Genomic DNA, 1153433 nt, shown 5'->3' on the forward strand with positions numbered 1-1153433 from the left:
CCCAACCATACCCATAATTACATTGACTGTAAAGAGTCTAAATAGCCCAATAAAAGGCAGCGATTGTTTGCATAAAAAAGGCAAGACTCAACTGTATGGTGCCTACAAGAAATATACTTTAAAATAAAGATACAGATAGGTTAAAACTGACAAGATGGAAAATGATATATCACGCTAACACTAATTGAAAGAAAGCTGGAGTGGCTGTATTAATGTCAGACAAAGCATATTCTACAGAAAATAACATTACCAGGGATAATGAATGTAACTTCATAATGATAAAGATGGCAATCAAGTGGACATAATAATCCTTGATGTTTATACATCTAATTACAGGGCTTCGGAATTCATGAAGCAAAACCTCATAGAACTGCAAGAAAATGGCCAAATCCACAGTTATAGTCAGTGATCTCAATAACTGATAGAACAAGAAGGCAAAAATCAGTAAGATTTGGAAGATTTGAGCAACACTATCCAACTTGACCTAACTGATATTTATGGAGCATTCTTCCCAACAACATTCTTTTCAAGTGCACATGGGACAATTACCAAGATAGATAATTTAATCTTTATTACATAGGTATTATCATTATTTCCATGTACTGCTGAATCAATGAAGACATGAAGAAGTAGGTACCTTGAGGATACAGTGATTAAGTGTCACAGCTGGGCTTTGAACCCAGGTCTTCTGTTCCAGAACTCTTAATCACCAGGCTCTATCACCTTCCTTGAACACCTGGAACAGCTCAGGTCTCAGTAAAATCTCTAGGATTTAGAATGCAATCCCTTTTAAATAAACAAAGGAGGAGGCTACTCAAATAGCACTTTCTAAATACTACTTGGAAAGGAAATACATTCCCCCTTTCCTCTCAGATTCCCACTCAGCCCAAATGGCCAGTCTGCTTCCTTTAACTGACATGACTTATAGGTATCATAAACTCAGGTTCCAGAGTCCCTGGGTCTGAAAGAGAAGACAGTTGCAGATTATAAAAGGCTCAAGGGAGCTGGCTCTTCCTCAGGCTGCCTCCGTGTTCGATGGGTGGTCTAACACACATTCCAACTCAGATCAAGATGCCTGCTGGACCCTCTTTGAATGCCAGGATCCAGACAACAGCTCCTTTTGCAGGATGTAAATACGTTCGTATTAAAAAGAGGCAAAGAATCTTCAGCTATGGTTGACTTTCTTTGTCCGCCTTCCTATCTCTGTTATTAGTACCATAATGTATATAATAATTGCAACACGGAATTACTTTGTAATGTTTTCCAGGGCGAGGTTTCCTTACTTATCAGCAAGAAAATGCCATTGAGGGGAACACCTTTTTAATGAATCTTTGAGACTTGACAACATGGGTGTTCTAAGGGAGGAAATGTGAAATGATATTATTCTGCCTTATGCTGAGGGGAGGATTCAAACTGCTCAGCAAAAATGAATCTTGATAGTGAAAATTTAAAAACCTTAACTTTTCTCTTTAATTGGATTTCTCTTCCCCCCACTTCCCTCTCTCCTTCCTCGTCCGTTTTTTTTTTTTTCACCCGAGCTTCCATCCTGCATTCTCATCCAGCTGCTTTCCCTTCTACCATCTTTCTTAACTACAATCAGCAACTCCCCAGGTCCAGCTGTCTCTCTCTCTCATTCCCTCAACAGCTCTTTCCCTTTCCTCCCTCCCTTCCCCACAGCTCCAAGGGTCCCCAGGAGATCAAAGAGTGACAATGTGGCTGCAGCCCAGCGGGGAGAACTTTCCAGCTCCCCCTCCCGGCTGGGCTGAGCTGCAAGGCTGAGGACTGGAGGCTTGGCCGGTCTTGGCTTCTTGGGGGGGAATTATGAAGCTGTGTTGTACATCACAGAAAAGTACAACTCCCTTTGTGTTGGTTAGCATGGTGTCTCTTGGTTCGGGTCTTTGCCACACTTTCTTGAAAGGCATTGTTTACCCTGGGGTTTTGGAGGTGAGGAGCAGTGCGGGTGGGAGCGGAGAGGACTGCGGGAGTGCTTTCCTAGTGCAGAATAGACCCGAGAAAAGTCGCCCCTGCTGGGGGCTGGGGGCGGGGTGCGTGCCCTCATAGGAGGGGGGGCCTCTACTGGCCAATCAGGAGGCGAGGCCAGGCCCGGCTTCCCCTCCCCTCCCCGCTCGCGGGCGGGCGGCGCGCAGTGGAAAGTTGGGAGCAGCAGCCCCTGGCCCCGCGGAGAGCAGCGCGGCGGCGGAGCGAGGGCAGCCGACTAGGCGCGGCGCCGCTGGCTCGGAGCAGCCCCCAGGGCATGGGCCGGCGCGCCGTCTGCACTCAGCCACACGCCGCCCGGGCTGCGGGCACTCGGCCGTCCCGGAGGAAGTTGCGTCCGGACAAAAGCCGTCTCATCTCAGCCCGCCCGGCCCCTGCAGGCATTCGGGTTGAGTGTTCGTCCCCATCTGATTCTCAGCCCCTAACTTTTTTTGCGAGTTCAAAGAGATTTCGGGAGTGGAATGAATTACCCCGAGAGGAAACCCGCTGCCTGTTGTTGAGAAAGGATCAGCACAGTGCTTAGGCGCTCAAGGGGGGGAAAAAAAAGAAAAAGACAAAATGATTTCCTGGGACATTGTCCACACAGTATTCCTGTTCGCTCTTTTTTATCCTTCTTCCCTAGCTGAAGATGCAAGCCTCCAGTCAGAGATTAGGGCTGAGGAGATTCCCGAGGGGGCCTCTACCTTAGCTTTTGTGTTTGATGTGACTGGTTCCATGTATGACGATTTAGTTCAGGTTATCGAGGGGGCTTCTAAAATTTTGGAGACGTCTTTGAAAAGACCTAAGAGACCTCTTTTCAACTTTGCTTTGGTGCCTTTCCATGATCCAGGTAAGGGAAATATTTATTCCTTGTTATTCTTTATGATGACATTATTTCTTATGCTATGAAATTGTGTCGGGACGTTTCAAAACCATTAAAAAAAATGTGTAGCCGAATACAGTTGTAACAAAGAATTGCTCGCCTGCATCTGGGTTTGCTCTGATAACGTTTTCAAGTCTGAGCCATGGAGATGGTTTGTTTAGAAGGCTGGCACAGTGGTACCCAAACCTAGAAAGGTGGAATTCTGAAAACCAGAACCAGAAGAAAGATATCAAAATCAGAGTTGATTGACTTAAGTTGTTTTTGTTAGAACTAAAGAATGTTTAATTAAGAAGGTGAATTGGCACATGGGTATTTAGCTACAGTACTTTGGTAAGAGCTTAACATCCAGGTTAAGAGCATGCTCAAGATAACTCAAGGATGGGGGAGGAAAACCTGTTATTTGAGACACAAGGAAGCTTGTAAGTGATTACTAGTGCACTGAAGAGATGAAAATAAGAGAGAAGCCATTCATTTCTTAATTGAATCTATTCATCTTTGCACCTGATCATCATTAGTTAGGTCCCCAGATGGTGGTAAATGTTTTGTCTAGGTCTCATCCAGTAGAAATGCATGTAATTTGGTATGTTGGTGTTTTTAAAGGTAGTTGAAGCAGAATTGCTTTATTTTTTGCCCTAAAGCCATGGGTTTCAGTTGCGCCACTGTAATTTGATCCTCTTTACTTTTTTCAGTTTCTCTTTAAAGTGGCACCTTTCTGTGAGGCTCATAGGAGCCCTCATTGTCATTGCTGAGGGTTGCTTTGCAGAGCCAGCCCTGGGGCTGGCTGTCTAGCATCCACCTGAGTTTCATTAGCACAAGCCGCTGCTGAGTTGAAGAAATAAAGCAGTGGTTTCTTAAAAGCCCTCCCCCACTGGTCTACATTTTTATTGAAATTCCCTCTCTTCAGTGGAAGACGACACCACCTCTTCACAACGAAAGCTTGATGTTTAGAACCTCACATTCTTTCCTTGCGCATTTGACAAACATGTATGAGTTCAGATTATTGCTAGGCGTTAAGAATGGCAGGTTTCCTCTATTAAAACATTTGGCAGGGGGAGGAATTTAGAGGGAAACAGAACTCGGGGGGTTTGGTTGCCGTTATTCTTCAGATGATGAAAACAATAACCTATCCTATTCTTCTGGGATATACATATATTTTAGTAATTTCTACATTGATTAAACGTGAAAGGTTCATATTCAAATGAAGAATTGAATGAACGTTTATTGTGTTAGCTGCCTTAGTGAGATACATCATGTGTTAACAATGTTTTAATTTATTAAATGTCAAAATGCCAGTTGTGATGCAATTCAATTCTTTTGTTACTTTGGAATAGACTAAATATGTTTCTCCTATAGGGATGAATCTCAAATTGGCTGAAAAATAAAATAAAACTTGTGTTCTCTAACATTTCAATGTGCTTTCCTCCAAAAAACTCTTGTGAGATGATGTTGCTGTAAACAGAACACAAAATTTGCCGCAGGTCATAAATGGAAACCAGATCATCATGATCGTTTGATATGATATGAAAAATTATTGGAATAAATTGTATTGTGGTGTGCTGCCTTCCAATTATTACCGAATGGGAAAATTTTGTCGTAGTTGACTTTCTCCTACTTTAGCAATCATGATTCAAAGTAGGGGAAAGTTGATATGCTAATAACATATGACTAATAAATTATAGCTATTTTGAATGAAATAATATGAGAAAATAGTTAATTTAAATTGGCTCCATAAAGTTAATTGTAGGTATAATTCAGCAAAATTATTAATCCTAATTCCATGAGATTCAAAGCAGAGGGAAGTGGCCAAGTGTTTGTCTAAGGCTAAAGTATTTTTGACGATAGAGGGAAATCGAAATGAAAACATACTAATAACCTTTAGTTTACTAACTCACTGTAATCAATTGTAATATTATGTTTGCCATTTTCTGTTTGTGTATGTGTGCCATCATTAAGAGTTTTTGTTTCTCTTCTACTTCTCTGGTTGGTTATCAGCTTGCAATCACCAGTGGAAAGAAAGGGCCTTGCATGAGGGTTGGCTGTCTTACTCGGTGACATCAGAAAAGTCTCTCTGGCTTTTTGTGTCTGTTTCCTCAACTCGAAAAGGACAGAATTGGATTTGAACATCTCTAAGGTCATTTCTAACTGTAATGTTTTACAACGGACTGTTTTACATGTGGTATTTTTTCACAGTCCCTGACACCTCTTTGTAAATTTGGGTGATACAACTGACAGGCCAAGAAATGGTGTGTGTAATTTAATATAATGATTCTATGAATAACCTTGAGGACTTAGAGATTTTCGAAGTCCTTTGACATCTGTCTGCTGTTGCATTTAGCTAGATGAAATAATGGGTAAGTTCTGGGACATAGTCTCAAGGCATTTAACAAAGACCTTCAGGCCTTTGCAGATCATTGCTTTGGATCTCTGCATTATAGTTTGGGGCAAGATGTGTGTTTTTTAGGGGGAGGTAAAATTGATATACATGGAAAATATAGAAATTCAAGAGAAATGAATCTCTTGAGAAGTTGAGAAGGAGATGATAAAATCATTCGGAAAATGTGCATGTAGGAAGCTGGCGTTGGAGGACCCACAACACACCCGTGGCAGGAGTAAGTACCAGAGAGGACCACGGTCATGGCAAGTCAAGGCAACCTTGTGATGCGAACTCTACTTATGATGGATTTTTCCACTTCCATAATCACATTTAATGTATTGACATTTAAGTTTTCCTGAGATCTAATTCCTTTATCCATACAATCATTCTCTTAAAATCTACAATTCTGTGGTTTATTATATATTCAGAGAGGTGTGCAACCTGCATCTTAGTCAAATTGGGAACATTTTTCTCACTTTATTTATTTATTTATTGTCTTTTTGCCTTTTCTAGGGCCGCTCCTGTGGCATGTGGAGGTTCCCAGGCTAGGGGTCTAATCAGAGCTGTCGCCGCCAGCCTACACCAGAGTCACAGCAATGTGGGATCTGAGTCGCGTCTGCAACCTACACCACAGCTCATGGCAACGCCGGATCCTTAACCCACTGAGCCAGGCTGGGGATCGAACCTGCAACCTCATGGTTCCTAGTCGGATTCCTTAACCACTGCGCCACGTGGGAACTCCACCATTTCTCTCACTTTAAAGAGAAATGTTTTAGTTATGTCTCTTACCCTTCTTTTTTTAATTTTAATTTTTAAAAAATTTTATTTATTTTTTTGGTCCTTTAACATTCATATCAACTTCCTCTCAGCCCTAAGCAGCTCCTGATTAATGCTTTGTGGATTTTCCTATTTTGGATTTTCATACGAATGGACTCATATGATATATGGTCTTTTTTGTGACTGGCTTCTTTTTACCTTAGCGTAATGTTTTTAAGGTTCATCCATGTTGTACATGTATTAGTACTTTACTCATTTTTACAGTCAAATAATATTCCGCTTGTTACATGATAGACATTTTATCTTTTAATCTGCAGTGGATATTTGGGTTGTTTCCACTTTTTGGCTATTATGAATAATGCTTCTATAAACATTTATGTACAAGTTTCAATGTGCACATATGTGATATCGTGGTTTATAAGAAGAAGTAAATATTTGGTCTTTGTCACCTTTTCTTAAAACCCTTGAAATTTTCAAAGTGATGAGAACCATAAAGGTATCTTCTGTTATGTTAATGAGGTGACTTTGGACCCCACTGAAGAAGGAGCTCGTTGCCAGGAGACTCAACCCGGTGATTAGAGGGTTGGAACTTTCAGTGCCACCCCCTGACCTCTGGAGAATGTTCCCTGTGTACTTGAAAAGAATTTGTATCCTGTTGTTTGGACATGGGATGTTCTCTGTAGTCTGTTAAGTCCATCTGGTCTAACGTGTCATTTAAGGCCAACTTTTTCTTACTGACTTGTCTGTCTGGATGATCTCTTCATTGATACAAGTGGTATGTTTCAGTCCCCTGCTATTATTGTATTACTGTCCATTTTTCCCTTTGTGTCTGTTAATACTTTATGTATTTAGATGTTTCTATGTTGGGTGACTACTACAAGTATTATGTCCTTTTATTGGATTGATCCCTTTGTCATTATGTAACACTTTTTTTTGTCTCCTGTATAGTCTTTGTTTTAAAGCTTATTTTGTCATGTGTATTTCTACTCCAGCCATTCTTTTGTTTCTTTACGCATGGAATATCTTTTTTCATCCCTTCACTTCCAGTCTGTGTATGTGTTTTTTGAGCTAAAGTATCTTGTGGGCAGTGTGTATATACAGGTTTTGTTTTTGTTTTAATCCATTCAGCCACCCTATGTGTTTTGATTAGAGCATTTAGCCTGTTTCCTTTTAGAATCTTATTTGTAGGTTGTACTTATTGCCACTTAAAAGTTAATTGTTTTCTGGTTGTTTTTGTAGTCTCCTCTGTTTCTTTCTTCTTCTATTGTTTTCTTCCCTTGTGATTTGATGCCTTTTTTTGGGGGGGGGGGCATGCCCGAGGTATGTGGATGTTCCTGGGTCAGGGATCAAACAGGGATCACCACAGCAGCGACCCAAGCAACACCAGATCCTTAACCTGCTTTGCTGTAAGGGAACGCCTGATGACTTTTTTAGTGTTGTGTTTGTATTCCTTTCTCTCTAATTTTTGTGTATCTGTTAAAGGTTCTGTATTTGTGGTTCCCATGAGGTTCATATATGACAACCTTTGTGTAGAGAAGGCTGTTGGTTATTTAAGTTCAAGTATGGTCTAAAACCACTAGGTTTTTATTCCCCTGGCCCCAGCACGTTCTACTTTTGATGGCATATCTACATTTTTTGTTTTGTTTGTTGCTTAACTGATTATTTTAGATGCCAGTGATTTTACTACTTTTGTCTTTTAATTTTCTTGCTGCCTTTACAGGTATTTGAACCACTACCTCTCTACCTTTACTATATGTTTGCCTTTACTAGTGAGATTTTTTTTTTCTTTCATGACTTGTTTTTTCTTGTTTTGTTTGGTCATGGCCTTTTCCATTTAAAGAAGTCCTTTTAATATTTTTTGTAAGGCCGGTTCAGTGGTAGTGAACTCCTTAGCTTTAGCTTTTCTGGGAAACTCTTTATCTCTCCTTCAGTTATGAAAATTAACCTTGCTCAGTCGAGTATTCTTGGTTGTAGGCTTTAGCTTTTAGCCCTTGAATATTTTATGCCAGTCTCTTCTGGCCTGTATAGATTCTGCTGAAAATCAGCTGATCATCTTATGAGGGTTCCCTTATATATAACTAGGTGTTTTTCTCTTGCTGTTTTTAAGATTCTCTTTGTAATTTTTGATATTTTAATTGTAATATGTCTTTGTGTGGGTCTCTTTGGGTTCATCCTATTTGGGACTTTCTCTGCTTCCTGGACTTAGATGTCAGTTTCTTTTGCCAGATTAAAGAAATTTTTAGCCATTATTTCTTCAAATAGGTTTTATGTTCTTTCTCTCTCCTTCTCCTTCTGGAACTCTTATATACAAATGTTAGTATGCTGATATTGTCTCAGAGGTATCCTTAAACTGTCTTTTTTATTGTTGTTATTCCTTTTCTTATTGCTATTATGATTGGGTGACTTCCGCTAGCCTGTCTTCCAGGTCATTGATTTGTCCTCTGCATTTTCCATTCTACTGTTGATTCTCTTTAGTGCATTTTTCATTTCATTTGTTCTTCATTTCTGATCAGTTCTTTTTTTTCCTGTCTCTTTGTTGATGCTTGCTGAATTCATCCATTCTTCTTCTGAGTTCATTAAGCTTATTTATGACAATTACTTTTAACTATTTATCTGGTAAATTGCTTATCTCTTTTTGTTTCTTTCTTTTCCTGAGACTTTAATCTTGTTCTTTTGTTTGGAAGGTATTTCTTTGTCTCCTCCTTTTGCCTAACTCTTTGTGTTTTTTTCTATATATGAGGTATATCAGCTGTGTCTCCTGGTCTTGAAAGAGTGGTCTTATATTAAAGGTATCTTGTGGGGCTCAGTGGTACAATCCCCCCTTATCTAAGAGCCAGGTGCTCCAAGGGTATCCCTTGTGTGGGCTGCATGCACTCTCCTGTTGTGGGTGGGCTGAGATTGCTGTGGGCACGCTGTTGGGTTGGGCTGACTTGTAGCCCAGCCAGCTCTATGGCTCTGCTGTGATTACCATGGATGCCCTGGTAAACAGGGCTGTTCCCTAGCTGGCTGTCTCTGAGGTCTGGTCATGAGCGGGTTGGTGGGTAGGGCTGGCCCCTTGAGTAGGATCTGCTTTGTAAGAGTCAGTAAGGGAGTTGGTTGGGCAGGGAAGATCCACAGAGAAATGCCAGAGTAGGGCTTGTAGGTTGATGGAGAGTGACCAAAATGGTGCCCACCTGTGCCAGGCCAGCTAGATGGATGGAAAGTAAAAAAATGGCACCTCCAATGCTTCCACCCCCAGAGAAAGTTCCACCAGATTCCTGCCTTTGGCACCTGCCCTAAAATTAGTCAATGAATCTCCTCTCCTGTGACCCAGCCCGTTTTCAAGCTACTGCCTCTCTATTGGGATTCAGAGGGGGTGAGTTTGTGCACAAGCCCTTCAAGAGCAGAATCACAGTTTCCTATAGTCTTCTAACTCTCTGGAAGATAAGCCCCACTGGACTTCAAAGCCAGACGTTATGGGAGCTCATCTTCCTGGTACAGGTCCCCTGGGGTGGGGAGCCCAATGGGGACTTGGAGCCCTAACTCCTCAGGGGAACATTCATGATTGTGCTCTCTCTCCTGCTTGTTGGGAGCATGGGTTCTTATTAGACTGTGTCTCTGCACCACCCCTGTCTCAATGTGGCCTTTTCTTTTTATCCTTAGTTGTAGAAAATCTCTTCTACTAGTCTTCAGCTTGTTCTCAGAGATCGCTTTCATATATGTTTGTAGTTTTGATATATCTCTGGGATAAGGTGAAGTCAGGATCTTCCTACTCTGCCATCTAGATCAGCACATAATCATTCGGTTGTTTGAGAACAGACTAAAGTGGAGCAAGGGTAGACATGGGCATGGGGGGGGATCAGACATTATTGCCTCATTCAGGCAGAAGAGGATGGTATCTCGGGTGAAGTTGGTAGCTATAGCAGTTTTGGAAAATAGTTGGGTTCTGTGTATATTTTGGAGATGAAACCAAAAGGATTTAATGATGGACTGGATGTGATATGTGAGAAATATGACAGAAGACTAGACAGAGTCAGAGGATTTGGCTCGAGTGAGTGGAAGCATAGCATGGCCATTGCTGAGATGGAAAAGAATGAACACAGAGCAGGTGTGAGAAAGAGTTGGAATCTGAGGCTTTTGTTTTTGTGTATGTTTGAGTTGCCTTTGTTATGCAAGTGAAGGTATTACAAAGGCACTTGGATATATGAAAATTGAGCTTAAGAGTAGAGGTCTGGGTCAGAGGTAGAAACTTGGGATCTAGAGTCACACATAATATGGTAATCAGGGCAGTGAGGTTAGCTGGCACTACTAAGGGACTGATTAAATGAAGAATAATAAAAGTCTGAGGACCGAGCCTTGGAATATTCCAGCGTTTAGCAGTCAGGGATGAGGATAAAAGAACAAAGCAGCCCGAGAAATTTAAGACAGAGAGAGAGAAGAGTAAATTGTACTAGAAGTCAAGAGAAGAAAGCTTTTCAAGGAAGAAATACTAATCTGTTAGTTAAGAAGAAGACTGAGAATTGTCTAAACTATTTAACAATGTGGAAGTCATTGATGTCTCAACAAGAAATGATGGGAGTAAAAGCCTGTTTGGAGAGAACTTAAAAGAAAATGGGAGAAGAGGAATTGGAAATCCTTGGAATTACATTGCTGTTTCCAACTACTGGGAAGGTTGTTTTGTTTATGAAGCTAAAATTAAATTCAATAAATGATTCAACTAGTATTTTGCAAAATGTGAATGCAACGTAGGAGAAAGAACGTCCAATTTGGAACAGATTTGTGATTCCTTCCTTGTTTTTGTCATATTGGTAGATTATTACCAAAGTCCATGGTTTTAATCATAATATAGTGAAAGATAAAAGACTGAAAAGAGACTCAGAATGGCAAGGACTTGACTCATTGGGAGAAATGTCAGCATTACATGTCTCTCTGCTTATGAGTTTCATGATAATAAAACCTATGAGCCCTAAATGACTTTGGTTCTTCAGGACTACATCGTGGTTTTGTTTTTTTTTTTTTTTTTTAAAAGCAACAACAACACTCCAGGCCTTCTTTTATGAAAATATTCTTTTAGAGAATTTTTCTGAGCAATAGAACAGAAAATTTTTACAAGGAAAGTATTGCACATTCAGTCCTTGAAAACCTATACAAATTTACATGAGCTCAACTTCAAATTGAATGTTTTCAGTTTCAGTATATATAGAAAAGGAGCCAAGACGCTATCAGTCTCCCTTGGCCTCCTGGACATCCTACAGGAAGAAGGATTTTCATGAGGAAGAGGATTCTCTTTTAGGTCCAAGAGAAGTCTAACCAAAGGAAATGAACAGAACTTGAAGAGTGGGAGATTTTGGTTAGACAGTGATAACTGTGTTTCCTAGGAAGATAGACTATTTTATCCCAAGAGAGTAGATGCCACGTCACTGGTTGTTTTTGAGGATATGTAGAGACGTTTTGCTGTGCACAATGAAAACTTTCAAAGTTCAGGGACTCAATTTTGATATATCATATGTTAAACATGTTAGGGATGTTTCTTTTTTTTCTTTTTTTTCTTTTTTTTGTCTTTTTTCAGGGCTGCACCGTGGCATATGGAGGTTCCCAGGCTAGGGTCTTATTGTAGGTGTTGCTGCCAGCCTATGCCCCAGCCACAGCAACTCGGGATCTGAGCTACATCTGCGACCTACACCACAGCTCAGGGCAACACCGGATCCTTAACCCACTGAGTGAGGCCAGGGATTGAACCCGCAACCTCATGGTTCCTAGTCAGATTCATTTCTGCTGCATCACAACGGGAACTCCAGGGATGTTTCTGTTTTTAAAAATCATCTGTGATTCCTACACAATGAAGGGTTTTTGTTTTTTTTTTTTTCCTGTTTTTCCTTGTTAAGCTGAGGAACAGCCTTCTAATTGATTGATAGTAAATCAGAAATTGGTTTTGCTAGTCAAACAAACAACAACCATTCTCAGTGATCTTTATAACTGTACTTACTTATCTTTAAGCTCCTTAGGCTTGGACTGCTCTATTTATTTTACAGGCCCAGGACACAGTAGATACTCAAGAAATGTTTCATGAATGAATGAATGCTGGAAACAAGAACCCATGATTTCTCTGGGTATTTTAATCTTGTCTTTAATGCCTATGATTTTGCATTAAAAATTTTTACTTATTGTAACATTTGGAAGAATAAAACTAAACAACATGATCACTCACGAATTAGGCGTTTTGGGTGATATTTATCTCCCATTCAAGCTTGAATATGAAATGGAAGGATCACTGTGACCTAGATAACGCCTGAGTCTTGGGTAGTCACTGAAGTTTGTAGAGCAGGTGAATTTGCTGGTGGGGGTAGATGGAAATTTCTGTGCAATCTGGAATGGCTCAGCTGCATGCTATCTGCATACTGTATCCAGGTTGCCTATCTTCCAGTTTAAATTGGACTGGCTATAAGAATGTCACAAGAAGTAAATTAATTTCTAAGGAGCGCTGTGTAAACAGTCACATCCCCTGTGGTTCTCACAAGTCTATAGGGATTCTCAACCTTGTTTTTTTTCTTTTCCAATAAATCTCTGTGAGGATTCCCCATCTCTACAGAGAATAGGAAAAATAGAGAAACGGGCTCATGTTATGTCAAGTGTAAGGTGTAATGATATTAGTGTTCCCCACTTTAATGGTGTTGTCATGGTTAAATTAAAAAAGTATGTGTGAAAGTCCTTTAAAAGTACTATAGAATCTATGGCGTTGCTCTTACTTATTGAATCACATTTGTCTATAAAGATTGAATAGGTACTGTTGAAGAGTCAGTTATTAAGAAAAATAGTAAAACATTTATATAGTCAATAAAAAAATTAAGTTGGAAAAAAATACCTCCTTAATGACTTGGCTGTTAACCAACCTATAGAGAAAGGACAATTCAAACCAGTTCAAATGTAGTACCACTCTGACGTACTCAGTATTTGAGACACATGTCGTTTTTGCCACACTATCCCCTGGAGCCCTAGGCCACTGCTTCGTAATTAGGAAACCAGCCAGAGAATTAAAAAAATCCAGGAGTTCTTGTACTTGAGTGGGTTAAGAACCTGAGGATGCAGTTAAGCAGGTGAAGGATCCTGTTTGCTGCCTTGCTTATCGGGTTAAGGATTCTGTGTTGCTGCAAACGGTGTTGCAGATCTGCATGCTCAGATCTGGCACTACTGTGCCTGTGACGTAGGCCTGCAGCTGCATCTCTCATTTGACCCCGAGGCCAGGAAATTCCATATGCCACAAGTGCAGCCGTAAAAAAAAAAAAAAATCCGAAGATCAACCTCTTTATTTCTTCCTCTTTTTTTCTTGATCTCTTTTCTTTCTTTCTCACTTTCTTTCTCTTTTCCCCCTCTTTCTTTCTCCCTCTTTTTCTTCCTTTCTTTCTCTCTCCCTCTTCCTTCCTTTCTCTCTCTCTCTTTCTTTCTTTCTCTTTCTTTTTCAGCTACACCCTTGGCATATGTAAGTTCCTGGGCCTGGGATCTAATCTGAGGCACAGCTCTGACCTACGTCACAATGGGTAACACCAGGCCAGGGATTGAATCCGCAGCACTGCAGAGACAATGCAGGATCCTTAACCCAGTATGCCACAGTGGGAACTCCTTAAGCCATTGGATTTATTGATTTATTTACTCACCAGTCCATAGTCGACTTCTTCCTATTTGTCAAGGACTATGTTAGATACATTTGATTCAAAGATAATTAGGCATAGCTTAATAGTCGGAGTTCCCATTGTGGCTCAGTGGTAATGAACCTGCCTAGTATTCATGAGAACACAGGTTTGATCCCTGGCCTTGCTCACCAGTGTTCTGGTGATGCCATGAGCTATGGTGTGGGTCACAGATGTGGCTCGGATCCCACGTTGCTGTGGCTACGGTGTAGGCCAGTGGCTACAGCTCTGATTTGACCCTTAGCCTGGGAAGTTCCCTATGCCATGGGTGCAGCCCTAAAAAAGAGTAAAAAAAAAAAAAAGTCTTTGGGAAGAAGGACAAGGGAAATAACAATATTATATACCGCGAAACATTTTACGGTGGAAAAAAATCTATGGGGGATTGTGTGAGGGAGAGCAGTTTGCCTGATCCCAGCTTCAAGAGGGTGAGGGTCAGCAAAGGTTTTCTGAAAGAATGTGATTGGAAGAAAATACAGGAGGAAAAGCAGTTTGATCCAAATAGGAAGAAGTTTGAATTTCATCCTGAAAGCTGTCGGGAACCTGGAAGGTTTCTAAGCGAAAAGTGACATGATTGGGTTTTCATTTTGGATCCTTTTGTCTGGGGTGGATTGATGCAAGGCAGTCCCAAGAGCTGAGAGGTGAAATCTGAGGCCATCCTAGCAGTTCAGAGGTGGTGGTGGGGGAATTGAGGGGACTTGAGCAGAGGATGTAGCGCATGGGTTTCTGAGCTCTTAAAGACCAAAAGCCTGGACTTGGCCCTTAGAACATGGAGAAGAGGGAAATAGGATTGCCTTCTGTAGACTAAAAGATGAAATTAGCATAACAGATGAAAAAGGTAGGTAAAGTTAGCTTTAAGAGATATCATTACTGCTGGGGAGTAGTCTTGATTATAAGCTCCTTATACATTAACCTGCCCCAAATAAAATAGAAACCTATTTTGACCTCCTGTGGGAGGTCAGCCGTGAAATAAAGAATCATGGAACAGACTTGGACATTGTACAACCAAGTTCTTTTAAAAGAAAATGCTGTAGTTGACATATAACATTGTATTAATTTCAGGTGTACAGCAGAATGATTTAACCTTGGTCTGTATTATGATACGATCATCACACTAGTCTAGTTAAGATCTGTGGCCATAGATGCAACAAAATGTTTTTTTCTCATGATGAGAACTTTAAGATTTACTGTCTTAGCAACTTTCAAACATGCAGTATTGACTATAGTCACCAACATCCCTATGACGTATTTATTTTGTAACTGGAAGTTTTTTTTGTTTTGTTTTTATTTTGTTTGTTTGTTTCTTGTCTTTTTGCTATTTCTTGGGCCGCTCCCTCGGCATATGGAGGTTCCCAGGCTAGGGGTCGAATTGGAGCTGTAGCCACCGGCCTACACCAGAGCCACAGCAACGCTGGATCCGAGCCACATCTGCAACCTACACCACAGCTCACAGCAATGCCAGATCGTTAACCCACTGAGCAAGGCCAGGGACCGAACCCACAACCTCATGGTTCCTAGTCGGATTCGTTAACCACTGCACCACGATGGGAACTCCCTGTAACTGGAAGTTTTTGACACCCTTTACCAATTTTGGTCACCCCATCCCCTGCCTCTGGCAACCACTAACCTGTTTTCTGTTTCTGAGTTTTGTTTTGTTTTTGTTGTTGTTGTTGTTGAGCCTCCACATGTGAGAACATTTGTTCTTTCTCCATCTGATTTATTTAACTTTGCAGAAACTCAAGGTCCATCCATGTTGTCGCACATGGCAAGATTTCCTTCTTTTTGTGGCTGAATGCTATCCTTCTGTGTGTGTACGCATGTATGTGCACGTGTGTGCCACATTTTCTCTATCCATGCCTCCATCAGTAAATACTTAGGTTGCTTCCATATTTTGGCTATTGTAAACAATTCTGCGATGAACAGGGAGGTTCATTTATTTTTCTGAGTTAGTGTTTTGGTTTTCTTTAGATAAGTACCCTGAAGTGAATTTGCTGGATGATGCTGTATTCTATTTTTAATTTTTGAGGAACCCCTATATTGTTTTCCATAGTAACTGAATCAATTTATATTCCCACCAACAGTGCACACAAGATCCTTTTTCTTCACATCCTCTCCAGCACTATTTAGATCTTGTCTTTTGGGTAATAGCCATTCTGACAGATGTGAAGTGATATCTCATAGTGGTTTTGATTTGCATTTCCTAATGGTTAACAATGTTGATTACTTTGCATTTACCTGTTGACCATCTGTATGTCTTCTTTGGAAAGATGTCTCTTCAGAGCCTCTGCTTGTTTTTAAATTAGATTCTTTTTGCCAAGTTCTGTCTGGGGTTCAGCATGTTATTTCCTTCTACACTTAACTACCCGGTCCACCATAAGCAACATTCCAACTGTGGTGATAGACTGTTTATTCTTATAAATATGTGATGATGTCATTACATATTTGGATCATACTATTAACCCTCCTTGTTTTGGTTCCATGCTCACCAAACAGCCTCCTAATAATTTAACCTCATGGACTTTCCTTATAGGGAGAGAATGCTCCGGTCAGACTGGCGTATACATCAGATTCACCAGACAGTTATATTCCTCGTTGGTAACTCATGTTTTGGCACACCAGTTGTATACATCTGTCTCTACTGTTTAAAATATTCTGACAGTGTCCAGTCAAAGTTTTTGAATTTGCAAGTCTGAGAGCCAGACCTTAATTAATGGTGAATTTATCAAAGTAAGTGTCTCCTGGTGTGGATCTGTTTGGGTGGCCAGTCCGTCTCCAGGTATCACTCCTCGGTATTTCCAGCTGTTAGTGTTAGAGTGAACAGTGCCAAGTGACTTTTCTGTCCACTTGAAGCTTGTGTAGATGACAGCTGAAGCCATCGGAATAAAGGAGATTATCTAAAGAGAATGTAGACTGAGGAGAGAGGAAGACAGGCTAAACTGTGGTGAATATAAACATTTAAAATAGGGTGAAAAGGGGCAGTTCATAAAGGATTCTGGAAAGGAGAGTCTCAGGTAAAATAGGAAGGAAAGGAAAGAGCCGTGTTTGGAAATCTTAAGTTTTTAGTTTTAAGCAGAAGAAGTTGGCAACTTTGTCCATTTATAAGATGATTGAAAATAAAGTGTAAACCAAAAAGCTGAAATAAAATAGACAATTTCATTGGAGTTGTGGAATGAAACCATCTGTTCTGTGGGCAGAAATGATGGGTAGCAAAATGGAGCTGTTGAATGCGGTATGTTCATCATGAAACATAACTCTCTGGTTTAAACCATAGGCTCTAGATTGGAAGACTGGCTCCACCATTACTTATTGTATGATCTTTAGTTCTTTATGATTCCATTTCAGTAAATGGGCATAACAATGTGAGGATTATAATACTAGATGTCCAAAACTTAACACATGCCTTTCACACAGTAAATTCTCCATAAACTTTAGTTTTGGGGATTAAAGCACATTTTTTAAGGTGGGAGAGAGGATATTTAAATATTGATGGAAGAGAGTCAATAGACTAGAAGAGACAAAATATGCCAAAGAGAACAGATAATTTATAAAACCAGGACTCTGAGGAAGCACCTGGAGACAAGATGCAAAGTGGAAGGATTGGTAGTTGGCAGAAGACCTTTGGTTGAGTGTGATAGGAGCGAACAGACCATTGACAGGTACGGTCATGGACAAGACAGTCAGTGAGGATGAAGGATGTTGAGTGACTTCCTGTCCGATGGACTCTTTTTGTCTCATAGAAACAGGAGAGTCATTTGATGCAGAGGACGCAGTGGCAGAAGACTTAAGTAAGGGATTTTAGAAAAATGGTGACGTGTTGGAGGTAGAAGTTGCCTATGGACACATAGGCAGTTTCCTAGGTGAATTGTGGTTCAGATGAATTTGTAATGCTTGAGTATTGCTTGCCTGTGTGATTTTCTCCAGTAGTTCACATGGGCTTATTTGCTGAAATTGACCACTTGTTTGATCTAAGACTGGGATTTCATTGAGAGGTGTGGCTAAAGAAATAGGATATGGTTCTGAAGAATGTGTGTGTGTGTGTGTGTGTGTGTGTGTGTATTTGTTTGTTTAGTGCCACACATACAACATATGGAAGTTCACAGGCTAGGGGTTGAATCAGAGCTGCAGCTGCTAGCCTACATCACAGCCACAGCAACTCAGGATCCAAGCTGTGTCTGTGACCTACACCACACCTCATGGTAATGCCAGATCCTTAACCCACTGAGTGAGGCCAGGGATCAAACCCACATCCTCATGGACACTAGTTGGATTTGTTACCACCGAGGCACAATGGAAACTCCCAGAAGAATATTGATGAGAGAGGTTCAAGTGGCCATAGTGTCAAACCTGGATGTATTAGACTGAAAAGAGTTAAGATTTTGTGTGTGAATGACACTATAACAAGGAATTCAGGATTAACTGGTAAGAATGGCCAGAGTGATTGACTGTAGGATTCAGCTTGGGTAGAAAAGGAAGTTAAACTAGAATGAAAATTGTGGGATTGAGATCAAGCAGCAACGTGAGTCTGCTCTTTTGGATCTGGATGTTAAAGTAACCCAGATAATAACAGAACTTATGGTGGGGAAGACAGTGAGTCAGGCATCAGTTGTTTTCAAGTTAAAATAGAGTCGATTTACAATGCTGTGCCATTTTCTGCTGTATAGCAAAGTGACCCAGTCATACATATATATACATTTTTTTTTGTCACATTATCTTGGTCTGTCCCAAGAGATTGGATATGGCTCCCTGTGCTATATAGTAGGACCTAATTGCTTATCCATTCTAAATATAATAGTTTGCATCTACATGAACCCCAAACTCCCAATCCATCCTGCTCCTAACCCCCTACCACTTAGCAACCACAGGTCTGTTCTCTATGTCTTTGAGTCTGTTTCTCATTGTATATCCATTCTCAATATAATAGTTTGCATCTGTGAACCCCAAACTCCCAGTTCATCCTACTCCTAACCCCCTATCACTTAGCAACCCCAAGCCTGTTCTCTATGTCTGTGTGTCTGTTTCCATTTTGTAGATAGATCCATTTGTATCATTCCACATATAAGTGATATCATATGGTATTTGTCTTTCTCTTTCAAAGTTATTTCATTTAATATGATAATCCCTAGTTGTGTGCACGTTGTTGGCAATGGTGTTATTATTTTTTTAATGGCTGAGTAGTATTCCATTGTATATATGCACCACATGTTCTTAACCCATTCCTCAGTTGATGGACATTTAGGTTGTTTCCATGTTGTGGCTATTGTGAATAGTGCTGCAATGAACATAGGTGTGCATGTATCCTTTTTGAATTCAGTTTTATTTAATAGGAATTGTTGAGAAGTCTTTAGGTGGCAGCTGAAAATATTGAAGGAGGGTTAGAGAGTGTCATAGGTGGCATACACCTCAAAATGGCAGGTGTTTTCTCTGAATGTGGAGAGATGGTAGACTGGGCGTGGCTAAAATGATGACCTTCCTTCTGGCCCTGGTGTATCTGGGTGTTGGAGAATGAGCACACTCCACTTGGGAGGGCTGCAGGGGAGGTGGTGCTGTCAGTGGAGTACGCAGTTTCAGCTAAAGTGGGACCCGAAGCGTTCCTGTGGGAAGATGGTTTTGGACGCCCATAGGACTTGTGAGGGTATAGGGTAGTGATGAATGGGTTGGGAGAGAGGAAACAGGATGAGGGGAAGAGGAATTGGTTGCGTTTGGGACAGTGGCCACAGATGATGGTGAGGTACTGCAGGGCAGGATAGGCTAGTTGCAATGTCTGAGGCTTGGATATGAATTTAAGAAGCCAATGATCCAGGCCCTGGGAGAGTTGGAGCCTCATGAAGTCAGCTGTTGCAGACGGCATGGATGGCAGGGACTCCTGAGGAGACCCTTCAGCTCAGATGTCATAGTGACACAGGCTTGGAAGCATCATTTTTTTTTTCTAGTAATAACAGCTACCATTTTACTTTTCTCATTACTCTGGACCAGACACTGAACTAGATACAACATATGGCTCATAAAAACTCTTAAGTGGTGGATGTTTACATCGGAGGCAATGAGCCTTACATGAACTCTCATGTTATGTAGAAACTTTCTAGAAGGAGAATTGCTTTCTATACGTTATTTTTTGCCGCCTTATTTTCATTTTGAGAAATGTGTGAAATTGAGATGTGCCCAGGAGGGCATGGTGAAGGGAACATCATGCTAGTTTGTGAGAGCTGCGGAACAAAGGACCACAAGCGGGGTGGCTTTAAACAACAGAAATTTATTGTCTCACAGTTCTGGAGGCCAGAAGTCTGAAATCAAGATGTTGGCAGGGCCGTTTCCTTCTGTGAGGGCTGGGAGAGTCTGTTTCATGCCTCTCTTCTAGCTTCTCATGCTTGGCTGGCAATCCTTGGTGTATTCTTGGCTCATAGATGCATCACTGTCTGTCTTCATGTTCACAGGTGGTCTCCCTGTGTGCTGTGTCAGTTTTCCCTGTTAGGACACCAGTCATTGGATGACTGGCCCACCCTACTTCAGTATAACCTCATCTTAACGAACTGTATCTGAGACAACCTTATTTCTAAAAAAGGTCACATTTGGAGGTGCTGGGGGAGAGCACTTTAACCTATGAATTTCTGAGGGACACCATTCCACCCATGATGAGACCATTTGGTAATTAACATTAAAAAAACTGTTTTGATGTTCCCATCGTGGCTCAGTGGTTAACGAATCTGACTAGGAACCATGAAGTTGCGGGTTTGGTCCCTGGCCTTGCTCAGTTCGGTTAAGGATCCAGCGTTGCCTTTTTAGAAAAGTAAAAAAGAAAAAACCCCAAAAAACAGAAAATGATTTTACTAGAGAATATCAGTTTATTCTATAATTTTTTTTTTTTTTTTTTGTCTTTTGAGGGCCAAACCCACGGCATATGGAGGTTCCCAGGCTTGGGGTCTAATTGCAGCTACAGCTGCTGGCCTACGCCACAGCCACAGCAATGCCAGATTTGAGCTGCGTCCTCAACCTACACCACAGCTCACAGCAACACCGGATCCTTAACCTACTGAGCAAGGCCAGGGATTGAACCCGCAACCTCATGTTTCCCAGTCAGATTCGTTTTCTCTGCACCACGACAGGAACTCCTATTCTATAAATTTTTAATGAAAATGTTGGCATCCGGGAGTGTTATGGACTCTAAGCTCTGACCTCTCTTTGGATAGGAACAGGATTCTCACTGGGCGAAGTAATGTATTTATGATGCTAGTTAAGTCCTTGAAATAATTTAAATGAAAAGAAAAACAACCCTGAATTTTACTCTTAAAGTATTTAATACTTAACAGCATTTACTCTTAAAACTTTTAATGAGGTTTTACTTGATTTTTTTTCTTTTGGTGATATTGAAACATTTAATTTTGAAATGGGGGAAATTATATAGGAGCTAGGAATTCTGGGAATTATGTGTGTGTTCCAATCTTTTGAATTTGTATACCTCTAGATTTCTTTCCTTGGAAACTTCAAACACACTAATTGGAGCAATTTTTCCACTAGCACCAAATCTCTGAGAGCTTACCTTTAAGCATTATTTTATTCTCAGGTAGGAGGAATTCCTTGAAGTTCTTAGGCTGGAAGTCACTCTGCCATCGAAAATGCTTCAGGGCAACTTATTACCTACCTTACCTGTTCTTGCCAACACTGAGAGAGGCTGGCTCCGTGAGGCTGATGGGTGATGGGGAAGAGATAAATAAGTGAGATGGATCTTGTTCCTTAATATTTCTTTTTTTAAAGAACCAGTGGAGGTTAAGAGAAAATACATTATCTCATTAAGCAGTAGAGAACAAAATTCTAAAAAAGATGATTGTACTCTCTGACATACCCGTTTTTGAGATTCAAAGTGAAGTCTGTTTTGCTTTTTAGCTCATTATTCCTACTTCAAAGCCCTTTGCCGGAGTACACAGAAAACCTCATTTCTATTGTTTCCTATTCCCCGAGGGTCTTCCCGGTTCTTCTTAGGTGAACTTGTTCACCAGCCCCTGGATCAGGTGATCACGCTTTTGCCTTGAAGTTTTCTTCTCAGCCACACCCTATGATGGAATGTCTCTCTGTGTGCCAGACATTTTCTTTTCTGTACTTAAAGTATTTTTCAAAATTTCATCTCTTTCAAGGAATTTTCCTGGAGTGTTGGAAAAGGGTCATTCAGTATGCTATCTATCAAGTATACCTTATATGTACTTAATTTTTACCTTTGATAACTTCATTCCTTTTTTCCCTCTTTTACCTTATAACAGATATCAAGAGTTGATTTGATTTATCTTGACAAGAATTTGGTGGAGTTAGACAGAATGGCACAGGTTTTTGTTTGTTTTTTTTTAATTTCCCCAATACATTATTTTTTTTTTCCTATGGTACAGCATGATGACCTAGTTACACATACATGTATGCATTCTTTTTTCTCACATTATCAGGCTCCATCATAAGTGACTAGACATAGTGCCCAGTGCTACACAGCAGGATCTCATTGATAATCCATTCCCAAGGCATTCGTCTGCATCTATTAACTCCAAGCTCCCAATCCAAACCACTCCCTCCGCCTTCCCCTTGACAACCTATTCTCTAAGTCCATGATTTTCTTTTCTGTGGAAAGGTTTGTTTGTGCCATATATTAGACTCCAGATATAAGTGATATTATATGGTATTTGTCTTTCTCTTTCTCACTTACTTCACTCAGTATGAGAGTCTCTAGTTCCATCCATATTGATGCAAATGGCATTATTTTGTTCTTTTTATGGCTGAGTAGTATTCCATTGTGTATATATACCATATCTTCCGAATCCAATCATTTGTCGATGGACATTTGGGTTGTTTCCATGTCTTGGCTCTTGTGAATAGTGCTACAATGAACATGCAGGTGCATGTGTCTTTTCCAAGGAAAGTTTTGTCCGGATATATGCCCAAGTGGGATTGCTGGGTCATATGGTAGTTCTATATATAGTTTTCTAAGGTACCTCCATACTGTTCTCCATAGTGGCTGTACCAGCTTGCATTCCCACCAACAGTGCAGGAGGGTTCCCTTTTCTCCACACCCCCTCCAGCATTTGTTATTTGTGGACTTATTAATGATGGCCATTCTGACTGGTGTGAGTTGGTATCTCATGGTAGTTTTGATTTGCATTTCTCTAATAATCAGGGATGTTGAGCATTTTTTCATGTGCTTGTTGGCCATCTGTATATCTTCCTTGGAGAAATGTTTATTCAGGTCTTTTGTCCATTTTTCCATTGGGTTGGCTTTTTTGCTGTTGAGTTGTATAAGTTGCTTGTATATTTTAGAGATTAAGCCCTTGTCAGTTGCATCATTTGAAACTCTTTTCTCCCATTCTGTAAGTTGTCTTTTTGGTTTCCTTTGCTGTGTAAAAGCTTTTCAGTTTGATAGGTCCCATTGGTTTATTTTTGTTTTTATTTCTGTTGCTTTGGGAGACTTTTTTTACCTGAGAAAACATTTGTAAGGTTGATGTCAGAGAATGTTCTGCCTATGTTTTCTTCCAGGAGTTTGATGGTGTCTTGTCTTATATTTCAGTCTTTTAGCCATTTTGAGTTTATTTTTGTGCATGGTGTGAGGGTGTGTTCTAGTCTCATTGTTTGCATGCAGCTGTCCAGGCTTCCCAGCAATACCTGCTGAAAAGAATGTCTTTTTCCCATTTTATGTTCTTGCCTTCTTTGTCAAAGATTAATTGACCATAGGTGTCTGGGTTTATTTTTGGGTTCTCTATTCTGTTCCATTGGTCTGTGTGTCTATTTTGGTACCAGTACCACACTGTCTTGATGATTGTGGCCTTGCAACATTGCCTGAAGTCTGGGAGAGTTATGCCTCCTGCTTGGTTTTTGTTTCTAGAATTGCTTTGCTTTGGCAATTCTCGGTCTTTTGTGGTTCCATATAAATGTTTGGATTGTTTGTTCTAGTTCTGTGAAAAATGTCATGGGTAATTTGATAGAGATTGCTTTGAATCTGTAGATTCCTTTGGGTAGTGTGGAGAATGGCATAGGTTTTGAGTGAACGGATTCTAATATCAAATAGACCAGTGTTTGCATATTAGTAAGTACTAAGTTCTCAAAGCTTTTGCCTCCTTATCATCGAATCGAGAATAAGAATCATACTTCCTGTGTAGCTTTGTGAGGATTAGAGGAGAAAACATTGGGTATGAAGCCTGACATAAAGTAAGCATCTTATTTCTGTAAGAGAAATAATGCTTGACCTAGCTGGTCACTTGATCTCTTAGAGTCTCAGTTTCTTTCTGTCTAAAATAAGGATATAATCATTGATATGCCAGAAAATGTTAAATTGCTGATTCTGCAGCTAGAGTTGGGCAGAAGTCCTTATTTGCAGCATTTGACAATTTCCATGGTAATTACTACCCCCATGGCCAGTTTTAAACTACCAACATGATGTTACTTGGTGTGGAGCTGAGAATAGATGTGCACAGTTGTCTTAGCCTTCCACAAAGGATATTTATATTCACATGCGATGATATTTGTGAAAGGACTTAGCGTAATAGGCATTGATTAAGTGTTACTTTAATTTTGCTTAGAAAAGTCCTTTAGGAGTTCCTGTCGTGGCTCTCTCAGAGGTTAACAAATCCGATTCGGAACCATGAGGTTGCGGGTTCAATCCCCGGCCTTGCTCAGTGGGTTGAGGATCTGGCGTTGCCGTAAGCTGTGGTGTAGGTTGCAGACATGGCTTGGATCCCACATTGCTGTGGCTTTGGCGTAGGCCGGTGGCTACAGCTCTGATTCGACCCCTAGCCTGGGTACCTCCATATGCCACCGGAGCGGCTCTAGAAAAGGAAAAAAAAAAAAGTCCTTTAGATGGGTGGAATTTGTTCTGTGACAGAGAAAGCAGATAAAATGTTTTCTTCTCCATGACATTTAGAGAATTACAACAGTAAATACCCAGAGCGGCTAGGCAGGCAGCACCAACGCACAAATGGAACAGGAGGAACCCAGTGGGGCATCTAAGAGAGATCTCGCGGGTACTTTCCCAGTGTTCCGTATCTCAGAAAAGATGCTGCCGCTTTCTCACAGTCACTGGGGGTAACACCCTTGGAGTCTTCTTGGACTCACCTCTTTCTTGCACACCCTGCTTCCAATCTTTCTGCAAGATCTACCTTTGAGATTTACTTTGACCACTATTCACCGTCTCTACCCTATTGCTCCAGCCCGAGCCACTTTTACTGCCTCCCTGCTGCTCTCCCCACAGCGGCCAGAACATCTTTTTAAAGTGAAAGGTAGCTCTCATGATTCCCAGCCCCCTTTTCTGATCTCCTTATTCACATCATTTTTTTGTGTATTGATTTTTTTATTGATTCTTTTTATGGCCACACTTGTGGCATGTGGAAGTTCCTGGGCTAGGGGTCCATTTGGATCTGCATCTGTGACCTTGCCTCAGCTTGTGGCAATGCTTAATTGGATCCTTAACCTACTGAGCAAGGCCAGGGATTGAACCCATGTCCTCGCAGAGGCAATACTATCCTTAACCCATTGGGCCACGGTAGGAACTCCTCTCTATTGATTCTTTAGAAGCCAGGCACAGACACTTTCTAGAGCCATCACTCTTGCTCTTCCTTCTTTCCCCAGATCCTTGCATATTATGGCTTCATAAGGCTCTTGATTAAAAGTCGCCTCTTCAGAGGCCTTTCCTGACCACTCAATTTAACAAGCTCCCCACATGTCTCTGCCCTGTGGACCTGCTTTCTTTTCTTTTTATAGACTTAGTACTGCTTAACATTAGAGTTGATGTGAACCCACTTATTTAAGGTCTAGCTTCTCTAATCAGTATAAACTTTCCGAGGGCAGAGACTTCATTTTCATCACTGGTTTCCTCACATAGGAGTTTTCCTGGCATGTAGAAGGCACTCAATAAATAGTTATTTAATGAAGGGATGAAATCATAAATGTGCCATGTGTTGAAGAAAAATTCCTTAATTGTTGAGTGCTGACATCTGTATCTGTTCATAAGATCAAGTTTGTTAATTGTTAGGTAAATATTCTCTTTATTAATTATTGCCCAGTTGATCTATCAGATTTTGAATGTATTAAAATATCCCATTGTGGTTGTGGTTTTGTTAATTTCTCCTTATAATGACAGGCATTGTTTGCTTTAAGGAATAGTATTAGGCACCTGCTGGCTCAGGATTGTTTTATATCCCTAGTGAATTATTCATTTTATCTTTAAATATATGGCTATCTCAATCCCCAATAATACTTTTTGTCTTTAATATTTTTCTTACTATTTAATAAAGCTATTCCATATTTGGTCGGTATTTCTCTTTTCTCTTATTTTAAACTATAGTCAAGTTTAATCATAGTGCTTTTGTGATTATATATTTGGACTTATTTTTATTATCCTGTGTTTTCTACTTTCTGTGATTTTTTTTTAAGCTCTCACCTTCATTTTCTGCTATTAAATTGAGTTTTCCTTAAATTCTTTTTTTCTGCATATTTTGGGTTGGGAAGTTACACATTTTATTCCTCTTTTCATCATTAGTCTTAATGTATTGACTTAATGAAGATAATCAGTATCTATGACCCCAGGTAGTACATGGGACTTGGAACTCTAATTATCTTCCTCCTACTTTTTATCGTATTAACTGGTATGTTAGATCCATCTTGTTGTTTTTTTTTTAATTTTTTTTAAGATCCATCTTGTTTTTTATTTTACTTTGTTCTTTTCTCTTTTTTGTCTTTTGAGGGCTGCACCTGTGTCACATGGAGGTTCCCAGGCTAGGGGTCGAATCGAAGCTATAGCTGCCGGCCTACACCACAGCTCACGGCAACGCCGGATCCTTAACCCACTGAGCAAGGCCAGGATCGAACCGGCAACCTCATGGTTCCTAGTCAGATTCGTTTCTGCTGAGTCACGACGGGAACTCCCCATCTTGTTTTTAAAACCCACTTCGTCATTGTGTTTATACAGTCAATGCTCATTTAGATTTGACTTGTTTACTGGTTTCTTTACTCATTATTACTTTTAGCTTCCCACTCCATTTGGCTATTTTCCATTCTTCCGTAAGTTCTCTACGCTCTTGAGCAGCTTTTTTCTTTTCAGGAATTGTGTATAAGTAGCTGTGGGCTCACATCCTCAGGAGTTTCCCAGGTGAAATTTGAACCTCCTCCTGCCCCCTCATACTCAGAGGGGAGGGATCAAAGAAAGAAGCAGACTAGATTGATACGTGGCAGTTAGTAAGAAAAGGAATTTACATCTGAGGCTTGTGTTGGGTGGCTGCAAGATGAATGGATCTCTGCACCCACCAGCCAGAATCTCAGAGGGTCAAGTCACATTTACAGTCCAGATGGTCTCAGAAACACATTGCTTCTCAAGGCTGTGTCCCTGAAGTAGCTCCTAGTGTGGGAACAGGGGTCCAAACAAAGGTATGTTTTAAGGACAGGGAAGGGGGTGAGGAGCCTCCAACTCAAGGTCACGTCCTCTCAGTGACCTCTTGCATCAATAGGAAATCTTTCTGGTCTTTTTTTGGAGAGTCTTTGTACGACACGGTGATTTTTGAGTAGTAGTTAAGTTAGGTATAGAAGATTGTACCTAACGTTGCCCATTGAAGACACTATTTTATTCTGATTTATTGATAAGAAGTCTTCTTTCCGTCTAGTTGTTGTTCTTTTTTTTTTTTTTTTTTTTTTTTTGTCTTTTGTCTTTTTTGTTGTTGTTGTTGTTGTTGTTGTTGCTATTTCTTGGGCCGCTCCCGCGGCATATGGAGTTTCCCAGGCTAGGGGTTGAATCGGAGCTGTAGCCACCGGCCTACGCCAGAGCCACAGCAACGCGGGATCCGAGCCGCGTCTGCAACCTACACCACAGCTCACGGCAACGCCGGATCGTTAACCCACTGAGCAAGGGCGGGGACCGAACCCGCAACCTCATGGTTCCTAGTCGGATTCGTTAACCACTGCTCCACGACGGGAACTCCTGTTGTTCTTTTTTAGGTAAGCTATCTTTCCTTTCTGGTTATTTTAAAACAGATCTCCCTTGCCTTCCTGTTTTTACAGTTCTTTGCTGTCTAAGCTTGGATATACAGAACTTGGTTTGCCTCCCCAGCCTGAGGACTTTAGTTTGTATTTAATTCTGGATAATTCTTATCTTTCAGATATTTCTTTCTTTATTCTGTAATGCTGTCTTCATAAAATCTTATTAAGTGTATTTTGGATCATCTCATTCTAGTCTCCAAGCTTCTCTTTTTTTCATAATTTCCTTTTTTCTTCCCTCTCCATTACATTTTGGATAGTTTTCTCAGATCTTTCATATAGTTCTCTTCAACTCTGTCCAGTCTACACTTTAAGTCATCCATTGAGGGGTTTTTTGACTGTGCCCATGGCATGTGGAAATTCCTGGGCCAGGGTTCAAACCCATCCCCTAACAGCAGCATGAGCCACTCCAGTGACAGCACTGGATCCTTAACCCACTGGCCACAAGGGAGCTCCAGTCATCCATTGAATTTTATTTTATTTTATTATTATTATTTTTTTTGCTTTTTAGGGCCTCACCTGTGGCATATGGAGGTTCCCAGGCTAGGGAGGAGCTATAGTTGCCGGCCTACACCATAGCCACAGCAACACCAGATCTGAGCCACATCTGTGACCTACACCACAGCTCACGGCATGCCAGATCCTTAACCCGCTGAGCAAGGCCAGGGATCCAACCCGAAACCTCATGGTTGCTAGTCGGATTCGTTTCCGCTGCGCCGTGATGGGAACTCCATCCATTGAGTTTTAAATGTCAGTAACCAAAATTTTTTTTTTAATTTCCAGAAGTTTCACTTGGTTCTTTTTCAAATCTATTTTATTGTTGTATGCTCTTCAATATTATAATCTCTTTAATATTGTTGGATTGTTTCTGCTGGAGTGGTGCAAATTCTTCAAACTATTTGGTCTGCTAACTCTCTCTCATTGTGTTTTGTTTCCTTGCGTTATTTCTAATTGTTAACTATGAATGCATTCTTAGGCAATCTAGTGTACCCTGGATTGCGCATTAGTGTTTCTGCAGAGAGGCTTTGCATTTGCTTTTGTTGAGGTCCTAAAATTAGCTTAGGAGCTATTTTTTTTTTTCCGCTTTGAGTTCCTGCACCTTGAAGTTAGTACAACTCCTACTAACCCTTATATATTAAAGTTTCAACCTACCCTCAGGAGATTTATTCCCCCAATTAGAAACACAGACAGATGGCATACCTTCGTGCCAATTTTCTAGCTTGGTGTCAGGAATTTTTCCTGGTCCTTGTTTTACTGATAGGATTTGGCTTTAAACAGGATACCCTCCTTTAGTTCTTTGATGCAGAAAGACTGACACTATGAAAAATATTCCCACAGGAGCATTAAAATCTTAGCACCCAAACCCTAGATCAGGATCTGATACCTTCTTTTGTTGCCGTGGTGACAACTGAAGTTTACTTTTGGTTTGAGTTCCTTTTTTTTTATTTTAGGCACTTGGGAGATTTCCCTTTATTTTTATTATTTGAGCTTGACTCTTTATGAAAAAGGGAATTTTTGTCTTGTGGGGGAGTGTCTTCCTTGTCAGATTAGTCTGCTGTGTTGCTGAAAGCTCACTTCTCATATCGTCATACTTTTGCTTGCTTCTGTATTCTTTTCCCATGTCCAAATTTCTCCCATTAAAATTTTTTATTTATAGTAAAATATCTGCCTACAAGTAAAACTCAAGGCCCAGATAATTGCTCAGGAGAGCTTTACCAAGTATTTATGCAAAAATAATCACAATTCTACAAAACTACTTCCTGGCAATAGAAAAAAAAGGAGGGGACACTTTCCATGAGGCTAGCATAACCCTGGTGGTAATATCTGATAAGGATAATGCAGGAAAGAAAAATATAGGTTAACTTCCCTTATAAATCTAGATGCAGAAATTCCAAATGAATATTAACAAATCCATTCAGCAATATATAAAAAGGAACACGTAATGACCAGATTACTTTTATTCAAGGTTAAGATTAATTTAACACTAGAAAATAAAACGCAATCTTATCAGTAAATAAAAGAAAAATCACATGGTTGTCTTAATAGGTGTGTTTGACATAGTTGTATATCCATTCATCGTCAAATAAGGAAACTAGCAAACCCTAGGAATATACAATAATCTAAAAGAAAAAATCTTCAAAAACTACTCATCATCTTTGATCTAAAATTGAAAAAATCTTCAAAAACAGTAATCTTCATCTTTAAAAGAAAAAATCATCAAAAACTGTAATCATCATCTTTGATGGTTAAGCTAACTTTTTTTTTCCATTGAAATTGCAATCAGGATGAAGATGCATAAGGAAATTTAGGCATAAAAGCATAAGGGAAATTTAACTCTAGTGCATATCGATACCAATGACTCAGTTTTCACTTGCAATATTATTTCCTTGTGCCTTCTCTTTTTTCCTGATCAGTTTACATCAATTTGTCTATTTCAGGGAAACAGTCTCTAGGTGTTTTTTGTTTATTTGTTTTTTTAATGGCCGCACATGTGGCATATGGAAGTTTCCAGGCTGGCGTCGAATCAGAGCTGCAGCTGGTGGCCTATGCGAGAGCCACAGCCATGCAGGATCTGAGCCATATCCGCAACCTACACCACAGCTTGCGGCAACACCAGATCCTTAGCCCACTGAGCAAGGTCAGGGATCAAACCTCCATCCTCACGAACACTCTGCCTAGTTCTTAACCTGCTGAGCCACAATGGGAATTCCTATTCTTTTAATTTTATAGCTGTTCTGCTAATGAAGCCAGTGAGCTACAATTTCCATATTTGATGACATGATGAAGTAACTTTTCCATTGTATGCCTCCTCCTCCATCTGTTTCTTTTTCTCCTCCTCTTCCTCTTCCTTTCCCCTACTTAACCCTTTTTCTCCCTCCTGCCTTCATCCTCTTATTCCTGACCCTTTTATAAAAAATAATTTCTGACTCATAGAGAACAAAGATTTGTTAGACATCTCCAAAAGTTTGTTTGGAAGTAGCTGTTACTTCTGCATTGTGTAAATGAAGATCAAGAAGCCAAAGAGCTTCTTTCTTCAAGACCTTCGCAGGTAGCGGAGGAGGGATTCCAGTCCAGGTATTTCTACGTCAAACGTCATGACTGTAGACTAACCCAGCAGTGTTTCCTGGACCTGTATGAATATACGAAATAGAACAGAAACATGACTGAAGGCCTTGGTTGGAGGTTTAAGAGTACAACTTACATGGATTTCTGGGAGGCTGCAGCTCTGTTGGAAGAAAAATGCAGAAATTTAAACATAACTTGACTGCAACGTGTTTTTCGTACTATGACTGTTTACACTTGAGAGTGTTGTCCTCACCCCTCTTCCTTCTTGAACACATTAACACAGCAGCGATGTGAGCGCACTCTGCAGATGCGGGTGGTTGTGGAGAGAGCAGGTCTATGGCTATTGAACTTTGATTTCCTTCTTGCCTTTCCTGGGCTGTTTTCCTTAAATATGAAGACCAGGGCACTACAATGAATTGGTTATTCTGTTAGGCTCTCTCCTGACCTAAAAATTAAGGGTCGTAAGGCAAGACAGTTCTTTTGGATCTATTCTATATATATTTAGCAAGAGTTAATAGAAATAATATTCTTCCCAAGAGATGATTTTAGGAGTCCCTGCCGTGGTACAGTGGTTAAGATCATAAGTCCTATATAATTAACCTAAACTTGCGAATTAGAAGTGTTTTTCCTGAAAGAGAGAGTAGTGATGTGAAGGCATGTCCTGAAACAGTAACCACCTTTAAATTTGTGTACAAAGGATAATTTCTTGGCCTGTTATTCTGTTTAAATAGGCTCACATATTCATGTTGGTTTTACCAGTTGTAGGGGATCAGAAGAGCTTCCCTGCAGAATACTTTGTGTGACTTGTACTCTTGGGAAAAACGAAGGGAAGGGTATTTTGGAACAATGATTTTCTTTTTCTAGAGGAAGACTTAACACTCTACCCTGTGTTTCAGTTCTGTCTGGAAAGGAATAACTGGCATTATTATTTTTTAAAAGGGGTTTTCCTTGAGAAGTGTCACATGTCTCTGCACTTAAACTGCAACAGTTTGTTTTGATGAAGTTCTAGTGTCAGCAGGAAAAGACTTGCAGATGTTATATAGGACTCTCATTTACAGATGCCTGAGCATACATGGCATTTTTGAGGGTGCTTCTTTTGGGTACTTGTAACTTGTGTTAAGATGCTCATATTTTGCTTGAACAGTGAGGTTATTAAAGTGAAGTGAATGAAGTTTGTGCTTGTGTTTTCTTAGGTTAATCCTGAAACTTTAGTTCCCACAGTCATGGTTCCTGATAAATAAGAAAACTGGGGAAACTAGAAGTTGCTGTGTTATCCAATTTATCAATAACTCATCAGGGGAGAAGCAAATTTGACCCCTTCTAGCGATGAAGTCAGGCTGAGAGACAGGACAGATGAATTTCAGCAGAATTGACCATAAGCAAAAGATAAATAATGAAGGGAGTCCCTTTTAATACTAATTCTGATAATAAAAGTTGACAATAACCTAAAGGAAAAACATCCTAGACACCTGAAATGAAAGCTTTCAGTGTAGAAGAGATTTGGATGTTGGCTCAGACACAGGATCCCAGTTGTTTTAATACTGAGGATGTTTATGCAAAACTTTTAAAGATTTTTACAGCAATTTTCGTTCTTTTCTCCAATGTTGTTGTCTACCTCCTGCTGGTCTGCCTCAATTGATAGAAGTGTCTTCCTTGGTTAACTTGTTTGTCCCTTTATTTACACTCACAACTTTTGGATCAACCTAATAGTAGCTCTATGTCTTCCTTAAATGCTTAGTAAAAAAAAAAAAAAAAGAGTGACATCATCTTTTAATGCAGCCTCTATCTTCTAGCATATATTGTAGAAGAAAAGGAAAGAAACTTATATTTCATAAGAATAAATACTCTGCCACGTGCTCACGTGCATTTTCTCACTTAACTCTCACAATGTTGGTTCTTTGTATCCCCACCTTACAGGTGAGAAAAGTAACGCTGGGTGTCTAGGAAATTTACCTGTCACTAGCATCATGTTATCTCTGTTGGCCAATTTAGTAATGCTCTGTTTCTATGATATAATATTTGCAACATTTCTCATTTTATAATTCAACGTTCAAATGATATGACCATCTCACAGAACTGAGGAATACCTGGACAGAAATGTTCATGCAAGTTGTTTATTCAGGCCGTGAAGAGAAAACGTATTCTAGGACCGAAGAACTGGATGTAAACTCTGTGATGGCGTCCATGACATTAAGGGTCCGGCCAGTTTCCTGCATGAAGAATAAATGTATACCATTAAGCGTAGCTTAGGAAATTCCCGCTGTGGTATAGTGGGTTAAGGATCTGGCATTGCTGCAGTTGTGGTGTAGGTTGCAGGTGTGGGTTGGCCTGGGAACTTCCATATAACACAGGTGTGGCCAAAAAAAAAAAAAGAAAGAATGAAAAAAAGAACAGCTCACAACTCTTGCTTGACTTCTTGAATCAGCTGGTGGAATCCTATGGATTGAATTCAAGCATGGTAAGTATATACCAACGTGCAGGGTTAATGGACATTTTGAAATGAGCAAGTTATGTTGTTTTCTCATTTGCATGGTGAAGTGGAGAGTGAGAAAGGGAAAAACAAGGTGCACCTATAATGTTTCAACATTACAAGTAGGTTCAGTAAAGATTTGGATAAACTCGAAGATGATGGATCTATAACCAATACGTCTGTAAGAAGTTAGGGCTGTTGTGGTTGATGTTTTAAGACAGCGTTTTTTGAAGGAACTAAACATTTTGTGTAGAGTTATCTGATGCCGTTTCTAGAAAGAGTTGGAGTGTTGTTCTCATCCTTACTGATATCTGCTGTGCTCTTCGTGTTTGAACTATGGATTTCCTTTTGGGCTTAGCTCTCTCAGGCAGTCTCTAAACTTTCCTTTTATCATGCTTCCTGACTGATGGATCTAATAGTAATATCAAAGCAGATAATGTAAATATACCCTTAGTAAAACTTCACCCCTGGGATGGGATCAGTTTTTTCCTGTTACCATTGACTTATGAAGATCCTGGTATACTTACTACTGACAACCTCCAGTGGTCTTAACATGTGTAAAGCACATGACATGAGAGCTCAGATATGGCTGAATAAAGGCTGTTTAAAAAGAGTGTCATTGGATATAAGGGAACTTAGTCACAGTATTTAGTTTTAATGAGAACCAATTGAGCAACAGCATTAAATATTTTTTAAAGCTATAACAGTACTTAGGTCAGTCGTGGTATCTGCCTCATTTCCAGGCCTTTTTAAATGAATCTTGTTCATTTATAGTCACTGCTTGAAGAGCAGCCCTTTGCAGCCTCATTTTCTTCTACTCACCCTCTCATCCTGCAACAGCGCAAGGAGAGGGACCTGGTTTAAGGGCAGAGAATTCGTAGATGGTGATGTGTCATGACTAGCTGATTCTCTCTCAGGAATTTAAGCTGGAAAAAGTGGACAGAATTACGTATATAATTACAAGTTAAAGGAATATGTATACCTTGAACACTTGTGGATCTTGAGACTAAGTATTTAAGTTCAGTGGTATCAGTCCTCCATTTTATTTATCAGCTTTAATTAGAGTGTTTAAAGAGTATATACTGCATAAATGAACCTTTCCACAGAAAGGAAACTCTTGGACTTGGAGAACAGACTTGTGGTTGCCAAGGGGGAGGGGGAGGGCGTGGAATGGACTTGGAGTTTGGGGTTCATAGATGTAAACTATCGCTTTTGGAGGATAAGCAATGAGATCCTGCTGGATGGCACTGGGAACTCTATCTGGTCACTTGTGATGGAGCATGACAGAGGGTAATGTGAGAAAAAGAATGTGTGTGTGTATATATATATATATATATATATATATATATATATATATGTTCGTGTGTGTGTGTATGACTGGGTCATTTTGCTGTACAGTAGAAAATTGACAGAACACTGTAAACCAACGATAATGGAAAGAAATAAAAATCATTAAAAAATGGAGTATAAAAAACTTTGTAAGAAATGCAAACATAGGACAATAGGGTCAGTATTATAAGCAAGCAAGTGGACGATTTCTAGGTTCTGCTAGAAACTGCAACTGGTTCAACAGTAATGCAGTCTGTGTTCCCCAGGGAAGCATTTCAATTTTCAGAACTGGTCAAACTTATAACTGAGGCTTAGGGTGTGGAAAGGATAGAACCACCATTTTCTAACTGTGAATACATGTGTCTGTGTGTAATATCCAGTTCATCCCTAGAGATGCTAATTATTCTTTAAGAATGTGGTAATGAGGTGAAACATTCTGTGTGCCGTCAGGAGTCATAGATCATATTTCGTATCACTCATTTAAATCAGAGCATTCATTTTCATTACAAGATAGAGTCAGCGATAGAAACAGAGGCAAACTATGGGGAAAATAAAGTTTAGCAAGTACGGACAGTAAGCCACACAATAGTTGGCTCTTAGAATGCTGACCTCATTTACTTGTAGCCAGACTTGTTGAAAGATGACTAGCAGAAGAAAAACAAAAATCCCCTCTGTAGTGCAATATTCATGTTAATAGCCCTTAGCAAGGAAAAAACATAAATTTCAAGTTAAATGCCATAAAAGATAATTCTTTTGAATGCAGTGTCAGGCCAGTGGGGAGAGAGGGGTCATAGTGTCCACTTTTGTATTATTCCTCAACATTCATTTACCGAACACCTGTCATGTCAAGATATAAATGAAGAAGTACACTTTGTTCAGAAAGCTTATGGTGTGTGTAACCAAGAGCTAGGGACAAATCTCACAGGTGAGAGTAAGCTGCATCCTACGTTTAATGAATGTGTTCATGCTCTGATTTGTGTTTCATCTTTCTCCTCCTCCGTCTGCCTCAGTCATAGATTAGAAGACAGGCTGGAAAAAATAAGACCTTTCAGAGGAGAGGGCTGATTGGTTTGACAGGCAAGCACCTGTGGAAATGAGTAGGTGAAGGTGGCTTAGGCTGCTGGCACCACCTCTGACAAGAGAAAAGCAGGAAAGTAGGCAGGTAAAGCCTGATAGTTTGTATTCAGGACAGTGATGGAATTGAGTGCATGTTCTTATGCTGCACCTGCCGCTTGAATGAGTGAGTAAACAAGCAAAATTAAGGGTTTCGGTTTTATAAGTTAATGCAAAATGTAGCATATCTAAGTCTTTAAGAAATTAGGGTGTTAGTTACATACTCTCAAAGTGAAAATGGCTGGTATGAGTTAATGGAAAAACATAGGCTTTGGAGTCAGAAAGACATGAAGACATGGATTAATCTATTATATGATAGAAAAGATGAAAGGAGATACAATTTGTAAAATATCTAGCACATGGCAGGTTATAATCCTAAAAGATTTATTATTTTTGTCTTCAATAACAATTATAACTAGTATAATCTTAAATTTGATTCTTGAGAGAAATTTTATGTAGTATTTCCTATGATATCATTGTTGCTAAGAACACCCTGTCCATATACTTTGGGAGTGAAGAGACTTTCTCAGTTAACTGTAAGAATTTATAACATGTGCTAGGTGAAAGTATAGTCTAATTGCCGAGAAATCATTAGCTTGTCAAATGAGAAGTAACGGGGTAAGGCAGACGAGGCTTGGTCGTTAAGGGATGTGTGTGGGCACCTGTATTAGTTAGCTTTTGCTGTGTGACAAATTATCCCGAAACTTATTAGTGTTTTTAAACAGTAATCATTTAATAAAGTTCATAGTTCTGTGGGCCAGCAGTTTTGGTGGAGCTCAGCTGGGGGGGGTTCTTGTGGTCTTGGCTGGTTTCATTGGTGTGTCTTTGATAAGCTGCTTAGTCAGCTAGGATCTGGCTACTCAAGTATGATTTCAGCGGGGATGGCTTGTTCTGCTCCTTGTGGCCTTCCATCCTCCAGGATGCTAACCTAGGGTTCTTCCAAGAGATGTGAGGGGTTATAAGAGACTGAAGGGGAGTGTGCAGATGCCCTTAAAGTCTACTCTTGGAACTGGCATACGGTTACTTCTGTCACATTTTGTTGGCCAAAGCAAGTAACAAGGCCCATCTAGATTGGGGGTGGGGAAGTAGGCTTTGACTCCCGGTGGGAAGCAGAGTCACATTGCAGCGGGCGTGCGTGTGGCCATTTTTGCAAAGTGCTACAGCAGGGAAGGGAGTTCTGGTAGATTTTATGAGGAGAGCAAAAGATCTTGAGAAGAAACTCCAAGAGACTGGTTCCATCTAACGCAACAGTTTTCGCAACAGAAATGTTTAGAAAGGCCCTAAAGGGTGATGTAGAACTTGATGGGAACTCTGAATTCCAAAGAAAGGTGCGGATGAGGACTTGAATTTTTTCAGAGAGAATATATGTTTAAGGTAAGGTAAGCTTTTCTGTAGATAAAAGAAATTAATTTTAGAGAGAAAAGAAATTATAAAATGTTGAAGACAACAGCTGAGTAATTGCAATATGGAGAAAGTCAAGTGGACTGTATAAATGTTAAAAAAAAAAAAGATAAACGGAACACACAAAGAAAAAAAATTCAGATCCTGTCCAAAAATATAAATATGACATATAGCTATGTGTGACTTTTTTTTCCCTATAGAAATGCAGTGCTTTTGTTTTATAAGGCAGTAAGTTCCATTTTAGGATACCCAAATGCAAACAGGAATTTCTGAGAAATCTGATCTTTTTACCCTGTCAACAGGATGAGGGTGGAGGGGGAGAAGTTACGTGTCTTCAGCTCTGCAAACGGCCCCTCGTTCTGACAGTGTGGGGCTATGCTTTACCCTTTACTCTTTACGTATACTCTTTGTGTGCCCATCACTAATGTTCTGTCACTTCTACCATGGAGCACTCATTTGGCAGTAACTCCGACTCCATTCCAGCTGATTAAGCAGGAAACGAAAATACAAGGGACATTTAAGGGCAGGACCTTATGAAGGCAGCATTTATGGTCCCCAGACCATTAGTTAAAGGCAAGAGGATCATGCCAGACCCAGCTCAGCCCAGGCCTTCTTATTAGCTCTCACTCCTGTCTTGGTGCAGGTAGCAGTTTTATGTCACTCCAGAGAAGAGCTGGATGCTGGGCTATGCCTGGCAAACAAAGACTAAATAGAAATTTCAGGGACTGAGAGCCCAGGACTCCATTATAACCTAACTATACAAATTCACTTTGGATATAAGATTTAGCAGTGTGTTCTTGGGGTACGAATTGTCTCTTTAAATAGATTTAAGTGGCTGGTGTTACATGAGTGCCAAAAGAAGCCCTTAGCACTGCAGTGTTTGAGAATGCTGACTCTCTTGCACCATGGCCAACAGGCTAACGCAGTTAAGGTTCTCTGCGAAAGAGTGGAGGAGTCAGCAAGATTTGGCAGGTAATCTCAGGTGCTTCTTTACGCTGACCAGGCAAGCTGAGTGTCTAGGCTGGGGCTCCCATCCAGGTGCCCGGAGCAGCTAATTTTAGATTTTTTTCCGCAAAACCTCATAAACTTCTGTCAGCTAATTCATATTCTTTGGGACACTGCTGATGAAGCTTATGACTGCGGTTTAGAGTTTAATTCCAAGTTCTTGGGACTTTCCAAGAAGTGACATCAGACTGGGCCAGTGCCTCCAGCAGGCTTTGTAGAGCTTTCTTGGTGGCATCCTGTCCCAACACTGGCCTTTCCGAAGATGGGCACTTTGTGCTGCCTGTGCTTAAAGGTGTGTATCAATGGCTGAAATTTATTTGGGGCACTGCCTCCATGGTTCTCTTGCCTGCTCGAAATTAAACTTTTGAGAAGTAATATAACCACAGTATGGAAAGTTTAGAAAATAATGAAAATATAAAGTTTAGAAATTGCTAGCACTCTGGCATAGCCATTATCATTTTTTGATAGATTTAGCTAGACCCTTTCCACATATGATTTCTTTATGAATATAACTGTGACTTGAACGTCAGTATCAGGTGTCATAAGCACCTCCTTGTGTTTTGACATACATGTGACATATTCTGCAGAGCTGATTTCATTGAATGCATGTAAAAAGATGTAGTTAGTCTTTTACAGTGGATTTGTAGGTCCCTTCTATTTTTTTTTTTCTTGTTTCTAAAGAGGGGCTGTAGAAACACAAAGGTGCTGACAGACTTCCTTCTGAGTTTTTGAGTATTTGCCTGGCAGAGATTCCCAAAGCAGAACCTCTGACAAAGAGAACACACATCTTTATAACTCAGCGCATATAGCCACATTGCTTTTCCCCTTTATAGGCCTTTATAAATTCTATTCTTGAGATTTGTCTTCTATGCAGGCATCTTGTGTACTAAGAAATGTAACAACAGACCAAAAGCAATTATGCCTCTGCTCCTTTGCTTTACTTCTTTGCTTTTGCTTCTTTGCTTTCTACTTAATTTCTACTTTTGTTTGGCTTAAAACAGCAATAGCAACAACAACAAAACTCAAAACCAAACACCCCCCCCCCTTGTCTTTTGGAAATGTGGCTTTTGCTTAATTTCTCTAGATTCAGTATCTCTTGGAGTCCAGGGACCCTTGTACTCTAGCCCCTGTCTCAGAGACCCCACCAAGATCCTGATCATCATTGAGGGTGAAGGAGAAGGAATTCGAATAGTCTATGGGAATGCATGTGTGAGAAGCCGCTCAAAGTCATGTAAAGAATTGGAAATTATCATCCCTCTCAATGCTTTAATGATTTTATAGATGATATTGTTCTATTTTTGTCACACTTTCACTTTTTAACTTGTTATTTAATTGTCAAACAGGTATTTATTAACATTTTATGTGGTATATATGTTTTTCAGGTAGTTTGGCTTACTAAAAATACATACTTTTAACTGACTGTTTAGATTTAGTCCCTGAGACTTGTAATAATTTTGGGCAAATGCATTAAGTTCAGGTTAATGCAGTTCCTTCATTTCAACAGCTCTGCATTTGGAGCTGTTTTGTTGTGTTCTTAAGCACCATGCCAGAAACTGTTGATATAGAGAGAATGCTCATATTTAGTAGCCTCTGATCTAGATGGGTAGATGAATAAAGCTAGAGTATGATGCATTAAGTGCTCAGTCAGAATTATATTTTTAGTACGTACTATGGCGATACAGCTGCTAGAACAATTAATTTTCTCCAGGGGAGTAGAGAAGTCACAGAAAAAGAAGTCGTGCATGAGAAGGGTGAAGGACTTGAAGAATGATTAGGAAGAGAGAGTGGAGGGGTCATTCCAAGCAGAAGCACTGACACAAATCACTGATACTTCAACTGTCTGGTCTGAGAAATAATAAATAATCTGGAGTGGTGAAGAGGAAGCTAAGTGGAGGGGCTGGATTGAGGCTGCAGCAATGGGCAAGGGCTAAAGCATGGTGGGCCTTGAATGACAAGCCGACAATTTTCAGTTTGGTTCTCTGGTAAGGAGGAGACATCAGATGGTTTGAAGTTGGAGGGTGATTTGATGAGAAGTATCCTTTAGAAGATAACTATCAAAACTGTAGGAAAGCCTAGGAAGCAGGAAACATAGTAAAGAGGTGACACCTGAGATTTTTAGGTGACAATGGAAATGGAAAGAAGAGAACAGATCACCATGAAGCTTCATCACTGAGACTGATAGGAACTTCTGACCATTGGACATGGGAAGTAAGGGAGGTATAAAGATGACACCAGGGTTCTTCGCTCGGGCCACTGTTCTTAGTTTGGGTCACTGAGTATCTAGACAGTGATATGTTAATCACTGTTGGGAATTCAGGAGCAGAAATATATTTTTGGCATGAGAAGTAGAAAAGAAGTTTGTTTTTGGACATTGCAGTGGCCACTATTGGTTGCCTAGTCAATATTCATTTCCTATGTCCTTTCTCAAGAAAAGATGACCTTTATTTATGTTATTAGGATATATCATGGTTAGTCCAAGCAAGCAATTCTCAGCTAGTGGTGATTTTGCCCCCTGGGAAACACTTGGCAATGTCTGGAGGGAGACATTTTTGGTTGTCACAAGAGGTGAATGCTACTGGCAAATAGTAGATAGAGGCCAAGGATGCTGCTAAACATTCTACAATGTGTAGAATAGTCCCCTGCAAGAAAGAATTATATAACCTCAAATGTCAGTAGTTCCAAGATTGAGAAATTCTGTTCTAAACTAGGTATGACAGTCTCATTTCATTTGGCAGTGATTACTTTAGGAATAAGCATGGATCTAAATCAATGGGACTTCTATAATGTTTTTTTTTTTTTTTTTCTCTTTGGGAAGTGAAACACTTCATTTATGGATGATGTTATGTTTGGATATCACACCTAGAATTGTTGCATCTGTCTTGCCATCAGCTTTAGGATAAATCAAGTATGCAGAGGAGGACAGAGCCAAGAAAACTGTGGAGAAAAGGATGCAAAGTCTTGATGGTGACTCCAACAGTGCATCCTACAGTGCCTGTAGCCTGCTCTATTTCTTGTTAGATGGGGCTGTAGTATATATATTTTTAATATTAACTGAAATATAGTTGACTTACAATGTTAGTTCCAGGTGTACAGCAAAGTGATTCAGTTATGTGTGTGTACATACACACACAGACACACATATATATGTTCTTATAATATTCTTAGATATATAAAACATTTCTTCCATTATAGGTTATTACAAGATAGTGAATATAATTCTCTGTGCTATAAGTAGGTCCTTGTTGGTTATCTGTTTTATGTATTTGTGTGTGTGTTTTAATCCCAAACTCCTAATTTATCCTTCCCCCGCCCCTTTGGTAACCATAAGGTTGCTTTCTATGTCTGTGAGTCTGTTTCAGTTTTGTAAATAAATTAATTTGTATCTTTTTTTTTAGATTCCACATATAATTTATATCATATTTTTCTTTCTCTGACTGGTTTACTTCACTTAGTATGATAATTTCTAGGTCCATTCATGTTGCTGCAAATGACATTATTTCATTCTTTTGTATGGCTAATATTCCATTGAATATTTGTACCACATCTTTATCCATTCATCTGTCAGTGGATACTTAGGTTGCTTCCATGCCTTGGCTATTGTAGATAGTGCTGTGAACACTGGGTTACGTGTATCTTCTCAAAATACATGTGCCCAGGAGCGGGATTGTTAGATCAGATGGCAGTTCTGTTTTTAGTTTTCTGAGGAAACTCCATACTGTTCTCCATAGTCACGGCACCAGTTTATGTTCCTAACAGCAGTAGGAGGGTTTCTTTTTCTCCACACCCTCTTCAGCATTTCTTATGTGCGGATTTCTGGATAATGGCCATTCTGACCAATATGAGGTGATACATCATTGCAGTTTTGATTTGCATTTCTTATAATTAGCAGTGTTGCACATCTTTTCATAATGTCTTCTTAGATCTTCTGCCCATGTTTTGATTGGGTTGTTGTTGTTGTTTTTGATATTGATGAGCTGTTTGTATATTTTGGAGATTAATTCCTTGTCAGCCTTATCATGTGCAAATATTTCCTCCCATTCTTGGGTTGTCTTTTCATTTTGTTTATGATTTCCAGTGCAGAAGCTTTTAAGTTTAATTAGGTCCCATTTGTTTATTTTTGTTTTTATTTCCATTACTCTAGGAGATGGATCCCAAAAGATATTGCTATGATTTATGTCAAAGAGTGTTCTGCCTATGATTTCCTCTAAGAGTTTTATTGTTTCCAGGCTAACATGTAGGTCTTTAATCCATTTTGGGTTTATTTTTGTGCGTGGTATTAGAGAATGTTCCAATTTCATTCTTTTATATGTAGACGTCCTGTTTTTCCAGCATCACTTTTTGAAGAGGCTATCTCTTCTCCCTTGTATATCCTTGCCCCCTTTTGTTGTAGACTAATTGACCATAGGTGCATGGGTTTATCTTTGGACTTTCTTCCATTCATCTCTATTTCTGTTTTTGTGCCAGTGCCATACTGTTTTGCTGACGTAAACTTTTTAGTATAGTCTGAAGTCAGGGAGCCTGATTCCTCCAGCTCTGTTTTGCTTTCTCAAGATGCTTTGGCTATTCAGGGTCTTTTGTGTTTTTATACAAATTTAATTTTTTTTCTAGTTCTGTGACAAATGCCATTGGTAATTTGATAGGAATTGCATTGAAACTGTAGATTGCCTTGGGTAGTATAATCATTTTTGACAGTATTGACTCTTCTGGTACAAGAACATGATGTATCTTTCCATTTGTTTGTGTCATCTTTGATTTCTTTCATCAGCATCTGACAGTTTTTGGGTTTAGGTCATGTGCTTCCTTAGGAAGGTTTATTCCTAGGTATTTTATTCTTTTTGATGCAATAGGAAATGTGATTGTTTCTTTAATTTCTCTTTCTGACCTTTTGTTGTTAGTGTATAGAAATGTAATCCATCTCTGTGTATTAATTTTGTACCCTGAAACTTAACTGAATTCATTGATGAGCTCTAGTAGTTTTTCAGTAGTGTCTTTAGGATTTTCTATGTATAGTATCATATCATCTGTAAATAGAAACAGTTTTCTTTTCCAATTTGGATTCCTTTTATCTCTTTTTCTTCTCTGATTGCCATAGCCAGGACTTCCAAAACCATGTTGAATTAAAGTGATAAGAGTGGACATCCTTATCTTATTCTTGATCTTAGAGGAAATGCTTTCAGCATTTCACCATTGCGTATAATGTTAGCTGTGGGTTTGTCATACATGACCTTTATTATGTTGAGGTAGCTTCCTTGTATAGTACGACTGTAAACTTGCTTATGGTCTGAGATAGAATGAGTAGAAGTTTCCTATTACTTATAAGCAAAAGCATCCTAATACTGCATGTTGCGTTCCTTGTGAATGATTCAGAATGGTAGTGTTGAATGAAGTGTTGAAAATGTGATATTGGAGCCTATGGAAAAGGTTCAGAGTGGAATTAGTGCTCTGAAAGATTTCTTAGAGAGGTGATAGGCACAGTCATGGAGCTGATGATGTAATCCAAGCAGGGCTTGTAGAACAAGAAAAGGCAATGAAAGTGAACTCTTTGAAATCTTAAATTGAGTCCGAGAAGGGGAATATTTAATAAAAGACTTGCTGAAAGGAGTCAGGAAAGCTAAGTGCCAAACCTAGTGAGAAATACAGTGTGATAGAGATGACTTGCCCTCTTCTGAAAAGTTGTGCTTTTTCTTGCACACTATGGAGGAATCACTGGGTTGCAGGTGTTCAGCCAGAAACTACATTTCCCAGACCCCACTAACCTCAAGAAATACTAAAGGGATAGAGTTTGTTATTTCACGTTTGGGGGAGTTTTGTGTGCATAGCCCAAGCAGGTGGGGAAAAAGGTTCTGAAGTAGAAGAGAAACACTGATAAAATAAATAGAAGATGTGATTGATAGACTGCTTCAGAAGAGATGCAAAGAGCTGCATTGAATTCGTGTAAAGGAGGAGGGTATACTTTTGGAAAAGAAACACCACTAACAGCAGTTTGTCTGTAGCAGCAGGAAAGTGGGAAGAATGAATACAGTATACATCAGAAGGAGGAGGGCTGAAGTTTCTGACTAAAGTCTTCTGTATTTTTTTCCTGACAGTTGTCCACTGGGAAATGAGGCAGGCAGAAGCAGAAAGTCTAGTGCTTGAAGTGAGTGATAAAGGTTTGGAATAACTGTCTGTAGGCATAGAAAAAGGGGCATAGGAGAAATAAATTAATAGATTGCTGAGCAGCTGGAGTTGACTCATAAATTTGTGATGATCCTATTAGCGTATTTATGTGATTCCCCTTGATAGTGCTCAGTGGCTCTCGAAAGAAAATAGGTGTTTATATTAATCCAAGCTTGGAGATTGGAAGGAGGAGTAGAATAGAAGTTAAACTGGCAAAGTGATAATTGTAAATGCTGGTAGGGAAGTTGCTCGCATTATTGAGCATCAATCACGTTGTTAATAGAAACACATTCAGATAAATTCTGAAGCTTAGTGTATTAAAGAACAATTAGGAATTATGAATGATTAGAATGAATCATTAGTTATCAATTAATCTTTTTTTTTAACCTTTTTTTTCCTACTGTACAGCATGGTGACCCAGTTACACATACATGTATATGTTCTTTTTTCTCCCATTATCCTGCTCCATCATAAGTGACTAGACGTAGTTCCCAGTGCTACACAGCAGGATCTCATTGCTAATCCATTCCAAAGGCAATAGTCTACATCAGTTATCCCCAAGCTCCCAATCCATCCCCTTCCCCCTTGGCAACCACAAGTCTATTCTCCAAGTCCATGATTTTCTTTTCTGTGGAAAGGTTCATTTGTGCTATATATTAGATTCCAGATGTAAGTGATATCATATGGTATTTGTCTTTCTCTTTCTGACTTACTTCACTCAGTATGAGAGTCTCTAGTTCCATCCATGTTGCTGCAAATGGCATTATTTTGTTCTTTTTTATGGCTGAGTAGTATTCCATTGTGTATATATACTACATCTTCTTAATCCAATCATCTGTCAGTGGACATTTGGGTGTTTTCCTTGTCTAGCTATCAATTAATCTTTAAGAGAAGAGGCTTATGTGGTGGTGGTAGGGCTTGAACACTCATTTAAAATGAAAGCAGGGTAAAATGTAATTGAGGGCAATAGCTCAGATCTTGGATGTACTATTTCATAAATTAATACTATTTTGAAATAGAATGGCTAAATTTTGGTAACCCCATCTTTGTAGATAAAAAATTTGAGCTTCAGAGATGCCAAGAGCAGGCACCCAAGGTCAGGTGATTTTTAATGAATAAACTGAGATTATACCCCTCCTGGAGTTCTCATATGAATATGCTCTTCCTGGAGCAGTTCCGGAGTGGATGAAAGAAAGATATTTGACAAAGACATCAAGTAAAGAACAAGTGAGCTCCTTCAACTGAACACATATTGCAAATGCCTCAGTTGCCCTGCAGATTTGTTTTGAAAACATTTCTCTTCCATACTGTGGAAGTTCTAGAAGGCTAGTCACATTTTTAGAGGTTGGCTCCCATGGTCTGGGAAGGGCATGCTTTGCAGGGAATCTGGATGAAAGCCAGGTAAGGCATTTGCTTAGGAGTCAAGTAACAGGGTGGCAAAAAGTCACTGGAGAGGAACAAAAGGGGATTTGATGTAACTAATTGATTATGAATGTAGCCTGAAGCATGCGAATTGAGGGGGACCTTCACAGTCCACTGGCTAAGTATGTGCTTTCTAATCAAGAGGTTAGTGTTCATGTGAGTCCTGTTTCTCTTTTGAAAGGAGCTTATTCATTGGGGCAGTTATTGGGAACATGTGTTTATTAAGCTGGGCTGGTGAAAGCTTTAACATTGTTGAAAGAGGTCAGCTGTGTTCCTCAACCTCTGCTTTGCACTACTGTAGTTGACAATGGGGCTGGTAGGAGCCGATGGAGAGAGAAGGTGTGTTTTTCCCTGCAGGTTTTATTGACTCTTTTATATGTTGAAATGCAATACAGCAAAGTTTGGGTTTGTTTTTGAAAGTGACCCAAAATATGGCTCAGAGCATATGGCTTACTAAGTGATAAGCCATTGGTATTTCCTATTTCTATTTATTATTAGGTCTAGTTTATTGTTTTGCTAATTAAATTTTTTGTAAATCCATTCTGGTTTTCTTTTTAGAGTTGTTTATGAACCTTTAAACGGTCTCTTTTGTGTTTTTAATAATTGGAGAGCTGAGCTGTCTTTCTGCATTTTCATCTGTTTCCTTCACTCTTTAGGTGGAGTGTCAGTGTTGTCCTTGAACTTTCCCACACTTGGGCACAATCAGGAGGTGGTTAATTTTCAATATCGATAATGATTGTATAGGTCTTGCTCCCTCCCTCCCTCCTTCCCTCCCTTCCTTCCTCCCTCACTTCTTCCTCTTCCTCTCCTTCCTTCCCTCCTCACCTCCCTCCTCCCTCAATGAAAATAGTGATACTGGAGTTCCCGTTGTGCAACAGTGGTTAACGAATCCGACTAGAAACCATGAGGTTGCAGGTTCGATCCCTGGCCTTGCTCAGTGGGTTAAGGATCCGGCAAAAGAAATATCTTTTTAGGCAATTGCATTCTCATGACTTCCTTTTTCTGTAATTAAAAAAAAAAAACCCAAAAAAAGAAAAAACAAACCCAAAAAACCTCACTGAAGATGAAGCTTACGTCATTAGGTCTCTGCTGGGGGTAAATTGTTTTGAAAGCTTGGTAAAATAAATAGGATTATTATGAGGGTGGGAAAAATACATAAGTTTTTAGCATCCACAGATGCTTCGCTTATTTTAGGATAACAGCATAATTACGTAAAAATGTTTAATATAGGCATGTCTTCTGGTTGCCTACTTAGGATGCTTGCTTTTCTCCCGTTTCTGGTAGAATACTCACTTTTTGTAAGACTACAGATTTTATTTCAGTCCTTGCTGCTTTCATTTTGAACTCAACTTGGTTTTATCACAGATGATTATTAAGAAAAGGGTCTCCATTGCCTTTAAAAGTACAGTCTGCTCCTAGCCAGTTAAAAAAAAAAAAAAGTATAAGAGAGTGCAGTCATGCTGCTTATCTTTTGACTTACTGTCCAGTTGTGAAAGTGAAGTCCGTAGGTCAATACAGGAAAATACTTATTATTATAGTTTTATTTTCATAATTTTCTGTACTCAGGAATTGCTCTAAATTCTGGGGCCTTTTCTTGTCCTTCATTTCTGCTTCTCCCCCTTTGGCTAGTTGTCTGACAGATAAGGACTGGAAAGGTGGGGATGAAGAGAAGAGTGTAGATGTACTTGCAATTTTTCGCTGTCTCCTTTGGCCTCTGTTCAAGGACATCAGGGCAGAGCCCTTCATCTCTTGATGTCTCTACTAGGCACTCACTGGTGGTGTTCCGTAACGCACTCTCCATGGTACACAAGATCCTGCAGATCCAGATGTGTGACCCAGTGTGGAAGTGGGATTCCAGTATTCACAATTCTGGTGCACCTACCATACCATTTCTTTGCATCTTACTTGTGTTAGATGCAGGCTGTTGTATGAGCATCTAATTGATTTTTCTATGGCCTTTGTCTTCACCCTATTTGGGGCCTCTTTGTCACGCCCCTAACTGCTCTTCTGGGACTGGGTATATTGGGCCTTTTCTTTTAAAAACTTTTTTTTTTTAATTAAAAGCTTGTAATTTAAATACAATTTTTAATTTGAATTTGGCATAGGGAATTTCTCAGGTCAGGGACAGAATCTGAGCCACAGCTGGGGTAACGTCGGATCCTTTAACTCACTGCCCTGGGGCAGGGATCGAATCCTCAGCTCTGCAGTGACTTGAGCTTCTGCATTTGGATTCTTAACCCCCTGTGATACAGCGGGAACTCCTTTTGGGTCTTTTCATTGACCTGACAGCATGAGGATAGAAGATACTAGTACTTGGAAGAGACTGTAGCTGGCTAGGGTGATTCACAGACCAACCTCTGCCTAGAGGCCAATGAAAATATATTGGCTGGAGTTGCCTCCACCTCTTTGGGGGAACTTTCTTATTTTGGGGGGTTTCAGACCATTCCCCAGTCTCTGAGAGAACAATTCTGGGTTTTGGCTACAGCCTGTTAGTTCAAAGAATTGTCGGGACTTCTATAGGTACCTCTGTGTGTTCTTTCTGAAGGATCTCCCATTCCCTCAGGAAGTCGTCTGTTTTCCCTTTTGTTTTTCCTCCTACCAGATCCCTCTTTATTGCTAGAAATTTAGTGGGTTGGTTTTGACAGTTGTATTTTCTCATCCCAGCTTTCTTTCTAGGCAGGAAAGATGAGTGAGACAACCTAGTGGAAATTTCTGAAGTGTGGACACCGTGACGGTAGGGAGGCCTTATTCCTGTGAGGGATTTCCATAGCTTTTTCCTGGGTTGTCCACCTATCCCCTCAGCAGCTACTTTTTTTCATTATTTTAGATTTTAAAAAGTTAATCGTAGTATAATTTATCTACGGTAAAAAGTACAGATCTTAAGATTGTGGTTTGATGAGTTTGGCAAATGTTTATACCATGTAACCTATAGGGCAATCAAGTTAGAGAACCCTTGCATTTCCCCAGGATGTTCCCTTTCGCCTCTTCTCTGCCAGTCCTACTGCAGAGGTAAGCATTTCTAATAACTACCATCATCATCATGGATTAGTTTTGCATATAAGTAGAACCAAAAGAATATGTATTCATTTGTGACTGACTTCTTTCACTCAGTGTTTTTCACATATCAATTTCTTTTTGCATGTGTAAATTCCTTTTTCATGACTTAATAATAATCATTTATATGTTTATACCATACTCTTGTGTCATTCTTATGTTGATGGACCTTTGGGTTGCTTCTAGTTTTTGACTATTATGAATATTTTTGTATAAATCCTTTTGTGGACATATGTTTTCATTTCTCTTAAATAAGTATGTGGGAACACATTGCTTGGTCATGGGATTGATACATGTCGCTTAGGTCATTTCTTAAAAAAAAAATAATTGGAGGTGGTAGAAAACCTGGGAATTTGTCACTACCACTCTGGTGTAGGATGTGGTTTAGGACGACTGAAGTACTTTCTAGAATCTTTACTTTCTCCTCTGGCAATATTTCTTTTTTCTTTTTCTTGTTGCCTTTTTATGGCCACACCTGAGGCATATGGAAGTCCCCAGGCTAGGGGTCGAATTGGAGCTACAGCTGCTGGCCTACACCACAGCCACAGCACAGCCGTGGGATCAGAGCTGTGTCTTGGACTTACCCCACAGCTCGAATGATTTTTCTCACACTCTTAAGACAACCTTGTTTCTCTACATTAATTTTAATCAGTGAAAATAACCCTCTTGTGGCAACACCAGGTCCTTAATCCACTGAGCAAGGCCAGGAATTGGACCTGCATCGTCGTGGATACTAGTTGGGTTCATTACTGCTAAGCCACAATGGGAACTCCTGGCAATGTTTCTTGCCATTAAGATTGTCACCCCTACTTTATTCGATTGCTATGATGTATTTCTTGGTTAGCATTAACTTTTTCTTTTTTTTTTTTTTTTTTTTTTCATTTGCTGAGTTTATGGCAAGGAGGATTCTGTGATCTGTCTTTAAACTGCTAATTTCCTTAGAAGTCTCATTCAAAGTATTGACAATTACTCAGCTAATTCGGGGTCTTCCTTTCCATATATCATATATATTTCTCAAAGGAGATATATATTTCAAAAATAAATTTGACTTTATTCTGCTGTGTTCCCTCAGTAGTGCAATAAATCTGTTTTGATGGCCAAATAGGGAAAATATTTTTGCAGCACGACAAATGTAATGTGACCTTGTTGGTGGCTGAGGAGACGCTGTCCTTAAAAAACAAACGCTTCATTAACATGAACAAATCCTAGGACAATTCTAAGAAAGATTTGTCTTCTTTAGTGGACTGTTTTGAAACATATTTATCTTCAAACAAAAAATAGCAGTCTCTTCATTTATCAGAATTCAAGTCATTCCCTGGTGAATATACCTGACCTTAAAACATCATTGCCTACTGGAGAGAGGTCTGTCCTAGTCATTGAATGACTTTGTGCTTAATCCTGTCTCTGCTTTTCAGCTCTTGTTGGCACGTGCTAATTTTGTCTGAGATCGAAATCCTCATTCAGTGCAATGCTGGATGCGTGTCTCGGAGTTCTATGCCGATCAACACAGAGATGTCTGGGAGGCGTTTTGAGATATTTTAGAGGAAAAAAATGCATTGTGATTTTATAACATCATGGTGATGTTGTTATTTATCTGGCTCCAAGGAGGCCTCTTTTAGTTTCCAAATTGAAGGCCCAGAAATCATTTCCCTAACATGAGGTTTTCCATGGAAATGCAGAAAACACTGTTTGGAACTTGCCTTTGTGCAACACGAATTCTTCCATGTTTTCTTTGCGTGCCTGTTACTTCGTATTTAGCCTTATTTTTTTCCTATTAATGTTGATTACCCTTTTTTCAATCAGTTATTTCTTTGTAGGAAGGTCACTCTTTGGCCAGTAAGAAATAATTCTATCTTTGTTTTAAGATGAAAATGCACATAGGCAAAGGGAGGCTGAGCTTTGTATTAAAAATGGTGTCTTGGCTCTCGGCTTCATCTGGGGTTCTCTTGTTTCTTGGCTTTCATTGACATCCTTGGAAATCTCTTCTATGGCTCAGTCTGTTTCCAGCAGTTGTGATGTAGCATTGTGCACATTTTTGCTAGCTGCAAATACCCTCTTAAAGATGTATTTAACCGCAGATTTCAATCTGCAAATTATTAATGCTAAAACTATTTGAAGAGGGACACATTTCCAGATACCAAGCCAACATCAAGCTTTTACATAAATCAAATATGGCAGAACTAAATTAAAACTATTGAATTTTTCCCATTCTCTAGGTTTGGGCATTGCGAAGGTCTAATTTCCCATTTGCGGTTATCATCATTGTATGCTGAACTATGTGTTACCCCAGTCCTGTATTTGCCAGCATTGCATATGGAGCCCCCTTTCCCTCCACGCTTGTTATAAGTTAGATGTTGGATGAAGGGGTCTGCCTTTTGACTTGTCGTTAGCAACGTAAGGTGACCCTGCTTTTCATTGTTTTTTTCTTTCTCTTCCTCTATTCTAATGTCATTTCACAAGTTAAAATATATTTCTTTACATTTGAATCTGTGAGGCGAATGTTGCATATGTATGTGGTTGCATAGAAGAGAGAAAATGTCATGGAGTATTGTGTTACATGTTAGTTTTCTTGATGAAACGTGTGCCTAAAAGGCAGATAGAAAAGATGTACCTTCTGAGAGTATCCCCTTTATCAGATACGAGAGGAATTACGGTAAGACTGGGCAAGAGAATGCTCTTCTCAGAAGCTGCTTTAAACTCCAACTTGGCTTAGCGTCTTACCCTGGGCTGGGAGGGTGGGAATTGGCGGGCAGGTGCATGCCAGATTGCATAAGAGTCTGCAGAGATTGGCAGAAGCATACCAAGGGTCTGCGGATGCTGCTTGACAGAGGAACACGGTATGCTAACCTTGCCAGATCAACTGCCATGTTTTCTGAGAGCTCATAGAAAGTGTGTTGGAGCGGGAATCAACAGCATGGAAACATGGAAGTCAGAAAGCCTTAGAAATCCTGAACACTTGCATTATCTTTTTTCAGCTTCCCCTTGGCAAGTCCTTTTTCTCTTTGTGTCTGAAATGCTCGGTTAGCAAAATGGTGGAATGTATTTTATCTGTGTATCTCAGGGTAAAAGGAACAAATTGTGAAGAAGAGATAAGGAAGGAAACTACATCACTGGGCTTAGGTGCATTTTCTCTTTTAATCCTATGAGATAGTTTTTTGTTGTTTGTTTTTTTGTTTGTGTGTCTGTTTATACCAAATTACAGGTAATAAGGCAAGGCTCTGAGAAGTCAGGTGATTTATTGAAGACCAGCAGCAGGTAAAATGGCAACTAGAATTCAGATCCAAGTCTTTGAATTCAAAGTGTATGTCTGGATTAGTATACATTAAACCTTTCTCCCACTTGCTTACCCCCAAGTATTGCTATCCAGAGTAGTAGTTCTGTCCATAGTAAAAGTCACCAGTGAATTAAATGAATATTAGGCTAACAATTTGTTGAGTTTGAAATGTATCATATTGCCTTTTATTTTGTCTTTTGTTCTTCATGGACTTTAAGGATTATTGCAAAGTTTTGGCATTTCTGTAATGCCAACAGACAGAAAGAGGACATAGCTTCATCTATGCATTTATTCAAGTGCCATTTTAAATACTCAGTTCAACACATCTGTACACATATGTAAGCCACTGTGCCCAGGCACATCTCCAGACCCCGAGACCCCCTTACTGCCTCTAAAAAAAAAAAAAAAAAGGGAAAGAGACAACAAAAATTAGTATTACATGAGAATACATGGTAGTTTCTTTTGATTTTTGTGGAACATGCAAAACATGTGGAACCTGAAACAGAAACGATTTAGTATTGACAGATAAATGCACAGATCAACTTTAAAATAATAGACGTTTTAACCGAGGCTAGTGGTTTTGTTGGAGTTTTGCCATATTGTTTAAATTAGTTCCATAGCCTCGAGGGAGCTTTTGCAGGAAGCCATTGCAATTTTCATCCTTTAGACACTGGTATTTTCATGAGCTGAAGTTAAGAGTCTCAGGGGATAATGGAATATCACTAAAACATTTCCTGAGCTCTCCTGAGTTATTCGTTGGTATGCCCAACTCTCCTCTCAGAAGAAAGGAGCTTTTGTTTCATTTTGTGAAAAAATGATGTTACCCCTAAATGCAATTTTTTAATGGATATTAAAAAATATATTCAGTGAAAATATTTCATTCTTAGTTTGGAGAAATCATAGTGGTTTGATCATTTTTATTTGCCTTTTCATGTAATGTCCGTAATTTTTTACGTAATACAGCAACAAATTCAAACTATTTTAACCTAAGGTTTTCTGAAAAATGATGAAACAAAGTAAAGCTTCATAGGCGTTTTGAGAGAGAAATAAAAACGTTTTAACTACGCTTGTTTTTATTAGAAATTTCCAAAGACTTGTAAGTTATTTTTACAAAATTAAAATTCATATATAGTATTTATCAAAAGTTATCACCACGGATGTGTATAAAGAAATAAAAAAACCCATCCTAAACAATGGCGTCTTACTGGATATTAATGCTTCGTGACAGATGTTTATTTTGTGTTCTTAGCTTCAGCAGCTGGGGGAATGGGTTTTCTGGTTAGTTAAGAGAAGGAGAAAAGCATTAGCTGTTTGGGTCTTCAGTTTGAGGTGGTTTATGGAGTACTTGCTGCTAATTACAGAAACACTGGCAAATAGCTCCAGGGAGGTTTAGCATGGGGTATTCAGACCTCAGTATAACTTAGGTAACATTTTGAAATCACCCTATTTTCTCCATGACGTAATAAAGAATGCTTGATTATGTTGAAAGCATTTCATATTCGCTGATTACTTTGTGATTTTGTGCAATAGAGATACCGCTGTATATGCTACACAGTAGAAATATTGTAAATTTTAACTACATTTTGCCACTGATTGTGGTAGCAATCTCAAGAATGACTATGCCATGGCTATTTTCTCCACCATGTCTCTGAGTGGAGACCATTTTTGTGACTGTGGGCTTGTGATTCCACTTGATGTACCATGTGATGATCTGTCAGTAATTTCAGTGACTCAACCCTGGCTGTTGAGAGAAGCAATTTTATTTGCTTCTTCTTAGCTCTCGTGGGCTTGGGCAGAGTCTCTGTTCCAGGGTCAGAGGTAATCTCTGATGGCTTACTGGTGTAGTCATTAATTCTATGCCTGTCCCCCACCCCTTTTTTTGGTCCCATCTCTGGGCTCTGCCTGTTAAGAACTATAGAATCTGCCCGAACCTTTCTGTTTAAAAGACCTTCAGTACTTGAGTATTTGTTAGAGCCTTACTTCCTAGAAAAATATCTGTTGGAGTTCCATTCCTCTGAGACACTGTTCTTCAGTCAGGCTTGATGAGCCCTTGCAAACAGTTTCTCCCATTGTTTGTGAAACACACAAACACACACACACCCATGTACTAAATAGTTTCCTGATCAAAACAAAAACAGTAAGACCAAATATTTGCTGCTACAACCCAACAACTCTTTCAACTGCTACTTGAATATCACGCATTCTTTCATTGTCACGTTTATTGAAAGCACATTTTGAACCTACTTGAAGTTTCCACTTCCTAATCACCCCTTCCTGTATTCCTTGCAAAAATGCTACTATTCTCCAGCGGTTGCCAACAACATGCTTGTTGCCAAAGCAAACAGTGATTTGCTCAGTCTCCTTCTCCTTCCCTTTTCTGCGGACTGATGCTACTGACCCCTCTGTCCTTTCGGAGAGGTGGTTTGTGGAGTACTTGCTACTGACCCCTCTGTCCTTTCCTTTGTGCTTGGCTTTCATACTACAGCTTTATTGTGACTCGAGGAAGGAACAGCACTTAGAGCTTGGGTGGACATGGTGGGAACCTCAGACTCGGTGTGTTCCCCATTGTGCCAACCAAAGAAATGCCTCCCAGGTTCCCAAGTGGCCCCTGTGGAGATGGTAGTACCCTGGGTAGAGTGGAAATGGGAGGTTATGGTTAACTTTTTCCTCAGAGAGTCCTTAATATTGCACACAAGCCCTTTACTCATTTATTTTTCTGAGAGACTAGTACTGTGCAAGGAAGGCCCAGCATCATTTATTTCTGTTGCCTCTGTCACAAAATGCACCCCTATTGCCCTACTTTTCCAAATCTATTTTTTTCCTCCACCCTCAAGTCTTTGTTTTAATTGATGCAGGGCTGTCATGCTTGAGCAGCTCCTCCTCATACCTTGGAATCCAGCAAGACCAAACATCCTTGACCTCTGGGTGTAGGAGCTGCCTCCTGTGCACTCCCTTACCACCTGCAGAGCATTTGTCATACTGAAATCCACAGCCTGCATCCGTGTTCATCTCTCTCATCTCAGCTCACTCAAGGACAGACACTTCAGCTTCTTAATCCCTGGGGCAGTGTCTGGCGTATAGTAGACCCTCAATAAATACTTGCTGCTATGTGAATAAAACAAAAAAAGAGAAGTACGGTAAGATGCAAGAAATTTTTTTCAGTGAAAGAGCTTAAATTAACTGGTTACGAACATTGTAGAGTGAGATGGGTTATGTTAAAAGCTTGGAATGTGGAGAGACACTTTACTGCTCTTATCCTGACAATGAGAGCGAGTTAACAAAGAATAAATGGACTTTGAAGTAGCACCTGCTCCCAGCTGAGTTTAGAAAGAATGCCTTTGTAGTATACTTAATTTTTAGTCAAGCAATTTTCAAAAACCCCAGCACAAGACTGCAAAAAACTATAAAGTTGAAATTAGAGACAAGAAAGATTGTGATTTTTCAGAAAGCTTTCGAAAGATCAGAATTGAAAATGGAGGGATCTGGCGTCCCTCATAAAAAAAAGTAAAGAAAAGCAATGATCTAGTATCTCTTTAATGCAGAGATTTTAGTGGATTTTGAGAGTTTCATTTTTCATAGTTTCTGAATCCTCTATCTTTATCATGGAGAAGATTTAAAAAATAAACCCTCAGTTTAAAACATAGCTTTTTCTCAGCACTAGTTACAATAGCCAAAACATGGAAATAAACTAAGTGAAAAAGAATGTATATATAAAACTGAATCACTTTGCTGTACACCAGAAACTAGCACATTGTAAATCAACTATACTGAAATTAAAAAAATCTTAACTTTTTCTGGTTACCAGATTATGTTCTCAGTTGTATTCCCTTTACTCTTATGAGCCTGTCTTCAATTCTCTGTCTAGTTACTTTATTCCAGCTGTTAATAGTTGGCATAGTCATTTTATATTGAGGTCTTTTTTTTCCCCCTTAGCCCATAGATAAACATTAGATGCTGTTCAGTGGGTATAAGCACATCTGCTGATATTTATCTGGCCTCGATCTTCATTTGTTTTTTGGTGCCGTTTAAGATTTTATGTGGTTCAAGAGACAGGATATTGATTTGCTTTCTTAGTAGTGTTCTAGTTTTGTCAATAAAAACTTCTGTAGCCAATAAACCAATCACCGGTCAAGGATCCTATGTAGTTTTCTTATTCTAGTAATCAAGAAAGCTAGGAAAGAGATCTTTGCCTTAGAGTATTATAGTTAACCGCTTGTTTGGAAATAAAAACTTAGCTAATACCTAAAAGCAGATGAATTCATTTTTTTCTTAATACTCTTCTGCTGATTTTACTCAGTAATTTTTGAATTATCTACCTAGGAGTATATTTCTGTCTTTAAGAAAAAGAAAAAGAAAAAAAAAAAAAAAAAAAAAAAAAGGCCTACTCAGAAGAACTAAATTAGCCAGTTGGTTCATATTCCAGTTGAATGATGGAGTTTTAACATGTCATGAATGTGCAGAATAATCCTAAATAACTTAAGTACTGTCAAGTAAATAGCTCAAGTACAGCCTGAGCTACATCAGGTGATTTTGCTGTCCTTTGCTGTGGGAGATGCATCACCCAGGTTTAGACCAAGGTGAGACTGAAGGGTACTGAGGGGTAGATGGAGTAATTGGATAAACGTTTATAGAATGCCTACTATGTTTTAGGCCATGAGAGGCTAGAGCTGAGGAAATAAACATGAAAAATATCTCTAAGAAAATCTCAAAAGCCGTGCGGTAGACATAGAGAAGTCATTTTAGAAGGACAGCTCTGAAGGTGGTATGCTGATAGGCTCTCTTGGTAAGGGGCCATCACTATGCTGTTAAGAGCAATTGTTTTCACTTATGTGGACCACTTGTCATTTGTTCATTCTGTAACCACAAACTGTATTCCCAATTACAGTCTTGTGCTAAGTGAGATGTAGAGATAAAATTTTAATGGACTGACGTCAATCCTTCATGACCACGAGGAATACCATTCGAAGCATGTTAAGAATCGCTTAGGTTTTAGAGGGGCATTTTTCAAATAATATGTCCCTTTGAGAAGATGCTTATATAGTCCACATGGGCGTTAAGGGTTTCATTCCTTACCCTCCCCTCCCTTGAGAATCACTGCATGTGATGAGAGATACTGCTAATTGGAGTGTCTTGTGCAGATGCACTGTATGCCGACATGGTTCAGAACCAGTGGATTCAATTTTGAAGAACCATCAGAAGATTAAGCCATTAACTATATTTAGATAAGTAATATCCATGCGTTCCAAATGCTAATACTTTCTGACGTTAATGGTATTAATTTACCACCACCAGTGTTGTTATTAGATTTCTGTCACACTTCTTGGTAAGTAGACAGCTCTGGGAAATGTTATGCTTGCCTTAATTATTCGGGGATTTGTCTTTATTTTATGGATCCTCTGGCCATTTTTATTTCCTCTTTCTAAAAAGAGAAAACTTTGAAAAAGTGGTGGAAATGATAGGGGTATTCTAATAAGTCTGTTATGCAGCCACAGTCTCAGGCCCAGAGTACTTATTTAGTTATGTCTTATTGAATGTTTGCAGAGCATTACTCTTTAAAAAGTGTTGTAATAACACTTGCCAAGATATGACTTTTGTAAGTAAAATGAAAGTTATGTCGCTATATTTAGAGAAGGAATTCTTAGATTAGAACTGTAACTTTTGGAGTATTAGTATCAGTTCTGAAATTGTTTCCATTCTCCATTAAAATCTACTGTCTATTTCTGGAAGCAGCTATAAATCTTTGCTTACTATTGAAGGAACAATGTGTGCCTATGTTGCATTAGAAGGACGTGAGTGTACCTTAACAAGTGTACTCCACACTGCATTTTATAAAAAAGCTACGCAACTGAATGTCCAACAGTAGGGTTTTAAGGGGTAGGAGAGGTCATAGTGGAGCTTGCGAAGTTTCTTTCCCATAGTAATTGACCACTGGCTGACAGAAGCTATAGTGCCTTTGACTTATTTACAACATTCTGTTGCCAACTCAAATATTTCAGTTTTTTAGCTGTCCAAGAAATGTACATTTCTATCTTGTTACTTCATGTTATCTTTGAATTCTAACATAATACGTTAAAGAATCATTTCAAAATATTTTCCCAAGAGAACACCCCCCCTCCAGGAACTGCATATTGAGATGGTCGTATTACAAATCATCAATTTCTGACTGTTGAAATGACCTTGTAGTAACATCCTAGACTTTGTGCCCTCATGCCAAAGACGCAACTCAAGAAAATCATGATGAGCGGTTGGGTGCCAAATTCTTCTTTACAGTTCCTCATTGGAATGTATTGAGTGTGAGGCTCTTGCCTCATTGCTTAAACTTCTCAGTAAAAGATGTGATCTCTGTTTACATTGATAGGTCATGAAGAGGAGCATGTCCAGCCTATGAAAAATAAGAATTTTCTCACCTCTTTAATCCTAGCAAACAGCTCCTTAAAGAACCAAGGTCTTGGAGCTTCCCTTTTAAATTGCAACACTGATTTCTTCCTTTTAGCAAGATTTAAAAGATACACTTACTAGCCTCAGCAAGGTTGAAGGACTGTGCTTGCCTTTTTTTCCTGTCTATCCCCAGGTCTTGCACATAAGTACTCACTAAATATCGGTTGATAGACTTAAAAGAATAATGTTAATGGTACTTCCATAGTTATGTCATCTCATTTTTAACTACATACATATTGGAGGTCATCCCATCATCTGTTTGGTCTTTAACATTTTCAAGCTTCAATTTCCTGCTCTATGAGTATGACATATTATGTTATATTAGGTTATGTTGTGTTATATTAATTTTAGAGATTGCTTCGAAGTTAGCGATAAGCACCTCATACATAGTAGATACTTATTAAGTGGCAGGAAATATTATCATAAATAATTATAAATGGAATAAGTACAACTTTATGTCATGATTATATTGTATTACAAATGAATTAGGTCTTTCAGTAAAAATTTCCTTGCATCAAAGTAATGAATCAACCATACTCAATTTATGAATTGTTTTCATACTTTTGAATTATTTGTTAGAAAATAAATACCTACTATTGAAAATATGTTGAGCCATGTATGAGACATGAATATCTGATAACATCTATTATATTTTTGTGGAAACTAGAGCATTTTTTAAAAATATAAGTGTATGTGGCAGCTAGAAAAGTAAACTGCATTATACGCAGCAAAAGATGTGCTGGTTTTGGCATGTTCAAAAATAAAACTAAACAACAACAAGCACAGAAGCATAGCACATGGTGCAATAGCAGTTACACAGGAAGCACTTATTGTTTTCAGTTGAATTGAGTTGAACAACAGTGCCTTCCTGAACAAAAATTGTATGCTGCTACTCTGCAAGTCTTGCCTGGTTAGAGTTGAGTTAATAATTCAGAATGATTCATGTTAGTGATGAGTGCCGAAATAGAAAAAAGTCAGTTGGCTAAGATATAATCACTTGTGTGCGAAGAAAAAGAAATATTCTGGAAAAATAACAGCCAAAATGACTGGGTCCATTCCTCCTCCATTGCTTGCCTCAGATCTCCAACACCTGTAGGTTGTTCTGAGGATTCAGTGCTCTGAGGTTCTAGTTGGCTCACTGATTCTTTTATTCAACAAGTAGTGTTGCCACAGTGTGCTAGGCACTCACTTGGCACTGGGATGGTTGAGAAGCGAAAAACCAGATGCAGTCCTTTCTTCCTTCGGCGAACAGTCTTGTGGAGTGATAGGAATTGATTCCATTGTCAAATTAAACAGCAGAAAATGTAAAATGTAACTTAAAGAGTATGATGTCATTGGGGAACTCAGGCAAGCCTTCCCCAAAGTAGTGAAGACAAGTAAATGCCAAGGAGGAATAAAAGTTAACTAGAGAAAAGGACAGAGGGAAGAACAGTGGAAAAAGAGTGGGTAGGGGGGCATGAGAAACTAAGAGATGTGGAGAGGATCAGGGAGGAATAAGAAGAGGTTTAGGGAGAGGGTTACTGGAGGAATAAGTAGAAGCCAGACCTTGCAGGGACCCCAAGGTCCATGTTTAGCAGTTTCAGCTTTTATCCTCAGAGCCATGGGAAGTCACTGGAAAGTTTAAGTGGTAGATGATGTAATTAGATTTATGTCTCAGAAAAATCACTGCTCCTTCCTTTGGGGAATGGATTAGAGAGAAATTCATAGTGAATGATGGGAGAACTGTTAAGGGTACTTTATATAGTCTGGGTCCTCTAAGAGATAAAAGATGATAGAGCTAGGACTTAAGGTTGTGGTTGAGGGGAGTGGGAAAAATGGAGAGATTGAAGAGCATTTTAGTAGGTAAAATGGTTAGGTTTTGTTGATGGTTTAAGTGATGGAGGAGTGAGGCTGGGAGGATGCATAATGATAAATCCTAAGTTTTTGTCTCATGCAACTGGGAGAATGTAGGTGGGTACTTTTCATAGAAATGGGAGACAGTGAAAGAGGACTAGATTGGAGGGGGAAGTGTAAGTTTTTCTTTTATATGTTGAACTATGTATTACTTAAAGATATTTTAGTAGCATGTGCATTTGTGAGTCATTATTGCCTAGGTTTTAACTGCAGTCACTGGCATGGATGAGATCAACCTGGGCACGTGTTGATAAGATGGTCTGTGAATGAACCATTAGAAACTGAGTAATTGTAATTGGCCAGATGAGGAAGAATGAACATGCTTCTGAGAGACCCAGAATTAGTGAGAAAGGAGGAGGAATAAAATTGGGACAATGTAATGTCAAGGTCACCAAGGAAAGGGTTTTTCAAGAAAGAGAGAGTGTTGCTAAATGCTGTTGAGCGATTTTTGCAATATGTGGACTGAAGTGCTTATTTGATTGAGTGTGATGAAAACCACTGGTAACCTCACTTAGCTGTTTTGGTGACAGGTTGGAAGAAGAAGCTGGATTTGACTAAAGTTGGGGGTTCAGAGGGAAATGAGGAAATGGTGAGCATAGACAAGTATTTTGATAAGTTTGCCTACAGAGAGGAAGAGGAATACAGATGGCAGTGGAGGAGAATGAGGGCAACAGGGAGGTGCTTTTTTTTTGGGGGGGGGCTTAAATTGGAGAAGTTTGAAAGGTTCAAAAGCTAATGGGAAGAGAGAGGGCTTAGATATATACAGTAAAGAAATTGAATAATCTGAAAAATAAGACGCCTACTGCATGTTTAGAATTAGATTTTTCTCTTTGCTTATTCATCAGAATCTGATTGCTTATTCGCACCTGTAAGAAGAGGATGTCAGAATTCGCTATGAACTTCCTGACTCCTCCCAAAGTAACCTTTACATAAGAAAACTTATTCCCTTTATTAAATGTCTCCACTAAAATTAGAAAAACCATGAAAACAAGGAAGAAATGACTCTGAGGAGTAAAAATGGTGAGATAAGAAAAAAAGGAAAGATAAGTTCCTCTAAACTTTAACTATCATAAAAATCTTCAAATGTATATATACATTTACTTTTTATAGTCATAAATTAGTTTCATTCTTATCCTCTCCTTTATGCGCTCTAACTAGTCGTGTAAATTGTAGGTAAATCCAGCTTTTAGTTTTGTCATTTTTAAAACAAAAGGATTGGAAGAAATGACATCCAAGTTTCCTTCCTGACCCAAGAATCTAGGATTCAGTAAACCTTAGTCATTGCTTTTTGGCTGTTTCTTAATTGTTTTCCTCAGAATGCCTTCTTGGATCCTTTCATTGTCTGTCAACAGAAATAAATTCTTTGTCTTTATTTCTGAAATAGACATGTATGAATTAGTACCAAAAAGGAGGGGATTTTTATCGATTTCTTAGCACACCTCCTAGGCCAGCTGGCTCATAAAGCATTTATAAGTCAGTGTATGTTTATGTTTATTTGAAAATTGAGAGAAATGGCTGAAGAGTACACTCCATGTACTCTATGTTTTTCAAAATTTTCAGTAATCAGAGAATGATTGGGAGTTCCTGTTGTGGCTCAGTGGAAATGAATCTGACTAATAACCTGTAGGTTGTGGGTTTGATCCCAGGCCTTGCTCAGTGGGTTAAGGATCCTGCATTGCCATGAGCTGTGGTGTAGGTCACAGACTTGGCTCAGATCCTGAGTTGCTGCGGCTGTGACGTAGGCCGGCAGCTGTGGCTCTGATTAGACCCCTAGCTTGGGAACCTCCATATGCTGTGGGTGAGGCCCTAAAAAGCAAAAAAAGATTGTAATAATTGCAAAAGTGATTAATGGTAGTCAAACATAGATCACACAAAAGTAGCACTAATGAGCCCTCTTTGGTATAATGTCTGCTTCCTGAGATACTGACTGCTTAGCATATTTTAACTGCAGTCATCATGATTTTGGTGTTTATTACATAATTGTTTGTTTGACAGTCTTTTGGAGTACTTAATACCTAAAATCACATGTTTAGATCCTTTTCTTCCAAATATCTGGAGAGTGCTTCACTGACTAATTGAAGAAAAAGAAAGCCAGATTTATTTACCTCAGACTCAAGGTGCAACTTCACCTACTGCAAAATCTCAGGAGTGACCATGGAATTCCAGCAACCCAGAGTCCTTAAAAAATTTGTTGTTCTTGGGGAGTTCCCGTTGTGGCACAGTGGTTAATGAATCTGACTAGGAACCATGAGGTTGTGGGTTTGATCCCTGACTTTGCTCACTGGGTTAAGGATACGGCATTGCCGTGAGCTGTGGTGTAGGTTGCAGATGTGGCTCGGATCCCGCATTGCTGTGGCTCTGGTGTAGGCTGGTGGCTACAGCTCTGAGTCGACCCCTAGCCTGGGAACCTCCATATGCCTCAGGAGTGGCCGTAGAAAAGGCAAAAAGACCAAAAAAAAAAAAAAAAAAAATGTTGTTCTTGTGCATTAAAAAAAAAAGAAAACACTTTTGTGACTTTCAACTCAACGCTTTCACGTGCTTGAAGATGGGTTCTTTTACCACCGAACAGATCTCCTACCCTCCACCCCACTTCTACCCATTACCTCATTATTTATCAGTTATTCTCACCTTTAGGACATGTCTGAAATGTGTCCTTACTTTGACCTGATTCTGCAGAAGGTCTTATTTATGTCTTAAATGTTTCCTGTCCTGACTCTAGCGGTTTCCCCCTTAATAGTCTTCCCAAATCCTTGATCTCTAAAGTCCAGAGGGGGGTCTTAGGATGTTTTGACAAGACTACAGATTCCTGCTCTTGGAAAGAATGTGCATTGTACTGAAGTAATATCTGTTGACCTAATGTTTTTTTTTTTGTTGTTGTTGTTGTTGTTGTTTTTAAATATACTAGTTCCCCATTGACTTGTTATGATTGTTTGATTAGAAAATGGATGAGACTAGCGTTTGGAAGGAAGAGTACATGTGACAGATTCTATTGGAAACTATCCTGAGCCATTTCAATGGAGAAAATTATTATAATGGTAGATTTTTCCTTACGTTTATGGTGGAATTTTATTTAAATTTCACTTCCCTACCCCCTTAGATTGGGAGAATGAGGAAAGTATGTGAAATATATTCAAATGATTTTTACTCTGAAGACATTAAATTTATAGACACAAAAGTTATTAGAGTAGAACTTGTGGCATTTTGTATTCTATTTCCAAAGTATGTTTTTAAGTTAGTAATCCAACCCCCCTAATAATATGCTTAAAAAGTAGACAAGAGTTTTGTCCCCCCCCTGTTCTGTTCCACAGTTATTCTGTAGAAGAGGCCAAAGTTCAAATATTTTACTTGTGGAAATAGTAAAATAATCATTGTTGTCTAATAACTTTTAGGTAGAAATGTCAGGTTTTTTGGTGTGAAATGACAGTAACTATCAAAACAATTTGACACTTGTTAACTTTCATGGGACTTGTTGAGTTTTTGTCACAGCTCACAAAGGCACAAAAGAATAAAGAACAAAACAGCACAGGTATGTGCATTTTATCTCTCTCGAAAAACCTTCAGCAAAATTTTTTATTTTTGTCTTTTTGCCTTTTCTAGGGCCACTCCCTCAGCATATGGAGGTTCCCAGCTAGGGGTCGAATTGGAGCTGTAGCCACCAGCCTACACCAGGGCCACAGCAACTCAGGATCCGAGAGGCGTCTGTGACCTACACCACAGCTCATGGCAAGGCCAGATCCTTAACCCACTGAACAAGGCCAGGGATGGAACCCCCAACCTCACGGTTCCTGGTCGGCTTTGTTAACCACTGAGCCACAACGGGAACTCCAAAACTTTTTATTTTTGTGAAAAAATATTTAAGCCATTTGATCTTCTTGTGAGTTTATTCTGGGAAAGCAGAATTTTGCTGTGGTCTATATGCTATTTCTTCTTCCCCCTCTCTCTCCTGCGCTCTCTCTCAGTTTCAGTCTCTGTCTCTTTACCACATATGTCTAACTCTCATCCATGGAGAACAAAGGTACTTCTGAAGGTTGTGTGGACAGCACAGCTTGTGAGCTCTGCCTTCCTGTAATGCTCCAGTATTAGCCCAGCCAGTACTTGAGTATTCCTTTAGTATTAGTATTTTTAGTGAAGCAGGCAAAATATATGCTTTACTCATGACCACTTGGTGCCTCATTTATGATTGCATCATGGCATATTTTCTATTAAGAAGTATGGCCGCAGAAAGGCAGCGCCAGCTGTGGCGTGAATCTAAGCATACACCAACTTGACATAACCGTAATAACGATAGGTAACTTTGGACTTGAGACTTTGTCATGTACCCATGATCAGTGTCCTAAGTGCTTCCATTATGAACTCATTGAAATGTACTGTGATTCTACAAGGTAGTGTTATTATTTGGTAGATGAGGAAATTGGCGTTAAAGGGTTAAATGCTGAGATAGAAATTGAGATAGAAATGGGATTTGAGTGCAGGCTGATTTCAGAGTCCACATTCTTAACCACTTGGCTTTACCACGTCTAGCAACCTGGGAATGCATTTCTTCGATGGACATTCTGTGTTTCTGAGGTCTAGCAGAAGTTTCATTCAGCAATTTTTACCAAGCATCTCTCATGTACGCTGGCATTGCTTCTTGCTTCATTTACCTATACAAACTATCTTGCTTCTTAGAGGGTTTTTATTTTTCAGAGTTTGAAAATTAAATGTAACCCTCTAAGAAGATTTGTATGGATGTAATTTTTTGCATAGATACGTAAAATTCCCACTGTGTTTTGGTTATGTTTACTTCATTTGACATGGCTTAATGCAGGCAATATGTTGAGAGGGTTGAATTAATTAGTCTTGTTATGAGAGGCCTTCCCTTCTCATTTCCTGTCTTGTAAATGTTTTTCTTAACATTTCATTAATGAAACAGTTGGAGTTTTCCCTCACAGATTGAACATACTTAAAATTGTGCACGTGATTGCAATAACTTTAATTTCTATTGCATTTATGATTATGACAGTAGGAAGAGGATGAATGTTTAAGGTTTGAGCCACTTGTGTGTTGAAGATTGTAAGGAAGTAAAACGACTTTTCTGTTAAAGTCCTTGTGCCGCTACCTAAGAAGGTTCAGAAATCCTGAATTCCCATGAAAGGGCACATAGTTCTTGCAAAGAGAGGGACATGTTGGTACCAAAGAGTCAATATTCAGACCTTTTTTCCATCTTGCCAGTCCGGTACCCAAGAGTTAGATGTAATAAATTTTGGCTCTGTTAGGCTCTGAGACTTTCTGCCTAGTTCACAAACTGGTAAGTAGGTGGCTTCTCAAAGCATGAAGAGTATATACGGGGGAGGAAAGTGAATGAACACGTAAACACGTACTCACACGCAAATACACACAAACATGTTCGTGCATTTGCACACATGCTCGTGTACAAACATGCTCATACACATACTCGTGCACAATCATATACATATGTACACAAACCTACAAATACACATACATGTGCATGCACACACATGCCTGCTCACACTCACAAATATACACATCTGCACACATGATCATATACACACATATTTGAAAGTAAAACTAGTTTAGGCCAAAAGGCTGTTCTTGGATGGCTGTTTTGGTGTTACGATTCAAAAACTCCTTTAAAATAAGCTTTCTAACATTATTTATAATTTGTGAGAATGAGCCTTGCCTTCCTGTCTTAGTATCACTTCTTTCATGTTTATGAATTTTATATCTTTATGTTGGATTCTTTCTGCAAAAATTTTTTAGACAGGAACACTTCCTTTATTCTCTTGCAGCTGAAAGATAAGAGATAATAAATGAGGTGGTGTAACTTTACCAGTTTTCTAAAAAGTAAACATCTTGAAACATTATTATGTTCAGAAAAACACGTGACAGAAAATTTCTCCTTTAGAAATTTTTAAGGAATGGATTTTTCTGTTCTAGTTTTTGGATGTAGAGAGACAGTTCTAGTTTGTATTGCAATTTCCAAATAACTATAAAATAATTCAGTAATTACTTAAAACCCAGCACATGATCTCTGACTTGTCTTTGTGGTTATTGCTTGCATTATGGCCTACTTACTACTCTTCTGAATGGGTTGTGATGCTTCCTATAAGATATTCTTTTTGTGGGAATAAGCCTACAGCTGCATTTTATATTTCAGTCTTTGCAACTTGATAAACTGTGGGAAGTAAGGGGACCCTTCAAAGTGCATACTCCTTTCTCTACTCCTCAGGCGTCCGAATGACGTAAGAGGCTCGCTGTTCCATTTTTCTTGGCAGATCAATATTTCTTCCTGTGACTGTTAATGATGTGATGGCACATCCAACATGGATCTTTGGGCAACTCTTACAAGAGTCACAAGTATTCAGAAGGGAAATAGTAATAGGCAGTACGTAATGGATTAGCTCTTTGGAATGGAGAGCTATTAATTTATACCAGACCGCCTGTTCAAGGTTACTTTATCCGCCCTCCTCTTCTGTGATCCAGAGCCAGAGGATTCAAACGGGTAATTACCTTTTGTCAGATTGCATTTTGACTTACCTTAGGATAGCACTTGGTATAGAATTCTTCTCCCAAAGGACATATAAGTGCTGTATTAACATCTCTTTCATTCCTAACATATGTTGAAAAATAAGACAGAGGCCAAGTTTTTCCTTCACCGTAGTAAAAGCCCCATTTTACAGACAGGGCTGGACACTAAGGCCATGCTCTGGAACAGACTTTGGCAGTTTTCTCCAAGAATTTTAATTTTGAAATACTTTCTCTTAATAAGCTGTATTAATAAGAATCTTTGAGACACTCTTGATTAATAAAGTATGTTTTCTTTACTCCATTAACAGTTTTATACACACGTGTATATAATTGAGACACACAATCATGTATACATATTTACATACACAAATGAGAGTACATATATCATTATAAATTCCTAGGAATTACATACGTATTTATGTAGATGTTCATAATTTAAATATATATGCATAGTGTTAGCATTTCCCAAAATGCCTACTGTGCATCCTGTATTCATTTGGGTGACGAAGAGAGGAAGATAACGATGAAAATGAAAAGATAATCCTTGCCCTTGTACAGTTAGTATTTCTGGAAAAAACATTAAGTAGGATCTTGACATACTTTCTGATGTATGGATGTTGGGATCAGGCAGGTATGAAGTACTCCAAAAGCATTTAGATCTTGTCTGTAGTTAACAGATTTAGTAAATTACTTTCAGTCATTAATCACCGCATCGAAAGGCTTAAGATACTTTCTGGAAGCAAGTCAAACTCCCACCGCTGCCTAGAAATCTCAAAATGTTTGTCGCAGAATTCAGACCATCCTTAGAGTATTATTTTTTTGCCTTGGTATCAGTTTTTATTCTGTATTCTGAAATCCCTTTGTCTCTGCTTTTGTGAGTCTTATCTAGTGAGAAGATTAAAGGTGAGGAAATAAACCCAGCAAGCTCTTCACCGCAGCTCTTTTCAGGGATTGTTGGTAAATTGCAAAGTAATCTTTTGATGCTTTGATTGCAGCAGTGCAAAGCACAAGAGAGTCAGACTCATTTCAGTTGTCATCACACTGTTAGGCAGAATGAGGGGGAAGATATATTTTGCAGTTAAAATATTCAATCTGGTCCACTTTCATCTCTCACTTTTCCCACTTTTGTTAGGGCAACCACATTATAGCTGATCTAGAAATTTTTTCCTTAATGGTTGGGGCAGTTCTGCTTTTTGTACACACAGTTTGGGAAGAGATGGAAGTAAAACTTGTTAGATACAACCAGAGACTATTTCAGGTCTAGAAGGAAAAAAAATTATTTGACCCAATAAAAAGATTTGGGGCAGCAGAGTAAGGACTGAAAGTAAAACTCAAGAAAACTTGCTCCAGTGTTTTAGTTGTTAAAAAATTTTTTCTGATTTGACAGCAAGTACCTAAATATGGGATATTTTGTCTATTACATAAGGGTGAATCCAGACTGCCATGTGTAGTAAAATGAAATAATTCATTTCATCATCTGTTTACGGACAACTTTAAATATGTTCCTAGAGAGTGACAAATGAATAAATACTGACTCAGTGTATGTGGATTTGCATGCATGTGTATGTATGTCTGTGCATACACACACACAACATGGTAAGACCATAGATGCTTCTCATAATTGAAATTTATAAAGTACATGGAAAACAAGGTAAAAGTTGAACAAAGAAATATAGCTCAGAACTATCTATATAATCTCAATAACAGTAAATTGATAAATTCCATTTTTCAAAGTTTAGCTGGGTGGTAGTTTAAGAAAAAAAATATTCAGACTTTTCAACATTGTTTGATTATGGAAAGCATTTGCAATTCTTTTAGCAAAGAACATTGTCAAAAATCTAAACGTTTTTCCCTCAACATCTGCATTTGCTTATTAAAAAACACCCCCCACCTCCCCAGTTTTTCAAACAAGTTTGTCACGAAATGTTTTCAAGTGTCATGAAATTCAGTCTCAAAATTTTTGTGCATCTGTGAGTTTTAGTTTGTTTCATTTGAGTTTTTTACTTGTTTATTTTATTTCCACATATTTTTACGTTTAGGCCTTAAGATACGAGTGGTCTTATAGCATTTTGGGAAAAACAAAAAACAAACAAACAAAAAACAACCCTTAAAAATCATTTGGGATCTCAGTGTGGGAGACAGAGTAGGTTCTGTTCTGCGGGTCCACAAAAAAATATGCATGCCCAGCCCAAGGTGCTTCTTTAGCTGAATTCCACATATTTATTTAAGGCCTTGATGCATGCCATTCTCCACATATCAGGCTCCTTGAAACAGAGAAATAAGATTTTTAATAGAACCGTGTGAGTGTCTGTTGGCATAACCCATTTTTTTCGTGGATCTGATTTTTAAGTTAGGAGACTAAAAAGAAAGAAAGGCGTTGTGATCTCTCACTCTCACTTGTTCTGAAAAAAAAATGAAATGTATATATAAACACATATGCAGATGCCTTCATTGGGCTGTTTTAACTAAAAGATGGAAAGAAAATCCTTAACACACTGAACTAACCTAACCAGGAAGCTTTCCTTCTTGACATTACTTTTCCATTTTTTTCTTTCTTTTTAACGCTTCTAGATATTTTAAGATTGCCTCAGTTAATAAGATGAACCGATTTCTAGGGCATCTCCATAAGAAATGTGATACTATAGAAAACTAAAGACATATTTAATAATGTTTATGAAGGTCATTTATTTTCAATGTCGGGAGGTTCCTGTCAGAGCCCTAGAATACTCAGCTTTTGTAATGCATCAGTCAATCTCTAGGTTTGTATATAGTTGTTTCAGATGGTCAACTTTAAAAAATTTGCATCTGCTTAATAGTATGTTGGTATTTTTAGGGCAGGATACAGTAGTTGATAATAAGGAAACAAAGGATGTGAGTGATTGGTGGATAAACTGATTGCTGCTGTGTCTTCTCTAAATTATTTGGCTGATTTCTTCTCAGTACCTTTTCACTGAAATACTAATTACAGTATTATATTTGACATATATGACTGAAAAACATAATACACACTCAAACCAGTGGAAAACATCTGTAGAAGAACCCCTGATCATCTTAAGAGCTAATTGACATGGAAAAATGAGTATCCCTGTGACTTACTGCAATTATTTCATTAAAAAAAACTTTGCTGTATTCAGCTCCAAGAAAAATAGAAATGATTTCTTATTTGAAATGCCTTTTGGCTTCTTCATATTCTCTGGTTATCTGTTGGTTTTAACAACATATAATATCTAAGAAGTGAAAATTTACTTCTGGTCTGCTTGCCACTACAGAGCATGCTTTATAAAATCTTAAAGGTAAGTATTTAGTACCGACATTAGGCTTTTGGAAGAGTTTATATATTTGTACATAAAGTAAGAATAATGGAGTAATTGAGGGAAAGAATTGAAAATGTTTTGTCAATTTCATTATCGACTAAATGGCTTCCTAGCTCTTTAATTATCCCTATATTCATACTTTCTCTCTCTCTCTGTCACACACACACATTCCTGGATGGGTCCTAACTTTTTTTTAATCTAAGAGAGAAAATATATAGCATTAAATTTTAAAATATCTGCATTTTTATGACAATGGTTTCAGAGAGACAACTAGTACGAGTTTTGTCTACACAGTGTGCCTGCATACACTTTTCGCATGCTTTCCTCATGAGAGCAGCTCCTAATGGTTTCCTCACTGCATCTGATTGAAGCGATGGTGAGAACCTGAATAAGGACTTGTTTAATTTCTGTCCCTCAGCTGCCCTGTAAAATCTGTCTGCCTTGCTCAGTTCTGCTTTCCAGAACCTGACATGGAACTTGGCCCATATTATGTACATGCTCAATTAATATTTGTGAATGAATGAATGAAAGAGTGAATCTGTGGATAGGTACTTAATTGCATACCTTTGGTTTATTTATTAAAATTGAAATGTGGATGCATGGAAATAGTGTAAACTGAGTTTAATTACTGAGGTTTTATTTGACTACCTAGTTAAAATGTGAAAATATCAACCAGAACAGAAACTTAGTATAGTAGGAGAGTAATTGCTGCCTGATTTTGCTTTTGGGTCCATTTTAAGCAAATCAAATCCTAATTGTTCTTGTAAGATATATTGCAATAGGAGGTATTAGGTCAGTTTGGTTTTTTGTTTTGTTTTGTTTTGTTTTGTTTTTTGTCTTTTTGCCTTTTCTAGGGCCACCCCTGTGGCATATGAAGGTTCCCAGGCTAGGGGTCAAATCGAAGCTGTAGCCTCTGGCCTACTCCAGAGCCACAGCAATGCCAGATCTGAGCCACATGTGTGGCCCACACCACAGCTCATGGCAACGCCGGATCCTTAACCCACTGAGCAAGGCCAGGGAACGAACCCGCAACTTCATGGTTCCTAGTCAGATTCATTAACCACTGAGGCACGACGGAAACTCCTAGGTCAGTTTTGAACAAACACAAATTTAGGTAGATGAGTCTACAAAGGGATTTTAACATGGGTCTAGAAGTACCAGTAGGTGGCTCTCTATTCCAGTGTTGAATAACAAAGGGACCCTTCCAGAGGGGTGACTCATGTGGTAGGAACAAAATCCTGGTCAATAATGTTAGAAAGGATTTTGTTTATCATGGTATGCAGCACACACCTTAAATTCTGTACATAATCGAACCATTACTTGGAGTTTAGTCAATTTTTTTTAACTCCTTTGCATTATTTTTGGATGCAGACCATGAGTTTTGCCCTCATGAAAATCATCCTAATTTTGCTCTATTACATTTGATCTACCTTGCATTTATACTAACAAAATACACATTCTAGGACCCGAAGCAGAAGTACCTGCAAAACAAAGTGTAGGCTCATCATAAAGAAAGAGTGAAGAAATGATGAGTGACAGGGATGCTTTAGTGGAGTGTTGGATGTTGTTAGTTCGTGGAAGCATGTTTGGCCTACATATCACTTCTGCACTGATGGCATTTCTTATTCACTGGTGAGGACACTGAATATTTTGTTCAGAAGAATAAACTGCAATTCTGGAGTTCCCTTGTGGCACAGTGGGTTAAGGAACCAGTGTTGTCACTGCAGCAGCTGTGGTTGCTGCTCTGGCGTGGGTTTGATCCTTGACCTGGGAACTTCCACGTGCTGTGGGTGCAGACAAAAAATGAAATAAATAAGCAGGAATTCTAAAAAGTAAAACAGAACAGTCAAGTTTAACCTCTCATTGGGAGAGAAATAAAGAGAGGTAGAACCTGGCAGCTTGAAAATGGAAAAGGCTTTCCTTCAAATTTGAGTCGAATCTTCTTCCCTTAAACTGGTAATTGAATAAGCTGTTCTTTGAAGCAGCTGTCGGTAAGCCTCTGACTTCAATGTTTATTCTCTTTTTTAATAGATGACATTTTTCTGGAACATCTGTATACTCTAAAATTGAAAGTTAGTGCTACCCGCAGGGTGAGAGAATACTTCCCAATGTGTGCTGGTTTTTACGGTGCAATATATTTTAATAGACAATTAAAGTTGGGTTCTGAGAAATTACTCCCAGTCCTACCTGGATATAGTTGAAGATGAACCTCTGTTTTCATGCCTCTGTTCTTCTTTAAACAACAATTTAACCTACCCTAGAGAAGGCACAATTGGTGTCTGGTGATGTTTAATCAGTTAGCCACTGGGGACTCAGCAACAAAGACATCTGTTTTGCCTTTCTTACTCTTTCCTCAGGAAGTTATCTTTTAATTTTATTGTTATTCTTAGTATTAATTGAATATTATTGTATAATTAGCATAATTTGTGGAGGGTAAAAAGAAACAAGATCTTTTGGAAAAGGTCTTGGTGAAAAAAGAACATGAATAGTCTCATTGGTTTGACAAAAGAAATAATTGAAACCAGTGGCAAATAAAAGAGCTTTATAACTGAGTAATTTTACACTTGTAATGATAGATGGATCATTAAGAAATGCTAACTAGATGATTTTGAGACACAATACCTTAAGAATGATTGAATTAGCCTTCAAAACATGGAAGTGAGGGGTAGGTGATTAAGAGGGATGATAAATTTGTCAGGTCCGAAGCTTGAGGTTTTCTACCTAAAAAGTGAATGTGTCAGTGGTTTATGAATTGAATAAGTTATTCTTACTTTCTTTTCCTTAATAGAATTGTAAGTGTTTATAGTCATTTAGGATTCTTAAAAATGGATACCACGTTTTATCATCATACTGCTCAGAACTCTGCTTATACATGAAGATACTCCTGGAAGCTAAGTGAATGAAAGAATGTGTTTATTCTGAATAGGAATTTTCAGACCTCTCCTTTCAATATGTGGATTACTTGTTGTGGAGGTAATTTTGGTATAGTGTTAAAAGTATCAAGCCAAGCAGTTGAGATCTGCAACCTATGGAAAAAATGGACTTATCTTAGTGTGATCATAATAAGTTAGTGGCAGTGTTATGTGAGTATTTATTTTCCTCTGACTTTGAAAATGCACATAAACGCTAACCCATGAAGGTTAGTGTAACTGGCAGTAGGGCCATTAGGCTTTACCAGTCTGGTTGTCTGGGAAAACAACAATTCGATTTTGAGGCCACTGCTATTTCACCCCTGTCACTTCTCACAAGTTGGCCACCCAAGATTTGCAGATATCTGGAATTCCTTGCTAAAATATTTACTATTTTATATCGTTGGATGCCATTTTTACTTGGTATAATTCCGAATGCTACAATGTACTCTATAAATTGGTGATAGCGCTATTTTTAAGCAATAATTGTGCCCATGAGACCGTGTAAGAGACGTACACTGGGGTCAGAATCCAAGCAAGAATTCGGACTAAGTTTGACATAAGGAAAAATTGAGACCAGTAGAATGCAGAGTCTTTTTCCTTAACCAGAAAATTTCCATTTTGTTTCCCTTTTGGGGAAGGCCATCTGGCATGGTCATAGGTGTGTCACTATCTGGTCAAACTGGAAGGTTAAGAGAGACCCAAAAGAAAAACATAATATAGACAGTTATTAAAGCAAATCCATCAATCCATGTGCTAAGCTGACTTTGCAAAATGGTCAGTGATATCTCCTTCTATCACTTTAGAGTCTGAAAGCAGTTATTGTCTATTGATGGGTGCTTGTAATATTTTAAATGGACAGGAGGTTCCCAGAATTTTATTACCATAGCTTGATCACAGCTTTCAAATCTCTTAAACAGTGCTTATCCCATTGTGACCTGCCAATGTACATTTCATTTATTGGTTATAGGAAAAGAGATGAAAACTATTTATCTCCACGATGTCTATAGCAGAATAAGGTTTAGCTAATGAACGATGACGTTTGTATGATAATGTCAGCTGTATCTGATTAAGAATAAAGGCAAATTGGAACATAACATGGAAAACCTCATGGTCAGTATTGGGTAACATTCTAGGAGCAGGAGTGACTCAGTTCCTAATGGCCCAGTGTGGGGGCCGAGGCATTTAAGCACATCTTGTTTTAAGGTTTTAGGAATGTCAGATGTTGTTAGGGTAAGTGCCTGCAGTTGGATACATCCATGGGTCTAGCTGAGGGGAAGCCAGGAGACAGAAAACAGGGGAACGTGGCCGGGGCTTCACCTTTGACTGCTGTAGGGTTTGATGGCTGATTGCAGACTGTTCCTAATGCAGCCACCTGGACCTCTTCCTAGTCTACTGCTCAGATCTCCCTCTACCCACCAGTGGAAGCTCCATAAGGGCAGGGGTGGTAGGTTGTTTCTTCTTTTCTCCCCACCTATGTAGTTTTGATATCTAGAACAGTGCCTGGTGCATAGGAGGAGCTCAGTAAATATTCATGAGTCGATTGGAAAAAATTGGCTGGCTCTCTCTGCAAGGTGACTTTGGAGGCGTGACAGGAGAAACAAAGATGAATGAAAACGTCTTCTTTCCTCGGCGAATGAGGTTGCTTTGGCTCACAGTCAGGAGTGGAGCTGTAGGGCTCCGCTGGAGTAAGGGACACTCAGCTCAGCCCTCAAGGATGGGTTGGCAGCAGTGGAACAGGTCCGCTGGAGTAAGGGACACTCAGCTCAGCCCTCAAGGATGGGTTGGCAGCAGTGGAATGGGTGCACCCAGGCTGATGGGACAGTTGGAGCAAAGACAGGGGTGGAAACATCAGAGCCAGGATTGCAGAGCAGTAAGCAGAGAGGTTGGGCCCAGGGAAGGCTGTGTAAGAGGACAAGGTACGAGAAAAAGCTGAAGTGGGGGAGGAATGCTTTGGGGCAAAGTCATGATAAATCTTCATGTCTTAGGCTGAAAATTTTACTTAGGATTAGAGGTCTGTGCATACCTCAGGTCAATTCTCAAATCCTGAAGGTCACTAGCCACAGCTTATACCTCATAGGGGCAAATTACACAGCTTCAAAAAATATTGGTTAGATCACTTCAGATTTAAACTCACTAAAGCCTTATATATCTAATGTATTTATTGTAACCTTTCATTGGTCTGTCTATATCCAGATTTTGAAATGTAGGAAAGGAAGATGGAGAAAAGCCTAAAAATCTACATCATCTGTGTGGATCACAAAAAGCTGCTTTGGCTCATAGAAGCTCGGGAGTTGGAAGGTGGTGGAACCAAGCTTAAATGCTTTTAGTCCCTTGCAGCTACTTTTTTCTCTCTCGAAGATCAGTAGTTTTACTCATGTGGTTTTCCTTGGTCTTCCCTCTCCCAACGGTCCATCTCCTCCACTGGGCTAAACCCAACTCTTTCGTCCAAACTCAGATCATTTGTTACTTCTGTGTTTCTCCCAAAACGTTCCTTCAACTTCCCCACCTCTGTGAGGCAGAATGGACCCCCATCTGTACCTCGACAGAGCCTCTCTTCCTATTTCTTTCACTGCACAGTAGTTACCTTTGATTTCCATAATGGATCAATGAATCATTCTCTCATTCCAAGCCTTGAAGTCGATTATTTAAACTGCCCTTAAAAATTTCAAGTGACAGAGTATGTCTCATCTTATACCAGTTTTACTTATATGCACACCTTGGTGTGTTGCAGGTTTAGTTCCAGCCCACCACAGTAAAGCAAATAATTGCAATAAAGCAAGTCACATGAATTTTTTGGCTTCCCAGCGCATATGAAAGTTGTTACACTTTACGGCAGTCCGTTAAGTGTGCTGTAGCATTATGTCTAAAAAATGTACATATGTTAATTAAAATAATACGTTATTGCTAAAAAATGCTAACCATCATTTGAACCTTCAGTAAGCCAACCTTTTGGCTGGTGGAGGGTCTTGCCTCAGTGTTGATGGCTGCTATTGATCAGGGTGGGGGTTGCTGAAGGTTGGGGTGGCTGTGGCAGTTTCTTAAAATAAGGCAATGAAATTTGCTGCATCAGTTGACTCTTCCTTTCATGTGAACTCTTAGAGGCCATTGTAGAGTTATTAACAGGCCTAACTTCAGTATTATTGTGTGTCTCAGCCAATAGGGAAGCCCAAGGAGAGGGCGAGAGATAGGGTAAGTGCCAGTTAGTGGAGCAGTCAGAACACCCACAACCTTCAGGGAGTAAGATCACTGTCTTCTATGGGCATGGTTTGTTGCATTCCAAACAGTTACAATACTAACACCAAAGATCACTGATCACAGATCACCGTAACAAATAAAATAATAATGACAAATTTTGAAATATTGTGAGAATTGCCAAAATGTGACACAGAGACACAAAGTGAGCAAACACTGTTGGATAAATGGCATCAATGGACTTGCCTCGTGCAGGGTTGCCACACACTTTCAATTTGTAAAAAACACAGTATCTGCAAAATGCAATAAAATGAAGCACAATAAAATGAGGTCTGCCTATACTGGAAAATTCTTAAGTGTATTGAGCTAAGTATTTTATCTGTTTCTTTTACTACTGATTTAATATATTTCCCTTCTCAGTAACATTGTGTTTGAAGATGATTATCCTGTTACTAAGTATTCATATGAAATGGTTTTCAAATTAAGATGCCTTGCAACCTCAGCTGTTCTCTGAATATACTTTAATTGGTCACTTTACTCTCTTAAAATGCATAGTTGCATGTGGTTCTCCAGATGTGAATTGGGTAGAACTGAATGTAATGAGTTTTTACCTTCCTTGGTTTATACAACATCTTTATTAACCCTAAGATTTTTAGCTTTTTCATTAGTGATTTCACAATATTGAGTGATAGAAATCTTATAATTGGCTGAAATCTGAATATGTTTTTCATAAGAATTGAAATAATATGTACCCAATAACTACGGTTTTAAATGAGTAAATGTTAGCAATGAAAACCATTCCATACTTTTGCAAACTTTTCTGACCTTTTGAAATACGTAGAAAGTAAAACTTAGGCTAAGTTCCATCTTTAAAAACCTTTCATACACTTGAAACTAATATAATGTTATGTGGCAATTATAGCTCAATTTTTTAAAAAAGGTAAAAACCAAAAGCAAAAGCTTTTACTTGAGTTAAAATTGCCGTCTTCTTGAACATGAGTAATTTAGGAAATTGTGCTAATTTTTTTTTTCTGAAGTCAAGATATGTTATGCAGTTCTGTGACCTGTTACCACAGAAACCATATTTTAAAAAGGAACTGCTGCTAGTTTGATGTATTTTGTTTTTTATTCACATGCAATTACATATTTTTTTCTAAATACTCATGATCATTGGAGACATTTTCTTGAATTTTAAAATTAAGTTTATCAGTCCATATTTGCTTTCCAGTATTTGTCACTCTTTTCCTCCTTTTTGAAAATAAGTTTATTTGGCCTTTTCTGTTGTATTTTCTTTTTCTCCATGAATTCTGAGATATTACATAAATCTATACCTTTGTGTATGGTCTTTTAGAAACTAAAGGTTTAGTTGGAAGTTGGAGAAAAATATCTTATTTAAATTGACTGTTCTCTTGTTTTCTCAGTGATTTTGTACACACTTCACTGATTACAATGGCTTTTAAAAGTTAACTAACTCCATATAATCATTCTTCTTAAATATTGTATTTTAAAATATTCTGATTTTATTGTTTGGAAAGTAGTGGAGGAGTTCCTGCTGTGGTACAGCATGCTAAGTGTCTAAGCAGCAGCTCAGGTCATTGTGGAGGTGAGGGTTCAATCCCTGTCCCTGCACAGTGGGTTAAAGGATCTGGTGCTGTTGCAGCTGTGGTGCAGGTCACAGCTGCTTCTCAGATTTAATCCCTGGCCGTGGAACTTCAATATGCTGTGGATGTGGTCAGAAAAAGAAAAAGAAAAAAAAAAAAAAAGAATTGGAGAAATAAGCAGTCTTATAAGAAATTGCCCCAAATATTTAAAACAAGAGAATTCAAAATAAATCAAGGAAGTATATTGAACCACTGATGTTTTCTCAATGGAAATACTCAATAAAAACAGTTCAATATAATGAACTCCAAACAAGATTCTGAAATACAGCTTTAGTTTCCTTTTACTAACTATGTATCATGTCACACAGCCTGTTTGACATGACTTCGTAAAGGTGCAGTTTTGACAGTAAGGCACTGGAGAAGAAAACTCAGAGAAAGAGCAGGAAGTAGAAAAAGGAAGTAGCAGAAAGGAAGAACACACAATGAAGTGTGATTAAAGGGTAAGAAAGGATATGAGAACCTTTGCCAGTGGGCTGACAAATATGTGCCTGCCATTTGCTTTTGCTTGGAAACTGTCAGCAGAGGAACGTGTTGATGTAATCTCTGAGATTACTTTGTTCTTATCCTCCCAGAAACAAAATTGCTTTGGGACATGGATCCCAAAAGGGATTACCTTCCTATTTCATTTCCCCTTGACCACCTCACCATAGGACAGTAGCTCCGTTTTTGTCACACAGGGGTGATTAAAATTATTGGGCCATGCAATTGAGTTTTTGGGATTGAATTTTGCTGTATTCCTTTGGTAAACCAAGGCATTCTTTATTCATGTCCTTCAAACTGGGATTTAAAATTATGGAGCTGAGACGATCCCGAATAATAGATATTCTTAGTAGAATATCTCATCAGAAGAGCTCATCAACACATTTATTCAGAAGAGAAAGATCTACTTCCAAGTGACTTTAATTTGGAGGTAATCTCTCTGTGAAATTAAAATTGTTTTCTTTGATTCAAAAAAGACTACACGTAGTAAATTTTAAAATACAGCCTGAAGTATATTTAAGTTTGTGGTACATGTTCTTTGGACCTTTGAGATTCAGGGAATTAATATGATTCAGATCAAGCTGCGAGTCATTAGCTGAATGCATGTAAATCATCAGAGAATACTTTGTGGGAAATATTGCTAGAATATATGATATTTCAGTTCTTTTTAGCAATACTTTCTGGCTTTGAAGTCTTGGCAATAAACTGTAAGTGAAGTGGATAGTCTACTGCCTTGAGCTGGGTAAAAATACTTGCTCACGTAGAGATTTGCACACTGATTTTTATACAGAGATTTTTTTCTATGGACATTTTCCTTTGTTCTGATGATCAAATTTCAAAGTTTGAAACCAACCCTTTTAAAACAAACCCTTACTGATAAAAAGTATTGGGTATAAACTGTATGTTAATTTATAAATCTTTTAAATTATGTCAAATGCAAAACACACCAGAAAATAGAAACAGTTGAGATAATTAAATAGAAGTAGAAAGTTCTTGCATATAAATATTCTTAGGCACCCTTTTGGGATATGTGTACCTCACTGTAGAGACCACCAGTATAAAGAATTGCATTCTGTGGCATAATTTAAAGGTATATCCATTGAGAGGAAGTCTGAGGTTAGCTCCACATTTTGTTTTTGCTCTTTTAAGATTTATTATAACTGCATGTTATGTTTGACATATGTTTCACCTAAGAGAAATTAATTTTCTTCTGGGTAGAAAGGTTTAGGAAACTCATTTTGTCATGTATTAGTAAAAAAAAAAAAACCTTATAGATGTAGTAACTAAGCTTAAGGGTAGCATATTGTAGTCCCTACTGAATTTCAGCTGTGGTATGGCTCAGCCTTATCAGCTTTTCTGAGTACTATGGAGCCAGTCTGATTGTACTTTATTTTTTGGGCTGAGGAAGATGCTTAGCAGCAGAGCTGGCCCAGGGTCCCCTTCTGCTCTGCTGAATTGAGGCGGTCTCCTCCAAGGAGGTAAGTAGTTGAGGAGGCAGAGTTGATTCTGTGGGGACGAGAGATAGTATGTCTTGGCCTGGGATGTGAAACTATTACCTGTTGATTGCTTTGCTATATATTAAGCTTTATGTTCTTTCTCTATATGCCGGAAAAGTAGGAGCCTCAAACATCAAAGCTAATGTAGCTCCCGCTTGCCTGCTTAACATTTTCTTCGTAACCTAAAGGACTCGATAGTGTTCAGTGCCAATGAAATCAAACCCTTTCTTACACAACTGCATTAACATACCTAAGTCCATTAGAAAGAATATCTAGGATTGCTTTCTTTCAGCCAATAAATGTCTTTAACTAAAAGTTTTTTTTTTTTTTTTAAATCTATCTTAGGTTAGCATTAAAAATTAGTCTGTTATTGAATCTGTTTCAGGGGGAAAGATTCAATGGCATATAAGTTGCCTTGCAAGAGTTAATGTATCTAAAATAATATTTTAGCTGAAGATATGCACTTCCTCATTTATGATTTTATAATTTAAAAAATTATTAGTGTTTTCCTTGATGGAAAAATCCATGCAGTGGGCAGCAATCATCCCATTGGACAGATAATACGTTGGATTTGGCATTTTTTGTTTGTTTGCTTATGAAAGCCATGATGTTGCTTGCAGAAAACTTGGAGACTACAAAAATATAGAGACAACAAAATCAGCCAAATTCTAATCATCTCACTGTTGAAATACGGTATATTTCGTTTGTCTCCTCTCTCCCCACTTTTCACTGTTACCTTTCTTTTTTGTTTCAAGTGGAGAGTATATGGGATAGTTTATATTGTACCTCCCTCTCCACACACACACACATCATGAGTATTTCCAGAAGAATTAATATTGCTCTGAAACATTATTTAAAATATTACATATGGATTATTATCTTCTTAGGAAGATTTTTTTCCCCTTAAAAAGAGAGTATTTGATTAGATGTGGTAATTTTTTGGAAACAATGCATGCTTAGGTTGAGATATATTATTTTATGGGAAAAATAGTTCATTTTTTAAATTCCACAGTTAACAACAAAATGAAAGATCTTTATACTGACATTTTCACAAGCTTCCTGACATATGTAAGGTAAATGTGGGAAGCGAAGTATGCAAGAGTGGACAACATAAAGCAATGCTTGCAGAAATTTTAGGTAAACTGTAAATGATGTTAAATGCTAATTTCATAGCTCTAAATATTTTTTAAATTAAAAATAAATTAATAGGTATTTTTTGTTCTTATTGCCTCAGTTGACTACAAGTTTGATGTTGCCTCATTTTACTACAGATTTCTGGCAGAGATGCTTATTTTAAGGTTGAAGTCAGCCATGAGCTTCCCAGGCGCCACCTCTTGGCTTTGTGGTTTTGGCAAAATCCAACTCAGGTTGAACGAGCAGTTCCCAAGACTGAAAGCCAGAAGATAGAACCCAAATAAAATATCCTATTCTAGAAAAATAAACCACCCAAAGGACCTGGGTGTGTTTCCTTAAGTCTTTTTATTTCTAAATTAAGAACTAAAATTTAAACAAGCAGCAGCATTTTCAATGTAGAATTAAGACAATCCAGACTCCTAGAAACAAATAATTAAGTTACTTAGGTCATAGTGTAGTCATGTGTGTTACTATATTTTTATGGCTTTACTAATATGTTACTACTTCTGTTTTTGTTTTTTTTTTTCGCCCAAACATAACTGAGCTAGACCTGAAAACACATAGTTTTTTGTTTGTTTGTTTAAATCACCGTAACCAACACTGTGGGGGAATTGACAGCATTTCTTTGATAGAAAGGGAAGTAGATGTTGAAATAGTCTGTCCTGAACTATTTTGACTTGGATGATGACAGTGATATTATCATTACCTCATGGGTCCTGAGTGCTGGGCCTTATGCTTCAGTTTGTTTAATCTTCTCAATAACCCGGAGAAGGTCTGTTCTAAAGATGAGCCTGAATTAAAGGAGTTTAAGTAAATTGCTTAAGGCCACGCAGCTTGTAAGTGGTAGAACAGAACTGGAGTGCAAGCTCTTTGTCCTTCAAATTCCATGTATGTAACTGCTAGGCTTACTAGTGCGCCCAGATCAAAGAGATAACTCTTCTTCTAGATTCCTGTGGCTTTGTTTGCACTAAAGGTTACACAGTTTTATTTGCACTTACTTGATTCATTCTTATTTTCCTTGGATCAGGGGTTGAAAAAACCAAGAATAATCAAATTGTGTAACCCAATAAAATGCACCCACTCTGCAGGGTACACAGTGCCTTCTAGTAGGAAACTAATAAACACCTATTATTAACACCTACTATGTGCTGAGCTCTGGCTAGATTTCAGGCCACATATGCACGTACATTGGATGTAAGCACAATTGGAACTGTGAAGACTTTTGAAGTTGTCTTGGAGAGGCAGCTCACCTTTGCTGAATGCCTACTGCATACAGTGTATTCATACTTTGTTCCCTTCAGTTCAGACTTATCTGTAAGAATCTTAAGAGTTAAGAACACTGAGGCTCAGAGATATTAAAGAACTTGCTGTAATGAGAGCAGCAAAGCCAGAATTGTGATTAATGTTTTATTCCATAGCCTACATTTTTTCCAATTTTTTTTTTATTCCTTCAAAGGAATAGATACTAAAATAGTATAGAAAACATTGAGTCTATTCTAAAGTTAACTCTTGTATATTGTGAGCAAAGTGGAAAGAATAAGCTAACTATAATGGCTAATGTACCCTTCAGAAAACAGAGTGGAGTTTTGTTACTATCATTATTTATATCTTTTCCCCCTGCTGTGATATATTAGCAATTGCATATGCCAATCTTAAACGATTTTTAAAATTAAAAACATTAGTTTATTTAACTGGTAAACCCTCAAGACAGTTCATCCATATCTCCCACTCCTACCCCTTGCCTCTTAGCCCTACCAATCTGTTCTTTGTATTTGTGAGCTTCTTGTTGTTTTCGTTTTATGTTTTAAGATTGCCCATACAATGTCTACCTTTCTTTGTCTGACTTAGTTCACTTAGTATAATACTCCTGAAGTCCATCCATGTTGTCACAAGTAGCAAGAGTTCATTCTTATTTATGGCTGGATAATATTTCATTGTACATATACAGTATCTTCTTTATCCATTGATGCATGCTCAGGTTGTTTCCATATCTTGTCTACTGTAAATAATGCTGCAGTGAATATAGAGGTGAATATAACTTTTTGAAGGAGTATTTTGTTTTCTTCAGATAAATACCCAGGAGTAGAATTATTGGATCTAATTACTGGATCTATTAATTAAAAATAGTAGCTCTATTTTAAATTTTTTTTGAGGAACCTTTATACTTTTTCCACAGTGGCTGCATCAATTTATATTCCCACCAACAGGATACAAGGGTTCCCTTTTTTCTACATCCTTGCCAGCACTTGTTGTTTCTTGGCTTTTTGTTAAGTCATTCTAACAGGTGGTAGCTCATTGTATTTTGATTTTCATTTCCCTGATAAATAGTGATGTTGAGCATATTTTCATGTGTCTGTTGACCATCTGTATGTCTTCTTCGGAAAATGTCTATTCAAATATTTGTCGCATTTTGGAATATATATTTTTCTGGCTATTGAGATGTATGCTTTCTTTCTATATTTGAAATATTAGCTCTTTATCAGATATGATTTGCATTTATTTCCTCCTATTCAGTGCATTTTTTTTTTTCCATTTTGTTGATGGGTGTCTTCATTGTGCATTGGGCTTTCTAGTTTGATATAGTTCTACTTGTTTAATTTTGTTTTTGTGTCCTTTGCTTTTGGTGTTAGATGCAAAAAAGTCATTGCCTAGACTTATGTCAAGATGCTTATCATCTTTGTCTTCTTCTGGGAGTTTTACGGTTTAAGGTCTCATGTTTAAATCTTTAATCCAATTCGAGTTATTTTTTGTGTATAGTATGAGATGTCCACTTTTATTTTTTTGCATGTGGTTGTCCAGTTTTCTCAACATCATTTATTGAAGAGAATGTCCTTCCCCATTGTATATTCTTGGCCTCGTAGTTGTAAATTATTTGACCATATAAGCATAGGTTTATTTCTGGGCTATTTTGTTCCATTGATCTATGTCTCTGCTCTTATGCAAATATCACACTGTTTTAATTACTATAGATTTGTAATATAGCTTGAAATCAAGGAATATGATGCCTCCAGCTTTGTTCCTCCCAGGATTACTTTGGCTATTTGTGGTCTTTTGTGTTTTTGTACAAATTGTAGGATTGTTTATTCTATTTCAACAAATGCCATTTTGTTAGGGATTGCATTGAATCTGTATATTGCTTTGGGTAGTATGGGAATTTTAACAGTATCAGTACTTCTAATCCACAAGCACAAAATATCTGTCTATTTCTTTGTGTCATCTTCAACTTCTTTATTAATATTTTTTCTTAATATCTTTCAATATACAAGTCTTTCACTTCCTTGGTTAAATTTATTCCTAAGTATTTCATCTTTTTGATGCAATTGTAAATGAGATTTTTAAAAAAGATTCTGATAGTTGGTTATTAGTATAAATAAGAAACGCAACAGATTATTGCATATTGATTTTTGTACCCTGTAACATCACTGGATTTGTTTAAGAGTTTTAACAATTTTTTGGTAGAGTCTTTAGGGTTCTCTGTACATAGTATCATGTCATCTTCAAGTAGTGACAGCTTTACTTCTTCCATTCCAAATTGGTTGCCTTTTATTTCTTTTTCTTGCTCTGGCTAGGACTTTCATTATAGTGTTGAATCAAAGTGGTGGGAGTGAGTATCCTTGTCTTGTTCCTGATTTTAGAGGAAAAGCTTTCAGCTTTGTGCTATGGATTATGATGTTGGTTGTGGGCTTGTCAAAAATGGCCTTTTTTATGTTGAAGTGTGTTCCTCTATACCCACTTGTTAGGTGTTTTTCATCCTAAATGGGGGTTGAATTTTGACAAATGCTTTTTCTGTTACCCATTGTGATGATGATGTTCTCTTTGTTAAGGTGGTATATCATGCTGACTGGCTTGCAGATGTCGAATCATCCTTACCTCTCTGGAATAAATAGCACTTGATCAGGATGTGTAATCCTTTTAACATATTATTCAATTTGGTTTGCTAATTCTTTGTTGAGATTTTTTCATCTGTGTTCAACAGAGATATTGGCCAGCAATTGCCCTTTTTGTGTCATTCTTGTCTGTTTTGGGTATCAGGGTAATGCTGGCCTTGTAAAATGTGTTTGGAAGAGTTCCCCTTTATTCCATTTTTGGGAAGAATTTGAAAAGGGTTGGTATTATTTCTTCTTTGAATGTTTGGTGGAATGCACATGGGAAGCTGTCTGGTCCTAGGGTTCAGTTTGTTGAGGGGTTTTGGTTTACTGATTCAGTTTCCTTGCTGGTAATGAGTCTGTTAAGATTTTCTGTTTCATCATGATTCAGTCTTGATAGGTTGTATGATTCTCAGAATTTAGCCATTTCTAGATTGTCCAACTTATTGGCACAAAATATTTTGTACTTGTGTTTATAATCCATTGTATTTCTGTAATACAAGTTGTAATATCTCCTCTTTCATTTCTGATTCTATTTGAGTCCTCTCATTATTTTTTTCTTAGTGAGCCTACACTAATGTTTTTCAATTTTGTTTCTCTTTTCAAAGAACCAACTCTTAGTTTAATTGATGCTTTCTATATTCTTTTTAGTCTCTATTTCCTTTATTTCTGCTCTAACCTTTTTATTTCCTCCAGTAACTTTGGGGTTTGTTTGTTCTTTTTCTTTTTCTTTTCTTTTTTTTTTTTTTGTCTTTTTGTCTTGTTGTTGTTGTTGTTGCTATTTCTTGGGCCGCTCCTGCGGCATATGGAGGTTCCCAGGCTAGGGGTCTAATCGGAGCTGCAGCCACCGGCCTACGCCAGAGCCACAGCAACGCGGGATCCGAGCCGCCTCTGCAACCTACACCACAGCTCAGGGCAACGCCGGATCGTTAACCCACTGAGCAAGGGCAGGGACCGAACCCGCAACCTCATGGTTCCTAGTCGGATTCGTTAACCACTGCACCACGACGGGAACTCCTGTTCTTTTTCTGGTTCCTTGAAGTGTAAAGTTAGGTTGTTTGAGAATTTTCTTGCTTCTTGAGGTAGGCATTTATCACTATGAAGTTCCCTCTTAGAACTGCTTTTGCTGTAACTGATAAATTTCGGTATGTTACATTTCTGTTTTCATTCTTTTCAGGGTATTTTTTTAATTTTTCTTTTGATTTCTTCTTTGACCCATTGGTTTTTTTATTGGCATGCTGTTTTGTCTCCACATATTTGTAAATTTTTCAGTTTTCTTCATGTAATTCATTTCTAGTTTCATACCATTGTGGTTGGAAAAGATGCTTAATATGATTTGAGTCCTCTTAAATTTATTAAGACTTCTTTGTGAGCTAGCATGTGATTTATTTTGGAAAATGTTGCATGTGCACTGGAGAAGAATGTGTATTCTGTTGCTTTTGGATGGAATGTTTTATATATATATCTGTTAAGTTCATCTGGTCTAACATGTTATTTAAGGCTGATGTTCCTTTTTGATTTTTCTCTCTCAGGAATCTACCCATTGATGTGAGCAGGGTGTTAAAGTCCTATACTATTATTATTTCCCCCTTTAGGTCTGTTAATATTTGCTTTATACATTTAGGTGCTCCTTTGTTGAGTGCATAAAATATTTATGAATGTTAGAACCATTTATTGAATTGGCCTGTTATTCATTATGTAGCACTTTTTTTTGTCTCTTAGTTAGTGTGATCTTTGTTTTAAGGTCCCTTTTGCCTGAAAAAAAGTGTAGATATTCCAGCTTTCTTTTGATTTCCATTTGCATGGAATATCTTTTTTAGTCCCTTCACTTTTCATCTGTGTATAACCTGACATCTGAAGTATGTTGCTTGTAGGCAGCATGTAGATGACTCATATTTTATTACTTCATTCATCAGTTAACTCTCTTTTTATTGAAACATTTAGTCCATTTACATTTAAGGTAATTTTTGATAGGTCTGTTCTTTTGTCATTTTGTTATTTTCTAGTTGTTTTTTTTTAGTTCCTTTCTGTTCCTTTTTTCTTCTTTTGCTCTCTTCCTTTATTGGTTGATGACCTGATTTAGTGGTATGCTCATCTTTCTTTTTTTTTTTTTTTTTTAAACTCATATGTATTTACTATAGATTTTGACTTTGTGGTTACTATGAAGCTTATATATAACAACTTATATCTATCTCCAACAGTCTATTTTAAGTTAATGACAACTTAAATTTGCTGTCATTCCTCATGATATCATAATATGCTGTAACATACATTATTATCATTATATTAAGTCCACGTAGCAGAAAGCAGAAACAAGAAATTATTCATAATGTTATTCAGATTCAATAAATACTTAGAAACTACTGTGTGTTAGAAAGTATGCTAGCCTGTTTACACAGGTCTTAGCTACACAGGAACAGTGAGGAGAGGTATTTCCCAGTCTATTTTATATAAAAAGATACCGAAGTTTAAGTAGTTAAGTAACTTGCCCAGATTTACATCATTAATAATGTAGGACTGGTATAAAATCTCAAGTCTTAATTTGAAATACAGTGCTTTTCTGTACAGTGTTTTTCTTTTGTGCTGTCTTTAAAGGATATCTATTAAAACATAAAGTGCAACTTTATTTTGAAAGAAAGGAAGATTTGTGCAGGCAAACAAATGGCAAGGAAAATATGGTAGCACTCACTAATTTCTATCTGTAACTGTTTGAAGCAGTGAATTATGTCTGGAGTTTTCATTAATGTAGCAAGTTTAGTATGTTCATGAAGTAATTGTATCAATTTCACCCCAAAAGAAGCATTTGTATTTTACTCTCATATTGCCAGTTGAATGCTTGCTCTATGTTTATTGGAAGTTTATTTTGTTAGGTAGGGGTGTATCAACATTCTTAAGCTTTGTAAAATCCGCTGGCAGGCACTTTTATAATAGTGTTTGGTCAGTCACTTAGGGGATAAAACCAAACAGCATATTGGTTGTGTTATGTTGGGCTTTGTGGTTTTACAGTTTAGGAAGTCCAGTTCTCGTTCAATAGCATGCAACCATTTGTTTTCTAAAATTTTTCCTCCTATATGTAACCAGTGGTTTAAAAAAAGTATTTGTAGGAGACTAAAGAAATTTAGATTCCAGAACAAGGAAATAATGCCACAATCTAATCAATCAGGAATTCTTTTGTTTCCACAACAATTAAGCATTTAAAAATTATCTTTGGATAAGAGGAGCTTATTGTGTGTGCTTTGGAGTAAAGAATGTGGGCTTTAGAGTCAGATAGACCCACATAGATAGAAATCTTGGCTCTGCTATTCATTTTTAAAGTGAAGATAATAATAATACCTAACTTGCAGGGCTATTTTATGGAGTACAGAATAAAGTAAATATATGTGTATGCACAGTGCCAGATACAAAGCAGATGGCTATTATTATTTCTTAGTAATTCCAACTCAATTCCTAAACATATAAAACATGTGGATTTTGAGAATGTTCACTGTTAAGACTAAAAATTAAAGAATTTAGGATTGGACCTCTGATTTGAATGTAGTAGTTTAAAGTCACATTATTCCATTCTCTTCCCAGAAATTATCCAAAGCAACAAAGTGAAAGAGAAACAAAAATGTAAACAACCATTTTTGGTGAAACTAGGAGACTCCTAAAATCCCAGAAACCCCCCAAGATGAATTTCTCCTCAAAGCTATGGGCACTGTACAGTAGGATATGGAAATGGAAAAGAATAGAGACAGAGTGCAGCTGATGCATTAAGAGAGAACTATTTTTGAAGAAGGGAGACACATACTGAGATGCAATGTCTGACCTCTGTTTCTATAAGAAGGCAAATGGGGTGAACCTGGGTTTGGTTTGGTCAGTTGCTAAGGGGATAAAACCAAAGTCTGTCTGACTCTAGAGCCCACATTCTTTACTCCAAAGCACACACAATAAGTTCCTCTTCTCCAAAGATAATTTTTAAATGCTTAATTGTTGTGGAAACAAAAGAATTCCTGGTTGATTAGATTGTGGCATTATTTCCTTGTTCTGGAATCTAAGCTGGGGCTTTCTCTGACCCACTTTGGTTCTTAGCAGTGAAGATGGACTGACCATAAGAAAACACGAGCCATAGGTTCAGCAGACAGCCTGTTTCTGTTACAGGGCAGAAGAGTTTGACTTAAGGAAACCACCACAGCTGCTGTGTCCATTGGCTAAAGAAATGCAAAGGGTGAATAAATATACCAATAAAATCCTTTGTCATGAGAAAAAGTTCTGTTGTTCTGGAACATGTCCCTGGGTCCTTTCCCACATGAATTTCCAACAAACATCTGGAAAAAGAAGTAGCAGTGCCACTACAATGATACAAAAAAGAAGCCCAAAGTCTTTAAAAAAAAAAAAAATCACCAGGGAAAAATAGGGAAATGGAAGAGAAAACCAAAAGCTAGGTAAGAAAAGCTCATGAGAAGAAAAACAAAACAATGTAGCCGTGAAAGAGACAAAAATTGTTATTGAACATTGTGCCATAAATTTAAAAATAAGGCAAAACAAAACCTTAAAGAAATGAAAGTCTCTTTGGAGGATTAGTGCAAATGAAAAATATAGAAACTCAGAAAGGAGATAGTAGGTGAATAGTAGGGAGATTCCAGAAAGAAAGAGAAGGGAGAAATAAAATCATCACAGAAATAAAGGTCAAGTTGACAAGAGAATAAGAAGTAACACTGCCGAAACAGCAAAGATCTGGAGGATGAATGTGAGAACAGTGAGTAAAATGAAACAAATTTAAAAAGAATTCAAAAGGATTATAGATAAAATGATAGCTATAGAAGACAGGTAAACAAAGTCAAGCATGCATATTACTGCAGTTGCTAACAAATAAAATGGAAATTACATGACAAAAGATAGAAATTAAGAGAACTTCCATAAACTTAAAAAAAAAATGGCATTCACATGTTAAAAAACATACCAAGCCCAATGAAGTTATCCCAGAGCCATGAAGATAAAAAAAAAAAAAAAAAAAAATCCTTGTTAAATTGCCTAACCTTGGAGATAGTGAAAGAATACTTTGGGTGGCCCAGAAAGAAGTCACTTGTAGAGGAAAAAGATTAATGTGACCTTAACCTACTCTATTACACATTCATTGCTGAAAGATAGTGGAACAATATCTACAAAATCGTCAGAGAAAGAGTGTGACTCAAGAACTGTATAACAACAAAAATGTAAAAATACGAAAGCAATAGCAAACGATTTTGAACATGGCCAACTCATGAGTTGTCTTCAGGAATCTTTGAGAAGATGAACTCTAGCTATCTAAGAAATGTCTGAAAAAACGACACCAAAAGTACTAGCCAGGAGCATGAAAGCCCTATCCGTAAGAGTAAGATGAATATGGGGATTAGGGCAGCAAAATGAACTCAAATGTTAGTTGTGCTGACAGTAGAGATAATACACTTTACAAAAGTGGGATGGAGGGAAAGAGAATGACAGGTAAAAATAAGTACCCTTATTTCAAATGCAAATTAAAAGTAAGCTAGGGTCATGGTCTAGATGGTAAAAGGTTTTTATTTTAAGTCAAAGTAACCTTAAATGAAAAGAGTATAATGTTAAACAAGACAAAATAACACTTTGTGTAGGATTGAAATATTCATAGTGAAGATATAACTGTGAAATATATCTATGAACCATTCATAGAACAAAGCCTTATTAACAGAAGAAATGTAAGCAATTTAGAATGAGGAACCTTAATTTTCTTCCATAGTTCATGACAGATCAAGTGGACAAAAATATGTAAGGCTATAAAACCTAGTTCATACAATGATGAATAGGATGAATCTAATTGAGGTATAAAACTGTTTCCTGAAAACAGAGACTACATCTTCTTCTCAAGTGAGTATGGAATGTTAACAGAAACGAAACCTTTACAGTACCAGAAGGAAAATTGCACTCATCACTGTATACTAAAACTAGAAATTAATAAGAGCATAAAATTTAACACAATAATTCATCTCATTAAAAGATCTCTCAAAGTCAAAAAGGAAATCCAAATTAAAATTGTTGAGTAGGAAGTTAGAAAACAAAAAAATTTATGCAAAGCAAAATGATATAAGTAAAAAGCATGAATAGGTAAGTGAGATAAGAGATTTAATAGAAGTACTTTTCCTTTTTTTGTTTTCTTTTTCAGCTGTGGCATGTGGCATGTGGAAGTTCCCAGGCCAGGGACTGAATTCAAGCCACAGCTGCAGCTTATGCCACAGCTGTGGCAACTCCTGATCCTTAACACACTGCCCTGGGCTGGGAATCAAACCCAGGCCTTCATGGAGACAACATTGGATGCTTAACTCAATGTAACACAGCAGGAACTCCAGAAGCACTTTTCCTCTAGGAAAACTAAAATATGAGCTAGTGAAAGTGAAAACAAAAATGTAGAGGGCAAAAATATATAATGTAAAAAAAATATAATAGGGAAAATACTTCAAAATGCTAGAAATTTTTGCCATAAGGAATTTTGATTTCTAAACTCAAGCAGAATAATATGAAAAACTGAATAGAGTGGTTCAGATTATAGAGAGAGATCATTTACTAAAGGACTTCAAAATGTATAGAAAGTAACAACGGCCATATTAAGTTGAGGGGAGGGGGTGGGGAGAGCAGAGGAATTTATGCCCTCCCCCCATCATCAAAAGCACTAGGTTTTGATGATTCTACAAGGGAATTCTACCAAACTCTTTAAATGGAGTGGTATTTAAACTATTCCCAAGAACAGGAAAAGGCAATTTGTCAGTTGTTAAAATGATGCGAGCATGATATTAATGTCAAGTTTTAATAAAAGTTGCAATGAAAAGAAAACTAAATCATTCATATTCATGTTCATGCAAACAACTGCACAAAAATCCTAACTGAATAACAGAATCTAGCACACATTAAAAGAATGAAACGTCCTGATTAAGGGGGTTTATTTCAGGGATATAATAGTGGTTCAATAACTATTAATATTGTATTTAAAGAGAAAAGCATACGATTTTTTTTTTTTCATCTTTTTGTCATTTCTTGGGCCACTTCCACGGCATATGGAGGTTCCCAAGCTAGGGGTCGAATCAGAGCTGTAGCTGCTGGCCTACACCAGAGCCACAGCAACGAGGGATCCGAGCCGCATCTGCAACCTACACCACAGCTCACGGCAACGCCGGATCCTTAACCCACTGAGCAAGGGCAGGGATGGAACCCGCAACCTCATGGTTCCTAGTCGGATTCGTTAACCACTGAGCCACAATGGGAACTCCAGAAAAGCATATGATTATCTTCGTACATGTGAAAAAGCTGCGAGATTTAATGTTCATACTTAAGAGCAAAAAATGTAATTGGGAATAGGTAGATATTTTCTTAATATGATAAAATATGTGTATTTTAATCCCAATTCAAGAATCATACTTAATGTGGAAATACTAGATGCATACTTGCTAATTTTAGAAATAGACAATGATGTATATTATCACAGCTATTGTTTAATGTTGTTCTTGAGTATTAACCAATTCAGTTAGGTAAGAGAAAGAAATTAGAGGTACAATAATTTTAAAAAATACTTGCAGCTTATATGATTGTACATATGGAAAACCATAAGAGTCAGCTGAAAATTCTTAAAGAGTAAAAAATTCCAAATAGTGGTAAAAGATTAAATTAATACGCAAAAATCAGTAGCTTCTATATACACAGAATTACAACCATTTAGAAGATACAGTGGGAGAAAGACCCCTGATGTTCAGCATCAAAAAGTATACATTAAAAGTACATAAAATAGCAGTAAGCTTATATGGAAACTGCTATGTGGAAAGAAAAACCCTTTAAAAAGCTTCTTATGTTCCTGAAAGAATATTTCACCATGGAAAGTCTCAGCATCTTGTCAGTTTCTCCTAATTCTTTCTGTCAATTATATGACAATCCCAAAAATACCTACAGGGTACTTTTGGTCCTAGATAGGCTGATCTAAAGTTGTTATGGAAAAATATACAAGCACAAATAGCCAGGAAAATTCAGCAAAAGGGGAATGATGATGTGGAATTAGCCCCACTAGAGATTAAAATATATTATGCCTCAGTTATTGAGACAGTTAGGTTCTGGGCATGAAAGGAAAGCGTAATGGAAAAGGATATAGAATACATATGTGAGTTGTAGTGGCATGTAATATCTATGGGGAAACATTGATTTCTTCAATAAATAATGATGAGCCAACAGGGTAGCCATCTGGGAAAAAGTGGATGCATTCCTCATAGCTTCCCCAAGCAGAAACTTCAAATAGATCATAGATGTAAATCTAAAGCATAAACCATAACAGTACTAGAAGTCTTCATGGCAGAAATCTGTATAACTTCAGCATGAAAAAGTTTTCCCAACCTTGATAAAAACCAGGAACCATAGGGGAAAGAAGGAATAAATTTTACTTACTGCGTAAAAGAAACTACTTCTCTATGACCAAAATTGCTGTAAGAAACATCAAGCTAGAGAAAACTTTTTGCAACTCATATCACAGACAAAACCTGATTTCCTTAATATATAAAGAACTTTTATAGATGGACACAAAAAGAACAACAGCCCAGTATAAAAATGGACAAAGATTATGGACATGGGTTTTACACAAAGAAAAATGAAAGAGGGCTTCCTTTGAAGCTACTATTAAGCAGTCCCTCTGCCCCTTATTTCTGACTCCATAGCCTGCTTACTCATCACATCATTTATTCCTGTTGCTTTTTTTCCTCTTTGTTCTTTTACTGTTTTATTGTGTATTTTCTAAGACTGTGAATTGCACACTGAAGGAGATCCTACCTCCTCCACAATTTGTTCTCTTGCTCAAAGCACAGTGTTGTCGGAGATGAGGCACTTAATTCTGCTCTATTCTCGTCTGTTCTATTCCATCTCAGAAATATGCCTTCTAAACCTGCTTCCTTGTGACTGGTGTCAAACATATTCTGCTTTTTCATAGTAAACTCAAAAGATGAGTGGAAATTTACAGAATTAAGATGTCACAAATTCACATAGTAACTGAGCCGCAATGTGAACTTTCTTCTTAGGCTTCCAATGGTCGGTTTCAAGTGCAGAGTACGATTATCTAGCAGAGACTTAAGGATTATGCATTGAAGTAAAAAGTGGTAGAAGAAGAGCATTTGCCAGAAGAGAGCTTCAGTTTTTGTCACTTTATCCTTTGGTAGATGTGTGCTTCATTAATGTCTTTAGAGTCTTGAATTCACCTTCAGTCAGTTCATCCACCTGATTAACTTTATTGATTTAATTATCATGATGAGATTCATAGGCACCATTTGGTGAATTAAGAGACTTCAGAAGTTCCACTGATGTTCATTCTTTCTCTAGTGTTTTTAGGATTATATGCCATAGTTGTTTTAAGAGATACTCTACTAATACTTAGTATTTTCTTAAATATTTTTTGGACAGCCATACTAATTTCTTTCCGATTTCTCCAGGCATCACACTTTTCAAAAGTAATAAGTTAATTACTACTTCTTTGCCTCTTCTAAAGGTGGTCATTTATGATCTGTGTGTTTCTGTTGTGGCTCTCTAGTTATTATAAACACATGCATATATACATAGATACGGTTATATTTTCTCTGTTTTGAAAATTAAACTGCAGATTTTTGAAGATACTGTATTTTATAGTGACGATTAAAGTAATAGCTTACAGGTATTGTTCAAAATTGTTGTCTTTAATTTTATCATCATTACACAGTGAGGGTCACTGTCCCACTGACAGAGACTGAAAATGTCACAGTTGCTGTCATCAGAGCAGTTACCATCTAGGTATGGAGACTGAAGATGCAGTTAAATGAATCTGCTGCTGCGTGGTAAATTATTGAAACCTTAGTATTGTCAATACATATTTATTACATCACACCTTTCGTGGGTCAGGAATCCCAGCCTGACTGGACTGGGTCCCCTGATCGGGGTGTCTCACAGGTCTACAGTCAAGATTCTGACTGGGTCTGTGGTCGCTGCATGGCTTGACTGGAGAAGGGTCCGCTTTGTTGTTCACATGGTTGTTGTCAGAATTGAGTTCCCTGTGAGTGTTGGACTGAGGGCCTCAGGTCCTTGGTGTCTCTTAGCCAGAGGCTGCCCTCAGTTCCTTGCCATGTGGGCCTCTCCGTGGAATAACAGGGTAGCTCACATGGGTAATTTCCATCAGAGAGCAAGGGTGCGTGCAAGATAGAAGCCATAGTCTCTGCAGCCTAATCTCGGTGGTGACCTCTTGTTGCTTTTGCCCTGTTCCCTTCCTTAGAAGCAAGCCATTACGCTCAGCCCGTACTCCAGGAGAGGGGATTACACAAGGATGTGAATATCAGGGGGTGGTGGTCATTGGGGGTCATTTTAAAGCACATCTACCATGTCTTGTAAATACCATTGACCAGTCATTAAAATCATTCAGAGGGGTGACCTCAAAGTGTTAAACACATAGAAGTTTGTTCCCAAAAAAGGTAAGACCTGGGTTAAATCTTAAGGAAAAATTCGATAAGGAGGAACACAGGCTCTTATTTAGAAAAAATATAAGCAAAGTTTTAGAGGTGGGCATTTTTCTAGATTACATTGGAAGAGTGAATAGATAATATAATCTGACAGTAGTATTTTCTTAAAGAATATTAATTAGTAGCCCTAAATCAGATATGTATTTTCTGTTTTTTTATAAATGCTCTTTTTATCTCAATCTTGTTTGGGGATTAATATTTTTAAGTATCAGAGAGTGGAAATTGAAGATCAAGTGTGTTTCTGAAATACTTTCTCAGGGAACTTCAAATTCTGAGACCCGATTTAATGACAGATAAGAGAAATGATGTTCCGTCTTCTCCAAAGGCAGGAAGGAGCTTTAGTTACATAAAAGTTTGACTTTTATTTATCTTAAGCAAGGCAAAACATATAAAAATGTTTAGGAGGTATGGCTTGATAAGAAATTCAAAGCCATTAAATCATCTTAAGTCGTGACAGGCCCAAGAAAAGTATTATTTTTCTCACTCCCAGACTGAGTTTATTCCGTATAGATTTTTTTTTTTTTTTTTTTTTGTCTTTTGTCTTTGTTGTTGTTGTTGTTATTGTTGCTGTTTCTTGGGCCGCTCCCGCAGCATATGGAGGTTCCCAGGCTAGGGGTTGAATCGGAGCTGTAGCCACCGGCCTACGCCAGAGCCACAGCAACGCGGGATCCAAGCCACGTCTGCAACCTACACCACAGCTCACGGCAACGCCAGATCGTTAACCCACTGAGCAAGGGCAGGGACCGAACCCGCAACCTCATGGTTCCTAGTCAGATTCGTTAACCACTGCGCCACGACGGGAACTCCTATTCCGTATAGATTTTTATGTAACCAATCGTAGTACCTACCATAATGTCTCACATTGTCAATGAAAGTTTCTGGCAGTAGCAATAGCAGAGTTAGTGCGTTTCATCCACTTCAACCCTTGCACCATGCGTACTGTCCTATTAAACTCTCACAACAACTCTGTGGTGTAGGTGGGATTATTTTCTCCATTTTATAGATGAGGAAACTGAAAATCATTGAGATTGAGGTACCTGATTAAAACTTATAACAAAAAACTCATACGTGGCAGAACTTTTATTCTAATGTAAGTAGTTGGCTTTTTTTTTTTTTTTTTTTTGGTCAGGGCCATACCTGTGGCATATGGAAGTTTGTAGGTGAGGGATTGAATCAGAGCTGCAGCTGCAGGCCTATGCCACAGCCACATCAATATGGGATCTGAGCCTCATCTGTGACCTACACCACAGTTTGTGGCAAATCCAGATCCTTAATCCACTGAACGAGGCCAGGGATCAAACCCACATCCTCGTGGATACTAGTTCCATTCTTTTTTTTTTTTTTTTTTGTCTTTTGTCTTTTGTTGTTGTTGTTGCTATTTCTTGGGCCGCTCCCTCGGCATATGGAGGTTCCCAGGCTAGGGGTCGAGTCGGAGCTGTAGCCACCGGCCTACGCCAGAGCCACAGCAACGCGGGATCCGAGCCGCATCTGCAACCTACACCACAGCTCACGGCAACGCCGGATCCTTAACCCACTGAGCAAGGGCAGGGACCGAACCCGCAACCTCATGGTTCCTAGTCGGATTCGTTAACCACTGCGCCACGATGGGAACTCCCTAGTTCCATTCTTAACCTGCTGAGCCACAACAGGAATTCCAACCCGAGTAGTTTTGATGCCAGTGCTTGAGCTTTTAACCAGAACAACAGCCTCTTAGGTCAAACATTTAGTAAATGAGGGCCATGTGCGTGAACAATTCCAAATCATCTCGACTGTGTAGATTTTCTGCTGGCTTCTGGCTCCGCACCTAGGGTATTAATCAGTTTGGTTGGGAACTTCATTTGGCCACATCTCCCTCTCAGTGTCTCTGCTAATTGTTATTAATGGCTTCCTGTAAAACATATGTTAATTACTGCATTTTGGTTTGGGTAATGTTGTACAAAAAAAGAAACAATCCCTGCCTTTCTGAGTTCAGGTTTTAAGAGAAGGCTTGATGTAATTGGCTGATAGAAATGTCCTTCAGAGTGAAGTAGAGAAGTTTGGGAACTTGGAGCTGGGGTATTGAAACGCTGGGGGGAGAAGAAAGAACTGATTATTATGATACTACAGAAATGCTGCAGATTGTCTCTTGCTCTTTGGTTTTGGATGTGTGCCACAGCCTTTGGTTGGTATCTGTGGGAACACACGTGTCTCTCCTTGCTGACGCTAGTGCATTGATGATTTGGGAGAAGAGGAAGTAGGATGGCTCCTATGAGGATGCTCTCCTGTTACCATATGAGAAGGATGCATGGGGTTTGTCTTGGGTCAAAAATACCTTTGGAACGGATTCACTCTGGCACAAAGTAATTAACTTCATTGACATTAGTCTATGCTAACTTCCAAATCTGGAATGCTTTCAGTTACCAACGAAATGTGAATGCTCTGAATTTTTTTTTTTTTTTTTTTTTTTTTTTTGCTTTTTAAAGGGCTGCACCCACAGCATATGGAGGTTCCCAAGCTAGGGGTTAAATCGGAGCTGCAGCCGTCAGCCACAGCCACAGCAATACCGGATCCGAGCTGCATCTGCAACCTACACCATGGCAGAACTTCTTCATATTAGGAGAGGTATTTAAACTTAAAATGGATACTCAACGTTGATGATTCGGTTTCATGTTCAGTATTTACAGTTGCACTGGATATTTCCTGTTTTCCATATTCTATGAAGAGAAAAAAAAAGAAGATACACATGTATATGAGTAAACACACATTGTTGTAAGAGTGTGTAGTGAAAAAATCAGTAATAAGGAGAAGGGAACCAAAATGTGACTGTGGTTAAGTTTCAGTATTACAAGTGTGGAGAGTGTTTTATTTCATCCAATCAAAAGGAACTCTGTTGAGTGGAGACTAACAGGAAGAAGATGACATTGCCAAGAGTTGTGCACTTGAAAGAAAGATGGAAGCTTGAAGTGAGAAGATTGAAAAAGAATACCATATCCTTGCAATAACCATTTGATTAGATTATAAATACTTAAACCGTTTCACCTCACAGCAGTAACTGATAACATCTCAAATCACTGCTTTTCTTGTTACATTGCCTCATGCTGAAAAGTATTTTTGAGTCTTTTTTCAGTGACTATTTTAAACCAATTAAGAACCACATTCAGCCAAAATTCATGAGCACAACCGCAAGCTTATGCGATGAAATGAAATCCTTCTCTTTCTCCTTAAATTACAAGTACAAATAATTTGAAAATTTTGGAAAAAGAAAGAAGTAGTCATTACTCCACCTATTCCAAACATCAGTTTTTACTCTGGCGTGGTCTTTCAATATTTGTCCTTATGGGTATCTATCTTTGTAGGTAGATGCAAAGTACTTACAATTCTGTGTTTTGATTTTTAAGCTAATGTTATCCCATAAGCATTTACTTGTGTTTCTAAATGGAGCAATCATTTATATTGATTGATGGATTGATTGATTGTCTTTTTAGGACTGCACTTCGGCACATGGAAGTTCCCAGGCTAGGGGTTCAATCGGAGCTGTAGCTGCTGGCCTACACCACATTCACAGTAACTCCGGATCCGAGCCACATCTGTGACCTACACCACAGCTGGATCCTTAACCCACTGAGCGAGGCCAGGGATCCATTCCCTGTCCACACGGATACTAATTGGGTTTGTTACTGCTGAACCAGGACTGGAACTCCCAGAGCAATAGTTTAATTGCTGCCTAATATCATACAATCATGTTTTTAATCATGTCTTTATTTTGACATTATTGATATCCTGGTGATGTCAATATCTATTTTCAGTAGAAAACGTGGAAAATAGCTTTATCACAAGAAACTTTTAAGACATTATACCTATGATCATATCATACACAGTGCATTTCATAGAAGTTGTAACCATTTATAATCTTAACAATAGTGCAAATATTCTGGGTATATTATGGCACTGGCTTGAGTGAAAATATTAAAATAATTTTCTTTCTTAAAAGATATTTCAAATTTGCTGCAGTTTACATCTCTTTCACTATACTTAAATATGAGCATTTGCTTCTGGCCTTTTTTTGTTATCCTTTTTTTTTAATGAATTTTCCTTTCATTGTAGTGTAGTAACTATACTTTTTTTTTTTTTTGTAAAAATTTGATCCCTTTGGATAGCATAGAATTTATTTTAATTGTTGACAAAAACGTTGCCAAACCTTGCCTTTTTATTTTATTTATTTATTTTTTTACTTTTTCCTTTTTGATCTCCCAGCAGCTTATGGAGTTCCTGGGCCAGGGGATCAGATCGGAGCCACAGTTGTGACCTACAGTGTAGCCCTGGCAATGCCTGGGCCAGCCAAGGATCGAACCTGTGTCCTGGCACTGTAGAGGTGCCACCAGTCCTGTTGCATCACAGCAGGAACTCCCGGTCCTTTTTTAGATTTTAATTTTTAGTTGATTTTTATATATTCATATTTGTCAGTATTTCCCTTTGTGATTTCTTTTATTACTTTGAAAATGAGAATGTTATTCTTCTGTATAGCTGGTATATATTCTAACTCAGATTCATTTAAAATAATTATAATGTTTATATTGAATCATTTAACCCTTTGGAACTTATTCTACTATAAACTGTAAAATATGAATTAGAGTTAAATATTTTTTAAAATGGGTAATCTTAGTTTATGCACCTTGTGTTCAGATGATAGTTCATATATAGTTATTCTTTTCCAGTTCTTATATATTTATTTGTATATCAGCACTTCTGTCTTCTTAATTGTTCATGCTCGTGATATCCTATTTATGTTTTTTCCGCAGTTTTCATTGATATGATTGCCCATGTGCTGTTCAGAATTAAGAATATTTTTGTTAAGTATTCTAAACCACATACAAGCAAAAAAATTTCTTTTTGAGATTTTTTTAACATAGTAAATCCATAATTTAGCTTGCCAGAATGTACATATTTTACAGTTAGCTTTCTTTTTTTATAAAAATGATGTTTTTTCATTTAAAACATCTTTTACATTTTTCAAAAAGAAGTACTACTTAATTCAATGTCATGATAAATCTGAAACATTCATACTGTTGCTAGGATTATAAATGAATGGTTCCTCCTTCAACCTTCCTAAATCGGGCTTGTGTGTCTCTTCTGGACAGCTGGAGGCACCATCTGGCATCAGCCATGAAATACAGATTGTATAATTTTGTCAGGTCCTCATACCATTCAAATGCTTTGATTACACAAAATAAAGTTGGGTGGTAAAATTCATGCTAATAGCTTAAGCTAGACCTCAGAGGACTGCAAGGAGGAGAGAAGATCCTCCTGGCATGGCGCTTGTGAAGGAGTGCCCCCGAGTCCCGGGATACCTGTAGGTCAAGTGCAGGTCCACGCTGACCTCTCAGTTCCCACCTGCCAGGTTTCCCTTCCTGCCAGTGGGACCCAAGCACTGTGCTCAGGCCAGGAACAGGGTCTAGTGAAGTTGAACCAGACATCTCCTCTGTCCTTGGCCCTACTGCCTCAACCCTTGGCAGACAGATGACCTCCAGGGATCTTTAAATCTTGCTGGTCCCTGGGAAGTGCTTGGTACATGGATTGGGAGTGTATTGGGACTGCATTAAAAGGCTTGTCCCAGCTGAGAGGCTTAAACTTGGCCTCTAGCTTGGCCAGCACTCACATGCCCTCATCCCAACTCTCCCCATCTTGGGCAGATGGCAGATAGGGACAGGCAGCAGAAGCAAGGACTGGGGATATGAGAGCAGGTGGCTGAGAACCAGTCCCTTGTAGATGCTGGCAGACAGGACCACGTGTGAGAAAAGGCTTCAAGCTTGGAGTGCATATTGCATCTTCCCATTGAACTTTGCTCTACAAAACGCAGACTCAGGTAAAATTATTTCAAGACTGACTGCAAAGCATTAAACCTCAAGACAGGGACCTTTTGGAGAGTATGGCCTTGTACAACTGAACTGGTCATAAGTCCATTCAGCCACCTCTTAATTTATCTTAATAAGCCAAGATATTTCTGATTCTCTGATACAAAGGCCTCGCTCTTTAAATATATTTGCTGTCTCCTGCCAATTAGAGCCAACCTTAAGGATATAGGGCCTGTTTTTTTTAGAGAATGAATGAATGAGTGAATGCAAGTATTTAGGGAAATAATACACATATTATAACATATAGACACATAAAAGCATCTATCATATTTTTGCCTTGTCTGTGATTCCCATTGTTTGCAAATAAAGTTTTCACTTCATCAATATGATTTTGGAGCACTGAATTATATTTTTCCTGAAAACATGATCAAAGGACTGCATGAATTTGTTTAGTTGTGGAAACAATCAGGGCTGAAGTTAAGTCTATTCTCCTAATGTAGAAATTTCAACAATATTAATGATTCTTTTCTCAGGGCCTGCAAACTTTTTTTTCTTCTCCAAAAACATTTTATTGCTTTGTTTATAGTTTTATTTTTCCCTCCTTGATATCTAGATTTATTTGGAAGGCCATGAATGCTAAAGAATTGTCTATGAGAACAATTAAAATTTTGAAATAAATTATATTTTTCCTCTTAAAATTTAAAGCACATTTCTTGTAAGAATATCATTATTTAAATTTTCAAATGCTCTTGTACATAGTATTAATTTTCTTCTTATTTGTTTTTAATTGACAAGCTTGTTAATTAAATTTTATTAAATAGCATGAGGTCCTACTGTGTAGCACAGGGAACTATATCCAGTCTCTTGGGATAGACCATGATGGAAGATAATATGAGAAAAAGAATGTGTATATGTGTATGACTGGATCACTATGCTGTACAGCAGAAATTGACACAACACTGTAAATCAGCTATACTCTAGTAAAAAAATCGCATGACAAACTATATTTTTAATTATCTCTCTGAGTATACCTTATCAATTTTTGGATACATTTTGATGTTAAAATGTCTTTTATAGTTAGGATTACAGGTGAAACTGGGAGTCTGTATGTTGTTGGCCATTTAAAATCCCACGGATGTTTTTGCAAGAGTGCTTGCTAGAGCCCTGGCCAAAGTCCAGTCTAAGCAATAACATCCTACTCAGTATACCTCAAAGTCCTGTGTCATTTATTAAGGCATTCTTCTGTGCTTCCTGTTCTAAACAGCTGTGAAACATTGCTGAATTCATGTTCATGATTTTTTTCTATATCCTGTTCGCAGTGCGAGTGAAATGACCCTTGTGCTATACACATATTATCTACAATTTTGCCAAGTGCATGGGTTTAAGGTTATCAGACAACTCATTGTTAAATGAATAATCTCTTTGGAGCAAAATGCTATGCAATCAGCATTAGATAACATGCTGTGCATGAATTCATCATTGACTCTGATCTTATTAAACACACCAAGGACATCACTTCTTGTCAAAACAATCATTAAGGACCTTTAAGTGCTCTTGAAAATTACCTGTTGTAATGTGAGTAGGCATATACTCAATTAAATGAGTCCTGAAATGTACTTAGCCATTAGCTCAGTTCAAAATCAGGAAACAGTTCTGTTTTTGTGGCTTAGATGCAAATCACTGAAAAAGGGTACTGGACAGCAGCATTATAGTTTAATAAGGAGAGAAATCTGGAAAGAGTGTATGGTAGATTAAATTGAAAACAGTAAAAAGTAAACATAGTTATTAATCTGGGTTTTCTGTAGCATCCCAAAGCAAGAAACATAATTTATTATTTTTCCATTTAAACAATCTCAATATTTTGAATAAGTATATAATCATTTTAGCATCTTTGCACATAGAATACATTTTTGTGTTAAATTGACTGAGAGTAGAATTTTTAGAAAGTGGGACATGTTGAGATTCTGCTCATGGAAGGCCTTTTTTTTTCTGTTGACTTTTATTCCAACTAAAATGGCAGGAAATGTGAATATTCATTATTAATTAATTATTATTATTGAAGTATGGTTGATTTTCAATGTTTCATAAAGTTCTGTTATACAACGAAGTGACCCAATCACACACATTTCACTGTGCTGTACACTGGGATCCCATTGCCCATCCATTCCAAATACAACAGTTTGTCTCCAAAAATCCCCCAAAATGCCCATCCTCCCTCCCCTTTCCCCCTTGGGAACTCCAAATCTGCTCTTCTTGGCCATGATCTGCTTCTGCTTTGTTTTTTTCTTTGTTGTTTTTTTGTTTTGTTTTGTTTTTAAGATAGGATCATCTGTAACATATTTTAGATTCCACAAATAAGTATATCCTATGGTATTTGTCTTTTTTTTTCTGGCTTAACTTTCACTTAGTATGAGAGTCTGTAAATCAATCCATGTTGCTGCAAATGGCATTAGTTTATCTTTTTTATGGTTGAGTAATATTCCATTGTATATATGCACCATATCTTAATCCGTTCATTTGTTGACAGACATTTAGGTTGTTTCCATGTTTTGGATATTGTGAATAGTGCTGCAGTGAACATAGGGATGCATGTATCTTTTTCAATGAAACTTTGGTCCAGATATATGCCCAGCAGTGGAATTGCTGGATCATATGGTAGTTCTATATTTAGTTTTCTCAGGTACCTCCATACTGTTTTCCATAATGCTTGTACCAATTTGCATTTCCACCAACAGTGCAGGAGGGTACCATTTTCTTTACATCCTCTGTAGCATTTGTTATTTGTTGACTTGTTAATGATGGCCATTCTGACTGGTGTGAGGTGGTAGCTCATTGTAGTTTTGATTTGCATTTCTCTAATAATTAGTGATGTTGAGCATTTTTTCATGTGCTTGTTTGGCCATCCATATGTCTTCTTTGGAGGAATGTCTATTTAGGTCTTCTTCCCATTTTTCAATTGGGTTGTTATTTTTTGGTTGTTGTTGAGTTGCATGAATTGTTTTATATTTTTGGAGATTAGGCCCTTGTTGGTTGCATTGTTTGCGAAGATTTTCTCCCATTCTGTGGGTTGCCTTTTCATTTTTTTAAATGGTTTTCTTTGCTGTGCAAACACTTTTGAGTTTGAATAGATCCCATTGGTTTATTTGTGTCTTTATTGTCATTATTCTAGGAGGTGAATCAAACAAGATGTTGCTGTCTTTTATGTCCAACAACGTTCTGCGTATGTTTTTCTTTTGAAGAGGCCATGTCCTGATGCCTGGAATTTCTTTGCTCTGATGGCACCCTCTGTTACTCCACTGTTCTCTTCAAGTCCCATCTCATACCACATCTTCTCACTAATGCCTTCACTGGGTTTTTCCCTAGAACTCAGGTGTCTCTATCCTTTCTGTACACTGAAAAAAATTCGCTGTCCCTCTGCATCTCTATCACTTTGCCCTTCTCTGATGCTAGATTAGACTTTTTAACTTTTCATAGCTTGCTATTATTAAATTTAATTTCATTTTAAAGCAGGCTCTGTGATTTATATATTTCTTTGGTTAGAATGCTTCGCAAATAATGATTAATTTATAACGCAGCTTAGAGGTTCTCATTTTAACTTTTCATGTATTTATGTATAACTATAAACATAATGCCAACAACTAAAATTTTTTTTGAAAGCAAAGAAATTGTAAACATTGTTATCAAGTCATTCATAGGCAGTGCTGGGACCCCAGCAAGCAGTGCTAAATATTCGTCTTATTACCAAGGAAAGACACGTTAAAAGGAGCAGAAATTGGTTGGTGGAAAGGGAAAAGGAAGCGAGGAGCTGGATATCGATCTTGCCAAGTGAAGCAGTGAAAGAAAATACTGCCTTGTGAACTTCTTTCCATTATTTTCTCAAATTCAATCCGGCAACTCAGATTACGAGAACAATGGCTGAAATGTTGGAAATTAATCCAACCCATCTGATAAATCTCTAGGAAACGGGAAATAACAAAATTAATGAGAAGAGGAAAGAGTTTTTGAGAGTTTCAGCAGTTACTGTTTTAAATCTCAAATGGTGTTCAGAAGCATGACATTTCTTATATCTTTTAATAGTGCATGTTATTTACTAACATGTATTATTATTAACACATGTTAATGTTTCTTTTGCTTAAGGTAAGTCTATATGTGGAAAATTGTACCTGTGGATTATTTGCATCAAGGACTTGATTAAAGAACAGAACCTTTTGGTTAAAAGAGGAAACTGAAGACTTTCTCAGTTGACTAGTCAGTGTCATCATACAGATCTTGTAGCCTGGTCTTTAGCTATGGCATGGAGGTTTTGTATGGTGTAATGAAAAGAGCACAGAATAAAGGATCTGAAGCCCGGGGCTTAACCTTTATTCTTTTTTTTCCACTTCTCTCTCTTCTTCCTGTCTTCAAACATTTATTGAGAGTCTACCACTGGCATATTGAGACAGTCCATCGCATTGGACCAGCAGTCAAATGAGGGTGACAAAAAAAACACTAGCAATCACAGCACCATGTGGCAGATGCCATCATGTCACAGGCATACAGTATTGTGGTAACCTTCAAAGGGAATGGGTGGTTCTGGCTTGTCACCTTATAACCTTTGGTTATTTGTATAATTATATGTGTTCTAACTTTTCCAGGAGGTTGTGAGGCTCAAAGGGAGCCATTGTATGTTACAAAGTATTGTGAATTGTAAAACATGCTTGAAAATATTGTTCTAGGTAATAACAGCAATTTGATAAAATACAAAATTGCCTTTAAAACTTAATATATAGCATTTAAAAACAAATTAGCATTAAAGAAGTCCTTGTTTTCTCTAATTTGAAATCCTAAATTTTCATTTCCTTTTTGAAATCCCCTTGGTTCATTCTGGAAAAAGTTCTTTTCTATGTTAATGAGTGTTTCCACACTATCTTTTCTGTACTTCTATTTCTGCATTTACTGTATTGTATTGTAATTACATACATAGTTTGATTTTTTTCCCACTATACCCATCAAGACTTTGAAGGCAGGATTCATGTGTGTTCATCTTTATGGTACCAGAGGCAACCATATATAGTAGGTGCTCAATATATATTTGTTAAATAGATTTGAGAAGGAATTTTCTTTTGTGATTTCTTTTATGTTTAATTACAGTATCTGTTCGGCAAGAGAGATCATCGTCTTTGTTCTGTTAAAGATAATATCCAGGCATGTGACAATAAAGAATTCTGTGTGCATCGCATTAGGCACTCTGAACATGGGCTGTCCTGCTCATGGTCCACAGGCAGTGATATAATCATTGACAGAATGGAAATCTTAGAAAAGACGAAATGTTAATGAGCTGTGGTGGTTGCTCAGTATAGACAGTATTTTCAGACATCTTAACCTCTTCATCACCAAAGTTTTTCAGTTTCATCTTCTCTGAGCCTCAGGTTTTCTTGGTTATAGATGAGGGTATTGGACCAAATGATCTGTAATGTCCCATCTAGTTTGAGGATTCTGATTTGGAGATTGATCATTATTTTTTGGCAGGGGGTATTTTGGTAAACAACTAGATAAAAATTAATTTAATGAAATGGGATGTGATCTCTGCATTCTGTTAAATGTTATGCACCTTCATTTTGCTCATGTATTTTACAAACACCATCAAATAACATTAAAGTCAGTTGGACAAGAGACAAAACATTCAAGGAGAGAGGGTTAAATTGGACTTTATAGAATGAGAGGTGTAAGGAGAGACAGAAGATTTGGCAATGGCCGTGGAAGTGATGAGGAAGAAGAGTAGCTTCATCATCACAGGGTGATGAAGTTTGAAGATTAGATTAATAGAAGAGAGGGCCCGGATTGCCTTGAAAGTTCCTGTTGAATTCTGTAAGCAGTACAGGACCATGTTCAGGCAGGAAGAGGAGACAAAGTTGTACCTGTTGAATGTCATCAAAGGCTTGGCAGGGGATGAAACTAACATGAGCAAAAAGAAAGAGAAGAGGAAATTGCTCATGACACAGCTGGTGTAGGGCTGTATTAAATGAAGGAAAAAAAAAAAACTGGAATGGACTCAAGTCCTGAAGCCTGATTTTGCCATATAGTCATATATCATTCAATTCTAAAGAGTTGGAAATGCTGCTTACATACAGCTGGAAGGATATGGCAGCTAGGCAAGCCTTTACCTCTCCTGAGTATTTCTCATAACTGATAAAATATTTATCTCAGCCGTCCAGTGTGATTTGCAAGAGTGTGTATTAATGAACTTCAGAAGATATTTCTTATCTGTGTTGAAAACAGGTGGATACTTGAGTCTCTTGATACCTAGATGAAGGCTAATCAGTTCTCCTATTTTATTTATTTATTTATTTTTTTGTCTTTTTGTCTGTTGTTGTTGTTGTTGCTATTTCTTGGGCCGCTCCCGCGGCATATGGAGATTCCCAGGCTAGGGGTTGAATCGGGGCTGTAGACACCAGCCTAGGCCAGAGCCACAGCAACGCGGGATCCGAGCCGCGTCTGCAACCTACACCACAGCTCACGGCAACGCCAGATCGTTAACCCACTGAGCAAGGGCAGGGACCAAACCCACACCTCATGGTTCCTAGTCAGATTCGTTAACCACTGCGCCACGACGGGAACTCCCCAGTTCTCCTATTTTAATTGCATGCCTTGATTTCTGTTCTTGAAGAGCAGACATATATCCAGGGCTATATTAATAATTATAGGGAATGTTCTTGCATGTCTCTACTTTTTATTTTTATCTAATTGTTTTTTTCTAGTATTCTTTGTTTTCACTTCTACTTCTTGAGTTTTGAATTCTAGAACTATTTCAACGTAATACCATGCAGAAACATAGAAGCTTGACTTGACAAAATGCTGTTGACACTTTATGTCAAAGAGTAACAGCCTGGCATATTCTTTGCTGTTTTGCATTCCTTTGCAAAGTATGCCTTTGTTTAGTCTTGAGGGGGAGTAGGCTTCTCTGATTTTCCATATACTTAGGACATGACTTTTACACAGCTAATGACTGTTCTGCTCTGTATGGAATGCAGATGTTTGCATTTTCACTCAGTTTCTCCAATTGCCTCTCCATTCCTTTTGCATACTGCAAGGTGTCTAATCTGCGGTGAAAGATGGAGACATTTTTTTCATTCAATTTCTAAGAAAAATTACACGGGTTATGGCAGGCATATGGTGCTTCTTTTCCAGTTTACCTCATTTATTTCTAAAATTCTACAGCCTGTTTTTATATTACATTTAGCACATTATAGAAGACCTGGCTAATTATTGTCCTCTGAAGTCATAAAGTCCTTTTGTAGCAGTATGCCTTTAAAGCTAGATAATGTCTCATAAAACCTAAATGTTAAGTATTTTTATAATTTTGTGTTGTTATCTTCATTAGATAAAATGGAAAAATTTTCGCCCACTCTGGGAGTTTAAGATATGTCTTTACATATGATACCCACATGAATTTTTATACCATTACTTAAATATATGGATGTTTCCTGGGGAAAGGAATTGATGCATGTAAAGGCCAGTTTCTGCTTGTCTATTTTAAAGGTCTTGTTATTTTTTAAGAAAATGATCTTTGCAGATTAAAATGTTTGCTATAAATATGCCATATATATCTACCTCTTTCTTTCCTTCTCTCCCTTTTCTTCCTTCCTCCTTTTCTTCCTTCTTTCCTTCCTACCTTCCTTCCTCCCTCCCTCCTTCCCGTCCTTCCTTCCTTCCATTTAACCCACACTGGTATCTGGGCTCCTTCTCTTCACCTGACTTAGGTCTTGGTTTTCCAAGGAATGCCCCCCCCCCCAAAATCTGTTTCCACTTGAAACAGTGGTTTGTATAGTTCACTAGAGCAATCATGAGCGTGTTAGTGACCCCAAAGGTAATTATGGTGCAAAGCCAGCTTAAGGGACTGGTGGTAGCGATGGACAGCAGCCCCAGCCATGGGGGAGGAAGTGATAGAGACTGTTTCCTGAGCTATTAGTGGCCTCGTATCTGTGCTTGTGCATGTTCTCAGAATGCTCATGGGATAGACAGTGAAGGGCTTTTCTTTTCTTTCTGTTTAGTATCAATTTGTAAATTTTGAACTAATTCGGACTTACACAAAAGTTGCGGACAAATTTAGAACTTGGAATTGAGAAAGCAGAATTAAAAGGTGAATATGTGATTCATTTAGAGGTCAACAGCAAAGTAGGTGCTCAGTGAATATTCATTGACTAGGGAGAGTAAAAAGGGACTGAAACTGGGGTCTCTGACATTTTTGACTAACGCTTTGCATTTCCCAATGCTAAAAATGCACTCTTGTTGATATGCATAATTGACAGCAAATTTTAAGTTATTCTTTGGTAGCTATATATTGAAAAACAGTCTTGGTTGTTTTCTTGACTATTTCTAATTATAAATAACCATGCAGTGCACACTGAAAAGACATTTGCAGATAGAACTTTAAAGTCTTGAATGCTATTGATCACACTTTACTGACCTATGTCATTTTTATCTCTGCAGAAATTGGCCCAGTAACAGTTACCACAGACCCCAAGAAATTTCAGTATGAACTCAGAGAACTGTATGTTCAGGTGAGTGCTTGTGCTCAATTTTATTTCTTTTAGGAGAAAGGAAAAATATGAACTTTTGGCTGATGTTCTTTATTTTTAAATCTGAAAGTAGTAATGATTGGTTTTTAAATTCTTTTTTTTTTTTTTTTTGATTTGCATTTCTCTAATAATTAGTGCTGTTGAGGATTTTTTTCATGTGCCTGTTGGCCATCTGTAGATCTTCTTCTTCTTCTTTTTTTTTGTCTTTTTGCCATTTCTTTGGGCCGCTCCCGCGGCATATGGAGGTTCCCAGGCTAGGGGTTGAATCGGAGCTACAGCCACCGGCCTACACCAGAGCCACAGCAACGAGGGATCCGAGCCGCGTCTGCGACCTACACCACAGCTCATGGCAACGCCGGATCGTTAACCCACTGAGCAAGGGCAGGGATCGAACCCGCAACCTCATGGTTCCTAGTCGGATTCGTTAACCACTGCGCCACGACGGGAACTCCCTGGTTTTTAAATTCTAATACCACTGCTTTTTCTGACTTGGATGAAGATATGGGAGTGGAAAAGCTTGGGTTCAAAATATCACAAAACATCACCTCCACTTATGCATTGTCTGTGGCAACTTCAGTGCAACAATGGCAAAATTCTGTAGTTGTGACAGACTGGTCTTCAAAGCCTAAAGTATTTACTATATGATCCCTTAGAGAAAAGTTGACTGACCCCTGTTCTAGATTCCTCATTTCATTGAGAATCAAAGGAGCAGTTAACTCTTTCCCCATAATAGTAATGGTATTATTATTATTATTTTACTAAAAATGAAACTTTAGTGCAATAAAGAAGACATACAGCACAATAAATACTTTACACATAACTATCTGTCTCTCTAAGTTAGATGCTCAATTTAACAACTTTATTTTTTTATACTTTATTTTATTAAAATATAGTCGATTTACAGTGTTTCTTCAATTTCCGTTGTATAGCAAAGTGACCCAATCACACACAGTTCCCTGTGTTATACAATAGGGCCCATTGCCCATCCATTCCAAATAGGAGAGTTTGCATCCAAAACCCCAAACGGCCCGTCCATCCCACTCCCTATTTCCTCCCCACTGGGAACCACAGGTCTGCTCTCCTTGTCTGTGATGTGTTTCTCTTTTGTAGATAGAATCATCTCTGCCATATTTTAGATTCCACAAATAAGTATATCCTATGGTATTTGTCTTTTTCTTTCTGGCTTACTTCACTTAGTATGAGAGTCTGTAAATCGATCCATGTTGCTGCAAATGGCATTATTTTGTTCTTTTTAATGACTAATATTCCATTGTATGTATGTACCACATCTTAATCCATTCATTTGTTGATGGACACTTGGGTGTTTCCAGGGCTTGGCTATTGTGAATAGTGCTACAGTGAACATAGGGATGCATGTATCTTTTTCAATGAAACTTTGGTCCAGATATATGCCCAGCAGTGGAATTGCTGGATCATATGGTAGTTCTATATTTAGTTTTCTCAGGTACCTCCATACTGTTTTCCATAGTGGTTATACCAATTTATATTCCCTTCAGTAGTGCAGGAGGGTACCGTTTTCTTTACATCCTCTGTAGCATTTGTTATTTGTTGATTTGTTAATAATGGCCATTCTCATTAGTATGAGGTTGGTAGCTCATTGTAGTTTTGATTTGCATTTCTCTAATAATTAGTGATATTGAGCATTTTTTCATGTGCTTGTTTGATCATCCATATGTCTTCTTTGGAGGAATGTCTATTTAGGTCTTCTTCCCATTTTTCAATTGGGTTGTTATTTTCTGGTTGTTGTTGAGTTGCATGAGTTGTTTTATATTTTTGGAGATTAGGCCCTTGTTGGTTGCATTGTTTGCGAAGATTTTCTCCCATTCTGTGGGTTGTCTTTTCATTTTTTTAAATGGTTTCCTTTCCTGTGCAAACACTTTTGAGTTTGAATAGATCCCATTGGTTTATTTGTGTCTTTATTGTCATTATTCTAGGAGGTGAATCAAACAAGATGTTGCTGTGATTTATGTCAAAGAGCATTCTGCCTATGTTTTCCTCTGGAGTTTTACAGTATCTGGCCTTATATTTAGGTCTTTAATCCATTTTTAGTTTACTTTTGTGTGTGGTATTAGTGTTCTTTTTCTTTTTTTTTTAATTGTTATTTCCCCAATAATTTTTTTTCCTACTGTACAGCGTGGTGACCCAGTTACACATACATGTACACATTCTATTTTCACACATTATCATACTCCATCATAAGTGACTAGACATAGTTCCCAGTGCTACAGGGAGGGATCTCACTGCTAATCCATTCCAAAGGCAATAGTTTGCATCCTATTAACCCCAAGCTCCCAATCCACCCCACTCCCTCCCCCTCAGCAACCACAAGTTGATTCTCCAAGTCCATGATTTTTCTTTTCTGTGGAAATGTTCATTTGTGCCATATATTAGATTCCAGGTATAAGTGATATCATATGGTATTTGTCTTTCTCTTTCTGACTTATTTCACTCAGTATGAGAGTGTCTAGTTCCATCCATGTTGCTGCAAATGGCATTATTTTGTTCTTTTTTATGGCTGAGTAGTATTCCATTGTGCGTGTGTGTACACACACACACACACACACACACACACACACACACACGACATCTTCCTAATCCAATCATCTGTCAATGGACATTTGGGTTGTTTCCAAATCTTGGCTATTGTGAATAGTGCTGCAATGAACATGCAGGTGCATGTTTCATTTTTTAAGGAAAGTTTCATCTGGATATATGCCCAAGACTGGGATTGTTGGGTCATATGGTAGTTCTATAAATAGATTTCTAAGGTACCTCCATACTGTTCTCCATAGTGGTTGTACCAGCTTACATTCCCACCAACAGTGCAGGAGGGTTCCCTTTTCTCCACAGCCCCTCCAGCATTTGTTACCTATTTTCATTCTTCTACTTGACTCCTTTGTTTTTAGTTGACCATAGGTGCTTGGGTTTATTTTTGGGCTTTCTATCCTGTTCCATTGATCTATATTTCAGTTTTTGTGCGACCACCATGTTGTTTTGATAACTGTAACTTTGTAGTATTGTCTGAAGTCAGGAAGCTTGATTTCTCCCCTTTTGTTTTTCTTTTTCAGTATTGCTTTATCTATTCAGGGTCTCTTGTGTTGTTTATTTGAGCTTTTTCTTCTTTCCTGAGATAAGATTGTATTGCTATAAACTTCGCTCTCAAAACTGCTTTTGATGTGTCCCATATGTTTTGGTTTGTTGTATCTTCATTGCCATTTGGGTCTAAGTATCTTTTTATTTCCTTTTTGATTCCTTCAGTGATCCATTGGTAGCATATTGTTTAGATTCCAGGAGTTTATGGTTTTTGCTTTTTTCTCTTACACTTGATTTCTTATCTCATAGTATCCTGGTTGGAGAAAATGCATGGGATAATTTCAACTTTTTAAAATTTACCAAGGATTGATCTGTGGCCCAAGACGTGATCTGCCTTGGAGAGTGTTCATTGTACACTTGAGAAGAATGTATATTCTGCTTCTTTGAGATGGAAAGTTCTGTAAATAGCAGTTAAATCTATCTGGTCTAGGGTGTCATTTCAAGCCTGTGTCTCCTTGTTGATTCTCTGTCTGGTTCATCTTTCCCTTGATATAAGTGGGGTGTTAGAGTCCCCCACTATTATTGTGTTGTTGTCCATTTCTTTTTTTATAGCTGTCAGCAGTTGCCTTATATGAGGTACTCCTATGTTAGGTGCATATATATTTACAATTGTTATGTCTTCTTCTTGGATTGATCCTTTGATCATTATGTAGTGTCCTTCTTTGTCTCTTGTGATTTTCTTTATTTTAAAGTCTATTTTGTCGAATATGAGCATTGCTACTCCTGCTTTCCTTTGACTTCCATTAGCATGTAATATCTTCTTCCATCCCTTCACTTTGGGTCTGAAGTGGTTCTCTTGTAAATAGCATATATATGGGTCTTATTTTCATATGCACTCATCCAGTCTGTGTCTTTTGGTTGGAACATTTAATCCATTTACATTCAGTATAATTATGGATAAGTGTGTATTTATTGCCATTTTGTTAATTGCTTTGGATTGTTACTTTGGGTCTTTTTTTTTTTTCTTCCCTTTTGTTGTCTTCTCTTCATCTGTTGACTATCTTCAGTGTTGTGTTGGATTGCTTTTTCATTCTTATGTGTGTGTTTATTATAGTTTTTGGTTCCCATTAGATTTGGATATGACCATCTATGTGTGTGGAGAATTGTATTGGGTTGCAGTTCTCTTATTTTCAAATGCATTTTCAGTGTTCTGCGTTGTCTTTCTCCTCATGCTTGCTAGTTTTGATATCATATTTGTCAATGGCTGATTTTCTACATTTATATTATCTTTTTTTTCTTTTTTTGTCTTTTTGCCTTTTCTAGGGCCACTCCCATGGCATATGGAGGTTCCTAGGCTAGGGGTCTAATTGGAGCTGTAGCTGCCGGCCTATGCCAGAGCCACAGCAACACAGGATCCCAGCCAGGTCTGCAACCTACACGACAGCTCATGGCAGTGCTGGATCTTTAACCCACTGAGCAAGGCCAGGGATTGAACCCACAACCTCATGGTTCCTAGTCGGATTTGTTAACCCCTGAGCCATGACGGAAACTCCCAACCTTTATATTATCTTTCTCTTTACCAATGCATTTTCTCATTTGAAATTTTCTTGTTTCTAATTGTGGCTTTTTCTTTTCTGCTTAGAGAACTTCCTTTAGTAGTTGTAGAGCTAACTTGGAGGTGCTGAATTCTTTTAGCTTTTGCTTGTCTGAAAAGCTTTTGATCTTTCCATCAAATCTGAATGAGAGTCTTGCTGGATATAGTATTCTTGGTTCTAGGTTCCTCCCCTTCATTACCCTAAATATATCTTGCCACTTCCCTTCTAGCTTGTAGAGTCTCACTGAAAGATCAGCTGTTATCTTTATGGATGTTCCTTTGTATATTATTTGCTGCTTTTCCCTTGTGGCTTTTAATATTTTTTATTTGTATTTAATTTTTGTCAGTTTGATTAGTATGTGTCTTACTGTGTTTCTCTTTGGGTTTATCCCCTGTAGAATTCTCTGTGCTTCCTTTCCCATATTGGGGAAGTTTTCTATGGCCCTTTCTCTTCTCCTTCTGGAACCCCTATGATGTGAATGTTGGTACTTTTAATGTTGTCCCGGAGTTCTCTTAGTCTCTCCTCAGTTCTTTTCATTCTTTTTTCTTAATCGTATTCTGTGGCAGTGATTGCCACCACTCCATCTTCCACATCACTTATTCATTCTTCTGCCTCTTTTATCCTGCTGTTGATTCCTTCTAGTCTATTCTTCATTTCAGATATTGTGCTATCCATCTTAGTTTGCTTGTTTTTTAGGCTTTCTAGCTCTTTGTTAAACATCTCTTGTAACTCTTCTATCTGTGTCTCTCTTTTTCCCCAAGGTCTTGTATCACCTTTCTGTCATCACTCTGAATTCCTTTTCAGGTAGGTTACTATCTCCTCTTCATTTAGTTGTTTTTGTCTGAAAGTTATTTCTTTGTTGTTTCATAGTGTCTAACTTTGTATATTTATTCTCCACTTGATGACTGGAATGTAGATGCAGCAACTGGTGCCTCGTCTTGGAGTTCTCAGAGTAATAGTAGGTCATGTGTACCTAGAGCACATGATGAGAGCAGTGGTATTACGCTACCTCCCTTGAAGCTGGGTGGCTGTTAGGACTGGGGTCCTTGTGGGTGTTGGCAGTGGTTTACAGTTCACAGGATTGCTTTTCTGGCGGGGAGTGTGGGTCAGGGGTGGCTCCTGTGACTCCTCCTGATTCCAGGTAGCTCTCAGGATGTTTTCCTGTAATTGGCAACATCAGCAGTTGATCCGGCAGTCCCTTCCTTCGTCAGGGAGGCTCTAGGGACTGCTCTCTGTAGCTGGGGGTAAGGGGGCAGTCACCCTAGGGGACATTGTCTGTAGCCCTGAGAGGCAGGGGCTGATCCCTAGCTGTTGCTAAGAGGCTTTCTCTGTAGCTACAAGGCCTGCACCTTTCTGGCAATCACTACTGCTACCTGGCTGATGGCAGAGTGCTTCCTGTAACCATTGTGAAGTAAAAACATGTGCCAGCAGGTCCTTTTCAGCTCTTTTGGCTAGCCATGCAATGTATACTGCTTCTGGGGTCCCCTTCTTGATTGTTGCCAGGGGTCACAGAGCTTCTGCTATTCCCATGATCACTTTACCAATCCGCTGGGCTGTTGGTGTCTCCCAGGCTGTGTGTGTTGTTTCCAGGTTCATTTTGCCCCTTCAGTGGGCCTTTTAGGGCTTTGCACCTGCCTACCTGGCCTCTTGCACCTCTCAGGATCCTTTGTGCTGTTTCCAAGTTCACTTTCTCTGTCCCCTCTGCAGGCTGAAGCTCTTTACCCACCCACTAGGCCATTTGCGACTCCCAGAACCTTTTGCACTGTTTCTGAAATAGCTTTACTAGTTCAATGGGCTTTTCACAGCTCTCCACCTGCCTAGAAGGCCCATTGCAGATTTGCAGGATCCTTCGCACTGCTTCGGAGATATCTTTCTCCCCCCACCCAGGCAGATTAGGCTCTGCACCTGCCCAAGAGGCCCCTTGAGGATCCCAGGATCTTTTCCTGTTTCTGAGGTAACTTTCTCCACCTTGTAGGGAGATCGCAGCTTTGTGCCCACCCAGGAGGCCCCTTGTGGAATCCTGCCCCTCCATGAGGCTTCAGAAATAACTTTCTCCACCCCCTTGGTAATTTGTGGCTCTCTGTCAGCTTGGGAGGGCCCTTGCAGAATCCAGGACAATCTGCACTGTTTCCAAAAATCACCTTCTGCCCGCTAGGCAATGGCGGCTCTGTGCCCACCCAGAAGCTTCCTTGCAGCCTCCCAGAATCTTTCCCTGTTTCCAAGGTAACTGTCTCCATTTCTAGGGAGATTGCAACTGTGGGCCTGCCCAGGAGGTCCCTTGTGGAATCCTGCCCTTCCCTGCATACGCTTCTTCAGAGAGAACATTCTCCACCCCCTAGATAAATTTCAGCTCTGAGCCCGCCCCTAAAGCCCTTTGCGGACTCCTAGGACCCAGGATCTTTCTTGCGCTGCTACCAAAATAACTTCCTCTGCCCCCTATACAAATTGTGGCTTCCTTTCTGCTCAGGGGGCCCACTGCAGAATCCTGCCCATCTGCACTGTTTCCAAAATCACCTTATGTCCCCTAGGAAAAATGGGACTCTCCACCCCCCACCGTGGGCTTCCTGCAATCCCCTAAGCCTTTTGCAGTGTTACAGCAGTCTCTTCAGTGTTCCCCCATCTGGCTGCAGGCTGGGGTTGCACGGACTGTGCCATTTCCTGGTGCTTTCTGTCTGCTCCAAGGGTTTCTTCTGCTTTTCCCACTTTCTCTGTAGCCTTAGGGACTCTGGTCTGCTCCACAACTGTTGCTAAGCAGCTACCGATAGGGTTGATCCTAGAGCTGGAGCAGTTTGGGTCTTGCAGTCTGAGAGTGCTCACAGGGGTACAGCTATGGGGTGGATCCCACTCCTTTTCTCCCCCCTCCCCCCAGCAGTGGCACCTATAGCCTCCAAGCCCGACTGGGATTCCTCAGCTTACAGCTTCAGAGGTAGTCCCTCTAGACTGCCGTCCCTCTAGGCTGTCTCTGTTCTCCCAATCCTGTTTTCTCCCCATGTAGCCAGCCCCAGCATTTTATCTGTTTTATCTCCAAAGCTGGAGTTTCAGTTCCTGGCCCCTGTCTGTGCCCTGGGGAGTGCAGGGCAGTGACACTGACTCTAGAGGACCATTCCCGTTGTAACTGCTCTGCGCTAATCGCTGTGCTCTCCTCCAGTGTACTGCAATTCTTCCTTGGCTGGTCTCTTCACTGGTGTGGAGGGCTTCCTGGGGTATGGAGTTTTTTTCCTTTTCCAGCTCCCTCCCAGGGGGGCAGGTCCTGACCGGCTTGGTTTTTCCTTTCCTCTCCTTTTTTTTTTTTTTTTTCCTTCTTTCTTTTGCCCTACCCAGTTTCGTGAAGTTTTTCTTTCTCTCCTGAAATCCTGGGTTCTTCTGTCAGCATTCAGCATTCAGTATATTTTCTGGGCATATAGTTCTACAGATAGATGAATTTAGATGAGCCTCCCATCCTGCTCCTCTGCCACCATCTTTTTCCCCTCAGTAGTGGTATTGTCATTAGGGTGATTTTGGTATTCTGTGCTTTAAGTCAACTATATACCAATTTTGACTGTTAGGTATAATTTTGTTTTTAGAGAGGATGAGTAATTGGTTTAAATGTTATTCTCAAAACAGGACTTGGAGATAGGTTATCCTCATTGCTGCTTTGAGGTCATTATTCCCAAATCTGTTAATTAAAAAAAAAAAATGCTTTTTTAAGGTTGTCTTACTATCCTGTCCTCCATCTCTGCTGTGGTCATCTACAGATCTTTTGGCCACTCCCCATTATTAATTTTCAGCTATTGGTACCCGGATCATTGCCTACCTTCCCCTTTTAGAGTTGTCATCATTCGGGGGTACGTCAGCATTTACAGGAATGACCTGTCAGAAACTTCTGCTCTCAGTTCTTTGATCTGCTAGTTATATTCAGTGACCTTTTCTTTACTCTGTCTCAGTTTTCTATCCACACACATCCCCTCTGGACCTTATTATCACCCTAGTCCACTCCATCTCTCAGATCGCTAATTCGGGCATTCAGTCTTCAGCAGTAACCATCTGTCCACAAAGCTTGTGGCTGCAACTTCTTACAGCTGCTCCTTCATCCTCCTCCAGCACAAACCAGTTCACTGACCCCTTATTCTCTCTCCCAGGCCATCAGATCTCTCCCTTTTCACTTTCTTCCAATCTAGCTCCTGTCATTTCAAAAACACTCCTTCTTCTTTAATGGCCATTGCTTTTCTGTTCCAAAGGCAAAACCTCATTCCCTAATGACCTCCGTTATATCTACAGGTGGCCAAGCGCTGTGGAAGTCTCACAACGTAGCAGGTTGATTCCGCTGTAAGTGGATAACGAGTTATGTCCCTTAGACTCCTAATACTCCCACTATCCTACCGTGTTTCTTCGGTCAACTAAATCTCCCATTTCTCCAGTGACAGTTATAAATCTTAACTAGTCTTCCTAAAGTTCTATCCTGTTACCCAGTAAAAGGCTGCTGGCTACTTCAGCCAACAATCTGCTCTGAGCATGCCGTCTCACTGAACTGTTTCCCACACAGGCGTATATAAATGAAGCCCTCTGCTTCCTCATACCAAGCTTGTAATCCACCTACATCTGGTACCCAGCCTGTCCTCATTCTCTACTTAATCAAAACTCCTTGGCCTTCTCAAGATCTCAGTGCCAATTTGTTTTTTTCAACTGCTTAAGGGTTTCCATTTATTTATTTTTTAATTTTATTTTTTGTCTTTTTAGCTCCGTACCCATGGCATATGGAAGTTCCCAGGCTAGGAGTCAAATTGAAGCTGTTGCTGCTGGCCACAGCAAAGCCAGATCTGAGCCTTGTTGGTAACCTCTGCCACAGCTCACTGCAACGCTGGATCCTTAACCCACTGAGCAAGTCCAGGGATCAAAGCTGCGTCCTCATGGATGTTAACCAGGTTTGTTACCGCTGAGCCTCAATGGGAACTCCCTCCACTTATTTTTAAGTATTTTCAAGTCTCCCTCAAAGCCAAACAAATCCCAGCACACCAAACCCTTAAAAGCCAAACAAAATGAACAATGGATCTCTGTTTGTATCAAATCCTTCCACAAATAACAACTTTTATCTCTCCCAGTTCCTTCAGTGCCAAGAAAGTAGTCCGTATTCACTGCCGTCATTTCCCCACGTCCCTTCTCTAGTGACTCGTCGGTCTGAGCTGATCTGGTCCCCCCGCTCCAGCTCTGTCAAAGTAGCTCTAACTGGTAACACATGATCTCTGCTTTGCTAAACGCAGTGGGAACATTTCATGTGTCAGCGTATTAGATAAACATTTTTGTAGTCCTCGGCAATACTGGCCTCTCCCTTCTAGAGACATTCTCTTTCCTTACCTGTTCTCTTATTTTTTTTCCCCACTTTTCCCAGAGAGCTCGTGTCTCTCCAGCTGGCCATTGAGTGTTTAGGATCAGGAAGGTTTTGGAACCGGCTCCATTTTCCCCTCACTTTACATTTTCTTCTTAGGAAAAATCATCCATACCCACATAAATGTGTTTCTAGTGTTTTTCCTCTCTCTGAGAAATAGACCCCACACCAGTTTCTTGGATGTCCCAGTGGCTCTCGAGAGTTAAACAACTGTTCTTTTTCCACTGCCTCAGATCTGGTCCCAAATCCTTGCTCTTTGTCCTCTTGTTGTTATCTTTGTGAATGATGTGTACAAAATTCTGTTTATACCAGCAAAAATCTGAGTCTTTTCCCTCCTGTGCAAACCATCAAGCAAAGTCTTGGTTTTTAATTTTCTAAATAATTAATCTATCAATTGATTCTTCTCCATCTCTTTTGGTACCATCCTACTCTCTATTACTATTTATATTGTTAGGTTAAATTCATGCAAAAAAAAGCTTCTCAGTGATTTTCCTGCATTTACTCTTGCTTTTATTTCCAGGCCTCTGTCTATCCTGACAGGCAGACAGAATGATCTCAGAATACATCTCTGAACATTTCCCCTTGATATCCCAACTCACCTCCTACCCCCACCTCATCAGAGTCTTCCGAAGGTTCTAGTGACCTGAGCCCTGTCTACCTGTCAGCTCTGTCTGGATCCCCTCTCGGTCTTTGGTCCTGAGCTCTGCAGTAGCACCTCCCATAGAACCTCCCCATGTCTCACTCATAGAACCTCACCCATCCCCTCGTGGAGCTTTCACACATGCTGTTCTCCTTGCACAGGAAGTCCTTGCTCCTCATCTTGCCCTCACTGCCATGCTCCTGTGCTCCTTTAACCTAGTTTAAAATCTTTTTTTTTTTTTTGGTCTTTCTTTTTAGGGCTGCACCTGCGGCATATGGAGGTTCCCAGGCTAGGGGTCCAGTCGGAGCTGTAGCTGTCGGCCTACACCACAGCCACAGCAATGCCAGGTCCGGACCGTGTTGTTGATCTACACCACCGCTCATGGCAATGCCAGATCCTTAACCCACTGAGCAAGGCCAGGGATGGAACCCGCAACCTCATGGTTCCTAGTTGGATTCGTTTCCACAGTGCCAAAATGGGAATTTGCCCTCATTTAAAATCTTACATTCAAAATTTCACCTGGAATATAAGTTCCTCAGGGAATCCTGCCCCACTTCCAGACTTGGTCATATCTCCCTGCCTCTCTCCATCACAAAGTAGTTGAGATTTCAAACTCAAGGACTAAGAATGCCTTATTTAGCTCATCACTGAATCCCCTAGTAAAATGCCTCTCGCATAGAATATGCTCATTTTTTGATGAATGAGTGAACCACTGCATACAGATTAACAGAGTCCAAATTAGAGTTTGAAATGTAATGCTTTCATTAGCTTCATTGTAGGGTGCCTGACTTGATTCGTAATTACATATGGTATAAGTATAATTGAGACACAGGTTGAAAAAACTCAAAGTTTGGTGTTCCAAATATATATTCTATTGTGATTCCTTTACAATTGCATACTAAATTGGATAATGTTTCATAAATCTCTAAATAGGTTTATGTAGTTGATCCTTGACTATTTTTTATTACATTTCTTCTTCTTCTTCTTCTTCTTCTTTTTCTTCTTCTTCTTCTTCTTCTTCTTCTTCTTCTTCTCCTTCTTCTCCTTCTTCTCCTTCTCCTTCTCCTCCTTCTCCTTCTTCTCCTTCTCCTTCTCCTCCTTCTCCTTCTTCTCCTTCTTCTCCTTCTTCTTTTTTTTCTTTTTGCCTTTTCTGGGGCCGCTCTCATGGCACATGGAGGTTCTCAGGCTAGGGGTCCAATCGGAGCTGTAGCCGCCGGCCTACGCCAGAGCCACAGCAATGTTGGATCCGAGCTGTGTCTGCAACCTACACCACAGATCACGGCAACGCCGGATCCTTAACCCACTGAGCAAGGCCAGGGATGGAACCCACAATCTCATGGTTCCTAGTCGGATTTGTTAACCACTGTGCCATGACAGGAACTCCTACATTTCTTCCAATAATCTTTTTCATTAACCCTCCATTTCCTTTCTCTTCTACTGTGTCATTCCTTGTCAGTCAGTATCTTAGTACTTATTTACAATTTACCTTTCTGTCCCTCAATATAGCAAATTCTTGGCCACTTTGGATATCCCCGTTCTTTGAAAATAGTGTTACATAGAATTTCTAGCCTGTACATGGATCACAGGAATTGGAAGTTGTATTGCCATAGTTTAAATTTTTGTTGTCTGGTATTTTACCATGAGCTTCTCAGGTCAAGAGTCTTGTAGTTCTCATGGAGCCTCTGGTCCTCTGGTGGGGTGAGCCAGTGTCTGCAGTTGAGTGGACTTAGACAGCTGTTGAATAATTGAATGTGATATGAGGGTGGCTTCTTTTAAAAATGTAGATTTAACAATAAAGTATATCAAATATGATAACATTTTATTTGATGTGACAAAAGATACTTTAAAACCCTAATCATCAGCTTCACGTACAAAGATTCAGAACCTCCAAGTAATGGAGATTGATTTCTAGCTGAGAGAATGTTAGGGAGGGATTTACTGTATTCATTTTTTTTTTCTCTGCAAGAATACAGCCAGGGTGTATTCTTGGAAATCTGAACAGAATGAAAATGCCTCTGTTCTCAATGAGACCTGGCACTGGCACTTGCTGATTTCCTGCCTCTCCTGCTCCTTTGTTCTGAAGGATCCTCCTCCTCGCTCCATTTGTCTTCAAGATAAAGGATGGTGATTCTAATTCCCACTCCATTGATTTCCTCCCCAGAGCTCTCCCCATCCAACCTCTGGAATTGAACTTGCTAGAGACACTCTATAGAATCATATACTATCTCAGTTCAAGAAAATAATCTTTCTTTTTTCCCTGGAATGAAAGATGCTGACTCTTTGGAGATTTCCTCTGGACTGACCGCATCTTATGGGATTTATTTTTACGTTGTCTTGGGATCCAAGAGGATGCTTAATTAGAACAACCAGCCAGGGAAGAAATCAGATATTTACTTTTTCCCTTCATTCAAAATCGGACACTGTTAGAGGCTTTGGAGATACCACGAAAGTGTTTTTATTTAAAAAGTTTCTGATGAATTATTCCTTTTTAAATCAATGGCAAAAAATTTCTTCAAGTTAAGGGTCAGGTATGAAAAAATGCTAGTCTACATCATCTCGTAACACTTAACGTAAAGAATATATTTTATCTTCAGTTTGCTTAGAGAATATTTTATTGTTTCATAAATCATTCTAAGAAACTAAAATTCACAGACTTCACAAAATTTTAGTATAATACTGAATTTTGTTTTGTGTGTAATTTTCAGACCCCTCTTAAGTTCCCCTTCTACCATTTTTAAACTCCCCCAAATCACCAATCTGAAGAGTGATAGCGATTGCTATCTTGTAAAATTAACCTGGGTTTTTTAAAAAAGAAACCTTTAAGCATATTCCTTATGCTTTCACAGTTTAATCATTTTGAAAAGGATGAAAATAAGAAAGTAAATGCAGTTGGAAGTAAATAATTTCCCATTAACTTTTCGCTAGACTCAGCTATTTTTCTTGTAGAGATAGGGAATTAACTTGAGGAAAAGCAGTTTAAAATTTTCCAAGAAAAATGTAGGGGGGAGAAAACCCCCCACTAAACTTAAGTCATTAAATTTGTAACATTAATTTCATTTTCCTTCATCCTCTTGCATCTGGAATACAGAGAAGTAACCTGAAAAGCATCTGAGCATTCTCTCTGGGGGAAAAAAAGGGAAGACAAATGACAACAGTGGTATTCAAATCACACAGAACTGTGGGAATTAATATCTTTGTAAAAATGCAGAGTGCAAAGTCCTGCTTCAGGTCACATTCTTTATAAGTAACTATAAAGCTTGTTGATTTTTAGAAAACTGTATTGGTAATGATATGCTTTCAAGCGTTTTATCCAAATATTAAAGACCAAAAATCATATTAGTTAAACATTTGAAATGTAAAAAAGGGAGATATTTCTACAGTCATGGAACTACAGTGTTTTCATATATGATTGATCACCTGAACTAAAAAGCTTCACGCATAATTTAATTTTTCTTTGAGTAGTCTCTTAATAAAATAGGCCTTAAAAGAATAAGAAAAGGATAAGTAAAAATATGCAAAACAGCATCTTCACATAGCAACAAGATAGAGTTGTGAAGATCAGGGGAAGGTCCAGCTGTAATCATTCTTTAACTGAAACAGAGGAATAATTACACGCCCTGTGGTTAAGGGAAAAAAATGTCTTGCTGTGGATTATGAACAGTTGATGTTAGAAATTAACTGCCCACACAGAATGTGAAACACTGTGGCCAGTTAGTCAGAGCCTGTTCGAATAGAGGATGAGATGATGCTGATACTTGATGCCAATTCAGTATTCGTTTTATTTAAGTATTCCTAATGATGCTACTATGTAAAAACATCCTTTTTATTTCTAGGTTATAGAAGTCTTCTATATGAAATTAAAAAAAAACTGGTGTATATCCAAAAATTAAGAAAGTAAAAAGAAATTAACTGGAATAAGGGAAAGGATGATATGTTAGCATAGATGTAAGGTAGAGCTATAAAAGATGCGATTTTCATGTTTGGTATTGGACATGATTCAGCTGAAGGAAACCGTTTTTATTTCCATTTAAGTTTTCCTAATATGCATTTGACCTACAAATGCATGTCTGTCATATATTTCACTTCTGCAGGAGGAATGGCATGTATTTGATTTAGGGGAGAAAGTGAGGTAGAGTCCAATACACACAACTCATAATACGTGTAAAAGCTACAAGAAAAGCAGAGTCAGTGTCTGGCCCAGAGTAAGGGCCTGATAAATGTTAGCTATTGTTATTACTGCTACTACCTCTTGTACTCCAGAGTTCCTTTAACAGAGACAATCACCAAATAATTATGCCATAAGTGAACAATTATAGAACATGTGCCCTGCAAAAGATTTCATGATCAAAGTCATCCTTCCATTTCAAACCCAGATAAATACTAGTGTTCCTTTTTACAAACAAGGAGACTTCAGCTTTGAGATATGAGGTAACACGTCTCACTCAGGTCACCAGACTGGCAAGTAGGAAAGTGAGTCTCAAAAGAGGAGGTATTTAATGTCAAAGCCAGCATCCGTTTTCACTTCGCTACTTTCCTTCTAAATATTGGTTTAAGTAACCTTATTATGCTAATCAAATTAACATTTATTTGTATAATTTCTCTTTGTATTTCACTTCAAAGTAGGAAAGTAGAGAATTGAAGACAGATGTAGGTCAAGGCTGGTCTCATCCTCAGTGAAACGGATTTATTCCTTAAAGATTTTGACTTCCTCTTCTACCTCTGATCCCTTTGAGTAATTGGCTCACCTAAAGTTACTGAGCAGCAAATGACAAAAGTTAATTGTAAATCAAAAATTACTCCCTTTGCTCAGCATGTGTTCTGGCTCCTTCATGTGGTGAGCTTATTTAAGCATGACCCGGCAGTCACCTTGGAGATGCCCAAGAACAAGATACGTTTTAGGAGATTGAAAGGTCCTGTTTATTCTGTAGTTGTATGTGTAAGTGGTTTTGATTATTTTTATTGTTAGAGTTGAAACTTCTTAGGGCCTGAACGAAACATCCAGTAAAACTTTAGATTGCTGTGAGAGTTTTCTACTAGAGTAGTAAATTCTCTGAGGGATAAACAATCCTTTATGCCCAGGAAGTGAAGGATGTGGAAATGATGGGCTCCTTTCAGGCTGTCTGTCCTGGTACCTTATCCAGCAGCAAATGGCTGGTTGATTTCTTAATGATCTTTTGTGTGTGCTTCAAAGTACAAAGAGTATATAGAAGGGTATTCTGACTCTTGGATTGCTTTTTCAAAGCAGAATTCACAGGCAGTTAGAATGGAGTGGTTGTGGACTATGATGGGACATTTCTTGATTTTCTTTTCAAAGTGTCCATGTGTGGGAAAGTTCTTAAAGGTAAAAACAGGAGTCATTGTGGAGTAAATACTCAGTTATATGTGACAAAATAATAATTAAGAAGAGGGATCCATTAACCTCTGAGGCCTGGATTTATTCCATTCATGCTATTTAGCCAACCAAGGGATTGCTGTATTCCCCACAATAAATGCTCCAGCTGATTTTGTCGGTTTTTAGGTGATGGTAAAGATGGAGATCAGAATGATTTCATCAGGAGAATGTTTCTTGATCTAAAGCCACGACTCCTAGGAAAACCATAAACCTCACTTTCAGCCAAGTGGATATAAAGGAAATTAAAAGTTTCTTTTCAGTCCAAATTGATCAGAAGCAATTCTCAAGAAGCTGTCTTTTCATCTTTTTTTTCCTTCTTAGGCCTTAAAAAAGTCTTAAGAAGAATTATGAAGTTTTGGTTTTGGTATTGACTTTGAGGGGTTTTTCTTTGTTTGTTTGTTTTTGTTTTTTGCCTAGCGTTCACCCTGCATACTTCTATATGGCCCCTGATCATGAGAAGCTATTCAGTGGTATTTTTCTGATGATTGGTTGCTTCCATGTCAGTTCCCTCTTGAAAGGTCCATGGTCCATTATAATCCATGTCAGTTATGAAGCTTTTGAAGTGTTTTAAAGTATGAAGGCACATCATTTTCTGATATGTTAATCAAGAAGTCAAATGCCTTGTATGTAGAGTATTCTTTATGATTATTTAAATGGCAGTGAATGGAATCTTCTCTTAAAGCCCAACATGAAATAAGTTCCAACAAATGGAAAGATCAGTTGCTAAAAGTTAGACGCTTACTACTGATGGGTAAGAACCTGAAAGCCTGGAAATGTTTGTAATTGTTTACCTTTCATGTTCCTGGAATCAAGGTCAGTAGGTCTTTGATGCCTTGATTTGGAGTCCACCTTCTTGAAACTAGTCAAGGGCAGCATGGGTGGACCACCTGGGATGTAGCCTCTTCTTTTCTTGATTATGTGTGTTTGGAGTTTGGTCTCTGAAATTCTCTGTCTCTCAGTACCTCCCTGCCATATTTTCTGCAAGTGATGAAGACCAAATGTCACTGGTGCATTAGGATTCTACAGTCATTCTGATTTATTTTATAGTTGCTTGAAGCAACTTTGAATTAAATTCAGTGTCATTTAATGGTTTCCACATGTACGTTCTGTTTTTTTGGTTATGGAAACGCACAAATGTATTTTAAGAAGAACTGAGGGTTGTAGACTTTTGTTCAGCTTGCAACTGAGTTTTACTCCTAAATTTTATAAATAGAGGGCAAATCACACAAATAAGACATTCAAAACAATGGGTGTTGCATGCAAAAGGAATGTAGTTTGACTCTGAAACTAGGCTTCATGGGTTGTAGTCGTGTTAGAACAAGAGTGAGTATTGTAATGCCAGTAGGCGTTTTTTGAACTCAGGATGAGCCTACCAAAAATATTTCATTTTTTGATTGTTTAGAGTTAGGCATAACTGGGAAATTGCTGGTATAAATATTAATCATCCATCATTGAAAATGGATGATGAGAATAGGAGAATTGAAACAGGTTGACTAGGTTGCTTTGAGATTAGCCTTCTTTCTCTGATCCTTTGTTTGATGAGCATTTTCCCACTAGGTGTTGGACAGGGATCTCACTTTTTTCCAACTCCTCTCCAAGTTTAAAGGTTCTGTTTATTCCGGTACCATTCCTGCACGCTCTTGTATTTAGAAAAGACTGCATGATAACCTCTTCTCTTACTCTCTTGACTTACAGGATTTCTGTTCATTCTTATTTGATCTTACTTTATAGGAATTTATTTTCTGATCATAATTTTCACTATAACTCTGAGATTAGTTTTTGTCCCCTTTATTCCAAGAACAATGTTTCCTATGCTTCTCCTTTTTTTCAATCCACATTTTTTTTTCTGTCTGAAGTGTCTTCGGCAACTTAGTAAAGTGGTAGCCATCAGTAAAATGAGAAAGATAAAATGATGCATGTACCTACTGATACAGATGAGCTGTATTTTGGAGTTCAAATAAAAATGCAAAGTTAACAAGGGCCCTTTATACATACATACATACATACATATATATATATATATATATATATATATATATATATAATGTAATTCAATACATTATACAATTTATTTCCCTCACAGCTTTCACCTTCATGTATGTGTGTAGGTTGATGTGGTCTGGGGGTTACATGTACATTTCTGTGTTTGTTTTCTTTTATTAAGTATAAAATTTGACCTCATGTGGCCAGGAGGGAGTGAGGAGGGAGAGGAGAGGAGAGGGAGAGGGGAAGCTTGGGGGTGTTTTATATAGCACAAGAATACACATACACACACATAATATGCTCATATGTGTATTGCTTGGTTAAAGAGCAACTTTTGGCACTTATATTTTTAGAAGACTTAGCTCTGGAATTACATTACTTGAAATGAGATGGTCCAGGCTTTTGTGGTGCTCAGACTGAATACAGTGTGTCTAGATTGTGTCAAGACTGCTCAGTCTCATTCATTCCTTTACCCACTGTTGATTCATTTATCCAACCATTCATCAAACAACAATGGAACACTTACTTAGTTCCTCAACAATCAAAGATCTAGTGGGAGGAAGCTGATAAATTACAAAGACAACTCAGTGAACTCTCTAATAGAAGAATGAACCACATTCTGTGGGCATCCAGAAGAATAGGGATCTTTCTTCTGCTGCTTTTAAAGTGTCTCTGACAAGCTACTTGCAGTCATGGGAGTTGATGAAGGAAATAAAATACCTCACTAGAGTTTGCATGAACCCTCAGGCCAGGCAGAATTGAATTCAAATCCTCATCATTTCACTTAGTGGTTATATGATCCTGGGAATAGGGTCAAGATTTAGTGCTCTGTCAGTAACATGTGCTAAAAATGATACCTATCTCATCAACTGACGTAAAGTGTAAGCAGCTTAGTGTATGTGACAACAGTGCCTCAAGGCTTGGCACAAGTTAATACAAATAGAGTGTCTGGGAGTTCCCTTGTGGTGCAGCAGAAAGGAATCTGACTGGTATCCATGAGGATGTGGGTTTGATCCCTGGCCTCGCTCAGTGGGTCAAGGATCCAGCACTGCCATGAGCTGTAGCGTAGATTGCAGATGCGGCTCGGATCCTGAGTCACTGTGGCTGTGGTGGAGGCTGGCAACTGTAACTGATTTGACCCCTAGCCTGGTAATTTTCATGTACCACAAGTGCGGCCCTAAAAAAAAAAAAAAGGCAAAAAAACCAAGCAGAGTGTCTTAATACCAACAAATTAATTAGACTTTTCCTGGGTTCAATTTCATCCATTCTAAATTTCTCCATCATAGATGTTTTATAGAATATTTTACATTTTTTGTCCTATTTGATTTTCAGGTCAAAACAAAATGTCTTAAGATCTTTAAAGGACTACTTTTTTTTTTTAAGATTGAAACTTAAAACAGTTTACTTTTATCATTTCAGTCACAATCTCTTTGCTCTAATTTTATAATCTGTATATGAGTTTGCCACAGATTTGCGAGGCTTATTTTGACAGTGGTTCTTTCTAGTTCTATTCTGACAAATTTATCTTTTAGTTAAAGTTAATGATCAGAAGGTCCGTTAATGATTTGGGAAGTCCTATTAGAAAAACTCGAAAACCTGTGAGTTAAGTTGACAAGATACTGTATATGTTTATGTAGATATATAAAAAGCTTATTTGTAAGCTTTGTGTGTATAAATGATTTATAGATTTTTAGAGTAGATTGTAGCTTAATTCCTAAACCTCAGTTAATTAAAGCAACTTGAATGTAGTTCCTAATAGCTTTTTCTAGGAAGCAAAGTTCATGGAAGACTTTTAAATCAAAGCAACAACCATACAAATAACAGTCTAGAATGAAGCCTGCATAGCTAAACCAAACGTATCATTCTAAAGCAGAGCTGTTCAACAACATACACTGTGAGCCACATATGTAACTTTTAAAATGTCGAAATTAATTTAAATTATCTAGGTAACACATTTTATCTAAAACATTATGTTTAACATGTCATCAGGATAAAAAATTAGTAGTCCTTCAGTTTTGAAATTAAATGAATTAAAATGAACCATTCAGTTCCTCACTTTCACTAGTCATATTTCAAGTACTCAATGGGCGTATGAGACTAGTATGTGGCTCCTATATTAGAGAGCGTAAGTCTATAGTCTTCCTTTTATAGATCATTTTAATGGTTATTTATAAATTAAAATGCTTAGAAAATGGAACTTAAGTATCAGATAAGCAGCTTTATAAGGCTATAGTATTATATGTTAACTTCTTTTGGAAAAAAAGAAATTTAATTTTCTTTTCGGGAACCTCCATGCACGATGAGATAGGCAAACTTCCAAGGATTCTAGTGGTCTCTGGAGCCTACTCCTGGATGATGTTTAGGGATAAGCATCCTGAGATCCAATTAGAGTAAATTTGAATGCAAGCCAGGTGGCTCAAAGACTGGTCTTCACTCAGTAACTGGACAATGTTTATCATTCCTGCACTTATCTCTGGAGATTACTTAGCTGTTCTAATTTTTGGCCCATAGTCAGAAGTCTTCTCCTAGCCCCTTGACACTAGGTGACAAATAGTAAAAAACAATTAATCTCTCTGTTGACTTATTTACCACAGAGCTGTATTGTGTTCTTGGCCATTTAACAAATGCCTGTGGAGTGGATAACATACTGTGCTTCATACTCAGATGCACAATGTCACCAAGTTGAGGAATTCGATGTGTTTAAGGTTCTGAAAATACAATAGGAATGTAATAAATTTTTGAGCAGTCCAGAATATTCACTACAGATATATAAAGTTGGCTGCAAGTAAAAATCATTCCTGTGTAACATACTAAGGTTTTGAAGATGCCCAGTTGCTGTTTTTCATCTTCCTAGCACATAAATGCTCATTCAAGGGCATTTGTTGTTTAGGCTAATCCCTCCAAATAACTACTACGCCAATGAAAATATGTTATTAAATAATAAAGAAAATTAGAGTACATCTGAAGAGTGAGGAATCACATCTGAATGGGAGAAAATAACTTTTTAAAGGGGGGAAGCCATATTATCTCAACCTTGGAATGAGAATAGTTCAATTTAACATATGTACTCAGTGATTATATCAGCCGATGTTATGAACTGGAAATTTAAGGACTCAGCTCAAAGTACCTGCCACCAAAGAGCTTACAGAAAAATGGGAGATTTTTTAAGACATACATACACCACTGAGGAATGTTTGATGGTGGAGATGGAGCAGCAGTAGAAAAAGTACTTGAATGAAATAATGTCATTAAGGTGTGAAGTGTGAGACGTATTTAAAAGCAGGAAATTTTCTCAGCTTAAAGGAAGTGATTTAAAGGGAGCAACAGGAGATCGAAAGCTGGAGAGATAACTTGATTCAACACAGTAGTTAATGGAAGATTTTAAGTAGGAATGTGATATAGGTAGCTCTTTACTTCAGGAAATATAGTTTGGAGGTAGGAAGAGCTGATAATTCTTGTATTAAATTTAATGATAAGAAGAGTGAATTGTAGGAAGTAAAGAGGAAGGGAGGGGACAGATTCATGATGGTTGTAGAAGGAAAATGGCTCAACCACTGATGAGGCAGATAGTACCATCAGCAAAAGTACGGAAGTTAAGGTTGGTGAAATATAATGAGTTCCATAGTAGATGCATTGTGGATACCTATAAAACATCTAGGAGTAGATGTCTTAACAAGCAGTTGTAAATGGAAAATTGGAATTTGGGAGATAAGTACAATCTCAGGATACATGTATACAAGTTTGTGAGAAGGATGTTTTCTGTTAAAGTAAATGCCATGAAAATGCACATAGATAATAGAGGATAGGTGATAATTACTGCAAAAATAGAAGGGACTGCTAACTCAGTAAAATTTCTGGGAGTCCATAGTTATTATCTTCATGAAAGTGAAGATCAGGTTGCTATAGCATCCAGTCCCCTACCATTAAGAACGTGCCGTAATGTTTCATGGATGTTTCAATAGAAGTAATTTATAACATGTGCTCTGGTCCAAATCATTTGGAGGCTGTAAGTGCTGAGTGGGATCTGGTGCAAGGAAAGATTCTTCAGGTGGTCAGAGGTAAAGTGTAAACAGTATTAGTGCTTGGTTCTTGTGACCCTGATTATGTCTGTGATGCTCCAGACACCTGTCAGATTCAGAGACTGGTTGGCGTCTACAGAAAGCCCCAGCAGGAGACTCAAAGAGAATCTCCAGAGTTTCGAGATGAAAGCTTACCCCTTTCATCTTTTTGAAAAACTCTTACTCATCGGGTTCAGGTATACTGTGGAACCGCAAGATTCCCCATGATCCACAGCTGCCCTGTTTTTTATTTGATTGTTTTTTCTAGACCATGAGCTCCTTAAGGACAAAACGCTTTGTTTTATTTGTCTCTCTGCCTAATTCTCTATGCCTAATTTCACAAGCAGATACTTGGGGTATGGGAGATAGACCAGTATGTTTACTTGCTGGTGGGACTGATCTAGCAAATAAGGAATATTTAATGGTGGGATAGGAGCCCTGTCCGTGATTAGGCACAGGTGAGAAGTTCACCTTAGCCCCGAGTGTCAATGATTCCTTCATCTGTAGGTTATCAGGGCTGGAGTTTATGGGAGTTCTCTTCCAATGATTTCTCTCTTCTCAGTGCAGTAGAAGCAGAGTCATCAAATAAGAGTGAGAAGGGGTAAGAAAAGAGGGGACGCATGAAATAGTCATGTAAGAAAATGGGAGTCACTCAACATATATGTGACTAAAAAGTATATACAAATTTCTACCATTTTTGCATGCTTGGGATGAATTTTTAAAATTCAGTACAGTTTTTTTCTGTTTCCACATCTCTTTCTACCTTGTCCAGCTCCCTGTAACCGAAGTGGTGAATCCAGTGACAAACTGGCAGAAGATAAAAGCAAAGAGAGGTTGCTCAGTTCTGGCACTAAGTTATCTCTTTTCTGCTAATGAAGTAATTGAATTTTTCTCCCTGCTCCTCACCAGGGTGGTGGCGATTGTCCAGAAATGAGTATCGGAGCTATAAAAATTGCCTTGGAAATTTCGCTTCCTGGTTCTTTCATCTATGTTTTCACTGATGCACGGTCTAAGGATTATCGGCTCACTCATGAGGTGCTGCAGCTCATCCAGCAGAAACAGTCACAAGTGAGTAGGCGTCAAACCCTGACCCCCAGAGTCTCCATCTGAATACAGCTGTAAGGGATACAGCATGCAGGGGATTGCCTCCCCTTTTGGACTATAAAATGTGTGGCAAATATCCATAATTACCATTGATGAGCCATATAAGTGTACTTCATATGTGTGTGTCATTTAATGTAAGCGTACTTCATGGGTATGTGATATTTGTATACAGCGTATGGATGCCTTGTTAAATATGGACAAGAAATTATTAGGGATTAATTAAGATGCTTGTTACCTTCTTATCCTCATAACTGATAAAAACATAGCCCTAGGAAAAAGGGCCTGTATTTCAAATATCATCTCTTATGTGGAATCTTGTCTGAGTTAGTTACTCATTTGTATCGGTGAGCTTTTGCTGCATAACAAGCTGTCCTAACTCTCAGTGATTTAAAACAGTAGTCATTTATTTCTCACATGTTTGCAGGGCTCAGTTGCCCTAGGCTCTGCTTGCTTACTTGTGTTTCTGGGCATAGTTCAGGTTTGGCTTATCAAGGCTGACCTCTGGGGTGACTGGACTCTGACTCATAGGTTTCTCAGCCTCCCTCTGAGACCAGGAGGCTCATTGAGGCATATTTTTCTCAAGACCAAGGCAGAAACGCTAGAGACCAAGTGGAAGCACCACAAGGCCTTTTAAGTGTAGGCTTAGAACTCTCTTGTGCCACTGACCAAAACGCGTCATTTGTCCAAGGCTTGATTCAAAGATGACAAAATAAGGAAGTCCCCATTGTGGCTCAGCAGTAATGAACCCAAGTAGGATCCCTCAGGTCACGGGTTTGATCCCTGGCCTTGCTTAGTGGTTTAAAGTATCCAGCATTACTGTGAGCTGTGGTATAGGTCACAGACATGGCTTGGATCCCACACTGCTGTGGCTGTGGGCAGCAGCTGCAGCTCCAATTTGACCCCTAGCCTGGGAACTTCCATGTGCCATGGGCAAGGCCATAAAAAAAGCAAAAACAAATAAACAAAAGGAAACAAGCAAAAGAACAAAATTATGACAAAATAAGCTTTACTTCTTCGGGAAGAAGTATTTCAAGATCATCAGTAAATTGCATGAACGTAGGGAGAAATATGTATATGATTTTATGTATATATCCCAATTGCCTGGTAGAATGCTAATACATAGTAAGTGCTCAATAAATATATATTGATTTCTGAAAATCCTTTAAAATGTCTTCTTTTTTAAAAAATCGTAGGTGGTATTTGTGCTCACTGGAGATTGTGATGACAGGAGCCATATTGGATATAGAGTCTATGAAGAAATTGCCTCTACAAGTTCTGGTCAAGTGTTCCATCTGGACAAAAAACAAGTTAATGAGGTCAGTTTAAAGTGGGTCTACTTTACTACCAGCATCCTTACCAACATCCGTTAGGTAAACCTAATTGTGTCAGTTTTGATTGCAAAAACAGTTCAAACAGAAAGGTTTTTTTTTTTTCCCCCCGGGCCATGATAAATAAAGGCATTAAACAAATGCAGAGAAGCATAGATTTATCTGGTATTAATTTTGAGACTGAATTATGCTATATCGATAAATTCTTTAGATGTAAGCATACATTTATTTAAAATTCATTTAGTAGAACTTGAAAATTTTTGTAGTTCTTGTTGTTTAATTAACCCAGTCTGTATTTTTACTGTACAGCTTTAGGATAAATGTAACTTGATTTGACCTTTCCTGACTCATTTTACATTTGTTTACTAAAGCAGAATGTAAAAAAGTTATCGAGCCAACATCTAATGAAGTTTGATCACTCAGATTAAAAGTAAAAAACTATAAGTAACTCTATGCTTATCTGACAAGTTTTATGATAGTAAAATCTATAACTTATACTAAGAAAATATTGGTATTTTCTAAAAAAAAGCGTTGGAGATGTAGCTTATTGTCATGATTCTTTCTCTTTCGTTGCCTTGCCTCGATCTTACTTGGTGATAACATTTTATTTATTTATTTATTTATTTGGATTTCACTTAAGTTTCTAGGAACATGCCAGAAAAAAGGTTAAGTATTACGTAGGCATCATTCGCATTTGGTTGGTGTGGTCAGTGTATCTGCAGAAGTTGTATTTTTTATTTGTCATTAATTAATGATATTTAAAATTTTTCTGAACATTTTTTCAAATATTAACTGAAGGATAACAAACATGGTTATAGTCTGTATATGTATATATATGTTCACATATGTATACTTACATATATATCAATGATACATACATACATATGTATATATACACATACACACACATTGTAGATGTATGTGTGTGTTTTTTCCTCTTTGTGATTTATTATGTGGTAAATATTTAAGTTTCTGATGTGAGCTAAAAATATGGGATTCTTTTTGTAGCACAGGGTTTTAATTTTAATATATATAAAATACACACATGTATATGTATAACCTAGAGGGTATTATGCTTAGTAAAATACGATATAGAAAGACAAATATTGTATATTTTCATTTATACGTGAAATCTAAGAAAATAAAACAAACGAACAGATGTAACAGAACAGAAACAGACTCACAGATACAGAGAACAAATAAGTGGTTACTGGGGGGCGGGGACTTCCCTGCCTGTCGGCTCAGGGGAATAAGGATTCAGTTTGTGAATGCTGTGAGGGGGAACTGGCAAAACAGGTAAAAGAGTTTAAAAGGTACAAACTCCTAAGTATAAAATAAATGTTTTAAGGATGAAATGTATGACGTAGGGAATATAGTCAGTATAAAAGCTATATATCATTAACAGACCCCCTTGTCTTAAATGAAATGATTCAGTAGTCATTTTATAACTGAAGTGTTGCTGTTACTTCATAGTGGAATAGGACATTGCAAATTTCTAGAATAAACAGTTTAGTAGAAATATTTTTGTTAATATATGATATACGAACCTGGAAGTTTAGCATAATATGTATTTTTCTTATAAGAAACAAGAGGAAGCTATGGCTTGAGTCCATATTGGGCCCACTGTACCGATCCAGAAATGCCTGGACGGGTCTACCACCCACAGGGGGAACCCTTGGCAGTTGTCTGAATGGAAATCTGCTGGAGACCTTGGGAGCCTGGGAAGGAATAGTTGGAGAAGTGTGCAGGGCTTTCAGGAACTGGGTTTCTTGTCTCATCACATACTCTGTGCTTGACCCTAACATTGGAAAGTCTACTGGTTGGAGTTGGTTTTAACTGGGAGTTTGTGTAAGACTCTGGAGTACAGTTGATATTATCAGCACAAAGTAGGGCATAAATGAGGAAAAGCGCCCTTCTCGTATCAGTGAGGGAATGACCCACTTAGGGAGCTGTGTGGCTTTAGAGAAGTGGCAGGGGTATCCAGGGCAGACAGATGGGACCTGGTGCCAGCAGAGGATACATGCCCAGTGGACAGGGTAGTTCCCAGCAGAAGATGCTAAAGAAGAGAAGAGGTAAGAAAAAACCAGGCCAAGGCGGAAACATAGGGCATTTGAAAGAACAAAGGCTTGCACCTGCTGTGAGTGGTCGGGCACAACCTCAGCATTCTCAAAATAAATGGGGTGACCTTGTAGGGAGAATTATAGGGCTTTAATAGGGGTTGGGCCCCAGAGCTAGAATATGGCATGGTCTGTCTCATATATGTAACTGTATTTATATTCATTTACTCAGAGGACATTGACTTAAAAATTTAGAATATTATTATCTTAAATTGAGAATATAAGCCCTCCAGGGATATGGGCTTAATTATTAAATAAATGAGGTGTTGCATAATCTTTGTAGTCCTCATACTTAGAACAGTTACAAAATAATTTATAGGAGTACCAGTTTATAAAAATTTGGCATAAATTGCAGGCAATTTTATAGATACAGAGAAATAACAGAAATTTAACCCACTGGTATGTTAATAGTGTTTTTCTTCCATATCATCAACTTATACTCTGATCTTTGTATTTGGCTAGACTGAGTAGGATGAAAGAAAAGCATTGCTTAAATTGTCCACTTCTTATAAGCTGGAGTTTGATACAAACAGAATTGGACCTTACTTCATATGTCAACCATTGCAATTGCAACCTCTTTCCAGTTGGTTCAGGAAAGTTCATCTCATCTCCTTTGTGCCACTGAGACTGTAGGGGAGTTTAGTTAAGGGTGTCTTAGGAAAATTCTCTTCTTCTAGGTATTTTCTTGCATGGATATGAAAACCAGATCTGGTGCAGGCATCTTCATGCAAGTCTGAGGATGAAAAAAATACAAGAGTTGGGGGCTAAAGACCTAAGAAAATTTAGTCTTTAGATTAAGTCAACACCTTGACCCATCCTACTCAAAGCTTCTGAGTTAGGGAAGTGATCTTTTGGCTTAAGCCTGTTAGAATTGAGTATTGAGTTACCTAAAGATCAATGCGTCCTAACTGATGAGAATTCTGTATATCTCTGTGACGTGGTCTCTGAAAGTTCCAGTTTCCTAGTTGGTAAAATGGGGACAATAGAATTATACATTTCAGGACGTTTTATAAGATTAAATGAGATAATGCATGTAAAATGTTCCACTCAAGGTCAAGGACAGGGTAAGTACTCAATAAATGTTCATTTGTATTAGTATAATCCTTACAATGTTATTATTTTGTTTGCAAAGTGGGGAAATTATGCCACTGTTTTGTTAAAAACCAGATGGCTAGTTGTTGCTGGGAAATAAATTTGAGTGGAGAGTCCCAGGAAGAGGCTGGGGAGCTGGTTCTTTTTTGATGTGTATGAAAAAAGACACTCTGAGGGGGTTACTGGCCTTATATAAGCCAACATGTTCCTTAAAGAAAGCCACCAAGGTAAAAGATTTTAACAAAAGCAGAGTGACAGTTTAAAAATGGGTTTGCCAAACTTTGAACATATAATTTAGTCACTTCTCTTTTCTCATCGTACCAAATTCTCCTACTGCATAAACATTATAAACTCTCAGGAAAATTGATGCTGTAATGATATATGCACATATAAAAACTGCAGTGAGGCCATGTGTACACTGAGTCCTTTCACTTTACTCGAGCACTTTTTCACTTACTGTGTCTAAAAGAAACTATTAAGTCTTATGCTTTATCCTCTTAATCCAGTTCATTATTTTTCTTACCTACTGGGATATATTGTATCATTTCTCTCTTGAGATAACTTGAAGATTTTTTTTCTTTCTCCCTGTTTTTCTTTTTTTTCCTCTTCTTCTTTTTTAAGAAGGTCTAGGTATCTTTTATCTTTATTTAACATAAAAGAGAAACCAAAGCAAAGAAATTATTTGGCTGAACATCAAGGGCCTATAAATCATTGTGTGGTATTACATTTTGGAAATACAAGTTAAGACACATCTCAAGGATGTACTTAACAATTCACCTTTGAAGATGGAAAATGAGCTAAACAGTCTGACTCATTTCTTTGTAAACCGGGTGATTGTCAGTGGATCTAAAATGCTTCCTTTGGTTTAAGAAAAGTCCAAATTTGAAATCTCAGAGTTATCCGCAGGTGTTCTATCCTTGTGTCAAAGAAAACAACACAAAGGATCCATTATTAAATAGATAATTCCCTTGTTCTGAGTTGCTCATTGTTTCTCGCCACCTCTCTCCAACTCATGCCTTTAAATCTCTCTCCTTGCAATCTCCCCCAAAAAACCTCTCCGTGGACATCCCAGACCTATAGATTGGTTTTGGTCCCCAACTCTAAGTGATGCTGACTAGCTGGCTATGTTATATCAGACGGAAGGGTTATTCAATAAAAGGATAATTGTCAAGTAATTTATATTTTTTGAAGGTGCTAAATGATAACATTTTGAATTCCCGTAAGAATGTATCCCAATGACTACCCTATGATAGAGCTTGCAGGGCTTTGGTATAGGATGTTTTCACCCCAGTGTTCCTTTTTAACACTCAGTGCTTTCTTCTGTAGTGGTTCCCGTGCTGCTTTGGCACAGGCACACTCCTCACAACTGTCATTCTCTATTAGACGCGAAAGGCTCCAACAACTCTTTTTTTCCTTTGGTGATTTCCCTGTGATTAAGTTTCACAAGATCAGAATTATTGAGTGCTTCTTATGGCCATTCAATAGGAAGTGAATTTTATTTCACTTCATTTCATTTTGTTTCACTTAATCTTTACCATAGTCTATGAGGAAGAGACCAGCCTCATCCCCTGCATTTCACAGAAGAGAAAAAAGCATAGGGAGGCAAAGCATCTTGCTCAAGGTTAAACTGCTGCTAACTCTTTGAACATAGGGGACATGGGCATTCTTTCTCCTGAGACCGCACCCTTAATTCTGATGAGTCCTACCTCTGATTTCCCCTTTTGTTTTCATCAGAGCATGTAGTTTTAACACTAGAGTGACACATCAGACATTCCACCCTCATCCATTTGTCTGAGAGATATTTGGGCTACTTGACACTAGTCCCCACACTCAAGACCAACAAGATGCTGTCCTGGTTTTTAAGGAGCCTAGAGGAGGAGAGAAGGTGTAATTACACTGTGGGGTAATACTGGCTGATGGAGGCCACCTCATCTCTCAGTCTGCCAGAGACTTCCCTCAAGAAGGACCATGGCACCCATTTTTTTCCTTAGGGCCCTAACTGCTGCCTTTGTTGATGAGAGTGGACAGTCTTTGGGTTTGAATCTTAGCTCCAATGTTTATAAGATTCATGACCTTGAGTAAATTATTTACCTCCTCTGGGCTTCAATTTCTTCATAGATTGAAAGGATACCTGATAGTATCAACTACATGAGATTAAGTGAATAGGGAAATTTCAGTAGGACGAAGCACATAATAAGCCTTTGACAAAATTTTATATTTGTTTTTTAATATTTTTTTTCAAGTAACATAGCCAAAAACTCCATCCCCCCCGTCTTTTCTCTCTCTTAACAATAGACTTGGGCATCTGATTTAAACTTACTACCCTCTACTTTACAAGGGGCTAGAAAGGCAATGAAATGCTTTCTACTTTTCTTTGAATATGTGGTAGGGTGGTAAGAGACTTTTGGAATCTCAGTTCTAAACCCTTCTCCCTCCTAGGGAAGGCTGTCCTATAGTCAGCATGCTCTGGGAGCTTGCCATCAATTTTCTTACAACAGCAAGGGGAGAGCAGAGGTCATCCCAGAATTTTTACTCTAAGAATGATTATAGAAGCAAGGTATCCATAATCACCTGGACAAAAACCAGATGGCTCACTCAACAGAGGCAAAAGAGTTTAATGAATAACAGATTACCAAGGTGTGGACAGGGCTAAGGGCAGCCAGCAGGGAATGGTGAAGCACTAAGAGTTCAGCAACAAAGAGGAGAGAGTTTGGACCAGCACCCAGAGAGATCAAGGCTGAGGATTCATCAGAAGCCATGACCTCTGATATACAAACCACAGTCTTGGAGGATGGAGCCAGGGAATTCTTTCTCCATCCCTTTCGTTTCCTGGTGCCTTTCATTTTGCCTAATCTAACTGGAATCTAGGAGACCTAGCGAGGCAATCCATAAAAGCCAGCATCCCTGGACACAGAATGGATCTACAGGGGCAGAATGAAAGTACCCAGTGCAAGTAGCATGGGGCAATAGTTAAGACTCTAGGATCTGGGATTGGTTCATGTCCCAGCCACGTGACCTTAGATAAGTAGCATGATTTTTCTGTCTTAGTTTCCTCATTTGAAAACAGGAATAATGATAGTACCTACCTCATTAGGTTGTTGTATTTAGAACATATCAATAAATATTAACTGCTATTATTTTTACTTGGTGGTACCTGTTCCTAAAAATCTCACAACAACATTTTTATAATTTTTCCTAAAACAAAGAAATATATATATATAGTGTCCATTTGTGATGAAATGGCCAAAAGCAGCATATTCTGATGGGGTTTTAGAATCAGGGACATCTGGGTTTGAATGACTTCTCTGTCTTTAGCTAGTTAGACAGTTTTATGTAACTTGATATAACTTCCCTGTGGTTGTTTCTTCGTGTGAAAAGAGGTGTACTGGACTCACAGGACTGTTGTGAAGCTTAAAATCACGGATACATAGAGTAAGCTGGATGGAGCCCTAGGAGCATGGAAATCACCAAGTTTGGAGGTCCTTAGGACAGGGATGTCTCCTTTGCCAAAGAGAGTGCTATGGGTTTTCCCTTGATTTATCCTGGGGAAGGCTCGGGAAAGTTTGTTTTGGTGAGCCCCAGCTTTACAAATATCTAGGGGAGAATGGACTCAGAACTACTAAAGACTTTGTAAGATTCTGAAACTTTAATAGTCACCCTGTGTTTGTCATTTTTTCCCACATTACAATAAAACCATGTCAAGGTAAAGAGTTTAACTGCTTATTTGGGGAATAATAATATCACTTATTGTCATAATAATATAGGTAACCCTTGTAGAGTGCTTATTATATTCCAGGCACTATGCTGAGTACATTCCTTTAATCAGACCTATGGGCCATAGATAAATTTTTAAGCAATAAATTATGTTTTTCCCTCCTAAACAAATGGAAACATAAAGTATACATGGTGTCATTTAACCATATTACTGACCTATAAAATGCCGGTAATAATAACAACAACATGATAAGCACTCTACAGGAATCTCCTGGGAGAATAAATCCCACTCTTTTGAGAGTCTTGCTGGAATCAGCATGTGTAGTATGTGTGCTGCAGCTACTGAGAGGAGAGGAAAGTAAGTAGAGCCCCTGGGTGCCCTGCATGGGAGAGAAGAGGGGTGATTGGGTAGGAGAATGAGCAATAGACAGGTCCGTGGAGTTCTTCTGGAGGAAGACAGAACAGATGATCATCTTACTGTCTGTATCCTGAAGCTTCATGATAAAACATCTTCAGTTCCATCCATGTTGCTGCAAATGGCATTATTTTGTTCTTCTTATGGCTGAGTAGTATTCCATTGTGTATATATACCACATCTTCCTAATCCAATCATTTGTCGATGGACATTTGGGTTGTTTCTATGTCTTGGCTATTGTGAATAGTGCTGCAATGAACATGTGAGTGCATGTGTCTTTTCTTAAGGAAAGTTTTGTCTGGATATATGCCCAGGTTGGATTGCTGGGTCATATGGTAGTTCTATGTATAGTTTTCCAAGGTACCTCCATGCTGTTCTCCGTAGTGGTTGTACCAGCTTGCATTCCCATCAACAGTGAAGTAAGTCAAAAAGAAAAAGACAAATACCATATGATATCACTTGTATCTGAAATCTAATATATGGCACAAATGAACCTTTCTACAGAAAAGAAACTCATGGACTTGGAGAATAGACTTGTGGTTGCCAAGGGGGAGGGAGTGGGATGGATTGGGAGCTTGGGGTTAATAGATGCAGACTATTGCCTTTGGAACGGATTAGCAGTGAGATTCCTCCCTGTAGCACTGGGAATTATGTCTAGTCACTTATGATGGAGTATGATAATGTACGAAAAAGGAATGTACGCATTTATGTGTAGCTGGGTCACCATGCTGTACAGTGGAAAATTGACAGAAACCAGCTATAATGGGAAAAAATAAAAATCATTATACAAACTAAAAAAAAAAAAAAGAAAGAAAAGAAAACCTCTTCATTTTTTTTTTCCCACTAAAGAATTTCTAATGGAAAGGGGAGAGTTGAATTTACTAGATATTTCAGAGGAAGTAACTAAAACCCAGGAAAATGAAATGACAGTCTTGTAACTGATCAGTGAAAAATACTGACAGCCTGGCAACAAAAAGCCTCACCGATTAGGTTCCTGGATACATTTCTCCTGCTAGTTATATACTCCTTTTCATTTGGGTCAGTATTGATATTAGAGAAACTATAAGCTTTGCTGGAGTATGAATTCAGCACAGCTCCTTCCGGCAGTTTTGGCTAAACGCTACTTATGACTAGAGTTTGGACTGAGAATTTCTGCATTATGGTCTTAATGATGAGCCTCTGAAACCCAGGGCTTTGAACAGCTAGTATTTTGCAGCGAGGTGTCTGGCATTTTGTTTTTTTCTCTTCTGAATTTCACTCGAGACATTATTTCAAAAACATAACCTTATTGCTGACCTTGAAAATAAGTAGAATGGGTGTTTCCTCTGAATTTTGAAAACATATCAGAGACCATTGTAACATCTAGAAAATGACAGGAAATGGGTGAAAACAGTGCCGAAATGTTAGCATTTTCCCTTCTTTGAATTCTCCTAATTAAATGTTGAAAACGAAGTGAAGAGTTTAGAGCTCATACTTTTTTGTTTTGTTTTTTGTTTTTTGGTTTTTTTTTGGCTTTGTAGGGCCAAACCCTTGGCATATGGAGGTTCCCAGGCTAGGGGTTGAATTGGAGCTGTAGCCACCAGCCTATGCCACAGCCACAGCAATGCCATTTCCAAGCCATGTCTGCAACCTACACCACAGCTCACAGCAACACTGGATCCTTAACCCACTGAGAGAGGCCAGGGATCAAACCTGCATCCTCATGGATACTAGTCAGATTCGTTTCCACTGAGCTGCTACAGAAACTCATAGAGCTCTCACTTTAAAATCATATGGCTGCCTCTACATCCACAGATACACCAAAAAAGGAATGCTGTCCTTAGTTCCAATAGAATGCTTTCTTTATTATTATAGTCTTGAGTGTGTGCTGGGAGCTCAAATGCTCCTGTAGTTTTAGCTTATCACTCCAAGGTATCTGTATGGTTGAATGAAGGCCACCAATATGGTTGAATGAAGACATACGTATTTTATAGTTCCAGTTGTTTAGGAAAAACCAAACATAACATACTTAATTTATTCTTTAAGCAATGGGATCCTGCTGTATAGCCCTGGGACCTATGTCTGGTCACTTGTGATGGAGCATGATAATGTGAGAAAAAAGAATGTATACATGTATGTGTGACTGGGTCACCTTGCTGTGCAGCAGAAAAAGGACAGAACACTGTAAATCAGCTATAATGGAAAAAATACAAATCATTATAAAATATAAAAATAAAAAAGCTATTTATTGCTGGTAGGCCTCTGAGAATGTGAACAGTTTTTCAAAATGACAAAGTATACATGGTACCTAATATTCCTTGCAAGAGGGGGAAAAGAAAAAGATGGCTATTCTCAATAGACTCTTTTTTAGGCAAAATATACCAAGAGTCAAACAGAACCCTTCTGCAAGGTGAACTAGTGGGTAATAGGGAGTGCTTAAAAGGATAAACTCTGTTAATTAAAAAAGGCAAATTCCATCTTTCATTTCATAGTCTCAGGTACATACTAGCTCTGGGAACTGTTGGAAACATGAGTTACACACTGTGGCAGTATGTTCTGTGAGGGCAGTGGGAGTTCTGTCCACAAAACAAACCTCTCTGCCTATGAAATGGGAGTTTCAGTATGAAAGTGTTCCAGTCATGATATTTGACCCCTGGTATTACTTGTCTACAAAACTTAGGAAACAGAATGGATACCATTGACTAGAGCTTCCCTCTGAAATACCAAAAAAGCAAATAGAAAGGAGAAAGGAAGCTTGTATACATGCCTGAAAGAGTATTTCTTAAAGGAAACCTATGTTACTTAAGAACAGATGTTAGACAATAGGTTAGATGTATGCCACAGGACCAAAATAAGTAGAAAAATAAACCTGTTTACTTAGCTGACTCAATTTTGATTGGAAGTGGAAATAAAATATTTATTTATGACTATATGATGTCAGCTTTAACTCAATTACGTGCTTGTATAGCTAACTCTTTGCAAGAATCTTAACTATCAAAAAGTTATAGTGTCAATCTCAAAGTCTGAAAAATTCGCTCAAATATGCACTGATTTGAAAGAAATGATCTGTCCTCTCCATTTAGAAGGTTTGATCTTTATTTTTACTGGAGTTGTGAAGGAAACGAAAGGTTTGAGTTGGGAGAAGATGCCCCGAATGCTCGATAGTTAAAGCTGAAACAACTAATTAGCCTCTGAAGTCCCTCACCGTAATCTCTTGAAGCGTTCCAGTTGCAAACCACAAAGGAACCTAAGAAAAGCTGAAGAAAATCTTCAGTGTCGAAGCAAAGAAAATTCTCTTGCACCGTTTTTCACAGAGCCTTGGCAATTTAGATATTTCCTTGCATAGTTTATCTATTTAAGTTTTAAAGGTTCCCTTTTAAAGCGTTCTTCTAGAGAAAACATATGTCTTTGGTCAAATAATAGCCTTGCTTTGTCTATTCCTTTCTAGACACATATCTGATCTTATATTAATTCAGAAAGCAAAAGAAAACTAACACATCTCAGAGGTTATATATCTGATGTTTCAAAAATATGTATTTTTTTAATGATTTTATATCATTGTTAGGAAAGTGATTACAAAACAACAAGGATTTACTGTGTGGCACTGGGAGCTATGTTCAGCATTTTTCAGTAGCGTATAATGGGAAAGAATCTGAAAAAGAATATATATATTCAGAATCACTTTGCTGTACACCACAAACACAATATTGTAAATCACCTATAGTTCAGTAAAAAATAATGGGACAAATGAAAATAATTACATTTGGTCATCCACTCTAGGAATTATTATTAAAGACATATAAGCAAGATTTTGTGTGTGTGTGTGAAAATCGTGTGAGATCATGTGTCCAGATTATTTCGAAAAGAACCTAATTTTGAATCTTGGGAAGAATAATTTTGGAGGCTTAGTCTCTTCTTTCCCAAAAGGCTTCTGAATGACAAGACAAGTTTACTCCATCTCAAGAAATCTGTGTATCCAGGATACCAAAAAGTCCATCTTTTGTTTATCATAGAGGGAGGGGAGATGAAAACATCTGCTTACTAAATATTTTCTTCAGATCAAGAGTTGTCTACCCATTATGTGTTTGGCTTTAGAGATTCAGTATTAAGCAAAAAAAAAAAAACAGATGTAGTGCATGTTCTCCTGGTGCAAAATGGTTTTAGAGAAACTAAGTATAAAGACTAGAGGATTTGGAGATTGTGGTGAGAAAGATGTTTGCAACAGCCCTAGTTAATACACTCATATTTTCCTTTAATATGATACCTGGATAATTTGGCCCAAGGTAATTAGCTATTGTTAACCTTGAGACATAGAAGAGTTTGTATAATTTTCTTTTCTTAATTACCTATTCAAAAATCCTATTATATAATTATCTGTTTGAAAGAAAAATCACAACTTTTATACTAAACACTGTACGTAAATGATTATTCTTTTAAAGTTTCAAGAAAAGACTTTATTAGAACCTTTGGCAAAAATAATTGTATCAGTTGAAAGTAGCTTAAGAGACTAAAGGCAGTTTAAGGGATTTCATATGCAAAAATGAAGGAAACTCAGAATTTTATTTCTAATATTTCTGTATAATATTGAATCAAAAGACAGCTTTGAAAAAGTAGGCTTATTTGGTAAAGCGGTTAAGTAGTTCCATGAGACATGAGGTTGCAAATGCTGTGTTAATGCCAAATATATATCATGATTTATCCTTATGTGCACTTATTTCAGCATAAATTGAAAACACTTGCCCATGACAATCTAATTTTTGCCTCTACTTTCCAGTAGCAAAGGGGAAATGAAAGAGTTAAGAGTCAAAGTAAGGGAGGTTTTACATAAGAAATTCCCTTATGTACTAAGGTAAATAAATGGAAACAGAGTCTATGCTTCATATATTTTCCCGGTTTCCTTATGCATTCCTGGAATGAACCAAGTGTAATAAGGTTATAAAAGCAAAATCTTTTGAAAGGTGGTATGAGCTGCTTTTGAGAGCTGCTTTGTAATATTTTGGTCATGATTTGGCTTTGTGATAAAAATTACAAATAGCTCTTCTCTTTCTTGCTAAAGGCCCAGAAGAAAACTTTACTTTAAGGTCATTTACCAACAGCTTTGGTATGTATGAATGAATACAGAGAAAGGAAAGGGATTAAAAAAAATCTTAATTATAATTTTAAATAGGCACACATAATTTGTTTATGTTAGAAATATTGTTGGTATATTTTATCATCTTTTACAGTTATGAATGTAGGGAGAACAAATGTCTGTTTACACCATTTAAAATTTGAATATTAATATTAAAGTGTTCGGAATTAGTGAACCCATTTGTTAAAATTTGCCTGTTGTTTATTCAAATAATATTCATTAAATTACTACAGTAACTCAGTAATCTGTTAATGAATTTTACAATTTAAATAATAAATTAATAAAAACAAGTAATTAAATTATTGTTACTGTAAGTGATTACTGAAATTACATATTTGGTAAAGTTGCAGTTTTAAAAATACGTTTATCTATATATGTATATATTTGCATATTCCTAGAAAATTTGAAAAGATCATACCCAAATATGTTGATGGCAATTACTGGATAGGTGATTTTAATTTTTTACGTGCTTTCGTGAGTTTTAAATTAAAAAGTATGTGTTATTTTAAAAATAGAAACAGTGAAGTCTAAAAAAAGTACATGTAACTGTACTCTGCGTCTATATGGATCAGGTTTATAAGCATGGTTCTGTACTGTGAGCTTTGGGGATGGATGCAAGCATGAATCACCTAAGATCCTTTGTCTCAAGATGCCAGATTCTGGAATGGAGGAAGAAAGAGACCAAGCCTCACTTTCCCAAAAGCAAAATCAAGAGCCTGACTCCACCTTCAAAATCGTGCTTCTTCCTCAAGCACAGAACTTTCCTTCTTTACCATACTTCTTGAGTAGTAATTCCTTCCTTTGTGCCCCATCTCTCTTTACCCTGGCATCTTAGTGCTCACTCTGTCCACTCAGTCAGAACTGTTCTCTCCATATAATCCAGTGACTGTTGCCTCCGTCCTCATTCTTCTTTATAAAGTGTGATACTGTTGACCTTTTTTGCTTTTTGAAACCCTCTTGCCCTGAGCATCCATGAGATCTCCATCCCTTCTGTCTCCTTTGTTGGTACTTCTTCCTCCTCTTATTCTTAATATCTGTGTTTCTTACCCTTGGCTAGCCTCTATGCATACTCTTTCTCTTGATACTATAATTCAGTCTTTTCTCCCTTCTCTCTGTATGACACTTTCCTTGATTTACTTAGATTGCTACTTAAAGATCTTTTTCTCCTGACAGCATTATTTAAAATAAAGCTCCTCATTTTCTGCTCTAGTTCCCAATAGCCTATTTCATTTCCTACAGCATTTCTCTCTGCCTAGAATTAATTTCATGTCCCTTGTTTATACCTAAAATGGTTTTGATTCATAGTGCGTGCTCAATAGTTATTAAATGAATGCTTTGCATGAATGAATCTCACTGATTTTTTTTTCTTTTACTCTATGCATGTGATGTCCACATCTCCAGCTTGCAGCCTCTCTGGTTCTCATCCTGTATTCCAGCTGCCCAATGGTCATCTCAACCTGACTGCTGCCACAGCTCTGAATTAGAATCTCACCACCATACATGTTCACTTTGAGAGCTTCTTGCAGTCATCCCAGCCCAAATGGTCTGAGTCATCCTTGAAACCTTCTCTTCCTTTCTCTTCACTTTCAGTCAGTTATTAAAATGCTTTCCATTCTATTTTCATACTAACCTGCCCAGTCAACACATCCTTTTCTCACCTAATATCTCATTTATTAGTCTGTGGTCATAGGGCAATTTTAGTTATCTGTTATTTATTTATATCTTCACTTTTTGCTTTATTTACTTCACTTCTTTATTCATTCAACAAACATTGTTGAGGCCTACCATTATGTGTTTGGCTTTAGAGATTCAATATTAAGCAAAAATGGATGTAGCGCATGTTCTCTTGGTGCAAAATGGTTTTAGAGAAACTAAGTATAAAGACTAGAAGATTTGGAGATTGGGGTGAGAAAGTGAGATGTCTGCAACAGCCCTAGTTGATAGCAAGTCCCATGATTGTGGCTGTGGGAGTTTGTGGCTGAAATGAAGTGGTGATAGGGATTGCAGGAGGTGAGGCGGTCAAGGTATTTGAGAAGTCAGCAGGTGATAGGTTGTGTGAATGTGGAAATCACTGTGGTGACAAGACTTGGGACAGAGAGAAAGACCTGGGGGGCAGGTACTATGCCAATGTCTTCAATAAATGAGAAGCAGCAACAAAATAACCATAAAGATGGATTGATATAGGTCTGAAAAGAGCAGGGCCTGATTGAGGATGCAGCAAGCAGCAGTGAGGAAAAATAAAACTGCTCCAGGTCCAATCTCCAAGAGGCAGGGAATACAGGAGATTGAGCACCTTCACTAAAGAAAGTTATTAGAGAAGAAACTAGCCTAGGTGAGAGGAATATTCCCCTTGAGGTAAGAAGTACCTTGACGTTTTGGTGAAGACTGGGAATAAGGGAGTCCATCAATGCAGCAGAGTTTTTAGAAATGAGTGTGAAGACCTTGGGCTGGAAGGACAAGGGGAAATTTAAGGTGATGGAGAGAAAGCGTAGAACAGAGTGAGGATGAAATTACAAAAAAAAAAAAAAAAAAAAAAAAAGAAGAGATGGATAATTGACTTAGTCCTACATGGACTAAGTCATAAACATCCATCTTACATGACTAGGTTCAATGTAGAGTGAGCCATGTGGATTCAGTTTTAATGTAATTTTTAAAAAATTGAATTATAGTTGATGTACAATATCATACAAAGGGTACAATATAGTGATTCATACTTTTTAAACATTATGCTCCCTTTATAGTTATAAAGTGCTGGCTGTATTCTCTGTGCTGTGCAGTATATCCCGTAGCTTAATTTGTATGAAGGAGCTTGTATCTCTTCCCTCCTCCTATATTGCCCCTTCCGTTTCCCTCTCTCTGCTGGTACTCACTAGTTTGTTCTGTATCTGTGAGTCTCCTTTTTTTGGTTATATTCGCTAGTTTAGATTCTACATATAAGTGATATCATACAGTTTTTGTCTTCCTCTGACTTATTTCGCTTAGCATAATACCCCTTCAAGTCCATCCGTGTTGCCGCAGATGGCAATATTTCATTCCTTTTATGGCCAAGTAGTATTCTGGTGTGTGTGTGTGTAACACATCTTTATCCATTTATCTGCTGATAGACTATTAGATTGCTTCTGTATCTTGGCACTTGTAAATAATGCTGCTGTGATCATTGGGGTGCATGCATCTTTTTGAATTCGTGGTGGTTTTCTTCTTTTTGGGGTATATATCTAGTAGAATTGTTGGGTCATATGCTCGTTTAAGTTTTATATATATATTTTTTCCCCACTGTACAGCAAGGGGGTCAGGTTATCCTTACATGTATACATTACAATTACAGTTTTTCCCCCACCCTTTGTTCTGTTGCAATATGAGTATCTAGACAGTTCTCAATGCTATTCAGCAGGATCTCCTTGTAAATCTATTCTAAGTTGTGTCTGATCAGACACAACTTAGAATAGTTTTATATTTTTTTTTAATTTTTGTTTTTCTTTTCCATAGTGGCTGCACCAATTTACATTCCTACCAACAGTGTATGAGGGTTTTCTTTATGCCACATCCTTGCCAATATTTGTTGTTTATGGTTGTTGATGCTAGCCGTTCTGAATGAGGTGATACCTCATTGTGGTTTTGATTTGCATTTTCTGATGATTAGCAGTGTTGAGCATCTTTCCATGTCATTCTTGGTCACCTACACTTCCTCTTTGGAAAAATGTTTATTCACATCTTCTGCCCATTTTTGAATCAGGTGGTTTGTTTTTTCGATGTTGAGTTGTGTGAGCTGTTTAAGTATGTTTGACATTAGACCCTGTTTGGTCATATAATTGAAAATATTTTCTGCCATTCAGTAGGTTGTCTTTTTGGTTTGTTGATGGTTTCCTTTGCTGTGCAAAAAAGCTTTTAAGTTTAATTTGGTCCCGTTTGTTTATTTTTGCTTTTATTTCCTTTGCTTTAGGAGACAGATCCAAAAAATATTGCCACAATTTATATCAATCTCCTGCCTATGTTTTCCTCTAAAAGCTTTATTGTTTCCAGTCTTATATTTAATAAGTCTTTAATCCACTTTGAGTTTATTTCATGCATGGTGTTAGAGAATGTTCAGATTTCATTCTTTTACGTGTAGCTGTCCGGTTTTCACAGCACCAGTTATTAAAGAGAATCTCTCTTCTCCATTGTATATTTTTGCCTCTTTTGTTGAGATTAATTGCCCATAAGTGTGTGGGTTTATTCTGTTTCTGGGCTCCCTATTCTGTTTCATTGATTTGTATGTCTGTTTTTGTGCCAGTAACATACTGTTTTGATTACATAATGTACTTCTTTTAGTGTCTCTGATGCATTTTGTTTTGCCATCTGAGACTTTGGATGGGCCATTCCTTCCTCGCAGAAAACTTTCCAGACTCTACCAGTAACCAGCCATCAATCCTGCATTATCCTTTACCTGGCTGATTCCCATTCATCCTTCAGTCACACATTAGAAGTAATTTCCTCCAGTGGCCCTCCCTGAATCCCCAGATCTTGACTCAGTGCCTATCCATTGTCCCTCTCTCACTGTTTCGTCACGTTGTGTTATTATAATGATATATCTATTACAATGGGCTACAAACTTTACATGAGCAAGAACTGCTCTTGTTTTTAGGTCTCTGCTGCCTACCAGAGTGCCAAGCATATAGCAGACAAGTAGAAACTTAACATGTGTTGAATGAATGAATGAAGAATTGAAATAGTAGAACGAAGTTGAGATTCGGACTAGGAGAAATCCACAGTGATTTCCACTTTTGCATAAAATCCCGTGGAGTCTGCGACTCCATGCCATGGAAAATTGAGGAATAAAGGAATTATCTTCTTAATAGTTTCACTGTGCACGGGGAGACCTTGTGTGCAAATTTAGTGATGTCCCATATAAGCAGAGATGCTAACCCTAAATCAGGGCATGACGTAGAACCCAGGTACTCTGACTCAGTGTCCAAGGCCCTCTCTGTTACTCCTTTCTGCCGAGAGCTTAGAATTTATTTTAGTGGAATCTTGGCAGTGAGGAGAGGAAAAGATAATGTTTCCTCTAATCGTTAAGCCTCAACTGGGAACAAAAGACAGTTTAACAAGAGAAAGACAAAGTGAAGTTTATGATAGTATACATTATGTATACATGGGAGATACGCAGGGAAAAAGTTAGTAGCTCTCCAAGATGGCTTAGATCTCAGGCTTAAATACTGTTTTCAGGGTAAGTCAAAGTAGGAAAGGTGAAGGGGGAAGTTTTGGGGAGATGACCAGGAAAAGTGAGGTTAACAAAGGTAAGGCTTGTTATGCCAAAGTCAGAGTCTTCTCCATTGAAAAGTTCCTCTTGTGACTTAGAGTCATTCTTGTCTTCCTGGCATGGAGAAGGAGACACTCTTACAATTGGAGATTTCCTTTATAAATATAAATTTCCCTTATGAAAGGATCACTTCTACTTTGTTTTCAGAGTCTCTCCATTGTCTCCTGTTTCTCAAAATATCTGCTCAAAATAATCCTGTGCCAAAGACGCGTATTTGGTATTAGTATATTCTGCCCTTCTGAAGCCCTTCTGGACTCTTCCTTAATTTCTTTGAATCAGCCAGTCAGCTGACATTGTTTTCTTTATACCATGTACTACACAGATTCCATTGTTGGAATTTTCTTGCCACTGAATATATTTTTCCCTCTGCTTTGGGATTCTTTTAGGATAACCACTAAAGATCGTAGTGTTAAAAAAATAAACATGGAGCATTTCCATTGTGGCTCAGCAGGTCAAGAACCCAACTAGTATCCATGAGGATGTGGGTTCAATCCTTGGCCTCACTCAGTGGGTTAAGGATCCAGCTTTGCCATGAGCTGTGGTGTGGGTTTCAGGTGGGGCTCAGATCCTGCCTTGCTGTGGCTGTGGCTAGCAACTGCAGCTATGATTCAACCTCTAACCTGGGAACTTCCATATACTGCAGGTGCAGCCCTAAGAAGCAAAAAAAAAAAAAAAGGTAAACATGTGAAATGGCATAGAGCTTTTAGAATTTGTTACATGGATTTACTTTAGTGATGTAATTGATGTATGACAAACATCAACTTTGTGTAGCAGTTTCTACACTGGCTTAATCTGTTGTAGTAGAGAAAGTCTCTTTTTAATTATATAATATTGTCTTACACAATATATTTAAGAAAATCACAAGTAGGGCAAGATCAGACAAAAAGACCAATTTGATTGCTAGTAAATTTAATTCACTTTCGTATCCTCTTTAGGAAACAAATCATTTGCTTGAATTTTAATTATTTTGTATTAGTAGAAATATCATAAGAATAGGTATTCTGATCTTGGCTTCCTGTTTTTTTTCTCACAATATTCTTTTTTTTATTAGAAATGTGTAATAAGACAATACTCGGTACATGGATTTAGACAAATGTCATTTATGAATTCAACATGCAATATCAAACAGAATAAAGTTCATTTGCAGATGAGGTTTCCAAAATAAACACAATGGCCAGTTTTTATAAACTAAAAACCAGTTTATGCTTTTTCCAAACTTACCCTGAATGCTTTTGCAGCTTCAAAAATATTTGGATAAGTCTTTTAGTATTTGTTCATTTCTCTCACCCCTTATACTTCCTCTTCTAGGTGGGGCCTGAAAGTTGAAGTTCAGAATTTCACAAAAGAACTGTTCTTTCAGGAATTTCTAGCCTGAACAGAGATAGAAAAGACTAGGATCCTAATGGAAAACCATTCATTACCTGTCTGAAGGTTTGTCAGACTCAGTAACTTGGAGAGGTTTAAACTTTGTTTGATTTAGGATATAAGTATTTAACTGTTATTTTAAAGGGCACATAAGCATGCTTGACTAGCTGTATTGACCACAGAAGACTTGCCAAGCATCCATTGATTTATGCAGTTGTGGAATGAAGCAAGGCTTGCTCCCACCTGGAGAAACCCTCTGAGCCTTGCTTCCTTAACGAAACTCTAATGGAGTGTCTACAGCTTATTATTTCCTACCTGGAAGAATAATAAGCCAATTAATGTGTTGTCCCTCGTGCCAGTATCAAAAATAAATTAGTTGTGTCTTAGTTATCATTATATTCCTTGATTATGCAGCAGAGTGGTTTTAACCTGTGCTTCCTAGAACTTGTTTGGGGTGGGTCTTGGGGCTCTGCCATGGACTGTACTTCAGTCTCTACTGGCACAGTTGTGCTTTTCACCTGTTGTCTGTATTTATATCTGCCTAAGGTGTGATTTGACAAGTTGTCCTGTTTAAATTAAAAAAAAGAAAAAGAAAAAGAAAGCAGTTTGAGGAGCATTGATAGGGGTTTTCAGTTGCCACTGAAAGTTGAAATTGTTTGGGATTCCTTCATGTAAAAATACAAGTCTGGAAGTAACCCCTTTCCACTTTAGAAAGTAGAATATTAAAGAATGGTAAAAATAATGTTTAGCTTTGGAGATTGAAATACCCAGTGAAGTTTATTTTCTGAATGATTTTTTTTTCTGATGTTGATGTCAGTGCTTGAGTCTTCAACCATAAGAAATAGTTACTTACAACGTCCACTCTTCAATGATTATCAGAAAATTTGTGCAGACCATTTATAAAGATGGCAAAAGGCTGAGTTCCCTTTCTGCTTGGCTGCCTCTTGAATTCCTGGGCCCACTTGAATTAATCCTTCCCTTCTTCATTCTCCCCTGTTTCTCTCATCTCTCTTATGATGCCAGCTTGTGAGCCCCTCAGGGCAGAGATTTTGTTTTAAACACTTTCAGCATCTTATCCTAGTGTGAGACTCAACTGCGTGCTTTCTGAGCAATGAATGAGCAAATGAATCACAGTACACACACACATACTTATGTACATATATATGCATAAATATTTACTACTTTAATCCATGAACACAAAGAAGCCATGCTTATGACATAAATATCTGGATTCTGTGATACAAACAGTATTTCTATAATGCTGAATATTCATGTGATACTTTTTAGCCAGTAGTACGAGGTAAAGATTGAATAAAGTACACCCATATTCAGCTTACATTTTGATGAATTTTGACACAGTTTACACACTTGTGCAACCACCACCATGATCATGATGTAGAATATTTTTATCACCCTTAAAACTTCCCTTATGCCCCATCCCAGTCATTTCTGCTCTTTTCCTTTCAGCCTGTCAACCACTGATTTGCTTTCCATCATTTGGTTGGTTTAGTCATTTCTAAAATTTCATATACATGCAAACTTGTGTGTCTAGTTTTTTTCACTTAGCTTAATGTTTTTTTAGGTCCATCCGTGGTCTTGTGCATAGCATTAGTTCATTTTTATTTTAGTGTATTCAGTTTTTTATTGCATTCTATTAAATGAATACACTAGAATTTATCTATTTCCCTGTTGTCAGAATTGGATGGTTCCAGTGTTCGTTTATTTTTGTTAAAATGATTTTTGTCTGATAAGTCTGGTCAAAGGGTTAATAAATTTTAAAGTTTATTTAAGGAAACACCTTTTAGTTTTATTGGGGCTTTTTCTCTCTGTTTTTCTTTATTATTTTCTTCTTCCTAATTTTGAATTTAATTTACTGTTCACATTTCTTTTGTTGTTGTTGTTGGCTGCATCTGCAGCATATGGAAATTCCCAGGCCAGGGATCGAATCTGAGTCACAGCTGCAACCTGTGCCATAGCTTTGGTAACGCCAGATCCTTAACCCACTGAGTGGGGACAGCGATCAAACCTGCAACCACATGGATACTAGTTGGCTTTGTTACTGCTGAGCCACAATGGGAACCCCTCGTTGTGTTCATTTAAGAGTATTGGACTCTATATGACAGAGAATTGAGTTGTTTTTGGATTAGATTGATTCTTTGAGGCTTGTATTTAAGCTCTAATAGAGTGAGTAGAAATGCCTTAATTCTAGGGGTAATTTAGTCCTACAAATAAGGAAGAGCCCTTCTATGGTCTCTACTCATTTTGCCAAGAACTCAACAAGTTCTTTCGGCTCTGACTGAAAAGAATTCATATGATTTTTGGTCCTGTGTGATATCTAGGTATTTTTCTCTTACTTAGTCCAAGAAATTTTTCTTTTGTGAGAAGTTTCTATTTTGCTCTCATGAGATTTACACTGGCAGGCATAGATTGTTACTCAAAGACTTAGGAGACCTCCTATGGAAATATCTGGATCTTCTTGTCTTCAAAACTCCAATTTTTCTACAATTCTTTCCTTAAATTTCTAGTTGCTTCAGCTTCTCTAAACTCAGATCTCTTTGTCCTCAACTCAGTTTGATTTCCAAGGTGGAAATTGCCTCCAGCTAGAAATCCTAGGCTTCTCTCATTCATTGGTCATCTTTTAAGACCACAATCCTTTGCTATGTTTCAATTATGCTTTAAAAATAGAGTTATTTTCTTTATCATCTAGTGGTTTTAGTTGTTTGGGGGAGGGTATTTTCTAACTTGGTACTCTCTCATGAAACAAAATTGATTTGCAGTCTTTGAAACAGATTCCTAGACCAACCAATCAAACATTGTATCTGTTTTGGAAAACACATAGTGCTTTGCAGAGAATGTTGTACAGAGGACTCATGGAGACCGAATGGAGGAAACTGCAAAGGGCATGATACCTCTGGATCAGTTAGAGCTGCTTTACTCTATCAGGTTGTATAATGGTCATTTTGCACACATTGACTTAAGGAATGCCATTTATTGTTTTAAAAGATTCAACAATACTGATTTTGGGGTGACAAATCCAAACTATTATATATTTAGTGGTAAAATAGGCTAATTATAAATGATAGGAAATCTAAAAATCATAAAATGTTATAAAGTTAAGCATTAGTGGTTACATAATATTACACTCGTATATCTTTAGGAGTGGTTTATAATAATCAATGGAAAAATAACATCCTTAGATAAGCCTTTATTTTGTATTTTGTCTGGTAGTGGTCCTTATTTGTCACACAAACTGGGAAAAACTTGGGGAATTCCATAGAAGCATAAGTTATAGAAGGAATTATGGATTCAGTATATTAGAAAATACCATTCGTTATTCTTAAAAGTAAAGTTACATTACTAACGACTTCTTAGATATGAAGAGAATATACAGAAAAGGATAGATTATATCTCAACAAGCTCATACAGGGAAGAATAAGAATAACCATAGTTTGCTAATAAAAGTCATACAGACATAAAGGCCTTGACTGTACAATTAAAAAAAAAATCATTAAACAACATCTACCATCATCTCTTTTGATAGTTTGAGACGTAATTGAAGCTGACAACCGGACAATCTGATTCTATCCTTTTCTGAAATTACTATGTTCTGTAGGTAAATAGTACGTCTTTTTTTGCTGTTAGCTGTGTTACAAACAACCATTTTACTTTTAAGTTGTGACCAGAGTATTTCTTTTTTTTCTAAACTGCCAGCATGATTACACTACATGTCACTACAGTGGAGGACTGTGTTTTTATATTCAGTCCTCTGAATTAAGTCTAAGTTATAGGCTTGGCTCCTATTGCTCTGTTATTAAGGTTTATAAACACAAATAGTAGCTATAACTTCATAAATGAGAAGATATCAAATGAGTAGATACAAAATTCTATTTCCCAAAACCAGACACATCATCCCCTTTAATTATATCTACTCTGAGTCAAGGAGGGACAACAGCCAGTCTCCGCCCTGCAATCCATAAAACTTTATCTAAGGGGAAAAAAAAATGACTCTGGTTGTCTTTTTTGCTATATTGGTAATACGGTGCTTTTGCTTTTCATAGTATTATGGCTCAAGTGAATGATTACAGCAAATTTAATCTAAAAATAGTCTCTTGACAGCTTTGTAGTCATTCCGTAAAGATTCACCCATTGGAAATCTACATTTTTAAGTTAAAAAAGTGTCGGAATGCTTATTATGAACCTAAGATTCTGCCTAAAGACAGATAATTGTGATTTGTATAAATCTGTGAAGAAGACCGTGCAGATTTTGCCCCATCTCATTGAGCAAAGCACTTTACTAAACATTCTAAGCCTTAATTTTTTTCCCATATACACCTGCAGCCAATGGAAGTTCCCAGGCTAGGGATCAAATCTGAACTGCAGCTGCCGACCTACCGCAGCCACAGCAATGTGCAATCCGAGCCACATCTGTGACCTACACCACAGCTTGCAGCCACACTGGATCCTTAACCCACTGAGTAAAGCCAGGGATCAAACCTGCATCCTCATGGATACTAGTCATGTGCTTAACCCCCTGAGCCACAACAGGGACTCCCTCTAAGCCTTAATATTAATATAAAGATTTTAAACACTTACGAGCCTATACTCTGCATGTTCTGTTGGAAGAAAACTAGCCAGAGGAGAAAAAAGCACAGGGATAGAGTTAGATACAGAAAGAGAGAGATGGGAAAGAGAGAGAAAACTTATTATGTACATGTTAAAAGCTTATAGTCATTCATGATCTAAATGAAGTAAACATCCAACATACATAGTTAAGTAGGTAAACACCCAAGAGATTATTTAGTTAGGTGTTTAGAAACTTTAGGTCTTAAAAGATGAAGCTTGAATGAATCTCCTTTGAAAAGTCTGGGGGTGTTTATTTCTCATTATAACTCATTTTTATTCCTCTCCTTTACTTGCACAAAATATATTTATAGATCAAACACATGTTTACATTTCTAATTAAGTCAAATGTTTAATTTAAAAAAAGAGCATGCAGTTTGCTTTTAGGCAGTTGTGCTTACTACAGTACCAAATTTACTTTTATGTATGGAATGCATCATGAATATATATTGTGGAAATTTATGTATAATGCATTTTCTAATGCCAGCACTCTAGTCCATGTGGTCGTCACTTCACACCTGTATTGCTGCAATGATTTCTTCTTTCTCTGCTTCTAGCTTTCCCCATTCAATCCAGTAAGCTTCCTCAAATATCATTTTACTCATGTCTGGTCCCTGTTCTAAAAACTGAGCATTACTGCCGGTTGAATTGTATCCAAATTATTTTTGTTGGAATTCCAACCTTTCTATAATCTGGCCTAACCTTGCCATCCCATTATATCTCCAGATATTTGCTAATACTCCATTCCCTACCCTAATTGGGCTATCTCTTCTCTGCTTCCACACAGTGTTGGAAGCTTTGCTGACTCTGCACTTCTTATAGAGCTTACTTAACTCGGAAAAACATCATCTTCCAGCTTTTATTTATTTATTTATTTATTTTTGTCTTTTTGCCATTTCTTGGGCCGCTCCCGCGGCATATGGGAGGTTCCCAGGCTAGGGGTCTAATCGGACCTGTAGCCACCGGCCTACGCCAGAAGCACAGCAACGTGGGATCCAAGCCACGTCTGCGACCTCTACCACAGCTCACGGCAACGCCGGATCCATAACCCACTGAGCAAGGGCAGGGATCGAACCCGCAACCTCATGGTTCCTAGTCGTATTCGTTAACCACTGTGCCACGATGGGAACTCCCATCTTCCAGCTTTTTTAACTTTTTTCTTTTCTACACTTTAAAGACCACCTTTTGTCCCACTTAGTAGATTACTCCTTCCTAGAGTATACCTGCCAGGTTGACCCTTCCCTAGTCTGATTACCCACAGTTCGTTTTTTAAATGTAAGTATAGTTGATTTAAAGTGTTGTGCCAATTTCTGCTGTACAGGAGAGTGACCCCATCTCTCTCTCACACACACATATATACATGCTTTTTCTCATATTATCTTCTATCATGTTCTACCCCAAGAGACTGGGTACAGTTCCCTATGCTATACAGTAGGACTTCATTGCTTATCCATTCTAAATGTAATAGTTTACATCTATCAACCTCAAACTCCCAGTCCATCCCACTCCCTCCCGCTCTCCCTTGGCAATCACAAGTCAGTTCTCTATGTCTGTGAGTCTGTTTCTGCTTTATAGATAGGTTCATTGTGACATATTTTAGATGTCACATATAAGTGATATCATATAGTACTTCTCTTTCTGACTTCATTTGTGTGGTAATCTCAAGTTGCATCTATGTTGCTGCAAATGCCATTATGTTGCTCTTTTTATAGCTGAGTAGTAGTCCCTTGTATATATGTGCCACATTTTCTTAATCCATTCATCTGTCGATCTCTAACACCATACACAAAAATAAATTTAAAATGGGTTAAAGACCTAACTGTAAGGCCAGATACCTTAAAACTCCTAGTGGAAAACATAGGCAGAATGCTCATTGACACAAATCCAATGAGCAACAACTTGTTTGATCACCTCCTAGAATAATGACAATAAAAACGAAAATGTGGGAGTTCCCATTATAGCTCAGCAGTAATGAACCTGACTAGTATCCATGAGGATGCACGTTTGATCCCTGGCCTCACTCAGTGGGTTAAGGATCCAGCATTACCATGAGCTGTGGTATAGGTCAGGGATGCGGGTCAGAAGCCACATTGCTGTGGCTGCTGCATAGGCCAGCAGCTGCAGCTCTGATTTGACCCCTATCCCGGGAACTTCCATATACCACAGGTGTGACCCAAAACAAAACAAAAGAAAACAAAACAGTAGGACCTAATTAAGCTCAAAAGCTTTGGCACAGCAAAGGAAACCATAAAAAAGAAAAAGAGGGAGTTCCCGTCGTGGTGCAGTGGTTAACGAATCCGACTAGGAACCATGAGGTTGCGGGTTCGGTCCCTGCCCTTGCTCAGTGGGTTAACGATCCGGCGTTGCCGTGAGCTGTGGTGTAGGTTGCAGATGTGGCTCGAATCCCGCGTTACTGTGGCTCTGGCGTAGGCCGGTGGCTACAGCTCCGATTCGACCCCTAGCCTGGGAACCTCCATATGCTGCGGGAGCGGCCCAAGAAATAGCAACAACAACAACAAAAAAGACCAAAAAAAAAAAAAAAAAAAAGAAAAAGACAAAGACAATCCACAGAATGGGAGAAAATCTTTGCAAATGATGCAACTGACAAGGACCTCATCTCCAAATTATGCAAACAACTCATACAACTCAACAACACAAAAACCAAACAACCTAATGCAAAAATGGTCAGAAGACCTAAATGAACATTTCTCCAAGGAAGACATACCATTTGCCAATAGGCACATGAAAAGATGCTCAACATCAGTAATTAGTAGAAAAATGTAAATCTAAACTATAGTGAGGTACCCACCTCTTGGCAGTCTGAATGGCCATCATTAATAATTCTCCAAATACCAAATGCTGGAGAGGGTATGGAGAAAAGGGAACCCTCCTTCACCATTGGTGGGGATGTAAATTGGTACAACCACTATGGAAAACAGTATGGAGGTACCTCAGAAAACTAAATATGGAACTACTATATGACCTAGCAATCCCACTCCTATCCAGACAAAACTGTAATTGAAAAAGATACATGGACCCCTCTGTTCATTGCAGTACTATTCAAAATAGCAAAGACATGGAAACAACCTAAATGTCCACCCATAGTTCTTATTGTTTATAGCACAGTTCTCATCCATTCTAAAAAGCATTAAAAAAAAATGTATTTTAATGGAATTTATTTTTTAATCAGTGGCTTGTAGATTGATTAGAAGTGTTTCACCTTTCTAATTTGCACATAAAATAATGTATACATATATTATGGCTGTACCTGTGGCATATGGAAGTTCCCAGGCTAGGGATAGAATTGGAGCTGCAGCTGCAGGCCTACACCACAACCCCAGCAATGCCAGATCCAAGTTCTATCTGTGATCTACAGTGCAGCTTGTGGCAATGCTGTATCCTTAACTCACTGAGCAAGGCCAGGGATTAAACTTGCATCCTCATGGAGACTAATCAGGTTCTTAACCCAGTAAACCACAACGGGAACTCCTATTTTATCTCAAGTGGCGAAAAATCAGTGTATACATTGTTTATTGGTTTCCTATGATTTTCTGTATCTGATGTACTATCCTGTGTTATTGTACTTTTTAACCACAGAAATTTTTTTTTTCCGTCTTACTTTTTTTGATATCCTATAGTTTTAGGTATATAGTTGAATTTCTTGAAATTAGTGAAACTTTTTTCAGTTAAAGTTAATAAATATACTTCATGTATTTGGTTATAAAAGTACTTTTCTATTTCACTGTTCATTTTGCTTTTATTTTAAACTTTTTGTTGAAGTATTATATACCCGCAAAAAACTGCCCATCAACATACAGCTTAATATATTTTCACAAACTCAACACACCCTAGGTAATCAACACCCAGACTGAGAAACAATACATTACCAGGATCTCCGAAACCCTCTTCAGACCAGTTTCTAGTCACAAGGGGGACCCTTATATCCTGACCTGGAAAAGTATAGATTTGTTTAGCAAGTTCTGTCTTTGATAGAAATGCAGTCATGCAGCATATGCACACTTCACTGGGTTCTTTTGTTCAACAGTGCTATTTGTGAGACTCAGCCACATATAGTTGGAAATCATTCAGACTCATTCATGTGCTGACTTCGATTTTATGAGTTTATTACAATCGGTCCACTTCATTGTTGATACATACTTGGATAATTTCCAGTTTTGAGCTAATACAAATATCGCTGCCCTGCACATTCCAGGATGTGTCTTTTGTTGTATATGTGCATTAATTTCTTATGGTTAAGTATCTTGGAGCAAGCATGTTGGGTCACAGAGTGTAAATTCACTTTCAGGAGATGCCACCTGTTTTCCAGAATTGATTCTATCTCTGTTGCCACCAGCAGTATGTAGGAATCATAGCAGTTCCACATTTTCACTAATAGTTTCGCTCTTATGATAGGTGTATTATGCTATTATCATCATTACTATTTTTTGGTACAGATAAAAATAGGCTCCCAGAAGAGTTTTGGATTTTCCCTCAGAAATGTGACAGGTATTGAATACAGTCACTCTCGGCTGCATTCAAGGATTCTCATGAAAATCATTACCGGAGCTATTACCGTTATGCACTTTGGATATTTGCTCGACTATAGTTCAGTGTCTCTGTGACTAAAACATTGTATTGGGAGCTGTCTCGGGTGATGTGTTTCTGGTGACATGTCTGTAATCATTTTTGTATTTGTGAAAATTTACTGATCATTTCATGTATCATCAGAGTTACCTATCTGGCTCTCCTAACTCTTGAATTTAGAATTGGTTATGTTTGTTCCTGGGAGTTGGTGACAACTTAACACTTTGTTGATTGCCTCTTTGGATTGATCTCATTTTTTTGTTGTTTATAAATACCTCTGATCGTACCAGCATTGTTTACTGGGTAAAGTTAGAAATAAAACCCTGAACCGCACTGCTGCTATAATTACTATCTCCTGTGAATATATGTTGCAAGTGAAAGCCACGATTTGAAATCTGTGTAATGTCTCTAATGAGCTAACATTTCTCATTAATTTTTCATGTGCTCCAAGATATTTTATGTGCTTAAAGAATTAGATAATTAGCCTCTAATTCAATTTCTCTACCCTATTCTTTCTGAGAGCAACATGGTGGTCATTTTTCTTGCCAATGTTCTCCCTTACCCATGTGAATCATAAATCTATACTTTTTAATTGTTTTGAACTCCAGAGGCTTATACAGATTGTGTGACTAATTACCATAAAAATTAATGACGGCCGAGACTTGAGAATGGTGTACTCTCTTCATAGCAATGTTCCATTTACACAAATAGGCCTTAGAAAGTAACCAAAGATCAATGCAGTAGTTTCATGGAACCATGGTCAGTTTCTAACTATGTCTTTAATGGCCTGGAAACTCACAGTGCTAAGTTCAGTCTGTGATTGATTTCATCACGTTAGGAGCCTCCTGCTGAATGAGCATCTGTAAGACCTTTCTCACATGGCCATTGGGCAAAGAATACCTAGCCCTGGGATTTGCCTCTTCCACTGGTAGACTGGACACTGTTTAGGTCATTTCCTAATTGCTGCATTTAGTTTGTCTCCTGACTCCAACCTTAAGCACCTTATTACAACCTCACTGAATAATTTAAAAATCTGCTTCAGGACATGAACTCTGTCTAGTTTATTTTGTATTCCCACATGTTGACTAGATGAGTGACTTAAATAGTCACTAAAATAGTAAGTATTTATAAATAGGTATTGAAATAAGAAAACTATATGCATAGTATAATTTTAATTATATAAATGTGTACAAGCACATACAAATGCACAAATATAGAAAGAAACATCAAAATATTGAAGAGTGATTATTTGCAGGTAGTACAATAGTGGCAGTTACTTATTTCCTCTTTATATGATAGGCTCTTTCAATTTTTTCTGCATAGTCTGTATTACCATTATGATGAAAAATAGTTTTAATATAAAATTGGAAAAGTGTAATATTAAATAGTTTATCTGATTATATATTGCTCTAAAACAAATGGATTGCCAGATATTTCTCGAGCAGAGAGAAGTTTGTTTGGTATCAGTAGAGAACTGCAGTTCAGAATCTGCAGCCATGGCAAGTCACATGTACATCCCAAAACACATTTATAGAGACAAAAAGGAAATTGCGAGGGCTCTAGTAAACAAAGAGTCTGGCTTCTCACTGGCTGAGTCCTTGCCAGGAAAGAAGAGGAGTCTTTCTTCTTCCTACTGGGCTCCACTGTCCTCACAGGGCATGTGAGCACCCCCTTACTGTCTCCCAGCATGTTTAACTGAGCCTTTGGTGTATTCATTTTTTTTAATTTTCTTTTTTTGGGGGCATATGTTAGATACAGACACAGCATGATGTTCCTTAGAACTGATCTGTCAGAACGTTTGGTCAAACTGAATCTTGGTGTTACATGATTGATTGAGAAAGCAGGATTCTTCTAATTGTTTCAATATTAAATCACTGTTTCTATTGTTTCTATTAAATCACTTTCATAGAACAGAACAGTTTTGCAGTCATTCTTTGGTAGTGTAGGAATCCAAAGCTTTTTTCGGTGTTGTTTATTACGTGGCTGTAGCTGTGGCATATGGATGTTCCTGAGCCAGGAGTCCAGCCTCAGCCACTGTAGAAGCAGCACCATGTAGTTATGTTGTGAGCAAAACTGATGAGCTGACTACTCTTCGAATTTGCATCCTTTTTAATTTTCTCATCCTTTATAATCGATGTCCTATTTTATCTTTGTGGCAGATTTCAAGTATACTTTCATATTATTTTCATTTTCCCTTTTCCTCTTAGTAGTTGAAATATTTGCCTCTTAGTGTAATGATTCTTGGACCTTCCCTTTCTTTTGTGTTTCTGGTCATGATTAAAAAGCATTATCGTTCTTCTTCTTTCTCAAGCCGAAACTGTGGATATTGGAGAGTCGTTCTGGATATTCTTTCTTTATCTTGTCCACAGTAAATTACCACCAAGGTAAGACTGAATCCAAGATATCTTTAACTTCTGTTTCCTCTTTGTCCTTCCCACTGTCATTGGTGCTTCATTATTTTTAGCCTCATCTATTTTAACTGCCACGTTGCTGATCCCTCTGCTTCCAGTCTTCCCCCGACCCTCCCAACCCATCCTCCACCTTCTTCTAGAGTGATCCATCTTGCATATAAACCTGATCATGGTACTCTTCCTCTGACCTGCTTCTGTGCCTTCCGCAGATCCTCGGGTAAGGTCTATAGCATGTGAGGGCTTTTATGTTCTCCTAGGTCTCTGCCACCCTTATGGCTTTACCACTTCATATACACATCAGCCCTGACACACTCTTGCACCTTTCAGATCCACCACAGTAGTTCTTAGCTTGGTGCCTTTGACCTTGGTGTCCCTACTGTCTCCAGTGCGCTCCCTCTGCTTGTCTGATTGACACCTGCTCTTCCTGTAAAAACCCATCTCAAAGATGCATGGCCACCTTTCCAGATAAACCTGAGGTTAACCCTCTTCTGTGCCATCTTACCTGGTGTGTGCTTTAATGATTGTGTCTCTTAGGGCCCTGTTCCTGTTCCTGTTCCTGTTTGTTTTCCCCGCTAGGCTATGTGCCCCTCTGCCCCACAGAGCATATTTCCATTCTTGACCTCTTGATAATTCTCCAGAGCGTGGACGCTTGCTCTTATTTTCTGCCTGACTTTTAGGACGTGAGATCTTTGTTTTGATATTTAACACATTTCCTCTCTTCCAGAGAACACGCATTCACTTTTCCTCTTTATTTATGGCTATTGAAGATTATAGGAGACGGTGCATTCACCCACCCTACTTACTTCTTCAATTAATTCTCTAAGATGGGAAAAATAAGCAGAAGGTGTTCAATAGTGATTATGATAGTATCGTTACCAGCAGAACTGAGTTGGAATCTATAGAAGAGCCTTCTGTCTTTCAGCTTATTTCACGCTTGCCCATGTGCAGTCACAGGCAGGGAGGCTGGAAGTCTCCCCACATAGGTGACTTCGACCAGAGGGTGTGGTACCAAGGACAAGTAATGGAGGAGCTTGGGGTACTTGAAAGTTGTCAGGACCAAAAGAAAGACAAAGACAAAACCACCTATGAGCCACTGATACTGCTCCTGCACAATCTGGGCACTGAATTTGGTTAGGTGAGTCCGTTCACCTTTCTTGGGAGGAGCAAGTCCGGGAGCTGAGAGAAAGGCCTGAATTGTTCTCTCCAGTACTCCCGGAGTCAGGAGATTAAACCCTGTCTGTGGTCTGAACAGGAATGAAGGCTCGGAAATTTGCTTAAAGCAAAAGTAGCAATGCCAGTTGAAATAAAAGCTTTATTTTTTTACCTAAAAGGACAGATGGTTCAGGACTACCGCATGTATCAGGGGAAATGAGTCCTGGCCTGTGGGGCCTTGGGAGATGGGCAGAGTCTCCAGGAGCCCTGCTGCTAATATGCTACATTCTTTTTTTTTTTTTTTTTTTTTTTTGTATTTTCTAGGGCCACACCCACGGCAAATGGAGGTTCCCAGGCTAGGGATCTAATCGGAGCTGTATCTGCTGGCCTACACCACAGCCACAGTAATGCCAGATCCGAGCAGCATCTGCAACCCACACCACAGCTCACAGCAACGCTGGATCCTTTACCCACTGAGTAAGGCCAAGGATCAAACCGCAACCTCCTGGTTCCTAGTCGGATTCGTTAACCACTGAGTCACGATGATACTCCTAATATGCTACATTCTTTTGTGGGTCTTGGATCCAAACAATAAACTCTAGATCTCAGTCTAGGGAAGGATCCCAGAAGCAAGTATCCCAGTGGCAAAGGGTCCACGGAGCCTGACTCTGAAGAGTGCTGCATGGCTAGTTTAGTTCATCTTAGAGATTTTGTACAAACTAAAGGCAGTTACTTAAAATGGTTACATAATAATCAGTCCGAGACTCTGGTATAATTACAACCTAGAGCCTTTACTTGTAAGGGAGAGAGTGAAACTCACTCTTGAATCTGACATTGATGGTTGCCATCTGGTGTCCAAAGTGGGCCGGAAAGTTGTAATTACTGGACCCTCCAAAGAATGGGAGTGGAGAGCGAATGAACACAGAAGTGACAACACGTAAACTCAGGCACTTTCTTTCAGGTGCCTCCCTCCAAAGCTCTGGGAAATGAACTGAAACATAGTCACAGAGTGAACAACTGAGGGAGGACATTTGCAAAAGTGAGATCTTTAAACTGGGATTGGTTAAGACCCCTGGCTCCTTGAACTTGAGCTTCCGCTCTGACACATGTACCTTGGTGTCCCCTGACACTGGCGTATGCGCTGCTCTTGTTTTAGATCCGTAAGTGCTCGCCATCCTTCAAAAGCCAAGGATGTCATGTATGAATCTGAATGTTTTAAAGCACCCCAGATAATAAAAAAAAATTGGTAAATGATATTAGAGAAAAGACTGTCTTCCTCTTCTCTCTGCAGAGAATAGTACTTTTTTGGGGGGGGGGGCGTCATGGGAACAGACATTTAAAGAATAAGCAGCCAAAGATACAGAGGAGAAAATAGCACAGCCTCTTGTCCGTTAACAATAGCAAAATTTTCACATTAATTTCTAGGTTTTGTAGAATTTATAGGATTTGTCAGCTTGAAAAATTTAAATGTATGTGAACTATTCTCCTATTGCAGGTGACTATTATTATTCCTACTTGGATCATTGTAAATTGGTGTTTTTCTTAAAGAGGGCCTCCAAATTGTTCAAGCTGTAGGCCCACAGAACCTCTGTCTGTCCCTGAAGAGGAGATTTGGGGGGAAATATTCATCGTCTGTTATCTTCTGCTGAGGCTTGTCACTGCTCTTCAGTCAGAGACCCAGAACTGTCCCCTGGTCAGTAAACATGAATGTACCAGGGATGAAAACAGAGGATATGTTTATCCTAGTTTATGAAAACAAATGCCAAATACCTGTACGCTAGTTATGTGAATCTGACTTTGTAAAGTGTTCTAGGCAAGGCGCATACCTTTTCCCCCTTATGGATTTACTGCAAAACCCAGTATTTGATAAAAATGCCTGTACTTTAAAATGTTTATCAACTTAATATAAACTCTTTTTTTCATGGAGTTCCTATTGTGGTTCAGTAGGTTAAGAATCCAACTAGAATCCAGGAGGATGTGAGTTTGATCTCTGGCCTTGCTCAGGGGGTCAAAGGATCTGGTATTGCCTCGAGCTGTGGTGTAGGTAGCTGATGCAGCTAGGAAGCCATGCTGCTGTGACTGTGGCCTAGGTGGGCTGGGAGCACAGCTCCAATTTCACCCATAGCCTGGGAACTTCCATATGCCGCAGGTGTGGCCCTAAAAAGAAAAAGAAAAAAAAAATTCTCTTTTCAGGCTGTGATTCCCTTTCATTTTTTCCTTCAGTTGTTAATAAACTGAGATAATTAGATTTAAAATAAATGTAGATAGTATTTACTCAAAGAGCTTAATGGGCTGTGTGTCAGATGTGTTTTCTTATTTTCTCTTCTTTCACCACCCCCACCCAATGTTGAAATGTCTTCTTGCCTCTGTTTCACATTGACGTTCCAAGCTCTTTTATTTCAGACATCTAGATTACCTTTCTGTAATTGTATGTTGATGGGTCTGACTTAATCCATCACTTTGATTTACTTCCCGAGGGGAGGTTCTTGCTTTGCTTTTCTCTTTCCCCCTTCAGACCCACCAAGATTTGCACAGTTGTTACCAACCGTGGTCTCTGGAGTGATGATTTAGTTTTGGGGGCTAATAACGTTTTACTGTAACTTAAAAGGGAGACTGAAGATGCTTGGCAGATGCTGAATATTCACCTGTATTTTATCTCACGTTACCTGTAAAACCCCAGGCTGTTACTTAAATTTAAGGGTTCTTCCTAAAGAGTACAGAGAATCTGGAACGAGTTAGTGTTACTGAGGTTTTTGTGCATGGTGCCAGATTTTAAAAGCTGTGTAATATTGAAATTTTACCACTTCTATAAAGTGTTTCCCAATAATTTTAGTCCACACCGATGGCTCCTCTTCATGATTGCCTGAGGCACATACTGTTACTAGCATTTATGCCTTGACGAAGCTCTGAAATTACTGGACCTATACATCTTGGAATTTATCTCCTCCCTGAATGCCCTTAAAGCTGTATTGTTTTGAGTACGTTATTCGTTCCTAGCAAGGTATTTGGAAATATGGAAAGTATGATGTAATCTTGAGAACTCTTTAATATCAGCAGATAAGCAGAATAGAAATATACAGAAAGCCCCTTTTAGTGATTGAATGGCCCAAGGGTTAGTGAAACTTGCCTGTAACTTGGCTGCATTTTTTAAAATAATCCAAATAATTTGCCAAGCAGAATGGGTACAAACCAACTTGGGAACATGGGGACAGCCAAGTCATTAAGGGACATGGTGGTGGTGGCCATCCAATTTTTTCTAAAGGTGAGGGAGCCTCCACCACCTGAGTTAAGATCTCTTTGGTCCTCTTTCGTGCTGATTAATGATGAAAAAGTTATCGTCCTTAGGCTGTGAGATTTCTTATCTCCATTGGTAAGAACATGTCTGTTGTGAGATTAATAACTTTAATCGACTAAATGCTATTAGTCTTTAATGCATCTAAGTCACTTCCCCTGTCTTGTTTTCAAACTCAGCAAGTACATGACAGTACAGTGGATTTACATATTAAGTGTTCGGGGGGGGTGTGCCTCTTAGACCAATGTATAATTTGAAATTTGCATATAATCAAAATTATGCTTGGATGTTGTTGAATCACTTTTAAATCACTGGAATTCAGATCATTAAACGTTTAAAACATGATTTGATTTCCTCCCTCCTGTCCCTCCCTTTCTTCCTTCTCTCTTCCCTCCCTTTTTATCTTCTCCCTTCTCCTTACCTTCCCTCTTTTTCCTTCCTTCCTTCTTTCCTTTCTCTTCCTTCCTTCCTTCCTTCTTTCCTTCCTTCCTTCCTTCTTTCCTTCCTTTCCTTCCTTTTCTTTCTTTCTTTCTTTCTTTCTTTCTTTCTTTCTTTCTTTCTTTCTTTCTTTCTTTCTTTCTTTCCTTCCTTCCTTCCTTCCTTCCTTCCTTCCTTCCTTCCTTCCTTCCTTCCTTCCTTCCTTCCTTCTTTCTCTTTGTTTCTTCTTTTTGATCCCTGGGCCAGTTGGAATCTAAGATTTCTTTCAGGGATGGAACTGAGGGCAGTGGGGACCCAAAGACCTTCACCCAATATTACATTACAGTGCTCAAGAGCATGTGATTTGGAGTCCTGTGATTTTTTTTTTTAGGGGGGAAATTTTATATCTTATACTTCCTAGCAATGTGTTACTTACTGTAAAATTTAAATACTGACAGGATATTGAAAAATGCAATGAGGTAAAATTGGTAAAGTTATGGGCACAGGGCATAGCATGTAAGTGCTGTTTAAATGGAAGCCATCAAAACAAGCATTCGATTATGATTTAGACTCCACAGTAAGTTAGTCTGTCTCTAGAAGCCAATGAAGTAGTCATGTGGGTGTAATTGCTTTGATTCCTCCTCCTTGTAACCATTTGACTTGACAGTATCACTTCTGGGGATTCAGTGTATTTGTGTCTGCCATGAAGGAATAAATTCTCTATCCAAAATTGATACTAAATTTAAGAGCCAGATTTTATACCTTAATAAATTCTTCTTGGGCATGAAGTCTATGTTTGAAGGTTTTTGGGAGAGATGTTGCTAATTTTCATTACATGTATGCTGTAAGGGGCTGGTAGGACTTTACATATAAAGCGTAAACGAGACAGTCTTGAATTTTAGCTTCCTTCTGGTAGAAAGAGGATGGAGGGCAGATCAAACCCATAAATTCCTACTTTTCTCGGTCATTATAATTAAATTTTGTTTTCATACTCAGGACTTCTTTAGCTCAGTCTCTTAATTATTTATTTAAGGACTATAAACAAGCACTTGGAAAGAACCTTGTAGTCTGTTTAGGAAACGAGGAATTCCTTTGCAGTATGAATTATTTCATGCTCTAATTTATCTATTTTTAAGTAAGATGTTCAGATACTTTAAAAATACTGTTCATAATGTGAAAGATTGGTCTATAGAAAAGAGAGTACCTCTTCAAAGTTGTTTTCAAAATTCCCCTCCTATCTTCCTTCGAGAATCTGTCCAACCTATGAATCTTCCTCCCCTGCCCACATAATTCTATAATGCTGCAAATAAATTCTGCCAAAAAAGCTGATTTTAGTAGTTCTCAAGTACCTCCTTAACTATGGGTTATTTTGTACAGAGAGAGAACCTGAGTGAAGTTTGGACTTTTTTTCTTCTTTCAGGGTAGCCAGGAATAAGACCCGAATGTGTCTACATATGTTCATATGCATGTGTGTATGTGTGTGTGTATATATGTGTGTGTGTGTGTGTGTGTGTTTATAAACTTAGGTATTTTTACAATTCCTTTTCCTTCCCATAAGTAGGAAGACTTGTTAGTGGAACATTTGAATTCACTGAGACTTTACTATTCTAAAGTAGAAAGATAGTAGAGGGGGGAATAGAATAGAACAAGCCAAAAAACCCCAAGGAAACAAACAAAAAGCATTCAGTGGGAGCTGTGAATGAAAAAGGCAGTTTATTTATTTATTTTTAATTTCAGCTTTATTATGTATAAATGACAAAAATTATAAGAGCTTGAAAGTGTACACTGTGAAGGGTGTACCTGTTGATATACCTATTTTTTGAAAGAATTCTCCACATGATTTATGATCACATTCATGTGGATATGGGCCCATATTGCTCTTTTTTAAGTAAGAACATATAAGTTATATATTCTCGTGGAAAATTTTGGTTATTCAATACAGTGTTATCAGAATGGTGTTTGTGGAATATCTATTAAAAAAAAAAGTTGAAGCTCATTAAAAACAGAGTGTAGACAAGTGGTCGCAATGGCTGGGAGGTTAGGGAAATAGGAAGAGGTTGGTAGGTAAAACGTTCCTGGCTTTCTGCTATAAGATGAACAAGGTCTGAGGATCTGATGTATAAAAGTCGATCTGTTATATTTTTATTATTTTAAATAATGCATATTTTCTGGCAAAATACATTTCCCCCATCAATTTTAACACCTTGAACTTGTGACCTGTGAGAACGTTATGAAGATAAATTAGTGAAATGTATTTTGACACTTTAAAACAGCAGAATGATTTCATCCTTCAAAAATGTCTGACGTGTGCTTCTGTTTTTTCAGCTGTTGCACATTAGAGAACTTTCATCATGTTGAAGGTGTGCTAGTTTTACACATGTTTTAGGTGCTCATAGAGTTGAAGTTGAGGGTCACTTTTGTCATCAATCCTCCGTAGTGTCCCCACTGAACCCAAATTTTCTAAGGCTCTTCCAATTTGTAAGCCCTTCCTCAATTCATACTCTCTATGTGAACTTGGTAGAATTTATTAGCGCCACCAGAAAGCCTTTTTTTTTTTTTTTTTGACAGAAACCTTAGAACACATAAATTATTTCTTATTTTGCATACCTTCAAGCACAATCATTTATGGTCTGTACCATGAATTAGCAACCACACTTATTTTTGAGCACTTAACTGTTGAAAAAGCTCACTGTGGAATTTTCCAAATTAAGTAAGTATAAGGTACACAAAGGGTATTACAAATGGTTATTGTCAGGAGTTCCCGTCGTGGCGCAGTGGTTAACGAATCCGACTAGCAACCATGAGGTTGCGGGTTCGGTCCCTGCCCTTGCTCAGTGGGTTAACGATCCGGCGTTGCCGTGAGCTGTGGTGTAGGTCGCAGACGCGGCTCGGATCCCGCGTTGCTGTGGCTCTGGCGTAGGCCGGTGGCTACAGCTCCGATTCAACCCCTAGCCTGGGAACCTCCATATGCCGCGGGAGCGGCCCAAGAAATAGCAACAACAACAACAACAGACAAAAAGACAAAAGACAAAAAAAAAAAACAAAAACAAAAACAAATGGTTATTGTCAGCCGAGGACTTCAGGCGCCCTCAAAGCGTGCTTTTCTTTGGTGGATTTGCTAAGATTTGCAAGCTATGGAACTGGTCCAGAAGTGGACTGATCCTCCTCAGGAATAGACACGCAATAGCCACACTCACAGCAGGGCTGAGTAAGATTGGCCTGCCAGCACATTCATCTGCAATAAGAAATACAATTGACTCGGACCAGCAAAACTAGTGAAGTCACTCCCTACAGACTCACATACAAGAGGAGACATCATCATTCGAAAGTTGCCTTCAATCAGAACAAGGGGAGACTTGTTCCAAGGCTTTATTCTGGGCCGTTGTGTATTAATACCTAAATTTATTTTCACAAGGTGATGTATTTCCCCCTTTGTGTAAGTTCTTGATGGGGAGAGGCCACAAGAGTTCCATGATGTCTCCAGTCTGGACCTCTCATCTGAACTTCTGATCCATGTATCTGACTGCCTCCCTGCATCCTTCCACCTGGATGCCTAATAGATGTCTCACATTTAAGCCTGCATTCTCATCCTCAGTTCACTGCTCCTTTAAATCAACTCTCTCTTCAGTCTTCTCTCTCTCGGTTGATGGAAACCGAGGTTCATCCTCAGACCCCCACTTCTGGCCTTTAATAATCTCTTAAGTCTGGCTTCAGTAAACACCCAGAACTGGCCACTTCTCTCGGCCCCCCTGTCACAGCCCTGATCTCTGTCACTATTGTCTTCCATCTGGACTATTGCAGTGCCTTCACGTCTGATCTCCTTGCTTCTGACCTTGTACCCCCTACAGTCTAATTTCAACAGAGAGGCTTGAATGATCCTCTTAATACATGTCATATCATGTAACTCCTGAGCTGTGAAGATATAATTCAAATCCACCATCTAGACTTAGGAATGTATAGGATCCGAGTACTATATATTTACTCTTGAAATGAAAGTGAGTAGCAGAGTTAGCATGACCATGTACCTGGTGTATAACCCAGAGTTCTCTAAATTAATGTATATGCAGATTACAACCTTTCTTAAAGGGAAAGTTACACAAACATGCTGATTTGAAGCTCACATATATTCCTAAAACTCAACAGTAATAAAAGACAATTGTTGAGGCTTCAGAACAACAAAACTTTTTTTTTTTCTTTTTTTTTTTTTTTTAAGGAGGAATCCCTGACTGACATTGGTTAGGATAACTAGGAAATGGTGATATTAGAAAGTGAGCAACTTTTAGTCAGTTTTATTATTGTTCTTAAATTTTCTACCGATAATGCACCCCTTTATTACCTGCATCCAGGGTAGCCCACTCTCATTGTTACACCTTAATATACTGCTGGCTCAGGCTTTATTCTGAATGTTACAGGGGTCACTAAAGATTTTTAAGTAGGAAAGTGCATCACAATTTAGGACTGTTCATTGAGCATTTATAATATTAAATTGAGACTGTCAATCTGATCTTTTAAATGATTACCTGAGGGTAAGAGCTAATTTGTTTGTAGTATTTTTGTCCTGTTTCTTGAGCTGGATAATTATATCTTATAAGGCCAGGGCTGTGTTTCTATTTCTTTGGTATTCTTTGTAATATTCTGTACTATCTTTTATATTCAGTAGGTGCTGTGTAAATGCTTAGTGACGTCTATGCAGATTCTGAATTATTAGTCCAATGCTAGACTGCAGGGTAGAAATGAACTTGAACCCAGAGCGGGCTGGCTTTCCTAGTTATCTAGAGCCATGTCTCTTTCTTAGCCAGATCCGAGTGGAGTGAAGCCTGCCTCTGCTAGTGTGAAGGGTTTACCACAAAACAGTTATCTTGGAAATGTAGTCAGTCTTTCTCACGTCAAATTCAGTATAGATGTAAAAGCTCTAATACTGTATATGAGTTAATTCTTGACAATCTGCTGTCCAGGTAGTGATAAAAAATATACAGCTGATCAAATCACTACGTTTTGCATGCATTTCTCATTAAAAACACCTGCATTGGAGTTCCTGTTGTGGTGCAGTGGTTAACGAATCTGACTAGGAACCTGGCCTTGCTCACTGGGTTAAGGATCCGGCGTTGCCATGAGCTGTAGTGTAGGTTGCAAATGCAGCTCGGATCCCGTGTTGCTGTGGCTCTGGTATAGGCTGGTGGCTATGGCTCTGATTCGACCCCTAGCCTGGGAACCTCCATATGCCGCGGGAGAGGCCCTAGAAAAGGCAAAAAGACAAAAAACAAAAACAAAAACACCTGCATTGAATTTTTCACTAGTTACTATTTCTAATTCAGACTTGAAAACTGCCGTGTTTCCTTATGAATAATTTAGAAAATAGACAAGATAATTGAAATCAAAAGGCCAGCCCTCCCTTCTTTCTAGTTGTGTGACTTAGAACTTTGAGACTCTGCCTTTGTTTTTTCCTATGGAAAATGGAGATAATCATACTTATGTCAAAGAGCTAGTGTAAAGGTTGTTGTAAAGCTCCTAAAAGTATCTGGCATGTAATAAACACTATAAAAGTACTTTCTATTATTTATAGTAATATTATGCAGATGGCTTTCAGGGTAGGGTGATTATTTGGTGGGTGCATTTATGCCTAACTCGGCCTTCTAAACTGCTCTTGTTTTGTTACATCCATTTACTGAGCAACTTTCTACCATTACTGACCTTGAAAAATCTGTATCCAGGGATACTGAAAAACATACCCTTTATCATTTTTAAAAAAATGGAATTAATTCTAGAGATATCTCCATTGCATTTGTAAATCCCAAGCTACCTAACCAAATAAATAAAAACTATAAATAGTTTTAGAGCCTTATGCTCACATGTAAGACCACACGTGCATGTTTGTACCCTATTCATCTTCATTGTTGAAAATTTGCTGAGAGAGGGCTTGTCACAAATGAACACAAGGCCCAAATGTTTCCTTTTTGCATATTGTTAACTCTGAGGATAAAGATATGACATAAAGCTTCTCCCTCCCTCCCTTTCCTCCCTCTTTTCCTTTTTCCCTTCTTCTCATATGTATTTATTAGGAAGATACTACCTCTCATACATTATCTTAGATTCAGGGGATATCATAGTGAACATGTCAGCCATAGTTTCTATTCTGTCTCATAGGACAGTTTAGTAGAGATGACAGATGATAAATAGCGACAACAAGAAAGATACAGATGTATGCATAATTATAAGTTGTATTTAACACTTTACCATGTTTCCATTTTCTCACTGAAAGGACAAATGGTGTTCTGGGGAAATTTATTTGGATATAATTTATTACATAAAATATATCATTCTGTATTACATCAAAATAAATAAAATACCTAGGAAAAAGTTTTTAACCAAGGAGGTGAAAGACATACGTACTAAAAACTATAAGGCATTGATTAAATGAAATACAAATAAATGGAAGATACTCCCTGTTCATGGATTGGAAGAATTAATATTGTTAAAATGTCTCTACTATCCAAAGCAATTTATAGATTCAATGCAATCTCTATCAAAATTCTAATGACATTTTTCACAGAACTGGAACAAATAGTCATAAATGTTGTATGGAATCACAAAAGACCCAAGTAGCCAAAACAATATAGAGAAAAGAACAAAGCTGGAAATGTCATGCTCCCTGATTTCAAACTATATTACAAAGCTACAGTCATCAAAACAGGTATGGTACTGGGGTAAAAATAGACACATAGATCAATGGAACAAAGTAGAGTGCAGAAATAAGCCCACACATACATGGTCAATCAATTTATGACCAAGGAGCTAAGAATGTACAATGGGAAAAGGAAAGTCTCTTCAAGAAATGGTATTGGGAAAACTGGACAGCTACATGCACAACACTGAAACTGGACCATTGTCTTACACCTTACAGTCTAAGTCAAAATGAATTAAAGACTAGAATGTAAGTCCTGAAACCACCAAAGTCCTAGAAGAAAACTTTGGTGGTAACCTTCTTGACATAGGTCTTGGTGATGATTTTTTTAGATTTGACATTAAAAGCAAAGACAGCAAAAGTGAAAATAAGCAGGACTACATCAAGCTAGAAAGCTTAGGCACAGTGAAGGAAACCATCATCGAAATGAAAAGGGAAAAAATAATTGCAAATCATATGTCTGATAATGGGTTAATATTTAAAATATATAAATAACTCATACAACTCAATAGCCCCCCCATAAATAAAACAAAACAACCCACTCAGTTAAAAAGTAGTCATAAGATCTGAATTGATATTTTTTTTTCCCAAAGAAGGCATACAGATAACCAAGAAATACAAGAAAAGGTACTTAAGATCTCTAATTATCAGGGAACTGCAAATCAAAACCACAGTGAAATTTCATCTCACATCAATTAGAATGGCTGTTATCAAAAAAAAAAAAACAAAAAAATGACAAGTTTTGGCAAAGATGTGGAGCAAAAGCAAGACAACCCTTGTGTCCTGTTGGTAGGAATGTAAATTGATGCAGCCACTACGGGAAACTGCATGAAGGTTCCTCAAAAAATTAAAACTGATTTCGTGATCAAACAATTCCACTTCTGGGTATTTATCTGAAGAAAACCAAAAGACTAACTCAAAAAAAAAAATCATACTTACTCCATGTTCACTGCAGCATTATTTACAATAGACAAGACATATGTGCAACCTAAGTGCTTATCTACAGATGAATGGATGAAGACAGTGTGGTGTATATTCACACACATACTGGAATATCATTCACCCATGAAAAGAAGGAAATTTTGTCATTTTTGATAACAGGGATGGATGGACCTTGAAGGCATTGTGCTAAATAAGTCAGAGAAAGACAAATATGGTATGATCTCACTTGTATATGAAATCTAAAACAAAAACAAAGGCAAGTCTGAACTCATAAGATCAGAGAACAGGCTCATGGTTGCCCAAAGCTGAAGTTGGTGGGGTGGGTGAAATGACTAAAGGGGTTCAAAGGTATAGACTTACCATTATAAAATAAATGAGTCCTGGGGATATAATGTATAGTTTGGTAGCTATAGTTAAGAATGCTGTATTGCATATTTGAAAGTAGCTGAGAGAGTAAATCTTAAAAGGTCTCTTCACAAGATTAAAAAAATTGTAATTATGTGTGGTGATGGATGTTAACTAGACTTTTTGTGATCATTTTGCTGTATATACAAATACTGAATCACTATATTGTACACCTGAGATGAGTATGTTTTGTCAGCCATGTCTCAATTAAAAAAAAGAAAAAAAATCCAAACAGCATTTTCTTCAAATTCTGTTTTTGAAGATGAATGCAAAAATTTATCCCACTTCCATTTCTACTTAATACTGCATATTAGATTTCATAATACATAATGTATGCTGGTTTTGTATTTTGCAGCAATATTTACATCTCCTTTTGAAGCGGAATAGACATAACCTTATTTTTCTTTTTCTTCAGTATTAATTATTACATAGGATGTAAAATATTTATACTAAGAAAATGTCTTCAGGAACACAGGGGCTTATATAAAAAATAACTACTGAGCCTGAATCTGGTTAGGAGTTTAAAAGGTACACGTACTCTTTCATCTATCAGTTTCCCTCATTTACAAAATAAAAGAACTTGTCTCGAAGTCCCTTTGAGATTCTAACTGCTACAAATTATTAGAGAACTATTTTTATATTAAAACTTAATGCACAATTAATGGTTCCCAGGGGGTTTGAAATAGTTTTTATGTTAGTAAAAATATACCAGTCCAAAGGGTCTCATATTATTCTAGTTCTATTTGTCCTTATAACAGAAGATCAGTGCCAATCTCTTGAGAACATATCTCATTGGTAGACAAAGTTTTTTCTTCTTATATGTGGCAACATGAGAGGCCAGAAACTTATGCCCATTCTGGGGCTTACTGGGATCTACTTTTATTCATATGTTGGTAATAGCTGTATTTTCTAATAAGGTGGTTACATCTGTTTTCAGTTTGATTTTTTCCCCTATAAATGGATAAAAAAGTGGTTTGCGACTCATGACAGAAGTCTGTACTGTATCTTTCCAAACAAGTAATATTATGATACTTGGTAATCCCTTTGTGAAAGCTTTATAAATGTTGATGGCTTGGAAATGATATTAAGAGTAAACCAAAAGCCTGCTTATATTCCATACTGTTTAAAAACAGTCGCCTTATGAAAATGCAACTAAATTAGAAAGTTTTCCATGTTTATAAGAATGCCCAGGACTTAGTGATTTCCATCCATAACTAACAGACAACAGGATGAAGTTTTAGTAATATGTCTTAACCTCTCTATGGTATGTCTTAACTTCACCCAAAATATACCATACATTTAATAAAAAATTTATTTCACTTTTATGTCTACTTAACACTGTTGCATTTCATTGTTAAACTTGAGATGCTATACAATCCTTGTTTTTTATTTTTTTCTCCTTCACATTAAATATTATTTATGTCCACATTATGTGTTTGTCCTTTTAACAAATGTTCCGTCCATTTGTCCGATTTTCCTTGTCCTTGTCCTTCTTTAGTCTTTTTTTGTGTGTGTCTTTTTTTTTTTTTTTTTTTTTTTCTATTTCTTTGGGCCGCTCCCGCGGCACATGGAGGTTCCCAGGCTAGGGGTCGAATCGGAGCTGTAGCCACCGGCCTACACCAGAGCCACAGCAACGCGGGATCCGAGCCGCATCTGCAACCTACACCACAGCTCACGGCAACGCCGGATCGTTAACCCACTGAGCAAGGGCAGGGACCGAACCCGCAACCTTATGGTTCCTAGTTGGATTCGTTAACCACTGCGCCACGACGGGAACTCCCTCCTTCTTTAGTCTTTAAATCAGACGTTATCCTCAAAAGTTATGTATCAGTCAAATTTATCAAATGCTTTCTCAGACAGTAAGGTCTTTTCATTTCCTTGAGTTAGGCAGCCATGTTCTATGTTTAAGACATTAAAATGTCAACACTCATTATTAAAATATGTGCTCTGTTTATGGTCAGATATTAGCTATAATCACACTGATTTCTGTAGCCATATGGACAGATCTGATGAGCAGGATGATTCATTCGTTTCTGTTCAAGCATGACAGATAACTCAGAACTCATTCTTCAAAATATGGTATCTGCTTCTTTAGACAATTTTTCTTGACATATGCTGTATTTCATATGTAGAATTCCAGGTTAAAAATTGAGGAAATATATCATTTGATTTATGGGGAAATTAACTGTTACAGGTTTTGTTTTTGTGCTCAGTTTATGATAACACCGCAAGTTTTTCTTTGTAAAATACCACTTTCAGCGTGTTGCTCCTCTGCTTAAAGCCCTTCAGTAGTTTTCCATTTAGGTCTTTAGGATAAAATCCAAATGACATAGCCTGACTTTGTGACCATACACAGTGTGCCCCGACACAAGCTTCCTACCTCATCTGCTTCTCCTTTTTCTGAATGCTTAACTGTAGCCAGTTGGGTGAACCCATGTCCTCAACATATGTGGAGTACTTCTGTCTCTGTATTTTCCCAGGTCTTCTGCTCTACCTAGAATGAGTTCGTGTCTCATTTTCATTTATAGAAAACTTAAGTGACATTCACGGATAATTTTTTTCACGTTACCTATGAGGACATTGTTGAAATATTCAATTAAGAGAAGAAAAGGAAATTTAGTTGCAGAGGAGCGAAAACATTTGAATATCTATTTGGCAAGTGATGTGATGGGTACTTTCCATACATTATGTCAACAAGGGCTCCCTGTTTCTTGCATTCCTATAATATTCTTTTATTTAAGAAGACATTGTCGTTATCATCATTGTGACAACCTCATGGACATGGGGACATATCCCACCTTTATTATGTGTAGAGCGTTCTGTCTGCTTTGGGGACAAAAGTAAAGGAGACATGGTTCTTGACCCCAGAGGAAAGACAGAAAGATTTATTAAAAACAAACAATGCACAACACATGCCAAAAATTCAGTAAATCATAGTTCATAGAAGAAGTGTAATTACTAAATAGTGACTAAAAATATACACATCAGCGCTCAGTACTTGGGAGTTACCGTTGTGGCTCAGCAGGTTAAGAACCCAACCCTGTATCTCTGAGGAGGCGAGTTTGACTCCTGGCCTCACTCAGTGGGTTAAGGATCTGGCGTTGCTGCAAGCTGCTGGTATTGCTGTGGCTGCAGCTGTGATTTGACCCCTAGCCTGGGAACTTTCACATTCTGCAGGTGTGGTTGTAAAAAGAAGGAAAAAAAAAAAAACAAAAGAACAAAAAAACAACCTCACTACTTAGAAGAGTACTTTGAATAATAAGCATTTGTTTTATGAATGAATATAATTGCCTCACACTGTTAATTATACGATAGTATGTCTTAGCCATTCTCCTCATCCTTGAGGGCAAAAAGAAAGGGATACTTTTTACGGAGAATGATGTTATTGGACAATATCTGTTTGATTAATTGATCTGTGACAAATGTTTTTGTTTATTTTGAATAGGTTTGCTGTAGCCTCATACCAAGCTCTGCTCAATGAGTTTATACATACTTACAAGGGAAATTGTTCATGATGAGGTATAGTCTTAAAGGATTTATGAATCACAGAAAGATCTGAGGTGGATTAAAGATTAGGATAATTTAGGAGTTCCCTTCATGGCTCAGTGGTTAACGAACCCAACTAGTATCCATGAGGTTGTGGGTTCAATCCCCGGCTTTGCTCATTGGGTCATAGATCCAGCTTTGCCATGAGCTGTGGTGTAGGTCATAGACCCAGTTCGGATTCTGTGTTGCTATGACTTTGGTGTAGGCTGGCAACTACCGCTGCGATTCGACCCCCAGCCTGGGAATACCCATATGCCGAGGATGAGGCCCTAAAAAGACAAAAAAAAAAAGTGTGGTTTAGAAGTAATTGTATATGTTAATCCCAACCTCCTCATTTATCCGTCCACCCCCTCGTTTCCCCTTTGGTAGCCATTATTTTGGTTTCTGAACCTTTGAGTCTGTTTCTGTTATGTAAGTTCTTTTGTATCACTTTTAAAATTAGATTCTACATTGGATAAATAACAATCTAATTGTATAACAACTGTGACAATTGTTTAATGATAACAATCCTCCTGTGTAGCACAGAGAGGTCTATTCAATATTCTGTAATAATCTATATGGGAAAAGACTCTGGAAAAAATGGAGTATGCATATGACATATCTAATTGATTTACTTGGCTCTACACCCAAAACTAACACAACATTGTAAGTCAACTATACTCTAATAATTTTTTTTTTAAAAAGAAGTAATTGTAGTAAGTTCACCTAAGCAGTACCTGTCCAACTTGTCCTGTTTGTTTAATGAGGACTTGTATTTCCTGTGGTAGAACACAGGACTGGAAGGTTTCCTTGTTCACGGTAGGACATTGATACTGTATTATAACCCAGTTTCTTAATATTTTCTCGACTAGTTTTCAAGAATACACTACTTAAATTGGTTCTAACCTGAAATATTTTTTCTTTTTAAAATTTTTCTTTTTTTCTTTTTTATGATTTTTAATTTTTCCATTATAGTTGATTTGCAGTGTTCTGTAAATTTCTACTGTACAGAAAAGTGACACATTTATATATATATATAGAAGCAGGATCTCATTGCTTTTCTCTGTTCTTAAAAATACAATAATTACGTTTCCCATTTTTTGTACTTATTTTATCATTGCTGGCATTGGAATTATTTTTCGATAATTAAGGTACTGCAATATATATTTCACTATATAATATATAATTACAGTATATTCCACACCCAATATGTTGAAATTTGATTTGATAATTTGCTAATTATCTTTTATAAATTGGATATTGAGAGAAATCAAGAAAGATAGAATGGAGGGAAAAGGAGTCACAATATTGCCTTTTGTGTGTGTAGTTTTTACAGGTTCTTTTCGTTTCTCTTGTAAGGTAGAACTGTCTATCATACTTGTGCATATAAAAATCTCTGCATAACTAGTTTTTGGACCCTGTAATCTCATTTTGAATATATCATTCCAAAATAGAAAAATTGAAATTTGAGCTTGGGTTACACTAGCACTTTGTTCTGAATCTACTATAATAAGTGGATCTAGGGAAATTGTGTCTTGGAAACAAATCTCACACCAGTACAGAAAGTGACCAAGTCATGTCCTTAGGCAAAGCCAACTACTGCACCAGGAAGTAGAGGTTGTATAAAGCTGGACATGTTTCTAGTATCACTCACACTTCTCTTTTTCTCTTATAGGTATTAAAATGGGTAGAGGAAGCAGTGCAGGCATCCAAAGTTCACCTCTTGTCAACAGATCATTTGGAACAGGCTGTAAACACTTGGAAAATTCCTTTTGATCCCAGCCTAAAAGAGGTGACTGTGTCTCTGAGTGGCCCTTCTCCCGTGATTGAAATTCGCAATCCTTTAGGTGAGATCTATTGAAGATTCATACCATAAAATACAAAATCCATGAAAAGTAAGACTTTTTTGCACACTTCAGTCAAATTAATGCTAACTTTATGAATAAATTCAGTAAATTAAAAAGTGATGAGAGATGTTTAAAAGATAAACTTGAATTTTTTTTAAGTTATAAATATTGTTTTTGGTGTTCTTTTTTTTTTTTGGTCTTTTTAGGTCTGCAGGTGTGGCATATGGAAGTTCCCAGGCTAGGGGTCAAATTGGAACTGTAGCTGCTGGCCTACGCCACAGCCACGGCAACATGGAGTCTGAGCCTCATCTGCAACCTACATTACAGTTCATGGGAACACCAGATCCCTAACCCACTGAGTGAGGACAGGGATCGAACCTGCGTGCTCATGGCTCCTAGTCAGGTTCATTACTGCTGAGCCATGGTGAGGACTCCAATATTGCTGAATTAACATGAGATTCAAAAAGCTAAAACTCCTTAAATAGTTAAAACAGATCATATTTAAGAACATAATTGTAGCTAAACTATCCAAAAGAAAAAGTATTTTAGTTGAAGCTCATATCATATTTTCCTAATCTTTATATGAGGAAATACTTCACAGTAACTTATTCTGTGAAATTCTATATTTTATATTATTTTCAAGTAAATCACATAAAGACACTTGTTTTAAAACAAGTGTCTGATTTTACAATATTATTTTCTTAAGAATATTTTATTTTACAGAAGACAATTTAAAAAAAAAACAAATTTATATTCTCATTAGAATAATGTTTTAATTTTACTTTGTTTTTTTTCCCATTGCTATTTGAATATTACAATAGGACTTATATTGAAAAGTAATCTAATAATGACAGAAAACTCATTTTTCATAATGTTTGCATTTAGAAATTTTTTTTACCAATTGAAGTTTGTAAAATATTTTTATTTCCATTGTAGGTTTAGTATGTGTTACTTTTTTTTTTTTTAACCTCTTTGTGAATATTTGTAAATGGGGACGGAGCCACTGTCTTTGTTAGTATATTTGAGGCTTAGAAAATAACTAATACCTTAAAGAAAACAGCATATGAAATTGTGCTCAAAGGCTTCATCCACACTAATGGTCAAGTTGAAATTTATAAACAAGTAAAATCTGTTTTTATAGGTTTGGCCTTAGAAATTGACTTATCTTTTTAGGTAGCATTCTTCTAGTAACATCTGTGCTACCTACCCAGGAAAGATTTGTGTTTTTTAAGTATCTCCTGGATACTTAAAAGTACCTGTGCCCATTTCTACTACTTTGAAAAGACATTGACATTTTAAAAGTCATTTATAATGATGGCAAAGCTTTTGATGCAAACATAGGATTCTGATAACTGATTTATTTATAGAATTGCAGAAGTAATTGCAAAGTACGGTGACTACATAAATTCACTATGGCTTAATTCCAAATTTTCTTTTCTTCTTATGTTCCAATTATTAGATACTAATTTTTTTAACATTTTTTGTATGATGCAGGAGATGGCATCATGTCACTTCATTACACTTTCTCCTTTAATTATTCTTATGACAAGGAAAAGCCTTCTCCTACACTTCAGGGAAAACTGAAGTTTTACTTCAGGAATATGCCCAGGGCTCTCATGTTAGTGATACATTTAGTGATCTCCAAAAAGACATTTATTCAGATTTGCTTTTTTTTTCCGTCTATTAAATCTAAATGTCTAGTGACTGTACATAACTTCTCAGCAGCCATAATAATCGGAGCCTCGGCTGGCTTTGGAAGTATGATTATGGTCTGCCAGTTGGTACTCTTTTTAAAATCAAATCAGCATAGCAAATAGGAATCCGTTATTTTAATTCCAATGTCCGCAAACCCTAAAGTTGAGTACATTTTCAATGTAAATAAAATCATGTTTTGAGCTGTCAGCACAAATGTCCAACAGGTAATTTGTACCTCAAATGTATACAGCTAAAATACATAACTGAAGGAAAGATTATGCTCGTTGTTAACCTTTATGTCTGTCTTTCAGGGAAGCTGATAAAAAAGGGATTTGGCCTGACTGAGCTATTAAATATCCATAACTCTGCCAAGGTGGTGAATGTTAAAGAACCAGAGGCTGGAATATGGACAGTGAAGGTACTGTTGTTTTTATAAAGTCTATTTGTTATTTTATTTTAATGTGGGCATGTTTCATAAAGTGTGTACAATGGTTTATTTATTTCTTCTCTTGCAATCACGGAGAGTGCTTTTTAGTAAAAAGCAATATAACAGGGTGCATTTGTTGGAGGTGTCTTGATTGTATGAATTGGTAGTGCTGAGTTTTGATGATCATAAGAGGCATCATACCACAATAAAATTGACTTAAAATCCTTGGTAGTTTTCCTATCATCAAATCTGTTGATCGATTGTATTAGCCCACTTCCTGCCTCCAAAGCAATCACAGATGGAGCCGCCAGACAATGATGGTGAGGCGGCTGGCCTCCTGTGTGGCACTACCCTCCATTAGAATCTCACACCACCACTTAAAAGTTGCATTGCCTTGGGACTATAACTTCTGTTTGTGCCTGTGTAATGTAGGATGGCAATAGTATTTCTTTCCTTCACCGAACTGTGCTGAAAAGTAAAATGATACAAATGAGAACCCTGTAAACCAGCTATAATGGAAAAAAATAAAAATCATTTAAAAAAATGATACAAGTGAAATACTTAACATAGTTCTTGCTACAAAATAAACATACAGGCACTGCTGGTTGGTGGTATTTGGTGGCTCTACATTCATTGTTTAACAGAAAATGGTATTTGTATCCTGGAATTACTTTAAATAGTATATATTCACTCTAAGAAAGCATTATGTTTTGGCAATATGAAGGAAGGAACATAGTCTCAAAACTCAGGATACCCTAAATCTGAGATGTAGTTCTGCTGCAAATTATGTGTGTGCCACACTGCTAGATGGTCTGAATGGCTTGCCCATATTTCTTAGAGTTTGCAGTGTGCTCTGGCCCACTTCCAGTGTCTGTGTTTCTGTGTTCAAGAGGTTTTTTTTTCTTTTTCTTTTTCTTTTTTCTTTAACCAGAGCAGGAGAAGGCTGTTCTGCTGAAGGATTAAACCCCTCAAGAGCAGATTTCAACCCCTACAGCAATGAACTCCAGTTGTCCCTAGTGAGCAGAGGCTTAAAAGCACACCCTTTACTGGCTGCATTCCTTTTCTTTTATCACCTACCCTCTTCCTATTAGCATCCCTTGCACCTCCCACATAAACAACTTACTCTAAAATCCTTCTGGGAGGAGTTCCCGTTGTAGCTCAGTGGTTAGTGAATCCGACTAGGAACCATGAAGTGGTGGGTTTGATCCCTGGCCTTGCTCAGTGGGTTAAGGATCTGACGTTGCTGTGAGCTGTGGTGTAGGTCGCAGATGTGGCTCGGATCCCGCATTGCTGTGGCTCCGGCGTAGGCCAGTGGCTACAGCTCCAATTTGACCCCTAGCCTGGGAACCTCCATATGCCCTGGGAGCAGCCCCCCAAAGGCAAAAAGACAAAAAAAAAAAATCCTTCTGGGATAACTCAAATGAAGATACCCCTTGCATTGTGCACTTTTAAGTCAGCTTCCTTTCGTTAAAAATGGGATCGGGGGCTAACTGTTCAAATTATGTAGCTGCTGTGAAAGTAGTTGGAGGTGTTATGCCATAGAAATTCGAGGTGCCATTTTTGCATGCCATTTTTAAAGGAATATCTATATTAACTTTACCATTTTAACCAGAAAGGGAGAAGAATTTGAAGAATGAAAGTTGTCATTGTAACTCCATTCAAATCCTAGAATATCATTTTTTTTTTATTCTCAGAACTTTCAGCCTTGTAAGGAAAGTAGAAACTGTAACATGGATTTTTTTTTTTAATGTGGATAAGGGTATAAGTAAAAATGCACTGGGAAACAAAATCTAGTAATTTTTTATTGAGTGGATCAGAAATGATCATATCTGCCTGTTTTGTTCACCCAGTTCCTTGCACATAGTAGTTGCTCAATATTTATTGCGTGCATGAGATTGTCAATGATGAAGTGTTTTGATACCATATTTTAAAGAAATGTGGCCACATTTGATGTTGTGGTTATTTTGACCAACTTGCCCCAAACATGACTAGATTGAGTCTGACTTGCCGTGATAACAGTAGGAAGGAGTATAAGGAGTTCTGAGTCTATCTCCCAAAATCTTGATTTAAGCATGATCAAAGCCAGCAGTGTCCTGAGCTAGCAAGTCCACTAAGGTAATGTGTCCTTGCCCTCTGAATAGTGACATTATGTTGTCTATTATTAACTTTGAAATGTATACAAGTAATGCCATTCTTCTGATTATTAGCAATTTGTTATGAAGTATCTGAACCCATTTTACAGGTGATTTGGATTGCTACGAATGGTATTACTCTAGTAAAACTCTTGCCTAGAAGAGGGATATTTGTACCTTGTGCCTAACACACCTATTCATTCAGTCATCCATTCAATAAACATTAATGGAGCATCTGCTTTTGGCCATGTTCTGTGATACTTAATGGGCGCTAAGCCCATCTTAATTGATAATTAGGACAGAGAAGCACTGAAGATTAGTCTGTGAATGAAGAGGGAGATGATGTTTCTAGGAACAGTGTGTAGACAAGTCTCTAACATTGATCTCCTATAATTAAGAAAACAATAAAAAGACAGTATTATCATCTCATCTTAAATTTATATCTAGTCAACACTACAGAAGCTTCTGTTCCTGATGTTACACAATTTCTCAGCACAATTAGTGGTAACTAAACAAAGGATAAACATTACAATGCAAGTAAAGATAAACTTATTTTGTTCCTAAATGAAATACCAAAATGATGTATCAGGTTGGTGCAAAGGAAATTGAGCTGAATCTGCTGGCAAGTATTGCTGCTGACTTTGGCTCTCCCTTTTGGATGGCTAATGAATGATAACATTTGACATTATTTTTCATTGATAATGTGTGCTTTCTCAAGAAGAGAAGTGTCTGAGATTAGATAGCACATCCCTGGAGCCATGTCCTGCGCACTCTGCTATCTGGAAGCTCTCTGCTCTGTCGATGGAATTAATAACAGCTTTTTGAATACTTCACCTAACAGTTTTAATCTCATGTATGGAGAACAGCCTATCTCTTATTTGACCTTAGCATGGTGTTTAAGGACTACCTCATTACCCCTCAGTTAATCTTTCTAGTTATCTTCTATCACTTGCCTTTCCACTGTAATCAAATTTACTTTTGTACTATCTCCCATCCTCTCTCCTATCACATTCTCATGGTCCATGCTTTCTCTCAAGCTGTTCATTCTTTCTAGAATGCTCTTCTTTTCTTACTTTATGTCTTATTCATCACCACTCACTAATAATCAGCCTTAAGGGGCAACACTTTCATCAAGAATTTTCTTTTTCTGGAATTCCCATCATGGCTCAGCAGAAACGAATCTGAGTAGCATCCACGAGGACACAGGTTCAATCCCTGACCTCGCTCAGTGGGTTAAGGATCTGGCATTGCCTTGAGCTGTGGTGTAGGTTGCAGATGCGGCTTGGACCCCACCTTGCTGTGGCGGTGGTGTAGGCCAGCAATTGGAGCTCCAATTTGACCCCTAGCCTGGGACCCTCCACGTGCTGTGGTGCAGCCCTAGAAAGCAAAATAAATAAATGAATTTCTTTTTCTATCTAGCATATCCTCCTTTCTCTCTGGATTTCTGCTACAATTTTTCTGCATCTCCCTTTTGGATTATTTTCCCCCTTTATATCATATTTATTTCTGCACATATTTCATTTTCCAATTTTGCTATAGACCAGGCTTTGGCACTCATATATGCCATAGTGCCTGGGAAAGAACTATATAAATATTCATGAATAAAAATTAATATGCTTGTTCTCATAATATCCAGGGAAGTATCCAGGAAGAACTATATAAATATTCATGAATAAAAATTGATAGGCTTATTCTCATAATATCCTGGTCTAGCTAGCTCACAGTTGATCTGCTGACACAGAACACCGTATTATGCCCATGATTTGAAATGCTATGAGGGTGGTGATTTCTTTTGCAATTTCCTTCTGAAACCTTGGTAATTACTTTTCTATGGCTTATTAGGATGTTTCCACTAAAGAGAGGTAGTGAGAATAACTCATGAGTATAGTTTATGCAAATGATGTGGGTGTTTAGCTTGCCTTTGATGTAACTGAAAACATGCCAAAAAGAAGGAACTGAAAGAGAAAGTTGTTTTATGCCCCTAAGTTTCTATTTGTAGGGAAGCTACAAATCCTGGATTTTATTTCTGGAAAGAAATGTACATGTTCCATTTGGGCTGTATCTATACGTAGACTATGTGAACCTAACTACAGAACTGTCAGGTCGCATTTTGTGCTCTGCTCCTTAAGGAAAACTTCGTGCGAAGACATTCACTAATTGCCAGCACCTGTTAGGGCTAGACTCTTTCTGTGAGTCTGGGATTATCAGTGTGATCATGTGATTCAGCACATCCCCTGGGGTGTTTCCATTAAGCACATTTGGCTAAACTGCCCTTAGACTATCTTCCAAATAGAGAAGGCAGTGTACCCAACCACATGATTATATTGAGATTCTGAGCCTAGTAGAAATATTCTGGTTTTTGATATTTTGATTGCCCAGAGCCTGCTAATGCATTTTCTACAGGATAAGGGTGTTTTAGAAATCATACTCAAGTGACATAAAATTGTCAAGGAATCATCATCTATTGGTTTGCTGGAGCTGGCTCATAAATGGCGCATGGAGAGTCAAATATGCACTTTTTCTTTCCAGCTCTGTGTTCAGTGACATCCTCTTGGGAACTTGAAATCAACCACTATGGTAGCATCTACATGAACAAAACTGACAAATGCTCCAAATTAGGGAATGCATTAGAAATTTAGAATGGCAAATGAATAGTTAGAGGGTATCAATAGTTAGGGGGTATCTATGCCATAGAGTCCAAATCAGTGCAGTGATTATATTACCCTAAAATGATTGGAGTAATTGTCATTTAACTTGCTGTCTAAACCTAGGCAACTAATCATTTCTTTGAGCCCCACTTTCTTTGTTGTGCTATAAAATCATTTTTGGATGTAATAGAATTTTATGATATATTGTGTGATCATATAGCATAATGTGTCTAAAAAAATTAAATGAGTACTTGATGAATCTGGCATTCTTTGGTCCTAGGGGAATATAAGGAAAAGTGCTAATGTGAAGTATTTAGATGACTTTAATGTCACTTACTAAACCTACATGTACTAGGTGCCTATTCAGTCATATTTTATAGGTGACAAATAAGACACAATTATTGCCTTCAGGGGCTTTCAATGTAGAGAGGGTTTTCAGTATTTAATCGACTTTTATCCTTAAACTAAAAGTAGATTCATCTGTGGTAGGGCTGACCAGGAAGATAGCAGAGGAGCAACTAAGTTTCGCTGGAGCTCTCCATGGTGCTTGCTCCATGGTGCTTCAGCCTGTCCTGCTCACAGGCTCACTCCAATTCAGCCTATGCTCTGGTTTATTCTGCTCTTCCTTTTGTCTTACTGCTTTGTGGACAGGGCTACTTATTCACACGTGTAGAGTGCCAGTAAGTGTCTAGTTTCACCTCATCTTTGCCTCCGCTCCGCTGCCACTACAGCCGCCTTTGTATTCTTGATTTTGACCCTTTTACAACTTGACCAACATAGCATTCCAACTCAGCATAGTAATGTAGCTCATGAGAAACCTTTACAAATTGTATAAATAAATGTACTGTTTAAAATACGACTCTCAGAATTTCAAGCCAATACAAACCCTGTTCAGTATTTAGTGTCTAGAAAATTTCCTGTTATGCTTGGAGCCATTTTGCTGCTCCTAGATTTCCCTCTCCTTTTTGTAAATTTTAAAATTTGTTTTTATTTTTACGGCTGCGCTCACGGCATATAGAAGTACCTGGGTCAGGGATTGATTCTGAGCCCCAGCTGTGACCTATGCCGCAGGTATGGCAACACCAGAAACCCACTGTGCCAGGCCAGGGATTGAGCCCAGCCTCTGAGGTGACCCAAGTGGCTGCAGTAGGATTCTTAACCCACTGTGCCACAGTGGGAACTCCCTTTCTTCTTAATTATAGAAGCCATGATGTTAGGATGGCTCCAAGCTGGAGAGGCTACCCCTAGATCTTCTCTGGTAGAGAGATGCTCTTCGGAGCCAAATTCTAATTTTAAAGTAACTCACAGTTTAAACCTACATGATCTAAAGACCAAGTAGAAAAACACTAAAATCAGTAGTTCGGGTTTTACTGATTTATTTATATATATAGAAAAATGGTACTAAGACGGCTAAAATAATTTAGAAGCGGAGAGAGGAGTAAGAACTGTGCAGCTGGACTTCCCCTCTGCTTAGCTCAACTACGGAATTAGCTGAATTTTCTTTGCCCTTCCACGATCTTCTTCTTATTTATTTCCCCTCCAACCCCACAATGTCCATAACACGTAAGAATCCAAGGCCTTCTCCCAATGCTTCTGGAATTGCCTGAAAGCTTACTTTCTTATAGTCTCCTTGCCTCCTGATTATATGTGTGTTCATTCTTTTTGTACACTGATAAAGGGTAAAGCTCCATTCCTTCAGAAATTTCATAGGAAGTCAACTAAGAAGAATCTTTTGAGAGTCCAGTGGATTTGCCTTAGATCTGCGGACATATTTTGAGGGGACTTGTGCCCTTTTGCTCTCTCCTTGCCCCCCATCCTTCTTTCTTCCCTTCCTGTTTCTGCTTCTCTCCTGTGGGTGGTTTCGGGAATTCCATATTACTCCTTTATTATGTCAAGCAGTTGGGAATATTTCAGCCTTTACCCCCAGACCAGCATAAACAAATTCATTGTGGTGATCATGAGAAATTCATGGGGTAGGTGCAGAGGTCAATTTCTGGAGCCTCACTGAGTTCACATCCCAGCTCTGCTACTTGCTGTTTATCTGTGACTTTGAGCAAGTGACTTTACCTCTCTGATCCATGAAATGAAAATAATAACATTATCTCACAGGGACTTTTGTGAAAATTAGACGTGGTCATTTATATAAAAGATTTAGCCTGTTATACAGAATGCATTTTGTGTTTGTTGATACTTCTTTTTCCATTCACTGGTTCATTTTACCATCATTACACATAAAATCTTTTTGTTCCTTACTTGAAAAAGGGACTTCAGCTAAGAAACAGTATAAAATAATAGCTTGCTTGAAGAAAACAGATTAAAATAATACATTATTGGTACTTGCTCATGAAGAAATTCAATTTGATATTTTGTGTTCCTGCTATGGCACAGCATTATTGGCCATGTCTCTGCAGTGCCAAGACACAGGTTCAGCTTTGGTCCCCAGCCAGGCATAGTGGGTTAAAGGATTCATCATTGTCACAGCCGTGGCTCAGATCTGATCCTTGGCCTGGGAAATCCATAGCTGTGGGGCAGACAAAAAAAAAAAATTGGATTATGATCTGTAGTTTCCCCTTTTTGTCTATCATGTTGAATTTAGAACACATTTTCCTTTAGAAATAATGGACTAAGTGGTAGTACTGAGACCCCCTAAATTTACAAATGCAGTCCTTCATAACTCTTGGGACAATGATCCGTAGTTAGCAGCAGCAGCATCTGTACTAAGGGTACAACACTACTTTCATGAAGATGTGATTTTTTTTTTCTTTTCCCCTGCTTTTGTTTTCCTTTCCTTTGATTTCTTGCAGCTCCTGCTCAATGAGGAATATGACTGGTAGCAACAGGGTCTTACCTCCTTGTCCTTCCTCTCCTCACTGCCAAACATGCCAAATAATAAGGAGTCATAGTGATTTAGGGAAAACTGTGGTTTGCAGAGCCCTGGAGCTGACTTGTCTTTAACCATGCTGTGGCTAAATCTAGCTGTTCATCAGATTAAAATCATATATATATATATATATATATAAGTATATAAGACTTTAATTACATATATAATAAAGGTACATGTACAAACACACACACACGTATTTCTAGCACATTCTGTCATCACTCCGATGACACATCCTCTGTATGTGCTTCTCAGTATTGAGATGGAGATCCATGTTGGTGCTATGGTATCATCACGTGAATGCTTTCTCTTACTCCTGTATTCTACTTATACATAAATGCTGCTATCATGTAGTCACTTGGAGACAAAATCTCAGTGACTGATCTAATAAAATAATGGTAAATTCTTGTTCATAAGCCTTAGGTGGTTTTTGAAATGCATGTTCCTAGACTCCACTGGCCAGAGATTCTGATTCAGTAAATCTTGGCTGCAGCTCAGAGGGCATTTGTACAAATAAACCAAATAATTTTGTGCAGGTGTAGATATAGGTGGTCCTTAGATCGTAGCTGGAGAGATAGTGAGGTAGAGGCTAACTCTGACTTACCTGACCCTTGGGGGACAAGGTGGCACCGTGGTAAAGAGCCCAGAGCCTGCCCCTTGGATTAAAGCCCCACCCCTGCAAGTTAGGAAGGTTAGGAAACCTTGTGAACTCGGGCAAGCCATTTAACGCTTTGGTACCCCAACCTCCTTATCCATGCAGTGGTGATATGATGCTATCTACCTTGTAGGGCTGTAATGAGGATTAAATACCAATGCATTCAAAGCGTCTGGCACAGAGGAGTTGCCCAATAAATATTAGAGTTATTATTTTATCCTGTGGCCCTAATCCAAATTATTTATTATTTATGGACATATGGGTAACTTCAGTGCTTAGCTCTTCAATGTCTTATTCAGCTCCTCTAGGAAGTTTGAAGTGAACTATAGGCTAGTCTATGCTCCTTTTAGATACAGATTTCTATGTACCTTTTGTGTAATTGTGTCACTGCATTAACTGCATCATATTGAAGATTCCTCTTCTCCATGTGACTCCCTTACTGGCCATCAAATCTAAGAGGGTGAGGATCTTTTAAAAATCATACTTACATCTTAAGCACCAAGTGCCTTGGCCAGATGCTGCTGAGGATGCTGGTCAGCTAAAAGTTGGATAATGGTTGGCCCTTGTGCTTCTCCTGGCTTTATCTTCCCAGAGGCATAATAGAACCTTGATAATATTTAGAGTGAAGATTTAGTCATTCCATTTATTTCATGAATATTTCCTGAATATCCGTCATGTGAACCAACCACATTCACTATGACTACACACCTGGATCTTTTACCACTGGGTGTGTAATATAATACTCAGTTGTACTCTAGTCCCATGGGATTGTATTTAAAAACGTACACTGAAGATACAGAATCACATTTAAGTTTAAAATACCCAGATCAAAGCCTCAGTGATTGGACATCATCCTAATTAAACACTCTGCAGTTTCTCATAATGGTTAGTGTTCAGTGTGACCTGCATCCTGGATCAATTACTGATGGAGGGTTATCCTTAAACGTCTTTCAGACATCAAGCAGTGGAAGGCATTCTGTTCGCATCACTGGCCTCAGTACCATTGATTTCCGAGCTGGTTTTTCCCGGAAGCCCACCCTGGACTTTAAAAAAACAGTCAGCAGACCGGTGCAAGGTTGGTATGTGCACATTACTTCAACTGGCATAGTAGATATTGATGTGCAAAATATTTCTTTGACGGTGATTTTATAATTTTCTAGTATTCAGTAAAATTGGGAAACATAGCATCTTTATTTTAGGCATTGCACCATCCTGACCTTAGTCACTGTCTCGCAAAGTGTGGGTCCAAGACCAGGGACACTGAAATCACTTGGGGGGCTTATCAAAAATTAAGATTCCTGGGGCCCACCCCAGGTCTCTCGAATGAGAATCTCAGAAGGTTGGGCTCAGGAATACACACTTTAACAAGCACCCCATTGACTCCTATACTTAATAAACTTTGAAAACTGCTGACCTAGATCTTCAGACTTTGACTTACTAATGTCTTACTTGCCTGTTGTCAAGGTGAAAAATGTGGAGTGTGTGCGTGTTTAAAACATTAACGCTACTGGGGTTCCCATCGTGGTGCAGTGGAAACGAATCCGACTAGGAACCATGAGCTTGCAGCTTTGATCCCTGACCTTGCTCAGTGGGTTAAGGATCCGGCGTTGCCGTGAGCTGTGGTGTAGGTCACAGATGTAGCTGGGATCTGGTGTTGCTGTGGCTGTGGTGTAGGCCAGTGGCTACAGCTCCAATTAGACCCTTAGCCTGGGAACCTCCATCTGCCGCAGGTGCGGCCCTAAAAAAAAGGACAAAGGGACAAAAAAGACAAAAAAAATAAAATTAAAATAAATTAGAAAACCCTTAAAGATACCATGTAGCCTTATATGTTCAAAGATAAAATTATTACTGATTTGAAAACTTCTTCCTGTTATTTTATTTGTGCAATAAGATTTGTAGTTTTATAGCTAAAAAGAAGGCTCAGTCGTACTTAGACTTTAGGTCTTTTTCTGATTGTTCTTTTATTGCTGCAGTTACTGGAAGGATACAACATAGTGAATCTTTAGAAATATTCATATAATCAAGTATCATATAATACAGTATTCCTAAGTCTGATTTTCTATATGTAAACATGATTAAATTCCATAAACATAATTACTTAGGGGTTCCTACGTTTGTCTGGTCATGAATAAACTGTGTTTTCTGTAGAACAGACTCTATACCAGGGCCACAATTTGTGGCATGATCTGTAGTACTTAGTGATATGGTACTTGTTATCTGTTATTATAATGCAAAACTTATTTGACTGGGAAACCTCAAGTGCATGTTACTTGTAAATGATGACACATTCTTTGTCTTGTAGGAATACCTACCTATGTGCTGCTGAATACTTCTGGAATTTCCATCCCAGCTAGAGTAGATCGCCTTGAACTTCTGAGTATCTCAGGCAGTTCTCTTAAGACGATTCCTGTTAGATATTACCCAGATAGAAAACCTTACGGCATATGGAATATTTCCGACTTTGTGCCACCAAACGAAGCTTTCTTTCTCAGAATAACAGGCTATGATAAGGATGATTATCTCTTTCAGAGAGTGTCGAGTGTTTCCTTCTCCAGTATTGTCCCAGGTAAGGTATCACTTTCTTTACACTGAAGTGTTATTAATTTCAGGGGCTAATTTGGTCCTAATGGCCAAGAAGGGACTCTAAAGTCAAATGTAATATCCTCACATGATGACTGGGTCACCCTGTGGAAGAGCATTTACACTTAGGTAACACAACTTTTCTTAACCATCACATAGCACACCTGAAATTTCATGTTAATAAGTCTCACTGATTTTACAGCTGGGAATTTCAGTTACTTCAATTCGTGTAAGAACTTGAACTGGAATATCTTGATGCTCTTACTGCCCCTAAAAAGCCTGGCACATGTGTTTAATTCTTTGACTAAGAATCTAATTTGGCTAAATGTTTATGTATGGTTATTGGAAACCTTCTACTTTGCGACAGTGGTTCATTGTAAATAACTGGTGATGATTTTGCTTTTATTTGCTTAGTTGGTTCGTTAGTTAATAAGCTAGTTACTTATACATTTGCTATTATTTCTTAAGGCCAAGGACTTTGAACTCTGACTGAAACTTTCGAATGGTATAGAGCTTGAACCATGGACTGAAAAAGACATAGAAGGATTGTTTCCAATCTTGTACTATTGGGTTGAAGGATAGCAATTTATCATTTATACTTAAGGCTATGATTCGGGTAATTCAAGAACAGCTCTACGGCTATTGTTTAATAGTTGTAGGAGGGTAATAGTAGAACCAACCTCAGTGTTTCCTCATATCCAGCATTCAGACTTAGTTATGTTAGCCCTTAAATTGAATGCTTAAAAACCCTATTAGGTTCTAGAAAATCAATTTTTTCATTCCATTTCAGAAATAGTTACTCTATTAATTCAATTCTAAGATACGTGGGTTCTTTTCATATTTTTCCATTTTTGAAACTGAAATGTATTCTACAATTGATAATGTATTGGAACTTATTAGGTAGCTTTGTTTTCTATCTTGGTGGTACAAAAAAATGTTATGTCTTATAGTCAATGGAGTCTTAGATTCAGTGACTACTTTAGTAGAAGGTCCATGGAGATAATGCAAAAATTAATAAGCTTTGAACAGAGAAAGATAAATTTTTTTTTTTTTTTTTTTTTTTTTGCCTTTTCTAGGGGCGCTCCCATGGCAGATGGAGGTTCCCAGGCTAGGGGTCAAATTGGAGCTGTAGCCACTGGCCTATGCCAGAGCCACAGCAGTGCAGGATCCGAGCCGTGTCTGTGACCTACACCACAGCACATGGCAATGCTGGATTCTTAACCCACTGAGCAAGGCCAGGGATAGAACCTACCACCTCATGGTTCCTAGTCAGACCTGTGAACCACTGAGTCATGACAGGAACTCCAAGATAAAGTGGCTTTTAGTGCCTTAGATGAATTGGAATGCAGGGAATTTACTGGAATAATTTAAGGATGAAGCTTTTGAGTGGATTAACAGGAAGTAGCAAATATCATTATGACCTTCTTGCCCATGTTCTTTTTTCCCTAGATGCTCCCAAAGTTACAATGCCTGAGAAAACCCCGGGATACTACCTGCAGCCGGGCCAGATTTCCTGCTCTGTCGAGAGTCTTTTGCCCTTTACCTTGAGCTTTGTCAGAAATGGAGTTACCCTTGGAGTAGACCAGTATTTAAAGTGTGTATTGTTTCAATTAGTGATAATTTATAGCACTAAACATCTAAATGCAAATAGATACTTATTTACATGTGCTTCTTCATTAGACTTTCTCATTTATTTGCCCCATCATCCTAGAATATAGCAGTGAACAAAACAGACACGGTTCTATACTTTTGTGGAACTTACTTTGTAAAGGAGGAAGACAGGAACAGATAAATAGATGATCGTATAATACACACTAGAATACATTTAGGAGTTGATTCCGGTTTTATAGGATTTGAATTTTACACCAGTTGACGATCCCTTGATCAGACAAAGAGAACAAACTTATGAGTACAGAGTTAGGTATTGAACCTTGCAAGGGTCCTTTCAAAAGAAAGACCTTGAACCTTAAATTTTAGTGGCTTGAGGGTAAACATGTCTCTGAATCTGATTTTAAAATGTTATGAGCAGTGAATCTGATACGTGTTAGGACCAAAAATAGAGCAGGTGAATTGGGGTAAGTAATGCTTGTTAGTGGGGGTGCTGGTGCTGTTAGCCATGTTGCAGTTTTACAGTTCGGGGTGGGGCATTTGAGGAAGGGCCTGAACATGGTGAGAGAGATGGTCAAGAAGATATCCAGGGAGAAGCATTTACACATCAGGAACAATCAGTGCAAATACCCGAAGGCTGGAGTCATCCTGGTGTGTGGGAGAGAAAGACAGCAAGGAAGCCAGGAGGAGACGGGGTCGAAATGAGGTGTGTGCTGGGGGTGGGACACAGGTGAGCAGGGGAAGCAGGTGTGGTTATTTATGCAGCTAACAATTGATGAACATGGGCTAGAGGACACCAACGTTCCTTGTGCAGATGAGGGAATTTTCTAGACAGATGTAAGTGTCTTAATGCTGAAAATTAAGCAGTCCTTGAAACTTAGAGGATTGTTTTGGGAAAAATATATATTTTTTTAATTTCTATGAAACAAACTACATCTGGGGAAAAACTCTTAAGAATTATTGTACACAACTTTTACAGTGATAATTCAATATTCACATAAATAACTTGTATAACATTTTAATATTTGATAGTCTTAGCTTACATGGTTTTGATATGGGGTCATTTTAAGCAAAAGCTTTGGCAAGAATGTTCATTATAACTTCAGAAAATTTCCCATTATTTAAAGATTGGTCTGTATTATTTCCTGCTATGTTCTTAATATACATGTTATGTATATCTTGATGATTTAATTAGCTGTATATTTAATAACCAGCAACATAACAGACTGGACCATCACATGATGAAGTTATGTAACTGACTGATGAAGTCAACGAATTCCACTTCGTGTTTAAATAGTAACATTTTTCAAAGATCCTTGAGATTCTTTATAAACATTAATTCATTTATTCCACACAATTCATCTGAGGCAAACCACAAGGATTCTTTCTTTCATTCTTCTAGCTCTGTGGCCCAGAAATGTGACATGCCTTGCTGACATGTATTAAGCCCTTTGGATGTAAGCAGCTAAAGACAAAATTGGGCACGGGTGATGATGGATTGATACTCTAATCCCAGTCCACGCGCACGGCCCTGGCCTAGGTTTTCTAATAACTCCACACATATGACTGGATCTCTGTTCTGTGAGTCACCATGGTCTCTAGAGGCTGTTGGAGAGAATTAGCAACAGGATGCAATTCTCTTTGACATGTTCTGTACCCTGTTTTAAAGGCCATCCCTGCAAACTTTTTAGTGCAGCCATTTCATCTTAAGGTAAAGTGGTAAGGCAACATGAAACAATGAGAATTGTTTTCGTGTTAATATTTCATAAACAAGACAGGAACAAGTACAACTGTAAAGAATATTCTTCCAGCAATCCATATACTGGCCATGTGCTTTTGCATAAATTGCTTGTCCTTCTTTCTGGATCTTAAATTTTATTTCTTTATTTCTTTTTATCTTTTTAGGGCCACCCCCACGGCATATGGAGGTTCCCAGGCTAGGGATCAAATCAGAACTGTAGCCGCCAGCCTACGCCACAGCCACAGCAATGCAGGATCCGAGCCTGGTCTGTGCCCTATACCACAGCTAACGGCAATGCTGGATCCTTAACCTGCTGAGCGAGGCCAGGGATCGAACCTGTGTCCTCATGGATGCTAGTCAGATTTGCTTCTGCTGAGCCACAGTGGGAACTCCAGCTTTCTTATTTTTAAATAAGAGGACTTAAGACTAGAAGAATTGTCACTTTTGGTTCTAAAATTTCTGTGTGTCTTACGTTTTTGTTGAATCCTAATCTTGGCGTGGCTCTGAAGTAGGCAATGCAGAAGACATGAAAGACACATTATTTTAAATTCCTACTTTCCTGAAACTTACCAGTCCCTCCTGGACAATGATATTTATAAACGTGGGCTTCACATGCTGCTCTTAGGCCTTCAAGATACCTCTTCGGTGATCAGGGCAGCATAGAATCAAGTCAGCCTCTGTTTTCTTCTGTACGTGACCATAAGGACCACTGGCATCTTGTGAAGATGCCAGTGAAAGGAAAAAGCATTAACCGAAGTGAATATTCTCAGTTACTAAAATACATGGAAGAGTCACTCTGCTTATTTTTTTATTTTCCACATGATAGGAACCTGCGCCTTGACTTTCTCTTACAAACTCTGTGCTAAGTATACATGAAGAGCTCCGTAAGTTCTTCATGGTGGTTTGGTGATGGGTATAGTTCCTTCAGATGTGGAAGGATCTGAAGTTACTCCTGTGAAGTTGTGTATCTTGCGCCACTTTCAGCTTCAGTGGAAGATGTCTTGACTCTGCAGAAGGATTTTCATCTCCTCTGTATCTTGAATGTATATGAAGATTATAAATAGCTAGACTGTAAGAAAAAATTATGAAAATATTTATGACATTGCAAAAATATTTTAATATAATGCTTATTTGTAGATGATTGGAATCTTTTAAATAAGGACTAGAGAGCTATTACTAAGACATTAAATGAAAATGAGAAACAATTTGCAGAATCATAGAGAACAAAGTATAAATATTTATTTAAATGAATGAATATATAATATGGCAAAGGGGTTTATTTTACCTTAATGACAACTTTGACTCTAAAACTGATCATTTTTTTCTTTTCCCATTTTATATATGCAGATTGTACCAGATATGATGTGTATGTAGCCTTCACCGGAGCTTATGTATAATGAGGTTAAAGAGAATTTATCTTTTAGGAACCAAAATGTCAATTTTCTACCTTCACACTTGTGAAGTACCTGGTTGAGATGCTTTGACTAGAATCCTGCTAACCTTGACCAAAAACTGGAAATGAGAGCGGAAGGAGAGAGCATTTAAGGAGTGTTTTTAGAGTGACTAAGCCAGTTCTTTATCTTATATTTTGACATAGCCAGAGAATGTTTTCCTAATGAAATTTACCATCCCCATAACCCAGCAGGCACAGACTATATTTATTTATCAATAGCAAATTGAGAGTCCTGTTCAGAAGGAAAAGACAAAGAAAGTAGGCATGTGAACGTGGAAATAGAAAGTGGTAAAATTATTATTAGTTTGAATTAAATGACTTTTGAGGGAAAACTAAAGATATCGCCAGATGTTTTCTCAGTAAAAAGCTTCATTCTTCTTTATGGCCTCTTTCAAGTTTTTCTCACATTTGGAAATGAGTTCTTTTTGTTAGGGCCTGGGAAGATGAATAGAAAAACAAAACAGCAGTGGAAACAAATCTGACTAGGAACCATGAGGTTGCAGGTTCGATCCCTGGCCTTGCTCAGTGGGTTAAGGATCTGGTGTTGCCATGAGCTGTAGTGTAGGTCACAGATGTGGCTCGGATCTGGCGTGGCTGAGGCTGTGGTGCAGGCCAGCAGCTACATATCCGACTGGACTCCTACTGGGAACTTCCATATGCCGTGGGGGAGCGGCCATAGAAAAGACAAAAAAGACGGAAAAAAAAAAAAAAAGAAAAAAGAAAACAAAACTTATTGTCTTTTGGGGACAGGAAGCCACACCCATGGCATGTGGAATTTCCCAGGCCAGGGATGGAACCTGGGCCATTGCAGTGACAATGACATGCCACTGTGCCACAAGGGAATGCCCCAAACTCACCACCTTTGTTGTGTTTAATTGCTCAGAGTAGGGAAACTTAACTTTCTAATTAAAATGTAAAACGTGTCGATTTTAAGTTGCAACGAACTGAACTCTGTAGTTTAGTAATCAGTTTACTTTGTTTACACTTATCTTTTGAATGACTGCTTTAAAGCAAAGTGCTTTCAACTTGGTCTTGTTTCTAGAGTGACTAAGCAGGCTTCTGTTTGCTTCCCCCAGAGAATCTGCCAGTGTGACCTGGGATATTGAAAAGGTCTCTTTGTCTGATGAAGGTTCCTATGAGTGCATCGCCGTCAGCAGTGTAGGGACCGGACGGGCTCAGACATTCTTCGACGTGTCGGGTAATTATCACTAATTGCTTTGCAGTTGCCTGAGTATTAATGCGGCTCTGAAACTGGGACGTTTGTCAATCCAGGCTTCGCCGCATATTAGCTGCGTGACCTGCCTTGAGCTAATTACTTAGGAACTCAGTGCCTGGCTTTCCCTAACTATCAAATGATAACAATGCTAACTCTTAGAGAAACTGTGAGGATTAAATGAGACAGTATATATTAAGCACTTCGAAGAGAGCCTGGCACGTAGAAACACCTGATGGACATTAGCTGCTTTTATTGTTGTTGTTTTTATTATTATGGTAGGGGCTTAATCAATATTTTTTAGGCTCCATATAGCATTTTCTTTTGAGAAAATAAAATATGGATAAAAGGAGGGATCTCGTCTGATCATTGCCAGGTTCAACTTTCCTTTTCCCTCTCCTAAGTTTAGTGAGCAGAATGGTTTTAGGAATGGACTCTGACGTTTGAGTTGAAGACAATAAGGAACGTTTGCATATTAAAAAAACACAGGATCTCAGTGGCAACAACATTGGTATGAAAAAGGGCAGAAGTCATGCAAATTAACTTATATTTAAATAGTATGTTTCCTATGAATAAATTGGGGGTAAGGCTCAAGTTATAAGATAGGATATATTTTAGTGAAATAAATCATTTTTTTCCTCTATTCTCCCACAACTCTTTAGAAACCCAAAAGACTGCCATATACAATCAGTGATCAGGACTTAAGCCACTTACTCAGCATATATAGAATTTATTAGAAAGTTTATTTTGACTCAGTTATTTTCAACCTGCCTGGTAGCCTAGGGTTGCTGTATATTTAATAGTAACTCTGTTCTGACCTAAACGTGCCTATTGAGTTGATAACAATGTCTGCATTGTCAATGTAGCACTGATGTGTGTTTTCTTGAGAAAATTTAAGACAAAAGAAGCTTTATCATTGTAGGACTGTTTAGAAGCCTAGGATTTATGTTTGTTATCAATAAGTCCAAGCTGAACTTTAAAATGGAGGAGTCCAAGCCTGTTTTTGGTGCAGTAAATAAGTATTCTCTTATTCTTAGAAAAATAAAGTTTGTCTTCTGAAACAATTTAGCAAGTTGACATGCACCAGAAACTATGCATTTTTGCATCGCCAGTAATTATGAAAAGCATTGGAATCATGTCAACATTCCTTAGCTTCTGGGAAAACAAACACTAGAGCACTTGAGTTTTTTCCCCAGCGATATTAATTAAGTGAAGGACAGCAGGGAAAGAGGTTTGAGTGAGTTGATTCATCTTGCATAAATAGCTGGGAAGTGCCAGCAAGAACTTGTGTACTGACTGTTAAGACTTTGGTGCTGTGGTATTAGTAATGTCCATATATGCCTTCTGCACATGCCCTCCTAGTATTACTCTGTGGCAGCCAAACCATGCTATCACTAGGTAGTTGCACTCTGCCAAAGCCAGTTTTCAGGAACTGTATTCCACTTGGTTAATTATGAAAGGAGGGGCAGAAGCTTTGATGGGGATGGCAATGACTGTAGCATCAGCGGTAACGAGCAGGTGCCTCTTGGACTTGAAAGAGTGGACATTTCTTGCTGGGCTAACTTTTACTTAACCTGCTAGCCTAAACCTGCCAGCCAGGACCCAGCTCAGCTGCTCTAATATCACTACGCACTGGTACGGTATCAGAATCAGATGTGAATTCACAGGCTAATTAGAGCTTACATTTTGGACAGGAGTGTTGGGAAACATGGCATGATGGGATGGTGATGTTTTTGTATCACCGTGGACATTGTTTTATGAAGTCAAATAGCACCCAAGAATTGTTTAAAGAACAATGTTCTATCAGTATGTTACCTCTATTTTTTTTCCAGCAATTTCTTCTAGCCAGTAACTTTAAGGATATTTGAGTCATTGGCAATATTGGTTATTGATTGTTTGAAATGAAAAATCAGTAGAAAAATCTTTTCTATTACATATAAACACACAGAAACTAATGAACAAACTGCAGAAGCAGAAAAAATTCTTTACAAATGATATTTGGTAGGTTAGTCTAGTACTATTACAAAGTTATGTGAATTTTCTCTGCCGAATTTATTAGCATAATGTCCTTCCCCCAACACACATACACACCATACTGAAATTTTGGCTTGAAGTAAAAACTGAATAGAAAACTTGCCAAGGGCATCCCAGTGACAGACAATCTTAAATTTATAGTTATAGGATACTCTTTTAGAACAGGGTAGGACTTGGCAATAATACGACACCACTTTTTCATTTCGTAGCTATAGAAACGAAAGCCCTGAGCAGGCACGTGTGCCCCATTTCTGACCTGATAGGTAGAGAGTAAGAAGGGGCTTCCTGGCCTGCTGACTACCAGTCCAGGGATCTTTACCTGACGTCCTGGGCCTGTGCTTGTTCTTCTTCCTCTCTCGGTTTTGAGGTCCCATCTCTGATCTCCTAATCCTACCCTCAGCCACCTTAGGAGTGACTGTCCCTCATGCTCCCAGGACTAGGCACTTTTTGGTAATTTGTCTTGACCTCTTTTGCAAACTGCTATAATTCTCCTCCATCGTCTCCCCCATTGCCACCAAATGTATACCAATGTGGCATGTATAAATATTTCAGTGCACGTAGTATCTATTATCTCTAGATATTTATGCAGTGATAGTACTGCATGTTTTATTTGCAGTCTCACCTGCCCCTGGATGGTATTAGAAAATTGATGCTTTATGTATTTGAATTTGAAGAGGAAATAGACTCCGAGGCAGGTTTTTGCATGCAAGAGGGTTATTGGGGAGTTTTCTAGGAAAGAACACCTGTAAGGGAGTAGAGGAAGTAAAAGAAGTTAAACTGTGCTGGACTCACAGCTGGGATTTCAGGTGATCCTACAGGGAGCTCTGGGGCTGAGATGGCCCTGAATTGGGGCAAGAGGGCTGAGTCTTTTCCCATCATTAAGTGGTCGGTGGAAGTGGGCTGCACCAGGAAGAGGGCCTGACTCTGAGCATGTTAACCCTGAGCCAGACAGAATAGCAGCTAGGGAAATGAGTGCTTGGTCATTGGGAAGGATATAGGTACACACCCAGCATTGCCTGCATGCCCATAATATGGGCTTTTACATTTGCTAAAAATCCCTAGTCTAGTTGAAGAAGTTTGTTTAAAAAGAACAGAAAAGAGGAATTCCCATGATGGCTCAGCAGTAACAAACCTGATTAGTATCCATGAGGATGTGGGTTTGATCCCTGGCTTCACTCAGTGGGTTAAGGATCCAGCGTTGCCATGAGCTGTGGTGTAGGTCACAGACGTGGCTCAGATCCTGTGTTGCTTTGGCTGTGGTGTAGGCCGTCAGCTGTATCTCCAATGACACCCTTAGCCTGGGAACTTACATATGCTGCAAGTGCAGCCCTAAAAAGACAAAAAAAAAAAAAAAAAAAAAAAAAAAGGAACAAAAAGAAAACTACACAAAATGTCTTGTGGTCTTCAAAAAGATTTGGACAGAGTGTCAACACACGTCAACAAATACTCACTTCCACATCTTTGGTTGTCTAGACCATCTTGTATAGAATCATAGGAGCTCAGTGCTAGAAGGGGTTTTCAGGTTACCTAATATAATCATCTCATTTTTCATATAGGGAAACAAACATTATGAATATATTGGCTTATCTAAGGTCATACACCTAGTTAGGGGTAAAACTAGGCCACCTACATTTGCCAGATTCAGCAAATAAAAGTGTAGGATGCCAAGTTAAATTTGAATTTTTTTTTTCTTTGTCTTTTTGCCATTTCTTGGGCCGCTCCCACAGCATATGGAGGTTTCCAAGCTAGGGATTGAATCAGAGCTGTAGCCACCGGCCTACACCACAGCTATAGCAATGCAGGATCTGACCCGCATCTGCGACCTACTCACAGCTCACGGCAACACCGGATCCTTAACCCACTGAGCAAGGCCAGGGATGGAACCCACAACCTCATGGTTCCTAGTCGGATTCGTTAACCACTGTGCCACGACGGGAACTCCTAAATTTGAATTTCATCTAAGTGTGTCCTAAATATTTCATGAGACATGCTTATTATACTATAATATTACATGATATTTATCTAAAATTTATATTTAGCAAAGCATCCTATTTTTTATCTGTCAAACCTAACTAGACTTCAGTCAGACCTTCCTTTCTCATGGGGTCTTTCCAATTGATTCATTGACTATTTTCATAAGAGAATTTAGAACATAGCAGAATGCTAAAAATATGGATTTTTAACATAATTTAAAGTAGCATATACTTCTCTAAAAATGTTTAGAAAACAAAGATGAATATAAAGGAAAATAGGGAAAATATACACATTTCTGTCTCTCAGAGGTAACCACTATGATTTTAGCATATTCCAAGTTTTATTTTAGTCTTATGATATTTTTGTGTACTTATATATATTGTTTTAAATAAATAAGTATGAATCTTGGCTATCTGATACTCTTTCAGTTTAATCTGAAACAGGCAGTGGGTTTCCAGCTAGCTTTTATGGCTGTGTTATTGTTAGATAATTGCTTGCTAAGGCAGATCATTTTAAAGCAGTTGGGCAGAGTCAGCTTTGCAGGGGCATTTAACTAGAGAATATGTGATTTTCTCTAGAAATGCTGGTTAAATATTTAGTTAGTGATTGGAATGAACAGGTAGTATTCATGGCCCTATGTGTATCATTTCATTAAAAGTTTATCCCTACTGTTAACTTGACTTTTTTACACCTTCCCCATCTTCACTCCTCTTACGCTATTGTTGTACTGTGTCGTAGTGAGGTTAAAATCCCCTTAAAGCCGATACTGTCATATCTTTGCCATGTCAACCATACTTGATGTGCTGTTTTCTTTAAAACACTAAATAAATGTTTTTAAATTATAAAAATCTATCAGTGCCTCTTTCTTCAAAATTCAAATCAAAATTTGACTCATCCTGCCATCGTCCATCAGTCTAGTCATGTCCTGTTGCCATGCCTCTTGGAGCCTCACATCTATAATTTATAGATTTGGACTTGAGTATACGTTGGTATATAAACGTGCACTGCTATTTAAATCATTTTGCAACTAGATGGTAATGTTCTTGGGGTGATAGACATATGTATTAATGAATAAGGTCTGTTGTCCTGCATCGTTCCTACTGGGTATTGAATACATAGTCATTCAACTTTTAAGCAACATCTATAAATGACCACCATGGCCTCTGGATCTTTTGATTCGAATCTTTTCATTTCACACAGAGCCCCCTCCGGTCATCCAGGTGCCTCATAATATTACAGTCACTCCTGGAGAAAGAGCAGTTTTGACGTGTCTTGTCATCAGTGCCGTGGATTTCAACCTAACCTGGCAGAGGAATGGCAGAGATGTCCGAGGGTCAGACCCAGCAAGAATGAGGATTTTGGCCAACATGTCACTGGAGCTAAGGAGTGTGAAACTCGGCGATGCGGGAGAGTATCACTGTGTGGTTTCCAGTGAAGGAGGATCATCTGCTGCTTCCGTTCTCCTCACAGTGCAAGGTACTCTGCTTATGGTCACATCCGTGTTGGGGCATCTTTCTGTCGTCCTTCCTCCATCTCTGTTTTCTGAATTTTCTCTCTGAGGGCATCTATCCAAAAATTACAGTTTGAAGGATAGAAGAGTAGTCTGAAGCTGACTAAAGTGGTGGCAGCTAAACCATCCCAAGCAAATAGGTTGACTTTAAAACCAACACAGATATCCTAGTAGTAGAAGACTGTTATTTTAAGAAAATAGAAATAGAAATTATCTCTGGATGGTTTGATAGTTTTCAGTTCTCCAGTCTATCATGGGGACGTAAAGAAGTGTGTTAATAATTGGTTGCATTTTTTTCTCAATTTGAGTGTATTATTGGCATATTTACTTTACTTTTATGGTTTTAATTAAGTTTTAAGATGTTTCTCTTCTTGGAGAAATTTTATTGAAACTTCAGCAGAGCTGTTTTTGCCTTATTTATCTTAGACACACATACATACAAAAGTGCTTAGTGAAAATAAACTAATGGTGAGCCAATCTTGAATTGTCTACATAGACTAAATAATATGTTAGAAAGCTGAAAACAAGTATATTAATGCTGTGATCTAATTGCTACTAAATGTGTATGTTATTCCAGACCATCAAATGAAGATCAGCCACTATTCCAAAGTATCTCTTTCAAAGTAGCATTGCATTTGGCTATCGAATGTCTCTGGAGCCTTAATGTAATGAGCAAATTACTACTGGCAGTTTTAGTTTTATATTGTTTAGCTGAAAGGTTCGGTTGTTGCTTTAGCAGAATATTTTATTTCAGACCCTTGATGTGGGAAACTGATTGCATCAGAATTAAATGTGGCTCTTTGGTTATGGTATGGGAAACAACTTTTGAACATGCCTGGAGTAATCCTCTCAGATGATTGTTTTAAACGAGGTTGTCTGACAGTGATACTGAATTTCAAGACTAGCTCTTGGAATGTTATTAATGGCAGAAAAGTGCTGGTAGTTCAGATGTATATTGCAATCTGACTGTGTGACCGTGTGTCTTTTGTTAGTTTACCTGGTGAAATCTCTGGGGAGACTTTGCTTTTGTAAATGGTTCATTACATTTCCATGTGGAAACTGCCTAGATAATTTCAATCAATTCAAGGAGTAACTGTAGCCATCTGATTATTTTATGGTTGAATTCATTATTGAAAAGCAGTGGATATTTGATGAAATAAACTGCTGTACGTAGGGTTATAATCCATGAGAGTATAAGATACTTGTCAGCTATTAACACTGAATCATAAATTATAAATTAATTTCACTTTATGCAGTTAAATGTTTTAAAAAGTGGGACTAAAAATAGTTCTAGAAAGCTTAAAAGATATAATAAGTACTTGGATTAAATATACACTTTAGGAATACTTTTCTTGCTCACTAGGGAATCAGTAGCTTAATTCATAACCTCATTTACGTTTCTCTGTCTCCACAGGTCTCTTTAGAAACTGTTTCTATCTGGAATACATTTAAATGTTAAAACATCCAGATTTCACAAAATTTTGGTAGTAGTTTTACAAAATGTAATTAGCAAGAATTTTCTGGTTAAAAATATGGTATGTCTAGCTACTGCAACTTATTAATATTAAAATATCTGTAAAGACCTAAAATAGAAAAAACTGAAGAATACTAAACACCAGTTTCAATTTACAGTCACAAAAGTTGGGGGATATGTATTATATATATTTATTATATGTATAATCACATATGTATATTATGTGATTATATATATATATAAAGATTTGTGTTTGTGTAAATATTTAATCTTTACTTATATTTTAGGTTCAGTGGAATGAACATTTTAATCAGTGGTCTCTTTTTTATGTTCACATGAAAGCAGGGAGGCTGTTTCTTTGTTCCTTTTGCTCCAAAAAGAAAATATTACTCTAGGAAGCCAGAATTCTGGTTTCCTAAAGAACCACCCACTGAGGAAAAGAGTAGGATAAGAAGTGGACAGGAAACTTGGTGCCATGTGAAAAATTGTAGCCTGGGGTATGTTTCTCATCAAATGAAAATGTTTGGAAGCAAGAAAAACACTGATAGATGTGTTGTTAGGGGTTTTGCAGACAAGTGGTAGCAGAAGGGACCATCCCACCTTAGCCAGAAGAGCATCATTGGTGAGAATATCAGGCAAGGAGTCATGCACACCAGACTCTTACTCAGCCACAGAGCTGCAAAAAGGACTGAACTAAACAGAAGTAGAGAACAGGGAGTTCCCGTTGTAGTGCAGTGAAAATGAATCAGACTAGTATCCATGAGGATGCAGGTTTGATCCCTGGCCTCGCTCAGTGAGTCGGGGATCTGTTGTTGCCGTGAGCCATGGTGTAGGTCGCAGATGTGGCTTGGATCCCATGTTGCTGTGGCTGTAGCTCCGATTTGACCCCTAGTCTGGGGGTCATATGCTGCTAGTGCGGCCCTAAAAAAAAAAAAAGAAGTACAGAACAAAGTTAGGTCCATCCAAATACTGTTGACTGATGCTGAGTCTGGATAGATGCCACATAATTTGAGGATGAATAAACAGAAAACTGTCAACAGGAATAAAGCAAAATAGGAAAAAAAAGAAAGCATAGGACCTAATAAAAAAATACTAGGGAATAAAACAAGGGGGAAAAGACTTAGAAGAAATGGATGCTTTAAAAGTAGTAGTTTATTCTAAAGACTAGAAAAATAGTTTAGTGTCACTGATGTCTTTCACAAAGACTTATCCTCCTTTGAGTGGCGGTGTCTGTTTAGAAAGGAAGAACAGGCTAGGATGAAAGGACAATAGCAAATGTGATAGAAGAAATAAAAAATAATTTGGTGTTAAAATGCAATATTATAATGCAATCTGAATGAGAGGCACTAAAAAGCAGAATTTGTACTACATAAAAAGAAAATCAGGGATGTGTGGCTTAAACTTGAGAAGTTCTTTCAGAATGTTGAAGAAAGGGATTAAGAGTTGAATAATAGGATTTTTTAAAGTTAAAACCAGAATGGAACGCTAAGATTTATAGGCATGTAATATATATAGGTATACAGCGAAGACAATTGAAACTAAGATAATGATCAAAGATGTAATTGAAGAAAACTGTCCTAGGGTGGGAAAAAAAATTACTCTGAGTGAGCACATCAGGCAAGGTTCGTGAAGAAAGAAACTCATCTAGACACAGCCTAAAATTTCAAATTGCTAGTATGTGGGAAAAAACAAAAATGTCATAAACCATACATTATAAACAGAGGGACAAAACCAGACTGGTGTCAGACTTCTCAGTTATGCTCAAGGCTGGAAAGTAGTTGAAGTGGCTATCTGTCATGTTTTGGCTCTTAGGGTTTAAGCATGTTCCCTAATTTAGGGAGGAATTCTTTATTATGTTGGTGGGAGGTGAAAAACAAATGAGATCAGATAGTTTTGTTTCCCTAAACCCTTGCAAGGTCATCCGACCTAGAATCAAGCATTCAGATGCTCCCAGTGGGATCTGAATTCTTACTAAGGCCATGGACGCTTAAAAGACTTGAGTTTTGGCAGCATCATAGAATTTGAGTCTAGCAGCACAAGAAATAAATGTCCCAGTGGCCTTTTTTTCATCATTCTAATCTCCTTCAGTGACTCTTGGGGTTCTTAGCATTTTATCAGAAGAACCTTGAAAAGAAGTGCTGATCTCAGAAACTTGGCTCTTGAATTAGTCTTGCTAATGAGCATGACAGAATGTGAATGGGTTGATGTGCTTATTGCATTATAGGAATTCTCACCATGGAGATAATGGCATAACTAGACACAAGGAATTTTTCGGAAAAGGGATTCCTTCAAACAGGGTTTACCACAAGACCTAAAAGTACAGCTATGCAAACAAAATAACAAATAGAAACAACAAATTGAAACAAATGGTTTTGTAAGGAGGAAAAGAAGAAATATATATATATATATATACATATATATACATATATACCTGTGTGTGTGTGTGATTGTTAGTGGCAGTGGACCTATAAGTGACTTTTTTACTTAGGCTTCTCTGTACAATAGAAAGAACTATTTAATAGAAATGAATTATTTTAAATTTTTATGTAAATAGGATTTTAAAAGTTTTGAAAACGCCGACATTATTTTTATTGAGGGATCAAATTATGAACGGTTAATACATTTTCTTTCTTTTTTTTTTTTTTTGTCTTTGTTGTTGTTGTTGTTGCTATTTCTTGGGCCGCTCAAGCGGCATATGGAGGTTCCCAGGCTAGGGGTCGAAGGAGAGCTGTAGCCACCGGCCTACGCCAGAGCCACAGCAACGCGGGATCCGAGCCGCGTCTGCAACCTACACCACAGCTCACGGCAACGCCGGATGGTTAACCCACTGAGCAAGGGCAGGGACCGAACCCGCAACCTCATGGTTCCTAGTCGGATTCGTTAACCACTGCGCCACGATGGGAACTCCTACATTTTCTTTCTTTGTTGACTGAACACTATAAATTTGCTTAAAGATATAATTAAGAAAGTAAAGAGGAGATGGTTTAAACATAGGAATAATTAAGAAAATAAATTAGGCAATAATGCTTCTCAAGAAGTATTAACTTCTGACTTTGTTTTGACAGCACAAAAAGAAGCATATTTGAAAACTTAAGGGTCTGGAATTTTATAGAATTATATCACAGAGTAATCTGTTTTAAATCACATAGTAATCTGTTTTAAATCACCAAAGTGAGGTAAAAGAAAAAAGAGAAATGTGGAATATCAATGGATAATTAAATTAGATTTTCTTATAATGAATCTTCCAGTAAGAGAGTCATGAAAATCCCCTCAAATTTCCCCTTTGCAAGATTTTCACAGGAGTAAATCCTGATTTATTAAAGTCTTTATCTGTGTTTGAATATTATAAATTAGTTTAATTATAACATCTATTTTTCTAGACATTTTAATAAATTAAAGTCTTGCTAGTTAAGCCTTTTACTTTTAGAGATTGACCTGAGACCTGTATCTGTCTATTTTAAATACTAGCACTATCTTTGTGGGTTTCGTTTAGATGGGATAAAATCATAGACTTAAAAATCATACACTTAAAACTTCCAAATCATTATTTGTTTTCAAAAGTTAACTTTATTTACTGCCTTGGTTCTTTGATATCTCAGTGTGACTCAGCACCAATGAATAGGATGCTCTATTAAAATACTTGCTTTTGTTGCCTTCCATACTAGGGATCTACTTAGGAATGAGTTGGAAACTTTTAGGTTTTTTAAAAATGATTTTTATTTTTTCCATTACAGTTGGTTTATAGTGTTCTGTCAGTTTTCTACTGTACAGCAACGTGACCCAGTCACACATACATATATACATTCTTTTTCTTGCATTATCGTCCATCATGCTCCATCACAAGTGACTAGATAGAGTTGCCAGTGCTATACAGCAGAAGCTCATTGCTTATCCATTCCAAATGCAATAGTTTGCATCTATTAACCCTAGATTCTCACTCCCTCCCCTTCGGCAACCACAAGTCTGTTTCCAAGTCCATGAGTTTCTGTTCTGTGGAAAGGCTCATTTGTGCCATGTATTAGACTCCAGATATAAGTGATATCGTATGGCATTTGTCTTTGTCTTTCTGATTTATTTCACTCAGTATGAGAGTCTCTAGTTGCATCCATGTTGCTGCAAATGGCATTATTTTGTTCTTTTTTATGGCTGAGTTGTAGTCTGTTGTGTATGTATACCACATCTTCTTAATCCATTCATTTGTCAATGGATGTTTAAGTTGTTTCCATGTCTTGGCTATTGTGAATAGTGCTGCAGTGAACATAGGGGTGCATGTGTCTTTTTCAAGGAACGTTTTGTCTGGATATATGCCCAAGAGTGGGATTGCTGGGTCATATGGTAGTTCTATATTTAGTTTTCTGAGGTATCTCCAGAAATAAAAGCAAAAGTAAACCAGTGGGACCTAATCAACCTGACAAAACTTTTGCACAGCAAAGGAAACCATAAAAAAAAAAAAAAAAAAAAAAAGGAGTTCCCATCATGGCTTAGTGGTTAACAAATCTGACTAGGAACCATGAGGTTGCAGGTTTGATCCCTGGCCTTGCTCAGTGGGTTAAGGATCCGGTGTTGCCGTGAGCTGTGATGTAGGTCACAGATGCGGCTCAGATCCCTCGTTGCTGTGGCTCTGGTGTAGGCCAGCGGCTACAGCTGTCCTTCGACCCCTAGCCTGGGAACCTCCATATGCCGTGGGAGTGGCCCTAGAAATAGCAAAAAGACAACAACAACAAAAAAAAGACAACCTATGGAATGGGAGAAAATAGTTTCAAATGATGCAACTGACAAGGCTTAATCTCTAAAATATACAGACAACTTACACAATTTAACAGCAAAAAAACTAACAATCCGATTGAAAAGTGGGCAAAAGACCTGAATAGACATTTCTCCAAAGAAGATATACAGATGGCCAACAGGCACATGAAAAAATACTCACCATCACTGATTTTTAGGGAAATGTAAATCAAAACTACTATGAGATACCAGCTCATACAAGTCAGAATGGCCATCATTAATAAGTCCAAAAATAACAAATGCTGGAGAGGGTTTGGAAAAAAAAAAGGAAACGTCCTACCCTGTTGGTGGGAACATAAATTGGTGCAACCACTATTGAAAACAGTGTGGAAGCTTTTGGATTTGAAGGAAAGTATTTCAGTGAAATTTTATATCAAGTATTTCTTGCACTGATGTCCAAGGAATATGTAGTTTTCCTGTAGAAATATCTGCTTTCTTAATTCTGTCTGTGTTGGCTTTAAACTTTATGAAGAGAAAAGTTTAATATTCACGTATTACCTGACAAATGTATTCTGCTGACTCCACTGTGAGGAGCAATCTTTTGTTGTATATGATTTAATTCCATGTGATAAAGTGTATAAATGAATACCATGCACTTCCTTTTTTTGTCCTTTATCCAAGGAATCTACGAGCTATATAGATCTTAGACTCCTTTAATTATAGATAGAAGTATATTTCTCTAAAGCTTAGAAGACAAACATTATTAAAATGTCTTTAAATAAAAGCTATAAGGAATGTTAAAAAATTAGAGTTATTTATATCATAAAAGGAAAAGAAGAGGATGTGATAACCTAATAAATACTTCAAGCATATGAGAAATTGTTATAAAGAAGTTTTACACCAAGGATATGTTAATTTCCAGCAAAAAAAAAAAGCACCATGAGAAAATGTGTATTAATCTAAGACTGATAGATTTACATGAGCTAGAAGGATGTCCAGATGTTAGAGAGGTTAGATAATGGAACCTGATAGCTCTCTGTCCAGTGCAGGGATGGCTGGGAAGAGATAAAACAGATTAGGAATCAGCAAACACTTCAATGCAATAAATTACTCGACTGAAGCTACAAACATTTAAAACATCTTGAGAGTCCTTGACATACATTATGCCATCCAACCTTCACAAATTGTGTGTATTTGTATCTGTATTTTGCTCATTAGGAAGAGGAGCCTCTGAAGAGTTAGTGGCTTACCCTAGGTTGCAAAGCCAGCAAGTGACAGAGCCCAAATCGTTCTGTATTGTATAGAGAAATGCCTATGTATGCTATTAGCAGGCCTAAGGTACAGATCAGTAGAGGAAGTATAAAAAAGAAAATGAATTAAGGGATTCTTGGGTATGAGAGTCCTGGAATAATATTATTTAACATAGAAAAGATGTAAACTTTCTGTAAGTTCCTGTCACATGGGTAAAAAATAGCTGGAAATCTCAGTCTGAATTTAAGAAAAAACAGTTTGGTGCATCTTTTGACCTAAGTTCTTGTAGAGTAGCTGGTACGGAACTGCCTAGAAGAGAGAAAAACTGTGAATATTCACACAGAGAACATGTAAGATGACTAGACTGTAAGCTGCATTTGAGCAGGATGCATTTGTCTTCAGTTTTGGGTCCTGAGTGCCAATGGGGTTTAGTGCCAAGGGTGTAGGAAGAAGGGGGTTTGATATTGGATTGTTATGAATAAAAATGTAATCACAACTACTACACAAAGTGAGAGTACTTGTTGCATCTGCAGAAGGGTATGGTATGTATGGAACATTTGGTTATTGAGACTGCAAAAGTGAGAGATAGCTGTTATTTTGATGGGCTCTTCATTTATGCTCTTTCCCACAGCACTATCTAAATCATACTGTGTCAGGTTAGTTTTGTTCCATGATGAAACAGTACTGAACCATATGAAGTGCTTTGACTGAAAACACATTTTTACAAAAGATCAGAGGTGTTTTCTTATTTGTCCATTTGTTTATCCATTTATTCATCCATTTATGTATTCACCGAAAATTTAAATGTCCAGCCTTCTGCTCCTTGGTGAGGCTCTAAAGGAGAAGAAAACAACATCATTCTCGTCAGTAAGTCCGTAGTAAAAGAAAGGACATAAGTAGACACATGCACTCGCATGTTCATTGCAGCACTATTCACAAGAGCCAAGACATGGAAAGAACCCAAATGTCTATTGACAGATGATTGGATTAGGAAGATGTGGTATATATACACAATGGAATACTACTCAGCCATAAAAAGAACAAAATAATGCCGTTTGCAGTAAATGGATGGAACTAGAGACTCTCATACTGAGCAAAGTAAGTCAGAAAGAGAAAGACAAATACCATATGATATCACTTATATCTAGAATCTAATGTATGGCACAAATGAACCTTTCCACAGAAAAGAAAATCACAACTTGGAGAATAGACTTGTGGTTGCCAAGGGGGATGGGGAGGGAGTGGGATGGATTGGGAGCTTGGGGTTAATGGATGTAAACTATTGCCTTTGGAATGGATTAACAATGAGATCCTGCTGTGTAGCACTGGGAACTATGTCTAGCCACTTATGATGGAGCGTGATAATGTGCGAAAATAGAATGTGTACATGTATGTGTAACTGATCACCATGTTGTATAGTAGAAAAAAAAATTGTACTGGGGAAAAAATTAAACAAATTAAAAAAATAAACGATTGTTTTCACAAGGTGATAGGAACTTCAAGCCACTACAGGAGCCTTGAATATTGTCTCAACAATGAGTGGAGATTGAGAAGGGTTTCACATAGGAGAGAGTATCTGAGGTATCCAGGGCAATATAAGTCAGCACTTTCCAGGTAGAAATTGGGAAAGCCTTTCTAGATGGAGGATACTACATGTGCAAAGCCCTGGAGGCATGAGGACGCAGGAATGTGGCCTTGCTGAAGATAGAGGGTCCAGCTGAATGGGGAAGCTCCGTTCCTATGATGTTGTGAGTTTCTTTTCGTGCTGTCTGTGGTAATCTTTTCAGCAGACACATAGAAGAGTCATTTAGGTTTGTGGTTTTGTGATGTTGGTTCGGCCAAAACACAAGGTAATTGGGGTGGGGGACTTGCCTGAATGGAGAAAGAAGAGAGGGTTAAAGGCATGGTCTCATAGATTGGAATAAGAAAGAAGGTTCAAAGGATTTGAGGCCATGGTGAACTTGGAGGAGGGAAGTGTGGGAGTCAGGAAGTGACAGCTGGAAGGACGGGAGGTTGTGACTCAAATCAGACTCCCAAGACTAAATGTTCTTCCAGTCCCATTGTGGGTTGTTTCCCTGATAAGATAAGTAAGGTAGCAAATGAATTTGTCTTGCAAAATAAATTCATTGCCAAATTTTAAAATCTTTCCTTCAAGAAGTGCTATGTAGATCTACTTTCAAGTGCTTTTTGATTCTATGCCGTTGCATGATAACTTGTAAAATTAGCCCTTGTTTGTAAAATGTATAACCACATTTTTGTGAAAAGACTTTTTTTTCCAGAGCAATTTTAGGTACACAGAGAAATTAAAAGGAAGATACAGAAATTTCCTGTATATCCCCACCCAATAAACACACATAGCCTCCCCCATTATCAACATCTCCCACCAGAATGGTACATTGTTACAAGTGATGAACCTGCATTGACACATCATAATCACCCAAAGTCCATAGTTTCCTTTAGCCTTCACTCTGGGTGTTGCACAATCTGCAGTCTGTGGGTTAGAAAAAATGTATAATAATATGTATCTATCATTATAGTATTCATACCAAGTATTTTCACTGCCATAAAAATCCTCTCTGCTCTGCCTGTTCATCTGTCTCCCCCACCTTCCCAAACCCTGGAAACCAGTTATCTTTTTACATCTCTTTAGTTTTGCCTTTCCCCAAATGTCATGTACTTGGAATCATTCAGTAACTAGCCATTTCAGATTGGCTCCTTTCACTAAAGTTCCTCCATGTCTTCATAGCTCAATAGCTCATTTCTTTTTAGCACTGAATAATATTCTGTTATCTGAACGTATGTAATTAACCTTTTGTGGTAGAAAGCTATTCTTGCTTTAATTGAGTCTGAATCAGATCACACATGTAGATATATATAAAGTTTAAATAATATCCTGCTAATACATCAAGAATTAATAATGGGAATCATGATTTGCCACTTTTTTCCAAGTCGAGTGAGAACTTTGGCCTACTTTTATTATTTTTGGCCTTCTTTTATTTGGAAATGCTGTGATTTTGGAAAATTGTTATAAAGAAGACCCCATAAAGAAAAGGTAATGCAATAAGCAATGTTAGTTATCATTTTGTTGAAGATTCTCTCTCTCTCTCTTATTTTTTGGGGGTGGGGGTGCGCTGCACTTGTGGCATATGGAAGCTCCCAGGCTAGGGGTTGAATCAGAGCCCGTGCCACAGTGACAGCAGCGCCAGATCTGAGCTGCATCTGTGACCTACACCGCAGCTCACGGCAATGCCGGATCCTTAACCCACTGCCCGAGGCCAGGGATCAAACCCACATCCTCATGGATCTTAGTTGGGTTTGTTAACCACTGAACCACGAAGGGAACTCCTAAAGATTTTCTAAGTAAGAAAAAAATTAAACTTTTAAAATTCTATCCTTCTTGTCAATCATATTTATTGTCTTAATCTGTTTTGGCTCATCATCCAAAGTTGTTCCTGAATTCATAATTTGTTGTTATTGTCCAGGCAAGAAAAACATATAGTGTTATATGGAAATAATATTAATGTATAACTAGTGTATATATAATTTTCCATTAGGAATTACTTTAAATGGGTGTTAAAGCAGCCAACATTTGGGGTGTGTTGTATATATATATATTCTTATATTAGAAAAATAGGTTGTAAATTTTTAAGAAAAGAAATTTTATCATTAACATAGAACGTAGCCTAACTTTATCATGGCACTGTGAATCTGCAGTGTCCCCCATAGTAGCTACAAGCTGCAGAGGGCAACTGAGTACTTGAAATGTGGCTAGTGAACCTGAGGAGCTTGTTTGGAAACTTGATTTAGTTTTAGAAAATTTAAATTTGAGCTTAAAGAAGTATGTAGGGAGTACCCTTTGTGGCTCAGTGGTTAACGAACCCAACTAGGATCCATGAAGATGCAGGTCTGATCACAGGCTCACTCAGTGGGTTAAGGATCTGGCGTTGCTGTGAGCTGTAGTAATCCGTGATCACAGACATGGCTCGGATTCTACATTGCTTTGGCTCTGGTGTAGACCAGTGACTGGTACAGTTCAACCCCTAGCCTGGGAACTTCCATATGTTGCAGGTGCAGCCCTAAAAAGCAAAATAAATAAATAAATAAATAAATAAATAAATAAATAAAATAAATATATAGCTAGTGGATACTGCATATTAGACAACATGGCTCTAGTTTTTTCTGGAGAAAAAAGAAAAGCAGAAATAACAAGAGCAAAATTCAGGAAATTTATTGCTACTGCCATGTAGAATAACCACTATCACAATTCATTTGAATTATTGCCTTTCAGGAATAATTCTAAGAAATTCTAGGAATAATTTTGAGAAAGTTGTAGCCAGGCCTTCATATTTCCATTAGTGTGATATCACTTGGAAATGTATTTGATTCCATATCTTTGGAAAATCAGTGGCCCTTGCCTCCTTCCCCAGGCAGTTGATCTCTGTTTTTGTTGTTTCTGTTTGCTTGGCTGATTGGTTAGTTTTTAGCTTTCATCCTTTGTTCTTCAGAAGGAATCCCTGGCCACTTAAGCAAACTGTCTAGTAGACATGGAAAAACTTAAAAATATTAAAATATATTCCACTGACATTTCTATTCATTGAAGATTAAGATGTTGAATAAGCGAGCACAGCTATCCATTGTAAGTCATTCTTAGTCAAATTTTGTTACTCTCATTGTGCAAGCTTCTTGCTTAAAAGTTAGTTACCACCAGAACTAGCTGGAATTAAGTACTCTTCTAAAAAGAAAAAGAAATAACACATTTTCAAACAATCTTAATATGTTCTAAACTGGTTGAGCTAAATCACTAGGTGCACATCTGTTAGGATAGGGCACAGCTACTAATTACAAGTCTCAGCAAGCTCAATCATAGTCATTATGTAGCCTTTTGAAGTTAGCTTTTTCTGCCGTAAATACAGATTTTCAGAAGAAGGGACAGAGATTCTGTCAAATACATTTTTAGGTTATAGGAGTTAATAGAAATTAGGTTCAGTAATTATATACTATTTATTTTCCAATCTCATGTAGCATTGCTTGGTGTTAGACTATCCAGCATTTTAGGGGAATGTATTATCCACAATGAACAATAAATTTAGGAACAGCTGTAAAACAGTTCCATTATGTTTTCAGAAATATAAATCAGTTAGGTGGTTGGGCTGAATGTAGGTTTTAACCATAACCAAATGAAGATATGTACTCAGCTTTTATTTTGAGAACTCAGGTAAGAAAAGAAACCTAGTACTAATGACTAATCAATGAAGTATCTTTTTCCTCATCAGAATGTTAATTCCTCATGGCATAAAGTTATCACTAGGAACATTTAGAAGCTCGGGAATCTTGCATCACAGAGATCAATTGACAGCTTTGAAATACTTTTTTCCTAAATGCAATTTGATGCCCAAACAATTGACAATTGGTTGTTCTAATAGGTTCCTTTTGGACACATATCCTTTTGGAGGAGGGAAATAAAAGCTTCTAAAACTTTGTAACCCTATTTGTTCTGAACATGAAAAGTTACTGAGATAATCCCTTTGTGGTTGATTCTGTTAATCTAATTGCTTTTGTGATAATGAGCGCTCTGGACCAGAAAGTAAGATACCTGGGATCTCTCTTTCACTCTGTCTCCCTCTCTCCTCCTCTCTTCCTCCTCCTCTCCCCCTCCCCCTCCCCATCTCCCTGTGTTCCCCTCTCTTCCTCTCTCCTCCTTTCTTCTCGTCCTGTTCCCCTCCCCAACTTTCCCCCTTGCTACACAAAGATAGTGTATCTGTTTTTAAAATTGAATTTCCCACACCCTTTTTGTTCAGGGACATCTAGTTGGGACACGTTTTCTATGTGGATGATTGGCAATGCTGATCAGTGTGAAGGATCTCATGGGAAATGCCAAGTTCAGAGAGAATTAGCCAAGATGCAGTGAAAATTTTTGCCGAGGTGCCTCTCACTTTCCCTACTTATTGTTATTAGTTCAGATCGACACTGCGTCTCAACATCACTCTCTTTCTCCTTATCTCCATTGGTACCACCCTCATCCCTCTCCTGATTCACACGCCTAAACTAAATCCATAAAATTCCTTTTTTTTTTCTTTTGGACTTCCTTTCTTTTGATTTATTGCCCCACTCTAATTCATAGTACCATCAGGTCAGTTTTCCCTGAATATTGCTTTAAATGTGCATCTATTCAGACCCTTTTTGTGGTTTCCTAATTAGCCCAGAATAAAGTTTACATTTCTCAGTCCTCCGCAAGATGACTCTTTCATAATATTTTCAGCATCTTACCTTCACCCTTATCCACATAAAACCATGTACAGAGAAATAAAAGGAAAAAAGTTTCCTGTTGATATATGTGAACTATTTACCTTAAAAGAATCAGATTCATATCTATCTTTTCCTTTATCCACGTTTCCTTAAAATGGGTAACTGAATACTTGAACTTCTTGCTGTTAAGGCTTCACCTCTAATCGTTGATTAAAAGTACACAAACTATTAGACTCATTCTTTTGTTCTATCAAATATTACTGATGCCTCTAAATTTTATATGTCAGAGTGCTGGCAGACAGTTGATTTTTGGTGTCTGTATGTGTTTTGAATTTTCCTTGTATTGAATGTCTCAAAAAGATGGATAGGTGCTACTGTTTTCCTGGCTTCAATCTCCAGAACTGAGTTTTTGATGGCCACTAACCATTTTCTCTCAGGCTCCACATCTGTTGTACCTTCAGTGGATTTCTGTTTCCTGCGCCTCCAGTTCTAGTTCCTGCCCCATTACTTTCTCTCCCTGCCTGATACCCCAACTCCACTTCTCATAATACTTGAGTTACAGGGGCATCCCAATGGCCTCGAAATGACATCCTCATTCTAGTGCTATGACTTTGTTTACAGAGCTATTTGACTTTAATGTCCCCCATCTAAATCCTGCCTATAATGCTGATTCCCTTTCAAAAGCCACCTCCTTTCTGAATATTGTTGGCTCTTTTTTATGGTGTCCTGTAGAGTTTAATTTTCTTGCCATACAACTTTGCACTTAGAAATGATCAATTTTGTGTGTCTAGTTGTTTTTCCCCAATCATATTACATACACTGTGAGATGCTTTCTGCCCCCCCGCTTCTTTTGGCCACACCCATGGATTGCGGAAGTTCCCAGGCCAGATACTGAACCTCCACCACAGCAATCACCTGCACCATAGCAGTGACAACAGCACATCCCACTGCCAAGCTATCAGGGAACTCCCTTGCTGCCCTTTCTAAACAAACAAACAAACAAATCATAGTTCCTTGCACAGAAAGAAAAATGCAATCATAACCAATAGATGTGTGTTCCTTAATTGCTGAATGGGCCTCAATGTAACAATAACAGACTATAGGGAAGATTTGGGTCACCAGTCTTATCTTTCCTGTTTCCATGTTGACTTCAATGGCTTATTTGAATCACATCAACAATTTTAGATTTATGTAAGGACTTTTCTTTTCTCTTTATGGTACATGCCAGCATATGACTGCTTACACTTAAACCCATATTTTACAACAAAATCTGTTATGTTTAAAGTATTTTTAAACTAGTTCAGAAAAGAAGCAAACACATGGACATGGAGGACAGACTTGTGGTTTTGCCAAGAGGGAGGTGGAGGGAGTGGGAGGGGCTGGAAGTTCAAGGTTAGTAGATGCAAACTATTGCGTTTGGAATGGATAATAAGCCCAACGATATTCTGGCGTATAGCCCAAGGAACTATATCTAGCCACTTGTGATGGAACATGATAGAGGATAATGTGAAAGAATGTGTGTGTGTCTATGTGTGTGTGTGTGTGTGTGTGTGTGTGTGTGTGTGTGTATAAAACTGGGTTCCTTTGCTGTACAGCAGAAATTGACAGAACATTGTAAATCAACTATAATAAAATTAAAAAAATAAACCAGTTCATCCTAATTAAAAATTCGATGATATGAGATTTGCAAAATTTTATGAAATAGGCTAAAACAATTTATTGCTTTTAAGGTGACACCGTGCTGAATTTCCAGATGCTGGTACTGGTCAGGTTTAGGAGTAAAAGTTCGAGTCGGTGGTGTGGTATTTATTTATATGATAGCTGCTTAAAGCTTTGTTTAAATGAGATTATCTTTCTTTTTACCTGGGAACAAAATTTTTTTCTATTCATTCCACTAACTGCCCCTTTCATGAGGAGGATTTTTGAAGCAGAAGATGAACGCAGGTGTTCTGGTTAAATCTGAGAATATTCAGTGCATGACTGGCCTTTCCTTCACAATCGCATGCTGCCACGTGGGACTCAAAGGGCCAGACACGGCCTCCTTTTCTCCTTTGTGTTCTGTCTGTATGAACATGAAAACTATTTATTTGTCTTCTGTGGTGTCAGGAAAGGGTGGATGTCTGTCACTAATTAGTCCATGTCACTAGAGAGAATTTTGCAATAAAAAAGGAAATATTTCTCAAGGTGATTGATGAAGTAAATCCCTAATGACCAGAACTACTTCATTAAGAATGAAATTGATATTATCATAACCATCTGCTCATTATATCATCATAAATTTTTTTGAACATGTGCCCGGTGACATAGGTGTTAGCATCCAGTTTTCCATCAGTAATACTAAATTTATCTATCTTTATTAAAATTTCTAATCCATTTTGAATGTCTGAGAAACATCTCAATTTCAGGAGAATCAAATAACACATAATAAGTATTATTTATTATTAGGATGTGCAAACTAAAAAGTATATGCAAATGTGAGAATTGTGATTGTTTCATATGTAAATGTCTAGATCATACATTTGTACATATATTTTACATACTTAATTCATCATTTTTGTCATACTTTACCAAATAATGGAACGTAAATAGTAATAATCACGTAGTATCTACTACGTACCAGGAATTTTTAAATGTTTTATGTATATTAGTTTAGCAAATCCACGATACCCTTCTGAGTTTAGATACCATTATTATATCTAAGAAGGTATAGACCAGATACCATGGATTATTTAACCATTTTGAGCCTTCATTTCTTTATCTGTGAAATGGTAGTAACACTTAATTGGGTAATTGAGAAAAGTGAATGATGAGTCTGGAATTAAATACTTGGCACATAGGTACTCAGTAACTTTTGCCCACCTTTCTATTTCAGTGAGCTGATGACTAGAGAGATATTTAGTCCCTGATTGTACATAATATGTTTTTGTATACATTATTCTGTAAGTAAGATCTTTGAGGTCATCAATTATCAGAAACATAGTAGATGCTCAATAAATGTTTGTTTTGTGAGCGAATGAAAACACAAAGATATTTATTTGCCCAAGTACTCTAAGTATACCAATGGTGAGAAATATCTTAAATTCTTGCTTAGGTAATTCATATCATTACTGTTATTGGATTAATTTGTTGATGATAATTAAATCACTTTGAGAAGAAAGGCCTTAGGTCTTTTCTTTGAGAGTTCCATTCCAAAGCCATAGCAGCAACAAATCAGAGTCAGCTAACCATCAACAGGAGGTAAGCATCTTGCCTCTGAAGATGATGTTGGAGATTGTCAAGATTTAGGTGAAATTTTTATCTTCCTCGGTGTTTGTAGTCAGAGAATGGCCATTTTCAAGGCCTATTATGATGCATTTTGCGAACCTTAGCATTAATAGTATATTAAGGCACCTAAGTCTTAAAGTAGTATTTTCTGTCCTTAGTATCCTAATCTATGTCTAAATTTTAAAAATCATTGATGAGGAATTAGGTAAACTTTTATATTTTGCTCTTTGTAATTAAAATATAAAGAATGAGTTGATGCCTTGGCTAATGAACAGGAAGCTATAGTCTGTGATGGTGGTGCTGCTGATGATAAAGGTGATGATTGTGGTGCTGAAATGAGACTGGAAACTAAGACTAGATTTCTTCTCCCCAAAGCCCAAAATTGGACTCTGGACTTTGATGGAGTTGAGCTATGGTTCTTTAATTCCTTTTTCTTGCTCCATTAAAACTGCTTTATTAAAACAAGAGGAGTTTTGTTTTTTTGGGTTTTTTTTTTTTTTTTTTTTGTAGGAATTAAGAAAATCCTGAGAGTGGAAATAATTATAATGAGATCTATTACATCTTTCATTAATCTAATTAAGTAAAGGCTGAATCAATCTGATCATCTTTATGCAACAGTTATTTGGCAGAAATCCAATTATGCTTCCCTGTGTTTGTTCATGTCTTTTCTGATTCTCTTATCATCAGCAGAAATAGTCTTTCCAGGGCAGTGGTGAATTTCTCACCTTCTGTGGAATGATGTCATCCCATCTGTATGTTGCCTGCAGACTTATTTCATGACCCTGAGCAGCACCCCATATCCAGGCTTCATTTGAGCAATGACCTCTTAGCTTTCTACATCCTGGTTTGAGTAACTGACATTTATTTTCACTTTGATAGCTGAACTGCAGAGCCTACCAGTGGGACTTTTGCTGGGAGATATGCCAAGCCCATTCTGGCAGACTCCATTGGAAGGCATCATGTTTTGACAGAAATCCCAAGAGCCGCTGAATCTTTGCAGCAATCCTGTGTCAAAGTGAGGTAGTTATGAGAAAGTCAGGAAGGTGGGCCTGAATAAGTGCGGGTATTCAGTAAATTCCAAAGAGGAACAGGTATTTATTTTGCTCTCCCCTCCCCCCGAAGATTGTCTGCAGCACCCCAGAGCATGTGTAGTCCTTCCCTATTTCAGAATTGATGGACTCCAGATGGAATCACAGTTTGAACTTACTGGCCATGACCATTCTGCCCTTGACCTCACATGTATCTCTGGCCCTGTGTTCACCAAGAAGAATCATGGAATAAGGAGGCTATCAACCAAGTCCACTGGCCGGAAAAACCCTTTAAACATTAACTTCAAAGACAGACATTATTTGAAAACACAATGTAAACAGGATAAAAAGAAGGGTGATTATAAGCTGCCAGCAATTAGACACTAATTAGGTTTATTCCGTTGTATAGCTGCCCAGTCCAACAGTGCCATTTGTATCTCTTTCAAAAGCATGGGGCTTCCTCAGGCTAGTTTCTGTTTGTGAAATTAATCCACAGTTTGCAGACTAACTTGTAATAAAGATACGTCATAAATATATCCAGATTTAACTAACTGAATTCTTAGTTTCATTATAGTAAAAACCAAGTTAAATCGGAAGTTGACACCATGTCAATTTGGTTCATCATTGTGCCCCTTATAAGTTAACACAGAGTCTAGAACATAATAATTGAATGAAAAACATGTTATTGAATTATTTATCTTTGCTGATACTTTGATATCTATTTCAAACATTGTGGAAATGAAATTTTTATTTATCTGATTGAGTGGGGAATATTTACGCTAAGTAAATTATTTAAACTACCTGTTACAAATAAGTCACAGGGATGTAATGTGTAGCAGAGGGAATGGAGTCAATGTCATCATAATATTATATGGTGCCTAGTCTATAAAAATACCTAATCACTATGTTATTCACTTGAAATTTAATATTGTAAGTCAATTACTCTTCAATAACATAAACAAGCTTTAAAGAAAAAGAAAGTATTAAGTATTTCTTTGGTACCTTTAAAGATTCTTAGATGCAAAACATGAAATTGATTCGACTAGATATGTCAACAAACCAGATACCCCAGCAAATTCTTATATCCTTTTTGATAGAAGTTTATGATTTAATATTTCATTTTCAAAAGTCTTTTTTCTGCCAAAGAAGTGGAATCCGATAGGCGCTTTGAATAATTGATATTTTCTGTTAAGTTGAGGTCCTGTGAATCCATGGCATGAGGCAAATGATCAGTATAGTGTGATCTTGAGAGGCTGTCAGGCATGAAAATTCTCAGAACCAAGTTGTATTTTAGGAATGACCCATATTCCATCAGTGGTTTTAAGTGCTATTTGAAAATCATTGCATAACACAAAAGGGATATTAAATACTGTGGAATATATTGGAATATGGAATAATATGAAAGACATCATCTCAACCTCAACAAATTTATAATCTGCTAAATAAAAAGGGAAAGAGCAATTCAAACAATACAGACAGCAGTCAAGACAAGGTTGGCTCAAAACCTGTGTTCACTGTATAGAAAGAGGCAAAACGCCCTATGTAGAGACTTTGCCTGAAAACTGGTTTGTATTGATGTCCCGTATTAGTAGATGGAAGCCAATGGTCAGCCAATGGGAGCAAAGTAGCAAGGGGCTCCGTGGAAACCAGGGGAGACACAGAAATAGACACTGGGATCAGATTTTTATTTTATTCTTAAAGGCACTTTACCTCCTGTGCTTTTATTACTTTTGGTTTCTCTCCTGCCCTGATCGCTGGAGAGGCCAGTGATGCGGCCAGACCCAGGCCAGGTCGCTGATGAGGGTCACCCAAAGAGTTCCTTCCCAACTAGAGCCCAGGAAGGGGGCCTGAGACCAGTGCTGGCAAGGCTCTGGTGGTGCCACCATACATGTAGTGGTCTCAGTGCAGCCTTGGCCATGGAGCTCTGCTGCGGCTGCCGCTGCTCTTGCTGTTGGTGTAGCTGAGCCGCACAGCCAAGTTCTAAGCCAAGGTCACCCTGTCCTGCATACCCCGCTTCCTGGTCTTCACTCTGGCTGTGACGAGCTGCCTGCTGTGTCACCGTACCTGGATAGCAGAGAATGTGAGCATCATCCCTTGGTTCGTCTAGACCTTCAAATGCATAGATGGCTTTCACTTTGAGATAAAGGGCCACTGCCAGAAGCTGGAGCTGGAGCACCCCTGTGGCGTCATTTCCAACTTCCAGAGCATCCTGGGTGTGGTGGGTCTCATGGGGGCCTTTTTTTTTTTTTTTTTTTTTGGTCATCTTTTTGCTATTTCTTGGGCCACTCCCGCGGCATATGGAGGTTCCCAGACTAGGGGTCGAATCGGAGCTGTAGCCACCAGCCTACGCCAGAGCCACAGCAACACGGGATCTGAGCCACGTCTGCAACCTACACCACAGCTCACGGCAACGCCGGATCGTTAACCCACTGAGCAAGGGCAGGGACCGAACCCGCAACCTCATGATTCCTAGTCAGATTCGTTAACCACTGCGCCACGATGGGAACTCCATCATGGGGGCCTTTCTGAGTGTTGCATGCAGATTGCCAAGCAGGGGCTTTTCTTCGTGGGACACGTGGACCTGATCATGTATCTTCAGGCATCTTCATTGTTGATGCAAATAATCAACAGTCTATAATAGGAATAGAAAAGACTTTTATTCAGACAAACGGAGAACTGTGACCAGGGAGGCTCAGATTCAAGAAGCACCTGAATCATATTCTGCCAGCCTACAAAATGAGAAAGGCTCATGTCGGCACAAATCGCAAAACTGCCTAAGTTGTTTGTCGAGAATTGGGATTGGAACTGGCAAGTAAGGGTGCTTGTTAAGCAAGGATTGGTTGGGGACCGAAATGGTTGCATAGTTCCAAGGGGAGACCTTGAGAGCATAAGGTTGTATCTGGCATCTTCCAGCTGTTTTGAGAACAGCTGGTGGTATCCTTGAATTTAATATAGCTCAGAAAATTCAAATTTGCAACAATACAGGCATGTGTCAGAAACCATCTCCACAAGGGCTGCCTGACTCCATTTTCAATGTGAACCATAGTTACTCCATTTTTCTTTAAAGACACTCTTTTCTTTAATGGTTAAAGCAGATGTACAATGTATGTTTGACAGGCCACAAGACAGGCCGTTCTAGTTTGCATAAGATTCAAGCCACGTCATATATCAGCCAGAGTGACGTTGCCTTGCCTCAATATGCGAACATTCCTTCTGTCATCAACGAGCAATGCACCAGGACCATGGTGGCTCATGAGGACCAGTGCATGGTCATGGAGAACCTCAAGGTGTGAATCTCCCCCAAGGGCTTGTGGAACAACCAAAGAGCCTTCTACCTGGCAATCTAAGTCCAGTTGCCCCTCACCTCTGGGTTTTACTCTGCTTTCTCCTCTGACAACCCCAAGAGGAAGCGCTTCACCTCAGGAAAGGTCAGGATGGAGGAGTTGGATGCCAGCCCCATCAGAAGCCTCTCTGTGGACCGATGTCCCCAAACTCACGGATGCCTGCTACCGGTCCATGAGGACCATCTTCTTCCACATGTCCAGGACACCCAAGAAGAGCAGGAGTACTGCAGGGCTTGGTGCCCAGCCTGTCCAGTAGCCACAGCCGTGGCTGGAGCAAAATAGATACGTAGAGTTAAAAAAAAATGAAAAGATTGTGAGAAGCTTGCAAATCTTTTAACACAGGAAGGGGGGAGAGCTGGCTGGAGGCAGGACCTGGCTAAAGCATAGACAGAGGGAGCCTTGCCTTGCTGCCAGATATCTCTGTATCCTACTCTCACTGCTTTCTGCCTTGCATTCAGGCTCCAGAAGGTAGAGGCCTCTTCCTGTCATAGGTCTCTGTTGCAGGCCCCTGATTTCCCCTCAGAGGAGAGTGTGCCAGACTCTCACCAAGCTTCCAAGGCAAGGCCTCACCCACCCCCATGTTTCCAAGGTCTGGGAGTAAGAGCAGCCCTGGGCTTCCAGATGGGCTGACAAGGCTGGGCTGAGCTGCAAGGCCTCAGGATGAATGGCCTGTGGGGTGCAGGCAGGCTTTGGGGTCCCAGGCACAGCCTGCATCAGTCTTTCAGGGAGAAGAAGAGCTCTGGAGGAGGAGGGGAGCAGACCTCAGGTCTCATACAACCTGGACCATAGGAAGCTGGAAGGCACAATTTGCTTCTTTTGCTGGCCTTGGGGAGCACGTCTTGTGAGTTAGTCCTCTAACTCACTTGGTTATTACTCTTTATAAACAAGCTGTTGGAAGTGCAAAATAGATACATAGAGTTTAAAAAAAAATGAAAAGGTTGTGAGAAGCTTGCAAATCTTTTAACACAGGAAGCTCCTAACATCATTGGCATTTCACTCTACATGTTTATTTTTTCCTTTTTTTTTTTTTTTTTTTTTTTTTTTTTCCAGAACCACCCAAAGTCACTGTGATGCCCAGGAATCAGTCTTTCACAGGGGGATCTGAGGTTTCCATCATGTGTTCTGCAACAGGTTATCCCAAACCAAAGGTCGCCTGGACAATGAATGATATGTTTATCGTGGGTTCACACAGGTACTGGGTTTGTATCATGTTCTTTGTTTTTACTGAATGACATAAGTTGGTGAAATTTCTGGACAAAACCAATCTGACCAAATTCCTAAGCTTAGGGGATATTTGACCCAACTCCACAGCTTTCTATTGTCTAAATTGGCCAGGAAATGTCAGTAAAATAATAAATGATGCGTGTATAGAGTTGGATGTTCTTCAGTCTTGAATTCAACAGCTGGGACTACGTGCTTCCCGGTACTTTGTTTTGCAAACATGATGCCATAACAACAGTCGATTTACCTTGAATAATTGAAAGGGGGATTATAAACTTTCTGTGGGGAAAAGTCATATAGTTTTCACCCGTCTACTAAAGATTTGATCCTGGATTTTGACAGAAGAACAAAGGAGAGGCAAAGGACAGCAAGGTAGCTCTAATTAAACTGTGTGTGGACATTCTCTGTACCTCCTCTTCACTGTTGCCATCCGACATAGAGAAGTATTTTAGTCTGCTGGATGCTTTTAAAGACAGTGAATCCTCTTATGCTCAAAGAGAGTAATGAACATGTGTCCATAGCCAATGACGTTTCCAGCCATTGGTCTTTCATTTCTCTGGGTTTGGCATGAAGAAAGACGAAGGCTTCCGTGTGAGCCAGATTCTGTTTCTGGACTCCACATGGACTTTCTTAAGACATGAGGCATTACATCTCTCAGGTTTTCATTTTGAGGAGCTGTTTAGCTTAGAAGCTCACACAGAGTAAGATTGCTTGGGTGCAAATTCCACTTCTTCCCTTTACAAACCCTGACTTGGGGCAAGTTGTGTAACCTCTTTGCTTTTCTCTAAAACAGAAACGATAATAAAATGTAACTCACTGGGTTGTTATAAAGATGTAAAACATTAAAAAATGCAAAACTGCCAGAGCAACCCTGGCATATCGCAAGCACTACATTTGTGGGGTCTAATATTATTTTTATTAAAACAATTCTGCATATAAAATGATGTTAATCATTTCAGCACCAAAAACATAACTCTGAAATATTTGAAGATATTTGAAAGGAAGGTGCTATAGTTCCTTGATACTGTTATTGAAGTATTTTCAATGTTATTTCCTATTTGTGCATAGGTACAGGATGACCTCAGATGGTACCTTATTTATCAAAAATGCAGTTCCCAAAGATGCGGGGATCTATGGTTGCCTGGCAAGTAATTCAGCTGGAACAGATAAGCAGACTTCTACCCTCAGATACATTGGCAAGTATAATCAGTTTAAAAGGCAGTTCAGTTAGAACAAATAGCATTTCAAGCAATGGAAAAATACTATTCTGGAAGTTAATATTAGGACTGAGTTATGCCCAGTCATATAATTTATTACTCATTTCACACATTGATTGAAGCAAATACTGTAATTTAAATGTTTAGGGAATGAATAGGTTCATTAGTTAATAGAAATGAAGGTAGCTTCCAGATTATGGAAGAAGTCTAGATTGTTCAGAGGTTTATCCTTCCATGGTCCCTCTGTTTTGATTGTTGTTGTTGTTGTTTGTGTTTTAATGGCCACACCCATGGCATATGGAAGTTCCCAAGCCAGGGATTGGACCCTTTAACTCACTGCACTGGGCAGGGGATCAAACCCACATCTCAGCTGCTGCAGTCAGATTCTTAACCCACTGTGCCACAGCGGGAACTTCAGTTCCTCTGTTCTTTGTAATATTTCACTTACAAATTTTGCATCCTTCCTACTTTACCTTAATTTTCATTGTATAGTTTCCATATGTATTCAAAACTGTTTGTTTCATATATATATACACACAAAATATTTGTTATAATTAAATATTTGGAATATTTGTTATTTGTCTTATCTAGATATTACTTTTGCTTTTCATCTTCAGTTTTTACCCTCCAAACTCAAACATTTATTGAAGATGCACTTCAGGACAACTATCTATAACATGATATTCCATAGTAGAGTAGAATATGATGTATTCTAACATATAATATAGTCTTATATATAATCATGTATTTTTATAATACATAATAGAAGAGAATATTTCTTTTAATTTGGTCTTTCTTCGACAATTAAAGGGCACTATGTGCTCAGTGTCAGTTTGTAAATCGTGAGTGATTAGTGACTAGCATCCACCCTTTGACTCATTCTGATTCATCATCATTAATAGTAAGGTAGCAGAAGGACAGTGGAGATAAGAAGGAGTGTAAAGAGCTACAGTGAAGATTGAGAATTGTAGATGATGTATAAAGAGGAGGGAGGTAACCCAAGTGTCGTAAATACTGTCCCAGAAAGCCTGGCAAGAAGTGTCCTCAGTTATAGCAATGAGGAAGGCATGTGGTGAGTAAGTCTTGAAGGGAAGGTGGACTCAGAGCACAGATTTAGAGCTGGCGATGACTAATGTTCACAGAACACCCACATAGAGAGGGACTAGACAGTTGGGAACGTAGAATGGGGCTTGAAACAGATTCCGCATTGCAGAAATGAATTCTGGTTCATTCACAAGGAAGCTAAAGTATTTCAATGTCTGAATCACCCAGAGTATGTAAAATGCTACACTAGAGATTGTAGAGTATAAAATAAAAAAAAAAAAAAGAATGTTATGAAGTCCTTACTTTTCAAGGGCTTGAATAATGAGAGTAGACATACACGAAGAAATATACAAAGGCAGACAAATTAGGACCGATGTGGAAGGTTGGACAAAGGGGAGATTAATTCTGACTAGGGAATTGGCAAAGATTTCTCAAAGGAGACAGGATCTAAGCTCAGTCTGGAAGAATGAGTGGGATTTGAAATGTTATGGCAAAGGGGATTTCAGGCAGAGGAGATGCTTAAGCCAAAGCAGGAAGATAGGAGAGAACAGGGCATTTGGGTGACCAGTGTAGGTCCATACCTTGTGATGAGTAAGGACGTAGAATGAAGGATGAAGTTCAAAAGAAAGCCATGGACCAGTTTATGATTTTCAAAAGCCAAACTAGGGAATTAGGAAATGCAGTCACTGAAGTGTTCCAGCCAAGGAGTAACATGATCTTTGAGAAGTTAACTCTTAGCTTTTTTAAAAACTAAATCAATGGAAGATAGGAAATCGTAAATTGTTCAGATACTAAAAAAATGTGTGAGTGAAGTAAAGCATTAGAATAGGGGTGAGTCAAACAGAGCTAAGGAAAGAAACTTGGAGAATGTCTATATTTAGCATTGAAGGGAAAAGTACAGTCTGCTTGGTATAGATGCAGATTTTAGCCTTAGACTACAACTATTTCTCTGTAGGTAGACATGAAAATCCTTAAGGTCACATAGAAAATGTGTATCAATTAATTGAAAGGCTTTTTTTTTCATAAAAACTTTCAGTTAATTTCCTAAATTTGTGGATTCTGTTTTATCAGAATTATTACTACCTGCTATCCATTTGGCTCTAATAGATGATCTTTTCATCACACACATCTATGGGCATATATGTTGAAAGAGATTCTTTCTGTTTATAAACACTGATGTAGCCCAAAGCACATAAATCATGTTTATTTATTTTTTATTGACTCATGTAGTAAGCATAAACCATGTGTAGGTAGCATTGTGCTGGACATCAACTATTTGCATGTTTGTTGTTTTCAGAAGCCCCGAAGTTGATCGTAGTTCAGAGCGAGCTCTTGGTGGCCCTCGGGGACACAACCGTTATGGAATGTAAAACTTCTGGTGTTCCTCCACCTCACGTTAAATGGTTCAAAGGTACATTTCTTAAGTATGGTCGTAGTCTGGTTCACTTCATTTCATTCTCTCTTTCAGATAAAAAATGACTTGTTAAAAATTTGTTTTGGTGTGTGACTTAGCAGCCCCATAAAATGTGTTTATGATCTCACTAGAGACGAGAGTTCAAAACTGGGAGCTCTGAATTTCAGCATTTGACATCTGGTGTGGATTACAGGACCGTGAAAATCAAAGCAGGAAAAGCTCGCCTTTGCTAATCCAGCTGAATATTCTCTTTGTTAGTCTAGGATTGTTTCCTGTAGAAAATTGTCCAAGAATGCTCCGTGAAGGTTTAAAATAGCTTCCCTGATTTCTGCTCACTTTTCTTAGAGATGAAGGCTCTCGCAATCAGAAAGTTCTCTAGAGTCTCCAGGACGCTTTCTACAAAGTGCTCAAATAAAAAGACACATTGAAACTTAGAATTGAGTGATATTTGTTACTGAAACACAAATGCCTTTTGTGGTCAGTTTCATCATACATGGTGGGTGTTTATCTCAGGTTTAGAAATTATTCGCCTGTATTTGTGACATAAAGGTTCTACCTCTATGATTCTATAATAAAGTAACAGTGATGTGCTGCTTGTCCCTGGTGAGAATGCCTTTGGGTCCTGGTCCAGGCTCAGATGCCGACAGTAGATTTCTGTATAAAATGTCCTGCTTCTGTTTTTCTCTCAGTCCTTCCAATCTATGAAAAAGAAAAATTCCTGCAAACACTCTAACAGGGAGGTTGCTAGGATTATTGAGATGCTGTTTGCAAAATACTCTTTAATCTTCAGATGAAAAATGCTAAATAGTACAAAGCACTATTGTTATGATTCTGTTTGTTAAATCACAGACATTCCCATAGCAACGGGTTCATGTCATAATCACAAAATTGTGAATTCACCTCGGGTTCAAACTCTTGGGGAACATGAGGTGAAAAAGAAAGGCTTTATGTAGCAAACAAATACTTTTCCATAATATAAGTCAAAAACAAGGAGGGAAACTAGGAGATACTGTTATTTTTATAATTTTCTGTGTTAAATGGTTTTCAGTGTTCGTATTTTCTGTGATAAGAAAGCATTTTTGGATTTGCTTTTTAATTACATTTCAGTTATATTTCAGTCAACACAAACTAATTTTCCTTATTTGAAATACTTAAATTGGAGTTCCTGTCATGGCTCAGTGGAAATGAATCTGACTAGCATCCATGAGGATGCAGGTTCGATCCCTGGCCTCGCTCAGTGGGTTGAGGATCTGGCATTGCCATGAGCTGTGGTGTAGACTGCAGACATGGCTTGGATCTGGCTTGCTATGGCTGTGCTGTAGGCCAGTGGCTACAGCTTTGATTCAACCCCTAGCCTGGGAATGTCCATATGCCGCGAGTACGGCCCTTTAAAAAAAAAAAAAAAAAAAAAAAAAGGACAAGAAAAACCTTAAATATGTGACTTACAGGTGAAATAGGTAACAGTTTCTAACTCACATCATAATTAAATAAATCCAGGAAAAACATACGTTATAGAGGCAATATTTCTTTTTGTAATGTCAATCAGCAGTTTAAATTTAAAAAGTAATGGAACCTGCTGATTAATCTGCCTGTTTATAGCTGAGTCACAGAGAAAGGCTCTGATTTTCCCAAACTGGGGCTACTCTCCTGCATAACTTAGTCTTTATCTCACCCTTGGTCCCACACATGGATTGTGAGCTAAATGAGGAGTTTTGGTCCCACACATGGATTGCGAGCTAAATGAGGAGTTAGACAGCCGTGCAGCCACCACATGGAAGACTCTAGAAATGACCAGTTAGTTTCTCTTCTCAACCAGAACTGTTGGAAGTTAATGGGCCCAGTAAGTGATATCCCATTTCTCTGTCGAAGTTCTGAACCAACAGAGCTAGAGTGTGGGCACCTGACTCTGACAGACTCTGCTGAGGCTCGAAGTTTGTCAATGATACACAGAACTGCTCTGAACTGCCACCTGCAGACAGTTTATTCCAGGAGCGACCCTAGACCATAAAGAGCAAAACCAGGGGGGCAAACTTTGCTGCATGCAGACTGGTTCCCAGAGAGAGGGCGAGGGGGGCAGCTGGACCTTCCTTTTCCCTTCTCTGCTGGGGTTGAGACACCAGAAAGGTTAGGAAAATCTAACTCATGGAAACCATGGGGGTAAAGAATAGTTCTTTCCCTCATCCTAAGAATAAATTTTTCTTCATACCCTTTTTTTACCTTCAGTAGCTATGACTGAATAAATCATAACTGGGTGTAATTTATCTATTTTTTTAAATTTTGGGCAAGAACATCTGAGCTCTACCCTCTTAACGAATTTTTAAGAATACAGTGCAGTATTGTCAACTACAGGCCCTGCTGCACAGCAGATCTCTATAATTTAAACTTTATGTTTGTGGAAAACCACCTCTCCATTTACCCAGTCCTGGAGCCCCTGGCCACCACCATCCATTAGTAAATTGTATTTCATTCAGACCATCTGAGAAAAAGAATTTCATAAATACAAATGCCCATCAAAATTTTAGCTTTCAGAAATAAGCAACATAAGGTGGGTTCAAGGAAGAATCCGGAACTCTATTAAAACATTATAGAAAGAATATTTCTGGTAAAATAGTAAATAGATATTAGTAATAGATAATATCAATGATTCATGTCTTTAGAATGGTGGTTGTTCAAGTGTAGATGGGGATCCTTGGAGGTTCCCCACCATTCTTTTTTGGGGAATCCATGTGATCAACATTATTTTCCTAATACTACTAAGATGTTGTTTGGCTTTGTCACACTTAGTGTCTCATGAGTATATTTGTGAAGTTTTGGGGCCCGCATGACATGTGATATCCAGTAGCATGAATGCAGAAGCAAATGTGGGCCCTCAGCTGTCTCCCTTGAAGCTAGACATTCTAGAGATTTGCAAAAATATTGAACAGTGACCTTTTTCTCACTAAATTTCTCTTGTTTGGGGAATTGTTTTTATAAAATATATTTATTATGTTAATGTATCATGAGTGTATTATTTGAAAATAAATACATATGTTTTAAAGTTTTTCAGTTTCATTTCGAAAACGCTTAATGCAAATGAATACATGCACAAAAAACCTGATTGTCCCCAATAGTTTTTAGGAGTGTTACAAGGGCCTTGAGGTAAACATTTTTTTTTGGCTGCACCCATGGCATGTGTAAGTTCCCAGGCTAGGGATCAAACCTGAGCCACAGCAGCGACCTAGGCCATTTCAGTGTCAGTGCTGGATCCTTAACCCACTGAGCTACAGAAGAACTGAGACAAACATTTTTGAGAACCACTAAATAACTGTCAACATTTTAAAGGGTCTCACATCATAGGTTATGATCTTTCTGTTAAGTCTTTACTTCCACAGAGGCCCGAATTGAACTTAAACCACAGCAGAAGGAATCCTCCTTAATGGCAATGGTTTTTAAATCATAGACTGTCAGCAAAATTTGTATAGTTTACTATGTACGTATAACATTCTTCTAATTTTACCTGATAGTAAAACTCAATACTCCCTAAATCATTTTCATCTCAAATTCCTTTATTTCTTTATGCCTTCTCAATAACTTGCTTACTAATTGTTCAGTAGTAGTGAAGAAAGAAAAGATTATCAAAATGTGATCAAAATTCAAGCTTGAAATAACCAGTGCTTTCTAATTTGTCTTTTATTTCACTAGTGCTATTCTTTAAACATTTTATTTTGAAAAAAGCTACTAGCAAAAAGATCTTTTTATTTTTTTTTTTCATCCTCTTATGTCCTCTGATATACCCAGAAGAAATAAGGGAGAAATAAAATCCAAAAATCTAAATGCATTTTAGTCCAAACATTTTAATGCTTGATGAACGGCTCAGTAACACTGCATCCTCCCTTAGTGGGAGGAAAGTTTATGTCAACATCATCTGCTTTTATTTATGAAAATTTCCCAGAGGCACATAGACACGACTTGGGTTGCCTCTCTCATTCTCACGTGGTATGCAGTAGCAGGCTTAAAAGGATGATTGGGGTTTTAAATATTGGAATGCTGAAAAACACTTTATTTTTGGCACTGACAGTTGCTAATGCAGTATTTTTTTGTTTTGTTTTTTAATTATGGCTCCTTTGACTTCTTTTCCTCCCCAAATTATAAAAACAAAAAGAGAATCATTTGTTTGTTTCACTGTGTCTGTTGGTTGATGCTTTGTATAGTGTCCTAGAGAGTTACTAGCTCTGGAACTTTAGCCTTTTAAAAGCTAAGGGAGTTCCTTTAACAGTCCTCAGGTCCAGGATACGTGGCTAGGGTAGTATGTGGGATTTTGAAGACCATCTCTCCAGACTTGACATCAGAGCATGCTGTGAAACCCTAAAAGCAACGGTCCTTAAGCCTCCTGGAGCTTTTTAGGATCCCCACAAAGTGTTTGATGTCACCCTTTACACAAACAAACAAAAGACATCTGGACGCTAAGCTGGCACTAATCATCTGTACTAGGTATTTTTTTTTTTTTATGATGTTCATCATCCTGGTTAATTTCATTCTTTGATAAGGTGAAACCCTAGAGGAAAAGACTCCTAAGGAAAGGCTAACCCACCTTGCAGGCTTGGTTGAGACACCTCCTGTCTTCAAATAGAAATGGTTCCCAGCGTATATGAGGTGCTACAGGGACAGGCAAGGTTGACATTCTAACCTGACAGGGAGGTCAAATTCATCCCCATCCCCCACACATTTACACCCCCTGCCTGCCTCTTAAACTTACAGATCTTTGATGCTTTGCGCAGATTTAGTAGAGGTCTTCTGGGAGGTTTATATGTAAACACTCCTCTCTGGCCACTGTCGAGGAGGGTTCCTTGTCCATTCTTTCTCTTCTCCCAACAAGCTCTTCCCTACTCTCATTAGCCAGCTATGGTGCCTTCTTCCTCGGCCATTCTTAGAATCCTCTCAAGCAGCTTTTACCTGTCACAAGACACCATCTGATTGAGAGCAATCAGCAAACCAGAAACCTGGTCCTTAACCAAGCTAAGGATACCCAGGGTCTCCAAAGTATTTCCTGGGTAATTGAAATGCATCCTGCCACAAAGAACCTTCATTTCAACCTTCATCTTTCCATCTCCTCCTTGCCTGACACAGAGACGGTGACAGCTGCCGCTCTTTGCTAGTTCCCCAACATAGTTTCAAAAAGTTTGTTCTCTTTTAGGTGTATACACAATAGGAAATACTTGTGCATACTTCATTTATGGCCTGCATTGTGCCAGGCACTTGTACTTAAAGACTTTACAGTCTGTTTTCTGCAGATGTTTTGAAATCAAATCAGTAGCCAACGAGGTAAACGCTTTCATGTTTAACGTTCTCCTCTTTGTTTTAACTTAGGGGATCTTGAGCTGAGGCCCTCAACATTTCTCATTATTGACCCTCTCTTGGGAATTTTGAAGATTCAAGAAACTCAGGATCTGGATGCTGGTGATTATACGTGTGTTGCAGTCAATGATGCTGGAAGAACAACTGGCAAGATAACTCTGGATGTTGGCTGTAAGCGTCCTCGCTCTGTTAGATGAGTTTGTTTTGAAATTGAACTGGAATTTTTTCATGGTAATAATTTTGAAACCGTTGGTGGAAATATTTGTCAGAATGGCAAAATTAGAGTCAACATTTCAGATTGTTAATGTAATGATGGTACTTAGCATTTACCGAGTCCTCTCTATGTACCATGTACTGTGCTAAGAACTTTTATATGCATCCTATCCTTTAACCCACATAACAATCCTTAGAGGAAGATGCTATAATTTTTTCCATTATATGGATAAGGAAATGGAAGCCGATAAAGGTTAAGCAACTTGACCAGGGGCACAGAGCTAGGGAGGGGCAGAACCTGGATATTTGAACCCCAGGTTGTTTGATTTCAGAGACCGTAGGCTTTGCTGGTATATCATCTGTGGCCAAATATTTTCCTATCAGGAGTCATCCATTCTGACCCCAAATTCCTAAGTGTTAACATCTAGAGGCCAAAAATTAGACTTTGGCCCTAGACCGTAATTTGGAGATGATGATCTCAGCAAAGGTAGCAGATTATGCTCTTACACTTTTTAAAAACATTCACAAGCAGTGACTCCTCTGTGTGTAAAGTATGAACTACAAATAAATGTCAAAAGTCACAATGTGAATGAAACAGCATGTGCATGGCAACTTTAGTCAGATTACTCAAGAAGTTTGGTCCTCCCTCCTTCGTCCCTCCACCTCATGTTTCTTGAAAAATAAAATTACACAGTGCAGGAACACATGAAATAAAACAGGGCTTGTTTCTTGTGAAAAAGAACCTGGCAGCTTAATTTGAACAGATAAGTCAGATGTTTGCCTCACTGAAATTTATAAAATATGAGATTTCATTTAATTGCATTTTCATTTATGCGTGATGATTTTCATGTCAAAGTTTTTTTTAACAAAAGTTAAAAACGATAAAGAAAATGCATTTTTAAATTTAAAATAAAGTAATACAAAACATTTTTATTCTACCATCTTAGTTCTTTAGATGAAAATCATGACCCTCTAAGGTCCACTTTTTCTTTCAATAAGCCAAATTTTTTTTTTTCCTCCTGGGATCTTTATGATCCTCGTGCCCCTGGACTGTCTGGTGAACACTCTGCATTCTTGGTGATTATGCCCTTGGGGTAGAATCAACAAAGCTGGAAATGGCCGCAAAGACCACTGCAGCATCTATCTAGGTCACAGCAAGATGTGTTTGAACCATGACGAAATCCTGTGGTTATTAAGAGAAGTGCCTTGGAAATAAGATTGGAATCTCTGGGTTGAGGGTCTGAGAATCTACCAGCAGGGTGTAAAACACAAAAATGCTTTTAGAAAGATAAGGCCCAAAGGAAGAGGGCGATGAGATATAGAATTTCTTTTTTTTCTGTAAATATTCAGAGTTTCGGTTGTCAACATTTTCCAGTTCTGCTTCTCCCTCTTTCCTGCTCAACATTCTCTTAGAGTGTCTAGCACTAGAAAGAAGAGTGAGATAGCCCCGTGAAAAGGGAATGACACCATCACCCCCTCCAAGATTGTAGGAACTCTAAACATCTATACATTTCTTCGTTTACTTGCTGCCTTCTTGATAATCTCTTTAGTTTCCGGACGTTTCAGGTTCTCTCTTCCAATGAGTGAAAAACCCTTGAAGATTAGAGAGCTGTCTGTGCTGGAGGGATGTGGAGTAGATTAGGAGACATCCTAACAAAAGTTGTGTGTTTATTCCCTGTCCCTTGAACTGAATTTTGTTTGATCGTCACTCATGTTCAAGATCTTCACTCTCTGTGATCCTTTCTACAACAATGACTTTCTTACCTTTTATTCCAGTAATTTTCCGGATGGAAGTACTTACATAAACTCAATTGTTCACTTACTGTAAGCTTGCTCATTGTCAACAGTTGCCAAATAACTTAATATTAACCTCAGTGCCATTCATGTTTCGGTTATGCCTTAACTATTTCCTTATTCACCATCAGAATTCTGATCATTATAGCTCACAAAGTTTTATTAGACTTTTTCTGCCCACATAAAACTACTGTTACATATCCTAACAGACAACATAACTGCTGAGAACTGTGCAAATCACAATTGATGGTTTTGATTGTTGCTATTAGGTTTAAAGGCAAACGAACTAAAAAAAAAAAAAAAAAAAAATCGCAGAATTTATGTAGTGGTTAAAAGAATGAGCTCAAGAGAGAGACTGGGTTTTCTGCCTGACTTCTAATACTACCTACATAATAGGTTGGTTGTAAAGCTGAAATGAGATTTTATCACCCGTGTACATTCAGCGTGTCAGTGGTTGCTGTTTTTCCTCTGAAGCTGACCAGTGCTACAGGTATCAAATAGGTGCATATTAACTTTACAAACTGAATGGTAATTTTGATGATTTGAGTCTTGAAAAATAATATAGAAATGCATATATAATGGTGTCATAGCATTTAAGATTAAGTGTTGTGCTTTTAATATGATAGTCACTGTTTCAGCTTGATTTTTTTTTTTTTTTACAAAAGGGCTTGAGACAATTTAAGTACTACTGTGAGACGTGTATAAAATTATTCGAGTTCCAAAACATGGGCATAAATTTCAGTAGATTATGACTTACACACTTTTATGCATGTCTTGTTGGGGTTTCAGATTGTTTTTGTGGGTCTGTTACTTCACATAAATAGTATTAGATCAAAAAATAATCACAGAATGGCTGTTGAATGTTGATCCTAAGTTCTAGCTTCTTAGTAAGTCTCCTGTTTTTGATTTCTCATTATCATGGCTTTAAGTTGTGGACATTTCAGGTCAATGTTCAGGGAACATGGCTAGTGCTTTTCATCCTTTTTAAAAAGAAGGAGCGAATTGTGAAGTCATTTGGAAGAGAAGAAGATTGACTACATCAAACAAAACGTTGGCCTGGCAGTGACTTTTTGTGCAGCATTCCATACCACAGAGGGTGGTGTTTTAGACTTAGACTGTGGTTTCATGTTTTGTGGTTTGGTGGAACCAAAATAGCATATTCAGCCATTTTTAGGAAAGACAATCTGACCTTGACTCATATGCAAGTATTGCCATGTTGGAGATAGATTGAATTATCACTAAAGAGACTGGAATAATTTTATGGAATGGATGGGCAGGCTGTTTTTAGCTTTTATATTTCCAAAATAATGTGTGCACACAGCCGTATCCAACAAACCTGTACCGTGCGTTAACCCTGGGCCATCCTCACGGTGCTTACACAAAAATGTTTAGGGGATCACAGAGGATCCAGCATAATCCTTGAAAGACTATATGCAGAAGCCAAGATTGAAACTAACAATAGCTATATTAAACTCCAGAACTATGATTTAATACGTGAACTATACAGTATTTGTGATCATTGATAGTTAATATTTGGGTGATTACTGCATGCTACATGATAGTGATTCCCTATTGTAACAACACGAGATAGGAAATGTTATTACCTCCCCCCCCTTTTGTTCATGGGAACATTTAGACTGGGAAGTAAATTAATTTTCCAAGTTTATAGGCTAAGGAATAGTGGAGCTGCTATTTGAAACCACTTGGCGGGCTGTTAACATCCCTAAACTACTTCTCTAAGCAGATTCTCTGTACAAGTTCCATATTTTGTACTATAATCACTTCTGCTTCCTCTCCCCCTGGTTTTGTTAATCTGTTTACCATCCACACAATCTAATTCGCTTGGCATCTGAATTGGCCACATTCGGGACTAGGAAGTACTTAAAAGCCTTCTTGACTTGAGGTAGGAGCTGCTGCATTTTGATGTTTGCTTGTCATTGATGCTGTCTTGGCTGCTTACCTCGTGCCTGGTTCTCTCATTTGCCTTGTTTTCTGGTACCTCTACATATATCCCCTGACCTTATGCCTGTCTTATGCCTGACACTGTTCCCAAAGCTTCTTCACCACAGGTGACTTTTTCCCCATCTTAACTGGGTTTTATGGGCACAACTTGAACTTCACTTAATCCTTTTAAAATCTAGTTTGTTCTCGGCTTTCCTCTGTCTGACAATTCTAATTTGTCTCTGTTTTCACTGATGGTTATGTTCTGTTATGTCACTAAACTTGGTTTCCTCCCAACTATTTGATCAGCCCCAGGCTTCTGCACATCTTTTTTGCTCTTCTGGAATTCATTTTCTGTCCCATCTCCATATTCGCCTGTTTACACTCTGAACCTAACATATCCTGAGATTCTTATACCTCTGTTTTTCAGACAGGCAACTGACTCTAGAATAAATGACTAGTCTCATTCCAGAGAAAAGTAACTAGGCCTTACTCACCTAGGATAAGCAAACAGCTTTATATACTTTGTAAAAAATATGTTTACCTGTTAAAACATATATATTTTTACTTATCAAATTCTCATATAGATGGATTAAGAGATATCTAAACATAGATATACAACTTATTTTTAAAAGTATATCGCTCTGTTTTGGTACTGAACTTAATTTTATGTAGTTTCAGTAAACAATAGGGCTTCTGAACTTACCTTATTTCTTCAAAAGATGCAAGTTCAAATGTACTGGATCAGTGTTGTTATCATCATATACACTTAGGTGTAACACACACAAATACCCAGTTATTGTTGGGCGTTTAATATTGATTCATTCACAAATATCTAGCATCAACGTATAATGCACAAAGTACTATGTAGTTGCTATAAAGGATAAACATTTGTTTGCAAATGTAAGTTCTCTGGAGAAAGTCAAATGTATATCCTAATAAGAGGTCAAATGTAGCCATTGCCATGAGAGTGTTCCAGGGTGAGTTCCCTGCAACCTCGGAGAGGGAAGAAATCATATCTGTTTAGGATGGTGAGAGATGGCATGGAGCAAGGGCCTTTGGAACTACATTCAGGAATTGTCAGTATTTCAATAGCCAGAGATCAACAGCAGACATTGCATTTGGAAGAGATGGTGATAACAGGTGCTGATATGAGAAAGGTCAGTCTTTTGGAAAAGAGCAAGGAGTTCTGATTGTCTAGAGAACAGGATTTGTGTAAAGAAAGAATAGAAGGCGTGGCTCCAAAGTTAAAGAGGTCCTTTAGCCCAGGCTGAGAAAGCACTATTGATACTGGGAGACAGCTTTACTTGCAAGTCACAGAATTCTCATTGAGAAGGAAAGAAGTGATCTCCACACCTATTTTTATTAACCTGCTACCCAGCTTGAGTATGGGCAGTTATGAGCTGGTAAAACAATAAAGAATTGTGACTCGAGTTGGATTGACCTGGTTTTCAATCCTAGTTCCACTGTTCGCTGCCACATGACACTCAGCGAGTTAACTCTGTGTCTCAGTTTCTTCATCTACAAAAGGGGGAGGGGGTGATAGTAACAGTACCTACCTCATAGGTACTGTGAAGATAAAAGGAGAAAACTATTGAATAGTACTTAACACAGTCCCTTGTTTAATCTTGACATTATTGGGGAGGCTTCCACAGGGTACTTCCTCTTAGAGTCCTGTATGAGCAAGTTTCATCTGATACCTCTAATGATGTCTTATGAATTTCTCCTTGTCTGATGCCTCAAACATCATTACTCTGAAGTCCTGTTGGACATACTGAGAACCCCGTCTATTTGGGCATGCTGACAGTACCCTCCCTGTATCACATTCCTTTGTTTTTCAAGGTCTGCCTGTTAGGTATTTCTAATTTTTCCTCCTGGCTTCTGTGGCTACCTGAATTATGAAGATAAGTGTAGACTTTATATATAAAATTTCTGAATCATTTCTTAAGTCTAAGATTAAGCACTCCTTATTGTCCGTTTATCAAATGTTTTATTATTTTAATTTGAATTATTGATTCTTAAGCTTAAGTTTCATTCAACAAGGTGAAAGAGGCTGAGAGGCAAAAATGTGATGTACACCAAGGATATAATCTGAGATTAAATACTGTTAGCTTGTTATATAGTGGTCTATTGAAGAATGAACTCTGTTATAAATTAGTTCATTTAAAAATTCAGCCAAAAGAAGGAAGTTTTGGAAAGTATCAAAAATATTTCATTACAGAGTAGAGACTTTAAGTGGTTGAGGAGTATATATAAACTAATATTGAAAATAAATTCCAGAAATGAAAGATTCTCTTTAGTGAAGGTAATCTTGATTTAAATTCCCATTCTTTGCATCTTATCACTTTAAAGAGATAAATGAACTTCTTTGTGCCTCTCTCTATTCATTGAACCCCCTCCCAAAAAAATAAAAATTTGCTATTCAGTAGCAGACAGGATATATTTATAGTATTAAATGAACATGACCTGATTCAAATCCAATCTGTTGACAGTGTAATAATTAATTTTATATTTGATTTGCCTCTGTACTGTATTATTGATACATTTTTTTTCATTGTAAATATCTTCCAGCACCTCCAGTTTTTATACAAGAACCTGCTGATGTGTCTATGGAAATTGGCTCAAATGTGACATTACCTTGCTATGTGCAAGGTTATCCAGAACCAAAGATTAAGTGGCGAAGATTAGACAACATGCCCATCTTCTCAAGACCCTTTTCAGTGAGTTCCATCAGCCAGCTAAGAACAGGAGCTCTCTTTATTTCAAGTAGGTTAAAGGAAATGCATTTTATACAAATATATACAAATAAATTTATACATTTTTTATATTTGGGTATTGTCATGGCTAAAAAAGTGAATTAATCTTGCTAACACATTTTGTGTTTGTTGGATTTCATTTCAATATAATGCTAAACTCATATATGGAAATTGTCATAAATGAATAACATTTTATTCAATTTTATGGCATTATTATGTCATAAAGGCTTGTGATAAGCAATGTGATTTCTTCATATCTCACTGTTTCCTATTGCAAATAGAGACACTTGGTCCTTTCTGTGGATAAGCAATCACATTTTATTAACTCTGGTATCAACTTTTGTATAGAAAGGTAAAATATTACTAGTCGTTAGGGTTAATAAATTATTTTTGGACAAGAATAGTGATGTGTAGGGACTGTGTGTGCTATGAAAACTTTTTGATTAAAAGCTATACCTATCTGAAACAAAACATTTTTTTTAAAAATATCAAATAGGGGGTTCCTGTTATGGTGCAGTGGAAACCAATCCCACTAGTATCCATGAGGATGCAGGTTTGATCCCAGGCCTCGCTCAGGGGGTGTTGCCATGAGATGTGGTGTACGTCTCAGACATGGGGCGGATACTGAATTTCTGTGGCTGTGGTGTAGGCCAGCAGCTGTAGCTCCAATTCAGCCCTAGCCTAGAAACTTCCGTATGCCGTCGGTGCAGCCCTAGAAAGCAAAAAAAAAAAAAAAAAAAAAAGGTCAAATACTCCGTCACCCCAAACTTTTCACTGTAGGCTATTAAGCATTCAGATATTTGTAAATACTTAATATATGTTAAGAATATTTGGATAGTGTACCAGAGGAGTGAAAACATTTAGATGATTAATTGATTTTTTTAAATTGTATTTTTTAGGGTATTTTGTAGAAAGCCACCAATAATTGATTTTCATGTTTATTAACAATACTAAATGTAGATTAGCCATTTAAACTTTCAAATACAAATTAAACAGTCTGATAACACGTGCTTAAGTATTCAGCTCTGCTCGGCTCTGTGATGAAGACAGAAGGCAAATGTGGGGTTCTGTTCCTCACTCAGGCGTTTTTCAGTCCACTGTCTGAGTGGATGAGTACCTACCAGGAATTACTCATTAGATTGGGTCAGATTTTGCAGGACCTAAAATATACAGGGGAAGAAATGCAGTTGGTGAGGTAGCGAGATGCCCAAGCTTCATAGGCAGGAAAAGACCCCTGAACGTACTGTTTCAGATCAGCTCCTCTGCAGGATGGGAAGAGAGTTGAGTGGAGGTGTGGGGATGGGGAGATTCAGGTAGCTGTAAAGGTAGGGTGATGGCAGTGATGAAGAACAGCCCAGAGGGAACCAAATGAGACCTGGAAACTAATAAGTAGTGGAAATGGAAGAAAAGAAAGAATAAAGGAGGACAGTACATTGACCTGTGGTTACCTCGCTGTTCAAATTAAATCACCTAAAAGGAAACTAGTGATTAGAAACTTTGCTTTCAGTGGTATTTTGTATTTGTACACAAATTAGCCTGCATTGATAATATGAAAAATAACTTGATTAGAAACGGTGTATAACTTACGAACCAGGTGATTTGCTGAACTTTCCTTGGCAAGGGAATGTTTGTCACATCTTATGTTTTAAGTCTTTAAGTTTATTTTTGTGCATGGTGTGAGGGTGTGTTCTGGTTTCATTATTTACATGCAGCTTTCCCAGCACCACTTGCTAAAGCAGTAATTTCCCACTTTATATTTTTGCCTCCTTTGTCAAAGATTAATTGAGCCTAGGTGTCTGAGTTTATTTCTGGGCTGTCTGTTCTGTCCCATTGATCCAAATGTCTGTTTTTGTACTAATACCACACTCCCTTGATTACTGTAGCTTTGTAGTATTGTCTGAAGTCTGGGAGAGTTGTGCCTACTACTTTGTTTTTTTCTTCAAGATCGCTTTGTCAATTCTGGGTCTTTTATGGTTCCATATACATTTTTTTATTATTTATTCTAGTTCTGTGAAAATATGACATGGGTGATTTAATAGGGATCACATTAAATCTGTAGATTGGTTTGATAGTGTTATCATCTTAATGATATTGTTCCAGTTCAGGAGCATGGGATATTGTTTCATTTCTTGGAATCCTCTTTAATTTATTTTATTAAATGTTTTATAGTTCTCTGCCTATAAGGTTTTCATTTTAATTTCATTTCATTATTAAATGTTTTATAGTTCTCTGCCTATAAGGTCATTTCTAGGTTTTATTTGCTGGGTTTTTTTTTTTTGGTATGATTTTAAAAGGATATATTCTTTTTCTTATGTTTCATTGGTAGTATACAGAAATGCAAGCAATTTCTTTTTTTTTGTTGGGGGGGGGCACTCCCACAGCATATGTGGGCCAGGGATTGAATGCCAGTCACATATGTGACCTATGCCACAGCTACAGCAATGCTGGATCATTAACCACTGCACCAGGCTAGGGAGGGGATCAAACCTGCACCTCAGCAGCAACTCAAGCCTCCTCAGAGTCAACACTGTGCTACAGTGGCAACTCATAATACAATCAATTTCTGAATGTTAATCTTGTATCTTGCTACTTTGCTGAATTCATTTATAAGATCTAGTAGTTTTTGTGTGGAGTTCTTAGGGTTTTCTATATATAGTATATCATCTGCAAAGAGTGACAATTTTACCTCTTCTCTTCCAATTTGGATACTTTTTATTTCCTTTGTTTGTAAAATTGCTGTGGCTAGGACTTCCAATACTATGCTGAATAAAAGTGGTGAGAGTGTCTTGTTCCAGATTTTAGTGGAAAGTCTTTCAGCTTTTCTCCATTAAGTATTATTTTGGCTGTAGGTTTGTCATAAATGGTTTTTATTATGTTGGGATGTGTTTGTCTCTACCCACTTTAGTAAGAATTTTTATCGTGAAGGGATGTTGAATTTTATCAAATGCTTTTTCTGCATCTGTTGAGATGATCATGTGGTTTTTTGACTTTTGCTAATGTGACGTATGACATCGATTGATTTGTATATGTTGAGCTATCCTTGTGAACCTGTTATGAGTCTCACTTAGTTGTGGTCTATGATCTTTTTTTTTTTTTTTTTTTTTGTCTTTTTGTCTTTTGTCTTTTGTTGTTGTTGTTTGTTGTTGTTGCTATCTCTTGGGCCGCTTCCGCGGCATATGGAGGTTCCCAGGCTAGGGGTTGAATCGGAGCTGTAGCCACCGGCCTACGCCAGAGCCACAGCAACGCGGGATCCGAGCCGCGTCTGCGACCTACACCACAGCTCACGGCAACGCCGGATCGTTAACCCACTGAGCAAGGGCAGGGATCGAACCTGCGACCTCATGGTTCCTAGTCGGATTCGTTAACCACTGCGCCACGACGGGAACTCCCGTGGTCTATGATCTTTTTCATGTGTTGTTGAATTCAGTTGGCTAAAATTTTGTTGAGAATGTTTGCATCTATATTCATCAAAGATAGTGGCCTATATATATATATATATATATATTTTTTTTTGGTATTATCTTTGGTTTTGGTATTAGGGTAATGGTGGCTTCATAGAATGTCTTTGGGAGTGTTCTTCTTCAGTCTTTTGGAAAAATTTAAGAAGGATGGGTATAAGTTCTTTGTATGTTTGGTAGAATTTGCCTGTGAAGCCATCTGGTCCTGGAACTTGCTTGTAGGGAGTTTTTTGTTGTTGTTGTTGTTGTTGTTGTTGTTGTTGTTGTTGTTGTTGTTTTTAATGACATACTCAATTTCATTTCTAGTGATCAGTCTGCACAAATTATCTATTTCTTCTTGATTTAATTTTGGCAGATTGTATATCTCTATAAAGTTGTCCATTTCGTCTAGGTTGTCAGATTTGTTGGCATATTATTGTCCATAGTATTCTCTCTCTCTCTTTTGTATTTCTGCAGTATCAGTTGGGATTTCTCCTTTTTAATTTCTTATTTTGTCTATTTGTGCTCTCTCTTTTCTTCTTAGTGAGCCTGACCAGAGGTTTGTCAATTTTGTTTATTACTCTTTCAAAGAACCAGCTCTTGGTTTTATTTATTTTTTTTTCTATTTTTTTAATCTCTATTTTTTCGGTTTCCTCTCTGATCCTTAAGATTTCCTTCCTTGTGCTGACTTTAAGTTTCATTTGTTCTTTTTCTAATTCTTTTAGTTGATAGGTTTGGTTGTTGATTTGAGGTTTTTCTTATTTTTTGAGGAAGGCCTCTATCGATATGCACTTCCCTCTAAGAATTGCTTTTTGACCTCACATAGATTTTATATGGTTGTGTTTTCATTGTCATTTTTCACAAGGTATTTTTTATTTCTTTTTTGATTTCCTCATTGACCCATTGATTTTTTTTTTTTTTTTTTTTTTAGTAGCATGTAATTTAGTCTCCATGTAGTTGTTTTTTTTCCTCATTTCTTTTTCTGTGGTTAATTTTTAGTTTCATGCCATTGTGGTCAGAGAAGATGCTTGAAATAACTTCTATACTCTTAAATTTGTTGAAGTTAGCATTGTGCCCCAGTATGTCATCAATCCCAAAGAATGTTTTATGTGCACTTGAAAAGAATATATATTCTGGGTTTTTGTTTTTTTTTTTTGGATATTATGTCCTGAAAATATCCATTAAGTCTAGTTCTTCTAGTATGTCATTTAAGATCTCCGTTGCCTTACTGATTTTCTGTCCAGAAGATCTGTCCATTGATGTGAGTGAGGTGTTAAAGTCTCCTACTCTTAATGTATTCCCATCAGTTTCTCCTTTTATGTCTGTTAGTGTTTGTTTTATGTATTTGAATGCTTCTGTATTACATGCATATATATTGATGACTGTAATTTCCTCTTCTTGAACTGATCTTTTTATCAGTAGTGTCCTTCTTTATCTTTCTTTATGGTCTTTGTTTTAAAGCCTATTTTGATGATACAGTATTGTGACTCCCACTTTCCTGTAATTTACATTTGCATAAAGTATCTTTTACCATCCCCTCACTTTCTATCCTTGTGTGTCCTTTGCCCTAAGGAAAGTCTCTTATGGGCAGCACATTGTAGGCTCTTGCTTTTTTAATCCAGTCTGCCACTCTGTGGCTTTTGATTAGGCATTCAGTCTACTGACATTGAAGGTAATTGTTGAGAGACATATATTTTTTTGAGTTCCCACTGTGGCACAGCAAGATCAGTAGCATCTTAAGAGCACTGGGGCATGGGTTTGATCCCCAGCCTGGTGCAGTGGCTTGGGGATCCAGCATTGCCACAGCTGCAGCTTGGGTTGTGGCTGCGGCTCGCATCTGTTCCCTGTCCCAGGAACTCCAGGTGCTGAGGTGCAGCCAAAAAAATGTATTTATTGCCATTTTAAACCTTGTTTTTTAGTTGAGTCTACTTTGTTTTTCTTTTTGTAGTTTGATGCTTTCCTTTTATTTTGTGCTTGTGTCTTTTTAGTTTTTGCGAAGCTATTGTTTGTCTGTTTGTTTTTGACTGGTGGTTGCCCTGTTTTTTAAGTATGTTAACCCCTTCCTATATCTGCTTTCTTTGGAATGGTAGTCATATAGGCTCAAACACTTCTAAAAAAGAGTCTGGATTTTCTTATTCTCCTTCCCCACATTTTATGATATCCTTTTTACACCTTCATGTTTATCCTTTTGCTCTTCTTTGTGTTTATCATCACATTCACAGGTAGATTTTTTGCTTTTCTTTTCCTTTTTAACCTGTGTACTGGCTTATTTAAGCGGTTACTTTCCAATTGTGATTTCCTCCATCCTGTATCTTCTTAATTCTTTCCTATATAGAGGAGACCTTTTAATATTTCTTTCAGGATAGGTTTAGTATTGCTGTATTCTTTTAATTTTTGCCTATATGAGAAATTCTTTATTTCTCCTTCTATTTTAAATGATAATCTTGCTGGGTAGATTACTCTACATTGCAGAGGTTTTTTTCCCTTTTAGAAATTTGGGTATATCTTGCCACTCTCTCCTGGCCTGTGGCTTTTCTGTAGAGAAACCAGCTGATAGCCTTATGGGGGTTCCCTTGTAATGAATTTTTTGTTTTTCTCTTGATGCCTTTAGAATCCTGTCCTTAACTTTAACTTTGACCATTTTTGTTATAATATGTCTTGGTATAGGTCTTTTTGGGCTCATCTTGTTTTTGGATATGTGCTTCCTGTATTTGAATATGTTTCCTTCTTTAGGTTTTGGGATTTTTCAGCCATCATTTCTTGAAATATATTTTAAATCCCCCTTTCTCTTTCTTCTCCTTCTAGTATCCTTATATGCATAGATTGACCTGCTTTATATTATCCCATAGATATCTTATATTGCTATCTTTTTTATTTTTTTTATTTGGCTTTTTGTTTCCTGCCCTGAATGGGTAATTTCCATTATTCTTTCTTCCAAGTCACTTATTCATTCCTCTGCATTATTCATTCTGCTCCTCAACTTTAATCTCAGCAAATGAATTTTCTAATATTTCTTGGCTCTTCCTCATAGTTTTTAATTGCTTTTTAAACTTGCTGTTGATAGCCATTCTTAATTCCTTCAGTATTGTCCTTTTTGAACTCAGTGTCTGTTAGTCTACAGAGGTCTGTTTCATTGTTTGCTCCTTGAGGGGAATTCTGCTGTTCCTTTAACTGGGAATGGTCCCTGAGCTTCTTCATTTTGCTTATATTTCTCTTATTCTGTGAGTTTAGGGAAAACAATTATCTATATAGTCTTGGAGGGCTGTTTATATGTGGGATCATCCCTGGGTAGCTTATGCGGATTTACTGGTTTTTTTTTTTTGGTGTGAGGGCTGCTTTTGTTTTGGGTGCTTGCTGTTTCTTTTCCCACCGGGTACAGACCATTGTCCCCTTAGTTGTGGGTGTTAGTTGTAAGGCCTGCGTGCAGTTCCAGGGAAGTGAGGATAATGGTGGTACCTGCAGGAAGTGTCTGGTCACTGAGCCCTTGACAGTGATGGCTACCCATGAGAAGGTGGGGGCCATGCCCGGGTCCTTTGACAGCAGGAGCAACATGGAGTGTGCATTCCCAGGGAGGTGGGGACAATAGGCAGTGTTCAGTTGCAGGGTCCTCTGCAGTCACAATCCCTGGGGTGACGGTGGTAGTAGGCAGTGCATGATCCCAAGACCCTCAGTGGTGGTGGGCTCTGCCCACCTCTGGAGCCTGAGATGGTCACAGCAGTTTTCACCCACCCCTGTAGCCCATGCAAGAGGTGCCTTTCTGCCTGAGAGCCTGTGTATATATAGCTAAAGAAGTTCCTATGGTTGTCCTGGCTACCTCCTCTCCTGCTCCCTAACAGTGATGCTTTGCTTTTCTGGCTGGACCAGGCCTCGTCCTGCACTCCCTTTTCTGTGGCACACTGCTCTGTACCACCCTTAGGCTACAGCCAACCCTAGTTCTCTCCCGGGGACTGACCTCTAAAGCCTAAGCCTCAGCACCCAGCACACTGCTCTGTACCACCCTTAGTTCTCTCCCGGGGACTGACCTCTAAAGCCTAAGCCTCAGCACCCAGCCCCTGTCTGAGTGTCTCAGGCTGTGGTGTGGTGGGTTATGGTACTGCTCATCTCTATGACTCTCTTTCTCTGCTTTGTCTTCCTCAGACCAGCTTCTGTGCTTTGCTCTGAGACTTCGAAGTTCCCTCCCAGCCACGGCTTATCTCCTTGTCCTTTAGGTGGCTCCCACTGTATGGATTCCTTCTCTCTTTCACAGCTCCCTTTCAGAAGTACTGATCCTGTTCTGATTCTTTTCTTTTTCTCTGCCCACCCCCCACCCCACCTTTGTTCTACTCAGTTATGTGGAGGTTTGTGGCCCTTTTTGGAAGTCTGAGGTCTTCTGCCAGTGTCCAATAGATGTTTCGTGTGAATCATTCTACATTTAGATTTTTTTAATGTGTTCGTGGGAGAAGGTGAGCTCCATGTGCTGCTTCTCCACCATCTTGATCCCAGCCTCACACAGACCATTTTTTGAAGCTCAGACTATAGCATTTACCACTCCGGGGTATGTTTTTTGTTTCTGTGTATGTCTCCTCACCTAGAATGGGAACTACAAGAAGGCAATACCCTATTTTCTACCCACAGATCTCAGCTTTGTGCTTTGCACAGAGTTAATGCTCCACAGATGGTGTTTAATTAATAAAAGTTCTCTTCTTTTTAGACTTATGGGCAAGTGATAAAGGAACCTATATTTGTGAAGCTGAAAACCAGTTTGGAAAGATCCAGTCCCAGACAACCCTAACAGTGACAGGACTTGGTAAGATCAATTTAGTGCTTAGACATCACACTCTTCAAAATCGTCAGACTTCTCTTACTCTCTCATCTCTTGCCTGTGCCATTAAGAAAAAAAATAAAATAAAACAAGTAAATAACTGATTAGCCTTCCTTGCCCTAACCCTACTTGATATTTCATGATATTAGAACTGGAAATAATCTTAAGGATCATCCACTTTAAGCTCTTTATCTCCCATTTGAAGAAATGAAGTTCAGTTGAAAAATTAATGTTAAGTCTGAGTACACACACACAAATGTACATGTGATTGCTCTAGAGTGGTGGAATTCTTGTCTAGTTCTTTTCTTTACAATTATCCCTTTAGTCCACATGGAATTATTTCTGTATAAGAATACAATATCCTTTATTTCCGAGTAGTAAGACACTTGGTTCAGTATCTTTTACTGAATATTCTCTTCCCACTGATTACAATGCCCATTTGGTCACATGCTAAATTTATATTCTTATGTTTATTCCTTGGAATTCTATTTATTCACTACTACTATATTGTTTATTGTTTAAATTATTATGGCATGTTTTGTCATTGTTAAATCTGTCAGTGCATGTTTCTCATTAATACAGTTTTATGCAATTTTCTTTATGTATCTCCCTTTATTCATCATTTATATATATTTAAATTTTCCAAGAAAAATCTCTTAGAGATTTTGCTTTGGTTTATGTTAAATTTATTCATTGGTTTCTAGAAAAGAGCATGTTTACAATCTTTACCGTTTCATCGAAGAGGGTCCAGCGTATTTTACTTGCCACCTTCCTCACTAGTCGTATCTCTTCCACTTTTCCCTTGTCCAGTTTCTCAGATTAATGTTTCCTGAAAATTGTTCTGATGACTCCACCTTTCTATTTATAAATGCTTTCAGTCAGTCTCCATTGTCTGTTGAATGCATTGCACATTTCTCGGCTTGACTTTTCTGGCCTCTCATGTCATAGACTTAATCTTTTTCACTTTTTCTTCTTCTGTGTTACCTGTCTTCTTGCCATTCCCACTGCTTAGCAGGGTCCTTTATCTCTGTCTTCCAGTTCATACTCACATACATTTAAAAATCTTGTTCTTGAAAACTCAGTTTTCTAAGAGCATAAGTAAGAGTCATCGTAGCCTGTAAATGAATTTGCCTTCCTTTTGGGTGAGGTAATGTTGACAGACCTGTGCTGTGTCTGATTTAGTTGCTCCACTCATTGGAATCAGCCCCTCAGTGACCAGTGTGGTTGAAGGACAGCAGCTTACTTTGCCTTGTGCTCTGTTGGCTGGAAATCCCATTCCAGAACGTCGGTGGATGAAGAATTCAGCCATAGTAAGAACATTTTAAATCCATGCATTCGTATTCCTAATTTTCTTGTATAAAGGGCAGTGTATTCCAGCCATTGAAATTTCAATGTAATAAACACTCAAAAATATATTTTAAGTGTACTAAAACTTGTCTTCAGTATTAGCATGTTCATAATTTTTTGGAATTAATTTGATGGATATGTAGTCAATGGTGTAATTTTTATAATTTTGAATTAAATACATTGAAGCTAATAAACTCTCTTCAGAATATATAAAAACTGAAGCAAGTATGAAGTTATTTTCACAGCATTTATATCTTTTATATCCTTCTTTGCAGGATATAATTAAATGTTATTCTCATAAAATGTATTCATTTTATATATCAATCTTTTTATTATCTTCAAACATTCTTTCATTGTGAACTGTTTAAAATGTGGGTCTATTTATGTCATTGTTTTTCAACACACAACTTTTGATTATAAAAGAATGTGAAAAATTTTCACAGTTCTAAGTAGTTATTCTGTAAACATGCAATCTATGGCAATAAATTTTCATCAAATTCAGAGCATTTTTCCTTGCATTTTCCAGACTCACTCTCTTCTTAAAGTACCAATTAAGAGTGAATTGACTCCATGAAATAAGATATAAAATTTTTCATATTTACATAAAAACCTGAGGAAGATGAGTGCATCTCATTCAATAATAAATCCCCCTATAACATAAGATGATACTTAGTTTGACCACTAAGGTACAAAACACATTAAGGGTACAGAGTCAGAGGTGAATGTTCTTAACAGACACCGTTGATAGCACCGTTGACAGCCTTCTCTCAGGCAGTTCCTATACGATACATTGTCCTCTCATATTTGTATCTGTCACTGAAAGGGTGGATGTTGATATTGTTACATTTGCTCAGCTTGAATGATGCCCAGTTGCTAAAATAAAAAACATCACATGGCTTGCAAGTGGTAATAAAGTTGTCATGAGAAAGAATAAATTAAGTCAAAAGTAAAAGTGAGGAGTTCCTGTTGTGGCGCAGTGGTTAACGAATCCGACTAGGAACCATGAGGTTGCGGGTTCGATCCCTGTCCTTGCTCCGTGGGTTAAGGATCTGGCGTTGCTGTGAGCTGTGGTGTAGGTTGCAGACGCGGCTCAGATCCCGCGTTGCTGTGGCCCTGGTGTAGGTCGGCAGCTACAGCTCCGATTCAACCCCTAGCCTGGGAACCTACATATGCCGCAGAAGCAGCCCTAGAAATGGTAAAAAGACAAAAAAAAAAAAAAAAAGTAAAAGTGAAATTTATGTCCTGCGTGATACCAAAAATCACAGAAACATGAACTAAGTAGTGGTTTTAGTTCTTTCCCTTTCCAACAAGTGCATAACTCTGACAGATGTTAGTGGGTATAATACTGGGTGGCATAGCACAATGACACAATCAGTGTTACTCTTGGTAACACTTGATGCTCATCATTTTTTACTCAAGCGTGTTAAAATATTTTATTTGTATAAGACATTTAATAACCCAGTTGGAAAAGAAAGATCTAATTTTGGTTTACAGAACATTGCCTTTTTAATTAAAAATTACTTGTTTTCCTTCAAGTTGGTCCAAAATCCTTACATCACTGTGCGCAGGGATGGGAGCCTCCACATTGAAAGAGTTCGCCTGCTGGATGGAGGCGAGTATACTTGTGTGGCCACTAATGTTGCTGGAACCATTAACAAAACTACCACTGTGGACGTGCATGGTAAGAGTTGTACCCATCATAATTCTTTCCAAACCTCGTTCAAAGCTGGGTTCATGTGTTTAAATCAAGTAACTCTATTCCTCTAGTTACAAGACCTAGATATCTTTCCTAATTGTTATACTTAACAAAAAGGCTTATTTCTTGAACAATATGTGCATTGTTAGGGCTGTTTCCAGATTTCCCTTTCCTGTATACACAAAAAGACATTATTGGGAGTCACTAGCTGAGTCTATCCAAGGGCTTTTGTTAAGTGGTTTCTTAATTGATAACACTGAACTCAGTTCTCAAAGAGCTATGTTTAAAAATACATTTTAATTTCAGGCAAGCTGAACTTATTAGACAGTCCAAATTGCCTTTTCTTTTCAGATTATGCAACAAGCCTGTCCTGGCTAATGACTCCTTTGTGTGGTAGCTAGAAATGACCTAAACTGGTCTAAAGGCCACCTCATGTGCTCCAGACAATCTTTTTGCGTGTTAAATAAAGTTCAGAAAGAAGAAAATCCAGGAGCTATCTTTTTTCCATTTGTAGGTAGCCATGACCAGCTTTTTATATCTCAATACATAAGTGACAGCTTCATAGTTTAAGAAATCATCATTTTTTTTTGCATATTTCATTTAAAGACTTTGCAACATTGCTTTTGAAAAGTGTGGTATTAAAAAATAGTTCTGTGTAGAGGGATGAAAGTAGAACAGAACATTTATTTTTAGTAGTTGATTCATTCTTTTTTTAGGACCTGAATTAAATCCAGTGATTTCCAAATTTTGCTTCTTTGTCTGTTGAAATTTTCAGTGGATACAGGCCATCTTTTTTTTTTTTTTTTTCCCACTTTTTAGGGCCTCACCCACAGCATATGGAGATTCCCAGGGTGGGCTCAAATAGGAGCTACTGCTGCCGACCTATATCACAGCAACACAGGATCCAAGTCACAGCTCACAACACCGCCGGATCCTTAACTCACTGAGCAAGGCTAGGGATCAAACCTGCAGCCTCATGTTTCCTAGTTGGATTCGTTTCCGCTGTGCCACAGCGGGAACTCCTACTATCTTCTTTTTAATGTCTGCTTCTCATTGTAAATTGCCTCTTCCACTTCTCTCAGTCCTATACCAATCTTGTACCAATCTCCACCAACATTATATGGGATATTCTTGAAGAAATACCAAAGTAATGCGAAGTTAGTTACAGTCTAAAAGAGTAAATACATAATGTCAAGTTGGATATTGTTGTATTTAACTATTTTTAAAGAAAATTAGTCCATACATTTCTCCAAAGGTTCTTATGAACTGATTTGAAAATCTAATGTAGAAATGCATTTACTTCATCTCCCTTTGGCATCTAGCAACTCCGTAGGATATTGTGTTGTGAAGAATTCTGATGTAAATTTTCATTTGGGTGAAAGAATGACATGATTATTTGTGATGTCTGTCAGATCAAAGGAGTGTGGAAAAGACAGACAAACCAATGTTGTGGTTTATCAAGATGCAAAAAAAGAAATTTTTTTTTTGGTCGCGCCCACACCATGTGGAAGTTCCCAGGCCAGGGACTGAACCCATGCCACAGCAGCGACCCCAGCCACTGCAGTGACAGTGCTGGATCCTTAACCCTCTTGCCACAAAGGAATTCCAAGATGCAAAATATTTTAACAAGTAAAAGGTAAAGGGTCATTTCACAACATTGTTTCACCTTAGTCCAAAATGAGTAACCGATGTAGTTAATAAAGTTAAGAAAAATTAACCCAGCCATTTGACGTGAACTAAACAAGCAGCCATTCAGAGGAAAGATTTGTGTTTGAGTTGGGAGTGATGCAGTATCACAACTTCTCTGTACCTCTGTATTTATGTTAATTTCATCACTCTGCCTCCGCACTTTTTTTTTTTTTTTCCTTTTTCTTTTCGGAGCCTTACCTATGGCATATGGAAGTTCCTGGGGTCGGGGTCAAATCAGAGCTAGAGCTGTAGGCCTGGGCCACAGCCACAGCAACACTAGATTCAAGCCACGTCTGTGACCTACATACACCACAGCTTACATCTGTGACTTATCCTACAACGTGTGGCAACACTGGATTCACCCACCTCAACGAGGCCAGCAATACAACCTGCATCCACACAGACACTGTGTTGGGTTCTTAACCCTCTGAGCCATGAGAGAAATTTTCTGCCTCTCCACTTTTAAGAATATTTATAAAAAGTTCTCAACAAATTCTTAAAAGAATTGAATTAATGAATACAAATACAAGTGCAAATTAAACTGACAGCCCCTTTAGCTATGGTATTGATTTATACAGATTGACAGTCTGGAAAGGAAAAGCTCTTCTGAACTCAAATGTCATCAGATTTGAAAGCTCTGACCTGCCTTGATAGCTATCAAATTCAACATGGATTTAAGAAAATGGCTTATTCCACATTTCTACAAAATGACAGAAAGTTGAAAGTTGACTACTCCATAATGATTCTGGGAATTAAATTTCTTGCTTTAACAAATAACCTAACATTCTTATCCTAGGGCAGGGAATTTGCGGCCAATTCTTCTTTTTTTCTTTCTTTCTTTTTTTATGGCAGTACCAGTGGTATGTGGAAGTTCCCAGGCCAGGGGTCGAATCAGAGCTGCAGCTGCCAGCCTACCCCACAGCCACAGCAATGCTGTATCCAAGCTGTATCTGAGACCTACACTGCAGTTTGAGGCAACATAGGATCTTTCACCCACTGAGTGAGGCCAGGGATCAAACCCACATCCTCATGGATAGTAATCAGGTTCTTAACCCACTGAGCCACAGAGAGAACTCCTGCTGCCAATTCTTTAAGAGGATATTATCTAAATTAGCCCAGCCTTAGGTAAGCACAAGTAAGTAGCAAAGCTAGTCTAAGCCTTGCAAGGAAGCTTTTGAACTGAGTTCTCCAATATCTTTCGTTCTGATAAACTACGACTCCCAGGTGGTTGGGGTAATTCTGGAGAATTTGACTTTAAAGACAAAAGACCGCAAAGAGTGCTTGAACTCCAGGGAGCAGCTGTGGTCTCATCTTTTCAGGGGAAGGAAAGAACATGCCTGGTATACACGGAGCTTTTATTGTGTGCCTTGCACTGTGTTAAGAACTTTTACATGTGGGAGATTCTTTAATCAAACTCATTATTTTGAGAACATTGAGTAATGATAATTATTTATATGCAAGTTTCTTATGATCAGCAGATACACACGGAGTGAAGTGATGAACAGTCTTGTCTTTCCTTTTGCTTCTCCTCATATGATGTCAATTCTTTTGTTGTTTTCTAAAGTCAAAAGGTGTGTTTTTCTTCCTAGTGAAAAATATTGACTCAGGTTCCTGTATTTTAGACTTTTAAATGTAAACTTCTAAGGCCTGTCAAGGCTTACTTTTGAATGCCTTTTAAGAAAAGGGATTCTCTTTTTGAGATTAAATTTAGTGGCTCCCTAGTGATTCTTGTGTATAGATAGATATTAATGTGTAGTGTGGTTAAATAGCTCATTTCTCTGGAAGTGAGTTTAGGTTAGCTCCCTGCAGCTTAATGAGCAGTGGACAGTGATGAAAGATTTAAGTTAAATATGTAACTCTTAGGATGTAGTTCTATCTTGAATTTCTAGAAAATACAGATTTCCTTCAATCCTCTCTTATTTTTGCTAGACAAACCAACTTACTATGCATAATTTACTAATTGATTTTCTCTTTTTATTAAATTCTTCAAATTGTAACTGTTGTATGTAGTTTATTATACTCTCTTGCAAATTACCCTACCTTTCTATCAGGAAAGATTGTGTTGGAGTTCTCGTTGTGGCTCAGTGGGTTAAGAATTCAACTAGTATCCATAAGGATGCAGTTTCAATTCCTGGCCTTGCTCTGTGGGTTAAGGGTCCAGCGTTGCAGCAGGCTGCAGCCTAGGTCTTAGATGTGGCTCTGATCCTGCCTTGCTGTGGCTGTGGCGTAGGCTGGCAGCTGCCGCTCTGATTTGACCGCTAGCCTGAGAACTTCTGTATGCTGCACACACAGCCATAAAAGGAAAAATTAAAAAAAAAAAAAAAGATGAAAAGGTTGTGTTTGCTAGTTTTGACAAATATTTGGTATGTCTTAAAAATGCTCAATTTTAAGCACGTGAGGATAAATGAAAGGACAAATAATCAAATTCTGCGTAATGCTTCCTTTTCCAGTTCTACCAACCATTCAGCATGGACAACAGATACTCAGTACAATTGAAGGCATCCCAGTAACTTTACCATGCAAAGCAAGTGGAATTCCTAAACCTTCTATTGTCTGGTCCAAGGTAAATGACACATCTAATAATATCTGTTAATGTTATGTGTTGTGACAAAATATTTGAATGTATATATATATATATATATATATATACACACATATATATATATATATTTTTTTTTTTTTTTGTCTTTTTGCCTTTTCTAGGGCCGCTCCAGTGGCATATGAAGGTTCCCAGGCTAGGGGTCTAATCAGAGCTGTAGCTGCAGGCCTATGCCAGAGCCACAGCAACTCGGGATCCAAGCCACATCTGCAACCTACACCACGGCTCACAGCAAGGCCAGGGATCGAACCCACAACCTCATGGTTCCTAGTTGGATTTGTTAACCATTGATGGGAACTCCAAAAATATTTGAATATTTTTATACATGTAACTTGTCACTGTGCCATAGCTCCTGATAGAATGGAAAACCCATTCAGTCATTATATTTAGAAAAGACCTTAAATTAACCTTAGTGCCTTCACCTACTTGAGGCTTGAATAGTATTAACACAACAGTGACCATTAATGTAGTGCATTCTGTGTGCCTGGAACTTTTCTAAGCATTTCACTTATAGCAGATTCTTTTTTACCCCTTACCGCATCTTTTCAACTCTTTTGATTTCAGCGCAGCTCTGATGGACAGTTCCGTGCTCTTTGCCAGGGTCATACTTCATGCATATGCTTCTCTGGTTTGGGGACTAGAATTTTTCTCCAAAACCACATAAGGCTAGAAAGCCTGCTGAATGGTCAGGAAGTGCTGGAACTTTAACTCCTCAGGGGCAGAGGGGAGGTACAAATGCCCCACTTCTCATCATCAGAGGAATCCTTCTGAAGTCTATTACATAGTTTCTCAGAAGGTCCCCAGCATATTGAACTCATAAGCTCAGCCACAGAGGAAACCAAGGCAGTGAAACCTTTTATTAGCTTTCCTTCTTTCTTGTCTCCCTCTCCCTCCCCCTTCTTTAAGCCTCTGGGAATCACTTTACAAGTAAACTTCCTGACTCCAAATCATTGTTTCGGACTGTACTCTTCTAGAAGCTAAAGTAAGATACATACACAAACTCATTTATCCCCCTCTGTAGCCCTGTCATGAAGTTGTGTGGCTTTTCCTTGTGTTCTTGCAGTGTGAAAAAACCCATTTGCTAAGAAAGTACTTTACATCTTTGAACAGCCATAAAAATGGCATATTTTCTATAGATTGATTTAAATCTGATAGAAAGTAGTATAAAATGATGCCATAATAATGAAATGCAGTATTTGTATAATTAGTGTCACAACCAGAATATTTTCCCATAACACCTAATCTTACATTTCTACAGGTCTCTGAAATATAGAGAAGTTGGTTTTGACATCTGTAAATTAAACAGAAAGATTAAGATTTTTAGTATTCTGGACACAAAAGTGTAGTGGTGAAGCTGATCTCCAAAATTGCACAGTGCTTGCTACTGAGTGGGAGTTGAATTCATTTTAGGGAAGTATAAAAATGGAATGCTCATACTGCAGAAACTATATGCCAAGAAATTTGACAACCTAGAAGAGAGGACACCTTTCTAGAGACATGCAACCCACCAAAACTGAATCAAGAAGAAATAGATCAATTGAGCAGTGATCACTAGAAATGAAATTGAATATGTAATAAAAACACTCCCTGCAAACAAAAGTCCAGGACTTCACAGGCAAAATCTACCAAACATGCAAAAAACATGTAGCCATCCTTCCTCAACTTTTCCAAAAGGTTGAAGAAGAAATCCTCCCAAAGATATTAAGAAGCCACCATTACCCTAATACCGAAACCAAAGATACTACCAAAAAAGAAAATTATAGGCTAATATCTTTGATGGATATAGATGCAAAAATTCTCAACAAAATTTTATCTAACTGAATCCAGCATCACATGAAAAAGATCATACACCATGACCAAGTTGGATTCGTCCCAAGTTCATAAGGATGGTTCAACATATGCAAATCAATCAATGTCATACATCACATTGACAAAAGAAAAGTCAAAAACCACATGATCATCTCAATAGATGCAGAAAAAGCATTTGACAAATTCCAACATCCATTCGTGGTAAAAACTCTCACCAAAGAGGGTAGAGAGGGCACATAACATAATAAAAGCCATTTATGACAAACCCACAGCCAAAGTAATACTTAATGGAGGAAAGCTAAAAGCCTTTCCACTAAAATCTGGAGCAAGACAAGAATGACCATTCTCACCACTTTTATTCAACATACTATTGCAAGTTCTAGCAATAGCAATCAGAGAAAGGAAATAAAAAGTATCCAGATCAGAAGAGAAGAGGTACAATTGACACTAAATGTTGATGACATGATACTACATATAGAAAACCTTAGGAACTTCCAAAAACTATTCCAACTGTTCAATGAATTCAGCAAAGTAGCAGAGTATAAGATGAACATCCAGAAATTGGTTACATTTCTGTATACTAACAATGAAATATAAGAAAGGAATATAAAAATACAATACCTTTTAAAATCACACCCACCAAAATTAAATACCTAGGAATAAACCTGAGCAACGAGATGAAAGACTTATGTGCTGAGAACTATTAATCAAGGAAATTAAAGAGGAGTATAAGAAATGGAAAGATAGTCCATGCTCCTGGATTGGAAGAATTAATACTGTTAAAATGGCCATCCTACCCAAAGCTATCTATAGATTTAATGCAAACCCTATCAAATTACCCATGACATTTTTCACAGAACTAGAACAAATAATCCAAAAATTTATATGAAACCACAAAAGAGCCAGAATTGCCAAAGCAATCCTAAGGGGGGAAAAACAGCAGGAAGTATAACTCTCCCAGACTTCAGACAATATTACAAAGCTACAGCAATTAAGACAGTATTGTACTAGTACAAAAACAGACATACAGACCAATGAAACAGAATAGAGAACCCAGAAATAAACCCAGACATCTATGGTTAATTAACCTTTGACAAAGGAGGCAAGAACATAAAATGGGAAAAAGACAGTTTCTTTACTAAGTGGTGCTGGAAAAACTGGACAGCTGCAATTAAATCAATGAAACTAGAACACACTTTTACACCACACACAAAAATAAACTCAAAATGGCTTAAAGACTTAAACATAAGACAATATACCATCAAACTCCTGGAAGAGAACATAGGCAAAACATTCTCTGATATCAACCATAAAAATGTTTTCTTAGATCAGTCTCCTAATGCAGTAGAAATAGAAATAAAAGATGCCATAAAAAACAAAAAGTTTCTCTTGGCTCAGTGGTTAATGAACGCAACTAGTATCCATGAGGATGCAGGTTCAATCCTTGGCCTTGCTCTGTTGGTTAAGGATCCGGTATTGTTGTGAGCTGTGGTGTTGGTCACAGGTGCAGCTTGGATCCCGTGTTGCTGTGGCTGTGGTGTAGGCTGGCAGCTACAGCTCTAATTCGACCCTTAGCCTGGTAACCTCTATATGCCATGGATGCAGCCCTAAAACACAGACAAACAAACAAACAAACAAACAAACAACAACCCTATGGAAAGGGAGAAAATAGTTTCAAATGATGCAACTGACAAGGGCTTAATCTCCAAAATATACAAATAACTTATACAACATAATACCAAAAAAAAAACAACCCAATTGAAAAATGGGCAGATCTAAATAGACATTTGTCCAAAGAAGATATACAGATGGCCAACAGGCACATGAAAAAATGCTCAACATCACTAATTACCAGAGAAATGTAAATCAAAACTACAATGAGATACCACCTCACACCAGTCCAAATGACTATCGTTACTAAGTCTACAAATAACAAATGCTGGAGAAGGTATGGAGAAAAGGTATCCCTCCAACACAGTTGGTGGGAATATAAGTTGTTACAACCACTATTGAAAACAGTATGAAGGTACATTGGCAAACTAAATGTAGAACTACCATATGATCCAGCAATCCCACTCTTGGGCATATATCTGGACAAAATTTTCTGTGCACCCCTATGATTATTGCAGCACTATTCACAGTAGCCAAGACATGGAAACAACCTAAATGTCCATGGACAGATAAATGGATAAGATGTGGTACATATACACAAGGGAATACTACTCAGCCATAAAAAATAACAAAATAATGCCATTTGCAGTAACATGGATGGACCTCTAGACTCTTCATACTAAGTAAAGTAAGTCATAAAGAGAAAAACAAATACCATATGATATCATTTATATCTGGAATCTAATGTGCGGCACAAATGAACCTATCAACTGAAAAGAAACAGACTTATGGATATGGAGAACAGATTTGTGGTTGCCAAGGAGGAGGGGCAGGGAGTGGGATGGACTGGGAGTTTGGGGTTAGTAGATATAAACTATTGAATTCAGAGTGGATAGGCAATGAGATCCTGCTGTTAGTAGCCCAGGGAGGTATATCCAGTCACTTGTGATGAAACATGATGGAAGATAATGAGAAGAAGAATGTATATATGTGTATGACTAGATTACTTTGCTATACCACAGAAATTGACAGAACATTGTAAATTAACTATAATAAGAATTAAGAAAAATAAATAAAAATAAAAATGGCATCCTCTATGATCACACACAGAGTTTAAGAGTTTGGGCTCCCTTGCCTGCTTGCCAGGGTTTGAGCCCCAGTTCTGCTGCTGACTAACTCTGTGACCTTGGTCAAGTTACCCCATCACACCCCCAGATTTAAGACTTTTATTTGTAAAATGAGGGTTATAGTAGTTCCTACTCATAAGCTTGTTGTCATCATTAAAATAGTTAAGTCACATAAAGTGCTCAAAACACAGAGTGGCTTAGCATGAGCACTCATTTCATCTGTAACTACCTCATCCTCACCAACTTTAAGGAGCTCTGGAATGAAGAGGGCCTGGTTTGGTATGAAGAAATGTCACCTTTGCATGATGTGTCTAATTTTGATTACAAATGACTTTCTTCAAATCAGCATTCTTTCAATCTAGTCTTTTCCCCATTGGAGATTTTTTGCTTCCCCCTCTTCTTCTTCCAGACATCAAGTCAGTCCCTTATTATCTTACAGAACACTTTACTCTGGGTTGTTTTGCAGAAAGGCGAGCTGATTTCCATGAGCAGTGCTAAGTTTTCTGCAGGAGCTGATGGAAGTTTGTATTTGGTGTCTCCCGGGGGTGAGGAGAGTGGGGAGTACACCTGCACCGCCACCAATGCCGCTGGCTCCGCCAAAAGGAAAGTGCAACTGACCGTCTATGGTGAGAGCCCCTGGGCAGGAATGTTTTTCTTGGATACTCTCTGGCTATGCCCAAACTCACATTTTCCTCCCAAATAATGTTCCCAGAAGGCTGTACCCCCAAAGTGCACTATTCCCCAAAGTTTATAGTTTTTATCAAAAATACTATAAACTTTTTATTTTTACTGACAACTAACAGTATTTGGATTCTATTTAGAATCTGATTTAAAGGGAGAGGAATTGTATAGCCTTTCGGAAAACTTTTATGGTGTTTTCCAAAGAGTGTACTTATAGCACCCAAACCTTTTCAGAAGCACCACTTTGTTAAAACTCCGAGCAGAGCCAAACCTCAGCTATATCGTGGTTAGCACTCTTGCCTTGAGGGGTCACTTTTATAGATGGCAGATTTTAAAAGGTAGTTACAGCTGAACTCTTCGCTGTGTTCTGAAAGGTAGAGCTATCAAGAAGAACTTTCTAGTCATTTTCCTTTAAACTCTCACAATAAATGTTGATGGAACATTTTAGATATGTCCCAAAACTTTGGTATAAACAGCATCTTGCAAATTATTTAAGAATATCAGTAGTCGACATTTTACTGTGAATTAAAGTATGCTTTGTTTTCAGTGTACCATTTTACGTCCAAAACTTGTGTTTATTTTAGTGAGGCCCAGAGTGATTGGAGATCAACGAGGACTGTCCCAGGATAAGCCTGTTGAGATCAGTGTCCTCGCAGGGGAAGAGGTGACACTTCCGTGTGAAGTGAAGAGTTTGCCTCCACCCATTATTACCTGGGCCAAAGAAACCCAGCTCATCTCACCATTCTCTCCAAGGTAGGAGACCTGGAATGGATCCAAACACGTGAAACACAATCTCTTGGGACAGATGGCTGTTCCTGTTCAGGTTTTCAACGGTTCATGTGAGCTTACAGAAAATATATATATACCTTCTAAATAATTCCTGAATAGCAGAAATGCTGACGTCCAGCTGTGACGTCTTTTCCCATCGGTGCTTTCAACAAGGGAGTTATGAAAATGGAGCAGATGTGTTTGTAAATTCTTGTTAGCACAAAGTGCATTTTACACATAAAATAGCATTAATCTCAGAGAAGCACTAAAATGCAATAGGTTCTCTACTATCTAGGATTTAACTTTCATTAGATGGTTTTGTAAAAATCCTCTTGATTAAACTTAAGCTCATTGAAACCACATATCTGATAGGCTAAGTGACATGGAAAATGGAATGCCAGAGCCTTTCAGAGGACAGCTTTTGTTGCCATGCAGGTGTGAGTTTAAATTTACCTCCATCACTTAAAACTTACCTGAAACTTTGGCGATGTGCACTGGGCCACTTTGAATCTCAGATTTCTTGTTTATAAAATGGGGGTAATACCTGAAAGGGTGATATAAGATAATATACAGTCCATATCCTATCCCTAGTTCTCAGGGAATGGTAGCAATTGCTGTTTTAACTCAACATCATGCCCACCGTTACTGGTGGAATAAGAGTTATTGTCTTTAGCTGCTGTCTGTTAGACTTGTTCATGTATGTAGTTATGAAGCTATAAATTCATACCACTGTAGTTTCCCTACCACGGGTGAGAAAAAAAAAAAAAGAACTACTTTTCTGTTTCTTTGAAATAGTATTGACTGTTTGTGAATAAAAGAAATACCATATTTCAGATACAGCTGATGTTTCATTGTTTCGCTCCCCCCATCATAAGCCCCTTTCTCCCTTCCCAGGGGCAAGCGCTGCCGTGGACTTCATGAGCTTCCTTCACATACATCCTTAAATAGTACAGAATATTGTTTCCTCTATTTTAAATTTTGTTTTCTTGTTTTCAATGTACTATTGTAGCATAATCTCTTAATATTATTCTGCTGCTTGCTTTATTGTATTGAAGTCAGTATTTTTCCATTTTTATACTTAGAGCTTCAGTTTATTCACTTTAACTGCCATATACATAGTCTACATTTTGTTCGTACAGTTCCCTATGTATGGACATTCTTGTTCTTGTTGTTCATTTTTGTCTGTTTTTTCTTTTTTCTTGGCTTTAGAAATAAGGCTTTTTGGGGAATATCTTTCTGTTTTTCTTTGTGTGCATATGCATGAGTTTCTCTGAAACTTATACCTAGAACTACAATTTCTAGTTATAATGAATCCTGATTTTCAGCCTTGCAGACATTGCCTAACTGTTCTCAAAGAGGCATTCCTGCTTTGCCTTCCAGAATACAGGCCAAGTTGTAATCAGTGCATGGTAATTACCTGCTGCCACATTGTAATCAATGCATGGTGTTGACTGACTTGCAATTTTTTACCAGTGGTATGGATGTGAAATGATATCTTGCAACTGTCTTTCTTTTCATGAGACCTACTTCCCTGGTGAGCCTGGAATGCTTTCCCCTGTTTGTTGGCCATTTGTGTTATCTGTGAATTGCCCCCTTTAAACCTGCTGCAGTATTCCAGTGATTTATTTCTCTTTTTCTTATGGAATGTGGAAATTTGGTTTTTGTTCTTAATAACAATCCTTTGTCTCTTGAGTATGTGCAAAATACCTTCTCTTTGGTCTGCTGCTAGCCTTTCAAGTCTATATATGGTGTCTGGCTGTACAGAATTTACAAATTTCTATGTAGCTTAAGGTGTTAAATCTATTTTTTTTTTTTACTTTAGGAAAATCATAAACAGAGCACCAGTGTTTTATTGCAATATTTTAAATTTCTTTTCTCATCTTAGATTTTAATACATCTGAATTTTTATTCTCTGTATAGTATTAGGTAGTACTCTGATTTATTTATTTTTCCCATATGGAGAGTGAAAGCCTGTTGCCCAACACCATTTTTGAATAGTTAATCCTTTTCTGACTTTTTGTAATATCCCTTCTGATATTGCGCATTACATGTTGAATTCTCACTTATGCTTAAGTCTTTGGACGGGGTTTCCATTTTTATTCATCCATTTGTCTGTCTCTGGCCAATAGCACACTTGTCTTAACTTTATAAGAATATCTTGATAGTAAGTAGGTCTGTTTGGCCTCTTCCCTCTTAAAGCTATTTTAATAAAATTAACATAGTAACATTTTTATATGTAAATCTGAATTACCTAACTACCTAAGAGGAACATATTCAATATCTATCTGAGAATTACATATTTACCTTCTTTTGCTTTTCTTTTAGCTTGATAAATTTTTAGATGAAGCATTGTTAAAAACAATAATTTATTCAAAATATATTCAGTGTTTATGAAACCATACATCTGCTTTGTAAAGCTGCAACTTAGTAAAGCAGAGTGATGTATAACTACTTAAAGATTTCAGAACATTAAATTTAAATGTAATAGAAAATTTATTTGGTTTGTGTAAGAACATCCTACGGAAAACACAAGATAACTTCGGAAATTCCTGACTTACAAGGTGTTTAGCAATGACATTATAGATGGGAGAATGGCTTCAGGTCCTGTTTGCAGAGTAGTGATTTCATAGCGAAGTGCAGCTGCTTTGGTGATATTTACGTTCTCATGCTTTATGGTCTTCTCTGTGGTTTATTTTAGACACATGTTTCTCCCTTCTGGTTCAATGAAGATCACTGAAACCCGAGTTTCAGATAGTGGGCTCTATCTTTGTGTCGCCACGAATATTGCTGGGAACGTGACTCAGTCTGTTAAATTAAATGTCCATGGTGAGTTTTGAAATGAAGGCATGTGCTATCTGTAGACTGGCCACAAGGAAACCTATTGTCCCAGTCTGGTTGACAGTTAACCTCAAAGTGCATAGAGAGTCATTATAGAAAAATTTTCTAAGATCTGTGACTTGTGATTTTCTTTCATTTACTCTGAAAAGTATCTGCCCTCTACAGTCAGCTTGCCCTCTTTTCCTCAGATGAATAGCATTAAAATTTTTTTATCTCAATTTTATGAGATAGCCACTCTCAGTTACAACTATTGTTGATACACTGTAAAAAAAAGAAAAATGTGTTTAGGCTGGTGGCTTTCTGTAGAAGTGAATGTGAATTCTCAAGAAAGAATTTTAATATTGTTTACATGGTCATTTTCAATGTGTATGGAACTCAGCAACTGAAAATATGCTGCTCCTAGGATTCCTGAACTATTTTAAAACTCTCTAGGTAGTTGGCTTTCTTTCTTCAATTTGCTGTAATCTATCCAATTATTCATCCATTCAGCACATACTTACTGAGCCCACTCTAAGCCAGGCATTCAAATATCTGAATTCTTCTCAGATAATCTTGACCGGATTTCATCCTCAGATCAATCACTACAATAGTGTCCTGTTGACCATGGGATATGAAATCAGATGGGAATTCTGTCAGTTACTAGCTATATAGGCCATTAGGAGTATTACCTACCCTCTTTAGTTTTCTCTTTCATAAAGTGATGATAATACTACAGGTGTATCTTGGAGATACAGGTGTATCCAGACCACCTCAGTGGAGCAAATATGGCAATAAAGTGAGTCATATGAATTTTTGGTTTCCCAGTGCATATAAAAATTACATTTAGACTGTATCATAATGTGTTGAGTGTAAAAAAATGTGTTATATTCTACCGTGGTCTATTAAGTGTTCAGTAGCATTATGTCTAAAAAATGTATATATCTTAATTTAAAAATACCTTTTTGCTAAAAAATGCTAACCATCATTTGACAATGCAGGGTTGCCATAAAATTGACTTGTAAAAATTGCAGTATCTAAAGTGCAATAAAGCAAAGCACAGTAAAATAAAGTATGCCTGTACTATCAAACTTAGAAGGTTGTTGTAAGTGAAAAACCTTTAGAATATAGTGGTTAAATATTAAGTTTTAACAAAAGGACAGAGGAGTGGACTTTCTTAGGAATGCAAAGTACATAAATTCTAATCATATCCTTGCAAGTCAACTTGATTCTATAGTTTGTGATGCATGTATGAATGCCCAATAATATTTGCCAGTATTTTGATTAATTATCTCATTTAAATTTCTAAATGAAGGTCAATAAAGGGAAATAATAGAGACTTTATCTTGATTTTATTCTCCGAAATTAGCCAGTGCTTTTATGAGGAATATTTCTTACTGTCTGGCTAAACCTTCCACAAAGTAAAATAAAAAAAAAAAAACTAAGAATACATGAAGAGAAATACTTTTTGTTTTATTCACTCATGTTACAGGATTAACTGGATTGTGTTTTAAGGGGGTTTTAACCTTTAACTGTAAATGATAAGAAACCTGATATCTCTAAATGCTCGCTTTTCCCCATGTTTGGAAAGAGAAGTCTGTAGTTATTATTTCTTATAATCTTTGTGATGTACTGATATTGAAGAGGTTATTTTGCCTGGCTTTTTAAGGAAACAGGTCTCAGGAAATTACTGAATTGTCCTAGATCACCCAGCTAGTAAGTGGCCTGTGCCTAGGTTTACATCCTGTGATTATTCCATTTTCTCATGCTGCTTCTTGGCAAGGAGCTCTCTTTTAAAGTGAGAAAAGGGGAGTTCCCTTTGTGGCTCAGTGGTTATTCCTTCTCAGTGGGTTAAGGATCCATTATTGCCATGAGCCATGGTGTAGGTCACAGACACGGCTCGGATCTGGTGTTGCTGTGGCCGGCAGCTGCAGCCCTGATTCGACCCCTAGCCTGGGAATTTCCCTATGCCACAGGTATGGCTCTAAAAAGACCAAAAAAAATAAATAAATAAAAAGTGAGAAAAGGAAGGAATTTTTTTATTATTTGAATTCTTAATACTCAGTTGTTGTTTCCAGTCTCTCCAAAGATACAGCGTGGTCCCAAGGTTATGAAAGTGCAAGTTGGTCAAAGAGTGGACCTTCCGTGCAGTGCTCAAGGGACGCCTCTTCCTGTGATCACCTGGTTTAAAGGTGGAAGCGCTGTGCTGACTGACGGACTGCAGCATATTAGTCATCCAGACGGAACATTAGGCATCAAGCAAGTCATGCTCTCAGATGCAGGCGTGTATACCTGTGTCGCTACTAACATCGCAGGCAGTGATGAGACGGAGATAACGCTACATGTCCAAGGTGATTGGGGGCCTAGGAATATATATGGATGGTGGAGGTGGGGAGTGGGAGGAAAACCTCGGATGGAGTCTGTACAAAATGTATAGTCTTGGATCCCCTTCAAAAGATTGCTGTATAACGTTTATGACTGTTTTAAACTTGGAAAGGAAACTATTCCAGAAAGAAGTGAAACCACACATTAAGAAACCCACTTAGTTTTGGAAACGGAGTTGCCGTGGATGCTGTAGACAATGGAAGCAATCCCAGACAAGTGCCCCATCCACCATTTTTGGTTTGGGAGAAATTGTGGGCAGAGTGAGCTGGAGTAGGATTCACCTCATAGTAGTAGGTTGCAACCAACATTAATCCCTAGGAAGTTGAGGTGCACTGTTCCTTATAATGACATTGGCCTTATTTTGAGGGTTTAAAAATTAATCTTATTCCTTCAAGCAACAAGAACTTATCAGGTCCCTGCGCACTGTTCTGGGCATTGAGGAGAAAATAGTGACAAAGGCAAAACACCTGCTCTCTTGAACGATTCTGTAGGTAGGCAACAAGCAAGCACGCAAGTAAATAAGAAATACAGATCGTGAGATGTGCAGTGGAGAAAATTAAAACAGTATGATGCCCTCAGCAGTTGTCTACTTTAGATTGAATTGTCAGGTAGGATGTCTCTGAGGTGATATTTAGACTGAGATATCGTTGACTGGACAGATGTCCCATCAAGAGCAAGAGTGCGTCTGTCAGAAGACCAGCGCAAAGGTAAGAAAAGAGAAGCAAGTATCATACGTAGCCAAGTACTTAATACTTCATACCTGGTACACTGCAGTTCTCTTTGCATGACTAGGACACTGTTGGAGAGCTTGTCCAGTTCATTCATTCACTCATCAAACTTTATCGACTGCTGATGTTTATGATTGAATGGAAAAGACAGACATTTATAAAATAATCTTGTAATCAGGAACTGGTTAGTGACCTCATGAAATGGTAGAAATCTGTCTGGTTTTTTTTGTTTGTTTGTTTGCTATGTAGGGCCACACCTGTGGCATATGGAAGTTCCCAGGCTAGGGATCAAATCTGTAGCCACCGGCCTACACCACAGCCATAGCAATGCGGTTTCTAAGCCACATCCATGACCTGCACTACAGCTCCTGGCAACGCCGGATCCTTAACCCACTGAGCGAGGCCAGGGGTTGAACCCATGTCCTCATGGATCCTAGTCAGATTCATTAACCGGTGAGCCATGAAGAGAACTCCCTATCTGGGTTTTTAACAGAAAGATTAATAAGGTTTCCTTGGGTTAGGGACACGCCAGTTGGGATTTGAAGAATGGGTAGAAGTGTATTAGGTGACAGTCAAAGGTGTGGTAGGTTGGGGAGAACCTTCCAGGTAAAGGATGAAGAATGTTAAGAGGAGGGAATGTGGTATTTTGCATACACTGGGCTAAAAAATACCAGTTAATAAAGGCCACTTGGCTGCATTCTAGAGTACATGATGAGTGAATGCGATAAAGTTGGACATATAATTATGGGCCAGATTATCCACAATCTAGGAACCAGAAGAAGGAGTTTAGACTTTATTCTAAGTGTAGTGAAAAGATACAAGCTGGTTATTACTGAGGAAATGATATATCAAATTTGTATTTGAAAATCACTCTTTGGAGGGAGAACTGTTTGACTAGAGACAGAGCAGGAAAGCAGCTGAAGACTATAGAAGGAGCTCAAGCAAATGATGGTGGGAGCTGGACTGAAGGCAAGAAGGGAATGGACTCAAAAATAGAGGAAACTGGGAAAGGGTGACGGATTGGATGTGGGGTGTGAAGGAGATGGAGGTCTCAGGAATGGTTCCCAGATCTCTTCATGAAATGAGTGGATAGTGAGGCTCTTCCGACAGACGGCATGTGCTGAGGGCACACTGAGGAAAGAACAGGTGTGAAACTTTATCTCACAAAATGAGTGCAAGTAATGACTTCAGTTAGGGAAGCCACACATGAGTTTTGTGGTTCAGAGAAGATATTCTGAGGACTCTGTGGGATATGAATCCAGGGGAAAAACATGTTTGAGAGAAGGACCCCAATAAGAAGCCAGCTGGGGAGTTCCCATCCAGGCTCAGCAGTAATGAACCCAACTAGCATCCATGAAGATGTGGGTTCAATCCCTGGACTTTCTCAGTGGGTTAAGAATCTGGTGTTGGCATGAGCTGTGGTGTAGGTTGCAGACGCAGCTTGGATCTGCTGTGGCTGTGGCTGTGTGGCTGTGGCAGGACAGGCAGCCATAGCTCTGATTTGACCCCTAGCCTGGGAACATCTATATGCTATGGGTGGGCCCTAAAAAATTCAAAAAAGAAGACGACAATTACAATAGTTCTGGCAAGAAAATTTAAGAGAAAGAAGCAGTGACCTTAAGAATAGAGGGGCTGATACAGATAAGTGAACATGTGTGGTACCGTAGGATTGATTAGATGCAAAGGCCCGAAGTAAACAAGAAAGAAATATGGACTTCCTGTCGTGGCTCAGTGGTTAACAAATCCAACTAGGAACCATGAGGTTGCGGCTTCCATCCCTGGCTTCGATCAGTGGGTTGAGGATCCTATGTTGCCTTGAGCTGTGGTGTAGGTCGCAGACGCAGCTCAGATCCTGCGTGGCTGTGGCCCTGGTGTAGGCCAGTGGCTCCAGCTCCAATTAGACCCCTAGCCTGGGAACCTCCATATACCATGGGTGGGGCCTTAGGAAAAACAAAAAGACAAAATAAATAAATAAATAAAAGAAATAATGAATCTGGGGGGAGAATTTTGAGTTTTAGAGTCCTGGGTCACATCTTGGTAGAAATATCTGGCATCTAGAAATAGGAGTCGTATGTAAAAGAAATGTCGGGGAAGATAGCATCTTTGCCTCAGAATTGTTTGGTATTGCCTGAGATAATGCATTTATTTTGCTAATAGAACCACCGACCCTGGAAGCTCTAGACCCTCCTTATGACATTCCATTCCAAGAAAGAGTGGCCAACCAACGCATTGCCTTTCCATGTCCTGTAAAAGGTACGTAATACTTGGACTTAACGTGCATTGGCGCAATGTTATATGGTTCCAGAATTCTATATTGAATCCCCAATATCATCTTTACAAAATTCTATTTGTCATTCCTTGTTATAACACTTGCACGTGACAGAAACTAATCCCTCTTTCAAATAACATCTCTTTGAATAGATGTTTTCCCTCCCGGGTATTTTAATTTCCTTCAAGGAAAGGACTTTCCATCTTTCAGCCTTCTCATCTGGTATGTTTTCCAGGTTGTTCAAACTCCTTCCTGTTACTTCTTAGTTCATTCTATTTTGACAAGATTTCTCTTTAAAATATGACAGCTAGGGCTACTCAAAATCATGCATATTTATCTCTATCAGGGATATAAATTAGAGCAATCCCCTTATTTGTTCTAGACACTTCTTTTCTAAAAACCTCTTTCTAGACTTACCTTCTACTGGTAATTCTAGAGCCAGTTTGTAACTTGGCTCTCTTGACACTTATCCAAACCCCATTCTCTCCCTGAATGGCAGGGATTTCTACATCACCATGTTTTATAACAGGAGGTTGTTATTCCCTCTCCTTCAGAGGATATAAAAGAGGCACTGCCACTGTCACCTTATTCTTGATGCCCAATAGGTGGTTAAGAATGTCTTTTCTTTCACTTATCCATTCATCTGCAATAACTCAAAATGACTCTGTAGCAGTTCCGGCAAAGCCCAACCAGTATTTTCTCATAACCTCCCAGAGGGCACCATGGCAGGTACCATTAATATGCCCACATCTGCCTCTTAGCGGTTGTTCCCAGAGACTGTGCCATTTGATGGTCCTTATGGCTGCCTCTGTTTCTGTAGCAAGATTAGGTATCTCTTAACAGTCTGTCTCTCTCATCAATGATTATTTTCTACCAGCATTGAGAAGACAGTAAGTATAAGAAGCTTTTCAGATGTCTAAAGAGTTGTCAGTCACTCTTCCCACAGTCAGTGAGGGAGGGAGGCATGGGCTGGAGAAGAATCCTTTAGAAAGTCTTAGGTGCAGGTGAGTTCTGTGGTTGCTCATTACTCATGGACCCCTGCCAGGGTCCCTCTTGTACCCACTCTCCACTAAATCCCTGACTCCTACACTGGCCTGGAGTTCCCTTTTGCATTTTGAAATACCACCCTTCCCAGTTCCCTGCTTTCACCTGGGATGTCATTCTTGAGTTCCTTTAGAGTATCTCGATGTCTTTTCATCACCTTTGCCATGAATTTCATCTTGACCAGGGTTATTCTACCATTTAAAAATTAAAGATAATGCAGTTTATTTCCTTTGCTCATTCACTTACTTTTTCATGTCTTAAATTAAGAAATATTAATTGAGAAGTTTGAGAAGCCCATAAAGGCATGAGTAGGATATAAGGAAATGGTTATAACCCCCTTTTTTTCCTTGATGACATGAACAATTGAAGCCCCATCGCTTTTACCTTCTGTCTTCATCAGTCAATGTCTTACTATGAGAACAATGAAATAGGTCAATATTTTGTTTATTTTTTCCCATAAGTAAAACCTTCATAGTCATTTTTATAATTCCTTAACTTGATTTGAATTTAACCTTAATGACATATTCTGTATATAACCTGCCATTCTTTTGTACTTGTCTTTGATATATGACCATTCTTTAGTATGTTTATGATCCTTTAATGTAAGATTATTGACCATGTCAAAAATTATATTCTTTTTATTTATTGTGTTTCTTTTTATTTGTATAGGGATTAAGGAAAGTGTTAAAGTGCTTAGAATAGTGACTGGCACATTGTTTGCTAAATAAATAATGTTCTTAATATAGAATTAATGTCTATTTTCATTACCTCCTTGTGGCTCCATTATGCATTTTAAGATGGTTTTATCACATTTATTCATGAGTATATAACTTCCATTCACCTTGTCGGTCATAAAGAAATCCAGAAAAGCAATTCCTCTCACTGCTTTTTCAAATCTCTTTACATTATAAAAAGAATTGTTCTATTGCCCTTTGCTTCACAGAGTGGCATTCCTGGAAGATGTGTGACTAGTAGAAGTTCTCCTCTCTGCTATGTCAGCCCTCTTTAAAGTGTGAATCGTGAAGCAGCCTTTTTTTACATCGTTTATGTACTGTGCTTGGTTGAGCAGTCTTCACGTTATATTCCTGGGATTGTATCTTATTTTTGCTCTTTATGTTCACCCCATAACTCTCCTGATTACCAGTCCATTTAATTAAGATTGCTCACCTCATCACCATGAACCCATACAAGAAAATGCTTTGCTTTGCCTGCTGTCATCTGAATGTCTTGATAAAGACCAGAGATCTTTTAAGACTGATCAGGAGTTATAAGCATTAAGTACTACAGTCTCTTTAGAATTCCATGCCAACAGCAACATCTTGAAAGTAGTCTAGAACAAAAGGGTGCCTATTATAATCATGACAAATTTTATTTCTCCTCAAGATGGTCAATATCTTACAGTGGTTTTTAATTTTGCTGTAAAATACCACAAAGCTTTAATTTCTTATTTAGGTACCCCGAAACCAGCTATCAAATGGTTGCGGAATGGCAGAGAGCTGACAGGCGGAGAGCCTGGTATTTCTATATTAGAAAGTGGCACACTGTTGGTTATCGCTTCTGTGACACCGTATGACAATGGGGAGTACATTTGTGTGGCAGCCAATGAAGCTGGAACCACAGAAAGAAAGTACAACCTCAAAGTCCATGGTAAGCAAGTATAGGTAAAAATGTTAAAATCAGGAGTTCCCATCGTGGCTCAGTGGTTGACGAATCTGACTAGGAACCATGAGGTTGCGGGTTCGATCCCTGGCCTCGCTCAGTGTGTTGGGGATCCGGCGTTGCCGTGTGCTGTGGTGTAGGTTGCAGATGCGGCTCGGAACCTGCGTTGCTGTGGCTCAGCTACAGCTCCTATTAGCTCCTAGCCTGGGAACCTCCCTATGCCATGGGAGCGGTCCTAGAAAAGGAAAAAAAAAAAAAGCTAAAATCATATAATCGAATGTGGTGTTTTCAGATTATTTATATACAAGTTATTCTTTCAGTGTGGTATTATTTAATGTTTATGTGACTAGACATGTTATCAAACAGAAAACTAATGGTCCAACTGCATTTATTGATTGAATTGATTTAAAATTTTGCATAATTTTTTTATTGTGGTCTTACATCATTTAAAAGTCAAATGGTAGAAACATAGTCAAAAGTCTCCTGGTCTGAGCTAAGCCATCTACTTATCCTCCCTATAGGCAAGGAGAGTTGTTCAGGGTGTGTGTCTAGAATATGCATTTTCCCAGATACATTTTATGCAAATATAAAGACATAGGAATAGATATTAATCCTCTTTTTTTTTCATTTATAAAAGGGTACACATAGCTTAGGCCATTATATCCATTACTCTGCCCCTTGTCTATTTCATTAAACACTCTATCTTGGGGATTGTTCAGTATTTGTAACTTTCATTTATGCCTCCCTAGCATCCCACCGTATGGTTATACTGTGATTTACTTCGCCTTCTATGAATGATGAACATTTAGTTTGTTACCATTTATTTACTACTTTAAGTCATGCTTCAATGAGAATCAGTTATATGTGCCATTTTGCATGAGTCAAAGGGTACATGCCTTTTCAGAGTTGATGGATCTTGGCTTCCACAAATACTGGGCGGTATATACTCTCTTCCGTAAAGTGCTGGGTCCCACATGACTTACAATGCTATGCTAGCAGTTTGCATTTTGAGTGGTATATGGAATAAGTAGGTTCTCCTAGAAATTTTCCTTGATTCCAAATGGCCAAGGTGCGTCATTTCATAATAAAGTCTGTGCTTAAATATGACCAGCCTTTCTAGCTATCGAATATCTCACGGTTTACTTTCTAAAGTCCTTTGCAAAGAAACTTTATGTATATTTATATTTATTTAAAATGATAGAACTGCAACCCCTATCTTTTTGCAGTTCCTCCAGTAATTAAAGATCAAGAGCAAGTAACAAATGTGTCTGTGTTGGTCAACCAGCTGACCAGTCTCGTTTGTGAAGCTGAAGGTGCTCCATCTCCCATCATTATGTGGTATAAGGATGATATCCAGGTAAATGGAGACATTCCTTCCCTGTGCCTCTGAAGTAAATCATTCAAACGTGACTTCCTTATTAGTAGTAATGTAAACATTTTACTTCACATTTTAATTGTGCGTTTTTATTAGGATTGGAAATAACACTGACCCTTTTGGCCCTAAAAGGTGACTGAAAGCAACACTATTCAGATTGTGAACAATGGGAAGATACTTAAGCTCTTCAAAGCCACTCCAGAGGATGCAGGAAGATATTCCTGCAAAGCAATTAATATTGCAGGCACTTCTCAAAAGTATTTTAACATCAGTGTGCTAGGTAAGGGTTTGTTCTTTTTAAAAACTACAGTTCAGATGCATTCGTTTATGTAGGATAGCACTGATTATATTGAAAAGTAAAGAGATGAAAAATAAATTGGTAGAAGAAATAGTGTTCATTTTATTCTCTGATTTTTGTCTTTAATATTGGTTAATCAGAACCATATGATATAGAAAGTTTGTAAATATCAGTTATTTATTACATAGCAATGTTTATGAGTATGTGGTACTATCTTATACATGAAATAGTAAATTACGATTCTTTTCAGTTTCTCCAGTGAGGTGGACAGGAAATATTCTGGGCACTAACAGTATAGGATAATGCAGAGTAAGGTTGATTCGTGCTGCTGTCATCTCCTGAAACTTCTAGGTTGTACTTGAGCTAAGAGAGACTTGCAAAGTCACTTTCCCCTGCATCCTAATTAATTCCTATAACTACATTACCTCAGCCTTGATTCTAATTAAGGGAGGAGAATTCTGAGAATGGGTAGCAGCAGTAAATAAATTGGGATTTAAAATAATTAAGTGTTTTCATGCTTATCATAAATTAAACTTATTGTAAATTTCATTGGTGAAAGTATATTGGCTGATGGAAATTTACTTTGCAATAAATTGACTCCCTTTTCAAGATTTTGCTCATCAAAACAGGCAAATGATTTTTAAGTCTAGAGAGGAAGTGAGGTCTGGAAATGCTGGTGCATTAAAATTACCATTCATAAACTGATATAACATAAAAATAATCCCTCTCATAAGTCTTCTCAAAGCCTGAAATACTTTGCATTTCCTCTATTGAAATTGCCGTTATTATATTTAAGTATGGGCTATAAAAACAAAGTAAGTAATCTTTTCTGTCCTTAGTCTTATTGATGTTATGTCTCTTGGCACTCATTTACTCTCAAGACTTTGAATTCCATCTGTGTTTTGATGACTCCCACATTTTGAGGTCCAGCTCAGACTTCTTCTCTGAGCTCTCAGGATACATATCTAATCTCCACACTACCCCTGCTTGAATATCTTAGTGGCATAGAGAATAGAAAGTTCTTGATAAGTGTCTTTTCTGGTCGCCTTTAGTGACCCCACCATCAGAGTGACCAGCTCCTCCATCCGTCCACTTGCTTGGCACAGCCTGGCACTCATTATTCCTACCTCCCTCTCCCTGACTCCATAAATCTGCCTACATCCTGTTAAGTCTGCTTCCTAATTCCATGTGAATTATCTGCTCCTTTGTATTTCCACTGTGAAAATATCATTTAGAACTGAATAGTGTCATAGCCTCCAAACTGCTCCCTTTCATCCATCCTTTGCCACTGAAATCCCATCTTTATTCAGAAGCTCATGTGGTCTTAAAATAAATTTCATCACACCCCTCCCCTGATGAAACCCTTTAGCGGCTGTTCGCTGCTCTAAAGATGAAAATTAAGCACCTTACCATGATGTCAAGGGAGAAGATTCGGTCAGGGAAGTTTATGGGACCTCTTTAATAGGCTTGATAATTCTGAGAATAAAAACTAGCATAGTCTTTTCACATTATATCTCATATACGGTTTTAGCATAGGAGCCTTTTAAGAGACAAGGCTAATATATTTCAAGCAGCACTGAGGTGCAGTATGTAGAATTTGAACATTATAAGATCGACATTGACTGTGTCATTCATTCTCTAGAATGTGTCATGTTAGTAAATACATATATGAGCGTCACTGCTCATTATATTCTAAACTCTTTTAGCACACTGATTTATTTTATTTACTTTTTATTACTAGTATTATTTTTTATTAGTTATTTCTCCAATACAATTTTTTTTTCTACTGTACAGCATGGTAACCCAGCTATACATACATGTACACATTCTGTTTTCTCCCATGACCATGCTCCATCATAAGTGACTAAACATAGTTCCCAGTGCTACACAGCAGGATCTCATTGCCAGTCCATTCCAAAAGCAAGAGTTTGTATCTATTAACCCCAAACTCCCCACCCAACCCACTTCCTTCCCCTTAATACTCTTCAAAATATGTTCTTTTCTTTTTTGTTGTTTTGTTTTGTTTTTGTTTTTGTTTTTTGTTTTTTTATTTTCCCACTGTACAGCAAGGGGGTCAGGTTATCCTTACATGTATACATTACAGTTACATTTTTTCCCCCACCCTTTCTTCTGTTGCAACATGAGTATCTAGACAAAGTTCTCAATGCTATTCAGCAGGATCTCCTTGTAAATCTATTCTAAGTTGTGTCTGATAAGCCCAAGCTCCCGATCCCTCCCACTCCCTCCCCCTCCCATCAGGCAGCCACAAGTCTCTTCTCCAAGTCCATGATTTTCTTTTCTAAGGAGATGTTCATTTGTGCTGGATATTAGATTCCAGTTATAAGTGATATCATATGGTATTTGTCTTTGTCTTTCTGGCTCATTTCACTCAGTATGAGATTCTCTAGCTCCATCCATGTTGCTGCAAATGGCATTATGTCATTCTTTTTTATGGCTGAGTAGTATTCCATTGTGTATATATACCACATCTTCAACCAACAAGGGCTTAATCTCTAGAATATATAAACAACTTATACAACCAAAAATATGTTCTTTATGGCTATAATTCTTCCAGGTAGTTGTCCTACTTTCAGATCTCTCATGAATATATTCCTATATTTAAATTTGACATTTGGGTCCACAGATATGATATGAAAAGGGATTATTGTATGATATTTTATTTTAACGATAAGAGCTTGTTGAAATATTGGAGAAATCATTATCTGCTGTCCCTGTCCTCACTCTTTTTGCTGAGTCATAGATTTTCATGATAAAATGTCTTTGTTCAAGTCCCACCCACCATAATAGGTGCCGGCTCCCCAAGTGAAGTCTCAGCTGTCCTCAATCAGGACATTGCCCTTGAATGCCAGGTCAAAGGCACTCCCTTTCCTGTTATTCACTGGTTCAAAGACGGCAAGTGAGTACATTTTTAGTATTTGTTGCAAGGAACCAGTGGTTTGGAAATAGATGTGGATTTTCTCCATCTTAATTATCTTACCACACAGTGTTACTAAATAAACATGAAGGAAAAGCAATATTGTTCAGAAATGGTCTCAAGTTTTTGAATTTATGAATTATAAGATGATAAATGCTGAGAATTTATTTATTTATTTTTCATTTTCTTTGCTTTTTTAGGGCCACACTTACCGCACATGGAAGTTCCCAGGCTAGGGGTGAACTCTGATCTGCAGCTGCCAGCCTACACCACAGCCACAGCAAAGCCAGATCTGAGCTGCCTCTGTAACCTTCACCTCAGTTCACAGCAGTGCTGGTTCCTGAACTTACCGAGTGAGGCCAGGGATCAAACCTGCGTCCTCGTGGATACTAATCAGGTTCGTTACTGCTGAGCCACAACGGGAACTCCCTATGCTGAGAATTTATTTTAGAGACATAGAGGAACTCACATTATTTTTTTTCACATTCGTTATTTATTAAGTATACACCAAAAGGTATAAAACAAGAAAAATGTAAGATCCAAATACAAGAGATAATTTTATCTCTCTTTTGGGGCAGCTTTTATATATTTATTCATTTTTATTAAAGTATACTTGATTTACAGTGTTGTACCAATTTCCATGTAATTTTCTCTTCCATGTATGGAACTGTTTGAATTATTAAAAAAGAAAAATTGCTTATGACAGCAATATGAATACTTAATTTAAGCTAGTTTAATATATGGGCAAAAATGAACAACCAAGAAGGGCAGTTAACTGTTTCCCAGACTTCATGTTCAAGGGCTGCTGAGGTTTGCCCACCCTGAGATGGCTGCAATGATTTGTACTATTCATGAGAACTTATTTATCACTGTATGGTTACAGTTTGTGATTAGTGTAATTTCTGAGCGCAGATGTCTAAGGCCTAAGTAGCAAAAAGCAAACATTTGCAGTGTATAAAATAAATAATTGTATAAGAACTTTTTACACAACAATAATAAAAACAACATAGAAAAATGTGTGGAGGGTGTTAATAGACAATTAAAAAGTTATGTGTTTAAGCAGTCAATGTGCTAAACGATGCTTACCTTCAATAATTTGGAGAAGGTAAGCAAAAATAGGGTAATTTTGTTTTTCATAGATAAGTTTGGCAAAAAACAAATGTAGACGTTTGAAAAAGAGCAAGTGTTGGCTTCGAGTGTGGGAAATCAGGATATAGCACTCGGATGGGATACTGTAAATTACTACTCTGAAAGGCAGCTTGTTGATAGCTATTAAAATTTAAATGCTCATGTGCTGTAATGGAGCAATTACACTTCCTGTGTCTCGGAGACGGAGGCCAGTCCTCTGTTCCGTGGAAAGGCTTACAGGATAATAGTCCCTGAAGTACTACGATGGCAGGAAAGAGAAAACGGCTTAAAGCATGACATTGAGAGAATGGGTAGATGTTATCTGGCATCACTGTATTATGGAACGTTGGGGCAGCAATTGAAAAGAGTAAGATCAGGCTATAGGTAGCACAACAATCTCCATAGCTCTTGTCAAGTAAGAAGAAAAGTAGAACAATAATACAATACCACTTATAGTTATACTGTAAGTGGTATTGTATTATTATTCTACAGCTTTAGAATGTTTAGAAAAACACGTGAAAGAACACAGACCAAACTGATAGTGCTAAGAACTCTAGAGAAGAAAACTGACGTCAGGGGTAATAAACCAAGGAGACCTTTTCTTATTATAATGCTTTTTTGTTTCCATTTTCTTATTACTTATATAATTAACAATTAATGAAAGTTTTAAAGTTACTTAATTTTTGTGTGTGTGTGTCTTTTTAGGGCCACACCTGCGGCATATGGAAGTTCTCAGGCTAGGGGTCCAATCAGAGCTGCAGCTGCCAGCCTACACCACAGCCACAGCAATGCCAGATCTGAGCCTCATCTGTGACCTATACCACAGCTCCTGGCAACGCTGGATCCTTAACCCACTGAGCAAGGCCACGGATAGAACCTGCATCCTCCTGGATCCTAGTTGGGTTTGTTAACCCTGAGCCATGAAGGGAACTCCCAAGTTACTTAAGTTTGAGTAGCATTATCAAGTACTGCACGTCTTTAAACAGTTAAAATGCATTAAAGTAAGGTACTTTATTGTCTTAGCTTTAGAGAACTTAAAACAAAATGTCATACCAAGAAATAATAAAGGATGCTACCACAGAAGATTAAATGTGTTTCTATTTAATCTTACAGTCTGACTACTGGCTTATTGATATAGCAGTGCATCCAGTTAATGATCATGTAATTATGTGTCTGTGGATTTATAAAAACTAGCTATGGGTCTTCTTGAAAGATCAGTGAATTTTAAAGACATGACTCTTAGGATCTCACAGACTTTAATAACCCTGAATTTAAGTATTAAATAAGTCTGCTGCCAAACATAAAGTGAGGATTTCATAGTAGTTAATAAATGACTCTGTATAGTAGAAAAGAATTCCTTGACAAATGACTAGGAGCTGCTTTTGGCATAAATATCTTTCAGTATTTATGATTATAAAAGCATTCATACTTATCACAATATCTACTTTTATGAAAACTTGGTACAATCATTGTCTTAAGTCATAACCATTCATTCAATTGTGACTACTTTTCCAGGTATTATAATATTGGTTTATAAATAATATTGCTTGGCTTGAAGCTCCTATACTCTTAGTTTTTCTCTTCTGAATGAAGGTAGGAATTTTGGCTATGTAAAAACCAAAAAAAGGGGGGGGGCAGGGGAGTAGATGAATGAATGAAATAAAATTTTCTATTAATATTATTCAACCATTTATGTTTGGGAGTTCCTATTGTGGCTCAGTGGTTAATGAACCCAACTAGTATCCATGAGGATGTGGGTTTGATCCTTGGCCTCGCTCAGTGGGTTAAGGATCTAGCGTTGCCGTGAGCTCTTCTGTAGGTCACAGGCAAGGCTCAGATCTTGCATTGCTGTGGCTGTGGTGTAGGCTGGTGCCTATAGCTCCAATTAGACCCCTAGCCTGGGAACCTCCATAAGCCTCGGGTGTGGCCCTAAAGAGCAAAAGACAAAAAATAAATAAATATATAATTTTAAAGGGAAATTTTTCATCTCAAATTGATAATTACCTAACTTTCATTAGTAATTTAATAGTTTCACTCTTCTGAACCAGGGTACTTGATCATATCATGCTTTTTTATTAGATTCATACTAAAAAGTTCAACTTTGATTCATACTTGTATGTGAATGATTTTGCTGTGACTGCTAAGAGAGAAAACATTTAGAAAAATAAAAACGGACCCATGGAATAAAATTTTATTTTTTCTAGGCCTTTATTTTTGGGAGACCCTACTATCGAACTTCTAGACAATGGACAAGTTTTACATTTAAGGAATGTGCGAAGAAGTGACAAGGGGCGCTACCAGTGTGCTGTGTCTAATGCAGCTGGCAAACAAGCCAAGGATGTAAAACTGACTGTCTACAGTGAGTATGACTTTCTTATGCTTTTTATTGTTATCACTTCTCGCTATATATTGAAAATCAGGGTTTACCCTAATGTTAAACTACTCTTTGATGCAACATTCTTATGCTTTTTATTGTTCTTATCAGTTCTCATTATAAATTGAAAATCGGGTTTTACTCTAATGTTAAACTACTCTTTTATTTGGGGTGCAGTTTACTTTGGAAGAAAGAGCCTATCTTCATGTGTTTTAGGCGAGAACATTGCATCCACTTTTAGTGCATTTTGTCACTGTGTGGATTTCTTCAAGGGTCTAGTGATGTCATATGCTCTCTCTTAAGAGGTCACATATTCCCTGACTTGTTTGTGTATGTGTAAATCAAATGTCTATATCTTTAAAGGGTTTTAAAAAAAAAGAAAGAAAGAAAAATTCTAAAAAGAGTAGAGATGCATGAAATAGAATGAAGCTGATGATTTGCAAACAACTCAGTCTATTTTCATTGCATCTTGACCTTTTTTCAAACCATGTGATAATATTTGAAAGTTTCAGGTTGTGCTGCTATTTTCTCTCAGTTAAGTTCCCAGTGGAGATAGTAGCCCTCATTTCACTAAAATGCTCAATATCCCCCGAGGAAGATGACCTCCAAAGTCATTTTATTTTTTATGCAAAGAGCCATAGAAAAGCACACCAACATCATGTTGCCAACACAGAGACTCACACAGGAGAAAGAAAGAGAACTCGTTAGGCCAGTCATGCTAGTGGCTCTATTACTGCACTGTCTTTTGCCTTTCTATAGCATGTGACACTCAAAAAGTTTAGGGACCTCAGGAATATCACTTCTCCACAGGATCTTCCCAATGCACAGCAGTCACTTAATCACTCTCGATTACATTGTCCTAGTTATACGTAATATAGTACAAATCACTGTCTGATCAATTATTGCTTAATGGTGCATGTATTTACTTAGTTGCTGTTTCTCTTCAAGAAAGCTAAACTTCTTAAGAGCAAAGACTTGTTTTGCATATTTTCTACTTTCATGTCTAATATACAGCAGCTCTTGAGAAATAGTCTCTAAATGCATGAATTGTCTGGTGAGAAACTGTTCGGTATGGTAGCCACCAGCCGCATGAGACTGTTGAGCCTTGGAAATGTGGCTAGATCAAATTGAGACAAGCTCTAAGTATAAAATACGCATCAGATATCCAAGACTTCATAGCAAAATATAATGTGAGATAGCTAAGTGATAATTTTACATCTGAAATGACATTTTAGATATGTTAGACTAAGTGGAATGTATTTTAATATTTTTTAATACAGCTACTAGAAAATTTTAAATTATATATGTTATCTGCATTATATTCTTAGTAGACAGTGATGGTCTGGTCATCAATAAAAACTTGGGCTTCCGAGGTAAGCAGACTTGGGTTCAGACCCAGCTTCTGCTTATCACTAGCTTTGTAGCTTTGGACAAATTGCCTAGCCTTTCTGAACTTCAGTTCCCTCAGCTATAAAGCAGGGATAATGATAGCCCCTACTTAATAATAAAGTTGTGAGTATCAAATGCTGGATACTTTATGTGATTGCCCAGCTTATAATTTAGTTTAATAAGTATTATTCATTTATCATTATCTACTTAGTAATTTCAGTCTTACAACTTGAAATGTGTGTGGAATCCAGCTCAATTTCTATATAACTTCACTGAATTGCAAATGTCCCTTTTTTGTTTGTTTTTTGTCTTTTTTCAGGGCCGTACCCTCGGCATATGGAGGTTCCCAGGCTAGGGGTCAAATCGAAGCTATAGCTGCCAGCCCACACCACAGCCACAGCAACGTCAGATCTGAGCTGCGACTGCGATCTACACCACAACTCATGGCAACGCCGGATCCTTAACCCACTGAGCAAGGCCAGGGATCGAACCCGCAACCTCATGGTTCCTAGTCGGATTCGTTTCCACTGCACCACGACAGGAACTCCAAATCTCCCATTTTTAATGTCAGCTGTCTTCAATAAATTCAAATAGCTTTCTTGAATCAAAGAAATTTTATTTAGTGCAAACTTTTAAATCATTTCTGTCTATAAATAGAAGCCTGTGGAAGAAATCAGTCATGAATAGACATGTTCTCCAAAAAAGAGTAATGTTACTGAAGGATTAGCTATGCAGGCATCCAAGTTAAACAAAAGTGTTATTGCTATCATTGGCCTCCCACCAGAACCAGCCTTTTACACAATAGGTGCAATATTTCCCCTAAGCTTTTGAGTCGTCTTCTCTAAGTTGTATTGTTGCCAAAGTCTGTAATGAATACATTTTAGTGATTCAGTAAGACTCCTGTTTCCATAGGACTTGGGTTCTTTCAGTGGGATCCTCTTGTTCATTTCGTATGATGCCCTCAGGCACCCAGGAGAGAGGGCTCTGTAATGATTAAACCATCTGAGAATGTCTGAGATGAAAGGCATCGTAACATTGTGAAGTTTTAAGTAGTATAATTCAGGAAATACTGCCATTTCCTCTCTAGCAAGCTTGTCTGTACCTCTGAGTGGGTTATCTTAAGCCTATTTTATTTCACTTGTGAAAATGCTTTTATTCCTAAGAATAAATGAAACAGATGCCATCTTTGAGCTAACTGAGGAATATTTATATAGATTTTCAGGTTGAGAACATGGTCCACGCTCAGTTGATTCACTCATTTTCTTTATTTACATACTAACATGAGGATGAAGCAGGTGGGTTGCTGCACCTGAGACGCAAAAATGCACATTTTCTCTGAATAAGGAAAGAAATGGAGACAAAATATGAGTGAAAAATAAAAGAGCTGGAGGAAAAATGGGTTAGGGGGGATGAATGTGAAAAGAAAAGAAATAAAGGAGCTCTGAATAGCCTATGAGCAGACTGTGTAAATTCACAGGTAATAGTTCCGAGGCAAAGATTTTTAACCCGAGGTCCATGGATAAATGTCAGAGCGCCTCTCAAAAGGTGTCGAAGTCTTTGAATTTACATCCATGGTACATTTTAACGTTCAGGGAGTTCATAACATTTTTCTGTGACACCTTTCCTCAAAAAAAAGTCAGGTCTTGGAAAAGCATATATGAGTCAAGTTGAAACATGAAGCGAAATTTATTTATCTGGCAAATTTTAACATAGATAGTATGTTGTTCTGCTTTCAATGGGAAGTGTTCTTTGAGTAATGTTTCTCAATTTCATAAATACAAACTTTTTAAATCGACCCTTTTCCATACAAATGACATTCCCTTGAAAAACATTCACGGAGGGTAAGGGATTGTTTGAACTTATTCAGAAAAGCTGCCTTTTTGAAAAATTGACCATTGATGCTGCTCTCTGTGTTCTTAACTCTTTAAGCAATTCTTTCTGTGAAAAGGCTGATCATCTTAAACAAATTCATTTAGACACAGTTCTATGGCGAGTGCAGTTATCCCTGATTTAATTAAATCACTGTTGATGAGGCTTTCCTTGCTTGGCTACCAAATGATCCACTCAGAAACTTACCTTGATTGTAGCATCATTTAACTTTTTATCTTTGTGAAGAAGTTCTGCTCCATGAAACATTCCATTTGAAATTATCTAATTTTTCTTTTTCTTTGAGTGGGCTGCATTGTGATGAAGGCTTACTCTAGTGCTGTCTAAGAGAATACACTGTATTCTTCCAAAACAGCCATAAGGTTACTTAAAAATAAATTTAGTGCTTTGCCATTTAGCTTGAGAACCAAATAATCTACACTTGTAAAATGTTACATTTTAAAGCCCACTTTTCTCTTTGTGTTTTGACATAAGGTGTATGCACTGGTAATCAAAGTAAAATAAAATATCACAGTCTGGTAATATTTATGGCACTTGAAGTGCTGCTGGGTTATTTTGTCACTGAAATTTATGGTGAGCTGAGCAACAATGAGAAGCAATGAGAACACAACATTGGGTATTTGTCGCAACAAATTAACTCTGCCATTGTAGAGTGAAAGAAGCCATAGATGACTTTTCAACAAACTGTATTCCAATAAAACCTAATAAATGCTGAATTTGAAATTCATATAATTTTTACATATCACAAAATGTTATTGTTATATTGATTTAACAGTTTCTAGTTGTTTAAAAATTCAAAAAACTACGTGTGGTTCAGAATTTCCACGCCTAACCTGTGGGCCATAACTGGTTGCCCAGATCTATATAATAAGCCACCTTTAGAAAAGTTATTACAACATCAAATTCACCTCACCATACAGCCTTACTTCGGAGACATTGCAGGTTCTATTCCGGCCCACCACAATAAATACTACAATAAAGTGAGTCACAATTTTTTGGTTTCCCAGTACATATGAAAGTTATGCTTACACTATATTCTAGTCTATTAAGTGTGTAAAAGCATTCCATCTTTAAAAAATGTGCATACCTTAATTTAAAAATACTTTATTGCATAGTTCCTTGGTGGCTCAGTGGATTAAGGATCCAGCATTGCCACTGCTGTGGTGAGGTTCATTCCCTGGCCCAAGAACTTCTGCATGGCTGTGGCATGGCTAGAAAATACTTTATAGCTAAAAAGTAGTAACCATTATCTAAGCCTTCAGCAAGTCATAGTACTAACATTAAAATCACTGATAATAGATCTCCACAACAAATATTTAATAATAATGAAAAAGTTTGAAATATTGATAGAAGCACCAAAACGTGACACACAGACACAAAGTGAGTAAAAGCTGTTTGAAAAATAGTGCCAGGAGACTTACTCCAAGCAGGCTTGCCACAACCCTTCAGTTTGTGAAAAATGCATTACCTGTGAAGCACAATAAAGCAAACACAGTAAAATGAGGTATGCTTGTACAGTGGATCTCGCCTTCATTTATGTGTGTAGGCGTGCTTGTCACTGTGAACTAGTTCTAAGAACAGTCATCAGAAGATCAGAAGGAATTCCACTCTGCACCCAGATATTGTTTTCTATGTCTTTTTCCACTAAAAAGAACCAGAGATTCTAAAAGAAGTTTCATTAAGTTTAGGGCTAGTGCAGGGAGTATGTAAGTTGGGCCTGGAGTATGTCGTAGGACCAGAAAGGAAGAGAGTACTAAAACAATTAGATGATGCGAGTATGTCAAAGGGACAAAGGGCCCGCTAATGCCTTCCGATGGCCCAAACTGGAACAATTGGAGGAAAAAATAAGCAATGTAGGGTTGGATTATACCCAAAGTATAAAATAAGTTTCTGTGAGTCCATATTGATGTAAATCAATACATTGAAGAAGGGAGACAAATCCGCCAAACAGGGGAAGTGGAACAGAAGAGGGCTGTTCCCATCGCAAGGAAGTAGGTCCTCGTTCTCCACCTCGTACGTATTGGCTGGGAAGAGCGACTCTTCTCCAAAGCAAAGGCAAAGGAGGGCAACTTTACAATGGAGAAACCTAGCAGAGTCTACCTACCCCCGGTTATCCAGGTCAGCATCATCAGGGATGGGTCCTGCTGATAGTGTGTACCCTTGATTTGATTGATGAGAAGAGCACCCTACCTCCTGATCGTGCTTCCAAAACCCATACTCTTGAGTCCAAGCTTAAGATAGACATTCTATCCTAAAACAAAAGTTTATTTTAAAAACGAAGGCACTTGGGAATTCCCCTTATGCCTCAGTGGTAACGAACCTGACTCGCATCCTTGAGGACTCCGGTTCGATCCCTGGCCTTGCTCAATGGGTTAAGGATCCAGCATTGCTGCGATCTGTGGTGTAGCTGGCTGACTCAACTCGGATCCTGCATTGCTATGGCTGTGGTGTAGGATGGCAGCTGCAGCTCTGATTTGACCCCTAGCCTGGGAACTTCCATATGCCACACGTGTGGCTCTAAAAAGCAAAAAATAGAAAATAAAAATGAAGGTGCTCAAATTCAGGTACATGCCATTTGATTTCCTTTAAGTCATTGCAACGATAGCACAATCCTGGAATGATTGTGTTCTGAATATGTAACAGGGCTTGAGCCAGTGGGGTTGTTTTTCCGGAAGCATGGCCCTCATGTGTATGAGAGGCCAGGCATGTGGTTGCTGAATTATGGAAGATACACATGTAGCCAATTAGATGAGTAGAGTTGAGTGAATGAACTCTCAGCAGTTCCAAAAAAAAAAAAAGTAGGAAACAAAAGTTAAAGACTCCGCAGCTGTTACCAGTAGCTGGTTCTGAAAGCACTTAGGTCTTTTGTATTTTCTGGGGAAGGGGCACGTGGTTGTGGCTCATCTGACATTTTCACTCCCTTGGCTTGATGGCACACTTACTGTATTTAAGTGGGATTTATTTTGTTGTGCTCTGTTTGTTGAACATAATTTTCTTCGTTTCAGGAACGAACTTCAGTGAACCCCTGAAACTCATACTGACTTACTGACTTTCAGCTTTCACTGAAATCCAAAACCCAAAAGGAGGGTGATAAAAATTGTTTTGACAAGATAGGCAAAGAATTGTCAGTAGCCAAATCACAGACTTCCTAATTCTTGAATTCACGTGTACTTTCGTGCCTCAAATATCTCTAGCGTTTAAGATTTTGATGCAGCTGCTAAAGCTTAAAGATTTGTTTCTGTTCTGAAATCCTTTGTAGTTCCACCTAGCATTAAAGGAGGAAATGTCACCACAGAAATATCAGCATTGATCAACAGCATAATTAAACTGGAATGTGAAACACGGGGACTTCCGGTGCCTGCTATTACTTGGTATAAGGATGACCAGCCAGTCATATCCAGCTCACAAGCACTTTATATCGATAAAAGACAAATTCTTCATATTCCTCGAGCACAGGTTTCTGATTCAGCAACATATAAGTGTCAAGTCACCAATGTTGCTGGAACTGCTGAAAAATCATTCCATGTGGATGTCTATGGTAAGGAAAAAATGTTTTAATCATGGACTTTTCTGCTTATACTTTCTAACATGCCACCATGCAATCTGTTTACCACTAAATCCTTGATGGGTTGGGTTCTTTTCAATATGCATGGATAGGAATCAGAAGAATTTGTCCCATAGTTTGAAAATGTATTTTTATTTTATTTATTTATTTTTTCTTTTTAGGGCCATACCTGCGGCATATGGGGGTTCCCAGGCTAAGGGTCAAATTGGAGCTGTAGCCGCTGGCCTATGCCACAGCCACAGCAACGTGGGATCCAAGTCGTGTCTGTGACCCATACCACAGCTCATGGCAATACCAGATCTCTAACCCACTGATCGAGGCCAGGGATTGAACCTGCATCCTCACAGATACTAGTTACATTCGTTTCTGCTGAGCCATGATGGGAATGCCTGGAAATATATTTTTAAAAGCTAAGGTTAGCAAGATGTGGTCAACCGTTTGCCCAAGGCACTTGGAATCTAGGCCATTTGATTTTTATGGAGAAGGTAAAGTCATTGTTAGGACTAAGATCATTCTCTCCAATTTGTCCTTTGTAAGCCAGACGCAGCATAGAGTATACCGCAGTATTTGGAGTAGTTGCCCATCCAGTGAACCAAGAAATTCTTTTCTCAATAGCTTAGGGGGAAATGGACATATAGGAAGTTTCTTCTATTGTCAAACTACGAGAGAAAAAAATCCACTTTATTCCATTAGGATCATAAAGAATTGCCTGAAATGTTACTTTTTTCTTTCTAGTTCCTCCAATGATTGAAGGTGACATGGCTCTGCCTATCAATAAACAAGTGGTCATGGCTCATTCACTGACACTGGAATGTAAAGCTGCTGGCAACCCTCCTCCAGTTCTCACTTGGTTAAAAGATGGTGTGCCCATGAAAGCCAGTGATAACATCCACATAGAAGCTGGCGGGAAGACCCTGGAAATCACCAGTGCCCTGGAAGTCGATAGGGGGCAGTATACATGTGTGGCTACCAGTGTGGCAGGAGAAAAGGAAATCAAATACGAAGTTGATGTCTTAGGTAAACGAGGGTGCCACCCCACCTGTATCCTCATGTTCATGGCAAAACCTGACTAGTTTATTGCATGCTTATGTGTAGAATAATAAAACAATCTTAGAGATTTAGTTTATCTGTTCAACACTGGGCTACACATCACCGAGTGTGGATTGTCACCAGCATCCCAAGATCTAACAACCCACATAAACCCTCCACTGATTCTGGGAGGCACCCTTTATAAGTATGTAGATGCCTTTTACGTCTTTGACAATGTCTGGTGGCAGAGTGGTCTCTTGTCCACTCTGCTAAACAATAGGAAACTTAGTCCGTGGGCCTTGGGAAGTCATTTTGCAACCTTGAGTTTCTGTTTCTTAATAAATTGAAGGCTTTCAATGCAGGCCCAGTTTTTAAGATCCTCTTTTCTTATTCTTTTGGAAATAAGCAACATAAAATATAATTCAGCTTTATGTTCAAATAGTATCAGTGGCACCATAGTGTTAGATGAACTGAGAAAAATCCACCATGTGTCAAAAGTATATTTATTCATCCCGGCAAATATGAATTGTAAAATGTGTTACAATACATTTCAAGTCCCCTTCATGTACCAAATTACCATGATGCTTATCAGCCTTCTAAAATGCAACTTGGCATTGCTTAAAGTGTTGCTGTTTTTTTCCTGTATACATTTTTCTGTATGTTACATCCCCGTTGTTTTCTAGTGCCACCAGCTATAGAAGGAGGAGATGAAACCTCTTACTTCATTGTGATGGTTAATAACTTACTGGAGCTTGATTGTCAAGTAGCAGGTTCTCCTCCACCAACTATCATGTAAGGGTTTTGGTATGTCTTCTAAATACATCCCACTTCTTTCTTTGACTGTTTTTTTAGCTACCTTGAAAGAGGTTCTGAGTCATTAAAAAATAATTGTATGCAATTATATTAATTATATCTCTCTTTTAAAGGACATACTCTATATATATGGCAACTTTTGCTTGATATTCATCAGGCCCATAACATCTGCTCAATTAGAGAAATTCATTATATGCTCTCAGTAATTACATTTTCACTTCATAGAAACAGACACGCCATATATGTCAGATCTTCTCTAGGCATTGAAATGTGTAATGAACAACTGAATTTAAAAAAGAAAAATTAACATCTGTACCCACAGTGGGTGGAAGGTCCAGGCCAGGGCTTGAATCTAAGCTGCAGCTGCAACCTATGCTGCTACTGCGGCAACACTGGATCCTTTAACCTACAATGCTGGGCAGGAAATCGAACCTGCACCTTAGCAGCAACCTGAGCCACCTCAGTCAGATTCCTAACCTACTGCACCATGGTGGGAACTCCTGAACAACTGAATTTAAAACAATGTACTGAACATATTAGGGAACTAGAAGAAGTTAACATATATATATGATGACCAATTCTATTTTCTCATTTCTTTATTCCCAAAGCATTTCTCAAATACTTTCATTTCCAAGGTGCTATGGGATATGCAAAGGAATGGATAGTCAACTAACTGTTGGAATAAAGTATGTTCACACATTGTAAAACTAAATGGAAAGTGATAACTCATAAGAAATTAAAAAACTCTAGTGCTATATAATCTTGGGGTTTTCTTTTGCAGATGTTTTAGGATTGTGTATGTTTTACTGGTTAATATTATTTAAGCATTTGAAGTGAATGATATGTAGAGGCATCTGCCTCTTTCTGTAGCCCCACAGTAATAGAAGAATAAGGAGCTCTAAGCATAGTTGTTGGGTTCCAGCAATAGGCCAGCTTCTTTGTTAGGCCACATTTCCTTTTTCTCTTCCCCATTTAGTTTATTTTATAGAGTGAATAAATGGGAAATTAGGCAGGTGCGCAGGTGAGAATACATATGTATGTGAAAATGTATTATATATACATAAGATACATAAATATATAAATCAAAAAAATAAAAGAATCGAGTTCCTCCATGATAGATAGATAGATGGATGGATAGATAGATAAATTGACTGATTTGGGAACATAGATATTTAAAATATAATTAGGAACATTCTTACTTAAAATGTATCTCCAGACTTCATTTTGCCTTATTCCTATAGGTGGCTGAAGGATGGCCAGGTAATTGATGAAAGGGAGGGATTCAAGATTTTACTAAATGGACGCAAACTGATTATTGCCCAGGCTCAAGTGTCAGACACAGGCCTTTATCGGTGCGTGGCAACAAACCCTGCTGGAGACCACAAGAAAGAGTTTGAAGTGACTGTTCATGGTATGCTGAGGAAGGGATGGGAGCAATTCACTGAAAATTAATTTACACATTGTTTCAGTATTTACTTCAGGTCATAGCTCAGTAATCTGGATACATCTTGAATTGTGGAAACTAATGCGAATTAGATTGCAAATTCGAGTTTAAAGAGATTTTTAAGGCACTTGGCTAACACAGAAGACTTAGCCGAGACGTACCATGTGAATGAATTGGGACCGAATTCTCCACAGAATGCCAGGGTCTGTGGAATGCGACCAAAGAAGACAGAAGAGGCTGGCAGCAAATTCCAAATAAAGGGGGGTGGGGATCAGCATTCAAAGCTTCACCCAAAACAGGAGGGAGTGTGAATAAAGTCATTTCCAGAAATGGAGGCTGAGGGTCTGGAGCACATAAGTGCATTCATGGAACTGGCACAACAGGGTTAGAACCATCGGTTTAATGACGGATCCAACTCTCTGCCAGGGTATTATGTGTCCCATGGCTAGCAGACCTTGGGAAGGGAGGGACTGGAATGAGAAACTGGAGAGAGTTTGGAAGCCATAAGCAGAGATTTCTGTGAAGATCAACTTCATTTTTGCCAGGCAGACTGGTTTTTTTCCTGCTTTTTCAGTCTTGTGATGGAATACAGCTAACCCTCTTTTTCGGTGTGAATTCCAATGCCTAAGTGAGGGAATCTGGCAGACCCAGCTTACATCAAGTGACCATCCTGGATTTAATCAGCCTTGCTTGGGGCAGAGTAAAGTGATATAAATATGAGCGCTAGAGACCCACCCTGGTTTAATGAGCTAGTTCTAGAAAGACGGAGGATCACAATAAATTGGGAAAACACACCACAAGGTTGCCAGCCATCTGTGGATGTGGACTGCAGCTGCTATACATTTCACTTATTCTTTAGAGAATTAGCGATCCTTAGTTAAGAACTAAGTTATACCTAAAATTGCTAAAAATTGTAAACGAATTACATGGGATGAAATTATTTTATTATGTGTCAAAACAGGCATTTGCCCTTTCCTAAATACAGACTTCAGTGCTTGAGCTCACTGATTATGGTTTTCTTTCATTCTCTCTCCCTCCTTCACTCACTGCCTTTTTTTCTCTTTTTCTTAAATTTAGTCCCTCCAACAATCAAATCCTCAGGCCTTTCTGAGAGAACTGTAGTGAAATATAAGCCCATCACCTTGCAGTGCATAGCCAATGGCATTCCAAATCCATCCATTACATGGTTAAAAGATGGCCAGCCGGTCAACACTGCCCAAGGAAATCTCAAAGTAAGTATGAATACTACTTTACCTAAGATGAGGAAGCTATATAGGGAGCTATCACATTCTCCTTTCTTAATTGTTGATCTTCCTGTTGGACAGATTTTTGCAGGAGGTTTACTAAAACAATATGTGTATTTCTTAGAGTCTTTTAGACTTTAACTTAATATTTTGATTTGAAAAATGGAATTAATTAGAGACGAATTAACCTTGACAGTGATATTGATTTTAACGTGGTAGTTGGTCTTATTTCAATTTACAACTATTTTAACAATTAAAGACTGGTGTCTCATAGATGAACCATTCATCAGTACTAATTCAGAGTATCTAAAAGTATGATTAGCATTGACTAGGATTAAGGCAAGTCTATATCTATATAAACCTAAGTGAAATATGTCTTGAAAGCATAGATTAGTTTATAAACTTCAAGATCAGAGACTCAGTTTCTATGAATAAGATCACTTCTGTATCTTTCATACTGAGTATAATCCCCGGCATATTTCTTGAATTAATAGATATGTAGTTTTAAACCCAAGTAATCTGAATGACACATGTAAAATAATTAATAGATTTAGCTGCTAAGATCAAGTTAATTGACTCATACGGGCTTGAACTTTGCTTGAGGTAAGTTTGAATAATGAGAGATGATCCAAGTTCTTTTCCCAGCAGAAGTGATAGATAACTGTTCGTTTATTATTCCTATTCCAAATCCAGTGGAACTAGTCCCCTACCTCTGTGCTAACAAAAGATTCAATATGTAGCATTCTGACATAATACAGATAGACACCTGTTTACCTGGGAGACAGACATGTGTCATATAATCATACCAAAGTATAATTGCAGACTGTGAGGAGTAATTTTAAGAAACAGCATAGAGAGGTATTATAATGAGGAAAGCCTTTGAGTTGTGTGTCTGTTTGCAACCCCTGGAGCTTCTCAAGTGTAAGCTGAACCTGGTCCTCTATTCACAGAGAGCAGAGAAAGACCTAAGAAAGAGGCACAATACCCAGATGGGTAGGGGCACAGGTTTAATCAGCAAGGGAACCTACTTATGAGGCTTATGTTGGGCACCTGCAAGATAAGTAGATCTATGTTGGGCACCTGCAAGATAAGTAGATCTCCACACCTGCCCACCAGAATCTTAAAAGTTTACTGCTTTCAGTCACATGTGTTGTCCAGATGGTCTCAACACCACACTTATCTCAAGGCTGTGACCTTGGGCAGCTTGACCTGGCACTGGGAAGACAAGCAGAACGCACATTCCAAGGATGGGGAGAGGGTGAGGGGCCTCCACATGCCTGGGTCCAGCTCAGGGATCATCCACAAGGTAACATCCTCTCAATGACCTCCCCCAACAGCATGAGGGTGATTTATGGAGAAAGGCTGTGAGCAGAATCTGAAGAATGTTTAGGAATTAAACGGGTGAGTTCATAGCAGAGAGCCGAGCAGACTCTTTCAGAGAAGGTGTGCATACAACTTAAAGTGAAGGGGAGCGTGGCAGGATCTGAAAACAACCAGTGGATTAGGGAACCTGGAGCAAGGGAGAGATGGTACCAAAGGAAACCACAAAATGGGGAGGAAGCATTTATGTAATGTTAATAATTTCATTTTCGCTTTAAAGCAATGGGAGATTTTTGAACAGTTTTAAGAGAAAAGTGCCGTGATCAGGCTTACATTTTTTAGTAGTTATCTAGGCTCCTTTGAAAAATGAATTGAAAGAATCAAGAATAGATATGTGGAAATCAGCTGGACTTATATGCACTTGTTTAGGGGAAAAAAGATAGAATTTGGACTCACGTGCTAGCCGTGGAGATGAGGATACATGGTTATATTTGAGAGTGATTTATTGGCTTTGAGAGTGATTTATTGGCTAAGTCATTACTGCTTAACTATATATTATTAATGAAAGATGATGGAGGGGGGAATGTCAAGGAAAACTAGTAGCAATCTATTTACACAAACGCATAGATAGTGACGCCATCCAGTGAGAAAGGAGATGTTAGAGGAGGACACATTGGAGGGAGAAGAAACTATGTTTTAAGTTTTATATTTTAGGAGGTTGAGTTGACCTTGAAGTAAACCAGTGAAGATGCAGCGTAGACCATTCAATATATGGTTCTGGAGCTCAAAGGATAGCTCTGGCTGAGGATTTAGACGCATAGATGATATTTGAAACCATGGACATGGATGAGTTAATCCCAGGGCAGGATAAAGAGTGAAAAGAAATTGGAGAGAAAACTGATCTAGTTTAGTCTTAAGAAATTACAGCATTTAAAGGCCATGTGCAAAAGTCCAGAAGTGAATTTAAATATAAGAACGTGCTGTTTAACGTGTTTAAGTACAGTATGGCTGGAGAATACATTAAGTGGGAGTTTTCATAGGGGTGTATGGAGGGGAGATCTTATGGGGTCAGAATGTGGGAAGCCTGGAGGGTCATGCTGAGTGTGGATTTCATTTTGGGCAAAGTGTGGAGCTATGAGTGAGCTTTGAAGGAGGGACTGGTAAAAGAATCAAATTTATGTTTTAGACAAATTATTCAGGCAACAGGATGCAAGGTAGGTGAACAGTTTGGGAGGTTGGAGACACTGACATATAAAGTAAGGAGCTATTATAATCCCACAGTGGCTGTGAGAATGGAAAGAGAGGATCTGAAAACCACAGAGTGGTATCATTAATAGGAGAGTCAAAGTGAGCTATGAAACTCAGATGACTGGGAGAATAGTGGGTGCCAAGAAACAAGACCGGGAACATGCAATGAGAAGTGGTTTAGACATACGAGGAACCAGTTACAAGCTGTGCTTTGCATATGTTAAATTTCATGTGCTAACCTGTCCAGCAGACAGCTGGATGCTCAGAAGAGAAGGTGAGATCAGTGCTGTAAATTTAGGAGTCTGCCCAGGATTCTTCACTGAAGCCATGGGTTTGGATGAAAACCTTCAGAAAGCCAAGTTTCCTGTTTATGGGACAGGAGGAGGAGGCAGATTCCATAATCTACTAAGAAAGTCAGAGGGATGAGAACTGAGAGAATGCTGTATCTCCACCTCCTGGAGAGGAGAGCCTCTGAAGAAGTAAAAAGTTGTAGATAGTCAATGAGAGTATGAGGTCAGTGCCAAGAATGCTGGATGCTCTGCTTAGAAGTTACTAGTAACCTCTGAATAATCAGTTTCAAAAGGAGAACCACTGAATCACCAGTTCCAAAATGGTGGAGGCCAGCTGCAATGCATTTAAAAGGGAAATAAGGAAAACCAGTCTGGAGGAAATTTATCTACATTTCTGTAATTCATGTTTTATAATTATTATTGTTTTTCCAACCCCCATGACCGTTTAATCAAAAAAAAAGATTGTTGTTTTAAAACTACTTATGAAGTGTTATATAAGTGAAACAATGTTGTTTTTTTTCAAATAGCTTAAATTTTCATCACATACCTCATAGTTTCACTGCTAAAGTCTTTTATTTAGTGGAGTTTTATGACTGTACCAGCAGACTAGCCCTAGGTAATTTTATTTTGTGTTTCCCAGTGAATAAGAAAAGCTTTACAATCAAAGTAGTCAGTTTCCTTGTGCAGGCTGAAGTGGTCTGGCTCTAATCTATCAAGAGATAATTAGATACTGGCATAAAAATAGAATTTGATATTATAAATTTAGATGAGTTTGTCTGTCTCAGCAACTGTTTTCAAGCCCAAGTATAAGGTACAAAATGTTGTCATGCTTTCTGATCCCAATTAGATACAGTCTTCTGGTCGAGTTCTACACATTGCCAAAGCCCTGATGGAAGATGCTGGCAAATACACCTGTGCGGCTACCAATGCAGCTGGGGAAACACAGCAGCACATTCAACTGCATGTGCACGGTAATGGTATCTCCACATCTTCACAAAAGAGTATTTCTGTGGCCTTTGTTCAAACATACTGGGCCCATTTTTAAAAACACTTACCTTTTTTTTTTTTTTTTTTTTTTTTTTTCATTTTAGGGCCACACCTGCAGCATATGGGAGTTCCCAGCCTAGGGGTCAAATCGGAGCTGCAGCTGCCAGCCTCACTACAGCTCAAGGCGATGCCGAATCCTTAACCCACTGAGCGAGGGAATGAACCCACACCCCCATGGATATTAGTCTGGTTCTTAACTGCTGAGCCACAATGGGAACTCCCACCTGTGCTTTAATTATTTGAACTCGCTCAACTGATCACTTTGTGCAGATAACTTTTGTGGAAAAAACAGCAGTGGAGGGCTTTTCTTTAGCATTTTCTCTGATGTTCTTGCCTGTCTATAGGATGGATTTTGTGTGTAGAAGCTGTCCTTGACTCAGGATCTTCTCTTGTGTGCCTTAATAAAAGTCTGCGTGGCCAAGGAATGCCTCATCAATGTTACGGCTTCACAGTAAAAACTTGAAAAACTCCCTGACCTTGAGTGTAAGACTTCAGCTCTCTGGAGGCTCATCAAAAAGTACCAAGAATTGTAGACTTTCCTAATTCAGCCAAAATATTTGCATAGAGCTGGCCAAGATCTCCACGTACCTGTTAATTTTCTCTAATTCATGTGATTGTTTGTTAAACCTTTTATTCATTCATTCATTCCATCCATTTGTTCATTCATATATTCACTCCACATTTACTGAGAAAGCTTAATGCGCTAGCATTTAGCGTAATTGCAGGTACATAGGAGGCAGTTAATAAATACTTAACAAATGAAAGAGTAAATAGTAAGTGAGTGAAAAAACTTAATTTGAACCTTGCACTCTTCTAATCTGCTTTTTTTTACATATTTTCTTGTATTTAAATGACCCAGTTAAAAGACGCAGAGCATCAATTCTCTAAATGTTTCCAATAAACTGACATATTCTTTCCCCAGTTCTCAAATACAAACATCTAACTTACGGATTCACACACACAGACCATGTTCCGTGTATATGGATCTTTATTTCTTCGCTGAGCAAATTCATGTAAATGATCTTTATTTTTTCATTGCGTAATTTGCTTAAAGACCAAGATACTGACTGTAACTGTCCTGGCATTGGCTCACTGTACTTCAGGGTTTGGGAACAGACTGAGCCTCCTCTCCTTTAAGTTCCTTTAAATTCACCTTGTCCCTCATAAGGCCCTCTGTAGCGTTCTCATGTTCTTTGGCAGCTGTCTCTAGCATATACTCAGATCTCCACGTCATCTAGGAATCGCTCACCTTCCTCATTTTCCTTCTCTGACTCTCCTTATCTCCTCACATTGGCTGTTTGTCTGCTTAGTTTCAGTTCTTATCTGGCCTCATTGTTAGCTAAAAGGAAATACTGAAGTAGAATAGCATTGTTGCAATCTTCTCAGGCACTGGAGTCATGTGACTTTGATTTAAATTCTGTGCTCTGTATAACCTTGAGGAAACCATTTAATCTTTCTGACTGTCTGACTCGCAGAGGACTTTTGAGGTTTAGAGGTATTGGATGTAAAATAGCTCCCACGTTGATTCTTTCAGGAGGTACCAAAAAGAAAGATTTTCCATTCTCTAGACTGGTTTAAATGACTTCAGTGAAGATTCTGTCATGAAGAACAGAATGTCTGTCTCCAGAACTGGGAAGAACCAAACTTCAGTTTGGGGCTCCCCAACTTGTGGTCATAAAAATCTTATGAATTGCTTAGTAAAAATACAGCTTCCTAGGCCCCTTCTCAGATCTTCTGAAACAGCTTCCCTGATGCAAGTAGTCTGTGCCCGTTACATTGGCCCAGATGATAAAGGGTAGCCTGGAGACTTGCCAGTGTAGTCAAGAATCCAGAGTCCATGACAGAAATCAAGTAGCCCATCAAATACAGAGCAACAACAGAAAATTAAAAAAAAAAAAAAAAAAAACTGAATCAGTGTCTAAGAAGACAGAAGTCTATAAATGCGCTGTCTGAATGTGGTAACAAAATGTGTTAGCAGGAGATGTAAGGAGGGTACACACTTAGGTGGAAAAAAATCACCAGAGACAGGGGGAGCAAGCTGGAAGATGTCTAGGTTCATGTGAAAAGAAAAAGAAATAGAGGGTTGGTCATTGTAAGGATTTGTTAGAAACTACCAAATTAGATGAAAAATATAAAATCTTCTTTTTTAATATGAATCACAACTAGAATAGAAGTAAGATACATTAGTAGCCAAAACTGTTTCATCTAATATGATCTTGGCTCCTCTGAATAACAGTTCACCCACCTGAAGGGAGAATAAATGATGGAGTGAACTTCTAACTGAACTATGATCACCCTGGAGGAAGTAGTTGGCTGAGTGCATGTGATAGGAGTAGGGACAGAAAGTTGGTGTGTCATTTGGATACATATGATGGCAGGGTCACAGTGGATGCAGATAGCTCCAAACTTGCTTCTGTCCTCTTCCAGAGTTGGGTTAATAATTTCAGTGACAATTAGAGATGTTAGGAAAGGTATAAGAATTTCTAAGGGATTAGCTAATGATAGATTTCAGAAAAGACCACAGAGGTTAAAATGACAAGTTAATCTCATGTGAAAAGTGACATAAGAGTAGCGTGGGAGAGAGTGGCTTTAAGGTAGCAGACATTGAGGAGTTTACCTTGTGGCTCAGCAGTAACAAATGCCATGAGTATCCATGAGGATGCGAGTTCTCACTCAGGATCCAGTGTTGGCTTGAGCTGTGGTGTAGGTCGCAGACACGGCTCAGATCTCGTGTTGCTATGGCTCTGGCATAGGCCAGTGACTATGGCTTCGTATCCTGGCCTGGGAACTTCCACGTGCCACAGGTGTGGCCCTAAAAAAAAAGATACCACACATTGAAATATTTGAGGTATTAATGGTTCTCTCTAGTTATTGTAAATATGATAATTCTGTATCAAAATAAAAGCTAGTGAATCCTAGAAGTCAGTAATAGAAGCTTGTGATAGCTGTGGTATACCCTTGATCTCTGAATGCTTCCCAAGTGGTGTATCTAATTCAAGTGCTATATATTTAGAGGGGCACTGAAAAATCTATAGGGAAACAACTATCCTTAAATTTAGTTCATGGATTAATTGATTTAACCAATCCTAAAGGTGCTTTTTAAATTGGGATTTGTTTTAATCCCAAACTTTATTGATGCACCAACCCATTTAGCAAATGAGCATTTACTACAATTGTTACACCGATTTTTTTGTTATAGTTGATTTACAGTGTTCTGTCAATTTCCGCTGTACCGCAGTGACCCAGTTATACTTTTATATACATTATTTTTTTCGCATTATCCTCCACCATGTTTCATCACAAGTAATTAAATGTAGTTCCCTGTGCTATACAGCAAGGTCTCATTGCTTATCCATTCCAAATGCAATAGTTTGCATCTACTAACCCCAAGCTCCCAGTCCATCCCGCTCCCTCCCCCTCCTCCTCGGAAACCAGAAGCCTGTTCTCCATGCCCATAAGTTTGTTTCTCTTCCATAGTTAGGTTCATTTGTGCCATACATTAGATTCCAGATATAAGTGATATCATATGATTTTTGCTTACTTCCCTTAGTATGAGAGTCTCTAGATCCATCCATGTTGCTGAAAATAGCATTATTTTCTTCTTTTTTATGGATGAATAGTATTCCATTGTGTATATTTACCATATCTCTGTAATCCATTCATCTGTTGATGGATATTTAGGTTGTTTCCATGTCTCGGCTATTGTGAATAATGCAATGAACAGGGAGTATATGTATCTTTTTCAAGGAAAGTTTTGTCCAGATATATGCTCAGGAGTGGGATTGCTGGATCACATGGTAGTTCTGTATTTAGTTTTCTGAGCTACCTCCACACTGTTTTCCATAGTCGTTGTAGCAACATACTTTCCCACCAACAGTGTAGAAGGGTTCCATTTTTTCTACACCCTCTCTAGAATTTGTTACTTGTAGACTTACTAATGATGGCCATTCTGACTGGTGTGAGGTGGTACCTCACTGTAGTTTTGATTTGCATTTCTCTGGTAATTAGAGATGTTGAGCATTTTTTTTTTTTCATGTGCTTGTTGGCCATCCATAGGTCATCTTTGGAGAAATGTCTATTTAGGTCTTCTCCCCATTGCCCCACTGGGTTGTTTGTTTTCTTGCTGTTGAGTTGTATGAGTTGTTTTTAGATTTTGTAGATTAAGCCTTCATGAGTTGCATTGTTTGAAAATATTTTCTCCCATTCTGTTGGTTGTCTTTTTTTTTATTCTTTCCTTTACTGTGCAAAAACTTTTAAGTTTGATTAGTATTCAGTCCTAAAAACTCAGCCTTCCAACTGTTTAATATTTTTATTTCCTCTAAAAAGATTGTAGATGCTTCCATTCTTCTCAAGCATGGAAAATAGGGTTTCCAAAAGATGGAGTAAGGGGGTGTAGTCTCCTGGACTGGAAGACAAAGTCATGCTCCCCTGGGTTTCAGGGAGAGTTCTATCTATTACAGAAGTTAGAGGCTCTCAGTAGGTGGTCCTTTTTGATGATCAAAGTTTCATAATTCTGGAAGTTCTAATTCTCTAGACCAAACTATGAAATCTATTTAAACCTCAGAGATTTGCCAACTGAGACAGATGTTTCCACAAACAAACGATTATTTGGGGTCTAATGGCTCGAGTATTCATTTCATCTGCACTTAATTATTTCCTAGCTAAAATCAACCAAGGTGAAGCACCCAGAAGTAGAATGTTGTGGTTAAGACATTGGCTTTGAATTTGGGCTCCTGGAGTCTCAAGTAATATCTGGAGAAGAGTGGACTTAGATGTTAACTTTTGAAAAGCTCAGTTTTCTCATCTGTAAAATGGGAAGGATGACGATAATACTAAAATCGGGGAGGTTGTTCTGAGGAATAAACATGTGACTAGACGTGAAAATAGCAAGATGTCTATTTCCTTGTCATCATCTGTAAATAGTAGCTTAATGACTATTTTGGCCAAACACATAGTTGGCTTCTGGCCCTTCTCACTGTGCCAATATTTTAACAAACACATCTAAAGTCTTGCTGTCTTTACTGTGGACCAGGAACAGTCTTGGGTCTGTATCGGTTGTCTGGTGAAAACATTAGTGGCGCACCCTTAATTTAATTATATTCCTTTAAAGTATTTCATTGGTTAACATCTGCTAACACTCACTTAAAAAGGTTTCTCTGTCATTTCTGTGCTTTGCTTGACAGCCCACTTGTGGCCTAAAGGAGACTTAAAAATATTGTAGGGAACTTATTTTTTCTTTTTTTAAAGGGTAGCTTCAGTTCAGGGCCCTACTATAGTATTTTCTCAGTATAGATGAATTTATTTCTCATTATTATAATTTTAATGCTTAAGGAAGATTAACTCACTCAAATCACTTTTAGATCAGATATGTATTAATCCATTTAACCAGGATTTGAAAAAAATGAATTCATGCCTTTGAATGATTAAAATAATGGGCAAAATCTAGACCCACAATATGTCTAGAAGAAGGTATTTTGCTTTTGGCAGGTTATCTGCATAAGCTTTTAGAAGAAAGAAAAAAACTCAGTAAATTGATTAGTTCAGTCTTCTGCTTGGAGTATACAGACATCGTATTGTCAACATAAGATATTATTACCTTACCGATGCTTCTTCGAACAGTGTTCACCCAAATTTAAAGTTTTAAGACCATCTTTTTAATGCTGGAAAGAAATAATAGAATGGATACTTGTATTTACTTCTTACCTAAAAATGAACCAGGACCATTTATTGAAAAGACTAATTGTTTCCCATTGAATGGCTTGGCTTTTTTTTTTTTTTGAAAATCGTTTGATTATAAATATAAAAGTTTCTGCATTCTCAGTTTTTTTCCAATGCCTAAATGTGTATCCTTATACCAGTACCACACTGTCTTACTGTCTTGTTTGTTTGTTTGCTTTTTAGGGCTATACCCGCAACATATGGAAATTCCCAGGCTAGGGGTTGAACTAGAGCTGTATGTAGCTGCAGGCCTACACCACAGCCACAGCAACATGGGATCTGAGCTGTGTCTGTGACCTACACCACAGCCCACAGCAATGCCGGATCTCTGACCCACTAAGTGAGGCTAGGGATGCAACCTGCATCCTCATGGAAACTAGTCTGATTCTTTTCTGCTGTGCCCCACCAGGAACTCCCCCACACTGTCTTTTGTATTCCTTTTCTTCCTCAGATTTATTGAAATATAATTGACAAAACTGTGATGATTTGATATATGTATACTTTGTGTAGTAATTACTATAATCAGGTTACGTAACACATCACTTCACGTAGTTACCACTTTTTGTGTAAGTAGTGAGACTACTTTAGCAATATATTAGTAGTAGTAGTACAGTCGCCATGTACATCATGTTCCCAGGACTTAGTAAGATTATAACGAAGGCTTGTACCCTCTGACCAGCATCACTGCATTTCCCCCACTTTCCAGCTCCTGGTAACCACCATTCCACTCTCAACTCTTTTTAAATTCCACAGTTGAGATCATATAGTACTTGTCTTTCTCTGTCTGGCTTATTTCACGTAGCATAATGTCCTATAGCTCCATACAGGTTGTTTCAAGTGGCAGGATTTCCTGCTTTCTCACGGCTGAAAAATATCCCATTACACGAGACAGAGAGAGAGAGAATGAGAGGGAGGGAAACATCTTCATTATCCATTCATCTATCTATGGGCATTTAGGTTGTTTCCATGTCTTCACTACTATTAATAATGATGTGACGAACATGGGAGTGCAGATACCGCTTTGATATACTGACTTTATATCTTTCATATTTATACCCAAAAATGTGACTGTTGGATCATATGACGGTAGTTCTGCTTTTAATTTTTTTTTCACTTATAATGATTTTTATTTTTTCTGTTTTAGCTGGTTTACAGTGTTCTGTCAATTTTCTACTGTACATCCAGGTGACCCAGTTACACTTACACGTATACATTCTTTTTTCTCACATTATCATGCTCCATCATAAGTGACTGGAGATAGTTCGCAGTGCTATACAGCAGGATCTCATTGCTTATCCATTCCAAATGCAACTGCAGCACTATTCGCAATAGCCAAGGGATGGAAACAACCTAAATGTCCATTGACAGATAATTGAATTAAGAAGATGTGGTATATATACACAATGGAATACTACTCGGCCATCAAAAAGAACAAAATAATGCTTTTAATTTTTTGAGGAAGCTTCACACTGTTTTCCATAGAGGTCATACTATTTACAGTCCTACCAAGAGTGTACAAGAGTTTCCTTTTCTTTACATCCTCACTAACTTATTTCTTATATTTCTTATAATAACTATCCTAACAACTGTGAGGTGATAACTCGTGATTTTGATTTGCATATTCCTCATGATTAGTGATGTTGAGCTCCTGTTCATGTACCTGTTGGCCGTTTATATATCTTCTGTGGAAAAATGTTTCTTTGAGTCCTTTGCCATTTGTCTAATCAGATTACTTATTTTTTTGCTATTGAGTTGTCTAACTTCATTGTATATTTTGGATATTAACCCTTTATATTAGATTGTAAATACTTTCTCTCATTTTATATGTCACTTTTTAATTTTGCTGATTGGTTCCTTTGCTGTGCAGATGCATTTTAGTTTGATTAGTTCTGCTTGTTTAGTTTGCTTTTGTTGTTTGTGCTTTTGGTGTCATACCCAAGAAGTCATTGCCAAGAGCAATGTCACAGGGTTTTCTTTCCTATATTTTCTCCTATAAGTTTGTGGATTCAGGTCTTACATTTAAGTCTTAAATCCATTTTGGGTTAATATTTGGGTACCATATTATCTTGAATACACTGATTAATTTTCATATGTTAAACCAACCCTGCTTTCCTGGGATAAATCCCTCTTAGCAATGGTGCATTATCTGTTTTATATGTTGCTGGATTCACCTTTATTCTGTTAATGATTTTCATGTCTGTCTTCATAAGGAATATTGATCTGTAGTGTCTTTTTATTGGCTCTTTCTGTTGGCTTTGTCATCATGGTAAAACTGTCTTCTTAGAATGATTTGAGAAGAGTTTCATTCATCTTCTTGGCTATATTTTGAAAAAGTTTGTGAAGGATTCATGTTAATTCTTAAATGTTTTGCAGAATTTACCAGTGAAGCTATATGGATCTGATATTTTTAGTGTGTATGTGTGAAATATTTGTTTTATTAGCAATGCAATTTCTTTATTATATGCCTATTCAGATTTTCAGCTTCATTTTGAGTCACTTGTGTCTTTCTAAGAGATTATCTATTTAGTATATCTAATTTGCTGCCATACAACAGTTTATAATATATAATATAGGCCTTTTTGATTCTCGAATTTATATAATTTTATTTATAGTCCTTTTTTAATTCTGTAAGCTTTTGTAGCCATGACCCTGCCTTCATTCCTAATTGTAGCAAATTTGTCTTCTCTCTTTTGTTTTGTCTTGGTCAATTGATCTGAAATTTTGTCCTTTTGTCAGTCTTTTCAAAAAAATTTTGGTTTTGTTGATTTTCCCTGTTGTTTTTCTGTAGTCCATTTATTTGTGCTCTAATCTTTATTATTTCATTTCTTCTGCTTATGTGGGGTTTAGTTTACTCTCATATTTTCTGGTTTCTTTAGATGGAATGTTCAATTATTGATTTGAGTTTTTAGTTTTTAGTATAGGTGCTTACAGATACAAATTTTACTCTAAACACTGTTTTATGTGTATCCCATAAATTTTGGTATGTTGTGTTTTTATTTGTCTTCATCTCCGAGTATTAGCTAATAGTCCATGATTTCCTCTTTGACAAATAGGTTACTTAGGAGTATATTTCTTCATTTCTACATATTTTTTAATTTCCCACTTCTCCCCTGATTGATTCATAATTTCATTCCATTGTGGTTTAGAAACATACTTTGTATGATTTAATCCTTTTAAATGTTTTAAGACTTGTTTTATAACCTAACATGATTTATTCTTGAGAATGGTACATGTACACTCAAGAAGAATGTGTGTTTTATTGTTGTTGGGTGAATTATTCTATATGCATTTGTTGTTTATAATGTTCAAGTCTTCTATTTCCTTGTCGAATTTTTTGTCTGATTTATCCATTATTGAAAGTGGAATATTGACATCTCCAACCACTATTGTTGAATTGTCTTTCTCCCTTTAATTTTTGTTCCATATATCTCAAGACTCTGTTGTTATATGAATATATGATTGTAATCATTATAGCTTTTTGGTAAATTAATACTTTGGATCATTTTAAAATTTCCTACTTTGTTGCTAGTAACGATTGTTTTTTAAAGTTTTGTTTGTTATTAGTATAGCCTCACTTTTCTTATTTGATTACTGTTTGCACAGTATATCTTTTTCTATCCTTTTTCTTCAACTTATTTGTGTCTTTGAATCTAAAGTATCTTATAGACAACATATGAGTTGTCATGTTTTTATTTTTGTTTTGATTTTTGAATCCATTCTGCTAGTCTCTGCCTTTTGCTTTGAGAGTTTAATACATTTGCATTTAATGTATAGTCACTGAGATAGGATTTCGGCCTACCATTTACTATTTGTTTTTATATGTATTATATTGGTTTGTTTTTTTTGATCCTCCATTACTGCCTTCTTATCCTAAATAGGTATTTTCTTGTGTACCATTTTATTTATGTTGCTGCTTCTTTTTCTACATTTTTGAATTCATTTTTAGTGGTTTCCCTGAGGATCACAATTAGCATCTTAATTAATTATGCTTTGGGAATTTCCACTGTGGTGCAGTGGGTTAAGGATCCAGTGTTGTCTCTGTGTTGGTTCAGGTTGCTGCTGAGGCTCAGATTTGATCCCTGGCCTGGCACAGTGGGTTAAGAATCTGGGATTGCTGCAGCTGTGGTGTAGGTTGCAGTTGCAGCTCAGATTCAGTCCCTGGCCTGGGAACTTCCGAATGCCATGGTTACAAGTGAAAAAGAAAATAATAGTGATATTATACTTTGAATTAATACTAATTTAATTTCAATAGTTAAAAAAAAAAATTGCTCCTATGTAGTACCCTTCCCTTTTCCCTCCTTTGTACTATTATGATCATACAAATTACATCTTTATTCATTGTGTCTGTCAATATAGCTTTATAAGTATTGATTTATGGTGCTGTCTCTAAATCAGAGAGGAGAAAATGTTGTATGCAATATACACAGTTTTACTGCCAGTGCACTTTATTTCTTTATGTGTATTTAAGTCACTGTTTCTTTGTGGCCTGAAGGGCTTCCTTTAGTATTTCATGTAAGGCTGGGGGCTAGCAATGAATTATCTGTTTTTTTAATTTTCTGCATATGTTTTAATTATTCCTTCTAAAGGACAGTTCTGATGTATATAGAAATCTTGGTTGATAGTCTTTTTCTTTTAGCACTTGGAATAAGTCATCCCAGTTCCTTATGGCCTCCATGGTTTGTTTGTTTTGTTGTTGTTGTTGTTTTTTTGATAAAAATTGGTCTTATTGAGGATTCCTGTATATGACACATCACTTCCATCTTATTACTTTCATCATTTTCTTTTTGGCTTTGGCTTTAAGCAGTTCGATTATGATGTATCTACAGGTGAATTTGCTTGAGTCTATCTAAAGCAGAGCTTATTAAATTTCTTGCACATGTAGATTAATGTTTTCCATCAAATTTGGGAAGGTTTCAATCATATTTTTTTCAAATATTATTTCTGCACTTTTCTTTCTCTCCTTTTCAACTCCCATTTTGCATAATGCTTTGTCGTGCCCCACAAGCCCTCAGAGGCTCTGCTCTGTTCATTTTTCTTCATTCTTTTCTCTTTCTGCTCCTAAAATTAGATAATCTTAACTGACGTGTCTCCAAGTTGCTGATTCTTTCTTATTCCAGCTCAAATATTGCACATCCAAATTTTAGTTGCTTCTTTTTATAATCTCTATCTCTTGATTTACACTATTTAGTGAAACATTTTTCTCCGGCTTTCCTTTTGTTCTTGAGACATATTTTTCTTTAGCTCCTGAAACATAATTAATATAGCTAATCTGTAGTCTTTGACTAATAAAGTTCAACATCTGGATTTCCTCTTGGAGAGTTTACATTGACTGTTTCTCTTCCTGAATATGGACCATGTTGTTTCTTTGCAAGTTTCATGATTTTTTACGTAGACATATTAAATAATATAATGTGACAAGTCTGGAAATCATATCTTCTTTTCTCCATAATTTTTGTTGTTGTCACTTCTATTGCTCTTTTTTTTTCTCTTACCTATTTCTTTTTTTTTCTTTTTTTTTGTTACTCAAATGAATTTATCACATCTGTAGTTGTATAATGATCATAACAATCTGATTTCAATCCCACAGCCCAAGCACATCCCCCCACCCCCCAAACTGTCTCCTCTGAGACCATCAGTTTTTCAATGTCTGTGAGTCAGCATCTGTTCTGCAAAGAAGTTCCATCTGTCCTTTTTTCAGATTCCACATGTCAGTGAAAGCATTTGATGTTGGTGTCTTATTGTATGACTGACATCACTTAACATGATAATTTCTAGGTCCATCCATGTTGCTAAAAATGCCAGTATTTCATTCTTTTTAATGGCTGAGTAATATTCCACTGTGTATATGTACCACATCTTCTGGATCCACTCCTCTGTCGATGGACATTTAGGTTGTTTCCATGTCTTGGCTATTGAAAAGAGTGCTGCAGTGAACATCAGAGTACATGTGTCTTTGTGAGTCATGGTTATCTCTGGATAGATGTCCAGGAGTGGGATTGCTGGATCAAATGGTAGTTCTATGTTTATTTTTCTGAGGAATCTCCATACTGCTTTCCACAGTGGTTGCACCAATTTACAATCCCACCAACAGCGTCATAGGGTTCCTTTTTCTCCACACCCTCTCCAGCACTTATTGTTTGTAGACTTTTGGATGATGGCCATTCTGGCTGGTGTAAGGTAATACCTCATCGTGGTTTTGATTTGCATTTCTCTAATAACGAGTGATGTTCAACATGTTTTCATGTGTTTCTTGGCCATCTGTATGTCTTCTTTGGAGAATTGTCTGTTTAGATCTTCTGCCCATTTTTGGATGGGGTTGTTTGTTTTTTTGGTATGGAGCTGCAGAAGTTGTTTATAAATTTTGGAGATTAATCCCTTGTCAGTCGATTCGCTTGCAAAGATTTTCTCCCATTCTGTGGGTTGTCTTTTTGTGTTGTTTAGGGTTTCCTTTGCTGTGCAGAAACTTTGAAGTTTGATTAGATCCCATTTGTTTATATTTCTTTTTATTGTCAATACTCTGATAGGTGGATCTGAGAAGATGTTGCTGTCGTTTATGTCAGAGAGTGTTTGGCCTATGTTTTCCTCTAGGAGTTTGATAGTGTCTGGTCTTATATCTAGGTCTTTAATCCATTTGGAGTTTATTTTTTTGTATTTTGTTAGAGTGTTCTAATTTCATTCTTAAAAATATGGAATGCTTCATGAATTTGCGTGTCATCCTTGTGCAGGGGCCATGCTAATCTTCTCTGTGTTGTTCCAATTTTAGTATATGTGCTGCCGAAGCGAGCACTCTATTGCTCTTTTGTTTTGTTGTTTCTTCTGTTTACATATTTAGTGAGTAGGTAGAATGCTGGCATTCCCCAAATATTCATATCCTAATCCTGGTACCTGTGAATATGTTAGGTTACATGGCAAAGGGGAGTTAAGATTACAGGTGGAACTAACGTTGTTACTCACTGACCTTAAAATCATAAGGGTCATTATAAGTGGAAGAGAAAGGCAGAATTTCGGATTGATAAGATGTGAGAATGTCTTACAAGCCCTCCTTACTTTGCCATTGCTGGCTTCGAAGATGGAGGAAGGGGCCCACAAACTGAGGAATGTAAGCATCCTCTCTGTAGGTTGGAAAAGGCAAGGAAACAGAGCTTCCTCTGAATCCTGCAGAAAGGAATCGAGCCTTTCTGTAGCCTTGATTTTAATGCATGTCGAATTTCTGATCCATGGAATTGTAAGTTAATACATTTATATTATTTAGACTACCAAGTTTGAGCTAATTTGCTATGGAAGGAAAAGCAAACTAATATGATGACTTTTCTGGACAATGTGAAGTCTGTTTTACAGTCTTCAGAATGCCCCTGGAAAAGTGTTTGCAATGAGCAAGCTCTGGGTCTGGTTAAGTAAAGACAAGTTCTATGAGTGGGAATTTCCAGGGAAGGGCCAGACTGGTCCAATCATGAGTTTTCTAGGAATGGGGCTTTTAGGTAGCTCCAAACCCATTTTACTCCCTCCAGTATCTACTGGGCTGATTTTGTCACTGTGATCTCAGGGATTTTGTTTTCAGAGTTACTGCTGAAGTGAAAAGAGAGTGATGGGAATAGAGTGAGATAAAGTATCATAAAACTCATGGTTCTTAACTAGATTTATATGTTTTTCTTGAATAAATACCTCTTGGATTATTGCCGGTCTTTGGTTAATTTCCAGAATTGTGGAAATGTTGGTTTTGATAATTTTTCTGATGTTCTTTTTTTATGGAGGAGTGGATTTTCAGAGTCCTTACTATGCCATTCTTGCTGACATATAATCTTTTTTCTTTAAGTTCTCTAATGGAGTGAAAACTAGCCAACCTACTCCATAGCTCTTTTATTTCTGATTTCCACCATATTGTTTTATTGCAGCAGCTACATAGTCTGTCAAAGCCCTCAGTGATCAATTTAGTCCAGAAGGCTTAAGGTTAGTACTTAAATAACTGTTTTGAAGGAATGTACCGTGGACTAATTATTTTTCCTTTCCAGTTGGAAAAGTCAGATAGCCGTATTTAAAGGTCTTTTGTCCTTAAATACCATCTCATGAGTCAGAATTTAGTGCATAAAATAGAAATAGTCCAGGCATTTCAAGCAGGAAGGGTTAAACATTGAATTAAATAGATACAAAAAACTACAGGTGTGAAGGAGGAGTGGAATCTAGGCTTTGTCTTCAGTAACCCCTTGCACTAAAACAGAAATATGGCCCACAGATGTATCTACTTTTGAGGACATATTTTTGTTTTAAACTTGTCAAAACCTGGCTTTTAGTTTTAATGTCTTTAGTTATTATTTTTTTAATTGCTTGTTTTCTTTGGAGTGGTCTTCTGCATTTATTTTTATTTCTTTATTCCTGAATCCTGTTCATTTATTTTATTGATCTTTTTCTAGAATCTGAGTTGAATGTTCAGAACATTTATTTTCATTATTTCTTATTTTTTAGTATATTAATTAGGGCTGTAAGATTTTCTTTGAGTAATGTACTGCTTAACATGCCTTAAGTTTTAGTTTGAATCAATTTCATTCTAACTTATTTATTTTTACTCTTAATTTTTTTTCTTGATTTCCTCTTTTACAAGATTTTTTCACCTTGTGAAGAACATTGTATTTTACTACTGAGTTCTGTGGTTTTTTATTACGGTTTTATTAAATTGTGGTTATAAATGCTTTATTGGGATTTTTGTGGCCTAAATATATAATCTCTTTTGAAAATATCCTGTTGACATTTGAAAATAACATATATTCTTTGTTAACCGTAAATATATAAATACATACATATACACAACACACATACACACGCACACACACACACACACACACACACACACCCCATATACATATGCAATCTGGATGGGTGGTTTTCAAATGATCTATAACATTTTTGTTTACCACATAATCAATTTATGAGAAAGGTATACTAAAATACAGTACTTTTATATTTTTCAAAAATTTTTTTCTGCTTTTTAACAGTCTTTGTTATTCAATGCATAAAACATTATCATTATAATGGATTCTTCATGAATCGTGGAGTTCAATCAATAGAAAGCATTATTTCTGCTTTGTATACCAGTTTGTCAGAAATTGATATCACCCTTGTTGTGGTATACCTTTGTCAAGCTCTTTATTGTCATCCTTTTTGCAATTGTTTTACCCATGTTATTTAATTTTAAAAAGCACTGTTAACTCTCAAATAGGGTTGACTGTCCACTGACCAAGAAAATGAACTCATTCTCAGTTATGCTCCTCATTTATATTTTTTTATTTCTGCTGTCTTTTTAGTTCTAATCATTTTCTTGCTCCCCTTTCTCTTTTCTCCCTTCCCTGTTTTTTTACAGATTAATGGATCAATTGTTTACTCTTATAGGAGTCAGAGATCAGGAGCTCTAGTGCACTGAATAAGTTAAATTTAGCAAATCTTTAAAATACATTTCTATGTAAACCTCAGACCTAACGTACCTGCAGCATTTTCTCCAAATAAGATTAGGGCTCTAGTTTACTTGTCATTTTGTTTTTGTCCTGGCTTCCTTTGTACACTCTTTGAGACAGGAAAAGACATAGGGCATTGCTGTTCCAAGTTGTCATTACTTTCACCCATGCCTCTTCGATTTTCTGAATTCCTGCTTTATAAATACATTAAAAATAGAGCAGCATTGTCTGTGATTAAAGCTTCAAATGTAGTTTTCTGTTTTATTTTAGTAGTTAACTACAACTTTTATATCAAAAGCAAAACTAATTAACAAAATGATTCTAATTTCTCTGAAATGGTTTAAGGTAGTACCGTTCTAAGATAAAGTCAGATATGTTGAGAAATATCAATAGCCTTTTACTAGAGACATTCAAAGGCGTTAGATTACTTCTTGGTAAAGGCAGTTCATCATCAGACCAATCAGATAAATTGGAATAAGAAAATACTCCTTTAACTTTCCTTTACTTCTCTGCTAATCTACAGTTCTAAGGGTTTTCCCATCTGGGCACAGAGACAGAGATAATCCAGTAAACCTATTAAGATCTTTTTTCCATCCTATTCTTCATTTCTACTTAGTAGTATACTTTGGTATTATTCCACATATATCATTATATATAAGTGAAAGAAAGAAAGGAGGAAATGCTACTTTCCACTGAGCAACAGTTTCAGTTTAAGCATCCTGTTATGTGTGTTAATTATCTCTTTGGGCTTCTTACAGAACCTCCCAGTCTGGAGGATGCAGGGAAGATGCTGAATGAGACCGTAGTGGTAAACAACCCCATACAGCTAGAGTGTAAGGCAGCTGGAAATCCCTTGCCTGGTATGTTTACTTGTGGACTCTGTAACTTATTAACATTTTAAGGTCTCTGGGAATTGCTGTATCTCTTTATAAGCATAATAAAGTAACTACTGATGAAAGAAATATACTGCATTTCAGGAGTAAAACATTGATAATGGTACTATTAAGTAGATATTTATGAATTCCCATGCTTTAACTTTATGCAATAATTTACTCATTTAAACAATGTAGAAATATGTCATTAACTAATTGTCTTACTGACCTTACTATGGACACAGAGCCCTCAATGTTATTGTATGTACATTTATGTTGTAAAATATTTTTTATTGAGTCTAAATTGATTATAAATCGGTCATTGGATAAGACATTGTTTTTTGTTTTTTGTGTTTTTTTTTTTATTTTCCCACTGTAAAGCAAGGGGGTCATTGTTTTATTGATTCTCATCACTGGTTAGTTGTTCATGTGTCAATAATAATATAAAACTTTGAGGTTAATAGTGTGCATGGTGTTGGTTTTGATTAGTTACATAAACAAAGATTTTATAGATGAGAGGAATATGTACTACACCAAAAAAAATAGAACTGGTTGAAAATTGCTAACAAACAGGTATTAATACATTAGAGATAATGTAAATACCTTTTTTATAAATTCACCTCAGAATTTTCATTGGCTTGGCTATTCATGTTTTTCTAAGGTTTACCTCCTCCTAAAAAAATTAACCCTGAAGAAATATTTAAGCAGATGGAACTAGAATGATAAGCATAAGAATAGAGCAATTGTTATTGCTGTAGCTAAGCTCTGATGTAGTGTGTGTGTTGAGCTTTTAAAAAATTTTTTTAATGAAATGGGCTTCTCTTCTCCTCTCCTTGCAGGTATTATGTGGTACAAAGATAACCGTCCACTGTCAGGTTCCGGTAGTGTGACTTTCTTGAACAGAGGACAGATCATCAGTATTGAAAGTGCCCAGATCACAGATGCTGGCATATACAAATGTGTGGCCATCAACTCAGCTGGAGCTACAGAGTTATTTTACAGTCTACAGGTCCACGGTTAGTGCTACTTCTCCTAGATTCATCCTGGGGTAAAGAAGCATTCAAAATGACTCAGTGCATCTATAAAATTCTAGTATAAATATTTAACAGAATGTGTTATGGGCATCTTTATTTGTGAGGGTGCAGTGTTCTAAAACCGATATGTTTATATTTTTCTGATTCCTGTTCAATGTTCTATTTTCACATATCATGGAATTTAACTTTGCTTTAGGTGAGTTATTGAAAACAGTCATCAACAATCTTAGCAGCTAAAGACAATAGCCCTGTTTGTAAATATTGCCTGCCAGAATCATAGGTATTATTTGAATAAATGTTTCCAAGTTATTATCTAGAATAATGTTTTTAAGACCAAGGAGTTTTTAGTTAACATACAGAAGTAGATACAGTAGAAGGAAAAACTCACAGAGACACACACAAGCCTAGAAATCAAGAAATAAAATGTTGGTATTCTCTGTGGTACGGCAGGTTAAGGATATGGTATTATCACTGCAGCAGCTCGGGTAGCTGCTGTGGTGTGGATTCAGTCCCTGGCCCAGGAACTTTGACATGCTATGGGTGCAGCCAAACAAAAAAACCTAGTAATTTTTTAAAAAAGCAATCAAATGTAAGATATGTTACTATGGACACAAGATATAGTCATTATTATTTTGAGATGAAATCCTCTGTGATCTTAACATCTTACTTTTATTTATTGATTTTTATTCCTTTTCAGTGCCCCCCTCCATTTCTGGTGGCAGTAACATGGTGGCAGTGGTGGTTAATAACATGGTGAGGTTAGAATGTGAAGCCCGAGGTATCCCTGCCCCAAGTCTGACCTGGTTGAAAGATGGGAGCCCTGTTGCTAGTTTCGCTAATGGGATACAGGTACTCTCTGTCATTCCTTAAGTGATGTCTCCCATCTAATTATTCAATATAGGAAGTATAAACAAGCAAAACTACTAAAGAGATTTGGAGAACAAGGATTCACAAATGTTTTGCAGAAATGTACATGTATGCATCTGTAACTACCATGGACCCACAATTAGGATTTCTTTTTTTTATTTAAAAAAATTATTATAGTTGATTTACAATGTTCTGTCAGTTTCTGCTATACAGAAAAGTGACTCAGTTATACATTAATATGCATTCTTGTTTTTCACATTATCCTCCACCATGTTCCATCAGAAGTGATTCTAAACAATTCATTAAAAACTTAATGTGGGGAATTCCCTGGTGGCCGAGTGGTTAAGGATCTGGTATTGTCACTGCTGTGGAATGGTTTTGATCCCTGGCCCAAGAACTTCTGCATGCCATGGGTGCAGCCAAAAAAATAAAAATAAGTAAATAAGGAAATCCTCAGTATATCTATGAGGTCTCTTAACTAACATGTGTAGTGCTATATTTTGACCATTGTTTTAGACACTTTCTACTTCCCCACTTCCACTCTATGGCACCTTCATAAAAGATACCCCACATGAAATGTTCAGCAACCACAAAAGCAGATATTTCTTGGTAGAAGTTCTATTCAAATGTCTGGAACTGATAATGAATCAGAGAACCATGTAGAGTAAATTTACTTCCACCAAAACATCATATAAGGGAAAGCTACAAAGGCACAATTATGAGAAAATGACATTTGAGTCTAAGAAAAAATTTAAGTCCTTCACACTCTAATTTAATAATGCAGAAATACATGTCTTTCATTTAAAGTGTACTTTAATTTTGTTATGCCTAGCAGAGAGCTTAGGTCTCCAACCATCCTACTTTTTGAACTTTTCTTATAAAACCATTACTTGCAGAATTTGAGATCATAGACTCTCCAGAATCAGTATACATGTTGTAAAGCTACAACCCGTCAGTGAGATAAAAGGGCAGTGAACGTGACTAATTCATTTATATGGCTGCTACTGTGCCGTTAATTTTAACTTCTTACTTGTTCTCCCAAAGAAAAATTAGGAGGAGATTGGCTTCTTTCATTCCTACTTCTAATCTTTCTCCCCTGGTGGCTTTCTCTCTTCGGTAGTAAATGTGGGTGAGGGCGGACCTTCACTTGACACTGTATGTAGAGAGTTGTGTTCATTGGTCACTTCGAAGTTTGGCTCTAGCCTCTGTCTTCCTCCCCAGATGAGATGAGAAGGGAATTAAATGATGCTCGCCCAAAGGAGGCAATATCCATGTCGAAATCCTTCAAGAGGCAAATGTTCAATTGATCAAGCCCAGAAAATAATTGAAAAAGTATGTTGACACCTACAATCCTCAGAAGACACGTTGGTTATTTAGCTTTCTAATCATTGATAGGTTCTGTCTGGGGGCCGCATCCTAGCATTGACCAGCGCACAGATCAGTGACACGGGAAGATACACCTGCGTGGCAGTGAATGCTGCTGGAGAGAAACAAAGAGACATTGACCTCAGAGTCTATGGTGAGACGTTTTCATGATTATTCCACTCTGATTTAGCTGTGTGTTAAGTCCTCAGATCATTGAGGAAGTTGGGAGGTTTTGACAATAAAGAGCTATAAACAATAGAAATAGTGTTATAAGATTAATTGAATCAGAGTCTCCCTTTCTGCCGTATCTGCCTTATATTTGACTTTAATTTTCTATTTTTGAAGTTCTGAGAAAGGAAAACACATACATCCAGCATGTGAGGTGTTGGTTTTATAAATACTCAGAAAACCATGACTATGGAGAGATCTGGGCAATTTGGAAGACATAATCTTCTCACTAAAGCAAGCTTCATTCAAGCAGCTCTTTTGATCTATTCTCCTGGAAGCCTGGATTTTATTACTTTTTAATCATAATTACAATCAGCATATTTTATAGTCAGTAGTATGTCTATGAGTTAAAGGATATCTTGGAAGCAAAAGTTAAACTAAACATAAACCTAGGCAAAATCGAAGTATTCTTTTCCTACCCATGATGCAGGTGTAAGGTAGGAAAGGAAAGGTCTGATTCCCCAGAACTAGGTTGGGGCCTCCTTGGCCTCCATTCATAGATTACACCTGTCATTCCACCTTTGCCTTTAGAGCACTTTCAGAATTTTTATTTCTATTTTTTCATTTTTTTGTCTTTTCTAGGGCCTCACCCACAGCATATGGAGGTTATAAATGAGAGCAATCTCCTTATTTGTTCTAGACACTTTTCTTTTCTTTCATGTTTTTGTTTGTTTGTTGTCTTTTTGCCTTTTCTAGGGCCGCTCCTATGGCATATGGAGGTTCCCAGGCTAGGGGTCTAATTGGAGCTCTATCCGCTGGCCTTCGCCAGAGCCACAGCAATGCGGGATCCGAGCCACATCTGGGACCTACACCACAGCTCGCCGCAACGCCGGATCCTTAACCCACTGAGCAAGGCCAGGGATCGAACCTGAAACCTCATGGTTCCTAGTTGGATTCGTTAACCACTGAGCCACGACGGGAACTCCACTTTCAGGCTTTTTAAATTTACACTTCAATTCTCAGTCCCTAGAATAATGCATTTGTTTCTTCAGTGGCCCTCAAAGAGTATCTGTTTAATGCAGGCTTTTCTTCTAAACCCTACCTCACTTCCAAATATTCACTCCTATTCAAAATATATTACTTTTTTTTTTTTAACCTCCAGGTCATGTGGATTGGATTCCCTTTTTGAGTTTGCCAAAAAAAAAAAAAAAATACAATCATCACAAATAACTTAGATAATAAGTCATAATTTTTAATAAAAGGGCCCCTTGTTACAACACAGATACCATACATGTCTAATTAAGCTAAAAAAAAAAACCCAAAAAACAAAAACCCAGTTGGCATAGGTGAAATACCCAAGGCTCATTATGCATCCTTCTTTTTTTGCTGCTTCTGCAGTTGACATGGGTCTGCAGCCATCCTCCAGCTCTGCTGGTGCTGGATGTCTGAGATAACACATAGGTCTAAAATGCCCCACCTCAAGAAATCTAACTCCTTCCCTGAAGGGGTCACTTTTATGCATTATGAAAAACTGGAATGTTCCCAAGCTAAAATATCCTTGGAGAATGACTCATCAGTCTAAGTTTGGGACACAGTAGCTCCTTCAGTCATTGGTGAGCAGGTGGAGGATGGACATTGGAATTCAGTGGGTTGTTCTCAGCAGTGAAAATCTAGCATTGGCTCTTTTCCGTCTCTACATTGGTTAGTGTCCAAAGTGGACCTGGGCGGTGAGAGAGTTGATACTTCCCAGGAGTTATGAAAATGTGCATCATTATTCTTAATCATTTGTTCAGATACTCCCATACGACCCTTTCAATCTGAAAACCAGACTCTCCTCTCTGGGGTAAAAGTCAAGTGACTAATGATCACACACGTGTTTGAGAATACGTGTGTGTGTTTAGTAGCTTGCCATGCATGTGTATTTCAAATGCTTAAGAAGTACCAAATTGAAATAGGGGTTCAATCTAAATTTAGCCACCAGTCTACGCTCTGCTGTTAGTATTATGTCCATACATCATATTCCTAAAATTGTGCTGGTAACCTTGGCTATCTTGTGTCTGTCTGGTGTATAAATGGATGTGCATCCTCAGAGGTCAGTCTCTTTCAGATTTATGCTGTAGAGTGTGGGGGGTGGTAGGAAAGGCAGACAGTAAGTAAAATAGCCCTCCTTAACGTAAGTACAAGAGTAGTTCATGAAAAACGTTACTCCCTTGTATAAATTCAGAGTATGTGTTACCCTATTCTGAGGCGCTAAACAAGAGAATTGAGTTTTTAAATGATTTGGATTCCTGTAATACCTTTTCTTTCAACCTAAGCTCTGAGAACTTTCTTAGAGGTCACACATTCCCCAGTGTCTCCACAAGCATAACCCTATGGCAGTTCTGATTTGGGTAATTAAATTTAACAAGCATATTGTTTAGGATGAGAAACAGCATGACACACCCCTTCCTAAGCAACATAACCACAAAGCAGAATAGGAATAACATCTAAGGAAGCTGAAGATCTAAAGGGTAGAAGCTTGTTTTCTATTCAGACTAAACAAAAAGTTGGAAATGAAAGACATGGCAGAAATAAATAGATGTGCTTTGGTGATATATATCCTTGGCTGTAATTAGATTTGCTTTAACTTGTGTGCTCTAAGAAACAAACACTCTATTGTTCTTGTATTTTTCCTCTCAATTTAAAAACTCTGGTTTCCTTTTGAGCTTGATTTGACTCAGTCAGCTGTAAAGAAAAGTAATTGAAGGAAAAATATTTGGAAATAAATGAGCATCCTGCTTTCTTGAATTATTTCTGACTCTTACGTCTACAACCAGTCATGAAGCATTCATGCTCTTTTGTAAATTCTACAAATAATCTAAGATAAACATATTTTTATACAGTGGTGATACATTTTCATCCACTTAGACCAGACTTAACCTGAAATTATTTCTAAGCTGTGAAAACGACAGTTCTACTTGGGACTTTTTTTTGCTAAGACTGGAGAACATACTTTTTTTTCCATAATATTTTCAGAATGGGCATCACAAGTGCTCCACTGGTCTGTCCCAGCCATTGTGCATGGAGTTTCTTTCTTTAGCTTCAATTCCTTTGGGTTTAACCTCAGTCCTGCATCCAGCACAAGAAAGTACCCTCTAGTTCATATGCCTTTCCCTCTGTAAAAGATGTCGTAGCTGAGAAACCTTCTGGTTACAAAAACATTGTGCTAGCCAAAGTCCACCGCATTCATTGTCATTTTGCCACATGCAGTATCAAACCATAAACAATGGCTAATTGACAATAATAATGTTCCTTACCACAAAAATCTATTTTCTACCAGGGACTTTGGAAAATCCTTTAGGATTCATTTCAATGAATCTTAACCTTTCTTGTAAAAAAAAAAACAAAAACAAAACAAGATGCAAAACAGAACAAACAAAACCCCCAAACCAAAAACAACCCAACAAATATTCAGTGTTTCCTACGATCCTAAATAGTTGTGGGACATAGTGAGAAATGGCCAAGAAAATTCCCCTCTGTGCTATCTTGGAGTGGCCCTTGTATGGTAGGGCTGATTTCATCATTAGTTCATGTTTTTGAATTATTATAAATATGAGCCTGAAAGAGTTCTTGAGAACTTGTGGAGCCCACCCTCTCATTCCTGGCAGGGCTGTACTTAAAAAGCATCTGAGACAAATGATTGTTTACTCTATTTTTTAATACACCCAAGGGAAGGAGATTCCTTAAACTTCTCCAGGAACATAGTTCAGCATCTGACAAGCCTATATATAGCCAAGGAATTCTAATTTTAATCTCATTAAAATTTCAACTCATTTCTTCTTTTTATGTAATTGTATGCTGTACAGCTGGTCACTGATTTAGTGTAGTCTTTAGTGTATCATTTCTCCCACATGGTCTTTATTCCATAGAAAGTTGACAAGGCACAGTGGAAAACCAGAAAGAGCCTCTAAATTGCCAGGTCAGAAGACCCCTAGTTTTTCCACCAGTTAGTCACGTTATTTCCAATAAGCTCTTATCTATCACCCACCTTATGTTTTGCACCCTGAGAGATGGGACTGGATGATCTTTTTTAATTTTGCTTCTGTATTCATGAAATTTATTTTCTTTTGCAGAAAAATATAGATATCAAAAATGTATTTGCATTTAATTCATGGTTATGTGCCAAATATTCAATGAGTGATTTAATGCTTTGAAAATTTTAAGCAGTGACATCCAGTTCAAGAAGTTTCTTGAGAGTTCCCGTCGTGGCTCAGCAGTAATGAACCCAACCTGTATCTGAGGACAAGGGTTTCATCCCTGGCCTCACTGGGTAAAGGATCCTGCATTGCTATAGCTATGGTGGAGGCCAACAGCTGTAGCTCCAATTTGACCCCTAGTTTGGGAACTTCCAAATGCTGGAGTGTGGCCCTAAAAAGACAGGGGAAAAAAAAAATAAGTTTCTTAAATGAGCACTTCATGAGAACTTCCAGTTCTCAAACTTCTTACATAAAAAGTTTGTGGAAAAACTGCTTCTGTTCCATAGGAACACAGTAATCAGTGATTTATTAACACTCGACGCTGAGCCAAGTGATGCAAAGATGGTATGTTAGAAGTACTGTGAGCTTACATCTTAAAAGAACAAATGAAGTTATTCAGTATCTATGGATGATTAATAAAGATAAGCGGTATGTTGGCATTTTTTATCCTGAGGGAAAACCCATCTTTCACTTAGTTGCACCAAATATTATGGGAGAAGAACAGAACGTCTCTGTCCTCATTAGCCAAGCTGTGGAGTTACTCTGTCAAAGCGATGCTATTCCCCTTCCAACTCTGACTTGGTTGAAAGACGGCCGCCCCTTGCTGAAGAAACCAGGCATCAGTGTCGCTGAAAATGGAAGTGTGTTAAAGGTAAGGCTATACATTCATTCACTTCTCCCATATCATTCTTCAGCTCATGACTTTGGTATTACCGCTATCAAAGTGCTACCCCTAATAAACTTTATGAGTATTTTACTCATTTCAGCTTATAAGATTCTAGGAACCTTTTATTAATGAGGTTTGTAATATGTTTCAATTTTATGTTTGGTAATATTTAAATATTTAAACGTCAGTTCATATTTGTAGCCAGAAGCCACGGGGAAAAAAATGCTCCTGGGAAAATATTACAGAACTATGCTAAGGCGTACATCATTTTTGTCACCCAACCAATCAGAAAACACCCATTCTAGGTGCTTGGCGTAAGGATGTATAAAAAGAATGACATGGAGTTCTCATCATGGCTCAGTGGTTAACGAACTGGGCTAGTATCCATGAGGACAAGGGTTCGATCCCTGGCCTTGCTCAGTGCATTAAAGATCCAGTGATGCAGTGAGCTGTGGTGTAGGTCACAGACGCGGCTCAGATCCCGCATTGCTGTAGCATAGGCCACAGCTTCAAGCTCCAATTCAGCCCCTAGCCATAGGTGTGGCCCTAAGAAGACCAAAAAAAAAATCCACGTTTATGCAAAATGCCTTCCAATTTTGCATGAATATGAAAATTTAACAGCTCAGTTGAAAAACGCCGTTAGTGTTGTAAGTTTCTAGCAACTGGATGATACAGACAATATATTTGAGAATGATAACAAAAAATGAGGGCGTGGTTGCCTAGAATAGTCTTGGAAGGCTACTTGGCTTTTTATAGGTAGATGGGGAAAAAGGATTAATTATGAAAAGAAGTAAGCTAGTGTGATTGAAACGATTTTAGCAGAGTAAATATTTAGAAATAATGTTGACAAGGTTGATTTGAGTGAAATAACAGCTAATATTGAAGTCACCCTTAGGAATTAGGATTCAGAAAGCCAACAGGCCATTGGAATGTTTATAAAATCCTCATAATAACCCTATTTAGAATTTAAAGAATGCCTAAGTAATCACTCACAGTTACTAAGTGGCAGAAATGGAATTTGGTTACAGGCGTATATTTTCAGAATCCATGCACCTAACCACTACATCCCATAGCTTCTTGGTAAAGGAAGGTTATTGTTGTCGAACAAAGAGAGTCTTGAAAAACGTTAGAAGCTTACACAAGGGAGACAGAAGTATGGGAGAGAGTGGGAGGGAGCGTGGAGGTGTATGTTAGAGATATTTGGATTATGATCCTGTAATAATGGAGCTGTTGAGGAAGAAAAGGAGGAATCCCTGATGGAGGAAAGTAGGACAAGTCAATTGATCTATCTAGGAAAAAAAAAAAAAAAGGAAAAAGCACTGCCCCTTCTTAGAAGCAGAGCCCAGAGTTGTAGAAAGCAGCTGGTAGAACTGTCAAACCTAAGCTCTGACCAGGGAGACAGTTATACAAGTATAAGTCCCAGCCCCGGCGAGGGAGAACTGTGTGTGATTAGAACTGTCTTTGCAAAGGTCGGTGAGTACAAGAGTTCATTTCTTCAGAGCACAGATTCCAGTAGAGTGGGGAAGCCAGGAGAGCAGTGATGGTGAAGAAATCCTGGGATCCTCTGAATCTCCATCACTGAGGCCACCAGGCTCCTTGGAGTGTATGGGTCCATAGCAAGCACTGTAGGGAGAAGGCCTCATGGAAATGAAAATGCCTAGTGCCCACCTGTGGTACTAACTCCTTTCAGTGATAACTCCAATTCCAATTCTCTTTCATTTTTTAAATTTTATTTTATTTTTGCTTTTTTTTTAGGGCCGCACCTGTGGCACATGGAAGGTCCTAGGCTAGGAGTCGAGTCAGAGCTGCAGCTGCCAGCGTATGCCATAGCAATGCCAGATCTGAGCCACATCTGTGACCTACACCAAAGCTCACGGCAACGCTGGATCCTTAACCCACTGAGTGAGGCCAGACATCAGACCCACATCCTCATGGATATTAGTCAAGTTCATAACCTGCTGAGCCACAACAGGAGCTCCCTCCACCAATTGTCTTTTAAATGTGTTAGCAGTTGATTTCAGTTATTTAACAATCAATGACATACTGTTTGTTGTACCTCTTTATTATCTTGTATTATTTTATACTTTGTTATTACTCTTTTTTATGTTCATGTGCTATATATTCTCAACTAGATTGTAAGCTCAAGTCAGAACCTTTTAGTATCTTCTACCTGTAGTACCTGGTATAAGATTCTCCATAACTTGTGAAAGGTCAATGAATAAATGATGAACGGGTAGTAACATAGGTTGCAGAAAAATATATATAAAATATTTGCAGATATGCAGTTGTCTGCCAAGCACCAAAATGGGTACTTGGAGACTGAGATTAATTGAGCATGATACTTGGCTTGAAGAAGCTTACAAACCCAGTATGGGAAGAAACATAATAAACTAACAATAAGGGTGTTGTTTTACTCAGTGATATCCTGGCCATAAAAAGATGGTATATTTGATGCCATAAATAACTTATTCAGAGGTTAATTGTGATTTTTTGGGGCTATTTTGTCTTAATTATATTTAAAAGGCCTTTGTAGATCTTCAACCACTAAAATTAATGCGATTAAGGTATGACATAAATAAGAATTGTTGAATTTGGGTGACGGGTGTATAGCCATCCATTTTACTATTCTCTCTACTTTGTATATGTTTGAAAACTTTCAGAATACAGATGAAAAAAATCATACATCACAATTAACATTAATAGAAAAGCCCTAATGACTTATGAAATAGAAACTGTGGTTTCAAAGCATGATTTTGTTTTATAGATTGAAGATGCTCAGGTTCAAGATAGTGGTCGTTACACCTGTGAGGCAACAAATGTTGCTGGAAAAACTGAGAAAAACTATAATGTCAACATTTGGGGTAAGTGAGATGAGCCCCTGTAAAGCAAATGAGGGAGCCTGTGGTTTAACCTTTGGTTCTCTGTGTCAATTCTTAAAATGACAACCACGTAACTAAAATTGGTCTTAATACATAGATAGACATTAATCTTTATGTTTACATGATGCTGAACTGTCCTGAACATCATCTAATGTAATTCATTCAAGAGCAGCTAGATGGACTGCCTGAACCTGAACGTGTTGGTCACTGTAACTTTGATGGAGAATGGTTCCCCTCTCCTGCCTGATTAATAGGCACTTTAACTTCTATAATCAGGATCTTCTAATGATTGAGTCTCCCTATCAACAGAGAGCATATTGGTCAGTTGAAAAGAGGTCAAAAGGCCAAATTGTGTATGTGAATTATGTGTGTGAGAGCGAGAAGGAGGACACATGCGTTTGTGGCTGGGGGATGGGATTACTCTGCTGATGAAAGTGAAAAGCTTTGTGAAGAAGATGGAAGCATTATGAAGACCTGGAGAATACGGTCTGCATTCGATGAACCAAACATTGTTCACTGTGGAACCTAGTGTGACACAGCAGAGAGTAAGGAGATATTAGGTAGGAAAGATTAAAAGGGCGTATTGAAGAGGCCCTTGAAAATCGATGTTAAAAATATGGACTTGATCCTCAAGGGGATTAGATACCATAAAATGGATTTAAAGCGGGACTGGGATGCTCATATATTTGTATTTTAGGAAGAAAGTAGATAAACTGTAGTTTTTAAGTATTAATTATTAATAATTAATTGGTAACTCTGAGTCTTTAGGAAAGGATTAGTTGATTACATGGAGAGGTGAGAAAACAAGAAGAGTAAAGGAAGGACGTTGGTGTGGGTTGGCCAGTTGATCTGTATGGACAGCAGTGTCCTCCCCTTGGAGAGGGAGCAAAGGTGGGTGAGTTCAATTTGGGTCAAGTTGAGTTTGACAATGCCTCTGAGGCATCCAAGTTGGGATGTTAAGTAGTCAGATATAAAAGTCCAGATTTCAGAGACTGTCTGCCCTACAGATACAGATTGCAAGTTTTTATATCAATGGATGCCATTGGGAGTAGAGGGTGGAGTTTAGGTTAGAGACTATGAATTTATAGCAAATTGTGTAGTTGTCATTTTCTTCTGTAGAACATTTCCATCTATGAGATAGGTGATGACAAAGGAAGCTGTAGGATTCATCCTGAGCAAGGGTGTTGCCAAATAGCAAGAGCAATAATGTAAGGCAGGAGAGAATTTGGCAACAGAATTAGTAGAAATATTGATCATGAAATCTAAGTTAGATAGTAAAGTTAGTAAATAAAAGAGAAGGCAGCTAGATTGGGAGGGCTCTGAGAAGCATTTGGACTTGGCATTCAATTAGGTCAAGAATTGGGAGTAAGTGAGTAAAAGACCTGTAAGGATAAAGCCGTTGTCAGAAAGTGGCCTAAATTTATAGCTTAATAGGAGAAATATTTCTAGATGATGAAAAACATAGGGCCTTTCATGCAGAAAGTGACGAGCAGATCAAGGAACTGAGGAGGCAAATGTTTAGATGTGTGGATGCTGAATTCATGCAGAATGATGACAGGTCATCCTGTGAAGAGAAAGGATAAAAACAAGTACCACATTGTTCGGTGAAAGGTTCAAGGGTCACAGATGGTGGTAAGTAAGGGAAAGAGGGCAAATTGGCAACACAAGCCTCAAAGGAATAAAGACTTTTCTGGGGTGGTTGAACAGTGGCTGAAAGCTTTGTTCTGGTGGGGAGGATTCTTGAGTCCTCAACTCTCAAGAGCTTAGGAGACCAAGCATCCATCACATGGTAGTACTGCAGCCAGAGAAGTGTCTGAGGGGAGAGTTCAGCAAGCAAATGCAGACTCAGTCTCTTTGAGGAAAGTGTAGGTAGTCAGGGTTCACTTTGAAGGTTCCAAGGAGAAGCTGGAGGCCAGTGGAGGGACAGGCTTTGCAATCCAGGACAGGTAAGATGCCAGTTTCTTAGACCAAATTTCTTGGCTCTGTTCTTTACTGTACGGTATATGCCTGAAGTCTTTTAGTTCTGTTCAGTGTCTGAGACGTCAAAGTTGGCAAGGCACAAATGACTGGGTTAACTTTAAACGGTCTTCATTTTTTTGGGTGCAAGATGTCTAAAGGTCTATACTGTATCACCTTTATATGTCACTCTTAGTATTTTGATAATTAAGTTTACCTGTGAAAATGGTAAATCTGCTATTAAGTATTTATTCTACATCTTAGTGGATGTTTAATGTGATGTTGATATGTCAACCTCAAGTGCTAAATTATTTCCTTGAGCCATTTGTGTGGGAACCTATTTTATATGCAGAATATTAGGGAATTTTATATTTAATGAGTCTAAAATGTATTTTTTCTTCTTTTAATATTTCAGTACCACCAAATATTTATGGTTCTGATGAACTTGCTCAACTTACAGTCATTGAAGGGCATCTCATTAGTTTATTGTGTGAATCAAGTGGTATTCCACCCCCAAATCTCATTTGGAAGAAAAAAGGTCAGTTTTCAGACTTTGGCACTTACAAAAAAAAATATTAAATGAATTTTTTTTGACAAATATGTCAACTTATTAACAAACTTTCTTGGGGTTTGCATACTAAAATACTAGACAGCATAATTGTTTTATGTTCCATGTGCCACATGTGCTATTTCTACAATATCAGCCTCAAAATCTTCAGTTTTGAGACTCAGTGCTTCCAAGAAGGAATTAATTTTCTACATTAATTCTTTTTAAATCAAATGTGTTATGAGGCAGCTATAATGATCAATAATCTACCATTCAGTGAACTATTTTTTCTTCTTTAAAATTGGTTTAAAAATTATTTTTAAGGCAAATGTTTTTGTGGTGTTTGTGACAGATTTAGAGTGGTACATTAAGACTGAATTCTGCAGTTGAGCAGATTCTCAGTTACTCATCAGCAAATATCTCTGTCCATTAAGTATAGGACCATCCAAATATTGATTTTTAAATTAATTTTTGTTTTACTTAAAGATTTTATTTTGTTTTGCTAAGTATGTTTTCCTTTAAATACAATATTGATTGAAAGGAAATTTTGTGGAAGATAATTTCTTCATCCTCCTCCTCCTCCTTTCCTTTTTTCTCTTCTTCCTTCTTTTTGCATAGGATTATTATACAGTCATCTGCCTTTTAAGTACATGAATCAGGAAGTAAATCAATAAGTACAGATACTCATCGTAGTATATACACAAAATACCTTATATTTTTGCTTCACATTCTGCCACTTGGTGTTCATTGCAGGCTCTCCAGTGCTGGCTGATTCTGCAGGGCGAGTCAGAACATTATCTGGAGGCAGGCAGTTGCAGATTTCAATTGCTGAAAAATCTGATGCAGGGCTCTATACCTGTGTGGCATCGAATGTTGCTGGAACTGCAAAAAAAGACTATAATCTACAAGTTTACAGTAAGTTATTGACCAACCAGCCTTTGGCACAATTAAAAAAATATTTCTATTCTCCTCTTTTACTTTTCTTCACATCTTTAAGATTCACTGAAGGTAGTATGGTTATGGGAGTTCCCATTGTGGCACAGCAGAAACGAACCCAAATAGTATCCATGAGAACACAGGTTTGATCCCTAGCCTCGCTCAGTGGGTAAAGGATCCAGCGTTGCTGTGAGCTATGGTGTAGGTCGCAAACATGGCTCAGATCTGGTGTTGGCTGTGGCTGTGGCATCGGCTGGCAGCTTCAGCCCTGATTAGACCCCTAGCCTGGGAACTTCCATATGCTGTGGGTGTGGCCCTAAAAAGACCAAAAGAAAAACAAAGTATCGTTATAATATGTAACTGGCTCTCCAAATCCATGCATTCCACATCCATGAATTCAACCAACTGCAGATCGAATATATTATTTTTTAATGCCAAAAATTTACAAAAAGCAAAAGTTTAATTTGCTCTGTACCAGGTAACTATTTACATACCATTTACGTGGTATTTGTAACTATTTCCATAGTATTTACATTGTGTTAGGTAGCATAACTAACCTAGTGATGATTTGAAGTACAAGGGAGGATGTGCATAGGTTACATCCAAATGCTGTGCCATTTTATATGTAATGGACTTGGCATCGTCATATTCTGTTATCTGACAGGGGTCTTGGAACCAGTCCTCTGTGGATACTCAGGGATAACTATACCTGTCATAAGACCCACAAATGTAAATTGTGCTGACATAGCAGGAGAGCAGTTCCTTATTTCTCCCTGTTACCTATTCAGCAGTACAGCTGTCCACTCTGCATCAGCTTTGCAATGGCAGACATATCACTGTGGCTGTAATGTGTTGGGGGCAGGACAGTGGACATGTGCACTAGAAAGGGTGGCATGGTACCATAGGGTATATTTATAATATGTAAAAATATCTCATTTTAAAGAATGTTTAATTGTATATGATTTTAAAGTATTTACAATATTTATTTCATTTACTCTTGACCTGAGCTGTGATATGAGACAAAAGTATCGCCTCCCTAGCCCTAACCCTAACCCTAACCCTAACTTAGGCCCAGAGAAGTTTCCATGACAAACTGAGGTCACACAGCTGACATGTGACAGGATCAGCCCTGGAACACAGGATTCCTAACTCTGGTCCATTTTCTTTCCCACACCCATATGCACTGAGTTAGTTTAATTTTCTTTCTTGGAATCAGTAACGATTAGGTGAAGTCACAGAATCACTGGCCATCAGTGGCTTAAACAACGAGAGGTTTATTTTCTCACATAGTGAGAAGCTTGAGGTTGCCAGTCACTGGAGTTGGTCAGCACTTTACTCTTATCAGGGCAGGAGATCTGGGACCTCTTGGTGGTCTCAAGAAGGCTGCTGTATTTGCAGTATCAAGTCCACATTGAAGGTAAGAATAAGGGGAAACGGTGCTATCTTTCTCTTTTACCAGGAGAGCAAAAATTTAACACACCTGCCCCCTCATCTCATTCCTGCCAGCAGACCTCCAGTTAGATTTTTTTGAGGCTTGCAGTGATTCCTTAATTTTCAAAGAAAACTGAAAAGCAGTCTCAGCTTTTCCCTCTCCCATAGTGGAAGATGAAAGAAAGAAAGTGGTAGCAGATGCTTAGTCGTGAGCCAGCCTATCATATCTCCTTAAAATTGGTACTTGGCATACACACACTGTGGTATATGTAATGATTGGCCAACAGGGACCTGTGGTGTAGCAGAAAGCTCTACCCAATATTCTGTGATAGTCTCTTTGAGAAAAGAATCTGAAAGAGAATGGGTATGGGCACGTGTATAACTGAATCAATTTGTTGTACAGCAGAAAGTGTCACAACATGGTAAATCAACTACAGTAAAACTTTTTAAAATGAAGGAAAAAAATTTTTTTAATTAGTACTATGAAGTCTCCTATAGATGAGAGCTCCAAATAAGATAAAATCAAACACTCGTATAACTTTTCAAAAGCAGGAAAAGTAGCTACTACAGCATTCTTTCCTTACTATGTCGATTGCTTTATTTTAGGTATGAACCCATTTAGAAATATGGGAAAAGAACTCCATCTCCCAGCACGGCAATGCTGTGGCTATTAGTCCTGAGTCTTTTCTTTAGTGGCTAATTTTTTGATATCAAAAATTTAACTTTGGCTGATGAAAATTCCTACAAAGCCTTAAGGCAAACATTTCCTATTTTTTCCCTTTTTTTTCCCTCCCAGTTCAACCAACCATAGCCAACAGTGGCAGCCACCCTACTGAAATTATTATAACCCGGGGGAAGAGCATTTCCTTGGAGTGTGAGGTACAGGGTATCCCCCAACCGACAGTGACCTGGATGAAGGATGGCCGGCCCTTGACCAAGGAAAGGGGAATGGAAATAACAGATGAAGGTCGTATCCTGCAGCTGAAGAACGTTCATGTATCTGACACAGGCCGTTATGTGTGTGTGGCTATGAATATTGCAGGAATGACTGACAGAAAATATGACTTAAGTGTACACAGTAAGTATCAAAAGATTCAACAAGTCTGTTCCCTGGATGATATAACCTACTGCTACCTGAAGGGGAGATTGTAGACTCCTTAGAGCTTACTGACTTGGCATCAGTTAGGCGTCAGTTGTATGAAAGTCAGCTTTAAAATTCTAAGTAATGAGCCATGAATATCAATAAGAATGGACCAAACACGCATGTATTCAGGGACTCCTATTTGTATGCACACAACTTAAACTGTAATGTATAGGAACTGTAAATGTATAGGAAACAATAGTAAATTTAATACGCAGTCTTGTAACTTGAATCCCTTTAGAACAGGGGTAAAGTCCAATATTGATATCTTAGAGTTTGCAACCAGTGTGTGAGCCAAAGCTAAAGATTGAAAAGGAATCACTCTTAGGTATTGTTTTATTAGATTGTGGTTTTTTTGTTTGTTTGTTTGTTTTTCATTCCTTTTTAGCAGGTGATTACCGTTGAACTGTTTGAATGTTTCATACTTTATTTGATCAGTTCTCTGGGGAAGAACATTTAGATCAGATATATTAACAAAAATTTCTGTCATAAAATTTCCTAAGCAAGACTAATGTTGAGAAATCAAGGTCTTAGATTATGCTTACTTCTAACTGGCTCAATCCTCTACACACTTCAAATCTACAAGACCCTTGGAAGTGGAGGGTGTCACTAGCCCTTCTCTGTGCAGAAGGAAAATATAGTGGAGGGGTAGCTTTTCCTGGGCTGATGAGGGACATAGAGGCACCCAAGGCCTCGTGTGACCTTGTCTTGTCTGTGTTTCATTGCTGGCTTAATTGCATTTTAATGCCAATTCTCCTCTGACCCAGCCCTTGCACTTGTCCAGGCCTGTTGGGTCAATGTGACCTGCCACCCTCTCCTCAGACTGTCTTGATTCTACTCTGCTCATTACCAAAGCTGTCTTCTCAACCCACTTTGTGTGTGTCACATTTTTTGTGTCCACAAGGCACATTTGACCTCTAGGAACTGGTCACTCCTGTCTCCTCTAGGTTTCTGGGAACCCTACCTCTGCCCCTCATAAGTGGTCATTGACCATTGGGCAGCTCCTTCCTTTCAAGCTCTCTTGTTGGTTCCCCTGCTCTTCCAGCCTGTAGTGGTTGAATGCCCCAAGGCTCTGAAATGAGCAATACCTGTTTCTCTATTCACATTGTCTCTCTGCTGATTGTCCCATGACTTAATGTGGTTAAGCAAGGAGAACACCCAGGAAACATCCTTGACTCCTCTTTCTTTCTCAGATTTCCGTGTCACTGAGTCCCATCAACTCTCCGCCTCTAGTCAAGTTGAAAGCACATTTGTCTTCACGAGCTGGATTGGGGTGGTAATCAGAAAAAAACAGCAAGGAAACTACTAGCCCCAAAACTCAAAACGTGGTTAGCACGGATAACATTAAAGTTGGTGTATTTCATGAACTTTTCAGCTTCTAATTTGTTTGTTAGATTGTTTTTAATTTTTAGGATTAGAGTTACTTGTTGGAAAATCTTGCCTATAAGAAGGTCACGAATCCCTATTAGAAATTTACTGGAAAAGATAGGTGACTCTCAGAAAAATCATTCACCACTATTAGAAAAACAGGATGAAAGTTATTTGCTGCTCTTAGTAAGGACGAAGTGACGTTTTTCTTCCAGGAGAGTCAAAATCATCATCATTCTCATTCTCATCATCGTGTTGTTGTGATCGCTTATTTTCCTTACTGTTGTCCAGAAAATAGAACTCTTTGTTTTCATTTTTGTTTTTCTGAGGGCCACCCCCACAGCATGTGGAAGGTCCTAGGCCAGGGATTGAACCTGTGCCACAGTAGCGATCCGAGCCACTGCAGTGGCAGTGGATCCTTAACCCACTGTGCTGCAAGGGAACTCACAGAATTCTTATTTTTAAGAACAAGTTGTTTAAGATTTGGTATTTGATATGTATAAACTACCCTCCTTTCCATTTCTTGTTTGTTTTGTTTTTGTCTTATAGCCCCTCCAAGCATCATAGGAAGCCACAGAACACCTGAAAATATCAGTGTGGTGGAGAAAAACTCAGTGTCGCTAACTTGTGAAGCTTCAGGAATTCCCCTGCCGTCAATTACCTGGCTTAAAGATGGGTGGCCCCTCAACCTTAGCAGTTCTCTGAGAATTCTCTCAGGTATTAGCAATTCTTATACTCTGATAATCTGGCTAGCTTCCTATGGCCACAGTTTCTCCTTAATTTCTCATATCTCCATGATTTATTTTTTCTTCTTGATCTAGATGATTACTCTCGTGCCCACTGATCGTATTAAGAAAAAATTTTTAGAAGGATGTCAAGAGCTATTAGACAATGGGGAGAAACTCTAGATATCTCCAGATCCTTTTGGAAAAAACCTTGGCACTTGCTTATTACTTAAGTCATAAGGATGTCAGAGCATTATGCTAGAATGAGTACCAACCAATTTGAAAAGTGAGGAATGAAAAGAAGTACTGAAATTGAGACCCTCTAGAGTGAATAATGTCATATAACATATCTCCATAAGCAAGTGTTTCAGTTTATTCGTGACCCTAATCTGAGTGAGTTTCATATTTCCAAGATGGGATGGCTTCCTGTGAGCTAAGACTTTATCCTTATTGTAAAAAAAAGATACTCAGCTTATTCCTCATCTAATTATGTAGGAAAATCTATTAGCTCGTCCTTTATGGATCAGTGTTAACTGTGAAGAGAGGTGTCTCGGGGCTTGTCTGCATTTGGCCCCTTTCAGTAATGGCTTGAAAACAGACTAAGAAAATAATCTGGCCAAGTTATGGCTAATAAAAAAGCTTAGAAACTTAGAAGACTATCTAATGTGTTAAATGAAGGCATCCGAATTTAAACATTATAGAATTTTTGAATTAAACCTCATAAGATGAAATTTAATTGAACTCCTGTACTTATATCCAAAACACAGTGATGAAAATTAGGGTGAGCTATATCTTCAGAGTGTTTCATAGGAAAAGATCTCTGGATTGTGTTATTTACTATGTATTAACAGCGTAATGTATTTATCAAGAAAACAAATGCAGTTTTTCCACATGAATAAAATGTTTTCACCAGTAACACAAGTAAAAGATCAGTTGCACTCGGGACTTAATTCACTCATTCGGAAGTCTAGAAGAATTTAGTGACAGTATTTTCAAAGTAGGATAACCATGATGGCCAAGGATTGCAAAAAGTAAACCTTCTATAAACCTTATGATTATATAGTGAAAACTACATCATTTTTTGACATCCATGGTGTGCAACAATATTAGGTTGTTTCTGCCTCGTTGCAGAAGTTAAAAGGAATGCCAGTGCACAGAAGATTCTAGGGACAGATTTGGGTCCAAATATAAACAACTTTAAGAACAATTTGTATTGTTTAAAGTCAAGATGAGCTATTGTAAGAAGTAGTGAGCTCCCTGCCCCTAAATTTGCTCAAAGTTTAAATTCTCACTTTTGAATGCTTTTTCAGAAAAAAAGATACTTTCTTAGCATTTGGATTAGGTCCAAATATCCTGAGATGCCTCTGCTTCTTCAAGATCTTGGTCTATAAATCATAGGGGCTTTACTGAGGAATATGCATTGCTGTAGGAGCAGCCCTAGAAAAGGTAAAAAGACAAAAAAAAAAATTCTCAATTGCTGAAGAAGTAAGAACTCTTTTAAATATAATAACTACATCAGGGCTTCTGAAAAGGAAAAAGGCAAGATAGAGTAATATGCTCTGGCTTATTATAGATTTCCAGGAGTAGTGTTTGGGTTTTATTGTATAGTTGTGTTTTGCCTGACTAGCTGCTGGCGATCCTGGAGCAAACACATTAAAAGGATTCCACCTTGTGGCGCTGCCAAGGGAGCCATTCAGTTTTACAGTCTAAAATGTGTGTTGTGCAGTCGATGACTGAGCATCAGATGAATGGTGTATGACTTGTTCGTTCCTTGTCAGCTGCACATTTCTGTTTCATTAAGATGAGTCCTCCTGAGACGTTAAGTAGAGCTTTTCTGAAAGCAAGACTTGGTTGCAGGCCCCATCCTTGTTATGAAGTTATCTGCCAAGAACAGATAGCTGCTATAAAAATGTAGTAGGTACAAGAAACGTCTCCATTTAAGTATAACGTACTGTCAAACCCTTTTTCTGTCTTTCACTGGAATAGAGGAGAAGACCAGGAGACAAAGAAAAGAACAGTCACAAAATTTATGAGGTTGAGGTTTGCAGAGCCAGCAATGACTCACAAAAGCTGTATTGTTTTAATATGTCTCAACTGGAATCATATTTTGGTCTTACTAATTTGGAGTAGCAATGAGTGCTTGAATCCTTTCCCAATTAACATAAGTTTTTTGACGTGTTTATAGGAATTTCTGCATTAGACTTCACAGAAAAAAAAGACTGAATTTACGTAATCAGTTTTACTTAGTTCACCTTTCAGTGGGTTGAGGATGAGTAGGTCGCTTATAGGAAAACTCAGTGACAGCTTGTTGTGTTTATAAAAACGGAAAGCAGATGGAGTGTCCTAATGACTTCAGATCCAGGTGAATATTTACATGAAGAGGTCGTGCGTAACCATTTCATTTTTTTTTTTAGTCCACGTTCAAGATGCTAAGCAAACGTGTACCAAATACGAAATTATCACAAAACTTTAGAACCGATGTACATTTTTTTTCTTAGAAATGACGTCTCAAATCACTTCAAGAACTTTACTCTCCGTGTGTCTCATTCTCTGCAGGCTTTGTCTCATTTGCTGGCTCCTTTTCCTTTGCCTGTAAGAGGAGTTTTCCTCCAACTCATGCCCTTGAACATATGAGAGCTTCATTCTCAATTTACAGGAACCTGTTTTCAGTACGTCGAAGCTGGAAGTAGAAAGAGTAGCAAGTCAGAGTTACACTCATGAACGAGGTGGCCGTCATGAACGTTGGTAGAAATAGTTCTAGAATTCCATGAGGCTCGGTTGGAAACAGGTGGTCAGTTTTCATGGTTTCGTCCATCCTTTGTGTATGGATGTCATCCCAATCTTGGTTGTTGGTGACATCCTCTTTCTAACATTCCCACTTCATATGTTTAATGGCAAACTAAATATCCTGTCCCAGTTTGTTTTGCTACAGCACACAACAGATCCGGACTGTTTTCTTGTTGACATTCTTCCATAGTCTTTAGTGAACAGGATAAAGTCTCAAGTCCTGACCATAGCATTTGAGGGCCCACAGAATCTCGTTATACTCCAGCTGGTCTCATCTCTCAGTCTTTTTCCCACCTGCTCTGTTTTCAGTGGCACAAGTCACTGCGACTTTCTACCTCTATATCCTCATTCATATTGCACCTACAGTGGTGTCTCTTGACTCCTCTGTGTGTTAAAATATGCTTACCTTTCAAGATAATGTTCAAACATCACCTCTGTGAAACTCCATGTCTTGCGTGCTGTCACCTAGGTTTGTATTTACTCTCCCCCCCCCCGCATTGAACCAGAAAATTCTTATGAATTATCCAGTCTGTTTCATGTAGGCTTAAAACCTGTGCCCTTTTAAAAAGTTTGATATAAATACATCTTAAAGGCCTTTGAACTGTATGATTAAGTTTTACCTAAACTGAGCATTGCATGGCAAACTTGTAAAGTTAGATTTCTTTTTGAGTCATCTGGTGAGTTGCTTTTCCAGGAGGTAGGACTCTGCGGTTGATGCAGACCAAAATAGAAGATGCTGGCCAGTATACTTGTATTGTAAGGAATGCAGCTGGTGAAGAAAGAAAAACCTTTGGGCTGTCAGTATTAGGTATGTATATAATTTACAATACCTAGGAAAAATAAAATTGTCTTAAATATATTCTGGAAGAAGCATTACAATTTATCTACAGCTTGATCTCACCTTTATGTATTCTTTGGCCCCTGAACTGTCACTCTTGGCAAGAATTCAGTTTTCAAGTGGTTTCAGTGTAATCAACTGGATGAAAATGCCTGAAATGCCATGTCTTGTCAGTTCACAATTGTTTGACAATGTTCAAAACTCTGATAACTTCTTTAATGTGTTTATTAGAATGATAGTGGGAGAAATAAATAGTGGATGTTATTCATTGATTTTTTTGACGTATTTATCCAGAGTTTTTGGTTTACATACAATAAAATCCATTATAACTTAATTTATGACATACAACTTCATAATATATCTTAAAATTAGAATTGATCAAACAATAGGGTGGCATTATTCTAGTAAGTAATAATGAGGATTTGGGGGAATATTTTAAAGGTTTGTATAAAAAAATATAAACATAGATGCCTATAAATAACCATTCTGCTGTTAGAATTATTACTTTTTCTGTTTTTTGTTTTTGTTTTTCTTTAGTACCACCTCACATTGTGGGTGAAAATACATTGGAAGATGTGAAAGTAAAAGAGAAACAGAATGTTACACTGACTTGTGAAGTGACAGGTAAGGGGCTCAGCTTTTGTAGTTTTTGTTTTCCTCAACTTACTGGTTATTCATTCATCACCTCCACTTTTATCTTAATTCATTGAGGAAAAAATCAAGCATTTGAAATTGAATTCTGATCTAGTAGAGATCATGGAACTGTATAGGAAGAAATCTCTCCGATTCTGTGAAGACAAAAAAGGAAATCCCCACAAGGAAATAAAAGAAGGAAGGACAGAGGGAGGAAGGGAAGGAGAGAGGGAAGTAGGGAAGAGTGAAGGAAAAAGAAAGGCATATTGGTCCTTTCTTTCAATTCAATAAATTATTCTTTCTTTTTTAATACTTGTGGGTAGGGTTTCCTGTCCCACCTCCTCTTATTTTTTTCTTTCCCTGATATTTGTGCCTTCCTTTCCTATTTAGTGTTTTCCTAAATTTTATTTCAAGAAAATAGGTAAGAATTTTAGTGAAAGGATAGCAGCCTTGTTAATGGGAATTAGTCAAGATCATTCTTTTGCATGTGAATATCCAGTTTTCCCACCACCATTTACTGAAGTCACTGTCTTTTTCCACTGAGTACTCTTGACAGTCTTAGCTAATATTAGTTGATTGTATATGCATGGGTTTATTTCTGGGCTTATGATTCTGTTCCATTGGTCAATGCATATTTTTTATGGCAGTAACATATTGTTTGGGGGGGGGGTTGGGGGAGGGGAATTTAGTTTCATTTTGTTTTAGGGCCACACCTGCAGCATATGGAAGTTCCTGGGCTAGGGATCAAATTGAAGCTGCAGCTGCCAGCCTATACCACAGCCACAGCAACACCAGGTCCAAGCCATGTCTGTGACCTATACCACAGGTCATGGCAATGCAGGATCCTTTAACCCACTGAGCGAGGCTAGGGATCAAACCTGCATCCTCATGGATATTAGTTGGTTCTTAACCCACTGAGCCATAATGGGAATTCCAGCACCATACTATTTTGATTATGATAGCTTTGTAATACAGTTTGAATGAAATCAGGAGGAATGTTCCTTCTATATATGAGTTACTGAGATTTTTTTTTTATCAAGAATGGATGCTGAATTTTGACAAATGTTTCTCTGCATCTCTGAGATGAGCATATAATTTTATCTTTCATTCTGTTAATGTGAGCATTATATTGATTTGCATATCTTGAACCATCCTCGCATCCCAGGGATGAATCCCAATTGATCATGATGTATGACCCTTTTAATTTGCTCTTGAATTCAGTTTTCTAGTATTTTTTTTTATAATTTTTGCATCCATATTCATCAGGAATATTGGCCTGTAGTTTTCTTTTCTTGTGGTGTCTTTCCCAGGCTTGGGTATCAGGATAATGCTGGCCTTATAAAATGAGTCCAAAGATGTTTGTCATCACTTTTTTTCAAAGAGTGTGAGAAGAATTGGCATTTATACTTTTTTAAACATTTGGTGGAATTTATCACTGAAAACATCCGGTCCTGCCTTTTCCTTATTGGCAGGTTTTTGATTGCTGGTTTAATTCCCTTACTAATAATTGGCCTGTTCAGATTTTCTGTTTCTGCATGATTTAGTCTTGCCTAGTTGTATATTTTTAGGAATTTAGCCATTTTTTTTCTATGATGTCCAGTTTGCTGGCTAAAGTGGTTGAGAGTAGTCTTATGATTATTTGTATTTCTGTGATATCAGTTGTAATATCTATACTTTCCATTTATAATCTTATTTATTTGGATCGCCTCTATTTTTTTCTTAGTCTAACTGAAGGTTTGCCAGTTTTATCTTCTTAGTTTTATTAATCTTTTCTGTTGCTCTCTTGTATTCTATTACATTTATTTCTGCTCTTTATTTTCTTTCTGCTTAGTCTTAATCAGAACTTCACCTGATTTTTTTTTTTTCACTAGCTCTTTGAGGTGTAATGTTAGATTTCTTTTTAGAGATTTTTAAATATTTTTTCCTTTTTATTTTTAAATATTTTTTCCTTTTTTATTTTTTCTTCTTTTCTTGTCTTCCTTTTTTCTTCTTCTTCTTCATGCCTTCAGCATAGAAGTTCCCAAGCCATGGATCAAACCCACACCACAGCAATAACCCAAGCTATTACAGTGACAATGCTGGATCCTTAACCTACTGCACCACAAGGGAACCTCCTAGAGATTGTTTCCTGATGTATGCATTTATCAGTATAAATTTCACTCTTAAAAGTACATATTCTGTATCCCGTAAGTTTTGGTGTGTTGTGTTTCCATTTTCATTTGTCTCAGGATATTTTTTATTTTCCTTTTGATATTTTCATTGATTCATTGGTTGTTCAAGAGTATGTCATTTAATTTCCATGTATTTGTGTATTTTCCAGCCTTATTCCTGTTATTGATTTCTAGTTTCATACCATTTTGGTCATAGAAGACATTTGGTGTGATTTCAATCATTTTAAATTTGTTTTGTAGTCTAACATATGATCTAGCCTAGAAAATGTTCTATTTGTGCTTGAGAAGAATGTGTGTTCTGCTTTTGTTGGGTGGAATGCTCTGGATGTGTCTGTTAGATATATTGGGTTTGTGGTATTTTTCAAATCTGTTTCGTTATTGATTCTCTGACTGGATGATCCATCCATTATTGACAGTGGAGTCCCGAAATGTTATTTTATTGCTGTTTATTTCTCCTTTGAGCTCTGTTGATATTCGCTTTATATTCTTTAGGTGCTCCAGTGTTGAATGAATAAATGGTTACAATTAGTATGTTTTCCTGATGGATTGACCTCTTTTTCATTGTCTTTGATCTCTTTTCACTATTTTCAGCTTAAATCTGGGCTGATAGAGCTCCCTAAGTTTTATTTTTTGGTTACCACTTTCTTGAAACATTTTTTTATATCCTTTATACTCCAGTTCATGTGTGTCTTTAAAGCTAAAGTCATTCTTTTGTAGGATCTTGGAGTTGGATGTTAGGGCTTTGTTTGTTTTTTCTCTGTTCATCTATTTTATGTCCTTTGATTAGAGGATTTTGTCTGCTACATTTAAAATAGTTATTGACAGGTAAGGACTTAATAATTCCATTTTATTAATTTTTTTATTCTTTTGTAGATACTTTCTTCTTTGCTCCTTAACTTGCTCTCCTTTTGTGATTTGATGTTTTTTTAGCAGTATACTTCATACTGCTTTGTTTATAGCAGTATGAGCTATGTTCTGGTTCATTGATTCTTATTTTGCTAGGTCAAGTCTGAAGTTGAAGCTTTCTTTTGAATTCTATACCTCAGTCACTTCCTTGCTTCTTATGTTGCTCTTCTTTTGTGAGTTGATGTCTTTTTAGCAGTTTAAAGCTTTGACTGCTTTATCATAACTTTTTGGGCAACTACTACAGATTTTTTTCCCCTTGTGGTTACCATGAGGCTTACCTGAAATACGTGTATAACATCTTATTTTAAGATGATGACAACTTCACTTTGATAGCATACATAAACTTTACACTTTCTCCTTCTCTTCCTCGCCCATCTTAGGTTATTGATGTTAAAATTTACATTGTTTTTATTTTGTGTGTCTAATTGTTGTAGTTAGTTATTTTTAATATGTTTGTTTTTAACTTTTGAAAGTTAATTGTGTACTATCATTATAGTGTTAGAAAATATAACTTTGACTACATATATTTATATATGAGGTTTATATAAAATGTATTTATGTGTTTTTACAATGTTAATTAGCATCCTTTTATTTTGACTTGAGAATGCCATTTAATATTACTTGTAAGACAGGTCCAATGGTGTTTTTTGTTTGTTTGCCTCAGTTTTTGTTTGTTTGGGAAAATCTTTTTTTTGCATGCATATTTTTTCCAGCTGTAGTATTCTTGGTTGATGGGGTTTTTTTACAATGTTTACAATATATTATTCCTTACTCTCCTAGCCTTCAAAATTTCTTTTGAGAAATCTGCCAATACTCTTTTGCGGTTTCTCTCATGTGTGATGTGTTACTTTCCTTTCACTACACTCAAAATTGAATTATAATGTGTTTAAGTGTAGCTCTTTTTTCAGTTCAACCTATGTGGGATCTTTGGGTCCTCATGAATTTGGATGTCCATTTGGGAAATTTTCAAATATTATCACTTTAAATATACTTTCTGTTCCCTTCTCATTTTCTTCTTTTCTGGAATTCCCATACCGTGGGTATTATTTCTGTGATGGCGTTCCTTAAGCCCTGTAGGCTTTCTTCACCTTTCTTCATTCTTTTTTTTTTTTTTCTTCATTTTGCTCCCCTGATTGAATAATTTCAAATGAACTCTGTTCTCATTTACTGATTCTTTCTTTTGCTTAGTCAAGTTTGAAGTTGAAGCTCTCTTTTGTATTTTTGTTTGTTTGTTTGTTTTTTGTCTTTTTGGCCATTTCTTGGGCCGCTCCCATAGCATATGGAGGTTCCCAGGCTAGGGGTCAAATTGGAGCTGTAGCTGCCAGCCTACACCAGAGCTACAGCAACACGGGATCCGAGCCATGTCTGCAACCTTCACCACAGCTCATGGCAACACCAGCTCCTTAACCCACTGAGCAAGGCCAGGGATTGAACCTGCAACCTCAGATTCGTTAACCACTGCGCCATGACGGGAACTCCTCTCTTTTGAATTCTTTAGATCAGTTACTGTATTCTTCAGTTCAGTTACTGTATTCTTCAGCTCTAGGATTTATTTGTTCAGTTGTGGGATTTTTTTATGGTTTCTGTTTCTTTGTCAAACTTCTCATTTTGTTTATGCATTGTTTTCCTAATTTTGTTCACTGAACTTCTTGAAGAAGATTATTCTCAGTTATTTTTCAGACAGTTCATAGATCCCCATTTTTTGGGTCAGTTATTGAGTTATTGGAGTTTTATTAGTTTCCCGTGATAGTGTCATGTTTATCTGATTCCTTACATTGGTATGTGCACACTTGAGTAAAGAGTTTCCTCTTCCAGACTTTATAGGTTTTCCTCAGCAGAGATAGTCCTTCACCACTCAGCTCAACTTGGGATTCTGAATGGGTCCCTTGGTAGCATCTTTGGGCAGGACCTATCAGTCTCTATTTGGGTAGTGCCATTCTTTGAGATTTGAGTTCAGGACAGGGGTTGCCATTGGCTGGGAATAGTTGGATAGAACTGCTGTTTTTTTCCCTGCCCACCTGTGGCTATAGAATGGGCTCTCTGGTTTCCTGAATGTTCTGATCAGTGTTCCTAGTTGGATCGGACTGTGTGCTGTATTCAGCAGTTGGGTGTTACTGTGAATTTGCTTTGCTCTCCAGGTGGGGCCATAGAACAAGCTCCATGTCCAGTAAAATCTTAATGTAATATCATCCTAGCCCTCTTTTCTAACAAAACTCATTTTTATAGTTTTAAAATTTCAGGGAAAAAAGTTTGAGCAATTTAAAACTTAATATTTTTAACAGAAGTCCCATGAAAAATATAAAAGGAATAATTATGATGCATCTTTATCTATAGATATAGATATATAGATATATTTATGCTAGAATCCTGGTAGAAACTAAAAACATCGACTTGTTGAATTAATTAAAGGTTTTTCCTTTTTTACATATTCCTCTCAAAAATACGAAATCTTCTTTAAAAATTTAATGTGAATTCAAAGATATTCATGAATAACAATTTTAATAAAACTGCATTTTTTATTCTTTTTATGTGTATTTTGCTAAGAAAATATTTAATTGTAATAGTCTAAGGTATGATAGGAATTCAGTTAAACACAAAGACTAACTTTTAATATTTAACTTACATATTTTTTAAATCATAATGTGACTAGTATTATAAATTCAAGTATGTTACAAATTTATTTGAAAACAAGTGGTCACTGCATTACTTTAGAAGTAGAATATTTTAAAAGGCAAATGAGTGAAAATGTATTCTTTTTATTTCCAGTTGTAGATATATGATTATTATCCACCTCTCAGAAAATGCTTTGTTACAGGGAATCCAATGCCAGAAATTACATGGCAGAAAGATGGGCAGCTCCTCAAAGAAGATAACACCCATCACCTTATGTCTGGTGGCCGTTTTCTTCAAATTACCAATGCCCAAGTGTCACACACTGGAAGATACACGTGTTTGGCTTCTAATACAGCTGGTGACAAAAGCAAAAGTTTCAGTCTTAATGTGTTGGGTAGGTATAAGCAGTACTTCAAATCTTGAAGAATCAACCATGGCAATAGGCTAAAGTCTCTTTTTCTAGTTACTTAATATTTCTACTATAGAATTTCATTATTTAAGAAGGACCAGTGCTGGGTCAGGGTTTTGTACACAGCAAAGACCCTCCCTCTCTGCAATCTATTGAAAGTCATGCCTCGACACAAGGAAAAAAAAAAAAGAGAGGGGGGGGAAGACCAGTGCTTGTGGACATTGGTTGTTTTTCTTTAATTAATGTGTACGTTCGTTCACTACATTTGACACACCTCCTCTGTTCTAGGTACTGTGTTTTGTGCTAGGGACACAACTATGAGCAAGATAGGTATTAAATAAGTAGTGGTAAAGGAGAAATAAATGCTGGTCAAAGAGAAGCAGGTCAACACTGAAAGGGGCTCAACCTGAGTTATTTTATCCTTTCTTTGTGGAACTCTGCAGTTACCGTTAATTGCCCACATTGACTTCTGCGTTGGTAACGATGATGAAGAAGAGTAGATGCAGACAAGGACACCACACAATTTTATGCTTACTCACGAGTTACAGTGACTTAATACAGTACAATCCCTCGTGAGGCTGGGAAGTCAAAACAAAACAGCATTAAAACATTTTTACATTAGCATGTTTCCTCCGTCTTAAAACACGTCTCCCTCCTTCCCTTTACCCCCTTGTGTAGCAGTGATGTGAACTGAACATCTGCTTCTACTGAGGTGAGCGACTACCTGAAATGTTCTTTTTCTTCGCATAGTACACCTGTGTATCTGTTTGTGTGTGTGTGTATCTGTGTCATTTTGCCAACTCACTAATACCTCGAAAATCTTAAAGGAATTAAGTTGAAGGGTACTACTGTGCAGATACATGATCTAGAAAATACAGATTTAGTTATTTTAACATTTTATGAATAGTTCTTTTTCCCAGATAAGTTGCCTGCCCTTGGAATTAATATGTAGTGTGCATCTGTGTTGAGTCAATGAATGAGTTGTGAAGATTCCTAGGTTAAAATACACGTTGGGATCACAAATACAGGTTTTAAATCTCACAGGATGTCCTTCTGATTTAACACAGATTAGCTTGTACATTTGAATATCAGGCCCTTTGAAAGCAATGAAACTATACCATGAAAAAAGTATGTTAGGAATGATGAAATAACTATACATTCAGTTCCTGCAGCATTAAACTTAATGCCTATGTCTCAGGAATGGCATTAAAATAGTTTCCTAATTCCTGCTCATATTAGAAATTTAAAGAGTTGCCATCATGGCTCAGTGGCTAACGAATCCGACTAGGAACCATGAGGGTGTGGGGTCAATCCCTGGCCTCACTCAGTGGATTAAGGATCCGGCGTTGCCATGAGCTGTGGTGTAGGTTGCAGATGTGGCTCGGATCCCGCGTTGCTGTGGCTGTGGTGTAGGCTGGTGGCTACAGCTCTGATTAGATCCCTAGCCTGGGAACCTACATATGCCGCTAGTGCAGCCCTAGAAAAGACCAAAAAAAAAAAAAAAAAAAAAAAGAACAACGCACAAAAAAAGAAATTTAAAATGCACCACCTAAATATAATATATTACCTTTGATGACTCATATCAAAACACTTTTCATTCTACTAAAATAAACCAACTGATATTTGTGGATGCAAATTTTTGCAATTTTTTTATATTTTCTGTTTTTATAGTTGTTGGCTGGACTGGTTTGGTAATTCATAGTCCCATACACAGAAACTCCCGTACAAGACACAGCCCTCAGGCAGCTTGTGGTCTAACTGAGTAGAAGAGATACATAGGCCAGAAAAGTTTAGTCAGAATATTGGATACTGTGTAAGTGTCAAATGAATAGTTTACATTAAAAAATAATTATGTAAAACTACGAACTCGCTAAAGCTGAACCATTTTTATCCTGAAAAGGGTTTAGCCCCAACATCTAACGTAGCATTGAATAATAGATACAGGAATAAGTATGAATGAGAGTTCATGAGCTAGTGTCTCCCAACACACCCACTTTTCCTTACGTGCCCATCAGCGTGTGAAAGGCAGATGTCCAGTCTTAGATTTCCTCCTGCTCCCAGCATTGATTCACCTCCCAAGACTGGCTCATGTCCACATTCTATCCCTGTCCTCTGGAAACCTGATTTAAAACTCTTTCCAGCTCCTTGCAGTAGTGGAAATTGATAACGCTCCCTAAGAAACACCAGCTCCCCGGGTGGAGATCACCTACTCTTTCTCCCAGATGTCTCAGATGATGCTGTCTCTCTCCCTTCCTCTGGCACCTGCCGTTATGCTAGTGACTTATTTTTTCACATCTTCCCTCATTCATCAAAGATGAGGAATTGGAATCCCAGCCTTCTTTTTCACCAACTTCATAAAGTTGAGGCTCTTTAAGTGTGTGTATTTGCAACTTCCAATCTGCCCAGCAATAATTAGTGTCTGTACCCTTTTTTTTCCCAGAGGATGAGTTATCCTTTTTGTTCACAAGTGTGGCTTCCACTGATGCCCTTGGTCCTGTGTCTCTCCACTTTCTTAGGTCTGTTAGACACCCTCACTATCTGCCATAACCTCCAGCTTTACCTTCTACTGCCTTCTTCACTTGGTATAGTCACCACTCCCTGCCTATACTTCTTGTCCCACTGAAAACGGCCTTCTGCCCACACCATTCTGGACGTGCTATGGTGAAGACTAGCCTGTTGTTGGATCCAGCAAATAGTGTTCAGTTCTTATCTTAATGTTTGGATGTTACGTATCACTTTCTTCGGGACGTTGCTCTTCCCTAGTTTCCCTGCACACCTTTGTTTTTTTTTTTGTTTTTGTTGTTTGTTTATGGCTGTGGTTTATGGAAGATCCCAGGCCAGGGGTCAAATTCAAGCTGTAGTTGCTGGCCTACGCCACAACCACAGCAGTACCGGACCCAAGCCGCATCTGTAACCTACACCACAGCTCACTACAATGCCAAATCCTTAACCCACTGAGCGAGGCCAGGGATCGAACCCACAGCCTCGTGGAGACTAGTCATATTCTTATCAATGGGAACTCCTTTTTTTGTTTTGGGTTTTTGCTTTTTGGTTTTTTCCCTTGCGCACCTTCAAAGGTGCACTTTCTCCCTCCTTTATAGATTCTTACTTAATCCATCTCTTAAACATTAGGTCCCCTTGTATTTTTTCCTTACTTTTCTGCTCATTCTACTCTAGATAGTCTCATCAAGTAATAAACTTAATTCCCTGAGGTTTACTGATCATCTTCTATCAAGTGGAGATGGTTTTAATCCATACCTGCCACTCAGATCTTTCTCCCAACGTTCAGCTTTCTATATATCATTGCTTGCTGGACATTTCTACCTGGAATTCTCAAAGGCACTTAAAATTCAAGATATTCAGAAATGAACAAACCATCTAACCTTCCTAGATGAGCAAATCATTCCATATTTTCTGTTCATGTTGCTTCATTGTAGTTTACCTAGGTTTGTTCCCAAGAAAAAAAAAAAACTGAAAGTTATCTTTGACTTTGGTTTCTTTACCCCTTAAATTCTGTCGTCAAATCTTATCAGTTAAATTCCTAAATCTTTTTTTAGTTACTTCTTCCTCTCTATGCCTTTCTTCATTGTGCTAGTTTATGTTTTATGCAACAAATATACCTGTCTCTGTTGTGCTTGCTTCCAATAGTGACACCCTTGAACTCATCCTCCATCTATTTCCTGCTTGCCTCTTACTGTTGACACGACTCTGTTCCCAATAGGCTCCCTCCTCCTGCCAGTCTCCCTTCTTTCAATGGCTGGCCACCACCGATCCTTTGAGGCTCACTTTGAAATCTCCTTAAGGAGGACTTCCCTGATGAGAGGTCCCACCTCACACCTCAAATTGGATTTGATATCCTGCACCGTAATTCCCCTTATTGCCCATACTACATGGTGTTAGGAGTCCTTTTAACCTGTCGTCTCCTCCATTACCCAGTGAGCTTTTTGAAGGTCTCACTGCTTTTATCTAGAATATGCATAATAATCAATTGTTTTCTGTAATTTTAGGGAATGGAATTTTACACAAATAGGTATGATGGACATTTAGATGTTGCTCAATTAAAGAAGTTCTAAATCTGTTTCTTTGCTCCAACTTTAAATCCTTCTCAGTGTCTCCTACAATTGCTGGCGTCGACAGTGATGGCAGCCCTGAAGATGTCTCTGTTATCCTTAACAGCCCCACGTCGCTGGTCTGTGAAGCTTTTTCGTATCCCCCAGCCATCATCACCTGGTTTAAGAATGGAACTCCTTTAGAATCCAACCGAAACATCCGCATTCTTCCAGGTAACTAAGTGCCTAAGATGAGCTTGCGCCATCCACTTTTATAAGAAAGCAGAATCGTTGGCTAGCTTTATAAAAATACTTGTGTTGGTGATGGTGTTGTACTATTACTATCTTATTTTCTAATAATTTTTATATATCTTATAGTCTAAGGTACCTAAAATTACTTTTTGGAAGATCAATAAAGTAAATAAAAGGCAGATAAATATCACACTGCAGTTAAGTGCTCAAATACAATGTGGAATGATAAAAAAGGTAGACATTCACTTCTTGTTAAATTGAACCTCGAAGATTAGTATTTAGATTGAGAGAGTTTATTTATTCCCCTTAATACCTGACAATATGTATGAAAAATTTAAAAACAAAATCACTGGCTTTAAGGAACTTAGAGTCTTATGCGTGGGGAAAAATAATACGTGTGGAAGTTAACAACAGGAATCCATGAGTAACCATGGGTTATGAATAGTCATAAGGTATAATAAATGGAATAGTGACGAGTTCTGTAAGAATTCAGAAGAAGGAAAAGCCACCATAGGCTGAAGTGATCAGGAAATGCTTTGTCATGGCCAGAACTTGAACCAGGCCAAATTTATCGAATTTTGTTGGATGGAAATGTCTCAGGGGAGATTTCAGATCCATCAGGATGACTAGTGTGGGAAAAGCACAAAATGAGAACAGCGTGCAGGGTTGATGAACAGACTCCTCACCTTCACTTTTTTTTTTAATTTAAACAGAATCAATAGTATTTATAATTTTAACACAAGATTTAATATGTGGACAATACCATACAATCCACTGCACTCTCCAATAAGCGACAATTTCAGTTTTCAGTTCAGTGAAATTCAGCAAAATTTGCTGTATTTAAATTCCCTAGGAGGTCACACATGGTACAATATTTTAAGGCAGAGTTCTGTAATTTCCCCTAACCAACTTCAGTTGTTTGAAAATATGTGAACAGAGTTAAAAAAAAACTTCAATGGAGAAAAACCTGTAAACAATTAAATGTCACATATTTTTACATTGTTTCTGGAGTGGAGACATTGTATGGATGTGTGTATGGGGGGTGGGGGGGCTGTGGGGAGAAAGTCAAGAAGGAATGTTGGAGTCATGATTTGAATGCCTGATTTTAGAGGTTTCTAACTCCTCCTTTAGTTAATTGAGAACCGTCAAAGATTTATAGGAAGAAAGGTACCATAATAAAAATAGTGCTTTAAAGACCACTTGCTACTGATGGACCAGGTAGATAAGAGGAAGACAGTGACTGAGGCGGAAGACCTATTTGTGAAGAGAGTAAAATAAGGACCTTAGTTCAGAGTGGGTGCAGAGACAGCATGGGAGGGTCTGAACGAGCACGAGAGTTATTACCACAGGGGACCTTCGAGTGACTGTCTCCACCCACCGAGTAACGCCCAATATATATCGTAGTTTGTCTTGTGTCAAACGTCTATTACAAAATTGGCACAGAGAAGAAGAAGTGCGTTAATAGTAAGAGTTAAGCCTGGTAGTCTGTGCATGCTTTTCTGCCGTTGTGACTTCAGGGATGCTTTGGTGTTCCATTGCGTTTTAGGAGGTAGGACTTTGCAGATCTTAAATGCACAAGAGGACAATGCTGGAAGATACTCCTGTGTAGCCACTAATGAGGCAGGGGAGATGATCAAGCACTATGAAGTAAAGGTCTACAGTAAGTCCCAAAAGAACTTTTCTCCGTGTTCCCTAACTTTTTCAATTTTGTTTTTCTTTATGGGTTCAGAGTTATGTATATTTGTCATTAAACTTAACTTCATTAAGAGGGAAGTTGAAATAAGTATTGTGGCTATGTCTTCAATTGCCCACTGAGTCTGCTCACTGACCTTTTGGAGAACTTGTCAGTGGCATTCCTTAAGTTTCTCATTTTCTTCTGAATTCTGATAGATATAAGTACTTTCAGGCACAAAACTGTTATTTAAATATATATTCTGTCTTCAACAGCCTAAGATGAGCTTATCAGTGACATTGGGCTGATCCACTGTACATTGACTATTAAAAAACAAACTAATACTACTATTAATAGGGACTATATTTTAGGATTTTGTTTTTAAAAAGGAAGAGCATCTCTTTAAGATTTTTTTCTTTTTTTTTTTTGGTCTTTTTGCCTTTTCTAGGGCCACTTCCTGGGGCATATGGCGGTTCCCAGGCTAGTGATCGAATCGGAGCTGTAGCCGCTGGCCTACACCAGAGCCACAGCAACGCAGGATCCGAGACATGTCTGCAACCTACACCACAGCTCATGGCAATGCCAGATCCCTAACCCACCGAGCAAGGCCAGGGATTGAACCCTCAACCTCATGGTTCCTAGACGGATTCGTTAACCACTGAGCCACGACGGGAACTCCAGGAAGAACATCTTTTTGATGGTGTTTTGTTCTTTGAATCAGTCCCCCAAGTGATTGATAAAATGCATTTTATGGGTCATAATCAGACTGTGTCTAAGGACCTGGAATGAATGAAACTAACTGTTCTGCAAAGGACATTCACCTCACTGGCAGTATTATAATGAGGGGAGAAAAGTAGTCTTCTTCTCATTCTGCATCTGAACACTGCCATTTGATAAGATGCTAACTTGGGTTCTTGATGATCGAAATGCCTGAGTTATTTCCTTGTTTTCTTACATGATTCTCAGTGTGCTTTCCATGTCAATTCCATTTAAAAGAACTGATGTTTAACACTTTACTGTTCATGTTTAATGCAGTTCCACCCATAATCAATAAAGGGGACCTCCTGGGGCCAGGTCTTTCTCCTAAAGAAGTGAAGATCAAAGTGAACAACACTCTGACCTTGGAATGTGAAGCCTACGCAGTTCCATCTGCCTCTCTCAGCTGGTACAAGGATGGACAGGCCAGTCAAGTTTTTTCTCTTGCCGAGCTTTTTTAATAGACTAAAATGGTCAATTAAATTACAAAACAAAATACTCAGATACAAAACACCCAGATACAAGTAACTCAGAGAATCAATGCGACCTTAAAACTAGCACAATCCCATGCTCCTAGAATATAAATTGAACACTTTTAGTATTATTTCATCAGTGAAAAGTTTGAAGGACCTTTTTTTTTGTCTTTTTGCTATTTCTTTGGGCCACTCCCGCGGCATGTGGAGGGTCCCAGGCTAGGGGTCGAATCGGAGCTGTAGCCGCCGGCCTACACCAGAGCCACAGTAACGCGGGATCCAAGCCGCATCTGCAGCCTACATCACAGCTCACTGCAATGCCGGATCTTTAACCCACTGAGCAAAGGCAGGGACCGAACCCGCAACTTCATGGTTCCCAGCCGGATTCGTTAACCACTGCGCCACAACGGGAACTCCTAAAGGACTTTTTTGATGTGCATTAGCAATTGTCTATGGACATCCAGCCACCTTTCCACTGGAGAATGGCTTTTGTGCTCTGTATGTTTTCAGAGTAAGTCATCTGAGCCAGATGAGATGGGTACAATGCAGGTACTAAGTTTATTCAGAATTTTCTGTAAACATCTTTAACTCTTTTACAAAGGGTAATATCTTTAATATTCCAAGATGAAGAAACAAAGCTAAATGTGATGATTAAGTGCCCACTACAATTAACTGGAGGCAGTGAAGAACTTTCAATAAAAGACACATCTTGCAGTTACACAATCTCACTTCAAACCACACGCCCTCATTTCTCATTCAACTTATTTCATTCCATGCATGTTTTAAAAACATATGTGCTGGTGTTTTAAGACCAAAATAGATTTTTTAACTGCTGTTAATACTCTGCTTAATACAGATGTGACATGGCTAAGCTGATGTTTGTCCTGTTTTACACATAATCAACCAAATGGTCAGTCAAATTCCAGTTGTAGAAGTTCAGGTCAGAGTCATGATTTAAGATGAAGAAAAATATAGCTTTATTTTTTCAGATCACAGATGGATTTTGCAATCCTGCTAGCCAGGAAAAAAAAAAATCATCTCTTATAATAAAATAAGCAAGTTTCATCTGGAAGCCATTGCAAAAGGAAAAATATGGAACCCCCACCATGTTTTGTTTACAGTTTCTTCTCTAACTACGAGCACACTTCATGGTACAATATCAATTCTATATGAGTTTGCTTAGAAACAAATAGTTCCATTTTACTTTGAAATTTTATTATTTTTAATTTAATCCAAGACCTTTTCACCCTGTATTTCATATGCATACATACAGATGCACAAACACATACACATATAAAAATTGAATAGAGTCTAGAATTATGCTAGGAATAAGGCAGTTTTTTAAAATTTCATAGTGAGCAGTAAAATTAGTTCCACATCCAAATTCTGATACTGATCTCATTATGATGCTTTAGTTAAACTGCTATATTTTTCAGGGTTTGGGATTCGTTCTCTAAACACGGTTTTTTTATTTTCCATATCCTTTATTCTTCTATTTTATTTCTCAGATAAGCAACATTACTTGAGTGAAAGAATGTTTTTGAGAAAATCCACCAAAAATATTGACAGCGTTAACCATAAGATATTTTGATAGGATATTTGTGTTTATTTATTTAAGCACTAAGGTTTTTGTTTGGCATGGAAATTTTGTTTATTTTTATCTTTTTATTTTTTTCTTGTCTTTTCTAGGGCCGTTCCCGCAGCATATGGAGATTCCCAGGATAGGGGTTTAATCGGAGCTATAATAGCCACCGGCCTACACCAGAGCCACAGCAACGCGGGATCTGAGCCGCGTCAGCAACCTATACCACAGCTCATGGCAACGCCGGATCCTCAACCTACTGAGCAAGAGCAGGGATCGAACCTGCAACCTCATGGTTCCCAGTTAGATTCGTTAACCACTGCACCACGACGGGAACTCCTGACATGGAAAATTTGAATTATACTATTTTTACATATATGATAAAATGTTAACAATGATTCATTGCATCCCAAATTATTTATTGAACTCATAGTTTTTGCTGAATACTATTTAAGGTGCAGGTGATACAGCTGTGAAAGAAACAGACAAATATTTCTGCTCATATGGAGTTTAGGGGAAAGAAAACTAAACAAACGAGAAGTACATATATGCCAGACAAGGTAAACATTATGGAGACAATCCACTTAGGAAAAGAACAGTGAGTAAAGAGAGGGTGATATGCATCTAGAGAAGGCCTCACTGATATGGTGATATTTGATCAGAAACTCCTAGACATTGAAGGAAGCAGACATAAGATTTTGAGAGGAAAATATTCTGCAGAGACTAGCAAGGGAACACAGAGGAAGGTGAGAGTGAAAGATCAATGGAGGGTCAGATCACACTGCTTGTAGACCAGCTGGCCTTATTCTGATGGAAAACCACTGGAAATTTTTTTTTTTTTTTTAGCATTTTCTTTTTCTTTTTTTTTTTTTTTATTATTATTTTTTTTATTTTCCCACTGTACAGCAAGGGGGTCAGGTTATCCTTACATGTATACATTGCAATTACAGTTTTTCCCCCACCCTTTCTTCTGTTGCAACATCAGTATCTAGACATAGTTCTCAATGCTATTCAGCGGGATCTCCTTGTAAATCTATTCTAGGTTGTGTCTGATAAGCCCAAGCTCCCGATCCCTCCCGAAACATAGGAGTGATATGATCTGTGTTAAGGTTTTAAGAAGATTACATCGGCTTCCTTACTGGTTGAAGAAAGAAGGGGTCCTGAAATGAACTTATTACTGTGGTCCAGGGACATAGATGATGGTTGCTTGGATGGAGCTGGTAGGATGTGAGCGAAAGAAATGAGTCAAAGGCAAGACCAGGATTTCGCGTGAGATCACACGGAGAGTGAGTTTAGGTAGAAAGAGAAGAGGCACTAGGACTTAGTGACAATGAAAAGATTACAAGGTCTGTGGGTTGTCGAGGTCCGAAGTCTCATCCTCCCATGGGGCCAAGACATTGTGGGAGTTGGGATGCTGGAGGGAGTGGGTGAGAAAGTTAAGAGGTGGCGGTCAGAAGGTGAGACTTTAGGACTGAGATTATGAAGGAATGCGACTATAGGTCTCTAGGAATGATTCCCCTATTAAGTGAATGAGAGAGGGTTGGGAACCAAAAAAAAAAAAAAAAAAATAGAGGAGAGGAGGTCAAGGAGCTGAGAGCAAAAGCACTGGATGACTGTCTATCTGGGTATTAAAATTACCAAGAATTATGAGTAAATTATCGTTAGGAGTAACAGTGAACCAGGAGCTAAAATCTTCAAGGAGAATTTCTTATAAACAAAAGTGTTTAGAAGATGAGAAATATCCTATTAAATGTAGGTAACATTATCAATAAAACATCATAAGATAAATATCTCTAGGTTAGTTTTTTTCAATTTTGAAGCAACTGATGTTTCTGAATGTATAATAGTGAATTTTAAGTCAAATCAGACTGTGCTAATACTGTCAATCTTTCATTTAAAAACTCTAGCATTTTCTATAAATTATGAGAAAAGATATACTTTTAATACAATGTGGAATCAGCTGAAGTTTTTTTTTCAGAATGGATAAATAGATATGATACCTAAGAATACTTTTCATCATAAATAATTTGTAAATGTACCACCCAGAAACACCTGGCACAGATGTAAACTACATGAGCTACAATTTTCAGTAAAGACATTATTACACAAAAACAATGAACTTATTCAAAGTAAATTAATTAAATTGTTGTCTTGAGTATTTCACATAAATTTTTATTTTTATTTATTAAAGAAATATAAAAATTATCACTGCATGGCCTCCTAGAGGATTTTCAGAGTACTTGCTGCTAACATTATTATAATTGAATCACAGCCCCTTAAATCAGATGACCATGTTACTATTGCGGCAAATGGACACACACTTCAAATCAAGGAGGCTCAGATATCAGACACTGGACGATATACTTGTGTAGCATCTAACATTGCAGGTGAAGATGAGCTGGATTTTGATGTGAATATTCAAGGTAATACTAATATGCTTGTATGTAATTTAATTTTTGTGATCTGACAAAGCAGTGAAAAGAGGTTTGACTTGGTCTGTTTTAAAGTGTATTTTTTTTCCTGTCAACAATAATTAAATTTATTATTGAAAACTTGGACTCGAGAAATTAATAAAGAAAATAATCCCATCATTCAGGGTAACTTCTGTTTATTTATGTATCCTTCTGATAGATTTTTTGTAAGTGTATACTTCATTTATGAATTTTAGTCACACAATACATACTTCTCTGTTCCAATAGCATTCCCCTAATATTATATCATGAAGTTCATCAGAAAGCTAATGTAACATCATATCAGAATTTAAATAGTAGGACTTGGAATTGAGTGATGATTTTGGCTCCTCTGAGCTTTGTGACTTGGGCAAGTTTCCTAACTATATTAAGCCCCTATTTCCTTGCTTTTAAAATTAATTGTGGTGAGTGCTGCAAAAGCAAAATGCTTAAGAAATGATTACTGTTATTGTTGATATCGTTACTCTCAGCATGATTTTTTATCACTTGAGTGTCCAAATATTTATTTAGCCAGACTCCTATTGTTGAATGTCTGGTTAGTTTCCACGTTAGTTTCCAGCGCTGCAGGGCAATGGGGAATCCTGGAAGAGGGACAGCGCTGTATAATAAAACACACAAGACTCTTACATTTAGAAAGTGGGGGACCAGGAGGCACTCTGTTCCGCAGAACAAAGGCGCCTAGGCTTTAGCCCACATGACTTTTATTAAGGAAGGTGATGAGATTATTATTAGTGGGATTAAGGAAAGTGACAAGATTAGTGGGCAGGGACAGGCAAAGGCAATATGGAGGCTATCTTCTTAGTGATATCAAAGGGGGTACCCTTAGGACAGAGTGCAGCTGTTTATAGAATAACATGGTTAATGCATAAGTCCTTTATCTTGTCTTTGAAGGAGACTGTGCTTTAGAACTCTGCATCCATAGATATGTGCCTTCTGCAGAGTTCAGCTGTTCTGTGGTCTCTGACACTTCACTGAACATCTTTATACATACAACTTTTGCACATCTTTGATTCTTTTATAAGTTGCTAATGATGGAAACTTTAGATCAAGGTTTATATGCTTGTATATACACACGGTAATGCTTTTGATATACAGGTAGATTGCCTTCTGGAAGTTCATACTTGTCCCCCAGAAAAGTTTGAGTATGTCCTATTGTTTTTGTTAAAGGATTTACAAATCCTGACTCCATTACTTCTTTAGTTTTCTTAGGAAGACAGATCAATGGGAAATGTTTGAAATTGAGCCTTTTTTTTTTTTTTTCGTTCCTTAAAATTAGTTTTCCCTATTATGATCGTATTCCTTAACCACGCCTATTATGTAATAGGTTCTTCCTGAGAGAAAGCCCCTTCATCTTCTAAGTGCTAGAGCCCTTTAACAGGGCGGGAGAACAAAGCATGACACAGCAGTCTGAGCACATACTTCTTGCTCTTCCACATGAGAGTCAGTTCCAACTTCTCTCTACTACTTTTTTTTAGCTAAGAGCTGTCTTGGTAGGTGTATAAGTACTGGAAAATATTTTCACATTGTCTAATTTGCTACATGGTCAAATCACTCTTGTGAACATATAGCTAAGATCTCTGATTAACAGAATGACATTGGCATTCACATGGGTCCAAAATTTCATGTTTTTCCACCATAGTTCCTCCAAGTTTTCAGAAGCTCTGGGAAATAGGAAACATGCTGGATACCGGCAGGAGGGGTGAAGCCAAGGATGTGATCATCAGCAACCCCATCTCTCTTTACTGTGAGACAAACGCTGCTCCTCCTCCTACACTGACGTGGTACAAAGATGGCCACCCTCTGACCTCGAGTGATAGAGTATTGATTTTGCCAGGTAAAGATGGTTAGGAATGGGATGAAAATCTGAATCTCCGTCAGATGTGTTTCTTCTTATTTATTAGACAAGGCTCATTGACTGACCTTCTGACCTTAGGATGTAACTGACACAGGATGCTGCATGCCACTGGTATCTATGCAACTTCCAGCTAGGCAAGTCTAGGCTAAGAATTTAACATAGGATAGGACACCTAAGTTAATTTTCAGGTCTACTATAGGATCATTCTATCAACTTAAGAAAGTCATTTGCCTCCATTTTTCTACATAATGTGATGAAATAATCAGCTTTTTTATGAACATTATTAATTATAACTTCTCAAAAATATTTGCCAAAAGTTACTTCTGTTTATTAAATGCATTTCTCAAATCAATAGTAAAGATTATTAGTTTCAAATATGTTATCATATGGTTTATCAATAGAAACAGAGATGTTTAAATTGTGGAATGATGATATTTTTAGGGCCTCTATTTACTTTCAGCGAACATTCAAATAGGCTTGTTAAAATTTATCAAATTATACACTTAAAGTCCGTTGTTTCCATTGTATGTAAATTTCATCTCGAATAAAAGAGTATCTTGGGAAAAAAGAGGTACTTAATAGAAATGACAACCAAGTGTAGTATGTGATCCTAAATTAGATCTGGTCTTGGGGAAAAAATAGTTATGAAAGACAGTATTGTGATAATAATGAAATTTAAATATGGACTGTGGTTCAATAGTGCATTTTTACTGATTTCACATTTTCTGATTTTGTTCATTATACTATAATCAATAAGGGATAATACTTGGTTTTATGAAATACAGATTTATGAGTATTTAGGGGTAAAGGGGCACCATGTCTCCAATATACTCCCAGCCTTTTTCTGAATCGTGTGAGTGTTGTTATTTAATTTACATGTGTAGATAAGAGTTAATATGTACCCATTTATGACAGGTATCAAATGGATTGAGATATAAGTAATTGGAAAACATAAGTAAAATTTTTGTATAATTATTTTAACTTTACATTTGAAATTTAAAAAGTTTAAAAATAGTCTTTCAAGACTGTATGTACGATGCTGTGCTTTATACCTTTTATATCCTCAGCTATTATTTTCTCAAATCAGTACTTGCCTCCAACAGTGTAACGTTCTTTTCCATATGTTGAAAACTGTAAAAGCAAGAAGTCCCTCCATAGCGACACTCTACGTGGAACGTGAGAGGGGCACGGAGCAGCATTCCTCCCTTGAGGAAAGTCTACACAAGCAATTTATTTCTCAGGAGAGCTCATTCATATGCTGGGTCACTTTTCACTAACACAGTGTTTGTCATAAACATGGTATGGGCATTAAAACTGAAACACTGAATGAAGTAAGAGCCTTGAAAGATAATGTAAGGAGGTCATTAGACCTGAAAAATTATCTCTCTGGTTATGACCGCTTTTGCTCTAAGATTTAGAGAAGTAAACATATGTATTGGGATGTATTTCCAGGAGGGCGAGTGTTGCAGATTCCACGGGCAAGAGTAGAAGATGCTGGGAGATACGTGTGTGTGGCTGTGAATGAGGCTGGAGAAGATTCCCTCCAGTACGACGTCCGTGTGCTCTGTGAGTCTTTCGGCTTGGTTTTTTTTTGTTTGTTTGTTTGTTTCTTATGCATGCTTTCATTCAAAAAGTTTTTGAGGAACTAGTGTTGGCAAGATGCTGCGCTAAGCATTTTAGAGACATAAAGATAATCAGAAACCAATGGTTCTTCCTGGGAGTTAATTGTTTTAGTCGAATTGAGAGCACATTAGTTAGGACTCCTGAAGTATCAATTAGCAAACTGGCTTAAACCAAAAAGAAAAGAGAATTATTCATTCAAATAACGCACAATAATTCAAAAGAGAATGATTCACGAACCTGAGAAGTCCCAGGGTAGAACTGGCTGCAGTCATATCTGACTTCTCAGGCTCTCAAGAGTTCCATCAAACTTTACCCTTCTCTTCCTCTTGGTTTCTTTGTTAGCATCACTCTCAGGGGGATCCCTTTGTATAGTAAGTTGGCTCCTGGAAACTCTGATTTTACATCTTCCTAGTTTCACAGCCAAGCAAAAGCTTTTATTTCCCAGTATTTGCAACTGAAGTCCTAGAATTGGATTTTCATGGTTTTATTTGGCTAAGTGTGAGTCACATACCACCTGTGAACCAATTACAGAGGCCAGGAGGCCTGACTGATGCAGCCTAGTTCCCATGCCCACTCTTGGATCACAGTTATCTCCATATGAATGCAGGGGCTGAGAGTGGAAGAAGCATTGTACCTTTAAGGGAAAAGAGATGATGCTACTAGAAGCAGGAACAAATAGATGCTTCCATCAGAAGGAGCTGAGCTAGAGAAGGGGCAGTGGGAATGTATAGGAAGCAGTTGGTATCAAAGATTTTATAGAGGAAGTGATTAAGTGATATGAAGCATTAGGCCCCCACCTCAGAGTATAAGAGGGCACTGAGATTGTGATCCTGGGTGATAAAGGAAATCATAGCAAGACTAATAAAAATAGATGAAGGAAAACAACATGACTTGGGAACAAGGAAGTCAGGTTTTTTTTAATACATGGTGAATTAGCATGGTGCCAGTATGCTTGGGAAAATGTTCAATAAGACGTTGTAAATATGGAACTACAACCCAAGAGAGAGAAATGACCTAAGAATATAGATTTGAGAGTTATCCACAAATAGGCAATATTCAAAGAAATGAGGTTTCCAATGGAAAGTGTTACAGATCAAACAGGAGAAGATCAGAGGAGGATCAGTGTAGGATCATTTACAAATAGGTTACAGGAAAAAGAAAGAGTTGGGGGAGAGACAATCTGAGGAGCTAACGAAAAGCAGTAACTACCATGTTGCAGAATCCAAGGCATAGAAAGGTTATCAATAAATGGGTTTAGGAAGTTTCCATTGTGGCTCAGCAGATTAGGAAACCGGCATAGTGTCCATGAGGATGCAGGTTCAATCTCTGGCCTTGCTCAGTGGGTTAAGGATCCAGCGGCATTGCTGCAAGCTGCAGTATAACTCACAGATGCTTCTTGGATCCAATGTTTCTGTGGCTGTGGCATAGGCCTCGGCTGCAGCTGCAATTCGACCCCTGGCCTGGGAACTTCCCTATGCCACATGCAACTGTAAAAAGAAAAAAAAAAAGAAGTTGGTTGAGTATAGCATGCTAAAATAAGTTTAGCAAACTAAAAATAAGGGTCAGGGGTGGAGAGAAAGGCCATTTGGCTTTGAAACTAAGAAATCATTGGCAAAACTCGAGATCAACTTATATGTAGTATGATGTGATGCAGAGCCACAGAACCAAAGGATACGTATTGAGCAAATAATCAGAGAGAAAAGTAAAAATATATAGTACTCTTGAGACATTTTGAAGAGGTAGGCTTGCTCACGGGTCTAGTCACTGAGGATACAGCTGTGAGCACAGTAGACACCAGGCCTTGTTCAGAGAGCTTATAAACTTGCTGGGGGCAGAGGTGTTGATGGTGAGTGTCTAAGGTATGACTGTCTACAGCTGAACGAAGTGGGTGGAGGTGAAACTAGGGCGAGATGGGTCATTAGCGTGGATTTTGGTCTACAAGGAAGTGATAAGGAAAAGGATAAGAGAGAAGACAGTTAAAATCAGTGCGAACATCATCAAGAGTAGTGGGGTATCCCAGCCCACCTGGCTTAATTTCACCTAAATTTTGAAAGCATTTAGGACAGGGTGGGAGGATCTGATAGAGTAGCAAGAGAGTAGAGTTGGGAAAGAACTGGCGTTTGGGTAAATCAAAGTGGAATTTAGAAATACCAGCATTTTTAGCAGCATGGATGGACCTAGAAACTATCATGCTGAGTGAAGTCAGCCATACAATGAGACACCAACATCAAATGCTCTCACTGACATGTGGAATGTGAAAAAAGGACAGACGGAACTTCTTTGCAGAACAGATGCTGACTTACAGACATTGAAAAACTTATGGTCTCCAGAGGAGACAGTTTGAGGGGTGGGGGGATGTGCCTGGGCTGTGGGATGGAAATCCTGTGAAATCAGATTGTTATGATCATTATACAACTACAGATGTGATAAATTCTTTTGAGTAATAAAAAAAGTAAAATAAAATAAAAAAAGAAACAAAAGGTAAATTTAAACCAGCAATATGTTTTTTCATACCAAGATGGGTCAAGGCACCATGAATGGTCTCTGTCAGTTTCTACTAAAAACACTAAGGAAATGGAATTTAGGAGAGTACATCAAACTGCCTATAATTGTATTTTTTAATGTTAATATCATTAATTCCAATATGTAAGTCTGGATTATTCTCCAAAAAGCTGGCATTCCACCTGGCTTTTATATCCTGGCCTTTCACCACGAGAATTCTCTGGTAAAAGACAAAAGAATTCCCATTTTCAGCATTACCATTCTGCAATAATCTATTCTTTTTATTTGTAATGTTTAAAACATTTTAGTACAATACTAAAAATCTTTTATACATTAGAAACTAAAAATTTTTCCTGCCTACCACAAAAATGTAATGAGCGATAAAAACATTATTTACTTAAAAAAATGGAATTTAGGGATTAGGTAATTAAGGAGAGACCTTTATAACTTCCACCTGTTATTTTTATTTAGAAGGAGATTAGAAAGCATGTTGGAGATGAGTTTTGAGAGGCAGGAACAGAGCAAGATAAATGGCCCACAAAGTCTGTCCCAATTAGGGACATTTCACAGCGTTTGAGGCTGGGTGTTGTAACCCAGCTGGAGGGCAGGTCAGAGCAAAGAGCTTTGGTGGAGGCCCTACCTTGGACCTGTAGTGCCTCACCTGGTAGCTCCTAAGGACTCAGCTCCAAGTAGAAGTTCAGGAAAATATAGAATCTTTACGTCCTAGCATTTCATTTGATTAGTTTTAACAGTGTGTGTGTGGGGGGGGTGATAACTTCACTTAATCTGAAATTCAAGTTTATTATTTACTAATATGCAGTTTAAACAATATGTATTATGTTAAAAGTACAGCAAAAATTATATAATTTCAAAATGTGAAGGTATGCCTTCAAACAGCATTGGAATTTTTAAAATTTAATTTTATTGGTGTATAGTTGACTTGCAATGTTGTATTAGTTTCAAGTGTACAGCAAAATAAATCAGTCTTACATATAACTATATCCACTCTTTTTTCCCATATATTTATTTATTTTGTCTTTTTAGGGCCGCACCCACAGCATATGGAGGTTCCCAGGCTAGGAGTTCAATTGGAGCTATAGCTGCCAGCCTACACCACAGCCACAGCTATGCAGGATCTGAGCCTGGTCTGTGACCTACACCACAGCTCACAGCAAGGATGGATCCTTAACCCACTGAGCAAGGCCAGGGAGTGAACGTGCATCCTCACAGATGCTAGTCAGATTCACTTCTGCTGAGCCACAACGGGAACTCCCTTTTTTCCCATATAGATTATTACAAATTATTCAGTAGATTTTCCTGTGCTGTACAGGTTCTTGTTAATCATCTATTTTCTACAGTATCGCGTATATGTTTTTTCCACCCTCCCAATTCTTCCCTCCCCCAACGACTTCATCTATGGTAACTGAAAGATTTGTTTTGAAATCTGTTTTTTTTTCTGTTTTATAAATGTTATTTTATGTCATTTTTACTAGATTCCACATATAAATGGTATCATATGATATTTGTCTTTCCCTGTCTGACTTCACTTAGTATGATAATTTCTAGGTCCATCCATGTGGCTACAAATGGCATTATTTCATTCTTTTTGTGGCTGAGTAATATTCCATTGTATGTATGTACTGCATCTTCTTTATCCACTCCTCTGTCAATGGACGTTTAGGTTGCTTCCATGTCTTGACTATTGTAAATAGTGCTTCAATGAACATTGGGGTTCATGTATCTTTTTGAATTACGGTTTTCTCGGGATACATGCCCAGGAGTGGGATTGCTGGATCATATGGTAGTCCTATATATTCTGTTTTTTAAGGACCCTCCATCCTGTCCTCCAAAGTGGTTGCACCAATTTACATTCCCACTAACAGTGCAAGAGAGTTCCCTTTTCTCCACACCCTCTTAAGCATTTATTGTTTGTAGACTCTTTTTTCTTTCATTTGACATGTTTTAATAGCGTGGTCATGGAGTGGGCTTCTAAAAAGGGTTAAATCTGAGGATGGGGATTCAATTTTCTAAAATGAGGGATTTTTTTTTTAAGATTCTTAGTTTTTCTATTATAGTTGATTTACAATGTTCTGCCAATTTCTGCTATACAGCGAAGTGACAGTCATATATAAATTCTTTTTCTCACATTATCCTCCATCATGTTCCATCACAAGTGACTGGATGTAGTTCCCTGTGTTCTATAGCAGGATCTCTAAAATGAGGGATCTTAATCTAGAATCTTGTTGGTCTGCTTGCTGTTTAACTTCTCTGTTAAGGAATTCAAAGAGGTGTCTTCCAGAGAGACAGCTTCTCATATGATCTTTTCCTCTTAATAGCCCCATCCAGCTTCTTCTTGACAAAGAAGCAATACACTTGTTTGTTCCCACCACACAATTTCTTCAACGTTAACTTTGTTTATTCTCTCTTGTGTCTCCCTTACTTCCTCCTCCCCAACCCCATCACCCAGCACTGCACTGGGAGAGCTCCATGAGGACAGTGGGCATAGCTGACTTGCTTACCGCTAAAAACTCAGCATCTTACCCAACACCTGAACCATAGAAGATGCTTAATATTATTGTGTTTAATGAATGAATTGGTGGCAATGAATGATGACTAGTGAAAACACAGAGGTTCCTATCCTGGTTTAGTTGATTGCACTGGGTTCTGACAACTATCAGAACATGTGAAAAAAAGAATTTAAAGTCAATTCCACAGTGAATTTAGTTTTGGGAGTGTATGTTAGGTATCTGGCTAATACTTGCTGCAGGCATTACTCATACATAAGCCGCAGACGTCTGCCCAGAAAAATTTGTGAATTATTGTCGTTACTGTTAATTGAGCATTATAAAAACTGTGGAATATTACATGCACAAAAACTGCACATGTACAGGGTAATATTTTATCATAAAGCAAGTAGTTGTAGAACTCCTACCCAATTCAAGAAATAGAGAGTTCCCTGGTGGCCTAGCAGGTTAATGATCCAGCGTTGTCACTGCTGTGGCTCAGGTCACTGTTGTGGCAGGAGTTTGATCCCTGGCCTGGTGTCCTCCGCTTGTGGACTTTTTGATGATGGCCATTCTGACTGGTGTGAAGTGATACCTCATTGTAATTTTGATTTGCATTTCGCTAATAATTAGTAATGTTGAGTCTTTTCATGTGCCTTTTGGCCATCTGTCTGTCTTTGGAGAAATGTCTGTTTAGATCTTCTGCCCATTTTTTATTGGGTTTTTGTTTTTTTTGATATAAAGCCCTATGATATATTTTGGAGATTAATCCCTTGTCAGTCACTTCATTTGCAAATATTTTTTCCCATTCTGTGGGTTGTCTTTTTGTTTTGTTAATGCTTTCCTTCACTGTGCAAAAGCATTTGAGTTTAATTAGGTCCCATTGGTTTTTTTGTTGTTTGTATTTTCATCATTCGAGGAGGTGGATTGAAGATACTGCTGTGATTTATGTCAGCGAGTGTTCTGCCTATGTTTTCTTTTAGGAGTTTTATAGTGTCTGGCCTTAGGTTTGGGTTCTTAATCCATTTTGGGTTTATTTTTTTGTACGGTGTTAAAAAGTGTTCTCATTTCATTCTTTTACATTAAGCTGCCCAGTTTTCTCAGCACCACTTATCGAAGAGACTCCCTGCCTCCACTGTATGTTCTTGCCTCCTTTGTCATAGATTAGTTGACCCTAGGGGCTTGGGTTTATTTCTGGGCTTTCTATGGTGTTCCACTAATCTATATTTCTGTTTCTGTGCCAGTGCCGTATTATTTTGATGACTCTAGCTTTCTGGTATAGACTGAAGTCAGGGAGCCTTTTTCTCCATTTCTTTTTTGTTTTGTTTTGTTTTTTGTTTTTTGTCTTTTTGTCTTTTGTCTTTTGTCTTTTGTTGTTGTTGTTGTTGTTGCTATCTCTTGGGCCACTTCCGCGGCATATGGAGGTTCCCAGGCCAGGGGTTGAATCGGAGCTGTAGCCACCGGCCTACGCCAGAGCCACAGCAACGCGGGATCCGAGCCGCGTCTGCAACCTACACCACAGCTCACGGCAACGCCGGATTGTTAACCCACTGAGCAAGGGCAGGGACCGAACCCACGACCTTGTGGTTCCTAGTCGGATTCGTTAACCACTGCGCCACGACGGGAACTCCTCCATTTCTATTTTTCTTTTTCAATATTGCTTTGGCTCTTCGGGGTCTTTTGTGTTTCTATACAAATTTTAAAATATTACTGTGGGTCTTGTAGCCTTGATTATTTCTTTATAGACTTTCAGTCTAGTTTTTGAGAGACCCAAGTACTGCAGGGTGGTATCTGCATTAAACATGTAATCTTTACTGATTGACAAAGATGTGGTACTTTTTAAGAGACCGAAACAAAATAACTGTTTTCAAAACAGAACAAAGTGATTATTCACTTCGATAATGAATTTTTACATTAACAAAAGGAGCCGACACATGCATTCCTAGTTTAACATTTCCATTTTTTTAAAGTGTTACAGGTAATGGGTGTTTTCTCATGAGACAGTGGGTTAAGGATCTGGCATTGTCTCTTGTGGTGCAGTGTCTTGAGTTACTGCTGTGGTATGGGTTCAAGCCTTGGCCTGGGAACTTCCCCATGCTGTGTGTGTGGCCCAAAAAAATTATGGGTAATATGTGATTTTTCATAACTGGCTAGTCTAACATCAGGTGGATATGACCCTGGGTTGATTCTGCAGTATTATTTTAAATGAGAATATATGTATATAGAAAGATCCAGAGCATGACTGGATCTCTGGTGTACATAAGGATCACCTGGATGGTTTGTTAAAACACAGATTTCTTGACCCTCCCAAGGAGGCCCATGGAGGAAGCCTGGGTTGGACCCCCAAATTTGCATTTCTAGCTAAGCTCCCAGGTAATGCTTGCTGTCATATCACTGTTCCCGAGGCTGAGGTAACACACTTTGAGTAGCCCAGAAAATTCCCTTGCACGTGAGGCAAATCTGTAAAGATCTGCCTGGCTTGTCTAGATGACCAAGCAGATGCAGCTATCAGTTTGTACAGGTGCTATTTGCATGTATACTTGCAAACCCAGAGGCTGTCATGGAAGGGGCTGAGGGAGAAATCAGACAAGATATATGGAGGAAGAATTGGGATTAACCTAAATGGCAATGAAACTGTGAGAGGGCTTAGCCCAGGAGAGGCGAAGAGAGGGAGGAGAATAAACCCAAATTCATGCGGTTTTTATCACCACTCTAGTTTCTTAGTATAAAATGTTACTTCAGGGTCATGGGTTCTTCAGCTTTTGCTCCTCTCTTATCCGAAACCTTTTAAAATTGTCAGAAAACTAAAATAATTTAGCAAAGACTTTGTTTCCTGTCGTTCTCTCTCTGTTGCAATCACTTGTTAGTGCCACCAGTTATCAAGGGAGCAAATACTGATGTCCCTGAAGAGGTCACAGTGCTGGTGAACAAGAGTGCACTGATGGAGTGTTTCTCCAGTGGCAGCCCCACACCAAGGAATTCCTGGCAAAAAGACGGGCAGCCCTTGCTAGAAGATGAGTATCACACATTTCTGTCTAATAGGAGAATTCTGCAGGTAAATGTAAAAAGAAAAGAAAATCTAATTTAAAAATCGCTATTTGACTTTGTATTTTATAATAATTGTCTTTTTTACTTTTAAAAATAATTTGTTTCGGAGTTCCTGCTGTGGCACGGTGGGTTAAGAACCCAACTGCAGTGGTTCAGCTCTCTGTGGAGGTATGGGTTTGTTCCCTGGCCCATGGCAGTGGGTTAAAAGATCTGGCATTGCTGTAGCTGTGGCTCAGATTCAGTCCCTAGCCTGGGAACTTCCATATACCGCAGGTGCAGTCATAAAAAAATAATAATAGGTTGTGTTGGTTTATAAATAGTTGTGAAAATAACTAATCATAAAAAGGACATAAGATAAAGTTCTTCTTCATTCTGTCTCACTATCAGAGGTGACCACTATTAACAGTTTTGTGTGAATTCTTCCAGAAAGTATCTGTATAACTAGTACACACACCTCTAAACTTAACTACAGTATGGCTTCTGTGATAAAAATCACATTATAAGCAAATTATCACAGTTCTTTCCATTTAAGTATTTCTGATGATAAAATTCTAGATAGTATAAGTTTCCCTACAGATTAAAATTTATCCTCAGTGGGCAAAGAATTGATAGTAAATAATATTGGGAACCACATAAATATCCTGAGTTGTTGTTCACTAATGGGCATGTGTATATTTTTCTTTCTAAGTTCCTAATGAGAAGATTGGCACTTGTAGACAGAACGCCAACTCTTTTGTTAGGATACAACTTAAGAAATCATTTCTCGAACATCTTAATGATAGTCTATAGGCCCCAGAATCTAACCCTCAGTGTATCTAACACAGGACATATGGAGTTCTTTATTAAAAACAAACAAACAAACAATGAGGTTCACTGTAAATAATCTTAACTTCTCAAAGTTTCTTCTAAACCTCGTGATTATTTCTGTTTGATGCTCATGCAACCTTTAGTAAAATACTTAAACATTTCTCTGACTAGGGCCAAAAGATATATAGATGGATAGAAATTTCTGCATCATAAAAGCATATATATATCTGCTGTATTAACTAAGTCTTGCTACATAAAACAAGCCACTCCAAACAACAGCAAACGAGAAGCATTTATTTAGCTCACAAGGCTTGTGGTTGGCTGGGTGATTCTCCTGGTCTCAGCAAGGTGTACTCAAGTGTCTGCCTGCTGTGGATTGAAAAAGTGGCTCTGCTCATCTTGGCTGGGCTCTTGCAAGTATCTAGGGTCTCAGTTGCAATAACTACACTGGCTTTTCCCACGTGATCTCTCACCCTCCAGCAGGCTGGTCCTGGTTGCCTCACACAGTGGTGGCAGAGGTCCCAATGAGTAAGGAGACATGCACAAGGCCTAGGTTTGAAATGGAACACTGTCACATCCATCACAGTTTATTGACCAAAGCCAGTCATAAGGCCAACATAAATTCCGCATCTTTTCTCCAGTTCCTGATGGGAGGAACTTCAGAGTCACATTGCCAGGGCTGTAGACAGGAAGTGGGAGAATGATTCTTTTTGAAGTCAACATGCAAGTATGTATAAAATTGCCTTTTCTGATTAGAAATCTTTATAAATATTTGATTGGCCTAATAAAAACAGCATGAGCACGATTACATTCAATTTTTTCTTATGCTCATCTGGTATTAAGTAGAAAGAATATGTATTGTTTATTCTCAAAAATTGACAAATGCTTTATAAAAAATTTCATTGAAATCTCTGCAATTTTTCCTTAGATTCTCAACATTCAAATCACAGATATCGGCAGGTATGTGTGTATTGCCGAGAACACAGCTGGAAGTGCCAAAAAATATTTTAACCTCAATGTTCATGGTAAGAGTTCAGTTTCACAAACATCTGTTAGAGTATGCTGCAAAAAGCAGGAAAATTCTGTTTTAGATTATGTAGGCTTTTTTTTTTTTTTTTGAACTTGAACAATGGGTAGAGCCTGCAGCCTGCATTCATTCGGTCTGTCCCCTTCTTTCTTCCTACCACAGCTTGTAGGATTTATAAAGTACAAATCTTTTAGAGGTCTGTTTTTATATTATTGCAGTCCATCACGAGAAAATAGTTACTCTGACATATTTAAACATTTAAAAAAAAAAAAATCAGAGTTCCCATTGTGGTGCAGTGGAAACAAATCCAAGTAACCATGCAGTGGCAGGTTCAATCCACCTCGTTCAGTGGGTTGAGGATCCAGGCGTTGCCTTAGCTGTGGTGTAGGTCACAGATGCAACTCAGAACCTGCATTGCGGTGGCTGTGGTGTAGGCCGGCAGCTGTAGCTCCAACTCAACCCGCGGCCTGGGAACTTCCATATGCTGCGGGTACAGCTCTAAAAAGAAAAGAAAAAAAAATCAAAATTTAAAAGACTACAAGTCTAAACCAAGTTAGAACCAAATATAGCTCTTCTAATAAAAATTTACCCCGTAGGCCTGATTGGAAATAGGTTCTGTCCTCACTTGTAGCATTCATGTTGAGTTACACCCTTCAGTACCTAATATCGTCCCTGAAGAAGAAAAAAATCCTGTTGTGAAATTAAATCCTAAAAACCATCACTACACCTAATTCAGATTTTAAGTCCTTGATAAAGGCTAGACACTCCATAAATACTAATTTTATTTTGTTAAAAAAGCAGCTGAATGTCTACCATAAATCATTTTAGTTTCATGATGCACAGCTGCTTCCACAATATTAAATTGGAAATGGTGAACAATTATTATGAGATTTTCTTTCCATGTGTGATTCATATACACAATTCTTGCTCATTTTGAAAATAGCTGAAATTTGACATTTCATGAAAAATTTCTTCAAAAGACTTATTGAGCATAATGGATATTCTTTTTTGGTGTGATATGTAGGGAGTATTGATGTCTAAATATTTGTTTGTGTAACAAATATTTAAAACACTTTTAACTTTGTATTCTCCGTTCTTAGCAAGTTTGTTTTTTTTTTTTTCTTTAATGTGTAAATCTGACCAAAACAGAAAAAAGTGTGCTGTGAATTCTCAGGAAGAATGACTTAAATATAATCATGGTGCAAGTACTTATTCTACTCTGTAAATTACAGTAGAATAAAAGTTGAAAAATAAAAATGTCAATTATTTTTTCCTGATTCCCCAAGGCAAGATTAATTTATCCTCCTTTATGTGATCAAAAGCATCTTGTAAATACCCCAGTTTTAGCAGTTACATGTGCTACCTCATTGTCTTCATATATCTGTATCCTTACCTTTATCCCATCACTTTGCAATAAATTCCGTAGGAAAATGGTCATTGCTTACAGATCTTGATCTTCCTCAACCTAAAGTCTCAGTTGCTAAATAAATACTTGATATTCCTCTATTATATTTCCTTCATAATGTTTCCTCTTCTAACGCACAGCAGAAACACTGGAAGAGGGAGCCTTGTGTATCTTGAGAGCCGAAGACACCACTAGTATTTGCTATTAAGAATTGGATGGAATTCAAGGGAGTTCCCTGGTGGTGCAGCAGATAAGGATCTGGTGTTGTCACTGCTGTGGTTCAGGTCACTACTGTGGCGTGGGTTTAATCCCTGTTCCGCATGCTGTGGGTACAGCCAAAAAAATCCAAAAACAAAAGAACTGGGCCTCAGGAGAAGCTTTCCTCTTACCTGTAAATGGTGTCTTGAGCTCCTGTCTGCAGTCGGGAATCCATACCCACATATTGGAAAATTCATTTGGAGAAGAAACCATCTAAATTATTTTTGCTTAAAACCCTACCATTTGTTCCCTCCCCCTTCATCAATGCTTGCTTCTTTTGGACTCTAACCTTCAGTCTGTTGACCTCCCAGTTTTTTCCACCTCTGTGTGTCTTTATCTTCTCAGCACCCCTACTCAACGCTGCATGTAAAAACACATGCTGACTGCTTGATACCCACCCGGGGCTGTGCCACGTGTTTTATATATGTTCTTTTATATAATTATCTCAATAACCACAGATCGTTGGTGCTATTTTATGCCCCTTGGAGAGACAGAGGGAAAAACAGGTTCGCTGAAGTAATACCCCAGGTTACACAGCTGGCAAGTGCAGAACCAGGATTTTAACTCTGGTGGTCTAATTCCAGAGGGTTTAAGCTTAGCTGCTTTTCTGTATTAGCTCTCACTAAATGCCACATCTGCACCATACCTGTGCCTTGATAGCCAACCGTGGCCGGAGGAACTCTTGGCATCAAGAGTATTGATGGCATTATAAATTTATCGGTACCTCCTTGAAAGGAGCCCTTACACTGCTTGGGGCTCCTCTATATGTTTCTACTCCAGAGTGCCTCTCATGCCTCATCCCTGCTCGTCAAATGTCAGATGGCCCCTGTCTTGGGAGGCTCAGGCAGCCATATCAAAATGCCAGAGACTTTGTGGTCTAAATAACAGAAATTTATTTTTGCACCACTCTGGAGGCTAGAAAGTCCAAGATCAAGGTTCTGGAAGAGTTCATTTTCTGACGAAGGCGCTTTCTGGCTTGCAGATGGCCCCTTTGTCCTCACAAGACCTTCCCGCTAAGCACACACATGGACAGAAAAACAAGGAAGCTCTCAGGTGTCTCTTTTCATGAAGACAAAATTTTTGTGGGCTCAGGACCTAATTCTCTTAACTTTTACTGCTTCCTTTTGGGCCCCATCTTTAAAGACAACCGCACTGGGAGTTAGGGCTTCCTCACATAAATTTGGGGGGGGGGGCACAAACATTCAATCAATAACAGTTTCACGTTCACTCTCACTTTCCCTCAGCAAATGCCCTTACCTCTGTTTGACAGAGAAAAGAGAAGGCGTATCCCAGAAACCACTTTGCATCACCATCAAATTGAGAGTATCAGCTGCATCCGTTACTGCTATTGCACCCTTCCTTCTGTTGCCCCGCTTTTGTTTTTGATGCTATTTTAAGACCTCAGTCTTCCTATAAGAGCGTGCATTAGTGTACTAGAAAGAGCATGATAGAATCATATAGAGAGTATAATAATAGAGGGTGACATTAATTGTATGCTTCTTGTCTTAACTCTCTTCACTGGCCTAAGCAAGATCCATTGCTGCCTTTACTAATCCATTCCTTCATGTATTCATTCCTCTTTATGTTCATTCCCTGCTCCTATTTCCCTCCCCCTACATAGGAAACCATTCACATGTGCAAGAGGTGACCCTTCGACATGCATGTGTTCTTGAAAGACATCTATTGTTCCATATGCATATGTTTTAATATGCATAATTGTTAGGGCATTATTAGTCTTCACTTTTTATCTGTACTGCTTTTGCTTTTGGAATTGTTTTTTTGTTGTTGTTGTTTTTGAACAATAAGCCATGAAATTGTTCATTTCTTAAATGTTCTGCTCATCTTAAAAGTCGATTTACATTGTCAAAATAACTGTATAGTTTATCAATAGATAGATACCGTAAAATAAAATGTATACCCTATTACAGCAATAATAGGTACCTTCTTGAAATGAGGTACCTGAAAGCAGGAAAATGAAAACTTTAAAGATGTAATGTTAAAAACAAGAATTTTCAAATGTATCTAACAAAAAATCACTATTAGGCCTTTGTACATTGACAAAACCGTCTTGGGAACTGCCAAGGACATTTTACAAATAAAATGCCTCATGATTCTGTCTCTGAAAATTCTAGTGTTCTCTTTCAGTTGAGAAAATCAAAACTGATGGATATTAGTTTGATGAAGCCATTAGGGAATTCTAAAAAGAAAGATAGCTAAATAATAGTATTATTAAGTCAGTGTTTTAGCAGAGTACAATAGTTGGGCTTATATGAATAAATTGGAGTATGTATTACTGATAATATCAGATTTCACTTTTAATATATTTGCTGTTATAGTTCCTCCAAGTGTGCTTGGTCCTAACCCTGAAAATCTCACTGTTGTGGTGAACAATTTCATCTCTTTGACCTGTGAGGTCTCTGGTTTTCCACCTCCTGATCTCAGCTGGCTTAAGAATGAACAGCCTATCGAGTTAAACACAAATGCTCTCATTGTGCCTGGTAAGGAGCTTAATATTATTTTCAAGTGGGAAACACTTTCTCAGTTTCCTTTATTTTTCATACAAATGGCATTTTAACTGAGTCATTTTCCAAACTTTGGTCTGACTGTATTTATTTGTTAACATTATATGTGATTCTCTTTAGCCCTCTGGGGCCATTAGGATAAAATTGTATGGATTTGGATGAACTTAGTGGGACTGCAGAGTAACAAGGGCTATATTAAGACATAATGAAATTTAGGAGCAGAACTGCTTAGTAATCCCTTGGGAGTGATAGACTAGTAAATAGTGCATTCATTGAATAAGTTTAGTGGTTGCTTTGAATCAATCCTAAAGCTTCTTGAGGATAAATAGACCGATAGATGGAGAGCCACTATGGCACTGTGGGAGATTTAAATCCAGAAAATGCTTTTCAACATGTTTTGACTATAATGCAGTTGCTGCTTGTTCACTAGACTCTATATCAAACAGTTCTACTGTCCATATGTGTTTGCTGGAGAGGAAATTTTATTTTCTTCTTTTACAAGGAAGTAGAGCAGTTAATGAAAGAAGCATCAAAGGGATCTGATTAAATTCTCTCATTTTATATATGAAATGCTTCTCTTCTAAGGGGAAGGATATGTTTTTTTCCATTTATCTTATCGAAAAGATAGTCATTACCACAACCTCTGTACCCCCACTCTTCAATTTGCCTTATATTCGCCCACAGGTGGTCGAACTTTACAAATTATCCGGGCCAAGGTATCTGATGGTGGTGAATATACCTGTATAGCTATCAACCAAGCTGGTGAAAGCAAGAAAAAAATTTCCCTGACTGTCTACGGTTTGTTTTCACTCTCCTCCTAAGATTTTTTCTTCATTTTTTAAACCGGCGCTAGGTATTTTCTATCGGAGCCTCTTAATAAAACAACAACAACAACCCTGTTCTTATTTTCTCCCTTCAGTGCCCCCAAGCATTAAAGATCATGGCAGCGAATCTCTTTCTGTAGTTACTGTAAGAGAGGGGACCTCAGTGTCATTGGAATGTGAGTCAAATGCTGTCCCACCTCCAGTCGTCACCTGGTATAAGAATGGGCGGAGGTTAACAGAGTCGACTCACCTGGAGATTTTGGCAGATGGACAGATGCTGCACATCAGGAAAGCCGAGGTGCATCTTTTATTCTTGTTTGTGCATCATGCCTCCTTGGGATTATGGAAGGGAGAACTGGAAGTTGCCTCTTCCCTTACTACAGTGAAAAAATATTTTCATTAAAAAATAGCATCATCAAAGCTGTTATTCTCATTTTTCATAAAAAAAAGCAGGATTGTAGAAGGCAATTAGGACTGGGGCATTTCAGCATAAAGATGACTGAGGATTTAATCTACACTTGAACAGTGTGATTGGTCATCTATAACTTAATGGAGCACATACAATAGTATCTTTTTCTTTTAGGTATCTGACACAGGCCAGTATGTATGTAGAGCTATAAATGTAGCAGGACGGGATGATAAAAATTTCCACCTCAATGTATATGGTGAGCATCTGCCTCTAATACAAGTCTTTTTCCCCCAGATATACAAATGAAAGAAAGTGTCCTGAATTAGCTTAATGAGGACGCATGATTCTCTTCTGTCTTTTTACAGTGCTACCCAGTATTGAAGGGCCTGAAAAAGAAGTCATTGTGGAGACAGTCAGCAATCCTGTGACTTTAACATGTGACGCCACTGGAATCCCCCCTCCCACGATATCATGGTTAAAGAATCACAAACCCATAGGTAAGGTGGATGCACAATTTTTTTTTTTTTTTCTTTTTGGTCTTTCTAGGGCCACACCCTTGGCATATGGAGGGTCCCAGGCTAGGGGTCTCATCGGAGCTGTAGCCGCCGGCCTACACCACAGCCACAGCAATGCGGGATCTGAGCCGCATCTGCGTCCTACACCACAGCTCACGGCAACGCTGGATCCTTAACTCACTGATCGAGGCCAGGGGTCAAACCTGCAACCTCATGGTTCCTAGTCAGATTCGTTTCCGCTGTGCCATGACAACGGGAACTTTGATGTGCATTTTTTTATTTTCTCTCTCTCTTAATTCGCTAGATTAATAAACTATCACATTTTCAGTATTACACTCATAGCTGTGTTGAGTTCAGAAAGCCTAATGTACTGTCATATAAACTGGCAGAATAGACTCATAAAATGATTCTTTACTTTACAGAGATTTTTCTCTTTTCCTAAAAAGGCTCTCATTTAAAATAAAAGTACAGAAGGAGAGTGTTTAAGAAATACCTTTATCAGATGACATAAGACATTTTGTGAATGGTAAAGATGTTAAGATAAAAGTTTTTCATGCTTTGTTTTGCTTTGTTCCTACATCTAGAAAATTCTGACTCCCTTGAAGTTCATATTTTGTCTGGAGGTAGCAAACTCCAAATTGCTCGGTCTCAGCATTCAGATAGTGGAAATTATACATGTATTGCTTCAAATATGGAGGGGAAAGCACAGAAAACTTACATTCTTTCAATTCAAGGTATGTGGGGTATACTTTGATCTGTCTTTAGTTTCTTTATTACATTGTATCTATGATAATTGATTCAAAATATCTATTTGCATGTTTTGGATATTTTATTTCTTTTCCAGTTTATTGACATATACCTGATATAAAAAATTGTATATGTTAAGAATGGACAGCATAATGATTTGACTTATAAAATATCTTTAGATAAAAAATATACTGCCAATTTTGTCATACATTTACCAGTAGGGAGTATTTTCATGAAAATGGACATAAATGTGGAGAACAGAATAGTAGAAATTTCTAAATCTCTTTTCGTGTTTCCTGAAATGCTTACCTTCCTATAGTATACGTTCTATTGAATTACTTGTTTATTTAAAAGCAGCGTAACTTATTCGGAGGCTAAGCCTATAGGTCTCTTCTTGTTTATATAGTTAATTAAGGTTGTATTCATGAAGAGATTAACTGCATTCTAATTACTGGTCAAGCATTGAGTAAATTTAATTAATCATGAAACTTATACTATTTAGGGGTAAGAATAGGAGCATTGATTCTTCCAAGAGATATTTAATTGGCATCTACTATGTTCAGTATAGAATTGAGCACTATAAGGAAAACTTGGATCCATCTTTTTGATTTTCAGCAAACCTTTGGGTATTGCTAGTGTTCTGAGTATTAGGTTTTGGCCTAATGTTTACATTGAAATGGAAGTCTGACTTAGAACTAAGTTGAAATGCTTGCCTTTTCCAATTTTATTACAGTTATACTGTGAAAAGATTCTCTCATAAGTTATAAATTCAGTTGTGAATATATATTACCTACCTGTTGTGTGCTCAGCTAAAGCTAACTCCAAAAAAAATTGAAAAATTTCCCCAGTTTTAATGAGATGTAATTGACATAAAACTATGTCTAAGGTATGCAGTGTAATGATTTGATAAATACTGCAAGATGATCACAATAAGATTAGTTAAAATGCACCACCTAAAAAATGAAATTAAAGTTAGGATACGTTTATGAGTATTAGTGGTTTCTCCTGTTGGTGATGCTCTAAGATTTTAGAAGCAAAAGGGAAAAACTGCTATTCAGAGGATAAGTGTCAGAAATTACATGTTTAATGCACTAATAATATATGCCAATCATGGAGTATGCATTAAGACTAAACATTTTGCCAGACTTTTTATCTATGTTATTATGTTTTAGGATTAGAAACAGTGTATGCAGTTTCTAGGCATAGGGCCTAGTTTGTGCTTTTCCTTTATTAAACACTTGTTATAGATGTCTCATTAACATTCTTATTAATTCAACATCTAAAATTCTACAAACTTGGTGTAATTATTATCATCTCCTGGATGACTAAAAGGAGATTTGGAGAGATTATGCAGTGGTGTGTTGATAAGAGTTGACTCTGCAGACAAAAAGATCTTGATCTGTCACCAATAATTTGTCAGTTTCTATAGTGCAAGTATTTCTGCAGTGGCCCATTTCAAGCTACCAGTGTGATGGCACTGACCATGGAGTAGGAAAGATAGGCAAAACTGGCCCTTGCAAGCTGGCATGAGCTGTCTCTAGCAATCTACTGTAATTATTTAGAAGAAGAATTCAAATGTGTTTCTGTGTGATATAATTGTCCCTATTTTTATTACACATTATTTCTCAAATGAATCATTACAGTGTAAAAGAAAGATAGCTAGAAAAAGGGAACAGAAATAAACAACAGATAATAAGCCTATCTGTTGTTCAGAATGAATAATACTTAAATTGTATCACAGGAGTTTCTCCTGTGGCTCAGCGGTTAAGGATCCATGAGGATGCCGGTTTGATCCCTAGCCTCGCTTTTTGGGTTAAGGTGCACCTGGGATCCCACGTTGCTGTGGCTCTGGCATAGGCTGGAGGCTACAGCTGCAATTTGACCCCTAGCCTGGGAACCTCCATGTGCCATGGGTGCGGCCCTAAAAAGACAAAAAAAAAAGTGTCATAGAGAAAGAAATAACCAACTTAGATACTTTTTTCAGAGCTTAATGTCAAAAGAGATTCTCCTATATTAATTCCAAGCTATCTATTGAGGATTTAATCTAAGAGTGATTCCATTTAGCCTAGAAGGGTGCCAATGAGTAGATTCGTCACTAGCCTCCATGGCCAAATGATGATATTAACTTGCAAATGTAACCGGAATATTGAAGCGATTCACCAACCTATTCCTCAATTTGAAAGTAATTTATGGTGATAACAAGAGTTTGATCTTGAACCACTGTCTAGGAAGAATATGAGATAGAAATGGCATATGATTCTGTTGTATGCACTAGAATTTATATCCTTGTAAATGAAAGTCTTAATTGTTTCTCCAAAGTTCCTCCAAATGTTGCCGGTGCTGACATGCCCAGTGAGGTCAGTGTCCTTCTGGGGGAAAACGTTGAGCTCATCTGCAATGCAAACGGTATCCCCACCCCTCTTATTCAGTGGCTTAGAGACGGAAAGCCCATAACCAACAGGGAAACAGAAAGAATCTGGTATGTGTTCAAAGAAATCTTTGCGTCGTTAATTGTAATGTCTTCTACAATGCTTTATGCTTCAAATTTCACAGGAATAATAGCAAATTCAGTCTCTTTGGAACTTGGCAATCATTGTTTTCAGAAAGAAAAAAGAGAAAATTTTGGAGAGTTGGCACAGAAATTCTCCTTGGAGAATCACTCAGCACTATTTGTGTGTGTGTCTGTGGTCCTTATCTATCAATTCTGTGTTAGAAAATCTCTTCACATACTCGTTCCTCCAAATGTCAGTTAACTGGTATAGATTTTATTCCTCTCATTTCAGAATGTTTATACCAAATGCTTATACCAGAGTCCACATCATAAAATAATTAGTTCTTCTTTCCTGCTAATAATCAAACCAATTTCATCCTACAAAAATTCATTAGTCATGTCTTAGATATAATTTTGTGTCCTGAAATTACCAAACCACCAGATATGCCAGAGTGCCTAGGTTCTTTGAGAAAAGATATTCTTATAACCTGGCTCATCCCTTATAGCGATTTGTCCAAATCCCGTTTTCACCTTTTACCCATGCCATAAACCACATGGAAATGGAGTGATAATATGGTAAGGGCTTCCTGCTACTTTCAACAACAAATGCCTTTGGAAGGACAATCCAGAATTCTACACTCTTCTAGATTACTTCATCACAAGACCCCATTATATGTATGTACTAGAGTAATTGTAATTACTTGAAGAAGCATGTGCACATAAGCAGGCATTAATTAATTATATTGCAAACTTTATTATTTTGAATAAATATTTGAAACTTAAGGGTTTGTAATATATTTTCTAGTCAATGAATTGAATATACCAAATTTAAAGAATAATAAATAAATATTATTTTCTTTGAAGTCATTTTAGGTTAAAATTTAAATGTTTGTCCCCTTTACAAGATTAATTAAATTGCCAAGTAATGTTTTAGTTTGGAGATACCTTTTAAGTTTTATTTCTCTGATGTGGACATTTCTGAGTAGTTAACCAATATTTAATGAATTTGATTAAATCAGCTGCTATCAACCCTATTCCAAACCACGTACTAGACTTGAGACCTCAAGATCTTCTATAAGATGTTTGTACCAAGGAATTTAAGAGTTGTTACTCATCCTCTTACACTAAGATCCTGAGTATACTTATATCCACTTTATTAACTATTTGTTCCCAGTTCCACAATATATATAGGTTTATAAGTAGGCCAATTTCTCAATCAGATAAAGTGCTTTTTCTAAAGTCAACTTACCACTTACAACTTGCTCTTTCATTTATCTATATGGTTAAACTTATGGAAATTTAAAATTCATATTTTGAAAAAAAATAGACCCATATAATAAAATTGCAGTTCTCAATAATTATATTTAATAACATGATATAGTAGAAATGGAGTATTTCTTTTGACACTCGGAGAATCTAATTACTGTTGTAGGAATAACCATAGATAGCAATGCAACCGCTTTAAAAACACAGGAAATTTTATTTGATGATTAATGGTATGTAAAGAGAATCAGTACTGCTATAATCTTAGATGTCACTGGTAATCTAATTATATAGTTATCATTCACTATTACGTAATTCAAAGGAAAAGCTTTAACAGTTTTTTAAATTATTTTTATTTTTTCCATTTTAGCTGGTTTACCATGTTCCTTCAATTTTCTACTCTACAGCAAGATGACCCAGTCACATATATACCTTCTTTTTCTCACATTATCATGCTCCATCATAAGTGACTAGATACAGCTCCCAGTGCTATACAGCAGGATCTCATTGCTTATCAATTTGTGGAAGAATGTTTGCAAAATGTACCCATACATAATGCTAAGTTGCTGTCACTGCTTAAATAAGTTACCCTATTCTTGTCCTTTTAATTAACAATATTCCTAAGTTGTTTATAGCTAGATTTTTTTTTTGCTTTAATCTCATTATAATATTCTTCAGTTTTTATGCCAGAATTTTTATAATTTTCACTTAATTCAAACCTCACATTGATAACTAAAGCAAAACATTCTATCTCGGAAAAAAAACATCTTTTGCATGATTTGTTGAGAAAAGTTCCTAACTTGATTTTGTTCATTTCCTTTTTTTCTCCTAAGGAGTCAGTGGATATAGGAGACTCATTACTCTAAAAGTTTACTCAGTTGCCTGAAATCCCCATCAGATTCCCTAGCTTTGACTTCTGCAGGCTTCCACGTACTTAGTGAAAAAGATTTGAACTGCTACATCCAAGATGAAGACGCATTTTAGGGTGGTATTTAAAAAACAAAACAGTAATCTAGAGTGAGTTTTCCAGAAATAGCTCCGTATAAATGATCTCAGTGTCTCTGTTATGATCATTTTTATAGGGTGACTGCAGATGGCAGCACATTAAACATTTACGGAGCTCTCCCATCTGACATGGGGAAATATACATGTGTTGCTACTAATCCTGCTGGAGAAGAAGACCGAATTTTTAACTTAAATGTCTATGGTAAATATCAAATTTCACCCTCTTTTGCCTATGCTACCTTAGGAATCTATCAGAAGAAATGAAGGTCCAGCAGTAGGTGTCTGAAGCATTAAGTTCTAAAATCTGATGTCCTTGCTGTTTCCTTTAAGGATACAAAGTAGAAATATGGGCAAATGTGATTGAAATGATCTGAACTAGTAATACGCCCCACCCTCTTCTCTTTCTCTCACTCATTTTCTGCATGACATAGTTCCACCTGCAATTAGGGGTAATAAAGAAGAAGCAGAGACACTTACTGCTTTGGTGGATACTTCAGTAAATATTGAATGCAGAGCCACAGGGATGCCTCCACCACAGATAAACTGGCTGAAGAATGGACTTCCTCTGCCTCTCTCTTCCCATATCCGGTTGCTGTCTGGTGGGCAGGTTATCAGGTCAGCTCCTATTGGGTGTGATTTGTTAGACTAACTTACTGTGATGGTAGACTTTTGCTTCATCTAAACAGGTTTTTTTTAATGTTTTTTCCTAAGTTTTTATTATCATTTGTTTCCCTTTCAGCAATTTTTTAGAAGAGGGAGGATAGCAAATGTAAAATTGAAATGGTTTATTGTTCTTCTTTAAATGTTCATGTTTTGATACATTTATATAAAGTAGGTCTTTCATAGGCAGATGTATCTATCGTATATATTTTCAAGAACTATTTTATTTTTTATCTTGTTACAATTTAATAGCACAATATTTTACTTCTTTTTTATCATCACAATTTCTTTTATTAGAAGTTAGCCTAGTATAATTAATATAAAAATTATTAAGTGGCTATATCCGTGTACCTTTATTTCTAGAAGGAACTCTATTTTAGCTAAAACTTTATATGGCCAAATGTTAGGATGATGCTTACAATAATGTAATTTTCATGTTAGCATCATTCTCCATTAATATAGATTTGAAAAATATTCACCTCTCAAAGTGTGTTATGTTTTCAGGGGTTTACTCTCAGTGTCCAATCAATTTTGTCAAATAAATTGCATTTGAGGCCTCTATATTTTGTGATGGATGGTTATAGGCTTCATAACTAAAACTTCTCAAAATAAATCACCTTCCATAATCTATATATAATCACAACTATTGTATTTGTATATTTTGAATAGGATCAAGTTATAAAGTGTTGGGTCAAATTGTTTTTCAGGATTGTGAGAGCTCAGGTGTCTGATGTTGCTGTGTACACTTGTGTGGCCTCCAACAGAGCTGGGGTGGATAATAAACATTATAGTCTTCAAGTTTTTGGTATGTCACTAGAGATGACCCTAGTACTATATCATGTGTCCAGTATTAAAGAGCAGACTTAATTTAAATATTGATGTAGCAGGAAGGATTGGTAAAATACGATCTTGCTAACTAGGGTAGAATGGATTTTCTCCCAAGGGATCCATATATATTGGGGCATGGAATTCCTGTTGTGTCTTAGTGGAAATGAGTCAGACTAGCACCCATGAAGATGCATGTTCAATCCCTGGCCTCGCTCTGTGGGTGAAGGATCCAGGGTTGCCATGAGCTCTGTGATATAGGTCACAGACACGGCTCAGATCTGACATTGCTGTGACTGTGGTGTAGGCCAGTGGCTAAGCTCTGATTCGACCCCTAGCCTGGGAACCTTCATATGCCACAGGAGTGGCCCTAAAAAGCAAAAAAAAAAAAAAAAAAAAAAACCATATATTGGGGCCATACTATCAAAATACTTCTTTAATCTGGAATTTTGCATTAAATGAAATCTGAACTCTTAAAATAGCATTTTTCATTCCAGATGCAAACCAGTCTTCAAACGAAGAGGAAGTTAAGACTGTTTTCTAATAATCTTGGTTTCTCATTGAGAATATTTAAAATGGCGGGATTTCCTACTGTGGCTCAGTAGAAGCGAACCCCTACTAGTATCCATGAGGATGCGGGCTCTATCTCTGACCTCACTCAGTGGGTTAAGGATCAGGTGTTGACACGAGCTGTGGTGTAGGTCACAAATTGATCCCGCGTTGCTGTGGCTGTGGAGTAAGCCATAGGCCAGCAGCTGCAGCTCCAATTTGACCCCTAGCCCAGGAACTTCCATATACCACAGGTGGCCCTGAAAAGCAAGATAGATATATATGTATACATATATGAATGGATATATGTGTATATATCAAATATCTCTGTATGTGTAGCTAGAGATAAAACTCAAAACATTCCACTTCTGAATTATTAAGGTTTCCTAGACAATAGTTCACAATCCCCAAGAACATCTCGGAACAATTAGGTAACTATTTGCTGTAGCCTACAAATGATTTATGTTGGATTATATAAAATTTACTCTGGAACTTTTTATTTATTCAACATAAAGTAGTTGGAAATAAACTTCTGGAATAATATACATTATAATACATTAAACAGAAAAAACTAAGATGTTAAAAAAAGGACCAAAATTTAAAACACATTTAATTGTGTATGCTATACAAGTCCTGAGGTCTTATTTCTCATATTTTGGAAGGTTAATAATTAGCTTGCATAACACGTGTTTAATAATAAAATCATCAATTCATTATATGCTATTTTAATTCCGTATTTTTATAGATCATGGAAACTATAGAACTAATTGAACCATTTCAATTCTTTCATGTAAATTGATCTCAAGTTATAATAGGTATATACATTTTACCTGTTTTGTTTTCTATATAGTGCCACCAAATCTGGACAATGGGATGGGAATAGAGGAAATCACAGTTGTCAAGGGTAGTTCCACCTCCATGACATGCTTTACTGATGGAACCCCAACTCCCAGGATGTCCTGGTTTAGAGACGGCCAGCCTCTGGGACTTGGTGCCCATCTGTCAGTAAGCACTCAAGGGATGATCCTTCAGCTCATCAAAGCAGAAACTGAAGACTCGGGAAGGTATACCTGTGTGGCCTCAAATGAAGCTGGAGAAGTCAGCAAACACTTTCTCCTGAAGGTCCTAGGTAGGTAAACGTTCAGTAATTGGGAAATAAGTGATAATAAAGATAATGAGTAAGTATAATTCTACAAATCATTTGCTATGGGACAAAGCTTATAAAAACTTCATTGTATTTCATATTTCTGTTTTGTAATTCACCTATGTTTACTTTTACTGAAGCATGTTCAATTATTGTTTCTTATGTCTGTAAAAGGATAAATGATCCTAATTGTAAAACATTATTCATTGACGAAGTTATACATGCAACCAATTGAAAAGTTGCTTTTTAACTTTTTCCAAGAACTTTAATCATATCTGATGATAGAAATTTAGTGGAAAAGCATAATATTTATATACTATTATGTTATTCCAAATAGTCTTTAAATGATTTAATTTGAAGATTATAGTTGTAATGGTCATTTCACATAGTCTAATTCTGTTTACTCCTTTGTGCATGAAAATAAACATTTTTATGTGTATTCCAATGTTCTGCCTGCCAGCAAATAATATAAAGAGAAAACATATCTTTTCCTTGAAGTCAAAAATTTTGACTTTGGAAAAGAAACGAAAGTGAATGAAATGAACTGTTTTAAAAATAAGTAATTTTTTTGGAGTTTTTTCACTGTGACTGAGGTAAAACCTCAGGCTTCTTACATTTTTTTTTTTTCTAACACAATGCACCCCACAAGGAAAAATAAGAATTTGGGCAAGAGTCTAGCCAAATGTTTTCAGGATGCGCTATAATCTTTCAGGTAGTACCTGTTATAGTTTTAATCATTTGTATAACCTTAGAGGTTTGTTTCATCTTTAGCTAAACTCTATGGCAAGCAGAACCTGTTTTTACTTACTGCTGTATTCTCAGGGCTTAGCATGATATTGGACACATAGTACTTATCTATTACCTTGAACTGAGTGGAATTAGGTACTTAGCAGCTGGATTAAAATGAGTTTTCACTGTAGCAGAAAATAGAATATCTAAATAAGCAACGAGAAATACTGTGGTGCAGATAAGTGTTCCATAGAATGAAAGGTGGTAGTGGAGACACTATTCCAGAGAATATTTAGAGACCACAGGGAGAAGAAAGTGTGTGTTTGTGAGGAAGGGTAGAATAACACATTATTCTGGATTAATTCCCAGAAATACGAGGAATACTGGGGAATGCCATAAATGTCATCTTGTATGTTCGTTATTCACATATTAATTCGTGATTATTGACTATATATCATGTGTCAGGCATGTTTCTAGTCATCATGTACCAAATAAGTATTGAGCAACTGCTATGTGGCATATGGTATGAGAGCTGCTTAAATACATCATTGAATCAGATGTGGTCTCCGACCTCAAGTTCCTAGATTGGAGGGGAACACAGTTATTGAACAATCGCTTTTGACTGTGAAGAGGATATATGGTTAAAATAACATGGTGTGGTGTGGGGAGGTTCAAAGAAGATCCCCTCAAGAACAAAGCTAACCCTTAAAGAGTAGGACTGTAGAGATGCGTGAAGAGATGCCCACATCTTTCGCCGAGAAGTGGTAGAGCTTGAGTTGTCCGTCTCATCTCTACTCACTGAAACTGAGTGTGATAGGAAAAGTAGAAGGAGATGAGGCTAGAAATATACCTGGGCAGAAGCCATACTGTGAAGAGCCTCAGAGAATTTGGACCTACTTAAGAAAGCAGTAGAAGAAGCTTAGGCAGGAATATGTTGGAGTCAACATTTCACTCCCCCCAAATCCCTCTGAGGACAAAGTGTTGCCGAAATAGCAGCTGCCTCTAGACATCGATGCCAAACAGAAATGCAGAGAAAGAGTTGGAAGAAACAGAAAAAGTAGCTTTAATTGACAAGCAAAGAGAGGACACAGCAGGCTAGTGCCTTAACGACTGTGCCTCCCGTGGAGGGGGTAGTGAGGAGTCATGATGTTCAAGGAGCAGGGCGTGATCAGCTTGTAGACCGCTTCCTGATTCGTTGGTGGTGAGGTCACGAGAAATAAGATCATCAACCTTCTGGCTCCAACTGGTCTGGGGTCTCCGTGCTTGTGGGCAGCATACGGTTAATTTCTTCCACGGGGGGATGGGTTTCAACGCCTGCAAAACAGCTCCAAGGACATGGCTTAGAATATTATCTGTAGTCCTTGAGGAAGAACCAAAGGTCATTGACTTTGTCCAATGGCTAAACAAACTATTGTTATTTTGTCTTGCTTGACTGTTTTCCTTTTTCTCTGTATTCTCTCACTTCTCTGATTAAATTGATTCTTTGACTGTCGTTTTTCTATAGACCAAAAGTCAGGCGGAGGACATGCGAGAGGGTCTGTTTTGGGAAGGCACCATAGGGTCCTGCTCAGTTACAAGAGTGGATAATGGATTGAAGAGTCAGTTATACTCACAGAGACCTGGAAACACAGGAGCCTCGTGTAGCATGTGGCAGTCAGCAAAGAGAGAAGGAACACTTGTCGGGGAATTCAATAACAGGAGCGGAATTACAGCCCGTTGCCTTTCTGGATGTTGAAAACAAAAGGGAAAAACAACAATGATGTTGTTAGAGTCACTTACAAAGAAAGCCTTCCCACCTGCAGGGTTTATAAGGATATTTTCCTAAAACAGATTTGAAAACTGGCTCAACAGAAAGATGAGCAGATGTAGCATTTCAGCATCTGTTGAAAGCGAATTCCATTAAAACCTGAAAAACGGTTGACTCAGATTTGTGCTATACTAGGAATGTGAATATAAATGTCCAATTGGGGGAAACTGCTATTTTCAACTTAATTCTACCCAGCTGGAGGGAGGTGTCATGGTGTATTAGTGGTTCTGAAAAGTTCACTGTGGCAAAAATATTAAAAACAGGGGAGGAAATCATGAAAAATGAGGCTAAGGGGAGGGGGTTGACAGGGTTCAGGCTATGAAAGGATTTTGACCACATTAAGAATTTGGGGTTTTGTCTTAGCACAACGGGAAACTATTAAAAATTCTAATAAGTGCAATGCCATGAGTAGAGTTGCAGTTTGAAAAGACCACTCTGGAGTTCCTGCTGTGGCGCAAAGGGATCAGCGGTGTCTCTGCAGCAGCTGGCTCAGCGCAGTGGGTTAAGGATCCAGCGTTGTCACAGCTGTGGAGTAGGTTTCAACTCCTGTTCCGGGAATTCCATATGCCATGGGAGTTTCTTGGCCAAAAAAAAAAAGGCAAGCAAAGGAAAAGAAAAAGAAAGAAAAGACCACTCTGACTGCAAAGTGGAGAGCTTCTTGGAATGGCTTCTGAATGACAGCATGTTATTAGGAGCTGTGTTTGGCGGTGAATAACAGTGTCTAAACCTGGCCGCTTAAACAAAGAACTCGTGTTTTTCTCGCTGCATGAGATGTCTGGAGGTGGGCAGTAGTTGCGTTGGTCCAGCAGTTCAGATCTTTAAAGTTCTCTAGGCCTTCACATCATGGTCAGTCTGTGCTTATGCATTGTATGCTCACTCCCAGCATCCCTAGAGGTGACAGTAGAGCCAGAAAAATAGGAAGGGCAAAGAATTTCCCCATTCAGGATTTTCTTAGAATCCCTACAAAACTCCCTCCCCTTACATCCCATTGGTCAGAATCTTCACACGCCACTCCATCAACTGTCTATTAAGGAGGCTGTGGAATGTAGTTTTTAGCATATTGACAGCCCTAAAAAAGTTGGGGTCTGTTAATATGAAAGAAACAAGTAAACAACACTAGGTAGGCACCTATATCCCGTAATGAGATATTGGCCCAAGTAAATAGTATTGTAGCTCAGATTAATGGTGGAGGTGAGAGGAAAAGGTATATTCTAGAAATAACTGCAAGTAAAAGTATTAAGAATTGGTTGTGGATTTGGACATACAAGAGTGATGAGAAGAAGATAGCAAGGATGACTCCCAGATTCTGGCTGATGTGACGGAACAACTTGTAAGTTCATTACGTACATGCAGGGAATGCTAGAAAAGGAGCAGGTGTTGGGGAATGAGGTAACATGTTGACTACATGTTGAGTTTGAGGTTGTTTTCAAACAACCCACTGAAGATGTTTATCTGGTAATTGGATCTATGGATCTGGAGCCCAGAAGAGAGATCTAAGCTAGAAATAGACGTTTTGGAGTCATCAGAGTACAGACCGTTCCTATTCTGCCCAAAGTACACAAAGACACATGGACAAGACGCAGAGTTTGCAGTCTTTTTACACATAAAAGAGCTCATGACTGGGGTTCGAACCACTGGGAACGTGTCACTGTCTCTGTTGTTGCTGTTGTTATTTTAAATCTACTTCTATAAGCTTTTGAGAATTAAGGCCATGTTTCATTAATCTTTGTATCCACAGTGACTAACACATAGTAAATTATGAAAAAGTGAGAGAACTACAGAATCGACGATAGTCAAACAGAGAATCAGATAAATGCTTTTGAGTAATACAACAATATGCTATGGAAATTAAAAGGGATAGAAATTTTATAGCTTGTTAAGAGAATGAAGAAGGGATTTACGGTTTTTACAAATGAACTTAATTATATTAAAGTGACCTTGATACGACCTGAGCATACTCAGTTAGGGGATGGGGCTATTGTTCCAGTAGAAGGAACAGCATTAATAAAGTCATAGAACAAGAAAGGACTGGACTTGTTGAGGGAGAGAAGCAGTCTAATTAAAGTTGAGTTTACATAAAATTATGTTAAATTAGATAACGTTATCAAAATAGACGGAAGCTGCATTGTGGATGCCTTGGAAACCATGGTGAGGAGTTTTTAATTTAATTCAGTTAACAACTTGGAGACACTGACCTCTTTTAAGCAAGAAGTCTTAGATCGATCTGTAATGCACTTAAGAAAAGCTATTTTGGAGTTCTCATTGTGGCTCAGCAGTAACGAACCCAGCTAGTATCCATGAGGATGTGGGTTGGATCCCTAGCCTCGCTTAGTGGGTTAAGAATCCAGCATTGCTGTGAGCTGTGGTGTAGGCTGCAGACACGGCTCAGATCTGGTGTTGCTTTGGCTGTAGTGTAGGCTGGCAGCTGCAGCTCCAATTAGACCCCTAGCCTTGGAACTCCCATATGCCACAGGTATGCAAAAAAAAAATGTTATTTTGACAATAATACATAATAAGGTAGATGAAAGTGAAAAAGCGATCATGTGGGTCAATAATTTAGTGACTCTGACTTCTAGATTATAATGTGTAAAGGAGCACAGATTTAATATATTATCATTTTCCGTCTAGGAAAATGACCATACGGACAAATTTTTAGGAGGCAAATTTTAATAATAACATCAAGAGATCTAGTTGACTTAGTAGTAGTAATAGCTTTGTTAAAACCTTTCATTATTGAATAAAACAGATTCAGAAAACCAAAAGAAATGTATAATTTATAGATTATCTCACTGAATCCTCATAATTCTATTAGTTAAATAATAGCACTGTACTTACTATAACCTCTAACCTAATAATAATTGTTGGAGCCAGGATTCAAATTCAGGATGTTGGAGAGTTCCCGCTGTGGCACAACGGGTTACAAACCTGACTGGTATCCATGAGCATGTGGGTTCGATTCCTGACTCTCCTCAGTAGATTAACGATCTGGCATTGCTGTGAGCTGTGGTGTAGATCACAGATGTGGCTTGAATCCCAAGTTGCTATGGTTGTGGCACAGGCCGTCTGCTGCAGCTCCAATTCGATGCCTAGCCTAGAAACTTTCATATGCCACAAGTACAGCCCCAAAAAGAAAAAAAAAAGAAAAAGAAAAAATTTCATGCTATTTTGTTCCAGATGTATTGTGAACCTCTGTTCTAAACTATGTGCCTGATATAAAACACACACACACACACACACACACAAAACTAATCTTTGGAGCTGTCCAATAGCTATTTTGGCTGCCTTGTGAAATAGCTGGAAATACTCATAGAAAATGTGAATGATCATTGTAAGGAAATCTGTTTTAAAGTGATTCCTAAACTTAAGAATATTTGGACAAAGAAACTGTAATGTTTCCTCCAAGTGTTTAGATTCTTTAACATCCTCTGAGAAAGGTAATTTAGGAGTATAAATAACACAAAAGGAAATTATTTCTGCCCAGACATAACAAATGTGTTTTATGCAGAAATAGACTCCAAATGTAACTGCTTTTTTTTTTCTGCTTGGTCATTGTTTCCTATTAAAGTTCTGCAGGGAGGAGTTCCCACTGTGGTGCAGCGGAAACGAATCCGACTAGGAATCATGAGGTTGCGGGTTCAATCCCTGGCCTCACTCATTGGGTTAAGGATCCAGGTTGCTGTGAGCTGTGGTATAGGTCGCAGTCGTGGCTCAGATCCAGCGTTGCTGTGGCTCTGGCATAGGCCAGCAGCAACAGCTCTGATTTAACCCCTAGCCTGGGAACCTCCATATGCCACGGGTGCGGCCGTAAAACGACAAAAGACCAAAAAAAAAAAAAAAAAAAAAAATCTGCAGGGAAAAGATCATAGCAAAATTCCATAGCATTTGCCCATTGCTTTTGTAGTAACAATAGATATGTAAGAGGTACAAAACAGTACTGTGTTTAAGTGGCTCTCTTGAAAACATAGTGCAAAATGGGTTTAGTTTTTATTGTCTTCAAATTTTCACAGTTAAGTAAGACTGCCCTAAGAATCTGAGTCCCAAATGCTGAGCTATGATTACCGTCAGTGGTTTGCCACGTACTTCTTGATCTATTACCGACATGACCCATCCCTTTTATAGTAGTGCCAGTGACAAATGATAATAGCATCTAGGAATTATCATTTTGTTACTTTGTTCTAATAAATTTATATGATGTGAATATATATTTGATTTGAATTTTAAGGTTTTTTTAATCTGTCGTACGTTATCCAACAGCAAGTTTACGTTGTTTTGAATTCCTTTTTCATAGAACCACCTCATATCAATGGGTCTGAAGAACCTATGGAGCTAACAGTAATTGTTAATAATCCACTTGAATTTACCTGCATTGCTTCTGGAATCCCTGCTCCTAAAATTACCTGGATGAAAGATGGACGGCCCCTTCCACAGATGGATCAGGTGCAAACGCTTGGAGGAGGAGAGGTTTTTCGAATATCTAGTGCTCAGGTAAGTTCAGGGTTCATACAGGTTTTTCTTCTAGGTTACTAATCTTAACATACTACTCAAATTTTTTCAAAGGAGTTTTTGCAGCCCATCAAAATTTTTTCATAGGAGTTCCATCGTGGCTCAGTGGAAATGAATCTGACTAGTATCCATGAGGACGCAGGTTCGAGCCCTGGCCTCCCTCAGTGGGTTAAGGATCTGGTGTTGCCATGAGCTGCGATGTAGGTTGCAGACATGGCTCAGATCTGGCATTGCTGTGGTGGCACAGGCCAGAAGTTACAGCTCAGATACCACCCCTGGCCTGGGAACCACCACATGCCATGGGTGTGGCCCTAAAAAGACTAAAAAAAGAAAAAATTTTTTTCAAGACCTATGAAGTCAGTTTTGAATGTAAAAATTTTTAAATTCCCGATATTCTAGGACTATTCAGTTCATAGAATAAAACGGAATTTTTCTGCTTTTCCAAAATACGTATTTTGACAATAGTAAGATCAGCTGTTTTCCAGGGTATACCTTATACATACATAAGCACGGACTGTGTCTACATAGTGTCAAATGTTACTGAAGGCTGATACTTCTAATAGAAGCTATGCATGGGAATTGTTAACGAAATGTTCCTGGCTTTAGTCGGAACATTATAGATTTTGCAGTCAGCCTGTCCTGCTTACAGCCAAACTACATATTATATCTCTTTTGTTTCACCATGCATATTAAAGGTATATTGAAAATGTGGTATTAATTGGGAGTTCCCGCTGTGGCACAGTGGAAAGGAGTCCAACTGGTATCCATGAGGAGGTGAATTCAATTACTGGCCTTGTTCAGTAGGTCCAGGTTCCAGCATTGCCGTGAGCTGTGGCATAAGTCACAGACGCAGCTCAGATCCTATGTTGCTATAGCACAGGCTGGCAGCTGCAGCTCCAATTCAGTTGCAGCTCCAATTCGACCCCTATCCTGGGAACATCCATATGCCACAGGTGCAGCCCTTAAAAGAAAAAAAAAAAAAAAGTGGTATTAATGTGCTTTATTTAAATTACTTGAGGAGTTCCCATCAACTGTGAGGTTGCAGGTTTGATCCTGGGCCTTGCTCGGTGGGTTAAGGACCCGGCGTTGCCGTGAGCACTGGTGTAGGCTGGCAGCTGTAGCTTCAGTTGGACTTGTAGCCTGGGAACCTCCATATGCTGCGAGTGCGGCCCTAAAAAAAAAAGTAAAAAAATAAAAAATAAATTACCTGATATTTTATTTACTTGTTTGGTTGGTTGTTTAGTTGGTTAATGTATTATATTTTCTTCAGGAAAACTCCAATAGAACTTCTCTGTCTACAATGTAAATACAAAAATACTAACTTCTCCAATAAATACTGAGTCGTATCTAGTCTGTCATGTATGGCGCTGGGTCCTATATATATCTGCCTTTCTGAGATCATTAATGTACCTAACAATGCAAACATTCTAAGGTCAAATATTGAAACCCTGTTAAATCCATGGCAAATACATAGATTTACATGTAACAGAGATGCCAAGCCATGCTCAGTGTCAGAATGCTAATCGGACACATATTAAAACAGTTGATTAAATTTTAATTATTATGCTATCTTAGTGTGCTTTGTGTGAGACTTTAATATTTATTCTAATGGATAGTCTTATGAACAAAACCAGCACGTTAACATCATGTAATTGATTTATTCAAATTTTATAGGTGGAAGATACAGGAAGATATACCTGTCTGGCCTCCAGTCCTGCAGGAGATGATGATAAAGAATATTTAGTGAGAGTTCATGGTAAAGTTGGCAGAATGCAGTCCGTTATACACTAATACCTAATTAGAAGCCATAATGTTTGGAACATAGGGCAGCTATATAGCACATAGTAAAGATATGCTTATTAGGAAATACGTATTTTGCAAATCTGATTTTATATTTGATCAAGGGCTTTTGGGGAATAGTTTAATGGATTTTTGAGTTACTTGTTTTATTCCTGCACAAATAATTTATATTCAGTAATTTTTAAATAATAGAATATAAATTAGGATAAAAGGGAAAATAAAAATCATTCATAATCTGGACACACAAAGACCTTTCACATAAAAATACTGTCACAGAAATGTGATCATGCAGCATATATTATTTAATTTTTTTTTCACTTGATGGTATGATGGACATACTTTCATGTCAAAAATATATTTTTATAACATTACTTTTTAGTGATTGCATGATGTCTCATTTTAGGAATATGTCCTTATTTATCTAATACATTTCTTATTTCTGGATATTTAGGCCCTTTCTACATTTTCACCCATATAAGCCACACTGTCACAGATATCTTTGTACATACCTGTTGGCCTAGTCCTTTAACTATATATATATTGCTTTCGTAAATTACTGTAAGTACACAGTACACTTGCTTGATTGTGTATGCATGTGCCCGTATGTGCATGCACATGTGTGTGTGTGTGTGTGTGTGTGTGTGTGTGTGTGTGTATGCACACTTAAGGCCAAATGTCTCCTAGAAAAGGTGGGCTAATTAGACCATGGCCAACACGGTTTTGACACAGAAACAGGAATTACTCTTCATGGAGAGAGACATTTAAAAAACATAAGAGAGGATCTTTATCTCCCCATGGCCTAAAGGACTAGACAGTGCAAACCTTAGGGCTGGTATAATGTAGGAGGGTTCCCTTGCCCCCACTAGTCCTACACGGAAATTAGACCTGCCATTAATTGACATGTACATTGTGTATATGAGTCACATTAAAAAGATACATTTTTAAATTATAGAACATCTGAGTTACAATATTAGTTTCAGGTATACACCACACTGATTCAGTATTTTTATAAATTATACTCCATCTAAAGTTATACTATATTGACTCTTTTCCCATTGCCGTACACTATATCCTTGTAGCTTCTTATTTTATATACAGTAGTTTGTACCTCTTAATCCCGTACCCTATTTTGCCCCTCCCCCTTTCTGCATATAAAGAAAAATGTATGCATTTCTGTATATTATGTTGGACAGACCCTAATTTAGTAGTTTTAAAATATGATGTTCAGAGAAAATTAGTACCAAGTGTGGACCTGGACAGGGAATCCCTTCTTTTGTGCCTTAGTTTCTTTCCCTGTTCAGTGGTGATAAAATGTGGTTATATTACTTATCCTATCATTCATGTGGCCATTGGAAGATTTTCATTACTTAATGTATGTGAAAATACCAAGCAAGGTAAAAAAAATTTACTACTTGTAATCATTGCACTATAAATTGAGTAATGTTTTAAGTTTGTGCTTACTATACAGCAGAAACAACATTTACTAAGCACCTAAGATGTTCCAGATTATTTTACATCTTGTTAAAAGTCTTTGGTGTATTTGTTCTCACCCCCAGTACCCCCTAATATCGCTGGAACTGATGAGTCCCAGGATTTCACTGTGTTACGGAATAGGCAAGTGACCCTGGAATGCAAATCTGATGCAGTGCCTCCACCTGTAATTACTTGGCTTAAAAATGGAGAACGGTTACAGGTAAATCTTGCTTAAGTTCCACAAATTCATTCTGAGAAAAAAAAATCAAGTGAAAGCGTCCTTGCTAGGTAGACAAAAACCAAACAACATCAGATCACTAGTTACTCAACATTGTAGGGGTGGGCACAGAGTCCGTTCGTCAGCCTTCTTTGCTCAGCTTTTGCTGGGGTAGTTAGTAGCTAGTTATGACTCAAAAGACAGGTATTTTGATTCAGACACTCTGTAAATTGGCTCAGGTTGTATCTCCTGGAGTTTGTGGGTTGAAACACTCAGCTGTGTCTTTACCTGAGGGAGAAGAAATCATCAGAGTCTGAACGGCATTGACCTTTCCTGCCAAGCTCCTAGGGCAAACATGTTACCGACCCTCCCTGGTTTCTATTTGGACCCCAAGGATCTTTGCACCACCAGGAGTCTAGGACTGGAATCCTAGAACACAGTTACTGGCTCTCTAAAGGTTCCCATGCTCAGGTGATACCTGTCTGTTGTCGTAGAGTGTCCCAGATAAGGATCCTCAGTAGCCTTTTAGGGTTCGCTCAAAGCCTTGACTTTGAATGCCTATGTGTCCTTATCCTAGTAGTTCCTTTTTTTCTCCTTTGTTCTTCCTCATCCTGTTAGTATACCCTATTGTGCTATACTCTGCCTAAAGGAAACTGTGTCCCTAGTACCTAATGCACTCAGCCTTCTCCCATCCCCAAACATAGAAAGACTGGATTCTGAGAGTTACTTATATGTTAAATCATCATGCATATCATTTAACAGTCACATGCCTCAGCTTCTCTATATATTGTGTGCCTACTATAATACCAGCCACTATGATTGCTGCTGAGAATAGTCTTGATCCTCAAAAAGCTCATAGACTATTTGAAAATATATAGAATTTAATCAAAGATTATAAAATTGGACTTCCCGTGTGGCTCACAACATAACTACTTGGCGTTGCTTCTACAGTGGCTGCAGCTCTACCCCTATCCTGGGAACTTGCATATGCTGCAGGTGTGGCCCCTTATTTAAAAAAAAAGATTAGGAGTTCCTGTCGTGGCGCAGTGGTTAACGAATCCGACTAGGAACCATGAGGTTGCAGGTTCGGTCCCTGCCCTTGCTCAGTGGGTTAACGATCCGGCGTTGCCGTGAGCTGTGGTGTAGGTCGCAGACGCGGCTCGGATCCCGCGTTGCTGTGGCTCTGGCATAGGCCAGAGGCTACAGCTCCGATTCAACCCCTAGCCTGGGAACCTCCATATGCCGCGGGAGCGGCCCAAGAAATAGCAACAACAGCAACAACAACAACAACAACAGACAAAAAGACAAAAGACACACACACACACACACACACACACAAAATAAATAAATAAAAAATAAAAATAAAAAAAAGATTATAAAATTAGGGATTTCCCTTGTGGCAGAGCAGGTTAAGGATCTGGCATTGTCATTGCAGCAGCTTGGGTCACTGCTGTGGCTCAGGTTTGATCCCTAGCCCAGGAATTTCCACATGCCATACATGGTCCCCCAAAAAAGATCAGAAAATGGATACTACTAATAAATTATATGTTAGTGGTATATATAGAATTTGATGGAAACAGAGAGGAGAAGCAGGTAGCCCAGACTGAAGGGTAAAGAATAGCCCAGAGAAGCCTCTTGGAAAAGATGAGTTCTTTGGGTAGATGCTGGGTGAAAAAGAAGAGAATGCCAAACACAGGTGTCGGCATGTACAGAGCCATAGGTGTCGGCATGTACACAGCCTCCCAGGAAAAGGAATGCCGCTGTCCGAGGGACTGCAAGTAGCTTGGTATGGCTGAAGCCGACCTTGACTAAAATCCTTTGATGATTCTCCATAGATGTCAGGGTTCAGGTTAAACCGCCCAGCTTAGCTCCCAAAGCCCTTCATGGCGCTGACTTCTCCTCTGTAGTCTTGTCTCCCATATGTGCATTTCAGGGTAGACCTTTAGGTGTTCAGATGGGGACTGAGTGAATATTGATGATGGGGAAATTCAGGCTAATCTCCGATACGACCAAATGATGTCAGTACAGGCACAAGGTTAATTGGATAGTTATGGGGAAAAAAAAAAAAAAAAGATGAGTTCCGTCTTAGGTGTTTTGCATTTGTATTACCTATACATTTTCCAAGTGGAGATTCTAAAGAGCACTAAGAATATAGGTCCATAGTTCATCAAAAAAATCTTTGATGGTCCTCAGTGATATAACGTGTTTGTCGAAGGCACAGATTTGTATGAGGTCCACCAAAAGCACACGGTATGAGAAGACCTATAAACAAGAAAAAAGCCTAAGGCAACACCGGCAATTAAAACGTGAGGGAGGTCCCATTGTGGTGCAGCAGCGGAAACGAGTCCAACTACTAAACATGAGGATGCAGGTTCAATCCCTGGCCTCACTCAGTGGGTTAAGGATCTGACGTTGCTGTGAGCTGTGATGTAGGTCACGGACGTGGCTTGGATTGCACATTACTGTGGCTGTGGCATAGGCCGGCAGCTGTAGCTCCGATTCAGCCCCTAGCCTGGGAACTTCATATGCTGCACCACAGCCCTTAAAAAAAAAAAAAAAAAAAAAGGCAAAATAAAAAAATAAAGGTGAGCAAAGGAAGACGAGAAGAAGAATGGGACTGAGAAGAAGGACTCAGTAATGTATACATGTAAGGATAACCTGACCTCCTTGCTGTACAGTGGGAAAATAAAAAAATTATAAAAATGTAGTATAATAAAAAAAAAAAAAAGAAGGACTCAGAAAGACAGGATGAGGTGTAGGAGACATGGGTGTACTGAAAGCCAAGGAAGAGAGAGGGAGTGGTTAACAGAGTCTGTGTTAAGATACAAATTAAGTTGTGTCCATTGCTGTTGGCAATACATAGACGTGATTAAAGATCTGAACAATGGTTCTTCAATAGCGTGATCAAAACAAAAGACAGGTTATAGTTGTTGGGGGAGTTAAAAGAAGAGGATGTGGAAATAATTGTGGAAATAATTCTTTAAATATGAAAGAGATTTGTATTTACTGAAAAAGATTGAGTATATAGGAGAGAGGAGAAGCTTACAGGGTACAGAGTGTTGGGTGGGGAAGGAGTAGGACCGTGACAGGTAAAGAAATTAGCTTTGGGTAGAAGAGTTGACGTTTTTCTGCAGAGATGGGAAAACAGGAAGAAAGGTTTCATTTATATACAGAATGAGAGGGAAGAATTGCAGGCACCTGGCTTTGATTTTCTCAGTGGAGTAGAAAGCAGTGTCATCAGCTGAGAATGAGGTTTTCTCCGAAGAAAGAAATCAAATTTGAAAGAATTCACTGGCAGTAAATGGGACGAGAACAAGAGAAAACTGGAGACTTAGATGTTCATGGAAGAAAGACACTGTGAGAATCAACTCTGAAATCCTGCTATACCCATATGAAAATTAAAAGTAAAATATATTTTAGAGGAATTATATATGTTTAAGAAATCACTCATTTTTATTAGAAGTGGTAAAAAGTTTATCACTAATAGCTCCTATAGCAACAAAAGGCCTAGAGAAAATGTATGGACTTTAAAATAAATGCACCTGAACTGTTTATCTTAGTGTGAACAGCTTTTTTTCATTAGAAATATATATTTATTTGGGACAGAGCCCATATGCTAGAAAAATCTTATCTGGGCTCTTCCTGAAGTAGGCACACTTCCATTTAGGCACAACCAGAAAATATCTTTCTTTGATGCTATCTGGCATTTTTTTTTAAGTTTATGTACAATCCCCAATAGAACTTAATAGAGATTAGATTTCATTATATTTCAGTATTTCATCTCAATATACGTCTCTATGTTTTCATAATTCTTGGCCCCATGCCTGGACACAAAATAAATGCTTAGCAAATACTTATAGCTAAAATCATTTACTTAAAAAATTTTTCTTTTCTTTTCATAGCCACACCTGTAGCATATATAGGTTCCTGGGCCAGGGGTCTAATCAGAGCTGCAGCTCTGGCCTATGTCACACAGCCAGGGCAACACCAGATTCTAGCCACATCTGTGACCTTCGCTGCAGCTTGGGGCAGTGCCAGATCCTTAGCTCACTGAGCAAGGCCAGGGACTGAACGCACATCTTCTCAGAGACAATATCGAGTCCTTAACCCACAGAGCCACAGTGGGGACTCCCTATTATTTTTAAAATGGTACAGGATAATATGTTATTCAAAATTAATTCATTGGTCAGAGAACATTCAATTTTAACTGTCAGAATTCAAACTCAAAACAACCTAAACAGAAAAAAAATATTTATTAACCACAGTAATTGGTGGTGAATGTAAGCTGTAAGCATTACTGTATCCAGAGACTCTAATCACGTAGTCAAGCATCCATGTCCTTTCTCTGAATCTCAACTCTGCTTATGTCTCAGATTCAAAAGCAGGTTGTCAGAGTTCCTGTTGTGGCTCAACGGTTAACAAACCCAACTAACATCCATGAGAATGCAGGATCGATCCCTGGCCTCGCTCAGTGGGTTAAGGATCCGGCATTGCCATGAGCTGTGGTGTAGGTCACAGACGCAGCTCAGATCCCACGTTGCAATGACTGTGGTGTAGGTTGGTAGCTATAGCTCTGATTCGACCCTTAGCCTGGGAACCTCCACATGCCATGGGTGTGGCCCTAAAAAGACAGAAAAATTAAAAAGAAAAATGAGAAAAAGAAAAAAGTGATTTATCTAGAGGAAAAAAGAAAAAAAAGCAGGTTGTCCCTACCTGGTGATAAGACTGCCACCAGGCTTATGTCATCTGATTCCAGTAAAAATACCTCTTATTGCCCAACTGCTCCAGCAGTGTCCTGCGGGAATGTCTGACAGACCCAGATTGAGTCACCTCTCCATCCTGGAGTGGCTCTTTGTGGCCATGACCATAAAAAGCTGGAGACACTGACTATGCCTTTGCCTTAACTACACTCATAGAAGAAGTACTTTCCAAAGGGTTTTTTTGTTTGTTTTGCTTATTTAGGGCTGCTTCTGTGGCACATGCAAATTCCCAGGCTGGGGGTCAAATCAGAGCTACAGCTGCCGGTCTACACCACAGCCACAGCAATGTGGGATACGAGCTGTGCCTATGACCTACACCATAGCTCCCAGGAATGCCGGATCCTTAACCCACTGAGCAAGACCAGGGATTGAACCTGCATCCTCATGGATACTAGTTGGATTCGTTTCCGCTGCACCACAAGGGGAACTCCTCCAAAGGTTTTTAATAACAGGATAATGGTGGGGGGAGCAAAGATACTGGGAGGCAGGCACACTACACTTCACTGTTGTTACTTCTGATGATGTAAAGTAATATTTTATTTCCTGACATTTTAATGATAAATTTTGCTTGCTGAATCCAGGCAACACCTCGAGTAAGAATCCTTTCTGGAGGGAGATACTTGCAAATTAATAATGCAGATCTAGGTGATACAGCCAATTATACCTGTGTTGCCAGCAACATTGCAGGAAAGACGACAAGAGAATTTCTTCTCACTGTCAATGGTAAGAAAAACTAATCATTGTTTCACAGTTTAAAAATTTAGCCAAGGGCATTCAAAGAGATAACACTTCCGTTTTTTATGAGCGTACTAAATGAATCCTTGTGGGTATCGTATTTCTTTTGAAAAAGATAGCATGTGATTTTTGTACTGTAGCTATATTCAAACTAATTTGATTTCAAAAACTAAACGTCCATTACCCTGTCTTAGAGGATAATATATGTCCAATTATTATCAGCATATCCTGATGTTTTGCATCATGCAGATCAGAGCCATTGAGGAAGTTAATATGCTAAATCTCTGGATGACAAGTGGCCAATTATTTGGTCACCTTTATTGATGTTGATGTTTGAATATATATGCGCTAAACTGCCATAGGACTGTTATTTTCTCAAATATAAAAGCTAGACACTAAAATTTGCCAAGTTTCAGGAATATGATACAGATTTTTTTCCCCCAAATCACTCCCTTTGGAGTTTTAATATAGGAAACTTTATAAGATAGTGGATGACCCATACAGCTGATATCTCTAACACTAAAATTAAAATCCAAGTTTTCTATTCCCATATGAACTCAATGATTAATAAGATACATGCACTGAGACTTGATTAATCACAGATGTGCTTTGTTAAAACAGCCCACTTTCTGGTCTTTATTTAAAGTGAAGTTGTTCCAGTGTTAACATTCTCTAACCATTTTTTGGCCAAAGAGAAATAAGAAATATCATCTTTAATTTGCATCATACTAGAGCTGATTTTTATTCTATTCAAGCTTCTTTCAGAGAACGGCAGATTTCATACATTATATCAGGGACTTAAAATCCCATTTCTCCATCTACTCTTCATTTTTAAGTCAATTTTAAATCAAATCTTATCTTGAGTAAGATTTTAGGAATTAAACCTCAGGTTTATTTATAGTAGCCTGCATCAGCTGTAGGTAAAACCATACATTTGACTCAAACCTCACCTTGGAGTCTTAATTCAGACTATGTCATTGACATAAATGAAGTTTTCCACATGCATCTCTTGTAGTTCCTCCAAACATAAAGAGTGGCCCCCAGAGTCTTGTCATTCACTTAAATAAGTCAACTGTATTGGAATGCTTTGCGGAAGGTGTGCCAACCCCAAGAATAACATGGAGAAAGGATGGAGCTGTTCTGTCTGGGAATCACGCAAGGTAACAATTCTGGAGAAGGATGAAGACGACTATAAGAACTGGAATAGTGGTTTTTAAATCATTGATCCAACTCATTCTTTGGGTCTTGTCATTCTAAAAGGAGGCACTTCATCTTAATATGAGAATTAAAATAGGAGTTCCCTTTGTAGCTCAGAGGTTAACAAACCCGACTAAGATCGACTAAGATCCATGAGGATGCAGGTTTGATCCCTGGCCTCCCTCAGTGGGTTAAGGATCCGGCATTTCTGTGAGCTGTGGTGTAGGTCGCAGACATGGCTCGGATCCTGAGTTGCTGTGGCTCTGGTGTAGGCCAGCAGCTGTGCTCTGATTTGACCCCTAGCCTGGGAACTTCCATTCGCCACAAGTAAAGCCCTAAAAAAAAAAAAAAAAAGGAATCAAAATAAAGTGCTTAAAAAGCATAATTCCTAAGGCTTATGTCCAAGATATAATGATGATAATCTAGCCAAGATCACAAGCCCATCTGCTGTGCACCTTTGGAGAATATCCCTTTTTTCCACCAATGCTGTTATAAATTTCTGAAGCAGGAAAAAAGACTGAAAATGGGTTTAACTGAGTCGTTTAAAGTGCTCTCAGTCAAAATGCGCCTCCTCAGAAAGGCTGATTCAGAGGACTTCACTTGTGATCTTTCTTATAGATATTCCATCCTGGAAAATGGATTCCTTCATATCCAGTCTGCACACGTGACCGATAGTGGGCGATATTTGTGTATGGCTACCAACGCTGCTGGAACAGATCGCAGGCGAATAGACTTACAGGTCCATGGTAAATATACTTATTGTGAAAAATGTCCAGAATTTTTGGTCAAATGTTCTCTGGTAGCCTAAACCAGTGAGGTCCCAACGTATGGACCTTCCTATCCAGTGGTATTTAGATGTATGACGCTATATTAAGAATAGTCAAGACTCACTATGAGTAGGATCATCACAGCCCTATGTAACTTCATGGAACCCTATTGTATGCATAACAATAGGCAAATTACCAAGGATTAATTTCAGTTTGGCACAGATGCTTCAAATAGCATGTTATTTGCTGAATATGTTTCTGTCTTACTTGGCGACTTCATTTTAGTTCCTCCATCTATTGCTCTGGGTCCTACCAACATAACTGTAACAGTAAATGTTCAAACTACTCTGGCTTGTGAGGCTTCTGGGATCCCAAAACCATCCATCAGCTGGAGAAAAAACGGGCATCTTCTTAATGTGGATCAAAATCAGAACTCATACAGGTAAGGAGTAATTTAACTGGGAAATCCCACCCACTATTGAGAAGCATACTTTTTAAAAGAATTAACATTTTAACTCTATCCATGGGAATAGCAAATCTATAAAGTATGAAGAATTAGCTAGCATCTACGGAGCATGTTATTTTTTTAATAGAGAATTCATTTTTCAATCTAAAATCTTTTTTCTGATTATAAGTACAACTTGTCTATCAGCAAGCCCTGTGGATGACTGTCAGTGAGCTCTATAGGATGAGATTTCCATTCTGCTTTTTTTTTTTTTTTTTAAGCACCTTTTGGAATTTTATAAAGGCAAAAGATAAAAATATAATTTGGTATAAAAGAAAAGCTATTCTGTAAAAATAGCAAGTTTAATTGCAGAATAAAAATCAAATTGTATACCTTGGAATAGAACGTAGGTATTTGGCGATGTGTGTAGCGAGGAAGAATAGCATTTCTCCAAATTTTTGTAGTCTTCTGGCTTTATTACCATTGCCCTTATTACAACATTATTTTTTAAGGCTATCCTTTAAAAGCTAGGAATTTTTGATGCTTTAGATGAGAGTCATTATCTTGTATCTCAAGGTAATAGGTATCTTGTCAAAAGATTTGCCATTTTACTAACAACAAATATTTTCATAGACCAAACTTGATAAAAAAAAATCAATTCTGATACATGAGTAAATAAGAAACTAGGAGTGTTTCACTTTAAATTTTACTGCTTCTCTCTCTTTCTCACCCTTTTAATCTTTTACCATTGGGCATTTAGTGACTTGAAAGTATCCACTATGTGGGAAATGCAAGATGCCCTTGAATAAAAAAGCAGGTCAAATATGTTCCCATTATATCGAATCATTTCTATTCTATTGGTGAACAGTTTGAAGTAAGAAAACAGATATTCTTATTTAGTTTTACTTTAAATAATATATATGTATTTTTTAACCTTCTAAATATTTGAAGTGATCCAGACCACTTTAGTTTTGAGTTGATTCAAGAAAAGACTCGTTAGTCTATGTACCATGCATGGCCGAGGTATCCAACCCATAAAAGGAGACATGTGATGTAGAGAAAGGTACAAGAACAGACCTGTACTTACCCATCTATTGATAGAAATAATCAAATACCAATCTGCAAAGTTATTGTGAAATTTAGAGATCATTTATGTGACGCATTTGAGATGGTGCCAGTAATGTTGTTCAATGCTTAATAAGCAACGACTGCTATCAGTGTGCTCATTTCACGGTATTTCACCTGGGAGAGCATGGCTGATGATGCTGTAAGCATTCAGAATATGCAAGCTTCCCTCTTAAGACGATCATTCCACACCACTGCCTCCTGCCACTGTCAAGGTTGAGGCCCTTTTCACTCATTGCCGTATAAGCTTAAAGTCTGATACATAAAATGATGCTCATTTTAACATGAGGAAAGTATGCCATTTCCCTCAATTCACAGCATGGTACCACGTTGAGCCGACTGGAAACATTTATGAGAAGTGATGTATAGCAGCACCTCATTGCTTTGAAATCTCTCTTCTAGGCTCCTTTCATCAGGTTCACTAGTAATTATTTCCCCTTCTGTGGATGACACTGCAACCTATGAGTGCACTGTGACAAATGATGCTGGAGAGGATAAGAGAACTGTGGATCTCACTGTCCAAGGTAGAACGGGCTTATCATGTAGTCTGAAATTTTTATAATGATAGCATTTCATCACTCCACTGCTTCACAAGTGGGCTTCCTTTTCCACTTACCAAACATTCATTTTCAGTATGGAAGGAGAACGATGTACAATAAAGCTTTGGAAATCTATAGCTTGGAAGCACGTGGTTTCCTTTTTGTTCGTTTTGTTTTAGTTCCACCTTCCATAGCCGATGAGCCGACAGACCTCCTCGTAACAAAACACGCCCCCACAGTGATTACCTGCACTGCTTCCGGAGTTCCATTTCCCACCATTCAGTGGACGAAAAACGGTGTAAGACTACTTCCCAGAGGAGAGGGCTACAGAATTCTGTCCTCAGGTAAGACCAAGCTCAGTGGCCACACAGCTCTTGATTGTGTATTGTGTACACAGTTATGAATGGATGGCCTCACTTGGACCTTCTTGAACCAAATAAAATAATAAAACACATCTGCATTCCTAGGCTTGGACCTCTGGGAGGAAAAACGCATTTAGAGTGGGGAAGAGAATTAGGGAAAGGGATAGAAAAAAAAAAGTCTAGGGAAAAAAAATAATAATATCTAGGACTAATCTGACTATATTAAGCATGACCTCTGGGATTTTATGTGCATATTTACTAACTTAAATTTACGGGTTGCCTTTGAGTGAACCATGATTCTTTTATGGAACAAATAGAATGTCCGTTTATTTAACAAACATTTAGTACCTAAAATAGGCTGTATACTCCACTTCGTTTCTGTGGATATAAAACTAAGGGTTCTTGCTTTCAAGGTTTCTATAATTTAGCCAGTAAGCCTGGGTGGTAAGTGCATGATATGGATAATTTGTGAGGGTAGTAGTAAGTAACTATCATTTATAAAATTTAAGTATTGAAAACTTTATAGTATTAAAAAGAAAAAATAATTCAACTGAAGGGAAACATTGGTGATTTCACATTTGTGTTTCTGAAAATTCATCCTATGTTGGGGAGATTTACTGGAGAAAAACTAACGTATCCACTAATACACTAAATATCCTGGGGCTTTCTGAGTGTGTGCATGTTATTCTAAGAGGATTTGCTTGTTTCTTCAGTAGAAGGGAAATAATGCAAGATTTGATCTCAGGATGGAACTTGGCTTTCAAAGCAAAGTGTTTTAGCGATCTCAGAAATCTGCGTAGATTGGTAGCAAGTAAAATTATAAAATTAAATTAATTGCTCTTCAGTACAAAATAATATGCTAAGAAAGAAGTTTAGAATTTCTCAAAATATTGGAGTTACCATATGACCCAGCAACTACACTCCTAGGGATCTACTCAGAGAAATGAAAATGTATGTCCACACAGAGATTGTCTGTAAATGTTCAGGCAGCATTATTCTCAACAGCCAAAAACTAGAAACAACCTAAATGGCCATCAACTGGTGACTGGATAAACAAGATGTAGGTCATTCATACAATGGAGTTCTATTTAGCAATAAAAATGGAAAGAAAATATTGATACATGCTGTAACAGATGAAACTCAAAAACTATGCTAACAGTAGAAATCAGACACGAATCCTATCTATATGAAAGGCTCAGAAAGGCAGATATGTAGAGACAGAACATAGATTGATGATTGCCTAGGACTGGGACTGGGAGAGAGGAGGAACTAGAAATGGGATGATTTTCTTTTTAGCATAATAGAAACATTCTAATTAAGTTGTATCGATAGCCACACAACTCTGTAAATAGACTAAAAATCAGTGAAGTGTACTTTTAAACTGGCGAAGTGTATGGTCTGTACATTCTGCCTAAATAAAGCTGCTAATAGTGATTTCTTAAAAAAAAAAAAAAAGTGCCGGGCTAGTCATTTCAGGGGGTACAACTATGAGTACAAGCCAAGCGCCACTGTTTAAGAGGGACAGAAACACAAAAATCAGAGGGACGTTGTTTATCAAACCAGAAAAACAGAGATGCACTATGCATGAAACTTTTTTCCTTTTTAGGAGCAATTGAAATATTTGCCACTCAATTAAACCACGCTGGAAGGTATTCTTGTGTCGCCAGAAATGCAGCTGGTTTTGCACATCGACATGTGACCCTCCATGTCCAGGGTATGGAAGGTTATTTATTCATTCATTAAAATCTTGCTTTTTTTTTTTTTTTAATTTCATGTTTATACTTGAAACATGGTACTGTCTAGAGTCATAAACCACAGTAATATTTTGGGGATATGAAAGCCTCCTAAATAATCTTCAGTAGACTGAAGAAAATGTACAGAAGACAAACCATACAAAATCTCCAAATTATTATTTTTCTTGAATTTTTATGATCCGTTTCTTATCTTCCTCTTTTTTTTTTAGGGCCACACCCACAGTATATGGAGGTCCCAGGCTGGGGGTCTAATTGGAGCTACAGCTGCCAGCCTACACCATAGTCACAGCAACGCCAGATCTGAGCCATGTCTGCAGCCTACCCCGTGGCAACACTGGATGCTTAACCCACTGAGCAAGGTCAGGGATCAAACCCGCAACCTCATGGCTCCTAGTCGGATTCACTTCTGCTGCGCCACGGCGAGAACTCCTGATCTTCCTCTTCTTATGGAGTTCTTCTAGTGGAAACCGGGCTATCGTAACAAGACTTAAAAATGTCGTATGGTCGATACTCACTTTTCCCCAGGACAATGAAATCATTAATATTTTGGAATTACGAATTTGGGCATGGCCACTATAGACATTTATGCCACTAACTAGTGACCTTCCTTGTTTCTGTTGATTGGTTCTTCTAGAGCCTCCAGTCATTCAGCCTCAGCCCAGTGAACTCGAGGTCATTCTAAATAATCCCATTTTATTACCATGTGAAGCAACAGGGACACCCAGTCCTTTCATCACTTGGCAAAAAGAAGGCATCAATGTCATCACATCAGGTAACCTGCTATTGTTTCTATCGAGAAAATTATGGCAAGTCGGTTTTATAATTCAGAAGTCAGTATGATGTTTTTTAATGAAAATAAAAATTCTTTTCACTCTGCTTTCGTAACTATGATGTAGGTAGAAGCCATGCAGTTCTTCCTCATGGTGGCTTGCAGATCTCCAGAGCTATCCGAGAGGATGCTGGTACTTACATGTGTGTGGCTCAGAATCCAGCTGGTACAGCCTTGGGCAAGATCAAGTTAAATGTCCAAGGTACCTAAATAATAAATCTCTATGTCTTCATTGCGAAGATGCTTGTAAATCTTCAAGCATCTGTCTTCTTTGACAATGTATGTCAAAATTCACGTATCTAAAATAATGATGCCACTATAGTTCTTAACATTTTTTGTTTACATCATCCTATTTATTTTTCTATTACTGTTACCAAGGGGCAATAATGTGGGCTTGGGTGGTTTTGGCATTATTTGTATAAGAAAAGCCATATCTCGTGACAGTTTGAATTTGTATTCTCATTGTAGCACCTATTCCAGGTGATTTTCAAAACCATCCTTTCCATAATACTGCTTTGAATGCATTATGATTGCTGTATCCACTTAAAAAACAAATCATAAATTTTTAAGTTTTAAGAAATCAAGTAAAATATACATTCTTTTTTTTCCCATTATCATGCTCCATCCAGTAGGGAAAAAAATGTATTGGGGAAATAACAATAAAAAAATTAAAAAAAAAAAGAAATCAAAAGTCATGAAATAAAATCATAAGTGCAGTTAAACCAACTTCTGGCCACTATAGACATTTATGCCACTGACTAGTGACCTTCCTTGTTTCTAAATATTCTAAAGACAGAGTGGAATTTTTTCACATTTAGCTAATGTTTTATTGATATAATGTTCCTATCTTGTTGCATTGCTTCTGTAAATGAAGATGTGACCCAGAGATAGGTTCTGAGCTACTGAATTGGCCAATTTGAATTTCTTTTCAGTATGATTTTTCCTATGGTGAATCAATAGCTATAGCAAAGCTCACTTACTTGCAGATTGTAAATCTAATTTCTTCGTATTTTTCAACACTTTTTTGACAAATATTTATTAGGCTAATAAGTGGAAATAGAACAGTACAAACATAATCATTTCCTTATGGTATGAAGGAAAAAAACTAAACTACCAAATAAATGAAATAATGGTAAATTCTGACACGTGCTATGCAGAGAGGAAACAAAAGGCTGAGATGGAGAATAATGGTGGGGGGGACCACTTCACTCCTGTGATTAAAGAAGGCTTCTCTGAGGGGGTACCCCTGGAGCTGAGAGCTGAATAATAAACTAGGATAAGCCATGTAAAGGTGGCAGAGCATCCAAGGGGAGAGAAAGCAGAATGTGCAATGGCCCCAAGGCAGGAAAGGGTAAGAAAAGAAGCATGCCAGTGCAGCTGACAGTGGGGAGCATGAAAAGGCTGGCAGGTCAGAAAAGAAGGCAGGGCCAGTGTATAGAGCACTGAAGGACCAGGAAAGGTTTAGGATTTGCTTCTCTGTGCAGTGTTGAAGCCTTTGAAGAATTTAACCCAGACTCTTCTTTGGCTTTTGGAAGATCTCTTTTGCTGGTATGTAGATAATGATTTCGAGAAAGCCCAAGACTAGAGCTGGAAGAACTGTTAAGGGGCTATAGGTATCATACTACATGGCCTGGCTGAGAGTGGGAGTGGACATGCAAATCGCAGGGGTAAATGAAAAAAGTGGTGGATTTGATAATTTTTTGGATATATAATTGCCAAGATTGATGATGAATCAGATCAGGAGTTTAGGAAAGGAAGAGTTCATGATGTTTCCTGGGCTTTGGGTTTCAGCCGAATGAGTGGCAATAGTGCTGCGGGGGAATGCGAGGGGACGAATTGGTTTTGGAGGACAGAAGATGTGATCCCTATTTAGTCATGTGAGACGTGGCAAACTGGTAGAAATTTTCATGGAGATGTCAAAAAGAGTTGAATATTTATGACTTCAGAGCTCAAGGGAGAAGTATAGTCTAAGCTCCAAATTGGGAAGGAATCAGTGTATTTCAGTCCACAAGATTGGATGAGAGTGTGGACAGAAAAAAGCCCTAAAGTCAATTCCCCAGGACTCTGCATTGTTTAGATGTCTGAGAAAAGAGAGAACGCTGGAAAAGAATATGAAGGACAGGGCGGAGATGACAGATGAAAACTAGATGGAGGCTAGAAGAGGTCAGTGTTTCAAGAAGGAGTAGACAGGTTTTTTTGAATACAAGTTAGAGGTCAGTTAGGATGATGCCCAAGAAATATTAATCGATTTTTGCAACAAAGAGATCATGGAAAAGAATTCCTTCACTAATTGATTAAAATTATTGATATGAGCAATTATGGGGCAAAGAAAACAGATGAAACAACTAATAGCATTTTAATATCCCAAAAGCAACCAGAGATAATTGCATGCTCTAAACGCATAGGAAATTCTGAATAAACTCCCTTCGTTTAGATACAGTATATAATAGCAAGCCCAAAAACCACCAGATAATTTTGGTTGATGTAAATCATTTTAACATGGTTATTCATATTTTTTCACAATTTGTTGACTTTATTTTACTCATTACTGTTCATGTACCCTAAAACTTGACCTCTGCATGGGTGACCATTATCTATAGCCTCCTCTGGAGGCACAGCAGATAGGTTCAGGTCTCTGGGATTTGCTATGCTCAGGGCACCACTTAGATCAGTAGAGTTCTCATAAACCCCTTGTTTCTTACACCATGTGTTAACAGTGAATATTGTTGATGGGTGGTAGCTATTTCAGAGGATAATTTTTTGGCCTGCATATGCCTAGAGTAGGTATTTTTACTGTCTCTGTCTTCTGCATCTTGTCACTGACTCTGGACTGGCATTGACTGACATTGGGGCTGGGTATCATCCTCACCTCGCTTTCTCCTGTGTTTGTGGCTGGTTGTTGCTCATTTGTGTTTGATTGTTCTCTCATAATTATTAAATGTGTCTTTAAAGTTCAGTGGAATATCCAGGCCAATACCTGGGGAGTAATCAATCTATTGTAAACCCTAGGAAGAGAAATCCTTATCATAAGCCCTTCCACAGTTTTCTGAAGACCTGAGTTCTGTCTATGCACAGTCAGCCCTTGACCACCATGGGTTTGAACCACGCAAGTCCACTTAGACGTGGGGTTTTTTCCAGTAGTAAACACTACAGTACTACATGATCCAAAGTGGGTTGAATCTGAAGATGCAAAACCACAGGTACAGAGGAGCCAAAGATGCAGAGGGCCAAGTATAAGTTATATTCAGATTTTCTTTAGCACAGAATTTATCTAACCCTGGCATTGTTCCAGAGTTAACTGTAATTCTTTTCTGTATTCCAATTATTTATGTATTTATTTTTGCTTTTTTTTTTTGCCACAGCTGCGGCATATGGAAGTTCCCAGGCCAGGGGTCCAATTGAAGCTGCAACTGCCAGCTACACCACAGCCACAGCAATTCCAGATCCTTAACCCACTGAGCGAGGCCAGGGATTGAACCTGCATCCTCATGGATACTAGTCAGGTTCATTACCGCTGAGCCACAACGGGAACTCCCTTATTTCTTTATTCATTCAAATAATACTGTGTTACATATGGCTACTTTATATGAGCTCATAAGCACTGTAGGAAATGCATGAATTAAAAGGGTATCTGAGCACTTGAATAATTTCCAAATTTGGAAGGGGATCTGTTTTGAAAGTTTAAATAGCTGAAGTGAATTACATAATACATGTATATAAAGAAAATATCTTTATCAGCATTGTCGAAGTTTTCTAAATATGCAGTCACTCATGAGTACATATTAATATCCATATTTTAAATTGATTATCATTTATATCAATGATATAGAAAATACTTTCCCACAGTGGGTTCAATGATGATATGGTAAAGTCAGGGCTTTGTTTCTTCTCAGTATGACTTCACTTTGCTAATATAATGCTATAGTGTGCAGCTGGTACATTCATGCTTTTGAGATGAAGATTAAACATTGTATCTTTTAGTTCCTCCAATCATTAGCCCCCATCCAAAGGAATATATCATTGCTGTGGATAAGCCCATCACGCTACCATGTGAGGCAGATGGCCTCCCACCACCGGACATTATGTGGCATAAAGATGGGCATGCAGTTATGGAATCAGTCCGCCAGCGCATCCTGAGCTCCGGTGCTCTGCAGATAGCATTTGCTCAGCCTGGTGATGCTGGCCAGTACACATGCATGGCAGCTAATGTGGCAGGATCAAGCAGCACAAGCACCAAGCTCATTGTCCATGGTAGGTTGTTTAGCATAAATTATTTCAATGTGCTACATTATTACCGCGGCAGAGAGAAAAGACCACCAGGAAAAAAATAGAGTGGAAATCAAAAGTACGTAAGAGTAATCCAAAGTGGTGTGTGTGTGTGTAGGTACACTTGCCCTTCACCTGTGTTATTGGTAGGCTGTGTATGTATGTGTGTGAGTAAGATTTTATTAATAAAGCCAGCATAATTAATGTGTTGCTAATAATCCCCTCATATTGTAATTACTGCAACCTACAATTCAGCTTATGAGGAGTCCACTTGTGTTTTGTGACTCTCTGCTTTACTTCTCAAGTTGCAAGTCACTGTAGCCAAAAACTAATCACCATATGATCTACATTATGAATATAACGTGAACCTAATGAGAACTGAAATCTATTTGATTCATTATCTTAAAGCGGCAAAATATTTACAGCTGTATCTTTACAACAGAAAAAATTCCTTTTTTCTTTTTATGAAGGTAACTAACACAATACCTAAAGATTAACACTGAAATATTTTAGTTGTTAATGTTAACGTATATTTTTAAGACCAAAGTTAGAATACTTATTAATATTAGTGGCAAGAAACAATAAGTATACTGTTTCCCTCTAGTGTTTTCAGAGGTAACTCATGTTTTAATGACAAGTTTATACTTTTGCTTTTTAAAAGTAATTATTGAAAGCTATTTCTTTTTCATTTTTCAGGGGTATTTTAATTTTCCACAATGTCATAGTTAAAGTGATAATTAATTTCAAATGGAAACATTTTTATTGAATAAATAAACAATTTAGCCAAAATTTAGAATCACTCTTTATGAGTTTTCTGAATTATTTCCGTGATTTATACCTGCTTTCAGTTAATATAATCAATTAATTTATACAGATGAGTCCTTTAGCTTCAAAGACACCTTCCTTCAAGTATTTGTAGAAAATTTACCAAAATTGACCGTATACTAAACAACAAAGAAATCGTTAATAAGATTTTAAAATAAGGCCAAAATTCCTCCCCAGTATGCAATAAAGTTATAAATGTGTAATGAACTTTTAATGCCAAAACCCCAACTCCAGGCAAATTTAAAAATACCATTTTTGGAGTTCCTGTCATGGCTCAGTTTTTAACAAATCTGACCAGGAACCATGAGGTTGTGGGTTCGATCCCTGGCCTTGCTCAGTGGGTTAAGAATCGGCATTGCCATGAGTTGTGGTGTTGGTTGCAAATGCGGCCCAGATCCCACGTTGCTGTGGCTCTGGCGTAGGCCGGTGGCTACAGCTCCAATTAGACCCCTAGCCTGGTAACCTCCATATGCCATGGGTGCAGCCCTAGAAAGGAAAAAAAAAAAAAAAAAAAAAATTAGTTAACAGGTCACAGATTACAGTTTTACTTTCAGATCATTTAGAAAATAATAAAAATAAGGACACCACCTATCAATGAATGACGTATGGCCAAAACTAAAATCAACTGTAAAGTCACAGCCTTAAATTTTTCATTTTCATTTTCATTCCTAATATTTTTTAACCCTTCATTTCTAAGTAATAAGTATCTTGGTTCCATATCCACTAAGGTATTTCTTCATACCCTGAAGTATTCAATTGATCTTTCCATATGGCCTGTATTCCAGTTCAAAAAAATATGAGGCACAGGGGGTGTTTGCACAGAATTATGAGATCACTAAAAAAATTTCCTCCATAACAGTATAAAACCTGAATTAAGTATCTTACCCAGTTTTACTTTCCTTTGTTGTAACATATGAAATACTGCAATAAGTACCTTTTTCTTACACTTTGTGATATTTAACACGCGGTGAGTATTGTACAGTGTTTTGAACTAGTTGGCTTTTATTAGTTTGTCCTCACAATATGTCTGTGTGTAAAAATCCAGCAGTTATACACCTATAGAGATGTTTTTGGTTTTCATGTCTCTTGTTTGTTATACTTTACTGCAATAAGCAAAAGATACTCAAGTAAGGAAAAAATCAGGAAGCCAAATAATATCTAAATATTTCTCACCAGTCCTACATCATATTTTTCAGAAACCAATTGTAAATATATTCAACAGGTTTGAATCTATTCACATTCCTGCTGGCATCAAAAATACCAATTGCTTTCATTGTAACTAACAAATGCATTGATAAATATTGTTAGTATTTCTAGCAAGCAACTCTCAAAAGAGTCACACAAATTTTCAGTGTGAAGAAAGGTGTTGTTGAACTCAATATCCTGCATGACTTTCTTTTTTAAACTCTTCCTAGTACCGCCTAGAATCCAAAGTACAGAAGTTCATTACACAGTCAATGAGAATTCTCAAGCCGTTCTTCCATGTGTGGCTGATGGAATCCCCACACCATCAATTAACTGGAAAAAAGACAATGTCCTTTTGGCTAACTTGTTAGGAAAATATACTGTTGAACCCTATGGAGAACTCATTCTGGAAAATGTTGTGGTAAGTTGAATAGACATGAGTAGATACACTCATCTAGATTTTTTTTTTTCTTTTTCCAGCCGCACCTTCAGCATATGGAAGTTCCAGGCCAGGGGTCAAATCTGAGCTGCAGCTGCAGCCTATACCACAGCCACGGCACCACCAGATCTAAACTGCCTCTGAGACCAGCACTGCAGCTTGTGGCAACACCAGATCCTTAACCCACTAAGAGTGGCCAGGAATCCAACCCACATCCTCACAGAGACAACATCCAGTTCTTAACCTTCTCAGCCACAATGGGAACTCCTTAGATTATTAATTCTCCTTTTACTTTTAATGACTTAGCTTGGAAATGTATTTTATAATAATGAAAGGAACGTAGTCTTATAAATTCAGGTCAAAAAATTAATTTTACACAAACATATTTTATGTCCCAGGTCTGAGAAGCGTATTTAGCAGATCATAGGAACTCATAAATGGCTTCTTTCTAAAATCATTTCATTTTTGTGGAGATCTGTGTTTATCAGGAAGATTTCTAAACCTCTGTTATATTTCGGGCTTGTAATGATGTTTGAGAGTGATTAGAAGAGTAGAGATGTGAGAATGCCTGATGTATTATTAAACAAATACAAAAACTGGGGGGGGGTGTTGGTCTTTTGAGGTGTTTTAATAACTCTTAGTCTTAGGGATCCATGCAAGTTGAGGTTTTTAAATATTCTTAGGTGGTACTTCTCTAGTCTGCAGAACGGTAGCTATGGGAAGCATCCCAGTTTTTCAGTGTTACCCACTTCAAGAGGAATCTGTATCCATGTGTATGTACCACATGACTTGAAAAATTATCATGTAGCTTGAGACTGTCAACACTTGGCACCGAATATTCAATGCAATTAAAACATGAACCACTTTCAGAGCTTTTGTGCATATCTTACTGCTTTTATTATCCTTCAAAATGCCCACATGCTATTACAAAATCATCATAGAATGAAATGTGAACAGATTAAAATGGTAAAATTGATCACATGCGCTTCGGTGTAATTTCAGCCATTAGCCAGACTCCTGGGACTACCAGTTAAATAAGCCCTAGTGTTAGGCGAGCTCAGCTACCTGTGCCAGCAGAAATTGTACTTATTCAAATCTAAGTGTCTATCAATTATAAGATGCCCCATTATCTTCATGTACCACTAAGAAAGAAAGAAAAAAGACAGTCACGTAAATTAGAGAAGACCGTTAGTTTTTTAAGTTGTATCCCAATTTCAGAGATATTAGAAGTTCAAAATGTGAATTTAAAATGGATAAAATAGGAGTTCCCGTCGTGGCGCAGTGGTTAACGAATCCAACTAGGAACCATGAGGTTGCGGGTTCGGTCCCTGCGCTTCCTCAGTGGGTTAACGACCCGGCGTTGCCGTGAGCTGTGGTGTAGGTTGCAGACACGGCTCGGATCTCGCGTTGCTGTGGCTCTGGCGTAGGCCGGAGACTACAGCTCTAATTGGACCCCTAGCCTGGGAACTTCCATATGCCGCGGAGCAGCCCAAGAAATAGCAAAAAGACAAAAAAATAATAAATAAAATGGATAAAATAAGGATAAATTTGTATGTTTAATCTGGTAAAAGTGTCTAGTAGGAATTATTGTCAGATTCAGTAATGTTGAATTTGATCCTTCAATCAATTTTATAGACTTAAAGTAATTAAATGAGAAGATTTAGTCTTTTAATGGGACAATAACTCAGATACATTGAAAAAAACCCTACATGAACAGTGACATAGCTTATAAATATTAGATGAATGACACAAATGATGTCTATTTGTGAATAATATGTAAAATCTGGATTTTAAAAGTTTCACTTCCATAAATCCTTGCTTTTAAACTATAAGTTGTTATAACCTGGGAATTTAAGAATAGCTAAGTGGTGTAAGGGTGGGAAGACCTTTACAGGGAATATGATTTATTCCTGTTTGCCCTTAAAAAAATAGTATACAACCAAGCAAATTTAAATTGTATATATAGTGATTACAGTTGTTATGCTGCATTTCCTGTCAATTCTTTCATGCTTCGATGCCGAAAAAAAACATATTCTTAAAAATTTTTAAAAGAAGAAAAAGTCTGTAATAGGGACCTTAATGTAATCAGAAGCATTCAATCATTAATTCAACAAATATTTATTAAGTACCTTCTTTTTGATCAGGCCTGATTTAGACACTGGGAATAAATACATCAGGAAATAAGAGAATCAATGATCCTTGACCTCATGGAGTTTATTTCTAGAGAAGGGAGATAGGCAATAACAAATATAATATGTACAAGTCAGAAGAAAATAACTGGTATGAAAAATAGAAGAAGAGCAGGGTAAAGAGGATCAGAAATTAAGAGTGCAAATCACCTTTTTAAATAACATAGAGTGTGTACCTTTTAGGAAGAAGATATTTTGAGCAAAACTTAAAGGTTGAGTTAGCTTACCAGGTATCTGGGAGAGGAGCATCCTAGGCAGAAAAAAGGGGACGCTCCTCCCCAAGGGATCTGGGCAAAGAAGTTAAGGTGGGTGCAAAGAACTCAAGAATGTAAGGTGGGAACATATCTGATATATTTGAGAAACAGGAGGCCAGTGAAAGATAATAAAAGAAACAAAAGGATGAAGAGAAAGAATTCAGAGAAAAATGGAGGCCTGACACATGTAGTGTCTTGTACCTCAATGTTGTCTGCCTTATGTTTCTGCAACATCATACTGGCTGTTGGGATGAGCATACATGGTAGGGAGGCGAGGACAGCCACAGAAAGACCATTTGGAAGATGGTCCAGAGGCAGATGAAAAATTACAGGATTCGAAGCAGAATGTTAGCAAAGAAGGGAGGAGAAGTGGTTAGATTCTGCATATACTTTGAAGCTAGGAGTTCCTACCTAGATTGCAAGTAGAATGTGAAAAAGAAAAGACTATAAGATAACAAAAAAGGCATGAACAACTGGAAGAACAAAACAGCCATCAACTGAGATGGTCGAGGCTGTAGATAGGACAGGAGGAGGCACCTGGGAGTTCAGTTTTGGAGAAGAGTTTGAGATGTCTTTAGACATCTAAGCAGTGAGTTGGGATGAGAAGTTCAGTGTAATTGGAGTTTGGAAGTAAGATCTGGGTGGGACATAGTGATACTCATTTGCATATTGATGGTATTTAAAGCCATAAGACTTGGATGAGATCACCAAGGAGGTGAGTGCAGATAGAGAAGACAAGAGGACCAAAGCCTGAGCTCTCTCAAATGCCAGCATTAAGACATTAAAATATGGAGGGGAAGCCAGCAAAAGGAGATAGAAAAGGAGCAAAGAGTGAAGTTGAACGGGAACTAGGGGGGTGTGGTGTCCTGGAAGTCAAGCGAAGACATGGTTTTCAAAAGAAGCAAGCAGGAGTTCCCGTCGTGACTCAGCAGCATCCATGGGGACGCAGGTTGAATCCCTGGCCTTGCTCAGTGGGTTAAGGATCTGGTGTTGCCATGAGCTGTAAATGTAGGTCGCAGACGTGGCTCGGATCTCGCATTGCTGTGGCTCTGGCGTAGGCTGGCAGCTACAGCTCCGATTCGACCCCTAGCCTGGGAACCTCCATATGCCACAGGTGTGGCCGTAAAAAGCCAAAAAATAAAAAATAAAAGAAGAAAGCCAGAATGTGTCAAATACTGCCAATACATGTAGTAAGTTGAGTGTCAAGAGCTGGCCATTGGATTTAGCAAGAGAAACCTCAGAATTGCAGGTAACATTGTCCTTATTCTTGCCATTTTCTCTGATAATTTTAGTGGTCTTTGGTGCCACATTACTCCAGAGAGTCAACTATACTGTCGAGAACCTATAGCCTTTGGGAGTATTTGTTCTTTTTTTGTACATTAAAGAACACCAGTTGATGTTTAGTCAACTTTATAAAGTTTTCTGAGGTCTTATGATAAAATGTTGTGGTTCTGTAAGGTATGAGCTTTTGTTTGAATACTTGTTGGTTTTAAATTATGTTATGCATAGAGTTCCCATTGTGACTCAGCGGAAACAAATCTGACTGGCATCCATGAGGACGCAGGTTCAATCCCTGGCCTCGCTCAGTGGGTTAAGGATCCAGCATTGCTGTGAGCTGCGGTGTAGGTCGAAGGTGCAGTTTGGGTCTTGCATTGTGGTGGCTGTGGTGTAGGCCAGCAGCTACAGTTTTAATTCGACCCCTAGCCCAGGAACATCCATTGCCACGGGTGTGGCCCTATAAAGACAAAATAAAACTATTAATGTTATGCAGAAATGCGCCAGATGGTTCAGACTGCAAGCTGAAAATTTAAACTGTCTTTAGACCAGTGCTCCTTTCAGGACCAAGCTATGCAATTCTATGTATTTTATGTAATATGATGTAAGGTGGTGTCATTTTAAACAGTATGATTTTTCTTTCTTTAAGCCAGAGGACTCTGGCACCTATACCTGCATTGCTAACAATGCCGCAGGTGAGGACACACACACCATCACCCTGACTGTACATGTTCTCCCCACTTTTACGGAACTTCCTGGAGATGTTTCATTAAACAAAGGAGAACAGCTACGGTTAAACTGCAAAGCAACTGGTATTCCACTGCCTAAGTTAACATGGACCTTCAATAACAATATTATCCCAGGTTAGTAATTTAATTCTAAAAAGTGACTTCGTACCTCCATAGAGAACTCAAAACCCATGTCTATGTTGATTGAAAAGTTGCATGAATTGATTGCTTTAAAATCTGTAAAATGTGTGTGTACCTTTGCCTGGATTTTACATATACCCAGGATTTATGTTCTTTTCATTCTTTTGAAAGGATAAGTCCGTCACAGGACCATATACTGCAGAATATAAGTAGAGTGTTTAACCTAAAAATAATTTCCCTCCCGAGAAGACAACATTGTTTATATAGGTGCCTAATGTATCTCCCCAGACCTCCTTCATCATTGATAAATGGATTAAGACGACTGTTGGGGTCCTGAAGATTCACCTAATTTTACAGAGAACTCTGCTTCTCACTGTGTATTCACATCTCTTATCATCTGTTATGGTGTAGATCAATTAAGTAGCAATTGTCTATTTAATATGTGCACTACATCTTCAGGTAGTGCCTGGAGCCCAGAAGCCCTTGTCTCTGGAAGGATAATGTCTCTTTATCTGTGAGACTTTATCATGAACATAAGATCCTGTCTGTAAAGAGAAATTGTTGCATCCCAAAATTGAGTTCTGAGGCTATTTATTAGCATTTCATAAATACACCTTGCTAGAAAATTGGTAAGAAGCTTGAGTTTTCTCTGCTGTTAAGATTTAGGAGTTCCCATCATGGCTTAGCAGTAACGAACCTGACTAGTATCCATGAGGACAGAGGTTTGATCCCTGGCCTCACTCAGTGGATGAAGGATCCAGTGTTGATCTGAACTGTGGTGTAGGTTGCAGATGCAGCTCAGATCCAAGTTGCTGTGGCTGTGGTGTAGGCCAGCAGCTGCAGTTCCAATTTGACCCCTAGCCTGGGAACTTCCATATGCCACAGGTATGGCCCTAAAAAGAAAAAAAAAAAAAAAAAGATGTTAATGACTGGAATTCACCAACCGTATCACCTTAACAATAATAGGGCATCTCACTAAGGAAAAATAAGCTCTAAAACCCTAATTAGTACTGTTTTCTGAAAGTATAGTACTAACTTAGCTAATTAAATTTTTTTAAATTTTATTGGAGTACAGTTGACTTGCAATGTTGTTAATGTCAGATGTACAGCAAAGTGAATAAACTGAATCAGTTATTCATATGCTCATTAATTTTTAAAGCTTAATTTCCACTTACTATTCAGTAGTATGAAACTTTAAAAGATCATTTGAATGGGAGAGAACATGCAACGTAAACATATTTAATCAGATATTGGCTGGTCTATCAGAATCTTACTTAGTATTGATTATTTTAGGATTAGCATGTTTACCTTATACTCTAGTCCAAGTATTATAATTACCTTTGTAAATATTTATATTATCACTACTTACAGAGAGATTCAAATTATTACAAGTTTAATCTTGTCATGATTACCTAACTAGCATAGGTTTTATGACTTCCCCTCTGAGCTGCCAGGTCAGTTGAAGTATCGCTGAAAAGGTGTTCATGGTTTTGATGTAGATTGTCGAGGAGGAAAAGTGGTGGTGAGAGAAATGAAGTGAAAAATGTCATATTTCTGAATGAAAGATTTTTGAAACCCAGAGAGACTGTGAGCCAGCTTTGGGTAACCCTTTGCGATGAAAGGAGTACTTCAAATTGAAAATAGTTTTTAAAGATGTTTGTTTTCATTCTCTTTTCCTGTTCCTTCTGCTGTTTTTCGTTCTTCAAACAAGTCCCTAGAGACACAGCAAATAGCTCAGAGGAAGAAATCTCTGGAAAAGCTTCTCTCCTCCAATGTCATAATTAGATTTCTTTGGTTCAATTGCTGACCAACTCATAAATCTCACCTGCAAAATAGGGAGCTGTTGTGACTGTTTTCCTAGGTGACTGAGAGGTGTTTATGTTGTTTTCTACCTCGTTTTTTCAGCCCACTTTGACCGTCTAAATGGACACAGTGAACTTGTTATTGAAAGAATGTCCAAGGAGGATTCTGGTACCTATGTGTGCACTGCAGAGAACAGTGTTGGTTTTGTGAAGGCAATTGGATTCGTTCATGTGAAAGGTAGATTGGATTTGCTTATGTGTTCTCTTTTTAATTTGTAATTTACTTGTGATGAATGGTTTGTATTTTGCTTATTGTGTAGTAACAGTATAATTCAGTTTATTAATCCATTTAGTCTTATTTCACAGATGTGCAAATTCATGAGATATTTTAAAAAATTATGAACCTTCAACTCAAAATAGGTAAGCAGTACGTAAAGAGATCATTTGGCACAAAGTAGAATCATCCGCTTAGGTAATTGAAATTATCTTGTTGATTAGCATGAGCAGTTGATTCTGCAAGATTCACTGGGGCTCAAAAATGGCTTTTCCCCGCTTCACTAAATTATCTTCAAAATAGGTCAAAATCATAAACTATCCGAGTTTCCTTTGCCTTATACTTGTCTTTTGTTATTCCCCAGAACCTCCAGTCTTCAAAGGTGATTACCCTTCTAACTGGATTGAACCACTTGGAGGTAACGCAGTCCTGAATTGTGAGGTGAAAGGAGACCCTGCCCCAACCATCCAGTGGAGCAGAAAGGGGATGGATATTGAAATTAGCCATAGAATCCGGCAGCTTGGCAATGGCTCCCTGGCCATTTATGGCACTGTAGTAAGTCCCACTGGAATTGTCACGATCACTCACTTTGTCACAATCAATGCCCTTCTGCAGATTCCACGGATGGGAAAAGTTCCTAGTGCAGTCCTATTTTAACCATAAAGTCTGTATCAATGGGATCTTTTAAAAATAAAACTGAAACAGTGGTTCAAATTAATAATTTTTAGTGCTTTCAAAGAAATACAAGCAGTAAGATAATTTTGGTGCTTTGTTTTCCATCACATTGACCGATTAGTCAACATCCGTAGAGAACTTCCTCACATCAGTTTTTGAATGAGGAAATTGAAGAATTACAAACACAATGACAAGTAAATTACAGGATAGATTTCATCACTAAGTTGATAACTCTATTAGGCTTTCCCAGAGCTTCAGTAATTCAGACAATGATGAGTACCTCCGGTTATTCTTGTTTTTTAAGTTTTATTGAAGTATAGTTGATTTATAAGGCTGTGATAATTTATGCTGTACAGCAAAGTGACCCATTCATACATATACACACATCCATTCTCTCTGATTCTTTTCCCACATAAATTATCACAGAATACTGGGTAGAGTTCTCTGTGCTATACAATAGGTCCCCATTGGCCAATCATTCCATATACCTCAGTTTGCAGAGTGAATATGATTTTATCTAAAAATTCTTAACTGGATGAAATATGGGTAATTTATTAACCCACTGTTGAATTAATTGAAAAATAATTAGAGGAGTTCCCATCGTGGCTCAGCAGAAACGAATCCGACTAGGAACCATGAGGTTGCAGGTTCGATCCCTAGCCTCGCTCAGTGGATTGAGGATCCGGTGTCACCATGAGTTGTGGTGTAAGTCGCAGACACGGCTTGGATCTGGCGTTGCTGTGGCTGTGGTGTAGGCCAGTAGCTACAGCTCCAATTTGACCCCTAGCCTGGGAACCTCCATATGCCACAGGAGCGGCCCAAGAAAATGGCAAAAATAATAATAATAATAATAATAGAAAAAAGAAAATAATAATAGAAAAAAGAAAAATATACTATCCAATCACCTTCTCCATGAACCACTCTCAGACTTTTATTTTCCTTGGCTTTATTTCAACATTAGATGTTGTTGACTGTCCCTTCAATTTTGGGATGATTTCTACGGCAAGGTAAACTGAGTCTCAGGCTTCCTCATCGCCACTTCCCCCCGTTTTCCTCTACACACATATTACCTCTTCTGATGTCCTTGATACTTCTCCTCATACTAGTGTTCATACTAATACTAATGATTTTCTATCATTTAATTTCAGATTCCTAAATATGTATCTCCAACCCTGAAACCCTCTCAAGTGCCATTTACAGTATAAATGGGCCTTCAGTATAAACCATTTCCCACTAGAAATGTCTATTTGGATAATGCATCGATGCCCCAGTTAAATACATAAATCAACGTCTGTCTTCCTCCTCTACCCTCCTCTAGTTCTTGCAATTTAGTTCCCCTTTATTGACCTACTATTTCTGTTAACAAGACCAGAACAAGGTCTGTTCATAAGACATTAACAAAACCTATGTCCCTAATTAGTCATCAAATCTAAACTCATACGGTACTTATTTTCCATACATATATATATAAATTTGACTCACATCTGTGATTTGTCATTACAAGTAAATTAGTTTTTCCCTTTCATTCCTACATTTCAAGCTTACTGGAAGCCAAGCTTTATTTTTTAGTAACTCCCATTAGAAAGATATTTGTTCTGATTATTTAATGCTTTTTGAGATATCTTTAAGAATAGTGTTGACGTTTTTCTTTAGTAAGATAATTTTGGATAAATGATTATTTTAAAAATATTATTTCCCTGAGAGCAAAGATAAGCTGTTTAATATTCAAGCTAGCAATTTTTTTTGTCTATTTATGTGGTTAAATATATGTAAGTTTTTCTACTTCCTTCTCAAAAATGAAATTTCATATAAATAAGTGAAAAAATGGTGAAAAAAGTGATTTTCCTGCTCTACATGCTCATATTTTTATAAAACACTGCTTCTTTCCATAGAATGAAGATGCTGGTGACTATACATGTGTCGCTACCAATGAAGCTGGGGTCGTGGAGCGGAGCATGAGTCTGACTCTGCAGAGTAAGCTGCTTAAACTCTAATTAAAAACACTTGATTTAGGAAATATTCATTTAATTGTTTACTTAATTTTCTAGCAAGTACTCTAATGGCAGCTTTCAGAGTGTGTCTAGTTTTCTGCTGCTGATGGAACAAATTTTTTATCAATAAGACATATAATTTAGCCCAGATTTTTAACACATGCAGTTCAAGCTTGCAGTTGCTTGGTAGCAGAGCTTTTTTTTGTTGTTTGCAGTATACTCAGTCAAGTGACCTTCTTATAGCGCCCTCCAGTTCTTGTAATGAGCTTACAAAAATGTCATTTTATGGCACTCTAAGTATAGGTGCTAGAAGTTCCTGTTGTGTCTCAGCAGGTTACGAACCTGACTAGTATCCATGAGGATGTGGGTTCAATCTCTGGCCTCACTCAGTGGGTTAAAGATCCGGTATTACCACAAGCTGTGGCATAGATCACAGATGCATCCTGGATCTGGTATGGCTGTGGTATAGGCTGACAGCTGCAGCTCTCCTTCCATTCCTAGTCTAGGAACTTCCACATGCTACAGGTGCAGCCCTAAAAAGAAAAGAGGGAGGGAGGGAGAAAGTAGAGATGTTAAAAAATAAACACTGACGTAAATGAAGCTTGAGTGTTTCAGAGGTGTTGCTATCACACTGCCATAAATAACTTTGTGTTCTGGGGAAGGATTATCCTGCTCATCATGAAGGCCTTCAGTATAAACCATCGGAAGACAGTTGTATAATTGGAAAAACATGAAAAACTCCAATGAATCACTGGACAGTCCCCAGAACCACTTGAGGGACTGACTGGAGGACATGTCATTGGGTTGAGGATTTAAGCAGATCAGCTTATTTTGTGAATGGGCTCCAGTACTGAACAGGATGAATTTATATTTTCTTTATTCACTATTGAGACATGCTGTTAGCATTTACTAACAGCTGTTTGCCAGACTGCTGTTCTCTAAGATTTTAACACTTGATATTTAAGATAGTGGTTCTCCCACCCCCAGCTTTACTGAGGTATAATTGACAAAATTATGCAGATGTAAAGTGTACAGCAGTATGATATATGTATACACTGTAAAATGATTACCACAATCAAGTTAATTAGCACATTACTCACACATTGTTTTTTTTGGGGGGAGGTTGGATTTTTTGGTGAGAATATTTAAGATCTACTTGCTCAGCAAATTTCAAATATACAGTAAGCTATAATCACCATGCTATACATTAGATCCTCAGAATGTATTCATCTTACAACTGAAAGGTGGTATGTCTTGACTAGTATCTCATTCCCCCTACCCCTCAGCCCCTGGCAACCACCAGTTTATTCTGTTTCTGAGTTTGACTTTTCTTTTTAAGATCCTGTGTCTTTCTTTGGCTTATTTCACTTAACATCATGCCCTCCAGGCCCATCCATGTTGTCACAAATGACAAAATTCCCTTCTTCTTATGGTTGAATAATATCCCATTGTGCGTGTATGTGTGTATGTACATGTATATTATATATATGTACGTATATATCTACCATATTTATCCATTCATTCATCAACACTTGGGTTGCTTGTCTTGCTAAGACAATGTTTTATTAAAATACATATCTACCAAATGATAAACTCGTAGGATGACATTGGGAAAAAAGTAGAGTGCCATGATCAAAGAAGTCTGAGAAAAAAATAAACCAAGTTCACTCACTTATTAAATATATAAAGAGCACCTACTATATGCCAAGCCCTGCTTAGGTGTACCAATTTTCTCTACTGCAGATATTTCCAAAAGTGTTAATATACAAATGTGAGTTATAACTCAGCAAGAGGAGAATATGCTATGCCACATTCCCCCCAAAAAATGTTATTTCCATGAGATCGTCCTCCCCTCTTTGTAGGGTGAATGTGGGTGGGATATCTCACAGTCTCTGGAGATGAGATTTAGGAGAGCCTGCATTAAATTAGCTCATCTAAGATACTGATAATAAATTCATTGTAATAAATGGATATAAAAAGCCAGAAATATAATTTGTTTAAAATTAAGATGAAAGCACTAGAAGGAATGTTTTCATTTAAATAAAATGCTTATATTTAACTGATCATTATGTGGCTGATAGAATTCAACCTTGAAAGATGTACATATGGAATTTTATTGTTGAATTAATTTATAGCCTTATGTGCACATGTTCAAATGTGATATCTTAAGATTCTAGGTTTTACTAATGCTTTCTTTGACCGTAATAATATGAGCACATTCATATAATCATGCTATTGAGTGTTGTGTGCCTAATCTGAGGCATTTACTTTATCCAATAACAGTTCATTGAATAATGTCGTCTGAACACTTAGACGTTAATGTAAACATCAAGAAGGCAGTTGTTGAGGATGATATGGGCATGTGTATGAGTAATACATTAATAACATCCACTGAGCGATTCAGACTTCCTGTGCAGCAATGACTTTTGTAAGGCACCAAGTTTCCTCTGTGGCAGAGCAGTTTAAGGATCCGGCATCACCACAGATGCAGTATAAGCCACAGGTGTGGCTTGAATTCCAGCTGTGTTTCTTGTTCTATAATATGCAACCACCACCCTGAATTATCTGATAGGCATTATCTTTCATTGAGCAGATCTTTCCACCATTCAATTTAATCTCAGTAAAACACTGTTGTTATCCCATGATGCTCTATTAAAAAGAAACACGCTCTCCTTTGCTTACCTAGTCAAACATAAACCCTTCTGATTTTGAGATTTTAACCCAATGTTCGAAAGCTGCACACTAGGACTCTCCAGAGTGAATCATCCTTTCAAAGCTGAATCCATCTCTATACTCTCCTTTTCTCTAAGGAGTCTCCTTTCTCCTACATGTAATCTTACTCATTTTTTAAAATTCAGTTCAAGCTTCTCCATGAAGTCTTACATATTCTATCTTTCTGGACACTGTAGACCAGTATAAAGACAAATATTCTGTCAGTAGCTTTATACTTCCTTTTACATTCTTTGCAACAACTTCACTTGAACAGCTGTCATCCACCGTAGATACTGTTAACTTCTCCTTCCCTCTTGAAACTGCCTTTGGTTGCAAGGATACCATTTCCCCCCAGGTTTCTTTCTCCTTTGGTGATCAGCTGTTTGTATCATTTACAGGCTCATTTTCGATCCATTTCTTAAATAGTAATATTGCAATAGTTTCCATCTTTGGATCGCTTCTTCTCATTTTAGACTCACTTCTGAAGCAAACTTTCACTCATGAAAGATCCGCAGATCTGTATTTCTAGCCCACATCTCTATTGTGAGCTCTGTATATACATGAATATCCAACTGCGGTCCAGACCTCTCCACTTGAATGTCCTACAGATATCTCAAGCTCAGCACTTCCAAACGGATGCCAACCATCCTTCTTTATTCCCTCCCAATAAATCCGTTCTTTTCTCCTGTGTTCCACGGAATTGCCTAAAGATACACTATATTGCCAAATTAAAACCCCAGAGTGACCAAGTCCTCCCTTTATGCCATACCAGTCAAGGGCTAAGTCCTATCACTCCTACTTTCTTAATAATGCTTGAATGTTTTCCTTTACCTCTTTATTTCCAGTGACAGGCTTTTGTTTGATCTATTGAATCACCTTGGTTTATGCTCCCATATTACCACATATTTACCTATTCTGTACTAAATTCTCTTCTACCTATTCTACTATTAAATGCTATAGGTATGTTGTAGCTCACTAATTGGTTACTTGCCTGTCTATACGTAGACTAGGAGCTCCTTGAGACCAGAAATTACATCTGTGCCCTCAGCATCTAGCATGATGCCTGGCAAATAGCAGGTTTTTAATATATGTTTATTAAAAGAATGATGACTAGTGATGACAGAATAAGTTAGGGTGACTCTTTACCTCAACAATGATATAAGGGAAAGAACTGAACGTTCGCCATGTAAAACACAGACAAAAACAGTAACAGTAGTACTGATAATATCACTCATAATCAGTCCTCTTACTCTGTTGAAGAGCTGTGCTTACATCATCCTAGTAGTCAAACAAGATCCTCTGAACGAGGTACCATTTTTAAGCTCACCATGGTTCACAAAGGTAGTGAACAAAATCAGAGGCAGAATTTGAATCCAGAAAAGCATGACTGCAGGGTCCATGCTCTAGGTTAGATTGCTTGGGGATTTTTTTTTTCCCCATTATAGTTGATTTACTGTATTCTGTCAATTTCTACTGTACAGCAAAATGACCTGGTCATACATACATATATACATATATTCTTTTTCTCACCTTTTTTCACACCTTATGCTTGGGGATTTAAAATTTTTGACATTTATTAAATAAAATATTCTATCAATGGCAATTACAACCTAAATAGTTGAGAAGCTACTGTGTATTTTTTTTAAAGCCTAATTTTAAAAAAATGCTACTATACAACATGGATTAAAAAGTTAGCATAATTCCACACAATCTAATAAACACTATGTGCCTTTCTTCCCACAGGTCCTCCTGCTATCACTCTTGAACCAGTAGAAACTGTTATTAACGTTGGTGGTAAAGTCGTCTTAAATTGTCAGGCAACTGGGGAGCCTCACCCAACCATTACGTGGTCCCGTCAAGGGCACTCCATCCCCTGGGATGAGCGAGTTCGTGTGCTGGCCAACAACTCATTATATATCGCTGCTGCTCAGAAAGAAGACACGTCTGAATATGAATGTGTTGCTCGAAACTTGATGGGTTCTGTCCTCATCAGGGTACCAGTCATAGTCCAGGGTGAGTGGAATATTCATGTTGAACAGCACCCAGGGCAATCCAAATCATAACAATCATTAAGCATCTTGGTCCAAGTCTCTTATACCCTTAAGGTACTTCTGTATTATAGGGACAGGGCAAAGACACATCACAATTTTCAGACAGAAGGGGCTAAAACAGTACAGAGTGGAGCTGCACAATACCAAATTAATTCAAAATCCCAAACCAAATATAGGGTTCAAAATTAAGTTACATTTATCCTCAAACATCAATGCATGTACTTTGCTTCAAAGAATGACGAATTTCCAAATGGTAAATAATATATAAATTTCTTGATCCCTAACTCTTTCAGCAACCATGTCCAAATGAGTCAGGACTGGAGCTGGGAAAAAACTCGTAACTGTTTAAAGTTCTTCTGTCATGCTTAGGTTTTAATTCGACAGTAAAGCACAGCTTCTATAAGCAATTTCTCAGCCTTTATAGACTTAGCGCTTGACCCAGTGCCTCTTAAGTGACGTCTGACTTATAATTACTTTTATTAGCAAAAACAGAGATCAAGTACAATGTTTTATTTGCAGTTCATGGTGGCTTTTCCCAGTGGTCAGCCTGGAGATCCTGCAGTGTCACCTGTGGAAAAGGCATCCAGAAAAGGAGTCGTCTGTGCAACAACCCCTCTCCAGCCAATGGTGGAAAGCCTTGCCAGGGATCAGATTCAGAAACGCGAAACTGTCAGCCTAAGCTGTGTCCAGGTACACCTGTTTATTCAGCGGACAGGCACATGTTCAGTAGATGCTCATTTCTGTTCCCTAACTGTGGCTTGTCTCAGTATTAGTTCTTTCAATTGAAATGTATCTGACGGTGTGCCATGTGTCACCTTTGCATAGTGGATGCTAACTGGTCAGAATGGAGCCCTTGGGAAGAATGCACAAGGACCTGTGGACGTGGCAACCGAACCAGGACCAGAACTTGCAATAATCCTTCAGCTCAGCATGGTGGGCGCCCATGCGAAGGGAGTGCTGTGGGACTAATCATGTGCAATGTCAGGCCTTGCCCAGGTGAGAACCCACTGACAGGCTAAACTTGCATGTTTTTAACTCCTGCAAAGGAGTTACAGTTGTGCTTTCTGCTTTACCATGAAAAGATGTCATGGCCTCAACCTTTACGTGATCTTCACTCTCTGTGTTGTTAGTTCTGTCTCATGGATCTCCTTGTGGAGGTATGACATTAATCAGTGTTAAATGAAAGGCCTGATTTAACTGAACAGGATCAAGGGCTCCAAACTGTGGTATATTTTTAATCATGCAAATTTAATGAAGTTAACAGAATGTTAGAGATAACAAGGACCTTAGATAACAGTTAATCCAGCCATTCATTTTCATGTGTGCAAAACGAAGCCTCGAGACATCAAAGACCTGATGAGAAACACACAGCTCCCGTTGACGCAAAACCTGTCATGGACTAAGTGCCATGCTCAGTGCTTTATCTCCATGTTGCTTTTGACTTTGTGAAACAGCCCTACAGCAAAGGTATTTTAGGGTTCTAGGTATCTTCACTGTAAGAATCTTTGCTGCAAGCAGTTTTGCCTCACAACTAAATGGGCCATAAGACAATTTTGCTATAAAAGATAAAATAACAAAAATAAGAAATTTCAAAGGATATAATGAAAGATAAAAACTTCAAAACAAAGTTTTAAAAATATTTTATTGTGAAAAATGAAAATACAGTTGAATATATTACAATGTGTATAGATTCATAGTTATAGTTGTATTGGGGTATATCTTGGAAAACGATGATACTTCCTTTCTTAAGAATCTATCATGAAGGATTTGGGATCTAATGTTGGATATAAATTCTTTTTGATACTAAAAAAAATCTGCTGTTTAAGATATCCCTGGAAATACAATGAACAGATGAGGAATGCTACTATTTCTTATTAAAATATGTAATATACATTGCTGGTCAGACCTATCTGGACCTCATTTAAATGTTCCAGCATATGCTCAGTCCTTATATTTCACCAAATCCTCTAAGCCAGATTCTATCCCACATACCAAAATTCTGGCTCCATCATATTCTCCACTATCAAACAGCAAAAATGTTCATCGTTCTCAATAAACTTACCTTCATCAAGGAATCACATAACTGTTCCCTTCTCAGGGGATTACAGGAGCTTGATTCTTTTGCCTCCAACTTCGAATACTATCCGCTAAATTTGGTAAAGATGACATTTTGGATTAGAGAGCAATCTGTAGTACCTAAATTAGCTAAAGAATAATTAATGTTCTTGAAGCCTCTTATGAATTACTAGCTGCCTCTTGTATATCTGCCATAGCTTGGTAAACTTGCTTTTGACAGTGGGAGGAATAATTGTGCTCACTGAAGGATTTGCAAACTGCTATGTTATTTTCTATAAGAGTGTGCAATCTGGCTTTACACTCTCTTATTTCTTTTCTTCTTTTGCTTTTTAGGGCCATGCCTGCAGCATATGGGATGTTCCCAGGCTAGAGGTTGAAACGGAGCTGCAGCTGCTGGCCTACACCACAACCATAGCAACACAGGATCTGAGCTGCAGGTGCAACCTACACCACAGCTCGTGGCAATGCCGGATCCCCAACACACTGAGTGAGGCCAGGGATCGAACCCACATCCTCATGGATACTAGTCAAGTTCTTTTCTGCTGTGCCACAGTGGGAACTCCCTCTTATTTCAAACTTCCAGTAAGTTTTCTTATCACTGCATTTGCTATCAAGCCGATATAAATAGTTGTTATAATCCAGTTTTAAGACCATCATATCTGCTCATCACTATATAGATTATGAGGCCTAAGATACACATAACATAAAAGGGAAAGTGCTGGATCAATGGAGAAATGAAACCACTGTCAACTAGTTAAACCAAACTGTCAAACCTCTCAACCAGTTATTTTATCTTTCACAGCAAAATTGCCTTAGAGCCAATTAATTGTATCAAAACGACAGCAAAAGATCTTACAGGAATATACTGGACATGGTATATTAGGGCTCTTTCGGATTAAAGTGACAGAAATCAAACTTAAATAATAAGGTTACACAGAAAATTCTACTTTCAGGTATGACTGAATCCAAGGATTTGGCGCATGTTCTTACTAGCATCTCTCATCTCTACTTTCTTCTCTTTGGCTTTATTTTCCATGAAACATTTTCCATGTGGTGGAGAAAAATGACTGCTGGGAGCTAGCTTACAAGGGCCTTATAATCTAAGGCCTCTGAGCTAAAAAGTTTCTCTCTTTCTCGGAACATGTGTCGTCTCTGAGAAGGAACCCTGCTTGATTTTGCTTGGGTCCCAGGCTCACCTCTGAACCTCTGAACCTGGGGAGTAGAAGTCCAGAGGAAGCATTCTACTTTGATAGCCAACCTAGGTACTTGCCCATAGAGCATCAAGAGGGCAGCTTGAAAGAAATCATATGGAATAGGAGAGGGGCTGTTCATTCATTAATTTATTCCTTTTTTCATTCATTCATCCAAGAATTTTTTGTTTTTTAGAGCCACATCTGCAGCAAGTGGAAGTTCCAACCTAGGGGTCGAATCAGAGCTATAGCCACATCTGTGACCTATACCTCAGCTCACGGCAATGCTGGATCCTTAACCCACGGAGCGAGGCCAGGGGTCAAACCCATGTCCTCATGGATCCCAGTCCTGTTCGCTACCACTGAGCCACAGTGGGAACTCCTCATCCAAGAAATATTTTACTGAGCATTCATTCTGTGCTCAGGACACTGTTCTAATTTCTAGAGTTAGAATGATAAACAGATAACACTCAGATATCAATAAGTACCCAGAACAAACTCAAAGGATTGAAGTGATAGAGCATAACTGGGAGAGGCCACCTTAGCTGAAATGGTCTGAAAAATGAGATATTGGCAAACTAAAATGAGGTAGCTAACCTTTGACTTGGGCTTTGTATCCTGTTGTACAGATAAGAAAACTAAGATTGAGAAAAGATATGACAATTTACTGAGGTTCTATAGCTACGGAAAAGTGAATTAAGGACATGAACCCAGGTTGATCTTATTCCCCACGCCTGTTTGCTTAGGCCCTGGGTATTTTGAATTGCAGTTCAGAACTTCTATTTCTTTTGCATTACAAAAATTAAATAGTGTTATGAAATCTTGGAGAAAATAACCCAAAAGCCAATATTGTTTATCTTGAACAATCAGAAAGCTTGTAATAACATAATCAAAGTGAAAAGAGACAGAAATACCTGATTAGAGCAATGTTTGGATAGTTTGTCAACTATCATATCTATATAATGAAAATCTAAATAATATTTATAAATATCCTAAAATAGGTTTTTTTTTTCTCATGTTGAGTAACTCTTGGCTTACTATTGCTTTGCTCACTGTTCTACTGACTTACTGATTTTTAGACTTTCTTTGGTTATCCCCTGGCCCCTAAATTGATTGAATTTAGCTCTTATTCTGACATATTATCAGGGCTGTTCTGGATTCAGGCACTGAAAGCATGTGTCTCTTCCCACTGAGCGTTTCATGACATCATATTGGTAGATAGACATCGATTATAGTGGGAGTATTTTGCACCACAAAAATTACAGATGCTTCCCTCCCTGCTTCCACAATGCTGTTTGTTAAACATGTATCAACATACCACTTGGAAAATCAGAAGATAGCCTAAGATAATCTTTTTCATGCGGGGGGTATTTCAGAATCTGAGAGACAGAAGAGGTTTTAAACAATGTTGAATTCAACTTGCTAATATCTTGTTAAGGATTTTTGCATCTATGTTCATGAGAGATAATGGCTTGTAGTTTTCTTCTCATTGTCTGGTTTTGATACTAGGGTAATGCTGGCCTGATAGAATCCGCTAGGAAGTAGTTTCTCTACTTCTAAACTCTAAAAGAAAAGGTGGAGTAGAAAATTGACAGAACACTAAACCAGCTATGATGGAAAAAATAAAAATCATTTTAAAAAATTAAAGAAAAGGTAGAGAATTGGTATAATTTCTTTCTTAATTGTTCGGTTAAAAATCAGCAGTGAGGAGTTCCCGTCGTGGCTCAGTGGTTAACGAATCCGACTAGGAACCATGAGGTTGCAGGTTCGATCCTGGTCTTGTTCAGTGGGTTGAGGATCCGGCGTTGCCATGAGCTGTGGTGTAGGTTGCAGATGTGGCTCGGATCCCGCATTGCTGTGGCTCTGGTGTAGGCCGGCAGCTACAGCTCCAATTAGACCCCTAGCCTGGGAACCTCCATATGGGAGTGGCCCAAGAAATGGCAGAAAGACAAAAAAAAAAAAATCAGCAGTGAACCCAACTGGTACTGGTGCTTTCTGTTATGGAAGGTTATTAATTATTGGCTCAATTTCTTTGATATATAAAGGCCTATTCGGACTTTTTCTTCTTGTGTGATTTTTGGCACATTGTGTCCATCAAGGAATTGGTCCATTTCATCTAGGTCACCAAATTTGTGGACATAGAGTTCATAGTATTCCTTTTAACCTTTTAATGTTCTTAGGATTTGTAGAGATGGCCCTTTCATTTCTTTCTTTTTTTTTTTTGGTCTTTTTGTCACTGCACTCGTTGCATATGGAGGTTCCCAGGCTAGGGGTCTAATCGGAGCTATACCCACCAACCTACACCACAGCCACAGCAACACTGGATCTCCAACCCACTGAGCAAGACCAGGGATCAAACCCTCAAACTCACGGTCCGTAGTCAGATTGTTTCTGCTGCGCCACAATCGGAACTCTATCATTTCTAATAACTTGCATTCTCTTTTTTCTTGGTTAGCCTGGCTAAAGGCTTATTGATTTTACTGATCTTTTCAAAGAACCAGCTTGGGGGTTCATTGATTTTTACTATTGATTTCCTATTTTTAATTTCACTGTTTTCTGCTCTAATTCTTACTGTTTTTTTCTTCTTACTTTGGACTTCATTTACTCTTCCTTTTCTAGTTTCCTAATGTGGAAATTTAGATAACTTATTTTAGATGTTCTTTTTTTTTAACCTTTTATTTATTTTTTCTACTGTACAGCATGGTGACCCAGTTGCACATACATGTATATATTCTTTTTAGATGTTCTTTTCTAATATATGCATTCAATGCTAGGAATTTCCCTCTAAGCAATACTTTTACTGCCGCCCACAAATTTTGACAAGTTGTGCTTTCATTTTCATTTAATTCAAAACATTTTTACTGTCTTGAGGTTTTTTTCCTTTGACCCATTATTTAGATGTGCGTTGTTAATCTCCATGTATTTAGGGGTTTTGAAGTTATCTTTCTGTTACTGATGTCTAGCTTGATTCCATTGTGGTCTGAGAGCAGACATTACGTGATTTCTGCTCTTTTAAATTTGTTAAAGTGTGTCTTATAGCGCAGAATGTGGTACACCTTAGTGAATGTTCCATGTAAGCTTGAGAAGAATGTGTAGTCTGCTGTTGTTGAATGAAGAAGCCTACAGATGTTAACTGTATCCAGTTCATCTACGGTATTGTTGAGTTCAGTCATTTCCTTATTGATTTTCTGCCTGCTGATCTGTCCATCTCTGATAAAGGGATGTTGGAGGCTCTGTCTATGATGGCAGATTCATCCATTTCTCTTCGCAATTCTATTATTTTTTTCCTTATGTAGTTTGATGAGATTTTCTTTTAGCAAAAATTTATGCTTGAAATATCCAATGTATAGAAAAGTTGCGAGAATAACACAAAGAACTTTTCTATATCTTTACCCAGATTCACCAATTGTGTGTTTCCTAAGTCAAGAACATTCTCTTTCATAAACACAACAGTTATCAAGAAATTTAACCTTGACACAATACTATTATAAATCTTATTATCTAATCCACAGTCCACAAATCTTATTAGTTGTCCTAGTCCTATATAGCTTCATAACTTTTTTATTCTGAGATGCAGTCCAGGATCCCACTTGCCTTTATGTGCCATATCTCTTTAGTCTCATTCAATTGGAACAATTCCTTAGTCCCTTTTTGCCTTATATGGCCTTAAACATTTTAAGTGTACATCCAAACATTTTATAAAGGAGTTTTCCATTTAGATGTGTCTGATACTTTTTCTTGATTAGAAAGATCACAGAAATGATTTTGTGTCCTTCTCAGTGCCTCAGATGGCACGTGATATCAGAAGTTGTCCCCAACTGGTGATGGTAACTTTGTTCCCTTGTTTACACTGGTGTCCTCCGCTGTGGAGTTACCTTTGTCATGAACAAGTATTTTGTACGTAAACATCTTATTTCTTACCCATCTTTGACCTCCTAGTTTAGTATGTATTTGTGATTCTTGCTCAAAGCAATTATTGCTATGATCTTAGTTATTTCTAATTCCATCAGATCTCCTGTGTCTACTGTTGGCTTTCTATTGTAAGGAAGAACGTTTCTTTCTCTTTTTCCTTTTTTTTTTTTTTTTTTTTTTTGAGTTTTATCAGTAAGGTCTCAAATGTAATTTCATTCAGTCGCTTATAATGCACAAGCGTCACCATTTATTGTGATGCATAAACTGTCCTAGATTTGGTTAGTGGAGATCCCTAAGGGATCTTCAGTGTCCTCTTGACATGTCCCTATCATTCCTTGAAGACATCTACTCTCTGGTAAAAAAAATTGATATTTCAGACCTATCTTGTCCTCCCCCAGTGGGAGGATATTTCTAAATTGCCAATCCTCCCTCTAAAAAAGATTGATACCAATTTTCTACTGTACAGCATGGTGACCCAGTCACACATACATGTATACATTCTTTTTTCTCACATTATCATAAGTGACCAGACATGGTTCCCAGTGCTACACAGCAGGATCTCATTGCTAATCCATTCCAAAGGCAATAGTCTGCATCTATTAACCCCAAGCACTCCTTGCTCCTCCCCCTTGGCAACGCCAAGTCTATTCTCCAAGTCCATGATTTTCTTTTCTGTGGATAGGTTCATTTGTGCCATATATTGGATTCCAGATGTAAGTGATATGGTAACAGTATTTGTCTTTCTCTGACTTACTTCACTCAGTATAAGAGATCCATCCATGTTGCTGCAAATGACACTATCTTGTTCTTTTTTATGGCTGAGTAGTATTCCATTGTGTATATATCACATCTTCCTAATCCAATCATCTGTCAATGGACATTTGGGTTGTTTCCATGTCTTGACTCTTGTGAATAGTGCTACAATGAACATGTGGGTGCGTGTGTCTTTTTCAAGGAAAGTTTTGTCTGAATAAATGCCCAAGAGTGAGACTGCTAGCTATAATGGTAAAAAATAAAAATCATAAGAAAATAAATACTAAAAAAAGATTGGTATCTTCTGAGGTAGGACTCCTGATGCCATTTGAGTCATGGTCATAAAAAAGGTTTTGTTATAAAGAATGAGCTTTTTTAAAGTATCTTCTTGAAAACCACTGAGAACTTTGAGGAATGACACTACTAGCTCAGAACTGGCACTCACTATGTGTCTTAATACTGTTCCAAGCACTTTTCACCTGTCAACTCATTATTCCTCATGCCCATCCTAATAAGGGAGTCTCTTTTCTTATCCAGTATGGCAGATGATGAAATGAGGCACACAGACTCAAGTCACTTGTCTAGGACTGCACAGCTAATAAGGGCAGAGCTGGTTATTCAGGCCCAGGGCATCTGTTCCTGAGTCCCCACTCTTGGGCACCATGCTGTACTTCCTTTCCAAAGTCACAACTACAATGTAGTGTAACAACAAACTCATCTAATACATTTTATTTTTTTAATGTACTAATTAATTCCTTCATAGCTGTTTTCTTTTGTATTATTTAGATACTGTGATGTTTTAGGCATTCTCTGTTTTATATTGTCATTTTCTTTTCTTTGTTCTTGCCATCCTTCCATTCACCTAAAAGAACATTTCAACTCATGACATTTTATGTCATGAAGTTCATTCTGGTTAGGGTTTCCTATATTGATTTTAAAAAAATTCAAAGAATCCTTCAGCTGAAAATCTATTTACATGTAATAGAAATTACACAAATAACAAATGAATAAATATCACCCAGTTGTCATCTTCCAATAAAAAGTGCAGGTATAAGAGTTCTCTTGTGGTACAGAGGGTTAAGGAGACGGTGTTGTCACTGCAGTGGCTTGGGTTGTTGCTGTGGCATAGGTTCAGTCTCTGGCCCAGGAACTTCTATATGCCACAGGTACAGCCAAAAAAAAAAAAAAAAAAGTCATGTATCATGAGGCTTTATATGGTAAGAGATACAGGCTTTTGTTAACCAAACAGCCTTAAAAATAGAACATATTAAAATAATTGTGAAAGAATTTTTGAAATCCTGTAGTTCATATACAAGGTCTATGAGCCTTAGTAAACTGAATTAAAGAAGTAGTCTTCAGTAATTCTTCTTTCCTTTTAAGTTTAGTCAAATGATTTTCAGTGCAAATTATTGTCAGCTGAAATAAATTTGTGTGGCTTGTGTTTCCTGTGCCTACAAAGTACAAAACTACTTAGTCAATTCAATTAGAAAACAGTTAATTAAAAGAAAATTCAAGATTTTTGGGGGGGTTTGTTTGGGTTTTTTTTTTTTTTTTCTTTTGTCCTTTTTAGAGCCATACCCATGGCATATGGAGGTTCCCAGGCTAGGGGTCTAATGAGAGCTGTAGCTGCCGGCCTATGCCAGAGCCACAGCAACACCAGATCCAAGCTGCGTCTGAGACCTACACCACAGCTCACGGCAACACCAGATCCTTAACCCACTGAGTGAGGCCAGGGATCGACCTGGCAACCTCAGGGTTCCCAGTTGGATTAGTTTCCACTGCGCCACGATGGGAACTCCTGAAAATTCAAGATGTTTTAAAGCATTTTCTAAACAGAGCAATCAAATGATAATTTCATTACTTGTTTTTCAATTTATTCTTACAGGTTGTGTTAAAAGAATATTTACACACAGATCTTAAGGCCCTACGGTTTATATCTGTGTCAAACCTAATGACCACAACAGCAAACTTTTTGAGCCCCATATCTACAAAATACCCTTCAACAAAAACATGACCTGATACTGACTTATACATAAAAGAAACCATCATGTTTATTCTCAGCCCTGCACCTGGTTTTTCCAGGAAACATAAGGTTTTTCCAGGCTTGTGGTCAGATGGTGTCATATGTTACTTACCAAAAGGAAAGCCTTAATATCATTCCTTGGAAACTACTGGTCAGTTTTTTCTGTTGTTTAGGAAGCAGGTGAGTGTGTTATTTAGAACTTTTAATTCATGAACATTATGTAATGGGGAAAATTTTTTCAAAGTGTTACAAGTGTGCAAATCTCATGCTGTTGAAAGATCCAAGTAGATGTTTAAACATGAAGCTGAATCAGGGCTAAAGATGTGGTCTTGCGGCTTGAGGTCCAAGAGGCATTTGTGTCATCTGCAATTGCACCTAGATTTGTTACTTAGCTTTGCTTCTTAGCTTCTGGTCCCTTCCTCTTCCCCAGAACAGAGAGTACAAATACTTAGCTAGGGTTTGTAAGTTCATATCTTGTTTATGTGTAGTAGTTCAATTAAATTCAATTTTAGTAAAATAGCCCCTTTGGATAATTTTAAGGCTTTATTTTGGCATTAGGTAGCTTTCTGAATTTCCCTATAGACATTAATTCTCATGAAAAGTCTAACCAGGAGGGCAAAGGAAGAACATCATGGATTAAGTTTCCTTTGGTTCAGGTTCAATTATTTTAGATTCAGGGTTAATTTAACTCATCACTGAGTTATTTGTATAATTTTGTTTTTTTAACAAACGTGGTTCTGTGCCTTGAAACTCTGTCTCTTGGGATGTCTATAGTTCATGGAGCATGGAGCACTTGGCAGCCGTGGGGTACATGCAGTGCAAGTTGTGGGAAAGGTACCCAGACAAGAACAAGACTGTGCAATAACCCACCACCATCATTTGATGGCTCCTACTGTGATGGAACAGAAACACAGATGCAAGTTTGCAACGAAAGACACTGCCCAAGTAAGAGAAGTGTAGTATTTGTACTCTTGATAAATTAACATCTAGGGAGGAAGTCAGTCAGAATGTCAATAAGAGCATCATTCAACCTATCAAAAAATGAGGGTTTCATCTGCTAATTTTTATGTAGTAACAGAGCACATGTATTTTTCTTCAATCTAGTTGATGGCAAGTGGACCACTTGGAGCAGCTGGAGTGCCTGCACTGTGTCCTGTGGAGGAGGCGCCAGACAGAGAACAAGGGACTGCTCCGATCCTGCTCCCCAGTATGGAGGCAACAAATGCGAAGGGAGTGATGTCCAGAGCGACTTTTGCAATAGTGACTCTTGTCCAAGTGAGTGTTGGAAATATGAGTCAACATCATACTTTCCTCCAGTTTCATTATGGCCTAAAGTCCTTAACGTCATAAAAGTCTGTTACTCAACTGGTCTGTCTTTGGTTTAGGATATCAAAATGTTGCCTTGTTGCTGTTGTGTCTGTATAATACCATAGATGTCACTGATTTATATGGGCAGGGGCTGTATCTGTTTCCTGTGCTCTGAAGGACCAGCTGCACAGTGCAAGGGCCAAGGCACCCTTCCATGCTAACTGTTAAGGACGTTGATTCCTTTACGCGGGCAAGAGGTGGCTCTCTGCCTTCGTCACTAGGCTGGATTTTTAGACCCCACTAACATCTAAATTTACTTTATCCTTCAGTTCCAGGAATAGTCCTACACTCAATAATTATAGGTTAAATGGAACTGCAGTCACTAGAATGTGTACCCAGTTTCTTGTCAAAACAACAGCCAAACAACCTGCCTTTGGAAGTTGCCTATTTATAGATCTGTGTGTTTCTTTTCAGCTCCTGGGGAGGACCTTTCCATACCTTTTAGATGAATGGCCTTGTTTAGCACTTCTCCGATGTTCTGTGTTGTAGCTCACGGTAACTGGAGTCCTTGGAGTGGCTGGGGAACATGCAGTCGGACGTGTAACGGAGGGCAGATGCGGCGGTACCGCACGTGTGATAACCCTCGTCCCTCCAATGGAGGCAGAGCTTGTGGGGGCCCAGACTCCCAGATCCAGAGATGCAACACTGACCTGTGTCCTGGTGAGCTTCCCGACTCCCGGCAGGAGGACAAGTAAATCATTTCCTTTAGTGCTCATTGTAGCAGCCCCATCATTCAGATCTTAAAATGAAAGTTTTATAGGCAGGGTCACTCCAGGCAGAGATTTGAAAACTTACTTGTTAATCTTGACCATTCTCTCCTTGTTCACAGTGGATGGAAGCTGGGGAAGCTGGCAGAGTTGGAGCTGGTGTTCTGCCTCTTGTGGAGGTGGTGAAAAGACTCGAAAACGGCTGTGCAACAATCCGGTACCATCCAAAAGTGGTCGCCCCTGCCCAGGGGATGCTACTCAGGTATCCAGATGCAATATACAAGCATGCCCAGGTAAGCAACTAAGTTAGACTTTAGCAGGACCGCATGTCTAGCCTTCCTACAAATTAAAAAAAGGTGTCTCTCTGAGCCCTTAAATTATAAAAACAGTGCCAACTTTAGGAGGAACTAGGGAAAAGGCACTTCTTCCCCTTTTAGGTGCAGCTCTATATCAAAGCCTGTCCTGAATTTTAGCTTCTCCTTGCCCTCTTCCAGGCTCCTTTGTAAAAGGATATAGTCAGCACAGCTGTAAATAGTAGTCCTGGGCTTGAGGGGTAAGAGGGTGTGGAAGAGCAGGAAAGCCAGGCTGAGACTCCAGGCTGAAAATTGAGGGTGGGGCAGAAACTGAAAATCTAATAGAAATACACAATTGGAGGCTATTCTTTCATAGATGGGAATACAGATTATATGTGCATAGAAAGTAAAACTGGGCAAAATTCAGCTCAAGAAAAAAGATTAGGGGGAGTTCAGCTACCATAATCCAAGTCGTGCAAATAGCTGGATATTATTATCAGTGATGCAAAAGTTCAGAAGGAACAGAGTCAGAATTCTAGAACACGTGGACCTTAGAGTTTATTGGAGGCATAAGAAATGGCGATTTAATACTAAGGGTACTTATCTCAAAGGTTAGACTTCCTAAGGGTGTAAGAAAACCAACAAGAATATTTTCACATTGTTGAAGTATTAAGATACCATTGGACTTTCCCAAGCTTTGAGGTGGCTTCAGAAATAAAATATCCCTGAAAATCAAGAAGGCCCATTTGGTAGAAAGAGAGAAAGGAATTACATGAAAAGAGAAGATCTTGGTAAGCTGAAAAGGCAAGGATCTATCCATCAAACATGCAACACATCTTCTCACTTTATCACCGAATACCAAGGATGTTGAGGCTCTAACATGTAGAAATGGTGATAGGTCTCATTTCAGTGGAGGCATTTTGCGGCTTGACCTCTCCAAGTACCAGGGCCTCAGGGACAGAAGAAAGTAAATGGGCAGACAATTTGGATTAGCATCTGGCAGAAAGTTTTGAGGATCCCAAGTAGGTAGGCAGAACTAGGAGATGATTGGGGAGCCCTGGGGTTCAAGTTCCTCTGTGAGACTAGAGAATCAAGGCGAAAATGAGAGGCTACACTTACTAGTGATGACCCGCAGAAATGGGAAATTAGTGATCCCTCTACCCTTCTTGGGACTAAGGATAAGAACCCAAAGGGCCAACCAGGTCCCGCCTGGTCCTGCCATCTACTTTCCTGCATCATCTTGCTGCATGGTTACAATCACCCACTAGGCTCTACTTTTGCTTTCTCACATGTGACAAGTCACACCCCCCAGGAAATTGACACATGCTATTTCTTCCCAGAATACCCTTCTCCTGCCTTCCTTGCCTTAGCTAGGACCTAAACCTTCTTCAGATCTTCAATCTGTTTTTACCTCCTCAGACTTTCCTGGGTCATAACTATCTATTAGTACATTTCATTTATCCATTTCTCTGTGGAATGTAATTAATGTCTGCTCCTGTATTCAGACATAACTTCTATGAAGGCAAGCCTCCTGTCTTTTTCTTTCTTACCATTGTGTCCTCAGTTCTTGATGAATAAATGAATATAGTCCAGAACATGAAGGCTGAATCAATGTGAAAAAAAAAAGGTTTTCTCTCATTAGTAAAGTAATGCAAACTAAAATGGTGGAACACTCTACCTATTGACTTTTCTCAGATGGAATACAACTGTATTTCTCCCTGGTATGTAATACATGATAACAATATCTGAAACACCTAGTGTTTTAAAATATAGTCACTTAAAAGACATCAAATATAGTCACTTAAAAGACATCAAATACATGATAACAATATCTGAAACACCTAGTGTTTTAAAATATAGTCACTTAAAAGACATCAAAAAATTTAACTGGAGTTCCCATCGTGGCGCAGTGGTTAACGAATCCGACTAGGAACCATGAGGTTGCGGGTTCGGTCCCTGCCCTTGCTCAGTGGGTTAACGATCCGGCGTTGCCGTGAGCTGTGGTGTAGGTTGCAGACGCGGCTCGGATCCCGAGTTGCTGTGGCTCTGGCGTAGGCCTGTGGCTACAGCTCCGATTAGACCCCTAGCCTGGTAACCTCCATATGCCGAGGGAGCGGCCCAAGAAATAGCAAAAAGACCAAAAAAAAAAAAAAAAAAAAATTTAACTATTAGCTTCTTCCCATTATGCTTCCCTCTCTTGTCAAAGCATGCACTCATTAACCACCAATTCTGTGTCCACAACCAATAATTGTGTTGAAGAATGGAAAGAAGGCATGATTGTTTTTCAGTGCAGTTGCCTTCATGTGATTTTTGCAACAATGTTAAAGGACATTATTCGTCTCAGATTTTCCTCAAGTTAAACATTTTCCCATGTAGATGTCACATGAAGAACTTGGTAAGCCCTTGATCGGAAACCCAAGACTGGACAATAACCCTTAGAAACTTCACATGTGTACTGACAGTGACCAGTAACAAGGCTTTGGGGCTATTTTGTTGGTGATCTCTCCTTTCCCTCCATATTCTCATGAAGGAAGCAATAGATAAAGGAATATGGGTTTTGATAACAAGCAGATCCGTGTTCATTTCCTCATTCCACTGCCTCCTAGCATATGTAATCATGGGAAAATTGCAGGATTTCTCTGAACTTTATTTTCCCAGTCAGCAACCATGGGTATTTAAAACTACTGTATAGGATTTCTGCTAGAATGTAAAGAGTTAATGCATATTAAGTGCTTCCTATATAGCTCATGATATGCACAATCAACTCAATAATATCATCATTTTCATCACTATCAACAAACAAATAATTTAGTTTGGCTTTGGGACAGGGCACTGAGAGAATTCTTTGGGTTGTGGTGTACGTAGACTGGAAGGATCCTAGATTGATGTGGGGTGCTGAGTGTTACATGGGAGTAAAATGTTTTGAAAGCTTATTTATTTCACTCTTGAATTCAGATGTCATATGATGTTTTAAATCTTTGAGAGAAGATTTATAGCAGCTTTGAACACTAGCCTCCTTCTCTCCCATGTAATGTTGATGAAACTGCTTCCTTATCCAAGAATGTTTTTTCTTCCCCCAATAGGTGGTCCCCAGCGAGCCAGAGGAAGTGTTATTGGAAGTATTAATGATGTTGAATTTGGAATTGCTTTCCTTAATGCCACAGTAGCAGATAGCCCAAACTCTGATACTAGAGTAATACATGCCAAAATTACCAATGTACCTCGAAGTCTTGGTAAGTCTCTTTGCTTATAAGCCTCTTTTTAAAACCGTACTATGCTTCTTCACCTTAAGTCTCCACCTAAAATTTCTAGAGGATACTGCTACTTAATAAACAGTATAATAGTCCCTAGTTTTATCCCAGTGGTAAACTCTTAAGTACACATGAGAAGCTATTTTGCTGTTATTCGAGTTCATTTAATGTTTGTCCTTCTGAATAACATGCTGTGAATAATAATAATGGACTGTAAATATTTTGCTTTGTTATTTATTCCTTTTTCTCTGTTATTAATTCCTTTTTCTCTAGGTCCAGCAATGAGAAAGATAGTTTCTATTCTAAATCCAATTTATTGGACAACAGCAAAGGAAATAGGAGAGGCAGTCAATGGCTTTACCCTCACCAATGCAGTCTTCAAGAGAGAAACCCAAGTGGAATTTGCAACTGGTTAGTGCCAGATGAACTTACTATTCTTTTACTATTAAAAAGTACAATCACTGTAAAGCTTGGTGGTTAAGAAAAAATACATTATATGTTCCCACAGAGGATAATTTCAAGTTTTCATGCCATCTTATCATAAATCATATAAAAGCAAGTTTACATTTCCCTCTAAATTTTACTGATATGAGTCTATAAGGCCATGTGACTTTGAACAGTATAGTGATTTTTAGAGCTTATCTTTCCTGTATATTTTCTCTTTAAATCCTTAGAGAGTATTATGAAGGCCAAACAGAGCAAAAGTTGTCATCGCTATTAATTAAAGATCTTTGTCAGAGTTCCCGTCCTGGCTTGGTGGTTAACGAATCTGACTGGGAACCATGAGGTTGCAGGTTCGATCCCTGGCCTTGCTCAGTGGGTTAGGGATCCGGCGTTGCCGTGAGCTGTGGTGTAGGTTGCAGACGCGGCTCAGGTCCCACGTTACTGTGTCTCTGGCGTAGGCCGGTGCTTATGGCTCCGATTGGACCCCTAGCCTGGGAACCTCCATATGCCGCAGGAGCAGCCCTAGAAAAGGCAAAAAAGACCTTTGTCTATGAACCTGAGATTCAATAAGGATACCTTATAGGGATTTTTTTCAATCAAAAAGTGGGAATAGGAGTTTCCTTCGTGGCTCAGTGGTAACGAACCCAACTAGTATCCATGAAGACACAGATTCAATCCCTGGCCTCACTCAGTGGGTTAAGGATCCAGCATTGCTGTGACTGTGGTGTAGGCCAGCAGCAACAGCTCCAATTCAGCCCCTAGACTGGGAACCTCCATATACTGTTGGTGGACCTAAAAAGACCAAAAAAGAAAAAGAAAAAAGTGGGAATAAAAACAAGCAAATCTAAGGACTTTTTGTTTTATCCTTAGTCTTAAGGATATGTATTAGCAATTCACGGCCCTTTCCAAGTGCACATTTTCATAGGCCTCCATTTCAAGCATCTCTGAAGGTGATCAGCCTCAACGGCAGTGATTTTTAAGGACAAAGGTCTGAGGGAGCTTTAGTCAGCCCAGAAGATACGTGGGTCTCTGGATGGCAATTCATTTACTAAGATGCCTCTCTGCTATTTCTTAAAGCACAGGAAAGATGCCTTCTTTTTGCTTGTCAGACAAAAGTGTGGGATCCTTCACATAATCATATGTGACATTTTTGCCACATCAAAAGAGATTTTAGGATAAACTTAATTCAGTAAACCTAAGTCTTTAATTTGAGGACTAAGTACTAATTTAATTCTCTTATGATCTGTGTTTAATCAAGTTTGAAGTGATATGTAAATCAAGCTGAACTGGTATGTAAAGTAAATCTGCTCTGTGCTTACCCGAACCATCTATTTCCTTGCTGTTGAAATGAGTGAACTGTCATTCTTAGGAGAAATCTTGAGAATGACTCATATTGCCCGGGGCTTGGATTCCGATGGTGCTTTGCTACTAGACGTGGTTGTGAGTGGCTATGTCCTGCAACTGCAGTCACCTGCTGAAGTCACTGTGAAGGTAAAATGTTCAGATAACATGCCTTCCCTGTGCATTGGAGGAATGCTAAGAGTAGGAGTCAAAGATCAGAAAAAGAGCATAGAAATCTTGTGCAGTTTCCCTTGTTCGCTTTGGGGAATAAATGTCTAAACCAACCATAGACATGGCTATCTGGTCTCTGTTGAAAAATCCTTAGGGACAAGGCTTTAGAAGCTCTCAGTAGTTTTATTACCCTGTGAACCAAGGTCACAGCTGTGTTGATTTAAGCCACGTATATCATTTTCTATAGACAAAGAGAAAAGACCCTCTGACATAAAAGTTTTTGTATGCCATCCATAAAAGTATTCCAGAAATTAAAGATGAATAACAATCACCCTTTCGAATTTTTCTTTACTCCTGACCTACAACTCTGAATTCCTTATTAAACTCTAATTTAAGACACCAAAATTATGCAACTAAGGCAGTTACCATTATGTTCAAACTCTATTTCCAAAACACTACTGTGCAATTATAATTTAGAATTATGTATTTTTAGTCACTAAGCCTTTTTTTTTTCTTTTAACCTCATTCTACATGATGTCATAGTACCTTCAAGGAAAAAAAACATGGTGAGCCATACTGATCCTCAAATCCATATTGTTCCTAGGATTACACAGAGGACTACATTCAAATAGGTCCTGGGCAGCTATATGCCTACTCAACCCGGCTCTTCACCATTGACGGCATCAGCATCCCGTACACATGGAACCACACCGTTTTCTATGATCAGGCACAGGGAAGAATGCCATTCTTGGTAGAAACACTTCATGCATCATCTGTGGAATCTGACTACAACCAGTTAGAAGAGACCTTGGGTTTTAAAATCCATGCTTCAATTTCCAAAGGTAACTTGGTTAAAGGAAAATCCAGATCTTTATGCGGTCCAGTCCTTTCTTGTTTTTGTTATTGTTGTTGTTTGTTTTTAGGGCCACACCTGCAGCGTGTGGAAGTTCCCAGTTGAGAGGTCCAATTGGAGCTGCAGCTGCTGGCCTACACCACAGTCACAGCAGTGCGGGATACAAGCTGCTACACCAGGCCTCTGCAACCTACGCCAGAGCTCACAGCAATGCCAGATCTTTTACCTACTGAGTGAGGCCAGGGATCGAACCCACGTTCCTCATGGATACTAGCTGGGTTCCTAACCGGCTGTGCCACAATGGGAATTCCCTGTCCAGTCCTTTCTAAAGTGGTAAAAGAAATGCACCGACGCCATTCAGAATAGACTGAACATCACGTTATCAGGTTTTTCATGTGTTTTAGCTATGTTTTGTGATGGGTAAAGCCCATCCAGTTGGCATTCTAGTGCATTCAGTTTGCTAATGTGCTTCTTCATGTCGCATGGTGGAGTTATTACTGTCCCAGCCTAAAGACAGAAAAATTTTAAAATATATCCTGTATCAATGATTTTTCTTTGGATAATAAGGTGCATTTGTTCTTCCTCTGAATCTTCTGTTTGATAAGAAATTTTTTAAATTCCTGAAACATGACGCAAAGATGTGTCTTAAGAGAGTCCAAAAAAAAGTTTCTCTATTTTAAAAGCAGCTTTTAAAAACTGGGGAGCAATCATCAGAATTCCAAACTGTCATTTATTGTTCTTGGAAATTATCACTTTTGAACTGCTTTCCCTTGATGTCAGCAGTCACCCTGTGCTGTGTGGCTGTTCTTTGATGTCTAGACCCTGAGATTTCCTGTTCAGTCGTAAGAGGCACCACAACAGTTAGCATTCCATATCTCATGGGGTTTTGATTTTTGGAGATAACTGCATGTAGTTATGTTACAGACACTAAATGTTTGAATGATAGTAACTTTGAACTTTGGGCTCCTATGAGCTTGTTTAAAATGATTCAGAATCATTTGTGAGTGTATCTTGTGAATGTGTGTTTCGCTTTATGGTGGCTTTCCTAAAATAGATCCAAGTAGTTTTTTGTTGTTGTTGTTGTTTTGGTTTTTAGGGCCGAACCTGTGGCGTATGGAAATTCCCAGGCCAGGGGTTAAATCAGAGCTACCGCTGCCGACCGACACCACAGCTCATAGCAATGCTGGATCCTTCACCCTCTGAGCAAGGCAGGGATAGAATCCACCTCCTCATGGATGCTAGTTGGGCTCATTACCGCTGAGCCATGATAGGAAGTCGCCAAGTAAATTTCAACCAGCTCAACACATACACTAAAAATTCATTTTCACTGTTTACTCTTGCTTTCATTGCTTAGTTGTGCGTGGGACTGTTTTTGTCAACACCTGTCCAAACTACTTCATCAAATTTGAGGTAGTAATATAGGAGTACATTCACATTTTGGGGGCTAATCACAGATTTCTGGAGCCTCGCAGCCAGAGGAGCCTGTAGCCCCCACACCTTCTCCACCTACATGTTGCCACCATCGCCTCATTTTACTCTTGTCTTGCATGTTAAGGTAACTTGGACAAAAGAAAAGAGATACTAAAATGAATAGTTATATTTCCTTTTCCCCAGTAACACCTACTCTTCCTATGGAACCTGTTTCTACTTTTTCCAGTGCTCCTTACAATTTTTTAAAAGATAATTTGGCACAAGACTATAAAATCAATTTATGTCATCTAGGACTAAAGGAATTAAAATGACTTTTGAAAAGTCACATACACTTTGACGCAACATGTGAGTCCTTTTAAACCAAAAATTGCTTGAAGGTCTTTATGATTTCTATAAGGGTGTTGTTGGGGTATTTGGGGTCCCAGAATAGAAGGAAACACACTATAGGACATTTAAAACTCCTTGCTATCCTTGGATACTATGATTCTGTTAATTACGTCTGATATATATGCCCACTGGTGGTGGTTGTTCCTATGAATTTCGAGAATTGTGTACCTGCAATTTCTTTTTAAGTGACCACCAGGGGGCAAGCTTGCCTTCTTAATTGCTTAACCAGCTTGTTTTTCTTTGTTGGGTCTAGACTATGTAGCACTATGGTTACAATGCAATTAGAACCACCTAGAGAGTTTGATTGAAAGTTCAGAATTCTAGGCACAAATATTTTTGTCTAAGATAGGGCCTTGGAGTATATGTATTTTTTAACACAGCCCCTAAATAATGCTATTGTATCTGGTCTAGTATTTGGAAAGTACCTGTCAAGACAATTCATAAATACAAATCCATATAATTTTATATCTTTAAAGTCAAATTAATTTATTTTTAGAATTATAAAATATTCATATTTAACAAGTCAATGAGAAGGTATCAGGAACAATAAAGGAAAAGATAAATTTATATATAAAATTTTTGAAATTTTATGAGAGAAAAAATAAGTTTAAACTAATTGCATTAGATGCTATGGACAACTATCATTAATTTTAGTATTTGTTCAAAACTTAAAAATCACTAAGAAAAAGACAAACACCCCAATAGAAAAAAATACATAAAGTCTGTGAATAGGAAATTCACAAAGGAAGAAACAATAATGACAAAATGAATGTGAGAAACTGTTTAGCCTCATTATTAAACAAATAAATGCAAATTAAAACAATTAGATATTATTTTCCAGTTATCATTGTCAGAGATTAAAAAACAAGATAACCACTCAGTATTAGAGAGGTATAGGAAAGAAGCACTTACTGCATGGCCAGCAGGGAAAGCAGTTCAGTATCAGTAGCCTTTCCAATGTCCACTTTTTTTTTAGTTATCTCATTCTAGGAGTCTGTCCTAAGAAAATCACAAAAAAAATGGCCTGTAGTAAATATCCTGAAGTAAGAAGAAAATTTGTAAATGATGGAACAACTGTGTGGTAAACTCTTAAACAATTATTATAATTTTAAAGGAATACTTAATTTATTCATTTAAAAATATCTGTTGAGTACCTACTGTGTACCAGACACTGTTCTGGGTATTGGCAATATAATTGTAAACAAGTGACAAGGAGACTATACTTGACATAACAATCATTGAAAAGAAGAACAACCAGAAGGAGAAGAAAGAAAACGCCTGAGAAAATTTTTGAAGAAATAAAAGCTGAAAACTTCCACAACATGGGAAGGAAACACTAATTTAAGTCCAGGAAGCACAGCAAGTCACATATAGGATAAACTCAAGGAGGAATACTCTGAGACATATATTAATCAAACTGACCAAAATTAAAGACAAAGAAGATACTCAAAGCAACTAGAGAAAAGCAACAAGTAACATACAAGAGAATCCCCATAAGGTTATCAGCTGATTTTTCATCAGAAACTCTGTAGGCCAGAAGGAAGTGGCATAATATATTCAAAGTGATAAAAGGAAAAACTTTCAACCAAGAATACTCTACCTAGCAAGGCTTTCATTCAGATTCTACGGAGAAATCAAAAGACAAACAAAAGCTTAAGACAGTTCAGCACCACCAAACCAGCTTTACAACAAATGCTAAAAGAAATTCTAAGCAGAAAAGAAAATGCCACAACTAGAAACAAGAAAATTACAAATGAGAAGCCTCACTGGTAAAAGCCAGCATTTAGTGAAGGGGGAGAAATCATCCACATATAAATATATCAAAACCAGCAATCAAGAAGAGATTATGATTGTAGGATATTGGAAAGGCATTTAGAATTAAGAGACTAGCAACTTAAAACAATTGTGTGCGTGTGTGTAGACTACTATATCAAAACCTCATGCTAACCACAAACCAAAAACCTACAGTAGAAACACACACAAATATGGAAAAGCAACCTAAATACAACACTAAAGATAGTCATCAAATCACAAGGGAAGAAAAAAGACAACAAAAATTCAAAACAATTAACAAATAGAAATAACATACATATCAATACCTTAAATGAAAATGGATTAAATGCTCCAATCAAAAGACACAGACTGGCTCAATGGATACAAAAATAAGACCTGTATATGTGCTGTCTACAAAAGACTAACTTCAGATCTGGAGACACAAATAAGACCTGTATATGTGCTATCTACAAAAGACTCACCTGAGATCTAGAGACACATACAAACTAAAAGTGAGAGGGTGGAAAAAGTATTTCAGACTAATGGGAATCAAAAGAAAGGTGGAGGAGCAATACTTGTTACAGACAAAATAGACTTTAAAGAAAGTAACAAGAGTCAAAGAAGGACACAGTATAATGATCACAGGATCAATTCAAGAAGATATAAAAATTATAAATATATTTGCACCCAACATAGGAGCACCTCAATATATAAGGCAAGTGCTAACTGCCAGAAAAGGAGAAATTTACATAATAATAGTGGGAGACTTTAACGTCCTATTTACATCAATGGACAGACCATCCAAACAGAAAAGCAGTAAGGAAGCCAGGCCTTAAATGACACATTAGACCAGATAGACTTAATTCATGTAACATTTCACCCAAAAGCAGCAGAATACACATTCTTCTCAGGTGCACATAGGACATTCTCTAGACTAGATCATATCTTGGCCCACAAATCAAGCTTCAGTAAATTTCAGAAAATTGAAATCATGCCAAGCATTTTTTTCCGACCACACTATAAAACTACTATAGTATAAGTTGACTTGAAGTCAACTACAAGAAAAAAAATCAAAAATACACAAATTCGTGGAGATTAAACAATATACTATTAAAAAACCAGTTGATCACTGAAGGAATCAAAAAAATACCTAAAGATAAATGAAAACAAAAACATGATGTTCCCAAATTTATGGGATGCAAAAAAAGTGGTTTAAGAGGCAAGTTTGTAGCAATCCAAGCTTACCTCAGGAAACGAGAAAAAACTCAAAAATAACCTGACCTTACAACTAAAGCAACTAGAGAAAGAAGAACAAACAAAACCCCAAGCAAGTAGAAGAAAAGAAATCATAAAGATCAGAGAAGAAATGAATGAAATAGAGATGAAAAAAACAACAGAAAAGATCAGTGACACTAAAACCTTGTTCTTTGAAAAGGTAAAAAAAAGTTGATAAAATCTTAGCCAGATGTATCAAGAAAAAGAAAAAGGAAACAGGCTCAAATGAAGAAAATTAAAAATGAAAATGGAAGTCAGTCGCATTTCTGTATACCAGCAATGAAATTAGAAAAGGAATACAAAAATACCGTTTAAAAATGCACCTCAAAAAAATCAAATACCTTGGAATACACCTGACCAAGAAGGTAAAGGATTTATATGCCAAGAACTATAAAACTTAAAGAAATTAAAGAAGATGTAAAGAAATGGAAAGATATTCCATGTTCATGGATTGGAAAAATCAATATTGTAAAAATGGCCATACTACCCAAAGCAATCTACAGATTCAATGCAATCCCTATCAAATTACCCATGACATTTTTCACAGAACTAGAACAATCCAAAAATTTATTTATTTATTTATTTTATTTTTTATTTTTTTGTCTTTTTGCTATTTCTTGGGCTGCTCCTGCAGCATATGGAGGTTCCCAGGCTAGGGGTCGAATCGGAGCTGTAACCACTAGCCTACACCAGAGCCACAGCAACACGGGATCCAAGCCGCATCTGCAACCTACACCACAGCTCACAGCAACGCCGGATCGTTAACCCACTGAGCAAGGGCAGGGACCGAACCCGCAACCTCATGGTTCCTAGTCAGATTCGTCAACCATTGCGCCACGACAGGAACTCCAAACAATCCAAAAATTCATATGGAACAACAAAAGACCCAGAATTGCCAAAGCAATCCTGAGAAACAAAAACAAAGCAGGGGGCATAACTTTCCCAGACTTCAGGCAATATTACAAAGCCGCAGTCATCAAAACAGTGTGGTACTGGTATCAAAACAGACAGACAGACCAATGGAACCGAAGAGAGAACCCAGAATAAACCCTGACACCTATGGTCAATTAATCGTTGACAAGGGAGGCAAGAACATAAAATGGGAAAAAGAAAGTCTATTCAGCAGGCATTGCTGGGAAACCTGGACAGCTGCATGCAAAGCAATGAAACTAGAACACACCCTCACACCATGCACAAAAATAAACTCCAAATGGCTGAAAGACTTCAATATACGACAGGACACCATCAAACTCCTAGAAGAGAACATAGGCAAAACACTCTCTGACATCAACATCATGAATATTTTCTCAGGTCAGTGTCCCAAAGCAATAGAAATTAGAGCACAAATAAACCCATGGGACCTAATCAAACTGAAAAGCTTTTGCACAGCAAAGGAAACCAAAAAGAAAACAAAAAGACAACTTACAGAATGGGAGAAAATAGTTTCAAATGATGCAATGGACAAGAGCTTAATCTCTAGAATATATAAGCAACTTATACAACCCAACAGCAAAAAAGCCAATCACCCAATGGAAAAATGGGCAAAAGACCTGAATAGACTGTTCTCCAAGGAAGATATACAGATGGCCAGCAAATACATGAAAAAATGCTCAACATCACTGATCATAAGAGAAATGCAAATCAAAACTACCATGAGATACCACCTCACACCAGTCAGAATGGCCATTATTAACAAGTCCACAAATAAGAAATACTGGAGGGGGTGTGAAGAAAAGGGAACCCTCCTGCACTGTTGGTGGGAATGTAAACTGGTACAGCCACTATGGAGAACAGTTTGGAGATACCTTAGAAATCTATACATGGAACTTCCATATGACCCCACAATCCCACTCTTGGGCATATATCCGGACAAAATGCTACTTAAAAGAGACACATGCACCCGCATGTTCATTGCAGCACTATTCACAATAGCCAGGACATGGAAACAATCCAAATGTCCATCAACAGAGGATTGGATTCGGAAGCTGTGGTGTATACACACAATGGAATACTACTCAGCCATAAAAAAGGATGACATAATGCCATTTGCAGCAACATGGATGGAACTAGAGACTCTCATACTGAGTGAAATGAGTCAGAAAGACAAAGACAAATACCATATGATATCACTTGTAACTGGAATCTAATATCCAGCACAAATGAACATCTTCACAGAAAAGAAAATCATGGACTTGCAGAATAGACTTGTGGCTGCCTGACGGGAGAGGAAGGGAGTGGGAGGTATTGGGAGCTTGGAGTTATCAGATACAACTTAGAATAGATTTACAAGGAGATCCTGCTGAGTAGCATTGAGAACTATTTCTAGATACTCATATTGCAACAGAACAAAGGGGGGAAAAATGTATACGTGCAAGAGTAACTTGATCCCCATGCTGTACAGTGGGAAAGTAAAATAAAATAAAAAGAAAATTAAAAATGAAAATGGAAAAGTTACAACAAACACCACAGAAATACAAAGGATCAAAAGAGACTTCCACAAATCTATACACCAATAAAATGGACAACTTAGAAGAAAAGGACAAATTCTTAGAAAGGTACAATCTTCAAATACTTAACCAGGAAGAAATTGAAAATACAAACATACCAATCAAAAATATTGAAATTGATTAAAAAATTTCCAAAACAATTAAAATCTAGGACCAGATGGCTCCATAAGCAACTTCTATCAAACATTTAGAAAAGAGTTAACACCTATCTGCCTGAAATTATTCCCAAAAAAATTGCAGAGGAAGGAACACTCTCAAACTCATTCCATGAAGCCACCATCCCTCTGATACTAAAACCAAAGATACCACAAAAAAAGAAAATCATTGGCCAGTATCATTGATGAAAATAGATGCAGAAATCCTCAACAAAATATTAGCAAACTGAATCCAACAATACATCAAAAGGATTATACACCATGAAAAAGTGAGATTTATCCCAGGGATACAAAGATTCTTCAATATCTGCTAATCAGTCAGTGTGATACATCACATTAACAAACTGAAGAATAGGAGTTCCCACTGTGGTTCAGCAGGTTATTGTCTCTTTAAGGAAGTGGATTCAATCCCTGGCCTTGTTCAGTGGGTTAAGGACCTGGCATTGCCAGATCACAGATGCAGCTCAGATCCAGTGTTGCCTTGGCTATGGCAAAGCCCTCAGCTGCATCTCCAATTCAACTCCTAGCCTGGGAAATTCATATGCCACAGACCATAAAAATAAAAAAATAAGAAACTGAAGAATAAAAACCATATGATCCTCTCAATAGATGCAGCAAAGGCTCTTGCCAAAATCCAACACATTTATAATAAAAAAACCCTGCATAAAGTGGACATAGAGGAAACATAATAGAGGCAATACATGACAAATCCACAGCTAATGTTATTCTCAACAGTGAAAATTGGAAAGCATTTCCTCTAATATCAGGAAAACAAGGATATCCACTCTCACCACTTTTAGTCAAGTAGTTTTATAAGTCCTAGCCATGGCAGTCAGAGAAGAAAAAGAATCCAAGTTGGAAAGGAAGTAAAACTGTCACTGTTTGCAGATGACATGGTACTACACATAGAAAATCCTAAAGACTCTACCAGAAAATTACTAGAGCTCATCAATGAATTTGGTAAAGTTGTAGATACAAAATTAATACATAAAAATCTCTTGCATTCCCATATTCTAACAACTCAAGATCAGAAAGAAAGAAACAATCCCATTTACCACTGCATCAAAGAGAATAACATACCTAGGAATAAACCTATCTAAAGAAATAAAAGCCCTATACTCTGAAAACTGTTAAGGCACTGATGAAGGAAAGCAAAGATAACACAAACAGATGAAAAGATATACCATGCTCTTGTATTAAAAAATCAATATTGTCAAAATGACTATACTATCCAAGACAGTCTACAGATTCAGTGCAATTCCTGTCAATTGTCAGTGGTATTTTTCACAAAACTAGAACAGAAACTTTTTAAATTTGTATGGAAACCCAAAAGACCCTAAATACCCAACGAAATCCTGAGAAAGAAAAACAGGGCTGGAGGAATGTGGCTCCCTGACTCCTTAGACAGGCTAACAGTCATTAAAACTGTATGCAACTGTCACAAAAACAGAAATATAGATCAATGGAGCAGGATAGGAAATTCATAAATACAGCTGTATGCAAATCAATGAAACTAGAACACACCCTCACACCTTGCATGAAAATAAAATCAAAATGGCTTAAAGACTTTAAGATAAGATACCATCAAACTCCCGCAAGAGAACATAGGCAGAACATTCTCTGACATCAACCTTACAAATGTTTTCTCAAGTCAGTCTCCCAAAGCAACAGAAATCAAAGCAAAAATAAATCAATGGGACCTAATCAAACTGACAAGCTTTTGCACAGCAAAGGAAACCAAAAAGAAAACAGAAAGACAATTTACAGAATGGGAGAAAATAGTTTCAAACAATGCAACTGACAAAGGAACCCTCCTGCACTGTTGGTGGGAATGTAAGCTGGTATAGCCACTATGGAGAACAGTATGGAGGTACCTTAGAAAACTACATATAGAACTAGCATATGACCCAGCAATCCCACTCTTGGGCATATATCCAGACAAAACTTTCCTTAAAAAAGACACATGCACCCACATGTTCATTGCATCAATATTCACAATAGCCAAGACATGGAAACAACCCAAATGTCCATCAACAGTCAACTGGATTAGGAAGATGTAGTGTATATATACATGATGGAGTACTGCTCAGCCATAAAAAAGAAGAAAATAATGCCATTTGCAGCAACATGGATGGATCTAGAGGCTGTCATACTGAGTGAAGTAAGTCAGAAAGACAGACAAATACCATTATGATATCACTTATATCTGGAATCTAATATACAGCATAAATGAATCTTTCCACAGAAAGGGAATAATGGACTTGGAGAAAGACTTATGGTTGCCGAGGAGGAGGGAGGGGGATGGATTGGGAGCTTGGAGTTAATAGATGCAGACTATTGCCTTTGGAGTGGATTAGCAATGAGATCCTGCTGTGTATCACTGGGAACTATGTCTAGTCACTTATGATGGAGAATAATAATGGAAGAAAAAAGAATGTGTACATGTATGTGTAACTGAGTTACCAGCTACACAGTAGGAAAAAAAAAAATGTATTGGGGAAATAACAATTGATTGCAATTTTCTTAAAAAAGGGAAAAAAAAAGAAAACTCATAAATAAACCTAGGCACCTATCATCAACTGAAGTACAATAAAGGAGACAAGAATATACAATGGAGAAAAAAACAGGCTCCTCAATAAGTGGTGCTGAGAAAACTGGACACCTACATGTAAAAGAATGATTTAGAACACTCTAACAACATACACAAAGATAAACTCAGAGTGAACTAAAGACCTGTAAACTCTTAAAGGAAAACATAGAACACTCTTTGACATAAACCACAGCAGTCTTTTCAGATGCACCTCCTAGAGTCCTGAAAATAAAAACAAAAATTAAAAAATGGGACCTAATTAAACTTAAAAAACTTTTGCACAGTAAAAGAAAGCATAAATAAGATGAAAAGACAACCCACAGAATGGGAGAAAATATTTCCAAATGAAGAGATTGACAAGGGATTAATCTCCAAAATATATAAACATCTCCTACAGCTCAATACCAGAAAAGCAAACAACCCCATCAAAAATGGGCAGAAGACCTACATTTCTCCAAAGATGACATTCAGATGGCCAGAAAACACATAAGATTTTGACATCACTAATTATTAGAGAAATGCCAATCAAAACTACTCTGAGGTACCACCTTACACCCGCCAGAATGTCCATCATCAAAAAGTCTACAAACAATAAATGCTGGAGAAAATGTTGGTGGGAATATAAAGTGGTGCAACTGCTATGGAAAACAGTATGGAGATTCTTCAAAAAACTAAAAATAGAATTACCATGTATGATCTAGCAATCCCCCTCCAGGACATCTATCTGGGGAAAATCATAATTTGAAAAAATACATGCACCCCAGTGTTCATTGCAGCACTATTTACAATAGCCAAGACATTGAAGCAACCAAAATGTCTATCAACAGGAATGGATAAAGATATGATACATATGTGGAATGGAATATTACTCAGCCATAAAAAAGAATTAAATAATGCCATTTGCAGCAACATGGATGGACCTAGAAATTATCATACTAAGTGAAGTTCATCAGTAAAAGGCAAACATTATATGATATCACTTATGTGTGGAATCTTAAAAAAGGATACAAATGAACTTGTTTCCAGAACAGAGACATACTCACAGATTTTGAAAACTTATGGTTGCCAAAGGGGACAGGTGGATGGGAGAGGGATGGACTAGTGGTTTAGAATTTGCATCTGCACATTGAGGTATATGGAATGATTGGCCAGCAGGGACCTGCTGTATGGCACAGGGAATGCTGCTCAATATTCTGTGATGATCTATGTGGGAAAAGAAACTGAAGGAGAATGGATAATTTATATATATAAGTGAATCACTTTATTGTACAGAAGAAATTATCACGACCTTGTAAGTCAACTATACTTCAACAAAACTTTTAAAAATGAAAATAAAATTTTAAAAAGAGAAAAAAAAGATACATACACCCCAGTGTTCATTGCCTCACTGTTTACACCAGCCGAGAAATGGAACCCACCTAAATATCCATCAACAGAGCAATGGATAAAAAAATGTGGCACATATATACAATGGAATATTACTCAGACATAAAAAAGAATGAAATAATGCCATAAGCAGCAACATGGATGGATCTAGAAATTATCATACTAAGTGAAGTAAGTCAGCTAAAGACAAACATCCCATGATATCACATACACATGGAACCTTTAAAAAATATCATACAAATGAACTTATTTACAAAACAGAGGCACACTCACAGACTTCAAAAACAAACTTATGGCTACCAAAGAGGATAGGTCATGGGGGAGCGATGTGGATTGTGAGTTTGGGACTGGCATAGGCACACTATTGTATACAGAATGGGTGGTCTGTGGAGACCTGCTGTATAGCACAGGGAACTCTACTCAATATTCTGTAAGAACCCGAATGGGAAAAGAATCCGAAAAAGAACAGATACGTGTATATCTGAAGCACTTTGCTGTATAGTAGAAATTATCACAACACTGTGAATTAACTATACTTCAATAAACATTTTTTAAATGGGAAAAAAAAAACAGTATGCAATATGACCCAAATCTGGGTTGCCCACGTCACATTGACTATAAGGAAACCTCATACTGATTAAAAACACAGATTCCCAGGCTTCTTCCTTGGCAGTTCTGCCTGGGTTAGGACTAAGGATCTGTATTTTTACTAAGCTGTCCAGGAGATTTTATGATCAGTAAAGTTTGGCAGTTATTAGTCTGTAGAGTAAAAAATTCTAATTTAATTTTTTAAAGTGTATACTGATAAAAGTGACTAAAGGGAAAAGCATCAAAATTTTGGCAATAGTTCGTTCCAAGTGACAAGTTTACAGGGGATTTTATACTTTCAAAGTTTCTACGACTGTACATTACAATAACACAAACATAGTTTACATTATCCCCCGACTATGTCAAAATAAAAATCATAGTGTAATTCAAAATAACATACTTTATAATGGAAAGAATCAAAGAAGAATAGTTTATGACAAAATATTTTGTACTTCAGTATGAAAATCTTTAGACATTACTATATTGGAAGTTAAGAGAGAAGTATTTATATAGCTGAACCAACATTTAGAGCCCCAGTGTGATTTTCTTAAAAACACTGAGTAATTCTTGGAATTCCCGTCATGGCTCGGTGGTTAACGAATCCGACTAGGAACCGTGAGGTTGTGGATTCAATCCCTGGCCTTGCTCAGTGGCTTAAAGGATCCCGCATTGCCGTGAGCTGTGGTGTAGGTCGCAGATGCCGCTCGGATCCTGCGTTGCTGTGGCTCTGGCGTAGGCCGGTGGCTACAGCTCCAATTTGACCCCTCGCCTGGGAACCTCCACATGCCGCGGGAACGGCCCAAGAAATGGCAAAAAGACAAAAAAAAATTGAGTAATTCTTGACAATGAATGGTCTGAATAAAATAATATGTAATTGACCATCAATTATATGTCAGTTACATTCCTAGAAAACTGATGGTATACTTTAATCACACAAAAAAATGTTTAATACATGGAAGATGAGTCCTAACCTTAGATAATTACAGCTTTCTCGCTTCCACGAAAATCTTTTGGGTCAAAGGACACATCTTTATCTTGCATCATTATCCCACTATTGCAGTATTTAAACCTGCCTCAGGGTCTGCTCCACTCACTAAATTTTAATAAGCTTCCCTATTAAGTCATGTCATCATCGTAACAACCAAAATATCTCCCCAAAGACCTCCCAGATGCCACCTAATGGAAGATACCCCCCCCCATTTAGAACCAGAAGTCTAAATCTTCAGATAATAACTTATGTTTATGTGACACATTTTTCCATAATCATGTCCCCAACACAGTGCCATATACAATATATTGGCTGGATTAAAGAATGTAAGGATAAGTGAATAAAAATGAAGCATGAATTTTAATCACCACCTGAGTTGTAGTTTTGAGTTCAATAGTTGAAAGTCAGACAGACTTGCTTCTAAATCCTTGCTCTAGATTATATGAGGTCTTTGACTTAAGCTACTTGCATGACCCGTCTCATTTTCCTCATCTGGAAGTTGGTTGTGATGGGAGTAGGGGAGTTTGGGGGTACAAATGAAGCATAGCACATAGAGCACACGGTATGTTGTGTACTCAACAATCATTTAGCAACATGCTCCAGACATTTCTATCCAAGCCATCCTGTCCCCACTCCCTTGAAGGTGCAAGAAGGGTGGATGCTCTCGGGATCATTCTTATACTCAGGGTGAAAATGGATTATGAACCTCTGGCTTCCTCTTCAAAGCTTTAAGCAGTTTGATTGCTTAGAAATAGAAAATAGGGCTCTAGTTTTCTAGTCAAGGAAATATTTTCATCAGAGTAGTGTTTCTTCCACTCTCCAAATACATAAATATATAAAAAGAATTTCGAACTGTTTCATGTTCTCAGCAGGGTTTTAATTTTGTAATCAGAGTCTCTCCAAAGTAGAATGAACCTGAATAATTAATGAATACCCAGACTCCCTCTATAAAGAGCACCTAGAATAATAATAAAAATAAACAATTTCATGCATTTAGAATTAAAAGAAGACCTAAGGACTTCCCTTTGTGGCGCAGTGGGTTAAGGACTTGAGATCATTTCCCTGAGGATGCAGGTTCAGTCCATGGCCCTGCTCAGCGGGTTAAGAATCCGGCATTGCCATGAGCTGTGGTGTAGGTCACAGATACAGCTCAGATCTGGCATTGCTGTGGCTGTGGTGTAGGCCGGCAGCTGCAACTCCAATTCAACCCCTAGCCCAGGAACTTCCATAAGCCGCAGGTGCAACCATATTAAAAAAGAAAAGAGAAAGACAAAGGGGAAAAAAAAGAAAGAAAATCTAAGATAATTTCTAAGAGATTGAATATGAACTGAACATATGATGTGAATTAAATATCCCTTAGAGAAATCTATTAACTTTTGTCTTATGTGTGTGTGCACACATACATTACTTTAGTGACTTGAAAGATGAGTTTAAGATTTTAGAGCTCAGTAATGTTTGAAAAATATTTGCTAAAATGCTTACAGCAGTCAAGACCAAGTTACTTTCTAAGGAAAGACATTCCCTAACGAACCTGTTTGTTCTTGTTAATGTCTTTTTTTTTTCCTGGCATCTAACATAAATCTATTCTGTAACAATATGCCTGTTTCTTTTTGCTTTGACTGCATGGGAAAGGAAAACACTTCGTTACACGTAGGGGGACTTTGACCCAGATTCTCCACCTTGCAAATGAAGGAGAAATACGAAAGGACAGGGTTTCTTCATCAGAGTTTGTTTTTCCCTGGCATCAATTATTTTAAGGAACCTCAAAATAGCATTCCTACTTCCCTCACAACGAGAGGACATAAACAGCTGGAAGGTTAGGACTTTGCCTGTGGTTATGCATACATATTAATTTGGGTCCTTTTTCATTATCGCAGAATAATTTTCGATTAATGTACGCAACTTAAACAGAAACTCTGTTTCCACTGGCTGCTTGCCAACGATCTCTGTACTCTGATTCATTTATTTCTTGGCTGAGAAACAGGGGAAGTTTCCCATCCTACGTGTTTTCACCTGTTGCATCTGTGTCATGTGTTCCATCTTTGGCATCTCTTCCCTGGGAAGATGGTGCTGGAAAGAAACAAGGTGCGAATGTTCTGACAAGCCAGTTAATTTTGCCTTTCTCTGTGCGGTAGGAGATCGCAGTAATCAGTGCCCCTCCGGGTTTGCCTTAGACTCAGTTGGACCCTTCTGTGCTGGTAAGTACAGGAATAAATGATTCATTTTTACTTTTATCCAAGAGTTATTGGTACCATTTAATGGGCATTTGGTGCCATTTTACTAGATATTTAATCATCACAACAGTCCTCCAAATGTCCCACTGTCCAAGTGAAGAAATTGAGATGTGGGAAAGGCGAGTGCCTGTGATCACTCAGCCATCAAGTGGCAGAGCTAGACTGGGATTTAAGATAGATGCAAAGCCCCATGCCCTTTTCATGTGTCCGCAATCAAGTGTCCAGGATCATGATCAAGTACAGGGGTGGAACGAACACAGGGACAAAACACTGAACCTGGTCTGGCCAACTCAACCGCTATGAATGAAATAGCAGCAATTCAACTTGGAGTCATCAAGGCCTAGGATTGCTCCATCGTAGGATAGGGCTGGATTGGAGAGGACGACTATGACTAAGCCAGCCTTGTCCCATGCAAGTACCACTGCCAGAGAGTCACAGATATATCAACAGCTAAGGAAGTGGCTTGAGGAACTCAAGTTTGCATACGCAGTGCTTTTCTTCTGCTGGTAGGCAATATAATGTAGTACAGTGTTAAAAAGGTAGCCTTGAGAAACCACACTACCTATGTGGTGGGGGGTTTGATTCCTGGTCCAGGAACTTCACTGTGCCTGTGTGTAGCCAAAAAAAAAGAAGAAAAAGAAAAAAAAAGGTCATAAACTGCACTGTCCAGGATCAAATCCCAGCTTTACCTATAATGACCTATGTGGCCTGGAGCAATTTACTTAGCCTCTTTGTTCCTCGGTTTTATCACACACGATAGGAATAAAAACAACTTATTTTTTAGGCATGTTCTGAGGAAGAGCTAACGTAGGACAAAAGCACCTGCTGTGTAGCACAGAGAACTCTACCCAATATTCTGTGACAATCTATGTGGGAAAAGAATCTGAAAGAGAATGGATGTGTGTACATGTTAAAAAAAAAAAATTAGGTCACAGTAAATGGTCATTATATCTTAGCTGTCATCACTGTTGTTTTAGAATCAATCTAACCATCTATTCACTTGGATGATTTGAGAACCCCCAAATTAATTTTTATTTAGTTTTTCCCTTTGGTGGTGCTTAGAGCATTTCCTGTTCCATTTGATTCATGCATTGGCCTCTCTCTATAAGCCACTCTATTCACCAGCTTTAGTAAGTCCTAGAAAGTAGAGGGTTCTCCATACTAAAGGAGAATTTTGCTTCTTCTTTCAGATGAAGATGAATGTGCAGCAGGGAATCCCTGCTCCCATACCTGTCACAATGCCATGGGAACCTACTATTGCTCCTGCCCCAAAGGCCTCACCATCGCTGCAGATGGAAGAACTTGTCAAGGTAGACCCAGAGCTAAGTCTAGTCAACACACTGAAGCAGCAGACCTGGTCATCTCTGACCTGGAAAAGCATGCTAGACCAGTGCTCTCCTTTCCTACTCTTTCTGTTCCCACCTTCATGAAGCTGCAAAAGAAAAAGAGGATACTGCTCCCACTCTGCCTTCCGACAGGACACACTCTGTGGTGATGCCTGTGGTGACCCACTTAGTCCCCACAACGCAGGCGGGACTGTTATCATATTCATTTGACAGGGATAAACGTAAAGAGGTTATAAAGAACGTCAGTTGCCCAATCCTGGTAGCACTTTGGGCGCATGAAGAAAACAAAGCAAAACATTCCTCTGTCAGAGTCTAGGTATGCTTCAAAGTTAGAAATCATGTAAGAATCTAGTTTTATAATAAGAAAAGAAAGGAATTTCTCCCTTTGTGCCCAAGCAGCAACCCCCTCCCCCTTCTGAATGGATAAAGAGAGAGGGAGGGGGGCAGAGGAGGAACTCGTGTGGAATGTCCAGTATGGACTGGGCACCTCGTGTACATTTTTTCCTTTCATCTTCAAAGCAGTCCTGAGACACAGCTATTATCCTCATTTTACAGATGGGAAAACATCTCAGGAGAAGTAACTTTTGCATAAGCCACCTAATTTGTAAGTGGTCTAACAGATGGCTTGGTCTTTGAAGATGTGACATGGTGCTGCTGTGAGCTTGTCGGTTAGCTCAAAATGACCCCAAAATTCACCATCTTGGCTCTAGCGTATTTCAAGTGTCATACTCTGCCTTTCTTATCCGCATTGCACAGCAGGTTCTTGGGCTGGCTTTCTTCAGCCCCCCTTAGCTGAATGGCTCACTTTGTTGCAGATATTGATGAGTGTGCTTTGGGTGGACACACTTGCCATGCTGGTCAGGACTGTGACAATACCATTGGATCCTATCGCTGTGTGGTCCGCTGTGGAATTGGCTTTCGAAGAACCACTGATGGGTTGAGTTGTCAAGGTATGCAAATGGAGGTCCTTTATCTTCATTATACTAAGAGGTAAAAGCCTTTTGAATTATTTAGAGTAAACTCTGTTTAGTAGATTGAGCTTCTTGGTAAGATGTTTAGATGTAATATTGCATGGCTATTTTAAGAATGTGTAACAGTGGCTTTGAATAAAACCTGCCTGTTATATTTGAGAGATCATACAGCATGATCTTCATAGAACCTATTTCATAAACTTCCAGTGCATAACAGTACTGAATATTTATTGCAGGACTTTTTTAGTAGACTTTATTTTTTAGAGAAGGTTTTTATTTGTTTTGTTTTGTTTTTGTTTTTTTTCAGTCTTTTTAGGGCCACACTCGCAGGATCTGGAGGTTCCCAGGCTAGGGGTTGAATCGGAGCTGTAGCCACTGGCCTACACCACAGCCACAGCCACGCCAGATCTGAGCCACGTCTGAGACCTACACCACACCTCACGGCAATGCCGAATTCTTAACCCACTGAGCAAGGCCAGGGATCGAACCTATATCCTCATGGACACTAGTCACATTTGTTTCCGCTGAGCCACGATGGGAACTCCATAGAGCAGTTTTAGATTCACAGCAAATTTGAGTAGAAAGTAAAGAAATTTTCCATATTCTCTCTGCCCCAACTCAGGCATAGCCTTTCCCACTATCAACATCCTCCACCAGAGTGGTACATTTTTACCAAGGATAAAGCTATACCGACACATCATTACTGCCCCAAATCCACTGTTTACATTAGGATTCACGCTCAAGGCTGTACATCCTATGGGTTTCGACAAATGGTTAATGACATACATCCTCCATCATAGTCCATACAGAACAGTTTCCCTGCCCTGAAAGTCTTCTGTGCTCCACTTAGTCATCCCTCACTCCCTCCCCACCCTCTGGCAACCACTGATCTTTTTATTGTCTCTCTAGCTTTACCTTTTCCAAAATGTCATAGAGTTAGAATTATGCAGGATGTAGCTTTTTTCAGATAGGTCTCTTTTGTTTAGTCATAGGCATAATAAGTTTCTGTCATGGCTTTTCACAGATGGATAGTCATTTCTTTTTTAGTCCTGAGAAGTAATCCATTGGTATGAATGTGCCACGATTTATTTAGGCTATCTTGGCACTCTAAAATTTTAGCCATTATGAATGACATGGCTATCAAGATTTTCCAGAGGAAGAAACAGTGGATACAAACTAAATTCCTATCTGTAGTAGAATGAATGAATGATGATACATACACTTCATGAAACACTGTGCTGTCATTATTAAGAATGGATTGAAGCTCAGCTGTTTGGCTTTGAGGAATTTCTATGAGGTGTGGTTGAGTGAGAACTCTAGGATGTAAGTTGTGTAGAAAACATTATGTGACTAGAAAGGAAACAACCACCAGCAAAGGGAATGGATTTATATATTTAGGATGATATATAGGTATCCATAGGAGACATATGTTATTATTTATCCTAGATTTGGTGGACAAGGAGGGTAAAAGGGATAAGGGAGGCCCAGCAAAAGAAGAAAAAATGCACTAGGAAAATATTTTAAAAGTATATGCTCACATTTTTACATTTATATGCACATGTACAGATTTTTTAAAGATTAAACTAGAAATTTTTAAATGGAAAACCAATACAAAATAAGATATTGTAAGTCTTCAATTTGAAACTATAAGATGAGAACATGAAGAGCTGAAAATATGGTGATTATTCTTTTTTTTTTTTCTTTGTCTTTTTAGGTCTGCACCTGCAGCACATAGATGTTCCCAGGAGAGGGGTCGAATCAGAGCTGCAGCCACTGGCCTACACCACAGCCACAGCAATGCCAGATCCCAACTGTGTCTGTGACCTACACCACAGCTCATGGGCAACACCGGATCCTTAACCCACTGAGCGAGGCCAGGGATCGAAACTGCGTCCTCATGGATACTAGTCAGATTCATTTCCACTGAGCCACGATGGGAACTCCTGGTGATTGTTCTTTTGAGGGTTTGAAATAGAACAACAGAGAAGTGGAAGGAGCTTGAGGTGACTATAGACCTGAGAGAAGAGTTTTGTTAGGAAAGATTTGATTATGTCTACAGGGTTATGGGAAAGATGACAGTAAGGAGGAAGGGCTTTCAAACTGCACAAGGCAGGAGGGTTCCCATCATGGCCCAGTGGAAACGAATCCGACTAGGAACCATGAGGTTGCAGGTTTGATCCCTGGACTCACTCACGAGGTTAAGGATCTGGTGTTGCTGTGAGCTGTGGCGTACATCGCAGATGCGGCTCGGATCCGGCATTGCTGTAGCTATGGCGTAGGCTGGCAGCAGTAGCTCCGATTAGACCCCTAGCCTGGGAACCTCCATATGCTGCGAGTGCAGCCGCAAAAATAAACAAACAAACACACTGCACAAGGGGAAGGAATGATCAGTGGACCGCAGTTCTCTTCTTGGTGAGAAGAGAGGAGACAGGCTGCAGAGATCAAAAGCTCAGATAGAGTAGCTTTTCTTAAATGGAAGAAGTGGTCTCTTTTTCTGGAAATGGAAAGAGTGAAAGGGGAGAGGTACAAAAATACAGGCAAGTGCACACGAGGTTGGGGAGTTCACGCCTTTTTGTTTTGTTTTGTTTTGTTTTCATTACACTGTGGTCCACATGGTGCTCAGGAAGATTAATTTGGTAATGACCACAGGCGAGGAAAAAAGCTAAAATGCTGCACTCAATTGAGCACCAGATGAGAAAGGCCTGCATGGGGCTAATAGCAAAAATTGGGAATAAAGGTTACATTTGCAAAGGATGTTGCAGAAGACGTTAGCTTTTTTAATTTTTTTTTTTTTTTTTTTTTTTTTTTGCCTTTTCTAGGGCTGCTCCTGCGGCATATGGAGGTTCCCAGGCTAGGGGTCTAATCGGAACAGTAGCTGCTGGCTACACCAGAGCCAGAGCAACGTGGGATCCGAGCTGCGTCTGCGACCTACACCACAGCTCACGGCAATGCCAGATCCTTAACCCACTGAGCAAGGCCAGGGATCGAACCAGCAACCTCATGGATCCTAGTCAGATTCATGAGCCATGATGAGAACTCCAATTATTATTTTTTATCTTTAATACTCCAGTCTGTCAGCAACATTCTAGGGCTGAAATTTCCAAGAAATAGGAGTGGGAGCCATATAGTAAAATAGAGAAGTGTTGCATCCACATAGTTCTGAATCACTAGTAAATATCCACCTTGAAATAAGAGAAGAGAAAAACCTCTAGCAGTTAATTCTCTCAAATACCTAGCAGGTCACTTGGGAACAACTGAACTGAATTTGTTTTAGGGAAGATCTTAAACAGTCAGAGATCACTAAAATGTTAACATTTGGGATAAATTAACCCATGTTTTCTAACAGCAGGTAATGAAAGTTTTGCCTTATTTAACAGATATTAACGAATGTCAAGAATCCAGCCCCTGTCACCACCGCTGTTTCAATGCCATCGGAAGTTTTCACTGTGGATGTGAACCTGGGTATCAGCTCAAAGGCAGAAAATGCCTGGGTAAGGGACGGGCTTTGAATTCAAAGCAGGGACATCCTTGTCTTCTTAATGGTATCTGATCAAATCCATGTGCCATGTCCTGAGCTGGACCCATATATAGGATACCTACTATGCATCATGTATGTTATCCATGCAAGAACAAAAGGGAAGCAAATACTATACAGGGTTCATTTTCTAATTATGTAACTTTTTTAATACTTCCTCTATTATCAAATTTTTTACAAAACCACGGTATATCTATCAAGTTATATATTTTATACACATTTATAATTTTTATTTTTCTAGGAGGAGGAAGTGGTTAGTATGGCTACCAGTTCTGTGAAATATTTTGGTTTTTATCATTCTGTTTTAATTTTTTTATTAGGGTATAGTTGATTTACAGGGTGTCAATTTCTGCTGTACAGCAAGTGACCCAGTCATATGTGTGTGTGTGTGTGTATATACATTCTTTTTGTCATATTATCTTCCATCATGGTCTATCCCAAGAGATTGGATATGGTTCCCTGTGCTGTATAGTAGGACCTCATTGCTTATCCATTCTAAATATAATAGTTTGCATCTACCAACCACAAACTCCCAGTTCATCCCACTTCCTCCACTCTCCCCCTTAACAACCATAAATCTATTTTCTATGCCCAGAGTCTGTTTCTGTTTTGTAGATATGTTCACTTGTGCCATGTTTTAGATTCCACATATAAGTGATATATGGTTATTTTTCTCTGACTTCACTTAGTATGAGACTCTGGTTATATCCACGTTGCTGCGAATGGCATTATTTTGTTTTCATGGCTGAATAGTATCCCAGTGTATGTATTATGTATGTACCACATCTTCTTTTCTTTCTTTCTTTCTTTTTTTTTTTTTTTTTTGGTCCGTCTTTTTTAGGGCTGCACCCATGACATATGGAGGTTCCCAGGCGAGGGGTTTTATCGGAGCTGTTGCTGCTGGCCTACACCACAGACACAGCAACGCCAGATCCGAGCCGCGTCTGTGACCTACACCACAGCTCATGGCAATGCTGGATCCTTAACCCAGGAGTGAGGCCAGGGATCGAACCCTCAACCTCATGGTTCACAGTCAGATTCGTTTCCGCTGTGCCACGATGGGAAATCTGTACGACATCCTCTTCATCCATTCATCTGTCGATTGTCTCAGTGTCTTAGCTGTTGTGACTAGTGCTGCAATGAAACTGGAATACACCTATCTTTTTGAATGAAAGTTTTGTCTGGATATATTCCCAGGAGTGGGATTGCTGGATCATATGGTAGTTCTGTATTTAGTTTTCTGAGGAACCTCTATACTGTGGTGTATTACATACCTTACTGGATTTAAACACTTTAACCTTATACCATAATTATGTAATCAATACCTATATTAGTTAATAATATACTTAAAATCCAAAGGTAGGAGCTCCTGCTGTGGTGCAATGGCAACCACAGTGTCACAGGAGCACTGGGATGCAGGTTCAATCCCTGGCCTAGCACAGTCGGCTAAGGACCCAGAATTGCCATAATTGCAGCATAAGCTGCAACAGTGGCCTGGAACTGATCCCTAGCCCAGGGACTCCATATGTCACAGGGTGGAAAAAAAAAAGTATACTTTTTATGGAAAAGTGGAAGAAATCACTTTCTTAATCTGCATTTCTTTTGTTCTTTTACCAAGATATAAATGAGTGTAGACAGAATGTGTGCAGACCAGATCAGCACTGCAAGAACACCCGTGGTGGATATAAATGCATCGATCTTTGTCCAAACGGAATGACCAAGGTAGAAAATGGAACCTGCATTGGTGAGTCTCTGGCTATTTCAGTGACTGAAATCCATTTGCTATCAATAAGCCAAGTAAGGCATCCATTGTAAAAACTGATGATTAGAGTAAACTTAATCTAACAAGGAAACATCTTTTTCTATAGGTTTTTCACTCCCAACTTCTCGTACGATTCAGTTCTGGGGCCCTAGGGTTTTGGCTATTCCAGGAAATTAAAGCTCACCATGGAGACTTACGACCATCTTGAGCTCCCATCCATTACACAATTAGTTTAATATCTATGTAAATTATCAAACAATTTCTAATATGAAATTTAGCATATATATTAACAAGTACTTTGGAAGCATTAAGAAACAATTATGTTTTTTTGGAGAGATGTGTTGAAAGTTCAAAAATATAGGGAGTGCTCGTTGTGGCTTAGCGGGTTATGAATCCAACTAGTATTCATAAGGATGCAGGCTTGTTCCCTGGCCTCCCTCAGTGGGTTAAGGATCTGGTGTTACTGTGAGCTGCGGTGTAGGTCACAGACACAGCTGTGGCTGGCTGTGGTATAGGCTGGCAGTTGCAGCTCTGATTCAGCCCCTAGCCTAGGAATTTCCATATGCTGCAGGTGCAGCCCTAAAAAGCAAGAATTTCAAAAATATAATTTTAAAAGTAAATATTCTTTATATGTCAAATCAATGACCAGACAATAAAGTAAATTATATTTCTTTCTAAGTTTATTCTTTGTGTGCCTATTCGGTACCAGTTTTCCATAGTTAGCAGAACAATGAGCTGCGTGAGTTACAAAAATGGAACTGATAGCATTCTTGCTGTCTTGCACATACAGTCGACTGGGATGGATCAACCAACCTCAGTCCCTCACCAAAAAAAGAAGAAAAAAAGCTGTAATACGTGAGTTCCCGTCGTGGCGCAGTGGTTAACGAATCCGACTAGGAACCATGAGGTTGCGGGTTCGATCCCTGACCTTGCTCAGTGGGTGAAGGATCCGGCATTGCCGTGAGCTGCGGTGTAGGTCGCAGACGCGGCTTGGATCCCGCGTTGCTGTGGCTCTGGTGTAGGCTGGTGGCTACAGCTCCGATTGGACCCCTAGCCTGGGAACCTCCATATGCCACGGGAAGTGGCCCTAGATAAAGGCAAAAAAAAAAAAAAAAAAAAAAAAAAAGCTGTAATACAAGGCAGGTTGAAGTACCATAGAAGAGGTTCAAATAAAATTGTAAAAGAATACTTGAAAGAGTGATGGATCACATTTAAATATAGCCTGAATGGCATGTTAACAGGTGGAGGTGGTAGAAAAAGGAAAGGAAAAAAGACCTGTATGAAGGGGAAAGAGCTGGACTTAGAGATGACATGTTAAAATTCTTCTTCCCTATAAATCCGACCTTGACGAAGTCTTAAGATGACACAGAATTTTATGTTTCTCATTTTAAAAATAAGACATTAAGAATTTCAGGAGTTCCCGTCGTGGCGCAGTGGTTAACGAATCCGACTAGGAACCATGAGGTTGCGGGTTCGGTCCCTGCCCTTGCTCAGTGGGTTAACGATCCGGCGTTGCCGTGAGCTGTGGTGTAGGTTGCAGACGTGGCTCTGGCGTAGGCCAGTGGCTACAGCTCCGATTCGACCCCTCGCCTGGGAACCTCCATATGCCACGGGAGCGGCCCAAGAAATAGCAACAACAACAAAAGACCAAAAAAAAAAAAAAAAAAAGAATTTCATACTGAAATATTTATTCAAGTTACAAAATAGCTTGGATTTGTTTCAAAATAATATTACGAGCAAGGGGAGGGTACAGATATAAATGAAAGAGTATTGACCACTTGTTGATACCTGAGGTACATGGAGGTTTAGTATAAATTTAAAAAAAACCTGAGGGCATAGGAGTTGGACTATCAGATTTCAATGACTGTTGTCAGCAGTATGGATATAGGTAAATATTTTTCTTTACTCCTAAGAACAGCAGCCAACTCAGAGCAGTATATGCAGTTATTTGCCATTTTAAGCATGTTTTAGAATACTGACTCTGTAATTATGTATAAGATTAATTAGAAATGAGGTAAGCTGAAAGATCAGAAGACTAAGAAGCTATAGCAAAAATATGGCTAAGTGGGGATAAATGAGTTTGTTTGAAGGAAGTAGAATTACCCAACCTTGGAAACTGAGGGAGTAAATTAAAGATAATGCTATCGTTTGCAGCCTGGTTGACTGGGGATAGAGGGATGCTGTTATCATAAATAAAGGTGTAATGGTAAGTTACTGGGGACATGCTGAGGTTGAAGTACTGGTAATACATGGTGATGGAGATGACCAGCTAGTAACGAGAAATTGGGGACTGTAGGTAAGAAGCAATGTGGTACTATTGTTCTCAATCTACATCAGCAGGCTCACTAGGGTCAGTAGAACAAGTAAGACGGCCAGAGGAGGAGGGATATAGAGAAAGGAAGAAAAGGCTGAGAACAAAATTCTTCTTATATAGGGAGCAAGAAAAGGAAAAGGAACCAGTTAGTAAGGAGCAGAGCTGGGACTTGAACCCAGGTTTTCTGACTCCCGGTCTCAATAACATGGTGAGAAAGGCAACATTCTAAACCATTAAAAATGTTCATTTTAAATATAATGACGGCAGGTTCTGAAAGAGGAAATGTTATTACTTTTTATTGCTTCCCTGTCCATAGATATTGATGAGTGTAAAGATGGGACCCATCAGTGCAGATATAACCAAATATGTGAAAATACAAGAGGCAGCTATCGTTGTGTATGTCCAAGAGGTTACCGGTCTCAAGGAGTTGGAAGACCCTGTATAGGTAAGTTAATAGGAACTCTTGTTGGCTAATACATCTGTTAATATTAGTTATCCAGTAACATCAACTTAATTCGGACCACTCTATCCTCAAATGCTTTCTTACTACAATTAAATTTGTAAATTGGTTTAAGTAGTCCATTACATTTGAGATAATTTAGTAATCTGAATTACTTCCTAGAGACTTCATATCAATTTCAGTTTACACTGACTTTCAAGAGAACAGCCCCTTATAGAATGCTTCCTATGCACTAGACATAATAAAGGGAGTTTGTGATGTATTTACCATGAAAACAATTATTACTTTATCTACTACCATAGATGAGTGCTTACTATATGCCGTTCCCTATGCTAAGAATCTCATTTAATTTTCCCAATTACCTGTTTATTTCCATCTTAGTTATAACTGAATATAAAGTAAGGCAGGGAAGGATAATAGAAAATATCTATAAGAAGACAGTTATGTTTTAAAAAAATTAACACAGTTACAGTCAAGAAGTGGACCTCTAAATTTGTATTCCACTTCAGAATATTTAAGTGCAGCAAAAAAAAAAAAATTGTGTAAGCTTTTAAATACTGGCTTCTGGTTTGCATGCTATACTTTAAAAATTGGATTCCTTGATCGTCTAATTCTTTATAGAAAATTCTTCCATAAAGACTTAGTTCTGTCTTTGTGTAGTCCCTGGCAAAGTACTTTGCACACAGCAAATGTCTTAAGTAATACCATTATTAGAAACTTTAAGCCGTGAGATCTTGCTTTATAGCATAGGGAACTGTATCCAGTCACTTGCGATGGAACATGATGGAGGAAAATGCGAGAAAAAGAATGTATATGTTTGTCATCGTGTCACTCTGCTGTACAGTAGAAACTGACAGGACACTGTAAACAAACTATAATGGAAAAAATAAAAATCATTAAAAAAAACTTTTTAAAATAAGTACTTTTTTAATAGCAGAAATACATATCATTTTAGTCTTCTATTTAGGTGCTTTAATTTACATATAATTTAACATCTTGATCAGTCATTACAGTAACCTAGCAGAATGAAATATGTTTATCTATTCAGTAATTTGACATACAGCTTATTGTCAGGAATTAGGCTGGAGGATAAATCAGTGAAGAAAGTAGAGATTAAAATTTTTCATTTAAAAGTCTGCATATTGATAATTTTCAAAGAAAAATTTATACTTTTAATATACTCATATTGGTTTTTTTTCATGTCATTATGCTAATAAAGAATTGGTTTTGACCTCTGGTTTTTAATTCATTTTTCCAGTTCATAGGAAGAGTTCCAAGGTACATACTCTGTGTTGATCTAGGAATAAAAAGAAAGATAATTTCTGGACTTTGTGAATTTATCTTAGGAAGAATTGATTCTGTGTCTTCATTTCCTTTTTAATTTTTTGTTAGGAAAATGTGCTGGGCATAATTATTCATTAATAATTATTGATTCAAAAGTGACAAAGAAAAATAAAATTGGTTACCAATATTTCTGCATCCAAAACCTTTAATTATATGAAATATTAGAAGCACCAAGGCCAATATTACAGTTAAATACAAATTAATGTGATTGCATTCTTCACTCCACAAACAGAATTAAGATCTACTATTAGCTTTGAACTCTAGTTTTTCTAGATTCAACACCGCATTTTCCATTATGACCCTGTATGTTCCTACTGTACATGAGCAGTCTTTAAGGAGAATCATAGAATCTGTGTGTGTGTATATATATATATATATATATTTTCATAGCTGAATGATATAAGATTTCTCAAAAGGTCACAACAGTTGAGAAATTACTGTATTCCTGGCTTTGGAGGGTAACAATGTCTTCAGTTTGTTTCACAGACTGATTCTTTGTTCCTGTGTTTTCTGTGTGTATATGTGTATGTTTTTTGTTTTTTTTTTTTCTCTTTTTTATGTATCATGGCACACGAGCAGACATTAATGAATGTGAACAAGTGCCTAAGCCTTGTGCATATCAGTGCTCCAACACCCCCGGCAGCTTCAAGTGTATCTGTCCACCAGGACAACATTTATTAGGGGACGGGAAATCTTGCGCTGGATTGGAGAGGCTGCCAAATTATGGCACTCAATACAGTAGCTATAACCTTGCACGGTTCTCCCCCATGAGAAACAACTATCAACCTCAGCAGCATTACAGACAGTACTCACATCTCTACAGCTCCTACTCAGAGTATAGAAACAGCAGAACATCTATCTCCAGGACTAGAAGGACTAGTAGGAAAACTTGCCCTGAAGGCTCTGAGGCAAGCCATGACACATGTGTAGGTAAATGTCAGCCTATTCCATTTCCTTTCTGTGGGCTCACGTACGGTCCAGAGTCTGAGCATATATACAGAACCTGTGAAGAGTTTGTGGGCAGTGAACCATCTCTGCTCTCAAATCTGGGATGACTCAAAGTTTCAAGGCATTGACTCTGGCACCTAAAGCAACTGCAAATTTTATCGAATGAATGTGTATCTACATGTGTATATTCTGATAATTTATTGTTTTATATTGGTAGTTTCTCTTTTTTGATCACCCAGAGAGTGGGACTAAATTTGATGCTATATAGAAAAAAAATTCAGTGGCATCCAGAATACGTTTTTTAAAAAGCATGCATATATTCACCATAATATAATACTATCAGATTATGGCTTTATCTAATGGATGCCAAAGCAGTGGGTAAAAAGGGAAATTCTCAGCTACTGTGTCAACTACTTGTTCTGCATGACAGCCAACACTGCCCTGACTGTTGTTCTACACTCCCCATGGAACACCTCCGCTCGATTATTTTGAATATATGTAAGTCACTGAAAAGATAATGTGAGCCAAGACAAAATTAACTTGTTTTCATTGTTGTTAAATATGTGCTTTCAGTATCTTTAAACTCACACGTCTGTAACTTTATTTGCAAAAGTGAACAGTAATTTCTAACTTGAGAATGGAGATCTTGTTTCCAGTTTAGTTACAGGTATTACCATCTGTCATTCATTTAATTCAGTTTTCTGTGAGCATTCACAATTTGCATGTCACTGAGCTATGCACCAAGGGGAATTAGCAAACACAAATTAGCCCCACAATTTGGTAGAAGAAATGAGAAAGCAGGAAGAAAGGTTAGAGGGAGCAAGAAAGGAAGGAAGGAAAAAATCTGTTAAATTTGAAGACCCCCTAAGCTGACCTCTTGTTCTTGCATTTTTTCTTACATATTCTATGCTTTGCTTTTTCTCTCAGTAAAACATTTCTTTTGAACATTTAAAAAATACCATCTGACTTCAGTTTTTATCATTTGTTTTTCTGCCCTTCTCCAGGCCCTGTTGCTGCATCATCATCTCCTTAGACTTGCTTCCTTAGTCACTCAGATGGACCTAGCTTCTCATATTACCTCCACTCAGCTGGATCTTCCTACTCTCTGGATCCTTAACACTTTAACCTTTGTTCTCCTAGGTCCATGTATTCCCAGAACTTTTCTGTCTGGCTATCTGGATGTACCTGAAGCTTAATATGAAGTATGTGGAATCTTCTATGATTGGCTTCCTAGAACTGTGGACAGGGCTAGTTCCTTTTACTCCTTGAAATTCAACCATTAATGCATTCATTAACAGCTCTCTCTGTTTTGTCCCATATGGTCAAGCACTACTTAGTTACTAAACTGTGGACTTCACTGTCTTTGGGAGTATGTCAAACATCACTCTCAGCCTGCTCTAAACCATTCTTACTAGTTTTTCCCATTGGTAATTTTGCGATCTTTTCAGGCTCACAATTTTGACCTCTTTGTTAGTGACATTTTTCACTGTTCTCTTATGGACAGAATTAACATCTGACTTTTTTTTTTTTTTCAAAATTTCTTCCAAATAGTCATTCCTGCTGAAGGGTTTTCGTATCTTATTCACGTTCCATTCTCTGTCTTCATCTTAAACCACTCTTTCTTCTCTTCTGCTTTTACTCTCCTGGACCAAAAATCCTTGTCGATGCTGTGGCAAATGAATGAAACTACATTCCCCACAGCATACACCATCTGGTTGATTTCTTCTAAATCATCTGAAGGTCCAAGTCATTTTAAGAAAGTGTCCCTGATTTATAACCAACTCTCCATTTCTTTATCACAGTCTATGCCCTGTAGTTTCACCATAGTAGAGCCTTTAAAATGTTTTCTGTATCTTTATACTTATTAGTGTAATGTCATGTTTGTACGAATTACCTTCCCCAAACCATCCACTGTGTTTCAGAGTGAGGACCAATCTTAGAGGACCTAAACATCTATGAGTAGTCTATTACTGGATATTTAAGTTTTATTGGGGGGAAACTAGTAGGCTTAGACATTTAGAAATATTAAAATATGGTATTTTATGGTGTTGATCCTAATAAAGAAATGTACACTTAGACTGCAGACAGCTTTGGAATTATGTAAAGAGCAACTTGCCAAAAAACGCCTTTAATTAACCATCTGGGATAGACAATTTACAAAAGATTCAGATTAACACCATGAAATCTTGTTAGGCTTGGGCTAAAATTAAGCTTTTTAGGGAACTGATTCCACAGCTTATTAGGAAAAATGAATGTTGTATTGCTTTTGAATGCAGAAATCATACTTGGGGCCACTTAAAAATTCATACTCTGGAAACTGCAGTGTTGACTCCTTGGAGTGCAACATCATTTACATTTTTGTTATTTTAAAGCAGATTATAAAGGGAAAAAGTAAAAATAAGTCATACAAGTTCTGGAATGAAAGTTTTGGCTAACTAAAATGAGACAAAAACAATGACCAGTATTTGATGAGTGTTTGTCATTAACAGCTTTTGAATCATTGCAATTATATTCTGAGCATATGCAAGATATGCAAAATGAACAGAGTGCTTTGCTCTGAGTCATCTCCCAGTTTTCACTTTTTCTCTTCCCATTGGTAATTTTGCTAACTTTTTCAGGCTCACAATTTTGACCTCTGTTAGTGACATTTTTCCAGCCCACAGCACTCCTTCTTCCATTTTGTACCACATTCTCCTCTTTCTTCTAATACCGACTGGCAGATTTTAACGTTAGTCAAAGCAAAATGCAATTGGGATAAGAAATATGAGGCCTCTTAAATCCCATCTCTGATACTGAAAGCAAATACCAATTAATTTTTAAGTATCTACTCTTGCTCTCCTTTTTAGAGCCATTGTCTTGGCTTTTTTAATGATAGCAGATAGATAACTCTTTATAGTTCATGTTTTCTCATATTACCATATTTCACTTTCCAACAAGCCTGTCAAGTACAGTGGTTTTACCAATGACTCCTTTTGGTAGAACAATCAACCGAGATCTTGCAGAGTTTAGTGGCTGGCCTAAGACAACACAACAATTATGTCTATGTAGTTGCCATTAGTACTTTACAATTGTATGGAGTTTGATAAATATTCCTATTGCAAAGATAAAACAACCCCCTTGATGATATCTGTGTATGCGAAATCTATGCACTGCTGTAAGAGAGCGGGGGGAAGCTTAAGTTTAAATAAAATAGAAACAAATTTTTCCCAATTACTCTCAATAGAAACTATCTTTTAGATAAATAGTACTATTCTGTCAAGAGTTTAGTGGCTTAGGATCTTGTACAGGTCTGTTTCATCTGTCATTCCAATCTTATTTAACTAATACAGAAATTGGCCAGTTTGGGGCTTCAGCTCCTATATATTGATACACAGAAGAGATGTTCATATTTTATAATAAGGACAGTTTATACTGGACTCCATTAAAAACAGACCCTGGTATGAAACTTAAGTACATAAGTGTAAAACCAAGACATTTTCTATTGTTCTATGTCAACCACTTGTTTATAGGTGGTTCTGTCAAAGTTTCTGCCTTTGTTTAGGGTAGTTATAAACTCTTCTTTCTTTCTGCACAGATATTGATGAATGTGAAAATAGAGACACCTGCCAGCATGAGTGTAAAAATACCTTTGGGAGCTATCAGTGTATCTGCCCTCCTGGCTATCAACTCATGCTCAATGGAAAGACATGTCAAGGTGAGAACATTTTGGGACATTTACTGCTGCAACTTGACTTAAAATCAACATAGGATAGTGTGTGAAATTAAATGCCTTTTAAAATTACTCTTCTAGTTAGCTCCCTCTCCTTTCACATTCCCCCCGGTCAGACTTATCTTTAAACATTGCTTTTGCAAACAGGAATAGCAAGAGAAAGCAATGAAGGAAAGAAAGAGTTGAGAAACATTTTTGATATGGTCTTACTAAAAGGAGCAGGAATGCCTAAGCCAGTTCCTATCATATATGTTTAAAACTAAATGGGAATAGACCTCTTCAAACATATTTACACAGTTTAGCCAAGAACAAGGAGAAATAGGAAAAGTGAGAAATAAATGTATTCCAGTGTTAAGCACTGTTTCACACTTTGTCTTAGTGATCAGTGGGTAATTTGATTAATAATCCATTCTTTGAGTCAACAAGTAATAAGTACCAACCATGTGCAAAAATTGCAGGATGCAAAAGATGAAAACAGATGAATGAGGTAGTCTCTTAGTTTTATGATCTTAGCATCTAGTGGAGATAGAAATGCAAATAAATGCATAAACATACAAGGTTGTAGGTGTTCTAAAGAGTTTTAGACAATGTGTAGTGGTAGGAAAAAAATACCAATCTCAATAGAAATTTCCACACAAAAATGTTGAAAGGGGCATTGTATTCTGATACTGCAATGTATACTTAGATCAAAAAGAAATGTAAACTTGTATCAATCTTTAAAATCTTCTAAGAAACCCACTCAATTTTGTGGACAAAATCTAAGTATTATGTATGTCTTAATAAGCCTCTGAATTTTATTAATTTCTGTCATGTACAAATTCTTTCCTTTTCTAAAGGATAGCAAATAAAATCTCCAAGAGTGCTTTATTGCAATTGAATTTAGATTGACTTTTCCCTTTCTGTAAGAATCACAAAATACTTGCTAGGATGCAGCTCATGAAAATGTGTTCCAAAAGGTAAGACCTGGATGGACAGTGGCTTCACCCGAGTTACCATGAGCCTCCCCACCCCCTAACCAAACCATTCACCTATTCACACTCTGAGAGCCCCCACTGATCATTTGGGCTGGAGAAGAAAAGTAAACTCACTAACACCTTTGCTCCCAGCCATCACTCAAACATAAAGAATTTACCCTATGAGGAACATTTCACTAAGTTTTGAAGTCCTAGAATAACATTCACATCATGCTCTTATTTTTTTCCAAAACAACTATCTCATTTTAATCAGCACTATAGTTTTGTCAAAAGCAATAAAACATGTACCCATTCTACAGATGATAAAACTAATTCTCAGAGTCATTATGTGAGCCTCAATGTCCTAAAATCAACAAGAGCAAGGGTAGGACTTGATCACCAATCTCACAAAGTCTAGAGTTGTCCTTTGTCTCTCCTGTGATGCTGTCAACATCAAGGTCATTGTACTAGGGTAGCACAATGAGGGAGGTGAGGTGAGGGCATTCACACTGTCCACGTTTTATAACTTTCCCCAGCTCTTCAACCAGAGAATCCATCTGAAGAGGTGGCAGTGCCCATGACTAACATTATACTTCCTGCGGGTGTACTGGATACCAACAAAGGAGGAGGGTAGATACTGAAACATTTGGACTAGCCAACTGGACTGCAAACCCCTCAGCCAGATTTTTAAGGGTTATATCATGTCATATTCTTATTAGAGGATTTTTTTTTTTCTTCTCTAAATTCAGCCAGTTTTTTTTATTTACCCTTTTCACTCATTCAGTTCACAACATTTTTTAACTTTCACTTGTGTTTCAGAGAGTGGAAAATATGCACAAATCAGAAACAGGTGTCATTTGAAATGTTTGCAATTTAAATGAGTTGCATATTTTTGTGGTTAAAAAAAAAGACATGAGAGAAAACAATTATGATCTTTAGGCATGTGTTTAAAGAATAACTTCGAGACTTTTTATAGCTTTTAAAAGTGTTTGAGGCATTTATGGGGAACAAAAGACTACTTTTCACTTACAGATGAATTTTTGAAGCTTTATGTATTAGTGATAGAAATGTAAATAATAAAATGGAAATTTAGGTGAATTTGACACAGTCAAAAGTGGAAGTCACCAGACTGCAAAATGAAAAACAAAAAGCATGACTGATCATGATTGGTCCCAGAAGCAGAGAAGAGAAACTAAAAAATCCTTATGCTAATCTTAAACACCACTAATCTAATTCTAAAAGTGTAAAATCACTGTATGTTGGCACTGCATTTGAAATGAGTGTTCTAATCTATTCAGGTTTTTCAAAAGTAATTAATAATGTTTATCACGAATCTGAATTAGGGAGTTCCTTCGTGGTGCAGCAGGTTAGGGATCTGGTATTGCCACTGAAGCAGCCTGGGTTGTTGCTGTGGCTTGGGTTTGATCCCTGTCCCAGGAACTTCTACATGCCATGGGTACAGTCAAAAAGAAAAAAAAAAAAAAAAAAAAAAACCTGAATTACTCTATACTTTCTGTAAGACAAATGTTTCAAGTGTTTATCCTAAATTACTTTTTTTAATGGATCCTGAAACACTTGATTAGAGGTATTCATATGCCCTGAAGCTATTCACACGCAAGTTTTTCGGCTCATCCTAGTATTCCTTTCTTGTGGCAATAATGTTTATGTTATGAAATACCTATTCTTTAATTTTTTGGTAATTTTCTAATAATGTTTTATAAAAACCAGACATCACCACATTGTCAGTTAACGGAAGAGAGCCTGATTTCACTGTCTTTTCTTGCTTCTTTTTAAGAGCAGTGAGTAAGAACAGTGTGCGTAGAGTGAACACCTATAGGATGCTTAATCTTGGGAAGATGAGTTACAGAAGACAAACGAGGGTTTCCTTCTCAGAAGCTCAGATACTCAATGAAAGCCCTCCTATGGGCAGTGTACATTAGTATGGAGCTAAGAGACAAACACTTTGCATATTAGATTCTGATTTTTTTTTGTAGATTCAGACTCAGCCAATGAAAGTTTGTGATAAAGTAGCTACTTTTATTACAAACATATGTCCAGATTCTGGCCTCCAAGCCATCATTTTTATGGGTCCTAGCAGCCCAAGGGCCCCCTTGTTTTTTCATGCCTTCACTATTAAAATTAGAACTAAAATGAAATTTTGAGTACAGGCATGAAGAGAATTTTTTTATGAGAGAAAGATAAGTGTAATTGAATTACCTTCACATTTTCCTAAAAGGCTTTTTAATTCATTTTGAGACAATCTTGTTTTGTCAAGGAGATAGAGCACTTACAACAGATAAAATCCTAATTAGAAATTGGTTTACAGAAACAAAAAGCTAGATTTAACAGAATAAAAACTTGTTTCACACTGTGTTCCATTCCTAGAAGAAAATCTAGTCCTAATATAAAATGAATTAACAGAAAACACATTATGTCATTATCAGCATATTTAAGTAACTAAAAATCAAGTAAGCATTTTATTCCACATATTCTAGCTCAGTATCTTTTGACTTCTGTAGACAACTGTTAAGCTTAAAATAAGTAATTATGTAGTCATTTCCTTAGAAAGTGGAATATATTTGGAGCCAAATCTAAAATATTCATTTTTTAACAGAAATGCAAATACTAAATAATTTAGAAATTTCCTCCATTTATGCTCTATGATTAAAATGTCATCTATGGAATGTCTTCTCTCCTTCCTCTCTTTTTATAGCAATATTCCAAGTTACTTATGAATTAACAAAAGAATTTCACAACTTTAACCCAATTCCAATATAAATACCATCATGCAGATCCTAAATAGATATTTAGTACTGTGAAATGACCTTATCATTACATACTCACTGTTCGTGGCACCAATTCTATGATGCAAGTACATTTGACCTTTAATTACCTGCCTCTCCAGAAAACTGATTTGGGTCCAATTAATTATACGTGTTCCCTCCTGTATGTCAGGATATATGATTATTCAAATACTAAAGAAGATAGTGTTACGCGTGCCTGTATGCAGCCAATTGACATAAACTTTCTCTAAAATGAGCAGTCTTTATATTTTTTGTTTACCTATTCAAAGAAATTTGAAAACCTTATACTTCACTTACACTTGTAAGAAACTGACCACTAAGGTTTCATACCATGTTTAAACAGTTGCATAGGACATGAATCCTGGCATTGTTGTTTGCTCTTCATGTGCTTTAAACATAGTTTCATTAAAACTTTGGAACTGCAAACTTAACTCAGTTAAGGGAGGGCAACCACCACATAATTTAAACATCTGTACTTATTGTTAAACCACTCAGACTGACCATCAGAAAAAGTATAAGGTCATTTTCTATTCAAGTAAAAGTGTTAGTAAGTGCTCCTATGACAGCTACCTCACTTCTGAAATCTAATTTAAAGTGGAGTTGGTTTGTAGCCATGATGAAATAATACCTGTCACCATCAATTGCTATCACCAATGCTCTCACCTTTCCTATGTGCCTGAAAGCATTTTACATACGCCCTTTATCATAAAGAGATTGGAAATTAGTGGAAACTTCTCTTTTGTAAAGCAAAAGAAGTATGTGAGAGGGGAGAGTTTGGGAAGGGAGAACTCCAGACATTGGAAATTCTCATGCAGATTGATTTTAGGAAGAAGTTATGGAAAATGAAAATTGGAACAGAGACCAGAACAAGAGAGCAGAGTAAAAGGACCTTGAGCTCACGTCCTCTCACAAGCACACCAAAATCAAAAGTCACTGCAGAATTAACAGTTGATGACAAGTACTGGAATCTGACAAAAAAGATATTCTACATCCAAAGACATAAAGAAGAAACCAAATGAAACAACAGGAGGGAGGCATTCCCAGTATAATCAAATCCCTATCCCCTGGGTGGGCGACCCAGAAACTGGCAAACAATTACATAAAGAAGTTCTCGCACAGGAGCAGGAATTCTGTGCTCCATGCCTGGCTCCCCAGCCTGGGCATTCAGCATGTGGAGAGGCAACTCCCAGAGCACTTGGCTTTGAAGGCTAGCACAACTTGAGTGCAGGAGCCCCACAGGACTGAGGGAAATAGAGACTCCACTCTTGAAGGGTGCACACAAGGTCTTGTGCAACCAAGGCAAAATCAGTGACTTCCTAGGAGCCTCAGCCAGACCTAGCTGATCTTAGAGAGTCTCCTGAGAAGGACAGGGGAAGCTGTGGCTCACTGTGGGGACAAGGACACCAGTAGTGGAGGTACCAGGGAATATTCATTGGTGTAAGCTCTCCTGAAGGCTGTCATTTTGGCACTAAGACCTGGCCCATGCAACAGTGTGTTAGACAATAGTATTGGGACACCTCAGGCCAAGCAACCAACACAGTGGGAAAGTAGCCCCACCCACCAGCAAATAAACTGCATGAAGTTTGAGTCCACAGCTGCCTCTAGACGTACTTCTTGACATGGCCCTTTCCACCAAAAGGCTAAGACCCAGCTCCACCCACCAGTAGGCAGGTAATTGGTCCCTCCCTCCAGGACACTTGCAGAAGCCTCTAGACCAGCCACACCCACCAGACAGCAGACACCAAAAGCAAGAATACCAGGATCCAGTAGCCTGCAGAATCAAGGCTACAAACACAGATCACAAGCTAACCGAGGATCAACTGGTCCTTGACCCATGGGTGATGAGAGGAGTATACTGCTGGGACACATAGGACATCCCCTAGAGAAGGTCATTTCTCTAAGGTAGAAAAATATAACCAACCTTCTACCTACACTTTTAAAAAATTAGAAATATAGACAAAATGAGATGGCAGAGGAATATGTTCCAGACAAAGAAGCAAGATAAAAGTCCAGAAGAACAATTAAATGATGTGGAGATAGGCAATCTACATGAAAATTAGTTCATGAGAAAAGCATTCAGAGTAATACTAGTAAGATGAACCAAGAACTCCAGAGAAGAATGGATGCACAGAGCAAGAAGAAACAAGAGGTTTTTTAACAGAGTTAGAATATACAAAGAACAACCAAACAGTTGAAGAATACAGTTACTGAAGTAAAGAACACACTAAAAGGATCCAGTAGCAGAATAAATGAGGCAGAAGAATGGATAAATGAGCTGGAAATGAGTGGTAGAAATCACTGGTGCAGAACCAATAAAAAAGAATGAAAAGAAATGAAAACAGTTTAAGATACCTCTGGGACAACTTCAGAATGCACCAACATTCACTTACAGGGGTCCCAGAAGAAGAGGGAATGAAAGGGCCTGAAAAAATATCTGAAGAGATAATAGTTGAAAACTTTCCTAACATGAAAAAGGAAATAATTACTCAAGTCCAGGAAGCACAGAGTCCCATGCGGAATTAACCCAAGGAGGAACATGCCAAGACACAGAGTAATCAAGTGACCAAAAAAAATTTTTTTAAGCCATACTTATGGCATGTAGAAGTTCACAGTTCAGGGACTGAACTCACGCCACAGCAGTGACCGAAGTCACAGAAGTGACAACACCAGATCCTTAGCCCACTGCACCACCAAGGAACTCCCAAATTGACAAAAACTAAAGAGAAAATATTAAAAGCAACAGGGAAAAGTAAAAACATACAGGAGAATCACTATCAGGTTATCAGCTGATTTTTCATCAGAAAATCTGCAGGCCAGAAGGGAATGGCATGATATATTCAAAGTAATAAAAGAAAAAAAAAAACTACAGAAATCCTTTACCCAGCAAGGCTGTTGTTCATATTTGATGCAGAAATCAAAAGCTTTACAAACAAACAAAAACTAAGAGGGCAGCATCACCAAACCAGCTTTAGAAAAATTGCTAAAGGAGCTTCACTAGGCAGAAAAAAGGCCATAACTAGAAACAAGAAAATTATGAAATGGGAAATCTTGCTCATGAAGGCAAACATATAGTAAAGATAGGAAATCATCCACACACAAATACGACATCAAAACCAATCAGTGGGTTAAGGATCCAGCATTGCTGTGAGCTGTGGTGTAGGTCACAGATGCAGCTCAGATCTGGCGTTGCTGTGTTGCAGGCCAGCAGCTCTAGCTCCAATTAGACCCCTAGCCTGGGACCCTCCATATGCCACAGGTGTGGCACTAAAAAGCAAAAATAAGGGTGGGGGCAGTTTATAGCAATATGTGCTTACTTCAGCAGACAAGAAAAATCCCAAATAAGCAATCTAACTTTATACCTAAAGCAACTAGAGAAAGAACTAACAAAACCCAAAGTTAGTAAAAGAAAAGAAAGATCAGAGCAGAAATAAATGAAAAGGAGATGAAGAAAATAATACAAAAGATCAATGAAACTAAAAGTTTGTTCTTTGAAAAGATCAACAAAATTGATAACCTTTAGCCAGATTTATCAAGGAAAAAAGGGGAGAAGGCCTAAATCAATACAATTCTAAGTGAAAAAGAAGTTATAACAGACACCATGGAAATACAAAGAATGTAAGAAACTACTGCAAGCAACTATGTGCCAATAAAATGGACAACCTAGAAGAAATGGGCAAATTCTTAGAAAGGTACAATCTTTCAAGACTGAAGCAGGAAGAAATAGAAAATATGAATGGACCAGTCACAAGTACTGAAGTTGAAAATGTGATTTAAAAAATTTCCAGGGAGTTCCCGTCGTGGTGCAGTGGTTAACAAATCTGACTAGGAGCTATGAGGTTGCGGGTTCAATCCCTGCCCTTGCTCAGTGGGTTGACGTTCCGGCGTTGCCGTGAGCTGTGGTGTAGGTCGCAGACGTGGCTCAGATCTTGCATTGCTGTGGCTCTGGCGTAGGCCGGTGGCTACAGCTCCGATTAGACCCCTAGACTGGGAATCTTCCATATGCCAAGGGAGCGGCCCAAGAAATGGCAAAAAGACAAAAAAAAAGAAAAAAAATTTTCCAATAAACAAAAGTCCAGGACGAGCTTGCTTCACAGGTGAATTCTATCAAACATTTAGATAAGAGGAGTTCCCATTGTGGCACAGTGGAAATGGATCCAACTAGTATCCATGAGGATGCAGGTTTGATCCCTGGCCTCGCTCAGTGGGTTGGGAAACGCGTTGCTATGAGCTGTGGTGTAGGTTGCAGACACAGCTTGGATCCTACATTGCTGTAGCATAGGCTGGCAGCTGTAGCTCCAATTCGACCCCTAGCCTGGGAATTTCCATATCCCAAGGGTGTGGCCCTAAAAATAAAAAAATTAGGTAAGAGTTAATACTTATCCTTCTGAAACTGTTTTCAAAAATTGCAGAGGAAGGAATATTCCCAAACTCATTCTATGAAGCCACCATCCTCCTGATACAAAAGTCAGAAAAAGATACCACAAAGAAAGAAAATTAGAGGCCAATTTCACAGATGAAAAGTGATGCAAAAATCCTCAACAGAATACTAGCAAACAAAATCCAATAATGCATTAAAAAAATCATACACAATCAAGTGGGATTTATCCCAGGAATGCAAGGATTTTTCAATATCCAAAAATCAGTGTGATACACCATATTAACAAATTGAATAAAAACCATATGATCATCTCAATAGATGCAGAAAAGGCTTTTGACAAACTCAAACACCCATTTCTTATAAAAACTCTCCAGAAAGTGGGTGCAGAAGGAACAACCTCAATATAATAAAGGCCATATATGACAAACATCATTCTCAACAGTGAAAGGCTGAAAGAATTTCCAGTAAGATCAGGAAGAAGCCAAGGATGTCCACTCTCACCACTTTTATTCGACATAGTTTTGGAAGTCCTAACCATGGCAATCAGAGAAGGAAAAGAAGGAAAAGGAAACCAAATTGGAAAAGAAATAAAAGGAACCCAAACTGGAAAAGAAGTAAAGCTATCACTATTTGCAGATGACACCACACTATGCATAAAGTCCTAAAGATGCTACCAGAATATTATTTGAGCTCATTAATGAATTTGGTAAAGTTGCAGAGTGCAAAATTAATAGAACTCTATTGCATTTCTGAATTACTAATAATGAAAGATGAGAAAGACAAGTTAAAGAAACCATCCCATTTACCATCACATCGAAAATAATAAAATACCTAGGAATAATCCTTCCTAAAGAGAATAAGAGCTGTACTCTGAAAACTATAAAATATTGATGAAAGAAATCAAAGATGAAACAAACTGATAAAAAGATATACCAGGCTCTTGAATTGGAAGAATCAATATTATCAAAATGATTACATGAGCCAGGGCAAACTACAGATATGCGATCCCTATTAAATTACCAATGGCATTTTTCATAGTACTAAAATGAAAAAAATTTTTTAATGTATTAAAATAAAAGCAAACAAATGAGACCTAATTAAACTTAAAAGCTTTTGAACAGCAAAGGAAAGCATATACAAAATGAAAAGACAGCCCACAGAATAGGAAATGGGAGAAAATATTTGCAAATGAAGTAACCAACAAAGGATTAATCTCTAAAACATATGAACAACTCATACAATTCAGTATCAAAAAAAAAACCCAATCAAAAAATGGGCAGAAGACCTAAATAGGCATTTCTCCAAAGAAAACATACAGATAGCCAAAAAACACATAAAACAATCCTCAGCATCACAAAGTATTACGGAAATGCAAATCAAAACTACAGTACCACTTTATGCCAGCCGGAATGACCAAGATCAGAAAGTCTACAGACAGTAAGTTCTGCAGAGAGTGTGGAGAAAGGGAACCCTCTGTTGATAAGAATGTAAATTGCAGTTGCTATGGCTATGGAGTAGGCCAGCGGCTACAATTGGACCCCTAGCCTGGGACCTCCATACGCTGCAGGTGTGGCCCTAGAAAAGACAAAAAAAAAAAAAAAAAAAATGTAAATTGGTACAACCACTATGGAAAACACTCTGGAGGTTCCTCAACAAACTAAAAATAGAACTACCACATGTTCTTGCAGTGCCACTCCTGGGCATCTATCCGGAGAAAACCATTATTTGAAAAGATACATGCACCCTGTGTTCACTGCAGCACTACTTACCAAAGCAAAGACATGTAACCACATAAATGTCCATTCACAGGGCAATGGATAAAGAAGACGTGGTACACAAATACAATGGAATATTACTCAGCCATAAAAAAGAACAAAATAATGCCATTTGCAACAACATGGTTGGAACTAGAGACTCTCATACTGAGTGAAGTCAGTCAGAAAGAGAAAGACAAATACCATATGATATCACACATATTTGGTATTTAATGTATAGCACAAATGAACCTTTCCACAGAAAAGAAAACCATGGACTTAGAGAACAGACTTGCGGTTTCCCAGGGGCAGGGGGGGAGAGGAGGGGAGAGGGAAAGAGTGGGAGGGATTGGGAGCTTGGGGTTAATGGATGCAAACTCTTGCTTTTGGAATGGATTAACAATGAGATCCTGCTGTGTCGCACTGAGAACTATGTCTAGATACTTACAACGCAGCACAACAATTGGAGAAAAAAGAATGTATAAATGTATGTGTAACTGGGTCTCCATGATGGTAGAAAAAAAGTGTGTTGGGGGAAATAACAATAAAAAATAAATTCCAAAACGTAAAATAAAATAAGTGATATCCTTAAAAAAAATTATTGGCTTTACAAAACTCAAATGCATTTTATTTTCCAAATACAAAAATTGGAGTTCCCTTCTACTTCCCTAGCTCTTATTTTTTCCATGTCTTTTCACCTATGTTTTAAAAAAAAAAAAACAAAACTTATCTTCAGTGAAATATGGGAAATAGCACACCAGATATCAAGATCCCCACTTGGTAGTTGAAGAAACTTAGGTACAGCTACCGAGTTCATTCTGAGGGTGAGAGCTGGCCCTCGACATTCCAGTCAGATATCCGCAACGCCTGCCCTGACACCTGTTCTGACCCAAGTTGCTGATGCTCCTTGTTCCCTTTCCTGATGTAGATGTTGATGAGTGTCTGGAGCAGAATGTACGCTGTGGGCCGAATCGCATGTGCTTCAACATGAGAGGAAGCTACCGGTGCATCGATACGCCCTGTCCACCTGACTACCAGCGGCATCCCTTTTCAGGGTATGTCTTCCCTCCTCTTCCCAGACATGCTTTGGAAAATCCTTCTTCCCCTCTCTCCTTGACCAGCAAGCCCTGTCTACAGTCATGTTTCATTCACAGCAGGTCAGTTTCCCCCAGGGAATATGGGGTTACACTGTGTTCCTTCTTCAATGAATGGGCAAGAAATGAGCTCATCTTACAGCAGCCTAAACTGTCCCTTGGAGCTGCAGGGGTTCCTGGAGCAAGTCTCCCCAGCGTATAATCTACCAGGCAACATCTAGAATTCTGCCTCAGGAGGGAGGGTTTTATGGGGTGACAGAGCCTGCCTTTCTTTGAAATTGTCCACTTTCAGCTGATGTTGCCTCAGGGCTCAGTCCATAGAGTACTCCGAGAAGCGCCAGGGCTGTTGGCCTAATGAGTCATTGTGACTCCATGAGAGAGTGGAGAGTAAAGATGAGTCAGTGGTCTGTCTATTCACATGTCCTCTTTCTCACATTGCCTGCTGTCTGCAACACTGTCTTTTCTGGGTTCCAAATAAACCACTCTTCTATTTTCTCCCTCCCCTTACAGCAATGTTACCCTCTTTCTTTGGTTACCAAGTTACTGAGGTGCTTGAAAAATGAGATAATGGCCATCATGAATAGAACCTGCCAATAAGGAGGTGGTTCTGAAGCCAAACACTGGTTGGATCTCACACTTTGTTTTCCTCCCAGCAGTGACTCCCACGTTACCGTAACATGGTCAAGTGTGGGCTGCCCAGGATCCATCAAAAACCTATTTGTAATCTGTCTGAGGGGAATAGGAAGGGAAGGGAAGGGAAGGGAAAAAATTAAAAAACAGACTATGAGACGTTTAAAAATACGATGACTGAAGAATCCCTATCAGAACATGGTCCTTTGTGTATTTTTAAGATTTTACTCTTTATTACCAGCAATTTTTGGCAGACAATCTAAAAGTCATGATGACTCAGAAACAGCCACTGTGGGCTCTGGAAAAAGAAAATACTGTATTTTCAAACCTAAAATCATGTGGAAGACAAATACAAAAGGAAGGTTTTTTCCAGGAGTCCTAATGGACCTTTTATTATTTTTAGAAAAACAGACCAAATAATATATTCTGTTTCTGCTTTCAAGCAGTCTTAGGATAGATGTAAAAATTCTAAAATAACTTTTTGCTCTCTTTAAGAAGTTCTTGTTTCCAATATATGTGCAGATGCTTCTCTTTTCAAAACTGACTTTTCATTTTTAAAGACACTCTCGTGGTCCTCCTTACTTGGGTGGTTCAAAAGTTTCTGACTTTCATGGAGCTGAGAGAGAGGAAGAGAGATGACTCTAGACCAGCATCTTCTCATCACCATCTGGCCTCTGGTTTGAGTTAGAGACACAGAAAATGGGGTGAGCCTCAGTGTTTTGCAGTCAGGCTGTCTCCTGCCTTCAATGACCAAAGTTTTACATCGATCATGGGGACCTGCATCGTGCCTTCTCCTGCTTCCAAGCCAGATAACTCTTATGCACTTCATGTGTTTTTTGACCTTAGGCTCTGCCTCAAGAACTGTCCACCCAATGATTTGGAATGTGCCTTGAGCCCATATGCCTTGGAATACAAACTTGTCTCCCTCCCATTTGGAATAGCCGCCAATCAAGATTTGATCCGGCTGGTTGCATACACGCAGGATGGAGTGATGCATCCCAGGACAACGTTCCTCATGCTAGATGAGGAACACACTGTTCCTTTTGCCTTAAGGGATGAAAACCTGAAAGGCGTGGTGTACACCACACGACCCCTCCGAGAACCAGAGACCTACCGCATGAGGGTTCGAGCCTTATCCTACAGTGCCAATGGGACCATTGAGTATCAGACCACATTCATCGTTTATATAGCTGTGTCTGCCTATCCATACTAAGAAGTCTTCCAAAGCCTAATCCAAGTATTTAAACAGCATTTATCATGGGAATCAAGTCCCCTTCCAGATTACTGTCTCCTGAATAGTTGCAATCTTGGCAACTTGAGATTGGTGCTATGCTGTTTTGTGTGCCTTCCTTGGTTCTGCTGAGGTATTTTCATGATCCCACCATGGTCATATCTTTTGGTAAGGTCTAGAAAATCCCCTTAGTATTTTATTACATTGAAGCAGTTACATTGCAAGAATTATTCTGAACATTTACCAGGACACATCAGTGATGTTTTATAGTAGCATAATAGCCCAGATAATTTTCCATTAAAAAAAAATTCCAAGCCAAGTGGATTGAGCATTTAACCATTTTTAGAGTAATAAAACTGATTGCTATATGTTTTATCAAAGCTTAATAAGTAACTTTTAAAAAGCATCCTCATAAGTATTGATACTTTTATTCTAATAGTTCATATATACCTATTTTCACTTTAAGGAAAAAAAAAATACACCTCATTTTAGAAATACAGTACAGCTTCTAGATTTTTTTGATACCAAATGGTGCTCACATTGACTGAACATCCCAAATAAGGATGATTTTCAGTGACTTTGTGAAATCTGCTGAACAAGTTGTGATAATAGAAAAAAATATTACTTTGTCCTCAGATGACTGTTATAGCATGGATCTTTGCTCAAACATTTTTGATATGACCTTCCATTCAGTTAGCTCCATAACTTTTACAGTCCAGCACTTTGGAGATTTTCTTGTCAATTAGAATCAATTTTTCAAAATAGCCATGAGACAGTTTCTTTTTCTTGAAAATCTTGTATGTTCAAATCAGCATAAATGTTAAACGTCATTACACTGTATATGGTGGTAACAGACTCTGGAAGCAATTGCCAAGATGTATTCTATTTTTATGAAGTGTATATAGATATTACCTTAGTGTGTATTTTCTATATAATATCTTGATGGACTCTTTTATAAAATTATTTTATAAAACAAAATATCGTTACAGTAAAACCTGCCTAAATAAAACGTTTTCACATCCTTTTTCTTAACTTTTCTGAAGACCTAAAATTTGTTTCCTTACAGCGCTGATAGGTACTCAAGTTTATAGTCACACACATATCTATGTATGTATGGCATACATATGATTGAATAATAACAGCTCTGGAAACAGGTAGTATTACGCACATTTTATGTGGCAGGATCCTGAGATTCTTATAACATATGTAACTTCCTTTGAACAACACAGCTAATTAGTGGCAAAAATGTCCTCTTGTGACTCCAAATGCTATCTCCACTTCATGACGGTTTTCTCATCTAGCTCAATAGTTCGCTATCGCATCTCAAGTGAATTCACCTATTAGCTGTGATAGATAAAGCTGGTGAAGGCCTAATCATGGCCTGTGATTGAAGGATTTTTACCTAGACCACATTAATTCAAAGAAACCCAGAAAAATCATCTAGTCTGCAAGCAGGCACTTAGGCAAGTGATTATCTAGTTTAGTGTTTACCAAAGAATATTCTATAGAAAAATAGTCCAGCTACGGTACTTTGAGTCAACTCGGTTCCACTATCAAGCAAGTTTGGGAAACACTCTGTGTCTTCCTCTTAAACATTTACTATGAATACTGATAGTTAATCTTAGAAATTCAGTAGTAAACACGTTTTATTTGTTCAGGTAAACATTTTCCAAAATATTTAATCACAAACATTTTCCCCCAATATATTGTAATATCTCACTGAACATTTGGAGAATGCTGTCTTAATATAGTCAAGACGTCTGCTTGAGTCCTTAGTCCTTAGAAAGGACACTTTACAGCCTACTTTGGTAAATAATTGCAACACGTGACCTTGACCATTGAACTTTTTATTTAGGTCTAGGGCTGCTCCCATGGCATATGGAGGTCTCCAGGCTAGGGTCTAATCAGAGCTGTAGCTGCCAGCCAACGCCACAGCCACATGGGATCCAAGCCGCATCTACAACCTAACCCCCGGCTCACGGCAACGCCAGATCCTCAACCCAATGAGCTAGGCCAGGAATCAAACCCACAACCTCATGGCTCCCAGTCCAATTCATTAACCACTGAGCCACGACAGAACTCCTGAACTTCTCTTTTAAATTAAACCACACTAATCTTGGTCAATTCCTTTGTCCAATATTCTTCAAGCACAGAGAATAACAGGGCAGTGACCAGCCCATGAGCTACTGAGCAGTCATTACTGGGAATAAAGTTCTGGTTACTGTAACATTTGATCTGAAAAATTCTATATGGAGCCAGAAAATCCATCCAGAATCTTGACTTGAACCAAGTACTTTTGACCAAATTTCCTTGAAATTTCTCACTATCACCCTTTTACTGAGTACAAGCTCCTACTTCTCACTGCACAAGGGGCCAGTCCATCAAGAGATGAGTGGTTGGAGCAAGGAATAACAATTTTTTTCAGAAAGCCAGCAGACCAAGAAGATGGTGGACTCCTGTTTCAAAGAACCAGGAGTTAAAATCCAGGCTTCTTTTATACTAAAAGGGGAGGAAGTAAAGCCAAATATTTCCTGGTTCTGGTCAGCCTTCGGAGGGGATATATTTTCTTCCATGCCTGCAGTCAATTACAAGTGGGCCTGGTCATTATTCACACACACACACACACACACACACACACACACACACACACACACACCTGTGGCATATGGAAGTTCCCAGGCCAGGGACCGATTCCAAGCAATGATAGATCTTTAACCCACTGCACCATGCTGGAGGTCAAACCCATGCTGCTGCTGAGACAATGGCGGAACTGTTGCACCGCAGTGGGAACTCACTGATCATCTGTTTTCTCTGAGCTAAACAAAGGTATTTTAGCTTCATTTTCATTACCTAGAAAATCAGGGTTTCTAGACATGGGCCATTATGTTTAAACTTACAGACAACTCCTTTTAGTAACGCATGATAGGATACAATGGTTCTTCCCTATTACAATTCCCCAGGGTCAGTGTTCCTTCCACGATCTTGTGGGGAAAGGGACGAAAACCACCCTGGCTACTTCCTGCTAAATGAGCAAGGAAGATAATAAGTATTCCTTAGAGTCTTATAGTTGGTAGTAAAGTCCTCTTTCCTTTTTTGATCTATAACTATTTGAATCTGATGAAACCCCTTAGCACTTTGGTATCTAACTTGTAACTGAACTTGGGGTTTTAGTTCTAGTTTCCAATGCATCTACTAGATAATAAATGTACTATTTGGACAAAATTAAACAAATAGGTTGACCTTTCCACTGCCATTAACTTCAACTGGAGACAAGTTCATGAACAGAGATTAGTACAGTGCTCTAAAAGATCTAGCAGTTGCCAACTGTGTTAAAACATTGGGCGTATGTAGATGTGCTCATTTGTACAGACATCTGTAATGGCCTATCCTACAATATTTCAAAGGGGCTTAATTTAAGCCTGCTCTTGGAGCCACTGATCTATAACAGGCCAACTGCCAAGGGTTTATCCCAAGTTAAATCAATATTCTTCTTTTTTCACTTATTCCTATTAACTGTGGTCTCCAAACCTCTGTTGCCTTAATCCAAATTAGAGGATAATTTTCTTAAGGAGGGCTTTAACCAATTAAAAGGTGCTGATTTTAAGAACTGATAACTTAAAACTGCCACACACAAAACAAGTGGTCCACAAAACATTCTCCTTCTCAAGGTTTTACAATGTATTATCACCAGTCCTTTACCATTAAACTTATACGGCCAATTGAGACAGTTCCTAGACCATTCTTCCACCACTGATTAAGACTAGGGTGGCAAGTACTGGGAGTAGTATTCATTTAACCTTCTGAGCTTTCTGGGCATTTGGTGACTTCGCCAGCTCCAGCTGCCTTCTTGTCCATTGCTTTGATGACACCCACAGCAACCATCTGTCTGTCATGTCACGAACACCAAAACTACCCAGAAGGGAGTTCCCATCGTGGCACAGTGGTTAACGAATCCAACTAGGAACCATGAGATTGCAGGTTTGATCCCTGGCCTTGCTCAGTGGGTTAAAGATCCGGCGTTGCTGTGAGCTGTGGTGTAGCTTGCAGACACAACTTGGATCCCGTGTTGCTGTGGCTCTGGCGTAGGCTGGCAGCTACAGCTCCAATTAGACCCCTAGCCTGGGAACCTCCATATGCTGCGGGAGCGGCCCAAGAAATGGCAAAAAGACCAAAAAAAAAAAAAAAACTGCCCAGAAGCTCTCAACACACATGGGCTTGCCGGGAACCATACCAATGATGGCTATATCACAAAATTTCAAGAATTTGAAGCCATCTTTCAGCTTTTCCCCATAATGACAATCAATTTTCTCTTTCAGCTCAGCAAACGTACAAGCAATGTTAGCTGTGTAACAATCCAGCACATGTGCACATCCAGCATCGATTTGGTCTGAATAGTTCAAGACAATCTCTTGAGCTGTGAAGCCAGCTGCCTCCATCAGTGGGTCATTTTTGCTGTCACCAGCCATGCTGCCATGATGAACATCTTTGACAGGCACATTCTTGACATTGTCCCCAGGAATGGCTTTACTCCAGTTTCCACAGGGAGATTTCAATGGTGATGCCACTCTCACAGTCAGCCTTGTTTGTCCAAGAACAGGCGTACTCTTAAAACTTCTTCTGCCCAGGTGGGATATGCTTCCACCCATCTTGAAAAGTATCCACAGCATGATCAGGTATCTGAAATTCCCTGCAACTCAGGTATTTGAGCCCAGTCCTCAGTAGGACAGGTTCCTCCATGTTGGAGCCCCATCTGGGGGATCCCATGGCAGTCTTTGGGTTATTTTTAGCACAAATCATGCAATTCTGAGTGACTCACCACATGGGGTTTTTTTTTGCAGGTTAGGCCCCATTGTATATTTCTTAACCCATTATAAGGTGGCATTGAGACAGGCTAGAAAGGGGAAAGACACAAATGCTAGCTGAAGAAGGGATGCAGCTGTTTGGATGCAATAAAGATCAGTTAAAACCAAGTGAAACCAAGGCAGCTTGGAGAAGAATCTGGTCATTGACCTTTAGCTCATTATACCTTCATTGTAATACCAAAAATCACTCCCCCTTATGCCATGGCATACAAAAAACTCACAAAGTGGGCAGTGGCCCAATTCCTGAGAAACCCCCACCCTACCCCGAATTAGCAAGCATATTCTTCCTCATTAGCCTATTAAATTACTTAGCCCATACTAAACCTACAACCTTATGCCCTGGAGCTGCTCTTGGTTTCTGAGAAGGTCCACATTCTGCCTGTGGAAGATGTATTTCTCCAAATAAACTTGCTTTCCCTTTAGCCTGGCTAACTCTTGAATTCTTTCCTGTGCAAAGCCAAGAATCTTCACTTGATGTTCCATCCTAAAGACTCCTGCAGGTCCTAGGATGTGACATTTCCCTCTCCTGTAACATCTTTTGTGGTGACCATAAAAGGACCTCAGAGGGCATAATCTCAATCCACAGATTATGTTATGGCTCCCTTCCTCCATGGAAGGTGGTTAGGATAGAGGGTCCAGAGCCATTAAGATCAAGTAGCTGTCCATGAATTCTGGCGGAGACCAGCACTCTGGCAGTGAAGGAGCCCACTCAGCCCAAGGCTTTTCTCTGCTGGCTCCCTCTCCCACTCCCTCTCCTTGATTTGTAGCCTGGCCCTCCCTGAGTACTTCTCAGGGATTGTGACTTCACTGCATCCCTGACCAGAGGTTGTGGGTGAGCACCTCCCACTCAGGGTCATGGACTTGTGTTTCCTAGCTTAGTTTGGATTCACAAGATCCATCACTCTGGGTTTTCCCCTCTTCCATCTCTCAGCAACCCACAACTTAGACTTCTTAGACTGTTTACTGGTCCTTGAGTTCCCCTGCCAGCTTTGCCAACAGGTCAGGTGTTGCCTGTTTCATGGCTATACAGAGGTACCCTGCTTCATCCTCTCCTCTGGTCAAGACCTGCCATCACCCTGAGTCTCCAGCTGATCACACTTTCTTGGTTGTTTGATGAGACATTGTTATACTAAACAACATTACTGAAGGCAACCTTTTCCTCATATGCTATCAACACATTGCCTTGAGGTGCTCCAGCCCTACCCTTTGGCTCGACTTTTCTTCTTCTTTCAAAGGGCGATAAAGATGACTGCTTAGCCAGTTCAGGCCCTAGGTCTCCTCCCTCCCTCTCTGTAGGGTTTCGGCCTTGGCCCTCCAGTCGCTTTTTCTCCCTCTGGCTCTTATTCCTCTCACTAACCCGGGGGCCTCCTCAGGCTTGCTGAACAGGCAGACATCAGGCACTCAGATGGATCTCATGGATGCCTTTGCCAAGCAAACCCCTTGTTAAGGCGAGCCAGCCACCAGCCCAGTTTTCCCTGCTTAATTCAATACCTCTTCTTCTGAATTCCCTACCCTGGAGTCAAAAGCCACCATGGATCAGGGCACTTTTATGATCTCTAACTGCCATTTGAACTTGATTCTGCAACAACCTCGAGGGAGTCTATCCACTCAAGTCCCTAGCTGTGCACTCCCTTCTCATGTTTTTTGGGATATCAGGGACACGGGGAGAGCACCAGGACAGAAACTACCATTTGGCCAGGATCCTTCAGACCCCTGTCTCCTTACAACATCCTAAGCAAAAATGGGGGCAACTGTAAGCACCCTGAAAGACTCCCCATTAGGATGTATATTAGCTAATTGGGATAAATTTAAACAAGATGGCTTAAGAGAGAAGAGATTAATTTTCTTTTGCAACCCTGCATGGCCCCAATACAAACTAGGGGACCAAGAGATCTGGCCAAAAAATGAGTCACTGAATTACAGTACCATCTTGCAATGGTACCTAGTTCGTAAAAAGGACGGTAAATGTGGGGAAGTCACTTAGGTCCAAATGTTCATGATCCTATTCCAAGACCCAGTTCTAAAACCTTCCTGGATATGCCTGGCTCACACTCCTTCAAAGGGCCTTCTTCCCCCATGGGAGCCCAATGTTTAAGGTGACCCTTTATGAGTCCACCTCCTTGAAGTCCACAACCAATTCTGAGAGGGGACAATCTCCCAGACCTCTCTCAAGCGCCCTACCTGGGTTGCTGGAAGTCCTACCATCTTATCCTCCAGCCCTGCCCTATATCCTCTGTTACCAGAGGTGAGTCCTGCTAATCCTACAAAAGCAGAACTACCTCCCAGCCTTAAGGGAAGTACCAACTGGTAATGGAGGGACAATCAGAGTCCTTGTCCCTCTTCTGATGGCTAACCTAGCCACCTCCAAAGAGCAATGTGGGCATTTTTCTGGGGGCCTCAGTCAGACTGTAAAGGAATTCACCAAGTCGACAATGTCCTATGAACGTAGGAGGAAACCTGCAGGTCCTCCTTTCTAGGCCCTGCACCTCTGAAGAAAAAAATCCAGATCCTTGATGCAGCCCGGCACATGCTAATGAACTAGCAGCCCAAAATCAAGGACATGTAATCTACGTTAGAGGGTGGGGGATGTAATTCCCAACCAAGACCTCCACTGGGACTACCAACAAGAGGGAGAGGAGGCTTTAACACAAGAACCACATACCTTGCCTCATGGGGGGATGGAAGAGTATGTTGTTAGACTTATTAATTATGACAAAGTCAGAGAAGCAATGAGGGGAAAAGATGAGAATCCAGCCCTCTTCCAGGGCTACCTGGTGAAACGTACACCCACATTAATCCCAACACCCCAAAGGGCAAATTCTAATAAATACCCATTTTATCAATCTACCCCAGATATTGGGAGAAAATTAGGGAATGAGGCCCCAGACCTTCAGGAATCAGCTCATGAACTTGTCTTTTGAAATGTTTAACAATAAAGATAGGGTTGGGGAAGTAAAAAGGAGTCAAGGATGAAAGGCACAATTATTGGCAGCAGCCCTAATCCCTGTACCACCTCAGGGTTACCCCCCGCCTTAAGAAAGCCTATGGGGGAAGCAGGACCTAGAAAATCTGGATCAGCGCCACTGCCCCACTGATAAGGGACCTGTTTTAAATGCAGCCAGGAGGGCCACTGGAAGGAAAAATGTCCCATGTATGGAAAAAGTCCAGCAAGATCCTGTCCAATATGCAAATGAAAGGGCACTAGAAGCAAGACTGCCCCTAGTCTTGCCCAAAGGGGACTAGGGGCTCCCAAATTAATGACAGCTAAGAGGACTGAAGCCTGACAGGGCTGGGACCCTCCTTGGCTCCCAAAAGACACCTGGTCATTTCCCCAGAGGAGCCTCGGGTAACCCTTGAGATGGCAGGTAGGAAGGTTATTTTCTCATTATATATGGGGCCCGCCTACTCTGTGCTGATTCCCCTGGACCCTTGTCCTCCCAATCTTGTAGAGTAACAGGGAACAATGGACAGCCCAAAGGCAAATGATTCACACGCGCCCCTCTGCTGCTTACTAGGAAGTTCTACCTTTGCATGCCAGTTTCTGCTCATACCTGAGGGCCCCTTCCCTCATCAAGGGGTTTGCTCACTACGTCCCAGACAGCAGTTCAATTTGGAGGCCCCCTCAGAATACTCAGCAGGAGAAACAACTGCTCTTAGCCATGGGAGCCTGCCTCAGTTACAAGTCAGAGTAGGTCTCCCTTTCCTCTTATACTGTTTCTCAAATAAATCTCTCTGTCTGGGACACTGAGGTTCCTGGCAGAGCTACTAATGTGCGCCCAATTCAGATTTCATTAAAACCCGATGCTTAAAAGACTTAATTAAACATAAGACACCATAAAACTCCTAGAAGAGATCATAGGTAAAACGTTTCTGACATAAATTATAACCAGTGTTTTCTTAGGTCAGTATCCCAAGGCAATAGAAATAAAAGCAAAAACAAATGGGACCTAATTGAATTTACTGGCTTTTGCACAGCTAGTAAAAGCAAACCATAAACAAGATGAAAAGACAGTCTATGGAATGGGAGAAAATATTTGTGAATGATGTAACTGACAATGGCTTAATTTCCAAAATATACAAACAGCTCATACAACTCAACAACAACAAAAATCCAAACAGCCCAACTGAAAAATGGGCAGAGGCTTAGATAGATATTTCTCCAAAGAAGAGATACAAATGGCCAACAGGCCTGTGGAAAAATGCTAAAAATCACTATTTGAGAAACACAAATAAGAACTACAATGAGGTGTCACTCACACCTTTCAGAATGGCTATCATCAAAAGTTTACAAATAATAAATGTTGGAGAGGGTGTGGAGAAAAGGGAACCCTCCTACACTGTTGGTAGGAATGTGAATTGGTACAACCACTATGGAAAACGGTATGGAGGTTCCTCAAAAAACTAAGAATAGAACTACCGTATGATCCAGCAATCCCACTCTTGGGCATCTATCCAGAGAATACCATAAATTGAAAAGACACATGCACCCCAATGTTTATGGCAGCACCATTTATAATAGCCAGGGCATGGAAGCCACCTAAATGTTCATCAACAGAGGAATGGATAAAGGAGATGTGGTACAAATACACAATGGAATATTACTCAGCCATAAATGAAATAATGCCATTTGCAGCAACATGGATGGCCCTAGAAATTACTGCACTAAGTGAAGTTAGTCAGACAAACATCATATGATATCACTTATATGTGGGATCTAAAATATGACTCAAATGAACCTATTTATAAAGCAGAAACAGACTCAGACATGGAGAACACACTTGGGGTTGCCAAGAGGGTGGGAAGGGATGTACTGGGAATTTGGGTTTAGCAGATGCAAACTATTACATTTAGAATGGATAAACAAGGTCCTACTGGATAGCGCAGAAGTATATTCAATATCCTGAGATAAACCTTAACGGAAAAGAATACAGAAAAGAACGTATATATATGTATAACTGAATCACTTTGCTGTACAGCAGAAATTAACACAACACTGTAAGTCAACTGTATTTCAATTTTTTAAAAAAAGCTATTATCCATGGGAAGAAAAAAAGCAGTATCCCTTGTGGCCCAAGGCCCAACCAGGTATCTATCCTTTAATAACCTGGTTCTTAAAATATGGGTTGTTATGACCCTGCCAATCTCCATGTAATATCCCCATTCTGCTCATAAAAAAGCGAAGTAGAGAGTACAAGTTTGTTCAGGACCTGAGGGCAGTTAATGAGCAGTGGTCCCAGTTCACCCCATAGTTCCAGAAAATACAAACTGGTTTGTAGTGCTGAGTCTGGAGCCCTACCCTTTCATACTTCTACCCAAAAGGCTAAGTTGATTGCTTTGACCAAAGCGCTCCAGCTAGGAAAGGGATTAAGAATATATACCGATATAGATACATAGATATACTTGTTCCAAGTATGGATTCTAGTGCTACATGCCTATGCGGCCACATGAAAATAAAAGGGACTACTAACAGCCAAAGATCCCCTATCAAACACAAGGCAGAAATTCTAGAACTCCTAAAGCAGTCCAGTTTCCAAGGAAAGTTTTAGTCACTGCAGGAGTCATCAAAGGGGCAACACCTCCCTTATAGGGGAGTTGCCGTGGCCAACGAGGCTGCTAAGACCACAGCCCAAGAACAGTCAGCCCTACAAGCTCTAACTCTTAGACTGCACAGCCCATCTTTCCCAATGGTGCCATCTTAACCCCTGAAGAACCTGAGGGGGCAAAATGCAAGGGATTGAAAAGAGACCATTCGGGGTGGGTGACAAAAGGTAACAAGTTTCTCATTCCTGGAACTGTGCAGTGGAAAAGAAATAAGCACTTCCCTGAATCCTCCCACTTAGGGTGTGACTCTCATTCAAACCAATTACTCAGGTGTTCCTAGATAAGGGACTGTCCCAAACTGTTAAAAATGTTACCAAGGTTTGTGCACTTTGAGCCTGTTATGACCCACCTCATACCTCCACCCCTAACTTAGCATCTTCCCTACCCAGGGGAGGACTGACAAATGGACTTGACCCAAGCGCCCCCATGTAGGGGTTGGAAATGCTATTGGTATTCACAGACACCTTTGCAGAGTGGATAGAAGCTATCCCCACTAGAACGGAAAAGGCAAAAAACATACCCAAATTTCTGCCTAAAGAGATAATTCCAAGACTTGGTTTACCCAAAATGTCCCCTCACTGATGAACTGACCCAACAGACTTCCTCAGCTCTCGTATGAACCACCACCTCCACTCTTCTGGAGACCCCTTTCCTCAGGCCAGTAGGAGAAAGCAAATCATGTTCTACAAAGAATGCTTGCTAAGCTATTTCAAGAGATTTCAGAAACCTGGGTCTCTGGAGTTCCTGCTGTGGCTCGGCAGATTACGAACCTGAGTAGTATCCATGAGGATGGGGGCTGGATCTCTGTCCTCGCTCGGCGGGTTAAGGATCCAGCACTGCTGCGAGCTGTGGTGTATGTCACAGACATGGCTAAGATCTGGTGCTGTTGTGACTGTGGTGTAGGCTGGCAGCTGCAGCTCTAATTCAACCCCTAGTGGGGGAACTTACATGTGCAGCCCTAAAAAAGCAAAAAAAAAAAAAAAAAAAAGAAGAAACCTGTGCTTCCCTCCTGCCTGTAGCCCTTCTACAGACCAAGACATCCCCAAAGGGAATTTTAAAACCTCACCTATTTGAAATGACCTATGGGAGGCCATTTTTGACCTCAGATCTCTTGTTTGATGTGGGAACCCACAAATTGGTCTCCCACATTGTTAACTTACGCCAGGTTCAAAGGGCCCTCCAAGAATATCCACCTCTACAAAAGAACAAAGGACTACCCACCCATACAAAAGATCTCTATCCAGTCAGGGGACTTTGTCCTACTGAAAACTTGGAAGGAAGGGTCCCCTGAGGACCAGCTACAACCAAACAGAAGGGACCATATCAAGTATTACCAAGGACCCTAACTGCTGTCAAGCTACAAGGAGTTACTAGATGGATACACTGATCTATAGTAAAACTTGTATCTTCTAAGTCCCAACAGGAACTGGAGGGAAACTACTCCTGTGAGTCACTGGAAGACTTCAGATACCTGTTCAAGAGAACAGATAAGTGACTTCATGAGGCCGTGGTCAGTTGGCCTAGTAACCTTTGTGTTTCTGACTATTATGCTCCTATTCTTCCGCTTTTCACAGCCCCTCCCATCCTGGTAAATATCTTCCTTGCTTTGGCTGGTTCTGAAAAAATATAGTACTATGTTGTCAAAAGCCATAATATGCCCAGTAGGACTTCTGACCATGGTCAAAGCTCAGGGAGAATGGGAGAATAATGCTTTAGTAAACAAATCTTTTTTAAAATTATGGTTGATTTACAGTGTTGTGTTAATTTCTGCTGTACAGCATAGTGACAGTCCATATATACATATATGTACATTCTTTTTCTCATCCTGTCTTCCATCAGGTTCTATCCCAAGAGATGCCCTATTGTGCCTTAGATGGTGAACCAGACCAAAATCCCTGTGCCTCAGGTACTAACACAGGATTTTCTAACTGATCCCTACAAGGAGGGGCAGTCCTGAGCCCCAGCGTGAGGAATTGGGACTGGATAAAAACAGAAGATGGTGAAGGAGTGGCTCTGAGTGGCTGGATCAGCTAGCTCAGCTGGAGGAGATACGGTGTGAAGCAACCTGTCCTCACCCCCATTCCCTTTTCTAATTTTCCCTGATATAACAGCATGAAAGCTTACACATAAAGGATATCATCATTTTTCCCCACTTCTTTATAGAATAGCCACCATAAAACCATAGAGAGCAATTGTTCATCCTTAACCATTAAAAGGATGCCTGGCTGCCTTGGCATCAACCAGCTGAGATGAATTCTGGGCTGAAGCTTTTGGCGATTTTAGGAAACAAGTGGAACCTTTCTCTTTTCCCTGGGAATGTCTCTCAGACAGGTCTTTCTTTTTTCTTTCCTATTCCTTTCCTCCATTTGACGTCAGTAAAAGTATTAAATACCACAGAACTGTCAATGGAGAACAAGTACCAAACTGAAACAAAAAAAACCAAAGGACAAACAGAAAATCCTAAATAAACCCTCAAGTTTGGTCTTGGGGTTCTACACATAACCACCAACACAGAAAACCGCAAATGACATAATTAACACAACAGGGGTAGCACGGTACAGGGTGCACAGGGTCCCAAGACCACCCTGCCTAAACCCCTCATGGAGATCCTACAGGTACTGTGACCACACACTGTCACAACAAAATAGCATCTTCTTCTCACTCATGGGTTCACGGCTGTAAACAGAACACTCATGCAAAACGGGCCTCAGAAGAATTTCTTCAGGGAAAGTTAAAACATCCTTCGTTTTTTAAGTCAGAAATTAAAGACAAACAAATCACAAATGGCACAAACAAATGTTAGCATCCAAAGGAAAAAAAAAAAAAAAAACCGGTTCACAAATTGGCTCAAGTCTAACAACACTTTCCTCTCCCCAACGGGGTTCCCCACGCAAATACAAAACAAATGGGCTTACTAGAGAAAAAGGCCCAAATGGAGAGGAAATAATCGTTTCCGGATACACACGGGAGAGACTTACCCTACACTGTGCAGCCCCTTCAGCTCCCAAATGCTGATTCCTCAGCCCAAGGGCCAAGTGCGGGGCAGCCAGTGCTGCTTCAGGGAAACGTAAAGGGAAGATTTCCCGATAAGTGTCCTGGTAGCTCCCGGGGCCTCACCGAAAAGTTTCTCAGCTTGTGCCTTTCGGCCTCCAGCAGCGAGGCTCTCGGCTGGTTCCTCAAAATCTGTTGCCGAGTCTAAGACCATACTGCTCGCTGCACGACAGGCCGAAAAATGAAAAGTTGAGTTGCTGAGGCAAGGAAGAGCGACCTTGCTTGTGAGGCCAGCAGGCCGAGAAGATGGCCGCCATCGCTCAAGCTCCTTCTTCACCGAAAGGGGAGGGCCTAACGTCAAAAGACTTCCGGTTCCGGTCAGCCTCCTGGGGGGGGGTGCATTTCTTTCTGCCTGTTGTCACTCACAGGTGGGCCTGGTCAGGATGTTTCATGCGAGCTAAATAAAGGTACTTTAGCTTGATGCTCCTCACCTGGGAGGCAGGGTTCCCAGAGATGGGCTATGAGGTATAATTTAACTTATAGGCAAAATCTCTTTAGTGATTAACTTGTCATATGGCACAAATTTTCTTCTCCAGTGGTTGAGCAGAGTTTGGAACGGTATCAATGATCAAGTTTGAATGTTCCCTTAGGATGACAGGACAGGGTGTTGAAGCCCTCCACGGCATCGAGCAAAGCTATAGGGAGAAAGCCTGCATCTTGTATGTTGCTATTGAGGTAGGAGGCAGACAGGTCCCTGGGCTGAGAACAGCTTGAACTTGTCAGGCTGAGTAAATTGGGTTTTGCTTCTCTTTGACACATCAAGGAGAAATAAAGTTGATTGCAGGAAATGAGCTCTGCTGGAGTAGAAAGATAAAATGACCACTTTAGTCACTCCTGGGGTCAAGGAGACCTCCTCAATTACACATGTGCAGTAAGACTCCTAGGTGTCGAAAAGAGAGGAGGCACCAGGCCATTATAAGTCCTGATACTGTCCCTGCACCCTTTGCCCTGGAATTCATCTTTGTCAAAAGATGTGCATGCAGGTTGGGGAGGGTCCTGTGAATTGTCAGGTGTGAGAAATTACATAATTGGCTAAAGGTAAACAAAGACCTGGAAGAACTGTGCTATGTAAGTGATTTAAATCACCTCACTGAGGGGGACGCCTGCACCCCAACTCCGCTTTAGGGTGTGTGCTACTGCTTTGCTTCTGACTTGAAGAAATCTCTGTGTGCACTCCCCCATGCCCACTCCCCCATGCCCTACTGTGTCTCTAACAATAAACTTTACACTGTTTCACAGTCTTTGTCTCCTTGAAACATTCTTGCTTTCAGCAGGGGGCAAGAATCAGGGAAATTCTGCTTTCAGACTCCAGCTAGTCTTGATGGCTAGGATTCCTGGTTTTCATCCAGGCTGCTCATGTTCAATTCCTGAGCAGAGAATTAAGATCTTGCTTTAAGCCATCACTCTCTCTCCGAAATCACTTCTACAGTCGTAATAACATAAAAGGGTACATCTCTACAGGCAGGAAATCAAGGGGGCAAAAATCTAATAGGTAATAGTAGACTCACATATTTATAATTCCTTAACGTGTTGCATGAAGTCTATGCACAATATAGTCAAGTCCTCTAATGATCACATAAAAAGAAGTATGGGAGTCGTGGCTCAATGGAAAAGAATCTGATGAGTATCCATTAGGACGCAGGTTCAATCCCTGGCCTCACTCAGTGGGTTAAGGATCCAGCATTGCTGTGAGCTGGGACATAGGTCGCAGACACGGCTCAGATCTGGGGTTGCTGTGGCTGTGTCATAGGCCGGTGGCTACAGCTCCAATTCGACCCCCAGGCTGGTAATCTCCATATGCCACTGGTATGGTCCTAAAAAGGACAAAAAAAATTTTTTTTAATTTAATTTTTGAAAAGTATGATCTACACCAGTGGTCAGCAAACTTCTTCTGTAAAGAGAAAGATAGTAAATATTTCATGCTCTATAGTCATATGGTTTCTCCTGCTACTAGTCAGTTCTGCTGTTTTATTACAAAAGCAGCTATGGACAGGATGTATACATATATTCCAACATCACTTATTTACAAAATCAGGCTGGGTTTGGCCTGTGGGATGAGTTTCACCTCTGATTTACACAATCGGTATAATTATCTTTTTTATCATCCGATCTAAGGTAAAAGTACAGACAAGAGGCAATGGCTCTGATCAAGTTTTGTAACAGGAGTCTGCCTCTGCGTGTGCCATCCTGCCATATCTCTGTAACCTATTCTCATTCTTGATATTAACGCAGCCTGCAGATTTAGCTGTTAAGTTAGTTATCAGGGTCAAGGCTTCCACCCTCTTCATAAAACAGCCATGCACCTAGGAACATGCTTTGCACGGCTAGATAACAGCACACTCGCTGGAATTTATTTTTACATTTCAGTCCATCTGGGTTTGCAAGGTAGGGCGGAGACAGGACACTCCCTTCCAAGATACAGACCCATTTGTCCAACTGATTACTTGATATTGTCTCATGACCAACTCAAATTTATAAGCCAACATATGGTTAACCCAAATGCTATCCACATATTTCCTATTCCCTAGCAACCTTGTGGTTACCACAGTCGTCATGTGACTCCATTCTGTCCAAAAAACGTAAGCACAAGTCACTTGGGATTCTTAGGAAATTGCTGTAAAAGGGAAGCTCTTGGTGACTTGCCAGTTTGGCCTTTTTCCTTTTCCACCTTTCCATGCTCAGAATGTAGACAGAGATGTAGCAGCCAGTTTGCAACAAAGAAGCAACAACACAGAGGAAGAAAACCCACATACTAATGACAGAAAGAGAAGAACGTTGGGAGTTCCCATTGTCGTGGCGCAGTGGTTAACGAATCTGACTAGGAACCATGAGGTTGAGGGTTCGGTCCCTGCCCTTGCTCAGCGGGTTAACGATCCGGTGTTGCCGTGAGCTGTGCTGTAGGTTGCAGACAAGGCTCGGATCCTGCGTTGCCGTGGCCCTGGTGTAGGCCGGCGGCTACAGCTCCGATTCGACCCCTAGCCTGGGAACCTCCATATGCCACGAGAGCGGCCCAAGAAATGGCAAAAAGACAAAAAAAAAGAAGAAAAGAAGAACTTCGACCTGATGTGACATTCCTATGAGCACTGGAATAACTTCTGATTGTATGAGGGTAATAAACCCCTTGCTTATTCAAGTCCTTGTTTGCTGCACTGTCTATATTTACAGATTAAATACCTTCATGCCTGGGGCAAAACCCTCCAAGTCTTCTCCTCCCCTAGTCTTTCCCAATTAAGTTAATGGTATTCATTCAACCAGTTACTCCAGCTGAAACCCCGGGATACAATCATGTCTCATTTACTCAAAAACTCCCCAAAATCAATTCATTAAATTATAACTCCCCATCTCTACTGCTATGACCCTAGGTGCTGTAGACTGAATGTGTCTCCTCCAAATTCACATGTTGAAACCTTATTCCCAATGTGATGGTATTTGGAGGTGGAGCCTTTGGGAGATGCTTAGGTCATGAAAACTCCACCTCATGAATAGCATTTGTGCCATTATAAGAGAGACCCCAGGGCGCACCCTAGCCCCTTCTACTGGGTGAGAACACAGAAAAATGACAGCCATCTCTAAACCAGAAAATGGACTCTCAGCAGACACCTAATCTGCCAGTGTCTTGATCGTGGACTTCCCAGACTCCAGAGCTGTGAGAAATAAAGTTCTGTTGTTTATAAGCCCCCCGCACCCACCCCAGGCTAAGATACTCTGTTAAGCAGCCGGAAATGACCAAGACACACAATACACTCCTTTCTGGTTCGCTCTCTGCTCCTGTTCTGTTACACGCCATTTTCTACCAGACCGATCCTTTGAAAACACCCGACCATGTCATTCCATCATTGACTTTCCATACCTCTTTCCTTTTACGGCCCAAAGTTCTTACAGGTTGCTCTCTACTGTCTCAGCTTAGACAAGCTAAGACTATCTATCAATATATTTTTTAATTTTTATATCCTTTCTCTGCCCAGGTCAGGTGTGTCCACCAGAGACATTTCTCACAAGACTTGGAAGGCAGGAGTAAAGCTTCAGTCAGACTGCTTTTATAATTTGAAAGTCGGCACAGGGATTCCAAGTCCTTCGGCAACTCATGTACACTGTCACTATTGTCCAAATCCCTCTTGCTGGTGTGACAATGTCATTGGTACAGGTCAGCTATCCCACCTCCCAGTGGATCTTCCACACTCTCTGGGTCAGATAAATGTTTAGCTCTGTGTCAAAGAGCCCAAGCTCTTCCTACAAGAGACCCACACCGTTGAAGCTGGAGGATTGAAAATGAGAGACTAACACAAGTTCCAGTCCACCCTCATGGGTTCCAAATCATGTTCATGGACTTTTTTGCCTTGCTCTCCTGTGCACATCCATCTTCCCTATTGCTTACTTTGCTGACATCAAACTCCTACCCCAGAGGCAACGATTTCTCAAAACTTTATAGTGATATTAATTCACATCCAAAATTGCGTGAGTTCACACACACACACACACACACACACACACACACACACACACTCAATTTACTATGTGATAGAACCTAACTGAACAGACTTTAGATGAGTTCTCTGAGTTGGTTCTGAGTTAACTCTAATTTGTCCTATGATCTAGTCAGTTTTAACAGCATTAATAACTGCCTCAAGTGGTAAAATGGACACCGATCATTCATGGGAGGCAGTGCCAAAATAGTACTAAAATTGCCACCAATAGACATTGCTGATCAAGTGTTTATGGAAGACAAGGCTTTGAACAATCAAATATTTACTCCCACAGGTCATTTTGGTGAAAACGGAGTGTGTGTCTTTCTTACCTGCTTCTACATGCACTGGAGAATGTGGCGAAAGAAAACTGTGGGTTCAGGGCTTTACATTCCCAACTAAATTTCTGCAAAAAGCATATAAAGTTGAACAATGACCTGGATGAAACTCTTTTCTCCTGGAACAGCAGAGCCAAGTTTTCTGAAGACCTAGATAAAGGTCTAATTCTGAGAGTGGCTAGATTACAATATAAATTTAACTCTCAATCTCATGGGCCCTCTTAAAGTTAGAGCACTGATCGAAAGAGAAGTGTGGCCTTAAAACTTGGGATAGAGACGTATCAGCAGATTTCGATGAAGCTAGAAAATCTGAACCCCAAATCTGATGTGTCTTCTCTGCCAATAGAGACAGTGCTTCCTCTCTCTCTGAGGAACTTCATCTTCTTTGTCTAAATAGCCTGTAATGGCCTCTCCTAAAGCCGGTACGAGAGACTCTGAGCATCCTCAGTTATTTTAATACAGAGTTAAGGGTTTACGGGATTTGAAGAGAGGCAAAACATAGTGAAACTCAATGAATGTTGAAATGTGTTGAGTGATACTTGTCATTTCAAATGGATATATCGTTGTCACTATGAGGACTAGAAGTTAACACTTCACACTGGACAGCCTCTGCTTTTTCCATGCAATAGATGCTGAAATGAGGAACTGAAGGTTTGAGACGAATCAGGTGGTGAAAGAGGAATCAAGAAGAATCAGAATCACAAAAGACCTGCTCTAAAATTGGCGAACATTGCTGAAGGCAAAATAGACATCAGATAACTTGAACATTTATAGACAACAGTATGTATAACTCTGTGTCAGCAGCTGAAATGGAGTGAGAATGTAGACGGTTCAATTTGTCCATAATCCAAGCTTTACTGAGAAGGAAAAGTACAGGAAAGTTGGAGCAATGGAGTTGATGGTACTACTGAGAGTGATGTCTAAAGAAATGGATGGTGGATTAAAGGCCAAAGGGGGAAAAAAGTAGAACCAAGAGATGAGTAATAGACTAAAAAAGTAAGCAAAAGTTAAAGGCATGAAGATTTGTTAATTTGCTCATTTGAAAACTATTTCTTTTTTCTTTTAAAAAGCTTTATTGGGTTTATGATTTATAAACCATAAATTTTACCCATTGTAAGTATAAAGTTTAATAATGTTTAATACATTGACAGAGTTGTGCAATTATCATGACAACCTAATTGTAGAATGCTTCTGTCACTCCAAAAAGATCCCTCACATCCATCTGCAAATATTCCCTAATTTTACCTCTAGCATTAGACAATCGATTTAATGTCTTCATAAATTTGCCTTTTCTAGACATTTCATATAAATGGAATTATATGATATGTTGTCTTTTGGCTCTTTCTACTTAGCACAATGTTCCCGGGGTTCATCTATACTATCAGTATTTCATTCCTTTTTATTGCTGAATATTCCATCATGTGGCTATGTCACTTCTATTTATCTATTACTCAGTTTCCTGTTTTTTCCTCTTATGGATAGTACTGCTATGAAAATTCACATGTGGACATATGTTTTTATTTCTCTTGTCCAAGAAACTAGCAACTTTACTGCTGGGTATCTCCACAAGAGATTTCAACAAAGACATACATAAACTTACATTTACATTTGTAAAAAATTGTCAAACTCTTCGACAAAGTTCTTGCAACATTTTTGTTCTTGTCAGTAGTGTGTGAGGATTCTAGTTTTCCCACATCCTCATCAATGCTAGTTATTACCTATTCTATTGCGTATGGAGTGACATCTTCAATATTTTGATTTGGAAGAAATATGTATTTGATCGTTAAAGTCATAATCATATATATGGTTGGTCTTGTTCCACAGTTCCTGGCTCAAAGCTCTTAAAACCTTTGGCATTTCCTAAGTGTTGAGAGTCATAAAAGTGTCTTCTGTTGTTATGTGGTTGAGGTGGTTTTGGAAGTGCCTAAGGATGGGGGAATGGTTGCCAGGAGAATTAATGCTGTGATTAGAGGGTTAGAAATTTTATGATTTCAAGGGAGGGGAAAGAAGCTTGAGGTTGAGTCAACCACCTTTGGTCAATAATTTAGTCAACTATGACTATGTAATGAAGCCTCCATAAAAACCCACAAAGGACAGCTTTTTGGCCTATTTTGGAGCACTTTCATGTTGGGGAACCAGAAAGCCTCTGCATGCCACCACATGCCATGAGGACATAAGCTCCTTGTTTTAGGACCTTGCTCTATGCTTCTCATCATCTGACTGTAGATTTGTAGCCTTTAACGTCCTTTTATAATAAACCAATAATGTAGTGAGTAAATGGGCTTTTCCAAGTTCTGTGAGCCATTCTAACAAATTAATCAAACCCAGGAGTAGTGTCATGGGAACCTTTGATGTTCAGTTGGTCAGAAGCACAGGTAACAACATAGGCTTGCAACCGGCATCTGAAGTGGAGGGTGATTTTGTGGGACTGAGCCCTTTAACTGTGGAATCTATCTCCAGGTAGAGAGTGTCTGAATTCTCAGACACCCTGCTGTAGTCCAAGAATTGCTTGTTGATGTGGGGAAGTCTCCACGCATATACATTGAAATTGAGTTCAAAAATCATTTTGGAGTATATCTTTTTAATTTGCCTATACCTACTAATTATGAGCATTTTATTCATGTGTTTATTAGTTATTTGGACATCTTCTTTGGCAAAATATCAAGTATTTTGCCCCTTTTTTTTTTGGAGTTCTCATCATGGCTCAGCAGAAATGAATGTGACTGGCATCCATGAGGACACTGGTTCGATCCCTGGCCTTTCTCATGGGTTAAGGATCCAGTGCTGCTGTGAACTGTGGTGTAGGTTGCAGATGCAGCTCAGATGTGGCATTGCTGTGGCTGTGGTATAGGCCGGCAGCCACAGCTCTGATTGGACCCCTAGCCTGAAACAGCCACATGCCGTGGGTATGGCCCTAAAAAGACAAATATCAAAAAAAAATTTTGTCCATTTTAAATTGGGTTGTCTCATTATTATGTTGTAGTAACTCTATATATTCTAGATATCTGATTTGGAAAACATTATCCCAGTCTGTGCCTTATCTTTCCATTTTTTTAGTAGTGTCTTTATTTTATTTTATTTTATTTTATTTTTTGTCTTTTTAGGGCTGCATCCTAAGTATGTGGAAGTTCTCAGGCTAGGGATCAAATTGGAGCTGTAGCCACCAGCCTATTCCACAGCCACATCAATGCCAGATCCAAACTGTGTCTGTGACTGACACCACATCTCATGGCAACACTGAATCCTTAACCCCCCTGAGCGAGGCCAGAGATCAAACCCACATCCTCATGGATACTAGTCAGTTTTGGAACCACTGAGCCACAACGGGAACTCCAGTAGTGTCTTTTGAAGTGCAAAAAAATTAATTTTTTGTTAAGTCCACTTTATCAATTTTTTTCTTAATGGACTGTATTTTTGGTATTATAGCTAAGTAATGTCTCAAAGATTTTTCTTGGAGTTCCCACTGTGGTGCAATAGGATGGGCAATGTCTCTGGAGCACTGGGATGCAATTTCTATCCCTGGGCTGGCACAGTAGGTTAGGGATCCAGCACTTCCACAGCTGCGGCATGGGTCACAACTGTGGCTCACGTCTGTTACCTGCCCCAGAACTCCATATGACTCGGGGTGGCAAAAAAGAAAAAATAATATTTTTATCCTATATTCTATTCTAAAAACTTTAGAATTTTAACTCTTACATTTAGGTTTATGATGCAGTGATTTAATCGTTCTGTATGATATGAGGCAAAGGTCTAAAGTCATCTTGTTGCCTAAGGATATCCAGTTGTCCCAGCACCATTTTTGAGTAAGCTAACCTTTCTCCATGAGTTGCCTTGGCATCACTGACCAAAAATTTATTACTGTGACTTTATAGTACATTTTATAATCAGGAAGTGCAAATCCTCTATTTTTTTCTTCCTTTTCAAGAATATTTTGGCTATACTGGATTCCTTGCATTTCCGCATAAATTTTAGGATCAGCTTGTCAATTTCTACAAAAGAGCCTGTGAGATTTTGATGGAGATTATACTGAAGCTATAAATCATCTGGAGGGATTTAAACTATTCCTGAATCATAGAAAAATTGAAAACACAGATTCTGGAGACCGATGAACTGAATTCACATCCAGCTCCATTTTCCACAGTATAATATTTGACAAGTTTATGTCTCTAAACCTCAATTTACTCATCTTGAAAATGGAGGTATTAATAATACCTACTTCTACTTACTAAGACTGAAAAGATACATTTCCCATTAAGCCCATAGCACATTGCTTTTTGTTAGCTGTTATCATCATATTGACCTTTATTATTCTGTACCAGGAGGTATGTAGGTAATTAAAGACAAAGAGAGTTACAAGTTGAAGAATTTTTTCTGAAAAAATCAGGTTGCCCAGGATCTGCTTTTTTGTTGCTTCGAATGGGTGGAGGTTAAGAAGGTAGCAGGGGCATTGATGGAGGACACGGAAGATGAATCCTAGTAGGAAGACTTGTGAAAAAGAAAAAAAGATTGATTCCACCAGCTGCCTTTAAAAAGGGAAAAGACTGCCCATGATTTTGCATTCATTCAACCAATAGGCAAAGTCCCTACTCACTATTCTCAAGGAAAAATTGGTCAGGAACAACATTAATGGATTGTATCTCCCTCTCTCATTGAGACTTGTCTCTTCAAGACCTATGACCATTTTTACCTGATCTCAGAGTAATAATATGCCTAGAGAACGATGTGTGTGTTCGGGGAAGGGTGTGTTACTTGACTCAAGCCCAAGGAGAAGCCCTGCGTTGTAGCTACCCTAAGAAAGTTCCTAGGGATAATAATGGACTTTGATCCATTTTCTGGTGCTGGTGCTCGTGCTGGGAGGCTGCCCTTGTGCCCTGAGCCACCTCGTTCCCATCCTGTGGGTTTCCAGGTTCCCAGAGTGCCTCATCTTCAAGCCTGTAATCCGCTGTCCCAATATTTCCAGTTTCTCCACCTCTAAGTCAGACGGCAGGATGGAGCTCATCATGTCTTGGCCCAGGCTCCCCAGTAAAGCGGTTCCATGTGTGGAGACAATGCCTGACATGTCCCGTTGGCCACGGGTGGTTCCAACTCTGCAGGGACACTAAAAGAATGTATCAACAGACTGGCCCAGGTATCTAAAACACATTTTCAAAATGTCAAGTGACCCTTGATGACCAGTTGGCTGATTAACTGCAGCATCCCAGGGGTCCTTGGTGGGGAGACGCTAAAGCCAAGTTTTCAATGTGTAATCACCTCTCCACTGAGTCAGAAAGCTCACTGCCAAGCTGGAGCAGCGGTAGAACATGTAACTGGTCGGAATGATTGTAGTTTCCCAATCACCGTCTTCTGCCAAGATTCTGTTTCAAATTCTCTATTCTCAGAGGAACAGCCTGGGAACTTGGAAGTTCTTCATAGAAGTTTCTGGATGGGCTCCTCCCTCCTCGTTTCTACCACCTCAACCCTCACGCTGGCCATGAGACCGCTTGGTTGCATCAACCCTCATGCTGGCCATGAGACCGCTTGGTTGCATCAACCCTCATGCTGGCCATGAGACCGCTTGGTTGCATCAGCTTGCTTCCATCTTTGCCGGTTCCCCCCCGTTTCACATCAGTATGCACTCAGTAGCAGAATCATCTTCTCCTAGGTTATGTCTCTCTCCTTGAAACCTGTAGTAATACCTGCTAATGATGTAGAGTAGGCATGAAGTCAGCAATCATGATCCTCAACCACTTGCCACCGAATCACAGTCAGTTTACACGGAGAGATACACAAAGTCGAGTCAACACAATAGGCTCCTCTTGAACGAGAACACCTGCTTCTACTCTGTGTCGAGCCAAGGACCTCACCAAAATCAGACTAAGGAATATTTTTGGCTTCTTTTCCCCAGGCCTTTCTGGGGAAGGTGTGTCTCCGATAGTTGCATGGGAGATGGACTGTAGAATACAAGAGATTATGACTCTCAAGAGAGAGAACTCAGATAAAGAACACACCTGATAAAAGCCCAAACTTTTATCCCTCCTGTTCCTTCCATTGAATGCGCCACTCCTTAGCACCAGCGTGGAGGCTCCAAGTAATCCCTGACAATGTGGCTGCTGTTTGTCATCAGACAAAAGAATCATCTTTGCAGTCAAGAACTTCCAGGAGTTCCCGTCGTGGCGCAGTGGTTAACGAATCCGACTAGGAACCATGAGGTTGCGGGTTCGGTCCCTGCCCTTGCTCAGTGGGTTAACGATCCGGTGTTGCCGTGAGCTGTGGTGTAGGTTGCAGATGCGGCTCGGATCCCGCGTTGCTGTGGCTCTGGCGTAGGCCGGTGGCTGCAGCTCCGATTCAACCCCTAGCCTGGGAACCTCCATATGCCGCGGGAGCGGCCCAAGAAATAGCAACAACAACAACAACAACAACAAAAAAAAGACAAAGAGACAAAAAAAAAAAAAAAAAAAGAACTTCCAAAGTGATAAATGAGAAATTGTACATTAAACAACTTTAGCAAATATTCTGTAAATAAAATGAAATATAGAAAATTTGGAGGGACACTTGTGTCTCTTATTCCATGTTATGGGGTCAGCTTCTCCATAAGATTACCTAATTGTTTACCTACTTCATACTTACTGAAGTATGTATTTTTAAATGTGAAAAAGAAATACTGTCATCCTGGCTTCTTCACGTAGTTATCATTCTGTGCACGCATGCTCCTGGTGTGTCTTGTGTCCAAAATGCATCTTATAAGGATACCAGTCAGACTGGATTAAGGCTTGTTCTATTGGCCTGTTTTAACTCAGTCACGTTGTTTGGGCCTTTTTTTTTTTTTTTTTTTTTTAGTCTTTTTGCCTTTTCTAGGGCCGCTCCTGCAGTATATGGAGGAGGTTCCCAGGCTAGGGGTCGAGTTGGAGCCGTAGCCGCAGGCCTACACCATAGCCACAACAATGCTGGATCCGAGCCTATCTTCGACCTACACCACAGCTCATGGCAACGCCGAATCCTTAACCTTCTGAGCGAGGCCAGGGATCGAACCCACAACCTCATGGTTTCTAGTCAGATTTGTTAACCACTGAGCCACTACAGGAACTCCTCAGTCACGTTTTTAAAGGCCTTCTCTCCAAATACAGTCACATTTTGAGGTACTGGGGTTAGGGCTTCAGTCAAAGAATTACTGTCAGGAGGGGGGGACACAATTCAGTCCATAATTTAGCAATGAGATCCTGCTGTGTAGCACTGGGAGCTACGTCTAGTCACTTATGATGGAACATGATAATGTGAGAAAAAAAATGTATACATGTATGTGTAGCTGGGTCACCATGCTGTACCATAGGAAAAAAAAATAATGTATTGGAGAAATTAAAACAAAAATTCAGTTCATAGTAATATTTGTAATTTATCTATTTACATTATTCTTCTAAGTCTATACCAATGCATTTGTTAGTAACTGTATCTCCTGCACTTAGCACAGCACAGTATATGGCAAGATTGATGGATGTTTAATAAATGTATGGATGAATGTACACATGCCTAATAACACCATTGTGGTCAGTAAGCAAAGTCTATTGATGTGCCTGGTTTTAGGTGGAAGGAAAAAACCTCTATCAAGTATTAACTTAGAGACACTTGGAAGTTGCTCAGAAGCTGTTTAGGATAGCATCTTTGTCTCCAAAATCAAAGATTCTTAAAGTTATGGCTAATGGGATTAAAACTGTCAATTTTCTGCCATGCTTTACTATATTCACTTAACACATCATGTTCACTTACATGTGGATTACAGTATCAGAATTTTTTTTTTGGTCTTTTTGTCTTTTCTAGGGCCACACCTGTGACATATGGAGGTTCCCAGGCTAGGGATCTAATCGGAGCTGCTGCTGCCAGCCTACACCAGAGCCACAGCAATGTGGGATCCGAGCCGCATCTGTGATCTATACCACAGCTCATGGCAACGCTGGATCCTTAACCCACTGAGCGAGACCAGGGATCAAACCTGCAACCTCATGGTTCCTAGTCGGATTCATTAACCACTGAGCCACAGTGGGAACTTCCAGTATCAGATGTCTTTAAATAGTTAACAATTACACAGAACAGGCAGGAGCTTGGGAGTACAAAGTAAGACCAAATGAAATATTTTGTGAGAGGAGAAAAGGGGTTACTAAATGGATTGATCAGCTGTTTTGATGTCAAAGAGACAAAATGAGATTAAAGAAATTGGAGAAGGACGTAGAAACATTTGGATGGCAAATGAAAAATTCATTCATTTTCCCAGATGTTTAGTCTACACAAAACCTCACTCCCCAATATCTGAGAGCATTCACAAAAGTGGCTGATGCCTTCGTCTTTCTCCTAGATTTCTCTTGTGAGTCAAGACTCAGATTCTTGACTCCCAGTCCATTCAGAGCAGTGATTTCCTAGCACTAAATAATCACAGCTGCCAAAAGGGCAGGATTTTGTGTGGATTGTACGGCATTTCCAGGCCCATGTACCATAGCAAGAGAAGCAAAAGTAAAAGATGTGGGATGAGACACACGTACCTATCTGTGTGCTACCTACATCTGAATATGTATCACCAAGTGTGAGGTAGAGCTGGAAATGAATCCATAGCAGAAGCTGAATTCTGCAAAGCAGGTTTTATCCTTTGGGGATAGAGAAGCTTGGTAAAAAGAGGAAGTCACATTCCAATGAAATCAAATAGCTTCCTGGACTCACTATCAAAAATTAGCATGTGAAAGAAGTTCCGAGGGCTCAGTCAAGAAGGAATGGGACCTTTCGCAGATACAAGTTTCAACATGTCCTCCTTTGCAAGCAAAACTTTTTATGTGGTATCTTTGAGGGTTAGTGATTTGGAAATGCAAGGGGCATTCTTTAAGGGACTTGACTATCCCATACAGGAGAGAGTAAAAAAGGGGAAGGATAATTACTCTGTGGTTGACAGTATTTAATAGGACTGTGCTACCTCATCTCAGCATAGACATTTCCCCCATGTTACAATTCTGCACAATAAGTGATAGGAAAATGATAAGCACAGGAAACAATCAGGCACATGAAGAGTCATTAAACCAGGACAAAGTGGTCCAGAAGGAATGTAACAGCCAGGTGAAAAACTGAATTGCTATAATCTCAGCTAAACCTTATTGAGCCAGACACAGTTCTCCATGCTTTACATATAACCTAAATTGGTTAATGAATACTCTAACAATCCCTTGAGTAGGGACTGTAATTTATTTCTAGATTATGGTGCATCAGTGGATAAAGGCCATTCTCTAAAGAGATCATTGACTTTGTAGAGGTTCAGAGGTGAGTAAGCAGTTCAGGTGAAAAGGCTGGAGGATTAAGCAGATGCCAAAATATGAAGGGGCCCATAAATCCCTTTAAGAAGGCTTTATTTCCAGAGTAATATGAAACAGAATTTATTTGAGAAACCCAGAATGGCTAGACTCAATGAGACTAACCCTGGGAAGTTGGTCCTCGTCCCAAACTAAGGAATGTTAGAGAAAATTTAGGAGTGGATGGTTTTGTGCTTTGCTACAGTCCATTTATTTTCCATAAAGCAACACAAGTGAATGCCCTTATCCTAAGTGGTGAAGTAGAATGAGTTTTAGTCTCATCCTCTTAAATGAGAATGTACCAGGAGTTCCCGTCGTGGCGCAGTGGTTAACGAATCCGACTAGGAACCATGAGGTTGCTGGTTCGGTCCCTGCCCTTGCTCAGTGGGTTAACGATCTGGCGTTGCTGTGAGCTGTGGTGTAGGTTGCAGATGCGGCTTGGATCCTGCGTTGCTGTGGCTCTGGCGTAGGCCGGTGGCTACAGCTCCGATTCGACCCCTAGCCTGGGAACCTCCATATGCCGCAGGAGCGGCCCAAAGAAATAGCAAAAAGACAAAAAAAAAAAAAGAGAGAGAGAATGTACCAGACCCAGGAAGCCACAAGTGAACTTACTGGCACCAGAAAAGCAGGACTTTGTCTCAAAATGGGGTACTTTCAAATTTTTGTGGTTACCCAACCATTTCTTCTCTAGAAAAGCCTGAATCTGGCCATTAAAAGGCAAGCAGAGTGCTTTCTGTAGCTAATACATGGGGTGTTTTTCTTCATGATAATTCTCATTCCTGGTCAGAGGTCAATGGTACCAACAGTTTTGGAAAATTATAGAGAAAATAGAGCACTTTGGCAGCATTTGGAAATCCATTATAATAGGTAAGCAAAATTCCTCAGTCTTTGTTATCAAGTAAAATTAAAAGCAAGGATAAAATTTACTAAAATGACATTATCAAGCTAAGTGGTGTTCCATCCTGTTTTCAGTTTTTAATTGCACTTTGAGATAAACCACAACTCAAACTATCTGATTGTACTCTGTAGGAAAAAATTTTTTTAAAAAGAAAAGTACATACACATATGTATATATATACACACACACGTGTATATATATGTACATATGTGTATGTGTGTGTATACTACATATATAGAGAGAGAATATATTGAGACAACATAGTGAGAGAAAGAGCTTTGTTCCCTAGGTAGCAAAAGACTTTCATTCAAAGCAGATAGGAATGAACAAGAAGAATGCTTCTATCCATCCACTCAGCTTCCTGCCTGAAGGGAATACAGACTAAAGTTTAAAAAAATGGAGACAATTTAATCTTCCTCACACCTCAGGAGCTTCATTCTTACAAACTGACTTTTCAGTACCAATTTCTAATCTTGTTTCTGAAAAAAACAAAGCTGAGCTTTTTTAGCCTCCATTTAGCAAGCATCTGTCCTCAATTGACACACCCTCAGCTAAAATGTTGCAGCAATGGCTAGCCTTTTGTCATTGCTCCCTTGAAAGCAAAATCACAATCATCTGGCTCAGTTGGATCAAAGAAGGACATGCATTTGATGTAAGGCTGTTCCTTTACAGCGTCACAGTTCATTATTATTATTACCTCTTTGGCAACATGGTACGGAGATGAAAAATAGGCATCCTTTGATATGCAACAGAAACAATGACCAGATCTACAGATTGAACTTGACGGTTTGCCTGGTTGTCTTTCGCAAACTCCTGCTTCCGCAGTTCCTCCGTTCTGGTGGAGGCTGCTTCAGATGCTGCATTTAAGGAAACCTTGAAGTGTGAGCCAAAAACAACAACAGAAAGGTGGCCGATATGTCTGCTGTAACAGAGAAATGAGTATGAACCAACTGAGGACACAGTTTATCTGCAGAGCCCCGTATGCCAAACAGTAGGTCTTTTTTAAGGCGGTCCTGATTTCCATCCCTAATCAAAACCTCTATTTCAGAAATGTTGGCCACCCCAGTTTGTTCACACATACTATTAGTTTTCAAGCTGGGAAGTTTAGAGGTCATTTTACGCTTGAGGAGGCGGAGGGCAGAAAGGATGATTGCTGTGGGAAAGTCAAGTTGTTTAGGTCCTACCTTAAGCTGGATGCCACTCAATAGACAACTTCCTAATCTTTGCATTTTTGCATTCAGTGATAAATCTCAAATTTTATCTCAGTCACCTGAATATGGAAAATGGAAATAATCATAAGAAAAATAAATATGAGAAAGAGTTTGGAGGTGCCAGGTGTTGTGGGTGTAGACGTATAGAATAGAATAAGAAATAGACTATAGAATATGGAACAGAATAAATTAACAAAGGAAAAAGAACAGGGTGCTTGTTATGACAGAATTTCGTCCCTCAAAAAGAATGTTCTAAGCCAATTAGATTTGGAGAAGTTCCATTTCCCCACATGAACCACAGTGGACTTGCATGAGCTTTTTTGCCTAAAACACAACTCTCTGTCAATATGGTGAGGTATCTTGCACTGTGTATAGCACCGCCGGTATACACAGCACCTTTTCCAGTCCCTTCCCCAAAAGTCAAGGTAAAAGGACCCACTTCTTGCCATTTTCCTGTCCCCATAGTGGAAGGGATGGTTGAATTATTCGAGGTAACTTGGTATTTATATTTTGTCAACTGCTATGTACGGGCCATTTTGTTCTGCTAAAGTGTGATTATTATACTTCTCCTTGTTTCTGATTTTTCTGCAACATAGTTATTGCTTACACTTTTTTTTTTTTTTTTTTTTTTTGTCTTTTTGCCATTTCTTGGGCCGCTCCTGCAGCATATGAAGGTTCCCAGGCTAGGGGTCGAATGCGAGCTGTAGCCGCCGGCCTACACCAGAGCCACAGCAATGCAGGATCCGAGCTGTGTCTGCAACCTACACCACAGCTCAAAGCAACGCCAGATCCTTAACCCACTGAGCAAGGCTAGGGATCAAACCCGCAACCTCATGGTTCCTAGTCAGATTCATTAACCACTGAGCCACGACAGGAATTCCACTTTTAAAGTATACCTTTTATCACCTAAGGAGGATTTCTGTAAATAGAACTGCTGAATCAAAAATTATGATGACTTCTGAGGTTTCTAAGAAAACCTGCACATTGTTCTGAGAACGACATGTACCAATTTACACTCCCCGATGGAAAACACTTGATTTTGCCAATGTTGATCGAAAAAAAAGTCACAACGTAAAAGCTGAGAGTTAGGTCTTATTCGTTGGACACATCTGAGGAGTTAAGCCCAGGCAGGACACAGCCTCTCAGTTGATTCTGAGAGACTGCTCTAGAGAGGCAAGGAGGCGTCCGGATGTCTGAATTTTTACAGCAAATTTTTATAATCAAAAGATTACTATGAATGAAAGAAAACCAGTTCTCTCAAGTTAAAGAACTGAGTGCTTTTCTATGTATAGGACAATGCACAACCTGTGCTCCCTGAAATCATTCCTTTGATATATACCTCAACTCTCTGGGGCCAGGATTCTCTCATTTTGAGTCTCCTCAAGGTACACCACTGGCGGTAGCTGCATTAGTGGGCATTGTTTCCATCCTGGGTTCCCTCAGGGCTCACCATCCAGGTGGCTGTAATGTGATGGCTTGATGGCTGCAAAATCCTTTGTTCATTAATATGGCAGGTGATATTTTTTTATTCACACCGACTTCATAATACATTTTAACTCATAAAATTATAAGCTGTCTACATTTTATTATAAACTTACCTTTTTATAAACATTTCTATAAACCACAAACCAGACAAGGATAATTTTACAGCCAATATTCAATTCTAATTCTTATTAGAGTTCTCTTTTAAAAAACTTATGTTTTTCTATTTGCCAGTGTATTCCAGGACTTGTACAACAAATAACACATAGTGATGCGCATAATAAAAAATTTAAATAAATATGAATTAATGTCCGAATGAGAGACCAGCTTGAGGAACGGAAAGCAGTGACATCGCATAGAACATTATCAGTGTTTTATTTCCCCACCACAGAAATTTCCTTACTAAATGATAGGACAAACAGTTCAAAGAAGAAAGAGTACATTATAAAGATTTTGCCAAATATTAATTTATCATCCTTTAATCTTTAATTTGAGTAAGTGATTTATTAATATTAACAAAGTATGAATAAAATCACCAAGAATAAATACAGGCATGAAAAGGAAATTTTCTTCCCATTTCTGTGCCTGAATCTCCTACTTTCCTTCCAAGAGGCAACTGTCATTACAGCCAAATACCATTTTTAAATGATAACTAATTCACTAAGAGGCATTCTCCAAATTCCTTCAATCAGTGGACACCATTCCTATAGATAAAAAGCATGTTTTGCAAAGCATTCCACAATTTTTCTTTCTACACTTGGATGAAAATACAGTGTGAAGGGCTCCATGATGATGGGTGACATCTGGAGACCGATACTACTTCTTACATGACCCTGGGGAAAGAAGCAACCTTCTGTGGCGTGTCTGCCCTGCCTTTTCAAAGAGAGCACATTTGTGTGTTGTGAGGGTGACACCCACTGGTATACAATCAGAACTGCATGTGCCAGGCCTTCAAAGATCTGCAAACAAGAAATCCTTAAGTATTATTCCAGACACGGTGATGCTCAGAATTCATCCATGCTATTCTCCTAAATTTCAAAACACAGTGACCAGTTTTACCTACTTTGAATCTCAGAAGAGAAAACACCAGGTCTAGATGCTCTGCATCAGCAAATAAGGATGTGCCTCTATCATTCACTCATTTGTAGCACAAATAATACTGAGTGTGAACTACACGCCTGTAACTGAATGTCACACAGTGCTAGGAACAAGGATGAAAAAGATGCAGCCGCATCCTCAAGGGCATTTTTAAATAAGAATATATGCAGAGATAACAATTAGACATGGAAGGGCCTGGATTGATCTGTACCCTGCACTCATATTTTACATTGCCTTGACATTTTATTTAGCCCAATTCTAAAATAAGCAGAAATTTACGTCTAGGAACCCCAAGTCTCAGAGTGGTTAAAGGACACAGCTACACAACAATAGATGTCTGAATCCAATTTGGCTTGACTCCAAAATCCAAACTTCCAACACTATCCAGTGTAATGCATCAGTTTAGCTCATAAATCAAGGGCAAAGCATATTATTTTTTCCAGATTTTCCTGTCTGTATCTTATTTTGTGTTGTAAAAGGGTATATACATCACAGACTCAGCGAATTTCTATTCCTATAAAATTATACTATCAGACATAGTAGGATTATATTTAGGAAGAGAAATCTTCAAAGTCTTCAAAACTGGTAAGCCATTTTCTTCTTTATGTTCAGATGCTCAGATTTCCTGCCAGCTGGCCTAGTAGAAAACTAGCTGCATCAATATAAATCCTTAGTGTGCAGCTCCTTGGGAGCCAGATTTTTCTAGGGAAAGAAATTCTGCCTTGTATACTCTTGGGCACCTAAACAAATCCCAGCTGTACCAGTCATAGATTGATTGGTGAACCAAAACCACTAGGAAGTTATGCATGTAATGGGAGATGACCGAGATTTGATCTCAGACAACTATGAGAGCTAGTTAAGTAGTTTGCTTTCTGCTATTGTTAGGACATCTCTTGCTGGGCCTGAGGGCAGCAGCGCAGGCAGTCTGGAAGCAAAGACGGCTGTGAAATGAGGGAGAGCAATAACAAATTAAAACCCATAGGACAAGTTGGAACCCATGTTGGTCTCTTACAGGCTCCAAGCCTCCAAGTTCGATGATGCGGGTAACCTACAGGAAGAGTGGGCATTCTTCCTCATGGAGCTGAAAAATGCATTTGGCCCAGGAGTAGGAGCTGAAGGATGAATCTTGTGGAAGCTGGAGGTGTCCAGCTATTGTCTCATGTGGACAAGATGAGACAGCAGATCCAGGACCATGTGTAAAAGCTATACCAACTATCTGTGTATAAAAATAATATGGCTGCTGCTTATTTACACCTTCAAAATCCTGTGCGAGACATTTTGTGTGACCCACGCTAGCCTGTGACTATGGAAAATACTGGGAAACAAGAATTCTGGTTTAGATAAGTTGACACAAGACAATGCAAAGCACAATACATAAGCAGAATTATTTTGCATGATTTTTATGTAAATATGAGTTATTTCTCACTCTAAGTCATTACTAAGGCCAATCTTTCATTTTCTTAACTAAATAATATGTTGGCCAAATAATAACTAAGAAAATAGGCCCAAGTCATGAGGAATAATGGTATGAACACCTTTTTGACCTAATGAAAGTAGCTTTAGGGAATCCAGGAAATGGAAAATATACATAAAATTCATATGCATTCTGAGAAAATTCAACATTTTTGATAATTTCGATATCCACCTGAATTCCTCCTATGTCATCATCCCCAGGAAGCAAGTATTATTTTGGTGAGAGCAGCAAGAGTCCAATGTCAGTGATCTAGGCTGTTTGAATACAATTGATAATGTAAGATTCAGTCTGCTCATGACTTTATGTAGCTGGAAGCTGAGACTAGACTCCAATTCTACATAGTGTGATTCTGTATACACCAACAGCTCTCCATTGGGCTTCCCATCTGTCCTGCTTTGGCATGACTGAAATAACAACAAAAGCAAGTGATCCTAGAGGCTTCAGAAGTTCTTGGAGGAGATGCTCCTTCAGTGGGGTTGCATTTAGGATAGGCTCTAACAGCAGTGGAATGTGCCTCTTGCCTTCTTTCACATTTAACCACTTCCAACATCTCTTTGCAGGCTTGATGGATCCAACAGCAACTCTTAATTGATTAATCAAAAGCAGCTTAATTCTTAGGAAGATACTGTTAATCCATGCAGAACTTTAATGCAGTTTTAGCATGAAATTAAATGCTAGCTACAGTGGTGTAGGTTGCAGACGCGGCTCGGATCCCGCGTTGCTGTGGCTCTGGCGTAGGCCGGTGGCTACAGCTCCGATTCAACCCCTAGCCTGGGAACCTCCATATGCCGTGGGAGCGGCCCAAGAAATAGCAACAACAACAACAACAAAAGACAAAAAGACAAAAAAAAAAAAAAAAAAAAAAAAAAATGCTAGCTACAGTCCTCTGCTCTCCCAATAGACTTAATTAGTAATTGAATTTATTGACTTTTTTATTACACTCAATTTATAAAGTGGGCTTTCAGAATAATGCACATGACAGATAAAAAAAAAGTCTCCATTTGCAAATATGTAACTATTTAAAGTAACCAGATATCACATGTTTAAATACTCTATACTTGGGTGAATGGGAGACCTATGAATAGCAAAGGAAAATCTCTGCTGAGTCTCATCAGATACATTGAAACCTGCCATATGTTGGTGAATTATCGTAATTTATTTAGGCTGATGGCATAGTTGCCTTTTGAATACTCCTAGCGCTGAACATAGGGTGCTGTGACCTGCTCAGATTTGCTTTTTGGGACCATTGCTTTAGCTGCAATGTGGAGACTAGGGTGGGACAAAAACAAATATGAGGAGATTGGTGAGCAGATCACTGCAATAGTCTTGACAAGAGCAGATAGATGGCAACTGGTTATAATGAGCAATGAGAGTAAAGATGGAGAAATAGCAAACCTATTTGAAGGTAAAACCCGAAGATATAATGTGGGACTGGTGGGCATCAGAGAAGGAGGTGTCAGTGAAACTCTTCCTATGTGGGTGTGTTTAGGTAGTTAGTCCTTACAGCCGCCCTGGGATGGAGACACTGTTAAAGAAACAGAAGAATCCAGGGGATGTGCAAGAGTGGTGTTGTATGTCTTGGAGAATGACATGATAGAGCCCCTTTGTCTGCACTGACACAGTGTCATCAGGTGACAGTGGAGACATGCAGGCCTAGGCACAGATATGGTGAAGGGAGAGGGATGGCAAGAGCACGTGGTCCAAGCCGTGTGGGCCAGTGTGCAGTGTGGAGCCTCAGCTCACAACGACATTCCCCAGGTCTGCAGTCCCCATCCAGGAAAGGATCATTGGCCCAGCAACAGGGTGGGGCAGGGATGAGTGTATCTAATCCACAGTTTTAAATGGTACAATCTGGTATTCCTCCATGCCTCTAAATCCAGGTGAATTGCTCTCTGTGCATGTATAACTGATTCACTTTGCTGTACACCTGAAACTAATACAACACTGTAAATCAACTACACTCCAATAAAAATATTTTTGAAAGAGTGGTATTGTAATAAACATTGTCTGGGCTAAGAGTGTTTGACCAAACCCCTTCCCCTCATAACTTATCATCAAAAAGCAGTATTACTGTTCTTTATTAGATAACAACAAATTCAGATTTCTCATTAAGGACTTTTTTTGGAAAGAGATTATTGCAAGGCAGGAGGGGAGAGGGACTGTGGCAACGACAGCACCATGATCCTAAGATCTGCAAAAGTCTCGAGAGTGGGGCAAAGGGGTTTTCCTTGAGTGAGAGTCATAAACAGAGCTGGGGAGAACTGAGTGTGAGGAGGCAGGCTGAAAGGCTGACATGATCAGATAGTAGATTAGAGAAAGTTTTATCCTGAGTGTGGTGCTTTCTCAGGAGGAGCTGTATTCTAGCTTGAGGGAGGGGCAAGTTTCAGGCTCTTAGAGGAAGCAGAGAAGCACAAAAACAGTTGCTAACATGTATTTTGTACTGATTGATCAATGGGGACAAGTAGTTCAGCTATTTATGAGAAAAAGGATGGGAATTTGATGGGACTCTCGCAGAGAAACAAGGGGGAATCCATGAGCTTTACCTAAGTCACAGGAAGAATGGTGATTTTTGCAGTAAACCATTTTCCAGAACACAAAGGGTAGAGGGGATTTCTTAATCATCACTATTTACCAGCATAAAGTTAAAATTCAACATTGTCATCTGTTAATGGCTTAATGGTGACACAGCCTAGCAATGAGCTGGTGTGAGAAGACAAGGGTTAATAATCCCCCTCAAAAGATACTAGGCACAGGCTCTGAACTAGCATTTGACAGTCATTCTATATGGCTATGATTTGTCATCGCCTCTTAGATACCCCCTTTTAAATGCATATAGTCTTGGAAAACTTGAACCTGTAACTCTTAATAGTCTTTAATGGGATGCCAGGAAGGAAAGAAGCAAATATTTTCACAAATCTAACTTGGAGCTGATTCATTTATTTGTTCATTCATGCAACAATATTTAATGACCCTCTACCATGAGCCAGGTCTTCTCCTGCACAACAGGGATTCAGCCATGAAACACAACACAACATAAAACACCCTGCACTCTTAGAGCCTTCAGCTAGTGGGATAGCTAGGCGAGTAAGTATATGAGTACATGAATTATATCCATTCTTTTCAAGTTATGAAAACAATAAGGTAAAGACATAGACAATGATAGGTGAATGATTCATATTCTAGAGTAAATTCCAAGAATACCTCTCAGAAATTTTAACAGAGACATGAATGGTGGGGAAGAGGAAATCATGCAAATACATGCAGAAGAGTATCCAAGGAAAAAGTTAACAAATCCAGGCTCAGCCTGCTGCATGCATGCCTGGCCAAGAAAGTGAGGGTTGAATTACTGGAGCGAGGAATAGCAACTTTATTCAGAAAGTCAGCAGACCATGAAGATGATGGACTCATGTTCTGAGAACCATCTTGCCTGAGCTAGAATTCAGGCTTCTTTTATATTAAAAGGGGAAAATAAAGCGAAACATTGTTGCTTCCGGTCAGCCTCTTGAAGGGATATGTTAATTTCTTTCTTCCTGCAGTCATTCACAGGTGAGCCTGATCAGGATGTTTCCTGTGAGCTAAAATAACTTAATGCTTATTACCTGGGAGGCAGGGTTCCCAGAGATGGGCTAGTATGTACAATTTCATCTCATAGGCAAAGTCCCTTTAGTGAGTAACTTGTAATAGGAAACAAAGTTTCTTCCCTATTACAATTCCCCACTGTCAAGGTCCATTCCACAATCTTTATAGGGAAGGGATGAAGACCATTCTTGGCTACTTCCTGCTGAACCAGGTGGGGGTGAGGGTGGGGGGTAGTGCATTGAATATTCCTTAGAGTTTTTAGTCAGGAGTAAAATCCTCTTTCATTTTTTGATCTACAACTATTTGAAGCTGATAAAACCCCTTAGCAATTTATAAGGAGATTGTCTAATTTGTAATTGAATTTAGGATTTGGGTCTCAATTCCCAATACATGTATTAATTCCTGTGCCATTTATTGGACAAAGTTAAAACCAATAGGTTTATGGAGTTCTCCCTGTGGCACAGTGGGTTAAGTATCTGACTGCAGTGGCTCAGGTCACTGCAGAGGAGTGGGTTCAATCCCTGGCCCAGTCCAGTGGACTAAATGATCCTGCATTTCTGCAGCTGCAACAAAGGTAGAAGCTGTGGCTTGAATTCAATTCCTGGCCTTGGAATTTCCATATGCCATGGGTGTGGCCATAAAAAAACAAAAATAAACAAACAAAAAAGACATTAAAAAACAACAATTATTTTGACCCTCAGCCATAATGAAATTACCGTCTACTTCAGTTGGTTAGGAAGACCTGAACAGAGGTTAGTACAGTGGTCTCATGAACAGATCTCATGAACAGAGGTTAGTATAGGGCCCAAAGTTTTAACATAACTGGCAAATGCTAGATCCTTCAGAGGATTTATAGATTCTGTCTCCTCGGCAGACATCTGGAATGGCGTACCATACAATATTTCAAAGGGGCTTACTTTAAGCCTGCTTCTGGCAACAGGCAACTGGCTAGGACTTATCCCAAGTTAAATCACTATTCATTTTCTTGGGTTTTCCTGTTGAATGTGGATTCCAGGATGAGTGTAGTTCCAATGCCTTAATCCAAATCAGGGGAACATTTCCTTAAGGAGAACTTTAACCAATTAAAAGGTACTGATTTTAAGAACTGCTAACTTGGCATTCCTATTGTGGCTCAGAGGGTTAAGAATCCGCCATGGTGTCCATGAGGGAGGTTGTGGGTTTGATCCCAGGCTTTGCTCTGTGGTTAAGGATACTGTGTTGCCACAAGCTGATGTCAAGCTGTTTGGGTAAAAATTTTCAGGGTGAGGTCTATCAGAAAGTTACTCAGCTCCTTCCCCAATGTCAGCCCCCCTGGGGCTCCTGTGGGGGATTAGATGCCTCGTGTCCAAAGGAGACTCTGAGCCTCTTCACATCAGAGTGTTCCTCTTCCTACCATATAAGGGGCTCTTTTATTTTCTTATGTTTTAGCCTAGGGTAATTGGTTTTCCAATCTCCTCCTCCTTACAGTAAGCCATTGCTCCTTCCCCAATAGCAGCTCACTTTTCTTCAGGTTACTCATCTTCCTGGGAAACTTCATTGCCAGAAGAGTGGTGCTTTATTTTGCATCTTCTGTCATTTTTCCCTGTTGAACACTTTAAAAGCAATATCTACCAATTGAGAAGACTTTATTCCAAAGGCACCATCTAATCTTTGCAACTTTCTCCTGATGTCTGAGGCTTTTTACTCAAAAAAAGTGTTCAATTTGCCATTGTAATATTTGGGGGGACCACGGGATCTGCATTAATATAATGTGTGTAGGGTGTAGGTTTGTCAAGTCTTTCCCCAAAGTTCAGAGGTGTCTTCATTTGATCTTTTGCTGAATTTCTTGAATTTTGCTCAAGCTCTTTGGCTTTGGTCCCCCTTTCCAAAGCCCTGCCAAGATGGACTAATAAGTAGAGCTACAATAAAGGCATTCCTTCCACACTGTGTGTGTGGGGGGGCCAATGTCGCTCAGCTGTGGCTGCTGCCAGGGCTTCAGGTGTGAGGATCATCCCTATGAAGAAGGGGTATAGTCTTTCCAATTAAACAAGTCAGAAACTCAGCAGGCAGGTAATTTGCTTTCAGGTGGGATAAGCGCATAAGAGAAAATTGAAAAGTGCCTCTGGCCCAAATTGCATGCCCTATTGTGTCTTGGATGGTGACACCAGACCAAATCCCTGTGCCTTAGAAATTAGCACAGGATTTTCTAATTGATCCCTAGAAGGCGGGGCAGTCCTGCACCCCAGTGTCAGGAATTGGGGCTGGATAAAAACAGAAGGTGGTGGAAGGGGTGGGTCTGTCTTAGTGGCTGGGTCACCTAGCTCAGCTGGAGGAGATAAGGTGTGAAGCAGCCTAGCCTCACCCTCATCCCCTTCCTTTTCTAATTTCCCCTGATATAATAGCACAAAAGCTTACACCTAAAGGATTCCATCAGTCTTTCCCCACTTCTTCACAGAATAGCCACCATAAAACTTCAGATAGCAACTGACCATCCTTAACCATTAAAAGGATGCGTTTTTGCCGTGGCATCAACTGGGTTGAATTCTGGGCTGGGGATTTTGGTGATTTTAGGAACCAAGTGGAACCTTTCACTTCTCCCTGGGAATGTCCCACAGACAAGTCTTTTTTTTTTCTTTTTCAGTTTTTTCTTTTCTATTCCTTTCCTCCATTCAATATCAGTAGAAGTTTTAAATACCACAGAATTGATTTAGCTGTAAATGGAGAGACAATACCCAACAAACTTAAGTGGAAAAACCCAGAGAACAAATAGAAAACCCTCAATAAATCTTTCAGTTCGATCTTGGGATTTCGTACATACCAACGACACAGGAGATCATAAATTACATAATTAACACAGCAAGACTAGCAGTACCTGGTGCAGAAGATCCCAGGACAACCCTGCCTGAAGCCCTCGTGGACATCCTGACAAGTACCATGACCACACCTTGTTACAACAAAGTCTCTTCTCACTCATGGGTTCATGGCTGGAATCTGATCACATATCCAACATGTACCTCAAAAGGCTTCCTTTAAGGAGAGTTGAAACATTTCTCATTTTAAAGACAGAAATACAGACTGCAAAGGGCATACATAAATGCTAGCATCCAAAGAAACAAACAAACTGGTTAAGTCAGGTCAAAGTCCAACAACTCTATCCAACAAGGTTCCCCACTCAAATACAAAACACACTGGCTTATTCCAGAGACAAAGCCCCAAACAAAGAAGAAATAAAGTTTCTGGCTGGACACACCAGAGTGACTTACCCCACTCAGTGGAGTCCATCAGCTCCCAAATGTCGATTTCTTGCTCCAACTGACAAGCTCTGAGGCGGGCAGTGCCACTTTGGGGAATTTTGAAGGGCAGATCCTCAGGACGTGTGGTCCCAGCAACTGCTGGGGCCTCATTCGAAAATTCAACTGGGGCTGGCTGGCTGTGAGCAGCAAGCCTCCCAGATGGTTCCTCAAAACTTGTTACCAAGTCCAAGCTCCTTCTGCTCACTGCATGGCAGAATGGTTGAGTTGTTGGAGCAAGGGATACCAACTTTATTCAGAAAGCCAGGAGACCAAGAAAACAGCAGTCTTCTTTTAGGCTTCCTTTATACTCACAGGGAAGGAAGTAAAGCCAAAGCTTTCCCAGTTCCCTCCTCCCCCGACCCCATAGGAATTTCTTTCTTCCAGCAGTCATTCACAGGTGGGCCTGGTCAGGATGCTGCCTGTGAGCTAAGAAGGTATTGTAGCTTAATGATCATTACCTGGGAGAATGTTCACCAGAGATGGGCCATTATGTGTAATTTAGGTTTATAGGCCACCTCCCTTTAGTGCTTGGCTTGAAAAAGAAGACAGAGATTCCTTCCTATTCCAAAGCTAACAGGCTTGTGCAAAGGCCCTGAGGCACCAATGCGATGAGTAATTTGATAAAGAGCAGAAAAATAAATGTGAGATGGAGCAGACCAAGATAGGGAAGTGGAGAAAGATGGTAGGTAGAAGTACATCAAGATCCAGCTTTCTTTGTCTTCTTCTTTCCTTTCTTTTAAAATTTCTTCTAATTCTCACAATTACTCACTTTACATGTAGTGGAAAAACCCAAGATTCTGAAAGGCTTAGTGCATTCCCTAGGGCCATACAGATTGATCAGTCTGTTATCACCAATCAGAAGGAACATAAAAAGGCACGTAGAACCCACTTGGCCAACGTCATGTTCTTGCCCAAAATTTGTCTAAAGGTCTGTAATTCTCAGGGTCATCAACATGCATTTTGGTTTAACTATAAGGTGGGCTTGAATTCATTTTTTAGACTCTAAGCAAATTTTCAGGAGCAACCCTGTACAATTTAATAGTAGAACTTCTCGCTCATAAACATTTAGGGATTCTGCAAGTTTCCAGCTATTGTAAAGTCTCCTCGGGTTGGCTTCAATGCCAAAAAAAAAAAAAAAAAATCTCTCCACTTTCTTTGAGAAGTCCTTCCCACCTCTAGCTTGCCTAATCCTTTCCCTCTGGGTGTGCAGTTTACCAACCCCAGGTGTCAGTCCCCTGGTCAGTTACAGTAGAGGTTTACTCATACTCACATGTCAACTACAGTGTCGCTAAATCGTGTCAGATTTAAGAAAAACCAGCCCAGCAGGGATTTACCTTCCAAAAGAGAACTTGTTGAGAAAAAACCCCGAATTGTGTTCAACTGTCCCATCTCAAGGTCTTTTGGGAATTACTGACTGTACTTTCCTTCCTCCTGGGATTTAATACTGTTTAAGGAAAACACAAATTAAATGTAGGTGCTCGGAACACAATTTCCTTTTTTCTTAACAAATACTGTTTTTTACACAGACACTGGCTATTCATCTTGGATTAAATTCTTCACACCTGTATTTAGTCTGGGACTCGCTGTTAAAAAGCTATATGTCATTATACCCAAGTGTCTCTGTGGCCCATAAACTTAAAATATTGTATGTGATGTTGCTGACTGTAATTGGACCAAGGTCTCTACCAAAAAGATTTTGGCAGAACTTTTGTGATAAAGCAAGTTCACTCTTCCAGTCTTTCTTCCCACCACTCACTCCCCTGTTCTGGTGCAAACCTGGGCATGAGTCCCACTTGATCAGCTTGTGCCCTTGGGTACGTCACTGGACGTGTCAGTCCAGGATCCTCAGAAGCAGATGCCAGCACAGGATTAAATGAACATTATATCAGGGAAATATCTGCAGCAGGGATGTGGAGGGTGGGGGAGGCGGGAAGAGCCGTCAGACCACGGTGCGAATCTGACCCTAGTGACAGATAGAAGGAGGGAAGGAAGTGACAGGAAGTCTAAGGAGAGCTCGGCAAGGCTGTCAGACTTCCTCAAGCTGAAGCTGGCTGAGAAGAGTCTTGTGACTCCTAGGAATGAGCCTGCCAATAGGCCTGCTGTACTGGCCACTGGGAGGCAAGGTCTTGGTGGAAGCAAAGGCAGAAGCAGTGTTCTTGTAACAGAGTTGGAATGAGTTGGATTTCTACAGGGTGCATTTTTATGGCTTCCATACTGAACCTTCTGAATCAGTGTCCTCAACTTTCAAATGGGGACGATCAAAATCATATGTCAGTGAATTGCCAAGATGTCTGCCTTGTCAAAGATAATTCGAATCACTATTTAATTTTTACTTATATAATTTTGCTAGAAAGAAAACCATAATTTTCCTAACCCCAAGAAAATAGGTATGATGGCCTTTTACACAGGTTAAATATGAGACGATCAGTTATTTTTTAAAAAATGTTGGCCTTGCGCACAGCATGTGGAAGTCCCTGCGCCAGGGATCAAATCTGCTCGGCAGGAGTGATCTGAGCTGCTGCATTGACAATGCTGGATCCTTAACCCACTGAGCCACAAAGTAACTCCAAAAATCAATTGTTATTATAGATTCATAAGTATATTCGATCTTCTCTAACAAACAATGAATATAATTTCATAATTAAAACAAATGCCATAGACTCCAAATTAAGGATTTTGTTTTGTTTTGTTTTGTTTCCTTTTTTAGGCTGCAACTGTGGCATACAGAAGTTCCAGGGCTAGGGGTCGAATCAGAGCTACAGCTGCCGGCCTACGCCACAGCCACAGCAACACAGGATCCGAGCCTCGTCTGCAACCTACACCACAGCTCATGGCAATGCCAGATCCTTAACCCACTGAGCGAGGCCAGGAGTCAAACCCATATCCTCATGAATACTAGTTGGATTTGTTTCCACTGAGCCACAAGGGGAACTCCCCCAAGTTAAGGATTATTGTAGTCAGAGTAGATGACCCCCACAGGGAGGTTTTATAAACAAATCACACAATTTTATAACAAGATACAGAATAAGTATAGAAGCGGTAAGAAAGTTTCTTCATCCCTTCAGACTATATATATAGTTTATACATTCAGACTACCTGAGTGGTGAATATTCTTACCTTCTTATTTACAATTACTATAAAAATGAAGTTAAATTACTTAGTGCTCTGTATGCTTATACTTTTTTGGCCACACCAATGGCACGCAGAAGTTTCCAGGCCAGGGATTGAACCTGCACCACAGCAGTGATCCACTAGGCCACCAGGGAACTCCACTCGTGCTCTCTATTATGAAGGCACTGGGTTACTAGCTCAACTGTTCTAACTTTCTTAAGGTTCCTTCTGTTAGAACCTGTTGCCCTCTGGGTCCATATTAATTTTAATCAAGACAGAAACAGATATTTAGGCCTACAATAATTTATCTTCACAGTTCATTTTCATACGTAAATGAAATTGTACACATAAAGCATTTTGAATAGCACCGATACACAGCAGGTGCTCAGTTCCTTGCAGTTATTTTGATGATTTGTGTTACCCTAGTCTATGCAGCATCCATTGGCTTTTGCTAGTTCCTTTCCTGGGTGTCATTTGGCTCCTTGTCTCCAAGTCCAAATCCTGCCTAAGTCCAGCACAAATGCTGCCGCCTACAGGAAGCACTTAGCCATCTTTCTCCCAAAGCCCTTTAGCAGACTCATACTACATATTTTCCTCCTTTATGTGACAGTACAGTTACTTATCCCTTTTGTCGAGCAGTGAGCAGCAAGTCCTTTGAAGGAGGATCATCATCTTACTCATTTTTCTATTTTCCAAACACCTAGCTGAGTGCTGGTTGCATAAACGTTCAGTGACTGGTGATTCATTACAGTCCAGAAGGAAAAAAATTGATGGAGAGCAGCAGCAAACAGGATCCGCATGTGCAGGGCAAGGAGGCGCGAGGGAGAAGCTCGATGATGGGGAAAAGGAAAGTCACCTGGAAGAAGAGCAATTTCTGTGACTCTAGGCAGTGTCCTCTGTCCTTCCTTCTTTTCTTCCTTTCCTCCAAAATTAATTGAAGACCAACTATGTTCTAGGTGCTGCCGAAGAAAAAAGAAAGAATAGTAGCTACTATGGTAATAAGAATAGTAGCTTATTGAGTTGCGCTTTGTGTACCAGGCACTTTATACCGATCCTCGTGTCAAGGAGAGTATTATTGCTGGGAAACCTGGACAGCAACATGCAAAGCAATGAAACTAGAACACACCCTCACACCATGCACAAAAATAAACTCCAAATGGCTGAAAGACTTAAATATACGACAGGACACCATCAAACTCCTAGAAGAAAACATAGGCAAAACACTCTCTGACATCAACATCATGAATATTTTCTCAGGTCAGTCTCCCAAAGCAATAGAAATTAGAGCAAAAATGAACCCATGGGACCTCATCAAACTGAAAAGCTTTTGCACAGCAAAGGAAACCAAAAAGAAAACAAAAAGACAACTTACAGAATGGGAGAAAATAGTTTCAAATGATGCAACCGACAAGGGCTTAATCTCTAGAATATATAAACAACTTATACAACTCAACAGCAAAAAAGCCAATCAATCAATGGAAAAATGGGCAAAAGACCTGAATAGACATTTCTCCAAAGAAGATATACAGATGGCCAATAAACACATGAAAAAATGCTCAACATCGCTGATTATAAGAGAAATGCAAATCAAAACTACCATGAGATACCACCTCACACCAGTCAGAATGGCCATCATTAATAAATCCACAAATAACAAGTGCTGGAGGGGCTGTGGAGAAAAGGGAACCCTCCTGCACTGTTGGTGGGAATGTAAACTGGTGCAGCCAGTATGGAGAACAGTTTGGAGATACCTTAGAAATCTATACATGGAACTTCCATATGACCCCCCAATCCCACTCTTGGGCATCTATCCGGACAAAACTCTACTTAAAAGAGACACGTGCACCCGCATGTTCATTGCAGCACTATTCACAATAGCCAAGACATGGAAACAACCCAAATGTCCATTGACAGAGGATTGGATTCGGAAGAGGTAGTATATATACACAATGGAATACTACTCAGCCATAAAAAAGAATGACATAATGCCATTTGCAGCAACATGGATGGAGCTAGAGAATCTCATCCTGAGTGAAATGAGCCAGAAAGACAAAGACAAATACCATATGATATCCCTTATAACTGGAATCTAATATCCAGCACAAATGAACATCTCCTCAGAAAAGAAAATCATGGACTTGGAGATGAGACTTGTGGTTGCCTGATGGGAGGGGGAGGGAGTGGGAGGGATCGGGAGCTTGGGCTTATCAGACACAACTTAGAATAGATTTACAAGGAGATCCTGCTGAATAGCATTGAGAACTATGTCTAGATACTCATGTTGCAACAGAAGAAAGGGTGGGAGAAAAAACTGAATGGGAGTTGCGCTATACATGTAAGGATAACCTGACCCCCTTGCTGTACAGTGGGAAAATAAAAAAAAAAAAAAGAAGAGTATTATTGAACCACAAGTGAGAAAGATTCCAGAAGTCCTATCATTTATCTAGGATGATACCATCAGTAAGTGAAGGTGCTGGGACGAAAAGCCCCGGTTTGCCTTTCTTGCCCACGTTGTGCTGCTTTCCAAGATGATAGATGCTTAAGTTCCCACTTGTCCCTCCCTGCCGACAAATCATGCAGCAACTTACAAAAGAAAACTGAAGAGTTCCCGTTGTGGCTCAATGGAAACAAACCTGACTAGCATCCACGAGGACACAGGTTCGATCCCTGGCCTCGCTCAGTGGGTTGAGGTTCCGGCGTTGCCATGAGCTGTGGTGTAGGTCACAGACGAGGCTCAGATCCTGCGTTGCTGTGGCTGTGGCACAGGCCAGCGGCTGCAGCTCTGATTCAACCCCTAGCCTGCGAACATCCATATGCCACGGGTGCAGCCCTACAAAGACACCCCCCCCCAAAAAAAAAAAAAAAACAAGAAAAAAGAAAAAGAAAGTCAGGAATGGAAGAGACATCACTGAGTTTGTTTCAAAACATTCCATGCATCTCTGTTAAGTCATTTACTGCTTAAGGATCCTCACCTTTGCCAAAGTCAGAGCTTTGCTCCTGGTTCCCTTTCTCTGGATTATTCAACAGAAACAAGTGATTTTGAAAATTTTGGACCAATTATATGTTCAAAGACAATTCTGAAGCCCATTGCCTCTCGATAGATACTCTGTAATAAGGAAGAATCTTGTCCCCCAGTAGGAGTCTGCTGAGAATCTAGACTGGGTTTGCTTCTTTGGAATAGCTGATTGTTTGACAAAGCGGATGTGAGCGAGCCCAGAGACGATGACAATCTTTGGGCTTGGGTGTGTTCAAAAAAACATATTTGTGGCAGGATCTCGTTTACCCATTCTAAATGCAATAGTTTGCATCTCCTAACCCCAGCTGAAGAAAATTTATATGTAACCAACAGGGCTTTCCCCCATGGAGGGGCAAAGAACGATTAAAATGTCCCTAATAACAGTTTCAAAGCTCCTTTTACAGCTCTTAAAAATAGTGTGACAACAACCCAGAAACATAAGACCTTGGATAAAAGTGGCTTGGGGGGAAAGACAAACCAGCAACTGAGGCTGATCTGATATTTAACTGTTATACCTTGGACAAGCAAGATAATCTTTCTGATCCTCGGTTTCTAGGGGTGTAAAATGGTGAGTCCTTGAAGGATTATTATGAGAAGTAAAGGAAGAGCATTGAAAGTGCAATTAGGGACATTTTAATCCTTCTTTGCCTCTCCATGGGGGAAAGCCCTGTTGGTTACATATAAATTTTCTTCAGCTGGGGTTAGGAGATGCAAACTATTGCATTTAGAATGGGTAAACAATAAGATCCTACTGTACAGAATACAGTATATTCCAATCTACTGGGACAGACCATAATGGAAAAGAAAATAAAACACACACACATATGTATAGTATGACTGAGTCACTTTGCTATACAGAAGAAATTGGCATTGCGTTATATGTCAACTATAGTTTAATTTAAAAAATTTCTGGAGTTCCCATCGTAGCACAGCAGAAATGAATCACACTAGGAACCATGAGGTTGCAGGTTTGATTCCTGGCCTTGCTCAGTGGGTTAAGGATCTGTGAGCTGTGGTGTAGGTCGCATACACGGCTCGGATCCTGCGTTGCTGTGGCTGTGGTGTAGGCCAGCAGCTGTAGCTCCAACTAGACCCCTAGCCTGGGAACCTTCACATGCTGCAGGTGCAGCCCTAAAAAGAAAAAAAGAAAAAGAAAAGAAAAGGAAAGGAAAGGAATCCGACTAGAAACCATGAGGCTGCAGGTTCGATCCCTGGCCTCCCTCAGTGAGTTGGGGATTTGGCGTTGGTGTGAGCTGTGGTATAGGTCGTAGACACACCTCAGATCCTGCATTGCTGTGGCTGTGGTGTAGGCCGGCAGCTGTAGCTCCGACTAGACCCCTAGCCTGGGAACCTCCACATGCCTCGGGTGCAGCCCTGAAAAGACAAAAAAGACAAAAAACAAAAACTCCTTCAACTGTGTGGAAATAGTCATGTAGCATTTACTTTATAATCATGTCTCTTTCTAGATGAGTATAGCACCTTGCTTTCCCTTCTCTTTGTAACCCATGCCTTCCTCCCCCCATGGAATTTAATATTGGCTTCGTGAGAAGACTGTACTGAGGTAATACATTCTGAATGTTGAGGCGTATTTTCGTCTTCTCTGAAGGAGACATGGATTTCTGGCTCCTCTTCATGTTCCTCTTTTGTTCTTTGTACAGTGAAGCTCCAGGGAGTCGCTCTTTTTTTCCACCAGTATTTCACCGTCCTGGGGCATTCAGGGATCAGAGACCCAGCACACTCATAAGCCAGTGAGAGGCGTTGGCCCATGGTCAGACCCAACCCAATGACATAAACTGAGACAATCTCAGTCTCTCAGTCTGCCACAAATATGTTTTTTTGAACACACCCAAGCCCAAAGATTGTCATCGTCTCTGGGCTCGCTCACATCCGCTTTGTCAAACAACCAGCTATTCCAAAGAAGCAAACCCAGTCTAGATTCTCAGCAGACTCCTACTGGGGACAAGATTCTTCCTTATTACAGAGTATCATATCTATCGAGAGGCAATGGGCTTCAGAATTGTCTTTGAACATATAATTGGTCCAAAATTTTCAAAATCACTTGTTTCTGTTGAATAATCCAGAGAAAGGGAACCAGGAGCCAAACTCTGACTTTGGCAAAGGTAAGGATCCTTTAGCAAAACATCCATGCTCTAAGCCCCTAGAACGTGTGAATATTTTACCTTACATGTGAATATACCTAATCTAAAAAACTTTACAAAGAAAGGCAAATATCATATGATGTCATTTACATGTGGACTCTTAAAAATGATATAAATGAACTTATGTACAAAACATAAATGGACTTACAGACATAAAAAACACACTTATGGTTACCAAAGGGATAAACTAGGAGTATGCAATGAACAGATACACACTATTATACATAAAACAGGTGAACAGCAAAGGCCTGGTGTATAGCATAAGGAACTATTTTCAATATCTTGTAACAACCTATAATGGAAAAGAATCTGAAAAAGAATATATATATATATGTATATACATATATATATCTCTGAATCACTTTGCTGTATACTTGAAACTAATACAACATTATGAGTCAACTCTAATTTTAAAAGACAGAAAGAGAAAAACTTTACAGATGTGAGTAAGTCAAGAATCCTAAAACAGGAAGATGACTTTGTGTTATCCAGGTAAGTTCTCTGTAAAAAGACGGTTCAGAAGCAGAGATTAAAACATGATGATGACTTTGAAAATGGAATAAGAGATCAAGAGCCAAGGAAAGTAGGAAGCTTCTAGAAGCTGGAAAAGGCAAGGAGATGACCTTCTGCTAGAGCCTCCAGAAAGAAGGCGGGCCTGAGAATGCCTGGATTGTAGCCGAGGGAAACCCACTCCAGTATTCTGACCTCCAAAACTGTAAGGTAATAAATTTGTGGGGGGCTTTTTCTTCTTTTTAGGGCCACACCTGTGACATATGGAAGTTCTCAGGCTAGGGATCAAATCAGGGTTGCAGCTCCCGGCCTACGCCACGACCACAGCAACTTAAGATCCAAGCGGCATCTGTGACCTATGCCGCAGCTCGTAGCAACACTGGATCTTTAACCCACTGAGTGAGGCCAGGGATCAAACCCACATCCTCATGGATACAAGTTGGATTCTTAACCCACTAAGGCACAACAGGGATTCAAAATCTGTGTTACCATCGATTTACGGTAATTTGTTACGGCACCAACAGGAAACGAATGCAGCTACTAGGCTTTATATTTTCAGCATGGGAATTTAAAAACTCCCATTGAAAATAAGTTGGAGGATTTTGGCAAATAAGACCACCTGAGTGATAGATTTTCACTATACATCTATCAGTCCCAACAAATGTTCCCAGTTTTGTATAATCTATAATCCATTTTAGGATATTTCATAGTTCCTGCTTTCAATAATTAAATGTCTTGACTTGAGTGGCCAACTTTTGTTTTTCTTTTTCAGCTGCCCCACAGCACATGGACTTCCCCAGGCCGGGGATCAGATCCAAGCCATAGTTGTGAGCTAAGCCACAGCTGTGGCAAAACCGTGCCAGGCCAGTGCTCCCAAGATGCAACCAATCCCCTTTCACCACAGTGGGAACTCCAAGTGGGCAACCTTTTGAATACACAACGCTTTCTCATTTTAATATTGCATCATGAATAAGTTTTTGTTTTAATTTCAAGTAAAAATCAGGATTTAAATTAAAATTCAAACCAAAGATTGTACTACTAATAGAAACAATTTGACTAAGATTCCAGATTAGATTTGTTTCTAAAAACTGTTTTTATTTTATTTTATTTATTTATTTATTTATTTTGTCTCTTTTTTTTTTTTTTGCTATTTCTTGGGCCACTTCCGCGGCATATGGAGGTTCCCAGGCTAGGGGTCTAATCAGTGCCGTAGCCACCAGCCTACGCCAGAGCCACAGCAACGCGGGATCCGAGCTGCGTCTGCAACCTACACCACAGCTCACAGCAACACCGGATCGTTAACCCACTGAGCAAGGGCAGGGACTGAACCTGCAACCTCATGGTTCCTAGTCGGATTCGTTAACCACTGCACCACGACGGGAACTCCTAAAAACTGTTTTTAGATGCACAACTCTTCCTCTCTGCCTAATGCCTAAAAAGTTGCATTGATATCAATTAGAAGACACTTTCATATTTTAGAAACACTAAAAATGTAAAAAGGAGTTCCCATTGTGGCTCAGCATGTTAAGAATCCAACTAGTATTCATGACGATGTGGGTTTGATCCCTGGCCTTGCTCAGTGGGTTAAGGATCCAGTGTTGCCACAAGCTGCAGTGTAAGTCGCAGAGGCAGCTCAGATCTGGCATTGCTGTGGCTATGGCGTAGGCAAGCAGCTGCAGCTCTGATTCCATGCCTAGCCTGGGAACCTCCATATGCCACAGGTACAGCCCTAAAAATATAAAAAAAGTAAAAAAAGAAACACATTATAGGCTCAAGGGACACAGTTTTATTTGTATTTCTCTGTCTCTCATTAAACTGTTTTCCCACAGTACAGGTTCTGTGTCTATTGCCAGACCTCCAGGCTTTGATTAATATTTGAAAAATGAGCAAGTGCAGAGTTCCCATCCTGGCACCGCGGAAATGAATCCGACTGGGAACCATGAGGTTGCAGGTTCGATCCCTGGCCTTGCTCGGTGGGTTAAGGATCTAGCATTGCCGTGAGCTGTGGTGTAGGTCCAGACGCAGCTTGGATCCTGTGTTGCTGTGGCTGTGGTGTAGGCTGGCAGCTGTAGCTCCGATTCGACCCCTAGCCTGGGAACCTCCATATGCCATGGGTGTGGCCCTAAAAAAAAAAAAAAAGATGAAAAATGAGCAAGTGAATGACCATGTTCAGGAAATCCATAATATTTAAATTTCTGCTAGAGTTCTCTGGTGGCCAGTGGCTAAGGATCCAGTGTTGTCCCTGCTGTGGCACAAGTTCAATCCCTGGCCCAGGTACTTCCACATGCTGCTTGCATGGCCAAAAAAATTAATAAATAAATCTTTGCTGCACTCAATACTTCCCTTTGCGGAAGTAACCCAGAGGCAATTTTTTATACAGACCACTTTATGCCCTGCTAACTGGTGAGGTTAGTGATAGATGCTAACACCCAAGGAAGTTCAATGAGCCATGAGGTGACGGAAGACGAGACGCAGCCCAATACTTGGCAACAAGTATTGATAACTCAACGAGAGGCCCTTTCTCTCTGTGCATTCAGAGAAAGCAGCAGAGACAACACACTCCCGCTCGTGAGGGGAAAAGAAGGCGGCTGGGTCGGTAGATGTGCCATTTTATCTTGGAGGGCGATGGGCCATTAGTCCAGTTCTTATGAGTCTTGCTGTATATTCCATCCTGTCCCAGGGAGAGACACCTAAGTTTGTTCTGTTTCTGGGATGGTTTCCAGTCTTCCTAACTTCACCTTGTATCTTTAAGAAGTAAACATAATTCTAACATATAATCTTCATTTTTCTGCGGTAGCTTAAGTTATCCATTAGCCTATGTTCATGGGCTCCCCTCCCCATCTCTGTGAGAGGAGTAAGCTTCCTATTCCACGGATGTTGGGATTGGTCATGCGACTGGCCCTAATCAGTGAAATGAGAAAGGAGTGACAAAGGGCCAGGTTTGAATCCAGGCCTTCAGAAGAATCATGTTTCGGCCACCTCCTTTTGTATTTCTGCCTTTTCCCACGAGGAGAACACTCGGCTGGTCCAAGAAAGATGCGGGACATACTGAGCAGACCCACGTTCATCCAACCCACAGAGTAGAGCCGAGCCCAGCCAAGCGGGTAAAGTCAGCCCCCCCCACCAACATGTAATAGGGAAAAACTCGTTGTGCTAAGCCGCTGACATTTTGTGCTGGTTTTCTATGAAGCAATCGCTGAAACATCCTCTGAATCAGATTTAATCTTCTTCCTTCTCCTTGAATGGAGAAAACGTCAAATTGAGTCATTGTTGATGTCACTTTCACAAAGATCTCAGGGGTCTTACATAAGGTACAAAGCATTAGGGGAGGCCCTCTGGTTATTAGTCCACATCAGTCCTACCAGCAAATAATTATCTATGAAAGCTTGGTCCCCCAAAGGCGGGTGACTTCACTACTCTAATGCCATATCGAGGCACTAGGATCTTTATCATGGTTGAAGCCCTGACTCCTAGGGTCCAACCTCCTTAGGTATGGTAGAGATTGACTAGCTATTCTCCTTTTCCTCCTGGAAAAACAACTAAATTATTTTCCTCCAGACTCTGTTAAAATTGTTCATAGCCATATGACCAAATTCCAGCCAAGTGGAAATGATTAATGTACAGGCAGACCTCATTTTATTGCACTTTGCTTTATTGCACCTCACAGATATTGCAATTTTTTTTACAGATTGAAGGTTTATGACAACCCTGCATTGAGCAAGTCTATTGGTATCATTTTTTTCCAACAAAATTTGCTCACTTTATGTTTCTCTCACATTTTGGTGATTCTCACAGCATTTCAAAAGTTTTCATTAATTTTATACTTGTTTTGGTGATCTGTGATCTTTGATGTTACGATTGCAAAAAGATTTTAACTTGCTGAAGGCTCAGATAATGTTTAGCATTTTTAGAAATAAAGATTTAATTTAGGTATGTACATTATTTTTTCAGACACAATATCATCGCACACTTAATAGACTATATGTTTACAATGTTATGTAAACATAACATTGATATGTATTGGGAAACCAAAAACTCATGTGACTTGATTTATTGTTATTTGCTTTATTGCAGTGGTCTGAAACTGAACCTGCAATATCTCCAAGCTTTGCCTATAACCACTTTTAGGATTTGTTGATTAAAAACCTTCCCCACATGACTCTCCATGCCCTTATAATGCTGGATGTAGGGGGTATGTTATCTTAGAAGCCACATGTTGAAGATAACAGAACTACAGTATAGAGGGAAACTGGAAACCCAAACCAATACTTCTTTTAAACTTTATTTGGTGGGCTGAAATAGACTTGGATCATGTTTGAGCCACTATACAATTGGGTGTCTTTGTTACTTCAGCTAGTGTCATCCTAACTAAAACACTAGGTAGCGCCACTTCTTAGAGTTTGGAGTCTTCTTGGGGACAATGTGAGGAAGCAAGACACGTGCTGCCCCCAATTCTAAATTCCTAGAACCTGTTGAATTACCCTTCCCAATATTGGAGAGTTCAGAATTTCCTCAGGAAGGACTTTGCATGCACTTTCCTTGGAGTAATTTAAAATAATTTCCCCCAAGAAACCTAAGCTTTTCATGAATAAGCATCTAGGAAGGGAAAGAGGAGTTACCTTTCCGAAGTCTAGCAACTGCTACATTTTGTCCTAAAACAGAAAAGGTTACTTTCTTGGGAGAAAGGGGAAGGAGAGAACATGACTGGAAAAGCTGACAAAAAATTTTTCAGGGAGTTATTCTGCCTCACTTATACAAACCCCCCATTATCCAGGTTAAACTTGCCATGTCTTTTCCTTAAAACCTTAAAGAACCTATATAAAATAAACACTTGACAGTTTTCCTTTAATACATTATACGTAAAAAATTGACAATATATATTTTTTTAATTGACAATATATTTCTTCTGTAGACATTTTGTGATACATTTTCATATTCTCTTTTCTCTTTTGCAGACACAACCTACCACACTGATTTCATGATGCAGTAAGTGAAAAGCGCTGGCAGAGATGATCTAGCTGAGTTTTTTTTCTTTTTTTTTTAATTTTATGGACGTATAATTGATTTACAATGTGCCGTAATTTCTGTTATTCAGAAAGTGAATTCAGAATTTCTGTTATTCAGAAAGTGATTCAGTTATTCACATACACATATTCATTCTTTTCCAAATTCTTTTTCCATATAGTACATCGCAGAATATTGAGTAGAGTTCCCTGATGCCTAACAAACCTTATATCTCTTCCATATAAGGTGAATAACTTACTTTCAGGAATACAAAATATGCAACTTTAAATTTTTCTCTCACTGCGTCATCCTGAGTTTGTCCATATTAATTCCATTTCCTTCTTTTTGTTCAATGATGTTGCCTTAGCCTTTTCCCGCAGTTTGTCTCCATCAACTCAGTACTTGCTCATGCAGAAAAAAACACCTCAATTTGATAAAAATCTATAGATTTCACTCTATCCTTAATGTTGAGTTATATATATAATCTCATATATGCTCTAATACTAACCCAATCCACTCACTCTATGTAGCATCCGGATGTGTTGTTTAACCTCTACTTTTTGTTTCTTTCATTCCTGTATTCAAGGAAGAATAACAAAGATCATGGCACATCAGTAATATTTCACATCCTTTGGAATGATATCTATAAGAACCCACAAGGATTTGTGGAGTATAAATGCCTCACATTAAGCTTCTGGATTACAGTTTAAATGCCTGACATTAAGCTTTTTGATTGCCAAGCCATTCATCTTGAAAGACATCCAACTTGAATAAACGTATTACCAACTCTGACTCCGCTTCTAGTAAGACAACGAGCTAAGAAGCCAGGACACCCCATTAGTGAAGTTCCCTTTTAGAAAGCCCTGGGTAATGGACATAATGACCACTTGAGTGACTCCACTTTACCCTTCCTGAGTCCTAACTCCCCCTCTAATGCCTTACATCTGCCAAGAGGAGGTGACCCAGGAAAACTTCAGCCCAAGCTCAACCTTAATAAAGGCAGATCTCCCAGTAAATGCTCTCTCCCCCTCTTTTCCCCCATGGCCTCACTCTGGCCCCAGTTTGTCAGGTACCCTCAGGACCTGTGAGTCCTTTTCCTTGATGGGTACTCTGAGGTGCATCCCACAATCATAGTAAGAACCGCAAGAGCCAGAACAACCACAACACTGGCTGCAGAGAGTGCCCGAGGCATTCCTAGTGAGGCAGATCACTATCAATTGGCCGAGACCTACACGACAGTGTACTTTTAAAAAAATATATTTATTTTGGAGTTCCCATTGTGGTGCAGCAGAGGAATCCAACTAGGAACCATGAAGTTGTGGGTTCGATCCCTGGCCTTACTCAGTGGGTTAAGGATCCAGTGTTACTGTGAGCTGTGATGTAGATCGCAGACTCTGCTTGGATCCTGCGTTGCTATGGCTGTAGTGTTGGCTGGCAGCTGTAGCTCCGATTTGACCTCTAGCCTGGCAACCTCCATATGCCACGGGTGCAACTCCCCCCCAAAAAAATGATCTCATATAGCTAAAATATATACCTTCACTTTTCACTTCTATTTCCTGGTTTATAAAGTTAGACACTATCTATATACTTTCTGTTATGAAAATGAGGATATGACCTTTTTTCATCAAGTACAGCCTCCCCTTGCTACATGTTCCTAATGTAGTTTCCTTATTGGTATTTATATTAGCATAGTTATGTAGGTGTGGTACACCTAAGAACAAAGAAGCATATTATGAGTCCATTTACTTTATTATACAGCCTCTTTGGGGATATTTTCATTGTCTTATTGTTCCTGAAATTAATCCTCAATTTTTTCAAATGTTCCGTCGTATCCAATATTCTCTCCAGATCCTTTTCTGAGAGACACCTCTCAGGAGTACCCTTCTTGCTCTGGTCTAGTTGAAGGGCTGAAACTTTCCCACTGCCACAAAGGGCCACACACAAGCCCAGAACAGGCTCCCTGACCTTCTTGATGAGGTGCCCTGGGGCAAGCAGGAAGCACCATCAAACTGAACGTCTCCCTTACTAAGTGCTGGGACAGAAGCGCCCTTACCCACTTCTGCCTGATAAAGACTGAGTACTCCTTGATATTAAAAAAAAAAAAAAATGATTCCTAGAGTTCCTGTCATGGCTCAGTGGGTTACGAACCCAACTAGTATCCATGAGGATGCAGGTTTGATCCCTGGTCACGCTCAGTGGGTTGACGATCCAGCATTTCCGTGAGCTATAACGTAGGTTGCAGATGTGGCTCAGATCCCAAGTTGCTGTGGCTGTGGTATAGGCCAGCAGCTGCAGCTCTGATTTGACCCTTAAGCTGGGAACTTAACATATGCCACAGGTCCAACCCTAAAAAGCAAAAAATATTTTAAAAAATTTAAAAAAAAAAGATTCTTGATGGGGCGGATTCAGTGAAAGAAACAGAAAAATAAACTGTTAAATGGCAACAAAGAAAATTCCTAAGGTCATCCAAGCAAAAATTTAAAAGATCAGAGAACAAAAAAAAATTTTTTTTTTTTTTGGGCCATGCCTGCAACAATTTTTTTTTCCTTTTTGGCCATTCCTGGGCCAGGAATGGAACGAATGCCACAGCAATGACCTGAGCCAGGGCAGCAACAACACTGGATCCTTAAGGGGACACCACAGAGAACAAAATCTTTGGGGAAAATATTATATATATGTTCCCAGGTCATGGGCTGAGATGGATATGGAAACGTATATTCACAATCTACTTTTGCCGATATGCCAGAAATTGCTAGTTGATCACTAAAAAAGATATTTCTAAGAACACAGATGGACTACACTTCCCAGATGCCCTTGCAGTTAAGTGTTGCCATATGACTGCGGCTAGCCAATGGGAGGAGAGCAGAAGATATGTATGCCACCTCTGGGACTGGCCCACAAAACCTCCAGGATAGCTTCCATAATATTTCTCTTTTCTGGCTGAAGGAGAATGACCACAGCCCTCAGGACACCCTTGGAAGTCGAGTGTAAAGATGTGGAGGCCAGAAAGTGGAAGAAACCCAGGTACCCTGAGCACGTCTTCAAGAAGAGTTGTTCCACCAGTAGGGGAATCAACTTCTGCTAGCTTGCCCAGAACATTCTCTGTTTTAACACTGACATTCTCACATCTCTGGGTCCCCCTCCATCCTAGGCAAACCAGGACAGTTGGTCTTTTTAAGGACCAGGAGCCTCTCCTTAGGCTTTGTAAGCTAGAGACAAGCTTTTATTACGTTAAGCCACTGAAACATGGGAATTTTTATTTTTTATTTTTGGCTGCACCTGTGGCATATGGAATTCCTGGGCCAGGGAATGGACCTGAGCCACAGCTGTGACCAATGCCACAGCTGTGGCAACACCAGATCCCTAACCCTCTGCACCACAGTGGGAACTCCAAAATATGGGAATTTATTCATTCCAGCAGCTAGTGTTACTGAGACCAGCATGTCAACATAAAGGGTGGTATTTTATAGTCAGTAATTTGGAAGAAAGTGAGGACAGAGACATGTGAAATCCTTATAACTGCTTAGCATATATGAAATTTTGCTCAATTTTTTACTTTATTTTATTAAATTGTGATTCTGATGATGTTATTCATGAGTAATGGTTGTAACTTAACTAGTAGTTTGAATTTATTGGTAGAACTAATAGACAACTATATTTACAGAAAGTGAACCATATCCATACTTTTTAACCTCAATCTGGTATCTGCTCTGTTTTCCCAGTGATGATATATTACTATTTAAAGTATCCTTCTCCTTCTCTTCTCTCCTCATGTATAAATATATACACAGCCACGTACATACCTCTGGCTATAAACATATACTATCTGGGGTATCTGTTCACACTGGCTTCTCCCTACCTATTTCCAAAATACAAATGCTTGAACCTATACCTTTGGTCATAGTAGGTTACCTATAAGTAAGACTATCATTCTCCAGGCTCCTCCCTCCAGAGATTCTCCTCATACTTAAAAGAGTCTGGGGAGAGAGATGAACCCATCTCAGACTTCTCCTGATGTGTGAAGTTATGGTACAGAGTCGCTGATCCTGATGAGAAATTAGCCTTGGTGAATCATGCTTTGAAGTTTATAAAGTAATGTAAAGCTCCAGTCCTGAGAAAAGCCACAGCCAGAAGCCAGTCTCCTTATGGTGGTCTAGCCATACCCCAGTGTAATGCTCAATGGAGGAGCTCCCAGACGAGATGGCCGGGGTTCCACTGATGGAAGTTCTCTCAGTTTCCGGTTTCCCTGCAGAAGGGAAGTTGTAGAAATGTGCCCTGTGAAGGAACTGAGCTACATTACATGAGTGGAGTCACTTTGTCAGAAGACACAAGGCAATGCAGAATGAGTTTCAGGATGGAAGAATCTGGGAAGAAACACATTCTCTGTACCAACAAGGTTGTCCACACATGTTGGATCAAAAGCCAGGGGTAAAGAGAGAATCCTTTGCTACAGCTGCTCCTATGGGTGCCAGGATAGGGCTCGTTCCCAACAATGCCTTGGGAAAAGAGAAGCACCGTGGACATCTCCATACTGCATCTGAATACTAACCCTTGACATAGCCTCTATCAATAAGTTCACTTAGAGAGCTCACCTACACAGCCACTTCCCTGAACAAGTCACCCCAAGAGAATCAATCAGGCATTAGATCTCATGTTTTCTGCCTTTCAGGGTTGAATCCCAATTTTTAAAAACTCTCAAAATACAGTAGGTTTAATTTCACTCTCTTCCTAGAACTAAGAGGGCTATCCTTAGCTGTGCCAAGGGGACTTCTGCCCTTGTCCAGTGGTGGAGAACTACACGTAGAGGAATAGAAACACGTACAGAGATCCACATGGGATGCTAGTGTATGGTAAGTATATGGATTATCCATGGTGATTACTAGGAAGAGCACTGTTTCTTGTGGATGTGGGCTCTTTGTTTGTATGAAACAAGGCACCACTTTATGGAAGTGAATTAAAGACAAATTCAAGGCAGTAAAACTGTTCCATTGAGACAAGACAGTCACCTGCTTTTGAGCAGGATTGAAAGGACAACAGAGCTGACTAACTCCAAGTGCAGAAGCAGAGTTGGTGATGTCCATGCAGCAGCAGAACAAGAGAAGCTCAGGAGGAGACGGGTGTGTGACTCACTGGGGATGAATCACAGGTCTGATCCCGGATGCCTTCTCACCCTAGGGTTGAGGGGGCCATTCCTAATGAGGAGTTAGGCAAGCGACTCTCAGAGGAGCCTAAATGAAATGGCACCTCAGATCACAGAGGTCTGGAGGAGCTGCAGAACATATGGGCAGCTGTTGCCAAAAGAAAGCAAAGCCCTCATTGAAAGGGCCCTGGTGACTGCAAGTGACCTTGAGGTTTCCCCAAGAAGGGCAGACAGAAGTAAAGGCAGAAACAGACTATTTTCAACTAAGTTGCACCAAATAATCTGTAACTTTTGATGTGAGTATTCTTTAGTTATTTTAGCTGAGTACCTATCAGTGAAAATTGAGTGCAGGTAATGAATTAAAAGCATGAGCCCTTTGCAGCAACATGGATAGACCTAGAGATTATCACATTAAGTGAAATCAGAGAAAGACAAATATCATATGAAATCACTTACCATATGGAATTTTAAAAAATGATACAAATGACCTTATTTACAAAACAGAAACAAACCTGCAGATATAGAAAACAAAGTTATGGATATCAAAGGGGAAAGTGTGTAGGAATGGGGATAAATTAGATGTTTGGGATTAACATATATACACTGTTATATAGAAAATAGACAGCCAGCAAGGACCTGCTGCTTAGTACAGGGAAGTATATTGGAATAATATACTTCCCTACAATGGAAAAGACACTTAAAGGAATATATATATATATATATATATATATATATATACACATATATATATAATATGTATATATGTGTACATATATATATCTGAATCACTTTTCTGTACACTTGAAATTAAGACAACATTGTAAATTAACTGTACTTCAATAAAAGAAAAAAAAAAAAAAAAGCATGAGCTCCAGAACCAGAACCACACAGCCTGGTTTACCTACCTCCTGTGTGGCGCTGAACAGGTTTGTTGAGCTCCCAGGGTCTCAATTCCCTCCTCTGTAAAATGAGAATAATGATAATTCCCAATCAGCTATTATTACTATTATCAACACCATCATCATTAGACATCTATGTGCCGTGACATCTATTTCCCAGGTTTCTAGGTAGAGAGTCCACAGTCTTAAGAGGAAACAAGATGAACTGATTAATACCTGGAAGGCAGTTCATATCCACAGGCATCCTTAGCTTGGGACATAGAACCACAGCCCCATGAAGATGTGGATGCTTCAATGAGCAGCTACAGCATGATACTCATTCACACTGAGAGGCAGGGGCGAGTGAATATGTATAAATGATCTGAACAAAATGAGTGAGTTGCCACGTACATGGGAAAGCTGAGAAGGAGGCAGGCAAGAAGTAGAAAAGATACACATAGAACATCATTTGGGCTCTTGATTAAACCGTGACAGTCCACGTGTATTTTTAAAGCCCTGATACCTTGGTTTCTATTACCCATCCTCTCCAGATCCCTTTCCAGGGTCCTATTATCACAAGAACCACTTAATTGTAGACCCATCCCGCATCCAAGGCTGGTCAGTAAGTCTACCTATTCCTGGTGCCATGTATATACTTAAATAGGGAATTCTGTTAAAGGAATAAACCTCCTTATGACCCAGGGACTTTCCCCAGGACCCCTTGGTCACACCACATTCTGACTCTAGGAGTCTGGCTGTTGGGAAAAAAAAAAAAAAATCACAGGGTATCAGCCCATGTGTCATCTTAAAATTATCTTCCTCTTCAGTAATAAAGTACAAAATGTTCCTCAGTGTGCTGAGGTCTGCTAGATAACACTGGAGATTAAGGAAGAAGGGAGCTCGAATGTTCACAAAACAAGTCACTAAAATTCAAGTCCTTAAACTAAGAAACCACATGTGAATAAAGGGAGGCTTCTTGATCGAAATCCCTGTGCCAAATATCCAACAAGACCTTGGCTTTATGTGGCTCCAGGGCACAACCTTTTCCTTAACATTCACTCCACTGCCATGAATAGGTGGCTATGTGTCTTAATTGTCATCCTTTGAGAAGTGGACTGTCTATGTCCCTGAGATGTTGTCCTAAAAGAAAAGCATCTCCTAAGTGTAGGGCCAAAGACTTGAACAGTTTTCACCACTATCCCCCAACCCAGCCACCAGTTTATTTAAATTAGTTAAGGCTTCAATTATCCCCAAGGAGCCCAAGAATATTTGCTTTCCTCTAAATCGCCTCTTCTGTGACCTCAAGAGATCCACTGGGCCCCCAAGGAATATGCTTTCTCTCCAGTGCCAACATTTCACCACATGGGTTTGTTATGATTGGCTAAGTATGTGGTGACTACTATTTAATTAGGGCAAGACTTAACCTCCTGAAAGAAGATGTGGCTCATATTTTCAAGATCTGACCATCTTGAGACTTGCCCTCCCAAAGAGAAACCAGTGAATCCATGATTCTTTTAGTGAAACAGATTTCCAGTCCTGTAAGGAGGGAGTCATCTTAATATTCTCTAGTGATATATGGGCACAAATAAAAATTTCAAAACCTCAGAACATCTGTTTTTGAAACTAAAGAAAAATTCATCTTTCTCCATTATACATCTGTGTGTTTCCAGCTGACAAGATTTCATCATGGGTATACTTAGCTGTGACTTCTAATTCAGGATATTTGATTAAAATATGTCAAATTAAATTACTCACCATAATTTTCAACCTAATGCGAATTCCCCCAGATACATTTTTTATAACTGTCTACATTTGTTTCATTTTTTTCTCAGAATAATTTGTTTTGCACATTCTATTTCATACCATTTTACTTTGTACTTGTGTTTTATACTTTTTCATAAGTGATGGAGGTATATTTTATGCCACCTTTTGTGTTATATATAACAGAATTATGACAACCAAATATCTTCTCCGGGAGTGATTCTCCTCGACATTGGCACTACTTGAAGTATTTGTATTCCGCAAAGTAAATGAATGATAATAGAAACTCTCATTATGTATTGTATAAAGTACTGTGTTTATTCATATTACACAGTTATATAGTGTTTACTCTGATAGAGGTAACATTCTAAGTGCCTAACATTTACTAACTCATTTAATCCTCAAAACAACCTCATAAAAAAAGATACTACACCAGTCCCTGACTTATGATGGTTTGACTTAGAATTTTTCAACTTGTTGATGGTGTGAAAGCATATGCATTCAGTAGAAACATGTGTATAACCATCTCCACTTTACAGATGAGGAATGTGGAGCAAAGAGAGGCTAATAAGCTGCCCCAGTCACAAGGTGATAAGCAGCAGAGCTGGTTTTCAGGTGCAAACAAGTCTCTTGTTGAGGGATCCTTTTTCTTAACCACCATGCTGAGCTGCCTCTGTGAACTCAGATCGCTTTACACCATTTTCACAAAGATAGTTCCAATACACAAAAATGCTCTGGTCCCCTGGTGACCCACTTCTGATACTTCCCCACTGATCCAGCTGGCATGTGTAACACTTTTTATACATGCAACTCACTGCATGGCATTATGGTTGTATAACTCTCAACGTAAGAATCATAAATTCTACAAGGACAGAAATCACGGCGTATTACTATTTGTTTGATTTTTTAAAAAATCATTTTGCCTCCATGTCTAACACCCTTCCTTACCTCAATAGGACTTGTACATGGGCAAACAGCAAAAGAAAAGAAGGGCTGCCCATGGGAACCAAGCAGCTATTGCTAGCTCAACCCCACAGCTCGTTTCAGGACTTCTCAGTGAACAGAACTAGGTAACACTTCTTTTTAGGATAAAATACGTCATAAATACATATGTTCAATTCCACTTTAAATTAGGACTATGGGATATTTATTTAACATCATCAATCTTAGTTTATATCTACCCCCACACCCACCCCAGGCCCATGGGGAAAAAAAAGTCCTTATTCTAAACAACACCAACATAAATAGTCCATTACATTTATTCCACAACTGTATCCATAGCAATACCGACACTATTAATAATAGTGTGATTATTGGATACATTTAAAGATACTTCTGCAATTCTTTTTGTTTTTAAATTATAACACTCTAGGGATCAATGGATAAATTACTGTGTTACAAAGTCATCTGATATAGTCTTTCCCTGTTTGGGTATGCCACTAACTCAGTACACAACACTCAATTGTTTTTGTTTATTTTTTATATTAAGTGATTGGTATTTTAATTTATGTGTAAGTACATATTTATGTGTGTTAAGTATGATTCCAAGGGCAAATCTATACAACAAAATATATTCACAGAAGTCTAGACTTTATTCCTGCCCCATCCACCCCTATTCTCTCAAACTCCCTATTGGTAACTACATTTTTTAATTTTTTTATTTAATGGTTTATCTTATCATGAACATAACATTAGGACATACATTTACGTATAGTCATATTTCTTCTCCTTCTTGAATAAATGGAATAAAAATGAAAAAATGCAAGAAAAGTAGCTTAAATAAAATAAAATGTTGACTTCTCTCTCTCACCTAAGAGCACGTAAATGACTTGGCACAGTTCCTCTGCTCCACAGAATTAGCGATCCAGCACCTGGATGCCAGCTCACAGCTCTGATGTCAGGTGAGGCCAGTGGTCACGCTCAAGGCCCAGGATGGTATTATCCATATTCCAGGCTGGAAGGTGTAGGAAAGGGTGAGGAAAAGAGGCCATGAGTGCACATCGACCATCTCTTTAAAAAGATTCCTGTGGAAATTCTACAGGACACCTTAACTTACATCCCGTTGGCCAGAACAAGGTAACAAAACCACCTGCACTGCACAGAAATATGCGTCTTTATTTTGCATGGCCGTGTGTCCCAGCTAAGAAAAAGGAAAATAGGGAGAAGGAGCTTTCGAAAGCAAGTAACAATTTCTGTTGTAGCTTCTTTTCCTATCTCAAATGGTGGTTCTGCAGCTCAAATAAGTAGCAAATGCGAAGAATTTTCATAAACTATAAGGTAGTAAATGTGAAATATTATTAATATTAACTATAATCAGCTTCTAATAAACTAATGATTTAAATTTAGGTTTCCTGACTTTCTATAATTTTAATAAAGATCTACCTGAAAGTATGCCTTTAAAGAAAAACCACTCCAATGGCAAGAATTTCCTAAATTTTAAAATACAGAGCAACTTTCTTAAACTTATAATCTACTGAAAAAAAAAAAGCCCACCCTACACTAAATATTATACTCAATGGTGAAATATTAAAAGCATCCATCTAAAATTCAGAAACATGTGAAGAATGCCACTGATTCTGTTTATCCTTGTTCTATAAGTCCTATTGAGCTCAATAAGACAAGACAAAGAAAAAAAGCTGTGTAAGAGTATAAAGAAGGAAACAAGAGTCATTATTCACAGGTAATAGTCACCATAAAAAAAAACAAAAGAATATACAGATAAATTAGAATTAATAAGGGAGTTTATCAAAGTTTCCAAATATAATATCAAAAGGCAAAAATTAGTGGTAATTCTATGCACTAATAATAATAACATTCTATTTAAAAGTTGCCAAATATAGTATCAACAGATAAAATTAAAGATAATTCTATGTACTAGTAATAATGAGACTATACTATTTTTTAAAAATGTTATATTTTGATAGCATGCCAGATCTATCCTTCTTTATCTTGCTTTATAATGCTATCTAGATCCTATAAACATTTTTCCTTTGCCATCTGGTACCATGTTAGGATTTGTCAGTAGAGGGCACTACTGGGATGCTGTAAGTGTAACAGGAAAGTTTCTCTTCCTGGTTTTGGTGCACCTTCTCTCCCTATAGCTTGGATGTCAGTGGTGTGCAAAGGATTCTGGGGTGCCTGCATTTCAACAAGTTTTGCTGATATCCAAGGGAATGACTTTCTTGTCAGCGATGTATGGGAGACAGACACAGTGCTGCATGCCCATCACCAAATTTTCTCTGTCACGTCACCAGGTAGAATTCTGTTTGCCATGTACTGGCACGCTAACAAGTTGTGCAAGTTCAGACTTTATCTTCTTTTTGAACTTCTTCACTATCCAGTGAGCCATAGGCTCTCCTGTCAATGAGATCTGAATCTCAGCCAGAGAAGAAAAGATTTACCAAATGTATTCCTCCATTAGGAATTTTCCTTAAGTCCTAGAAGTAGAAACTACTGCTTGGATTTTCTATATATATATTCTTGCCTTTTTTAGGGCTGCACTCATGGCATATGTAGGTTCCCAGGCTAGGGGTCGAATCAGAGCTGAAGCTGCTGGCCTACACCATGACAGCATGGGATCTGAGCCATGTCTGAGACCTACACCACAGCTCACGGCAATGCTGGATCACCGACCCACTGAGCGAGGCCAGGGATTGAATCCGCATCCTCATGGATATAGTCAGATTCATTTCCAATGAGCCACAAGGGGAACTCCTGCTTTTCCTGTATTATTTAAAGTTCTCTTTTATCTTTTTTAGAAGTTAATCACCTTTCACTAGTTAAATGTTCTTTATATTACATTTTATTTTATTAAATTACAGGTATAATTTCTGCCTTTTGCATGAATTCTGGCTGATTGGTTGCAACAAAAATAAAATAAAAAAGCCAGTAGTTAATTCAATAAAATATATGTTAAGATATTTCTGGAAGAAAAATGACAAAAATGTGTTCAAAGAAAATTTAAAAATTGAAAACAAATGTAGAGACATACCATGCTCATGGATAGAAAGATTCAATAACTCATCAACTTTCTCCAAATAACCTACAGATTCAATATAATTATGGGCAAAATATCAAATGTATATGAATATATTAGATACAATCAATTAAGAATAAATACAATTTAAATAGATATACAAATGTATATAAAATATTCATAAACACATACTATCTATAAATACATGATTGAATAAGTATGGTTGATCCTTGAACAACCTGGGTTGGAAATGCATGAGTCCATTTACATGCAGATTTTTTTTTTCCATAAATATATTGGAAAGTTTTTAGAGATTTTCTAGATGAATTGTGTAGCACAGAAATAACCAAAAAGGGGTTTTGTTTTTAGGGATACACCTGCAGCACATGAAAATTCCCAGGCTAGGGGTTGAATTGGAACTGCAGCTGCTGGCCTGCAGCACAGGATCCTAGCTCCCTCTGCACCCTACACCAGAGGTCACAGCAATGCAACACTGGATCCTTAATCCACTGAGCAAGGTCAGGGATCGAACCTGCATCCTCATGGACAATAATTGGGCTCATAACCCACTGAGACACAACAGTAACTTCCTTTAGCAGATTTTAAATGTCAGTATAACAGGAGAAGGGACTTCTGCCAACCAAGAGGCAGCTGATGAGTTCGCACACACTACTAAGAAAATCATGGAGTAAAAAGAATATCTGCCTGAACAGGTTTTTAATCAGAGGAACGTGCCCTATTCTGGGTAAGAGAGGGTCCACAAAGGACATTTATCACTAAGGAAGAGAAGGGAGCACCAGGTGGGAAGGGATCAGCTGACTCGACTGTTTTGTGCCAATGCAGTCAGGTTTATGATCAAAACTGCCTGTATCAATAAAGCAGCTGTTAATCCTGAGCCTTGAAGGAAGAAGATAAACACCAGCTGCCCATCTTTTAACTGTACAGCAAGAAGACTTGGACCATGAGAACCATTTTTCTGAACTGGTTCCATTGATGCCTTGTACTTGAAGTCAGGAGGTACCTTGTCAGTAAATGACTGCTTCTAAAATTTTACAAAAATTTTATCATGATTCATTCACTAGTATTCAGGCTAGGCTACCATGAAGTGATCATATCAATTACACTGATTGAAATAAAGCAATTACACTGCTGCTTCTTTGTTATCAATGAATGTTGGTTATACTCGTAAATAAATAATTTCTTTTTCATGTTGTCTTTTCATTGTTGATATTTAGTGTTAGTAATACATGTAACATCTGTAGTATTTTGTATCATATAAGACAATACTGATGTAGGGCAGATAATTCATCTTGTAAATAGACCATGTAAACTCATGGTATTGATAAATATAGTATAGTGTGGTGAATGTATTTTCTCTACTTTATGATAGTCTTAACGTTTCTTCTAACTTATTTTATTGTAAGAAAACAGCATCTAATATATATATCACACAAAATATGTGTTAATTGTTTATGTTATTGGTAAGACTTCTCATCAACAATAGGCTATTGGTAATTAACTTTTGAGGGAGTCAAAAGTTATTCATAGATTTTTGACCATTTTGTGGGGGGGGGTTGGCACTCCTAAGCCCTGTGATATTGAAGGGTCAACTCTAGATACATGGGGAAACAGAGACACATTTTCTATGCAGAGTATTTCAAAATAAATTATGTAGATAGTCCCTCCTCAAGAAAGTAGAATAAAACTTCTCACTCCTTTAGTGCAGGTTCTTTTTATGGACTTATTTCCAAAGAGTATAGAAAAGGGAGGAAAAGTAAAATTCACAGTGAAGAAAGTTGTCAAAAACTACCTCAGCCAAGTGGTTAACATCAAGGGTCCATCATGCTGTAGCCTATATTCTTGATATAATGTGTTCAGAATGGCATTTCACCTCTATGAACTTCCTCCCCAAACCGATAACCTCTCAGTGAAATCATGAGAAAAGCAGCAAACCAAACTCGCTTGAGGAAATTCTACAAAGTACCTGACCAGTGTTTTCCAAAACTGTCAAGGTCATCAAAACAGAGTCCGAGAAACGGCCACCATTAAACTCACAGAGGAATTTTAAGACGTGATTAAATGTAATGTGGTATCCTAGAAGGCATCCTAGACCAGAAAGAGACATTTTTTAAAAAACTAATACAATCTGAATAAAATATAGTTTACTTAATAATAATAACAATGTATCTATATTGATTCATCAGTTGTACCATGGTAACGCAAAATGTGAATTTAAGGAAATTGGGAATAGGACACATAGTTAAGGATCTGACATTGTCACTGCTGTGGCGCAGGTTCGATCCCTGGCCCAGGAATTTCCACATGCAGCAGGCACACCCAGGAGAAAAAGCAATGAAGAAAGTTTATCTATCGAATTCACAAATAACGCATTAAATATATGTTTTTTAATATATAAAATAAAGGGACAATGATCAAGCTTTCATGTTCATTTTATTAGGTATAAATCATTATATTTCTAGGAAATAATTTGGCAGAGTACATCAAGAGCCTTAAAAATATTTTCATCATTTGGTGTAATTAATCTTCTAATTTTCAAAGTATCCAGAAAGAATATGTTCTGATGTTCATCATGATGTTTCTTATAAATTCAAAAAATGCAAACAGCTTAATGTCAGAATAAAATATAACAAATTAAATTATAGCACACTCACGAAGTGAAATATCAAACATTAAAAAATATCTTCAAATTTTAATAATGTGAGACAATGCTTATAAGAAGTTATGAGTGGGAAAAAATCAAGATTCTGAGCAGAATACCCAGATATGTCTTAAAAGCCTTATGATTAATTTTCTTTGATGCTTTAATTCATTTCTTTAAGCATCTATTAGAAAGTGTCTGAAAGTATTTACTCTTAGATTTTTGGAGGGGATATATTAGAACATTAATAGTGATTATCTCAGGAAACAAAAATTATAGGGATTCCTGGGATTTTTTTAAAACTTTTTTACACTTTTCCACTTTTTCACACTTTACACTTTTCTGTACCTTTAAAAAAATCTCACCTATGAAAATGCAAATTTTATACAAAAAGGCATCATTAATATTTTTTATTAATTCATTCAATAAATATGCGTTTAATATCTTCTCTGTCTAGACACTGAGGATTTGTTTGTCGACAGGACTGACACAATCCCGTCTTCCTCAGACCTTACATTCAAGGAGAGGAGACAGAAAATAAACAAGAAAAAAAGCCCTGCTTGCCTGGATGTGGGGTGAGATGGGAAGAGAGGACTCAAGATGGTCAGAGCAACTGAGAGTGTAGTGCCATTTACTGAGAGAGGGAGAAAATGTTTCAGATGTGTCAAGTGCACTGAGAGGCCACTGATCAAGTAATATATGTGGAATACACATATGAAGGACATTACATACAGGAAGCGTCATTGGGATTGATGCTTGACTAAATACACTGAAAAGCTAATTCCCTATTTCTCTCTAAGACATAAAAAAGGAAAACTTTGTTTCTAGTATGAAATTTTCAGTGTAAGGAGTTAAGCACTTTTTATCAGAGGGGAAAAAGGTGAAAATTAAAGCATTTCCGGATTCTATAGTTCTTTGCAGCTTCAGGTTTGAATTTGTTTCTTTTCTTTTCTTTTGGCCAGACCCAAGGCATGCAGAAGTCCCCCCGCTGGGGATCAAACCCACACCACAGCTGTAACCCAAGCTACTTCAGTGATAACACAGATCCTTAACCAACGCTATGGTTTGAAATTCTTCACTTGCCTGACATGCTAAGAGAATTAAGTATGGAAGATTTTGAGAGGCATTTAGAGGATCCCTTCATTTCACTATTTGCCCAAATACTTATGAAGATCCAAGGATCCTGTAATTATAACCATTAATTGTACTTTGATGATACAGATTCATCAATCTCTTTTCTGCTTTGATGAAAAAAAAATCACTTCCCTTTAAGAATGATGATGTCATTTCCAAATGTTTTAGTGGCATATACTTTGTCAGTTACTAGTAGGTTCCTATGATATTATTAAACGGAAACCTAGTATCAAGGAGTCAAATTATTTTTTACATACTCGTACACTTGAGGAAATAACCTGCACTTCTTAAATTCAGAGAAAAGGTTCAATACCATCTTATGCGACAACCAAAGTCATCCCTGCCGTCTCCTCCCTTCTCTCCCTAGAACACCCTTCCCCACCCCCATCTGATCTAGCGCTATTATTTTTTCTGTTGTTACTCCTCTTTTACAGGACATTTCAGAAGATTCCCCTCACCTCATGGCCCTAACTGACCCCCGCTTCCACCCCCACTGTGTTAAGTGCGGCCATATCCACTGCTCACCTCTCTCATAGCAGCATGGAACTTGTTCATGTATCTGTATCAATGGTTGATTATCAAAGTCTAAGACATTGGGATACCATGGTAAAGAAAGTAGTCCCTACCTGAAAACCCACTGAGGAAACAGAGCTTTTAGAGCTCAGTGTTTTTTAATTGCATGAATAAATTAACTTGGAAACTAGATAGAATCACTATTATTGCAGAATTGGCCATGAAAAATTAACTTTGGGAGTTATAACATCCTCTGCGATTAGTTCAACAAAGCATAAAGTAGATTTCTTGAAGAAATTAAAATAGCACTTTTAATTAAGAGAAGTCAGAATTTAAAGGTATGAGCTTTTCATAAAAGTTGAAAATGCTTTTAATGCACTAAAGCAGTCTCTTTTCAGGCCATAAATATGCTTTGTTTTGTTTTGTTTTGACTTTTTTGCATGTGTGCAATGCTTTTAAAATCAGTGCCATATAGTGCAAAAAAGAAACTTGTATCTAAGACATCAAAAACTTAGGTTTTAGTGCAGTTATCATCATCTCAGACCTTTAGGGGAGGTTCTTAGTATCTCTCTAAGTTCCCTCATACGCAATTGAGCCAACGATATTTGTCCTTTTGCCTCAAAAAACTGTTATAACAGAAGAAAGGCTGGGGGAAAAAATGTAATTGTAATGTATACATGTAAGGATAACCTGACCCCCTTGCTGTACAGTGGGAAAATTTAAAAAATAATAATAATAAAAATAAACATTTTTATACCAAAAAAAAAAAAACAAACTGTTATAAGATTCAACTGAGCAGTCAGACTGGAAGTCTATTAGAACTTAAAATTGATTACAGAAATAGATTTTGCTGGGGATGCAGTTCTATCATTGCTCTCTACAGTAGGCCAGCTAGTGCCTCCCCAACCAAAGTACAGGTCCTAATCCTCAGAAGCTAAGAATGTGTACTTTATATGGCAAAAGGAACCTTGCAAATGTGAATGAATTAAGAATTTTGAGGAGTTTTCTGGTGGTTCAGGGCTTTAAGGATCTAGTATTGTCACTTCTGTGACATGGGTTCAATCCCTGGCCTAGGAACTTCCATATGCTGCAGGCACAACCAAAAAAGAAAGAAAGAAACAATCTTGATACAGAATTGATACAAGTTGGTGACAAAGACTCTTGATCAAACTCTGGTCAGGCTCTCCGAACTCTCTTCTCAAAGAGGCCTCAACCGTGGCCTATGAAGTCTTGAACAAATACTAACATAGTTTGCAACACCTCGAGGATGCATTCTTAAAAAGACACTAGCCCCTCCCAAAGCACCTGCCAGAGAAAACTCAGATATGCCAAAAGAATTTCCTGTTTGTTCTAGCCAATATCTGAAGATAGGGCTCCTTTCTCCCAGTCTCTATGGGAGGGGAAGAGCCTAACTACAGTAGATACCTGTTAGTACATCCCGGTGGGTTTTACATGGACCAATCCCTACTTCCTTCTTTTCATAACTTTCCTTTTCCCTGACTCTGCTCAAGTCATTCCCCCCTCCGCCACTCCCTCATTCTCCCTTTAAAACATGCAATCACCTCTGCACAAATTACAATTGAGCTCAGCTTTCCCACTGTGGTGAGTAGTTCACTGAATAAAAGTCACTGTTTTCATCATTTTAACTAGGGTCTGACTGCACTTATCTTTGACAGCGAGCCCATATAAAATCACAAGTGTCCTTATACAAGGGAGTTAGGACCATCAGAGAGAGAAAGAGAAAGAAATATGACAACAGAAGCAGAGGTACCGAGGCAGCCAAGAGCCAAGGAATGTGGGCAGCCTCTAAAAACTGGAAAAGGCAAGGAAAGGATTCTCCTCTAGAGCCTTCAGAAGGAATGCAAGCCTGCTGACACCTTGATTTAGCCCCTTTTCAGACCTCTGACCTTCAAAATTATAAGATAAGAAATCAGTGTTATTTTAATCCACTAAGTTGGTAGTAATTTCTTACAGCAGCAATAGGCCATCCAAGTTACATGATCAACCCAACAAAATGTGTTAATATCATCTGATCAGAGGAGACAGTGTTAAATCAGTCATCTGGTGATCATGAAAGATCAAGGACTTAGAGTAAACTACAATCAACACAGTTTGAAGGAATATGTATTCAAATAGGCCAAATCAAAATCAGATATCTTTCTTTGGGAACATGCAATACCGGCTAAAACAGCAGAGCCCTTGCAAAAGACTAAGTAGAACTTCCTGTCAAACATTTAAGTGTTAAATCATGATCATTTTCCTCAGCACTTTTAAGAAGTCTGATTCATCTTTACTGCAACTGATTCATTTCACAATTTCTAAGGGAAAATTTTGACTTATATGATAATGCACTCTTAATTAGCTCTGCTCATAGGGGTGATATAATAAAGTTATACACTGTAGACCCAACACCAGCTTCTTATAAAACCTTTAAAGGGTTGCTTCTGTCTTTTTGGTATGTGTGCTTATAGAAGAGAAAGAATGATGGACCCTTTTCCCAGAAGCAACATGCAAAGACCAGGCAGGCTATGATGTGCAAATACATACAGTGTCTATGCTGAAGACCAGATCTGATTGTTATTTGATAATTTATTTTCCCTCTCCGGAGTTTAGAATGACTAAAGATAATTGTAGTTCAAGGTGTTTTTTTGTTGTTGTTGTTGTTATTCATTCGTTTTCAATCCTGAGAGGCAAATAGATCACCAAGGCCACTATCAGTCCCTTTCAGGCTTTCTAACTTACTAAAATTGATGTTTCCAGTGTTGATGTCTTTCCTAGTTAATATTATTCAGAATAACCATCCGGTCCAAGTTTGCCCAGTTATTAAGATGGCAATTAACATTCCCATTAATCTCACATATCTTTAATACTCTTAAATGTATACGTTATACTCTCTTTTAATACATGTGGGCTCAAGTAATTTCATCAAGACACATGTAATACAAAGAGATTGTGCCAATTTCTGTTCTGCTGTATTTTTGCCTGCCACATTTGAGGAAAATAACTAGAAAATGACTTGTTTTCAGGACCCTTTTTGATTTCATCTAAGCTCAGGAATATCAGCCATTCGAATTGGATGAAGACTTGCGGCAAGGGAAATGAAAATTATATTTTTCTGGGAACTCCTGTTTTGTCACCATTAAATCATACTATGAAACAATTTCAGTTTGGAAAGATTCCATCTCTGCTCCATTGACCCTGTGGCTCCAATTAGGCATTTTTCTTCAAACTATAAGCTGCTTTCAGCTTAAGTTTAAATTAACTTCATCAGGAAAGTAGGTAAAGACAAATATTATGTTTCAACTGTAAGTTTGGAAGGGATTCTGTTGTGACACTTTAGGGATTTTGTAATGGCAAAATTGCCTTGATGCAAACAACCCTTCTTTTAATACATGTGCATGATACACATGGTTTAGAAAAAGGAAGCCAGTTATGGCCAGTGATCCATTTGTGGTGAAGTAATGTCTCTAAAATTACCATTGACATTCTACCTTCTTTGGTGGCAAGTCTTACAAAAGCAACAGCAAAATGAATAAATCTCTTACTTCAATTTGTGGAGGATTATAATGGGTACTTCCACTCATGAGGGCCTTAAAGTTTTATAAGTTCAGAGCTGCATTCTAAATTAATTAAAGGAGACCCAATAAGAGAAACACAGAGCCAGCCTACTTAATTGTGGAACCTTGGGATGTAACATCAAGTCTTTAGAAGTTAAATTTCATTAAACTGATTCTTCCTTTAAAGAAATGCAAACTGATCTTCTAGAGAGTCAGATTAATTTGGTTATCTATCACCTATCATGGTTTGAGAGAATGAGGCACTGGATAAAAACTTATTACTGCTAAGAGTTTATAAATATGCCACACTTAGTTTGACAATTTTATGCAAGGACTTTAAGTATAATAAAATAGAATTCATTTAAAAATTATATGGTATGGATCTGTGCTTCTAGGAATAGCAGATCAAGCTAATAATATTATGCAAGACTCTTAAGGATAATTAAATATAATTATTTTTTAAAAATTAATGGTACGGATGTATACTTCTAGGAATGGCAGACCAAGCCTTCCACTGAAGACAACTAGAAAATCTAGACAAAAAAAAAAATCTGTAATTACTTGATGGAATGTTATAGCTAATAAAAGAGTGAAGAATTACTGAGCCAGAAGCTAGAAGAGGACATAGGCCTAGGAAGGACGTCGGGAGTTTGGGGTCACATTTCCCCTGGGGATGTTCGCCAATCTTGGAGGATTCCTTTACCAACCCCAGAGGAGGAAGCTAAGGTTGAGTGGTGCTTTAATAGCCTCAGGAGTCTTGGGAAATAGAAAATGATGTCCAGAATCTACCAAAGTGTGTCTGATGAATCTTCTCCTTCTAATTTCAGGAAAAGAAAATTTTGTACCCTAAAATCAGGGCTGAATCAGAAGTTGAGAGCCCAGAAAATGAAGAAAATGAAGCTTTGATTATCTCAATGTCTAAAATTGGAGTAAGATGAAGGAGCTGGATAGATGCAAATGTAAATCCACGCTGGTGGAAGATTACATCTTCCAAGGATTCTAAATCCAAACAGGAATCAAAAATAACCAGGCACCTAAAGGAAACATCTTCCAAGGATTCTAATTCCAAACAGGAATCAAAAATAACCAGGCAACTAAAGGAAACACATAACACAAATAAAAAACTAGAAGTAAAAAAAAAAAAAGAAAGAAAGAAAGAAACATATTTGCAGGGGCTTCAGAGAGAAGTTAACAGACATGAACTCATAATTGTCAAAAAAGAAAAAAAAAGTTTGATGTTTGGCTTATTCCAGACTAGCCAATGTGGAATATGTGCTCTGTACCCTAGCCTCTACCTGGGACCACTCATCCCAGCTCAAACCTTATGGCAAGCTCCTCCCTCCTTCCTCTTGCTGACACACCCCATGACTCCTTCGAGGTGCATTCTCCTTGCCACAGCCAACAAAACAAATAAACCTAACTTCAATATATTTCCTATAGCCTCTGCCTGGTGGCTTTAAAACAATTCAGTCAAGGAGTTAGTATCATTTCCCTCCGTAAGGGATAGGAAAGTTCTGATTTGACTTTGCAGCAATTGTAGACATAATAACTAAGAGTATGAAATGTGAATTTTTTGAGTAGTGTGGCTCATCTAAATGATGGAGAAAAATCTTAGATATTTAGGGCCTACTAATCACATAACTAAAGAAATTAATAACAACAACAATATAACTCGAAGATTATTAAAACTGGAATAGCAATCAGTTCCTAGAAAGAACCCCAAAATATGACATACACATCATGATTTAGAAAACCTAGCACAGATGATGTAATCCTTCAAATTTTAGACTACTCTTCTTGGACTTCATCTTTTTAAGTTGTAATTTAGCAAATTTAGCTTAAAATATGCTTTGCCTTGGTCACCAGTTCATAATTTACTTATATGGACACTGAAAGGTAATATTATTTGATTTTCTTTTACTTTGCTTTTGAAGGCTTGTCCAGTTGAGGGCCAGAGATAACATTTACATCAGTGCGTGGGCCAATGAAATCAAAGTCTCTGGGATGGCGCCCAGGTATTAGAACATTTTTAAGCTCCAGGCGATCTTAAGTTCATTTAGGAGCAAGAATCACAAGTTTACACCTCTATATCTTAAAACAAATACAAGATGAAAACCTTGTTTATGATAATGTGTAAATTAACCAAATAACTAAAGAAAGGTTTACATTATGACAATAAAGTTCTTTTTATAACCAAGAGAAGGATGCCATGTGGTCAGACTTTCCACTATATTTTTTCATTCTACAAAGATTTATTGAGTGCCTACCATAAGCCAGGCCTTGTGTACCAGAAACAAGAGTGAACCAAAAAGACATGATCCCTCAAGGACCTATGATCTGGAGAAAAAGCCAGACATTAACTAAACAGTCATATAAATAATGATTTAAGAATGACCTGTGACAAATCCTATGCTATGAAGAAATAGTAGAGTATTCTGAGAGGACAGAGGAGGCTCCTGTCCTGGTCTGAAATATTACGGATGTTTGAGTTTACGTTGAAATGTTTGAGTTGGGAAATTAATGAGGAGGGAGAGAAAATCCCAGAAAAAAGAAAAAGCATGTGCCTTGCCCCTAAGCAGAGAAATGGTATAGGATGATGCTTCTCAAGGTTGAATATGAAAAAGAATTGCCAGGGGGAGTCATATTTGGGGTTAGTAGATGAAACCTATTTAGGATGGAGAAATAACAAGGTCCTAGTGCATAGCACCAGGAACTATATATAATTTCTTGGGATAGACCATGGTGGAAGATACTATGAGAAAGGGAATTTATCTATAGGTGTGACTGAGTCACTTTGCTGTACAGCAGAATTTGACATAACATTGTAAGTCAGCTATACTTTAACACAAAAATTAAAAATTAAAGACTGAAGGTTTAAAATGCTTTTTTAAAAAAAGAAAAAGGCAACAGACCTGAAGTAGAATGTGGCATTTTCATTGTTACCAAGCTCTCAGGTGATACTGAGGTTTTTGCTCCTCAGATCACACTTTGAGTATCAAGAGAAGGCTATTCAAGAAACAGAATGACTATTAGTGTGTCTGGACCACAGAGAGTCAGGAAGAAATGAGGCAGGAGCCACATTACACTGTACAGACACAAATCTCTTTAAGTTCTAAGTTCTGCCACTCAATTCACTCAGTTTTTCTAAAGTGATGATCATTATCTTAGAATCAATAGGGTTTTTTTCCCCAGTCTGAATAACTCACTTTATTGCATTTCTTAGAACCTCCAATACAATGTTGAATAGTTCAGAAGGGAGTACCAGTCTTTCCTTCTCCCTGGCTTTAATGAGGATGCTTCTAAAATTTCATGAATAAGTAAGTATATTTGCTTCGGTCTTTACTGCATGCACTCTTTCCAGTCCAGGAAAATTCCTTCTATTCCTTGTCTGTTAAGTGTGAGTGTATGTGTTTGCTTGTGAATAGGTGTTGGATTTTATCAAATAATTTTCAGAGCTCTCTGGTGGCATAGTGAGTTAAGGATTTGGTATTCTCACTGATGTGGTGTGGGTTCAAACCCTGGCCTGCGGGTGCATCCAGAAAAAAATATTTTAGTTATCTATTAAGATAGCAAATGATCTTCCCCATTTAATCTAGTTTAGTAAATTTTTAATAATAATTTTCTAATGTAAAACCAACCTTATATTTCTGGAAAAAAATTAACGTAAAAACCTGGGCTATAAAGTATTGTTCTTCTAACTCACTGCAGTATTCAGTTATTAATGTTTCACTTGCATTTGTGTCCATAAAGAAAGTTGGCTTCAAGTTTTCTTATGTAGCTTTTGTCCAATATTAGTACAGTGTTTATCCCAGCTTCAAAAAATGAATCGAGTAACTTCTTATCTTTACTTAGATTCTAGGACATTTGTATAAATGAAAATTGTTTCTTGAAGATGAGCAAAGCTTGCCCAAATACTGTAAGGATCTAAGGCCTTTTAGAGATATATCTTACTACTATGTAAATTTCTTACATGAATCTTGGTTTATTCAGCTTTTTGGTTTTTGAGGGATTTTTTTATTTGATGAGCTAGTATTACTAATTTATATTATATAAATTGCTGGCATAATGTTGTATGTAGTATTCTCATAATTTTAAAGTATTTCTTCAGTATCTGAGGTAAGTTATTTTTCTTTCTTGGTGTTGCTTATTTGTAGATCCTCCTTGTTACTTACTTACCTTAACACCCTTGACTACCTTTTTTGAGTCTTTTTTTTTTGCCTTTTTCTAGGGCCACACCTGCGGCATATGGAGGTTCCCAGGCTAGGGGTCTTATCGGAGCTACCAGCCGCCAGCCTACACCACAGCCACAGCAACTCGGGACACTAGCTGCGTCTGCAACCTACACCACAGCTCACGGCCACGCTGGGTCCTTAACCCACTGAGCAAGGGTAGGGATCGAACCCGCAACCTCATGGTTCCTAGTCGGATTCGTTAACCACTGCGCCATGACGGGAACTCCTTTGAGTCTTAATGTTGGTTTATTGAGCAACTTTTCTTATTTCTTTAGTTTGGTTTCCTATTTCATCATTTTCTTCTTTTTCATTTCTTTGTTTATGCTTTCTTCAAATTTATTTTGTTTTACTTTAGATTCTGAAACTGAAAGATTACTTAATTTTGGTTCTCACTGTTTTCAAATAACTGTTAGTTTGGTTTCATTACACTAAATAGTTCCTCTAAGTAGGACTTTAGCCTCATTCCACAGGTGTTACTATGTAGTGCATTCTTTCACTTCAATATTCAATGAATATTTACTGAGCTCCTACAGTGTTCCAAAAACTGTTCAAATTGCTAAGGACACAACAATGAATGAGCCAGATATTTCTTTCCCTGATGAAACCTACATCCAACTCTTATTTTATTTATTTATTTATTTTTTATTTTTTTATTTTTTTTTTATTTTATTTATTTTATTTTTTGTCGTTTTTAGCTATTTCTTGGGCCGCTCCCTCGGCATATGGAGGTTCCCAGGCTAGGGGTCCAATCGGAGCTGTAACCACTAGCCTACGCCAGAGCCACAGCAACGCGGGATCCGAGCCGTGTCTGCAACCTACACCACAGCTCACGGCAACGCCGGATCGTTAACCCACTGAGCAAGGGCAGGGACCGAACCCCCAACCTCATGGTTCCTAGTCGGATTCGTTAACCACTGCGCCACGACGGGAACTCCCCAACTCTTATTTTAGATGGACCCAACAGAAAATGCACCACCACCTCCACCCGCAGGAGGTAAAGATGAAGAAAAATGAGAAAAGGATCCAGCAGGAAATCAGAATAATCATAGAGATCAGTAAGTACAAAGGTCTGGAGAGAAAAACTTGCTTAACTTGCTGCAGAGGAAGGAGGTGGGTGTGGAAGCAGTCCAGAGAGGAAAGGAGAAGGAAGGAACACCAGATGGGACCTGGAAAGCCATGGCTAGAATTTTTAGGTTTTATTATACCTGTGATATGAAGTCAACGGAAAGTTCCAAGCAGGGAAGTGACATGATCTGACTCTAGCTTTTAAAGTATTTCCCTGGCTACTCTATGCATAATGGACTTTCAGTCCTGAGGTTTTTAATTTACATTGTGGAATTTTTTTTTCAACTTTAAAGCCATTTAGCAAATAATTTATATTTTCTAAATGTGTGTGTGTATATATATATATATATATATATTTCTTTTTTTTTTTTTTTTTTGTCTTTTTTTGCTATTTCTTGGGCCGCTCCTGCGGCATATGGAGGTTCCCAGGCTAGGGGTCAAATCGGAGCTGTAGCCACCGGCCTACGCCAGAGCCACAGCAACGCGGGATCCGAGCTGCGTCTGCAACCCACACCACAGCTCACGGCAACGCCGGATCGTTAACCCACTGAGCAAGGGCAGGGACCGAACCCGCAACCTCATGGTTCCTAGTTGGATTCGTTAACCACTGCGCCACGATGGGAACTCCTAAATGTATATATTTTTAATCTGAAAAATTTAAATATTTAGGAAATGAGTCTACCTTATATATTAATGGGCTTCTTTTATGTTATTGAGATTGAGACCCAATTCATGATCAAATGATTTAATCAGAGGCCACAACTTTTTCATTCCAATCACAGTGTGTTTCATAGGCTTTGTCTACTTTATTTGTAGATTCCTGTGAAAAGTGTATAAATTCTTCCTCTGTGATTTGATGATATATTGTTATATTTCTATTAGTTACTACTTACCATATTTTGAGGTGATATTGTGATAGTGATAAATAACTATTCATGGCCTTCTTTGTAAACTATTTGAGTTCCCATTAAGATTCTCTCTCCTTAATATATACATAGTGTTATGTATAAAGTAGACAACCAACAAAGACCTACTGTATAGCCTAGGAAACTACACTCAATATATTGTAATAACCTATAAGGGGAAAGACTCTGAAAAGGTGTGTACATACATATACACACACACATATATACACATATATATGGAAACTAACACAATATTATAGATCGACTATATTTCAATTAAAAAAAGACAAAAAATAATAAAGCAGTAAATTCAAAACAGAAAAAGTCTCCTTGTTCCCCTTTTTTTGCATTAAGTAATGTTTTGTTTATATTGTTAACCTGCCATCTTGTGGCTGTTATCTGCCTAGTATTCTCTCCTTTACTTGTTCATTGCTCTCTCTCTTCAACCTTTTAATGCCATTTCTCTGAAGGAGTCAGGCTATATATGGAACATTTATTTATTCATTTCTAATTAGCACTTCTTAGCACATGGATAATTGGAGGACTATCTAGAGAAGGACAATAAGGATTGTGAAGGGTCTGGAAACCACATAGCATAAGTAAGCTTAGAACAGTAGCACAAAAAGAAAACCTATGGGGAACATAGTAGTTGTCTTTAAATATCACGGGGTCCTATGAACATGTTATTGGAACCTGGAATTTGAGAATGAAAAGAGTTATTCTTTTTGTTAAAGCTCTTAATTCTATAGACCAAAAAGTTAGTTCAGGGAGATTAAAACCTTGACTTAAAGTCACAGGACAGTTACTTGCCAAGTTGGGAATACAATACTAAGCTTCTGATTGAAGTTAGCTATGTTATCTATAGCTATAAGAAGGCTGATTAAGTGCCTGTAAGTAAGAATTTCTTCGTAATTAGAATGCTTTAAAAATGGAATGGACTCTTATGGGTTGAACCATATCCTCAAAAAGATACGGTGAGGTCTTAATCCTCAGTACCTGTAAATGGACCTATTTGGAAATAGAATCCTTGCAAAGTAATCAGATTAAAATAAGTTCAAACACAATAGGGAGCCCAGAAATAAACCCAGACACCTATAGTAATTCATCATCAACAAAGGAGGCAAGAATATTAAATGGGAAAAAGTCTCTTCAGCAAGTGGTGCTTGGAAAACTGGACGGCTGCAGGTAAATCAATGAAATTAGAATACACCCTCATAGCATGCACAAAAATAAACTCAAAATGGCTTAAAGACTTAAACATAAGACATCACACACTGAAACTTCTAGAAGAGAACATAGGCAAAACATTCTCTGACATAAATTGTACAAATGTTTTCTTAGGTCAGTCTCCCAAGGCAATAGAAATAAAAACAAACAAAAAAAACCAAAAATGAATTGGACCTAATCAAATTTAAAAGTTTTTGCACAGCAAAGGAAATAAACAAAAAACAAACCAACCAAAAAAACCCCACAACCTACGGAATGGGAGAAAATAGTTGTAAACTATGCAACCGACAAGGGCTTAATCTCCATTACATACAAACAACTCATAACACTCAACAACAACAACAAAATGCAACCCAACTGAGAAGTGGGTAGAAGACCTAAATAGACATTTCTCCAAAGAAGACATAAGAATGGCCAGCAGGCACATGAAAAGATGCTCAACATCACTAATTTTTAGAGAAATGCAAATCAAATCAAAACTACAATGAGGTACCTCAATGTCCATTGACAGATGAATGGATTAAGAAGCTATGGTACATATATACAATGGAATACTACTCAGCAATAAAAAAGAATGAAATGATGCCATTCACAGCAACATGGATGCAAGTAGAGGTTATCATTCTAAGTGAAGAAGGTCAGAAAGAGAAATATAAGTATCACTAATATCACTAATACATGGAATCTAAAATATAGCACAAATGAACCTATTTATGAAGACAGAAACAGACTCACAGCCACAGAGAATAGACTTGTGGCTATCCTCCTCCCAAGGGGGAGGGGGAAAGAAGTGGGAGGAACCAGGAGTTTGGAGTTAATAGATGTAAACTATTACATTTAGAATGGATAAACAACAAGGTCCTACTGTACAGCACAGGGAATTATATCCAATCTCCTGGGACAGACCATGATGGAAAATAGTATTAAAAAAAGAATGTAAAAAAAATACCATATGCATTATTTTTGGTAATCTTTAATTTGGATTTCAACTCCTAAATTTTACTAAATTTTGAAAGTTTCTACCACGAAAAAAATTGAGTTCATACTGGATTAGATTATCTGTATAAGCAGAGGGAAATTTAGACACAGATACACAAGGATTTCTGAGGACCACCAGAAGCTAGACTGTAACCACTAGAACCTAGAAAGAGGCAAGAAAGTATCCTTCTCTAGAGCCTACAGAGAGGGCATGGCCCTACTGACAAGTTGATTTCAGATTTCTAAAGTCCAGAACTGATAAAGAAATTTTTCTTTTTCTTTTTTTTTTTTTTTGTCTTTTTGTCTTTTTGTTGTTGTTGTTGCTATTTCTTGGGCCGCTCCCGCGGCATATGGAGGTTCCCAGGCTAGGGGTTGATTCGGAGCTGTAGCCACCGGCCTACGCCAGAGCCACAGCAACGCAGGATCCGAGCCATGTCTGCAACCTACACCACAGCTCACGGCAACGCCGGATCGTTAACCCACTGAGCAAGGGCAGGGGTCGAACCCGCAACCTCATGGTTCCTAGTCGGATTCGTTAACCACTGCGCCACGACGGGAACTCCCAAGAAATTTTTCTTGTTTTTAGTCAAAAATAAAATAACACAGAATTATCATCTTATCATTCTGGAAGTCAGAAGTCCAAAATGGGTTGGCAGGGCTGTTGCTTCTGGAGGTTCTAGGGAAGAATTAGTTTTGCTCACCTTTTCTAACTTCCTCGAGGTTTCCCACATTCCTCAGTTCATGGCCTTGTATCACTCTGAACTCTGCTTCTATTGTCACATCTCCTTCTCACTTTATGATTCTCCCTCTTATTTTTGAGCTTAATTATCTATTAAGTAATTAATTTATTTTTGTCATTTCTAGAGGTTTTTATAAGAGGGAGATATAGCATGTACTCAACACAATGTCTTTAAATCAACTTTATAATCAACAATTTGTAATGAAATTTTATATTTGCATTTCTTAAATAGAGTAAAAATTGGCACTTTCCATTGTGGTACAGGGATAGACCAATGGAATAGAACTGAGTGCCCAGAAATAGATGCATATATTTATAATCAGCTGATTTGTTACCTCAATAAATAGTGCTGAGATGACTGGATAACAACATACAAAAGAATGAAGCTGACTCCTACTTCACATGATATTTAAAAAATTGATTCAAAAGGGATCAAGCAAGCTAAATAAGAGCTAAAATTATAAAACTCTTAGAGGAAAACGTAAGACATTGGATTAAATCTTAATTAACTTGGATTTATCTGTGGATTCTTAAATATGACACCAAAAGCATGAGCAAAAAAACAAAAAATAGGTAGCCTTCACCAAAATGAAAGTACCAAAAGTCATCATCAAGAAAGTGAAAAGCCAACCTACAGAATGGGAAAAATATTTGAAAATCATATATCTGATAAGGATTTAGCATCCAGAGTATATAAAGAACTCTTATAATTAAACAAAAAGATGAACACATCAGTTAAAAAATGAGCAAAGGACTTTTTTTTGGCTTTTTTAGCTTTTTAGGGCCATACTTGCAGCATATGGAACTTTCCAGGCTATGGATTGAATCAGAGCTCCAGCTGCCAGCCTACACCACAGCCACAACAATGTGAGATCCAAGTCATGCCTGCGACCTACACCACAGCTCACAGCAACACTGGATCCTTAACCCACTGATCAAGGCCAGGGATCAAACCTATTTGGGTTAATTACTGCTAAGCCATGGTGGGAACTCCTGGGCAATGGACTTTAATAGACATTTCTCCATAGACGATACATAAATGACCATAAAAAGATGGTGAACATCATTAGTCATTAGGAAAATGCAAATCAAAACCACGAGATGATACGTCACATCCACAAGGCTAAATATAATTTCAAAATAATGGGTATTGATAAAGATATGAAGATATAGAAACCCTCATACACTGCTGCCAGGAATATAAAATGGTTTAGCCTCAGGAAAACAGTTTGTTCTTCAAAAAGGTAAACATATGATCACTACCTGAATCTGAAATTCTATTCCTAGCTACATATCCACAAGTATTCAAAACAGGTACTCAAAAAAGTAAATGCACACACATGTTCATAGCAGCATTATGTGTAATAGCCAAAAAGTGGAAACAATTCAAAAGTCCATCAAGAGAAAGACAAATCGTGATATAAACATGCAATGGAAGATTATTCAGAAATGAAACACCGACACATGCTGTGACATAGATGAAATTCAAAAACATTATACTATGTGCAATAAGACAGAGTCAAAAGATCATATACTGTATGATTTTATTTATATGAGATATATAGACTAGAAAAAGGCATTGAGGCAGAATGAGGATGGGTAATTGCCGGGGACTGAGGACAGTGGGGAGTAAGGAGGAACTGATAAGGTACCAAATGTCACCGAATCATTCGCTTTAAAATGAATTTAAAATTTTAAATTTCATGTTAAATTCTCCTCAAAACATAATTTTCAAGTGGTAACTGACTTCCATTTCTGGAATATATGGAGGAAACACACTTTCCCTGTTCTTCCTACTAAATAAATTCCTCCCCTGTATGCTATATAGAAAATGAACATAATGCAATTCTGAAAGGTCAAGAGAAAAAGTCAGACTGTCTAGGGGCCTTGGGATCTGACAAGCAACATGGTGGTATATTCTTTGGGTTTGCTTTTTGCTTCACATATCTAAAACTAGGTAATGGAGAAGCCAGAAACCTAGACAACACAAAAGTATAGACCAAAAAATACCCCCCAAAAGCCTGAAGAATAGACTACTCTCTTCATCCAAAGGACCAAGAAAGGGACAACCTAGCAAGACACCAACTTTTCAACAATAATTGCCCTATTCCTCACATCACAAAAAAAAAAAAAAAAATGCAGCTCCCACACTGACCCCCATAAGTGAAGGCTGAGTGGAGAGCCTAGACTCCCATCCCCACCAGTGATAAAGAGGGATTTCCTCCCCTCTCTTTTGAGGTGGTGTCAGAGGAGTCCTACTGGAAAGTCAGGGCTTTCACTACTGTGCTGTGGTAACAAGGCCACCCCCAGCAGTGTCCGTGTAGAGACCATCTGGGAAATGGGAATGAGACACCCTGGCCTCAGCCAAGGTGATATCAGTGGACGCCTAGTCTGGCTGGAACACTCATCCTCACCTAGCTGTAAAAAGAAGCCCTTCCCAACCCTGAATATCAATGGAAACTGGACTTCCAGGTGTTCCCATCATGCGTCAGCAGAAACAAATCTGACTAGTATCCATGAGGACAGAGGTTTGAGCCCTGGCCTCGTTCAGTGGGTTAAGGATCTGGTGTTGCTGTGACCTGTGGTGTAGGTTGCAGACACGGCTCAGATCTGGCATTGCAGTGGCTGTGGTATAGGCCAGTGGCTACGGCATAGGCCAGTGGCTACAGATCCAATTCAACCCCTAGCCCGGGAACCTCCATATGCCATGGGTGTGACCCTAAAAAATAAAAGAAAAAGAAAGAAAGAAACTGGATTTCCACCTCCACTTAGCAATAATAAAGCAGTATTCTTCTTCCCCCATCAGAACAGTGCCAGAGAAGTCTGCTAAGCAAGCTAGTGGTTACCAATGAGGAGAAGAAAGGGGCAATGTAGGGGTAGAAGATTAAGAGGTACAAACTATTATGCATAAAATAAGCTATACAGGGTATACACAGGGAAAACACAGGGAATATAGCCAATATTTTATAACAACTATAAATGGAGTATAACCTTTAAAAATTGTGAATCACTATATTGCTTACCTATAATGTATATAACATTGTACCTCAACAATAACTCAATAAAAGAAAGAAGCCTGCTAAAGCAGAACATTTAAGTGAGATTCAGAGTCTCATGAAAGGATATAAAGATTCCAGGTTCAAACAAAAATCCCCTGTCATAGTAAGAACTAGGAAAATCTGAACTTGAATCAATAGACACCAAAACCAAGACGATGTAGATAGATGTTAGGATAATCTGACATGGATTTCAAGGAAGCCAAATGGAAAAACTAAATGGAAATTTTAGAACTGAAAAATACGGTAACCTCAGTAAGAAAATATCAAATGGATAAGTTCAACAACAGATAGAGGAGGTAGAAGAAGGAATCAGCAAAACTGAAGATAGAACAATAGAAATTATCCAATCTGAACAATAGAGAAAATAGACTTACGGACCTGTGGGACTATAAACGTTAAAAGAGCTAACATTCATGTAATCAGAGTCTAGAAGGAGAGGAGAAAGAAAAAGTGTTGAAAAGATATTGAAAACATAATGATCAAAAATTTCTTAAATTTGGTAAAATACATAAACCTATAGCTTTAAATTTTATGAAGCTATAAGCCCCAAGCAAAATAAATCAGAAAAGAAAAGGTAGACTATTTTCAGGACATAGGGCTTGTAAAGAGTTATTAGACATGATATCAAAAACATGATCCATAAAAGATATTATTGATAAATTGGATTTCATCAAAATGTGAAATGTTTGCTCTATGAAAGAATTCCATTAAGGGGATAAAAAGACAAAAAGACTGGGAAAAAAATTTGCAAACCATTTATACTATAAATGACTTATATTTAGACTGTATAAAGAACTTTCAAAATTCAACAGCAAAAAATAAACAATCCAGTAGAAAATGGGCCAAAGACATAAAGAGATATTTCATTGAAGAGGATATACATATGGCAGGTAAGCACATGAAAAGATGCTCAAAAATTATTAGATATTAAAGAAATACAAATTATAACCACAATGAGCTATTATATACAAATAATTTTTTATAAAAGAAAAATTTTAAACATTAGTGACAATACCAGTGAAGAAAATGAAGAAAAACTGGATCACCCATACATTGCGGGAAGGAACTTAAAGGTACAGCTACTCTGGAAAATAGTTTGGCATTTTCCTTAAAAACTGAATACACACTCACCCAATGACCCATCAATCATGCTCCTGGATATTTGTTTCAAAAAAATGAAAAGAGCATCACAAAAATCCTTCACACTATTGTTCATTGCCTCTTTGTTTGTAATAGCCCCAAACTAAAACAACCCAGATGTGCTGCAACATGTAATCAAACAAACTCTAGTACATCTTATCATGGAATACTACTCAGTGATAAAAAGGGATGACTTGATATACACAGCTCCTATGAATCTTCTGGGAATTGTGCTGACTGGGGGAAAAGTTGATCTCAAAGAATCACATGTTACATGATTTCATTTATATAATATTCTTGAAATAATAAAATTATAGAAATGGAAAACAGATTATTTGCCAGACATTAGAGATGGTGGGGAAGGAGGGGGATGATAATAAAAGGGAAGCCCAGAAGAGACATTTTGGGGTGATGGAATCATTCTGTATCATGACCATGTTGGTGGTTACACAAATCCACGTATGATAAGATGACATAGAGCACCCACTGTACCAGTATCAATTTTCTAGTTTTATTATTGTATTTACAATATCATATACAACAATTAATATAGTACTATTGTACTATTATCACATAAAGTATAACCCACAGGGGGAAACTAGATATAGGGTACATGGTCCTCTCCATATAGTCCTGACAATTTCCTCTGTTCTACAATTATTTCAAAAACGTGGTGACTATAATTTGACAGCTATTTAGTTTAGAGGAATACTGCTTTAGTCATGTTTTCTAATGATTTAGCATAATCCTCTGGGATAGTTTGTTGGAATTACCACTAGATGACACCACAGATTGCACAACCAAACCATTAGCATATTCCCTAAGGATTTGAAATGTATTTAAGCCTCTATTCTTTTAAAAACATGGATTTTTTTAAAAATTCCCTGTTGGCTCAGTGGGTTAAGGAAGGGTCTGCCACTGTCACTGCTGTGTCTCAGATCGCTGTAATGGTGCAGGTTCTATCCGTAGTTTGAGAACTTCCACATGTCATGGGCATGTCCAAAAAAAAAAAAAAAAAAAAAGAAAGAAAACATGGGTTTTTAAGAATATAAAACATAGGATTTACAATCAGCCAAAATTTTACTCTCTGTTGATCTTAAATCTCTTTAATTCATGTCTTAATAAGCCTTATGGGGTTTTTTGTTTGTTTGTTTTAAGATTTTTAGTCCAACTAAAGTAAGCTTTTAAAAAAAAAATGTGAACAAACCTTACTTACTTCCTGGGATGTGATGAAGTTATTTTGTGGCCATTATTGAGTATTAGGGATGGTCGAAATATCACAAAAGAACCCTGAGAAGTATAAATCCTGTGAGTTAAATACCGCACCTGTGGACTAAATTACAAACCAACTTCTGATCAAAAGGTATGGGGAGTTCCTGTTGTGACTTAGTGAGTTATGAAGACAAATAGTATCCTTGAGGATGTGGGCTTGATCCCTGGCCTCATTTAGTGGGTTAAGGATCCCACGATGCTGTGGTTGTGGTGTAGGCCAACAGCTACAGCTGCAGCTCTGATTCGACCCCTAGCCTGAGAACTTCCATATGCTACAAGTTTGGCCCTAAAAAGCAAAAAACGAAAAACAAAAAAACCCAGCAACAACAAAAACAACAACTTACCTGCAAAGGTCTTTCCTGTTTTCTCTAAGTCTCTAGGAGAGCTTTAGAGACTTAAAGCTCTAAAGCTTTAAGGCCGAGTAACCCCATACCCACATCTTTCTTGAAGGTCCATCTGTTTTCCTTGGTCTTGGAATGCAAGAGGTGTCATGCGAGGTGACAACTTCAGAACCTTGTTCATGTTGTCACCTTTTTCTGGAATAATCTCTTCTCAGTTGTCCATTTGGCCCCCTCCCTCACTTTACACGAAGTCTCTAAAAGGTCACCTACTCAGAGATGTCTTCCCTCAGCCACTCGTCATACATAGCAAACTGCCCCTTGCCACATACACCACATCTCTCTAGCCATGCCATTTACTTACTTTTTTCTTCCTAGTACTTATCTGACATTGTGGCATATTTTTCCCCAAGGTATAAAGTTAAGTCCATTTTATTTTTTTTGGTCTTTTTGTCTTTTTAGGGCCACACCCGTGGCATATGGAGTTTCCCAGGCTAGGGGTTGAATCGGAGCTGCAGCTGCCAGCCACAGCCACAGCCATAGCAACACGGGATCCAAGCTGCATCTACAACCTACACCACAGCTCCTGGCCACTCCAGATTCTCAACCCTAAGAGCAAGGCCAGGGATCAAACCCACGTCCTCATGGATGCTAGTCAGGTTTGCTAACCACTGAGCCTCAATAAGAAAAAAAATCAATAAAACCAAGAGCTTGTTCTTTGAAAGGGTAAACTAAATTGACAAACTGCTGGCCAGACTCACCAAGAAGATGAGAGCAAAAACCCAAATAAACAAAATGAGAAATGAAAAGGGAGAAATCTCAATGGGTACTACAGAAATACAAACAAAACAAAACAAAACAAAAACCATAAGAGAATACAAAGAACAATGCCAACAAACTTGACAACTTAGAAGAAATGGACAACTTTCTAGAGACTTACAGCCTGCCAAAATTGAATCAAGAAGAAACAGATCAATAAAACGAAATTGAAATTGAATATGTAATAAAAACACTCCCTACAAACAAAAGTCCAGGACCAGATGGCTTCACAGGTAAATTCTACTAAATATACAAAGAAGAACTTATCCATCCTTCTCAAACTTTTCCAAAGGGTTGAAGAACAAACACTCCCAAAGGCATTCTATGAAGTCACCATCACCCTAATACCAAAACCGGACAAAGATATTACCAAAAAAGAAAACTACAGGCCAATATCTCTGATGAATATAGATGCAAAAATTCTCAACAAAATTTTAGCCAACCTAATCCAACAACATATAAAAAAGATCATGCACCATGATCAAGTGGGATTCATCCCAGGTTCACAAGGATGGTTCAACATACACAAATCAATCAACGTCATAAACAACATTAACAAAAGAAAAGTCAAAATCCACATGATCATCTCAATAGAAGCAGAAAAAGCATTTGACAAACTCCAACATCCATTCATGATAAAAACTCTTACCAAAGTGGGTACAGAAGGAACATACCTTAACATAATAAAAGCCATTTACAACAAACCCATAGCAAATATAATACTCAATGGAGAAAAGCTGAAAACCTTCCTGCTAAAATCTGGAACAAGACAAGGATGCCCACTCTCAACACTTTTATTCAACATAGTATTGGAAGTGCTGGCCATAGCAATCAGACAAACAAAAGAAATAAAAGGTATCCAAATTGGAAGAGATGAGGTAAAATTATCACTGTATGCAGGTGACATGATACTACATATAGAAAACCCGAAGGAATCTAAACAAAAACTACTCGAACTGCTCAATGAATTCAGCAAAGTAGCAGGATATAAGATTAACATTCAGGATCAGTTATATTTCTGTATACTAACAATGAAATATTAGAAAAGGAGCATAAAAACACAATACCTTTTAAAATTGCACCCCCCAAAATTAAATACTTAGGAATAAACCTGACCAGGGAGGTGAAAGACTTATATGCTGAAAACTATAAAACATTAATCAAGGAAATTAAAGAGGATTAAAGAAATGGAAAGATATTCCACACTCCTGGGTTGGAAAAATTAATATCATAAAAATGGTCATACTATCCAAAGCAATCTGCAGATTCAATGCAATCCCTATCAAATTACCCATGACATTTTTCACAGAACTAGAACAAACAATCCAAAAATTTCTATGGAACCACAAAAGACGCAGAATTGCCAAAGCAATCCTGAGGAACAAAAACCAAGCAGGATGCATAACTCGCCCACACTTCAGGCAATATCACAAAGCCACAGTAATCAATACAGTGTGGTACTGGTACCAAAACTTACATGCAAACGAAAGGAACAGAATAGAGAACCCAGAGATAAACCCAGACACCTACAGTCAATTAATCTCAACAGAGGAGGCAAGAATATAATATGGGAAAAAGACAGTCTTTTCTGTAAATGGTGCTGGGAAAACTGGACAGCAACATGTAAATCAATAAAACTGGAACACATGCTCACACCATCCACAAAAATAACCTCAAAATGGCTTAAAAACTTAAATGTAAGACAAGACATCAAAAAATTCCTAGAAGAGAACATAAGCAAAACACTCTCTGACATCAGTCTTACAAATGTTTTCTTAGGTCAGTCTTCCAAAGCAGTAGAAATTAAAAAAATAAATAAATAAACCAATGGCACCTAATCAAACCTACAAGCTTTTGCACAGCAAAGAAAAGGATTAAAAAACCAAAAAGACAACCTGCAGAATGGAAGAAAATAGTTTCAAACGATGCAACCAACAAGGGCTCAATCTCCAAAATATACAAACAACTCATACAACTCAACAGCAAAAAAACCAACAACCCAAATGAAAAATGGGCAAAAGACCTGAATAGACATTTCTCCAAAGAAGATATACAGATAGCCAACAAGCACATGAAAAAATGCTCAACATCACTAATTATTAGAGAAATGCAAATCAAAACTACTATGAGGTACTACCTCACATCTGTCAGAATGGCCATCATTAATAAGTCCACAAATAACAAATGCTGGAGAGGGGTGTGGAGAAAAGGGAACCCTCTTACACTGTTGGTGGGAATGTAAATTAGTACCATCACTATGGAATATAGTATGGAGGTACCTCAGAAAACTAAATATAGAACTAACACATAACCCAGCAATCCCACTCTTGGGCATATATCCAGACAAAACTTTCATTGAAAAAGATACATGCACCTGTATGTTCATTGCATCACTATTCACAATAGCCAAGACATGGAAACAACCTAAATATCCATCAACAGATGACTGGATTAAGAAGATGTGGTATATATGCACAATGGAATACTACTCATCCACAAAAAAGAACAAAATAATGCCATTTGCAGCAACATGGATGGTACTAGAGACTCTTATACTAAGTGAAGTAAGTCAGAAAGAAAAAGAGAAATACCGTATAATATCACTTGTGTCTGGAATCTAATACATGGCAAAAATGAACCTTTTCACAGAAAAGAAATTCATGGACTTGGAGAATAGAATCTCCAAGGGGGAGGGGGAGGGAATGGGATGGAAAAGAAAAAGAAAAAGTAAATAAAAATCTGATGGCTTTCCAATGAATTTTTATAATTAAGTCATGTTTTTAAAAAAATATTTTTAAAGGGCAGAAAGTATCAAAACAGAGTAATTAGTTGTCAGTACTACTTGTAAATTTATAAACAATTACAACTTTAATTAAATTTTATATCACTTTTACTTTCTGCCAGTAAAAACCAAAACATGAGGCTTTGGTTTGTTCTTAGAAAAAACTAACAAGTGTTTCTTAACATAAATGAAGTATATAACAGTAGTAATATTATTTTTTCTTCTTATGGCCCAGCATTATAAAAAATGCTCCTTAATACCAACATGAAAAATTAAGTACTCATGGAATTTTTTTTGGCTTTTTTTTTTTTTTTTTGCTTTTTAGGTCTGCACCGGCAGTATATGGAAGTTTTCAGGCTATGGGTCAAAACGGAGCTGTAGCTGCCAGCCTATGCCACAGCCACAGCAATATGAGATCTGAGCCATGTTGGCGACCTACACCACAGCTCATGGCAACGCTGGATCCCTGGCCCACTGAGTGAGGTAGCATCCTCATGGGTACTAGTCAGACTCATTTCTGCTGCGCATCAATAGGAACTTCTGGTACTCAGGGAATTTTCTTGTGGCTCAACAGGTTAAGGATCCCACATTTTCACTGCATAGGCTTGGGGTACTGCTTTGGCATGGGTTCACTCTCTAGCTTGGGAACCTCCACATGCCAGGGGTGTGGACAAAACAATATTAGTACTCATGCTGCTTAACTACCACCTCTTCATTGGTTTCTTTCTTTCTTTCTTTCTTTCTTTCTTTCTTTCTTTCTTTCTTTCTTTCTTTCTTTCTTTCTCCACCTGGGGCTTGCAGAATTTCCTAGGGCCAGGGATCAAACCTGTGCCACAGTTGTAACCAGAGCCATAGCAGTGATAATTGCCAGTCCTTAGCCCACTGAGCCACCGGGGAGCTCCCTCATCATACTTACTTAATCTATGTGGAAAAAATATATTTTCAGTCATACAATTTTGTTTTCTGCTTTATTCAGGTCATATGTACACCGAAAAAGTAAACTAGCTTAAAAAAAGAATGATAGCATGATTCAAATTAAAAAAAAAAACTATTCACAATTCTACAACTCAAAGTTCTGAAAACTGAGTTTTATATAGTCTATAAAATATGACTGGAGAAGCACTTTTGGAATGGCAGAATAAGCAGCTCTGAAAATCAGCTCCTCTATAAAGGCAAAGTGTCAAATCAACTTTTTTCAGAATTTGAAAAAATAGCCAAAACTTACAATAATACAAAAAGTATCTATGAAGTACTATTACAACTCAACAATAAAAAGTCAAATAACCTAATTTTAAAATGGGCAGGAGATTTGAGTAAATATCTCTCCAAAGAAGATAAAGAAATTGCCAATACATACTGAAAAAATATTTGACATCATTAACTATCAGGGAAATAAAAATCAAGACCACAATGAAAACCATTTCATAGTCACTGGGACAGACGTTCCTGTTACGGCTCAGTAGTAACAATCCAGACCATGAGGCTTCAGATTCAATTCCTGGCCTCACTCAGTGGGTTAAGGATCTGGTATTGCCACAAGGTGTGGCATAGGTCACAGATGCAGTTCAGATCCCTTGTTGCCATGGCTGTGGTGTAGGCAGGCAGCTCAGCTCCCATTTGACCCCTAGCCCGGGAACTTCCATATGCCACAGGTGCAGCCCCCCATACACACCCAAAAAAAAGATGGACAATAACAACTATTGGCAAGGTTGAGGTGAAACTGGAACCATCATACATGGCTTTTGGGAATGTAGAATTGTGCAGCCATTTTGGAAAAAAATTTTTCAGTTTCCCAAACATTTAAACAAAATTGCCATATTGATCTAGCAATTTCACTCATAAGTATATATCATATGTTCACACAAAAACCTTGTCCCTGATTGTTCATAGCAGTATTAGTCATTATAACCAAAAATTGACAAACCCAATATCCGTGATGAATGGATAAACAAAATGTTATATAATCCATACAATGGAATATTAATCAATGATGAAAAGGAGTGAAGTACTCATATAGGCTACGTATGCTAGTACCCATTTATGCTATAAATCTTAGACACAGTATGATAAGTTAAAGAAGGAGACACAAAGGCCACATACTGTGAAATTTCAATTACATGAAGTGTCCAGAATAGGGAACTCCATAGACACAGAAAGTAGATTACCGGTTGCAAGGGGAAAGAGGGAGAGAGAAACGGGGAGTGAAGAATATATTCTAAATAAGGGAGTGGTGATACCTCCACAGCTCTATGAATATATGAGAAACCTCCAAATTATACTCTTAGGAGTTCCCGTCGTGGCGCAGTGGTTAACGAATCCGACTAGGAACCATGAGGTTGCGGGTTCGGTCCCTGCCCTTGCTCAGTGGGTTAACGATCCGGCGTTGTCGTGAGCTGTGGTGTAGGTTGCAGACGCGGCTTGGATCCCGAGTTGCTGTGGCTCTGGTGTAGGCCGGTGGCTACAGCTCCGATTCGACCCCTAGCCTGGGAACCTCCATATGCCGCAGGAGCGGCCCAAGAAATAGCAACAACAACAACAACAAAAGACAAAAAGATAAATTATACTCTTAAAAATAATGAATTTATGGTTTATAAATTATATCTCAGCATTTTTTTAAAGTAAAAGAAAAAATATGACTTGAGCTCATAGCCTAACTATTATAAAATTGTTCACTATCTTTGCACCACTTAATGTAACTATTCATATATTTCCCTGCAGAAATTAATGCATTTCTTCATCAGGTGCTGTCCTGGGCCCTACTCCAGGTGATGTATTTTATGAAATATATTTGTTCTTTTAGCATATTCTAAAATGCTAGAAATCCTAATTATTTAATGATAGGTTCCAGGGGTTTTTGAATAACAACTATGAACCTGGATTATTATTGATAACCACATGCATAAAAACAAATACTGAACTTCAATTTTAGTTCCCCTCTTGCAGCCCAAGATGAGGGCAAGCAGATGCAAATTCAATAAAAACGTTACTGTGAGGTTACTTGGCCTGAAATCACTCCTGGACATTTAGAGCAAAACGGAACTAGGAGTTCCCACTGTTTCCCAATGGGATTGGCAGTTTCTCTGGAGTGCTGGGACACAGGTTTGATTCTTGGCTGGCACAGTGGGTTAAGGATCCAGCACTGCCACAGCTGCGGCATAGACTGCAAATGTGGTTTGGATCCGATCCCTAGTCCAGGAACTCCATATCCTTTGGGGTGGCCAAAAAAAGAGAAGGAAAAAAGAAAAAAAAAAAAAAAGGGACTGTCTATGATCTATGTAGATACCTCTGATCTAAAGTTGGTTTGTAAACTAGGTTTGGTTCCTAATTCACAGAATTCACAGCTCTCAGAGGTCTTTATTGATATTTCTACCTTCTCCCATCTTCAATCATGGCCACAAAGAAACTTTAGCAACTCTAAGAAGTGCTTAGAAGTGTTTTGGTTGTTTTCCTCAACACTTTTAAAATGGAACTAAAAATCTTAAAAGAAAAAGAAGAACAAACAGCAACGCCAAATAAACACACTTGTGCAACATACACGTTCTGATGCAAAAATTCCCACCATCACCTGTAAGAAGACTAAGGTTTCTCTTAGTGAACCACTGGTGGGATGAAATATGAATCAATGGAATACAGAAAGTCAATGGTTCTTTCTGTTTCATACCATACACATCGATGCTATTATAAGAAAGCAACTTGTGGGTCTCTGGAGAACCTCAGTGGATTATTAATATAGTTCTTAGTTGACGCTTTTGAAAATACGAGATTGTGTTTAAATGACAACAACAAAAATTTCAGCAAGGTGAGACCTAATTCTTAGTTTGCTTCTTGCTGGAAGTTGAAAGATACAAGGGACTCTTGAAAATATATTTAAATATGTGTAAGCCAAAATGGATATCCAAAAAGTTTGGATACCTACGCTTAGGTATCATCATCATCTGCCTCCTTATAGAAATGCACATTCCCGGGCTCCACCACAGATTGATCGAGTCAGGAACTCCAGCCAAGGTGGGGCAGCGGCGTGTCCACAAGCCCTGCAGCTGATCCTGACACATGCTAACGTTCAAGAACCACAGGACATCCATGTGGAATATGAAACGCCCCCACATATTCCAATATACGTTTGGAAAGTGCTTTACATGACATGACCCTTTTAGAAAGTCATGCTTCACCATAACTGCATGTTAAGGGCTTCGAGGAGGCCAACAGTAAAGGAAACATGAAAGCACAGGAGCCCAGGACTAAAGCAGAGCATAACAGCGCCTTTGGGAGGCAGTTGGTTGCTTTCCTAGAGATATAACTTCAGTGTGCAGAGATCAAATCTGCTTTTCCTTTAAGCATCGCAGTAAAAATTATTTTTAATGGTCATCTGTGCTCTCTTTTTGCCTTGCTAGGCTGCTGTTGGTCTTTATGTAGGGCACATCTGCCGGCCTGTAGTGGGCTAGGCTAAATTACTCTGGTTCCCAGAGGGACCCCACATGGCTTGGCAACGTCCATCTCCTTGTGGGAGGGCTTGGTTTTAGACTTTTTTTTCCATAAAAGAAAAGCAAGGATTGGAGTCCAACCAGAGACAGGTTGCAAAGACTCTGAAGCTGACACAGATGGGGTCCATTAGCAATATTCTAAAAAGGCCAAAGGAAGTCAGGAGTGGAATCGTCTCTCTCTTGTTCTCTCTCATTCTTTCTATGATAGTTTTTTATTTTGTTTTATTTTTTGTGCATCAAATTCACCCTGCTCCCTTTAAACATCTGTTTAAAATTAAGACAGCAATGTATTATTGGAAAGCCTGATAACCATACTGCCTTAAAAAAAAAGAAAAATACTCTCACCTCCAGGCTTGAAACCTCAGTTTAAACTGATCTTGAAGAAATAAGCAATTCTGGTTTCATTACTGTCATGATAGTTGTGCTCTATTAAACAAGAAAATTCTACTTTCCATTCTTAGCAAATGTATAGGTTATACATTTTGTGCATTAGCCTCATTCTTATTTCTATAATACATTCCTACCTTAGGTTTTTCTTTGCACCAACTTCTCTTACAACTAATCTATAAACAAAAGTGAATTTGTATCCTCTCTTTCATTCTTATACATAAAGAACAACCAAATTCTGTTTTTTCCTCTAGCAGTCTTTATACCTTAGCAAATATTTGTTGAGCATCCACTGTGTCTACCTATCCTGTGGCAGGCACCATAGATATATAAAAGTATATCACTTTTGTTCCCCAAATACTAGTAAAACAATTAAGCAGATAAACTTTGCAATTATGAAACAATGCAAGTAACAGTCCCGGACAATGGTGAAGCAAAGAAAAGAATGTGATAAGCAACATTATCAAAATGACTTGCAACCAGATTGCACAGACAAATTTAGAAATCTGCCTACATGTCATTTCTTCTCTATTTAAAATATAAATTAGAAATAAGATGAAATATTGAGAAATGCTTTGTTTAAATTTACTATTTTAGTGGCTCAAAATTAGTGCCATCCAAAGAAAGGCCGAATATCTGTAATATATAAATAGCTCTTTAAAAATCAAGGAGAGGAATTCCCGTCGTGGCGCAGTGGTTAACGAATCCGACTAGGAACCATGAGGTTGGGGGTTCGGTCCCTGCCCTTGCTCAGTGGGTTAAGGATCCGGCGTTGCCGTGAGCTGTGGTGTAGGTTGCAGACGCGGCTCGGATCCTGCGTTGCTGTGGCTCTGGCGTAGGCCGGTGGCTACAGCTCCGATTAGACCCCTAGCCTGGGAACCTCCATATGCCGCGGGAGCAGCCCAAGAAATAGCAACAACAACAACAACAGACAAAAAAAAGGCAAAAGACAAAAAAAAAAAAAAAAAAAAATCAAGGAGAAAAGAAGCAAAAACCTGATCAAAGTTGTGTGGGGTTTTTTGTTTTTTTTGTTTTTTTGTTTTTTTTGTTTTTGGTCTTTTTGTCTTTTTAGGGCTGCACCAGCAGCATATGGAGGTTCCCAGGCCAGGAGTCTAATCGGAGCTGTAGCCGCTGGCCTAGGCCAGAGCCACAGCAATGCCAGATCAGAGCTGCGTCTGCGACCTACACCACAGCTCACAGCAATACTGGATCCTTAACCCACCGAGCGAGGCCAGGGATTGAACCCGCAACCTCATGGTTCCTAGTCGGATTCATTTTTGCTGAGCCACGACGGAAACTCTGGTTTTTAAAATATATGTATATATATGAACAGGCAATTCACACACACACAGATGTAATACCGGGAATGAGGTTCAACCTCACTTCTAACAGGAGAAATGTAAAATTATGCTTAAGGAGTTCCTGTTGTGGCTCAGCAGAAAAAAATCTGACTAGCATCCATGTGTCCACAGATTTGATCCCTGGCCTTGCTCGGTGGGTTAAGGATATGGTGTTGCCATGAGCTGTGGTGTAGGTCGCAGCTCAGATCCTGCATTGCTGTGCCTGTGGCGTAGGCCAGTGGCTACAGCTCCGATTTGACCTCTAGCCTTAGAACCTCAGGTGTGGCCCTAAAAAGACCAAAGCAAATAAACAAAAAAAACCTACACTTAAATACTATTTGTCTACTAGGTACTGGCAAGAAAAAAAAATGAAAAGATAGCAATGCCTTCTAGGGGAAGTCTGTGGGGAAATAACACACTCTCATACATCACTGGTGGAATGTTTTAAGGGAAATTTGCCAAATTCTAACAGATAAAATACATGCATTTAATTTTTGATCTGATAATCGTACTTCCGGCAATTTACCCTGAAGAGTTGCCTCCAATGATACAAAAATATTATCCACAAGGTTATTCATTGCAGAATTGCCCATAATTGAAAAATTCTTTTTTTTTTTTTTTTGTCTTTTTAGGGCCACACCTGCAGCATATGGAGGTTCCAAGGCTAGGGGTCCAATCAGAGCTACAGTTGCCAGTCTACACGCTGCTCTCGGCAATGCCAGATCCCCAACCCACTGAGTGAGGTCAGGGATCGAACCCGCAAACTCATGATTCCTAGTCTGATTCATTAACTACTGAGTCACGACAGGAACTCCAAAAAATTCTTAAAGATATTTAAATGCTTATACAGAGAAAAGAGTTTTTTGGCTTGTTTGTTTTTTTGTCTAAAAAGACAAAAAAAAAATCAAAGTGCAAACGAGTATATAAATTATGAAGGGGACATAAGAAAATATATGTATCTGCCACATTGTGCAAACAAACAAGCAAAAAACACAGGAGGGATAAATCAGAAACTCATAAGATTGGTTACCTATAAGGAATATAGGTAAACATGGCAGGAAAAGGGAACAGGATGAGAGAAAGGACAAAATGAATAATATAACCTCAGTAAAGTGGGATGGGAAAAAAACCAAACAAACCTAAGTAACTTTGGATAATAGTCTATTTAAACTATACACTCCAAGGTAAAGGCAAGAAGAACTATGCACAAATATAGTATTCAGTTAGTAGATTTGTTTTTCATAGAGATATGGATTAGCATTTGAAACTAGTTTATGTGTATTCTAGGATCAAGCAAGTAAGTAAACACATTGTGAATTATGACAGCTAGTCTTCTCACTGTTGGAGTAAGGTGTTGAAGTTTTTTTAAAAAAAAGAGAGAGAGGGAGAAAAGAACAGAATGAACACAGTGGTTTGGAATTGTAGGTATCAACATAAACTCACAGTTTTTAATAGACATGTGGATGGATGGATGGATATAGAAGTAGAAATAGAGGAGTTCCCGTTGTGGCTCAGTGGAAACGAATCTGACTAGCATCCATGAGAATACAGGTTCAAGACTTGGCCTCGCTCAGTGCATTAAGGATCCAGCACTGCTGTGAGCTGTGGTGTAGGTCGCAGACACAGCTTATATCTGGCATTGCTGTGGCTTTGGCATAAGCCAGTGGCTGAAGCTCCAATTCAACCCCTAGCCTAGGAACCTCCATATGCCGCGGGTTCAGCCCTAAAAAGACAAACAAAGAAAGAAAGAAAGAAAGAAAAAGGGAAAGAAAGAAATAGATACAGAATGTATGAACATGTGTTTGCTTTTTTTATGGCTCTATACTCTGAGAGACCCTAGAAGTCAAGGACATCCCAGCACTGAGGAGCATATCCAGTGCTCAGATTTGGTTTCTAAACAACATTCTCTCGCCCCCTCGCTGGAAAAAAAAAGGGAGCCAAGGCTCCTTGGAGAAGTTCTGTGGAAAAAGTATAATACTGAAACATATTGTAGAGCTAGAAAGTAGGAAGTGCTCTAGGAAATGATGGGGATATGTCTAATGGACATAGGAACCACTTTGGTAAGACTCCCAATGGCCAAATCTGGAACACTTTAAACAATATAATAAGTAATGATGTAATAGATTATAACCCTTTAATAAAATAAGAATCCATGGGTCCATTCTGAATAAATAAATAAGAAAACTCTTCCTTCTAGTAGGATCCAACTAATAAAAGTAGAAGGAATGAAAAAAATTGAAAGTTATTACTTGTCAATACCACCAAAATATTTGTTTTAGGTAGAGGTCACCAATGGATGCTAAAATGAGTGGATGAAAGTATAATGAGTATACACAGTCTTAAATTATCTTCTCACAAGATATTTATTCATTACAAAGGTTTTTCCACCTGCCAGTGGAAAATCTTGCGGGTACCACTTTCACCAAGTGATCAAATGGATAAAATGTGCTTCCCAACATGATATATTGAGAAGAGGACAACATCACTTCTGTGATATTCTTGACAAAAATGCAAACCTGAATTTAATGAGGAAAAATCAGACTAGCCCAAATTTAGGGGAATTTGACAACTGGCCAGTACTCTTCTAAATTGTCAATGTCACTGGAACCCAGTCTCCCCAAAACCAAATTCCCTGACCAAGTTCATGGTTAGCCTCTCTATCCAAAAGTCTATTCTGTTTTGTTTTTTTTTTTTCTACCCCTATTTCTCCTCAGGATTGATGATCAAGAAAATCGGGGGCTGAAACTGAGTATGACCCTGAAGAGTCCTCCTGGGTACAAAGGCCCCTTGCTCACCCCACCCTCCCACCGCCACTCCATTTCTTATGTGTAGAAAAAGGCTTTAGTCTCCTAGGCCTTCCCTGAGTTCCAAAGAGCAGACTCAAGCAGCCACTTATCAGGGAAGTAATGGACTGCAGAAACAAAGGAAAAGCATTTAAGCAAAATGGCTTGAACAATAGGGCGGTGATAAAACAGAATCCTAATTCCTTGTCAAGAGATATTTGTCACAACCCGACACATGACTTTGAGTTGTTCTGCAGAAACTAAGACCAGGTAGAGGACACTGACTACCCACCCATCATAAGTAAATAGATCTCAGACTGGTTGGAACCAGTAGGCTGATGAGTAAGATTCCTGAAACATCATCCTGTTATCTCACTACCAACCAATCAGAAGAAAGTCCCTGAGCTACAATTCTCATCCCAAAGGCTGCACTTAGAGGAGTTCCTATTGTGACTCAGCTTTAATCAATCCAACTAATAGCCATGAGGATGTGGGTTCGATCCCTGGCCCTGCTCAGTGGATTAAGGATCTGGCATTGCCGTAAGGTGTGGTGTAGGTCCCAAATGTTGCCCTTAATAGCCCTTTCCGAAAAGCCATTGGAAAGTTCTGGTCTTTTGAGCGTGAGCTACTCATTTTTCTTGTTTGGCGCTCTGCAAGTTAATGCTGAACTTTCCTTCACTATAATCCAGTGTCAGTAGAATAGCTTTGCCGCACTACAGGCAAGTGGTCCCAAGGGAGGTTCCGTGATGTTCCTCATCATTGTTTCGAAGAAAATATTGAGGAAATTTTCCAAAGTAAAGGAGAATGGAAGATACATGGCATATAAATGTAATGTGTGATGTTGGAATGAATCCTGGAGCAGAAAAGACATTAGTAGAACAAGGAAATAAAAGTCTATAAAGTCTGTAAATTAGATAATAGCATTATAATAATATTTCTTGATTTTGAAATTGTGGTGATGTAAGATGCTTACATTAGAGAAATATAGGTGAAAGATATATGAGAAATTTTCATATCATTTTGCAATTTTTTATGTCTGAAATTATTTCAATGAAAAGTTAAAAGTAATAGTTTTTAAGTGGTGCCCTTCATATCAATAGTTCTCTTTCAATAATACATTATTTGAATTATGTAAACATACTTATTTCCTCAATACAACTTTTTATTTTTAATTACAAAATGCAAATTACAACCATTTAAAATTTTTTCTGAATTGCCTTCATTAAAAAAAAAACACCAAAGAAAAGAAAGAAAAAAGTTTGCCATTGTTAAAGTCAATGAGTAATAAGTATAGTGCCCACAGGTCAGAAAGAAGAGAATTCTGTGGGTAAAATACAGCACCTATTTCTTTTCTGTATGCATTTTAATACAAAAGATATAAATCTTAAGTTATTCAATGACAGCCTCAAAGAGAAAAGGAAAATTAATAAAGAAAAATAACACGTAGCCTGAAGCAGGAGAAGTGGAAGAGTGGGGCTGTTTCAGCTGTTTATTTTGATGATAGGGGTAGATGCATTCATGTTATCATTCAACAAGTTTCTAAGCACTGAAGCCCAAGAGAGAATAGGGATGAACAAGATGTGAAGCTCACGGTGGGGTGTGTGTGTGTCGGGGTGCTGGAGGAGAAGGTGAGCTGGGAAGGAAGGTGCAACCACAGAAAGGCATTAGAACACACAAGGCTATTACAAGACAAATGAAGCAATCAGGCGTCTTTGTAGTGGCAAAATTTGCCACTGCAAAATGAATCTCTTTGGCATGAGGATCAATTAAGGCTGATTTTTTTTTTTGTGTGTGTGTCTTTTTAGGGCATACGGAGGTTCCCAGGCTAGGGATCGAATCAGAGCTATAGCAGCCAGCCTATACCACAGCCATAGCAACACCAGATCTGAGCCATGTTTGCCACCTACACCACAGCTCATGGCAACACTGGATCCTTAACCCACTGCGTGAGGCCAGGGATCGAACCTGTGACCTCATGGATGCTAGTCAGATTCGTTTCTGCTGAGCCATCACGGGAACTCCAAGGGCTGATTATTTTTAAGAAACAGAAGATTCAGGAAGTTTTTCTTTTTACCTCCTCCTTAACTGCCTAAAAGAATTTAGAGAAAGAGCTTGTTCCTGAAATAGAGCTTTTATCAAAGATATCCACAAAGAATGGGGCTAGGAGTGGTGGGGGAAACTCAGCAGGGCTAGTGATCAGAGTCCACTAAGTGTCCCATTGTCTCTGCATGATCCAGCAAACATTCGTTTCCTAGACATTTGCTTTTCCATCTCTATGCGAATTGCCTTCCTCCACTTTGAGGCCCTAAACCGCTAACCCCAACATCCTCTTTCGTCTTCAGCTGAAGATGGTTTTTAAGGTGAAGATTTCAGCCATTCTGGCGAGTTACTTAGTTTTCATGGGTCTCTCTCAGTTAATTGTTAATTAAACTTTTGTTTGACTTTCTCCTCTTAATTTGCGTCATGACAATTTAATTCTTAGAGTGTCCAGCAGATTCTGCAACATCTTCCAGGTAGAAAGGACACCGACATGGAGACTAACAAGGTCAGAATTACTTTGAATATTTCTTTGAATCCTCTCAGATGGCCACCTCCCTCATCACAACAAGTTGCCTCCTTGAATCTCTGTCCAACTCACCAGTCACGGGAAAAGCAGGAAAGGTCTTTACCCACACTGAGAAGCGAAACGTGTCAAAAGAAAAGCAGACTTGAGAAAATATAGCCAAGTGAAGAGACTATAAAAGGTTCAATATGGTCCATGTAGAACGAAGGGGAGGGGGATTGGAAAGAAATGGGGCTGTGAGGTAAACAAATGTCAGCACAGGAAAGACGTATTTTGTACTGAGTTTTTTGACATTATTTTGAGGACAGAAGGGCATGGATCTTTATAGATAATTTTTTTATTTCATTGTATATATTTTGGTAGTTTGTATTTTTGTTTTTAGGTCTGCTGTCAGAGCAACTTCCCTCTGACTACACTGTCCCAAAGAGAACAGAAATCACCCCCACTTGCTGGGCCCTATGGAAAGCGCTGTTGATGACATGACATATTCGAAGATGGAGACCAAAGGAGAGGGTCATTGGGAAGATTCTTCTTAGAACACCAGCATCCAACTCTGTCCCCAGGCTTCTCTCCCTCTCTGTTAGGAACTGGCTTTGCCGCTAAACCCAGGGATTTATGGCAGGTAAATATCCTCCATATCCATATAAATATGATGGCGATTAATACTTTTACAAAAATGTAATATAATGGGATTTCTGGTTTCCAATTCTACATGTAAGCAGCTTGGAGTCACCGCTCCACCCTACTAAGTAAAAAGCTAGAGACTGAAAAATCAACTACTCTTCTTAGATTCAAAGAGAAGTGAGGCCATAGGGCAAAGGGCGACGCCTAAATGGGGGAACACAGAGAAACACAACTTACCAGAGCAGAAGCTCGCAGACTAAAATCTCCTTGGGAACAATGCCTTGGAAGGAGAACCAGAATTGTAATTGATAAAGTGCTGAAGGCTCCGATTGGACAAGTCCGAGAGCAAAAAACCCCACGGAGACCCAAGCTTAGGGGGCCACCACCACATCTGGGGGACTTTTACCTCCAGGAACTTGACCAGGTTGTCACCGTGATATGGGAGAAAAATGCCCTTGTGCTTCCAGCATGGCAGGCAGGAAAGGAACCATTCTGAAATACACCAGATCACTCTGTTCCACTTAGCAAGCTCTGCTCACAGCAGAAGCTCATTTACCCCACTGCTGGGCTCTCATCGGAGGCAAACTGATCCGGGGTGGGGAGAAATGCTCAATCCAGTGCACCCCAGCCTTCCTGTTCCTCCTGAGGGGGTGGGAGAAGGAGGGTGCCGGAGAGAAGGAGAATCAAGAAACACTTGTGAAGTTCAAGGTTGTGAGGTGTAGCTTATTAAAAGACGGAGACCTAAACCTAATGCTTCCCCTGCCCCCACACCTCACCAGCACATTGGTAAAGGCTTATTTACAGCAGTTTCTTTTACCAAGTACATCATGTCTGGCTATGAGCAAAAATTGCAAGGTAAAGTAAAAGGCAAACAAACAAACAAACAAAAACAACCCCCCACACACACACAGTTTGAAGATACAGAGCAAGCAGAACCAGATATGGTTGGAATACCAGACCAGCGATTTTAAACAAACATGATTAATAAGCAAAGGGCATGAAGCAGGCAGCAAGCAAAAAAAAAAAAAAAAAAAAAAAAAAAAAAAAAAAACGGATGTGCAATTTAAGCAGAGAAAAGGAAATCCTATGAAAAGAACCAAAAAGAAATACTAGAGATAAAAAATACTGCAAAAAAAAAAAAAAAAAGATATGAAGATTGCTTATTAGTATCCTGGATTTAGCTAAAGAGAGAATTTCTGAGCTTGGGGATATATCAATAGAATGCTCAAAAACTGAAAAGCAGGAATTCCCACTGTGGCTCAGTGGAAACAAACCCAACTGGAATCCATGAAGATGCAGATTCGATCCCTGGCCTTGCTCAATGGGTTGAGGATCTGGTGTTGCAGGAGGATCTATGGTGTAGGTTGCAGACGCGGCTCAGATCTCAAGTTGCTGTGGCTGTGGTGTAGGCTGGCAGCTGTAGCTCAGATTCAACCCCTAGCCTGGGAACTTCCATATGCTGTACCTGCAGCCCTCAAACAAACAAAAAACTGAAAAGCAAAAAGAACAAAGACTGAGAAAAATAGAATAGAATGTCCAAGAACTGTGGAATAACTACAAAAGATGTGACAAATGTATAAAGAGAGTACCCGGAGGAGAAGAAAGAGAAAGGAACAGAAAAAATATTTGAAACAATAGTGACTGAGAATATTGACACCAAGCTTGTGTGCCAGACACACAGTGAGGCCAAAAAACATGAAACTGTGGAATGTGGAGCAGAGAAAGTTTATTGCAAGGCCAGGCAAGGAGAACAGGCAGCATATGCTCAAAAAGCCCAAACTTCCCGATGGGTTTGAGGGAAGAGTTTTTAAAGGCAAATTTGCAGGGTGTGTGACTTTCTTCTGAAGGGTTGGTGGTGAGGCAACAGGGTGGTGTCCTAGGAAACTCAATCATTAGCCTTCTGGCCAGTCTGGGGTCCATGTGCTTATGCTCAGCCTGATGTTACCATTCTCCACCTGGGTGGGGGCCCGCCACCTGTGGAAGAACTCAGAGATGGGTATCACATTGCTATGCTCATCCCCTGATGAGGAACCAGGATCCTGCCCTGTCACTACACTATTGTTTTTTTCTTTTTTTCCCCCCTTTTTTGGCCACAGCACATGGAGTTCCCTGGCCAGGGATCAGATCCAAGCTGCAGTGGCGACGCCAAATCCTTATCCCACTGCACCAGGGCTAGGGATTGAACCAGTGCCCCAGCACTCTGGAGACGCCACCCACCCCGCTGCACCACAGTGGGAACTCTGCGCTACACTTTCTTGAGGGCCTTTCCTTTGTTTCTGCATCCCCTCACTTCCTCCAATTAGTAACTGAATCTGCTCTTTGAAACTCAGGAAAGATGTAGGAGGATGAAGCCGTTTTCCTACAAATAAGAAATGAGAGACATGGAAAGGCATTTGTACCTAGGAGAGCCCCATAGGGTCCTGCTCCCAGTTTCAAGAATTTTCCCAAATGAATGTCAGACACCAAACTGCACATTCAGGAAGCTCAGAGAATTCCTTCCCCGCCCCTGCCAAAAAAAAAAAAAAAAAAAAGGTACCTGCACATATTGTATTAAAAAAAACAAAACCTGAAAGACACTTTACCCACAGATGAAAAAAGATATGAATTATATTTGACTTCTCCTCAGAAACCATCCAAACAAGATAGTCAAGTGAAAGTGTCGAGAGAAAAAAAAAAAAAGTAATGCATCGTGGCGTGGTGTAATTTAAGCTGTTTACCACAATAGTTTGATGTTTCCAAACTGGTGAAGTTCAGGACTGATCTTGAGTGGGCAAGCTGAAAAAGCCTGACACTACTCACAGTGTGATGCAGGGAATTTTCCATTCAGTCGCTTTTTACCAGTTGCCACAGGCACTTCGTAAAATCCCTCGCCAGAGATGAGAATGCTCTTCAGTTTTATCTCAAGCGTGGTTCTGCTTCACTGGGAGAAAGATCTGTTTACACTTGACTGGTTTTTAAGATTTCTGTATTAGTCAGGCTATGCTAACTGCTATAAACCAAGCCAAACCAAACCCCAACACCCTCCCAAATCTCTCTAACGTAACTGAAGTTTATTTCTTGTTCATGGCACAGTCTAAAGCAGGGAATAGGAGAGGGAGCCTCTGATCAGGGATCCAGGGCTCTTCCTCGGGGTAGGCTTGCCTTCATCCAGAGCCTGCGAGTCCTTGGCTTTGGGCCAAATGAAAGGGGTAGCCTTCACTTCTGCCTGTCATCCGTTACAGCCACGTGGCTCCATCTAATTGTAAAGGATGTGGATAAATGCAGTCCAGTTCTGTGCCCCGTTTCTTTTCCTTAATTTCCATGTGAAACCTGGAATTAATTGGCTCCATATTTCTGACTTATCCAGGGATGTTTTTGTGACACCTGTTGGCATAGTTTTCCCTTGCCAGTTCTGGTCGTAGGCTATCACTTGGATTTTTTTTTCTTTTTTGGCTGCGTCAGTGGCATAAAGAAGTTCCTGCAGCTGTGACCTATGCAACAGCTGCGCCAGGCCAAGGATCAAACTCGAGCCTCAGCAGCAACATGAGGAGACAATGCCAGATCCTTAACCCACTGCACCACAGTGGGAACTCCCTATCATTTGGATATTGACTGGATATTGTCCTGACATTGAAATTCACATCATAAATAGTTGAATATGCTTTTGCTTTCTCATAGATTATTTATTGTTTATATTAATTTAATATGGCAGACAAAAATGGTGTTTATAAAACCTATTTGAATATATCTCCTGTGTCTTTTTAAAAATTTCATAGTAGAGAAATTATTGAAGCATTTGAATTATATTCTCCTTTGCAGAAACAATTATTTGACTCAAGAGACTTGTTAAGAGTCAAGCCATAAATTTAGCTTTAAATTTTCTAGCAATAAATATGAAGAGATAAGAGTTAATTGATCTTATATGGATGTTAATTATTTATTGTCATAATCATTTCATAAACTATTTTGGGTTGCAGGGAGCATGGAGAAGAGAACCAGTGAGTTGGTGGGAGTTACTGAACACAAAAGAATCCCTTTTTGGACTTATGAAATTGTCATGAAAGTCCACAAACTTATAAAAATACTGCACATATAGATTGTATTTTTTTGTGAATAAGACATTGAAAGAGAAGGGCTTCACATTATGATTTTGCCCAGGTGGATGAACAGAGTTGAGGGCCTGGATGGAAATGAAGAATAGAAATTCTGTGACAAAATGGTACAGTGTACCAGTGATTCCAACCTACATTTTTCCTTTTCTACTACAAAGCCACACTCAGTTGGAAAATGGCATACTTTCTCATAGGATAGTCTGCTAAATCCGAGAAGACAATATTTTACCGTGGAATTTGGTACCACATCACGTAACACTAAAAACTCATAAAAAAAGGAAAGTAGTGACGTTGCAAGATAATTTTCATTGAGTGTTCACTACGCAACTAGTATTATTCTAAGGGCTTTGTATGCGTTAACTCACATAGAACACTGCAACAACCTTCAAATACAGGCGTTGTTGGCACCCAGGTTTACACAACCAGTGACTGGAAGAGCCTAGATTTCTTACTTTCTTATAGAATTTTCATATACTATTTTTCCTATAGACGGGAAATTTTCAGCAGCTTTTCAAAAATTTTTGATAGCTTACCAATTAGATTATGAGTTCATGTTTCCCTGTTATAACAGGGTAGCAGAATACCTTTTTAAAGCTTAGATGGAACAAAACAAACACCATATCTATAGTATCTCATCTTGTGTCATGACTTTGTTAACTCTATTTTTGCTAAATATGCTATATTAGGGACCATGTAGTATATTTGAATTTATTTAAATTTATATATTATGTCTGGATTTGCCTCCAAGCTTTACATTCCTGTGCACTATTTTAAGATGACATATGTTAACAGACCTAAGAATCAGAAACCTGCTCAAGTGTGCTCCTAGTTCTCTGCTTAATGATGAGTTGGTCAGAAACCAGACATGCCTCCTTTTCTCAAAATTTAAAATTGAGGTGTGAAGATTTGCTTATGAAATTACTCAGACAAAGTTGCTTTGGTAAAAGGTTGATGTTGTAATTTCAGTTACGAGTTTCCATGCTTTGAAAAAAAAAATACATTTTTCTTTAATTCAACATTTGTTAATGTCTAAAAAAGCCTGTCAAGGGAAAGTATGAAAAATATACACAGATCACCCGTAAGAGAGAAAATAGTCCCAATCCTGAGCTTGGGCAGAAATTTACCGTCTGATGTGATGAGCTGCTCCTTCTGAGAGGAAATTAGATCGATTTTCATGAGTTTAAGAGCCACTCCTAGGAATCCCACCCTTTTTATTTAGGGCCGCACTCACGGCATATGAAAGTTCCCAGGCGAGGGGTTGAATTGGAGCTACAGCTGCAGGCCTACAGCACAGCTCACAGCAACACCAGATCCTTAACCCACTGAGCAAGGCCAGGGATCAAACCCACATCCTCATGGATCCTAGTCCGGTTCCTTAACTGCTGAGCCACGAAGGGAACTCCAGTCCTTCACTTTCTTATCTATGTAAAAGAGTTTAAGGTCTCTACTCTCCTATTAAGAATCTCTATCAGGAGAAAAAAATCATTCCCTTGGTTTTCCCATGGAACATTTTCCTTGTAGCAGGCTTGCAATAAAATTTTGACTCCTTATCATGATTTTGTCTGAGAAATTGCTTTACAGATATTTTTCAAGGGATGTGGTGATTTTTATTCAAATTCAAATGCGACTGAGACAGCTAACACTTAAATCTTTATCAACTTCATTGTCGGATTTAGTCACTTCCTTTCCAAAGGCTTGCTTTTGATAGGAGGGCATAACCGCAGGACATTGATGCCTGAGGGGAGGAGACGGCACATCTCTTAAGGGAAGAAAATGTTAAGAGTCAAAAGTCAGCAGAATTGGAAAGCCAAGAGAGACCAGGACACAATTTTTTTTTTTTTTTGCTTTTTAGAGGGCCCGCACCCGAGGCATATGGAAGTTTCCAGGCTAGGGGTTGAATCAGAGCTACGGCTGCCTGCCTATACCACAGCCGCAGCAACACGGGATCCAGGCCATGTCTGTGACCTACACTGCAGCTCATGGCCACATGGAATCCCCAACGAGGCCAGGGATCGAACCCGCATCCTCAGGGATACTAGCTGGATTCACTTCTGCTGTGCCACAACAGGAACTCCACCAGGGCACAATTTGCTGTATGGGAGAGAAACAGTCTCTCTCCAGCTCTGTGACTGTAAACTCTAAGGGCCAAGGGTGAAATCGTATATTGTCTCTCCATTTTATAGAAGATTGCTTACTTCAGGCAACTTAAATTTTGAGAAAAAAAAAAAAACATAAATTTTTCTGTGCTTCAGTTATTTCAGGATATTACTTGTTAATTTCCTATGGCCCATGCAAGGACTGACTAGGAAAAATGGTGTAACTCTAGCCTCTGCTCTCTAAATGACTGGCATAGACTTTAGCCGCGTCTATCGTGACATGAACTCTAAAAGTGACATATTTGAAATACATAGATTTCAAAGCTACAAGATAATTCATCTATATTATGAAAAGTATTCCTTAAAACATCATCTTGGTAGGTACTCGCCTCAAAAAGTATCAAGGGGAAAAAAAAAAAAAAACTTCTCCCAACTTCCTAGTTCTCCAAACCCAGCCCTTTTGTCTGTTGAGAAAGGCTGTCAGTGGCAGGTACTTGCAGGAGGTCTGGCCAAGTTCCCAGTCAAGTTCGTCAGGCCTCAGTGTGTCCTCACTTGCTTTTCTTGGTCAGCTCCATCCATTCCTATCCCCGGATTGTTACCAGATCTAAAGTGTCCACTCACTGCTGTTGTTCCTGGGCCATCAGAGGGGCAGTGTTGTCCCCCGCCTACAACTTGTCCCCCTGGAGAGCAATTATCTCCCCAGATCCAGGTCCCCTGGAGTGACTCATTCTTTCCTTCTTTAAACCCCCTCGCCCATCACGACCTTTTATGTTCCACAAGTCTCTGCTGGTACTTCCTCATTAACACCAGCAGTTTTGAAATGGGCTGTTTTTAGGCAAAATATACTTCTCTGCTGAGGTTTTCCTGGGATTTCTCTTAGGATTTTTCCTATATAATAACTTTAATACTCCCCCTGTCTTTGGTTTTCATAAGATTCCATCCATAATCCCATATATGCTGGTCAGTCTGTCGGACTCCTAGGGTGAACGCATTGGTGGTCACAGAAGGCTCAGCAACAGCTGCAAATAATTAGCACTAGCAACTTCTAAAGCGAAATCGTCTGAAGGAGTGAATGATTTTGGGGTGTTGCCAGTGGCAGCCAGCCTGGACTAGCGATTAGATCACCCCCATTGAGTCTTTGATTCATAGGTTTGCTTCCTGTAAGAGGCTTTAAAAAAATGAGTGTTGCACCCAACTTTCCCTGGCGCAGTGAAACAGGAAGGGATGTTCAGGTGAAATTCCAAGAGCAAAAGGAGAGGGATAGGAGCGCAAACCAGAAGATACAAAGTGACCTGTTCTCCCAAAGCTGCTGTAGTTTGTTGACCAATTTCCCATTATCCAGTCCCTGAGTCACTCTGGCTGTCAGACTTCATTCTGGTTTATAACAGGGCAACACTTAAGAATTACCATCAAGGAAGAAGGAACTGGCCATAATCCATGAAGAGCAAAGAGCCCACTTTTCCCTTTATATTTGAAAATTTATACTTGCTTTAGTAATTTTTTTTTCAAATCACGATTCACTATTGTTTTGTTCAATGATAAAAATCTAAACGAACCCCCGCACTGTTAGCTCTCTAGTCCTCAGACACCTCAGTCCAGGACTCTGGAATTGCCACATGGGTCAGACCAAGAATCAGTCCTGCCAGGACAGGGCTGTATCTGATAGACGTCCTGTCGGAAGTGGCAGGGGTCGGCTCCACAGTGCCCTGTGGCAGTCTTCCAGGTCAGAGATGTCTCTCAAACACTTTAGCTCTAACTCTTCCTTAATTTATTGGAGCTATTCATGCTGTCAGCCCATACCCCTCCTTGTGAATCTAAGCTCCTGAAGCCTCTGAAAGCAGATCTGATGAGGACAATATATATATATTGTCTTTTTAGGGCCTCAGCCACAGCATATGGAGGCCAGGAATATTGGGGTCGAATAGGAGCCGTAGCCACTGGCCAAAGCCACCCGCCACAACAATGCCAGATCCAAGCCATGTCTGCGACCTACACCACAGTTCACAGCAACACCAGATACTTAACCCACTGAGCAAGGCCAGGGATCTAACCCGTGTCCTCATGGATGATAGTAAGATTCATTTCCGCTGAGCTAAAATGGGAACTTCCCCAATATTTTATATATTAGATATCGTCTCATTGTTCAGTTTCTTTGGAGGTCAAGGAGTAGAGTAGTTCTCATGTACTTCTGGTTTTACCCAGTGCCAACCATGTCTGTGGCCAACAAATCTGCAGATATCAAAAGCTTTTGTCGTAGTTCCCATCGTGGCACAGCGGAAACGAATCCGACTAGGAACCGTGAGGCTGTGGGTTCGATCCCTGGCCTCAATCAGTGGGTTAAGGATCCGGCATTGCCATGAGCTGTGATGTGGGTTGCAGAGGCAGCTCGGATCCTGCGTTGCTGTGGCTGTGGTGTAGGTTGGCGGCCATAGCTCTGATTAGACCCCTAGCCTGGGAACTTCCATGTGCCACGGGTGCGGACCTAAAAAGACAAAAAAAAAAAAAAAAAAAAAAAAAAGTTTTTGTGGATATTGTGGGATTGGGATTGATAAAAGTTTGTGTAAGGAACAGGGAGGGGAGGAGTGACACTGCACACGACTTAATAAATCTTCGTTATTTAGTTGCTATTAATTTAATTTTCCCATTGGAGACACTCTCCTCTCTCCCCCTCTTCCCTCCAACCCAGGACTCACTCCCTCAGCTTCCCTCTACCTTTCTTTACTATGCAGAGTGCCTGGGTGCTGGCCAGCTTTTACTTTGCTAAGGGCTTGTTAAAATCTTATTTCCAAGAACCAGTCTCTCAGGAAGGCAGGTGGGAGTGCAAAATGAGTAGTTGCTTTAAAAAAATATTTTTTCCATCATTGCATCACACAATCTGTAGTTTCTTTACTTTCCCGTGTCAAACTCATTTTTAGATCCAAAAACAGAGCCATGAAATCGTTCCATTGGTTTCTCAAAAATTTTAAGCAATCCCAACTTTAATTTTACTGGCATTCAGATAAATTACTCTGCTTTCTTCCCCCTCACTGTTCCTCCTATCTACCTCTTAACACAGGAAGACAGAGGGTTCTGCGGAAGACTGTCAACCATTTCCATCTAGGTTTATCTTTGGCCTTTTACTCCTCTTCTCCTTAAGTCCCTCACATTCCTCTCCTACAAGAAGCATGGACGAGATAAAAGGTGATGGGAAATAAATTTGGTTTTGGCTGCTCGCCTCCACTTTGACCTTCATCGTTCATCAGCGAAATTTCATGGCTAGCAATATACTTTAAGGTGAGAAAAAAAGAAAAGAAAGGAAAAGAACCCAAGCAGAGAGCAGTGTCTAATTTCAATGCTATGGAGGGCTGACTGTACGTTTGCTGAGTTCAGGGATCATTCCTGCAGAAGTCACTTGTTTCCCAGCACTGTTCATTCCCTTACTGGGTTTTCCCAACCTGTTTTCCACGGCCAGAGATCACATCCATCAGTCGGCTCATTTCTACATGTTCAAGCTGTCAGATACAGCCCGCGTGTAACTAAATACCAACTCATTTCCCTTGTTGGGGTGGGGAAAAAAAGAATGTTAAAATGCCTATCAGGAGCTCCCGTCATGGCGCAGTGGTTAACAAATCCGACTAGGAACCATGAGGTTGCGGGTTCCATCCTCGGCCTTGCTCAGTGGGTTAAGGATCCGGCGTTGCCGTGAGCCGCGGTGTAGGTCACAGACATGGCTCGGATCCTGCGTTGCTGTGGTTCTGGCGTAGGCCTGTGGCTACAACTTCAATTCGACCCCTAGCCTGGGAACCTCCATATGCTGTGGGAAGTGGCCCTAGAAAAGAAAAAAAAATTAAAAATAAAACAAATAAAATGCCTATCATAATTCTACAGCTTCACTCAGTTCAACTTGATATCTCATGAAATGCTTCTATGTGCACGCCCTTTGCTAGGTGCTGGGAGTCCAAAAGCATATTAAACAACAATTTCCTTGCTTTGGTGAATTTGCAATAGACAGCAAGATAATGTGACAACGCGACGGATATCAGGAATCAAAAAGATGTTACCTGTCGTGGTGCAGCAGAAGCGACTCTGACTAGAAACCCTGAGATTCCTAGTCAGATGGTAAAAAAAGATGTTACCACTTTCAATGACTTACTTTAAAGATAAAATTCAAGGGAGACTACATGGAAATAGGAGCTCATTGCAACATTGATCATAGCCAAAAGAACTGGAAAACCTTGTAATAACAAGTGAATAAAAAATATAGTTGAGATTGAAATAAAATATAACCATTTAAAATAATTGTGAAGATGAAAGAGTAACCGTAAGGATATACGACTGATATTTATTAAATTCAATATCATTAGGAAGGTGTGTTCGATCTCATTTTTATCGTTAATAAGACAGATTTAAGGACAAATACACCTAAAAATATGTCCCTTTGGGAGTTTATAGAAATTAGGACAAGGAGAGGCAATCTCGTTTAAACAGACTAGAATTGTACACTTGCCACTGAGAAAAGAGACTCCATAATATATCACAAAAAGTTTTGAAGGAAACGTTAATTATAGGCCACATGATATACAATTTTTCTTTGGGATCCAAAGTTTAAATTTAAGCAGCTGAAGCTTAGGCTGTTTCTATGACTGCTTCTTCTAACCTCCAAAAATACAAAAGAGTTCAAATTACCTATATTTTCTATGTAGAGCCCCCAAGTTGTCTTTGATAGAAAAAAGGCTAAATAATTTTCATTTCAAAATAGCCCCCTCAAGTCTTATAAATACTTCAATAAAATTAAATTATGTACCTCAGCTACATGGAGTATTATAGAAGAATTAACATGACAGGAGTTCCCGTCGTGGCTCAGTGGTTAACGAATCCGATTAGGGACCATGAGGTTGCAGGTTTGATCCCTAGCCTTGCTCAGTGGGTTAAGGATTGGCGTTGCCGTGAGCTGTGGTGTAGGTCGCAGACGCGGCTCAGATCCCGTGTTGCTGTGGCTGTGATGTATGTTGGCAGCTACAGCTCAGATTGAACCCCTAGCCTGGGAATCTCCATATGACACGGGTGCAACCCTAGAAGAAAAAAAAAAAAAAAAAAGACAAGAGTTAACATGACAAAGAACATCACAAAGAAATATAAACATGTTTATAATTCAATAAGTAAATTCAGTAAGTAATGCAATAAAAAATTATTATTGATTTTAAATTTATTTATAAAATTTCAATTGCATAGGGCAAAATCTGGAAAAGACTATGTAAGCATATAAATGGTTGTATTAGGGTGGTAAAATTATAGGTGTACATTTAATTCATGTATTTTTATAATTATATAAAAATGCAAATTAAAAACTAAGACTTACCTGTTATATTCTTCTGAACTCATCATCTTTGATGCCATATGATGACCACCCATCTGCGGAGGATGAAGCCACAGCTGTCTTTTAAACTGGAACAATTTTTGAAAGACCCAAATCTTCCTTGCTGCCTATAGCAATTCAGTGACAGAACTTGTAATATTATAAGAAATTTAATTCTATACTTTTCATACAAACTTAGGCTGAAATCCTACTCCTTCCATTTTCCAGTAAAAGCTACTGAAATGCTGACACTGGATTTCCTTACTTGTCAAAAGAATAATAATGCAACCAACTTTGTTGTTTTGTTTTGTTTTTATTTACATTTGTCTTGCCTAATTGAGTGCCTGGAACCTATTTTCTACTCAGTAAAATTAAGTGCCTGGAACCTATTTGGTACTCAGTAAATGTGGATAGGTATTTGTGGGAGTACTGGCCAAAGACGCACTGGACTCTGGCGAACACGACTGTGACCTTGAGTTTGCCTCCAGAAAGGGCAGAGCTCCTCATGATACTACTTCAAGAAGGACTTGAGGGAAAAAAAGATCTGGGCTCCACCAAGGCCCCTACCATAAGTGCTTCCTTTGCAGAAAGTGCACAGTACAAATAGAAAGACAAATAAATAACACTTCGTTTCATCTCCCTCTCCATCCCTTCACTCTTGTGGTCTGACCCTTACAGAGAACCCAGGGGCTTGCAAATCCCAAGACCCTCCTTCCCAGTCCAAGGGAGAGGCAGAACAAGTGCTAATATTAGCTGTCACATTTATCCATGAATTCATCTATTGAACCAGCATCTATTGAGCCCCCAGAGATAGAAAGATCCTCTGATATCTGGTTTCATAAGGATCAGCAAAAAGGATCAAGAGGAGGGAAAATGGTAAGTTGTATTTTACGCTTCTGATTTAGTTTTCTATATCAAGCTTAATAAAAGCTTCATGGGGGAAATTCATTGCAAAGGCCCTGCTACTTAATCCTTTTGACAGAAATCAGCTACCATGACAGGCAAAGGGATTTTACAAGGATTATTGTGCAATGTTGTACAACTGGCCCAAAGTGCATTATACCCATATCTCTGAAGGGCTTGGTATTCCTGCTCTGGAGTGACTCAGTGAAATGTCCTCCACAGTGTCTCTTGAGAGACTTCCCTCCTGTCCCACCTATGTATGGTCCTTTCACCACACCCAAACTTTGCTCCCACTCTCTGAATTTCTCAATCGTAAGCATTTGTCACACTGAGTTATTAAAGCACTCCAATTCACTTTCACTCACTTAAACAGTTACGTGGAAATTATTCATGCTGTTGGCTACTGGAAAAGAAATTTGTAATGATTTTGTCTGAGCTGTCATAGAATATGCCTCCTTGACATCTGGAATTCAAGAGATGTAGATGGGAGCAATCACAATGCTATAGTGGTAACAGCTAGAAAATAGAGATTGGAGGCAAAATAGCCATTAGAAGAAAGACTAAACTCGAGTTAAATTCAACAAGTAGGTATAGAGTATCAATAATGTACAAAAAAAATTACAGGAGTTCCCTACATGGCTCAGTGGTTAACAAACCCAACTAGGATCCATGAGGGTGTAGGTTCAATCCTTGGTCTCACTCATTGGGTTAAGGATCCAGCGTTGCCATGCGCTGTGGTGTAGGTTACAGACTTGGCCAGGATCCTGTGTCGCTGATTCGACCCCGAGCCTGGCAACTTCCATATGCTGCGGGTGTGGCCCTAAAAACACCAAAAAAGAAATTACACTAGCTGTGAAAAAGGCTGCAAAATGAGCAAGATGAAATCAATCTGGAACCTATGACTTTGTGGGGGGATAATGATATTAAGTAGAAAATGCCATTATAGAATACAAATAAACTTATTAGAAGCACAAAGTAGTTATTAACATTGGATATTATAGTATATGGGTCTAGCCAGACAGACCTGGGTTAAAATACTAGTGTTAGGAGTTCCCTGGTGGCTCAGTGGCTTGGGTCACTGCCATGGCACAGTTTCGATCCCTGGTCCTGGAACTTCTGCATGCCACAGAGGCAGCCAAAAAAAGAAAAAAAAAATGCTAAATTTACCATGTATTGGCTTTCTAGTTTTGTGATCTTAAGCAAGTCACTTGATCTTTCTGTGTCTCAGCTATTTCAAAGGTAAAATTGGTCTAATTACAATAATTATCTCATTAGGTCACTGTGAAGCTCAATTAAGCCATGCACATGCACCATGCAGACCTCTACAAGAAGCCGGGCAAAGAAGTCAAGGTCAAGCAATTTCCTGTTAGGCAAGCAAAGGAGAAACTGCACATATTCCCCCTAGTCACATTCCCCTGGAGAATGTGCAGTCACCTGGCCACATATGAGTGAGGGTGTTGCTGGGCAGTGGAATCTCTAGCTGGGCAAACAGAAAAAGGTAGAAAAGACAGGGGTAAATATCGAATGGCCACAATCTCCAAAAGCAAATGCGATCATACATTTCTTATCTAATGGTCAGATTTTGATCAACATCCAGAAGAAAAGCTGCATCCTTGTGAAAATGCCATGAACAGAACAGACAGAAGCTGTCCCCAAATCCTCCTCTCTCTTCCCTACGAGAGGAGGGGAGGTTACACTTCTAGAGTACACTAATTTGGCATTGTGAGTGAAATTTTTTTTAAAAAAGCAAGCTTGCATCTGGTTTTCCCCTGGCAGCCTTCAGTTTTTCCTAGGCTGCTGCTGGAAGAAAATGAAACACATCAAAGGTGTGGAAAGGTGGAGAGAAGCCACTAGGTACAGACATACTGGCGACAGGGCAAAGTGACAGCTAAAAGCAGGGATGGAGACAGAGGACACCAAGCAGAAGGACACATCTGTCTGGGATAATTGAATGGAGAGAAAATATCCCTACACACTTCAATGTTCTCTGAAGGCATCACTGTATGGCTGCCAAGCCCAGAAGCTGATGTTCGGGGTGGCGGGGTTGGGGAGAAAACTGTTGGAAAGCATCTCTAGCACATGAGTGTAGGAGCCAATATTGTTTATGCCCTCTCCACCTCTCCTTCCCGTCTCTGGCACTAAAACCTATCCTGGGATAATTTTTATCCCAATTATATGAGGTCTAAGTGACCATGAAGAAAATACCTTTGTTGAGAAAAGTAATCTCAAAGGGGGAACCTATAATCTAATGGAATAGTTTCTGTGTGGTCAACAAAGAAGGTTAAATGGCCCAATAGTCACTGGATGAAGTGTTTAGTACAGTTTATAAAGACATATTTAATAGATTAAAATTAAAATGCTGCCATGTTTAAGGGCAAACGTTAATTTACCAGATAGCTCATTACCCAGTAGAATTATGCAAATCAGGTTAGGCTGCATGAATTTGATGTTTAATAAAGTTTCTCATTCTTTTTTATATTATGCAGAGAAAATGTATTTGATGATGATAGGAATGTCTCAATGGATATATTTCAAGTTATTACTGGCCATAATTGTGTGAGTGTGTTTGTGTATGTGTTGTTTTGTCAGTTTTCCAAGCCTAGAAGGTGAATTTAAGAACAAGTGTTACTGGAGCAGACGTTCCACTCAATTTAAGAATGTCTTTTGCCACCATTCTAATGTCCGAAGGCGGAAAATTGTAGTACAGGTCATTCTAAAAGGCAATAATTAGAAAGTAACTTATGTTTGTTTTATGGATAGGTGTCTCTGTCTGTATCTGCACCTGATATTCTCAGTATTCCCAGCTTTTCAAAAAATAATAAGAAACACTGCAAAGATTTGACTTGAAAAATCATAAAGCTTCTAGCTTCCTCTTCTTGACTTTGGGAAAGCTACGAATTAAGAGAATTCAGTTTAATTCCCTCCGACAGGATCTTCTGTAAATCTACTATGTATTGATTAGTGACTTTAAGTAGGAGCAAACTTCATCTTTAGCCAGCTTCACCCCCAAAGGGAGTATCTGCCATAAAGATACAGAGCAAGAAGGCACCTGGGTCTCAGGAACAGGGAGTAACCAAGATATAGAAAGCTCTCGGGATGCTCTCTGCCTCTCTGTGTGACTGCTTCATGCTCTTGCATGTCTTTATTCTGAAGCACTTTCTCTACTTCTTTAGACCAAGGCCAGATGGTCACATAAGTCTACATAGAAAAATTTATAATCCCTGGATGGCAATTCCTTATTTTAGCAATAAGCTGCCTGCTGAGGCTGATGTGACAAGATCATATGCAAAAGCGGATAAAAGGGAAATGCCCTTCAAGTCAGGGAGAAAGTTCCCAGAGAAAGGAGGTTATTTAGAGGTGAGCAGATTAGTCTCCAAACTGTCCTTATACATTATAGATGGAGCCCAGAATAAGAACTGTGGGAAGAAAAGAGAGCTTATGTTATTATAATCCCTGTTTTAACAAAGGTCACATGTACACATGAAGGAGGAAAATTTAGAACTGTGATTCCATCCTGAAATGATGGCTTTCATCAAAAGGTAGCTGGATATCGTGGAAACATGATGGAACTTAAAATAGACATGGGGAGTTCCCGTCGTGGCGCAGTGGTTAACGAATCCGACTGGGAACCATGAGGTTGTGGGTTCGGTCCCTGCCCTCGCTTAGTGGGTTAACGATCCGGCGTTGCCGTGAGCTGTGGTGTAGGTTGCAGACGCGGCTCGGATCCCGCGTTGCTGTGGCTCTGGTGTAGGCCGGTGGCTACAGCTCCGATTCAACCCCTAGCCTGGGAACCTCCATATGCCGTGGGAGCGGCCCAAGAAATAGCAACAATAACAACAACAACAACAACAACAAAAAAGACAAAAGACAAAAAAAAAAAAAATAGACATGGGTTCAAATCTTGGCTCTGACTCCTACTGCTTTATGTATGCTTGGATGGGTCACAGATTCTTCTTTTGTGGATCTCAACTTATTTGTAAAATTGGATGATTATATTCAAGTTAAAGGCATTTTTGGTAATAATTAAGTGCAGCTCCTACCAAACATATTGTACCCAGAAAAATCCAGGTTATAGCAGTTTGGTTCAACAAGCTTTTATTAAACATGCACTTGATGAAGCACTGAACTAGATGCTGGTGATGGAATTAAGACATAGGTGCTGGTGGTCCTTGGGGAATTCAGTGTTGGGGTGGAGGTGGGGAGGAGACAGATGAAGAGTTGACGCAATAATGATTCTGGGGAGTTCCTGTCATGGATCAGCGGTTAACGAACCCAACTATTATCCACGAGGACGTGGGTTCGATCCCTGGCCTCGCTCAGTGGGTTAAGGATCTGGTGTGGCTGCGGCTGTGGTGTAGGGCGGCAGCTACACCTCCGATTTGACCCATAGGCTGGGAACCTCCAAAAAAAAAGAAAAAGATTCTGGATTTGCTTTGGATTGATCTGAGAAGGTTTCAGGGGAGGGCTGAGACATAAACTAGGCCTTAGGTAGATCAGGCTTGCACAGGAACACCACATACTAAATTGGGATAAAACCTTGAGCTAACTCACCCTGCTCTGCAAGGTTGATAGTTCCCATTTTCTCTGTGGCAAAGAAGCTAAATTAATAAGTAAAAAGACCTTTTCAAAACATTGCTGGGCTTTAATAAAGTGGCTGAGAGCCATACCAATATAATTTTTAAGCAGATTTTTTCATAATAAAGGAAAATTTTACATAATTTTTACATATAAAATCCACAGTGTGCATCACCCACCTATGGGTAATTGAAAGCATATTTTCTGTGCTCAGTGCAACTGATAATACTCAAGAAAAGAAATGTGCATTCAACTTAATAGTATAAGTTCAGAAAATTTATGCTACCACCTAACACCAGCTATGTTTCAAAACCACTCTTTTTTTTGCTGAATTAACTGGGGAGAGGGAGGAGAAGAAAAAGAGAAAGAAATGATACCAGCGTTTGACTATTTTAAAGTTGCTGCATAGTCAAAGCCTGCCAGAGCGATTTGCCATCTCAGAACAGTTTGTTCACTTCACTTAGAAGTGTGTTTGGGCCAATAAATCTAAATTTATTTGTAGTAGTCATTTTTCTTAATGGAAGTGTTTTCCAGATGTTGCCTAAGTCTAGTCGTCTGGGACCTCTTCCAATAAATGAGGAAAGTTTATTTCATAGGTTGTCACTGTTGATTTTGTCTAACCTTTGGACTAATTGGTTCATCCCAATATATTTGCACTGATATATAAGACCTTCAGGACACTGGAGAAATTCATCTCTTCTTTGACGGGTAAGTGTCCAAGTTAACTGGCTTCATGGAATTATATGTGTTTTCAATTCAATAGGGACATATTTTATTACAGGTATTTGAAAAATATTTATAAGGCTAGTAGTTGGAAAGTTTTGAAAAGGATCACATTTATGAAATACACCTGCTGGAAGCCTATAAATTTATATTGAGAGTTAAGGGAAAGTTGGAACAATAACTCTGTTTGTTAAATTTTATTGAAGCTGGTTGTTATTTTTTTCCCAAGAGAGGATTTAAACTTTTCATTGTAAGTACCTGCTATAATTTGGATAGAGTTTTAAGATAATTCTGTTTTCTATTTTGGGAGATTCTATTGAAATGTACTAAAGTATTAAAATGGTCAGTAACATGACTGAGATGGTGATTTGATGATTTTTTTCTGTATAAGATTAAATCTAATGGTCAAATATTTATAATGAATTAAGGCTGATTACTTTTAAAAGTCTTGTTTCAAGAATGGGATGATCTTAGCATTAAATTGCATTTTAAAACAGGCATAAATTAACGGTGAGATTTCTGTTACTTTTCTTTTCAGTGAGGGCTCAGTATCAGAAAACAATCATGGAGTGGAAAATACTTCCCATTTTCTTGTTCCTGCCGCTTTCTGTTATTTTGATTCAACAAGTTTCTTCTCAAGGTAACTGAACCAAAAACACTTTTATTTATTAACTATTGCTAATCATCAGTTCTGACTTTTATGATGACAAAAGAAATAGATTTCTAAAAAGATGTATTTGTTTGAGTTTAATACATAATACAACCTTAAAATTATGTTGAATGTGTAGGATATTTATAAGCATTTTGGATTCTCACTTTTTTCTCATGGATTATGAAGTCTTTTACAAAGCTTTGAACTTTTCCATAGAATAATTTTTGTATTCATTACCCCTATGGCTCTCCTACAGGTTTAAAAAGCACAGACACTTACACAATAAAACTATGCTGGAGTTAAACAATATCATCAGATTAATTGAAAGGAATGATATTTAAGTAGCATATAATTTTCTTACATAATTCTAAAGATATGTAACTAGTCTTTTACATCAAATAAATTGTTGATAGAGAATTTATTCTGGCATCATGCAGATATAGATACCATATTACAATGAACATTTACAATGTTTCAAATGTATTTTATTAATCTTGAAAGTGTCCTTTCTTTTTGAAAAGGAATATTCACCCACCTATGAATTTATACAGGTGTGAACATCATTTTGTATCATTGTATTGAACTACTCACAGCTCTTCAAAAACAGTCAGTCTTGGATGAACTGTTCTTTTTATTCATTTTTAGACAATGTTAAGGTACATTCAGTTTAATCACCTTAGCAGAAGTCTCTAGGATCACAAAGCAGATTAGTGACAATTACGCTAAGCTTTGGATTTTTGTTTCCTTTTTTTCTTTCTCTTTCTTTTCCTTCCTTCCTTCCTTTCTTCCTTTCTTTCTTTCTTTCTTTCTTTCTTTCTTTCTTTCTTTCTCTTTCTCTCTCTCTCTCTTTTATAAGCAAAATCTGAGAGAAGAAAAATCAAGGTGCATGATTGTTAGGGCAAAACTACATTTATAAAGTAGACATTTCCAGGAAAGTCTCATGAATCTGAGCATGAGGCCTAGCTGCCTGCCATGGACATAGTTTCAGAATCACTTAGATAAGAAAAGGTGGAAAAATGCACGAAAGCAAATATAAATATTTAATCAGGTATGATGACTACTCTGGTATCTCCAAATCCTTCCACTTGCTCAGAATAAGATTACAAGGTTCATAACACTGAGTGCATTTCCTAATCTACCTCTCCTCTGTAATAAAATTGGTTGTTCACTAAAACAGTTTTACTTTAAGAAAATGAATTCTTTAACATCAATAAAATTAGGACAGTCATTAAATCTATGGAAATAAACTGTTCCTGTAATGATAACTGATTTTCTATTTCAGAAATCTACTAGTTATAAAAGAATAACCTTTTGATGTTGTTTTGTCTGCTTTTCATGTCTTCTCAATTGTTTTCCCATTCTTTTTTCTTTATATATAATATATGTATTTATATACATACACTATATATGATATGCATTTTTGTATGTATTGTGCACGTATGTATGTAAAAAAGTTCTGAAAGTTGTCTTAATAGTTACTCTGTTATTTGCATATTAAGACTTTAACTTTCCTGAACTCATTATTTGGAGATTTTTTTTTTCAGTGTGTTTCACTGTCTCTCTATGGATTTAGGACATTGCACCTGCCAATTTCTATTCCAGAGATGCATTTGGTTGTTACACTTCTGTGGTTACCTCTGGAGTGGGGGGTGGTCTTCAAGATGCTTTCCAAATGATTTAAAAATATATTTAAAGATTATGCTTTTATTTTAGTTTTTTCTACTCCAAATAACTCTGTTTATGACCTTTATATTCATGCCGAGATGCTTTTCAAGGGCTATTTTGTACTCCCTGTAGTAGTGGTTGGAAGCATCTGATTTCCCTAACATTTAAAGAACCCAGTTACCTCCAGCAATGAAAGGAGCAGGAGCCTAGGAAAGTCTGTGGGGGCAGAAGCAGCTCGCCGTAAGCGCATCGTCAGGAAGGAGAGACCGTGTGATTGGATGGGAAAAGTTGGGATTTTAGAATCAGATATATTAGAGTTTATTCTAAGGCTGTTTCCTTAGGATGACCATGTAAGTTATTATCCAAATCAGGACACTTCTGAGGGTGAAAGAGGTCGATTTGAACTGTCAAGAGGCATTAACTGACATTAACATAGATACTGGAACTATTAACTGCCTTGGTGCCCTTGAAAAATTTATTAAAATTCTGTGTTTCAGCTTTCTTATCTCTAACGAAAAGACTACTAATACTCTCCTGGCAACATTTTCATAAGCATTAGAGATAAAGAAAAAACACAGTGCCCAGCACCAAGATGCTCAGTAAATGGCAGCTAGTCATCATCTAAGTAGCAGCTTCCATAGAGCTGGAGCCAACGTCCCTTCCCCACCCCACCCCAATACCACCCTCTTTATGCAAAGCATTTACCTAGCCTGATTTTCAAAAGTGTATTTATTTTCTCAGTCTAATAAAGAATAAAGCAGCATGATCAAGGTTACCTAGGAGATCAGGCAAAGATCACCCACCTGGACCCAAAGCTAACCTCGTTCCTGACCTTTTCCATTTGATAAAATTCTCCCTCCCCCCAGTGGCTTTGTCCTCATCAGACCTCTTTCCTTTTGTAAAGTGGTTTGGCCATGTTCACGCTAGTATTGTGTACTTTTAGATTTATCAAGCTGTGCAGGGAGATGTGGGGAAGGGTATTCTAGAGATGCCATCTGCAACTGTGATTATAACTGTCAACACTACATGGAGTGCTGCCCTGACTTCAAGAAAGTCTGCACTATGGGTAAGTCCTGAGAGCTTGCGTCTCCTCTGTCAAGCACATGTCTTGTGAGAGTCCCCTTGCACCCCTTGCAGTGCTGTCATCACACTATTCCACTTCGTGCTGAAGTGCCTTTCCCTTCCCTTGCATAAATGTTGCCGTGTGCTGTGCCTGAGGTTGGTGTCAGAGCTTGTGACCACTGGGGGAGGGGAAAGAAGCCTGCAAACCCGTCACTTGCACAACTATCCTGTCTTGTTTTAAATAGACTTCATACTGTGACTCAGGACCTATTAAGTAAATAGTAATGAGCAATTCTTTGCTGTTAATCGGAGAGGTAATTACGTAGTAATGGGGTCTTTCAATAGCTTCACCGAAAGAATTCATGGATGTTAAAGTAATCTTGTCTACTGCTTGACTTTTTTGATATTGATGTTTCTACATTACTTGAAAAAGGCACTTTAAAGTATTTAATGATGAGTGTTTAATGATGAATTTCAGTTAAAATCCAAAGGGTATGAATTTTAAATTATGAGTGGTATGTCACTTAAACATATTTTGGATCATTTTGTTGTTAATGCAAAAACATTTCATATTTAATTTATAAAAATTACAATTAAAAGCAGTTGAAAGTTATATTTGCTTTAGAATTTGCATGTGAAGTTGAAGAATACAGCGTTGTATAATTTACGTGTTGTGTAAGGTAATTATTTCAAATAGGCCTTGGTAAATTATCGTGGCTCTAACCAAGGGTGTTTTTGGAAAGGATCAGGCTTCTCTTATGTAGCCCACACCATGAAATTAGGCTGAAATCTTCCAACTCTACACTATGCTCAGTTTATTATAACAGAAATCTCTGTACTATAAGTGATTTTTGAGCATAAATGGTGATCTCTTTATATTAAGCCAGTGCTTCAGAATATACTGTTATAGAATAGGCATGTTCAATTAATAAAAATCTATTTAAAAAGTAGTGATGTGGGAAGAAGAGGACAGAGAGAATTTATATAACAGGGACTTAACTTGGACAGTTTCCAGTTTTCCACTGCCTGCACATGAAATGACCCAGGCAGCAATTGGGGTGTCTCTTGGAGCCTTGAAGGGCAAGAAAATTTCCCTAAGTCACCACATTTCTTTCCTGACTTGGGCTGCCTCCATGTGGGAAATTATCCATTTTCCAAATTCCAAATAAAAGACTTAGCTATGAACTCTGGAGCACTTTTGGCTATAAGGTAGAAATATCAATACAGGGGCATGACTGACTGTATAATCAATAACTCATCATGTTTTGTTTTGCTCTGGGTAGAGCTTTCCTGTAGAGGCCGCTGCTTCGAGTCCTTTGCAAGAGGAAGGGAGTGTGACTGTGACTCTGATTGTAAGAAGTATGGCAAGTGCTGCTCTGATTATGACAATTTTTGTGAAGAAGGTAAGCATCCCAGTACAGCCAGATCTGTGCTCTTATTTTGGCTTCACTGACAATGTCTAACACACAGGCCACCTCAGGTCCTGCTTTTACTAACATACACGCTATTTCGTATTAACTTCGTTTCACCAAGATGAATTAGAGAAGGAATGCTTCTTCTCAAGCACTCCCTGGCTCAGCCAGGCTCCAGGAGGGCAAGACAGCACAGGCTGGGTAACAGAGAGGATAGGGGCCAAGTGTACATTTTTTTCTCCTACAGGTATGGTTCGTTTCAGGTTAAATTAACAGTTACCGGCTCATCCGATGATTTCTTGTCTTACTCTATGGTGCTCATCCTAAAGTCAACTGTCCTTTGAGCTATCTGTACTTTTGCTTTCAGTGTTTTTTGAAGTATATTTAAGGACAGAATCAACCCGTTCAGCTTCTCTGAAGGAGTAAATTTATGAGTTAGTTTAAAGCATTACATCTATAGGCAAACCTGCCAAGAAGTTAACTGTCCTTTGTATTTCCCTTCCCATCTCTATAGGCCCCTCCATAGTCCCTATCTAAATGCTGTCTGCCCATGTGTGAAGGAGTCAATAACAAGAGATCGTTCCATTTTAAAATCCACTTCTCTGGTAATGGGTCCTGAAGGAGTACTCTGAGAGTGTAATAAAAGCCTCCATATTAAAAAAAAAAAAAAAAGATTTAAAAAAATGGATTCCTTCCTTTTACCAAATGGATTTCAAATAATGGATTCCTTCCTTTTACCAAATATTTGTTCTTAATCCTACTTTGTTAAGACAATATCTGTGGAGGTAAAAGTGAAAATAAGCATGGCTTGCACAATCTTAGCATTTTATTTAAACAAAACTTCACCTTCTGCTTCTTTCAAACAGTGGAGAAAGAGGATGGAAAACTATTAATCAGCATAGCTGAGGAATTTCTTAGCTCTTCAATGTTTTCATTGGAAAGCATTCCAAAAATAGTAGAGGCAACACCCTCATAGTCAAAATCTCAGAATACAGAGTTCCTGCTGCTTTCAGAAGGACCCAGGAGTGCTACGTATTGACTCATTACTCTGATAACTGTTTTGGCTTTGAGACAAAATTTTAAGAATTTATTTTGGGCAGAGATGAGTGGGGAGGGAAGCTGGTTAGGGAATGATAAAGCATTGCGAGAACATGTTAATAAGACAATAGTTTTTGCTACCAAGTAGTAGGTCAGATAACCTAAAATTTATATACAATGCAATGAAAAAATTGTTGAACATAATGGTTCACTTATAGAATTCAGAGACAGTCAGGGTTCAACCAAAAATAAAGGCATCAGCTAGTGCTTCAGTACTTCATTAAAAAAAAAAATCAAAACACTTAGTTGTTTTAAGACTGCTATAGATACCACCTATAGGCATCTATATGGCTCAAATGTAACAGTTTAAGAATTGAAGGAAATGTAGCATCCAAGTACCTCTGAATGTGGATGAGAAGACAGTCCAAGAGGTTAAGCATTTTGATCAAGTTCTCTAGCTACAATGTGGCAGAACTGGTTTTCAAGTTGAGGTATAGGGCGTTTTTGTGGGTTTGGAGGAGAAAGATGGAGGTGACTGGTGGTCAGCTCATGGAGATGGAGAACTGGAGTTGTGAGCAGCAGTTTGGTAAGAGCAGCAGTATTTATCACCCCTGTCCTCTACTCAGAGCATCTCCTTCCAACTCCCATTCTCTGCTTTCTTACCTTTCCGAAGTCCCTTTCCTTCTGGTTCCTAAGGATCAAAACATGTCCCATGTCTTCTCTTCTAGACAAGAAAAGGGCCAGAGAGTGGGGGTGATGAAAGGTTTAAAAGATCCACATAAACCATTAACAGCTGTTTATCTTGGAGAAGGGCAATATATTTTGAGGAAAGTATAATGTGAAGGTGTGAAATTCTTACAGGAATAAATATTCGGCTAGAATTTTTGTACTTAAAATCAATGAAAAGAAAATTGGTACCATTTGACTTAGATGAATACGAAAACAGGAAGCATAATTTTTATATTTTTCTTCTCAAGAGCACAAATATCTGTCAACCACATGCAGTGATTATTTTTATATCACATAAGGCACAAAGATGGAGCTCAGAGTTAAGTATTTTTAGGCAGGTAAATACCTTCAGATATCATCTAGAAGAAACATCTGTTTGTAAACAAGAAAAGAGGCATTCAACAGGGTTTGCCCATTTACCCAAGGTCACAATAAAGCCTCGCAGATCTAGAACTGGCATTCAAGACTTCCGACTTGTGAGCCTTTGCTCCCAGTCATAATTTACAATTTGAGAATTAATTTTTTTTATAGCAGTGCATCCTCAGAATTAATTAGTTTGGAGTAATGAGTGCTGGGCTAAGAGCTTACCTGTAATGGTTTTCACCAGCATCTACTCTTGAAGCCAGATGCATCCGTACCTCTCACAGTTAGACTTGCTGATGAATCTGAAACACGATGTTAACTGACCTATCTTGCTTGGCCTCAGTGCATAATCCCACATCACCACCATCTTCAAAGACTGCACCTCCGCTTCCAGGAGCATCTCAAACCATCAAATCAACAATCAAACGTTCACCCAAATCACCAAACAAGAAGAAGACTAAGAAAGTTATAGAATCAGAGGAGATAACAGAAGGTAGGAAGATGACAGATGTAACAAAGGGAGGTTTCTGAGATAAAACACTTGTAGGTGGACGACTTTATAAGACTCCTCATAGAATGGGGTGATATTCTGAATCATTAAAGGCGCATCGCACATTTTGCTTGCTTGTTTTAATTAAGTCAAAGTTTAAGCCAAAGTATAAACAGTTATTTATTTTCCTTATTTACCAAACTCAGTATGGTTCAAGGTTAACAAATTTTAGTCCAATAATCACGGACTTAAAAAAGCCCATGATTTTCTTTGTACAACAGCTTAATTCTGTGAGATATAAGAAGTTATACAGTTATATTGCTAATATCTGCAAAACAGGCTCAGGTACCTACTTTTAACTGACATTTAGCAGAACATAGGTATTTGTAGATCAATAAGCAGCATTTCTTGTTATTTGGACTGGCGGTTTCCTTTTTGCTTTAAATCACAGTTGGTGTGATCAACGTTTTTATTTGATTTATAGAACATTCTGTTTCTGAAAATCAAGAGTCTTCCTCCTCCTCTTCCTCTTCCTCTTCAACTATTCGGAAAATCAAGTCTTCTAAAAATTCAGCTGCTAATAGAGAATTAAAGAAGAAACCCAAAGGTTTGAGCATTGATAAAGATCAATGACTATATCAATGCTGTGTCAACAACAATGATCTAAACAGAATGTGTGTGGGTAGAGTGATTTGAAGACATTTCAATATTTGCTGGGGGGTATGTGACTTCCTAAACATTTCTTTAGAAGATAGCAATGAAAATTTCCCATAGGAAATTAGTGCCAAGCAGCTAAGAAACCACTCTATAAGCAAAGGATAAGAAGATGCTATAGCAGCAACTGTGGAACCACAGGCTGGCACCAGAGATGACAATGGTTTTCTATTTTGATTCCTGTCTACCTGGTATCATTTCTCTTTCTTCTCTTTCCTCTATCTGCTGTTGTCATTTTTCATTCCCCAGATTTCTTTTTTAAAGAAATTTTTATTTTTATTTATCAAACATTCATATACTTCTTCAAGTGTTTTAAAACGTTAATCCATTACATTCTCATATGTCTTTCTGGGAAAGGCAATATTATTATCCACATCTGACAGATGCTTTTTAGTCCTTTCCTAATAAATTATAGGTCACATCTGGCTGTTTTTTTGTAGTAGAGAATGTGCTACAGAATTGGCTATTACATCCTCAAAATAGATTCACTTTGTTCTGCTTTTTGTTACTTTCTGAATGTCTAAAATACATTCTCTTTCTCCAGGAAATACTGGAGTTCGGATACCGGAGTTGTAAAGAACTCTATTTTCTGGGGGGGGGTATGATTTCCTCTGAAGCCTTCTTTCTAGCTGAATAGCCAGATAGTTAATCTTTGAGTTATCCAGAGTCTTGTACACAATACAAGTGTTTACTACATGGAACTCAACTCAATGATGTGCCTCTTGGGCTCTGAAGTTCACCTATAGGATAGCTGCAATGGGAAATCTTTTAAATAGGGTCTTTTTGCTGCCGTGGCATCCTAATCTCTTTATATCCTCCAGGACTGCTGAATTTAGGTGGGCAGAGGAAAGAAAGCAGCTAATAGCCATGTGCTTGGGAACAGGACTAGGCAAGGACCATGGGTATGACTGGAGCAGATTCTTTGGTTGTAGTTATAGAGGCCTCTGGGGGAATTGGCACAGTGAGCCTACAAGATTTTGGAACTGGGTTTCCAATAGGAAGGAAAGGGCACTGAGCAAAAAGAAATAAGAAAAGCTGAGAAAGTGAGGGGCAAAGAACATTAATATAAAGAGCTGAATTAGTGTTATTGATCATGTTGGTAATTTTAAAATTGCCACTTGCTTCCATGTATTAATGGTATTGAGTTTTAGTTGTGTTCCTCACCTCTTATCTCATTCATTCCCTAAAATATATCAATGAGATAGGCTGAGTATTTACCATTTTATGATAAATTAGTAGACGTGTTAGAGGTTAGTTATTGCCTAGAGACACACAGCGAGTTAACAATAAGGATGACATCTTCATGTCACTATTAAAGAAAAAAAACTATACAGAAATAAAAGATGTATATCTTTTTCTCTAGTAAAAGACAATAAGAAGAAGAAGAGAACTCCTAAAAAGAAACCTACCCCAGAACCACCAGTTATAGATGACGCTGGAAGTGGGCTGAACAATGGTGATATCAAGCTCATCCCAACTCCTGACATTCCCACCACTCAACGTAGTAACAAAGTTACCACAACTCCCAAGATTACAACAGTAAAACCAATTATTCCTAAACCCAGTCTTCCACCTAATTCTGAGACAACAAAAGTGACACCTTCCACAGCCAATAAGGAGACAACAGTTGAAACAAAAGAGACTTCTACAACAAATAAACAGACTGCTTCAGCTAAAGAGACAACTACTAAAGATTCTGCACCCACATCTGAAGTTCCTGCTACATCTACACCCAAAGCTGAAACCACAACCAAATCCCCTGCTCTCACCTCTCCCAAGGACCTTGTACCCACCACTCCCAAGAAGCCAGCTCCTGCTATTCCTTCAGAGCCTGCTCCCACCACCAAGAAGCCTGTATCCACCACTCCCAAGGAGCCTTCTCCCACTACCAAGGGGCCTATACCTACCACCACCAGGGAGCCTGCACCCACCACCACGAAGAAGCAAAGTCCCACCAGTCCCAAGGAGCCTGCTCCCACCACCGTCAAGGAGCCAGCTTCCACCACCCCCAAGGAGCCTGAACCCACCACCCCCAAGGAGGCAGCTCCCACCACCCCCAAGGATCCAGCTTCCAACACCCCTAAGGAGCCTGCACTCACTACCAGCCCCAAGGAACCAGCTCCAACCACCCCCAAGGAATCAGCTCCCACCACCACCACCAAGGAGCCAGCTTCCACCACTCCCAAGGAACAAGCTCCCACCACGCCTAAGGAAATTGCACCCACCTTTCCCAAGGAGCCAGCTCCTACCACCCCCAAGGAACCGGCTGCCACCACCCCCAAGGAGCCTGTACCTACCACCACCAAGGAGCCTGCACCCACCACCACCTCCAAGGAACCAGCTCCCACCACCCCCAAGGAGCCTGCACCCACCACCACCCCCAAGGAACCAGCTCCCACCACCCCCAAGGAGCCTGCACCCACCACCACCCCCAAGGAATCAGCTACCACCACCCCCAAGGAGCCTGCACCCACCACCACCCCCAAGGAGTCTGCACCCACCACTCCCAAGGAGTCAGCTCCTACAACCCCCAAGGAACTGGCTTCCACGACCCCCAAGGAACCGGCTCCCACAACCCCCAAGGAGCCTGCACCCACCACCACCCCCAAGGAGCCTGCACCCACCACCCCCTCCAAGGAGTCTGCACCCACCACTCCCAAGGAGCCAGCTTCTACAACCCCCAAGGAACCGGCTGCCACCACCCCCAAGGAGCCTGTACCTACCACCACCAAGGAGCCTGTACCCACCACCACCCCCAAGGAACCAGCTACCACCACCCGAAAGGAACCGGCTCCCACCACCCCCAAGGAGCCTGCACCCACCACCACCTCCAAGGAACCAGCTCCCACCACCCCCAAGGAGCCTGCACCCACCACCACCCCCAAGGAGTCTTCACCCACCACCCCCTCCAAGGAGTCTGCACCCACCACTCCCAAGGAGCCAGCTCCTACAACCCCCAAGGAACTGGCTTCCACGATCCCCAAGGAACCAGCTCCCACAACCCCCAAGGAGCCTGCACCCACCACCACCCCCAAGGAGTCTGCACCCACCACTCCCAAGGAGCCAGCTCCCACGACCCCCAAGGAACCGGCTCCCACAACCCCCAAGGAGCCTGCACCCACCACCACCCCCAAGGAGCCTGCACCCACCACCACCCCCAAGGAGCCTGCACCCACCACCACTTCCAAGGAGCCTGCACCCACCACCCCCAAGGAGCCGGCACCCACCACCCCCAAGGAGCTGGCACCCACCACCCCCAAGGAACTGGCTCCCACACCCCCTAAGGAGCCTGCACCCACCACTACCAAGGAGCCAACTCCTACCACCCCCAAGGAGCCTGCACCCACTACCACCACCAAGGAGCCTACACCCACCACCACCCCCAAGGAATCGGCTCCCACCACCCCCAAGGGATCAGCTCCCACCACCCCCAAGGAGCCTGCACCCACCACCACCAAGGAAACTGCACCCACCACCCCCAAGGAGCCAGCTTCTACCACCCCCAAGGAGCCTGCACCCACTACCACCACCAAGGAGCCTACACCCACCACCACCCCCAAGGAATCAGCTCCCACCACCCCCAAGGAACCAGCTTCCACCATCCCCAAGGAATCAGCTCCCACCACCCCCAAGGAATCAGCTCCCACCACCCCCAAGGAACCAGCTTCCACCACCCCCAAGGAGCCAGCTTCTACCACCCCCAAGGAGCCTGCACCCACTACCACCACCAAGGAGCCTACACCCACTACCACCACCAAGGAGCCTACACCCACCACCACCCCCAAGGAACCAGCTCCCACCACCCCCAAAGAGCCTGCATCCACCACCCCCAAGGAGCCAGCTTCTACCACCCCCAAGGAGCCTGCACCCACTACCACCACCAAGGAGCCTATACCCACCACCACCCCCAAGGAATCAGCTCCCACCATCCCCAAGGAAACTGCACCCACCACTCCCAAGGAGCCAGCTCCCACCACCCCCAAGGAACCAGCTCCCACCACCCCCAAGGAGCCAGGTCCCACCACCCCCAAGAAGCCTGTACCCCCCACCCCCGAGAAGCCAGATCTCACCACCAACAGGGAGGCTGCACCCACCATCACCAACGAAGCTGCACCTACCACCAAGGAGCCAGCTCCTGCCACCCCCAAAAAACCCACTCCAAGTTCTCCTGAGATACCTGCTCCAATCACCTCAGAGGCCTCTACTTCAACTACCACCATGGAACCTCCCACTACTCCCAAGAACTCTGCTAAATCAACTCCTGAGTCTGCTGTAGAACCCACGCCAAAGGCTGTTGAAAACAGTCCCAAGGAGCCTACTGTACCTACAACCAAGGCTCCTACAGTGACCAAACCTGAAATGACTACAAGAGCTAAAGACAAGGACACAGAAAAGGACATGTACACTATACCTGAAATGACAACTGCTGCACCTAAGACTGTAACAGAAACAGCAATTAAAACAGAAGAAAAGGCCAGTGAATCCAAAATCACAACCACACAAGTAACATCTACCCCAACTGAAGATACCACGACATCATCCAAAACTACTCTTAAACCAACAACTCTTGTACCCAAAGTAATGACAACAACAAAAAAGACAACCGAAAAGGCTATGAGCAAACCTGAACAAACAACATCAATACCAAAAGATAGAGCTACTAATTCTCAAGTGACAACTCCTAAACCCCCAAAGCCAACCAAAGCACCCAAAAAGCCCACTTCCACCAAAAAGCCAAAAGCACCTAAAGGGAGAAAACCAAAGACCACGCCAACTCCCCCAAAGTCGACGACATCAGTACTGCCTAAAACGAGCCCTACTGCTGTAGCAGAAGCCACGCTCCAAACCACCACCATTCCTCAACAAACTCTCAACTCAGAAATAATTGACATAAATCCAAAGAATGAAGACGCAGATACTGCTGAAGGAGAAAAACCTCAGCTGATTCCCAGGCCCCCTGTGTTAACTCCTATCGTTATTCCAGGCACTGATTTCACAGTCAGAGGACACAATCAAGGCATTGGCATCAACCCCATATTTCCAGGTGATATGATCAGCTACTTTCACTTTTAAAATTGGCAATGTTAACATATCTTTTTGAACCAGAATGTCCTGTTTAGTATTACTCTCCTGGTATATATTATCTAGAACCTTGACCTTGTTAACTTGTGAAATTTTACATTTTCTCTGTAGGTGAGCAGAGGGGTAATCACAGTATGTTTATTTGGTATTTGGAAAACTCAGTAATAAGCTATTAAGAATTTGGTACATCTGTGTCAGAAGCAGAGACATCGTGTAGAATGTAAAAAACATTTAGTTGGACCTCTACTTAAAAAAAAAAAAAGTATAATGCAAAGCAAAAATCTGCAATGTTCTTTCCAAAGCAATTCCACAGGGCAATCAGAACTGAAAAACAGAATTTCACACTGAGAATAAATGACTAATATTTATCTAATTGACATGAAGTTCAGGTATCCTGACCCATTCCAATCCATAATCTGTTTTTATATGACACTTTTGGAATAATATTCTCCTTTAAGTAAAAAACTATATCATTCTTTTTTCACCTTTGAAATATGTGTACCTCCACCTATACTCAAGGACTCAGGAGAACAGTGGAGACAGAACCCAGTGGGAGGATTTGAAATAAACACTTTTCTGATTTTGTTTTTTATTGGCTTAATTTTTGTTAATTTATTTTAGATGAGACTAATTTATGCAACGGTAGGCCAGTAGATGGACTGACTACTTTGCACAATGGGACATTAGTGGCATTTCGAGGTGAGTTTTGCACACATTTCTTTCTCTGCCCCTCATTTTGTTCTTGGCATTTATGAGAATCAGAGTCACAGGAAAGTACAAGTTTGGGTTGAGTTTTCTGGAGGGAAATTTGACTAATAAACTTACCTCACACAATATTGTAAGAACCTGAGGGCAAATACCAGAATATTGGGTTAACAAAATTAAACATATTGAAGTAACAAACTGGTCATTTAATTGTTAATTCCTTAATTCTAACAGATAAAGAAATGGAGAGATAAGTGTCTGTCTGTAAATCACAAAGCCAGAAGGCTCTTTCTAGAGAAACTACAAAACTACAAAACAAATATTTAAAATATTTCAAAAGCTATGCTAAATTTCAGACTTAAGAGATAGCTACTCTCACAAATGTTCAAATATCACCTTCTGTATTAGTGCTCACAATTCTGACTAAACTTCATTATACAGTGCTTGTTAACTTTGAATCTCTTTCTTTATGACCAACTATTTTTGAAAGATTTCATTTTGATTTTTTCTGGGTTAGGTTTAATTTTCATTCAGCTTGTAAGCTGATCTATCACTTTTAATTTTAGGTCATTATTTCTGGATGCTAAATCCATTCACTCCACCATCTCCACCTCGTAGAATTACTGAAGTTTGGGGCATTCCCTCCCCCATTGATACTGTTTTTACTAGATGCAACTGTGAAAGAAAAACTTTTTTCTTTAAGGTAAGAAAAATATCTTTGTGAGAGAAATCAGCAACTAGTTTCTTTTAAAAATTATTATGGTAACATAAATCAGTTTAATCTCTATTTCAGAAGGGTCTCCATATTTTAAATATTCTATCATTAAAATTTAATAAAATGTTAACACTTAAAACTTTCTCCTTATACATAAATGTAACAATGAGTTCCTAACCTCCCCCCCACCCCCACTTTTCAACCTTTAAACAGGAAACCTCCCATCATTTAACCTCCCATCATTTTCTCTTTTTAATCAGGATTCTCAGTACTGGCGTTTCACCAACGATATAAAAGATGCAGGGTATCCCAAACTGATTTCCAAAGGCTTTGGAGGACTAAATGGAAAAATAGTGGCAGCTCTCTCAATAGCTAAATACAAGAACAGACCTGAATCTGTGTATTTTTTCAAGCGAGGTATGTGTTGATAAAATTAAAAAACCTTTAAGAAGTGATTTGCCAGGAACATTTTATGCAGTATTTTCACTTATTATTAGGTTTACTATCAAAAGATATCTTTAATAGCTAGAATCAAATAAAAAATAAAAAAATCTCTCAAAAAATAAAAACAAAGGGCAGTAAGAAGTATTTAGCCTTTTCACCATGCAAATTGCAATTTCACATGTTTTCAGGACACTGATGTAAACAATGTCATCATTTACTTTCAGAGTTAAATATGTAACTATGCAATTTGTTGGCTTTACTCACAAGTATTTCAAGGTTTAGCAATTATTTTTATATACCCTTGAATAATAATCATTATTAATGCCTGGATATAACTTTCTGAAAAACATGAAAAAGCACTGATTGTTTCTTCCACCGTAAAAGCTCTTTTGCATCTCTTTTGGGTATTAAAATTAATTTTCACATGATATGTGATTTTCCAATTCACCATAGGTGGCAGCATTCAGCAGTATACTTATAAACAGGAACCCATCACAAAGTGCACTGGAAGAAGGCCTGCAGTACATTACTCAGTGTATGGAGAAACAACACAGGTTAGGAGGCGTCGATTTGAACGTGCTATAGGACCTTCTAAAACACACACCATCAGAATTCAGTATTCGCCCATCAGACTCACTTACCAAGACAAAGGTAATATTTTTTACTCTATTAAAATTTTTTCAACATGATGTAAATGTTATACAGTTTCTTATCGAGTATGGCTTTTTAAATATAAATACTAACCAAATAACCCTAATACTTTAAGTTTATTAATGCATACCATCAATTTGCCTCAATGAATAGCCAAAGATAGGTATTTTCGCTTTCCTTGTGGATTAGAAATGCAATTTATTCAGGTTTCTTAATTATAATGAATACTATCTACCAAGAACGTTGCATACAAACCTGTGACCCTCAAAATGGTCCTAAAAGGGAAACATCTGCACCGTATTAGAGGCAGCAAAAGCTGAGGCGTTGAAGTTAACTCACCCAAGATAACAGAACTACTAAGTGACCAAAGTGGGATTAAAATCGAGGTCTGTCTGACTCTAACAGCTGCTCTTTGCAAAATAGCACACTGCCTTTCAATCTGAGACCTTCAAAGTGTCATCTACAGGTTTCCTTCATAATGAAGTTAAAGTGAGTACACTGTGGAGAGGACTTCCGAATGTGGTTACTTCAGCTATATCACTGCCCAACATCAGAAGACCTGATGGCTACGATTACTATGCTTTCTCTAGAGGTAAGTTATTAAGTACAATTTTAATAGCTTTCTGAAGATAGGATCCAATCTCGGAAACATGAATAAAATCAAAGCAAAAACAACAAGTATTCAATGGTGACTAAAGGTGAGAAGTTAAATTGTATCCCTTGAAGTTCCCCTTGTGGCTCAGTGGTTAGCGAACCCAACTAGAATCCATAAGGATGTGGGTTCGATCCCTGGCCTCCCTTGGTGGGTTAAGGATCCGGCATTGCCGTCAGCTGTGGTATAGGTCACAGATGCAGCTCAGATCCTGTGTTGCTGTGGCTCTGGTGTAGGCCAGCGGCTACAGCTCCAATTAGACCCTCTATCCTGGGAACCTCCATATGCCTTGGGTGTGGCCCTAAAAAGACAAAAAGACCAAATAAATAAATTATATCACTTATTCTAATTATTCTGAAGAAGAAAAAGCTTGGATTTTTGCTTTACTTTCAGTTAAGTTGGACTGCAATTCAATTCTGCCCTATCTTTCTTGAGATTAAATAAAGCCTATTACAACAAAACATCCAATTACTTGAGTAAAACCGCGAATGAAAACAATATTTTACTTCTATTACCTGCGGCATTTAACAAAGGCCTTGTTTGCCACAAAAGTTGTACAGTTTGCATCATTACACAGTCCATGAGATCAGAAAGAAGTTCCTGGGAAACTAGTTTTACTAACTGAAATTTTATATCACCTGGAACATTTTTTGCCTGACAAATCCAGAAACAGAAGTTATTCTGCCTGTAATAACTGACACCAGAGAGTATTTTTTAAAAGAATAAAACCCAAATGAATAATCAGCTTTTAAATTAACCTGGTTTTTCTAAAATTCTTACTGTGAAAAAGCAGAGTTGTACCTAATTTTACTGAAAGATAGTGAAAGGTCAATCTGTCAAGGCAATTGTTTTCTTCTTTTTCAAAAAGTTCAAATTAATTAATGTAAACATTTCTGGTATTAAAATGATAGTACTGTTTTTGAGCATAATTATTTTTAAGTTCAAATGTTTTTTCTTTTTAACTGAAAAATGATTTCTCTTCTATTTAGATCAATATTATAACATCGATGTGCCTCAAAGGACAGCAAGAGCCATTACTACTCGTTCTGGGCAGACCTTATCCAATGTCTGGTACAACTGTCCTTAGACTGATGGGCAACGGAAGAATCAACTAATTAAAATGAAGACAAGAATGATAAATTTTGACACTGAAATACATTTTATTAATAAAGAATGTTGAGATAAGCACAGCAATTTAAATACAAAAATGTTTTTAAACTTGACAATCATTACACTAAAACAGATTTGGCAATCTTATTCACAGTTATTACATTTTACAGAACATTTAATTAATATTTCCTCTATTTATTCCTCCTCTCCCTCCCATTGCATGGCTCACACCTATAAGAGAAAAAAAAAATTAAACTGAATGCATCTTTTAAAAAGTTAGCTTAATTAGAGTATTCACTTATCCCAGCTCATTATAAAAATTTTCAAGAACAAGTATGTTAGGCATGTAGACAAAAAACTTAGGTATTTCACATCTTCAATGGGAATCATGACAGTAATTAGAATAATGTTTTTATGACATGAAGGTGATCTCTACTAGTTACGTTAGAAAACGTAGATGTTAAAATTCTACATTTTTTTACCAGCTGAACAAGTCACAAAAGCTTTATTCTACTGTATAAGAAGTAAAACAGCAATGATTACAACATAATAGCACTATGACATTTCAGCTTTTCCAACTCTTACTTTGAATTCAAGGAAGAAATGAATAAAAATAAAATACAAATACATATTCATTATATACCTATGGTACACAAACCTATCTGCAAGAAGCTTATAGATTAGTAAACATCTTTTGCTCGATGTATAATTATTTAATCAACCCTTGGAACACTTTTCAAAAACTAGATAACGTTGGGAGCTTAAGGATTAGAAAACTCACTGCCTTTATTACCACCCCACATCCTGTCACACGATCAGTATGTCAGAAGTTTACCTCTCTGTCTGTTAAACTGACGACCACGGACACCTGGCCTCAATGTTGTCTGAAGTCTTACTCGTCTGAAAGGTTTTGGCTGACTACTGCTGGTATCTAAGAAAAGTATTAATATACAAGAAAGCAAGTTAATAAACAAGAAAGCAATTACAGCAACAAAAGCATTTTAAAAGCCAGGGAAAAAGACTCATCAAATTGTTATTAAAAGAACACTGTCTTCCGCAAACAAGTCTGATGTATAAAAGCATATTGTAGTCAAGAGCAGGAACTCACCTACGGAAGAACTGGAAGGGGGGTCCTGGCTGGTGGAAGGAAGATCTGACTCATCCGATGCCTGAACAGGCTCTTCTTCCTGCTGGCTATCAATTTCTAGGCCTGCTTCTGAACTAATACTAAAAAAGAAAAAAAAAAAAATTGGTGACAAAATATAAAACTGATCTTAGAAAGTATCCCTAAATTGTTCCCAAACTCTTTATTTATTTATTTTTTTGCACATATTCTGCCACCCAGAGCTCCCCTCTACTCAAAATTAGACTCTGATACTGGTAACCATAGACTTTTTCAAAAGGCAGGGGAAAAAGAGAGCTCAAGTGCTTTTTCCTTAATCCTCATTAGGGCATGTTTCAATGTTAATTTTTGTTTTTCCTCTTTTGTGTTTTTTCTTTTCTGACAAAAGATGTTCACATTCTTGACATTTACAGGAGATATACTATCCAGATTTTGATAAATCACAAAACTTTCTAGTAAAGCAAAGGACTAAAATAATTCAAAACAGTCCCAACTATTAATAACACCTCTATCTCACTATGGGCTCTAGCCCAGATAAAACAGGATTTGGGGAAGTGAACTCCTGGTTCAATGCTGTAACTCCATCTCTCTTTCCCACGTAAGAAAGCACATCGAAAGGCCAAGTGAGGGAGAGAAGACTAAAAGGTAACTTGAATCTCTCCAGTTTTTGTTACCTGCAAACGTTCCTGCAGCTCTTAATAACAATGTTCCTGAAAAATATCTCTCATGACTCTGCTGAAGTTGAGACAACTGGTGAAGTTCAGCCTAAGCAAGTTATTGTAATGTGTTCAGAGTCAGAGCTCTCTCATTTGTAAAACAGAGACAATACTTTGCAGAGATAGTGTGTGGGTTAAAAATGACATATATAAAGGGATCTGTATACATGGCGTGGGATTAAAGGCAGCGAAGTATTTTCAGCAGTGTCTGTAACTTCCACCCGATTAAGCAGCACTGTGTTAGATACATAAGAATAGATCTGCGTCCTCCCTCATATACTAGAGATGGTCTGTAATTACACTAAGAAAATTGTTGCTAAATAAAACAAAACCTTTGAGTGCTCATAGAAGTGTGGGTTCCATGTCTACCTATGAAGCAGTCTAATTTTTTTATTTTACAAAAAATCAAGTTCTACCTTAAAAGTTAAACTTCTCCAAGACCACTGTACCTGGTTCTTCCCATTAAATCTGTCCACCTCCTTTGGCTTAATGCTACTTCTTTTGCTAAACTTTGTTTATAGATATAGATGGTGTGTTAAAAAGGTAGTCAGGTCTTGAAAACTACTAGAAGGTTTCTAATTTTTAAGAAGTTAGTATTTCAGACCAAGTTCTAAATGCATATAAATAGAATAAGTGAGGTTTGCTTGAGAGCCCACTACTAAATGGAAAAGTGAGTCATTTTTGATTATTCCCAGTCTTCACAAAAGATTGAACTTTGGGAAAAGTTCAAGCAGCTACAGTGATTTTGAAGAAAGGGTACTAGTGATTTTGAAGAAATACTTTGTTCTAAAATGCATCATGCCAACTACAGGGAGATGATCATTTTAAAAATTGTCTTCTGTAATAACAATTGCTATCCTAAAATATGTAACTTTCTACAAAAATTTGTTTTCTAAAATACATGGCTCAGTTTACTTTTGTAACAGGATGCTATTGAAAACACAGCTCAACAAGACTGTTGCTTCCTGGCTTCAAAAAAATCCCCAAAAAACAAAAACAAAAAGCAAATGTGAAAGTCTGACAAGTGTAAGCAATCAAAAATTACAACGTAAACATTTACCCTTCAGATTCTGCCTCCACAAATACTTCATCTCCATCATCACCTGCTGCTGTTTCATTTGTTGTGGATAAAGTGCCAGTGGATGTTGTCACCATTGGAACAGACTGAGAAGCATGCTCTGAAGCATCAGAGGTGGTACTCTCAGTAAATACAGTCACTTGAAAAATTAAGGCACAGAAAAGCAATGAAAACCATGATTTTGGGGTTTACCTAATTTTAAGCTAGAAGATACATCACAGGTTTCCATTTTACCAATAAAACACATAATCTACTGATCTGCATTTGATACCTACCTGGGGCTGCTACTTGTAGGGGAGTAGTGGGAACACTTCTGCCTCCCGACTCCTCTTCGTGAGCTAGGAAAAGGGGTGTTTCATACATTCCCAAACCTAAAGACAATTCTGAATATTAATGAATGATTGAAAGAACAAGAAACTGTCAATATGCCAGGCATCTGAAAGAAAAAAATTTATCAGTGAAAACACATAACTTTGTTGAAGCCCACAATTAGCCCATCAGGCAAAAATCAAACCCTCAAAAATGTAGATACAATTAAAATGTAACCTTTAAGCTTCCTAATACTAATTTAAGAACCCTAAAAAAAACCAGCTAAAATGCTCTTATAGTTTCATATAAGCTAACTTTATTGAATTCCCAACTATGAACTAGGTACTAAGTTTCAATTTATTCTTCACCAAAACTGCAAGGTATCATTACTCGCCTTTTTGCTAAAGAAAAGGAATTTCAAGGAGGTTAATTAACTTTCCCAAAGTTACAAAGCTGGTAAAGTGGTGACATTCCTATTTAAGTCTGGATCTGCCTTCCAAGTCTTGGAAGCGTCCTATAATAGAACCACATAAAATTCTGAGTTTCTCTGAAGTCAACTCACAATTTCATATTGGTAGAGGGAAGCAGTGTTGGAATTAAGATCCTAAACCACCAGAAACTAAAATATGCTGTATGACTTACATGAGGGCTACGGATTAAAGCTTATTATTAAAGTAGCATGAGTTCCCTATTCACTTAGAAAATGCTGTAACAGCTCCCCAGAAATATAGTGAGTTATATGAATGCCAATCAATAATTAATTCCGGAGTTCCCGTCGTGGTGCAGTGGCTAACAAATCCGACTAGGAACCATGAGGTTGTGGGTTAGATCCCTGGCCTTGCTCAGTGGGTTAAGGATCCGGAGTTGCCGTGAGCTGTGGTGTAGGTTGCAGACGCAGCTCAGATCCTGCGTTGCTGTGGTTCTGGCATAGGCCGGTGGCTACAGCTCCGATTAGACCCCTAGCCTGGGAATCTCCACATGCTGCTGAAGTGGCCCTAGAAAAGGCAAAAAGACAAAAAGACAAAAAAAAAAAGGTAATTAATTCCAGAAATAGTCTAATTCATACCCAAATAACCAACTGCTATTACTTAATTTAGAGATCATGTTATTCCATGTATTTTTAATGGTGTATTTTAAGGTTAATGGAAAATACCTAACCAGTTTTACACATTTAACTAGGAATGTTAAATGTCAAACCAAACAGAAGATATGCTGCACTCCTTTCAACAACTTTAAAATGGCTGGTAGTACCTATGTATATTTACTCATGCAACAAACATTCCTGAGACTACACTAGCAGCCAAAAGAAATACAAAGGTAAAAGCTAGTCCTTATGCAAAAAGAACTCAGAACTTTGTTGGAAAGACTTACACATAAGGCAATGTTTAATAAGTAGTAAATAAAGCTTTTTCCATAAGTTAGGATAAGAACCATTTAGAAATAAACTTTTTTATATTAAACTTGTTCACTTAAGAAAAAAATCATGTCAGAACAGCTTATGACCAAATACATACAAATCCAGGAGATCTAAGCTTTTATTTAGCTATTTACCTCCTTGAGAAGCAAGCTGGCCAAGATCAGAGTGACTAGAACTTGTCTGCGGCATATCTTCAGGTGGCCCAAACCGGAATCTAGGAACACCAGCAACCTGTGGAGAACTAAGTGGACAAAATTCAATGTAAGATGACATTTAAAGTTACCCTGTTTAAACTATCAGTGATGGAAAAAATATAGGAAGAAGGAAGAATAGCATAAACAAAGTAGAAAGAAAACAGACTGAGAATAAAGCTGATAAAGGAATTCTCATTTAGGAAAGTATTTTCAAAATATCAGCTGCCAAGAATTCAGCGATAATACAAATTATGTGATTCATATCATATAAGATTTATATACATGTATTGTATGTATAAATAGCTTTTAGCTCTTCTGAACTATGCCTCAATTTCTCGAATTTAGAAATCTCTATGCAGATATACTGAAAGCAACACAAACTGAAAGAGAAATGAAACAAACAAGTTAAGAGTGTAGTCATCAAACAGTTTTGTCTTAGTTTTCAATATTTAGTCACAGATAAATTAGGTCATCTCTTGAGCTGATTTGTTATCTGAAAGAATTCACTAGATGGCTCCCAAGGTCTGAAAGATTATCTAATATTAGAATGGCTAGAAACTTGTTTTCTCCCTGTCCGAATAATACCATCATCCATCTTCCTGCCAATAATCCAGGACATAAAATAGCATTATTTCACTCTCTGCCCACTCCTTAGCTAAACCTTCCTGGCTAGCCAGCTACTGATGTTTATGGATTATATGTCTGCAATAGTTATCGAATCTATTTTCATTTTTACTCCACGCTATTGCTTTAGTTAAGGACATTCTCTTCCAGATGAATTTTTAAACCTATCTCCCTAAGTTATTCTTCTACGGAAGAGCTTAAGTTCTGAGCTATGTGAGAATGATGCTGATTTGCTGGCACTCAGTTGTTTATTGTAGCGGGTCTGTTTCTGACTGGCTGAGTTTTGGAACGGTGGGCCTGACAATGATCAGCTGGCTTGTACACTGTGTTAGCTGAGGTGAGCTGTAGTTAAGTGGGCAAGTACATATTATCACATACTACAGAATAACCAATCATTTCCCAAGCTTGTGGAAATTCTATTTTTTAAGTACATCCTGCCATACAAATGATACTTCAGCCACAATTAAATATGTGGATTTTCATGTGGAAAGCCTTTTCAATCCCTTTTTATCCTTTAAAACCAGTGGCATAACATGAATTAAATAGGTTCGAGAGCCAGACTAATTGGTCTGAAATAAAAAGTGCCACTTCCTGGCTGTCTGACCTCTGGCATTTTGTTAGCATGTCCCTGTTTCCTTACCTGTAAATGGAATGATAGTATTTATTTTTATAGTTATGAAGATTAAATAAACGGATTCATGGGAATGCTTGGTTAAGTTTTTGGTACTTTTTTCCCAAGACTCTCATGTTGTCACCATTAAGTCTTGTCAGATTCCTCCCCCCTAACTGTCGGAATAAATCACTCCTTCATGGGTATTAACTAAGCCTATTGCTCACGCCTCTATTCTTCTAGATTATTTTACGTTACCATTAGTTGCCAACATGCTTAGCTTTCACAATACCATCCACCATGATCACTGTAATTACAATACTTGCATCTCCATCTATAAAGGTTTACTCTGTGCCAGGTGATATCCTAAACATGTTAACCTAAACTCATTTAATTCTCACAATTTACAAGGTAAGAACTTTTGTATTATTATTCTCATTAATAAGAGGAGAATACCCATGGACGGAGAACCCAGTAACTTATTACAGCTAATGGGCAGTACAGCCAGGTTTCAAACCCAGGCATTCTAACTCAAAAATCCATGTTCTTAACCACTGTGGCACTGACTTTAAAGTTCAAATTCCTAATGGAAGCAACTGTATTTCATTCACCTCTATTGTAATTTTCTCCAATACGACACCCTCAAGCCTTCTACCACCAACTGCTTAGTACAGAGAATGAATCAATCATGTGTAATCAGGTTAAGAGAAACAGGAGGAACGTGATTAGTCACAAGGTAGGTTTGTCTTTTGTTAACTCACTGAATTGCTTCAGCAAATCCATCAGTACGATGTGGCACCACAAGCGTTGGAGTACTTGGAACTGTTCTATCTTCATCATCAAAAAAATGCTGCTGCTAAAAAGACAGAAAACAAGAACTAAACAGGCATGACAGGAACATATGTATAGACAATACAAATAAATGCTAAACAAATGAATCACTTATACATGATAGGTAGGTACTTACCATGCCACCTATTCCTGGAGTCAACTGAAGTCCACGTCCCACAGACTGCCTCCGAGTCATCTGAATTCTCTGTGTCAAGAAAGGAATTTCATTTGTTTTAAGGAATTAGATAATGAAACAAACACCATATAGATACAAGCTTATTATGCTGGTAATCTAATAACTGCAATGCTAGCAGATAATGTAATCACTGAGATTTTTCTTTGGAAAGACTGTTAGCAGTTTTTCTTGTACCAGTACTAAAGAAATATATTTTGTAAATAATGGCATATTTTTAATTATATATATTACACTATTAACCAACAGACAAATATTTATTAACCGATAATATTAACCAATACGTAAAACTAAATCAGATAGTTCCTATCACCTTGATTTAAATGTTAGTAAGCATTCATTAGATCTTAAGGTTTAATTATCCTTTGATGTTCATACAGTAGTAGTGACTACTTGTAAACTGGTTCCCAATTTCGACAATTCTAAACTGATAGAGTTGGTATATTTTGCAGGTTCCATAAACAATCCCCTAATACTGTATTTTCACATAATGAATTATCATCGCCAGTGATATTTTAGTAGAATCTACACTTGATAGCGTTGTGTTTCAGGAGCTTCTGATAAGAGATATCCAATCCTACTTCAGTGTTACATGTAAAGGGTCATGCACACTTTCATGAGCTTTAAAAGTGGATATTATGTGACTATGTGTGTGACTATAAAAAGTAAGAGGAAAAAAGTCCTTTCTGTTAATAGGACAGAAATTTCCTTTTCATTTATTTATTTTCCATTGTTGTTGTTGTTGTTGTTGATTTCCTTTTTAAAAAAGACATGTACACCTTAGAGAAAGAAACCTTCAAAACAAATGGTGATCAGTTGGTGGAATACATTTTATTTTAATTAAAATTCAAGAAAAAAAATTTTTTTTAACCTATAGAAATAGTAAGCAGACTTTTGCTTTCTGTGACTATCATCACTTCAATTAATATACAGCTTTAATTAGCTTTGTCTTTCCAAAGTTCACTTCATCTATGAAGTAAATTAATGCCATATTTCAAGGAAAAGGATTCAGAGGTTAGTTTTAGTTCAAAAGTTTTATAAAAATATACCAAAACGTTAAAAAGTTTGTTTAATTTCGGGGGGAGGGTGCGGGGGGAGGTAATAGCTAATGCAAAGAAAGGGAGAAAATGCCACAGAATTTTTTAAGGTAAAATTTTCAGAATGACTACTTTCAATACCTGAACTGGTGGTCCCAACTCTTGAGGTGGAGCGTGAATGGTCAGTCTTGGGGGAAGTGGGTGTGGCGGGCGTCTCGGTGACTGAGGTGCTCTAGGTGCCTGTCTTTCAGATGCTGATGATGGCTGCTGTTCTCTAGAAATCTCCTGGGAAAAAGACGACTCTGCAGTACCAGTATTTCCTTCACCTATAGGAAAAGGGAAGATTATTTTGAACTTTTAAATTCACCACAAAGTAACCTGGACAATCCCTACTTAGCATTAGGAATATTCACCTTATAATATTTTCAGAAAAAAAGTAGTGAGATATGAGTCTCAGAGATAATGGGTGTGCAATTAACAATTGCATGGCCTTAGGCAAGTCCCTTCTGTTTCTCTGATTGGTTAATAGAAATAAAAATGTAATCTACAAGAAACATTTCTCTGAAGATTTCCAATAATGGACGTAAAGCACTTGGCTTAACACGTGATAAAATAAGCATTTAATACATTTTGGATCATATTATTAAAAAAGATCAGACCACTGAAGTTAGCAGTATTACACTCAAACAGAGTAAAGGAGAGTGGGGAAAAGCCTTACAATAGTAACACTTCCATATTCTGGTTTTCCTAAATTTTAAATCTCAATGGCCCTTCAGTTGTCTACAAACATACAGAGTAAAACAACAGAAGCTGTCCCCCAGTGTGAAAAGTTGAAGAGGATATCGATTTAGTTGTTTAAAGTCTGAGATCTAGAATCAGACTCCAGCTCTAACTCTCACTACCCAGGTGATCTTGGTTACAACCACTTTGCTTCTGCTTCTCAGATTCTTCACTGGTACCTAAATCTGATAAATTTATTGTAAGAACTAAGTAATTCAGTACCAGTATATTTGCTCAGATGAAGTTTCCTTTTTTTATTATTATTTAAAAAATTTTTTATTGGAGTATGTTGACCTCCATCTCTGTGTTTCAGGTGTACAGCAAAGTGAATCAGTTATATAATACATATATCCATTCTTTTTCAGATTCTTTCTCCATACAGGTTATTACAGAATCTTGAGGTTTCCCTGTACTATACAGTAGATCCCTGTTAGTTACTATTTTGTATACAGTAGTGTGTACATGTTAACCCCAACCTCCTGACTTATCCCTCCCCACAACCTTCCCCCTCTGATAACCCTTTGATTTTGAAATCTGTGAGTCTGTTTCTGTTTTGTAGCTAAGTTCTTCTGTATCATTTTTTGCTAGATTTCACATACTAGTGATATCACATAATATCTGTCTTTCTCTGAGAAAGTTTTTATAAAATTTTATTTTTATCAGTTTTATCTGTGGCAGGCAGAAGAAACCCAAATCTCTAAAGTGGACAACACTGGATCCTTACAACCTGCTCCGCCACAAGAGAACGCCAAAAAGTTATTTCTTTTTTGAAAAATAACAACTGGCAATGCACCAAATCCATTCACTAACTTTTATCCAGACTACTGGGCATATCTTTGCTTGACTGTAAAAAAAACAAGGAAGTCTCCAACAAGTATTCAGTGAACATCTGTTATGTTTTTTATCTATGAAAAATGGCTAAGAACATCCATCCATCCATCCATCTATCTATCTATCTTATCTTTTGTCTTTTCAGGGCCACACCCACAGCACATGGAGGTTCCCAGGCTAGGGGTCTAATCGGAGCTGTAGCATCCAGCCTATATCACCAGCAATGTGGGATCTGAGTCACATCTGTGACCTAAACCACAGCTCACAGCAACGCCCGATCCTTAATCCACTGAGCTAGGCCAGAGATCGAACCCATGTCCTCATGGATACTAGTTGGGTTTATTAACCATTGAGCCGCAACAGGAACTCCTGAAGTATAATTTAAGAAGATTCTAAAACAAAACTATTTTCTATGAATTCCACAATCCTTTACTGCCTACAACAGTTTAGTGGACCTCCAGGACTCATCCTTGAAAGATTTAACAAATCTCTGCATGCTACATTGATCAAAAAATCTTTTATTTACTGGAAAACTAGAAATACTGCAAAACTTCTATACTGACAAATCTTGAAACATGTAGCTTGATTAGACTGACCTCTTCTGGTTGTGAACTGCTGTTGCCGCTAGTAGAAGTTCCTGATTTAATTTTTTCCACTAAGAACAGCAACAACACGTGGCATTTTTAACACCTCATTGACTCCAAAAATTCTGAATCTAACAGCAGTCCAATGAGGTAGAAAAAAATAGTATAACGACTACGCTTAATAGACATAAACACAGTAGACTTTTTGGAAGAATAATTGTGACAAACCCTAGACCAAGAACCAGTCTTTTGCTTGCCAATTTATTGACCAAGTTTTAGTATTTATTGAGTGGAATCCTAGTTTAGAAAATACTAGATTAAATTATTAAAAATGTTCAATTAAAAAGAGACTGAAAAAAAAAACATAACAAAAAAGAAATAAAAAACAAATCTCACCACTGTTTTGAGAATCAGCTGCTCTCTGATTACTTTCACCTCCACCCATACTTTCTTCTGTTTCTGTACCTGGATCAGTCCCATCACCACCCTAAAAAACAAAATCTGAATGCTAAATGCAAATAAATCAAGTTAACTATCTTAAAAAATAATTAACTAAACCAAACCACAGTATAAACAAATAACCACCCCCCCAAATAACTAACTAAACCAAACTACAGTAGAAACAAATAAAAACCCAAAGGTAAGAAAAGCTGTAGTGTTCCAAGAATACAAGGCATCTTTATACTCTTGGAAAATAGTAAATTTTCTAAGCAAACGTTTTTTGCCTTTTTCTAGGTGCGCTCCCACAGCATATGGAGGTTCCCAGGTTAGGGGTCTAATTGGAGCTGTAGCCACCAGCCTACACTAGAGCCATAGCAACTCGGGATCCGAGCCACGTCTGCAACCTACACCATAGCTCACAGCAACGCCGGATCCTTAACCCACTGAGCAAGGCCAGGGATCGAACCTGCAAGGTCATGTTCCTGGCTGGATTCGTTAACCACTGTGCCATGACGAGAACTCCCCTAAGCAAATTCTTAAAGAAAACAGACGGTCAAAATTCTAGCCAATTACCTCCGCATCATCGGCTTCATATCCATCGTTACCATCTGCACTTCCGGTGCCTTCGTTGCTATCTTCACCCTCATCTCCCATCCCTGTGTCATCTTCATCATCATCATCATCTTCCTCATCTTCTTCATAATCCTGATAAAAACCCCCAAGTATACATAAAGATCTAGGATACGGTACAGATGTTCTGCATATCTGATTCCATGCTTAGAAATTTAAGTGACACATCATCAGCAAGATACAGGAGTTGTCCTAAGAGTTGTATGGGATTAGTTTAGGGGCAGCAAGTATCAAAACTGTGAGGCTTTCTGGATTAGTACAGTAATGATCAACTCTGAATTCTAATTGTTCATATGAGGTCAGTTCAAATATTAAATCCTCAGATGTCCACAGAGTGTCAAGTGGTCCATTTTAGTTCTGAATTTAAAATGCGGCATTCAATAAGAAAATGATGGAATTAAACTTCACTATGAGCTTAAAAAAAAAAAATCTAAAAAAGAATCTAAAAATGAGAAGCTGTCAATCTAGGATTAACTCCCCAAATATGCTTTATCATGACCCCTCAATTTCTTTTGAAAAGAATTATGGGGCTCCACAAGAAAAAAAAAAATTTTTTTTATTATCAGAAACCATAGAGCTTACAATAAATCCACACTTACCAGTCAGTTATTAATTTAACAAATCCTAAAGGACTTAGTAATCATTACAAAAAGAGAGAGAGAGGGATTTGTCCGTAACTTGGAAAAATACACACTTCATTCCAAAATGTTATTTTCAGAGCTACTCAGGATAAAAGAAACGCAAAACATCCCATTTAAAGTGGCAGGGAATCAGAATTTACTGGCTGATGCATTAGCAGACTTAAGGACTTCAGTGTTTCATCTAGCAGTTTAAAACAATAAATGACTTCAAACCACATTTACCTCATGTTCCCCATCATTTTCATCATCATCTTCCTCTTCATCATCGCTGTCAATCACGATGACATCATCTCCCTTGCCCTGACCATCTTGGGATGAAGTTGTTGTTTGCTGATCTGACTGAAGAGGTCCAAGGTCTATTTGCAGAGACTGAGAGGTCTCTTCACTGTCTTCCATTGGAGTATAGTCTCCCTGAGTGACACCCTTTAAAAGCAAAATGAAAATAAAAATTTAAAAAGTCGGGTATCCTTAAAACTATCAGTGAATTATTATAGAAATGAGTAAAGACTAAAATATACTTATGAACTGTTGGTATTTTATTTTTAAAAATATGGTTTTTGAAAGCAGAATTAATTTAAAATACATGCTTGGGGTTTCTTCACTGTCTTCCTACACAAGAATTACTAAAAATCCCATTGGGAAATACTCCAACAAAAAAGAAAAAATGTATATACAGGTAAAAGTGTGCCAACACTACCAGTGTGGTATTGTAGATTAGTGCTGTCCAACAGAAATATATGTGAGCCACAATATGTTCACACACGTAATTTAAAATTTTCTAGTTGTGACTTAAAAAAACACAGGTGAAGTCAATTTTAATTATAATTTTAATATAGCCAAAAATTATTTTAACATGTAATCGCTGTAAAAATTACTAAACCTACATTTAAAAATCTGTAGTAAGTCTTCAAAATCCAATGTATATTGTCCCCTTAAGCACATCTCAGTTTGGACTGGCCGAATTACAGTGCTCAAAAGCCAGTGTGGTTAGGTGACAGTGCAGTTGCAGATCAAAGTCAGAAAAGAGAATTTCCATGGGTCTGCAACACACCATTTAGAAAAAGATAAAAAATTTCCCTCCAAATCAGAAACAGTCTGTAACATACACTAAATAACATAAGCTATTACCACATTTTTCTTTTTTTAACAGAAACACTCCTAAAAAAACCTCCACCTTAAGCATTCAAATGACAACTGAAAATATACTAGATGTTAAAATAATTCTTGGGGAATTTCCATTGTGGCTCAGTGGTAATAACCTGACTAGTATCAGTGAGGATGTAGGCTCAATCCCAGGCCCACTCAGTGGGTTAAAGATCCAGTGTTGCCAGGTGACGCGGCTCGGATCCTGTGTTGCTGTGGCTGTGGCAGAGACTGGCAGCTGCGGCTCTGATTCAACCCCTAGCCTGGGAACTTACTTATGCCGTGGGTGTGGGCCTAAAAAGAAGAAAAAAAAACAAACTCTTAATCTATTTCCTCACAATTCCATTTTGTTAGCTACTGAAATAAACTCTATATTTACTATAAAAAATTAAATGTTTATTTTTATAGTTCACTCAGCAAAATCTGTTTTTTATATAAGCCAGAAACAATGTCTTATGAACGTAAATCATTCATAAAGATTGTGTTCACTGTAATGGAAAAAATAAGTCATGGTATAATTAAAAATGTAACTCAAACTGACATGTTGATTTCAAGAAAAACAACACAAAGAACATCTGCTTCATTGTCAGAAAATTAGAAAAATGAACTGTCGCACATTCACATACTCAGTAAACAGTGCTAGAAGCAGAATGGAAAGCCCCACGGCACTTATGAGTAATAGATAATTTTGCCAATCTCAAGGAAAAGCTTTGCACAAAAGATTTCAGTATGATTTAATCAAGACTAGCAATAACAGAAATTCACATCTTATTTCAAAATTGTCACTATGCTCTTCAGGCATAATGAAAGATACATGAAATCAAAGTCATTTAGAGTATTATGTATACGCCTTGAAGGTTTAGTATTCTGTTCTTAGTCAGGGAATATCAAAAAAATTAACGTACATAACTAATACATGTAAAATTTACTTGCAATCTCAGGTTACTTTTGATTAGTTTGAAACAATTCCTTTATTTTACGCAGATAAAATAATTTAATTTTAGAATAAAGTGATCCTAAAAATTTATCCACACAGAAAGCATTGGTTAAAGCTTAACAGGAGAAATGGAAATCTTACAGCCTGAGGTCAGATTCTAAATATGAGAACTTGGTACAACTGGGCAATGGTTGTCACACCTGTAAAATAGGCCTGTTACAAGATTTTTTATGAAGATTAAAACTAGTTGATAAATGCAAATGTCTTAGAATTACACCTGGGACATATGAGTTCTGTGATAACTAATATTATTAGTATAAATATGAATTACTACAAATTATGAACTCTCAATTTGTAGGGCAGAGGAATGGAAGAAAAGTAAGTAATGATTCGATGGACCAAGAGTTTGGGTTTAGTAGAAGCAAACTACTGCATATGGAGTGGATAAGCAATCCGATCTTGCTGTATAGCATAGGGAACTGAATCTAGTCACTTGTGATGGAGCATGATGGAGGATAATGTGAGAAAAAGAATGTATATATATATATATATGCACATATACATACACACATATATATTTGTATGTATGACTGGGTCACTTTGCTGTACAGCAGAAACTGGCAATTTAAATCGACTATAATAGAAAAAATAAAAATCAAAAAAATAATAATAATTTGAATTTTTAGTATGCGGCAGGCAATATTTTAGATACTAAAATTTACATTATTCCAACAGATGAAAAAATTGGGGCATAGAGAGAATTAATGACTTGCTTATAGTCACAAAGCTTCTAAAAGTGGTGGACTTGGGAAAAGAACCTAGCACTTAACTTCAGCTTCCATGCATTTCCATTAGGCAGGCTGCCTCTGGAGAAGCCTTAATGAGAGTTCAAAAGATGAAGACATAAACAAATACTTTTTCATTCATAGATTATTTTAATTTAGGAAGGGAAGCAACAGAGGACCACCATACAGGGCACTATGGATCAATACAAGAATCAACCAGCACTCATTTTTTTTTTTTTGTCTTTTTGCCATTTCTTGGGCCCCTCCTGCAGCATATGGAGGTTCCCAGGCTAGGGGTCGAATCGGAGCTGTAGCTGCTGGCCTATGCCACAGCCACAGCAACGCGGGATCCGAGCCTTGTTTGCGACCTACCTCACAGCTCACGGCACCACCGGATCCTTAACCCACTGAGCAAGGCCAGGGATCAAACCTGCAACCTCATGGTTCCTAGTCGGATTCGTTAACCACTGAGCCATGACGGGAACTCCAACCAGCACTCCTTTAAAATAATTAAGAGTGGACAACCTTTGGGAGTACCCTGGTGGCTCACTGGGTTAAGGATCCAACGTTACCACTGCTGCTGTGGTATGAGTTTGATCCCTGGCCCAGAACTTCTGTGTGCTGGGATGCACTCCCCCATTCCCCTCAAAAGAGTGGGCAATTATTACTCAAAACAACTCTTAGCTTGGAAAATCACTTTTAACTATACACAAAAACATTTCTTTAATAAAGCTTATTAAAGGATATTCATTAGGAGTAAGAAAAAGCAGAAATTAGACTGGTAATTCTAGTAATATTTTATTACATATAAAAGCAGCATGCTAAAAATAAAAATCCAAATATTTTATTTTGTCAAAGCTCATCTCATTCATTAAAAGCAACAACTTGTTTACTTTCACTATGTCTTACTTACTTCTCCAATGGAATCTTGAGAATCTTGGTTGTATACTTGAGTTTCTACTTCCCCATCAGTACTTTCTTCTGCCATAACTTCTTCCTAGAATCATTACATACAAGTGTGTTAAACCAAATTAGTTTACTAAATGAAGCATTACTTTTCGGCTACTTCTCCCAATAAAACAAAAACTCAAATCAGTAATTTTATGAAGTGGTACATAAAAAATGTTCATTTACATTTATTTATAAAATATAGTCAATCATAGTCCTTTCCCGTATACACAAAATAAGTTTTAAAACAGAACATTAGATATATGCTAATGAAATTAATTTATGGAGTTCCCGTTGTGGTGCAGTGGAAACAAATCCTACTAGAAACCATGAGGATGTGAGTTCAATCCCTGGCCTCACTCAGTGGGTTAGGGATCAAGAGTTGCCCTGAGCTGTGATGTAGTTTGCATACGTGGCTCAGATCTGGTGTTACTGTGGCTGTGGTGTAGGCTGGTGGCTACAGCTCTGATTCGACCCCTAGCCTGGGAACCTCCAAACGCCATGAGAGCAGCCCTAAAGACAAAAAAAAAAAAAAAAAAAAAAAAAAAAAAAAAAAAAAAAAAAAAAGAGCGAGAGAGAGAAATTTAGTAATCTCAATGTTTAATGAAATAATACACTATAATTTATCCTTAACAAAAGAAAATTAAGAAATATCATTTTGATTAATCTGAGAGATGGCAGGTAACAGTTTGAAACATCTAGGAGACTATAAACTTCCTTATTCTTTGAATTAAAAAAAATTGACATGGAAAATAATTAAACATATGCAAAGAATATAAAACAGCACTGGCACAGCAACAGTATGTGGGCTGTCAGTGGAAACTTTGCAGCACTGTGTTTAACAACAGAGTTTTCTGGACTTTGATCCCAGAAGTTCTATTCATTTAATAATCCTATAACTGAAAGAATATCTTAATAAATGGAAAGATCTTTACATACCTCGGTTCCTACAGGTGTAACACTTTTCAACTTCTTTGGAAGAGGCATTTCCACTGTATCATCAGAGATCTGGTCTGATGCTTCTATTGTGCTATCTTCTTCCTCCTCACGCGTACGCTTTGGCAAAGAAGAACTTGGGGTGGCTGAAACTTTGACAGTACATAATTTAAATTTTGAATCAGAGCATGCTAATATACTCAATTTAGACAAAGTTAATTTTAAAAACATCTTGGTCATTAAAAAGAGACATGAACATTTATTTTGACAGAACGTAATTTGTTCCTTGCTAATCTATGTGTAAACAAAGAGCAATTTATGCTCTGAATCAATTTAGCCTTTTTTGATTAATACAGCCAATCAACTTTTACAGCAATACATCTGACTCACTGTGACTGTACTGATATGTAACTGCTGTTCACAAAGGTTACACAAGGCCTTCTGTAATTTATAAAACCCAGGACGACTTAGATAAAAAAAAAAAAAGGTTTAGATTTGAAAATTCTTAAATGGTCTTCTTTTAGATGTTTTTAGTTCTCAGAACCTGTATTAAGATACAGCTGACCCTTGAACAACTAGGGGGTTGGGGCACTGGCCCTCCATATTCGCCATTTCTTAGCATCTGCAGATTCAACCAGAGGATGTATAGTACTGCAGTATTTACTACTGAAAAAATCCATACATATGTGGACCACGCAGTTCAAGAGTCAACTGTACATATAATATATTACAGGTTGTATCACTTTTAAAATCAGTCAAAAATGGAGTTCCCGTCGTGGCGCAGTGGTTAACGAATCCGACTAGGAACCATGAGGTTGCGGGTTTGATCCCTACCCTTGCTCAGTGGGTTAACGATCTGGCGTTGCCATGAGCTGTGGTGTAGGTTGCAGACGTGGCTCGGATCCAGCGTTGCTGTGGCTCTGGCGTAGGCTGGTGGCTACAGCTCTGATTGGACCCCTAGCCTGGGAACCTCCATATGCCACGAGAGTGGCCCAAGAAAATGGCAAAAAGACACACACACACACACACAAAAAAAAATCAGTCAAAAAAAATAACTGGAAAGGAAGAAAGACTTTTTTTTTGTCTTTTTGCCTTTTCTAGGAGTGCTCCCGTGGCACATGGTCGAAGCGGAGGCTAGGGGTCGAAGTGGAGCTGTAGCTGCTGGCCTACGCCAGAGCCACAGCAACACGGGATCCGAGCCGCGTCAGCAACCTACACCACAGCTCACAGCAATGCCGGATCCTCAACCCACTGAGCAAGGCCAGGGATCGAACCCGCAACCTCATAGTTGCTAGTCGGATTTGTTAACCACTGAGCCATGACAGGAACTCCTGCAAAAAAGATCTTAATGGCAAAAATGAATGACCTAAAATAGAATTCAGTCATATACATAACACATTAGGAATCCACTAGAACATCTGGTAGAAAACAAGTACTTAAAAGAATACTCAAAATATATATTATATCCAAAAAACTATAAATGCACAGGTCTACTCTAAGTTCAGTTTAAATTCATCTTACCAGTGCCAAATACTGCTGTGGAAGTAGAAGGCCGCTCAACTGGTGAACTCTGAACCACCTCCACTATGTTTGGGGATAGCTCTTGATTTGTAGGCTCAATCTGAGGATGACTCTGTTGAGTTGGCTGCACAAAAGCTGTAGCCTGTGTTTGTTGCTGAACAGTTAAAATGGGTTGAGGGATAGAAGGCTGGACGTTAGGACTAGTAGAACGAACAGATCCACTTGTGCTTCCGAAAACTGGAACATGTTCCACAGGCCCTTCCGATTGCATAGCTGAAAAGTAATTTAAATATTTCATACAATATTTCATACATTAAGTTTTCTATTCTTACCGAAGCTGGAATTATGATTCCCTATTCTGTTACAGGTGATATTTTGGATAGCTATTTGTGTACACACCTCTACCACTCACTAGATAAAAACACTGAGGGTAAAAGTAACGTATGCTGCGTTTCTGTATCGCATATGTGACTGACATGATAGTGTGCAGTGAACTACTGGCTGAATAAATATCTAGAACTGTTTTTGCACCTATTATTCTATTTATGACTAAATAAAATGATTTTAAGAAACTCAAATTATAAGCTTTTATTAAGCATCACTCTGTTTTCAACTGATATAAAATGACCACTAAGTTTAACTGGTAATATATCTCATAATTATTTTATTTAATGTAGTTCAAAAATATTCTGTTCTTTCATAGCATACATACCTCTCATATATTTCTAAACAATTGGATAATTTACTGAACTCTAAAATTTGTTAAGAATCTAAGAAAAAACTGCATTTGGTAACATTTTATTGATACCTATCCTGGTACTGGGTAAAGGGATTAAACAATGAAAAATAAGATTTCTACCCCTGAGGAGCTTAATCTAGTGGAATAAAAAGGTCTGTATTCAACTGAATAAAATGCAGTTGTAACTGCTGTAATAAGTAAAACCGTAACATGGGAACAAAGTGGAGAAAGCAATTAAAAGGTCAGACAGTTTCAGTGAAGACGTGATGTTTGGGTTGAGTCAGTAATTTAATATGGTTTTCTTTTCTTTTTTTTGTCTTTTTAGGGCTGCATCTGCGGCACATGAAGGTTCCCAAGCTAGGGGTCTAATCGGAGCTGTTGCCACCAGCCTACGCCAGAGCCACAGCAATGCCAGATCCGAGCTGCGTCTTCAACCTACACCACAGCTCATGGATGAACCCACTGAGTGAGGCCAGGGATCAAACCCGCAACCTCATGGTTCCTACTCAGATTCTTTTCTGCTGCGACACAACGGGAACTCCTAATACGGTTTTCTAAAGTGGATTCCATATCACCTTTCTTAGTCAGTAGATGCAAAAATTTTGGTTCTGGAAAAAAGCATCACATACTTTTAAGGGTGTATTTCACTCCTTCTTTAGCTTAAAAATAAAACAAAGCAGAAAGAGAGGGAGGAAACTGGCCACATTGCCAGCATCCTAGGAAGCATACCCCTACAAATATTAACCACTCATTTTCACTATGATGTCGGACTTTAGCTTTAGCAGAAGCCTCACTTATCCTGGAAGTTACTGTCACCTTCTGGTAATAAATCTAAGAAAGCAATCAGTCCAATCAGAGCTGTATTACTTTACTTACCTTCCTGTGATTCCACCTGTGTAGTAGGCATCACTGTAGCTGTTGGGGTAGTAGTAGGATTTGTAACAGTTGCAGGTGTAACCATTGGGCGGATACTAGCCCTGGGTGTTGACTTATTTCCTGCCATAGCTGCAGCTGTCACTTTACTAGGAGTAGACACAACAGGAGTTGGCTTGATATTTGCTGTTGGTGGGTCTGATGTGCTGGCACTTACAGAGGGGAAAATGCAAGAATAAAAGATTCTTACAAATATTCCTTATAAAGCACATACATTCTATCGAAAGCAAAGCACATGTTTCCTGAAGTGAATGTCTAGCAGTCACGACTTTTATATACATTAAGGCCTTATTAACTCTGTTCTTCCTAACACTGCTTTTGGTAGACTTTTGGCAGATTAGAAAAAAATTAAAGAGACACTGAGTGTATTTCTATATTTTTATTAAATTTAATTAATAATTATGTCAAAACTCTTACTGATGAGGCTTTGAGCTTAAGCATTAAAAACTGCAGAAAATGCTCTGCAATGGTGCAATCTAACAATGTAGAAGAGATTCAACTGTCGATCACTAAACCTAAGCCTCAGCTCAGCCTCTTATACTTGTATCATACAACATCACAGGGAACATCAGGAGCCTACCTTAGAAGTCAATCACAAACTAAAAGATGAAAGGCATTTTCTCTGCCACAAAACTCTACCTATCTGATAGGACTGAAAGTATGCTGAAAACAAGAGTTCTGGAAGAAAAAACCTTAACGACCACATGATGTGGTTTTGTACAGCATAAACAGTCCTTAGTGATGTATTTTTATAACAGAGTATGGATCCCCTCCCCGAAGACCACTAGAGCCTCCTTCTAAAAGAAAAATAGGGAACAGACTGTAAACAGACTGTAAAAGAACAAAACTCACATTCCTCTTTCACCAGAAGCTGGAGTTGTTTTCAATGTGATCTGTCTCTGCTGTTCTGGGACCTATAAAAAGAAAATTATGGATTATCATGCATATCTCATAAAAGCCCATTACTCAATACCAAGAAAATGTTTTACTTATGTTAATTTTCTCTGCATACTTTGTTTAACCAAAATTCACTCGGACAAATGCTTCTACATTTCCAGGTTCCTTCACGTAAAATGCAGAGAAAAATGATTTGTCATTTAAACAGAATGAGCTAATTACCTTATTAGTAGGTTCTTGAGGCTCATCTCTCTGCTCAAGGTGTCTCTCTTGATGCTCCCTGAGTTCTCTTTCCAAACGACTAATTCGACCTTCATACTGGGACTTAAGAGCAGTCATACGAACATCCAGCTCATCTTTCTGCTGATCTAAGGCTCCATTCCTTTGTTTCAGCTCCTCATTTTCTTTGGTTAGCTGATCTTTTACACCTAAAGAAGTAACCGTGTGACTCTATTAATATAATTAAACACTGGAAATAAAAAACATTTATGTGCTTAAGTACTCAAAGGTATCGGATTCTATTCCTGAACTTCAACATCTACAATAATTCTGATACACTATATATCTCAATAAATTCTAAACATACTTGTATTTGTTTTATTACTCCAATATAAAGACATTTAACTTTTCCTAACATTTCAAAAAGATAAAGAATCTACTATATTGTCAGCAAAGCCCTTTTATATGGCCTTTAATATTTTAATATACCAGGAATTACAAAATTTTCATTTCATATAATCTATAGCAGATTAATTAAGTAACTTGACTTTTTTTTTTTTTTTTTTGCGTTTTAGGGCCGCACTCAAAGCATATGCAAGTTCCCAGGCTAGGGGTCAAATCAGAGTTACAGCTGCCAGCCTATGCCACAGCTACAGCAACGTGGGATCCAAGCCAAGTCTGCGACCTACACCACAGCTCATGCCAATGCTGGATCCTTAACAAGCTAAGCAAGGCTAGGGATCAAACCTGCATCCTGATGGATCCTAGTCGGGTTTGTTAACTGAACCATGAAGGGAATGCCAGTAACTTTACTTTTTTATGAATTAAGTTTCTAGGGGCACTATCTTCGAGATCACCAAAAAAAAAATCACTCAGAGTAAAACTCAACTGATTTGGCATTTTATTTACTTACTAAGCAGACTGGTTGCACTAAGGCCTTGAGCATTATAGCACTGGGCTCCTTGTAAGTGTGACATGAAGGCTAAAGGGGCCCTCAGTGAAATGAGGCACAAAAAACTCACTGGGCTGGTAAGAGTCAAGGCTGTCTAAGAATTTAAAGACAGCCTCTAGACAGTGTACTGTGGATCCAAATGATCTCCTTCAGAAGACAGTAATAATTACACACTGAAGAGGAAAGATAGTTATACTCTTTATCTATCACCAGTTAACAATTAAGAAAGATTCATAAATAAATCAAGGACATTCTCATCATTAGAAAATTAAAACTGCTATAATTGTGTCTACTTAAACCTAACATCTAAAGCATACACACACACACACCACTTCATAGTATTTACTTTTCTTTCCCATTTAATTTTAAGCCTAAATTCAATAACAAACTTTCTTTTCTTTTGCTTTTTTATGTCTGCACTCACAGCATATGGAAGTTCCCAGGTTAGGGAATCAGAGCTGTCGCTGAAGGCCTACACCATAGGGGATCCAAGCCACATCTGCAACCTACACCACAGTTCACAGCAATGCTGGATCCTTAACCCACTGAGTGAGGCCAGGATTGAACCTGCGTCCTCATGGATACTAGTCAGGTTTGCTACCACTGAGCCACAATGGGAACTCCCACAAATAACCAACTTTCACTATCAGGTTAAAACCTTAAAGTATACAGAAACTTACCAGCTAAATGAGCAATTTTTGATTTTGCTGCTACAATAGCCTTTCTTGTTTTTTCTTCCTTTTCAGTTATCTGCTGCCTGAGCTGCTCCTCCTGCGTGGTTCTATCTTGAAGGTCCTGGCGAAGTCGTGAAAGTTCAGATTGAAGCTGCACAGTCTGTTCCTGGAGATTTCTTGCTTCCATCTCTTTTTCAGATAATGTCTGTTAAAAGAAAAAAAGTATTCACCATGTAATTCAAACAAATCAATATAAACAGTATGCCCTATAGACTTAAAATGTAAAACTTATTAAATGGAAGAAAATACATAAAACGGTCAAACCTAGTAAGTAGATATTTGAAGATGATTAGGTATTATTTACATACATGAGTCATTCAAAGTAAAAAGGGATAAAATGTATACATTTCCATATGGAAGGAGAAAGTAGCATTGGTTAAGGTATTTTCTTTAAAAATTCTTTTTTTCAAAGGAATAACAGCATCTGCAGCAATACAGATGGGCCTAGAAATTATCATGCTAAATAAGTGAAGTTAGACAGTGAGACACCAACATCATATGCTGTCACTTAATGTGGAATCTAAAAAAAGGACACAATGAACTTCTGCAGAACAGATACTGCCTCACAGACTGAAAAACTTATGGTCTCCAAATGAGACAGGTTGGGGGTGAGGGGATGCACTGGGGGTTTGGGATGGAAATGCTATAAAAATGGGTTGTGATGATCGCTGTTCAACTATAAATGTAATAAAATTCATTAAAAACAATAAAATAAACATTATGATCACAATGAGATTCCATTTCACATCCATTAGGATGGCTCTTATTCAAAAAATGGAAAATTACAAGTGCTGGAGAGGATGTGGAGAAATTGCAAGCTTTACGTATTGCTGATGGGAATGTGAAATGGTATAGTCACTGTGGAAAACAGTTTGGCAGTTTATCAAAAAGTTAGACATAGAACTACCATATGACCAGCAATTCCACTTTTAGGTGTATACCCAAAAGAACTGAAAGCAGGGACTCACAGACATTTCTACACTAATGTTCACAGAAGCAGTGTTCACAAGAGCCAAAAGGTGGAGAACAACCCAGACAGATGAATGGATAGACAAAATGTTTATCATACAATTCGATCTTAAAAGGGAATGGAATTTTGATACATGCTACAACATGGATGAACCCTGAAAGCAGTAAAACAAGACAGACACTAAGGACGAGTATTGTGTGATTACACTTATATAAAGTTAAAGCCAGAAAGGAGGATATAGATTACCAGAGGCAAAGGAGAGGGGAAAATTATTGTTCAGTGAGTACAGTTTCTGCTTGGGATAATGAGAATTTTTTGGAAATGATAGAGGGGAGGCTGTACAATATTACAAATATACTTAATACCACTAAAGTGCACAATTAACAATTTAAATGGTTGTTTTTATGCTACATATATTTACCACAATAAAAAAGAATATATTGAAAAAAAAATTGCTTTATTCTTTTTTTTTAATGGCAACATTGGCTCCTTTAACAACCCACTGCTCAGAGCCTGGGATCAAACCTATGCCTGCTCAGTGACCTGAGCCACTGCAATTGGATCCTTATTCCACTGTGTTACAGTGAGACCCCCTCAAATTCCACTTTGTAAGTGAATAATATCCCATTGTATTTCTTCAGCTTTTCAACAAGGAAACAATTAGGAACATACACTTTTCACCCCTCATACCTTCTGCAGATTCTCTACTTGACTCTCAAGCGATTTTGACTTTGCTTCAGCTTGGTTAAGGGCTTCTTTAAGCTCCTGCATTTCCTGGACTGAGACATGCTGTTCCTGATGGTCTCCAGAAGACTGAGCTGAGGTCTCCATGACCTAAGATGATAAACAGTAATAATATACTTTCAAATTTATGTTGAGTAATCCTGAAAATTCATCTAAGGAAATAATCAGAAGTATGTAGAGAAATTTATATTTAATGACATTCATAAATATATCCTTTATCAAATAACTTTAATATCCAAAAATAAGCTATTAGGTTACTTTTAAATAGGTTAGGGTTTTCCATTCAACTATTAACCAGGTAATCAAAATGCTGATTCACTGTTTGACACAGCATTACTTGGAAAAGCAAATCACATAGGTAAAGGAAAGCACACTAACATGCTAATAACAGTACACTTAACTGAGAGTTAAGAATTCTGAAAATTTTAAATATATTTCCTAGTCTAATGTGCTAAATATACGAAGTCAATGTACAAGTTCTTTATCATTGGGAATTAAAACCAAAATTCAAATCCAAAAATGGTGCTAGCATTTAAAAAATCTTTTTGATAGGTGGCTAACACAGACTACTTACTTAAAACCATGATACAACCTGATTAATTATAAAGAGTCAGCACTTTTTGATACACACTTTAAATCAGCAATGAGTTATAAGAACATAGTTTTGAAAAGGAACAAAATTTAAAGTTGGGAAACTGAATTAAAATACCTAGCATTTACTATTACTTCTTTATGAATTTATAGTTCATTCTGGGGCATACTAAAGAGTTGATCCTAAACAAAACAAAGATGCCACATATAAACTTACACTCAAGTTTAGAATATAAAAGCCAGTAGTATAAAATTATGAATAAATACTGAATAAGATTTTTATTAACTCATTCAAATCTACAGTTGTGTAAATTATATAGATCATAACTGTGCCCACCAAAAAATTATATATATATATAAAGAATATATAAAAAGAAAACTGTTTCAAAATACCTTATCTTGTTGTGCTTTAAGTTCTTCATATTGAGTCTTATACCTACGTCCAATTTTCTTGACTTGAGTAATAGTTTTAACTTTTTCTTGAATATCAATTATTTTGGCATCTAAGTCTTTCTGGATGCTTTCCTTTTCAGTTCTTACTTTATTTAAATCTTCCTTTAGACTCTGAATTAAATTCTGGTTGTTAGTCAAAGACGCATTTGATCTAAACAAAAAAAAAATGGGGTAAAGGATTAAAAGACTAAATACTTATGAATTATCAAATTTTAAAAATCCTGTAATTTACATATTTACTGTGTTGCTTTGGTATGGTTTTATTTAAAAATTCTAAGAAAATCATACACACATTTCAAAAGATAATTCCTTAACTTATGAACCTGTGGTCCTTCAGAAAGATCTGATTTACTTATTATTATATGCCATGCATGCCCATTTTAGAGATGAGAAAAACTGAGCTACAAGGGGTCAAGTAACATGCATACTTTCATTCTGCACTGGTGCACAGAGTTCAGTCCACATCTAACTGACAGCAAAATCTACACTCTTTCTACTCTATCAGGTGCTGAGTTAAGTACAGTAGGCTCTGTGGGCCACATATAGTGTTTGTCACATGTTTTTCTTCCACAATACTTAAAAAATGTGTAAATCATTGGAGTTCTCAATGTGGTGCAGTGGAGACCAATCCAACTAGGAACCATGAGGTTGCGGGTTCGATCCCTGGCCTCCATCAGTGGGTTAAGGATCCGGCATTGCTGTGAGCTGTGGTGTGGGTCATAGCAACGGCTTGGATCTTGCATTGCTGTGGCTCTGGCATAGGCCGGTGGCAACAAACAGCTCAGATAAGACTCTTAGCCTGGGAACCTCCACATGCTACGGATGTGGCCCTCAACAGACTAAAAAGAAAAAAAAAAGTGTAAATCATACTTAGCTTACAGTCTGTATATAAACAGGCAGTGGGTTATAATTTGCCAACTCATGTACTTTATCATGAACTGAACTTGAAATCAGATGACCTAAAATAAGAGTATGGATTTAATTGCTGCTATCTTTGTAAGCCTTGGATACCTTTTGGAATCTTGGCTTTCTCATTTTTAAACTTAAGTAATGATTTTAAGTTTTAAAATGCCAGAATACTGTTAAGAAAAATAAGGAGAATAAATATGACGAAAATTTGTAAGCTGTTCAAACATTATAAAAACAGGGGCTATGACAGGAACAAAGGACACTAAAGCTTAAAAGAGGTAAGAAGTAAACCAGAAATATTAATTTTAATATTTATCTTTAAAAGGCAAAACTTTAGGTTCATTTAAAAACTTTATTAAAAACTTTCAGCTCTATGCAATGAAATCTGGAGTCACTCCTACAAAGTCAGCAACCTCAGCCAGGGCAGTAGCCGCTGCATCCAGATGTGGTTTGACTTGATCCAGGGCAACCCCAATAAGGAGACAGCGAGGTTCTATACTAAGGCCATGAGTAGCATTGGGCTCTGTGAGGCCTGGCCTCTCCAGCTCAGCTGAGCTCCTTTTATTTTCTGATACTTGGATATCGCTGCCCTGTTCAGCCCCATAGCTCCCAGCTTAATCAGTTCCTTGGTGGGAACGCTGTTTGAATAAACCAGTCACCTCACAAAAAACCCCCCTGAAATACACTTTCAAAACATGAATACCTTAACCAAACTATTTGCAAAAGTTATTCTCACTATTTAAAAAAGTTTGGTATAGCACAGGGAACTATATCTAGTCATTTGTGATGGAATAGGATGGAGATGATGTGAGAAAAAGAATATATACATATATATGACTGGGTCACTTTGCTGTACAGTAGAAATTGACAGAACACTGAATATCAACTATATTGGAAAAAATAAAAATCTTTAAAAAAGGAAAAAAAAAAGACCTTATGCCCTAAGCCAAAAAAAGTTTTGCTTTTAGACTCATACCAATTATACAGTTTTCTAAAAAGTAAAAAAATATTGAGAAATAATTCATATATGAAGGCATAAAGCTGAATTACTGCTTGCATGGTACCAGAAAGTAATGAAGGGAAAGCCACATGTAAGGGCTCCAGCACTTTCCATTCTTTTTAAAATCAGTAGTATTTAGGGAGTCACATAGAGAAATAAACTTCAAGACTTCATGTTATTACATACAACTTGAGCCCTCTTCCCTGTACCTTGCAATTTCAGCTTTAAGTCTTCCAATTTCTTCAGTCAATTGCTGAATACGCTTAGTATGAACTTCCTTTTCAGAAAGAAGCTTCCGATATTCTTCTGTATCTGGGTCTTTCTGTTGACTTATCAGATGCTAGAATAGCAAAAATACATAACACGGTTTTATAAAACTAATGCTCCATAATAAAGTATCAGAGTATCTAATGCCTACATTAGCTGCTTGCCTACTAAGTGATCAAGCACCAAACTACAGGAAAATAAGATTAAAGCTTTAGTTCCTTTGTTTAGCTGAGAGTTTAGCCAAAATGGAAAAACACAGTAAAGTAAATGTCATTAACTACTCATTTTTCATATTTGTAAGGGAACAATTCTGAATAGTTGCAGTGAGTCAAATAAAGGGATCCAAAGAATCTACGAGGTTTTAATATTAAATACCTAATTTCACTAATGTGACATTTACAAGGAAAAAGAGGTTCACAACGTATTACAATCTAACAAAAAGATGAGAATAATCCTAAATGAACTCGCTTCCACTAAGCAGGAGAGATGGCAATACCACCGAAGAGAATTGTATCTAGATTTGGGCAGATCCTCCTTTCTTGACTGCTTGTGATTAAAAAAAATAATAATAATAAAAAAAAATAATAAAAAAATAAATAAAAGGGCTGTAAAATTCTATAATCCTGTTCAGACAAAAGTGGTTTCCTAGAGCATTTTCTAGGTTTTAGGTGCTGGGGAACTACTGTACATTTACTATTAATTTCCATTACCAGGAGGAATGGTATTATGTCCTCCTTTTCACAAGTGAGAAAAACTGACTCAGAAAGATGAAGAAATTCTCACAAGTCACACAACTCAGTGCATATTAAGGCAGATTTCCAACTTCTGTCTTAATACAGAGCTGGAGTTTCTAATCATACCATGCTAGTCCCCATCCCCAAGATGTTGTAGTGAACAAGTCTTCTTAAAATGTTTCAATCCACTATATAAATCCATTTTTCATGTACAAAAGTATTTCAGAGATAAAAGCAAAAGTCTAAATTTGGAACCTAAGTAAATAAATTAGGTGTTTTTAAAAATATACAAAATATAACCAAAACTTCAAAAATTAAGCTATAAGTTTAATGTCTATCACATATATATAAATAACATGTTAGACTTTCACTGATAAATACATAATACTTTTCACTAGTTCATCAAACATTTTTATCCCCTTAAATTTTACTCTATTATTTAAAATTATCATTTTTCCATGGTTTAGAATGGGTTTAAGCTCCCTTACCTGGTTACGTGCTTTCCAACGTTTGACATCTTCTTCTAGTAACTTCTTCTCTGCTTGCAACATACCACTTTTCTCACTCAACTCAGCATTTGCTTCTTGTAAGGGTAAAATATCTAACTCCAGTTTCCTCACCTGAAAATAGTTCCAATATGTTGTTAATACCTGAAGCAAATCTTTATTTATATTATTAAAAATAACGTGCCACAGAGTTCCTGTTGTGGCTCAGTGGTAATGAACCCGACTAGTATCTATGAGGATGCGAGTTCAATCCCTGACCTTGCTCAGTGGGTTAAGGATCCAGTGTTGCTGTGGCTGTGATATAGGTCAGCAGCTACAGCTCCGACTCGACCCCTAGCCTGGGAACTTCCTATGTCGTGGGTGAGGCCCTAAAACAAACAAAGAAACAAAAAACCATGTCTCTATTCCCAGTAAGTTACAAACCTTGGCTTGCATCTGCTGCAGATCTTGTTCCAGCCTCTCTTTTTCTTCTCTCAGCATCTTATTGGTCTCCATAACTACATTCATTGTTTCAGTTTTCTTCATCAGTTCCTCATGTTGGGCCATTGTTTTTGCAGTTACCTAAAGGTTTCAAACATACATATAGAAACATATAACAATAAATTCAGGCCTACTTTTCCCTACCAGTTCTAATCTTCCCCACAAAAAGTAAAAAAGATTCAAACACCGACATTTAGAGCAAATTTTTGACAGTCTTTTTTTTTTTTTTTTTTTGTCTTTCGTCTTTCGTCTTTTTTTTGTTGTTGTTGTTGTTGCTAGTTCTTGGTCCGCTCCCGCGGCATATGGAGGTTCCCGGGCTAGGGGTCGAATCGGAGCTGTAGCCGCCAGCCTACGCCAGAGCCACAGCAACTCGGGATCCGAGCCGCGTCTGCAACCTACACCACAGCTCACGGCTGACAGTCTTAACATGCTTATTTTTCTGTGATGCAAGCTAATTACAGAATTTAAACAAGTGCAGTAAATCACAAAGATGACACTAAAGAGACTATAAATCCCACCAACAGATAGTACTTACATCAGTTAAGAACATCAATCCAGATTTCTATCTTTCTGTACCTATTTTCTCGCTAATGAATTCAGTAATGGTTCTAAAACGATGTTACTTTGGTCCTTGGTTTTCCCCCCTTTTCAGAAACTTTTTCCCTTCCCTCAGTTGTTTCATCACTTTGGTTCTGAGCAATGTTACTGAATATTCGTTCATTTGTGAGGAACTTTTCTGTTCTCATTGAGTACAATTACCCATCTTTTTCACACATTACTTTATTCCTTCACTATTTTTAAAGTTATATACGACACTGCTCATCTTGGATAGATATTCTACGATTTTTGATAGGATGTAAGTGACTCTCTTCCGACTCTATATAGGATTCATTTAAGCTGGGCATTTTCTGGTATCATTTGCCTTTCTATCACCCAAAGGAAGAGCAAAGAAAGCAGAAGAGACTAAGAGAATGCAATCTTTGTTAGAATACCCTGATTCTGCTCTTTTTCTCCAAGTGTTAACTGCACTGAATTAGAGGATCTGTTAATTATTTCCATGATGAGATATATTTGAATTTGGGTTGTTTTCTTAATAGGATGTAATTCTGGAACTTTTATGTCTGAAAATGTATATCCCATACATCTAATTGTTTAATAATTCATTTTCTCCTGTTTCAATGGTTTCTCTCTAGCAGCCATTTCAACTATGTATCAGTTAAAAGAAGATAAATGATTCAAGGTCTTAATTTCCTTCCTTTCGAACGTTGGGTTGTATTATTGCATCTACTCAGGATGATGTTACTGCAATGAGCTTTTGGGTGGTAGTGTGGGCTAAGGAATCAAGCTTGTATTGTGATCATGCGTTCACTACAGTAGCTTCTTTACTTTCCTTTGGTTGATAGTTTTGACTATTTTTGGTACTCCTTCTGAGAAAGAAATATGCTGGAGCAGTTTTAATCTACATTTTTTCCCCCTAGAATGACTATCATCTATGACAACTGTAGTAATAAGTTAACTGAAATTCATAAGTACTCACTGTGCACCAGACATGATTCTAAATGATTCATATGCACTAATTCAATGTTCATTATTATTATTATTACCCCAATATTACACATAAGAGCAAGGAAATTAAATAACTTACCCAAGGCACACATAATGCTAGGAAGCTAGAATTTGAAACCAGGCAATCTGGTTATCACGAGTCTCTCACTACTACACTGTGCCAGTGCTTAATAATATTTAATGAATTTACAAGTTCAAGAATGCTTATTTCAAACTAAATTTTACATTATTAGAAACTGAACTCAGCTCATATCTCGATTTAACAAGTGCTTTCTTAAAGCTTAAGGATACATACCTGAACTTTCTCCCTTTCAGCATTTAGACTGTCCTGCAATTCCTGCAGCTCTCTCTCTAAAAGTTCAACCCTTTGTCGATAACGCAGACTTTCCACCTGAGCCACCTCAAACCTAGTTTCGGCAATTTCTTTTTCTCGTCGTATAAACCTTCAAGAATACATAAGATTTTATTTGAACAGAAAAATGCCAACAACATTTCAAAACTTGGATTATTTTTAAGATGACAAAAATCATTCACTTTGAAAACTATTTGTATATGTTTCATTAATAAATAATAGGAGATACATGTTATTATAGACAATGTCTCTTATAGACAATGTCTTCTATCTTTAAAATTATCTGAAAGGCATTTAACTTCCTAAAGAACCCATTCAAGTTCTTACTATTAGATTCAACTTGAGCTTACTTATTTAAATAGGCATTATGTCTAAATGTCAAAAGTGACCACTAATTGAGCAGTAGTGGGTTTGTTGGCTATTAAGAGATGGAATGAGCTTTATACTTAAACAGCGTAACCCCAACTTGTCTAATTTATAAATTTATAGTGTCACTTTGTAACTGCTGGTATACCATAGAAATAAAGCATTCTGCGTATGTTAGATTTACCTGAGAATTTCTAAAATTTGTTCTTGAGATTTTCCTTCTTCACTGATAGACACATTCAATGGACCTTGGATACCTTCCTTCACAGAGGCAACAACTTTGTCACTTAATTTTTCAATCTGATCATGAAGTAATCTGTTTTGTTTTTCTAGATCTTCACAGCGAGACACACACTTGGAAACTTCATCCTACAGTAAACCAAGAATCTATCATAAAGATTTCCCAATGCACATTAAAAAAAAAAAAAAATCCCAGACCTCTCAATTCTCCAGAACATCCTACCATGATGTACGATTATACCTTTAACATTCTCTCTCTTTCCTCCCAAGATGCTTTACACTCTAACAATTGTGATTCTGCTTTCTGGGTAGTTTCTTCCAAATGCTGACGGACTGATGCCATTTTGGAAACCTGTTCCTTGGCAGCTTGTAGGGCTTCAACATCAGCAGCATGTAGCATCAATTCTCTCTCATATTTATTCTGAGCTTCCACAGCTATTTTAGCCTGAAAGAAATTATTCCCTCATTGACACAAAAGATTAAAAACCCATAAAGCTAGTCAGTACTCTTTGAAAAGATAAACATTATATTACTGAAAGTAATAAAACTGAAGGCAATCCAAATGTACCAAAGCATGAAATGCTTAAGTTATGCTGTTTCTTTTTATGAAATACTAAACTGCTCAAAATGAAACTTAAAGAGGACGCTATAGTCATTTGGAACAGGCTTATGAAATAAACACTAAATACAAAAATACATGAATATATATATGTATATACATAAAATATATGAATATACATAATGAGAAAAGAGAAAGGAAAATAATCTATTTGAATACTAAATTATGGATACACCCTTTGATGCTAATTTCTAATGTTACACAGTTTGGCAATAAGCTGCAGACAATTCATTTTTGTCAAATTTACCTTCATTTTCCCTTGAATTCCATTTTAAAAGTAATCCCGATACACACACATCTTCTGTATATACAGGCAATAAAGAATAGTAACCAAGTGTACAGCTACTAATACACAGCTAAACATAAAAATGAGAACAATGCCAACATCCTTACATGTATTCCTTTCCCATTTTACCATTTTAGTAATCTCCATTTTCCTGAATTGTTTTATCATTTCTTGTTCATAATATATTATAAAAAGCTTTATCACATATATATGTGTGCATGTGTGTATATATACTTAATGTGGTTTTGCATTTTTAAAGCTTTTAAACAGTGGTACATAGAAATCTGTGTAATACACTAAGAATGTTTTTCAAGTCCTTGCTTTGCTGCTACTGTTTTTATATATTCTTCCCCTTTGTCAACACTGTTTTGTTGGTATTTGGAAAACAGACATTTCCTTCTTTTCAAAAGTTTGCTTTTATGCCACACTTTGCTTTTATGGAAGACCTACGCTAGTATCTGTTTTCACCAACCAAAAGAAATCCAAAAAATTGTTTTCCTTTTACGAGAAAAGGAAAAAGGTGAACACGGTATACTGCATTTGTCTTGCAGAAACCACTACAGGGAGCAAGCCCCCTGGATAACAAGCACGGCACCTGGAAGCTCCCTCCCTAGGAACTATACTCAGCATCTCAGCATCAACCTGCCATAGTTTTCAACTGTGTCTGTAACCATTTGTGCTTTACTTCAATTCATTTTGTGCTTCCATTAGCAAGATGTGTCCTAAGACAAACTGTTCCTTCACTTAATGCCACTTCAACTTACACGTGGCTCTGCAGGAACTTTCTACTTTTGGATAGCGAGGGAAACCTGTGTTTACTTTTAGACATCATCTACACGTCTCAACTGATCTTAGTTCAAGTTCCACGTGAAAGGAAATAACCTGCAGTTTTGTAAGGTTCACCAATCCCCAAAATGCATGCATATACTCCAAGAAGTGTTCCCCAAGATTAAAGCCACTTCTCAATAATTAATACTCACTTGTTCCTGACAGTCCCGTCTGGCTTGCTGCTCGTTACTCAAAGCTGTGCCTGCTCTCTGAAGAGCTTCTTGTACTTCACTCTGTACACTACTGAGCGTTTTCTTTAACTCAGATAACTAAATCAGAAGAACAAGACCAAGACCAGAGTTAACTGAAAACTTACTTTAAAAATATTAAAGTCAGATTTTCAACAATTCAATTAGCCCAGAATTCTTACTAGATTTCAACATGATTTCATCTACTGTACAAATTTTGCAGGTCTGAATTTACTCCCTTCTAAAATGGGCAGACGTCAATTTTTAGGCAGAGGCTTCTAAAAAGAACCAGATACCTACTACCATAAAGTCTCAAATATTCGAAAAGAAGCATGTACAGATATGTAAAGCATGTAAAAGATTTTAAATCCCTACAACAGAATAAATGATTAATAAGGTAATAACCTAATTTACCTGCTGTTCCATGCTCTCTATGGCTTTTCTCTTGTCATCCTGAAGTTCCTGTTTCTCCTTCTCTACTTCCATCAACTTCTTTTCCAGCTGTGTCTGAAATTCAGCTGATTCTTTTAAGCGAACTTCAATATTTTTATGTACTTCTTCTGCCACCTTTACCATCAACCAATGGTAGGATACCATGAATATACACATTTAAAATTATATAATTACTTCCCCAAGTCTAAGCTTAAATATTACACTGTAATACAGTGGACTAAGAATTGACTGCAGCCGCTTAGGTCTCTGCGGAGGGGCGGGTTCCATCCCTGACCCTGCACAATGGGTTAAAGGATATGGTGCTGCTAGAGCTGCAGTGTCGGTCACGGCTGATTAAAGAGCTCAAAGAGATCATTTAAAACTATAAGCATAATCTGTACCTCTCTACTTGGCTACTGGTCATTTTCTCTTTTGAAATTTTCAATTTTTATTTCTTCCTCTATCTTCACATCCACTTGCCAAATCTGTCCATTCTACCACCGAAAGGGGTCCCCTGCCCCCACCCCCAACAAACACCTTTTGACTTCCATGATGCCAGCCAGAGGGATCTTTTAAAACTGTAGGCCTAGCCTATTGCCATAGCCTCCAAAAGAAACTGAGTACCTTCCAATCTACTACATTATCTGTCTAATTAAAACAAATTCTGGTTATGACATGTTGGAAAAAATCAGTGATTCTTGTGGCATAAATTCAGTGTGACTTCAAGAGCTTTCATATTTCATTCTTGACTACACTTATAATTATATTCATCACTATTTCACTTTACAAATGCAGTACACTAGCCTTCTATCTTGGCGAAGGGGTCTTACTGCATGGAATAATTTGCTACCTTTATCCAAATGATGCCTTTTTTCAAGGCTGTGCACAAATGCTACCTCTTCTGTGAAGTCACGCATGCTCGAAAGACAAATAATCTTACTCACCTCCCATTCACATCGACATTTCACCTGCACCTTTTCTACAGCACTAAACCTCCCATGTTTCACAATTTTTTTGTGCTTTTTTTGTTTTATCTGGCTTAACAGACTTAAGCATTTTGTCTGTGTGTTTTTAGGGCCAAGCCTGTGGCATGTGGAAGTTCTCAGGCTAGGGGTCGAATCAGAGCTACAGCTGCTGGTCTACACTACAGCCATAGCAACTCGGGATCCAAGCTACATCTGCAACCTACATCACAGCTCACGCAATGCCAGATCCTTAACCCACCGGGTGAGGCCAGAGACTGAATCTGTGTCTTCATGGATACTTCATGGATACTAGGTATCCCCACAATGGGAACTCCCAGACTCCAGCAATTTTAAGAGGTAAGTGCAGTGATGCCTGTTGAACCCATACTTTTACCGTGCCTTACACATCAGCAAACTGATTCCGTACCTGTTTTTCCTTGTTGAGGGACTCTTCTAAACTAGTCACCATGGCACGATACTGTTCCACATTACTCGTACTTGTCTTGAGTCTCTCCTTCAAATCGTTCACCTGCTCTTCTGCTTGTCTTAGCTGACTCAGAAGGTCATCCATATCTTCTTTGTTGCTAGGCTGACCTAAAAGATTTAACAGCTTTCTTAAAATTGGCATTTTAAATATTAGAGATGACTGTAAACAAAAAGTTTGTGAAATCAGAATTAAATGTAGAAGTATTTAACTATCTAAAAAAGTTTATTTCAACCTATGCTGAGTAACAAAACAAAAACAGGTATTTTATCATTATGTTATATCTAAAAAAAAAAGTTCAAATATTCTGAACTATGCTGTTACAAATATTAAAAAGATACTGTAAGAGAGTACAAAATATTGCCACTAAACTGAGACAGCTACTTGAAGAAACGACCACTCTTCTTTTTTTTTTTTTGGCCATGCTCACGGTCTACAGAAGTTCCTGAGCCAGGGATCAAAGCCGCATCACCGCAGCAACCCAATTCACAGCAGTGACATGACAATGCCAGATCCTAAACCGTGGAGGCACCAGGGAACTCCAAGAAATTACCAACCGTAATTTATTAAACATTATTTATCCCAGAACACTAAATCTTAAACCATGTAGCCCAATTTTCATTCTAAAATCCATGGAAAAGGAAGAAATGCAGATTGAAAAGAATGTTTTCTTATCAAATAATATCAACAAGAAAGGAGTACTGGATAACTATATATACACTGTATATACCATACACACAACTATATTTTAAGTTTCTATTAAACAAAACCATCTGAAAAAATTATCTGGATACACAGCTTTGCATTTGAAATAGATATTTACAAAAAGAAACAAAACCTAATGAAGTACATTTTTTTACCCATGGCTATCAATGGGCAAAGATTAGGAATACTGTTCTAAAAGAGACCAAAAAGTCAGTTATTCCATGAGTCTTATCACTACAAATTTAACAAGTAAATCTCAAAAGGAAGAGTTAATAATTCAAACACCAATCCTTTTCAAAATAAACATTCTTAAGCTATCAATAAAATGGTTTTGACAACTGAAAAACTAAAGAGCATACCTTGGTCAGCTGCTGTATGCACAACTATTCTGAATCTTCCAAGTCTGCAAAGTTATTAATTTAAGTGGAAAACTGAGCTTTACTATATGAATAGTGAAGGTGTGTGTGTGTTTGAGTCTTTTGTTAGTATCCACAAAGAAGAGGCTATTTATTTACAGGACAAGTTATAAACCGAAAGAAGTACTATTTATCAGTCTACTTAATTCTTTACCTTTACCAGATCTCTGTGAGGACTGAGAAGCAAGCTGGGCCTCCATATTACTGAGATGCTGCTTCAGGGTAGCAATCTCCTTTTGAGCATTTTTAAACAATTCTTTTGTGTTAAGATGGAGGTTTGTCTCAGTATCCAGCTGTCTCTTTGTATCTAAAAGTTGAACCTATAAGAAAAAATATAGGAACTCTATAAATATCTTTAAGTTATTAAGTAACCAGGGGTTCAAGTTATCTTTCTACAGAACTTTAAAACCTCAGACAAAACACACTGAAACAACTGTGGTACCTGAGACAGGAAACCAAAGAGGCAAGCCCTACAATTTTCCTAGTTTACTGACTTAAGAGTAACCAGGCTAAGGTATAGGGAAAGGGAAAGGAGGCAGAAGCCCACAGACTCCCTGAACTGAGAACACAGAACTGAGAGGAGAAGGCTAAAGTAGCTTGAATTCATAAAACAGACTACCAGAGAGAAGAGAGATGCACAGATAGAGCATTGTAGAGATTTGCACAGGACCCCTCTTGAATATTCAGCAAAACAGTGGTCAGTGCATGCATATGAAATTATTCCAGGCACGGTAAAGAATCATCCAGAGAATGCAGCGAAGAGGGTCTGGTGAAGGTCTGGTGCTCAAGAGAGTCAGAAGTAATGCCTGTTTCCAGCAGCATGACTGAAAAAATCCTTCATTCACTGGACACTGGGACTGAGGAAGAAACTGCCTCGGTTGCAGTGAATAATTAGTTCTGGACTAAGAAATGCTTTGGGTCTGCCTAATATATTATAAAAAACATCCTTAAGAGAATCAACTACCTTCGATTAACTTTACTGCATTCTAGAGAAAAGCTCAAGATTTACAGAAACACAAAAATATCCAGCACCCAATAGGACAAAACAGTGTTATGGCACCCAATCAAAAATTACTAGACATACAGAAGAGGCAAACTTGAGACAGGAAACCAAAGAGGCAAGCCCTCTTAAACTTGAGAGTTTAAGAGATCTCTTCAAACTATACTTCAATATGAGATGACAGTTAATCTACACACTAGCTTAATTTTTAAACATAAACAATCTACAGAAATTCACAACACTGACAGACTCACATCTAGATTCCGCGTAAGTGTGTGTCTTTGTTCCACCTCATTTTCCAACTTTTTCTTTAGATGGGATATTTCATGTTCCAGTTTCTCAATCTGGTTACTAAGCCTTTGTTTGGTTTCCGTTTCAGATCGCTCTAATATTCCCTAAGGTTGAAAAAAAAAAAGATTTTGGTTATGCTTAAGAAAAAAGTCAAAAGAACTATACAAAAAACCTACAGAAAAACTACAAAGGGAATAGGAACTTACACTGATTACAACCCTTTTCCACATGAAGAGATTAAGATCTAAAACATTTACCAAGATGGTATTTTGACACTTTCCATATCGAAAGATTTATTTAATAGAGAAAATAAAAACCATATTATCATACCATTCAAATTCTTGAAGTTTTAAAGGAAAAAATACAAATAAAAGATTTAATCTTGTAAACAATTAAACTGCACAGGACTCTGTAAATACAGATCTGAAGATCAAAACTGCCAAGTGCATGATTTCAATCAGTTCTCTTTCAATGTTATATTTAGAATATTGACCTGTCTTAAATAAACCTCATATCTCAATGCTCATCATAATGTGACAAAAATTACGTGAATTTTCTCATTTAGAAAACTGAGAGAATACGATGTTAAAACTATTCAAATTTAACTTAAAATGTTTTTTCTACATGTGCTTTTTTGTTACCTGAATTGTCTGCAGATTAGTTAGCAGCAAGTTTTGTCCTCTTTGTTCAGCCAACAAAGATTCTCTTTGCTGAGAAAGACGAACTTCTGACAACTTAAGCATTTCCTTTTCTTTTTTCAAATTTTCTGCTCTTACCTTGAGTAAGAAGACATTAAAAAAATGTTGAAAAACAGTATGTCAACATAATAACACAATAAAGGAAAAAAATCTTGCAACTACCACAAGTACTTATTTCTTTGCTGTAATAAATCAGATTTTAAAACTAGCAACAACAAAATTTAAAATGTCAGAGTATAAGAAACAAAACTGCAAAATTATGCTATAGCCATACCTGCACACTATTAAATTATCTAAGTTTTAGAATCTAAGCTTGGTTTCTAAGTGTCTGTTAGAGGGGGCTGATTGATCTAAACTTTTTTTCAAGTATAAACAGTATACTTTGGGATTCAGGGGATATGGAAGGGTTCCTTGAAAATCAACATCCTCAAAATATTCATATTTATAAGATGGGTCAAAAACTATCAGTCATAAAACTTACTCCAGCAGCATGAAAAAGTGCTGCTCTCTATTCCCACAAAGGAGTGGGAACAAGACAGAAACGAAAGAATACGGTCAATAGAATTAGAAAAGCTAGGTGTATAAGTCCCAACCAACTCATCTCTTCTGAGGGCTCCCAAAAGGTCAAATTACTTAGTTTCTGAGTCTGGTTCTCAACAGGTAACGGGGACAACTGTATCTAGCTTGTAAGCAATAATTAAAAAGTTGTGAGTGACAGAGAACATTACAAAAAGTAAAACCCTGTATGAAAATTTATCATCAAAAGAATTTAGTTAAAAGTACTATTAATTTCCCTTTTTCTTTGCCACCCTGCAGCATATGGAGCTTCCAGGCTGAGATCAGATCTGAGCTGCAGTTGTGACCTGCATTGCAGCTGCTGCGACGCCAAATCTTTAACCCACTGTGGCGGGCCAAGAATAGAAGCTGTGTCCCGACATTCCAGAGGTGGCACTGATTCCATTGCATAACAGTGGGAACTTTTTTTTTATGCTTTTTTGGGTCACACTTGTGGCACATGGAAGATCTCTGGCTAGGGGTTGAACTGGAGCTATAGCTGCTGGCCTATACCACAGCCACAACAACATGGGACTTGAGCTGCATCCGCAACTTACACCACAGCTCAAGGCAATGCCAGGTCTTTACCCCACTGAGCAAGACGAGGGATCAAACCTACAACTTCATGGATACTAGTTGGGTTCGTAACCCACTGAGGCACAAAGGGAACTCCAAGTGCTGTAAATTCTTGACTGACATTTATATTCACGGTGAAATTCAGAAATATAACCCACTGGTAATGAAATTTTTCTATTTTCTTTTATTAGAAACGAGCAAGAATGGATGAAATATTCATCTGCCTTTGTTGTAACTAAAACAGTGACTTACAAATTTATTTTGAAATGGAAAACTTCTAAGGAAATCTTAGCCCAAGGAAAAAAAAAATCCTTTTTCCTCTCTTGAGTTTTATTAGAAACGATCACCCAAATGGTCTGATGCACAAGTGAGTATTTGGAAACTATGTAATAAGGACCAGTGATCCACAAACCCCAGGTATCTGCATTACACCAAACAGTAAAATCAAAACAATAACTAAAAAACAAACGTCACATGCAACTCATAATACAAGCCGATGAGGGAAACTGGTCTCACCTCTGCAACAGCCAGCTTTTCATTAGCGCCTCTCAAATCCTGGGTCATTGTATTGATGATCTGTTCCTGCTTCTGAGTTGTTGCAGTGAGTTTCTGATTTCTCTCATGCAGAGACGTTATTTCTCGACGATATCCTTCAACATTATCTTGTAGCATTTCGTAACTTACATGAAAGAAAAATGATCCCATAAGCAACTGAAATACTATATCCTAGCTTAGTCCTTGAGTTTCACAAGAGCTTAATTTTACATAATTTGTACAGTGAAAAAAGTGGCCTGTGTAATAATGTAAAAATCTTCGTTCTTTTTTCTAAGCTCCATATTTAGCAGGTAAATGCAAATTCTAAATAAGCACAGTATTTCATGCTGAATTAACTTCTTTTTTTTGCTGAATTAACTTTTAAATCTTACTCATTTACAAGAATCTTAATCATATTCAAAATAACGCCAAGACAACGCTGATCCACCGGATGTCCACCACAACACAGTATGTAATTTAAGATATTCATGTAGGATTAGTGACAGACTTTTGCCAGTTCTTTTTTTCCCTCTAGAATTCTTTGTGGTATTTTCTCATGTGCTTGAAGGCTTAGCAAATGGTTGGCTAGAGCTATCAACATAAGGGGAAAAGTGCTTTTAGTGGGGTCTCAAATTGTTAGAATGTGCAGAGGTAAGTGGCTTGTCATGTGTTTATTAAAGAATACTTTGATCATATAGCATACAAAGAATTACATTTTTTCTAACGTGATAAACTAACAAGTACTCAATGACTTTGATAGTAACCACAGAATGAAATTTACTATTATTCCTTTCTAAGTGACCAAGAAAGTGAATTTTCCCCCAATTAATGATCTAGCATCTGCTTCTCTTCTACCCAGACTAGAAAAGGCTGAAGGAAATTTGCTCATACTCTTCTTCTTCTTTACTTAAAATAATTAAGTCCTATAGAAACAGTACCTCTTGCAATCTCAGGAAGGAAAACCAGCAACATTCCTTATATGAGCTTCAACTTTAGTAACTACTTGGACTGCTTAGCAACATCCAAGAAAATCATTAACCAAAATTAACAGATGAACCCCCGTAACTTATCATCATCCTGGATCACATTCCACAAAAAAGTAACACTACTGCAGATTAACCCTTGAATTTTATTCAACTGAATAGGAATTATACTATTTAGACTTAATTTTTGAAAGGAAAATTTACCGTTTAGAAGCAAAATCTAGCTGGGTAGAAATTTTGGTGTTCTGTGATCTCAAATCTGTGACTTGTTCCTGGAGTTTCTCAAGCTGCTCATTCTGCATTTTTTCATTATCTGCCTTTTCTTTTTTGTAGTTCTCAAAAATTTCCTGCAACTAAATATTGGAGAAATATGACAGTCCATGTTCTCATAAAACCTAACCCAAGATAAAGATGTAAAAGAGATGTTTTTACCTGTTTAAGGGCTGCCTTGGCTTCTATAGCCTCTGCTGACTCGATAACAGGTACTGAAGCAGGAGTGGAAACAGTCTGTGATGTACTGGAACGTTTTGGAGTTGACACGAGAGAAATATCCTCTAAGCCTGAAGCTTCAGAAATATAAAGAGTGACATAAAATTTCTTTGCAAACACATCATTACTAAAAATCAACGAACTAGACTTATTTAAATGAAATCCTAAGATTATAGCAACTAAGAAACAACGACTCTAGCATACAATCTATTAAGGTTATTTATGACTCCAGATTGCTAAAACCAATATTTGCAAATTAGATGGTAAAATAAAATATAACCCAAACACTGTTAATTCACAGACTCTCAGAAGCATGCTTTCAACAATGATCAGCATTTTTGCTGACCTAAAATAATGGTGTGTTTTAGAACTGATAACATTTTATAATCACTCATTACATGGTAGTTAAATTTGAAGTTATCATTAGAATAGATACTGTTCGTGTTGCAAAATCCACTCCCTAATACACACTTCAAGAATATTTCTCAAAAATACTTGGAAACTTTTAAATAACACACAAAAACCTACCTTGCAAAGGAATGACAACTCCTGTTGTTTGTGACAACAAGATACGGTACATATCACGCTGACGAACTATTGAATCAACAAGGTGCATTTGATGTTGTCGTGATTCACGGAGTTGTTCCAATTCAGTGAGGGCACTCTCAAGTTTGAGCTGAAGTTCAGTGATTCTGCAGAAAAAGAAATTAGAGTATTCCACAGGACTGAGATGGAGATGCAGTTATAATTTCTACTGCAAATGACTAAGCATTTTATTGTTTATCACTAAGCACAGAATTTTCATCTCTCTTAGCCTTTCTTTCTTCTGATGCTATTTTAAGATGTACTTTTAAACGCCCCTCCAACCAATGTCATCTGAAAAATTTTTGCAAAATTTAAACCAATTCTACAGAGTCCAAACTCCAGTCTTCTTGCTTTCATAACCATTCCTCCTCCTCTAGCACCAAAAATATCTTTTCAAAAAAATTCTTTACTTTGCTTGAGAAATTCCTACATATGCCAGATGCTAAAACCACTGAGCGAGGCCAGGTCTGCTACATAAAATCTGGGCTGGGTCTCCCACCTCTATACCTCTATGCTCTCACAGATATGTTTTTGTCCATACCACTATATTCCCACTATCTAGCGTTGTTAGAGACACAAAAAAAGCTTCAAATAAATGTTTTCTGAATAAACTGAAGCAGTCAATTGCTTACTTGGATGAAGTTGTTTCTTGTTCTTCTCTTTCTCTAGTTTCCCCAAGTTCTCTCAGGGCCACTAAGAGACGTTGATTTTGCTGTTGAAGCTCTTCAATGTTTCTGTAAGATACTAGATGCTGTGATATTACTTCCGATGAACTACTTATATCAGCAGAACTTACTTCTTCATCACGGATTACATGGTTACCCCTTGCTTCTTCAAGTTCCATCAAAAGCACTCTAATCTAAAAAAGGAGTTTTAACTTATTATCAAATAGCACTGACTTTGATTCTGAAAATATCTGGAATAAAATGAAAACTTCCGAATGACTGTTACTTCATAAACTCTGCCAACCTAGTACTAAATTACCTTGAAAAACAAAACATCAAGTTCACCATCTTAGGTATTAAAGTCTAAAAAAAGAAAACCTTAATGGAATTTTTTTTCATTTCTAGAAAAGTATGTAATTAAGACTTATCTTCTATTTTTTTCTTTAAAATTTTTTTATTGAATGGAAGATTCTTTAACTTTTATTTGGTTTACAATTTTCAAAAGTTTCACACACGATTTCATATAATTCCATTACAATCTGCAATTCTTAAGTGGGAAGGGGTGCTTAAAATTTGAATCATAAGACTCTTAACGGAGGCTTCTAAGATCGTTACCTTTTAAAAAGCAGCCAAATTAAAACTCCAGAAGCACAGCTCCAGGTTTATAAAACAATGATCAACTAAAACACAGAAATGTATACCCACCGTGTGTGTGTGTGTATGCTTTAACTTGCATGCCTATGTATTGTATGGTGGGGCAAAAGGGGAGCATGGACAATAGATGTTTATTCCATTCATGAGAAATTTTTATGTGTATGTGTGTATATTCACAGAAAAAAATTAGCCTAAAATATCTGAATAAAGTAGATCTACATTTCCAAATTTGTTCAGCTAAAAAAAAAAATGACAGTGATGCATATGTAAAATGCATGATTTTATTCTAGTAAAAACAAAATGCTTACATATGTTTATATATGCACATATTTATCTACACATGTAGGATGTGAAAGAGTACACACCAGTCTGTTAACACTGGTTACACTCTGTGACTTGGGGGGAAAACATTTATTTATTTTTGAATTATTTCATTTATTACAATTAGCACTTATAATCTGAAAATTTATCAAACACAAAAGAAAAAGGGGCGCTATGAAAACACAATGATTAGGTTATAATTCTGCTAGAGTAGTTTTCTTAGTTGATGAGAATTTCATATGCGTTAGTTCTAACTTAGATATCTGCAAACAGATTCATACATTTCTAGGCAGTCGGCTTGGAAAAAAACTAGGAAAGAAACAAAAACTGCTAACCTGTTGTGAAAGATCTTTTATTTGTATTTCCATTCTTTGATTATCTCGTTCAAGCACAGAAGAATGTTTGTTGGCTTTATCTGTGTCCTCCTGCAATCGCTGAATCTCCTTTAAAATGTAAATTCAAGTGAAAATTCAAAAGAACTGTTTAAATACCAGTTATATCAACAACAAAAATATATAGTACTTAAATACTATAGTACTTTAAATACTGTAGTACTCTAAACACATAAAGGAAAAACATTCTATAATAGAGTAACCTCTAGAGAGAAATTCTTTAAAAATATGAACACATATTTCTTAACATCTCAAATATTTGCTCATCATTGTAATATTTACCACTGTATGGTAATCACTGGGAATTTGCCACTTCCCCCTAAGTTAATGGCGAATCACAACATAAATCCACACTAAATTCATAATGTATTATCAAATTATGTCAGAGAAATAATCTCAAAGAGCTTTGTTACTTACCAAAAACAGACTATATTATAATGGTAATCATTATTACCCTGTTCATCTAGAAATAAATGTCCAAAGTAAAAAACATTGGGTAAGATGAACACAAGACTTGGTTTTATAAAAAATGTATCAGGAATTAATTCTAAAGATGCAGCAACCAATGCCTCAGGCCATTAAAAAAATTTATAGCATATTGCAGTGCTTTTGCAAACTTTTGCAACATTATCATTAGGGATTTAGGGTACCATTTTGAGAAGCTTGGTATAAGCATAAAATATCTTTGAAATGTTATGTTTTATCTCAAATTCATATAAATTTTGCTGCTTAATGCACTGTTTTGATATAATGTTTTAAATATTAATAGAGTAAAAAATGCCTCCTATTTATTCTGGTGTTTCAAATACCTCTGAGCACAATGCCCTCAGGTTATATGCATAAACCAATTTCAATAGGAACAGGTTTGTGAGAAAATTAACAAGTGAGCCTCGCAGAATCTAGACTGGACATGGTCCATATTATAGATAGAAGATTCAGTTAAAAGATACAGAAATAATCTTTAAATTCTTTGGCAGTTGTGAGAGAAGTATGTAGGGAGTTTGCTGTTATTACTGTACCTATACATCAGTGAAAGAATTAACAGATAGCTTTTTCCTACAATGAATAGCTACTATTATCTGATTCTTAATCACCTCTACTTTACTATCCCCTTCAGGCAGTAAGTTTGAGATAAAATGCTCACTCTTAACAGTGAGGAACTCAAGATCTACTTAGATCCAAAGGATGGCCTTTGTCTAAAACCCAGTATCTGTCAAGACAAGCCTGGTAGACATCATTTCACCCAGGAGAAAGAGATCATTAGATTTATTATACCCCGATTTAAACTGAAGTCTAAATTACAAGAGCAACAGCAACAAAAGTTTGTTTGAATTAAGGACCCAATTTACTTATACTATTCTCTAAGAAAAAAAAAAAAGGAAAAAGAAAAAAAATCTATTGGTTTAGAACGAATAGATTTAACTAAATTCTGTCAGCAAGACATGTTTAATAAATCTTGAAGATTTCTCATATTAACAGTTATATCCTAAAAACAACATTATTAGTGTATACGCTAAATAAATCATTATATATTAAACAAAAATCTTTTTTTCTTCCCTTTTTATAGCCGCACCTGAGGTGTATAGAAGTTCCCAGGCTAGGGGTCAAATCAGAGCTGCAGCTGAGGCCTACGCCATAGCCATGGCAACATGGGATCCTTAATCCACTGAGTGGGGCCAGGGATTCAACCTGCATCTGCTCGGACACTATGCCAGGTACTTAACCTACTAAGCCACAATGGGAACTCCTAAAAAGGAATCGCAACAGATAGAGAATATTTAAAAATTTCCTTGATAATTTTTTTTTTTTTTGCTTTTTAGAGTTGCACCCACAGCATGTGGAAGTTCCCAGGCTAGGGGTTGAATCAAAGCTACAGCTGCTGGCCTATGCCACAGCCACATCTGCAACCTACATCACAGCTCACATCAATGCCAGATCCTTAACCCACTGAGCAAGGACAGGGATCGAACCCACATCCTCATGGATCCTAGCTGGGTTCACTAACCGCTGAGCCACAAAGGGAACTCCTCCTCGATACTTCAAATATGCAAAGAAACAGTAACAAAATAATGCATATAAAGATTTGCCAAACTGTGAAATCTTATGAAAAAAAAAAAAAGAGTTCTTTTCAATGGTCAAACAATATTATCACTTCTAGACAGAATATCAGAAATGCCTGACAAAGCATGACTCTGCTAAATTTAAAGTTCTATTATAAAGAGACAGTTACATTAAACAGTAGCCCAGAGATTTGCCTATTTATCATCAACTAGAGAACCCTAAAGAACATACTCCAAATGTCTTAAAAAATGTAAAAGGCTTTCATAATTTCAGCTAAATCAAGGTAAAATATTTTGCAACTACAGATATTTAAAAGTATAAATGACAGGCTTTAAAATGTATAATTACCCTATCACTGAAAAGGCAGTTAACCTTTTCTGACTTAAATACTTTAAGAAAGAACTGTCCTACCTAGTAAATCATTTCTCACATGTATTTTTCTACAGCTAAAATTGAGGAATGGAACCAACCTTCATAGCTTGTTCAAGCTTAACAGACAAACTTGCGACAGCTTTCTGTGCACGTTCATACTCCTCACGCTGGCGTTTCAAAATCGGTGCTTTGGCTTCAACTTCTTTCACTATTTCATCTAGATACTTATTAATTCTTTTATTCTCTAGTTTCTCCAAAAGCAACTGATCTTGAGTTTCCACATAAGCGTTATATAGCTGAAAGAAGAGAGGTCATTTCAAATCTAAGCATAACAGAAGCATATAACTTAGAATTACACAAGATGGAAATGTTTACTAAATGTTCCACAGAACCAGGTACCAAGAAAGCCTTTCCCAGGATGATGTAATAATCATTACACGACTAAGAATAATTTTTTTGGAGAGTGTGCTTTGTTCTTAACTCAGAGAGATCTGAACACTTGTGCTGAGAGAAAAGAACAAGATTTAATACCATTCTTACCTCAGTCAATTTCATGCCAGGTTTCACTATCTTAGCTACAGCTGCTGCAGTAGGAGACATGGCTGCAAGCTCTTCTTCAGACAATATGGCTCCTGTGCCAACACATAGAAATGTAGTAAACTTTTGTAAAACTTCAAACTAAAGCCACTGTTTCCTACAAGTGAAATGCGACACCCACTGCACATTACGTATAAATTCCTACGAAAATTCAAGTCTGACAACAGTCATGTTCTAAAAATCATGCAGTAATTATTGTTAAAATGATTCTGAAAACTGACACACAATTATGTGTGATAAAATGGTACTTACATCTGATAACACAATAAAGATACAGGTAGAGTAATGATAAACTAAAAATAAATTCTAATATCATAACTTGTTGAGTTTCTCATATCACACTATCACAGCAGCGAAATACTATTAGTGAAGTGAAGTGAGAAGGAAGTCTCAGTATTTCAGGCCATTAGTAAGCATATACCAATCCATACCTTTACGTTTTGTGGCAGAAAGCAGGTCATTTGCATTTTCTAATTCTTTCTCCAATTTCCCTATTTTCTCAAGCATTTCTTTTTCCATTTGACCTTTAGATTCCTCTACCTCTAGAAGATGATCTTGTATTGCTTTATTGGCTAAAGACAATTTTAAAGACAGAATATCCAAATAAATAAATGAAATTTTGGAGTTTATAAGACACAGAATGGTCATTATTTTTCTCTTCAGCAGAAAATATTAAATTCTAGAGAGGCTGTGGTTGACAGTTATTATTCACTATCATGCCTGAAGTGTTCTGGACTGGTGAATTTATTTCCCTTTTGGATATCTCTTACATGGGGAAAATAAGGGAATAAAATGGTAAAAAAAAAAAGAAAGTGGCTCTAAATATCTCTGGTTTTAATCTAATCTTTAGAATACAGGAAATGACTAGAAAAGATGATAGCTTACAGTAAAAAAAGAATATAAAAAATCAAAGACTCCAAAATACACTATTTATAACTTAAAAAGTAATGCTTATTTATGGATTAAGACAGTAACCAAATTATAAACCTATATGTATTTATCAAAGTAAATGTTTCAAAAATGGAAGAAAAACTTCCTACTAGAAATCAGGATATATGTAAAGTTATTAGATGAAAGAAACAGAAAAACATTAGCTTTCTATATTTTTAAATACACTATATGCTAAAAATACAATTTGAAATTTCTTGATCTAAGGCTCTTTCTTCTATACCAAATCTTGTCCCTATTAAATTTAATCTGACCTCTATATATAAAGATCTACACAAAGATAAACATACTATCTAAAAACAAAACAATCTTTTCATAACCGGAAAGTCTTACCTTCTCCAGCTTCCTTCAAAAGTTTGTGTAATTCATCAACTGCTCGGGTCAATTCATTGCTCTTTGCCTCTGAGTCATCAGCGGCACTCTAAAATTTAATCTTTAAAGAGTTATCCAACATCAATAATGCAACATTAGGACATTAAAATGTATGGTGCAGTACTTACCTTATAAAGGTTAGAAAGTTTTATGTGAGCATTTAATTCATTGTGGAATTTCTCTTCCATACTGGCCTGCTGTTCCTTGGCCTGTAATAAGTACACCAAAAACCCAATTATAACAGTCTCATTTGAACTGAATTTAGAATGCTTATCAAATGCCAAGAAAAAAAAATTCAGTTTTAAAAGAGATAATTTCTACCATTAAAATTAAAATCAGTTGTCATGACAGAGATAAATTACCTTAAAGACAAAATACTAATGATATTTTTATCTTAAAGTAGAATATTTAAATGTCATTAAAATTAACCACACTCAGAGTTCCTGTCATGGCTTAGCAGTTAAAGAGCCCGACTAGCATCCATGAGGACATGAGTTCAATCCCTGGTCTCACTCAAAGGGTTAAGGATCCAGTAGGCATTGCCGTGAGCTGTGTGTAGGTCACAGATGCATCTCGGACCTGGCACTGCTGTGGCACAGGCCAGTGGCTACAGCTCCCTACCCTGGGAACTTCCAAATGCTGCGGGTGCAGCCCTAAAGTGACAAAAAGACAAAAAATTAACCACACTCATTTTTAGATGGTACTTTGGATACAGTATGTAATTGACATTTCTGATTCTAGTGATTTTAGTCTACCTACGTCATGGAAATGTCCTGGCTGTTTTGTGACGCCTGGAATGGTTCAAAGCATGAAATCATTTTACGAATTAACAGCTTCCTAAATGTTATATTTTTCTAAAAGAGTCACTTTAAAGTAGTCAACTATACCTCTTTCAGTTTGGTCAAGAGATCCTCTACATGCTTTTGAAGATTCTCATTTGATGTTTTCAAACCATTCATCTGTTCTTCCATTCTAGAAACCTAGAAACAAAAAAGTAGAGGTGGGCATGTAGGGAGGATGTCATATTAACTGAAATTAATCTGACGTAAAGTTTAGCTGCCAAGTAAAAACAAAAGAATTCCCTATTCCCAAAAAAGAATATTACATAAAATATGAATGTTTAAGAGAATGAAAACTAGCATCTCCGGAATACATTTGGATTTAGCTCACAAAAACTTCACCACCACTTCTTAACCAAGTACCTTAGGAAATACATACCATGAGATAGTAGGTAATACCAAAATCCATAAAAGGACATCTGAAGTTCTTTGTTTAAATGCAACTAGTTAATTTCTTAGGCCAAAAGTTTACAAGTTATGTCCTCCACGTCTGACCCCTAATCTTAAAATAGTCTTAATTTGGTACTTTACTGAGTAAATTTTTATAAGCTGGCAACAAATGTAAGTTGTAAAGAAGATGAAGATACAATTTTACTAACTCACCTCCTCTTTTTTGTTTTCAAGATTACATTTAAGCTCTAGAATTTCATTTCCTTTTTCTCGGCCAAGAGCCAGAAGTTCATCAGTTTTGGTTTTCAACTCTGTATTCAGCCATGTATTCTGATTATGTAGCAATTCTTTTTCTTGCTCCAAGCGTTTTTCTCGATACTAAAGAAATCCAAGAAAAAAAATACCATACAGTAAAGGTAATAAATACACGGTTTTTCACAAGATTTTGTGTTTAGCCAAGGAACACAGCAGAAATTTATTTTACAACAGAGATACATATTTGCATGAATTCCTAACAGAAAACAGATTAAGATAACTATATGAAACAAATATCACATAACCGAACAGTACAATTAAAGTTGTCTTAACACTCAATTCCCTGACATTAAAAAAATGCAGCTTTTAATAACTTTATAGACAATTTGATTACATTTAAAATTTAATTTAGGTGGGTTTTAAGCAAAAATTGTATTTTGGGCATTAGAACATATTTATTTCTGACCTTAACAGAAACATCTGAAGCTTGAAGTTCATCCAGTTTTAACTGAAGCTCACCCTTTGTCGCATTGCTTTCTTTAAGTTTTTCATTTAGACGTTTAACATCCTCTAGAAAGGTCAGAAGGGAGTTTGAAAATAATGACTAATTAACGCACAGAGGAACCAAACATCAAAAATGCATTGCTAGGAATATAAACATTCAACACAACGTAAATTTTTCTCAAATCCTCTATTTTAACCTATTTCTGCCATGCTTAGTCACAAATTTAACAAATGGATGATAAACTGGCCAAATTCATGTATCCAACCAAACATGCAAATTATTCTACTTTATTTTAAATGCAGCATCTAAAGCTAAATTAAAATATTAATGCGTTTTTCTGATACTACCCAAAGGTCTATTAAAATTTCACAAATTGGCCATTGCTTAAAAAGCAATGATACATATCAAAATCTTATACTTAAAACATCCAGAATATACATACTTAATTTTTTTACTATTCCTTACCCTCAAGGTTTTTATGAAAATAAATTAATTTTATCTACCTCCTAGCTAATCAACATCAAGAAATACTTTGAACTAACTTTTCTGAGACTAGAAAAGTTACCTAATTGAATATTATTGTTTAGTAATATAAGTATTTAAAAATTCTTCCTTCAGTAGAAATACAAATTCTCAAAAATCTTACAAAAAGAAACCAAAGGGAACTTGTTATCACTAACCACTTAAGAGTCACATTCACTTGGATACAGCAACTGTAATACATACTATATTATTCCATGTTTAAATATCTTATATTCTTGTATCCTAACTCTTCCGGCCTGTGCCTTTAAATATGCACTCTCCTTTATGTTCTTATATTGAATGTCTGTGAAAAGCTTATGCCAGCAAGGATGTCTGTATGAAATGAAGGAATTCAGCTCTGCAACTAAATATTTAAACTGTTTCCAATTTGATATTATAAATAATACTGTACAAAGTATCTCTGCATGTAGATCCTGGTCCAAATTCTTGGAGATGCTTTTCATTTGTGTACTTGTGTATAGATACTTCTTTAAATACTTGATAAGGATCTAAAGATAAATGAATAGAAGAAATAACAGGATATTACTCTGAACTCTGTTCTGGATCTCTGACAAAGAATCAACAGCCAAGAGAAATGGACCAAAGATTAAATCGTGGCACTTTTAGAAGAGAAAGGAAGGAGTAAAGTTAAAGGCGAAAGTATTCTTCATACCTGTTAAATATTCAAGTTCCTGAGAAAGTCTCTCATTGGTTCTAATTAAGTCTCTCTTTTCAGCTTCTAATTCTTCCTTCGTCCTTGTAAACTGGCTCTGTCAATACATTTAAATAAAAATTCAAGTTAATCAATATAGAAATGAACATGGAATTGGCACTACAGTTAACATCAGCTGTGGTTTAAAAGTGGTTGGTTTTCTTATAACTTATAAATCAAAATGTTTAAAAATTCCCCTTAATCTCAACATTTCTATTTATATTTTGGGTTTTTAGAAATCACCTTCCTTAGGCTCACAAAAATTCCCCGTGTCGCTTTTTAAATACTTGGAAGTGTCCCAATTTTAATTTTACTTAAATATGCCTTTATAGGATACATAATTTACTTCTACTCTATTTTGCTGCCACTAAATAGAATTTTGATAAATATCACTGCATCTCTGCTCAAATTATTTCTCAACAAAGACCTCTAGAAACAGAATTACTTAAAACCCTTAATATATATTATCGAATTGCTTTGCAGCAAGACAATGGCAATTTATACACTTTTCTGTAAGTCATAAGAACCTAGCTCAAGCCACTTTATGCGAGAACTGAAGATTATGCTTGAAAGAAGTTGTAAAGAAGAGAGAAAATAAATCAATGTTAACAAGGGGAGGTGAATTTAGCTGGATTTTTCTGATTACAAGTGAAGTAGAATAATATTGCTATTGGCCATATGTACAGCGTCCTGTGTTTTTAAAAATTCCTTTGCCCATTTCCCCTTTGAATGATTTTTTTCTTATAATTTGAAAGTAGTCATGTATTAAAGATATATAGTCACATTTTTATTGAGAAAATACCAATACTTGCATTTTAGTTCTTTTGATGCAGAGAATTTAAAATTTCTATTGGATCAAGACTATTACTCTCTCCTATTATAAGTATCTTCTATGTCAAATGTGTTTTAACCTCAAATCAAATGCAAACTAAAAAAAATAATGGCAAGAGTCTAAAGGTCTATCTGGTTAAAGAATGACATGTATGACCGCTTTATTAAACAAAACGGCCTGTAATCCTTGTAATCATATCCAATCTGTTATGCTTAATTACTATTCCTAGGCAATAATTACCAATGTGGATTTATTCATATTCCCAACTGTAACACAATACTTGAAATAATGCCTGGGCAACAGTAAGCAATAAATAAGTGATTTCTAAAAGAAAGGAAGACAGGTAGCTAAGTGGGTGAAATGAATAGACAGATGGCTCTGAACCATCTGTCCATTTGCCCTAACAGTTCTATGGCACTTTGTTTACAATGCAACAAAAGTTTTTTTTAATCACGACTTTAGAATTACACAGTTAAATCCAAGTGTTTGCTTAATATCGAATACTTACATATTCTAATGAGTGAAAGGAATATTCAATCAATCATTAAAACATAAAGATCCTATTAAGGAATTCATGTATACATATTTTTGTTAGTAGCTTTTCCTAATTGAACATCTGTTTCACCTTCCCACTGACTAAAAAATCAGTAACTGTGTCAGCATAGAAAATTTCCTCAAGTATCGTGTTTAAAATTAGCTTTATTCATAGGAATAATTTTTACCTGAATGGCAATACTGCGATCCTGAGCAACCTCAAGCTCTTTGTTTTTCTCCGTTAGTGCCTTCAGTTGATTATCTGGATAAAAGTAATTTTATGAACAAACATACACATAAGCTTAAAACTTGCAATGACAGTTTTTCCAACTGCTACCAATACACATTTTGAAATTAAGAAACTGAGTTTCAGAAAGGCTGAGTTGTACAACTCTGAGTTCCAAATTCATGAGCATGTTACGAACTTACCGCATTTCTAGCACAAAATTTTAAATACGCTATCTCGTCTCTGAATCGTATTTGTGATCACTCTAGCCAACATTTATAGGAAAAAGTAGATACAATGATCAATTTCCTTATTTTTTCAATGACATCTAAGTCAATCATAAAAAAGTGAATTATACTTACAAATAAATAAAACTAAGTGAAAAGAGACAAAATCAGGAGAGTAAATAACATTTAAACTACATAAAATGCACACAGGAAATCATAACACTGGGTAACTAATTCTGCTGGTTTATCATCTTCTTAAGAACTATAACTGATACTCAATCTTCAATCCTACCATGTGCATTCATACTAGGCTATTCCTCCTTACAGTGTGTCTTCTAAACACAGGCCAATTAGGAAGAGTATACTTTGAGAAACTTTCACGAAAACACGTCTATATTACGGACTAGCAATTTAATGAACAAATACATTATAATTAGTCCAAGTTAAACTGGCTTATTAAAAGAAAAACCTACCAAATTAGTCTAAATTTTCTATTCTGTTTTAATGTTACTCATTGCTTTCTAAACTTATAAATTCAGAATAAACTAAAAAAAAATTGATGTAACTGTACACCTCAGGAAGGCATACCAGATACACGCCTAGGTTAACTCTCACCTTCTACTCTCTCTGTTTTCTAGATTGCATAAAAAAGCTGTGCTCAGTCACTTTCCTGCAATTTTTTTAGTACTACTGCTCTACAAAAAATTTTATCACGCCAAGAAGTCTTGATAGGAGTTCCTGTCGTGGCGCAGCAGAAAAAGAATCCGACTAGGTTGTAGGTTCGATCCCTGGCCTCACTCAGTGGGTTAAGGGTCCAGGTTTGCTGTGAGCTGTGGTGTAGGTCGCAGATTTGGCTCGGATCTGGCATTGCTGTGGCTCTGGTGCAGGCTGGCAGCTGTAGCTCCAATCGATTAGACCCCCAGCTTGGAAACCTCCATATGCCATGGGTGTGACCCTAAAAAGCAAAAAAAAAAAAAAAAAAAAAAAAAAAAGAATAGTCTTGATAATGGACAATAATAATGATGGTCAGACAATGGATTAGATCTAGCTACTCAAATATTTATACCATCACTACATATGCACACACACCATCATGTGTATATGTTGTATTTAAAAATGAGATGAGCCAAAATTAGCTTAAAAGAGTTTTGACTCAAACAGCCAATAGGCATGGGCCTGGTTAAGAAAGACTAATGTGTCAGCCATTCTCTTGATTATTATTGCCTTGCATTACCAATTAAATTAATATCCAGCTATATCCAATAACAAATATTATGCCTCTACTCTCTAAACATTTTCCTGACATTTGCTTTCTTCTATCATAAACAAAGGACATAAAACATTCATCCTCCCCAGAAGTGTCAGACCTTTCAGACCTTGTGTACCTTCTAGAACTTAAGAAGAAAATTAGCTGCTCATGTTTCAAGGGAATTAGGCCTTAAAAAGGAAATTATATCCTGAGATTCATAAGTATTTATAAAAATTAACGAAGAGAATTAAAACACAAATACAGTAATGGAACTAATAAGCTTTGACTTTAATTTTTCAACAACATAAAAGTAACTATGTCACTCTCTTTATTTGCAGTTGCATAATGATTTAGCCTTTTCAAGATGCTTTCATATGTATCTCATCTAATCTGTACAGCTATTTAAGTGTGGTTCTAGCCATTTTATACACAATAATCAAACACTAGCGTCATTTACATATTATAAAAGAGCTTTTAACAGCAGGCAGAATTAGAACTCATGCCTCTTGACTATTAAGCCCTATATATATTTTTATTTTTATCATTATCATTATTATTTTTTGTATTTTTAGGGCGGCACCTGTGGCATATGGAGGTTCCCAGGCTAGGGATTAAATCGGAGCTGTAGCTGCTGGCCTACACCACAGCCACAGCAATGCCAGATCCAAGCCGTGTCTGCGACCTACACCACAGCTCACAGCAGGGCAGGATCCTTAACCCACTGATAAATGCCAGGGCCCAAACCTACAACCTCATGGTTCCTAATTGGATTCGCTTCCACTGTGCCACAATGGGAACTCCAAGCCCTGTAGTCTTACAAAGCCCTTACCACTAAGTGAAAAATCATATTCCATAAATGAAAATAAGGACAATTAATATTTTCATGAACAGTGTTTCCAAAGCAAACAAAGAAGTATCTGAAGACCTCAATACGCCAAGGATAGTAGAAGGATATAAACAAATACTTACTAAGCTTCTCCAGCTCAAGCCGCAAGCTTTGGCATTCTCGGGTTTCATTCACAAGTCTCTCCTGACTGTGGGACAGCCTCTTCTCTATCTCAAAGTACTGCTGTTCTATAGATAACCAGAGAAAAAAATAAAATCAAACACACATGTGCACACACTTTCAATACTGCCACTTATTTTTAATAACCTTGATTTTAAATAATGAGTCATAGTTTCAGAACTAGAATTGGAGTAAAAAACAGAGTGAACAGAGAAAAGGACTTTAACATTTCCAACTGACTTATATTTACATGACATAAAAAAACAAGGCCTGAGGGGTTTTAAAAAATTATTTGTCTATCCCACAAGATTATGAACCACTTCAAGATATACAACATGCCTTTTTTTTTTTTTTTTTTGGTCTTTTTAGGGCCGCACCTGCGGCATATGGAGGGTCCTAGGCTAGGGGTCGAATCAGAGCTGAAGCCACCAGTCTACGCCACTGTCACAGCAACATCACATCAGAGCTGCATCTGTGACCTACACCACAGCTGAGGGCAACACCGGATCCTTAACCCACTGAGTGAGTCCAGGGATTGAACCTGCGTCCTCATAGATACTAGTCAGATTCATTTCCTCTGAGCCATGACGGGAACTCAAGGTATTTTCCCCACAATCATTAGTACAGTTTTTAGTGTACAGCAGACTAAAAAATATATATTTATTAAATGGAAAAAAAAATTACTTAGGTTAAAAACTACTTTGCTTTAAAAAGACTTGAATTAAAACAGCCAAATACCTGAGTGTATAAAATTACTAAATTTATGTAAAAATAAATATTACATTTCCAAAGGAAGTGACGGATAGTATACTGTTCAGCACAGTATCAGACACAAAGAAGACACTCAATGTTTATTGTGTGAATTAACAAATAGAATGCAGTGTACTACCTTCAATGCTGGGAGCCAGAGAATTAATTTCCATCATAAATTCTCCTTGATAATTACACTTAGATTTTTGAAGTGAAAATTTATCCAGAATTTTCAATCGACCTAGCAAAAGCCAGTTATCAACCTCCTCCAAAAAAACTGGTAAACCAAGACACACAACAAAAGTTTATCTTTTACTAACGGTAATTACTGTGTTCTTAATCTTTCTTCAACGATGTTCACACTACTATTGCAAGGAACTTTCTTATTTGAGAAACTACTACAGGTATTTATAAACAGGTCTTAATACATTTTCTATCAAACCCCAACTTTTAGAGAGAAGTTGGATATATTAAGCATTTACTGAACGGTCACTGTGTTTCCAGCGCTGTCTTATGCACGTACTCATTTTTGCGACCATCTAGGTCATCACGGGCCAGGGCGACACACACTCAGAAGAGGTGCAGGAAGTTATCAATTAGACAAAAGCTTTGAACGTAGATGACTAGAAAACAGAGCGGAATTTACTGTGATTGTACTTGCGACCTACAGACACAATTTCCGTTTACTGGACAACGTTAGGTGTCCCTAAATGAAACCGACTTAATTACAAAGAAAACGGAACCCAATGTGGATTGAAATTTTAAAAACAAACAAACTGTGAGAGGAGCAGCTAAGGGCCTGGGGTGCTCCTGGAGCCGAGGAAGCGATCGAGTGAAGCCGCAGGCAGTGCGAGCTTGCAAGGGGAGACCAGCCATCGCCGTGGAAATAAGGGCGGGAAGAGCGTCGCACTTACCGCTCTCCACCTTAAATTTCTCATGCCGCCCCTTCAGCCCATCGATCTCGGATTGCTGGTCAGCAAGGAACTTTTCAAGTTTGTTCTGGACGGACTTAGGCAGCTTGTTCAGTTCTGCGCGCTCCAGGACTTGCTGCAACACCGCCGCCATGTCGAACGGGCCAGGGACCGCGGCGCCAGGGGCCGACGGAGCAGAAACGATGAACGAGGAAGACCAAGAGGACCCAGAAGCCTGGGCGGCCGCCTCTGCCGCCTCGCTCGGAGGCTCGCGCGCGCCCGCCCGCCGGAGACTCCCGCGGCGGGACCCTGGGAAACCGAGTCCTGCGTTAGCGGCGGCACCAAAAGCGCCACAGCGCCCGCGCCCGCCGCCGGAAGCGGTGCACCCTGGGAATCCGGGTTCAGAGGCAGCCTCTGACCCCGTCCTGCCTTCCTCTTTCCGGCTCTCTTCTCCACCCACGTCGCGCCTCGCTGGCCTCTGGGAAGAGTAGTTTTTTTGATTCCTTCTTGTGCCCAATTCCGCCCCACCCCGTCCTTCTTCTTTCTCCCCGCCCCCCGACTTTCCTCGCCTGCCGCGTGACCACTTGTCCGCTAGGTGGCGCCACACAGTACTCATCATTCACGTTCCTCCCCGAAGAGCAGGGCTACCTTACCGTCAAAGCTCCGGGATGACATGGGTCGTCCTCTTTGGCGGCTTCTAGACACTGAGCCACTAGAGGGCATCGGTCCTGGCAGGGCCTGACGGCAGGCCCCGGGCTACCGCCACGCTCTCAATGGCTCCCGGAAGGGGGCGGGGTGGCAACCGCAGTCGCTTTGGCTGAGGCGCTGCGGTGAAAGGAGGGGGCCAGTTGCGTCATCAATATGCGTCACCTGACTCGAGAGACCCCCCTCCCCACCCCGGCTTTGGAGTGGGAAGTGAGGTGCGGGAAGTCCGTCGCTTTCTGATGAATTCATTGGCTGTGGAATTGGGACCGGGCTGGAATCTGGTCCCTGGGGGCTGGTACTTGCACTTTAAACCCCCTTCTCTGGGGGCTGATAGTTTGACGGATTTGTCTGTCGCACGTGCACATTCTGAGCACAGGTGAGTCAGCCTGAGAGAGAGAGAGAAGAGAGTGTGTGTGTGTGTGTGTGTGTGTGTGTGTACGTGTACGCGCGCGCTCGAGCCCTCGGGCGCAGAGCGCTGCCTTTTCCAGGAGGAAGGAAAGGGACGGAGGGTGGTAAACATATGGATGGACGCTCTTGTACAACAGTCAAATCCAGTTGTGACAGACCTAATTTTTTTTGACAGACCTGCTTTTCTTTTTGTGTATGTGCAGCGGGGTGGGTAACAGTGATTCAACAGAAATTTAAGGAGCTCGATTCATTTTCCAGAAAGAGATTTTAAAGAAACCAACAGGAGTTTAAGTGTACTTTTAATTTTTATGTTACAACTTAAGGTTGCAGAAAATGTTGCCTTGTGTTTATATTTTTAAAGTGGAAAAAATGTGTGGAACAGAAGTTTTTAAACACATTCTTAAAAAAGCCCACTTCTCACCCTGCCAAGAACAGCTTGTTTCCAGATTGTAGTTTTGTGACTTCTAAGCCAAATCCGTAGATTGTTTCATGCTTGATTACTCTTCTGAAAGAATTTGTGAAATTATTTTTTGAAAATAAAGCATTCCTAATATGTCATCCTCCCTACTATCCCCACGACCTTTGAGAACAGTAGGGAGGTTAAGGTTGATTTTTGTCCCCCCAAAATATTTTTTATAAACACTTTAATTAAGGTTGCAGGTATGTGCACTTCTTTATTATGTTCTAGGCCCACAATATTATCATGTTATTGACTTACTACCTGGAAAATGCAGATGTTCTGTACTTGGACTCACAGAATCCTAAAATTAGATAAATTTTCAGATGAGCTGTGGTTTAAATTCTTTATTTTGTAGACTAGGAATCCAGAATCTAAGAAAGTAGATTTGTTTCAAATCATCGTTTGGACAACTTGCAAGCTTCTGATACAAAGCATTTCAGGAAAAATTGAACTGCATACGGTAAGATTTACATTTTTTGTAGTGGAGTGTATTATTTTAAAGGTATTCCTTTTTTTCTTTTTTCCACTTGTGGCATGTGGAAATTCTGGGTAAGGAATTGAACCTGCATCACAGTAATAACTAGAGCCACAGTAGTGGCAGCACTATATTTTTAACCCACGCAGCCATTAGGAACTCCTAAGGGTATTTTTAAATACTGTGGATTTAAGAATGAATAGAAATCTAAATTAGAAATTGATTCTAGAGCCAGACTGCCCAGAATTTAAATCCTACCTTTTCCACTTAGCAACTTTGTTACTTGGGCAATTGACGTTACCTTTTTGTGCCTCAGTTTCTTCATGTGTAAATCAAGGGTGTATATATAGCTCCTACCTCATGGGGTTTTTTTTTGTGTGTGAATTTAAATGTAACTGCATGTAAAGTACCTAGAACAATACCTTATACAAAGTGGAAGCTCTACAAATGTTTGTTATTGTGGCATTGCTGTTTGTCTGTTTCCATAATTACAGCTGTACCATGAGTTAGTCAAGGGCAGACCTAAGTATTATTCACATTATCCCACTTGGCACAATTCCTAGCGCTTAGTAGTTCTTCATAGTATGCCTACTGAATGCATGAACTTGATTCTCCCACAGAGCAACTCAGAAATTAGCATCTTTTCTATTTTATAAATGAGCAGTGAGGCTTAACAGGTTATCAAATGTAATGCACCTAAGGTGTAGTAGATCTAAATGAGAAATCAGGGGTGTTGACTACTAGTTTAGCGTTCTCTTCTTTATCCAGGGTATGGGAATAGGTTTTATCACGCATGTCATCGTGACTTACTGTTAGTCATTTCCTGCAACATTCGTTGAGAATTCTGGAGCTACATTTGAACTTTGCAAGAAAGTATACCCTATTGACTGAGTAATCACTGCAAGGTATGGGATAGTATCAGGGTAGAACAACTGCTCTCTGTATACTACTCCTATGAGAAAACGTTGTAAATTATATTTTTTCCCTAAAAGTGCTGTATATGTGTGTGTGTATGTATGTGTGTATATATATGTATACTTTTTTTTTTTTTATAATTTAGCAGGTTGAATTAGTTCTTAATAATGGGAAGAACATACATTGTAGAAGAGACTGTTGGCCAGTATCTTTCAAACCTCAATCTTCAAGGGAAGACTTTTGTCTCTGGTCTTTTAATAGGGCAGGTATGTATCCTTTCCTGTGCATTTATTGATAAATTATCTGCTTATTTAAAATTAAGATATGCTGTTTAACAGTAAACTCAAGTTAGGGGATGGAGGGATGGAATAAGGAGTAAGAATGTAGCCCAGATTTGCCCAAGTCAGAACATACTTTCTTTTGACAATGTAAAAGTAACTTAAAATGTAGCAGCTCCAGGGGTTGCCATCTTGGTTTGGCAGTTAACGAACCCGACTAGTATCCATGAGGATGCGGGTTTGTTCCCTGACCTTGCTCAGTGGGTTAAGGATCCAGCATTGCTGTGAGCTGTGGTGTAGGTCACAGACATAGCTCGGATCCTGCATTGTGGCTGTGGTGTAGGCTGGCAGCTACAGCTCTGATCTGACCCCTAGTCTGGGAACCTCCGTGTGCCAGGGTGTGGCCCTAAAAGAAGACAAAAGAAAATTTAGCAACTCCAAAATTAGAATTTTACTGACCAGATTATTCATATTGTATTGTCTTTCCGACGTGACTTTTACTCCCTTCTAATCTTAATTCCCATTTGTCCTATTTACAAAAGTAGCTTTTGACATTTTTATTCCTATTTCTGGTTTGTCTTATCCCAGACTTATAGCAAATGGAAGTCATGTATTTTGTTACGTACTATAGTACCCATTTATTGAATTTTTTAAAAATGTTGATTCAGTAGAGGAGAGGGGAAAGGGATTGAGAGAAATTTGGAAATCAGACCAATTTTATTTCCCTCTTCGAGTTAAACCTTAAAAATCAATACAAAATGGAATAGACATTTCGAACAGTTAGTTTAAAAAGCATAAACACTCACTGATTTAATTGAAAGAAGAACATGTTAATCAGCAGGGAGAACTGGTCAGCAGTACAAGGCAACTAAAAAAGGAGAGTCACACAGACCGACGGCTACATTCATCTAAGCACTATTTGGGGGAGAGCGTACTGTGGCCCAAGCGTTGATTTTGAGGCCTAATAGCAAATAAAACTATTAAGACACTTTTCTTTCTGGATATTTTTACATGCTGCTTTAAAATCCTCAAATCACATTGATAACTTTATTCATTCTGATTGTTTTCACATTTCTAAGCTACTTTCTCTTACAATTTGGTGCCCCATGTTACTACTATAAAGGATGCACTGTGCAAAGGATTTGTGCGGTCACAGCCCTTCATGATATCCTAGTTTTCAGCGTCATTCCGTTAATGTCAGTATAGCCCTGGGAGGCCCGTATGTTCTCAGAGTTTTTACAAATCTGATGCACTGTTCACCTAGCAGGTACCACCCTGTGAGGCATCTCATTAGATAGACAAATCACCTCTCTCAGCAACAACGTGAATTCTTTTTGATTCATGCTACTTGGTGTCTTCGAATGGGATTCTTTTTGCCAGGAACCTTTTATTTAAGGTTTTGTACTTCTCTTTATTTTAAAATGTTAAGAGAAGAAGAGTCTTAGAAAAAGATGTGATCAGTGAAAAATAAAAGGTCAGGGAAGAAATAGCCTCTTCCCAACTTGCCTTACTGCTCACAGCCTGTCTCTAGAGCTCAGCAAAACCACCACCTTGCAGATAAGTCTCCTGCAATTTAGGGGAGAATTCTAATCTGTCTCCATGCTGCCTGGATTCTTCATGCTTCTTTCTCTTTATTCCATAGTTCATCACTTTTCTCTCCTTCTCCTCAAGCTTTCAAGCTGGCCTGTTTCTTACTCCCAGGGTTAGTTTGTTTTTCTTTTGAAAATTACGGATTTTCTTTAAAGAAAGTGCTTTCTTAATCAACACCCACCTTTTCCTGTGTACACTTTAATATAACTTTCTGGAAATAACTTTTTTTTTTTGTCTTTTTGTGGCTACTCCCGTGGCATATGGAGGTCCCCAGACTAGGGGTCAAATCGAAACTGTAGCCGCTGGCCTACACCACAGCCACAGCAACACAGGATCCAAGCTGCATCTGCAACCTACACCACAGCTCACAGCAACGCTGGATCTTTAACTCATTGAGCAAGGCCAGGGATCGAACCTGCGTCCTCCTGGATGCTAGTCAGATTTGTTTCTGCTGAGCCATGATGGAACTCCTGGAAATAAATTTTACTGAAATAATTTCCTTTATTTGCCATTCCAGGATGACACTAATGGAGAGAATTTCAGGTCATGTGTGAGGATGACATCATTCCAGCTTGATATTTTACTCTTTCCTTACAGGAAATTCTCACTGTAATGAAACTGAGTTATTAAATATTCTCTAAATTTATCTTTAGGTTCTCCACTTTTTGTTTACCGTTTAATTGCTATTAAAACTGAGGAGCATAAATCTAAAATCAGTTCAGTTATGTATCCCACATCCCCTTTATTTTTTTGTGGACACCCATGTGCAAGTTCCTCACTATCATTGTTTCAGTGGAAGTAGGGAGCACAGGGCTGTTTGTTGCTTTATTTTCCAGGGTTTTTATATTTGCTGAATCATCTAATCTCTTCAAATTAGAAACTAAATACAATAACTAGAAAACTGAGTGCGCATGTTATCTTTTGGTTTAAATGCAGTACATTCACTCATCCAGGAAGCCATTTTTTAGGACCACTGTGTGGTTCACATTCGGGATGCCCAAATAAATAAGGCACTGATATTAAATATATTAAAAGATAAATAGCATGTGAGGGAAATGTTTTAAGGCTATGCATGGAAATTGGTTTCCCTGGAGATTCCGTTATAATATAGGTATTAACAGTTTTATTTACAATAACAACTGCTCAGTTTTTGTGTGTCATAAGGGCTTTGCATTCCTCGGTCAGATATCACTCTAAATAAGCTTTTCTAATTTGTTTTTAAGTGTTCTTCACAAAAGGATTATGTGATTCTTGCCACTAGAACGCCAGCCAAAGAGGAACAGAATGAGAGCCCCAAACATCCCAAAGCTAAGTTGGATAACTTGGATGAAGAATGGGCCACAGAACATGCCAACCAGGTCATCATGTTTGTCTCTTTATGTCGATAAGTTTGTATTTATTCGACTAACAAAAACACTTTATCCTCAGGTTACTAGACTAGAATTTTAAAGTATTCATTCTTAAGTTTTCTAAATTTGGGTAGTATATCAAAAATAGAAATTTTTTTGCTCTATTTCATCCATCATTTTATTTTTTATTTGTTGACTACTTGTATCTATCTAGTGTTAGAAAAAGCACTTTCTTACTTGAGGTTAAGTAATCCACCCAAGAATAACATAATAGATTGTGAAACTGGAATTCGAACCCAGGCATTGTGAGTTGAAAACTTTTGATTTTTTTAAAAATTTTTGTTTAATTGAAATATAATTGATTTACAGTGTTGTGTTAATTTTGGCTGTACAGCAGTGATTCAGTTATATATATATTATATGTATATGTTTAAAAAAATCCTTTTCAATTATGGTTTATCACAGAATATTGAATATAGTTCCCTTTGCTGTACAGTAGGCCCTTGTTATTTATCCATTCTATATACAGTAGTTTGCACCTGTTAACCCCCATCTCCTATTCCATCCCTCTCCCACCCCTCACCCGTCCCTTGACAACCAAAAGTCTTTTATCTGTGGGTCTGTTTCATCAAAAGTTCATTTGTGTCATATTTTAGATTCCACATGTAAGTGATATCATATGGTATTTGTGAAAGCCTTTGTTCTCATATACTAGTGTGCTTTTCCATTGTTAACTTTTATCTATTGTGTTTTTTGACCTATCTCCTGCTATTCGTCATTTACCTTATATCCAATTTTTTTTTTTTACTTTAAAATAATACTGGTTACTGATAAAATTATTGCTGGTCAGGTTGCTTTTACAACTTAAATTAGGTACTGAGGAAATAAAATAATGGTTAAATTTTTTAAATGTCCTTAGAATTTATATTTTGACTAAAGTGAAAGATATTATTACAAAACCAATCGTGAGGGAAATGAGATAAAAGTAGAACAGTGCTATAGGAGTATAGAATGAGGAATGATTACATATCTGCCATGGTTGGATTCAAACAGCTTCACAGAAGGCTCTGAACTTGAAAGATGAATAGGACTTTGACATTAGATGTCAGGGGGCACACTGAATGTGCAAAGGATAGTCTGGATAAATGACCTGAAGGCATGAAAGTTAAAGGTGTGTGAGGAGAAGAGCAAGCAGGGTGTATATAAAAGAAAGCTTTTAGACATATGACTATACAGAGCAAGTTTATGGATGGTTTTGGAGTGCCATCCTAGAAAGCGAGAAGTTCATTTGGCAGCCAGTAGTTAGTTCTGTGGTAGACTTTCAGAGCTCCCTATTTTGAGAAGGATTGATCAGCCAATAATTGACAAAGTAACTTCAATGTCTTGGTACAGTGCAAATGGAGAGTAGAGAGATTGGAGAAGGAACAGAACACACAGTTACAGTAATAGTTCAAAAAAGGTGACATGAGCCCAACTAGACTCTTAAGTTTCCTGAGGACATGGGTTGTGTCTGTTTTGTTTATGGCTGTATCCTTAGTACCAAGCATAGTATTCCCATAGTTTATGAGGAGAACTCTGAACTTTTGGATAAATGAATGGATGAATATACAAACTAATGCAGTGGGCTAAAACTTCATTAGAACATTTCAGAGAAAGAACTAGTATCCACATGATTGAGAGACCAAGTAGATTGGCAGTGAAGAGAGATGGTGCGGCAGTGGCTAAAGCTTACTGAGATTTCCTCAGGGGTCTGGGAACATGGTATTGCCATTACATGAAGAGGAGACAGATTTGTGGTGGGTGAGAGGGAATGATGAGTAAATTCACTTAAAAGTAGTTTTTGAATAGATTACATCATCCAATAAATACTATATTAAAGTAAAAATAGAATTATTTCCTTCGTCAGTCAACTTTAAATCTTCAAACACACACATGTTTATCTGTTTTTGTGATGAGAGTAGTATATAGTTATTAAAAATATGAGAAGTATTTAATATCATCTTTTAATGAAATATTAAATATTTTACACTAACTTTCTACTGTAATTTTGCTTTTGGCCTTCTACAAAACTAGATCTGTATATCTGTTTCTAACCTATCTATATACATACGACTTAAAATTTATACAGCAAAATAGAAAAATAGATAACCCTTTTGCCTCTAGAAAGAAACTTAATTTTCCCAGGTTTTTTTTGTATTTTATTTTTGTTTCTTTCCTTTTTTGGCCACACTTGTGGCATATGGAAGTTCCCGGGCCAGGGATCAAATCCAAGCTGCATCTGCAACCCATGTGACATCTGTGGCAATACTGGATCCTTAACCTACTGCTCCAGGCCAGGGATCAATTCAGCAACACCACAGAGAGGAGCCAGATCATTAAATTACTGTGCCACAGTGGGAACTCCCAAGAAGTAGTTAATTTATTTGTTGATGATTTTCAAAAGATAGGTAGGTTCCCTGTGCTAAATATGAAAACTTTATTCCTTATTTATATATGTCAGGCTTGTATCACTGTAGTAAATAGAATTTATGAAGTCAGAGGGAACCATCAGCAGACAGTGCGAATATAATAAGGATTAGACTACAGTATCTAATTGTCTGAAGACTTAATTTTCTGATCAAATTTTTCTGATCAGTGTTCTTATACATAACAAAAAGTAGCCAAAACACTCTGATCTCATAGTATAGATGGTAAGAAGGAATACATGTGGCATTAAGAACTAATCACCGGAGTTCCCGTCGTGGCACAGTGGTTAGCGAATCCGACTAGGAACCATGAGGTTGCGGGTTCGGTCCCTGCCCTTGCTCAGTGGGTTAACGATCCGGCATTGCCGTGAGCTGTAGTGTAGGTTGCAGACGCGGCTCGGATCCCGTGTTGCTGTGGCTCTGGCATAGGCCGGTGGCTACAGCTCCGATTCGACCCCTAGCCTGGGAACCTCCATATGCTGTGGGAGCGGCCCAAAGAAATAGCAAAAAAAAAAAAAAAGACAACCCCCCCAACACCCCCCCCAAAAAAACCCAACACATCAGGTGTTTAAATTGACTAAATAAATACTTGGAGTCAGCCATGTGGTCCAAAAGTCAATGAGCAAGATCCAGAAAAGAAAAAAAAAAAAAAGAACTAATCACCATCATAAGGAAATACAGTATATGTCACAAACCTTAAAAATAAGTATAACTTTTTAACCTTGTTATCCACCTCAAGAGATTTATCCTAAACAAATAATTCTGTAAACACAAAAATCGCTAGGATTTTTTACCAATATTGTTTTAGAGTAAAGGAAAATTGGAAATAATATAAATGCACAGTATCAATAAATAGATTTTAGAAATTGAGGTAAACCTAATCAATGGGAAGCAATGGATTTTCAAACTGGACTTGCTCTGTTCAAATCCCAGAGTCTGCTGAATGTCATAGAGATGCAGAGGTAGTTAAGAATTAACTTCTTTCCTTAAAGAGACCCCAGATCATCTAGTAAAGTACACAAACAGCCATAGTGTGACGAACTCCATGGGAAAACCACACTGTAGTCCTATGGGAGTTCATAGATCAAAGGCTCAGGGAAGCAGCTTCCTCAAGCTGACTTTGTTCTGACGTGTCTACATATAAGAGAAAAGTCAGTTCAGGCTGTGGGAGCAGCTTAAGTATAGTGAGTTAGAAAGTCTGGTCATATGTATGGAGAACAGTAAGAAGTTTTTGACTGATAACTAGAATATTTCATGGAAACTAGTATCAAATGAGGCTCTGAGTATCAGAGCAGCCAGATTTTAGTCTAGAACACCAGTCTGAGGTAAAATTTGTATTTTATTTAGCTAATAGTAAAAGCCATTGAAAACGTTTGGAGATATTTCAGTCTTTGATCTTATGAGCAAGGATATTTATTGATAGAGTTAAAGGGTGTCATTATTAAATGGCTTTATTTATAAAGCAATTTTAAGGTAAAAGTTTAGGACACTCTAGGAAGATTGTGTACATAATGACACCCCATTCATCTTGGTTATCATCCATTTCTCAGTATTTTAATCATTTTTTCAAAGCCCCTACCTCAGTTTTCCACATATGGTTGATGCTAGGTAGGCATTTCCTGAATTAATATTTTATTTCTCGAAGACAAAGGATTGCATGTAATGTCAAATGCTTATGTTAACACTCTGTTTCTCTTTTTAGGTATCCAGAATGCTTCCAGGGGGACTTTTAGTTCTTGGGGTATTTATTGTTACAACTTTAGAAATGGGAAATGAGTTTCAAAATACCCTGCGAAGAGTAAGTTTGAAATTTCAAAAATTCTTAAGATTACATCTTCTTAATTGATTATACTTGTATACAGTGATCCTAAGCATAATTAGATTAATTCTTTCTGCTGGGATTATGTTGAAACAGCTTTTTCCACTCAGTTGCTTGGTATCATGAGTGTAATATATGTCAATATTTATATTTTCAATCAAAGCTACATATTTTTAAATGTTTTTTATTTTAAAGATAATTATGGGTAATTGCCGTTGTGGCTCAGGGGTTAGCAAACCCGACCAGCATCCATGAGGATGCAGGTTTGATCCCTGGCCTGGCTCATTGGGTTAAGGATCCGATGTTGCCGAGAGCTGTGGTGTAGGTTGCGAACAAGGCTCAGATCTTGCATTGCTGTGGCTGTGGCGAAGGTCAGCAGCTATAGCTACAGCTCCGATTTGACCCCTAGCCTGGAAACCTCCATATGTTGTGGGTGCGTCCTTAAAAAGACAAAAACAAATAAATAAAGATAATTATGTATTATTGTAAAACAAATTATAATGGTTTAATCATTTTTCTTATGCAAAAGCAGTATTCTGCTGGATTTTCCATTTATTTTCAAGTTATTCCTATAATGTAAAGTTAATAGGTTTTACAGTTCTTCCCCGCTTCAGTTTTTCCCAAGAATCTAATAATAAAACATAAAGTCTCAACAATCAGATACTTATTCATTATTTTTGGACAGAGGATCTATCATGAATCCCCTGCTTTTTGTTTAATTTCCATATCAGTCAATTGGGTGACATAGTTTAGAAGTAAGTATGGGGGTCCGTAAGCTGTTTCCCCTTAAGTGCAAATCTAAAGCAAAACTAAAACTGCAGCCAGCTTTCATTTTTTAGTACTCAAGATCCAAATTAACCTTCATAAAGTTATTTTCTACCCCAAGAGAGAGGGGACCTTATTATCTTGAAAAGAATCTACCCAAGACCTTTTTCTAGTAAAAAATACAACTAAGAAGCCAGGTGCGACAGATTTTTCCAGTTTTGTAACCTTCTCTCCCATCAAATATCCCATCTTCAGACCTTTGATATTTATACCTAAGGGAGTAAGGGGAGAAAATGGTGATAATCCCTTCCCCAGCAAAAATTTTCAGCCTTATACCATTTACTGTTTTAAATAAATGTTCCTCTTGCACAGTTGTTCATCCTCTTTGGCATTTTCACATGGAAACTAAATCTAAATCTATATATATTTAATAGCCTTGACTGTGCACCCTTTTGTGGTTGGCACTCGTTGGGTTGAATGTAGTCTCAGTGCTAGAGAGATTAGTTAGGTCTTCCTTTTGCTTTTTGTATCTTTCGTCCCTAAGAACCACATAAAATTTAAAAAATGCTTTTTTTCAGAAATTGTGGGGTTTTAGTTATCTAACTTTGTTTTTATTGGCCTGCATTCAGGGACTACATGAAGTAACCTTATAAAACTTGTCACTGTCTCCCACACTGTTAGGAACTTTGTTCATTATATTACATAGTATATTGTCTTTGAAGATATCTCTTTTGCTATCGTTATCAAGACCATTGTGCCTCTTCTGATCAATTGTTTTCAGCTTATGGATCATGTGAATTAGAAAACATTGGGTTTCTCTGTGCACATTATTTTTAGAAAGCTTAGAGCCAAGTTTCTGACCCCTTGCCCCCTATCAAGTATGCATTCTTTAAATTCTTACATGTGGCATAAATTTGTTACTTTCTAATTCTTTTCACTTAAAATGTGTATTATTACTATATTTTATGTGTCCTTATATATTACCTTACACCTTTTGTGACATTTAAATAAGAAATGCTAAATGAGTGACATGCTCCATTTTTGTAGGTTAAAAATCATTTGTCGTTTCTCATCCTAATTAAAATAAAATCCTTATTCTATACTTCAATTAAATGTGAATTACCAAAAATCATGCTGGTTGATCGTTAATGACACTGATAACACCCAATTTTTATATATCCCTAAAAGTAGAATCCAAATGGTTAATAATCAGTTCCACTCTTTTAAAGAAAATTTAATGATAAAATCATGAAATTGTAAAACAAGATGGGAGCTTAGGAATATTTGTCTTTTTCTGCATTCTCTTTTGCATTCAACTGGTGTGTGTTTTCTTCTCTTTCAGCTTGTATTTGCTGTGGAAAAATCTCTGAATAAAAAGAGACTGTGGAATTTCACAGAGGAGGAGGTCTCAGAACGAGTGACACTTCACATTTGCTCTTCTACAAAAAAGTATCTTTTATTTAGGTGTTTAGGTTATAAAGTTTATGATCCCCAAATAATGTTCCTGCACTTTTTCCCCCCTAATGTTTATTTAAGTATTTAAAAAAGAGGCTTAGTTTATAAGTTTTTCTATAAATTACACATCATTAGGACTGTCAATAGTAATGATAATAATCATTGTTAATCATGTCTCCGGGTTATAAACAGTTCGGGAGAGGTGACAAGGATTGTGGATTCTGAACTCTGTAATAGCTGTAAGTTAAAAATGCAGTCGGTCCCTCATGGAGAGGTACAGCTTAGACAAAGTAACACTTTAATTTTGTTCACCTCCAGTTCCTGTGATCAAATTTTCAATTCAAAGCATAGGTGCACTGAGCTGGAAATGTTTGTCTTTGGCCAAGATCAAGTGACACTAAAAGACAGGTGTAGGGGCTTGCCTTCCCAGCTTCTTTCCATATTGCCAGATTAAATACTTCCCAAGTACAAGGTAGCCTTGCCAAGGGAGTGAAGCAGTGCAGGGTCCAACAAATTAGGATTTGCAAAGCACAAGATTAAAAAAGTGATCATTCTTGCAAAAGCAGGGCTTTTAATTCCTTTGCCAATTAGATAGTTGAATATACAGAGCCTATGACCCAATAAGCATTCTCAGACTTGACTCCATTCAAAACAACATTCCTGATGCTCCCTGGTGGTCTAGTGGTTAGGGTTCGGCGCTCTCTCAAAACGGCATTCCTGTTTGTTACAGAGAGTGTGTATTTGAGGAAAATCTTAGAAGAGCTTTCATCCTGCTCATTGTGTTTAGCAAGGTTTATGAGCAGTAGGTAATAGTTTAAAATAACATGTATTATAGTCAGAGAAATACACACACACACACACACACACGTAAATATACACACACATATACATGTATACATATCTAAGTGTGTGAAGTGGTATTTTGTAAAAACTCTTGGATGCATACACTTTATTTTTTGATGGTTTATTTTCCTTTGATTATTGAGAATTGCTTTTTTATTTTTACTTTTTTGGTTATTTTATCCTTAATTAGTAAAGAATACTTTGTCGAACTTATGATATCCATGATCCGAAGGTAAGAAAAACTGTTCTTTAAAGATTTTTCCGTGTTTCAGACTATTTCTAAATAAAATTCAGTTCTTAATTTTAATAATTTTCATTGCTATCACTTCCTTTGTATTTTGAAATACAATTAATTCTATTACATGCAAGGAAAATTTATATTTTTTATTGTTAAAATATTTTTGTTAAGATCTCCCTACCTTGTTCATCTGTTTAGTATTATATTTGAACAGCTTGTAGAAAAAAAAGTCTAGGTTTGTGCAGGCCACAGTGCCTAGTAAACAAACTGTACTGAGCAGAATCCAGACTAACATTTTGCTAAGGTACCTAAAAAGCAATGTGAGAAAGTAAATGGTATTCTGTTAGCAAGGATGGGACAGACAGGAGAATGTCTGGCACCTAGTAGTTGCTCAGTGATTCTTTACTCCACATCAGGAGCTTTCAGAATTGACACTGTCATTCCCTGGGATGTGCTGAAGAATGCTGAGCTTTTAATGTGTGCTTTGTTTTTATTTAGTTCTATCCTCTTGCCCTTTCATGAAGGAATTTGGCCAAATGTGTTAGATAACAGGTTTTATGAGTTATTAGGTTATATATTTTAAGATGTTTTAGTGATTTGTGTATTTTACATAAATCACTTTTTTTTTTTTTATGTTTTTCCTCCCTTGCTCAAGAGTTCTGCAAAACCAGCAGATTGGAAGTATCAAAACGGACTATCAGCTTCATGGCTTTCTTTAGAGTGTACAGTTTATATTAATATTCACGTCCCACTGTCTGCTACTTCTGTCAGCTATACTCTGGAGAAAAATACAAAGGTATCAGGGTAAAATGAATTTTCTTTAGGTGATTCCTGAGTAGATAATCTGCCTTTCTTCTGGTTGCCTATGCCATTTTATAATCCTTAAAATTGCATTCTAATTAAAAGACTATTACTATGGGTGTCTACCTTACTACTAACTTACTACTCCAGATTAGAAATTTAGAGGTGGGACAGTATCATCGTATTAATGTGTTTAGCATAATAAGTGCCCCTTAAATATTTGCTGATTAACTTGTAGTTGTGTACATTGTAAAATATAATTATATAAAAAGATATACTTTGCTTTTCCTTTCTAGTTTTTTCTTCTTAACTTTTTCTTTTGCTTTTTTGGCTGCACTCACAGCATATGGAAGTTCCCCGGCCAAGGATCAAATCTGAGCCACAACTTTGTCCTACGCCACAGCAATGCCGGATCCTTAACCCAATGCACCAGGCCTGGGATCAAACCCATGTGATGACAGAGACAGCACTGAATTCTTAACCCAGTGTGTCACACTGGGAACTCCTTGACCTTTTCTATTTTAATTGAGTTATACTTGATTTACAATGTTGTGTTAGTTTCAGGTGTATAGCAGTTCCAGTTCTTTTCTCTGTACCATTCTTTTCTTCATACCTCATTTCTCTCTTTTTTTTTTCCTTTGAAGGAGGTAAACGGAGCTTTCTCATTTTTTCCTCTTTAATATACTGCTTTATATGGGGAGTTATCACTATGGCACAGCAGGTTAGGGATCTGGCATTTTCTCTGCCATGGTGCAGGTTCAATCCCCAGCCTGGTGCAGTAGGTTAAGGATCTGGTGTTGCTGCAGCTGTGGCACAGGTCGCTGCTGCAGCTTAGGTTCAATGCCTGCCATGGGAACTTCCATATGCTATGAGTGCAGCCCAAAATAATAATAATAACAATAATACTGCTTCATGTATTTGTTTGAGGCTCTTTATCTTTTCTTACTTTTTTTTTTAAGATAATGGGAATTACTGAATTTTATTTGATGTGGCCATTAAGCCCCCTAAGTCTATTATATAAATGTGGGTTTGGGATAAAGCTTAGAAAAACTGCTATTAAGTATGGGTAAGCTGCCAAAAATTGGGGCTGTACTTTTTTGTTCTTCATTACAGTGAATTTAAATGCCATATTACTGATACTTAGGGGTTTTTAATATTTCAGTGTACTAGGTGGAAAAATGTAGAATCGAGGGAGCTTAATTGGGATGGTGTTATATCTGAAAGATATCTATGTTGTGTTTCTTTTAAGAATGGACTTGCACGCTGGGCCAAGCAAATAGAAAATGGTGTTTATTTGATTAATGGACAAGTTAAAGATGAAGATTGTGAACTATTAGAAGGACAGGTAAGTTAAGAGAAAATGATCTTATGAAATTATTTGTGCATAAGGAAAAATAAAAGATGTCTTATCTTTAGTTCTTTAGACCTTGCCTTCAGGAAAACAATTTTTATCTACTTATTTCTAAACTCTGTTAAACTAAAGGACAAATGTTTTTCTTAGAAAATGATAAGGATTATTTCTGAAATAATAGGGATTTTGAAACCTGAAAGAGTGACATCTGAATTCCATCTGATTTCCACATTGTAAACTGCTGGCTTAAAACTAAAGTCATATGTTCTGTTTTGATAACAGTTTAAAGACTAAGTTTGGCCATTTGATAGGAGGAGCCTATATAAGTTTCTAAAATATTTTTTATCTGGGGATGAACTTTGACGATCTCTTCCTTTAGAGGAGGGCTCAGTGGACTTAATATAAAAAATCAAGTAGTGAGTTCCCATTATGGCTCAACGGAAACAAATCTGACCAGTATCCATGAGGATGTAGGTTCAGTCCCTGGCCTTGCTCAGTGGCTTAAGGATCTGGCGTTGCCATGAGCTGTGATGTAGGTTGCAGACACAGCCCATAGGCTGGCAGCTGTAGTTCCTATTTGACCCCTGGCCTGGGCACCTCCATATGCCACAGGTACGGCCCTAAAAAGCAAAAAAAAAAAAAAATAAGGCGTTCCTGTTGTGGTGCAATGGAAATAAATCCGGTTAGCAACCTTGATGTTGCGGGTTCGATCCCTGGCCTCTCTCAATGGGTTAAGGATCCGGCGTTGCCGTTAGCCGTGGTGTAGGTCGCATATGCGGCTTGGATCCTGTATGCTGTGGCTGTGGTGTAGGCGGCAGCTGTAACTCCTTTGGGACCCCTAGCCTGGGAACCTCCATATGTCCTGGGTGCAGCCCTAAAGAAACAAAAACAAAAACAAAAAAACCAAAAATCAAGTAGTAAATGTATCAGACTTTGTGGACCACTTGTTCTGTGTTGCAGCTGTTCAGCTTTGCATTGTAACATGAAAGTAGCCATAGATGATATGTAAATGAATGATCTTGGTTGTGTTCCAGTAAAATTTTATTTACAATAGTTAGTGGTCTGGATTTGACCCATAGGCCATAGTTTGCCAATCCTTGCTTTAGAGGAGTAAAAGTAGGAATTTATGGTTTTTAAGAGGGCACATTTGATTGGTACAGAATACGCCAAGTAGCACGTCTGTAACAAAAATCTAAGATAAAAAGATAACAATACTTTTTTTCCCTTTAAGTTACTTAGTATATGTTGGATAGTTCCTAAATTATCTTTTTTGTTCCACTCCAATCTCACAATATAGCTTTTTAATTTTTGTTTTATTTCAGAAAAAATCTTCTAGAGGAAATACTCAAGCAACTAATCATTCTTTTGATGTCAGAGTGCTCACACAGTTGGTAAATATTTTCAAATACTACTGAGCTAAAATTTAGCATTAGAATAAGCTTAATGTAATTGTTTCTGTTTTAATGTTTATAATCAAAACGTCAAAGAATTTTAGAGATATAAAGTACTAAAAAATGTTCAGTTCTAAGAAAGTTACTCACAGGAAACATTATTTTAATAAAATCTCTGAGTCTTTTGCCTCAAGGCTATTAAAATTGGAACATCAAATAAACAGCATTAACATCAAGTAAATAGTATACACACACAGACATATATACATAAATACGTGTGTGTGTGTGATATTTGGGGTTGTAAGTTTTATGAGCAAAGTTGCAGTTCTTAACTAAAGGTGAATGCACAGATAAGCCAAGAGTTGTACTTAATTTGTAGTAGATTTTTACCTCTGATTTGATTAAAATCACACAGTATTAGCAAATTTTATATTTTTATATAGTTATTTTAAATTATGCATCTGTTTATAAATTTAGGTTGGGTAATTATTTCTAAAAGTATGCATACTTTTAATTTTAATCCTGCCTTAAATCACCCTAGACGTCAGACAGGGTATAAAGTACCTCCATGTTTTTAGAAAACTTTTTACTTCAATATTAAGCTGAAAATGTTGAAACAGGGAATAAATGGACTTAACAATTTGTCCTATGGGGATGCTTTAATTTCTTCTCTTCCTTTTTTGTGTTTAGCAAGAGAGCATTACTAAATTGTCATTGGATTTATGCCATTAAACATTTCTCAGTTTCTCTTCTCAATACTTTAAAAGTATTTTTAGTTTTTAGTTTTCTTTCTTTTTGATTTTGGAAGTGTTCTTTGTTTTAAGGGTGTTCCTCTACCTATATGCTTTTTATTAGCTATGCTTATGTGACCTCTTGGTTTATTAAACAATTCAGTTAAAATTATTTTAGTTATAAAATTGCAGTTAGAAGATGGAGAGGAGTTCCTGTTGTGGCTCAGTGCATTATGAACCTGACTAGCGGCCATGAGGATGTGGGTATGATCCCTGACCTTGCTCAGTGGGTTAAGGATCTGGCGTTGCTGGGAGCTGTGGTGTAGATCACAGATGCTGCTCTGATTGCACGTTGCTGTGACTGTGACGTAGGCCTGCAGCTGCAGCTCTGGATGCAACCCCTAGCCTGGGAACTTCTATATGCCGCAAGTGTGGCCCCAAAAACAAAAACAAAAACAAAAACAAAAATCCAGAATGTGGGAATATAGAGAAAAAAGTTGAAGATAATATGAGGTAATTTATTATAATATTTAATAGTATATGGTATGATATATTTAGTAAATCATACCACTGGTCACCCAGCTAGAAACTTTAAAATGACCAGTATATAATAAGTAATCAGTTCTTGATGCCACTTTCCTCCCACCCACCTTCCACATCTTGTTGATTCCTTCTTTGCAGTCTAGCTCACCTTTTGTTGTCCTTGCAGTCCCAGTGCCCTAGCCTTACAACATACTTATTTTACCTAGATTATTGCAGTTAACTCTTTTTTTTTTTTTTTTTTTTGTCTTTTGTCCTTTTAGGGCCGCACCCGTGGCACATGGACGTTCCCAGGCTAGGGGTCTAATTGGAGCTGTAGCTGCTGGCCTACGCCACAGCCACAGCAACGCCAGATCAGAGCCACATCTGCAACCTACACCACAGCCCATGGCAGCGCTGGATCCTTAACCTGTTGATCAAGGCCAGGGATTGAACCCGTAACCTCATGGTTTCTTGTCAGATTCGTTTCTCTTGCGCCATGACAGGAACTCCAGCAGTTAACTCTTAAGTGGTCTCTAGCTTATCATTCTTGTCTGGAGTGATTCATTGTACAAAATCCTGATATCTTTGTTTGTATATGTCTTAGAGTACCATCCATATTTCCTGATATATCCTGCATATTACCTCAGAGTATCCTTTCTGAATCACATTTGGCATTCATTCACTATTTATTTACTTCAGTTTCTTTTTCAGTTAGTATTTATTTAATGTATCTAAGGGTCTACACTGATTTTGTTACTCTCTTTGCTTAAAACTCCATAATTGCTCTACATTGTCAAGTTCGAAAAGGAATTCAAGGTTTTTCATAGCCTCAGCATGCCTTTTCATTATTTTCTAACTTACTATTCCAGAGGTATGTTCTCTATGCTTTTAGAATTCTGTGCATTTCCTGGGCCATGTATCATACCAGTGCCAGTTTTTTCCTCTATGATCTGGATTGCCAAACTCGTGTCTGTACATTAATATCTAATACAAATGTTACCATTTTGGTAAGGTTTCTTTTGGTTACATAACCAGAGGAATCTTGCCTTTTCCAAAACATATCAGTATCACAGAAGTTCCCTCACTTTTGAATAGGTTACATTCCCAAAGTCTGTAAGCTAGTTTCTTCCTGAGTCCAAAGAAACCAAGGCAAGTTGACATTTATAGAACCCCGATTGACTTCCATTAAAAAGGAGTGAATCAGTCCTTTTATCCTTAAAACTCTTTTCCTTCGTGGGTGTGTGGCTATGTGTGTGTGGGTGTGTATAGTCTTTTATATATAGTTTAGTCCATTTTGGAAAATGTTTTAATTTATAGATATATAATATATATGCTGTAAGTTTGTTAGGTAATATATATTATAAATTAGGTATTAAATATGTAAAATACTTTTCTGCAGTGAAGTTCTGTTTAGTGGACGAAGGAGGGACATTACCCCGCCTCCTTTTCTTGATATATCAGAGGTCTCTACAGGTATCTTGGGAGGCTTATTCCAAATAGAGTATCAGCATTGTCATCCTGTTGCTTGGTTTGATGATAGACGTTTTTGAATGGTCCTGGAACCTTTTGGATTCTTCCGTCTGTGACAGAGTTTTTTACCAACAAGACCTTGACTGTGTTTGAGTTTAAATTATCTAAAAAAAAATCTAGCCTTTGCCTGAGTTACATTAGACATTGACTAGTCATGCTCTTTCAGCAGCTACATATTCAAGCCTTTCGATTTCTTCACCACTTGTCCCCATCATTTCCTGATTGTAATTGCATAAACACATAATTAGTTAGCATTGGTCACAGGTTAACATGATTTGTTTTCGTTCTTCAGAATTAAACCTACTGTTAAATTATTTATTTCAGGTGCACTTAGAACATATATTTTTACCATGTCCATATTTTTAAAATCACGATTTTTGTTTCCATTGTGATTTTATAAGCCTCTACTAGTATACTTTCATGGTTTTGGTGCTCTTCGTGTTTTGACAACTAATTATTGAAATAATAAGTTTAAAATATCTGTGAAATAGCCCAAAACCAAGCGTAAACACTCAGATTAAACAAGAATGGGTCTGTGAGAGGAGCATGTCGATCACTGATATCATTTTCTGGTGACAGACATAGTTGACTTGTTCTTTTTCTGCTGTAGAGCATGTAAGTTTCCTTTTAGTCTGTGAAAGGTACGAGCTGAAAGTGTGTAAATAAATGAGTGCCTAGATTGCTTGTAATGTTGCCATATCACACCCTGCTTTGTATTCCTTATTTTTGTGCAAATCTTGCATTGCATACTTTCTGTTTCTCACTAGATCATGTCTTCTTTTCATCTTAACAGTACTTATCTGAGTAATCTGCAAATAATATATGTTTAGTGAACATATTGAATGAATATTGGTACATTAGGTGGTTACGTTAATAAAAAATTTAGATGTACAGTTTAATTTCAGATTTCATTCAAAATATGCAGAAAATAATACATAACTTAAAAGGAGAAATATTAAAGCCTTAAAAAAATTCATGGGGAGTATTCTCAAACACTTGGTTTGGTTAAACGTTCCTTCTCGCTTTATGAAATGACTTACATAATGTTTAAATGTGTCATGTGGTGAATGATCATTGGCTATTAGGACTTAAACTGATTTTATCTTTTAGGTTCTGAATTCAGACCACAGGTCCACAGCCACAGTCCAGATCTGCAGTGGCTCTGTAAACCTTAAGGGTGCTGTGAAGTGCAGAGCTTATGTTCATAGCAATAAACCCAAGGTTAAGGATGCTGTACAGGTACAAAAAGAGTAACCGGTATATGAAAAACAGAAACATATTAAGATAATGATTCAAAAATTCTAAAATTTTACCTTTTTTCAATCTTAGATTTCATAATTTTGATTTTAACTAATAAAGGTCCAATCTGTTAAGCAGTCCAGATATACCAGGTAATTGGTCCCAAGATTTTCATATGTAGAATGTCTATTTTATACTTTTTTAAAGTGATGTTTCTGTAAGTTTAGTAAGTGTTCCACAGTTGTGAAATTAATACATTTGAAATCATATCTTCTGAGGGAAATTGAATGTTTTAAGTAAAATGGAAAGGTATTCATAGGAAGAATTATTAGGTAACATTCTATAATCTCTGTAATTCAGAAATTTAAAAAATTATGACTGGCACTTTTATCATTGTTATATGTTTTCTAATTGAAGCACTAGCATCATTTGTTCAGATGCAGAATTTCATTTATTTGGTTTAAGTTTACTATTTAGATGAAGTATAGGTAAATTTGCTGTTTAACTCTTAATATGTTGATAAGCATATTAAATAAATGGACATTAGAAATGGAATAATGTACTAGTTATTTTAGTGGACATGATTATATAGGGAAGCCAATTATGTTGGGGGGTTTTTGGTAATAAAATAATGCAAATTTAAAATAATGGATTTGAAAAAAAAATAATGTATTGGAAAATAAAAAAAAAGAAAAAAAATAAAGTGATGGATTTTGGAGTTCCCTTCATGGCTCAGTGGTTAATGAACCCGACTAGGAACTAAGGATGTGAGTTCGATCCCTGGCCTCTCTCAGTGGGTTAAAGATCTGGCTTTGCTGTGAACTGTGGTGTAGGTTGCAAATTTGGCTTGGATCCCATGTTGCTGTGGCTGTAGCATAAGCCGGCAGCTATAGCTCTGATTCGACCCATAGGCTGGGAACTTCAACGTGCCGCAGGTACTGCATTAAAAAGCAAAAAAAAAAAAAAAAATAAATACATGAAGTAATGGATTTTATTTCTTACTGTGGTTTATTTTGTTTTTCCATAGGCCATGAAGAGAGATATATTGAATACAGTTGCTGATCGTTGTGAAATACTATTTGAAGATCTGGTTTTGAATGAAATTCCAGAAAAAAAAGTTATGAGTATAAAATAAAGTACTTTTTTTGCATGTATTCAATTGCTATGTTAGGATGTCAAGATATAATAGATAATATCATATTTTTAACTGCATATATCTATTTTTTGTAACAGTATGTTATTTACTTTTATTACCAGATGAAAAATTTCATTTATCTTATAGTAACAAATCTGTCAACATTTGATAATGTCAAGGAGGATTTTTTTTTTTTTTTTTTTTTTTTTTTTTTTTTTTGTCTTTTTGCCATTTCTTGGGCCACTCCTGCGGCATATGGAGGTTTCCAGGCTAGGGGTCTAATCAGAGCTGTAGCTGCCAGCCTACGCCAGAGCCACAGCAACGCGGGATCTGAGCTGCATCTGCAACCTACACCACAGCTCACGGCAACGCTGGATCCTTAACCCACTGAGCAAGGGCAGGGATTGAACCTGCAACCTCATGGTTCCTAGTTGGATTCGTTAACCACTGCGCCACGATGGGAATTCCAAGGAGGATTTTTTTAAAAAATTGTGTAAATTTTTGCCAGAACTGTGTTAACATTTTAAAGCTATTATTTTTAAATTAATGTCAATGAGGGTTTTTCAAGAATTTATTCATAGTCGAAATTTATTAGTGTTATATATAATAGAGTCTTTAATAGATACATATGCTATTGATCTCTCTTATTCTTTCCAAATTGTGTGTATTAGTTTAAATACTTCTCTTTTCTAAGGCTACACCTGCGGCATATGGAGGTTCCCAAACTAGGGATCCAGTCGGAGCTGTAGCTGCCAGCCTGTGCCAGAGCCACAGCAGCATGGGATCTGAGCCGCGTCTGCGACCTATACCACAGCTCACGGCAACACCGGATCCTTAACCCACTGAGCAAGACCAGGCAGGGATCGGACCCATAACCTAATGGTTCCTGGTCGGATTTGTTAACCACTGAGCCACAACCACTGAGCATATAAACTCCTAGTTTATATGCTTCTCATAACAGGCTTTATTAGATTTAAAAAATGCTCAATTCTGTCTTAACCTTTTATAACTATTCCATCTTTTGAGAAACATGAGCAATTTATTTCTTATCAGTAATTTGTATTAAAAATCTTTTTTTTACTCAGAAAAGGAAATTATAATATTGAGTATGCTTTTTGAAGTTGCACTTTTAGTTACACTTTTATCTCTGCCTTTCTGCTATTCAGTTGAATGTGTACATAATTGAAACATTAGTATTAACTTTTTAAGGGTATATGTTTGTTTTTATGAAAAAGCATTGCTTACCTATCTAAAATAACTTCTGATATTCTTTGTATGATAAATACTTGACATTTGTCCTCATGTACTTCGCAAATTACCCTGAAGTTTTATCCACTAATAATGTAGTTTTGCTGAGACATGAATTTGAATTTTACATGCAGCAATTGGATTTAGATTTTTGTTCTGAGACCTACATAAAACCCGGTCACTTAGCTACCCACTCAGTCTAACCATCTCATCGTGTGGCTTGTTTTTGCTTCTTGATAACTCTTATGTTGTTAAACATTATTTTACCTTCTGAGTTATAGTACGTATTATAACTGAGCTGTGGATTTTAGGATTTTCAGACATTTTCAGACATGGGGACGTAACCACCATTAATGCCAAAGATCTCCATTATCATACACATTAGTTAAATATTCTATTCCATCGCAAATACTTCATAAAATAGTATCATATGACTGTTCTGGTATTCTTTTGTATTAAGTGAGTTTGGAATTTAGAAAAGTTTGCTGATGTACAATCAGTAAAATTAATTACTTCTAATAGCAGTTAAATTTGATATATTAGAAGTTAATGTTACCATCTAACATTTTTGTGATGTGAAAAAATGTTTTCACTGTAAATTGAGTGGCCCTTGAGGCTGTGGGAAAAGAGAAATAGGCAATGTAGTTTGGTGGAAAGACTGAAAATTCTTGGGTTCTGAATTAACTGCAGGCAAATGATTCAGTCTATCTAAGCATCCATTGTCTTGTATGAAAAACAAGGGATTGTAGCAGCTGTTTTTTGAGCCTGTGAGATTAAATAGGATATTGTTTTAATGCCTGTAATACAAGTTGGTAAGCCAAGACCTCATTAAGTATAGTTGCTATTATGTTGGAGGTAATGAAGGAGGAGAATTACTTGATGGCTGTCTTTAAACGTTCTTAAATTTTTGTGAAGCGTAGCCTTATATTTCAAAAGGAAATCAGGTATAAAGCTTCAGTAAGAGGATAATTATTCCAGCAACATGTTAGATCTCAAAATCTTAAGATAAAAAATATATTGCAAGTATAGTAGGAAAAACATGTAAATTTTGAAGTTTTGTGTGTATACACCAAATTGTTAGATCTTAGATTTAGTCCACATTTTACTTAGCTTATCTTTCTTATGTACTGGTAAGATCTTATAGATTTGTAATGTGGTAAAATCTAAAATGTGTGCCAGGAATTTGACCTGAACTGAATATTTTTTGCATGTATATGGAAGTCTGCAAAGGACACATTCATTTTGCATTCCTAATCTTTAAAATAAACATAGTTTTTAAATGCTGGCTATCCAGATGAAAGAACTTAATACTTTAATGAAATACCAGAGCTCCAGTCATTCCTTTTACTTACTGCGGTAGTCCCCTTCTCTTTCCCTTAAGGAGGATTCCAGACCTTCATTATTCTCCATCAGCCTGGATTCAGTCCTGCCCAACTTACTCTCAGTAGATGACATACTCATTGGGAATATTGACATCATCAGTGGCAAACCTCTTCTTCCATTTCTACATCCACATCCATCTATACGCCCTGTCCTCTCAGAACATTTGTGTACCTCTTTGCCTGTAGTCACGGTTCCACTCTCTGGATGACACGTCTCACCCCTTCATGCAAATGTCTATCTGTCCTTTAAGAATCAGCTCAGATAGCATCTGTTCTACAAAATTTTGTTGTAACACTCCAGTATGAGTTAGGATTCCATAGTTAGCCAGCAAAAACTCAGTTCTCGTCATACTGGCTTAAGTTTAAATTTTCTTCCCTCTGTTTTGAACTTATTTAAATAATGTTGAATTAAATACTGTGGGAATATGCCAAAAGGATTCTGTTTTTAGAATACTTTTGGAGATCGACTTTTTTTTTTTTTTTTTAAAGATCTAACCTTCCATTTTTAAACCACAGACCAACTAGAAAACTTGGTCTTATTTAGATTCTAAATGGTTAATTTAACTTTTAATTAGAAAATAAGTACTTTTCTTTTTTAATGCGTAATTTAAGTTCATTGCAACCACTTTTCTAACATTTGACTTTGCAAGCACATATGTGTTTTTCAGGCAAACCTAGAATCAATACAGTTTGAAATAGTTGTAAAATTTTACATGCCATTTATGCATATACATTACAGCCATCTTTGAAAGTCTTGAACTTAACCTATTTTAAGAAACTGTGGCCCAAAATAAAATAATAAGGACCTCATATCAATGTGTGGACAGTTTACATGCTATAGTACAAATTGCAGTAAGATAATTTTACAACTAGGAGGCAGTCTGGTCAAAGAGTAAAATTCTACCAGTTCTCGTATGAAAATAACATAATCAGAATCTGGCAAGAACACATAATTTAAGTCATGGCATTTCCTGTGACACTTAAGGCATTCTTTATCACTTTCTATTTGTAGTTTTATAAAGCTACTACTCTTTTCTTGACAAGGAAATGTATGTTACTGTTAAAGTGAGCCCTAGTTTTCTGCTAGGTCTTTGGTAGCTTTTTAAATCGTATCCATTGCTGAAAGAAATAATTCTTTACACAAAATCTGTCTTTGTTGGTATTTCATCAAGTCATGGTGATGAGCCAAGCGATAATTAAGTGTTTATGTGGGCCTACACTAAACACAGGGATTATGTTAGAAATTGAGGGAAATGTGAATATTGAAAGATGAACGAAATATTCATTATTTACTTAGGTCCAGATTATTTTTTCTAAAAATGATTTAAGGCTATTTTAAAAAAGGCATTACAAGTTATCTAGGTAAAATAAGTATTAACAGTGAGAATCGGGCAAAGGGAAAATGAAGAAAGGAAGCAAGATGGAGTTGGATGTGAGAATTGTACAGAAAACAATTCTTACATCCTTGATGTCCTACAGATGCTTGATATAGGAAGCTACATCATGTAAGATGAGGTCAGTGGTGAGATTAGTATAGAAATGAATGCTGTCATGTCCTTTACACTTACTGTGGGTGAGCCATTAATTTGGCTCTAAACCTGCATGAGGAAGGGAAAATTTTTCAGAAAATTCTGTAAGGTTAAAGCAAACAAAACAATTTCCAAAATCAGGAACAAAATTATCTCCTGGGTATTCCATCACCAGACTGGATAATATAAGAATGTGTAATCAACAACAACCTCATATTGAAGGCAGTGGTGAGTTTACATATGAGAGTATTATTTTGGTCCCTTCCAGAGCCTTAAGTATTGAGGCAAAGAATTCAGTAAGCAGTTTTGTGCCAGATCAACTAGAAAATGAAAAGATGTTTTAGGCTTTTATATTTATTTATTTTTTGGATATACTTTCATATATATATCACCGATGCCAGTGACAGGCCTATTTAAATATTGGTATTGTTCCTTCTCCTTTTAGATTCTGAAAAAGAGTTCCACATCCTCCCTCACCGAGTTTTTGTCCCCATTCCGGGATCTGCTGTAATGTTGTGTGATTATAAATTTGGTGATGAGTCAGCTGAAGAAATAAGAGACCATTTTATAGAGATGTTAGATCATATGATTCAAATAGAAGATTTGGAAATTGCAGAGGAAGTAAACACAGGTAATTATATGAGGTTTTTAAGAACCTGATTAGATTGGCTAAGGTTACCTATGGGACATCCAGTTTAAATATCATGTCTTTAGATTTCCTTAAAACTAGTTCTGTTTGATACCTTTGGAGCATTTTAAAATGTGTCTATTTAATTTCTACGCAGAACATAAACATGCAGTGTTTTTCTGGAAAATGGTACCAAAATTTAAGATACTTTACTCTTTTTTAAAATATTTTTGTTCTCTATGGCCACACCTGTGGCATATGGAAATTCCTGGGCCAAGGGTTGAATCTGTGCTGGAGCTGTAAACTACAGCACAGTTGCAGCAATGCTGGATCCTTCAACCCATTGTGCTGGGCCAGGGATCGAACCTGCACCTTCACAGCCACCCACAGATTCTTAGCCTGCAGTCAGATTCTTAGCCCACTCTGCCACAGCAGGAACTCCCTAAATTTAAGACATTTTAGATTTTTCCAAGCCTAGCAAGTAGATCTTCAGAAAACAAGTTAAGCCTTAATTAGGTAGAAATATATAGCTTTAAGGTATTTCTTTTCTTAGAAGTTTTCTGAAATCCATTATTATAATTATTTAGTTAAGCATCATGTCACAGAGTTTTTTAAACATGTTATTAAACATGTCTATACTATTTGCCTTTACTTTCCTATCCCCTTCATATAATTGGAATATTAAGCTAAAGTGGGCGGTTCCAAAAATGAGATGAAGATTATTTTCACAGAGCATATAGATTTGCTATACTATGTGATTGGGTAATACAATTTTTTCCCGGCCATCACTTTGACATTTGACCTTACATTGTAAAAGTCTTTTTTTGTTTTGCTTAGCTTTGCTTTTTTTTTTTGTTTCTGAGAGTGGGATGTGAAAACATGTCTATAAATAAATGTGTAAGTGTATGACAATTTTTCTGAAACATTGAAAAAAGTGATAAAAAATAATTACTTACAAATATTTATGGAAATATTGATTACCTATCTCTTTATCAGTCTTGAAATTTCAGATATCATAGTAGATAGACTTTAGGTTACTTCTGAATATAAATGTTTATGAAATTCGAATGTAGCCATTTTAAGTCCTTTTTCTAGTTCTAATTTTTCTTATTCTTTTGTTGCTTAACTGATTTCTAGCCCCACAAGAGTAGAGTGAGTGAGTCTGTTTTCTGTGGTGAGTCATGTCGGTTGGGGAATTTCACATCTCTTGGTAAAGCCTCATGTTAGTTGAAGACCACCAGGTTCCCTCCCCCCGCCCCCAGTAATTCAGGTTCTTATTTATCATGTAGAATAGTAAGTTTGCTTTAAAGGAAAAAAACAAAGAACACAAAAGCACTGTAAAGTACCAGATATTAAAGCCCAAACTGTGTTTCAGTCCCCTGAAAACTTAGTATTTCTAAAGGTGTAGCTATAGCATATTATCTAAGTGAGTAGACTGTTTGAAATGTTTGCTGCTTTCTGAAATGTTTTTCCAGATTCCTGGCTATGCTCTTTCTGCTGACCAGTTTTAGAATCATGAAGGCAGAGATTTTTGTTTGCTTATGTTCATTTCTGTCACTAGTGCCTAAGAGTAATTCTTGACCAACCTTATTGTTGATACCTTTGCTAAGTTTTATGTGAGATCATTAGAATTGACCTGGTTCATTCTCTTTCTTATAGTACTGAAATCTGAATATTTAGACTCTATTCTTCCTTATTGTGAATACCAGACTGGCTTTCTGAAACCTATACTTTCTTCAGTAAGCTAGGGCAGTAAACCAGTTGACCCTCGAACAATACAGGGACCAGGGGCACCAGCCTCCACGTAGTTGATAATCTGTGTAAATTTTGCAGTTGGCACTCCATGTCCACAGTTCCACATCCACAGGTTTAACCAGCTGTGGATTATGTAGTACTGTAGTATGTATCTATTGAAAACCTTCTGAGTTTAAGTGGACTCGTGCATTTCAAAGCCTTGTTGTTCAAGTGTCAGCTGTACTATTTTATTGAGGCCATACTTTTAAGTTTAAATTGAGGGCAATTGTCATGTTCCAAATATTTCAAAGCCAGATGTTCCCATATACCTTTAACTGTTCTCATAATTCTGGTTTCTAGACCTCAGTTTTTTTTTTTTTTCTTCTTACTACCTTGTTTGCCTCCCTCTAAATTAGGATTTTTTTTTTTTTTTTTTTTTTTTTTTAGGGTCATACTCACAGCATATGAAAGTTCCCAGGCTAGAGGTTGAATCGGAGCTGTAGCTGCTAGCCTGTACCACAGCCACAGCAACTTGGGATCCGAGCTGAGTCTGTGACCTATAACACAGCTCATGGCAATGATGGATCCTTGACCCACTGAGTGAGGCCAGGGATTGAACCTACATTCTCATGGATACTGATTGAGTTCATTTCTGTTGCACCGCAATGGGAACTCCTATATTAGGAATTTTTAACCTGGGCTTTCCAAAACCTTGGGTCATAGCTGCCTATCAGGAGATCCACTAACCATTTGAATGTAATTGTATAATTTTTTTCTAGGGAAAATTTCTGTAGCTTTCAAAGAGTAAGTAACCTAAGAAAGATTAAAAACTGTCTTTGCCTTTCTTAAAATATATTACCTGGAATTGAACCTAATATCTAATTAGATTCTAATTATATCTAATATTTGCTATTATTTTCATAGAACCTACTATGTGCAGGTACTGTTTTAAGAGCCTTACAGATGCTAAATCATTTAATCCTTGTAACAATCCTATAATGATTATTATGCAATTGTTAGCTCAGTTTTCCAGATGAAAGAATTGAGGCTTAGAAAGATCAATTAAGTTTTTCAGGATTACATAGCTAGTAAAATGGGGAAAATGGAATTTAAACTTCCGCAGTTTGGTTCGGGACTCTGTGCTTTTTTTCAAACAATTTTGTTTTACAGCCATTCTGTGAGCCTTAAGCAGTACAGACTATAGCACTATTACTTTTCATGATCTAGATAAATATATAGGCCTAGGCTTTTTAATTCCATCATTTAAAAATTTTTCTAACTTGAACAGTGTTACATTAATCACTCATTTAATTTCATCTTATGTCAGTATAATTTCTCACTTGACTGAAGTTTTCATATTCTTTTGAATTATTTGTCACTCTTTTAGTGCTTATCACATTGCTGAATTAAGAATGACATGGGAGTTCCCTGGTGGCCTGTCAACTATGTATTGGGCATTGTCACTGCTATGGCTTGGGGGTTTAATCCCTGGACTAGCAACTTCCTCATGCTGTGGACATGGCCAAAAAAAAAAAAAAAAAGAATGACTAAAGGTAGCACTGTGTGCAAAACTTGCCCTATTCACAAACTACTTTATTTCTTTTATTGTTTTTTGTCTTTTTTTTTTAGAGCCGCACCTGCAAGCAAATGGAAGTTCCCAGGCTAGAGGTTGAATCGGAGCTGTAGCTGTCGGCCTGCGCCACAGCCACAGCAATGCCAGATCTGAGCCACCTCTGCAATCTACACCACAGCTCATGGCAGCGCAAGATCTTTAACCCACTGAGCAAGGCCAGGGGTTGAACCCATGCCCTCATGGATACTAGTCGGATTCATTACCACTGAGCCACAGTGGGAACTCCGCAACTTTAAAAAACAGATATAAAAGAGTAAGAAGCAAGAGACTTCATTTAGACTTTTTTAAGACTACCATCTGCATTAAGAAATATTTAATCTCATTTATTTTCATGTTATATTTTAAACATAAGCATACAAGCAGAACTAGTTTGTATTTTATTCAATACTCAAAATTATACTTTAAAAAGTTAATTATATTTATTAATCTCAATAACAGATTAATGTCTATTCTTTATACTGCTAAAACAGATTAAAGTAAAAATCTAAGTAGCTTCTGCCACTGTAATATGTTGTTAAGGAGGCAACTATAGCAGCCTTGCTTCACGACCTCCAAAGCTAAAACCCAATAAATTAAAATCTGTATGAAATAATTTTACATTATATTTCAGTAAACATATATTGATTTTTCAGTAAGATGAGCAGCTTTTCCTTTCTTGCTCTCTGTTGTATTTCTAGCACTTTACTAAGAAGCTAGCTTTAACATATTTTTGGTACTCAGTAAATATTTGTTGATTGAACAAATTATTGATTTTTGTAGTCCTATGGTTTGGGGTCCAAGGATCAATAAGATACTGATCTTGTTTTCAAGGAGCTAAGTAGAATTTTTTTTTAACCTGCGTAGATACTTTTACATGCTCAGCCAGGCAAATTCTTCTGTTACACTTAATCGTAGTTTTGTGCTGCTTTTTTAGATTACTTGCCATACTTGTAATTATTGAACTCATCAGTTGCATGTTTAATCTTTCACATTAGACTAAGATTTTTGAGAGTTAGTATTTCTTTACCTGAGCTCCATGCCTAAAGCATTGTTATGATTGTTATTCATAAATGTTTGTTACTCACTGACATATACTGAATAGGTAGTCTTTAGGAAACTATAGCAAATTTTTTTTTTTTTTGGCTTTTTGTCTTTTTAGGCCTGCACCCGTGGCATATGGAGGTTCCCAGACTAGAGGTCCAGTTGGAGCTGTAGCTGCTGGCCTACGCCAGAGCCACAGCAATGCCAGATCTGAGCCACATCTGTGACCTACACCACAGCTCACGGCAATGCTGGATCCTTAACCCACTGAGTGAGGCCAGGGATCGAACCCACCACCTCATGGTTCCTAGATGGATTCGTTTCTGCTGCGCCATGACGGGAACTCCTATAGCCCATTTTTTAAATATTTACTTTATGCTTGAAAAATTATAAGCTTATGCCTAGCGAGACATAACGTTTTTAAGGTTTGTGTAGTGTAGCACTGGGAGTTGGATTTTGGACACGAGTCTGCCTTCTCTCCAGGTTGCTAGCCTCTTGAATAAAGCAATTTTTCTTTTCCAAACAAAAAAAAATTGTAGCACATATATTTTTGCCACATAATTAATTCTAGTTTATAGCATTTAGTGTATCTATTTATCATAAATTTTGTTAAGCATTTGCTCTGTTTAAAGCAGTGTTATAACATTGCAAATCAATGTCCAGATTCCTTTTCTCAAGAAGCCTGTAATATTATTTTGGAGATGGAATTGTGCACATTATTAATTATGCCAAGTATGTAGTAAAGTCCTAAGAGCAACTAAGAACTTAAGATTAATGAGCAGAATTTTAGGGTCGCCGGTGACTTGGTTAATAATTCATTCAGAAAAAATATTTTGATGGTATGTTAGCAATAACCTATAATCTCTAGTAACAAAGGTTTGACATTATTATTTTAAATTTTAGTAAATTCACTTTTCACTGTTTAATATTACAACTTTTATGTTTCTCTTTAACTGGAAGCGCATGCCTATTGTATAAGTTTATGCTTTATAATACATAGTAGATAATCCCAAATACATTAACAGTTACTTCATTTTGCATAGTTCTTTAAATTGTTTGAAATATTTTTACAAATAATTAAAATATTTTATTTATTTATTTTTGCTTTTTAAGGCTGCACACGTGGCATATGGAAGTTCCCAGGCTATGGATCAAATGGGAACTGCAGCTCACTGCACCGCCAGATCCTTAACCCACTGAGTGAGGCCAGGGATTGAACCCACATCCTCGTGGATCCTAGTCGGGTTCGTTAACCTCTGAGCCATGAAGGAAACTCCCTGAAATATCTCATTTTAGACTTAAGACAATATATTTCTATCTGTTATTATTAGATTTAAATGTTATTCCTTAATAAATTGTTTTATCATTTATAAATATACTATATATATTTTAAGCCTGTTTATTAGCTTTCCTTCAGTAATCTTTATCATTAGCATTGTTTGTATTATATTAAATATATTAGCATGAACTAGTAACTGTGAAGTATTTTTAAGTAATTTTTAGGAGTTCCCATCATGGTGCAGCAGAAACAAATCCAGCTAGGAACCATGAGGTTGTGGGTTCCGTCCCTGGCCTTGCTCAGTGGGTTGAGGATCCGGCATTGCCATGAGCTGTGGTGTAGGTCACAGATGTGACTGGGATCCAGCATTGCTATGGCTGTGGTATAGGCCGGCAGCTGTAGCTCCATTTCAGCCTGGGAACTTCCATATGCTGTGGGTATGGCCTTGAAAAGCAGAAAAAAAAAAAAATTAAAATTTTAGGTGATGTATAAATATTAATCCATTTGTCTTGTGTAGGTTTTAATTTTCATAAGCTTTTAATATTGGCACTTAGTTGTTTGTTTTACAGTGTATCTTAAACTTATTTCCTATTTCTTTTTTTATACTGGCAGTCTAGTATTGAGATGTATTAACTGAATAGGAAGGGTTTAATATTAGCAAGAAAAAGGAAATAAAACCCTTGTAAGTTTAGGTGTATGTAATTATATGAGTGCTATGTCAAACTCATGGGTCTAGATAGTACTATATATTTTTCTAATATTATGTATATCTTGAAGATACTACTTCAGTAAGGTAGATACAGTTCTTTTAGGACTCTGCCCTATTTTCAAAACATACGGAAATCTCAACTGAATGATCTGGATTATTACAACTTGTTGTTTGCCTATTATGTGTTAGAATTCTAAAGATCAGATACATAGTCCTGACTCTCAAGAAGCTCACAGTGTAGTGGAAATACAGAAATGGGTTATTCTGAAGCAGAGTTGTAAGTTCTATAATAGGGGAATGAACGGAGAATTATCAGAACATTAGAATAGGCACTATCCCCATAAGTGATTCAGGGAAGGCTTCTTGGAACAGGTGACGTTTGAGTTCATTTTGAAGGGTGAATACAGTAAAAGTAACTCTAAGCTTTTTAGGAATTGAATGCTGACATCAGCTCTGTTGTGGCCAAGAATAAGACTTGCTGGGAATTATATCAGTTTTACTTCATCAGGTTATTTGTTGAATTAATAGGAATGATTTAGCTATTTAGTAGCAAAATAACACAATATGGGATAGGGTGCAAACATGAACATTTGAATGTAAAAATTAAATTTTTTAATAAAAATCCTGTTGTTTAAGGATTATATTCACTTTTGCATTTACTTATTTATTTATTAATTTATTCAAAAATATTAAATGCATAATTTTACCAAGATGTTTTAGCTGAGTCCAAGTCTGTCACTTGTAACTATGTAACCTTAAATAAGTACCTTCTGAACCCCCATGCTTTTGGGGTTGGTACTAGAGTTTAGTAACAATGTTAAGGAAAATCATTTCTAAACAAAAATAGATATTTAAAAGTAAGGTGATATTTGCTAAATTATTATAAGACTTTTAAATAATGGACCTTCTGAATTATAATGAAAAACATTAAAGTATGAAAGTCATGCTGTACAGTATGCAGAGATTTTCTTTATATTTGAAATTAAGATTCTGTTTAAATCAAGAAAAGCGGAGTTCAAATGTTGAAATTCAAAAATTGAAATCAATTAATATATATCTAAGATTGTTAATCTTGTTAAAACTATTTGGCTTTATTTTCTAAGTATTTGATGTTATTATTTAGTCATTATTTCTCTTCTGTAATACACTTGCCAAGTAGTTGCTATGTTTAAAATGCATATTTTGCCAAGTAAGTATTTTAAAATAACATACTTTTAAATGACTTAAGGGATGAAGAACAATTTGTTTGTCAAAATGACTCACTTAAGGTGAGGGATAAATGGCTTTAAAATTTCTTAAATGCATTAGTCATCTCCCAGTAGATATTAACTTAATAATTCAGGTGTACTTTATCTGCAGTATCAGCTAAAAATTTGGAAACACACCTTTAACATCTGGTGAGACCAGTTTTTGCCAATTATGCGTTGATTTCAGAGGTGAAATTAATTTTTGTTTTTTGGTTAAACATTGATAATTTAGTTATAAAGGGAAAAAATTAATGGCGAAGTAGTGGTGAAGATGTATCTTCATGGCTCAGTAACTGACTAGTGAGACCTCATTAATTCAGGATTTCAGGATGGGGAAGAAGGCGACTAACTGAGGCGTTCAAGTCCTAACATTTCATTTTAAGCTTCTAAATAGTCCTGCCTATCAGCAGCTTGGAATGAAACTGAATATATCTACAACTTAGCTTATGTTCATCATGGCGTTTGTTTTCTTTTCTGTTGACAGTTGCTTAAGAAAAGTTGTTTTCTTTCATGATTAATTTGAGTTTTGTCTGCAGTTAAAATTACCTAGTTTTAAGGAATGGTTAAGATCTAATTTCCTGTTGAATCATATGTTACTTGCATTTAAAGTTTAGATAACATTAAAGTATTGGTGAAATGACACCGTCTGAGATTTGAATTAAAATTCTGTAAGACCCCTGCCAAAACCAGACACAACCAAATTGTTAAAAGAATTTATCTGTCCTTGAACAATGCTCTGCTTCAGTAAAATTATCTCAGATTTGTGTCAGACATACGTGATTTTGTGTGATGGATTTTAAAATGGAAATAGAGCACTGGAATGTCTTTTTTTTAATAGAAGACAATTGCTTATGCAGAGTACTTGGCCTCTTAGAGCATGATCTTTACATGTAACAATTCAGTATTAAATATATAAGTAATATGTCATGACAGTAAAACCATTTTTGTGTTCTTTTTCTACAAGTACTCAAGTAAAAAGTTTCTGTAGCAAATAGGTGTAATTCATGCTTTACCCATTTTGTTTTTATCCGATTTAAGTATTTTAGTGGCCCAAAGAAAAAATGTTTTAGTAGTGCTATTTGCTAAGAGAAAAGCCAAAGTTGTGTGTGTTTTTAACATGAATAAAATTGTACTATCTATTCAACTTTTAGACCTATGGATTAATTTAGGGGAAATTTTAAGCTTGGTCTAATGTGCTTTAGAAGTTATGGCCCCTGAGAAGACTAAAGCTGTGGAAATATAGAAGACTAAATAATTCTGGAGAATTACTGTATTATTGTAAGAAGAATTTGTTGGCCTTGATGACTAATTTGATATGAGAATAGAAAAAAAAGAAACGTTATTTGTTTTTAAAGAACTTTAATCAAATGCTCAAAGATGGAGAAAAAGGAATAGTGATTCCCTTGATTCTGATGAGGTAGCTACTAAGGATTATTTCTAAAAATGACAAACTTTTCTTTGTGGGAAATTGTTGAGAAGTAGGGAGATTTTTTTTCATTCATTTTGGTAGCGTAGATAATTACTTTAGTGAATTTATGTGTCATCCTTGTGAGGACATCCTTATGCTTAGTATATTGGGATTCAGAGATGTCATAAAAGATTTGAAATACAGTCAATAAGCTATTTTACATTGAATTTGAACAGTGGTATATACTGTCTCTCACTCTGTGGTTCTCGTCTCTTCTTTGTAAATAAAGAGAGCAACATGAAGCACAACTGACCCTTGAACAACAAGGGGTTTGTGGGTGCTGACTCTCCCGCAGTTGAAAATCCATGTAAAGCTTCACAGTTAGCTCTTCATGTGGGCAGTTCTGCATCCATGGATTCAACCAACCATGAATGTAGCATGTATTTAGTGAAAAAAATTTATGTATAAGTAAGTGTATCCATGTAGTTCAAACCTGTGTTGTTCAAGGATCACCTGCAGTTGCTTTCAAACATATTTCCTAGAGGAGTTCCCTGGTGGTTCAGGGGGTTAAGGATCCAGCATTTTCACTGCTATGGCTCAGGTTGCTGCTGTGACACAGGTTTGAGCTCTGGCCTAGGAACTTCCACATGCCCTGGGTGCAGCACCCAAAAAATCCCAAAACATACTTTCCTAGAGTTGTGTGGAGCAAGACTCTGCTATCATCTCCGAGAAGGAAGGAGTCTGTCTTCAGGAGCCCTTCATCTCTGCTTCAACCAGAATAATTCTGCTTTCATCTATTTTATACAATGGGATTTTCTAACACTAGTTAAAAAAAAGAAAACCTATAGGTGTGATCCCTAAGGATGTTTTCAGTTCAAACACTTTTAATCAGTGTTAAATAAATTCAGCTAGGCTAACCTACACTAGTTACTGTCAGCATAATGAAGTGTAGAATGAGAACCTGTATTTTAATCCTCATTCTTTTTGCCCATGACCCTCAAATGTGCACTTAACGTGACAGGTTTTATTTTCCTACTGTAAGTGAGATAATGTACTTACTTGCCTTAACATTGAGTTGTTTTAAGGACAAATTTATGATCACCTTTTGCTTCTATATTTCAAGTGTCAGAATAAATAATCAGCAATCTTTTTCCATATAGGTCCAAATAGTAAATATTTTAGGCTTTGTAGGGCCCGTATGTCCTGGCCCTTGGCTTGCAGTTTGGCCCATGGGCTACAATTTCCTGAGCCCTACTTTTATTATCAATTGCCAAAACCTTCGATAAGAATGATATAATTTAATCGCAATTAAGAGTGAAGGTTATCCTGTGCTACGTACTTTGATTTTTTTGTCAGTTTATCTCTTAACCATATAGTAATCAGATTGTAATTAGTGGGAGTCATTCAGAACTGCCTCTGTGGCTCTCTGGTTTTGATCAATTATAAAAATACACATGAAGTATTTTTTTAAATGTCAGTTTAATATATATTTCCTGAAATTTAATTTGCTTACCTTTGATAAAGAGCTAATTTATTATGTTAGTTTGAAAAGTCAAGTTGAAGAAAAATGGAGCTCATGGTATATTTTTTTTATAATGTTCTTTGAAACTCATTTTAAAATGGTAATTATCCTCCTTTTATTTAAGATTATTATTATCCTCTTGCAGCTTGTGTGAGTTCCTCTGTCAATACTGAAGCCTCATTGGATAACACAGATGATGAACAACCAAAGCAGCCAATTAAAACTACAGTAGTGTTGAAAATTCAGCAAAATATAGGTATTATATTTCTTCTAAAACACTGAAAAGATGGTATTTTGGACTTGAGTTTTCTTGTTACTTGAAAATTATTTTCATTTCATTTTGCTTTCTTAAAAAAGCTAGATAGGGATTTTCCTTGAGAGGCTCAGCATGTTAAGGATCCAGTGTTGTCCCTGCAAGAGGGTAGGGTTGCTGCTGTGGCTTGGGTTCAATCCCTGGCTTAGGAATTCTACATGCTTCAGGTGCAGCCAAAAAAAAAAAGATCTAGAATACTTTTGAGTATTAGAAAGTGATAGGCCGTAAGAGGTAGAAAAATTTGTAAATAAAGCATTGTCCCAGGTACCCTCAAAGCTGACACTTCCTATTTTTGTCGTTTTTAGAAGAAAACATGTTGAGTTTTAGGAGTCAATTATCAGGGCCACTGTTTTCCAAACTGATATTCTCAGGATTGCTGTTGTGGAAGATTTTGATCGGTGTTCCATGAAAAAGAGTAAGATTCAAGTCTGGAAATTCTAATGCACTTTAGCATTTTAAGAGCTCCAAGAAGTGTGGTAGTCACTTTAATATTTTTCATACTTAGCAAAGAACATGTAGAATGTTGTTTAATGGAATGCCAATTAGAGAAATGCTTTATAAGCATTAAGACTTTTGACTGACTTAGAATTAGAAGCCAGAAACGTTAGTTATTTTTCTTGTCACTTACTCACTAGGTAAACTTAAGTTATTTTAATTCCTAAATTCTTTGTACTTAAGCGTGTGTGTGTCTATACTACTGTGATTGGTTTTGTTTTTGTAGTCTTTTTAACTTAACAATACTCAGGGGAAATAGTTAAAAATAAAAGTTATAACCCAAGCTTAATAATTCTTAGATTTTAGTTTCTGTAGTTTTCAATGGATACATAAATGATTTTGCATTGTAATTATTGAGAACTTCTGCTCATTGGAGATGTCTTTTTGGTTTAAGCATGAGACAGTTGGAATATCAATATAAATGTTTATAGAAGCCTTTTAAAATATGTGGTAGTTTGTCTCTTAGATTGTCTCTTAGATGTGTGTGAATGTACTCGTGTATAAGAAAGACATTTTTTTTTTCTTTTAAGGTTATACTAAGGTGGTGAAATATGTGATTATTAGTTCAACCTTTATAAAATACTTTTTCAACTTATTGCTATGTTTTCCTCTAAGACTTTGTTGGCTTTTAATACCTGTGTGTGTGTAAGTATATGTATTTATGTGTGTGTTATTGTTGTTTAGGCCATCAGTTACCTGCATTTCAAAGCCTAGGGTCAGTTAAGCCCTTCTTTTGCTCATTCCATTTCCATTTGTTTTGTGTTTGTTTTACTTTTAGGTGTGATTGCAGCATTTGCAGTTGCAGCCCTTGCTGCGGGTATCTCCTTTCATTACTTCAGTGATTAGGGTGAGGCACAAAGAGCTTCCTGATCATCCAGAGAACACTGATCAACAGTTATGAATAATAAAGATGTAAACAATCCATCTGTATTTAAGACAATAGCAGCCAGATCTGCTGCCATAATACCTATTAGGTGTGTTTCTAACTCAAATGAAATCACCAGCTGCCTTGTTTATTTAGCCTTGCTTATATTATAGGTGGCTCAGGCTTCCAAGAATAAAGTTAGCATCTAGATGGAAGTTGCATGTAACAAATTGTTATTATCTATTTTTTTAAATGTTCAAAATGATGGTTTATTTTCATAGATTTTAGTCCTATTGATCTGAACCACATATTAATTAGGACACTGAAAATTTGAATAGTCATGGTTGACCAAGTGTCTTAGTAAGAGAACAATAGGAGAAATTCCTACAAAATGGGGCAACAGCTTATTGGATAAGTTCATACTCTAGGACCTTTCTACACTTTGCTCCATAATACTGATTGAGTTTCAGTTGAGGGGTAAGAAACCTTTCCAGCGAGGTTTCAATCAACAAGGATTGTCATAACCCATGTACTTTCTCAGGTTAGTATGTTATAACTTAATATATTAAATAACACTTTTGCTTCCAGTAATACATTTGCAGTACATAAGTACTGCAAAACAGCTTGGTCCTGAATAAAATCTACTTTTGAGTGCATTAATAGGTTCAAAGAGAGTTGCGAAAGTCTCCAATAACTATGCCTCTTATTTTTTCTCCCTGACAAAATGAACACATTTTGATGTGGAAATTATGAAAACTATATTAAGCATAAGGTAGACAGTGGTTACCTGGATGACAAATAACTATCGTAGTACTGCTATATGCAATTCTTCTCAGACCATAAACAAGGAGATAAATCTGAATCTGAGATGCTATTCCATCCATGACAGTTGAAGTGGGCCTCAGCTTGTAATACCTTGGCCAGAAGCAAGACAAAAGCCAAAGATTCCCAAGATTAAGATAAAGCAATATTATTTCATGATTAAAGATCACCAGGTGCAAGTTGAAACTAGTAGGAGAAAGAACTTGTAGAAATAAACTTTGGACTCAGTACTCCAATATCTTAGCACCAACAACATACATGAAGGATGGAACCACAGGCAGATCTGAAAAAGAAACAAATGAGACTGCTAGGTGAGAAATATGTTACTTTGCAATTAGAAAAAAAACTGTCAGACATATTGACTATAATATTAGACTCAGCCAAAGTAACAATATACAAGCTGGAAGCTAGATCTAAAGAAATTATCCATGTGCAGCAAGGATAAACAAGGTGCTAGAAAATGTAAAAAAGAGAAGTTAAGAGATAAGGAAGGTAGAATTATGAAGACCAGAAGTACCAGCAGCAGAGAATAGAGAGGTTGGAGGAGTGGCAGTATTTGAAGCGGTAACAGAATTTTCTACATTTGTTGGAAATACAAGAACTCATAAATTCAGGAAGCACAACAAATCCCAAGCATATATAGATAAAAATCCTAAACCTAAATCCAATATAACATAACTGTGAGATACCAAACTGAAGATTTTTAAAGCAATCAAAGGGGGAAAAAGAACATAAGTGAAGGCAAGACAGATACTTCAGAAGGCTTCTCAATAGCAACAGTGTATTCAAAAGATGGTGGAACAGTGCCTTCAAAATTCTGAGAAAAATAAATTATCTGCCTGGACTTTGTACAAAGCAAAACTGAAATAAAGACATGTTCAAATGAAAAACATATTTTATCATCATTGTAACTTAATTAAAGAAAACTGCAAAAGATGATCTTCAAGAAGGTAAATGATTCCAAAAGGACGATTGGAAATTAAAGAACTAGTGGGCAAATAAATGAAAAATATGTAAATCAAAAGTATTGTTTATATAAAAAAGTGTTTATAAGAAGCAACATTGTAAATAAAACTAAATAAACATTTTATGCAACATTAATGTGGACTTTTAAAATAGAATATAATTGACAAACTGGATAATAATTTGAAAGGTGGGAGGGGTGATTAAAATTAAAGTGGTCTGAAGTGTTTTATTATTCAGAAAATGATTTAAAATACTGTTTAACTTTGAAATTATGTTAAGTATGTGTAGCAAAATTTCAAGTGTAACTGCTAAAATAGGGATGATTCATTCCAATGAAAAAAGTAAAATATAGAATAGGAAGACAATAACTAGTACAAAAAAGGGGGAAGAAATCAGGGGTGGGCAGGGGACAAAATTAGTAACAAGTCAAATAATAATATGACTCGGGTAAACCCAGTTAAAAACATTGATTCATTTTTTTTTTTAAATCAGCTATAGGCTGGATTTATTAAAGGATGAAAAAAATACATTGGGCAAACAGCAAAAGAAAACTTGCGTAGCTTTAGTGGTATCAAATTAAAATTAGACTTTATGGGAATTTCCATAATGGCTCAGCGATAACAAACCTGACTGGTATTCATGAGAATGTGGGTTTGATCCCTGGCCTCACTCAGTGGATTAAGGATCCGGCATTGAGGTGAGCTGTGGTGTAGATCGCAGGCATGGCTCAGATTCTGCATTACTGTGGCTGTGGCATAGGCGGGCAGCTGCAGCTCTGATTCAACCCCTAGCCTACCACAGGTGCAGCCCTAAAAAAAGGCAAAAAAAAAAAAAAAAAAAAAAAGAATGAAAACACAGATTTAAATAATGCATTTAATAATACTGACTCGATGATTATTTAGAATAATCAACAATTAGAGAATATTCTTCTTAAGCATTGTGTATTGGCAAAAATTGACCATGTGTTAGGCATGAAGTAAGTCCCAATAAATTTCAAAAAATTGGTATTCAGTGAATAATCAGGAATAAGTTGGAGGTCCCTAATAAAGTTTAATTTTTTACCCATGATTTTACAAGTTAAAAAAAAACCTTCATAGATAAAACATACCTAGAACCTAATTTTGAGTCCTATATTTGTAAAAAATGGATGATGCAGCAGAAAGAGCACTTTGAGGGAAGTGGCTTTAAATGCTTAAATTAAAGGCTAAGTGTGTAACTTAGGGAAATAACAGAATAAATACGGTGGACAAGCAAGGAAACAGGAAATGGGAGAAATCAATGATTTGGAAAACACAAAATCACAGTGTCAAAGTTGTTTTCATGACAAAACAAATTGGCATATTTGAACAAGAAGAAAACAGGGCTCAAGTAAACATAGACACTAAAAGGAGTCCTAACCCATAGATACTGCAGAGAGAAGAATGACAGGAGACTACCAGAAGCTTCTTAAATGTATTTGGAGATTTACACCATAGACCAAGGTCTAGAAAAGTGCCATTTCCTTAAATTGGATGAAGAAGACATAGAAAGCTACATGGACTTAGTAGTACTGAATAGGAAATAATTTTTCCTAGAACCATCTAGCTTATGTTTACAGATGTTTTACTCCTCTTTCAAGGACCATGTATACTATTTCAGCATTTTATATAAACTCTTCCAAAGAACAGATAATGAGGAAATATTTCAGTTCATCTTAAGAGGCCTGTATAACTTTTATTGATACTAGAATCACACACTCAGAAGAAAATTACAGACTAATAGCACCTATTAACACAGATCTGAAAGTCCAAAGCATTATTAATAAACTGAATTCAACATTTTATTAAAAAGGATAATACATCATGAAGTTGTATACATTTAAAAATTGTAGCGTGACTAGGATGCCTATTGTCACCACTTCTATTCATTATTAACCTGTAGAAAAATGAGCAAAAGAGAGAAAATAGGTATTTTCTACACACGGAAAAGATGTTTAACCTCAAGTGATGGATTAATTAAGACCATAGTGAATACTGTTTTGCCAACCAGTAGATTGAAAAGAAGTATAACACTACCAATGAAGAAGATGTGCTTCAGGTAGATATCTATAGGTGGGGTTGTGAACTGATAAACTTTGGAAAGCAATATGACATTATCTTACAAAGTTAAGCATTCATGTACTCTAAAACCTAACCATTCTACTTCTACGTATATACCTTAGAGAAATTCTCATATATGACCTCAAGAGTACATGTTTAGCAATGTTCAAGTCATCCCTGTTTGTAACCACTCATATGTCCACTGACGAGAAAAGTAAATCGTGGGTTTTATAATTTTATTTAGCATTGAGACTAACCTGAGAACAAAGTGATGATTAAATAAAGCAAGTCTTAGAAGCCTACATGCAGTTTCTAAAAAGTTTAAAAACAAGCAAATCTAAACTATAAGAATACATATATTTGTGATAATACATATATTTGTGATATTCTAAACTATAAGAATACATATATTTGTGATAAAAAAAAAAAAAAAAGAATAGCGCTGACATGAAATGTCCCAAAGTAACTCGTAGATGAGTTGGGGAAATTAAACTTACTTTTATCACAAATGTCCCAAAGTAACTCGTAGATGAGTTGGGGAAATTAAACTTTCTTTTCATTACTGTCTCTCATTCGGGAGACAGTAATGAAAAGAAAGATATAGCAAAAATTCATATTACCGTTTTAGGGTGAGAGTGATGGCAGGACAGTAAGACAAGAAGGAACAAATGAATAAATGGAACAATACTGATGTTTTAGTTCTTGAATTGAAATAAGTTTCCTGACTATTAATGACATTAACATGTGTTATTTTGGTTGTATCTTACTAACAAACCATCCCCAACTTAATTGACTTGAAAGAACAACCATTTCATTTTTCTGGTAATTCTGAGTTGACAACGATCAATTGGCGATTCTACTATACATGGTATCGGCTAGAGCAACAGTTTTCTACAAGCCTGATTGGGCTTTAAATATCCAAGACAGTTCATTTTGCATGGTTGGCAGTTGATGCTGGCTGTGTGCACTGGGAACTCAGCTATAACACCTCAGTTCTCTATGTGGCTTGGGGTTCTTCTCTTGGTGAATGGGCTTCTTCCTATGATGATGGCTCAGATCCAAGAAGTAGCATCCCACGTGTGAGCCTCCCAAGAAGAGAGAAGTAGAAGTTGTGGGTTCTCTTGAAGCCCTGGCTTGGAAGACTCAAAGCATTTTCACTAAATTGTATTGATCAAACTAATCTACAGGACCAGCCTAGATGAAAGGGGAAGAGGAAGAAACTTTACCTCTCAATGGATACGCATATGCAAGAAGAAAAGGCCTTGATAGTGGCCATGTTATTTACCATAACACCCTTGGCTATAGCAGTTAATGTTCCTGATATGTGGAAAATGCATTCGCCTCTTTCCCAAACACTTTGAAGTCTCATCTCATGTCATCAGATTCAGGCCGAAAGCTCATAATCTTGTCATCTAAATTGGCTTCAGGCACACTCGAGCCACTTTATTGAAAAGATGCATGAACTAAAGTTCCAAATTTTCTTCCCTATGCTCATCTAGTATACAATAGCCAGACATGCAACAGCCACTCTTCAAAAAGAGGAAAATTACTAGGTATAAAGTAGCAAATACTGCATAATAATTCTGAACTCCAATTGGGCACATGTCTAATTCATGATTCTGTGAGCAGGGAATATATGTATGCTAGGACCTAATTCTCCCCGAGAGTGGTCCTCATCTCTCGGCTTTCCTTTACAGTTTTGTGCTTCTTACTCTGAGTCCTTTCCCATAAGAAATGGCTTATATTTTAAGCTGAAGAACTTTCTCAGCTTGCTACCTGATTTTTGAAGGTTGACAGCCCAGAAGCCTCTTATTTTGAACTGTCTCTCCCTTTTAGACTAAATGGATGTAATTCCATTAAAAAATATCATGTATTTACTATGAATGAAATTATGCATTAGACAGAAAGCACACCCACAAATCAGTTCATGGCAGGCCTCTCTCTCTACTTTGAGCTGAGAGTCTGGCTGCTGAAGGACGATACCTTTAAGAATTTTAGATACCCATTGTCTAGCTAAGTGGACTACAGTCTGTACTTATAAGATTCTTAGAAGTCTTTCTGTCTAACTAAAATCTATGAGGATGAGGCACTGGCTTAAATATTTCTGAGGTCTTAAAGATTATTACAGTTGCACTTTTGATCCTAACTTACACTGATGCAGTTTCACTAGTAATTTCCTGGATCTGATCTTTGCTCAGAGGGCATTTCTTTCTTGAGAACCTGTTGCTGTCTGGAAAAGGTGTTCTGGGCCCTTTATGTTTCCTAAGAATTTTTCTCCAAAACTGAACAGTTTCTTATTTAGTTCATCTCTCTCTCCTCATATGTGATCGCAGCCAGCTAAGAGAAGTTAGTTGGCATTTTCAGTATTCTACCTGGAAATCTCCTCACCCAGATCCACAGGTTTATTAGGTTACTTCTTTCCCGTAGCACTTTACATGAATTTATCAGTTCTACCTTTCACATTACTGCAGGTGAAAGTGTTGCCTTTCAATAACAATTTCCTCATTGTACTACTAGTCTCCCTTATTTCCTGAAAGTCCTACAGCTTGCTCAGTTCCAAGGTTAAGGCTGCATGTTTTAGCTTTGGCCCAATAGAACCCTGTTTCTTGGTACTAATTTCTATTTTGGTTGTCTCTGGCTTCATAACAAACAACCTCTAAACTTGTTGGCATTAAACCACCATTTTATTACCTTTCATGTTTCTGTGAGTAGACTGGGATCAGCTGGCTAATCTGAAAGGTTCTGTTCCATATAATGTTGGCCAGGGCTTCAATTACCTAAGAACTGTGGCATACAAGATAGCTCATCCACATGGTTGGCAGCTTATCTATTTCTCCTCCATATGACCTCTCCATAGGACTTAAGTTTCTCACAGCATGGTGGTTGAATTCCCCCCCCCCCGCCCAAAAGCCCCCTAAATCACTATTTAAAGAAGAAGTAAGTGTAAGTTGTTAACCTCTTAAAGCCAGGGTTCTCAAGTCCCAGAATGTCATTCTTCTGTGTTCTATTGACCAGAGCAAAAAGAACCAGCTTAGTTTCCATGGGAGGGAAAAAGGGAGCACATGTCTCAGTGAAGGAGTAGCACATGAATACAGAGAGGAAAAGAATTGATGACATTCATCCCTGGAGACTTCGTGCACATATATTCTTAGTATATGTCAAATTTTTAAAATGATCGAGAATATGGAGAAAGGGAGACCACTGAAGATGTTCCCTAGGGAAATAATTACTATTAACTAAAAACATAGTCCACATTTCTTTACCACAGTCTGCCTTTTGTCATAACACCTGTCTTTTCTCCTTTCTGTTACGACATTTCTGTGGAAACATAAAATGTCTTTCCCTTTTACCTATTCCTACAATGCTCAAAGGTCAGTAGATTTAAAACCATATTACTAAAATTGTTGGGGATAATCAAACTCTATTACAGTGCTTATTTGTTGACTTTTATCTAAAGGATTTGTCTAAATATAAATTAGGCAAAACGTTTGGTAAGTTTTTCTTGATTTCTAAGTTTTGCCATAAAGTAATTGTATTGGGAATACAAAATATGGTAATAAATATTCACTAAAGGCAGTAAATTCACTAAAGATATATAATTCATAACCTATTAAAAGGTAAATTAATATTTAGTAGGTTTTGATTTATTGATTAAAGAATAGAGATAAAAGCAAAGTTAGAAGTGACAGTTGTTTTTCTCTATTTTTGCCATTTCTAAAGTATTTTCACATAAATTATCTCATTGGATTTTTATAACACTCTCCTGTAAGTAAGGTGAGGATTTGTTGAATGGATCCAAATTCAATGGATACAATTGATGTAAACATTGTTTATTATGTATTGTATCCAAGGACATGTAATTAGAAAGAGCACACATTTGAGTAACTATTATCTATCTCAATAGTCAAAAATAGATTATTCCTTCTTTTTTCATCTTTGTAAAAATATTTTGTAAATGTTTTATGTAATTGGCCCCTTCAAATGAAGGTAGACTTTATACTATAACTGTGGAAGAATTGAAGTTCTGGTCCCAAAACAGCCCTGTACAAAAGTTCTTAATTAGAAAGACATCTTTTAGGGAAATATTTTTTACTTGATTCGTTCAGTTTGTTAAGGAGCTCTTATGTTTACAGAATTGTGAAAGGGAATTTGATGATAGGGATGAAAGCTAGTTTAATAAGCTTTAGATTCTATTTTAGTCAAATCCAATTTAGTTGTAGATAAAACCAGATGCCTATCCCCATGATTAAAATTCTGGATGTTAATAAGCTAAGATGCAATATCTATAAATAAACTTCAATATCTATATATAAACAAAACAAAACAAAAACATGGTTTAAAAAATATTTCTGTGCTTTCAGGTTAGCAGTACTGAAAGTAATTTTCTATATTTTAGTTATAAATGAAATAATAGCTAATGATAATGGAGAGTTGAGTTGTATCCTTAGATCTTCCAATTAGGAAACAATAAACCTTGGGAAGTCACTTAATTCCTTTGATCTTTGGGTTAAAACAAATTGTAATATTAACTCTCATTATATACTGCATTACAATTTGCAAAGTACTTTCATTTTTATCATACTTAAACAATTCAGAAACTGAAGTTCAGGAAATGACTTGCTAAACCTAGTAGTTACTGGGGCATATATATATATATACTAAGCAGAGAGGTACTGATGAAAGGGAGCGATTACTTACGTAGAAGCAAGCGGGATGACTATACCAAAGTAAAAAAACATGAATAAGATTCTTGAGAAGGTGGGAGGGGAGGGAATAGTCTCTAAACCACAGGCAGCTACTGGCCTTGAGAGAAGGAACATCTATTCTGAAATTATAGCTCAGAGAGAGAAGAAAATTGGTTCAGGTATGTATGGGCTTGTAGATTCGGCAGTGGAAAGATAAAGATGATTTCATCTGATGCCTTCAGATTTCTGTGAATTTGGCAAGATCATCTACTATGAGTGAAGAAAGAGGAGACTAAAGAAGATTTCAGACTTATTGCAAAGAATGGAAGATCAACTCGACCAAACAAATGTAGTACGATTACCAGACACTGGTAAAGTCCCATTTGAGGTTAGTAATAATAAATGAATGAAATTACGTGTTTTTCCTCCCAGTACCCTTTGACATCTCAGATTTAAGAATAGAAAAAATATATAATAGTTGAGGGTCGTGTCTAAAAGCTAAGTTGAAAGTAAAGAAAGCCCAAGGAATTTAGGATGTTGCCAATACTATTGTTTAAAGGATATTATTTAAATGATGAACCCTGAAATCTAAGCAAGTGAAAAGGAGGAGAACACAGCAAGAGTTGGGGGAGGTGGAGGACAGAGGAAGAAAGAATGTTTTGGTGAATTGTACTGTAAAGATGTCAATACAGTGGAGATCAGGAAAGGATAAAAGACTCAAAATTTTGGTAGTTGACAAGTAAATGAGACATGATTGTGATCATAAGTAAGAATGCTTGGAATAGTGATTTGGGAAGAAGCATGTAGATGTTAGCAAATGAAGTGAGTGGCTAAGGAGATCAAGAGATGAGGTCAAGGAACAGATTCCAGATTATGGAAGAGGATCTGCTAGAATAATAATACCCAGCATGATAATAGAATTTGAAGCATAGAAGCATAAGAGAAGTGTGTGAATTGAGTATCAAATTTTTTATAAATGATAGAGAGTGATTAGAAGGCCACTGAGTTTCAATAATGGAAGAAAAGTGATACAGACACCATGAGCCTTTATAAGATTTTTTACAGAAGCGGGTGGGAACAATGATCTGGGGCAAATGAGAATGTCAATGATACTTGGATTTTAAAAGAAACAATCACACTTGAAAGCAATAAAGGGAAAGTGCGCTTTCTTGGAAGAACTAGGTTTCAGTTATGGCAAAGATGTGGAAGGATTGCTTGGAGAAAAGGGTGAATATAAAGGGAAGTGTGCTGTTTTTGAAGGGGAAGGGATAGAGAGGATGGCTCAGGATGATTATGGCAAATGGTAAGTGGGGAGCAGGCAGGCAGTAGTGAGTGGGAAAAGGTGGGGAACTTTCTTTTTGGTGAATACAAGGTTAATTGTGGCAAACAGTCTCAGTGTCCTAAAATACAATTTGTTTTATGGTGACCTAGTTCATTAACTTTTGAAAATACTCTTTGTGTGCTACATAGGGGGGAATGGTTAGGCCACTAATTACAGGTTGCAGTGTTTTATATGTCCCCCAATTCAAGCGTGTTAATTATGTGGTTAATTTAATTTTTTAATTTGATCTACTAAGGATTGAACAAACTATACTGAAGTCACTCATGGTGTATTAGTCACTTTCTCGTATTTTATTAATTTGTATTGTGTGTATTTATGATGTTTTATTAGGTATTTGTTAAATTTAAAATTGATAGATCTTCCTGGTGAAATGTACCATTTTATCATTATATAATGACCAGTTCCATATCTAATAATGCTTTTTCGCTTTAAGCTTATTTTGTCTGATATTAATTTGGTGATGCTCACTTTAAAAATTTGCATGTTATAGCTTTCGCATCATTTTGCTTCAAAATTTTCTGTGTCCTTATGCTTTAAGTGTATCTCTTTTGAGCAGAAACTATCTTGATTTTTTTAGAGTCTTATTTGGGAATGCATGCCTTTTAACTAGTGAGTTTAAGTCATTTATGTTTTTGTTACTATAGTTATGTTTGGAACTATTTCTACTTTAAATTTTCACCGTGGGACTGAGAAGATTAGTATAATAATTTTTGTTTCAAGTGGATAGCAATTCACTGCCACTCACCTCTGGAAAAGTCACAAAGAAGTTTAAAATTTCTTTCCATTCATTCCCCCATCAAAAAACAAGCTACAACAGAATTTTTTTTAAAAAAAATCTCTTTTCTCCTTAAATGCTGAAAATAGAAAAAATTATGGCCAAAATGGTATCCAGATTTATTTTTAATAAAAGGTAAATATAATATACAGCCATGGTCTTCTAAACTTCTTCTTGAGACTTACGTAATTTACTATGTAGGTCTCTATAATTCAGGTTACCTAGCAAGTTGAATTTCATGTGTGACTATCATTAACTGTTGAAAGTGCATTAATAATGTTAGAATAAGAACTATATAAAGGAGTTATGTGTTGTCAGCAGTGAATAAATACCAATCTTTAAAAATGAATTCTTTACTTTTGAGATAGCATGATTAAATCAAGCTAGTATCTGTTCAGGGATTGCAAGTGGGAATAGATATAAAAGATCCTAGGGTGAACCACCTGGTTTTATGAAAATCAGTTTTTAGAAACATTGTCTTATATACTATGGAAAATTTTCAAAGCCCAGAAAGATAAAAGGACTTTGACACATGTTATTACTGAGGACTTCAAGTAAAGATAAAACTTTATGTTTTGGAGTTCCTGTCGTGGCGCAGTGGAATGAATCCAACTAGGAACCATGAGGTTGCAGGGTTTGATCCCTGGCCTCACTCAGTGGGTTAAGGATCCAGCATGGCCATGAGCTGCGTTGTAGGTGGCAGATGCAGCTCGGATCTGGCATTGCTGTGGCTGTGGGGTAGACTGGTAGCTCCAGCTCCAATTAGACCCCTAGCCTGGGAACCTCCATGTGCCACAGGTGCAGCCCTAAAAAGACAAACAACAACAGCAACAACAAAACCCTTTATGTTTTCCTTAAATACTGTTGCTCAAATAAGGAAACTCTATAATTGAAAAGTGAGATTACTGTATACCTAACCTTGTCCTCTCTGCCAGGGACATGATCACTGCATTCGTTGTTGGAGTTGTGAGACTTACTGAAGCTTTATCAGGATTCCAGGTAACTTCTGTTTTTTTTTTTCTGCAGAATTGACATGTGGACTTGAAATATACTAAGACAAATCTTCTAATCTTAGAGAATCCCAAATTTGGTTGTTAATGTGTTCTTTGTGCTGGTTACTGCTAGGCAAGTTGTATGATGTAATATGAAGAGTATAGACATTAGACATTAAGTTCAAGTTCTACATCTTAATAACCATATAAACCTAGACAAGTCAAAAATTTCTCCATCCTCTGTGTTAGTTAACTTGATTGGCAGTGGGGGGATCCTCTCACAATGTATATCAAATCATTATGTTGTGTACTTTAGATGTCCTACAAATTGTCATTTATACCTCAATAAAGGTAAAAAAAATTGCCTTCATCCTTGAGCAGGATGTGTTAAAACCATTTCTCTGCCTATTTCATAGAGGAATTGTGAGACTCAGATGAGATAATGTAGGTAAAATTGTATATAACACATTATAAAAATGTTAGCTGTGCTATTTGGAGTCTCCAAAGCTACTATTCCATAGCATGGATAAGATTGCATTCACGTGAATTCTTTAGCAATCATGACTTACATATTGTTTTTGCATTTCTATTTGTTCAGTAATTTAATATTTAACTTGTTTGTGAAGTATTTCATTTTCATAACAGGATACACAAACAGCTGCCTATGACAAATGTATTTGTTCTTAACTTTTAAAATTTTTTCTTATTAAAGGCATAAGTGTTATTGAAACATATATATACCAAATTTTCAAGTCTATTTGCTGTAAAAAATAATAACTTTTTGTCATAAATCCTGCAGGTATTTATATAAATTTATGTCAATACCAAAGTAGTCTTTATAATATTTTTAAGGTTCCAGACATGCAATTAGAGATCAAACCCTTGAAAACTGACTAGATTATTGCTGTTAAGTTTGGGTTTTTAGTTTATAAAAATTTAAGTTGAGGTACAGTTGATTTACAGTATATATTAGTTTTAGGTATACAACATACTGGTTTATAATTTTTATAGGTTATATGCCATTGAAAGTTACTAGAAAATAATGACTAAAATTCCCAGCACTGTACAATATGTCCTCATTTCTTATCTATTTTATACCTAGTACTCCTAATCCATACCCTTATATTGCCCTTTCCTCCTTCCTCCCCCCACTGGTAACTACTAATTTGTTCTCTATATCTGTGATTCTGTTTCTTTTTTGTTATATTTATTAATCTGTCTTATTTTAGATTCCACATGTAAGTGATAACAGACAGCATTTGTTTTTCTCTGACTGACTTACTTTACTAAACATAATTCCCTGCAGCTTCATCCATATTGTTGGAAATGGCATTCTCATTCTTTTTAATGGCTGAGTAGTGTTTCATTGTATATATGTACATCTTTATCTATTCATCTGTTAATGGACACAGGTTGCTTTCATATCTTGGCAATTATAAATAATTCCTCTATAAACATTGGGGTGCATGTATCTTTTAAAACTAATATTTTCATTTTCTTTGAATGTGTATTTTAAGAATGGAATTTCTGGGTCATAAGGTAGTTCTCTTTTTGAGGACTTCCCTATATTGTTATCCCCAGTGGCTACACCAATTTATATTCCCACCAATTGTGTACAAGGGTACCCTTTTCCCCACATCCTTGCCAACAGTTGTGATTTGTGGTCTTATTGATGCTAGCCATTCTGCCAGGTGTGAGGTGATATATCTCATTGTGGTTTTGACTTGTGTTTGTCTGGTGATTAGTGATATTGGGCATCTATCTTTTCATGTGCCTGTTGGCCATCTGTATGTCTTTTTTTTTTTTTTTGTCTGCATCAGTGGCATGTGGAAGTTCCTGGGCCAGGGATTGAGCCCGCCCCACAACAGGGACCTGAGCTGCTGAAATGACAACACCAGATCCTTAACCCACTGTGCCACAAGGGAACTCCTATCTGTATATCCTTTTTGGAAAGATGTCTATTGAGGTCTTCTGCCATTTCTTTAATTGGGTTGTTTGTTTTTTTAAATATTGAGTTATATAGGCTATTTATATATTTTGTATAGTAACCTCTTATTAGTCATATCATTTGCAAGTGTTTTCTCCATTCAGTAGATTGTCTTTTTATTTTATTGATGATTTCCTTTGCTGTGCAAAAGTGTTAGGTTTAATGTGGTCTCATTTATTTTTGCTTTTGTTTCCTTTGTCTTAGGAGACAGATTGAAAAAGCAGATTGTTGTGATTTATGTCAAGGAGTGTTTTGCCTATGTTTTCTTCTAGGAGTTTTATGATTTCTGGTTTACCTTTAGGTTTTTAATTTACTGTGAGTTTATTTTTGTATATGGTATGAGACAGTGTTCCAAATTTTTTACAATATAGCTGTCCAGTTTTCTCAGGACCACTTATTAAAGAGACTGTCTTTTCTCCATTATGTATTCTTGCCTCCTTTGTCATATGTAGTAGGTTTATTTCAGAGCTCTCTATTCTGTTCCATTGATCTATTTGTCTGTTTTGTGCTCATATTATGCTGTTTTGATTACTTGTAGCTTTGTAGTCTGAAGTCAGGGAGCATCAGTTTTGCCCTTAAAGGTCTTTTGTGTTTTAATACCAATTTTAAAATTATTTGTTCCAGTTCTGTGAAGAACACCATTTTTTTTTTCTCTTTCTAGGACTGCGTCTGTGGCATATGTATGGAGGTTCCCAGGCTAGGGTTACTAATCGGAGCTGTAGCTGCCGGCCTACACCAGAGCCACAGCAATGTGGGATCTGAGCCGCGTCTGTGACCTACACCACAGCTCATGGCAACGCCAGATCCTTAACCCACTGAGCAAGGCCAGGGATGGAACCCGCAACCTCATGGTTCCTAGTCAAATTTGTTAACCAACTGAGCCAAGATGGGAACTCCCACCATTGGTTTTTGATAGAGATTTCACTGAATCTGTAGATTGTTTTTGGTTGTACAGCCATTTTAACAATATTAATTCTTCCAATCCATGAACACTGGTGTATATTTCCAGCTGTTTGTGTTGTCTTCAAGCTTTCATCAATGTCTTAAGTTTTCTGAGTATATGTATTTTATCTCCTTAGGTAGGTTTATTCCTAGGTGTTTTGTTCTTTTTGATGTGATTGCAAATGCTATTGTTTTCTTAATTTCTCTTTTTGATAGTTTGTTGTGTATAGTGTGTACAAATGCAACAGATTTACATATATTAATTTTGTATTCTGCAACTTTACCAATTAATGAGCTCTAGGAGTTTTTTGGTGGTGTCTTTAGGATTCTTTATGTTCAGTATCATGTCATCTGCAAACAGTGACAGTTTTACTTCTTTCTTTCCAATTTGGATTAATTTTATCTCTTTTTCTAGTATGATTGTTGTGACTAGGACTTTCAATACTATGTTTAATAAAAGTGGCAAGAATGGACACCTCATTCTATTTCTGATCTCAAAGGAAATGCTTCCAGCTTTTCACCATTAAATATGATGTTAGCTGTGGGCTTATCATATTTGGCCTTTATTATGTTAAGGTATGTTCCCTCTATACCCACTTTCTGGAGAGTTTTTATCATAAATGGGTGTTGACTTTTGCCAAAAGCTTTTTCTGCATGTATTGAAATGGCTATATGGTTTTCATTCTTTTGTTTGTTAATGTAGTATATCACATTGATTGATTTGTTGATATTAAACCATCCTTGCATTACGGGGATTTATTCATTTGGTTATGGTGTATGATCCTTATAATGTATTTAGATTTGGTTTGCTAATATTTTGTTCAAGATTTTTGCATCTATGTTCCACAGTGATATTGGCCTGTTATTTTATTTATTTGTGATACTGTTGTCTGGTTTTGGTATTAGGGTGATGCTGGCTTCATTAGTTAAGAAGCATTTCTCTTCCTCTGTAATTTTTTGAAGTATGAGAAGGATAGGTATCAGTTCTTCTCTCAGTGTTTGGAAGAATTCATCTCTGGAGCAATCTAGTCCTTCCCATGTTGGATGCATAAATATTTAAAATTGTTATATTTTCTTCTTGTATTGAATCCATTGATTATTATTTAATGTCCGTCTTTGTCTCTTGTAACAATCTTTGTTTTAAAGTTATTTTGTCTGATATAAGTATGGCTATCCCAGCTTTCTTTTGATTTCCATTTGCATGAAATATCTTTTCCCATCCCCTCATTTTCAGTCTGTGTGTGTTTTTGAATCTGAAATGTGTCTCACAGGCAGCACACAAACAGGCTTTGCTTTTGTATCCATGCAGCTACTCTATGTCTTTTGACTGAAGCATTTGGTCCATTAACACCTAAAGTAATTATTGATATGTATGTACTTATTAATATTTTGTTCATTGTTTTTTGTTCATTTTTTTGTTACTTTTTCTTTTGTACTTTTCCCTTATTTGATGAGTATCTTTACTGTTGTTTGGATTCCTTTCTTTGTGTATGTGTGTGTGTATCTATTATAGATTTTGGGTTTGTGTTTACCATGAGGTTTATATATATGTAAATCATATATATATATATGATTATTTTAAGTTGCTGATCTCTTAATTTCAAATGTATTTTAGCAGCCCTGCATTTTTACTCTCCCCCCCTTGATGACTGTTTTTTAAACATATTTTACATCTTTTTGTTTTTTGCATCCCTTACCGTTTACTGTGGATACAGATGATTTTACTACTTTCATCTTTTAACCTTCCTGCTAGCAGTGTGTTTTGATATGGTCCTCTTTGGGTTGAAACTTTTTGGGATTCTCTGTATCCTGCACCTGGAAATCTGTTTCCTTTCCCAGGTTAGGGAAGTTTTCAGCTATTATGTTTTCAGATATCTCTGCCCTTTATTTCTCTCTTATTCTTCTGGGATCCCTTAAATTCAAATGTTAGTGTGCTTGATGTTGTCCCAGAGGTTCTAAAACTTTCCTCATTTTTTTTAATAAAAGAAAAACTTTTTTCTGTTCAGCTTTAGTGATTTCCACTACTCTGTCTCCTGGCTCATTGATCTGTTCCTCTGTATCATTTAGTCTACTGTTGATTCCTTTTAGTGTATTTTTTCAGTTCAGTTATTATATTCTTTATCTCTGGTTGGTCTTTGTATTTTCTGTCTCTTTGTCAAAAACTTCTAACTTCTCACTTTGCTCATCCATTCTTCTCCAAAGTTCTTTAATTATCTTTATATATTTGATCATTACCTTGAACTTAAAAAAAAAATTGCACCTATGGCATGTGGAAGTTCCTGGGCCAGGGATCAAAACTGATGAAGAACAAGATGTAGACTTGATTTTAGATTGTGAATAAGAAATTGTGATATAAAAGGAGAAACTAAAATTGTATATTATAAGCAAAAAAAAGTGAAACTTGAATGTGATATAATCTGATTAAAAGCACAGATGGCAGTATTGGCCTTATGTGGAGAGACATCTTTGAGAACAATGAAATGATGAATAGTTGTGTTAATATATGTGGGGTAAGCAATTAGGGAAATTCTTTCTGAGGAGGCTCAGTTTTTTTCTGTGATGTTGAAGGCAAGGTCATTTGTTCAGAGGGGGAAGGATCTGTGAGAGGAAGACTGAGGAGAATAATAAAGGTTTGAAATGGTGACTGTGGGAAATGGAAAACAGAATTGTTCTCTGGACAAGCCATGGACTTCAGTTGAAATATTCAGAAATTTGGGGATTTAGAAGAGAAGTGCTTTGAAAGAATAAGGGGATGAAATATAGTGTGTTACCAGAAAGGTGATTGATGTTATCCACCAAGTGTCTAGGCTATGTGGGAAGGATAGAAACCATGAGAATGGAGATAATGTTAGAAAGGTAAGTTAGAGAAATTGGTGGTCTTAAAGAATGTGAATTGAGAGTAAAAGATTGATAGAGCTGGAGAGGTAGGTGGCTGTAATCAGAGAATGATATATTGAGATTAAAGATTTCAAAAAGGAAGTTAGCAGTGACAGAAAGAGGAGGAACTGAATAGTTATGTCAATGTGTTAGCTAGTCAGAGGGGGATGAGTGGTGACAGTTTTGTCACTGAGATTCGGTATCAGCTGGATTCCAGAATATAAGACTTCAAACAGGAAGAAATCAAATAAAAATACTCATCTTTTTAAATTTCAGAAATGTGTGCTCCTAATTGTAAGTCCCTTGAAAAGGAGCGACTATATCTTACCCATTTTAATCACCACCCCTCTATTATCTAATATAATTCCTTGGATGTGTTGGACATACGAAGAATATTTGAAAAAGAGAGAAAAGAAAAACAGATCAGATTTTCATTATGAGATAATAGCTTCCTAGATATATTTGAGCAGTTAAGTTATGGACGCAATTATATTCTGGAATAAATTCATTATAAAACTTCTCAAAATTCCAAGATTTCTTTCTTATTTGTGTGTCAGTGTTTGTTTTGCACTTTGTTTTCAAAACCAATTTAATTTATATTAGTCATTAATTAAAATGGCAGTTTTAAAGGATTTTTTTCAATTCAAATGTACAGATTTTTAAAGTAAGGTCCTTATATAGAGAAATGTGAGGATGTGTTTGAGATAGATAATCACATTCCAACTTCTTTATAAATTAGTTTCTATTTATGTAAGCATATCTTTAAGATCTTATTTTTATGTATTGTATTACCATTTTACTTCACATTTAGCTACTAGTAATAATAACAATGATAGCTAATATTGAGTAATGCTTTTTAGGCAATGGAACTAAGTTGTTGACATGATTTACTCATTTTTTCTCATAACAACCCAATGTGCTATTATTATCCTAATTTTACAGATGAAGAAACAGGTACAAAGAGGCTAACTAACTTGCCCGAGATCACAGAATTAGTGAGTAGATTAGTGAGTAGATTCAAACCTAGGGACTCTGGCACCAATGTGCTCAGGATATTAACTGCCACTACTAATACAGACAGATTTAGATACAAATGTAGATGCATTTGTCATGTGCTTGTTTAAATGTTTTCTTTACCTTGACCTTACTAAAGTCAAGGGCATTGCATGGCACATTGTACCTTATCAATACATTTTGTTAACTAATGTATAAGCTATTCATTTTCTAAGATAATTTTGCTCTTCCCTAAAGATTTTCCTGTTATTTTACAACACTCTTGGCTTTTCCTTCACGTCTATTCCAGTTATTATTTGGGTGGTTTGTTATGAGACATGTTATGACATTTTAAACCTTTACATTTAAAACTTCATTCTTTTGCTGAGACGAAAACAATCTCTTCCTCTCCTCCTGTCAAATTTCATAGCAGATTAAGTGTTTACATGAGGGGAGTTGGTAATCCAGGATTTCTGCAGCAGCAGGTTTCAGATATTCTAGTCAAATCCTGCCTTTTGTCTGACTCTTCCTGATGAGTGTTACCATCAAAGCTTCACTCTGGCATCTATTAGTCACTGAGTGCTTATTTTGAGAGTGGTTGCTATCATCACTACTCCCTTTGCATAGGTGCCACCTAGTTACTTTTGTTTTGGCAATTATGGGTTAAATACATTCCAGGGTTTAGTCCTGCTTAAGCTTGCTAGCTCTCATTTCAAATTAATGCACAGTGGGTTATTTCTTACAAGAGTAAAGCTTTCATTGAACAGAAAACTTTCAAAGCACTCATTTTTATTCTTCTTATCCATAGGTGCGAGTCTTCTTTCAGCATTAAGCTATGCTTTTCTTCCTCTGCACTACCAAACTATACTACACTATAGTCAGTAATGACTGGTGATTGAAAAGAACTTACGCTTTATTCTTAAAATATTGGTCTCTTTTGAGATACAAGTTTGACTATCCTTCCCCACAGCCTTGCTATCATCTTATGTATTAACTCCATGGAATCAATATCAACCTAAAACAGCTGTTCCACTGAGGAGTTTTTAAATTATAAATATAAGGAACCTATTTTTTGCTCTGGTTATTAAGTCCAGTAATTCCCTAACTGGAAAGTAATTCCCTAACTTTGTAAGGAATTAATAAATTCATTAGCAATACTTGATAGGAGAAAACATGCGGAACGATTTTTTAAAAGCTCCTCATTGTAAACATGATTACCCTTCAGTCTCCCTTCTAGCACTTTTCATCCATGTGGTATATCTGGCATTCATTAATTTGGAAATAGACCATAGGGTATTTAGAATGCCTTTCATAATTTACAAAGAAGAATAAGAAAATGGAATTTTGGATTCACGAACAGAAACTACCTATTGCAGCAACTGTATATTAGGGACAGGTCAATGTAAGCTGGTCATAGTTAGGAATTCTGTCTCAACCACCTTTGTATTATTAGTATCTACTACATTTGCAAACCTTCTTTTCCCTTCCCTTTCTTCTTTTCCTCTTTTCTTTACTTCCTCCAGTTGAGACATAGGCTTTTAGGGTCTAGGAGAGAGGTAGAGCTGGAAATTTGGCTTTGAAAGCAGTCTGAATATAAATGGTATTTAAGACTATGGCCAGGAAGGGATTACCTAGGGTGAGTGTTAGAGAAGTTAGAGAAGGAGACTTACAAGGAAGAGTCAGTAGAATAGAAGCACAATGTGTTTTCAAAGAAGCCAAAAGAAGTGACTTAAAAAGAGGAGAGGTGGTCAGCTCTTATATGTGCTGATAGGAGATAGACTAAAATAGGAAATAACACTACCAAGTCCAAGCTCATACTGCTCGATGCACGACAGGCTGGTAAATGGAGAGACAAGTTGTTGCGGCAAAGAATAGTGACTTTATTCTGAAAGCCATCAGATTGATTGGTTGATTGTTGCAAACTTCTTGGTGCTGGAATATTTTGTTCTCACAGCTGTCCATGCAGGTCTGGTCAGTGTTCCCATAAACCTCCAACAAGGCAAATGTTATTTTTTGTTCTGCAAATTTTTATCTCTATATAAGTGGGAAAGTGAAACCTTTCAAGGTCAGAGATTTGAGAATGGGCTATCCTGTATATTGCAGGTGATAGGCAACTTTCTTTTAGTGATTAATTTGCAGCAAAAGCAATAGAATACAAAAGTTAAAGAAACAGACTCAGTATGAAGTCAGATTTATTCTTACAATGAGATTTATAAGGAATAAACTTAATTTTGACAGGATAACTACAACTGTAACTAGAGTGCTTTAGACAAAGGCCTGATTGGAGTAGGATGAAAAAATTGGAAATGAGCAGTAAAGATGATACAATTAAGATACTTCTTTCGAGAGACATGATTGTAAAGCAAATTAGAGAAGTAAGGGATAGTTGGAAACTTTAAATTGTAGTTGGCATTTTAAAAATAGTGGACAATCAAAAAACTCATTTATAAGTCAATATGAGTAGTACAACATGGAGAAAATGAGAAATAGATAATGCAGATAGAGGGGAAGTAATTGCAGGAGAAAAGAAATTACTGTGTGAGTGAGGATGGGATCCACAGCAGTTTGATCAATCGGCCTTAGATATCCTCATGAACTTTTTCCATTTAATATCGCTGGAAACAGTGTTCACAGGCAAGTGCACATTTGTAGATTGGTGATGAAAAGATGAGGCAGTGATCATCTGATAATTTCTCATTTCTCAATGAAGTATGGATGAAACGAAGTGTTTGGCTTGGAGGTAAAGTGTAAAATAGGTTTAATGAAAGAAGAGACACTATAGAATAGTCATTTAGGCGAGTGGAGACTAGAATTTGTGACAAATGTCTGATTTCAACATTGGTTCACCAGAAGAAAATGTGCAAACTTCTTTTAAGCACACTTGTCACTGGGAGCCCATTTTTGGTTACTTATCAAGCACCATATCTTCAGTGATAGGCCATATCACTTCAGCTCTCACTCATTGTTATATTCCATTCTGATTCAGACACCTGGAAGATTTCTTATCTTGCTCTTCAGCCCATTCATGTGTTTAAAAACATTTTTCAAATTTTATTTATTTTATTTTGCTTTTCCATGTGTTTGTGTAGGAGGAGAATTTTCCAAATGTGTTTAAGGGAAATGGAAGTAGAACTTCTACTTCTCTGAATTTCAGCATCATCATTTATGCAATGGGAGTAATATTATCTATGTGTAGAATTGTGATTAAGTATTAGAAATGATAATAAAAGGCAATCAATAAATGATAGTTGTAATTATTGCTACCACTAAATATTATTCTATTGTCTGAAGGATACAAAGATCTTACTTCTACTCTGCCTTTTTTCCTAGAACCTCTGAAACTATTTTTAACAAATGCTTTTTTTAATTTAATTTTTTTTTACAATTTTAATGTGATACAGTATTTCTGAGTTTCTTGTGTATTAGTTTGGTTGGGATATAAGCTATCTTACTGAATGATAATTTTTGTATTTTGGGTTATGTAATGTTTTTAGGACCTTGATAATGTAACATTTGATAAAGAATAGACTGCAAATAGAAAATGTATTTCCTTATGAGGCTTTATTATTATTACACAAGCAAAATTATAATTAACAATGTAATTTGAAGACCCCAATAATAATACCAAGGAAACAAGGAGAAAAAAGCTAAATACAACTCGAAAGGAATTTTTAAAAACTCTCGCAATATTATCCATATCCTCTTTTCTGAAGACTACGTTTTGTAGTAAAGTATTATATCAATTTGAGTAGCTAATACTGAAAAAATGCTAACCATATAGTTTTAGTATCAATCTGGTATTTTTTAAAAATTAGAACAGCCATGGGTATACTGTGTATTCTTTAAAGAAATATGAATACTACCCAAATCAATGCTCAGTACTTACAGGAGACTTGAGATACTGACATAATGAATCTTCATTCCATATCTTCTTCCATGGTGGTCTGCTCTATGACATGTATCTCTTTTTCAGGCAATAACCCATATTCGTTTAGAAATGACTCCACATCCCCAGTAAAAAATTCTTCAGCAAACTGTTCGGCAACACTAATAAAATTGCTTATGAGTTCCCCACCTTTGTAGACGAGCAGTGTGGGGAGGACATCTGAGGAAAAACGGTCCCCAGCACCTGTGTTAGAAGCTTTTATTTTACAAAACTTGACCATTGGGTATTCAGCTGCAAGGCATGTTAAGCTACTGTTTAGGGCATCACACCCCTTAATGCCATCTTCATAAATGTGAACAACAATTGTGGTGATTTTCTGCTCCTTTTCAATGGTCTCCAGGAATTGCTCCCCGGATTCCAGCTCATACACAAACCCATATCTAGGCCCAAAACTCAGCTTCTGGTGCATATCCTGCATACACTGTCTACGGTATTTACGAAGGCAGTTTTCATCTTCTTTGTCTTGGTGGATTAGTTCATATTCTTGAACGCTCATCTGGGAATAGATGAAAGAAATGCCAGAGATCATTCAGTCAGAAATTTATATTCTTTATGCATACTAAGCCCATTCTCCTGAGGTGGCCTTCTCCTTCACCTCATTTATTCCAATGTCACCTTTTTTGATTACTCTACCTAAAAGAGTCCCTTCCCCACACTTTCTATTCCTTATGCAGATTTATTTTTTCATAGCAATAAGAACTGCCTGATATTGTATTATGTATTTATTTGTTTAGCTGTTTAATATTAGTTTTTCTAACTTTTATACTGTTCAGGGGCAGGCATTTTATTTCTGTCATTCCTCACCCTCCAGTATTTTCTTAGTGCTGGCAAATTGTAGTTATTTCATAATTAAGTGCATGCGTAAGTATTTCTGAGTATAGTTGAGCTGTGAGATGGTCATCCTCTCAGTCAGAAATGTGACACTTTAGGGAGTTGCCGTCGTAGCACAGCGGAAATGAATCTGACTAGGAACCATGAGGTTGCAGGTTCAATCCCTGGCCTCCCTCAGTGGGTTAAGGATCTGGTGTTGCCATGAGCTGTGGTGTAGGTCACAGATGCGTCTTGGATCTGACGTTGCTGTGGCTGTGGCATAGGCCCACAGCTGTAGCTCCAATTCAGCCCGTAGCCTGGGAAGCTCCATATGCCGTGGGTGTGGCCCTAAGAAGGAAAAAAAAAAAAAGGAAAAACAAACAAGTGTGCTACTTTGAATGAAGAAAACCGAGATCTACTCTAGAGTGACTTTCATCCAGGTGTATGTACACACACACACACACACGTGATAAGTGCCTGTACAAGCATTTAAATGCGTCCACAGCAAATGCCTTTGAAATTAAGTATCTCTTCTTCATAAAGTTGATAAAAGGATTATATCTTAACATTTACTGATTTGGTGTGGAATATGTAGGGTAGAATTCAAGAAAGACAGCTTTTACAGTTACTTGGAGTGCATCAGATTAGCCAGAAGACCAGCAGCAGCAACTGAGAAGTTCTGGAAAATGCAAATTTGGAGATGCCAGTCCAGATCTACTGAATCAGAATCTGTAAGGGTAATGCTGTGCGAGCCATACACACACACACACACATGTGCTATAAAGGAATGATTATGGGACATAGAATGATTAAGAGATGTGGTGCATTCCAGAACCATGGAAGTTGGATGATTCCCAAATTTATGGAAAATCTTCTATGTCTTAGACAATTTACATAGATTATTTTTCTTAACCCTCATGCAAACCCATGAGGTAGGTTTTTGTTACAGAATATATTAAGATTAATTAGAAGTATCTGGTGCTTTCAATAGTTCCGTCACTTGTTTCTTCCTCCTATATTTGTTTTTCTAATGTCCTCATTCATTTTCTTATCATATTATTTTTTTCTGCTTTAAAATTATCATTCCAACTTAATTTGTTTTAACCCTGAACATTTTAAAATGTTTCATATATTTTTTAAGTTGCTACCATAGTTCTGTTAATTTAACAGGCTGAACCGCATAAATACTGATTTATATATGCATTTGAGCATTCTTTGGAGAACTTGTTCTATTTACATATTCAGACAAAAAGAGATTTAGGCATTCAGATACATTTCTAAAGCTTAACCTTACTACAACATTTTCAATCATTATAATCTCACATTTGTGTAACATTTTATGTGTTTCAAAACACTTGATCATTTATTTTCTCTTCACATCCCTTTAAGGGAAGTGGAGGAGGTATTGTTACAGTTCCTCAGATGGGAAAATTCAGTTTTCTCATCTACATCACATAGTGACTTAGTGAAGGAACCAAGATCTGAAAACAAGATCTTAGACTTGAAGATTTTTACAATGGCCAGAAGCCTGAAACCAAGAATATTTCTGATACACAGACTGTCTGTTGAGAATAAATGTACAGTAACTCATATTGGCTGGTTTGGAGATAAACCACTAAAGTGATATTTTCCCAGACTGAAAATTACTTCATGGTTTCTTTTATTGGTATTAATATGGTTGTTTTTTATATAAATAGTATATTCTAATTATAAAGATTCAAAAATGAGCTGAAAGCTAAAGGAAGGTAGTAATGGATACTGAAATTCACCATTGTGATACTATAATATAATCTCCATCAAAATTTTAGCGATCATCTTTTCATGTGTCACTTTATGTATGTATGATGAACACTATAGAATAAGAAATAATGGGAGCGCCCATGTGGCTCAGTGGTAATGAACCCGACTAGCATCTATGAGGATGAGGGTTCGATCCCTGGCCCCACTCAGTGGGTTAGGGATCTGGTGGTGCAGTGAGCTGTAGTGTAGGTCGCAGATGTGGCTTGGATCTGGCATTGCTGTGGCAGCTCTGATTCAGTCCCTAGCCTAGGAACTTCCATATGCTGTGGGTGCGGCCCTAAAAAAAAAAAAAAAAAGAAAAAGAAAAAAGAAAAGAAAAAGAAATAAATGAGAATTTTAAAAAAATACAGCTAGAAAAATGGACTTTTTAAAAAATGGAAAGAAGAAGTTAAGATTCAACCAATCCCATTCTTCCAATTAACCAGCATTGTCAGTTTGGTGAGTGTCTTTCCATACGTTTCTACATACATGCTCCTATAGTCATAAAAACATACACAGTGTTTGTTTTCCACTGCTCTAGAGAATGGGATCATGTAACTTAAAATTCTGAGCATCTTGCTGTCTCATGTTGTGGAACTACCTCCAAGTCAGCTCATGTATTTGTAAATTATTCTTTTTTTTTTTTTTTTTAGTAAATTATTCTTTTAACAGTTGCCACATATTTCTTAGAATGGGATAACTTCTTAGGCATGTACTGCATTTCCCTTTTTTTCTAATGAAAAAATACTGTAATAAATATTTTTGAAATATAGCTGTATTTTATAATACTTCTAAAGTGATTCAGTAGAGTCATTTAGACTAAAAACACATTGTAGATGATTTATTATTGATTTCTTCTTATCTTACCTTCCTGCTCAGTCTTTCTTTTGAATCTTTGTCATCTCTGCTCTGAGGAGAAGACATTTTTCTGAGAATGTCCTTCTTGCTAGGTGGGAATGAATCGCTGTCTTCACTTTCTAATTTAAACTTTCTCCAGTCATTTATTACTCCTTTGGGTCCTGGCATAAAATAGAAAAAAATTTGTTTCCTTTTATATTCAAAAGGACTATCGACACAATTGATATTTCTGTAAATATTGCCATGAAAATAGACGCGTTGTCTTCTGTGTCAGAAAAAAATATCTTGGAGTTCCCGTCGTGGCGCAGTGGTTAACGAATCTGACTAGGAACCATGAGGTTGCGGGTTCGGTCCCTGCGCTTGCTCAGTGGGTTAACGATCTGGCGTTGCCGTGAGCTGTGGTGTAGGTTGCTCAGATCCTGCATTGCTGTGGCTCTGGCGTAGACCGGTGGCTCAGATCCTGCATTGCTGTGGCTCTGGCGTAGACCGGTGGCTACAGCTCCGATTGGACCCCTAGCCTGGGAACCTCCATATGCCGTGGAAGCGGCCCAAAGAAATAGCAAAAAGACAAAAAAAAAAAAAGTATCTTATTTGGACTAGAAATTTCTCCCTGCTCTGTTTAGAAAAATATTCTCCCACATTAAATGGGTTTTGACCAAGAATTTTTCTATAGTATCTCTGTTAATGAAAATGCAAATCATGCACTTTGAACTATTGGCAAAATTTGAAGTATTCCTTTCTACACTCTAAAAAGTTAAGAGTATAGAAAGGAAACTAGAATTTTAGAGAAACAGTACTTTTATTAAACAAAAAAGAAGCTTCAGCGGTAAACTGAACTTGGCACCACACTGTTTAACAAAGGAAACTAGGATTTTAGAGGAAGCAAATTGAAAGGTTATCAAGATCCAGAGAACAGTAATAACAAAAGTACTTTAAAAGACAGCCAGTAAGAAAGAGGCCTGACTTCAATTCACAAATTAAAATGGTTTTAAGAAAATTATTATATAACCATTCAGTTCATTCTAAGATTCTAAGAATCTTTTGCAAATATAGAAAGGATAGAATTTGCAGATTTAATAAAATTAATTAAATCAAGGATGATCCAACTGGAACGCTGATGTTTGGTTGCCCTGATAAATAGTAACAGTGCTTAGAAGAAGTCTAAATTCTTGAAAATATGCAATTTTAAATATCCTTCACTAAAGCTTAGCCACATCATACCTTTAATATTTGTATTACAGGAGTTCCTGTCATGGCTCAGTGGTTAATGAACGCAGCTAGTATCCATGAGGACGTGGGTTCAATCCATGGCCTTGCTTAGTGGGTTAAGGATCCAGCATTGCTGTGGCTGTGGTGTAGGCCAGCAGCTACAGCTCCGATTTGACCCCTAGTCTGGGAACCTCCATATGCCATGAATGTGGCCCTAGAAAGACAAAAGACAGAAAAAAATTTATATTATGTATGTAGATCTATTCTCTCTCCCACATATTTTCTCATATTTTTAATTTATGTAATAATAATATACAATTTTAATGTGAATTTATATTAATTATATTCAGGCAGTTGATTTTCTGTTTACTTGTACAGTCTCAGTTCTGCAAGAATGTTTCTGCACTTACAAAATATATAGCATGTGTTTATGTGTATAGAAAAAGAATCTTTTTTCCCTTTTTTTAAAATCAATGGTAGTGTATTATCACACTTCTCTTATTAACTTCATAAAATATCTCAGAGATTTTTTTCACATGCATAAACATCCTTTTTAAAAAATGGAAGCGTAATATTCTACTGTGTCAATATTAATTTGCTTAAACATTTTCTTATTGTTGTACATGGTTGCTTCCAAATTTTTTTCTCTGACATAAGATTCTGAGTGGAGAACCCTGCCCATCCTTTTGCAGGTCTGCGTACAGGTTATGGTAGTAAAATTGCTTTGTCAAAAAGCATATTCATGTCTAATTTTGATATTGCTAAACTGCCTTTAAAGAGGTTGTACCAATTTACACTCCTAGCAGTAATGTATGACTATGACTCTTTCAAAAGTGTGATATTAAACTTTTTTACTTTTAAAAACTGTGTGAAAAAAAATATATCTTACTGGATAGTTCTAACTTTGTAAATGCCACTGCAATTTTTTTTTCTAAATATGAGTCTTCTGCTTTTCCCATTTCTCCATTTGATGGTTGGTTTTTTTCTTACCGATTTGTAGGAGTTTTATTTTTTTTAATTTTTTATATTTTTTGGCTGTGCCTGTGGCATTGGAAGTTCCCAGACCAGGGATCAAACTCGTGCCATGGCAACAGTCTGAGCCAATGCAGTGACAATGCTGGATCCTTAACCTGCTGCTCCACAAGGGAACTCTTATAGGAGCTTTTAGTATATTTTAGGAAGTCAACTCAATGTTAATTAGCTGCAAAAGTTTTCCTCAATTTGTGAAATGGTTTTTGTTGTTGTTGTTGTTCCTGGACTTTTACCAGACAGCAGAGTTTCTTTCCCTCCCCTCTCTCCTCCCCTTTTCGTTCCTTCCTTCTTTCCTCCCTCCCTCGATCCCTTCCTTCCTTCCTCTCGTCCTTCCTTCTCTCTTCCCTCGTTTCTACAGCTTAATTTATCAGTCTTTCTTTATGGTTTCTTGGTTTTGAGACATACTTAAAAGGTATTCTAAGCACTGATATTATGAAATTAGTTTTCATGCATTTTGTTTGGTACACATGAATTCATTCAGACTCCTGGTTAAGTTTAAAGGCCTCAATTCGTATTATTAAAAGAGAGAGGGAAGTATAACTCGAATGAGATTTAATATAGTTAAAAGAAACTTGGATTTTAAAATTTAAGCCATACAATTTGACTTTTAAACTCTTAGTAGTGGCATATAGGCAGCCACACACAATTTAACAGATTAAGATAACAAACTTTAGATGAAATGAATTGAAGCTTTAGATCTTCTGGAAGAATATTGAAATGCACTTTAAGAATTTATTTTTATTTTCTTTATTTTTTCAGATTCAAAAAATTAAAATTAAAAACTCTATTTATGTATCTCTTGGTCTACAGTTGTTATTGTTTGCACTTGCAAAGAAAATCCATAGTGGGGGAAATTAGGAGAAACAAAAGTAGCTTAATTATAATATAGATAGAGAGGTTTTTTGGTGTGAGCAGTAGGAAATTTTCATACTTAGAATAATTCTCATTCTTTGACATCTAAGTAAAACTACTCTAACAATATTTTATTTCACATTAATTTATCCCGTCACATATTTTAGATGATTCAATCAAATCATTCAAAGGTACTACTTAAATTTCATACTGAAGAGCAACAATAAGAACATTAAAGATCTCCAGACTTATTTTAATTTAATGATTTTTTTTTTCTTTTAACTTTGCTTACCTGTATGTGTGGCCTGTCCTTCAAAGTCTTCCTCTAAACTTTGGCTTTGGGCTTCTTCCATTTTAGAGAGTTATTTGATATAATCTATAGAATGAAGAAAGAAGTAATGATGACTGGTGAATTCTAAGAGAAATATAATATAGATATATATCCTGCTTCCAGATTCCATGCAGATTAAGGATTATCACCAAGTGATGTAGTGTTTACTTTTCCGTCTACCTTATAAAAGAACATTAACTTAATATTTGTGTCATTGAAGATGTTTGGACCTAAGAACTTTACATAATTTATAGTTTGTCTTTTTTACCTTTACCCTTCACTTAAGGTCTGTGTACTTAGTGAACATTATTACTGATTTTCTTTATTAGTTTGTTACCAAATTTCATGTAATTATATTCTAATCATTTTATATAAAATAATGATTTAATAAATAATAATTATATACTTATATGAACACTTGTATGTGCTAGGCATTTTTCCAGTCATTTTATGTGTCAAAAGTCACTTCATCTTCACAAGACCACATTTAGCAGCTATGATCGTTAATGCCATTTTAGACCTGAGGAAGCTGAAGGACAGGGAGTTTACTTGCCTAAGATCACACAGTAAGTGGAGGAGTGAGGATTTGAACCGACATTTGATTTTAGAGCTAAGTCTTAAAGCATTACGCTAGTATGCAAGTTAATATACTATATCATTTTTTTCAATATGGTTTGACGAGTTCAAATTCTGAATTGGACATTAAAGAATTACAATCTAAGGAGCAGTGCTATCTGAATTCTTACACCCTAACTTCTCTGTATGCCACAAAGCAATTTTTGGTAATGTTACCCACCAAGCAAATGAAAACAACCATTCACTATGCCTATAGAATTTTGAGAAGCTAAAATATGTTACAAATCTACCTAAAGCACATGGGGTTTTATTCATAGGGAGCTCCTTGGTGCCCTCATTTAGAACCTATTCATTCTTAGTTTACATCCAAATCCAATTTATTTGCCTGTTCATCTTTCCATTATCTGGAAAACTCTATTATACATACTAACACATTCCCTACGAGGGTCCATATAGTTGTGATTTTCTTGTAATTTTCAAGTTAGGGAGGATATTCAAACAGTGGATATACTATCTTTTTACTCTTTTTCCTTCTTCGACCCTTTCACCTTTGCCTCTTTCAAAGTCAGTTTTAAGCAGCAGTATCATCAAGCTTGTGCTTTTATGCTATGTTAGTTTTTGCTGATAAATACTGGACCTGATCTGTTTGGTGCTTTCCCAAGGCATAAAAGGGTAAACCAGAACTCTGTCTTGATTCCCTTTTTTTTTTTGTCTTTTTTTTTGCTATTTTTTTGGGCCGCTTCCGCGGCATATGGAGGTTCCCAGGCTAGGGGTCCAATCGGAGCTGTAGCCACCGGCCTACGCCAGAGCCACAGCAACGCGGGATCCGAGCCGCGTCTGCAACCTACGCCACAGCTCACGGCAACACCGGATCCTTAACCCACTGAGCAAGGGCAGGGACCGAACCCGCAACCTCATGGTTCCTAGTCGGATTCGTTAACCACTGAGCCACGACGGGAACTCCCTGATTCCTTTTCTGCTTTGACTTTTGCCTCCAACATTTGGACTGATATGTTAATTATGTTGTTTCCTTCACCACAATTCCTACCCAGAATCACTGGAGCTGAAAGGTCTTTGCCAATTTGATTCTACCCAAGTGAAGAAGAAAAGGCTTTTAAGAAAAGTCTGTCAAAGTCATGCCAATGTAACTACAAATTATGTACTATAAATGTAGTAGAGAATTTTAAATTTGAATGGATTTAGTAGTGAAAAAAATGTAAATAAGTAAATGTTGGACAAAAGAAGCTACTTAATTACTTACTGCAATTATTTAAGAATAATTTTTGCATCTAAGAAAAATGAGTATTATTAGTTTACTTCAAAAGACCACTACAGAACAGAGTAGTGGAAACTATTTGATAACTTCAATAGCTATTTAGTCCCCAGAAAAATAGACTCAAGCCAGTCTCTTTTATTTTCCAAGAGTAGATTGATAATTTGAGATAGTTACTATTTACAATAATTATATAAGATTTAAGAAAATCTACAAATAATTTTATTTCAAATGATGAAGAGGCAGAAGCATAGCTTGCTACTTGATGTGTTTCTTCCCAACCTAGTTGGCAATCTAGTGGAGAAAAAAAATTTCATTTTTCAAAAAGACTCACCAGTTTCAAAGAATCCCTTTATTGAAAAGATAACCCAGTTATTTGGGAAAAGTCTGATTCATTGATTGCATTAGTATATGTTAAGAATAGACTATGGGGAGTTCCCATCGTGGCGCAGTGGTTAACGAATCCGACTAGGAACCATGAGGTTGCGGGTTCGGTCCCTGCCCTTCCTCAGTGGGTTAAGGATCCGGCGTTGCCGTGAGCTGTGGCGTAGGTTGCAGACGCGGCTCGGATCCCGCGTTGCTGTGGCTCTGGCGTAGGCCTGTGGCTACAGCTCCGATTCGACCCCTAGCCTGGGAATCTCCATATGCCGCAGGAGCGGCCCAAAGAAATAGCAAAAAGACAAAAAGAAAAAAAAAAAAAAAGAAAAGAATAGACTCTGGGCCAGGTATTTCCCTGGGCTCTGAATTACATGACAAACAAAATTCTGGTATGGCACCTCCAAATACTAAGACTTAAGTCACTGGGTTGCTTATGTAGTAAAAAACAGAGTCCATCCTTTCCTAATGCCTCCATTTGAGTTTGAGTACAAAGATTGGTGACATTTACTAAGGGAACCAGTGAACACAGATAGAAATTAGAAGAAAAAAATTGAAACATGAGGCATATTTGCTTGCACTGTTTGAAGACAATGTAGACTTGTAGGTACGGGTCTAGTAAAACTAGCTGTTGATATATTTGATCTATACACCTGTTAATATTCCTGTCATCAACTCTCTCTGGGGTTTTTTGATTTTCTCAAACAATTTGTCTTCTTCAAAATTTACTTTAGTATCCAGAAAGTAATCCAATTAGCATTTGGAAGTTGCTTAGATCCTTAACACATAGTAAGTGCTATATGAGTCGATACAATAAAAAACTATCTTTTATGTTTCTATATATTAATGTAACAGTCAGTTAAAAAATATGCTCAACATTTGGTTTGCAGTGGTATTATTAGTAGCTAAAAAATTCCATATCTGGTCTAGTTAAAGGATTTAAAATAACAATAGGAATGTTATAAGACTTTGATGGTAAACATATGGTACGTGTAATTAGAAATTGGTGATAAAGTAGGGCAAGAAGACAAAAAATCTACTACCTTTCCCAAGATTAACTGTGGTTCAGGAATTACTCTGTTTTCCATCTGATATATTATAAAAATCTGTGATATTGTTCATTTTTTAGTTTAGACAGTTATAATACTGTTTCAATTGATAAATTTGTGTTAAGTCGAAATTATATTTGGATGACCTTTGACAGAAACTAAATTCTTTAAACAGGTATATAAATTCTTTAAAAGTAAAGTTAATATTGGTGAGAAGTATAGTTTAAAAATATAGTTCCACTGAGTTGGGATTTATTTTCCTCTTGGTTTAGGATTTTAATAGTAATTTAAAATAATGTCTTACGTGACATAAGATTTTTCAGACTTTGTCCTCAAAACTTGAATACCTCCAAGCCATGGTTTAGTAATTACTGAGAAATAAAAAGATAATTTTAAACAAATTTTCTTTAGTCCTGTTTCACACATACTAAGTGATGTTCCATAATAAGGAAGTAACACTCTTAAATATTTGTTTTAAAAGGTTCTCTAAAACCCCAAATCCATCCCTAAGATATTTATAATCATTATCCTTTTTCACATGATATTGTGATGATGACATTTGTTAATCATTTCACATCTGTTCATCTAATCTAATCAGATTAGGTTAGAATTCTAATTTAGAATTCTAGTTTAGTCAATTGCAGTTTAGAACTGACTTAGAGATTCTCAGTGTTTCTGAAGAAGTTTTACTTTCAGTACTAAATGTTGTAATTTACTGGTAGATTTTCAAACTGTGGAATCATCCCATCACTGTACCTCAGACTGACTTGTCTCCTAGCATCCACAGTGATTTATAGGACTTATTTTTACATGTTTCACTATTGCAAGTTCTTCTAGGACAGAGACTAGTCTTATTATCTTACTTCTAATTATTTTGCATGTTGTAAATATGGCATAAATGGCATTAGCAATTTTTAAAGCATCTATGTGCTAGGTGCTTTATATATATTATTTTAAATTCTCAAAAAACCATTGTCCTCATTTTTCAGATGTGAATTCTCAGGCTCTGAGAGATTCAGTGACTTGCCAGAGCTCACAGAGGTAGTACAGAGTAGACAGAAAATTTCAAATCCAGGTTTCTCTGACTTTCAAATCTCTAAAATTCTTATTTTTTCCTCCACTATGCCATTATATATTCAGTAACATGCTTAATGAGTGAATGTATAAATGAACCAAACAAAGCAACCTGATTTTTTATATAAGCATTAAAACCAAGATGAGAATATGAAGAGTTCCCATGTGGCTTAGCAGTTTAAGAACACGATGTAGTGTCTGTGAGGATGTGGGTTCAGTCTCTGGCCTCACTTAGTGGATTAAGGATATGGCATTGCCACTAGCTGCAGCGTAGGTGGCAGATGTGGCTGTGATCCAGCATTGCTTGGCTGTGACTTAGGCCTGTAGCTGCAGCTCTGATTCTACCCCTAGCCTGGGAACTTCCATATGCTTCAGGTATGGCCGTAAAAATAAATAGTAAAAAAAAATTAATTAAAAAAATGATGAGAAGGAGTTACTGTTTTGGCTCAGTGGTAACAAACCCGACCAGTATCCGTGAGGTGCGGGTTCGATCCCTGGTGTCATTCAGTGGGTTAAGGATCTGATGTTTCTGCGAGCTGTGGTGTAGGTCACAGATGTGGCTTGGATCTGGTGTTGCTGTGGCTGTGGTATAGGCCATCAGCTGTAGCTCCAATTTGGCCCCTAGCCAGAGAACTTCCATATCCTGTGGGTGCAGCCCTGAAAAAAAAAATAAAATTAAAAAGAATCTAATATAGTACACAAATGAACCTTTCCACAGAAAAGAAAATCACGGACTTGGAGAACAGACTTGTGCTTGCCAAGGGGGAGGGGAAGGGAGTGGGATGGACTGGGAGTCTGGGGTTATTAGATGCAGACAGTTGCCTTTGGAAGGGATGGGCAATGAGATCCTGCTGTATAGCACTGGGAACTATGTCTAATCACTTCTGATGAATCTATGCATGTATGTGTAACTGGGTCAACACGCTGTAAAATAGAAAATTGACAGAACACTGTAAACCAGCTATAATGAAAAAACAAATTATTTTTAAAAATATGAGAATATGCAAAAAAGGTCACTAAGTCACCATGTTCTTTGAGTTACTGTTTATTTGGGTGATATATTTCTTGTGATAGTATTTATTTGAATGATATATCTCTTGAGATAGTACTTATTTGAATTATGTATTTTTGTTTTGGATTAAACCTCATTTGATTACACTGAGTGTATTAGAAGAGTCTGTTTATTTCAAGTTATCTGAATTAATTCTAAATAACTGCTAATGACTCTGGAAAGTTAATACAAAAGACAAAAAGGCTTTGCCTACTGTTGATTCTTGACAGTCGAACATATTGATTGAGAATTTATCGTCGGTGCTAAATCTCTAGATCACTTATAAAAGCAAGCGTAATAGGCTATATACATCAATTATGTATCAAAATAAAACTACAAAATTCTCTTTGTAGAACTACTCTTGCTTGTGTAGCAAAATTATGGAAATGTTACACTGAGCTTTGTGTGGAGATAGGTGCAGTAACGTGAGATATTTTGCTTATGGACTCATTAACATTTAAAAAGAATTAATTCTATACTCCAAAGAATTTCTGAGTGTTATTCAAGTAATAATTCTATTGCTTTAGCAGTCTTTAAAATCAATTTCTAAAAGTAAGCTTGTTTGTTTCTTAGTTCTCTTTTTGTATAGTCCAAGTTTTATATAAAAATCTTTTCAATGTGTAGCATATCTTTGGAAACTGACACTTAAGTCTTTCAAAGTTGATACTACTTTTCTATTTTTCAAAAATCACATATAAACATAGTTTCCTGGTAACGTAGTCTGATTGGACTGCTACAACAAAGTATTACAGATTTTGAGGCTGAAACAACAAATTTTTTTCCCATCTATCTTTTAAGAATCATAGGTAAGGAAATGAGGCATACCTAAGGTTAAGTTGTCCGTTTTTTGGATTTTTTTTTAAATAATGATTTTTATTTTTTCCATTATAGCTGGTTTACAGTATTCTGTCAATTTTCTACTGTACAGCAAGGTGACCCAGTTATACATACATGTATACATTTTTTTCTCACATTAACATGCTCCATCATAAGTGACTAGACATAGTTCCCAGTGTATACAGCAGGATCTCATTGCTTATCCATTCCAAAGGCAATAGTTTGTAGGTACCTTACAAAACTGTACATAGAACTACCATATGACCCAACAATCCCACTCTTGGGCATATATCCAGACAAAACTTTCCTTGAAAAAGACATTTTTTGGATTTTTTTATTAGTTATTTCCCTGCTTCTGGACCCACATTCCTGGGATGCCACAGAAGGTCCTCCAAAAATATAGGCCAAGAAACCCCTACATATCAAATAATACAAATGCCAGCTATTTTCTTGGCCAGTCTCTGAGTTGTTCTAATGTCCTTACAGAAATATTGATGTTCTGTACTAACTGTAGTCTAATCAAGTGTCTAAAAAAGTGAATCAGAAGAGTGATACGTAGCCTTTGGTTAGAATGTATGGGTTCATCTCAGTCTAGGTTAGATCAAATAAACAGTAGTGTATCTAATAATACACTGTGTATCAGTATTTTCCCTATAGAGGGATAATTGTTTTAAGTGTTTCAATAACTGCTATTTTCTTTTGAGAAATAAAAGGCATACATGCTGGGGTGGGGGTGAGGCCCAATAGAGGTATTCCATTTTATTTAGTAGGGCTGAAGTTCAGGTAAATGTGTTTTCATTCCTTTTCTTTTTTAAAATTTTAATTAAAGGTTTTAGATACTGGTTTCCTTAAGTACAGAGTGAAGAGGTTAAACAACCAGACATTAAAATGACCTACCTATGACATTCATGATGTCTTTCCGTGGACATAAAAATGTAAAATACATACAGCATTCATGCTGTAGCTTCAGTATGGCATTTTCAGGATAGGTTTTCGTTGTTGTGCAGTTTGAAACAAATAGTCTTCCCTCTCTTTTATACATGAATGTACATGTTCCCTTTTGGAAATGCGTGGAATAAGAAGCTGCTTCAGAAAAGGTGCTCTACTAAAAGGACATTACTGTGTCTGAATATAATTAGCCATGGGATGTAAATAACTGACTGGGAACAAGTACTGAAGTGCCTGATTAAAATAATGCTTTAACTTAAATAGAATATAGCAAAATAACTAACTTTAAGGCGTACTTAGAACATATTTTGTTATTTTATGGCTGAAACCAAGCAAAACCACCAGGTGATCAAAATCTTTTTTTTTTTTTTTTTTTTTTTTTTTTTGTCTTTTTGCCTTTTCTGGGGCTGCTCCCAGGGTATATGGAGATTCCCAGGCTAGGGGTCGAATCGGAGCTGTAGCCACTGGCCTACGCCAGAGCCACAGCAACGTGGGATCTGAGCCGCGTCTGCAACCTATACCACAGCTCACGGCAACGCCGGATCGTTAACCCACTGAGCAAGGGCAGGGACCGAACCCGCAACCTCATGGTTCCTAGTCTGATTCGTTAACCACTGAGCCACGACGGGAACTCCTGCTTCATTTTTCTTTACTTTTGATAGAGACCTAGATTTTGCATCTTGCTTGGGCTCCATAAGCGTATCACACTGTGCTGCTCACCCTTGCAGGGCCTTGTGTTCTACATTTTCCACCTCTAACTATACATCTTCTTAGATCTCTGCTTTCCTCTGTTTTCCAAGGTGACTGTGAGCTAATCTGATCGACTAAGCCAGGCTAATGTTCTTACCAGTGCTTATAGAGTAAAGTCAGATGTTTTAATCCCTGCCATGACTGTCTTCCACATGTCATATTGGGCCCTATAGTAAACAGTTTTTCTTTTTCTTTCTTAATAAAAAAAAAGTGATTAATGGTGGGAATTTCACATCAGATAGATCTGACAGCACCGTGTCAGATCATGGAAGTTATTGCTGGGTTTTTGGAGAACTCATTACCTCTCAAATCAAAAAATTAACTGATGATTTCACACAAGCTGTAATTTCCTCTTTCTATATCCCACCCCACTATTTCATTGATTGACTTTGAGAACTAGAGATTTTTAGTAGGAGTGACGTGGTCTTAAGTTTAATATTAATATAGAGAAGATTTTATGCCTCATAATATATCAGTTGAATTTCTTGAATTACTCTCCAATTGATTTATTTATGTATATCTTCTACCCAATGAGGAATTAGCTTCTTGTGGCAGGAACCATGTGTTGTAATGCTTCCAGGTAACAGTATAGTATAACAACAACACCTAAACTAGCTCCACCTGTTATTGGCTGTGTGGCCTTTAGCAAATCACTAAAATTCTCTGTACTTTAGTTTTTTTATCTGTAAAATTGGAGTGATAATGTCTACCTCAAGAGGCTGTATAAAGATTAAATGATATAAAATGTGTTATGTAAAGTGTATAGTATTTAGTAGTAGGAACTTAATAGGGATTGAGTAAAATGATAATTAGTAAATAATTAAAGCTTTTAGATACTAAAACCAAATATTTAAAACTAATAACAGATGTAGTCAAACTAATATAATTTTTTTTTTTTTATTTTTTACCTTTTCTAGGGCTGCTCCCGCGGCATATGGAGGTTCCCAGGCTAGGGGTCTAATCGGAGCTGTAGCCACTGGCCTATGCCAGAGCCACAGCAACACGGGATCCAAGCCATGTCTGCAACCTACACCACAGCTCACGGCAACACCAGATCCTTAACCCACGGAGCAAGACCAGGGATCGAATCCACAACCTCATGGTTCCCAGTTGGATTCATTAACCACTGCACCACCACGGGAACTCCCAAACTAATATTATTTTGAAATCAATATGTATATGCACTGCTTATGCCTAATCCTCCACCCACATATGTGTGTGTGTATGTGCATAGTATGTGCATAGTCACACATTTGTCGTACATTTATCTCAAAGCTCTTCTGTATTCTTCTGTCTCATTACTAAAGTCCTTTGCCAAAAATACTTTGATTTACTTCTAGTAAGGTCTGTTTGCCACAAGATATTTATGAATGTGAAATCTAAAAAAGAGATTGGTTTGGAGTCATGAAATACAGGCTAATAAAATATACATGAAATTTCCTTGAAAATAATAGTAAAAAGATTTTCTGTAGATGTGTACAAACATAGAACTGAGAGGTGATGATTTAATCTGAATATGACATACTACTTTTCCAATGAATTACTTCTCTATCTCTGATTTTTCAAATCATAAGTGATTTTCTCTTTGAATTTCCTTTTAGCATTTATGTGATTCGAAAATATTTTCTGAATTTCAGTTGTCTAATGGAGTAGGCCTTTGCCGAGACAGTAACAACACTCAAGATTTCTGGTGCCACCTTCGTCATTAAGAGTTGCTGATTTAGAGGTGAGTCAACTTCTACATTTTTATATCATAATGAGAGTTTTCTTTAAAAATAAATCTCTGAAACCTGTGTGGAACATAGGACACACCATCCTCAAAATGGATGTAACACATCAGTGCTGAGCAAATGCTTGGCTCTAAGCAAATGTTCATTTTCTTTCCTTTACATAAAAAACCACACATTGATGCTATTGACAACATCCACAGTGTCTAAAGTTTATAGCCAGAGCAGAACTGTGATAGAAACTTGATAAAAGACACTACAGAGCAGATAGGATGTTTTCTCAGCTTCTACCCTTCTCACATATTTTTGATTTTTCAACAAATGAGGCAGAGCAAGTGGGAGATGTAGGGTGGCTTTTAAACAATTTATATGTTAGGAATGTATAATGAATAACAGTCTTCTATTTGTCAGCTAGTATTATCAGTAAAAAATATTCCGGGAAAGTAGGAGCTTTCAAATTATGATTGAATTGTTGCTACTAATAAATGAAGAAGATATTAACTTGTTCAGATTGGCTCTTGCTACGTACAGATATTCTCTTACTTGTTCTGAAGAAAATAGAAACATCAGAATCTTGCAGGAAATTCAGAGCAGGTATTGCAGATGTTGTTTTGAATGTCTCTGTATCTTGTAAAAACACTATTCCAGGACATACTGTTTGAATTCCATTATAGACATCACAGATGATTACATATATATTTGACAGCAATGTACAGAATATCAAATCCAGTTTATAAACATAATATTTAGGCAAATTGCCGTGGTGAATTAGGTGATCTCTTAATTTTTTTCTAGCTTTAATGTTAGATGATTCTGAGTAGTATGTATAAATACATACTTAAAATGGGTATTATAGTTAAGAGCTATTTTTTCAGTTAATAAAAATATTTCATGGCACAAGAACAGGAAAACCTTACTTCGTTCATTTTCATGATGCAAGCTATAAGTTTATTAGTAATAATAATCACCTCCATAGGAGCAAAATGCAAGAAAAATAAAACCACTTGAAAGAAAAATTTCACCTAATTGAACGAATATCAACAAACTCCATGTGTTTTCTTTTAAAAACATTATTTGTCTCATTAAAATTTTGAAGTAATATTTTGAAATAGATGTTATTATACTCACTTTAAAGAAAACAGAAAGAAAAAAGACAAAAAAAAACAATACAAAATATAATATTAAGAAGAAAGCCCAAAAACTGGTTAAGTATTTGGTTCAGAGGTCTGAGAATGTTTTCTTGCTGAACCTAATACTTCTCTTCACAGCTTGGGAGTTAATTTTTCAAATACGAAGTGCAAGGACTTATCATTTCTTTCCTTCAGTACTCCCTTCACTCAAAGTGAGTAGATTTGTACATTACAAAATTAATCCTCTATTCATGGTTTTAACTTTCTCAAATATCAGACTCCAAATTACGTGCTTACTCTGAACTTACGTTAGTGAAGATGACTAGTGCACACACATCACTTTAAAAGGGAAAGATACACAGTATTTAATTATCTTTATAGTAGACAAATTTTACTTAAAGTTACTTTGAAATATTTTAAAAGAACACACAATAATATATAAACAGTGAAAACACTATTTTTCCCCTAAGGTAAAATTTCAAAAATTATGTTATCAAGAAAACTGCCTGTAGACTCACAGTTTAATTCTCTGTGCCTGGTGTCCTTGATGGTGTTCAGCGAATAAGAGTTGTTGTCCCCTGAACTCCTCCTGAAGTGGAACAGGTTTAAGCTCAGATTTAAGATCCTGGATATTGATGACCCTTACAGAAATAGTTCTGAACAAGTAAGAGGATTGAGGTAAGAGAATTAACAAGGCCTATTCATTAACAATAAAGCAAAAACAAACAAATAAAATGAAAAAAAAAAAAAAAAAAAAAGCAAACCAAAGACCCAAGGTGCATCAAGTCCCATGGTAAATAAAACATTTGTCTACAATTTCGTATTAAGGAAAAAAATATTATCTCTTTTTAGCATGGACTGATAACAAACAATTCTTAGAAATTCACTTCCCATTTTCTGAAAGAAAAAAATTGGTTTTTCTGATTAAGAAATTTTTCTTGATCCAATGATAAGATATCCTTTTCAACAACTTCATTTGTCATGGTCCATTTTTCTTCTTAAATTGATCGAACAACTATTTTCTTCTCCCTTTTCATTGTCGTGAAATGCCTTGTGTATTAAAATCTCTGCTAGTCTTTATTCTTTTGTTTTGACCAAAAACAAACAAACAAACAAACAAAAACCAAATCCTGGAAAGGTTTGAATACAGTTTTTAGTAATGTTAATGACTTTTGTGTTATTGTATCCTCCTACTTTATTGCGTCTTTCCTAGTTCTTGTTTGTTTCATTGTGTTGGTCATTTCACTTTTCTTTCATGTGCCATTCAAAACAATGAACTTTTATTAAAAAATGATTTATTGATTGCCTCTTATTTGCTAGGGGATGCTTACAAAAATGTTATCGTAGTCTTTGGAAGTTAGACTTTTGCAATGAGACCACTGGTTTAAGGCTACCCTGTAGAATGTATATTCTATGATTTGAGTAGTCAGTTTATTTATAGCTTACACGATGCACCAAATGGGTGAACGGCAGCAAGTACATGAGTATTTTGTATCCTGTAAGCGGTTGTGAGGCACTGAGGATACAAAGAAAATTATACCCTATTTCCTGTGTCATGGGGCTCAGTCCAGGAGAGGAGATTAGCAAATAAAAAGATAATCACAATGAAGTGTTATAATTACTGCAAAATCAGGAGTATATAAAAGATACTCTGTGGTATAAATGGAGTTTTTTATCTTTTTCTTCTTTTATATATAGGTTTTCTAAGTCATTTATGGGTCTGTTTGCCTTCTGAATTTTAGAGTTTTATTGATGTTTCCTCCTTTCCGTTTTCCCCCATTGTTGCTAGGCTTTACCATTAAAAATTCCTTTCCTATTGTTTTGAATGGAGTGTAAAGATGTAGGGAAATTAGATGGATGTGTCCAATTTACCGTCTTTTCCTAACATCTATCATCCTCATGGCCAAATTTCTCACCTAACTTTTCCAAAGTAGGGAATTTAACTTATTCTAAGCTTAAAACTGAAAATTTGTAATTAGTAAGAGAACAAATACGTAATATTAATGGCAATTAAATTGAAAAAATCCGAATTAATATATTATAAGGTTTAATCATATGTGCTTTATCTAAAAACTTTAAGTGGATCTTTGTATAATTTTAACAGTGATGGTGTCCAAACACATTTGAATATTTATGTTTTATTATTCTAAATTAATTTGGATTTAGTTAGTCTTAGTTATCTGGAGGGAAACATCACATTTCAGAACTTTTTTGGCTTGTGTATTTCATGTATGCTATGTATGGAGATCACTACTTTCCTTTTATAAATAATCTCATGGGCAAGGTGATTTTCCTTTTTCTTCTAGTACATTTTTCTTTTTTAAAAGATTTGTATTTTTTCTATAATTAATTTACAGTGTTCTGTCAAGTTCTGCTGTACAGCAGAGTGACCCAGTCACATATATATATGTTCTTTTTCTCACATTATCCTCCATCATGTTGATTCACAAGTGACTAGATATAGTTCCCTGTGCTATAGAGCAGGATCAAGGAAATTTTCAATGGAGTTTCTCAGGGCAATTCACAATCTGTTGCGTAAACTCAGTGTTTTCGCTCTAAAGAATTTTGAATGTAATTATAGGCAGCAATACCAATGTATATTTAAAACAAGCCTTCTGCTGGAAAATGTGCATAAATTTTATTTGTTTATTGATAAAAATGTCAAAATTAATGGTTTTAACATTCAAAGAATATGTTTTTATTTATTTATTTATTTATTTTTTTTGTCTTTTTGCTATTTCTTTGGGCCGCTCCTGCGGCATATGGAGGTTCCCAGGCTAGGGGTCAAATCGGAGCTGTAGCCACTGGCCTACTCCAGAGCCACAGCAACGCGGGATCCGAGCTGCGTCTGCAACCTACACCACAGCTCACGGCAACGCCGGATGGTTAACCCACTGAGCAAGGGCAGGGACCGAACCCGCAACCTCTTGGTTCCTAGTCGGATTCGTTAACCACTGCGCCACGACGGGAACTCCGAATATGTTTTTAAATTTCTGTCAAAATATAACTTGGAATGCTTATATTCAAATATGTGACATTGGTCCAATTATAGAGGCTTACTATAAAAATACGTTTTTAAAGAAATACTGAAGTAATTACTACCCCCACCTGCCAAGCACATATATTTCCATAGTTTTCTTTTTCTTTTGTTCTAACTCTGGCACATGACTTACTGGTGGGATTTGGGGGGCATTGTGGACATCACATACTTGCCTCCAATTTTGAGAGCATGTTTGATTCAATCGCTCTAGTCATAGATTGAGCAATTTTTGTAGATCATAAAACTTATCAGGAAAAATCAAAGTCCACATGGTCCATTTTTTCACTCATATGACTCCTGACTAATGTAAAAATATTTGTAGTAGAATTACATGTTGAGATTTTATATCCAATATTAAGGAGACTGGAATATTGTCCCTTTACAAGTCAAGACCATTATGAACCACTTTGAAATGTCTTACAAAACTGGGAAAGTATTAATAATTATCACACTCACCATGCCAAGTGAGGTGCTAAATGTTTATATCGTTTAATCTTCATAAGAGTCTTCTAAAGTAAATCAGGTATTAATTTTACAGACAAGGAAACAGGCTTAAGTACATCTTCTAACTTACTATATTTTATGCATTTATTCCCAAATATTTGTGGAATGGATTGTCTGCTAAATGATAAGTACTCTTCTGTGGGCAAGGCATATTGTAGCAAAGAAAACAGTTTTTTGTGTTCAGAACATTGACAGGTGTGTTTATGAAGAATATGAGTTTGGAATTAAGGTCTGACTTAATTCCAGGGCCCACACTATTAACCAGTAAACGGTCCTGCCTAGGGCAGATTAAATATCCTTTAAAAAGATCAAATTAGAGAATCATCTTTAAATTTTAACAGTCTACAGTACAGGTTTTCTGGTTCCAGAGCTATCATACTTATGTACCTTCACAGTTTTTTCAAGTATGAGAAGGTTAGTTGGAAGATAGAATTGGTGAAAGAGCATGGATTCCTTAGGAACTCAAGGACAGCTACACACTGTGGCCCATGGGGGAATGGAAGAATAGTTCAGAGGCTTGGAGGACGCAATGCTTCTCTAAACATCTCAGCAGCAGAAGTCTACTGATATTCCCAGTAGGGCTCAACCACCAAAGTTGTGGCTGTCTCCCCATGGTTGATCCTTGCTGTCACGAATGACAAATACATTTCTTCAGGTTCATGTATGTATTCTGTACTTTATGGTTTCTGCTTACTCATAGATTGTATTTCTTTTTTGTTTGTTTTTTGTTCAGTTTCTCATGACCTCCTAATGGCCTTGATTCTATTTCTGAGTTTCTGTCTGCAGGAATTCTTCAAGCTTTAACACCTGTGGTAACTACTTGATTATTTCTATGTCTCCAAAATAATGTTATGAGATAATCTGACTGGTTTAGCTCAAAACATTATGCTTCAAATCACTTTGTTGTTCAGCCAGTGAATTGGCATAATTTGGCGAAGGTCTACATTTGGTCTAATTGGCTTTAGCCAGAAGTTATGGTTATGTGTGAACTATTTGGGGCTACCTCTTCAGAAGGGGCTGGGGCACTTTTTTTGGTGGGGGGGTGGACATGCAGCATGTGGAAGTCCCTGGGCCGGGGATCAAACCTGTGCCACAGCAGCAACCCAAGTTGCTGCAGTGATAACACCAGATCCTTAACGTGCTGCACTGCAAGGGAACTCCTGAGGGTACTTTTTGTTATCAAGGCCATAGGTAAGTGACATCACTTTTGCTAAAGATAAATCCTCCCTTATTTTGAGCTCAAAAATATCTCTCTCACTCTTCAAGTAGCAGAATAAAACTTACAGCTAGGAGGAAATGTTGGAGCTAGATCAAGATGCTGAAGTGACTTACAGAATGAGACAGTGTATAATCTCTTCTGTTTAGGATTTTGTTTCCCTTTCCAGTGTGTATTCTTCTCTTTCTTATTTGAATTTTATTCTCCTTGATTAAGGAGGTGAAAGAAAAGTAAGAATTTCCTAGTTTTCTTTATATTTGCAATTCACTTTTTCTGAAAAAGAGACCTACACCTTCCTTGTCTTGCTCTGGACGTAATTCTAAAACTTCTTTTGTTCTTAGCATTTTTCTGAAAACCAGTCTATTTTGAATTGTAGTATTGCTAAGAATATTTTATGATACTTCATTGCTTGCCTTTTCCCCAAAGATACCCTTTAACCAGTCTGAGTTCATTTGAGCACTCTCTGTGACACTACACAGCCACCCACTTTATCTTTCACTTTTCCTAGAGATACATGGAGATGGTTCTTTTTAGAATTTTATTTTGTCACCTCTAGCTTGCTTTTCCTTTTAGAGCCTTGGGCCATAGAATATCTTACTCATTTATATGTAAGTCTGCGGTATGTGTTCTCCTGCACTCAAGTTCTGAGCTTGCTTAGTTACTTCCTTTGAAGGTTTCCAACACTTTCTTATTATTTACTAGTTTTTCTGTGCTGGTCAGAATTAACTCTGGGGAAGCATTTTACTTAGTTTCATCCTCTATCTTCTGAAAAATATTGTCACCAAAATAGTCAAGACACTTTCATTTGCACTAAAGGAAGCAGCTGAGAAATGGATTCCTATAACTAGCCTATGTTAGTTTTGTGATCTTTGTAAGGGTACATACCAGTGTCTCATTTGATCTGTGTTGTACATGTCATATTACCTTTTTTTCTGCTGCTTTTTTGTTCATACCTTAAGATGTTTCCCTTCTCAGGCATATAGATTTCCAAATGCTTCCCTTCTGAGGGACCACCTTCAAAGTAACATGTTTTAAAACATTTTTCTTGTTTTATTACCATTTTTTCCAGAGTTCTGTTATACCAAATGTTGGTGGAAGATACTAAGATGTACTCACTTGCTTTGACTGAAATTTTGGGTTTAATTTTATTTATAATCCATATATCAGTGTATAGACATAGATTATATGTGATATAGTGGAGGAATAGTTGACTTGGGATATAAATTATAATGCTGATTGTCATTTCTTGGCTATATGACCATAAATTAGCTAGCAACCTCTCTAAAACAACATCCTCGGTAAAATGGAGGGAATAATAGCTTTCATGTATTGTTTTTGGGATTAAATGATATAATAATATAATGTCACAATTTCTGAAGTCCTAGTAAACATGCTATCATTATTTACAGCCTATTTCCAGTTATTTTGAATTTTATTTGAATTCCAATAAATCTTTACCACTGCTCTTCTGGCTATATTCCTGATGGCTTTCAAGAAATTATACTTTACAATTGATTGTGGTTTTTTTTTTTTGCACTATTTAATACTTCACTTATTTGATTGTGAAGTCTCCAGAAAAATGCTTTTCAATCCTATGGATGTACTCTTATCACAGGCCCAGAGAACCCAGTAAGAAACATGAAAAGAAAAAGCAAGTCGCATTCTTGAACGTATATAGTGTTCACTTCTGTTATTTTTGTCTTCTCGTCTTATGTCATGCTCTTAAATGAAAAGAAGGAAATATAAATGTCACCCGGATCCTGCACTTTCCTGATATTCTGCCATGGATTCCATAGTATCTGGAGATCTTTTTGAATTCTCTACTGAGGATAGCATTCATTTTCTGCAAAAGTAAGCATAATCAGAGATGAAATAGAAATATTCTTTGTTGCATTCTGGACACATTCCTTGTGAAGATAGAAATTTATTAGTGTAAAACTGAAACACATGCTCAGATATTTTTAAAAGAGTGTGTATGACTTTAAAAATAGCCATGGAGTTCCTGCTGTGAAACAGTGGGTTAATGATCCAGCTTGTCTCTGTGGAGGCACCAGTTCAATCCCTGGCCCGGCACAGTGGGTTAAGGATCCAGCGTTGCTGCAACAGCTAAGGTAGGGAAACAACCTAAGTGTCCATCAGTGGATGAATGGATAAAGAAAATGTAGTAAATGTTATACTGTTATGCCATAAATGAAGGAGATTCTGCTGTTTGCAACAACATGGATGCAACTTGATGGTATTTAGCTAAGTGAAATAAGTCAGACAGAGAAAAACAATATTGTATGATATCAGTTATAAGTGGAATCCAAGAAACCAAACTCATAGAATCAGAGATCAGATTTCTTGTTGCCAGAGGCAGGGAGTAGGAAGTGGGGGAATTGAGTAAGGTGATCGAAAAGTACAAACTTCCAGTTACAAGATATATAAGTTTTGTGGATGTAATGTACAATATGACAACTCTTGTTAACAATGCTATATATATATATGAGAGTAAATCTTAAAAGTTCTCAGTATAAGGAAAAAATTGTAACTATGTAGCTGTGTGAGGCGATGAATGTTAGCTAAACTTATTGTGGTACTCATTTTGCAGGATATACATATTTAAATCATTATGTTGTATACATTAAACTTATACAATGTCATATGTCAAGATGTTGCAATACAACTGGAAAAAAAACTTAAAAAAGAAAGGTCACAATAGTAATACAAAAGTATAGGAAAGTACAAAACTCATGGGTAGAGATAATATATAGATAAATATAAACCACTGCAATACTGTGCCAGTAGTGGGAAAAGCATATTTAATCCCAGCAAAAAAGTTGAAATATACAGTATTAAAAACAACTATAAGCATATTTAATCCAAGCAAAAAAGTTAAAATATAAAGTATTAAAAATAACTAAAACATACACAATATAAAAATTGTGACATCAGTATCCATTGTGTTACTGTGTGGAGAGGGGGAAGTAACAGTGTAGAGTTTTTTATGTGATTGTAGTTAAGTTGTCATCAGCTTAAAATAGACTGTTGAAACTATACATTGATTTATGTAAGCTCTGTGGTAACTGCCCATACCTGTAGAAGACACACAAGAGAAAAAGAGAACTGTTTCAAAGCTTATTAATAGAAGAGAATTATGGAACACAAAGGAAGACAGCAAGAGAGGAAAATATGAACAAAAGAATTATCAGGCAGCAGAAAACAATTAATAAAATGGCAATACTAGGTTCTTACCTAGGAATAATTACTTTAAATGTAAATAAACTAAACTACCCAGTCAAAAGACATCAAGTAGATGAATGGTTAAAAAAAATGATATCCAACTATATATTTTGTCTACAAGAGATTCACTCTAGATTTAAGAACTGAAAGTGAAGGGATGGAAAAAGATATTACATGCAAATAGTACCCTAAAGATAGCAGGGGTAACTATATTTTTATCAGATGAAACAGATTTTAAGTAAAAAACTGTCACAGGAGGCAAGGATATTACATAATGATAAAAGAGTTAATTTGCTAGAAGGAAACAATTATATATTCAGCCAGCATTAGAGCACTTAAGAGTATAAACATCAACAGAACAGAGAAACTGTTAATCAATACAATAATGATAGGAGACTTTAATACCTCATCTTCAATAATGCATAGAACATTGAGACAGAAAATCAGTAAGGAAGCAGCCAACTTGAACAACATTATAGATCAAATGGACAAACAGAACATTCTACCCAACAGCAGCAAAACACACATTCTTCTCAAGCACACATGGAACACTCTCCATGATAGACCACATGTTAGATCACAAAACAACTCTTTAAAAAATTAAGAAGATTGAAATCATACAAAACATCTTTTCTCATCACAGTAGAGTAAAACTAGAAAATATTAGCAGAAGGAAAGATGAAAAACTCACAAGGATGTGGAAATTAAATAATACACTCTTCAATAACCAATGGGTCAAGGAAGAAATCAAAAGAGAAATTAGAAAACATCTCAAAGAGTTCCCTTTGTGGCTCCTTGACCAGGAACCATAAGATTGTGGGTTCGATCCCTGGCCTTGCTCAGTGGGTTAAGGATCTGGCATTGCCTTGAGCTGTGGATTAGGTTGCAGATGCGACTTGGATCCTGCATTGCTGTGGCTGTGGCATAGGCTGAAGCTGTAGCTCCAATTGGACCCCAGCCTGGGAACTTCCATATGCTGCAGGTGCAGCCCTAAAAAAGTGAAAAAAAAAAGAAAGAAAGAAAATATCTCAAGACAAATGAAAAAGAAAATATAGTATGCCAAAAATTATGGGATGCATCAAACAAAGCACTAATTAGTAAGTTTATAGTGATAAATTATAAATACATTATAAAGGAAGAAAAACCTCAAATAAACAACCTGATTTTATATCTTACAAAGTGGGAAAAGAACAATTTAAGCCCAAATTTAGCAGAGGGGGAAAAAATAAAAATCAGGGCATAAATAAACAAAATGGAGAATAGAAAAACAATGGAAAAATTTACAAAATTAAGTTATTATTTAAAAATGTAAATAACTCAGCCATAAAAAAGAATGAAATAATGCCATTTGCAGCAACATGGATGGAACTAGAGACTCTCATACTGAGTGAAGTAAGTCAGAAAGAGAAAGACAAATACCATATGATACCCCTTATATCTGGAGTCTAATATACGGCACAAATGAACCCTTCCACGGAAAAGAAAATCATGGACTTGGAGAATAGACTTGTAGTTGCCAAGGGGGCGGGGGGAGGAAGTGGGATGGATTGGGAGCTTGGGGTTAATAGATGCAAACTATTGCTTTTGGAATGGATTAGCAATGGGATCCTGCTGTGTAGGTAGCACTGAGAACTATGTCTAGTAACTTATGATGGAGCCTGATAATGTGAGAAAAAAGAATGTATACATGTATGTGTAACTGGGTCACCATGCTATACAGTAGAAAAAAAATTGTATTGGGGAAATAACAATAAAAATTTTTAAAAAATTAAAATGTAAACAAAATTTATAATCTTTTACCTAGACAAAGAAAAAAGAAGACTGAAATAAAATCACAAATGAAAGAGTAGACTTTACAATTCATAGCATAAAATAAAAATGATCATAAGAGATCACTATGAACTATTATGCACCAACAAATTGGATAATCTAAAAGAAATGACAAATTACTAAAAATATGGATCCTATGAAGATTAAATCATGAAGAAATAGAAAATATAAACAAATCTGTAACTGTTAGGAGTCTGTAATCAAGAATTTCCCAAAAAGCAAAGCCAGGTGACTTTATTGGTAAATTCTGCTAAACATTTAACGAAGAATTAACACCAATCCTTCTCAGTCTCTTCCAAAAAATTGGAGGGAACACTTCCAAAATTATTTTATGAGGCCAGCATTACCCTAGTAACGTAGTCAAACAAAGATACTTCAAGAAAATAAAACTGTAGGCCAATATACCTTATGGACATAGATACAATTATTCTCAACAAAATATTAGCAAACCCAATTCAGCAGTGCATTCAAAGAATCATATACCATGATCATGTGGAATTTATCCCTGGGATACAAGGATGATTCAACACATGAAAATCAGTTACTGTGAAACACCACATTAGCATAATAAAGGATAAAAATCTTTTGATGATCTTAATAGATGCAGAAAAAACATTTGATGAAATTCGGCACCCTTTCATAGAGAAAACCCTCAACAAACTAGAAATATAAGGCTAACTCAACTAGAAATATAAAGGCCATCCATGGAAGCCCATAGTTAACATTATACAAAATGGTGAAAAACTGAAAGCCATTCATAGCAGATCAGGAAGAAGGCAAGAATGCTCACTCGGTCCATGTCTGTCCAAATAATACTAGAAGCCCTAGCCAGGGCAATTGGGCAATAGAGAGAAATAAAGGCATCCAAATAGAAAAGGAAGAAGCAAAATTACCTCTGTTTGCAGATGATATATGGTCTTATATGTAGAAAATCCTAGATTTCACTAAATGATTATTCAAACTAATAAATTAATTAAGTAGAATTTTAGGATACAGTATAGATGTATGGAATAGCCAGAAGTTTATGTCCCTTGAAAATTTATACATTGTAATTCTAATCCCTCAAGATGATGGCAATAGGAGGTAGGAACTTTGAGAGATGATTAGACTGTGAGGGTGGAGCCATCAGGGATGATATTAATGCCCTTATTAAAGGGACCCAAGAAAGATTGTTTGCCCTTCTGCCATGTGAAGACAGTGAAAATTGGCTATTTATGAACCAGAAAGCAGATCTTCAGCAGACACCAAATCTCCCAGTGACTATATTGTGGGACTTCCTCTCCTCTAGAACTGTGAGAAATACATTTCTGTTGTTTATAAGCTACTCAGTCTATGGTATTTTGTTAGAGCAGCCCCAAAGAACAACACACAAAAATCAATTGCATCTCTATACACTAACAAGGCTCTTTAAAAAGGAAAGTAAGAAAACAATCCCATTTACAATAGCAGCAGAAAGAATAAACAACAAAGAATAAACTTAACTAAGGAGGTAAAAGACATACACTGAAAACTGCAAAAGATTGATGGAAGAAATTAAAGAAGACACAAATAAATGTGTTCATGGATTAGAAGACTTTATATTATTAAAATGTCCATACTATCCGAAGTGATTTACAGATTCAAAATCCCAATGGCATTTTTTTTACAGAAGGAGAAAAGAAATCCTGAAATTTATAAAGAACCCTAAAGGACGCCAAATAACCAAAACAATCTTGAGAAAGAACAAAGCTAGAGGTATCACATTTTCTGATTTAAAAATATATTTAAAAGTTATAGTAATTAAGACAGTATGGTGTTAGAAAGACAAGCATATAGACCAGTGGAAAAGAATGGAACACCTGGAAATAAACCCATGTGTATATGCTTGATCTTCAACAAGGATGTCATGAATACACAGTAGAGAAGGGATGATCTCTTTGACAAAACATACTGGAAAAACTGAATATCCACATGCAAAGAAAATGATATTAGGAGTTCCCGTCATGGCGCAGTGGTTAACGAATCCGACTGGGAACCATGAGGTTGCGGGTTCGGTCCCTGCCCTTGCTCAGTGGGTTAAGGATCCGGCGTTGCCGTGAGCTGCGGTGTAGGTTGCAGACGCGGCTCGGATCCCGCGTTGCTGTGGCTCTGGTGTAGGCCAGCGGCTACAGCTCCGATTCGACCCCTAGCCTGGGAACCTCCATATGCCGCGGGAGCGGCCCAAAGAAATAGCAAAAAGACAAAAAAAAAAAAAAAAAAAAGAAATGATATTAGACCCTTATCTTACACCATACACAAAAATCAACTCAAAATTGTTTTAAAGACTTAATGTTCGACCTGAAGCTGTTAACCTAAAAGAAAACATAAGGGAAAATCTTATCCTTGCAGTGATTTTAATGGCTATAACATCAAAAGCATAGGCAACAAAAAAAGCAAATAGGCAAGTGGGACTACATCAAACTGAAACATTTCTGTAAAGCAAAGAAGATAACAGAACTAAAAGACAACCTGTAGAATGGGAAAATAGCTTTGTAGTCCATACATCTGATAAAGGGTTAATATCTAAAATGTACAAGGAATTCCTTCAACTCAATAGTTAAGGGCAAATAGCTTGATTTAAAAATGGGTAAATGGGAATTCCTGTTGTGGCTTAGCCGGTTAAGAACCCAGCTAGTATCCACGAGGATTTGGGTTCAGTCCCTGGCTTAGCTCAGTGGGTTAAGGATCTGGTGTTGCTGCAAGCTGTGGCATAAGTCTTGAATGCGGGTTGGATCTAGTGTTGCTGTGGCTGTGATGTGGCTGTGGCTCTGATTCGACCCCTAGCCTGGGAACTTCCATATTCCCTAAAAAGGTAAAGAAAAAGGGAGGAGGTAAATGACATCAATAGACATTTCTCTAAAGAAGACATACAAATGGTCAACAGATTATGAAAAGATTCTCAACATTACCAGTCATCATGGAAATCAAAATCACAGTGAGATATCACCTCATATTTGTTAGGATGGGTACTATCAAAATACAAAATATATCAAGTTGTTATAGAGCATGTAGAGAAATTGGAACCCGTGTGCACTGTTGGTGGGAATGTTGAATGATGCAGCCACTATGGAAAATAGTATGGAGTTTCCTTAAAAATATTAAAAATGGAAATCCCTGTGGTTCAGCCATCCCACTTCTGGATATTTATCCAAAAGAATTGAAGTCAGAATATTGAAAGCCTATTTGTACTCCCGTATTCATCGCAGCATTATTTACCATAGCTGAGGTGTGGAAACAACCTAAATGGCCATCAGTGAATTAATGGATAGAGAAAATGTAGGATATACATACAATAAAATATTGTTCAGCCTCACAAAAAGAAGGAAGTCCTATCATATGTGACAAAGTGGATGAACCTGGAGGACATTATGCTAAGTGAAATTACGTAGTCAGAGAAGGACAAATACCTCATGATTCCACTTACATAAGTCATCAAAGTAGTCAAATTTATAGAAGCAGAGAGTAGAATGACTACCAGGGGCTGGGGAAGGGAGAAATAGTTTCTAGTAAAAGGTTACGAAGTTTCAGTTGTTCAAGATCATTAAGTTCTAGAGATCTGCTGTACAACATTGTGCCCGTAGTTAACAGTACTGTATTGTACACTTAAAATTTTGAGAGTTGGAGATCCCGTCGTGGCGCAGTGGTTAACGAATCCGACTAGGAACCATGAGGTTGCGGGTTCGGTCCCTGTCCTTGCTCAGTGGGTTAATGATCCGGCATTGCCGTGAGCTGTGGTGTAGGCTGCAGATGCGGCTCGGATCCCGCGTTGCTGTGGCTCTGGCGGAGGCCGGTGGCTACAGCTCCAATTCAACCCCTAGCCTGGGAACCTCCATATGCCGCGGGGGCGGCCCAAGAAATAGCAACAACAACAACAACAACAAAATTTTGAGAGTAGATCTCATGTGAAGTGTTCTTACAATAATCATAATAATTATCATCATAATAGAAATACTAGAAGGTCAGCAAATCTAAGGACAAGACATGGTCACTTGAGGATTATCTTTTTTTCTCCTAAAGCTTTTTTTTTTCCCCAGTCATATTAAGGGAAGTCACCTGTTGATCCTGAAAGAGGACTTTATTTTATTAAAAATAAAAATTCAGAGCAAAGGAGAGAAAAATTGATGACAAACTTTTCTTAACCATTCCTAATCTGTTGTTCTGGCTTCATTCTGTTTGCTTGCTTGTCTGGGGACAAAATCTTTTTTTTTTTTTTTTTGCCTTTTAGGGCCTCATGTGCGGCAAAACCCCCCAGTGCCCATCCATCCCACTTCCTCTCCTTTCCCCTCCTTGGGAACTCCAAGTATGCTCTCCTTGTCCATGATCTGTTTCTGTTTTTTTAGATTGGAACATCTGTTCCATATTTTAGATTCAACAAATAAATGATATCATATGGTATTTGCCTTTGTCTTTCTGGCTTACTTCACTTAGTATGGGAATCTCTAGTTCCATCCATGTTGCTGCAAATGGCATTAGTTTGGTTTTTTATGGCTGAGTAATACTCCATTGTAAATATGTACCACATCTTCTTCATCCATTCATCTGTTGATGGACATTTAGGTTGTTTCCATGTCTTGGCTTTTGTGAATAGTGCTGCAGTGAACATAGAGGTGCATATATCTTTTTCAATGAGTTTTGGACTGGATATATGCCCAGCAGTGGGGTTGCTGGATCATATGGTAGTTCTATATTCAGTTTTCTAAGGTATGTCCATACTGTTTTCCATAGTGGTTGTACCAATTTGTAATTCCACCAACAGTGAAGGAGAGTACCTTTTTCTCCACACCCTCTTCAGCATCTGTTATTTGTTGACTTATTAATGATGGCCATTCTGACTGGTGTGAGGTGGTAGCTCATTGTAGTTTCGATTTGCATTTCTCTAATAATTAGTGATGTTGAGAAATGGCTTTCTATAACTGTTGAATGCTACATTCCATATATGACCATGAGATCAAGTTTTCTTGTTGTTTGCTAGTTGTTCATATGTCCTATATACTTACTACTCTTGTTAGTTTAATCTGCTGTTATCACAACTCTGATTATGATTTTGACATCCTATCTTTATACTTTAGTTAATATTATTCTGAGGCTTCATTTTTTTAGGTGTACATAAATTGAAAATTGTTAAATCTTCCTATTTAATTGTCATTCATCATATGTATTAACCATCTGTACATATAGTAATTCTTTTCTGTTGGTGGTTTTTGCTTGAGATATCTTTTCTCATATTTTGATTTTGAGTATCCTTATGTTTTATGCATGTCTTTTGTAAACAGCATATAGGTTTATACTATCTTTTAATTTACTAATTTTACTAAGTTTACTTTTTTTTTTTTTTTGTGCTGCACCCACAGCATATGGAAGTTCCCAGGCTAGGGCTCCAATCAGAGCTGTAGCCGCCAGCCTATGCCAGAGCCACAGCAGTGCCAGATCTGAGCTGCATCTGTGACCTAAACCATAGCTCACGACAACGCCAGATCCTTAACCCACTGAGTGAGGGCAGGGATTGAAACTGCAACCTCATGGTTTCTAGTTGGATTCGTTTGCACTGCGCCATGATGGGAACTCCCTAAGTTTACTTTCAGTTTAGACATTAGTTTACTAATATCTCTTTTTCAATTAGAGAATTTAGCCCATGTGCATTAATTATGATTACTGATATATTTAATACTTATTTTGTGCTTACCATGTGTTTTGCTTTTTAATGAAATTTTCATGATTTTATTTTTGCCTTTCTCATTCATTTCCAAACTTTGAGTTGATTATACTTTCATTAATCCCTTTTAATTTCTTACCCTAACTTGGAAGGTATATGTAAGATAATTAATTTTAAAAAATCCTTTAATGAAATATACTCAAAAGGTGCACATACCCTATAAGCTCAGTGAAGTTTCACATTTTATTACCAGTCTTCACTTGTCCTTCTCCAAGAGTAACCATTATCCTAACACCATAGATTTTATGTTTATAATATATATGTATATTATGTGTAAAATATATGCATTGATAAATGGCTCTTAAGTATAAGAAAATATGTTCAACTCTACATATAAGAAATATTAAAAATTAAAATTACACCAAGATACCATTTCTCACTTATCAGATAAAAAATTTAAAAGATTGGCGGTGTATTCTGTTGGGAAGATGTGGAATAACAGACACTTTTATATATTACTCATAGGAATGTAAATGGATACAAAACTTATGGAGGGATACTTGGCAATACCTAATAAAGCAACATACGCCCTTACCTTCTGACTTAAAAATTTCATTTCTTGGCATTATATTGAAATTTTATCTCCAATTATATGAAAATTAATATGCACAGTTATAGTCATTGCAGCATTATGGATTGCACAATATTGGAAACAGTACAAATTTTTATTTATAGGAGATTGTTTAAATAAACAATGGTACTTCCATACCATGAAGTACTTTGGAAGTTTAAAAGGAAAAAATCTGTAAGGTTGTTATGGAGTGATTTGCAGTATTTATTGTTTACTGAAAGAAGCAAAGTCAAAATCGTTAGTAGTATATAGTATGCTATCTTTTGTGTACGAAAGGAGGTACAAGAAAATATATGTTTATCTGTTTATTTTTACAAAAAAAGAAACAAAAGAAGGAAAAGCCAAGAAATCAATAAGATTGATTGGGAATGAGTAGCAATGAAGGACTGAGGATGAGAGAGGGACTCATCTCCAAATATTATTTCATATAATTTTGACTTTTGTAACCATGCTAATATTTTATATACTCAACGGAAACCCACAAAGTAAAGTGAAGCCAGTAAGAAAGAGGGGAATCTAAAAAAATGAATACAAACAAAAAAAGTGAAACTAAGTAATTTCAAATGAAAAATAGAACCACATTGCAGGTGAAGGACAATGAGGCTACTTAACTTCTGGACACAGTATTTAAAAACTTAAATGCCAAAAGGACTGTAAACAGCTATTGAATTCTAGTCAGTAGGATTGTCTTTTGCAGTGTTGCAGGTTAGCAATCTGTTACTACTTTATGCAAACAGGTATATACCCTGAAGCTAAAAGAAATCCAGCCTTTCACCATTGTTGATAGGAGTATGACTATGCGCTGGAGGAATATTAGCATGAAGCCAGTGATTTTGGATTCGGATTTGAGCTATCAGTATGAATTTGTGGCTTGTTCCATATCTATCTATCATCCACCTACCCACCTACCTACCTACCTATCATCTTTATATACCTACCAAGTCGTGTGGATGTGTATATATACAAAAGCACATATATCCATTTTCTAGCTCTGTGTACTGAGGGCATAGGAACAATACTCCTGTATCAATGAGTACACTTAATACCCAAATCTCTGTTTCTAAATAATATCTTCACTGAAAGGAACCAGGGTTGGAATTCCTGCTGTGGAACAGTGGGTTAAGGGTCCGGCATTCTCATTGCAGTGACTTGGGTTGCTGCTGTGGAGCAGGTTCTGTCCCCGGCCTGGGAAATTACACATGGGGGTGCTGCCAAAAAAGGGATGTGGGGAACCAGGGCTCCTTGGAAAAGAAAGAAGGGCTGGATCAGAGAAAGTATAAAATGAATCTGGGATATCATCTTATGACAAAAATTAATGAATGTTCAAAAATCAAAGACCATGTCAAAATGCTACATGAACCAGTTTTAAAGGCCCAACTGATCAAATTTGGGGCATTTTAAGTGTAAAAGTAAATAATAATAATGGATTATAATCTGTAGGATAAAATAAGGTTCTATAAGTCTATTCTGATGTAAATAAATGAGTAAATTAGACATAAATAGAGGAGAAGAAAAATCCTTTCCTTAGAATAGAATACCAAAAAACATATAGAGGGAATGAAGGAGTAAAAACTCACTATTTGGTAACCATCACAGTAGGAGTTTGTTTTTTACTGGTGTGAAAAGACCAACATTTATTATGCTCATAATTCTGTGGGTCAGAAATTCAAGCAGAGCACAACAAGGATGGTTCACCCCTACTCCACCAAGTCTGGGGCTTCAGCTGAGGTGGCTCAAAAGGCTAGGGATGTTTAGAATGGCTTGACTGGGACCATATGTCTGGGACTGTAGTTTTTCTGTGCATGGCATCTGCTGGGGCTATAATGCCCAAGATGGCAGCTTCACTCGAATGTCACTAGAATAGCCAGGCTTTGCTGATATCTTCACTCTACTGGGCATTCTCAGGACAATTAGGCTTCTTACAAAGCAAGAAGTAATAACTAGTTCCCAAGACCCAGGAAGAAGCTGTAAAACTTCTTACAACTTAGCCTCATAAGTCCAAAAGCACTTCTGCAACATTCTGTTGATCAGGAAAGTCAGTTAAGATCGACTCAGCTCAGATTCAAGGAGAGGGCAAGAATAGACTTAGCTTCCTGATTGGGGGATGGAATGGACACACAAGTGAACTGATGGCGCTACCTTGGAGACAAGTTACAACAGTGAATAACATTCCTTAACTTGATTTTCCACTAGCTTTCAGTCTTGGAGAGCTACCCAAATTAGTCTATATAGTTCATCTTCATTTTTTCTCTTTGTTGCATAATATCTACCAACACTATGCCATAATCTATTAGACATTTTCTCCTTTAGGGATATATAGGTGGTTTCTATTGTCCTTTTTAAAAAATTGTACTTGAATATGTTTATTTTTGGTTATGTTTCAATATTTCAAAGGTTAATATTGAGACATGGAATGATATTTTGGAGTTAATTAAAATTTTTTTTAATTTATTTTTTATTAGGGTATTGTTGATTTACAGTGTTGAGTCAATCTCTGCTATAGCATCACAGTATATGACCATATTCAATAGATACTATCCACAGTTTGCCCTCTCCCCTGGCTCATCTAGTTTATATTTCCCTATGAGTGCACAGGGGTACCAATTTCACTGGTAATACATGATACTGTCAAACTTTTAGGTGTGTACACGTTTGGTGAAAAAATGGTATTTCACTCATTATTTTATTTTTATTTTTATTATTTTTTATTTTTTTAAATTGTTATTTCCCCAATACAGTTTTTTTTTCTACTGTACAGCACGGTGACCCAGTTACACATATCACGTATACATTTTTTGTCCCATTATCATGCTCCATCATAAGTTACTAGACATAGTTCTCAGTGCTACACAGTAGATTCTCATTGCTAATCCATTCTGAAGGCAATAGTCTGCATCCATTAACCCCAAGTTCCCCATCCATCCCACTCCCTCCCCCTCCCCCTTGGCAACCATGAGTCTATTCTCCAAGTCCATGATTTTCTTTTCTGTGGAAAGATTCCTTTGTCCCATGTATTAGATTATAGATATAAGTGATATCATATGGTATTTGTCTTTCTCTTTCTGACTTACTTCACTCAGTCTGAGAGTCTCTAGTTCCATCCATGTTGCTGCAAATGGCATTATTTTGTTCTTTTTTATGGCTGAGTAGTATTCCATTGTGTACATATACCACACCACATCCTCCTAATCCAATCATCTGTCGATGGACATTTGAGTTGATTCCAAATCTTGGCTATTGTGAAGAGTGCTGCAATGAACATGTGGGTGCATGTGTCTTTTTTAAGGAAAGTTTTGTCTGGATATATGCCCAAGAGTGGGATTGCTGGATCATACAGTAGTTCTATATATAGTTTTCTGAGGTACCTCCATACTGTTCTCCATAGTGGTTGTACCAGCTTACATTCCCACCAACAGTGCAGGAGGGTTCCCTCTTCTCCATGCCCCCTCCAGCATTTGTTATCTGTGGACTTATTAATGATGGCCATTCAGACTGGTGTGAAAATGGGAAAAAGACAGTCTTTTCAGGAAGTATTGCTGGGAAACCTGGACAGCTGCATGCAAATCAGTGAAACTAGAACACACCCTCACAACATACACAAAAATAAACTCAAAATGGCTTAAATTCTTAAATGTGAGACAAGATACCATCACACTCCTGGAAGAGAACATAGGCAAACCATTCTCTGACATCGACCTTACAAATGTTTTCTCAGGTCAGTCTCCCAAAGCAACAGAAATAAAAGCAAAAATAAACCAATGGGACCTAATAAAACTGACAAGCTTTTGTACAACAAAGGAAACCAAAAAGAAGACAAAAAGACATCTTACAGAATGGGAGAAAATAATTTCAAATGATGCAACTGACAAGGGCTTAATCTCGAAAATACATAAACAGTTTATACAACTCAATAGCAAAAAAGCCAACAACCCAGTGGAAAAATGGGCAAAAGACCTGAATAGACATCTCTCCAAGAAAGATACACAAATGGCCAACAAGCACATGAAAAAATGTTCAACATCACTGATTATTAGAGAAATGCAAATCAAAACTACCATGAGATATCATTCTTACTATTTCATATTTCACTGATACTGTGAAAATTTACAATTGGATTCATTCTTTTGTGAATTCTTTTGTTCATGTCCTTTGACCACTTGTCCATTGTAATTTTGTCCAATGTAAATTTGTCCATTTGTAATTTTTTTGTCTTTGTCTTATTTTTAGGGCCGCACCCGTGGCATATGGAGGGTCCCAGGCTAGGGGTTGAATTGGAGCTGCAGCTGCTGGCCTATGCCACAGCCACAGCAAATGCAGGATCCAAGCCATGTCTGCAACCTACACTACAGCTCACGACAATGCCAGATCCTTAACTCCCTGAGTGAGGCCAGGGATTGAACCTGCAAACTCATGGATGCTAGTCAGATTTGTTTCCACTGAGCCATGAAGGGAACTCTGTCCATTGTAATTTTTTAATGTTTCTATTTATTTTTAGAAATTATTTGAGTAATCTGATTCTAATTCTCTTTCTTTTACCTATTTAGAGCAGGTTTTGATGAAAGCTAGGGTCCTGGCTATATGCAGAGAGCTCAAATGAGAAAGGAAGGCTCAGAGCTATAAAACTCAAGACTCTAGCATTAGGGTACCTACTTCATAATTTAACCAAAAGTCAAATTCCAGAATGAACCAGATTCCCAACAATTCTTGGTAGAACCCTGTACTTGATGTTACGTAGTTTACTCTTTAAAGTGTTTAATAAAGTATGGTCCTCAACTAGTAGCCTCAAAATCACCCAGGTTACTGGACAATGTCCGAGGCCTACTACATCAGAATTTTGTAGGATGGGTCCTAGAAATCTGCATTTTAACTAGCTATTTAAAACTCACCACTAAAGTTTGAATATTCAAGGCAAAAACCCAACAACCCAATTGAAAAATGGGCAAAAGACCTGAATAGACATTTCTCCAAGGAAGATACAGAAATGGCCAACAAGCACATGAAAAAATGCTCAACATCCCTGATTATTAGAGAAATGAAAATGAAAACTACCATGAGATGCCACATCACACCAGTCAGAATGGCCTTCATTAATAAGTCCACAGATAACAAATGCTGGAGGGGGCATGGAGAAGAGGGAACCCTCCTGCACTGTTGGTGGGAATGTAAGCTGGTACAACCACTGTGGAGAACAGTATGGAGGTACCTCAGAAAACTATATATAGAACTACTGTATGATCCAGCAATCCCACTCTTGGGCATATATCCAGACAAAACTTTCCTTAAAAAAGACACATGGGAGTTCCCGTCGTGGCGCAGTGGTTAACGAATCTGACTAGGAACCATGAGGTTGCGGGTTCGGTCCCTGCGCTTGCTCAGTGGGTTAACGATCCGGCGTTGCCGTGAGCTGTGGTGTAGGTTGCAGACGCGGCTCGGATCCTGCGTTGCTGTGGCTCTGGTGTAGGCCGGTGGCTACAGCTCCGATTCGACCCCTAGCCTGGGAACCTCCATATGCCGTGGAAGCGGCCCAAGAAATAGCAACAACAACAACAACAACAAAAAGACAAAAGACAAAAAAAAAAATAAAAAAAAAAAATAAAAAAGACACATGCACCCACATGTTCATTGCAGCACTCTTCACAATAGCCAAGATTTGGAATCAACTCAAATGTCCATCGACAGATGATTGGATTAGGAGGATGTGGTGTGGTATATGTACACAATGGAATACTACTCAGCCATAAAAAAGAACAAAATAATGCCATTTGCAGCAACATGGATGGAACTAGAGACTCTCAGACTGAGTGAAGTAAGTCAGAAAGAGAAAGACAAATACCATATGATATCACTTATATCTATAATCTAATACATGGGACAAAGGAATCTTTCCACAGAAAAGAAAATCATGGACTTGGAGAATAGACTCATGGTTGCCAAGGGGGAGGGGGAGGGAGTGGGATGGATGGGGAACTTGGGGTTAATGGATGCAGACTATTGCCTTCAGAATGGATTAGCAATGAGAATCTACTGTGTAGCACTGAGAACTATGTCTAGTAACTTATGATGGAGCATGATAATGGGACAAAAAATGTATACGTGATATGTGTAACTGGGTCACCGTGCTGTACAGTAGAAAAAAAAAAATAAAAGGGAAAAAAAGTAAAGTTTGAAAATCACTACCCTGAGCACAGACCTGAAATTCATGAAAATGGTGAGGAGAATGAATGGAGTAATATACCACTCTCTGGTTTGCTATGGGAAGCAGTATAGAACCACATAGTCATAGAATCAGAGCTAGACGCATCTCAGAGATCACTTAATCTAGTGGTTCTTAACCTATTTGGCATTAGCATCACCTTGAGAAATTCATCCAGGCCAATTAAGTCTGAATCTCTGGAGGCTGGTTCAGATATCAGCATTTGTAAATAACTATGTTGTATATCTTGCAGTAAGAGTCAAGAAGCACTAGCCTAAATCAAATCTCTTACATTACAGAAAAGGAAACTCAGGCCATGTGAGTTTACCTCATTTGTCTCACAGTCTTCTGCTGGCCAAGAACTTATCTGCCCTGATCACATGTTCAGTGTTATCTCTATTATTTAATAGTTTCTCTAGAAGGGCTGCTATGGTTGGAAAACATTAAAATGCTAGAAATGCTTACTTTGAGAGTAAAGTATTTTCCTAATATTGGTAAATGTTCTTTTCGAAAACTAACTCTGTATTTAATATCTGTATTTCTTTAAGGACAAAAAGGAAAAGCTGCCAGAACTCTGACTATAGCAGTATGACTAGCAGGAAACACAGCTATAATTACACATAAACCTCTTTCCATTATCTCTTTTTTCCTCAAGTGATTTTAAAAACTAATCATTACACATCTCTGCATGAGTAACCAATCAGGACCTGAATATTTGTATTTCTTTTTAACAGCATCAAACTAGTATGTACTCAGAACAACCATGTTAATATTTCATTCAGGTTGAGTTACCAGTGAATGCTAAAACTATTGTGTGACAGTTTGGTGAGGTGCAAGATAGCCACACCATCTTAATGTACCTTTCCACAAATTTCCAGGAGAAAAATAACAACCTATAGGGGAGACACTTGATAGAAACTGCCTAATGACATGAGCAGTTACCATCACCATTGTGAAAGTTAATAAACAGAAACCTCATTTAAAATGGAGTCAGGAGGCCAGAAGGAGGCGCTCTCATGCCCTACCACAGGATGTCAAATGCAGATCCAGCAGAAAGAGATGTACCTTTATCTCAGTCAGGAAGAAGGTTATTCCTTTACCTTCCAGCAGGAAGACGGAAGATTTCTCCTGGCCTAGCAACAGCCCAGCCAGTGACAGACTGTCACAACTCAGCCAATGAAAAGCTACTACAGTTTCAACCCTGTTTCCTCCAATGGACTCTGTTTATAACAGCCCCATCCTAACTCTCCTTCTTCCCTATAAAAGAATGTTCCTTGCCTTTGTTCTCTGGACATGTCTGTGATTTGCTGTATGTCCCAAATTGCAATTGTTTGCTGTACCTCAATAAACTCATTTTGCTGGCAAAATAACTGGCTGTTTTATTGTATAGGTCAACACCAGCAATGAGACAAACTGCAATCATGTGCATGCTGATGCTGAGGAAGACACAGCATCACTCTTGTGAAATTCTAACTGAAAATATGTAGTCTGGATCTAATCATGAGGAAAAGTCAGACAAAAACTTGAGAGACAGTCTATGAAGTAATCAGCTTGGCATGAAAATGCTGTAAAAGAATAAAGAACTGTTTCATATTTTAAAAGATTAAAAAAAATACAGCTAAATTCAATATTGATCCTGGATTACAATACTTCTTTTTTCTGTTCTTGGACATTATTGAAATAATTGGTGAAGCCTGGATAAGGTCTATCGATTTGATAATAATATTCTATCAGTATCAGTTCTCTGATTTTTGACAGCTACTCTGATGCTGATTAAGGGAAGAAATGTGTGTAAAAATACATACTCTTGTTTTTTTTTACTTTTAAGATTTCAAATCATCTTAAACACACCTAAAAGTTACCAGAAGTAGCTCAAGGATCTCCAGTGTATTCATCTCCCATATTCTCCAGTTAACATTTGATCATATTTGTTTAATTATTCTCTTTTGTCCTATTCTTGTAACTCCTAGGTATACTTGAACTTATTTCAAAATAAAAAGCCACAAAAAATTAGAATAATTCATACTTTCTACTTCTTTTTGCTTGTTAAGTAAGTAGCATCAGGTTGTGGTTAAGAACATTGCTTTTAGTGTAAGAGAAGACACAATTCAATTCTGAGCCCTTTTTGTTTACTGTTATGATGTCTTCTCTGACTTCAGTTTTCTAACATGTAAAATAAGAATACTGACATTAGAGTGTGAGACTCTAATGTTTGTTAATGAATTAACCCATAAACTGACACAATGAACAGATAAATAATCTATTATTTTTGTTTCTTCTGTTTCTCTCATTTTTATGTACCCTTCATTTTCTCCTGATGTAATTCAAATTTTGGTGTTTACTTGAAAAACTTTGTCCTTTCCTTTTACTCCAGGATGTTCAAGATTCATTTCTTTTGTGGGAAACCAATTTAGCACTCTCAGACATCTATATCTGGCCTTTGAGGACTAGGATTATGTACTTTTCTAATGAAAGTGTTCTTATTATTTCTCTTTGGGTTTTTTTTTAAATCTGATTTTTTCTCTTTGTATTTTGGGTCTATAGAAACTTATAGGACCTGCACATTGCTACAAGTTAAATGTTGAAAAATAAGTAGGAAATACACTATTTGTCTTACTAGGTTGTAGTATATTTCTTTTAGCTATGTGTTAATTCTTATTTTGGCTTAAATATGTGACCAACATAAATACAGTATTGAAGAGTTGGTGTATATTTACTTGTTATTACCATTTGCAATAAGTTGCTGGCTTACCAAATTTTATAATTAATTGAGCCTCAAATTGCTGCTGGGAAAGCTGTGGGCAAAGGCTTATCACTGCTATTACAGATATTGTATTACATGAAACACATCACCTGGAAAAGATATATTCTATGTATTAGTAAAAATATTACTCATAAAGTAAGAAGTACGTTGTAGTTCAACTCTCTGGAACTGAGGAGACATTAAATATAATTGTGAGTCTATAATTCAGCTACTTTTACTACAATAATTTATTCTTTGAACTAATAATAGTAAAACCATTAATAGTCTTTAGACAAATTGCTCAGTGGTTTTCCTCCTTCCTTCATGATACCTTTTCCTCTTCCACTCTCTTTTTCTTCCTCCTCCCTCTTTTAAGCTAAATTATATAACAGTTTTTTTAATTGAAACAACTATTGGTAATGGGCGCTTGATAAGGAAAATGTGAAGTAACAAAATAGAGGTTTAGTTTTGACCCCAGTCCAGAAGATAAAACTTAGGAAAACAAATACATTTGATGTTGATTTATAATATCTGAACTCAATGAATAAAGGAAGCATTTACTTGGAAATGATTTATCTGACATTCTCTTAGTTATACTTATTTATGGTGTTTCCTCATTAGATTATTAGCTCCTCCATGGCAAATCTGTATTTTAATGGTGCCTTATACAACGCAGGATCTTTGTATGTATTTGGCAAATCAATACTTCTTAGTATATTAATAGAGCAATTCACTATAATGGGGAACTTGAAATTGATGATTATTACATAAAGCATTGGTCAATGACTTGCTTATAATTCTCACAACCTAAATTATTGAATAGTATCAGGAATGGTTTTAGAACACATCATATAAAATCATATTGGAAAAATTAGATTCATTTAAAAAAGAAATAATAAAGTTGAAAAACTTTAGAAAATAATTAATACCAAAGTGATTAGAATCACTTATTTAAAGAATATTAAGACATACTTATAATTCATAAAATCTTAAAGGCTTGTGGTATATATATATATACACAATGAAATACTTACTCAGCCATAAAAAGAACAAAATAATGCTATTTGCAGCAATATGGATGGAGGTAGAGACTCTCATACTATGTGAAGTAAGTCAGAAAGAGGAAGACAAATGCCACATGGTATCACTTATATCTGGAATCTAATATTCTGTGCAAATGAACCTTTCCACAGAAAAGAAACTCATGAACTTGGAGACTAGACTTGTGGTTGCCAAGATGGAAGGGGAGGAAGTGGGGTGGACTGGGAACCTGGGGCTAATAGATGCAAACTATTGCATTTGGAGTGGATAAGCAATGAAATACTGCTGTATAGCACTGGGAACTATATCCAGTCACTTGTGAAGGAACATGAGGGAGAATAATGTGAGAAAAAGAATATACATATGTATGACCGGGTCACTTTGTACAGTAGAAATTGACAGAACACTGTAAATCTCAACTATAATGGAAAAAATAAAAATTATAAAATAAAATTAAAAATCTTGAAGGCTGTGGGCCTTTATAAATATGGACTTATTCAGCATAATAAACATCCTCCTGAATTTGAAAATAAATTTAAGCCAATTAATGTAAGGAACTTCCTTTATACAGGAGTTAGTTTTATGGGATTCAACCTCATGGGGTGAAAGAAGTTGAAAGTAATCTTTAAAGAGTTTCAAATTAAATTACTTTTATTTGGAAAAGTCACAGCATTTGGATTAGAGGTTTTTAAAAGTTATAATTTAATCTTTCGTGAGCCTAAATAATGACAGTTCTTTGAATTGATAACCTCAAATCTCTACCGCAAAAAATAGCCAGCTTACATGGATAGAGTTTACATGTCCTAGGGAGGACAGTACAGTTCCATTTTAGAATTCACTGAAGATAGCCTAGTGCTTAGAAGTGTAGATATGGAGCCAGGCTGCCTGGGTTCACGACTGGTATGGCCTTGGTCAAGTTGCTTAACATTTCTGTGTCTGTAAAATGGGGATAGTTGTGTGAATCCACTTAAATGAGTTACTCCAAGTAAAGAAGTTTACATTTGTTAAGTGGGCAGTAAACCTTAGGTGTTGCTATTTTCTCTCTCACATTTATGCATTGTGTTACTGAGAGCAACTACCTTTTCTGTGTAGGTGTGGATTCTTTTCCACAACGAGCATCTCTTATTACCCTCCAAGTTGTAGTTGTAGTTGCCATTTAAGCATCTGTAATGTTATTTTATGGCTTCTAATTCAAAAATGATCTTAAAGATTGAAATATAAATGGTTCATTATTCTTAAGTATTCTTTTCTCACATTTTATTTGTGTTTGATTTCTATTATACAGTTTTGTTTGAAAAATATACTTACCTTTATATCTGATATAGAATAAGTATTGTTTTAATTTTACTAAATATTTTAGCTTTGTTTCTTCTCTCAACACTTTGAATATTTTACTACACTTCTTGTTTGCATGGTTTCTGAGAAGTTGAATATAAACTTTATATCTGCTCTTCTATATAAATTAGGTGTTTTTCCCTCTGGCTTCTTTCAGGATTTTTTTCTTTATTTTTGATTTTCTATGGTTTAAATATGACTAAGTGTAGAGGTTTTTTGGGGGGCACTTATCTTTTTCTGCCCCACTATTTTTTGATATTATGTTCTATTTTTTTCTCTTTGCCCTTTAGTTTTGACAGCTTTTCTATCGACATAGCCTCAATATCCTGAGGATATTAAATATCCTCTGATTCTTTTCTCAGCCATGTCCAGTCTATGAATGAGCCCATCAAAGGCATTCTTCATTTTCTGTTACAGTGTTTTTGATCTCTAGCATTTATTTTTGATTCTTTCTTAGAATTTCCTTCTTAGTACTTATACTATCCATTTATTCTTGCATGTTGTCTGCTTTTTTTCATTGGAGAATTTAGCATATTATTCATAGTTATTTTAAATTCACATCCTGAAGCTGGTTCTGATGTTTGTTCTGTCCTTTAAACTGTTTTTGTTGTTGTTGTTGTTGTTGTTGTTGTTTTTTGACTTTTAGTATACGCTGTAGATATTCTAGGTGAAAGGAACTCCAAGAAATAGACCTTTAGTGTTGTGCTGGAAAGGTGTAGGATAGAAGTCTTCTCTAGTCCTATGTTAGGTCTCAGTCTTTCAGTGAGCATTTGTCTCTGAACTGTTAAACTTCACAGGTGCCTCTCAGTACCTGATTCCCACACTTAGGATGGGACAGTTGGCTCGAGGGGGCTAGAGTTGACTATTTTCCTTCCTCCACATGGGAGGCTAGAGGGGATCAGTTAGATTCTGATAAACCCTAGTGGGTTTGGTACTGGTAAAATAGTGTCTCTTGAGCAAAAGGCCGTATTAAGAAGAACAGAGGCTCTGCATATTCAAAAATGGTTAATTTAACCCCTTCCCTGTTAGAAGACTAAGGAGATTTTTCTTTGATATTCACTGTGAGAACTTTGCTGAGGTCCAGGAGGTAAAACTCCCAAAGATTTTCTTTTCTTCTTTTTTCTTTTCTTTTCTTTTTCTTTAGGTTGGATCGTTTAATGCAGCAATTCAGAATTCATACTATAATAATTGATGATTGTTAGACAGAGTCATGAGGGTTTTGAAAGTGTCTTGATGAGTGACCATTCATTTGATAAGAGAAAAGTTTCCCTGGTTGAGTAATACAATATCCTGGAGTTTTTAACTCTCAGACTTGTCTACACCAAGCTTTCAGCAATTTGACTATTGCAGTTAAGATTTTTTTACCCTGGTACTGGTTCAGGAGGTTTCTGCTCGTGGGTTTTGCTCTGGTAAGTTGTGAATTCTCTGTATCTCTGTGTCGGTCTTTCCAATTTTGGGGGCAGTGTTTGCCTGTGACCTCACTTCTCTGACAAATCTAAGAAGAGTTGTTGATTTTTCAGTTTGTTCATATTTTTTACTTGTTAACTTCCAAGCTTCTTCAGGCTGGACCAGAAAACAGAAATTCCCTTGGTGTATTTCTTACCTTTGAGAATACTAATTTTGAAACATCAGTAAATTAACCTGAATGTGTTTGCCCCCAATTTTCCCATTTATAAAATATGTAGAATGTTGTTTTAGTTTCCAGGTATGTAGAATGTTGTTTTAGTTTCCTATTGCACCTGTAACAAATTACCACAGACTTCCTGGCTTAACCCGGCAGAAACTTACCCTCTTATAGATTTGGAGACCAGAAGTCTAAAATGAGTCTCATGGGGCTAAAATCAAGGTGTCAGCAGGGTTGATTGCTTCTAAAGCCTCCGGGGAAGACTACATCCCTTGCCTCTTCCAGTTTCTAGACACTGCTGACATTCCTTTTTTTCTGGCCACATCACTGTAGTCTCTGCTTCAGTAATCACATGACCTTTTTCCCCTTCGAAGTCAAGTCTTCCTCTATCTTTCTCTAAAAAGGGTAACTACATTTAGGGCCCACCTGGATCATCCAGGAAAATATCCCCATCTCAGAAATTCTTAACTTAGTCGTATCTGCAAAATTCCTTTTGCCACATAAGGTAACATTCACAGGTTCCAGGGTTTAGAACTCAGATGTCTTCGGGGGCCATTATTCAGTCTACCACCAGTATGCTTAGAAAAGTATCATTTCCTCTTATGATTATTAAGTGTACCTTGAGAAATTCTTATGAATTTATGGCACTAGGTTTCATTGTAGGACAGAATACATAATATTGGAAATTGTGTAAGAATAACTTTATAGGTGCTACACAGAGGGCAGGAGGAAATAACTTTATTTCCTGACTGATCAAAGTGATGGTTTAATTAAACTAAAGGCTCATTTCTTATAGCAACAACAAAACAAATTGATATGCACAGATTTTTTTTTATAAATGTTTGGTTAAGATAAATTTGTATTTCCCCAGCTGGTTTTAAGAAATTGGTGGAAAGCTCTTATGCACACAACCAGAATATAACATCCTATTTTTTTTTTTTTCGGCTGTGCCTGCAGCATGCTAAAGTTCTGGGGCCAGGGATTGGATTTAAGCCACAGCAGTGACAATGCCTGATCCTTAACTGTTGGGGAACTCTGATAACATCCTATTTTTAACAAGAGCATTGCCCCTCTTCTGTTCTGTGTCCGCCTTCTGGACTGTGTTGTCATTTTGCAATTTCTAATTTCAATTTTAATTTAAATATTTCACCCAAATTAAGTATTTTAAGACAGAATACATGAAAAGAGCTTGCAGTGTGATTTGCCCAAGATCTTAACTCCCTTTGGAATAGCTTTAGATCTTAATGATTCTAAGTCTGGTTAAAGGATCAGAAATACAAAGCTGGAGGTGATGAAAGGGTAGTGGCACAAAAACGTAACACTTCAAATTATCTAAGGAAAAAAGTATCTTTTAGTGGGTATCTGTGGAGTTTCCGGGTAGTCACTGAGAAAGAGCATTGGAGATGTCTTACAAAACAATGAAAGTAATTTCAGACTTTATGAATAGTTGAAAATTAGGTTTAAATGAAAGCTTGTCTCAGCTTCAAAATACTGATTTCGGCAAAAGAAGTCTGTAATTACTGTCCTTAGATACTGGGGCCCCCAACCACCATCCTGTTAAATTAAACCCTCTGCATTCTGTGTTTATCTTTCTGCTTCTTTATGTGGTGGAGAAAGGAGAGTTCAGAGATAGTTCTGGTAAAGTCTGAGTGCTTCCCCTTCATCATACACATGTTTATTTCCGTCACCTCATCCAATATAAATATTTAAAATTTAAATTCTCCTACAGGGGTTGGAATTTTCAAGTGAACCATTATTTACAAGGGCATTTAAAAAAGTGAGAACCCAGACTATAAAGAAGGCAGTGGGAGGTATCAAATTAGAAAAAGAGAATCACCGCAAAAACAGCAATGCAAATTTGTAGATATCAAGACTGGGCAACATTGCTGACTTGTGAAAAGCTGAAGTTTTAAAAAGGCCATACTTGATATATTACACTTGTGACATTTTTAAAATGCAATATAAAAATTTACCCAGACCACATCACCATCCTGTCATATGGCATGAAGTTTGTCTACCCCCCAATGACATCACTGACGGTTTCAGACCATCCTAGGAAAAGACTCTGTGGATAGTTAAAGGTACACTGTACCTTCTGGTTTTATGGTATTGGAATTCAGACTACATAAGTTATAATTTGTTTATGTCTGCTCTTTGTGTTAAAAGAAGTTGGATTGCCTAGACAATGAGTGTTTTGCTTGAATGAGTTTTTCAAAAGAAGCTGGTATTTATACTGTCATGAATCACACTAAAAACTTCCCTTTATAAAAGAAAAAAACCAAAGCAACAGTAGATTACAGATTGAGTGAAAATATACTGAGTGATTAAGAGGTTGGGCTTCAGAGTCAGACAGACAGATACTTCATTTCTGGCTATGTCCCTTACAGTAATGTAATTTTGGGCAAATTACCTAGATTCTTCACATGCTGGTTTCCTCATTTGAGTAACAATAATAATCATAACAGTAGCAGCAACAACAACAATAATAATAGCAGCACCAACTTCATCAGTATTTTGGAAAAAGTAAAAGTGCTGATACATATAGACTGTGTAATTGCTTACTGAGTAGTAGCTGATGTGATTATTGTTGCCCAGTAACCTCGTGGTCTAGCTCTCACAGATTCCGGCATCCTATTCCCAGCAAAGCTGGAGAGGAGTGCAGGGATGTGGAAGATGCCATCAGCCTGGAAAGCTTAGTACATCTCTTTGTGATCTCATCTCTGAGAACATCCTTCATGAGTTTTCCCAAACACTTGTGAATGTTTTTGTATCTTCTCTATATAGCAGACATGCCAGGAAATGTTTTATAAATTTATGTTTAAAGTTAAAATATTTCCTTTTACCTGGCATTCAGACCACTATAAATTTAAAAGCATGTCTCTTTGCCCTAGGATTTTATGGTTTAGGAAATAAGTTTGAATACACTTTCCATACTATTCACAACTGAAAAAATACAAACTTGTTTGAACTCTCACTGTGTTCCAGTACTGTGCTAATAAGCATTTTACATGCTTCACTTCATTTAATCTTCAAAATAGTATTATGAGATAGGAAACATTATTCTTTAAAAAAAGAGTTTAAATTTTGGATTCTAATCATACTGCATTTTAGGCATCAATGTTCTTGAATTTTATTCAGTATTCACATGGTAGCATTTTCATCTACTACAGGCTTTGTGTGTGTGTGTGTGTGTGTGTGTGTGTGTGTGTGTGTGTGTGGTTATATATCCAGAGCTATATATTAAAGGCTGTGTAGTAAATTGGTTGAAGGCATAAGCTGTGAATTATGAAAGACCTTGACTCCAATCCTAACTCTAGACTAGTGGTGACCTTAAGTAAACTGCTTAATTTGGGGAATAGTTATTACTTATTAAATGTGGCTAATGTTAACTACCTCATAGATTTAAAGATTAAATTACTTGGTTAATATAGTGAAAAATTGTTGGAGATAGAGCCTGGCATATAATAAGCATTCATTTAATGGTAATCACTGTATTTATAAATGACCTACTGATGGGTAAAACATACATACACAGCTGGAGACCATAGGAAATGCTAAGCTAAAAATAATTTTCTTACAGTATTTGGATTTATAATTTAGTGAAAAAGCAACATGCATGTATGAAAGAAGTGCTTATATATATTTTAATTTATTATTATTTTTGCTTTTTAGAGCTGTGCATGCAGCATGTGAAAGCTCCCAGACCAGGGATCGAATCAGAGCTGCAGCTGCCAGCCTACACCACAGCCACAGCAATACAGAATCCGAGCCGTATCTGCAAACTACACCACAGCTCACAGCAACACCGGATCCTTAACCCTCTGGGCGAGGCCAGGGATTGAATCCACGTCCTCATGGATACTAGTCGGATTCGTTACTGCTAAGCCACAACGGGAACTCCCAAGAAGTGCTTTTGTAAAACTACAAGCAGGGCTTTCTTTACAAGGGTGTAGGAAAGAGTGTTAAATTCTGGATTAGAGTATAGCTCAAAGGAAAGCAGATGGAGAAAATAGTACCTGAACTGGGTTTTAAAAAACAAATAATATGTTTTTATTTGGAGAAGGGAGAAAAGAGCTTTCTTGATTCAGGAAATAGCATGACTGAAAGGCCTGAACTATAGAGTACAGCACTCAAGGAATAGTAATTATTATAGTGTGCTGTGTGATTGGCTAATGGAATTTGTGACATCATCAATTTAGAAATAAGTCTGAAAGACGGAGGTGGCTTAGATTGTTAAATGCCTTGCTAAGAATTTTAAACCTCACTATTTAGAAGACTCTTCCATTAGGAATGTGGAAAATATACTTGGAAAGGTGAGGCAGTCAGTGAGAACAGTTGAGACATTGTCTAGATGATTTAGTGGAAATCTGATGACTCCTTAAACAAGGGCAATGACAATAGGAACAGAACAGGGGACTGAATAAATATAACAGACATTTCAGGGAGACAAACCAAAGGCATTCATTTATTAATGGCTGTGTGGGAGTGGGGATGAGGAGGGAGTCCCAGATGATGTAAAGTGGTAGCCAGGTGGCTGGAATGATAGTAGTACTGTTCGCTGAGACCAAACCCTCATGTTTCCGGGTATAAAGAGTATGAAATAGGCCAGTCCAGTATGAGTATGGACTACTGAGAAGTCCAGGTGGATCTGTCCTATGTAAAAATCTGCAAGTCCATTGTGGTGCAGCGGAAATGGATCCGACTAGGAACCATGAGGTTGAGGGTTCTATCCCTGGCCTCACTCGGTGGGTTAAGGATCCAGCGTTGCCGTGAGCTGTGGTGTAGGTTGCAGACTCAGCTCAGATCCTGCATTGCTGGGGCTGTGGTGTAGGCTGGCAGCTGTAGCTCCCATTGGACCCCTAGCCTGGGAACCTCCATATGCCATGGGTGTGGCCCTAAAAAGACAAAAGACAAAAAAAAAAAAAAAAAAAAGTACACTTGGAAATTTGGACCTGGAGCTTGAGGTAAGAGTCCAAGTTTGAATGTAGAAGTTATCATCAGAATTGACAGGGAAATATAATTTACTTTGGGATCCCCTTGAAAACACCAGGTGGCCTTTTGAATCCTTAGTACAATTTCTAAAATCCAGGTATACAGAACACACATAATGTCTGTATAACTTACAGTGTATTTTTGGTGGAATACATCTGTTTAATACTAGGATCTTATTCTTTGTTCGAGCACATAATTTTTTGGATTAAGAAAACCGGGGTGTGGGATGGTCAACAATTCTGAAATACACTTCTGCAACTGCTTTGACAGAACCTGTTTTATTAGCTCATATAAACCCCACCTGCTGGGGTTTTGCTTGATTGGCAGTCTGGTAATCCTCTTGTGAGAATTAACTGGGCGGCTCTATCTATAAATAACATTCATTTTCAAGTGTGAGATACAAAGGTGTAGTTCTGGCGATGAAAGATTGTCTAGCCTACCACCTTTTTAATCCAGAGTTAGTCCCTAAAGCATTTGTCAAGCTTTCACATTCTTAAGGCATCGTTCATAAAGAAAACAACTGTTCTTAGAGGAAAAACGAACTTGTTTTAGGATTTGGCTTATTATTAATATTATTATTATTCTAATGCTTAATTAGGTAACATTGAATCACTTTTTTCCTTCTAGTTTTATTGAGATATTATTTATATACAACACTGTCTAAGTTTAAGGTATAGAGCATCATGATTTGACTTACATACATCATGAAATGATTACCACAATAAGTTTGGTGAATGTCCGTCATCTCGGATAGATAAAAATAAAAGAAAAGGAAGTAAATATTTTTATTTCCGATGAGAACTCTTGTAATTTACCTTTTTAACAACTTTCATATGTAACCCTCAGTAGTGCTACTTATACTCACCATGTTGTACATTACATCGCTAGTACTTATTTGTCTCATAATTGGAAGTCTACCTCTTGATCACCTTCATCCAGTCCAATCCCTCACCCCCAACCTGTAACCACAAATCTGCTCTCTTTTTTGTGTGTGTGTTTGTTGACCTACAACTCTTAGTTCCTGTTACCAACATAGTGATTGGATATTTCTCTACATTTCAAAATGATCAGGATAAGTCTAGTTACCATGTGTTACTATACAAAGATGTTACACTGTTATTACACTGAATCACTTTGAATAATTTACCAAACACTTACACTGACATGGTTTCATTTTTATCTTTACAGTAAAAGTGGAGGCAGAGTTTTTACTGTTTAATAGATCAGGAAACAGACTGAGAGAGGTTGAATAACTTGCTCAAGATCCCAGAGTCAATAAGAGTTGGAGCCGTTGTATAGCACAGGGAACTATATCTAGTCACTTGTGATGGAACATGATGGAGGAAAATGTGAGAAAAAGAATATGTGTGTGTGTATGTATGTATATGACTGGGATGCTTAGCTGTACAGCAGAAATTGACAGAACATTGTAAATCAACTGTAATAGAAAAAATGAAAATCTTACAAAAAAAAAAATAAGAGTTGGAACCAGGGCTCGGGCATTAACTTGACTCCAGATGGGTCTTTATATTCCTATTACGCATATCTCTACTGGTCTAGTAATATTTCTACATCTGATATTTAGTATTCCTTCTTGTATAGTCTCAATTGAATAGACTATAACCTTCTCATTTTTCACCTTATAAGTTCTCAATATATCTTTCAGTATGGTAAATGTGCTATTAAAATGTGATCAGCATCTTAGGAAGAAATCTCCTACTCACCATATTGATAGTGTCTATGTTGTGGATTCTCATTTGATTTCTTTCCTTCCTTCCTTCCCTTCCTCCCTCCTTCCTTCCTTCTCTCCCTTCCTTCCTCCCTCCCTTCTTTCTCTCTCTCCTCCTTTCTTTTCTTTCTTTCTTTCTTTCATGTAGCTGCATGACTCTGCTAAGGTTACAAGTAGATTTCGTCTGTAATTTTAAACACATATTTTGACTTTATTTCAAAACATATTTTATTTTATTTTTTGTCTTTTTTTTTTTTCCATTTCTTGGGCCGCAGCATATCCTACACCAGAGCCACAGCAACGTGGTATCCGAGCCACGTCTGTGACCTACACCACAGCCCATGGCAATGCCAGATCCTTAACCCACTGAGCAAGGCCAGGGATCGAACCTGCAGCCTCATGGTTCCTATTCGGATTCGTTAACCGCTGAGCCACGATGGGACCTCCATGTATGTTATTTTAAATCATGGTATTTACATTTTATTAAAATTGAAAACTAATAAGAATGAAATATGGAACTGAGGTTGAACAAGAGATGTAGGAAATAATAAGACAGCCAAACACCTGTTTACATCCAGAATTTGTTCTGCTCTTCCTATTATAAAGAAGATACTTTGAATATCATCTTTAAGGACTAGACATTTAAAAAATTTGATCCTTTACCTAAAGTACATTGTCTTTTAAATGGAGAGAAGGGCAGCGACTAAAGGAGAACTACATTAGGACGCTACACAGCCCTCTATTGGAAGGAGCAGTGCTACCAGCTGTGGCTGCTGTCTTTGTCCTGGTTCAGATGCCAGAGCCATTCATGGAAGGGCTACTTGAAGTTACTTTCCTCATGTTTAGGTTTGTGTTCTTACTGTTCCTTGGGGTCTTCCCTAGTCTCGAAAGAGAAGAATTTAAGGAGAAGGGGTTTCACAATGTCTTTAAAGAGCTGTCGTAATCACTGGGAGATGCATACGGACACTGTATCAATATTTTCTTGGAAAGAACTGTTGTGGTGCAAATAACTGTGTAACCTGGAAAAGGATGTTACCAGAAAAGGACTAACTATTACTTCTCAGATTTACAGAAAAAAATTAATTATATCATCACTTAACTTGGCTAACTTTCTAGTGTTCATTTTTTACAGTTTGGGAGGATTCAACTTTTTTTTTTTTGTCTTTTTGCCTTTTCTAGGGCCACTCTTGTGGCACATGGAGGTTCCCAGGCTAGGGGTCTAATCGGAGCTGTAGTCACCGGCCTATGCCAGAGCCACAGCAACGCAGGATCTGAGCCGCATCTGCGACCTACACCACAGCTTACAACAATGCTGGATCCTTAACCCACTGAGCAAGGGCAGGGATCGAACCCACAACCTCATGGTTCCTAGTCGGATTCGTTAACCACTGCGCCACGACGGGAACTCCTCAAATTAGATTTTAAAAGAATCATCAACTTCTTTTCCTTATTTAGCAGTACATTATTTTGGTTACGTTTCTTTTTCCCTTTCCTTTATCTTTACATTTATCCTTTTTTTTTCCCCCTAAACATTTCAAGGTAAAAAGTGAATAGAAGCTTTTGTAACACAATAAGGACCTCTTCTAATCCTGGCTGAGAAGAGGTGAAACAATCTGCTGAATATTTAGCAGAGGCTTTAGCATTTCAGTATTGTTTGGTATCTCTATATGCAGAATGTTTTATCTCAAAAAAGTGAGATTTATTTATAGTGAAGTTGCTAATTTTAGATTCTTTACAACAAATTTGGTCAGTCTACTCTTTATTTGCTTAATTTAATTTGTAATCTCAGATTAAAATTTCCCTCTTTATTGGATAATTTCCATGGTTTAATTTTGGTCAACAAGGCTAGTCCCACATAAATTTCCCAAGTTTTCCAAGTTCTGTGTTCAGCCTCTGCTCTCTTTCCCTTTCAATGTTTTTCTTCTTTGCCTCGCTAGCCTTCCCTCGTTCCCACTTCTATAGCACACACTCCGTGGCAGTATTGGTGCAATGGACCATTCCTCCAGCCTCCTGTCCATTCCGCACTCTTTGAAGCTTCACCTCTTCCCTTGAGGTCTTATTTACTGCTTCTCTTTTGACAGTAAGTGTTCAGATAGATTAATCTCATATAAAGAATTTGTGATTTATAGTGTCTTATCTCTCCAGAGAATCTTATCTTTTGATATTTCAAAATCCAACTACCAGAGGAACTCCCAGAGATATCATGTTGTAAGTAGGAAAAAATGTACTAGTGGCAGGAATCCTGGACTTGGGGGCAGGCCAGAGAGAATCTGGACGCCTTCTGGTAGCCTCAGATTCATGTTTTCTAGGCAGCTGCCTACATCATCTGAGGTGGAATTGTAGTGCTAGTTCTGGTTTTTAACTCCAGACTCAGTAAGACTATTCTGTGAAATTACGACTAAGGGGGAATTTTAGCCACTGCATTTGCATGCCAGCAGACTGTTTATCAAGGGGAGAAAGAGGACCTTTTTTGATCTACTTCGGGTTTTATTGTGGGGCATAGTCACTGCTATTTTATTTAATCAACATGAGCTGTTTCCTTACTGGAAATTATGATTAGAGGATTTAAGTTTAACGTTATAAATTCCATGTTTCCAAGATTAATATTAAAAAGATTTTCAAATGGCAGGCCTTTTCAAGATATATAATCAAATAGGTAAATTAATACGCTCCTGGAGAAATTTCAGAAGTTTTCTAATTTTTAAGAATATGCTTTTCAGTTTAATATACCAACTTTCTCTATTAGCATATTGCATTCGAAGGGAGAGCATTTTTAATGTATCCTACTACTGAATTGTAAGTGCATAGAAGATCTGTAAAATACGTAGTATTGTAAATATCTGCACTAATTGAATAGTCTACCACTTTGTTTCTTCTGTGAAGTAAGTTAACTACGTGTGAAAACTTCATTGGCTTTCTGAGGTTACAGGTAAAGTGGGTTTGAAAGTGGTCAGTGAACACTTGTGGGATAGCTGCTCTCAGCTCCTCTGAGTTGGGCCTCGTAGTCTCAGGAGTCCACTCTACTTGAAATTCACAGTGTCTGTCACGGGAGGGCAGCAGAATCACGTATGTACAGGCCAGCTGTCTGGTTTGACTTTAAATAAAGGAACTGATTACAAAGCAAACCATGTTGCCCAAGAACATGAAAATTAAGTCAGTTTTTTTCTTACTGTTCAACTGATCAAAACACAAGATGGAAGTATTAGAGAGAACAGTTATTTTTCTATAATTGAAAAGCCTTATCCCAAGAACATGTGATTTGCGTTAGAAAATTATTTGTACTTATGAATTTAAAATTTAGGGTTTAAGAGAAGGTGGGGGGCAAGGAGAATGAATGTTATCTTTCCTGTTTGTGGGTGGAAACGTACATAGTATTTAAGCCATTTGGCACTAGTGTCAGCCTCCTTTGTCTTAATCTACTGTGATATTTTGGGCAAGTTAGTTAACATTTCTATGCCTTAATTTCCTCAAATACAAAATAGGAGATATAGTGTGCATTCGTAGTGTTAAACAGCATTCATAGTTAAGGATTAAATGACCAATTTTAATGCACATATAGAGTACATATAAGTACACTGTAAATGTTACTTTGGATTATATTCATGAGGTAAATGCTGAACTTTTCAAGTTAAAAGATCTTAACTAAGAATTGGGGCCCAATGCAAGAGAAAGAATTTAAGTGAGATGCTTACATTATATTTTATGTCATTTTTTCACAGTGATCCTGGAAAGGATCATTTCCTCTCCTCTTATGTATTTAAGAGGAGAGGAAAATATTAAAATTAAGAAGTTTAAGGTTTAGTGTAAATTAGGGAAGAGATATCACATATGCTTATACGAAAGGGAAATTTTTCTTCTTCTCCAAGACTGGAACCATTACTTTTTAGTTGGTAAAATAGTAATGACTCTTTTCTATTTAGAACCTTATCTGTTACCAACAAAAGGAATATCATGTAAATAAGACCCTGAAAAAGTTTTTTTTTTTTGAGAAAAAGACAGTTCGGATTGAGGAAACTCAATCTTGTTGAGTTTTGAGTCTAAACTCAGTAAGCACTTACCAAAAACTTAAAGAGCTTAAAAAGAGCTTTAAACTTTCTGGAGACAGAATACTTGCACCCAGGAAGGTAAAGCTATTCAAGTGCCATGATGAATGAAGTTGGAGCTTAGAAGGAGAAGCTAGAATGATTAGGTGGTAAGGCATTGGAAGTGGGATTTGAATGTAGACGTAAATATTGGTTGGGATTTAGAAAGGAGAAGGAGGAAGGAAAAAACTTAGGTGGCTGTTATGGATTGAGTTGATTCCCCTCAAATTTGTATGTCAAAATCCTAACCCTCAGCACCTCAAAATGTAACTATATTTGGATATAGGGATTTAAAAGAGATACAGTTAAAATGAGAACATTAGGGTGGGTCCTAGTTCAATATGACTGCTATCCTTATAAAAAGAAGGAATTGTAGCCCCAAGAATTGTGAGAAAATACATTTCTGTTATTTGTCATCCATTTTGTGGTACTTTGTTGTGGTAGTTCTAGCAAATTAACACCGTGGGAGAAATTATGAACCAAGCGCAGAAGCAGAAATGTGTGTTTCCTTGAAGGAGAACTAATGAGAAAATAGTGGTTAGGTTTCAAGAAATGTTTAGTTGGCTTTGTGGAGAAGCAAGCTTATATTATACTGTCCTGAAAAAGGTGGGATTTAACCCAGTAGGATTTTGTCAGAGGTTTGGAGCACAGGTGGAACTATGAGTGCCTTGTCTTTGAAAGCTGAATCTGGCAGTGGTGTGAGGCCTTCCACCAGACAAAGACGGAAAGCAGAAGCCATCTATGTGGTGAGAGATCTGGCCTTTGCAAATAAAGGAGTCAGGTTATATGTAATTTATAATTTAAAGTAAGAATGGACAGTACTTGATAGCAAGGAAAGGAAGATTTGAATGTACTAAAATGGTTTTGAACCAAGTTGACGAGTGTGATAGTGGTACTATTGATAATGCAAATTTGCTGAAACCAGATCCTGTTCCATAGGAGGTAATGAGACAGGATGGAGCTCAAGGCTAAGAATGTCATGTGTTGATGCTGGAGCTAAAAGAATGGGTGAAATCTATGGGAGGGCACGTAAAAGGGCAGAGGACTAAATAGGATGGTGAAGAGATTTTCAAGAACAAGGATCTCTACTATTTAATTTTAGAGTTAGAACTAAAGATAGAAGAGAACATCTACAGAAGTTGATAATCAAGGAAGACTGATTATTCAGTGAAAACATTAGCTCTGAGCCAGGGTTAACCAGGGGAAAAGTGAATCTTTAACTTCGCTCCCCATTTAAGAATCCCTGAAAACAGCTATAGGTGGTAGACTTCAGTATGTGGAGATTGGAGTCCAAGTCAAAGTGCATTTAGCTCTTGAAAGTGCACTTGGATGCACTGCTCACACTTGGATTGTACTCAGGTGTGAACACCATACAGCACTGACTCTCTGAATTTTCCCTGTCTTTGGTTACTATAGACTTTTCACGGTCAAATGAGTTCAAAAAGACTTGGGAAGAATAGGGCAGCTGTCTTCAAGTATCTGAAGGGATTTTCTGTGGAAGACAGATTGGACTTGGTTTGTGTTGCTTCAGGATAACAGTATGGCAGTAACAGGAAGATGGGTTTCAGATAGTACAGAAACTAAAATCTTCCAGCTGGCCTCTGCTATGTAATTCCACCACACTATCATGCCCTTCAGTCTTAGGCAGAATTGAGATCTTTCCATCTTGGCCTTTCCTTTCTTAGAAAGGTACAACCAAGTAACCTGCCTATCTAGCTAGCTTAAAAAAAAAAAAAAAAAGGTAGGTAAGTCAATTGAGAATAGTTATTACAAGTCTTACTGTAACTTTGTTTAACAATGTATATTCTTGACAAACTTCCATTTGTACTTATAGGTTCTATGTTTGTACATGACCAACATATGAAAGAACTCTGAAGAATCAGGAAAAAATAGGCTAATATGGCAGTGACTTATTAAAATACCTCTCTTTTTCAAGAAAATTATGTGTTTCATAAGAATATTGCTAATGAATTACATTCAACTGTTGACTTTTATTTCCCCATTATTACCACCACTGGCTCATGGGGGTGTGAATTCCTGATATTAGAAAAAACAAACCAACTCTTCAGACTTTAAATTGGAGGAGAATTACACGATTGATCAGAGGCCAAAAATCATAGCCTTTTTGTTTGTTTTTATTTTTATTAGAATCACCAAACAATGGACATTAACAATGTGGGTTCCTAGAAATATTACCCAAACATTTATCTGGAGAAACAATGGGATAATTAGTTACTCTTTCCCACTTTAAAACTTATTATCTATGAAACCAGTATTACAGTAAAGATCCTGCAAAAGTAAAACAAAGCAGACAATTTGGAAAGAGAAAGTAACATAAGTAGTGAGTCTCTTAATTTATAAAACTATCTAATACTAATATCATAGAATACCAGCAGATTCCAAAAAGAGTAAGAAGTATCAGCAATAAATATGAACATTTGATTCCTCCAAAACTCTTCGAGATGGGTCATCATCAAATGAAACCTAAACTATGGAAAGTGTAGCCTGTGCAGATGTCACTGTGGGTCGATTTGAGAAAGCCTCATGACAGAGGTGGTAGCTTAGGTGGGCCTCAAGAGATGGATAGGGTTCTCTGAAAGTTGTCCACATTCTATCATTTAGCACGGAGTATTTTAACCTTAGTATTATTGACATGGATAATTGGACTGGATAATTCGTTGTTGGAATGAAGGCAACCTGTGTATTGCAGGATGTTTAGCAGCATCCCTGGCCCTTAAGAGCTGGTGGCAACCCTTCTCCCTACCCTGAATTAAGATAATCAAAAATGTCTCTCTCCAGATATTACCAGTGTCCCCTGGGAGGCAAAACTGCCCTGTTTGAGTACCACTGATTTAGCACAAAAAGTGTAGTAACGCATAATTAGAGAAACTGTCCTCATTTCAGTACTTTAAATAAAAGAATAATAGTGAAGTTTTGGTATATTTAAAGAAAATTGTCAAGTTTTTCGAAGGAGCTGGCTTGGTTCACTCTTCAAGTGGTATTAGTTCTGGAAGAATAACACCATGTAATGCTGACACTGGGGGTACTTTGGCTGTCACAGAAGAGGTATCATAAAATCTTATACCTGATTCCCTGAGGGCCCAGTGATGACTGTACTTTCCCTGAGATTCCCTGAATAGTACATACAGACACAATAATTTCTGATGATTCATTAAAATTACAGTTTAGGAAATATGAAGCACATTAAAAATACACTTTAAAGCCTACTCATGTTTTACTTTCCCACTTCAAATACCAAGTAAATTTATACTTCTTCCACTTTCATCAGTTTCAATAAACTTGTTAGACGTAGTTTTAGTCATATGCCTAGCTAAACAGTAAAGGGTTTGACTGTCATAGATTAACTAGGCAGTTTTGGATAACTTTTTGAAATTTATATTCAAAGAATATAATGAAGTGATAAATAGATAATTTAAAAAGAGGAGAATACTTACCTTGAGGGAATTCAAATAACAAATAGAAGGAGAGTCGAGAAAGCATAAATATTTGTGGATGTGTATGATATACTTAATATATGTACCCACCTTTGTATCTGATTACACAGACATTATCAAAATTTCATAAAGGAAATAATTTCTTCAGGCTTAATTTCTTTGAATTATAGCATTCAAATTTGGGGTGAATTTTGCCAATTTTAGCTAGAATAATATGTATTGAAACAGGACATCTGGTCCTTATGAATTCATTTAACAAATATCTCTTAAGTACTTACCCTGAGTCAGACCCTGTAGTGGAAGGTAGAGACTAATGAGAATAGAAATTAGTCAAACTGGGTCCCTATACTCAAAAAGCCAAAGTTTATACATGATCTTTGTATAACCATGACCAAGAAGGAGAAATTAGTCAAACTGGGTCCCTATACTCAAAGAGCCAAAGGTTATACCTGATCATTGTATAACCATGACCAAGAAGGAGAAATTAGTCAAACTGGGTCCCTATACTCAAAGAGCCAAAGGTTATACCTGATCATTGTATAACCATGACCAAGAAGGAGAGTTATACATGAAGAGTATAACCTACAATTAAGTGTCATAGGCAATGTACAATGGGGAAGGGGAGATCAGTTATGCCAGGCATATAGGAAAAATGGAGAATTATATCCATATTTCTATCAGCAGTGTGTGCTGTCTCAGTGTGTCCTTGCCAGCCTGGAGTGTGACTTTTTAGAATATTTTGTTGATTTGGTAAGCAAAACCGACGGTTTGTTTGTAACTTGCATTTACAATGTTGGAGAGGCCAATTTTTAAAATACTTGTTTCCATTTGTATTTCCTCATTGTGACTAATCTTATGCCCTTTCTCCTCATTCATTTTTAAACCTAGTGCCCTCAGCCTCTCCCTCCCACCCTCACAAGTACACACATGCACACACTCACATAGATAGGCACTGAAACTGCTCTGGCAAATCTTTGCCCAAAGAACCTTACTTCTAAACCCAATGAATAAGTCGAATGTCTTACTTACTGGACATCTAGTATCACCCATTGCCTTTCTTCTTTAAAAACTCCATACAGGTCTTCATCGTCTGTCAGCTCTGGTTTTTACTCTACATCTCTAACCAGTTCTTCCCGCCTTCCTTTGTGGGCCCGTCTTGCTTTGTGTATCCCTAACTCATCTTTTTTGAGGGCCTTATCCTTTTTCTGTTTGTAGAGGATATTCCTGCTTCTTTCTTCAAATTCACTTTTACCAACTTCCTGAATTCTCATGGCTTCAAACCTATGTGTTGGTGGCTCTCAAATTTTCGTCTTTATCCCAGAACTCTTTCTTGATTTCTACTCTCGTGTGTTCTATTGATTACTGGATGATTCCATAGGGATATCTCATAAGCATTCTTTATGTAGCAGGTGTAAAATCAAAGCCATTCTTTCTTATATGTCAAAACTCAGGTGATTTATCCCAAATCTAAGAAAAAAAATCGACTGCCGTCATCTCTGCCTCTAAAATATCTTGAATACTCTTTATCAGAATATTCATCATACTTTTTCTTTTGTTCACCTTTCCTCTGTCATTTATTAGAGAAATACTATTAATTGTGTATACCTTTATGTTTCTTTTTCTTTGTAAGTTTTTTAAGGCAGAATTTATATCTCACCTTTGTGTCCCCCATGCTAGGCACAGAGTATATGCTTGATAAATGCACAACAGATATATATGTCTTCGGTTATCTAAAGTGTGTTCAGATCACAGTAGGTGATCATCCTGTTGTGGAATACTGTGATCAATTAGGACCTTCAAAAATCAATACTTCTAAAAGGACGTGAATGAACAGGAGTATATCGGAAGGATGGTGAGCCCGATGATAGAAATCCAACCATGTGTAGTATGTCTGTAATGCCCCAGAGAGTACCATTGGACATTTTGAGGAATTTCCTTACAATATTTTTTTCCTATGCATACATGTTTTTTCACAGAATCTGTGAATTTATGTCCTGCTTTTTTTTTTTTTTAGGGCCACATTCACGGCAAATGGAAGTTCCCAGGCTAGGGGTCTAATCAGACTATAGCTGCTGGCCTATACCACAGCCCCAGCAATGCAGGATCTGAGCTGAGTCTGCAGCCTACACCACAGCTCACGGCAATGCCAGATCCCCAACCCACTGAGTGAGGCCAGGGATTGAATCCGCAACCTCATGGTTCCTAGTTGGATTCATTTCCGCTGTGCCATGACAGGAACTCCTATGTCCTGCTTTTTAAGCTAAAATTCTATCATTACCACCTCTCTTTGTATTTATTATTTTTTGAAAATATGATTTTTGTGACCACATAATATCCATAATATTCTATTACTTGGATTTATTTATAATTCACTTTTTATCTCTTGGAACTTAGTAATAATTTATTGTGTATACGTTTATATTTTTTCTGAAATTTTCATTCATAGGAATATATATATATATATACAAACAAATGACTAATATTTTTACAGAAAATTGGAGATAAGTGAGACAATTCCTTGAATTTCTTAACTTGTGTTCTGTGGTTTAGGGTGCAAATACTATCTGAATACTGTGTTCTTTTTTGATATCAAATAGAAATGAAAAAGGCTAAAATATTTATAGATTCAAATCTTGACCAGACAGTGCTGATAACTGAAGTCTTATTCACTCAGTGTTCTTTGGTGAGATGAAGCATTTTGAGAAAGATTACTGTTAGTAATTGTAATGTCTATGAAAATAGAAAATTGTCTCTTGTAAGGAAAAGGTCATGGAAGATTTTATATGCTGTAAGTTTACTCTCCAAAGGTGGTTCATGCTTAAATAGTGTTTGAGATGTTTGCGAGCTTAACTCACTCCTTAAGGAACAGATGACTATATAACTGCAGTCATGACTGCAAATAGTCCTTACTGGTCTCCTTTTCCAGCAGGAATGTCAAGGATTAGAGCAGTGGTTCCCAAATTATAGTGTTATATCAGTCACTTGGAAAGCTTGTTAAATATGTAGATTTCTGGGATTCACCCGTAAAGATTCTTATTTTATAGGTCTGAGGTGGGGCCGAGGAGTCTAAAAGTTTAGTAATCATTCCAGCAACTGTGACACAGATGCTTCCAGTGCCAAATTTTGTGAAATGCTAGGCCTTGCCATGCAGTGGTCTTGGAAAGGGCACAGTTACTTAGCTCATTGCTGGAATAAAGTGGCATTTTTACCTGTATTGAAGACTCTGCATGAAAAAAGGTGATTGCTCATATGGAAATCTCTCAGCAAAAGCCATGAAGTTATGGGATCAAAGTTAGAAGGGGCCTTAGAAATTTGTCTGACTCTTCTAAATTTTAGCTAGTGCACTTATGAACATTGCCAGTAATGGAAATTTATTCAATCCTATGACTGTGCAAACTCACTTTGGGCCATTCTAAGTATTACAGTGTTCATTCATATCATGAAATAAAACTTGTACTCCTCACATATCCATCTATTTTTCTACAGTATATAACATAAATATCTGTTAGATTTTAAGGCCCTATTAAAAAAAGAAAAGAGGGGAGTAAAGTATTTCTTTTGAGTCAACAGGCAAACTCCAAGTATTCTTCCCGAATTAAGGTTGTGTCAATGCTATAAGTTCAGTGACCTTTATGAGTTTAGACTTTCAGATAATTCCAATATTGATTTTATTCAAAATCTAGAGCTCATGACCAAAACTACTTCTCAAAACCAAAATTCTCTTCTAGATCTTTATTATTCCAAGTTTTCCTTTTCCATCAAATCAAAGAGAAATATAAAAAATCCTTCTCCAGAATGTTTTATTCTAGAACTGCTATATGCTTGTTAAGAATATTAAAATTATGATTTCCTAAAACCTAATAAATTATATTTCCATGCCTTGTTGCCCATCTCATTTCCTTTATCTTAAATTCATTTCTCTTCCTTTAGGAAGCCTTTTCGTATTTATTTCACAACATTTCGATCATTCTTTTACCCCCCCCTTTTCCATGGCATTTTTTATTCAACAGTGTTATTACTCCTTATTCCTCTAATTATCAATGAGTTATTTCATATTTTTATATAATATAAAATTATATATATATATATATATTTCTACTCTATATGTAGGGTCCTCAGGATGAAAGTCAAATCTTTGGCTTCTTTTGTTCTATTCATTCAGGGATAATGATAGTTTTATTTGCCAGGCAGCGGATTATCTTTATTTCTTTACTTCCAGTGTCAAATTTCCAACAATGAATGCCCATTCAAATAAAATCAGGTGCTGTGATGGGAATCTGTGGAGCCACCTGCAGTAGCAAAATCAAATCCTGTTAGCCTATAATGCCGAAGAGGACTGATTTCTGGGGAGGCGGCGTTGGCTGAGTGATCTAGGATTTAGGACCACAGGGAGGAAAGCTGTAAGAGCAGGTTGGGTTGGAACACCTACGTGTTGAGACAGACTGGTTCAGAGAATACTCATTTCTGTCCTCCCTGAACTCAGGGTAGTTGTTTTTTTCAATATTCGCAGAAACCAAGCAGGGGTCCACAAGGTTTCTTTGATGGCTCCTTCCCTTGTTTCTTTCGTAGGTGTGTTCATGTTCCTGGTATAGGTGTTTTTAAAAGCAGTCTCAAAAGCCATGAGTTAAGTATGTTGGAATGTCTAGCTTTGGTGGAACTTTTTGAGCCAAGGCTTCACAGGGATGCTACCAAAATTGGAACTTCTACTTCCCAGAAAACATTTTGAGCTCCTTAAAGCTTACTCTCTTATATCAATTTTATTTCTCCTGCATTAATTGGCATAGAATAAATGCCAAATACTTGTTAATTTTGGGAAAAGTTTGCCTCTTTTTGGTTTGTTATACTTTGTATTAATTCAAATTCATTTTTGTTACATATCCCTTAACAGTATGAATTGACCATGAGGTGATTAAGGTAGTAATTAGACTCATAATCTGGTCATTGTAGTCTAATACTTGTATTATGCATTTTTCTTTGTACTGATTCCAAAACATTATGGAGTTATCCAGATCACCAGATCAAGGATATTTTCATGGACTTTGTCCATCCTCTACTTTCCTGAATCTGATCTTTCAGTTTGTAAATGGTATTTGCAAAGCTTTAAAAGATCTTTGTGAAGTAATAAGCTTAGATAATAAGTGCTTTGGAGAAACATATGATGCAGTTCTTAAAAATTCATTAGATTCAAGCCTTTAGACTTTGTAGAATTAATTATTCTTTTCTCAACTTGATTAATATACACAACTGAGAAAAAATAAAAGCTGTGTGGCAAAGCACACACACACAGCACAAAACCTGGTAAAGCAGTTAAACTGGTAAACCTCATCAGGTTTCTCCTCATACCAGGAGGAGCTAGTGCGTCAGTTTCCAGAAGAAAGATTCACAGGCCAAGGGAGAAGATGCAAAAATTGTGAGTTAACTGGAGCAGAGCAGCTTCTCCATCAGGGAAGCCAGCATCTTCATATGAAATGTTTTCCTTACTCCCATGCTTCTGGAAAGGAGGGGGAAAAAAGAGGGACAGAAGAAATGGCAAGATGAAGGTGAAAGGAGGAAGATGGACTTGTTTCAGATTTCGGTCTCTTTCCCATTTTTCTCAATTCTGCACCTGCCTTGCATGTCCATGGGGGACCTTAGGATAGGACCTAGATCAACGGTAATGAGGTAATAAGGCGTAAGCATTCTCTTTGGAATCTTATTTACATCATGACTGGAAAAGATTACCTTACATACATCTAGTTACGACAGGACCTAGGCCTATAGTGATAAGATGACAGGGCCTAAGTTTTCTCTTTTCTGTAATATCGTTAATGTCATGACTGGAAAATTTTACCTCATGCACATCTATATCTATACCTGTACTTGGGCACACATGTATAGCTACCCATGTACACGGTACACACACATGATACACTTGCACACATAAAACACACACTGCTATACTCACACACATGCAAATACCTGTGCATTACATATACATATTCTTGTGTATTTTTCTCCCCCAACCCCCACAGAGGATCTTGTCTTTGCTTAGCCAAACCACTTTTCCTATTTGTAAGAGAAATGACTTTCCTATTTGTAAGAGACTTATTTCCATTGTATGATTATGTATGATACATATTATACTTTGCATCAGCCTCATCTTTAATAGCTGTTCTGCTGATCTCAGGGCCCTGATTTTATGTTTAATTGTCAGTATTGAGTTTTTCAACTCTGCTTCCCTTTCACAATTAGCATCTATATCTCTATAGATTTAGAATGAGGATATGATAACTTATAGGACAGAGTCTGCATGTTTGCTGAAGGTATCTTGGCTTCAGCTTGACTCTTAAACATACTAAACAGAACTGTAAGAAATTGCCATTTTTGTAAGTTAAAAGTGATCAAATAATAGCAATTTCACATGGTTAAACCTAAATAATTATATTAATTTTATTTAGTGATATTATTTTGATCGTTTATATTGTTAAATTCCTCAGATACTCTGTCTTTTTTCTTTAACCATTTTCCCCTGAAAAAGGCTTGAATTTTTTCTTTCATCTATTGTTGATCAGGCTACTATGTACAGATAAGAGAAGAGGAGATTTATTTCTTAATGTCTTCCTTCTTGGACAGAGTCTGAATGAATTTTTCCTCCTTGGCCTATAGCTGCTCCTCATAGCACATGTACCCTCAGCATGGTCATCCAGTAGCCTCTTGTGGACCCTGTCTGTCTTTAGTCCGGGCCTCTGTTTCAAGAGAATGTTAATTTTGAAAATTGATTCATTTCCAGGTACATGCAATATTACATATAGCCATCTCCTTGGATTCAACCTATCTCCCAAGAAGTCCTTGCAGAAATACTATCTTTCTTACCTGTGTACCCTCATGCATTTGAATATTGGCAGCAAACATTTTGCTCATCTGTGTCCATGCGTCTGTTCTACACTGCGCCAAGTGCTATTCTGGCATTGTTCTAGGAGGAGATGGTCACAGGCTTGTAGATGATTAGCTCATTTTATGTCGGGTTCCAGATTCGCTGATAGGAGTTGGTGTCAGTGAATGTCATTATGTTCTTTGGGGTTCTAACCATATCTTTCCCTTGCCACAGCAGAGGACTCTTTGGGGGTGAGCCTCTTCTAAAGCTTGAGTACCTAACCTCTGGGACCTATATTTTCATGTCTAACATCTGCCATTCCTGTCATTCCCATAGGTCCAATCACAGACATCCCTTCCCCAACTGTTTTTTTTTTTTAATTTTATTATTTTAAAAAAGGTTTTTTTGTTTTGTTTTGTTTTGTTTTTGTCTTCTTAGGGCTACAACCACAGTATATGGAGGTTTCCAGGTTAGGGGTTGAATTGGAGCTGTAGTCCCTGGCCTACACCACAGCCACAGCAATGCTGGATTCTTAACCCACTGAGCAAGGTCAGGGGTCAAACCTGCGTCCTCATGGATACTAGTCAGATTCATTACCACTGAGCCACAAAGGGAACTCCTAAAAAAAGTTATTTTAATTATAGTTGATTTACAGTGTTCTATCGATTTCTGCCCAACTGGTTTTAACAGCCTTATAAAATGCTTTACTGAATGTAGATAAAGAAGGAAGACTGTTTTCCTGAAGAACAGCATCTCTCAGGATGTGATAGTTAATTTTATGGTTCAGCTTGATTAGATCACAGTGCCCAGATATGTAATCACACATTATTCCCGGTGTTAATGTGAGAATGCTTTTGGATGAGATTAACATTTAAATTGGTGAACTTTGAATAGAACAGATTTTTCTCCATAATGTGGTGGGCCTATCCAATCAGTTGAAGGACTGAATAAAACAAGAGACTGACATCCTCCAAGCAAGAGAGAATCTGCAGCTGGTAGCCTTTGACCTTGAACTGCAACACATGATGGCCTTCAAACTTGGAACTGCAGCTTTGTTCCTTCTCTGGGCTTCCAGCATGCTGGCCCACACTACAGATTTCAGATTTTCAAGCATCCATAACTGTGTGATCCTTAAAATGATTACCAATTCCTTAAAATAAGTCTCTTTCTACATATATGGACATCCTATTGGTTCTCTTCTCTGGAGAACTCTGACTACTACAAGGGGATGGGAGCTAATGTTTTTGCAGGGTGTATCTTATGCCTTCTCTAGATATTAACTCAGAATCCTCAGATAACTGTAGGATTCAAGGAATTAAGGAAATTGCCCCAAAATAACTAGTAAATAACAGACCCTGGTTTGCATTAGGGATTTTATCATTCCAAAGTACTTTCAACTTCATGATCCTGCGGGGGGGGGGGAGAAAAGATGCATTTGATAATTGAGAATTTCCTGAGTTCTTACAGTAACCAATAACATGGGATAGCCAGAAACCTTTCTTCTATTAAGGACCATGTTATTCTCTCCTTTTCTCACTTCTCTATTAGATGGCTATCTTTTTTGGTGTTGTTGACTAGTATCCATTCTTCTCCCTGGTAGAAACTGATTTATTTGAGGATTTACCTCTGTTTTACTGGGTATAATCATGTGGGGAGGGAGTTTCAAACACATGCTTCTAACAATGAAGCTTTAAAAAGTCCAGACCACGAGTTCCCATCATGGCTCAATGGAAACGAATATGACTAGGAACCATGAAGTTGCAGGTTTGATCCCTGACCTTGCTCAGTGGGTTAAGGATCTGGCATTGCTGTGAGCTGTGGTGTAGGTTGCAAACATGGCTCAGATCTGGCATTGCTGTGGCTGTGGTATAGGCTGGCAGCTGTAGCTCCAATTCGACCTCTAGCCTGGGAACCTCCATACGCCACAGGTGCGGCCCTAAAACAACAAAAAACAAAACAAAAGAAAACAAAACAAAGCCATTCTTCTCTCACTTCCTAGAACTGCTAGTGTGTGAGATTGTGATTTAAGACTTTCTAATTGATCCTTAGGAACAAAAACCAAGCAGGAGGCATAACTCTCCTAGACTTCAGGCAATATTACGAAACCACAGTAATCAAGATAGTCTGGTACTGGTACCAAAACAGACATACAGACCAATGGAACCAACTAGAGAACCCAGAAATAAACCCAGACGCCTATGGTCAATTATTCTTTAACAAAGGAGGCAAGAATATAAAATGGGAAAAACACAGTCTTTTCAGCAAGTATTGCTGGGAAACTTGGACAGCTGCATGCAAATCAATGAAACTAGAACACACCCTCACAACATACACAAAAATAAACTCAAAATGGCTTAAAGACAGGAATTCCTGTCGTGGCTCAGTGGTTAATGAATCCGACTAGGAACCATGAGGTTGCGGGTTCGATCCTTGGCCTTGCTCAGTGGGTTAAGGTTCTGGCGTTGTGGTGAGCTGTGGTGTAGGTCACAGACATGGCTTGGATCCTGCATTGCTGTGGCCCTGGTGTAGGCTGGTGGCTACGGCTCCGATTAGACCCCTAGCTTGGGTACCTCTGTATGCTGCAGGAGCAGCCCAAGAAATGGCAAAAAAGACAACAACAACAAAAAAATGGCTTAAAGACTTAAATGCAAGATAAGACACCATCAAACTCCTGGAAGAGAACATAGGCAAACCATTCTCTGACATTGACCTTACAAATGTTTTCTCAGGTCAGTCTCCCAAAGCAACAGAAATAAAAGCAAAAATAAACCAATGGGACCTAATAAAACTGACAAGCTTTTGTACAACAAAGGAAACCAAAAAAGAAAACAAAAAGACATCTTACAGAACGGGAGAAAATAATTTCAAATGATGCAACTGACAAGGGCTTAATCTCTAAAATACACAAACAATTTATACAACTCAATAGCAAAAAAGCCAACAACCCAGTGGAAAAATGGGAAAAAGACCTGAATAGACATTTCTCCAAGGAAGATATACAGATGGATGGCCAACAAGCACATGAAAAAATGCTCAACATCCTTGTTTATTAGAGAAATGCAAAACAAAACTACCATGAGAGAACACCTCACACCAGTCAGAATGGCCATCATTAATAAGACCACAGATAACAAATGCTGGAAGGGGTGTGAAGAAAAGGGAACCCTCCTGCACTTTTGGTGGGAATGTAATTTGGTACAACCACTATGGAGAACAGTATGGAGGTACCTTAGAGATCTATATATAGAACTACCATATGACCCAGCAACCCCACTCTTGGGCATATATCTTTCCTTGAAAAAGACACATACACATGCATGTTCATTGTAGCACTATTCACGACAGCCGAGACATGGAATCAACCCAAATGTCCATCGACAGATGAATGGATCAAGAAAATGTGGTATATATACACAATGGAATACTACTCAGCCATATAAAAGAACGAAATAATGCCATTTGCAGCAACATGGAAGGAACTAGAGACTCTCATACTGAGTGAAGTAAGTCAGAAAGAGAAAGACAAATGCCATATGATATCACTTATATCTGGAATATAATATATAGCACAAATGAACCTTTCCACAGAAAAGAAAATCATGGACTTGGAGAATAGACTTGTGGCTGCCTGGGGGGAGGGGGAGGGAGCGAGATGGATTGGGAACTTGGGGTTAATGGATGCAGACTATTGCATTCAGAATGGATAAGCAATGAGATCCTTCTGTGTAGCACTGGGAACTACATTTAGTCATTTATGCTGGAGCATGATAATGTGCAAAAAAAGAATGTATACATGTATGTGTAACTGTGTCACCATGCTATACAATAGAAAATTGACAGAACACTGTAAAGCAGCTATAATGAAAAAAATAAAAATCATATATATAAAAAAGACCTTCTAATTGAAATACTTTGAAATCTGAGCAAGTGGTGCAAGGTCAGAAACAATAGCCAGAGATGTTTTATGGCAACAACAGCTATTCTAGTATTAGGGTAGTTATTTCTTCCTGATTCTTCATTTCTTGTTTTCTAGAGCTGCCTCAGTTTCTTTCCTTTGCCAAGTCTTTTTCCTAATTTCCTGTCTTCTCTTCAAGACCCTAATATCCTTCGCATAAAATTCCACTTTTGAAAGTTGGACAGAATCAGTGTCTGCTGCTATCAACCAAGGAACAAATGATGATGAATCTCAGGGTAGAGATTTCAGGGATGCCTAAGGTGTCAAGTATGGTGCCCTTTGTTGAGGCAGCTAAGAAAATTATCACTTATGGTCATCTGGGAAAATAAATCTCAGTAAAAGATAAAGTTGGGGAGCTTAGAATAGTTTCTATTATGGAACAATATAAAGAGTGAGGAATTCAAGGATGGTAATGTCAGGAGCTCCTGGTGGCATTAGATACATGATAACAAAGGAATTATAGGCTCAAAATGTTCATGTATCAGTTTTTAAAAATGGATGTAAATTCAGTGGCTTTATATGAATATTTTGAATTTCCTGTATCTTATACATATGAGATTGAAATAGCCAAGATTCAAACTCAGTGCTTAGCCACTAGTTGGATTCAGAGTTTTATTAGTCAGTTTAGGCTGCTTGGGTTACTCTGTGATAATGAAACAACCCTACAGTCTCAGTGACTTAAAACAATAAAGGGTTTGTTTCTCACTCTTGCTGCATTTGCATTGCAGGCTGGTTGGCAGTTCTGCTCTGCACAACCTTCACTCCCTGTCTCAGGCTGATGAAGCCACTGCCATCTGGACTGTTGCTGATGATTATGGAAAAAAAGAAAATTGATGAATTGTGAACTAGCTCTTAAAGCTTTTGAAAGGAAATGAGAAACATTGCTTCTCATATCTATCTGGCCAAAGCAAGTCATGTGGTCTTTCATAACTTCAAGGGGACAGGGAGGTGTGATTTTGCCCTGTGTAAGAACCAGAAATAATTGGTGGATAGCACTAATGACAGTTATCAAAAATTTGCTAGATTTCTCACACGAAAGTTCAGATGTCCATTAGGGAAACATGAACTAGAAGCATCAGAGTAATTCGAATCTCCAAACTCCTCTAAACTCCCCCTGAGCCTTTCTTTCTTGCAACTTTCCTCTATGTGTTGTCTAAAAACGATTTCTTTTCGTGCTGGTAGATGCCTGTACACCCTCATCTGAGGGAATTCACATTGAGAAAGTAGTTGACAATCTTCCTCATGCCCCATATCTTTTCGTCCGTAGACCATTAATCGGAATTATACCCTGGCAAACCTCAGAGTCCAAAATCAATCTTGGAAAGCTTTAATTTCATGTAACAAAAGAATGAGAGGCAGGAACGTGCCAGTGTATATTTACCCTCAAGTGAGAAATATATGTGGGAGTTGATTTTGTGGATGCTTGACTAAGCAGAGTACAGCCTGATTTCAGTTTTACTGAACATGTCAATGTGGTTCGTGTATCAGAGATTCTATTTGAACTAGACTAGCTGGGCTGATCCTAACTGTTTTTTGTTTGTTTGTTTTTTGTATTGGTTAACACACATATACAAACACATACTTAAAAATGCATTTAATAGTCAGAGGAAGTTGACTATTAGAATGTTAGAAATATATTATTTTAGAAATTGTAGAAACAGCCAAATCGAGGGTGATAATCTCAACAAACACTTGAAAGATGTATTGAAAGAATTATCAGTATCTTTAAAACATCTGCCTTTAAACATGTATTTAAAATAGCTATTCTCTATAAGCCAGAAATGCTGGTATGAAATTCTGCATTGGAAATGAGTCGGAGCATGGGCTTGGCAGAGAGGAGACAAAACCATAATAGGCAGTGAGACTGGTCCGATCATCAGGCTGGCCTATTTGGAAGAGCTATCCGGCCACGCCTACTTGATTATGAATGAGTTCCTTAGAAAAAAATTCGTAGTGGAGCAACCACATAATATAAAACAAAATAAAAACTCCAAGTCTTGTAAACAGAGGTCTTACTTAAGCCATGAAAAGAAGTCGTGATCAAATCCATTAGCCAGTTCCTTAAACTAATTGTTTACACTCTCAGATCCCCTTGAATGAAAGGAAGACCAGACAACCTTGATGTCAGATCCTGTGGTAACACCTAAAGTGCATCTGAGAGATGTCAAGATGTTCCCACCAAAGGGGAAAACAACTTACTGTGCTTTCTGGCTCTGGACCACTAGAAAAGAGGCCCCCTACTTGGCACACCTTGGAAGGAACATATATCCACTTCACATATCCTGTGTTTAGCCATTTACCAGGTAACTTCAAAAGCTGCCAACTTGAGGCTTACAGCAAAAGAAATTGCCCTAGGCGAAAAGCGTGAAATGCTGTTAAGCTATTACTAATTCTCATGGCTGGAGTAGAGCTGTGAGTGAAAGGAGAAAATAAATGGGTTATAAACAGTCTCAGTATAAGCAGTTACATGTGCTTATAATTTCTCTGGGAACCTTGGCAGAAATCTCCCTATATTGGAAGCACATGTTCTTTCATTTGGGAATTCATACAAATGGTGACTTTTAATTCCTGAAATTTCCCTGATGAATGAATTAGAACCATTTGTCTACTCCATGAAATAGAAATATTCAGTAAAAGCACAGGCTGCATATCCTATTTTGAAATCTTTGGTAGACCCACAATTACATGGAATTTTCACATAGAAATTGAGGAGCGTTTTGGTCCTAACTCAGTTTAGATCACCAATATGGGTTTGTATAAATATCTTTAATGTTTCACTCTTCTTAACTATCCATTTTAGTTATTGCCTTAGGTAGATTTGAGATTTCATTGAGCTTATCTGTATTTCTCTGATGTATCATTTTTGATTCAAGGTGGCATAAAATATTGTTTATTGCATCATAAATATAGCTTTGGCTCTTTAGGCATCTACTTTTATACCTCTTTTTTGTCCTAATGCTTTTTTATTTGAATTATTTTATATTTCAAAAAGCTATTTATGATATCCTATCACCGGAGATAATTATGTAATGTTTTCCTTACTAAATATTCATTATGCTTACATTAAAAGAGAAATGATAGCTTTTGTCTCAGTGCATAGGGTGTTATTTTTATCATATTTACTATGAAAGGCAACGTGGAATTTTTATCAGGCTCTATAATAGAAATACTTCTGGGGAAAAAATGATAGTATTTCTAAGACATTACTTCAAGAAAGTTAATCTGGGCTTTTGGTTTTGTTTTGTTTTTAAGAGCCAATGATTGTATGTATCTGAGGGAATAATAGGCTGTTGTTGGTGTGGGTGTTTGGTGAACATGCTTCAGTTAGATTCTCTCTTCTGTTTCACTTTGTTTCTTGGAATTCTTCTATTCACTTATGAAAAAATGGATTCTAAGAGCTATTTTGAGAAGAGTTGTTGTGAATGAATGTAAAGTGAATCAAAGGCAGTGTGACATACTTGACATACAACTTTATAAGACAAAACTTCATTCTAGACAAACAACCAGGTTTGCACATGTAGTGGACAGCAGATAGTCTACTGTCATCAGCAAAATTTTATTTGCAAGATATAAAAATGCCATGGAAGGCATAAGGAGGAAAGATTTACAAAATTAAAGTAAGAATACATCCAGATGGAATATGACAACAATGACTACGTTGAGTGTAGGGCTTTGAATCCTGAGAGTAGAAGAGAGAGGAATGGAAGCCCTCAGTATGATCTGCAGATCAGAGCATCTAAGACAATCAGCTTTACTTGACCTCTTGTTAGCATTTCTCAAGTGTCAATATTTTTTGTTTCAGAGAGTGTCTCCTCAAATCTGAGTGATGGTATAAGTTCTCCCCCCTTTTATTACCTTAGATTCAGTATTTGTAGAATCTGGGAAAGAGGAAAGTGGGCTGAGTGGATAAATAGAGCAGCAAACAAGTAATGTCCATCACTGCCTTTCTGGAATGTAAAATATGGGAGTAAAGACAGACAAATAGTGCTTTACAATAATTTAAGCAAAGTCCAATTAATGTTCCAAAATACAGATACTGGGTTGCTGCATAACAGTGGCATTTAGGAGTTACCATTGTAGTCTGTGGTAATGAATCCAACTAGTATCTGTGAGGTTGCGGGTTTGATCTCTGGCTTTGCTCAGTGGGATAAGGATCCGACGTTGCCATGAGTTGCCATGGTGTAGGTTGCAGACATGGCTCAGATCCCATGATGCTGTAGCTCTGATTTGATCCTTAGCCTGGGAACTGCCATATTCTGTGAGTGCAGCCCTAAAAAAAAAAAAAAACCAACCAAACAAACAAACAAAGCCAGAAAACAAAAAAAGTGACATTTATCACAGGGATTCAGGCCATTCAGAGAAAGTGAAATACATATGAAGATCTGATGAGATAGAGTTATGCAGGTAGAAAGTGAGGAGAAGTCCAAGGGAATGGAGAGACGAGAGCCAATGGACAAGTTTTAGAGGGAGAAAAACCACACATGTGAGACAGGAGGCTAGAGAGTGCAAGATAAAAGACAGAAAGTTCGGTATTTTAGACCCATAACACTTGAATGAACAAGTAGCAGGAGCTAAGTCAGACAGGAAAGTAGGACTCACATCAAGAAGGGCCTTGAGGAGTTCCCGTCGTGGCGCAGTGGTTAACGAATCCGACTAGGAACCATGAGGTTGCGGGTTCGGTCCCTGCCCTTGCTCAGTGGGTTAATGATCCGGCGTTGCCGTGAGCTGTGGTGTAGGTTGCAGACGCGGCTCGGATCCCGCGTTGCTGTGGCTCTGGCATAGGCCGGTGGCTACAGCTCCGATTCAACCCTTAGCCTGGGAACCTCCATATGCCGCGGGAGCGGCCCAAGAAATAGCAACAACAACAACAACAACAACAACAACAACAACAAAAACAAAAAACAAAAAAAACCAAAAACAAACAAACAAAAAAAAACAAAAAGAAGGGCCTTGAAACTCAAGTCAAAATATTTCTAACTTAGTTGAAGGCTGTGGGAGACGACCAAAGAATTCAGTTGGGCTAAAGGGATAGAAACAAGACTGAATCAAGGTCAGAAAGAATGTTCTGGCTGAGGTATGTAGAGCAAGACTAAAGAACGATTAGACCAACTATAAATTCACTTAATCTGAAAGCAGAGCTCAAATGGAAAGGGTTGAAATCTCATACAGAACCCCACAAATTTCCCCAAGTTTAGGGTGGCAAGGTTGAGGGTGGGTAATGAGAAACTGGGAGGCAGCAAAACTCAGTGACTCAAAGGGCTTCAGGTTGTACAGTACTTGAGGCTCAGAGAAGCAGTGCTTCTGCCTCAGTGCTTACTCCAGACCAGTGGTTCTCAATCTTGATGCATGTTGAAATTCCCTGGGACCCTTTATGAAAATACTGATGACTGCTCCCCATCCCAGGAACCACTGAATCATAATCTTGAGACTTATTGAAAAGGTCTCCATGAGACTCTAATTCAGGAAGGATTGAGAACTACCATACTAAGCTAGTCGAAAGAGTGAGCAAGCAAAGTGGGAGGGGAGGAGATATAATCTCAATGCTTTTTCATTAGTGTAGTAATCTTAACTGAAAAAGAGGAGGAACCTGAAGATATTGGCTGCTATGTTGACTTGCAGAATGAAAGCTTTTTGGCCCAGCTTCACACTATCTGATTGTGCCTGATAGTATTTCTTGTTTTAAAACCTATTTTATCTTTTATTAATTTAGCATTATCTTTCCTTCTTTTGTCTTTTAAATTTTAATTAAATTTTAATAATTTAATTAAAAATTTTAAATTAATGTGCTGCTATGAATATAGTGTTGCATGTATATTTTTATTTATTTATTTTTTTAGGGCTGCACCTGTGACATATGGAATTTCCCAGGCTAGGGGTCAAATGGGAGCTGCAGCTACTGGCCTATGGCACAGCCACAGCAATACAGGATCCAAGCCATATCTGTGACCTACACCACAGCTCATGGCAAAGCCAGATCCTTTAACCCACTGAGTGAGGCCAGTGATCGAACCCTCATCCTCATGGATACTAGTCGGATTTGTTTCTGCTGCGCCACAATGGGAACTCCCTTTTTTTTTTTTTTTGAGTGTATCTTTTTGAATTATAGTTTTGTCTGGATATATACCCAGTAGTGGATTGCTGGATAATATAGTAGTTCTATTTCTAGTTTTATGAGGAAACTCCATACTGTTTTCCATAGCAGTTGTACCAATTTACATTTCTCCAAAAGTGCAGGATGGTTCTCTTTTCTCCACACCTCTCCAGCATTTGTTATTTGTAGACTTATTAATGATGCCTATTCTGACCAGTGTGAGGTGGTACCTCATTGAGTTTTGATTTGCATTTCTCTGATAATTAATGATGTTGAGCATTTTTTCATGTGCCTCCTGTCCATCTATATGTCTTCTTTGGAGAAATGTCTATTTATGTCTTCTGCCCATTTTTCAATTGAGTTGTTTGGTTTTTTTTCTTGTTGAGTTATATGAGTTGCTTGTATATTTTGGAGATTAAGCCCTTTTGGTTTCATTGTTTTCAACTATTTTCTCCCATTCTATAGGTTGTCTTTTCATTTTTTTTAAAAAAAATGTTTTCCTTTGCTGTGCAAAAGCTTGATTAAGTCCCATTTTTTAATTTTTCTTTTTATTTCTATTGCCTTGAAGACTGAACTAGGAAAAAAAATTTGTCCAGTTTTCATCAGAAAATGTTTTGCCTATGTTCTCTTCTAGGAGTTTTATGGTGTCATGTCTTATGTTTGAGTCTTTAAGCCAGTTTGAGTTTATTTTTGTGCATGACATGAGGGTGTGTTCTAGTTTCATTAATTTACATGCAGCTGTCCAGTTTTCCCAGAACTGCTTACTGAAGAGATTTCTTTTTCCCATTTTATATTCTTTTGAATGTAAAGATTATATATAAAGATTATATAAAGATTGAATATAAAAGTTACATAATTGAGTATAAAAATTATATTCAGTTAACCTTTGACAAAAGAGGCTGTGTCAAAGATTAATTGACTGTAGGTGTCTGGGTGTATTTCTGGGCTCTCTGTTCTGTTCCATTGATCCATATATCTATTTTTGTACCAGTACCACACTGTTTTGATTACTGTAGCTTTGTAATACTGTATGAAGTCTGGGAGAGTTATGCCTCCTGCTTTTTTTTCCCCCACTCAGGATTGATTTGGCACTTATAGGGCTTTGATGGTTCCATATAAATTTTTGGATTATTTGTTCTAATTCTTTGAAAAATGCTGCGGATAATTTGTTAGGGATCACATTAAATCTATAGATTGCTTTAGGTGATATGGCCATTTTAACAATATTAATTCTTCTAACCCAGAAGCATGAGATAGCTTTCCATTGCTTTGAATCCTCCTTAATTTTCTTGATTAATTTTTTATAGTTTTCAGAATGTAAGTCTTTCACCTCCTTTGTCAGGTTTATTTCTAGGTATTTAACTTTGTGGGTGCAATTTTAAAAAGTATTGTTTTTTATATTTCTTTTCTAATATTTCATTGTTAGTATACAGATATGAAACCAGTTTCTGAATGTTCATCTTTTGTCTTGCTACTTTGATGAATTCGTTTATCAGTTTGAATAGTTTTTTGTGTGGAGTACTTAGGGTTTTCTGTATATAGTATCATGTCATCTGCATAGAGTAATGATTTTACCTCTTCTCTTCCAATTTTGATACCTTTTGTTTCTTTTGTTTGTCTGATTGCTGTGGCTAGGAATTCCAGTACTATGTTGAATAAAAGTGGTATCCTTGTCTTGTTTCAGATTTTATCAGGAAGGCTTTCAGCTTTTCTCCATCTAGTATTGCATTGGCTCTAGGTTTGTCAGAAATGGCTTTTATAATATGATATGTTCCCTCTATATCCACTTTGGTAAGAGTATTTTTTATCATGAATGGATGTTGGATTTTGTGCTTTTTCTGTATTTGTTGAGATAATCATGTGATTTTTGACTTTTGTTAATGTGGTGTTTGACATTGATTGATTTGTGTACTTTGAACTATCCTTGTGAACTTGAGATGAACCCCACTTGGTCGTGGTGTATGATCTTTTTTGTGTTGTTGGATTCAATTGGCTAAAATTTTGTTAAGAATTATTGTGTCGGAGTTCCCGTCGTGGTGCAGTGGTTAATGAATCTGGCTAAGAACCATGAGGTTGCAGGTTTGATCCCTGCCCTTGCTCAGTGGGTTAAGGATCCGGTGTTGCCATGAGCTGTGATGTGGGTCGCAGATGCGGCTCGGATCCTGCGTTGCTGTGGCTGTGGTGTAGGCTGACAGCTACAGCTCCGATTAGACCCCTAGCCTGGGAACCTCCATATGCCACAGGAGTGGCCCAGGAAATGGCAAAAGAAAAAAAAGACAAAACAAACAAAAAGAATTATTGTATCTATATTCATCAAAGATAATGGCCTATAGTTTTCTTTTTCACAATTATTGTGTCCATATTCATCAAAGATATTGGCCTATAGTAGTATCTTTGTCTGGTTTTAGTATTAGGGTGATGGTGGCTTCATAGAATGTCTGTGTTTCATCAGTTATTGAACTAAGAATGCTAACAATTAGAAAAAGAATAGCTGATTAAACTCTAAGGTGGTAAAAGTAAGGAAAAATAAGTGTCAGAAGAAATTAATGAAGCAGAAAACAAATATACAATTATGATTAAGCACAGCGATAGTTCCTTGGTAAGACTAATAAAATTGGTAAACATCTCTTGGAGTTGATTTTATAAAAAAGTAAAAGCACAAAGAAGAAATTGTCAAGAATGAAAGAGAGGTCATCACTATAAATGCTGCAGATATGAACAGATAATAAAATTATATTTTGATGAAATTGTATCATTAGTTATAACACTTGACACAAAGAAAATTCTAGGCCTAGATTTTTCTTTTCTTTTCTTTTCTTTTCTTTCCTGAGTTCTGCTAAACATTCAAGGAAGAAACAGTGCTAATCTTACACAGTCTCTTCCAGAAGATACAAAAAGTGGGTCTATTTTACAATTCATGTTAGGAGATATAACAGAAAAATTGCATCAAACCAGTTAAACAGATAAGGAAGAATTTATTCAAGACTTTGTTCTCCTGCAATTAAGGAGAGAGCTTGAACTCAGTTCCACTGAAAGTGTTAAGTAGGAAGATTTTTAATAGCTGGGATGAGCTACGGGAAAGCACTAGATGTTAGTAGGGAGATTGATCAAAGTCATTAGGCTATCCGTGTTTGCTAACCTCTCACAAAGACTGAGAAAAGGGTCCAGTCTTTCTTGATAATTACATTTTAAGGGACATTTCCTGGTTCTAGAGCGACATTCCTGGGTTATAGTAGAAGACTTCTCCAAGTGGCAAAGAAAGAGTTTATCATCGCAGGTTTTCTAAAATAAATGTTTTAAGAAAAAGGAGGTCAGAAAAGAGACACATAGCTCAATGGAACAGGATAGAGAGCCCAAAAATAAACCTACACACATATGGTCAATTAATCTATGACAACAGAGGCAATAATATACAGTGGAGAAAAGGGATCTCGCCAATAAGTGGTGCTGGGAAACTGGACAGCTACATGTAAAAGAATGAGATTATAACATTCTCTAACACCATATACAAAAATAAACTCAAATGGATGAAAGGCCTACATATAAGAAACTCCTAGAGGAAAACATAGGCTGTAGGCTCCATGACATAGATTGCAGGGATATATTTTTTTGGATCTGTCTCCTAATGTAAAGAAAATAAAAGCAAAAATAAATAGGTGGGACCTAATTAAACTTAAAAGCTTTCAGACAGGAAAGGCGTACATTAACAAAGCGAAAAGACAACCTACTGAGTGGGAGAAAATATGTGCAAATAACATGATCAATAAGGGATTAACATCCAACATATATAAACAGCTCATGCAACTCAACATCAAAAAAACCCAAAACCTGATTAAAATATGGGCAGAAGAACCAAATAGACATTTTTCCAAAGAGGAATTTCAGATGGCAAACAGGAATATGAAAAGATAGTCAACATGGCTAATCATCAAAATGAAAATCAAAACCACAATGAAATATTGGTTCATACTTGTCAGAATAGCTGTCTTCAAAAAGAACACAAATAACAAATGTGGGTGAGGATGTGGAGAAAACGGAACCTTCATGGACTATTGTTGGGAATGTAAATTTGTGTGGCCACTATGGAAAACAGTATGGAGGTTCTTCAAAAATAACTAAAAATAGGACTACCATGTGAGCCAACAGTTCTATTCCTTGATATATATGTGAAAAAAACTAAAAACAGCAATTCAGAAAGATATATTCACCTCAGTATTCCTAGCAGCATTAATTTCAGTTGCCAAGGTATGGAAGCACCTGAAGTGTCTGTCAACAGAAGTTTGGATGAAGAAAATATGGTGTGTGTATTATATATATATGTGTGTATGTGTGTGTGTGTGTGTGTGTGTGTATAAAATAAATGCTTTAAGAAAGTGTACATATACACACAATGGAAAACCACTCGTCCATAAAAAACAACGAAATTTTGCCATTTGCAGCAACGTGGATGGACTTGGAGGACATTATGCTAAATGAAATAAGTCAGATAGAAAGACAAATACTGTATGATATCACATATGTAGAATCTAAAAAAATACAACAAACTAGTGAATAAAACAACAAAAAAAAGCAGACTTACAGACACAAAAACAAAACTAGCAGTTACCAGTGAGGGAGGGGAAATCTAGGGGTAGGGGAGTGGGAGATGCAAACTCTTGGGTGTAAGATAGTGTACAAGGATGTATTGTACAAAATTAGGAATTTAGCCAATATCTTGTAATGTCTGTAAATGGCGTATAACCTGTGAGAATTGTATTAAAAATGAAAAATTATGGGAATTCCCATTGTGGCTCAGAGGTTAACAAATGCAACTAGTATCCATGAGGATATGGGTTCAATCCCTGGCCTCGCTCACTGGGTTAAGTATCCAGTGCTGCCATTAGCTCTGTGTGAGTCACAGATGTGGCTCAGATCTGGTGTTGCTGTGGCTGTGCCATAGGCCAGAAGCTGCAGCTCCAATTTGATTCCTAGCCTGGGACTTCCTTATGCTGTGGGTGTGGCCCTAAAAAGCAATAAATAAATAAATAAATATAAAAAATTAAGACATTAGTAAAACAAAACCCAAAAACGAGATAAGAAAAAGAAAGTTAGGGTCCTGTAATTAGGAAGAAGCCTGTCTAAAATTTTGTCAACCTGTTGGTAGTTACTATAACTAAAAACTTATAGAAACAGTATAAGAAAGGAAAGAAAAATTACTGGCTAATTCCAGTCACATACATGGAGATTATAACTCTAAACAAAATTTTGGCAAACCATATTTAGTAGTATATAGAAAGAATCACACATCATGGCCAAGTTGGTTATATTCCAGGAATGCAACATTGGAAAATGAGTTGTTATAATTCACCATATTAACAGATACAGATTAAAAGAGAAATACCATATGATCTTCACAATATATGTAGATAAAAAGTATTGTTTAAAATTCAATATCCAGTCATGATTAAAATTTAATCAAACATGAGTAGAGGGAAACTTCCTTAGTTAAATAAAAGGTATTTACAAAAACATAGAGTAAATCTCATAGTTGATAGAGGCGGTTTTAAAGACTTCCTGTTTTTGACCTAGAATCAGACAAGGATGTTTGTTTATACTATTTCTATAAAACTGTACCAGATATTTTAGTTCATGGAGATAGATATGAAAACAAACAAAAGGCTTCAAGGATTAGGAAGGAAAAATAAAAGCGCAATTATTCATTGATGATATATTTTGAGGCCATAGCTTCTGAGTATATGAAATTAGAATTGTTCCATCTTCCTTATGAATTAAACCTTTTTATTATTTTGACTTTTTATGTACTAATGTTTTAAAGTTATTTTTTTCATATTTGTGTAGCTAGTCTAGCTTTTTTTGAGTTAGAATTTGCACAGTATATCTTGTTTGATCCTGCAACTTTCAATCTTTCTATAAATGGCATATGTTTTTTTTTTAATATCCAGTTGTCAAATTTCATGTTTACCTAAGGCATTTAGTTATGAATGTTAAATGTAATTATTGATATAATTTAACTTATTTTTGTCATTGTATGTTCTACTTTTTATTTGTCCCAAGTATTTATGTTTCTTTTTGTTATTTTTTTAATTTTTCAAATTGGTTTTTATACCTTTATTGTTTTTATCTCCAATAGTTTAGAAATGGTTAACATAGAAATCAAACTCCTTAAGTAATACTTCAAGGCCATTTAACACTTCTACCTTCCACTTAATACATTACTGTGTGGCATTTTAATATTTTTCAAAAGTAACAAGATATTATTTTTACTTTTTTTTGTCTTTTTTTTAATCTTTTCTATGGCCACACCTTCAGCACATGGAGATTCCCAGACTGAGGGATCTAATTGGAGCTGTAGCTACTGACCTATGCCAGAGTCACAGCAATGTGGGATCCGAGCCACATCTGGGATCCACACCACAGCTCATGGCAATGCCAGATCCTTAACCCACTGAGCAAGGCCAGAGATCAAACCCACAACCTCATGGTTCCTATTTGGATTCGTTAACCACTGAGCCACAATGGGAACTCCTTATTTTTACTTTTTAAAATGCAATTTATGTTCATTTAAATTTTCTCATATACTTACTAGTTTCTTTGTTGTTCATTACTTTCTGCATCTCAGGTATTCCATCTGGGATCTGGGATTTCTTTGTTTCTGAATTTCATCTTTTAAAATTTTGTATAGTGAAAGCCTGCTGGCAACAACTCTCTCACCTTTATTTTTCTGATAGAAGCCCTAATTGATAAATTTTTCCCCATTACTTAGGAGATAAATGATACCTTCTTTCTTTCATTACTGTTCATAAGTCAGCTTGAGGGGGTCTATGGATCTTTGAAGGTCACCATTTTTTCCCCCAAATGATTTTGAAAACATTTTATTATTTCTGAGTTTTGATATTTTGTTATGCTTCATTTAAGTGTGGGTTTTAAAATAATTATCTTCTGGGATTTATTTGGCTCTTGAATTTCTGGTAGGTTATCTTTCCTCAGATCAGTAAAATTCTCAGCCTTTATCTTTTCAAATACTGAATATTTCTTAATAAAAAAGCTTCTCAGTTTGGATTAATCTAAGCATGTCTTTATTTTATACATTCTTGAAAGATAGTTCTGCTGGATATATAATTCTAGGTTGGTAGCTTTGACTCTCAACAATATAAAGACATTATGCCACTCTCTCTAACTTCTGTTAATGCTATTGCTGTCATTCCAACTGTTATTTCTTTGTATGTGATCATGTTTCCAGGATTTTTTTTAATTTAATCTACTTGGAATATATTGTGGTTCCTGAATCTGTAGAGATCCATGCTTTTATTAAATCTCAAAAAATTATAGCCACTGTATCTTTAAATTTTGTCTCTTCTCCTTTCTATCTATTCTCTTATTCTGGAACTCTTAAGTCTGTGTTAACCTTCTCTTTCTGTCCCCCACATATCTTTCATATTTCTTATATCCTTGTGTCTTTGTGATGCAATCTATGTAATTTCTCAAGAAATGTCATAATTAATTCTCTATTTGGATGTGTTTACTGCTTAACCATTGATTTTTAAAATTTCAACAGTTATGTTTTTTTGTTTTTTTTTTTTTGTCTTTTTGCCTTTTCTAGGGCTGCTTCCGCAGCATATGGAGTTTCCTAGGCTAGGGGTCAAATCGGAGCTGTATCCGCAAGCCTACACCAGAGCCACAGCAACATGGGATCCAAGCCACATCTGCAACCTACACCACAGCTCACGGCAATGCCCGATTCTTAACCCACTGAGTAAGGCCAGGGACCAAACCCTCAACCTCATGGTTCCTAGTCGGATTTGTTAACCACTGCACTACGACGGGAACTCCTATGTATTCATTTTTTTGTATTCTCATGGCATATGGAAATTCCTGGGCCAGATTTGTACATGAGTTGCAGCTGCAATGCAGCAATGCCAGATCTTTTAACCCGCTGCACTAGGCTGGAGATCAAACCCATGCCTCCACAGTGACCCAAGCCATTGCAGTTAGATTCTTAACCTACTACAACATGGCAGGGACTCCAGTTTTAAATTCATTTTTAGATATTTAACTCTCCTCTCAAACATACAGGTTCTTAACTTTTAATTGGTTGTCTTCGTAATTTTATACATATTTGCTCAAAATTCTTTATCCTACAAGTCTATAAAAAAATCTTGGGGGGAGTTCCCATTGTGGCTCAGCAGGTTAAGAATCTGACTGGTTGCATTTCTGTATGCCAGCAATGAAATATTAGAAAAGGAATACAAAAATACGATACCTTTTCAAATTGCACCTCACAAAATCAAATACCTTGGAATACACCTGACCAAGGAGGTAAAGGACCTATATGCCGAAAACTATAAAACTTTAATCAAAGAAGATGTAAAGAAATGGAAAGATATTCCATGTTCCTGGATTGGAAAAATCAATATTGTAAAAATGGCCATACTACCCAAAGCAATCTACAGATTCAATGCAATCCCTATCAAATTACCCATGACATTTTTCACAGAACTAGAACAAACAATCCAAACATTTATATGGAACCACAAAAGACCCAGAATCGCCAAAGCAATCCTGAGAAACAAAAACCAAGCAGGAGGCATAACTCTCCCAGACTTCAAGAAATACTACAAAGCCACATTCATCAAAACAGTGTGGTACTGGTATCAAAACAGACAGACAGACCAATGGAACAGAAGAGAGAACCCGGAAATAAACCCTGACACCTATGGTCAATTAATCTTTGACAAGGGAGGCAACAACATAAAATGGGGAAAAGACAGTCTATTCAGCAAGCATTGCTGGGAAACCTGGACAGCTGCATGCAAAGCAATGAAACTAGAACACACCCTCACACCATGCACAAAAATAAACTCCAAATGGCTGAAAGACTTCAATATACGACAGGACACCATCAAACTCCTAGAAGAGAACATAGGCAAAACACTCTCTGACATCAACATCATGAATATTTTCTCAGGTCAGTCTCCCAAAGCAATAGAAAGTAGAGCAAAAATGAACCCATGGGACCTCATCAAACTGAAAAGCTTTTGCACAGCAAAGGAAACCCAAAAGAAAACAAAAAGACAACTTTCAGAATGGAAGAAAACAATTTCAAATGATGCAACCGACAAGGGCTTAATCTCTAGAATATACAAGCAACTTCTACAACTCAACAGCAAAAAAGCCAATCAATCAATGGAAAAATGGGCAAAAGACCTGAATAGACTGTTCTCCAAGGAAGATATACAGATGGCCAGCAAATACATGAAAAAATGCTCAACATCTTTGATTATAAGAGAAATGCAAATCAAAACTACCATGAGATACCACCTCATACCAGTCAGAATGGCCATCATTAATAAGTCCACAAATAACAAGTGCTGGAGCGGGTGTGGAGAAAAGGGAACCCTCCTGCACTGTTGGTGGGAATGTAAACTTGTGCAGCCAGTATGGAGAACAGTCTGGAGATACCTTAGAAATCTACACATAGAACTTCCATATGACCCCACAATCCCACTCTTGGGCATCTATCCAGACAAAACTCTACTTAAAAGAGACACATGCACACGCATGTTCATTGCAGCACTATTCACAATAGCCAGGACATGGAAACAACCCAAATGTCCATCGACAGATGATTGGATTCGGAAGAGGTGGTATATATACACAATGGAATACTACTCAGCCATAAAAAAGGATGACATCATACCATTTGCAGCAACATGGATGGAGCTAGAGACTCTCATCCTGAGTGAAATGAGCCAGAAAGACAAAGACAAATACCATATGCTATCACTTATAACTGGAATCTAATATCCAGCACAAATGAACATCTCCTCAGAAAAGAAAATCATGGACTTGGAGAAGAGACTTGTGGCTGCCTGATGGAGGGGGAGGGAGTGGGAGGGATCGGGAGCTTGGGCTTATCAGACACAACTTAGAATAGATTTACAAGGAGATCCTGCTGAGTAGCATTGAGAACTATGTCTAGATACTCATGTTGCAACAGAAGAAAGGGTGGGGAAAAATGTAATTGTAATGTATAAATGTAAGGATAACTTGATCCCCTTGCTGTACAGTGGGGAAAAAAAAAAAAAGAATCTGACTGGTATTGTTGAGGACGCAGGTTCGAGCCCTGACCTCCCTCAGTGGGTTAAAGGATCTGGCATTGCACTGAGCTATTGTGTAGTTCATAGATGCAGCTCGGATCTGGCATGTAGCTGTGGCAAAGGGCTGCAGCTACAGCTCCAATTCAACCCCTAGCCTGGGAACCTCCATGTGCTGCAGGTGTGGCCCCTAAAACAAAACAAAACAAAATAAAACAAAAACCAAATTTGGATCCTAAATCTGTTGTTCATTGTTTTTACTCACTAATAATGTTAACTGCCATTTTCTTTGTAACCTTTGACTGTGATCTAATTTCCTTATCTTAACTGGTGGCATTCCAGTGATTCTAAATTGGACAACTATTGAGCAGAGAGGATTTGCTTGTGCTTCTGCTGATACCCAAGGGGTACCAATAGCTAAGGACCATTTTAGTTCCTTTTAGATCCTGGATCAACTGAGAGGTAAGGTTCAACTCAGTATTTCATTGCTGGAATAAGTAGGGCTCAGTATCCCAACAGCTATACTCCTACCAGCATCTGCCCTCTTATTCTCTGGGTAACTCAGTTCCTCTTTGCTGGGTACTACTCCTAGCTCCCAGCTTCACCACAGCCAAGTCTATCCACAACCACTCCTCCTCCCAGAAAGATGCCAAGAGAACTTCCAAAACTTTTGTTAAGATTCTTAATGCCTCATTCTGCCCTATCAATAGCTTTTAATTTTGTAAGGAAAAGATTGCACAAAACCTTATTTCACAATAGTGCTGGAAATAAAATTCTTTTTTTTTTTTTTTGTCTTTTTGCCATTTCTTGGGCCGCTCCTGCGGCATATGGAGGTTCCCAGGCTAGGGGTCGAATCAGAGCCGTAGCTGCCGGCCTATGCCAGAGCCACAGCAACATGGGATCCGAGCCATGTCTGCGACCTACACCACAGCTCATGGCAATGCCAGATCCTTAACCCACTGAGCGAGGCCAGGGACCGAACCTGCAACCTCATGGTTCCTAGTTAGATTCATTAACCACTGCACCACGATGGGAACTCCAATTTTTTTTGGAAATAAAATTCTTAAAGTCAACTCTTAGGCTTGATTTTGTAGGCAGAGAGGTACGTGTATTGCTGCCTATCAACATCCTTCTCTCTCAGGAACACTGGGATAAAAGTACTCCGAAAAGTTACTTCATTCATTAGGAGAGTCAACACATATTTTGTGGGTACCTAGTAAATGCCAGGCATTATGCTGGTTAGGCACTCAATAAATATCAGGCAATTTGACAACACCTTATAAACAATGTTTAACTTTTCTATTTTCCCATATTTCTAGTTCTTTTATTGCCATTTGTAACTTCTCTATTTTGGATCATGGTTTTACTCTATATTCCTGTCTGATTGAATAACAAATACATAGAATTTAGAAGCTGTCATTAGAGAGGAAGGGGAGAGATGATTTTGTAAAATACATTCCTTTTCTAAACAAACAAATGGACAAAATGGAGCAAAACCCAATTTATTAACAAACTGTTCCAGAAGTTAATTTGAAAGTTTAGCTTTCAAATAGACCGTTGGGAACATGGAAAGCTATTTATCTCATAATGTAGGAGATTACTCATATGCTCATTCAGTGAATAAATGATTACCAAGTGCCTATTATTTGCCAGGCACTGTAATAGGTTGCTGGGTACACAGTAGTAATCAAAATAAAGTAGTTTCTGTGCTTGCATAGCTTACTGTTTAGCCAGAGATACAAACTATATAAGCAATAGCAATCGAAATGCAACCAACCATGAAAACAATGAGGAAATGCAGGGAGACGTGGAAACACACAAAACATGAAGGGGTTAGCCCGACAAAGGAGAAGAAACAGAGGTGTTGGAGAAAAGGTGTGTAAACACCAGTAGGCGAGAAAAAATGTATTACCTTAGTGAAACAAAGAGAAGTTATGAATGTTGGGATGGAGGAGAATTGTAGGGCCACTTTTGGGGCGGATAATGAAAGATGAGTCTGGAAGATAAACTAAGGCTATATAATTGAAAGCAACGTTGAAGCTTTTAGATTTATCCTGAAAGTAATGGCAAATCATTGAAAGATTTTATGCATGGGAGAAACTTGACTAGGTTTCCATTTTGTAAAGATTCTTTGGCTAGAGTCTGAAAAATGAAGTGGAATGGCAGGGATAGAGGAGTCTGGGAAACTAGGTTTATGTATTTTCAGTAATTCAGGTGAGAGAGTGTGGAGGGAAATGGTTGAATTTAAAAGTCCTGCTTGTAAGGAAGTGAGACGGTTTAGGAGAAGGGTGGTTCAAGAGACGACTCTGGATTTGGCTCAGTCAACTCTCTCTAGGGGGAAATAGTTGCTGCTGGGAAATTTGATCTTAGGAGCATTTTGTTCTTGTTGCCAACCAAGCTTCCATAAGATAATGAGATCCTACTTTACAGCAAAGAGAAATGTGTATGATTGGGTCACTTTGTTGTACAACAGAACTTGGTGAAACATTGTAAATCAACTATACTTTAATGATAATAATAATAAAAATAGTAATAATTAATTGTGTGAATCATAGGGTTTCCTCCTGGTTTTTTTTGTTTGTTGTTTTTGACTCAGTAAAGAGAGAGGATTCTTTATTTGCTCATCCCCAATCGAATATCTCCAATATGGACATTTAGTGGAAGCAAAAAATATCAAGTTGTCCATCTGACTTGATGGAGGTGAAGAGAGGAGGAAGGAAGATCTGGGGGTTGCTGTTACCAATGAGTTGGGGAGAGTAGGCTACTATCCAGCCATGTCTGGTTGGACTCACAGACTGACAGGATGTATCCATCAGGAACCTAGAAGCCTCCTAGAAAAGAGCACATTTAATATAGTCTTAAATATTATGGAAAAAAGACAAATCTGAGTATAGTAAAATGTTTGAGGAGGTTAGAAATATGGTTCTAGAGCTGTATGTGATGATAGCAAGAATTTAAATTCTAACTTCACCACTGTATGATCCAGTTTCTTTATTTGTAAAAAGGATAACTTTCCTATTTGTCTGATTGGGTGGTTGTGAGGATTAAATGAATTAATCCAAAACAGTCTCTGACATATAATCACTCAATAAATATTAGCTATTACTCTAGCTCAGCTCTTCATGGACTTCAGGCTTGAGCCTTAAGGTGGATATATGGGGGTGGCAAGGTATAGGTGAGAATATTATAAAGAAATAATGATCTTGACTAAAATCTCACAAATGTATTAGGGCCCAAGAGTGTGTGTGGTGCAGACATGCCATTGTGCCCACTGGGGCAGCTGCATCTGGAAAGTGGTGGCCCACCCTGGACACAGAGGCAGGTTCCATACAGTGGGCCTCACTGAAAGAGGCCAAGTCCCCCAAGTGCAGGTCAAAGTCACTCCTAGATAAATGTGTCCTTCGTGTTTTAAGTTAACTTTCACTGTTTGTCATATGATGTGTAGTCTTAGGGAAGCATATTACCTATTTAAAAAAAGCGTGACATTTTTGAATAGCAAATAAAGTAATTGTGGGCAATTTGAGCAAACGCCTCAATTGTGTTTCTGCTAATGTACGTGTAGTACATGCTACTCCCTTAGTAGGAAAGACCATTGGCAGGCTGACAAAATGAATCATTGCTGAAACGTATTCAAAGAGAATTAAAGAGCAGAACCAGGAAAAGAATCTAACAGGAAATAAGCCCCATGGGTTATTCTGAGTTATAACTTTTTCAGTGTGTCTGTATGAGTTTATGTTTATTTGTATAATACTAGGATGTACTGTATTGAGCAAGGGGAAGACTTTTCTGTAACATACGGGAAAGTTTTCTTTTATCACTCAGGTTTTATCATCTGGTTTTTCACTTTTTATGCAAGTTTTTTCCCCCTTCATGTTAGAATAATTTTGGTCAAGTTTTTTTTCCCCCAAGATATGACTAACTTTTGATTGTCTCTAGAAAAGTTAAGAGTCACGATGGCTTTCTTTTATCAAAATGGATACCTATTCTGCACAAAATTTAAGGTTCATTCTTTGTTTTCATCTGAAATTTGGCAAGATAAACCAAGTGGATACTTTCTATTCTTCAGCTTTCAAAGTACTTTTTGCAATTCCCTTTTCACTGTGCATCCAGAAAAGTATTTTTAAAACTCGAATATGAGCATATAATTTGGTGGTTTAAGACTCTTTAATGGCATCCATTAACCTAAAATATATCAGGTGTGCCCCAATCTGGCACATACTTACCACTCCAGCTTGGGCCCCCAATCTGATTCCTTTTTGTCTTTGTGATCCAGCCACACAGGAATTACTTCTGTTCTTCAGTGTTGTGCACGATCATCTTTCTAGATCAGGTGTTTAAAACCCCAAACCAGACAGATGCAGAGTAATGTAAAGTGAAAGAGGTCAAGGGCAAGACAGTAGGGAGTGGTGGTGTCTGTTGCCAGTTGGAACACACAAATGCTTATCAAAGTAACTGTTCCTTGATTCAGCTGAACGTTGTTGTGTGTTACATCTCATTTTGCTAGAAATCTGATTTTCCCCCACTCTAGTCTCCAAGTTCTTAAATATTGGAAACTACTTTTTTTGAGCACTCTGAAAGTCAGTAAATCATGTTCTGCTTACTGTTGTTATTGCTGTAGGCATCCACATTGCTCACTCGTAAAGACACTCTCCTTTTCAGTACTCCACTCACCCAAGGCCTTAGCCTCTCCTCTCTCCAGGAGGTCCCCCTCACAGTTGAATTCCCTTGGTCTACAGCTCTCATAGCAGCTCTTACAGTTCCTTGTGTAGCATTCATCATGCCATTTTTGAGTCATCATGCTCATCAGACTCTTATGAATTCCATGAGGTTAGAGACCATGCTCATCTTTTTATTACATCTTGAGCAAAGGTTGGGATGTAAAAAAAATCGCTAAAAATTTCATGAATCTGATTGAAATGGATTTCAATATATCCTTATTATATTAATGTTAGGTATATCTATCCTATATTTCCCCATTTTATAGAATGAGAAATTATAATACTGTGGACTTAAAATGACCTTTTTGTGGTCATTGGGCTCTTAGTAATCCAGCTTTTGACTCAGATGTCATAGCTCTTGTCCCTGGACCATGTTACCTTTCTGAGTAATTCTTAGATTTTCATAATATTGCAAGTCTGAAAGTGTTAACAACTATGAAATTTTAAAAACTAATTCTGAATATATGTTTTAGTATTTGTTATATAGATGGAGAGAGTTGAGGTCAAAGGAAATCTAGGAAAGCAAAACAAATAGCATCATTAAAAGACAATAATGTATTTAATTTGGAAAACTTTTACTTTTTACTTTCTTTCTGGATTCATTACTTGCACTTATAGTTAAAATTTGATTAGGTTATAGTAATGATTAATTGTCTGATTCATACATTCGTAACAGTATTCTGTTTTTTTTTAATTGATTTTTTATTTTTTTATTTTTTTTTATTTTCCCACTGTACAGCAAGGGGGTCAGGTTATCCTTACATGTGTACATTACAATTACAGGTTTCCCCCCACCCTTTCTTCTGTTGCAACATGAGTATCTAGACATAGTTCTCAATGCTACTCAGCAGGATCTCCTTGTAAATCTATTCTAAGTTGTGTCTGATAAGCCCAAGCTCCCGATCCCTCCCACTCCCTCCCCCTCCATCAGGCAACCACAAGTCTCTTCTCCAAGTCCATGATTTTCTTTTCTGAGGAGATGTTCATTTGTGCTGGATATTAGATTCCAGTTATAAGTGATAGCATATGGTATTTGTCTTTGTCTTTCTGGCTCATTTCACTCAGTATGAGATTCTCTAGTTCCATCCATGTTGCTGCAAATGGCATGATGTCATCCTTTTTTATGGCTGAGTAGTATTCCATTGTGTATATACACCACATCTTCTGAATCCAATCCTCTGTCGATGGACATTTGGGTTGTTTCCATGTCCTGGCTATTGTGAATAGTGCTGCAATGAACATGCGGGTGCATGCGTAACAGTATTCTGAATCTCTTTTCTCCATCATAGGACGTCAGGGTAATCTTGATCATCTAAAAAGGCTATTTTTGTTTATATGTTGACATCTATGAAATATGCTGGAGATATGGATGAAGGGAATGAAAAATAAGAGAAAATGTAGGAAATAGAAGAAACAAAATAAGTTATAGAACTGCTAATGTCATGGAATTGTAAGAAGATAATAGGCAATACTTGCTTATTTTCTGGGTCTATTTTAAAATTGTAATCAGAAGGAGCTAGAGATTCAAGAACATAGGCAATGTTTATATTCTTTGAATCAATAATGCTGCTCCCATCAATTCTGTCCTAAGAAATAAATATATCCAAAATACATAAGTGGTTTTATAAGTTTATGGTATATCCCAATAATCAGATATTACACAGCTACTAGTGAATTTTTGCAAATATTCAATAATATAAGTAAATGGTCATTACATAGGCTAAGTAAGGAAAAAAGATCCAAATACGATATAAAATACAACCCTAATGTTTCAAAAAATAAAAATAAAAGCTAAAGTAAATTTTCCAGAATTTATTATGTTTGTACCATAAACTTATAGGTAATTTTTATTTTTTAAAAAAATTTTCCTGTACTTGACATATTTCTGTTTTTTAGTGATGACCTTTTGCAGATGTTAAAGAAGAAAATCAATGTTTAAAATATATTCTTTAAGGCAAGTCATAAGTGCTAAATAAAACATATGACAAAGAAAGGCAGTATTCTTCCTAACTCTGAACTTCTTTCAGTTTTTTTTTTTTTTTTTTTTTTAGGTCCACACCCGCAGCAGCATATGGAAGTTCATTTGGAACTATAGCTGCCGGCCTATGCCACAGCCACAGCAACGCTGGATCCGAGCTGCATCTGTTTCCTACACCACAGCTCATGGAAATGCCAGAACCCTGACCCAGTGAGCAAGGCCAGGGATCAAATCCATAGCCTCATGGGTGCTAGTTGGATTCGTTTGCACTGCACAAAAATGGGAACTCCCTCCTTTCAGTTTGATTACATAAATTCTCCTCTTTTTGACATTTAAAGAAATACACAGGATTAAAATAAATCTTCTATAGCATGCAAGTCCTTATAGTAGGCCAAATAATGTTCTCTCAAACATGTCCATGTATTCCCTAAACTTGTGAATATGCTACCTCATCTGGCAAAAATGATTTAGTAGATGTGATTAAATTAGGGATCCTGAGACAGGGAATTATTCTAGATTATTTGGATGGGCCCTGTATAATCACAAGGGTCCTTTTGAGAGGAAAGCAGGAAGGTATAGTCATGGAAGGAGACAGAGAGGAGGGGAGAGGGAAAAGGAGAGAGAAATAGGTAGATACTTGAAGATGCTTTACTATTGGCCTTGAAGATGGCGGGACCACAAACTAAGGAATGCAGGAGGTCTCTAGAAACTATAGACTAAGGAAAAAGATTCTCCACTAGATCTTCCAGAGGGAATGTATCCTGCTGACTCATAGACTCCTTGATTTTAGGACTCCTGATCTCAAAACTGTAAGATAATAAATTTGTGTTGTTTTAAGCTACTGAATTTGTGATAATTTGTAACAGCATCAATTAGAAACTAATAGAATCCCAGAAGTTATTTTCTGCTAAGAGAGTAATTAATACTAGATTTTAAAATATTTTATTATAGAAAATTTCAGTCATATGCAAAACTTTCAATTATATAGAAAGAATAGTTTAGTGAATCCCTTAGTACCCATCATCTAGCTCCAGCAACTAAAAACATTTTAATAATCTTTTTTTTCTGTCCTCAACTTTATTTTCGTTTTTCTGGAGTACAGTATTTTATAGCTGAATGAATCTTTAATAATAAAGACTTTTTAACTTAATCCCATCACTATCACATCTAACAAATTAATAATAATAGCATCTAATACCCAGTTTATATTCATTTTTCCCATATTGTCCTCCAAATGTACTTTTATAGTTGGTTTATTAGAATCAGGATCCAAAAAAATGCCCACGCATTACATTGATTTTGTCTTGCAGTTGGTTTTATCCATAAAGGTGTCCTACACTTTACAGATAAAAAAGTATCCCAACTTTCCCCAACCCCTACTTTTATTTGTCCATGGAAATGTGTAAGGAACTGTGTATTTGTCCTATAGGATAGCCTACATTCTGGATGTGAGTGGTTGCTGTTTAAAAATTTCTCTTTTTCTCCCTGTTTCCTATAAACTGATTATGAGACCTAGAGGCTTGACTAGACTGACTACATCCATGTCTTAGTTCAGGTTGCCATAACAAAATACCGTAAACTGGGTGACTTAAACAATATACATTAATTTTCTCACAGTTCAGGGGGCTGGGAGGTTTAAGAAGAAGGTGCTGGAAAGATGTTCCATTCTAAGGCTTTCTCTTGTCTTATAGGCAGCCCCCATCTCACTGTATGCTCACATAACCTCTTCTTTGTGGGCACACAATAAGGGAGAGCAGGTTCTCTGGTTCTCCTATTAAAAGGGGACTAATGCCATCGTGAGAGCCCCACCTTCACAATCTCATCTAATCCAAGTCACCTCCCCGCAAGGCTCCATCTCCAAATATCATAACATTAGGGGTTAGGGCTTCAACATATGAACTTTTTTTTTTTGGGGGGGGGACATATTTAAGTTCGTAGCAGTCCAATTGAGTGTCTTTGTTTATTGGCAGTATTGCACAGAGTGAAACTGTTGTGTTTCATATTTCATCATGCCATGAGAGTATGTCAGGGTGACTCTCATTTAGTGAGGCTATAATCAAATGATATCCACTTAATCTACCCAGTTTCCCATGAGTATTTTTATCTGTTGATAACATCTATTGTTTATTAGGAAACATTTAACTTGAATAAGTTAAGGATGCAACAATAAGAGAATAAAAACAAGAGTGCATGATTTTTAAACCAACAGAAGGGAAAAAAGGAAATAATATAGAAACACTCGGTGACTCCCCCACCTCCAGAAAAAGTCAAGAAAGAGAGACAGAAAAAAAGAATATAGCAGGTGGTACAAATAGAAATCATAAAATAATATGGTAGATTTAAATTTAAATCTATCATTTATTACATTAAGTATAAATGGACTAAATGTACCAATTAAAAGAATGACTATCAGACTATTTAAAAAACCTACCTAAATGCTGTTTAAAAGAGACGTATTAGGCAATGACAAATATCATATGATATCACTTATGGGTGGAATCTAATTTTTAAAATTATTCAAAGGAACTTATTTACAAAACAGAAACAGACCCACAGATTTTGACATCAAACTTATGTTTACCATAGGGGAAACGTAGCAGGGAGGGATAAATTAGGAGTTTGGGATTAGCGTATATACATTACTATGTATAAAATAGTTAACTAATAAAGACCTACTGTACAGCACAGGGAAATCTACTCAATATTCTGTGATAACTTATATAGGAAAAGAATCTTAAAAAGGATGAATATATGTATGTGTATAAATGATTCACTTTTCTGTATACCTGAAATTAATACATTTTAAGCCAACTACACTTCAATAAAATTAAGAAAAAACAATAAAACAGTTATAACTGAAAAAATAAAAAATTAAAAGAGACATATCTAAAACAGAAGAAAACAGAAAATTTGAAGAGGGTGGAAAAATTAAGTGGCACATAAAAACTAACCAAAAGAAAAGCTAGTATAACTGTAACAGATAAAATAGACATTAATAAAAATAAACAACAATTACAATGACTAGAATTATATATAACATATGAGTCACATAGAAATATCATTAAGCTAAAGGAGCAAGATGGAAAAGAATGCATATAGTGTGAGTCTATACTATGCTAAAAATAATGGGCATGCATACATGGGTTATAAAAGTACAAAGAAAAGAAGAGTATAACAAATACCAAGTGGTTACAGCTAGTACAAAGAAGATATTCTGGAAAAGGGACACAGGGCAGGAAGATTGCTACTAAGGATCTGGAGATGTTTTACTTTTTGATTTGGATAACGATTGAATGGTTATTAACTCTTGATTATTTTTATATCATGTTGTACCCATTTCCTAATGCTTCTTTAACAAATTACCAGAAGTGTAGTTACCTGAAGCAAGACAGATTTATTTTCTTATAGTTCTTTGAATTAGAAGTCCAACATAGTTCTCACAAATCAAAAATCAAGGAGTCAACAGGGCTTGTTCCTTTTTGGAGACTCTTAGAGGAGGATTTCTTTCCCTTTTCCAGCTTCTATAAGCCACTGGCATTCCTTGGTTCCTGGTCCCTTTACTCCATCTTCAGTGCCACCAACAGCTTCTCACATAGTATCTTTTGACCTCCTCTTCTTCAGTTCTCTTTCATAAGTACCTTTGTGATTATACGGGACACATCTACAAAGTCTTTTTTTTTGCTCTTTATGGCCACACTTGCTGAATATGTAAGTTCCCCAGGCCAGGGGTTGAATCAGAGTTGTAGTTGCTGGCCTATGCCACAGCCACAGCAACGCAGGCTCCAAGCCATATCTGTGACCTACACCACAGCTCATGGCAACATTGGATGCTTAACCCACTGAGCAGGACCAGTGATGGAACCCACATCCTCATGGTTACCAGTCAGGTTCATTACCATTGAGCCACAACAGGAACTCCTTTTTTTTGTGGCATATGGTAATTCCTAGGCCAGGGATTGAATCCAAGCTGCAGCTGCAACCTGCTGCAACGCCAGGGCCAGGGATAGAACACATGCCTCCACAGCAACCTGAGCCGCTGCAGTTGGCTTTTTAACCCACTGTACCATGGGAACTCCTACAACATCAAAGTCCTTTTTTCCATGTAATGTAACGTATTCATAGGTCTTGGTTGTTAGGACATGGATATCTTGAGGTCACTATTTTGCCTACTACAACTATACATTTATTTTAGGTGTATATACTATGTTTCACAAGAAGATATTGTTGGGGGAAGGCACAGAGTGGGGAAGAAGGAGGAGGAAAAGGAGGAGGAGGTAGTGGCCAGAATACAATGTTTTAAAGGTTTAATTAATGAAATATGAGTGGTAGCTAACTTAGTAGACCCCAGAAACTTAATTCTAAACTAGCAGTGAGAAAATCCAAGAAGAAACCTTTTTTTTTTTTTTTTTTTTTTTCTCTCCCACTGTAGAGGCTCAGAAATTATTGGCACCAGGTGCCTGTGAAAGTGGGGATGAAAATGAAGCTGAAAACAGGATGACTGGTTGCCCCTCCATTCAAGAAGTCAGACTGCCTTCCTTACTTGGTGCAGCTGAACCTTGGCAGGAAGGTAGAGATTTATAGAGAGAGGGTAGAATGAGCCTGTGGACCAGTAGACAACAACTACAGCTGAAGGCACAGTACCTCACCAAAGTCGGAGAACTACATGAATGTTACATACTGCATGCTCATATATAAAATATATAAAATAGGAACAGTAAAACTCGTTGAAAGCTCTGCTTGGAGGGTAATGAATTTAAATGCTTGGCACTATGCCCAAAACACATATAACTATACCACCACCACCCCACACGCAAATAGCTATATATTAAGAGCGAATCTTGAGGTAGGTTGGATCTTTTCTTTTTCTTTTTTGTCTTTTTGCCTTCTCTAGGGCCGCTCCCACGGCGTATGGAGATTCCCAGGCTAGCGGTCAAATCGGAGCTGTACCCACTGGCCTATGCCAGAGCCACAGCAACGCGGGATCCGAGCCACGTCTGTGACCTACACCACAGCTCGCCACAACACCGGATCCTTAACCCACTGAGCAAGGGCAGGGATCGAACCCGCAACCTCATGGTTCCTAGTCGGATTCGTTAACCACTGCACCACGGTGGGTACTCCGGTTGGATCTTTTCTGTTTGTTAGGCCTTGACCCACCCATGTCCATAGTGAATTGAACATGAATCTAAGGAAGTACACTGAAATTGAAAAAAAAGTAGAATAAGAAGTGTGAGAACAGCAGAATAGGTATGCTGTGGTTTTCTCTTTTTTGCTAATAAAATAAGGACATGTGTGAGTTGACTGTATCTTAATAAATAGTATAGGTAACACAAGTTTAGGTTACTTTTAAATACCTAAAAGTAATAAACTAATTGATAAATGCAGGTTCCAAATAGATTTCTTGCTAGAATACTTTCCTGAGAATATATTATTTCAAATAGTATTTTAAGTCATAAATTTTAAAAATAATGAAACAACCTTAGAGTGTGAGAAATAAAGGGAGAAAAATCATCTTCCTCAAGTCATAAACTGAACATCACTGATATATTGAAGTTCCTTCCTTAAGTTTCCCCAACCATCCATTACAAATATGTAAATCTTTATTACATATTTGTTATCATAATAAACATATGATTCTATAGTCTGCTTTAAAAAATTTAATTCACACAAGCATTTTTTACATTGCCAGAGTCTTTTTTCAAACTGTAATATTATATCCAGTCTAATATTTATAAAATGTACTTTACTTTTAGAAATGAAATTGTGTTAATTTTGTAGCATACATCATAATATGATAAAAAACTTTGCATTTTTTTTTTTATAATTTGGAATTGTTTCCTTAGGGCAAATCACAGACTTTATTTTTTAGATATTGGACAATATAATTATATAATCAGATATTTCAAAGTACAAATGATTCTAATTAGACATGTTAAGTGTCAAGGAAATTAAGTAATTCTTCAGCCAAAGTTAAACAATCAAAAATTCTAAATTATTGAAAATAGCATTTCTCATGGATTTATATCAGAGAAACTGAAAATCCCCTAAGAACTCTTACGAGTCATTTTAAAGTATTTCTGGTGATTTTTTAAAAGATTAAAATCTGTCAACTTTAGATAAAATTCATAGAAGACTAGAATTTATCTGGTTTTATATTACTTAAAAAATGAACAAAAATACAATGAGTGTTAGGATTTTATTCAGTTTTTTTTTGTCTTTTTGCCTTTTCTAGGGCCGCCCCCATGGCACATGGAGGTTCCCAGACTAGAGGTTGAATTGGAGCTGTAGCCGCTGGCCTACGCCACAGCCACAGCAACACAGGATCCGCGCCGCATCTGCAACCTACACCACAGCTCACGGCAATGCCGGATCCTTAACCCACTGAGCAAGGCCAGGGGTTGAACCTGCAACCTCATGGTTCCTAGTTGGATTCGTTAACCACTGAGCCACGATGGGAACACCAGGGTTTTTTTTTAAATTGTTATAAATAATGATAACACTGGAAACTCTAAAATGGTGAGATCTAGTGGCTACTTTTTCAGCTTTATTCTTGATTCTCATGTAACTAATGAGACTCAAATAACTAATGATATTTCCACTGTAACTTTAAATGAGAGTGATTTCAATGTATTGTGTCAACTCTGTGATACTCATCCACCTCACGTATCATCTTTGTGGAAAAAATTCCCCCAAGTTATTAACATATTCAAATCACATTCCAAGTAGACTGAGTAATGGCCACACAACAGATGATACCAAATTTTGGTATTTTTCTACCAAAGTGATAGAAACTATAATTCAGAAAGCTAATTTTGAGATAAAGTTGGTTTATTAAGTTTAAGATTATTTAATTCCATATGAGTCTTTTGAATACCTCACCTCCAGGACCTTACAGGCTTCCTATTGGGCAGACTAAGCTTGAATACATTAAAAATTTTGAGAAAACAATATAATTACATGAATCCAACATTAAAGCAATGGTAAAGATTATTAACTGTTTTTTGAAGGAGACTATTTAAGAAAAATATTTTGAACACTCACGATGTATAAATAATAAATGTCTAACTGAATGGGTTATGAATAAATCCAAGTTACTGTCTTCACTTAACTCATTGCAATTTATAGGACTCAGGTGATCAAGTATTAATTTTTCCTTTTTCCTTGCCATTCCATATGGTTTATCTATCTCCATCAGAGTGCTTTTCTCATTTTGAAATTAATATTTATTGAAATTAATATCATGCAGGTGCTATAAATAGAATGCTATTGGCTAACAAGCGAGTATAGTTAATTTTTACTGAGGAAAAAAGTCAGATAGAGAAAATTATATTTACCGTGGGCTTGAAGAATCAGAAGATAGCTGTGGAGAAGGGAAGAAGAAGAATAAACCTCTAGGCTGAGTAAAATGAGTAATCAAAGGCAGCTAGCTGTAAAGAAGCGTGAACAATCCAGGGGAGGGTGCATTTACAGTTAGTGAGAATGCTGTCTGCTTTTTATTCAGGCGTAGGAGCCCTGGGTGGGGTCATAAGAGGCTCAAGATATTGATGGGAGCCAGTTGTGAATTCCAACACCAGTTCGTTTTGAAGACAATAGTGATCTGACGGAGGATTAAAATAAGTTAACAGATATAGCAGTGTAGATGTTGGACAGTGATGGGAAAGTACTGTTCAGCGGGAGATGTGCTAAAGACTATTTCATTATCGTGGCGAGAGGTTTTGAGAGGGCTAAAGCAAGGCAGTGGAGAGGAAATTCTGGCAGAGGAAATCTTTCCAAAATGAAAACAGCAGAATAGTCTTCCTTGTTTCTCTCTTATTGGAAGAATGGAGTGAAGAAGAGGTATTTGTTCTAATGTGAGATGTGGCTGGGGGCAAAGAAGAACCTAATGGTTTAGACTGGATACACAGGAAAAGAGGAAACACCGCTGTATTTTTCCAAACACTGCCTTCAAATTACATTTCAGAATTTATTTGTGACTTTTTTTTTTTTTTTTTTTGGCTTTTTAGGGCCTCACCTGCAGCACATGGGGGTTCCCAGGCTAGGGGTCGAATCAGAGCTACAGCTACCGGCCTATGCAACAACCACAGCAACCCCAGATCTGAGCTGTGTCTGCGACTACACCACAGTTCAAGGCAATGCCGATCCTTAACCCACTGAGCAAGGCCAGGGGTCAAACCTGAAACCTTGTGGATACTAGTCGTATTCCTTTCTGCTGCACCGCAGCGGGAACTCCGAGTGACTGTATTTTTAAAGGGCCACTCTTCTGGCATGTTTGTATGCCAGATATTATCCATTCTCAGATAATGGGTTAAATCAATGCTGCCTCTAAGACAGATGTTTTAAAATAATTGTGTGACAAAGATGGGAAAAATTTTCCTTACTTGTGTAAACAAAAGCAGATACATTTTAAGGGAAAGCTTGTACTAACTAAGCACAAATGTTTTCTTAGTGTCTGGCCTGTTTAACTTTCCTGACTATTAGCACCAGCATTTCTTGGTTTCTTGGCTCTGTGCCTGAGTTATTAGCTCATGTTTTGAGTGAGCTGACTATTTTAAAGATGACTTTGAAAAAGAATCTCTGCATTGAGGTACTCTAACTGCTACACATTATTATATATAAACAACATATAGTGTTTATGGGTGATGTCCACTAAAGCAAATATCTTATGTCATCATGATGATAGTTAAAGTAGTTTACAAAAATTCTTGACTTGTTTTTTTGAAAATGTAATGTCTACCAGGGAAATGGTAAGAGAAGCTCCCTGGGTTTATAATAATGAGGAAGAACTGGTTGAGAAATAGATCAATAACTTGGGAGAATATGTCTGTGGCAATGTAGAACTGCAAAATGATAAAAAATCATTTTCTTTTCTCTGTTTCTACTCTTTCTCCTTTTCTCTCTCTCCATGTCTTTTCCTTCCTCCCTCCCTTCTTCCCTTCCTCTCTCCTTCCTTCCTTTGTTTGTTTGTTTCTTTCTATGTTCAGAGTAAGAATAAGGCAGTGATAGGTCTACTATTTAGGGATGGGAAATAAATTTAACACATCACAGAAAGAAAACAAAATCATTCCATAACTATCTTGCATTCATCTTCTAAGAAAATGATACTTAAATTGATATGCTGACATGTTAACCAGTGATTGGAAAGATAAAATTGAAATTTGAGAAAGGAGACAAGAGGGACAATGCCAGTATATAATAATGGAAAAATATAGGGTTTGATGTTAAAGCAGATTTTGAATTTTTGCCTTACTAGATATGTGACTAGGCAAGCTATTTGATTTGTTCATGATGAGTGGTATCTAAAGTTTCATTTTCTTCATTTAGAAGGTAGAAAAAATATCTACTGGAGGATTAGTAAGGTAGGATCAAATGAAATAATACTTGAAACTTGCTGAATGTTGCTTAAGTTTTCTTTTTCATTTCCTGACTTAGTAACTAACAACTAATGACTATAGACTATGTTCAAACTATAGCACCAGGTGAATAATATCCTGGTTTCTGGAAGTACTTGAAATATGACCATGAAGCTCTCTATTGATAGTCTTTAAAAAATTGTGTACAAATGCCTGAAGTCTAAGGGATGGATGGGCAGTTTTGGGGCTTTTGGATGCAAACTCTTATATTTGGAATGGATGGACAGTGGGGCCCTATTGTATGGCACAGGGAACTTGTGTGATTGGATCATTTTGCTGTACAACAGAAATTGAAGAAACATTGTAAATCAACTATACTTTCATTAAAAAAAAAGAATGAGTTGTTCTGATTGTTTTTGGCCATGCCTGCAGCGTGAGGCTAAGGATCAAACCCGAGCCATAGCAGTGACCCAAGCCGCAGCAATGGCAATGCTGGATCCTTAGCTCGCTGTGCCGTAGGGAACTCCAGGTTCTGATTTTTTTGAGGAAGATGATAGAGCTTGGGGATTTCTAACTTCACATCAATCCTTGGGAAAACTTTCTAGAATATATTATTAAATGGATAGCTTGAAGTAGTAATTTCTGGTGAGAATCCAGAATGAGTTCCAAGAGAACAAGTTTTACTAAATAAATCAATTTTATTTCTGCTAGGGTTGCTAGGTTGGTATATGAGGGGATTTCTGTAAACCACATGTGGCTCTAGTGGCCTAAGGCACTTGACAAAATGCTGGTAAGCTGCTCATAACCAATGACTATTAAAAGATGGGGCTTCATTCAAAGTCAGTCATTCTTTCTTCACTTCTTTATAGATGTTTTCTAGAGGTAAATCTAAACCACTGCATCCATCCATATAATACTCTCATGTTTCTGGTTCTGGATCTATTTTTTTAGCTTGCCGAAGTTCATTTGAAATTTCATTAGCTTTTCCTTCCAGCTTTATGTCACTTACATATTTGATGAGTAAGACTCCTCTTTTAGTGGGACACAAGGACCCACATGGATCCCTTTTGGTTCATGAGTCTATCTGATAGACGAGTACTGATTGCCTTTCTTTGTTTCTTGTTCCTTGTAAGCTCTGTGACTTTGGGCAAGTTACTGACCTCTCCAAACTCAGTTTTCTCATTTGTAAAATTGAAATAATAGTATAACCTCAGAGTTATTTTGTGGATAAGGTAATTAATTGACATAATATATGCGTGCTTAGTATATTACAGGAATTTAGTAGAGAGGATGCTTATTATTAGACAGATATAAAGCTAGAGAAAAATGACTCCGCATGAATCAGAATATATAATAATAATAAAATAGTGAGAGATTATTATATCAGTTAATGTTTTGGTTGTTAGCTATTCAAAGTAGTCATAGGTTTCTAGGACAATAAAAATCTAGACTTGGTACCTGTACTCAAGCTAATTCTAAAGAATTTTGTCTTCTACAAAGTAAACCATAAAAATGCCCATTACAGTCTTCTATATCAAGTCCCAGGAAAATTATTTTATGGCTATGGCTTAATTATTTTCCAATGTAAAATCTCTATTTTACAGAGAAAATATAGAAGCTTCATCCATGGCTAGATCAATTGCCAAAATTATATTGTTTCCTAGAGCATCTGGGGAGATGAACCACACCATACATTATTGTCATCCTTAATTATATCAATGATCTTATTATTAACAGTATCTATAATTTTTCAGTTTTCATTAACTTCTTTGTACTTAGAATTAAGGCTTTAATTTAATTGAGGTCTTATAAACTTTTAAGTAAACATATAGGTGAAAATTATTATTTTCTGAATCTTCACATCTGCATCAGGTTTCAAAGGCAAGCATGTGTTTGCATCAGCCTACGAGGTAGGAGGAAGAAAAGTCAAAATATATGTTCGTAAGTTTATATATTTCACCTATAATAATTAATTTTCACATTTGTAAAAATGATGTATTAAAGTAGCGATTTGGTAGAAATGCAAACATGCATTGGACATGAAGATAAGAATAACAGATTATTGTGTCAGATCATAGTAAAGTGCCTTCATTTTGCACCATCTTTGAATTCTTTATATATTAGAAAACACTTAATCATTCAAACAAGGTTTTTGGCTTGGTTCACTCATTTCTATGGTTTCCGTTTTCATCATCCTGTCTATTAGAGAAAGCATTTCAAGGCAAAAGTGCTTGCCTTGAGGCCAAGGAGTTTGTGTGGGCTCAAGTACCAACATGTTCACTCTCTGAAAACACCTTGCCTCTGAAGAAGTTTATAATTAGTAACAGTTTGAAAGATCTTGCTGTAAGTAGGGAGAAACCATTTAGGGATTAGGTTGGGTATGTGTAAGAAACAAGGAAGTGATGAAAGAAGTTCAGTGCCAAGCTCTGTTATAGGCACCTAGGTATAATATTCCAGGTGTATAAGGAATTTTTTCCTCTTTTCGGTCCTTCCTTTTCCAGTGATGAAAGTGACCCATCCCTTTGGAATGAAAAGTTTCTAGAAAGGGATTGGCTTATGAGAAAAGCAAGTTTGGTGTATGAGATCACATCCTGTGCCCAGTAAAAGGGGAGTTTACCCTAGCACTTCTCTATTACATGCCAAACCAATAGTTTCACATTAAATCAGTATACTTTCCCCTTTGTGGGACCCTTAATTCTTTCTTTCTATATTCAAGGATGAATATAACATGATCCTTTAAGGATTAAGGTCTATAAATTTCCATTGGCTTAAAAACACAAGAGAATTTTTTGTAGTAAAATCTGAGCTATTGGTCATTAAGTTAGGCAAAAAGTTCTCAAGTGGGGACAATTTTACCTCCTAGGGATGTTTGTCAATTCCTTCAGAAATTTTTTATTGTCACAATTTGAAGGGGGTGAGTAATGTTACACGCATCTAGTGGGTAGAGACCAAGGATGTTGCTAAATATTATACATTGCGCAGGATAGCCCTTTTAGCTCCAAAGACCAATAATGCTGAGGTTGATAATCTTATACTAAGTAAGAGTGTTTTGGGGATGGAGGGTGGGATGTTTCTGTGCATATTGCCCTACAACAAACTCATAGAGGAGTAAATAACATGAACTCCTTTCCTGAAGGTGTTTAGTCTCCTGGGGAAGCAGACTAATAATTAAAGCAATGTGGGCTTTGGTAGAGATATGCAGAAGGAACTTTCACTGAGGAAAAATATCTAACTTCAACTGGGAAATTAAGGTAGGCCTATTATTAGTTTACCTTTATATGATAAAATACGATGTAGCATTTAGTTGTTTTCAGTCACAAGTAGCAGAAAAATCTGTCAATTAAGGCAATTCACATAACTGGAAAGTTGAGAGACAAAGTGAGCTTCAACACTGTTTTGTTTCAGCAGCTCAGTGACATCATTAAAAAAGGACTTGATATAATTCTTTCTCTCCTTTGCCTTCCACTGTGTCAAGCTTCAGCTTAAGACTCATTTGCCTTCAGGTGCATAAACTGATAACAACCACCCATCAATTGCAAGAGAAGAGGAAAGACTGTAAATTCCAAGAAAAGTCAGGAAATATTTTCACATAAATTTCATCTTATCTCCCACTGTCTATAATTGATTCATCTGAACCAGGAACTTTAACCAGGATGTAAAATCATGCTTGTTAGCTAGAGCTGAGCCAAGTTTAAACCGTATCACCAGGGAAATGTGGATATTTAATCAGAAATGAGACTAGCTATAGAAAAAAACAAAACAGATGGTAGCAAGGCAACCACAAGAGCCATTTTATGTAGGAAGAACATTTAAGCAGAAGAAATAGTTCAGATAAATACACAAAGAAAGAGCACAGCATGTTCAAACTGGATCTCTAAAGCAGTTGATATGGCTGGAATCCAGGAGATGTGGTGAGAAGTAGTAACCAATGGAAAGAAAAGCAGTGGTCAGGTCATAAAAGCATCTAAGTGCCACGAGAAGTATATTATTCTGTAGCAAATTCTGAACCATTAGTGATTTTTGACAAATGTCTATGGTACCATTAAGAAGAATGGAAAGGAGGAAGTTGAAATGGGGAGCAAAGAGATCTCTAGTTTTGGGGCAATTGATTTAATACCTCTGAATTTTGTTTAGGATAGGATGACAGTTGTACTTTCTTGTTATACTTAAGTGAAACAAAATATGGCAAATGCTTAACACATGGCAGGTAATCAAAATGTTGGTTGTCATTTGTTCACATATTTGTAAACATTAGTTTTGCATCTCACCTGTACTGCTTACTGTGGGAATTTGGTCAAATTAATCGCCAAAGAGTAATTAGAGAGTCCATTTTCTCTCTACTCCACATCCTATGATTATTATGAAGATTATGTGGAATTATATTTATAAAAAGCACTGAGTAACTGAAACTATAATACCACTAGTCACAAATTGATTATTTGTAATGGAGAAGATACGGAGAGATAGGGAGGGTGAAGACACATCTTAGACAAAGAATTGTCAGAGTTTGTTGATAGATTGGCTACAGAGAATAAGGGTAAGGGAGAAACCAATTATGACTCCCAGAATTTTGGTGTGAGCTGCAAATAGCGTTATTTTATTTTTTTTTCTTTAATGACTGAGTGGTATTCCATTGTGTATATGTACCACATCTTAATCCATTCATCTGTTGATGAATTTTTATGTTGTTTCCATGTTTTGGCTATTGTGAATAGCACTGCACTGAACATAGGGGTGCTTGTACCTTTTTGAATTATACTTTTGTCTGGATAGATGCTCAGGAGTGGGATTGCTGGATCGTATGGTAATTATATTTTTAGGTCTCCATATTGTTTTCCATAGTAGTTGTACCAATTTATACTCACACCAACAGTGTAGGAGGGTTCCCTTTTCTCAACACCCTTTCCAGCATTTGTTACTTGTGATGGCCATTCTGACCATCATGAAATGGTACCTCACTGTAACTTTGATATGCATTTCTCTAATAGTTAATGATGTTGAGGATTTTCATGTGCCTATTGGCCATCCACATGTCTTCTTTGGAGGAATGTTTATTTAGGTCTTCTGTCCATATTTCGATTGGGTTGTTGGTTGTTTTGCTGAGTTACATGAATTGTTTGTATATTTTGGAAATTAAGCCCTTGTTGGTTGCATGATTTGCAAAGATTTTCTCCCATTCTGTGGGTTGTGTTTTCTTTCTTTTCCTTTTTTTCTTATTGTTTACGTTGCTGCACAAAAGCTTTTGAGTTTAATTAGGTTCCATTGGTTTATTTTTGTTTTTATTGTCATTATTCTAGGGGGTGGATCAAATAAGATATTGCTGAGATTTATGTCAAAGAGTGTTCTGCCTGTGTTTTCTTCTAGGAGTTTTATAGTATCTGGCCTTACGGTTCGGTCTCTAATCCATTCTGAGTTTATTTTTGTATATAGTGTTAAATAATGTTCTAATTTCATTCTTTTACATGTAGTTATCAAGTTTTCCAGCATTACTTATTGAAGAAACCGTCTTTCCTCCACTATATGTTTTTGTCTCCTTTGTCATGGATTAGTTAACCATTGGTGCTTGGGTTTATTTCAGGGCTCTCTACCCTGTTCCATGGGTCTGTATTTTGGGTTTTTGGGGGTGCTAATACCATACTGTTTTGATTGCTGTAGCTTTGCAGTACAATCTGGAGTCAGGAAGCCTGATTCCTCCAGTTCTGTTTTTCTTTTTCACAATTGCTTTGGCTATTTGGAGTCATACAAATTTTTAAATATTTTGTTCTAGTTCTGTGAAGAATGTCATTGTTAATTTGATAGGAATGTCATTGAATTTGTAGATTGCCTTGAGTACTAAAGTCATTTTGACAATATTGATTCTTCCAATCCAAGAGTATGGTATATCTTTCCATCTGTTTGTGTTATCTTTGATTTCTTTCATGAGCCTCTTATAGTTTTCAGAGTACATGTCTTTTGTCTCTCTAAGTAGATTTATTTCTGGGCATTGTATTCTTTTTGATGCAATGGTAAATGGGTTGGTTTCCTAATTTCTCTTTCTGATCTTTCATTGTTAGTATCTAGAAATGCAGTAGATTTCTGTGTATTAATCTTGTATCCTGCAACTTTACCAAATTCATTGATAAGCTCTAAGGGTTTTCTGGTAGTACCTTTAGGATGTTCAAAGTATAGTATCATGTCATCTGTAAACAGTGATCATTTTACTTCTTTTCCAATTTGGATTCTTTTTATTTCTTTTTCTTCTCTATGTTGAATAGCAGTTGTGAAAGTGGAAATCTTTGTCTTATTCCTGATTTTAGTGGAAATGCTCTCAGGTTTTCACCACTGAGAATGATGTTAGTTGTGGGTTTGTCATACATGGCCTTTATTATGTTGAGATAGGTTCCCTTTATGCCCACTTTCTGGAAAGGATGTTGAATTTTGTCCAAAAGTTTTTCTGCATCTATTGAGATGATCATATGGTTATCATGTGGCTTTATTCTTCAGTTTGTTGATGTGGTGCATCATACTGACTGATTTGTGGATATTGAAGAATATTTGTATCCCTCAGATATATCCCACTTGATCAAGGTGTGTGATCCTTTTAATATATAATTGCATTGGTTTGCTAGTATTTTGTTGAGAATTTTTGTATCTATGTTCATTACTGACACTGGGCTGTAATTCTTCTTTCATGATGGTGTCTTCATCTTGTTTTGGTATTAAGGTGGTTGTGGCCTCATAGAATGAGCTTGAGAGTGTTCCTTCCTCTCAATTTTTGGAAGAGATTCAGAAGAATAGGTGTTAAATCTCTGAATGTTTGGTAGAATTTGCCTGTGAAGCTACCAGGTCCTGGACTTTTGTTTTTTGGGAGTTTTAAATTCATAGCTTCAATTTCAGTACTTGTGATTGGTTTATTCATCTTTTCTATTTCTTCCTGGTTAAATCTTGGAAGGTTGTCCCTTTGTAAGAATCTGTCCATTTCTTCTAGATTGTTCATTTTATTGGTATATAGTTGCTTATACTAGTCTCTTATGATCCTTTGTATTTCTGTGGTAACTTCTCCTTTTTAAGTTCTAATTTTGTTGATTTGAGCCCTTTCCCTTTTCTCCTTCTTAAGTCTGGCTAAAGGTCCAACAATTTTGTTGATCTTCCTGAAGAACCAATTTTTGGTTTCATTGATCTTCTTTGTTGTTTTCTTTGTCTCTATTTCACTTATTTCTGCTCTGATCTTTATGATTTCTTTCCTTCTATGATTTCTTGTTCTTCTTTCTCTAGTTGCTTTAGGTGTAAGGTTAGGGTTATTTGTTTTTTTTTTTTTTTTTGATTTTGAGATTTTTCTTGTTTCCTGAGATAAGATTGTATTGCTATAAACTTCCATATTAGCACTGCTTTTGCTGTGTCCCATAGGTTTTGGATTCTTATATCTTCCTTGTTATTTGTTATCCTATTTCTTAATTGTCCTATTATTTTCTTCATTATTCTGTCTACATTCTGAAATACTTATCTTCTCGACTGATAGTTTGGTCTTTCAAGCATTTTAGTTCTCTTAATTTGCCTTTCTGTTGAACTTTTTAAGTCATATTTCAGTATCTATGATTTGTTTCTTTTTCTTTGATTGCTGCTTTAGTATAACACTGTTATAGTTTCATGAATGTAATATTCTGTAATTTATGAGTACAATGATTAAATATTCAACATTTTCCATCTTTTATTTCTTACATGATCTTTTCCTTTTAAATCCATTGTTCTTTCCCTTTATCTTGATCTTTCTCTTCAGTTTGTTTTCTTCAAATGTCTATTGATCCTAAAGACTAACTGATAAGATTTATGAATAAAAAGTCTGTGTTGAGTGGAATTGCTGGATCATATGGTAGTTCTATTTTTAATTTTTTATAATGAAAGAAAACAGAATTATTCAGGGAGATACACACCTCCATAGATCAAGTGTAGGCCATTTGAGAACTGTTATATTTGAATGGATGGGCAGTAGGGACCTACTGTATGACACAGAAAAATATGTGTGATTGGGTCACTTTGCTGTACAACAGAACTTGAAGAAATGTAAATAAACTATACTTTAATGACAATATAAATAAATAAATAAATAAATAAATAAATAAATAAAAACACATTTTTAAAAGCTCATGAGAGGCAGCCTATTTTTAATTTTTGAGGAATCTCCATACTATTTTCCATGGTGACTGCACCAATTTACATTCCCATCAACAATGTACAGGTATTCCTATTTCTCCACATATTTGCCAACACTTGTTATTTCATGTCTTTTTTGACAGTAGCCATACTGACTAGTGTGAGGTGATATTTCATTGTGGTTTTGATTTGCATTTCCCTGATGATTAGTATGTTGAGCATCTTTTCATGTGCCTATTCGTCAACTATATGTGTTCTTTGGAAATTTTTTCCAAATGCCTGTTCAGGTCCTCTGCCTATTTTGTAATTGAGTTGTTTGCTTTTTTGATATTGAGTTGTATGAATTCTTTATATAGTTTGGATATTAACCCCATATTGGACAAGTCATTTGCACATATTTTCTCCCATTCATTAGATTGCCTTTTTGTTATATTGATGGTTTCTTTTGCTGTGCAAAAGCTTTTAAGTTTGATTAGGTCCCAATTGTTTATTTTTGCTTTTGTTTTTCTTGCCTGAAGAGACAAATCCAAAAAAAATATTGCCAAGACCGTGTCAAAGACCCTACTACCTATGTTTTCTTCTAGGAGTTTTATGGTCTTTAAACTATTTTGAATTTATTTTTGTATATGGTGTGAGGAAAATGTTCTAGTTTCATTCTTTGTCATGTAGCTGTCCAGTTTTGCCAAAACTTATTGAAGAGACTGTCTTTTCCCCATTGTATATTCTTGACTCCTTCACTTATATGTAGAACCCCAAAAATAAAATAAACAAATAGAAGAGAAACAGACACAGATACAGAAAACAAACTAGTGGCTATCAGAGGGGAGATGGGTGAGAAAGGGGCAAAATAGATGGAGATTAAGAAGAATGAACCACCAAGTATAAGATAAGTAAGTTGTGAAGATGTAATTCACAGTACAGGAGATAGTCAATATCTTATAATACTTTTATATGGAGTATAATCTATAATAATATCGAATTATTATATTGTACCTGAAATTAACACAATATTGTGAGTCAACTACAGTTTAAAAAAAGGCCTATGTTGATTAATAAAGGTTGCTTGGGTAAGTTTTTTGGCAATTGTGTAGCACTGTTCAAATAAACCGCCTCTGTTCAAACATAAGTCAAATTGTGGCCCTGGGTGAGTAGTCAGGTCCTACTGACAGGAAGGTTTTCCTTTATGGCAGGCAGCAATCTTAATGGTCTAATTCTGACAATTCTTGCTAGGATATTCTCTCTCTCTCTCTCTCTCTCTCTCTCTCACTCACGCACACACACACACACCCCAGTTCAGAGGAATAGGCAGGTCTTTACTTGTGACTTAAGCTGCTTACTTAAATTGATATGGAGTCCACCTTATCTGGGAAAGTGTGAGTGTCTCCTCTGTTCTGTTTAACCAGCCTTAATTCTTAAAACTTGGGCCTGTATATCTCATTTTCCCTGTTTTGTAGGGTCTATGGTGCTATCTTTCTTTATTCCCATCCTGCCACATGAATCTCAGATTTTTAAACCTTCTCTCCACACATTAACTCTATCAAACTAGATTTCAGACTTCTGGGATGACAAATCATTCTGTTTATTTTTAATTTTTTTAAGTGGAACTATTCAGGGCTTTGGTCTGTAAGGTCTCTCTTGCTCTCTCTTTCTCTCTCAATTTGATTATTATAGGCAGAACTGGCATATAATATGAAAGAGAGGGAATTAATAAATCAGATTCTGGCATGAGCAATGGTCTCATTTTCATACTGTTTGTTGTATAAATGAGAAAAGATGAGACAATTTCTTTCCTCACTAGTGATTTTCAAGAGATGATGGCAAAACTTCCTAATATAATTACTATGATTATAACTATCTTTTTTATAACTTTTTTGCTTATATATCATTTTACCTAGAGAAGAGCAGAATTTTTTAATACTTATTTTTTTCATTTTTCCTTTAATATAATTGTATTTTCACCTATCACCCTTGCCCAGACTAAACTATTAGACATTGTTAAGTTTGTATATGTGTGAGGGGTTGGGTTCATCTATTTCCAATAAAGTTTACATGCCATTTAGTCTAAAATTTACTAAAAGGCATGGCTAAGAAGTGCAAACCCAGATTAGACACATGAATTTGATTAATGGTTCTGCCACTGCTTAGCTGAAATATATTAATAAATGTCTGTTATTTTGAATTGGATATGACCCTTTTTGTTAATAAATCATGTGTTACATTACAATGTTTCTGCAGCATTCCATTTCTAATTCTCTCCTTTCTAGCTTAATCCTGTGTTACATTATAAAGTAACTCCTCCATACAGTTTTTCATTGTGTAAATTTCCACCAATTTACCTTCCCACACCAACAGTGTAGAAGGTTCCCTTTCTTCCACACCCTCTGTGGTTTTTATTATTTGTAGACTTTTAATGATGGCCATTCTGACCAGTATAAGGTGATACCTCATTGTAGTTTTGATTTTCATTTCTCTAATGATTAACGATGTTGAACATCTTTTCATGTGCCTATTTGGCCATCTGTATGTCTTTGGAGAAATGTCTCTTTAGGTCTTCTCCCCATTTTGATTGGGTTACTTTTTTTGGTTATTGTTATTGTTTGAGATGTTTGTATGTTTTGGAAATTAAGCCCTTGTCTGTTTCATCATTTGCAAATATTTTCTTAGGGTCTGTAGGTTGTCTTTTTGCTTTGTTTATGGTTTCCTTTGCTGTGCAAAAGCTTATACATTTGATTAGGTCCCATTTGTTTATTTTTGAGTTTATTTCCATTACCTTGGAAGACTGACCTAAGAAAACATTAGCATGATTTATGTTAGAGATTGTTTTACCTCTGTTCTAGGAGTTTTCTGGTGTCCTATCTTATATTTAATCTTTAAGCCATTTAGCTTCTTTCTAACTGTGGGCAAAAACCTAAAATAATCTACTTCTGTGGCTAAAGCCATTTTAAAAGCAGTAGATGAATTGTATTTATGCTTCCCCATTCTCCACAGTTATTGTCTTCTATACTAATGACATGTAATATGGTATAAAGCATGGGTCTTTTTTAAGTGAGGCTTTGGTTCAAGTACTTCAAGTAAGAGAGCACTGAAAAACTAATGCTGTTTCTTCTTATCTTTTAGTATTTATATGTCATTGTTTGGAGTCGGTGCTGCTTGCCTAGTAAACAACATTACTCTTTAATGTAAATACATAAAATATGACTAATAAACTGATTAGGCTCTAGTGAAATCTAAAGTAGTAGTTTGAACTAGTTAGAAAATTTTACTTCCCAAGATTTGAAACAGTTCTTTTCAACCATTGGATATTTAGTTTATTGTCCCTCCCATCTGGAAGGTTTTTCTTGGTACCTGGTTAACCTCTATTTCTCTTTCTGATCTTGGATCAGATGTCATTTCTTTGGGGAAGACTCTCCTGACCCTCCCTAGGCTGACAGGTCCCTTGCTTGGCTTTCTCATAGTACTGCTACTGTGGTGTGGCTTTTCTATAAAACTCTGTACCTGTTTATATTATTCATTAATAATCGTCTCCCCACTGAAACAAAGGCCCTATCAGGGCAAATTGTAGGTGATAAATAATAGTTATTAAATATATATGTGGCATTTGACCTTTAGACTAAAGCCAGATAACTCTAATAAAAACTCTAGCATTATTTTTTTCTTTTTTTACTTTTTCATGTCTTTTTAAGGCTGCACCCATGGCATATGGAAGTTTCCAGGCTAGGGGTTAAATCAGAGCTAAAGCTGCCAGCCTACACCACAACCACAGCAATGCAGGATCTGAGCTGCGTCTGTGACCTACACGACAATTCATGCCAACACCGGATCCTTAACCCACTAAGCGAGGCCAGGAATTGAACCCACATCCTCATGGATACTAGTCTGGTTCCTTACTGCTGAGCCATGATGGGAACTCCCCAGAAAGATCTTCATGGTGGTTATTTACATTAAAATGTGTCCCGTTGCATTAGAGCACATGAGACCAGTCCTTGGCAAGCAGAAATATAGGATTCTTGTGGTTGCTGGGAATCACACTTTGAATTCAGAATCAGTGAATGTACAAAGCCAACTCATTCCACACTAAGCATAACTTCTAAAGTCACATGAGAGTTGGAGTAAGGGGATGGAACACCCCCAGAAAAATACTTTTCTGACGTACACTGTAAAATACATTCCAGTGTTTGGGCTATTAGTATTTTTTGTTGTCTTGTTGTCATTTGTTGTTTCAATGTGCTTAGCAATATTAACTAAAAGAAGTTTATTCCACCACCAAGAATTTCTTTATTTGTGCTTGTCAAGGATTTAGTCCTAAGTCTTCCAATATAGTGGGACAGATTTTGGAATAGAAAAGTTCTATGAATAACAGTTTCTCATAAACTCCTTCCAGGTTAAAGAGGAAAAATGAAAGTAGAACAGATAGAGAAATAAATTAATCATCATATAGCCACATGAAGAATTGTTATGCAGATATTAAGATGGTGGTGTCAAAGAATATTCATTGATATGAAAAGTTACCAAAAATATGATATTAAGTGAAAATAATTAGGTTGAAAAAAACTTCAGAACCTGTAAAATTTCAATTTTGTCAAATATAGATCACAATGATTAAGAAAGACTGGAAAATGATATTATAATGGGTGATTATTATTTTCTTCTGGTTGCCTTTTATTATTTCCAAACTGACTAAAATTAGCATCTAGTACTTTTTTTTTTTTTTTTTTTGCTTTTTAGGGCCACACCCGCAGCATATGGAAGTTCCCAGGCTAGAGAGTAAATGGGAGCTGCAGCCGCTGGCCTACACCACAGCCCCAGCAACACCAAATCCGAGCTGAGTCTGTGACTTACACCACAGCTCACAGCAAAACCTGATCTTTAACCCACTGAGTGAGGTCAAAGATTGAACCTGCGTCCTCATGGATAATAGATTCATTGAGAGCTTTCCTTAGTTCATCTCAAAACAATAAAAATAAATTAACTTTTTAAACCTTCTCACCTCTTTACCCCATAACCACTTCTGCCACAGATTATTCCTTATTCATGGTCTATAAAATGAATCATTTCAAAATGAAAACCCTTAATTTTCAAAATGGTATTCTTTAAAATAATAGCTATATTTAATAACTAAGATCCACTCATATCTTCAGCAACGAGGTAGCATATGGAAGACAAATGTTAGATTTTGCAGTTTAAAAAGTCATAAAATAATTAATACTCAAGTGTTAATTGACAACTTGAAATACTTATGATTTCGTTTTATGATGTTAACCACTGAATCTAACCAAGAAGTTCAGTGGTATACCATTGCATTTACAATAAAATACGGACTTCTTACAATAACCTGCACTCTGTCTTCTCATCAGGTTCATTTCGCACCAGTCTCCTTGCCCCTGATGCTGCAGTTATCCTGGACTCTTGCCTTTTCCTAAAATAAACTCAAACTCTTGCTTTTTGAGGTCTTAGCATTTGCTCTTTTCTGTAAATGGAACCCTTCTATCCAGGCTTTTGCACATTGCTGGAGCTGTGTCTCAATTGAAACATCACTCCTCAGAGACATTGCATGCTATTTTATTATCCTCTTTGTTTCTTTATATATATGTATAATGATTCTTATTTTTTTCCATTATAATTGTTTCTTTTTTCCATCTTAACACAATTTAGTTATCTTGCCTATATGTTACTTGTTTACCTGTATAACTGGTTGGTCTCCCTAATAGAGAGTGAGCTCCATGAGAAAAAGGGACTTGTCCATCTTGTTCACTCCATTTCCATGGTGCCAAGAATATTGACTGGTGGAGAGTAGGGTAGAGTTCCAACACTTATGTGTTTATTTGAATGTATAAATAAAGGGAAATTGTTTTCCCATCCATTCTTCCACCCTCTAATACACAGATTATAAAGAATTTGAATATAAAAATTTGCTAATTTTGGATACAAATGAAGTTTAAATAGTTTCTGAAGGTTAGCCAAATTTTTGTTTTCAAGAACAATACAGCTGGATTATAGTTCTCATAAAATAAATACAGGAGACAGATAAAACCTAACCATTTCAGTGTATTTCCAAATGCATTAGGAAGGAAGTCATAGGATTCCATAGGCATTCTATCTATTCTGAAATACTTTTGCAGTTAATATTGTACTTTCTTTTTCTATAGCCACATGTATAGATCACAGCAAAAATTACCCTTTTTCTTTATTGATTACAAATGTACTCATTTAGAAAGACTTCCTTGCTTCCTACCTATGACTGTCTTTCTTTTAGACTTTTTTTTGGGGGGGCGGGCATGGGCATGTGGAAGTTCCCAGGCCAGGGATCCAACCCACACCATAGCAGTGACCCAGGCCACAGCAGTGACAATGCCAGACCCTTTACCCACTTGGCCACCATTGAACTCCCTGTCTTACAGCATTTACGTGGACATGATTTACACCTATACTGATGATTTACTAGTGACTTCTGTTTTGATATATCCCTTATTTATTTGTTCATGGGTTTTTCCCATCACAATGGAAACATTTGGGATTTTCCAATCTTTTATCTTCAAATATTTCCCTTTAAATTTCTCATAATTACATAATTGCATTGTGGGATGGCCCGATGACCCTTTTTAAAATAACACATTAGAAAACACCTGGCAGAGAGTATTTTCAGGGTCACTAAAATCTTTCTCCATGTTCGGTGACTCACAATTAACATTTTAGACCCAAGTACCAGTAAAGGAAATTCAATATTCAACCTCAGTATAAAATTGTCTTGCAGCTGTAGTTGCCTTGCAAAATTCTGTCCTCCCTTTTATGCAAAATACATTAATTCCTATGACACTATAGGCTGTGTGTCAACATGCTTTATAATAGGATTACTTAATATATGTTGAAATATAATGTATGCATTTTCACAGATGTCACCATCCAGGGTAACTTTTTTTTTTCTTTAAATTTTTAAAAATAGAGCTTAAGGAGTTCCCATTGTGGCTCAGCAGAAACAAATCTAACTAGCATCCATGAGTACACAGATTCGATCCCTGGCCTCGCTCAGTGGGTTAAAGATCTGGCATTGCTGTGAGCTGTGGTGTAGGTCACAGATGTTGCTGTGGCAGTGGTGCAGGCCAGTGGCTACAGCTCTGATTAGACTCCTGGCCTGGGAACCTTCATATGCTGCAGGTGTGGCCCTAAAAAGACAAAAGTAAATAAAGAAAATAAAGCTATAGGAGTTCCCTGGTGGTCTAGTGGCTAAGGATTTGGCATTGTTACTGCTGTGGCTTGGGTTCAGTCCCTGGTCCAAAAACTTCTACATGCCACTGATGCAGCTGGAAAAAAAAAAGTTTTAGAGGGAGGGTCAAGAGTTGGAAATTCCCATCAAAATTCATTAGAAGTTTAATGAGAAATTCAGAATTTATTGGATGATTCTATTGCCCCTGAGTTCCCTATAAAGATAATTTATGCCATAATTTTTTCCTATATCTTGGTAGAAATAAATGTAACGAACATCTAATAAACTTCCAAAGTTTAGCCAGTAAAATATTTGTCCAAAACAAAGATAAACTTAATCTTACAAACAGATCTACCTAAATACATTTTTAACCTTTAAGCATGAAAACTGACGTAATATTCTTTTACTGAATTACACCAAATTTCTCCAAAATCCTAGTGCTTCAAAAATAAACAAGGATAATGAAATATTCAGAACTTTAGATCAGGTAGGATTTGTTAAAGAGTCTGACAAAGGGTTGATTAAACTTGATGACAATGGCCTTGTCCCTGAGTGAACACATTCACTTTTTCTTAGTTTCCTTGGCTTGTTCTAGTCTCTTTGGAAATTGTCTGAGGAACCCAGGACTCTTACTCATCCTAAGTTTGAGGAATACCCATGGATTTAAGAGCATAAAAGGACTTGCGGCTCAACAGAAATAGTCATAATAATAACACAAAATGGTAGCTAGAAAAACAATAAGTTAAAAAAATCATTAAAAAGGAATAAGCTTAGAATGTGAACAATTTCCTGGTATTACAGAGAATTATTTCTCCATAGCCGTTAGAACATAAATATGTATTGTGGCTGTCCAGGAGAGAGCTATAGTATGCTCATTTTTCAAAATGTAATTGACCAGGGAACAATTTTATCCTGGGACATTTGATTGGATTAATGTTTCAAAGAATACCCTTGAGTAAATTCTGCTCTGCTGTCAATTTTTGCTTCAGGTATTGATTGACCAACTTTTAAGATATCCTGTCTGTTTATCATCATTTTCTATTCTGTTTTTCTGGGAGTTGCAACACCACCACCCCCACCCCCATAGCGTGGGAGTTGTGTCATTTCTGTAGTAAGAGCCTGCCTCTTGGCCACGGTTGTTAGATTGCAGATAGCCACCTGACCCAAGGTGGGTCAAAGAGAATATGGTATTCGACTGTCATAAAAAAGAGAGAAGAGTTAACTCCCTGAATGACTGAACTTCACTTAAGCTTTGGTTGGCGGTTGTTTTCTGTCACATGGGCTTGGAAACAAGAAAAGTAGCAGGTAACAGGGTGGCGGGGAAGGTGAGAGAGAGAAGAATGGAGGGGGAGAGGGAGACGGAGGAAGGGGGTGGGGGAGGAAGAGGGAAGGAGAGAAGGAGACCAGTAAAGTATTTTCACAGAGATAAGCAAAGAAGAAAGTTGAGAGAGATCCTGAATGAGTTAAATTCCCATTTCAGCTGTGCTTGAGGTACCATAGTCCGTCTCCATGCTCAGCAAGAAAACAGATCACTTTAATACAGTCCCCCTTTTCCTTAACTAGTCAGAGTCAGTATGAGTTACTTATAACCAAAAAAAATTATCATTACTTCATCTAAGCAATTATCTAGTTGATGATGATCTAATTTATTCCAATCATGATGTCCAAAGAAAATTGACTTTATTTTTGAATTGGCATTTAATATTTAAATCCAGATCCTTTTAATAATCCAAAATAAGCTATTATTTTAAGAAAACTAGTATCTTCAATCATTAACAAAATATTGAGTATTTACTTTTATTTAAAAATTCTCATCTCAGTTTACTTTTGCTATCTTCTTTTTGTCCTTTCCCAGGTATATGCCAGACAATAAGAATAAGATGCTCTTACAGTTTGGATAATGAAATAACAAAAACAATAACAATAAGCATTATTTGCTGCAGAAAGTAGTGTAAATCTCTGATAATGTGGAACCTGTGAAGCACATTGGCAGGAGACTAAAGAACATGGAATTTGAGTAGAAAGTTGAGTAAGGATTTGTAATAGAAAAAGAGAAGAAGGTATTCCAGGACAGCTACCAGCATGAAGAAAGGTAGACAGATGAATAACATATTTGGGAAACAGTGAATGGTCTCTTTTGACTAGAATGTAAGAAACTTGAATGATAGGAAGGTAGAGATACTGGTTGGAAACTCTGGGAACAATCATGGTCAATGGAAATTAGTGTAGGTTTTTAACCAGTACAGGGACACAAATTGACGTGTGTTTAGAAAGATAACTTTAGGGTTACTGCGAAGGATGTCTGTGAAGGGGAAGATATTGGATGAAAAGTATTATTGTTGATTATTGAAGACATGGTGAGTGACCAAACTAAGACTACAACAGTGGAATTCACAAGAGTGTATTTCAAAAACACTTTGGAGTTATAATCAGAATTGTGTAAAAACTGATGTTGGGAGTTTGTTGTTGGGAGAAAAAAAAATTGAAGTTGTCCAAGATTCTTAAACAGCAAAGTACATGGATGGCCATATTAATAGAAACATAATACAGAACCAAATGAATAAGGAAACAAAAGCTGCTTTTGAGCATGTCAGAATGAGATGCTTTGGAACAACCCAGTTTTACATATAAAATAAGCAGTTAGAGGTACAGTAATAAATACTCTTCTTTTTTATATGAGAGGACTAGAACTAGAGACATGGAAATCATTACTGTCATCCGAGGAACCAAATAGAAAGAAATTAGCAAAGACAAGGGAAAACATCAATGAGATGATGCCAAATATACAACTCAGAAGTCAAGCAAGATGGAAACTAAAAATGCCCAGTGATTCAGGCAATAAGGGCTCTTCAGTATGGTCTGCAAGAGCATAATTAGAAGCTATATATCTGATGCTAGCATCTGAGCATTCTATAGGTAATTTTCTCTTTTCCGTGAGGCAAAAATCTTTCTTCATGGAAACTTTTTTCTGGATTCCCCATAGGATTTAGACATATTTATATTGTCTGTAAGACTGGTTGTAAATACCCAAAGGAGTCTATTGCGTAAATGACTGAGGACTACCAGGAACAGAACACATTCTAAGAGAAGGGTGAGTTAGTCCCAAGTCAAAGGGTCAGTGTCGTAATGGAAGAGTAATTCTAGGTAAAGCCAGGGATGTGCTGTTGAGCTTGTCTCTTTATTTTACCCTTGTCCACAGACGCTTTTGCCAGAGCCCCAAAAGAGGAGACTGGGGAAAGAGATGTATCTAAGAACTTGCAACAGAGTGTAGCAAAACTGTGGAAGAAGGGACATTTTTTCCACTTGTGGTTGCCTTAATGGACCAGGCGCAGTACTTGGAAAAGAAATGGGAGAGAGTATAACACTCACAGACAGCACAGCAGAAACCAAGGACTAGAGGAGAGAAAAGTCTTGCAGTGTGTGCTAATATGATGCACAGCTATGATAAACCAAATGCAATAAACTCAGATGCTTCTAAGCACAAATTGGGAGAAAATGGAGCCCTTCCACTCACTCATGGCTGAGAGGCAGAGGCAGAGAAATGCTTTTTCATTACTATTTTTATGGCCTTTTCTCTTTAATTTGGAGAAATGTTCCATTTGCTCTACTTAAAAAATCTAAAAATCTAGACATATAATTCTATTTATAGGCTCAAGTTAAACAGAAAAAGGGAATCATGAACTTCCCCTTCACCCAACTGAGAAAGATAGTTGTCGTATTCCCTAGAAGTTCTAACGAAATTACACTGTAGTTTTATTTCAGTGTTTCACTGCTAGAAGTTTTATCTTCTCCTTTAGCAAGTCCTTCCGTCTTTAGTGTTAAATCACATTGTTCATTGGGTGTCCAGTGGTCTGGAAACAAATGTTCAGTTCGCCTTATTGTAAAGTTCTTCTTTGTCAACAACTTCTAAAGAGTGTTACACGTGTCACTGTCTATTAATTCCTTCAACAACTCTTTTTTTTTTTTTTACTTAGAATGAGTGCATTTTATTGGATATACAAGTCAATAAAGTGGTTTCGTCAAATTAATTTGACATGGCTAAGATATAAAATGTTTATGGGCAAAGTGGTTGCCAATAGGGCTGTCTGTGTATGGTAGCAGGGGAGCAGATCAAGATGGCTTTTCGTCCCACATAAACTGTGTATTTTGTACAAAATTGGTTTTAAAATGGATATGCTAAAAGATAGCTTGGATTGTGTATGAAAGACAGTATGAAATGAATCTAGAATCTTTTTCTGATCATGACCCAGAATGTAAAGAACATTCTACGTCAGAACCCAGAATATAAATGCACACATATGTAGCAGTGCTTATCCCTTCTATGTTCAGTGAATATGCAGATAAATATTCATACGGGAGTTCCTGTCATGGCTTAGCAGAAGCGAAACTGACTAGTATCCATGAGGACACAGGTTCAATCCCCAGCCTCAATCAGCGGGTTAAGGATCCGGTGTTGCCGTAAACTGTGGTGTAGGCCGCAGATGTGGCTCAGATCTGGTGTTGCTGTGGCTGTGGTGCAAGCCAGTGGCTGCAGCTCCGATCTGACCCCTAGCCTGGGAAACCCCCATGTGTCGCAGGCATGGCCCCAAAAAGACAAAAAAAAAAAAAAAATATATGTGTGTGTATGTGTGTGTGTGTGTGTGTGTGTGTGTGTGTGTGTGTATCTGAGACTGGTTTAGCTACAATTAAAATTTTCAAAAGGGAAAAAAAACTTCCTAAGGATAGGAATTCTTCTTATTCTATCCTGTTTAAAATGCTCATTTCAATTATGCTTTTCACGAGCTTCAGCTTGAAAAACACCATACTAATAACCTATCTGGGAGTTCTCTTGTGGTGTAGCAGATCCAGCGTTGTCACTGCAGTGGCCTGGGTCACTTCTGTGGCATGAGTTTGATCCCTGGCCCAGGAAAGTCCATATGCTGCAGGTGCCAGGTGCAGCAAAACAAAACAAAAACAAAAACAAAACATATCTAATATGGTTAAAGGTTATGGATGAGCAACTCAATTTCTAGATAAATCAAGCTTCAAAATAGATACCTTTATAAGGAAGAGATAGAAAAAATTAGAATTAAAAAGATTAGGCATGTAAAAATACAGGATGGTCATAGTTGATCCCTTCCAGCTCTGTGGGAGAAGATGAGCTAGAGCTAGCTGTGTGATCTTAAGCAATTAATTTGACCTCTCTGAGTCTCAGTTCCTATGTCTGTAAAAGGATATTGATAATATTTATAGAGTTGTGCGAGGATTGAGACGACCTGTAAAGAGCAAGCATGGAGTGGTTTTTCTTTTCTTTTTTTTTTAATGTCCGTACCCTTGGAATGTGGAAGTTCCTGGGACCAGGGATTGGATCCAAGACCAGCTTCGCTGGGCTGCGGATTGAACCTGCATCTCAGCAGCAACCTGAGCCACTGCAGTTGGATTCTTTTTGTTGTTGTTATTATCTTTTTAGGACCTCACCCGTGGCACATGGAGGTTAACAGGCCAGGGGTCCAATCGGAGCTGTGGCCACCAGCCTATGCCAGAGCCACAGCAAAGCAAGGGTTATCATCTCTGTGTTAGAAATTGAGGATTAGAAAGTGAAACCATGCGGTTGAAAAATAGTAGAGCAATAATTTTTTTGCTTTTTTATTTGGGGCCGCATCTATGGCATATGGAGGTTCCCAGGCTAGGGGTCAAATCAGAGCTACGGTTGCCGGCCTACACCGCAGCCACAGCAATGCAGGATCTGAGCTGCATCTGTGACCTACATCACAGCTCACAGCAATACTGGAGCCTTAACCCACTGAACAAGGCCAGGGATCAAACATGCGTCCTCATGGATAGTAGTCAGATTCATTTCCACTGAGCCATAACGGGAACTCCTAGAGTAAGAATTTACCCAAGTTTGTATAATCGTTGCTATAGTACCGTAGTCAGACAATTCATTAACAGTGTCTCAGGTTCATCAGAATGTTGGTATTGCTATATTTTTCTTTCCACTGTTCTGAGATAAGGTACTTGATGATTCTGATTTATTGAAAGTATCAAATTCTCCACATGGTTCAAGGACACTAACTTGGGAGACACTTCCACCATTAAATTCTGTTTCCCTTTCACTCTGCCCTATTTCTTTGTAGCTTGAGATTCATCCTGTAATATCTGCTTCTAAGAATTAACTAGGAGCTTTTCCTGAAAAAATCCTGAACTATGAATATCATTATGAGTTTTCTTATTTCCTTTCAGGTTGTTTTTCAGCAAGTTAAAAATGGCATTATAATAATCAGTAATTGCAGAGGTTTGGGTAAATTTCATGGCTATTATACTAACACCAGTAATATAACACGTTTTTATTTCTGTAAAAGGAGAGTTTTACTCTTCATAATATTCTACCTCATCCCAGTTTATGTGGGTCTACCAACGGTCAAAGGTTTCAAAAGAGGAGATTGTTAAACTTAATAGTACAGGCTACCCTTATTTTCATGACTCAGTTGAGGAAATGTTTAGTATTGCACCATACCCTGAAGGTTAATATACCGGGGATGGGCTAGACCAAGGGGAGGAGATGAATTCCAGAGTGAAGCAAGTAAACAGAGAAAGAAGGAATGGCATGAGAAAGATTATCATCAGATTAAAGAATAGTCTCTTAACTTGTTTTCCAAGGAATTAAAATAGGGAATAAAAAGAGTGTATGAACAGCTGCAACTAGTATTAATAAAGTAAGACGTACGGGTAGTTTTCAGAAGCCACATGGCTTTAAACGTGCACAAAAGAGGAAAGGAAATCAGGAAATAGAGAAATCTGGGGCTGGATCATGGTTTAATACCCCAATGTTGATAAAGGTAATTTAATCTCACCAATTGACTTTTTTTTTTTTAAATACTGCTGGATTTCCTAGCATTAATTAGAAGATTTCCTGTGTACTCTGACTATAATGAAAACTATGTATTCCTAGCATTTTTTAGATCTGGCAAATATTTATTGGTTTGTGGCTGCACAATATCTTGTGTCCTACTTCTAACTTCTGCTTTTAAGGAATTAAGCATTTCTTCCTAGGATATAATCTGACTGGATAGTAATCAACTTTGCCCTCCCTAATTAAAGGTTAGGCACCTTTTGAATATTGAACAATTGTTGAGACTCCACTCTGTGTGGGCTGTGTTCTGTGTCCAAATTTTTAGATTTTTAGCTTTAATTACAATTAGGTGTTTCACACAAATTGTGCCAGTTTGATGCTATTGCCTTGTCACTTACTCTTGAACAAGGTGACAAAGAGTTGGACTTTATTCATTTCATTATAGATACTTTAATGGGGTAACTCAGAGTTTCTGTATTTCCTACATTTAGCCCTCAAAGATTTCCTGAGGCTCCTGGATTTTCTTTAGCTTTCCTTTAGGTTTTGTGATCCCCCACTGACATTCCAGTATTTGCCTATTGCTTAGTTTTAAAAACCTCCTAATCAAGTATGGGACTTTCACCTTCTTCCTTATTATTACCCGGGAGTCTTGCTTCCTCATTGTCCTTTCAGAGATGGTTCCTGTACTTAGCAACAAGGATCTTCAGCTAATACAGACTTTCCAAGTGTGATCAAAGGAAAGCCATCTATTTAATTATTCATTCAACAAACATATAATGAATACTTACTCTGTGCTAGAGACTACTGATAGACATTGGATGATGAACAAGCAAACCTGGCTCTTTTGCTCAAAGAGCTTATAATTTTCCTGTATCATGGTGGCTAAGTGGTGTGTTAACATTCTGGGAAGAATTAGAAACCAGAAATGTCAGAAAAGAATGCTTGGATGCGGCAGAAAGGAATCAAGATTCTGGGGGTATAATAAGGAGAGAGGTTCAAGATTGTATGGCTAATTAGCAGTGGTTTTGTTTTTATTTTTTTCTTTTTATGGCCATACCCATGGCGGGGGCGGGGGGGGGGGGTCGGACTCGGAGCAGCAGCTGCTGGCCTGTGCCACAGCCACAGCAATGCTGGATCCAGCTGCATCTGCCACCTTTGCCGCAGCTTAGTGCAAAGCCGGATCCTAACCCACTGAGCGAGGCCAGGGATCAAATCCACATCCTCAGAGAGACAGCGTAGTGTTCTTAACCCACTGGGCCACAGGAAACTCCATGGGTTTTTAATAAGCAATTATGTATATGGATTCTAATAAAAATAACTACGTATTGATGTATCTAATTATTTCCCAGATATGCTCCAACTTTGTTTCTGATATCAGTTCCTTAATTTGGGTTTTCATTCTTAAATGCCTTATTTATTAGCTTCCTCTAGTCCATTGACACCATTAATCTAGAACTGCCCTTCTCTCTTACCACTCACTACTACTCTTACTCAGCTTTCACACCATACTGCATTCAGCATTCTTTCTACTTTTTCTACTTTGCAAACTGTTCATAACCAGTCCTCTGCTCAAGATTTTTCAGTACTGCATTCAGCATTCTTTCTACTTTTTCTACTTTGCAAACTGTTCATAACCAGTCCTCTGCTCAAGATTTTTCAGTAATTCTTCATTGCTTTTCTAATATACATCTGGCATTCAAAGAACTTTAATAATACGGCCTCCACCTGCTAATTTCCATTTCATAGTTTGACACTTTCCCCAGCATACTGAGGTTCTATCCCTTAGAAATTAATTGAAGTTAATTGATTGATTTCATCTTGCTTTTACTGGCCTCCTTGCACCTCTCAACTTTCAATCTCTGGGTTGAAAATGAGATTCAGTTACTCTTATTTTTAATATATTTAGTGACCAACCCATAGACTAACTGTATTTTTAAAAAAGAATCTAAATTCTATTACATATAAGAGAGAAAACTCTTGAACTGATTTTTGCCTTAATCTAGGTTCAACATTCAATTCTAAAATTAACCATTACTTTATTTATTACATAGAATTACAAACTTATAAACTTGATAGTATGTGAGAGGCCTCACTCAGTGCAGTCATATGTATCATGACCTCAAATTCTATAATAAATTTCATCAGTACTAATTAAACATAATGAAAAGTTCCAGTATAAAATTTTATTGACTGCCATTTTGTTTTCAGATTACCATGCTTCAAATCAAACTTAATAAGAACCTTTCTCCTCTTCAATACAATATCAAAATTAGTCAAATTTATTCAATTACTTTCCAGTGTACTACCAAACCAATCAGGCAACTGAAAAGGAAATTAGTAAAAATTTCAACAGATACTACACTATGGACAATTAAAATTCTTTACAGTTACATACTTAGTTAGTCAAAATAAATTTTCTAGAATTTTCTTTAACGGTATAGCATAGTGGTTATAAGGCTTTCAGATTTAGGCTACTTAGACATCCTAATCCTATTAACAAATTATCTAAAATTTTGTCTTTCCTCATTTTAAAAATGGATTAGTAGCAGTATCTCCATCACATAGTAATTACTGTAAAGATTAAATGAGTTAATACATATAAAGTTTTTAGAAAAGAGACTGGCACATAGTAAGTACTCAATAAATGTTATATTATTTATTGTTATCTGAACACAATGAATAATATTTAGAATTTCTGGATATTTTTATCAACAGAATACTATTTAAAAACAGCAAATAAAATGTCCAGTTAAACTCAAAGAAATGAAAAATTCAGTAAGTATACACAATAGGTTGGATGACTCAAAATAGATCTAAAGAGCTACTTTCTTTTAGTTTTAAGACTGGATGTAAGAGGGCAAAGAACCTCATTATCTTATGTAAATATGAACACTTACTTTGAAACTTTATTTGAATAGAAGAAAAAAAAGTTTCTAAATCAATACATTTGAATAAAACTTAGTATTAGTATGACCATAGACCAGTTTGTGAGTAAAAATGAGTTTCTTATTCTTGATCTGTGGCAGCTTTGCCCATTTTCCTAATCCAAACCAGCTCCTTGAGTCAGAATTCGAATTCAAGAATTCTCTGATTTCCGTTCAATTGCATCTTCTCTTATATTTTTCAAAAGTGTCCTGTTTCTGAAGAGTTTCATGAGTGTAAGTTATCCCTTTAATTTTTTGACACTTAACAATCTGTTTATTACTGCCTCTGGTATCATCTGTTTAAAAAATACATCAATTGTCTGGCTCTTTTTAAATTTTTTTTTTGATGGTTCTACCGACTTTATTTATTTATTTATTTATTTATTTATTTTTTATTTTCCCACTGTACAGCAAGGGGGTCAGGTTATCCTTACATGTATACATTGCAGTTACAGTTTTTTCCCCCACCCTTTCTTCTGTTGCGACATGAGTATCTAGACATAGTTCTCAATGCTATTCAGCAGGATCTCCTTGTAAATCTATTCTAGGTTGTTCTGATAAGCCCAAGCTCCCGATCCCTCCCACTCCCTCCCCCTCCCATCAGGCAACCACAAGTCTCTTCTCCAAGTCCATGATTTTCTTTTCTGAGGAGATGTTCATTTGTGCTGGATATTAGATTCCAGTTATAAGTGATAGCATATGGTATTTGTCTTTGTCTTTCTGGCTCATTTCACTCAGGATGAGATTCTCTAGTTCCATCCATGTTGCTGCAAATGGCATGATGTCATCCTTTTTTATGGCTGAGTAGTATTCCATTGTGTATATATACCACCTCTTCCGAATCCAATCCTCTGTCGATGGACATTTGGGTTGTTTCCATGTCCTGGCTATTGTGAATAGTGCTGCAATGAACATGCAGGTGCATGTGTCTCTTTTAAGTAGAGCTTTGTCCGGATAGATGCCCAAGAGTGGGATTGCGGGGTCATATGGAAGTTCTATGTATAGCTTTCTAAGGTATCTCCAAACTGTTCTCCATACTGGCTGTACCAGTTTACATTCCCACCAGCAGTGCAGGAGGGTTCCCTTTTCTCCACAGCCCCTCCAGCACTTGTTATTTGTGGATTTATTAATGATGGCCATTCTGACTGGTGTGAGGTGGTATCTCATGGTAGTTTTGATTTGCATTTCTCTTATAATCAACGATGTTGAGCATTTTTTCATGTGTTAGCTGGCCATCTGTATATCTTCCTTGGAGAAATGTCTATTCAAGTCTTTTGCCCATTTTTCCATTGATTGATTGGTTTTTTTGCTGTTGGGTTGTAGAAGTTGCTTGTATATTCTAGAGATTAAGCCCTTGTCAGTTGCATCATTTGAAACTATTTTCTCCCATTCTGTAAGTTGTCTTTTTGTTTTCTTTTTGGTTTCCTTTGCTGTGCAAAAGCTTTTCAGTTTGATGAGGTCCCATGGGTTTATTTTTGCTCTAATTTCTATTGCTTTGGGAGACATTCCTGAGAAAATATTCATGATGTTGATGTCAGAGAGTGTTTTGCCTATGTTCTCTTCTAGGAGTTTGATGGTGTCCTGTCGTATGTTGAAGTCTTTCAGCCATTTGGAGTTTATTTTTGTGCATGGTGTGAGGGTGTGTTCTAGTTTCATTGCTTTGCATGCTGCTGTCCAGGTTTCCCAGCAATGCTTGCTGAATAGACTGTCTTTTCCCCATTTTATGTTGTTGCCTCCCTTGTCAAAGATTAATTGACCATAGGTGTCAGGGTTTATTTGCGGGTTCTCTCTTCTGTTCCATTGGTCTGTCTGTCTGTTTTGATACCAGTACCACACTGTTTTGATGACTGTGGCTTTGTAGTATTTCTTGAATTCTGGGAGAGTTATGCCTCCTGCTTGGTTTTTGTTTCTCAGGATTGCTTTGGCGATTCTGGGTCTTTTGTGGTTCCATATAAATGTTTGGATTGTTTGTTCTAGTTCTGTGAACAATGTCATGGGTAATTTGATAGGGATTGCATTGAATCTGTAGATTGCTTTGGGTAGTATGGCCATTTTTACAATATTGATTTTCCCAATCCAGGAACATGGAATATCTTTCCATTTCTTTACATCTTCTTTGATTTCTTTGATTAAAGTTTTATACTTCTCGGCATATAGGTCCTTTACCTCCTTGGTCAGGTGTATTCCAAGGTATTTGATTTTGTGAGGTACAATTTTAAAAGGTATCGTATTTTTGTATTCCTTTTCTAATGTTTCATTGCTGGTATACAGAAATGCAACTGACTTCTGAATGTTAATCTTATATCCTGCCACTTTGCTGAATTTATGAATCAGTTCAAGTAGTTTTGGGGTTGAGTCCTTCGGGTTTTCTATGTATAGTATCATGTCATCTGCATACAGTGACAGTTTGATCTCTTCTCTTCCTATATGGATGCTTTTTATTTCTTTTGTTTGTCTAATTGCTGTGGCTAGGACTTCCAAAACTATGTTGAAGAGCAGTGGTGAGAGTGGGCATCCCTGTCTTGTTCCAGATTTGAGTGAGAAGGCTTTCAGTTTTTCCCCATTGAGGATTATATTTGCTGTGGGTTTATCATAAATGGCTTTGATTATGCTCAGGAATGTTCCCTCTATACCCACTTTGGCGAGGGTCTTGATCATGAATGGATGTTGAACTTTGTCAAATGCTTTTTCTGTGTCTATTGAGATGATCATATGATTTTTGACTTTTTTTTTTGTTAATGTGGTGTATGATGCTGATTGATTTGCGTATGTTGAACCATCCTTGTGAACCTGGGATGAACCCAACCTGGTCATGGTGTATAATTTTTTTGATATGTTGTTGGATTGACTTTATTTATTTATTATTGCTATCTCTCCAATACAATTTTTTTCCTACTGTACAGCATGGTAACCCAGTTATACATACATGTATACATTCTTTTTTCTCCCATTATCATGCTCCATCATAAGTGACTACACATAGTTCCCAGTGCTACACAGCAGGATCTCATTGCGAATCCATTCCAAAGGCAAGAGTTTACATCTATCCTCTTTTTTAATTGAAGTATAGATGATTTATAGTACTATGCTATTTCAGATGTACGGTGTACTGATTCAGTATTTTTGCAGATTTAACTCCATTATAGGTTACTGTAAGATAGTGGATATAATTCCCAGTGCTATACAGCATATCCTGGTTCTCTCTTTTATGTATAGGAGTTTGTATTTATTAGTCCCTTACCTCTAATTTACTCCTCTCCCCTTTCTTCTCCCTTTCGGTAAGCACAGATTATATCTATGAGTCTGTTTCTGTTTTGCATAAGATTTATTTTTATTATTTTTTAGATTCTGTACATAAGTATTTGTCTTTCTCTGATTTATTTCACTAAGCATATTCTCTAGGTCCATCCATGTTGCTGTGAATGGCAATATTTCATTCTTTGCTATGATTGAGTAATCTTCCATTGTGTATATGTATCTCACATCTTCTTAATCCAATCATCTGTTTATGGACCGTTGGGTTGCTTCCATGTCTTGGCTGTTGTAAATGTGAATGCATCTTTTTGAATTAATGTTTTATTTTTTCTTGATATATTTTTTCGAGAAATTGCTGGATCATATGGTAACTCTTTTAGTTGTTTAAGACACCTCCATACTGTTTTACACAGTGGCTGAACCAGTTTACATTCCCACTAACAGTGTATAACGGTTCCCTTTTCTCCACATCCTCTCCAACATTTGTTATTTGTAGACTTTTTGATGATAGCCATTCTGACAGGTGTGAGGTAATACCTCACTGTGGTTTTGACTTGCATTTCTCTAATAATTAGTGATATTGAGCATCTTTTCACGTGCCTGTTAGCCATCTGTTTGTTTTCTGTGGGAAAATGTCTTTTCAGATATTTTGCCCATTTTTTGATGGTGTTGTTTTATTTTCCGATATTGAGTTGTATGAGCTGTTTGTATATTTTGGATATTAATCCCTTGAAATAACTTTATGCTAAAACCAATAAGATGCTGGTGAAGAAAACTGAATATTATTCAAAGAAATGGGAAGATATTCTATGCTCTTGAATTGGAAGAATTAATTTGTTTAAATTGCCATACTACCCAATCTGCAGATTTAATGCAATCCCTATCAAAATACCCATGACATTTTTGCAAGAACTAGAACAAATAATCCTAAAATTTGTATGAAACCACAAAGGACCCTGAATTGCCAAAGAAATCCTGAGGAAAAAGATCAAAGTTGGAGGAATAACCCTCCTAGACTTCAGGCTATACTACAAAGATGCAGTAATGAAATCAATGTGGTATTTGCACAAAAATAGAGACATAGATCGGTGGAACAGAATGGAGAGCCCAGAAATAAACCCACACACCTAATGTCATTTAACCTACAACAAAGGAGGCAAGAATGTTACAGTGGAGAAAAGATAGATTCTTTAACAAGTGTGGCTTAGAAACCTGTACAACCACATGTAAAACAATGACACTGGAACATTCCCTCACACCATATACAAAAATAAACTCAAAATGGCTTAAAATGTGGTTTTCACTGACTACTCTAGCTTTGCAGTATAACCTGAAATCAGGAAGCCTGATTCCTCTAGTTCTGTTTTTCTTTTTCAGTACTGCTTTGGCTGCTTTGGCTACTGCTATGATCCAGCAATTCTACTCTTGGGCATATATCCAGAGAAAACCACAATTCAGAATAATACATGCACCCCAGTGTTCATTATAAGACTACTTACAATGGCCAAGACAGGAAAGCAACCTAAATGTGCATTGACAAAGGAATGGATAAAGAGGATATTGTACATATATATGGTAGAATATTATTCAGCCATAAGGAAGAATGAAATAATGCCATTTGTAGCAACATGGATGACTTAGAGATAATCATTTTGAGCAAAGTTAAGTCAGAGAAAGACAAATATCATATGATATCACATATGTAGACTCTAATAAAAATGATACAAAAGAACTTATTTAAAAAATAGAAACACACTCACAGATTTCAGAACCAATTTTGTGTTTACCACAGGTGAAACCATTGCAGAGAGGCAGAATTTGGGAGGGTAGGAATAATATATACACACTTCTGTATAAAATAGCTGATTAATAAGAACCTACTGTATAGCACCAGAAAATCTACCCAATAGTTTTTAATAATCTATATGGAACAATGAGTGGATATATGTATATGTATGCCTGAGTCACTGTACTGTACACCTGAAACTAATACAGCATTGTAAATCAACTATACTCCAGTACAATATAAGAGAATATAGGTAGAATGCTTTTTTTTTTTTTTTTTTTTTTTTTGTCTTTTGTCTTTGTTGTTGTTGTTGCTATTTCTTGGGCCGCTCCCGCGGCATATGGAGGTTCCCAGGCTAGGGGTTGAATCGGAGCTGTAGCCACCGGCCTACGCCAGAGCCACAGCAACGCGGGATCCGAGCCGCGTCTGCAACCTACACCACAGTTCACGGCAACGCCGGATCGTTAACCCACTGAGCAAGGGCAGGGACCGAACCCGCAACCTCATGGTTCCTAGTCGGATTCGTTAACCACTGCGCCACGACAGGAACTCCTAGAATGCTTTTTGATGTACATCATAGCAACATTTTTTTGGCTCAATCTCCTAAGGCAAAAGAAAGGCAAAAATAAACAAAGGGGACCTAATTAGCCTTAAAAGCTTTTGCACAGCAAAGGAAACTATCAACAAAACAAAAAGACAACCTAAAGAAGGGGGGAAAATATTTGCAAATGATGCCACTGACAAAGGGTATCATCATAAATGACACTTTGAAAAAAAAATCTTTTAATTCTTCTCATTTTCAGCTCATTTCCTCCTTCACCTCATACGGATACACTATCTTGTTTAATCTCGCTGAGAATGTAAATCAGAAATGTTCCAAACTTCTTTTGTTTTTCTTGCAATAGGTATATTTTAAAAGGTAGCAGAGATCTGGTTCTTCTGAATGGTCTCTCTCTGAACTATGGCTTTCACTGGCTCTGTAACAGCACGCAGGGCTTGGAAGGAAAGCAGCCCCAGGACATGCCTAACTTTCCCTTTCTTAGCCTTTTCTAGCAAACTTAGTGTTTCAACATCTGTGAATTCAGAAGTTAATAAATGTTAAATGTTATGTTGAGAAGTAGGTCAAGATTCTTTATTGTGTTTTGAGAGTATTCTGCTATAAGCACCATGTATTTTTACTTATATCTTAATTGACATAAAAAGCAAAACTGGTGGTTTTGCTAAACTCCAAAAGAACTTGAACAGATTTTATACTTTTGAAAGTTAATTATAAGATCAGATAAATCACATTTGGGAAGATAAATATCATAAGCTCAATACCATGAATAAATAATGTTTTCTTTAAGAAATTAAACAAGTATTTGCCATCTCACAGTTAAAAATATAATAATAAACACTGCCAAAAGAATTTCATAGGAATAACCTACACATTTTATGATGATAAATATAATCTCATAAGAATCGTTAAACCTCTAAACTGGCTAAAGTGTTTGTATTCTTAGGTTTTCAAAGTATCAGTCATATAAATATCTTATAGCTTTTACCATTGTTTATATAAGATTATCACAGCTAGTTCAGTACATTGTAATTTTAATTTTAAAACTTCATAGTGTGTTGTCTTGGAGCACCCATCATGGCTCAGTGGTTAACGAATCCAACTAGGAACCAAGGTTGCGTGTTTAATCCCTGGCCTTGCTCAGTGGGTTAAGGATCTGGTATTACCATAAGCTGTGGTGTAGGCTCGGATCCTGAGTTGCTGTGGTTGTGGCGTAGGCCAGCAGCTACAGCTCTGATGCGACCCCTAGCGTGGGAACCTCCATATGCTGCAGGTGTGGCCCTAAAAATCAAAAACAAACAAACAAACAAAAAAAAAACCCTTCATAGTACAGTGTCTCAATCTGATAAAGTTCATGTTATTAAAACTTATGTTCTCTGATTAATTTAAGACCAAACAAAAAGTTGTGGGCTTAGGATATTCTAGGAATTTCAAAGAATTTCTGTGAAAAGTCAGTAACATGAAGCTTGGCAACAATGCTGATACATAGTAAGTGTTCAATAAATGTTAGTTATTATTATTTTTATTATTCTTACTTTCTTAACCTCACATAGGATGGCCCAGGTATAAGTTAAATAGTTTTTCCTCCCATGTAAATATTTTTCTGGTCTAGACTAAAAGAAGAAGGAAAAATGTTACATTCACAGTAAATAGATATAATTTTAGATGCAAAACTATTTAACTTTGATTATTTGTACTAAGAATAAGCCTCATTATCAACTAGTTTTCTGTTTGTCCAATCCATGTTGCCAGACACGTATCTTGTTAATTGAGATCTGATGTGATCCAAAAGCTGATTTATGGAAGCAAACAAATAAAAGAATTAATAGTGTCTCCTTATCTTGGACAAGTTTGACAAAACAAAAAATATGCTGTGTTTATGATGAAGTTACAGAACTCTGTCCTTCGTGTTTACTATTGAGGTTTAAATGGTGAACAGCTTTGATGCTTCGTGTAATAAATAATGCTCTCAGCTAAATGCATTTAAAAAGGAGACTTTCTCACATTTGAACATTTATATTGAGTTTCATTTACTATATAGACACAGCTTCATATCAGAATTTAAGGGGAGTCTTTGTAAGAGGGTGGTGGATTCTTATAAGTGAAAGTCTTCCTTTCAGGACATGAAGAAGAGGCTGTGTTTTTGAACATTACTTCCTCAGAACTTTTACAGAAGGTAACACATTCCTGTTTGTCCAGGGTTTCCTTTGTGTACTTTTCTTGAGATTCTTGCAGATTAGATATAGTCATATGTGTGTTTAGCATCCATTTTTGTTTTAAGACCAGCCCTGTAACAATTGTCTGTTGACTCTCAGGCGCTATACAAACATTGGTCAGCTTTCCTTTGACTTCCTTGGGCCAAAGGATTCATCTTTTTTTTTCGGAGATAGATAGATAGAAATTGTGTCAACTAAGTATTTAGCCTGTTAAAAAGAAGTTTTTAATTAAAATAATGGTCAAATGAGCTTGTCTCCTCTCACTACTCACTTCGTTAAAGGGTATGATCCTTTCAGAGTAGCACACAGGATTTGCATTTTCCCCTGAGTAATGAGTTACTTATATTGTCTTTTACATTAATCTCGGTTTTTCAGGTGAGTGCTAAATTACAAAATTTTTCACTCATTATGCATCTCTTTCTATGTTGCAGTCTCACCTTCAGCCCTAAACTGAAGGCTGGTCAAATTGAAGACATCAATCACCTTCTCATATTTTTATATGACCAGTCCTTTTATTCCTCTTTCACATACAGTGAAACCTCTTCCTTTTATCCTTGGTGTGAAACATGATGTTAAACTCCATGTTTTATATAGGCTCACACAGCATCCTTAATGTTTTCAAAATGATTATTAAAATTATAATTCATACATTTCTTTCAACAAATATTCATTGAATGTCACCATTGTCTGTCAAGTGCTAATCTTGATGGACTCAGTAGGGAATAAAACAGACATTCTAGTGGGGAAGGTGGACAATAACTAGATAAATAGGCCAAGTATATTGCATGTTACTCAGTGAGAAGAATTAAGGAGAAAGGGTAATAATAAATCGGAATCATTATAATTATTTGCTCGGTTATTTAGTGGGTGTGTGTCTTGCCCATGAGATTCAGAGGCTGTGTTGGGCACGTTCAGAGCCATCTCTCCAGGACCTGGCAGGACCTTGCTTGTGGTAGGTGCTCAGTAAATATTCACTGGACAAAGAGATGCTGCTGGAAAATGCCTGCTTTTAAAAACACAGAGGAAAACATTTTGGAAACATTGGGATTCACTAACAGCATGGTTATGTTTATTATTTTGTTATAATCAATCAAGAAGACTGTATTCCAAGGACTATCCTTATGGAGGAGGTTCAGAAAGAAGGAAGAAAAAGGAATTAACATTAGTCAAGTTTCAGGAGGTACCAGAACTGCACTGGGTGCTTTATAGCCACAGTTTCATTCGGTCCTTCAACAACTAGAGCTGGAAGGTGTTGCTTCTTTCATTTTAAAGATGAGAAACTGTAATTATTTTTCAAAGCTTACCCTTTAACCTAGTAATTTCATGTGTCATTTTCATCTTTAGTATAATTTCTTGTTAGGTAAGATTTTATCTCTGATTGTTTCAATTAAAGCTGTGAAACTCTTTCCTTACATTTGGGTTTTTTTTTTTTTTTTTTTTTTTTTTTTTTTTTTTTTTGTCTTTTTGCCTTTTCTAGGGCTGCTCCCGTGGCATACGGAGATTCCCAGGCTAGGGGTCTAATCGAAGCTATAGCTCCCGGCCTATGCCAGAGCCACAGCAACACCAGATCCGAGCCGAGTCTGCAACCCACACCACAGCTCACGGCAACGCCAGATCCTTAACCCACTGAGTAAGGCCAGGGATCGAACCCACGACCTCATGGTTCCTAGTCGGATTCATTAACCACTGAGCCACAACGGGAACTCCTGTTTCCTTATATTTGGATTCCCCTCTTAGCTGAAACTTGACAAATGTTCATGTAGCAACTGCTTTAATCAAAATAGAAAATGTAGTAGTTGCAAACATGAACACGAAGAATCCCTGCTCCCCAGTGTCAGGTAGTTTCTCTTCTGAATAGTCATGTTTGATCCATATTTTCATGACTAAATTTTAAGGATTACGTCTTGAAAGCAACTTTTCAGTTTTATTGATTTAGCTATCCATCTTCATATCCAGTTTAGGAAGCTGTATTGTGGTTGAACATTGTAATTATCTCATACTGTTGACTAAGGTAAAAAAAAAATTGGCATGATTAAAGAAATCTTCAACCACAGAAAGTATATGGGATTTCCCCTAATTTCACATCATCTGGCTTCATTAACATATGCAGAGTTCAAGGAGTTGCTGTGTGAAGTCACTTTATGAAGTAATAATTTATTGTGAATTTGTGCTTGGAAGAATAAAGAATGTTAGAGGTGATACATGGGATCCTGGAATTTTTTTTTGAAAGCAAGATGTTGACATCTGACTTTAATGCATGAAGAGGTTAGTCAGTAATCTATATGGGCGGTTTATCATGATGGTGGAAGTGATAAATTAATACAGGAAGTGTGTGTATAAACATGTTTTATTGCCTTACATTTACTTGCATACCTGAGGAAGTGCCAGGGGGTTTTTTGTTGTTATTTTTCTATTTTTAATTTTTTGGTAGAGTAAGTACTCCCTAATATGGTTTGGAATTAAAACCTGTGGCTTACCAAATAATATTGTTTGGGAGAGGAATTGTATCCCAGGTGGTATCTTCATAGGGCCAAGAGCCCTCAAGGTAATGTGCTCAAACTATGTAAGAAGGAAAGGATTGTGTTAAATCATTTCTTTGTATCTATGGCTCACAGAACAGTAGCTGACCTATGGTAACAATATAAATTTGTGAAAGTAATAAGTAATGTACCAGTTGTGCTCAAAAGTGTGATCTGAGGATCTCTGGGCATTCATGAAGTGAAAAATCATGTACAGATAAAAAGTTCATTCAAAGTACAAATAGACTGGTAGATTTTAATCGAACAGTATGAAAAGTTCATTAATATGGATTCAGAGTACACACTGCAGCTCATATTTAAGAAATACTTCTCAAGTTTTAGTGTAATATCAAAGAAGAATATCTTCGATTATCTGAAGTCTTTGAAAACTACTCTCCCCTGTATACACTACTATGTATAAAATAGGTAACTAAAAAGGACCTATTATATAGCATAGGGAACTTTTTTCACTGTCTTTTAAGAACCTATAATGGAAAAGAATCTGGAAAAGAATGTGTATACACACTCACACACACACATTGCTGTGCACATGAAGCTAACACAACATTGTATATTAATTATACTTCAACTTTTTTTAATGGTTCAAAAACAACCTCCTCCCCTTTCTAACTAAATATCTATGTGAGGTGGGTTTTTTCATTGTAGTGTGACTAAAACAATGTGTTACAACAGGTTGAACACAAGAAGCAGATTTAAGAGTACAGTTGTCTTATTGTCATGAATGAATGAAATGGAACATAGTTAAATTAAATGATAACATATCTATCTATGTCAGTCAGAATCCAGTCAAAAGAGAGAAACCACATTGTTAATTTAAACAGAAAATTTGATATGAAGAATTGTTAACCAATAAAAGGGGAAAGAAAACTCTAAGAGGTGCAGAAGTAGCAAATACGGAAAGCACTGACTATTTCTCTGGCTAAGGGAAAGTGAAAAAAGAAGGAAGGAAGAATATAGAAGAGCTCTCCTCCTTCTGCCCAGGACTGAGATTCTGACCTCTGGAGAGGGTGTGGCTGGCATAGGAACCTGCAGGTGGCAAGAAACTTGCTGAGGGTGTAATGACAGCTGGTCCTCAGGACCAACCTACAAGGTGGCAGAAAAACATGTTAGAGCATCCAGGAGCAGGGCTGATAACGTCAGCACTACTAGGCCTTTCCCACGCCCATCCACTGGCTGCCATGCTAAAAACACTGCTTTAGAAACAGGACGGGAAGCCCCTTCCCCTGCTCAGGCCGTATGATGTCCCTCCAGCACCCTCTATGGACAAAGCCTAAAACTGAGCCAGCTGTCACTGAAGAAGTGTTTAAAGAGGCAGCTCCAAAATCACAAAGCAGGGCAAAGAAGAGTGGATTTGGACATAAAAGGCAATAATGAATAGCTATCACACCATACCGTGGAAAGAATACACATCGGTTAGAAAGAAAATGTTATAGAATACAGTGTGTGTTTCAGTTTGGGGGTGCCAACATGCCATTATTTTTGTAGGAACAAACGAAAATAAGAAATATACCCCATCCCCCAAACTGTCAATTGTATATATACCAAGGGATAAAATTAGGTGACAAAAGGAGAGCATAGTAAATTTACTCTCTGGACAAAATTGATGTATTGAATTGCAGCAGTGAGTACATATTACTTTGGAAATGCCTGCAAAATGTGGCAGACTTTATTTTTTTTGCCAACACATATAGCTAATCCCCACCTGGGTCCATGCTGGCAAGATCCCAACAATTTTAGAAAGCATATCCTCCTCCTTTGAAAACATCTTGTGTGATCTATGAGCACCAACGTGATCTCTCTCTGACCCAGTTCTGACCAAAGCTATGTAGTAGTAATTGGCTGGGGAGAGGGGAGATTCTGAGAAAATACTTTGCTCTTAAAAAGAGATCCATGAAAAACAGTATCCATTTTTCTGCCTTTCAGTCCCTGGTATGTGAGGATGTGCTGCTCAGAGCTTCATCAAATGTTTTGTGACCGTGACGAGAACTAGCTTACCTTCTGTGGGTGACAAAACTGGAAGATATAAATACTCTGGATCTTTGATCATTTCTTTTAGCGACAGATATTACCACCTCCTATACCCAGGTAAGGCATCGCAGAGACTCCTTACTATGTGAGATAATCTCTTAAGTCTAATTCGCTTGACTATGGATCTTCTGTTACTTGAAGGTGAAACTACTTTCTCTTAGGACAATCATGCATATGGGCCATTGATTGTCCAAATGAATCTTACTTCACACTACTCTTTTCACTCTGTATATGAAACAATAATACCAATCATGATAGCTGATATTTATTGTTTATTATGTATCTGACTGTGATCAGTGCTTTATTTTTGTTGTGGTATAATTTATGTACAGCAATATATATGAATCAGGTATACAAAATAATAATTAGATATTTGTATATACTGCAAAATGATCACACAGTAAGTCTAGTCAACATCTGTCACCATATAGTTACAAACAATTTTTTCCTTGTGAAGCGGGCTTTTAATGTTTATTCTCTTTGCAGCTTTCAAATATACAATACAGTATTACTAATTCTATCACCATGCTATACATTACATCTCTGTGAAGTATTCATTTTATAACTAGAAATTTGTACCTTTTGTCCTCCTTCACCCATTTTGTCCATCCCCTGCCTCTGGCCATCTACTGGTTTGTTCTCTGTACATATTTATAAGCTTAGTTTGTGTTTTGTTTTGTTATTTGTTGTTGTTTATTTTATTTTGTTTTGTCTTTTAGAGTCTACCAGTAAGTGAGATCAGTAGTATTTGTCTTTTTCTGTCTGACTTGTTTCACTAGCATAATGCCCTCAAGGTCCATCCTTGTTGTCACAAATAGCAAGATTTTATTCTTTATGGCTGAATGCTTTAAAGGCTCTTAATACATTATTTCATAAGGTTCGCACAAAAATACTGATATGTGGTATACGTCGTGCTTGGGTTACATAGGTGAAAATACAATCTATACCTTCACTGAAAAGGCTCACAAATCAGTGAATAGGCAGAGAACTCACTGTTTTAATATGGTGTGAGAAGGGTTGCAGTAGGCAAATATATTCTTCCATGTCCAGCTTCTTTTTGGTGGAGTCATTTCTTTCACTCTCAATTTAGAGTTTGGCGGTCACTGACCTTACCCACTATCCCAGAAACTACAGTGGGCATGTGGCCTAGACCTGGCCAGTCCAGTTATCTCATTGTCCTAACCAAAGTGATTGGTCGGTAAAATAGGTGTGTGGCCACAATTAGGTCAATGAGAAACCATCCTAGGATTTTTTTGGGGGGTGGGGTGGGGCATGCCTGTGGCATGCAGAAATTCTCCAGGCAGGGATTGAACCTGTACCACAACAGCAACCTGGGCCACAGCAGGGACAATGCAGGATCCTTAACCACTGAGCCACCAGGGAACTCCCATCCTAGGGTTTTTGTGGAAATGTCAGTGAAGCAGCTGACAGCCTTCTTTGCCACCATATAATGACAGCCTGTCTGAGAATAAGCTAACACAGAGTCAAACAAAGCTAAAGACAGAAAAATACACAGACTCCTGAGGACATTGGTTAAGCCATTATGTTCAGCTATGCTTTAAATTGTACTTTATGGGCTTTCTACTAGCTCTTACTTAACACATTCCCTTTAATCTGCCCTTCCCTACTTTTTTTTTTTTTTTTCTTTTTAGGGCTGCACCTGTGGCATATGGAAGTGCCCAGGCTAGGGGTCTAATCGGAGCTGTAGCCGCGGCCTCCACCACAGCCACAGCAACGCCAGATCCAAGCTGGTCTGCGACCTACGCCATAGCTCAGGGCAACACCAGATCCTTAACACACTGAGCGAGGCCAGGGATCAAACCCATAACTTCATGGTTCCTAGATGGATTTGTTTCCGCTGCACCATGATTGGAACTCCCTTTCCCTATTTTTAAATCTGGTTTGGGTTTAGTTTCTGAACTTGTAAACCAGAGGCCCCAGTATAATAAATATAGTAAGAGAGGCAAAGATCTATGGATTTCCAAACGAAACTCACTTTCAATTCTAGGTAATTTCACTAAAAATTTAGATAAGATGAATCTTGATAGAAGTGAAACTGAGATATTTTTCAAGATGAAATATTAATTGGCAATGCTGAGAAGAAAAGAGGGAGAGGAAAATAATGGGAAGGTGTGGGAAGAGAGAGCATGGCATGTATACAAAACTGCACGTGGAGTATGGCCAGATCTCAGGATGCCTGTGGAGTTCAGAGAAGATAAGACTGGGAAGGTAGGTGGGGGCCAGATTATGTAAAGCCTTAGCTTTGGATTTTATCTGGAAGTTGATGGGGAATTACTGATCTGTGTATTGGAATGTTTATTGTGATAACTTTGGGGAGTTTATACTGGAAGAGATGAAACTAAAGGCAGAGGTGCAATGAGGCTGTGATAGGAATCTAGATAAGAAATGGAAAAGCCATAAACAAATACTTTAAGAAGCACTTTTTTTTTTTTTTTTTTTTTTTTTTTTTGCTATTTCTTTGGGCCACTCCCACGGCACATGGAGGTTCCCAGGCTAGGGGTTGAATCGGAGCTGTAGCCACTGGCCTACACCAGAGCCACAGCAACGCAGGATCTGAGCTGAGTCTGCAACCTACACCACAGCTCACGGCAACGCTGGATCCTTAACCCACTGAGCAAGGGCAGGGACCGAACCCGCAACCTCATGGTTCCTAGTCGGATTCGTTAACCACTGAGCCATGACGGACACTCCTAAGAAGCACTTAATTGGTAGAATTGGCAGGGCTTGAAGATCAATGAGTTTGGGAAGTGAGGGAGAGAGAAAAATTCGAGAAGGACTCCATGTTTTTTATTTGAGCAACTGGGTGGTGCCATTTGCCAAAAAGGAAGTAGAGAGGATAAAACGGTTTGTGGAGCTACCTGATGGGTTCCTGACCTCGGAACAGAGGTGAGTTTAGGCTCGAAGTTTAGGATGCCATCAGGTGGAAGTAGTCGTTGAGGCCTTGAACAAAGAAGCAATGATCAGGATAAGTATATAGGTGAAGAGAGAGGGGCCCATGGTGCAATTCTGGGGAGCATCGAGTTTTAAATGATGAGTCTCCAAAATACACCAAAAAGGGAACAGGAGGTATAATGAGAACAGGAAGAGTGTGATTTCACAGAAGCGAAACTAAACATTTCAAGGAAGAAGTGCTGAAGGGTGGTGATATGTACAACGCCAGGTAATTCAGTAAGATGCCTGAAAATTATCCCTTGGATTTGGAAAATGGATGGTCATTAGTGACCATCACTAATACTTACACTGGAGTGACTGGGGAAAAACTCTAACTGCTCTGGCTTGAGAAGAATGTGAGAGTGAGTAATTTAAGGGAGCACTAAGATTGTTTCCAAGGAGGAGGCTGATGATTGTTTAGAAACGTGAATGAGGCCGAGAGACCAGGGTCTTCTCTCTTGCTTTCCATGATTGTCTCTGTCTCTGTGTCTCTGTCCTACTCTCCCTCTCAAGTTTCTATCAGAGAGACTTGACTTGTTTGAATGCTGAGGGGCAAAAGCTGGGTGAAAAGAGGGCTGATGATAAAAATGAATAGGTCTGGATTGTTTGTTCTAGATCTGTGAAAAATGTCATGGGTAATTTGATAGGGATTGCATTGAATCTGTAGATTGCTTTGGGTAGTATGGCCATTTTTACAATATTGATTTTCCCAATCCAGGAACATGGAATATCTTTCCATTTCTTTACATCTTCTTTGATTTCTTTGATTAAAGTTTTATAGTTCTCGGCATATAGGTCCTTTACCTCTTTGGTCAGGTGTATTCCGAGGTATTTGATTTGTGAGGTGCAATTTGAAAAGGTATCGTATTTTTGTATTCCTTTTCTCATGTTTCATTGCTGGTATACAGAAATGCAACTGACTTCTGAATGTTCATCTTATATCCTGCTACTTTGCTGAATTTATGAATCAGTTCTAGTAGTTTTGGGGTTGAGTCCTTCGGGTTTTCTATATATAGTATCCTGTCATTTGCATACAGTGACAGTTTTATCTCTTCTCTTCCTATATGGATGCCTTTTATTTCTTTTGTTTGTCTAATTGCTGTGGCTAGGACTTCCAAAACTATGTTGAAGAGCAGTGGTGAGAGTGGGCATCCCTGTCTTGTTCCAAATTTGAGTGAGAAGGCTTTCAGTTTTTCCCCATTGAGGATTATATTTGCTGTGGGTTTGTCATAAATGGCTTTGATGATATTCAGGAATGTTCCCTCTATACCCACTTTGGTGAGGGTCTTGATCATGAATGGATGTTGGACTTTGTCAAATGCTTTTTCTGCGTCTATTGAGATGATCATATATTTTTGACTTTTTTTTTTTGTTAATGTGGTGTATGATGCTGATTGATTTGCGTATGTTGAACCACAAAGCATTATTAAGCTTATTATTTTGAGATAGGCTTTGGGGAAATTTTGGGGGCCCTCCATCCTGTAAAAGGAGTGAACTGTTGCCCCTAAAACCCTGATTAACAGCTTTTATTCGTCAGTCATTATGACAAATTATATTCTGTTTAAAAAAAAATTCAAACATCTACAAATGCTCTCATTGGGGATATTCAGAAAAAAGCAATGCTGATTTAGTTGGTAGTTCTTAAAGAGGTATGTGTCAAAGTATTTTAAAAATTGTGATTGGAATAGGGATAGTACATAGCAGTTTCTACTTTCATAAGTGTTAATAATAATTTACTTAGTTACCAGTTCTGATATGTCTGTTAAAATCATAATTTATTTTTTGTCATTTAAAAAAATTTTGTTTTTAAAATATTCATTGAAAAAGTTAAACTATACAGATGTATAAAATGTATTGTAAAAATTCAAATCATATATGTGTGCTTTTGTGTATAAATTTTTTAATGTTTTTTATTGAAGTGTAGTTGATTTGCTTATATATTTTAAAGAAAGAGGGAGAGATATATTTTTCCACTTAATAGTATATCAATATAGTTCCATGTTATTATACCTTAGTATTTTTAGTGGCTCTGTAATACTCTATGTATGGATTTGCTAAAAATTATTTAATCACTCTTCTGCATTATTAAAAGTTAATATGTGTTCACTCTTTTTTTTTTCTCTTCGTCTTTTTTTGCTATTTCTTGGCCGCTACCGCGGCATATGGAGGTTCCCAGGCTAGGGTTGAATCGGAGCAGTAGCCGCCAGCCTACGCCAGAGCCACAGCAACGCGGGATCCGAGCCGTGTCTGCAACCTACCCACAGCTCACGGCAACGCCGGATCGTTAACCACTGAGAAGGGCAGGACCGAACCCGCAACCTCATGGTTCCTAGTCGGATCGTTAACCACTGCGCCAAGATGGGAACTCCTGTGTTCACTCTTAAAAGAGTGCCTGACACATAGGAAACACTCAATGTGCTAGATCTTATTAAAATTATTGTTATATTTTCCTATGATTATTATTAACACATTGCAGATGAGAAAACTGAGTATTAGAAGGTGATTTGAACAATGTCCTGTAGTTAGTGGAGGAGGCAAAATTGGAATCCAGGGCTTTGAACTTTTACCAAAGGCCATAGTAGTAACTTGTGTCAAAAATAAAGAAGAGGGAGTTCCCGTTGTGGCGCAGTGGTTAACGAATCCGACTAGGAACCATGAGGTTGCGGGTTCGGTCCCTGCCCTTGCTCAGTGGGTTAACGATCCGGCGTTGCCGTGAGCTGTGGTGTAGGTTGCAGACACGGCTCGGATCCCGCGTTGCTGTGGCTCTGGCGTAGGCTGGTGGCTACAGCTCCGATTGGACCCCTAGCCTGGGAACCTCCATATGCCGCTATATATATTATATATTCAGTTCCCCAGGCAAAGTGATAAATCTACATCCTTTAAGGAATTGTAAAGGGTTCTAAGCAAACGCTCAAGGGTCCAAGTGGCATCTTTTGTACAAGCTTGAGTTGCCAAGAACAAAACATACACAAGGGTACCAATAACACAGATGTGACCTTTTTGGGGGAAATTACTACACAGAATGTGGTATTCCAGAAATGGTAATTTATACATCATTATCACTTCATTCTTACTTCTTAAAAACTGGGTTTGTTTATCCTGTGAATCGTTTCTTAATGCTGATGTAATAAGGCTGATTTCTCTCCACACCACCGGCTGATCTGGGAAATTCACAAACCTATTTTTAAAATGAATGCATTAAATTAAAATGTCAGATTCCATACAGCATCCAAAAAAAGAAAATAAAACATTAGCATTGGAGAAAAATATATTTTACCCTATTCCACATGAATACAATCACGTACCAAAACAAACCAAGACAAAGATATAAAAATAAAAACTAAGGGACATTCCTGTTGTGGCTCAGCAGTAACAAGACCAACCAGCATCGGTGGGTTCAATCCCTGGTCTCAGTCAGTGGGTTAAGGATCTGGCGTGGCCGTGAGCTGTGGTGTAGGTCGCAGACATGGCTTAGATTCCAGTTTGCTGTGGCTGTGGTGTAGGCCGACAGCTGTCTCCAATTCAACCCCTAGTCCGGGAACTTCCATATTCCATAGTGCATCAAAATTTAAAATCTACCCTTTGACCATGAAGATCTAAGAATATAGTTTTACAGGGGAAAAAAAAAAAAACCCACCAAAATGTGACTATAAAACTGCTTACTGAAACGCTGAATATTATCTCAAGTAGCTGAAAACTATCCAAATGTCCAACAATAAGAGTGGTTAAAAAAAATGCTATGCAGGAGTTCTCCCTGTGGCACAGTGGGTTAAGTATCCAGCTGTAGCGAGTTGGATAACTGTGGGAGGTTTAGGTTGGAACTCTGGCAAGACTGCAGCTAAGTGGCTTGGATTTAATCCCTGGACCAGGAACTTCCATATGCCACAGTGTAGCATAAACGAAAAAAAAAAAAAAAAAAGAGAAAAAAAAAGGAAGAAATGTTTTTCAGATTCTGAAAAGAATGACATAAGATCTCTATATGCCTACATGTGGGCCAAGAAAGAAAGCTGCAGCAAAGTGGGAATAGTATGAACTGTCACAACCCCTCCCCCATTTACTGATGAGTACTGTATGTCTACAGACACTAATATACACACACTTAACTCTGGTTAAGGTTAGGATGGACTCCCACCTATTGTTCTCTACACTCCAGTACTGTCTGAAACTTCTGCAAAGTTAAATTTTCCAAAAATAAAATAAACTGGATAGTAGAGTTTAACCACGAATAAAACCTAAAAGACCTCTTTGCAATTAGATATGGCAGCAATTAATGCAAGGCTCTGGATCCGCACCTGACTGGGTAAGCTTTAGGCACCCCATATGCAGTTGTGAACTTGAAGATCTTCCCTCAGCTCCTACTTCCAAGGACAGGAAACAAAAACCTCCTGAGAGACCCAGCGGCGAGTCCCCACTCACATGTCGTAGAGCAGCCTCCCGCGGTGGCCGTCCGCTCTGCGTTCCGCTCAATCGTGTACATTTCATACTGCAACACAAGTTAGAGCCAGGGGTCAGCCCTTGGCCCCGGGCCAGCCCTGCTCACCCCCTTCGGCCCCCACCCCGACCCCTGGAGGTCCCAGAGTCAGGCATCACTTGGAGACACTACCACAGGGCTAACAGCTCACTCCCAGCCCCGGTTCCCAGATGGGTGCAGGAACGGCTCAGAGATAGCAGTGGCCACTAAGATCAGAATTACTGAAGGCACCTGGCGTCTAACACTGTAAGCTTAGGCGCTTCTCGTTCCCCTGATACAACGTTTACACTTTGATTGGGCTGCAGATTGTGGCGGCGTTCCATCCCCTTCCATAGCTACAGCCCAGAGTTATCGCTGGTGCTCACTACACAGCGCAGGAGCTCTAACCCGTGGGAACCTCAAACACCGCCCCGCCCCCATCCCCGCCCCAACCCCACCGCCGCGGTCCGGACCCAGGGGCCGGCTGGCAGCTTTCCCCGGCCGCACGAGGCGCGGTCCGGGCCGCAGGATGCTAACGCTCCCCTCTCCCGCGCCCGGCCTGGCCTGGGAAGGGCCCCGGGGTCCTGGGTGCCGCCCGCGGGGCGGCCCCGGGCAGGCGGAGGGGGGCTTGGGAGGGCGCTCCCACCTGAGCGCGCGGCCCTGCCTCCACCTGGATGTTGAAGTCGGTGGGGTAGAGGCTGCGTGCCGTGATTAGGCCAAGCCTTGGCGGCCCACAGGTCCTGCTGCACCAGCTCCGAGCTCGCTGCACCAGGAAACTCGCAGTCGCCCTGGGCTGACATGACCCCGGCGGCGTCCGGCGCCCAAGAGGCAACCGGACCTTCCGGCTAGGAGACACCACCACTAACTAGTGCCGCCGACGCCGCCGACGCCGCCGCCGACGCTACTGGCATGAGTGGAGTCGGGAGGACGTCCGCACGTGGATCCGGAAGGGCTTCCGGGTTTTGTAAGCAGCCTTTTCGTGTCGGTTCTCCGCCTCCGCCCAGCCCCTTCCTCTTTTGAGACTTGGGTGTGGTCCAGACTCTTCCAGCGCCTCCAAGACGTGGAGAATCGGATTCTCAATCTTGCGGACTGGGGTGTGACCCTGGTACTCCAGGGAGCATGCGCAGAGCCTGGTTCCTCGGCGCCGGGAGGCGGGCGGTTTGTGCCGCCCCCAGTGGCCGGCGCGTCCCGGCGCCCTGAAGCCACCGCTGGGGCGGGGCAGAAGCTGGAGGGCGGAGGTTGACGCGGAGTCGCTGCTGGTTCGAATGGACAGAAAAGCCTGCGCCAGTTTGAGTTCGGTGGGAACGCCGGTGCCATGGAGCCTCGGTACCGCCCTGTCCCACTGTTGTTGCGCCTTTATTCCCTGGTTTCTTCAACAAACATTTATCGAGCGGTTGCGGTGATAGTCCTTGGAGAGTGCTTTGCTGCGTGCTGGGAACTCCAGAGTTGATTATCCTGGTCCAGCCGGAGTTTACATCGTTGGGATGGCTGACCTACAGAAAACAGCTGTTTAATCATCTCCTCCAATCGAAATCAGTGTCCTTTTTCACCAAATAAAATAATCTCCCTGCTCTCGTGAAGGGAGGCCGCACTCAGGAGCCAGAGGCGTTTATTTGCCTAGTAGGAATGTGCCAAAACGTGGGTTCTAAACATTTCATTGGAGTTTCCAATCCAAAGTCTATACACAAGAATTTTAGCAAGTTCTAGTACCACTGATAGCTTCTATTTGGATCCAAGATAGAGATTCAAAGCTGATTTGTTTGTAGAAAGAAGGAAGGAAAGAAGAAAGAAAAAATTACTATATACTTCTATACATCGAAAAATTGTACACATGTTTAAATATGAATGTATACGTTGCACAGTATATACATTGTGTACCAAAAGTGTTTGCCTGCTATCAAGCCATCAGCCACTGTAGCACGACCCCCTCAGTTCCTGATGTTGCCTCATGAGGGGAGTTCAGGATGGAGAAAAAACAGGATCCAGGCGCTAGTTAAGATGCATATCTAAGGAGTAATTCTTTTCTTTTTTTTTTTTTAAGGGCCCCACCGGGGGCATAGGAAGTTGAGTGGGAGCTGCAGCTGCCAGCCTGTACCACAGCCACAGCAAGGCCAGATCCAAGCCATGTCTGCCATCTACACCACAGCTCATGGCAACAATGCTGGATCCTTAACCCACTGAATGAGGCCGGGGGTCAAACCAGAGTCCCTCATGGATACTAGTTGGATTTGTTACCACTGAGCCACAATGGAACTCCCTCTTCTCCCTGATTTTTAGCTTGCAGACCTTGAAACCTGCATTTTCCTCTTAGAGTAGCTGCCTCCTCCTGGGCTTATATCCTTCCTACTCATGCTAATGCCTTGCTTGACACTCAGCATGTTCAACATCTTTGCTTCTTACCCACCACTGTATCCACTGTTCAAATTAACAACCCTGGATCCATCCTGTGGTATATTTTCTTGGATGTTGTGACTGGCTTGAAACAGGTACAATATATATTCAATGAACACTAAGGAGGCTGTTCTGTTGGAGAATAGCACAGATTGATATGTAATAACAGCACAGATTGATGCTGTAATAAATTCTTGGTTTTAGTATCAGTTTGGGTTCTCAGCTTCTTTCACCTCCCTTCTTCCAGTTAGGAACTCTGGATCTATGAACTGACAGGAGTCTGGGTGTTGGATACTTTCTGTATAGTCATTCAACTAAGATTTCTGCTTACCTGGCTTAGATTTTCTCTGATTTTTTTGTTTGTTTTTGGTCACACCTGTGGTGTGCAGAAATTCCCAGTCTAGAGATAGAACACACACCACAGAAGTTACAATGCTGGATCCTTTAACTGCTAGGCCACCAGGGAACTCCTAGACTTTCTCTGATTTTTTTTTTTTTTTTTTGGTCTTTTTAGGGCCACTCCCTCAGCATATGGAAGTTCTCGAGCTACGGGTCCAATCAGAGCAGAGCTGCCAGCGTACGCCACAGCCATAGCAATACCAGACCCAAGCTACATCTGACCTACACCACAGCTCACAGCAGCGCTGGATCCTTAAACCACTGAGCGAGGCCAGGGTCAAAACCTGCATCCTCACAGATACTAGTCAGGTTCATTTCCACAGAGCCACAGTGGGAACTCTCTCCAATTTTTTAGATAAAGCCATACCTTGGTGGAGGCTGTCCATCTATTTTATTCTTGGGAACTTTATGATCAACTAGAAATTGCCAGAGACCCTGAGAGGCTAAATGCTCCAATGGCCATTCTGCCCTGTGCTTTATTATGTTAATTGTGCCCACTTTGTCCCTGCTGGTCCTTGCTGGTCAGGTGCCACCACCTGACCTCTACCACACAGGGGACCCATTATTCCACTGAAATCAGGATACCCAATTCAATGGCAGTATCTCCCAGTAACATCTCTGGCCTACAGAGGGCAGTCAGATGATTTTTTATGGATGCTGGTGCTCCCTTCACTAAAGCATTCCTGGGCCTCCTGGGTTGTACAGTAGGGTTGGCTGGGCTGGGTGCACATAGTGAATTAACACCAGCATCCCATCTCACTAAGCCATCAAACTCTCTAACATATGCTAGGAAAGTTTCAGCATCTCAACCTGGGCCGTCTAGGAACCAGGTTTCAATCAGCTGTACAAGCAAACCCTTAGCACCATTTGGTACCCTAACAGCCATTTCAGGACCAAAGCAAAAGAGAGAGCTGCAGTATGGTAACAGATCCAATTGCATCCAAAATGTCTGTGATGAATAGGGATATTGTATGCAGCCCCTAACCAACGCCTATTGGAGCAAAACATATCCATTTGACAGGCAGTTCCTTGGCTGCTACTGGACATGTTGAATCTAGAATTCTTGGCCAAGTGCACTCATATTGATCAGTTTCGTCCTCTCTAATTTTATAATCCATCCTATTTGGTCAATGCCTTTATTGTCCATTCCAAGGATCTTGTGGCGTGAGTTGGTAGAATCCTGCAACTCCTTTGGAATATACTTTTCTCTTCCTGAATTGGGTTTTGTGATTCACTCTTTAGGTTGTATAGGAATTTCTTTTCCTAAAAAAAAAAAAAAAAAAGTTTACTTGGAAATAATTTCAAACACACAAAACATTACAGGAATAAAAATAGGATAAAAATTATCCATACACTGTTAGGGGTTGAATTGTATCCCCAAATAGATAGTTGAAATCATAACCTTGATACCACGGAATGGAACCTTATTTCGAAATAGGGTCTTTACAGAGGTGATCAGGTTTTTTCTTGCCTTAATTTGGTTTTTCTTTAGGAACATGAAAATGGAGATGAGTGATGTGTCTACGTCTAAAAGCCAAGGAATGAAAGGTTTACAGCAAAGCGCCAGCAGCTTTTGCAGGCGAGAGCCCTGGAACAATTTTCCCATCACAGCCTCAGGAGGAACCTTGATCTTGGACTTCTAGCCTCCAGGGCTGGGAGACAGTACATTTCTGAGGTTTAAGCCATGCCAAGTGTGTAGTACTTTGTTGGCAGCCTTGCAAGCTAATGCATACTGCTTACCCACGTTCGTTAATTGTTAACATTTTATATCACTTGCGTGGATTTTCTCTCAATAAATATGTGCATAATATATATTTTACTGAGCAATTTATGAGTAAATTGTATATGTTGTGACCCTTTATTCCTAAATATTTCAGGGTATGTTTTCTAAGAATAAGGATATTCTCTTATGTAGACACAGTGCAGTGATAACTTCAGTACATTTAACCTTAATAAAATCGTTTCATTTACTCTATATCTATGTTCCAATTTTTTAATTGACCCAATAATGTCTTATACAGCATTCTTCCTCTAGTAAAGGAGCCACTCTTGGATCAGGTATTGTGTTCACTTTTTACCTAGTGTTCTTGAATCTGAAATATTTTCCACAGCCTTACTTTGTGTTTTATGACTTTGACATTTTTGAGAATAGGGCTCTTCTCCATTTACTTTTATTTTTGGTCTTTTTGTCTGTTCAGGGCCACACCCATGGCCTTTGGAGATTCTCAGGAGCTGTAGCCGCTGGCCTAATCCCACAGCCACAGCAACGCAGGATCTGAGCAGCATCTGTGACCTATACTACAGCGCACGGCAACACCAGATCCTTAACCCACTGAGTGAGGCCAGGGATCGAACCCATGTCCTCATGGATGCTAGTTGGGTTTGCTAACGACTGAGCCACAACTGGAACTCCTCTGTTTGCTTTTAAATAGAAACTTCCTCATTCTGGGCTCCTCTGTTCCTTCCTACAACTAGATTCAGCTGTGCATTCCCAGGTGGGACACTACACCCCTGATCTACCCTTCTCTGGGCATCATGCCTGGGGGCGTACAATGTCCACTTGCCCCTCTCTGGTGATGTTCATTTTGATCACTCATTCAAGGTGTTTCTGATTTCTCCACTGCAGCAATAGGCAAACAGAGAGACTATTTAAGGCCAGGTAGATACATGGCCATTCTGGAATTTTACTCTTGTTAAATCCTGGAGACAGGGATAACGGGGTGAATCTTGCAGAACAGGCATCCCTCCTTAGCCGTTACAGCCTGGCAGCAAAGAGATAATGAACATTCCTCTATTTTGCCTTTATTTTTGAAGGATATTTTCACTCAATATAGAATTTTAGTTCGATAATTGATACTTTTTATTTGTTTTTAGCACTTTAAAGTTACCCTTGGGAGTTCTCCTGTGGTGCAGCAGCTTAAGGATCAGATGCTGTCACTGCAGTGGCTGCTGTGGCTCAGGTTTGATCCCTGTCCTGGGAACTTGTGCATGCTGCAGGTGCAGGCAAAAAACAAAAGAAAACAAAAAATAAATAAAAAATTTAAAAACAGGAGTTCCTGTTGTGGTGCAGTGGAAATGAATCCGACTAGGAGCATGAGGTTGCAGGTTTGATTCCTGGCCTCGCTCAGTGGGTTAAAGATCTGGCGTTGTCGTGAGCTGTGGTGTAGGTTGCAGACGCGCTCGGATGTGGCATTGCTGAGGCTGTGGCAAAGGCTGGCAGCTGTAGCTCCAATTCAGCCCCTAGCCTGGGAACTTTCAGATGCTGTGGGTGTGGCCCTAAAAAGACTAAATAAATAAATAAATAAAGTTACCCTTATCTTCTGGCTTTCATTAGTACTAATGAGATGTCAGCTTTATTTTTATTATTGTGTCTGCACATACTGTATCTTTTATCGTATATTTGCTCTTTAAAATTTGTCTCAAAAAAACTTTAATGGTGGTAAAATACACGATATAAGATTTAACAATTTTTTGTGTGTGTTGTCTTTTTAGGGCCACACTCGTGGCACATGAAGGTTCCCAGGCTGTTGAATCGGAGCTGGCCTATGCCACAGCCACAGCCACACCAGATCCAAGTCACATCTCTAACCTAAACCGAAGCTTGTGGCAATGCCAGATCCTTAAACCACTGAGCAAGGCCAGGGATCAAACCTGCATCCTCATGGATGCTAGTCAGATTCGTTTCTGCTGAGGAACTCCCAATTTTAACAATTTTAAATGTAGAGTTTCAAGTATAGTCCCATTATATAACCAGTCTCCATTCTCATCTTGCAAAACTGAAATTTTGCGTCCACTAAAGAATTTTCTGTTTCCATTTCCCCAGCCTCTGGCAACCAATGCTTTACTTTCTGTTTTTATGAGTTTCACTACTCTAGGTAACTCCTGTAAGTGGTATCATATTGTATCTTTCTGTGATGGCTTATTTCACTTAGCATAACATCTTTAAGGCTTATCCATGGTGTATCACATGTCATAATCCCCTTGCTTTTTAAGGCTGAATAATATTCCACTGTGTGTATGCCACATTTTGCTTATTAATTCGCCCATTAGTGAATGTACAGAATGCAGCTATGGACCCATATCTCTTCAAGACCCTGCCTCTGCTTGCCTTTAAGATTTTATCTTTATCAGGTTTTCAGCCATTTGACAGTGATCTGTGTAGGTGTGGTTTTCTTTGTTAGGTGTGTTTCTTTCTAGATGTATTTTCTTTTCCGGTTGGGGTTCATTGATTTTCCTGTCTGTGGGTTTCTTCCCTGATCAGATTTGGATTTTGATTAAAATTTCTTCAAGGAGTTCCCATCATGGTTCAGCAAAAATGAATCTGACTAGTATCCATGAAGACACAGATTCAATCCCTGGCTTCACTCAGTGGGTGAAGGATCCAGCCTTGTGGTGAATTGTGGTGTAGGTCACAGAGGCGGCTTGGATCTGGCGTTGCTGTGACTGTGGTAGAGGCCAGAGGTTACAGCTCTGATTCAACCCCTATCCTGGGAACTTCCATATGCCGAAGGTGTTGCCCTAAAAAGACAAAAACAAACAAACAAATAACAACAACAACAACAAAAAAACTGCCTCAAATATTATTCCTACTTCATTTTCTGTCTCCATCCTTCTAGAACTCTAGCCCAAGTCCCTGTGCCTGACACACAGTGAGACCAAACAAATTGAAATGTTGGCGTTTGGAGCAGATAAAGCTTTAGTGAAGGGCCGTGCAAGCGGATAGGGGCCTTGTGGCCCCCAAATAACTGGAACTCCCCAAACAATTGTAAAGCATTTTTAAAGGCAATGTGAAGGAGGGGTGAGGGGAGGGGCATGGTCGTTCTTGCAAACTCCTTGGTGCAGAAATCTTTTGTTCTTGCAGCTGGGCACAGAGGTCAGGTCACTGATGTTTCTGTAAACCTCCAACAAGACACATGTTATACTTCAGAGAGGAGCTAAAGCAGAGGATCGGGGGGAAGGGCCTGCCCAGGAAGGCCCAGAAGATCCTGCTCGGTTATGTGCTAACTACTCATATGCTAGACCATAGGAGACTGTCCCACAGGTCACTGAGGCTTGGTTCTTTTTTCTCCTAATAGTTTACTTCTTCTGTTTCAGTGATTTATTTTGAGCTATTCAAGTTTACTAATCCTCTCTTCTGTGGTGTCCAGTCTTCAGTTAATCTCATCCAGCAAAATATTTATTTCTGTTTTTTTTTTTCAGGTTTAGAGTTTCATCTGGAAACTATATATATAATTTTTATAATTCTTCCAAAATTCTTTATCTCTTTCCACCATTTATCCACCCTCTTTTCTAGATTCTTTTACATATTATTGTGTGTTTGAGGCATAGTATTTTGCATCTGTTCCTATTGACAGATTCTACTTTTTACTCTACATGTTTTCTTTCTTGACGTTTCTAGTAATTTTCAATCATACGCTGGACATTTGATGATTTATTTTAGAGGTTCTAGATTTTGTTATTTTCTTCAAAAGGGTTTTGAATTTTAATTTCTGCAGATGCATAAATTAATGTGGACCACTTTGATCTTATTAAGACTTAGTTATAGGCTTTTAATTAATTTTTTTTTTTACAGTTGCACCTGCAGCATAAAAATTTCCTGGGCCAGAGGTCGAATTGGAGCTGCAGCTGCCGGCCTGCACCACGGTCACAGCAACTTCAGATCCTTAATCCACTGGGTAAACTCACGTATTCACAGAGACGATATGGAGGTCCTTAACCTACTGAGCCACAGTGGGGACGCCACCTTTTTGTTTATCTTAACATTTTACTTTATTTTTATTATTATTCTTTTTTCGTCTTTTCTCTTTTTAGGGCTGCACCCGCGGCACATGAAGATTCCCAGGCTAGGGGTCTAATTGGAGCTGTTGCTGCCGGCTATACCACAGCCACAGCAATGCCATATCCGAGCCACATCTGTGACCTACACAACAGCTCATGGCAATGCTGGATCCTTAACCACTGAGTGAGGCCAGGGATCGAACTGACAACATCATGGTTTCCTAGTCGGATTCATTTCGCTGTACCACGATGGAAACGTCTTATTGTATTATATTTGTATTGTATTGTATTGTATTGTATTTAGTTCAGGGCTTGTTAAAGCTGGTCTGTTTCATCTTGCCCGTCAATTTAGGGCATGAAATTCTTTTACTTTCTAACAGAGAGTGCTTCCTGAGTCTTCTCTTTTCTGGCCCAGTCAGACGTACTCCCCAAGGGCTGTGAAACCCTGACATTCCTCTGCAGATTCTGTCCCTCAGCAGTTCTCCTCTGCTTCTCAGGCTTATTTCAGAGCTCATCCGTTCACATACATAGCTTCGAATTTGTAAAAGGACACCCAGGGAGGGAGTCGTCAGTGGCCTAGCCGTTAACAAATCCAGTTGTTGTTATGCTGTGGCTACTGGTCACTGCCTGTGGCAAAGATCCTGCCTGGAAATTTCCAAATGCTAGGGCACAGCTGGGGAAAAAAAAAAAAAAAAGAGAGAGAGAGAGTTCCATTGTGGCTTAGCACGTTAGAACTAAGTAGTGGCATTCGCGTCGTGGCTTCCGTGGTTAATGAATCGAACTAGGAACCATGGAGGTTGCGGGTTCGATCCCTGGCCTCACTCAGTGGGTTAAGGATCGGTGTTGCGTGAGCTGTGGTGTAGCACAGACGGCTGGATCTGGGTTGCTGTGGCTTGGTGTAAGGCGAGTCTACAGCTCGATTAGACCCCTAGCCTGGGAACTTCCATATGCCGTGGTGGCAAGGCCCTAAAAAAAAGGCAAAAGAACAATAAAAATAAATACATAAAGACAACTCGAGTAGAATCCATAGGTTCGACCCCCTGGCCCAGATCAGTTGGGTTTTATAGGATGGCATCTGGTGGTGAGGCTGTGGTGTAGGGGCAGGAACATGGCTTGGATCTGGTGTTGCCTGTGGCTGTGGCCGCAGCTGGCAGCCTTTGCAGCTCCAATTGGAACCCCTGGCAAAGGACGTCCATATGCCATAATGCAGCCTTAAACAAACAACCAACCAAACCAGCACGAACAAAAGTCTCCAGGGGAGACGCCCTGTGCAGACCTTTTGGGATCTTCTCTGTAAGCTCCTTCCTTTCTGATAAACTGCTCCCACAAATTTCAGCTGCCTTAGCAGCTGCTGAATTCCATCTCTGTTTTTGTTTTGGTTTGTTTGTTCATTTTGTTTTGTTCCTTCCAGTGAGAGTTCCCTGCTCGGCCTCCATTTCAGACTCACTAGTTTTTTGGAAACTACCTGCCAGTGGAAGAAGGCCTGGTGGATCTTGAGATCACTTTGGCCTTGGTTTCTTTTCTTCCAGGATATGAGCCCTGTGCTGAAAGATAGTTGTTTTATATGTTTTCTAGTTTTTTAGCTATTTATAGTGGGACTATAAATGTGACTTATACTACCATCAAGGCAGAGGCAAGGAGTTACTATTGAAAAATTGCTATGACCATTTCATCATTAAAAAAATTTTAGACGCACTGATTGGGGCTGGGGATTGAACCCGCAACTCTGGTTGGATTCTAACACTACTGCGCCACAGCAGCAACTTCCATTCTACTGTTAAATCTGTTTTTTCTTGACTCCGCAACAATCATGCATTCGTTATTTTACATAGGCGTTGATTTTTTCTCCTCAGTGTGCAAGCTCTTTGAAGGTCAAAAGTCATTATGTTTTAAATTCTTTCTAAGCTACAGACTAGAATTTGGGAAACAGTTGTTATTTCGATTTAATATTTTGTGATTAATTTTTCAGAGCAATGAGAAATCTAAGACCTTTTGAAACCTGTATCTTTGTCAGGATGTGAATACTTTTATATTTAGATAGCTACCATAAAAACACTTAAATAGGAGTTTTTGAATGGAGTGAAGTCAGAAATTATTTTTTTTCCTTCTACCAGTGGCACCTGCAGCATTTGGAAGTTTCCGCTATATCGGAAACTTCGCAGCTACAGGACTTTGCCACAGCCACATGTCCACAGCCATCACCAAGATCCGAGTCGATCATCTCCGTCCTTAAACTGAAGCTTGTGGCAATCCATATCCTTAACCCACTGAGCAAGGCCAGGGAATTGATATCCCAAATCCTCACGACATCTGTGTTGGGTTCTTAACTAGCTGAGCCACAATGGGAACTCCAGAAATTCCTTGATATAGGAGTATGGATTCCTAATTTTTGGCTCAAACTTCCTCATAATATCTTGTTCTGCGATTTCTATTTGGCAATATTAATTAATTCACTGGAATGTGGTATAATGGTTGATAGCTTGATATATTAAATTTGGTTGTAGGCTTAAAACAAAAATAAATGAAACTACTTCACAATTGGGAAGAGGAGCACTTTTTCAATTTTAGCTCTATGAACACCTTGGAAGAGTTTGAGAATCAACTACCTATAAATCATCCAAATATCCCATAAATTATAACAGTTAAGCATTCAAACTTTTTCGCCTAAGGCTAGTATCTTTCAATAAAAATCCATTGCTTTTTGTTCTTAGAAAGTGAAAACTTAATGTTCCTTTGAAAATAAGATGTAATATTATAGATAATAGATAAGAATGCAGAGAAGTCAATGGAAGAAATAACAATTACTATTTCCAATCTACTCAGAAAATAACTGTTATTTACCATGATCTATTGAGAGTATTATAATAATTTTTTTCCACTTATATTTTATTCTTGTTAATAGAAACAGATAAAACAATTCCAACATGAATAAAATGGGCGGAGAATTCGAATAGGCCACTCATAAAATGGCCAATAAATCCAATTAGAAAATCAATCGAAATTAAGAATTATAATTGCAGATACTGCTCTAATAACCATTACAATCAATTTCAATTCATAGAAAGCCGACAAATATCCATTACAGGATTATTAAAGGATCTGAAACAATGGAAACGTGTCTAGTCAGGCACTGCTTTTAAAGAGTGAACACGGGAGTTCCCGTCTGGCGCAGTGGTTAACGAATCCGACTAGGAACCATGAGGTTGCGGGTTCGGTCCCTGCCCTTGCTCAGTGGGTTAACAGATCCGGCGTTGCTGTGTGCTGGATCCCGTGGCTGTGGCTCAGTGGCTACAGCTCCGATTCACCCTAGCCTGGGAACCTCCATATGCGCGGGAAGCGGCCCAACGATGGACATTTGGGTTGTTTCCATTTGTCTGGTATTGTGATAGTGCTGCAAATGAATGAGGTGCATGTGTCTCTTTAAGTAAGCTTTGTCCGGTATAGATGCCCAAAGAGTGGATTGCGGGGTCATATGGAAGTTCTATGATAGCTTTTCTAAGGTATCTCCAACTGTTCTCATATGGCTGTACAGTTCATTCCCACCAGCAGTGCAGGAGGGTTCCCTTTTCTCACAGCCCTCCAGCACTTGTTATTGTTGTGGGATTTTATTTAATGATGGCATTCTGACTGGTGTGCAGGTGGTATTCATGGTAGTTTTGGGATTTGCATTTCTCTATAATTCAACGATGTTGACATTTTTATCATGTGTTAAGCTGGCCATCTGTAATTTCTTGAGAAATGTCTATTCAAGTCTTTTGCCCATTTTTCCATTGATTGATTGTTTTGTGTTGGGGTTTAAGAAGTTGCTTGTAATATTCTAGGATTAGCCTTGTAGTTTGCATCATTTGAAACTATTTTCTACATTCTGTAAGTTGTTTTTTGTTTTCTTTTTGGTTTCTTTGTGTGTGCAAAGCTTTTCAGTTTGATGAGGTCCCATGGGTTTATTTTTTGCTCTAATTTATATTGCTTTGGGAGACATTCCTGAGAAAATATTCATGATGTTTGATGTTCAGAGAGTTTTTGCTATGTTCTTCTGGAGTTTGATGGTGTCTGTCGTATGTTGAAGTTCTTTCAGAACATTTGGAGTTTATTTTTGTGCATGGTGTGAGGGTGTGTTCTGTTTCATTTGTTTGCAGCTGCCTGTCAGGTTTCCAGCAATGCTTGCCTGGAATAGACTGTCTTTTTCGCCATTTTATGTTGTTGCTCCTTGTCAAAGATTAAATTGAATAGGTGTAGGGTTTATTTGCGGTTCTCTCTTCTGTTCCATTGGTCTGTCTGTCTGTTTGATACAGTACCACACTGTTTTGATGACTGTGGGGCTTTTGTAGTATTTCTTGAATTCTGGGAGAGTTTTATGTCCTGCTTGGTTTTTTGTTCTTCAGGATTGCCTTTGGCGATTCTGGGTTTTTGTGGTTCATATAAATGTTTGTGGAATGTTTTGTTCTAGATCTGTGAACAATGTTCATGGGTAATTGATAGGGATTGCAATTGAAATCCTTGTCAGATTGCTTGGAGTAAGTATGGCATTTCATTGACAATATTGATTTTCCCAATCGGACATGGAATAATCTTCATTTTTTCATCTTTTCTTTTTCTTTGATTAAAGTTTTATACTTCCGCATATAGGTCCTTTTACCATCCATTAGGTCAGGTGTCAATCTCTCAAGGTATTTGATTTTTGTGAGGTTACATTTTTAAAAGTACGTATTTTTTTTATCTTTTCTAGTTTTCATTGCTGGTATCAGAAAGTGCAACTGATTACTCGAATGTTACTATATCCTGCCTACTTTTTGCTCGTAATTTTATGAATCAGTTCAAGTATGTTTTGGGTTGTATGTTCCTTCGGAGTTTATCTTATGTATAAGTACATATTGTTATCTTAGTTCACTGCAACAGTGGTATTGGGGATCTCTTCCATTCCCTATAAGGATGCTTTTTTATTTCTTTTGTTTGTCTACATTGGCTGTGGCTAGGACTATCAAAATCTATGGTTCGAAGCAGCAGTGGTGAGAGTGGGCATCCCTGTCTTGTTTCCAGATGTGAGTGAGAAGGCTTTCAGTTTTTCCCATTGAGGTTATAATATTGCTGGGTTTATCATAAATGGCTTTGATTATGCTCAGGAAGTTCCCTCTATAAACCCCTTGGCGAGGGTCTTGATCTATGGCATTAATCGTATTTGATCAATTTGTCAAATGGCTTTTTCTGTGTCTATTGAGATGAGATCATATATAGATTTTTGACTTTTTTTTTGTGTAATGTGGTGGTAAGTGATTGCTGTATTGATTGTGCGTAATAGTTGAACCATCCTCTTAGTGAACCTGGGATGAACCCGACCTGGTCATTGGTGGTACAATCTTTTGATAGTGTTGGATTGTTATATTATTTAATTATTGGCTATCCATCTCAATACATTTTTTTTCCTACTGTAACAGTCATGGTAACAGTTATACATACATGTATACATCTTTTTGCCCATATCATGCTTCCATCATAAGTGCACTACTTACATAAGTTCCCCAGATGGCTACACCACAGGCATCTTCAATTGCGAATCCAATTCAAAGGCAAGTAAGGTTTACATCTATCCTCTTTTTTAATTGAAGTATAGATGATATTGAAGTACTATGCTTTTTGTTCATATTTAGCAGATGTACGGTTGTAACTGATTTCAGTATTCTTTGGTCGAGATTTTAGACTGCGCATTATAGGTTACTGGTAAGTAGTGGATATAATCCCAGTGCTTATACAGCATCGCTGGTTCTCTCTTTTATGTATAAAGTTGTATTTATTATGGCCCTGAGTGAGGCCTCTATGTTACTCCTCTCCCTTTTTCCTCCCTTGCCGGGTAGTACAGATTATATCTATGAGTTGTTCTGTTTTTGCATAAGATTATTTTTATTATTTTTAAGATCTGTACATAAGTTTTGTCTTAGTCTACGCTGATTTTTGCAGCTAAAGCATAAGTTCTCTAGGGTCCATCCATGTGTGCTGTGAATGGCAGAGATTTCATTCTAAACTGCTAATGATTGAGTAATTTCTTGTGGCTATATGTCTCACATCTTCTTAATCAGAAAATCATCTGTTTAAGGACCGTTGGGTTTGCTTCCATGGTCTTGGCTGTTGTAAATGTGAATGATCATTTTTGGAATTGAATGTTCTTATTTTTTCCTTAAAATATATTATTTTCGAGAAATTTGGCTGGATCATAGGTAACTCTTTTTAGTTGTTTAAGACACTCCATACTGGGGTTAACACAGTGGCACTGAAACCAGTTTACATTCCACTAACAGTGTTAACGTTTCCCTTTCTCCCACATCCTCTCCAACTATTTGTTATTTGTAGACTTTTGCATGATAGCCATTCTGACAGGTGTGAGGTAATACCTACCTGTGCGTTTTGACTTGCATTTCTTCTCTAATAATTAGTGAAATTGAGCATAATCTTTTCACGTGCCTGTTAGCCATTTTTGTTTTCTGTGGGAAAGTCTTTCTCAGATATTTTTTGCCCATTTTTTGATGTGTTGTTTAATTTCGCGATATTGAGTTGTATAGCTGTTTGTATTTGTGGATATTAATCCCTTGAAATAACTTATGTAAAACAATAAAGATGCGGTGAAGAAAACTGGAAATTTTATTCAAAGAGAATGGGAAATATTCTATGCTCCTTGAATTGGAAGAATTAATTTGTTTAAATTGCCATACTACCCAATCTGCAGATCTACATGAATCACCTATCAAATACCGATAGCATTTTCGGCAAGTAACTAGATAAGAGAGTGAACATCTAAAATTCGTTGTAGAAACCAAAAAGGACCCTGAATGCCAAAGAAATCTGAGGAAGAAAGAATCAAGTTGGAGGAATAACCCTCCTAGACTTCAGCCTATACTTACAAAGATGCAGTAATCCAGTATAGATCAGATAGTGGATATTTTGCCAAAAATAAAGAACATAGATCGGTTGGAATCAGAAATTGGAGAGCGACAGAATAAATACCACACACATCTAAAATGTCATTTAATACCTACCAAGGAGGCAAGAATGTTACCAGTGGAGAAAAAGATAGATTCTTTAACTCAAGTGTGTGGCTTATGAAACACTGTTAGAGACCACATGTAAACACCAATGACATGGAACATTCCTCACACCATATACAAAAATAAAGCTCAATTGGCTTAAAATGTGGTTTTTGACTGATATCTAGAGTCTAGAGTATACACTGAAACCAGGAAGTCCTGACTTCCTCTGAGTTCTGTTTTCGTTCTTTTCAGTACTTCGCTTTGGCTGCTTTTGGGCTACTGCTATTGATCCAGCAATATCTATCTCTTGGGCATATATCACAGAGAATATACACAACAAAATTCAGAGAATAATACATGCACCAGTGTTCATTATAAGTACTTTTACAATGGCACCATAGACACAGGTAAGCCAACTAAATGTGCATTGACAAAGGAATGGCATAAAGAGTCATATATATGTAGCAAATAGATATTATCTAGTTCATATGGAAGAATGAAATAATGTCCAATTTTGTATGCAAAGTGGATGTACTTTAGAGATAATATTTTGTAGCATAAGTTAAGTCAGAGAAAGACAAATTATCATTTGATAATCTGAATTAGTGACTCTAATAACAATTGATACAAAAGAATTATTTAAAAATAGACAACACATCACAGATTTCAAGAACCAATTTTTGTGTTTACCACAGGTGAAACCATTGCAGAGATGGCAGAATTTGGGAAGGGTAGGAATATTAATACACACTTCTGTATAAAATAAGCTGATTAATAAGACCGTACTGTATAAGGCAACAGAAAATCTCCATGTTTTTAATAATCTAATATGGAAAATGATGTGGATATTATGTTATAGTATGCTGATCACTGTAACTGTACACCTGAAAGCTAAACAGCATTAGTAAATCAAACTATACTCCAGTACAATATAAGAGAATATAGGGTAGAAATGCTTTTTTTTTTTTTTTTTTTTTTTTTGTCTTGTTTCTGTTGTTGTTGTTGCTATATCGTACTTGGCGCTCCCGCGGCATTGGAGCGTTCCCAGGCTGGGGGTTGAAGTCGGAGCTGTAAGCCACGGCCTACGCCAGAGGCCACAGAAACGCGGGATCCAGGCCCCAGCGTTTTCCTCCCCCAAAAAGAAAACCTACACACAAAAGACCCTTCACGGGCAACTCGCGGATCGTTAACTCATGAGCAGAGGGCAAGGGACCAGAACCCGCAACCGTCATGGTTCTAGTCGGATTCGTTGAACCACTGCGCTCACGACAGGGAACTCCTGAGAATGACATTTATTGAATGTACATCTAGCAACATTTTTTTGGCTCAATCTCCTAAGGCAAAGTAAAGGCAAAAATAAGCAGAGGGGACGACTAATTAGCTTTAAAAGCTTTTGCACGCAAAGGAAAACTATCAACAAAACAAAAAGACAAAACCTAAACGAAGGGGGTAAAATATTGCAAATGCATGCACTTGGACAAAGGGATATCATCAAAATGAACACATTGAAAAAAATCTTTTAATTCTTCTCATTTCAGCTCAATTTTCTCTTCCCTCATACGGGATACACTAATTTGGTTGTAATGTTCGCTGAGAGATGTATCAGAAATGTTAAACTTTTCTTTTGTTTTTTTGCAGATAGGTATACTTTTATAAAGGTACAGCAGAGATGGTTCTTCTGAATGGTCTCTCTCTGAAACTAATGGCTTTCACTGCTTGTACAGGCTACGCAGGGCTTGGGAATGAAAGCAGCCCGAGGACATGCTAACTTTCCCTTTTTAGCCTTTCTAGCAAACTGTGTTTCTAACATCTGTGAATTCAGAAGTTAATAAAATGTTAAATGTTATTTTTGAGAAGTAGGTCAAGAATTCTTTATTGTTTTTTGAGGTATTTGCTATAAGCACCATGTATTTATTACTTATATCTTAATTTGGACAATAAACGCAAAAACTGGTGGCTTTCTAAACTCAAACAGACTTGAAACAGATTTTATACTTTCTGAAAGTTAATTATAAGATCAGATATCACGATTTGGGAAGATAATATTCGATACCGCCAATACCATAGAATAATAAATGTTTTCTTTGAAGAATAAAACCAAGTATTTGCCATCTCATCGTTAACAAATATAATCACATCACAAACGACTAGCCAAAAGAATTTCATAGGAATACCTACACATTTTCATGATGATAAATATAATCTCATAAGAATCGTTAAACCTCTAAACTGGCTCAAAGTGTTTGTTAATTCTTAGGTTTTTCAAAAGAATATCCGTATATATAATCTCTATAGCTTTACTCATTTGTTTATATAAGATATACAGCTAGTTCATACATTGTAATCTTTAATTTAAACTTCATGTGTGTTTGTCTTGGAGCACCCATATGGCTCAGTAGTTAACGAATCCACTAGGAAACCAAAGGTTGGCGCCCCCCTGTTTAATCCTGGCCTTGCTCAGTGGTTTAAGATCTTGTATTACCATAAGCTGTGGTGTAGGTCGGATCTGAAGTTGCTGTGGTTGTGGCGTAGGGCCAGCAGCTACAGCTCTGATGCGACCCTAGCGTGGGACCTCCATATGCTGCAGGTGTGGTCCTAAAATCAAAAAAAACAAGACAACAAAAAAAACCCTTCATAGTACAGTGTCCAATCTGATAAAGTTCATGTTATTAAGAACTTTAGTTCTCTGATAATTTAAGAACAACAAAAAGTTGTGGCTTGGATATCTAGGAATTCAAAGAATCTTCTGTGAAAAGTCAGTAACATGAAGCTTGGGCAACAATGCTGATACATAAGTAAGTGTTCATAAATGTTAGTTATTATATTTTTATATTAATACTCCTTCTTAAACTCACATAGGATGGCCCAGGTGATAAGTTAAATAGTTTTTCCTCCATGTAAATATTTTCTGGTCTAGACTAAAAGAAGAAGGAAAATGTTCATTCAGTAAATAGATATAATTTTAGATGCAAAACTATTAACTTTTGTATTTTACTAAAAATAAGCCTCATTAATCCAGTTTTCTGTTTGTCATCATGTTGCCAGACACGTATCTTGTTAATTGAAGATCTGATGTGACCAAAAAGCTGATTTATGGAAGCAAACAAATAAAAAAGAATTAATAGGTCCTCCTTATCTTGGACAGTTTGGACAAAACAAAAATATGCTGTGTTTATGCATGAAGTTCAGAAACTCTGTCCTTCGTGTTTCTATTGGAGGTTTAAACTGGTGAATCAGCTTTGATGCTTGTGTAATAAATATGCTCTACACTAAAATGCATTTAAAAAGGAGACTTTTCACATTGGACATTTATATTGAGTTTCATTTACTATATAGACACAGCTTCATATCAGAAATTTAGGGAGTTTTGTAAGAGGGTGGTCGGATTCTTATAAGTGAAGTTTCCTTTCAGGACATAAGAATGAGGCTGTGTTTTTTGAAACATTACTTCTCAGAACTTTACAAGAAGGTAAACATCCTGTTTGTCCAGGGTTTTCCTTTGTGTATTTTTGAGATTCTTGCAGATTAGATATAGTCATATGTGTGTTTAGCATCCATTTGTTTTAAGACCGCCCCTGTAACAATTGTCTGTTGGACCTCTCAGGCGCTATATCTAAACATTGGTCACGCTTTCCTTGATTCCTTGGCAACAGATTTCAATCTTTTTTTCTGAGATAGATAGATAGAAATTGGGTGTCACTAAGGTATTTAGCCTGTTAAAAAGAAGTTTTTAATTAAAATAATGGTCAAATGATGCTTGTCTCCTCTCACTATCACGTTCGTTAAAGGGTATGATCCTTTCAAAGTAGCACACAAAGGATTTGCCATTTTGCCCCTGAGTAATGAGTTTCACTTATATTGTCTTTACATTATCCGGTTTTTCAGGTTAGTGCTAAATGTACTAAAATTTTTCACTCATTATGCACTCTCTTCTATGTTGAGTCTACCTTACAGGCCCTAAACGAAGGCTGGTCAAATTGAGAGAATATCACTTATCATATTTTATATGACCAGTCCTTTTATTCCTCTTATCACTACAGTGAAACTCTTCCTTTTATCCTTGGTGTGAACATGAATGTAAAACTCCATGTTTGTAGTATAGGCTCAACAGCATCCTTCATCGTTTCAAAATGATTATAAAAATTTAGATTCATACATTTCTTTCAACAGAATATTCATTGATGTCCCATTGTCTGTCAAGTGCTAATCTTGAATGACTCAGTAGGGAATAAACAGACATTCTATGGGGACGGTGGAGCAATAACTAGATAAATAGGAGATCCAAGTATAAGTTGAATGTTACTCAGTAGAGAAAATAAGGAGAGAGGAGGTAAAATCGGGAATCATTATAATTATTTGCGTATTAGTGTGGGTGTCTTGCCAAGAGATTCAGAGGCTGTGTGGGACGTTCAGAGCATCTCTCCAGCCTGGAGGACCTTGCTTGTGGTAGGTGTCAGGTCAATTTCAACTGGCAAAGAGATAGCTGCGGCTGGGGAAAATGCCTGCTTTTTAAAACACAGAGGAAAACATTTTGGAACATTGGGATTCACTAACAGCATGTTTTGTTTTATTATTTTGTTATAATCAATCAAGAAGAACTGGATTCCAAGATATCCTTATGGAGGGGTTAGAAAGAAGGAAGAAAAGGAATTAACATTAGTCAATTCGGAGGTAGCAGAATGCACTGGGGCTTTATAAGCCACAGTTTTCATTCGGTCCTTCACAACTAGAGCTGGAAAGGTGTTGCTTCTTTCATTTTAAAGATGAGAAACTTGTAATTATTTTCAAAGCTTACCCTTTAACCTAGTAATTTCATGTGTCATTCAATCTTTGTATAATTTTTGTTAGGTAAAGAATTTTATCTCTGAATGTTTCATAATAAAGCTGTGAAATCCTTTCCTTACTTTTGGGTTTTTTTTTTTTTTTTTTTTTTGTTTTTTTTTTTTTTTTTTGTCTTTTTGGCCTTTTCTAAGGGCTGCTCCCGTGGCATACGGAATTCCCAGGCTAGGGGTCTATCGAAGCTATAGCTCCCGGCCTATGCCAGAGCCACAGCAACACCAGATCCGAGCCGAGTCTGCAACCACACCACAGCTCACGCACACGCAGATCCTCTTAACCCACTGAGTAAGGCCACGGATCGAACCATCGACCTCATGGTTCCCTAGTCGGATTCATTACCACTGGAGCACACAACGGAACTCCTGTTTCATATATATTGGATTTCCCCTCTTAGGCTGAAACTTGACAAATGTTCATGTAGCACTGCTTTAATCCAAATAGAAAATGTAGTAGTTGCCAACATGAACACGAAGAATCCCTGCTCCCACAGTGGTCAGGTAGTTTTCTCTTCTGAATAGTCATGTTGATCATATTTTTCCATGATCTAAATCATTTTAAGGATTACGTCTTGAAAGCAATTTTGCAGTTTTATTGATTTAGCTTACCATCTTCAAATATCCAGTTTAGGAAGCGTTTGTGGTTTGAACATTGTAATTATCATACTGTTGAACTAAGGTAAAAAAAATTGGAGATATTAAAGAAATTTCACCACAGAAAGATATGGGATTTTCCCTAATTTTCACATCATCTGCTCATAACATGATGCAGAGTTCAAGGAGTTGCTGTGTGAAGTCCCTTTATGAAGTAATAGAATGTTATGTGTGGACGTTGTGCTTGGAAGAATAAGAATGTTGAAGGTTGATACATGGGATCCGGAATTTTTTTTGAAAGCAGATGGTTGACATCTGACTTTAATGCATGAAGAGGTTATCTCAGTAATCTATAATGCGGTTTATCATGATGGTGCGAAAGTGATAAATAATACAAAGGAAGTGTGTGTAAAACATGTTTCTATTGCCTTACATTTACTTGCATCCTGAGGAAGTGCCAGGGGTTTTGTTGTTATTTTTTCTATTTTAATTTTTTGGTAGAGTAAGTACTCATCCTAATATGTTGGAATTAAAACCATGTGGCTTACCAATATAATTGTTTGGTTGAGAGGAATTGTATCCAGGTGTATTATAGGGCCAAGAGCCCTCAAGGTAAGCTGCTCAAACTATGTAAGAAGGAAAGGATTTGTGTTAATACTTTCTTTGTTCTAGGCTCAAGAACAGTAAGCTGACCTATGGTAACAATATAAATTTGTGAAAGTAATAAGTAAATTTACCAGTGTGCTCAAAAAGTGTGTCTGAGATCTCTGGGCTTCATGGACGTGAAAAATCGTACAGATAAACAGTTCATTTCAAAGTACAAACTAGACTGGTAGATTTAATCGACAGTATGAAAAGTTATTAATATGGATTAGCGTAACACTGCAGCTACATATTAGAGAATACTGTCTCGAGTTTTTAGTGTAATATCAAAGAAGAATATCTTCATTATCTGAAGTCTTTGAAACTAAAAGCTCTCCCTGTATACCACTAATTATAAATAGGTAACTAAAAGGACCTATTATATAGGCATAGGAACTTTTTTTCAACTGTCTTTTAAGGAACCTATAATGGAAAAGAATCTGAAAAGAATGTGTATACAGCACTCAAACCACACATTGCTGTGCACATAAGCTAACACAACATTGTTATTATTATACTTCAACTTTTTTTAATGGTCAAAAAAACAACTCCTCCCCTTTCTAACTAAAATTCTATGTGAGGTGAGGTTTTCATTGTAGTGTGACTAAAACAATGTGTTACAACAGGTTGAACACAGAGCAGATTTAAAGAGTAAGTTGTTCTTATTGTCATGAATGAATGAATGGAACATAGTTAATTAAATGATAACATATCTATCTAATGTCAGTCCAGAATCAGTCAAGAGAGAAACACATTGTTAATTAAACAAGAAAATTTGATAATGAAGTTATTGTTTAACTCAATAAAAAGGGGAAAGAAATACTCTAAGAGCGTGCAGAAGTAGCAAAATTACGGAAAGCACTGAACTATTTCCTGTTAAGGGAAAGTGAAAAAGAAGAAGGAAGAATATAGAAGAGCTCTCCTCCTTCTGGCCCAGGACTGAGATCTGACCTCTGGAAGGGTGTGCTGGCATAAGGACACCTGCAGGTGGCAAAGAACTTGCTCGAGGGTGTAATGCACAGCTGGGTCTCAGGACACCTACAAGGTGGCCAGAAAACTTGTAGAGCATCAGGAGCAGGGGCTGATAACGTACGCACTACTAGGCCTTTCCCACGCCCATCCATGGCTGCCATGCTAAAACACTGCTTAGAACAGGACGGGAAGCCCTTCCCTGCTCAGCCCGTATGATGTCCTCCAGCACCCTCATGGACAAAGCCTAAACTGAGCAGCTGTCACTGAAGAAGGTTTAAGAGGCCAGTCAAAATACAAAGCAGGGCAAAGAAGAAGTGGATTGTTGGACTAAAAGGCAATAATGAATAGCTTTCACGACATACCGTGGAAAGAATAACATCGGTAGAAAGAAATGTTATAGAAACAGTGTGTGTTTCAGTTTGGGGTGCCAAATGCCATTATTTTTGTAGAAAAACGAAAATAAGAAATATACCCCAGTCCCAAACTGTCAATTGTATAATACCAAGGGATAAAATTGGTGACAAAAGGAGAGCATAGTAATGTTTACTTCTGTGACAAAATTGATGGTATTTGAATTGCAGAGTGAGTAAATAAAATTATTGGAAATGTGCAAAATGTGGCAGACTTTATTTTTTTTTTGCCAACACATATAGCTAATCCCACCTGGGTCCATGCTGGCAAGATCCAACAATTTTAGAAGCATATCCTTCCCTACCTTTGAAAAAACATCTTGTGTGATCTATGAGCCAAACGTGAATTCTCTTGACCCCAGTTCTGACAAAGCTATGTATAGTAATTGGCTGGGGAAGGGAGATTCTGAGAATATACTTTTGCCTTAAAGAAGAGATCATGAAAAACAGTATCATTTTTCTGCCTTCAGTCCTGGTATGTAGGAATTGTGCTGCTCAGAGCTTTCATCAAATGTTCTTTGTGACCGTGACGAGAACTAGTTACCTTCTGTGGGTGACAATGGAAGATATAAATTACCTGATCTTTGATCATTTCTTTTAGCGAAGATATTACCACTCCTTACCAGTAAGGCATCGAGAGACTCATACTATGTGAGATAATCTCTTAAGTCTAATTCGCTTGACTATGGTATCTTCTGTTACTTGAAGGTGAAACTACTTTTCATTTAGACAATCATGCCCATATGGGCATTGATTGTCCCAATGAATCTTCTTCACTACTCTTTTCACTCTGTTATGAAACAATATACCAATCAATGATACTTGATATTTTATTGTTTATTATGTATCTGACTGTGATCATGCTTTAATTTTTGTTGTGGTATAATTTATGACATGCAATATATATGAATCAGGTAATACAAAATAATAATTAGAATATTGTATACTGAAAATGATCAACAAGTAATCTAGTCAACATCTGTTCACCATATAGTTACAAAACAATTTTTTCCTTTGAGCGGGCTTTTTATGTTATTCTCTTTGCACTTTCCAAATATACAATAACAGTTTACTAATTCTATACCATGCTATACAAATCTCGTGAAGTATTCATTTTAATAACTAGAAATTGTTACTTTTGTCGCCTCCTTCACCGCATTTTGTTCCTCCCCTGCCTCTGCCATCTACTGTTTGTTCTCTGTACATATTACTAAGCTAGTTTGTGTTTTTTTTGTTATTTGTTGTTGTTTATTTAATTTGTTTTGTCTTTTAAGTCTCCAGTAATGAGATCAGTTAGTATTTGCTTTTTCTGTCTGACTTGTTTCATAGATAATGCCTCAAGGTCATCCTGTTTGTCAAATTAGCAAGATATTTTATTTCTTTATGGCGAAATGCTTGAAAGGCTCTAATACATTATTTCATAAGTTCGCACAGAATAACTGATATGTGTATACGCCGTGCTGTGGGTTACATAAGGTGAAATACAATCTATACTTCAATGAAAAGAGCTCACAATCAGTGAATAAGGCAGAGAACTCACTGTTTTAATATGGTGTGAGAAGGGTCAGTAGGCAAATTATTATCTTCCATGTCCATACTTTTTGTGTGAGTCATTTCTTTCACTCTCAGTTTAGAGTTGGGGTCACTGACCTTACCACACTTATTCCAGAAACTACAGTGGCATGTGGCCTGAAGCCTGGCCAGTCCAGTTATCTCATTGTCCTAACCAAAGTGATTGGTCGGTAACAAATAGGTTGTGTGGCCACAATTAGGTCAATTGAGAAACCATCCTAGGATTTTTTTTGGGGGGTGGGGTGGGGCATCTGTGTGGCAATGCAGAATATTCCAGGCAGGGTTGAACCTGTACCACAAGCAGCAACCTGGGCACAGCAGGGAACAATGCAGGATCCTAACCACTGAGCACAGCAGGAACTCCCATCTCAGGGTTTTGTGGAAATGTCAGTGAAGCCCAGCTGACAGCCCTTCTTTGCACATATATGACAAGTCCTGTCTGAGATAGCTAAACAAGATCCAAACAAAGCTAAAGACAGACAAATACACAGACTCCTGAGGACATTGTTAAGCATTAGTTTCAGCTATGCTTTAAATTGTACTTTATGGGCTTTCCTACTAAGCTCTTACTACCCATCCCTTTATCTGCCTTCCCTACTTTTTTTTTTTTTTTGTTTCTTTTTAGGGCTGCACCTGTGCAATATGTGAAGTTGCCAGGCTAGGGGTCATCGGAGCTGGTAGCCGCGGCGTCCACCAAGCACGCCACAGCAACGCCAATCCAAGGCTCTGGTCTGCGACTAACGCCATGCTCAGGCAAACACCAGTCCTTAAACACTGAGCGGGCCAGGGATCAAAACCACGTAACTTCATGGTTCCCTAGATGGATTTGTTTCGCTGCACCATTTGATTGGAACTCCTTTCCCTATTGTTTAATTGGTTTGGTTTTAGTTTATTTGAACTATGTAAACCAGAGGCCCAGTATAATAAATATAGTAAGAGGGCAAGAGACATCTATGGTTTAAAACGTAACTCCTTTCAATTCTAGGTAATTTACTATAATTTGATAAGATTGAATCTTGAAGAATGAAACTGAAGATATTTTATCAAGATGAAATATTATTGGCATGCTTGAGAAGAAAAGAGGGAGAGGAAAATAATGGGAAGGTGTGGCGAAGAAGAGAGGCATGGCATGTATATCAAAAATCTGCACGTGGAGTCAATGGCCAGATCTCAGGATGGCCTGTGGGAGTTCAGAGAAGATAAGACTGGGAAAGGTAGGTGGGGGCCGATTATGTAAAGCCTTAGCTTTTGAGATTTTATCTGGAAGTTGATGGGGAATTACTGATCTGTGTATTGGAATGTTTATGTGATATACTTGGGGAGGTTTACTACTGGAAGAGATGAAACTAAGGCAGAGGTGCATATGAGGGCTGTGATGGAATCTAGATAAGAAACATGGAAAAGCCATAAACAAATATTTTAAGAAGCACTTTTTTTTTTTTTTTTTTTTTTTTTTGTATTCTATCTTTGGGCCTACATCCCACGGGCACATGGAGGTTCCCCAGGCTAAGGGGTTGATCGGAGCTGTAGCCTGGCCTACAACCAGAGCCACAGCAAGCAGGATCTGAGCTGAAGTCTGCACCTACACCACAGCTCACGGCAACGCCTGGATTCCCTTAACCACTGAGCAAGGCAGGGACGAACCGCAACTGCAATGTCCATAGTCGGAATTCGTTAACCACTGGAGCCATGACGGAACACGTCCTAAGAAGCACTTGAATTGGTAAAATTGGCAAGGCTTGAAGATCAATGAGTTTGGGAAAGTGAGGGAGAAGAGAAATTCGAGAAGGAGGATCCAATGTTTTTTATTGGAGAACTGGGTGGTGCCTATTGCCAAAGGAAGTAGAGAGGGATAAAACGGCTTGGTGGAGCTACATGGGTTCGCTACTCGGAAAGAGGTGAGTTTAGCTCGCAGTTAGGATGCCATCAGGTGGAAGTAGTCGTTGAGGCTTTTTGGGACAGAAGAAGCAATGATAGGAAAGTTATATAGGTGAAGAGAGAGGGGCCTCATGGGTGAGAAATTCGGGGAGAATCGTAGTTTTAAATGATGAGTCTCCAAAATACACAAAAGGGAACAGGAGGTAATATGAGACAGGAAGAGTGTGATTTCACAGAAAGCGAACTAAACCATTCACAGGGAAGGAAGTGCTGAAGGGTGGTGATTGTACAACCGCCGGTAATTCAGTAGATGCCTGAAATTATCCCTTGGATTTGGAAAATGGATGGTCAATTAGTGACCATCACTAATACTTACAACTGGAGTGACTGGGGAAAAACTCCTAACTGCCTGGGTTGAGAAGAATGTGAGAGGAGATTTAACGGGAGCACTAAGATTGTTTCCAAGGAGGAGGCTGATGATTGTTTAGAAACGGAATGGGCCGAGAACCAGGTCTCCTCTTGTTCCATGAATGTCTCTGTCTCTGTGTCTCTGTCCTACCCCCTCTTCAAGTTCTATCAGAGAGACTTGACTTGTTTGAGTGCTGAGGGGGCAAAGCTGGGGTGAAAAGAGGGCTGAATGTAAAAATGAATAGGTCTGGCATTGTTTGTGTCTTTAGATTGTGAAAAAGTCATGGTATTTGATAGGGATTGCATTGAATGCTGTAGATTGCTTTGGTAGTCAATGGCCATTTTACAATAATTGATTTTCCAATCCAAGGACATGGATCTTTCCATTTCTCTGTTTACATGCTTCTTTGATTTCTTTGAATTAAAGTTTTATAGTCTCGGCATATAGTCCTTTCTCTTTGGTCAGGTGTATTCCGAGGTATTTGATTTTTGTGAGGGCAATTTGAATGGTGACGTATTTTTGTATTCCAAATTTTCTCATGTTTCAGCTGGTATAAACAGAAATGGGCAACTGACTTCTGACAATGTTCTCTTATATCCTGCTACTTTGCTGAATTAATGAAATCAGTTCTAGTAGTTTTGGGGTTGAGTCTTCGGGTTTTCTCTATAATAGTATCCTGTCATTTGCATACATGCAAGTTTGTTTCTCTTCTCTTCCTTATATGGACTGCCTTTTATTTCTTTTTGTCTTGTCTAAAATTGGCGTGGGCTAGACTTTACCAAACTTAGTGACGAGCAGTGGTGAGTGGGCATCCTGTTTTGTCCAAATTTGAGTGAGAAGGCTTTCAGTTTTCCCATTGAGGATTATATTTGCTGTGGGTTTTGGTCTAATAAAGGCTTTTGATGATATCAGGAATGTCGTCTATACCCAGTTTGGTGGAGGGTCCTGATCATGAATGGATTTGGACTTTGTCAAATGCTTTTTTCTGCGTCTAATTGAAGATCATATAGATTTTTGACTTTTTTTTTTTGTTAATGTGGTGTATTGAGCTGATTGATTTGCGTAATGTGTAACACAACAAGCATTATTAGAGCCTATAATTTTGAGATAGGCTTTGGGGAAATTTTGGGGGCCCTCCATCCCTGTAAAGGAGTGAACTGTTGCACTAAAACTGATTAAAGCTTTTATTCCGTCAGTTCATTATGACAACAATTATATTCGTTAAAAAAATGTCACAAACATCGTAACATGCTCTCATTGGGGATATCAGAAAAAGCCGAATGCTGATTAGTTGGTAGTTCTTAAAGAAGGTATGTGGTCAAAGTATTTAAAAATTGTGATTGGAATACGGGATAGTAATAGCAGTTTCGTAACTTTCTAAGTGGTTAGTAAGTAATTACTTATAAGTTACCAGTTCTGATATGTTTGTTAAAATATAATTTATTTTTTTGTCATTTAAAAAATTTTGTTTTAAAAATATTCATTGAAAAAGTTAAACTATAGCATGATGTATAGAATGTATGGTAAAATCAAATCATATTTATGTGTGCTTTTGTGTATAAATTTTTAATATTTTTTATTGAAGTGTAGTTGATTTGCTTATATATTTTTAAGAAAGAGGGGAGAGATATATTTTTTCACTTAATAGTATATCAAGTATAGTTCCATTGTTATTATACCTAGTATTTTAGTGCTCTGTCATACTCTATGGTAAATGGATTTGCTAAAATTATTTACTCATCTTCTGCATTATTAAACGTTAATGATGTGTCAACTCTTTTTTTTTTCTCTTGTTTTTTTGCTATTTCTGTGGGCCGCGTACCGCGGCATATGGAGGGTTCCCAGGCTAGGGGTTGAAATCGGAGCAAAGTAAGCCGCCAGCTACGCAAGCCACGCAACGCGGGATCGAGCGTCGGCCAACCTACACCACAGCTCACGGCACAAACGCCGATTCGTTTAACCCCTGAGAAAGGGCAGGGACCGAACCCGCAACCTCATGGTTTCAAGTCGGACGTTAACACACTGCGCAAGATGGGAACTCCTGTGTTCCACTCTTAAAAAGAGTGCCTGAACATAGGAAACACTATTGTGCTAGAATCTTATTAAATTTTGTTATATTTCCTTGATTATATTACATCATTGCAGATGAGAAAAACTGAGTTATAGAAGTGAAATTTGAACATGTGCCTGTAGTTCAGTGGAGGAGGCACAAATTGGAATCCAGGGCTTTGAACTTTACCAAAGCCATTAGTAGTAACTTGTGTCCAAAATAAAGAAAGAATTTCCCAGATATGCTCCAACTTTGTTTCTGAATCAAGTTCCTTTAATTTGGGTTTTCATTCTTAAATGCCTTATTTTTAGCTTTCCTCTAAGCCATTGACACCATTTAATCTAGAACTTGCCTTCTCTCTTACCACTCACTAACTACTCTTTACTCAGCTTTCACACCATTTTACCTCATTCAGCATTTCTTTCTACTTTTTCTACTTTGCAAACTGTTTCATAACCAGTCCCTTCTGCTCAAGATTTTTTCATACTGCATTCAGCATTCTGTCTACTTTTTTCTACTTGCAAACTTGTTCATAACATCTCTGCTCAAGATTTTTCAGTAATTCTTCATTGCTTTTCTTATATACTCTGGCATTTCAAAGACTTTAATAATACGCCTCCACCTGCTAATTTCCATTTTCATAGTTTGACAAATTTCCCCAGCATACTGAGGTTTCTATTCCCTTAGAAATTAATTGAAAGTTAATTGATTGATTCATCTTGCTTTTACTGGCCTCCTTGCACCTCTCAACTTTCAATCTCTGGTTTGAAAAATGAGAATTCAGTTACTCCTTATTTTATAATTATTAGTGACCAACCCCATAGACTAACTGTATTTTTTAAAAAAGAATCTAAATTCTATTACATATAAAGAGAAAACTCTTGAACTGATTTTTTCCTTAATCTAGGCTTCAACATTCAATTCTAAAATGTAACCATTACTTTATTTGATTACATAGAATTACAAACTTATAAACTTGATTAGTATGTGAGAGGCCCTCACTCAGTGCAGTCATTATGTATCATACCTCAAATTCTATAATAAATTTCATCAGTACTTAATTAAACATAATGAAAAGTTCCAGTATAAAATTTTTATTGACTGCCATTTGTTTCAGATTACCATGCTTCAAATCAAACGTTAATAAGAACCCTTCTCCTCTTCAATACAATATCAAAATTAGTCAAATTATTCAATTACTTTCCAGTGTACTACCAAACCAATCAGGCAACTGAAAAGGAAATTAGTAAAAAGTTTTCAACAGATACTGACACTATGCGACAATTGAAAATTCTTTACCAGTTACATACGTTAGTTAGTCAAAATAAATTTCTATTAATTTTTCTTTAACGTTATAGCTAGTGGTATAAGGGCTTTCAGATTTAGGCTAACTTTAGACATCCTAATCCTATTAACAAATTATTCCTAAAATTTGTCTTTTCCTCATTTTAAAAAGATCAGTAGCAGTATCTCCATCACATAGTATTACTTAAAGATTGAATGAGTTTAATAATATAAAGTTTTAGAAAAGAGAACTGGCACATAGTAAGTACTCAATAAAATGTTTATTATTATTGTTATCTGATACACAATGAATAATTTATTTTAAGAATATTTCTGGATATTTTTTATCAACAGAATACTATTAAAAACAGCAAAATAAAATTGTCCAGTTAAACTCAAAGAAATGAAAAATTCAGTAAGTATACACAAATAGGATATGGATGACTCAAAATAGATCTAAAGAGCTACTTTCTTTTAGTTTTTAAGACTGGATGTAAGAGGGCAAAGAACCTCATTATCTTATGTAAATATGAACACTTACTTTGAAACTTTTTTGAATAGAAGAAAAAAAAGTTTCTAAATCAATACATGTTGAATAAAAACTTAGTAATTAGTATGACCATAGACCAGTTTGTGAGTAAAAATGAGTTTCTTATTCTTGATCTGTGGCAGCTTTGCCCATTTTCCATTCCAAAACCAGCTCCTTGAAGTCAGAATTCGAATCAAGAATTCTCTGATTTCCGTTTCAATTTGCATCTTCTCTTATTATTTTCAAAAAGTGTCCTGTTTCTGAAGAGTTTCATGAGTGTTAAGTTATCCCCTTTAATTTTTTGGACACTTAACAATCTGTTTATTACTGCCTCTGGTTATCATCTGTTTAAAAAATACATCAATTGTTCTGGCTCTTTTTTTTAAATTTTTTTTTGTGTTCTACCGACTTTATTATTATTATTTATTTATTTATTTTTTATTTTCCCACTGTACAGCAAGGGGGTCAGGTTATCCTTACATGTATACATTGCAGTTACAGTTTTTTCCCCCACCCTTTCTTCTGTTGCGACATGAGTATCTAGACATAGTTCTCAATGCTATTCAGCAGGATCTCCTTGTAAAATCTATTCTAGGTTGTTCTGATAAGCCCAAGCTCCCGATCCTCCCACTCCCTCCCCTCCCATCAGGCAACCACAAGTCTCTTCTCCAAGTCCATGATTTTCTTTTCTGAGGAGATGTTCATTTGTGCTGGATATTAGATTCCAGTTATAAGTGATAGCATATGGTATTTGTCTTTGTCTTTCTGGCTCATTTCACTCAGGATGAGATTCTCTAGTTCCATCCATGTTGCTGCAAATGGCATGATGTCATCCTTTTTTATGGCTGAGTAGTATTCCATTGTGTATAATATACCACCTCTTCCGAATCCAATCCTCTGTCGATGGACATTTGGGTTGTTTCCATGTCCTGGCTATTGTGAATAGTGCTGCAATGAACATGCAGGTGCATGTGTCTCTTTTAAGTAGAGCTTTGTCCGGATAGATGCCCAAGAGTGGGATTGCGGGGTCATATGGAAGTTCTATGTATAGCTTTTCTAAGGTATCTCCAAACTGTTCTCCATACTGGCTGTACCAGTTTACATTCCCACCAGCAGTGCAGGAGGGTTCCCTTTTCTCCACAGCCCCTCCAGCACTTGTTATTTGTGGATTTATTAATGATGGCCATTCTGACTGGTGTGAGGTGGTATCTCATGGTAGTTTTGATTTGCATTTCTCTTATAATCAACGATGTTGAGCATTTTTTTCATGTGTTAGCTGGCCATCTGTATATCTTCCTTGGAGAAATGTCTATTCAAGTCTTTTGCCCATTTTTCCATTGATTGATTGGTTTTTTTTGCTGTTGGGTTGTAGAAGTTGCTTGTAATATTTCTAGAGATTAAGCCCTTGTCAGTTGCATCATTTGAAACTATTTTCTCCCATTCTGTAAGTTGTCTTTTTGTTTTCTTTTTGGTTTCCTTTGCTGTGCAAAAGCTTTTCAGTTTGATGAGGTCCCATGGGTTTATTTTTGCTCTAATTTCTATTGCTTTGGGAGACATTCCTGAGAAAATATTCATGATGTTGATGTCAGAGAGTGTTTTGCCTATGTTTCTTCTAGGAGTTTGATGGTGTCCTGTCGTATGTTGAAGTCTTTCAGCCATTTGGAGTTTATTTTTGTGCATGGTGTGAGGGTGTGTTCTAGTTTCATTGCTTTGCATGCTGCTGTCCAGGTTTCCCAGCAATGCTTGCTGAATAGACTGTCTTTTCCCCATTTTATGTTGTTGCCTCCCTTGTCAAAGATTAATTGACCATAGGTGTCAGGGTTTATTTGCGGGTTCTCTCTTCTGTTTCCATTGGTCTGTCTGTCTGTTTTGATACCAGTACCACACTGTTTTGATGACTGTGGCTTTGTAGTATTTCTTGAATTCTGGGAGAGTTATGCCTCCTGCTTGGTTTTTGTTTCTCAGGATTGCTTTGGCGATTCTGGGTCTTTTGTGGTTCCATATAAATGTTTGGATTGTTTGTTCTAGTTCTGTGAACAATGTCATGGGTAATTTGATAGGGATTTGCATTGAATCTGTAGATTGCTTTGGGTAGTATGGCCATTTTTACAATATTGATTTTCCCAATCCAGGAACATGGAATATCTTTCCATTTCTTTACATCTTCTTTTGATTTCTTTGATTAAAGTTTTTATACTTCTCGGCATATAGGTCCTTTACCTCCTTGGTCAGGTGTATTCCAAGGTATTTGATTTTGTGAGGTACAATTTTAAAAGGTATCGTATTTTTGTATTCCTTTTCTAATGTTTTCATTGCTGGTATACAGAAATGCAACTGACTTCTGAATGTTAATCTATATCCTGCCACTTTGCTGAATTTATGAATCAGTTCAAGTAGTTTTGGGGTTGAGTCCTTCGGGTTTTCTATGTATAGTATCATGTCATCTGCATACAGTGACAGTTTGATCTCTTCTCTTCCTATATGGATGCTTTTTATTTCTTTTGTTTGTCTAATTGCTGTGGCTAGGACTTCCAAAACTATGTTGAAGAGCAGTGGTGAGAGTGGGCATCCCTGTCTTGTTCCAGATTTGAGTGAGAAGGCTTTCAGTTTTTCCCCATTGAGGATTATATTTGCTGTGGGTTTATCATAAATGGCTTTGATTATGCTCAGGAATGTTCCCTCTATACCCACTTTGGCGAGGGTCTTGATCATGAATGGATGTTGAACTTTGTCAAATGCTTTTTCTGTGTCTATTGAGATGATCATATGATTTTTGACTTTTTTTTTTGTTAATGTGGTGTATGATGCTGATTGATTTGCGTATGTTGAACCATCCTTGTGAACCTGGGATGAACCCAACCTGGTCATGGTGTATAATTTTTTTGATATGTTGTTGGATTGACTTTATTTATTTATTATTGCTATCTCTCCAATACAATTTTTTTCCTACTGTACAGCATGGTAACCCAGTTATACATACATGTATACATTCTTTTTTCTCCCATTATCATGCTCCATCATAAGTGACTACACATAGTTCCCAGTGCTACACAGCAGGATCTCATTGCGAATCCATTCCAAAGGCAAGAGTTTACATCTATCCTCTTTTTTAATTGAAGTATAGATGATTTATAGTACTATGCTATTTCAGATGTACGGTGTACTGATTCAGTATTTTTGCAGATTTAACTCCATTATAGGTTACTGTAAGATAGTGGATATAATTCCCAGTGCTATACAGCATATCCTGGTTCTCTCTTTTATGTATAGGAGTTTGTATTTATTAGTCCCTTACCTCTAATTTACTCCTCTCCCCTTTCTTCTCCCTTTCGGTAAGCACAGATTATATCTATGAGTCTGTTTTCTGTTTTGCATAAGATTTATTTTTATTATTTTTAGATTCTGTACATAAGTATTTGTCTTTCTCTGATTTATTTCACTAAGCATATTCTCTAGGTCCATCCATGTTGCTGTGAATGGCAATATTTCATTCTTTGCTATGATTGAGTAATCTTCCATTGTGTATATGTATCTCACATCTTCTTAATCCAATCATCTGTTTATGGACCGTTGGGTTGCTTCCATGTCTTGGCTGTTGTAAATGTGAATGCATCTTTTTGAATTAATGTTTTATTTTTTCTTGATATATTTTTTCGAGAAATTGCTGGATCATATGGTAACTCTTTTAGTTGTTTAAGACACCTCCATACTGTTTTACACAGTGGCTGAACCAGTTTACATTCCCACTAACAGTGTATAACGGTTCCCTTTTCTCCACATCCTCTCCAACATTTGTTATTTGTAGACTTTTTGATGATAGCCATTTCTGACAGGTGTGAGGTAATACCTCACTGTGGTTTTGACTTGCATTTCTCTAATAATTAGTGATATTGAGCATCTTTTCACGTGCCTGTTAGCCATCTGTTTGTTTTCTGTGGGAAAATGTCTTTTCAGATATTTTGCCCATTTTTTGATGGTGTTGTTTTATTTTCCGATATTGAGTTGTATGAGCTGTTTGTATATTTTGGATATTAATCCCTTGAAATAACTTTATGCTAAAACCAATAAGATGCTGGTGAAGAAAACTGAATATTATTCAAAGAAATGGGAAGATATTCTATGCTCTTGAATTGGAAGAATTAATTTGTTTAAATTGCCATACTACCCAATCTGCAGATTTAATGCAATCCCTATCAAAATACCCATGACATTTTTGCAAGAACTAGAACAAATAATCCTAAAATTTGTATGAAACCACAAAGGACCCTGAATTGCCAAAGAAATCCTGAGGAAAAAGATCAAAGTTGGAGGAATAACCCTCCTAGACTTCAGGCTATACTACAAAGATGCAGTAATGAAATCAATGTGGTATTTGCACAAAAATAGAGACATAGATCGGTGGAACAGAATGGAGAGCCCAGAAATAAACCCACACACCTAATGTCATTTAACCTACAACAAAGGAGGCAAGAATGTTACAGTGGAGAAAAGATAGATTCTTTAACAAGTGTGGCTTAGAAACCTGTACAACCACATGTAAAACAATGACACTGGAACATTCCCTCACACCATATACAAAAATAAACTCAAAATGGCTTAAAATGTGGTTTTCACTGACTACTCTAGCTTTGCAGTATAACCTGAAATCAGGAAGCCTGATTCCTCTAGTTCTGTTTTTCTTTTTCAGTACTGCTTTGGCTGCTTTGGCTACTGCTATGATCCAGCAATTCTACTCTTGGGCATATATCCAGAGAAAACCACAATTCAGAATAATACATGCACCCCAGTGTTCATTATAAGACTACTTACAATGGCCAAGACAGGAAAGCAACCTAAATGTGCATTGACAAAGGAATGGATAAAGAGGATATTGTACATATATATGGTAGAATATTATTCAGCCATAAGGAAGAATGAAATAATGCCATTTGTAGCAACATGGATGACTTAGAGATAATCATTTTGAGCAAAGTTAAGTCAGAGAAAGACAAATATCATATGATATCACATATGTAGACTCTAATAAAAATGATACAAAAGAACTTATTTAAAAAATAGAAACACACTCACAGATTTCAGAACCAATTTTGTGTTTACCACAGGTGAAACCATTGCAGAGAGGCAGAATTTGGGAGGGTAGGAATAATATATACACACTTCTGTATAAAATAGCTGATTAATAAGAACCTACTGTATAGCACCAGAAAATCTACCCAATAGTTTTTAATAATCTATATGGAACAATGAGTGGATATATGTATATGTATGCCTGAGTCACTGTACTGTACACCTGAAACTAATACAGCATTGTAAATCAACTATACTCCAGTACAATATAAGAGAATATAGGTAGAATGCTTTTTTTTTTTTTTTTTTTTTTTTTTGTCTTTTGTCTTTGTTGTTGTTGTTGCTATTTCTTGGGCCGCTCCCGCGGCATATGGAGGTTCCCAGGCTAGGGGTTGAATCGGAGCTGTAGCCACCGGCCTACGCCAGAGCCACAGCAACGCGGGATCCGAGCCGCGTCTGCAACCTACACCACAGTTCACGGCAACGCCGGATCGTTAACCCACTGAGCAAGGGCAGGGACCGAACCCGCAACCTCATGGTTCCTAGTCGGATTCGTTAACCACTGCGCCACGACAGGAACTCCTAGAATGCTTTTTGATGTACATCATAGCAACATTTTTTTGGCTCAATCTCCTAAGGCAAAAGAAAGGCAAAAATAAACAAAGGGGACCTAATTAGCCTTAAAAGCTTTTGCACAGCAAAGGAAACTATCAACAAAACAAAAAGACAACCTAAAGAAGGGGGGAAAATATTTGCAAATGATGCCACTGACAAAGGGTATCATCATAAATGACACTTTGAAAAAAAAATCTTTTAATTCTTCTCATTTTCAGCTCATTTCCTCCTTCACCTCATACGGATACACTATCTTGTTTAATCTCGCTGAGAATGTAAATCAGAAATGTTCCAAACTTCTTTTGTTTTTCTTGCAATAGGTATATTTTAAAAGGTAGCAGAGATCTGGTTCTTCTGAATGGTCTCTCTCTGAACTATGGCTTTCACTGGCTCTGTAACAGCACGCAGGGCTTGGAAGGAAAGCAGCCCCAGGACATGCCTAACTTTCCCTTTCTTAGCCTTTTCTAGCAAACTTAGTGTTTCAACATCTGTGAATTCAGAAGTTAATAAATGTTAAATGTTATGTTGAGAAGTAGGTCAAGATTCTTTATTGTGTTTTGAGAGTATTCTGCTATAAGCACCATGTATTTTTACTTATATCTTAATTGACATAAAAAGCAAAACTGGTGGTTTTGCTAAACTCCAAAAGAACTTGAACAGATTTTATACTTTTGAAAGTTAATTATAAGATCAGATAAATCACATTTGGGAAGATAAATATCATAAGCTCAATACCATGAATAAATAATGTTTTCTTTAAGAAATTAAACAAGTATTTGCCATCTCACAGTTAAAAATATAATAATAAACACTGCCAAAAGAATTTCATAGGAATAACCTACACATTTTATGATGATAAATATAATCTCATAAGAATCGTTAAACCTCTAAACTGGCTAAAGTGTTTGTATTCTTAGGTTTTCAAAGTATCAGTCATATAAATATCTTATAGCTTTTACCATTGTTTATATAAGATTATCACAGCTAGTTCAGTACATTGTAATTTTAATTTTAAAACTTCATAGTGTGTTGTCTTGGAGCACCCATCATGGCTCAGTGGTTAACGAATCCAACTAGGAACCAAGGTTGCGTGTTTAATCCCTGGCCTTGCTCAGTGGGTTAAGGATCTGGTATTACCATAAGCTGTGGTGTAGGCTCGGATCCTGAGTTGCTGTGGTTGTGGCGTAGGCCAGCAGCTACAGCTCTGATGCGACCCCTAGCGTGGGAACCTCCATATGCTGCAGGTGTGGCCCTAAAAATCAAAAACAAACAAACAAACAAAAAAAAACCCTTCATAGTACAGTGTCTCAATCTGATAAAGTTCATGTTATTAAAACTTATGTTCTCTGATTAATTTAAGACCAAACAAAAAGTTGTGGGCTTAGGATATTCTAGGAATTTCAAAGAATTTCTGTGAAAAGTCAGTAACATGAAGCTTGGCAACAATGCTGATACATAGTAAGTGTTCAATAAATGTTAGTTATTATTATTTTTATTATTCTTACTTTCTTAACCTCACATAGGATGGCCCAGGTATAAGTTAAATAGTTTTTCCTCCCATGTAAATATTTTTCTGGTCTAGACTAAAAGAAGAAGGAAAAATGTTACATTCACAGTAAATAGATATAATTTTAGATGCAAAACTATTTAACTTTGATTATTTGTACTAAGAATAAGCCTCATTATCAACTAGTTTTCTGTTTGTCCAATCCATGTTGCCAGACACGTATCTTGTTAATTGAGATCTGATGTGATCCAAAAGCTGATTTATGGAAGCAAACAAATAAAAGAATTAATAGTGTCTCCTTATCTTGGACAAGTTTGACAAAACAAAAAATATGCTGTGTTTATGATGAAGTTACAGAACTCTGTCCTTCGTGTTTACTATTGAGGTTTAAATGGTGAACAGCTTTGATGCTTCGTGTAATAAATAATGCTCTCAGCTAAATGCATTTAAAAAGGAGACTTTCTCACATTTGAACATTTATATTGAGTTTCATTTACTATATAGACACAGCTTCATATCAGAATTTAAGGGGAGTCTTTGTAAGAGGGTGGTGGATTCTTATAAGTGAAAGTCTTCCTTTCAGGACATGAAGAAGAGGCTGTGTTTTTGAACATTACTTCCTCAGAACTTTTACAGAAGGTAACACATTCCTGTTTGTCCAGGGTTTCCTTTGTGTACTTTTCTTGAGATTCTTGCAGATTAGATATAGTCATATGTGTGTTTAGCATCCATTTTTGTTTTAAGACCAGCCCTGTAACAATTGTCTGTTGACTCTCAGGCGCTATACAAACATTGGTCAGCTTTCCTTTGACTTCCTTGGGCCAAAGGATTCATCTTTTTTTTTCGGAGATAGATAGATAGAAATTGTGTCAACTAAGTATTTAGCCTGTTAAAAAGAAGTTTTTAATTAAAATAATGGTCAAATGAGCTTGTCTCCTCTCACTACTCACTTCGTTAAAGGGTATGATCCTTTCAGAGTAGCACACAGGATTTGCATTTTCCCCTGAGTAATGAGTTACTTATATTGTCTTTTACATTAATCTCGGTTTTTCAGGTGAGTGCTAAATTACAAAATTTTTCACTCATTATGCATCTCTTTCTATGTTGCAGTCTCACCTTCAGCCCTAAACTGAAGGCTGGTCAAATTGAAGACATCAATCACCTTCTCATATTTTTATATGACCAGTCCTTTTATTCCTCTTTCACATACAGTGAAACCTCTTCCTTTTATCCTTGGTGTGAAACATGATGTTAAACTCCATGTTTTATATAGGCTCACACAGCATCCTTAATGTTTTCAAAATGATTATTAAAATTATAATTCATACATTTCTTTCAACAAATATTCATTGAATGTCACCATTGTCTGTCAAGTGCTAATCTTGATGGACTCAGTAGGGAATAAAACAGACATTCTAGTGGGGAAGGTGGACAATAACTAGATAAATAGGCCAAGTATATTGCATGTTACTCAGTGAGAAGAATTAAGGAGAAAGGGTAATAATAAATCGGAATCATTATAATTATTTGCTCGGTTATTTAGTGGGTGTGTGTCTTGCCCATGAGATTCAGAGGCTGTGTTGGGCACGTTCAGAGCCATCTCTCCAGGACCTGGCAGGACCTTGCTTGTGGTAGGTGCTCAGTAAATATTCACTGGACAAAGAGATGCTGCTGGAAAATGCCTGCTTTTAAAAACACAGAGGAAAACATTTTGGAAACATTGGGATTCACTAACAGCATGGTTATGTTTATTATTTTGTTATAATCAATCAAGAAGACTGTATTCCAAGGACTATCCTTATGGAGGAGGTTCAGAAAGAAGGAAGAAAAAGGAATTAACATTAGTCAAGTTTCAGGAGGTACCAGAACTGCACTGGGTGCTTTATAGCCACAGTTTCATTCGGTCCTTCAACAACTAGAGCTGGAAGGTGTTGCTTCTTTCATTTTAAAGATGAGAAACTGTAATTATTTTTCAAAGCTTACCCTTTAACCTAGTAATTTCATGTGTCATTTTCATCTTTAGTATAATTTCTTGTTAGGTAAGATTTTATCTCTGAATGTTTCAATTAAAGCTGTGAAACTCTTTCCTTACATTTGGGTTTTTTTTTTTTTTTTTTTTTTTTTTTTTTTTTTTTTTTGTCTTTTTGCCTTTTCTAGGGCTGCTCCCGTGGCATACGGAGATTCCCAGGCTAGGGGTCTAATCGAAGCTATAGCTCCCGGCCTATGCCAGAGCCACAGCAACACCAGATCCGAGCCGAGTCTGCAACCCACACCACAGCTCACGGCAACGCCAGATCCTTAACCCACTGAGTAAGGCCAGGGATCGAACCCACGACCTCATGGTTCCTAGTCGGATTCATTAACCACTGAGCCACAACGGGAACTCCTGTTTCCTTATATTTGGATTCCCCTCTTAGCTGAAACTTGACAAATGTTCATGTAGCAACTGCTTTAATCAAAATAGAAAATGTAGTAGTTGCAAACATGAACACGAAGAATCCCTGCTCCCCAGTGTCAGGTAGTTTCTCTTCTGAATAGTCATGTTTGATCCATATTTTCATGACTAAATTTTAAGGATTACGTCTTGAAAGCAACTTTTCAGTTTTATTGATTTAGCTATCCATCTTCATATCCAGTTTAGGAAGCTGTATTGTGGTTGAACATTGTAATTATCTCATACTGTTGACTAAGGTAAAAAAAAAATTGGCATGATTAAAGAAATCTTCAACCACAGAAAGTATATGGGATTTCCCCTAATTTCACATCATCTGGCTTCATTAACATATGCAGAGTTCAAGGAGTTGCTGTGTGAAGTCACTTTATGAAGTAATAATTTATTGTGAATTTGTGCTTGGAAGAATAAAGAATGTTAGAGGTGATACATGGGATCCTGGAATTTTTTTTTGAAAGCAAGATGTTGACATCTGACTTTAATGCATGAAGAGGTTAGTCAGTAATCTATATGGGCGGTTTATCATGATGGTGGAAGTGATAAATTAATACAGGAAGTGTGTGTATAAACATGTTTTATTGCCTTACATTTACTTGCATACCTGAGGAAGTGCCAGGGGGTTTTTTGTTGTTATTTTTCTATTTTTAATTTTTTGGTAGAGTAAGTACTCCCTAATATGGTTTGGAATTAAAACCTGTGGCTTACCAAATAATATTGTTTGGGAGAGGAATTGTATCCCAGGTGGTATCTTCATAGGGCCAAGAGCCCTCAAGGTAATGTGCTCAAACTATGTAAGAAGGAAAGGATTGTGTTAAATCATTTCTTTGTATCTATGGCTCACAGAACAGTAGCTGACCTATGGTAACAATATAAATTTGTGAAAGTAATAAGTAATGTACCAGTTGTGCTCAAAAGTGTGATCTGAGGATCTCTGGGCATTCATGAAGTGAAAAATCATGTACAGATAAAAAGTTCATTCAAAGTACAAATAGACTGGTAGATTTTAATCGAACAGTATGAAAAGTTCATTAATATGGATTCAGAGTACACACTGCAGCTCATATTTAAGAAATACTTCTCAAGTTTTAGTGTAATATCAAAGAAGAATATCTTCGATTATCTGAAGTCTTTGAAAACTACTCTCCCCTGTATACACTACTATGTATAAAATAGGTAACTAAAAAGGACCTATTATATAGCATAGGGAACTTTTTTCACTGTCTTTTAAGAACCTATAATGGAAAAGAATCTGGAAAAGAATGTGTATACACACTCACACACACACATTGCTGTGCACATGAAGCTAACACAACATTGTATATTAATTATACTTCAACTTTTTTTAATGGTTCAAAAACAACCTCCTCCCCTTTCTAACTAAATATCTATGTGAGGTGGGTTTTTTCATTGTAGTGTGACTAAAACAATGTGTTACAACAGGTTGAACACAAGAAGCAGATTTAAGAGTACAGTTGTCTTATTGTCATGAATGAATGAAATGGAACATAGTTAAATTAAATGATAACATATCTATCTATGTCAGTCAGAATCCAGTCAAAAGAGAGAAACCACATTGTTAATTTAAACAGAAAATTTGATATGAAGAATTGTTAACCAATAAAAGGGGAAAGAAAACTCTAAGAGGTGCAGAAGTAGCAAATACGGAAAGCACTGACTATTTCTCTGGCTAAGGGAAAGTGAAAAAAGAAGGAAGGAAGAATATAGAAGAGCTCTCCTCCTTCTGCCCAGGACTGAGATTCTGACCTCTGGAGAGGGTGTGGCTGGCATAGGAACCTGCAGGTGGCAAGAAACTTGCTGAGGGTGTAATGACAGCTGGTCCTCAGGACCAACCTACAAGGTGGCAGAAAAACATGTTAGAGCATCCAGGAGCAGGGCTGATAACGTCAGCACTACTAGGCCTTTCCCACGCCCATCCACTGGCTGCCATGCTAAAAACACTGCTTTAGAAACAGGACGGGAAGCCCCTTCCCCTGCTCAGGCCGTATGATGTCCCTCCAGCACCCTCTATGGACAAAGCCTAAAACTGAGCCAGCTGTCACTGAAGAAGTGTTTAAAGAGGCAGCTCCAAAATCACAAAGCAGGGCAAAGAAGAGTGGATTTGGACATAAAAGGCAATAATGAATAGCTATCACACCATACCGTGGAAAGAATACACATCGGTTAGAAAGAAAATGTTATAGAATACAGTGTGTGTTTCAGTTTGGGGGTGCCAACATGCCATTATTTTTGTAGGAACAAACGAAAATAAGAAATATACCCCATCCCCCAAACTGTCAATTGTATATATACCAAGGGATAAAATTAGGTGACAAAAGGAGAGCATAGTAAATTTACTCTCTGGACAAAATTGATGTATTGAATTGCAGCAGTGAGTACATATTACTTTGGAAATGCCTGCAAAATGTGGCAGACTTTATTTTTTTTGCCAACACATATAGCTAATCCCCACCTGGGTCCATGCTGGCAAGATCCCAACAATTTTAGAAAGCATATCCTCCTCCTTTGAAAACATCTTGTGTGATCTATGAGCACCAACGTGATCTCTCTCTGACCCAGTTCTGACCAAAGCTATGTAGTAGTAATTGGCTGGGGAGAGGGGAGATTCTGAGAAAATACTTTGCTCTTAAAAAGAGATCCATGAAAAACAGTATCCATTTTTCTGCCTTTCAGTCCCTGGTATGTGAGGATGTGCTGCTCAGAGCTTCATCAAATGTTTTGTGACCGTGACGAGAACTAGCTTACCTTCTGTGGGTGACAAAACTGGAAGATATAAATACTCTGGATCTTTGATCATTTCTTTTAGCGACAGATATTACCACCTCCTATACCCAGGTAAGGCATCGCAGAGACTCCTTACTATGTGAGATAATCTCTTAAGTCTAATTCGCTTGACTATGGATCTTCTGTTACTTGAAGGTGAAACTACTTTCTCTTAGGACAATCATGCATATGGGCCATTGATTGTCCAAATGAATCTTACTTCACACTACTCTTTTCACTCTGTATATGAAACAATAATACCAATCATGATAGCTGATATTTATTGTTTATTATGTATCTGACTGTGATCAGTGCTTTATTTTTGTTGTGGTATAATTTATGTACAGCAATATATATGAATCAGGTATACAAAATAATAATTAGATATTTGTATATACTGCAAAATGATCACACAGTAAGTCTAGTCAACATCTGTCACCATATAGTTACAAACAATTTTTTCCTTGTGAAGCGGGCTTTTAATGTTTATTCTCTTTGCAGCTTTCAAATATACAATACAGTATTACTAATTCTATCACCATGCTATACATTACATCTCTGTGAAGTATTCATTTTATAACTAGAAATTTGTACCTTTTGTCCTCCTTCACCCATTTTGTCCATCCCCTGCCTCTGGCCATCTACTGGTTTGTTCTCTGTACATATTTATAAGCTTAGTTTGTGTTTTGTTTTGTTATTTGTTGTTGTTTATTTTATTTTGTTTTGTCTTTTAGAGTCTACCAGTAAGTGAGATCAGTAGTATTTGTCTTTTTCTGTCTGACTTGTTTCACTAGCATAATGCCCTCAAGGTCCATCCTTGTTGTCACAAATAGCAAGATTTTATTCTTTATGGCTGAATGCTTTAAAGGCTCTTAATACATTATTTCATAAGGTTCGCACAAAAATACTGATATGTGGTATACGTCGTGCTTGGGTTACATAGGTGAAAATACAATCTATACCTTCACTGAAAAGGCTCACAAATCAGTGAATAGGCAGAGAACTCACTGTTTTAATATGGTGTGAGAAGGGTTGCAGTAGGCAAATATATTCTTCCATGTCCAGCTTCTTTTTGGTGGAGTCATTTCTTTCACTCTCAATTTAGAGTTTGGCGGTCACTGACCTTACCCACTATCCCAGAAACTACAGTGGGCATGTGGCCTAGACCTGGCCAGTCCAGTTATCTCATTGTCCTAACCAAAGTGATTGGTCGGTAAAATAGGTGTGTGGCCACAATTAGGTCAATGAGAAACCATCCTAGGATTTTTTTGGGGGGTGGGGTGGGGCATGCCTGTGGCATGCAGAAATTCTCCAGGCAGGGATTGAACCTGTACCACAACAGCAACCTGGGCCACAGCAGGGACAATGCAGGATCCTTAACCACTGAGCCACCAGGGAACTCCCATCCTAGGGTTTTTGTGGAAATGTCAGTGAAGCAGCTGACAGCCTTCTTTGCCACCATATAATGACAGCCTGTCTGAGAATAAGCTAACACAGAGTCAAACAAAGCTAAAGACAGAAAAATACACAGACTCCTGAGGACATTGGTTAAGCCATTATGTTCAGCTATGCTTTAAATTGTACTTTATGGGCTTTCTACTAGCTCTTACTTAACACATTCCCTTTAATCTGCCCTTCCCTACTTTTTTTTTTTTTTTTCTTTTTAGGGCTGCACCTGTGGCATATGGAAGTGCCCAGGCTAGGGGTCTAATCGGAGCTGTAGCCGCGGCCTCCACCACAGCCACAGCAACGCCAGATCCAAGCTGGTCTGCGACCTACGCCATAGCTCAGGGCAACACCAGATCCTTAACACACTGAGCGAGGCCAGGGATCAAACCCATAACTTCATGGTTCCTAGATGGATTTGTTTCCGCTGCACCATGATTGGAACTCCCTTTCCCTATTTTTAAATCTGGTTTGGGTTTAGTTTCTGAACTTGTAAACCAGAGGCCCCAGTATAATAAATATAGTAAGAGAGGCAAAGATCTATGGATTTCCAAACGAAACTCACTTTCAATTCTAGGTAATTTCACTAAAAATTTAGATAAGATGAATCTTGATAGAAGTGAAACTGAGATATTTTTCAAGATGAAATATTAATTGGCAATGCTGAGAAGAAAAGAGGGAGAGGAAAATAATGGGAAGGTGTGGGAAGAGAGAGCATGGCATGTATACAAAACTGCACGTGGAGTATGGCCAGATCTCAGGATGCCTGTGGAGTTCAGAGAAGATAAGACTGGGAAGGTAGGTGGGGGCCAGATTATGTAAAGCCTTAGCTTTGGATTTTATCTGGAAGTTGATGGGGAATTACTGATCTGTGTATTGGAATGTTTATTGTGATAACTTTGGGGAGTTTATACTGGAAGAGATGAAACTAAAGGCAGAGGTGCAATGAGGCTGTGATAGGAATCTAGATAAGAAATGGAAAAGCCATAAACAAATACTTTAAGAAACCCTTTTTTTTTTTTTTTTTTTTTTTTTTTTGCTATTTCTTTGGGCCACTCCCACGGCACATGGAGGTTCCCAGGCTAGGGGTTGAATCGGAGCTGTAGCCACTGGCCTACACCAGAGCCACAGCAACGCAGGATCTGAGCTGAGTCTGCAACCTACACCACAGCTCACGGCAACGCTGGATCCTTAACCCACTGAGCAAGGGCAGGGACCGAACCCGCAACCTCATGGTTCCTAGTCGGATTCGTTAACCACTGAGCCATGACGGACACTCCTAAGAAGCACTTAATTGGTAGAATTGGCAGGGCTTGAAGATCAATGAGTTTGGGAAGTGAGGGAGAGAGAAAAATTCGAGAAGGACTCCATGTTTTTTATTTGAGCAACTGGGTGGTGCCATTTGCCAAAAAGGAAGTAGAGAGGATAAAACGGTTTGTGGAGCTACCTGATGGGTTCCTGACCTCGGAACAGAGGTGAGTTTAGGCTCGAAGTTTAGGATGCCATCAGGTGGAAGTAGTCGTTGAGGCCTTGAACAAAGAAGCAATGATCAGGATAAGTATATAGGTGAAGAGAGAGGGGCCCATGGTGCAATTCTGGGGAGCATCGAGTTTTAAATGATGAGTCTCCAAAATACACCAAAAAGGGAACAGGAGGTATAATGAGAACAGGAAGAGTGTGATTTCACAGAAGCGAAACTAAACATTTCAAGGAAGAAGTGCTGAAGGGTGGTGATATGTACAACGCCAGGTAATTCAGTAAGATGCCTGAAAATTATCCCTTGGATTTGGAAAATGGATGGTCATTAGTGACCATCACTAATACTTACACTGGAGTGACTGGGGAAAAACTCTAACTGCTCTGGCTTGAGAAGAATGTGAGAGTGAGTAATTTAAGGGAGCACTAAGATTGTTTCCAAGGAGGAGGCTGATGATTGTTTAGAAACGTGAATGAGGCCGAGAGACCAGGGTCTTCTCTCTTGCTTTCCATGATTGTCTCTGTCTCTGTGTCTCTGTCCTACTCTCCCTCTCAAGTTTCTATCAGAGAGACTTGACTTGTTTGAATGCTGAGGGGCAAAAGCTGGGTGAAAAGAGGGCTGATGATAAAAATGAATAGGTCTGGATTGTTTGTTCTAGATCTGTGAAAAATGTCATGGGTAATTTGATAGGGATTGCATTGAATCTGTAGATTGCTTTGGGTAGTATGGCCATTTTTACAATATTGATTTTCCCAATCCAGGAACATGGAATATCTTTCCATTTCTTTACATCTTCTTTGATTTCTTTGATTAAAGTTTTATAGTTCTCGGCATATAGGTCCTTTACCTCTTTGGTCAGGTGTATTCCGAGGTATTTGATTTTGTGAGGTGCAATTTGAAAAGGTATCGTATTTTTGTATTCCTTTTCTCATGTTTCATTGCTGGTATACAGAAATGCAACTGACTTCTGAATGTTCATCTTATATCCTGCTACTTTGCTGAATTTATGAATCAGTTCTAGTAGTTTTGGGGTTGAGTCCTTCGGGTTTTCTATATATAGTATCCTGTCATTTGCATACAGTGACAGTTTTATCTCTTCTCTTCCTATATGGATGCCTTTTATTTCTTTTGTTTGTCTAATTGCTGTGGCTAGGACTTCCAAAACTATGTTGAAGAGCAGTGGTGAGAGTGGGCATCCCTGTCTTGTTCCAAATTTGAGTGAGAAGGCTTTCAGTTTTTCCCCATTGAGGATTATATTTGCTGTGGGTTTGTCATAAATGGCTTTGATGATATTCAGGAATGTTCCCTCTATACCCACTTTGGTGAGGGTCTTGATCATGAATGGATGTTGGACTTTGTCAAATGCTTTTTCTGCGTCTATTGAGATGATCATATGATTTTTGACTTTTTTTTTTTTGTTAATGTGGTGTATGATGCTGATTGATTTGCGTATGTTGAACCACAAAGCATTATTAAGCTTATTATTTTGAGATAGGCTTTGGGGAAATTTTGGGGGCCCTCCATCCTGTAAAAGGAGTGAACTGTTGCCCCTAAAACCCTGATTAACAGCTTTTATTCGTCAGTCATTATGACAAATTATATTCTGTTTAAAAAAAAATTCAAACATCTACAAATGCTCTCATTGGGGATATTCAGAAAAAAGCAATGCTGATTTAGTTGGTAGTTCTTAAAGAGGTATGTGTCAAAGTATTTTAAAAATTGTGATTGGAATAGGGATAGTACATAGCAGTTTCTACTTTCATAAGTGTTAATAATAATTTACTTAAGTTACCAGTTCTGATATGTCTGTTAAAATCATAATTTATTTTTTTGTCATTTAAAAAAATTTTGTTTTTAAAATATTCATTGAAAAAGTTAAACTATACAGATGTATAAAATGTATTGTAAAAATTCAAATCATATATGTGTGCTTTTGTGTATAAATTTTTTAATGTTTTTTATTGAAGTGTAGTTGATTTGCTTATATATTTTTAAAGAAAGAGGGAGAGATATATTTTTCCACTTAATAGTATATCAATATAGTTCCATGTTATTATACCTTAGTATTTTTAGTGGCTCTGTAATACTCTATGGTATGGATTTGCTAAAAATTATTTAATCACTCTTCTGCATTATTAAAAAGTTAATATGTGTTCACTCTTTTTTTTTTTCTCTTCGTCTTTTTTTGCTATTTCTTGGGCCGCTACCGCGGCATATGGAGGTTCCCAGGCTAGGGGTTGAATCGGAGCAGTAGCCGCCAGCCTACGCCAGAGCCACAGCAACGCGGGATCCGAGCCGTGTCTGCAACCTACACCACAGCTCACGGCAACGCCGGATCGTTAACCCACTGAGAAGGGCAGGGACCGAACCCGCAACCTCATGGTTCCTAGTCGGATCGTTAACCACTGCGCCAAGATGGGAACTCCTGTGTTCACTCTTAAAAAGAGTGCCTGACACATAGGAAACACTCAATGTGCTAGATCTTATTAAAATTATTGTTATATTTTCCTATGATTATTATTAACACATTGCAGATGAGAAAACTGAGTATTAGAAGGTGATTTGAACAATGTCCTGTAGTTAGTGGAGGAGGCAAAATTGGAATCCAGGGCTTTGAACTTTTACCAAAGGCCATAGTAGTAACTTGTGTCAAAAATAAAGAAGAGGGAGTTCCCGTTGTGGCGCAGTGGTTAACGAATCCGACTAGGAACCATGAGGTTGCGGGTTCGGTCCCTGCCCTTGCTCAGTGGGTTAACGATCCGGCGTTGCCGTGAGCTGTGGTGTAGGTTGCAGACACGGCTCGGATCCCGCGTTGCTGTGGCTCTGGCGTAGGCTGGTGGCTACAGCTCCGATTGGACCCCTAGCCTGGGAACCTCCATATGCCGCGGGAGCGGCCCAAGAAATAGCAACAACAACAACAACAACAACAACAAAAGACAACAAAAGACAAAAAAATAAATAAATAAAGAAAGAAAGAAAGAAGAAATAAAATAAGAACATTAAAAAAAGAAGTCTAAATCGTATCGTGGGAGCATTGAGGGAAAAATAATTCACTGCTTGATGGAGTCAGGAAAGGATTGAATTTGAGCTGCTCACTAACTTCTTGAGATTAAAAGAAAGGCTGGGAAAGTATGAGAGGAGAGTGGAGAGGGCTTGTCAGGGTCTGGTGAGAAGGAAAGGAAGCTGATTTGACTTAAGGGAATTTAAAAGTTTGGGAGAGTTTTGTGAGGAATCGATAGGGATTCAGAGGACCCAGTAGGGGATAAAAGAAGATTCCAGACTTGGTGGCACCCGAGGTTGTATGGCTGGCAGAGTCCAAGGCAGACTGAGAGACCCTACAGGGCTGGCGCTGACATGTGATCTGCAGACAAGGCTTTTAAGGAAAGTTTAGGGGTGGGGGACATACACTTAATGTGAAGTATCTGTAGAGAGTTGCAGTTTCAGGATTTCACACAGATTAGCTTTTCAGGATAGAGCCGATGTGCATCTGTGAGGAGTGGGCTCAGTGCCAGGTGTGGTTCTGCAGTATCTGGCAGGTAAGACACATATAAATGACATGCCTCTCCCAGCACATACTGCCTTAAAGGAAACGCCATCCATGCAAGGCGGAAGTGGTTGAGGGATTGAAAGCAGTTCGGTGCTTGTGCAACCCAAAGCCATTGTCACAGAAGACTCCAAAAGCGTTTTAATTTTCAAATGCTGCATTGCACATAGAATTGTGCAATAGCAGTCTCAGAAGGATCCCCACCAGACAGCCATAATCATCCTGACGTACCTTGATTCCCACTACCTTCTTCTCCAAGAACACATGTGGGACATTTAAAAAAACCTACCCCCAGGGACAAAGAGGAAGCAATTTGTTGTGAAAATTTGGCTTTTTGTGAATGGACTAGGAAAACTGCAGCCACATGTAATTCAAAAACTTCATATCATGTGGCAAAAGCATCTCTCATTTAGTAGGGATGGAACATTTTAAAAAACATTTTTCTGTGGCTTTAACTAATGCTTCATTCATTTATAGTTACTGGCTTGTCTATCCTTTAATTTATTAATGATATACTCAGAGGTATTGGCTCCTTACACATCCCCTTTCTGTGTCAGAAACAGTTTAGTTTGTCCCCTATGAATTAAGCTGTTCACTATTTAAGACCTTTATTGCTTTTAATTATTTTCAGCAATAAGATTTTACATGCAGACAGGAATCTATAAAAAGAAAATTCAAGCAAAATATAAATCATCAGTTTAATCAGGTGAGTGGAATTGTGCTGCTCGCAACAGGAAATTTGTGCTATGGCCCAGGTCCTTTAGCAGATGTCAGACTTAGACTCCATTGTGCCCTCTGTTGACTCAGTTCTGCCAGAGCTTTCCTTACATTGTCTCATGAGAGGAGGCAGAGTGGTAGTGGGTAAGGGCAGAGGCTCTACAGTTCAACTGCCTGTGTGGTTTAAGTCCTGCTTCTGCTAGACCTATTGGCTCTATGACTTTATCCAAGTTACTTAACTATTTTTAACTCAGTTTCCACGTCTGGAAAATGAGAACAAAAACTGTCCCTATATCATTGGGTTGTGATAGATCAGTGACTTAATGCTCGAAGAATAGAACACAGGTCTTATTCAATAAATTGTAAATATCATTATTTATACACCAGGCTCTGATGTCATTTGGCATACATGCATCATTTACAATGTAATTTTTATAAGCTAGCATGGTGGCAATGTGTCAAGTTGGTTAGCCTGAAATCTGTTTCTCAGAATGACCTTTCTTGTATATTTCTGGTTAGGGTAAGCCACCAGAGATATTCTTGTGCAAGATCTGGAGGACAGAAGTGAAGCAGCAATTATTTTGTAGTTCACACACACTGTCACTTATGTGCTGGATCACCCAATTTGAGTAAATCATTGGTTGAGCTTTCAATTTCTTCACCTTCCTTTGGATCCTCTGACAGCTTCTCTGATTCCTGGGAGAGGTATGTTTGTTTAGCTCCATGATGAAGCCCCAACTACTCCAGGATACCCACACTTTGAAGAGCAGAGGCAACAAGAACTGAAACCAGCTTCAAATCCACCCTTGCTGGTTCCTGCTTGTGCTTAAGTGTTCTAGCTTATTCCTGTTGTCCCTGACTTTACATCCATCTTCTCTTTCTGACTGCTTGCCTCATGGATTTTAAGCTCCAGCATCAGACAGAAAGACAACAAACGTGTTGGGACTCCCCCCGCCCCTTTTTTTTCTTTTCTAGGGCTGCACCCATGGCATATGGAGGTTCCCAGGCTAGGGGTCTAATTGGAGCTGTAGCTGCCTGCCTACATCAGAGCTATAGCAACACGGGATCTGAGCCGTGTCTGTGACCCACACCACAGCTCATGGCAATGGCAGATCCTTAACCCACTGAGTGAGGCCAGGGATTGAACCTGCAACCTCATGGTTTCTAGTTGGATTCATTAACCACTGAGCCACGACAGGAACTCTGGGACTGTGTCTTAACTACCTCCCACAGTTATGTAAGTTCTAATCTCTGTAGAACAACCAGTAAATAGGTAGGTAGATAACTAGGTAGATGGATAGATATATAGACAGACAGACAGACAATAGATAGATCTGTAGTGGTCCTGACTCTCTGAACCCTCTGTCTGATAAAGCCAGTGATAATTAAAATAGTTCCACTTGGCAAAAACATGATCATAAGCAGGAATAAAAATATGGACAATAAAATCATGCGGGATATTTTGTTATAAAGAGGTCATTTATAAAACTCATTACCATGTGGCATAATGAAAGAACTTTATTCCATTTTTTAAATGGATTTTTACTCTCATCCTCTTCTCTTGAGAAGTGACATTTCAACATGACCATTATTTAGTTATCATGGACATATAAACTTTACACCTGTAAAATTTAGATATTTGGGTTTTAAAATTACCATGTAATGTATGGAGAAGGTTCTTACCCATTCTGCATCTGAAGAATGTTATGCAGAATCTGGAGTCTGGATAAAGGTTGAATGGATATGTATCAGGGACTATTTTTTTTTTTTTTTTGGTCAAAGGCTTTTTCTGCGTCTGTTGAGATCATATGGTTTTTATTCCTCAGTTTGTAAATGCGGTGTATCACACTGATGGATTTGCGGATATTGAAGAATCCTTGCATACCTGGGATAAATCCCACTTGATCATGATGTACAATCTTTTGAATGTATTATTGGATGTGGTCTGCTAGTATTTTGTTGAGAATTTTTGCATCGATGTTCATCAGTTAAATTGGCCTGTAGTTTTCTTTTTTTGTGGTATCTTTGTCTGGTTTGGGTATCAGGGTGATGGTGGCCTCATAGAATGAGTTTGGGAGTATCCCTTCCTCTGCGATTTTTTGAAATAGTTTCAGAAGGAGAGGTGTTAGCTCTTCTCTAAATGTTTGATAGAATTCACCTGCGAAGCCATCTGGTCTTGGACTTTTGTTTGTTGGAAATTTTTAAATCACAGTTTCAATTTCAGTTCTTGTGATTGGTCCACTCATCTTTTCTATTTCATCTTGGTTTAGTCTTGGAAGATTGTACTTTTCTAAGAATTTGTCCATTTCTTCTAGGTTTTCCATTTTATTGGCATATGGTTGCATATAATCATCTCTTATGATCCTTTGTATTTCTGTGATGTCCACTGTTACTTCTCATTTTTCTTTTCTAATTTTATTGATTTGAGTCCTCTCTCTTATTTGCTTGATAAGTCTGGCTAGGGGTTTATCAGCTTTGTTGATCTTTTCAAAGAATCAGCTTTTCGTTTCATAGATCTTTTCAATGGTTTTCTTTGTTTCTATTTCATTGATTTCTGCTCTGATCTTTATGATTTCTTTCCTTCTACTAACTTTAGGTCTTGTCTGTTCTTCTCTCTCAAGCTGCTTTAGATGTAAAGTTAGCTTGTTTATTTGAGCTTTTTCTTATTTCCTGAGGTAGACCTGTATTGCTATAAACTCTCCTCTTAGGACAGCTTTTGCCGCATCCCATAGGTTTTGGAGTGTCTTATGTTTGTTGTTATTTGCTTCTAGGTATTTTTTAATTTCCTCTTTGATTTCTTCAGTGATCCATTGGTTGTTTAGTAGCATGTTGTTTAGTCTCCACATGTTTGTATTTTTTGCAGTTTTTATTCTTGTTGTTGATTTCGTGTCAGGGACTATTTTTGAAAATTATTATTTTGGGGAAAAAATGAAAGGGAAGGTAAGTCACACTCTTCAGGGGCTTGACAATATCACAGCATATGATGTGTTACTAGCATGTCATAGAGAAGCTTCAGGTGCAGAGATGAGAGATGTTATCAGGGAGATGGTGGGAACAGACTGGTATTTTTGAGAAAAAGAGTAATCCTATGTTGGAAAATGATAAGCATCTGGGATTTGTAGGGTGTTTGAGAATTGAAGAAGATAGTACTGGAAGGAAGAGTTATTGTAGACCTATTAAAATTATTAAAAGGAACAAGGTAGAATCCCAGAAGAACATCTAAGTTAAGTGGAGATAAGCAATCTACCTGAAAAAGAATTCAGAGTAATGATTGTAAAGATGATCCAAGATCTCAGAAAAAGAATGGAGGCACAGGCCAAAATGTACAAGATATAAGAAATGTATGACAAAGGGCTAGAAAATTTAAAGAGCAAACACACAGAGATGAACAACACAATAAATGAAATGAAAAATATGCTGGAAGGAATCAATAGCAAAATAAATGAGGCAGAAAGATGAATAAGTGAACTGGAAGACAGATTGGTGGAAATCATTGCTGAGGAACAGAGTGAGAAAAAGAATGTAAAGAAATGAGGACAGTCTAAGAGACATCTGGGACAATATCAGATGAATGAACATTCATATTATGGGGGTCGCAGAAGGAGGGGGAATAGAGAGAGAGAGGGAGAGAGAGGAAGGGCCTGAGAAGATATTTGAAGAGAAAATCGCTAAATACTTCCCTAAAGTGGAAAAGGAAACAACTCACTTAAATCCAAGAAGCACAGAGAGTCCTATACAGAATAAACCCAAAGAGGAACATACCAAGACACATATTAATCGAATTGACAAAGATTAAAGGCTAAGAGAAAATATTAAAAGCAACAGGGAAATGCAACAAATGATATACAAGGGGATCCTCATATGGTTTTCAGCTGATTTTTCAGCAGAAACTCTGCAGATCAGAAGGAAGTAGTACAATATATTTAAAGTGATGAAAGGGAAAAATATGCAACCAAAAATACTCTACCCAGCAAGGCTCCCATTCAGATTCAATGGAGAAATCAAAGCTTTATAGACAAGCAAAAGCTGAGGGGACTCAGCATCGCTGAACCAGTTTTACAAAAAATCCTAGGAAGGAAAAAAAATGCCACAATTAGAACAAGAAAATTAAAAACGTGAAAGGTCATCAGTAAAGTCAGAGTAAAATAGGAAATCATCCACACACAAATATGACATCAAAATCAGCAATTGTGAGAAGGTGAGAATAGGAGAGTACAAATTCAGGATACTGGAAATGAATTTTAGTTAAGAAAACAGCAACTTAAAACAATCTTGCATATATATATATGTATATGTATATGTGTATATATATGAACTTCTATATCAAAAGCTCATGGTAACTGCAAACCAAAAACCTGCAATAGATACACATACAGAAAAAGAACAAGCAATCCAAACACAACTCTAAAGATAGTTGTCAAATCACAAGAGAAAACAAGACAAATTCAAAACAATTAAGATAATGGCAATAAGAACATACATATCAGTAATTGTGTTAAATGTAAATGAATTAAATATTCTAACTAAAAGACACAAATTGGCTGAGTGGATACAAAAATAAGACCCATATGTATGCTAACTACAAGAGACCCACTTAAGATCTACAGATGCATATAGAATGAAAGTGAAGGAATAGAAGAAGACATCCCATGCAAATAGAAATTCAAAGAAAGCTGGAGTAGCAATACTCATAGCAGGCAAAATAGACTTAAAGATTATTAATACTTGCTTTTGGAATGGATTACCAATGAGATCCTGCTGTGTAGCACTGAGAACTATGTCTAGTCACTTATGATGGAGCATGATAATGGGAGAAAAAAGAATGTATACATGTTTGTGTAACTGGGTCACCATGCTGTACAGTAGGAAAAAAATTGTATTGGGGAAATGACAATAAAAAATAAATTAAAAGATTATTAATACTGAGACCTATTCAAGGGCAAGCATGTGGTCAGTCTTGGATCGCAAAATGGCTGAAGCCAAAAATGTCTTCTTTTATATCAAGAAAGCATACCTGGTTGGTTCTTTCTCTGGGGTTCCCCAGTATCTGCTTATGAAATTTTAACGACAAAATTCAAGGACTAGTCTAAGCAAATTACAGTAGATGTTTGGAGGTTTGTTTTTTTTTTTTTTTTTTTTCAGTATCACATCATTTAAGAGTGACAGATTTAGAAAGGTCTTTAATTACCACTCTTCCTTGGAAAAGCTAGAGCACCAATCTCTCAAAAACTTTTCGTCTAAACCCCTGCCCTTCTTTCCTCTGTAGTCATTCCAAGGATAACACTCAGAGGAAGCTTCTTTTGATTTGGTGTCTCTTTTTTCAACCGAGCTTCTACAATTCTCATATCTACTTACCCAGCTTGGCTTTATGGAACAGCAAAACTTTGTCCTTAGTTTATCTACTTCTTAGCAACAAAGAGGTATTAAAATTGAAACACAAGTTCTAAACATAGTCTAAGCCAAGGAACAATAACTATACCTATTGCATCCTAGAGCTGTGACTCCAGGTCTCTGAACTGGCTGCAGTTATTTTCATTTATTTTGCTGATTGTGAGCCCTTCTGACACTGCTTATAAAACCATTTTTGGAATCACTTTATAAATGTCTTGTTTGAGTGGTACCTCTCGGAATAAAAATACTTTTTTTATAACTGTAACATTATTTTTAACCCTTGCTAATTAGGGGCATTTAATGATGTCTATCCTTTTTTTGGATATTCAAGCAAAACTGGTGTGCTATTTCTATTTTAGGGCAACCCCACTTTCAGTTGCTCAGTATGTTTATACAACCTACTTTATTTGTGCTTTCCTTAACAAAAGCCAGAACTGCTCATATGTTCCCATAGAAGATGCCAGGGCACTTCTAGCTCTGGTCCTAAATTTATGCTCAAACAAACCTGGAATTTTAGTAGACCATGATGAATTTTCCAGATTTTAAATCCTTTCCTGAAATTCCTGATCTACATGATACCAAAATACTGATACAGTGAATCAGGTAACTGGTTTAATCAGGAAAATCCATTTGATTGCAGTTTTTACTTTCAAAATAATGAAAAATTTCAATAAATTAAAATTCATCGTATGTATTTTGAACAGTTCTAATGATCAAAATTACTGAAAACTTCTGCTTAATTTGCATTTTATATACATTCACTCTGGTTGGTCATGGAAACAGAAATTTTTCACTTTGATGCTGTAGGACTTTTAATGAACATATAGCTTTTCTTTCAAACCATTTATTTAATTTTTTCCCCTAGAAAGTCTTGGCTTTTTTTTTCATCATTATGATTTTACTAGCCAAACAATTGTGTAATACAAAAATAGGTTATTTGTTTAAACAACATAGAAGCCAATAAGAAAATATATAGACTTCAAAGTATTTTTACTGGTTTTAATACAGTGATAGAATAGCTTAAATTCAGTGGAAAATTTCACTCAGAATACAGCTGAGTGAAAACAAGTTTTTTCCCTGTAAATCTAAGGGGGATAAGTTAAATGAATGTGTTCATAATGCAATTTAATAATTTAGCAGATCCCATTTCTCCCTTCAGATATTTTATTATGATATTATTTCTAAACCAAGTATGTTAGAAAGTAAGGAGAGTATGAAAGAAAAACTAAGAGCTAAATAGTTTCCTAATTTTTTTTAAAAAAAACTTCCTAAGTATAACATTTCTCAGATCTGCTCTCATCTTACTTGCCCCAGAGAGAAACACTGGTTTCCATCAGGCGATGATGCTATAATCATACATGAGTTACACAAGGCAAGTATGTGATAGCACTGAGATGCACACTCAGGTCTTCTGAGAGCCCTCAAGCTTTTTCCTCAACACCATCTTCTTATCTCTGAATTCATTGTGTTGTTTCTTTTTTGAGAAATAAGAGATTAACATGGCCTACAAACAAAACTAAGGTTCAGCTCTAGATTTAGGTAAATATACCCTACATTCTAATCTTGTTAGACTGCAATCCTTCAAGTCAAAGCAGTAGAAACATATTGCAAGAGAAGCAGTGTCTGAAGAGGCCATCCGAGAAACTTAGATCAGATTAACAAATGGGCCTTTTATTCCTTTTAACATCTAGCTATTCAGTGTTTATTATATCTCAGACAGTAATTACCATTACATCAGGAAACCCATGATGAACAAAAGATAATTCCGACTGCCTCAGGAGTTATACTCTAGTGAGGAGGAGAGCCAAGAAAGCAAAAAAAAAAAAAAAAAAAGAGAGAGAGAAATGAAAAAAGATACAATGAATTTATTATTACATAAGCAGAGTAACAATAAAATTTTAGGGGTTGGTGGGCAGTGGGAGAAGGGAGCCATATTTAAACCACTATGTAAGAAAGAGGGGTTTTTAAAAGTAACTTTAGCAGGATCCATGAATAAGATGGGACAATGTGGTGGGTAAGAAGAATTACTAAAAGATACTGGGTGATGGAAGACTGCTATTACCTAGTGCTGTAACAAAAGTTAAGGTAACAGTGACTTAATCAGGTTCAATTAATTTTGTAAGTGGTTTGGGTAAGGGGTCCCCAGAGAAAGAGAACCAGGCATGGCTTTCTTGACATAAGGGAAGCCACTTTTGGCCAAAGCCATTTTGTGATCTAAGCTTGACCACAATGCTTGCCTTTCAGCAGGTCTCAGTAATGAATAACCTTAAGTGAGCAAAAGAATGCAGGAAAAAAAATGACTGTTATCAGGCAATAGAAATAACAATAGCAAAGACAATAAATTCCCTATAAAAAGACACCCAGTTCTGTCTCCATCGTAAAGATTAGCTTGAAACATTTTCTTGAGCTGTTTTGATGAATTTAAACCCCCTCAACCACCAGATCAACTGGAACCTAAGAGATGGTGATGTTGACTTTTTCTGACCTTCATGACTTCAATCAACTAAAGCACAGATTCTGTTGACCTTTGCCCCAATTCTACGCTGATTTTTTTCCTCTGCCCCAGCTCCTTCATGAAGATGTATGTACCCTTAGCTTAAAACTTTCTCGATTTTTCCATTCAGTGAGATAACTGCTTTGGGAAAGATTCTTGTTGTTCTACTGCTGCAAGTAATAAACCTTTCCTTCTCCAACCTTTTTGAGTTAGTTGTGTCTTTTGGCTAGACACCAACAAGAGGCAAACCCAATTTTCAGGAAACAGTTTCTCTCTCACCTAGAGTTCTTTAGTAGGTGGTTTGTGGCAAGCAGTGTAGCTTGCACTGTGAAGTTTGCCCAAAGACCCAGCATCCTCAAGTGTGGCTTCCATACTGGGTTCCAAGGTGAGTGTTTCACGTTTGACCAGCAGGAAATGGAGAATAAGAAGGTTGGATATACTCTGTTCCTAGAAGCATGAGTAGCAATGACACAGATTAATTCTGCTCACATCCTGCAGCCAGAACCTAGTTACATGTCATGCTTAACGACAATGGAAGTTAAGAAAGAGAATCTTAAGCTCAGAGGCCTAATCAAGTTTCCTACTTGAAACTTTTATTACTGTAGATGCAGTGGAAAACAGATGTCAAGGACACAACTAGCAATCTCTGCCGAAGTCTGGTATTTCAGTGATCCAAAAATCTGAGTGTACAACTTTTTCACGCATAGAACACATTCACCCTTGTGAAAAAGTATACAGCCTCTGAGGATTATCTGTTTACTACGTTTACTTGAAGTCCAGAATTGCTGGGTGATGTCCAGTATCTCTACATGATGTGAGTCCTTTAAATTTCAGGCCTGGATGTGGGTCTTATGGCCCAATGACCTGTAAACAAAAGAAACGCTTTCTGCCTCAACCAGTATATACAAAGAAGGTGTGGTAACCAGATAAGTGAATTGCAGACTTCCATTCAGAAAATGAAAGAATTGGAAATGCCTGGAAATCACTGATCTCTAGCAATGTTTAATCCCCCTGGCAGAAATTATGAAAACTCCCTACCCTGAATAATACACCATTGTATATGTATACCAAATCTTTATCCATTCATCTCTTGATGGGCACTTAGGGTGCTTCCATATCTTGGCTATTGAAAATAATGCTGCTATGAACATTGGGTGCATGTGTCTTTTCAAATTAGTGTTCTTCAGATAAATGCCCTAGAAGTGAAATTGCTGGGTCATATGGTAGTTCTATTTTAAATTTTTAAAGAAACCTTCATACAGTTTTCCATTCTTCCTGCACTAATTTACATTCCCAGCAGCAATGCACAGGGTTCCCTTTTCTCCACATCCTCACCAACACTTACAATTTCATATCTTTTTGACAATAGCCATTGTGACAGGTGTAAGGTGATATAGCTCATTGTGGTTTTGATTTGAATTTCCTTGACAGTTAATGATGCTGAGTATCTTTTTATGTACCTGTTTGGCATCTGTATGTCTTCTTGGAAAAATATTCAGGTCTTCTGCCCATTTTTTAACCTTTTTTAAAAATATTGAATTGTATGAGTACTGTATACATTTTGGATATTAACCCTTTATCAGATATATCATTTACAGGTATCTTCTTTTATTCAGTAGGTTGCCTTTTCACTTTCTTGATCATTTCCTTCACTGTGCAAAAGTTTTCAAGTTTGGTTAGGTTCCATTTGTTTATTTTTGCTTTTGTTTCTCTTGTCTGAGGAGGTAGATCAAAAAAATATTGCTAAGATTTATGTCAAAGGGTATGGCCTATGTTTTCTTCTTGGAGTATTATGGTTTCAGGTCTTACATGCAGGTCTTTAATCCATTCTAAATTTATATAGTTCATTTGGCTACTCTGTTTTTCAACCCATGATTCTGTTCTCTGGGAGGGATTCTTCTGTCCACTGTTTTCTGTGATTATATCTGAAGTGGGGAGTGGACCTATGACCTCCCTAGGAGGCTACATCTGTTTAGGTACAGATTCAAGGATTCAGAGTTTGTTTTATTTTTTTTATTTTTTATTTTTTGGTCTTTTTGTCTTTTTCTAGGGCTGCACCCGTGGCGTATGGAGGTTCCCAGGCTAGGGGTCTAATCGGAGCTGTAGCTGCCAAGCCTATGCCAGAGCCACAGCAACGCTGGATCTGAGCTGTGTCTGCAACCTACACTACAGCTCATGGCAACACCGAATCCTTAACCCACTGAGCAAGGCTAGGGATCGAACCTGCAACCTCATGGTTCCTAGTCGGATTCGTTAACCACTGAGCCACGACGGGAACTCCCCAGAGTTTGTTTTAGAGATAAAAATCACAGGCTTTTGTGAGCTAGGCTTGCAAGTTCTTTTTAGCAGTAAATTTCCCTCAAAACCTTGGTATGCTTCCTGTGTTTCTAAGTAACCGCAGCAAAGCCTATTATCGTCTAGGCATAGGGTGATAGAAATCTCTGGTCTTTTATTTCCTGCACTTGGTGCTCTGTCCACACCCTTGGTCATTCACCCCCAAATTGAAGCGGCCTGGAAGAAGAGCCTTGGGTAGAAAGGTAGCATCCTGAATCTGATTTTCGCCAGTGGTGAATTTTACCATGAGCAAGTTCCAGTTCATCTGCCTGGGAAGTCTTAATGGGGATGCTCAAGAAAGACTGGTCTACAGCTTTTTTTTTTTTTTTTTTTTTTTTTTTTTTTTTTTTTTTTTTCCGGTGCCACCTCTCCAGAACCAGAACCATACCTTCTTAACTAGCATGCATTCAAGACTCTCATACAACTTTGATAAGATGCAAGAAGCCGATGACTCACATTGATATTATGGGCTTTTCAGTTATTTCCACTTGAATTATAGGCTCTGTTAGCATATGGTTTGTGCGCAAGCTGTTACAAGTGACACTTCTACCAAAACCTTTTTCACTATAAAACAAATGTCCCTAAATTTTCACTTTGCAATATCTGTCCCTTTGTCACCAACTCCCCGGTCTTCACAGAGCATTCTCCATGTTTGTATATCTGTGTCCAAATTACCCCCTTTTATAAGAACACCTGTCAGGTTAGAGGCCTACTCTCCTCTGGCATAACCTTAACAGTTTTAACTAGCTACATCTGCAATAAATGTACTTCCAGGTAAGGTCACATTCTGAGGTCCTGGGGGTGAGAACGTCAACCTTGCGAATTTGGTGAGGAGTGCACAGTTTAACTCATAGTAGAGTGACACTCCTAGATATAAGGAGTGGAAAGTTGCTGAGAGCAAACTCTAACTCAGGAAAGGAATGAAAACCAATTAGATGCAGTTGAAAACAGGGGCCAAATGGAGAATGGAATCATCTCATAAGGATAACAATGCCCATCGCCTAGCGTTATTCTGGGGATTAAAAAGATAATCAACGTAAAACATTTATCATAAAACCCGGAATGTATAAAAAGAACTCAATAAATTAGTTAAGGGTCCTGACTTCCTTTCTAATAGTGGTTGCCACTATAAAAATAATACTACTTCGAATAATAATATTCTTCCATTTATTCATTTGTTCAGTTATAATTTATGAACTCCCATCTATACTAGCCCATATGTAGAACAGGAAAGTTAAGCCAATTAAAATTAAATATTTGCTTAATGAATGAGTGAGCTTACAGCGAATGGGTAGAAAGGCATGTAGACAGTTACAGGCCAGTGAAGCAAGTGTAAGAAGGGATACAAAATCCTGTGGGAAAAAGATGACTTCAGCAAGCGATGATAGTCCACTGTTTTACCTGTGCCTGCACACCACTGGAGGGGGGAAAGTAGGCACCACAACCCTGATAATTTTTACATCACTGACTCAATTACTTCATAGAAATTGACAGTGAGTGTGCCATCTCTCCCCAGACTATGGTAGCATGTTTTTATATTGGCAGTTCCATAAAGCTAAGGGATTAACTTTCCAATTTTTGAAGGTTTTAGTCAGAATATAGTAAAAAAAATAATAATTTAAAGAGTACTTTAATAGAACCCATGCATAATTATAAATAATATTTGATGAGAATCCTTACAAAGCATATTAAGGCTTAAAAGTTTAACATCTTTGGCCCAAGAAATAGCAACAACAGCAACAACAACATCAACAACAACAACAGACAAAAGACAAAAGACAAAAAAAAAAAAAAAAAGAAAAAGAAAAAGGAGTTCCCGTCGTGGCGCAGTGGTTAACGAATCCGACTAGGAATCATGAGGTTGCGGGTTCGGTCCCTGCCCTTGCTCAGTGGGTTAACGATCCGGCGTTGCCATGAGCTGTGGTGTAGGTTGCAGACGCGGCTCGGATCCCGCGTTGCTGTGGCTCTGGCGTAGGCCGGTGGCTACAGCTCTGATTCGACCCCTAGCCTGGGAACCTCCATATGCCGCGGGAGCGGCCCAAGAAATAGCAACAACAGCAACAACAACATCAACAACAACAACAGACAAAAAGACAAAAGACAAAAAAAAAAAAAAAAAAAAAGTTTAACATCTTTGATTACAAAGAAATAGGACAGATCATGTTCACAGAAGTTCAGAAATAGTGAATAACACATACAACTAACTCTTGAAACAGAAACAGTAGCAGGATTCATTACTCTCACTCTTCTCCTTCCCTTCATTCCCTCTGAAAGTTTTACGTGTGGTATCTCTTACTTTGGCTGATGAAATTTGAGCAGAAAAATTACTTGTCACTTCTACACAGAAACTCTGAAATTCGGAGTGTGGTAAACCGCACTGACTTTTCCTGTCTCAGTGATCGGAAAACACTGCCTAGACTGTGGTGCTTCATCAGGATGTGTTTCTGAGTGACAGTAATTACCAAAGAATCCAACCTACATGGCACAGATGAGAGATAAACATACCTATTTTGTGCTAAACCACTGAGGTTGGGGATTGTTTGTTAATGCAGCATAACCTAGCACATCTGACCAATATAATAATTAACTTTTAAACCATCATTTGATGCATCAGTATCTTTAAGGGTACAATTAGGAGTTCCCGTCGTGGCTCACTGTTAATGAATTTGACTAGCATCCATGAGAACGTGGGTTTGATCCCTGGCCTCACTCAGTGGGTTAAGGATCTGGTGTTGCCATGAGCTGTGGTGTAGGTCACAGACATGGCTTGGATCTGATGTTGCTGTGGCTGTGGCGTAGGCTGGCAGCTGTAGCTCCAATTCGACCCCTAGCCTGGGAACCTCCATATGCCATGGGTGCAGCCCTAAAAAGATAAAAATTTTAAAAAAAGCTTGTACACATTTGTGATGATCATTGTACAACTATAAATGTAATAAAATTCATTAAAAAATAAGGGTACAATTAGGAGCTGTTTTCTTACCCTCTTACCTTGAAATCTTGTTTAATTAATAGATGGACTTTTCTAACTATAGAAAGTACTTATGATGGAGCATGATAATGTGAGAAAAAAGAATGTATACATGTATGTGTAACTCAGTCACCATGCTGTGCAGTAGAAAATTGACAGAACACTGTAAACCAGCTATAATGGAAAAAATAAAAAATCATTATATTTAAAAAAGTACTATAAACGATTTCAGAGGGTTCAACATCTCCTTAAACTATAAACCTTTTTTGAGTTATTTTGGCCATGCAAACTTTTTTCAAAAGAGAACTGTTCATAGTTTTTATCTAGTTCCACAAGAAGCCTATAACCCATATAAGATTAAGAACAACTACAGATAGAAGCCTATATCTGTAAGTTCCTTCATCAGTGAAAAGGTTGCATGACAGCTTAACATTAACCAGTAAACAGTAGCTATAGTCAGGATTTGCATAGGAAAGAACACTGTTTGGAAAGTTTAGTGAATGGTAACTATGTTCAGACTTCTAAATTAAATAATACTTTAGTTTCTTGACCTTTAAATTTGCTAATATTTTCATCATTGATAGTTCTTCAGCTTATTGTAACATTTTTTTAAGGTGCCATTGGATGAAGTATTGTTTTATCAATGGATTCAGTTTACCAGTTTCTGATTTGGGGCTATGGAAAACACACATGAACACATACACATATACATACATGCATACACACACACACACACACACACACACACACACCTGGTAGAAATTCAATAAAAAAGATAAGCTGAAAGATATTCAGATATCAATACAGAGTTTATGGTGTATTCTGTAGAGTCCTACGTGAATCATGAGCGAGAGAGTTAGGTCTGGGGGTTCTTTGTCTCCCAATCCTAATCCTGCTTCAATTAGAGAAACTCCTCTCAGAGATTTTACATGATTCTCTCTCTCAATCCCTCTATTTCTTCCTCTCTGTCTTTCTCTTACTTCCTTTCTTCAGAACTCCTACTTTAAAATTTTTCAAGGCGTTCCCGTCGTGGCGCAGTGGTTAACGAATCCGACCAGGAACCATGAGGTTGTGGGTTCGGTCCCTGACCTTGCTCAGTGGGTTGACGATCCGGCGTTGCCGTGAGCTGTGGTGTAGGTCGCAGACGCGGCTCAGATCCCGCGTTGCTTTGGCTCTGGCGTAGGTCAGTGGCTACAGCTCCGATTGGACCCCTAGCCTGGGAACCTCCATATGCCGCGGGAGTGGCCCAAGAAATAGCAAAAAGACACACACACAAAAAATTTTTTTTTCAAAATCCATTAATGTAAATTGTGCATAAGAACATAGCGATTTGTCTCTAAGAACTTGGAAATGATGTTGACTTCTGAGAGTTAAACTATGAAATCCAAAGCAAGGAATGAAATAAGAAATAGGCAAAATCATTTTGAAGAAAGAGGATGGTTCTCAAGTCTGAATAATATGACTCGGCCAAATCAGTAACATTTACGTTTCTAAAAATAATAATGTGCTCCTCAGAAAAGGCTAAGAAAGAGTATGGTGATTAGTAACGGTTGATGGAACAATGAAAGACAGGAACTTCTCCATCTCCAGTTCTGAAAAGGAAGACTTAAGCAAATGGATCCATCAGATTATTTGGGGGGGCCCCAAATTCTTTCCTCCTCTCCTGACATTTCTGCCTCAACCTAAAGAAAAGGAGTTTTTCTACCCAAGGAAGAAAGAATTGATAATCACATTGGTCAAAGCTATCTTTCATTGCCTCCCAAATTCAGCAAGCTGACCTGGAATGCCTCTTTGGAGAGGTCACTGGCTCTGTGACACATGAGACAATGGAGATGAAGCTCTGAGAGATTAATTTAACTTGCAAGTGAGCCTGGGCTCATGACATTATTAAATTGAACCATATAAACTGCTGATATTCAGCCATATTTAGCCTACAAAAATGGAGGTTGCATATGGTTCTACATAATTCTATCTGTATTAACTGAAGTTTGAGTTCAGATTGGTTTAGCTCCAAAGTTTGGTTCTTTTCACTGTGAAGAACTGCCCTTTCTGCAAAAAGTCTGAAATTTATTAATTTGCCATTTTTTGAGAAGTGTGTATATGGAAGGAGATAGCATGGTGGTTGGAAGTGGTGAAATGATGTTTATTAAAGACTGACTTGGGAGAACAGTTTGGAGATACCTTAGAAATCTATACATAGGACTTCCATATGACCCCGCAATCCCACTCTTGGGCATCTATCCAGACAAAACTCTACTTAAAAGAGACACGTGCACCCGCATGTTCATTGAAGCACTATTCACAATAGCCAGGACATGGAAACAACCCAAATGTCCATCGACAGAGGATTGGATTCGGAAGAGGTGGTATATATACACAATGGAATACTACTCAGCCATAAAAAAGAATGACATCATGCCATTTGCAGCAACGTGGATGGAGCTAGAGAATCTCATCCTGAGTGAAATGAGCCAGAAAGACAAAGACAAATACCATATGATATCACTTATAACTGGAATCTAATATCCAGCACAAATGAACATCTCCTCAGAAAAGAAAATCATGGACTTGGAGAAGAGACTTGTGGCTGCCTGATGGGAGGGGGAGGGAGTGGGAGGGATCGGGAGCTTGGGCTTATCAGACACAACTTAGAATAGATTTACAAGGAGATCCTGCTGAATAGCATTGAGAACTTTGTCTAGATACTCATGTTGCAACAGAAGAAAGGGTGGGGGAAAAAATGTAATTGTAATGTATACATGTAAGGATAACCTGACCCCCTTGCTGTACAGTGGGAAAATAAAAAAAAATTATATATATATATAAAAAAAGACTGACTTGGAAACAATGTGTGGGATGGATTGGAGAAGAGGCTCATGTAGAGAGACCAGATATGAGAGGGACAAGTGGACCAAGAAGAAGCATGAAATCAAAGGAGATAGAAAGGATGGGAAGAATTCAAAGATGAAAAAAATCAGGAAACATAACTTCTCCACCCTTGCCAGAGGGGCACTAAAGTGATCACCCTTGCCAGAGGGGCACTAAAGTGATCACTTCTTGCTTTTTGGGACAGTCCAGCCCTGCCCAGGTCTTCTTCAAGTACAATCAGTAGACGGACCTGATATCCCATCTGATGACTCACCTCTTATGCAATGAGAATGATTCACTCACTTCTCTTCTGTCTACATTTTCTCTCTGGGCTGTCTTTTCCAATCCCATAGTGCAGACTGCCAACTGAATGTCAATGACTTGCAAGTTTTTATTTCTTGCCAAATCTTCTCTCTTGGTCACAGACTCCTTTACCTAACTGACAATAGAATAACTTCATCTAGTTGTCCCAGAAGCATCTCAAACTCAGTATACACCAAGTTCAACTCATAGATTTCCCCACTAATTTAGTCTTCCCTGTATTTCTATAATTCATTAATTAATATCATAGTAGGGATTCATCTTAGATTGATTCTTCCCCCTCCATCCTCAACATCTAATCTGCTTTGCTATCGTGTTCTTTTATCTTCTAAACTCTTACTTTGCTCCATTTCCATTGCCAACGTTCAGTTGCACACTATATTTTATAATGGCCTCTTTATTAGTTTTCCTTCTCCATTTTTAAAATATACTCTTTAAGTAAACTGCCGCTACTTCTTTAGAAACCATCAGAGAGTCAGTTTCAAACTGCTTACAATGCCTTATTTTCACCGCCTGTTTATTTTCTAGCTTCATCTCCCATCATTCTCTCCCCTGCATTTTTTCCTCCCTCTTATGATTTCTAGGCAAAAAGGAATGTCAGCTCCCCACACACCATACCTTGTCATGCTCCATGCATGTGTATAGATTTTCCCTCCACCTGGAATGCCCTTTCCTTCACCTTCACCACACCTCAGACCCTGCCTGGTCCAGCTAGTACTTTTAGTCATACTTAAAAACAGCTTTTCCATCTTCTCCTTGATTCCTTCCCACACCTCCTTCCCCTTCCCCCAGGCAAAGTGACTTGCTCCCCTTTTTCTACTCCCATAATACTTTTTATATTTACATTGCACTAATTACTACCTTATATAACAACTCTCTGCCCCATAGACTGTATATTCTTGAGAGTCATTTCTTGAATGGATGAATAAATGAAGGAGTCTAAGCCAATTTTATTTCCCTTTTATGATATATAAAAGTAGTTTAAAACTGAGCTATTGAAATGTAATATAATTAATATTTCCAGAAACTTGTGAAATACTCACAAACTATTATGTTTCAATCCCTAGCAAGGACCAACTCAAAAATGGGTAGAAAATTTCTCTTATTTTCTTTTCTTATTTTCTGTGATTAAATAAGGAAAATCTTGGCTCAGACCTTACAGTCAATAGGACTTTTGGAAATATATTTAATGTTTAAAATAAAAGGATTAGAACAAAATTGCCAGTTATAGATGTGGTTAAGATCATTTATGATAGTAAGGTGGTCGATTGGCCAAAAGATTTCAAGAGACCTTGCAAGTACCTTGGAGGACATTTTTTTACTTTGTTATTTATTATCTTTGTTTGTTTGGTTGGTTGGTTTTGGCTGCACTGCAGCATATGGAAGTTCCTGGGCCAGGGATCAAATCCAAGCCAAAGCTTCGACCTACACCACAGCTTGCAGCAGCATCGCGACACCAGATCCTTAACCCACTGCTCCAGGTGGAGGATTTGAACCCATACCTCAGCAGTGACCCCAGTGGCTTCAGACACAATGCCAGATCCTTAACCCACTGTACCATGGCAGGAACTCTATGGTTGTCTATTATCTTCATAGTCTTTTAGTTATCATCAGCTATCATGCTGATTTTACCAAAAAAATCCAACTTTAGTTCTTTTGAATTTCATACTGTCATAGAGGAAGTCTTTCATCTGTGTGTATATAGAAATATTAATTTATGATTAAGTACCATTTTCACCAATTAGTTGAGAGCTAAACCAATATATGAGGTCTTTAAAAATCGATTTATATCTATTACCAGAGCTCTGGTGTCCAGAGAGAGATCATAGTTTCAGAAAAGTTAGCCCTTTCTAGGTAGTTTCTAAAAAATAACTTTCTAGAGTAACTAAAAGTCAAGAATTCAAAAGTTCATTATTATTTTTCAAACACTTTTGAGCAATCATCCCTTCTTGATACATTGTGGACTTACATTTCATTTCTCTTTATTTATAGGCTCAAAGTGTTATTGAACCACTACATGGGAAGTAGAATTGAAGAGGATCTCTTATTCTTTCTTCCAAGGAAATGCTAACCTTCCAAGGGACTAGCAATGCGATTAGACCCAAGTCTTAGACACTATCGGATCACATCCGCCTGTGGATTTGGGCTATGGGATATTAAAAGGTCCTGCACCTAGTCGTGGCTCTCCTTTCTTTTCTTTGCCCAATGAAGCAGAAGCTTTCAAAGGCTTCTCTTCCAAGGTAATCCTAGTCATCCTGCTCTCTTTCTTTGCCCTTCTTAGAATATAAACATTCTCGTCTCTTTAGTCTTATGTACTAAGTGGTCACCCTGAAGTTAATAAGACCCTGAGGTGTGGATTTGCACTTAAACTGGTGAGGGAAGCAATTAAAGTCATCCTTTTCACTAGGTCACATTTACTAATCTAGCTAACCAGAGATCTCTGCATTGAAATTTAAGTACATGGCCACTTACTAAACTGGTAACTTTTTTGCCATTTTCCTTGGATTCTTGTGTATATTTCTCTTTTGTGGAAATCATGGACGAAGGAATGACTGAGCAAAAACTAGATTAAAGAATTCTTGGAGTTCCCGCCATGGCTCAGTGGTGAATGAATCCGACTAGGCACCATGAGGTTGTGGGTTCAATCCCTGGCCTTGCTCAGTGGGTTAAGGATCCGGTGTTGCTGTGAGCTGTGGTGTAGGTCACAGATGCGGCTTGGATCCCGCGTTGCTGTGGCTCTGGTGTAGGCTGGCGGCTACAGCTCCGATTCGACCCCTAGCCTGGGAACCTCCATATGCCACGGGAGTGGCCCTAGAAAAGGCAAAAAGACACACACCCACACAAAAAGAATTCTTGTGTTTTTTGGCAGTAATACCATATAAGGACTCTCCAAACTCTCATGATCATTCATAACAAGCTGCCTTGGGACTTTGTTTTTTCTCTCATTGTCAGAGTCATTGTCATCATCACCATCGTCCTCCTCCTCATCATTTGGATCTTACTCAGAATCTTCATGGTTGAACTTGAAATTGCAGAAGAATTTAGAAAATGTTGGAAGAAATTGACATGTGAGATGCTTTTAAATGTAAGTCTAACAGGAGAGAAGAGTGGTAGAAGAATGACCTTAAAGATCCCTATCGTAGTAATGATCACAGCACCAACCTTAGCGCCTAACACTTGTTGGATATTTGGTCGGTCCCACACCCTTTGGTCATTGCCTAATGTGTGAAATTTCACTAAATTCTCGAAACAACCCTATGAGGTAGGTGCTATTATCATTTCCATTATACAGATTAGAAAACTAGGGGCTAGACAAGATACATAATTTTTCCAAAGTCCAAAATGACACAAATGTTTGATATTATGTTAATTTGGGAATTGAGAAGGAAGGTGATGAATTCATGAGTCTTATTTTAGATTATGTTCTCATCACTAGTATAAGCAAAATTTGAAGAGGGGCTAAATGCGAGTAAAATTTTATGGAATTTTGGGGGGTAAGATGTATTTTAATTAAAATACTGACTTAGACATCTACCTTTACTTGGAGACTCAGTATTCTTTTACTGAAATTTATAGACTAATTAGAATTATAAGATGTTGAATTTCAGTTTTGCCTCTAGCACTGCTTGCTATTAAAGCTTATGGGTTTTCTTTCTTTCTTTCTTTCTTTTTTTTTTTTTTTTGGTCCACCACATGGCATATGGGGTTCTCGGGCCAGGGATCAGATCTGAGCCTCAGTTGCAACCTAAGCTGCAACTGTAGCAATGCTGGATCCTTAACCCACTGTGTGAGGCTGGGATTGAGCCTGTTTACCAACATGCTCCCAAGATGCCATGGATCCTGTTGTGTCACAGTGGGAACTCTATGGGTTTTCATTACATTTCATTTCTCTTTATTTATAGCATTGACTAACTGAACTCCAAGCATATATTAATGAGTTTAAAACCTCATATTCTTTAATACTCTGTACTTACAGAAATTTGGTAGAAAGACATATATTTCTGGACTATTTTCTTAAGAGTATATAGTCTGTGAACTCTTTTTCTTTCTTTTTTTCTTTTTTTGGTCTTTTAGGGGCTGCAAGTGCGGTATATGGAGGTTCCAAGGCTAGGGGTCGAATCGGAGCTACAGCAGCTGGCCTACACCACAGCCGCAGCAACACTGGCTCCAAGCCACGTCTGCGACCTACACCAGATCTCATGGCAACAGAGGATCCTTGACCCACTGAGTGAGGCAAGGGATTGAATCTGTGTCCTCATAGATACTAGTCAGGCTTGTTAACCACTGAGCCACAACAGGAACTCCTCTGTCTACTCTTAAAGACATTTTTTTTCTTTGAGTTAAATCATCCAGATTTACTGAGTTGATCTTTGGAATTATACATTAGCCTACACTGAAAAATATTAGCAAATTATTCCTTTTGTTCCCCCCATGGCCACACACACAGAATATGGAAGTTCCTGGGCCAGGGATTGAATTCAAGCCACAGCTGCAACCTACACTGCAGCTGTGGCAACCTCAGATCCTTTAACCCACTGCCAGGCCAGGGATCAAACCTGTGCCTCTATGGCAACTGAAGCCACCTCGATTGGATTCTTAACCCAAGGCACCACAGCAGGAACTCCAATTATTCCTTTTTTCAGATGAACCACATAGGGTTCATTTATGAACTCAAAACCAGGAATAGTTGGGCCTCCCCATGAAAAATGAATTACATTGCCAATCATGTTTCTATTTTCACTTTCATTCTAATTGACTGAGTAGCACTTAGGAGAATTTATAGTGTCCCAGTGTTAATGTGAACTAGTAACAGCAGAAATGGGGTCATGGAGTAGTTTAATACTCTGGACCTTGGTAGAACCATTTCTAGCAATTATTTATTTGCTATCAAGACCTTGATCAGTAGTGCTGTCTATAAGTAACTGTTGGAAACGAGAAATTCTTTGAAGGTGGAATGTGGTAGAATAGAGTTGAAGAGATAATTCAAGAAACTTTCAGTTATGGGTTTTAAGTTTTCTTCATCTTAGAAGCTCTGCACCAGCCCTATCCCCTCCACTGCTATATGTCATCACATGTTAACTGTGTTTTTCAATAATGCACTGCACATATCAATTGAATATTGTTAAGATTTATTAAATATACATTTTTGAACAATATAATGAATGACCATGTGGAAAAAACACCTGAGAATTCCATGTAAAAAAATATGTGCTTAACTGCAGCCTAGTGCAAGACTTTGATCAAAGGTCACTTTTCTTCTTAGGATGATTATCACTTTTATTCATAAAGCAGCCAGAGCAATGCTGTATAGTTCAACTTCTCTAATATTACCAATAGATATTTTACCTTTATTTTTCCCCAGAAGGATTTTATTTATGCAGACCTCGAGATCTGCATAAAGGCATGCAGAATACCATTAATGAAATAGAAGAGCAGAACAGAGGGAGACAAGACAATAAAAACATTGTAACTCTGATAACTTATGAAGTTAAACTGCACATTTGTCTCAGAGCTTCCTGACCTACAGGAAGAAGAGCAATGGCAAATACGGTCCGTTCCAACAGGACTTCTTACCTAGTATGTCATAGTGCAAACGGAACATTGTTATTATTTTAAGGGGCATGATGGAAGACAGAGGCGCCCGCGCTGTCGACCCCGGGATCCAGCAAACATGAGGGCTGACAGGATTAGTATTTGGGCAAACTTATAAACACTCCCGAGGACACTTGTGAGTTATGACATCATGGTTGGAAAGTCTGTTACCTAGTTCTCATCACCAGAGAAAAGGGTGTCTCCTAGTTTCTTTGGGTGGAGAATTCTCTTCCTAGGTCTAAATTTTAAAGTACTCCATTTATTAGGTGGGGCATAAATAAGGATGGATTTCTTAGGTTTACAGTTAATATCTGCCTCGTCATTCACTTTTGATGTTAATCAGTCTCCTGATTTGCTATTTAAAAAGATTTTGTTTACACGTTTGTTTGGCTTTCACTGTTTCTAGGCATGGTCTCCTCCTGTGTGGCAGGTTACAGCATCATCCAGTTCTCCAAAGGAATTTCTTAGAGTAAGAGATAGAGGGCTTTCCTCCCTGCCTTCTTAGAGAAGACACATAATTTCCCTTGGGGAACCTTAAGACCAGCCAGTTCCTCAGCCAAGGCACTGATGTATGAGTATGCCTTCTGCCATTGCCCTGCCCTTCCAAATTCAGTGAATGGCTTGAAGGGCAGGGCACTGCAATTCGATGCCTGCAGGAAAAGGGAGACAAATTTTCATGTAAATGTAGACTTTTGCACAATATGCCTGCTTCCAACTTATGCAAGTTGTAACAGGCTGTATTTTGGAAACAAACGCAAGGTATAATCAGCTACTAAGATACTTGAGCAGAATATGTAGGAAATGTTTTTCTCCTACAGGGCCTTGTGAGAGGCGTGGAATGGAGCTTTTACAAATGATGGAAACACCAAATCCTGTTGCCATGCAGAGCTGTAAAAAGTAAACAGTATACACACACCCGGGGCTTTTCTTTAAAGAATCTGGATTGAAATGAGAACAGCATATCACATCCAACTGTTGGCATGAAAAGCAGAGGCACAAACCCAAGACCAGGAGATTCTTGTTAACAGGTAACTTAAAGTTAAAGGAACGCCACTGTAAGTGCTCATATTTATCAGGTAGATGATGTTTAATCCTAGACAATTTTCTTAGTACTTTGGTTTGAATAATGTGATATTTCTTTAAAATAAGATTTTTGCTGAAATTGAAAACTATCTTCATCAATGTGGAATATCTAGTGTTCTTATGAATCCATCCTAGCTGACTATACAAATCACCACATTGTGCAGAATTGGTTTTCAGGGTGTTAAGACCCGAATTGTGTCCCAACAAATTCATATGGTAAAATCCTAACCCCCAGTACTTCAGAATGTGACTGTGTTTAGAGCGAGGGCCTTTAAAGAGGTGATGAATGTAAAATGTTGTGTTTAGGGTGGGCCCTGATCCGGTCTGTGTGGTGTCCTTTTAGAAGAGGAGGCTAGGGCACAGATGCACAGAGGGAAGATCAGGTGAGGACACTGGGAAAAGGCAGCCATCTGCAAGCCAAGGAAAGAGGCCTCAGCAGAAACCAAACCCGCTGACGCCTTGATCTTGGAATTCCAGCCTCCAAAACTATGAGAAAACAAATTTCTGGTGTTTTAGTTACTCAGTCTGTGGGATTGTGTCACAGTAACCCTAACAAACTAAATAGAGAAGGTACGAACTTAAAAAATGACCTCGTAGGTATTTTCTTATTTTTTAAAAGAATAATTTCCAATAAGGCTGCCTCACAGAATAAAATTCATGACTTTTTTTTGATGTTGGCTGAAGTTGCAGAGCTCCTCAATTTAAATAATGGTCTCCCTGGCTGGCCCCTGAGTTCCTTCAGAAAAGAAGCTGAGCCCTATTCTTGTTTTGTGTGGGAGGCGGGGAAGGCATTCTCTGGGTGGTAGCATTTGGTAAGTGCTCACTCTTTAACTTAATCCTTTGATTTTTTTGTGTAGAAATGAATTCTGCAAGCTAGATAAAAACCAAGAACATTGTCCTCAGTTTGAATCAGGATGCAGAAAGAATGTATTAAAAGTGTTTTTTGGGATATGAGGGCACTTATACAATGCATCATGGATTGCAGAATTTAGCATGGGACCACTAGTAGTGTTAGCCTAATCAATCACTCAGTAATTAATTGGACATTGGACATTACTGTCCCTCTCTTGAAAATCTGTCTGCCTTTGACTTCCGAGTTATTGTTTTGATCTGTCTTGCCTCCTTGACAAAAGCTTCTCTGTCTCTTTCCCTGGCTTTTCCTCCTCTCGTCTCCTCTTCAAAGTTGTTGGAGTAACTGTTACATTGAACAAGCATGCTTCTTGCCATGATCAAAACATAACGTTTATAATTAAAAGAACCTCTAAAATTTATTTATAGGTCAATTTTCTCTTACTCCTGGATGGAAATTGTTGGAGACACCATCCTTTGATCAAGGGACCCGCTTGATTCATTCTGCTGTTCTTCGGTCAGGCTTTTCTTCATGCTACCTGAACTCTGAGATCAATACTCACAGCCCTAGAAGTTGAGGAGAAAAAGAAGTTCCTATTGATTTCCTATTGGATTCCCAGGCCTAATCTAGCTTGGTTGTATGCCAAGTTTTTTCCCAACTCTAAACTTTTGTATCCTGCTTTGTGATACTGGGGCTGGGACTATATCTCTCAGAGTCTTTTGTCTGCTTGGTTTCTTATTAGTCTATTAATGGAAGACACTAGATAAAAATTGGAAGAGGAGGGAAGAAAGCAATTTCTTTTCCCTTTTTCTGTCTGTCTGTATCTCATCACTTCAGCAGCAGGGAAATGTGTCTTCAGATTTCAACTTCTTTCTGAACTCTCAGCACTGGCTTTTTTGTGTTCCTTAGACGAAACAGCAGCTCCCAGGACATAACCCTTTGCAGTCGGAGGGGCAGTTGTTCTGTTGCACATCACCTGCTAGGCTGTAGCTCATCTAGGGATCTGCCCAAATACCCTCTGCAAAAGTCCACACCCTGATGTGGAGAGCTGCCCCCTACAATTTGGAGCACCCGGACTGCCTCCCGTGAACACCTGTGTTCCTACCCCCTCAACCCTTTTTGCTTCTGCAGATCTAGCAGTTATTAACTTTCTGTTTGCTCTTTCAAACTTTCCATACTTAACAAAAGCGTTCCCTGGGTTAATTCCACTCTCTTTGAGATACCCAGTGTGGTTTCTGTTTACTGTTTGGGGCCCTGAGTTACACAGGTCACAAGACCAATCACTAATTGCTGAAGCCAGAGAAGGGCCACACTTGGTTAGGTTTGGGACATAAGCCCACTTCTGTAGTTGAGAGGATGGTCTTTTACTAGAAAAGGGATGGGTAGGGAGGATGGCACTAGTGAACTGCAGTGAGGCCAAAACTATAGGTATCATGGTTGAAAACCAGCTTCCCCTCACCCCCTACCACTGTGGTAAGCTGGGGAAAGGAGGAAGGAGGATGGTTACTAGAAAGAAGGAAGTGAGATTAAGGGAGGAGGTTACTTCTGAGTGCATGTTTAAGTGCTGATGGGAAGGGCTAATATAGGGTAAGATGTACAAAGACCAGAGGAAGAAGAGACAATGGATGATGGTGTTGGGCTCACAAGGGAGTAGGAATCCAGGTTGAGGCCATGTCTTGAATAGGAGGAGGGGCACATTTGCTGAAATAGGAGTAGATCCAGGTGCAGGGACATTCTAGGTATGTTAGGAGGAACTTGTTGGAGTTCACCTCTACTGGCCTCAATTTTCTCTATTAAGGTGAAGGGAGGCCATCTTCAGGGAGCAAGGGGAAAAATGGGTCCAGAGCAGAAGTTTGAGGAGAGAGAAGCTATGAAAAAGCCTTCTTGGAAAGGAAGGAGAAGGCTGTTCAAGGAAACACAATGGGATTCCCAGGGATACTGAAGGCACATTTAATTTAATAGTCATGAATTTGTAGGGTACCATCTTTTTCTCCTGTGAGTATGGAGTAAGTGTGGAGAAAGTATGGAGTAAAAGTGGAGAAAATGGGGAGTTCCAGTTGTGGCTCAGTGGTTAATGAACCCGACCAGTATTATGAGGATGCGAGTTTGATCCCTGGCCTCGCTCAGTGGGTTAAGGAGCTGTGAGCTGTGGTGTAGGTCCCAGACGTGGCTCGAATCCTGTGTTGCTGTGGCTGTGGTGCAGGCCCAGCAGCTGCAGCTCTGATTCTACCCCTGGCCTGGGAACATCCATATGCTGCAGGTGTGGCCCTATTAAAAAAAAAAGGAAAAAAAAAGATTGAAGAACATGGATATTTAGTTTCTTTCAGAGATTTTTACCATTAAAAGAAGGAATGAAAGGGGACAAGAGAACTTAATGTTTTGGCAACAGAATTATTGAAGCGATGGAACATTATGTTTATTTTGGAAAAGGAGAGAACGAAAGACAGAAGTGATCTAAAGAAGAGAGATATGGTCAAGATATTAAAGGACAGAGAGCTAAACCAAGGGAGCTAGGAGTGGTCCCATGGCGAGTGGGGAGTATCGAACAAGCAATCTGGATGTGGTCACAAGGCAAGATGCTTGATTTAGTAGCCTGATGACTTTATCTAGGTGATGATTATGAAAGTGGGCCACTAGGGAAGAGGGAAGGAAAATTTATTGAAGAAGAACATGTCAAGGAACCAAAATATTTATTTGTAATTGCTATAATACCTCTATGCCATACCACCCTGAACACCTGATTTCATCTGTAATTGCTACAACGCCGTGTTTTATACTTTCAGCATTTATTTTCTCCACTAAGTTAAATTGGGAGTCCTCTGAGAGCAGAGACCCTATCTAAAATGGATTTTTGTTCACCTAGAACCTCGCAAAACTGCTTTCCAGTAGAAAATTTTGACAGATACAGCGCTATGTTAATGTAATAGTAAAAATGGCAATTCGAAGAATTTTTTTTTTTTTTTTACTTGTTTCATTGCCTTCAGAAGATAAGACTTATTCTCTTTTGTAGGTATAACAACTGAAGGTCTGAACAGGGTGAATTATTAACCAAGGTGAGTTAAAACTAACCTCAAATGTACAGAAACTTAGCTGACTTAAAAAGAACACATTCTTCTGAATTTGTTGTAACACAGAATATTTCCTTGTTTGGTGAGTTTTCCTTTCATACAATGGTTTTGTAAAATCAGTAATGAAACGGCTATTGCCAGACGTAAGTGTAGGCTCAACGGAACTGGGAGCAGTGACAGTCCAGCCACTGGTAACTTGAGGGAAATGGGAAGTGTAAGTGATTCCCATGTTGTCATCCTTCCTGTTTCAGAAACACAGGAAAGGTGATGCTCCACTCATTTCCACACCGTTTCCCCGTCACCCCTCCTCCATTCCCCTCTGTAACGTTTCAAATGGGCCAGCCCTCTGCCTCATGCCCACCATTTCTGGTCACCCCCTCCCTCCACAGCCTCCTAAGACTTGATACAGTTTAGGATTTAATTTTAAAAATCACCCTCATAAAGTGCATATTTAGTCAGAGTGACATCCCATGTAATGCTCATTACGAATGACAGCAGCTTCCATGTCCCACCTGCTCCTACCTCCTACTGCATTTTTCTCGTTCAGAAACTCTTAACCAGTGAATTAATCACTACTGAGGCAGACAAAGTTCTTTATATAAGGGAAAGACCCAAGATTTCCAAATGTTTATTTCTTTAAAAATAGATTTGAGAGGAAGCAAGGGAAATGTCTTTCAACAGATGAATGGTTAGGCAAACACGAGTGCGGTGGAACCTATACAGTGGAATACTGTTCAGAAATAGAAAGGAAGAAACTATTGATACATGAAAAAACTTGGATGGATCTCAAGGGCCTCATGCTTAGTGAAAAATTCCAGTCCCAAAAGTTGCGTACTACATAGTTCATTGACACAGCATTCTCAAAATGACACAGCTATAAAGATGGAGAAGAGATGAGAGGACAAGGATGGGGTAGAAAAATATGACTATAAAAGGAGCATGGGGAGTTCCCGTCGTGGCGCAGTGGTTAACGAATCTGACTAGGAACCATGAGGTTGAGGGTTCGGTCCCTGCCCTTGCTCAGTGGGTTAACGATCCGGCGTTGCCGTGAGCTGTGGTGTAGATTGCAGACACGGCTCGGATCCCGCGTTGCTGTGGCTCTGGCATAGGCCGGTGGCTACAGCTCCGATTCGACCCCTAGCCTGGGAACCTCCATATGCCGCGGGAGCGGCCCAAGAAATAGCAACAACAACAACAAAGACAAAAAAAGAAGAAAAAAAAAAAAAGGAGCATGAGGAATTACTATACGCTGATGGAACATGCCTATATCTTTCTTTCCCACCTCATATAGTTATAATTTTTGTCTTATGTTGAAAACTTTTAGGACCTTCTCTCTTAGCAACTTTTAATATACTATACAGTGTTATTAACTGTAGTCACCTTGCCTTACATTGCATCCTCAGGTCTTATTTACTTTATAAATTTCACTTTGCATGATGCTTTCAAGGTTCATCCACATTGTTGCAAGACAAGGTTTCCTTTGTTATGACTAAATACACACACGCACACACACACACACACACACACAGAGGCACATTATCTATTTATCCACTGGTTAAATAGAATGGTTGTTTCCATTTCTTGGCTGTTGTTAATAGTACTGCAATGACCATGGGGTGCAGATATCTTTTTGAGTTACTGTTTTTATTTCTTTCAGATAAATACCCAGTAGTGGAATTGCTGGATCATATAGTAATTGTTCTATTTTTAATTTTTCAGAGAAACCTCCATACTGTTTTCTACAGTGGCTGCATGAATTTACATTCCCATCAACAGTGCACAAGGATTTCTCTTTCTCCTCCTCACCAACCCTTGTTATTTTGTTGTCTTTTGATGATAGCTATTCTAACAGATGTGAGGTGATATCTCATTGTAATTTTGATTTGCATTTCCCTGATGATTAGTGATTTTTGAGTACATTTCATGTACTTGTATGTGGATTGGCCATCTGTATGACTTCTTTGGGAAAATGTGTATTCAGATCCTTTGCCAGTTTTTTTTTTTTTTTATTTTTTGTCTTTTGTCTTTTGTTGTTGTTGTTGTTGTTGTTGTTATTTCTTGGGCCGCTCCCGCGGCATATGGAGGTTCCCAGGCTAGGGGCTGAATCGGAGCTGTAGCCACCGGCCTACGCCAGAGCCACAGCAGCGCGGGATCCGAGCCGCGTCTGCAACCTACACCACAGCTCACGGCAACGCCGGATCGTTAACCCACTGAGCAAGGGCAGGGACCGAACCCGCAACCTCATGGTTCCTAGTCGGATTCGTTAACCACTGCGCCACGACGGGAACTCCCTTTGCCAGTTTTTAATCCAATTGCTTGTTTATGCTATTGAGTTCTATGAGTAGTTCTGTATGTTGATTTTGATGGTAGCTACATAAATTTGTATATGGTATGAATATTGCATAGAAGTATATACACACAGACACTCAAGAAAATGAGTGTATATAAAAACTAGTGAAAACTGAGGTTTGTACTCTAATTAGCAGTTGTATTAGTTAGGATTCTCTAGAATAATAGAACCAAAATTATGATTTATTATAAGGTACTGGTTCATGCAATTATAGAGGCTGAGAGGTTCTATGACCTGCCATCTTAAAGCTGAAGATCCAGGAGAGAGAGTGTAATTTAAAAGCCTGAGAACCAGAATTTTACTCTGTGTGAGACAGGAAATCTCTTATGGGTACTTTTTACCAACCCCCTGAAATCTCACACCTGTTACCTGGTAGACCTCTGTCAATCATTTTTCTTACATTATTGTCTTTGGTTGTGTTATTTACCACATTTAACAAATTAAGGGACTAGGCTTAGGGAGGTTACAAAAAGTGCCCAAGGTCATTTAATTAGTAAATTGCACCTTTCTGTTGCAAACCTAGTTCTGCTACCTCAAAGCCCACTCTCTGAACTACTCTGCTCTACTTCTAGAGAAGAATCTAATTTCAGGAGTAAAAAGAAGTCAGGCTATAGAAGTAGACAGTCTTCAGATTGTCTGAAATTTTGTGTGACATATATGGTAGATGTTTCTGTATATTTATCTGCCTGGTTTCTCCTCTCTTTCTGCTCAGGCTACCCATTATTGCACCTTCTCCCCAGGGCTGGGATGGGCACCTCATTTGTACCTGGCCTGTCCGAACAACTTATTCATTCCACTAGGAATGAGCCAAGGATGAACATGTGATCCAAGCCAGGCCAACTTGAGGCTTTCATTTGAGACTTTTATTGAAACTAGAGAAGAGAATTTCTCTTCTGAGTCATGGTGATGTAAGTATTAATGAGGAAATACCACCAATCATGGGGAAATGGGTCTATAATGGGAAAAAAATTGGGGCATACTGTCATTCATTGTCAATCAACCTAGGAATGCTTTGCAGTGTAACCCAGAGCAGGGGTAGAAAGAGCAAAATAAGTTTTCCTTTTGCAGAGTTATATCAGGCATGTTAATATGATCACTTTCAACATAAAGTCAAATGTTTATAAGTGGGTAGCATCTGCCTATCAGCAACAAGTTTCCTGAACAAAATCAATCCTCTTGATGCTAGGTTGTTTGTGCATTAAGAGAACATGGACCTCTGTCTTGAACCACCTCCATCCATTATTCTTCCCCTTATCCTGAACTCACCCCATAAAATCAGCAAACCTTGAGATCCTTCTCTTTACAAAGTCATCAGAAACTGCATAGAAGAGATGCCCAAGGGAGTTCCCTTCATGGCTCAGAGGTTAACAAACCCGACTAGGAACTGTGAGGATGTGGGTTCAATCCCTAGCTTTGCTCAGTGGGTTAAGGATCCAGTGTTGCCATGAGCTGTGGTGTAGGTCACAGAAGCAGCTTGGATCCAGTGTTGCCGAGGCTGTGGTGTAGGCTGGCAGGTGTAGCTCTGATTTGACCCCTAGCCTGGGAACTTCCACATGCTGTAGGTACGGCCCTAAAAAGAAAAAAAAAAAAAAAAAAAAGATGCCTGAGACTAATGTGTAATCATCAAGAGAATAGATTGACCCAGAATGTGTAGACAGTGCTTGTCATCTGTTCAAAGCCCCCAGGGACTCCCCACCACATTTAGGATAAGTACAGTCATTACCATGGCCAATGAGGCCCTGGGGGACCCAGCATATGGCTACCTTTCTGACCTCATCTTCTACCAGTTTTTTCCTTGCTCACAGCTCTTCACTTACCTGGGCTCCTTGCTGTTCCTCAAACACTCCAAGCACCCCTACTACTGAAGGCTTGCATGCTTTCTTCCTTATTTTTGAAACACCTTTCTCTCAATGCTCACATGGCTCTTTCAATTCATTCAAGTGTCTGTTCAGAGGCCTTTACTGCTTTCTCTAAATAAAACAACCTACCTGAACTTATGTGCTATTTTCTTTATAGTACTTATCACTACCTATTTATCTGTTAATTGTCTGTGTGTCTCCACTGTAATGTGAGCACCGTGAAAACAGGAACTCTATTGCGTTGACCACAGCAGAAATCCCTGCACCCTCTGCTGGGTGCTCAAGAACTAGTCTTTGATTGAATGAATGAATGCAATTGTGATCTTCATTGTGACATTGTGTTAATAATTGATTTGTAATTATTGTTGAATTATTCAGTGTTCTTTGAGTTTTTAAAATTTTATGTTAACATCACTAACCCTTTTTCTTTTCTACAATTACTCATGCACACACACCTGCACAGGTGTATACAGAACCAGAGTTTCCATCATGGCACAGAGGAAATGAATCCGGCTAGTAACCGTGAGGTTGCGGGTATGACCCCTGGCCTCACTCAATGGGTTAAGGATCTGGCATTGCATGAGCTGTGGTGTAGGTTGCAGAGGTGGCTTGGATGCTGCATTGCTGTGGCTGTGGCGTAGGCTAGCACCCGTAGCTCCAATTTGACCCCTAGCCTGGGAACCTCCATATGCTGCGGGTACAGCCCTAAAAAGCCAGATAAGTAGATAAATAAAAATGAATTAAAAAATAAAAATTCAAAAAAAGTGAAAGAACCACCGATGTGGTAGAGAGGTAAACAGGGTTAAGATCACTTTGGTGATTAAGTGAAGGAAGGAATTAAGGGAGATAAAACTGTAAACAGAGTATTGTAATTCAGGCTTTGAATGATGAAAGATTGAATTAGGCAAGTAGAAATGGATAAAGGTGCATATTAAAAAAATTAGGGAGTGATATCAGCAAACTTGGGAAATGTCTGCCAGGAGTGAGTTAAAGAAATAGTCAAGGATGACTCCGTATTTCTGGGTTGGGGTGAATGATTGGTGACAATGCTACCAAATGAAAGAAAATACAAGAGGGGGTGGTGTGGAGGTGAGGATAATTGCAAAGGTAGTTTTGGCAAGACTGACTTGAGGTAATGGTGAAGAAGACAATCAGGGAAGTAGGACCAGCAGACCACTGGACGTATGAGGCTGAAGGTCAAGGCATAGTCTACAGACTTCGATTTTAATGTGATGCCCAACCGTTGCAACCTGTCAGCATACTGCAAAATGAAATCATCACCATCCCTTCGAAATTGCCCCTGTTCTTCCTTCTGGATTAGCTCTAGAGTTGTGCATTCAGGTTTCACTGTCTGATGAGTGGCAGGATATGTGAAGTAATATTTTAAAATTAAGTATGAGAGAGGAAATTAACAGAGAGCAAAAGGGCAAAAACCTCACCTCCATTATAGGAACTTAATACAAATTATGTAAAACAGATAAACCATGAAATAGTATAAGCATGATGTCTAGAAATAAGAAAATCCTGAAAGAAAAATATAAGCACTAAAGGGGGTTGTCTCAGAGGAGTGGTAATGGTTTGTACAAAGTTTGAATATCAAATTAGGAGTTTGATAGTGAGAAAAACTGTCTTCCTTTCTGACCCATTACCGCTCCACTGAGACAACCCCTTTTAGCTCTTATGTTTTTCTTTTAGGATTAATTTTCTTATTTCTAGATATCATGCTTATACTATTTCATGGTTTATCAGTTTTACATATTGTCTACCAATGGAGGTGAGGTTTTTGCCCTCTTACTCTCTCCTTGTTCATCTCCTGTTTCATCATCCTAAACTAACTGTATCACAAGTTGTGGTCAAATCAACACTGTTTACATTATCGTGACAGTATAAAAAAGCCTCGGAACCAGGCAGTGTACTGACAGCTTGATTAGCTGTCCTTATTTGGCCCCAATTTACCTTTTCTCTCAGTCAAATTTACTTATCTTTTGTATCTATGCTTCGTTTTTGCAACTGTTCCATCATGTCAATTAAACTGCTGTCAATGTTGGTTTCTTAAATCTCAAACATGTTAGATAATCTCTCGATTCCGTATACACACAAATATATATATATGTATATACACATATGTATATTTAAAAATATTTTTTGTCCATGCCCCCAGCATGCAGAAATTTCCAGGGCAGGGATTGAAACTGCATAACCAGAACCACAGCAGTGACAACACTGGATCCATAACCTACTGAGTCACTAAGGAACTCCTCAATTCCATATTTTTTCTGGATACCCAAACCCCAATCCCTTTGTCCTTTTATTCCAGTTTAACCAGTTGCTTCTAGACATGCTGAGTGTCTTATCCTGTTTCTTTAAGCTTATCCATCCATGTAGAACTGAATTTTAAGCACTCTGTTATATTGGATGCCTTGTTGAAGATACATTATTTTCCCCTTTCATGTTTCATATTCTTCTTTTACTGTAGCAATCTTTTAATAACTTCCTCTGAACAAATACACACAACGTTCTTTTTTTTTTTTCTTTTTTTTCTTTTGGTCTTTTTAGGGCTGCACCCATGGCATATGGAAGTGTCCAGGCTAGGCGTTGAATCAGAGCTGCAGCTGCCGCCCTACACCACAGCCACAGCCACAGCCACGCCAGATCTGAGCCGAATCTGCAACCCACACCATAGCTCATGGCCACACTGGATCCTTAGCCCACTGAGCGAGGCCAGGGATCAAACCTGTGTCCTTAGCATTCATTTCCGTTGAGCCACAACGGGAACGCCAAGAAGTCCATTTTTCTTCACATTCTTTCTTTTTTTTAGTCCTTGCATGGCTGAGAAAGTCTTATTTTAGCCTCACATATGATCGCATACTTGGTTAGCAATAGAATTTCATCTTGAAAATAATGTTCCCTCAGAACTCACAGGTATGTTTCTATTGATTCCTGGCATCTAGTGCTGTTTCTGCGAAGAACAGTGCCACGTCTAATTTTCTTCTTTTTAATTGTAACTTACTTTTCATCCTTTCCTTGGAAACTTTCAGTTCTCTTCTTCATCACTAGAGTTCCGAAATTTCGTAACATTATGGTTCAGATCTGTTTTCATTTTCTAGGCTGGTATGAACTTCTTTGCATGGTCACATTTTATTTATAATCCAAACAAAAATTCCCCTATATTTTTGTCATTTTCTCTCTCTAACCCTATTTATTAGAAATTGGCCCTCCTGGATTTCTCTAATGCTTTTATCTTTGCTTTCCCATTTCCCTCACACATCTTTTATTCTACTTTCCAGAAGATCGTTTTGAGTTTCTACACATACTAAATTCTTGACTGTCAGCATCATATGTTTAGTTATGTCTGGTTTCTTCTTTATTTGATGATTGGTTCATTTTCATAGCATTGTCTTTTAAGAATGTTAAAGTTTCTCCACTGAACATAATTAATTAAGGTAGGACTTTTGCTAAATGTGGGACGAGTGAGGCATAGCACAGTTACAGAGGGTGGGTGAGAAAACCAGTAAGTCTTTGGAAATCTGCCTAAACCTGTGCCTCTTGCCTTATCTGCTGCCTCTCTGTTGTCAGCCCCTCAAGGGGTTTTCACTTCTCTGCCTTTACAAATGTGAACTCCTTGTGCCTTGAACACCTAATTGTAAAGCACAAAACTATACAATTAGTCGAATAATATGTGGACCTTTGAGTAAGGAAGTTTTTAACAAGATTTATAGTCATAAACAATAAGGAATTCATAGTTTTAACTTTATAAAAAAGCAAAATTTCTATTCAAGTTAAGATAATGTCATAATATTCTTACATACCAAAATATTAGGAATAATTGCCTTTGGATAGTATCATAGTGAAGAAAGAAAACTCCAGAGAAGATTGGTTGACTGAAATAAAATTGAGGAATAAGAAATTAGGTTTATAAGAGGTGTGAGTTAAGGTGGGAGATAACTGTTGGTGCAGAAGGGAGTGGAAAGACAATAAATGTTATGAGCTAGTGCAGTGTTAAGTCATGAAAAAGGTTGCTTTAGAAAGGGGTGGATGGTGGTTGCAATGGAGTACAACTGAAAATTATAGACCCTGTCATCTTTTAAAAAACGGGCAGGTATTATGGGGAAGTGCAAGACTGAGCCATTATCAAGATCTTCAATGTGTAATTAAGATTGCCTAAGAATATTATTGAGTAGTACTGTACCTCTAGAATTTGCCACTTTATTCAAAGAATTTTTTTTTTCTGCTTTTTAGGGCCACACTCTGTGGCATATGGAAATTCTCAGGCTAGGGGTCTAACTGGAACTATAGCTGCCGGCCTATGCTGCAGCCACAGCAGTGTGGGATCCAAGCCAAGTCTGCAACCTGCACCACAGTTCATGGCAGCACTGGATCTTAACCCACTGAGCAAGGCCAGGGATCGAACCTGCATCTTCATGAATACTAGTCAGGTTCCTTTCCACTGAGCCACAGGGGAGTTGCAGGAATCAATTTTTAACAAAGGATCATTACATTGTACTTAGTCCACCTGTATTTCTTCTCTGTTTAGCTTCATCTATGTAGTGGATGTTTTATGTAGTGTTGAAAATCTCCATTCTCTTACTCAATTGACTGTTCTTTAATATTTCAACCTCTTAATTTGTTTGCATACCAAATTTATCAGTAAATTCAGGGTAAAGAAAGATGAAAAGGAAGGGAAAGGCTCTGATATATGACAAGCAACCTTTTAAGTCTAGAAATTTTACAAGTTCCCTATTGATTAACAAAAGAAATCTTTCAATGTTTGTATACCAGCTGATTGCCTTGTCTGCCTGACCCACTTCCTGGTTTCATAAAGATTAATTGGATGCCAGGATTTCTCGTCGTGGCACAGCAGAAATGAATGCGACTAGTGTCCATGAGGTTGCAGGTTCAATCCCTGGCCTCACTCAGTGGGTTAAGGATCCAGCTTGAGCTGTGGTGTAGGTTGCAGATGCGGCTCAGATCCAGTGTTGCTGTGGTTGTGGCATAGGCCGGCCGCTGTAGCTCTGATTCGACCCCTAGCCTGGGAACCTCCATATGCTGTGGGTGCAGCCCTAAAAAGACCAAAAAAAAAAAAAAAAAAAAAAAAAAGAGTTTACTTGGATGCCAAGAAAACACGGGCAAGATTAGTCAGATTCATTTGGAGGAAGTTACTTAAGAACTCATTTTATTTATGTTCCTTTATAAACATTTGCACTCCTACCCTTTACCTAAACCATTCACACTCACATCCTCACACCCCCCCCCAAACCCCACCAAAGTAATAATGAAACATTTGTGTTCTGGTTCTCCATGGGTGGCCCTATGCTTGTAATCAGTGCCCATAATTGGCACAGAATTTAGGACTGTTTTTATTCCTCTTATAACAGGCAGTAAAAGTAATCCTGCTAGGATACACCTCCCTCCATTAAATCCTGAAGCTTATTTCTTCTTCTGTCCCCATAGTCCTTTAATATTTGTAGACACTGCGATTCTCCCTAATGGGGTATAGGAGCCCATATGGTTTAAGTAGATTGAATTAACTGCTTTAAACCAAGGAAATATCCTGGGGTGGCCATTTGATATATGAGTTCTTTCAATTCCACTGACTTCTAGTCCCTGTCATGGAAATGCAGACCAATTTTTATATGTAATACAAACACATATACATATTTAAAAAAATTAGTTTTTGCTTCTGCAGATTACAAGCTTAATAGTCTGCTGGTATTCCCTCCACGTTGTAACTATATTTTTCTCTGTGATAAAATATGAGCTGGAGTTTCTTATTAGATCCACAGATTCAGGAGCATTTACTTATGCTAAACCCATGCTATGGGAATATAATCCCCCGTGGATCAGAGGTCTGTTTCATCCTAAAACTGTGTGAACAATGCTATAGGCACATTCTTTGTTTGTTGGGTCACCTCTTTCTAAACTACAAGCAGAGCACACCCTTTTGGTTAACAAATTCTCTTTAGTAATTTAGAAGCACCAATTAGTTCACAGGTTCCTTTGACATTTCATCTCATGTAATGAGATTTCTAGGCCCTCGCTCTCTGGTTCCTGAAGTAATTTCTGCAGGTAGTGAATATCAAACAATAAGTATGAATTTCCTAACTGTATTTCATAGATTCCTAGGTGCACATTTTATGTTTGCATTTTATATACCAGAAATTAGTATTTTAGTTGATAGCATCTTAAAATTAACTGTCATTATTGAAAATGTAGATAAATCTTCTGCTAGTTCTCTCTCTTTGGAGAACCCTGACTAATACATAGAGGACACAATTTTGACTCACAAAACCCTGGATTACTTTATTGTTGTTATGATACTTGCTGCTTTATAAGAGTAAAACATTGATATCTTCTGCCAAACATCATAGGCATATTTATTTCTTAAAGATTTGTGTGTTATAAGAGTTCCCATCGTGGCACAGTGGAAACGAATCTGACTAGGAGCCATGAGGTTGTGGATATGATCCCTGGCCTCACTCAGTGGGTTAAGGATCCAGTGTTGCTGTGAGCTGTGGTCTGGGTTGCAGACGCAGTTTAGGTCTGGCATTGCTGTGGCTGTGGTGTAGGCCGGCAGCTACAGCTCTAGCCCAGGATGCAGCCCTAAAAAAAAAAAAAAAAAAAGAAAGAAAGATTCATATGTTACAAAACTTCCATATCTCATTACAACAATTCAGAATCCCATTATGGTTTAGTCCTTTCACATTTAATTGAGAAAGACATCAACCTGCTCCCAGTTTAGATATGTTTATTCTTGCAGCTCTATTTACCTGGACCATGCAACTCTAGTCCTGAATAGAACTGCCTTAACGGAAATATATTTTAATATTATGTGGATGATTTTCACTCACAACTTTTCTAGGAAACAGGCATCTTTGGACAATCTCTTTGTCTTTTGTCAGTTATTTTCCAGGCCATTACAAATTAGGTTGTTCAAAACCGCCTAACAGAAAACAAACGGAAAAAATCTAGTCAGTGTGTAGAGTTAGCTCAATACTTGCTTTATTTTCTTTTGTCTTTCTTTTCTGGCTTTTTTCATTAGAGTTGTATTCTTTGGTTTTCATTTCCTTTTTTTTTTTCTTTTTATAGCCACATCTGCGGCACAGGGAAGTTTCTGGACAAAGGGTCAACTTGGAGGTGTAGCTGGGGCCTATGCCACAGCCACAACAACACTGAATCTGAGTGGCATCCGTGACCTATGCTGCTGCTTGCGGCAGTGCGCTGGATCCTTAACCCACTGAATGAGGCCGGGGATCAAACGCACATCCTCATGGAGACAATGTGGGGGCCTTAACCTGGTGAGTCACAGTGGGAACTCCTTTTGTGCATTTTTTTCTTCTTGGTTTTCATTTGTAAATTATTTTGGAAAAACATTCCTAATTATTATAGAACCAGAAAAGAGTATTTTTGCATGTTCCTGGTACTGAGCTTCAAGGATGAAAAAATGAAGATTTACTGAAAGAGAGAATGATGAGGAAGAGTTGGAGAGCAGTAAATTTATTGAGAATGCAAGTTTCTCTAACTCCAAAAACTATTATTTTTTCATTTCACCATGTCACTATAATCCTCAATTTGACTTGCCTTAGCTGCTAAGCCACCAGGAAACTCCTTTTTATGGATCTTATTAAAGCTGTCGGATATTAGGCATGAAGTATCTGACTAGTTTTTTTTTTTTTTTTTTTCTCATTCTGAGCTGATATTATGTTGGCAAAGGAAGGGGTTCAGTGGTATTACACTTATTTTACACATGGACAAATTGAGGCTTTCATTTTCAATTTTAATTCCAAGAAGAAAATTACACATTCTTCTTTAAAATCTCCCTCCAACTTCAAGAAATACTACAAAGCCACAGTCATCAAAACAGTGTGGTACTGGTATCAAAACAGACAGACAGACCAATGGAACAGAAGAGAGAACCCGCAAATAAACCCTGACACCTATGGTCAATTAATCTTTGACAAGGGAGGCAACAACATAAAATGGGAAAAAGAAAGTCTACTCAGCAAGCATTGCTGGGAAACCTGGACAGCTGCATGCAAGCAATGAAACTAGAACACACCCTCACACCATGCACAAAAATAAACTCCAAATGGCTGAAAGACTTCAATATACGACAGGACACCATCAAACTCCTAGAAGAGAACATAGGCAAAACACTCTCTGACATCAACATCATGAATATTTTCTCAGGAATGTCTCCCAAAGCAATAGAAATTAGAGCAAAAATAAACCCATGGGACCTCATCAAACTGAAAAGCTTTTGCACAGCAAAGGAAACCCAAAAGAAAACAAAAAGACAACTTACAGAATGGGAGGGAGAAAACAATTTCAAATGATGCAACTGACAAGGGCTTAATCTCTAGAATATATAAGCAACTTCTACAACTCAACAACAAAAAAGCCAATCAATCAATGGAAAAATGGGCAAAAGACTTGAATAGACATTTCTCCAAGGAAGATATACAGATGGCCAGCTAACACATGAAAAAATGCTCAACATTGCTGATTATAAGAGAAATGCAAATCAAAACTACCATGAGATATCACCTCACACCAGTCAGAATGGCCATCATTAATAAATCCACAAATAACAAGTGCTGGAGGGGCTGTGGAGAAAAGGGAACCCTCCTGCACTGCTGGTGGGAATATAAACTTGTGCAGCCAGTATGGAGAACAGTTTGGAGATACCTTAGAAATCTATACATAGAACTTCCATATGACCCCGCAATCCCACTCTTGGGCATCTATCCGGACAAAGCTCTACTTAAAAGAGACACATGCACCCGCATGTTCATTGCAGCCCTATTCACAATAGCCAGGACATGGAAACAACTCAAATGTCCATCGACAGAGGATTGGATTCGGAAGAGGTGGTATATATACACAATGGAATACTACTCAGCCATAAAAAAGAATGACATCATGCCATTTGCAGCAACATGGATGGAGCTAGAGAATCTCATCCTGAGTGAAATGAGCCAGAAAGACAAAGACAAATACCATATGATATCCCTTATAACTGGAATCTAATATCCAGCACAAATGAACATCTCCTCAGAAAAGAAAATCATGGACTTGGAGAAGAGACTTGTGGCTGCCTGATGGGAGGGGGAGGGAGTGGGAGGGATCGGGAGCTTGGGCTTATCAGACACAACTTGGGCTTATCAGACACAACAGATTTACAAGGAGATCCTGCTGAATAGCATTGAGAACTTTGTCTAGATACTCATGTTGCAACAGAAGAAAGGGTGGGGGAAAAAATGTAATTGTAATGTATACATGTAAGGATAACCTGACCCCCTTGCTGTACAGTGGGAAAAATAAATAAATAAAAAAATGTAATAAAATAAAATAAAATCTCCCTCCAAACCACACACGAGATAGACTAGAGTGAATCCCAGCAGAGACAGAGCAGAGTGTGAGCACACAGGTAAGAAAGATAGTGAATCAACTCTATAGCTAGTATTTGCAAAGAAAATTCAAAAAAAGGAAAATTTATGAAGAAATACAATGATGACTTTACAGTCTTTAAACTGTGCCTAAAGCAAATGCATAAGACCTAAGAGAAAAATAGTATATGATATCACTTATATGTAGAATCTAATAAAAATAATACCAAAGAACTTATTTATAAAACGGAAACAAACTCACAGATTTCAAAACCAATCTCATGATTACCATAGGTGATGAAATCATGGAGGGAAGGGAGGAATTGGGAGCGTGGAAGTAACACATACACAGTACTATCTAAAACAGATGATTAACAGGAACCTACTGTGTAATCTACTCAGTAGTTTGTAATAACTTATATGGGAAAAAAATTGGATGTATTTATATGTATAACTGATTTACTTTGCTGTATACCTGAAACTAATACAACATTGTAAGTCCAGTATACTTCGATAATTAAAAAAAATTTTTAAAGAAGACCTAAGAAGCACATACCTGCCAGTCCATGTGGAAAGCCAGTTGAATGTCTGAAAAAGACCATAACATTAACATGCAGTAGAAGGAAACTAAGCTCAAAGTGCACCATATAATTTGTTGCATATATCTATGTTGAGTGATTTCCATGTATTTTCCATTATAGAAGGTGGGTCCCATGACTCTTAATCTGTTATTCTCTTATTCACATTAACCACAGTATTAATTTCTTTTTTTTTTTTTTTTTTGTCTTTTGTCTTTTGTCTTTTGTTGTTGTTGTTGTTGCTATTTCTTGGGCCGCTCCCGCGGCATATGGAGGTTCCCAGGCTCGGGGTCGAATCGGAGCTGTAGCCACCGGCCTACGCCAGAGCCACAGCAACGCGGGATCCGAGCCGTGTCTGCAACCTACACCACAGCTCACGGCAACGCCGGATCGTTAACCCACTAAGCAAGGGCAGGGACCGAACCCGCAACCTCATGGTTCCTAGTCGGATTCGTTAACCACTGCGCCACGACGGGAACTCCCGCAGTATTAATTTCTTATTGCTGCTGTAACAGACTACCTAAATGGAGTGGTTTTAACAATACAAATTTATTATCTTACAGTTCTATAGTTCAGAAGTCCTAATGGGTAAAATTAGGCTAAAATCAAGCTGTATATTTCTTTCTGGAAACTCTAAGGAAGAACAAGTTTTCTTGCCTTTTCTACCTCCTAGAAGCTGCCCATGTTTTTGCATCCCTGGCCCCCTCCATCTACAAAGCCAGTCAGGTGTTTCTTATATTGCATCACTCTGATACTGACTCTTCTGCCTTCCTCTTTCACATAGAAGGACTCTTATGATTACATTGAGTAATCCAGGGCAAACTCTTTATTTTAAGGTCAGATGATTATTGATCTTAATTCCCTCTGCAACTTTTATTCCTCCTTGTTATGTAATATATGACAAATTCTGGGGATTTGAACTTGGACAGCTTTGGGTAGGGGGGCATGATTTTGTCTAACACAGCTAGAAAATTAAAAAAAAAAGCCTTAACTAATGTTTTATATAATAGTATGACAAGGGAGACCTTTCCTGAGCTGTAAAGCTTCTTATCCCCAGTCTCTTTTACCCAGTAAACCAGCTGAGAAACAAAGAATTATACTAAGTTACCACAGGATGTATAGATAATTAAGTTTGTTTAGGAGTCATATATGAGAACAGGAATTATGTAGCTCTCTCTAAAACTTCTCATAGTTAACTGAAGCAAATGAAACCCAGAGAGAGATTCCTAGTTCTTGATATCACAGAAAGCCAGTTAGAATATCAACTTACTTCTACTTTCTCTGATTTATGTTCTCAATGCAGTATTATTATCAACATTTATTTATTGTATGATTGTAATGTGGATGAAAAATTAATTGATTTCAGAAAGAATTGGAAAATTTTATTTGAGCAAAATTTGAGGATTATAACCCAAAAAGAACATCTCCGAAAGCTCTGAGAACTGCTTTGCCCATTAGAAGTCAAGACATACTTACATGAGTAAGTTTTTTTGAGGCACAGGGCTCTACATCAAATGACAGTTTACGTAATCCAGATCTAAGCATCATTGTGGTGGTCAGGTGACCCCTTACAAGATGGAAAAGGAATGTTATCTTTTAAGGAGTTGTCTCGTTGATGCCGGGAGAATGTTGCTGTTTATGGTTGAGCTGGTATTCCTGCCGATGGGCGAGGTCTGGTTGATACATAATGCAGATACACAATGTACGGTTGGAGGAGAGAGGAGGACAAAGGGCAGAAGGATATTTACTTTTAAATTTTTCTTGTCTTGTGATAAGTATGAATTTTATTTCACCGAAGAAGTGAAAACTTGAAAAGTCACTTGCCTTGAGTTATAGTTTGAAATAATAGAAAAATAAAAACAGCTACCTTAGGTTGTATGTCAGTCCTGAGCTGAGAATACATTAGGCATTAGTGTTACCATTTTACCATTTTTAATTTTTTTTTTTTTTATGGCCACAGCTGCGGCAATGTCAGATCCCTTTAACCCACTCCACCAGGCTGGGGATCAAACACACACCTCTGCATTGACTCAAACCACTGCAGTCAGATTCTTTACCCACTGTGCCATGATGGGAACTCCCCATTTTATCTTTTAAAGATGAGGATTATGGGGCCCTTATTAACCACACTGCTAGAAAGTGGCAGAGCCCAGATTTGCCCAACTCTGGATTTGGATTTGCCCAACTCCCAAACCTATGCCCTGGGTGCAAGCATCTAGCCTGTTCACCACCATGCTATTATTGGGAATGTAAAAAGTCATGTTCTTGACTTGTAAGATATAAATTAAATAACTTAACTTAGAAATTCCAATTGTTTTATAATTCCCAAGGGTATGTCTAGCTATTTCAAGTGATGCTATAGATTTCTAAATGTAAAATAGAAGTCACATTCTAAATTAACCTATTTATGTGAATTCACTTTATTGACTATTTATAATACATGTTATCTTTTTTTTGTCTTTTGTCTTTTTAGGGCCGAACCTGCAGCATATGGAGGTTCCCAGGCTAGGGGGTCCAACTGGAGCTGTAGCCTCCAGCCTATGCCACAGCCACAGCAACACAGGATCGAGCCGCGTCTGTGACCTACAGCACAGCTTATGGCAACGCAGGATCCTTTCCCACCAAGCGTGGCCAGGGATTGAACCCGCATCCTCATGGATGCTAGTTGGGTTCGTTAACCTCTTAGCCATGGCAGGAACTCCCTGATGACTTTAGAATTCCAATTATATTTAGAGAGGGTCCTCGAAAGTAGTGCTTTTTGTCAGGATTAAAAAACAGAATGATTTACCAAGCTGTTTATTATTCATCTTAAACTACTTGCCTCTACTTCAAACCTAGACTGTGGCCTATGTTCTGTAAAAGTTGGAGTCCTTAATAATACTTTGGAATTAGAGGTGGAGTTAGGGGAATAATTGTGATTTTAAATCTTTTTTTTAAACATCATCTTTTTTGGGGGGGGTGGGGAGAAGCTCTAAATATTCTAAGTCTGTGATATTAGGTTGTTAAAATAGAATCATTAAATAAGTTATAACACATGTCAAAGCTATCTATATCTATGGAATGAAAGAAAGTAAGGGAGCATCAGGAGTTCCATTTTGAAAATCAAAAGTAGCAGGTTTTTGCTTACTGAAGTGATCATTCAAATGATGTGAAATATGGAATAGCCACATATCACATAGATTTTAATTTTAGGGCATACATTTACTTTTCTGTTTTCTTCATCTTTCTAATTACCAGGCTATCAGCAAGTGCCCTTATCAAAAAGAAATTGCCGTTCATTGAGGACCTGAATACAGTACATTTACTCTAGCACAGGAACTTTATAACAATTATTTTCATTTTGGATTTATTTGTTGTGATTTTTCATTATTCTGTGTTGTTGTGATTATTAAATAAGTTACTTTCACATAAGTGATATGTATTTAAATCTTTGTGCAGTAGTTGGTTATGATATGCCGGGAACATTTCCATTGATAAGTGATGAAATGGCCCATGTACATTCCTAGTCTTTACTCCATCTCAAACATGGTAGAGTGCCCCCCATTCAGGCAGAGTGGCCAGAAGTCCCCTTTCACATAGAAGAATAGTCTACATAAGCTGGAGATCAACAAATCCAATCAGAAATGAATATCAAGTGTGTTGTATATCCAAAAGACATGATTAGTCTACATGTTTTAGCACCCCACCTTGAGTTATAGAGCTGAGCCTTATGGAAGAAGGCAGACACTGAGAACATAATCGTGTGTGTGTGTGTGTGTGTGTGTGTGTGTGTGTGTGTGTTAACATGTTCTTTTGTAAATTGTGTGAGAGAGGTTAAATGGATACAACACAGAGTTACATTTAAATAATGGAACCTCAAAAATAAAAAAGAGATGTAAGCATTCTCTTGATAATAAGAAAACTCAAAGATGTGATAGTAACTGCATTCAATTATTCACTGACATTCCTTGGTAGCTATTTCTTCATGTCTCTAAAGACAAAACAAAAGGAAGTGGTTTGAGGATTGGTAAGTCTATTGTTAGACGGTTTTAAAATGATGTATCCCGTGACTTAAGGATACAATTTCTCTATTTGATTTCTTTAGTAAAGTAATAAGGTTATAATTGTAATACCCCGCAAGAAGTGACAAAATGCAAAACAAAAATTTAATTCTTTTTTCAGCCAGGGAAATATTTGTGCAATCATCAGCATATTCATAAACAATCAGTTTTGTTCATTCTGCACATGGCGGTTTGAAGAGCTTTGGAGTTTGACAGATCTGGGCTCTCTAGGTCCACTGATAAGTAACTCAATGGTCCTTGGGTAAGTAACTCATTTTCCACATTAATAAAATAATAGTAACATTTTCTCCATAGGACTGTCATACAAACTAAATTAAATAGCACTTACAGAAAAAAATGATTAGTACAATAGATAGCAAATATATGTGGAAAATAAATGTAGACCAAGAAAGCATTAGTGGGATATACCATTTAGTCCCAGCATATCTTCATGTTTTCACTTTTTATTGGGCTATAATTTACATACAGTGAAATGTACCCAACCATGAGTAAAATTATAATACACTTTTAAAGTATAATATACTCATGTCACTTATACCATTATCAAGATATAAAATGATTCCACTATGTAGAAAGTTGCCTTATTTATGCAACTTTCTCTATAATCCTTGCAACTCCATCTTTCCCCAACCATGATTCTTATAGATTAGTTTTGTCTTGTTTAGAACTTTATATTTCTACAGTCACACAGTAGGTACTCTTTTGTGACTTTTCCCCTTTCTACATAATTGAGATTCGTCCACATTGTTGAATTTATCAGTAGTTCATTACTTTTTATGTTGAGAAGTATTTCATTGTATAGAGATGTGACCCTTTATCCATTCTGTTATTGATGGAAATTTGAGTTGTCTTCAGTTTTTTATAAATTTCAATTTATTATGAATGAAGTGGCCATGGACATTCTTGTGTAAGTCTTCTGTGAACACCTATATTCATTTCTTCTGGTAAGAGGCTGTAAGCAGAATTGCTGGCTCATAGGGTATGTTTATGTTTCACTGCCAGATTGGTTTCCAAAGGGGCTATGTTTTTTATGCTGCCATCCACAGTTTATGGGTTTCATTTTTCCCAGCACAAGGCTTCCTCATGCTACCCCTTTATAGCCATATCTACCCATTTGCCATCCCTAATCTGGTCACCACTAATCTGTTCTCCATCCCTATCTATACTCGCATTAGTTTAAAAATGTTAAATAAATAGAATCATACAGTAGGTAAAATTTTAAGATTGGCTTTTTTTCCACTCAGCAAAATTCCCTTGAGTTCCATCCAAGTGGTTGCACGTACTAAGAGTTTTTTGTTTGTTTTGCTGTGTAGTCCTCCTTGGTGTAGACATTCAACACGATGAACATACGCATGTATCTATTCCTCTTCAGGGTCTTTTTTGATCTAAGTTGTTACACAGCATTGCGTAGGTTACCCTGTTCTTATTACCTATTTTATATATAGTGGTGTGACCAGGAACAGATTTTTACATTAATAGAGTTTCTTATTCTTCTGAGGTAAATGCCCAAGTTGCTGGGTTGTATGACGCAGTAGACAAAATAATGGCCCTCCAAAGATATTCACACCCCAATACCTTGAATCTGTGAATATGTTGCCTTTCCGGGCAGAAGAGAGTTTTTATAATGTCAAAATGTTAAGAATCTTGAGGAGGAGAGAATTTGCTTGATTATTTTCATTGGCTCAAAATAATCAAAAGGGCTTTTAAGGAGGCAAGATCACAATCACAGATATTAGAAGATGCTACCCTGCTGGCTTTGAAGAGAGACACAAACCAAGGAATTGTGCATGGTCTTTGGAAGCTGGAAAAGGTGAGAAACAGATTTGCCCAGAAGCAGCAGCACTGTATGCACTTTGATTTTAGTGCGTAAGACCTATTTCTTACTTCTGGCCTCCCCAACTGGAGGTAATAAATCTGTGTTCTTTTAAGCCATTAAGTTTGTGGTAATTTGTTAAACATAATTTTTTTTTCTTTTTTTTTTTTTTGTCTTTCGTCTTTTTAGGGCCTCATCCGTGGCGTATGGAGGTTCCCAGGCTAGGGGTTAAATCACAGCTGCAGCTGCTGACCTACACCATACCCATAGCAACCACAGCCCACAGCAACGCTGGATCCTTAACCCACTGAGTGAGGCCAGGGATGGAACCTGCATCCTTATGGAATCTAGTCTGATTCGTTTCCAGTGAGCCACGACGGGAACACCAAATTTTTGTTTTTGAAGACACTGCCAAACTATTTTAAAGAATGAACAGGGGTGAGGAATGGTAGTAGATGTGACCAGTATAAGATGGGACAGATCACTAAGACCCGCATAGGATAGGATAAAGAGTTTAGATTTATCCATTGTGTAATGGAAAGCCACTGAAGATTTCAAACAGGGGAGGAGCACAATATGATTTGCATATGAAAATGTTCACTCTCATTGCTAGAAGGAGAGTGGTTTGGAGAGAGGCAAGAATAGAAGAGGGAAAATCAATTAGGAGATTATTACATTGACTAGTTGGTTTTCATGGAGTTGGAGGAAAGGTGACAGATTGAGGATTTGTGTGTGGGATGTAGTCCACAGAATTGCTGCTGGGCTGGCTATGGGTATGAGGGAAAGAAATGCTTTTTGCTAGAGAACTAGAGGAATGATGGCGTCTTTCATTTTGCATGATTATTTTGGGGTATGTGGTGCTGAGAGAGTGTAGACATAAAATAAGCCACTAAATTTATGAATTTGAGAAGTTGTTATTTAACAATTAGAGATTCCTTCTAGAGACAAATATGGGAGTGATTAATTAGTGGTCCAATTTATAAGCTTGGATGGGATTAACCTGGAAGATAAAGAAGAGAAGGGAGGAATCAAGACACTTCAAGTTATAGATCCTTTATGGAGAGCTTTAAAAACAAACAAGCTCCTGAATACTAGCACTCTGTGAAAGGGGAGAAAGACCCAGAGGGTATCAAACCCTGAAGCCAAGGGGGGGGGAATCTTTCAATAAAGAAGCTATAGACATTTGTGTTGAATGCTACTGAGAAGTGAAAGTCTTTATGGTTGAAATTAAGTATAATGGAGGTAGAGTAGATCAAGAAATGAGGGAGTGATTGGAAAGATGGGCAATGTAGTCGGAGTTAGATGCATAAGGAAGGAAATGAGATCGATGAAACATAGTGATGATATTTAATGAATCAAGAGGTTCGGTGAAGCTGAAGAGTTAGATATTAGAGTATGAATATTAAAATAGGTGAGCTGAAGTGTTGGTAATAAAGGGAGATGACTGAAATCAAGATTTTGGAAATGGTGTAATAATTAATGATGAGATCGAAGTATGTATGATCATGGGGACTATGATGGAAGAAGGCAACACTGTAACAGAGATGGACAATGAAGAAAGGCCAGGCAAGACGGTAAATACATGGTCCATGTGGCTATTCAAATTACCAAGATCGCAAAAGTAGGGTAAAACAGAGCCAGGTATCAGTGATTTGCCCAACTGATATAATCTAAGTATGATCTCTCCCTCTTTGAATTTCCTTTTTTTTTTTTTTTTTTGTCTTTTTGCCTTTTCTAGAGGTGCTCCCATGGCATATGGAGGTTCCCAGGCTAGGGGTCAAATTGGAGCTGTAGCCGCTGGCCTAGGCCAGAGCCATGGCAATACCAGATCCGAGCCACATGTGCAACCTACACCACAGCTCACAGCAACGCCGGATGGATCCTTAACCCACTGAGCACGGCCAGCAATGGAACCTGCAACCTCATGGTTCCTAGTCGGATTCGTTAACCACTGAACCGTGACGAGAACTCCAGAATTCCCTTTTTAATTTGCACCTCCTTAGTCACTTTTATTTTTTGCCTTTTGTGTACTTTTTTTTTCTTCTTCTAAGGTTAGGCAATGAAAACAAGTGTGTTGCTATCTCCTGTAGCACAAAACACAGGTTTTCTAAAACAGTGTTGCAGTGAATAAGAGTTTCTAACTATTGACCTTAGGAAGCCTCTGTGTAAATGAATACAGGATAAAGCTGTTAAGGGCAGGGCCAGTTTGGAATAGATAGAATACAAAACAATGACATTTTAAGCGTAACAACACTTTAGAGAGATCATCTCATATGACAAAGGTATACAGAAATGGTCAAAATTTATTTCAGAAGAGATTTTTCAATTTTTAAATAATACAAAAATAATACAAACAGCCATTTGTTTCAACACTTAATTTTACATAAGTTAATTTAATCATACATCTGTCTAAGGCACCAAAACATTCAATACATATTCCAAATTCCCAGATTCAGGCATTCAGATATTAACAAATCAGCTTTAAAAAAAAAAAATCAGTGAAGTTAACAGTTTTTTATACACGCCCTTCTATTACTGACTCTCAACCAAAACCCTTTAAACATAAATTCTTAATGAAAAGTTCCCCTGAGTTATTTCTCTAATGAAATTTCCCTTTCTGCCTCTGCCCGAGGCATGCTTTTTCAATTATTTACATAAATACTGATGTTATCTGTAATCAGTGCTTGATTTAAAAATATCAAAACCCAGTGCTTTGCCCAGAATGTCTCTCCATTCTCAATTCATTATGGCTGAATGAATTAACAAAACATCCACAGGTCCTTTGAAGATGTATAAAATGTCAGTCTCATAACATCCATCCGGGCCTAATGAGACACAATGTTCTCTGTGGTCTGGTATATACGTAAACCTTAAAAGTCACAAATTCCAACCTTACGTCTTAGTATACCAGAGCTGGATTCCTAAAAATGTATTCACAAATCATAATCCAATCATTTATCTTGTAATTCAGAGAGGTAATCCCAAAAGATACATTGATTCTGACATAAGGCAAAAAAAAAAAAAAACCAAGAAAACAAACAAAAAAAACTATGACTGCAGCCTTAAACCCAGTTTATAATAACATCCTAATAAAACATAAATAATAGTCCTCAATAAATTAATATACAGTACCAGAAAATGTCAACCGACAATGAGATGTGGAAAAGAAGCTATTGCTGGGAACTATGCAGCAACTGTTTTGTTCTGTTTTGTTTTGTTGGCAGCAGTGTGCAATGGCTTGATGGGGGATCTCAGTTCCCAGACCAGGGAGTGAACCCAGGTTGCAGCCAGTGAAAGCCCTGAATCCTAACCACTAGATCACCAGGGAACTCCCTGTTTGGTTTTACTTTTAAATGAGAAATGACATTCATTTGAATAGGAATAACTTTCTTGGTCTCAAGGTTGTAGCCTCTGTAAGGCTAAGGTATTAGCCTCTATAAGGCTTCTTTAGTTATACATTGCTAAAATTAGCAATGGATAAAGTTCTTTGTCTTTCACTCAAAATGAATGTATGCCTTTTTGTAAAGGCCTTTGGTTAGGGTTTTTGTTTCTCCCTTTATCCCTCTTACGAGGAACTAAATAGCAGTCCTGAGCTGAGGTTTTCCTGAAAACTTTCAAAAGTTCAGGTAGAAAAAAGAGACAAGAGTCCAAAGAAAGGCAAACTCGGATCCTAAAACCAGGAAAACAAAAAGGATGGAAGTAAACTGAGCAAAGAGTTTCTCTTAGCAAAACGACTAAAAGTACTGGTGAGTAGGTAGTTCCTTCTCACACACCTTGGAAAGATCAACAGTGTAGAAAGAAATGTGCAGCATTTTGCCGTCTTGTAACAGCATTTAAATGTTCAAACATCTTAGCTTTTGTTCTTACTATAAGTTGAAATTCAAGTAAAAAGATGTCACACTCATTTCCCATTGGATTGTACAAAAGAATGAAAACTGCTTTCCCCTTTAACTTGAAGAAAAGACATCTTTAAAATCAACAGAAAAATCTTCACAAGTATGACCCCTTTCTCCTTAACAGAAGATGTTAAGTAACACAAGGAGTTCAATATAAATATTAAATAATTAACTTAAGACATAGTTCATATAAATAAATAAATATGATCAATAGGCTTCTACAGTTCCGTCGATCGTTCTTTTAGTAGTACTGTGGGGTTGATATCATCTAGTCCAGAGTGGGAAGAGCTTGCATTAATTGTGACTGTTTTGGCGAGCTGTGGATCTTGAACACTGAATGAGGTAAAAGGGCAGCCTTTCACATTATTGCAGATGAGAGACTGAATCGAGGCAGTGTTGATGATTTTAAAACCTACTTCTCCACCAAAAGTACTAGGCTTCCAGTACTCAGGAGAACAGATAGGATTACCCATAAGTCCTTTCAAGGAGAATGGGGCTCCAGCTTCTACCATGGTCTCCCCAAAGATGGCATCTGGGCGAGGCTTTTCTACCAGAAGGGCAGGATACAGCTCCATGGCATCAATGTCACCATAGAGCGCTTCTAACTCTGCAGCCATTTCCTTCTCTCCTGTGAAGATGACAGAGATACAATCAGTGTAAAACTCTACAAGATAAAAAAAAAATAGTTTTACCCCTCCGCTCAATTTGCTTTCCTCTCCTGTTTCCACTTGACCCTTGATTATTTGAAGACGTTGAGAAACTGTTTCTCACCTGTAAGTTCTTCAAATGATCGATAGGGCTTCAGCAGAAAGCGCTTGCGGTATTCATTAAAAGACTGGTATCTCATCTCTCTGCTCTGGTCGATTGAGGCCTTTGATACTTTTTGTACTGCAGCTGGAAGATTCCTACCACCAGCAACCTGTGGAAATGAAATGAAATTGTAGAACATGAGTTTTAGGTATATTTAAGATTTCTATTTTAAAAGCATCCCTTGGGTACAAAGAAGGTAAGACTCAGCTCCCAGCTGAGACCTAAACTGTTCAAGAATATTTCTGTCATCTAGATTATAGTGATAACATTTACTATAACCGAAATTATATATTAGACTTCTCATTTTAAGGGAAGAATTCTACTAGCAAATAATTACTGTTTTAATACGTTTACGAAAAATCATTTCTACAGCAGAAATTCCAGTTACTGACTAAGCCCTTTGTTTCGTTTTATAATAATAATGCTTACCCTGCCAGCAATTTGCCTGCTAAATGATTCAACAAATTGGGTGATGCCATGTTCCAGTAAGATAGAGTTATTGTAGAGAAACTGTTGATAGTTGTACTCGTGGCCATCAATCTGGAAGGCGTCAGGCAGAAGGGGATGCCAGTGGTAGAGCGTGTTAAACTCAGCAGCAATACGGTTTTGGTATTGGAATTGCTGGTTGAAAAGCAGCTCTGGGTCAAACTTCAGTTTGAAGTGGTAGCCACTCAGGTGTTGTACATAGTCTTCGATCACAATCTTAATCGTTTCTCCTATGGGCACAACATTAACAAATTTAGAACACAAATTCTTTCTACTCACAAACTTTCAAGCAACCCAAATGCAATTTTGTTAATTTGCCATATTCTATTGATTTCTGTGTCTTCCTTTTTTACCATCAAAACAAAAGGTCGGTGATATTCCTAATCAAGCCCAGGGGTTGAATTACTATGAAGCATGTGATTTTACATGCACCACATACCCCCAGTATTTCTGGAAACTGCAAAGAAACAGTTTCGTTTTCCCTGGAGAAGAGCGTTATTGAGAAGAGTTGTTCTTGCGCACCTATCAGTATCAGCCTGCTCGTCTGGAACAGCCGTTCATCGTCCCATTCCGGGTGCTCCTGTTTAAGCACATCGCACACTCTATTATGTTCCCGCAGCCAGATTGTGGCGTACATCATCAGACCAGGCACCAGACCAAAGACCTCATGCCCCACGGCAAAGCGGAGGTGTTCAGGAGTGTGAGGCGGGTAGATCATCTCGACTTGAGTGTCTTTGGCTGTCGGAGGATACATCTCACCATCAATTATCTAAAAACAACGGCAAAAAATGAAAAAGAGGTAAGAAACAAATTCCAATCGTTAATGATGCTGAATATAGTTAAGTGGTAAGTCATCACTTTTTTCATATTTATTTATATATGTGTGTGTATACCTTTTTTCAGATTCTTTTCCATTCTAGGTTATTATAAGATATTGAATATAGTTCCCTGTGCTATATACCAGATCCTTGTTTACCTCTTTTATATATATTAGTGTGTATCTCTTAAACCCAAATTACCAATTTAAACCTCCCCCGATATCTAATTCTTAATAGTTTAGTGGAACAAACCTGATACTTCATTTTTCCATCCTTGAAAAGGCGCAGTTTATGCTGTCTCTCCAAAGATTCACCATAAACATGACTTAAGTCCACCTAGAAGATTATGAAAAATTTTAAATTTGTTGCTGTTAAAGCTGTTCTTATGTAAAATGCCTGTGAGGTATTTATAAATAATTTGATGATTTAATTTGCTTTAAAAATTTTCAATAACATTTTTTTCACAGCCACAAAATAATGAATTAACTTGTTTACCCACTGAAGCTACAAACCTATATGTCTCTTGTGTTTTAAGATATCAGTGTTTCATGTGGAGATTAGATCATATGCTTTGCTGTAATTATGTAGTATTTCTTTTTAAAAGCATAGAAAATATATTATTGATATAAAATTCTTATGATACATTGAAGCTATGTCACTGAAATCCAAAGGATAGTAATACTAAAGAAAAAAACCTAACCTAATAATATTTAAGGCAGCATAATCAGGGTGCAAATGTTTTTGAAGACAGCTTCTGTAGTGCCAATATTTTAAACTAAAAATATACGGGCCAAACTACAAATAGTTTTTATATTTGTACATATGTGTGTAAATATGTATACATGTGTGCATATATATTTTCACTAAACCAGTGAATTAAAATGGAAACTCCATTAAGATTTTTATAGATAGAACATTTCAAAAAGAAGGTGAATTATCTGGTATGGCAAATATATAAGTATATATATAAAATATATAAGTATATCTATAAGTATATATTGGCAAATATAAATAAATAATAAATAAATAATGGCCTTTAATGTTCACACTTCATTATGATTGACTAAAATTCTGATTTAACTCTGTCTTACCCCATGGCCCTGTCCTTTGGTGAAAGCTGGTCCTCGCTTCTGATCTGTCTTGAAAAACTGATGGGTGAAGTGCTGGGCAAAGAATGCAAACATCATGTTTGTGCCCTGGGGATCAGGGATGAACTTTCTTCTTAGAAGTAATTTTTCCACAACTTCCTTTGAATCGGGAAGCTCTTTCCTCCCTGAAAAATGAGAAGGCCAAGATAGGAATCCATCTCTATATTCAAAGAAGCAGAGAGTGGCTGTCAATCTGCCAGGATCTTCTTTACTTAAGAAGAATACGGTTGTGAATAGGATCATAATATCAATGGAAGTTCTAAGATACAGGGGAACAACTTCTTATTGAATACTTTAATCTCTTTTGTTTAACTAGCATTAATTCAGTTTGGATGAAAGAATTTGAAAACATCATGACATTATACCAAAATGCCCATTCACTTTCATGGAGTAGTTTACAGAGATTCACAAAGAACTCTCCAAAGATATCCATAAGAAAGGAAAAATAGATGTTTTTCTTAATAAATAAATGACAGTTTACAGTCAAATTTTCTAGGTTGCATCCAATCCCAGTTACACTCAATACATCTCTACCTGCTTCCTCTCACTCACCTTTCACACCCATGGGTGTTGGGCAGTCATCAGGCACAGGAGGAAGAGCTCTGGTATAATAGGAGAGGTTAGAAAAGGCTTCCCAGCTTTTATAGCCATAGTGCATATTGTAAGTTGGTGGGCTATCAATCAGATGTGATCTCGCTGAAATTTTCAAGGAAAAAAAAAGAGGTATTATTTGTTCCTGTGCACAAGACAAATATGTTTATTTTTATTGTAAACTGTGCAAAGTGGCACTAGAGAGTGACTTTAATTCCAACAAAGATACTGTATTTTAAAATAATTACACTTTAGGAGTTCCCATCATGGCTCAGCGGAAATGAATCTGACTAGTATCCATGAGGACGCAGGTTGGATCCCTGGCCTCGCTCGGTGGGTTAAGGATCCAGCATTGCCCTGAGCTGTGGTGTAGGTCGCAGACGTAGCTTGCTTGGATCTGGTGTTGCTGTGGCTGTGGCATAGGCCAGCAGGTACAGCTCCAATTCGATCCCTAGCCTGGGAACCTCCATGTGCTGCAGGCGCAGCCCTAGAAAAAGACAAAAAATAATAATAAAATAAAATAATTACATTTTAAAGTCTAACTGCCAAAATGTATCTTTGATAAAGTGTATATACTTTACCAAAAACGTTATGGTCTAGCCATCTTGATTTTTCAAATAACCATCCACTTATTGCTCAAGAGGCCTATGAGAGGAATGTCTGGGCTTGGCCCTCACTTTATTTACAAAAATTAAGAAAAAAATTTTTTTAGCCATGCCTCTGGCATGGGAAACTTCTTGGGCCAGGGATCCTGCCAAGCCACAGCAGTGACAATGCTGTATCCTTAACTACTAGGCCACTAGGGAACTCCAGGACTCACTTTAGAAATAAAGTTATCTTCTTGTTTACCCTCATACAAATTATTCCTTTATTTCATTTTATTTTATTTTTGATTTTTAAGGCCACACCCGCAGCATGTGGAAGTTCCCAGGCGAGAGGTCGATAGAAGCTACAGCTGCTGGCCTACACCACAGCCAGAGCAATGCACGACCTGAGCCACATTTGTGACCTATAACACACCTTACAGCAACACTGGATCCCGGACCCATTGAGTGAGGCCAGGGGTGGAACTCACATCCTCATGCATACTAATAGGATTTGTTTCTGCTGTGCCACCATAGGAACTTCTTATCCATTTACTTTAATGAGTGCCATTCTATGGCCCATGGGCATTCACTAAACAACTGGACCATACTTCATCAATTGTCAAGAACAGTGAAGGTTTTAAGAAGCACGCAGGATTGAAATAAAATTCTGACTGTGAGACAGAACTTTATATCTTCAAGGGGATTCAGACATCAATGTTTTGACCATTAAGATAGAAGGAAAACTAAAAAGTATACTTAAATATTTTTTGGATTAAGTTTAAAAAGCTAAAGTTTAAGAAAGGACATTTTTCTTTGAGGCAGCTAAAAACCCTAGAAAGAGATCTGTACTTACATATCAATACGTATTTCATAATTGCATTCCGCAGGAAGGGAATATTATTGACAATGTTCCAGACTCCCTTGAAGTGGGTAAGTATGTAGTGCACTGTGTTTGGAGTGGGCTTCAGGAATAATTTTATCCTTGTCAGAAATTCAGCTATAATGAGAGAAAGAAAAGAGAGAGAAGTTAACCAGACCCATTATAAGATAGAATTCTATAAAATGATAACTGTATCTATCCCTATTCCAAACAAGGGCACTCAAAGACAAACTTACGTGTAGTACAGTTTTCACCGTAGAATCCTGTTCGGGTGCAGTCACACTTATAGTGGTCAAATCCTACACTCATACATATACCCCGATTCTGGCATGGGTTGGAACAGCAAGGATTTGCTACAGTAAACATAAGGACAGTAAATAAATCATTCTTCAGTGTCTTAATCTTGACTTACACATTTAACTGTTTCTTACTATGAGTCAACTTTACAATAAAAGAAATTTAAGAAATACACAGGTAGTCATAGGAAAACAAATTCTGTTTTTTTGGCTGCTCTCAGAGAATGGTTATAATGAAGAAATACCAGAGTTCCCGTGGTGGCGCAGTGGTTAACGAATCTGACTAGGAACCATGAGGTTGCGGGTTCGGTCCCTGCCCTTGCTCAGTGGGTTAACGACCCGGCGTTGCGGTGAGCTGTGGTGTAGGTTGCCGACGCGGCTCGGATCCCGAGTTGCTGTGGCTCTGGCGTAGGCTGGTGGCTACAGCTCGGATTAGACCCCTAGCCTGGGAACCTCCATATGCCACGGGAGCGGCCCAAAGAAATAGCAAAAAAAAAAAAGAAATACCAACTTCCTAGTCTAAATAAAGGTAACAAAATATTCCACCCAGGGAAATCATGCTGTTAAGCTTTTCTTAGTAACTTTTTAGATGTGTGAATTGCTCTTTTTAAGAAGCTCAATGAAGTAGGACTTTCAAAATTAAAGTGAATGAATCCAGTACATCAGCCAAATTTTAGGGATTTTTTTTTTTTTTCAGAACTCAGGAAGTTGTAGAAAGACCTGGAGAAAGAGCATTCCAAGCTGAGAGGGAAAACAAGTGCAATGGCCCTGAGGCATGTCTGTGAGATTTAAAAAATGTGGTAGAAGCGGAGTGAGCAGGAGAGAGATGGAAGGTGAGTTCAGAAAAGAAAACAAAGGCAGATGTTGCGGTTCTTATTGGAATTTGAGTTTTATTCCATGTGTCAAAGGAAACCACTGCATGATTTACAGCGTTAAAGTGGCATGACAATTTAATTTACACTTTAAAAATCTAACAAAATGTAGGGAAATTTTCAAAGTAAGAACGGCTTGCTTTTAAAATATTTTGCTTATCTTAAAAAAAAAAAAAAATCTGTGCTTTCCTGAGGTAGGAAAGCACCAGATAGGGTATTTAAAACAATTATTTCCATTCTCTGACAGTAGGTACTACACAAAAACATTTCGCATATAATGATCAGGTACTGTCTTATAATGGCAACCTGCAAATTAGTAGTACCATTCCTTTCTAGCAGATGAGAAAAGTGAGACTCAGATTAAGTAACTGGCCAACGATGATCAGAGCTGACGGTAAAGTTTGGCTTCCCGTCCAGTTCTTTTGGACTTGAGTGGTCCAAACTGTACACAAAAGCCATCCGGTCTCTGTATTCCGAGAGTATTCAGAGTACCGGGGGCACCCGAGAGAAGTCAGAGCGGTAACTCAGCCCGGGTGTAGGGAACCGCGGCGTGCCCTGTGCGGGGCACCAGGTGCTCACTCACCTGCAGTGCAGAGCGACACGGCAGCGCAGAGCAGCAGGGCGCGGGCGAGCATCTCGGCGGCGGGCGGGGCGCGAGCTGGCAGGCAGACTGGTAGAGGCGTTGCGGTGAGTCGGCTTCTGAATGTAGAGCTGGAGGAGGCGGTGTGAGGAGTTCCTGGGCGTCCTGTGACGCTTGCGGCAAGTTGACAACTGAAGCTAACGGAGAGGACCTTCCTTTTATGCGTGAAAACTAAGCCCACGTGACGGCATGACTGTTTCTTTCCGCCTTTCCTTCCCCCCTCCAAAACTTCTCACCCCCTCTCTGCTTAAATAATTGCGTAAGACCGGGAGTGGGAGGAGGGGGTAAGATATTTTTTTATCCACGCAAATGAGAAAATAGGAAACCCGAGAAGATGCGCTCGGCTTCAAGGTGGGTGCAAAGCGGATCGCCCCCTTCTCCGCTCCGATCTCCCTGCGCCCCACCCCCGGTTCCGCTGCCCCCGGCGGCTGGCTTTGAGCCAGATTCCTTTCTTTCCTCGGGGTCTTGGACCCAGGCTTGGGGAGTCGGCGCCGAGGCAGGTCAGCTTGGGGGGAAGGGCGGCGGCCCATGGGCTTCCTCTCCGGGAATCCGAGCTGCCTAGAGGTTCCGGAGCGCAGGGAATCCCCTCGCGGGCCGCCGCCCCCTGTCTGGTCCCTAGGCTTTGGGGGCGAGGAAGTCACAGTCTGGACAGACCTGGGAGCGTCAGGCCAAGAAAGACTGACATGTTTTACTCCTGCCGTGTGTTTCAGATGTGTCATGATTTTAGTGACCATTCATAACCCGGTGTATATGCAAAACACTTATCTTTAAATTTTCACTTGACCGAATGAAATGAAATGTAATAGCTGCCCCCACGTTGCTTCTTGGAGAGGGGAAGAAAAGGTAAATTCCTCTCCTCAATACTGATCGTGATCACTTACTGTGTATGTAATCAATCTGAAATCAAAGGACCACCACTATATAATTTCCTCTCCCTGATGAATAAGGGAAAAGGAGGTGACCAGGATTCGCAGGGATGCAAACGTTTTAATGCATTTACTTGTCTGCCCTGCGGCTGCCATATTTTGGTCTTTAGCCCTTCATAGGAGACACAAATAGAAGAAAGCAGATTTTTTTGTTTGCCTTTTTGTCTTTTCTGCCCATTTTTTCCAAGATGATGAGTTATGATTAGTATGCCATGATATGTTACACCATAAAAAAATAAGGCCGTGGTTATGTAAAATTATAACTCTCATTTGTGTATATATTTAGTGTTTCTGTGTACACTTTATTTATTTTTATTTATTCATTTATTTATTTTTAGGGCCACACCTGGAGCATATGGAAGTTCCCAGGCTAGGGGTTGAATTGAAACTGCAGCTGCCAGCCTACAACCACAGCCACAGCAGCTCCAGATCCCAGCCATGTCTGTGACCTACACCACAGCTCACAGCAGTGATCCTTAACCCACCGAGTGAGGAGCGAGGCCAAGGATCAAGCCCGCATCCTCATGGGTACTAGTTGGGTTCATTACTGCTGAGCCACAATGGGAACTCTTCTGTGTATGCTTTAGACAAGTATTTGTATCTGTTGTACAGAATTTCTTTAATTAGTGTCTGAAATTTGTTGGGAAATTCTCTGTGTGAAGTGAAAATAAGGAAGCATTTAAAAAATCTTGCAAAGCATTCCACTGAGTTTTACTGCCCCCTTCTGCTGCTTCAATTTTTTTCAACTTACTTTTCTCTCTGATGCTGTGAAGATCACTAAGTAATTTGTGTGATGTTATAGTGTTCTTAAAATCCACATGTGCAGTGTTCATTTTTTATTTAACTTTAATGAATATACTGAAAAGGAATATGTTTTAATTGAAGTGATAAGTCACTCATATGAGCTAAAAAGACATAATAGGAGTTCCTGTTGTGGTATAGAGGAAACAAATCCAACTAGGAACCATGAGGTTGTGGGTTTGATCCCTGGCCTTGCTCAGTGGGTTAAGGATCTGGGGCTGCCGTGAGCTGTGGTGTAGGTCACAGACTCGGCTCCCATCTGGCGTTGCTGTGGCTGTGGTGTAGGCAGGCAACTGTAGCTCTGATTTGACCCCTAGTCTGGGACCCTCCATATGCCACTGGTGCGGCCTTAAAAAGATTAAAAAATATATATATATTATTGATACCCAAAATTCCAAATAAGCTAACTTTTTTTTTTTTTTTTTTTTTTTGTCTTTTTTGACCACTCCATGGCATGTGGAGTTCCTGGGCCAGGGATCAGATCTGAGCCACATTTAAGACCTAAGCTGCAGCAACACCAGATCCTTAACCCTCTGTGCAGGGCCTGGGATAGAACCTGCATCCCATCACTCCCAAGACACCACCAATCCTGTTGCACCACAGCATAACCTCCTGAGCTAACATTTTCAAGGGAGATATTTCTTACTGCTTTGAGCAGGGCTCTACCATTCTGACATGGAAGGACGCTCATATCCACTATCTCAGGCAAGAAATCTCTTTCCTTTTCCCTCTCTTCTCCTTTGGCTGATTTAGTGACACTCAGAGAGAAAGGTGATTGCCTCTTATCTTTATTCATGACAGACTGGCTAGAAAAAGAGCTTCATCATCTTAAGTCAGAGTTATTCTTGAAAGACATTTTAGAAAAATTATGCTGCAGAATATATCTATTTCTTAATTCTAGTTATGTATCCATTTCTGGCAATTCAAGATAGGAGTTTCAATGCTAAAAACAAAAGCAAGCAGGCAAAGACTGTCACCCCTCATTTCATTAAACAAGGGAGGTAAAACTGTCACCATACCCGAACCACTGACAGTACACCCTGAGGAAAATTCAGAATGGAGATAAAGAGGCTGCCAGCCATCACAGCCACCCCTGACCACATATCCCGAGGGAAATTCAGGATAGAGAAAAAGAGGATAGCAACCCTATCAAAGGGATAATTTAAATGAACCCAGACTCTCTTATCTTCCCATAGAAGGAAATCCCTAAGTTCATTAACTTGAACTTTAGTTTCATTGGTTGAACTTTAGTGATTTTCTTTAATTAGCAGTCATCTTTTGATGTTCAACTACCTGGGTGTTTTTGTTTTTGTTTTTCAAAAACTCCTATATATCATGGCTTCTCCCTTACCTTTTTAGAACAGTACCTCAGAGCTATCTGAGAGACTATATCCTGGGCTTAAATTCTCAGTAAAACCACTGAATAAAACATAATTCTCAACTTTTAGGTTGTGTATTTTTTTCCGGTTGACAATTTAATTTTTTAAAAAACCTCTGTTAATTAGACCAATGAAGAAATATCAAGTACTATTCATTTCTAAGTTTTATTTTAAAAAAACCTTATCTTCTTTCTTTTTTTAAACTCAATTCCCTGATTTTTCCATGTTTTCATTTTTCATAGTTCTATATCATAATTACTAAGATGAGCCAGGTTAGATTGAACATGGTCCTTGTGTTGGAACTATGAATCCCAAAAGGGGATAAAAAGTAGAAGAGAGTGTGAGAAGTGTGCTCTGGGGCCCACGTGGTGAGAACACACTCACCAATTACATATTAGGCTTGACATCTCCAGTTTCAGACCCAGCTTATAGGGAGCTTGGAAGCTTCCTTGAAACACCCTATCTTAACAACAAATAAGATCAGAACACATTGAAAACTTAACGCTCTTCTTAGATCCCTAAAGTGAGGTGACAGGATAAAGAACCGCCCCCATCCCCCCCACCTCACCACACACACCCTGTTGGAGACACTTGCCGCACAGAGAAGCACAATTTACCGGAGGAGAAACCTACAGGCAGAAATCTCCGTGGAAACCAGTACCTAGTTAAGAACCTGGAAGTGTAGTTGAGAAATTGCTGGATGCTCAATATGGATAAATATGAGAGTTAAAAATGCCAAGGATCCATATACTTTTATGAGTTTTACTTCCTGAAACTCTACCAGGTTCCCACAGTGACTATGAGGACAAAAAAATCCCCTTGGGGGATTGGCGGGGGAGGGGGTGGAGAAGTAACCACTTTGAAATATGCCAGAGCATTCTGTTCTTTTTAATTAGGCCTGCACTCAAAGGAAACTATTTTACCAGAACGTAAAGTATGGGAATTTTATCAGGACCTAAATGATGGGAGGGAAAGGAAATACCCAACCCCAGTACCCTCTAGCCATATCCTACTGAAGATGTGGTAGTGGGGGATGGAGGAGCACTGGTGGCATTTACAGCTCAGAGGCAAATGCTCGCTAAAAGACCTGATCGCAGGACTCTGGAAGTCTCCCCTCCCCCCATACCTTCCTACCACATTAGTAAAGGCCTATTTACCAGAGTTCCTTTCACCCAGTACACCTTGTCCAGCTTAAAACAAAAAAATGACAAGTCATGCCAAAAGACAAAAAACACAGTTTGAAGAGACAGAGCAAGCATCTGATCCAGACTCAAATGTGGCAGAGATGTTGGGAATATCAGCTCATGAGTTTAAAACAGCTATGATTCATATGATAAGAGCGCTAATGGAAGAGTAGAGGAACAAAGATAAGAATTTTAGCCCACTTCTCCTCAGAAACCATGCAAGCAAGAAGAGAATGAAAGTAGTTAAAATGTTGAAACCAAAAAGAAAATCACTGACCTAAAGTTCTGTATCCTAGGAAATTATCCTTCAAAAGTGAAGGAACAACTTTTCTCAAACAAAATTTGAGGAAATTTGTGGCCAGTAGATCTGCCTTGCAAAAAAGATTAAAAGAAGTTCTCCAGAGAGATGGAAAATAATGTAAGCCAGAAACTCAGATCTTTAGAAGAATGAGCATTGGCAAAGAATAAGTGAAGGTAAAATAAAAACTTTTATTTTTCTTATTTTTAATTGATCTAACAGGCAACAATTTGTTCAGAATAATGATGGCAAAGTTGTATTTGAAGATTGTACCTTATGTATAAGGAGGTTGGTGACAGCAATGATACAAGGGATGAGAGAGAGGGATTCTGAGTATTTTACTATGAAACACTTTCACCACCCATGTTTGGTAGAATGTTATTTGAAAATGGGGTTGGATTAATTGTAAGTGTATATGGCAACCAGTATACATTTTTTAAGTATTAGTGATATGTTAAGAAGGGAAAGAAAATAGAATCACATAAAATCCTTGGTTAAAACCACAATTAACAGAAAAAAAGAATGGAAGACTAAAATAGGAACAGAAAACAAGGGTAACAAACAGAAAATAGTTAACAAATATAAATATTAATCTAGCTATATCAATAATCACTTTAAACAATGATGCAGATAGACTACTTAAAAAACAAAGATTCGGAGTTCCCGTGGTGGCGCAGTGGTTAACGAATCCAACTAGGAACCATGAGGTTGCGGGTTCCATCCCTGCCCTTGCTCAGGGGGTTAACGATCCGGCATTGCCGTGAGCTGTGGTGTAGGTTGCAGACGTGGCTCGGATCCAGCGTTGCTGTGGCTCTGGCGTAGGCCAGTGGCTACAGCTCCGATTCAACCCCTAGCCTGGGAACCTCCATATGCCGCGGGAGCGGCCCAAGAAATAGCAAAAAGACAAAAATAAATAAATAAATAAATAATCCATTGTCGGCAATCATTTAAAAAAAAAAAAAACAAAGATTATCAGAGTGGATCAAAAAAGAAGTCCCAAATAATCTGATTTCTACAAGAAACCCACCTTAAATATAGATACATATAGAGAAAAGTGAAAGGGTGAAGAAAGATATACCATGCTAACTCTAATGAAAAGAAAGCAATAATAGCTATATTAATTTCAGATAGAATAGACTTCAGAGTAAGGGAACATTGTGAAAAAAGAAGTACATTACAATTCTCTGGGAAGACATAACAATGCAGAGGTGGATGCCTAACAACACAGTATCAAAATACATGAGCCAAAAACTGATAGAAATGCAGGGAGAAATAGATGAAGACATTGTAATAGTTGGAGACTTCAACACTATTCTATCAAAAGCAGACAGATCCAGAAGGCAGAAAGTCAGTAAGAACATAGCTGAACTTAACAGTACTGTCTATCAACTGGATACAATTGACATCTATAGACGGCTTTATTAAACAACAGCAGAATAGCAGAATACGCATTCTTCTCAAGGTCACACAGAAAATACACAAAAACAGACCACATTCTGAGCCATAAAAAAGCACCTTAGCAAATTTAGAAGAACAATAAAAAAATCAAATCATACAATGTATCAGATCACAGTGGACTTAAACTAACAGGAAACCCACAAATCCCAAAATATTTGGAGATTACCCAACACACTTCTAAATAACACATAGGTCAATTATTTAAAATATTTGAACTCAATGAAGAGAAAAATACAATTTAAAATTTGTGGGATTCAGCCAAAGCTAAGCTTAAAGGGAAGTTTATAGCATTAAATGCATATATTAGAAGAGAAAGATATAAAATCAGTAATCTGATTACATCTGAGGAAACTAAAAGAGAGAGAGAAAGAGAAAGAATTCAACCTCAAGCAAGCAGAGGAAAAGAAATAATATTAGATCAGAAATGAGTGAGGGTGTTGCCATTGTGGCACAGCAGGCTAAGAACCTGACTAGTATCCATGAGGAAGCGGTTGAATTCCTGGCATCTCTCAGTAAGTTAAAGATCTGGTGTTGCTGTGGCAGTGGCTGCAGCTCTGATTCTACCCCTAGCCTGGACACTTCCATATGCCACAGGTGCAGCCCTAAAAGAGAAAAAGAAAGAAATGAAATGAAAAATAAGATATCAGTAGATAAAGTCGATGAACCAAAGCTGGTTGTTTCTAAAGATCAGTTAAGTCAATGTCTTTAGCAAGGCTAAGTTTAAAAAGAAAGAGAGAAGACACAAATTAGTAATATTAGAAATGAAAAAGGGCACATTACTACAGATCCCATGGAAACTGAAAGACGAATTAAATAAAGGCTAACAACTCTATACCACAAATTTAATAACCTAGATAAAATGAACTTTTTTTTTTTTTTTTTTTTTTTTTAAGCCATGGCATGCAGCAGCTTGATGTGTGATCTCAGGTCCCAGACCAGAGATTGAACCCAGGCTGCAGTGGTGAAAGTGCTGAGTCCTAATCAGTAGGCCACCAGGGAACCCCCCCAAATGGACCCATTCTTGAAAGACATACTCATCAGAACTCAAGCAATATGAAGAGGGCTATATCTACTAAAGAAATTGAATTAATAATAACCCTCTAAAATAGAAAGCACCAGGCCCAGATGCATTCATTACTAATTTCTATCAAACATTTAAAGAAGAAATTACAGCAATTCTTTACAACCTCTACCACAAACAGAAGAAGAGGGAATACTTCCTAACATAATCTCTGAGGTCAGCATCACCCTAATTCCAAAACACACAAAGACATTACAAGAAAAGAAAACTACAAACCAATATCTCTCATAAATACAGGTGTGAAAATTTGCAACTAATTATTAGCAAATAAAGTCCAATAATGTATAAAAATTATACACCATGACAAAGTGAAATTTAATCCAAGTATGAGTAGGGTCTAACAAAATATGTACAAAATCTATATGAAGAAAACTACAGAACTCTGGTAAAATATAAGTCAAAGAAGTAAATAGTTGGAGAACTATTTGTTCACAGATAGAAAACTCATTATTGTCATGTCAGTTCTTTCCAACTTGATCTGCAGATTCAGCGCAATCTCAATCAAAATCCCATCACTTGGTCTTGTGGATATAGACAAATTGATTCTAAAGATTAGGAAATGGAAAAGGCTTAGGCTCTTTAGCTAAATATTGAGGGAGAAAAACAAGATTAGAAAGCTGACACTGTTGACTTCAAGACTTACTATGTGGCCACAGTCATTAAGGCAGTGCAGTATAGCAAAGGAACATGTAAGTCAACTGGACAGAATAAAGCCCAGAATAGATCCACATAGAGTCAGCTGATCTTTGACAAAGGAGCGAAAGCAATTTAATAGAGAAAAAGATAATCTTTTCAACAAATGATACTGGGACAAGTGAACATCAACATGCAAGAAAAAAGAACCTAGACATAGATGTAGTTTTCTTTGGAAAAACAAACTTAAGATAGAGCTAAATGTAAAACACAAAACTATAAAAGATAGAAAAGAAGATATAAGAGAATATCTAGATGACCTTTATTATGGTAATGACTTTTTAGATATAGCACCAATGGCATGATCTGTGAAATCAGAAATAATCGATAATCTAGACCAGTAAAATTAAATATTTCTGTTCTGTGAAAGACACTGTCAGGAGAATAAGAAAAGCCACTTTGGATGATAATGATGTGTCAATTTATGTTCATCACTCATAACAAATGTGCCACCCTGGTGGGGGATGTTGACAGTGGGTCAAGTAGTGCATGTGTGGGGACAGGATATATGGGAACTCTGTGCTTTCTGTTTAATTTTGCTATGATCTTAAACTGCTCTAAAAAATAAAGTTTATTAATTAAAAAAAAGAACCTCAGCCTATAAATAAAGGAGTTGGATTTTTTCACTTGTTCACATATTAATTCTACTCTCCTCACAGATGTTTCACTTTGTTTTTAGTCATGTATGAAAACCTCCACCACATGAACCACAAGACTGTTTTGCTGAGAGCAATACATATTTGTTTGCCGACTATTCATAATCATTGGTAAAAATCTTCAAGGCTGAATGCTGCAGGCTGGAAAATGACAGAGGTTCATTTCCTAACTAAAATCTCATTGTACCCTAGGGACAATAATTCGTTTGTGAACGTCTGAAGAATTTATTTCTTCTCTCATCCAGAAATTGTATTCATGTAAGCCTTCCTTCTTTTTTTTTTGAGATGTTACTGAACCCAAGAACTTGTGCCCAATGCATAGTGAGGCCAAACAAATGGGGACAAGGAAGTTTAGAGCAAAGAAAGATTTATTGCAGAAGCTAAGCAAGGAGAATGGGCGGCTCATGCTCAAAACCCCAGGCTCTCTGATGGTTTGGGGGTAAGAGTTTTTAAAGGTGAAATTTGGGGTGAGGGCTGCAGGGTGTGTAACTTTCTTCTGATGGGTTGGTGGTGAGGCAACAGGGTGGTGTTCCAGGAATCTTGGGCTTAATCTGAAGTAACCATCCTCCGATGGGTTGGGGAGCCGTAGATCCAGATGAAGATCTCAGATATATGTATGTATCTGTCTGTCTGTCTGTCTGTCTATCTATCTATCTATCTCCTTTGAGTAGGGACCAGGGCTCTGCTTTAGCACTGCCCTACTGTTTCTTGACTGCTTTTCCTTTGTTTTTGCTTTTCCTCCCTTTTCCTATTTCAAATCTGCCCTTTGGAACCCAGGGAAAGCCTAAGAAGCTGAAGCCTTTTTCCAGCAAATGAGAAACAGGGGATATGGAAAGGACTTTGTACCTGGGTGAGCCCCAGAGCATCCTGCTTGGTTTCATAAACACTACTCTCTAGGAAGTTTGCAAACTTTTCCATTTACTTCTACAGGAGCTTGGGGGTTTCTTGCCTCTAAAGCTATTTCTCTACTCTATAATTTAAATTTCAAAGACACTCTTCCAACTGTCCCCTGGATCATTGCATATAACCATACTAAAAACTAAACTTATGCTCAGCATAAAATTATTTTCCTTTAATATTCTCCATAGGAGTTTACAGGCTCACAATCCATCCGGATTAATCATTTATTAGTATTTATGAACACCTCATGTGCTACATATTTTACTTTCATGTTTTGATTACTACCTTGCTCCCCCACCAGCTAATGTAAATTCTGTGTACTTCTCACTCTTATATTCTAAGTGCCTAAAATAGTGCTATCACTGATCAATAAGTATTTGTTGAACACATGGGTGAATCTATCTTCTGTAAAATAAGATTTAATAATTATATGACCTTCATTTCATCTTGTAGTCCTTTCCTAAAATCTGAACTTCCAAAGAAAAGGTATCTACATTTTTAAAGCTCTTTTTAAAATGCAATGGTTATGGCCAATGCTGCTCAATTCTTCTAAGTCTACAGCCAGGAACTGCTATGGCCATTTATACAAGTCAAAAGAAAGGAATGTTAAAAAGGACCTGGGTCCTTGACAGCATTATTGAAATGGAATCCTGATCGATTTCCCCCAGAGTTTCTCTACTTATGGATTTCTTGTTAACAAGTTCCAATAGCTGCACATAAGCAGATGGACTGAACATATGTCAATTTTAATATTTCCTAGTTTTTAGGCATAGATACTCTTCCTGTTTTTCCTATAATACTTATTTTCTTTCCTTTTATTTTTTCTTTTTATTTATTTATTGTTTAATTTTATTATAGTTGACTTACAATGTATTAGTTTCAGGTGCACAGCAAAGTGAATTAGTCATCTAAATAAATATATCCATTCTTTTTTCCCATATAGCTTATCACAAACTACTGAGTATGGAGTGCCCATTGTGGCTCAGTGGTTTAAGAACCCAACATAGTGTCCATGAGGATGAGGGTTTGATCCCTGGCCTGGCTTAGTGGGTTAAGGATCCGCAGTTTCCATGAGCAGTGGTGTAGGTCACAGATGCAGCTTCGATCCCATGTTGCTATGGCTGTGGTGTAGGCTGGCAACGGCAGCTCCAATTCAACCCCTAGTGTGGGAAAATCCATATGCCACAGGTGTAGCCATAAAAAGAAAAAAAAAAAACCCACAAAAAAATCTACTAAGTAGATTTCTCTGTTCTATACAGTAGGTTCCTTTTAATCATCTATTTTATACAGTACTGTGTATGTTATTCCCACCCTACCAGTTCTTCCCTTTCTCCAATGGTTTCGCCTATGGTAACCATAAGATTGGTTTTGAAATCTGTGAGCTTGTTTTTTTTAAATAAGTAAGTTCTTTGTTACCATTTTTATTAGATCCCACATATATGTGACATCATATGACATTGTTTTTCTCTGTCTGACTTCATTCAGTATGATAATCTCTAGGTTCATCCATGTTGCTACAAATGGCATTATTTCATTCTTTTTATGGCTGATTAATATTCCATTGTGTATATGTGCCGCATCTTTATTCAGTCCTCTGTTGATGGGCACGTAGGTTGTTTCCATGTCTTGGCTATTGTAAATAGCACTGCAGTGAACACTGGGGTGCATGAATCATTTTGAATTATGGTTTTTTCCAGATAGATGCCCAGGAGTGGGATTGCTGGATCATATGGTAGTTCTTTTTTTTTTTTTTTTTAAGGAAACTCCATACCATCCTCAGTAGTGGTTGCATCAATTTACATTCCTACCAACAGTGTAGGAGGATTCCCTTTTCTCCACACCCTCGCATTTATTGTTTGTAGAATTTTTGATGATGGCCATTCTGACTGCTGTTAGGTGATCTCTCATTGCAGTTTTGACTTGCATTTCTCTAATAATTAGTGATGATGAACATTTTTCATGCTTTTTTTTTTTTTTTTCCGCTGTCTGTCTTCTTTGGAGAAATATCTATTTAGATCTGTCCATTTTTTGATTGGGATTTTTGATATACAATTCCATGAGATGAGTGTGTCACACGCTTAAAATTGATGTTAGACATCATGTTTCATCTTCAGGTCTAACAGCTTCTTATTGCTTTTGAAATAAAATCTAAACTCTTTGCGATGTCCTCTAAGGCCCTACCTAGCTCTCTGATGACTTTTTCTCATGCAACTTTCTTCATCGCCATGATCCAGTCATGCTGGGCTTTGAGTGTCTTAATCACATCTAACTTTTTTGCTCCCCAGAGGCCTTTGCACTTGGCATTATCTACACCCAGAGTGGTTTTCCTTTACATGGCTGTATTAAATTTGAGAGACTGACCTTACAACCTTAGACAGGTCTTATATTTGTTATTTCTCAGTTTCTTCACCTACTCATAAGTTGGTAATGAAGATAAATAAAACATATAGACTCCTATGAACTATCAGAAGACACCTAAATCTGGGACGTTAAGGCTTCTGGAAATCCATTATTTCAAATGCAATCTGGTCATTGTCGTGCTCTACTATTGGGATGTCGCATGCCTTTGCATTTTCACTCTTCCATTTTCGTCTTTCTAATTTTATACTTTGAACTACTCTCAGATCAATCCTTGGGCTTCTGGTTGTTAAAAATTTTATCTGCTGCAGCAGTGATCACAGGGCTGATAGGACATTCAGGATCCGTAACATGTCTCCTTTTTGTGGTTTAACCTGATTCCCTTTTGGTATTATTTGAAGAGTTGCAAATACTGTTTTTAAATTTACATTCTTCACTTGACATTTAAGTAAACTTTATGCTGTAAATAAGCTGTTTTCATTATAAGTGATGCATGTAATTTATTTTAGACGCAAATGGAAAAAAATCTATTTAAAGAAGATGCCCGCCTCCAACTTCCTTACCAATGTTTTGTGTAAAAAAATAATTCAGAAAAACAAAACAAAATGTAAAGTGATTTAACAGGTGCATTCATACTTACGAGGCCATTTATTCTTTGTTTCCAAATTTTAACTTTGAATAATCCTAATACGTTAAGTTAGATGTTTATTTTATATTTACTGAATGCAGTATCTGTTCTTTCTTATTACTGTGTATATATTCACAAAATACTAGGTGTCTTCTGTAGATGGGAGATAAAAAGCTTACAACTGAGTCGAAATTCAGAGCTTGTTTTTTTCATTTTTTAAATTTTTATTGAAGTATAGTTGATTTACAGTGTTGTGATAATTTATGCTATATAACAAAGTGATTCCGTTATACATGTATACATATCCATTCTCTTTCAGATTCTTTTCCCGCATAGATTAGCACAGAATGTCAGGTAGCATTCTCTGTGCTATACAGCAGGTAATGGTTATCACTGATTACCAAAAATATGTGTCCTGCTTATATTATTGAAGAGAAAGCAGAAGATAAACTAGTAAAGAATAAATGCACGTATTTACAAATTGAAGTAAGTTATATGAAGGCATTAAATGAAGTTCAGTGATTGAGAAGTACAGGTTGGTCAAGGAGGGACTGTTAATGCAGTGCATAACATCTCTTTGTTCTTTGGTGAACTTTATTATGAATAAATGAACCATTGAAATACACCATCTGTGGCAGTTTTAATGCAATGTTTTTGAGCTTTATAGTAAGAAGCTCTGTAGTCAGAAGCTCTGTATTAAAAAGACAAAAAAAGCTAAGATACAAACTTTTGTCATAAAATATCATTCTTTCTTTGGCTCTGTTTAATAAAAAAAAAAAAAACAGTTGCTGAAAAGACTCGCTTTTTCCCATTTTATGTTCTTGCCTCCTTTGTCAAAGATTAATTGACCATAGGTGTCTGGTTTATTTCTGGGTTCTCTATTGTGTTTTGGTCTGTATATCTCTTTTGGTACCAGTACCACACTGTCTTGAGACTGTGGCTTTGTAATATTGCCTGAAGTCTGGGAGAGTTATGCCTCCTGCTTGGTTTTGTTCCTCAGAATTGCTTTGGCAATTCTGGGTCTCTTGTTGTTCCATATAAATTTTTGGATTGTTCTAGTTCTGTGAAAAATGTCATGGGTAATTTGATAGGGATTGCATTGAATCTGTAGATTGCTTTGGGTAGTATGACCATTTTTATAATATTAATTTTTCCAACCCAGGAACATGGAATATCTTTCCATTTCTTTACATCTTCTTTAATTTCTTTGATTAATGTTTTATAGTTCTCAGCATATGAGTCCTTTACCTCCTTGGTCAGGTGTATCCCCCAGGTATTTGATTTTTTGAGGTACAATTTTAAAAGGTATTGTATTTCTGTATTCCTTTTCTAATACTTCATTGTTAGTATACAGAAATGTGACTGATTCTGAATGTTAATCTTATATCCTTCTACTTTGCTGAATTTGTTGATCAGTTCATGTTAGTTTTTGGGTTGAGTCCTTAGGGTTTTCTATATATAGTATCATGTCATCTGCATACAGTGACAGTTTTACCTCTTCTCTTCCTATTTGGATGCATTTATTTCTTTTGTTTGCCTGATTGCTGTGGCTAGGACTTCCAGTACCATGTTAAATAACAGTGTTGAGAGTGGACATCCTTGTCTTGTTCCAGATTTTAGTGAGAAGGCTTTCAGCTTGTCTCCATTGAGTGTTATATTTGCTGTAGGTTTGTTGTAAATGGCTTTGATTATGTTAAGATATGTTCCCTCTATACCCACTTTGGTAAGAGTTTTGATCATGAATGGATGTTGTACTTTGTCAAATGCTTTTTCTGCATCTATTGAGATGATCATGTGGTTTTTGACTTTTCTTTCGTTAATGTGGTGTATGACATTGATTGATTTGCGTATGCGGAACCATCCTTGTGAACCTGGGATGAATCCCACCTGGTCCTGGTGTACAATCTTTTTTATACATTGTTGGATTTGGTTGGCTAAAATTTTGTTGAGAATTTTTGCGTCTATATTCATCAAAGATATTGGTCAATAGTTTTCTTTTTTGGTGGTATCTTTGTCTGGTTTTGGAATTAGGGTGATGGTGGAGTCATAGAATGTCTTTGAGAGTATTCCTGGACAGCTGCATGCAGATCAGTGAAACTAGAATACACTCTCACACCATGCACAAAAATAAACTCAAAATGACTTAAAGACTTAAATATAAGACAAGACACCATCAAACTCTTGGAAGAGAACATAGGCAAAACACTCTCTGACATCAACTTTACAATGTTTTCTCATGTCAGTCTCCCAAAGCAACAGAAATAAAAGCAAAAATAAACCCATGGGACCTCATCAAACTGAAAAGCTTTTGCACAGCAAAGGAAACCAAAAAGAAAACAAAAAGACAACTTACAGAATGGGAGAAAATAGTTTCAAATGATGCAACTGACAAGGGCTTAATCTCTAAAATATACAAGCAACTTATACAACTCAACAGCAAAAAAGCCAACAACCCAATGGAAAAATGGGCAAAAGACCCGAAGAGACATTTTTCCAAGGAAGATATACAGATGGCCAACAAAAACATGAAAAAATGCTCAACATCCCTGATTTTTAGAGAAATACAAATCAAAACTACCATGAGATACCAACTCACACCAGTCAGAATGGCCATCATTAATAAGTCCACAAATAACAAATGCCAGAGGGGATGGGAGAAAAGGGAACCTTCCTGCACTGTTGGTGGGAATGTAAGCTGGTACAACCACTATGGAGAACAGTATGGAGGTACCTTAGAGATCTATACATAGAACTACCATATGACCCAGCGATCCCACTCTTGGTCATATATCCAGACAAAACATTCCTTAAAAAAGACACAGGCACCCTCATGTTCATTGTAGCACTATTTGCAATAGCCAAGATATGGAAACAACTAAAATTTCCATCAACAGATGATTGAATTAGGAAGATGTGGCATATGTGTGTATATATATGTATACACACACACACACACACACACACACAAACAATGGAGTACTACTCAGCCATGAAGAACATTAAAATAATGCCATTTGCAGCAACATGGATGGAACTAGAGACTCATACTGAGTGAAGTAAGTCAGAAAGAAAAAGACCAATGCCATATGATATCACTTATATCTAGAATCTAATATGTGGCACAAAGGAACCTTTCCACAGAAAAGAAAATAATGGACTTGGAGAATAGACTTGTGGTTGCCAAGGGGGAGGGGGAGGGAGTTGGGTGGATGGGGAGCTTGGGGTTAATAGATGCAAACTGTTGCCTTTGGAATGGATTAGCAATGAGATCCTGCTGTGTAGCACTCAGAACTATGTCTAGTCACATGATGGAGCCTGATAATGGGAGAAAAAGGAATGTGTACATGAATGTGTAACTGGGTCACCATGCTATACAGTTGAAAAAAAATTGTATTGGGGAAATAACAAAAAACAATTTTAAATAAATAAATAAATAAAACACAAACATTGTTACTCTGGAGTCATTACTCTTCTCTAGGCCAACAATTTATAGAGGAAAATATTCAGTATTAAATATCTATTGTGTCCCAGCAATTTATAATAATTTAAAGATATAAATCAGGATTATAGTGCTTTCATGAACACTTGGGTAATTTTTCTATTACAGTATTTATTGACTTTATTTGAGGTGAGGCATAGTATTGAATGTAATTTAATCTTCACAACAGGTCTGACAGATGCATGTTTTATTTTATTTTTATTTTTTCAAGTTTTATTTTATTTTTTAAATTTTATAATAATTTTATTTTTTCCAATTTTTTTTATATTCAGCAGATTCTCACTTCATTTTTATAATCTATCTACTTGATTTTTATTTTTATGTTTGTATATTTTTCATTTTTATCAAATGTGAGAACTTTATACCCACTCTTTGGCAAACTTTCATCAAAACATAATATGTGCAACTGACAAGGGCTTAATCTCTAGAATATACAAGCAACTTATACAACTCAACAGCAAAAAAACCAATCAATCAATGGAAAAATGGGCAAAAGACCTGAATAGACATTTCTCCAAGGAAGATATACAGATGGCCAACAAACACATGAAAAAATGCTCAACATCGCTGATTATAAGAGAAATGCGAATCAAAACTACCATGAGATACCACCTCACACCAGTCAGAATGGCCATCATTAATAAGTCCACAAATAACAAGTCTGGAGCGGGTGTGGAGAAAAGGGAACCCTCCTGCACTGCTGGTGGGAATGTAAACTGGTACAGCCACTGTGGAGAACAGTTTGGAGATACCTTAGAAATCTATACATAGAACTTCCATATGACCCTGCAATCCCACTCTTGGGCATCTATCCGGACAAAGCTCTACTTAAAAGAGACACATGCACCCGCATGTTCATTGCAGCCCTATTCACAATAGCCAGGACATGGAAACAACTCAAATGTCCATCGACAGAGGATTGGATTCGGAAGAGGTGGTATATATACACAATGGAATACTACTCAGCCATAAAAAAGAATGACATCATGCCATTTGCAGCAACATGGATGGAACTAGAGAATCTCATACTGAGTGAAATGAGCCAGAAAGACAAAGACAAATACCATATGATATCCCTTATAACTGGAATCTAATATCCAGCACAAATGAACATCTCCTCAGAAAAGAAAATCATGGACTTGGAGAAGAGACTTGTGGCTGCCTGATGGGAGGGGGAGGGAGTGGGAGGGATCGGGAGCTTGGGCTTATCAGACACAACTTAGAACAGATTTACAAGGAGATCCTGCTGAATAGCATTGAGAACTATGTCTAGATACTCATGTTGCAACAGAAGAAAGGGTGGGGGAAAAAACTGTAACTGCAATGTATACATCTAAGGATGACCTGACCCCCTTGCTGTACAGTGGGAAAATAAAAAAAAAAAAAAAAAAAAAAAAAAACATAATATGCCTTGAAGATAATTCCTTTTGAATAGGAACACATCCTACTACCTCCTTTTGAATAGCATGTGTTCAATTATATCCATCTGTTATTCATTTTTAGTCAGTTCCATATTTATAGACTTTATATTATTTATATTGTTTCTAGCCTCTTACTATTTTAAATAATGCTGTAAGTACTATTTGATCACATACATTTTCCTCATTTATGCAACTCTTACTGCAGAAAAAAATTTCTAGATATGCAATTATAAAGCCAAAGAATGTCTACATTTAAAATACTAATAAATATTGTCCAATCAGCTGAACGAATATTTTATATTTTAAGGAAATAAAAATTTAATTGTCGTATTCATTCATTTAATACCACTATGCGGACATCTGTTCACTCTAAAGAATTGTACTGTATCAATGTATGTATGGGGATACAGCAGTGAATAAAATGCAAATCTGAGACCATTCAATAGACTGGAATGCCAAAAATTACATATTTGGAAAATAATTGCTCTACATTTATTCATGTCTGCCCTAAGCCAAGGCTTTTGGGGAGCACTCTCCATCTCTGGTAGATACTATAGTTCACTTCCTGGATCCCCCTTCAGGACTGAAGAATTTATTTCTTCAGCTGCTGGGAGGGGTGGCCAAAACCTTTATGAGTTTCCTAAATCTCAGTGACTCCTTTCTGCCTAATATTAACTACTTCCTTGGAACTAAGGATGTTGTTCCCCAGAGCATATTTTAGTAAACTTTCTTTGTGAAAGTCTCCATCTCAGAGCCTTTTTCCTGAGGACCCTGAGCTGAGACGCTGTTTCTTTGTACCCAGAAGGATGCTGGAGCTGGGGGTCAGACAGTCAAGGCTGGAGACTGAGGCTTTTGAACGGGCTTCTGCTCTCCTTGAGCTCTTAACTACCTCTTCTCTTTGGCAGTGTGATGGTTCATGCTCCCCCATAGGGAAACCCTAGGAAAGACAGAGAATGAGCTTCATCACCTTCCTTTCTCTCTTACCAAGGGTCTAGTCACTTGAACGGCTCAAGCTTTCTCAGGGGAAGCTCCTTCCAGACTCTTTCCCCATGTGTGTGTGCATGTGTGTGTTTTTAGTTTTATTGAATTACAGTTGATTTACAGCGTTGTGATCATTTCTGCTGTACAACAAAGTGGTTCATTTGTGCATACACACACATCCATTTTTTTTCAGATTCTTTGCCCATATATGTTATTACAGAATATTGGTAGAGTTCCCTGTGCTATACAGCAGGTCCTCATCAACCATCTATTCCATCTATAATAGTGTTTTATCTGATGTAGTTATTGGCATTTATACATACATATATCTACACACACACACACACACACACACACTTATATATTTCAATATGAAGAAAGACCTCCGCGCTAAAATTCTTTCATGTTTTTATATGAAACTTCTACTCTTTCATGGAATTTACATTGAATATTTGACATATTTGAAAATAATCATGGTCTAATGAATTACATACGAATATATTTTGGTTTTTTATTTTTCAAGTAGCTAAACCGTTGCCAAAAGAATTAGCCGAACTATCCATATATTGAGTAGTTTGTCATTTTCCACTATTGCAACATGCTACCCTATTATATATAAATTCCTCCATCTCTTTGTGGCTCTATATGAATGCCTCTATTGTACTGATTTTTTTATTTGCTAATGTCATACTGCTTTAATCACTGTAATTACATAAAAGATTTAAATATATGATAGGATAGGCCTTCATTACTTCTTTACTTATTATCCTGTCTTTATTTTCTACATAAATTTTATACTATATTTTTCTCGTTCTCTCAAAAAAGTTATTTATATTTTTATTTAGATTGCATGTGTTTATAAAATAAGGAAAATGAATGCAACCACAGTAATGAAACTTCTTTTCTGAAAAAATGTACGTTTGCTATTTATCCGACCTTAATATACCTTTGACTGGAGTTCCTGCCATGACTCAATGGAAGTGAATTCGATTAGGAACCATAAGGTTGTGGGTTTGATCTCTGGTCTCGCTCAGTGGATTAAGGATCTGGCATTGCCGTGAGCTGTGGGGTAGGTCACAGGCGAGGCTCAGATCTGCTGTTGCTGTGGCTGTGGCCGTGGCCGGCAGCTATAGCTCTGATTAGACCCCTAGCCTGAGAACCTCCATATGCCATGGGTGCGGCCCTAAAAAGCAAAAAAATACACACACACACACACACACACACACACACACACACACACACTTTGTGTGTGGCTGAAGTTTCCATCACAAAATTCTTACATGTTTAAGTTTATTCCTAAATATTTTTGTTGTTGTTGCTATTTGTAAATCAGTCTTTTCTTTAAATGCATTTTTCTAAGTGGTTGTAGGAAAAGTCATTTTAGGAGAACTGCTGATGTTTATATTTGTATATTAATTTGTATCTAGTCAGTTTTTTCAAATTGAATGTCAATTGATAGAATTTACAGCTAAACAATCATACCATCTGAAATAAGTGACGTTTACTCTCTTCTTCAGTTTTTTTTTTTAATTTTTTCCTCTCTTTTTTAAAAAATTTTTATTTTTTTATTTTCCTACTCTATAGCAAGGGGATCAAGTTATCCTTACATGTATACATTACAATTATATTTTTCCCCCCACCCTTTCTTCTGTTGCAACATGAGTATCTAGACAAAGTTCTCAATGCTATTCAGCAGGATCTCCTTGTAAATCTGTTCTAAGTTGTGTCTGATAAGCCCAAGCTCCCGATCCCTCCCACTCCCTCCCCCTCCCATCAGGCAGCCACAAGTCTCTTCTCCAAGTCCATGATTTTCTTTTCTGAGGAGATGTTCATTTGTGCTGGATATTAGATTCCAGTTATAAGGGATATCATATGGTATTTGTCTTTGTCTTTCTGGCTCATTTCACTCAGTATGAGATTCTCTAGTTCCATCCATGTTGCTGCAAATGGCATGATGTCATTCTTTTTTATGGCTGAGTAGTATTCCATTGTGTATATATACCACCTCTTCCGAATCCAATCCTCTGTCGATGGACATTTGAGTTGTTTCCATGTCCTGGCTATTGTGAATAGGGCTGCAATGAACATGCGGGTGCACGTGTCTCTTTTAAGTAGAGCTTTGTCCGGATAGATGCCCAAGAGTGGGATTGCAGGGTCATATGGAAGTTCTATGTATAGATTTCTAAGGTATCTCCAAACTGTTCTCCACAGTGGCTGTACCAGTTTACATTCCCACCAGCAGTGCAGGAGGGTTCCCTTTTCTCCACACCCGCTCCAGACTTGTTATTTGTGGACTTATTAATGATGGCCATTCTGACTGGTGTGAGGTGATATCTCATGGTAGTTTTGATTTGCATTTCTCTTATAATCAGCGATGTTGAGCATTTTTTCATGTGTTTGTTGGCCATCTGTATATCTTCCTTGGAGAACAGTCTATTCAGGTCTTTTGCCCATTTTTCCATTGATTGATTGGCTTTTTTGTTGTTGAGTTGTAGAAGTTGCTTATATATTCTAGAGATTAAGCCCTTGTCAGTTGCATCATTTGAAACTGTTTTCTCCCATTCTGTAAGTTGTCTTTTTGTTTTCTTTTTGGTTTCCTTTGCTGTGCAAAAGCTTTTCAGTTTGATGAGGTCCCATGGGTTTATTTTTGCTCTACTTTCTATTTCTTTGGGAGACTGACCTGAGAAAATATTCATGATGTTGATGTCAGAGAGTGTTTTGCCTATGTTCTCTTCTAGGAGTTTGATGGTGTTCTGTCGTATATTGAAGTCTTTCAGCCATTTGGAGTTTATTTTTGTGCATGGTGTGAGGGTGTGTTCTAGTTTCATTGCTTTGCATGCTGCTGTCCAGGTTTCCCAGCAATGCTTGCTGAATAGACTGTCTTTTCCCCATTTTATGTTCTTGCCTCCCTTGTCAAAGATTAATTGACCATAGGTGTCAGGGTTTATTTCCGGGTTCTCTATTCTGTTCCATTGGTCTGTCTGTCTGTTTTGATACCAGTACCACACTGTTTTGATGACTGTGGCTTTGTAGTATTTCTTGAAGTCTGGGAGAGTTATGCCTCCTGCTTGGTTTTTGTTTCTCAGGATTGCTTTGGCGATTCTCGGTCTTTTGTGGTTCCATATAAATGTTTGGATTGTTTGTTCTAGTTCTGTGAAAAATGACATGGGTAATTTGATAGGGATTGCATTGAATCTGTAGATTGCTTTGGGTAGTATGGCCATTTTTACAATATTGATTTTCCCAATCCAGGAACATGGAATATCTTTCCATTTCTTTACGTCTTCTTTGATTTCTTTGATTAAAGTTTTATACTTCTCGGCATATAGGTCCTTTACCTCCTTGGTCAGGTGTATTCCGAGGTATTTGATTTTGTGAGGTGCAATTTGAAAAGGTATCGTATTTTTGTATTCCTTTTCTCATATTTCATTGCTGGTATACAGAAATGCAACTGACTTCTGAATGTTCATCTTATCTCCTGCTACTTTGCTGAATTTATGAATCAGTTCAAGTAGTTTTGGGGTTGAGTCCTTCGGGTTTTCCAGGTATAGTATCATGTCATCTGCATAGAGTGACAGTTTTATCTCTTCTCTTCTTATATGGATGCCTTTTATTTCTTTTGTTTGTCTAATTGCTGTGGCTAGGACTTCCAAAACTATGTTGAAGTGCAGTGGTGAGAGTGGGCATCCCTGTCTTGTTCCAGATTTGAGTGAGAAGGCTTTCAGTTTTTCCCCATTGAGTATTATATTTGCTGTGGGTTTATCATAAATGGCTTTGATGATATTCAGGAATGTTCCCTCTATACCCACTTTGGCGAGGGTCTTGATCATGAATGGATGTTGGACTTTGTCAAATGCTTTTTCTGCGTCTATTGAGATGATCATATGATTTTTGACTTTTTTTTTTGTTAATGTGGTGTATGATGCTGATTGATTTGCGTATGTTGAACCATCCTTGTGAACCTGGGATGAACCCTACCTGGTCATGGTGTATAATTTTTTTGATATGTTGTTGGATTCGGTTGGCTAAGATTTTGTTGAGAATTTTTGCATCTATATTCATCAATGATATTGGGCGATAGTTTTCTTTTTTGGTGGTATCTCTGTCTGGTTTTGGAATGAGGGTGATGGTGGCCTCATAGAATGTCTTTGGGAGTATTCCTTCTTCTTCGACCTTTTGAAAGAGTTCAAGGAGGATGGGCACCAGAGCCTCTTTATATGTTTGATAGAATTCACCTGTGAAGCCATCTGGTCCTGGACTTTTATTTGTAGGGAGTGATTTTATGACCTCTTCAATTTCATTTCTAGTGATTGGTCTGTTCAGTTGGTCTGTTTCTGCTTGATTCAGTTTTGGCAGGCTGTAAGATTCTAGAAAATTGTCCATTTCTTCCAGATTGTCAAACTTGTTGCCGTGTAGTTGTTCATAGTATTCTCATATGTTTTTTTTTTTTTTTTTTTTTTGTATTTCTGCTGTATCTGTTGTGATTTCTCCTTTTTCATTTATAATTTTGGTTATTTGGGTTCTTTCTCTCCTCTTTTTAGTGAGTCTGGCCAGGGGTTTGTCAATTTTGTTTACCTTTTCAAAGAACCAGCTCTTGGTTTTATTAATTTTCTCTATTGTTTTTTGAGTCTCTATTTTATTGATTTCTTCTTTGATCTTTATAATTTCCTTCCTTCTGCTGACTTTAGGTCTTTTTTGTTTTTCTTTTTCTAATTCATTTAGGTGGAGGGTTAAGTTGTCAATTTGGGATCTTTCTTCTTTTTTTGAGAAAGGCCTGTAAGGCTATAAATTTCCCTCTGAGCACTGCTTTCGCAGCATCCCATAGATTTTGAGAGGTTGTGTCTTCATTATCATTTGTTTCCAGGTAGTTTTTAATTTCCTTCTTGATTTCCTCATTGACCCATTGGTTTTTTAGTAGCATGTTGTTTAGTCTCCATGGAGTAGGTTTTTTCTCTTTCCTTTTCCCATGGTTGGTTTCTAATTTCATGGCATTCTGGTCAGAGAAGATACTTGAGATAATTTCTATGCTCCTAAATTTATTGAGATTTGCTTTGTGTCCCAGTATGTGGTCGATTCTTGAGAATGTTCCATGAGCATTTGAGAAGACTGTGTATTCTGATTTTTTTGGATGTAGTGTCCTGAAGATATCAATTAAGTCTAACTTTTCTATTGTTTCCTTTAGGATCTCTGTTGCTTCATTGGTTTTCTGTCTACAGGATCTGTCCATTGATGTGAGGGGGGTATTAAGGTCTCCTACTCTGATTGTATTCTCATCAGTATCTCCCTTTGTTCTTCAGTTTTTAATGACTCCTCTTCATTCTTACTATGGTGATATCTGACGTAGTGGGCATGCTCATCTTGTCCCTGATGTGAGTGAGAATGTGAGTATGGTTTCCCTATTGGATGTGATGTAATTGGAGTTTGAAAAAAATTTGTATTTTATTAAAATAAAAAAGCTATCCTTCCAGTTTTATGAAATTTAATTTTGAATCAGTAATGGATGTTTAATTTTATCACATGTCTTTTTGGCTTGATGATGATGATTAAATGGCTTATTTCCTTTGACCTTTTAATTACATTAATTATAGCAGTAGATTTCCTAATAGTGAAAAACCTTCTTTGGGAAAACCCCTCTGAGTCATCATGAATTATTCTTTTTATAATATGCTGGATTTTATTAAATGATTTTTACATTAACATTGATCCTTTATGTGAAATGGACCTATACTTTCAAAAGATCTGTCAGCTTCTATTGCCAGTGTTTTATTATGTGTCAGTCTGGATTCTTGACTAAAATAAATGGAAACTTATTTTAAATAATAGTGGTAAAATGGACATATGAAAGCACTTGGGAGGCTCAGAAAATCTCTAAAAATACTGAGAAGTAGACTAGGAAGTTACACTGCCATGATCAATGCCCCAAAAGCATCTGCAGGCTGGTATGGAGAAGACAGCACTTCAGCTACTGCTATGCCCCAGACATTATGACTTGAGCAACCCCAAATAATGAATACTCTGCTCCCAATGGCATCACTGCGTAGGCTGCCATTGTTATTCCTGGAAACCAAAGGGTTAAAACCAATTCTGCTGTCTGTTGTCAGATTTTACTGACAGGGGTTCTGATTCTTAAGTAGCACATACCCTGTGTATTCCATTCTATGGGCAGAACCTAAGTTTTGTGTCCAGCTCTAGCTGCAAGGGAGGCTAGGAAAGTGTCTGGCTCTTCTGGTTTTCATTGTGGAGGTGGCCTGTCTGGTGAATTGAGAATTCCTCAGTCAATGCTGTGGGTGCCAGTGTTGACTGACAAAACCAAAGACCCCATCCTTGAGAAACAGGAAGCCTATATTTTCTCTCTAGGGTCTGGAATAAGTAAAATATTATTGAATTTGATTTTTTTGAGTAGCTAATATAATTTATCTGTGAAACCATATAGAATTGGTACCATTTTAGTGTGTATGACTTGACCACTTGCTCATTTTTTTCTGTTAAAATCAGTCTGAATTTCCTATTTTTTTAATTTCAAATATTTTATTTACATTTTCTGAAAACAATCTTTTAAATTCAGATATTCAAATGTTTTTGAATAGAATGGAACAAATAATTTAATTCTTATTATTGCAGCTTCTAGTATATAGGTGTGTTGGTTTTCTTTTTCTTTTTTCTTTTTTTTTGCTTTTTAGGGCCTCACCTACAACATGTGGAGGTTCCCTGGCTAGGGGTCTAATCCGAACTACAGCTGTAGGCCTGCGCCACAGCCACAGAAACACAGGATCCAAGCCACGTCTGCAACCTACACCACAGCTCACAGCAATGCTGGACCCTTAACCCACTGAGCGAGGCCAAACATCGAACCCACAACCTCATTGTTCCTACTTGGATTCATTTCCACTACACCATGATGGGAACTCCTATGTGCTTTTTTGTACATGACTTTTTTTTTATTCTGCATATGTTTTTGATATTAATTCATGTTGTTGCATATATCAATAATTCCTTCCTTTTTATTACTATGAAGTATTCCATTGTAGGAATTTGCCAGTTTCTTTATGTATTCTTCTATTGATTCACACATGTGTATTTCTGTTTTGAGGAGATTATTATTAAATTGGCTATAAACATTTTTTTACAAATCTAGTTAGGAGCATATGTTTTCATTTCTTTTTCATTTCTCTTGGGTGTTCGTCAACTTTTTTTTCTTTTTTCTTTTTATCTTTTTTTTGCTTTTTTATTTAGGCCCGCATCCGTGGCATACATAGGTTCCCAGGCAAGGGGTCTAATCAAAGCTACAGCTGCTGGCCTATACCACAGCCACAGCAACGCAGGGTCCGAGCTGTGTCTGCAATCTACACTATAGCTCAGGGCAATGCTGGATCCTTAACCCTCTGAGTGAGGCCAGAGATCGAACCTGACGCCTCATGATCCCTAGTCGGATTCATTTCCGCTGCACCACAATGGGAACTCCGGGTGTTTTTCAGTTTTTATAAATACTCCATTACCACTTGAAAAAGTTATATTTTGAATTTATCTTTGTTATTTAGTTACATTAGATAATATCTATGTATTCTTTTTATATATAGATATTTATATTATAGGTTGGGTGTGTATTATGGGTTGAATTGTGTCCTTCCTGGAAAGATGTTAAAGTTCTAACCTCCAGAGCCTGTGTATGTGACTTTATTTAGAAACAGAGTTTTTGCAGATGATCAAGGTAAGAGGAGGTCCTAAATCCAGCGTAACTATTTCCTTACAAAAAATGGTAAATTTAGACACAGAGATAAGACACACTGAGAATGCTATTTGCAGACTGGAATTTTGCTGCTCCAGACCAAGGAACATCAAAGATTTCTGGTTTAACCACTGGAAATGAGGAGAAAGGCATGGAACAGTTTCTTACTTGTAGATTTAAGAAGGAACCAAATTGCAGTTATATTGATTTCATACTTTTAGCCAAATTTCTCTTGTTTAAGTCACCCAGTTTGTGATATTTTGTTATAGCAGTCATAGCAAACTAATACAGCAGGTTAAAACTCTTAACGTGTATTCATCCTTGGGTTAAACATCTTCATTTTACTTGGCTTCCACTGTAATACAATTTTCTTCTTTTAATTTTTTTTACCTTGTATTCAATTTTGTTCGATCTTAATAGCTTGACTAGTACTTTCCATTTTCTTTGTATTTGCCTGCCATGTTATTTCTTATTCTCTAACTTTAGTTTTCCCTAACTTTTAAAAATATGTGTTTTACATGTTGCATAGATGTTTTATGATTTAACTAGGGGTATACACCTCTTGCTTAACTTCTAGACAGTAAATATACTTAACTCTGAGAAATTCTGAAATCTCTTTCCAAGATACTTTGAACCCACACCACATTTTGCTATTCAGTGATCCTAAGATTATGACTATGTGTTGTTAGTATCCTATGACAACGATTCATTTTCTAATTTGAGAAATATGGCTTTCTATTTTGGTTGGTACCTCTTAAGATCCAAAAAATCTCCCCCCTCCTCTTTTTCTTGGTTTTTAGAGCCACACCTGCACCATATGGAAGTTCTCAGACGAGGGGTCGAATCGGAGCTGCAGCTGCTGGCCTAAGCCACAGCCACAGCAATGCAGGATCTGAGCTGCATCTGTGACCTACACCATAGCTCACAGCAATGCCAAATCCTTAACCCCCTGAGCAAGGCCAGGGGTCAAACCTGAGTTCTCATGGATACTAGTTGGGCTTGTTACTGCTGAGCCACAAGGGGAACTCAAAAAAATTCCCTTTTTAATGAAAGTTTCACATGCCTGGCTAGTCATAGAATATTTTGGTAATTAAATATATGTATATAACTATTTGAAGTAGTGAAAGAAATAAGGCATATATTATGGAAGATGGAACAAAATAATATAACAAGTTTGGATACTTTTCAGATCTTATGATACTAAATCCCTCAGCAGAACAAGTTGCTATTGATCTTTTTCTCTTTTACACTGCCCTTTTACTTGACTTTTGGAAACAGCACATTCATGGTTTTTCTCCTCCATCTCTGATGACTTTCCATCACTCCTCTTTTTAGTTTCATCCTCACCTGTCCTGTTTTGTTCTGCCTCCAAGCTTGATCTTAGGCTCTTTTCTCTCACTTCTTGCCCTCTCCCTAGGCTCTGTTATATGCAAGTGCCTCAAATATTTGTATTTCCAGTTCAAACATCTCCTCTGAGCTCCAAACTTGAATGTCTTAAGACCTCCATTTGGAGTTTCCATTGTGGCTCAGCAGTAACGAACCTGACTAGTATCCATGAGGACATGGGTTCGATCCCTGGCTTCTTTCAGTGGATTACGGATCTGCCATTGCCATGAGCTGTGGTGTAGATTGCAGATGTGGCTCAGATCCCACATTTCTGTGGCCGTGCTGCAGTTCCATTTGGACCTGGGAACTTCCATATGCTGCAGGTATGGCCCTAAAAAGAAAAAAATAAAAATAAAAAAATAAAGTCCTCCTTTTTTTTTTTTCCCACTAAAATGTTACAATAATACCTCAAACTTGGCATGTCCAAAATGGAACTCATGGTTTATGTCTTCTCTGCCCTCTTCCTACCCACCTCGTGAAATCTGCCTGTCTTTTTCCCTCTTTTGATCCATATAATGATCTATAGCATGATCCATATAATTAGAAAAAGCCTCCTTCATGATACTATTTCCTAAATATCTTTTGTATTTGGGTAATTTTTTTTGCATATCCACCACCACTCTCCTGTCTCAAGCCATAATCTCCTCTCACTGATACCTTCTTTCTGTCTTCTTTGTATACGTTCCCCCTGCAGTCAGAATAAACTTTTTCAAATAAAAATTTGACAAATCATCCCCTTAATTATAAATAATTCTTCATTGTTTATAGATACTCTTAGGATCAAGAAAAAATTCTGCATGCAACCTGCAAGGCTTTGCATAACCTGGTCTCACCTACTTGCCATCCCAGCTTCCCCTCTCTTCTGTGCTCCCCTTGTTTTGGTTCTTAGGACTAGACATTTATACAGACTCTTCCCTTTCCTGGCATATCATCCCTACTCTTCTTTACCTAATGAACTTTGTTCATCCTTCAGAGCTCGTTTAGAGTCACTTTATCATAAAAATTCTTCCAATTATAACCCTTATTAGATATATCTAATCTAATCTAATAATATATATAATATAAGGTACTATTTCACTTGATTATGGAGGCTGAGAAGTCCCATGATCTTCTGGAGACCCAAGAAAGCTGCTGGTGCGTTGAGAACCAGTAGCGCTGAGAAGAGGAGAAGATTGATATTCCAGCTCAGTTAGGCAGAGGGACTGTGAATCCAACCTTCTTCCACCTTTTTGTTCTTTTCATTCATCCTCAGTGGTTTGAATGATGCCCACCCACTTTTGGGAGGTCCATCTACTTTACTCCACTCAACCAAGTCAAGTGTTAAATCTCTTCCGGGAAGACCTTCATAGACATACCTAGCAATTATGTTTAAAATATCTGGGCATCCTGTGGCCTAGTCAAGTTGATGCATAAAATTAACCATCACACTCTTCGTGGTACTGTATTTTATTCATGTATTATGATACTTATATTTTTTATTCTTATTTTTCTAATTATTTGAGTAAGAAATATCTCTCCAACTAGACTGTAAGCTTCGTAAGAAAGACCTCAATGGTTTTATTCACCTTTGCATTCTTAGCATAATATGTATGCTCCGTGTAATGATTGAATGAATGATTGAATGGTTGACAAATGACTATAAGTTCTATCCATGTAGACACTAAACTGTCATACTGGAGCTTAGCATCACAAAGATTTCATTGTAGCAGTTAAATGGTGGATATTCTGTAACATGAATTGTATGTAAGTAGACAATTACACATTTTTGTGATTTTTGGATGAGCTTTCTCTGCATATAAGATAGAATTTTATTAAAAAGGGTTAAATTGTAGAGTTTGCTACTTGAAAATTACATTTATACTAAATATCATTAAAAGAGATGATTCACTTCAGTCAAATGATCTATATTCAGAAGCCAGGTCTTGAGAAATAAGTAAACAACCATGGTCCTTCAAAAGAAAAATCTAACAATTTACACAATGCTGTATATTTCCACTCTCTTCCCCTCATGTGGCATTAATCAGAATCAACAGTTTTATGGTTCAGAAATACGTCATTGCCATAATCACATTGACCGAGAGCAGCTTCAGTGACAACATATGTCATCATTGCAGCCAACTGTGAATATGTAGAAACATAATGTGTGGACTGAAAAAATTTAGACAGACTTAAGTTCTAACTCTGGCTCCATCATTCATAAATTCTTCAAGTGTCAGTTTTCTTTAACTTGGAAAAAACAATTTTTATCTTGTGTTGCTGTGATAAATTGCTATCAAGTTGTTGGCCTGGTTTCTGTCTTATGGAAGGCATCTAACATGTTTCCCTTATATTGTGTTGTCCTTAAATGTTAAGTAAAAGTAAATATTTAAATTTTATAAATGAATCCAATACTTCCAAACCTGGCTGATCATCAGCATCACCTCTGAAGCCCTATAAAAATACAAATTCCCAGGCTCTATCTATGGAGATTCAAATCCTACAGGTTTGCATTAGGGACCTGTAGATCTATGCTTTTCCAAAGTTCCTCGGGTGATTCTGATGATGAGCCAAACTTTTCCACCTCTGCTTAGGCATTTCACTCTTTTTATAACTGCCATTTAGTCAGTGCCTCTGATGAGCCAGGTACTTTACTTTTATTACTCACAATGATTCCATAAAATTTCTGTAGTATAGAAAGATGAATAATTTGTCCAAGGTCTCAGATCTAGTAAGTTAGGAGATAGGGTGTGAATCAAGTGTTGATAGACTCCAGACATACGTACATACATTTATTTATTTATTTATTTATTTATTTATTTATTTATTACTATTCTGTGCAATACCTCTTCTCTCATTCATTAAAAAAAATACCCTTGGTAACTTGCTCAAGTTCTGTTCCACATGTATATGCTAGGCTGACATCTGAGAACTTGCATACACAGGGAACGTGAGACAGCCTTTATGCATTGAGTAGTACAGGACTCTGGGCGGAAGAGTCCCACTCCTGACACTCCAGCTTTGTGGCTTTAGGCAAAACTATTAAGTTGTCTGAGTCTTAGCTTCCTCAACTGTAAAACTTGGTAATATAGAAGATTACAAGACTTTTCTCATGAGGCTTATTGTGATAATGAGAGAATATAATACAAAATGCCCCATGAATATAAGGTGGTATGATTACAAGGGTTTGTAAATCTTACAAAATGTATATAGCCACCTCTCATTAGTTCAAGAATTAAGGACTATTAAGTATTATCATTAAGATAAATTGTAAATGCAATGCAATATGACTCCTTACACTTTCATTTATTCAGGCATTATTCTAGAGGAATGTGAGAGAGGGAGAGAGAGAGAGTTTTAATTAGTCATTAGACAGTTTTTACATTTTAAAAATTCTCTCACCAGTAAGCATTTTGTAGGACTTTCAAAACAGACTGGTTAAATGAGCATTTAGGTACATTTTTACAAATCATCCTATCATTTATTTTCATTTAAATACAAACCAAGGCATGGATGTCCAGGGGTCTTCCTTAAACAAAATTCCTGTTGTGTGCTAAAATAATGAAAAATATGGTGCTTACTTTCTGGGAACATTAGTTGCCCTGAGATAAACAGAAGCTACATCCTTCCTGGAAAAAGAATGATGTAGGAAATTAGCTGGGGAGGAGGTGGATACTAGTTAGGCCTTTTATATTAGCCAGTAACATAATTTAAAAATACTAAGTTTATAAGAATATGAGAGAGGGAACCACCCTTGACTAAAGTAGTCACTTTTTGTGACCTGCTGGTTAAAAGACCCGAGTTTCACAATCATAGAGGTTTAGATTTTTCAGAAGTTCCTTGAAGGTTTGAAGAAAGAAGTCACCTGATAACCTTGAACTATGTTACTACTTAAAGTGTTATGTTCTGGTCTCTATGTTAAATCAGTATTGAACTTTTAAAAACAAAGTCGAACAGCAGAGAATCACAGTTTTGAGCACTCAATAAACAAAGCTGTTTTTCAGATCATTTACCCCCATCTCTAAGAATCTAAGAGCTTTTTATGAACATTTTAAATGGTTGAAAGTTTTTGAGAAACTTCCTCTAATTTATATATCTATTTTAAAAATCTAGAGGACAGAACTTGTTAGAATAAGTCACACTCAGGAAATATTTGGAAATACGATCTATAAGATTTATCTAAAGATGATAGGCACCAAATTTCCTGTGACTTCATTTGTTCTTGATAGAGAACTCAATATAGTAAACCACTTGTGGGAGTTTTCCCTCAAGTGTGGTTGTTCTAACGGAATCTTTTTTTTTTTTTTTTTTTTTTTTCAGGGCCACACTCATGGCATATGGAAGTTCCCAGCCTAGGGGTTGAATCAGAGATGCAGCTGCTGGCCTATACCACAGCCTCAGCAACGCTGGATCCTAAACCCACTGAGTGAGGCCAGAGATTGAACCAGTATCCTCATGGATACTTGTTGGGTTCGTTACTGCTGAGTCAACATAGGAACTCCCTCTAACAGAATCTTAATCTCAAGATAAAATTTATGTAAAAACGTAATTCATCATACATGATAAAGCAGAGAGGAAGAAACTGGTAGGAGGAACCAAAGAAAATATCTTAAGTATACTAAAATGCTGATGGGTCATTACTGAAGAATATAATATTATAATACTGAATAGTAAAGCTGAGTAGATATTTTTCCTATTGTGATTTAAATTTACCTTAAAAGAGATTATGATTGACTATGAAATATTTAGTCTTTCATCAGATTCACTACATACTATTTATCAAATGCTCACAAATCTGTGTTCTAAGAGTTCTCATGTCTAAGAAAATATGTCTTCCTTAAGATTTCTTAGATGAGATTTAAAAAACTAATTTTAAAATTAGTAGCTTTTGGAGTTCCCTTGTGGTGCAGCAGGTTAAGGATCTAGTGTTGTCACCGAAATGGCTTGGATTGCTCCTGTGGTGCAGGTTCGATCCTGGCCTGGGAACTTCCACATGCCATGGGCATGGCCAAAAAAAATGGTAGTTTTCATTGTGTATGAAGTCTGGAGTCAGTTTTATTGTGGCGGATGTTAGCTATGGGTAGGGAGATACTGTGTTTCTCCTAGAGGGACTAATAAAAATTTTAATTTTTAGGCAAAGCACAATGCCCAAAGTGTTGGGTCCAGAACATAGCTTTTTAGGAAAACAGCAACACAGTTTCAAATCCCAGGTCCAAATCCATGGGGAGTGAATCATGAGAGGGAACTCTATGCGATGCTCTGTTTGAAAATCCTGCTGTCTAGCAACTTTTTTGTGTAGGAAAATCAGAAAGCAAGAAGTAGGGCTTTGATTCACTTAGTGGGCAAGCTTTCAGGATTGGAACATTCTGAGAAGAGAACGTGGTTAGTAAGAAGTTAATATAGAACCTCAGGCCTAGGAAGGGGAAGTCCTGGGATACTGATTCTTATTAGAAGGCAGACTCTGCAAAAAGACAAAAAAAAAAAAAAAGAGAGAGAGTTCCTTTCGTGGCGCAGTTGTTAACGTCATGGCGCATGAGGTTGCGGGTTCGATCCCTGCCCTTGCTCAGTGGGTTAAAGACCCGGCGTTGCCGTGAGCTGTGGTGTAGGTCACAGACACGGCTCAGATCCTGCATTGCTGTGGCTCTGGCGTAGGCTGGCGGCTACAGCTCTGATTAGACCCCTAGCCTGGGAACCTCCCATATGCCGCGGGAAAGTCCCAAGAAATGGCAAAAAGACAAAAAAAAAAAAAAAAAAAAAAAAAAGAAGGCAGACTCTGGCCCAAAGTAGAAGTTTAGTTATAAAACCCTTGGCACAAAGCGGGGATAGATTACCATTAAGAATGGATTGATGCAAAATCCAACTGTGTTGTACTTGTTCAACATGATAAACTCTAGTGATGAACCATAGTTCCACCAGGTCACAACCAATTACTTTGGACAAGTAGCTTATCCTTTTTTAGCCTTCCTTAGCTCATTTGAATTCCTCACAGTAATCTTAACTATATAACTATGAATTTATCTCTTGGTTCTTTTTTGAAGAATGCAGATTATACTTTACGGGGATTTTGGGGGTGTTTTGTTTTGCTCTTTCTTGCTTGCTTGCTTTCTTGCTTTCGCTTTTTAGGGCTGCACCTACAACATATGCTCCCAGGCTAGGAGAGGAATCAGAGCTGCAGCTGCTGGCCTATGCCATAGGCACAGCAATGCCAGATCCAAGCCGCATTTGTGACCTACACTACAGCTTAACTCACTGAGAAAGGCCAGGGATTGAACCCACATCTTCATGGATACTCGTAGGGTTCGTAATCCACTGAGCTGCAATAGGAACTCCCTATAGGAAAGTTTTGAGTATTAAATATCATGATATATCAAAAATGACTGGTGCGTAATAGGAATTCAGTGAGTAGAAATACCTGTTCTCTTTTTCTCAAAAGCTGTTTGACCTAGTCAGCTTAGTCCTGAGGAGTGGAGAATGCAATGCATCAGTGAGTTCCATATTCTGAAGCCTGCATTTTTAAGTCTTGTGTGGGCCAGTACATCAAATAGAGACTTCGGAAGAAACCCTGAAGCAACAACTTGCTGCCCTGGTGATCTGTTGCAGTAACTGATGTATCATCTCTTTGACCTCCTCTTTCCACACAGCCCTGATCCATGCCCTCACTTACTCTTACATTTGTTTTGTTTTCCTATTGTCAGACATGGGTTTGTGTGGAAATCTACCTTTAATCTGTAGAACTGGATTCGGCACTTGATCTGTCCCCTTTTCTTCTTCAAGTTGAAACATAGTCCTCTCACCTCTCGCTTCCCCTGGAGAGACACTGACAGAGTGGGTTAACTTCTCCCGGAACCTCCCAAAGCCCTTGGTCCATCCTTATTATCCACACAAGTCTTTGCTCCATTGCGAAGGGATATGCGGAGAACATTTTCTAGGACGTTGTTTGTTACTTCCAACAGGAAGTGTCATTTGGGAAATTTATTTAGAGCCACATTCTAGAAAAAGATGGGCTAAAACACTTACCTTTTCTTCATTTTGACATTGAAAGACCTGAAGTTTATGCTATATCCCTTCTTTGTTTTCCAGAAACTTTAGAATCAAACCTGAAACGGCAACTATGTAGGATCTTATGACATATACATTTAGATTCCTGATTTTGACACACCAATTTAATTCATATTTACTTGATTCTGGGTTTTAAATTCATATTTACATTTTACACTCTGAACTCTTGTTTGTTTGCTGAAAACTCCATTGGAATCCTTTATAGGAAGAGGGAGAAGATAACCAAACAATTGATTCCATCCTACTATCATTCTCAGCAATCAAAGAAGAATTTTTAATATGTTATTTCTTCCACAAGGCTTTGAATACATTTTAAAATTTATCTTTCTAATCTCTCAATTACTTATTATAAGTAAATAATAAGCATATTTTGTTGTATAAAAAAATGATAAAATGGCCCCAATGTTGGAAGATGCAGATCCTGGACAGTTAGTACCATTTATTCATTTATTCATCTAAGCTAGTAAATAAGCACAGGGAGTCAGACAGTCCTCTAGGTGCTGAGGATATAGTAATATCCTAATACATTTGAAAAGTTATTAGGACTTCTAGAAGAGGATGAATATTCCTTCATGGTGGATGGCAACTTCGGGACAAGAACTTCAGGGGAGCACTTAAGTGTGATTTGAGCATGCAAAGGTGAGAGCAACATAAACTAACACCTACGTGAGAGTGAGTTCACTAAGGAACATAGGCAAAATCTAGCTTTCCGGCCTTTTGTGTCATACATAGGAATATAAATGCTAACAAAGGGTTAATATCTATACTATATAAGGAATTCTTAAACCTCAAAAAGAAAAAAAAGATCAGCAATTCAATACACATAGGGACAAACAGACATTTCACAGAGGAAATACACATGGCCAATAACTATATGAAAATCTCCATCTCTTTGGTTATCTGGTATATGCAAATCACAAACCCGGTGCTATACCATCAGATTGTCAAAAATTAGCGTCTTAAGGGCAGAGCTATAGAACAAATCTGTTTGTGATTAGAGAATCTGCTTCTTTAATTTCAACAAAAAGAATGGTAAAACGTTGAAAGGAAACATAGACTTATGCTTGAAAATAATTTTGAAAACATACTATTTCTGAGAGACATTATTCACAGGACTGCTTTTGCCACAAGAACAAGATGCAGGTCTGTTTTTTGTTTGTTTTCACTGTTTTATCCATAGCATTTGTTGTAATCCTTACTCTCCCTGAGTGCTCAATAAATCTTTGTTGAATTATAACTGATAAAAATTAACTTCAAATAAAAGAGGTTCAACTTTATATATTTTTGAATGAGAATGCATTACCTCTTAATGAATCTGTGTTTTTCCATTCTTATATGAACATGGTGAGAACTTGGAACGTGGAAAATTCCAAATCATCAGAGATGGTTTTCTAAAAACTATTTAATTAATAAAGTTGTGTGTTTTTTAACAATCTCAGCCAAAGATTTACTGCTACTGACGTGCTCTAGCAGTTCTTACATTATAAGTAGTTGAGGGAAATTTTAAAGCTTAGGTTAACATAGTGATTGTGGAGAGAAAATGATTTTAGTGAAACCCTACGTAATCTTTCTCTCTTGCAATATTTTGATTTGTTCAGTCTTGTATGGTGATAAAGCACTGAATTATATCTCACTTGCCCCTGCCACCAAGTCCTGTGTAACTTCGTTTATTTCTCTGGATCTTTGTTTTTTTACATGCAAGATAAGACTCTTGTGTCCTTTTAAGTCTCTATAAATGCAAGGAATTAATTTACAAGATGGTGCTTGTGGAAGAAAACTTGTTTATTGTGTGAACTAAATTTGATCGGGTTATTTTTTTGAAGCCCTTAAGATACCATTGCAATAATCAAAGATTTTCCAGATCTTAATTTAAGTAGGAAATTTTTATTGTTAATTTTATTGTTAATATATCCCATTCCTTCTCCGTATCTTTCTCCTCTGAGTTTCCATTCTGTTTCAGATCATTTGGGACCATTGGCAGGGCATTGGAGAAATTCTTCTTTTCTAACTTTTCTCAGAAGTTAAGAAAAAAATTCTGTAGTCGAAATCTCACTGGAGACAAGATGTAAATTTCCAGTTTATTTTTTGTCCTGTGATACGTCAATGATACGTTTATATGACATTACCCGGTAACATTTTCCCCTACTCCCAACTATTCCAGATCTATTCATTCATTAAAGTTCAACCAAATGTCACGTTCTGCTGAAATACCTATCTCCTTTTGCTGTGTGCTGTTTCGTTTCAACTCTGCCATTCTTTTCTGTAGCACCCCTCTTGTCATCTGACTGTCATCTGTGGCTGGACTGTTAATCTCACAAGGGCAGATGCTGTATCTTGTTCCCTGTTAAATCTTCAGATCAAATGATATTCAAAAACAGTAAAAATATTGACTGGATTAACAAATTAATGAATTAAACTGACAACTTGAGTCTTTATCTTTTAAAGACATTTTCTTTGGTACACCCCCCTTTCCAGATACTTACCCAATATGCCCTTTATTTCTTTTGTTATTATTATTATTTTTAAAATTACTCAATTTTATTACATTTACAGTTATACAACGATCATCACAACCCACTTTTATAGCATTTCCATCCCAAACCCCCAGCACATCCTGCCACCCCCCAAACCTGTCTCACTTGGAGACCACAAGTTTTTCAAAGTCTGTGAGTCAGTATCTGTTCTGCAAAGAAGTTCATTGTGTCCTTTTTTCAGATTCCACATGTAAGTGATAGCATTTGATGTTGGTGTCTCATTGTCTGACTGACTTCATTTAGCATGATAATTTCTAGATCCATCCATGTTGCTGCAAATGCCATTATTTCTTTCCTTTTTAATGGCTAATATTCCATTGTGTATATGTACCACATCTTCTTGGTCCACTCCTCTGTCGATGGACGTTTAGGTTGTTTCCATGTCTTGGCTATTGAATATGGTGCTGTAATGAACATTGGAGTATATGTGTCTTTTCCAGTCATGGGTTTCTCTGGGTAGATGCCCATGAGTGGGATTGCTGGATAAAATGTTTCTGAGGAATCTCCATACTGTTTTCCACAGTGATTGTACCAATTTACATTCCCACCAACAGTGTAATAGGGTTCCCTTTTCTCTACACCCTCTCCAGCACTTATTGTTTGTAGACTTCTTGATGATTGTGCCCTTTATTTCTACTAATCCCTATAATTTGTACCTATTGAAAAGACAATTCTGCTAAAATTAAAAGGCAATGTTTATACTCTAGCCCCAGGTTATTTATTGAATGAATGAATGAATGATGAGACAATCAATCAAAGCTTTTCCTACTTATTTAGAAGCCTTTTAAATTTCTTCTGTACTCTACTTGTATTTCTCTATACAATTACAACCAAATGATGCTGAGATTAATGTTGTCTGCTCTAAGCAGAGTGAGAGTTGTGAATCTGTTCTGGTAGGTACCAAGAGTTAATGAATGCTCCAAATTCCAGGGGGAGCTCAGGGAAACAGGAGCCTCTATTAAGTTTCAAGTTTGTGGTGGGGGTAGTAAGAATGTATAAAAAAGAACAAAAAGTTGAGGACCTTTTCCCCAAGTCTTTCTGTTGTATTTCTGTAATTCATGGAACACTCTAGGAATTGTAGGTGGTAGTCAATGGGAAAGTTCTTAATCACAGTAGTGATTCCTGTTATCACAAAACTAGGAAGAAACAGAATAGAGCTCAAGAGGAATGCTGTATATACTTGAGGTAGCCTAGGCTAAATGGAATAAAACTACATGAGGATAGATTAAAATTGGGCCTTGGACCCAAGACTTGAGCTCAAAATAAAGAGTGGAAAACATTTTGTTGTTCCATGTTACATGTTTCTTGAATATCTAGCTGTGGCATCAGTCACTGTTGCAAAGGCCTAGTCAAGAATTGTGGCTTTGTCCTTAATTACCTCTCCTAGGAGAGAAAACAAATGATAGGATGTCTTGGTACATTTTTTGGATTAATGAGTGATTAAAACAGTATGCTCTGAGCTTAGTCTTGTAGCGTTGTTCAACTGAAAGAGTATAATACCAGAACTGGAATATCAACCAAGAAGTTGCTTGTTAATGCAGAATGTAATAATGAGGAATCAAACTATGAAGTCATAGGAATGGAGGTGAGAAAAATGAAAGAGGGCACTGTGATGGTGAGAACACAGGGAAGACAAAGGCAAATACTATGCGATGTAATTTACTGAGTGTGCAACAGACTAGATCTCAGGCAGAAAAGCTCCTTTCAGCTGAAGAAAAAGGTTTGAAAGTTTTCAAAATATATGCTATTTCTAAGTCAAATATATAAAACACATTTTCTTAATTTACCGTGTTTTTTAATTTCTTCTACATTTATTTCTTAACTCTCTTATCCAACTTTAAAATAAAAATACACATTAATTTCATATGAACTTTCATTTAACCATTAGTGTAGCTTCACAAAGCCTTGAACAGTAGATCAGAAAATATGTATAATATGCCTGGAACAGTAGCTGGCGGAGTAGGTAATTGACAAATGTTAATTTTCCTAAGGATTTGTGCCTTTTAAAGGGGCTTGATATGTTTCCAATAGGACTAAGTTTCAAGCAATAGGGGCCAAATAATTCCAAATTTCAGAATGAGCAGTATTTGATCCCCTTTTGCAGGATGTCAGAGAAGATGTGATCAAGTAGAATCAAGTTTGCCATTCTTAGCTCCTCACCCCCCTTCAGATGTGAAATGGTGGAAAGTGAAGCAGCTTGGAGTCACTGGAAATTGAAGGTTTTCCTGAGGAGAATTACTGTGCTACGAGGGCCACTCATGTCAAGGGATAAGTAGAAGTTTTTCCCTTCACTGTAAACATAGTGAGAGAGGATTTGTGAAGGTCACTTGAAGAGTTTTGTGTGGATCCCTTAGTTAAAGGGACATAGAGACTTATATTTGATTAACTCACAGAATCAAAAGAAGACCCCAGGACAGAAGCTGACTAAAACTCTCCATGGCAAAGGAGCTGAGGAGTGTTTGGGAAGTGAATTCTTTGAGAATGGGTTGAGAGTTAATGATTTTTTAGGGAGCAGAAGTGAAATCTGAAGTAGAAATTTTCTTCTAGAATTGTCTTGAAAAGAAATTTCAAAGCTTCTTATAAGAGGCTAGGCAGCCTCAACAGAAAAATCCTAAAGTGACTACTTGGCTACAGAAAAGGGTCATGTGTTATTAGCTGGAAAGTGTTGCCTGAACCAAAGGGACGTGTACAGTAAATCCCCGTAGAGTCCTCAAGAGGGAAAGAGACAACCTGTAACTCTGGCATCAGACAGAAGAAACTAATAGCAGATTATATTGCTGTCAGTGAGGGAAGACATTTCTTATCTCTTACCTCTGCTTTCCATGCATGCCTTCAACCTTGGAGGAATCAGAGGCAGTCTAATGAATGGAAGAAGGAAAACAAACATTCTAGGTCGGATTTCCACTTTCATTAATGATGGAGTTTGAAACAGAACCAACTCACACAGAGAGCAAGGCCAAAATACTTTAAAGTGATTAACTTAATAACAGGAGAAAGCCAACAAAACATTGAAAATATGTAGGGCCAACATTTGGGAGGAGAAAACACAGAGAAATAATTGCAGCATTTGGGGCTTCTCTTTCCTTAGAGATGTCTACCAAGAAGAGATGGCTTGGAGGGTGAGAAAAAGAAAAATGGATTTGGACAATCTCAGGAAGATCTAGACAAATCTATAGATATGATGATATATATCCCAGGGAACTTTATACATATGTATGTTGTTATGTATAGCAGCAGCCTTTTTAGTGGACGTTATCAAACAAATGCCATAAATTATGCAGAAAAAAGACAATAGTAAAACAAGCATGAAGAAGAATAAAGTTGAGAAGTAATACTACTATATTTTCAAACTTACTATAAACTGGTTTTTGGTTTATACATAGCAAAACAGATCAACAGACCAAAGGGAAGAGTCCAGAAACAGACTCATGCTTATACCATCACTTGGCTTTTTTTTTTCTTTTTTTCTTTTCTTGCCATTTCTAGGGGCGCTCCCATGGCATATGGAGGTTCCCAGGCTAGGGGTCGAATCAGAGCTGTAGCCACCGGCCTACGCCAGAGCCACAGCAACGCGGGATCCGAGCCGCGTCTGCAACCTACACCACAGCTCATGGCAACGCCGGATCGTTAACCCACTGAGCAAGGGCAGGGATCAAACCCGCAACCTCATGATTCCTAGTCGGATTCGTTAACCACTGAGCCACGATGGGAACTCCTGGCTTTTTTTTTTTTTTTTGGCCTTTTAGTGCTGTACCTGCAGCATATGGAGGTTCCCAGGCTAGGGGTCTAATCAGAGCTACAGCTGCTGGCCTACACCAGAGCCACAGCTCTGATCCAAGCCATGTCTGTGACCTACACCAGAGCTCATGGCAATGCCAGATCCTTAACCCACTGAGCGAGGCCAGGGATTGAACCCGCAACCTCATGGTTCCTAGTTGGATTCATTTCCACTGCACCATGACAGGAACTCCTGGCTTTTCTTTTTTTAAACAAAGATGCTGATATAATTCAATAAATGATATTAGAGCAACTTTATCCCTTTTGGAAACTCACAACATACATTATAGACCTACAGGTGAGAATTAAAACTGTAAAGCTCTTAATAAAAACAGAATATTTTCTTGACAATAAGGTGGACAAAGATCTCGTGTTAGGAGAATTATCCCAGTTCTGGAGACAAAAGCGTAGACAAAATAAAAAGAAAAAAGAAAAAAGAAAATAAGTGTAGGGTAAACCTTAATGAAAAATTACTGCATAAAACAACACCACCAATAATAATATGTTTGGCAACGTATAATATATGAGTTAAAATATATGATAACTATGGCATTTAAGTTAAGGATTCAAATTTAAATTAAACTTTAAAGATATAAGGATAACTCTAGGTTGATGACTGAGAAAATAGCAAAATGTATACTGTTACCAACCTGGTAGTGGGGAAATAAATGGAATAATTTTAAAAAATTCATTCTAAAAAAAGACAAGAAAAGAGAAAAAATGAAAGAGACAGGATAATTATAAAAATAGTTAAAGAGGTATATTTAACATAAATAGATGAGTAATTACATTAAGTATAAATCAAATACTTTAGTTAAAGGACAGAGAATGTCAAATTGGATAAAAGTACAAAAGCTAACTATATACTGCTTATGGTACAAACACTTAAAATATAAAGACATAGATACTGGGAGTCAAAGAATGAAATAAAGATATACTGTTAAAAACCATGAGTTCCTGGAATTTCTGTCATGGCACAGGGGAAACGAGTCAAACTAGGAACCATGAGAGTGCAGGTTTGATCCCTGGCCCTGCTCAGTGGGTTAAGGATCTGGCATTGCTATGGCTGGGGCATAGGCTGGCAGCTACAGCTCTGATTAGAGCCCTAGCCTGAGACACTCCATATGCTGTGGGTGTGGCCCTAGAAAAAAGACAAAAAGACAAAAAAACAAAACAAAACAAAACAACAACAAAAACATGAGTTCCCTAGTGGCCTAGTGGTTAAGAATCTGGCATTGTCACTGTTGTGGTTCAGGTCACTGCTGTGGAGCAACTTCAGTCCCAGGCCTGGGAACTTCTGCATGTTACAGGGGCAGCAAAAATATATAATGATGATAATAATAATAATTTATAAAACGCTGTTAAAGCTATATTATTAAATTAAGTGGATTTTAAGACAAAAGTTTACCACAGATGAAAAGGATCAGTTCAGAATCACATAAGGTTCCACTCATTAGGAAGATAGAGTAGTACTAAATTTGAATGCACCTAACAATATAACTTCAAAATATAGAAAGCAAAAATTTGCAGAGACATAAGGAGAAATAGGCAAATGCACAATTATTGTAAGAGACTTTACTACACCTCTATTAATAGCTGAAAGAAGAAGTAGACTGAAAAAAGTAGAAAGACTATCAAAGATTTGAACAATGTGATTAAGTAGCTCATTGACATATTGGAACAAAGCTCCTAACAGTTGTAGAATATGTATTATTTTCTAGTACTAAAAGAATATTTGCAAAAAATGACTTTTTCCTGGGCTATAAACAAGTTGCAACAAATTTCCAGGATTAAAATTATTTAGAGAATGTTCTCTGGGTACAGTAGAAATAAGATAGAAGTCAATAGAACGAAGATAATTAAAACATTAGGTAGAGAAATAGAAAAGGGAGCCAGCCCTCTCTTCCCTTTTCTTTCTCCTTGTTGAGTCCTATAGGCTCTTAACCTGGGGCCAGGCAGAAGTTGGGGAAAAGACCAAGTTTTAACTTTAAATGCCTTTGAAATGTGTCTATTCAGCCCAGACCTGAATAGACAGAATATTTAGTAATGTCAATTACTCAAACAAATCTGTTCCAGGTAGTAAAAATGACCCTTATTATCAAAATAGGGAAAAGTTATAGCATTTGCTAGATTTCAATCAATGGGGAAAGGAGAAAACAATATATAAAGCAAAAACAAGACAAGTGGCGAAAAATGAAATGCAATTTTTTTAATACAGCACCATTTGAGACCTGCTTGTCCAAAGAAAACACCTACATCATGGCTTTCTCTAGCTTTACCAAAAAAATATGCTAAATGGAAACTAAAAAATAAATTAGACTTTATTTTCTTAACACTAACAATTCATAGCACTCTGGAGGTATCTATTTGATTGCCTGGTGTTTAATGCTATTACAGTGGCATTTGGTAGTAAATGAACAAAATGCACAACCAGCCTCATAGAAACTTTAGCAAACCTAACCCTAGATTGGACAAACGGTGTGGTTAAGTGGGTAGAAATAAAAAGATTGGAATAGAGGTAGATTTCCTGTGTTCTAATTCTGGTTCTGCTGCTTACTATGTATGTGATTCTGGGTAAATTTCTTAACCTTTCTTTGCCATAGTTTCTAAATTTAAAATGAAATGATAACAATAGGATTTTGTTGAGGATTTTTAATAAGATAATATATGAAAAATGCTGGCATAAACTAAGCACTCAATAATTAGTTATTATGTATTTGCTATCTCTCTTGCCTTGAGGAAATACCTCTAGAACAATTTGTATAGCTCTAAATCATTATTTTCAGTATCTACCTAATAGACCATTGTATAGATGTACCATTGTATGGAATACCCTGTATTGATGAAAATACTCAGTTATTTGTGATGAAAAACACACTGATCATGAAACGAGTTGCTGTGACTCATATGTTGAATCATTGAGATGAGTCCTGTCATGTAGTTTCTGCAATGATTTGGAATAATTTTAATGTGAATGTATCTCGTGCAAGAAAAAGGAGACTCATGATAGCCCCTCCCAGCCACACCTTCAGCAGCATCTTTTGGGTGGTTGGTGATGGTCCCTGCATAGTTGTCTACTGCTCTGCAGGATAGAATGGAAGGGGGAGGGCAATAAGAGAAACTGAATCTTTACTGCCAAGACTTCTCTATGCAAAATGGAAAAATGAACAATGTTTTTGGCATCAAACCCTATATGTTTTCCTTGATTGAATGTGGAAGAATTTTCTCTCTTCTTCATTTATAATTTATTCCCTATTGCCTAGACTCAAAATTCTGTGACTTACAATTCAGATAACTAATTCTGTGGCCCATGCCTGTCTTCCAAATCTTCTCTTATATCATGCTCTTGCCAACCTGGAACACGTCATCTTTTCCCAACATCCCAAGGGAAACTTCTTCGAAGCCTTCTCTCTTTCCTGCTTCCCTTTCAGTACAGATCTCCTCTTCTCTCAACTCATGTCATACATTAAATCTCTGTCGTGACTTCTTGCATTTTTTCCTTGGGTTTTGTGGCAATGTGGTTGCACGTTTTATGGCTTCTGTTAAATTATAAGCTTGTTGAAAAAAAAGCATCTTTTATTTCTCAAATTGAATTAGTATATTGCTTGCATATATTTTATGCTCAGTAATATTTTTAAAAAAAATGAGTGAGGAGGAGTTCCTATTGTTGCTCAGGGGAAACAAATCTGACTAGTATTCATGAGGACACAGGTTTGACCCCTGGCTTTGCTCAGTGGTTTAAGGATTCGGCTTTGCCGTGAGTTGTGGTGAAGGTCATAGACTCTGCTTGGATCTGGTGTTGCTGTGGCTGTGGTGTAGGCCAGTGGCTACAGCTCTGATTCGACCCCTAACCTAGCCTGGGAACCTCCATATGTCATGGGTGTGGCCCTAAAAAGACAAAAAAAGAAAGAAAGAAAGAAAAGCTAAAATGAGTGAGCATATAAGCTAAAAAAAGTTGTAAGGTAGTTGCACTTTTATGTAAATAATTAAGAACACCTATAAGAGGAGCATCATCACCCTGCCTAACTGATTGTTAGTTCACAGCTAGGTAGCTATGGTTGCTAGTAAGCACAGGAAATATGAATGGTTGTTTGAATTTCAGAAGCGCAAGAAATATTCAAATTAATCAAATCACTTAGAATAAAAGACATCAAAATAAATATATTTTATTTAGATGAATTAATTTATTGAAGTACTCTTATTTACATTTAACATATTTTAGAAAATATTTCCAGGAATAAGGTAGAGTATTAAGACCATGTGCTTTTTATCTTGGGAACTACCAAAACTATTCATCTAATGCTTTCTTCATTTGTGTATTTTAATCGTTCATTAAGCATCTTATATATGAGAGATTTGCCTCATACCTAAAACAATTTGAGTGCATCCTTTCTAGGGGTTTATGCATTTCATTTTAGAAAAGGATTGCAAATATCTTTTAATTAATTATACAATCATTGAAAGAGCAGCATCCTTTTTTTAAAACCCACATTCTACGTTGGCTTTCTTTAAGACTGCATTTTCTGTAAGTATGAAAAGAACAGAAATTTTGAAGAATTTTATTAATTATACAAGCTCAGAGCAGGATGAATCGTATAAGTAGAAATGATTAATTAAATTGGCTGCTGTCCAGTTAAAATCATTCACAACTGGACTGTGAAGTGGTAGACTAGCTGGCGAATTGCTTGGAGACAAAGTTAATGGCCATGTTTGTCTGAATTCCTGGTTCCCAGTGTAAAACTAATGTTCAATAAATGTCTGTTAAATCAACAATGCATACGTAAATGCGTAAGCTTTTAGCCAGCTTTAGAATTGGAAGTGACATACTAGCCCATAGAACAAAACAATAACTGCCCTCTCCAATTATTAGACTAAAATTAAATTCAGAATATGACTGGGGAGTTCCCGTCGTGGCGCAGTGGTTAAGGAATCCGACTACAAACCATGAGGTTGCGGGTTCCATCCCTGCCCTTGCTCAGTGGGTTAAGGATCCGGCGTTGCCATGAGCTGTGGTGTAGGTCGCAGACGCGGCTTGGATCCCGCGTTGCTCTGGCTCTGGCGTAGGCTGGCAGCTACAGCTCCGATTAGACCCCTGGCCTGGGAACATCCATATGCTGCGGGAACGGCCCAAGAAATGGCAAAAAGACAAAAAGAAAAAAAAAGAGTATGATTGGGATGGTTTCAATCAATTGTCCATTGACATTTTATGAAATATGATTAGTTTTAAATAGACTGGAATTTTACTTGTGTATTTCATTTTACTTGTGTATTTTTTCATATTTCATTCTCACCTATCACACTTGTTTAGAGATTATTGTTTCTACTTGGACATAATTTGATTTTTGGTCAGTGATGATTCAGATGGGCATCTTTAGGTGATTCAGAGATGTGTGCTGCACCCAGGTGACCTATCATTTTCGGAATACCTTTTCCAGTTCTGACACTGCCCAATTTTGTCTAGAATGTGAATCTCATTAAGTCACAGGTCCTATGGCTCCTGGCCAGCAGGAACTTATTTATTTCACATGTAAAATTAACTTATAAAATTCTAACCTTTATGTGGATAAGCCAGACTGGTAGCTAAAAGAAATATATGAGGATCAGTAATGGGCACTTCCTCTCCATTCCTTCATGCACGATAAAGAAAGGGTATAAAGTCTGTCATATTTTTACTCTAAAACTATTGTTCTCACTGTCACTCATCAGTTGAACCTTATTGGCCATTCACTATTTACATAGCCCTGTATTAGTAATTGACAAAGAGAAACCCTACTTTTGAGGGGTTTAAAATCTAATGAGAAACACATGACACAATATAAAAAAGTGAAAATGACAATACATTTATTTTTATATTAAATTCTAAATGGATGTGTCTAAATACTTATCTGTGCTAAGCTAAGTCACTGAAATTTGAGGTGCTGCATTCCACTAGAATCAATCTTATAAGTGCTGTGGGCATTTAGCCCAAGTTGCTGTGGCTGTAGCATAGGTCAGCAGCTACAGCTCTGATTCAGCCCCTAGCCTGGGACCTTCCATGTGCCGCAGATGTGGCCGTAAAAAGACCAAAAAAAGAAAGAAAAATTCCTCTCAACTTCTTAGCCCCATTATCTACTGCCCTCTTCCTCTTTCTACTCCACTTCGAAGAAGGGTTTTACTCTTTCCAGTTTCGTCAATTATCAAAACACTCCAATCTGGTCTACCCCCAAACTCTTCAACTATTGTCAAAAAGGTCAGCAGCAATTTCCTTGTTATTTAATCTAGTTATTACTTTAAAAGCCTTATCTTAGCTAACCTCATCATAACATTTCAAATTATAAATTATTCCCTTTTTTTTAAAACACTGTCTTCCCTAGGTTTCCATAATGATAGCATATCCTCCTCAAAACATACCTTTTCTTTTTAACAGAACCCAGCATTTTTCCCACATAGCTGGTGATGCTCTGTTCAAGTAAAGTTATCCCATTTTCTACTACCAGTGATTGACTTAGGAGAGTACCTGCGACATTAAACTGGCTAGTAATGTATCAGGAGAACTCTGGTAGAGGGGTATTGCCAAGCCCTCCTAGCCCTTGAAAGCCTGTGTGAAGAAGGGATGACTAAAGCTCTGATAGTCATTTTCTAACTAAGAAGGCGAGGCAGTAATATCGTAGTGGTTGAGAGTCTAGTGCTGAAATTCCAGCTCCCCACTATGCTATATGATAATTAAGTCCCTTAATCTCTCTGTACTAACCTTTCCCTATCTATAAATTAGGAATGATGACAATATTTCTAACTGCCTAAGAAGGTTATAATGAGGCTTAAATAAGTTAACTTTTCCAAAACAGTGGGGTATTTGTTCAAACCACCTGTGAACAAAAGCCAATATAGTGAAGAGTAGACAGCAGGAAAGAGTCTGGGTTCTGGCGGCCTCCTAAGCCACTGAACTGCCCACTTCCATGTAAGTTGTCTTATAGATAATAAATCCCTACCTTTGAATCTATATTTAGTAGACTATTCTGTTATTTTCCATTGAAAACATCCTAAATGACGCCTCCCACTCTCCTAGTTTCCTCTTCTTATGTATTTGGTTTCTCCTCTTCGTCATATCTAAAGATGCCTCAGGCATTTTCTATCCTTTGGCTTATAGGGGATGCATAACTGCTCCATTGCTAGGCCCACTCCCCAGGCGTCTCATCAAGTTTCATGGCCTCAACTACTATATAATAATGACTTTAAATTATAAATGTAAACACAAATCTCTCTTCTGAGCTCAATTCATACATAAAAGTTTATCGTATCTCCATATTCATCTCAGAGGCAACTCAGGTTCAACATTTTGAAAAAGTTCTCATTGTCTCTCTTCCCATCAGCTCCAAAGCCAGTTTCCCATCCATACTGCCTTCCTTAGTGAATTCATCACCATCACCCTAGTGGCCCAAGCCACAAATTCAGGTATTATTCTTAATTCCCTTCTCCTTTATCCATCCATATCCAAATCAACTATTCGGTCTTGTTAAAAAATTCCAGGAGTAGCACAGAGACCACTATGTCTGGAGCAGAGTAAGCAAAGAGGAGAGTCTAGATGGAGATAAGTTCAGAGAGATAAAGGAAGGGCCATAGCACAAAGCCCCCCTCCCCCCATGATGAAATGGGAACCCATAGAAAGGAGAGGTCAGGTCTTAAACAAAAACATAACATGATCTGCTTTGTTTTTAAATAATAGGCTGAAGGGGTCAAGGACAAAAGCAGGCAGACAAATTAAGAAGCTAATAAAAGAATGCAGACGAGCAATGAAAGAAGTTTGGAAGAATCGATATGATTTGTTAACAGATTTATGTGAGCTGAAAGAGAAATAGAGGGATCAAAGATTATGTCAAGGTTTTGGTCCTGAGTAACTGGAAGTACAGAGTTACTATTTACTGAGATAGGGAAAGATTGCACAAAGAGCCAATTTGGGGAGGGTGTGAGACATGTTTATTTTTTAATATATTAAGTTCAAGATGTTGATTAGTAACATAAGTGGAGCATTTGTGTGGACTGTTCAGTATACAAGTATGGATTCAGGACTGGAAATATAAATTTGGAAATCATTAGCACATCGATGAAATATAAGATTATGAAACTGGATGCATAATCAAGGGTCTGAGTATAGAGATAAAAGAGAAGTCATCTAATGACTGAGCCCAGGAGTATACCAATATTCCTCAGAGCATCTGAGGAACAAAAGACATTGAGTGAGATTAGATAGTAGGAAAGCCAGAAGAATGTGATAGGCTAAAAGTGAAGAAAGCTTAACAAAGAAATTGAAGCAAGCAATTATGTCAAGGCTGCTGATAGGTCAAGTAAGATGAAGTTGAGAATTGACCTTCAGGTTTAGCACCATGGAGGACAGCAAATAGTGTTGGCTAGATAAATTCCACCTAACGGACTCAGTTTAGACTTTTCCTGGTTTGGAAAGTCTTCCATGATCCTGCAAAAGTGGTTAAGGACCCCTGATGTATGCTGTATCACAGTTGTCATTTTACACTCATCCCAAGGTTTTGAAGTTACCATGTTACTTCTCTGTTTTCTCCTCTAAACCATATGTGCGTCAAAGGCAAGGACTGGCGTGTGATCACTGCTGTACCTTGCACAGTAACTGGCAAAGAGTAGGAATAATATTTGCCAAATGAAATTTAAGTGAATTGCCTATCATTTGTGCCAGAAGGACATCCCTGCCGGGTGAAAAAAAAAAAAGAGGGTGTATATATAACAGGGAGTAGCCAGATCTAGCAAGTATCAATGACACATCCTTGAATGACAAAGACTAATATTTTTACCTCATTTGGTTTACTTCCGATTCAGAGAAGCTTGTTAGGACAATACAAAATGAGCTACTAATAGAATATTTAGGTGTGCCAGTTACCTAAGGGCAGGAGAACAGCCCAAAGCCAGCTTAGCAACTTAGTGAGCAACTGTCATTAGTCAGCCATGGCCACCTCAACAATACCTTATCAATGGATAGCTCATAATTTTCCTAAGGTTTTCATGGACATGTTGTTAACTAAGGGAATGAAAACTAAGGTTTTCATGGAAGTGTTCTTAACTAAGGGAGTGAACATGGTTCAGTTCTAAACACCTACTAACTGAAACATTGTTCAAGGCTTCATGGAAACCAAATGTTTTTATTGGAATCAAGAAGTCTAAGTCAGTTTCATTCTCGTTTCTAAATACTTATGTAATTTCTTATTTCCTTTCAGAGTGGAAATATTTCTAAAAATAGGCTGTAGGACTACTGTAATATTAATTAAATTAGCAATTACAAAATCATGTTATTGATAATTACAAGATTAAATAGTAATTGTAGTAGGTCATTTTAATTTTAATGGAAATAAATTGTATAGACTAATAATGAAAACTGTCCTAACTCTATGGGTTTATAGGACTTATGGAAAGCTGGTTAAGTTACATTTATTTCTATAGATGAGAGCAGACCTTTAATTTTGAACTTCCATGTATTAAATTAATCTTGAACAGTCTACGCCTTACTAAATTACTAGGTTACTTTTTTAAAAAAGCGTCTTTAACATACTAATGTTTATATTATATAGCTATGCAATTACACCAAGATCTCTCACATATCTTTCTCTCTGTGTATATGTGTGTATATGTCATATATATTTGACAACACCTAGTATATATAATCCTAGAAACAGCACTGAGGCCATTACGCCTGGAACAGATTGCAACAAAGGAGACAGATCACATAGAGAATGTGTGCGTGTATTTATATAAGCTATAAGCTATAAAAACTCTTGCTAGGTTGAGCATAATCGTACAGTATGACATGGATTAACAAAACATAAAAGCAAAAGTTCTCTAAAATTTCTTAGGAGTGGCTTATAGAAGAATATGAAGAGTGGCCATAGGTGAGTTTCTGTCGTGGCTCAGCAGTTAATGAACCCAACGAGCATTCATGAGGATGCAGGTTGAATCTCTGGCCTTGCTCAGTGGGTTAAGGTTCCGGCGTTGCCGTGAGCTGTGGTGCGGGTTGCAGGTGCGGCTCAGATCCAGTGTTGCTGTGGCTGTGGCATAGGCTGGTGGCTTCAGCCCTGATTGGACCCCTAGCCTGGGAACCTCCATATGACGTGGGTGCAGCCCTAAAAAGACAAAAAAAAAAAAAAATAGTGACTACAAAGATGATTCATTTATAAAAATTACATTACCAGAAAGTATTCATCTGAATAAATATTGATCCTTCCAAAGTAACATTGGTGGCTATAAGTTTATCCACTGCTAGTTCTACATTTTCTATCTTCTATAGGAATTATGAATGATGCAGTATATGCTAAGGGAATTAATGTATCACAACATATTCATTTTGATGCACTGGGACTAGTGTTAAAAATCCTTTTCCTTCTTTATGGTTATATAGACTTCTTAAAATATCTGTATAGTGAGGTCCCAGTTTGAAAATATAATCTTTGATCATTCCATTTGCATGAGATTGAGAAAATTTATGGGTAGAATTCACTTAGGATCCATTCTGCTTATATTGCCTTTCCTACTACTCTCCCCTCTTTTTCTAGAACTTGTGCTACAACATAGTGAAGCAAAAGAGAGAAAACCCTCAACATCCAAACCAAAACACAGGCAGACAAACCAAAACACCTGTAACAACAACCAAACTTATTTTGACCTTATTATCAGAATCTAAACCACTCAACATAAAGTGGCCTCTCCTGCACCAACCCAGTTTTATTATCTGTGGAGTTTTCAGACCTTCCTTCATCAAAATTGGCTTATTTATTTGTTTGCTTGTTTGTTGTCTCCATAGTCCTCCTACTTTTCTTTCTCACAAGGGTTGTTTCTTCATAAAAGCAACAATTTTTTTCTTTATGAAAATATGACCTCTTGTTCACTCCTCTGTGCTCTGTGCCCAGAATAATGATTAATATACACTGAGGGTTTGGTAAATATGAGCTGAATGTATAAGGATATGAATGAATACTCAAATGATATACAAAATAAAGTGCTACATACATTATTGCTTCTTTCAAAATGCTATTGGCTTCTGAAATAATACTAGAGAGCAATTTTCTTTTTTTTATCAGCTAATGCTTACTTTCCCCTATCTCCTTTCCTAATACCTCTCCAATTCCTTTTTTTTTTTTTTTTAAGGCCACACCTGCAGCATATGGAGATTCCCAGGCTAGGGGTCAAATTGGAGCTGTAGCGTCTGGCCTACACCACAGCCACAGCAACATGAGATCCAAGCCACATCTGCAACCTATACCACAGCTCACGGCAATGCAAGATTCTTAACCCACTGAGCGAGGCCAAGGATCGAACCTGTATCCCCATGGATGCTAGTCAGATTTGTTTCTGCTGAGCCATGATGGGAACTCCTCGAATTCCATTTTAAACATGGAAGTAAAAGTATCTTCAGTACTCCCTAGTAAAAGTATCTTCAGTACTGAAGTTTGCATTACATAGCTGTGAAATTAGACCAATATCTCAACTTTCTTCCCCGTTCTTCCCCTCTTTCTCTTTCTTCTCTCCCTTCCATGCCTACTTCCTCTTGAATCAACCATCTCTCTTCATTTTCAGGCAGCAAATAAATAAATGCGTCATCAAATTAGAAGAAGAGAATTTCAACTTCCTAATCAGAGACAAAGATTAAGAAACTGATTTCTGTTGCCTGTGCTTGCTACAAGAAAACTGGACAAATACATATGGATAACTTTTTTGAAAAGGTACTAAATCCACCCCACCCCTATTCCCACATTTCTCCTTGAGTGTGGGCTGTACTTAGTGACTTGCTTCTAATGAATAGACTATGGGAAAAAGGGAAAGTAACTTTAGAGTGGAAAAAAATGACCAACACTATCTTAAGGTTGATATCAATGCTAACATCTTCAGTGACTCAGTGTTAATGATATGTACCCTTGCTATGATGTGATAACAGTGGCACTTGACATCTGTGATATTCTTTCTCCAAATCCATCACCCCAGTCTAACAGTGAGAAAAGCACTAAACAAATCCACAATGAGGGACTTTATACAAAATACCTAACCAGTACTTCATGAAAACTCCAAGGTCATCAAAATCAAAGACAGCACGTTGCCACAGACCAGAGAATACTAAGACCAGAGAATGCACTGGCCAAATGCAATGTGGTACCCTGGGCGGGATCTGAAAACAAAGGACATTAGGGAAAAGCTAATGAAATCTGAATAAAGTCTGAAGTTTAGTTAATAGTGGTGCATCAGTATTGGTTTGCTGGGGTTTCCATAGTGGTACACTGGAAACGAATCCAACTAGGAACCATGAGGCTGTGGGTTTGATCCCTGGCCCTGCTCAGTGGGTTAAGGATCTGACATTGCTGTGAGCTGTGGTGTAGCTTGCAGACGTGGCTTGGATCTGATGTTGCTGTGGCTGTGGCATAGGCCAGCAGCTGTAGCTCCGATTGGACCCCTAGCCCGGGAACCTCCATATGCCATGGATGTGGCCCTAAAAAACAAAAATATGTGTGTATATATATTGGTTTGCTGTGATAAATATACTATGGTTATATAAGATGTTAATAGTGGAAATTGGAAATTGTTAACTATTTTTTATTCACTTTGTTGTCCAATTTGCTACATGAATTTGTATGCTTAAAAATATTTTTTATTCAAGAGCAATAAAGAATGATTATAGAAATATCAATCCAGACAAAAATTTACTGATCATCAAAGAACACTATCCTTTTTTTTTTTTTTTTGTCTTCTGTCCTTTTGATGGACATTTACTATAGTCCATTTTTTAGGGAATTATATAAGGAATAAATACTGTAGATGCAAAAGGGTCCATCGTTTAACACTTACATTTATTAAGCTTCATCTGTGAATTCATTGAGTAGATTTATAGTGTCCTAGGATGGTACAAGTTAGAAAGGTTTTGAACCTCAATTTTGGCCTTAGTTAATAAGTAATATTTTTGCTATGTTAGTTCTTTTTCATTTAATTTTTTTTCCATTGGCAGGAGCTTTCAGAGGAACGATTTATGGTTTTGAGAATTGCTGGTTTGCTACTATATATATTCATTAACTGCTAAACACTCAGAGAATGTACGCCTCAGGGAACTGGGTTAATTGTCCATGCTAACCAAGTACAGTGATAAAATGTTTAACAAATGAAATTTTCCACTTCTACTTCCCTTGTAGGAAGTTTATTAGCATTTACAACCACCACGATGTTGGGAATCAACACTTATTAAAAACCACTTTGTGTAGAAATACTGCCAACTTCATGCCAACTCTTGAGGCTGAAGGGATTCATCGGCACTAAGCATGAATAGGCTTTGTTCTCAGCCACTGGTGTTACCTAGACTTTAATTCAGGAGTGACTACAGCAAATACTAGTTCATGAGAGAGCTAAGGCAGACATTTCAGAATCTTGGTGAAGGGTTTTTCTCATTGCAAGATACTTCAGAAAGAAGTGAGAAGTATTGGCCATATAACAAAGTGGCCAAGCTTTGATCTGAAAGCCAATGGTACTGTGTTTCTTATGACAGAGAAATTAAAATGTTACCTTCTTATCTGCCTGTTATAAAGCTGTCATGTATATAATAGGTATAAACTTAATTGCCATTAAGTTTAAAGATTATGGCAATTTGGGAAAGTCATTAAAACTTTCTGAGGATCATTTACCTTACCTCTAGTAAATGGGTAAAAAAATACAAATTTTATAAGTCACTACAAGAAAAAAAAATTTTTAAGCGTTTATTAAAGTGCTTTTAAAAATGTAAAGTGCATGTTTGGTCTTCCTAATTATCTGGTAGATACAGGAGAAGGATGAAGAAATTGGATTCTTCATTTTGACTATTGCCACCTAACCCATATGACTACCAATAAAAGGGATTGCTGAATTGTTTTAATCATGCATTAACCATCCATTGTTAATCTCTTTCAAGAAAACTGAAACAAATGACTCAGGAGAAATCTCTAAGTTTTCATTATGTGCTTTGGTATATAAAAATTGTGGGTTTGCAGGCACAGGATTCTAAATATTTAACTTAATACAAAGCATCTGAATTAGTATTCCCATTTAAATACTTACAGATAATTAGTGCCAAACTGGAATTTTTATTACATATTCCTTTCTTCATTTGGATCTCAGAAGATAAACCAAACCCCTTATTTTTGGTGTTTTTGTGCATGTCTATGTGGGTTTGAGTGTTTTACAAATATTTGGTACTTAGCAGATTTTTTTTTCCAAGCAGATGTTCTTCAAATACTTCTAAGAATTTGTACTTAATCATGATTAAACTAACTTTAAGAACAACATTTATGAATGGAAAACAGATATCATTTCTATAAAAAGAGACATCTCACTAAATTCCTCTAGAAAAATTATAATTTACTTGGCCTTGCTGCAAACTTAAAGACACTATAGAGGTTTATGAAAGACCTTATTTAGCAAGAGTTTCAGGTAAGTAGACTTTTTGAATGCTAAAATTAACCCAGATGTTTTCCGTCTATGTTACACAATTATAAACGTGTGACATGTATGTGTAACTTGGTCCCCATGCTGTGCAGTGGAAAAAATAAATAAAAATTAAAAAAAATAAAAAAAGAAATCTTTAAGGCTAAAAAAATAAGTAAAAATAAATGTGTCACTTGGGAGTTCCCGCTGCGGCACAGCAGGGTTAAGAATCCAACTGCAGGAGCTGTAGTTGCTGTAGAGGGGCGGGGGTAATCCCCTGCCAGAGCAGTAGGTTAAAGGGTCTGGTGTTGCTGCCACTATGATGTAAGTTGTAGGTATGGCTTGGATTCCATCCCTGGCCTGGGAACTTCCATATGCTGCGGGTGAGGCCGTAAAATAAAAAAAAAAAAATGTTTTAAAAATGTGTGACTTTTTCCCTTCTAGAGTCAAATACTGTCCATTCATCCCATACTGACCAAATCCCCATATTTATTTTGTCTGTTTTACCTCTCCAGTACAGATGAGGCCTATGCATTTTTCTGGCTTGGGAAACCACTCATTTTGTTAGATATCTATTTCTGAATTTAAAAATATAGAAGAAGAGAAATTTCAAAAGATCAGAGTTCTACAAAATAGAGAGCTGAAATATGTGTATAAAATACTGCACTGAAATTGTCCGCAGTCATTAACAAATGTGTATCCATTAACTGCTAATTTACCAAATTCATACCACTCAGCAGCACAGTAATGCTGACTAATAAAAAATCAGCACTTTTAATAAGCGTTATGGTATTCTCTGATCTGGTCATGAAAATAATCAGGTGTTCACATGCCCAAGGTGAGTGCTAAAAGGTGCCTCCCAAATTCTTGCACCACCTTTACTTCCCCTGGGAAAGTATGAGTTAAGGGTTAGAAATATTGAGGATAGCAATGCAACTTGAATTTTGAATCTCCTTGCTTTGTCCCTTCATAAACTGCAATCAGTCTGTTGATCCTTATTGGGATAAGTTGAATTATGCCTTTCGGTGAGCTGGCCCTCAGTGTGGTTGGTGTCAAACTCAAATTAGAGTTTAAATCAAAGCTTTTAAAACTAGGGCTAGGTTGAGAAAAGTAATTGGTTACTACAACACATTGAAAATGTCAAGCAGGAGTGCCCTTTATGACTTAGTGGATTAAGAACCCAGCTAATATTCATGAGGATGTGGGTTCGATCCTTGACCTCAGCGCAGCGGGTTAAGGATCTGGCATTGCTGCGAGCTGGGGCCATAGGTCACAGGTGGATCCCATGTTGCTGTGACTGTGGTGTAGTTCAGCAGCTGTAGTCCTGATTCGACCCCTAGCCAGGGAACTTCCTCATGCCACAGATGTGGCCGTACAAAGAAAAAAAAAATGTCATGCAATTGATCACCTAAGATCTAAAAGCTAGACAAAGCATGAATGCTGCCTTCAAATGCTAGCTAGCTCCAAAGTGAAAACATGCACATGAATGTACCAAGAAAATAATGACTGAAATTACATATTTCTTGCCTAAGAACAATCAGAATTTAAGAACTGTGGCAGAGTATCCGATAAAGCTTCCTGAAAAAGTTGGATCTTAAAGAGGGTCTTAAAGAGTGAGTAAAGCTTAGTCAGTGACTCTCAACCCCGGCTGTGCATTCCAGTCGCCTAAGGATCTTTTAAAAACCAACAGAGCCCCACCCTCAGAAATTCTGATTTAATTGGCCTGGGGTGGGGCCCAGGATAGTTTTACAAAGCTCTCAGGTGATTTTAATGGGTGGGCAGGGTTGAGAACCTTGGAGGAAGACAATGAAGAAGAATAAAGGAAGAGGGAAAGTAACAGTTTAAGAACATGTGTCAATTCATTCACCCATTTACTCATTCAATAAAAAACTTTATTGAATGTCTACTGGATGCTAGTCATTGAACTTGATGGCGGGTCAAACAAAATGAGAAATGATGCTTGGAGTTTTCCATCTAGTACAGAGATTCATGTGTAAACAAGTTATTACAATGCAATATGATATATATAATGTACATATATTACACTACAGGAGAATGGGTATCTTTTTTGTTACTTAGAGCACAGGTTCCCAAACCTGTATGCAAATTGGAATCATCTGGGGAGCTTTAAAAAGTACGGCTTTCTGGGTCCCACACCCAGAGATTCTGATTTGATTGGTTTTGGAATCAGAATTTAAAACAAAAACAAAAATAGAACACTTCCCTAGATGATTTCTTGATTTCACGATAGCACCGGACTAGAGGGACTGGCCTGACAGAAGTAAACAGTACCCTTGGGAGTCAGGTTGAATCTCCAGGCAAACCAAGGCTCAGCGAAGCCTGAGTTCAAAGCAGGGCATCTGGGGTCACCACACTGAATGTTGTCCTGGAAAATTCTCTGTGATCTGATAAAAGGGAATTTTTTGAAGTATGCTCTGACAACAAAATGCAGAATGGAATATAAGAGAGTATGCCTGAAAGTAGTTTTATCATTAGGCACAGTAGCCCAGTGCTTAGGATCCCAAGAAAACATTTTAATTTCCTTTAAACTCAGAAGAAAAAAATGAAGTTTAGTATTAACATATTGGTCTTTTGACAAGCACAGTTGTAAAATATAATTTTTTAATTTTTTTTTTTTTTTTTTTTTTTTAAATGGAGGAAGGCGTCCACAGAGGCAAAGTGCTTAGGTCCAACACAAGTCATAATGCAGCCGAGGGTTAAAGTAGCACCCAGTCTCAACTGATTTTAATTTCTATTAGGTATATGATCTGTACAAGCCAGGAAGCATTTGCTTTCCTATTCCCTCGAGGTGTTCCCATCTTGATTTTGCAGAACTGGAATACAAGGACAAGGCTTTTATCTTACTAGAATACCTAGTTCTATGCTGGGGAGAGCTGATTGAATGAATCAAAAGTTCAAAGGGCCATCTGCTTTCACAGGATGCATGGTTTCCCTCCATCGGGAATTTTCTTAGCCCTTTTGTCGAGCTGGAGAACTCTGAGTTATCCTTCAAAACTTACCTAAAGCATTTCTGTGTCATGTGCAACTTTCTCTAGCTCCCCAGCATCTGCCTGAAGTTATCACGGTGACTCTCAATCCATTGGCATTTTCTTCATCCATTGGTATTGCACATCCACCATGCATTTCTTTTTTTTTCTTTGTCTTTCTTTCTTTCTCTCTCTCTCTCTCTTTTTTTTTTTTTTTTTTTTTTTTTTTTTTTTTTGCTGTGCTGGTTAACTAAGAAAATGTATGTATTTTTTTATTTTTTATTTCCCCAATACATTATTTTTTTTTACTGTACATCATGCTGACCCAGTTACACATACATGTACACATTCTTTTTTCTCACATTATCATGCTCCATTGCTAAGGAAGTGTGGGTCAGTCTCTTCCAATATGACCCCCAATATCCTGGTTTATTCGCTCCTTAGATTTTAAGCTCTGGGATCATTCCTAACCATGATGGGTGCCCCCAAATGTATATCTATTAATGTAGTAGATCAATATATTATGAAATGTAATACTCCACAAATCTGGACTATGCTTTGGAAAAGAGTCTAGTAAATGAATTAAAGTTTAGGATAACAACACTGCTTTAATGAAATGACATTAAATTACTTCCCCAGGGGTTTACACTTCACCTAAGACACAAATAAGTGAAGACTGTTAGTTAAAATCTTATAGTTTTTGATAGAACTCAAAGAATTTATTTTTCTTTAATGGTCATAATTGATGGTTCCAAAATAGAAAGGCATCAGCAAGAAACCATCATTCCTTGAGCTTTTATTTTGAACAAAATTTTGGATGTTACAAGCACATGCTGCACTTATTTTTCTGCCAGAGTTGGAAGATGTGTGACCTAGCGTTGGCCACACATCTAAAGAAACTTGAAGAATGTAAACTAATCATTCTAAAATCTATGATAGCCTTTGTTCATGAACTTTTTTTAGCAGATACATCTGTTCACATTTAAATATGCTTCCTTTATCTCAAGTATGATCAGATTAAAGATTTGGCTGTTCATTTGTATTTTCCAGAAAGTACCAAGTTCCAAAGTGCTATTTCAGCTGGGGCACTTGTGTAAAGGCTGGTTGTATTAAAGGAAGAAGAATATTTGAGTTATTTTTAACCTATGAGCTATTTTTTTTAAAAAAATCTAGTCCTTAAAGAGCATTTGCATTCATCGTAAAATAGCCCAGTGTCAGTAATGCTAATTTCACCTCTTTGGACATTATGCTATTGCTTTTTGCAGTGTATGGATAGCTTTAAGTCAAAGGTGATCTCCTCAAAAAAGTAGTTACTTGACTGAGATTCAGAAGGCAGAAGGCGATAGAATTTATTCAACTGAGTAGAGACCCTTATGGGTTGCTGTGGAAATATATGAAGGAGGAAATAATTGAAGAATGGAGCAGGTGGAAAGGAAGAGATAAAGTAAATAGGAAAGATTTGGATATTCCAAAATAACTACATTTGGACACTGACTAAGTGTGACAGGCATTTGTGTCATCATGGAATTACTGGACCTTTAGCTTCCAGTGGAAATTTGGTATCATATCAGGTCTAAATCTGAGGTGTTTAGGAAGAGTTGGGCTAAGTGCCTAAGGGCATTTTCTGAAGGGAGCTTCAGAGAAGATAAACAATCCATGACCACAAGAGACTCATAATCTAGGAGTAGAGATTGCAGGTGAAAATTACCACACAGTATAGTGGATGACACCGACAGAGGCAGAAGAGGAGCAGGGGGACAAATGGACCCACTGGCACAGTACTGTGTAATAGTGATGGGAGAAATTAGGGCATTCTTGATGTTAAAAGAGAATCATTAATCTTCTGTGTAGGGAATAAAACAGACTCCGAGGCACAGAAAATTCAATCTAGAAGAGACTTTGGTCATTTCATTTGAAACCAACCATTTCATTGTTCAGGTGAGAAAAGCAGCATGGGATAGTGGCTAAGAACACAGGCTCTGGGGTCAGACTACTTAACCTTTCTGTATCCCAGTTTCTTCAGCAGCAGAGCAGGACTTTCTTGTGAGAATTAAATGAGTTAACACAAATAAGATGTTTAGAACAGTAACTGCCATGTAATAACTGCTCAATAAATGCCAGCTATGCTAATTTACAGTTGCAGGAACTTGGAAAGAGCCTGGCAGATTTCTAATACTTGCTCACTTTGGCCTTGTTGCATGTATGCATCAGGTAAGTAACAGAATTTCAAGGCTGAGTCCTACTTTTGCATTTATATTTGTTTGGTTTGGGTTGTTTTCTGGTTACTTGTATGACTTTATTAACTCATAATTAACTTTTTGTTCAATAAACTCAACTTTATTTTAAGGAAGATTATAGAGGCTATTATACTTATATCCATAGTAAAACTGACCAAAGGAATCAGTGCGCTGAAATTCCTGGATATTAGAAGGCCTTGACTACTCAGCTTTATTCCTTTGGGATCTCTGGCAACTGGCAGCAGTGAGCCTCCCCCACAGGGCAATATGCATTCAGAAACCCCTCGGGAGTTCCCATCGTGGCGCAGTGGTTAACAAATCCGACTAGGAACCATGAGGTTGCGGGTTTGATCCCTGCCCTTGCTCAGTGGGTTAAGGATCCGGCGTTGCCGTGAGCTGTGGTGTGGGTTGCAGACGCGGCTTGGATCCCGCGCTGCTATGGCACTGGCGTAGGCTGGCAGCTTCAGCTCCGAATCGACCCCTGGCCTAGGAATTTCCATGTGCTGCCGAAGTGGCCCTAGAAATGGCAGAAAGACAAAAAAAAAAAAAAAAAAAAAAAAAAAGAAGTCCCTTGACAGAGGCCGCGTCTGGCAGAGTCTAGCTGATCTGCCAGCTCCTACCTCTTGGGCTCAGAATTTTCTACTCTTTATGAAATAAAGCAACTGAATATTGGCTTCATACCCAGGGCTAGACATGCACACACACACACACTTCCAAACACATAAATACACATACTCTGACATCTGTGTAGGAATTGTCTTTAAAAACACAAAGATATCATTTGTATATCATCTGGGTCATAGGTAGATTGATCAATAAAAATGAATGATTGGAATTCCCACTGTGGTACAGCAAGTTAAGAAGCCGGCATTGCTGCAGCTGTGGCGTAGGTTGCAGCTGTGGCTTGGATTCAATCCCTGGTCCGGGAACTTCCATGTGCCATGAGTGTGGCCAGAAAAAAAAAAGGAGTGATTGAAGGAGAGTCTAATAAAGGAACTGTTTACAAACATGTGGGCAGTGTTTCTAAAAAGCAAACATTTAGTGCAATACTGTGGGGAGACATTTCCATCTTCAGGCCAGAAGGAAGATGTAAGGGATGGAATTATCCAGACCCTGAGAAGGTTCTGTAGAGGAGGCTGTGCAAGAGAACTTTGCCCCTCTTTAAAGGAAAGCAGTCACCATGTGGCCACTTAGGAGGGAGGAAATCCAAGAGAAAACTACTTCAAATTCATTTATCTCATGTCCTTCACAGCTCTGCCTGTGCCTCTCACAGGCTCAACCCAGCCGGTCCTTATGGATAAGATTCTTTGGGCAAAAAGTAGGGTATAGATTGTAGAGGTGAATTCCCACCCCTTTTGTTGCTCATAGTCAATGTTTGTTTGGGTGAAAAATTTGTATCCTCAACATATAGGATAGACAAAGCCTATTACCATGTAATTGTGGGATGATGTCTATTTTGTCATATTCTTACCTCAAACTTAAAATATTAGCCACACTAGTGCTATTCAAATGAAGTAGTAAAAAAAAAAAAAAAGGCTGATGGGTGTGAAGAAATAATTGACATAAAAGATAGCTGCTCTTCTTGCCTCTATAGGCAGCCACAAGTTCAGTTGATTTAAGTTAATTATTGCTTTCTTCTTCCACCATTTATTCCTGCCAGGATCTCAGCTGGCCAGGTACTTGACTTGATGGGGTACCTCAGCCTTCTTTCCAGTGGGATCTGAGTTCCTGATGGTCTCATCCTCATTGGGGTCCCATAGTGTCCACTGTGTACTGTTCAAAGATGTCCATCCACAAACATGATGACTGATAAACTCTCTGAGATATCTTCTGGGTGATGGTACATGAGGTAAGGCTAGTATTTTCTTTTTTCTTTTTTATTGAAGTATAGTTGATTTACAGTGTCATGTTATTTTTAGATTTATAGCACAATGATTCTTTTCCCTTATAGATTATTTAAGAACATCGATTATGGTTCCCTGTACTATACAGTATGTCCTTGTTGGTTATCTGTTGTGTACACAGTAGTGTGTATGTGTTAATCCCATCCTACTAATTTATCTCTCCCACTCATCTTCCCCTCTGGTAGCCATAACTTTGGTTTCTATGTCTGTGGGTCTATTTCTGTTTTGTAAATAAGTTCTCTTGTATCTTTTTTTTTTTCACATTCCACTTATAAGTGATATGGTATTTGTTTTCTCTGGGTTACTTCACTTAGTGTGATAATTTCTAGGTCCATCCATGTTGCTGCAAATGGCACTATTTCATTCTTTTTTATTGCTGAGTAATATTCCATTGTGTATATATAGCACATCTTTATCCTTTCATCTGTCAGTGTACATTTAGGTTGCTTCCCTGTCTTGGCTATTGTGAGTAATGCTACTCTGAAGATTGGGGGAAGGCTAGTATATGTTCGAGCATAAGTTTATTGCGCACTTTGTTATTAAGATGCGCTTCCTGGTTGGAGGTAATGTTCCCCCACTACAGTTGATAAGAAGATGGGTGACATTCTCTAAATCCACAAATGGTGATGCTAGCAGAACTGCTGTAGGAAAGAACAGCACCCAAAGTGTGTGTCTGTGTCTCCATGTCGTGTTGCGGGGGGTGGGGTTCAACAAAAGGAATTCGTCGTTGTGCAGCCAGATGATCACTCTGGGGCACACTGGCCTGCTTTTGGCAGGGTGGGCACTCAGCAATGGTTAGCCACACTGGCCTTCGTGAGGGGAGCCCATGGTGTCCACCCTCTTCACAGTTGCTATCCCTGCCAACTTTGTACCCGAACTCTTTGAGTGAGCTGTGCTTCTGAAAAGGGCTGACTGACTGGCATCATGATAAGAACCATTCTTCTGAGAGTGTGTACATTGGACACATTCTCATATTCTTGTGCTTACCTGAGATGTCCATCCTCAAATCTCATTGTTTCACCTTCCTATCACAAACTTCCAACCTTGTTCTTTTAAAGACTCTATCCAGTTACCTAACCTGATGGTAGCTTGGCAAATAAATATCCCACCTATACTCACTACTTGTCCTTCAGATTTCCCACTGGTGTCTCCTATTGACCAAACCATCTAGAAATGGGAGGGCAGGGAACCCTATTGATGCATACCATAGGGTCAGGCACCCAGGGCACAGAGTAGGGAGGATAAGGGGGAAGGGTCTACCCTGGGACTTTCTGTCTGCTTCCTTGGTATTTAGATTTGATACAGAGCACCAGATTGGAAAAGAAGAAGTAAAATTTCTTTTATTTGCTGGTGACATGATGGTATATATATATATAAAATATTAAGGCATTTAAGAAAAAAAAACCTACTAAAACTAAATTAATTTAGTGTGGACACAAGAGTCAAAAGTTTTCTACAAAAACCGATAGTATTTCTACATACTAGTAACACACAATTTCATTCACAATAGCATAAGAAAACAGAAACTACTCAGGAATAAATTTAACAAAATATGTGCATGACCTATATACCGGAAACTATAAATCCTTGATGAATGAAATTTAAGGAGACCTACATAAATAAGAGATTTACCATGTTTCGAAATCAAAAGACTTGATATTGTTAAGATGTCAGTTCTACCTAAATGATATAGAGTTTTAATGCAGTTACAATAAAATTTCAGCAGTCACATCTGAGAACTTTATTGGACATGGCTTAGCGCCAGGGCCTGGTGTGCCCAGTGCACTGCCCCATGGCCCAGGGCAGCCAGGGCTGCAGGAGCCGGTTTCTTCCAACAAGCCTCAGAGCAAACAGTAACCTCACAATTTAAAGTAGAAATTGACAAGTTAATTCTAAAATGAATATGAGAATACAAACAAGTACAGCCAGAGCAGTTCTTAAAAAGAAGAATAAAGTTAGAAGAGTGACACCACTTTGTTTTGAAGGCTTACAGTAAAATACAGAATCAAGACAATGTGGTCTGAGTGAAAGGATAAGCATGTAAATCAGTGGAACAGAATAGATTCCAGAAGTGTACCTACATGTATATAGTCATTTTTCTTTAGGCAAAAATGCAACATATTTTCAATAGGAAAGAAAAACCTTTTCAGCGAATGGTGCTGGATCAACTGGATATCTGTATGGAAAAAAAATCATCAACTTTTATCTTCCTTACATAATAATTAACTCAAAATAAATTTTAGACCTAAATGTAAAAGCCATAGCTATAAAACTTAAAAACAAAACAAAACTGAGTGACTTTAAATAAGGCAGAGATTTCTTAGGGCAGCAGGAGCAAAATCATTTTAAAAAAAAGATGGAGTTCCCGTCGTGGCACAGAGGAAATGTATCTGAATAGGAACCATGAGGTTGCAGGTTCAATCTCTGGCCTTGCTCAGTGGGTTAAGGATCCAGTGTTGCCATGAGCTATGGTGTAGGTCATAGACGAGGCTCAGATCTGGTTTTGCTCTGGCTGTGGCGTAGGCCAGTGGCTGTAGCTCCAATTGGACCCCTAGCCTGGGAACTACCATATGCCGCAGGTACGGCCCTAAAAAGCAAATAAATAAATAAAATAAAAAAGAAATAAATTGGAATTTCTCAAAATTAAAAACCTTGGCTCCTCAGACGACAGTGTTAATAATAAAAAGAAAAGCCACAGTTTGGGAAGAAAATACTGTATCTGACAAATAACATGTATGTCGAATTTATAAAAACATTTGCATTGGAAAAGTAAAACATCCCATTTAATAAATTAGCAAAATATTGAAAAGACACCTCTCCAGAAAAGATTTATGAATAGTCATCAAACACATGAAAACTTGCTCATCAATCAAATGAGAATTTCAAGAGAAAACCATAAGTAAGTCACACTAGCCACACATTTTAATCGCTAAATTTAAAAACACTGATGGACAATAGTAATTGTTGGCAAGAACTGGAACTCTCTCATATGCTCCTGTTGGTAGACTCCTTTGCACAGCTCTTTGGCCCTTTCTTACAAATTCCAACCACTTGAAATGACCTAAATACTGTCAACAGGTGAGTGATCTAAATACCCATCAACATAAACTAAATGTGATCCAGGGTTGTCACTGCTGTGGCGTGCCTCAATCCCTGGCCCAGGAACTTCTGCATGCTGCAGGTGTGGCCAAAAAAAAAAAACAGAAAAAAACAAAAACAAAAATGTGGAACATTCTTACACAACCTAGCTGTTCAAATTAGCATGTAGTCTTTGTAAATAAAGTGGGTTTTTTTAACCTTAAAAAGAAAACGAAATTTGAAATATCTGTGCAGTGAACTAGTACTCAACAAGAAAAAAATCAATGAACTACTGATACATTCAACAACGTGGATGAACTTCAAAGTAGTTATGCTGAGGGAAAGAATCCAGAAGTCAAAGAGTTCATACTGATTCAATTTAGATAAAATTCTGGACAATGAAAACTAATCTATAGTGAGAGAGAGAGTAGATTGGTGGTTGCCTGGGGCTCAAGATAGAGAGAGATGAGAGACTTCAAAGGACACGAGAGAATTTTTCTCATAATGGAAATGTTTTACATCTTAATTGTGGCTGTGGTTTCGTGGATGAACGTATCTGTCAAAGTCCACTGAATTGTATCCATTAAATGGGTGCATTTATTGAACATATGTTGTACTTTGATAAAGTTGTTTCAAAAATTTAAAAAGATGTTTGACGCTGTCTTCAGATGTAAATTCAGGATCTCCAGGTAGTATTAATTCCTGTCCATCTGGTCTGGTTGTGGATCCTTATGTTTTGGTCATCTGTAATTTAAAAAGGACAAGTTATCTGCACTATTCTTTCTGCCCCAAACACAGTGGTGGATCAGAGATAATATAACCAGAAATAAAAATTTCCACTCTGTAAAAGAAGAAATGAACATCAGCGAATCCATAAAAATGATGAAATGCTGGTGTGGATGCGCTGTGAATGCCCCTTCCCCTCAAGGTAGGAAAATTCTTTAATTAGAAGCTGATTTTACTCATTTGGAGTGAAGACTTTGTCCACTGGTCCTTGGCTCTGTCTTTCAGAAGTTGTTGCTTGTGCATCTTCTTCTTCAGCCACCTCTGAAGAGGGTGTTGGAAATCATACCCTCCCTACGGCATCCCTGGTTTATTTCCTGATGGTGCAACATTGCATACAGTTAGAGGCATGGGTAGACGGGGCCATGGTTCTTGGCAATGCAAGTCCCTTATGAACCTAGGCTTCAAGCCCATTTGCTTCCAGTCAGTACCACATTCCAGGTTCTTAAGTCAGAGCAGTCAAACTTAAATTTCCTTGCGTCCCGGCCCCATGCCTCTCTCAATTTAATTGCAGCAATCCAAAGGACACTAAGCTTGCAGTGGGGGTGGGGGTGGGGGGAGGCTAAATCTTTAATTTCCTTTTTCGTTTTTTTTTTTTTTTTTTTTTTTTTTTAGCATGACTGAGTTTTACTGTACTTTTGTAGCATAAAAACTTTCCACTGCTTGGATTCTAGAAATACCCAGTTTTCCAACACTTTGAAACCCCATCGAATGGCACCCTATCCCTCTTTGTGCCTAACATGCCAAAGAGCCACTTCCTGCCCAAATTAATCATTATTGTTTTTTATAATGATTTTTATTTTTTCCATTATAACTGGTTTACAGTATTCTGTCAATTTTCTGCTGTACAGCAAGGTGACCTTGTCACACATACATGTATACATTGTTTTTTGTCACATAATCATGCTCCCTCATAAGAGACTAGATATAGTGCTATACAGCCAGGATCTCATTGCTTATCCATTCCAAAGGAAATAGTTTGCATCTATTAACCCCAAATTCCCAATCCATCCCACTCCCTCCCCCTCCCCCTTGTTTTTAATTGCCAACACATTTTTAACATTTTATTATCCAACATCATCCATTAGGGCTACAAGTCTGCCTTAGAACTTATCACAGATTACAGCTTTACCAAATGTTTAGATGCCTAACCTCTAACCCATAGTTGAGCTTCTCTTGTGGCAGCACCTCATGTCTAAAAACAATTTCTCTAAGATTTAGGGATGCTAAAGATAAGCCCTGAAATCTCATAAACTTAACAAGCAGTTTGTTTCTTGCTTATGTTGAGGCTGGTCTGTAGTAGGGGCAGGGATCCGGCTCCTTAGTCATCCCCATCCTAAGTCTGTTGGGTTCTGCTCTCTTCATCACCCAGCACCTAAAGTCTCCTTGGGCATTAGCATTCTGCTAAATGATGGGGGAAGGATGACTTGCAACATTTCTGCCCACATTTCACTATCAAATGAAGTCATATGGCCACCTTTGACTTTAAAGGTGTCTGAAAAAATGTCTAGTTTGACATAAAGAGTTTAGCTGATCTCTGTCCAAGAATCTAATTGTGTGGTGGGAAATTAGACATATGTTATTTAGTGATACTCCACCTAGAACACAGTTAAATGGAGCTGTGTTGGATCATATAGGAGCTAAAGCAAAGTCAGAAAAACATCACTGTCTGATATTAAAGTCAGTGAGAGTAACTATGAAAATGAAAGAGCTCGGCTTAAGCAGGAAGATTTGCAAATATGTTGAGCATGCATTTTCCAAATTCAATTAGAGTGAAGTAGTGTATCATTGGGAAGATAATATAATACAACTTATGCAAAAAAAATGTGACCTTAATTGTACTGTAGTACATTTTGTGTACTGTTTCAAAAAAGTGTTTTGAAAAAGGATGATTCTTTTTACTTTATCATAACCTGGGGACAGTATTCCTCAGGTCCATTTGCTGTAACTTTAGTCTCGCTAGAATTATGATTATTAATTTTAATAGCTATTTGGACTATTGATTTATTTACCAGAAACCAATCTCTATTCTGTGATCTTTGAACAAGTTAATTTATTTTTCCAAAAACTCCATTTCACTGATAAAGAAACTGAGTCATATTAATGAAATGACTTGTACAACAGGCTACTGGAAATTCAGTTGGCAGGTTGCAGAGTTGGATTTGAGTGTGGTTTTACCTGAGGCCAAATCTCTTGATCTCAGATAATGCATGATCCTGACTCTCGCGGGAAATAGACACTGCTACTAGAAAGGGGGAGCTCTGGGGTAGTGAAGTCATATCTTCAGTGAAACAAATAGATTTATCTTCTTGTTTATATGTCTTGTGTGAGTCTTGATGGGTTTTGTAGTGTACCCTCTGTATTTTCAGGTGCAAAAAAAAGAAAAACAAATTTTAAAAACAGTACTATGCATCCATCATTAGCATGATTTATATAGTTATTAATAGGATGCTTAAATGTCTGCCTACTAAGTGCTACTAAGTGCTCTTCATTTTGTACAATAATCCACAGATGGTCTCAGTTTTACTTTGTGTGTTTCTTAAATCTGGCATTATGTCTAAAATCACCTATCACAAGGGTACTATTTGCACTTTTCTCTATTGGAAATAAATCACTGATCTGATCTTCAATATCTTAAGATAAAACACTTAATTCTACCTCAATGTCCATCAGTAGATCATTGAATAAAGAAGAGGTGGTATATATAGATGATAGATAGACACATATACATACAATGGAATATTACTCAGCCATTAAAAATATGAAACCTTGCCATTTACAGCAACATGGATGACCTAGAGAGTATTAGGCTAAGTGAAATAAGTCAGACAGGAAGGACAAATACTGTATGGGTTCACTGATACATGGAATCTAAAACAACAAACAAATTAATAAACATAACAAAACAGAAAAAGACGTAGATACAGAGAACAAATGGGTGGTTGCTGGAGGGAAGAGGGGTAGGGGGATGGGTGAAATAGGGGAAGGGCATTATTAGGTATAAACTTCCATTTATGAAATAAATAAGTCATAGGAATGTAATGCACAGCATAGGGAATATAGTGAGTAATAACCCTGTATAGTGACAGATGGTAACTAGTCTTATCGTGATCATTTCATGATGTATAAAAATATAGAATCATTATGTTGCACACTTGAAATTAATGTACTATTATAAGTCAATTATACTGCAATTAAAAAATAATTCTAGGGAGTTCCTGTTGTGGCTCAGCATAAACGAATATGACTAGTATCCATGAGGACACAGGTTCGATCCCTGGCCTCTCTCAGTGGGTTAATGATCCGGCTTTACCATGAGTTGTGGTGTAGGTCCCAGACCCAGCTTGGATCCTGTGTTGCAGTGGCTGTGGTGTAGGCCAGCAGCTACAGGTCCGATTTGACCCCTAGCCTGGGAACTTCCGTATGCCTTTGGTGCAGCCCAAGAAAAGACAATAATAATAATAATAACTATTATTATTATTGTGCTATCAATACCACAAAACACTAGGACTAATATGAAGGAACCGTGCAACATGTACATGAATCTGTTCTTGCTCTGGTCTTAGTCATCTCATTTTACTCAAGTGTGAAAATTCATATAACCTTAATAACAAACTATCTTCTACCCCAATTCTCTTTTGAGGTTGTTCTTGCTGGACCAAGTAACAAAATTAGAAGCAAATAATTCTGCATAAACAAATTTCATTACTTCAACGTTTAAAATTTAATGAGCATCATGGTCCACTAATGTTTTCTTTAAATATGATTAGTATTTTTCTCCTTTGCTGTGTTTACAGAATTCTCATGAGATCTTATTCTCTTTGGACTCAACAATTTGATTAGTTGTCTCCCTCTTGCTGTGAGATTAACATATCTATGAATGTTTGAAAATAGACCCTGTAGCCAGAATCTGATTTTTGTCTTGAAACATCTTATAAAGCTGGATGATGTACCCCAAAATATGTGGAAGGACGAAGACTGAGAAATCATTTATTTTGTAAAACAACTTATAGTAGAAGAATCTCTGCATAGTACCATTCTTTCACATTTAATCATTGAAAACTGTTTTAGAATAGCTTGAAAATCAAGCAAATTCACTGATTTGTGTTATTCCATAGCAACCCAACACTAAAGAAAATACTGAACCGAGAGGCTTGTGCCCACAAATAACCTTGCCTCTGCCTTGGGGAATCCTACGAAATTCCAGAAACATGAGCCGATGCTTTAGTAACTATAACAATGTTATCAAATACAAACACACAAGGCGTTCTTTTCCAAAGTGAGTCTACAAACATTGGGATTTCCTACTCAAGAGTGTTTTCATTGGAGAGAGCTTCAACAGGGTGAAAAGTTTAAACAGTGCCGCACCCTCGGCACATGGAGGTTCCCAGGCTAGGGGTCCAATCGGAGCTGTAGCCGCCAGCCTAGGCCAGAACCACAGCAACGCGGGATCCAAGCCACGTCTGTGACCTATACCACAGCTCACCACAACGCTGGATCCTTAACCCTCTGAGCAAGGCCAGGGCTCAAACCCACAATATCATGGTTACTAGTTGGGTTCCTTAACCACTGAGCCACGATGGGAACTCCCACAATAGGATTTTGAAGTCTCAATATCACATCCTCTGTTTTTCTTTTCTTACTGTGACTTACTTTATGATGTAGTAACTCATCAGGCCTCTTCATGCCTCAGAAGACAATAGTGCTGTGATTTTGAGTTGTATCTTTATTTTTGAGGTTACCACCAGAGACAAAGTACTAAAAAAAAAAAGCCATATTAAATAAGATATGAATTTGTGGTTATTGTTGTTCTGTTTATAAGGAAGCTTTAGAAAAGGTGAAACTATGGTGACAGAAAGCACCTTAGGGGTTGCCCAGGGCTGGGGTTGGGAGCAGAAGTTTCTGCAGAAGGGAAGAGGGATCTTTCTGAGGGGATGGAAGTGTTCTCAGATGGGCTGGGCTGTGATGACAGGTGCACCGCACAACTGCATGCATATACCCAAGGCCACCGAACCCAGTACTAAGAGTGGTATCTAAATCATACCTCCATAAAGAGGCAGTCTTTCTGCAGCTCCCCTTCCCTCATTGGAAAGGCTAAGTCTTCACCATGGCCCCCAAGGCCTGGTGTGATCTGGCCCCCTCCCTGCCTCTCTGTGCTCACTTCTCTCCCCTCATGCACCCGCCCCTCCCCCATTGGCCTCCTCACTGTACCTTCATCATTCCAGGCACCTCCCATCACCTCCCACGGCAGAGCTTTGGCTCTGGCTGTTCTCCTCCCCCCAAACACTCTTCCCCAGGTGTCTGCAGAGTCCCTCTCTCACATTCTTCGGGTCTGTCACTCTCAGAGAAGTCCTTCCAGAACACCCTATTTAAAAGACAGAAATTCCCGTCGTGGCACAGTGGTTAACGAATCCGACTGGGAACCATGAGGTTGCGGGTTCCATCCCTGGCCTTGCTCAGTGGGTTGAAGATGCGGCGTTGCCGTGAGCTGTGGTGTAGGTCGCAGACACGGCTCGGATCCCGTGTTGCTGTGGCTGTGGTGTAGGCCGGCAGCTACAACTCTGATTAGACCCCTAGCCTGGGAACCTCCATATGCCTTGGGAGCGGCCCTAGAAAAGGCAAAAAGACAAAAAAAAATAAATAAAAGACAACCCTCCTACCCATCCCCCCTTGCTCCCCACCCCCCCTCCCCAAATATCTTTCTTTCCATGGCCCTTATCGCCATCCGAGCTGCTGTGTATTTCCCTTATTTACCTTGTTCACTGTATGTCCCTGTCCACCCTCTCCCCTTCCTTCCGGAGCAGAGCTCCAAGCGGGAGGGGCCTCTGTTTTTTTCCCAGCTGTGTCTTCCAGCATTAGCACAGGATTAGCACATTAGCTGAAGGAATGAATGGCAGGGCTCTGGGTCCTGTGTCTGAGCCCATGACTACAGGCAGAGCAGGCTGGCTGGGGTGTGAGTCTGGGCCGAGCATCTGGCTGCTCTGTGCTGGGCCCCACGAGTCAGGACGGGGTAGCGGCGGCTGTGGACAGAGCAGTGACTAAGACACTGTTCTTGCTTTTGGACTTCTGTTTCCAATCTCTCACAATTCGTAGGAACATCTGCTAAGCGGCCCAGGAGGGCTGAGAAGCAGCTGAGACCCTGAGGGCCAGGCAGGGGCCAGGAGGCAGCCTGACTTTCCAGCAGGTCCTTGCTGGCTGCCAGTTTCCACCCACGATGGGCATCAGGAAATTCCATCTCAGCCTAGCTTCTGTTTCAAAGTCCATTCATTCCAGGTATACTAAGCTCTTGCTTTGCCCTTGGCTCTGAGCTTGGCAGCCCTGGGGACACAGTGCTGATGGAGTCTCTGTCCTCCTGGGGCACCTAGTCCAGTGGGAAAGACATACAAATTGGCCCCCAGATGGTGATAACCCCGGGTGGGCAGGGCTGGGTTAGGGAGCTAGTCTGGCTTCAGAGCCCAGAGGCGTCACTTGACCCAGTCTGAGGGGGTCAGAGAGACTTCTGGGGGAGAGGGTGTCTGTGATCTGTGGGACCAGGGAGGTTCAGCCAGGTAGAGGGGGGGAATGGGAAAGGTATTATGAGAGGTAGTAAGCCGCACTCTTGGAAATAAAAAAAGCTGACCCTCCTCTAGTCCAGTGCTTCTCCAGCAGGAGTGAGTCTGAGAACATTCGGCAACGTCTGGAAGCATTTTTGTTTATCACAGCTGGGGAGTGTGTGCGCTACTGATGTCCAATAAGCAGAAGCCAGGGATGTTCCCACACATGCCGCAACACACAGGACAGCCCCCCAACTCCAAATGTCAGCAGCACCAAGAGTAAGAGATCCTAGTCTAATCTGAAGACAAGTCTGGCTGCCCAAAGCCTTGATATGCTCAAGAGTTTGTTCTTTATCCGCAAGGCAGAGATAGGCTTGAAAGGTTTTAAGCAGAGATAGGACAAGAGAAGATTCTAGGTGTGTCTGGAAACTCATGGCTGTCAGGGCATCTTGAGCCCTGGTCTCTCTGACCCTACCTCCCAACCTCCTGCAATAAACAACGGAACTTCAGAGGAGGAGAGACTTCCTTTCAGCAAGCCTGGGAAGCCCCTGAGGACAGGGAGGAGAGCACTAAGGTGATAAGACATTTCTTAGGCTGCCTCCAGGACAGGCCCAGGTTGGGGTGGTGGAAAGATTCAGGTATGCCGGGCTCTTTCATAACAGTCTTATCGTGGCATCCTCCCCAGGTGACATTACTTGACCTTTCTCAGGGCTCCGTCAGTCCCTGGCACAGTCCTTTTTCACCACCCTAGTCCTCTAGAACTTTTAAGTCTGTTTATACATGTCTCCTCTCCCACTGCACTGAAGCCAGGGACAAGGCTGGAGCCACCGCTGTGGCCCATCACACGGTTGGCCCCCTGTCCATTCCTTCCACTTACTGCTGGAGACGTGAAGCCCCAAAGAGGCACAAGACCTGCCCAAGGTCACACACAATCAGCTTCATCCTTGTCGCCTAGTTCACACTCCTGTCCCTTGTGCTGCTTCCCATGTGGCAGTGACATCCCAGTGGATGGGTCCATAGCACTTTGCTGTCACTCCAGTGACCCTGGGTGCCTGAAAGGTGCCTGGTGTGCTCTACAGCCCCAGTTTAGTTGAGGAGGTGATGGTCAGAAGCCATCAGCACCTGGACTAATTCCCCCATAATATGAATTTATGCTAAAAGCATACCCATCCCAGACCTGACCAGCTTGGGTCAGGAGTGTCTGGTGACATCTCCCTGGGATGGATCCCAAACCCCACCTGGCTGATGCTGTGCAAGCACCCCACTTTAGTCTCACTGTTCTGTGGCTTCCCATCTTTAAAACAGAGCTGTTGGCCTCCACAGCCCTTACCCATGATGAGTGTCTGACTTCCCCAGTTAATCACTGCCCTCGCCTCAGGAAAGGCAAGCAGGACCCTGGAGTCTGGTGGTCTTAGGTACGAGTGAGCAGGGGACCAGGAGCACAGCAGGCCCCTGCTCCCCACACTGGCAACTTCCTGGCCCCGGACCGTGCCTGCAGTGGGTATACGAGGTCCCTCTGGGCAAGGGGCCCTTCTGCCCTGGATTCCGTGCAAAGGTGCAGGACTCACTCAAGGGGAGGGAAAAACCCCCAGGCCCACCTCTGCCTTTGTGCTTGACAAGGACCTCCAACCCAGCCCCTTCCTGCTCAGCTATCATCTGGATTTTTCAAAATACTACTTTTAATTAACCTGAGACCCTCACTGTACCTTCAGCATGGTGTGCGTTGCTATTCTAATTTCTTAAATCTCTTAACCTGAGTAGCAAGCCACACACAAGGATAAATCTCAGGACAATGACATTAGAAACTAACTTTCCAATTGGACAGTTTTCTATATTATTTACCATTGAGGTTTTTTTTTTTTTTTCCAATAATCTACTTAGAAAAGAAAGTTATTCGATCTTTCATGAAATTTATAAGATGGCCTTTATTGAAAAGGTCCTCTCCTCTAAATTTTAAAGTGAAGAGGCCTCTTAAGTGGTAGATTTGGTAGCAGACAACTCTTCAAAAGGTCCTAGCCAGTTTTCCTGGTCTGCAATTTAACTTTCTGTTTGTTATCTTCTATTAATAAAGTACCTAAGAAATAATTCTCACTTGAGAATCACACTTTTCCACAGTAAGGATGCACAATATCACTTTTCTCATTTGAAAAACTCATGGAGTTTTTCCCATTTAACTCATAACAGTGGAGCTACGACTGCATGCTGGACTTTTAACCTTTAAGTTAATAAAACAGTGATGATCTTGAGTTCTGCAGTCAGAAGGTAACAGGTGAAAACACTAGCTGTCTTTTTCTTGCTGGAAGGCACTGGACAAGTTATTTAATCTCTTTATCACTCCATTTCTTTATCTTTAAAATAGGGATAATAATAGCATCCACTTTGCATCATGGTCATAAGAATTAAATGAATGTTTATGCCGTGCCTGGCTTATCAATAAATGTTTGTAGTGTATTCAGCCCTGTCCTTTCTAGATAGAAAGTGTAAACACTTGGCTTTGGAATGAACCAGATGCTTTTCATTTCATCACATGACCTTTGTATGTGTTATTTCCCTGTAAACTCTTCTGGCTGATATTTTCATATTAAAACTCTAAGGGAGGTGATCTTGTTGTGGTTCGAGGTTAAGAACCTGACTAGTATCCGTGAGGATGCAGGTTCAATCCCTGGCCTCACCCGGTGGGTGGGTTAAGGATCCCGCGTTGCCGTGAGCTGTAGTGTAGGCTGGCAGCTGCAGCTCTAGCTCAACCCCCAGCCTTGGAATTTCCATATGCCACAAGTGTGGCCCTAAAAAGAAAAAAGGAAAAAAAAACTGTCAGCGATACTTTGATGATTAAAGCCCCGGTCTGTAGAAGAGGAGGTTTAATAAAAGTTCAATTTCTTTTATTCCACCTGGGACCTCTGCCCAAAAGTGTATTTACGAAGCATTTATTTCCTTACTATGTATTTTGCCCCTTGTGTATACAAGTCGTCTTATTCAACAGGCTATTCAGTATCTAGTATAATGCCTACACCTTATTAGGCTTCAAGCAACTATGTGTTGAACTATGTATTTCATGCTGTGGAAGAGATAATTCTCTGCAACTTAGGACAAGCAGAGAGAAGACTCATGAAGGAAATACGATTTAAGTGGATCTTGAATAATGTTTGGAAAAGGTGATTTTTAGGAGAACTGCTTATGATATAAGAACGGAGAATGATATTTAGGAGAACTGCTTATGATGACGAGCAGCCCACAAAACCTAAATTTCAAATATGGGCAAGAATGATGATCAGTGTAGAAGTTCTAGAAGTGATAACCTTTACATCTGATATGGGAGATATTTAGAGTTCCCAGGCAGGAGAGATACGATCTTGGAGGGCGCATAGGGAAAAGTGAGTATTTGGTGGTGGTATTGGAAATGGAAAAAAAAAAAAAAAGTTATCTTTTCCATCTTTTGAAAGTGGTGGAATAGTTCTTTAGGCAGGTCACAATTCTGATTTAATAAAATTAAATAAAAGCAGTTTTCCTTCAATATATTTTCCTTACTTTGGTTTTAACTTTTCTGTTTGGGTTGGAATTGTTCCATTGACATTAAGGAGATTACATACATGCATAGAAAGAAGCTTTGGAAGCTTTGCTGTCTTATAACTAGGATGCAACATTGTCAGGGGGTAAAGTCTTTTTAGTAACAGGAAAAAGTACAAAGGCACTGGTGTTCTCTTAGATGGCATATTGTCACTGGAGGTGTCAACAGGTTAGGGTTTTAGTTGAGGTGGTGGACAAATGGCCTCAAAAGTTTCATGGAGTTTTTTCTCCTCCACAGCACTCCTAGACTACAGGAGCAGAATTAGCTCACGGCTAGGGGAAGGCTATGTTTGGCAGGAGGTAAAAGCCTCGAGACATGGAAACTGTGGCTGTTGCCAGAGGTTTTTCAAGGGTGTGAGTCCAGGTGTCCTGATTTTGAAATTGCTTTTTGAGGCTACCTCCTCCTGGGTTAGAGGACAAGGATTGGTTTCTCTGTTTATTCTCATGCTGGAACTAGAAAAGGATGAGGTGACTCTGAGAGCTCCAGATAATTACCTTTGACGACTTGCTTAAAAGGACTCTCTCTATTCATAAACTCTTCCTTATTTCTTTTGTGAAAAAAAAACAAAAACAAAAACAAACTCATTTCCATTTCCAATGACTATACTTCTGGAGCTTGTCATGCAGAACTGCTCTATTTGAAATTCTCAACTCAGTCATTCTATTCTTGGCCACAGCCTTTTTTTTTTTTTTTTTGTCTTTTTAGGGCCGCACCTATGGCATATGGAGGTTCCCAGGCTAGGGGTCAAATCCAAGCTATAGCCACTGGCCTATGCCACAGCCACAGCAATGCCAGATCCAAGCTGCATCTGTGACCAATACCACAGCTCATGGCAATGTCAGATCCTTAACCTGCTGAGTGAGGCCAGGGATGGAACCTGTGTCCTCATGGATACTAGTCAGATTCATTTCCACTGACCACAACAGGTACTTCTGCCACAATCTCTTTATCAGTTACACCTTCACTTTTTTTTTTTTTTTTTCCACCTTCACTTTTTATTCTGTGATCTTGAGAGAACTTGGAATTCTAGGACCATTTTTCTTTATCTTCACCCATCAGTTTTTTTGTTTTTTTCAATAACTCAACCTTCCCCTCCATCTGATTCCATGGTTCACATTCTGACCTTTTCTTTTACCAGTAATCTACGTCCCAATCTACTGTTCCCACTGTCTTGTAAAATTCCATGCTTGGAGGATGACTGTTACGAGCACTCCATCGGCAAAGTACGCTTGTACTCAGTGCCTCCCCAACCTCCTTCTTATTCTTAGAACACCTTATTACTTAATTCTAAGTGGAAATAAAACCATCAAATGAGAACCCTCTCAACATCCATCTCTAAGTCAAAGATTCACCTGCCTCCATACTCACTTTTCTCCTCTTTTGAAAGAAATGGTCTCCCTCCTTTTAAAGTCCATCTCCCTCCCTGAGCTCTTTGCCTTCCTATTCCACCTGCCTCTCAAAGATGTCACCTATTAATGATCCATCTCTCTCTGGTGACATTCTGTATTCTCTCCTTCCTTTATTCAAGCTTCCATGAAGCTTGCTTAAATCTCTCCTATCCCAAGGACAACGAAAACTTCTACTCAGGTCTTTCTTTCCCATGAAAGACACCTCTTCGAATGCATCACCATCTCTTACTCTTGCACTTCCCAACAGCCTCTTTAGGCTTCGTATTTTTCTCTATGGCTTTTGCCTTTACAAGTCTATTATAATAGATTTGTTCTCACTAAGGATGACAATGATTTCTTGTAGTTAAAGTCAATGGATAATTATTATTCTTTGTAACTTTTGGTATCATTTAACACTGCTCCTCTGTTCCTTTCTCTTGGAATCTTTCTTTCCTTGATGTCTGTGATACTACCCTTACCTGTTTTCCTTTTTTCTCTATTTTTCCTTGCTAATTTCTCTCTCTTTTTTTCTTTTTATGGGCTCACCTGCAGCATATGGAAGTTCCCAGGCTAGGGGTTAGTGAAACTAGTGAATCCTGCATCTTTCAAGAAAAATTTTCCCTGATGACTAAGTCTCTAAAAAGAGGAACAATTAACCCTATTTTTTCTTAACTTTATGCTCCAGGGGTTGAACAGCAGCTGCAGCTGCCAGGCTACACCACAGCTTGCAGCCACACCAGATCCTTAACCTACTGAGTGAGGCTAGGGATCGAACCCACATCCTAACCAAGACTACATCTGGTCTTTAACCTGCTGAGCCACAGTGGAAACTCCTGGCATGAAACTATTCCTTACATCTGTCTTCTATCTACAAGGGCTACTACCAATAGGTCATCTACCTCTTTTTATCTTCCACAGATCCTAACTTGATATTGTATACAATTCTACAGAGCGAGTGCTCAATAAATAATCAACACATCAGTGGGTGACCAACGACATTAAGCCACTTTACTTCACTGTGGGCATATTGTTAGCCAATTGTGGTCTAAGAGTTCTTGTACTGATTCAAACTAGTGAATCCTTCATCCTTCAAGAAAAATTTCTCCTGATGACTAAGTCTCTAAAAAGAGGAACAATTAACCCTATTTTTTCTTAACTTTCAGATTTTCCTTATCTGGCTATGGCGTCATAAATTGCCTATCTCATGTCCTGTGTTTGAGCCCACAGGAAAGTTCTGTTATTCTTATTGATCAGTTAACTCAGAGCTTGGTCAGTGCTTTTGCAGATATTAGTTGTTTTTACTCTCAAAGTCTTTTACAGATATTTAAAAAATTTGGCTTAATAAAAAATTATATAGTGTCTTAGATACTATTTTACATGTATTAATGCCTCTTTTTTTTCTTTTTGGTCTTACAAAGCAATCCCATAAGTAGCTAGGGATGGAACTAGTATTTTCCCCAGAGCATTTTCTCCTTAGTGTTATCTCAAAGCTCAAATCTGAAATCTGATTTTGTTATCCAATCTCACATAACACTACTGTCCCACATAGCATTTAGTGAAACAGTTCCATTGGAAACAAAAACAGATGCCATCAAGAAAAAATGGATTATAAATCAATTATACTTTAATTAACTACTCCCCCCAAAAAATTAAAAAATGGAATGTGCCTAGGAGGTGTCATAAGGTAGTGATAACAAATGTGAAGTCTGAAAGCAGATTGCCTAGGACCAAGTCTAAGCCTCCTAACTTTTTGGCTGTGGTACTTTGAGCATACTGATTTATCCATAAAAATGGATGTGATAATAGTACCTACCTCAGAGTTTCAAAGTTTGTTGAGAGGATTAGATTTAGGTATGAATAGTATTTGGTACAGTATATCAGTACATGGTGAATACATGTACCCACTGGAAGAACTGAGTGCAGTAGAGTCTAACTCTAGACACACAACACCAGGGTTCAAATCCCAGCTCTTCCTTTTCCTGTCCGTGTGACTTTGGGCAACTTAACTTAAATTCTCTGTGTTTTAGTTTCCTCATCTGTTACACTTGGGACCACATTAGTACCCACCTCATAAAAATGTTGTGCAGAATAAATGAGCTAGTGCCTATAAAATGCTCAGGAATGTTTTTAATTGAAAATTGCTTCTTTGGGTTTCCTGGCAGTTCAGCAGTGTTCAGATCCAGTGTTGTCATTGCTGTGGCTCAGGTTACTGCTGTGGTGAAGGTTTGATCCCTGGCCTGGGAACTTCTGCATGCTGCTGGCATGGCCCAAAAAAGAGAGAATGAAAATTTCTTCTTGTTAGAGGAACCCTCAAGATTTTTTCCAGGGTTAAGAACTCAGGATAGTTAAGGCCAACTAATTTGGTTGCTGTTTTCTTTGCAGTTGGCAAGTCAGTATGTAGGTATTTAAATAAACTCCAATGTTTTCAGATAAATTTATCATTTTTATTGTTCACATTTACTAAATTCCAATGAAAGGTATTGAGCTCACTCTGGAAAAATGAGCAGCAGAAGGAAAAACACCAGTGTCTAAACTCACATTCCATATATAGCTACTCACTCACTCACTAGGAGGCAAGCCTTTGTTTCTAGAAACTGACATTTTCTATTCTTAAAACCAGTATTTTGCTCTTTAGGATATCAGATAGATGCAGGTTACTGCATCCCAGATACATTCAAACTACTCCAGATCTGGTGCTTTTGTTCTCATAATCTCTTGCAATGTGCCAAATAAGTGAACAGATATCTGTTGCCATAAGGGATTAAATATAGATAGATGATAGGTAGGTAGATAGATTTTTGGGTTAGTTATGAACTAAGCTGTTTATGCCAGTTAATTAAGCCCTTTCTGTATCCCTTTTCTCAAATAGCTTTCCAACCAAAAATACAAACTTAACATTTCTATCTGAGCCTGTGCTACACTTCTCTGGAATACTGGAGTACTAGAGTACTGCAGTACACATCTGCTTATACACAACTGCTGCCTTCCAGAGAGTCAGGTCAATGTAAATTACACACTCAATTCTGTAATTATTTTTGAAACAAAATCTCCCTTTCTATTATTCTCCTTTCCGTTCCCTCTTCCTCTTTCTCTCCCTCCTTCTCTCAGACTCCACTCTAGTCGCACTGGCCTCCTTCTTGTTCCCTAAACACACCAGACATGCCCATTTTGTTGTCTATTTGGCAAACTCCCTCACTTCTTTTAAATCATTGCTCAAGGAGTTCCTTTCATGGCTCGGCAGTTAACAAATCTGACTAGAAACCCTGAGGTTGCGGGTTCGATCCCTGGCCTCACTCAGTGGGTTAAGGATCGACATTGCCGTGAGCTGTAGCGTAGGTCGCAGACTTGGCTCGGATCCGTGTTGCTGTGGCTGTGGCATAGGCCAGTGACTACAGCTCCAATTCTACCCTTAGCCTGGGAACGTCCATATGCCATGCGTGTGGCCCTAAAAAAGCAAAAAGGAAAAAAGAATCCGCTCAAATCTTTATGATGAAGTTTGCGATTACCCTGAGGATCCTTTGGTAAACTGCAGCCTCCTACATCACACTCTGGATCACACTTTTCCCACTTGGATAAAATTTTTTCCCTATCACGAATTATAACAAGCATATACAGTTACTGTCTGCCCTTCCCCACTCAAATAAAAACTCTGCAAGAGCAGAGCAAGGGTCTTTGTTTTGCTCACTACTATATCCCAAGGAACTAGATCATAGTAACTACTCAAAATATTTTTTGAATAAATGGGTAGAATAAACTGTGTAAAGAGCAAGCAGCATTCTCTTAGTCTAAATTGATTGAATATGTCTCTAGTTCACAAAGAAATCGTGTGAAATTACTATGCTTTCTTTTAAAGTAATGAAGTGGGTTATATGTATGATTTATTTTGCTTCTATTCTAAAGCCTTCCTGTTGTAGCTCAGTGGAAATGAATCTGACTAGTATCCATGAGGACACAGGTTCCATCCCTGGCCTCACTCAGCAGGTTAAGGATCTGACATTGCCATGAGCTGTGGTATTGGTCACAGATGCAGCTTGGATCTGGCATTGCTGTGGCTGTGGCATAGGCCAGTGGCTATAGCTTGGATTTGACCCCTAGCCTGGGAACCTCCATATGCCATAGGTGCGGCCCTAAAAAGACAAAAAAAAAAAAAAAAAGGCTGTGGCCAAGAATAGAATGACTGAGTTGAGAATTTCAAATAGAGCAGTTCTGCATGACAAGCTCCAGAAGTATAGTCATTGGAAATGGAAATGAGTTTGTTTTTGTTTTTGTTTTTTTTTCACAAAAGAAATAAGGAAGAGTTTATGAATAGAGAGAGTCCTTTTAAGCAAGTCGTCAAAGGTAATTATCTGGAGCTCTCAGAGTCACCTCATCCTTTTCTAGTTCCAGCATGAGAATAAACAGAGAAACCAATCCTTGTCCTCTAACCCAGGAGGAGGTAGCCTCAAAAAGCAATTTCAAAATCAGGACACCTGGACTCACACCCTTGAAAAACCTCTGGCAACAGCCACAGTTTCCATGTCTCGAGGCTTTTACCTCCTGCCAAACATAGCCTTCCCCTAGCCGTGAGCTAATTCTGCTCCTGTAGTCTAGGAGTGCTGTGGAGGAGAAAAAACTCCATGAAACTTTTGAGGCCATTTGTCCATCACCTCAACTAAGCAGCCCTAAAAAGACAGAAAAAGAAGAAAACTATGTTATTTTCTTTACAATCTCAGAGAATTGCCATAAAACTCACAACCAAAAATAACAGAGAGACTAGACAATTAAAAATCCCTTTAATGAAAAATGGCTAACAAATGCAGTTTTCTTTTCTTTTCTTTTTTCTTTTTTTGTCTTTTTGCCATTTTCTTGGGCCGCTCCCACAGCATATGGAGGTTCCCAGGCTAGGGGTAGAATTGGAGCCATAGCTACCCGCCTACGTCAGAGCCACAGCAACTCGGGATCTGAGCTGCGTCTGCAATCTACACCACAACTCATGGCAACACCAGATCCTTAACCCACTTAGCAAGGCCAGGGATTGAACCCACAACCTCATCGTTCCTAGTCAGATTCATTAACCACTGAGCCACAACAGGAACTCCACAAATGCAGTTTTAGAAGAGGTTATAAGAAGTTGGTTATCCTTTTCTGATTACTTAAGGCCACTTGCAGCCAGACTCTGACCCGACATTCTGCTTGTCCTGCCTTGCTTTCTGTGCACTCTAAGTAAGCCTTCTATCCGGAGGAATCTTAGGAACCACATAAAGTGCTAAAAAACAGGCAGAACCTTCAGCACAGAGCAGGTACTGTGAGATTCTGCATTCTGGAGCTCAAAAGGAATCTTAGAGCAATTTAGTAGAAGTCTCCCACTTTTCAGATAAGGAAACTGAGATCCAGAGAAGGTAATGAGTTGCCCACGGCCACAGAGAAGGTATGTGAGCCAACCTGAGCCTAGAGGCCAGGTTTCCTCTCTGGAAGGTAGGTTTATCCTCCTTTGCTATTTTTTTTCACCTGTCTTCTGTGAGGATTCATCCACTGGCTTCATAATTCTGGGAGACGGGGCGCCAGCATCAGCAATCGTCATTTTATCCATTGGAAATTCAGATGGGTAACTAGGCAGGCACAGTGGAAACTATATGGATTCTGAGGTAAAAATCCCGGCACTGCTGTTTATTAGGTGTGTGAACGAGGGTAAATCGCTTTAGCAGTGTAGGTTCACTTTTATCATGTATAAAATATAAGCATCAGAGTGTTCCTATTTCCGCCCAGTACTGAATACTCAGTATCTTTTGATTCCTTCTCTCCTCTTGTTTCCCTCAAAGAAACAAGAGGTCACAGCTCCTTGGTCACTTCTCCTTGAGACAGTATGAAACAAAATATGTTAATATTATAAATATTATCATTTTAAATGGCTACCCTTGGGTGTAAATCTAAGAAGAACTTCTTATAATAATCATTTAACAATTAATGCACATTTCCATTTTAGGCAGGGCTGAAAGAAAAGATTCTTGCTCTGTTTTTCACTTGAGATTGTAATATTATGACCCTGAGTCTAGTTACAAAAGGCAACTGAAACAGTTCAATTATTCAGATAAAAACAAAAGACATAGCCTAGATTTTTCTAATTCCTTTAACAAACTCCTACCTTTCGGGTGTTTGTGCTCTTATTCTCAGGAAAAAAAAAAAAAAAAAAAAAAAAAGCCAACCTCAAGCAAGTTGAAATTACGGGCGTACCTGGTTTTGTTGTGCGTCACTTTACTGCATTTTTTTACAAATCAAGTGTTTGTGGCAATCGAGAGTCAAGTAGTCTATCGGTACCATTTTTTCTAACAGCATCCGCTCACTTTATGTCTGTGTCACATTTTGAAAATTGTCAACCTATTGCAAACTTTTAAATTGTTATCATATTTGTCATGGTGATCTATGATCTGTGATCTTTGATGCTAATATTGTAATTTTTGGGGGGGCACCACAAACTAGACGCATTTAGGACGGTGAACTTGTTTCATAAATGTTGTATGTGTTCTGACTGTTCTACTGCCCGGTTACTTCCTCATCTCTCTCCCTCTCTTCAGGCCTCCCTGAGATATGATAATATTAAAATTAGGTAGTTAATAACCTTACAGTGGCCTCTAAGTGTTTACGTGAAAGGAAGAGTCGTATGTCTCTCACTTTAAATCAAAAGCTACAAATAAGAGAGTTCCCGTCATGGCTCAGTGGAAATCCGACTAGTATCCATGAGGATGAGGCTTTGATCCCTGGCCTCGCCAGTGGGTTAAGGATCCAGTGTTGCCATGAACTGTGGTGTAGGTCACAGATGTGGCTCTGATCCCATGTTGCTGTGGCTGTGGTGTAGGCTGGTGGCTGCAGCTCCAATTCAACCCCTAGCCTGGGAACCTCCATATGCCATGGATGCAGCCCTAAAAAGCAAAGGAAAAAAAAAAAAAAAAAAAAAAAAAAAAAACAACAAACCAAACAAACCAACCTAGAAATAAGATTAAGCTTAATAACAAACTCATATCAAAAACCTAGACAGGCTGAAAGCCAGGCCTCTTGTGCCCAACAGTTGGCCAAGTTGTAATGGAAGGGAAAAGTTCTTGAAGGAGCTTATAAGCACTACTCCAGTGAACACATGAATGACAAGATAGTGAAACAGCATCACTGCTGATATTGAGAAAGTTTCAGTGGTCTGGATAGAAGATGAAACCAGCCGCTGCATCGCCTTAAGATAAAGCTTAATCCAGAGCAAGACCCTAAGTTTCTTCAATTCTATAAAGGCTGAGAGAGATGAGGAAGCTGCAGAAGGAAAGTTTGAAGTTAGCAGAGATTGCCTCAGGAATTTTCAGAAAAGAAGCTGTCTTTATGATATCAGACTACAAGGTTGAGCAACAAATGCTGATGTAGCACCTGCAGCAAATTATCCAGAAGATCTAGCTAAGATCATTAATGAAAGTGGCTGCACTAAAAGATACATTTCCAATGCAGACAAAAACAGCCTTTTATTTGAAGAATATGCCATCTAGGATTCTCACGGCTCAAGAGGAGAAGTCAATGCCTGGCCTCAAAGTATCAAAAGACAGACTGACTTGGGTTAGGGACCAATGCAGCCAGTGACTTGAAGTTGAAGCCAATTATTATTTACCATTCTGAAAATCCTAAGGCCTCTAAGAATTATGCTAAATCTGCTCTGCCTGTGCTCTATAAATGGAACAACAAAGCCTGGATGACAGCACATCTGCTTACAACATGATTTACTGACTATTTTAAGCCCACTGTTGAGACCTACCACTCAGAAAAATTCCTTTCAAAATATTTTTAATCATTGACAATGCACCTGGTTACCCAAGAGCTCTGAGAGAGATGTATAATGAGATTAATGTTTTCCTGACTGCTGACACAACATCCATTCTGCAACCTATGGATCAAGGAGTCATTTCAACATTCAAGTCTTATTACTTAAGAAACACACTTCATAAGGCTATAGCTGCCATAGTTGGTGATTCCTCTGATGTATTTGGGCAAACTCAATGGAAAACCTTCTGGAAAGGACTTATCATTCTAGATGCCATTTGCGACTCATGAGAAGAGGTCATGATATCAACCTGAACAAAAATTTATAAGAAATTGACTCCAGCCCTAGTGGATGACTTGGAGGGGTTCAGGAATTCAGTAGAGAAAGTAATTATGGATATGATGGAAACAGAAAGAGAAGTAGAATTTCAAGTGGGGCCTGAAAATGTGACAGAATTGCTACAGTCTCATGATTAAACTGGAATGGATGAGGAATTGCTTCCTGTGGATGAGCAGAGGAAGTGGTTTCTTAAGATGGAGTATATTCCTTGTGAAGATGCTCTGAAGGCTATTGAAATGACAACAAAGGATTTGAAATATTACATATACTTAGATAAGAAAGCAGTAGCAGTAGCAGCGTTTGAGAGGATTGAGTCCTATTTTGAAAGAAGTTCTACTGTGGGTAAAATGCTCTTAAACAGCAAGCATTGCATGCTACAGAGAAATTACTCATAAAAGAGAGTCAATCAATGTGGCAAACTTCATTGTTGTCTTATTTTAAGAAATTGTTACAGCCATCCCATCCTTCAGCAACCACCACCCTGATCAGTCAGCTGACATCAACCTCGAGCCAAAAATTACTACTTAGTAAAGACTCAGAATATGGTGAGGTTTCTTTTTTTAGCAATTTTTTTTTTTGAATTCAGGTATGTCCATTGTTTTTTAGACATAATGCTATTGCACACTTAATAGACTAACATACGGTGTAAATACAACTTTGATGTGCACTGGGAAACCGAAGCGTTTATGTGATTCACTTCCTTGCAATAATCGTCTTATCGCAGTGATCTGGCACTGAAACCACAATATCTCCGAGGTATGCCTGTAGTCTTGCCTGCCTCTCATCTGCAAAAATAGAGTGCTGGTTTATTATTTCTTGATTTGAAAGGAACTTCCAGAATGCAATCCCTACATGTTTCTGCTCAGTTTCTGTTTCTTAAAAATCCAGGCTTCCACCTGTGCCCGGAGGCCTTTTTCTAGCGCCATGAACCGGGCTTTCAGTTTTCATCTTCTTCCTTCCCCTTTGCCAATAAACATGTTAACTTTTCTCTCCATCTAAACAAAAATAAAATTAAACTTCGCATTTTCTTTCACACGTCCTTTGTATATCATCTTTTTCTTGCCCTTCCCTTGTTTTGCCTACTCTGAAACACATTACAGGAGTTCCTCTGGTGGCTCAGCAGGTTAAGAACTTGACATAGGTCCATGAGGATGCAGGTTCGACCCCTGGCCTCCCTCCATGCGTTGAGGACCTGGTGTTGCCACAAGCTGCAGTGTAGGTGGCAGATGCAGCCCAGATCTGGTATTACGATGGCTGTGGAGTAGGCTGGCAGCTACAGCTCCAATCTGGCTCCTAGCCCAGGAACTTCCATATGCCTCAAGTGCGGCTGTAAAAAAAAAAAAGAAAAAGAAAAAGAAAAGGAGAAATACATAAATCTAAGGAGTAGTTCTTACAAATCTTTTTAGCTAATTGTATACAACAGTATGCAAACAACAACAAAATAAATCACATATGGTTATGTTCACATTATATCAGATAAAATTTGGAGATAAAATGAGATTAAAGAAGTTCATTTTATAATGACTATAATTAATTTCCTGATTCAATTCACCAGAAAAATGTAACCATTTTTAACTTGGATGACAAGTAAAATTGTAACCTCAAACTAGAAAAAGCAAACAGGGTCTGAGCTACAAAAGAAATAGAAAAATCCATAGCCATAATGAGACATTTTAACACACTTCTCACAGTATTTGGTAGACCACACAGGCACATGCCAAAAATCAGTATGGAAAAATAAGATTTGAATAATAAAAATTACTTAATGAACAAATATGGAACAGGGCACCCAACAATTGCAGAATAACATATGTTTTTTTAGTACATGTAAAACATTTACAAGAAGTTCACTATATTCTAGGCCATAACAAATCTTAAAATTTTACGTACTAAAATATATCCCCTGACTTCCCATTAAGCTATTGACATAGTTATTCGCACCTATTTTGTAACCCTCATATATTTGGACTTTAACTTCTAAATTAAGTGTGAGTCAAAGGTGACTGCAGAATAATCACCACAATAAGCCTAGCTGCCATTCTTCCCCATGCACGGTTGCAATTTTTTTCCCCTGTGATGAGGACTTTTAAGATTTACTCTCTCAGCAACTTTAAAATATGCAAGACAGTATTATTAGCTATAGTTACCATGCTGTACATTATATACCAAGACATTTACTTTGTACACACATGGTGAAAACTTCATCTTTTTTAAAGGAAAAAGGATAAAATTTCGTATCATATGATTATTATTCATTAATCAATCTTCTGAAAAAAATTCTTGTTAATACCCTTTACCCATATTTTTATTGAGTGCTTTTCTTTGTTATTAAATGAGTTCTCTGCATATTCAAGATAGCGAGCTTTCGTACTATATGTTGTAAACATGTTTCAAATGTCATTGATTTTTTGATGTATAATTTTAATTATTCATTTCTTTATAGGGATTCTTGCAATGTTGTGACAAATAATACAGCATTTAAAAAATAGATTGAGAATATTATGCCACTGTGCCAAAGTTTAGATAGGATATTGGATTTTAAAAGGTAGGGCATGTAATAGATAAAGTCTTCTACCACCTGAGTGCTTTAATCATTTCATTAATAATTCAAGGCAGGGAGATACCGCATATGAAAGAGCACTGAATTCCAGGTCTGCAATTTGCTTGCTGTGTGACTTGGCTGGGTCAATGTCGCTCTGAGATGGGGTGCGTTAAAATTGCTGCTTAAACACATTACACTAGGTAATGCTTCTAGTTTACGTGGTCTCTTTATCTCTTTAGAAGATAATTTCACTTGAGTTTCAATTGCGTAGAAAACTTAGAAATGCCAACATTAAAACAAGTTTCAGTGCAATGTTAACTTCTCATTTATGTAAATAGTAGTTGCCTGGAGCAGTCCTTTTACTAGATGGTAAGTTTTTTTTTGTAGACTTTAGTATTCTCTCAGGATTTACGTATTAACATAGTTTTCAGAGAGACGATAACTAAAGCTAAATAAATGGCGATCTTTATTATACCAGCAGAAGTAAGGCATTTCAAAAGCTAGGCTCTTAAATCTATTTGTGTGTGTGTGTGTGTGTGCGTGTGTGCACTTGAACATGCACACGTGTGTGTTGTTGCTTTTAGATGTGTGGAAGTATTTAGAATTTCACCTAAACATGAAACGCACAAACACGTGTGCACATGCGCACACACACACACACACACACACACACACAGACCGCTCAAATGAAAGAGGTTTAAAGAACTTCAAAACTCCTTTTTTGAAAATACATGCAGTGGAAATTCCTTAAGGACTCAGTGGGTTGAGGACCTGGCATTGCTGCAGCTATGGTGCAGACAGCTTCGACATGTGTTCCATCCCTGGCCCTGGGCATTTCTTTATGCCATGGGTGCAGCTGAAAAAAAAAAAGGAGTCTTTAAAAAATATATTCAAGACTGGTTTTTGTTCCCTCTTACAGCTCAAAGACCCATGGCCATCACCTAGAACTAGAGCTATAGTTATTAGTTGCAAAGGTAGAGGGCTTTTTATAAAGTACTAAGTGAAAGCAGGAAAGGAGAAAACAATAGAGGAAAAAATAAGGAAATAGTACTAATATTACACAAACTCTTTCAGGTAATGTTTCACAGCTAATTTTGTGAAGTCTGTAATTCTGATACCAAAGAGCTGAAGTCATTATAAGAAAAGACAAATTATAAATGAAATTCCTTATAAATATACATACAATATCATTAACAAAATGTAAGCAAATCAAATACAGCAACACAGAGAAAGTGTAACACATTGTTGGTGTAACATAAAAATTCAACAATGGGATTTAAATTTTTTATTTAAGGAGAGAAGTTATATAATTCAATAGATGCAGAAAGAGCATTTATCAAATTTCAGTTCCAATTGTGATAAAAACTGTCTGCCAGATAAGAATAGAAGAAAAAATTCTCAGTCTAGCAACAGGCATACACATAAATTCCAGAGCTAATATCATTTTTACTGATGAAATACCACTAAAATCAAACATAGGTAAAAGGTATGGATGTCCACATTTTTTAATAGACTTTATTTCTTAGAGTAGTTTTAGACTAATGGCAACATTGAGAGGAAGGTACAGACACCCATACACCCCCGTGCTGACAGACGACAGACGCACAGCCTCCCCTGTAAGCAACATCCCCCACCAGAGCGGTGTCTTTGTTACAATCCACATCATCACCCAAAGTGTACACTTTACATTAGAGTTCAATCTTGGTGTTGCACATTCTATGGATTCTGACAAAAGCATAATCACATGTATCTACCATTATAGCACAGTGCAGAATAGCTTCATTACCCTAAAAATGCTCTGTACTCGGCCTGTTCATCCCTCCCTTCTCTCCTAACCCCCTGACGACCGATGATCCTTTAATTGCTTTAATAGACTTACTCTTTCCATAATGTCATATCGTCTGAATCATTCACGGTGTATGTAGCCTTTTCAGATTGGCTTCTTTCACTTAACACTATGCATTTAATATTCCTCTATATCTTTTTATGGCTTGATAATTTCTTTTTTGTGCTGAATAATATCCAGGTATATGGATGTACCACAGTTTATTTATCCATTCATCTACTAAAGCTCATCTTGGTTTCTTCCAAGTTTTGTTGATTATAAATAAAACTTCTATAAACATTCTTGTGCAGGATTTCATGTGGATATAAGTTTTTAACTCATTTTAGTGAATATCAAGGAGTATGATTGCTGGATCATTAGTTTTGTTAGAAACTGCCAAACTATCTTCCAAAGTGGCTGTACCATTTTGCATTCCCACCAGCAGTGAATGAGTGTTCCTATTGCTTCACATGCTCATCAGCATTTAGAGTTGTCAGTGTTTTGGATTTTGGCCATTCCAACAGGTGTGTAGAAGTATCTAATTGTTTTAATTTGCAGTTTCCTAATGACATTTGACATTAAGCATCTTTTCATATGTTTATTTTCCATCTGCATATCTTCTTTGGTTAGGTGTCTGTTCAGATATTTTGCTTATTTTTAAAATCAGGTTGTACATTTTCTTATTGTTGAGTTTTTGGAGTTCTTTGTATATTTTGGATAATAGTCCTTTATCAGATATGTCTTTTTCAAAATTTTCTCCCAAGCTGTGACTTGCCTTCTTACTCTCTTGAAGGATGTCCACTTTTATAACTTCGATTCAAAATTGTAATAGATGTCCTATCATGCACACTATAGCAAGAATAAGTAGAAGACACACAGATAAAAAAGGAAAGAATAAAGCTGCCTCTATTTGGGAGTTCCCATCGTGGCTCAGTGGTTAACAAACCCAACTAGTAACCATGAGGATATGGGTTTGATCCCTGACCTCGCTTGGTGGGTTAAGGATCCAGTGTTGCCGTGAGCTGTGGTGTAGGTCACAGACGCGGCTTGGATCCCGTGGTTACTGTGGCCGTAATGTAGGACAGGGGCTACAGCTCCAATTCGACCCCTAGCCTGGGAACCTCTATATGCAGTGGGTGTGGCCTTAAAAAAAAAGAGCTGCCTCTATTTGTAGATGGTATGATTGTACTTGTAGAAATTTCTAAGTAACCTATATAAAATCTACTAGAATTTATAGGTAAATTTATCAAAGCCAATAGGCAAAAATAAATTGTATTTTTATATTCCCAACATTTGAAAGTAAGTTTTAAAAATAGCATTTATAATAACAATTAAAATCATAAAATATTTAGGAATAAATTTAACAGGATTCATGTAAAAACTCTATATTGAGAATATTAAATATTATGAGAAATTAAAGAAGACCTCAAATGAGTAGAGAGACACACACGATGCTTATGAATTGTAAGACTATGATTGGATACTCAGTTGTCCCCAAATCTGTCTATTGATCTTTGCAATCACAATCTTAGAAGAATTTTTAAAACAAAAGTTGGCAAGATAATTGTAAAATTTATGTAGAAACTGAAAGCAAAAAAAAGTAAAGCTTTTTTTTTGTTTCCTCAGTAAATGATGCTGGAACCAGTGGGCATCCATATGGGAAAAATAAAAGAAATTTGACTTCAAACTCGTCATATGCAAATATTAATTTGAAATGAATGATAGCACTAAATAGAAAAGCCAAAACTATGAAGCTTCTAGAAGAAAATAGAATATAATTGCAAATGTGTGTTAGGCAAACTTTTTAGAAATGACACAAAAATTAAGATAAATTTAAAAAAAATGACAAATTGTTAAAATTCAAAACTTCTGCTCATCAAGAGACATTACTAAGAAAATGAATATGTAAGCCGTAGATGGTGAGAAAAATACTAGCAACACATATATTTGAGAAAAGGACTGGTACTCAGAATATACAAAAATACCTACATTTCAGTAATAAAAAAATAACAAACATAATATAAAAATAAATAGAAGACTTGAACACATACTTCATAAAGGAAGATATATGAATGGGTAATAAGTACATGAAAATGTGCTCAACATTTCAACTTTTTTTTTTTTTTTTTTTTTTAGGGCTGCTTCCACAGCGAATGGAGGTTCCCAGGCTAGGGGTCAAATCAGAGCTGCAGCTGCAGACCTGCACCACAGCCACAGCAACACAGGATCCAAGCCACGTCTGCAATCTACACCAGAGCTCATGGCAATGCCGGATCCTCCACTCACTAGAGAGGCCAGGAATCAAACCTGCATCGTCATGGATACTAGTGGGAGTAGTTTCCGCTGAGCCATGATAAGAACTTCTCAACATTCTTATCATTAGAAAAATGAAAATTAAAACTACCGTATGAAATAATTACATAGCCACTAGAAAGGCTAAAATGAAAAGTCTTATCAAATGCTGAGGAAGAGCACTATTGTTGGTGGAAGTGTACAATGGTATAACTATTTTGGAAAGCTGATAGTTTTTGAAAGACTTAAACATACTTCTACCCTGTGATCCAACAAGTCCAGTTTTATTCAAGAGAAACGCCTAGGAAGTTCCTGTCGTGGCTCAACAGAAACAATTTCAACTGGTATCCATGAGGATGCGGGTTCAATCCCTGGCCTCAGTGGATGGGGAATCTGGCATTGCCATGAGCTCTGGTGTATGTTGCAGACATAGCTCAGATCCTGCGTTGCTGTGGCTGTGGTGTAGGCTGGCAGCTGCAGCTCTGATTTGACCCCTAGCCTGGGAACTTTCATATGCCGTGGGTGCAGCCCTAAAAAGATGAAAAAAATATGTATGTATGTATACGCCTAAAAAAACTTGTACAACAATATTCACTATAGCTTTATAATAGACCAAACCTGTAAACAGTGTAGGTTTCTATTAATGGAAGAATGAATAGAAAAATGTACAATGGAATAATACGCAGCTATAAAAAGGAATATTAAATATTATGAGAAATTAAAGAAGACCTCAAATGAGTAGAGAGACACACACGATGCACGCAGCAACATTACAGACTGAAAGAATCCTGATATAAAGAAATGCATGTTTGGAATTCCCATAGTTGTGCAGGGGAAACGAATCTGACTAGGAACCATGAGATTGCGGGTTTGGGCCCTGGCCTCGCTCAGGGGGTTAAGGATCCGGGGTGACTGTGAGCTGTGGCATAGGTGGCAGATGTGGCTCGGATCTGGCGTTGCTGTGGCTGTGGTATAGGCCAGTGGCTACAGCTCTGATTAGACCTCCAGGCCGGGAACCTCCACATGCTGCAGGTGTATCCCTAAAATGACAAAAGACAAAAAAAAAAAAAAAGAGAGAGAGAGAGAAAGAGAAAAGAAATGCATATTTACATGAAATAGTAGTACAAAAATATTTTTTGGTAGTGATGGGAAATCTGAACAAAGCTATTCCTGAGTGGGAAGAGATTGACTAGAAAGAGGCATAAGGAATTTTTCTGGAGCCATGAAAATGTTCTATATTTTGATAGGGTGTAGATCATGAATTTATTCATTTGTCAACACTGTACCCTAAAGGTGTATCTACTTCACTGCCATAAAATAGACCTGAATTTAAAAAATAATTTTAATGGCACAAAGCAAATACTAATGGGAAATAAACATTCACAATGCAAGATACTTAATTTTTTCTGTAGATATTTTACCAGGCAGGCCTACTGTCATAAAAGCTTTTCCTTGCACCTTCTCACCCTAAATCCTTCAGGAGCTTATCCTCTCTTCTCTTCTGGTAGGAGGTCTATGCAGAGCAGAAAATGACGGACACCTATGCCGGAGGTTGAGATTTGGTCTACTTTAGTGAGTCAGTGGAAATGTGGGGATTGCCTCTTTGTGCATACTGCTTTCTGGTTCTATTAGTCTATCATTATGGGCTAACCTCAACTCTGACTCAGGACCCTTCCATTCTATTACAAAATGTGATTTCCCAATATTGTCCAGGGATTGGTCACTGAGTCTGCTAAGATACCTTTCTTCCTGGTCCATAGATTGCCGTTCTTTTGTGGTCACAGTGGTCTTTTGACATGACATTTCTTCTGCCAGAAATTTTAAGGTCATAAAACTTACGTGTAATTTGAGATGCAGGTTTTTGTTACGACAACTCCTTTTTGTCACTTTCTCCTTGATTCAGTGGTATGAAAGGAAAAATGATTGGCAAGCTTTTAGTTTCCTAGATGGCAATAAAAATTCTACTTTAGTACCCTCTGATGTTTTGAATTATGTTTTCTGTGGGATCATTTACTCATTGTGTGAGGTTGGCAGACTAGTGCTAAAAAGTAACCAGTAGTACCGTAAAAACTGTACCCTAAGTTAACAGTATATATGAACTCTTGATTGTACAGCCTAAAGCCTTTTTATTTTTGAATTTCACAGATATAGCCTATAAAGAGAAGATAAGGAAGTTAATTGCTATAATTTCTGAGTATGTACATTGACAAGAGAAACACAGTTTTTCTTACTGGGAAGTTTGAATATGGTACCAAATTGCTGTATTATAGCAGTGTCCAGGAGGCACTTCCTGTCATTAGTGGGCTGCTCCGTATTGTTTAGGTTTTTAGTATGTGAGCAAACATTTGGAAACCTGAATTGTTTAGGTTACACAGTTAACAAGCAGATACATGAAATGGATTCTAATGACGAGTCATTCAACATCCTGTGAGAATAAAATGTTTGAAGGGTTCTTGTCTCCTGGCAATTATTTTACTTATGAGTCTTCGAAGAGAAAAAAAAAAAAATGCATCATTGGATAAACTCAGGTGTAGCTGACCTGCCACAGTGACCTCTATTTGAGACCTAGCTGTGGAGACTGGAGTTGCCTGAAGCTTAGTCTCTTGGGATTTATATGCTTGCGTGTTCTCGAGCATATTTTCCATTCAAAATGAAATACAAGTGTTATTCTTTAATATTTATGTATTTGGGAAGCCAAAGCCTGATGAAACTGACTCCCAATGTGCTGACAGGTAAGGTGAGATGAAAGACAAGTAATTCACAGATTTTACATAATCTCTCCCATGACGTCTTTTCTGTTCCTCTTCTTTCCCCTGTCTGCATGCATGCATGCACCCCTCCATTTTGTACATATTATTAGATTTGTAATAATTAATACATTATACTAGTTTTTATAACAGTTTTTTAAGAGATAATTCATATGCCATAAAATTCACTCCTTTAACATGTAAACACTGGTGGTTTTTAAAACATCCTGGAGTTCCCGTTGTGGCGCAGTGGTTAACGAATCCGACTAGGAACCATGAGGTTGCGGGTTCGGTCCCTGCCCTTGCTCAGTGGGTTAACGATCCGGCGTTGCCGTGAGCTGTGGTGTAGGTCGCAGACGAGGCTCGGATCCCGCGTTGCTGTGGCTCTGGCGTAAGTCAGTGGCTACAGCTCCGATTGGATCCCTAGCCTGGGAACCTCCATATGCCATGGGAGTGGCCCAAGAAATAGCAACAACAACAACAACAAAAAGACAAAAAAAAATTAAAAAAAAAAAACAAAAAAACATTCTGAGCTGCCCTGCTAGCCGCCCAAGACCCCAGGGGGTGCCGAGACCTAGTGGATCAGCTGCATAGGACTTCCAGCTCCAGGCAGGACCCCCTGCAGCCCAGAAAAGCTGCAACAAGCTTGGCCAAGCCGGGAAAAGATCTCAGACGGTCTTTCTGAGTCGGGCTGCCCTGGAGAGGAGCCTCTTGGGTTTCCAATGGCCCTGCTAGCCACCCAAGCCCTCAGGGGGTGCCCCACTCCCACAGAATAGCTGCTTAGCACCACCAGCCCCCTGGAGGAGCCCCTGCAGCCCAGAAAACCTGCAACAAGCTTGGCCAGACTGTGAAAAGATCCGCCTACATTCTCAGGCTGTCCTGAGTTGGGCTGCCCTAGGGAAGAGCCTCTTAGGTTCTCAGTGACCCAGATAGCTACTCCAGCCCCCAGGGGGTGCTGCACTCCTGAGGAACAGCTGCCCAACACTGCCAACCCCCTGCAAGAACCTCACAGCCTAAAAACACCAGAGCAAGCTCTGCAGGACCAAGTGAAATCTGCTACCATCGTGGGGTGGACCTCCCAGTCCTGTCTGCCCTCAGGAAGTCCTCCTTTGCCTCAAAGAAACACTGTTAGCCCCATCAACACTCCAGAAAAGCCACACTGCCTCAAAAAAGATTGACCAACAACGCCAGCCCTCAGGAAATATTCCACAGCAGTGACAAGGCAAACACTGCCCAATAACGGAGAGTACAACTTCCTTAGGAGAAAGAAAACTACAAGCAAGATGAAGAAGCTGAGAAACCACCCCCAGTCAAACCAACAGGAGAACTCACCTAAAACAGTCAACAATGACACAGATCTCTGCAGTCAGACAGACCTAGAGTTCAAAAGAGAAATAGTGAAAATACTGAAGGAATTAAGAGAAGATATGAACAGTAATGCAGATACTCTCAGAAAGGAACTAGAAAATATAAGGAGGAGCCAAGAAAAACTAGAACATTCATTTGCCGAGATGCAAACTGAACTAAGGGCAGTAAAAACCAGAATGAATAATGCAGAAGAACGAATCAGTGATATGGAAGATAGAATAATGGAAATCACCCAATCCGGTCAACAGACAGAAAACTGAATCAAAAAACTGGAAAGCAATATAAGAGACCTATGGGATAATATAAAGCAGGCCAATCTACGCATAATAGGAATTCCAGAAGGAGTAGAAAAAGACAAGGGGATGGAAAATATATTTGAAGAAATTATCGCTGGAAACTTCCCAAATCTAAAGGATACTGGGTTCAAGATACAAGAAGCACAGAGGGCCCCAAACAAACTGAACCCAAATAGACCCAAACCAAGACACATCATAATAAAAATGGCAAAAGTTAGTGGTAAAGAGAGGATCCTAAAGGCAGCAAGAGAAAAACAGAATGTTACCTACAAGGGAACCCCCATAAGAATATCAGCTGATTTCTCTACAGAAACACTATAGGCCAGGAGGGAATGGCAAGAGATATTTAAAGTGCTAAAAGGAAAAAAATATGCAACCTAGAATACTCTATCCAGCAAGAATATCATTTAAAATAGAAGGGGAAATAAAATTTTTTCCCAACAAACAAAAACTTAAAGAATACAGCAACACAAAACCCAGGTTAAAGGAAATATTGAAAGGGCTTCTCTAAACCAAAAAGAAAGGAAGGAAAGGGAAGAAAAAAGAAAAGAAAAAAAAAAAAGAAGAAGAGGAAGAACTAGGACTGAGGAAACCACAATCAGAGAGCAGTCACTCAAATAAGCCAGCATACAGATTTAATCATGAACATGCTTCAAACAAAATAAAATTAAAAAGAAAAAAATAAAAAAGATTCATCAAAACCATAAAATGTGAGCAAGGGATGTTAGGAAATAAATAACCCTTTTTGTTTGTTTGTTTTTTTGTATGTTTCTCTTCTTAATTTTAATATAGTAATGAAGAGTTTGAACTTACAAGGCCATCAGGCTAAAACACACAATTATGGGAAGGGGTTAGCATACTTAAAAAACAGGGCAACCACAAGTCAACACCAAATATTGCATTTGCAAAAAATGAAAAAAAAATACACTCAAGCAGATAATCACAGGAGACCATCCAACCAAAAAAAAAAAAAAAAGAAAGAAAGGAAGAATGGAGAACCATAGAATCAACTGGAACACGAGGTTCAAAATGGCAACAAATAATCATCTATCAATTATCACCTTAAATGTCAATGGACCGAATGCCCCAATCAAAAGACACAGAACGGCTGAGTGGATAAAAAGGCAAAAACCTTCAATATGCTGCCTACAAGAAACTCACCTTAGGACAAAAGATACATATAGATTGAAAGTGAAAGGGTGGGGAAAAATATTTCACGCCAACAGACATGACAGAAAAGCAGGAGTCGCAATGCTCATATCAGACAAAATAGACTTGAACACAAAAGACATAAAGAAAGACAAAGAAGGACACTACTTAATGATTAAGGGAATCCATCAAGGAGAGGATGTTACTATCGTCAACATATATGCCCCAAATATAGGAGCACCCAGATACATACATCAAATATTAACAGACATAAAGGGAGATATTGATGAGAATACAATCATAGTAGGAGACCTTAATATCCCCCTCACATCAATGGACAGATCCTCTAGACAGAAAACCAATAAAGCAACAGAGATCCTAAAGGAAACAATAGAAAAGTTAGACTTAATTGATATCTTCAGGACACTACATCCAAAAAAATCAGAATACACAGTCTTCTCAAATGCTCATGGAACATTCTCAAGAATCGACCACATACTGGGACACAAAGCAAATCTCAATAAATTTAGGAGCATAGAAATTATCTCAAGTATCTTCTCTGACCACAATGCCATGAAATTAGAAATCAACCATGGGAAAAGGAAAGAGAAAAAACCTACTACATGGAGACTCAACAACATGCTACTAAAAAACCAATGGGTCAATGAGGAAATCAAGAAGGAAATTAAAAACTACCTGGAAACAAATGATAATGAAGACACAACCTCTCAAAATCTATGGGATGCTGTGAAAGCAGTGCTCAGAGGGAAATCTATAGCCTTACAGGCCTTTCTCAAAAAAGAAGAAAGATCCCAAATTGACAACTTAACCCTCCATCTAAATGAATTAGAAAAAGAAGAACAAAAAAGTCCTAAAGTCAGCAGAAGGAAGGAAATTATAAAGATCAAAGAAGAAATCAATAAAATAGAGACTCAAAAAACAATAGAGAAAATTAATAAAACCAAGAGCTGGTTCTTTGAAAAGGTAAACAAAATTGACAAACCCCTGGCCAGACTCACTAAAAAGAGGAGAGAAAGAACCCAAATCACCAAAATTATAAATGAAAAAGGAGAAATCACAACGGATACAGCAGAAATACAAAAAAACATAAGAGAATACTATGAACAGCTATACGGCAACAAGTTTGACAATCTGGAAGAAATTTTCTAGAATCTTACAGCCTGCCAAAACTGAATCAAAAAGAAACAGACCAACTGAACAAACCGATCACTAGAAATGAAATTGAAGAGGTCATAAAATCACTCCCTACAAATAAAAGTCCAGGACCAGATGGCTTCACAGGTGAATTTTATCAAACATATAAAGAGGAATTGGTGCCCATCCTCCTTAAACTCTTTCAAAAGTTTGAAGAAGAAGGAATACTCGCAAAGACATTCTATGAGGCCACCATCACCCTCATTCCCAAACCAGACAGAGATACCACCAAAAAAGAAAACTATCGCCCAATATCATTGATGAATATAGATGCAAAAATTCTCAACAAAATCTTAGCCAACCGAATCCAACAACATATCAAAAAAATTATACACCATGACCAGGTAAGGTTCATCCCAGGTTCACAAGGATGGTTCAACATACGCAAATCAATCAGCATCATACACCACATTAACAAAAAAAAAGTCAAAAATCACATGATCATCTCAATAGACGCAGAAAAAGCATTTGACAAAGTCCAACATCCATTCATGATCAAGACCCTCGCCAAAGTGGGTATAGAGGGAACATTCCTGAATATCATCAAAACCATTTATGATAAACCCACAGCAAATATAATACTCAATGGGGAAAAATTGAAAGCCTTCTCACTCAAATCTGGAACAAGACAGGGATGCCCACTCTCACCACTGCTCTTCAACATAGTTTTGGAAGTCCTAGCCACAGCAATTAGACAAACAAAAGAAATAAAAGGCATCCATATAGGAAGAGAAGAGATCAAACTGTCACTGTATGCAGATGACATGATACTATATATAGAAAACCCGAAGGACTCAACCCCAAAACTCCTTGAACTGATTCATAAATTCAGCAAAGTAGCAGGATATAAGATGAACATTCAGAAGTCAGTTGCATTTCTGTATACCAGCAATGAAATATGAGAAAAGGAATACAAAAATACGATACCTTTTAAAATTGCACCTCACAAAATCAAATACCTCGGAATACACCTGACCAAGGAGGTAAAGGACCTATATGCGAGAAGTATAAAACTTTAATCAAAGAAATCAAAGAAGATGTAAAGAAATGGAAAGATATTCCATGTTCCTGGATTGGGAAAATCAATATTGTAAAAATGGCCATACTACCCAAAGCAATCTACAGATTCAGTGCAATCCCTATCAAATTACCCAGGACATTTTTCACAGAACTACAACAAACAATCCAAACATTTATATGGAACAACAAAAGACCAGAATCGCCAAAGCAATCCTGAGAAACAAAAACCAAGCAGGAGGCATAACTCTCCCAGACTTCAAGAAATACTACAAAGCCACAGTCATCAAAACAGTGTGGTACTGGTATCAAAACAGACAGACAGACCAATGAAACAGAATAGAGAACCCGGAAATAAACCCTGACACCTATGGTCAATTAATCTTTGACAAGGGAGGCAAGAACATAAAATGGGGAAAAGACAGTCTATTCAGCAAGCATTGCTGGGAAACCTGGACAGCAGCATGCAAAGCAATGAAACTAGAACACACCCTCACACCATGCACAAAAATAAACTCCAAATGGCTGAAAGACTTCAATATACGACAGGACACCATCAAACTCCTAGAAGAGAACATAGGCAAAACACTCTCTGACATCAACATCATGAATATTTTCTCAGGTCAGTCTCCCAAAGCAATAGAAATTAGAGCAAAAATAAACCCATGGGACCTCATCAAACTGAAAAGCTTTTGCACAGCAAAGGAAACTCAAAAGAAAACAAAAAGACAACTTACAGAATGGGAGAAAATAGTTTCAAATGATGCAACTGACAAGGGCTTAATCTCTAGAATATATAAACAACTTATAATACAACCCAACAGCAAAAAAACCAATCAATCAATGAAAAAATGGGCAAAAGACCTGAATAGCCTGTTCTCCAAGGAAGATATACAGATGGCCAGCAAACACATGAAAAAATGCTCAACATTGTTGATTATAAGAGAAATGCAAATCAAAACTACCATGAGATACCACCTCACACCAGTCAGAATGGCCATCATTAATAAGTCCACAAATAACAAGTGCTGGATGGGCTGTGGAAAAAAGGGAACCCTCCTGCACTGTTGGTGGGAATGTAAACTGGTACAGCCAGTATGGAGAACAGTTTGGAGATACCTTAGAAATCTATACATAGAACTTTCATATGACCCCACAATCCCACTCTTGGGCATCTATCCGGACAAAACTCTACTTAAAAGAGACACGTGCACCCTCATGTTCATTGCAGCACTATTCACAATAGCCAGGACATGGAAACAACCCAAATGTCCATCGTCAGAGGATTGGATTGGATTCGGAAGAGGTGGTATATATACACAATGGAATACTACTCAGCCATAAAAAAGAATGACATCATGCCATTTGCAGCAACATGGATGGAGCTAGAGAATCTCATCCTGAGTGAAATGAGCCAGAAAGACAAAGACAAATACCATATGATATCACTTATAACTGGAATCTAATATCCAGCACAAATGAACATCTCCTCAGAAAAGAAAATCATGGACTTGGAGAAGAGACTTGTGGCTGCCTGATGGGAGGGGGAGGGAGTGGGAGGGATCGGGAGCTTGGGCTTATCAGACACAACTTAGAATAGATTTACAAGGAGATCCTGCTGAATAGCATTGAGAACTTTGTCTAGATACTCATGTTGCAACAGAAGAAAGGGTGGGGAAAAAATGTAATTGTAATGTATAAATGTAAGGATAACCTGACCCCCTTGTTGTACAGTGGGAAAATTAAAAAAATTATTAAAAAAAATAAAAAAATAAAACATCCTGAGATGTGCAACAATTACTAAAACTTAATTTTTAAACATTTTAAGCACCCACTCAAAGAAACCTTGTGCCCATTAAGTAGTCACTCTGCATTTTCCTCTTCCCCCCATTCTCTTGAACCCCTAATGCAACCTTGGTCTTTCTGAATTTCTCTAATTCTGAATATTTCCTCTAAGTGGAATCATATAGTTTTTGTTTTTTTGTGACCAGTCCAAGACTCCTTTATTTTGTAGCATGAAACATGAAGTTCATTCCCTTTTGATTGCTGAATAGTATTTCATTGTAGTTTTATACCACATTTTGTTTTACCATTTATCAGCTGATGGGTGTTTGGGTCGTTTCCATGTTTTGGCCATAATGAATAAAACTAATATGACTATTTGAGTGTAAGTCTTTTGTGAACTTATGTTTTTATTTCTCTTGGGTAGATACCTATGAGTGAAATTGCTGAGGAATATGATAACTGTGTGTTTTACATTTTGAGAAACTGCCAAATTGTTTTCAAAGTGACTGCATTATTCTACATTTCATCAGCAGTGTATGAGAGTGTCGGTTTCTCCACACCCTTACCAACATTTGTTATTATCGGTGGCTTCAATTAGAGTCATCCTATTATGTGTGAAGTGATATCTCATTGTCATTTAGATCTCCATTTCCATAATGTCTGAGGATTTGGGGCATTTTTTCGTAAACTTATTGTTCATTTTAACATCTTCCCTGGAAAAATATCTATTTGAATCTTTGCCCATTTAAAAATTGAACTACTTGAATTTTTAGCTTTGAATTGTAAGAGTTCTTTAATATATTTTGGATAAAAGTCTCCTATCATATGTACAAATAAACGCATTGCATTTAAAATATGATCCCCACTCACAGTTATGACCTCCCGGAAGATAAGAATGATTTGCTTCTCCACGTTCTCCATATTAACTCAATAAACAGCTGTTATGAAATAAGTATAATGCCTAATAGAGCTCTAGACACAATTTTAAAAATCAAAGTAAATCATGCATATTGTGATTTTTTCTTCCAATGAGCAACTTTCTACTTTTCAAAATATTGCTACTTCTGAAATACTACCTCTTGTGCCTTTCAGGCAATAGTTATAGTACCTCCCGTGTCATCACTCTTTTACCCAGGTTTCCCTAATATCCCTTCAAAAACCTCTCTCTCAAGAGTATGTCATGTTTTTTCCATCTTTGTGCTCTCATCAGCGGATTTTTGTTGAATCCTTTCACATTCTTTCCCAAACTTCCCTAACGTCCAGGTATACTGCCCCTTCCTGTCACCATCTCATTTCTTGGTTGCAAGAAATGAAAACAGATTCCGGTTAAATTAGGCAAAGAGAAGTGTATTATAAATACAGACAATACTCCCAGAATCAATCAGAGATGGACAATCAGCCTCCCAGATATGTATTCCCATAAACCCACACACAGTGAAGGAAAGATAAATTCCCCAAATAAGAGGATGCTCTTAGGAAAGGGAAATAAACTCTGAATAGCAAAAGTAATTGTAAATATCTATATTATTCATTTCCCAGTCTTCTCTAGATCATTGCAACCAAATGCCATTCCCTAGGATCTATTTTTGCTTCCTAGGAACTGATAAAACTCTACAACAAATTGGTTTAGTGACTCCAGGTATTTGACATCTGAAGATGGTGATTTTTCAATCATTCATCTACCCATCCACCCACCATCCATTCATTCATACGTTTGTTCATTCCACAATATACTTGAGAACCCAGTACTTGCTAATTACTGGGCTGAATGCTCAAGAAAAGGGCCCACAAACACAGACATCCTCATGAAGCTTATTGTGTGGGAGGCAATGAACATGAAGGTATACAAATTAAAATAGTAATGAGTGCCTTGAAGGGTATAGAGATTTGATCCAATTTGTCAAGTCACAGCAGGACTTCCTGAGGAAAAAATATTTGGATAATTTGAAGGAAAAGGAAAAGTTATTAGGCAAAAGGACGTGTGAGAGGTGTTTTGGGCAGAGGGAACAGGATGTGGAATGGAAGATCATGACATGTTGTAATTGGAAAGAAGCCCTAAGTTTGAATAAAAACTATCAGGAGGAAAATAGGCAAGGAGACTGGAGTTGAGTGATCTGGAATTAGATCAGTCAGAACTTACTAGAACATGTCAAGGGGTCTTTTCTTTATCTTAAGAGAAATGTGTTATCTTTGAAGGCTTTTAAGAGAGAGTTAATATGATGAGATTGTATTTTCGTGAGCTCCCACAGAGGACTGTTGAGGAGCCTGTGCTCCTGATAAGCAGCAGGTGTTGTGTGGAAAATCCAATCTGGAGGCTTTTCTAGGAGACCTTGTTTGAATTAGGGGTGGTGTCAGTGGGAAGAAAGAGGGAGAGGTTTACGGAGATTTAAAGGATGTTTTTTAAAGGTAATATCAATGGGCCTGATGATGGAGGTATCAAGGGAGAGAGTGTCAAGGATGACAACCGAATGCATACGCCGTCCACTGAGAGGGGGCAGCAACAGATACGAGATGAAGGCTGTGGTTTTAAGTGTTGGTCACTTTGAGTTTGAGGTCCCTATGAGACACGTAAGTGGAGCTGTCAAGTAGAGGTGAATATGTCGGTCAGAAGCTTGGGATTTTAGATACCTCGAAAAGTTAATAAGGGGGAAATCTTTTAGCCTACTAAATCATATGAAGAAAGAAAAAAACCCACTTATTACAATGAGTATATTATTGTATATATATATATATATATATATACACAATATATATATAATATGAGTATATTATTATACTCATTATTACACTCAATAATATACTCATTATTATATATATTATAATATATATATAATAATGAGTATATTATTGTATCATATATATATTATATATATTGATAATGAGTATATTATCAAAATTAAACACAAGACTAAACATAATCATTTACAAAGTTATAACAAATTTCCTAGACTTCCTTGTGAGGATGTGAGAATAAAATAAGATTATCCAAAATGAATTACACAGCTCCTTCATAAAGCTTGGTCACACTTGTCCCTCTTGGCTCAGTCACTTCGGTCACCACTGGAGACAATTCCTTCAGCTTCTATTCCCAACCTGCTATTTTTTTCCTTTTTCTGATTATCAAGAATTTTTGCATTCCAGAGCTGTATTCATTTGTGAGTTTGTGCTTTAGTCAGGTGTGTTTCTATATGTGTGCATTTTTCACACTCTTTCCTTCTATTATAAACTTTTTTTTTATGCAGTAGCAAAAGTTGTTATTTACTACAGAAATCATATAATCATTGATAAGCAACAGACTCCCGAGTAAAAAATTAGACTCCCTCAAAGGAAAACAGGTGAATGGAAAATCCAATAGGTCATGTATCTGAAAAACCTTAATAGTCCTATTACTATCATGCTCATGCTAAGTCTGCCCACTCACTAGGCTCAGTTTGCTTTCTGGTCTCCAAAACATCAGTAAATATTTACTCACCTTATTCGTCTTTTTAGGTTCTAAATCCACTGGGAAGAGGAATAGTACCTTTCAAAAGACTCCTTATCAGCTCAGACACTCTGTGGGAGTTTGAGTAGGAAATCATAACTCATTTTAAATGATGACATTTGGATTTACAAGTGGAACTCTTGAGAGTGTTCAACAGTAGGAAATATCACAGGGTAGTCTCAGAAGCCAATGTTTTGACGCAGGCAAGAGACACCAGTGTAGTGTTCTGTTAAATTTCAGTACTTGCTAATTTGGAAGTATCCATTTGTTTTTATACTGCATACAATACCTCCATTTCTAGACTTGTGTGAAACAGCTAAAGAATTCAAAGGTATTAGGGGGATGAAGTAATGATTAATTTGGTCTGAATCATATAAATAGGGTGAAAAAGAACTAGAAGTATATGTCAGGTCTCTCTATGCTTGATGAAACCTCTTTCTGTAGCACGAGGCACTTGGTGTTTTTTGTTTTTCTTTTTGTTTTTTTAATGTTTTTATTTTTTTTCCATTACAGCTGGTTTACAGTGTTCTGTCAATTTTTCCCTGTATAGCAAGCTGACCCAGCACATATACACATATACATTCCTTTTTCTCACATTATCATGCTCCATTACAAGTGACTAGATATAGTTCCCAGTGCTATACAGGAGGATCTCATTGCTTATCCACTCCAAAGGCAATAGTTTGCATCTATTAACCCCAAATTCTCAGTCCATCCCATTCCCTCCCCCTCTCCCTGGGAACCACAAATCTGTCCTCCATGTCCATGATTTTCTTTTCTGTGGAAAGGTTCATTTGTGCCATATATTAGATTCCAGATATAAGTGATATCATATGGTATTTGCCTTTTTCTTTCTGACTTACTTCATTTAGTATGAGAGTCTCTAGTTCCATCCATGTTGCTGCAAATGGCATTATTTTGTTCTTTTTTATGGCTGAGTAGTATTCCATTGTGTATATATACCACATCTTAAGCCATTCATCTGTTGATGGACATTACGGTTGTTTCCATGTCTTGGGTATTGTGAATAGTGCTGCAATGAACATATGGGTGCATGTATCTTTTTTAAGGCAAGTTTCGTCTGGATATATGCCCAGGAGTGGGGTTGCTGGGTCATATGGTGGTTCTATACATAGTTTTCTAAGGTACCTCCATACTGTTTCCCATAGTGGTTGTACCAATTTACATTCCCACCAACAGTATAGTAGGGTTCCCTTTTCTCCACAGCCTCTCCAGCATTTATTATTTGTGGACTTATTAATGATGGCCATTCTGACTGGTGTGAGGTGTTACTTATTTTTGATAATTGGGAAGACTGTGATACAAAGATGGGCTATGCACACATGTGTTAGCAGTCATCTCTGTGCAGTGCATCAGGGGCTAACACCTAGTATTTCTTCCACTGCCACAGCCTCTACTAGTTCTCAAGCCCTTCCACCCAAACAACACTTGAAATATCAGTATAAGGAAGTTCCCACTGTGGCTCAGGGGAAATGAATCCGACTAGTACGCATGGGGTTGTGGGTTCAATCCCTGGCCTCGCTCAATGGGTTAAGGCTCTGGCATTTCTGGGAGCTGGAGTGTATGTCACAGACTCAGCTCAGATCCCAAATTGCTTTGGCTGTGGTGTAGGCCAGCAGCTATAGCTCTGATCGACCCCTAGCCTGGGAACGTCCATATGCCATGTATGTGGCTCTAAAAATCAAAAAAAAAAAAAAAAAGAAAGAAAAATGTCACTATCAGTATTTCGTATCTTTATATTTAAGTTCACATATTTTAAATTTTTTGTTGTTTATTTATTTTAGGGCCACACCTGCAGCATATTATGAAATGTGCTTTGGGGTCAAATCAGAGTCTCAGCTGCAGGCCTACGCCACAGCCACAGCAACACTGGATCTGAGCCACACACATCTGTGAAATATGCAGCAACTTGCTTCAACAGCAGATCCTTAACCCACTGAGCAAGTCCAGGGATCGAACCCACATCCTCATGGACACCACATTGGGTTCTTAACCCACTAAGCCACAATGGGAACTCCAAGTTTATATTTCTTGATCCAGATACTTCTAGAAATGGTAATTCGTAAAACCTAATCTTTCAAATGTACTTTCTTGTGACTATATGAATCAGATAATTTCTTCCTAGGGCTGTTTGACCACTGGATGGTTAAAAAAAAAAAAAAAAAAAAAAAAAAGGTGGTGTGGAAGCCAGATCAGAGAAGGAGACCCCATGGATAGGACAGGTGAGGAGGGACTCAGGTGATGGGCTTCACAGTAAACTTGCCTCCTACCAGAGCTTTACCTTTCTTACACAGAACAGTCTTCCAAGTCTTTAAATCATCATTTTATTTACAGATTTCAATATCCCAGGACCTTCAATTAAGATCAGTCTCACACATAAACCAACTCATAAAACAAACACAGATACGCTCTGTGCAAACATCTAAGTATGACCTTGTAGATAATGTCGGGTGAAGCATCCTTCCTGTTTAAGAAATACAGGGTATTTTGAGCAGATTTTTTATTATGAGAGGAAATCACAGTCAGAGAACCAGAGTTCTTACCCTTTGTTTTTGTTCCCATAACTGATTTGGTAATGATGGAAATGTCTTTTATGCAAATGAGATTTTATATATTTAGGCTGTGACTGAACTCTTCAGTGACATGAGAAACATGTTCAATGTGGGAAGGATGAAGTGGAATACAAAGTGGAGTAAATAAATAGTCGTCTGGAGTCATTGATTATATTACTGTTAAATAATTAAAATAATGCTGAATGATACCAGTAATTACCAAACTGGAAGGCTCAGGAGTTGCCTAATCTCTTTTTACCTCTCAAAGTTTACCATCACCATTGAATTAATAATACATTTTTACCTACTCATGGTATTATTAAGTTAATAATACTATAATTTAGGGTATTATAAAGTCCCTGCCCTTTTCTTTAAAAGGTCCCCATTGTTTCTGAATTGTCCTATTCCTCTTTTCTTTACTCCATTTCCCCTTCCCCTCCTTCCCCTTTATTCCCTCCTCCTCTCTCCCTCCTTCTCTCCCTTCCTGAACTGATTTACTCTGACAATCACAATATGAGTCAAGTTACTGTCTATTCATAGGCTCTTGTTTAGTCTTTTTGCCCTCATTTCCCCTTCTTACACTTAGACAATATGCTATGTGAAAGATAGTAAAATAAACACATTTTATTTGTATTCCAGCTTTATAAAAAAAACCGTGACTGTTCTTATTTCACATATCTTTATGTCACAGTGCAAGCAAGGACATTATCATGTAATGAGTTTATACCACTTTAGCACAATCCATCCATACACAGATATTCTATAGATAGTATGTTATTGATGAAGACAATTGTGATTGCAATATTATGTTGGCATCCAAAGCATAGCAATATATATCATCACGCTGGCCTTTGGCCAACATACTTGCAAATCTTTGATGTGTATAAAAAGCATGACAAAGGCTAGTTCACTGCAATTGCCACTACTGTGACTGGGCTATTGTTTTGAGGACAGTTAAACTGGAGGAAAGGTGTGATTTTTTGTGCACATAAGATGTTATTGCTGTGGTCAACTAATTTTTATCCATATCCTCCAGCTCGCTTCCACATTGGTTTTAGGGTTTCAGACATCCACATTCCTAAATTCACACCAAAGGCTGCAAGCTGAGTGGTCTAAAGATGTTATCACATTTATTGCGTTCAATTAAGAAAATATTTTTAAGACAATATCTCTCATGCTTTTCTTGTTTCTGCCAGATAAGATCTTATCTACTTGATGACACGTAGTGTATACATTTTTGACTGATAGTATTTCAATGGGAGAGATCTAGACACACAGCTTTAATGCGGTGAAATGCCGGCAGCATATTATATCTCACCTTCCTGTGTCTTTCAAACCCCTCTCCTTCTTAACTCTGGCTTACAGCAGAAACTGACCACAACAAATGAACTCCTAGGAGTCCTGTTATCTGGACTTGATCTTTTAGAGATTCGTAAAGATATTTCATTCTTGAAATGCCTCCCCGAATACTCCCGACCTTCAAGGTTATTATTGACTTAATTGTATTTAATTAGTATTTTAAAATATATTATTTTTGAAGTTGTAAGGTTTTTTATTAAACTGTACAAAAATCACAAGTATTTAAATATGACTGTGTGTTAAGACACAAACGTATACCTTATACATGACATACGTAAGTGATAAATATACTTTCAGTTGTATTGAGATATAAATGACACTTAGCACTGTGTAACTCGAAGGTGTACAACACGGTGGCTTGACTTCCATACATTATGAGATGATCACAATGACAGGTTTAGTGAACAGCCACCATCTCTTATAGATACAACATTAAATAAATAGAAAAAACTTTTTTCCTTGTGATGAGAACTTTAAGGATTTATTATATTTTAATATAAAAATTAATGCAGGAGTTCCCATGGTGGCTTAGCCGGTTAAGAACCTGACGTAGTGTCCGTGAGGATGCAGGTTCCATCCCTGTTCTTGCTCAGTGAGAACAGCGTTGCCACAAGCTGCAGTGTAGGTCATCGATAGAGCTCCAATTTGACCCCTCGCTGGGAACGTCCATATGCCACAGGTGCAGCCACAAAAAGAAAAAAAAATTAACACATATAAAACATTACAATTATTTATTACAACTTGTTCTTCAGTTGTTTTTCTGGAGTCTGAACAAGCTTACTGTTGAACAATGGCATAGAAAAAATGAATATAAGTAAATGAGGAAAAATGAAACATGGCTACTGTGACAGAAGAAAACAACAAACTCTCCAAAGTTAAAGTTCATTAAAAACATATCAGTTATCAGCGACCAGTGAGGTTGAATCGCCACAGTCAATCAATTTGTTTTCTTCGTTTTATTGTACTGCTAACATAATAAAAACCTTGAGGAGTTCCTACTGTCGTTCAGTGGTAACCAGCCTGACCAGTATCCATGAGGACACAGGTTCCATCTCTCAGTCGGCTGAGGATCCGGCATTGCCGTGAGCCATGGTGTAGGTTGCAGATGTGGCTGGGATCTGGCATTGCTATGGCTGTGGTGTAGGCTGGAAGTTGCAACTCCGATTGGACCCCTAGCCTGGGAACTTCCATATGCTGTGGTTGCAGCCCTAAAGAATTAAAAAAAAAAAAAAAAAACTTGAATGAAGAGGAGGTTATTAGAGGCAAAACATGAAAATACATAAGAAACACTTAAATAAAGTGGCTGTATGAGCTTGATTGCAAAATGCCAGAAGATACAGAAGATGTATTTTCCTTTGATTCTTTACCTGGCCCTAGTAAACCAAAAGAAAACTTATAATGTATTTTAAATCTCTTTTTTGATGGAACATTTGGGGAAAGGTCAGAAGAGATTCCTTTTTCTTTACTGAACTCAAAGAAGATTTATTTGCTTTTTTTTTAAAAAGCAGCAAAATATTTAAGAACTCCAAGAGAATGACATCAAACAAAAATATTTTTCACCATTGTCTCTTTTATATTTTACTCAAGATGAAATTAAGAATAATGATCACCATTACTGGTTCCCTAGCTCTCGCCTGTGAAGTTGCTTTCTGTATTAGGAAGTTTCTTTTTTCAGCCAGTTATAACTTTTCTTTCTCATTTAGGGTTCAGGGAGACAGGCTTCTCTAATAGAAATATCAGAGCCACCAGTGCCAACTTGTAATGCTCCTCTTTTTCCACGTGAAAGAAGAAACTAGTGGTATAGCAAATGGCCAAGACCATTGCTATAGAGCCACTAGGTAGACTTTTCTAAAAGTCTTTGGGAATATCTCCCAATTCAGAGGTGTGGAGACCCGACATCCCTGAGTGGAATGTTTCTTCCATTAGGTTTCAGCCACTGCTCACATTGCCACGAGCTGCCCTCCATGAGGGAACTGTTGAGGGTAACGTTTCTGCCCCTCTATACTAACCCTTAGGGAGAAACTGCTGTTCCGAGTAGCTAACGTGCAGTGGCTGGGTGAGGGCAATATTTTCCCAATGGGTAGATCATACTGTTAAAGGCAGATACCTTGTATCAGCTATTTCTTTATTCCTACTGCTGCCCCCTGGTCCAGCTCCTAGCTACTTCTCATGTGGATTATTGTAATATTCTGTAAATCACAGAGTGAGGATCAGGGATGGGAGTGTTTTGAAATGAGAGCACCATTTGGATTCTTGGACTGTGAAGTCCTTAGGGCAGGAGAGAAGGCAGGAGAGGATAGAGAAGAGGGAGGCATTAGCAGTGCAGACCAAACCTTGTGTCGTCTTTGATTTCTTTCATCCTACTTCCTTTGCGTTTCTGTTTTTTAATCGCCTGCAATTACTTATCAAAGAGGGGGCCATCTGGATTTTAAACTGGTTACTCTAGAAGTGAAGAGGTTGATGTGATTGAGTGCCTGTCCTTATTTGACTTCTTTTCGGGCTTATTCCTCTTTCTTTATGGAGTCATGAGATTAAACAGTGTGGTCCCAGTGAGTATCTGAAAGAAAAATGAATATTACTGAGGTCGAGAGAGGGTAAAAATGAAGAAGAGTTTGGAGAGCCTTTAAAACAAACATCTGAGCTTCAAATTTGACAGTTTTGCTTGTTGCTGTTTGTCATTAATTTTCTGGAGATAAAATCAGTATGTCTGGCTCTTCTGAAACAATATTGCTTAAACTGTATGGTATGAACTATGAGAATCAGAAATCACTGATGTCCTGATGCATCATGACACGTACCGGAAACTAACATGCCATATTTTTTTTCAAAATAGTCTATAAATTAAAGTACTTACGAAAGCGCACCAGAGACCCCATTCGGAACAAGGGAGCCGCCTGCACAATTATTCTGAGTGATTGAGGTTTTACTATTCAGTATGTTGTCAGAGGCCTGGGTCCCCATAACAGGATTTTGCAATTTGGTAATTCCCTTGGGGAACGGGAAATAATCATATCGTTACTTTTTAACCACGGACAAGCTTTGAAATGATTGAATAGGGTATTCAGAAACCTAATGAAGTATGCTGTTTCCAGGCAGGACACCATTATTACGCAGTCATTTTCTGAAGGGCATACAAGGTTATTCACACCACTGCCTCTTCTTAACTCCCAGTTGTTGTTTTGAAACCAGTATCCACGTCGAGCACACATAAGAGTGGAGATTTTTAGTGCAGTAGAAATGCTTCGAGATAACTATGTCCCAGCAAGGTGAACATAAATCACTCACGATGTGAGCCTTCTTTGAATCACACAATGACTCGACTTATCAAAATGTCACCAAGCACCTAACAGTTATACTTTCAGAGACTTTCAGGTCTTGATACCTAGGTCGAATGGATAGAACATATACATTACTTATAGCAACTATGTGTATACAGGTAAATCATTGGATGCAAAGGTAGGTTAAAAAAGAAAACAGCTCTCTCCCATATTTATAAATTCCTTTCCTTTGAAAACATTCACCTTCTTACTGTGAGGAAACACAATTTGTTACCCCCCCAAATGTCTCTTTGGTATGTGAATTATTTTGAGCTGAAAATACTCAAAGCCAAAAAAGTCAGGAAGAAACTTTGATCTTCCCCCTAAATGCCTAAAAATTTTAGAATGAGGGCCTATCCCTGGAATAGAGCTGGCATCAGAGATATCTGCAAAGAAAATGGGCTAAATATGGTGTAGGAAAGTCCAGAGGTCTGAGATCAGAGTCCACTCAGTGCCCCATTATCTCTGCAAGGCCCAGCAAACATTTGTTTGCCACACTGTTGGTTTTTCCATCTCCGTGTAAATTGCCCTCCTTCTTCCTGAAGTCCCAAACCACTACTCCCAACATCCTCCTTTATATTTAAACACCTAAAGATGGTTCTGCCATTTTAACGAGTCGCTCAGTTTTTCTGGGTCTTTCTCTGGTATACGTAGCATTAAATTTGTTCGATTTTCTCCTGTTAACCTGTCTCATGTCAATTTAACGCTTAGACCAGCCCGAAGAACCTAGAAAGATAGGAGAAATTTTCTTCCTTCCTGACAATTTAAAAGTTCACAAATTTTCCTAATCTGTCCCTTGGATCCAGATGGCCTGGCCCACTTGAGGAGGAAAATAACTAAGCTGACGAAAACTGCTTCCATGGTCAAATACGTCATGAACGGGTCAGAACTGTGTTTATCTATGAAGGCAAATATATTATGTAATTAGCTTACTTTCTACATCCTCTTAAACACATGTATTGCTAAAATTGATTGAGTTCCAATCATCCGGGGGAGTCGGTAGTTGGTGAGGACACGTGTCCAGAACCTAGGCATGACAGCAGAGAAGGCATATGCCCAGCTTTCTAGTGGAAGTTTCCACTGGTGTACACAATGAATGGGAAGAGTGCATGCTTTCCCCCACTATTCTCCCTCAAATTGGTTTTTTCCCATCACTATTTTTTTTTAATGACTAAGCCTGCAGCATATGAAAATTCCCAGGTCAGGGACTGAAACCGAGCCCCAGCTGCAGCAGTGCTGGATCCTTTAACCCACTGTGCCAAGCTGGGGATCAAACTCCCACCCCTGCAGTGACCCAAGCCACTGCAGTCAGGTTCTTAACCCACTGCATCACATTGGGAACTCCTGCCCCACTAATTTTTTAAGACTTAAAAAAAAAAATTGCAAATTGTTTTCTCTTATATTTACCTGTGGTTAAGCATCTTTGGGGGCCATGCCTGTAGCAAGTGTAAGTTCCCATGCCAGGGATCAAACCTGCACCACAGCAGTGACAACTGTAGACCCTTAACCCACGGAACCACTAGGGAACTTCTCTAGTGAACCATTTTAAATTGTTCTTAATTTTTTTTTTAACAATTAACATGATAAAAATCTCCTAAAGCCTTATGTTCCTCATTTACTCCTTACCTGACTTGGTACACCTGCCCTGACTGTGTGAGCCTTTACCAGCTTTCCACACGCACCAAGATGCAACTGTATAGTACAGATTGTGTCCCTTAATACTTGATTTGAATTTCATTGAGGAAAACCCTGCCTATCTGTTGGTAACAACCACTTTTCTAAAGTTCTTCTATCATTACAGTCTGTGATGCTCTTTATCACGTGAGGAATTACATAGTTTTTCCTAAGCAGATTCTGATTTTTTCCCTTTTTTTTTTTTGAGAAGCACGAGAAATTTGCTTCAATCATATTTTAATAATGAGTTGATTTTTGAGAATATTAAATATTCTTGTGTGATATTGTGATTTATAAGAAGTATTTACATTTGGTCATTCAGATGACCAAAACATAGTTCTTATAAAAATTTGGTCTTCATTTATGGTTTGTGGCTCACAGTTCCCAAAACTCTTGAAATTTCCTGAAATGGGAGCATCTTCATTATGATATTTGGTCTCTTGTGCTCAGTTCCTAAAAATGCTTCACTGACATAAAGATGAAAGGGGTGCTTGTTATTCACAATAAACTCTTTTACTATCACTACTGGGTTTATGTTAATGAGGTGACTTTTAGGAAACGCCTAAGGTTGGGGGCTGGTTGTCAGGGGAACCAACCAAGAACAGAGAGAGGGTTGGAACTTTCAGTCCCACTCCTCATTTCCAGGGAGTGGAGAGGGACCAGAGGTTGACTCAGTCACTAATGGCCAATGAGTTAATCAATCAAGCCCGTGTACTGAAGCCTCCATAAACCCCAAAAGGAGGATTTGGGGGGGGGGGTCCCTATGCTGGAAAATCAGAAAAATTCCACATACCATAGTGTCAAGCCCCACGTTCTACAAGGACAAAACTCCTTTATGTGGGCCCCTTTCCCCATCTCCATACCTCCCTATGTATCTCTTCATCTGGCTAATTCCTATCCTTTGTAATAAATCTGCAATCTAGTGAGTAAATGGATTTTCCTGAATCCTCTGAGTTCTTCTAACAAAATTAAACCCAAGGAGGGAGTCATGGGAACCTCTGATTTGTAGGCATTTGATCAGAAGCACAGGTCACAACCTGGGCCTGGGGTTGGCATTGGAAGGGAAGGGGTTCTTGTGGGACTGAACTCTTTATCAGTGGAATCTAATTCTGTCTCTGGGTGGATAGTGTCAGAACTGAGCTGAATTCTTGGACAGCCTGCTGGTGTGTGATAATTGCTTGTTTGAGGAGCCTACACACACACACACACACACGCACACACATGTTGGAATTGAATCCAGAATCACAATTTATTTATGTAGCAATGTACTAATTTTCCACAGAAGTCTAGAAAGGTAGTTCTAAAAATCAAACAAAACATTAAGTTTCACACACACGCACACACATGTTGAAATTGAATCCAGGATCACAATTTATTTATGTGGGAATGTACTAATTTTCTACAGAAGTCTAGAAAAGTTGTTCTGAAAATCAAAACAAAACATTAAGTTTCATGCACACGCACACACATGTTAAAATTGAATCCAGGATCACAATTTATTTATGTGGGAATGTACTAATTTTCTACAGAAGTCTAGAAAAGTTGTTCTGAAAATCAAAACAAAACATTACGTGAATAAAAGAAAATAAATTGAGAAGAGTCAGAGCTGCCATGGATGCGTTTCATTTGAATGCTTTGTTCATCTAAGGATCTCTCCTCCAACTCTAGGAGCTTCAAGGATGACAAGAAGGCTGGTGAAGTGACACCCCCTGCTGACCTGTGAGAGAATGCTATGTCCTTTCCCTAATTTACCCTGACCAGTCAAATCTCAAGGCCTTTTCCCAACAGTCATTATGATGATTGGTGACACATTATGTTCCTTCGTCCTAGATTACAATGAAAATCGGTAATTGCTGAAAAGTTCAGAGGTTGATTTGGGACCCTTGCACATTCTGATCCTTCATGCTTAGATTCTATGATGCCAAAACTGTCCTATAATTTACCCAGTTCTCGCCAGGAATGTGCTATTTTGGGATTATACTATGTTAGCACTTCTGGAAAATCATATCATTTAGGCCAGTTTTATTAAAAAATTTTTTTTCTTTTGGTTGCACCCAAGGCATATGGGAATTCCCAGGCCAGGGATCAAACCCATGCCACAGCAGCAACAAAGACACTGAAGTGACAATGCTGGATCCTTAACCCTCTGTACCATAAGAGAACTCCTAGGCCAGTTTTATTAGACCAATTCTACAGACACTGAAACTAAGTTTAGTAAGCAAGATAGATAAAATAATACAGTCCCAAGACTAGATAAACTAGTTTTCCATTTCTTTTCTTTATTAGTTAGACCCTCTAGATTAGTGTCTTTGCTACTCACTGATGTTTCCAGAGTATCTAAAATTCTTCTGTTTTGAGTGGGCTCGGGGGGGTTCTTTTACTAGATTCGACCCGAGGTCATTTTATGTACTTTAAAATTCTTCCTTTAATTCTCCAACACTCCAAAAGTTGGTGATTTGCACGATGCAACACTAAAAATAGCAAAGCTAGAACTAGAATTTGATCCTAAACTTAAATAAACTTCTAGAAGATAGGAATTGAGTCTTCCTAAAATTACTATAACATCAAGTAAGGCATAATTTTCTTTAAAATCTTTGGTTAATTCTTTTGTCAGTTGGAGGAATTGCTGTTAACTGGGGAAATTTCCTTATATTTACATTCTCACAAAAAATAGTTACTTTACTGTAGTTTACTAGCGCATATCATTTAAAAGTATATACTTTAGATTTCAAGTTACTGACAGCAATACTACAAGGCTACAATAATCAAAACAGCATGGCATTGGCACAAAAACAGACACATAGACTAGAGACAGAAATAAACTCACACAGACAAGGTCAATTGATTCACAACAAAGGAGACAAGAATATACCTTGGAGAAAAGACATCTTCCACTAATGATGTTGAGAAAACTGTACAGCAACATGCAGAAGAGTCATACTAGATTACTTTCTCATGCCACGCACAAAAATAAACTCAAAATGGACTAACTGTAAGACCTAAAATCATAAAACTCCTAGAAGAAAACACAAGCAGTTCATTCTCTGGCATTGGCCTGAGCAATATTTTTTTTGGATATATCTTCTCAGACAAGGGAATTAAAACCAAAAATAAAAGTGGGACTACATCAAACTGAAAAGCTTTTGTGCAGTGAAAAAACTATCCAAAAACCCTCAAAAGTCTGCTTGCTGAGTGGGAGAAGTATTGGCAAATTATATATCTAGTAAAGGGTTAATATCCAAAATATAAAAATAAACTCATACAAATCAACATCAAAATAACAAGTGATCTGATTAAATAATGGCCAGAGAGCCTGAAGAGACATTTTTCCAAAGAAGACCTACAGATGCCCACTGGGCACATGAAAAGATGCTCAACATCACTAATCATCAGGGAAGTGCTAATCAAACCCACAATGAGGTATCACTTCCCACCTGTCAGAATGGCTCTTATTAAAAAGACAACAAATAACCGGTGTTGGAGAGCGTGTGGCAAAAGGGAATCCTTGAACACTGTTGGTGGGAATGTAAACCACTGCAGATACTAAGGAAAACTATGAAATTTCCTCAGAAAACTAAAAATAGAGCTGCCATATGATCTCACAATCCCATTCCTGGATATATATCCAGACAAAGCTATAATTCAAAAAGATATGTGCACCCCTATGTTTATAGCAGCACTATTTACAATAGCCAAGACATGTAAACAATCTAAATGTCCATATATAGATGAATGGATAAAGAAGATATGATATATACATATATACAATGGGCTGTTACTCAACCAAAAAAAAAGAATGAAATAATGCCATTTGTACCAACATGGATAGACCTAATGATTGTCATGCTAAGTGAAGTAAGATAGAAAAAGACAAATACCGTATATCACATAAGTGGAATCTAAAACTGACATAAATGAATCTATTTATGAAACAGAAACAAACTCACAGGCATAGAGAATAGATCTGTGGTTTCCAAGGGGACAGGTGGTAGGGAAGAGAAGGACTGGGAGTATGAGAGCAGCAGATGCAAGTTGTTATTTATAGAATGGATAAGCAACAAAGTCCTACTGTATAGCATAGAGAACTGTATTCAATACCTGTAATGAACCATCATGGAAAAGAATATGAAAAAGAATATACATACATATATATACACACACCCACACACACGCACATATATATGAACTGAATCACTTGATTTACAATGATTATATATATCAGTATATGTATATAAATACTGAATCACTTTGCTGTACAGCAGAAATTAACATGATTTTGTAAATCAACTGTACTTCAATAACATTTTTTAAAAAGTTGTTTCACATTTGTTCTTTTCTTCTCCATCCCAGTGTCCTCCTATGGTCCAGATGGTCATTGCTATAGCAGGTTCCTGGCTAATCACTCTGCTTCTGGATATATTAAATATCTCACTAAAAGTGTGATTTGATCTTTTCATTTCTGAGCATAAAACCTTCCAGAGGCTCACCTTTTCCTATAAAGTAACGTTCCTGAGCTCAACATGCAGGGACCTTGAACATGATTATTTGTCCCCAGACTGTATATTCAAAACATCTTTCTCTACAGCTCATCATGAGCCCTTTACTTCAGGTAATAAGGAAGCTTTCCCACCATCCTGCCTAAGACATGCCTGTTGTTGAAACTAGAACGTTACTTTTGTTACCCTGTACCCTGGAATGTCCTCTTCCTCTTCTCACTCCTTGTCCATAGTCCTGGCTTTTCTCTGAAATATCCTTCCTTTTCTTTCTTTTTACTTTTTCTTTCTTTTCTTTTTTCCTTTTTTTTTTTTTTTTTTTTTTTTTTTTTGTTGGCTACCCCTGTGGCATATGGAAGTTCCTTGGCCAGGGATCGAATCCATGCCATAGCAATAACCAGAGCTACAGCAGTGACAATGCTGGATCCTTACCCACTGAGCCACCAGGGAACATCTCCTTCCCTTTCTAATGGCATATAAATAAAAATATCAGTAAGTAAATGATTAGAGTGCCTCCTCTTTGCTTCAATGCTACGCAAAATGGGTGATGTAAGTGAGGCAGAGAATACTATACTATTTACTATACTATACTATTTTTTAATTGTTGAGAGAGAGAGTGGTAAGCAGTAGGCTTTAGAGTTAGAAGATGAAGTTCAAACTCCAGTTATGTCTGCGGGAATTTTGACAAGTCATCTTAAATTTTATGTATTTGGTTTTCTCATGTGTAAAATGGGTATGGTAGTATCATCTATCCCACAGGATTATTGTAGGATCAGATAAGAAAATGTCCCTTGAAAATAGTAAAGTTCCATAAGAACGTTATTACTGTCATTATTGCTTTTATTTCATGTGTGTATGCTATTTTTATATTCCCTATTAGATTATAAGCTTTCGAAAGGGGAGTATTGAGTCATTCTTTACTTTTGAATTTCCCCCGGATACTAGTATGTAATAAAATTTTGAATAAGAAATTGAATGCATAGTACGTTTTTACAAAACAAGAAATTTAGAGGGCTGTGGTAGCCCACAAATACATTTTTGTCTTGTTAAGAGAAACAATAAAGGGCAGGAAGCTAGTGATGTGAAGATTAACACTGCTTTCATTGAGAGATTATCTCATAGTGACGAAAATAGTCTTACTACTGAAATCTTTTGCACCACAAGAATTTTTGAAAGATTCCAAGATAAATAATTTATAAACTCCTCAAGAGAAAATGAGGTCAAAATTCTACAGGGGAAAAAAAAAAATGACCCATAAAAGAGGAGACTTGAGTATGAAGCAACATGAAGAATAGAACTATAGTAGAAAATATGTTTAGCAAAATTCTATGGCAATAGTTTACCTCTGGTACAAAATAACTTGAGGTTTGGGATTTGGTGAAATTCAGCCACTCTGCCTAGTCCCAACAACAAACAAAATGTATAACATCAGTAATAATTGGGATTCAATTTTATAGTTAAGCTATATAGTTAAGCTCCTAATTTTCAATCAACTGAATGACTAGCTAGCAGCTTATGTCAAGGATTATGGTACTACAAGGAAGCCACTGTAAGATGAATACATTTTCAGTGGTTTCAGAATTATAAGAAATGCTCTTAAATTTCTAATAACCAAATGCTGTCTTTAGTTGCCGCCTGCTATAATTAAAATTAAATTCTGATCCCATGAGAATGTTCAGGTTAAGAATAGGCTGGTAAGAAAGGAGTACAGCTCCATACATGTGTATGTATGTGGGCAGAGAGAAATGCAGCAAATGAAGCTCATAAACAGAGTGATCAAATGAATATTATGAAATCAGAGGATGCTCCCAAGAGGATAAGGTCCTGCCTTGTCTCCTTGTCATTGCTTTCCTTCAACTTTATACCTGGACCTACTTGACACCAGTGGGCCTGCTTGGCTCTGTTTCAGACTCTGGAACCAAATCAAGAGAAGCATAATGAGCCCTATAGGAAGAGTCGGCTGGCTCAGCCTTAAGTAAAAGATGTTACTGATCCCTCTCTGACCTCGAGCCTTACCTGGTGCTCATCTTCTGCCTCTTGCTATGACTGAAGTGAGTCTCTCCTTCATTTCCACTCTAACTCTGCTATGGCTGATTTTGGGTCCTCTGCCATAGAATATTGCTTTTCACCACTTGTCTTTGTCACAAACATAACACTGATTCTTCTAAGTCCACGGTCCTTTTTACCTTTGACACAAATAAGAAAATAAATTACAGGAGTTCCTGTTTTGGCACAGCAGAAACGAATCCGACTAGGAACCAGGAGGTTGTGGGTTCGATGCCTGGCCTCACTCAGTGGATTAAAGATCCCTCATTGCTCTGGTTGTGGTGTAGGTTGTAGACACGGCTTGGATCCTGTGTTGCTGTGGCTCTGGCGTGGGCCAGCAGCTACAGCTCCGATTTGACCCCTATCCTGGGAACCTCCAAGTGCCGTGGGTGCAGCCCCCCAAAACAAAATAAAATTTAAAAAAGAAAAAATAAATGACAAAGCTATAAACAAGATATGCTGAAAAAGTAGCAAAAAATACTACAAATTTTATTTTCCTCCCATTGAGGAAAGAATGGACTTTCTGCAATAAAAGTAAAGTTCAGAAGAATGGGGGACTCTTTATCTTTCGATGCCAATGCACCAGGTCCACAGGCACAGCCATCTAGGATTGACCCACCGAGGACATGCAGTCCAGCTCTGTGACAGTTCCACAGAAGCCAAAACAGTAGAACCAGCACTTGAAGGTCACAGTCTAAGCTGTTAGTGGAGGGAAAGATCTAAGCTGTGCTCCACAACCACCTTTGAAAACATAGTGAATGTTTTTTTTTATTTAAGTTTTCCTAGAGGTTCCCATCGTGGCGCAATGGAAACGAATCCAACTAGGAACCCTGAGGTTGCAGGTTCCATACCTGGCCTTGCTCAGTGGGTTAAGGATCTGGCATTGCCATGAGCTGTGGTATAGGTTGCACATACAGCTCAGATCTGGTGTGGCTGTGGCTATGGCGTAGGACTGCAGCTGTAGCTCCAATTAGACCCCTAGCCTGGGAACCTCCATATGCCGCAGGTGTGGCCCTAAAAAGACAAAAAAAAAAAAGTTTTCCTGATCACCTGTTTTATGTGAAGCTATGTGGTAACTATAAGGACCTCATAGATGAATAGGACTGGGTTTCTCTCCTTAAGGAGCTCACTGTCATGGTGGGTGAGGAGAGGAGAAAAAAAATGATTGAGTTGCAGAGGTGAAGAGATTTGGTGAAATTTGGCCACTCTGAATAGTCACAACAACAAACAAAATTGTACAATGGCAGCAATAATTATGATGCAATTATTTGAAATTCTTTACTTTTGTCTCCTGAGGAGAAAACATGAAATTGTGATGGGAATGAATATAAGGATAGAAAAAGAGAAATGTAATGATAATTCATTTAAAATACTTGCCGTGTGGCAAGAGAAAAATAAATATGTTTAGAGATATAAAAATTCAAATCAATCCTAAAAGTGCAATATAGTATGGCTTGAATAAACTAATAAATGACATGGTTACAGGGGACTGTTACTTAAAGGTGATTCGAACAGACTTTGAGAGTCGTTTTTAACCAGAACCTGAAGGTGATGGAAAATAAATTCTTATCCTATAGCTAGTCTAGGTAATGACCTGTGTTAAGGCACAGGGACAAACCTTAGTATGTTTGCATGAAGGATGACCATTAAATGTTGTTGGCTAAAGTAGAGGGGTCAAATTGCTGATTAGTAAAATATGAGTTAAAGGTTCGCCTTGGGAAGATAGTGGATGATCTAGGGACTATGGCAACCAACAGGGCAGGCCACGGGAGTTTAGAACCAGAGGTCTGCTAATAGGGGATCTACTAGCCCTGAGAGTCTGGGGAGCAGGAATTTACAGTTACCTGGCTGAGTAGAAATATTCATTCATTCACTCATTCATTTACTCATTTATTTATGTATTTATTTACCTTTTTTTGCCTTTTCTTGAGCTGCTCCTGAGGCATATGGAGTTCCCAGGCTAGGGGTCGAATCGGCGCTGTAGCCACCGGCCTACACCAGAGCCACAGCAATGTGGAATCCGAGCTGCGTCTGTGACCGACACCACAGCTCACGGCAACACCAGATCCTTAACCCACTGAGCAAGGCCAGGGATCGAACCCGCAACCTCATGGTTCTTAGTCGGATTCGTTAACCACTGCGCCACAACGGGAACTCCCATTTACTCATTTATTAATCTAATGTTTATTGATAATTTGCTATGTTCTAAGAAATGGTCTAGGCACTATGAGTGCTATGGGGAATAAAACAGACAAGGTTTCAAACTTCATGAAACTTAACATCCTAGTGAAAGGAGTCAGAAGAAAACATATAACAAACAAACACATGAGGAAAAAATACCAGATAACAATTGCAAGGCAGAAATTAAAGTGAATCATATGGAAGAGTGATTGAGTTGTTCTTTTATATCTGGGAGTAGGGAAGGGAGATGAGTCGGAGATGACCCCTTGATGATGTGACATTTAAAGGAAGACTCAAAATCAAGAAAGAACCCTACACAGTATGAGGGATGTGTGGCTGTGGTGAGCACAGTCTGGTGGAACAGTTCCCAGCAGACAGACTAATTCCAAAACCCTGGGAGGCCAATGTGGTCAAGAAGGAGTAGGCAAGAAACACGTGGCTGAGCAAGCAAGCTGGCGAAGGACCCTGTGGGGAAGGATCTCAGGAACTTAAAGCACAATTCTGAGGTATATAGAAGCAGAGAACTAACTCAGAGGGAATGTGTCCCGGAGCTGAGTGTGGGCATAGGTATGGTTTTCAGATATGGATAAATTGGACAAAGTTAGAATTCAGTACGGTTTGCTGTAGGCAGGGACCAGAAGTTAACTCGGATCTGGGCAGTGTTTTTTTTGCTGGAAGTCGTTATAGCAATAATAACCACAACGATGATTATAATAATCTACCAGTTTACCTCTGAGAGACTTTTTACCTCTCTTTGCCTTCACAACTTTAACTCATTTTTGCCTATTGGTTGAAATCAGGTGTCCCATCCTTTTGACCCAACTCCAAATTTTTGTCGAGTTTAGGATTCCTTCCTCAGGGACCCACTCAATATATTACTATTCCCACATAGCCGCATGGCTTTATGTGTATAAGTTTATATTTTGCTACTCTGTGAAGTTTTTCAGGGAGAGGGACTACATCTTGTTCTTTATATTCCAAGTATGCAGCGTAATGTCTGGCATAAAGAAGTGCTATTCAGTATATGCTTTTGGTTGAATAAATGCATGAAAAAATGAGTAGATAACAGTTTATGTCTATCCTTTATGAAATTAGGCCAGGCATATATATAAAATAATAGCAGTTAAAGGTGCAAGTATGTTTAATACATGCCAGGTGCTTTCCTCACATTATGCCTGTTAATTCTCATAGCAAATCAGTGTGGTTATCCAACCTTCAGAGATGAATAAACTGCAGCTCAGAATCAATACAGAGCCGCAGCAAGGTCATACACCTGGTTATGGGCAAGCCTGGAAATAATGCTGGATTCTTTCCAGTACTGTGATTTTTTTTTTTTTTTTAAACTCGGTTAGCCCAAGGACACAGCACGAGTAGTGTTGTACTCAAAGACATATGTGCAAGAAGGAAAATTTTCTGTCCAGTAGCAGATAGTTCCTGATAGCTATGAACTGTTTTTGATTTATTGGGCAATGGAGAATATTTCAGCTTTTGAATGACAGGTCAAAATGTATGTGCTATGATGGATATGATCTTTGAGATAATTATTCTTGCTACTCTGGCTTCTTTCACAGGTTGAATTACAGAGAGACCAGTTAGGAGTTTATCACAATCTTCCAGATGGGGAGTTATGGAGAATTAGATTTATAGCCCTAGGAATTCCAGTTGTGGCTCAGAGGGTAAGGACCCAACATTTTTTTTCTGTGGGGAAGCAGGTTCCCATCCTGGCCTCTTTCACTGGGTTAAAGAACTAGCATTGCCACAAGCTATGGGTTGGGTCACGGATGCAGCTTGGATGTGGTGTTACCAGCAGCTGCAGTTCTGATTGTATCCCTGGCCATGGAACTTCCACATGTACAGGTGCAGCCATAAAAAGGAAAAAAAAATTATAGCCCTAGAGCTAGAAAAGAAAAAAATAATAATATAGGAAATATTGAGTAGAAGAAAATGACAGAACTTCATTTCTCATTAGACGGGGAATGATAAGGACAGAGTTCACTTGAATATAACTCTAAGATTGTGAGCCCAGGGATCTTAACAGCATTAGGGAATTTGGGATGTCATGTGATTTAAGGAATTTTTTTTTAAACTCAATGAATTTTATTATATTTGTAATTCTACAACCATCATCCCAACACAATTTTACATTTCCATCCCAAACACCCAGCCCATCCCTCCCCAACCAACCTCTTTTGGTAACTGTTAAGTTTTTCAAAGTGTGTGAGTCAGTTTCTGTTCTGCAAAGAAGTTCATTGTATCCTTTTTTTAGATTCCACATAGAAGTGAGAGCATATGACGTTTGTGTCTCACTGTCTGACTAACTTCACTTAGCGTGGTAGTTTCTAGGTCCATCCATGTTGCTGCAAATGCTGTTATTTAATTCCTTTTTATGGCTAAGTAATATTCCATTGTGTATGCATACCACATCTTACTTATCCACTCCTTTGTCGATGGGCATTTAGGTTGCTTCCATGTTTTGGCTATTGCATATAGCAGTGCTGCAATGAACTTTGCAGTACATGTGTCTTTTCCAGTCATGGCTTTCTCTGGATAGATGCCCAGGAATTGGGTTGCTGGATTTTTTTTTTTTTTTTTTTATGGCTGCACCAATGGCATATGGAGTTTCCCAGGCTAGGGGTCGAATCCGATGTAGCTCCCAGCCTACACCACAGCCACAGCAACATGGGATCCAAGCCATGTCTGTGGCCTACACCACAGCTCACAGCAACACCAGATTCTTAACTCACTGAACAAGGCCAGGGATCGAGCCTGCACCCTCATGGATACTAGTCAGATTTGATTCTGCTGAGCCACCACGGGAACTCCAGATTGCTGGATTAAATGGAAACTCAATTTTTAGTTTTTTGAGCACTCTCCATACTGTTTTCCATAGTGATTGCACCAATTTACATTCCCACCAATAGTGCAAGAGGGTTCCCTTTTCTCCACACCTTCACCAGCATTTATTTTTTTTGTAGACTTTTTGATGATGGCCATTCCAGCTGGTGTAAGGTGGTACCTTATACTAATTTTAATTTTTCTCTAATAATTAGTGCTGTGGAACATCTTTTCATGTGTTTTTTGGTCATTTGCAAGTCTTCTTTGGGGAACTATCTGTTTAGATCTTGTGCCCATTTTTTGATGGGGTTGTTTGTTTGTTTGTTTGTTTGTTTTGTATTGAGCTTCAGGAGGCATTTATATATTTTGGAGATTAATCCCTTGTTAGTCATTTCATTTGAAAATATTTTCTCCCATTGTGCAGGGTTGTCTTTTCATTTTGTTTAGGGTTTCTTTGCTGTGCAAAAACTTTTAAGTTTAATTGTCTCATTCGTTTATTTTTGTTTTTATTGTCCTGACTCTAGGAGATAGATCTGAGAAGATATTGCTGTAGTTTATGTCAGACAATGTTCAGCCTAGTTTTCCTCCAAGAGCTTTATGGTATCCAGTCTTATATTTAGGTCATTAATCCATTTTGAGTTTATTTTTGTGTATGGTGTTAGGGAATGTTCTAATTTCATTCTTTTACATGTAGCTGTCCAGTTTTCCCAGCACCACTTATGGAACGGGAATTTGTTAACTGCTGCTTAAAATTCATTATATTTTTTAGATATCCTAATAGTCCACTTATATGTCATGGAATGGGTGAACGAAAATTAGTGCATGATTTATGTCTTAGTTCCTCATCTTCGAATTGGTAGGCATTTCCTTAGCAGATTTTGAAGGTCATTGTCCTCGCTAAATTTATAAGTTTCCTGTGAATTGAAGAAGTTTCCTCCTTTACATACCCTTCCCTTTCCTTCCTCTTCTTATTTCAAAATGATGGTCCTGACCTACTGCATGGCACAGGGAAATCTACTCAATATTCTATAATAACTTATATAGGAAAAGAACTTACATATATGTATATGAAACTGATTCACTTTGCTGTACAACTGAAACTAATACAATGATAAGTCAACTACATGTCAATAAAATTTTTTTGAAAGAGTTGAAATCAGGAAAAAAGTGATGGTCCTTAAAGTGATCATTATCTGGATGAAGGAACATATATATATATATATATATATATATATATATATATATTTATATGTATTTTTAGGGCCACATATGTGGCGTATGGAAGTTCCCAGGCTAAGGGTCAAATTGGAGCTGTAGCTGCTGGCCTGCACCAGAGCCACGGCAATGCAGGATCCAAGCCACATCTGTGACCTACACTACAGCTCATGGCAACGCTGGATCCTTAACACACTGAGCAAGGCCAAGAATAGAATCCACATCCTCATGGATACTAGTCGGGTTCATCACTGCTGAGCCACAATGGGAACTTCAAGAAATATATTTAAATGTACGTATATAATCGGAAATCTATCCCAGTTTTATACACACATTTTTTTGACACTTTTAGTTTGCAAGGCCCGAAAATGCTTACGATTGCTTCTTTCTTTTGGTAAGCATTGCTCAATACAACCACTTGCCTTTCTTTTTAAAAACTGCTTAGGATGAGGCTGTTTTCTATTGTGGTTTCTTCCATAGTAAGTTTTTGATAAAACTCTTCTGTTTATCAAACGTTCAGTCATGTCACTGTAGCACACCCTCAGAAATGGCGAAGAAACCATGCTGCCATCAGTCATCCAGTCAAGTCATGTTGCAGAGCCTTGAAAGTCCATTCCAGAACCTTAAAATGAGAAATCAAAGCATACCAGTTTGTGTTAATTATGGTCCTGAATTCATAGTGCCTGATTTTTAAAAAATTAATTGGAATTTAGGAAGCATAATGCAGACTTTGGGATGACAAAGAAGAACCATTATAGGAAATCACGACATTATCATACATTAAGTGCAGAGCAATGGAACCTTGGAAATTGGGATTTGATTGTGTCATATTAATTAAGATGAGTTACTGAAACTAATAGAATAAAAATAACAAGAGAAAAGGGCTTAGAAGACTAAGCAGAGGGAATTCATTCCTTTAAAAATATTTATTGAATACCAATTATTAACTTATGTGGAGAGCATGTTTACATTAGTTAAACAGAAGAACACAAAATAGACAGTCTTTGTCCTCTCTGAGAGTATATCTAGAGCATGAAACTATAGGGAATTTAGGCACTACACAAAAGACTTGCAGTGTTAACATGGAGGGGAATTGCAGGGGAAATAGAAGAAAAAGGAGAGAAGCCTGGGTTTGGGCAGAGGAAGGGAGGTATTGGCCTGGTAAAATCTTTTCTGAAAAAGTGATCTTTAAATTGGAAATTGAAGGTAAGCAGTTGGCAGAACTGTTGAGTGAGGAATGGGATATGTGGGAAAGTAAGAAGACGGTCAGGAGTAAGAGATATTCTTGGAACTGAAAGAAGTCCAGTTAGCTCTGGAATAAAGCGAAACAGATGATACTTACTCGAATCAAGATATTTTGAGACCATGTCAAAGAGAATGTGTAGCATCCCAAAGGAAGTGGGAAGCCCTAGAAAGGAGGTGACAAAGATTTGTGTACTGAAGTGATCATGATTATGTTGGCTACTATTGGAGGAAGCTTTGGAGGGGAAATGAGTGAAAAGTGAACATATATGTGCATATCTAAATGTGCCTCTTGGAAAATATGTCTACCAAGAAATACAATATATTGTATTAACTGAAGAAAGAGCAAGGGAAATTTGGGGATAATGTTTTATTATATTTATGCAGCCTGGTAGAGTCTTCCTTCTTGATAACAGCACTCATTATGAGATTGGAAACGTTTGTACTGCTGGAAGTGTTTTAAGAAAGCAAGATTCCATACCCTTTCTTTCGGAAAGAGTTCAAAATCATGGTGCTCAGACTTTGGCTGTCGGGGATCAAAAATGACTTCCCTCTCCCTCAAAACAAAACAAAATAATAACCCAAAGAAAAATTTGGATTGCCATTTTAAAACAAAAATTTAGAGAGGATATCATCTCGCAGTAAATGGTAAGTCTTCTAATTCTTCTGAAAATATGATTAAGAACATTTTTATGTGTATTATTTTCCTCACTTTCCAGTTCTATAGTTCAAAAAGCTGTAACATTTTGTTTCATTCACAATGGCTCAGAGATAATTTTGTAAACCTCAGCTCTGCCTATCACGGAGACAGGATAAAAACCAGAACTGCCTTTACCTGTGAACCAAACGTATCTGAGGTCACTCAAGAATTTGAAATACACCTTAATTTCATGGCCGTGTCTTCTAGGATTCATTTGAAGGAGACTTAACCTCTCTTACCCAGAAATCGCCATTTGTTGCATATTCATTAGAGGAGAGCAAATGTTTCTCATAGTTTTCCTTCGTTTGATAGCTACCAGATTTGCAAATATACCCCTTTATTCAATATGTTTAACAGAACTCTGATGAGTCATAGTGCTTGCCTATAAGGATACTAAAAATAATCTTGAAATAGGAACAGAAATTAAAAACCTCCTATTTTAAGGCTTCCCTGACTGGTTAGTGTTTTTGTAAGGAAAATTCACATAAAATAGAATAGCTACGTATATATTAACTTAGGTTGAATGTATTTAGAAAATGAAAGTTCAGTGAGCATCTTCTGAAAATATATGTTTCATAGGTATTATATTTTTGTTTTCACTTTCTTCTTTTTTTTTTTTTTCTCTTTTTTAGGGCCACACCTGAGGGATATGGAGGTTCCCAGGCTAGTGGTTGAATCAGAGTCATAGCCACTGGCCTATACCACAGTCATAGCAACACTGAATCCGAGCCACATCTGTGACCAACACCACAGCTCACGGCAATGCCAGATCCTTAACCCACTGAGCAAGGCCAGGGATCGAACCTGTGTCCTCATGGATACTAGTCAGATTCATTTCCACTGAGCCATGATGGGAACTCTAGTTTTCACTTTATTCTTAATTAAAATAGTTTACCGGGTGGAAGAGAGCTTTGGGAACAGGAAAATGTAATTTTCCTCTCTATATAAAGGAGGCTTAAGAAGGTCTGGGAGTTTAGTCTTAACCTTGAGAGGAGTAACATTAATATAGCACATCAAGAAAAGTGTTTGCAGAAACTTGAACTTCTTGCTTCCTTCATTGTTCCTTACACATTTTAGTGCAAAATAAATGCTATTATCATTAGGTAAAATCCTGCCAATGTATAATGGTGATGTTGATCAAACTTGTTTCAAGTTATGTATGTTAAAAGAAAAACAAAAGCATAAAAATGCTATGAGCTTTGAAATCAGGAAGACGAGTTTGGATCTCTGCTCTATCACTTAGTAACTTACATTGGGCAACTTAGTGAACATGTGCCTTAGTTTCTCATTGATATGAGAATATTATTACATATTAATTAATGTGGCTATTACCCTGTCATAGAGCAGTTGAAAATGAATGAAACAGCCAGCATCAATATGTTTTCTAGACCCTCAATAAATGGTTTCTATTTTCTTCTCATAGTTATTCTCCCCATTCTAGTATCCAAGCCTTGCTTTCTACCTATATCCCTTTGAATGTCCAGGATGCTGGCCATCCAGGCAACATACAAATGTCAACTTTCCCACTGCGTCTCAAATCAAGACTTGCCTCTTCAATGAACTGTGCATTCGAATTGAGACTTAGTTACAAAAATGTTTATCAAAGTTTCATTTATACTAGTGAAGAAGCTGGAAATAGCATAATGTCTTAAGTTATCCTTTCATAAATTACCATGTACCCATATATTGTCATGTTACAAAACCATTAAAAATTTTATTGACATGGGAAGATATTTCAGACATGCAGTGGATAGGATAAGGAAAAGTAGAAATAAAACAATGTATACAGTGTACTGACATGAAGAATCATATGGACATGCATAGAATTAAAAGGACAAATGATATACAACAAATGTTAACCATTGTTATGTCTGGGTGGTGGAATGTGTGATTTTTATTCTCTTCGATATACGTAGGCCAAAGGCTATGCCTTCTGTAAGACAGGCTGTAAGAAATGTCACATTTCTTTTATTTATTTTGGGAGCTGTGCCTGCAGTATGCAGAAGTACCAGGGCCAAGAATCAAACCCACACCACAGCAGTGACGACACCAGATCTTTAACCTGCTAGGCCACCAGGAACTCCTCTTTTATTTTCCAAGTCAAAATTAAAGTGCTCCTCATTCTCATCTGGCTAGGGCTTTTAATTTCAAGTATTACTGGAACTTCTTTCCTCTTAAAATTCTCCAAGTTTATGTAAGTGATGTGTGGGTCTTCTAAAGTTCTAAACATTTAAATAGAATCTTCAGGTTTTAGTGTATGCTGCCTGTTATTCCTGATAAGCCCATGACAAAGCCATACCATGCTTTTTTTTTTTTTTTTTCCTTTCCTTTTAAGGCCGCACCTACAGCATATGGTAGTTCCCAGGCTAGGGGTCAAATCAGAGCTGCAGCTGCTGGCTTACATCACAGCCACAGCAATGCCAGATCCTTAACCTACTGAGCAAGGCCAGAGATCAAACCCAGGTCCTTATGGATACTAATTGGATTTGTTACCACTGAGCCATGATAGGAAACCCCACATCATGCCTTTAAATCCAAGGACTGTTCTCTTGCTTCTGTGTGAATCCTGTGAACTCCTGCCGATTTAATCCATTGTTGCCCTGGGCATTTTGCATTTTGTAATCCCAAATCTCTTCATTCCTCCTCAAATTGTTTTCTTATCTTCACATGGCAAAACTATTTCCCACTTAGAATAAACTCACTCTCTTCTTGAGATATTAATGCATGACGTAAGTGGTAATTTAAAGATTAAATTAAATATACACTATTAAATGTAAGTTTATTATTTATCTATATATTACTTAGGTACTACTATGCAGCAATATGTATTACTTACTATGTATAAGGCACGAAAGTCCTTAATTTTAAATAAAGTCTCTGAATCAACAGTTTTATACAAGTTATCTTCCACCTTTTCTCTGTGTTTGCTTCCTTTCATAATTCTCTGTAAGAATTTGGGCTTTGCAAACATAACTGGGAAAAGGCATGGAGGAAAGTGGGCAGTCCAGGGGAGTAATCTTCTCCATGCTTTGTAGTGGTTATACTTCTTAAAAGATTCTTTATCAACGGAATACAAAACCATGATTTAGAATAGAGAAGAAAAAAATATCCAGAGCTCTGAAAACTAAACACAAAAGGATGAGACGTGTATTTTCAAAATGTTCAACAATGAACCTGTTACTTCACTAATATAAATTAAAAAAACCCCACAGCTATCAGAGAACAAAACAAAGCATGCTTGTGCAAACACTCTAAACTTTCTCATTTTCTTTTTATTTCAGAGCTTTATCTTTCAATTCTAAGGCTCAATTAATTTATCTGTGAATAGACATTGGGAAATGGCTATAGAAAGAGATATGTAATTTGAGTTCAAAGGTTTAGTTTAAACTTTGACTCTACTTTGCAAGAGTCCATGGTTTTCTGTTCTTCCAGTAGGATGATAACGATGCAGGCTGGGGCAAAGCTGCCAGGACCCCAGTTAATCCCAGGGGTTACACACGGTTCCAGGCCACAGGGGAGAGTTTCTTTAAGTAATCACATCTGCCTCTCCAAGGACTAAAAGCAGAGGACACATTCTATAATTCCAAATCTCCTTTTTTCCCCCCACAAATTGTTTTTCACAACTTTCAGATGGCAAAACTGATCCCAATTAAGAATAAACTGATTTACTTGTTCAGACATAAATATATGAGGTAAGCAGTAATTTGAAGATTAAATATGAAAATTTAAAGCCGTTATTAAATATATACCATGCCTCCAAACTGAATCTCTGAATCATCAGTCTTATACAGATTATCTTCTCATATTTTGTGGTTTGATTTACTCCTGTAGCTGAGTTTTGTCAAATTGTCTCAACCTTCCAATTCCTCTTTCCTATCTTTTTTGTTTGTTTGTTTGTTTGTTTGCCTTTTCTAGGGCCACTACCTGCAGCATATGGAGGTTCCCAGGCTGGGGGTCTAATCGGAGCCTACACCGCAGCTCACGGCAATGCCAACACTGGATCCTTAACCCACTGAACATGGCCAGGGATTGAACCCGCAACCTCATGGTTCCTAGTCGGACTTGTTAACCACTGTACCACGAAGGAAACTCCCGTCTTTCCTATCTTGATAGCCCTCCTCCCCTAGAGGGAATTCACCATTCCTTCTGGACTCGGTAATCCCTCTGGTTTTCCCCCTCCCCACATCACTGTTCTCCATTCTTCCCTCTATCTTACTATCTTCCTAAGTACCAGATTTCTAAGAGCCAAGAAACCGACACCTATCGCCAACAATCAGTTACCAAAGTCAAGACAAAATAGTGCAACTACTGTCTTTGATAGCTGGGAACTTTGTTTTTCTTTATTTCTTTCTTTTTTTTCAAAGCTGCTATCGAATTTATTCTCTTATTTTATTTTTTTTATTGATATATAGTTGATTTACAATGTTGTGTTAGTTTCAGGTATACAGCAAATCAATTCTTTTTTTTTTTGGTTTTGTTTTGTTTTGTTTTTTAGGGCTGCACCTGAGGCATATGGAGGTTCCCAAGCTAGGGGTAGAATTGGAGCTACAGCTGCCGGCCTACACCACAGCCAACAGCAATAAGGGATCCGAGCCAGGTCTGTGACCTACACCACAGCTCACCGCGATGCTGGAGCCTTAACCCAGTAGGTGAGGCCAGGGACCAAACCTATATCCTTATGGGTGCTAGTCAGATTTGTTAACTGCTGAGTCATGACTGGAACTCCTTTGATTCAATTTTATGTGTATATACAACTGAATACATATAGGTTATATATACTATATAACTGAATACACCTGTATCTATATTCTTTTACAGATTCTTTTATATATACACATATACACACATATTCTTTTTCAGATACTTTTCCCTTATAGGTTATTATAAAATATTGAGTAGAGTTCCCTGTGCTATACAGTAGGTCCTTGGCGGCTGCCTGTTTTATGTATAGTAATGTGTGTATGTTAATCCCCAACTCCTAATTTATCTCTCCTCCTCCTTTTCCCCTTGGGTAATAGCTGGGAAGTTTCTTTTCCACCACAGGAAAACATCTAAATTCTTTCATTTGTTTTGCAGTAATTTTTAAAGTCTAATCTCAGTGTACATGTCTGAACTTAGCTCTCCATTCTCTGCCCACAAACTCTTCTCGTCTCCTGGAACTGCCTTTGCATGTCCTCCCAGCCATTAATTCCTGCCTTTGCCTTTGCTGCTCAAATGGATCACAGCTACCCACCAACATCCAATCCTAGTCTCATGGCCCAGTTTGGACTTCAGATTTGATTTGGTGCTTCCCTGTTTCTTTGTCATCCTAGTACTTCCTGCTCAAGACGCTTGTAATGGCTTTCAGTTAGCGATATCTCCTTTTTCAGCTGTCAGTACAGGTTTCTGTGCTTGTACTTGCTGGTTCTTCTTTCTGGAACATTCCTCCCACACTCAGTTCCATGGCTGGTTGGCCTATTCTTATTTTTCAGTCAAAATTTTGGATCCTTAGAGAGGCCTTTCCTTGGCATATTGCTTGTTTTTTTTTGTTTGTTTTTAAAGTTGGTATTTTGTTAATCTGATTCTTTGCCTCCCCTGTGCATTAGGATATAAGCGTCATGATAAATGGACCTTGTCTACCCTTTGCTCTCTCACTCTCTCTCCGATGCCTAACAACATGCTAGGCATATGATAAATAAGCAAGACTTCTGAGGAATGGCCATATGGAGCCCTTGGTAAAGTTGGATGATGTTTTTAGGAGTTTTCAGAAACCAGTCTTGGGCACTGAAGCAGCATAAAAGCTTCTTACTTTAAAGGGAGGAAGTGACTTGATCAGTGGTCCTATCCGTAGTAGCTTGTGCTTCCTGAATTGAATTTTTGCCCAAGTATATTATAAAAAATTTTACAAGTGTCCTTTAGGAGTTCCCGTTGTGGCACAGTGGAAACAAATCCGATTATTATCTATGTGGATGTGGGTTTGATCCCTGGCCTCACTCAGTGGGTCAGGGATCCTGAGTTGCTGTGGCTGTGGCATAGGCTGGCAGCTGTAGCTCTGATTTGACCCCTAGCCTGGGAACTTCCACGTGCCTTGGGTGCAGCCCTAAAAAAGCAAAACAATTTTAAAAAATAATGTCCTTTAAATGCATAAATATTTAAAAATCATTGTGAATGAGTGATCGAAGGAGTGAATCCTATTTATTGGGTGAATGGATGCTGTTTATTAACATATATTAAATGCAAAGAGAATGCTGTATAAGGGTTAGTGGAACACTCCAAAATATGGCCATATATAGCTTAAGCCATGCTTTTACTACAAAGAGCAAAATGACTGTTAAAGAAAATAGCAACATCTAGAGAACCAAATGAAAGGAAGATTGTTTTTCTAGAACTATTATTTATAGCAAAATAGTCATACCTTCTTCTTTCTTCCTTTTTTAGTGATAAATCAAATATATTATCCGATCTTGCAGTGCTTTCTTTAAATGCAGCTAGTTATAAGCAATATTGGGCACAAAACTGTTTAGGATATTAGTCTAGTGTTTTATTTTTAATTCAGTTCTTGGACTAGTCTGCTATTTTTCAGGAAAGTAAAAATACCTCAGGAAGGTATTAATTAGGAAATATTTAAATTTATTGAGTCAGTGATGTTTTTCTTAATGGTCCTCTCTATACGTAGAAAAGAGTTATAATATTTTGTGAAGTGGGAATAAATTAGATTTGGGGGGATTTTTTTAAATAGCAATTTTTGGATTATTTTTGTTACTGTAGTTATAAATTTTCAAATATTACTCCATCCTAAGAAACAAATTTGGGACAAACGGGGATTTAAGGCTAGGTTATAAATGTAACGAAGACACACCACGTTCAGGAACTTTTGACAAAACTAAGTTTTCCTAATTCATTTTATCTACCCGTGTCCATAATGCACACACTGCTTTCTGTATCTTGGTTATTTGGGTGAGGATTAAGAGTCGTCTGTCTTTGCTATGTTTCCAGTTAGAGAAAGATGACATACATATAGGGAAGGAAGGAAACCAGATGTTTCCAAAGAGAAGGTATTGGTCTTGACAATGTATTTGAAACATTAAACAGCATAGAGCTTAGAAGGGCTTAGTCACAGGTTATATACACATAAATATAGGAATGCTCTTATCTTAGTTCTTTAATGGAAACTGTCTACTGGCATCGTCAGAGCTCAGTTGCTTGAGGAACTCTGGACATTCACTTAATTGCCATTCTTCCTACTCAGGATTGTCTTCAAAGCAAAAGGCACAAGTTCAGCCTCTTGCATGGTTGTCAGTACATTTAAATTCCAAGGGCACAAGGAGTTTTAAAACCCTATCAAGTGCCTGCACATGAGTTTCTGAGCTGTGTGTTTGGGATGGTGCCCATTCGGACAGAATTGCTGAAATTAGACATGCACTTGCTTTACCAAATTTAGAGGGATCTTGGAGCTCAGAAAGCAGATTGTGCGTTATTGCCACATGTAGGTAAGATGAATTAGGACAACTTGGTTTTGTTAAAATTTCCTGAACATGGTATGTCTGTAGTCAAAATTTTTTAAAAATATGAAGGGGAGTTCCCGTAGTGGCGCAGTGGTTAACGAATCCGACTAGGAACCATGAGATTGCGGGTTCGGTCCTTGCCCTTGCTCAGTGGGTTAAGGATCCGGCGTTGCCGTGAGCTGTGGTGTAGGTTGCAGACGCAGCTCGGATCCTGCGTTGCTGTGGCTCTGGGGTAGGCCAGTGGCTACAGCTCCGATTCGACCCCTAGCCTGGGAACCTCCATATGCTAAGGGAGCGGCCCAAGAAATAGCAAAAAAGACAAAAAAATAAAAAATAAAAAATAATAAATTAAAATATGAAGGGAGCTTGATTTAATTTTCCCTTCTGCTTTTTCTGCAGAAAAAAAAAGTGTTTTTTGGTTTGTTTTTTTTTTTGTCTTTTTTTAGGGCCGCACCTGCAGCATATGGAGGTTCCTAGGCCAGGGGTCCATTCGGAGCTGTAGCTGCCAGCCTACACCAGAGCCCCAGCAACACAGGATCCGAGCCTCATCTGCAACCTACACCACAGCTCACTGCAACACCAGATCCTTAACCCACTGAGCGAGGCCAGCGATCGAACCCGCAACCTCATGGTTCCTAGTCGGACTCGTTAACCACTGCGCCACGACGGGAACTCCAAAAAAAAAAAAAAAAAAGCATTTTTAAAAGATATAGTATAATGGGTCAATAGACAGTGGAGAAAACTTCACAGTATGAGTTTAGCAGTGGAATGATTTGACTTGAATTGTGGGACAGTTTATCTAGGAATGAAGCCTAAGATATTTTAACAGGGGAAAGAGAGGCAAGAATGATGCCCCCATGGCAGTGTATGTGAGTAATAGTAATGCAAGGGTACCAATCAATATTTTGACCATCAAATTTAAACAGTGTAGCGGTAAGAAAAATGCTGAATGTAGAAACAAGAAGATGAATGAAGGAGTTGAGATGGGGAGGAGCGGCAAGACTGTGATGGTTGCTGATAAGGAAGAGATTGGTGGCAGGTTCCAAGCCTGGGCGCTTAGGGGTTCCATTTTCCACCCGTGGCTCCACTACTGCTGATGTACAGCAGTAAGGGATTCGGCTAACTTGGGACAGGCTGAAGAGATGGTCAAACAAAACTTGCTGTAAGGGATGGTTATGATATCCTAGAAAAATTCTGGGCTTTGGAGTCAAAGAGACTTGGATTGAAATCCTGGCTTCACTACTAATTTTGTGTGCTTAGGGGTCTAAATAAAGATCAGAATGCTTAAGTTCATGAATATAGTGATAAATGTTACTGGAAATGTAGTGATAACACTAAGTATGTGGCCCGATGTAGGTTCTAAGCAAGGAGTAACAGTGATATTATTAGTGCTTTATCTGGTATAGTCCTCTTAATAGATTTAAAAGACATTTAGGAGGGAAAAGTTTAATAAACTAGTAATAATCATCCTGACATGCTCAATTAAAAAAAGATAATTAAGAGAAAATTATTGCTTCCATTTTTCAAGTCAGAATAGTGATACAAATATATGGGTATAGTAAATGCACAATAAAAGTACAAATGATTACTAGTAGATATTTAGCTATTAAAAGAATTCTTATTGTTTATAAATGCTTTCTCCTTAGATTTGTGTTCATAACAACATCTAAATTTGTATTTTATTTTTTATGTTTTTCTTTTTACAGCTGCACCTGCAGCTTATGGAAGTTCCTGGGCCAGGGGTCGCGTCAGAGCTGCAGCTGTCAGCCTACACCACAGCCAAGGTAACTCTGGATCTGAGCAGCATCTGTGACCTATGCCATAGTTTGTAGCAATGCCAGATCTTAACCCACTGAGCAAAGCCAGGGATCAAACCCACATCCTCACAGATACTATGTCGGGGTCTTAACCTACTGAGTTCCCACATAGATAATAATCGGATTTGTTTCCACTGTGCCACAATGGGAACTCCACTGCATCTAATTTTTAAATTAATTGTACATAATTTTAACTAGGGTCCACTTCACCTTTATCTCTGATTAGCTTCATATTTCCAGGAATTTTATTAGTGTGTGTGTTAAAAAATTAAATTTTCTCTTCTTTAGTAACAGTGAAAATGGCAGTGGCAAGTAGACTGCTATTTGGAGGTCGGGTTTAAGACATCCTTGAGCCCAATATCATGGATGATAAATTCAACAAACATCCTTTGAGCTCCTAAAATGCTATAGACTTTGGGAAGAGGATTTGTCAAAATGAAAAAGGCTTGTTTCCTACCAGCTGGAAGCATAAAACATTTTTCCTTGTATGGCCATGTTTAACACAAATTAATCAGTGCCCTAATAAATGTTTTTACTCAAATGGAAAGATGAATTCAGCTGGAAAAAGGAGTGGGTAAGTTACATCTTTTCCAGATGAGGTGTAATTGAGCTAAGCCTTGCAGAGTAAGCAGGATTATTTTAGTAGAATTTAAGGGAAAGGTGTGCCAGGAGATTAGTCTCTGTGGTAGTTGGAATGATTGTGGTTAATTAGCTGATTGTCAAACAATTCACAAGTGAGAATTCTTTTCATTTTCTTTGATTTGAGTCTTATTAACTTGCTTTTGTTAATACATAAAGAGAGGAATGACATATTAATTATATTCACAGACAGTTAAATAGTACAAATACCAATATAGCTGCATTATGGACAGAACACTCAAGCAAAGCAGTGGACAAGAGGAATGTATTAATATATGTGAATTGGTTAATTAGTGACCCCTGAGAATCTTCCCTGTTTCTATCTGCAATCTTGATTGGATTTCCCTGTTCATCTCTGAGTATCCCATGCTGGCTAACCATTTTCCCTGGATGTACCAAATTAATCATCAAATAGTATCTCAATCCTCATGTTCAAGTTTATAGGGGACAAATCACTTTCAACTGGTTAAAATACAAGATAGGTGAAGTGGAAGTGGTGGAAAAGAGCAAAGAAAGAGAAAATCAATCATTAAAAAAAACCAGGTTTTACTTTTCTGCTTTTTAAGCCATGGGTTTTAACAAGTAGGTACTTCCTTGTTAATTTGGCTAGTTTTGAGTCTGTTCCTTTTGTTTACTTTCCAGTGCTAAAATTAGCTTACTATTCTCAGTCTAATTTTTGAAAATGTTGATAATTAATGGCACAAAGTCTGAAACGTATCGACTCGCAATAATGCACAAGGTAGAACTGGATTTTAAAAAGGCTGCTACATATACTATTGCTCAGTATTAGATGGGTCCCACCTGTATTCATTCTCCTAAGAGATTTTGATGGACAGGGCTAGAAAAGATGGGTCTTTAGATCTAATTGATCCTACAGACTGAGGTAGGCTATGAAAGCAGAGACTCTCTTACCTAGTAGAGAGATTCTTGGAATTAGTAGGCAAATGTTGGAAACATTTTTGAAGGAATTAGGACAAGGTGAAGACAGTTGATTTGATCATCTGGGGGGTCAATGGGAACAATGAGATCATGAGTAAGGAGCCAAACTGAACCAAATGTGGGCATAGAGGCCATAGAACCACAGAACGTTGCAAGGAGAGGCAGTCAGCATCCATTCCAGAGAGCTGGAGAGACATACCTGCAGTAGCTTTTACACTATACAGATGGAGATAAGTCAGCCCGATTTAATAAGGCTAGAAGGAAGAAAGAAGCACACATCTTCCCATATGTTTTAACTCTAGCCACCACATATACTGAAATTCTCTTTAAAAGCATTTAATCAAAAAATTGTCTTTCTTTTTTCTACACCACAGCCATAGCAACACGGGATCTGAGCCGTGCCTGTGACCTACACCACAGCTCACAGCAATGCTGGATCCTTAACCCACTGAGCAAGGCCGGGGATCGAACCTGCATCCTCATGGTTACTAGTTGGATTCATTTCCACTGAGCCACGATGGGAACTCCCCTCAAGTTTTCTTGTCACTGCTGGGTATCTTCCCCAAATATCAAGAGCTACAACTTTTATTATCAAATTGACCCAAGCACTGTGAAGCCACTTTTCAAAGGAGCCTTTCTTCATCAGAGTCTTGGGATGACTCTGTCCTGCAAAACATATTCTTTCTTTACCTGGAGAAAAAGGTTAAAAAAAAAAAAAATTAATGGTGTGTTCTCTGCTCTTCTACTTAGCACTTCATTTTTCAAAAAATTTAGGATCTTCTTTGGAAAGAAAAAGTTCTTGACGTCATGAGCTACTACGGACTTTTTTTAGGAAGAAGAGATTTATAATATAACAGGTTGAATTTATGGGAGAAAATGAAGACAAAAAGGAGTTAAATCTTGGGCTATGGAAAACATAAAATCCAGAAGATTTGATGAGGGAGCCTGCAGAAATTATATTCTTTGAAAATATTATGAGAGCTAGGGAAAGTGTGCTCGGTATTTGACTAAAGACAAAAATAGAAGAACCTGTGTTTGAAAGACAAGCTATGCTAAGTGAATGTCAGTCTTTAATGACACTAATTGATTCTTGCGGAATTTGAATAAATTTAAACAATATATCTTCTTTGTTACAGTGAAATCAGTTATTGGAATTTACTTGGCACATTTGTAACAACCTGATTTGATTTATTCCCCTAAATCTCAACATATGGATTATATCCTCTGGTATGCCTTTAATCTTAAATTTACAAACACGTGGTTATTAACACAAATGTTTTGAGTTTGGGGAGGAACTATTTAAATGGATTTAATTTTTAAAGTGGTCTCATATAGTTCATCTTCAAAGTGCACATAGTCTATATTTTGGGCTTATTATAAACCTTGCCTTTTTACAGAGGCAGAAATACTCTGGGTTATTCCTCTTTTCAATTGGGTCTTACTTGTTTGGAAAAAAAAAAAAGGAAGAAGCAGGAACTACTTAAGGAAAAGAAGTACTTTCAGACACACAGGCATCCATGTGATTTAGGACTGGTTAACGTATAGATGATTTAAGCATGTTTTCTGACTCCAAACCCCTAGTTCTGATAGATAAACATTTATATTTAAGACATTAACTGCTCTGAGAAGCGCGTTTCTCCCTTCCTCTTTAATTCCACCTTAACACAACTGCAAAGACTAAAGGAAACCAGCCCACAGTTTAGCCCCTCCCACCAAGGCAAAGCCTTGAACTTCTCTGTGATCCCCGGCTGAGAAAGGATCCTGACAGAAAGCTAGAGGCGTAAAGGAGCCTGAAGAATCTCAGTAACTCTGGGAACTGTAAGCAATATATTTACTCTTCCCCCCGCTCCACTCCCCTCTCCCACCCTCCCTAGCTCTTAGTTTGTCCCTTGCCTGAAAGGAGGAAAGGATGGAGGGATGCCTAGGACTCACCGCTTTAAAAAGTCTGCGCGTCCTCCGCCTTTTGAAATCAGACACAGATCGGGGGCCCTAATTTCCTTCTAACAAATGCCACTTTGCTTTCCGGGGTCTAAATGCACCGTGGAGTCGGACGGTAAGAGTTTGCTTCACTTAGCGCCGGAAAGAAAGCGAACTTTCAGAAAGGCAGTGAGGTGGCTCTCCTTAGCCCTCGCTCCACGTGATGCCACCCCGTGGCTGCCAGTCCCCATACTCGAGCAGCAGCGCGCTGTTTGACAGCCCCGAGGATCTTGAGCGAAGGAATGCATGGACTCTTTGAAGTTGTAATTAAGAAACAGTAATTTTGGTTACTTCGGCGAAGCATTCCTGGGTATTTGATGTGTGGCCGTGTGATTTGAAAAGACAATATTGACAAAATTAGTTGTACAATGACTGGTCTTCTGATTCGCCCTTCTAAATGATTTGATGTGCCAGGAGAGCAGAGCTCCAAACTAGGTATTGGCAAAGATGTGCTCAAGTAAGAAAGTTGAGTTCTGCAGTGTGAACACTATTTTAATAATTTTGTAACAGAAGCGTTTGTAAAAAAAAAAAAGGCATTTGCATTTGAAATAGTAGTGACAACATATCTTGTCTCCTATAACTTGTAATCATTTTAGTCTTAAAAATAGTGATGTTTACCTCAAAAACTAGAACAAGAAATGCTGTTCATTTTGGTTGAGGAGGTAAACATCTGTTGGCTAAGGCGGATGGAAAGGACTAGAACTGTCCTGTGTGCGTATGGGTATAATTCTAAGTTACATTTGCCTACCTAGAGAGTATTTCTGTTC

General features: G+C 37.9%; 7 protein-coding genes and 1 pseudogene across 27 annotated transcripts in view; 4 read left to right on the plus strand and 4 right to left on the minus strand.

Moving 5' to 3' along the window:
- Positions 2185–494673, plus strand: HMCN1 (hemicentin 1). Of its 3 annotated transcripts, XM_021102638.1 has the most exons (107): positions 2185–2824; positions 109659–109729; positions 132741–132899; positions 134129–134251; positions 183078–183249; positions 185256–185362; positions 194642–194762; positions 195990–196253; positions 197717–197861; positions 202146–202267; positions 207491–207766; positions 230183–230324; positions 231422–231549; positions 233912–234025; positions 239375–239533; positions 245882–246076; positions 254194–254289; positions 255487–255614; positions 257188–257332; positions 261487–261599; positions 266649–266808; positions 267448–267616; positions 270330–270457; positions 272524–272796; positions 275716–275811; positions 278324–278518; positions 279757–279887; positions 280038–280185; positions 282994–283120; positions 286471–286625; positions 293176–293454; positions 294217–294498; positions 295194–295302; positions 296565–296734; positions 297845–297999; positions 301717–301840; positions 317836–317937; positions 318789–318965; positions 319681–319832; positions 321246–321369; positions 326095–326270; positions 329050–329146; positions 331536–331658; positions 332421–332582; positions 334831–335112; positions 337093–337260; positions 340750–340863; positions 341431–341517; positions 347419–347610; positions 351735–351908; positions 353473–353586; positions 354634–354779; positions 358682–358832; positions 360520–360714; positions 362188–362301; positions 370232–370419; positions 372148–372244; positions 376246–376407; positions 377116–377229; positions 377351–377553; positions 377839–377920; positions 378030–378161; positions 378764–378913; positions 381246–381405; positions 383763–383887; positions 384117–384300; positions 385053–385150; positions 386570–386848; positions 393688–393884; positions 395577–395658; positions 397259–397395; positions 402734–402875; positions 403903–404047; positions 404703–404830; positions 405137–405293; positions 406824–406945; positions 407140–407304; positions 408929–409036; positions 409711–409848; positions 409973–410107; positions 413887–414156; positions 416412–416602; positions 420988–421201; positions 423113–423247; positions 423648–423838; positions 425851–425932; positions 430405–430674; positions 431232–431402; positions 431538–431708; positions 441441–441611; positions 441771–441941; positions 442524–442694; positions 442864–443034; positions 446118–446267; positions 446559–446696; positions 448099–448220; positions 448846–449083; positions 464310–464372; positions 465599–465718; positions 466570–466704; positions 470103–470216; positions 471879–472004; positions 474653–474781; positions 476720–477070; positions 480663–480782; positions 491615–491741; positions 493257–494673. In XM_021102638.1, exons 1-107 carry the CDS (start codon positions 2554–2556, stop codon positions 493621–493623), a joined length of 16911 nt encoding a protein of 5636 aa, XP_020958297.1. In that variant the 5' UTR covers positions 2185–2553; the 3' UTR covers positions 493624–494673. The 3 variants fall into 3 exon arrangements, with proteins under 3 accessions (XP_020958297.1, XP_020958298.1, XP_020958299.1); XM_021102639.1 differs by lacking the exon at positions 476720–477070 and having other exon boundaries at positions 493257–494670; XM_021102640.1 differs by lacking the exons at positions 2185–2824; positions 109659–109729; positions 132741–132899; ... (5 more) ...; positions 197717–197861; positions 202146–202267 and having other exon boundaries at positions 207636–207766; positions 230183–230331; positions 493257–494650.
- Positions 496551–499426, minus strand: LOC110255569 (annotated as a pseudogene).
- On the plus strand, positions 615852–633747 carry PRG4 (proteoglycan 4). Of its 8 annotated transcripts, XM_021063822.1 has the most exons (13): positions 615854–616129; positions 616683–616784; positions 619405–619527; positions 620807–620926; positions 623409–623558; positions 624040–624162; positions 625633–629313; positions 629973–630050; positions 630623–630759; positions 631032–631188; positions 631669–631866; positions 632333–632458; positions 633508–633747. In XM_021063822.1, the coding sequence occupies exons 2-13, from the start codon at positions 616709–616711 to the stop codon at positions 633603–633605; spliced, it is 5067 nt and encodes a 1688-aa protein (XP_020919481.1). In that variant the 5' UTR covers positions 615854–616129; positions 616683–616708; the 3' UTR covers positions 633606–633747. The 8 variants fall into 8 exon arrangements, with proteins under 8 accessions (XP_020919478.1, XP_020919476.1, XP_020919481.1 ...); XM_021063817.1 differs by lacking the exon at positions 624040–624162 and having other exon boundaries at positions 615853–616129; positions 632321–632458; positions 633508–633706; XM_021063818.1 differs by lacking the exon at positions 624040–624162 and having other exon boundaries at positions 615856–616129.
- TPR (translocated promoter region, nuclear basket protein) lies at positions 633655–692370 on the minus strand. 2 transcript variants are annotated; one of them, XM_013977898.2, is made up of 52 exons: positions 692217–692370; positions 691567–691872; positions 689866–689970; positions 687383–687456; positions 685790–685886; positions 684556–684659; positions 684048–684212; positions 683493–683585; positions 682734–682814; positions 682567–682654; positions 681717–681857; positions 681229–681320; positions 680787–680984; positions 678199–678306; positions 676856–677082; positions 676167–676330; positions 675582–675715; positions 675354–675502; positions 674149–674311; positions 672445–672579; positions 671767–671907; positions 670667–670832; positions 669335–669501; positions 667925–668077; positions 667475–667591; positions 665831–666034; positions 665534–665718; positions 664927–665074; positions 663009–663146; positions 662568–662699; positions 661288–661418; positions 659110–659320; positions 658072–658215; positions 656358–656556; positions 654729–654934; positions 654462–654523; positions 653553–653761; positions 651938–652210; positions 650420–650568; positions 649446–649529; positions 645890–646090; positions 644970–645101; positions 644352–644442; positions 641902–642086; positions 640667–640735; positions 640461–640555; positions 638406–638512; positions 636821–636928; positions 636528–636684; positions 634737–634855; positions 634464–634559; positions 633655–633859 (listed from the first exon to the last, which is right to left on the minus strand). In XM_013977898.2, the coding sequence occupies exons 1-52, from the start codon at positions 692284–692286 to the stop codon at positions 633804–633806; spliced, it is 7329 nt and encodes a 2442-aa protein (XP_013833352.2). In that variant the 5' UTR covers positions 692287–692370; the 3' UTR covers positions 633655–633803. The 2 variants fall into 2 exon arrangements, with proteins under 2 accessions (XP_013833352.2, XP_020919475.1); XM_021063816.1 differs by lacking the exon at positions 692217–692370 and having other exon boundaries at positions 636821–636916; positions 691567–691984.
- On the plus strand, positions 692425–894953 carry C9H1orf27 (chromosome 9 C1orf27 homolog). Of its 3 annotated transcripts, XR_002335971.1 has the most exons (18): positions 692425–692644; positions 693492–693596; positions 694672–694792; positions 697618–697752; positions 701911–702006; positions 704135–704241; positions 705286–705322; positions 705984–706124; positions 707379–707474; positions 708803–708871; positions 712765–712893; positions 713921–714011; positions 718633–718818; positions 729513–729623; positions 739834–739979; positions 742644–742707; positions 769887–769975; positions 894817–894953. XR_002335971.1 is itself a non-coding variant. In XM_005653747.3 (15 exons), the coding sequence occupies exons 3-15, from the start codon at positions 694694–694696 to the stop codon at positions 731019–731021; spliced, it is 1365 nt and encodes a 454-aa protein (XP_005653804.1). In that variant the 5' UTR covers positions 692425–692644; positions 693492–693596; positions 694672–694693; the 3' UTR covers positions 731022–732956. The 3 variants fall into 3 exon arrangements, 1 of the variants encoding a protein (XP_005653804.1); XR_002335970.1 differs by lacking the exon at positions 894817–894953 and having other exon boundaries at positions 769887–771864; XM_005653747.3 differs by lacking the exons at positions 739834–739979; positions 742644–742707; positions 769887–769975; positions 894817–894953 and adding an exon at positions 730954–732956.
- On the minus strand, positions 752091–771736 carry PDC (phosducin). Its single transcript, XM_003130382.4, has 4 exons — positions 771625–771736; positions 760278–760361; positions 756902–757053; positions 752091–753941 (listed from the first exon to the last, which is right to left on the minus strand). Exons 2-4 carry the CDS (start codon positions 760336–760338, stop codon positions 753417–753419), a joined length of 738 nt encoding a protein of 245 aa, XP_003130430.1. The 5' UTR covers positions 760339–760361; positions 771625–771736; the 3' UTR covers positions 752091–753416.
- Positions 1002141–1010843, minus strand: PTGS2 (prostaglandin-endoperoxide synthase 2). Its single transcript, NM_214321.1, is given in 10 exon segments — positions 1002141–1004228; positions 1004372–1004519; positions 1004840–1005126; positions 1005419–1005665; positions 1005967–1006050; positions 1006806–1006987; positions 1007415–1007558; positions 1008894–1009037; positions 1009157–1009273; positions 1010672–1010843. Coding segments are annotated over 10 exon segments (1815 nt in total). The 5' UTR covers positions 1010724–1010843; the 3' UTR covers positions 1002141–1003818.
- PLA2G4A (phospholipase A2 group IVA) overlaps positions 1005558–1153433 on the plus strand; it is a 311245-nt gene continuing 163369 nt past the window's right edge. The window contains exons 1-8 of one of the 9 annotated variants that reach the window (XM_021063825.1): positions 1005558–1005695; positions 1009914–1010049; positions 1015315–1015492; positions 1019397–1019462; positions 1063018–1063163; positions 1065674–1065882; positions 1071001–1071074; positions 1072761–1072949. The gene's annotated coding sequence lies outside the window, so the exon portion shown is untranslated. Of the gene's footprint in view, positions 1005696–1009713; positions 1010050–1010851; positions 1011080–1015314; positions 1015493–1019396; positions 1019463–1063017; positions 1063164–1065673; positions 1065883–1071000; positions 1071075–1072760; positions 1072950–1152374; positions 1152508–1153433 lie in introns of those variants that run through there. The other 8 variants (XM_021063826.1, XM_021063828.1, XM_021063829.1 and 5 more) reach the window with 8 other exon arrangements.

This window comes from Sus scrofa, chromosome 9, assembly GCF_000003025.6.
Source record: "Sus scrofa isolate TJ Tabasco breed Duroc chromosome 9, Sscrofa11.1, whole genome shotgun sequence".
NCBI classification, from domain to species: Eukaryota; Metazoa; Chordata; class Mammalia; order Artiodactyla; family Suidae; genus Sus; species Sus scrofa.

Excerpts from the sequence above, each read along its gene's own strand:
- HMCN1 (XM_021102638.1), top strand. The coding sequence starts at position 2,554 with ATGATTTCCTGGGACATTGTCCACACAGTATTCCTGTTCGCTCTTTTT. Across the intron at positions 301,841-317,835 it reads CATTCAACTGCATGTGCACG|AACCTCCCAGTCTGGAGGAT; the intron begins GTAATGGTATCT and ends GGCTTCTTACAG. Across the intron at positions 340,864-341,430 it reads CTTTGGGCTGTCAGTATTAG|TACCACCTCACATTGTGGGT; the intron begins GTATGTATATAA and ends GTTTTTCTTTAG.
- C9H1orf27 (XM_005653747.3), top strand. The coding sequence starts at position 694,694 with ATGGGAAGAACATACATTGTAGAAGAGACTGTTGGCCAGTATCTTTCA. Across the intron at positions 705,323-705,983 it reads ATGATATCCATGATCCGAAG|AGTTCTGCAAAACCAGCAGA; the intron begins GTAAGAAAAACT and ends CCCTTGCTCAAG. Across the intron at positions 729,624-730,953 it reads GAAAATTCAGCAAAATATAG|GTGTGATTGCAGCATTTGCA; the intron begins GTATTATATTTC and ends TTTTACTTTTAG.
- PRG4 (XM_021063822.1), top strand. The coding sequence starts at position 616,709 with ATGGAGTGGAAAATACTTCCCATTTTCTTGTTCCTGCCGCTTTCTGTT. Across the intron at positions 619,528-620,806 it reads CAAGAAAGTCTGCACTATGG|AGCTTTCCTGTAGAGGCCGC; the intron begins GTAAGTCCTGAG and ends TGCTCTGGGTAG. Across the intron at positions 624,163-625,632 it reads ATTAAAGAAGAAACCCAAAG|TAAAAGACAATAAGAAGAAG; the intron begins GTTTGAGCATTG and ends CTTTTTCTCTAG.
- PDC (XM_003130382.4), bottom strand. The coding sequence starts at position 760,338 with ATGGAAGAAGCCCAAAGCCAAAGTTTAGAGGAAGACTTTGAAGGACAG. Across the intron at positions 757,054-760,277 it reads AGGACAGGCCACACATACAG|GACCCAAAGGAGTAATAAAT; the intron begins GTAAGCAAAGTT and ends ATTTTATGCCAG. Across the intron at positions 753,942-756,901 it reads AAGAAAGACTGAGCAGGAAG|ATGAGCGTTCAAGAATATGA; the intron begins GTAAGATAAGAA and ends ATCTATTCCCAG.
- TPR (XM_013977898.2), bottom strand. The coding sequence starts at position 692,286 with ATGCCCTCTAGTGGCTCAGTGTCTAGAAGCCGCCAAAGAGGACGACCC. Across the intron at positions 683,586-684,047 it reads TTGAAAACAAAAAAGAGGAG|GTTTCTAGAATGGAAGAACA; the intron begins GTGAGTTAGTAA and ends TTTTGTTTCTAG. Across the intron at positions 645,102-645,889 it reads AAAATGATGGGGAACATGAG|GATTATGAAGAAGATGAGGA; the intron begins GTAAATGTGGTT and ends GGTTTTTATCAG.